At 41.2% G+C, this 948,506-nt stretch overlaps 1 protein-coding gene and 1 long non-coding RNA gene across 16 annotated transcripts; one reads left to right on the top strand and one right to left on the bottom strand.

Moving 5' to 3' along the window:
- Positions 82,602-525,887, top strand: LOC106506547. Of its 3 annotated transcripts, XR_002339519.1 has the most exons (7): positions 82,614-82,867; positions 85,084-85,124; positions 230,216-230,299; positions 231,629-231,768; positions 517,655-517,836; positions 521,047-521,992; positions 524,584-525,887. It is a non-coding gene; the product is annotated as an uncharacterized LOC106506547 (long non-coding RNA). The 3 variants fall into 3 exon arrangements; XR_002339520.1 differs by lacking the exons at positions 230,216-230,299; positions 231,629-231,768; positions 517,655-517,836; positions 521,047-521,992; positions 524,584-525,887 and adding exons at positions 141,196-141,286; positions 142,913-143,026; positions 151,356-151,791 and having other exon boundaries at positions 82,602-82,867; XR_002339518.1 differs by lacking the exons at positions 521,047-521,992; positions 524,584-525,887 and having other exon boundaries at positions 82,606-82,867; positions 517,655-520,489.
- Positions 509,780-904,969, bottom strand: EBF1 (early B-cell factor 1). 13 transcript variants are annotated; one of them, XM_005672579.3, is made up of 17 exons: positions 904,850-904,957; positions 903,760-903,878; positions 901,504-901,660; positions 900,873-900,936; positions 900,188-900,243; positions 889,116-889,189; positions 879,180-879,248; positions 654,445-654,526; positions 638,681-638,822; positions 612,545-612,678; positions 593,145-593,271; positions 544,476-544,564; positions 528,029-528,094; positions 526,884-527,061; positions 526,052-526,231; positions 522,038-522,232; positions 509,780-512,974 (listed from the first exon to the last, which is right to left on the bottom strand). In XM_005672579.3, exons 1-17 carry the CDS (start codon positions 904,940-904,942, stop codon positions 512,943-512,945), a joined length of 1,857 nt encoding a protein of 618 aa, XP_005672636.2. In that variant the 5' UTR covers positions 904,943-904,957; the 3' UTR covers positions 509,780-512,942. The 13 variants fall into 13 exon arrangements, with proteins under 13 accessions (XP_005672636.2, XP_005672638.1, XP_003359882.1 ...); XM_021076601.1 differs by having other exon boundaries at positions 511,028-512,974; positions 612,545-612,675; positions 638,705-638,822; positions 904,850-904,958; XM_021076600.1 differs by having other exon boundaries at positions 511,028-512,974; positions 612,545-612,675.

The raw sequence follows: 948,506 nt of genomic DNA, 5'->3' as shown, positions 1-948,506 counted from the left end.
AAGGAGTTAGGTTCAGAGAGCATCTGGGTTGGTGAACACGTGGAGATTTGGTGAGAATGTCATGGAAGCTTCATGACCTTTCTCCATACATGTCCTTATGCATCTCTTCCATCTGAGTGCTCATTTGTATTCTGAGTGATAGCCTTTTTCTAATAACCTGGTAATCTAATAAGTAAAATGTTTCTCTGAGTTCTGTGGGCCACTCTACCAAATTAATTGAACCCAAAGAGGAGTGTCATTGGAACCTCTGATCTATAGCCAGTCGAAAGCACAGGTCAATCAGAAACATCTGGGCTTTCAACTGGTCCCTGAAGTTGAAGGGGTGGTCCTGTGGGGCTGAGCTCTTAACCCATGGAATCTGATGCTAACTCCTGTAGATAGTATAAGAATTGAGTTGAACCATAGGACACCTGGCTGGTGTTGGAGAATTGCTTGGGTGTTTGGAGGACTCCCTTCTACCCCGTGCGTACACACACACACACACACACTGAAATCAGTTACCAGAACCTTTAAAGGGGGACCTGAACTTTTAAGTAACTGGGGGCATATACACAGGTGGGTGTGTTTTCTTGCAAAACTTACAGATCTGCATGTGAGAAGAGGATCAGTTTCTTTGGTTATCGGGCTGGTTGTCTTTTGTCTGAGGATTATATTAACCTCCTAACTGGTCTTTCTACTTCCACCTTTGTCCCCTGTCCCAATCTATATTTCACGTAGTAGCCAGAAGAATTATTTATTTATTTATTTATTTATTTATTTATTTATTTATTTATTTATTTATTTGCTTTTTAAGGCCACACTACAGCATATGGAAGTTCCCTGGCTAGGGGTCAAATAGAACTACAGTTGACGGCCTACACCACAGCCATGGCAATGTAGGATCCGAACCATATATGCCGCTTCCACCACAGCTCATGGTAATGCCAGATCCTTTAACCCACTGAGCAAGGCCAGGGTTTGAACCCTCATTCTCATGGATACTAGTCGAGTTCATTACTGCTGAGCCGCAATCGGAGCTCCCTGGAAGAATCATTTAAAAACTCATCATACAACTTATTCTTCCCTTCTCTATCCAGCCACTCAGCTTTTCTCACTGTCCTGCAACTAACACCAAACACATCTCCTTGGGGCCTTTTCACTTGCTCTTACCTCTGCCTTAAATACTCTTCTTTCAGATATTGACATGCTTCACCCACTTCTTTGAGGTCTCTGCTCAAATGCCCTTATCCTTATGAGTTTATTGAAAACAGTACCCCCTTCGTTTTTCATTCTCCTTACTTTGTTTCATAGTATTTTTCACTATCTGACATATTGTATTTTTATTTGTTTCTGTTTCTCTCATGTATTCCCACCCCCATCACTCCCCTCATTGTAAGGTCCATAAAAATTCTGTCTTGTTCATTGTTATATCTCTTAAAACAATTGTCTTAGGTCAGATTTCCTGGGAATGGACTCTTGAGTTAGTGTGCAGGAGGTTTCCTGAGTCTTGTTCACAGGAGCAACACCAGTTGAGGAAATGAAGAGATAGGATTGGGCAGAGAAATAACTGGTGGTTGCAGCAGAGTCTGCCGCCTCAGCATTGGACACAGTTCTTAGGTTGCCCCACTGTCAGACATCATTACATTTCTATGGAATTAGGGGTGAAGGTACATCTTCTGTAACTTCTTCATGCTGACACAGTGCAGAAGATGTCAACAGGGTCTATAACATCTCATTGCTGACAATTTTAGTTGCCTGGCTACATATCCAGGGAGAGCAAGCTGCAATTATTTTGATGCCCACAAAGATATAGATCATTATGAGCAGTATTGTTAATCCCATTCTCTTGAGACCAGTTCTTGGAATTGTGCTAGCCATAGATCCAGTGCTGCTCAAGCTGGAAAAGGTTATGTCATGGTACAGCCCAGTCATCATGTAGATAGCTTTTTTCCCTCTCTACCGGCAGTGATAGTATCTGTAAAACAACTCAGAAGTGTGTATCAGACACTGAGTCTTTGATGGTGTTGTCCTAATCGTTACCTGCTTGGTTTTGTACTTGCAAGGTATGTGTGTAGGAGGGTGTGCAGGTTTCTGCTTGGTTCTCTAAGGTGTCTGCTCTATTTCCCCATTGCTCTCAACCCTGACAACCCAGTGCACTCTGTGGCCCCTGCTTCAGAGCCACAGCTCCCAAGGTTGGGAGATGGAGTGGGGTAATGTAGAGAGCATAGGGAGGGTCTCCTAAGGCCCAGCCCCAGAAATCAGAGCTGGCCTTTCAGCTTTGGAAAGCCAATACCAGGCATGAAAGTGGGAGGCACCACTTCCCTGTGTCCTTGGGGAAAAGGGCAAGATGAGAATGTTTTCTAGGAAGACAACACATTGCTTTTGGGCAAATCTTTCCTGGAGAGTCATAAAAATGGATAAGGAATCATTAGCTTTGCTACAAAACAGCTGAAATGTCTATGATTCTAAAAGTTATATCACACTGCAAGTTGGTTTTCAGTGTTTCAAGTTTCCAAGATTTATGCCTTGTGGAACACTCAAAGCAACAGAGGCAGAGCTGTTATTCATTCATCCATTAACTCACAAATTCATTCATTCAGTCATTTACTTATTCATTCAACAATCTTATTAAATGTCAAGATGTATTCTAGGTAGGTGGTAAATATACAAAACTAATATATATATATATATATATATATATATATTTTTTTTTTTTGCCTTTTCTAGGGCCGCACCCACGGCACATGGAGGTTCCCAGGCTAGGGGTCTAATTGGAGCTGTAGCCACCAGCCTATGCCACGGCCACAGCAACGTGGGGTCCAAGCTGCGTCTGCGACCTACACCACAGCTCACGGCAATGCTGGATCCTTAACCCACTGAGTGAGGCCAGGGATCAAACCCGCAACCTCATGGTTCCTAGGCGGATTCGTTAACCACTGAGCCACGAAGGGAACTCGCAAAACTAATACTATTAACTTCCCCCCAAATTTCTTACATTGTTCTAGGTACCATGCTAAGTAGTTTACTACATGGATTATCTTAGTCCATCTCTAAAGTAGGTATTGTGGTACATACTATTTTTCTTACCTTTTTAGAGTCAAAGTGGTTAAATCACTTACCTAAGATCATACAACTAGTAAGTAGCAGAGTCTAGATTCCAGCCAAGATGTATGGGTTCTTAATAGACTCTAGTACACTCTCCAAACAAGGAATAATTAGACTCTTACAAGGCTTACAGTCCAGAAGGGAGACAGGTAAATCCATTAATTAAGTCAAGGTGTATATCCAAGGGCCAAGGGCCAAGTATCAAATCCATGTTCATTCTTTTCTACTTATTTGTATACTTTGAGAATGAAAGATTATAGCATCTCTAGCAATTTAACCAGGATGCTTTGGCTGCATTTAACAGGATATCCAATGAAAAGGGGTTTAAATAATAGAATCATTGCACAAAAAATAGTTTTGAAGGTGATGCTCAGGTTGGTAGTTCCGTGAGGTCAGGTCTCTGGGTCACCTTCCCCATGACCACACTTGCCCCAACTCTACACACAGCCAATATGAAGGATAGAGCCTACAGTCCATGAGGGGCAGCAGAAAGGACCCCACTCCAAAGACCTGTATCTGCAAGTCAGATGCCTTGGTTCACTTTACTTTTTACCTGAAACCTCCTTACCTCAAAAGTGTTGACTGAATTCCAGACAATTAGAATTCTTAGGTCACTGGGTTTAGGCTCAAGTTCCATAGGATGGGGTGGGAGTGGCCCAAGGGCTGCAGAGCAATCCTAAGGTGAGTACCTGAAGGAAAGCCAGACTGAGAGCCAAACAGAGAAACTGACCAGAGCCACAACCTTAGGGAACTGAGGAGCAACACAGACGTAAGAAACTAGAGAGACTGAGATTGAGCAAGCAAGTGTGTACCGGAATGAGGAAGTAGTGCCTGGGGTCATTCCTGGAAGTGGGACCTGCTTGTACTGATTCTCTTCAACAGCTCAGGAAAAGAGCTTGAACTAGTTCAGGCACAAATAGAAAAAACAAAAAACAGGAGAATGAATGACAAAGATGTCTTCACTTCCTATCTCTAAACATCTGGTCTCAGGGACCAAGGCAGGAGAAATGATGCTACCCAGGTTTGGTTAAAATGTTAAAATATTCAGAAATGTAATGTAGATTATCCATGGCTGAGACATGCCACTTTTCATGGAAAAATATTTTTGATTAAAACCTAGGGAGCTATGTAGTGCTCAAACAGTCTCTTTTGTTTTTGAGGTTCTTGACTGAGTATGGAAAGCATTTGCCCACTAGTCCTGTAATGGCAGACACACTGATTCTACAGTTACTAAAGGAAGTTTGCCCAGCATTTCTTCTTCCCAGAATAAAGTGTTACTTACCACTGTGAACATCCTTCACTGGGTTCATGAACAATGTAGCGGAACTGAGTAATAAACAGAATGCTGTCAAATATATATCTTCCCATAATAGACCCTATACCTTAAAATGCCTACAGGGAATCACTTTTTAAGTCTATAACATGCAGTAGTTTTGATACGACTGGTTGAGCCATGCAGAAATGATTAAAAAAAGAGTAATAAATTCAGATTTTACACCAGGCACCGAGCATTAAGCCAAAATGAAACTACCATACTCAAATCTTCTGCAGCTTAGAGCTAATTAGACCTACATTTCCGGATGGCATGAGCATCATGCAATGCGGCAATTGTTATAATAACTATATTCTCATTGAGTGCCGTGCGGTGATTTACACCAGCGATGCCTGCCAGGGCTAATGGACTTTCTAGCAGGAAGTCTCTGGGGGCTCTGGAGCAAGAATGGGAGTTTTGCCCCTGGGCATCTCTCCCTGTTGGATTCCTGATGATCACGCTGAGTGTTTGGCAGGGCAGAGATATAGCCCAAGGGGCAGTAATGTCCCTGTGCCTTTTAATTACCACTGAAACACAGTATTTTAGATAATGATTGAGTTTTATACCAACCTGAAGAGCAGCAGAGTTTGTACTACCTCTGGGGGTTGTTGGGAGGATAAAGTATGATTGTGTCTATTAAGTTCTTAGCATAGTGCCTAGCACATAGTAAGCACTCAATAAAGAGGTGCTTTTTTTTTTTTTTTAATGCTCCATCTATGGCTTGGAATGTATGATTTATCCTAGATTGACTCTTAGCTCTAAAAGGAGGCACTGTGTCAACTGATGCTGGGTGGTTAGTGATTTTAATACCTTGGATTTCCCCAGAAAATTACATAAGCAAGGGTAATCCAGGGTCTCTGTTGATCCTGGCTGATGTTTCACATATATAAGTACACTGAGCTCCCACCTGAGAAATACAGGCTTGGTTCAGTGGGAAAGTTTGTTTGAACTCTCCGACCCCCACTCCTACTTTGTGAAGAGAGCCTGTTGTGCTTGTGGGAAGAGCTCCAAATTACCTGCCAGGGGTGTGGTCAGAGGGCAGAGCTTTTCCTGGAGAGTCAAGTGGGAGGGGAAGAGGGGATTCCTGGCAAAAGCTCCTTCAGGCGTGATCCAGGGAAGATTTGCTACAGACCCGTCTTCCAGGGAATACAGATCGCCGTACTCTGCTGACAACAACCATGATCATGTTATTAGTACTTTCTGAATTCTTTTCCAATTAATTATTTATTTCTTAAAATGGAACCCAGATATGCCAAATGCTTCTTTTCTGCCCAGATCTAGGCCAAGCCTTTTATACAGATGATTTTGTTTCTAATCCTCTCAGTGACTCTGCAATGTGGGTATTGTTAGCCCAAGAGAGCTGGGGCAGGGAACCTGAGATTTGGTGTGGTTACATGACCTGGACGTTAGACCACTCAGTTAATAGGTGGACTGGAATCCCACCCAGTTTTTTCTGACTCAAAAAGTCATGATTTTGCCACTGTCCCCATGTTCCCTGCTGAGGAGTTTGGGGGATTGCATTTGCTCACTGTCCCCAGATGCTCTTAGTTTGTAGTACATGACTTCATGGTTTTGGCTACCAGTCAAGGAATGAATTAATCCTCCTACCAGCCTTGATTGAGCCCTTGCCTTGTGCTCAGCACCACACTAGTTAGAGTGGGTCAGAAATAAGAAGCATGAGGTGGGTTTCCTGGTTTCAAGGGAGGAGTGAATACACATGAAACATTTAGTGAACAGTCCAACACATTATAGCATCAAAGACTAACACGGCAGGTATCACAACCTTGTGCCAGGTACTCACAGTATTCACCTCTTGCCTCATATGCTAGAAACTCTAATTCTTATGGCACTCTTTCCTGCTGATTCCGGACCTGGTCCCCATTTCAGAATCCCTTTCAATGCAGCACACCAGGTGGCCACAGCCATTGGATCTAGTCACCGTCTCTCCTGTAAGAGTTATTGCCACTCAGAGGAACAGGGGATTGGGGAGCTCTGGAGGGGGTCAATGAAGGCTTAATGGGAGTGGCAGGTTGAAACCCAGCCCTGAAGGGGTTAGAGTTTAGGAGTGGGATTGCAAGAAAGAGGATATTCTGGGTAGAAAGAAGCATATTAGCAAAGCTCCTGAGTTGGGAGTGAGGGAGTAGCCTCCTGGGAATGGGGACAAGAGTGACTTTCCCAATGTGGATGCTCTTGGGGCAGAAAGAATGAGATTGAATAGGGCTTTTTTTTTTTTTTTGACTTGATTTTGACCTATTTAGGAACATCATAGCCTATCTCAGAGATAATAAGATAGTAAGGATATTAATTCCTATTTATTGAGGTTATTGTGCCACTCTTACTGTTACTGCATGAATGCACTGTCTTTTTTTTTTTAATCCTTATAACAAAGTAAGTGTTAGTGTTCCCACTTTATAAAGTATAGCAACTAAAGATCAGAGATAATAGGTTATATAGTTTGTTTCATAGCTGGTAGGGAATGTTACTAAAATTCAAAAACCTCTTTTAAGAGTTGACCAAAAAAATACCTGATACTTTGGACTTTATTTTCCCAGTATGTTCTTCCCCTGTCTTCATGCACATGTTCATATGAACATACAATACACATCCTCTTATAGTCTGACACATATAGATTCATACATATGTACAATGTACAGATATAATATACAGCTATACTACATACATCCATGCACATACATGTGCATGCCATACACACATACGTATTTGTGCATACTTATATACAACATACAGAGACATATACACACATGTGTACACTGTGTACATATCGTTTGTCTGGGAAGAGTCACTGCTACTTGATCCCAAGGGTAAGTATATGACCCAGAACACACCAATCAGCCTTTTTTCCCCCAACATTTGAATCTTGAGCTGAGACACGTAGAGACAGAAGAAAGTGGAGTCATCTGATAGCAACCTACTTGAGAAAACCTTATGATAGGCACATCCTTGGGCTTCCTGGTTCTTGCCCTTATGCTTGGTTAACCAACTCTTCCTTTTATTCTGCCAGCTGCACTGTAGACTGACAGTTGCTTTTTTATCCCCTTAAGTCAATTTCTGTTGCTTTCTACCAAAAATCCCTAATTGATAGTAAATCATCTCTTTGGTTTAACCAATGCCAGTGATGGAGGTCCATTCCAGTGAGAATTTTGGCTGGTGAAATGCTGAAAGCAAGGAAGGAGCATTTTTGTGCTTTGTTACAAAACTGTCCATGGGGTAGGGTCATGATGTAAATTAGACTGATAGATATATGAGGGCCTTTTAGAATTCATAGTAATAAACCATTTACAGATGGGGGCCAAGACACAGTGTCCTTATTCTGAATTTGTGAAATACGAAGCCATGGTCTGATCTTAATTTTCTTGGTTGTAGCTTGCCTTTTGTTTTCCCCACCCCTTCCTTTCTGGTACTGATAGGATGGCTGGGTAATACATTGCTTCTTCGTCTTCAGTCCTTTTGCATGTATTTATTGGAGCACTCCACATAATGGTAGATACTTAGGAGTACAAAAGTAATTCAAAATACAGAAATAGAAATTTAGAGCTGGGGAATTCCCATTGGGCTCAGAAGATTAAAAACCTGACATAGTCTCTGTGAGGATGTGGGTTCAGTCCCTCGCCTCACTCAGTGGGTTAGGGATCAGACATTTCTATGAGCCTTGGTGTGGATTGCAGATGGGGCTTGGATCCATTGTTGCTCTGACTGTGGTGTAGGTTGGCAGCTGTAGCTCCCATTCGACCCCTAGCCTGGGAATTTCCATATGCCACAGGTGTGGCCTTAAAGAAAAATTTTAGAGCTGGAAAACACACGTTAAATGGTATAGTCCAACTCTTTTTATTCTTATAGAAGACAGAAGTTTAGAACAGTTCAGTGCTGAAGTAAGATCATAGAGCTTAGTGGTAAATGTATGTTTTGGGACCTATGATATAGGTCATGTCTCTTGGGTCAGTGATAATAATAGTTCATGATCAGTCTCTTGGAATTTAGATGGGGAGGTGGGGCATGCAAAGAGGAAGCAATTGGCAAACTCAGCCCTGCAACAAGTAACCCTCCTGTTTCTCACCTGTGTAGTTCAGCAGAAAACAAATAACCCTGAACACAAAATTAACAGTCATCTCCAGTCGAAGCTGGAAACTCAGTTGGGAAACTTAATATGGGGTCCTTTCATGACGTCTCTAGTTACCTCTTTAATTTACAAACTGGAATATTGAAACTGACATCACCCACAGGGAAAGTAGAATCTGTTTTGTCAGTGGTGCCCCATTGAGCCAGACAGAGTCTAGAGCCCTGATTTTTCCTCTGTAGTTATAGAGAACCCCAATAGTGGAGAAAAAGAGATGAGTGCCTTATATACACTGACTTTTGATACATTATATTTGCCCAATAGAGAAATGTGGACCAATAGATCTCAGAATCTTTCCATCTCATCAGTCAAATAAAGACCCTATATTTTAATTACTACCTTAATCTCTGCAGCATAAGATAGAATGGATCATTTCTTCCTCCTTAAATTCGATTTCTCCTTGACTTCTGTGACACCAGTGACTTGATTTTCTTATTTCTGGTTGCTTCTTTTCGGTATGTGCTTTGTGGTTTCTTCATCCACCTTTCCTTTAAATGTTGGTGTCCTACAGGATTTTATCTTTGATAAGTCTCCCTTCTTGGTTTATGAACCCTTCCTGGTCAACTTTATTATGGTGGTCACCTGCTGTTTTGGTTCTCCCAGTAGTCATCCCAGCTTTTCTGTAGTTAAAGCAAATTTATTTCTTTTGATGGAATGAAAACCTCTACCCCTCTCAGTCTATGTGATTCTGATGTGCTGGTAAATGTTGAACAACCAGAATTCAGGGGAAAAGCCATGATTTGTGGCATTTCCCTCCCACCATGGTCAGAGCTTATTAATTCAACATATAATTATTAAGTACCTAATATGTGCTGGGAAGTACTGTTTTTGAGAATGGAGATTCATAGTGTGAACAGGACCAAAATAATGTCTGTGCTCATGGCAATTATATTCTAGTTGTATAGATAGATGAAAAACAAATAATTAAATGTATAAATTAAGGAATATGATAAAATCAAGTAATGATAGATGCTATAAAAAAGTGGAACAGAGGCGAGGTGAGTAATGGAGGTAGGGTGCTCTCTTAAACAGTGTGGTCAGGAGAGTCTTCACTGGAAAGAGGAGAGGTGAACCATGTTAGAGCTGGGGGAACAGCCCAAACGTGCAACCATGGAACTTTTGCAGGATCTGTTTGGAAAGAATGATCTTTTTTCATAGAGGTTACCAAACTTCTAGGCTCTCAGCCTGGAGGTGCTGGTGTCCATTTCCCTAACTTGAAAGAAAAGAAACACTGAGATAAGAGATGGAGAGAGACTGATTCTTGGTGATAACATGTGGATTTTTGAACCTTTGGACATCTTTACGCAGCTGTATCTAATGCCAGCATACTTGCCCTTTTTAGACCTATGAACCATTAAATGCCCTCCACTTAGACAGTTTGTTTCTTATCTAACATATATGTTATATGTATTATAATATATATCATATATATATCTCCTCTCGTGTCTTCAGATACTACTTATATATGAATAGCTCAAGATCTCTCAATATATTGGATCTGATTTGAAAAAGCAGACATATGTGTATAGCTACCTACTAGCTATCTTCACCTGCAGGTTTTGGCAAACGCCACAGATGCAATGTGTATAAATTTCAGTTTATCATCTTTCCTTCCCAAACTGCTCACTCTATTTACTATTTCTACTCAACAGGCCGAAACCCTGGGTGTCATTTTGTTCTCTTTCCCCTCCTTCAACTTCCTTAACAAATTAATCATTAATTTCCCTAGAATATAGCTCATAAACGTCTTGGGAGCACACCGTCTTCTCTCCAGTACCACTCCCCAAGGTCAGGTGCTTGTTTCTCACCCAGATTACAAATCTCTTACCATGTCTCTTTGAATCAACTCTTCTTTCTTTTAGTCTTAGTTTCCACTTGTGGCCAGAGTAAACTCTCTCCTTTTTTATATTAAGAAGTTTATTTAATAGTGAATGTGAATTTTGTCTTTAGATAGAAATCAGTCAGCATCCTCCAGAGAAATAGAACTTTTAGGAGGAACCAATAAGATATATATGTGCATACATTTATTTTATTTTTTGCTTTTTAGGGCCACACAGGAGGCATGTGGAAGTTCCCAGGCTAGGTGTCTAATCGGAGTTGCATCCCCTGGCCAATGCCACAGCCACAGCCATGCAGGATCCGAGCTGTGTCTGCAAACTACACCACAGCTCACAGTAATGCTGGATCCTTAACCCACCAGGAGAGGCCAGGGATCAAACCCTCATCCTCATGGACACTAGTTGGGCTCGTTACTGCTGAGGCACCACTGAAACTTCCTATGCATAACTTTATATATATATGTATATACGTGCATGGACATGTATATACATACATACATGTATGTACACATGCATACACACATAATATACAAAAAGAGATTTATTTTAAGGAATTGGCTCATGTGTTTGTGAGAGCTGGCAAGTCTGTATTATGTAGGGCGGGCTGGCAGTCTGGCTGCTCAGGCAAGATTTCTGTTAGTCTTGAGGCAGGATATCTTCTTCCAGAAACTCGCTCTTCTCAGTCTTTACTCTTAAGGGCCTCAACTGACTGGACAAGTCCCACCCACCTGATAAAGTATAATCTCCTTTACTTAAAGCCAACAGATTGTGACAGGTAATTACATTTACAAAATGCCTGCATAGCAACATCTAGATTAGTGCTTGACCAAACAACTGGGTTAACTGTAGCCTAGCCATGTTGACACATAAATTTAACTATCACAGAGTGAGACTAGGCATTGTGGAGCTGCCTACCTCTTGATACTGAGAATCCCTGGATGATTACAGTAGTTTCTTGAGAAATCAAATTGAGGCAGCTGAGGGGTGAAGGCATAGCTTAGTGTGCAAGAGAACCATTGGGGTGCTCGTTGTCAAAATTGTTGATTCCCTGCCTTCATTCTGAGAGGATTCTTATTTCCAAGGTCTAAGGTGGGTATGAAGTTAATTTTGTGGGCTTTCACCAAGATTAAGAAAAATCGTGACATCGTAATAGATGATATCCCATGTGGTGAAAGTATTAGTTCAGTAAAAAAATGTTCACTTATGAGTATGTGCATGGGGGTCTGGGACATGTTGTAAAATGTATTTCTAACAAGGTCAAAAAAAGTTCAAAAGCCCCCAGTGAGGGAATGGTCAGTATTCACCCTTGTGACATCATGTGGCAAGTGACTCTTTCTTTTCTTATTACATGGACTTTTATTGCCATTGACAGCTCCATCCATCCTTCCTTGGGCAATTCCTTCCTCTTCTGGTCTCATTGAGTCCAGTGGTTGTGGAGTAATGACAGGTTAAGACAGAGAGTGTACAAAAAAGGGCACAAAATCCCCATTTCAACCAGCTTCAATGTCCTCTCTCTTCTTGCCGCTTCCCCCTCACTCATCCCCGGAGTCCCCCTTTGCAATTTTTTCAACTTTCTGTTGCCTGTACTGCAGAGACAGCAGAAGCCTGAAGTCAGATGTAGGGTCAAGCCGCCCCCCAACCCCCAAGCAGATAGCAATAGCAGAGTGTCCTTTAATAACTCTCCATCCATTCCCAAGCAGCTCTGGGAACCAAGCACAAGATTTCCACTGCCTTTGCTCCTTGGCTTTCTGGCCTGGGGGAAGACCTGACTGATGGCTTTGAATATCCATCAACAAATAATAAATAATAATAATAACCTGCCTGCCACGCCGGCTTTGTCGGAGCCAGGGAGGCTGGGTTTGGTGACACATTCTCGCTTCTTAATACAATCTCAAAGTCAATTTTAAGCAGAAAGCATACCAGCTTTGCACCGCAGGAATTTCTCCTTGCTGCTGCCCTTAAGTCTGATTCCCAGGGTTGCATCCATCTGGGGGAAATTGTGAAACGGGTGGTGTGTCCATGGTGACCCGGGATTCTAAGATCTGCAAGGTTTTTCTCTCTCTCTTCAGATGCCCCCCTCAGGCACCACAGTGTTCTCACGTGTTACCACTTCCATCTTTTCTTCCAGGTTATGGGCTGGAAAAGACCCAGATAGAGGAAATGAGTCCTAGGGGCGTATAAGGGGGTATCCTTTCAGAAGGACTTGCCCTCCATGATGAATAAGGTCTTGGGCTTTGAGGTCAAAATTCCTGGATTTGAATTTGATACTCTGCTCTTCCACTGCTGTGTGTGTGTGTGTGTGTGTGTGTGTGTGTGTAAGACTTGGAACATATTACTCAATGTCTCTGAGCTTCAGTTCCTCATCTGTAAAACAAGCATAATATTAGTAGTAATAATTACAATTGTTAACATTTATTTAGTGTTTACTATGTTCCCAGCAATGTTCTAAGTGCTTTACCTGCATTTTTTGCCTGGAATCCTCATAACAGCCCCATGAGGGAAGTGATATCATTGCCTTTGGCTTACAGATGGAAGACACTGAGGCATAGACTGGTTAACGAATGTGCCCGAGGCCCCACAGCTGCTAAAGGGAGGGCCAGGATTCCCTGCTGAGCCTCTGCTCCTCATCTCCCTTCTGGATGCCAAGTGGCAGTAAGCATGGCTAGATTTGGTTAAAATCCAGGCTCTGGGACCTGGGAAGTTTCCCTTTTGGATTTTGATTAGCCCAGAGTAAACATTTTGAATTCCAAATTTTCAGGTCCAGGGAAATCATTGGTGCAGAGAATTACCCTCACACCTTGCAGGGTTGCTATGGCAACTGTTCCCTACTCTACCTGCCCTCCAGACCAGCCCTGAGAGCCAGGTGTGGGCTTTGCGTCTCACAAATATCAGCTCATTGACAAGAGAGACCTTGTGCTCCAGGGTTCTTTACAGCACCCAGCATGTTGAAAAGCTTATCCTCGACATCCAGAGAGTCTTAAAGTCCATTCAGCATGATGAATGGGTTCTTGTGTGAGGGCCCTGACTCCCAAAGCCTCCCTTCTCTAATCTCTGTGAAGAATGACTTGCCCATGGCCATTCTTTTTTAAACTGGAAATACTCTTGGTTGGAGAGACAATTTTGAGATAGCAATGTCTTAGGGTGCCTTCATTGATCAGATTATTTTCCTTTCAGTCACAAGGAGCCAGGTCCCTCTGCACCCAAGTGAAAGGGATGCTGGAGTCAGGCATTCATGGTCCAAGTTGCCATGGGCTGGCTACCCTGGGCTGGGCTAGATCCTGGACTCCATGTGGGTTACTGCAGAAGATGATATTTCCTTGTTACTCATGGTCAGAGACTGAGGAGGTCCTTCTGTATTTTCAGTAAGCTGTGATCTGGCCGGGGAATCTTGTATTTGCTGTCTTTCACACTGTCTGCTACCCACTTGCTCATTTCTGAAACTTCCAGAGATGACTAATTTAGCTGGCAGAGGAATAAAATCCCAGCACTTGCCTTTCACTTTGTTTAGGATTCATATTTGGCAGCACCTAGAAGTAGAAGGGGATGAGGAGATCGACTGAGAGAGACCATAAGCCCTGTGATATGTCACAGCCGTAGGGCCTCCTTTATGAAGGAAGTTTGCAGTGCCAGGCACGAAATGGCCAAAGCCCGAATGGTGAGCAGCACATTTCTTTGGCCTCCTGGAAAACGATTCAGCCACACTCACTCCTAATCCGATTTAATGATCCTATTTTGATAGCATTACATATTTATTTGCTGGCTAGGAGAAAAACCACCCCCTCACACAGTCTCCCAGCAGGTGCTGTGAAAACAGGGCTACTGGAGGAGCCGCTGTCCCTGCTCCATTCCAGGGCTTCCTGCTTTAGTGTGAGAATGTAGCCTTCAGACAGCGCTGGGATGTTTGAAAGGGCAGGTACTGGGGGCCGGGCAGGGGTGGGCGGGTGGCAGTGCTAAAAGTTCTCAACAAGCCAGCTGGGTGGGAGCTTGGTGGCGAGGGAACATTATCTGGTGTGAGTCTTTGTTTTCACGGCATCACCTCCTATTCCTCAGACCAACAGAATCACCAAGCTGTAAACGGCACACCTTACAAATCAGGGTTCCCTGGCGTGGCTGGAGCGCTCATTACCAGCTGTAAAGGCATACCAGCAAGAGAGGTTGCTGTTCTGTAGCCCAATTTTCCATCGCAATAACCCAATTAACTGGTGTGTGTGTTTGTTTTACAAAGCTCCAAGCTACAATAAACCATACAGATACGTGGGCTGCAGAAAGCTCTGTAATTAGGACAAGGTGTACAAATTAAACTACTCTTTTTAAACTTCAAACCAGCTAACTTCTGACATACTGTACGGCTGGGGCTTCTGGGACTGAACCCAATTAACATCTTAGTATTTTATAAGCATCATTTTAATTGCATTTGTATGCAATCTTCTCTCCAAGTGCCTTTCAAGGTGCTAGTCCTTGTTCAGCTTTTATTACTTTGGTGATTTAAATCTTCTCTCTCAGAGGTTCCCGTTAATAATGACTACTGCTACTTCAAATGCTGGTCCAACATAAAACTCGTCTCTCAAAAGAATTATGCTTTAAAACAGTTACATTTAACTTTATTATTACATTTTTAATTTTTTCCCTCTGTTTGAACATTATGCCTTTGGACGTTTTATCAACCTGTCAGCTTTTCTACTGGCTAGAAAAGAGATTCTTTTTAGAAGCTTCAGAGGATGCTCTTCCACTCCTTTCCTCCGCTCACCTTTAGTGTGGAGTAAAAGTGGTGCCATTAGATGCCATGAGGAAGAGGAGGTTTTTGAATGAGCCCATTCGGGGCTTAAAATTTCCTTATGGACTTCAGCATCTTTGCATTTTGAGGCTGGGGCTAGCGGAGGCCAGTGAGGAATTTTCTTCCCATGTGAAATTTAAGGAGGTCCTCAGATAAGCAGGGACCAAGGTAAATAATATTTTAATGCAATATCAAAACATAAAACCAGTAAAATATGACTTGCTGACCAGGAATGGTTTTTGTAAATGAATCTTTTGGCAGCCAGCGCCAGGATTAGGGGAGGCAAATGAGGCAGTACTGTAGAAGAGCAGACTTGGTGTCTGTTTAAAATTCTGATCTTTGGTTCCCCACGTGTGGATTTTTCTTTTCTTTTTTTTTTTTTTGCCTTCATTTGTATTCTCAAAAAATATTGCATTAAAATATTACTTATTTTGATTCCTGAATTCCTGGTGCCCCCTTAAATTTTGCACCTGAGTGCGTGTCTCATTTGCCACCTCCTTTTCCAGACCCTGCTATAAATCTAAGTGCAAGGAACACTTTAAAAGGGATTTAAACATATGGAGGAGTCCTGAAGGAACATTTTCACCCAGAGAGTCAAAAATGCAGGGAGACACTGAGCCCAGTGCATATTGCTTTCTGAGTACGGTATACACAGAAATCCTCACCTCTGCTTAGAAGACCCAAATAAGGGGTGAAGCCTGAGTTTGTGGCAACCACCGCATGGCACACTCTTCCCCTTCAAACCTTGAGTTCACAAAAGCATAGTGGTTTCTTTTTGTGCTTCATATTACAGGAAGGAGTTAGGGAAAATGAGTACTAATGTTGTGCTCAATTAGGATTTCTGTTATCTGAATAAAAATGTACAGTCTTGGGAAGGCAGTGGGATCCTCCTGGAATATTTTAAACCTTTTTGCTTGATTGAGTGTCTTGTCAAACAAAACTGGCAGCCTCTCTCCCAGAGCTGCCTGAATCTATGCAGATATGATTTCTATCATGCCTTTATTATGTGTAGTCTGTAATAAGGATGAGCACATATAAATCATCTCTGCATGGCAGTTAGGATGCAATACTCAAAGGAGAAAGACATTTCTGCTTTCAAATGTCTAGTGATTTCAGATATTATATAGCAAGACTCCCCTGAACTGCACAATTTTCAATTCTACTCAAGCCTTTCTGAGGAAGAATAGATGTGCATATCTTTCTTTGCAAGAATCTCTAGTGAGATAAGAAGTCTGTTACCAAAACCAGAGTGCTACATCTTTTGGGCTAGTCTGATATCAGAGCTGCATTGGAAAAGAGGACCCTTCTGTAATTTGACTAAAGAGGCTGATCTTAAGAGACAGTGGGGAGACCTCAGATTTCGGGTCTGTTTTGCTCTATCAGGGCACAAGTCTTGGAGTGAGGAGGTATCAAAACTCTGCTGATCTGAGTTTGCAGCAAGAATAAAGTGCACGTCTGTGACATTTCAAAGGGTCATTTTTTCCCCTGAATCAGGAACTGAGTTGTAAATATCTCAGCCTCCTCTCTGTGACACAAAGGGTAATTTGGTAAGGGAGAAAAAAGAACAAAACAACTCTAGGAGTTCCTGACATGGCACAGTGGGTTAAGAATCTGACTACAGCAGCTTGGGTTGCCATGGAAGTGCACGTTCAATTCCTAGCCCAGCACAGTGGGTTAAAAGATCTGGAATTGCTGCAGCTGTGGCATAGGTTGCAGTTGTGACTCAGATTCAGTCTCTGGCCTGGGAACTTCCGTATGCTGTGGGTGTGGCCATAAAATATTATAAAAGAAAACAACAACAATACCCCCCCCCCCGCAACTCTACCGCAGATCCAAAGGCAAGAGCTCCAGGCCTGGCAAATAATATTGTTGGGCACTAAGTCTGTGCCACACGTTGACATCTGCTTGTATTATCTCATTCACTCTTCCGAGGGCTGCAACAATGCATGGACTGTTTAAATACACATTGTATAGACAAGCAAAGGTAGGCAAGCTAAGTAGTGCACCTGTGGTCACAGGTTTAGTAGCTTATGGGCCAGGACGCAAATCCAGACACACTGGTGCCTGATCTGACTTCACATCTACACTGTTTACACGTATGGTGTGGTCTTGGGCCACTTCACGTCTCAGATCTCAGGAGGACTAGAACAAGAGTAAAATAGCTGGCTAGGAAATCAAAGCAAGTAAGTCATGAGGGAGTCTCTGGATCCCAACTTCAGTTGCTGTAAAGAAGCGTTTGGTGGGAATTCTTCATTGGGATTGTGGTGTCTGTATATATGGACTGGGGTTGGTAGTGGTGACAGCGAGTGGGATAAATCCCAGACATACTTTAAAGTAACATTGGTCTTCTAGACCTCCAATTCTCTGGTCTGAGGTTTTCTTTCCCTTCCAGTGCTTTCCCTTCTTCCTCCAGGAATCTTCGACTTGATTGGCCCACCAGATCAATTCTCAGCCTTTCTCGGGGTGCTGCATACATAGAAAATGACAAATGAGAATCTCACATGGGAGGCCAGGCTGGCCTTGAATCTGCCACCCAGCGGCTGGGGGCTGGAGCGGGGGCTCAGGATGGTGCCCTCCTGTGGCAGAGCTGGGGGAAGCTCTGTACCAGGCCATGAGTACCACGAGGCCTGGGGCTACGCATCTCTATGCCTAGCACACTTGTTGACTGGATACTCACTAGATACACTCCTGCTGCAAAGGGAGACATGGTGATAAAATAATTCCCACCAAGTTGCTGAAGATTTAACCAGCTGATGTACAAAAAAGTCTGCCCTTTCTTTTGGAAATGTTAGTTCTTGAGAGTGGGGTCAAGGGACTTTCCCCAGAACCTGTCATCGTTTGAGTGGCTTCTTTGCCCTTCAGTGAAAGGTGAGAGGTGATGACTGTCAAGCCTCAGGGAAAGGGAGCAATAAGATAAGGAAGAAGGCTTGGGGAGAGAGCAAAGAACAAAGAGAAGACAGACAGACAGGAAGAGAGGAGCGTTTTGCCACTGGATGCCTTTTTAATGGGATTGAGGGGGAATGGTGGCTTGGAACACAAACCCAGGAAGTTGCTGTGACGTGTACTATTTTTTACCTTATCTACAGGCAGCTCCGGCCAGATAAGGGGTGTCACTGTGATTTCTCACTCTTGGCTGCTCTGGCTGTGCAGTTGTCCAACTCCCATCCCAGAGTGTCTCTGTCCGGGCTTCCCTGGGCTTTCTTAGAAATCCAAGTGGTTGGCACAAGGCTTCAGACCTTGTTGATGAGCTGCTGAGAGTTGAGATCCCAATTGGTAAGATGCATGGTTCTCCAGAGCTTGGTGGCAAAAGCATTACCCTGTAAAAGTCTCATTCTCCATCTTTAAACTAGAGATAGTCATTGCTTCCCAGACCACCTTCCAGGATTGTCAAAGGTGAGCCAGTCTCCATAAAAGTGCTTTGAATTCTGTAAAATCTATACAGGCCTGAGACATTACTGTGATTTAAGGTGGCAATATAATTTCAAATTTGGAAGGGAGATAGGTCTATGTGCAGGTCAGCTGGTCTACCCCTTTCCCACAATTCAAGGTGATTTACTCTTGAGTGATTTGATCCCAGGGGTTGCAAATCCCACTCCGAAGCTCTCAAGAGGGTGGGCATTCTGGAGGCTCATTCACTCCTGTAGGTGGGAAGTCCCTAGTCACATTTAACCCCACATTTGCTTGTGACAGTGGGAGCTCTTACGTTTCTTTACCTGTGATATGGATGGAAAAAAATTGAGTCTAAGTTCTTCCTAGCAGCATGTCCTTTTATGTGCTTAAAGATCACTCTGAGCACCTCCTGCAGACTTCTTTTTCTTAGAGCGGGGGCCTCTGCTCTGAGAGGTCCTTTTAACTCACTTCCCAATCTCATTTTCTTTCCTTCGATCATTTGAACTATACTTTGTGGGAGTTGATGTTCCAAGCCCTCAAATTCTCTCATGCCTTGTGGCCCTGGAATGAGAACACAGCTCGCCCACTCTTGGGAGAGAAGAGGTGCGGTAGAGACATTCCAGTGGCCAGCATTTGGTGATGGAGAAGGGGTGGGCCATTTGGGGCCACTATGTTGAGGGTCCTAGTGGCAGTCCCTGGCCGCATTCACCCTTGGCAGCTGGAGGCCTGTGGCAGGTGCTACTTGCTGCGCAGATTAATTTTTCTAGCTTGGTGTAGATGGACTCTGGGGCATGGCCTAGACAGGCTACACTCAGAGTATGCTGACATCTGCACACGGAAGACACTTAATAAGTGATTCAGTAATTGCTAATGTGACGATCTGAGGTCAGCAAAAGAATGCTGGAAAAACAGGTAGAATTGCACGGTGCTAGTTTTGGCCTTTGATAAACTGTGTGACTCAGGCAAGTTACTTGGCCTTTCTGAGCTGCAACTTTCTGATCTGTAAAATTAAGATGATATCTATTTCACTGGGTGATGTGTGAAGACTAGAGGAGCCCATGTCTGTGAAAATGTGGAGGACAGTTTAATTTGAAAATTATATAAGGGGTTAATATTATTACTATTTAAGGGTTTGTTATTATTATTATATTAATATTGTTCACTTCACTAAGCAAACTTCTCTATATCCTTGGGCAGAAAAGTAGAGAATCTTGAAGTCTTAGGACTCTAAGTAGCCAAAAATGTCATTGTGTCAAATTTCCCATTCAGTGCCCAAGCAGGGATGTTGTCTTTCCCTGGTGGAGACGCTGGAGCTTGGTGAACTTTTCTTCTTTGGCTGGGCCTGGACAGGCTGGTGGTAGGTCCATTGTCTTAGAAACTTCTGAGGGTACAGAGATGGCTCTGACTCTGATCCTGCACTCACGAACCTTCCAGGGTTCAATCATTTCTTCAATAGGCATTTATCATGCTATGGTGTGGCAGGCACTATGCTAATATGGGGGATGCCATGGTAAACAAGACAGATAGAGTCTCTGCTCTCCCGGTAGCTCCACTCTAAACAGCTGTGGATGTTTTTTAGGGCATCTATGAATTTCCTGAAACTGGATACAAAATTACATGTGTTTCTGCAGTTTCTTTTTTTCCTTAGGGAAAGTGTTTGTTTCTTTGATAAGGTTTTAAAAGCAGCTCAGCCCTTCTCCAAAAAAGGTTAAGAACCATAGTCTGGTGAGAAAGATTAGCTCTTCACATGAAACAGTAACTGCAAGGCAGGAAGTGTCTTGTAGAAAGTATACTGTTTTCAAAAGAGGGAGTACTTGTCTGCTGGGCTATTTGGGGAAGGCTGAGTGGAGAGGATGTATTTGACCTTGATTCTTGAAAAATGGGAGAGTACAATTCAGAGCCTCTTTATTGCATAATGTCTGGAGGAACCATTCACACCATAGTCTGTGTGAATAGTACCCTTTGAAGTTGAGCAGTGCAAAGCCTAAGCATCTATGTATGGTGACCCTGCCTCAACTGGGGAAAAGAAACCATGCTTGTTGGTGAGATACAGATTTTCCTTTCTTTCTTTCTTTCTTTCTTTCTTTCTTTCTTTCTTTCTTTCTTTCTTTCTTTCTTTCTTTCTTTCTTTCTGCCTTCCTTCCTTCCTTCCTTCCTTCTTTCTTTTCTTTTCTTTTTTGCTTTTTAGGGCCACACCCACATCATAAGGAAGTTCCCAGACTAGGGGTAGAATCAGGGCTGCAGCTGCGAGCCCACACCACAACCACAGCAACATGGGATCCAATCCAAGTCTGCAACCTACACCGCGTCTCATGGCAATGCCCGATCCTTAACCCCTTAAGCAGCACCAGGGATTGAACCCATATCCTCATGGATACTAGTTGGGTTCGTTACCGCTGAGCCGCGACAGGAACTCCAAGGTACAGATTTCTTGAGAAAGGTAGAGTAACCACTCTTTTGTCACATCAGGCCAGCAGGATAGAAAAACCAAGAGTAGAAATCCTAAAGAAAAGATCAGCGACATCACTGCTGTGGAGCGACCTCAGTGTGCAAATGGGATTTGCTTTCTCATTTAATTGCTTGAAATCCTCACAGACCTTATTAAAAGGAAGCTCAGAGTCTCCCACTACCCCTTGAATTACCCCACACTCCAGGACTTGCTTCCTCAGCCTACAGGGTGGTTGGTCTTGATCAGACACCTGCTGAGGATGGTCAGTGTTCTAGTGACCAGCTTTCTCACTGGTCCACGGTGTGACTGGGAGAGCATTGTTCAGCACCTCTCCTGGGCAAGGCTTCACTCAGGTCCGGTCATGGTTCTGCCAGGATCGCAGGCTCTCTGGGCTTGCCCTCACTTGCTCAGATGTCTTCCAGGGATGAAGCGATCCACAGCATCGTTGCCTAAGGGCTGGCTGCAAAGTCCAGCCCTTCGCCAGCCGAGAACACTGGCCCCACTTCCTCCCCTTAGGCCCCCTCTCCTGGGATAGGGCTGCTTCTTTCTCAAACCTTCAAAAGGCACAAAGTTTTCTTACATCCCTGTCTGAGAACAGTCAAGGGCTCTCACAGCATCTCCCTTTGGAAGAATGTTCTCTTCAGGGATTTACGCAGTGACACAGCTGGTAACTTATGCTGAAGAAAAAGAAACTCAGCCCAAGCTCAGTCTCTGGCAGGCAGTCCCCTGATGGGCTCCCTCTCCACAAACAGATTTCATGGGCAAAGTAGTACATTGGGAGGATTACAGGCTGTAGAGTAAGAATCTGGATTTGTCAGCTCTGTGACCTTAGGCAGTTTATTTAATCCTCTCGGAACTTCAGTCTCTTCCTCTCTGAAATCTTTATATATCGCCTGCCTCTGAGGGGTGTTAGGCAGATTAAATCTGATGATGCATATAAAGCACTTAGCGCTGTGCCTGGCCTAGAGGTAGAACTCAAAAAAACTTGACCTAGTTCCATCCAGGTGAAGTTTTTTTGAGTTCTGCCTCTAGGCCAGGCACAGCGCTAAGTGCTTTATGTGCATCATCCACAGAAAAGAAAGTCATGGATGTGGAGAACAGACTTGTGGTGCCAAGAGGGAGGGGGACGGAGTGGGAGGGACGGGGAAGTGGGGGTTAATAGATGCACACTATTGCCTGTTTGGAATGGATAAGCAATGGGATCCTGCTGTATAGCACTGGGAACTATGTCTGATCATTTGCGATGGAGCATGATAATGTGAGAAGAAAGAAGGTATACATGTATGTGTGACTGGGTCACCTCATTGTGCAGTAGAAAATTGACAGAACACTGTAAATCAGCTATAATGGAAAAAATAAAAACCATTATTAAAAAACTTCACCTAGAACTATTAATAAGAGATGAGGAAGAAGATGAAAAAGGAGGAAAAAGAAAGAAAATTGGACTCGTGGCTAGAATGGACGAGTGGTAGCAGTTAGAGATCCAGCACCTCAAATCACCCTCCTGTACCCCTATTTTGTGCACCAGAAGTCACCCCTTTCCTCCTTTTCCTCGGAAGCAAGCAAAAGACATTGTAAGCAGGGTTTTCTCCCAACTCCAGGCAGGGAGAGGGGGGTGCCATTTTTTTCACTGGGAGCTTCACTTGGCTTTCTCAGTATATGCAATTTCTCTGAAACCCTGAGCTAACCCTCTCAGCTGGGAGGCCTCTGTTATCCCAAGCCTCTAGGAAGCCCAGCACACCCTCTGCATTCTTCCACAGACCTGCCTGGGAAGCTCCAGCCAGCCTCCACTCAGCTTCTCACAGCTGGTCCTGCCTTCCTGTCCCGAGAAGGCTTTGGTGACCCCGGGCCCACTTTCCCTTAGCCCTGTTCTGCCAAGGCTCATTGCAGGGGTGAGGGAGCTCTTCTCTGGAGCCCTCCAGTGGGCTGTCGGGTGGGACTGGGACTTTGGCCAAGGGGTGGCCTCAGGAACTTAGCAACAAAAATCAGGCATGTGTTCTGTGCTATGGCTGCCTCCTAATCCAGGCAGAGACAGGGAGGTATACATCAATGAAATGCAACATTTGTGTCTTGAGCTCTTCTTGGCACGCATTGGACAAAGAAGGAGTGACGTGTTAGAGCGATGATCTCCCTGTAAAGGACCAAGGGACCCAGCATGCTTTGTGCCTCTCTAGGGGCTGGCAAGCTAGACTTAAGCAGAGCGTGTACCCTGAGGCTAGTTCATGGCGTTGCTTGGGTGCCTCCATTTCTCAGATCTGTGCAGAGGTCATGATTATTAGAAACAGTTCCAACTCATCTAGGGGTGGGGACGAGGAGCACCCTTCCTTTCTCTCACTTAAATATCAACATTACCTTAAGTCAGTTACCTCTCTTCCCTGTAGGTTTTCTCATCTGTAAAGTGGCAGTGTGTGTTGTGATAAGACAATGCTTGTAAGCCCTTGACATTGTTCCAGACAGGTAATAAGTGTTTAGGAAACATTGTTACTGGTTTTCTTATTGGTTTAAATAGCTCTTACAATTTTCCAAAGCTTCCACCCTGCTCTTACTTAAACTTTCAAGCCTTTTGGAACCTCTTTGTGGGAAATCAATCCTGTTTGACATTTGAAGAAACAGAGGCACAGAGAAGTAGGGTGACTTAACTGAGGTGACACAGCAAGCCAGGGACAGGTCAGATTTCTTGACTTCCAGGGGTGCTCTCTCCTGGACCCAAGGGAATAAATGCAGGGGCTTTACCATCTCCAGGCACAGTCCGTACTCACAGTGCCCATGGGAGGCTTTGTTCCTCCAGCCATGTTCATCCCTGGTGAGAATTTGCGGTAAAGTCTTATTCTTTCTCAAGGTCTTGCTCAAATGTTATTGACTCTGTAAAGGAAATTCTCTAGCTCCCCAGGCTGAATTAATCCTTCTTGCCTTGTATTTTGGATGCATACTTGATTAGGCACTTGATTTGACGCTGCTACCATCTTCCCAGGGAAAGGTCTTGGACCTGATGCAAAGATGGGGGGGCAGGCAATGAACTCAGGTCTCTCTTCCTCTCCATGGTGAGACTTCAGGAAGATGCTGAGAATGCTCACTCCCACCCTGCGGAGTATCATGAAGCAGGGAGGGTTTTCCACGTACAAGCTGAGCCCTCCTTGATGTGGGTGCCACCTATCATAGGCCACCTCAGCTGCAGCCAGGAACGACCTAGCAGCCCAGAAAACTGGGACCCCGTCACTGTCCCCATTTTTGACCTGGGACATAGGTGGACTCAGCTTTAGAATCCTTTTCAACCTTTTTGGCAGGGAGAGGGTCTGGAAGTCACTATCAATCGATCAAAGTTTGCAAGGGAAATGAAAACTATTTGCCATCTGTTATGGGCTGAATGGTGTCCCTGCAAAATATTCGTGTTGAAGTCCCAGCCCCTAGTACCTCAGAATGAATTTAGGGATGGGGTCTTTACATAGGGGGTTAAGCTAAAATGAGTTCATTAGGAAGAGCCCTAATCCAATATGGTGGGTATCCTTATAAGAAGAGGAAACTTGGGCAGAAACACACACAGAGGGAACATTACATGAAAATGCAGGGAAATGGTGACACATCCTCAAGCTGAGGAGAAAGGCCTGGAATCGATTCTTCCCTCGTGGCCTTCAGAAGAAAGTCACTACCTTTATTTATTTATTTATTTATTTTTAAGGGCCACACCCATGGCACATGGAAGTTCCCAGGCTAGGGATAGAATCGGGGCTGTAGCCACTGGCCTGCACCACAGCCATAGCAATGCCAGATTTGAGCTGTGTCTGCAACCTATACCACAGCTCGTGACAGTGCCGGATCCTTAACCCACTGAGTGATGACAGGGATCGAACCCGCAACCTCATGGTTCCCAGTCGGATTCGTTTCCACTGTGCCACGACGGGAACTCCAGAAAGTCACCACCATGATCTTGGACTTCTAGCCTCCAGAAGTATAAGAAAAGAGATCTCTCATTGCTGAAGGCACCCACTGTGCCTATGGCAGTCCTAGGAGGCTTGTATACCATCCCTTGCCTCCATGGAGTCTTGCCAGGAGAGAAGCAAACAAAAATATAAAATAATCAGAGAATTCACTTTGGCTGTAAAGACCTGGTGGGTCTCATTGTCCTTATTGTCAAGGACCCAGGAAAGTAGAACTTGGAGAGCTATTGCCCTAATTCTATGGCCTTGAATGAGTCCTTAAACTTCTCTGGACCCCATATCCTAATCCATGGAGTGAGACATTTAGATTGGAGCAGAAGTCTTCAAAATACTTCTTAAGCTTCAAAATAGAAGCTTATTGAAACAAAATTTTCAAGAAGTAAAACCTGGATAAGCATAAAACTGTTTGGATAGAGGTAGAAAGTGGGGGTGTTGGGACTGTCTTCTCTCCTTTATTCCCCGGACCCTTAGCACAGCTAGGTTTACAAAGACCCCATCCCAGATCAGAGGTTTTGCAAACTCAGGGGTCTAACATCTGAGTTCATTGGACTATGATGCTCTGCAGAGAGGAGCTGTCTCTTACTTAACTTAGCATAGTGCCAGGTACACAGCAGGCACTCAGTAACTGTGAAAGGGAGGAAGGGGATGAAATGATTGAAAAAGGAAAGAGAAGCAAATATTGCTGCGGAGTTCCAGAGGGCACCTGAGCCATTCAGATATTTTTAAGATGTTCTTTTTTGTTTTTCTTTAGAAAAGTCACCTGAAGCTCCCTAGCATCAGGCAGTCTGTGGGTTCTAGAACTTTTTTGCCTTTTCGATAAACTAAGGCCGCAAACTGAAACTCAGTCACGCCTGGAGAAATAGAGGTGGTTGGAAATGGACAAATCTCCAACAAGGCCAAATTGTTAAATCACTATTTCAGACTAAATGGGGTTTGACTGGCCAACAGTTAAAAACAGGGAAGCTGGGAACTGGTTGGGAGACTAGTTTGTTTCCAGGCTCCATGGTCAGGGTTTGGCATTTCACCTGCTAGATGGCGCTGTCCTCTAAGGAAAGACGCCCGCTATGCTCCAGTGGGGCTCAGTCAAGGAAACAGGAACGACTGAAGTTGAAAAGAACTGAGGGGCAAGAGGCAGAGGGGATGGAGCACAGCCCTTTCCTCAGCAGCAGTATCTCCTTTGTGCTGGTTTTGGTTCCCTTTATAGATCTTATTTTTTGTTTCATACACCACATGTGAAAATTCACAGGGCCTTTTGCTCTGAACAGATGTGAGTAAGAAGTGTGTGTGTGTGTGTGTGGGTGTGTGTGTGTGTGTGTGTTGTGAAGGAGCAGGGCAGGTCACTGAGGTCCCACCCCAAGGCTACAACTTACAAATGTCTCAGCCCTGGTCTCAGCCCTGGTCTTTGGCCTTGACTTAAACGAGATCAGTGGGAAAAGGAAACGGTCCTTTCTCCATGCTGCCTGCCAAGCGGGATGCCTCAGACTTCTCATGGCTTTATTCTAAAGCCTTCTAGCTCAGCTCCAAGCTGCACGGCGAAATTGCTTATAGGGACCAAGACCCCCTTTCTCTGGGCAATGTTAATATTAGACTGACATGCTGGCTCTGGGTCTGCATGTGAAATCAGGGATGCAGCCTGCAACTACTCCCACTCTATCAGCAGCCAGAAGGAAGGAAAACAAAGATAAGGTTAGGGGGATGGAAACCGGGAGAGGGGACCTAGGAGGAGGGATGGGAGGGCTGAGGAAAGACAGGAGACAAAGGAACAAAGAACAGAGGTGAAGGGTGAAGGGGATGGGGAGGGTGAGAGGGGCGCATGGGACCAGGTGTCCAGAGGGAAAGGAAAGGGCCGTGCAGGGAAGCCATGGTGGAGGAGAGAGGATGGACCAGCGGGGGAACAAGAAGACCAGGAAGCCAGAGTGGTGCTTTCAAGTCGGTGCTAATGCCGGGAAACTTAAAAGGCAGGGGAAGGAGGCTCTGCCAGGCAAACAGGAAAACAGAGGGAGAGGAAGTCTAGTAATTAGAGAAAACCTGACCAAAAGGAGAGGAAAACCTCTGTGATGGAGAGGTGGCAGAAAAGCAAGGCAGGAGATTGAGATCATGGCTAGCAAGCTTTGAAGCAGGAGGGTTGAAGCAAGGGAGGCAGAGAGCAGAGCTGGGAAGGAAAAAAAGAAAAAAGAAAAAAGGAGAAGGAACGAGCAAAACACAATGCACTAGACAGCAAGGGAACAGGGAGAGAACCATTGAAAGAATGCTTACCTTAGAGCCGTAAAAACCGGAACGTGTGTATTTTGGCCTGTGGCCATTGTCCAGGAAACACAGTGTGGCTTTTAAGCAAATTGTGGAGAGGTTGTGTCCACACGTTAGTAGCTTGCCCTGGTCTGCTGGTTGGAAATGCAGCTGCTCTGAGCTGCCCACTTGTTGGCTGGCAGCCTGCTATTGGGAACATCAGAAGGAACCCACTGTCCACACCTAAGCTCATCCCCACTCGATTTATGGTGCTCTAAGTTCAGAGGCAGCAGCTTCTCTTCTAGGGCAATCACTTCCCTTAGCAGCCCAAAGAGTTGAGATGTTGATCCTGTGGGGTGACCTGCTTGCTGTCTCTTGGAAGATGTTTTTTGGTGGCACTGGTGCAGAAGTTGTAGAAGGACAGAGCGGGAGACATGTTAAAGGTAATATAGGATGGAAGTTAACAGAAGGGACCCTTGGGTCCTAGAGCCACGCTTTGGTTCCTAGTCTCCCACTTTACTGTGTAAAACAGCATATGTTTCTTAGCCTCTCTGAGCCCCAGTTACTCATCTATAAAATTGGGCTTATAATCATACCTATCTCCTAGGGTTCTGATATGGCTTAAATGAGATGATCCGTGGGACTAGTTGAATGTCTAGATCATTTTGATGCTCACTAAATGTTAGCTGTTCTTTTTGTTAACATTAAAGACCTGATAACTCTCTCTGTGTGTGTATGTGTTTTGTGTGTGTGTGTGTGTGTTTGTGTGTGTGTGTGTTTGGGGGATTACTTCTGAATGCAGAGTAAGGAGCTTAGATTTGAAGGTATTTTAGCAAGGGAATGTTCTGTGAAAATCATTGTTTGTGAAAATGGATACAGCAGTGACATGTGGGCAGCTTTGCGGAGTAAGAGAGACCATTCTGGTGACCACAGCATGCATGCGATGGTAGATGCCTGGACTAGGGATGGTGGGGTGCTGAAAAAAATGTAACAGGTATTTTGAGAGGCAGCCCAAGCCCCCAGACTTTGATGATTGGATGGACAGGTGGTAGGAGAGGGACATTTTCAGCCTGCTTCCAAGGTTTGGAGTCTAGAACAGGGGTCAGAAGGAGTGCTCAAGTGAAGAATGATTTTTTTTTTTTGCATTTTTAAAGGATTGTTAAAAAAATATTACAGAGAAAATATATGGTCTGCAAAGCTTAAAATATTTAATATTTAGACATTTATGGAAAGAGTTACTATATTCAGCCTAGAGTTTCAGAAGAAGATGCTGCCCCAGAAATCAGGTGGCCTGGAAGGATTTTGGACAAAATACAATGACCCCCCAGAAAATTAGAGCACTGGGACTAAAGCTGGCGTGATGGTCCTCTGAATAATATACAAATGTGTACACATATTCATTCCACAAATGTTTTTTGAATGTGGCTCAGCAGACAGACAGACCTGGTTAAATCCTGGCTGCATCTTCCTACAAGTGATCTCACCAAGTTATCAACCTCTGTGTGTCTCACTTTTTCCACTTGTAAAATGTAGATGATAATTATACTTACCTCCTGGATTTTTTTTTTTTTTTTGGAGGAATAACTGTGATAAGACATGTCAAGCATTTAGGTAGTGTCTGGTATATATGACATAATAAATATTAGGTTTTTATTTTTATTGCGAAGCTAAAAGCCTGGAAAATGGACATGAACATGGCAGATGTGAAAGAATAGCAAGAAAGCAAATATCTCTTGACATTATTATCATCAATATCATCACTCTTTTGCTGTGTTTAGAACTTGGGGCCCCAGTGTTCTCATTTGTAAAACATGTGGTTTGCTAAGATGCCTTCCGACTCCGTCCTTTCCATCTTTTGTCACTTTCTTCCTCCTTCCCATTTCCCTCTCTCCCCTCTATGCGGTTACAAACACGCCTAATTCCCTTTGACACTTCTGACAGCCAGGTCATCTCTTCCCCATCCTCTTTAAAAACCCCGGTCATGTAAGAGCTGATTCTATTTTCCCCTCATTCCGGGCGATCTCTCTTCCTTTTGCAGCCCCTCCCCCTCCAGGCGTTTCCAACAAAAGAGTCAGGTCATTTTTCATGCGGTATCAGCCAAATGTCAGCCTCCGAAGCATTTGTCCTTGTTTCTCTGAGTGTCGGAAGTTCTCCGTCTTCCCACTAGGACTTTCTGAGAGCATGGAGTGGATCCCAGAATTTCTAATCCTCCCTGCTGCAACCAAGCCTCTTCCCACACTCAGAGAAAAAGGATTGGGAGGGCGGGGGGAAGCGGGCCGGGCGGAGGAGCAAGGCATGCAGGCCGGCTGGCTGCCGCGCAGGGTCTGTGCTGGCTGGCACGCTGCGCCCTCGCCGGTTGCTTACCGCTGCCTTGAGAGTCCAGTCTCGGGAGAGAGATTAGGGTCATCAAGATAAGGCAGAGAATATTCAAACTGGAAGCAAAAAGGGGCTGTTTTTCCAATAGTAAGTAATCAGGGAACGGCAGGATGTAATTTGTAGATTAGGAAAGTGAACAAAGAACATAAAATTAACTTTATAGCGAAGAGGAGCGCAGTCTGTTTGAAGAAATAAACCTCCATAAAGTATTATTGTTGATAAAATCAGACTGTTGATTTAAACTCAGTAGGAAAGATGACCAAATCAGGGCGAGGAAGGGGGCTCAGTGGAAGCTGAGGCTGAAACTTCAGGAGGGGATGGGCTGAGAGACCAGATGTGGCACTGGTGTGTGCGCGCGCGTGCCTGTGCGTGTGCATGTGTGTTGAGCGAGAGATGTCTCGTCAAAGCAAGGTTGCCTGTGCCGAAGACATAGATAAGAGAGAAGATCCTTTCCAAGATGCCTAAACCGCCTTCATTTAGGGGTTGTGTTTATTTTAAACTCTGAGAACAGATACTAGGCTTTATCTTAGCCCATAGGCTGAAAAGTGATTGTCTTTATTTTAAAGTAGCATTGACTTCCAAGCAGGGATGACAGTATACATGCTATGTTCCTGCACACACCCAACTCCACTGCCCCCTATTTTTAATTCTCAAATACTGACAAAAGCTCACCAGAAACACCAGTTACTCTCTCCATGAACACCGGTACTGACCTGGGTACCAAAGCCAAAGAGTCCCAAGGTCATGCCTTTGATTCTAAGGAGATAATGGAGCAGGGCTTGTCCTGTTTATCACAGGCAGTTTGGCCAGATTAGAATAACATCCCTGCAGCGGCAGTGAGAAATCCAGCTCTGTGCTGTTAGTTGCCCTGTATTTCCCCATGTCAATCCTTCTTGGCTCCACATTGGTGAGTAGGGGACACTGATGTGGTTTTTGTTATCTTTAACCTGCTGAGATAGGACTCTTCCCAAGGACCGCGGTTCAGAGAAGCACCCCTGTGGAGCAATGTGTTCAAAAGGCTCTATTTCCCCCTCTAGGTCCTTTCTCCTCCCTTCTCTGTCCTTCTCTGACCCCTAGAAACCACATCCCAGGAATTCCTTATTTTCTGATTTTCTTTAAGTTTCAGTGAATGGGAGGCATCAGGAGGCTGGAGGGGAGAGAGAGAGGGCAGGGTTTAATTCCCTGGATACTCTCCCTGCCAGGCTGCAGGCTGGCATTGGCTTTCTCTACTGAAGTTCAGAGTACTCCTACAGGTATAGGTTGAGCCTCAGTTACAGGTTTCTCTGGGTTTGGGGCCCTGGCCTCGTCCCTTCAGGTATAGGGTAGGCCTGCCCTCCCTGTAGTTGCTATGTCTGGACAGCCTGACCAGCCTTTTTTGCCTTCATTAAAATGTGTCCTCACATATAACAATCCCTTCATGATGCCCTACCCTAATGCCTCTACTTGAGTGTGCATTTCTTGTAGGACCCTAGTGGATACAGTGATGCAGAGCTTCTTACCTGGAAACCAGAAGGCCTGGGTCATTACAAGTCATTGGGCAAGTTGCTTCTACTTACTGGTCAGGTTCTTCCTCTGTGAAATGGACATGATGGTAAGGTCATCCCTGAGCTAAAACATGTTAAGATTCTGTTTCTGCTGGTGGTGTAGTGGGCAGGGCTTTGGAGGAAAAAGAAATATGGGTTTGAATCCTGGTTTTGACACTTTCTAGGTGTGTGGCCTTGGCTAAGTCTTAATCTCCTTGAATCTTGATTGGCATCATCAAACAGAGACGATAACCCTTCCCTTGCAAGATGAGTGGGGGATTAAATAAAATTACATGTATGAAAGCAGCTAACGTAGTGTTCATAGCATGGGAGGCATCCAGTCCATGTTAGTGCCTTTCTCTTCTTTCTTGGATTTCTTGGGGGGTAAATGCCTGAGCATGAGGGGAAAGACATTTGTAGATTCTGAAGGTTTCCATTCTTTCCACTCTAATTCTATTTATTTTTATTTGCTGACATCTCAGCTCACAGACTCCCATTCATTTATCCTCTCCAATCTGTCTGGTTCTTGAAGATTTCTCCCTGGAACCAGTCCTTTAAAAAGAAGGCAGACCTGTATTTAGCTGGAAGGAGAGAACCAGAAGAAGCAGGCTTGGGCACTGTGCCACTCGCTCGCCTGGTATTCTGACCAGAACAGGAATTTCTTTCAGCTCAGATCTCTCTGGGGCAGCTGACACATTTCAGGGACCTTCCCTTTCCTTCTTTATGCAGTTGTCACCTTTATAGCTGGAGGGTTGGGCCTCTGATTTTTCATGATAATTGCTTATAGATTTTAGGACAAAAAGAGTTCTCATCCAACCAAACCCATAGTCCTGTGCAACCTCAAGCTTGCCATAAGTGATTTTTGCACAGAGATTTTTTTAAAAAAGTATATAGAGTGGGACTTTTGAAATTCTTGCTTGAAGTTTCAGTGGTTAAGCATGCGACCCGCCACAGATAGATCCAGCTGTGGATAAAACTGCCTGAAAGGAAGTTTATCAGCAGTTTCTTCCATTCATTCTCAATGTCCTCTTTTTTCATTTCAGCATCTCAGTCTTCAGACACTCAACATCTATAATTGCCCACAGTTGACCAAAGATCCTTTGGCCAGATCTTTACCAGCATCAAAGAGACCTTCATAATTCTTCCCTTATTGAATATAAACACGTCTTATATCTGTCACTGCCCGTTGAATGCTCTCAAATATGTGATAATGTGATCCATTTTTCTATCTATCCATCCATTCATCCACCCACCCATCTCCTCAGCCAGTTGATAAATTTTGATTGAGATCTTCTTATGTACAAAATGTGATGGCAAGCTTTCTATAATAATTTTTAAAATTTTATAAAAATGTCAGTCACAGTTCCTGACTTAAGAATAGATCATATTTGCAGACCCCAAACAAATAAAGAATTCTTTCACAGTACTTGTGCAAACAAGGACTAAGTGTCTAGTAGTGGTAATAGGCATTGCTAAAGTTCAAAGGAAAGAGAAAGCTTAATGGGGCAGAGTAATAAGGACTGACTTTGACAAAGAAATGAAAATAGAGCCACACCTTAAAGGATGAATAGAATTTATGTGAATTATGTGAGGAGAAAGGAAGGGGAAGGCTACCAGGGAACTTATGGAGGTAAGGACAATGGGAAAAGAGGAGAGATAGAGTTCTAAAAGTAGACCTGTTTGGCTGGACTGGAGTGTTTAAGAAAGTAGCTGTGATGAGCTTGGAAAGATTGTTTAGGACTCGTTTCTGGAATATAGGCTGGAATGTGAAGCTGAGAAGTATAAGCATTTCCTATAGGTAATAGGGAGTTCCTGAAGATCTTTGTAGCCGGGAGAGGCATCTCGTAGAAGTGTGCAGAATGATTTAGAGTATGGAGAGTTTGTATTATCTATTGACTCACTGATGCATAGATTCATGCAACCAGAGTTTATGAGCTCTACTATGTGCTAAATTCAGTGATTGTGACTGGACACTTGTTATGTCCTTGCTTTCGGGAGTTTCCTATTGATCAAGACCAAATAGCTAACCCAGAGAACAAAGCCATAGTAATTAACTCTTGAAAAAAAATTTTATTGTAAAAGTAAACACAGATACAGAAAACCAAACCAAAAAAATATGTGGCTAAGTAAATTATTATACAGTGAATACCCTTATAACTACCATCCACATCAAGAAATAGACTTGCCAGCCACCCCTGTACCCACTTCATGTGCCTCATCCTAACATAATTCCTCCCTACATCCAGAAATAACCAATATCCTGACTTTTATAGTAGTCACTTCTTTCCATTTATTTATGATTTTATCACAAAAGTGTGCATCCCTAAACCCTGTAGTTTAATCTTGCCCATATATTTTTTTTTTTAACTCTATTTGCCTATTAGGTCTTTCCACCTCTTTCTTTTCCTTACAATGTATTGGTGGACAAATCTGGACCCCTTAACTTGTCAAATTTCCTACAGTCGGATTTGCCGACTCCTTTCTCATTGTGCAGTTCGATGTGTTCCTGTCTCCTGTATTTCCTGTGAACTAGGAGCTGGATAAAGAGGCTTGATCTGCCATAAGTTCAATCCCTTTAACAAGGTTATAGGTGGTATCATCTCTCGTGTCTGGTTTATGCTGTTTTTTGATATTAGTTAAAGTTGATGCTCAGTGTCTGTATTCATTAATTCATTGGGAGTTAAAACCCAGTAACATTTTAATTCTGTATTTCCTTTTTATTTAACACCTGGATAAATTTTAAAAGTATTAAGAGGCACTTCCTCTTATCTCCTATTTTGTTACGTAGTATTACAGTTCATATAGCCTAGTAGATTAAGGTTTGGTTATTTCCTTTTATTTATCCAATTTTCAAGATAGCAATTGGATCGTTGTTTCCTCAGAAGTTGACCAATTATTATTTTTAAAATACATGTCATAAATTGTTGGATTTATATATATTTGATGAGTTTCAATTTATTGCACAGCTCAAATCTTTGGTCAGTGGAAAACTCTTCAAGGTGTTTCCTGAATTATTTTGTCATGACCTTAGTAATTTTTGACAGATTCCTTCTAACTTCTTGTCAAGATATTCCAAACGCATGGATATTTCCTGCCACAGACCTGGAACTAGCCATTTATCCAAGAAATTCTAGTTGCATTCAATGGGATATGTCATTTGAAGATCAAATCTGAGTGCTAGAGATGCTTAACAGCTCTCGGGTTAACTTTTGCTTCAAAAATCCTTTTAATGGAGAAAGCTGGAATAAGCACATACCTCATGAGTTCATACTGATATTTCTAATTCAGATTCTTACCTAAAGGATGTTTATTAACCTCTTCTATTTTACCTTAGTAGCTCCTTTCTTTCACCAGAAAATCCTTGAAGGTTCAGGGGCTGATAGAATTAGAATATCCCACTATTAGCATTTGCTTTTTTCTACTTTACGTGTACAACATTCTTAGAGTAGTGATACTTATACTATCATTGACATTATTATTACTGAAAGCAGATAAAACATTTCTTTGCATATGCTAATCATCTCCCCACTTTTTTATAGTTGTAGGTAGGATATTTGCATTTTAAATCGTATAGCCATTACATACTAGAGACACTACCTTTTAACCCTCATTTAGTCTTTAATCTACAAATAACTATATATCTAATATTCACTAGCAATACCTGTCTGAAACTTGTTCTTTAGTAGACTCCTCAGGAAGGGCTCTTGGGAATAATAGTCTCTGATTCTTTGCATGTTATTAGCAGTTTGTGATTTCCTGAATAAAAAATCCTTGGTTCACATTTTCTCTTCTTGAAAATCTTAAATACATTACTGTAATTTTTTTCTGGCAAAAAGCTTTGCTGTCAAAAAAAATCAGAGGATAATTTAATTTGATTTCTTTTATAAGTTACATGTACTTTTTTCTGCAATATCCATATTTTTTTTTCTTTTTCTCTTAAGTACAATAATTTTTCTAGACTATGTCTTGGTTTTGGTCATTCTGAGTCAGTATTCTCAAGTACATGCTACATTCTTTCCATATATAGTTCAAATCATTTTTTTATATTGGGATAACTTTATTGAGTTATAGTTTTGCAGTTTGTTTTTGTTCTTTTGTGATTCCTATTTTCCCTTGCTTTATTCTTCAGGGTCTCCTATTAACTGTGTTTTGGATCCTCTTTGCCTGTCTTCCAGTTAATAGCCTTTTTAATGTAAATTTCAATTGTTTGGATTTTGTAACTATTCACTAGAGGTCCGGGCAAATGCACATCTATTTAAAACCTGATTTATGATTTTGTGGTAGTGACGGATAGTTTTTTATATTGTTGTCATTTTATTAGGGGGCACTGGAGAGAAACTGAACCATAGTCCCCAATAAATAAGGTGCTTTTATAGTACAGCAGCAGGCTAGTAGAAAAGACAGTTTGGTGCCCTGATCATAGTGACCAAAAATCTGAGCCTGGCCGTGGAGGTAAGACTCTCCTGCCTTTGTGGGATTAGAAATCCTTCTTTGCCTATTCCAGTTACTAAAGCTGAAAACCTCACTTTCACTACGCATAGAAGTTTAGGGAGCTTTCACTTATTTGTTTTACGATAGAACCTGAAGTAGGAAGGGTGAGGATGGCTCTTGAGGCACAGGGAATAATATGAGCAAATGCTTGGAAGTCAGTCTGAGCAAACTGCGTTTTGTGGTTTAATAGAATGTTTTTTAATGAAGAAGGGATAGAATAAATACCCCTCAACGTCCTGTGTTCTTTGTGGTTTGAAACAAAGTTATTCATTAATAGTAGGAGGTTGATGATCCACATGACCTGGACTTTCTTTCCGGTGAATTTCCTGCTGCTGCTGGAATAAATTAATTATAAATCTAGTGGCTTAAAACAATACAAATGTATTCTCTTATGGTTCTGGAAGCAGATACCCAAAATGGGTTAAAATCAAGATGGGTTAAAATCGAATGTTGGCAGGGTTTCTTCTGAGGCTCTGGGGACAGAATTTGCTTCCTTGCCCTTTTTAGCTTCTAGCCATTAGTATTTCTTTGCTTGTGGTCCTTTCTTCCATCATCAACTCATATCACTCCAGTCTCTGCTTCTATCATCACATTACCTTCTCCTCTCTGTATCCAAATCTCCCTCTGCATTCCTCTTATAAAGACACGTGATTTCTTTAGAGCCCAGTAGATAACTCAGGCTATATCTGGCATCTCAAGATCCTTCACTTAATCATACCTGCAAAGTCCCTTATACCATGTAAAGTAAGAGTCACAGAATTTGGTCATTAGGATATGGATATTTTTTTGGGAGGGAACACTCTTTAGCCTTCCATATGCATGAGTTGTTGGCACCAAAGAATCCCTTGTAACAGAGAAAAGTAAACTCATCTCCAGGTTGGTGATAGGACTGAAGCTCGAAATAGTCTCCTGGAAGCTTGCAATTTCTTTGAGGACTAATGTTTTACCTTAACATTTAAAAAAAACTATTTGAATTTTCTAATTTAGTCTACACTTACGCTTGCTCATTAAGACAAAGAATAATCTCCCTACCTTGCTTTCCTGCACAAAAAGAATAATTGATCTGAGAAAATGTGTCATGATTCTTCCATGGCTCTAAGGACTCTGGAATACTACAGCACATGATGAAAGTAATGTGTCCAATGTGGATGACATGGCATCACAGCATAGTACAGATTCTCAGTCCAAACTCTGAGTCAGGCTTTGCCCAATACTTTGAGGGGAAAATATCCCCCATAGACTCTGATTGTCTTTTGCTCAGAATTCCCCATTCATGCCGGAGTCCCTTGAATGAGTCGAGAAGTCTCATGGGGCATGGGGCAGGGACACCCAGTAGGACTTGCTCTTTTTGGAGATCATGGATACGATCTCCTCCAATGTTGAGTCAAGAGCTGATCTTCATGGACCGCTCATCTGTGAACTACTTCCCAGAATGGACCTTCCTTGCTTTCCTGACCCCAGGTTCATGCATGGGCTGTCTTTCCCTTTGGAGGGCTTGTCAGGCACAGAATCAGCATCCTAGGCTTGATTTCTACTGAAGGAAGGGTGAGGAGCCTTTCTTCTGCCCTGCAGCTCTATGCATGAGAGGCCATGCACAGTTACTACACATGCTTTCCTTCTTTCCCCTCCACCCCCATCCCCTTCTGTTTTGTAACTGCTCAGGGTCCCAGGACAGTTGCAATCTGACCAGACAGGGTGCTATTTTTAACTTCTCCACACATCATAGCTGAGTACTTGGCCCCCCTATAGTTGTATCCACAGCTGCTGATTCTTCCTCTCTAAGGGTGCAGATATAAAACCAGTGCCTGTGCCTGTGCCCAGAATGGAGGACATAAGGGAGGCAGGTAGTCCAGGTGTCTCCCAACCTCCTGGTCTACCCGGCTCTGCTCACTGTGGTGAGTAATGCTGCCACATGACATTTTCTAAGATGTGGTGTTCCGGTGTGTGGCATGCGGCTGTGAGCCTGTTTTATTCTGTGATAAAGACTACATCTGTCAGGCCCTATCTGCTCATGTTAGGGCAAAGAAGAGAATTACATTGCCCAGAATTGCTCTCCCCTTCCCTCTTATTAGAGGCAACCTTTTCTTCCCTCTCTCCAGAGCCAGCTGAAGTGGACAGAAATCATGGTGACTATCCTAGTATCAGGAAAAGGATGGAATAACTTCAATTTTTTTTCTCTCTTTAAGGAACATGTCCTAGGATGTCAGAGAATCTCTGTGATCTATTAAAAAATGAATACGTCGTGTGAATTTACACATACATATATGTACACATACACACACACTATATATGATACAGTATCTGTTAGATATTATAATTTTACATATACATGTGTGTAATACATGCATATATATTAAAACATTTTTTTAACTGACTTTAGTTTTGAAACTTTTTACCAGGCATTTTTGTTTCTGTTAATCATTTTTGTTTCTGGGGACTTTTAAAAACATTTCTAGAACCCCCTATTGTGCTCCCAAAGGCTTAAGCATTATTTGATAATTAGCCTTCACAATAATGTTATACGTTTTGGAGAGAAGAAGTGTGGACTGGAGGAGGGCGGGAGGAAGAAAGTTGTGTGTGTTAGCTAATGTGGGAGGAATGAGGGGTATTATCTGGGGATTGGAGGAATGCTTAAAAGAGAAAGAAATTCGGTTTGTCAAAATTGTGTTGGTTGCCAGTTCTCTGTGAATTCCCTCACTTAGACACCGGGAAGGGCGGTCGGGGGACGTTGGGAACATTCTCGCCTTTCCTAATTAAAATGATGCCAGAAAACAGGATACACATAGCGGCCAGCTACATGCCACTTAAAAAGAAATATGCTTCATTACATTTTCTCTCCATTTCCCGGAACTCACAATGGGAACCAGAGAAAGGAAGGAGGCTTGTTAAAATTTTGGCGTGGTATTTTGCTCCTTCCCCGACTGTTAGCATGATATCACAATAAAATCATTCCTGCTAAAAGGACAGTTTTCCTCCCTTTCTTTCTGTTCAGATACAGGAAGTGTTTGTGTTCACTGTGTTCATATGCTTTCTGCCTCTCAAAGTCCACATGCTCATATGAGCAAAATGCAGCACCCCCCATACGGGATCTGTTCCTTTGGTTCCTGCTCTCTGTGGTTCTCCAGAGGAAACTATCACATTTGCATCTCCAAAGAAGTATACTTGCTCTGTGTTTTCTTTTTATGAGACTTATTTTCTTTTTAAAGGGAAATCTTCGTTTTTGTGGACTGAGTCAGATTCCAACGAGGTTGGGGATGGGGCTGATTTCAAGAGTGCGAGAGAGAGAGAGAGAGAGAGAGAGAGAGAGAGAGAGAGAGAGAGAGAGAGAGAGAAAGAGAGAGAAAACAAGAGGGGGGGGCTATGGGTTGGGCTGTGTATTGTGCATGTGTGTGTGCATACACACAGAGGGGCTAAGGGTTATTAGAATCAGGAATGGCCTTCAGCCAAAATCTTGAACTAGACGAGGTGTGTGCTGGGGCGACTTCTTCATCACTTCTCTCCTAAATCCAAGATGTTAGGGGGCTCCAATACTTCACCCAGAATCTACAGTGGCATTCCAGGCAGGAGCAGACAAAGGGAAAGGCTTTTTTTGTTTGCTGGCTTGCCTGCAATTGATTACTTTTAGTATTAGTTGTTGATGGGAAGAGGAATTACTCAATGTCTTGGTCCTTCTAGAATCACATCTCATACAGAGTTACGTGAGGCTAGTTGTGCTCAAAGTTTCTTTCTTGGCCAGACAGGAAGCTTGCTGTAGAGCAGAGCTCACCAGTTTAAAAGCCTCTAGGGGCCATGCCATGCTGGAGATGAGGGAACCCATCTGGGTGTGAAACACCTGGGAGGGAAGGGGACTGTGCCAATGGGGGACCATGGCCACCCAATTCCAGCTACTGCTGCTGGTTAGGAATGTGAGCTCAGTGTTGGCAGACCATTGATTTTTTTTTTCCAGTATTATTATGTGAAAGTTCACGGTTTTGAAATTCATCACTCATTCAAACTAAGAGGACAAAAACCCTCAACAGATCAAATAAAACAAATGAGATGTCTGGCTTTCTTTGCCATTGCAGAAAGAGGGTTGAGTGCATTATGGCTCATTAACATGCAGCACAACCTTGGAAAGATCTGTTTACTCTTTTATGAAGCAAAGGAATTGTAGAAGAGCTCCAACACTTCTTCTTGCTTGGACTCTTTTAGGATTTTAGGACTCCTGAGTCTTGTGTACAGACCTTCAAGATCTCCCTCACCTCCTGGTATGCCATGAAGCGTTGGACCAAAGCCCAAAATAAGAAGATGAGGGTCAGAAAGGACTAGGTAAGAGGAGCTCTTTCTAGCTCATGTGCCACTACAGACTTTGGCAGGAGAGCCTTCCTCTGAATTCTTTATGAGAGTCATCTTTCCCTCCCCTGAATACCCACAGTCCTTTTCCAACCCTCTCCTTTGAATATGTTTACTCAGTATTTATTAATTACCTGCCTGGGGCCAGACATACTCTTATGGCTTCCACCACTTCCCCACCATTAGTTATTTGAGTAAAAGGATGGAGAAAATTTTATTCCCCCTATTTCCAGGATCCCAAGGAAGGAAGACCAATCTAGGGGATGTGCTCACTGTGAGAGAAGCAAGGTGGGCTTACATTTTGCAGAGAAACCTATGAGATGAGACAGGTCATTGTTTGGCGAGCTTGGACTTTGGGAGCTGGTGGACAATGTGTTGAGGGTCACCAAAGTGGCAGAAAACCACGTGGTGCGTGATGCCACTCCCTTCAGTTCGTGCACAGAGTTTCCAAAGTTATGAGGTGGCTTTTGCCCAGCTGCACAGCAGAGAAGGAACCAAGGGGGTTCACAGAAGTCATGGGATGAAGTGTAGGTTGCAACAAGCCATGACGTTGTCTCAGCCAGTTTCTGAGATGAGATGAAGGTAAGATCTTTGCTCTGCTGGGAGCAGTTTGAGAGCAAAATCCTTGTCAAAATTGTCTCTGTTGAGGCTATGTGCAGCCATCAAATGCTTTTGCACAGAGCAGATGCTCTGTAAGTACTCGCAGAAGGAAGGAAGAACAGAAGAAGGAAAGAAGGAAGGAGAAAGCTATTCACTGCCAGTCCCTAAGCATGGGATGGAAGCTTTGCATGGATACTCAGAGTAGAACTAAACCAGTCTGGAGAGGGTTAATTTCTGCCTTCAGCATTCACAGGAAGGATAATGTATGCTGGGGAGGGAAGGCATTAGTCTTTCCCTTTTGAAAGCCCCGAAAAGATTTGTCTGAAGCATGTATTTAAATGGGCAGCATACAGGTGTTTTCAGAGCTGCTCCAGCCCCAGAGAAGGCCTCAGGGCAAACCAGAGAAGACGGTACTTGGTAACGAGAAACACTCCTCAGCTACTCTGCATGCTTCAGTGGGAAAATGCAAATCAACTCATTTCCGCTTTTGAGGACAACTTCAGATAAAGGGGTCCCCGGGCAAAGTAACCCCTTCACTGTGCCTGGCTGTCTTTCCACATTGCTATCTTTTCCTGCGCTACCTGCTGCGTGAGCTGTTGGGGGTGAGGAGGGGGCTATGGATTGGCTGCACAGGAGATGAGAGAGGAGATGCATAGTAATGAGGAGCTGAGGAGGGGGGGAGAGCTAGAGGAGGAGAGGGAAGAAAGGGGGTGTTTGTGTGGATAGGAATCTGTGGAAAAGGCCTTGAACTTGGAGGAGGAATGACCTCTAGTTCTGACTCTGTGGCCACCAGCTGAGGGTGACCTTGGGCAAGAGGTGGGATTCATAGGCAAAGCGAAAGTGAATGCTGGAAATCATGCCAATTCCATCATTTAGCTTTTTTTTTTTTCTTTTTTACATTGGGAAACTGAGATCTGAACAAAGTATCAGTGGGAGGTGGAAGCCAGGTCCCTGGCTGTCAGAACTGAGCCCCTCCCGCCATCCCAAGTATCATGCTAAGGGGTACCTGTGTAAACAAGCCTGGGTAACCATGTTTTATAATTTGGATGTGAAAGGTTGCAGGTGCCTCAATTAAGATTTTCAAGGCCTGAATATCTCAAAAATTTATGTTGTCTTTTTCTGACTCCCAGCGTAGGTAGCTGAAAATAAAAACAATGTAAAATTGTAATGAGAGTGTAAGGAAGGAGAATAAAGAATTAATTTTTCTTTTTAATTTTACTCTGATGGTTTTCAAATAGCAAATTCTTTTTAAAATTCTTTTTTTCTTTTTTTGGCTGCCCCATGGCATGGGGAGTTCCTGCTCTGGGGATCAGATCTGAGCCAAAGTTGCTACCTACAGCGCTGGATCCTTTAACCTACTGTGCCTGGCTGGGGGTTAAATCTGCATCCTGGTGCTGCAGAGACACCACAGATCCATTGCACCACAGCAGGAACTTCAAGAAGTTCTTTTTAAAAATTTTTGAGTGCTCCTGTTTTGCCAGTGTAGGCTCATGCATTTTCTACTTTCTGGGGATTCCAGTCTATGACGTTAAGTGTCATCAGGTACTTATTTTTGAGTCAGTGTGGGAAAGGGTTGTGTGGACACGTGTTTGGTCAACTGTCTGTTATTTTTGTTTATGTGGTTTTCTATGGCATTAAGTGCATATGTTTTGGGGGTGAGTAGGTATGTGTAATGAATGGAGGTTTTTATTTCCTTTTTCTACAGAGTGAGGTGATCCAATGATTGCTAAAATCATCGAGCTATAGTTTGCTAGACAAGACAGCATCTAAAAAAGAGCCTTTCATGAGGCCTATATTCAAGAGAGAAGGTTATTTTTCCTAAGTAAAAGATAGAAGCACTCCAAGCCTGAAATAGTCTGGATTTAGGAAATCACCTAGGACCTGAATTTTTAGAGAAAGTCATATGTCGTAGGAGTCAGAGATTGGGCAGATTGGTTTTAGGCTTTATTGATTTCTACAATTTGCTTTTTATGGGTAAGGGTTAAGTAACTTCCAGTTTTCCCTCTGTCAACAGTTTATTGTAGTTCTTCTGCACTTATCCATATCTACAACCATATGTATATGTGTATTCACACACACACACACACACACCCCTAGATGTTGCTGGCCTTTACTTTTGGCTTGGCTTGACTCTTCAGGAGCTGGATGTGGGATGGTTCCCTCACATCCTGCTGTGTGATCCATAACCTGGGGTCAGTTTGGCCCCAGGCCAATTCTCCCTTCCTGCTCAGGAGACTTTGGCCGCCTTTGGAAAGAAGTTCCTGCTTGTCAGTGGGAGACATTTACTCAAACTGAAATCTGGAATTATTCCCAGTGATCATAACAAGGGCTGGAGCAATTCACTGTAGAACACCCTACATTTTTTTTCCCCCCCTGAGGTGGCTTTCTCATCTATCCTGCTAGTTGCTTCTGAGAAAACATCATCCCTGTGCTAGGCTAGTTTATTGAGTCTTTAGTGGAAGCCAGTGGGTCTCAGGGGTGGTGATTTTGCCCTAATGCATCTCCCTTCCCCTTCTAAATGGTATCTGAGACTACCTGGATACCATGTTGAGTAATGGGGAGAGGAAGAGTGATGTTGGCCCCCAGGGGCAGAAGGCGAGATGCTACTAAGCAGAATACAATGCAGATATCTCCCCCAGTCAACAAAGAATTTTCAGTCCCCAAATGTCAGTTGAACTGAGGTTGAGAAACTGTTGAATACCAAGCTCTGTGTGCCTTCATTACAGGCATGTCTCCGTCAGTCTTCTCCTGAATACACTGGCGTAGTACTGCTGTCCATGGTCCATCTTAAAGAGGAGAGGTCACATGGCGATGAGAGAGGAGATGATGTGATTAAGTTCACTAAGTCCCAGGTGCAGAACTGCACATGAGCTGATCCTTTTGCTTCTAGACACCCTGTTTCAATCATCATTCTGTTGTGGACATCCTTAGTTCCGTCTGACCAGCATCCCAGAGAACGAACTCTTCCCACTTGGTACAATAGCCCCCTCACAGATCTAGGTGAATTGCTCCTGCGCAGGGGAGACCAGCCTAGATTTTGTTGCCTTCTCCCACCTGATTGTGTGTTCTCTGCTGAAAGTTGCCTATAATCTACATTTGGTCCTTGTTTAGCCCCTTTTTGTTTTCTTTCCTTTATCTCACCCTTTTGGGTTTGCTTTTCCTACATCATCACAGTCTAGCTTTCCCTCTGAACATTAGCATTTTTCTTTCTTTTTCTTTTTCTTCCTTCCTTCCTTCCTTCCTTCCTTCCTTCCTATTAGAGTGTCGTTGATTTACAGTGTTGTTGTCATTTTCTGCTATACAGCATAGCGATCCAGTCATACACATACACACACTTGTTTTCTCGTACTGTTTTCCATCATGTTCTACCCCAAAGAGATTGGATATAGTTCCCTGTGCTGTATGTACAATACAATGGCCTTTTTCTGAAAGAGCCATCCCATAGCTGGAGGGCCAACTTTGCTAATGGCTAACAGGATGGTTGCTGGGGGGTGAGTGTGTTAATTATGTAACCAGGCCAGAGAAAGGGACAATTTTCTCCAAAACTAGACAGTCCTTGACATTCACTTTTAAATCCTTTTTAATGGAATTCTGTGGCTGTTCAAAGGCTAGGAAAACAAACAAGTACATCTGAATATGGGTTTCAGATCCTGCCAAGATTTCACAGGAAAGCTTTTTCTTCCACAAAAGCCTGCTGAGGAATTCCTTTATCAGGAGAGAAAAGCATTCCTAGAGATCTCATTAGGTAAATTACTCTCAGATTAACATATTTTATTAATTACCTATTATGAGGCCCCAAAGCTAAACAATCATAAAAACAACAAAAAGAAGTAAATATAGTTCCCAGTGACTAATAGATGCCATGAAAGACATAATCAGTAAAATCAATTATATGCATTATTATAATGAAAGGTACAGTTAGTGCTTTAAAAAATAATTAGGTTATTGGCTAAGAGGAAACTAGGCCCCCTCCATTACCCCTGGAGCAAGCCCCGGAGGCTTCACTCAAAGGCTTTTAGTATAGAAATCATTGGTTTTATTGGCCAGGCAAATTAGTGACTCCATTAGCTTCACCAGTGGGAGACCCTGGTTTTCCTAAGTCACCAGGTGCTTTTGATCTGGTTGTGCATTTTCTCAAGGGGAAAAATGTAGGGTTGGAGCCACATGCATCCAGATATGTACAAAATATCTGCCAGTCTGAATGCGTGTGGTGATAGGAATCAAGGTAAAAGAAGTAAAAGAGGGGGTGATTGTTTGGCTGTGTGTGTGGAGTGTGTGGTTTTTGGGGTGTGCGTGGTGTGTAAGATTTGCACATTGCATGTATCCCCCCCGCTCAGTGCACTTGTATGTGCCTTTTGAGAGCTGACCAACATTTCCAAACCTCTGTCCGGAGATCAACCTGTCCTGTCTTGCTTTGTATGTAAAAATATTCCGCTTAAACCAGTAGCTAAGCTAACTCCAAAGTGCCAACAAATAATATATGCAACATTTTTTTTTTCTTATCAATATGAAGAAATGGGGAGTTGTGAGGCTGGTGAAAACTTGCATTAGACAATGTAATGAAGCAGGAATTAGAACAGCATAGTTCCTCTGGCCATTATAAATGAGGACGGCAGCTACCTGGAGAATGGGAAAACTGATGAGTACAGTCTGTTGGGGGAGAGCAGAAGGAAAATTTCCCTCAGGAACACATTTCAAATTACTTATTTATGAACTGATGAACTGGGAGACCACCTATCGAGACTTCGGTGTAAGCAGTCTGCTGCAGACAGCTACAGAACTCCAGCTAATTGTGCGGCTGTTTTCTGTTACAACGCCTGCTCTCCAGCTGGGCTTTGGAGGCAGGAAATTTAGGCTCTGACTAGAAGGTACGCTTTTCCTCTTCCTTGTCCGCATAAATATACACATACATATTTTAATCCACGCGAATCGTTTGGTGAGGGCTTGGGAAAAAGCTGTTACAATTGGCCCTGGGAGGGCTGGGGAGGGGAGCAGGTTTTGGTGTTGAAAGGTTTGCAGGTTATGCCCCAGGGTCTGAGAGGCAGACTGAGTTCCAGGCTCCTGGGTCAGCTCTCAAAAGGCTATTGGATCAGACCATGGAGAACCCCATCTTCCTTCTTCCCTTCTCAGTCAGCATCCTCCTCCCCCTTCTCAACCCCTTCATTGTCATGGTGACAGGGTATGAAGTGCCTCTGGGTGGGGCCTTCTGCTGTGCTTTACCCCAGTGATCTCACTTTATCCTCACAAGAACCCCATGGACCAGGCACCATTGTTATCCCCATTGCACAAGTGAATAAACTGATGGATGAGAGAAATGCAGTGACTTTTACAAGGCTTAAGTCTGAATCCATTGGACCCCAGGGCACAGGCCCCAGTCACCTCCTTGAGGATTGTAAATGTTCATGGGAAGGAAGTAGCCTCTTCCTTTGGGGAGTGCCATGGACTCTGTGCTATAGGCAGTTTGGTGAAGGGAAATAAGTTAGGCAATCAGGGGACACCGGTGCTGTTGGGAAAGAGTGTAGCTGAATGGTTAAGAGCTAAGTCTCTTAGGGGCTTTTATTATTAGATCCATTTTAGAGATGAGGTAAGAGAGACTCAGCCAAGTGCAGCCACCTAGACATGTCACACATGGAAGTGGCAGTGCTAGCATTGGAAGTGGTGCTGGGTTGTGAGCTTCTCACTAGGTAGGGAGCTCCTTGAGAGCAGGGTCTTATTCTTCTCCCATATTTAATTTCCGGTACCTGACAAAATACCGTAGAAATGAACCCTCAGTGTGTATTCGCTGAATTGAATTTTCAACTCCAAATTCAGTAAGCTAATGGAGTTCTTGCAAAGATCCCTATTCCTTGACTGATGCGATAATCCTAACCACATGTAATATTTATTGATGCCACACCAGTGCATGATCATCTCAGCAGTCTTCAGAACCCGAAGAAGCAGATATTTTTACTGTTATCATTTCTAGATCACAGTCCAGGGCATTGAAGCTCAGAGAGGTTAAGTCAGTGGTTCTCAACTGGGAATGATTTTTTTCCCTACCTCCCAAAGGGGACAACTGGTAGTCAGGAAATATTTTTGGTTGTCACAGCTGGGGGTGAGGGGTGGGTATGCTACTGGGTTGAGGCTATGGTTGCTGCTAAATATTCTGTAATACACAGGTCATCTTCCCCTAGCAAAGAACTCTTACCCCCAAATGTCAATACTTTCAGTCAATATCATCCTCATGTTAATATTGAGCCCATCTATGCTAAGAGCTTGCCTTCTTTATTAAGTTTCAGAGCCAGGATTCAAATTCCCACATCTTTCTCCAGGACCTGTGTGCTAATGATCCACTGGACAATTCTCCCTATCCCTTCCTTCTTGAGTAGCCTATGGTTAGCTCAGAAGACGTAGTTACATTATAATATGAGTCACGGGGTGGTAAGTGACTTCAGAGAATGAATTGGGAGCCCCTGGTGTGGGTGTCCATGCAAAGAAAATCCTTAGTTTCAGCATGAGAGTTGGGTCTTAACTATACCAAATAAGTAGATGCTGTCTGCATGGCAATTCTGTCAGGGCCATATGTAGCTGGAGCCTGGAGGACTTGGAGGAGAGAAGTGCAGGGCTGTGGAATCCCAAGTTCCAGGCTGACTTCAACTCTTCACAGTGTGTAGCCTCTGGCAAGTCCCAATCACTCTCTGAGCTTCTATTTCTTTAGCTGTGGGACAAAGAAGGCTCTGCTCTGCCTGCTCCTTAGAACTGTTTACAAAACTCATGTGAGCAAATGGCCTTCCCAGAGTTTTGAAAGTTTAAAGGGGTCCATTAGTGGGATTCCCTTCATTACTTCAACAAACATGTAGTAATAACAGCGACAGCATAACACCACTACTATTGAGTAGTATTTACTCTTTGCCAGACCTTGCTTTAAGGACTGAAAATGCTCTTCTCATTTATTCTTCAAAATAATCCCATGAAGAAGGTGTTAACTTAGAAGGACCCTGTGCTTGGTCCAGTGCTCTGCTCTAACCATAACTCTGATGTAAATTCTTAATAATATTTGAGCAGGGGGCTTTGTAATTTTATTTTGCACTGCACCCTGCAATTTATGGAGCTGATTCTTCTCTGCAGACATGTCTGCTTCTAGCCTAAGTGTGTAATAATTCCTCAGTTGTGAATCTATCAGAAATGGTCTGTACCCGTTTGGGTTCAGAAGAATAAAGATTATTAAAGTTTCCCTTGAGAAAAGAAGGAGTGAAATTTACTAGAATTATCAATCATTGCAGTCTGTACACCACTCAGGTAGAAAGTGCAGGAAACTAGACCACAGGCAATCCAGTAACGAAGAACTGGTTAAACAGTCAGGTTCTGGGTTCAGACAGCATCACAACAGCCATGATAATAATGACAATACAAATAGTATTATCCACAGCAAAACCATCCTGACTTCCGCATGTACAGAGCCAGTTGCTAAGTGCTTTGATGTGCATGATCTCATTTAATCCTTACAATAATTCCTGTGGTATGGATTCTTCTTCTTCTCATCTTTCAGATTATTATTCATCTTACCCACCACCTCACACAGCCTGAAATGGAATCCTGGCTCTATTTGCTTGGCTGTAATGCCTTGGGCAAGTAATGCAATCATTCTAATCCTCACTCTCCTCATGTGGGTAGATGGAAATATGGCTTACTTTCTAAAGTTGTTATACATTTTGAATTAGGTAACATCATCTGGAATGCAACAGGAAGGGTCTTACCTGTTTTGTTTATTGTTATATGCTATGTTTTAGATTAGTGGTTGGCCTGTAGTTGTTGTAGCAGCTGTAATGCTGTGTAACAACTATTCAAAAATTTTTATGGTATGCAGTGGTAAGCCATCAAGTGTGAGTTCACTGCTCACATGTTAAGAAGCAGTTGGGTGCTGGTTAGGTAGGTTTTCTGGTCTTGTCTGGTTTCCTCATGGGTCCAAGAGTCAGCTGGCTATTTCCTAGGTTACCTGGGGAAACTGGGTTCCACATCTCTCTTTCCCTTCAGAATGCTAGCCCAAGCATATTCTCATGATAATGGAAGAGGAACCAGAATGCAGGTAGAAATACACAAGTCTCTGCTTGTTTTGCATCGGCTAATATCCCGCTGGCCAAAGCAAGTCACCTAGGAAAGCTCAGAGTCAAGGTCAGGTCACTTTGCCCAAAGTGGGAGGGGTGAAGAATTGGGGCCAAGTTTGCAATCAATCTATCATAATTGACTCTCAAAAAATATTTGAAAAAAGAATTTGGAAGTGCTTGATACATAATAAAGGATCCAAGCATGATAGGTCACAACTCTCACAATAATTATCTGATAAACTATGGATTTCATGAACAGATTAGCCTAAAAAGAGGGATTTGACCAATCATACTTTTCTGTTGTTGCTGTTGTTTTCTTTAAGTTTCCAAATTGTTTTGGGGTGTCAGATGGATATGGTTTCACTTTTTCTTTTGGAAAGATCTAGCATCTCACATGTTACAAAGTAATTGATGAAACAGTTTCTCCAGGACTAGGGTAACCACAGGGCTCTTTGAATTTGTCAAAATAAATCCCATTCTCAGCAGATTTCCCCTGACACTTCCATTTCTTTGTTTTAATCTAGCGGGGCGTGGACCTAGGTTTTGAGGGCAGTGAATGTTTAAATATTTCTTTGGACAACTCCTGGCAACCCCTAGGGTGGAAGCTGCTGACCTTCAGCCTGCATTTGGCCCAGAGCCTCTTGGTACCTCCTGTCTGTCTGTTTCTGAGTGCTTTGTTGTGCATCCACAGGCTCCCCGCCCCCCACCAAATTCTAATTTCTCCTTAACTGGTTGGAGAGTCTGCTTCTGAGTGAGTGTGCACCTCTCTCTGAGCTGCCACTGTGTGTGGCGACGATGATGACAGGTTGGTTTAATGCAGCTCTTGCCAAGATTAAGGGGTTGTCAGACAAGTGTCATGGGAGACCTAGAGATTGCTCTGAAAAATCATTCTGATTCTAACTAACAGAGAGCTGGCACTCAGGTGGGGAGGGGGTCTTCCTTGTATTTGAGGAACTGCAGAGAGGTTCTTGGAAGAGCTGACCTCTCTCCTTACTGTGAGAGCAGGTTAGGTGGGCCATTGAAATGCCTCCAACTTGGGGTTAGAGGTCCCAAGAGGGCCCAGGATTAGATATCAGAGACTCCATCAACCTTGTAAAACTGCATGCAGAAGTATATCCTCATAAACAAATACATGACTGATTTCTTTTTCCTGGGGAGAGGGAGCTGTGGTTTCATCAGACTCTCAAGGGTTTGTGACTCCCAAACACTGGCCTGTCCTGGACAGTGCTCTAGGCAGGGGTCTGAAGGTAATCTTAAGGAGTTTTGTCTGGACACTAAAAGTAAATTAAGCAGCCATTGAAGAATTTAAGAAGTAAGGTGATAGGACTAGGCCTGATTTTCAAAAAGGTTGATCTAAGTATAAAATCTAGCTATAGAAATTGCTACAAAAATCCTTACAGCTGTTTTTCTCTCATTTATGTGTCCCATACATATATATGCTGAGTATTTTCCCTGTGCCAGAGACCTTGCAGTAAGGACTATACTCATGTAGATTCTGGCATTTAGAGTACCTGACCTCATGGAGATTAAAATCTAGGGAGAGAGCTGAATAATTCTAGTACAGATGGAAATGCTAGTAAGTATAAGAAGTGCTATTTGATCATCCATTCATTCATTCAATAAATATTTACTGATTCTCTACTGTGTGCCAGGCCCTGTGCTAGGTCTTGGGGGGCATCAGTGAGTTTTAGACAGGCATAGTTTCTGCCATCATTGAATTCACAGATGGGGGCATGTGTGTGCAGACAGGTGAATGAGCCATTACAATATTTGACAACATATACTAACAGAGGGATGGATAGGGGCAGTGAAGACACAAGAGTAATAAACCCACCTCAGCCCCCAGGACTCAGGGACAGCAAAGGCTCACATACAGTTTCAAATAAAGAAAGAGGGGTTAGTTCCCATCATGGCTCAGTGGAAACAAATCTGACTAGTAGTATCCATGAGGATGTGGATTTGATCCCTATCCTTGCTCAGTGGGTTAAGGATCCAGTGTTGCTGTGGCAGTGGTGTAGGCTGGCAGTTGTAGCTCCAACTTGACCCCTAGCCTGGGAGCTTCCTTATGCTGTGGGTGTGGTCCTAAAAAGAAAAAAAAATAAAGGAGGGAGTGTAGTCGCAGACTCTGTGAATGCATTCCTGGCTAAGTAGAAAGTTGAACATCTTGGATCAGTTGTCTCCTTTCTTGCTGATCAACAAGACACATGGGTTTACTAAGGGCAGAGAGGGTAAAAAAGTTTAATAGTTCAGCTCCTGCATCATGAATTGAGTGTCAGGCTTAGGTTCAATCTTATTTTACTTTTTACCAGCTGTCTGACCTGGGGCAAGTCCCTCACCGGCCAGAGCCTCACCATGAAACAAGGTGAGGAATGTCTTCCTTGCCCATGCCAAAGGGATATTATGAGTATCTGTGCCCTGTGGAGGCTGCTCACCCTCTATACTATGGCTCTGTTTTCATAGCTGAGGAGTTCCTATAGGCTATGCCCTCAAACCTCTACTTTGTCTCTTCTGATCAGGATCTGCTTTCTCTGGATCCATCCGATGAACTTGCACTTGATTTCTCTAACCCTCTCTGCCTTCTTTATATTGATGAGTTATTTTCAGTTTCATGGGATGTTGCTGCATCGAACACTCACTTCAGTTTCACATTCTATAGTCAACTCCTGACCTTGTATCCCAGATGGACTTCTGGGACCCATCAGCTCCACTTGAGGCCAAACCCCTGGGCTCCTGCCTGTCTGGTAGGGGGACTAGATGAAACAGATCAAAGGAGACGTGGCAAAGATAAGGTTGCACTCACTACATTGTTTCTTCTTTGTGAACCTATAAGATTACATCTTCAGCTTCCCTTGCAGCTAAGTTAGCAGCCATTGAAGAATTTGAAGAATTGACTGAGTCCGGCCAATGGCATGTCGACTGAAGTGATGTACTGGGCCTTATAGCCTCTCTGTGATTCTCCAGCTGTCTCATTTCCTGCCACGAGGACCACGTGTTCTAGAATGTTTAGCCACAAGGTGGAAAAGGGCTCTTTAAATCCTGTGGACTGTGATATGAATGAGAGATAAACCTTTTTTTGTGCTCGACTTTTAGGGTTTATCGAATGTATCAGCTTGTGTTAATAACTTGATACACTTGGTAACATATAAAAGCCCTGCATAAACTTTAAAACAATGTACATTTTAATGTTTTAATTGTTATTCATATACTCTCACTGATAAAAGAGGTCTGGTGACTGTAACATTCTCCTAATAGCTCTTGTCTTAACCTTTTCTGTTGCATATGACAGAATCCCACTCAAATAAGCTCTAGAGAAAAAGAAAAAGGGAAATTTTTTGAGGGAAGGATTCTTCAGGCCTAGAGTTCTAAATATCATCCTGGGGTCTTGTTCTCTCTCTCCATCTCTTAGCATTTCCTTCCTTTCTGTTGACTTTACTTGTACGCACGCCCTCTCCACAGGGTGGTCCTTGACTGTTCTTAGCTTATGTTCTACCAGCCAGGACACATAATAGAAATCTAAGACCATTTTTTTAATCACCACTGGTGCCCACAGATCTCTAGGAAGTGCTTTTGTGGCCTGGCTTGTGTCACCTACCCTTCCTTAAACTGGTCAATCACTATTTGACCAGGGTTAGCATGGATTCCCCTTTGGAGATTAGAAATGGTGATAGATCTCCACTGCCAACCACATAGGTTGGTATCAGTATGGAACTGTTGCTCAGAAGAAAACTGGAGTTTTAATATCCAAAAGGGTAATAGATGTCCACCATAGCCTGATTATAACAATTAAAGCAAATATTTAGTAAGAGCTTGCTATGTGTTAAAGACAGTGCTAAGTGCTTTTTATGTATTATCCATTTATATTTCCCAACAACCCTAGGAGATAGATTCTGTTATCTACAGAGTAATAGTAATTGAGTCATTGATCACTTTTCATAATGTAAATTTGACGTGAAGTAATATATATTAATTTTTAGGGCTAACATGATTGCAGGGGTATCTATTGATAGTGTAATTTCTCTTACCATGAAGGAACAGTGGAATTACAGGGGAACAATTGTCTGGAATAGGATTGTTCTTGCTCTAGTGATTCAGGCCTTCCTAATGAACAATAAGAAATATGGGTCTTACATTGTATTTATTTGTGGAAAGATATTCATATAACACTGTTACGGTGTCATTGATACAACCATAATTCATGATCCTGACAACAGAGTAGTGCATTCTGTGTGGTCTCTCCTTTGAGGAAACCTCAATTGCAAGCTGAATCTGCCAAAACAAAAATAAAAGCCATAAATCACAAATACTCAAATTCTCTCTCCCATTCTGACATGTTCAGGGCCAAGGAGGTGAAAGGAACCTATTGTTTCACACCTCTAGCATTTCAGGGCCAAGGAGGTGAAAGGAACCTTTTGTTTCACACCTCCTAAATTCTCCCCTCCAGTTGGACTCAGGCTGTCATATGGTCTGGCCCACTTTGAAGCTGCTTATGCAGGGTGGAGAGGAGACGGAGAACGGGTCGCAGCTGGGCCCAGCAGCAAACTTGCTGAGAGATGAGGATAGTTGGAGGGCCAGTTAAGGAATGTTTGAAAAGAAACGATGCAAACAGAGCAGCTTTCTCTCATCCACAGGCAAGGAGACATTCTCTCCTTGGCTAGAAAGGGCATTCTGTCCTTAGATGTTTGCTACAAATTTACTCTCTGATTTCCTGTTTGGAGAATTGAGTTTAATGACACTTTGATTAATGCTATTTCTATTTTCACTGACAAGAGTAGTAGCTTTTATCTGGGGCCATGTAATAGGTGCTTTCTCCAGCTCAACTTCTGAATCCCAGCAGAGGGCTAACGCTGGTTGTTGCAAAGATGGATAGCTGTCCACCAGAAATGTGTGATTCTCTTTCCATAATGTGCACTAACCACTGGGAGGCAGTTGCCTAGGAAGGGACTACATTTCCCAGCACTGCTTGCATCCAAGGTGTGGCTACGTGACTCTTTCTTCAGTGGAATGGGAGAGAAACCCTTTCTAGCTGGGGTTTCCCAGAAGTCAGTGTACTTTTTCTTCTTAGTCTCTCCCATCTACTGTCTACACATAGAGGCCTCTCAGGCCCTTAGGGTTGTTGTGGATTTACAAGGTAAAAGTGCCTGGGTGAATCACCACATGGAGAAAAAGTACTCTCCAAGTGGAACAGTCCAAGCAAACTTTCAGGAAAACGGCAACATTTTTGGTGAGTCTGCCATCAGAATCATATATCCAGACAGACCCTGGATTCTAAGAGTTCATATCCATACTTGCTCACCCTGGAAATATCCCTAACTCTACACCTGTACTGTTCAATATGGTAGCCACTAGCTGCATGTAGTTATTTAGACTCAAAATTAAATTCATTAAAATAAGTAAAATGAAAATTCAGCTCCTTGATTGCACTAGGCACATTTCAACTCAATATGTGACAAGCGGCTACCATATTTGACAGCGTACATTGAGAACATTTCCATTATTACAGAAAATTATGTCAGACAGCACTGCTCCTAGACCAATGGAACTCTAGATGGTGAATTTATTTAGAAGAAATAGCGGGGTAGTCTGTGAGTAATAATAGAGCTTCAGCATCTGGACTACAATTTGTTATTTTTCACTTGTTTCTCTTCTTCCCAGAGACTGTGAGGTCTTCAGAGCAGAGATTACCTCATGCATCTTTGTATCTCTAACATTTATATAGAGGCACCAGGAATGTGTTTTGAGCAAATGAAGGAAGCTTAGTTACCAGGATAATTTGGGAGGAGGGAATTCCCAAGCACTGGACACTGGCATTGCTTAAAATCCTCCCATCTGTGTATGGTGAGGACTGACTTGTCCTCAAGATAGAGCTGAACCAAATAATTTCAGGGACAGAGAGGGGAGATGCAGAGAGACCATAACCTATCGAGGACTAGGCACTATCTGGATTTCTTTGAGGATATTAGTGACTGGCTGGCTAATCTGACAAATTGAATTATTATAAATGACCTCCTGTATAAACTCTCAGGACCTAATCTGACAGCACATAGTAGGCACTTTAATTGCTATTTGTTGAGTGGAGGCATTTTAACGATATCACATTTATTTCCTGCCTCCCAAGACTGACATCCATCTACCCTTCCACCCCTGAGGGATATGAAAACTCCGTGAGGGTAAGGTCTTTGTCCTGTTTGCAGCTGCATCTTCAGCACCTGGAATAGTACTTAATACATTGAAGCTCAATAGATATTTCTGGAATAAATGAAAGAAGGACCTTTGATAACTTAACCCAAAGAATGACACAAAGATGGAAGTTTTAGAAACTGTCAAGATAGTAAGAGAAAATATTTTAGAGACAGAACTGACACTTTTGAGGGCTCTCAATTAACCTCTTAAAAGAATCCCCTGCCTCTGCCTATGTGCCGGGGCAGGGCCAGCCCTTGTAAATGATGTGCCTCAATTTGAAATTTAAATCCCCCCCAGGACTTTAGGTGCACACAAGGCATAATACTAAATGGCTGATAACTTATGACATTTATTTCCCCACATGAAGAACCACAGGGCAGCATCTCTTGTCAGGAAGGAAATAGATTTGTCAGAAAGGAAACCAGCCATCATATGCTCTTTGTATTTTTATGATTTATGTATTTATTGGATGCATCCACCACTTAACAACCTCTGGGTACTTTTATATGTTTCATAGACAAAAGGCAGACACTGCCGTGGTGGATTATGAGGTGGAGAGGTACCAACAAAATAACATCCATAAATCCTGAAGCACTTCATAAAATCATCAAATGCTACTGAAGCTGGATTTAAGCTCCCCCAAGTAATCAGACACCTAAATGGAAGGTTCTGAGGACCTGAGCTTGAGTCTGGCCCCTGGCGCTTATTAGATTTCAAAGCTTTGAACATGTTTCTTAATCTCTCTCGACCTCATTTGCTTATCTCTAAAATGGGCATAATGAGTTCCCATTGTGGCTCAGTGGAAACAAATCTGACTAGTATCCATGAGGATACAGGTTCAATCCCTGGCCTCCCTCAGTGGGTTAAGGATCCGGCATTGCCATGAGCTGTGGTATAGGTCACAAAGGCGGCTCAGATCTGGTGTTGCTGCGGCTGTGGCATAAGCTGGCAGTTGTAGCTCCAATTAGACCCCTGGGCTGGGAACCTCCATGTGCCACAGGTGTGGCCCTAAAAAGACAATAAAATAAAATAAATAGAATGGTCATAATAAAACAGTAATTGCCTGATTTATCTTCAGGGTTGGGGAATCAAATGCTCATGGCTGTGCTTTGTGAACCACAAAAAAATCCCCAGACATACTAGACTAGCATTTTCCAAAAAAAGTTAAACTTCTTAGCTGTGTGAATTTGAACTGCCTTTTGTCTCACTGTGATGTGAGCCCCTAAAATAATGTTTTCTCTCTTTGGACACACAGTTTCGTCCCTTTGGCCTCAGTTTCTCTACTTGGAGAACCGCAGCTGACTGACCATGGAGGTCGATGAGATACACCGAGGTCCTCTTTACTTTTCTAGTCCTCTTAATGTTCTTCTGAAAAAAGCAAAGCCCATGCCTGCAACGCCTCCATTATGCCAGAGTATTAGCAGCATAACTGCTTTACTTTGAGGTTGTGAGTGGAATGGCATAACCATCTTACGTCTGAACAGTCCGCTTGCTCTGTCCCTTAGTTTTAATAGCCTTGAATTGGTCTTCCCTGCTTCTACTTTTGCCCTTTATGGACAGTTATCCATACACATACCTGCTCCTTTTATTCTAAACATCTCAGAAGATTTGACTCTATTGTATCTATCATTCTCTCCTTTCTCTCTTATTGTGTTTTAATCTTCCCCTTACCCCTGAAACGTTCCATCAACAGCATACTCACTGCCATCTTGTTAAATCGAATGACTGATAGTAAGGCCTCATCTTGCTCCTTTTGTCAGCGGTGATGTCACAAGTGACCCCTCCTGCTTGTTGAAGCCCTTTTCCGCATGACTTTTGCTCTGAAGAGTCTCCTGGTGTTCCCCCCACCTCACTGGCTACGTCTTCTTACTCTGGTTTGCTGCCTCTGGAGCTCTTCCTTCAGGCCTCTTCCTTCTTCCTGTCCATCCTTACTCCCTAGGTCATGGCTTTGGATATCATCTCTAGAGGAATGACTCATAGATTTATAGTCTAACTTTGCTGTCTCTCCTGAGTGCCAGATTCATACACTTGCCGTCTTCATTCGTCCATTTGGATGTCTGATATGCACCTCTAATTTAACAAGGCCAGAGCTCTTTTTTTTTTTTTTTTTGGCCATGCCTATGATATGCAGAAATTCCTGAGCTAGGGATCGAACTTGCACCACATCAGTGACAACGAACATGGCCAGAACTCTTGATTTTCCTATCACTCCCGAGAAAATTCCTAGATCTCCCTCAGGATCTTCTGTCTCAGGAAATAGCCCACCATTCACTCATTTTTTTTTTTTTTTTAGTGGCCACACCCAACAGCATATGGAAGTTCCCAGGCCAGAGACTGAATCAAAGCCATAGCTGCTACCTGTGCTGCAGCTGTGGAATGCCAGATCCTTTAACCCACTGCACTAGGTTGGGATTGAACCTGCGCCTCTGCAGCAACCTGAGCCACTGCAGTCAGATTCTTGACCCACTCTGCCACAGCAGGAACTACCACTCAGTTGTTGCATCTCCAAACTTATGAAGCATCTTTGGTTGCTCCGTTCTTTCCGTCCCCAAACAATCCCAACTCTTAGTCCTATTGGCTCTACTTTCATTGCTTTATTCTCCACCAGAGATTTTTTAAATTCTTATTTTTTCCCATTGTTCATTGTTGCCTTATTTTAAAAGTTTTTTAAATTAAAGTATAGTTGACTGAAAATGTCAGTATAGTAAAGTGGCCCAGTCATACATATATATGCATTCTTTTTCTCATATTACCTTCCATCATGTTTTATCACAAGAGATTGGATATAATTCCTTGTGCAATACAGGAGGATTTCCTTGCTTATTTATTTTAAATGTAATAGTTTGCATCTACTAATCCCAAACTCTGAGTCCATCCCACTTAAAATTTTTATTTTAATATCTTTCAGTTTTATCATATCTGGATCAGTAACTATAGTGAGTAGACATTAGCTCTTAGTATCGAAAACCTCCTACCGGAGATTTTGAGGCGAAATGCCTCTAAACCTTTGAGCAATGTGAAGCATCCATGTCTTATCTGCAGATCCAGATATGACAGTGATGGGAGGGGGAAAAGCTGGACATCATTCCTTCTCATTGCCACATTCAGGTTGCTGTGTTAGTGAACAGTGGTATCATTTTTATTGCGGTGGTCTGGGCATTTTGGAATAGCCATAGTTCCTAGGTTGCATTATAGAAGAATGGGAATTCATGCGATGCTTAGGACAGTCATGGAAACCTTTGTAGGAAAGGTGGATTTGAATTAAGCCTTAATATATGGATCTGAGTCAGTTAAAAGCAGAGGAAAAAGAACAATATTCCAGTGAGAGGGGAGATCTGGTGATGCAAGGACAACATGTAGAGGTATACGAGTTAAGTTTGGGCAGCTGATGGGAGGAACAAGAAAGCTAATGTGAAAGGTTTAAACAAGTTAGGGGTGAAATTTTTCATAATCTAGATTTCATTTATTAACTTAATATTTATGTAATATATGTTATAGAAGCAAATCCTTTATTAGGTGTTTTACATACATACTTGAATTACTACAACACTGTGATGTGGGTACTAATTTCATTTTGCGTAAGAAGGGACAGCGGCTCAGGGAGGTAAAGTGACTTGCCTAAGATCACTTAGTAAAGGTTAGAATGGGGACTCAAATTTAGCCATCTTTACCCTAGAGGTCCTGCTTGTTAGCTTTCTGCTGTGCTTTCTCATGAAGCAAAATTACCCCATATTGGTGAGTTTGAGATATGCAGAAGGCACATATTTCTGTCCTTAATATTGCTAAAAAGAGACAAGCTTAGATTATCTTTGATTACAAAGTTTAGTGACCCTCAGTAGGCAGGCTCTTCTGGATTCTGGTACTTATAAGACTGGGATAGACAGCAGGCCTCATAGAAAACTGGGAGCTGGCTCAAGCTACCTTACAGCTGTGTCACCCTTTCCAAGAGAGACAATCTCAGTGACCCAATTTGTCCCCATCCAGCATGAGGCTTCTGCTGGGTGAAGTTTCATGTTAAACTAATTGGAAATATTTTTTACTTTATTTTCATTCAGTCCATAACATAGATTCTTGGTCAAGCCTAGGGGATCAGAGCTGGTTTCTCTCTATACAGGCACCAGAGCAACTTCTGAAAACTAACAACAGCTGCAAAGTCAGTGCCTGTGGAGGCCACAGTTCCCTTAGATGTGACAAGGAGGCCAAGGAGGCCATGTGGAGACCACGCAGACTGTGAAGAGGCCCCTGCTACTCAGCTTCAGGTGACTCTCTCCACATGGAACAAGAGGATCAGATGATCTTCAAGAGATGTAAAGTATCCTGATTTTAAAATACTGACGACGACTTCAAAGAAAAACAACAAAACCCTGTTGGGGCTGAAGAAAAGAAACCAGTTTGCTACTGCTGACTTGAGCTTATCTTTTTGGTATTGGGAGATACCTAGCTTTTCAAAAGCGGCTTTTGAATTAATTTCTCCAAGAGTCTTTGTAAGAAAATTTTGAAGAATGACTTGGAGATCAAGTTGGCTTGCCCTTGGTGAACAGATCTGATGCAACCACAGCTTTCTCATTTTTAAAGGCCACCAACTCTCTTGTATCCTTCACCCCGACTGAACTCCTGGGTATCCTCCTGTGTCTGTGGAATTTGAGGGGGTCTGGAATCCATGACCTAGCAGGGTGCTTTAGGAGCAACACATCCAGAATGAATAGCCCTTCATTTCCTTTAGCAGATCCATCATCAGGGGAAGCTGATTGCTCCCCTATCCATACCACACTTTGATTCATTTACACTTAAGTGATGAAAGTCATCTTTTTTTTCCTTCTCTTTCTTTAAATGGATACTAACCCAGGAGGGGCTTGGGGAGTTGTAAAGAGGAGTGCTGACTCCTTGGACATGCTCTTGGTTGCATTCTCAAATGGCCCACTCAATTAGGGGTAATATTTCATTGACTTGTGCGTATGATGGCTCCCTAGCCAGCAGTGTTTTCTAAATGGTCCTGAGGCAAGACTTTGGGCTTTGAAAACAGCCCTTCATCACCTTTATGTCTGGGGTTGCACTGGCACAGCCTGGGCTGAAGCAGTTATTTCTATCAGAGAGAGCAGCCACAGTTTCTGCCTGGAATGTCTTGACTTGGCTTTTTTTCACTTGTCTAAAGAATGGGTGGTTTGACACTTTCTGGGGCTGGGTTCATGCAGGTTCATTATCTATATGTTGAACCTGACCATTCAGATACCTGTCTGGATTTTCCATAAGGGGAAAAAAAGAGGTTGAATGAAAAAAAAATTAGGCTCTTTATATTTTGTCTTAGGTCCACACAGATAGTATATTTGTGCTTGGAGAACTAGTCTAATTCCTATGGAAGGCTCCATGTCAATGTGTGCTCCAAACTGGTCTCAGGTTCAAGTGTGATGTACGCACTTGCTTTGTTCAATACTTACTTTAAGACCACTTTCACTAAAGAAATTTCACACAGTAGGAAGGGGTGTGTGTGCGTGCGCACGCTCTAGTGTCTATGTATAGAGGATGATGGTGGAAATTTTCCTAGTGACTGGGAGAATTCAAGCTATAGGCGACCTTCTACTCTCATTATAAAAGTGGCTTGATCTCAATCTGTATGCAGTAATTGATTGAGCTGAGCGATAAAATGTTTTCAGTAGATGAATCTCAGACATTCTTAGATGGCTACATCTTTGTTTCTGAATTAGTGCTTAGGGATGATTTGTGGCAAATGCAAGGTTTGGAAATCAGCTGTCTGTTTAAGGAACCTGTGGTAGTCTGGTGAGATCACAAATGACAACAGTAAACGCTAAAAAAAATTGTCTGTACTGTGTACAGATACATTTCTGATAGTGTCAATATACTTTATACTCCTGGACTCATTTAATCGTCACAACAACCTACAAGGTGGTTATTATTATTAATCCTACTTTACAGATGAGAAAACTGAGGCATGGAAAGATAGATCACTTGCCTAAGGCCACACAACTAGACTTGAGATTCAAATGGACTTGAAAACGGGCAACCTGATTCTAGAGTCTGTTTCCCGACCCTGCCTATCCTGAATTCATGCATTTCTCATCCCACGGCTGAATCCCTGAGTCTTGCACAGTACTTGGCACCTAGTAGATGGGTTGGATAAGTGCTAAGAATTGGATAAAAGCTGTTTAAAAGACATGATTTACATTAAAAAGTCAATTTTTATTGTTATTGTTGATGCTACTATTATTGTTAATAATAAGAGCTACCATATATTAGGCTCTTTCTCTGTGCCAGGCACCAAGCTAGCACTTTGCAAGCATTATTTAATTTCCTCCTCATAACACTTATGCTGAGGCACTGAGCACATAATTATTTACAGTTAGAAGTTCTGCTAGAAAAATCACAGTGCCAGAACTTAAACAGAGGTCTGTTCTTACTCCAGAGCTTATTGCCTTGCCTATGGAGGCAATAAAGTGTCGTCGTGATGAAAGCTTCTATGTCTTTATTCTTTTTTTTTTTTAGGATAAAAAATACTATGATAATAATAGGCAAACCATCGTGTTTTGAGATAATTTCAACTGAGGAATAATTGTAGGACAATATGAGAAGTATTGTGTTAAATGGCATAAGGCAGTGTTTGCTACCACTTTAGTCTTTGCCCAGCGTCTTCACGATTTTTTCCGTATCTAAATTTCATGTGAACTTTTGCTTAATTTTTTATATTAATTTATTTTTGAAAACGAATATACATTTACATTTCAGAGTTATGATATTTGGAGGGTTTCTTAATATGTTTATTTCTAGGACACAAAGCAATATCACTGATACTAAATAGAAACTGCTTTCTATTTAGTATATATAAATGCTTATTATGTAACGTTTTGCCTTTAAAGAATATCTGTGTACAATTACCTCAAATCATCTTTCACACTTCCTTTAGTACTTACCACTCCATGGGAAACACAGAGAATACCCATATGCAGAGGATATAAGCACTTGTTCTGCTTGCATGTAAAGCCTACCTCAGGCTAATCTAGGAAGAAAGGGGAAGGAATCACGCATGCTCCCAATGGCTGCCACCCAACTGCCTCTTAAGAAACTCACGGTATCTTTGAAGGAAGCCAGATCCATGACACAGGGCATGGTCCAACTAGCAAGGAAGTTCAGAGGAGGCAGAAGAGCCTGGGCTGGGTAGTGGAGCATCCTGAAGGAGCTTTCTCTGGAAGGGTGACAGGGTTACAGGGAGAGGGGAGGCAGGCACACCCAAGTGCCTGTAGCCCTGCTTTCTGCTCCTAATCTTTCGACTTCAGTTCACCCCTCACTCCTTCAGGGTCTGCAGCTACAGCTCAGAGTCACAAACCAGATCTAAATTCAGGTCTTAAGGGCAAAGGGGTCATATTTCAGGTCATCTTACCTCCCTGTTACACTGTAGCTGACCTTTTTCACTTTCTGTGTGTGTGTGTGTGTGTGTGTGAGTTTAAGTCTATGTAGTGCATACCATCTGTTTTCAGTTTTGTGAAGAGTAATGAAAAAAATCTAATCCAGTTTTTCAAAACACTCAATTTTTAAAGAAAAAATAGTCTCTTTTTTCATTTTAATACTTCAGTGCTTAACACATGGTATTTACTTACCAACACAATCTATGCAATTTCCCACTAAGATAATGCATGTTTTTCTCTTGTCCATTCTAACACTTACTGTCTTCTTGAGCTAGCTATTAAAGACTGAGAGGAGTTAAAGCTGTAAGCCAAAGCAGGTAACTTCCTGAAGAGAAGAAATGTACCTTAAATGATTTCTCTTTGTTAGATCTTTTCACTCTCATTTGGCTCTTTATGAAAAACAAACAAAAAAAAAAAAAAAAGGAAAAATGGATGACAAATGTCCTTTGGCTCCAAAGATGTGACAGGAAACTTCTGAAAGCAGAATTAAAAAAAAAAAGAAAACCAATTAATGTCTTAGAACCAGAGTTGGAGCTGGCCTTTTAGCACTGTTGCACATTAATGCTGCTTCCTCTCCCATTGGGAAGCTAAGGTCTGAGTGGCAGTCATTATTGCCAATAGCACGGTTACCCAATGGATTCCTGGAAGGGCTCACTTAAAAGATTCAGCCAGATCCTCTCCAGGGGCTTCCAGTTCCCATCATCCCAGGAATGAAATATTTAGTATCATCTTTCTGCACCTGAGGCTGCCATGGATTAAATTCTTGCAGCCTCCATTACTGGGGCAGCCAAGAGCTCAGGCTGTAGGGATTGGATGTGAAGTGCTTCATGGCTGCACTTGGCTGAGAAAGGGAGAGGGGAGGAACAGGCCAGAACCAAGTCACTAGTGGTAATTGTAGCCTGGAGAACAGGCTTTCCAGAGATGCTGAACTCAAGAAGAATCTACCTCAATTTCTCCCTGATCCTGCCACCAGACGGCCTATTTTGAAAAAGCACATTGTATATGGAATGGAATCCAGAGTGTGTGTGTATGTGTGTGTGTATGTATATGGAATACATGGAATGGAATCACCTATAGTCACCCATATAATACAAACTGTCTTAACCTGGACCAGTTCACATTGGTTCCCCTTTTCCTGTCTCTTCCGGAAATGTGTGGATTTCCCTAAAATGTTTTTCTCAGTTGTCTGCTTTCACTCTCTATACTCCCATCAGTTCTGAGCTGTGGGGCTGAGTTCCACATCAACTCCCTGGGTGTTATTATCTTCTGGACACAGTATGAACTGCTTAGTAAATGATAATTGAATGGCTGAATGAATGGATATTATTTCCTTTAAGTTCTAGACTTACCTTTCTAAGTGCATGTAGAACAGGTCTTTCTGAATATCTGCGGCAGGCTGACTAATGACTTTCCCATATATGTCCATGTCTTAATCCCTGGAACCTGTGAAGCTTCCTTTAGATAGTAAAAGTGCTTTGCAGATGTGATTAAGTTAAGGATCTTGAGGTGGAGAAATTATCCAAGATTATCCCAGTGGAATGATGTCATTACAGTTGTGGTTAGAAGAGGGACACAAGAGGACAGAGGAGAACTCTGTGACAAGGAAGCTGAGAGTGGAGCGATGTGGCCAGGAGCCAAGGAACAACCGGAGCTTCTAGAATCTGCAAGAGGCCAGGAACAGATTCTCCCCTGAACTATCCACAAAGAACCAGCCCTACAAACCCCTTGACTTTTATTCCCTTCAGACTCATGGTAGAGTTCTGACCTCCAGAACTGGAAGAAATTAAACTTGTGTTGTTAAATGCACTAAATTTATGGCAATTTGTTATGGTGGCAACAGGAGACTAATATGCCTTATGCCAACTCTACTTTAACCTACCTGAAAACCAACTCACTGCTTCTCCCCCAAATCCCACCCTTCAGCCTCAGCTACTGGCTTCTTCATCCTCACCATCTCTTGCATGAGGAAAATCTGAGTTTTCTTTGCTTTCTTTCTATTTCTTAGCCTTTTAGTGAAGACTGGCAGATTGTCCATTCTATACCTAGAACGTTTCTCCAGTCCACTGCCTTTATTTGTAGCCCTGTTGATTTCCCCCCACTGCCCCAAATTAGAACACTGCCTGGAGTAGCTTCACACAAAATGTTTGTTGAATGAATATGAGTTGTGACTCCTCTTTCCTGACTCTGTTAAAATGTTCTTTGCATTGTGTATAATTTCCATTATGCAATCTCTGAGGGTAGAGGCTGTATCTTTTCCCAGAACTTCATACAAGTTTCGAATATACAGTCACCCCAACTTGGTGCACTAATATATGGACTCACTCCTTTTCACCACCCTATGATTGAAACCTGTTAGGCAGTGGTGAAGAGTGGCAGTTTGGGAGTTAAGTGGAATGAGGTTTATGTCCATGCTCTGTGATTATCTAGCTGTGTAATTCTTTCTGGCAAGACACTAACCTTTTCAAATTGCAGTTTCCTCAACTATACAATGGGGAGGATGAGAGCACTCATCTTTTTGGTTGTTCTAAGGAGTGCACTGGGGCCCGTCTCAGGGTAATAAATGGTCAATAAGTATGCACTCCTATCATTATTTCACTACAGACAAGGGAGCGCCCACATTAAGTCTTTTCTGTTAACCAGAGGCTGAAAAGTGAGTTGCATATGCATGCGTGGGGGTGCAGGGGCCTTGGCAGAAAAGGAGGACAAAGACTGGGGGGTAAGGGAGGGAGGCAGGGGGGCAGGCATTTTGCATTCAACAGTGGAGTACAATTTGGAAATACTTGCCTTGTGTAGCCCTCAGCTGCCTGTGAAATTCATCTGAATCTTGTTCCGTTGGCCTATGGGGTATTTTCAAATACAAATTAGGTTGGCCAGAATTCCTTTTCTGCACCAACTCTCCTGGGTGCAACTTAGAGGTTATTAAGATGCCTAATAAAAGGAGAGAGCACATTTAATAACATTACCATCAGCTCGACGGAGCTGAGCTATGTGGGCCCACAGTGCCCCAGAGCCCACAGCCTCCTGCCACTGGTGCACTTGCTTAGAAGAGGCCCCATAATTATCCACGTTTAAAAAGCACCATTAAATCCATTGAGGCAGTCATGTCCCATTTGCAGGGCCTTTCTCCCCACATTACTCGGGAGACCCAGGGCCTAGCTTCTTGGGGCGGGAGGAGGGGAGAGATTAGATGGAAGTTCCTGGGTGAAGGTGATGGCTGGTTAAATTCATAAAATCGCAGTTCTGCTCAGCCTTTGTCATCTCTGTATGAGCTTTTCCTCCCTTTGTTTTAGGTATTTCTTTAGCAAAACTTATGGAGTACTGTGCCATCACTGCTCACACAGGATTCTGTTTAATCCTCACAACAATTTGGTCAGTAGATTGTTGGTTCTCAGCGAGCAGTGGTTTTTGCACCCCAGGAGATGTAAGGCAGTGCCTGGAGACATTCCTGGTCGTCATACCTGGGGTGAGAGGTGTTACTGGCATCTGATGAGTAAAGACCAGGGATGCTGCTCAGCACCCTGCAGTACACTGAGCAGGCTCTCCCAATGGAGAATTACCTGGCCTGAGTGACAAGAGAGCTGCTGTTGGGCGATTTTGCTGTAGATCTTTTTCTCATTTACTGATGAGGAGACTGAGACCCAGGGTGGTTATTTGTTGTCTGGTTTCACACAGCTGGTAAGTGATGGAGCTGGTTAGGGCCTGAGCTCTCACCATCATTCTAGATGAACTCCTAGTATCCCCCTCTGCATCCATCCTTGGCTGCTGAGCTCCCTCCCCGCACCTGCTCCAGACCATCTACCTGCTCTTGGCGAAAGCCAATTGTAATTACACTTACTGGGAGTGGTCTGCTTTGGTGGGAACTGTCTTCTATAAGGAAGTTTCCTTTGAGCACATCAAAAATAGCTGCATGTTTTGAATGACTCAGGAGCCTCCTCAAGAGTGGAATCTATATTTAGCTTTAAGAGTTGTGAAATGTGAACATAGTACTCTTTTCCAAGCACCTAATACCTATAGGTGGTTTCAGAGGTATTTTACTCCAAATAAAGAGCTTCTAGTGGTTTCAGTGGCAGAGATCTGTGGAGTATTTGGTGGCCTGGAGCAGAGAAGGTGCAGTGCACTGGAAATGATATTGATCTGGAGCCAGGGAGCCTTTGCACGGTCACTCCCTCTGTCAGAACCACTCTTCCTTCTGCCCTTTTCTTGACTCATTCCTTCTCCTCCCTGAGGTCTCACCTTAAAAGTCATCTCTTAGGAAGCTTTCCCTAAATCTTGGTTAGTCACCCCCGCTTTCTGACCACTCTAAATCTAAATCTTTTAGATCAGCTCTGTCCAAAAGGAAAAAAAAAATGAATGTCATATGTAATTTAAAATTTCTACCAGCCATGTTAAAAATTTAAATAAGGGGAGTTCCCATCCTGGCTCAGCAGAAGCGAATCTGACTAGTATCCATGAGGACGCAGGTTTGATCCTGGCCTTGCTCAGTGGGTTAAAAATCTGGTGTTGCCTTGAGCTGTGGTGTAGGTCACAGACGTGGCTCGGATCCTGTGTTGCTGTGGCTATGGCACAGGCCAGCAGCTGTGGTTCTGATTAGACCCCTAGCTTGGGAACCTCCATATGCCATGGGTATGGCCCTAAAAAGACAAAAAAAAAAAAAAAATTAAATAAGGGACAGGTGAAATTAATTTTAATAATTTCTCCTATTTAGCCGCAAATATCTACAGTGTAATATTTTAATGTGTAATCAATACAAAGTTATTAATGAGATGTTTTATATTTTTTGGAACCTTTGAGAAATCTTGTCTACATTTTATGCTTATAGTTCAACTCAATTTGGAACGTAAATTTTCAGCAGTTAAAGGGAAATAGAGTCCTGCCAAAACAACAAAGCTGCAATCAATAGATATTTCACATGGCTTTAGTTTTTAAATTTAAGTTTATTAAAATTAAATTAAAAATTCAGTTCCTCAGTTTCAGAAGCCACATTTTAAGTGTTCAGTAGCCACATGTTCTAGATTATTCCAAATTACATTAAGTTGAAATTGCCTGTTGATTCTTTTATCCCCCCATTAGATCATAACCTCTTTGAGATCAAGGCTTAGGTCCTATTCACAATATGCCAGTGCCTGGCACAGACTTTGGCACAGAGCCGACACTCAATAAATACCTGCTAAATGGCTTGAGATAACAGTGCTAATCCTGTATAACTTTTATGATCTAGGTTCTTCTCTAATAAAATGAGATTTTTGAACATTTTTGAAAGTCTGTTCCACTGCATGGTAATAAATGACATGTGATCAAAGGGATTTGTGATCAACTAAGTGTGAGAAGTGCAGGGCTCAAGAAAGGAGTGGGTTTCTTTACTGCAGGACTTCTCAGAGCCTTGAGAGTTTCATTGTGTCTTGTCAAGAGAATTAACTTTTTGATTTAATTTTAATAAATTTAACATTTTAAGTTAAATAGGATGTCCTATTCTCCCAACATAGGTGACAATGAAACTTTTTCTTCTCAGAGTGTGTGTGGGAAACCTGCTTCCTGGAACCCAATCCAGGAACAGCTAGGTTACTGTAAGATTCTTTAGCTGTGACTTTCCTTCAGATTTAGCTGGTGTTTAGAGAGATGGTTTCAAGGAATTTAACAGTGCATACCAGTCTCTTTTCCATTTCATTGGATCTGTTCTTTGGCAAGAAGGGTGTGGAAGAGGCACAAATCACGTTTGCCATCAAGCAGCTCAGAATCAGTGCTTTCCCTTATCTAAGAACAGACTATTTTCAGACTGGAAAGTAATTCTTCAGATAATTGGTGCATTTTCAGAGGAACAATGAAACAGTCTCCATTTATTTCAACCTCCATCCTACCTAAAAAGGGTCACAATGCAAATATGTGAATTGCCCTTTTGTGAATGCCCAACACAGTGTTCGAAATGGAAGGGCACAACCTGGTTCACGTTAGGGATGAATTATTGGGTTGAACTGTATGAATTTATCAATATTTAAACACTTTTGACCCACAGATATGCCAATTTCATATGGTTCAACCAGCTAGTTATAATAAGTCTCTCTACTCTCATACCCATAAGTAGGAATGAATCTAAGGTTCCCAAGGAACCACCTTTCTGGAGCAAAGCAGTTTGGAAGTATATAGAAAAATTTTATTTTTTAAATTAAAAAAATGTAAGATGTGAATATACTTTTTGCAAACCTTCTCGAGAGTAAATGTTGAGAATTGTGTTAAAGTAACATATCAAGCCAGGCATACATTATGGATTCATCTGAAGCCTGATTGAATAAATCTTCACATAATTTTGAGTCATAATTGAATTACTACCTGGTTCTGTTTTCTTCAGGCTAAGAAAGTAAGTTTTTCATCCCTTCTCTCTAAATCTGTAATCCATCCTTTAAAACTATTTCAAGTTCCCAGCATCCTACAGCCACGTTCCCCTACTCAAACCTGTACCTAACTTATTAAGAGGTTCTTATGTGGTACATTTAGTCCCCTGACTTCGTCACTGCTAACGGTGTTGCTGAAATCATGTCAGTTAATGACCATTCAGTCTTCACCTTGTTCATACAGGCTACAGTCTTCTCATTCTGCAGTTGTGTTCTCAGCATGACAAGTGCCAGGACTTGAATCTTAGACCAACAAGTCAGAAAGGACAAGAGCAGAAAGGATATGTGCTTTGGTGTTGAACAGACTTTTTTTTTTTCCTTCTGTCTTTTGTCCTTTTAGGGCCACACCCATGGCATATGGAGACTCCCAGGCTAGGGGTCTAATCAGAGCTGTTGCTGCTGGCCTACGCCAGAGCCACAGCAATGCAGGATCTAAGCCGTGTCTGCAATCTACACCACAGCTCATGGCAACACTGGGTCCTTAACCCACTGAGCGAGGCCAGGGATCGAACCTGCAACCTCATGGTTCCTAATTGGATTCGTTTCTGCTGTGCCCGGATGGGAACTCTGAACAGACTTGTTTTTAATTCTAGCCCTGCACTTGACCAGTGGCAGATCTTACATAATTTTTCTTAGCTCCATGTTCACCAGCTTATTTATTATAAAGGATACAGATAAAGAGTCAGATGAAGAGTCATCTGACAGGGTGAGGTCCAGAAAGTTTCCCAAGGGGAGGAGCTTCTGTCCCAGTGGAACTGGGGTGTGCCCCTCTTGGCATCTGGGTACATTTCTCAACCCAGAAGCTCCTGTAGGAAAGTTTTAAATGTGTGTGTCTTTGCCCTTGCATATCCATATCCAGGAATTTAACTTAAGGCCTTAAAGGAGAAGCACACAAAATTGTATGTACAGGGGTATTTGTCTCAGTACTATTTGTTTGTTTGTTTGCTTGTTTATTTATTTGTCTTTTTAGGGCTGCACCATGGCAAAAGTAAGTTCCCAGGCTGCCTGCCTCTGCCACAGCTATAGCAACCTGGGATCTCAGCCGAGTCTGTGACTTAATGCCATAGCTCATCACAACGCTGGATCCTTTAACCTACTAAGCAAGGCCAGGGATCGAACCTGAGTCCTCATGGATACTAGTTGTGTTCATTACTGCTGAGCCACAATAAGAACTCCCTCAGTGCTATTTATGAAAGCAAAAATTGGAAGCCATTTAAACTTCTAGTAAGTCAATCATAGTATATCTGTATAAGTGTATTATTATGAAGGCTTTAAAATGATGATGTGTATCTGCATTTATTGGTGTTGAATGATGGCATATTTTTAAGTAAAAAAAAGTAGATTTCATATTAACACACATAATAGGACCTCATTAAAATAAATGTTTGTGAGTGTGTGTATGTATAGAAATATATTTAAAAGTATATATATATATATATATATATATATATATATAAACATATTAATAGAAATCCTATCTGAATAAATATAAACAAGACTAACTTCCCCCTGGGTTAATCCTTAAGTAGTCCTTCATGTATAATGCTTTGACATGTAATAGAGATTTCCTTTTTTAGGAATTTCAAGACTTTTGACCCATGGGTGGGAGATGGAGAGAAGTTTGTTGCTTGTTTGTTTTAGCTCTGCAGACTTTGGACTCATGCTCTCTTTGAGTTCATCTTATGGAAGAAAATTCTTAGTTGACTTTATAATCTTGGAAGGAACTCTATGTTCCTCTAAAATATAGTAAGACTTTATATGAACGGTACTATCTTCCTCTGCACTAGCCTTTGGGCATGCTGCCACACACGTTACATCACTCGTGTTTTACTGAGTGCTTAGTGGTACAGATGCACATGTTGCTATTTTTTTCACTCTCTCTCCAAGGTAGGAATGATTTCCCCCATTTTGCTGGTGAGAAGACTGAGCCTCAGGGAGAACAAGGGGCACAACATCCTACTTCTAGTGGGTTCAAGCCTAGGTTGGTGTTCTTTCCATTGTACCATGTTTTTGTTTTGCATGATTTAATCCTAAATCACTCTCCACATCTGATTCTGCAAACATACTCTAGGAGCCCTCTTTCTACCTGACACACCAGACTTTTCAACCAGGCATGGAGAAGCTCTGTGGACATAGCACTGCAATGAAACACACAGTCATGGAGTCAGACTTGCTGACACTGCAGTCTGTTCCACCACTTATTGGCTAATATAATCTTGGGAAAGTTATTTAACTTGTTCATGCCCTCATTTTTCCTTCTGTAAAATGGGGGCAATGAGAGTCATACCTACTCTGTAGACCTGTCAGAGGATTAACTGAGGCAATTCAGCTTAAGCAGCAAAGCTCAGGGTTTGCGCCATTGTTAAGCGGTGGAAAAAATGTTAGCCACTGTCACGAACCTCTTCTTCCTTACCATCCTTACAACAACCTCATGTGGGCCGAGGAATGGAGACAGAGCTTACATGTCTTGTCTAAGGTCTCAGAGCTGATAAAAGATGAGGTAGCTCTTTTTCGTAAGGGTTGTTCTGGGTAGAGAGTAGAAGATGTGACAGGGGGCTCAGGGTAGTGTGGTATTTCTCCTGGTGTTACATGCAGTAGGTGAATGGAATGAAACAGCCACTAATCCAATCCAGCCCCAAACCACAAATGTCAACAGATATTTTATGGCAGGGAAGGTGCCAACGAACATGTCACATGCTCTTTTGAAAATAAATGAAGCCACATAGGGACTCTAAAGTAAAAAATAAGAACTGGGCTGTTTATGGATCTCCTCTGGCTCCAGTTTATGGTGTTTCAAATACCACGGCAGGAAGAGGCACTGTAGGAGGAGCCCTTCGATGTGACTCAAGGGTCACTGGGCTCCACTGTTATCTAATTGCATCGCACCAGGCCAGCCATTCAGGGACTCATCTGCTGCATCCTTAACAGTAGGGTAATAAACTCCTGCTTGTGCATTTGTTAGAAAGATGATTTTTGAGGACTGAGGTCTTGGTTTTGTTTCTCTAAGCTCAAGTTCAAGTAAAGTAAATGCAGTTGTCCGTTCCCCAAAGGGTTTGACACCTGCTTCCCTTCAGAATCCATGCAGGAGATGCTCTGTGGAATCAGAACAGTCAGGTTCCTTAGAGATTATCTAGTGATCTTAGTCCAGTGATTTTGATTTTTTCTCCTTTTACAGAAGAAATTTAATATAGAATCTCAATATATCAAGCATAAAAGGAGAATTGCCCTCGTTGAAACAAGAGAGCCACATGTGTCAACTTTTCTCTCACCCAGTGGCTGTCTGTGGGTTCTTCCCAGAATAAAGGGCCCTGGAGAACATCATTTGAAAATGTGGTCTTGGAGTTCCCTTTGTGGCTTAGCAGAAACAAATCTGACTATCATCCATGAGGACACAGGTTTGATCCCTGGCCTTCCTCAGTGGGTCGCAGATGTGGCTCAGATGTGATACTGTGGCTGTGGCATAGGACAGTGGTTACAGCTCCCATTTGACCCCTAGCCTGGGAACCTACATATGCCGTGGGTGTGGCCCTAAAAAGACAAAAAAAAAAAAAAAAAAAAAAAAGGAATGGAAGCAGAAAATGTGGTCTTAAAGCTTGATGGACACAGAGTCACTTCTGGTTACAAAGCAGATTCTGGGACCTCACCCCAAAATGATAGAATCATAATCTAAATGTTCCGATCCCTAAATAATTCTGACACATCCTAAGTTTTAAGAACCATTAGCCTCTTCCCATGCTTTTGTTCTACAGATGAGGAAACTGACACCGAGAATGGGGAGGATACTTGTCTGTGGTCACAAAGTTAATGTTGGGACCAAGCCCTGCTCTCCTGGCCCCCAGTGGCTCACCTAGATAGGTTCCTCGGTTGCAAGCAACAGAAACTCTGGCTCATGTAAGCCAGATTCATTGGAAGGCTGTTTCACAGTTCATAAAATGGAAGAGAACAAACAAGACCCAGGGGTGAGGGAAGCTCCATTGGACTGCTGGCAGGAACTAACAGTCTCTTCAGGGCACCATTGCCAGGAAAAGTTGGCTTCCCACCATTTCCCCTTCTTGTGGCACTTAGTCATTAGTTGAAAGCTGAGGAGAGATAGTCCAATGGGCTCTGCTTGGAGAAGAAGGCCTCTTTGCTGGGGACCAGAAAACCTTGACCAAAAGTCTCAGGAAGACCTCACCCAATGGTTGTGGCAGAACTTGCTGAGATGACGCTACCAGTAGAAAGTGGCCATGTCCTTAGGAGGCAGAACCCACATATCCCCATACCATCAGCCACCTTTCCCACCACTGTGCTGTCCCTGGCTAGGGTCAAACAGAAAACGATCCAGTTGAAATGAAGGGGTTAAGGTAAATTCTGGGGCTTACCTATCAGCCAAATGACATTTTAACAGCCTTTTTAGCATAGCTTGACTGGGCTGAGATCTTCCCTGCAAAATGCCTTAATCCTTGGCCTCTAAATAGAGAGTTATTTTCAATTTCTCCAGTTCCTAATGTTTTAAATGGAACTCCTGTTCCCCTTAGAGCACCCGGTGGCTGGCTGGAGATCTTTATTGATATATATATAAATTACCTCAATCCCCTCTGCTGCCTACAGATCCAATCACATTGAACTAATGCGCATATAAATAAAAACCTGGAAGTGTGGTTTATGGCAATAAGTAGTGCAGCCGAAGTTTATACCATTCTGCAAAGACACCTTGATACATTGCTGATAATCTTCATAATATGTTTAAAGAAGCAGCATGTCAGTTCAGGCCCCAGCACCCTGGGAACCGAATGGGAAATCTGATTCTCCAGCTTCTGATTGACCAAGAGAGGAATCTGTCCTGCCAGGAGGAGGCCCACCTGGGGCTGTCAAGGGCCCAGAAGCTGGAAATCTTTTCCCCAAGTCACCAGGCTGCAAAGGGACAGGCTGGTGTACAAAATGTGCAAGGGTTGCAAAAGGAGTTCTCGTGCTGCTATTTCACAGTTTGCGCTCTGTGGTTAGTCCTGATGGCGGGGTGGGCTCCGGGGTAGCTGGGGAATCCCCTTGAGGTGATGCTCTCATTCCCAGAGGCAAGTGTCCAGGTGACGAACCCTCCCTTACCTGTCTTCAATCCACTCTGTACACTGCAGCCGGAGTGATTTTTCTTGAAGGTAAATCTGATTTCGGCTGTTCTGCATACTTTCCCCTCAATGAATTAACTCAGCCTGTGAGCCTGTCAGGGTTTGAGCCACGGCCATCAATCAGTCTTATCAAGTCCTGCACTCTCTATATTGCTCCAGCCACTCTGGTCTTTTCTTCTTTGTGTGAACATTTTTGTCTGGGCTGTATAACACGGGGCCAACTCTCTGCCAGGTGGATTATTGTTTTAACCCCCTGCACCTCTGTTCCATTTAGAAAGTTCTCCTACCTTTTCGGCTTTCTTCCCCACTAGCTCTTGACCCTGAAATGTGCTTCCTGCAATTTCTGAGTCCCACCCACCCATGCTCATGACCTCCTTATTCAATCCCATTCTCTGGATCCTTCTAAGGGAACTCATTCCTGAGTCTCTTAGCGAACTTACCAGTTTCAACTTAATATCATATCAGGGTATATGTATGCATTATTTCCCCTTCTGGTCTGGCTCTGCCTGGAACTGGTTCATCTTCGGATTTTTCAAGTTCCTATCGTGCTTGCTTATAACAGGGACTCAGTAAGTGTTTGCTGCAAGAATGCACGAATGTATAAATGCATGGATATTGGCTGTAGTGGGAGATGCCAGCCCTGGACAAGAATGCAAAGTGGGTGACTTTGGGCAGTGGGTATGAAAAGCATGAAGATGCCTGGGGTGCCTGGGAGCATAGGAAGGGGGGGTGCGTGGGATATAGGGGTGAAGGGTGGGAATGGGGAGCAGAGGTAGTGAAGGGAGGGTAGGGAGAGGGAGTGATCCTGTTCTTGATCATCTCATCCAGGGCCAGCCCTGAAGGTGAGCCCAGAGAGGAAATAAAGGCAAAAGAAAGAAAACACATCATTCTTGCTTGTGTTATAGGAAGTGGCTGTGTGTGTCCCAGAGACTGGGCACAATAATCCCTTTGGGGTTTGGGTAAAAAATTTTTAAATTTGGATTTATATAGGTTTCTCATTGAATTTTTTTCTTTTTTTGATATATTTTAATATATATCTAATACATTAGTATTGTGATATATATATATGCATACATATATCAATGCAATTCAAAAATACATATATGCATATATAAGTAGATAGCTATGCACTGGATCGAATGACATGATTTTTTTAAACTAATGGAGTGTGCAAGCAAAAAAGTTCACAGGCCTCTGCTTTAGTGGTTCAATCCCTGGGCTAAGTCAGAGACTGCCAATAACTTCCCAACCTTGAGCTGACATTAGCAATTTCATCTGTTATTCAGGAAAAACATAGGTGGGTCCTTTGGTTTACCTACTTGTATGCTATCTTAAGACCCTAGCCAAAGTTCAGTGCGATGTCATAATAAAGTAACTTGGGATTGCTCAGCCTTTGTTTCTAATTTTGGCTCTGTCTCCTACTAGCAGGGCCATCTTAGGCAAGTCAGACTTTCTGGGTCCTAGTTTTCTCATTGTAAAATGGGATTAACATTAGTACCTACTCCAAAAATGAAATATTTCACGAAACACTTGGTTAAATGCTGGGGACGTAATTGAGACTCATAGAGCGTAGCTACAAAAGGATTCCTAGTCTGGGAATGTCAATCAGCTGGTGACTACGCTTCAATTCCATGCCCAGAGCAGACATCACTAATTGATCATAGACTGTTTCCTTCAGGATTTAGACTAGACCTCAGGAACAGGTCGCATAATAATCCCTCACCGCCACCCCCCTGTGGGCAATTGCAATCTCTGAAAAGCACTTGCTGTGAGAAGCTGCTAATGTACAAAAACAACTTCCTGGACTTCCCAGCAGCGGGACAGATCCCAGTGAGACTTGAGGAAGAGCTTTTCTTATTTAGGATCCCAGTGGGATATTATCAAGCAGGTCTTTGAAAAGTTTTCTCTAGGGATTGTTGAGGCTATGGCAATAACAATGAGGATAATGCCTCACATTTTGAGTAGTGCTTTATAGTTTTCAAAGCACTTTCATGCACATTTTCTAACTTCATCTTCATAGCAACCCTGCCTGGCAAAGCAGAATAGGCATTAGAATCAGAAAAAGAGCAATTTTTTAAAGTGAAAAGAACCTTAGAGACTCTGTCCAACCTCTTCATTTTATAGACTTGGAAACTGATGCCAGAGAAGGGAACTAGTTCAGGTAACTTACTTGAAGCCCAGACACTTATATTCTCCTTCTTGGTATCACTCACTGGACCTAGAGATTAGCTGCAAAAGGAATGAATTAGTGATAAATGTGTGACTTTATAAAAGGATGTAATGTCTTAATGGCCAAATCAAGATTAAAACCTTCTGTCTGAGATGGTGGGTGACATTTCCCGCAAATCCCAACCTCACCCCAGTAACTATTAATTGCCATTGCTTGTATGATCACCTATATATACCAGCAGATTCTAAGTATGAGAAATGGTTCAGCACAGGTTTTGGCTCTGATCAGAATTTGTAAATTTTTATTTTTTATTTTTTGTCTTTTTAGGTCTGCACCCATGGAATATGGAAATTCCCAGGGCTAGGGGTCAAATTGGAGCTACAGCTGCCAGTCTATTCCACAGCCACAGCAATGCCAGATCTGAGCTTCACCTGAACCTATACCACAGCTCAGGGCAATGCCAGATCCTCAACCCACTGATCGAGGCCAGGTGTTGAACGCCCATCTTCATGGATACTAGTCGGATTTATTATTCCTGAGCCATAATGGGAGCTTCCACAAGCTGTAAATTCTTAGGGAGAAATACCACCATTTTAAGAAAAAAAGTGTACATGAGGAGTCCCAGAATTCCATCATGTTTGAGTTGGGGATGCAAAAAAAGCATTTGTTGGTGATGACTTCGAAGTTTCAGGCTCTTGAAGATTTAACAATCCCAGAATATGTATTGAGTTTGCTTTTCCTACATTTATAGCAGGACCTGGGCCCTCCTTTCTGAGGCTCACACCTACCTTCCCCTACCTCCAGGTCTAAGGGGGTCCCGTGCCATCATCTTGGGTGTTTTCATAAATTCCCCTTGGTGAGGAAGGGAGCAATCTATGTCTGATCTTGTGGGAAAGCCTAACTTAGTTCAGCTCTATGATATCAGAGGGTCAAATGGAAATAATAAGAGTGTGGTTTCTTGGTGTTTGGGGGACTAGACTAGAGACAGCAGTATTTTTTCTAGGGGCTGATATGAATTACTTGCTTTCTTTTCTTTTTCTTTTTCTTTTTTTGTTGTCTTTTTAGGGCCACGCCTGAAGCATGTGGAGGTTCCCAGGCTAGGGGTCAAATCAGAACTGTGGCCACTGGCCGACATCACAGCCACAGCAATGCCAGATATGAGCTGCATCTGTGACCTACACCACAGCTCACAGAAACACCACATCCTCAACACACTGAGTGAGGCCAGGATTGAACCCGCGTTGTCATAGATGCTGGTCAGATTCATTGCTGCTGAGCCGTGATGGGAACTTCTCGATTTCTCCTTTTTGATTTGAATACTTACTCTTTCCTAGGCACTCTCAGGAAGTACAGAATTTAAAGACAGTCAAGAAACAACCATTGGGAGATGAGATGAGACATGTGCAAGAGAGGTAATTAAGTGATAACCTGTAGATCTGACCAGGGTCAAAATGGACCACAATTACAGCATTGGGGGTTTAGTGAAGGAGTTCACTATGGGCAATAGCATTGAAGTATAGAACTTGAACTGAATGTAGAAGAACCATATGTGTATTATTTAACAGATATTATAATAGAACCTATTACATGCCAAGGACTCGTCTTAGTAATTTATAAATGTGGATTCATTTAATTCTTACAACAAGCTTATAAAGTTGGTACTACTATCACTTTTTATGGGTGAAATAAATCATGGTAGATGGAGCTTTAGTAACTAACCAAAAGTAGAGGTGGGATTTGAACCTAGGCAGCTTGGCATCCAAGACCTTAGCCAACAGCCATGTTGGGGAGTCTTCATGGAAGCAGATCCTTGGTCAGGCCTTCAGATGCCTGTAGCCCTGGCTGACAATTTCACTGAGGTCTCAGTTTAACCGCTAAGCTTCTCTGACCTTAGGACCTGACCTACAGATACAGAAAGATAATACTCATTTGTTGTTTTAAGCCACCAAGTTTTGGGGTAACTTGTTATGTTGCCATAGTAAACCAACACAGCTCTCGGTGTATGTTGAGGAGTGTAGACCTTATCGTAGCCTCATGCCCAATCCGAGTACCTGGTTGATAGGTGGGTCCTAAAGTGAATTATAGATGATAGGGAGCCAGTGGAGATTTTTGAGCAGGAGAACAACATGATGAGAATTATCTTTTGGAAAAATTTGTGCAGAGTGGATGGGAAAGATAAATTGGGGGTGGCGGACACTTGTAGCAGAGAAGCAAATCAGGCTGTTGAAACGTCTTAAGCATGTCACGGTTTGGCCCGGGCTTAGGTTTAGGGCAAGAAGAAGGAACAGAGCAAATACAAGTTTCCTGAGAGCTAAGCTCTTACTTGCTTTCTTTCCCACTAGAGTCTGAGAGCCTCGCACAGTGCCTGGCACATAGTGGTCACTCACTAACATTTAGTGAATGGATGATTGAATACGTGAGTGTGTGGGTGAGCAAATAAGAGAGGCAGAAATGTGCTGCCCCAGAAAACTTTGTTTCTATTTTTCTTTAGAAATCAAAACTCTCCAGAGATTCTGTAGGTAATGTCTGGAGTAGATCTCAGGGACCTCAAACTCTATTTTCTGTTTCTGTGATCCTGATTGGGGCCAGCCCATTTTCAAAGCCCATTCCCGTTCTGAAGTTGATTTTAAAACATTCCTTTTCTTTTCACATCATTCACGCCACAAACATTTATTGGGCATCTATAATATGCTTGGCATTGTGATGGGCCCCGGGGGGAGAAGATGAGTGAAGGACGGTCCTGTGGTGCTTCAGTATTTCTGTCTCTGCTTTTATCTCTAGTCATCTCAGAAGTTTATTTTTGAAATAAAGATTCATTTTCTTCATGGAATTCTTAAGTGGGGAATGATGAGATGAATTCGGGCTTTTAGGAACTGCTTTTAGAACTTGCGGATGACTTCCACTGTTTGCTGCTCACCCTTGCTGATACGCCCTATTAATATTCAAAAGCTGTCACTTTATTTTATCTTTGTTCTTTCATAGACTAGACTGCTGGCTGGGAGAACCTGGATTGTCTGGTTTAGTCTTGTCACACTGTGGGGCAGGACAAAAAGGGACATGGCCCAAGGTTGTTAGTTAAAAAAAAAAAAAATGAGGGGAGTTTCTGCATATTTCTCTTGGTATCACACTCTATTTAATTGACTTCTGTCTCTTTCGTTTTAAATACATGGCAGTATCATTAGCAGCAATCCCAGGCGGAGTGGACAGTTGCTAGAGGGCACACAGTCTGGATATAAGGTCGAGGAAAAGCCCTAGGGATGGTGCTTTTATATTAAGGGCATTGTCCTATTTTATAGCAGTGATGGTCTGGTGTGCTGTGTTAGAATGGATTCTGATGTGCACTTAGACATGGTAGGAACAAGCAACGTGTTACATGGGTGATGACTGCACAAGGGCTTGGATATGGGCAGCTGTATTTGGAGCATCTTCTGGAACACTGTGTCTCAGCTTAGGTGTTTAGGGTAAGAAACCAGAGGAGCTGAGGGTAAGAAAAATTTTACATCCCTTGACTACTCTGTTCTCCACCTCTTCATCTTCTCTTTCATCATTGCCTTTTTTTTGCCCTCCCCTCTCCTACTTGCCTGCTCTTTCTTCTCATGCTCCTTTGTTTCTCCTTTCATTTTTCTTCTGCCTCCTTTTACCTCTCTTTCAGCTCATTTAAAGGGTACCTCCCCAGGCCCACCCTGGCTACACACATTTGACATAACTCAGGCTCTTTTCGGCTTGTCTAGATCTAGTTCGGAATTACCTAGCGGTTAGGATGATGGAGGTCGTCACTGGCTTTAAAGCCTCCCAGTCTCCATTCTGCCTCTGATCCTTCTGGCCTTCTTGATATGAGGCACTGAAGAGGCCATAGAATTTGCAAGGTCAAAGCCAAGTGCATGGCCAAGACGCTCTCAACACACATGTGGCCCTGTGCTGCCCCTCTCCAGGCTGTGCACAGACAGACACGCAAGTCTCCCCAGAGCCCTCTCTCTGGTTCTTCTCATCAGAATTAGATTCACTTAACATTTGAAAAGAAAAAAGTCAGAAAATACTCAGTTGAGTCTGAAGGAAGAACTGTGAGTCGTTTGCATGTGCTTTCCATTTAAGTCAAGGCAGGCACACTCAAAGCTGCTTCCTCTGGCAGAGGCAGACTCAACTATTATCATAATGCCTCCCCCTTCCCCCCTTTCCCCCCTTTCCCCATTTGATAGCCACATTTTATTCTTAAATATTTAGTTTTCTTTTATTCAATTGTTTAGGTTACAATATTGGTAGAGAAGGAAGGGGGAGACAGTCTTTTTTTCATCTCAGTTGATATTCATCTGTCTGCCTAAAATGTTTTTTCCTCTATTTTTCTTTTCTTTCTTTTCTTTTCTTTTTTTTTTTTTTGTCATTTACTACCATTTTGGCTGGTGGGTATAGGGGTTTTTTTGTTAACCTCTAAGCACACTGAACGTCTTCAGGCTTGCTTGTTAGACAGGAGACTGATAGGATAATGATGATGGAATGTTAAGTGCTATCTATGTAAATCAGCTCCGTCAATGGGTACAAGATTCAGCTACTTTAGGCCTCTTTTTTTTTTTTGACATACATTTTCATTTTTTTTTTTCCTAGGGAGAATAATATTGGATTGTTATTAACCTACTTTAGAAGAATCTTTGCATCACCAGACACATTACTATTTTACATAAAGCCATATTAAATTTTGGTATGATGTACAACATTATTTTCTCCTAAATGCTGCTTTTAACCTCCAAGTAGTTTCTTTTGTATTTTCGGCAGAGGATTGGTTTCTGATAGCCAGATACCAGTTAGGAAGTAGGAAGGCAGCAATGATGCTCTTTACCTGCTCTCTGCAGGTGGTGAAAAGGAACTTAAAGTTTCTCCATGTATTCAAAGAATGAAAATCAGCTGAGGAGACTCTAACAGTGATTAGGTTTTGAGGTGCCCCGTGAAACCTCCAGTAAATCTTTGAGTTCTAGAACAAAGCCGTTGAGAGCCAAGCTTGCCGTAAGTGATAGGATCCAACTCAGATCTGTTTATAAACCCATGTACACAAGGATGCCAGTGGCCTCGAGGGTGGCCTGGGGGCAGGACCTCAAGAGAAGCCCTCAGGTTTCTGCCTTCACCCCTTTGTCTCTCACTTCTCCTTCACCCCTTCCCATCTTTCTTCCCATTTGTCTCTTCCTGTATCTTTCTCTCACCCCATTTTTACTTCCCTCTCTCCCTCATTTCTCCCTTCCTCCACCTCTCCCCCCATTTTTCTCCCTGCCCTCATCACTCTATACCTTGTCTCTCTCCCCCATTTTCCTTTCTCATCTCTCTCCATCTTCTCTCTCTTCCTCCCTCTCTCACCCCAATTCTATCCCATCTTTCTGTCTCCACTTTTCTTTCTCTCGCCCATTTCTCTCTTCTTCCATCTCTCTTCCATTCTCCCCAGCCTCTCTCCCCTCTTATCTCTTATCCAACTCATTTTCCCTCTACCCACCTCTTTCTCTCTCCTCCATATCCATCCCACCTGTGTGGCCTCTTCATACAAACTGTGTAGAGGCTTCCTCCACATAGTGGGGAAATGGCACAGGTAGTTCCAGTTTTACATAGTTGCAGGTTGGTGACTCCAGAGGGAAAGAATGCTTTCTCCTCTAGATTACGGTTTTATAGACGTATCAGAAAAGGTTTTTATTGACCTGGCTTGGGTTACACTTCCACTCCTTGGGATTAATTCACTTATGCCTACAGAATGAGAAACCCTCGTACCTACTTTGGTCAAATGCCTATCCCTGTGGCCAGCGGTGATGGGGGTGGGGCCAGGTCTTAGCATTGGCACCCTCATCACAATTGCTTAGAGTAAGAAAGAAGTCTTCCATTCAGGAAATGGGAGTGTTATTAACAGAAGAAATAGGAAACAGACCCTGGGGAGGCAGAAACAACAGATGTCTACCATGATCGCCAAGATGGGCATGGAAAGAACAGAACGGTCTTCCACAGAGTATCATGTTATGGCCAGATAGTAAGGGGGTAGGAGGGGTACATTTCTTGCTAGTGGATGTAGCTGGTCTTTTCTCTTTGGGTTTCAGGTTGAAAAAGACCTGTTTTCCAATCCCAACATCCCAGCTTGTGGGGGGTGCCCCAGGTGAGCCAAACCAGCTACACATCTGCCACTTTTGGTCTCTTTCCCTAGGCCGCTTCTCATTCTTATTATACCAACTCCACCCAGTTCCTTAGGGTTTCTTAATTCCCACAGCTGACCTCTTGATTCATGATTCAGCTTGAAATGGGTAGGCACATTTCAAAGAATAAAGCAAAAAAGAGAGATAACAATCATAAGAAGGAAGGAATTATGTAATGTTGGGACATTCAGTATGACAATGGGAAATTTGGGGGACTTGGCCATTCAGGGGCATATTCAGCCTCATGGTGCATTTTGATAGTGATTTTTAGATGCAGAGATGGGACCCACAATAAGGCAGGGAGCATGTTTCTGAGCGAGGGCTTCCTGCTCTACATGCATAGCCAATACTAGAGCAGTGGCTTTTGAGAAAAGAAAGAGCTTTATTTTGAGATCTATAGACAAGGAGACAAAGCTCTCAAATTTGTCTCCCCAGTCTAGGGTTGGGGTGAAATTTAAAGGGTTAGGGGAATTTCAAATGTAGAAGCTGACTGGCTATTCTTAAATTAGTTGGTATAAGCTACTCCTGAGTCTGGAAGTCAGGTTTTCCTTATTAAAGGACTTCTCACTTCTTAAAATGCTCTGGTGGCAATATTTCTCTTCTTTGAGTTCTGTAGACCAAATATTTTTGGTTCTGGGGTCATTCTGGAACCAAACCATCAGATGGATACCTGTCTTGCACACACGCAGTCTGTGAAGTAACTCAAGGTTTGATAAATCAACAACCTATTTAAAGAAGCAACACCAGGCTCAGTTTGTGCTGCTTCAATTAATTGGCAACCTATTTAAAGGGGCAAAACCCGTTCAAGCTGGTGTGGTTTCGAGAGGGGAACGGTAGAGTGAGGTCAGGATGCTGGTGGCTCTCTAGTTTGCTGCTTTGTACTAGGTTGGTGCTGAATGTCCTTCACTAGGTAAAACATGCCAGAATTTGGGAGCTGGGGTGGGTGGAGTGGGGTGGGGGTGGGTTGAGAGAATGACAAACACACCTTTAATTGGTTTGGAAAGCATTTGGTTGGATTAACTTGCTTCAAAATGCCTTAAGAGAGCCAACCACAAAGATGAGTTGAGGCCAATTTAATTTCTCCCTAATAAATAGAGCTAGGAGTGTTGACGACATGCATCAGGGGAGAAACCAACCTTCATGGTTCCTTCTCAAGATGCTTATGCGGGAGATTGTGGGACAGGAGGGGAAACTGGGCTCAGAGCTTGGTGCTGAGAGCTCTACTTCCTCCTCCCGGCTGTTAATAGTAGTTTCTGGCTGATCCTGTGGCTCTAGCTGCCTATTTTGGATTTGGCCGAGACTCGCTTGGGCAGGCTTTGTGCCGCCTCTGCCTGTTTGTGTGAGAATGCGACACATGGACCCAGCAGTCAGCTAGGTGCCAACCATGTAATCTGACACCATATGTTCTGAAGTCAGGAGAGAATGGAGCAGCGTTTTTTTTTTTTTTTTTTCTTTTACTTTTGGAAGTAGGTTAATTACTTTCATTTATGTTTTCAGCTCTAAGGGTCATAGATCCTATATTATTCCTGACATATTTAGGTGGTCATTTATGACCAAAATTATTAAGTGCTGAACTATACTATCTATGAGATGGCGCAAAGAGCTTATTCTCAGAATGAGACCACAGCTCAAAAAGATGTTCCCTTAGGAAGCGTGTTCTTCATTGGTAGTGCTTTTAAAAAATGGATGTAAAGTGCTATTTTGAGGGGAAATCAGTGTTGTTCTTTTTATCGGCATCCTCCTTTGTCGAGATACTGGTTTGCTTGTGACACTTAACCAGTTTTCCAGGAGATGTTGGTGGATGGAGCCAGCCGTGTGTTTGCTGCTTTCTGTTCTTGAAGTAAAAAAGCCGTTTCGATGGAAAAATGAAGTTTATTCGATTCAGGGCATTTAACCAATACAAGCTAATGACAGTCTTTGGCATGGCTCATATTTGTTGAGAGTTCTGTCAGTGCCAAAAAGGTGCTGCGGTGTTTGCCTGCAGTATCTTAATTCAATCCTTGAACAGCTTAGGTGACAGCAACTCTTAATAATTGTGTCTTACTGTTAGGAAATGGGATGTGCCAGTTGTCCTGCATTAACCTCTCCAGACATGTACCTTATTCTGTTCACCTGTTTTGTGCCTAGAAGGCTGACAGATAGCAATCACATCCACCACTCACTCCCCTGCCCTCTGGCTTACTTTGGGGTTTGGCCAGTGAAGATCCCTGATGGGGAAATTAGAGGGAAACAGGGGGTAGAGTGGACTAGAACAAGGGAGATTGGATAGGAATCCAACCCCTTCATCTGAGTAGGCTACTAAGCATCTCTACTCAAATTTTTGTCTATGAAACAGAGATAATTCTACCTACTCCTTGGGTAGTGGTGAGGAGGACTGGGTTAAATGATGAATGAAACAATAGTAGCTAGAGTTCTCCATTGTGAAGGCATGCTCTGCTTTTTCCTTTGCATTTTGCAATGTAGTCATCTGTGGGAGTGATACTTTTCCTAGGACAGCCTGTTCGCTAAAATGACAGGTGTCCACACCCTGCCCAGATCCCCTAGGCCCACCTGGGAGTCCCCTGCATGCAGTGCATGACTGTCACAGCTACCTGTGTTTATGCCTGAGTGTGCTTTGTCCTCAAGCAATGAGAAATGTGAGTGTTGCCACTGGTTCCTGTACTAAGAAAAATTCTTGTATTTCACATTCTTATAAAATTCACAAAAAAACCTTGAATTTTGTCAAATGCCTTCTCAGTATACATGGTTCATATGATTTCCCCCTTCAACTTATTAGCAAAGTCTCCTCAGGTTGAACTCTCCCTGTAGGGCTAGAACCTTATTCAAATTGGTTATTTGGTTATGTTTGCTAATACTCTATTTATTTTTGCTTCCGTGTTTGTAAGTGAAATCAGTCTGTAGTTTTTAATGCAATCTTCACCTGATTCAGGTATTAATGTTATTCTTGGCTTACAAAGGGAATTGGGAAGGTTTTTATTCTTTTCCTGTTTTCTGGAACAAGTTGAGTAGCCTGGGATTATATCTTCTTTGAAAGTCCAGTTTCTGTATGAAATCGTATAGGTCTGCTACTTGGTTTGTTGTTTTGTTTTGTGATAGGCCCTTGATAACTTCCTTTTTCTCCCCTAGGAAATTCATCTGTTAAAACTTTGTCAACTGGGATCGGTTTGGTGAGTTGTATTTTGTTAAACTTACCCATTTATATAGGTTTTCAAATGTACTGCACAAAATTACATGACATACTTTCCAATAATGTTTTTTAGTTTTTTGTTTACCGTTTATTTGGATATTTGTACCCCCCTTCTTTTTTGACAAGTGAGCTAGTGGATTGCCTATTTTGTTGATTTCTTAAAAGAACAGCTTTTTGATTTCTTAAAAGAACAGCTTTTTGATTTATTTTGTCTTTGTTCTTCTAAAGTGTTAGCTTTTGCTATTTATTTCCTTCCTTCTATTTGTCTATTTTTTATTTTAGACAAAAAATGTTAAGTTACTGTAGCTTTATAATATGTATAAGAAAAATTATTCTGCATTTAGTTTTTTTTCCCCCCAGATTTTTCTGGGTTATTTGCACTTGTTTATGAATAGTCTCCCAAAAGAAACTTTTACAATTGTTTGTCAAATTTTACTGAGATTGTGTTGATTATTTTTAGATTTATTGGGGGAAAAAGAATATTTTTACCATACTGAATCTCCTTATTCAGGAACAAGTTATGTGTCTTCATTCTTTCTTTGTACCTCTCAGTAATTTTATTTTCATATATGTCACACCAGACTTTTGCTATATTTATTTCAAGTTTTAGGCTTAATTTTTTTTTTTTTTTTGCTTGTGTGAATGGGATTTTTTTCTTTTTACATTCTGTGAGTATTTATTGTTAGTTATAAGAGCAGTATTGATTTTTGTGTATTTTATAATTGGCTGATTTATTAATGCTTTTTTGTTTCTATTTTGTTGTTCTTTTGTGTTTTCCAAGTGTTTAAGCATCTCATATGCAAATAGTGATAACTGTGCATTCATGTTCCAATAGCTGTATCTCTTATTTTGTTAATTTTTACACATTCTAGCTGGCACTTTTAGAACAATATTAAATAACAAATGTGAAAGAATGCCCCTATGTCATATTGCTGATTTTACTGGGAATACTTCTAGTGTTTCAGTAGTTAGCATGATTTTTAGTGTTGAGGGATATGTATATCTTTTTTCAAAAAGTAAGTTTTTTAAGAGATGGATTTGAATTTTATTAAATGCTTTTGACAGTTTTCTTGGTGATTATATTTTTCTCCTTTGACCTATTTATATGAGGAATTTCATTAATGGGTTTTCTAAGATTGAAATACTTTTGAATTCCTGGAATGAATCAATTTGCATAATGTACTGCTGGATTCTCATTGTGGAGATTTTATAGAGAGACTTTTACATTAATATTTTTAAGGTTAGGTTGGTTTGCATGTTTTTTTATCTTGTAATAATTTACTTAAAAAATTTAATTCTTAATGGATTTCTAATGGTCTATCATGTGGATATGCCACAAATTAATGTCACAAATGGTTCCTTTATATAGGCATTTGTGTTGTTACGATTTTCAACACTGTAAAAAAAGCAGCAATGAATATTCTTATTATTCCCTCCTCCTTGTGTTGCCACTCATTTACCACTTCTTAAGAGAACAACTTTCTAACCCCTTTGTCAGAGATGGGTTTTCTAATTACATGCAATTGTCTTTTCTTTACAGTACTTTTTTATATCTATAATTTACATTGTCTGTGTGTTTAGTTGATGGTCATCTATTTTCTGTATTAGATGGTAAGTGCCGTGAAGTCAGGGAGCATGTCTAATATTACATCACAACATTCTTCAATGAGCTCAGTGCTTTGCATATAGTGTATAGCTTGAGTTCAGTAAATATTTTCTGAATAATGATTTACCTTCTATTTGCATGCATTGGCTTCTAAGAAAGGTAGGCCTGTTACATAAAAGGAAATTTTACATATAATTTTATGACTGTGTATGTGAAGATAACAAATGTGTTGGTTGAAGCAGGGTGAGAACTGAATTGTTTTCATCATAGAGGAGAGAGGAGCTTGACATGATGGAGAAGGAATGGACAGGAGTTAGAAAGGCCTGTGAGAGGGAAGCTGAGAGCAGAGTCAGAAGCTTTAGAGAAGAGATTTTTCACATACATTGGGAGTTCCTGTCATGGCTCAGCAGTAACTAAGTTGACTAGTATCCATGAAGACTTGGATTCAATCCCTGGCCTGGCTCAGTGGGTTAAGAATCTGGCATTGTCATGAGCGTCAATGTGGGTTGCAGACGTGGCTCAGATCTGCTGTGGCTGTGGCAGCTCCGATTCGACCCCTAGCCTTGGAACTTCATATACTGCTGGTGCAGCCTTAAAAAGAAGAAAAGAAAAAGAAAAAAAAAAAAGATTTTTCACATATAATGGAATCCTCTGTAACTCTGAAGCAAGATTATTCAAATTGTCAAATGCTTAGTCCAAAGTGATTACTTAGGAAAATCAGTTTTTTGTGACACTAAGGACAGGGTCATCCAGCACATCCAAAAACACCACTGAGCTTCACCAAGAAACTAAATTAAGTTTAAAAGGAACAAAATAAAGCCCTGCGTATAGAATAAAAAAACACATCAGTTGCCCAAGTAGAGTTTTAGGAGAGATCCGACTTGATAATATTCTCTTTGAAAATGTGGGTAATTATCTGAATACAAAGTATGACTATTTATGTGATCAGTATTAAAACCAAACAGTAAATTAATAGGAGGACAGGCTCCTGTTCAAGGTAGACTGTAATTCTACTTCACTGTATTGGTCAGATTGCTTTGAAAGTACCGGTTTCCATTTTTTTTTTTTTTTCCCACTGTACAGCAAGGGGATCAAGTTATCCTTACATGTATACATTACAATTACATTTTTTTCCCCACCCTTTGTTCTGTTGCAACATGAGTATCTAGACAAAGTTCTCAATGCTACTCAGCAAGATCTCCTTGTAAATCTATTCTAAGTTGTGTCTGATAAGCCCAAGCTCCCGATCCCTCCCCCTCCCTCCCCCTCCCTCCCCCTCCCATCAGGTAGCCACAAGTCTTTTCTCCAAGTCCATGATTTTCTTTTCTGAGGAGATGTTCATTTGTGCTGGATATTAGATTCCAGTTATAAGTGATATCATATGGTATTTGTCTTTGTCCTTCTGGCTCATTTCACTCAGTATGAGATTCTCTAGTTCCATCCATGTTGCTGCAAAGGGCATAATGTCATTCTTTTTTATGGCTGAGTAGTATTCCATTGTGTATATATACCACCTCTTCCGAATCCAATCATCTGTCGATGGACATTTGGGTTGTTTCCATGTCCTGGCTATTGTGAATAGGGCTGCAATGAACATGCGGGTGCATGTGTCTCTTTTAAGTCCGGGTAGATGCCCAAGAGTGGGATTGCGGGGTCACATGGAAGTTCTATGTATAGATTTCTAAGGTATCTCCAAACTGTTCTCCATAGTGGCTGTACCAGTTGACATTCCCACCAACAGTGCAGGAGGGTTCCCTTTTCTCCACAGCCCCTCCAGCACTTGTTATTTGTGGATTTATTAATGATGGCCATTCTGACTGGTGTGAGGTGGTATCTCGTGGTAGTTTTGATTTGCACTTCTCTTATAATCAGCGATGTTGAGCATTTTTTCATGTGTTTGTTGGCCACCTGTATATCTTCTTTGGAGAAATGTCTATTCAGGTCTTTTGCCCATTTTCCCATTGATTGATTGGCTTTTTTGCTGTTGGGTTGTATAAGTTGCTTATATATTCTAGAGATTAAGCCTTTGTCGGTTGCATCATTTGAAACTATTTTCTCCCATTCTGTAAGTTGTCTTTTTGTTTTCTTTTTGGTTTCCTTTGCTGTGCAAAAGCTTTTCAGTTTGATGAGGTCCCATGGGTTTATTTTTGCTCTAATTTCTATTGCTTTGGGAGACTGACCTCAGAAGATATTCATGATGTTGATGTCAGAGAGTGTTTTGCCTATGTTTTCTTCTAGGAGTTTGATGGTGTCCTGTCGTATATTTAAGTCTTTCAGCCATTTGGAGTTTATTTTTGTGCATGGTGTGAGGGTGTGTTCTAGTCTCATTGCTTTGCATGCAGCTGTCCAGGTTTCCCAGCAATGCTTGCTGAATAGACTTTCCTTTTCCCATTTTATGTTTTTGCCTCCTTTGTCAAAGATTAATTGACCATAGGTGTCAGGGTTTATTTCCGGATTCTCTATTCTGTTCCATTGGTCTGTCTGTCTCTTTTGATACCAGTACCACACTGTTTTGATGACTGTGGCTTTGTAGTATTTCTTGAAGTCTGGGAGAGTGATGCCTCCTGCTTGGTTTTTGTTTCTCAGGATTGCTTTGGCGATTCTGGGTCTTTTGTGGTTCCATATAAATGTTTGGATTGTTTGTTCTAGTTCTGTGAAAAATGTCATGGGTAATTTGATAGGGATTGCACTGAATCTGTAGATTGCTTTGGGTAGTATGGCCATTTTTACAATACTGATTTTTTCCAATCCATGAATATGGAATATCTTTCCATTTCTTTACATCTTCTTTGATTTCTTTGATTAAAGTTTTATAGTTCTCGGCATATAGGTCCTTCACCTCCTTGGTCAGGTGTATTCCGAGGTATTTGATTTTGTGAGGTGCAATTTTAAAAGGTATCATATTTTTGTATTCCTTTTCTAATGTTTCATTGCTGGCATACAGAAATGCAACTGACTTCTGAATGTTAATCTTATATCCTGCTACTTTGCTGAATTTATTAATCAGTTCAAGTAGTTTTGGGGTTGAGTCCTTAGGGTTTTCTATGTATAGTATCATGTCATCTGCATACAGTGACAGTTTGATCTCTTCTCTTCCTACATGGATGCCTTTTATTTCTTTTGTTTGTCTAATTGCTGTGGCTAGGATTTCCAAAACTATGTTGAAGAGCAGTGGTGAGAGTGGGCATCCCTGTCTTGTTCCAGATTTGAGTGAGAAGGCTTTCAGTTTTTCCCCATTGAGTATTATATTTGCTGTGGGTTTATCATAAATGGCTTTGATTATATTCAGGAATGCTCCCTCTATACCCACTTTGGTGAGAGTCTTGATCATGAATGGATATTGGACTTTGTCAAATGCTTTTTCTGCGTCTATTGAGATGATCATATGATTTTTGACTTTTTTTTTGTTAATGTGGTGTATGATGCTGATTGATTTGCGTTTGTTGAACCATCCTTGTGAACCTGGGATGAACCCTACCTGGTCATGGTGTATAATTTTTTTAATATGTTGTTGGATTCGGTTGGCTAAGATTTTGTTGAGAATTTTTGCGTCTATATTCATCAACGATATTGGGCGATAGTTTTCTTTTTTGGTGGTATCTCTGCCTGGTTTTGGAATGAGGGTGATGGTGGCATCATAGAATGTCTTTTGGAGTATTCCTTCTTCTTCAACCTTTTGAAAGAGTTTAAGGAGGATGGGCACCAATTCCTCTGTGAAGCCATCTGGTCCTGGACTTTTATTTGTAGGGAGTGATTTTATGACATCTTCAATTTCATTTCTAGTGATTGGTCTGTTCAGTTGGTCTGTTTCTTCTTGATTCAGTTTTGGCAGGCTGTAAGATTCTAGAAAATTGTCCATTTCTTCCAGATTGTCAAACTTGTTGCCGTATAGTTGTTCATAGTATTCTCTTATGGTTTTTTGTATTTCTGCTGTATCCGTTGTGATTTCTTCTTTTTCACTTATAATTTTGGTTATTTGGGTTCTTTCTCTCCTCTTTTTAGTGAGTCTGGCCAGGGGTTTGTCAATTTTGTTTACCTTTTCAAAGAACCAGCTCTTGGTTTTATTAATTTTCTCTATTGTTTTTTGAGTCTCTATTTTATTGATTTCTTCTTTGATCTTTATAATTTCCTCCCTTCTGCTGACTTTGGGTCTTTTTTGTTCTTCTTTTTCTAATTCGTTTAGGTGGAGGGTTAAGTTGTCAGTTTGGGATCTTCTTTTTTGAGAAAGGCCTGGATTGCTATAAATTTCCCTTTGAGCACTGCTTTCGCAGCATCCCATAGATTTTGAGAGGTTGTGTCTTCATTATCATTTGCTTCAAGGTAGTTTTTAATTTCCTTCTTGATTTCCTCATTGACCCATTGGTTTTTTAGTAGCATGTTGTTTAGTCTCCATGGAGTAGGTTTTTTTCTCTTTGCTTTTCCCATGGTTGATTTCTAATTTCATGGCATTGTGGTCAGAGAAGATACTTGAGATAATTTCTATGCTCCTAAATTTATTGAGGTTAGTTTTGTATCCCAATATGTGGTCGATTCTTGAGAATGTTCCATGAGCATTTGAGAAGAATGTTTATTCTGATTTTTTTGGATGTAGTTTCCTGAAGATATCAATGAAGTCTAACTTTGCTATTGTTTCCTTTAGGATCTCTGTTGCTTTATTGGTTTTCTGTCTAGAGGATCTGTCCATTGATGTGAGAGGCGTATTAAGTTCTCCTACTATGATTGTATTCTCATCAATATATCCCTTTATATCTGTTAATATTTGATGTATGTATCTGGGTGCTCCTGTATTTGGGGCATATATGTTGACGATAGTAACATCCTCTCCTTGGATGGATCCCTTAATCATTAAGTAGTGTCCTTCTTTGTCTTTCTTTATGTCTTTTGTTTTAAAGTCTGTTTTGTCTGATATGAGCGTTGCGACTCCTGCTTTTCTGTCATGTCTATTGGCGTGAAATATTTTTCCCCACCCTTTCACTTTCAATCTATATGTATCTTTTGTCCTAAGGTGAGTTTCTTGTAGGCAGCATATTGAAGGTTTTTGCCTTTTTATCCACTCAGCCACTCTGTGTCTTTTGATTGGGGCATTCAGTCCATTGACATTTAAGGTGATAATTGATAGATAATTATTTATTGCCATTTTGAACCTTGTTTTCCTGTTGATTCTATGGTTTTCCATTCTTCCTTTCTTTTTTTTTTTTTTTTTGGTTGGATGATCTCCTCCTGTTATTATCTGCTTGAGTGTATTTTTTTTTTCATTTTTTGCAAATGGAATATTTGGTTTTGGCTTGTGGTTGCCCTGTTTTTTAAGTATGCTAACCCCTTCCCATAATTGTGTGTTTTAGCCTGATGGTCCTGTAAGTTTAAATACTTCATTACTATATTAAAATTAAGAAGAAAAACATACTAACAAACAAACAAAAAGGGTTATTTATTTCCTAACATCCCTTGCCCGCATTTTGTGGTTTTGATGACTTTTTTTTTCTTTTTAATTTTATTTTGTTTGAAGCATGTTCATGGTTAAATCTGTATGCTGGCTTATTTGAATGACTGCTCTCTGATTGTGGTTTCCTCAGTCCTAGTTCTTCCTCTTCTTCTTCTTTTTTTTTTCTTTTCTTTTTTCTTCCCTTTCCTTCCTTTCTTTTTGGTTTAGAGAAGCCCTTTCAATATTTCCTTTAACCTGGGTTTTGTGTTGCTGTATTCTTTAAGTTTTTGTTTGTTGGAAAAACTTTTTATTTCCCCTTCTATCTTAAATGATATTCTTGCTGGATAGAATATTCTAGGTTGCATATTTTTTCCTTTTAGCACTTTAAATATCTCTTGCCATTCCCTCCTGGCCTGTAGTGTTTCTGTAGAGAAATAAGCTGATAATCTTATGGGGGTTCCCTTGTAGGTAACATTCTGCTTTTCTCTTGCTGCCTTTAGGATCCTCTCTTTATCACTAACTTTTGCCATTTTTATTATGATGTGTCTTGGTGTGGGTCTGTTTGGGTTCAGTTTGTTTGGGGCCCTCTGTGCTCCTTGTATCTTGAACCCAGTATCCTTTAGATTTGGGAAGTTTCCAGCGATAATTTCTTCAAATATATTTTCCATTCCCTTATCTTTTTCTACTCCTTCTGGAATTCCTATTATGCGTAGATTGGCCCGCTTTATATTATCCCATAGGTCTCTTATATTGCTTTCCTGTTTTTTGATTCAGTTTTCTGTCTGCTGACCGGATTGAGTGATTTCCATTATTCTATCTTCCATATCACTGATTCGTTCTTCTGCATTGTTCATTCTGGTTTTTACTGCCCTTAGTTCAGTTTGCATCTCTGCAAATGAATGTTCTAGTTTTTCTTGGCTCCTCCTTATATTTTCTAGTTCCTTTCTGAGGGTATCTGCATTACTGTTCATATCTTCTCTTAATTCCTTCAGTATTTTCACTATTTCTCTTTTGAACTCCAGGTCTGTCTGACTGCAGAGATCTGTTTCATTGTTGACTGTTTTAGGTGAGTTCTCCTGTTGGTTTGACTGGGGGTGGTTTCTCAGCTTCTTCATCTTGTTGTTTTCTTTCTCCTGAGGGAGTTGTACTCTCCATGACCAGGCAGTGTTTGCCTTGTCACTGCCGTGGAATGTTTCCTGAGGGCTGGCGTTGTTGGTCAATCTGTTTTGAGGCAGTGTGGCTTCTCTGGAGTGTTGATGGGGCTGACAGGGTCTCTTTGAAGCAAAGGAGGACTTCCTGAGGGCAGACAGGACTGGGAGGTCCACACCACGATGGTAGCAGATTTCACTTTGTCAGGCAGCACTTGCTCTGGTGTTTTTAGGCTGTGGGATTCTTGCAGGGGGTTGGCAGTGTTGGGCACCTGTTCTTCAGGAGTGCATCACCCCCTGGGGGCTGGAGCAGCTATCTGGGTCACTGAGAACCTAAGAGGCTCTTCCCTAGGGCAGCCCAACTCAGAAGGACGGCCTGAGAATGCAGGTGGATCTTGTCGCAGTCTGGCCAAGCTTGTTGCAGCTTTTCTGGGCTGCAGGGGCTCCTCCAGGGGGCTGGTGGTGCTGAGCGGCTATTCCACGGGAGTGGGGCACCCCCTGGGGGCTTGGGCAGGTAGCAGGGCCACGGAAAACCCAAGAGGCTCCTCCCCGGGGTAGCCCGACTCAGAAAAACCATCTGAGAATTAGGCCGATCTATTCACGGCCTGGCTAGGCTTGTTCTAGCTTTTCTGGGCTGCAGGTCTTTTCTCAGGGGCTGGTGGTGTTTGGTGCTGCTCTGCGGAAGTGTAGCCCCTCCAAAGGGCAAGCAGGCCTGTGCAGGGACAGCCCCTGCGGTGGTAGGCTTCAGGCAATTGTTGAGGCCAGCCCTCCCGGATGGCAGGCAGCCCCAGGTCTGGCGAGTGTGTAGAGGGTGGCGGGGGTGGGGGGAGGGGGTGCACTGGGAAGCACAGCTTTCTGCTAGCCAGCGGGCCTGTAAGCTTGCTGTGGCGTGGGGGGTATTCTATGGGGATCCACCCCTTCTTCTCTCCCCTCCCCAGCACAGGCGCAGACCAGGCTCTTCTCCCAGGTTCCCTCTGATGTGGCTTTCCACTTCCCCGCCCCTAGAGTATTGCTCCCTTCCTCTGGGACAGCTTTGTTTTCTAGTCTCCCAGGCAGTCTCTGCCCCTTCAAACTTGACAGACTGGTTTCTAGACCTCCCAAGCAGTCTCTGCTCCGCCCCGCCCCCCCAGCCCTTTCTCGGGGACTAACCTCTGGACTCAGTGCCCAGCCCCCACCCCGGCGTCTCAATTTTTGGTGACTGTGCCCATAATTCAGATGGTCCGTTCAGTTCTTGATTGGCTTTTCAGTACTCCAACTTACTGCTACGCTCTTCTCTGCATCTGGAGATTCCTCCGGTTCGTTTGATCTTTCCCCTGAGTAGGTGACTTTCCAGGGTGCGGGATCCCTTTCTCCTCCTCAGTTCCCTTTCGGGAGCGCCCGTCCCGCTTGGATTCACCTTCTCTCACTCTCCTCTTTTCTCCCGTTCTGCCCAGTAATGTCACGAACTTCTTGCCATTATTGGAGTTTAGGTTCCTCTGCCAGCGATTGGTTGCTGTTCTGTGCGAGTCATTTATTCTGTAGATGTGTTGTTTTTGTTGTGTTTGTGGGAGAGGGCGAGCGTGTCCCCCTACTCCTCCGCCATCTTGTCCTCCCCTCCTGTTTGAATTTTTTAAGCTTTGTCATTGGCAAATGCCATAGCACCCAGCATGCTGCCTAGTAGGAAGACTTTGGGAATCCCTGGCCTAAACGTCGTGTTTGAGGGGAATAGGAGTGTTTTATCTCAAAAGGAGAAAATTTGCAGGACACTTGATTGATGTCCTCAAATATGTTGACAGATTGCTGGTTGAAGTGGGTTATACCCTGTTCTATGGTCCGCAGAAGATAGAGTTGAAAAATGGCCAATAGTATAGGGCAGGAGATGGAGACTGAGTATGTGGAAAAGCTTTATGTTTAAACTAGGATGTGCTGCTTTTGGAAGAAGAAGCTTTCTAGCTTGAGGATTCCAGCAGAGGCTGCATGACCATCTGTAGGAGAGATTGTAGAGATGTCTGCATTGGTTGGGTCAGACTACCTAACTCTCTCCATCTTTTCCAAGACGAGAACATCTCTGAAAAAGGCTGGCTGCCTCACTCCTTGTGCTTTTCATTGTTACCATTTTCGTATGAGCTTTACTCTTCAGGCTATAAGCTCTGCGAAGATGAGGACCATACCATGTTGTTCACACTGAATTAGCAGGGTCCAACATAGGCTTTGTGGCCAATACTTACTTGGTGAAGTGAAATGAACATTTGCCACCCTAAGTAGTTAAGGCCACTGTGGAAGTTTAGCCAGTGGAGCAGAGGAAAATAATAAAGTGGACTGGCTCAGTTGATTTTTGTCTCTGCCTGGGCCCCATCCTTAATATGTCAGTTATATATATATTGAGCCAATAGGAGACTCAAAGTTTTATCAAAGGATAAAACTTTTGCCAGTTTTATCTTTTAAGATGTAGACTTGCATTTCTCCATTCATGAGGTAATGGAGAAACAGTATGGTGGAGGGCTTAAGAGTACAGTTCCTGGAGTTGGACAACCTCGCATTATTTTCACAGGGTTACTGTGAGGAGTGTGTGTGTGTGGTGTGAGTGTGTGTGTGTAAACTGTTGTTAAAATTGTTATAAGTTCTTTTTTTCTTAAGTAAGCTTTTGGAAAACATAGTGCACATAGTATGCCTTTGAATAATATGTGTGATGATGAATTCTCTCCTAATATATAAGGAACTTTCGAAGAAGCCTTCTAAAATTTTACACATCACCATTTGTATACACAATAGAGAGACACAGGCAGGATCTGAATCTCTGTTTTGCTGTAAGCCATTCCTCTCTCTGAGACATCAGTAACATGGAGTTGAAAGTACCAGTCTTGATTACCTTAAGAGTGAAGTGAGCTGAAATATGTGATGGGGTCTTAATAACTGTGTAGCTTAAAATTCATAACTTTAGTTCTATTATGGCTTATGTCTTCAGCACTCCCACTCCTTTGTAGTAGGACCTGACTGAGCTGCTAGTTTGCAGGGGAAGGATTCTCCTGTCCTTCCAGCTTTAGCTCTTTTCCTTCTCATAATCCCTTCCTGGAGGAGGAAGGGAGGGAATACTTCCTCTTGGCTTTGGCACTATCAGGATGCTCAGGCGTCAAGTCCTAGATCAAAAAGAAAAATTGCTATTTTGATTTCCTTGTTCTTCCATGCCATTTCTTTCTCAGTCCCTCTCAAAATTTCCCCAGCTCTCCTGTGGCATAAAGCGAGTCAGAATAGCAAATGAAACATGCAGAAGACATAAATTCTAGGCATAAAATATATATCAAATATACATCTATCAATTGGCTTTATGCTATCTGAGCTGCCCCCAGGGTGTCAGTGGATCAGGTGAATGGATTTCTGCCACTGTGGGTAATTCCATAAGGTAATAGGGCGGGCCTTAATGCAGTGGAGAGGCAATATTCTCCCAGTTATAGATCATGGTTTAAAGGGGAATTTGTATATTTTGATTTTGCGAGTCAATGAAGTTGAATCCCCAAGGCACTCTCAGAGCTCAGGTTTTCTGAAGCTGTGGAGAGGAGCTGGCTCAAAGCCAGGAATGCAGCCTGAAGATGATGAAGCTAACCTCCACTCCAGATGCCTGGTCCAGAAAGGTCCAGTCCTATGACCTCTGACAAAGCTCAGAATAAGAAAAAATTACCATATAAATACTATTTTACATTTAATTGGCCAAGTTAATTCTCACACCAAATAGTGAATTTGTGTAGCTAAATGGGGAAAAAAATTCAAGCTATTTGATTGACAGACAACACCCAACCAGAAAGTCCCATCACTTAGCTCTGTGATAATATAGTTTTATGATGATGCAGTAAGAGAGAGAAGAAAGAGATGAAGAAGGATGTACAAAGAATAGCCAATACTTAATATTTTATTTTACTATTGCTTAGCATTTCCATACACTGACTAATACTTTCTACAACCCTAGGAGGTAGTAATTATGATTATCATTCACGTTTTATAGTTGAGGAAATTAAGGCATTGAGAGGTTAACAACTTGCCCAAGGACCACCTAGTTAATGGTAGAGTGGGGATCTGAATGCTTTCTCAACCGCTATACCATACTGCCCCAAGGAGGGAAGGTTTTTCCTTTTTGGGGAATGGATTTCTAGGCTCCAGGAGGTCTGAGGACTTAGGTTAAGAAAAGTTTGATTGGAAATGGGAGTATTAGAACTGTGCCTGGAAGGAAGTTAGTTAAGTCCTAAACATACCAATACACTTAAGAATGGTTCCACAGCTCTGAAATGAGTGGGAGGTCGAAACTACTTCAACCTTACTTAAGATACAATCTCTGTTAGTGAATTCCACATTTGGACCTGAGCCCTAGCAGTGTTGTTGGAGATCTGATGACTTGGCTTAGATTTAAGAGATTTGGAGATTGAAAAAATAGGGCCTTCAAGGATGCATACTTTAATTTGATTATTGAGGTAGAGCCATGCTAAACATTTCCCATTACTGGGGAGTCCCAAGTCCAGTACATATGATGCACATGATAAGCAGGATACAACAGATGAGTATCTCATATCCAACTCCTTCTTATTAACAGGAACTCAATTTTAATCATGTAGTCACTCCTCCCACTGTGTCCCTTACTTCAGACACAGCTGATCTCAATTCCAGATCCCGGAAGGGGGGGGGGCGCCTGATCGGCTTTAGTAATCTAATGTCTCTAGCCTGTGATTGGTTCAACAATGGGTGTATAACTGGATACTGGCCAATGAGAATTGAGAGGGGAGGAGGGGGGTAGGTTGAGGTGTCTGCGTCAATTTTCTTCTAAGATAAATTCTCAGAAAGAGATTGTTTTTTTCTTTGCTCTGGAAGTAGCTGTGTTTGTGTAGTGATAACTGTACATAGTTCACAGTGTTTTAATAAGTGTCTCAAAGACCCAACTAAAAGCAGCTCCACATAAACATACAAAATATGGTTATTTTATAATTGATCACATAACAAGAATCTGAGAGGTAGGCCAGTTCCAAGGTTGGTTAATTCCAGGGGTGCAAGTTTTCTTCCGTCTTTCTATATACTTTGTGTTGGTAGGGTTCTTTGTGGTGACTAGACGACTGTAGCAGCTCCAGGAATCATCTCACACATAAAAGTGTCCAGAGGTAGGAAAGGGGCCAAGTTCCTGATGTGTATCACTTTATGTGAGTGTGGAAAACATCCCTTAGGGCCAAGGCAGATTTCCTCTTAAATTACCAAGAATTGTTACATGTGCATTCTTCAAACAATTGTGGGAAGATAAAAGGGATGACCATAATTAGTGCAGGTAATTACCATCCACATTTAGAAAGATGAAATGAAGCATACACATATGTGATACCTAAACAAAACTGGGCTTCTTTCAGAAAGGAAGAAGTGGAGGAGTATGACTATTGGGTACAACCATTGTAGGCTACCAGTTTGAATGAAGCCAACCCCAAGGATGACAGGATAGACAGATGCAAGTATCTGAGTCCTTGATGACATAATGAGCTGCCGAATCAAACCAAACAAGAAATCTGCACAACTACGTAAGGGCTTGCTCTTAGGTGCTATAAGTCCCTTATTGGTAAATGTGTTTGTCCGAGGTTTTTGTAATTTACAATTGAGATCACTAAACCCAGATACAAGGTGCTTAATAAATACTTGGTAAATGAATGAAGGAATGAAGAAATGGATGAATTTGAAGTTTATGTTCTAAGGGTGAAAGTCTTTTATTATACGTGACTTGAGGATGGGCAAATTTTAAAAAAGCTAGGATAAGTCAGATATTGGTATACTGAAGAAGACATAATAAATTATTTTGAAAAGACATGTTTATCTTACAAAATTGTTCTTTAAAAAATTATAGCATATATACTTTTTTGCCAACCCCTGTGGTGACTGGGGTTGCAGGTGGAGCCCACTCACAGGCCCCCAGTGGTGGCAAGCCACACCTCCCCCTGGCCTCTTAGAGCACCGCTGCAGTCTGTCCCTGCCACCTGTAGATCATGCAAGAGGCACCATGTGGCACTTAGCCCCCTGATGCCCTTAGCCCACACAAGAGGTGCCTGGCCACTGGTAGCCTGCACAAGAAGTACCCAGTCTCCCCTAAACAAGCAAGAGGCTTCTCACTGCCCGTAGCCTGCGCCAGAGCTGCCCTGCCCTCTGAGAGCCTGCGGGCATGTGCACTCTCTGGTGTAGGGAGTTTCCTAAGGCAGTCCACCCCTCCTCTTCTCACCCTCCCCAACAATGGCGCCTTGACTCTCCTGTGGGTCCCTCTTTCTTCTGGGTTCCCTCAAAAAAGAATGTATACATGTATGTGTAACTGGGTCACCATGCTGTACAGTAGAAAATTGGCAGAACACTGTAAACCAGCTATAATGGAAAAAAAATCATTATATATATATAAAAAAATTGAGCATATATGTGGTGGTTATGATGGACAGAAAATTTCTGAAAATAACCAGGCTGCTTCTAGATGAATACAAGGTGGGCAAATTAGGTAGATATACTTGGAAAGTACTTAGTGAAACATTTATCAAATATTATTTAGGTGCTTAATATGTACCAGGCATTACGGTCGGCCTCGGGGTATAACAAAGATCAAGGTCAATGGGGTCTTGGCATTTCTCTACCATACCCATTTCTTGTAAACCCTCTTGACTTAGAGGAGGCCCCTACTTGCTTTTTAAGTGCTAGAGGGAGAAATCAGAAGTGGTGATACAAATGTCTGGACATAAGTCAGAAAGACAGTCTTCTCTAATTGGCTCATTTCACTCTTCTGAAGAAGGCCAAGGTGAGCCAAGAAATCCATGAGCATTGAGTTCACTATAGATTTTCAGAAGATTACTTACCACAGAACATGAGAATTGGAAGGGACCCTAAAGGGCATGTAGTTATAATTTCACATTTAAAAACTATAGCCATTTCTTTGGAATCTCCACCAAGAGCTACTTTCTGAAATTTGGATCTGGACCTGGGGTGTGCATGATGTTTATCATTCTTCTAATTGCAGGGAGCAAAAAAAGTTAACTTTTTTTAAAATTAAATTTGAACTGTCACATACATAGAGAAAAGGGCAGTAATCATATAGCTCTATTTATTATCCCAAAATGAAACAACAGAAAATGGGTTGTGAGTTTTCAGAGTAAACCTACTTGTGTAATGAGTATCCAGAGGCCTCCTTCATGCCCTGACCCACTAATTAAAGGCATCATTATCCCAGCTTGTGATGCCAGCCATCGGTTTTGCCTATTTTTGAACTTAATGTAAGTAGAATCACATGGTATGTAAGCCCTTGTGCCTGCTTTCTTTCTGTAAATGCAGTGTGTGTGTGTGTAAGAGATTTATCCATATCGTTGCATGAGTCAGTGGTTTGTTCATATTCATGGCTGTGTCGTTTGTCATTGTATGACCAGATTATGATTTCTCTCTCCATTCTCTGTTGATGAATAGTTGCGTTGTTTCCAGTTTTGTCTGTTAATCTCAGTGCTTCTACGAATGTTCTTGTGCCTGCCTTTTGGTGAACACACTCAGGATTGGAATTGCTGGGTCATAGGAATGCATGTTTTGGCATCAGTCAGTGCTGTCAAGCAGTTTGCCCAAGTGGTTCTCCAGTCTAGAAAAATTAAGTTTAACTTTTTAAAGAACGAGACCCAGTGGAACATGAGAAGCCCCAATGAAAGTGATGCTATATTTGGGCCTGAAGCATAAGATGCATCCACTTAAAAATTCATTTGTTAGACATATATTGATCGAATACTTACTATGTGCTCCAGGCTTGAAAGTTTTGGGGACCTCATCAACTAATGGAGAGAGAATTTAAACATAGAATCCCATTGATAACTCTAAATTTACCAATGGTGATAAATGCTATGAAGGAAAAGGAGAGAATGCCATAAACCCAATAGGCTAATGCCTTCCCCTCCTTTTTTTCCTTCTGGAAGAGAAGGGGAAAAAAGCAGCTTACCTCTAACTGTAATAGCCTTAATTGTGAACCAGCTTCTAAGCTGTCAGATTGCAACCTAATTAATCACCAAAGGTGGTATGAAATTAATGAATTGCTTTGGTGCTCTTTTAGTAGTATAAATCTTTGATTTAATGATTGCTGCTCTCTGATTCATACCGTACTACCCCGGTGATCAATATGCGTGATGAATGGCTGATTTTCAAGAACCACCCACTTAGTAATGCTCCCTTACATGTACAGTGCATGTATATATAAATTAGTACCCAAGACAGACTTTTGACAGAGCAGCAGAGGGTGAGGTAATATTGTGGTTTGAGGAGGAGGGGCAGAAATGGAGGAAATGAATGGAATTTGCTGATACAAGTTGGGAGGAAATTTTCAGGAAGGGCAAAATAAAGCATTTATTGAGAGAATTCTCTTCTTGTTGCTATTTGCTCAGTGTCTCTTGGCTGAAGTCTTTTTGTTCAAAGGTCTGACATTACTTTGGAGGAGACTTATTATCCACAGCTCCTTCAGTTGAAAAAGTCATTGGAGTATAAGAGTTATGTGTAATTGACCAGCTACAGATTCCTTTGTTTCATTTCAAAGTGCCCATTGCTGTGTAGGCATGAGGGTGGGAAATTGACTGTGGTTTGCCGTGGTCCTGGAAGACCTGTTTTGTGGTTTGCCCATTAAATCCAGAACTCTTTACTGAATACCTGCCATATTTCAAGCCCCAAGCTAGGTACTAGAAATATACAGGTGAGGAAGACTGGGATCCACCTTCAGGGATCCTTTGTCTAGAAGGATCTGTGGAGCTGCTAGAATCTTCTTTTAGTCTGGTGGATACTCTTCATGTACTTTACTTCATGTACTTCACTCTGGTGTTGTTGAGATACCTGGTTTCCAGTTTCAGAAAATTATCTTTAGGTCTCTCCGTCTCCATTCTTTTCATGCACACATATATTTTGTGGTTCAGTTTCCTCATCTGTCGTCTTTCTCACTCACCTTTATTTGGGAAAGCCAGATGTGTGCAATGTAACTGTGAAACAGTGAGAGGAATTCTGATGTGAGTTGTACAGAAACCAATCTCTTTATTGCCATGTTGTAAATAGGACAACAACTTGAATAGTGAAGAATTAATATGAATGTAAGGTGTTTTGAATTCCCAGTGACTTTTTATCTGGAAGACCTAATCCAAGAAATGTGGAAAGATTTCTTGTTGTATCATTGTTTTTGTTAGCAAGAAGTTGGAAAATTTTCAAGGCCCATCATTGGAATTGTGGCCAAACATGATGAAATGATTCAGAATGATCACGTAGATCTCTGTTGACATGAAAGTAAGTTCACATCCTATTATTGAATAGTTTTAAAAAGGTTAAGGAAAATGATGTGTAGTTATGAGCACGGGCACACAATAGGTATTTGGTAAATGCTTACTTAATAAACTAATACCTGGATGTTGGTAGCTGTTCACTACTTGCCTATGAGCAATAAGAGCTCTGGAATGATGCTCCCTAAAATGTTAACAGTTGTTATCTTGGCATAGCGAAATTTCAAGTGAAAAAAAAGCGTTTGAAAGATGTGTTCTAAAGAACAGTATTCTGAAGAAGAACATTTTCCATCTGTTCAAAAGGAGGCTGGAAACCCCTCTTCTCTGGGATTTGATCTTTCTCACTATGCAAGAGAATTAAGAAAAGCAACTCCTGGGCAAGCAATGGAGTCTCTTTTTACAAGGCCTGGGGGGCTGATTCTATCACGGCTCCCCCCCCTGGAGAAATCTTAGCAATTCTGCATGTGTCCTCCTGGGAGCTGGTTGCCTCTCCCTCTCCTGAAGCCAGGGGATTCTCACATTTATTACTATTGTGGCTTTTCTTCCCCTTACCCGTCTCACCTGGGTAGATAGCTTGTTTCATCTGGCACCCAGTAGAGCTCTGCTGAGCCGAGGGCCTGTCTTTCCCACCAATCCTCATCCAATTAATTGATAAAAAATTAATAATTTAATTTTAGTTATGGGAATTACATACCATTCTTCGAACTCCCTCTTCACCAAGCATCCCGGAGTTGTCTCATACAGACATACACCTGAAGCAAGAGGAAGGAAAATTTTCTTTAATTTTAAGTGGATTTGGCCACTTGAGCATCTTTGATTGGAGGGCAGGCAAAAGAACAGGAGGCACAGAGCAAAAACGGTCCCTCTAGAAATCAAGAGGTTGAGAAGAAATTGCTAGGGTAAAAAAATCCCATTTGTTCCCTCTGTGCCGGTGGATATTTTTGGGACTTTTGCCAACCTACTTACTTATTTTAACCCTGAACTGCAAAGATGTGACACAGCTCCATTGATTTTTTGGATTCATTTAAAAATATGAGCTCTGAATTCAGACAGTCTTCACTAGTTATGGGACCTTTGACTTCAGTGTTTTCATGTGGAAAATAGAACTAATAAGACAGCCTGCCTAACAGGGTTGTTGTCGCTATCAGTGAGATAATGCACTTAGAGCACCTAGCCCAGTATCTGAGCCATTTTGCAAGGGCTCACAGTTTTAGATATAATAGTGATTATTATTTCTGCAAGTCAGAATTAGTGACTAATAAACTTTAGCTCAGCCCCTATTTAAATAAAGTGCCGAAGACATTATTTCTTTCTAAATTAAAGTTAGTCTAGGAAGGAAGATTTTCTTGAAAAAATTTGCTACTTAAGACAGTGATATAACATGATTGTAATGGTTAATCAACAGTTTTCAAGCCTGCTCAGTTGTCTTAGAAACCCTATTTCAAGCAACATAGAAATCATGGATTATTTCTAGTTATCCGAGTGTACCCTCTGTGAAAGGGTCTTTCAACAGCAATTTGAATTGCTACAAGTTTTTAAATACCATTTTATTAAATAGGTTCTTTAAAGCAGATGTTTACTTAAAAAAAAGAATGGACCTTTACCTATTTCAAACAAATCAATGTTGAGTGGAATTGGTAGTTGAGACCGTATTAAAATGATATGAGAGGAGTTCCCGTCACGGCTCAGTGGGAACTAATCTGACTAGTATCCATGAGGATGTAGGTTCGATCCCTGGCATCATTGCCTGGGTTAAGGATCGATGTTGCCGTGAGCTGTGGTGTAAGTTGTGGCCAGCGGCTACAGCTCCTATTTGACCCCTAGCCTGGGAATCTCCATATGCCATGGGTGTGGCCCTAAAAAGACAAAGATGATGTGAGGATTTGAATTAAAGTCTTGGGTTTTATTCATGTAAATGTCATAGTTTGAAAAGCCATGAAATAAATTGTATCTTATATCCCTTTTATTCTATAGTGAAGCCATAGAGATTAGTTTCTGCTCGCTTATCTTGTTATCACACTCGAAGCATTCATAGCTGGTGTGTAGAATAGGTGCACATTGAATGGAATGATGGACCAAAGTTTGTGTGAACATAATATTTGTAAGGCTGGCCAAGGGGAAGATGGTGTTAAACATGAACATTTTTTTGTCATGCCGCTTGAACCTCTTACAAAGATAATAAAATCCTTGGGCTCACTATGTGTTTTGTATTTATTTTGTGTACTTCTGACAACATCTAAGATGGAAGATACTCAATAAATACTTACTGAATTGAACCAAAGTAAGTAGAGGGAGGCAAAAGTAAAATAGGCTGCTATTGATCTTAAACTGGGCAAGCAATTGCTCTGATTTCAGCTCTTCAATAGAATTTTTTGAGCCTTCTCAGCTTTGGGTACATGGAAGCAAAAGTTAATTACCCATGGAAAACTGGTCATATCAAGAGTCTCATCTCTCTAACTTTGTGCACAAAGAATTGTGGCTTATTTAAGAAGGTCAACCCTTGACACAAAGTTCGAATTTTATTTTCGACTGCCCTATTTTCTTAGGCCCCACTTTCAGCTGTGAGAGGATCCTGGAAGAGTTATCTGTGTAGTTAGATTTACCAAGCTTCACCCCAAATGCAGATAGAGGAGAACTTGCGGGGAACGTTTGCTACCCTTCCAGATGGAGGTTCCTGTGCCTGTAAAGCAGAATGAAGCTACAAGTTCAGCTTCCTAGGCCAGGCTGATGCTGACTCAGGGACACCTAACCTCATCTCTCGTCTCTGGGTGATGGGTGGGCTTACCTAGGCATCTCAAAGCTTTGTCGCTAGAAGGCAACCTAGGGAACTGGTAGAGGGAGGACTCGAAGGAGGATTCATGGGAGTGGGATCATTGAGCAGTGGTTGTAAAGAGGGAATCATTGAGCAGTGGTTTTAAGGAGGGAGACTACCCCAAATCCCATAAGAAAAGCCATATTCTGTGTAACAGGGAGAGGTCCTTTCATTCATGAAAAGTAGCTGAGAATAGGCAGACACTGGGAACAAAGAACCTTGGAAGTCAGGCCTTCAGGATGTTTCTGTCTCCTGCTAAGAGTTAGATGAGGGTGAAGAGGCTACCAAAGTGGATTCCAGCAGCTGAGTGTATCCAGCCTCTTGAGCAGGACAAAGCTTGCCAGCCAGGGTAGCCTTCATGACAGCTGCAAAAGCAATGGCTACATAAACTTTCTCAAGGGGGGGAGAAAGCGGAATGTGAGAGACGTTTTTGCAGTAAGAAAAACATAATAAATCCAAGAGCTACACAGAGCCTGGGGGTTTTTATGACCACAGCCAGGCATGAAGGAATGACTGAACTTAACTCAAGCTGTTAATTACCTGGGTGAGATCAAAAGCCTAAGTAAGAGAATATATTTATGATGTACCTTACAGGATATGCTTCAACTTCTTACTTTTTTTCATTAATTGGTTTGATTAAATAGATTTAAAGAGCCTGGGCAGAGCCTTTTAAATCATATTCCATATTGATCTAATGAAATAGTCAATAAATTTACTAACATAGCCCCTTTGCTTTGTACAGTCTGGAGGGAAATGCTTCACTGAATGGTTATAACTCAACTCCAAACCTTACTGCTATTCCCACAGTGACTCATAGAGAGCAGGAGAATGCTGGGAAAATCTTTTAGGCCATTTGTAGGAATGCTTGAATAAGTGGTTTAACACCTGTTCACAGACTTCTCAACACTCTCCATTCCCCCACTCCCAGCCCTTTGGTACTTCATGGGGGATTTGATTTGAGCTGACCAGTGTCGGGTGCTTTGCAAATTGTATGCATCATGTACCAGATTTACTAATGGATGCTGCTATCTGTTCTAGCCCTGATTCTGGGGCTTCAAGACTCCAGTCTTTAGAGTGTTTGACTTAAATTTACTCATCCATGACTAAACGAGTCTCTTAAATACAATAAAACGTGCCCAGGTAAATAACAAATCTATGATGAAAATTTTCTAAATCAATAAATCTTGACTAAATAATGCTAAACTCTCCTAAAGTAGCTTCTTTTGTGTCCCTTTTCCAACCTCCCAGAGCGGTGAAGAGAACCTGGATGCTAGAGAACACATGGATAAGGTGCATATGATGTGATTTTTCAGACACTGGTATTTCAAGTATTTCTTCCATTGAGTGTGGGGGGAATGGAGCAAGATTTTGCACTCACCTTACAGTTCCTAATCCCAAGGGAAGGCCTAAAAGCAACATTCTTAGGGACACAGTTTCCTTGGGCTGTGGGTGTCAAGTTAGCAAGAGGTAGCTAAATTAACTTTGAAATCCCTTGATGCACTTATATAGGGACTGTATTACTAGTTCTGTGCTTACAACCCTGCAAGTAATTTCGGGGTAGCTTCAAGTGTGAGAACCACTGCAAAAAGGAACAGGAACAAAGTCATCCTATCCTTAAAATGGCCCTCAAATTCTTAGTTAGGACTGGGGCATAGGTTGGAGTTCCCAAAGCAGTCCTGAGCCTTTAGGCTTTAGTTGACCCTGTTTTAATAGAAAGCCTTTCTAACTTAAATGCGATATTAGAGAGTTGTTTCTGATTGTGAAGCTTAAACCCAGACGTCTCATCCTAGATGACTTGGGGCAGGGAAGAGTGGGTGACTTTAGGCTCTCAAATCTGTAAGCCGACATTACATCAGGCCTTGGTGCAGCTTGGCTGTATTCAAGAAAGCAGTGAAACTGGAGTAACCAAACCAGGGCATTTTGTGGCTATCAAGTGACTCTAAAAATTAAACGCCGTGGTGCATTCGGCTGTTGAACTCACACAGAGTAAAGGAGAAATCCATGTAATTCAGGCCTTTCTCTCTCCTTGCACTCCCCCATCCCCCTCATCGTATCTTCAATTATCTGGGTAATTTGGTCCTGAGGGCATAAATTCCTTTATAACTCAAATCCATTATGCAGAGAAGAGTCATCAGGAAATTACAAAGATTGCATCCCCAACGCGATGCCGAAGGTTTCGAAGCAGATCCGCGTTCCATTAGCACAGTGCTGCTCTCAGTTTTAGAAAGGAGCCTGGAGGCTGGACAACCACAGCTCTTTGCTTCACCCCCCCCTTTGTTTCAGCAACAGCCGCCTGTAGGGAAGCCCCGTGCTGGTGCTGGCTGGCGGCGGCTTCTCTCCATCCGAGGCCACTCTTGCTGCCAGCTTCCCTTGGCCAGTACAGACACTTTCATTGCAGGCCAGGGAGGTCTGCTGCCAGGCGGCAGGCGTATGCTTTCGTCTTGCCATCTCGGGGAGCCGGGCACCCAGGCCTTTTCATTCCTCTAAACCTCCAGCCTTTCGCTGGAGAGCTGGTTTGCATGTCTGTGCCTCCCACAGGGGTTTTCCTTGTACTGTCGGTGGTCTGTGAGCTGCCTGTCTCTGGGCTTACAGGCTCTCAACCCAATGCAAACATTTTCGATTTAGACGTTGGAGGAGGAATTTTAGTGCCTGGCAACCTCTTTTATCTGGCTATAGTCTTTCTAGATTTCTGGATGACTGGGGATATTCATTTGGGGTCTGTGGGCATGTGTTTTCCCTCTGGTTCCCACCAAGTGATGACTCGGAGGAAGGCAGCATATAAAAGGGTCTTAGATTTTTGGATCAGGCAGACCAGATCCGTATGTATTGCTTTTTTTCTATCTTTCCTCACAACTACATAAACACCAAGAGAAGAAAGAATTTTGTCTGTTTTACTTTCCGCTGTATCCCCAGTACCTAGTAACATCGTGTCAGGTACAAAGTAGGTGCTCAGTAAGTAAGTGAGGCAAGTGAATAAAAGAATGGGCTCATGGGCTGCTCTCTCATTAGAAGCTTTGTGATTTTAGAAGAAATTTTGAAAAACATTCCCATTTTTTCAGCTTGTTGCTTATAAAATGGTCATAAGATGTATACAACCCTAGAGAAAGTACCTGGCATTGTCCTATATTCAGTAAATGATAGGATTTCTCTCTTGTCCTATGTGTTGATCCCAAGGTGAAGTCCTGAAGGACAGGGACCTAGTTTTATTCTCCATGTCCCATAGCCTAGCACTGTCCCTACCCATAGTGGGTGTTCAGTAACTATTTGTGGAATGAATAAATAAATGGATAAATCTAATCCTCCATGGAGGGGGTGGTTGCATGTGGATCAATGACTGTTGAGAATGGGATAAAAAGTTACCTTTCTGTTGTGTCTCATTTTTCTATCTCAGTTTCTATGCAATGGAAAGGAATCAAGAATTGTCTACAGATTACCTGAACCTGTGGGTAAAATGGAATTTTATACTGGAATTTTTCCTTTCAGTCAAAACAGACTATTCACAGAATAAACCCCAGACCAAGTAGTGATTTGGTGACCATATGCTTGACAGATTTATAAAGTTTTATACTTGACAGGTAATTTTTTGCACGTTTGTAATATGATGTTATTTGACCCCTTCTGTGAGTTAGTACACTTGCTCCTATTATACCCATTTGGCAAGTCAGAAAACTGAGGCAAAGCATGGAGATTTGTCAAAGTCAGTCCGTTACTTAGTGGTGTAAAGTTGGAAACTCCTATTTCCTTGCCCCAAACTTTTCCCTGGGTTGTATAGCTTCTGTGATTATCGAGCTGAAAGGAGGATACAGGTATTTTGTTCTGCTTTCCACATTGTCCATACTATTTATTTGCACAATTTTCTTGCCTTTTTTTTTTTTTTTTTTGCTAGTTGACCTCAGGTCTGTATCTACCACACCATTTACAGATTGCTTCAAAATCTATTTTTACTGTTATATTTGACATACAGTCAGTTTCTTAGCTTGCAGCTCAATTAATCATGCTTGAGTAATTTTGAAGGAGACTTGTATGCTGTTGTATTTTGGAAGGTGTTGAAGAGTCAGTCTGCCAGCTTTCAGTCCTACTTTTTCCCAGCTGAGAAATTCTGCTTTATTTACCATGTTAAGTTGTGTCTATTTCAATGTTCAAGAGGGGTTATCATCATTAATTGAACGTCTCTTTTGGGGAAAAAAAGAGAAGAGTATTTTTGTTCCTGTCTCGGAATAAGCTTTGCCAGAGATATTTCCATGCTGGTAATTTCAGGCCTAATTTTTTTTTTTTTTTATCTTTTGTTTTTTGTCTTTATAGGGCTGTACCTGTGGCATATGGAGGTTCCCAGGCTAGGGGTCTGATCAGAGCTGTTGGTGCCTGCCTACGCCATAGCCACAGCAACACCAGATCCGAGCCGTGTCTGCGACCTATGCCACAGCTCACGGCAATGCTGGATCCTTAACCCACTGAGCGAGGCCAGGGATCGAACCTGCAACCTCATGGTTCCTAGTTGGATTCATTTGCACTGCGCCATGATGGGAACTCCAAGGCCTAATTTTTTTGTTAACCTATGATAAAGTAGCATATAACCTATGATAAAATATCATGTAAACTGAACACAAATCAAGTGCGAATGGATTTATTTACTGTTGACAATCCTGGTCCTGTCCAGAGCCGGGAAGGATTATAAATTGAGTGCTTCTTCACTTAGTATTCGTGATGTTCAGTGCTAACCTTTTTAAAGCCGAATTGGAACATTTTTTTTTTTACAAAGGGGAATTAATGAAATACAATAACCTATGAGGGGAAAATTACCAGGATGGAGATGAACTAGGTACCTGTGTGATTCTTCGCGTGTTGCTGTGGGTACAGCCATTCACTTGCGGGAGGCATCCTCCAACTCGAGAACATTAACTCAAGGATACCGAATCATGAATGGCTTTATCATTTCAGTTCACATGTTTATCCTTGATTCCATTGGGCTAACAGCTTCCACATCAAGAAGGGTCCACATCATGACTTGGGTGCAAACCCTGCAGTAGGGTTCTTTCTGAACTGGAGCCTTCCCAAGCTCATCTTGCTTTACTCTGAGCTTTGCTCACTGTACTCTGTCTACATGGCCTTCTTCTTTCTTTAACACATCAAGTTTATTCCCACCATAGGGTGTGTCTGTGCTGGTTCTTCTCTTTAGAATAATTTCCCCCTGGATCTTCACAAAATCCATTGGTTTTTGAATGGTGACATTTTGTTCCCCAAGGGATATTTGGCAAAGTATGGAGATGTTGTTGATTGTTATGATTTGGAGGTGGGGTTACTACTGATACTTAGTGGGCAGGGCCAGGGATGTTGCTGAACATCTTAGAGCACACAGGTTAATTCATCACAACAAAGAATTATCCAGTCCAAAATGTCAGCAATGCTGAGGTCCAGAAAGCCTGAATTCCAGCTGATCTTTCTCCAAGACAAGTGCTCAAATGTCACTTCTTCCCCAGGTGACTTTCCCAACACCTTCTCTAAAGCAACAGCACTCTGTCCCATTGCGTTTTCTTTCCTGTACAGCTCTAAGCAGTATATGACATTTTCTTTATATATTTGTTTAGTTGTTTCTTGTCTGCCTTCCCTCTCAAAACTGTGAACTACACTGGAGTAGGGACCTTGTGTATCTTGTACACCACTATCTTCCCTAAGATCAGAGTGGTGTCTGTCATTAGCAAATGCTCAGTACATACACATGCCTTGGAAGGAGGAAAGGAAGGATAGAAAGAAGGAGGAAGGAAGAAAGAGGGAGGAAAGGAGATCAGTCAGTCGGATAGATGGATGGATTATAGATAAGAAAGACTGAAAAATCTTACGGACATAAAGTTTTTGTAATGACAGGTGACAAGAATTCCTAATGGACAAACCCTGTTTGACCATCGCATGGAATTTTATGTTGTCATCAAACTCCTGCTAACAGTAGGTCCTGGTCAGTGGTGGACCTATATACCGTGAATGGTCATCAGGGTGATACCTAATTTTCGGAAGAAGCGTATTGGTCCATTAACCCTGGGTTCCCATCTGAAGGAGTCATAGGTCTCATTAGTTTGTTAATAGCACAGCTGGAATTGAGGAGACTGACTCTGGGATCTTGTTGTTAATAGGAATATTGATGTTCGTTGTGGGGACAATTGAAGATTCTTCTCTGTATGTTTGTTTGGAGAATTTTAGGGCTTTTCTCCATTTATTTCCTCAGTATGGCCATTCTTAATTTTCACTACTTTGTTTTTACTGCTGCCGGGCATTGCCGCCTGATCTCTTTATGCAATGACATGTTGACCCTGCACTTTTGATCCTGGCTGTGTCATTTATAGGAACCTCTTTGTTCTTTGGCATCATTTGTGGAGAGTTCAATCAATCCAATGTTTTATTTAAAAGACAATTCTCATAAAAAGTCACCTGGATTATCAGTTGTGAAATAAAGTTAATGCACTGAAATGTGTTTAGTGCTGATATTAGACTGAATATAACCGAATTGGTATTTGATGAATGAGAAGGCAACTCAGGATAACAGTGGCCCCACAATCATCATAATGAATTTGAATTGTCCTTGCCTCACAGGTGGGAGAGAGTGACGTGATGCAGAGAGAGTCCCTGGGTGTAATGGCAAAGACGTTTGCTCCACCATGGAAAACACATGTTTCATAAAGACATGACTTTATCGACTTTTCCTCTGGCTTCCTACCGAGCCTTTAAACTCTGGAACTTTCATCAGGCTTCCATCCCCCACTCCCAGCCTCCGTCTTATCCCCTAATTACATGAGCTTAACTTCCCCTGACCTACAGAGAGTCAAGAAAAATTGGCATATAAAGCCCCGTTGTGTTTTGGTCTGACCTATGGGTCCTTTAAATGAAGCCAGGATATAGTGTGGGGGTTTGAGCTGCTAATGTCTGGACACCCTTAAGAAGCATAAATCTCTCCAAACCCAAGGGGGACTTGAATGTGGTGATTTCCAACCTTCTTGGCTTTGTGACACCTAATGGTTTGATTTGCCAGTACCTCCCCCCCTTTTAAAAGTATCAGGCATGTCATATGTTTATTTAAAAAATTAAAGTAAATCATTATTTATAATTTTTAATACTCTTTTTAGCTTATTTTTGAGGGTGAGGGACAGGTGAAGTACTCTGGAGAAATTTTAATGGCAATCATAGACTGGATCCATGGGGCTAGCTCAGATTGAATCTTCCCTTGATCCCTGACCTCATTCTCATGATTCTAGCTAATGTAACCTTGCCTTCCTTGAACTGTCACTAGTACCCTGTAGGGTGATACTTGACCATATGCTGTCATTTATTGTTCTTTAATTGCTTATGGTGTGTTTTCTATTTCCAGAATTACCATTCTGCTTCTATCTGACCCAGTTCTAAGCACAGAGTAAGTAGATGGACACACACACACAAATCAGCTGAATACTTGAGACATCCTTGGTTGGTAGTGTGGTACAGCCTGCATGTTTGAAACACAACTCTCCATGCTCGTTGGATAAATTGTCAGAGAAGAGAGAAGCAGATCTGCCCCAGGGTTTACTAAAGATGCATGTTCTCTTTACACTGAAAGAGCAGTGAGAGCTGTACCATCAGACACTCTTCTTCCTTAGGAATACCAGGAACTCTTGGTTTATTATCCCAGGTGCTTGCATCTACTCTTTGATAATGTGGGAAGGACAACTCTGGCCATCAGAGCTGTTTTGATGTCTTACCAGCCATCATACATGGCTGTGGCTTCCATCCCTCTTCCCCTGTTGTGCCATTTTTCTCAATAAGGTGGTAGGAGAACTGTCTTCCTGCCAGCTCCTCATTCTTTTGATAAGGATTCCAAACAGCATCGCTTTAGTTTCTCAACATCTCTTCCAGTATCACAATTCTGAATTCTATTTATTACTTTAGCTCTTATCTCCAGGGTCTTGGGACAAGTTCCTGTAAATGAGGTTGGATTGTGAGATATGAGAGATAGCCCATTATGTAACATGTTAAATCTCCTTTTCCATCTATGATAGTACAGCCTCTCCAATCTGTCTTCTTTTAGGAAGAACTGCTGCCTGAGTGCTCTCCCAATAGTTAGAAGTTCGGCATTCTATTTACGTACTTGAATCTTAATTCCAATGTTCCAGGAACGTCCTCATACTAGAATGTTTAGCAGGTACATTTGTACCCACAATACTTTCTGTACCCACAGTACTTGCTAAGGGAGAATCTCTTAATCTTTGTACTTCCCTGCCGCAGGTCACAAACAGTTAGACTAAGGATTGCTACCTGACTCAAGGGTGACCAGTTGACAAATTTGCCAGGGTGAGAAATGAAATGAATAAATCTAATCTCACCTTTAGGAGTTTGAACTGGGAAACTTGGACAGGTCAAGGCACCTAGAGATAGGGGCAGAAAAATGCCTCAATTTAGAGTCATGGTCAGCCAGGATTACATGCTGGTAGAATTTAGGATGGATCAGAAACAGAATAAATAGGAGCATCTAGTTGATAGATGGAGGATGATGCACAAGTACAGAGAGAAGCTAAAATAATAAAAAGAGACCATGAGACTGATGGGAAAACTGGGGGAAGTATTGAGTCACCAGATAAGACTCCATTCTTGATGACCAATTCTTACTTAACATGTATGTTTAGAATAAACTTTCCTTTTCATGAGCTTGCTTGATTGAGTCTTGCCCTTGATACCAAAAAGTCCGACCCTAGTTCTCACACACCATATTTTCTTCTGGCAATTACTTTGACTTCTGATAAGGGTATGATTTCTAGTGGCTGACTCTTGCTTGCCTTCCAGAGGGAAGGACCAGTGAGATCTCTGGCTCTAGGTATGTTTTAAAACAGACAAAACAATACTTTGATTTGCAATGAGCAATGTCGGTTTTAACTGGAGTGCAATGTTAATGCTCTTACAAAATTGCTCTGGTCACAATCAAAATTCTTAACCCTATTGACCACTTCTCCACCCACTGGAATGGGTGAAGTGCCCATGCCTTGTGACTCACTTTTGCCAATGGCATATGGGCAGAAGTGATAAAATGCCAATTGAACAGCTCTTGGGAGTTCTCTTGTGGTGCAGCAGATTAAGGATCCAACCATGTCACTGCAGCAGCTTGGGTTCTACCCCCGGCCTGGGAACTTCCGCATGCTACAGGTACAGTCAAAAACAAACAAACAAACAAACACACACTCCTCTTGGGCTTCTACAATCACGAGCGGAAGATGATGCCTTAGGGAGCTTGGTGGTCCCCAAAAAATGAGAGACATGTGGAACAGAGTAGTCCCACACAGACCTGCAGCTTGGGCATAGCCGTCATCGCTGACCTGTAGACCTGTGAGCAGGTTGATAAATGCTTATTATGCTGTGTTACTGAGATTTCGTGTTGTTATGTAATCATGACTGATTAAAATGTCTGCCTTCTAGAACCTTCTTCTTTGACTATTAAAAATTATTTTATCAAAGTATAGTTGATTTACAATGTTGTGTTAATTTTTGCTGTACAGCAATGTGATTCAGTTCTACATACCTATATATTCTTTTTCATGTTCTTTTCCATTATGATTTATCACAGGATATTGAATATAGTTCTCCATGCTATACAGTAGGACCTTGTTTGTTTATTCATTCTATATATAATAGTTTACATCTGCTAATCCCAAAGCTCAATCCATCCCTCCCCCACCCCCTTAGCAACCACAAGGCTGTTCTGTATGTCTGAGTCTGTTTCTGTTTTATAAATAGTTCATTTGTATCATATTTTAGATTTCACATATAAGGGATATATGATATTTCTCTTTCCTGTCTGACTTCACTTAGTATGATAATCTCTAGGTCCATCCATGGTATTGCAAATGGCATTATTGCATTCTTTTTTATGGGGGAGTAGTATTTCCTTATATATGTACCACATCTTTATCCACTCCTCTGTTGATGGACATTTAGATTGCTTCCATGCCTTAGCTACTGTAAATAGTGGTGCTATGAATTATAGTTTTGTCTAGATATGTGGCCAGGGATGAGATTGCTAGATCATATGGCAACTCTATTTTTAGTTTTTTGAGGAACCTCTGTACTGTATTCCATAGGTCTGCATCAATTTACATTCCCACCAACAGTGTGGGAGGGTTTCCCTTTCTCCACACCCTCTCCGGCACTTGTTATTTGTAGACTTAGCAATTATGGCCATTCTGACTAGTTGAAGTCATGTATTATTGGACTATAGTTCTTGATTTTATCCTCCTCTCTGGCTACTCCTCTCCTTCTCAGTTTGCTTCATGAGCCCCTCCTCTTTTACTTGGCTTTTTAGATGGTGGTATCATCTAAATGTTTTCCAAGCTCTCCTCTGTTTTTGGATATACATTCTCTTTGAGTGATCTGTACACTTAGGTCATCAACACTCTTTATAACTTGATAAGTCTCAAATTTTATCTCCCCTCCCCCCTGGCCCCTATCTTCTCTGTGTATACAAGCACACAGAAGCTTGTTGGTCATCCCCTCCCTGATGCTTTACAGGCTCCTCGAAATCAGTATGTCTGTCATAGAATTAATCACCCCTTTGTCCCAGCTTCAACTTGCTCCTCCTTCTGTATCTTGTCTCAAGTGGCTAGCACCATCATTTGATTAGCTCTTCCAAGCTGGAAACCAGAAGTCACCTGATTTCTTTGTCTTCTGGTCTTTTGCTTTCATATATAGACAACAATTGCATAGGTTTCTGCCTCCTAAATGTCTCTGTAAACTGACACTACTCTCCATTCACGGTATTCATGGCTGAAGATCAGACCTCCATTCTTTCTCACCTGGACTGCCATAACCAGCCCACTCTTCTTAAGTGGGCTGGTTGCCTCTAGTACAGCTCTCCACCATCCATTCCCCTGTACTCCAGAAGTCCATTCTCTGATAATGCTTCCAGAGCAAGCTCTTCAAAAGGTACATATAAGCATGACACATGTCCCAACAGGTTCTTTTTATACCCTTTAATATAAAGTCTAAATTTTTCACAAGACTTACCAATCATTCCTGCTCTCAACCCTCAGGCTAACAAGTACATAGAAAATACTTGGATTATGTGTACCAAGAAAGAAGCAAGCAAGCTTGGGGTGCAAGGCACATAGATGGGCCACCTCACCCTTGATGAGGTGGAGGAGGCTTCCAGATCCCCCAACTTAAGCCAAAGCCTGAAGGAAGTGAGCATGCTAATCATGTCTAAGGGTAAGTTAGATAGGGAGAGGGAAGGAGTGCCCTGGGGAGACGGAAATGCTTCTGTAAGGTCTGGAAGGAAGAGCCTGAAGACCTAAGAAAACCAGTCCTGTGTAGCATAATGGTGCTGACTGTAGCTGAGGCCACACGGTGTCTTATAAACTGTATTAAGGAGGTGGGACTCTATTAAAGCAGCAACTGACAAACAAGATTAAAATGTTGATCAAGCAAAATAACTGTATAATTACCTAGAAGAGTATTTATTTTTAAGATTCTTGGAACAGACTTGATTACATCTTAGGTTTGTAGTTTTTTAAGGATCACAGTAAAATTACTCTAAAATGAATTTTTATTGACTCTCAGAGCACAAAGGTGAAAGAAACCTCCAGAGGTCATTGAGATTTTAGCCCTGCCTTTAGGCAGAACCATACATAAATCTTTCCAGACAGATGGGTGTTTGTTGGCAAAGGTATTCAGCCGCAAAGAAGTAATTGCTGCTTTTGTTGACAGATTTAGAGATGTTTTGCCAAACACTATCTTAAAATACTATGATTAGATGTAATTTCGCAAAAATGAGTCTATAATGGAGGTGATTCACTTGCCATATCAGCTAAGGAGTATCTTCTATTTACAGTTTATTTAATTTACATTTGATTAATTTACACTGAGTGCAAGCAGTTACTCTATAATTATCTCTTTGCCTGCATCAGGGTACATGCAACATTATGTTTGGAAAATGATGAAGTCAGAAGATGTTAACATAGAAAACATGCATTAAGTAATCTTTTGCACATACTTAGCATCGAAGCAAACCTTTTATGACTTTATATTCATGAGGAATTTTTAAAATCTGTATTTCCCGCACATCCTAATACAAAATATTATTTACCTTCCATTTTCACAATTTATTTACCTTCCAATTTCACAGTTCTTTTGTTGAGTCCTGCTAACTCCACCATTATTAGGAAAAGCAGTTATTTTAAACATATCTTTCAGGAAATCAGGTACATGTAAATCCTATAAACTTCTCCCAGGTAAGAACTGTGTTCTATTTAATCAGTTATTCTTTTTAATTTTTTAAATATTTATTGTGCACTTTGGAAATTGTGGTAAATGGCTTTTAAACACACATTTGATTCCAAATAATAGAAAAGCCAAAGGTTGGCAAGCTATAGCCTCTGGGCCAAATCCGACTTGCTACCTGTTTTCATGTGGCCTTGGAGCAAAGAACAGATTCTATATTTTTTTGAAATGATTGAAAAACATTCAGAAACAGGATTTTTCATGACATGTGAATATTATATGAAATTTGAATTTCAGTATCCATAGTTTTATTGGAATATAACTCTGCTCATTCATTTACACATGGTCTATGGGTGCTTTTGTGCTGCAAGAGCACATTGAATAATTACAGTGGACCCTGTATGGCTTGCCAGACCTAAAGTATTTACAGTCTGGCTTTTTCCAGAAAAAGTTTGCTGATCCCTGACCTGCAGTAATCGTGGTAATCTCATTTCCCCTGCGGATGAATGGTTTGGGAATGAACATAAAACCTAATCCTGGGAAATGGAAATCAGAAGTATGCTGAGGGCTCCTGGGAAAGGTTTCTAGTTCCTCTAAAAGTGACACAGGAAAAGGTACCTTTCTTCCTTTGCTATTGTTGCATCCAGATGAGGAACCTGGAGCTGTGGCAGCCATGTTATGTCCATGAGGACTCCCATGTGAAAGCAAGGCTGCCTCACTGAAATGGCAGCAGGGAGATGGGACAGCAAGTTTTTTTTTTTTTTCTTTTTTTTAATGGCCATACCTGCAGCATATGGAAGTTGGCGCTAGGGGTCGAGTCAATGCTGCAGCTGAGACCTATGCCACAACCACAGCAACACCCAATCCGAGCCACATCTGTGACCTATGCTGCAGCTTGTAACAACAATAGATCCTTAACCCAGTGATCAAACTTGCATCCTCATGGACACCATGTTGAGGTCTTAACCCACTGAGCCCCAATGAGAACTCACATATTTTTGATGAGGGTGTTGAATCATTGAATGAACCCTGGATACGATACGATCTTGGTTTTGTATTTCATGTTGTATAGGATAAAGCATTCCTTAGTGCTAAGCCAGTTTGAGGTGAGGTTTTCTGTTCCCTGGAGCCAGAGGTTCCTGCATAGGCCTCTATAATATGCTGGCCTCTATGCCAGGTGTTGGGAATAAAATACCAGAAATAAAATATCATCCCTGTTCGTCACCAGCTCAGTCTCATAGGAGATATTTCTAAGAAAAACGGGATAAGGCTTTTAGGGAGTCAGAGTAAACTTCACATAGGTGCTAGTATTTGATGTGAAATTTGGATTTTATCAGGCCAATTTAGAGGGGACCAGCAGTTTCAGGGAAAAAGAAGAATAGAAGAAAAGGTGTTTCAGGGTAACCACAAGAAGTTTGTTGTGGCTGACGATATTCCTGAAGAAAGAAGGAGTAGCTGGAATCCTGCTAGCATAGAACTTGGAGGTGCTGTTGTAACGAGCACCACAACCACTACTGCTAGTATAAAAATGACTACAAAAGGATTTGTATTAACAGTAATGGCTATCATTTATTGAGTACATATGAGATTGGACATGTGAACACATTGAAATGTGTTCTCTCATTTGATTCCCCTCAGAATTCTATGGGAAGGACCCTATAGTCATTCACATTTTAAAGATAAGTTACCAAGGCACAGGGATGTTAAATGACTTGTCTAATGTTGCTCAGCAAAGATGTGTAGAAGTGGAAACAAAACCTTGATCTTTTGGAAAAAAAAGCTGGCGTCCTGAACAGTATGTCTAAAGCCTTTGAGGTCCTATGGAACAGAAATTGGTCAAATCTTGCTTCATGTTGCATAATGAACAGATTTGGTGACTCTTACACATCTTGTACAACCATTATTGTAGCTTCAGGAACTGCAATACACAGTGCAATAAAATGGAGAGGTTTTAAGAAATTCTTTTTAAAAGCACACCTTTGGAAGTGAATATGGACATTTCAGACGTGAACTTAGACTCACAGCTTCAAGGGCTATTTGCAGCTGGGTCAGTTGAGATTCTGAACAGTGTAATTTGTGCAATAGAGAATTTTAAGTTAAAAACATACCCATGTCTTTGTATTCTAATCCGGTTTCAATATAAATACATGCTACTCTACCTAGTTGCATTCTACATATACATGTCCTAAAATGCAAGTTTCAAATACCCTGCATGATGAAGCAAAACGTTAAGGTGTAAGGAAAAAAGGACGATTGGAGAATTCAGAGGCAGTGATAAATAGCTGGAGCAAATGAAAAGCAGAGTAAAAGCTGAGTTGCCAAATGCCAGGGTGTCAAAGGCAATTAAGAAAAGTGGTTTCGAATGAGTGGAGCTGATGGGAAAGTGAAAAGGAAACGGGAGAGGCTCTGGGGTCACATGGGAGAAAGTGACAAATAAAGGGTCAGGAAAGGCGGTGGTGGAAAATGCATGCAGTCACTGGTGGTTGGGTCTGAAAAGAATGGGGCGAGTTGGTAGGTGGAACAGGGTCCAAGTGGGAGTGAGGGCGAGTTTACATGGCTCTGTACAGCCCTGATGGGACACCTGGGCCATGGAATCAGAAGGCTGCATTCTCTTCCCAACTCTGCCACCACCACCAGGAGAGGGTAACTAAATCTTTTAAGCCTTTGTTTCCTTGTCTGCAATGGGGATAATCACAGCACCTACCTTGTAGGGTTGTTAGGAGAATGAAATTAAATCATTGATGTGTAGTACTTAGCCCAGTGCCAGATATATAGTACAATATTCAATAAATATCAGTTGCATTGATGTTATTATTATCTTATCTGGCAGGACAGAGGTGATCAGTCTTCCAAACGCAGTGCAGAATCTTTCTCCAAAGGTGGAATACCAATGGCTGTCCAAGACAGGCATTTAAAGCCATCTGTTGAATGAATGAATAGCTCTTAGCTCTTGAATTGTTATCATTATTCTTTTTGGGTTGGACCACTTCTGCAGTTGATTTACCCGTCCTCGCACAAGGGTATACAGTGGTGAGAATTTTAATGCATGAGTGGTTTGGGCAACAGCCTCAAAATGTCTTATTTTTACTACGTATTATTATAGCATTACATTCATAGTTAGGGGTCAGCTGCCATTTCCTGAGGTTTATAACATGCCTGTTTTAATTAACATCAAGCTAAATTTTGGCATACAGGTGGTCAGCCCAGATGTGAATGTTATTTTTAAAAGTGCCTTATGGCTGTTAAATCTCTTTCTTTAAAATAGCAAAACATATATGAGTGTGTGTGCATGGTGGGGGAGGGGGTGGAAAGCAGTAAAAATCTGAAATACTGATTATTTCAGGCCTTCTTTAGACAAGCTTCAATGATGAAAAGATTCCTTCAAAATTATTAAAATATGCTTACATAGGCCACAAACTAATAAATTGAATAGAAGCCAGAATAACAATAAAAATGAGGTGACCACACACTGTATAGATAAAAGAAAGTATACAGAGAGTTGCGTATACACTGCAATTTAGAAAAATAAGCACAGAGCATGAGGAATACGTCAAAGGGATACAGTTAATAGAGGTGGGAGATGGGCAAAGGGGTTCTTTTATTTAGAAATATAAAAGTGCTCTACTTTTCAGTTTAAATAATGTATCTTGGATATGTGTGTGTGTGTGAACACCTGGTTTACACAAAAATATCCTTTCTCTACACACATATCACATGCATGGGCACTGCATACTCATAAATGCATGATATAAGCTCAATCACTAATAGGTGTGTCTTGATTTCTAGAAAATTAATTTACTTTCCTGAGCCTTATTCTTTCATTTCTAAACAAGAGGGTTGAGCCCAATGGTTCGTGCAAGTCGTCATCGATACCTCCTTCTTCTTTATTCCCTATCTCCATATCCAACCCATTGCCAAGTCCAGGTAATTTTACCTCCAAGATATTCACCAAACTTTCCACTCCTTTTTTGTCTACCGCTATTTCATCAAAGCTACTTACCATCTTGGTCTGGGCCACTGCAGTAGCTTCCAGTGTGGTCAGACTGCAGCTACTCTTGTCTGCTTTCAAATCTGTTTTCCAACTGTTTTCAGAGTTACCTATTGGAAATGAAATCTAAACATATTATGGCCCTAGCTGGAACTCTTGGCCTCCCAGGCATTGCTCTGGGGATAAAGACAAAACACTTCACCAGGGCCTTCAGAGGTCTTCAAAATCATGGCCCTGCCAGTTTCTCCTACCATGATCTTGTGAATTTCTGTGCCCTAAACTTTTCTTTCAGTCTTTAGTATTTCTCACACTCCCTACTACAACTGAGCGTCTACATAGGCTCTCCTTTTTTGCTTAAAATCATCTCCCCCTTTCTCTAACTTAGTATGCTTTCAGTTGGACCTAAAATTCTTTAAGTGGGGGCAAAATCTTTCTATAGTGAAAAGGCATGTGCTAATGTAAATACTTTCTGGGGAAGGATGGTATGAAAGTATAAATGACACATCCTGCATTTCTTATCAATAGCATGTCATGATGGAGGGAAAAATCCATCAGAATCAATGACTGAACTTCTAACCATTATTCAATGACATTGACACTATACAAACTCAAAATTACATGTATCTCCCTTTTCAGAATCCCATCTTATCTATAGTATGACATAAATACTATCACTAGCCCCATTTTTCAGATGAGGAAACTGTGGCAAAGAGAAGTTGAATTACCTAAAAGCACCTGGTTAGTAACTGGCTGGTCTTGAATTCTGATGTAAGCTCTTTTTGATTGTAGAGTTGGAGCTAGCCGAGCAATAAAGAGATGAGCTCTATGTGGAAGAATAAAACACCACAAGTGTAGCTTTTAGGTGCTAATACTAATAGATATCAAAACTGAATACAACATCTTATGTCTAGCCTTGTAAGTCACTTATTTGTCCAGTACTGAAGGAAAGTCATCTAATAAACTTTGACCCAGTGACAGTGCATCACCATTAGTCTCCAAAGTCTTTTGTGTAACTGGAGATGGCTTGTTTCCAGTGGAACTTCCCACTGGAAGTCTTCACAATCTGTGGATACCTTGGAAAGAGCACAGTGAGCAAACCCCACCCACAGAGAGGGTAACCCTGGCTCCCTCACCATGTTTATGGCAAACAGTCAGTGAGTCTGCTAGAATTAAATGGCAAAATTCATCACAGCTAATTTCTATTTGTCATCTATTAAGCTACATTGTTTTGTCCTCAACGTCAGGTTAAATAATGAAGCTCTTGCAATAGAGTAAATTAACCTCCACTCGATGCTCCTGTCATTGTCAAATGGAAACATCACTTGCACAAATGAAAAAGATTCATTAGGAACACAAATGCATGAGCTTGACTCTAGTAAAAGATAAGAGCGATGGAGACCTTGTCATAATGCGCTGTCACAAAGTCCCCTGCTATTTATGATGCCTGCTCTAATCCTCAGAGATTATTTGCAGCAATGGCAATTAGCCCACCGGACGTCGGGGCAATTATGGGGCATAGTCTGCCTTTGACAGGTGTGCTGTCCTGGCTTCGAGGGCTGTGATTCTTGAGAAATGCACTGCCATCTCTATACTGCCAGGAGTTCATTCGGCTGACTTTCTCTTCTGTGGAGGCTGGGGAAGTGAGCTATGCATGGCCGGCTACCTCGAGGTGCACAGCTGCTTGACAGGAACACTTCTTGTTTACATTGCTGCCTGACTCTGGAAGGCCACAGCCCTTGCTCAGAGAGGACTCAGCGTCATCTGTCATTTTGCCTGATTTCATGCGTACCTCGGCATTACAAACATTTCTCAGTTGTTCAGATCCTGAGTGTCTCAGTGGCAATTTATTGGGGTCCTTTCCTTCTTTTCTGTACGTTTGACCTGTTCCTGTGGTCCATTTTTTTTTTTTTTTTTTTTGCGTTTTCACCCCTTCCTTAAGAAACTGATAAAAGAATAATGACAATGCATTCAGCTACTGAGGGGTATGTAAATTTGTACCCCCTTTCTGAAAAGCAGGTCAGCAAAAAGAATCAAAACCTTGAAAAAATGTGTCATTTGATCCAGGTGTGCCACTTCTAAGAATTTACCCTAAGAAATCAAGTGTATATTCCACAAAGATTAAGCTTCAAGTCTTCTTTCTATTAGAGTGCTTAACAGGGAGAGGATAAGATGCATATATTTGGCCATCTCTTCTTTGCTGAATTAGGTTTATTGAAGGCACAACTGGAGTGGTTGTAATTCCCCGGCTGATTATAGCTTAGCTAAGCTTCCTTTTTAGTAGTATTCCCTACTCCCATTGGCCATGGGGTGACTCCTGTGACCCAGGCCTGACCAATCACAATGTCCCTCTCTCTGACAACCCCCACCCCCAGCCATTGGTCCAGGTATGGGCACACAGAGCCAAACCGCTTCGAATTCTTCCCTGAGATTTTTAGGAAAGTGGAACTTAGATAAATGTACTTTCCTTCCATTGGTTTTAAGAATTGTAAGGAGGAGAGATACCAGTTGCCTTTGTGTCTCAAGTCTTGTGGCAGAGGCACAGAGGCCAGAGAAATCAACACCTTTAGTAGAGTATTTGTAACTGAAAGAAGCCAAACACGGTACTCAGACTAAGGCATTTGTAAGGCCTGTGATCTGAATGAGCCACACATTTCCTTAATTCCTCTTGATGTGGAAAAGTGGAAGCAGTAATGTTCTCATCTTTCTCATGTGAAGGGCCCCAGTTTCTCGGTATTGTAAAATGAACTCAACAATACTGATCTGTTCCCGCTAGGGGTGAAGTGAGGTTGTGTGAAATGAGAGTTTGTCAGGTACTCTGAGAGCCTGGACTGAAAAGCATGTGAAGCTCTAAAGTGCAATTAGCACTTTCTCTTTTCTTTTTGGCATAAAGTTTTGAAAAAGTTACTTTAAAATGTTCTATTAAATTGGTTTTCGGAATCATGAATGCTGGAAGATTGACAGCTCTGGGAAGAGCGCCATCTCTCAAGTGCACATTTTAGGAGCAGCAGTGAGTTGAAATTGCACCTCCTTCCCCATCCCCCCACCCTCCAACTACCTTAGGAGGCCTCTGCTGACATGACATGATGTGCCCAGCACTCAGCATGGGAGGGAGAGGTTTCCATGACTCTTTCGGCTCTTGCTCTTTTTACCATTTCCTCTAAGTTACTATGACTTCATGGCATGTCCTTATGGGTGTGAATCGAAGCACCTCTAACTTGTGCCATCTGAGTCACCGAACGTAGTGACCAGGGAGGTTTGGGAAGCAGGTACAGATTTCTTCAACATCCACTATCTGACATAGGGATGGATTAGCTGCAAAACCCAAAAACAAAGCCCAGTTGGCAAAATAAAGATGCAAGGGTAAAGGCATAAGCGAAGTTTTTTAAATTGCGTCTGCCCTTCACATGTTTACACAGGAAGCAAAGTACAACTGGGCCCCTCAAAGAAGGCCAGAAACTGAGGGGCTGTTCCATTTCTCAAGGGTCTCAGCATCTCTGTCACTGCTGGTTTCTCTCTCTGCTTACAGACCCCTCAACCTCTCCTCAGCTTCTACCTTCCTCGACCTCTCCAGGTCCCTCAGATATGTAACTAATTCAGTCTCTGTGAATTTCTTAGTTCAAATGAGAGGGTGGGGAGAGAGGGAGAAAGACAAATTCTTAGTTGGATCATCCGTATTCAGGGTTGACCGAGGCTGGGCGGGGTTGTAAAGGGGGGCAGAGTTGTAGAGAGTGCTGGTGAGTAGGCAGGTGCTGGCTTTACGGGTCTACCCTTGAGTTGGTAGATGGCTTTGTAATATAGCACCTTGGCTAGGCTGAACCTCGTGTCTGAAAATCCCCTTCCTGCTATGCTTCCAGTGAGAGTGGGTGGCAGAGAGATGCCATATATGAAATCTGGAGGTTGGAGGGGAAGCAGTCACCCTTTTGTAGCTCTCACACACTGTGCCTTAGCTGAAGGCACACCTCCTTGGTATGTGATCACAGCCAGGGAAGTGTGCAACTGTTTCTCCATCCTTCTGGACCCTCCTGGGCACGGTGAATCCTTAACTCCATGATGAAAGGCCCTGGCTTCTGCCAGTAATCAACACCATCAGGTCAGAGGTGATGAGAACTGACACAGGCTCCAGTTCATGGGGACTCCCGCTCACCCAGTGGCTTCCAGCTTGTCTAGGCTCTCCCTCACTTTACACCCCTCATCCCTTTCTTGCTGTCCACCTGCATAAGATACAAAAACAACAGCCATTTGGAGATACTGCCTAATTAGCTTCCACAGTTGTGCAGTCAGGTCCCTGTAACAAATCCTATAATATGCACATATACGTATATACACATATGTATCCCTTGTTACAGAGGTCCTGCTTACCTGATTGAATCTTGACTGAGAGAAGTGATCATCAGCATCCTCATGAGCTAAGCCAACAGTGATTCTTTTCTTTCTACCAAGACGCCCAGTGCTTCTGCCTTTTTTTTTTTTTTTTTTTTTTTTTTTTTGTATCTAGATCCTCTGCTTAAAAACTGTATTGGTTGGGGTAATTTCTTGTACTTTTTGTCTTTTTTTATATTAACCTTACCCATAAGATTGACACTCAAGTGTTAGGAGGCCATTGTGTGTTGAGGGACAGTCTCCTGAATCCCCACCAAGCCCACCTTTATATCCTGATGCTCCTATCCTTGCTCGTTGCAGTGCACCCATAATTATCTCTACTAGTTCCTTGAATATGTCAGCATCTTTTCATATTTGTCATTTTTTTCATGTTATTCCCTCTATCTAGAATGTTCGTCCTCTGACTCTTCATATGATTGTCCTAAGTTTATGTGAAATGTATCCTGCTTGAAGAGGCATTCCCAAATCAACACATATTATGTTGAACTTGATGAGTAATAGCTGTTCAGACAATTATTGTTATTTTCGGTGGATGTGCACACTTAATTTCTCTTCCTCTTCTCTTCCCTTTCTCTCCCCTTCTCTTTTTGGCCACACCTGCAGCACAGGGAAGTTCCCAGGTTAGGGGTTCAATCAGAGCTGCAGCACCAAGGTGCCTCCTGTAATAGCACAGACACTTCCTGGCTGACTTTAGGCAAGTTGCTTGAACTCTAGCAGCTTCTATTAGATTCGTCAATAAAAATGGGGGTACTAATAGTACTTACCTTACAGAATCATTATCTGGATTGAACGAGAAAATCTATGTTAAACCTCCACTGTGATGCCTGTCTTGCAATAAACATTTGATTCATTCAGTAAATACATACTGAGCTCAAGATGCTGTGTGAAAACACTTCTTGTTACTATGCCCATGAAGCGAACAGTCTAGAGAGGAGATATTAATGAAAGGGCCACAAACAGTAAAAATTAGATATTTTTATTCTTAATAAGAGAATTTCCTCCTTTTCTGGATTTCTCCATGCTTCTACCCTACCTTGGGAACTCCTGGACAATAAACTTAAGAAAGATTCTGATATCATATGGTATTTGTCTTTCTCTTTCTGACTCATTTCCCTTAGTATGCGAGTCTCTAGTTCCATCCATGTTGCTGCAAATGGCAACTATATCCAGTCACTTGTGATGGAACATGATGGAGGATAATGTGAGAAAAAGTGTGTATATGTGTGTGTGTGTGTGTGTGTGTATTTGACTGGGTCACTTTGCTGTACAGTAGAAATTGACAGAACACTGTAAATCAACTATAATGGAAAAAATAAAAAGGAATTCTGAGACTTGAAATGAAAGAGGTGCTGTGATTGGTTAGTGATGCCTGCCACTGGAATAAAGAGCTGCAGGATCCTTTGTGTATGTTTCTTCTTGGGCTAAGGGGTTTTGCATTAACTAGAATCCCCAATTCTGGCCTTGCTCCTGACTTGCTATATGATTTTTCCCTTAGCCTTGTGACTACCCTGCTTGAGCTTCCTCACCAGCAAGTACCCCTAATGAGCTCACAGATCACTGCCACATGTGAGTGAGTGGTGGTGGGGAAGGGATGGAGTAGATGAATGTGAATATTTAGTGACATTGGGGATTCTTTGAGGCAGTAGGAAAATTGTAATGTATTCTTTTTTAGAAATAATGGCCTCTCACCTACATTTCTTTCTTTCTTTCTTTTTTAAGTTTTAATTCAAATATACATTTCTTTTATTTTTTAATGATTTTTATTTTTTTCCATTTTAGTTGGTTTACAGTGTTGTGTCAGTTTTCTACTGTGGAGCAAAGTGACCCAGTCTCTTTCTCTCTCTCTCACACACACATTGTCCTCCGTCGCAAGTGACTAGATAAGATACAGTTCCCAGTGCTATACAGCAGTATTTCATTGTTTATCCATTCCAAATGCAATAGTTTGCATCTTTTAACCCTAAATTCCTAGTCTATCCCACTCCCTCCCCCTCCCCCTTGGCAACCACAAGTCTATTCTCTGTTCTCCAAGTCCATGAGTTTCTTTTCTAGCCTTTCTGTGCAGATGCGTAGATGAAGAAGCCATTAACTTGGCTTAAAAAAAAAAAAAAAGACACTTATGTGGGACCATCTTCTGGCTGCCTTATTTTCTGAAGGTACTAAAAGGAAGCAAGGAACTGGGTCTCTGTCTAGCTGTGCAGTATTACCCAGCACTCTGACCTTTGAACATGTCTGTTAACCTCTCAGGACTTTGGCTTTCTAATCGGTGGCAGACATGTTGCATTTCTGCTAAGGTTCAGTGTCAAACTTCCTATAATAAAAACATTGGCAAGATGGAGAAACTCTAGAAAGTGGTAAAATTAAAGGGTAGGAGAGAGATTCTCTGGGGAAAACAGTGGGTTTGCTAGCTGCTGATGCAGGACTGTAGCGTCGCTTTAGGGAAGGCAGAGAGCCTTCAAACCTCTTTTCCCTGGTGTTTCTATCCAGTTTTGATCCGTGACTTCAAATTAGTGTGTGAATGACAAGACACTGCAAAGAAGCATTAGGTGCCTTTGTGGTCAGCCTTCATGTGTCCAGGGTGGCAGAGAGGGCAGAGCTTGAGATCAGTCTTGGTCCAGTGAGACGCTGCTGCTGCCAGCTGCCCCTTGGGGAGCCCGGTGGCAGGCTGGAGAGTTGCATGACGCCAGGCAAGTCTGATCAATAAAGGGCGTCCTTACTCTAGCAACATAGCGTGGTGGCAGGGCTGTTCGTGGATCACATGCCCCCTCCCAGACACTGTGAGATTGGAGCAGGCAATTAGAACTTGGGGACAGCTTCTCTGGAGGTCAAAGAGCTGTCAGATGAGCAAAGAGCTTTCCTGTTCTTCCATCCCTGTGTGGGCATGGAAGACTTTTAGCCCAGGCACCTTTGGTATTAGCCCTTCTTGGACGGTAGTGGAAAAATTACAGGAAGGCTTAGGAATAGGGCATGAAGAAATCCAGAAAAGGAGGAAATTCTCTTATTAAGAATAAAAATATCTAATTTTTATTGTTTGTGGCTCTTTGATTAATGTCTCTCCTCTAGACTGTTTGCTTCAAGGGCATAGTAACAAGAAGTGTTTTCACACAGCTGTACGTCCCACAGCATCTTGTGCTCAGTATGTATTTACTGAATGAATCAAATGTTTATTGCAAGACAGGCATCACAGTGGAGGTTTAACATAGATTTTCTTGATTAATCCAGATAATGATTCTGTAAGGTAAGTACTATTAGCACCCCCATTTTTATTGAAAAATCTAATAGAAGCTGCTAGAGTTCAAGCAACTTGCCTAAAGTCAGCCAGGAAGTGTCTGTGCTATTACAGGAGGCACCTCAGTTTTCTAGTTACTAGAGCAGGGTTTCTTGAACATGGCAATATTGACATTTTGGGTCATATAATTCTTTGTTATAAAGGGCTGTCCTGTGCATTATAGGGTGTTAGCAGTACCCTTAGACTACTCACTAAAAGCCACTAGCACACCCCCCTTTCCCATTCGTGACATTCAAAGATGTCCTCTTGGAGTGAAATTGACCCCTAGTTGAGGGCCATTTTACTAAAGGAAGGCCCAGAATGAGCTGAATTCTGAAAGATGGTTTATTTTGCTTGCTCTTCACAATGTGTATGAGCAGTGTGTATATATTATACTTAGTGAGGGTAAAAATGTTGCAAAAGTAAAGCTTTAATGGGGTCTTTTGTAAAGTCATTAGGGTTTATGTGTGTGTAAACAAGTGGGGCTCAGCCAGAAGTTAGATCTTGGGCTCCTGGCTCATCGCTCCTTTGAATGTAAACTGGGTAGTTCATCCTGAAAACTAGAAAAAGGAAGAGGACCCCAGAGTGTCTGGGAGTTTGCTTCTGAGAATCAAATTAGCTCTGGCAGAAAATTACATCTGTCCCAAAATGATAGTTGAAAGCAGCCTAAGGTATAGATAGAACAAAGGACCTGGGAGTATTCATTGACAGGTCTTTAAATTCCTCTGAGATTGGCTCCTCATCTGTAAAATCAGAGATTATGAGAAACTGGCTAGGCTGCCAGTGGCCTCTGCCAGGAACTATTGGTGTGTGTGTGTGTATGTGCGTGCGTGTGCATGCATGCCAAGACAAAAGAGATGGAAAAAGTTTCCCAGGAATAACATCTTCATTCCTACTCCATCCTTAAAATTCATAACCTGCATCAAGCATTTTTTATGTGCCAAACACCATTTTTAGAGTTTCAGATATATTAACTCACTTAATCCTCATAATCCCAGATAAAGAAGGCCATGTAAGAATGACTCGTTAGACTGGCTAGCTGATCACAGAACTGAATTCCAATGTATTTTCCTTGCCAACCTTGTTTAAAGCTGCTGGTTAAAGTTCTTATTATCAATGAATTCCACACCCCACCCCACCCCAATTTTTATTCTTATTGAAGGTATATGGAATTTTGAGACTAAAGATAATTTTTATTCTATAAAATATGTATTATAGGATACTTTCACAATTACTTTTAAAGCAAATTGAGGCCCTCATGCTGATGGGAGAAGCATAATAATTTTATATGATGCTCGCACAATACAATGCATATTGTATAATTTTCTTATTGAGAAGAATGATGTTTTCCAGATGCAATCATATATAAACCTAATTATGAAATGTCCACCAGGGTATAATTTAAATTAATCTATTTTGCTTTTTAAAAAATGCATTCCTTCCACACTGAGATATTTTATTTATACTGTAGAAAACTATATAATTTGAATTTTTGACTATCATGCCTAATTCCTCAAAGAAAGGCAATTAGTCTTTGGAATTTCTTTTATTTGTTACAGTAAATCTCCTGTTCATTTAAAATTCTGCTTAATTCTTCCTATTCTTTGGGTTTGAATGTCCTATAGGCAGGTACAGATAGTATTTACAGACCTGTGTTCTAAACTAGTTCTTTCAAACATTTTGCTTAAAGCAATTGATTATGAACTTTTTAATGTATTAAACTTTTAAATATCCCATCACTATCAATAATATACTTTTGAGCATGCATCTCTAATGTATGCACAATTGTTAAAAATTGTATATGTTACTTTTTTGCCGTATATTAGTAGAGTTCCATGTATTTCTTTTTTAAGCAAAAATAAGGGTAAATACAAACTGTAGTATTTTTACATCCACTTGAGTTATTTTTCATATATCCCATTTGAGAGTCCACTGTGATAGAGAAATAATATAGGGTATATTTTGTCTGATAAATGAAAGATATTATCCACTCTGCTTATTTCACAGAATTGTGAAGAGAATTAAGTGAAGTACTAGTGTTGATAATACTTGTATCTGTTAGCTATTGCTGTGTAAAAAACTGCCCCAAAACTCAGTAGTTTAAAACAATCATATTTATTAGTTCATGATTCTGTGGCTTAGCAATTTGGACTCGGTTCTTTTGCCAGTCTTAATTGGGGATATGCTTGTGGTAGCATATCAGCTTGTAGCTCAGGAGGGGCTAGATGATCCAAGATGGCTTCATTCACATATCTGGGGGTTGGTCTTGACTGTTGGATGGGTCTGCATGGTTCTCTAACCCCTGAGGAGGCTAGCCTGGGCTTCTGCTTATGATGATGGGATTATTTTAAAAGGATGAGAACTTAAGGTGCAAATACTCTTAAGAATTACCTGTAGAACTGATATATCACTTCTGCTACTGATCAAAGCAAGTCACAAAACCAATTCATACTCAAAGGGTGAAAAGAAAAATTCCATTGCAGAGTGCTTGGAGTTGGGCCTTTTTAATGATTCCCCCAAATAAACTTAAACTCTATTTATTTATTAAGATGTTCTCCAGGTTGAAAGGCTTAATTTAGAGGGTTTACCATGAGTTTTCAATTGTGTTGTGCTGGGAGTTTGATTTTCTTTGTGTTACACTATTAGAAATTTTAAAACCATAAGTAATCGTTTGACAGATGTTGAAACTGAGGCTTAGGGTTATTCGTTATTTTGATTACTTAGGTCTCACATACTCCTCATGGATCTGAGTAGGCTTATGATAGAAAATACAGATAAATAGAAATGTGTGCATGGATAAAAGTCTTCTGTTTTTGTGTTTTTTCAAAGGGAAGATGGAAAGAGGAATGAATGGATCCAAACACTTAGGCCAAGGAAAGCTTTTGAATTTGGGCATAAAAATAAATTCCAAGCTTTCAAACTATTAGGGCAAAAGGAGAATATCTACATAGCTATTGCTATCTACTGAAAGATAGCATTATAAGAGACAATCTCTTTTACTCTCTAAATTTGAACTGAAGGAGGAATTTACCTTTCATTTATTTATATTAGGACCATCATTGTGTTTGGATTGCTGTTAGGAGAGGTTTTACATATAGTTGCTTTTTATATCAATCTTTCATGAGAGAGAATTACGCTGAAGTAATAAATAAGAGACTGTAAAACTCTTGGGAAGATTTAAAAAGAAACCAAGTTGAACTTCAAAAAATAGTTATCAAAACAAAAAACTTAATAGATGGATCATATTGCACATTAGACATAATTAAAGAGGAAATTAGTAGATTGGAAGATAAATCATAAGAAATTACACAAGACTACAACACTGAGAAAGAAGTAGAAAATATTAAGAGAAGAGGAGGATAGAGGGAAGGAGAGTCTATAAACTGTGTCCAAACAAAAGTTGTGGAAGAAAATAGAAGAGGAGGCAGTATTTGAGGAGATAATGGCTAATAAACTTCTAGTCATAAATGAGTTAATGAAAGATATGAATTATCAGATTAAAAGCATATCAAAGAGGATAAATAAAAATAAATGTGTAGCTAAACACATACTACCAAAAATTCACAAGAGCAAAACAAAGAAATATTTTTTTTTGGCCACACCCATGGCATGTGAAAGTTCAGTCATCAGGGATCAAACGTGTGCCATGGCAGTGACCCAAGCCATAGCAATGATAATGCTGGATCCTTAACCCACTGAGCTACCATGAAATGCTGCAAACAAAGAAATTTTAAAAGCAAATAGAAAGAAAAAACCCTATCCCCAGATTACCTATATATTTAGTTAGAAGTGAAAGATAAACAATGAGGACTAAATTTCAATAGTAGCAGTGGAATACAAAATGATACTTCAAAAATTAATAGGAGAAATCTGTCAACCTAGAGTTATATATCCAATAAAACTATCATTCAAGAATAGTTGAAAAAAGAAACTTGCAGACAAACAAAGCTGAGGTTCATAAGCTCGAACAATTCCTGACAAAATCACTTCTAAAGGGTAGACTTGAGAAGGGAGGAAAATAATCTCAGAAACAAAAAATAGAGTGAGATAAACAGGCAAGAAAGGAGGAAAAAGGAAACCCATACATATGCAAATAGGACAAATAGAAAACACAAACTAAGATAGCAGAGATAAATCCAAATGTAATTGTAATAGTTTATAAATGGGGAAAATGGTCTGTTTAAAGGAGAGATGTTTTAGGGCTTGATGAAGGAGAAACATGACTAAATACGAAGCAAAACCCAGCTCCGTGGTGATTAAGAGATTGATCTAAAATTACAAGGACAGAGAAAGGTTTAAAGATAAAAGGATAGGGAGTTCCTGTCGTGGCACAGTGGTTAACGAATCCGACTAGGAACCATGAGGTTGTGGGTTCGATCCCTGGCCTTTCTCTGTGGGTTAAGGATCCAGTGTTGCCATGAGCTGTGGTGTAGGTTGCAGATGTGGCTTGGATCCTGTGTTGCTGTGGCTGTGGTATAGGCCCGTGGCTACAGCTCCGATTGGACCCCTAGCCTGGGAACTTACATATGCTGCAGGAGCGGCCCTAGAAAAGGCAAAAAGACAAAAAAAAAAAAAAAAAAAAAAAAAAAAAAGAGAGAGAGAGAGAGAAAATGTGCCAGGCGACCAAAATAAAGATTGTATAGTTATATTAAGTAATATTTGACAGAGTAAGTTTTAAGGAAAGAGCATTATTGAAGCTAAAGAGGGTTCGCATTTAGATGAAAATGTTTCAACTCATCAGAGACAGATAATACTCTTAAATTTGTGTGTACCTTCAAATTATATATAAGTAAAAACCGAAAGAACTGCAAAGAGAAGCTGACAAATAAACATCATAGAATGAACTTTTAATATGAACGTCTCTTTCTCAAAAATTGACAAATTAAACAGACAAAATATCAATAAGAAGAAATACTTGAATAATACAATTAATAGCATTGATCTAAGTATCACATATGGTACTATCAACTAACAATGAACAGGATATGTATAAGAATTAGGAAAATTGATTCTTACGCCATAAAGCAAGCCTCAACAAACCTAGAAAAAGTGAGCATCAAAAAAATAATCAGTGTCATATGAATTCTGATTCATACAGACTATTCTCTTTCCATACTAAGAGATAAAATGAATTCCCCCCCACCAAAGTACTTTAAATAGAGAGCCTTTGACTCATGTGTCAAAGATAAATTTTAGTGGAAATTAGAAAATTCTTTTTTTTTATTTCCCCAATACATTATTTTTTTTCTACTGTACAGCATGGTGACCCAGTTACACATACATGTACACATTCTGTTTTTCTCACATTGTTATGCTCCGTCATAAGTGACTAGACATAGTTCCCAGTGCTACACAGCAGGATCTCATTGCTAATCCATTCCAAAGGCAATAGTTTATACCTATTAACCCCAAGAAAATTCTTGAATCTCAACAATAACAAAACATGACATTAAAATTTGTGGAATATAAGAATGGAGGTGCTAGGATTTCCTATTATGGCTCAGTGGTAATGAACCCGACTAGTAACCATGAGGACATGGGTTCAATCCCTGGCCTCACTCATTGGGTTAAGTATCTCACATTGCCATGAGCTGTGGTGTATATCTCAGACATGGCTCAAATCGAACGTGGCTGTGGCTGTGGCTGGTGCCTATGGCTCCAACTGGACCCCTAGTCTGGGAATGTAGAGGCAAATTCAAAGCTTTATTTGCTTATAATAGGAAAGAAGAAAGGCTAAAAATTAGTAAGCAAACATCTCAAGGTAGAAAAACAATAACAATAAAAATAAAATAGAGGAGACTAGTGAAGATAAATTAATGTAGGAGGAAGCTTTGAACTTTTTCAAATGCTAGCTGTAGTTGTCTTTAGTGGTGTTCACCAAGTATTTCTGCTTCTAGGCAAAATGGGATGGCATTTCTCTAGCCCTTGAAGCTATGTGTAGTCATGTGATCTGCTTTGGCTGATGAAATGTGAGTGGAAGGATTATGAGTCAGTTTTAGGTGGAAGCCACGGTTGTTAGTACATGATTTACAAAACTTTTTGTTTTCCTCTGCCATGCTGAAGAGCAGTGCTCCAGACAGTGGCTCCTCAGCTAGCTGATCCTAGAGCAGAACCTTCAGTGTATGTCTGATGGACTTGTGACATGAGCAAGAAGTAAAGGTCATTGGTTGTGATTTGGCGATTGTCATAACAGCATAATAACAGCATAATCTTGATGGAGTGGTTCTCAACTAGGAGGCAGTTTTTCCCCCAGGAAACATTTGACAATGTTTGGAGATGTCTTGGTTGTCACAACCGGGGTGGAGGGTGACGGCTACCACTGACATGTGTTGAATATAAGTCAGGGATGTTGCTAAACATCCTCCAGTGGACAGAACAGCCCCACACCATAAAGAATCTAGCAGAAAATATCAATAGTGTCAACACTGAGAAACCCTGATTGAGTGTGTGTGGCTTGATATAGTAATAACCAAATGCTTCCAAATAAAGTGAAATCATACTGATTTTTTTTTTTTTTTTGGCTTCTATTCCAGTGAACTCTTTTTTTTTTTTTTTTTTTGTCTTTTTGCTCTTTCTTGGGCTGCTCCTGCGGCATATGGAGGTTCCTAGGCTAGGGGTCCAATCGGAGCTGTAGCCACGGGCCTACGCCAGAGCCACAGCAACGCAGGATCCGAGCCGCGTCTGCAACCTACACCACAGCTCACGGCAACGCCGGATCCTTAACCCACTGAGCAAGGGCAGGGACCGAACCCGCAACCTCACGGTTCCTAGTCGGATTCGTTAACCACTGCGCCACGACGGGAACTCCTCCAGTGAACTCTTTACTAGAGCTCCCTGACTCTGTTGAGTATGCTCAGGCCTATTTTTTTTCATTTTTCATTTTTTATTTTTTGCTTTTTGGGCCACATCTGTGGCATATGGAGGTTCCCAGGCTAGGGGTCCAACTGGAACTACAGCTGCCGGCTTACACCACAGCCACAGCAACACCAGATCTGAGCTATGCCTGCATCCTACACTACAGCTCACAGCAACGCTGGATCCTTAACCCACTGAGTGAGGCCAAGGATCAAACCTGCAACCTAATGGTTCCTAGTTGGATTCGTTTCTGCTGCACCACCGTGGGAACTCCTTTTACCTATTTTTTTTGATTTTTTAAAGTTTTATTGAAGTATAATTGGTTTACAATGTCATGATAATTTTTGCTGTACAGCAAAGTGATTGTTATACAAATACATCCATTCTTTTACAGGTTCTTTTCCCATATAAATTATTACATAATATTGAGGAGAGAACCCTGTGCTATATAGCAGGTCCCCGTTGGCCAGTCATTCCTTATAGGCCTTTTTTATTTTTTTATGTTCCCTCCAGTTAGGCTTGGTGAAGATCAAGCACAATGATTGGACCGAGAGCATTAATGTAGGGTTGAGTCACTATGTACTTAGTGATGTAGGCAAAGATCACATTCCAGTGGAGAATCCTCTCTCTCAATTTCCAGGTAATTCTCTCCCTGGGATTGTAAGTCTTCTGTCAAATGATCCGTCTGTATTTGCCTCCCTCTCTGTCTCTTTGTCTCTCTCTCTTGCCTTTTTTCTGCTTTTTCATTCCATGTAGCCAAAATAGTGGCGTGGCTAGTATCTTTGCCTCAAGAGCAATCTGATTTACCTCCTTGCTCTTTCTTCTACCACGCGGCAGTTATACCAGTGGCTATTGCACAGACCACAGCCCAGGCCAGTTTGATGCTGAGCAATGCAAGCAAACATGCGCTTTTGTAATCTGTGGATGTCTGGGTTTATTCCTTTTGGAACTGGCAGGTGTGATCGATTAATTGTCTAACTAGGCAAAAACAGTGTTCCACATGGTCCAGTCCAATGCCTCTGCTAATAGTGTTACTTTGGCTTCCATCTGCCGTTATTCCTTGCTCATATATAACCTCTGAGCTCTCATTTGGGAGAATGCTTGTAGTTTGGAATAGGTTTAGGGTATTTTCAGACTTCTTGGCCATGATATTATATAATTGTAAGGCAGATAAACTTCATTTCTAATTCTTTAGCAATTTAATTCTCTATTTTAGCTAGACTAAGCTCATGATTTATCTCATTAGAGAACTTTTATACTCTTGCTGAATCATGAGTTATCAGCTAACATATTAAAGCAGTCAGTATTTGCTAGACAATTGTATAAGCATTTTAGTGAATTAGATCATTAAATTCTCAAGAGCCCAATTTTAAGCAGATACTATTATTGTATCTTAGTATATGAGGACAGTGGAGAGCAGAGTGTTTTAAGAAACTGGCTAGTTGGAGTTTCCATTGTGTTTCAGCGAGTTAAGAACCCAGCATATTGTCCTTGAGGATGTGGGTTTGATCCTTGGCCTCAGTGGGTTGAGGATCTAGAGTTGCTGCAAGCTGTGGCATAGGTCACAGATGCATCTTGGATCCAGTGCCTTGGCTATGGCCTAGGCCTGCAGCTGCAGTTCTGATTTGACCCTTAGTCTGAGAACTTCCATATGATGCAGTTGCATTAAAAAAAAAAAAAAGAAAGAAAAAGAAAGAAACTTGCTAGCAAGTAGAACAGCTGGCACTGTAACTAGTTACCCTTGGACTTCAGAGACTATGCTGTTAAGCTCTATCTTTCTGCTCTTAAGTCCTAGGCTGTAATCACCCCATTTTTCTTTCAGTTCGGAAGTTGATGGTCTTCCTCTAGTGGGACAGCAGGCAAAGTAGAGGCCCATCCTAGGTAGACCTTGGTGCTGCCCTTTCATTCAAGCTTGTGCTGCCTGGGCCTTGGGAACAGCAGTTTGAAGCACTGAGTCTCAGTATATCATCCATCCTCAGAAGTTAAAACGGAAAGCTTCCCTGGTGCAGTTGCAGGGCTTGTTTCTCTTACACTGACTACAAAGCCTTTGGTAGGACCTCAGGGGACATCATACAGAAAAGCGAGCACATCAGGTTGATTTGAGAAATTGGTGCTGTAAGCCCCTCAGAATCACAAACCTAGTGTTTCCTTAATTAGAGAGGTGGCCCTCCAATCAATATTTTTGCTGTCCCTTGCTATGCCATTTTCCTTGCTTCCCAGCCAGCCACTCTGGGGATTTTCAGCTGGCGACAGTGCAATCCTCCTGGGGCTGTGCAAGGCACAGAGGGGAAGAGGGAGCATAATTTGTTGGCCTGTTACATGGGGTTGCTAAAGCACAGGATTGCATTCATCAAAGCCAGCACAGTTCCCCCAGTTTTATTCGGAATGCGTGTTGCATGGTTCACTTACCAGCGATGGCAGGATGCAGCAGATACACTGAAGCATTGCCTGGAAATATTTAAGCATTTTAATTTTTTTTCTTGTGTTTTGAGAAGAGAATACTCATAAAGCCCCAAGTAAGAAACCATACTGTCCCAAGAGTTGAACTCTGCCCAGTTGTCCATTACAACTAGTTTGAACTTGACATGTGTTATCTTCTCACCCAATTAAAGAAACTGAGGTGAGAAGAAAGAAAATAACAGTAACAAAATCAACAGTTCTTGCCATTATTTATTATCATATCAGACACTAAATGATTAATGCATTATCTCATTTAATTTTCACAGCCAGCCTACAAGATAGAGCTATAATACCATTTTATACATATGAGAAAGTGGGGGTTAAAGTGGCAGAGTAAATTGTTCACAATCTCATGGGATTTGAACCCTGGTCTCACTCTGCTGCCCCTTGTGTGAACCATTGGTTTGCATTTGATTTAGTTGTTCAAGTGAAATGAGGAACTCCCATTCCAGATTTGATTAATCAGGATTCTCTCATAATCCCTGCTGCTGGTATGAAATAAACTGATTAGTCTTAAACTATGTTTGAAACAGGTCGCCTAGGCTATGTTTATAGGGATAATATAATTACAGCAGTTTTCAGGAGTGTTCAGACTTCCCCCAAGATAAACATTAGTGAGGAAAGATAAGTTAGGGGCCCCAATTAGCCAGACTGGATCAGTTTCACTGGCTGATGTGTAGCTTCCCAGTTCACTTGGCTTGTATAAACACAGCTGTGATGTACCAACACATGCCTTGGCATGCCAGGATCCAGAGGTAGGATGGAAGTTCTGAGAGAGAATTTGGGAAACTATGTTTATCATCTTGTCCCTTGCTATCTTGCCTTAGGACCAGGTATTTGTTTGGCATAAAGTTGAAAAAGAAAACACAAGCTCAGCTAAATGGTTCCTTTATAAGCTGGAGAAAAGACCTTGAGTTGTGACCTCAAAAGAGTTAAATCAATAAAAAAGAGTCCTTTAAAACACTTATTGTTCTGTAATTCGAGCTAATTTGCTGTTATTATTGTTCAAGAACGATTGGCATATTATTTCAGTTGTTCCCCATAGTGGGAGAGTGAATAGTCTAATAAAATGTCAGGCTGTTCTTAAAAGGATCCAATACTGAAAATATAGGCAGTTCCTGAAACTTAGTCTTCATTTGGGAAGTTAGCTAATGGCAATCAAAGAGATCATCTAGAGAAGTAGTGAAGAGAAAGACAAACAGAGAGAGCTAAGTTTGAACACGGGTGAATTTGTAAATGCCAGTTACAGGGTTTGAAACAGCATGAAATCCAACAGTTATTCATTGAGGACTGTCTTCAGTATAAAGGATTAAAGTTCTCCGTTGGTGATAAAAACATGAGTTTGTTAGCTCTCAGTGATTTTATGCCCTAAGGTGAGTGGAGGCTTACAACTTAATAGTTGGGCCTAATGCCTTACTTGAAAAAAAATTACAAACTGTCTGATTAAATAATGTTCTTTCTTGGGCTTATGTTAGCATAGGTGAAGGAGGGAACCAACTAAATAGGGAATAGCAAATCGATTTTCTTTCCTGTGATAATGCTGATTGGTAGATTCAGCTTTGAGAAGATGACTGAGGCCAAATCTCAGTTAGATTAGTGATGTCTATCATAGGCATGGGAGGGGAGAATGGTGTTAGGACGTAGAATCTTGGACAACCCTGATGTAAATTACATGGTTTGAACTGTGGCAAAACCTGTGTCTGTCCCCTAAAAAGCTTCTTTGGCATTTTACTTTAATGCCTGAAATCATTGCCTCTAATTTACTGCTTGGCCTACATTATTATATTTTTAAAAAAGCTAACATGTATTGGGTTCTTAGTGTATGCCAGGCAGTACTTGTACTTTGCACATATTATATTGTTTATTTCTATTTATTTGAGAACCATGGGACTTGCTCTCTAGATAATTGATCCAAGCTCCTTTGGACTCCAAAGTTTATGCTTCAAACTACTGCATTTTTTTTTTTTGCAATATTATCTGTTTTTTGTTTTTTTTTTTAGAGCATAATTGATTTGTAGTGTTGATTTCTGCTGCACAGTATAGTGACCCAGTCATACATATATACATTCTTTTTTTCATACTATCTTCCCTCATTTTCTACCCCAAGAGATGAGATATATTTCCCTGAGCTGTACAATGGGACCTCATTGCTTTTCCGTTCTAAATGCAGTCGTTTACATCTACCAACCCCAAACTCCCCATTCATCCCACTTCTTCCCTCTTCCCCTTGTCAGCCACAGTCTGTTCTCCTTGTCGGTGAGTCTCTTTCTGTTGTGTAGTTGGGATCATTTTTGCCATATTTTAGATTCCACATAAAAGTGATACATAGGGTATTTGTCCTTCTTTTTCTGACTTTATTTAGTATGAGAATCTCGAGTTGCATCTGTGTTGCTGCAAATGGCATTGTTTTGTCCTTTTTTTATGGCTGAGGAGTATTCCACTGTGTGTCTGTGTATGTGTGATGTAGTGTATGTGTGTGTATATACACACATATATACCATGTCTTCTAAATCCATTCAATCTGTCAATGGACATTTAAGCTGTTTCCCTGTCCTGACTATTTTGAATACCACATTTTTAAGGCACATTCTTTTGGGGCTTTTGGTGAGGCTTTAATGCCCCTCTTTATTATTTAGGCAAAACGTCTCTCCTGAGAAACCAGGGGACCATAGAACAAGAGCATAGAGAATAGAAAATGCAAAACACAGACCTGGAGCAACTTTGACTGTAAGTATGCTGCTAGTCCTGATTTCCCAGGTCAAGGAAGCCACTGATTATTTAAAAGGCATTGACCTATTTAATGAAAGACCTACTTTGGGATCCACTGTATTTTCTAAGATGAGGAGTTGTAAGTTTTTCTTTGATTAGGCAATAGCTTCAAGTTACATGGGACAAAGAAAGGGGCTGTATTGATGAAAAGGATTGCTTAGATGGGTCCAGGGTAGGAGATGCTGCCATGAAGACAAGTCAGAGTGGTCCTTGTAGAGGGGAAGAGTATTCATTCACTTATCTATTCAATTACTCATTTATCTAATAAAGACTTACTGAGTACTTGCTTTATTCTAGGCATTATGCCAAATGCTAGGGACAGGATCCTTTTCACATGGAGTTTCAGAAGGGAGGAGACAAGATCTAATAATAACTTCTACACTTAACAGTTAGCCTAGGATCATACTGGCTTCCACCCTTTCCACTTGGAGAGTCTGCTTTCTTCTAGTTTTATATAACTAATATTACAACACTCACATCATTCTAATTCTAAACAACACAGATGAGACATAAAAATTCATATGCATTATATCAAGTAAAGAAAGGTTAAATACAATATTTTATCTGCAGTATGTTCATATCTATGTCAAAATTATGTGAATGTAACAGTTTCACCTAACTGAAAATGTGTCTGAAGATTTTGAAACATTTACAAGGAGAAGCTGAAAAAAAAAAATCCTGTCATTTAAGAGCAGCAAAGATTTTCTGTCTCATAAGAAAGTCAGCTTTCTGAACTTCTGAGTCAGACTAGTTCTATGTTCTAGGAAATTCAGTGAATTGTCTTTATGGTACTGAAATGTAAAGCCAGATTCCAACTGTTACCTGGGAGACTTGTGAAACCATAGAGACACCTTGGATGGAGAAACCACATGCTCTTGTCATGGACTTTGGTTGCCTATGTATGAGCAGAGCATCCCATATTTTATTTGCACGGGCTGAGGGCTCACTGTGTCCTAACTGTGGTCCCCAGTATCTGGGGTGGCCTGCAGATGATTATTTGAGCTACTATCTCCTAGGGAAGTGATTTCCAGAAGGATAAGCAGACAGGGTCTTTATTTCATGTGGGGGAAGTATCATCCTGGGCTGAGGGTGGGGGCAAGACTGAGTGATCCATGAGATCTGGTCATGCAGACTTTGAGAAGTGCTCTATTTCTGGGTTATTGTTTTCTTCTATTGACTTCGTGCTGGGACCAAAGCATGGGGCCCCATGTAAATGAGGGTGGGGTCTGCCCTGTAAAAGGAATGGGTTACCACTGTTGATCATCTTGGCGAAAGAGTCACTCCATTGGGAATAGAGATGATGACCTGGGATGAGGATTCACTTCTCTTCTCCTTGGGAGGCAAGGCCATGAGACCTGGAGTGTAAGCAAGAGGGGATAGGTTTGGCTAGTTCAGGCAGGGCTGGTGGTCATTATATAAGGGGCCCCTAGAGGAAGCATGTGGGCGTCATGCTAGATCTAAAGGTAAGTTTTTCTGGGTTGTAGTTTCCTTCTATTCTTGAATTATACATAAAGTTTTATTAAAGCTGGAGCCTAGTTGCAGTACTGCCATGGAGAATCAAGAGAAAGGCTTCTTTCACTTCAGGGGCTTCAGATAAGACAAGAGGCTCACATCTGCTCTCCCTTTGAGGCTAGGGTGTTGAAGCCCAGACCCAGGACCCTGGAACTGCGGCAGAAGCAGGCTGCTATGAAAGTCAAGGTAATGTAGTGATGTAACTGCTGCCTTCCCTTTCCAACCCTTGCCTCTCCCCTCTTCTCCCAGATGCAGAAGGGGAGGGCACTTCGAAAGGGAGACCCCTAAGACCTGGCAGGCAAGCAACAGGCAAACACGTTTGTAAACATGAAGAAAGAAAGGGATGGGAAATAGGGAAAAAAAGAAAAAGAATGAGGGACTTCTAGATAATTATTTCCATTATTTACTTTCTATAGTTAGAGTATTGTTTTTCCAATAAATTAAGGTGGCATCGTCATGTGATTATTGATTATTGTGACTCTGCCATCTATAAACAGTCTCTGTACAACAACGGGTTAAAACCTGACATCAACTGGGTCAACTAATGTCTGATGTGAAAACTGGAGGTGTGTCATTGGCCATGATCTCTTTCACATAAACCTACTAATTGAATTTTTTCATGTCCCAGGTGGGAGTTTCTTGTATTTTAATTTTTACTGAGTCCATTTGTACAGTTTTGCCAGTCTCAGCAGGGGAGTGTATTGGTTGGTGAAAGCAGCCAGGCTTAAGAGCTAAAATTTACCTAATTCCTACTCTTGTAAAAGGATTTTAGTCTTATTTTTAGTATATGGAACACATGTTCATGGTTCTAAATTTGAAACTACCAAAGGTAAACATTGAGAACTCTCCTCCTTATTGCTCCTTGCCTCTTTGGCAATGATTATTTACCAGTTTCTTATGTATGTTTTTGCAGAGGTAATTTAGACACATAGGAGCAAATGCCTTCATTTCTGATCTTCTGCACATTTAAATACTTCTCTTGAGCCTGACCATCTGCTGAGCATTCTCCGTGCGTCTGATCCTTCAACTGTGACAATATACCTATGAATAGGGTCTTAGGTATCATGAACATTCTCATCTTGTAGAGGAGAAATCTGAAGCTCAGAAGCTCAGAGATAGTGGTATGCAGGGCTGTCTTACACTAGCCTGGGGAAGTCCTTTGTTAAATTTTTGGGAATTTTGTGATCCAGGTGACCCCAGATTGGAGCTTGAACTTGACGACACTGGGAATATTTGTATTTGTGGAAATTGGCAAATGGTACAAAGTACATCATCTCTAACTAGAGCTGGTTGTTCAGTGTTAACCAACACACCATTTCTCAGAGAGGTCCACAAGCTAAAGGTGGTTGAGTCAGAATTTGACCTTCAGGCTCTCTGACTCCAGACCCTCTGTTCTAAGCCAGGATCGCCCAGAGAAGTTAGAGGAAAATGAACTTGAGCTTCCCAGTACCTGTTCTGGTGACGTCCCAGCTCTTGGACTCTGCAGATCCAGGCTTCATTATGTTAACCTCTACCCTTTTTTTAAGCTCTTTCATTTTCACGGTAGTGACTTAATAGTTTGTTTCCTTCTCATGATGAAACTAACTCATGATTATTGCAGACAAGTTGTAATATGAAGAGGTAAATAGCCACCACTGAAATAAACTGGTGCTAACATTTTATCACCTTCCACCAACTTTGACCTTGGTATTTCTGATCGCTCAAACTGGATTGCTATTTGGTACCTCCGTTTTGCCTTTGGATGTTTTCCTCTCTGATGTGTTACTTGATTTTTCTTAGTGTTTTTCATTCTGCCTGTTCACATAGGATTCCTAGTTGTCTCATGGGCTGCAATAAACCTTATTAAAGCATTCATGTGTAGCATCAGCATATATGGTGAGAAAAAATGATAGTCAGCTTTATCCTTGAATCTGGCTCATGAAGTGAGAGACAGGAGGAAAACAAAGCCAGGGGAGGAAACCACTAATTCAGGTTGCCTAATTCACAGTCACTGTGATATGTGTGTCTTTTAAGTGGAATGAGGACAAAAATCACACAGTTTACATTGTTATTTCTCTCCCTCTCATTTTTTTTTTCCAAGCTCATACGCAGTAGTTGAATTTATGTTATTTTAATGTGCAAATGACATACCTCTTGGTAAAACAGAGCAGCCTTAGGAGATAAATAAAACACTTAGCCTTCTAAAACATAGAACATTGGTTGTTTAATATTAGTGCATTGTTAAAATGAGCTGTAATGGCTAATAGAATCTTATATTTTACCTCTAGACTATGTCTGTTGGACTATATTTATGTATTTGTGTGTGCTTACATGTGAGTCTCACTAGGTATAAAACCAGAATAACTTTTGCATCAGGTAAATGATTGGGGGTGTTGAAGAGAAGCCATTTTTTTTCATGATGTTTCAATAATGAGTAAGTGGCATAGAGGAATACAGGCTGTCCCAAGAGGCAGAGCCTGTCCTTGGCTTTGGGCTATGCAAGCCCTGTAGGTTCTGAGCATCAGTGATAAAAATTGTGCCAATCTGTTAGAACAGACCCAGCTTCCCAGTGGTTTTGTGACTGTCGCCTGCCTCTGCATCTCTTATAATGAAATGGTTCTTGGACAGCTGGGTTATCAGCAAAGAGCTATGTAGGAAGTGCCCTGCCCAATTAATCAGATGTCATTCTGACCAGATTTCTTTAGCACATTGCTTCATGGTAAATGGCAGAGTATTAATAAATGAAAATCAAAAAGAGACAAAGGAGAAAGACATCATTTTCATGTATACTTGTCTTAAGGCATATTTTTCTGTTTCTGAAACTTGAAAAATAACCATCTGGAAAGAATCATATTATAGACAAGGCATGTCATGACATTTACAGCAAATATTTTTGCTGTGAGGATCAGTATTCTCTCATTGCCCCATCAACTGCCATATAATCAGATACCCATAAAGTATTCAATAAATAGAGGGTTCCTGCATTAAATCAATATTGCAGGAATAATATATTTTAAGGGTTCACATTTTCCCTTGTTTATCCTTCTTTTTAAACACACATTTTTGCGTCACAAACCTCCTGAACGTTTGTCTTTGTTTCTTTGCCTCTCAGCCACCCAGTCTCAAGCAAATGACATTAAAGTGCACCATTGCAGGGAGATCTCTGGCATAAATAAATGTATCAGGAGGTCAAGAGGTCAAGAGCATAAATGAGGCAAAGATTTCAAAGAAATCACCGACCAAATGATTTATAAATCATGGAAAATACTGCTCTGGCCATAAAAGAGAAATTAAATTTATACATCATGAGCTTCAGGATGCTTTGGGTTCTGGTGGGTAACTGGGTTAGAAATGGAAGAGCTTATGTCATCCTGTTGTTGGTATGGAGCCTTGTTACAGCAGCATTTACCCCAGGACTCTAAATCAGAAGGACTGAGATTAAACTCCCCCGCCCTTCTCTTGTGTCTCTAGAAACACTTGCTTTTACCTCTGACCCAGAATGTCCACCATCCCAGGAGTGGGGTAAGAATCAATTCACTGTTGAGCAGAATGATAATACCTATAAGTGAATACAAGCCTCCCATCTGTTGGTGAAAGGCTGAGAGTCCTACCTTTGTCTATAGGAAAGCAGCAAAGAATTACAGCATCTGCCCTGATTGGTCAGGGAAGCTGTGGAACTGAGGACTTCTGGAACATAACAGCCAGACCATGTATAGGAGAGGGTATAATGAGCCAGTCCCTGTAAAAGAATAATAACACTTTATGCTATAATAATCTGTAAAGAGAATCTGTCCAGAACTTTTACAGCTTCAAAATAATTCTTGCTACTTTTGGCTGTATTTCCTTCAAAGATAGGATGTGTACTCACTCATCTCTCTTCCTACGCTCCCCCCTCACTGCTCCAATTTCTTTTTCTTCCGTATTTGTGAAAATATCAGAATGGAAACTACTTGAAAGTATTTGTTTTAGCTCTATATGAAATGTAACACCATGATCGCTAACATAAAACTGAAGTAATTTCATGGGGAACTTGCCGAAAACACACTCAATTGGGAATGTCACTTCCGAGTTAAACAGATGTGAAGCAGCAAATGACACCATGAACAGCCATCAGACTTTGGAATTGATTGTTGTTCTTTATGACCTAACCAATGGAGACTTAAACTTGGGACTAGTTTTAAAGTTTTCCTGGAAACAAATTTCACTAATCCCACTCAATGGAAACAATATGCTGGATCCTAGCTTGAAATACAGATCTGCGTGATGACAGAGAAAAACAATACACTGTGTCAAGATTCCTTTGCTCTCATAATCCAAGGTAGGATTTTAGTGGAGCTCTAAGTTTCTTTCCTTCTCTGTTCCTTCCTTCCTTCCTCCCTGCCTTCCCTCTCTCCCCCTCTCTCTTCTTCTCTCTTTGCTCCTCTCTTTCTCTTTCTTTTTCTTCTCTTCTTTCCTTTCAGGTATTTGGAGGAACAGAATCTGTTTGGGGTTGGTAAATTTTTGGCAATGTTTTCAGTTTTTAAATATCCAAGACACTTTTGACTCGAACATTTATTAAGACACATTTTCCCTTCTAATCTCCTTTATGTAGTTTTTCTTAACCTAGGTTGTATGTTAAAGGAAATTTAATCCACAGCTTGCCAATGCATTTATGTACAAGTAATCAAAATTAGATTTTGAGCCACCTTGCTTAATGATAAATCTTTCCAATCCCCCTTTTCTTGATAATTGGCAAGTTGAGCCTGATGTGTGGGATCACAAATCTATATTGTGTTTGGAATTCAGTCTCCTAGGAGTTGGTTGGCACTGATTTCTTTCTTTACTCATTTTAGAAGGATACTTTATCTTCCTTATCTTAGAATCACTGTAAATACTTCTCTGGAAGATCTATCCTTAGAATTATTGTTTTTTTCCTCAACGAGATTTAGTATATCAAGTTGAATAAGGTAAAAAAAATAACATAAGCTCTATTTACCTTTTTATGCCTTAGCTTTTTCACATTAAGAAGAAACAAATTGAAAAATTGAGATTTTGCAAAGATCTGAACATGATACTTCACATTTTTTTTCAATGCTTTCCCCCAATATTCTCATAGCAGTTGGCTTGAATTATATCTTCATTACTCAATAAAGAACAAAAAATGGTATAAATTCACCACTTAGCAAAAATGTATAAAGTATATAGTTGGAGAAAACCTATTAAATTTAGGATTAGGCTAATGATTAGTTTATTTGCATTTTTCAGTGACTCTTTAGGAATTTTGAATGGTTTTCTGTTGAGCCAAGTTTGGGTGCCCTCTTAATCTCTTTGTTACACCGTGGCTTGGTGTTCTCACACATAGCCACATATGTCTGAGCTGGGCGTTCATGTAGTGGGCTCTGTTAAGCCAAGAAAGAGAAGGGTGAATCTCTGCTGCCACTGAAATAAATTGGTGATTGTTACATCTAAAAATCTTTTTTTCATAGAATGAGCAACATGTATTGCCATATTTGCTTTTTCTGGTCCATTGACTTTTGATCACATCTCATGGCTTTTTAAGCACGTGATGTTGGGTGTTTGTGCTGATGAACAAAGCTGTAATCTTGAATATGCAAATTGAGGGCCTAGATAACCCTGTAAACAGGCTGTCTGATGAGGTCTGTCTGTTACTACATGGCTGCTATACATTGTATGACAGTGGGCGACAGGCAAGGTGACCGTATGGTAGGAGTCTAAGTAGAGAGTAAGACAGCAATTCAGAAACACTGGTCTGCATAGGCAAAAACATCCCCCCAACAACAACAAAAAAACAAAAACCCAACCAAAGACCCCAAAATAAAAAACATAAAAACTTACAGGCATGGGATTTCTTTAATAAATAATAATGAATAAATTATCTGATTTAAGTGATAATAGATAAAATTATTTAGGGCCTGTTTTCGAGTAGGGAAATTCTTTGTATTTCGCGCATGGACAGAGCACCATGATGGAAGAGTGCTTGACATCTTTCCTTTGTTGAGTGAGTACTTGGTTCCTCCACTTGGCTCTGTCCGAATGAGAATCTTACTTAATTGGTAGTGAAGGGGACTAGGAGCATGATCTCTGCAGTCAGAGTTCAGATTCTGACGAAGCTACAGACTAATGATGATCTTGGGCAAGCTTCCTGCCCTCTCCTTGCCTCCGTTTTCTTCTCTGTAAAATGGAGAAGATGGTATTACCACCATGTAGAGTCACTGTGTGTTTCATGTGCATGAAAAGCAGAAGAGTCTCTGCACAGGGTTAATAAACCTTAGCTTCTGCTCCTCTTGTTGTTATTCTTAGTGGTGGCTGATATTATCATTACTGCTGTTGAGCACACACCTTCTGTATGGACAGTTGAAGGCAAACTGGGCTGGCCTATACTCAACATGACTCTAACTGGGCTGTATGTGAGTTGTTGAAAGTGCAAAAATGAACCAAGAGGCCCTGAGGCCTCCAAAGGCAACCCCAAAAAGTGTTTGGTTATGTATGGGGTAGTACTTGTGTAAGCATGATTATTTTATGGGTAAGAAAAATGGAAATGTGGAGTAAAAATCTGATAGCAAGGGAAGAACACTGGACTGTGAGTTGGAAAATGTGCCACGGGAAAAAAAAAAGATAAATAAAAGGAGTCCCCATCGTGGCTCAGCGGAAACGAATCTGACTAGTATCTATGAGGACACAAGTTCAATCCCTGGCCCCCCCCTCAGTGGTTAAGGATCTGGCATTGCCCTGAGCTGTGGTGTATGTCACAGACACTGCTCGGATCTGGCAGCTATACCTCTGATTTGAACCTCCATGTGCCACGGGTGTGGCCCTAAAAAGACAAAAGACCAAAAAAAAAAAAAAAAAAAAAGGAAAGAAAAAAAATAACAATCCCCAAAACAAATAATGTGTGACCTTGGGCAAATCACGTGTCGTCCTAGAATCCCATCAACTGAATGAGAATAGGAGTGATAAGACCCACCCCTGTGTGTTTCCCAGGGTTAATACGGAGTCCGATTAGAAGCAGCTTGGGCATGGGAAAGCACCCTGCAAAGATGAATGTGCTGTTTAGGCAGGAGGTGATGCAAGTTGAATGATAGAGCAGGCTCCTGCCCATCAATCCTGCACTTTGTCTGTTGCTGTTACTGCTCCAGTATAGGATCCTGGAGGATGGCCCGATTGCAAATTCAGGGGCACGCACATGGCCTGCTGATCACACTGGTGCCTGCTGTGCAAAAGGAGCTGGGGTGCATTTTTATGTGTCAATTCCAGACAGACAGAAAGTTTTGCTTTGAAAATAAAGAGTCTTTCCTGGGTGAAATGGGACAAATACACCCTAAATTCCTCTGAAACCACATCCAAATGGTCGAAGCATTGTGCCCTTCAATGTCTGAATGATACCTAGCAATTTTGTGACAGTCTCTTCCTTAGAGTCGCAGAGTTTAGCAGCCACCCCCTACAGCTCTGGCAAAGGCAGTTTCCGAAAATGCCAGAATAGAGGAATTAATATACAGTGCTGAAGAGGAGAGGCCCAGGGAGCCCAGATCCAAGCCAGAAGGCTGTTTTCAACAAGGAGGGGAGAGAGAGAGATACATAGAGAGAAAGAGAGAGAGAAAAAAATAGAGAAAGAGAATGTGCGGGTACACATGCAAAGCACAGAAGAAGGAGGACCAGAAATCTCTCTTGCACCACCAATCCAGATGCAGAAATAAGAGGAGAGGGCCCAGTTGGGGCCCTAATCCATCACTCAGCCTGGCACAGGCAGGGAAGTCACGAGCCTGGCACCAGCCGCCGTGCTCCGGGGCCGCCTCCCCGCCTTGGGCAGCAGAAGGGCTGCAGGCTGAACCGTGACGTCCTGGGCCTGTGCTCCTCAACAGATGGCACTGTAAATCTGAAATATTCCACAGGAGAAAGACAAATGGGAATCAGCCGAGAAGGCTGGGAGCCTGGCATACGGAGTGAAATAAATAGAGGCCCAGCATCCTTATGGGGCCGTTCCTTCCTCCTGCTCTTAAATATCACACTTGTGAAGTCATCTCCCACTGGAACTCCCAGCAGCTGAATAGGTTCATAAACACAGTTCTCTCTGGCAGAGGGAAACCGAGAGCCGAGGCAGTTTCCCAGATGATTCCAGCCTCCAGTTAGGTGTGGGGTTTGAACTTGAGAATGATTTCATATGAAACCCCACTCAGGCCGATGACTCTCTACCCTAGCCACTTCCCTGCCCCTTTATTGAAATAGATGCAGTCCTATCCCTAATATTTTCAGACGTTTACTGATGGTGTTATATAAAAGGAACTATCATTCAGTGTTCTAATTCAGTGTCATGGACAGAAAGGCTTAGAGAACCAAATACAGTGGTTAAAGGGCTCACCCTGCCCTTTCACACAGAGAAGCTCTTGATGTATGGGTTGGATTTGGAGCTCAGTATTATCCTATCAGTGTTTTCATGAGCCCATTTATGACAACTTTCAACAGGGATGTTTCAGAATCAGAATCGCTAGTTTGAGGCTGATGTTTGTTGTTGAAAGAAATATTAAACATGTTTTTATAGGATGCTTACAAAAAAGGAAATTCATCTCTTACTGATGATGCTACAGCTTTGCCTGCCTTCGTGAATGCCAACTGCTTTTTTGCCTCTGGATCTTCAAGCACGATTGCTACAGTTTCAGAGAGTGCTCTGCCCCTGCTCCCTGTGTGGGTGTCTCAGAGCAAGCTTCTAGGCATCAGCATAAGGAACATTTCTCCAGGATGGTGTCTTACCTGAGTGGACTCTGGAGCAGGCCTGCCAGGATCAAAATTTAAATCTGCTAATTGGTACCTGTGTGACCTTAGGCAAATTCTGTCTCGTCTCTGTTAACCAGTTTCCTTATTTTGAAAATGTGTGTTAGGATATTTATCTCATAAGATTGTTAGGAGGCTTAAATAAGGAAATACATGGAAAATGTTTAGAGTAGTATTCAATAAATATTAGTTTCTCTTGTTCCCTATCAAATCTAAATTGACTCATTCCTATTACTCTTTGTTATATTCTTCTGGTTTCTAATAATAAATAACATTTACCACAGTTAGGTGCGGCAGTTATGGAAGACAGATCTATGTTTATTTACCTGTTACTTATCCATTTTCCCCAGTACAGTGCAAGCTCCACAAGACACTTTTATTTTCCAAAGTATCCCCAATACCTAGTATAATACTTGGATATAATAGGTGCTCAGTAAATATTTGATGAACAAGTGAATGAATGAACTAATAAATGCAAGCTCAATGGAAACATCCCTGGGTAATGGAGAAGATAAAAGGAGAATGTTTTACAGTGGATGTGAAATTTTTTTTTTAAATAAAGTTGTGGATTGATCTTTGAAGCATGGGGCTTGGAAATCATTCAGACCTGGTTTGCTAACCAAGGAGAGTTCTGGATGCCAGGCAGAATTTCACAAGTTTTCCTATGTTGTAATGGGCTTCTGGAGATACATTACTGGGACATGAACAAAACAGAGCATATCCCAAAAGGGAAAATGGTGTCTGTATCTTTTTCAGATATAGGTAGGAAGGTTTCATTGAATCTTCCCAATGAAGATCAATCACCTAAAAGTTAAATTAAGTTGATATCACTAACTATTCAATCCAACTTGCTTATTAGGAAAAGCACCCAATCTACCACCGGGATCCCTGTTGCTAAGTTGCCTCAAGAAACAAATTGATTAATGGATTTTCTTTTTCCTAAAGGCCTTTCAAGTAAGCAGGTCAAGTAGCTACGATTTCATTAGGGCCCCTCTAGTCAGTGAGAGCTATGCAATTTGGTTCCAAACACCCAATTTATAGATTGGCCTAAGCCCCACAAAATTGATTATGCTGGGGGGATTTTAGAAGCCTGTGCATTGTCATTAAGTATCCTTAAGGAAGTTGGAGTCAGGAATGGGAGTAGGAAGCTCTGCTGAGAAGCTAACACTTGCCCATTTGCTTCAGTGAAAGGAAACATTGGGATCAGCACACTCCCCCTTCACCCTATGCTCTCAAAATGACAATATATATTACAGTTGTTTATTAATGTCAGTATTTTTTCATATGGACTTTTAAATGGAGAATTGGAAACCAGCAAGATCCAGTCATATATTGATGAGACATTTGGAAATAAAAAAAGGAGATGATGGCCAAACCTGAAGGCTAAAAATTGATAAGGAAAATTTTATTTTTGAAAACTGGCCAAGTCTTCAATTGACAGCTCCTTTTTGGTACTAGCCAGACTGTAAGGGGTTAGAACATGAGGCCAGTAAAACTAAAGGTAAGCATAAAATTATCTATTTGCATATCTCTATGTTTGTTATCTAAGTTTATATCCATATCTATGTGTATATCATCTCTGTACATAATTGTGTTAATATTGTGAACCAATTTAGTAGGCATACACACAATGCACTTATTTTAATACGTAGTTAATGGAGTCATGGAAACTGAGAACCAAGGAAATAAGGGTGAGTGAAGAAACTCAAGGTTCCACAACAAAAGATAACCAATGTAGGTAATACCTGGAGGATCCAGAGGAACTTAATTATACAAGATAACCCAGTATCTAAAACAGTTTCAGAAATTATAGTTTGCCTCTGAATTTCCAGGTATAGTTGAAAGTCAATATATGATCATTTACCAAGGCAGCTTTCTTTAAAGGATTGGTAGTGTCAAGTGCAGTTTGAAAAACCTGTAACAGGCTTTAGAAATGCTATTTAATTTTTTTTAAAGCATGTAGGATTTCTGCAGTTCTAGATTTATAGAGAAGTTGCAAAAATTATCGAGGTTCCTATATAGTCTACGTGGTTTCCTCTATGGTTGATATTATGATAGCACGTTTGTCACAGTGAATTAACCAATAGTAATACAAAATCCCCTCGTTTTGCCTACAAAGAAACAGTCCAAGGAAATTAAATGATTTCCTCCTGGCCATGGCAAGGGAAGAACCCCAGGACTCGATTTCCTTAACTGTCAGGCCCAGGGCTCTTTCCAGTAAATCGTGCTTTTTTCCTATCTTGTGATTCTGCACGTCTTTCTGTTACTGCTGATGAATCCTAAGAAACAAATTTGATTCAGAAATTCAAGGTGTGAAGTAGATAAAAGCAGAGCTGATCTGATGGCGTCTCCCCCATCCCTTGGGGCTACCTGAGACATCTTTAAGTAACTCTTAGGGCCCCAAGGCGGATAGTTTGGCAGCAGCTCTGCAGTTTGATGGTAGAACTTGTTAGAAGTTAACCATCTGGCACCATCTGCCCTGTGAGGCTCAAGGTGGGGCTGTAACTGACAGAATCAAGAGCCAGCATGAGAAGGGAGGTGAATAACAAATCCGGATCACAGGTGGGATGTGCTTTTCTATAAGAAGCAATTTCTTAACCCCTGAAGATTAAACTAATGAAAGAAAGGGCAAGTCAAATAACCATATTTGAGTTCACACAAATCTCTGAATTGCATCTATCGTATTGTGGGTCTAGGGATAAAGGGAAGATTTGATCAGAGTCTGTATTTGGGTCTTCTGCACTGTATCCATTTTCTCATCTTTCCATATTCCTAGGAAAAAAAAAAATTCTTCCCATTCTTTAATTTTTCCTTTTACCAGTGTAGGCTTCAGAACAAGGGTGAATAAGCATTGGGGAAAAAATAAAAAAAAAAAAGGAGAGGAAGCATTATAATGTGAGGGCCTAAAGTTACATCCCAGAATCAGAAAATTGTGGGTGTATTGCCCAGTGTTGCCATATATTAACTGTGTGATTATAAGGCGGTGACTGAGTTTCCTCAATGGTAAAACAGGAATGATATTTATGGCAGGTGCTCTAGTATGTTGCTAAGGAAACTAAATGAGATAACACCTGAATAGCTTTGCCACAGGCCTGGGACAGTGTCAGGACTTGATAAGTATTGATTGATATTGCTATCACTAGTACTACAACCGTCTGTATAATTGCCGAGGGGTGTAAATGCAAGAGAATGAACAAACAACTTTTTTGAGGATAAACTTATCCATCTTTTGCGTTTAGTAACCTTACTTATAATGCTGACCTTTTCCAAAGTACTTGTTATTTTCTTGGACTCTTTTAAATGATTGTATATTTATGTAATAATAATAGTAAAAATAATACATTCTCTCATTCATACAGCATAGTGAAATTGTCAAAGTTGAATTGCCTTAACAAAGTTTTTCTTTCTTTTTTTTTTTTAATTTTAATGTTTTTAGTGTAGCACCTGTGGCATATAGAGGTTGCCAGGCCAGGGGTCAAATTGGAGCTGTAGCCACAGCAACACAGGATCTGAGTCACATCTGAGACCTACACCACGGCTCATGGCAACGCGGGATTCTTAACCCACTGAGAAAGGCCAGAGATCGAACCTGTGTCCTCATGGATGCTAGTCAGATTCGTTTCCACTGAGCCACAGCGCGACCTCTGACTTACAAAGGTTTTTAAAAACAATCTTATACTCTACCAACTGACCTATAGGGTTTTTGAAAAAATGGAAATATTTGTGAATTGCTGTCATGGCTCAGTGGTAACGAATCTGATTAGTATCCATGAGGATGTGGATTCGATCCCTGGCCTCACTCAGTATGTCACAGATCTGAAGTTACCTGGAGCTCTGGTGTAGGATAGATGGTGCTGAGATCCTGTGTGGCTGTGGTGTGGCTGGCAGTTGCACCTCTGCTTTGACCCCTAGCCCTCTAGCCTGGAAACTTCCATATGCCGCAGGTGCGGCCTTAAAAATACCAAAAAAAAAAAAAAAAAAAGGAAATATATCTGGAGTTCCCGCTGCAGCACAATGGGATTGGAAGCATTTCTAAACCAGGATGTAGATTTGATCCCTGGCCTGGTACAGTTAAAAGATCTGGCATTGGGGCATGTATCACAGCTGTGGCTTGTATCTGCACTCCCTATGCCATGAGGTATTCAAAAAGGAGAGAAAGAAAATACTTGACTTTTCACAATTTTCTTGAATCAGTCGTTTATTCAAGCAGTGTTTGCTGAGTGCCTGTTTTATACCAGCATTGTTCCTGTCACTTGGGATGCACAAAACAAAAATCCTTGCCATGAAGCCAAGCTAAACGTAAGATGACGTAATAGTAGATGATGTTGGTATGTTAAAAGGTGGCAAGTGCTGTGGAAAGGAGAAAAAATAGGGCAGGGCAGGGCAGGGAGAGCTGGGAGCACAGAGGCTGGGTTTTATTTTGTTTTATTTTTAATCGCCGAGTGTGACCCTTTGAGCTCCATAGAACAGGCCTTAATGTCTGGGGAGAGAGAACTGGATGCTAAAAAAGTTGATCTTTCAACCACTCTTTCCTGATTCTCTGTTTTGTTGCCTCCCAGATGGGTCAGCATTCCCTTTCCCAGCAGCCTGATTTCTACTTGCTACCAATCCCAGCAGATCCATTTTTTTTTTCCGACAAGCCAGAAACAGGCCCATCCAATTACTCCCACCCACAACCCCGCCAGAGGCAGATGGAAAGTGACATTCCAGAGCGTGAGCCATTCCTCTCCTCTCTGTGGTTTTCTAGGATTATGGGCAAACGAGGGAACTCCATCTGGATGTTCAGTGGAGGCCCCTGGGTTTTCTAACCCCTCTTGTAGGAATTCCAGCTTTCATTCCCAGGTGAGCTGCCAGAACACTCAAGTGCAAGGTAGCATTATCATTAATCTCCCAACCAGGGCTCCTATTAATGTGTCACTGAAACAACCTATTTTCTTAGACCGCTTCCCGCCCCTTTGATATACTGGACATGTGTCAGAAAAATCGGAGGCCATCCATATCTTATCTTACATTAGGAAGAGCCACGTAGAAATGTCCCTTCATTACCAGGACCGTCATGTCAAAAAGAATCGACTTATTGTCAACGTTTCTAACCTAACAATGTTAATGGAGTCTTAGACATCCTTTCTCCTCATTTGTTTCTTAGATGCCTATCAAGGAGACAGTTGCAAGAGAGTTTCCAAGCTCTGGGGAGCCCCGTGTATGTGTATTAAATGACAGCACTCTAGGCTGCTTATTATAAAATGATACAGGGGTAGGTGGGAGGATTGAGATCTTGGGGGGAAAGCGTGCTGTTGGCAGGGTGCCAAGGAGCCTCCAAGCAAGACTTCAGGCTCCAAGGCTAGTATTGTTTCTCCTCTCTCCTGTCTTCCCTTCCAAAAATTTCCAGCACTGCAGAGTAAATATATACACGGAATGAAGATGCCCTGTAGGACAGTTCCCAGTAACGTTTTAGATATCTTTCTCCTGTAATTCGTATATGTAGTTCAATTTTTTTTTCTTTCCCAAAGCAGAGGAGGAAATGGGAGAAAAAAACATTGGCTGGAGAATTTTCTAGGGCCTTCAGAGAGTACCTGGTGCTGGGTAAGGGGATGTGTAGGTCAGTGCTGATCTTGGAGGAACCGGCTCCCCCATAATATGCCCTTGGCTATCCAGTGCTGATCAATAGTAATGAGATGACAGGTTGATATTAGTGAATTTAAGTGGTAAGCCACTTCCCCCTGTGGAAGTTACACAAATAACCTTGTCTTCACAGCATGAAACTATTGGAATTTTTCTGGGAAATGCTCATAGCCTCTTAGAGTCAATCTCTTTCCCATACGGATAATACATCCTTCTTTCTTTTAAGACGCAATGAATGCACTCCTTGAGGTCTGTAGTCTTAATCGATCCCACTATCAGGTCAGCATGATTCAGAAAAATACAACTGGCAACTGTGTGCAAAATACTTTAATAGGCTTCGGGGGCGGGTATTGGTCATTTGAAGAAATGCTTGGCAGCCAGACAGCCCTTCCTGGGGAGGATCCCTCCAGGACTTATACTTGGCCTGAAGGTGGTACTTGGCCTTCCACTTCCATGTTGGAAACTGATAGGATTTATATTTTCCTCTCACCAACCCCTGGAAGCTAGATCATGGGCTGATGAATAATGTTCCGGCCCCTGTTTCCTTGAGTTGTGGGATGTCAGTTGGGAGGGGATTATTCATGGCGGTGGCACCTTGTGGCAGTGGCTGCAGCTTTCAGTGATGATGGCTCTGGTATCTAGCAGGGACTGTGTTCTCCCTGGGTGTTTCTTTTGCAGGCAGCTATAGATCCCTTGGATGTGGCTTGTTTTCCTGGTTTTTGAGTTTGGGGGCTGATACTTTGAGTCACTTGACACCTTTCTAAAAGCACCTTTCTGTTTAAGTTAGCTAGAGTTGGTTTCTGACCACTAGAAAGCTTTATCTTATTTAAGTCCTATTTCTGCTCTAAGAGGATGCGATGTCAGATATCACTGTCTACATTTTATCAAGGACCAAGCTGAGGCTTGGCTGGGTGACTTGCCAGTGTCTTTACATTTGGATCAGGGAGACTTGAGGTGAGTCTGTCTAACCCATGGAGGCAAGGTTTATGTCTTATTTAATGTAATACTTTTAGGACCTGGCAATGGACCAGACTCTCAAGAATATTTGGACTCTACATCCAGCCTACAGGATACATTTTTATCTCTCTTTGATGGCAGAGAGACCATTACCTATAGATCATTAGGGCATTTCTTTCTTTCTTTTTCTTTTCTTTCTTTTTTTTTTTTTTTTTTTTTTTTAATCTCTTTACCTGCAGCATATGGAAGTTCCCAGGCTAAGGGTCAAATCGAAGCTGTACCTGCCAGTCTACACCACAGCCACAGCAATGCAGGATCTGAGCCGAGTCTGTGACCTACCCCACAGCTCATGGCAATGCTGGATCCTTAACCCACTGAATGAGGCCAGGGATCATACCTGCATCCTCTTAGTTGCTAGTTGGGTTCGTTAACCACTGAGCCATAGCAGGAACTCCTAGGGCCTTTCTAATACAGAAATCTTAGTTGTTTCTCGGGAGAATAGGCTTAGGAAAGCTAGAGCACAACCACAACTATGAATATCTTTCTGTACTAAATAATGCCGTTATTCACGATGAGTATAGCCTAGAAGGGCATTGTGGGCAATGGAAACTACAAAGTGGAAGGTGGGGGAGATAGCATTTATTCAGTTAATTTAGATTTTATCAGACATACATAGAGTGTCACTCTGTGCTGGCTGGGCACCTGACATCCATCTGTCTCATTTCATCCTAACGGTGGTTAGCCATACGGTGGAGGTGCTATTATTGACTTTATGTTATAGATAAGGAATCTGATACTTAGAAAGTCTAAGTTCTGGCCTCAGACTCACAGCTGGTAAGCTGCAGCACCAAGTTTGACTGACGTCATGGTCCAAGCTCTTGACCAATATACTGTACCAGTGGGACTTGTTGACATTTGGATCAGGGGTTTATTGATGATGGTTGACTGCTTTTGAGCACATTTCATTAAAAAATGTATAGAATGGCTTATATTATTCCAAGATTGTGGTTTTTGAGCTGCCCCTCCTCCATTATTTTTGTTTTTTTTTGTAGGAGAAAGCTGAAATTTGGAAGACTTGGCAAAAAGAGTGTTAATGTGCTAACATCAAATGAATTCCTTGGATTTTCTATTCATTAAGGCCCATTTCCCTGCACATAACTCACCTTTCCTTGGTTATACTACTCCAGGGTATGCTAGTAAAAGGGGGAAAAATGGGGAAGTCAGCCACAAAGAGGTGTTCTTGGCTGAAAAAATCAACTTAAACGTACCAACAAAGAAAAACAGAAAGACTTTGCCAAACAGTAAATATCAAATTCATTGTGTAAGCCCCAGAAGAAAACATATTAAGCAATTCATGATACCTTTTGGAGTCGATGGTCATCTGATATGACTTGGCTGTGAATTTGGGGAATTGGAATTCAGCAATTGGGAGGTGATTCAAAGCAAAAACGCTGGTCATTTCACAGCTTGGCTAAAGTATTGGAGGATGGCAAAATGTGTGTCTGCTTTGCCTTAGATAATGAAATGTGCATTTATTTATTCATTTACTCATTGAATTTACTAGGTGCCAGGCAATCTTCTAGCACTGGGGATAAAGCAGTTGCCTAAATTTGCAATATCCTCTTACAGAGCTTATAGTCTAGCCAGGGAAGATGGATACATTAAGAAAACAAATAAATGAATAATTTCAGAGAGTGATAAGTGACTTGAACAGAAATTAAGTACTGCAATGAAGGGTGACAGGTGGAGAGGGAGTAATTGATAATAGATGGGCTGGAGGGTCTCCCTGTGGCCTGAATGTTAAGCAAAAGCCAGGAAAAAATTCTTGAGTAAAACAACCGGGACAGGAGGTACAGAGGACACCATGGAAATGGGACTTGGTGTATTGGAGAATCAGAAAGGACTGTGCCAGAGCTAAGAGAGAGAGTTTGACGTCAAAGGTCAACAGCAGGTAATGGAGGACCTTCAAGAGTCTGAATCCTAAGAGCAATGAGAAGTACTTGGGTTTATTTTATCAAAAGCATTGTGTCTGATTGACATTGATTGAAGGCTCCTTGGGCAGTCACAGCAAAGGGTGGTTTGGAGAAGCTGGGAGAAGGGGCAGAGCATAGTAGCCAGACCACAGAAGTGATACTGTTGCTAGACAATAGCATGTATGTCCTAACGTGCATTCATAGTGGTTTTCAACCCTGGCTGCACATTTCCGTCACATTTAAAACTTCTTCAGAATATAGCTGCCTGGTTGATCCGTCTATATTGTGGTTCAGTAGGTTTGGGAAATGCATCTGTATTTTAAGAAACAAATGACAGGAGATTTTGAAGCTTAGTGGGTGTTGAGAACCACTGGATTAAAAATAATTTCACAATCACTGTTTTGATTGCTCCATAATCTGTGAGGTAGCTGCTGCCCCCATTTCATGGATGAGAACACTGAGGCCTGCAGAAAGAAAGTGACTGACCTAAGATTAAATGGTGAGCAAAAGCCAGAATCTAGTTCTTGCCATGCAAACCCAATGTTGTTTCTCTTACCCCACCACATATTCCTGAAAGTAACCAGCAGGTAGATTACTGTCTTTAAAAATCTGGGAAAGAGAAGGGTACCTACCATCATTATAATGGGAATTTGGAAAGAGAAAGTGGTTGGAGGATGAAGTGTGGAGGTATTCCTCCATGGCACCATTTAGGAAGATGGATCAGATAACATGAAATCTGAAGGAGTGGTGAAAGCAGGTTTGAGGGAATAAATGGCGGAAACTTTGGCAGGAAGAATAGATTATCCACTTTGGAGATATGAAGATACTTCCATGGAAATGCTTCCATGAACCAATACTCTAGGGGCTGTCAATCATCCATTCCAATTTATTTTTGAAGAGGAAGAGGCTTCTCTATTGGCTCTTCTACCAAGATGCTTTGAGTTGCCTGGATCCTGTTCATTTTAAGTCTGGTTTTGTAACCTTCCTTTTGATCCTTACATACCCCTACATCTTCTAACAAATCCCCTTTTTGCTGTAGGTGTCCAGAACCAGTTTCCATTGCTTTCAACAAATGACTGCTGTTGCTGTTTGATATAGTGACCATTTAGAGGAAGAGGACTGGGTGTGCTAGTCTCTAAATTGGCAAGCAGGCTAATTGGGCATTCTTCCACCCCACTCCCTACACCTAACGTCCGTACACCTCCCTCTGGATTCAGCTCTTGGGGACATCAGACTTTTGCTCTGGGATGTGTGCCTTCCATTATTTGCCAAGGAATGACTGTCAACAGGGAGAGACTTGGGATACTCAAGAAGGATCTTTCCTTCAACCCATTCTTCATTTGGCAGCTAGAATAATTTTTTTTCGAAATGGAAATCTGATCATGACACTTCCCTGCTTAAAACTCTTCAGTGCCTGTGCAGCTAGGATAAAGATGAGCTATTAAAGTGCCTGCCAGGCAGCAGGAGATGCACTGCTGACCAGGATTCAACCTCATCTTGCCCTATCTTTGATATCTTTGTTTCAACCACACATTTTTGTAGTTCTGTGTAGGTACCGTGCTCTACCTACCACCTACTGCAGGGCATTTGCACATTCTTTTTCTTCACTCTAAAGACCCTTCCTTTCCCATTTTACCTGGTTGTGTTTTTTGTTTGTTTGTTTGTTTTTAACACTTCAGAACTCTCTCACATCACCAGATGGGCCTTGATGACTCCTGCTTAGGTTAAATCCCAGTTCTCCTCTCCCCCTCTTCCCTCTCAACCCCCCTCCTCAAGACATCACACACATCTTATTTGAAGGACCAATCACAATAGCAATCTTGCATTTGTTTTTATGATTGATCATATTTGGTTAATGTTTAGGCCCCTGATAGTCTGTAAATTTTGTGAAACCGGGCCCCTGATTTTTTTTTTTTTTTCATCATTGTGGATTGTATAGATTGTGTTTCAAGTTCACAGCACAAGGCATGACACAAAATTATAAGAATGATAATAGGAGTTCCCGTCGTGGCGCAGTGGTTAACGAATCCGACTAGGAACCATGAGGTTGCGGGTTCGGTCCCTGCCCTTGCTCAGTGGGTCAAGGTTCCGGCGTTGCCGTGAGCTGTGGTGTAGGTCACAGATGCGGCTCGGATCCTGTGTTGCTGTGGCTCTGGCGTAGGCTGGCAGCTACAGCTCCGATTCGACCCCTAGCCCGGGAACCTCCATATGCCGCAGGAGCGGCCCAAGAAATGGCAAAAAGACAAAAAAAAAAAAAAAAAAAAAAAAAAAAAAAAAAAAAAAAAAAAAAAAAAGAATGATAATAATAACAATAACAATAGTAGCTACTGTGTTTATAGTATGGACTGTTTTAAGCTATGCATATTAAATTCTTTAGTCTTCTCAACAACCTGATGGGATAGGTTTTCCTCGTGATTCCTGTTTAAATATAAGGAAGCAGATATAAAGAGAGACTGTATAGACTTAGCTGTGTGACCTAAAAAGTGTTAGAGCTGAGATGAAAAGCTACTCCATTTGGTTCCAAAGTTGGCATTTTAAACTAAATTGTTTAAACTACTTTAAACTTTCTTTTGTGTATAATGGGTGGTGAATAAATGTTTGTTGAATGAAGAAATGAAATGAAGGTATGAATAAAAGAGCACATGACTCCAGAAGTCTAGAATAAAATCCTGGAGGCCTGAGTTAATTGTTAACCCTGTGGTCGATACCTCCATGCAATTTCATCCCCGAAGTCCTCCATTCCCTTTTGTGCGAACAAGGGGAAGTGAGACAGACGAGCATTAAGTACAAACAGTCAGTGCCTCCAAGCTGGCATGACTTAAAAGGCCACTTCTGGATTCAGCTCAAGGTAGAGAACTTGTTTCCTAGATTATAAGGGAATTTAGGACCCCTGTGAGATGAAACAATAAAAGGAAAGACCATCTGAATGGAACCTACATCACACTTCCAGACAGAGCAAACAGGAAGTTGTAGGCCTCTCTCAGCCTATCATTTTAGGCATTTCATGAAGTGGGATTTAGGGGATAATTATCAACAATCACTTCCTTCTTGCGATATATTCACCATTAGCAGTTGTGAATGCCTGCTGGAGAAACCACTGAGTTAATTTTCCCCTTCCCTAATGTAGTTATACAAAAGTCTCATTGCATTAATACATTTGCAATTGTGCTGTAACTGAAGCCTCAGAAAACTGCTCACCAGGGATCCCAAGCCTTGCAAACAAGGCTCCCTAAGCCTGCATGGAAAACACAGACATGCTCCTCTGTCGCTAGTTAAGCTTGCTGGGACGTAAATGCATGCCTCCTACAACATTTTAGACCCAGGCCCCCGGCTCAGGCCCCTATCCCCACCCCCCAAAGCAGCCACCAGGGTCCTATGTGCCTCCTAAACACTTGGCTGTGGCACTTGGGACATTTTATTGAGGCAGCTTTACTGGAAGGATCCAATTACAAGGAATGGCAAGTTAGATTCAGTGCCCTGGTTAACAATGCTGTGGAGAACACAGAGGTTCCTTGAGCCCTTCCCGGTATGAAAAAAATGAACAAAAAGAAACAGAGGTAATGGCAAACAGCCCCCCGAGATGGCTGCTCCTTCTGGACAGGAACACTCCACTGGGTTTTTTTTCTTTTTTCAAATCTTTATTTTTATTCATGTATAAAAAGAAATATATCATAGTTGCAGAAGAAAAAAGTCAAACAATAGGAAGCAGACAGAGTAAAAAGTAAACCTCTCTCCTTCTATCCTAAAAATCCCACATACTTCCCCCGAGGTAAGCCCTGTTTTCAGTTTGTTACATATCCTTCCAGATCTTTCTTTATTGCATTTACACACAAAATTATATTATACTTAAAAATTTTCTGTCCACATTTTTCTGCAACTTTATTTTTTTGCCTTAATAATACATCATGGATACTTTCCACATCAATGCATGCAGGTCTTTTTTCTTTTTAACTGATGGTTTGAGATTCCTAGTATGTCTAATGTTTGTGTTATAATTTTCTTAACCAGTTCCTCTTGTCCATCCATACTTAGATGCTCCCCAAATTTTGGCTGTTACAAATAATGCTGCAGTGGATGTCTTCATAGTTTCTTTGCACATACTGTGCACGCATGAACGTGTTTCTATGGAGTAAATTCCAGATGGGTTATTCAGCGTATTAAATGAAAATATTACTTTGAGGACAGTCAAATTCAGATTTTCTCTAGAGCTCAACAAACCTGAAGGGGATTGTTTTTTAAAAGATAATGTAAAATAAAACAATGCTGCAATCACATGTCAGATCCACATATTAATCTCTTTCTACAACCCCTCATCCAGCTAGTTTTACTGCTAGCCCCACAGGTAACCGTTGCGGCCAGTTTCTTAGGTGTTCCTCCAAAATGCTTAATGCATAACAAGCAAATATGAATATAATTTTATTTCTTTTCCCATTTTTATATAACAGGCAACATATTTTATGTACTCTTTTGCTGTTGCTGTTTTCCCTTACCTGTGCATCTGATAGGTTTTTCCATACAAATACACAGAAAGCATTCTCGTTATTTTAAAAAAGAAATAGTTCTTCATTTTTTAGAACAATTTCAGATTTACAGGAAATGTGGATAGAAACTACCAAGGTACAGGGTGCACGCACAAAGAGTTCCCACATGCCTCTCTTTCCATTTCCCCACGTTATTAACATCTTGCATTAATATGGTACATTTATTATGATTGATGAACCAATATTGATATATTGTTATAAACAAAAGTCCGTAGTTTACATGGTTTGCTCTTTGTGTCTTACATTTTTATGAGTTTTGAAAAATGCATACTATCATGTACTCTTCTTTCGTGTATCATACAGAATAGTTTAATTGCCCTAAAAATCCCCCATGTTTCACTTGGTGGTCCCTTCCTCCCTGGCAACAGCTTGTCATTTTACTGTCTCTGGAGTTTTGGCTTTTCCAGAATGTCATGTAGTTGGGATTACACAGTATGTAGCCATTTCTTTTCTGGATATTGCCTTTTGTTTCTGGATATTGTTTCTTTTGGATATTGCCTTCTTTTTATGTTTCTGGCTTCATAGCTCCTTTTTTTTTTTTTTTTTTCTTTTAATCTCTGGATATTTCCTATGAATGTACCACAGTTTATTTACTCACCTATTGAAGGACTTCTTGGTTGCTTCCAAGATTTTGTAACTATGAATAAAGCTGCTGTAAACATTTATATGCAAATTTTTGGGTGGACGTATTATTTCATTCTAGGGAGTGTGGTTGCTGGATCACATGGTAAGACTCATTTAGATTTATAAGGAATTGCCAAACTGTCTTAAAAAGTGTCTGTACCTTTTTACATTTCCTGCCAGAAATGAATGAAAACTCATTGTCAGCATTTGGTGTTGTCAGTTTTGGATATTAGCCATTCTAATAGATGTGTAGTAGTATCACTTTGTTAATTTAATTTGCAATTCCCTAGTTACATATGATGTTGAGCATCTTCTGATATGCTTACTTGCTATCTGTATAACTTCTTTGGTTAGATTCTCTTCATATCTTTTGCTTGGTGCTTTTTTTTGGTTTGTTTGTTTGTTTTCCCCACTGTACAGCAAGGGGATCAAGTTATCCTTACATGCATACATTTTTTTCCCCCACCCTTTGTTCTGTTGCAATGTGAGTATCTAGACATAGTTCTCAATGCTATTCAGCAGGATCTCCTTGTAAATCTATTCTAAGTTGTGTCTGATAAGCCCAAGCTCCTGATCCCTCCCACTCCCTCCCCCTCCCATCAGGCAGCCACAAGTCTGTTTTCCAAGTCCATGATTAAATTTGATTTATTTTCTTATCTTTGAGTTTAAGAGTTCTGTGTATTTTAGATATGTTCTTCATCAGATACTTGTGCCTTTTTTATATAAACTTTAGCATCACCTTGTTGAAAAAGTAACTTGCTAGGATTTCATTGGGATTTCATTGACTCTTAGATAAACTTAAGAAGAATTGACATCTTCACAATATTTCTTTCTATACATGAACATAGACCATATCTACATTTATTTAGATACTTGATTTCTTTTTTCATAGTTTTAGAATTTTCCTTATATAGTTATTAAACATATTGTTTATACCTAAGTATTTGATTTTAATGGAGTGCTCATATAAATGGTGCCATGTTTTAAATTTTAAATTATGATTGTTCATAGCTGGTATATGGGAAAGTGAATGAATTTTGCATCTTAAGTTTGTATCCTGCCACTTTATTGTAATCACTTACTAGTTTGAGAAGTTTTGCTGTTGATTCTTTGAGATTTTCTACATAAACAATCGTGTCACCTGTGAACAAAGACAGTTTTCTTTTTTCCTTCCCAATCTGTAAACCTTTTATTTCCTTGTCTTTTCTTATTGCATTAGCTAGGGCTTCTGGTAGCATGTTGAAAAGCAGTAGTGAGAGGGAATATTATTGTTTTGTTCCCTTCTTAGGGGAAAGTACCTAGAAACTCACATTATGTATTAGCTGTAGGTTTTTTGTAGATGTTTTTATTAAGGTGAAAAAGCTATATTCTGTTCCTAGCTTGCTGAAAGTTTTTATTGTGATTGGCTTGATGCTTTCCAATTTTGGAAGGCTGTTATTGATGCTATTTATTTATATACATAGACTCTTCACATTACCCATTTTCTTCTTTTCTGAGCCTTTATTGTAACTTTGAAGGAATTAGTCCATTTCATCTAAGTTAGCAAATTTGTTGGCATAGGAATATGATACTCCTTTATTGTCCTTTTAATGTCCACGGGATTAATATTGCTGGTCTATCTTTGATTTCTGATGTTAGTAATTTGTGTTTTCCTTCTTCTTCCTTGGTTTGCCTGGCTAGAGTTTTTTCAAATCTTCATGATTTTTTTTTCAAAGAAACAACTTTTGATTTTATTGTTTTCTTGTCTAGAATTTCATTGATTTCTGCTCTGATTATTATTAATCTTTCTGTTTACGTTGGATTTAATTTGGTGTTACTTTGAAGTTTCCTAAGATGGAAGCTTATTTACTGTAGACCATTTTTCTTTTCTAATATATGCGTTTAATATTATACTTTTCCCTCTAAGCATTGCTTTCACTACATCCACAAATTTTAAGAAATGAGCATTCATTTTCTTTTCGCTCCAAGTATTTAAAAATTTCTTTTAATACTTGTTCTTTGATCCATATGTTCTTTGAAAGTGTTTTGTTTAATCTCCAAATATTTTATGATTTTCCAGTATCCTTCTTTTATTGATTTCTAATTTAATTCCACTGTGGTCTGAGAGCATACTTTGTTTGATTTATATTTTTTTAAATTTGTTAAGGTGTGTTTTATGGTCCATAATGTGGTCTGTCTGAGTGAATGTTGCATGTGAGCTTGAGAAAAATGTGTCTTCTGCTGTTGTTGGGTGAAGTATTCTATAAATGTCAATTACATCCCCTTGATTGATGGCCCTGTTCAGTTCATTCATACTCTCACAGATTTTCTGCTTGCTCTGTCACTTACTGAGTGGGGTGTCGAAGTCTCCAAATACAATAGTGGATATGTCTCTTTCTCTTTGCAGTTTTATCTGTTTTCACTTCACACATTTTGACACTGTTTTTAGGCACATATACATTAAGGTTGGTTATGTCTTCTTGGAGTACTGATCACTTCATCATTATTTAATAGCCATTTTATTTCTGGTAATATTTCTTGCTCTGAAGTTGACTTTGTCTGAATTAATAAAGCTATTCCAGCTTTCCTTGAATTTGTGTTAGCATGGTTTGTCTTTATCTATCCCTTTACTCCTTATCTATGACCTTGTTTCAAGTGAATTGCTTGTAGACAACAAGAGACAAGATAATTAGGTCTTGTTTTGTTTTAGTATACTCCAACAGTCTCTGTCTTTTACTTAGTGTATTTAGACCATTCACACTTAAAGGGATTATTGGTTAATACTTCTTTATAATTACTGGTATGTATATGTATGTATATATATAATTTATATTTATTTATATTTATATATATAAAAATTTCCCCATCTTCCATTTATTTTCTGTCTCCAGTGGTTTTCACTGAACATTTTCTGATTCCATTTTCTTCTCTTTCTTAATATATCCATTATGATTGCTTTGTAAATTTTTTAGTGGTTTCCCTAGAGTGTGCAATATGCAATTTATTTAAGTTCACTCGTATATGAGCACATATACCATTTATACATATTACATCTGTAAAAATTAGCTATACTGCTTCAAGGTGGTAGCTTATAACAAGGTATTCCCAATTACTTCCTCTTATATCTTATTATTGTCATTTATTTCATTTGTCCATAAACGATAGTCTTCCAATGTATTGTTGATATTATTATTTTAACAAGCTGTTATTGGTTAAATGAGTTAAGAATGAAAGAATCTCACCTTTATTTCTTCTCTAATGCTCCTTTCTTTATGTAGGTCAGTGTTTCATACTTTTGTTTCTTTTAACATTTTTACATTTCTTGCAAAACAAGTCTAATGGTGACAAATTTTCTCAATTTTTGTTTGAGGAATTTTTTCTTTCTTTACTGTTGAGGGGTGATTTTGCTGGATACAGAATTCTAGCTTGGTGGTTTTCTCCTTTAAACACTTAAATAATGTTATGCTATCTTAAATATTGATTATTTGTTTTAATATTTAAGAGGGGTAAATTCCTCTCATTGCCTTGAAAGATGCCTCCCTGGGCCCTTTCCTTAAAATTTTCCTGGCCATCATGTATTTATTTTTTATATATAGAAAGATCAAATGAGAACGTCTAATTTCAAACCATCCCCATAAAAACTGTGTATTTTTATTGAGATTACAGTACATTTATAATTAATAAGGAAGAAGAATTGTGCCAGTACAACCCTTGTTGATCAAAAACAATTCTAGTGTTTTCCAATGACCTTTGGTTTCAGATAAAAGAGTTTGTTCCAATTTTATGGAGTATTTTTCTTAAGAATGACTGAATTTCTTCAGTGCCTTTTTAGATCTCTGTGGAGATCATCACCTTTTTGTGCTTAGACCTATGATAAGGTGATACATCATATTAAAACTTGTTTTCAATATTGAAAATTCCTTTTATTCTTGGAATAGGCCCCACTCAGTCAGATGTGTTATTTTTTTTATGTGTTCTTAGATTATATTTGTTGATATTTATTTTAAAATCTTGTATCAGTAGTCATAAGCAAGATTGGCCTATAGACTTCTTACTTGCCTGTGTATATGTGTGAATGTAAGTACACATGCTCAATCTTTGCAAGGTTTTTGTTTCATTTTATGTAATACTATAATTATTTTCTTTATAAGATTGGAAGAACTTCCCTATGAAATCATTTAAACATGTAGATGGGGGGTAGTTTAACTACATTCTTTATGTCTTCTTTAGGAATTAGACTGTTGATCATATTTTATATCCCTTCTAGAGTCTGTTTTGGTAAAATAAAGCAATTGAGGGACAGTCCAGAAAAGAACTGACAAATACTCTTCAAAAATACCAAGGCCATGAAGGCTAGGAACTGTTACATGTTGGAGGAGATAAACAACTAAATGCAATGTGAAATCCTGGAATGAATCCTGAGCCAGAAAGAGGGTATTTGTGGGAATGCTGATGAAATAGGAATAAAATATGTAGACTCATTAATGGTATTGCATTCACTTAATTGCTGGATTTCAAAAGTTGCACTGTGGTTGTGTAATATGTTAACACTGGGGGAGCCAAATAATGGGTATATGGGATCTCTGTGTACTACTGATTTGGTAGTTCTTTTGCATGCCAAAGAGTATTTAAAAATTGAAAGTTAAAAAATAACCTGGATTTTCGCAATAGTTTTCCTATTCTTCTGTTGTAGAACTTACTACTTTCTGATTTTATTCCCCTTAATTCCTTATACTCCTTTCCTTTCATTTTACTGTTCTATTTATGAACATATAAAATTCATTCTTTATATTTGTTGATGAAACTATTTAAGGCTAAGGAGTTTTCTTTCAGTAGTGCGTTTATGTATGTTTGTTAAGCCGAGTTTCTGAAAATCCACAATGTTGGTATGTATTTCCGGTTTGATTCAAGATCTCAGAGGGAGTTTCAAAATCTCCAAAATCTTTGAAAATCTTAGGATTTCTGACTTCGTATTAATTTTAAGTTTTATCGCATTGTGGTCAGAGATCTTTATCTGTAGAGTTGCTATTTTGGAGAATTTATTGAGTGTTTGGGAAGCTCATAAACGATCATTTTTTATGAATGTTCATAAGTGCTTGAGATCAAGATGGTTTGTCGAGGTTTAGGGCAAAGTTCGGTATATACCAGTCGTATCTATCTTTTTTTTTTTTTGTCTTTTTGCTGTTTCTTTGGGCCACTCCCGCGGCATATGGAGGTTCCCAGCCTAGGGATCTAATCGGAGCTGTAGCCACCAGCCTATGCCAGAGCCACAGCAACGCGGGATCCGAGCCGCGTCTGCAACCTACACCACAGCTCATGGCAACGCCGGATCGTTAACCCACTGAGCAAGGGCAGGGACCGAACCCTCAACCCCATGGTTCCTAGTCGGATTCATTAATCACTGCGCCACGACGGGAACTCCCAGTCGTATCTATCTTATTAGTTAGGTTCTTTAGGTCTCTATATAGTTACCAGTTTTTCTCAATAGTTCATTAATAAGATTCTATCATCTATCCATAGCTTTACCCATTCTTCGTCTTATTTTTTGATGCATTTAAAAATTAGGAAACATCATTATAACTTGTCCCTCAAACACTTCAGCATACATATTTATTAGCCTGAGTTTAATATTTGCGTACAGTTCCTTTGGAGGTAAGGTTTATATTTTAGACACATAAACACAAAATTTTATCTTATAGCATTATTCAATGTCTTTTACTGCTGAATATGGAAGTGGAAGGGCACCATTTTCTTTCATTTTATAAGTGACTTAATCTTTCTTATTGACTACAAGGATTCTTGGTCTGTAAAATTCAAGAATTTCCCAGATACTATCACTATTGTCCTCCCTATATCAATTTTTTCCTGGCACACGATGCCATCTTTCAATGGGTAAATTGAAGTCAGCTTTTTAAAAAATCTTAAATTATGTTTTCCATTATATGTCCTGGTCCATTCTTTTTGTTTTATTTAGCATAGACTCCAATTACATGATTGCTGTATCTTCTCTATGTATCTTTAGTCAATGATCCTTTAAAACTGCTTTTTCCATATTTTTGCCTTTTTTTATTACTGTCTACTGTTTCTCTTGCTGAGCATTCTGCAGTGCTTATTATTTCATGTGTTCATTCAGCATTGGATACTTAAGATTTTTTAAAAAAATCTTTGTATTTCTTAATGAGTTCTGCCATTTGTCATCTCCTACAGTCTCACCATCCCTTGTCTGAGCCTCACAATATTCCTTCATAGGCATGTTTTCTTCACTCTTATTTTTAACTTCATGATAGACTATCTGACCACTTTTCCACTGAGTGTTCTTTATCTGTTGGATTTTGCTACTCTTCCCTGCGTTCTTCCCCACAGTATACTTGCATCAATGCTGTGCTCATTCCTTTTAAAAAAATTATTCATCATGTCATTTGGATTTTCCGTGGCTAGACATTTGCAGGAGGTTCAGAGTGGAGATGGTGGACATTCCTCAAAGTCTGGGACCATGTTTTATACCTTTCTGGATCCCTAAGGATCCACGAATAGGAGCCAACCCTGAAACAGTAGTGTTAAAGATGATAAGGCATGAAGGAAAAAAGAACAAAGATGTTTCCTCTGAATATATTTACACATGGTAGATTTAATAACTATTGTTACTTTTGCTGTTGATAATGAATATGTCTTCAGTCAACATAAGGAATGAAGGGAAAGATTTATTACCTTAAGATGCCTGGGGTCTTTTTGTATACATCTAACACTCTTTTGCCCCTAGTAGGTGCAGTGATTGCATAATTGATTTCTTGGGTAGAACAGATTATGAGGGAAGAAAAAAAGTAAAACTAAGGCTCTTTGCCTTAATCATTTAGATCATCTTCATTAGCATGTGAGCAAGGAGCTCTTCTCTGTTAAGATCGGGAGCTTGGGCTTATCAGACACAACTTAGAATAGATTTACAAGGAGATCCTGCTGAATAGCATTGAGAACTATGTCTAGATACTCATGTTGCAACAGAAGAAAGGGTGGGGGAAAAATGTAATTGTAATGTATACATGTAAGGATAACCTGACCCTCTTGCTGTACAGTGGGAAAATAAAAAAATACATAAAAAAATAAAAAATAAAAAAAAAGATCCAATGCCAGACACTTTGTATAATCTAATGACAAAGGTCCTGTTCTCCAGTTATTGATGAAGGACATGAACTAATGCTGGGTAGTTTCTGAGCTTTAGAACTTAGGTTCTTCTTTTTTTTTTTTTTTTTTCCCTAAATTTTATAATCTGCTTTTATGACCTAAAACCTACTTACTTGAATGGGTGAGGAGTTTACTTCTGGTTCCATAAACTCTAATGTTGTTTATTATACTTTTAATAATTAACTGTGCATTTATACTAAAGGAACCATCCCATAAGCACATTTTAGATTTTAATAAAAAAATTTCAATTGAAGTGAATAAATTCCTGGGACTATTTCTGTCCTTCCCCTCACTCACTGACCCCTGTAATAATCATGTGTCTCATGATCCTCTGACGTGGGAATCTAACTTTATGATTTTTTTTTCAATACAGAAGTACATTTTTTTTCTCATTCTCTCCTTTAAAATAATTTTTACCTTTGCAGTATGTTTTCCTTTGCTTTATTCAAAGATAGAGAACCTAAGTGAGTAATCAGACACCGGCTTTTTTTTAGCTTTCCTAAGGTTCATAATCTTGCCTAGAGTGTGAAGAAAGAAAGCAGTCTCTTGGTCTGTAGATGAGGTAATTACAGAAGCTATCACACGCTGGCACTGTGAACATCTCCAGTTATAGCATTTATTGATGGAAAGGATAAAAAGCCATAGTGGGAATGTTAAGGTGATCAAAATTTTCTCTGGTTCATGGATTAGGGTTGCCAGACATTTCTTTCTTAAGGGAACTGATGTTTGTGGACTGAAGGAGTGTGCCTTTTATTTGTCTGGTGGATTTGGGGTTCTGGGATGTGTGCCTTCTCATTATGTTAAAGGCAATACCTGTTTTGCTGGGGAAGGGTAGAAAGGTACAGATGGACCATGTGGCTAATTTGGTTAAGTGTTCAAATCAAATCAATACTCAGTGGCATATTTGCCAGAAACTGGTTTAAAAGTAGAAACTGACTGGGCCATTTAAAAAAAAGGGGTGATGGTGAGAAAAGACATCTTTGGAAATTAAATTTGCTTAATATGGCTTAAAAGCTTTAAAGATAATAAAGTAACAATGCAGTTTCACAAACCAACTTTCTTGCTAAACAAACACCAAAGCATCATTCAGTTTTCCAGATGCAGAAACTAGTTACACAGGATGGATTCATGTTACCCTGGAAAGCTCCCAACCAAATAGTGTCTCTTTATTGGAAGCAAATGAAGAAAAAAAGAGGATCTGTGGGGGAGTGGGAGCTACATAATTGCATTTAAGCATAAACGCAGCAGTTCAGATAGGGATATGTGGGAGGAATATTTGCCCTGGCTCTGAGTGGAGAGAAATGGATCAGAGCCACTTGATAGAGTAGCTTTATTTGTGAGTTAGAAGATGATTGAAAAAACTTGAGAATTCAGCCAGGATTGATTTTAAACCAGCTTTTCTGACCTTGGAGGACCTGGAAGACCTTGAAGGTTAGTCGTCCAGCAGGGAAAGGAAGAGTGGGATTTGGCAATGTAGGAGAACCCAGTTTCTAACAATTTAGGTTCCAGAGCCTTGTGTATGAATTGTGACTGCTCTTTACTAACAATGTGGCTCTGGACAGGGAACCCAACCTCTCTGATTTCATTTTCTCATCTCTAAACAAGGATAAAACCAGTGCCTATTCTAGAAGGTTTTGGGGGAGATTAATAATGCTAATAGGTACAAAACATACTTCCCATTGTGGCTCAGTGGGTTACAAACCTGACTAGGATTCATGAGGCTGTAGGTTCCATCCCTGGCCTCACTCAGTGGGTAAAGGATCCAGTGTTGCCATGAACTGTGGTATAGGGCGGCAGCTGCAGCTCCAATTTGACCACTAGCCTGCAGGCGTGGCCCTAAAAAAAAAAAAAAAAAAAAAAAAACAAGTACAAATATTTAGCAAATTGCTGATCATTTAGTAGGATACATAAATGTAAGTTGCTATCATGTTAATTGCACTAATAATAACAGATCAGCAGCCCAGAATTTGTTTCAGACTCTCCCTTTTTAAAAATGACTAGTTCAACTAAACAGTTTTCTCTTGCATATTCACTAGTTATTCTATCATTCTAGTCTTTGGAATATGTTCTTCATAACTCACTCCCCCAAATGGGACTTAGATTAAGAAACTTACATTGAAAGCATGCATTTATTCATCTGTCAATTATTGATTCATTCAACAAGCATTTATTGAAAAGCTATTCTTTGGTAGACCCTATTGGGAACCAGGAATACATGTGAAAAAGGCAGATTCTTCCATTCTAGGAATTGAAGATTTGGTTGGGGATATATGTATTAAAAGATTAATTTTGCTGGGATTTGGGTATCTGGGAGGAGAGGGGTTTGGACAGTGGCTTTCTAGAAGAAGCATTTAAGTTGAAACTTGGAAGATAAGCAGGAATGATTTAGTCAATGGGGAATCAGGATTGGGTAAAAGCAGGGAGAATTACTCCCAAATGGAAGAAGAGTATGTGCAGAGACAGAAATGTGTGGAAAGTGAATGGTGTGCTGTCCAGCATGCCTGGATGACGGACATAAAGAAGACTGTCCAGAGATAAGAGGCAGGTTGGCATTAGCTTATGAAAGTCTTTGTGCAACACTGTCAGAGATGATTTATTTTTTCCTGAGAGCAATGAGACTGGAAGAGAGAAAATCCTAACATTTCAACAAAAACACCAATCTGCAATTTTTTCCTGCCATTTTCCTTTCAGTTAGTCCATTTCATCCTTGCAACAAGTCTAAGTTGTGGAAGAAGGCAGGCATCTCTCCTCTTCTGTAGCCAAGGAAACAGTGACAGAGTCCTGTGTTTCCAGTTCACTGCCAAGTTCCATTTGATAAGACTGCCTGATGATAAAAAGCATCTTTTCCTTTACTTTCCAGTATACACTTTCTCCACATTTAATTGATGGGATGTTGATGCTGAGACATTGTTCAAGGAGAATGCATTATAGAATAATGCATGCCCTTTAGGAAGGAAGGTGACCTGATAAGGGCCCCTACAGCTCCCAAATCACTTGATTCCATGATTCTCAACATGCCTTGGCCTGCCTTCTCCATTTGGAAGCTCTGGCTGGGTCTGTTCTTGAAACCCATTGAGGGAACTGTGAGGTTAGCTCCATTATTCCCTCAAATCTTCCTCCCTTGGCACAAAGAAGCTGTTAAAAGGAGTGGGAATTTGAAAAAGATCCAAGTGTAGCAGTGCATCCATCACAGATATCAGAGAGGGTCCAAAAGCTCAGAAAAAAACCAATATTTAATTAGAGTCATAGGTCTCAACAGGCCTAGGTGATCATACATATAGACTAGCATACATACATATGTGTATACATGCATACCCGCATGAGCAAATGAGCAAAAATGAGCAAAAGCAAATATTGAAAATAGGGCTCTGCCCAGCTTGGAATTTTTCCAGCCAACGGAATACTTTTCATTTTTCTCACCACCTTAGTGATTTCTTTCCCCCTTGGTTTCTTATCTGTATGAGGAACCAATGGATTCATGAACAAAGATAAAATCCTAACAACCATAGAGAGAGAATGAATAGGACATAATTGTTGTAAGAGGCAACTTTTTTCTTCTTCTTCAAATAACATGCTTTTTGTATGGAAAATGCTTCTTGTTACTTGGAACCAGAGAGCAAGGACTTTTATTTTAGATACAATAGATAACTAGAATAATTATATAAGTTGTTGTTTGCTTTTAAAAAGTTATTTGTATTTTGAAATGATTTTAGATTTGCCGAAGAGCTGAAAAAACACTACGTTTAGCCTTCATGCATTATACACTTATGCTAATAGCATGTGTAACCGAGAAATTAATTTTGGCACAATACTATTAACCAAACTACAGCACTTATTCAGATTTCAGTAGTTTTCACACTAATGTCCTTTTTCTGTCCTGAGATTATGTTTAGTTTTATGTTTGTGTTTTATGTTTCCTTAGTCACTTCCAATCTGTGACGACAGTTCCTTTGTCTTTCCTTTTCTTTCGTGACCTTGACACATGTAGAGAGCACTTGCTAATTACTTTGTAGAATGTTCTGTAGTTTATATTTGTTTGATGTTTTCTCTTGATTATCCTGAAGTAGAACATTGTTGAGAAGAATAGAATAAAGGAGATGCGCCCTTCTGCATGCATGTATTAAGGGGTCCATGGTGTCACTACATGTTACTGGTGATGTTGACCTTGACCATGTGGCTATCGTCCATCACTTGGCTGGCTACCTGGGTTGGCCATTGAAAAGTTAACATTTTCCTTTTTGGAATTACTAAATGTTTTCAAGATGATACTTTGGGATTAACAAAGATACTCTGTTTCGATCTCAACTTTGACTTACTAATTTAAGCATTCATTGGTGAACTTTTTCTGCAGCAATTCTTACTATGGTATTCTAAAGGTGATTTTCTATTTTTGATTCCTTTTACATGCTTTCTTTGGAATTACTCTGTAAGGAAGAGATGTCACTACTTCTTTTATTTGTTTATTCAGTATGGACTTTTGGATTTTTTTTATTCTTGTACTGTAATCCAATATTAAGGTTATTTATTTTTTTGCTCAATTGCTCAAACTTTGGCCATTGGCAGTATTTCCAGATTGGTGCTGTCATTTCCATATGCTGTCATATATATATTTGACATATATATATTTCCCTGCCCTAGCCCAGAAATCAACCAGTTGTTCAAGAAGGCTAGTTCTTTTTATTGGACAAAGTAATTAATAAACTAAGTTCTGGGTGTTAACTGTGATTATTGCTACTGAAGCTTCATGTTTCTAGGTCCTCTCAGTGGATAGAGCTAGGAAATGTATCTATGTGTACTAATTCACACATTCATACACATGTCTATCTATTCGTCTGTCGATCTTTATCTATTCCACGTTAATACCTCTGATGTCAGTCCAGCGCCACAATCTTCCCTTTTCCTTATTTTTAACTACTTTCTCCAACACTAAGAAACTTGACTCTTATTAGGTGCACAATGTATATACTTACTTGTTCAAGTTTTTACACAAATATAGTAGTTTCGGGAGTCCTAGTCCATATTCCTGTACAAAGCAAATTTACCAGTGTAGTGTTTGTGTATAGTTCTTTCTATTTTTAGCCCAATAGGACCCTCCGAAAACAGTGCTTTGGGATGTTACACAGGACAGCTGCATTCTTCTCCAACCCTTTTATTGCGGTTATGGGATCGATTTGTAGTTCAGTTAAATTTGTTTGCCACAGGCTGCTTTCCTTCTTTCCCACCACATCCTGGTTTCTTTATTTGCTTATCTTTAGGTTTACATAAAGTGTGGTAGTTTTGTTTAACTTTTTAAGAGATTTTCAACTGTTTCCAGAAGACTTTCCCATTGGACATTCCCACCAGCAGTGTATGAGAATTCTAGTCACTCCATGTCGTTACTGAAACTTGGAATTACATTTGTTGTAGTTGTTATTATAATTGTTACCGTTTAGCCATTCTAATAGGTATATAGTGATATCTCATTGTGGTTTTAATTTACACTTCCTTAGTGTTAATGCTATTGGACATCTCTTTATGTGTTTATTTACCATCTATACATCTTTGTTGAAGTCACTGCTCAGATCTCTTGCCTATATTTTAAATTAGTTTTTTTCTTGGTTTTTTGTTTTTGTTTTTTGCCTTGCCCACAGCATGTGGAAGTTCCTGGGATGAGGATCAAACTCAAGCCACAGCAGTGACCCAGGCCACTGCAGAGACAATGTCAGATCCTTAACCAGCTATGCCACAGGCGAACTCTAAAATTATAATGTTTTTAGGAGTTCCTCTCTGTGGCTCAGTGGTTATGGAATCTGACTAGGAACCATGAGGCTGCAGGTTCCATCCCTGGCCTCGCACAGTGGGTTAAGGATCCGGCGTTGCCGTGAACTGTGGTGTAGGTTGCAGACGTGGCTTGGATCCCGTGTTGCTGTGGCTCTGGCATAGGCTGGTGGCTACAGCTCCGATTAGACCCCTAGGCTGGGAACCTCCATATGCCATGGGAGTGGCCCTAGAAAAGGCAAAAATACAAAAAAAAAAAAAATTAGAATGTTTTTTATTGTTGAGTTTTGAAAGTTCTTTACATGTTTTGTAAAGTCCTTTGTCAGAAATGTGTTTATTTTTAGGCCAGCCTAGTCTGTAGCTTATCTTTTCATTTGTTTGATAGTTTCTGTCACAAAGCAAATGTTTTTAATTTGAATGCAGTCCAACTTAGTTTTTTCTTTCTTTTTTTTTTTTTCTTTTTTCTTTTTTCCTTTTCTAGGGCCGCTCCTGCAGCATATGGAGGTTCCCAGGCTAGGGGTCCAGTCGGAGCTGTAGTTGCCGGCCTGCGCCAGAGCCACAGCAATGCCAGATCTGAACTGTGTCTATGACCTACACCACAGCTCACGGCAATGCCAGATCCTTAACCCACTGTGCGAGGCCAGGGATCAAACCCGCAACCTCATGGTTCCTGGTCAGATTCGTTTATGCTGCGCCATGATGGGAACTCCAGTTTTTTCTTTCATAAATCATTCTTTGACTGCCATATATGAAAACTCTTCCGGTTAGTATGGCTATTCAAAAGTCACATGCATTTTCTTCTGTGTTTTTATTTTTTTAATAAGAGTTTTATGGCTCTTCATTTTCTGTGGACCTGATCTATTTTGAGCTAATTTTGGTATAGGATGTGAGGTATAGGTCAAAGTTCACCTTTTATAGATATCCAATTTTTTTTTTTTTGGTCTTTCTTTTTTTGTCTTTTTAGGGCTGCAGCCATGGCATGTGGAAGTTCCCAGGCTAGGGGTTGAATTGGGGCTGTAGCTGCTGGCCTACATTATGGCCACAGCTATGCCAGATCCTAGCCATGTCTATGAACTGCGCTGCAGCTTATGGCAATGTCAGATCCTTAACCCACCGAGCAAGGCCAGGGATGGAACCTGCATCCTAATATATATCAATCAGATTCTTTTCCACGGGGCCACGATGGAAACTCCTGGGCATCCAATTATTTAAGCACTGTTTATTGAAACAAATCTTTAACTCCCTTTTTTTTTTTTTTTTTCTTAACTCCATTTAATTGCCTTTGCACCTTTGTCAAAAATCACTTAACTCTACATGTGTGTGTTTATTTCTGGGCTGTCTATTCAGTTCATTCATTTTTGTGTCCATTGTTTTACCAGTACTGCATTGTCTTGATTTATAGAAGCTTTATGTCTCAAAAATGTGTATTATGAGTCCTCCAACTTGAGTTTTCTTTCAAAAAGATTTTGTCTCTTCTAGTCCTGTTGTTTCTTACATACATTTATAATTTTTTAGAGTTAGCAACATCATTTTTAGATATTTCTAAAAAAAAAAGTCTGCTTAGATTTTGATAGAGATTGCAATGAATATATAGATCAAATTGAAGAGAATTGACGTCAAAATAATATATTTTTCTAGTAAATTGACATTTTATATTATTTGCCTTTAACTATTTGGTAAGCTGCCTGTGCAGTGACCTGGGGCAAGGGATTTTATTTTTTCAAAAAGTTTTAAATTATGAATTTGGTTTCTTTAATAGAGGATATTCAGGTTATTTGGATAACTGTTAACTTTCAAGGAATTGGTACATTTGAAATTTATGAATATGAAGTTGTTTGTAGTATTCTTAATAATTTTTTAATGTCTTTAGTTTATACCATGATAATCCCTCTTTTGTTCCTGATATTGATAATTTGGGTTTTTCTTCTGGTTAGTATGGCTAGAGGTTTATATATTTTTATTGTTTTTTTTTTTTCAAAGAATCAACTTTTGGTTTTGTTGATAATTATCTATCATTTTTCTTTTTCCAATTTCAATGACTTTTGGTCTCATTTTTATTTCCTTTCTTTGATTTACTTTGAATATATATATATTTTCTAGTTTCTCTAAGTGGATACTTAGATCAATAATTTGAGATTTTTTTCTTAGAGAAGCAGTAAATCCTATTAATGGCTCTTTAAATACTGCTCTAGCTACCTATGTTGTTTTGTAATTTGATGCAATTGAAAATACTTAAAGTCTGATACTTCCACTTTGTTCTATGGGTTATTTTAAGGTATATTCTCTAATTTAAAAAAAATTGGGTAATTTTCCAGATACTCTTTTATTACTAATTTTTTTTGTTTAAATCTTTATAATCTGAGGACACACATCATACTATTTCTATTCTTTAATTTATTGAGGTTTCTTTAATGGTTCCAAATGTGACCTGTGTTAGTGAATGTTCCAGGTGTACCTGAGGAAAAAAATTATATTTTGCTCCTTTTGAGTAGAGTATTGTATATAAGTCAGTTTAGTGTTTTGTTCTTGTTTAGAGTTCTACTTTATAAATTAGATTAGTTATTAATGTAGCTACATCAGTTTCTTTTCTGTAGTGTTTTTATGGTGTACGTTTCTCCATCTTTTCTTTTTAATACATCTATGCCTTTATATTTAAAGTGAGTTTCTGTAGAAAGAATGATTCGAGTCTTACTTTTTTTTATCCAGTATGACCATCTCTGTCTTTTAGTTGTTGGATTTAGACTATGGACATTCAGTGTTAGCATTTATATGACTGAATTAAAATCTATCATCTTGCTAGCTGTTTTCTATTCTTTCCTTCAGTTCTTTGTTTTTCCGTCCCTTTTTAATGCCTTTCACTTGTTAATTAAGCATCTTTTAATGATTTCATTTTATATCCCCTGTTAACTCATGTGTAATACTGCCTCAAAAATAGTTTTATTGGCTGCCCAAGAGTTTAAAATACACATCTTTACTTAGAATCTAGCTTCAAATAATATATCATTTTATGCATTTTGTAAGTACCTTATAATGATATATTTCCAGTATTTCTCCCTTCATTTGTGATTTTAACAATGTATTCTTACTTTTTTTACTTTAAGAATTATCTTGTAGAACAATTAAAAGTAATAAAAATAATAAAATGAATTCAGTTTTCCCTCATTTGTTCCATTTGCAACAATCATCATTTCCTTGAGTAGGTCCAAGTTTCAGTCTAATATCATACTTTTACTGTATATTCAACAAATCTTTCATCTAGCTCTGTGGTGATATAATTGGCAAAACTATATATTTATATTTCAAAATGTGAAACATCAGAAAGATGGTAGACTAGGAGTTTCAAACACTTGTCTATTCCAAAAAAACAACTAAAACAACCAATAACTACATACTTAGAAGGATAGCTCTGGGAGAGCCAAGACTACAATGAAGAAGTTGCAGAAACCCTGGCAAGTAAGATAACTTAGATTGCAGCATAGAGAAGTGTAGAAAGCTGTGAAACAGCTCAGTGCCAAAAGGGATCCCATAAGTGAGATTTCATGCTATGGGGATATGAGAAAAGAAAGACCCCAGAAATCCTTGTCACCCTCGTGGACATTTGCAGCCTTTGCTATTGAGGATTCTTGCAGTCTTCACTGGTGATGAACTCAACTGATGACAGTGCATCTCCTCTCTGGGGCTAGAGCTGCTGCTGTGATTGAATCCTCCCTCCAGGGGTTGTTGCTGCTCCCTGCTCTCCATGATTGGGAGGCCACAGTGCTTTGCTATCTGCTGAAATGGAGGTGCCACTGAGCTGTTCCCCATCTCCTGAATCCTAAGTCATGGCTTTGACTCTCCATCACTGGTGCTGTATACCTGCACTATAGGTCCTGAGTTCCAGGGCTGTGCTGTTGTTACTTTGTACTCCATGTCCTGGGACCTGAGTTTGGACTTGGACCTGCCATCCCTGGGGTGACAGATAGGGGGAGAAGGGTGGATGATATACTACTACATGGTCCCTCCTCCCATCCTACACTGGCCCAGGCTAGTAGTACACGCTGTCATCACTGATCTCATACCATTGCTGTATCCTGCACATCCACCCCCACATCACCTCAATGAGCCCCAGAGACCCAGATCCCATTGCCATGGGTGTTCTGCAGATGCTTACACCTCAGAAACTGGTGCTACTAATGCCATCAGTGAGCCTGTGCCCCAGGTGCCGTAGTAAATAATGTGTGCCTCTGAGCCCAGAACTTTGGCTCCACTGCCATTCATTTCATTTTGAGAATTTATCTACATCTCTCTCCCCACTCCCCACATGCATATATACATACCTCATGCTTGGTTAAGATACTTTCTTTAGATAGGTCCTTAGTTCAACCTCATCTATCAATGCTAGGTCTCCCATGCTCTCTTTCTTTCTCTTGCTGTGGATTTCTCTGCTTGAGTTTCACACAGGTGGCCTGACTTCTTCTAGATGTGAAGTAACCCCATTATTTTATCCCTCGCACCCCTCAGAGAGGGAGCCAAAGATGTAAGCATAGTCTTCTCATGCCCTAAATCGCTGAGACTTACTTAGCCTTAGCATCATGGCCAGCCACATCTGAGGCTGGAACACTTCTGCTCTGTGCCATCATTTCCCTGACCTTTAAAATCACAGAATCATGGTGTCTCAGGCTTGGAGGAAATCTTAAAGACCAAGCATATACTTGTTCTCAAACTTTAATTCTATCACAGCAAAAGGAAGAACAATGTAGACGAGGATAAGAATCTCCCACTGATAGAGGTCAGTCAAGTTTGCTCACTGCAAATATAATTTGGTTTGTGAGTATGTGCAATTCTTTTCTTTCAGTTCTCCTAGCTCTTCCATATCTGACAGTTTTCATTCCTTGTAATCATGAAACTGATTTAATTTATATATTTAAAAAAATCACAAATGTTGTTCTATATGAGTAGTAACAAATTACCTGTGTTATACTACAGAAGCGATTGTGGCCACAGTCATGTATCAGAAAGCAAAACTGGAAACTTCCGAACCTAGTCTAACTCTTTAGTTGATTTTTGTGATCCCTTTATATTTCTGTCAAATAACTACTCATCCTCTTCTTACCTACCTCCACTGACAGGGGGATCTGAGTTCCTTCCTCTTGAGGAAATTCCAGTTATTAATAAGCCAGTACAGATGGCATGAAATCTCTCTCTGAAATTTTTCCCCATTGGTTTTGTTATATATTCTTAAGCCATGTAGAAAATATCTATGAAGTGGTCATGACACATGGACACTCTTTGCCTGCTTCCTTGTGGTCTTAACCAAATCGCTGATGGTACCACTGGGCTTGATCAAGTGTTTTTGGATTAAAGGAAATTTTGCCTGATGATTAGGGCTGATTAGCATTCTTGAAGCAGAAATGAAACAGAGCATTTTGAAGCATCTCCAACCAGGAGAAGCATTTGGAGCTAGTCCACTGGGAGATCTTAGAAGTGAGGAAAGCACAGAGAAGATGCCCTTTGCCTTCTCTAAACACCACTGAATGCCAGTCTCACCCAAAGGAGCTGTAGAGTCTATGAAAGGAAATTCATCCCTATGGACATGAGTCCTGATCCATAGCATGGGGGTGAACAAAATTATTTTCTGGACATAGCAAAAGTTGATAGGTGGAGTAAGTCTTCCAGAATCCAGAGTACAGAAAGAATGCCTGGGATTGAGTCAATGCTCTACCATGAGATTTTGGACAAATTCTTTAATCTCTCTAAACATTAGCTTCATCATTTGTACATGGGGAATAATAATAGCACCATGTCATAGGCTTATTATGAGGATTAAATGATTAATTATGTAAATAAACACTAAGTGCATTATTATTTATATTTAAAAATTGACATTCACATTAAAAAAAGGTAATGGTCAAAATTTCAAGGTTAAGATAGCCCATGTATTTTTCAAAATTCAGAATTCAAAATTTATCCAAATTGACACTCCAGACTCATTAAATGGCGTCCCCTTTATTTGTTCCCCTCCTGACTACTGTCTTGAACAAAAAGATAGCTTTGCCAATCTCATCTGGGCATCTTTTTTCAAAGGATGTTGATAACTATGGGAATAATGCATTTAAACCTGTGGGCTTAATGAGAAGTACCCTTAATAAGAGACTGCTGGCTGTCCTGTTCTCTCCATAGGAATTCATGTGAATGGGTTGTCTCTCTGAAGGTACATACACAATCCCCCAAATAATTTGATTCAACTACTTGAATTAGCGATACTGTGCAGACATAACCAACATTGTTGCTGAAGGGAAGATAAAAGGCCAAAGTGAGAACAGTCACAGCCTGGGGATAAAAGAAGAGAAAAGGGAAAAGAAACAATTGTACTCTTTATGAAGAACATTGAAATCAACATTTGAACCACTTACAATGTTTATTATGATTTGGGAGCCTATAAAATATATGTCCCATGATAACATCTTTAAGAATTTAACTGATAGGTCAAAATGTCATTTTATTGTTTGATTTAACTAGAGTTGAACATTTTGTCATATATTTATAAGCCAAAGTATTTTTTTATTGTGAAATACTCAATCATGTATTCTGCCCACTTTTAATTGGGTTGTGTATTAGTCATATTCATATTAGGTTGTTTTATTTTTCTTATATTGCTTATTCTTTTTAAAAAATTTTTCTAGAGTGTTGTTTACTTACAATGTTACAATGTATTCATTTCAGGTGTATAGCAGAGTGAATCAGATATACATATATCTGCTTTTGGTGTAAGGTTAGGTTGTTTATATATCTCCATTATTTTTTCCCATATAGGTTATTATGGACTGTTGAGTAGATTTCCCTGTGCTATGCAGTAGGCCCTTGTAAATTATCTATTTTTTATACAGTAGTGTGTATATATTATTCCCATCCTATATTATTCATACCACAGTTTTTCCTATGGTAACCATAAATTTGATTTCAAAATATATGAGTTTCTTTCCATTTTATAAATAAGTTCTTTTGTGTCTTTTTTTTTTACTAGATTCTAAATATACAAGTGATATCAGATGATATTCTTTCTCTGCCTGACTTACTTCACTTAGTATGATAATCTCTAGCTCCATCCATTTTGCTGCAAATGACATTTTTTTGCTCATTTTTAGGGCTAATATTCCACCATATATATATATATATATATATATATATATGTATATATCAATCACATCTTTTTCCATTCCTCTGTCGATGGACATTAGGTTGTTTTCATGTCTTGGCTATTATTAATAGTGCTGCAATAAACATTGGGCTGCATGTGTCTTTATAAATTGTGGTGTTCTCTGGACATATACCCAGGAGTGGGATTGCTGTGTCATATGGTAGCTCTATATTTAGTTTTTAAAGGAATCTCCATACTGTTTTCCATAATGGTTGCACCAACTTACATTCCCACCAACAGTGTAGGAAGGTTCAATTTTCCCTACACCCTCTCTGACTTTTATTGTTCATAGACTTTTTGATGATGGCCATTCTGACTGATGTGAGGTGAAACTTTTGGTTTCATTAATCTCTCTTTTTTTTTTACTCTATTTTATTTATTTCTCTGCTGATCATTACAATTTCTTTCCTTCTACTAATTATTGGTTTTGTTTATTCTCTTTCTAGTTGCTTTTGGTGTAAGGTTAGGTTGTTTATTTGAGATTTTTCTTGTTTCCTGAGGTAAGAGTGTGTATTGCTTTGAACTTCCCTCATAGAACTGCTTTTGATGCATCCCACAGGTTTTGGATCATTATGTGTTCTTTGTCATTTGTCTTTAGTTATTTTTTGGTTTCCTCTTTAATTTCTTTAGTGATCCATTAGTTATTTAGTAACATATCATTTAGCCTCCAGGTGTTTATGGTTTTGGCTGTTTTTTCATTGTAATTGATTTCTGGTCTCATAGTGTTGTGGTTGAAAAAGATGCTTGATATCATTTTAATTTTCTTAAATTTACTGAGTCTTGATTTGTAGCCTAAAATATGATCTGTTCTGGAGAATGTTCCATTTGTATTTGAGATCAAAGCTATTTTCTGCTGCTTTCAGGTGGAGTGTTCTATACATATCATTTAAGTTTATCTTGTTTAGTGTCTCATTTAAGGCCTGTGTTTCTTTATTGATTTTCTGTCTTGTTGATCTGTCCATTGATGTAAATGGAGTGTTAAAGTCTCTCACTATTATGGTGTTACCATTGATTTCTCTTTCTATGACTGTAAGCATTTTCCTTATATATTGTGGTGCCTCTATGTTAAGTGCAGATGTACTTACAATTGTTATATCTTCTTGGATTGATCCTTTGATCATTATGTAGAGTCTTCATCTCTTGTAACTGTCTTTATTTTAAAGTCTATTTCATTTGCTATGAGTATTGCTATTCCAGCTTTCTTATGATTTCCATCTGCATGGAATACCTTCTTCCTTCCCCTCACTTTCAGTCTGTATATGTATCTAGACCTGAAGTGGGTATCTTATAGATATATTGGTCTTATTTTTGTATCCATTAAGCCCATCTATGTCTTTTGGTTGGAACACTTAACTCCACTTACATTCAATGTAATAATTGTTATGTATGTACTTATTTCAGTTTTCTTAATTGTTTTTAATTTGTTATTTTAGGTCTTTTTTCTTCCCTTTGTTTTTTGTTTTCCTGTGATTTTATGACTATCTTTAGTGTTGCGTTTGGTTTGCTTTTTCTTTATAATTGTGTCTACTGTAGTTTTTGTTTTGCAGTTCCCATTAGATTTTGGTGTAACAGTCTAAATATGTACCTAATTATTTTAGGTTGCTATTCTCTTTCAAATGCATTTTCCATATTCTACATTTGTATTCTCTTTACAGTTGCTAGTTTTGATAACATAATTGTCTGTGGGTGATCTCTTACTTTCATTTTATGTTTGCCTTTACTGATTAGTTCTCCTATTTTTAATTTGCTTTTTTCTAGTTGTGGCCTTTTCTTGTCAATCTAGAAAAGTTCCTTTATTTGTTGTTGGGAAGCTGGTTTGGTGGTGCTAAATTTTCCTCACTTTTGCTTGTCTGAAAAGCTTTTGATTTATCCATCAACTCTGAATGAGAGCCTTGCTGGTTAGAGTATTCTTGGTTGTAAGTTTTTCCTTTTCATTAAGTATATCATGCCACTCCCTTCTGGCCTGCAGAGTTGCTGCTGAAAAATCTTCTGATAACCTTATATGGGTTCCTTTCTATATTTTTTGTTGTTATTCCCTGTTGCTTTTAATATTTTTTTCTTTGTCTTTAATTTTTGTGAGATTGATTAACATGTGTTTCAGTATGTTCATCTTTAGATTTATCCTGTATGGGACTCTGTGCTTCCTGGACTTGAATGAGTGTTTCTTTCCCTATGTTAAAGAAGTTTTCAGCTATAATCTCTTCAAATATTTTCTCGACCCTTTCTCTCTTTCTTCTCCTCCTGGCACCTCTATGATACCAATATCAGTACATTTAATGTTGTCCTAGAGGTCTCTTAGATTGTCCAAAATTTTTTTTCATTCTTTTTTCTTTATTCTTTTCCATGGCAGTGATTTTTACCATTCTGTCATACAGCTCACTTACTCATCCTTCTGCCTCTGTCATTCTACTGTTGATTCCTTCTAGGTTATTTTTCTTATCAGTTATTGTAGTGTTCAACTTTGTTTCTTTGTTTTTAAATCTTCTAGGTTTTTTAAAAACCATTTCTTATAACTTTTCAATCTGTCTCTCCATTCTTTTTCCAACATCTTGGATCATCCTTACTATCATTACTCTAAATTCTTTTTCAGGATATATCTTCTTCATTCAGTTGTTTTTGTGGATTTTTATTTTGTTCCTTTTTCCAAAACATATTTCTCTATACTCTCATGTTATGTAACTTTATGTGTTTGTGGTCTACTTTTTTGCTGGCTACAGGATTGTAGTTGCTCTTGCTTTGGATATCTGCCCCTGATGGGTGAGGCTGGTCCAGGGGCTTGTGCAGGCTTCCTGATATGAGGGATTTGTGCCTTTCCACTGGTGGGTGGAGCCAGGTCTGTCTCTCTGATGGCCAGAGTTCTGTCAAGGAGTGTCTTTAAAGATGGCTGTGAGCTCAGAACAACTTTGGGCAACCCGTATGGGTTTGATATTTTTAGCGTGAGGGCTCTTTGTTAATAGGGGTGCTTGTCAACTCTTTGCTCAGTGTATACTGGCCATTATCCTCCTGATAGGTGTTACTGATGTGTTGACCAGAGCATGCACTGGGTATTGAATAAGGCCCCCTCTTTGCTCTATGGTTGTCACTGCTCTGTCATGGGCAGGGTCTGCTCCCTGGTTGTTGGGGTAGGAGCCCCCTAGATATGTTTCTGAGCACTGTTTGTGCTCTGTGGTGTGAAATAAGCAGGATTGGAGAATTCCCACTGGGAGAGGAACCCCAGAGTTTTTCTCTGCTGGAGCTGTTCATCTATCTCTGAGTGTGCTCTGTGGTATCACCTTTCCTCTGTTGTGTGGGTTCACCAAGTAAACTTATTGGCCTGGCTCTGCTGGCAGTTGGTCCTGGTGTCTCTTAGATATTGTTTTCACCAGGCCATCAGTGCAGATCCTCTGATGTCAGGTCCCAGGACTACAGTAGTAGTGCCCCTGTGCTTCTAGTGGGAGCTGTGGAGATAGCTCAGACTCTTGCCTGGACCAACCCCCACATGTACAGGTCCTCAAATCCCACAGTTGGTAAAGCCAGACCTTTCTCATCTACAGGAGCCTTCTTCGTCCGTTGGGGTGTTCCGTAGGCATTGGATTTATGGAGCTGGTAGTGGAGGTGTAAATCTGTGATTCAGGTGTAAATCTGAAATGCAGAAGGAGCATTTCAGCACTTCTTCCTTAGTTACAGAGTCCCTAGGGCTCAGCTGTGGTTCCAGACCCATCTCTGCATGTGGGCAACCCACTGGAGACTGCTCCCAAGGTAGCAGGAACAAAGCAACCTCTCCAGAAGGGAGGCATGTGGGGCAGCGATCAGGTGCACAGGGCTCACTCGCACAGGAGGGGAGCAGAGCAGGGGCCAGGCTGAGTGAGGAAAGCCCTGCCTAACCTTACTCTTACTGGTTTTTACAAACTCTTTAAATGTCAAGGAAATAATCCCTTTTACATGAAGAAATTATTATATTTTATATAGTTGAAATATTGACATGACAGTATCTAAAACATAAATTAGGGAAGCATCAGTGTCTTTTAGTTCTGGAAAATGGGTGTGTTTTCACTTTCTATGCTTTATTTGAAATAGCATAAAATATCCTCAGATTAGTACTTACTCATAATTAAAAGAAAGCAAAAAAAACCAAAACTGTAATTTTTATTACATCTCTTTCTTATGAACCTATATTAACTCAGATGATTGGTGCATGTGTAGTAGTTTTGTTCTGTTCTCTATGAGTTTTATCCATACATTTTAGTCTTAAATATATGTCAAGATTGGGCAAGAATTTAGTTAATAATACCACAGTTTTTATTTTCTCTGTTTTTCCTTCTAAATAGAGCATTTAGCAAGAATGTTATTTTGCTCAAGGATTTTGCATATAGTTGTTCCCAAAGTATACCCTTATACTGTTTGGGCATATCTGAGTGTAATTTTTTGTTTCTCTGGGTTTTACCAATAATGGTTAGAACTATTTTAACATTTGAGTGTTCAATATTGGTTAGTAACTAGTTAAATTAACAAGTCAATTATGCATTATTAATATTCATCATATAGCAATAGTAGTGGGAGTAGTATTTAGAGTTGTTTTTAGCTTTTTTTTTTTTTTTTTTGTCTTTTTCTAGGGCTGCATCTGCAGCATATGGAGGTTCCCAGGCTAGTGGTCTAATCAGAGCTGAAGCCACTGGCCTACTCCAGAGCTACAGCAATGCCAGATCTGCAACCTACACCATAGCTCATGGCAATACTGGATCTTTAACCCACTGAGTGAGGCCAGGAATCGAACCCACAACCTCATGGTTCCTAGTCAGATTCGCTAACCACTGAGCCACGACGGGAACTCGGGTTTTTATCATTTCTTGTGTGGGATATAAAAAAAGAGGAATATGGAATCAGTTACTTCATCTGTGAAATAGGAGCCCTAATGGCATTTTCCCTATGAGATTATTTTTAAGGTTTGAAGGACATAATACACATAAGGCACATGGACTTGTGCCTAATATATAACAACATCTCAATAAAAATTAGCTTTTATGGAGTTCCCATCATGGTGCAGTGGAAACGAATCTGACTAGGAACCATGAGGTTGTAGGTTCAATCCCCAGCCTCACTCAGTGGGTAAAGATCTGAAGTTGCCGTGAGCTGTGGTGTAGGTTGCAGACACGGCTCGGATCCTGCATTGCTGTGGCTGTGGCATAGGCCAGCAGCTGTAGCTCTGATTCAACCCCCCTAGTCTGGGAACCTCCATATCCTGCAAATGCAGCCCTAAAAAGCAAAAAAGAAAAAAAAATTAGCTTTAATTATCATTCACCAATATTAAGAAAGAAAGAGCATTTCCTCTCCAGTTTCCCTGAGCCATACTAATAACTCTTTTTTTTTTTCTTTTTAGAACTGCACCCTTGGCATATAGAGATTCGCAGGCTAGGGGTCAATAACTATTCTTTTTCTAGAGGCAGTTTTGTTCCCAGAGGTAAGTGCTAGGACTTGAGAGAAGTTCATAGAAGTTAGATGTTTGCATCAGGGTCAAATTTGTCTACAAAAAAGGTATTCTTTCTACATTTCTAATAAAACTTAGTGCTCAGTAATACGCACATCACACCCCAAATCTGCTAAATTAAGTCCTTTTCTAGGAAAATTACCCAAGTGGAAGGGGGAAAACAACAGCAAGCCATCCACTATTGTGTGCATACTGAAAACTTTAATTACATGGAGTTTGATCCTGTGCTTGACCAAGAAAGAAATGTAGTTCTTTCTAATGAGCTGAGCACACATGCATTTGGAGAAGTTCATCATCAACAGTGCTGCCAGGAAGAGAGTGCCCTCCATTGTCGTGGTTCATTATTGGATTATATGATTTTCATTTTTTCCATCGCCAGACTTACCACTTTAAATGCTCCATCCTTTGCAATCAAATGTAATTCTTAAGCTTCATTTAGAAGCAACAATAGTGGTGTCCTCTGAAATGGAAAAAGAAAAGGAAGGAAAAAATAGAGATGAGATCTAATTTACCAGAACACATCCTAAGAAATGAGACGATAAACCTGTCCCTTGGAACTTAACATAACACACTCTCATACAGGGCCCAGTGTGGGTTAATTGGGGGTTGGGGTTTTACAGACAGTTCTGGGAAACAGGGTTTTCCTGGAATGGGGAGCCCCTAGAGCCATGGGCCTGTTGCAAACATATTTTGGGGCCCTGTCTACATAACAGCCACCAGAACACCTCCAAGGGTAACAAATGCTAAAAATAATATAAGCAAATGTAGCCAGCTTCCCTGGGTTGGGAGCAGGCTTTGGAAATAGGAAGGTGGTGCAGGACTAAGCCTCAGTACAGAGGGGAAAAAGTCATTTTCCTCTGCACAGCCTGATTTGCTACATCTACCTCTTGGTTCCTGTCTCTGGCCATGCAGGTGGGGGAGCACTTGGTCAGAGCCCAAAGAACCAGATGCTCATTAGCACAACAGGGCTTCCTTTATCACGTCTATGAATCACCAGCCTTGAGTGTCCTCTTCTGATGGTCTGAATTTTTGATCCTACCTTGCAAGTGCAGGGACTGAGATGATAGGGTTAAATATAGGCAGATCCTTTCTAAGCATGTTAGGCTGTTTTGATGAATATATTTTTATGTGAAGCCCTGGACTTTTTGACCACAAATTCATTAATCTTATCACTCTTTCAGCTGCCTCCACCTCCTACACCCACCCATTTCCCATGCATTTTTATTTTGTTTTAAAACCAGTTTGAAACATGCTGACATGGAAATATAAAATATAAGATTATTAGACTAAATCCTACATCTTAGGATTTTAGAGTTGCTTAAGCACTTGGGGAACTTCTGGTCCAATTTCTTTATTTTAGGGAACAGCAGTAAAATGGCTTCTGCTTAAAGGTCAGATACTGCCACTGCCCTGTGCATAACCCCCAGGTCCTACTGTGCCAGTGCAGTTGGCCTGACTGCCAAACTGGCATCTGCATCTCTTTGCCTGAGGGCTTTCCCTGGCTTCTGAAACCCACTCTGCCCACACAACTGGCAGGCTGGAAATACCTGGGGAATTACTGCCCCCTACTCCAGCATCCTTTTGCCAGTGGTAGACAGAAATGTTTATATAAACACCCCAGTTTCCTCATCAGCAGTTCCCACCTTTGCCAGTTAAATAATTCTGGGGCATATGGTCTATACTGGATCTCGGAGTTCCCAACAGTGGTAACTTGGATAGTTACCACTTATAATACATTCATACACACACACATACATATACATAATTATATATAAATTATAGTATAAATACTATATATATATATAAATTATTATATTATATATAAATTATAGCATTATCCTCCCTATACTGGCATTCTTTATTTCCCTGACTTACCTCCCTATTATTTTATCTGGATTTCCTAGATTGCCCTCCAAATAGCTGTCATTTGTGCACAGATTCTAAAGTCAGGTTCTATTTCTGGAGGACTTCAAAGATACCCCTGTTCCTTGCATGTACTTCTAGAAGTTCTTCATAGCATGAGATTTTGTAGCAGCTTGTTTTTGTGACTATAGCCCTTACCAGTTAGTAGATTTGACAATGATCAACAATAGCTTTGCATCTTTGCTTTCTCAGGCTTTATCACAGTCCCAGCATGTAGTGAGAGGCAGTCCCTCTTTGCGGCAATGAATGAAATGGAATCCATGAGACTTTCTCACTGCTTACTCCAGAGGGAAGTGCCTGGGCTCTTGACTCCTGCGGTTCTTGTCATGCAACGGCATCATCCAGTCCTTCTCTGGTATACCTATACTGCTTATGACCACCCAGCATGCGTTCCTCCCTAGACAATTTCAGTCCCCATGGCTAGGTTGGGTTTTCTGATCCCTGGAGTTCTTTCCCGTGACAGTAGTGATGTGTTCAGGGATCCAAACTGATGGAACTGCTCAAAAAGAGAAGCCTATTCTTTCCCTCTCCATACTTTGTTTTCTCCTGCCCCACTCCCTCCCTTGATCCCTTCCTTCTCTATCTGTTTTTTTTTTTTTTTTTTTTTTTTTTTGTTCATTCATTAATACTGGAGTTACTGAGCTTATTGGTATGTAAACCTAGAGAATACTGATGAACTCCTTACTACCAAAAGAAGAGATCCTGCTTAAAGTGAAACCAATAGAGGAAAAGGCAGAATGAGTAGGGAAGGGGGTGGGGGAAGAGGAGAGGGAGAGAGAGGAGAGAGATTGAATCCTAGAAAAACAGAATTAAGGACACTGTTTTAATTCTTGCACACAGAGGCGCCTAAAGATCTTAAACTCTTCAACTAAGTCAACGTATTCATATTTTTGCTTAAGTCAGTTGAGTTTCTTATAGTCAAATACAAACTTTAGTTAATTTATCCTCTTTGCACCAGACCCTGGCCAGATACTAGAGATTCAGAGATAAACATGCTTTCCTTGTCCATGGAGAATCTGCATATGAATGGGTAATTTGAGGAGTGCTATTCCAACACTACGCTTTTAATTTTCTTGCTTTCCTTTTTTTGGTGCCACCATGATGCTTCCTTTCTTGGCTTTCAGATGAGACAAAGAAGCTGGGCTATTTTCCTTTCAGTTTCCCCAGTCACGCAAAACTCCTCCCCGGTACTTTTTTAAGAGGCCAGCGTATCTTGGTTGTTTGTTCCATGTGATGAATGTCCCCATTGCTTATTAACCTCCAAAATAGGCAGCCCTCACCATTAGGGCTTATGGTCTGTATGAGACAACATAAAAACAAGACACATTCTCCCCCATGCACATTTCAAATGAAATGTAACAGAGGAGAAATAAATAAAAATGGAAAAAAATGCCTTAAATGGTTTATGTTGGAAAATGTTATATGGGCAATAATGGTACTTATATGGGCTTTGGGCAGAGACTTTGATAATGAAGGTTAAATGAGGGAATGTTACAAAAAATGTTCACTGTTCATAAAAATAAATCTCTGGCATGAACCAGAATGAAATAAACAGAGTTGCAGGCGCCGAGAGCAGCTGGGGTGACCTCAGCCTCAGGTTGGTAATAGCCAGACTTGCTGGAACCACACACTCTCACCTCAGCAGGATTCACTTAGCTTTCCATCATAGGGACACTGAGTTCCCCAGCCTCGGGGGTGGCTCTTCAGCTGTTTCACTGAAAAATAAAGGCCTTGTCATTTCTGGCGTTCTTCTTCCTCAGGTCCTGGCAGGGTTTCCAGGGACCCTGCCTTTCTAAGTATTAGTTAAGTATTAGTCCAGAGGGTTCAAATGCAGATGTCCCACATCAGCTTGTGGATGAGTGCAATGACCTTAGAGGGGATTGTGGCAAATTGGAGAAAACATGCCCCATCTGAAAGAGTTACCACTATTCAGCTCCAGCTGACAGTGGGAATGGCAGCTTGGAGGGGTCGGATCTTTCTATTTTTCAGGGGTAAGCTGGACATCTGAGTTTTACGATTTTTTTCTGATTTTTAAGTGTTACTAATTTCTGTTATGATAATATATATGAATGTATTTATATATTTTATATATGTATAATATATATACATATATGTTTATAAATATAGAGAGATTTATGTGAGGGAGGAAGAATACATGTCTGTGGGACAGAACTGGCCTAGTAGCAGCCAGTTTGGAATCTATTGCTAAGCAGATCCTGAGATAATAATTATCGTTGCTTGATTTCATGGATTATTGCTGTAGAGCTATTAGATGAAGGTCCCCCATAGTGTACAATCCTGGAGGTAAGAGCTTATGTGTGAAGCAGCCGTTCGTTGGCATGTACTATGTGTTGGGCATTTTTCTATGTGCTTTACATGATTGATTTCATTATATTCTCCCTACTTTCCTAAAAGGGAAGAACTAATATTGACCCAGTTATGGCAGCGGAAACTGAGGTTTCCAGAAATGAAGTGTTTGACCACAGTTATTGTATAGGACACACTTTGTGCATCACTTCATATTGTCTTGGCTTTGCCATTGATTCCAGCTGAGGCCACCACTCTACCCCTATGCTTCTGGCTTTTTTCGATTGTATAAACATGTTAACACATTATGGGACAACCCTTTGCCAATGGGGGCAGGAGCTGATGGATAAAAGCTTTTGTCCTTGGATGACAGTTCTAACATACTTTCCATAAGACTCCTCAAAAGTCCTTGGTGAAGTAACCAGTCCCCTCTAGCAGTTAATACCTAGTTAATAATACTCCCTTGTGTTGATTTTTCCTCTTTTCTGTTCACCTCCCTTCCCCCTCATTTAGGGGATCATGTTCTGCCAGTAAACCACCTACATATGCCACGGATTCATTGCAAGCTCTGCTGTTTGGGAAACTCAAGCTAAGATAGTGGTAAAGCTGGAATTTAAATCTAAGTTTGGCTAGTCTCCAAGTGAATACTTCATCAAATCAGTCACTAAAGACTTTATGTTATTCCTTTACCAGGTCCTTTTCTGTCTGGTTGGTTGTGAAATAAAACTTTAGAACAAAAAGCCTCTAAAAGGATCCCTGACCAGCAAGAAGGGTGGATGGCCATGTGTGGTAGTTGGTACATAGAAATCAAATGGAAAGGGGAAAAAAGGCATGATATAATTTTAGTTCATAATACATTTTTTTTGGCACCTCTTTCATTCTTGGCACTTTACCAAGTTCAAAGGAACACACATAGAACTCTGGAAATGAAAGTATGGGGATAAAGACTGATTTCCAAAGATGTTTAGTGACTTTAGACAATTTCAGATCCCTGTTGGGGGAAGGTGAGACTCTGAAATTAAAGCGGCCTGGTTTTTGTTTGCATGTTAAACACCAATGCATATTTTTCACTCCTGCACAGAATTAGGCTTTAGGTTTTCTCCAAGTTTCCTTCTAATAGATGGCTTTCCTAGTCTGTCATTCATTTTCCTTCTTCCTTCCTTCCTTTCTTTCTTTCTTTTTTTTGCTTTTTTTTTTTTTTTTTTGCTTTTTGGAGTTGCACCTGCAGCATATGGAAAATCAGAGCTACAGATGCCAGCCTACACCATGGCAACACCAGATCCAAGCTGTGTTTGTGACGTACATCACAGCTCCCAGCAACAATGGATCCTTAACCCACTGATCAAAGCCAGGGATCAAGCCCAAATCTTCATGGATACTAGTCAGGCTCATTACTACTGAGCCACAATGGGAACTTCGCATTTTCCCACTTTAGATAGAGATGGAGCTACAAAAAATATTTTGCTCCAAATTATTTACAACTTGAGAAAATTGACATTGTTTAAGGAGTACAACATGTTGGTTCAATAATATTTATGTATTTCAACATGTTAGCTAGCATTTGTTCACATTTCTATCCCATCACTTAGTTTTTACTTTTTTGTATGATAAGAATGGAGACCCCGTCTCCTAGCAACTTTGAAATTTACAATACAGTATTATTGACTGTAATGACTTTGCTGTGCATTAGATCTCCAGAAGTTATTTATCTGCTAGCTTCAAATCTGTACTCTTAAACACCATCTCCCTATTTCACCTCCTCCCCCACCCCCACAAGTTCCTAGTAATCACCATTCTGCTCTGTTTTTTACAAGCTGAGTTTTTTCTTTAGGTTGCATATATAAGTGACATCATACATATTTGTCTTTGTCTGACTTAGCTCACTTAGCCTAACACCTTAAAGGCCATCCATGTTGTTGGAAATGGCAGGGTTTTCTTCTTCGTGGCTTTATAATATTCCATTATATATGTATACCACATCTTCTTTATCCATTTATCTGTTGACAGACACTTAGATTGTTTCCATATCTTGTCTGCTAATAACAATGCTGTAATAAACATGAGTGTGAAGACATCTCTTTCAGATAATGATTTCACTTTCTTCAGATATATGCCCAGGAGTGGAATTGCAGGATCATATGGTCATTATTTTTATTTATTTATTTATTTATTTATTTTTGAGGAAAAAGCCATGCTCTTTTCTATAATGGCTATACTGTTTTACATTCCCACCAGAAGGATTCCCTCTTCTCCAAATCCTTGCAGGCCTTTCTTATCTCTTGTTTATGAGATGATAGCCATTCTGACAAGTGTGAGGTAGTATCTTACTTTGGTTTTGATTTGCATTTTCATGATGATGAGTGATGTTGAGCACTTTTACATATAGCTATTGGTCATTTGTATGTCTTCTTTGGTAAAATGTCTTTTAGGCCCTTTGCCCATTTTTAAATTGGATTATTTCCTTTTTGAATTTATTATTATGATTGTTTTTCTTTTGATATTGAGTTGTATGAGTTCTTTATATATTTTGAATGTTAACCCCTCATCAGATACATGGCTGGTGAATATTTTCTTCCATTCCATAGGCTGCCTATTCAGTTTATTAATTATTTCCTTTGCTGTACAGAAGCCCTTTAGTTTAATGTAGTCCTCCGTATTTATGCTAGTTTTTGTTGTCTTTGCTGTTGGGATCTTACACACAAAAAAATCATTGACAAAACCAGTGTCAATGGTCTTGTTCTCTTTATTTTCTTCTTGGGGGTCTTATGTTTAAGTCTTTGATCCATTTCAAGTTAATTTTTGTTAGTAGTGTAAGATAGTGTTCTAGTTTCATTTCTTTTTTTCTGCATGTGGATATCCATTTTTCCCAGTACCATTTATTGAAAAGACAGTCCTTTCCCCATTGCATGTTCTTGGCACACTTTTCAGTAATTAGGTGACTATACATGCATGGATAGGTTTGGGCTGTATACTGTGTTCCACTGGTTTGGTGCCTTTATTTTCAACTCTATGGAAAACAGCCACTTATGGGTAATGACAAATGGCAACTAATTCTGTCTTCCTGTCAAAGGAACATGATAGAGTCTGGGAATGGGGGAGTCTGGCCGCTCCATGAGCTATGATGCAGCTCCAGCTGGCTGTCCCTGTGCAGGAATGTAGGTCCCCCTCATGCCAGATCTCCTAATTGTTCAAGAGTAGTCAGAAACCCAGAAATGTTTGTGAAATCTCCACATTTTAAAATGTTAACAGTGATTTCAAATTTCTTAAAAACAGTAGGTAAGCCAACCCTGGCACAGCAAACAGAGCACATCTGCAAGTTGCATTTCACACATAGGCTACTAGTTTGCTCTCTGTGTTATAGGCTCAGCCCTTGAGATGTATCCTATTTTCCTGGGAGAGGCACAAGACTGGGAAAAGTGGCATAGGACGGGGACTGATGTTGAATTGGTCTCTTAGGATTCTCATCAGTTTCTATTTCTGAGGGAAGTGGGTGAAGACATTTTATCTGTGTGTGTGTGCTCACGAGGGTGCATCCACGCGCTTGCTAAGGGTTCAGAAATTGACCTGATTTAAGAAAAGCACACAGATATGGATGTTGATTTTCTTTAGAAACTATGAAGAGGCCAAAGAAAAACAAATCAGTTATCTAAATAGGTGGCTTTTGCTGGTGGATGGCAGTATTTGAACATGACAGGTAGAGAGCTTAAAAAAAAAAAAAAAGGAAGCAGCCTTCTTAAATCCGAAAAAAGGGAATGTAGGACTTTCATTTTTTGCTTTGTGTAAAATTATCGTGTCCCTTGACCAGATTTCTATTGACCTTGATGATTAGTTGGCTATTTTAGTAGTTCATTTAGTTTTAGTTGGCTCAGCCTTTAGGAAGAACCCCTCCTAGATGAGACTCACGATGTCATAACTGTATAAAATATTCATTAAGATGGTGCTTTTAATGGATTTGTTTGGAACAAACTGAAGTGGAGGAAGCTGTGGCTGCTTTGTGTGCCAGCGGGGCTGTTGCAGGGCGGGGTCTGCCCCAACCACTGCCTTGACCAGCATGGCCCTCCCCCTGCCCTCTTTGCCTGCAGGCCCCAGTCTGAGAGTGGCACTGAGACCCTACTGGTATGGGTTTTCAGTACTAGAAATTCTCTGCCTTTTGCTTGAATGTGTTCCCATTGGTGTTTTTCATATCGTGTTCAATGGAGGTGTACTACAGCTTGTCTGAATTACACCAGAGTGCTGTTGCCACATAGGATTTATTGCCTAGTGTGTGAGTACTTGAACGCCAGAACTAGACACATTTAGCTTTGAATCTGGACTCTGTCACCTGCTAGTTGTGTGACCCTCAGGCAGGTATCTTAACATCCCTGAGCTTCAGCTTCTTCATCTTTTCATCTAAAACAGCGCTACCATTTAACTTCAAGCAGTATTTGAAGACTGAATGGGTATAGTTGGCAAAGTACATAGCCTAGTTCCTGGCCCATAGTAGACACTAATTAACATTAGACATTATTATCCAAGTGGTAACCATACATCCAACTGCTATAGCATCTCTGGGGTCATTTGATGTCTATATGGAGCTTTCTGCTAGGCATATGCCACTGGGTTCTTATGTCATGCCAACCTTAGCAACAGAGCAGGGATGGCTCAGCACCCTTAAACAAATGGAAGAATTGTGGACCAGAGAGGTTAGGTGAAATGATGAAGATTGCTCTGCAAATTCAATAAGATCTGAGGATATAATTGAATATTTGACTCCTTTCTCTGCATTAAGTACCGTCCTTTTAAAAAAATCAGATTAGGACTTTATATTTTTTGTGACCAGAGTGCATCTGAATCTGAAATCATGCCGTCATGACCTCTGTGGTTTAACTTCTATGTGTGCATCTTTGTACTTTTTAGTCCTAAATCTTCATATTCTTTCCAACCTTTTGAAATACAGTGACATGAAATAAACAGTAACAAAGAGTTCTCCCTATCTTACCACTACCAACCTCAAAATCCAGAGTGTCCAGCTCCAGCCCCAGCCCCAAGCAGGCACGCCCTCGTTGTGTTCCACCCCATTCCCTTCCCTCCTGGTTCTGAACACTGTGTATCTGTTAGAGGGACCTGTAATCCATTTGGGGAGTGACCTTGGGCAAATTACTTCACTTTTTGGGTCCCTTTTTATCCATCCTTAACATGGAAAAGATGATTAATTTCCTAATAAGGGAATAATAGTTCGCTATCAAGGTATGGAAGATATTTGACAGTGATCAGCTTTGCCTGTTGCCTTCCGGGACTGGGTGGGGCTAGGGTTTTATTTTTATAATCTTCAGATTGAAGTCATAAACAATTTTCATAAGATTGTGGGAATAATGAAACAGCTGTTTCTCGGGGCAGGGTCCAGTGAGGCGGTAGGGATCGAGCCAGCACTTGAGAAAGGGCCAAATGCTGCCTCAGATGGACTCTTTGTTGGCCTCGCAGTCCTGGGAAGGGAGAGAGGCTTGTCAAGGTCCTGAGGAAATGGGATTACCAACAGCACTCTTTGTATCCAGGGGCTCTCCCCACCTCCCTACCCCTTTTACTCTTGAGTTTTTGTTTTTTTTTGGGGGGGTCTTTTTAGGGCTGCACCCTCGGCATATGGAAGTTCCCAGGCTAGGGGTCGAATGAGCTGTAGCTGCCAGTCTACGTCACAGCCACAGCAACTTGGGATATGAGCCATGTCTTCGACCTACACCACAGCTCATGGCAACACTGGATCCTTAACCCACTGAGCGAGGCCAGGGATCAAATCTTCATCCTCATGAATGCTAGTGAGATTCGTTTCTGCTGCACTGCAACCGGAACTCCCACCCCTTGATGCTTAAAACAAAAATCTATCAAGATTGAATCGCATTGTTGTATCTCCAGGACCTCACCTCTCAGGGTTCCTGAGCACATTTTCCTTTGTCGCCAGGCCCTAACGCACGAGCCTCAGTGGAAGTGTGGCCTTTTTAGGGTTTTTACTTGAGAGGAAGAAGCAAAGATTGCTTTTTGTTCCCCTTTGACTCTTTTCTGAATTACATGAAATTGAAGATGACTGTAGTTACTGGGGGTCGGGAAGAGAACAATGAGAAGGGAACCAGGGGAAGAAGGAGGCTTCCAGTCTGAAGAGCCTTCCGAGGGAGGCTCTGTTCATTGAGCTTGCAGTTTCCTCCGAGGCCATCCGCAGAATGCAAACGCCTCACCCAGCCACGTTTGAACCCTCTCTTCTCAGACTCTAAGACCCTTCTCTGAGGAGTGCCCTTTGGAGTGTGAATTTCTCCAAGCTGATTATCTTGGTGTAAGTGCAGATGCCATCCCCTGCCTGCCTTTGTTCCATTCTAAGGGCCCAAACTGGCACCAAGACAAGGGGGGCTGCGTCTGAAATTTCTAACTGAGGAACAACACGGACACCGATGGCTCAGTATTAATTAATGGACTTTGGTGTTTATTGCTGTCATATCAACCACATCTTTCAGAGAATTAATTAAACCATGGCTAGGGAACTGGAAGCTCCCTATACAAGGCCAAGGGCTGCTTGGGATTTTTTGGGATTTGGGGAAGGGGACTGCATCTTTGGTTTAAGTTGTGGATGAAGGAGCTTTGCCTACAAGCGAAGACTTGGATTCTAGTGCTGAGAGAATGGCGAGGCACCTGGAAAAGGGGTCTTTGCTGCTTTTCACCCTTAATCCCACCTCACCTTTGCCATTAGATTTTTCCTTGGCACTGCTGTCCCTGCCCTGTGCAGAGTAAATGTACCTATTTGCCTGCTAAGATGAAGTGTGGAATAAAGAGTGGCAAAATTACTCCGTGAGAGAAATTTTGATGGGGCAGGCTAAATGGTTTGTGTTAGACAGAAAGGCCTGAATTTCAATATTCTGTCCTTCTAAAATGTCCCTTATTTGCATTCATAGACTCCCCCACTTCTTTTCCTCTTCTTTCCTGTCTTGTCTTTACCCTTATTTCTTTCCTGATTGAAAGAAGTCATATTTATTGCAATTTTTTTGAAAAAAATTGTCTTCTGATTATGAATTTAAACAATATATACTCATGGTAAGAAAAATCAATTAAACAATGGAAAAGTATGAAAAGAATGCCAACTGAGAAGTAATATTAGAATGTTTACTAGGTCACAAGCTCTGTGCTAGGTGCTTGTCATATACGATTGCACTTAATGCTTTTAACAACCATGTGAGAAACGTACTGTTAATTGTCTGTGTTGTGTAGATGAGAAAACTGAAACAGAGAAGCTACATAACTTACCCAAAGTCACTTAGCTAGTTAGCAGCAGTATAGACTTTGAACCCAGAAGGTTTGATTCCAGAATCTACTTTCTGTCATTTTTTTGTTTTTTTAGGGCTGCACTCACGGCATATGGAGGTTCCCAGGCTTGGGGTTGAATCAGAGCTGTAGCCTCCGGCCTACACCAGAGCCATGGCAATGTTGAATCCAGGCCTCATCGGTGACCTACACCACAGCTCATGGCAAAGCTGGATCCTTAACCCACTGAGCGAGGTCAGGGATCGAACCCATGTCCTCATGGATGCCAGTCAAGTTCTTTAACCACTGAGCCATGATGGGAACTCTCAGAATCTACTTTCTTATCCTAAATGCTTTGTCTTGCACTGGGCTGTGCCAACTACGTTCTAGAAACACCCCTCGATAAAGAGTACCAGGGAGTTACCATTGTGGCTCAGGGGTCATGAGCACAACTAGTATCCATGAGGATGTGGGTTTGATTCCTGGCCTCACTCAATGGGCTAAGGATCTGCTGTTGCCATGAGCTGTGGTGTGTGTTGCAGATGTGGCTCAGATCTGGTGTTGCTGTGGCTGTAACATAGGCTGGCAGCTGTAGCTCCGGTTTGACCCCTAGCCTAGGAAGTTCCTGTGTGCCATGGGTGCAGCCCTAAAAAGACACACACACACACACACACACACACACACACAGTACCAACTGAGAAGTCTCCAATGGCTTAGATTAGTTCTGGAAAATGCATAGTCTGAGGAACCCACCTCCCTGCACACCAAGGCTCTCTGCCCCACAGGCTCAGAAGCAGTTTTTTTTTTTTTTTTTTTTTTTTTTTTTTTTTTTTTTTTAAACGGAGATGAATTAACTGGTTCCCAGGAACAGCTGTGGTACCCAGACTATATAAAGCTTGTTAACCTGCAAAGAGCAAGATCACTGTCTAGAAGGACTTACATTTACCCATCCGTACCTCCTCATTCTGCAGCAAAACTGCTTGGGAGGCTAACCACCAACTCTCTCCTTGGATGGAGTGCCTCGTATCAGTGCATAAGAGTTGTTATTCAGCTGACTTTTAGCTGAGTTATCGTTTCAGAACCTCCACTCTCCTCTCCCCCTCCTTCCCTCATTATGGGACTAATGGAAACCATAATACACGAGAACACTAAGCCAAGGCCATCTCTCCCCTGTATTCCATGACTCACCACCCCCCATTCTGATAACACAATGTTTCTGTAGCTTTCTTTCTATGATCAGTCAGGCTACAGTCAAGTCTTGTTGCTCTGGGAGACATTCTGTCTTCTCAAGTTGGTGTATCTCTGCCCATGTCTGCTAACTGCTAATTTAAGGCTTAACCCTCGAAGGACAATTTTTAAAAACTTTATATAAGTGTATTTTACATATCACAAAATTTTAATGATAAATTGTACCCTTTTAAAATGTGTAATCCAGTGATTTTTAGGAAGTTTTCTAGGTCATCCATCCACCGTCCTTACATTGTGATCACTCCAGTAAGATCCAGTGTGCCCATGAACTGTTAATCTCTATTCCCATCCCCATTTCATAGAAATAAAATCCTACAGCATGAGGTCTCTGTGTCTGACTTCTTCCAATTAGCATAATGTTTTGATGATTGATCCACATTGTACTGTGTATCATTCCTTTGATGACATACATTCCCTTTTATTACTGAAGAGTGCTTCATTGTATGAGTATGACATATTTTATTTATATCTTCGTCTGCTGATGAACATTTGAATTGTTTCCATTTTTTAGCTGTTATGAATAATGCTGCTGTGAACATTCATGTGCAAGTCTTTGTGTGGTCATATGTTTTCATTTCTCTTGGGTAGATGTCTATGAGTGGAATTGCTGGGTCATATGGTAAATTTATGTTTAGCTTTTTGAGAAACATCCAAAATATTTTCCAGAGCCACTACATCAAAGGTCTGTTTAATTGTCCTAATTTCCAAGCTGTTGGGGTATCCATCATGCAATCTCCCCAGGACTAATAATAAAAGGAATAAAAATTACCCATAATCTCATTCCTATTATTAACATTTTATTGATACATATAACATCATTATTTTATGTATAATATCGAATAATTATAAGTATATAAAATATTATACATAATAGAATAGAGTGTGTTTATATATGTATGTATCTATTTTATGCCATTAAAACTATCTACGTATGGATATGTATATAAATATTTTCTAACACACACACACACCCCTGGGATCATACTCTATTAATAGTCAAATTTCTTTTTTCACTTATAACTGAATCATGATCATTTATCTATATCATTAAATATAAAATAAATATGATTTTTAATATCTTCATAATAGTCTCCACATGGATATACTATAATTTTTTTAAACCATTGTCCTATTTTGGGACTTTTTGATTGTCATATTTACTTTTAATTCATAACTTCATTTTTCACTTAAATTTTTGTCTGGGCCCTTCCTCGTGCATTTCTTTAATATGTATCCCTTGACTTCTCATGGTGATGAGTTCACAGTTCTTGAGGTTTTTCCTCTCTGTTATCTCTTGGTACACTATGAAGTCTAGTCTCTTCACCCAAGGAATAATTTAAAAAACAAATTTCTGTTTAAAATGTGTTTGTTTATATTGATATCAAATCTAATGGACAAGGCAATTTAAAAAACATCCACAAACAGGATCGTGGTTTTGTGAGTGTAGATAGTTGGCTGAAATATTTTAATCTGTAGTAGGGTTTTATATAGAGCTTGTTTGAGGGTGGGGAAAATGAAATGACTTGTTAAGCTTCTCATAGAGAATGTAGGTACAGTAAGAACGGTATCTTAATAAAGACACTGAAGATGGGATGATGCTTTTGAAACTGAGCAGGGCCTTGTGGGGCTCCTGGGCCCAAAAGCCTATGTCCCCCATAGCTTTTTAGGAAATAGGCCTTATTCAGCCTTCATGACCTTCCCTGAGTTTCATAGTTCAAACAGTTGTTAATCAAACAGTTGTTAATCAGGGAAGGGAGGGGATGCAGAGACCAGGAAGGAGTAGTCAGGAAACAATAGTGTATTGGGGCAGGTCCTGGTTGCTCCTCAAGGAATATACCTAACAGCATCTTTGAGTTCTTCCACAAAACTGAAGTCTTCAATAAGCAGAAGATGTTGATGAAGCTTTCTTTATTCCAAAAGAAGGATCATCAGAACCAATCTTCAGACCACCTAAATTCCAGCTTTGAAAAACAATGCAAGCTCAAATCTACCCTGATCCTTATCAATGGCCCTATTTTCCACTCCCTAAACTGTAACACCACCTCCCAATCTCTCCCAAGGGGGGCACAGTCTTTAAGGCATTAACCCGCGGTGGCCTCCTTTGCCTGACAAAGCAATAAAGCTGTCTTTTTATCCTTCATCCACCACTCTGTCGCTGCATTTGTGTTTGGCAGCTATGAACAGGGGCCAAGTTTGGGCAACACCTTCACTGACCTTCTAACACATTGCCACCTAAAAGCCAAGACTTCCAACTTCAAGACTGAATTCTCAGTGGAGGTCTGTTTATGTGGCTGGTTTATTCTCTTTACATGGTCATTCAAGATCCATCATGGTGGAGTTCCTGTCGTGGTGCAATAGTTAACAAATCCGACTAGGAATCATGAGGTTGTGGGTTTGATCCCTGGCCTCACTTAGTGGGTCAAGGATCTGGCGTTGCCATGAGCTGTGGTGTAGGTTGCAGATGCGGCTCGGATCCCCGCGTTGCTGTGGCTGTGGCATAGGCCAGTGGCTACAGCTCCGATTCAAGCCCTAGCCTGGGAACCTCCACATGCCGCAGGAGCGGCCCAAGAAAAAGGCAAAAAGACGACAAAGAAAAAAAAAAAATCCATCATGGTTTCCCAGCCTAGGTGATGACACTGTACCCAAACTGGGAAATCGTCTATTCTATGAGAAGAGATTCTTGCCCCCTAATCTTTTTTTTTTTCACTTTTCTTTTTAGTTTTTAGTTTTATTGAGGTATACACATACCAAAATATCACCCTATTAAAATATATACTTCAATGATTTTAAAATGCATTAATAGACTTGCGCAGATATCATAATCACTATCTAATTTTATTTTCTTCACTCCAAAACTAAACTTAGTAACTCCCTATTTTCTCCTCCCTCTGGCTCCTGGCAACCACTAATCTGCCTTCTGTTGGTGTAGATTTGCCTATTCTGGACATTTATATAAATAGAATCATAGTATATGTGACCTCTTGTCTCTGGCTTCTTTCAATTAGCATCTTTTCAAGGTTCATAGATGTTGTAGTATGTATCAGTACTTTATTCCTTTTCTAGGCAAATAATATTTCATTGTACAGATATACCACTTTTGTTTATCAATTCATCATTTGGTGATTCTACTTTTTTGGCTATTTGTATAATGCTTCTATGAATATTCATATACAAATTTTCAGTTAATATATATTTTTAATTGTCATGGGTGTATAGCTGGGACTGGAATATTGGGTTATATAATAACATTTTGAGGATCTGCCAAAGTGTTTTATTTTCCTATTAAATTGTTTGGACACTGTTGAAAAATCAATTGACCATGTATATGAAGGTATATTTTTTAGACTCTCAATTCTATTCTGTTGACCTATATATTTATCCTTATACCAGTACCATACTATCTTTATTGCTGTAATTTTGTATTCAAGTTTTCAAATTTAAAAGTATAAGTTATCCAACATTGTTCATTTTTTCAAATTTTTTTTTGTTATTCTGGGACCCTTACACTTCCATAGGAATTTTAGGATCAGTTTTGTCAGTTTCTGAAAAAAGCCAATAGAGTTGTTGATATTACTTGCTTTGAATCTGTAGGTAAATTTGGGCAATATCGCCATCTTAACAGTATTGTCTTCCGACATATAAACATGGCTATCTTTCCATTTATTTAGGTCTTCTTTAATTTCTTTCAACAATAGTTTGTATTTTTTAAGTATATGAATCTTACACTTCATTGGTTAATGTTATTTATAAATATATTCTTTTTTGATACTATGTAAGAAGAAATACTAATTTCACTTATGGATTGTTCATTGCTAGTGTATCAAAATACAACTGATTTTTGTGTACTGATCTTATATTCTGCAACCTTGCTGAGCTCATTTACGAGTTCCAATAATATTTTCATTGGATTCCTTAGGATTTCCTATGCTCAAAACTATATCATATGTAAACAGAGATAGCTTAACTTATTCCTTTCCATTCTGTATAACTTTGTTTTTCCTTCCCAAATTCTATGATCTGAATCCCCAATATAATGTTAAATAAAAGTAGTGATAGCAGATATCCTTCTCTTGCTGCTGGTCTTAAGGGAAAATATTCTTTCACTATTAAATATAATTTTGGTTGTGGGTGCCTTGCTTTTCCTTATGCTCTACTTTACTCTGGATTTTTTTTTTTTTGTCTCCATATCTATCTTTTTCAAAATATTATTCATCAGTCAAGACCAAATGTCCAAGCAGATATTATTCCTCCCACAAAACATTTATCAAGTTCCATTTTTACTATAATTATTTATGTGGTTATTATGGTAAGCCATTTCCTGTATACCTGATTATAGTAAGCAGCAAATTTTTGCATATAGTCCAGGTTGAGTGGATTCTTGTCATTCAGGAAAATAATAAAATTATATAGCAGAGAATGAGCAGAACTGGAATTAAATGTTTCAAAAAGCTAAGTTGTCTCTGACTTCTCTTTTTTCTTCTGAAAGATCTTATCCCCATGAAATCTTTCTATGGTATTGTGTAAAAAGTAAGAATTATTAACTCCTTGAAGAGTTTCCTAGGGTTCAAAAATCTTATGGAGTAAAAACAATATCAACAGTAAAAATATAAGCAGAAAAGTTCTTGGAATCAAGAGGGAAGTGTGGCAAGATTACTAACTTTTTAAAATTGGTTTAGACCTATTGCTATGTTTTTGTTAACTCAGGCTGCACTATTTTTTCTTCTTACAGTTGATTAGTGCTAGAAAGAAAAGAGGGGCATGAGGAGAGAACTCACCTTTCTGAGATCGACCTGCTGACTGTGTTCAGAATTAACATACAGGACCTAGTGAAGCTGAGATTAGCACAGTAGTTCTAGAGCAAAGTTTTTGGCTGTATGTTCCCTGTACCAACAGCATTCCCTTATACTTCATTTTTGGCTTTATTTAGCTGTATGGATAGAAATCTGATTAAACAAGTCTTTTTATAAGCTGACTGCTTATTTTTGTATTCACAGTCCTTAGTAAAATAGCTATAGTAGGTGCTTATATTGAATGGGTAAAACAAATTTATAGTGAGATACAAGTGCTCTGTAGAAGCTTAATGTGTTGCCTTTCTGGTGCTGACCTAAAATAAACAGACTTCCAATCATATCTTCAGCAAAAGTTGGTTTATTTTAGGTCATCAAAATTGTAATTCAGGGTCTGCAACCATGGTGAGCTATGTGCAAGTACCCACATAATAAGGAGAGGAGAACTCTCTCTTTTTTCTTTTTAGGGCCACACCTTTGGCACATGGAGGTTCCCAGGCTAGGGATCAAATCAGAGCTGTAGCTGCTGGCCTAGACACACAGCCACAACAACGCAGGATCCGAGCTGCGTCTCTGCCCTATACCACAGCTCATGGCAACACCAAACCCTTAGCCTACTGAGTGAGGCCAGGGATTGAACCTGCATCCTCATGGATGCTAGTCAGATTTGTTTCCATGGAGCCATTATGGGAACTCCTGAGAATTCTTTTAAAGAAGGGAAAAGGAAATTGGGAAAGGTATAGTAAACTCTTTCATTAACTTGAACTCTCCAGTCAAGAAGAGGAACTCTTTCTTGTTCCTGTTGGGTTCTGCTATTAATAGAGGGCATTGAATCTCCCCTTTCTGGCCTCCTAACTCTATTTTAATTGAGATTTTGTGTTATTAATTTTTACATTTCCACCTTTTGATCAAGCATTTTCTCTGACATCATCACTAATCAAAAGTCATGTTTTCTGGGTTCAGTGGCCTTTTGTCCTTCTGTGCCAGGAAGGACTTTTCCTAGGTGTAGTGTTCACATCAGAGGGGAAGTACATGGATTAGAAAACTGTTAAGGTTTTGAGTAATGGGTGTAGGAAGGAGAATTCTCAGGAAATTTTTATTTAAAGTCTGTATGTTATCAAGATCATAGACATTGGAGATCATCTGAAGCATTATGTCATCATCAAAATTGTGGCATCAAAGTTCTGACAGGCTTGGTCTGGATATCTTGGGAAAGCTACCTTATGATGAAATGTTATCTGTATCAATTTGGGTAAATTTTTACTTTCAGGTTGTTAGATGATGTGCAGACCCACACAGAATTTAGTGTGGTGCTTTCTTTAGGTATGTCATGTGAATCTAAGAGTTTGTTCCTTAGAGTTTGGTGGCATAGTGGTTAGCAGTACCTGATAGGGACCTTTCCAGTGAAATTGAAGAGAGTTCTTCTGGAAGTATCTTTTCCTATAGATGAAATCTCCCGTTTGTCAGGTATGATGCCTGAGGTCTTCATCTTCCAGAGTAAACTGTGAAAAACATTGCTCTATCAAAACATCGTTATTTGTTAAAAAAAGGGGGGGGGAATTAGGCCATTGCAATATTGAAGTATCCCTGCTTTTATCAGTTGTGAGTCAAAAGAGGCAGGAGCCAAGTATATTAGGTATTGTGTGTTTATCTTAAAGGGTGAGAGTTTGAGTTCCAAGAGGAGTGGATCTGAGGTTTTGAAGGACCAAGAGCAATGCTTCTGGTCAAGGTAATTGAAGGTCCTCTACCAATTTTGTCAAGTGAATCTTAATGATGTCATTTGTACACTCAACTAAACCAGAAGATTGAGGGTGGTAAGTGCAGTGAAAGTGCTATAAAACCAGCCAAACAGCACAGACTTGTCAAGTACCTGGCCAGTAAAATGGGTTTCTCAATCATTATGAAGTTCAAGAGGAGTTTTCAAAAGGACCATGACCACAGAAGAGGCAATAGCCTATCTGTAAGGGAAGGCTTCAGTCCAGTGTGAAAACATACATATGACTGAAACATATTTATATCCACAAGACAGAGGAAGTTGTATAAAATCCTTTGCCCCTTGAATGAGCAAGGAGTTTAAACTCCTAATAGGGAGTGTAAAGTGTTTGGGAGTACAATGAACAGGATTCTGTGGGTTGTACATTGGACAAATGAGACAAGTAAGAGGGGCAGTTTTTGTGGTCCTCTTGATGTTTCCCTATCAAAATTGATTCATGGCTGTTACCATTTTGTCAGTAGATCAATGATTCATTGCATATACAGTGGTTACCCTGCATTTTGGAGTTTTCATTAAGACTAAGATGTCATTTGGTTTGAATTGGGGCTTTACCTTTTTATTAAACCAACAGTTGTTGAGTTTCCAATTTCATTTTAATTTTTTGAGGCCAGTTTTGGGGGTTCTGTAGCCAGATTTTCTAAATTATAATTTTGGGATATCCCTCTGTACCATGACAGAGATTATGCTGCTATTGGTTCTTTTAAGGGCAACATGCCTTGCAGAAATGTCAACAAGATGATTTTCCTTAGCTTCTACAGAGTCAAATTTAGAATGCCCCAGCATTCTAGTAATAGCTAAAGTGGTGGGTAAAAGTGTCCCATCCAACAGTTCTTGAACATCTAAAATTTTATTTTTGCTGAAAGTGAGGAGGTCACATTGCTTCCACAATATTCCAAAGTCATGAGCTACTCTGAAAGCATATCTATCAGTATACATATTGGAAATTTTGCCCTTGGCTCAAGTACAAGCCTGTGTAAGAGCATATAATTGAGCCTTGTGGGCCAAAGTAGCCATAGGTAAAGGTGCTGCCTCAGTAGTACCAAAAGCATTTGCAGTAGCATACCCTACACAGTATTTACCATTGGCACCCTTTAAATGAGAACCAACAGTAGTAAACCATGAGACGTCAGCATTACCCAGAGGAATTGCCTGCAGGTTATCATGAGGAGTCAGGAGGTGGTCCATTAGTGTTAAGCAGTCATGAGAAACTTGGTCAGTGATTAAGGGGAGAAGAATAGCAGGGTTATGGTTATTACAAAGTAAGAGAGTTATGTGAGGGGCAGTTACTAAGAGGACTTCTTAGGAGTTAAGGCTGCTGATTGAGAAATGTTGAGTATGATGCAAATTAAGGAGAGCTTCTACTGCATGAGGTACAAAAATGATTAAAGGGGTTCCCAAAGCAAATTCTTAGTGGTTTTAACCAAAAGAGCAGTGGCACCAATGTCTCTAAAGCAAGGGGGTATCCCTGTGACACAAGGTACAGTTGCTGGCTTAATATTTTGTGGGTCAATGAGGGGGGGGGTCCCATATTTTTGAATAAGTATCCCAAGGGCATTCCTTTCCTTTTTGGATACAAAAAGGAAAGAACAAAAAAAGAATCTGATAATTGGGATGCTTGTGGGTAGGTAGGTTCATCAAACTCTTTAAGGCCTTAAAGTCTATGTAGTCTAGTTCTTCCAATAAGATTGGTTCAGGGTAGTTTTTTTTTTTTTATTAAAATACACAGAATTTTTTTCTTGACCATAAGAGAGATATTTGGATTCCCATTTTGGCAATAACCAATGAGCCGAAAAAAGCCTCACAGTAGCACTTAGTTTTGGTTTTGGGGAAACTTAGGATACTGCAGAGTCTATCTGGATTTCAATGTGGTCTTTGTTCTTATATCAGATGGCCTAAATATCAAATCTGGATTTGGGCAAAGTGTGTTTTTTTTTTTCTTTTTTCTTGGCAACCTTATATCCCTTTAAAATGAAAAGCTGTAGCGAGTGGATGCTGTCTTCCTGTGAGAAAGTGAGCAAAGAAGCAAATTATCCACATATTGCAACAAAGTAGAACCCCTAGGGAACTTTGTATCATCCAGATCAACTTTCAGGATTTGTGAGAAATAAGGACTGGAGTAAAATTCCAAGGCATTACTGTCCAGGTGAATTGTTTTTCTTTGCAAGTGAAGGCCAAAAGGTATTGGCTGGCTTCATCAGCTGGAATAGTAAAGAATGTACTGCACAAATTTGTTACAGTAAATGATTTGCTTCTAGTGGAAATGAATTTTAGTAATGTTGAGGGTTAGGAATAATATAGTATCGAGGGATAATGGGATAACCATGTTAATTGTGTGGAGGTCCTAGACAGACCTCCACCCTTGGCCCTTAGGTTTTCTCACAGATAAATGGCAGTGCTGTGGGGACTAGTACAAGGGGTAGTGAGGCCTCATGCCTTGTAATATTCTATTATGGGCTTTATGCTTTGAAAGGCTTCTTTACTCATAGGGCATTGATTAATTCTGGGGAGTTGTTTTGAGGGATCTACATGAATGTTGATGGGAAGTATGCTCTGAATTTTGTTATTATTAGCTGAAGATTTTGCCCGTAAGGAGGGTGGAAGCTGATAGAATAGGGACAAATGATCAACGTTTCTCAAGTCATCTCTAGTACCGTCAGAGATAGAGCAAATAAAAGATGTCAAAGGCTAATTTAATTCATCTGTTGGCTGCTTTGATGACTCTTGTCAAATTCAGAAATTATTTCCCCCTTTGGGCATGATACTTATATAATAAGATTCAGCCTAATAAATGGATAGGAGCGAGGAACCAAGGAGAAAAGGGTGTGGATCTTTCAAAGTGTCTAAACAAAGGTCGAGAGACAGGGATTTTTTTGAGGGTCCCTGGAGATCCCCGCTAATTGAACTTCCTTAGTCCTCCAAGGAAAGGACTGCTTTACAGGAGTGGAGCTGAGCACCAAGAGTCATGGCTCCAGTGTCTCTGGGACTGAGTAGGTATTTCTCAAGCTGATGAAGAAGGAGTGGGAAGAGTCCTTGTGGTTTCTTGGAGCCATGCCATTGAATATTGGGAAGGCCTTAGAAAGGCTGATTAAAAGAACTGAAGATGCCTGAAGCACTCAAATTTATAACAATCTCTTTTCAATGTCCTGGTACTTGGCAATAATAGCAGAAAGGGAGGCTTTTGGTTTCATTTAGGAGCCTTCATTTGCTGGTGTCGGTTAAAAATGGTAGCGATCTTCCTTTGGAGTGACTCTAGTGTGAGAGAGCTGCATTTTCAGGATTAACTAAATCTGTACTAGAGATAAACTCCGATTTCAGCCCTGTTCTTCTCACTAGAAAGGGAAGATTCTGATTCAGCTCATTAATAAATGGAATTAAAAACTACTTGGATGGTGAAAAGAAGACCAGACTATTTTTTAAATAATTGGAACTCAACTATGATAGTCATGAACAGGTTTATCAGATTTTTGTGTGCAAGCCTGAGTTTTGTTCCATTCAATAGGCTTTGGAAAAGTCCTAGGAATTGCCTAATGACATTGCCTAGCAATTGCCTGAGTCTGAGTTTATACTAAGTTAGTGGGCTGGTCTCCTGGTTGTAATCCTAGAGACGTTTCAGGTTTTCCCCAGTTTGCAGTTTTCATCTATGCTAGGCCTGGCCTTCACCAACTAGCTAAGTCAGAAAAACTGGGTTGATAAGTTTGAATGATTGTATTAAATTCCTCAGCCAAACTATGAGGATCTTTGGTTACTTTTAGAAAACTGTTGACTATGGCTCACAGTTTGGCATTAGTCCAAGGAATATAAGAACTTAAGCATTTAGAAGTTCCTATTGTGGTCAGTGGAAACAAACCCAAGTAGTATCCATGAGGATTTGGGTTTGATCCCTGGTCTTGCTCAGTTAAGGATCTGGTGTTGCCATGAGCCACACTGTAGGGCACAGATGAGCTCTGATCCCATGTTACTGTGGCTGTGGTGTAGGCCGTCATCTGTAGTTCTGGATTTGACCCCTAGCCTGGAAAATTCCATATATCAGGGATGTGGCCCTAAAAAGACAGGAAAAAAAAAAAAAAAAAAAAAAGGAAGTTAAGCATTTAGCTTCTGAATCCTCAGAAAGTCTTTTTTTAAATTTAATTTTATTGGAATATAGTTGATTTACAATGTTGTATTAATTTCAGGTGTATAGCAAAGTGAATACATAAAAATACATCCATTCTTTTTCCCATGTAGGTTATTACAAACTATTGAGTAGGTTTTCCTGTGCTATATAGTAGATTCTCATTAATCATGTATTTTATACAGTAATGTGTATATGTTATTTCTACCCTCTCAGTTCTTCCTTCCCTGTAATGGTTTCTCCCATGATAACCATAAAATTCATTTTGACGTCTGTGAATTTGTTTCTATTTTATAAATAAGTTCTTTTGTATCATTGGTATTAGATTACACACGTAAGTGGTAACATATGACATTTATCTTTCTCTGTTTGACTTACTTCACTCAGTATGATAATCTCTAGGTCCATCCATGTTGCAGCAAATGGCAGAATTTCATTCTTTTTTATGGCCGAATAATATTCCACTGTGTATGTGCACCATATCTTTTTTATCTATTCCTTTACTGATAGACATTTAGATTGCTTCTATGTCTTGGCTATTGTAAATAGAGCTGCAGTGAACATAGGGATACATGTATCTCAGAAAGTCTACTCTTAAAGGACAGGTTATGGTAGATTCAGAGGAAAAAGGGGTGGGAGGAGTTTCAGAGAAGAAGGGAAGTTTAGTGAGAAAGTTAGTATGAGGGAACTGAGAGTATAATGGAGGTGTGGGTGGTATAGAAAGGAAGGAGGAAGATGGCTTAGGAGGGGGAGCCTGAGACAAAGGAGCTGGGGCACAGGAGCACGAGGCCTCAGAGGCCATTTTACCTTTAAATGTTTGTTTGCTTTAGTTTATCTTAAAATCGTATTTTGCAGAGAGGCAATTTGGGCTCCTTATAAACATTTTTAAGCCTCAAACAATCATTCAAAATGGGAATTCCATTCAGTTTTGAAAATTTTAGAGCTATAATTGTCCAATCTGTTTTTAATAAAAGTAAGTTTGGGAATTTCACAAGGTCACAGGTTCTCTATAATGGCTATTGATATATTCTTAATCACCTTTGGCTAGGTTGGACCATTTAGTTAGAAATCACACAAGAAAGGGCTGTAGTCTTTTAAATAGAAGATAAGCTGGAGTTCTTGTGGGGAGTTGGTACCTCCAAATATTTAGATAATTGGTATCCCATTTATCAAAGAGTTTTCTCTAGAATAAAAGAATTATTGTCAAAACTTAGCTCAAAAGCAGCTCAAACAATCTGCAGATCTAATACCAAGCACTTCTAAGGGAAGCAAAGGAGCCAGGCCTAAGGCTGCTTTGTGCAACTCTAAGGAAACAGTCTAATCCTGGAGGAGTCAAGCCAAAGCTTTAAAGCTCCACTTTACTAGAGCAGCCCAATCTTGAAGGAGTAAAGCTGAAAGTTTTATAGTGAAGTGCCAATAGGCCAGACTCTGTTTCAAGAGGAATCAGGCCGAAGGCTGAACTGGCATAGTCCAATGTAACAGCCCCTGTTCCAAAAGGAATGGAATAAATGCTAGACAGTTCCTGGAGGAACAACCTTATTTTAAAAATTAGGCTGAAGTGTCAAATGAATACTTGCATAGGGAACAGTCTTTAACCAGAAAGGACAAAGCCTTAAAATAGATCCCAAAGTAAACCTCAGAATCTTCTAAATGCAAGGAGGGCAGAAGCTAGGATCCAGGAGAAAGACCTCAAACCTTACGGTCAGCTGAAAAAGGGTGAGCAACAATGGGCTGAATAGAGATACTGCCCTTGTTTGCTCACCAGCTTTAGAGTCAGTGAGGGTCTTCTCTGGATCCTGGTATGAATCACCAGTATGTTGACTTAAACAAATAGACTATCAGTTACTTCTTTAGCCAAAGTGAAATTTGTGATTAGCAAAGAATTGCAATTTGGGGTCTCAGCTATGACAAGCCACATGTGAGTCCCCATGTACAAGAGGAGAAAATGAAGTTGAGAAGACTATAGTAAGCAAAGAGCCAATTGGAATAATTGAGAGTTTGAAGTATAGTGGCTTTTCATTGGCTGAGTTATGAAAGCATTTCGTTGGGTGACCTCTTGCTGCTCAAACAGATGAAGTCTTTTTTTCCTTCCCTTTGGGCTCTGCTATCCTTGTAGAGCATGAGAGCACCCCCTTCTGGCCTCTGGACTCTATTTTAATTGAGGTTTATATTTACTAATTTTTTATACTGGGATATTTAAATTTTAAAGGAGAATCAACTTAAAATGAATGAATCTTTAAATTATAAGAATATCACCAAAATCACACAACCCAATTTTTTAAATGTGTAAAATATTTGGGAAACATTTCACCAAAGAAGATATGTGGATGGTAACTAAGCATATGAGAAGATCCTTAACATTAGTCATTAAAGAATTGCACTAAAACCATGATGAAATATCACTACATACCTGTTAGAATAGCTGAAGTAAAGAACTCTGACAATGTCAAGTGCTGACAAGGATCTGGAGCAACTTGAACTTACACATGTTGTTGGCAGAAATACAGAATGTTGCAATTACTTTGGAAAATAGTCTGTCAGTTTCACATAAAGTTAAGTGTAAACTTACAATATGACCCAACAATTCTATTCCTAGGTATTTAAATGAGTCAAATAAAAATCTGTGTTCACAATAACCCTGTATACAAATGTTCATAGCAGCTATTGATAGCTATCCAAAACTAGAATCAGGAGTTTCCACTGTGACACATTGGATTAAGTATCTGGCATTGTTTCTGCAGTGGCTCTGAGGTGCCAATTCTCTGCATGGCCTGGGAACTTCATATTCCATGAGTGTGGTAAAAAAAAAAAAAAAAGAACAAAAACTGCAAACCATTCAAATGTGCCTTAACTGACAAATGGATTAACAATCCATGGAACATTCATACAACGGAATATTACTCATCAATAAAAAAGAGTGGACTACCGATATTCACAAAAACATGGATGAATTTATTTTTTTATATATGAATTTCAGGTGTACAGCATTATAATTGGACATCAACATATACTACAAAGTGACAACCACCACAAGTCTACCTACCATCTATTGCCATGTGGTTGGCCCCATTCACCCATTTTGCCCATCACCTCCCAAAACATGAATGAATTTCAAATGCATTATACTGAATGAAAGAAAGTAGACTCAAAGAGATACACAGTGTATAATTGTATTTTATATGACTTTATGGAAACAGGCCATATTAATAGGGATAGAGAATAGTCAGTGGTTGGCAGGAGTTAGGAGGCAGTGACAACAAAGGGATAGCATGGGGAAATTTTTTTTTGGATGGGATGGAAATGCTCTATATCTTGATTATAGTAGTGGTTATACAATTGCTTGCATTTGTTAAACTCATAGAGCTGTATACCATGGAGTATGTATTTTATTGTATGCAAATTGAAAAGTAATTATTTTAAAAAATGATGTTGCCAAAGATCTTTTTAGAGAGAGGTGGAATGTGAAGGCTAAAGTTTCATGGATTATAGGACAGGTGAGTTGGGTTGGTTGTGGCTCTATGACCAAGTAGTTACGGTAAATTGTATGTTGGCAGCAGTGAGAGCTAGTGAATAGTGATTGAACTCTTGAGGACATCAGAGAGGAATGCCAGGAAGAAAAGTGGTCAATGAAACACATAATCATTCAGAATAGATGTGAGGTCATGAGTAGCTGTTTCAATTGCAAATTGAGGAGACAGGGGCCAAGAAGAGATTACTTCTTGTGCAGAAGATGTGGAAGGAAAAATGACATAAAGAATAGAAGGAAAAGTTCCTGCTGGAGTGATTAGCAGCAGCAGCATTATAAATTCCAAAGGCAATACACTCAGTGATTCTCATTGAAAATCTGATTCAAACCTCTTTGTAGAGTACTTGGTATGTGAAGGAAGCTTTGCAGGGATTTTTTTTTTTTTTTTTTTTTTTTTTTTTTTTTTAAGCTGAGGGTCCAAGTAAATTAGAGAGCCCTAAATAAATGCCAGTCCTGTCATTTCTAAGCCTAGATCTCTTGAAAACCCCACTATGCTTCTATGATCTTCAGTTTTTCCATCTATAAAGCAAAGTTACCAATAGCCTATATCTTTCAGTGCCGAGAACACGAAATGAGATAATGCAAGTATAGCACTGAGCACAATGCCTCATGGGTAGGAAGCACTTACTCACTTGTAGTGAGAATTACATGGCTTGGGAGCCTGCATATGTTTACTTTTGCCAAGTTCATACTTGTATTTAATTTTTTTCTTGTCACCATCTCATCAGCAGGAGATCATCAAGTCTAAGCAGCAGCATCTTGCTGCCTAGAGTTTATAGAGAGAGCAAATTTGAAGAGACATTTTATCCCCTGAAACACAGAATCTTTTATACTCAGTACAAAGAACCTTCAAAAGTAAGAGCTGTGACTTCCTTGCTCCAGAACTGGTTAACCTGTTAGGATATTTGGCAGATGAATTCTGGGCCACGCTCTCTCGTATACTGTGCAGCAGACCGGGAGGCAGCAGCTGCTCTCCATGCCCTCCTTCCAACACAGAAAACCAATCTCCCAGCACCAGGGGAGACTATAAAAAAGGAAAAAAAAATGCAAATGTCCAACCCTGATTAGTTTTGCCAGCTGCTCTTCTTCCTCTAGAATCCACAGATTGGCCACTTTAGCTGCAAAGTCTATTGCACAGACTCAGAGTTTTTTGTTTTTTATTTCTCTTGGTTTTGTATCAATATTGTTTTAGAAATGGTACTAAAAATAAACAATCTTTTGCAGATCAAACCTGTCAACAAAGTTGACAAATGGAAGGAGAGTTTAAATAAATGCGAGAGAGAGATGATAGGCCGCTATCAGACTTTTTCTGAAAATATATTTGACCTTGGGGAGGGTCTGGTCCTTTTAAACATGGGATCACAAAATCACATACTTTCAGAGGCCACGCTAGTTATGTAAATGAGTGAGGAAGCATCTGGGCATAAGGCGATAAGAAGTGATGGTGGGTACAGGGCTATTTTTTTGTTTTCCTATTGTTATGAGACATTTGAGTACAGAATCATTTTGCTGTATGGAGGGGAAAATAGGGAGTGTGTGATGGTAAATGACAACAGGCACAACCTCAGAGATGTGAAGGAATCTTGGTTCCCGTCTCATGGGGTGGACAGAGGAATTCTGTGCCACAGCTGAGTGGAACAGCTTTACTCAGCTCCAGCCGGTGATAGTTGGGCAAGAATGTGGGCAGTCATTCAAGAGACACACCACTTCTTGATTTGGATGCACTTTCTCAAAATCACATCAAAGTTCTGACAAGTGTAATGCAGACAACTCGTTCCATTTTGAAGAAAAAAATTGTGTGAATCACAAAAATACAGCATGTCTTTGTGTCAGTTTTAGCCTGTAGCTGTCAGTTTGGGTCTCTGCTTTGGATCTCAGTTTGGTGACTGCTGTGGAATCTAGTGCTACGTTAGATGGATGGAGATCCATGATAGAAATAAGGTGCATTATGTTAGAAATAATCTTTTACTTATCTTTAAAAAGAAAACAATTTAGGTTTTAGGAGTTCCCTTCGTGGCTCAGTGGTTCATGAGATGTTCCTGCCTGAGTGATTGGCAGCAGCTACACTAGGATCCATGAGGATGTGGGTTCAATCCCTGGCCTAGCTCAGTGGCATAGGCAGGCAGCTGTAGCTTTGATTTGACCCCTGGGCTTGGAACCTCCATATGCTGTGGGTGTGGCCCTAAAAAAACAAAACAAAACAAAACAAAACAAGGGAATTCCTGTCATGGTACGGAGGAAACACATCTGATTAGAAACCATGAGGTTGCAGGTTTGATCTTTGGCCTCATTCAGTGGGTTAAGGATCTGGCGTTGCCATGAGCTGTGGTGTAGGTTGCAGACACAGCTCAGATCTGGCCTGCCTGTGGCTGTGGTGTGGGCCAGCAGCTGCAGTTCCAATTAGCCCCCTTGCCTGAGAACCTCCATATGCCATGGGTGTGGCCCTAAAAAGCAAAAAAAAAAAAAAGAAAAGAAAAAAGAAAATTTGAATGGTATTGTGAAATATGAAGTTCTTAATCAGAGCCTTATTCTAAAAGTAAAAGATAGGAAATAGACTAGATATCTACTAAGAGAGGATGGTTACGTGAATTATATTATGTTCAAACAGTACTATGTAGGTATTGAAAATGAAGCAATTCTCCAGTGCTAATACAGAGCCATGCTATGATATATCATGAAGTGAAAAAAGTAAAGTGCAAAAAATTGTGTATAGCATGCCACCATTGTACTTTTTAAAAAATGTGATCTATTTACCCATCCATCATTTCTGTCTCTCTAACACCTACTTGCATTCACCTATCTCTATCTCTGGGAAGGAGAGGGGGCCTGGGGACCAAGAGGACAGGTATGTGGGGAGACTTAACTTTTCTTTTTATGTATATTTGGTTGCATCTGAATTTTTTTTTTTTACCTCTTGTACATATCCCCTATTCAAAATAAATGTAATTTTAAAAATAAACTCTAAAAAACCCATGCATGGATAGGAAACGGCCTCTTCCAAAAAAAGTAGTAGCAGAATAAGGATGGGTTGTCATAATAGTAGGGAGGATGGACATTTTTTCAGGAAAAGTCATTGCCAACAAATGCACTGACTTATAAAACAGAAACAGACTCACAGACATAGAAAAAAAACAAATTTTTGGTTACTAAAGGGTTAGCAGAAGGGGGTGGGAGGAGATAAATTAGGATTTTGGAATTAACATATGCACATTGCTATATATAAAGTAGGTAAACAACAGGATTTACTGTATAGCACAGCGAACTATATTAAATACCTTGTAATATCCTATAAAGGAAAATAATCTGAAAAAGTGTTATGTGTTTATATATATACACATGTATGTGTAGATATACATATATACACACATATACATATATATACACACAAATTACATATATGCACATATGAATACATCATGGCTAGTATGTGCTTCATTGTCTTTCTTCTACCTGCTTCTGAGAAACAGTGATATTGTCTTCAATAGATTATTACAGACTCTAATATGAAACAGAATGTAGGAGTTCCTGTTGTGGCGCAGCAGAAACAAATCCAACTAGGAACCATGAGATTGTGTGTTCAATCCCTGGCCTCGCTCAGTGGCTTAAGGGTCTGGCATTTCCATGAGCTGTGGTGTAGGTCGCAGATGTAGCTCGGATCCCCCAGTTCCTGTGGCTGTGGCATAGGCTGGCAGCTGTAGCTCCAATTAGCCCCCTAGCCTGGGAACCTCCCAATACCACGTGTGTGGCCCTAAAAAGACAAAAAGATAGAAAAAAAAAGAAACAATGTAGTCAGAAATTTTTAGTTTTCCTTATTGAACTAAACAAGATCCTATTCACAGTGGCCCAAGTGGATACAGTAGCAGCTCAAATGCATGGAACTTGTGACTGGGTTTTCCTGCCACACTCTTAATCCTTTCTCAACTACATTATGTTCTTAGGGATGTGCTCATATCCTCGGAAATGTTTGGTCTACCTGTTGGCTGCCCCCTGCCTTATCTTGGTCCTGAACTTGGCTCATTTTTGAGGATGACTAGTGTCAGCTCTTGGCATAACTGTCTGAGTGTTTCTTAGCATATACTCGGATGGCCTGAGATTGTCTGAGCGTTGTGGTGAAGATGCGCCTCTCATGAGGAAAAGAGTGAAATAATGATTGCACTTTCTTCTTCATTTTACTTCTCCAAACTTTATATTTAGATAGATATGGATGTATATACGAGTTATATAAATATAAATATTTATATGTCTATCTGGAAGAATATTGCAAAATCTGACCATGATGATTGCCTTTGGGGAGAAAGCTTGATAAGTATTCTTTTCATGCCAAGTAAATGTGTTCCAATATCACAGATGCTGTACATGAGAAGAGGAAAGAAAGAGAAATGAACTAGCTTGAGCTATTTAAACTGTATTGTATGAGAAAAACAACAACAAAAAATAGAGTTTATAAAAAGTTAAGGGTAAGTTAGAGAATTTGATCAATGACATTGAGACTTTTAGCTAAGTATCTAAAGAAATTTCTATCCCTACCTCAGTCCTTTTATCAGAGCGGATTTGTGAAAGACAGACTTTATAGTGGTTATCAGAATCCACACCTCCTGGTATCCATACCTTTGTGTAATCCCTTTGAGTGTGGAAAGGATCAGTGACTTTCTTCTTCTTTTTTTTCTTCTTTTTAGGGTCGCACCCATGGCATATGGAAGTTCACAGGCTAGGGGTCAAATCAGAACTTCAGCTGCTGACCTACACCACAGCTCACAATATCAGATCCTTAACCCGCTGAGTGAGGCCAGGGATTGAACCCGCAACCTCATGGTTGCTAGCTGGATTCATTTCCACTGCGCCACTATGGGAACTCTAGGGACTCTCTTCTAACCATTGGAATATGACAGAGGTGATAAGTTGTATGTGATCACATATGTGATTATAAAATAGTAGAATGTCTGTCTTGCTAGAGTCCCACCCCCAGTCTTTCTCCCTCTCTCTCTCTCTGGGTTTAATAAGCAAGATGCCATGGATCATATAGATCAGGAAATGAATTTGAACAGCTGTCTGATAGCCCTTGGCAGTGAATCCTTCCCCATTTGAGCTTCTGGTGAGAACATAGTTCTAGCCAAGGTCTTGCTGCGAAACCATAAGCAAGGCACCCAGTTAAACAATGCCCAACCCCTGATCTATAGAGACTGACATGTGTGTACTGTTTCAAGGTGGTAAGTTTATGGTAATTTGTGATGCAGCAATGAAAAACTAACACAGTTTCATATGCATTAATGAATTAATTTTTAAAAAGAGGAAGTAAAAATACAAATCACTAAAAGAAAATGAAGCAGAATGCTTTTGTAATCTTGAAGTACAAAAGACATTTCTTTTTTTTTTTTTTTTTGGCTTTTTGCCTTTTCTAGGTCCACTCCCATGGCATATGGAGGTTCCCAGGCTAGGGGTCTAATCGGAGCTGTAGCCTACACCAGAGCCACAGCAACTCAGGATCTGAGCCACATCTGCAACCTATACCGCAGCTCATGGCAACCCCGGATCCTTAACCCACTGAGCGAGGCCAGGGACTGAACCCGCAACCTCATTGTTCCTAGTCAAATTCATTAATCACTGAGCCACGATGGGAACTCCAAAAGACATTTCTAAAGAAGAAATGAATCCCTAAAACCACACACAGAAAAAGACTGACAAATTTGACTACATATGTTTAAAACTCTATCTACATGGAGAAAAGAACATGCTATAACTGAACTTCCTTAATTCCTCAATGTCTACAAATAAAGAAAACCAACAACCAAAAGAAAAATGAGCTGAGAATGTTAACAGTAATTTCAAAAAAGAAGAAATGGATGTCTAGCATTCAACAAAATCGTCAGTCGTACTCATAAGTAAAGATACAGAAATTTTCAAAAATGAGATTTCATTTTTCACTTAACAGCTTCACAAATATGTAAAACTTGATAATACTGGAGAAACAGATACTCATGCTATTTCTGGGAATGTAAATTGGTTCAGCCTTTTTGGCAGTAGAAATAAAAATTTATAGCATAGCTGCTTTTGCCAGTCTTCCCGTATGAAGTCATTCAATAGTCATGCCCACACCTTTGTGCAGTGACTTGTGAATAGCAAAAACTAGACATAAGCAAATTATTCATTGGTAGAAAACCTGTTAAACTCAGGTACAGCTTGCTATAAAAAAAAGTTTCCTATCTATAAGTCATGATAAGGACTGATTTACAAGCTGTCTTAAGTTTAAAAAATGAATGTTCACGCAGTGTATGTATACAGATAGTTTGCTCCAGCTTTTACAAAGTATGTACTGCAGTAAGAATGAGTATGTGCCTATACATTGCCTGATTTGACCTCAGCCTAGGACATTGTCTTTTTTTTTTTTTTCTCTTTCTTTTTAGGGCCACACTCAACATCACATGGAAGTTCCAGGTTAGGGTGGAATTGGAGCTGCAGCTGCCAGCCTATACACCACAACCACAGCCACATGGGATCCGAGCCGCATCTGTGACCTTCACCACAGCTCACAAATCCTTAACCTGTGAGTGAGGCCAGGGATTGAACCCACATTCCCATGGATACTAGTCAGGTTCTTAACCCACTGCTCCACAGTGGGAACTCCCAAGGACTAGATCAATACAGGGATGGAAGGCTAGATATGAATGCACTTATAATCACATATTCTTGGAAACAGTAGTCAAGATGAAGGGCTCAGAGCTTTATTATGGTCACAAGAAAGGAGCTCTGGGAGTAGGAATCCAGCAAGGAGGGGAGGTGTAATCACATCACTGTGCCTTAGTGTAATGAGTATTCAGTGTATCCTGGTGGTACATGAAACTCCACAAATGTCCCTCATTCTGGAACAGAAGCTGCTGGTTTTCTGTGAAATAAACAAATAGCAGATATTTTGCTAGACACTGGAATACGGAGGACAAAAAAGAAGAAATGCTGTCTGTAGTCTAGCAGAAACATTTTAAACAGGTTAAATAAATTTAAAATTGCATGGAGTTCCCATCGTGGCGCAGCAGGAACGAATCTCACAAGGAACCATGAGGTTTCAGGTTCCATCCCTGGCCTCACTCAGTGGGTTAAGGATCTGGCGTTGCCATGAGCTCTGGTGTAGGTTGTAGAGATGGCTCGGATCTGGCATTGCTATGGCTCTGGCATAGGCCAGCAGCTACAGCTCCAATTAGACCCCTAGCCTGGGAACCTCCATATGCCTCAAGTGTGGCCCTAAATAGATGAAAGACACACACACACACACACAAATTAAATAGCAGAATACTATATAATAATATTTATGGATCTGTTGAATTCAAACATCTTGTGATAATCTAACCCCTGGAGTCTAAATTTGTCATAAAGGCCTAGGTAGTAATTTTCACTTATATGCTTATATTTGATCTTCACAATTAACATTTAAGGGAGTCTTTTACTCCTGTTTTACAGCTGGGCTTCAGGGAGGTGAGGCTCTCCCTTTATTTTTTATAATAAATTTTATTGGAGTATAGTTAACTTCAAAATTTGTTAGTTTCAGGTGTACACATAGTAAATTAGTTATACATATATATATATATTTCCATTCCTTTTCAGATTATTTTCCCATGTAGGTTCTCACACAGTATTGAATAACTTTAGTACTGTGCTATGCAATAGGTCCTTGCTACCTGTCTTTTTTTTAATAGATAGTAGTGTGTATATGTCAGTCCCAATCCCCTAATTTATCCCTGTCCCCCCATTTCCCTTTTGGTAACCTTAAATTTGGTTTCAAAAATATTTGATTCTCTTTCTATTCTGTAAGTTCTTTTGTATCATTTGTATTAGATTCCACATATTAATGATCTCATAGGATATTTTAAAGAACCTAGACATGCTACCCAATATTCTGTGATAATCTATGTGGGAAAAGAATCAAAAGAGAATGGATGGATGTACATGTACAACAAAATCACTTTGTTGTGCAACAGAAAGTATCACAACATTGTAAATCAGCTTTCAATAAGACTTTAAAAAAGGAAAAAAGGAAGTAGTCTCAGATCTGAGAGGAAATATAGGTGTGAAAGGGAAACATGGTGTAGAAAATTAAGAAAAGGTTGAATCCAATTATGAAGGCTGCTTTTTAGATATCTCAACCATTCCAGAAAAAAAAATTATCATCTTGCCCCAGACATACTCAGTTCTATATTCACTTTCTCAACAGTTTTTTCAGCACTTCCTGTGAACCCAAATCATGGTTCTAGATGATGGGGACAAGGTGGTGAACTCAATAGACCTGTATGTCTTCTCTCATGGGACATTCTAGATGGGAAGATAGAGATAAGAGCATAACAAAAGAGTAATATTCTCAAAGAGAAGGTAAAGGATAAGAGTAATGATACAGAAGTTGCCATTGTGGCTCAACAGTAAACAAGCTGGACTAGTATCCATGAGGACCAGGGTTCAATCCCTGGCCTCATTCAGTGGGTTAAGGGTCTGGCATTGCTGTGAGCTGTTGAAGACACGGCTCAGATCCCGTTTTGCTATGGCTGTGGTGCAGGCCAATGGCTGCAGCTCCAATTTTGCCCCTGGCCTAGGAACCTCCACATGCCGTGGGTGAGATCCTAAAGGACAGAAAAAAAAAAAAAAAGAGTAATGAATACACAAGCAATATTAGTTAAGGTTTTGGTAAGTATTTAGAAAACATGTAAGCCAAGGTAAGACGAGAGAGATTAATGTCAAGGAGGAAGATAGGGAAAGGATTCTTTTAATAGACTTAGATAAAAACTTCTGAAGGGGACTCATTTGAGCACAGATCTGAATAAAGTGAGAGAGAATCATGGGAAGATCTGAGAAAAAAGAGTATTGAGTAGTTCAAAGATCAAGGGCAAAGGCAGTGAGATGGTCCTGAGCTTGCCTTCTGGAAATAGCAGCAATTGCTCCAGCATGGCAAGGGGAAGGCAGGCATGGGAGAAAGTGCAAGGAAGTGAGGTCAGGGAAGTGCGCAGAGGCCAGATTACACAGGCACTTGGAGGGCATGATAGGGAGCTTGGCCTTTATCCATCTGGCAGCCTGAAGCAGAGCAAAGATAGGTTCTGATTTATTTTTAGAAAAGATGACTCTGCAGTGGAGAGAAGAAATACCCAAGAGTGGAATCAGGAAGCCAAGGAGACCATCCCCATGTGACAAGTGACGTGATGGGGGCTCTAAAGAAGGTGGAGGCAGGAGAGGAGAAGACAAGTGGCTGGGTATCGGAGGGAGAATCTACAGAATTATTGATGGATTGGCTCTGCAGCGAAAGATGAATGGCAAATAGTGTAAGGTTGATTTAGGTTTGGGGGCTGATGAGTTGAGTGGTACCATTCATAGAAGTGGAGAAGACTAAATCATATACTTGTCTAAACCCTTGCTGATTTCACATCACCTGCAGACTCCTTAGCCTGGCCTCTAAGCTCCTCCCATGATCGAGTCCAGTCTGCCTTTCCAGACTCATCTCCAGAGCCCCTGTTCTCATCCTTTTTCTTTAGCAACCCCTTTGCTCTCCTGCACGCCATGCCTGTGTCTCACTCATCTTTACCTCTCACTACAGACTCCTCAGTCTGCTCATCATTCATGCCTCAGCTTGGGTGCCACTTCCTCCAGGAAGTAGTTTCTGATTTTCTTGATTCTGATTATGCCCATCCTCCGTGTGTCCCTTTGATGGTCTCTCCTGGAGGGCAGGGACCATATGCCATTCATCTTTGTTTCTTTTGAGCCTCGGATGGTGCTTGGCATAGAACAGAGGTCAGCAAATAGTGTTTGATGAATGAATGTATGCATACAACTGGATAGTGTCTAGGGTTAAACATTAAAAGTGAGTGCATTTTAAAAAGGTATTTAGATGTGTAAAAGATGAAAGCAAGAGTTAACTAGAGGCATAAGGTGATGCTTTTGAATCCTGATCTTTCACACACTGAGACCATGTCCTGAACCACCAGGGAAGCTAAGTGGTCTTTGTTAAGACTTTGCTAGAGTGGGTTTAGGAGCTCCAGGAAGGAGGAACTGAGTTATAAAGATCAGAGGAGAAGGGGCAGGTGAGGTATAGCCTGACCCTCTTTTTGTGCTTTCTTGATAACACCCTGCCCTGAGGGTCGCTCTCCAGCCATCTATAGTCTCTCTGCCCCTTTAATTCTGCTTATAGTCTAGACTGTGTTCCAAGGCACATGATTAACAGCCCTCCCACCACCCTCTCCCCACTGCCTTTAAATGCGACCGCACTACCACTCACCTAAACCCGACAGAAAAAAAATACAGTCCTGTCACAATCTTGTGGCAAGCTAGATCTCCCAGCATTAAATCACTGTTAAGGGCCTCTGTGAATTTGATAGCAGCTTTAGGTTTTTTTTTTCCCCCCCTTTTCTCCCATTTAAAACTCAGCTAAAGCTTTCCTGCTATGGGCGGGTGATGCTATAAAGACAACTATCTCCTACCCTCTTCTCCACAGGTGCACTTAAACTGTAATCATTCCTCAAGGGGGAGAAGTATAGAGACTTCTAGCAAAGCCCCATTCAGGCAGAGCGGCCTCTGCTTTCTGAGCTGTTGGCAGAGGAGGAGAATGTGATGTTGGCATCCGGCATCTACACAGCCATTTGTGAAATGCTTTCACTTAGGTATCTCATTGGACTCTAACAGGAATTTTGCTACAAGTAGTATTTATTATGCCCATTTTAAAGATAAGGAAACCAGAGTTCCCGTCATGGCTCAGCAATTAACAAACCCAACTAGTATCCACGACGATGTGGATTCGATCCCTGGCCTCACTCAGTGGGTTAAGGACCTGGCGTTGCCCTGAACTGTGATGTAGGTTGCAGATGTGGCTCAGATCCAGTGTTGCTGTGGCTCTGGCATAGGCCAGCAGCTACAGCTCCGATTGGACCCCTAGCCTGGAACTCCATATGCCATGAGTGTGGCCCTAAAAAGACAAAAAAAAAAAAAATCAGTAAAGATAAGGAAACCAAGCTTCAAAGAACTGGACTAGTTAATGAGACCCTAGAACTGAACATAGTGGACCTCTGACTTGGAGACTGGAGATACTGAGAAACTTCATATTTTTGGCAAGCGATCTGTTTTTCCTCAAGTCTTCCCCATACACGTCATGCTCTGAAGGTAGACATGCTAGGTTCAAGTCTTGTCTTTGCCAGTTACTACCTGGGTGACTTTGAGAAAGTTACTTGTCTCTCTAACAGTCACCAGGTGCTAAACAAACAGCTATGGGTCTTCTGTGACATTCAATCATAAACACTTATTTTTGGCCAAGAGTCCAAAGATGAGCTGAGTGACTCTGCTCATCAGGGCTGGGCTCACTTATGCGACTCTGATCAACTGGGAGGTCACCTGGGGGTTGGCTAGTCAGCTAGTATGACCCAACTCTGCTCCACGTACCTCCCATGGTGTCATCGGCTTGTCTCTCTTAAGCAAGAGACAAAGAAGCAGCAAGCCTTCTTAAAGTGTATGTTCAAAATGGGCACATTGCCACGTCTACACAGTTTTTTTTTAACCCAAACAAATCACAAGGCCAGCCTAGATCCACGGGAAGGGGAAAGAGACTCCATCCTTTGATGAGAAGGGCTGCAACGTCATCTGACTCACAGTGTGCTTGGAGGGAGACGGTTAAGTGGTGCCATTAGTGTAACAGATCTCCTGAAATTTCTGAGCACTTTAGAAATACAGGTTAAATAGTATTCATTGCATGGGGACACTCTGAAGGTAAAATGAGACAAGGCCTGTAAGTGCTTAGCTTAGCACCTGGTACATAGCACTCATAACCAGTACTCAGGGTTAACTCTTAGACTGGTTACTTTGGATTGCTGTTCTAGAGTACGGATCCCTTTCCCTGCTCCAACTGTGCAGGACTGTTTTCAACCCCCTTTTATTTCTCCTTTGCCCAGAGGGTGATGTCAGTACATCAGTTTCTTTGTACCTCATTCTTTGCTGTATGTTGGAATTTTGTATGAACATTGATGTCAGATGAGATTTCAGAGTCTGTAGTCATGGAGAGACACCATGCGCTTAGCTGCCCATATGAGGTGACCAGGAGGCCTTGGCAGTGTGGAGGGAAGCTCTGGCCTTCTGTAGAGGACATTCATGTGCTATCCTTCATGACATTCAACTTGTCCATGTGCTTCCTGAGATCGATCATACCTAAATTCGACCAGTCCATGCGTTTGCACCTGTATTGCCTCATTTCCCTTCTTGAATGACTATGGAGCTTGCTTTCTGTCTGAATTTGTCTCTTTGACGAAGACCTGAACTTGATGATTTGCACTTAGGTATTTCCTTAATGCATTTACCTTGGAAGAAGGATGAGTTCATTTTTGTTTCAAATTGGGATTTAAAAGAAAATTGATAGTATTTGAGCAATAGCCTTCTTTTCTTTTCTTTTTTTCTCCCCTGTATCTTCTTTCAATAGCGAACACCTACCATGCATGAAATGTGTCTTAGAAGATGGAGGAGAATAAGAACGGGACTCTGTCTTCTAGGAACCTATGATCAGGTAGGGACCTGGCATGCATGCACTCAGGTAACTACAATACAAAGGCAAATGTGATTTAAAAAATTAAAAGTGGGACAAGCAAGATTCAGGAAGAACTAATAGGAGGGAGACTGGACTTCTACTGGGTCTATAAAATGAGCCTTTGTGAAGTAGGTGGCCTTTGAACTGCCTTAATGGATAAATGAGAGGTTGCCAATAATTTTTTTTCCTCATACAAAGTTACTACAGGCCTTTATAGAACAAAATTAGGAAAATGGAAATAAAAGAAGTGAGAGTCTTTGTGTCAAATATTGATTATCAGATCACTTTTCTCACCTTCTTCCTTAACACGGCCTTAATGATATTCAGGGCATCAGTGTGTCCCCATAAAAGACTATCCTACCCAGAATCTTTTGTGACAGTTTCCTGGCCCGTGAAACTAAGTTCTGGCTAATAGATAGAAGTGAAATAGTGTGTGACTTTCAGGAAGGCTCCCTTTTGTGGCTGTGCCCGTGGCATGTAGAAGTTCCCAGGCCAGGGATTGAACCCTCTCCATAGCAGTAACCACATTCACAGCAGTGACAACGCTGGATCCTTAACCCACTCAGCCACCAGAGAATTTTCAGGAGGGCTCCTAAAGAGAGATGGGAAGTTTAGCCCTTTTGCCTTTCCCCATTTTTCTCAAACTTGAAGGCAATGATTAAATCTCCAGCCGCCAAAGTAGAGTAAGAAGTGACTTTGAGGATACCCATATGTGCTAGTCATGATAGACCAATTTATGTTATAATCACAATAATCTCCAAATCTCAGGGGTAGTCTCCTTCATACTTACCTCAATGTCTGATAGAGTTGAGCAAAGAACCTGTGCTACATAGTCGTTCTGTTACCCAGGCCGATGGAGGCGTCCTCTTGATCTGTGCTTTCAAAATCACAGTCATAGGTGGAAGGACATAAATAATGAGTTACACTGGCTCTTAAAGTTCCTGCTCAGAAGTGACATGTGTCACTTCCCCCCACAGTTCATTCGTCAAAGCAAGTTTCATGCCCTACCAGAATTCAAAGGAGGAGAGAAGTGCAGTCCCATCATGCACTTGCAATGAGAGAAGAATATTCGGGAACAGAAGCCTTGACTCCTGTACCATGTGCTGTGATGAGGAGTGGAAAGTTAGAAAGCTCTGAATTCCTAATGACTTCTCAAGGAGTTGCCATCCCAGCCCTTGACTGCCTGCCTCCAGATTTCTTTCACTTGAGAGACTAAACCCTCATGTGTTTAAGTCAGTGTAATTTGGAGGTTTAGTCACATGGGGCCAAATCTAACCCTAACTGATTTGTTTCTCCCCCACCATTCAGGCGTAATAACTGAAGTTATTTGATGAATGCGCTGGACAGGGGATATGTGTCTTTGAGTATGGCATCTGAGAGGAGCAGCCGTAACAGTTCCTGACCTGTACATTTCCAAGTTTGTGTCATGTGATCATGGTACCCGGCACGTGAGTAATTAAATCAGGGCCAAAGGCCTCTGTCTGTAGTCTGAGCTGATCACGGGCCAAGAAATGGCCTGGGTTGAGTGCTCTGCCCAGTGCAGGGGCTCCGCATTGGGTGATGACTCTGTGACTGGGTCAGTCCCTCTTGTTCGTGTTTTGAATTTGAGACATGTCATCGACAGGCAGTAGAAACAAGCTGAGAGAGCAGCAGAGGCTGCCTCGTGTGACTGTCAATCACTGGAGTATCTGACTTTCTCACCCAGAGTGAGATTGCATTTCTGAGCAGTGAGTAGGGGGCTCGGTTTTCTGTGAAGTCTGGCTGCATCAGTCCTGAGACCTTTCCTTTCTTCCTGGTGTGATCTTACAATAAACTCCCTATGGCATGATGCAAAACTAGAGCCTAACCAATATAGTGTGTCCTTCTCTTATCTCTGTTCCTATCTTGCATCTACCAATGATTTTTAAAATGGTGCTTACTGTTCTCTATCAATTAACCGTGTATCATAACCATTTTTCCCAGGCTGTTAAATATTCTTTTCCAGCAATATATGAACTAGTGTAGATACAAATGTCCATTGCTCTCTGAAAGTAGAGTGTTCCTATGAAGTCTTTTGTAAGACAAAATTGTGTAAAGTGAAAAAGAAATTACTTTAGGATACATCTTGCTACTGGAGGCACAAAATAAATGGAGATAAAGCACAGATATTCACAGACAGAGTTTAAAGCTATGGCGGTCTGATGCTGTGATGCTGAGATGCTGAGTGTAGTTCCTGAGAAAGGAGCTGGGTGGCGCCACTCTTGCTGTTTGGGATGTGGGCTGTCTCTATAAAGGTTTGTTGCAAAACCAGTGCTGAATGCTATATTCACTTTTCATCTTTTTTCGTAAAAGTGAACACACTCGTGGATTTCTTTTGGTTAGCAAAAATAGGCCCTTGTGTAGTGATTGCGTCAAAGAGAAGTAGGATAAAGAGAACTTATGAAAAGCAGGAGATACCGGGATTCTGTTGAATGGCTATGTAATCATTTCCCTGGTGTTGGATACTTAGGTCTTGAACTGTCTTTTTGTGTGTTTGTTTTGCTTGTATATACGTCATCAAACTCAACATCATTGAAATTGAGTATCTGCAAACACCCATGATATTTTTATAGGTAGGAGTTTGATAGGAAGATATTTGGTGAGAAGGGAAACGTTTCAGACCGAGGATTTGGCATGAAATAAGCCCAAATTTGTGAACTAGAGAAACAGGAGGCATCTCATCACATAATCAAATTTTGCTAGTGTTGGCTACATTTAAGGAGACAGTGGCTGAATTATTGATAGACTTGAATGCTAAGTTAAGGCATGGCCTTTAATAAGAGTCTCTTGAAAAATATATGTGGAAAACTTGGAGTATCACAGAGTGAATCTCTCTGTCCTCTAAGAGGATAGTGTGGTGTTACAGAGATGGTCAGCAGAGGTTAATCTGGCCTAATTCATATTAGTATGGTCTATATTAAAATAGCACAAAAAATCCTTTTGTTTGTTGTATTGTGCTTTGCTAAAAAAATAAAATACTATGTTTTTAAGGGGATTTTATCAAAGTAGATACAGTCATAAAACAAATGATGTCCTCAGTAAACTCTATTATGGATTAATACCATAACTTCTGGTTTGTGTCAGCCGTTTAAACAATTAAGAAATATATATATATATTGCTTCACTGGATCCTGAAAGCAGCATAGCTCACATGGAAGATAATCTGCCCATTTTACAGATGAAGTAACAGGTTAGGTGATTAATGAAATAAAAGGTCAGAGCTCGAATGCCAGAACTTGACTTTTCAAGGTCACCTGGGTTCACCGTTACATTTTCTAGTGGTGACAGACAGAGTCTGGATGAAAAGCCAGGTAGACTGATTCCAGGGTCAGTGCCTTTTCCAATAAACAAATGGAAGTATTCTGCCCCACTTTGCTTCCTTAAGGAATTCCTAAACTTTAATATGCCTGAGAATCACCCAGAAATTTCTTAAACATCAAGTTTTCCTATGCCCCATTCCAGACACTCTGTTTTAGCAGGCCTGGGCTTAGACCCAGATGATATGTATTTTGAACAAATGCCCCAGGTGATTATGAAGACAGTGGTACCCAGAACCGACTTTAAGAAAAGCCGTCTGTCCAATATCAAGCTTGAAATCGGCTTTGTCTCCTCTTCAAGCATGCCTGCTCTTAGAAAAGTGACTCCAGCCCCGCCTTGTTGTAACCCCTTATCAGTTCTATGTGTTTTGCAAATTGCATTTGCTCTTCATTTATGGACAAACCAGGTCAGCACTGCCAGGCCAATAAGAGCTGGATTTTCCCCGGCCTCATGCATCAGTGACATATTTGCCAACATCGGCCCAGTTCCGACATCCCCGCAGTCGGCAGTGGTTGATGATGATGCAGGCTACACATGACTCGATTTGCAGAGAGCCAGCTAAGCTTTCAGGGAAGTCAATAAGAAAAATCTCATTTTGATCTGCAGATTGGGCTCATTTGATTTGGAAGTCACTGGTGGCAAAAGAAATATGGGGCCAGGGATGTCTCTTCCAGCCCCTCTCTCACTGTAATCACCCCTGAGAAGCCGTTTTCTCCATCTGCCTCCTCCTCCCCTCCTCTACCCATAGATTCAGTGTGTCAGCCATGAAGGCAAAAAAGAAATAAGCAATAACCACTCTCAGACTTTCTGGATGATTCTTCTTTCTCACTCTGTACAGAGGAGAAAAGGTCAAAACAGCACCATAAACTATTTGCCCAGACCATTTGCTGTGTGGCTCCTAGGAAACCCACATGGCCTGTGTGACTTCTTGCACAGGTCTGTGACTTCAGCTTAAAGAGGTCAGAAAGGAAAAAATAAGGGCATCATTCTGTCTTGTGAAGTAGCTCTTGGGTCTAGGTGCTCCACGGGCTCATGTGCATGTCGGAATGGTTACGTTTACCTCCTAAGTATCTCTCAACTCTGATAAGGTCTATTTATCAGCCCTCCACCCCCATGACACTAGTTTTGCCATAGATTCTACAATATCCTCCTTTTCCCATCACATTCATTATCCATAAAGCAGCCTGAGTGATCATGAGATCCCACCCCTCATTGCAGCCCTTTGGTGGCTTTGCCTTGTCCTAGAGATATAGTCTTTATCTGCTTTCCGGTATGGTAGCCCCTAGTCACATGTGACTGTTGAGTATTTAAGAGGTGATGAGTCTGAATTGAGATAAGCTATAAATGCAAACATCAGACCACAAAGCTTGAGAAGAAAAAAGCTTGTAAATATTAATAATTTAATATTGATTATATGTTGAAATAATATTTTAGATGTAGTGGGTTAGTACCTACAATATACTACATTTTATAACTAATTAAAGTTATTACATTTAATGTCAGATCTTTATTTTTTTCTTTTTAAAATGTGGTATTAGAAGATTAAAAATTATATACATGGAGTTCTCTTGGTGGCTCAGTGGTAATGAACCCAATTATTATCCTTGAGGTTGTGGGTTCAGTCCCTTGCCTTGCTCATTGGGTTAAGGATCTGGCACTGCCATGAGCTATGGTGTAGGTCACAGACGTGGCTCAGATCTGGTGTTGCTGTGGCTGTGGCGTAGTCTAGCACCTGCAGTTTCCATTTGACCCTTAGCCCGGGAACACCATATGCTGCTGGTGAGGCACTAAAAAACAAACAAGGAAAATGACATACATGGCTCACATTATATATCCTGGTCAGTGTGGGTCTCAACTCTTGAACATGGCTTATCCTCGTTTTGCTCCATTCCCTTCTTGCACCATCCATTTTGGCTGTATTAATTTCCTGTAATCTCTTGAATTAATTATTCATCTCTTTGTTTTGGGATATGAGTAAGCTCTTGCTTCCTTCCATTACTGCTCTGTCACTAACTCATATTTCAGTATGTCTCCTGAAAGTCATTTCTAGCATGTCATTGGCTCATTCCTGACTCCATAAGTCCAGCTAAGATGGCTTGCCTATGGATCCAGTAGAATCTCTGTACTTTCTCTTCTGCAATACTTTCCATATTCCTTTGGATTTGCTTTAATAAGTATATACATAAAATATGCCCATTGCACTAAATCATAAGCTCCATTAAGACAAGAGCTATATCTGTCTTATGCTCCTTTGAACTTAGAGGAGGAACTTGATAAACATGTGTTGAGTAAATCTAGGCAACTTGTTGAATGGGCCAGGGAATTGAAGTCCAGTGTGGGGAGACTTCTTAACCAAGGTCACACGGTGAGCTCATGGCAGAGCACCTGGGGCCAGTGCCATGCAGCAGGGACATGGATTTGAATAAGATGTGCCATGGGAAGAATTTTTTAAAATGCAGCAGAGATTTGTGCATGCTGGTTTAATTCTGCCTAAAATGGTAAAGAAAGAACTAACAGAAGGAATTGTGATGCCAGACCTGGTCTCCAGCCTAAGGAAATACCTTCCCAGCATCTCTGAGTCCACCACTTCACTTCTGGCACTGTCAGGTTGGGAGGAGTAGGGATAGGAAAGAAGTGACAAGACCTTGAAGATCTGGGCTGTCTGTAGGCCAAGCAGAGACACAGGACAAGTTGAGTCAGGGCCTTCCTGTGTTCAGCGAAATTGTCCACATGGATTACAGACCAGAGGTCATTCCTTGAGATGCTGGCACAACCATTCCTCCTGTTGACATGTTTCTGAAGAGAACAAAACCAGAAGAGCGATTTTTAGTCGTGAAGCCTCCAGGGTTCTGATATCATCCTTTGCCATACTTGCACCTGGGAAAAAATCCTTTCTGGTCCTAGAAATACATAGCTTTAGTGCATTTGCCAAATGTGTCATGTTATAAGTTCTTTTGGAAAATGTGATAAAAGGGGAAATCTGTTTTCTGCAGGATTTTCTATGGTACTTGAGCCTAATAACTTTTTTCTAATTATATAATGTGAGCTAAATACAGTAAAGTTGACAGATGGGAAATTTTACTCATAATCCCAACAGCCCAAATAATCCCACTATTTATACTTACTGTAAGTCTTTTTAGTGTTCTTCATTATTTATCCACTTCTACAGTTTTACAAAAGTAAGATACTAAGAATACATTTTAACACTATTTTTCCTCTCAGTTGTATATAATGAACAATTTTCTATGTCAATAAGTACTCTTTGGTAATATAATTTTATTTCTTACTTAATATTCTAATATATATGAACCTTCCCAACAATCTTTGATTATTGAACACTTAAATTGTTTCCATTTTTCTTTTTTTTTTTCCCTTTGGCATTATAAATCACTCTACAGGAATTCCCTTATGCACATGTCTCTGATTTTTCTAAAAAACAAAATTATCAAAGCAGAATTTCCTACCAAAATATAATGGACATTTTAAAGAATTTTGATATTTATTTTTAATTAACCTTCTAAAAGTTTTAGCACAAACTGAATTTCACAGTTCCCGAGTTTCTTCCTAATGCAACTCCTTTTATGTTTGAAAGTTGTTCTGTCTATTACCATAAAATTTTTTCCCCATTAGGTTGATGATACATCCAAAAGGGAAAGAATTAGAAAAAAAAAAGCCAAAATCAAATAAACTCTAGACTCCAAATCATAATGATGCCCAGGTGATCTTATAAATTTTTCTCCAGATCCTTAAAAGTGGCACTTCTCAAAAGGCTTTTGTGAGGTAGGTTTGGCCAAAGTTGCATCTTCCATCTCTATGCAGATCTTGAAAAATCTTGCAGTAAATCTGAGCAGGTTCAAATCTGTTTAAATTTGTTTTCTTGGCTAAGTTTATTTGGTCACCAAACTCCTAAAAAAGAAAAAAAAAATCCAAGCCTATGCATATTCCAAGGTATACATTTAGAGAACCTCCCATCTAGAGTAAGCTCAAGAGAGTACATTATGGGGGCTGCATAGCACATGGTTTTTTTTTTTAAGCCTATATATTTGACTACAGGAGGTAGGGCCAGATCGGTTTGAGCTCTTGTGTCCATTGTCACATGACAAAGCAGAGGGACTCTCTATTTTCAGGCCCTACGGAACTTTCAAGTAAGCCAAGACCATTTTCTGATGAGATTAGAATTAAGCGTTTATCTGAAAAGCACTATTGTGTTCCCTCCCCCAGTCCCCCCAATCCCCCAGTTTGCTTATGACTGTGTGATTGCAAAGACAAACTTCATCTGTGTCTTATCTTCATATGTATGACTGTAGTTAGCCAATCTCTGCTCTAGGTGAAACAAAGAGCTTATTGACATTGGCACCATCTAAGTGATTACACTGGTTCATTTTAGACACAATCAGAATGCACTAAACTGGGCAATAATTGAACAGCAAACCCTTTTTTTTTTTTGCATTCTACTTCTATATTTTCTGAAATAGTCCCAATTTCAAGCCATGTGTCTCAAATTTCGGGTTCAGATTCATCACCCTGAGTCTCATAAGACTAGAATTAAAATAAAAATCAGGAACCAGCCTTTGCTCATCCAACAAAAGAATGGACATCCTGAGACAGACTGACCTCTCCTCACCTTGCTAATGAACTTTGCAGGAATGCCCTACTCAGTGATTTTACCCTTGCAAAATTATTCTTCATAAGAGGAAGGAAAAACCTACAACCCAAGCAAACTGGACTTCTAAATTATATATTAAAATTTAAAATGTTAATTAACAGAGGCTCTTATCTGAGAGAAGCAAATTTGCTGTTAGTTTCCAATGTCACTGAATCTAAACTCCTACATATTTTGTTTGACTGAACTGGTTCAAAAGTTTACCGCAGTGGCCTCAAAGTTTTTAAGAGGGGAACTTCCTAAATACAATATAAAGTAAGGTGTGCCTCTGCCATGCTTCTTTACTGAGACACATCATTAGTCTTTGTAGACAGGAAGAGTATATGTTCTTGTACAAACATGATAAATCCATCCACTCATTGCTCACTATTGTATATCATAGAGTTCCACAAATAATAACACATCTAAATAACATTTTTCATGTTTAGAAAGCTTTTCTAAATGGATAGTCCTGTTAAAGTTGCTCAGTAATCCAGGAGCTGGGAATGATTATCCTACTTTACAGGTGAGGAATCTCAAGGTAATCCTGAAGCTGAACTGCCAGCCACACTGTAGGGAGAACCCCTGGAGCCATGCCATAAGTGATAGGATTAGGGCTGGTTTAAGCGTTTCCGGAAGAGGGGTTCTCACTGTCCTGAGTGAGCAGATTCTTTTCACTCCAGGAAACAACCAGGGAAGAGGACACAGGGGCTGGGTTTGGGATGTTTGAAGGCTACCAATCTCACTTTTCCTAATCAAGGGGCTTTTTCAGAATAGCATTTTGGGATCACTTTGTCTCTAACGATCACCGCATCCTTTGCTCAGCAATTTGCTGGTTTCCCCTGCTTTTCCTCTCTTGAATATTTCTTTCCTGAATGTTTAGAGTCAGCCCCATACCTAAGTGGGCACTTGTCAGTTATGCACCTGAAATACGTGTGAACAACCAGCCTTGTCAGCTAAAAAGGAGGCTGGCTTCTTGCATTTAAAATGAATATTGACTGGAGAAGAAGGGGGCGTGGGAGAGAAAAAAAATCAAAAGTGAAAAAAAATGGCTGACTCAGGCCAACCTCAGTGCATATGGTATGAAATAACATCATTAAGGGAGTTTGGCTGGGGCTGGAATTATGCAAGAACCTCTTTCAGCAAAATCTAAGATGTTTGGGAAAATTGCTCTGGAAACTTCTGTATTAAAAGGTGAGGAGGAACTGGAAGAAAGGTCACCTGAAAAGATGCGTATGGTACTTTAGAATACTTAAAATAGAGACTGTTATTACTACAAAGAAAGGAATGTTACTCTTTTTTGAGATTTTGAGGAATTGATGACCCCCAGACTTCTGAGCTCAACAGAGCTGAATTCAAACTCCAGCTTCACCACTGAGAAATTACTTAATTTCTCTGAACCTCACTTTACTAACTCTGTAAAATGGGATTAACTCTTCTTGCCTCCTGGAGTAGTTAATGGAATTAAATGAGACAATTTTGTTTACAGAAATCAGTGACTTGGTCTAAAGTGATGTAAATTAGAAGTGACAAGGATACTTTTCAAACTCTGGCCCCTAGTCCCATGCATTTCTATTTTACCTCTCTCCCCTTCCTGGCAAGGATGCAGAAGCAATAGAACATGCAGTCACCATAGTGTGTGCTATGGGATGCTGCATAGACCTGTGATTTCCAGAAAGGACGTTGGAAAGCTTCCTCCCTTCCCCAGTTGCACAGGAAGGTTCTCTGAGGAATCCTAATGTTCTGCAGTGAGAGGGAAGCAGAGCGAATCCTCACACTTAGGCAACTTGAGGAGAGCAGGAGTGAAAAGCAGTCTTACATGTGATGGACCCAATGTTTATCAACATTCTTCCCCCGCCGCAGTATGTCTCAATTAAAAAATGGGAATTGTTTCAACTCCTGCCTCTCCTTCATCTCCCTCAACCCAGTCAGTCACCAGAATTGTCAGTTGAGCCTTCCTGAAGTTCCTTTCCACATGAGCCTTCCCCAAGAGCATCTCTGACTGTGTGACTTCCTCTGCCTGCCTGCTTTGGTGTTCCTAAAGATCGTCTCACTCTAAAGGGGACTTCAGCTGATGTCCTCCTCCTTGTCTCCTCCCCTTTCCGTTCCCTCATCACTTCTACCATCAAATGCAAGTGCCCGGTGACCCTTGAACACAGTTGCAGCCCCCTCTCCTGTGTGTGGATGAACTTGTCCTGCCAGTTGGGTGGTTACCTCCTTCCCAACCTCCTGAAAGTGGTCCAGCCATAGTGGTTAGGAGATACAGGCTCTGGATTCACATCTTGACTTAGCCTCATAAGATACATGCTCTTGGGAAAGTTTAACTTTTCTCTGCCTTGTGAATAAAAAGGTGGGGTGATAATAATATCTAATTCATGGAGTTGATTAAATGAGACCATGTTAAGTCACCTGCTTATCACAGTGCCTTGTCTGCAGGAGTCACTCCACAAGTGCTAGCTGCTGTCATTATTGCTCATTTCTTCTTCTTTTTATTATTTCTGGTTTAAACAAACTCATCGTTAAATATCACCTTCTTCAGAAATCCTCCCAATAACACCCATGCCCTTTGAGAAGTAATCTCCTTGTTTTATGCCCTCCTAACACTTTTTGGATCTCTCATGAAGTCCCATTTAATATGCTTTTTTTGTGCCTTTGTATTACTCTTTTTTTAAGAACATAAACTAATTGATTGTGGGATGTTATCTTTGTTAATTTTTGTATCCACAAATACCCTCGTCACAGAGTAATGACCAAATATTTGTGGAATTGAAGTAATTTGGACAAATAATAGATACCAAAGAATGTGATAATCTAAGAGACTCTTGGCATAGGGCTTGATTAAAAATGTGCAATAAATTTGTTGTTTACTATATTTCATGCATTTTCCAATTTATTCCTCACAACAGTTCTATCAAGCAAATTCTTTTAATGTTCCTATTTCACAGCTGCGGGTAAAGGCACAGAGAAGATGAAGTAATTTGCCCAAGATTATGTAGTTAGTGAAGAGCAAAGCCAGGATAAGGACCCCCAAGTCCCTTTATTTTAAGAGACCTTGATCTTAAGCAGTGAGTTGAGAGTATCAGTATTTATGCCCAAGTAGCACATGAGAAAAAGGACAAATGGAGAATTGAAACAGGGTGGACTAGTTTGGTGGGTTATGCATAGGAAAGAAAGGAAGCCCAGAGGTGAGAGAAATTTTAAGCTTTAACTTGTGTCAAACTCAAATAAAAATCAGTTAGGTTTCATCACACCACTCATCAAAGTGCCAAAAATGGTTTAATTTTTTAAAAGCACATGTAACTTCTTTTAATCTGCTTGACTGGTCAAGCCAGTAAAAACAGTAACAGCAGTTTATTCAATGAAAACACCCACACCCTCACTGTGGTTGTTGGGCCAAGTTGGCCAGCCAAGCAGACCGTTAAAGTGGTGAACCAGGTGTGGATAGAGTTTCAGAGGGAAATGGCGAAAGAAGACATTAGCAAAATGTTTTAGTGTCTGTGGAGAACGTTTAGCCGGTACACTGAGGTATCTGGCCAAAGAAACTATGGCTAGGCAAGGGCAGAGAAGAAGGGGGGACATTGGCGTAGGAGCCCAAGAACCTTCTGAGCGAGTCATGACTGAGCCCCTCCCTCCTCTTACTAAAAACCCAAACTGTCTGGATCTATTAGCATAGCTGGAGTGGCTTTGGCCAGCTCACTTGGTGAAGCAGAGGCCTCAAAATACCTGAAATAAATAACTCCAAGTGTTCAAACACACAGATCTAGGACTTTAGCCCCTCATTACAATGGTGAAAAACACAGCTTTTCTAGGCTCACGAGGAAGGAGACCCTGGAACAGGCCCTGATTGAGATCTTCTGGATGCTCCATCGAGCCTTGCGAAGCAGCTCTTTCAGTGAACTAAGACACACACACACACACAGACACACACACACACACACAAGCTGAAGTTTGGAAGCCCAGAGCAGTTTTGCCATGGATGGAACAAACCAATAGCATTGACGTCCTATTGGCAGGTATTTGCCTTGACAAGGATAGAGCACCTGGAAGCCCATGAGGGGCGGTTCTTTCTGGAACAGCCTGTGCTTTGCACCAGTGAGAGAATTTGCTGGATTCAGGGAGACACATCAAAGTTCTGACTCCACTGGGCAAGAATGACCAAGTGTGACTTCCCTGTAGAATGGTCTGGAAATGGAGGAGCTGGGGTTCCTGCTAACCCAATCAAGTCGCTCAACACATATTGCACTTGGGGACATGAGGATGCTCCGGGGGGGGTACATTATTCATAACCAAGGTTATAAATCTAGACATCCAGCCACTGGTGGTGACTTCTCAAAATCAATTAGACCTAAATTGATAAAGTAAGCAGGTAGGTAGCAGACACTGAAGGTAGAATAAAGGCTTATTTAGAAATGAGGGCCTGGAGGAAGAATCCCATTAGGAAAGCAACACAATTGAGCTTACTTCTAAACCTATCTTTAATGAGAGGCATGAAAAAAATAAGTTGGGTCAATTAGAAAGTAATGAAGACCTTGCAAAAATAACTATTGACAAAAGCCAATCAGGGATTTTTTTTTTTTTCTTTTTATAACCATATCCACAGCATGTGGAAGTTCCCAAGGTAAGGATGGAATTCAGGCTGCAGCTGAGACCCGAACTGTAGTTGCAGCAACGCTGGATCCTTTAAGCCACTGCACTAGGCCAGGGATCAAAGACCCAAGCTGCTGCATTTAGATTCCTAACCCACTGTGCCACAGTGGAAACTCCCCAACCTTGAGTTTGAGTCCCCAACCAGCAAATTGAGCACAATGCACTATACAGATCAGCAGATCATGAGGGGTTGCCTCCTAGGAGATTAAAACAGTTGGTGTCATGTCTACCTAACTTTGTTAGTGATGTCTTCATTTATCAAGCAGAACTTTTGATCTGAAATGGACCTAGAAGTCAGACAAGTGGGTTTCCAAATTTCAAAACCAGGGAGAGGTCACATAATGTTGAGTATTCAGTCCAGGTATGACTGGTCCATAACAAGGGGACTAGGCCTAAAGGAGGTCGTAAAACAAAAATGCAAAAAGGAATTTGAAAGGCAAGCCCTAGTCTGTTAGGCAAGTTTATGGTACATTAACCAGCTTTATAATCAGATTATTGGAAAATAGCATAAATGACTCTAGATAAATTGTTCCTTCTTTAGGTTATTAGAAGGGAAGACAGTGTGCAATCTTTCAGAGTAAAGGACGAGGATACCACTTCTTTTGTTATGTGTATCCATCAGGAAGACAAAGAGCTGATCTCCTATAGGACTGGAAGAATCATTAGTGTAAAGGTTTACTCCCAAAGTAAAACATGGGTGTGCATGTGTGTGCCTGCACCTGCATGCACCTCTGGTGCATGAAAGAGCCTGGAAAGTATCTTCCTGACAGGTGCAGACTATTTTTAACAAATGCAGGGTTGGTGGGATATTACAGGTATGGGCCTAGGACTTAATACAATTTTAAACCTATGAGAACTCAGAAAATTATTAACTGGGCTATTAAGAAAGGATTGTATGGGATGATAGAGCTGAAGGAACCTTAGGAATCACCTAGTTCTGCTCATCTTCTTAACCACTTATCAGACCAGTGATGTGATCTCCTTTCCTAGAGCCACATGTGTCTATGTCACAACCTGAACTAAAACTATACTAAGGGAGAGAGGTTTTTCTATCACATCATCTCACTTCCTGAGGATGCCAGTTTATGGCATGTGTTGCTCACCAGCAGGCTAAGTAAGTAGCTCCAGAGTCAGAAAATCATAAGAGGAAACTCCATGGGAAAAGGAAGTGAAAGAATAGTATTCTATGTAAAAATAATCCCAAGTGGTCGGTCTTTACTGTTGGGCAAATGCCCTATGAGTAAGCATGTTGGATGAATGTGGTTGAGTTGTTTTCAGAAGGCCCCACTCAGAACTGCTTGGAAGGCAACATCACTAAAGAATAAGGGCAGGCTTATCAGGCTATATCGGCATCCCCTATTTGAATTTTGGAAACACTTCTAGGTGAAAAAAAAAAAAACCACTAGATATTGGAGTGATTCCAGAGAAAAACAGCATGTAATTAAGGGAATGGAATAGAGAAACTGATTTATAGAAGAAATTAAAGCAACACATTTTTTATGGTTCTGTCAGAAAGAAGGGCATGTCTCTGACATATATCAAGGGCTTTAATTGGAATAATGAGTTAATCCAGGGAGAGATGATTTAGGCATGATATCAGAGGATAGGGTAACATGATGGCATTGGGAATTACCTGTTGAAATGATGGAATTGTCATCTTTCAAAGGAAAGTGACACAAAAACAGAACAATTAGGATGATGGTGCTTAAGAGTAATTTTATATAAAGAGATTTGATTTTTAGCTTTTGACAAAACTGTGAGCCAGTAGAATCACACTTTCTGTGTTTCTTCAATGTTTGGAGAACCTTAAACTTATGATGCATTATCAGTTTAATGGCAACTATTATGTGAAGGGGGGAAACACTATTAAACGTATGGGTTGATTGCAATCTATGTCTCAGTTTGAAAAGATGTTAAAATTTGAAAAACAGATTCATTTTAGGATTGTAGAACTGCAGAAATCATTTAGGAGGTACACATATACAACCCTGTGATAGCATGTATTTGCTGTGGGTTCAGTTCCTGACTATTCAATGGCTAAGCATGTGGTTGTATGATTGTGAGTGTTCTAGTCAGCTTGTTTGCTGTGTCCTCAAACCCTTCTCAGAGAGTCTCCTCCCACCCTGATGACTGGGAAGCTCACCAATTCTGGCTGCTCATGATTGGACCTGGAATAAATCTGTGACCCGACTAGGCCAATACGTTCCCTTTATTTAAAAAAAAAAAATGCACCAGAAGAGAAAGATGAATTCAGTTAGATGGGTGGTCATGTAAAGCTGGGGCCAGCATTGTGTCATGCCATTCAATATCACAAACAAACCTAAACGATAAAGGGATTGGTAAAGAAGAGCCGGCATGGATTAAGAAAAGCAGAACAGGAGTTCCCCTTGTGGCGCAGTGGTTAATGAATCCGACTAGGAACCATGAGGTTGCGGGTTCGATCCCTGGCCCTGCTCAGTGGGTTGAGGATCTGGCGTTGCTGTGAGTTGTGGTGTGGGTCACAGATGCGGCTCAGATCCCGCGTTGCTGTGGCTCTGGCGTAGGCCAGCAGCAACAGCTCCGATTAGACCCCTAGCCTGGGAACCTCCATGTACCATGGGATCAGCCCTATAAAAGGCAAAAAGATAAAAAAAAAAAAAAAAAAAAAAAAAAAGAGAGAAGCAGAACGTACATCTAGCTAGCACCAGAAAAAATAGAAATGTACTCTCTTCTCTCTTAGCCCCTTCTCTCAAAAGGTTCACTGTGACTCCACGAAGCACATGGAGGAGCCGTCCTACTCCACTTTCCAATACAGATTCCTAAGAGGTCTCACCGACCTGTGTCCAATCTTTGGATGCCCTTGGCATTCCCTTTGGTAAAGATATACTTTTATTGAAGTGTTTGAATAAGTATCTGTTCCTGGCAACTTTAATCCCTTTCTCTCTATTCCTACCCTCTTCATTAGTGCCTCCCACTTATAAGGCATTAAGACAAAGCTTTTCTGAGAAAAGTCATGGTACCAACACAGACTGGATTGTGATGGGAATTGTAGCAATCCTCCAAATGAATAGACTGATATCATTTCTGATGCTGACATAACTGGCTACAAAACCTTTGTCTCAGCTGTTGGTATAGTTGTGGTGCACACCGGGCAGACCCTTGTCTAGCAGCCAGGTGCTAAGTTAGCCTATGTTTTCTGGATCTTGCCTTTCACAGATCCCATGGCAGCCCATTCTCATGAACTATTCAACTGGGGCACCCCTTAGACTAGAGCCAGCCTCCCCTTACCTCGAACATTTTTTATTCAGGACACTCGGACCAACCAACATTTACATTCTTAGCATTTATAAGTCATTTCTTCCCAATAACCCACGTGGTGGTTGTTTTGATAAAAGGCCATTCTCATTCCTAGGAAACCTCATTTTCTGTTCTGAATTGCAGTGCCTTCTTCTGCAGTAGTTCCCTAAGCAAATGTATGGGCTGTTTGCTATGCTTTCAACCCTCATGCATTTTTAATGATTTACAAGGAAAAGATTTTTTTCCCTCCTCCCTTTTTTTATAATAAATTTAATGACTTAATACACATCAAGTGGAATTGTTGGTTTGTGGTGACGGTTTTATAATTCCAAGTTCAAGGGTTTTTTTTTTTCTATTTAATTATGCACAATAACTCTCATGGAATATAATGCAATAACAAAAACATGCACCAGTGTTGGTATAAGAGCCTGTTGTTTATTAGTATTGGTTCTGTGCTTTATGTTTGAAATAAAATATTTGGAACTAATGTTGGCCATGTTTCCTGCAAACTAGATAAAAAAAAAAAAAAACTTTTCTCCCTGAAAATACCATGTTCCAATCTTGAGCGATAAAAGCCAGCAGCTCTTGAGATAGCAAATTAAATTTTATTTGTAGAAAGCACTGTGCTGTGTTTTGTTGCTTGCTCAGAGTTATTTTTTAATACTAATAATTTAATAAAGTGGAAGACCGATACATTGACCTGTGTTCTCCAAGGCACCAGAGTATTTCCCGGGGTTAAAAGGCATAGCTTGCTGAAAGGTTGTTTGTTTTACATTCTAACCTATTACTTATTTCTCTTGCTTTCTTGCCAGATCTAGCCTTAGCTTTTGAGATCATTTTGACTTTTGGAAAACATAAAGTGGTTGAATTTTTAGAATCTGCAAGTTGAATGTTTAAAACTCTGATAAAGACCACTTTTCCTAAGAGCAAGCACATTGGAATTTTGTGCTGATGAATAGTAAAATTATCTCCATCCCATTGCTTAAGAGTAATTTAGAGTTTGGGGGTAGAAAGGAAGTATAGTCTCATCAAAGACATTTAACAAGGAAACTTGTTCAGCATTTCCACCTTGGATAGAATTAGATTTCAGTTAAAAGGTGAGAGGAATTATTCAGAGTCCTCTCCTGGAAAATCTGGATGCAGGGTTCTCGACTTATGCAAGGGTCCTGAGAGACAGAGTGTTTTCCATTGGTGGAGAAGGATGAGCCTGAAGGCTGCAAGAATGTCAAGCCATGTTGGAGCTTAAAGACAATATCTAAACATAAAGCCGTAGGCAAAAGCCAAGCAGATATTGTACATGAAGCATCTGTCTGAAGGAGTTGGGTAGGAAGGTTAGAACCAGATATACTATGTAGGATGCATACTGGAAGCTGTAGAAGAAAGCAAGGATGGAGGACAGGAGAGTTCCTGGAGAGATTGTCTAAGGTCCTAGACAGACCCAAGGATCCCTTAGAGAGAGCTGTGGCCCTTCTGTGGAGAGAAATGTAATGCAATAGTTAAAGGTACAAACTCTGGCATAACATGGACATAGGTTCAAATTCCACCTTTACTCCTCAACAGTGATATGTTCCTGGGCAAGTCACGTTACCCTGGAATACACAGTGGTTTTATATGTCAAATTGGACAGGTGAAATAAGGCACTTTATAAAGGCTGTGATAAAATTTCAGCAATATAATGCTACTGCTAGTTGTTAGTGCTGAATCAAGAGCAGCTACTAAGATTCTTTTAATGTCAAAATACCGCCCTTAATTACGCACATCTACCTATTTTTATCAATAGAAATACATAAATTTTTGTGGTTCTTGTTGCATAGGTGGCTTTTGGAATCTATAGTTTTATTTTTTAAATATTTTGTAATTGTTCCTCTTTATATAAACATTTTTATTGAGGTATAATAATCATACAATGATATGCATATACCCTGAGCTGTATAGTTTCATCCATTTTAACACATGCATTCCTGATCTGGACAGTTTCCATTATTCCAGAAAGCTGCATTGTGCTTTATCCAAGTTAACCCTCCTATCATCCCACCACCCCAGAAGTGTGTACTCTTCCGAGTTATAATCCCAGGTTAGCTTTGCTTTTTCTAGAACTTCATTTAAATGGAACCTATCTAGCTATACTTCTTATATAGATAGATATAAATTCTATCTATATAAAAAGAATTCTTTTGCTCAGAAAACTCTTTTGGCTGTTTATCCATGTTGCTATGTGTGACAGCAGTTCCTTGCTTTAAATTGCTGAGGATACTCCACTTTATAATTGTATCATTAAATAAATAAACATTAAAAAATTAAATTAAAAAGTAAAAAATGTAATTGTATTACACTTTTTCCATTCTTTTGTAAATAGAGATTTGGGGTATCTTTGTTCTAGGACTATTATAAATAAAGCTTCTATGCAAATTCATATATGTATAGCATTCATGTGTGTGCATGTATGTATATAACATTCATATGTGTGTACATATATATACATATATAATATGTACATAATATATACATAAATAGTATCTACATATGTAGTACATATAGTGTTTGCGTATATATATGTAGTATATCTATGCCTTTTTGAAGCTTATGTTTTCATTTCTCCTCTTTATATGCTTAGGAACAAATTGCTGGGTCATAAGTAGGTATAAGTGTAACTTTATGAGAAAGGACTGGACTGATTTCCAAAGTGGTTATACCATTTTATACTGCCATTAGCAATGTATGAGAATACATTATTTATTTTATTTTACGTAAAATTTAAAGATTCTTTTAAATTTTAACTAGTCTAGTATAGTTTTGTGTTATGATTATAAAATGAGCTAAACAAGTTAACCTGTTAAAAATTATTTCAACTGTCAATTCCTCTAAATGCTCATGCTAGAAACCTTGTGTCATTTTTGACTCCTTTCCTTCTCTTACACCTCACTTCCAGTGTATCAGAAATTCTTGTTAATTCCACTTTTAGACTAGTTCTGTCATTCGTCCACTTAATCACCCCCACTAACAACCCCAGGTGCAGGCTGTCATCAACCCTGACTCTCAGCCTTCTACCTGGTCTCCTGCTTCAGCCCTTGTCCCCTAAATTCTGTTAACACATACTACACACCTCAGATAGGCCCATCCTCAAATATCTCTTCCATCTCACTTAGAATGAAAGTCCAAGTCTCTTCTGTCAACTAGAGTCCTGCATGATCTGGTGCTTCCCTAAAGTATTTTCAGATAGTCTTGTATCAAATAACACCTTTTTCTTGACCACTCTCTACATAAATATCATAATTCTTCCATAATTATGTCTTTAAACCTGCTTCATTTTTTCTTTATTGGCACTGGAACACACCTACTTTATAAATATTTGTTGAAGATGTTCCTTTTTGTCATATTGTTCCAACCTGTTTGTTTCTATGTGTATATGTGTGCATATGTATTTGTATGTATTATGTATTTTAGCTAAAAAGTCTCATCTTTCATACAGTCTTATCTGTTATCTGACTTAAACATGTTTTGTTTTTAACATGTAGGGTAGACTTCCCTCAAGACATAGATGGTTAGGCAGTATTTCCTGATCAATTGACAGATGGTAGAAGAGAAAGGGTGAATATTTTCCAACTTGTTTCTTTGTTTGCTCATAGATGTATGCATGTATGTGTGTATGCATATATGTAATACTTTTTAACAAACAAGTCTCACCTCCTCATCTATAGGTTTTTGGAGAACAGCCATCTGACTTAAATATATCTTATTTTCAAACCAAACTGTAGACTTCCCCCAGACTATTTTTGCGTATGTTAACTTTTAAAAACTACAGAAGACCCAGAGTCTAATTCTGAAAGAATCCGCAGTCATGTGAATGACAGATTTGGGGTATGAGTGGGGACTGGAATGGACACAGAGCTCTTTTAATTCTGTCTAACAAAGCCACAGACTAATGTTAAGGAATGTTTGTGTGATCTCTCCAGTGGGGAATCAGTTACCCAAACACAGGAGTCTTTATGGAGGTCCAAAATAATCATAAAACTATTATAACCACAAGACCTCTTCATAGTTATCCCCCCTCAATAGTGAATGCTGCCTTTTTAAGCCAACTCTTATATTCAGAGAGGGATTGTAATATCTCCAGCCTGGAAGAAATCCCTATTCCTGTGGCTCATTTACTTCATCTCTGTGGTTCTTGGAAGGATGGAGTGAAAGCCATCCCAGGCTGTTGACTATAAATTCTAGTCTTAAGCAATGTATGGAGAGCTTCAATAAACGTTGGCCATTTTGCCTGCCTTCATTTGATGGGAAATACTGTCCAGGTATCCCCAAGTCTCAGTAGATGGCTTGCCATAGGACCACCTTCTGATTGATAGCCCTGGGCATTCTTAGGATTCTAATCAGAGAAGGAAAAGGCATGATCACCATGTGGGAGCTATGAGGGGAAAGCCTGCCTTTAGACCTATGAGAAGTACACCAGTGGACATAGTTCCTGCCTCACGATGTATCTTATTTACATCGACATTTGCTGCTCTAACACAGCGCTGGGCACATAGAAGACACTCTGTAAGTGAATATTACATGGAAAGGAGAATGAAATGAGGTAGGAGGAAAGATGAAGTGAAATGGGTAAAATGAAAAGCAGGGAGCTTGTATGTATTGGATGTTGGCTGTCTGGTAGGAAGAGACAGTGATTCATCTGATTTTAAGTTAAAGCAAGGTTAGAACTTTCATTTCACTGTGGATTGACACACTTGAAATTTTTTGCTTAAGGTTTGCATTCTCTCCTAAACTGTAAACTCCTTGAGGATAGAAACTGTATCTCTTTTACAATATCAATACATTCACTTTGACTTACATAAAGAGCTTACCCTCTGAACCAATACAGGGCAAGAAACTCAGTGGGACGCTGCTATAAGGTGGTATAGGATATTCCATCCGTGTTGTCCCCACAGGATTTATATGACACTTGGCACAACGTGGATATTTAGTAAGTATTTCATAAATGAACACCTGATTTAAAAATATATATATGAAAAAGCCTGATAGCAATGGATCTTTATGTTCTTAGAATTCATTAGGAAGACAACTTTTCTGAGTATGAAGTGGTAACATCAAGTCTTTTCTCATGTTCAGTTAACTTTCTTTTACCAATACAGTGAGTGATACCAGCAAAGAATGTGTCAGGTGTGACAGTGGGATTTCAACCTGTTATACAATAAGGAGAATTTTCCAGAATCCTTAAACCTCATTTGAAAACATTTCTACACAGGTCACATCATGATCTATTTGCCATTTATAAAGTAAAACACCATCCTGAAAAAGAATATTTGATGCCATAAAGAAAAGCCCTACATTTACCAGCTAATAAATGTGAGATTGCCCATTTTAACTGCATGGGGAAAAGGAAATCATAACGTAAGATCATAGCCTCCTGTGATTTTTGAATCGAAATGGAAATTAAGAAACAAAGATTTAATAATCCTTAACATTCGCTCTCTGGAAAGTCTGATGTTTGTTTAGAGCAGGGCTGGCATATGTTAGGGGGTGGACAGTTGTGATCAGGCTCCTTTTCATCACCTTGTCTTTGAACTGTTCATTTATGCAAAACTTTCTTGCTCCTCTTCTGAACCCTGTTTTAACATGAGAGCTAGGGCATCAGTATAGTCAAGAGCCCTTGGTCTTGCCCATCTGCCTCTAGTCTCTTTGGCTGCATGACTTTTGATGGTCATCTTTCATCTACTACAGATAGGTAGAAATGCCTCTTCTTCATATCTTCCAGAGAAAGAAAATACAGTGTTCTCTTGGTTACTTATATCTAATAGCTCTCACAGACATTTTCATAGTATCTAGAGGTGGCTTCCATGTCTAAAAACATTTGGTACATTGATTCATGTGATAAATTTTGGACATTTATTATGTATATTAATACATATCAAATGCTTTATTGGTATAATGACATAATTTATGATAAAATAATATTTATGTTTCTAGACTTTCAGCCACCATGTATTAAAAGACAGACTCTGTAACCCCCACTTCCACTACTCATGATGTACTTGAACATGTGCTCAGAAAGGCACAAATGAGGATGTTTATTTCAGTAATGTTTGTAATGGCCAAAAAAAAAAAATTGGTAAAAATTTACATGTTCATTCATGTAGTTCTGGTTAAATAAATGTTATGTATATAAGAATGAATAAGATAAGAGTGAATAATATATAATGATATATAAGAATGACTGTCTCACACGTAACAAACCATAAACTGTGGACAAAATACAAAATACAAAACCACCAACCTAAGGGCTCTAAAGAGTGAATAACAGTTGGAAAATTTTGTAAGGAAGTCAAAACTTAGTTTCTGATTTTTGTGGCTTTGCCTCATGGTTAGCAGCAGTTATGACACAGAGATGGGTAGCTAAAACTCTTGAAAAAAAAGCTCTGACTTTCTGGTCTAAGAGACCAGAGAAAGAGTTTGGGGCAAACCCTGGTTTTTTTCATAGTAGACCCCAAGTTTCTGCCTTGGTTTAGTAATTTGTGCAAAGATGCATATTGCTGATTATTAATTTTTAAGATTTGTAAATATAACAAAGGCATTGAATGCCTTCCCTAAAAATAAAGGAAAAAAAAATATAGGCATAAACACACAAAAATCTACATGCAATTTTAGAAGTGTCATAGGCTCTTAAAATCCATTCCTAATCTCCAGGTTAAAGAAAAGATTCCTACTATAGAATAGATCACCTTCATGATAAAGAACAGTGTGAGGTTGGTAGACTAAGTAATGTCATGACTGGATAAAAAAATTTCTTTAAGGATGGGGATACCCTGATAATTCAATCTGGAGTAAATGTAAAATCTTGTACTTAGGTCTAAATAATTAAATACAAATGTATAGAATGACAAAGACACAATGTAGTGGCCTCACAAGCAGAAAAAATTTACAGAATTTTGTTGATAATAAGCTCCATTACCTACTATAAATAATATTTTGTGCCTGCCAGTAAAAGAAATGTGATCTTGAGTTGCTTTAATGGAAGTGTAAGTTTTTAGAACTGCTCTGTACAATATGGCAGCCCTTAGATACATGTGGCTATTTAAATTAAGTTTAATTTAAGTAGTATAAAAAAACCAATGCCTCTATCACATTAGCCACATTTTAAGTGCTCAATAGTTGCATGTGGTTAGGTACCTAGTGTATGAGACAACATTGAATAGAACATTTCCATCATTGCAGGAAGTTCTCTTGATAGTTCTGCTCTAGAACAAAGGAGGTAAGAGTCATGCCCTGCAGAGAACACTCCTGCAATAGTAGACTCATGCTCTTTGCTGGTCAGAATAGATTATTTCCTTTTCCTAGAAACAGAATTTTGACTGTCCTATGGGACTACCTTTCCATTCTCAGCCATGTTATCTAGGTGGGATTAATGCCTCTACTAGCTTCAGGAATTAACCCAATAAGGGTAAAGCCTTACTAGAAGGGACCCTCCTGACTCTCCCAGGGTAGTATAGTGTAAGGATGAAAGATGCAGAACTATCTTTGATAGGATAAAGGGAGGGTCTGGACCCACCAGGCAGTCACCTGAGGATGAAGCCACAGTGGATTATAGGACAGAGAGAAAGAGGGAATTGAAACTTGGTGACATTGTTTGAACTTCTGGATCAAACTTCATCTGAAGCCCACCCTACAACTGTTAGATTAGCTGAATTTATAACCTCCCTTCACTGTTTAAGCACTTAAGTGGGATTTCCTACCATATGGAATGTGAAGAAACCTAAATGTTATCTTTGATAAGTTGACTTCAGTTGTGAGTGTTCCTATTTGGACAATGATGCAGCATAATGGAATGTTTTCAGAGGAGAAAGACCAGGAGGATGAGAGAACTTCAAGGAAATATTCTTCTTCTATTCCCATGACCAAATTAAGTCTTCATTCCCAGGCTATTCCAAGTAGCTGATGTGACCATTTTGACATTTCATAACTTCCCCTGGGAAAAAGGATTCTAAACACTTCCAGTCTTCATTTAAAGTAGTATGGTGGAAGGAACAAGACTGTAGGATGAAGTCACAGAATCCACAGATTTCCTGGTATCACTAGGGCCAAAAATATGAGAGAAAATCATGTAAAATTACTTTCCTTCTAAATATAAGTGACACTTATACCAGCACAAGGCTGCATTTTAATAACTATGCTATGCCAAACTGTGTCACTTTAGTTGGATGATATTATAAAAGAAAACCAGTGGATATTATTTTGTGTCAGTTTCCAATCCAGTACATTTTTATAAAATTCTACAGATTGAGTTAATATTTTATAGCTGTATCTATAAGGAAATTTAAAGTATTCTTTGAAGATCACTCTCCTGGAAGACTGATAAGAAATGTTCAGTAAAGGGCTATGGAGAATTGTTCTTGAGGCTTAAGGGAGAAGGGAGAAGGACTTTGTACTCTTAAAATTGTTTTTACGCTCCGGTTTTGTGGCTAAATCAACTTAGCTGTCTCTTGCTCCTTGTCCCCCACTCCCCATGGCCCCCACCATTGGAATGAGAAGGTAAAGATTTTTCAGAGGTTCAAGCTATAATGTATAAATCTTTTTGCACACTGGAATCACCTGAAGGGCCTTAAGATATGGATACTATTAAACATAAAATTACCATATCATCCAGCAATTTCACTGCTAAGTATATACCCAAAAGAACTGAAAGCAGAGACTCAAACAGGTACTTGTATAGCAATGTCCATAGCAGCATTATTCACAATAGTCCAAATGTGGAAGCACCTTAACTGTCCATCAATGGGTAAACAAAATGTCATCTATACATACATGAGAATGTTATTCAGCCTTAAAAAGGAAGGGAATTCTGAGACTTGCTACAACATGGGTGAACCTTGAAAGCGTTGTACTAAGTGAAGCAAACCAGACATAAAAAGATAACTGTATGATTCTACCTGTATGAAGTACCTAGAATAGGCACATTCATAGAAAGTAGAAAGAACAGGGGTTAGCAGAGGCTGTGGGGAGGGAACAATGGAGAATTATTGTTTAATGAGCACAGAGTTTATGTTTGGGATAATTAAAAAAAAGTTTTGCCAGTAGATGTTAATGATAGTTGCACAATGATGTGAATGTTCTTAATGTCATTGAATTGTTCCCTTAACCTAGTTAAATTATGAATTTTCTGGGGTTTTTTTGTATTTTACTACAAAAAACAAATGTAGGTATAGATGCAAGGGTCCCAGCTCTAGAGATTCTTAGGTAGTTGGTCTGGGGTGCAGCCAAAATACAATACTGGGACAGTATAGACCACTCAGGTATTTCTTTTCTTTTTTTTTTTTTTTTTTTTTTGTCTTTTTGCCTTTTCTAGGGCCACTTCCCACCACATATGGAGATTCCCAGGCTAGGGGTCCAATCGGAGCTGTAGCCGCTGGCCTATGCCAGAGCCACAGCAAGACGGGATCTGAGCAGCGTCTGCGACCCGCACCACAGCTCACAGCAACTCCGGATCCTTAACCCACTGAGCGAGGCCAGGGATCGAACCCACAATTTCATGGTTCCTAGTCAGATTCGTTAACCCCTGCGCCACGACGGGAACTCCCACTCAGGTATTTCTAATGTGTAGCCTCATGTCTCAAAGTCTGGACAGGTAACATAAATGAATGGAAGCCGTGGGATGGGGACTGTGAAGACATAGAGGGCTTGTGCCCTATGGTAGAGAGCAGCTGCCACCACTTGGCCCTGGTTAATTTCTGCCCTGAGGGAAGACACTGGTCAGATCTTCTGAATTTTTTTTTTTTTTAAGCATGTACCTGTGTGTATTTAGGAAACCTGATTTTTAAATGATCCTAACTTACTCAAATTTTAAATGAAACATCTAATGACAAAATATGTCTGAGGGCTGTTTGTTGGCTACCAACCATCTCAGTTTGCCTGGGACCATCCTGGTTTTAGTAGCAGAGGTCATCTTGGAAAATCACACAATCCCAGGCAAATTGGGATGGTTGGCCATGCCAGAAGGCTTCTAGTTTATATCTTGCACTGAAGACAAAAGAGCACCAACTGATTCCCTTCAGTGGTCACAGTCTGGTGACAGTGGAAGAAAGCAGCTTAAAGGGCTTTTTATCTCCCTCCCCCCACCCGACCCCAAGCCACTCCAAATAAACATGCATTTTAAGTAAAAACAGCAAACTTGCTAAGCAAACCCAGCCTTAAGACAAATCTCACAGCATTCTTCTTAATTAGGTTTGTTTTTCCAGGACCCTCCTAAACAGAAAATTTGGAGCCACCACTGCCATAGACAGCTACCCACGTTCTGGGAAGAAAGCTCCATGGTCAAGGCCGTGGTTTCTAGTTCTTTGTTATAAATGATGTAGAAAAGCTAAGGAAGGACCCAGTATATGTTCCAAAAGAGTCCCAAATGTTGTTTAACTTTTCTCATTGGTTAGGTTTCTGTCAAGCTCTGTGGCTCTGACATTTTTTCCCCCTACTTGTGGTCATCTGCTCTCCTTGGAGATCTTACCCTGATATGTAATAGTTTTATTAACAAAGGGGGCTATGATATTGTGATTTAGAGTAAGAAATATATATTTGGTCTTCCTTGCCAATTCTGGCACAGAGCTCCTAAAAGCCTTGGAATTTCCTAAATTCTGAGATCAGCAATGGTGTCTTTTGTTAGGTTAATGAGGTGAGTTTTGGAAATTAACCAGGGGTGGGGCCTGGTTGCCTGGAGAACCAGTCACATCATTAGAGGGTTTGAACTTTCAGTCCCACCCCCTTGACTTGAGGGGTGGAGGTGGGGGAGAGGGGGTGCTGGAGGAATCACTTGACTGAAGGCCAGTAGCAGTGATTTAATCAATCATGCCTATGTACTCAAGCTAGCATAAAACCTCAAAAGGACTGGGTTTGGAGAGCTTCTAGGATGATGAGGACAGGGAGATGCTGAGAGAGTGGTGCCTAGAGAGGGCCTGAAAGCTCTGTGCCCTTTGCTCACACTTTGCCCCATGCATCTCTTCCATATGGTTGCTCTTGAGTTATATCCTTTTATAATAAACTGAGCAAATGGGCTTCCTGAGTTCTGTGAGCCACTCTAGCAAATTAATCAAACCCAGAGGGAGGGAGAGGGATTGGGAAGCCTCTGATTTATAGCCATTCCATCGGAAGTACAAGTGCAAGCCTGAACTTGCCACTGGCATCTGAAACAGAATGCAGTCTTCTGGGGTTGAGACCTTAACCTATGGGATCTGATGCTACAGTGTTCAATTCTGAGTTAAATTGTAGAATACCCCTTTGGCGTTGGAAAATTGCTTGGTTTGGAGGGGGGAACCACACACCCACAGTGGAACTGGGTATAGAACTCTGAGTGGCAGTATCTAGGGCCGTTTACATCAAAGCTCCTCTCTTTTTGGTCACATGGCTTTTCTGGGCCTCCAGCTTACTGACCCATCCTCCAGATCTTGAGACTTGCTCTCCTCCAAAATTACGTGAGCCAATTTCTTTATAATAAATATCTTTCTCTGTCTCTCTATACCTATACATCTTACTGGCTGTGGTTCTTTGGAGAACCCTAATACACTGTGGCGTGTAAAGATGGGCCAAGAAGCATTGTATATTTTCAAGCTTTTCCTAATCTTTGACTGGTACTCAAGGCTTTCCCAACCAACCAGGCCTATATCCCAGATTTTCCAGACTTTCCACCCAATAAAACCAGTGGTACATCCTCACTGGACTCCTCAAACATAAGGGAATCCATACCTCCGTGCCTTACCTCTACACGTTCCTTTTCTTGTGCCTGCAGTGCCCTTCCCTTCCTCTGGAAGTTTTTTTTTTTAATTATTAATTAAAATATAGTTGATTTACAATGTTGTGCCTATCTCTGCTATACAGCAAAGTGACCCAAAATTATATATATTCCTTTTCTTATATTATCTTCCATTTCTTATATGAAATCTTCCATTTCCCAAGAAACTGATATATTTCCCTATGCTATACAATAGGACCTCATTGCTTATCCATTCTAAATGTAAATTTTTTTTGTAGCCATCATCACTATTTCCAGAACTTTCATATTATTCCAAACATAAACTCTGTACCCACTGGACAATAACTCCCATTTCCCTTTCTTCTGGTCCCTGGTAACTTCTGTTATACAATAGTTGCTCTTTATGTCTGGCTTATTTTACTTAGCACAGAATTTTCAAGGTTCATCCAATTTGTAGCATGTATTAGAATTTCATTCATTTTAATGGCTGAAGAATATATGTCTATAAAATACATATAATACATGTTATTCTTGGAAACATGTATCATTGATTAAGGTACACGTCAAATGTCACTGTTTCTGAGAAACTTTGCCAGCTCTTCCTGGCCCCGGGTAAAATCTGGATACATTCGACACTCTTGGTACTTTTGGGCACACTCTACTCTCCTGCATAATGGTACTTGTGCCGCATACAGAGCATGCAGTAGGTACTTAGTGAATGTTTGTTGCATTAAAGATGGTGCTTCACAGAGACTGTGTTCACTAAACGGTCACCTTGACTCTTATGACATTCCTTTATCGCCTCTTTCTTTCTTTTGATCTCATATCACTGGGCAGCAGTTGAATTTCAGCATAGGTCTGGCAAGTGCTGGCTGACCAGTAAGTATTATGGAAGCCATCAGTGCTGGGCAGATGGCCCAGGCTTGGTTCCCAGACCTTCAGTGACACCAGAATAAGGGGGAAGCTCTTTCTCAAGATACTCATTCAATTCAATTCTGCTCCGCTGCCCGAAAGACAAGGCATACTATTTAGAGGAAGAGGAAATGAAGGGATAATCTAAGGGAGGTATTACCTCACTATGTCCTTGGTTTCCCTTGTTGTGAAGGTACTTGCAGTCTGAAGAGTGATGCTCTTCTCACTCATTAGGTAGCCAGACACCCAGTGGCTTTCTTCAACTCCTCAGGGCAAGGGTGTGGCAAATGCATCCTCAGGTAGGTCCAGTCACTGCAGCTCCTTTCCCTCTCTCTTGTCATAGCTTACACTAAACCTGGAAGGTACTGGTGGACTGAGAGCGTCTTGGCTCTGGCTATACCACTTACAAAGATTATGAAAGTCATAAAAATGTCAACTTCTATATTTCAGCTCTGTACACTACACATGAAGAATTCTTTCCACTCGGCCCCCATCTCTGCAACTTAAGCATGAAACCTTCAGCTTCATACTTGAATAACAGAATAGCACCCACCCCTTTGACAGGCAGTCTCTGGATGTTTCTCTAGCTTCTTTATCAGAAATAAGTTCCAGACTGTAGAAAAGAACAGTTTAGGACTGTCATTCTTACCCTTACCCATTGGCATGAACAAGGCCCTTTGAGGAAAATCTATCTGATTCAGTTGAGAAATATCAGTTGGCAAAATGTAAGGCTTAAAAAATATGATTTCCATATATATTGAAATATATATAGAATTTGATGTATATGATTTGATATCTATATTAATTATACACATATAATATATTAATATGTATCAATAATATGTATTAATATACATTAATTGCTATATATACATAATTAATACTAAGATAAAATAATGGCAACAAAAACAAATTAAGCTTCAAGTCTCTGCCAATAACTAAGCTGAATGCTCTGCATACTTCATTTTATTTAATGATCTTCATCATCATTTTACCATTGAGGAAATAGATGTTCAGTGGCTTGTTGAAGGTTGCACAGCTAGTTGGTAGTTACTTGAAATTTGCAGTCTATCATCACCAGAGCCCATACTTTTGCTCTCACACTATCTTCCCGCCTATTAACTTCTATTCAAGCCAATTAAAAAAAAAAAGCAATGACTCTGTGTATGTTATGTGTATAAATTTCACTGCAAAGTTGGAGATAGGAGTTCCCGTTGTGGCACAGGGGAAAAGAGTCCGACTAACCGTGAGGTTGCGTGTTTGATTCCTGGCCTCTCTCAGTGGGTGGTTAAGGATTGGCGTTGCTGTGGCTGTGGTGTAGGCCAGCAGTTACAGCTCTGATTCGACCTCTAGCCTGGGAACTTCCATATGCCATGGGTGCTGCCCTAAAAAGCAAAAAAAAAAAAAAAAAAAAAAAAAAACAAAACCAACATACCAAAAAAACCCCACAAAACCCAAAAAAACAAAGTTGGAGACACATGTTGCTTAAATACTTAGAACTAGTATTTCTGTGTGGGCATTGCTGGAAGAATTTTTCCTATAACCTAAGAAAAAAAGTTTAATAATACTGACTGCCTCAGGAGGGAGAAACCGTCCATTCCTGGGGGTGTTCAGCAGAGCCGAAGGATTACTGTTAATCAATAATGCTGCAGAACACATTTCTGCCTTTGTGGGTAGTTGGGATAAATAACTCTAAAACTCCCTTTCGTTTGTAGGATCGAAGGTGAAAAGATTCCAGCGGATGTCTTTTAGATTTTCTGTGGTTAGCTTTCTCTGGGAGGCTCATCCCCACAATCCAGAAGGACCTAGCGATGACCTTCTTGAACTCATGTTGGTTCAGCTTGACTCTGTACCCTTGCCATAAACCATTGGACCAGAAATGTTACTGGATTTAAAATGAGCCAGTTGGCTTCCCATCCTCCAGAATTTGAAATTGGAATGAAGAAAAGTTAAGTCTGGGTTGGTGTCTTAAACAGAAGAAATTTAAACTTAAGAATGCTGTGCTCACTGCGGAGACTGGGGCTAAAGGGACATGGTACGTGGAGTGGGAGAAACGAAGGTGACAGGGGATGGGGAAATACCACTGTGTCCCTGATGGCCTCTAATTCCCATCTCCAGTTCTTCTTGAGGATTTCAGCTTCTGTGAGACACTCCTTTATCTTTATAGTCACTGGGTTTCTGTTACTTGCAACCACCAGAAATGGCTTGGCTAAGAAAGGGATGCATAGGAATCAGCTATCTCTCTGAACACTGGCAGAAGGACTGGTTGGCAGGTCTCTGGACTGAGCTCTCACTCTTCCATTGCTTCAGCTTGGCTGGCCAGAGTCTGTGAAATCCCAGGAAGATCCATTTCTGTGTTAGGGAAGTTGCATGTGTGCAAAGGAGATTTGCAGGGCTTTGTTTGATGTCGCTATGGCTTAGGGGGTTTAGTAAAGAGAAGGGTGCAAGTGAAAGGTCATCCAGCTAAGGAAGCTCAGGAAACGTGTGTTTTAAACCAAATCCAACCCTCCCATTTCAAAGTTTGGCCCCAATTTCGTCTTTAGGTATGTGAGACGTTGTCACTTGTCTAGAAGATTATACAGATCCTTGGTTCATACACGATCAATCACCTCTGTGAAAGGCTTTAGGGTGAAACTGGTGGAACCTATCTGATACTTTTCAGTGAAAATTTTGGGGCCCCCTCTTGAACATACTCTTGCACTGGGCATGCTTAACCAGGAGAAACGTTACTCCAGAGAGATAGATAATCTTCCCATTCTTTAGGAAGTCTGGACTGTTTTTCTAGCACACATGGACAACTCATAATTATTCTTAAGTAACCCTGAGAATTTTAACATGAATTGAGTTATGTGTTTCTTGTTAAATGGATCAAATTTCAACAAAGGCCGGGAAACATCTTGAAAAATCACATGAATGCAATTTCCAAAGAAAACAATCCAAGAATTACTGCCAAAGAGTTTTATTTCCACTAGGAAGGAAGAGAAGAGTTTCATTTTGCCCCCCACACAGGCTGTATGTTCAATTTGTGGTCTGCAATGGAAAATTTTGCTGATTTTGCTGAATTCAGGGGAGGAGAGAAATGAAGGAGGCTATTGTTGTTTGAGTGATGAAACTGTCTTCCTTTCTCTAGTATTAATATATTATTAGCATTTTCATTATGATTCTACAAATAAGGAGTTTTAATGGTGTGTGAGGTACCATGGAAGGAGGGGGATAAATAATTTCTCCATGATGCTTGCCCCATGGGCTTTATATATAGGCCTACAAGTAGGACACTGCCAGCCCACACAATGCCCATGTGAAAATCAGAAAAACATGCCCCTTCGAGCAGATATAGTCTTGTGGATAACCAGTGGGTACAGGGGATGTTTATGTAAATTAAAAACAAGTCTTCTTTCTCTGGTGGGCACAACCTTGTGCTAGGGTGCAAATCTTAATTTCATCCTCCTTTCCTTTGGCTGGCTGCTCTTGTTCTGGACACAACTTTGCCATCTGAGGGCTCCATTTCTTTCTATAAGACATGTAAAGGGCTAATATGTAAATCACCCATTGTCTAAAGACATGCAATACAACCATCATTCTGCATCTTCGCTGAGGAGAAGAATCACCTGGGGGCTTGTTAGAAATGCCTGAGTCTCACCTCAGGTGCTCTGATGCAGGGCAACTGAGATAAAGTTTAGAGATGGCTTTTACAACCTACTCTCCTGGGTGTTTCTGATGCTGGTGATCCAAGAACAATAGTTTGAGAAACCAAAGTGTAAGTGGTCCGAGTCATTAGGAAAGAGAAGGCTGGCTGAACTTATTGGAGAAGACCTACAGAGGATGGGGGAATTTTAGTTATGTGATAACTAAACTGTAATTTTTGGAACTATTGCCTTAGTAGAAGAGTGTTTTCATTTCCCAAAAATGGGTGAGAAAAACTCAGGCTTATTTGAAATTGTCCAGCAGAGAACAATGACAGCTGAAGAAAATTATTTCTAAGGTGAATCCCTGAAATATGCTTTGTGAGGGAACTGAAAACTTTGCAGCCACGAGTGCTAACTTCTGCCTTTGTACCAAACAACAACAACAAAAGAGTATAAAGAACATAAAGACCATACCTGTTAGCTGGGACTATGCAGAGATTGACAATAACAGCAAAATACACAGAGACATGAGACCTCTGTAACTATCTTTCCCATCAGCAGATGGGAACATTCCTTGAGTGGCACCCACCTCTCCAAGGTACCTCTGATAAAACCACTGCATACTTAGTAGTAGAAAAACAGGTCTGGCTTCTGGCCCAACAAGGTTTCCATTGGAAATGGGATGATTGTGCATGCAGATTGGTGGTTTCCATTAAAAAATTGTATCAGAGGTTTTGAGGCCTTCAGCCCAGAGCTTTACGCTTTCTAAAGAACAATAATATTCTGTAATAATAAGATATAATGCAGAAAACTTTCTTGTTTCAGTCTTTCCATAGCAACGATTACCTCTTTGTTGATTATATTATATAAGGAGGCGTCTTCCCCATCGTTATTGGGCAACCCACTATCTTTGCATTTTGTCTGCAGCAAGAGCATTTATTTTGTCTGTAAATATCACATTTGAGAAAGCCAAGAATGAGAAAAGTGGGAAGAGAAAGGTGCGATTGCAATCCATAATTTAGCAATCCACGTGACCCAACAATCTGTATGCTGGATAATAGCAGGGTAAAAGCATTGCAGCTGTTGATCAGTCATTACACACATACATAACAAGTCTTCACCTGTATAGAACCTTGAGCAAAAGAGCATTTTCGGTTGATTCAGATAATCCCAGCACAAGAACAGCAAGAAAATTAGAAGTCATCCCATTAGAAGTGATGGTGGACTCTTCCACCCTTTCTTTCCTAAGTCAAGTATATCACCCCAGTAACGAAAATCCAAGTTGTTCCTTCCTTCTTGTGAAGTTCATTGCTTTGTGAGTGCTCGCTATTGGAGGCCAAAACTAAAGACAAAGTCTCTGTGAAAAAGCGAAAATTAAATATTCCTCCCTGTCAGTTTTCTCCAGGCCATCATGCCAATTCAATTAGGAAAGAAACCCTGGTAGGTAAATGACCTATTAAGCTTCAAAGTAAGCAAGTGTCTTAAAAAAAATTCTGATTCCATTTCAATTTAATATCAAGTATTGACTACGTTTTATGAAGCAAACTGGAACTGTATGGAGAGATGGAGAGTCAGTTTAGGATGTGCACTGGTTCGGAACATGGACTTTGGGTCAAATGAGCAGACCTTGGTTCAACTCACAGGTCTGAAACTTATTGGCTGTGTGTCCTCAAGAAAGCTATTTACCTCTCTGAGTTCTAGAGAGCCAAAATAAGGACATTTAAACTGTAGAGTTGTTTAGGACTTCAAACAATAAGCAGTGTAGCACAGTGACTAACACATAATAAGAACCTGATATACAATAAATATTATTCAAAGATGATCATCATATGACTCTACCTTCAAGGCATACATAGTTTAATCTTAAGGATAAACAAGATTTTTCTTCTTTTTTTTTTTTTTTTTCTGAAGAGACAGGCAATAATTGTTTTGGGCTTTGAGGACCATTCTTAACACTTTCATAACTACTCAACTCTGCTGTTGTAGCATGAAAGCAGCCATAGACATATGTAAATGAGTTATGTAAATGACATATGTGAATGAGTGAGCTGTGTGTTAGTAAAACTTTGTTGACAAAGCAGGTCAGAGACCAAATTTGAGGACCCCTGGACCAGCAGAACAGCTGTACCACAGTAAACACATTGGAAGTTAGAGCTAGTCCTTGTGCTGCCCTCTCTTTCCTAAAAAGAATATTTGGTGACCCACTAAATTTTTATACAAATTGATATTCTTCCTGGATACACCTTCTACTTTATGGAGGAAATAGGTTATGTGTAATGATGTCAGCCTTGATGTCAAATGTTTCTGCTTCATGGAGCAGTGGATTCCTGTTAACTAATAAATTAATTAACACAGTTATAATCAATTTGTTTATAAATGTCAAAAAGCAATACGTTTCTAAAGGTCAAAGCCATAAGTTAACAAATGTCAGTGGCTCAATATGAGCGCCACCTGGAATATGACTCCAAGAAAAAAGCATAGCTCATGACAGGAACTAGTGATGGCTGCTCTGTCCACCGCATCACGGTTTTTAAGGATGTACTGTTCTTTCTTATAAGAACTTTTTGAAAGCATCATCCAAACTGACAAAGGTATGTTATATCTAATTATGGTCTTACAAATAGCATTCTAAAAGTTCTGCTTGGGAGTTCCCGTCGTGGCGCAGTGGTTAACGAATCCGACTAGGAACCATAAGGTTGCGGGTTCGGTCCCTGCCCTTGCTCAGTGGGTTGACGATCCGGCATTGCCGTGAGCTGTGGTGTAGGTTGCAGACGCGGCTCGGATCCCGCATTGCTGTGGCTCTGGCGTAGGCCGGTGGCTACAGCTCCGATTAGACCCCTAGCCTGGGAACCTCCATATGCCGCGGAAGCGGCCCAAAGAAATAGCAAAAAGACAAAAAAAAAAATAAAAAAAAATAAAAGTTCTGCTTGGACTAGGAGATTGTAGTCTGAGCAAACCCACACAAAGTTCTAATCAAACCACTCTCAGGATCCTGCAGGCCCAAGGCCTCTGGTTCAGAGCCTCTTTTGCATACCTGTATAATCAGCTCAGTACCACCAGAAATTAGAATCTCTCTGTATTGTATTTTGATTACTTCTTTGTTACAAAATAATGAAATATTAATTCAGTTTAACCTAAATCATAAGGGTGCTTTATTGGTTTGTGTCTATGAAAAATTCAGAGTAAGGACTTACTTTCAGATGAGGATTGATCCAACAGTTCAAACAATGTCAAGAGAGTCCCTATTTCTCTCTATCTTTCTGGTCTACCTTTCACCATGACATCTTATTCTAAGACTGTGTTCTTTTGTATGAAAAAGATGGTATTCAGTAGCTTCTGGCTTATCTGTTTTTGCGTCACATGCTCAAAACACTGAGAATGTGTTTTTTGTCCCAATGTTCTCAACAAAATACAGAGGACAGCTTAAGTTGTATGTTGAACACTTAAGCTAATCACTGTAGCCAGGCAGATGGGGGTGCTCTGATTGGCTTAAGCTTCAGCGTATCTTCCAGTGCTGGAGGTCAAGGTGGAGTTGGTTACCCTGAGAAATTGGAGCTGTTGGAACAGGGAAGTGAGGAACTCCTCAATAAAGAAACAACCAACAAAGGGCCAAGAAAGGTCATCTGTACCCACTGCTGTACAATTTATGGAGGTTGAGGATAACACATTGAAACAGTATTTCCTGTACTGTCACAGCCCCCACCCACATCCCTTGCTACCTGCTACTAGCCACTGGAGGATGTGGTACCTCATTATCTTGGAAAACTTGCAGTCTGCTAGACCCAACATGTCCTGCATCCCTTGTAATCTTTGGCCACCTTCAGGTATGAAGCTACCTCCTTTGTCGTCTGTCCTCTTATGTACTCCTGCTCTATGCCTGGCCAAATATCCTTCTTTTTTGCTTCCCTTCCCACTGTGCCCTCTAAAACTCCATTAGAATAATAGCATATATTCTGCCTCTTCAACTATTTCACATAGTCAACCTCAACTTCTCTACATGACCTCTGACATTTTTTAGCAGAAACTAGATCTCCTAAATTCTAGGTGCTATGTCTATATCCAAGTATTTATTCAAAATTTTTTACTAGAGAAAATCCTAGAGATGCCTAAAATCCAGCATGCCACACATCTCCTCTTAGTGCTATGTTGCAGAGATTTCAAAGCATGCCTGTAAATTCTTTGATGTTCCTCCCATCAAGAGGTGGGACTATGCTAACTTTGGGATCTGGGTGAGCTTGTGACTTGATCCAAAGAGTCCAGCAGAAATAACACAATATTATTCCTGAGGATGAGTCTTAAAAAAAAAAAGCCATGTAGCCTGGACTCCACTGTGTTCACTGGAACACACACTCTTAGAACTCTCATCTTATATGTGAGAAGTCTGACTACCTTGAATCTTCCATGCTATGAGGAAGCTCAAGGCACATGGAGAGACCATGCATAGGGTCTCAGGTCAACAGTTCTTATGGAGATCAGCCTTCAAGTCTTGCCACCCTAGGCCCCAAAATAGGAGAGAGGAAGCCTCTAGACAATTCTAGCCCACAGCTATTCTAGCCACCCCCAGCTATTTGAGTTATTCCAGCCGAGACCCCAGACATCATGAGACAGAGATGAGACAGTGTGCTTTGTCTGAATTTCTCACACATGATATTCGTGAGCATAACAGAATGGGGGTTGCTTTATGCCACTCAGTTTTGGGATAGTTTGTTTTGCATCAATATATAACAGGAATGCCTGTCAGTTTCAGTTTGATTTCATAGCTTAGTGGCTCATGGCCTAGGCTTACTTTTAAAAATAAAAGCAAATAGCAATTATTTTGAGAGGATTTTGGGTATTTCATGACTCTTCCTTCAAACTTTGATGTAATTTGAAACACCCTGGTTAGAAATGGTGTTGGCTGTTTTATTGAGTTCAGTTTCTTCCTTTTAGAATTTGGAGAAATAAGATATAGCTCTTGAAATATCTAAAAACTAAAACTTTTTCTGAAATTCTCTTAATTTAGTGCTATATTTCTATATATCTGGTTTGGGAGATTTAAATTGTTGGACAAATTTTAAACCAATTCCATATAAAATGAATAGCTCATTATAGTCAAAGTACCCTTACCCTCTTGTTGTGCTTTTCATTATCTCTGCCCTCCTATATTGTAGGCAATGTTGAATAGTGCCAGATTTTTTAGCATCTGGAAATCGTATAAAATCCAGTTGGTGAATAAAAATATTCTACCATTTCCTGGTAAATTTATTTTGCTGAATACCAAAACATGGCTTACTCCTTTGTAAATGATGAAGAGGGGCAAAAACTAATGCAACTTTCAAAAAATATATGTTTTTAAAATGACCGTCCTGTTCCATAAAATAGCTCCACATGTCAAGTTACTTAGAAAATGTTTTTCTGAATAAAATTAGTTCTAAAAATGAAACCATTCATTGATTCATTACTATATATATTCATTTAATAAGTATTTGAGTACACACTGTGTATTGACCATTATACTTGGTAATGTGAATTCAGAGGTAAGAAAATCCACAGATTTCTTAGAGGGATGCGAAAGAGTTTTCCTGGCAAATGCTTCCTAGAGGTTAATTCCTTGAAGTTTCAGTCCCACTTTTGCAACAGCTGCAGAAGGGTCCCAGAAACACATTTGTAGTATCTTCAACTCCTTTGTCACTGTTGGCAATAAGCATAAAGGGTCTTGGGTGGAACTGTTCTTGTAGTAAATTAAACAATGATCCAAACTTTTCTCATTTTTTTCCACCACTATCTGTCATCTAATTTTCCATGACTGTTAAGATGCTCTGTGTTCGACAAGTACATACGGGATCATATCTATAACAAAGCAAATACGCATATATACAGAAAATACAATGTACCAGGCAAGGCAAAATATGCCATATAGTTAAAAAATGTGTATTCACCCCCTAAAAATAATTGCTACTTTAGGATCTTGCAAATGCCATCTGTTGTTTTGCCTGACCAGCATAAGTTCCTTTTCCTAGCAATATTGCCCCCATTTTGGTGGGTGAAACCACTGCTCTTCCATTCTCAGTCTGGGTATGGTGAACCCTGCTCCCAAGATCCAGAGGTGGGCATGTGACATAAGCTGCCAATCAGCATTGGCTAGTCCTTGGGCCAGTTATTGGCTCTCGGGACGCCCATGTGGCTTAAGCTGGTCCAATGAGAGCTTTACTCAAGGTGCTGGAAAAGCCTAGAGAGAGGCACTCTGTCTTCCCTAAAGGCTGACTAACAGAGTATGATATGTCCTTCAGGGCTTCATCTTGCCATTTCACTACCATGTGGGAAGATTCATCCAGAGAGTGGAGACAACCCAGAAGACAGAACTCAGACAAGGAGAGAAACATCACACCTCCCATGATATTTAGGCCTTTTCCCCAGACTAAAATTTTCTTAATTGTTTTCTTTGCCCCTTTTTTGTTAACAGATCTGTCACTTTTAATAACTTATGCCTCTAGATGTTTATAAACTAACCCGTATATATGTTGTACTTAAACACTCACTTTACTTTAATAAGCTGCCTTTCAAGGCATTAGAGAAAGATTTAGAGGTTAAAGAATGATGTGGTAGGTAATTTATGTTTGAATCAACCTCCTATTTTATAGACTATGTTAAAAAGTATCTATAAACATTTCCTCTTGGCATCTTCAGTAATCTTAATGGGTTAAGCGCCCAGCATGTTCTACGTGTTGTTCAATTTACAATGATCTACCTGAGCAGACATGGGCTTCTGTCCTATTTACCATTTCTCTTCTGTTTCCAACACACACACACACACACACATACACACACTCACACACACACACAGTTGACCCTTGACTCTTGAGCAGCACAGATTTGAACTGCCTGCGTCCACTTACCTATGGATCTTTTTCAATAAATACCTACTATAGTAATGCATCATCTGCAGTTGGTTGAATCTGCGGATGCAGAACTGCAGATACAGAGGGCCAGCTGTAAAGTTACATACGGATTTTCTACTGTGAGGGGTTGGGCGCCTCTAATCCCCCTGTTTTTCAAGGGTCAACCATGTACATACATACACACACACAGTTCCTGGCCTGAACTCTGCTTCCACTTGAAGGATTCTGATTCCTATAAACCCAGGTGGAAATCCAGACATGGACACTTTTTCACTAGAAACCCAGTAATTCTAATCCATGTGAGCTGCTCTGTGTGAAGTACTGGTTGAAGGGATTAGAACTCTGGAGAATGACAGCTGGAGGAAACTTTCCAGATGCTCTAGTCCTGCCTTTATCCTCCACACCTATTTCACAGTGCTGGAGACCAGGACCCAGCCCCAGAGGTGAATGCAGTTAGTGCCAGCACTGGAATCTGAGTCTCCTGACTCTGTGCAAAGCCTTTTCCACTGCACTTGTGTGGTCTTCACACTCAGATCTGAAAACAGAACACAGCTGTGCTCTTTCCTGCAGTCTGAACTCAAGGTTAAATTTTTAGAAAAAGAAAGAGAGTAAAAGAATAATGTGAAACCTCTTAGCTGGTGTCATACTATCCTGCTGTGGTCTCCGGTCAGTTATTTTGCACATAGCACACAGAACATCTATAATGGTAATACACCTACATTTTTCTGAGGGTACAATATGAGTCAAGCACTATGTTAGCACGTGTATTCTCTCTTTTAATGTTCACATCATTCTTAGGAAAGAAGCGCTAGCCTTGCTTTTGGGTGTGAAAAGTGAGGTTCGGTAATTTGCCCAAATCAGTCAGGACTCTACTATGACTTCAGTCCTACAAGCACTGGTAGTTTGCCCTACTGCCTCTTCTTCTTTCTCTCTTACCTTCTACCCCTTCCCCTTCTCCTCCTATTTCTCCCCCCCTCCCCCTCTCCTCCTCCTTCTTCCTCTCCTCCTCTTCCTTCTCCTTCCTCTCCTTCTCCTTTCTCTTCTCTTCCTCCTCCTTCCTCTTCTTCTTCTTTTCCCTCTTTCTCTTCCCCCTCCTCCTCATCCCCCTTTCCCCCCGACTCTGTGCAAAGCCCTTTCCACTGCCCTTGTGTGGTCTTCACACTCAGATCTGAAAATCGTTCTCAGCAACCGTCCTAAGCCTCCCTCCATCTCTTCTTATCTCTCTCCTTTTTCCTAAGGACTAGACTCTTGACCTCAGCCAGCAAACCTGAAAATGTAGGCTGTTTGTTATGATCTGGAGGTAGCTGGCAATGTCTACTATTTCCACATAGCACTTTGAGTGGGCTCAAAAGCATTGTCTTTGCCAGCAGAGGACAATATGTTCTAAAATAAAACCCCAGAAACTTTGGCTGCCTGTTGGAGATAAGACCTGCTACAGATTATTGACTGTGAATCCCCTGAGGTAGAGGGAAAGCCTGGGATATTCCTGATGATGGTGGTGAAGATGATGGTGATGATGATAAATAATAATATTCATTGAAATTTAGTGATGTCCCTGACACTGTTGTCAGGGTTCTTTTTAGTATTATCTTTTCTTTATTTTCACTATTTATTTCACTTAATTTCATTATTTATTTTTCATTATTTATTTATTATTAATATTTTCATTATTGTATTATTTTCTTTTCATTGTTTCTTTTACTCCCCACAACAGTTCTAAGCAACAGGAACTCTTATTACTCTCATTGCTTCTGTAAATAAAGCAAGTCAGAGATAGTTAAAGGAAGTTGCCACAGTTCTAAGTAAGTGGTGGAGCTGTGAATCAAACTCAAATAGTTGAGCTCCTTAACTATTTTCATAAGCCTATGCAAAATAGAATGGTAGCTAAATAAGTAACTGAATGACTTTTCCAAATCAGGGAGGGTAAATCCCCAATTCAGAATCTTTAGGAGTATTCAGGAAGACTGTATCTCATGCTTTTTTTCCCTACTCTCTATCTCTTGTATCTCCCCAAGTCCCTAGGACAGTATTAGTATGGAGAATCATGAGAATTACATTCATTTCTAACACATTTGGAGAATGGCCTCTGTATGTTGGACACCTTAAGCCCTTTGATAACATTCTAATATCTAATCCCATGGTCACCCCATGAGTTGAGTCCTGTTACTAGATTCCACTTGCAGGTAAGAAGTCACATAACTTGCCTAATGTCATTGCCCATGTTTATATCAGGGTGTTTGCTCAGACACACTTACTGAACTACCCAAGAGAGGTAGTTGATCTCTGTCTCTTCTAGGTCTAAAAGTGCCAGAAGATTCCATTCTAAGAGCTTGGTTAACCCCTTACAGAAATAACCCTAGTCTTTATGTGGCTGTTGGTGGCTGAGAATACTTCCAGGATATTGTATCTGGAGTTGTCATTAATATTTTTTGATGACACTGAAGTGCAATACACAGACCCAATAGCAGAGAGGACACATACGGTCAGGCCAGGGCTTATTTCTCCTGAATAGAAGTGATTTTATATTGATTGTACTCTTCCAGAGCATTCCTGAGAAGGAGTCCATTGGAAATAACCAAACGGCTCCCTCTCAGAGATGACTTTATAATCCCTTAATGATGAGTTACCAAAAAGTAAAATTTAAAAGTCATCCAACTGTATATTCTGCAAGTATAATTTTAATAGCGCTCTTTCCATTAAAGCTTTGGGGTTTTTGTTGGGTTGGTTGGTTTGGTTTGGTTTGGTTCTTACTAACAAAGCAGCTCCCAGCTGATTTCCTGTCTGTGCTTTGAGTTGAGTTGGGGTATGTGGATTGAGCCTGTAGCTTCCAGTGGGCTCGCTCTAGTACCATCTGCACACCTTGTTTAACACTGAATTCATGCATTCTTCTGTCTTATGCCATCTCTTATATTGTGGCTTGTATTGTTATTTAAATTTTTGTGTAAGTCTTGTCCCCTCAATTAGCTTATGAGTTCCTTGAGATCAGGAACCAGGATTTAGTCTTTGGTACCCCCATAATGCTGATGAGTACATTGCCAATGGGACCTGTTGAAGGAACTCTCACATGGTGAGTTCTCTATGCTTTGTGTATTATGGTGACTTGATAATTTTCATGAACTTGAAGTTCTGTCTCTTTTCAAGGCCTAGTGATAGGTTCCCCAGGAGGGCTTGGTAATAATTGATGGGTTAGGGTCAGATTGCTCTGGCTTCTATACCAGTTCTATTACTCATGTGCTATCTGACTTCAGCAAATTTTAACTTCTTCAAAGCTAAGGTCCCTCAAATATTGCAGTGCTAATAACTATGCCTGCATCCTAAATTTGATTTAGGAATTGAATAAGTTAACAAATGTAAATTTCTTGGAAGAGGCCATAGTGTTTGATAAATGATCAATAAATGGTTGCTGTTCCACTTGTTATTACTATTACCAATGCCCTTTAGCCAGAGACCACTAAGAACACACCCCTTGTTGAACAGGTTGTATTTATTATTCATTGCAGTGAAAGAGATCACACACCATGAGGAACGGGGGGCCATCTCAGTAAGAGGGTGTTAGAAAGAACTTAAAGAACGATTTGGGCTTGCATTAGATTTGGAGGAAGGTCTAAGAAAGCAGGGTTTTGCTCTGAATGGACGCTGTCAGGAAGTAGGGATAATTCTGTAGGTATCTAAAGAAGTCTTTTGTAGAAGGAGAGACTAGATGGAGGTTGAGTAATTAAATGAATCCTACATAGAAGTAGGGAACACCAAACAATGTAAAGCTATGACTAGTTAAGAAGCAGCAGTCACTCGTATCATCCAGGAAAGAGGGAAGTTTTGGTTATTTTTCTGGTTTGGACTATGTTCATATTTTTCTGTATTCAGATATGACTGTGGAGTGGTCTTAATTTTGTCTTGGTCCATTGTGGTCACAGAGTGGTCCTGTCTGATGTTGTTGCTCTGAGAAATGGTTTATGTTCCAACAGGAGAACATCAGAGCCTGTCCCACAGCACTAGGCCAACTCTGGGATGTCTGAAGTGGCCTGTCTCTTTCTTGGTATGAATAAGATAATAATAATAGCCACAATTTATTGAAATTTTTTTTTTTTACTTCCCAGACGTACTTATATCATTCTTACAACCATTCTATAAAGTAGGTTTTGTTACTAACAATGGGCATATGAATAAATTTTGCCATAGAGAAGTTACACAAACTGGGCCAAGGTCACAGAGTGGGAAAGTGGTAGAATTTCATGAGAACCCAAGACCACTGTGAAGTCTGTGATATACAACCCTATGAGAGTATTAGCTGATGGGGCCAGGTGCTTTGCAAATGCTGTCTCATTTATTCACAGTGATTCTCTCAAAATCTTGTAATCTAGAATGAGATGCAAGACCAATATCAACTCTACCATACAAAGCACATTATGATCCCATTGTACGATAAGTGTATAGAAGAAGGACTGATGTACTCATTTATTCAATAGATATTTATTGAATCTCTCCAGTGAGGAAGTACCATACTGAATGATGGGTTGAAAGAATGAAATAATGAAGTCCTTGACCTCTTGAAAATTACATTTTTTGGGGGGAATGATTAGCATTAAACAAATACATAGTTGTACAATCAGAAAAGACCTATGAAGACAGGAAACACATCTCAATGGTAGACAAGAAACTGTACAAGGATAGGAAGGATGGATAGCCCTAAGTAGGCAGGGAAAGATCTCTGAAGAAGTAACATTTGAGCTGAGACTTAACAACTGAGAAGGAGACAGCTTTTAGAACAATTATGGGAAGGACATTCCAAGCAGAGGGAAGAGAACCTGTGACTAGAAAAAGCTAGGGAAATCTGGGAAAGTGAAGGGGATCCAGGGCTGTGGAACGTATAGCTTGCAATGAGATGGCAAGACAGTAGGTCAGATCATTTAGGACCTCATAGGTTTAATCAAAGAATCCAAAAAGTCTTCTGTCAATGCAGTGGGAAGCCATTCAAGATGTCTAAATAGAAGGATGAATTGATTGTGAATGAGAGCCTAAGGGTGGCAGAGGGGTGTTAGAATTGAGTCGTGGAAAATGGATGTTATGTTATTAACAAAGGTGGAGAATGACACATCAAAAAACAGAGGAGTTCTCATGGTGGCACAGCGGAAACGAATCCAACTGGGAACAATGAGGTTGCAGGTTCGATCCCTGGCCTTGCTCAGTGGGTTAAGGATCCGGCATTGCCATGAGCTATGGTGTAGGTCGCAGATGTGGCTCAGATTTGATGTTGCTGTGGCTGTGGTGTAGGCTGGCAGCTGTAGCTCTGATTCGACCCCTACCCTGGGAACCTCCATATGCCATGGGTGCAGCCCTAAAAAGCAAAGAAAGAAAAAAAATAAGTAGGCAGAATGGATGTCGGGATAGGTGAGTAATTGGGTGCTGCTGGAGGGGAGGAGTTCATGTTGAGGATAGAGGGTGCAGTGGGAAGGGTGTTCTGGAAACTGTCCTTGGAGTTGGAGTTTGCACCTTGAAGTCCAAATGCCTGTAGAGAATGAGGAGTCATGATATTGAGGGATATATGATTGACAGAGGGAACAGGGACCTAATTTCTGCTCCTTTTTGATGCTGTTGTATTTCTGTGGATTCTTATTTTTGTGAGTACTTGTTGGTTCTTCTCAGATAAAACCCAGTGAAAACAAAGCCAGAAAGACTTGATTTGCTTATGAATGCAAACAAAACAAACACAACCCTTGAGGTTTAGGATATCAAAGATTCTTTTTTTCTGTGTTGCTAAGGCTCTGTATTGTGATTAGTGTTATTAATTAAATAGTTATCCTCAAAAGGCCTCAGACTTCTAGGGTTTGGCTGGTACTAGAGAAGGCTGATCAATATTCTGGACCAACATGTGGCTTTTCTATTTAAGCAACAAGAACTTTTGAAAAACAAATCTTTTCATAATATTGTCATTTTTGCCATATTTAGAAGTTCAAATAAACATCAAAACATTTTTCAGCTGACTTAGGCTTTGTCCTCTGTTTGGAAAAAAATATCAATATGAATCTGGGCCTGGTGTCTGCTCCTGTGATAGGACCATGTGAAACTGTAGAGAGGAAGGAAATTTCTGGAATGTTGTGTTGTAACTCTGGGCTGTATTATTAGAACTATTCACTCTCTTTTTAGTTGTAACAAAATTAGTCTTCTTTGGTCTAGGTTAGGAAAAATATGTAGGGTTTTTAAGAGTAGGGCATGCCTCTTACTATTTTTGATCTTTACTGTCTGTCCACTTTGCATATGGCAACCATAGATGAAGGTCTTCTGGGAAATCACCTTTTTCCCGCCTCACTCCACAGGCTTCAGCAGAGCTGGCTTTCCCTCTGGAAACAGCCTAGCCACGTGACTTAGGCCTGCCAACTACATTCCCCCAGGCCCTGGGTATTGATTGGTTCAGGATGGCCCATTTGAGCCATTGAGAAGCATTAAGCCTTTACTTGCAATCCTGAGAAGCATTTCACTTTTGTCACTGACAGTAAGTGTAGTAATTGGGGAGATTCTGTGAGCTGTCTTGTGAATACAAAGGGTGAGTCTGCCAGAGAGCTAGGAGGAAGCTCTGCTAAGGAACTAGAGACAGGAAAGGGAGAAATCTCGAGAAGCAGTAAGGCAGAAATCTCGAGAAGCAGTTGCGTTGCTTGAGGCCTGGAGCAAGTAGAGTCTGAAGCTGCATACAACCCAAATTGTTCACTAATAAGAAACAGTTCTCTTTTCTCTTCTAGTCAATTTGGATTGAATTCTTCTCTCCTTGAAACTGAAAGATACAAGAAGGTAGAGGGGACCCATGAAACAAAGAATGGGGGTCCTGATGGGGATCAGAAGGGACCAAGGAGCAGAAAATTGAAACTCTTCCTGAACCCCCAAGCAGACTTCTTTGTCTTTCTCTCCCCTTGGTTCCTTGTTGGGTGCCTCATTATCCTTTTCTCACTGCCGACTGGCTGCCTCTCTTCAACAGTCCCAAGCCTTCATTGTGCCCTCTTGTTGTTGGACGATGTGAACTGGAGTGTCTCTATATCCCAATTCCAAATCACCTGGAGAGAAGCTATGGATGGCTTGAATTGGTTTGGCTAGTTTTAGGGATAAATTTGATCATCTGAGCTCTATGGGAAGTTTTAGGTGTAAAATGTTCTGCTTCAGCATGACTTTATTACCCACAGCCTAATGCTGCTCCTCCTTCCTTGGGAGTTTAGGAGCAGAGGTCATGACAGCCATGTTTAGCATTGACAGAGATGGGCAGGCATGTCCATTGGAGAAACAGTTCTAACCTTGAGAAGAACCATTTCTTCAGGCCTTTGCAAGCCTGGGCAGGAGAACTGATAGAACCAACTCTTCCAGTTTTCCCAGGACTGAGGGGTTTCCTGGGACAAGGGATTTTAGTGCTAAAGGCAAACTATTCTCCCACAAACCTGGATGAGATTTGAGACTTAGTCCTAGACTAGGGCAAGGTGCTAGCTTCATGGTATTCCTACTAAGATTATGGTTTTAAAAGTCAGGCAGAAGCCTCCAACCATCTTTTCCTTGTTCATCTCTGATGAGTGCCATCCTATGTCATTTATCACTGGACATAAAATAGCAGTCTCTCATTAGCTTTTCTAACTAATGAATGCAGTGTTGGTAGGTTTATGAATTGGGGAAAAGAGACTACTTTCCAATTTTGACCAGGGATATTGTCAATGGGACAGAGGTAGAATCTCATGGTGTGACTTTTCCTGGGCTGTTTGGTCACCTACAGGGTACTCAACTGTCACCCAACTCTTTGGAATTCTAGGTACCTTCTAGGAGAGAGAGAGGTTCTCAGTTCTGGTCCCACCACCACCCTTTAGCCTTCAGTCCTATGTCACCATCATGGAAGATTTCAAACTAACAGTCCAGAGCTTCAGTTTACAGAAGTGGCTGCCAACCCTGGCTGCATATTTGCATCACTTACAGAGCTTCCAAAAAATATCCCAGTGCCTCTCCCCCTCCCACCAGACTAATTGGATCAGAATTGCTAGAGTTCAGGATTTTGAGTTTAGAAACTCCCTCGGTGATTCTAAGGGGCAGCCAGGTTAAGCATCTCTGGTAGAAAGGATACACATTGAATTGCAGAGTTGGAAGGATTTTAGCCTTCAAGCAATGAAGATTTTACAGCTTCCCAGTATGGTTCAGGTGTCTACAGTGTTCTGGTCAGCCATGTCCAGAAGAGTAGGTACCATCTAGTGTGGACTTGGCTGCTGGGACCCCAGCCTTACCTTGTGATCTGGGGGCAGTGCCTAGTAAAGGAAACCACTATGAGCTGGATAAAACATTCCAGAGGTGTCAATATAGTATTTTTTTTTTTCCAAAAAGGAATGCCATTGGTGGAGAAAAAAGGGACATTAGTAGGTCTCAGGTCCTGTACTTCTCATGAATGAAACTTAACAGCCCCTCTAAAATAATTCGCTGTTCTTTGTGAAGAGAACAGTGCATTTTGGAGAAGAAAGAAATGATGAAAAATAGGGCAAAAGAAAGGTAGGTGAAGGGCTTTGAGGGCCTTGAGGAAGTATTGGAACCTGTTTAAAAACAAAATGTTTGGAGCCCACGTTGCCAAAAGAGCAGACGGCAGGGAAACCTACCCACTTATCCTGACCAACACCATAAACAGCAAGGGGAAGAAAGCCCTGGGCTTGTTTGAACAGCTGGAATAAGGAGTAGTGTCGTCCACTTGATCTGTCTGGCTGTGCCCCTTCAAAGAGCAATTGAACCCCTAGCAATTGAATCAGAGAATGCCTGGACCTCAAGGGGCCTTAGAGCTTGTCGACTCCACTCACCTTCCCAACAGGGAAACTGAGACCCTGAGAGGGGAAGGGTCTCATTGAATGTCTCAGCTAGTTAGGCCTGGCAGGCCTAGCAATGTCCCCTGCCTTTGGAGACACTGAATGTTCTAATTAGAAATAGAACTTACCAGAAAGAGCCCCAGTGGATTCCTGCAGCCTCCCCTGTGGCCAAGTGGACCCTACACCTCCCCTTTGAAGACAGAAGGACATCCTCTTCCACACTGCTATTCGTACCTCCCATAGGGTCAACTCTAAGTCTCATCATAAGGTAACCACTGAACAAACAGATGGATTTCACTTTTGAAGAACGTATCACACTTCCAGTGAAACTTACACGGAAAAGTTTCTCGAATTCTTCTATCCGGCAGTGTGGCTATTTACTATATCATCATGTATATGATGTTGTATTTGACTTCTTTTTTCATATTTTCTTTTATTATTTCCCTCCCCATTTTAAAAACAGTAAACCACATCATTTCAGACCAGTGGGACTAGAGTCACTGGACCAGACTAAGACTCACTAGACTAGACTAGTCTCACGCAGAGTAGTGACCGTGATGAGATTGTGACCATGTTTTTGAAGAAGACTGTCTTCAATATTTGAAAGTATGCTCTGTAAACTTAAGCAGGAGACTCAGTTTTTAGAAGGCTTGTAAGGTCTTGTTAAGTTACATGCATTTAAGAAATGTTTTTAAGTGCCTGCTAGAGGTTGCTGTGATTGTTGTTGTAATTACAGAGATAAAAACAGTTCATCTCTCCCTTAAGTTTACAGTAGAATGGAGGTAGAGTAATTAAGACCATAGTTGTAGGATACTAGAGACTCTCAAATGGTTGATAAGATGGATCGATTCCATGTATCTTAAACATTTTCCAATCTTCTGCCTCAGAATTTTCCTCCTGCCCTTAACATCCTCAGCAAACCCTTTCACAATAGAAAGTACAGAGAGCAAGATCAGCCCAGGTCCAGTGCAAGGGATGGCAAACTCTGCCTCAGTGGGGCTGATTCGATGAGGTGTTCTGTGCACACATCAACCCCTCCACAGACCACATGCCCTTTAAATGACAAATCAGATGCATATATTTGTTGATCTGATAAAGGCAATATATCTCAGTGTCCTGACCTCTGCCAAAGACATGAGGGTGTGTCTCCCTTTGGCCCCATTGTTAAATCACCTCTAGCCTTGAAGTCCCAGCTGGTCCCCAGGCGGTGGGAGAAGGGGCTCCTATTATCTTGGCTTTGCTGATATGCCAAGCTAATGGCACGAAGCTCTCTTGGCTGTCCAGAATGGAAGAAACAGAACACCAATTTAAATCATGAAAAAAAGTCAGTGAATCTATCATCATTAATCTTGCTGTCAGTTTTAATTTTGGGGACATTACCTCACTCAACACCAGCTGAAAAGAGCTGCCAAACCCGATGATGTCATCATCACTAGCTGTGTCTGACCCTGCCTGCTGATTCTCAGAGCTTGGAGCAAGTTAATAAATCCCCTGGCACTTGGACACACAGTGGAGTTTTATTACAATGAAGGTATAACCCATGATGTTGTTTCAATTAAATGGCCTGAGAAAATACTTTCTTGTGTTTAGCAAAACTGTAAAACATAATTATCCTCATGCAGTTGGGCCTGTTCATTGTGCTGACGTGATGATTATATATTCCCCCCTCCCCCAACACACACACACACACACACACACACACACACACACACACACACACACACACACACACCTGCCCACACCCATAAACAATCTCAGAGAGGGGTGGAAGGATGACTCTGAAGACAGGTGAATATTCCCCACATGTGTCTTTTCGAAGTCATCACCTAGAGACCTGGCTGGTGTCTGCATAACTGCAGAACCACACTGAAGCATCCAGGAAAAGCAAAACATTGAGAGAGGTCTGGGGCTTGGCCTTGGCAATCTCAGGGCAGAATGTTGACTCTCTAAAAAAGGGGCTGATCCACCAAGAAAAACCTGGAGGCCAACAGCTGCTCATGCAAAACTCAAACCTCATTGCTCTTCACCTATTTATGAATAATTTCCTTTGATGTGTTTTCGAACTCTTAAGGACATGAGTTTGTACTGGTTTTTACTCATGGCCCATCTGAAGTCTCTTGGCCTGACCCTCCTGTGAAGTCATCCTGCTGAATGGGCGCCATTGTGTCAGGGCTGTGGCTGTAGTGTCAGCACCTGGGCGGTCAACACAGGCTTGATGGATCCCTGCCGTTTCAGTGGGAGGCGGGCCGGCAGTAAGGTGAGAAGGCTCCATCCTTTTAGCCCGGCAACATAGCGAGTTTAGAGGGCATACCACACTTGTGCGTGGAATAGATGAGCAAGGTTTTCAAGCAGTCCTTTGGGATGATTATCTACTGTCTGCACCGTGTAGAGGATTTAGGTGTGCGTGACTACAGGAACGTATACGTGGACACACACACACACCTTAAAGTTTTTAAGCATAATGAAAATTGGTTGGCATCAGAAGCCTGGCTCAAGTCCCCTTGACTCCTTTCCTTCTGACTTATTCCAAGTGATTCCTCCTAAATTCCCCTCTCTCCCACCCCAGCAAGCTCCCCTAAATGGCCCTCATCAATCATGCCCAGTGGTACAGTTGGCTCTGCACAGAGCACAAATGAGGATGAGGGGAAGACCCCCAAGCCCATTTTTCATGCCTCTCTCACACAGGAACTGATCCCAGGTCTCCAGGGGTGAGCAAGCAGTACACAAATTCACTGTCCCTTTTGCCCTCCCAGATAGAGGCCCTTGGAGATTCTTTATTATTATTTTTAATGGTCTCACGTACAGTATATCCATTTGCAAGATACATTGCCTGATGTAAGAATCTGTAACTGCATCCTGTTAACAATTCCTGCTCTTTATGGAGTATTGCCTTGACATACTTGTTAAACCTCAATAAATACGTTTTTAATAACCATATGGTATTTAACATATAATAACTGACTTATTAGGTTTAAATTAAATTCTTGCTCATGATACTGAATTTAAAGGGTGACCAGTCTTTTCCTGGCTAAGAAGGGATTTGCAATAACTATGGTAAGGACACTTCTTTTTGGAGAGAAGAGGATGTTTAAGCATCCTGTGTTTTGATGGTGTGATTAAAGCAAATTGCATTTTTAAAAATTCTTATGTGGGGGATCCTAGTGAAAAGCCCTCCTGCAGTGGAATTGTAACCATGCGGGAAACTGACTCATTGAAGGGCCACCTCCCAAACGCAGTCACTTCGTGCTTGGGACACTCCAAGATTATAAGTTAAGAGAAAAGCTAAGACTTGTCCCTCTTCCTCTTCCTTGTGTCCTTTTCCACTGTGCATCATGAAGCTGGTAGACGTGCTGAAATGGAACAGAATAGTAAAGAACAAAAAAATTAGGCCACTTCCTTTATAGGTGACCCCTCCACACACCCTTTTTATTGTTGTTATTGTCACTTCACTCATTTTGTTCCTTGGTTACTCAGTTTCCTGCCCAGGTGCCTGAAAAAGGGTATCTATCCTTTCATGCTCCAGTACTTTCCTTGACACTTTGATGGTTTCTAGTGTGGAGGGGGATGGGACAGAAAGAAGCTGGCTGAGCACCAGCTAGGGAGATATATGCATGCCGTGGTTGTGTTCAGATGATGGAATTTGCTTGGGCAGGGAGGTGGCCCAGCGTGCTCTGGAGAAGCTGGAGGGAGAAAGTACGTGTAAGTCTCTTGGCCTGGGAAGCACCTTCTGTGAGGGGTTGGGTGAAGCGTGATGGAGAGAAAGCCCAAATGAGAGTAGGGATGATGGTGGAAGAGAAAGATTGAGAGAAAAGCTGGCTATTGGAGGAGTCTAAGAAGAGTGAACTGACTTCACAACAGGCTTTGTGAAGCAGGTGGCGCTTGAGCTGAGCCTCTAAAGTCTTAATAAGAACAGGAAGCCCTGGGGAAAGCTGAGGCAACTTTAGACAGTGATTCTCTGGTCCCTGACCACGGATTTGGCATCACTGAGGAACTCGTTACAAATCACATTCCTGGGCCCCACCCTAGATCAGAACCAGAAGCTCAGCACTTGGAGTTCTTGAAGTCACTTAAGTGACAGGCACATGACACCCTTTGCCATATGCTGCTCTAGGCCAGACTTTCTCAACCTCAGCACTGATGACATTTGAGAAGAATCATTTGTTGTTGTGTGGCCTATCCTGTGCATGGTAGGGTATTGAGCAACCTCTCTGGGCTCTATCTACCCCTCCATGCTTGTAGCACCTCTACCTGTCCCCAACTGTGAAAACTGGAAATGTCTCCAAACATTGCCAGGTATCCCCAGTGAGCAAAATCTCTCCATCTGGTTGAGAATCACCCCTCTAGAAGGAAGAATAGCACAATAAAAAATTATGGTGGTAGGACTCTCACGGCATGTTCAAGAAATAATGAGCGGTCGAGCATGGAGCACATTCTAGGTATGAGTAGAGGACTGTTGGAAAATAAGCTACAAAGGGAGGCAAGGGCCTAAGTTTGGACACCAAATGTGTTTGGATGTAATTCAGAGGGTACTATGGAGTCACTGAAAAGTTTAGGAAGAGACAGAACTAAATCTCTGCTTTGGAATACATTAGATTAGAGCAGTGACTTTCAAATTATTATGACAAATGTATTTACATACTGGCTTAGGGCATACACATACACATTTAATTAAACTTCTCCAAACAACTATTATACTACTTGGAAAGCAGCCTGATTTTTTCTTAACTCTATTCTATGCCATGCCATTCCATTCTACTCTTAAAATGCTGATCATAATAGTACAAATGATTTCATAACCCACTAATGGGCATGAAACACATTGTCAGTGAAGGAGCAGAGAGATTGGGAGGGGAAAGATTCAACAGCCAGGCAAAAGATCAAGAAAACTTAATACTAGGGCAGGAATGGGGCAGAGGAAAGAGCTAACACAGACATTTCAGATACAGAGTCTGTAAGGAAAAAGGAACGGTCAGAAAAAAATACATGACTTTGGGAGTTCCGGTCGTGGCACAGCGGTTAACGAATCTGACTAGGAACCATGAGGTTGCGGGTTTGATCCCTGCCCTTGCTCAGTGGGTTAACGATCTGGCGTTGCCGTGAGCTGTGGTGTAGGTTGCAGATGTAGCTCGGATCCCGCATTGCTGTGGCTCTGGCGTAGGCTGGCAGCTACAGCTCTGATTAGACCCCTAGCCTGGGAACCTCCATATGCTGCGGGAGCGGCCTAAGAAATAGCAAAAAGACAAAAAAAAAAAAAAATTCAAGACTTTGGTCAGTTTTCATTATTATCATTATTTTTTGTGTCCCCAGTGTAAATTGATGCCGAGGTAACATCATTGGAGAAGGCTGGTTTTTGTTTTTATTTCTCTACTAATTTTTGGCAGGGAGGAGATACTATTTCTGGCTCTGGGCCAGCAGAGTTGAAGCTGCTTAGCATGGTAGAAATGTCCAGTAAATTGCAGGGAAGATAGGCTGTGGCATGGATGAGGGTCAGGGGTGGTGGTGTGGATTTATGAGTCCTGCCCATGCAGGGCCTGGTGGATGAGGTCACCGGAAGAGAGAGAACATGGTTTCTGAGACTAATAGCCTCTCCCTATATATTGATATCTATCTGAGTAATAATATTCATTTCTACTGTAATAAAGACCCACTCAGCAGATGGTATCATGTCATAAATAAGTCAAAGAAAACCCAAGATGTGATCCTTGCCCTTTGAGAGGCTATAATTTATTTAGGCCCCCTGGCTTGAGCTGACTGGTGTTTTCATATTTATTGAGCACCAACTATCAGCTACATACTATTCTAAGTGCTCAGAATAAAGCAGTGAATGAAATAAATATTCCTGCCAGCATGGAGCTTATTCTCTAGTAGAAGGATCCAGACAATAAACAAATCTAGCAAATAAACTGATGAAATACATATTATGTCATATGGTAGTAAATGCTACAGAAAAAAATAAAGCAGGGAAGGGAGAGGGGTGCCAGATGGAGAAAGTGCATCTTTAAATCAGGGGAGTCTTCTTGAAAAACTGGTGATTAAGCCCCCTGGGAATCCTGGTTCTTGGGACGACTGATACGATAAAAGCATAATGAGACTAGTCCTGATGGTCTCGAGGCAGAGCCTGATGGAAACCTGTGAGGGGTGAGGGTGGGAGGCAGAGGGTTGGAATCTTCTAGGAATTCTGCCCTGGGCTCCTCTTTTCACTGCTGCTTTGAACACATGGAGGCGGGGGGGAGGGCTTCCCCTACCTTGATTCCTGCCTTTTTGTCACACGACACTCCCCTTCTTTAATCTCTTCTTTTCCAAAGCTCCTTCCCTTCTTATTTTTCATTGGGAAGTCACAAAACTCAGAACCTAGGGACCGCAGGACCTAACTCATACAACAAGCGAGTGACACGGATCTCATGTTCAAGATGTGTCTATTTGCAGCCAACTACGGGCCACTGGTTCTATGGGATGTTAAGAGTTATTACATGAAAATAGGATTTTGTGGTCAAACTCATTTGAAAAATTCTGAGCTAAACAAGCTAAATAGGATTCTTGACTGTAGTACTTCACAAAATCTGAAGTGTGCTCTTGAGCACTGCCAATCTCCAAGAGGAAACAGAGCGTGCATGATTTTCCAAACGTACTTGGCCATAAAAACCCCTTGTTGTGGAAAATCTCTCAGGGGATTGCTGTTCCAAGGTACACACATTGGGAAAGAGTCAACAGGCTGTATTGTATGATGATGGGCTTCCGAATCTCACTTTCCTCATCCATAAAATTAGAATGTTGGACTGTTGCCCAAAGAATGTCAACAGTACTGCAGGGCTCTGTCCTTGGCCTTGAGTTTGTTCAGAATTTTATCTGAGAGCTGCATGAACAGAAAAAAAAGGAAAATTATCACATCTGGAGATGACATAGGGTTGGGAAGGGTGACTAATAGGTCAGATGACAGAATCAAGACTTAAACTTATCTTGACATGTTAGAATGATAGGCCAAACTGATTTGCAGAAAATTTAATAAGGATAAATATATGGTTCTGCTTTTAGTTTCAGAAAATTGATTTTTAAAGTATAGGATGTGGGAGAGCAGGTTTGACAGCAGCTGAAGTGAAAAAAAAATGTAAAAGATCTTAAGATTTTGATTGACCGCAAGCCCAAGAGTTGTCAGGGGCTGTGGCAGCTCTAAAACTAACCCAGTGAGGTTTTATTAACAGAAATGATTCAATTCTGAGGGCACTGTGGGCCCCCTTGGCACTGGTTCCTTGGGTCTGTTGCCACCTGGAGTATTTATCTCTAACATTTTTGAGTGCTTGTTCAGTGCTTGTCACTCTATTACTATGCATGCTGTGTGTGTTATCTATTTCGTTCCCACAATAGAAAGATCAGCAGGTGCTATTATTATAATCATTTCCATTCTACAGATGAGGACACTGAGGTTCAGGGATCATACCAAGCTGTGGAGCCAGGATTTGAAAACAGGTGAACAATGTCCAGAACCTGGATTAGGCTGACTTGTCCCAGGAGGGCAAGACACTGGGGAATCAGAAGGTTTGGAGGAATGACTGATGCTGTTTAAAGGGATGAAAGGGCTAAAAATGAGCACTGTCTTCTAACTTACAGATGCTCTTCTGTTGAAGAGGTTGCAACTTTTGCTATGATACTTTATTGGGAGCACTTAGGAATGGCCAGTGGAAATCACAGAAAGATTTTAATTCAGAGTAAGGAAAGACTTGCTAAGGGCTAGACTAATCCAGAATGGATTGAGAAACCTCATTAAATTTCTTTGGAAGTTCCCATTGTGGAGCATTGGAAATGAATCCAACTAGTAACTGTGAGGATGTGGGTTTGATCCCTAGTGGGTTTAAGGATCCAGCACTGACATGAGCTGTGGTGTAGGTGGCAGATGTGGCTCACATCCCACATTGCTGTGGCTGTGGTCCAGGCTGGCAGCTGCAGCTCTGATTAGACCCTAACCTGGGAATTCTACATGCCGCAGGTGTGGCCCTAAAAAGTTAAAAAAAAAAAAATTCTCTTTCTGTCTCTTTCTCTCTCCTTCTTTATATCTCTCTGTGTCTTTATCTCTGTCTCTGTCTCCCTCTGTCTCTCTTTTTCTCTCTGTCTCTGACTCTGTCTTACTCTCTCTCTCTGTTTTAGTGTATTTAAGTGGAACCTACATGCTCATGGATTCCAGTTGTTGGTAAAATTTTGACCTTCATTTACTGGGCTTATAAGTAATGAATTAAAAAACTCAGTTGATCTGTTTATAATGTTTGAAACACGTTGAGATGCACAAAATAATGTGACGGAGCCCCTGCTTTCAAAGAGCTTCTAATCCAATCAGGGAGAGAAACACAGAAACAGATTACAGGTGATCCTGAGCCTGCAGTGGTTTAGCCTGTGAGCTCTGCTCTCATGATTGTTTTGGCCCTCAATATCACCCCCTCAGAAACAACCAGAGCTTTGTTCGGGGTTGTCCAGTGTCTGCAAAAGATAGAGCCTTTCCACAGTTAATGGTGGTCAAGGTCTAAGGTGATTCAGGGCACTCTGATGGAAAAAAGAAAGCAAGAGACCATGAGGAAGAAGAGTTGGGGAGCTGAGGAAGTGTTGGGGAGGAATAGGAGGAATTGGAAGCAGAATCAGTAACAAAGGAATAGTATCAGTGGGGCCATACCAAAAAGTAGTCCCTGACACATTCAGGTGCCTTCAGAGGCATTAGTACCCATTGAAATTTAGGGGTTTTGGAGACTGATGACCCTAGTTGTGAATACCAGGCAGGTCATGGTAGCAGAGAGCACATGTGCTCACTCCAGGGAGAGGGACCAGGAAGAAAGAGCCTGGCCAGTCCAAGCTCATGAGAGTCTCATTTTAAGAAGCTTCATTCATTCCAACCCTTGATGAAACGGTTCCCCCAAGACACTTTTAGAATGTAGCATTTGTGTTCAGTGTTTTAGTCTCAAGTAATCAATTCTTACAAAATCATTTTTTTAACTCACTTATGTCATATGAATTTTGGAATTTTTCCAGATGTACAGGCTTACGTAGAACAAGCTTTACTCTCTATGTCAAAGAACCAATTGGGTCAAAAGGTAGAGGCCATCAAGAATAAGGCCATTCCTCTCCTGTAACTTAAATGTCTGTAGGATACAATGGGGACACAAAAGAAGGGGTGACCTACTGACCCCCGGGGGCTTGGGAGGAAATCAGGGAGAGTTCACATGATGAGGTGTCTCTTGAAGTCCCAGTAGGAATTACTCAGGCAGGCAGAGGACAAAGGACAATACAAGGGCAGGAAGTATGGGACCAATACCACAGAGGCCCACAAGAGTGTGGCTGCGGTAAAACCTTCCACTTCTTAAATGATTCTGTGATGAGATCATCCTCTACTGGAGTTATGGGATATCTCTTGCTTGAGGCATACGTGGTGACTGAGTGGACGAACTCATGACATCAGGTAAGGCTGAATATGGAAGTATTCTTTTAAAAATTGATCCTTAAAAATTTTATTCTTTTTAAAATTCTCTTTAATTCTTCTGATTATGTCAAGGAGAAAGTCTTAGACTCATGCTGGTTTGCACCCTCATGCAGCCTTTAACAAAGAGGGAACAAGTCTCAGGTTTTTCTCTCTCTGCTTCGGTTGTCCCATCTTCAAAACGAGAGTAACAGGGTAATACTAAGTACTCATTCATAGACTTGTAATGATTATGAACTGTTACATGTAAAGTGTTTAGAACAAGGCCTGGCACGTCCTAGGGTCTCCATAAATACTGCCTATTATTGGTTTTGTTTGCTGTTGTTTTCCTAGATTGGCAACACTTCTCTGGCTAGAATTTAGTCCTATGGCTTTGTTTTTTTATCACATGCATCTTTACACTTCACAGTCACCTTTTGTATATTGTCACTGGCACTGGTTTCTCTTACATTTAGAGTTATGAGAGTGAACAATAATAAAAGGGGTACATGCAAAAGGCACAAATCAGGCAGGTGGAAGGATAGACTCAAATGATTCCTAAGGGTCTTTGTAGTTCTTCAAGTCAGAGATGCAGGAGGTACTGATGCAGGAAGGGGGTGCAGTGAGAAGAGTGTTACCCAAGGTCACGGGGCTCATTAGTGGCAGAGCTCGGAGCAGATCCAAGGGCTCCAGATGCTCAGACTCACATTCCTCCCTCTGGGTCTTGCTCATGGTCCAAAGCCCTGGGACTTCTCAGCTGAGAGAGCTCTGTCATGGCCTTGCCCTGGCAAAAGACATCCTGACAGGGGTGCAGTCCTACAGAAAGCTCTGCTCCCTCCTGTCTGCAGCAAACCCTGAGCCCTGTCCTAAAACCCACACACTTGCCTGCTGTGATCTCGTTGTGTTCTTACTGAGCCTTGACACCACGTTCAACACTGGGAATTTGGGTGGGCCTAGAGTGCCTTTGGTATTACTGCTATAATTCAAAACATCCAAATTATTATTTTCTCTGCAAGATGAAGCCAGGAGAGTGCTGTTAAGTGGAGAGAAAAGTGTTTGTTACGCTAGGCGTTCCAACAAAATGTCCTCCTTCGCCATTAAATCATAGCATTTCTAAATGAAATGATATTTTGCAAACTTTGGCAGTGCCTAAAATTTGGATATTGTGCAGATTTTTTTCCCCATCTTCCCCATTTTGTGCTTTTTCTCCAAGTGATCCAAAGAACTACTATTTGCTGGCTTTGCTTTTCTTGTTTGTCTTTCCTTATGACCCAAGTTGTTCACTTTCCCCAAAGACCTCAGATAACTTGATTTTCTGCCCATGACTTATTTTTTCAATAAATAATGAGGGTAATAAATAGAGGCTCAAGAGAACACCCCATTGCCTAAATGGGTTGTTTCTCAATATCCCCCCTTTTCTAGGATTAATCATGAAGGGCTTCATGGAGAGACATCTGCTTGTTACCTTGATGTCCTCAAACAGAAAGCTAATGGGGGCATATTGACATGGCAATTAAATCTACAAAGACTGAAATCGATCAATTCAATCTGTGAAAAATGGCATCGACCATGTTAAACCCTCTGCTGGAGTGGATGAGTGCAGTCGTGTGTTCTCTGTATGAACCACATCAATGTTTACCTACCCATTCTCCAATCACCTCCACTTCCATGAGGCGGCTCTGGGTGAATTGGACTTACTCAGGTCCCAGTTTTTCTCTCTTCTCTTGATCTTCACTAACAGGGCCTGTGCAATTCAGGAGGGCGGCTTCTGCCTCTGAAGCCCCATGGTTGGAGCTCAAAGACTAGACTTAACAGCCGAGTAAATCCATTGACAGGCCTGGGGTGTGTCTGGGCCTACAGCTGGGCTGCTCTCCTCCTACAAGACCCTGGGGACATGGAGTAGGCCTGAGTGAGGTTGCAAATCAGAACTCTGCCTGCAGTCTGGTTTACATTAAGGAGAATTCCCTCCAGTGACTTGGGAGGTGGGGCTTGCCTGTTCCCCTGCTCTCTGGCCCAGGAGCACTCTTCTTTCAATATCTTTTGGGCCATATCTCTCAGTAGGCTTGGCTGTATCTCTCCTTGGGCCCCTTCTTTCTCCATTCCTTGCCAGCTCTCCTTCCTTTAACAATTATTTAGGCCTATAACCTAATTTTGGAATGCTTGGACTCAGAAGTCAGGGCACAGAAAAGATAAATAAGAGTGTTTCTGTTCCTGGGCTTGGCCTGGAATTGGGAGATGCTCATTAATCAAGTCTCTTGGTCATCATTCATTCACTCATTCATTCATTCAACAACTCTGTCTTAAGAACTGTGCCAAGCACCATTCTAGATAACTATCTATGAACAAAACAAAGGAGAGTCTCAGCTTACGTTGGCGCTTGCATTCTTGGGATTAGGACCAGCTTCATGATTATCAGAGCTCGGTGCAAATGAAAATACAGAGCTCCTTGTTAAAAAAAAAAAAAAATAAGGATTTCAAGACAGACACAGCAGAGTATTAAACAAAAGGCGGGAGCCTTCTAAGAGCAGGGCCCAGTGTGGCTTGCACAGGTTGCACACCCACAAAGCAGGCCCCAAGGGATAAGTAGAAAGTTGGCATGGGCACCACCAGTAGATGGACAATGCAAAGGACGGGCTACAATAAATCCACTTTCTACAGGAATGACAATAGTTGGATTCTTCTTTATGACTCAAGAATCAAGATGATTTTGGTGGGGGTTTGGGGCAGGGGGTCTTCAGGTCATCATTAGGTGATCCTGTGCCATTGTGCAATTAAAGTATTGGCTTTGTGAACTCTGAATAGCAAGGTGATGGCTTATGGAGAGGTGGTGTGCTGGGGTTCCCAAAGGAATCATAAGCCTGCAAAAATGATCCTTTGTCAAATTAAACTGAGTAGCATTACCCTAGACCTCCTGAAAATCCTCTCAGTATGCAAACAAATACAAGAAGGCATTCCATGTGAATAGAGAAACTATTACAGCTGTACATAGCAATTATTCTGGAAAAGTGGGTCAGTCTGTTTAAAAGGGACTCCAATGGAGTACTCCATGCAGAAAAGTGGGTTCAGGGGTTAATTTCTAGATCTATAATCCATATAGATTGGCAGTGTGTTTTGAATGCACTGACTGCAGATATCTGTGAATGGCTGGTCCATCATTTGCTGAATTTCAGGCCCCAGGCTTGTGCCAGCTCCTTCCTTTACCCCTGTTCAAATGTTTTTCTTTCATCCAGAAGTAATGAAAAGAGAGCCAAGGCTCTGACAGTCAGATTCTGTTAACTTCATTTCTGGAAAATCATACCAAGAACACAACTTTCAATTCCAAGCCCAACTGACAGGAAGAGAAAAACGCAAGTGAATGTGCTGGCATGTGCGTCCTAGAATTTTACGAAAAAAAAAAAAAAAATCATGTAGTCTTTGGAAATGAAAACCAAGTGAGTAACAGCCCTGTGTAGGAAAGGTTTGGTTTTCAAGGTGACTATTTCCCAACTTGGACTATGCGAGGGCTAAGTGATTAACTATTTGATGTGGCTCATCATCATTGACTGGGGCAGTGTAGGGAAAGAGCACGGAAAGCGGAATCAGAATAACTGCTGCTGAGGCTTATCTCTGCCATTAGGTCAAGTTTCTAGCTCTTGGAACCTCTGTAGCTTCTCATCTGTAAAATGGGGATGCTAATTATCCATCACTGTGTGTTATTGGGAGGTTCAAACTATCAGTATATGTGAAAGTACGTGTAACCTGCCAGGTGCTTTACAAATGTAGGGTTGCTTATTTATTGTCATTGCTATTATTACTATTGTCAGTTTCTCTTTTCCAAGGTGAACTCTTTACATGGCAAATGCAAAGATGGGATGAAAGAGGCATTGCGGGTAGAGCCCTCTGATTATTCACTTTTGGGGGAAGTGGATAAAGTACAAGATTTTGCCTGGCAGTGATGGTGGAGGGCAGCAGGATCCTGTCACAGAAAATTTAAAGGCCCTCCCCTTTTTCATTTCCCTCCCTGAACTTCTGCCTGTAGTAATAAAAAATCCTGTGTTCGTGCCTGTGTCGCTTCATTTTAGGAGCTTGACTTTTATATGAATCTTTGTCCCTGTGTGGGGTTGCTGAGTATTATTTCTTGCCTCATCTTACCAATGAAGAAAGGGAAGTGTGTGACATTAAATGGTTTGCCCAGGTCACCCAGAAAGCCAGCCATGGAGTCTCTGAAAGAGTCAGTTGTTATTTTTCATTCTCTACCCCAGTCACCAGAGGAAACCCCCCACAAAGTGTCCAAGATAATCTGATATTCAGCCCTGCTTCCCTACCAAGACCAGAGGCCATGGTTTTTGCTGTGGGGACACATGCTTGGCCTCGTCCCCACCCCATGACTTACAGGCTCCAGTGTCCTGTAAGGTCAACACATCATCAACACCTAAGGATCATAAGGGATATTCACTGTGTACAGGATCCTTAAGGCTAGATAATAGCAGATACCAAGAGGGGACCTAATATACTGGCAGCATAAACACAAGTCTGTGTAGCAGAGCTGGAAGGATTTAGAAAGACCTGTCTCGAGAGCAATTTGTGACTGGCTTTGAATCTCAGGGCAGCCACTTAGCTGCTCTGTAACTTTGAACAAGTTTCACAACCTCTCTGAGCCTCAATTCCCTCACCTTTGAACTAGGGCTTTAGCATTCACCTCAGGAGGATTATTGTGAGAATTCCGCAAGCCTGTACATGTATGTATAAATGTGGGCCCACATGGAGAATGAGGTTGAAAGGGAGACCAGTTCATGTTTAGCACATGCTAGTGCAAGAAACAGCAGTTCCATCATTTTTTCCTCAAACTGACCTGCTCTTCATCACAGCACTCTGGGCTATAAAGTACATCTTAAAAACTATTATGAAGCATTATGGTTTTGTTTGAATTGCATACTATATCCAGTGTATTCCCAGAGAAGTGCTTGACTGCTCATTCATTCTTAGAAAGGACAGTTAATTTATGATTTCTTAAAAGGGGGCAAGCTGTTGAGCAGGTTAGCTCTCAGCATTATGTTCCTGTAGCTTCCCCATCATAAGCCTCAAAAAGGCGAGTTGCTGGAGTTCCCATTGTGGCTCAGTAGTACCGAACCCGACTAGTATCCATGAGGACTTGGGTCCAATCCCTGGCCTTGCTCAGTGGGTTAAGGATCCTGCATTGCCATGAGCTGTAGTATAGGTCGCAGATGTGGCTCAGATCCTGCATTGCTATGGCTGTGGCGTAGGCTGGCAGCTGCAGCTCTGATTGGACCCCCTACCATGGGAACTTTCTTATGCCATGGGTGTGGCCCTAAAAAGACCAAAAAAAAAAAGCAAGTTGCTATTATTTCTGTCTTTCCTTCTAGGCTCTCAGCCGCCTGAAGGCAGGGACAGTGTCTGTTCTGTTCATCACTGTTCTCATGCTGGCACTCTAGCCAGCCAATCAGTGTGAAGGAATGAGTGTATGAAAGAGTAGCAGGAGTTCATGCTAGGTTTCCAATGGGTTATTAAGAAGATAAGTGCACCTCAGGTCCGTTTCCATCTTCTTGATATTGGTGTGGATGGGACCAACTGGCTTTCAATACAAAGTCCTTATACACAAGAAAGAAATTTTGTCTGAAAGGGTCATGTTTTCCTTTATTCAACAAAACACAGTGAGTATCAGCTCTACACCAAGGACTGCCCTATCTGTTGTGATACATGGAGAAGTGACCTCAAGAAACCTAAGTCCCTACATTCTAAGGGACAAAAGCACACAATGAACCAATAAATATACATTTCAGATGGTGCTAAGTGCCATGAAGGAAAAAGCAGCTAGATAAGAGAGCCAGAAAGTGAGAGGGATGCTATTTCAGATAGGATACCCTGAGAGGCCACAGATTAAAGGGAAATTTGGACAGAGGTGTGAAGAAGCGAGGGTACCTGTGGGTACCAGAGAAAATGTGTTCAAAGTAGAAGGATCAGCCAAAGTTGACTGTCATGATTGGTTTTGACTCTGATCAAGGTTGGAAGTCATAGAGGCCAAGGGAAGCTATTGGAGCCAGTACGGTGATTGCAAATAAAATATTCTGTGTCTCAGAGCTTGCTCAGGGCTATCCTGGCTCCTCTTTCAGGCAAATGCAGGTGACCATTCTCGTCTTTGGGCTAGAGAAACAGTTGTGGCTTTGTTTTATATCTTGGCCAATATTCTTATGAACTTTTTAACGATGGAAAATGCAAACCTGCAGGAATGGTTCCCACACTACCTGAAGGCCGAACACCTATTTATGTTACCCAGGTTGCTGCAGGGTCTGGCCCTGACTCCTTGGCTCTGGGAGGGTACTGGCCCGGAATACAGTCTTGGGAGCCAACCAAGGCAGATGTCAGCCCACCGCCCCGAATCTTTCGCTGATGGATAACAGAAGAGCTTGGGCAGGGAAGAGGAGTGACTGCCCATCCGCAGATCATCCACTGCAGCAGCGACACAGTTAATCTTCCATCTAGAGAGATTTTTCAGGCAGCTTAGAGAAAGGACATATTTCCAGTTTCTCCTGAGAGGAGCAACTGACGGGAAAGTCGCACCTCCCAGTCAGTCCCCTGTTCACAGTGAAGAGCCGGAAAAATCACACACGAGGAGATGTGAAACAGCTCATTGGAGCTGAGAGCTCCTCTGAGAAGCTCAGAAGCACAGTGGCAGCTGGAAAACCTTGTTTACCTCAAGTTTCCAAACTTCCCCCAACAAACTTCACTGTGGGTCTCCGTCTGGTGTGAAATGATTAATTCTTTTAAATGATGCAGGGAGTCAGAGAGATCCGGGGCTGCTTTTCTCTGTTCTGAAACTGGCAAGAAACAGATTTTGTTTCTACCTTCTAGTTGTTATTGTTTGTTTGTTTTTTAATCTGACCCTCTTTTCCATAAATATTTATGCTGGCAGTTTAACATGGCCAAGTGATGCTGTACTTACCTGGGACAAGCTTACACTCCTTTATCATTTTTTTAAAACATCTTATCTGCTTTGGCCACAGGACATACGCGTCTGCTGATCTTACAGAGCTAATATTCACTTATCCTCTAGTCCCAGAGGGATGCAGTACTTGGTAAAAGTGGAAAGTAGAGGCTGTTGACCTGGACTAAGGGGCTATCAGAAGGTCCAGCACGTTGAATGGGTGCTGAGTCTCACAGTGTTTTGTGAATTATTCATTGACCCCAAATTATCTTTATTAAGTGCTATTTTGTACTGGTTTTAAAATTGAGTAAAACTTGAGCCTCAGTCTCAAGGAGATCACAGATTGATAGGAAAACAGGGTGAAAATAGCAATCCAATGTAACAGTAGTGGTGGTGGGGCCTGCCTAACCAGAAGTTTGTCCTCTCTTCTCTCCTCCCTCCCTTCTCGCCTTCCTTCCTCCCTCCCTTTCTCCCTTCCCACCTCCCATGTCATTACAAATGGTTGAGCACTTAACCTGTCACAATTACTAGCTAACACACAGAGCATAAGACTGAGCTGCTACTGTCAATACACTGACTTTTTAGTATTATCCATATTGTGCAGAATGGTTTACTTTAAAGGAGCAGTGCCTTCCAAATTGCTGGTCCTTCATGTTTTACCTCTTCAGCCACCATCTCTAGAAACCTCTCAGCAGATTCTAAGCAGTTCCTAAGGGGAGGAACTCAGTTTTTTTCCAATTCTCCTTTACTTCCTCTTTACCTGGCACAGAGTAACAGAGTAGAGTGCTGAATGAGCGAGTGAATGAATGAATAAAATATTCAAATGACCGCAAAGTGGTTGGGAGACTTGACAATCCACCGGAAAATTGGATCTTCATAGGTGGCCAAACCAGATAGCTCAAGCCACAGTTGGAAAATTTACTTTGGGGTTTGAGTTGTATGCCATAGACATAACTCACTAAAAATATGTGGCTTTCCTGCCCAGGAGGTTTCTAGACCCATCTAAGAATGACACTCAGAGTATTCTGGCAACTCTTTTGGCAATTGCTTACACTGCTTGAAAGCTGGGTTTTAGTTGCAAGAATATTTTACCAACTCTTACATAGAAGGTCCTGGTTATGCCCAAAGGGAGCCTAAAGATGACTTGGACAGAGTGAGCTGTGCCTCTCAGCCATGCTGAGCCTATACCCTGTTACTACGACTTTGGGCCTTTGGATTCTGGCATGCTCTGTGTCATAAGCCTGGTGTGGTGCAAATGGTGGAAGAAGATTGAATTTGAGGGTAAAGGATTGAAGGGCAAGTCGTGATACAGACAGTGTGGTCTTGAGCCCTGTATTAGTTTCCTATTGCCAGTGTAACACATTACCACAAATGTGTTACACTGTGGCTTAAAATGACGCAAAGTTATTCCCTTATAATTTCAAGGGGAAAAATTAAAATAAAAGTCTCATGAGGGTAAATCAATATAGCAACAGCGTCATTTCCTTCTGGAGGCTTCTGGCTGAGTCCATTCCTTGCCTCTTCTACTTCTAGAAGCCACTGACATTCCTTGGCTTCTGGCTGCATCATCCCGGTCTCTGCTTCTGTGGCCACACTGCGTTCTCTTCCGCCACAGTCAAACCTCTCTCAGCATCCTGCTCTAGACTCTTGTGATTACCTTGGGCACACCCAGATAATCCAGGATAATCCCCTCATCCCATGATCCTGTACTACTCACATCTAAATGTCCTTTTTGCTATATAAAGTAATTTCACAGGTTCCAGAGATTAGGAAGGGAGGGGGTCATTATTCAGGACTTTTAGTCTTGCTAAAACTGTGTGTGTGTATAAATACATTAATAAAAACAAATATTTACATGGTGTCCTACATCACTCTTACAATATAAATACTATTAAAACACACAGTGTATTATTGTTGTCATTACTACTACTTTACTGAAGAACCCCAGTACATTTGCCAGTCAAAACAAGTTCATTGCCCCCCAAATAGGCCTGTATCTCCTGTATCTCCACCCAGGCCCGGATAAGTTGTGAAACAGAAAAATTTGATTGTTACATATCATAAGGTATAACTTATATTCAGCAGAGTGCATAGATCTTAGCTACGGCTCAATGGAGTTTTACAGATATTATCCTCAAGTAACCAGATACAGATCAAGAGAGAGAAAATTCCCAACACCTTAATAAGGCTTCTTTCTGCCTCCTCCCAATGAGTTTTCCCATGCAATTACTCTCCTGTCTGGAGGCTTTGATTCAACGCTATGACTTTCAGGTTCCTCTCTATTTTTGCAAGAACCAGAAGCCCACTATTTTTCCATTGCTGTGTAGTATTCCACTGTTTGAGTGTGCCCTAATTTATTTACCCATTCAATTGCTGTTGGGTATTCAGAATTGAGTTTTCCCATGCAATTATTCTCCTGTCTGGAGGCTTTGATTCAACGCTATGACTTTCAGGTTCCTCTCTGTTTTTGCAAGAACCAGAAGCCCACTATTTTTCCATTGCTGTGTAGTATTCTACTGTTTGAGTGTGCCATAATTTATTTACCCATTCTATTGCTGTTGGGTATTCAGAATGTTTATAGTTTGAGGCTATCATAAATGATATGAATGTCATGAATATTCTTGTACATGCCTTTCAGTGGATATAAGCAGTCATTGCCAACAATTCAGAAAAAGTGGAAGAAAAATAGGGAATTTCACTTTTAAAAATTCAAAAATGATAACACATTCCATCCAGACCCAGATGTGGAATTCTATAAACACAAAACAAGAGGAAATGTTCTCATCCAGGTTAGGGAAGTCAGCTCAAATCTAGTGGAAGAATGTCTGAGAAATTCAGTCAATTTCATGGCCAGGATTCTGTGTCTGGGTAGAGAACATGGGTCCTCGATAGGAGCCCAAGCCCTTATTCGATTACGTGCACTAGCTGACCCATGTCCCTGAGGATTTCTAGAAAGCTCTGGCAGATGTTGAATCTAGCTCTGGGTTTGTCTCTTTGAAAAGTGGGTGGGAAGGTGGTAGAGGGCACAGTCGGAAGACAAGCAGGGAGAACTGTGGCTGGTGAGAAAGGAGGAGGAATCACTGGCGGCTTAAGGCTCTGGAAATGTTGAAACAATCTGTGTCAGTTTATTTTATGATCATTCCTCAGAGTTTCCATCCCACATTGACTTTTTCTGGTGCAGATTAAGAAGGGGAATCAATTAATGTGAATCTCACGTTACGGCAAACTGTCGGAGGTCTTAATTGGGCCAGGAGTGAGCAGGTGGTCCTTCACCAGTCAGCCATCCTTTCACCTGTCAGTCAAATGAGGAGAGGGCCTCCATCTCCATCACTCATTAGCAACCATTTGTCACCTCAAACAGAGCTTTGAGAGGATTTCTTTGAACTTTGTTTGGGATTGATTTTCTGCATATGCTGAGCTGTTACTGACAAACCCTGGGCAACTGCTTCTCTGTAACAAATGCATTAAAAGAAACGGTGAGAGGATTTTAACAGCCTCCAAATTACATAGCCTGAGAGGGGTGGGATTTTTTCCACAGCCCCAATTCACCTCACAAAACCTTCACTTTCTAGCATTGCATTGTAACGAATAACAAGAATTTTATCCTTTTAAAGAGGATTGCCCTCAACTTTTGATTTTTTTTTTTTCCCCACTGCCACTGGCTCCAGACTGAAATTGATTCACAATGATTCTTAACTAAGAATGGACTTTACATTCTGCCTTTTTTTTTTTTTTTTTTTTTCATTTCAAAGGAGAGGATTTGCATTATCTGGAGCTGGTTTGGAGCACTGCCCAGATGATCCTAGAGATGTTTTTTTAGCCTCTTTCTGCTACTCTGACCCCTCCTACTAAGGTCAGGGGCTGTGGCCGTTTTGCTCAATACTGTATCTTTTTTTACTTTTTTTAATTTTTTTTATTTTTTGATTTTTAAGGCCACACCCACAGCATATGATGTTTCCCAGGCTAGGGGCTGAATCATAGCTGCAGCTGCTGGCCTATGCCATGGCCACAGCAACACCAGATCCTTAACCCACTGAGTAAGGCCAGGGGTCAAACCCGTAGCCTCATGGATCCCAGTTGGGTTCGTTAACCACTGAGCCACAAAGGGAACTCCTCAATACTGAATCTTAAGTATATGCCACTATGTCTAACACAGAGGTAATGTTCAATAAATATTTATTGAGTTAATTAATCAATTCAAAAAATAACTATTCTTTTATCATGTGGCTTAAGGGTACAGACATTGTGGCTTGCCATAGCCAAGGTGTGTAGCCATAGTTCAGTAGCCATACACATTATTGGAAAGAGCCAGATTTTACTGATTGATTGGTTCTACTGAGTTTAAGAGCAAAGCTTCTGCCTTATGGAAAATTTTGAAAACATATGTAATCCTATGAAGTTGTGATAGCCTCTCCTTCAGGGCAGGGTCATCTTTAAAGAAATGTGGGTGGTCCAGCCAAAAGTAGCCACCTTTACCCACATTTCTGTTCTGACACCGAAGAACTTACAACATGTGAGCTCTTATTTAAATTTCTTGTTCTCCTCATCCTGCTCTAGGACAAGAAATTGTCCAGGGTCTCCATTTCTCTCTTTCCCTTTTTCCTCCCTCCCTCTCTGTCTTCTTCCTTCTCTTTGTCTCTCTCCCTTCCTCCGGTTCTCCTCCCTCCTTCCACAACAGAACACATCACACTGATGATGGCTCTACCCGTTGCCTTCCCAGTACCCTTGCTTCTCCCCCCACAGGACGTTAGTTCACCGGTGTGGCTCTGAGGATGCTTTCTACAGAGCATCTCTCTAAGCAGGTTCAGAGAGCAGGCAGGGATGCAGGGATGGTGCTCCCTTGCCACACACACATGCATTAATAATTATCCTCCCATCTAATGTAAAAAATGTTAGAAAATGAAATTGAAATCTCTCCATAGACACAACCATTTTATAGGTTTTTGTGACTCTACTGTAAATTACAGTATTTTATCTGGCAAGATACTCAGTCTTATGAAGGCCATGTTTTTTTAAAAACTCTTTTTTTTTTTATTAAAGTATAGTTGATTTATAGTGTTTCTTCAGTTTCTCTTGTATAGCAAAATGACCCAATCACATACAGTTCCCTGTGCTGTACAGAAAGAGCCCATTGCCCATCCATTCCAAATGTTACAATTTGCATCCACCAACCCCAAACTTCCTGTCCACAAAACAGAAAAAGATCATGGAGGCCACATTGTTTTAGACAATTCCGTTTTTGGACATTTGGGTTAATGTGCGTTTTTGATATTTCTCTTCCCTTCCATGATGTAGGGAAGACACTGGCTCTAAACAGTGGACTTTGCCAGAAGATGGGAAGCAGTGTAATGAAAGGAGGGCGGTTTCATTGTGGACGTAGGTCTCAACATTTACAATATACACTTTGCTCTTACTGGTTTGGCCTCCTGGGGGTCAGAAACTGAAGCTGTAATCAGTGGAAGCCAAGTGTGTGGGCTGCCAACTTAAGTCACATTAGGAAGTTCCCAAATCTCCTGGGCTGTATCTTTCTTTAGAACCTGACAGATCCAGGCATAGTGCAAATTAAATAGGATGAGCCAAGCCAAATCTCCCCATCTTTCAAATTTCTGTCTGTAGGTCTGGAGCAACAAAGGGACTTTTAACACTGACCTCTGGTAAAAAATGATAACACTCTTGTGTTAATGGACCTGGAAAATCCCCAATTGCTAGAAACAGTGTGTGTGTGTGTGGGGGGGGGTAGTTTGCATTCTCAATTTTATTAGTTTGGTTCACTCTACCAGATTTTTATGCTCTGTTCCTTAGGAACCATGGAATGCCTATAAACTCTGAAAATTGCACTGAACTTTGGGAATTGATCCAGCCTCCGGTTGCTAAAGAGATAAAAAATGAAAAAAGAGGAGCTTGTCAGAAGACAAGCTTCATTTCGGCACTTGACATTCTTCAAGTGGGCAGTCCTGAGACTGTTTCTGCCTTGGCTTATTTATAAGAGATATAAATAATGGTCTTGGTGGGGCAGGACATCTGCTCTGTGTCCTGCATATCTTACTGCCAAACACTCACTTTCTGGCTCACATGGGCTTTGAGTGGGCAGAGTTCTTTGGGAACTTCAATGCAGATCCATATGGAAAGCCATGCTCATCCTGGAGTTGCCGTCAGTGTTGGTTTTGTGGCCAGAATCGTGCTTTTGGATCACCAGAGAACACATGCTTTTTGGGGTGTTTTCTTTTAACTCTGGCTCACACTATGCCATTTGGTGGGGGTAGCCAGGGAATGCATCATCTCTCTGGTTTGCATGCAAAGGTGGCCATTCTGGCATTACATGAAAAAAGAAATACCGTGAAATATGTAAACAAAACTGAGATGGTGACATTAATGAGAGATCAGGTTGGGTGGTATGCGAAATGGATGTGAATGGGACACTGGTGTCTCCTGGCTGTCTCTTCACGCGCGTGTCATAATTTCTTGTGTTAACTGGGAATGACCGTCTGTATCCTGCCTATGTTTGTGTTTTCTTGAGGTTGACAAAAAGTTGACTAAGCCAGGTACCTTGTGCTGGAAATTGGGCAGTTTTTGACACTGACCAATCCCTTGCTACTACACTTAGGTCTTTAATGAGGTCATTCTGTTATCAATTTTTAATATGTAAAAAATTCATAAATATTTGACCTTTTAGCGACTGAGGAGGCCTTCATAATCTTGAAACCATCTGTAAAGATTTCTGTTTTGTATGTTTTCCTCATACCTTTTATCTCTTTTTTTTTTTTTTTTTTTTTTTACCACAGCTCAGGGAAATGCCAGATCCTTAACCCACTGAGCGAGGCTAGGGATTGAACCCACATCCCCATGGATACTAGTTGGGTTCATTAACCACTGAGCCACAAATGGGAGCTCATTTTTTTTTTAATTTAAAAAAAAAAGCAGAATCAATTTTGATGTTGGAAATATGTAACATCCATTGTTTAAGAGCCACTGTATCGAGACAGCTACTTCAAGGGATAGGACTTGCATTCTTCCCATCTCTGTGTTAATATACTTATATTTTTCTTTCTCTGGTGTTATGGTGATTTTGGAGCCCTGTTGAAACTATAGGATATTCTCATAATTCACTCCTTCCAGATCATTCATCCAATGAATACCAACACAAAAACACTCTTCAAAAGATGTAGTCCAGTATGGTACTTTGGCAGATCTTTCAACTTCCTGCTTTGAAGCCAGTGTTGAAAGCAACCATTTGAGTTACTGTATAAAGGATACAAAGTATCTGCATCTTTCTCGCTGTTTATGATTCTAGCCCATCCATAATATTAAAGACACAGAGTGGCTTTGTTGAATAATCCTTGGTACACAGTGAAAATTCCTTCATTTGCCTGATTTCCTCTCTAGTTTTGCAGTGTGGTATTAATGTTGAAATTAAACTTTGCCAGTCTCGATTCAGTTAGATATCACCAAAGACTTAGAGACTGGAATTCATAGCTTAAATGTTCCCACCTGTACTCTGGGAATAGAATTTAAACACACAGAACCAGGCACTGGCAAAATGATTAATACTAGGATGTTAGGAGTTGAAATGGGAACAGGAATTGAAGAGGTGGAGGAGGTTAGATTCACAAGGCAATTTGGAATGAGAGAGGAAGGAAAACGAGGCAAAATGAATAATGGCTCAAAGTGTTGATTCTTTTGAAAATATTTGTATTTACTAAACTGGAAAATCTTCTTGAATCAAAAGATTTACTCTGTAACAATATAATATCAAACCAAATGACAGGTAGTGAGGATAAAATGGGGGGAAGGATCTTGGCGCAGGGCCCTTGAGTCACTGAATTGGGTGTCCCTGTTAAGAGGCCTCTTCAAGCTGAGTTTTGATAGTCAATGCCCCTGAGCTCTAAGTCTTTGAAATAAAGCAATATCTCAGAAAGAGTAATTAGTGCCTTGCTTTATCACTGCCCCTGGGGCCCATGCTTTGGGACCATCTTATAACTGAGGCTGCCTTGTCACCAAGGGCTTCAAGTGATTGTCAGAAACAAATCCTCCTTCTACATCCCTTTTCTTTCCAGCCAGTGGTTTTAATCTGGAAACCTGATGTAAGGGAGGTGGCAAAAGCAGATTTGAGCAGTGGAATCTCTATCAGAGTTTAGCTGGATGTGGGTTAGACCAGAGCAGTGGAATCTCTATCAGAGTTTAGCTGGATGTGGGTTAGACCAGAGCACACATGGCACAGGCTCCTGACCAGAATCATGGGGATGTGGCAGGAGACCCTGAGAGGTCTTAATCCTGAGCTGTGGTCATGAGATGTGTATGATCCCATGTGCCACACAGTAGATACTTGAGAAACTCTGACAGTAGGAAATGAGCAGAAATTCTAGGCAGGTCACCAAGTACCCTTCTTACCATTTCTAGAAAATTTCCTGATCTGTTCTTTCCTGCCTTTCCACACCATCTCTCACTACTCCCCCCTCTTTCATTGTACTCCAGCCAGCAGTGATTTTGGAATGGGACAAGTTGGTTTCTGCCTCAGACATTAGGATTTCCCGTACCCCATGTCCCACCTTCCTGTGTTTGGCTTCTTTCCATCCTTCAATTTTCATCTTTAATATCATCTCCTAAGATCATGCTGCCCGAATCACTCTACCTAAATTACCCTAGTCACATAAGTTGTCTGGAATTATCTTATACATTTGCCTGTTTATTTCTGTCTCCCTTCTAGCATGTAAATTCCTTTGAAAACGGGGAGGTTATCTGTTCTGTTTGACATTGCCTTCTGGTTGCCTAGAACAGTACCTGGCATATAGTAACTGCTGAGTAAGTACTTCTTGCATGAAAAAATGAATAAGTGGACAACCTAGGAGACCAAGATGGGAACTGAGAGGTAGGTAAAAAGAAAGCTTTAAGATATAAATCCATGATCTAATCACAAAGAGTTAGCTAAGCAAACAGCTACTGGGACCAAATAAAATGTCAGGTTGAGTTTAGCAGTAAATATTGACTTGACCAAAAGTCACTGATATGGTATCCTTAAATTTACCTCTAATTAATGGACACTCTTAAGCTTATAGCCTGGAGTATGGCTGAGCCTGCAGTGGAGGTTAAGTCATTTCTAGAGATAGATGGCTTGAGCTAGAAAGATAAATCGACATTATGAACAAAATTTAAAATTGGAATGGGAGTTCCTGTCATGGTGCAGAGGAAATGAATCTGAGTAGGAACCCTGAGGTTGCAGGTTTGATCCCTGGCCTCACTCAGTGGGTTAAGTAAGGATCCAGCGTTGCTGCGAGCTGTGGTGTAGGTTGCAGATGCAGCTTAGATCTGGCATTGCTATGGCTGTGGAGTAGGCTCATGTTACAGCTCGGATTAGACCCTTAGCCTGGGAACCTCCATATGCTACTGGTGTGGCCCTAAAAAACAAAACAAAAAAAGACCAAAAATAAAAAAAAACCCAACAACTAGAATGTCAAGTCCTGGCCTAGCATTAATGCTACCACACTCCTCTCTGCACCCATGGCAGACATTGTTAATAGATCACAGAATCTTTACTGCTAATTAAACAACCACCAACCACTAGAATGTAAACCACTAGAATGTAAACTCCTTTGGGGCAGGACTTTTATCTGTTTTGTTTTCAGTTTTCTTCCTTGCATCTAGAAAAGTGCCTTTTATTTGTAGTTATGCAATAAATATTTGTTGAATTAAATATTTGATGATTGACTCAATTGGATCTGGCATATCAGATACATTCTATTTGCCATCCCTGACCAAAAGCAAAAAGATGAGAAATTAAAATTGGATTCACAAAACTATTATCACAAAAGAATAACAAATAGTCTGATGGTCCTAAGAACTGGTTCCATGCTAAGAACAGGCAACTATCTTGCCATCACCCTAAAGTACAAAGCCCAAGGCTGTTCCTTCAGTCAGCTGTGTATTTAAAGCAACTTTGGAATTCCTGTTGTGGCTCAGTGGTTAACAGACCCAACTGGTATCCATGAGGATGCAGGTTCGATCCCTGACTTCACTTGGTGGGTTAAGTATCTACCATTGCCATGAGCTGTGATATAGGTCAAAGTCACAGTTCCTGTGACTGTGGCATAGGCTGGCAGGTGCAGCTCTGATTTGACCGCTAGCCTGGAAACCTCCATATGCTGTGGGTGCGGCCCTAAAAAAAAAAAGAGAGAGAGATTAAAAAAAAAAAAAAAAAAAAAAAGCAACTCTGCTAAGGTCCAGGATACATTCCCTTTGCACCAAATTATGCTACTTAGCAAAAATTACTATAGCAGTATATCAGGTACTTGTCATATACTGCAAGGATATCAATTCAACATTTTTAACTGCCAACTATACACCTATTCTGTCCCCTATGATGATATTTTTGAGACTGAATTTCTACTTATGAAGAGAGAAATTTCTCTAGCAGTCATTTCTTAAAGAGTGACAGTTAAAAGAGAGATCTCTTTGGCAGTAATTTTATGTTAACATACTGTTTAACAACCAAAGGGGCTATAGCTTGGTTCATGCGTGGGTTTCCTATCAAAGAACATGATCTCTTTTCACGCATTCATTTATACAACCAGGGTTTTTTGAGAACCTGCTCTCTGTCAGCCCTATGCTGAGGATACAGTCATGAACAATAATGTTCAGTAATAAACAAATTCAAATGGGTTCAAGACAGAATGAGATGTTAGGCAATAAAATAGCAATGTAAGACAATTTTTAAAAATGGGTTTTGTTTTATAGGAATGTGCCCCCTACCCCCCAAAAAAATTGCTTATGGGTATAAGAGAATTGGAGTCAAGGATTTTATTAAGGTGAGAGATGGTTTTGGAGCTGATGGCAATGATCCACTAGATGGAGAAACTTTGCAATGGGGAGGGGGGATAGTTGTCAGAATGAGATGCTGGACGACAGATATGTGAGGGGGTGGGATTCAGTGGGCAAATGCACTGCTACCAGCACAGAGCTTTTCTTGTGTCCAGGACAGTCTCTGCATGAATGCTAACCTGTCTAGGAAGAGGTCAGATATACTTCTTGTTCCCATCTGTGTTTCTTCATGCCAGCCTATTTTCAGCCACACTGGGGAAAATGAGGCATTCCAGTAGCTGGCTCATGAGTGAGCCCTGGGGTGGCAAGAAAAAGGAGGTAGAGCTCTTGTCCTCCAGGGCACCTCAGTCTAGTAGGTTCCTGGGAAAATGCATTCCCCACCTCATATCAAGAGGTTTCTCTCAAACAGCGACTTGGTCATTTAGTGATTTAGATGAGTCATTTTAAATCCAGACTTTGATTAACCGTTATTATATTCACACCCATTCTTGAGTATATTGCCTTGACTTAACAAACTCCAATTAAGGATGCCTGGCTAATAACTTCACCATGAAAATATCTCAAACTATTCAAGTCTCGAATAAAGTGTTCTGCTTTTGACACTCCCCACAAACCTCATAGGATTTGAAAAACTTGAAGTATGCAGAGGGAAATCAGACTAAATGCTCACATATATTTTATTAGAAACATTTCTTTAAGAACATGAAGACAAGGGGAAAAAAAAAAAAAAGACCAAATTCAATTTTTGAGCCTGGCACTACAGCTTCCCTGCGTATAGCTCTATTCTAAACAGGAAAAATAAAATCAGCTTTGTTCCTGAGCATATGCTTTTGACATTTTTTTTCCCTTGAAGTCTGTGAATTATTAATAAACTAATTTCTCTTTATAGTTCAATCTTTGGAGATTTAAAGTGTTCACTCAAATGCACAGGGAAGAGATAGAGCTTGAGTTCCAATCAACTCCAACCCTCTCTGGAGAGGCTGGCCTTGAGGTATCTCTGAGTCTTTGATATCAATCTTAGATTCAACAGGGAATTTCTGATCATTTCTAGAACTAGTCTGTTAATATCACTTAATGCCCTGTTTAAGTTGGGCCATTTCTGCCAGCTGATTTTATGCTTTCACTTTGCTCCTGAGATATTTTATGTGTGTGTTTATAGCATATATATGTACATCTCTCTCTCTTTCTCTGGTTATACTTACGGAATATTTCTTGGCAAGGTGTATTAGAAGGCAGGGCTTTTGATAACAGAGGATGTCCAGGAAATCGGCAGCTCGTATAATAAACCATGCTGGATCTAAGTAGCATGGAGGGTGCTTCCTCCTTCCTCAGTGGAGATCATCAAAGAGAGCTTTTGGCTCTAGAGAGAAAAAAAGTTTGCAAAACCCAGAGCTGTGTGGCAGTAGAATGGGTGAGCTGGATTAAGTTCCTTCCACCCACCTTGCACCAATAATCATGTTAAAAGGACCATCTGGGTGACCAATAGTCAGAGGTGAGGGAGAAAGAATTCCTTCATCAGCTGGGAGTTCACGTAATTTAGATGATGTCACTGAAGTCACTTTAGACCTTATAATTCTTTTGCCTCCTGCAACCTCAGTGTATGGAAATTTTCATTCTTTTTTGGGGGGAAGGTGGGGGGACAGAGGAAAAAAACAGACACTTAATGTTATGAACTTGTCTGATACACTGCATACTGTATTAAGGGATTGAACATTCTTCCCATCTATTTGATAGACCTTAGGGGGATTCAAATTCTGGATGAGGTCTTCTGCCTCTGGTCTATTTATTGATCCAAAAGGAAAGAAAAAAAAAAATCCAGCAAACACAGACGAAGCTGTATGTACCAGTTCCCCACCCCTCTCTCTCCTGAGGGAACTGGCTTCAATACTGAACTCACCACACCCCCCACACACACACCCGCCACTGCCTTTATTTTCCCTCTGCCTCCTCCCTTCATAACCTGCTGAATTACCAAGGAAAAATGATCAAGCAGGAGAGTCACCAGGCGACCATGTTGAAAGGGCTGCTTAGTGGGAGTGTGGAAGGAAGGACTGAGATTCCACACCAGTCACAGAATCCTGCCCAGCGGTGCCAGCTCATGCAGACAGCAGATTTGCTTCTCTCCCGCGGAGGCCTGGGTCACAACCTGAGGCTCTGAGAGGAAGCGGGTAGCGGGGGAAGGAACAGCAGAAGAAGAAATGACAGCTTTTCCTTGTTTATTTTTAAGGGCAGTTCTATTCTGGGACTTGATTTACTTGCGTGTTTGGCTCCAGGGGTTAAAGGGCTCCCAGTAATGGAAACTGGAGGTCGCCGATTTATTGCTCTTCCTCTGACTCTCTGGGCCTGTGTGCCTGGTGGTGAGTACTGGCTCCTCAGCCTTCTCACCCCAGATCTCAGCCTTCTCCAGCCTAAGGATGCCCTCACTCCAGGACCTGGGAAAGCTCTGTTCTGTGATGGCCGGAGGCTCAAGGGATTGTCCACATAAAACAGCATCTCCTATTACCAACATCTGCCCTTTTTTTTAAGACCAGGAAGGCTTTGAGATGAAGGGACTTGTTTGTAAAAGAAAAAAAATTTTTTCCCTATTTTGTAAGATTTTCAGACTTTCCAACCTTTTGAAAGGTTTGGTTTACTCTGTCCCCTCAATCAAACTCTTGAACTTCCTATAAAGAAATATTTCCTTGTTCTGCCATTTGTCATATTGCAAACATCTGCATGCATGAACATATCATATTTCTTTGTAGAGGTGGAGTTGCTATAATTTGCAGCTTATCTTTTTGTGGAAAGAACACGAATATCTCAGAGTGGTGCTCTAGCAGTCAGGGTTCTCCAAAGAAGTAGAACCAGGAATTGACTCACATGATTGTGGGGCTGGCAAGTCTGAAATCCATAGTGCAGGGTAGGGCACAGGCCGGATACTCAGGCAGAAGGTGATAGTACAGGATTTTTTTTTTCTTTTTAGGGCCATACCTGCAGCATATGGAAATTCCCAGTTTAGGGGTCAAATTGGAGCTGAAGCTGTAGGCCTACGCCACAGCCACAGCAATGTGGGATCTGAACCAAGTCTTCAGCTTCCACAACAGCTCACGGCAATGCCAGATCCTTAACCCACTGAGTGAGGCCAGGGGTGGAACCTGCATCCTCATGGTTACTAGTCGATGCGTTTCCCCCTGCGCCGCAATGGGAACTCCCGATAGTATGGTCTTATGGCAAAAACTTTCTATTCTGGAAAATGTAAATTATTCCTTTTAAAGTCTCCAAATGATTGGAAGAGGCCACCCACATTATGGAGGCTAATCTTCTTTATTTAAAATCAACTGTCTGTAAATGTACTTCATCTACAAAATACCTTTACATCAACACCTGGGTTGATGTTTGTGATGTCACTGGGCTGTGTAGCCTAGCAAAGTGGACATGTAAAATTAAGCACCACATGCACCAAGTTCTCTCATTTATATCCTCTCTCTCCCAAATTCATTCTCTTTAACTTAACTCACCACCCTAATCCAAAATGCCATCATCTCTCGTGAACAAATGCTTCCTGACTTTTCTCCCTGCTTAAGCTCTTCCCAAGCCATTCTTCATCCTGTAGACAGAGTGATCTTTTCAAAAGGTACAGCTGATCCTGTACTCCTCTGCTTAAAATCATTTAATTGCACTCGCCTAGATCTAGGATAGGTCACAACTCCTTAACACCACCTGCAAGGTTCTGTTGAGTTTGGCCGCTGCCACTTCTACAGTCTCCTCCACACGTTCTTCATTCCAGCCAGACTAGCTTTTCGGTGTCTTGTAGTCATCCTGTTCCCTTCTGCCATAGGGTCTTGACAAGAGGTCTTCCTTCTGCCTGACAGCTAGTTCCCTTCTCTTGAGCCTGGGTAACACCTACTTAGGGTCATCGTAGTCAGCCTCATCCCCTTCTCCACCACCCTGACCAGATCAAATCTTCTAAGTACATGTTATCATAGCCCATGCCTCTCTTTTGAAAGATATATTACATTGAACAGTTTACATTTATTTGGGCGATTATGTGATTAGTGTTAGTGTCCCCCGCAGACTTTGCTCCGTGAAGGTGGCAGCGATGATTGACTTGTCCACCACCACCTGTCTGATGTCCAGTATGGTGCAGATACAAGGAGGTGCTCAGTAAGTATTGACTGAACATGCCTGTGAATTGTCAGAGTTAGGATGGAGGTCGTGAGAAGGATGCTGGTTACATCCTGCCCCTTCCCTCTGTCCATTTCCCATTCTCCTCCCCCGCCCCCCTTCTTGAGCACAACCTCAGCTTCCTCTGATTATAATCTTATATCACAGCCTGGTACTGAGACCAAGTTTAAAAATGGCCAGGAGATCAACAATGTTGACAATGTTTCCAACTCATTCAGCTGCTCCCCTGAGCTTGTTTGGCACCTAGAAACATGTATCTAGTGTCTTTAGTTCATCTACCAAACAGTTTTATACATTTGAAGACATCTTCAATATTTTAAAATCAGGAGATTTCATCTAAAAATATAGATGTATGACTTCTCATGAAAGAGGAAATGAAAGAAAGCGCTGTCTACCCTCGTCTTGCCATCCCATGTGGTGAAAATCAAATTGGATTGAGCAGCACCTGTCCATATAAGGAAGGACAGGTGGTGTCCTCAGGTTAGCCCGTTCCTAGAGGCCCCCCTCACTCATTTAGATTACTCACTTGGCCCCTGCTCTAACTTAGAGTCAGCTACCTACAAGCTTGCCATTTCCTTTCCTTCTTCTACTTGTCTCTTCACTAAACCCTAAAGGAGCATGTCATGTGGCTGGGGGCGGGGGGTGCAGTAATTTAAAAACTCCTGAAGAGCAATGTGATACTGCATCTACTGATGCTGTCTTCTTTAGGCTGTGCTGACCACACCATAGGCAACAGTCTACCCTTCACTTAACCCTTTTAATTTTGGTGGGCCAAGGATGAAGTGAGGCTGTGCATTTGCAGGCAGAAACTGAAACAATTGTTGCATTCGTACATCAGTTGCTTTTGTCTGTAGAATGGGAGTGAAAATACTTAGCAGAACTGACAGCCAACATGGCACAGTAGGAAGGCCACGCACACGAATGTTTTACAGCCCGACTTCTCCCGGGAACTTAAGTAAATTCCCTGAGCTTGTGACTTTGCATTGGACACAATACAAAGGGTCGTTAGTTGCTTGATTCTCATGCTTGGAGGGAAAAAAAAAAGAAAGGAAGTCCAGATGAAAGTTAAAAATAGGGCATGTGAATTTAATGCAACTTTCTCTGGGATCATAAGTCTGGTGGAGGGAAGTAAAGAGTGAAGAAAAAATAAGACACTATAGTAAATGAGCTTCCTGGAAGAATGTTATTTGCTCACAAATGTTTATCCAAAGAACTCCTCAGACTAATTCCTCATTAACAAAAGTGTTTGGGAATGTAGGTGGAATTTATTGGAACATCCTCAGCGGAAAGTTGAGGGCTAACTCAGAAAAATCTCAGGCTTAGAAACTTTTTTTTCCTACTCTGTCTGTCAATCTTTCCCAATTACTCTTCTCCCTTGTTATTAAGTATTTTTCACAACATCCAGAACACCTACATATAATACTCCCACCTTCCTGGAAGTTAGAATTTTGTTTGAGATCACAGGGCTGAGTTAGAAAAGAGTACCCTGATTCCAGGGATCCAGAGTGAAAGGGGCCTCTTCTCCTTTACAGATATGATTCACTGTAGTAAACAAAGATTGTTTTCTGCTGAATCTAAACATCCATCTCTGCCTCTGAAGCATTATTCTGATCCAAGAATCATGTCACAGGTGGAGACTTGTCCCTGGGAAAGTAAGTCTCTGCTGACATACAAATGTAATCAGTAATAAAGAAAGATGGGGAAGCCACGTGATCCAGGAAGTTGCTCCTGTTCCTATCAGATCTGCTTTTCAGTTGCAAAAACAAGTTAGCTCGATTATTCTTCTCTCTTCTGTGAAATCCTTTTCTTAATTTTACCAGGGTCCAGAAAGCGACATGAGACCCTGGCGAAGGCTTTAGAGAATGATCGTTTCTGGATTCTGCCGCAAACTCCAAATGCCACTTCCTGGTTCAGAAGCAAGAGGCTTGGGAGAAAATGAGTTTAAGCTCATAAAAACACTCAAAGGGCACACTGGTCATCAAACAGCTCTGAGCAAACTGCATTTACAAATGAATCTGAAAACATGTGGATTCAATTTTCTTTGAAATGCCCAGAGGTTAAAAAATTAAGGGGAGAATGTTTGGCAGACAGAGCCTGGGGTTTGGCTATGTGCACAAATTTCTGAAAAATAAATTGATTGTTTTGCCAGAGAGAAAGTATTACCTGGTCCCCCTTCTCAATCACATCTCTAACTTAATTATCAGTGGCCCCATTTCTCATTGTGCTTGCAAAGTGGACAAGAGGGTTGAGTTCATTTAAGAGAAAGCAAGTTTTACTCATTTGCAGGGTGGCCTTCTGCGTGGCCGACTCAGACCCTCAGTACTGTCGTGGGTTTCAACCCAGTGACAAGGTCGGGAGAAAACGGTCTGCAGGCAAAATCGTTTCCCCTCTGCCTCTTGCCTCCCATCATCCTCCACTCATCAAGTTTTACCCCACTTTTTTTCCTTCTGCCCCCCCCAAATAATACCTTTTTTATGACCAAATAAACACAGGCAAATGTGGAACTGTTTTAGAGCAAATCCAAACTGTTTTAAAAGATCATGAAAATAGAGTGGGTGGGGAAAAACTCCATCTGTGAAAAAGCAGTGATTAGCCTTAAAACAATGTGAGGCCAACAGCACAGAGTCCCATTACGAGATGATGTGTGGTGCCTGTAAGTGGCTGTTCCTGGTCTCTGAGGTAGCACAGCTGTCACGTGGTTCTGTTGTTGCCATGGCGATAATCTGTAATTGTGCAGAAAATCCACAGAACTCCTGAGCAACTCCTTAGTGGATTGGGCTGAAAGAAAATCAAATCCATGAAAGCCCTGAATTGATGGGGTTATGAAAGCGCATTGGCCAAGCTGGTCCAGTGGAAGCCGACCTGATTTTGTGGATTTCCTTCCCCTGGCCCCTGTCTAGCTTGGGTGAACTCCATCTTTATGTATATCTTTCACACTTGCGTGTTTGTAACTAGTGAGAGGTATAAATCCTGGTCAGCTGGGGAAACGCTTCAGCTCCTTAGAATTCTGAGCACACAGTTTGGAATCTTCAGGATGGGAATACTAGCACTGAGGACCAAGGCCTGATTTGTACACATAGGTGAAAAAAGATCAGAGGGTCCACAGGGCCGGGTGGGTCTTTCTTCTCCAGCAATGGCACCAAGAACACATCCTGGGCAGGAGACTAGAACAGCGAGGGTGTGTTGTTCCTGGGGTAACTTGGCAACCGAGTACACACACATGCACAGCACACCCATCTGAAGACGTGCCAAGGCTCGCCTGCTTTAAGGCAAAGCTAATACAAACCATTCCCCAAATACAGCCGGGAAACAGAGGGTAGGTAGCAGTTCTCTCTCCTGCTCTAGATGCTGCCTGACATTTATGCATGTATCAGCCATCAACTCCAAATGGTTGAGGCCATGAGTGAGTGTGGGGGCCCCTGACAGAAAATTGAGCAGGAAGAGGAGCCAGACAAATCGCTCTCATGTTCCAAACTTCATTGAGAATCCCATGGGAATGTAGCTTTCGAGGAGATCCCATGAGAACATCTGGGATGAAGATGCTCACGCCAGGCCCTAAACCCAGACTCATTAGTAATAATGCTTCGTTTTTTGCTCATTTATTTATTTATCCTCTCATATACCACAAGTATGATTTGCATTCCTTTTGCCCATTTTCCTAGTGGGAGCAGGAAAAGGAAGATCGAGAACGAGCATGAAGCTGTATACCGGGTGCTTTCTCTTAGACACCCTCTCATTTGAGGTTAATTCATGGCAGGCAACCCTTGCCTTAATTTAGGCAGAAAGGAATGTAACATAGGAGAAAGGAGGGCTCATGGATTTGGAGAAAGTTTTGAGAATCAGGGTAGGAATCAGATAAGAATCTTACAGCTTTAGGATCTGTGTAGCAAGAAAGAATATGAACAGTCTGCTCCGAGTTTATTACTAGAATATGTAGCTATTTGTCATCTTTCTCAAGATTCAAAGTCTTGGTGGGGTGAAAGGTCAACAGGCCTAATTTGGACCCTGAACTTAATCGCCTCTTTGAAAGGCTGACATGAGAGAGGAAGACGGGAGATGGTTGCCCTTAAATTAGAGTCTCATCGGGATCCCATGAAGTGGATGAGAGGGGATTTCTCAGGACAACAGTGAAAGTGCACTTGTGGGGGGAAAGGTATTGATATGGTGATAGTCACAGTTTTGGCTTGGGGAAGGGAGAGTCCAACAGCGAGTGTCCCCAATACGGCTTGAAGGGAAAGTTGACTTATGGTAGAACGCCTGAGCAAAGGCTTGCTGAGGAAAATAGCAGAGGGAGGGTAGGTGGATGGAAAGTGAGGGAGAGTCTAGAAAATACTGTGTTTGGCATCCTCTTCATGAAAGACTCTAACGAAGAAACAGCCACCTGGTTTGATACCACACCATGCTAATGGGACAGGCTCCCTGCTGGTCAAAGCTCTCGGTTAATGTCCACTTCTCAGCATGTCTGATGATGGGTTGAAGTTGACCGATCAGCAAACTACTCAATTATAAGCCCATCTTCTCCCTGTGGTGCCACTAATTAAAACAGGAACCACATTGCTACTCACACACTCTGTGGCATTTCCCCTTCCCACAGCTGCGTTAGTCACAACCATTAGCCAGTGTCAGTGAGACTCAGTCACCTTTTCCCTTTTTTCCAACCCCATTCCTATTTGGTGTGAATTCATCAGTGAAAAACCTTCTGTTTGGATTATTGATCCCCCCCCCCCCACACACACCCTGTGCTATGACAAAGGAGCACGTATGGTGGGAGCTTTGAAATGCAACCTCAGAATGCAGCTCTGTGGGAATCTCAGTGTTCTGGAATGCTCTGACCTTTTGTCCTGCCAAGCACCATCCCCCCACTCCGATCATGTCATGAAGGATATTTCTACATGCACTTAATTTTTAAGAAGAGAGAGAGGAGGAGTTCCCATCGTGGCGCAGTGGTTAATGAATCAGACTAGGAACCATGAGGTTGTGGGTTCGATCCCTGGCCTTGCTCAGTGGGGTAAGGATTTGGCATTGTCGTGAGCTGTGGTGCGGGTCACAGACGTGGCTCGGATCTGCATTGCTGTGGCTCTGGTGTAGGCTGGCGGCTACAGCTCTGATTAGACCCCTAGTGTGGGAACCTTCATATGCCACAGGAGCAGCCCTAGAAAAGGCAAAAAGCCAAAAAAAAAAAAAAAAATGAAGAGAGAAAGGAAAGATGTGGCTCAGTAGCCATCATTCACAGGAGAGCTGTTCTTCAGACAGCTGAGACAAACTGCAGTCTTCTTTCTTTCTTTCTTCCTTTCTTTCTTTCTTTCTTTTTTCTGTCTTGATAAACATAATGGGCCACTTTGGTAATTTCAGCTGTAAATGCACTTCTCTGTGATGGGACAATGCTTTCATGCACAAGAATGGAGAGATAAAAGATGTTGAAAAGCAAAGTGGTGACAGGCTAGCAGAACAGGGGTAGCAGAACAGGTTACACAACCACCAAGCACATCCTGACTCTTCTTGAAGGCCAAATCCATGACTTCCCAACCAAAGAGAGAAACTTATGTAAACTCCTCAAAGTTCAGTTCAAATCTCCATTAGTATTAAAATCAATACCCCTGGCTGGAAATAGGATGACACATCTAGCATCCTTCCACAGAGACTGCCAATTAGCCTCCAGCGGAAAGCTTCCTGCCCACGCTCCTCTCAATGTCTCTTCTCCCTTGAAAAATGCAACTCTAGATGCCCTTGCCTTTTAATACAAACTTTTCCATTCAGCATTTGATGACTCCATTTTTTCCCCAAAATCTCTTTTCGAGTTTCTCTGTCAAAATGATTTCTTCTCAGAATAACTGAACACATCTAAGAGCTCCTAAGAGGGAGTTCCCTTGTGGTTCAGTGGATTAAGGAGCCAGTGTTGTCATTGCAGCACCTTGGTTCACTGTGGCACAGGTTCGATTCTTGGTCAGGGAAATTCCACCTGCTGCGGGCAAAAAAAAAAAAGTTCTTAAGAAAACCACTTTGGGAGTTCCCATCATGACTCAATGATAACAAACCTGACTAGTATCCATGAGGACTCAGGTTTGATCCCTGGCCTTGTTCAGTGGGTTAAGGATCCCACGTTGCTGTGGCTGTGGTATAGGCCAGCAGCTGCAGCTCTGATTTGACCCCTAGCTTGGGAACCTTCATATGCCATGGGTGTGGCCCTAAAAAAGACAAAAAACAAAAAAACACTTTGCACCCAACCGTAGAATGGCAGACCAAGCTCAGAGTCATTGCACAAATTTAGTATCATAGCTTGAGAATAGAAGGTAACAAAGTGTTCCGTATATCATAATGGTTAAGTGCCTTGACTCTGGAGTCAAAGAGATTTTGATATCAGTTCTGAAATTGCTAATTTTGTCTCTTTGGGTCTCAGTTTCCACCTGTTAAATGAAAGAATAGTAATGCCTACCTCAAATGGTCATCAGGGCCAACAAGCACATGAAAAAATACTCAACATCACTGATTATTAGAGAAATGCAAATCAAAACTACCACGAGATACCACCTCACACCAGTTAGAATGACCATCAGTAATAAGTCCAGAAATAACAAATGCTGGAGGGGGTGTGGCGAAAAGGGAACCTTCCTGAACTGTTGGTGGGAATGTAAGTTGATACAACCACTATGGAGAACAGTATGGAGATACCTTAGAAATCTATGCATAGAACTACCATATGATCCAGCAATCCCACTGGGCATATATCTGGACAAAACTTTCCTTAAAAAAGACACATGCACCCGCATGTTCATTGCAGCTCTATTCACAATAACCAAGAGCTGGAAACAAGCCAAATGTCCATTTTCAGATGATTGGATTAGGACAATGTGGTATATATACACAATGGAATACTACTCAGCCACAAAAATAATGAAATTATGCCATTTGCAGCAACATGGATGGAACTAGACACTCTCATACTGAGTGAAGTAAGTCAGAAAGAGAAAGACAAATACCATATGATATCACTTATATCTGGAATCTAATATACGGCACAAGGGAACCTTTCCACAGAAAAGAAAATCATGGACTTGCAGAATAGACTTGTGGTTGCCAAGGGGGAGTGAGGTGGATTAGGAGCTTGGGGTTAATAGATGCAAAATCTTGCCTTTGGAATGGATTAACAATGAGATCCTGCTGGGTGGCGCTGGGAACTATGTCTAGTCACTTACGATGGAGCATGATAATGTGCGAAAATAGAATGTGTACATGTTTGTGTAACTGGGTCACCATGCTGTGCAGTAGAAAAAAAAAAGTGTATTGAGGAAATAACTATTTAAAAAATAATAATAATAAAAATTGAAAAAAAAAACGGTCATTTGGAGGATCCTATGAAACAATGCACATAAAGCACTGGGCTTGTGATTTGTTGTGTAGACTATACCTGTTAAATGGTGAGTTGTTAACAGTTTATACCTTCGCAACTCCTGAGCATGGAGCCAGTCAGAATAAATGAGGGGGAAAGGAATGCGTGCAGCTCTGGAACCCTCACAGCATGCTTACAGCCCACCGGCAGTGGGCACTTGATGATCTGTGTGCCTTCATCTTATCCAGATCTCTTGGCCACCTTGTTCCCACCACTTCCGTGTTTGACGCAGTCATGCCTTCAGTTCTGCATCTCCTACCCTGGGCGGGCTGTCTGCGCTAGGACTCGGGGAGCTGCTGGTGACTCCTAAACTCTCATTTATCAAGGCTCTTTATCTCACAGGGCTTTGTTAAACTCATCACATGAGCAGTAAACATACACACACACACACACACACACACATACATGCACTAAACCAGAGTCATCCTGTTAAATATCCACACACAAACATATGCTCTTAAAACTGAATGCTCAGTGACCTTACACTTATTCCTGGAGTTGGAGGTCATTTTGTGTTATTTAGGTTGAGAAGATAAACTGACATCAGCCTAAGCTCAGGTCAGTTCAGAGAGCGACAGTGTCCCACAGTGGGCAGTTTGCTCTAGCCCAGAGACTTTCCAACAGTCCCCACTCCAAGCAGAGACCAGGGGTGAGGCTAATAAGGATTGTTAAAGGCAGGAAAGAGTGATATGAGGGAAATGGTGGGTGGGGAGCAGGAAGTGGCATGGCTAGCTCTTACATAGGCTCATGTTGCTCACTGTCATATACAATAAATCTGCTGAAAAAGTTAAGGCAATTAAATAAAATAAAGAGAATACGAATGTGGAAAAAAGCTATTGTAATTGGATATTGCAGAACTCAAAACCTAGGCATAATGTTTGTATAATAGTCTATGTAAGAGAGTGTTCTAGTCAATAACATAACAACGATTAAGTAATTGAACAACATTATTTCAAAGTATTCTCTGGGTTGGATCTTATGTCCCAGCATCTCAAACACACACAGTTCTAGTTAGGAGAATCTGCAGTGTTAGGACAATGAGGGCCAGCCCACAGAACATCTGGCTTCAACCAATGTTCCCAATCTCTCGTCTTTATGAGTAATAAATTTGGAGGGCCAGGTTTGCCTGCTTGGGTCACTCGATTCATTTGAGGCACAGATAATTTGGGCCACTTGTAATGGCTGGTATTCAGAGATATCTGACTTCAATCCCTCAGAATAAAAATCATTCTCTTCTTTTTCTTTCATCACATGAGTGTTTTCTTAAGTCTCTGGTACCTGTGTGGTACTCTGTGATGGATCAGGATTCAGCCATTTACAAACAAGAATATTTATTGAGTGCCAACCATGAGGCTAGTTCTCTGCCCTCACCAACTTACTGTCCAGTGGGGGAGACAGGCATGAGAGAAATCAACACCTAAATGGTTATTTGATTAAAGTTGTGAAGAGTGGGTCAGAGGACATTAATGGGCTGTCATAAGGATGGATGTCCATTTGGTCTGAAGGGTGCAAGGCTTCTTTGAGAAACCAGCATTTAAGGCTTTAAAATCAACTACTGACTTAGTCAAGAGGAAGGGAAAAGGTGGAAGGGGAGAAGGCATTCCAGAGAGAGAGCATTGTGTGCAAAAGCCCAGGGGCAAAAAAACATGAGACATATTGAGCAACTGGAGGAAGGCTAGTATGGCAGAAGTGCGAGGAGCTACAGGGAGCTTAGCAGGAGGTGAGGGTGAGGTAGGCTGTGTCCCTGATGGGGCCAAAGTTGGTGGAGACCTGGATCTTGTGCTCAAAGGCACCATCTGTCAGAGAAACAACTGCCTCTTAGAAGTAAGTTTTGTTGACTAGGCTCTCAAAAAATATTTATCTAATGTATAATTGCTCCTGGCAGTTTGTTCCCACTACTGGCAAAAGCAAAAAAGAAATACAATTCAGAGTCTTTCCCACTCATGATGGGTTGGTACAAAGCTCAGTGCGTTTCTGTTATCTGTGTTTTTCAAGTGTTGGTCATTCATGACGGAAAGGGTTGGTCAAAGTTCTCCAGAGAATCAGAATATGTACATGTGTGTATACATATATATTATGAGGAACTGGCTCATGTGAATATAGGGACTGAGGACTTCTGAGATCTGTAGTCCAAAAGCTGGGGATGCGGGAGGCCCAAAGTGTAGTTTCATTCCCAGTCTGAAAGGCTGAGAAGCAGGAGATCTGATGATATCAGTTCAGTCTGAAAGCTGGCAGGCTTGAAACCTAGGAAGAATTGATGTTTCAGTTCAAGGACACAGGCTGGAGAAGACTCTTGTTCTGGCTCCAGCACTCAAAGCAGGAGTTCTCTCTTACTCAGCCTTTCGGTTCTATTTGCATCCTCAACTGATTGGATGAGGTCCACTTGCATTAGGCAGGGAAATTGGAATCCACCAACTCAGAGGTTAATCTCAACAGAAACACCATCACAGACACACGTAGAGTAATTTTTTTTTCTTTTTAGGGCCATAACTACAGCATATGGAAGTTCTCAGACTAGGGCTAAGTCGGAACTACAGCCGCCAGCCTATGCCATATCCACAGCAACACAGGATCTGAGCCACATCTGTGATCTACACCACAGCTCATGGCAATGCTGGATCTTTAAGCCACTGAGTGAGGCCAGGGATTGAATCTGCATCCTCATGGATCCTAGTCAGGTTTGTTAACTGCTGAGCCACAAAGGGAATTCCCCAGAGTAACGTTTGACCAAATGTCTGGACACTCTGTGGGCCAGTCAGGTTGACACCTAAAATTCACTCTTGCACAACCCCGATGATTTTTGCCACACTTGCTTAACACCTGTATCCTAGTTTATAGAATGTTCTTGTTTAAACAAAATCTTCTTCTTCTTAAACATTTATTTCTAAATGATACTTTAAATCCCAACTGTGTTTGGAGAGTGAGTATTACCCATCATAATTTAGAGGTATACATAAAAGTAAATAGAATAGTAAGAAAGAAGTGTTATTACGTACTTGATAGTCACTGTGGTCTACTGGAGTTCTTAGCCTTTGGCCTTATATCCATTTTAGAAATAGATTAGCAGGAGGTAGAATAAAAAGATATGCTTGCACCAAACAGAGACTCTTTCCTTGACTCTTTCCATTGGTTTCAGAGAGAATAAAAAAGAAAGCACCTTTCTCACTATGTGATACAGTATATGCAACATTGTATCAACACAGCAGTTAAAAACATCCACAAACCACTGGTGGCCTATAGCCTACACTTGGGGATACAAAGTTATTTCCTAGCTAAATGTTAAGTGAGAAGTATACAGTCTTAATTCACTGAAGAAAAGCAGGCCATTCCTTGCCATAGCAGTAAATAGGTACCTCACTTTTCAGAAGTGTTGTAGATACTTTGATAAATTAGGTTATTTTTTGTAGAAATGAACATTCTTACAGATAAAAATCTCAAAGATGCTTTATCTGGAGCAGGACTTGGCCCCAAGTGAACCCTGAGCCTAAGCTGACCAGCTGTAGAGTGACCTCAAGGGGGAGCTTGCCATAGGACAGAACAGACTGGGTTAGTGTCATGCAGTCTGGGATGGATGGTGTGGTGGGTGACCACTCCTAGAGGTCTGGTGGAGCCCAACAGCAGCCATGAGAAGACTAGTCAATATTCAACCAGTGTTCAGTACACAGAAGCTCTTACGATTGTTGATGCTGGTATTATCATTTTAAATATGAGTGCAGATTTTAATGGACATCTGCAGAGTCAAGCTGTTGGCAGCAGGGATTGGGGATCAAGGACACGGTTCCTGTTGGCGGAGGACTCATGAGTGCCAACTAGAATCCAGATCCCAGAAGAAAATGGCCTCTTGGGCTGTTAGTCAGAGCCTGAGACACTAGGGGTATGAAGAGAAAGATCCAGTTGTTGGATCTGTAAGCATTTGGCCACCAGGAAGGAATGAGGTGGGAGTTCTCTATCCTTTGAAGCAAAAGTCAATGCAGAAGAGAGGCTGACCAGGTATTAGTTTCTATAAATGCCGCATAACTAATCTAGGCCAGTGGGTCTCAAAGTATGGTCCCTGGATCAGCAACAGCTGTATCATCTGGGGACTGGTTTGAGAAACCAATTCTCTGGCCCCACCCCCACCCCCTACTGTGCAAAAACTTTAGGGGGTGGGGCTCAGCCATCTGTGTTTCCCTACCCCCTTTTATAAGGGCTACACCCATGGCATATGGAAGCTCTGAGGCTAGGGATCTAATCAGAGCTGCAGCCACCAGCCTCACACAAGATCTGAGCTGCATAGCCACCTCAACACAATATCTGAGCTGCATCTGTGACCTACACCACAGCTCTTGGCAATGCTGGATCCCTAACCCACTGAGCAAGGCCAGGGACTGAACCTGCATCCTCATAGGTACTAGTTGGGTTTGTTACTGCTGAGCTGCAATAGCAACTCCAGCCATGTGTTTAAATGATAAAGTCTTCCAGATGATTCTGGCACATGTTAAAGCTTGTGAACCTCTGGTCCAGAGGAAGATGTGAGCTGGAGTGGGCACAACTAAGGCACAATAGGGCTGCTTCCCTGGAAGGGGCAGGGTAGGTGTCAGGACAGAGTCAGGGACTTGTCTAGCTTCTCTTTGGGTGCTCTTTCCTTGGTCATGGCTTCTCACACTTTAGCGTTGACTTCTCTGCCCTGCTTTCTCTTCATGCACACAAATAAACATCAGACTTCCAATGTTTAATTAGAGGACTCTATCATACATCATATTTAGTTTTTTATCTTTTAATTTTTTTATGTAGAGATTGGAGGTAAGAAGTTTGAATACATTTCCTAAGCTATCTGATGTGGTGAGTAATTTTATGAACATCTCCTAAGAGTTTTGTTTGTTTTGTCTGAAAGCAAGGGCTCCTCTACTACAGAGAATGTCTAATGAGGTGCTCAGTGCTTAGCTGGTGTTGGAGAGGACAGCCTGCAGCTTCTCCCTTTCCATCCTTACTGCAGGTCTGGAGTAGTTCTGGTGAAGAGGTTGATTTTGCAACAAAGATCTGACAGAGGAAGCCACACAGCAGGTAGCAGAAACACAGAGGGTGTGGTGGCAGAAACACAGATTATAAATCCAGATGGACCTGAGTTTGCATCTTGGCTCTGCTACCTGGTAGCTTTTAAACCTAAGGGAAATCACCTAATTTGTCTATGCCTCAGTTTGCTAATAATATAACGATTTTGTAAAGTTATTAGGAGGAGTCAAAGAGATAATGTATGCGTGTAAAATGCCAAGCTTAAATTAGTTGCCCAGTAAATGCATTGCAATAAAATTGTACTTGTCCCTAACCTCTTTCCCAAGTTTCTTTGGATCCACAGCAGGGTAGTTTACTGGGTACAGCCTGAAAGATAATAGCTGATGTTTACTGAGCTCTTATCAGTTAGATGATTTTACTCTGTGTAACCAAAACCTGACTCAAACCAGTATAAATGATAAGAAACTCTATTGTCTCATATAACAAGAAATCCAAAGAAAGGAAGGATTCCAGGAGTGATGCAAGCTGGGCCACAGCTCTGTTTTTTTATTCTTTTCTTGGTTCTGACCTACCCTGTGTCTCAGCTTTCTCCTATGATTAGCTTCCCTTGTGATCACAAGATGACTGCCAGCAATAGCTGAAATTGCATGCTTTCTTGCTCACATCCAGTGAGGGAGGGGAAAAAATAATCTCTTCCAGCCACTCTTATTGGATGTAGGCAAGTCATGCGCTTTCCCTGAGAATAATAGCATGCACTGATTGGCTGTTTTTCAGAAGCCTGTGTTTTGATCCAATCACTGGCATCCCATTTCAATGATGTCTTAGTCAAACCAGAATCATTTCTGAACTTGGGGATAGGACCAACTTATCCTGAGTTTCATAGGCTGAGGTTTTGGTTTTTGTTTGTTTGTTTGTTTTTTGCTTTTTAAGGTAGCACCTGCAGCATACGGAGCTTCCCAGGGCTAGGGGTTGAATCAGAGCAGTAGCCACCAGCTGATGACACCACCACAGCAATGTCAGATATGAGCCACATTGGTGACCTACCCTACAGCTTGTGGCAACACAGGATCCTTTAACCCACTGAGCAAGGCAAGGGATCAAATCTGCATCCTTATGGATACTAGTCAGATTCTTAACCTGCTGAGCCACAGTGAGAACTCCCATAGGCTGAGTTTTGATGGAAGGCTAATAGCTGGAAATAAAGAAAAGGAGAGGAAAATATGTTCACTATTGTTTTTTACATCCCAGTACATATATATAAGCATGTACTAAGCATTTTATATGTATTTTCTTTTCTTTTCCTTTTCTTTTCTTTTCTTTTCCTTTTCTTTTATTTTCTCTTCTCTTCTCTTCTCTTCTCTTCTCTTCTCTTCTTTTCTTTTCAAGGCTGCACCCATGGCACATGGAAGTTCCTAGGTTAGAGATTAAATTGGAGCTATAGCTGCCAGCCTACACCACAGCCACACCAACACCTGATCTGAGCCACATCTGCAACCTACACCACAGCTAACGGCAATCCTAAACCCACTGAGTGAGGCCAGGGATCAAACCCAAGCCCTCATGGATACTGGTCAGGTTCATTACTGCTGAGCCACAAAGGGAACTTCCTGTATGTATTCTCTTATTTGCTCTTCCCAGCCACCCTCTGAGGTTGCTCTTTTTATGGATAAAGAAAGAGACATTTAGAAAGGTTCAATCACTGACTTGCCCTATATCACTGGCAGAGTTGACCGAACCATAACGTGGACTCAGGCCCAAGAAGCCCCAGGGCCATGCTTCTCTCTCCTCCATTGCTTGGTTGGCTGACCTCCTGGTGGTAGTGGCTCACACTTTGGCCTCACATTGCAGGGATCCTGGCACTAGCCCAGTGAGGTGGACTCGTTTTTACCCCATGCTGAGGAATAATGGGAACACTCTGGAAAGAACTTGAGCTCTGCTCTCAGGTTTCCACAGTTATTTGTCTGTTGTTACCAAACACTAAAGACTTTAAAATTCACTGTGGTCATATAGGCAGAAACAATGACCTCATGCTTGCAACCACAAATCCAAAATGCTCTGGAATCTGTAAGACGAACTGCATTTTAATTAGAAGAGAGAAAGAGCAATGAAGACGTTGCTTGGAAATATTTTTTCTTTTCAAATCTTCCTCTGGCTTGCCTTCAGGCCAAAATGTGACAAGTGCCCTAAATCTGATAACAAACACACACTTCTGAAATCATTGTTAGCTTTCTTAAAGAGAAAAGAAAAAAAAATTACATTAGTTTCTTGTTACCAGCAAGAGTTCAAGAATGCTTAGCCTTGACATGCAGCGCATAAGAACACAAGGAATCTTTCCCCCATTAAATATTAAAAAGTAAAAATGGAGCTCTCAACCCATTTCCCTCTCTGCTTAGAAGGATTTTTATTATGTCAGGTCCTTCAGAACCTTGAACCAAGCATTATTAAAAAGGCTTGTAGCTTATCCCTAAAATCTAGTCGTTGGTTATTGTCTGTGAATTATTCTCAAGCACCGGGTCAAACTTCCTGGGTGATTATGAAGTTTTCCAAGCAGACAGTGGAGAGCAGCAATGCAGTATCAGTGAGCTACTGCATCCTATGCTTTGTAAATAGAAGATCTTGGCTTTGATATGGTGGCTACTTAATGAGAGGGCAGTGGCCGGGTAACATGAGAGGGAACTTTTATGTGTCATTGGTTTATTATAAGGCACATGCTTTCTGAGAACCTTATATGTGGCATCTCACTCCATGCTCCAAACTAGCCAATGCGATTTTTATCCCATTTATTTATTTATTTTTATTTTTTCCATCATAGCTGGTTTACAGTGTTCTGTCAATTTCCCACTGTACAGCAAGGTGACCCAGTCACAATATATACATTCTTTTTCTCACATTAAAATGCTCTATCATAAGTAACTAGATATAGTTCCCTATGCTATACAACAGGATTTCATTGCTTATCCCTTCCAAAGGCAATAGTTTGCATCTATTAACCCCAAATTCCCATTATCTGATTTTTTAAATGACCACACTAAAACCTAGAAAAGTTAATTAACTATGTTTAAGTTAGAATTACTTCAACTAAAACTGGGATAAGATAGAATTGAGAATTAAACGCTAAAGCAAGGATCTGCAAACTCTTTCTGTAAAGAGCTAGATGGTAAATATTTTCAGCTCTATAGGTCATAAGGTCTCTGTCAGGGTCACCTAACCCTGCCATTCTACCATGAAGACACCCATAGATTAAATGTAAGCAAAAAGTCATGGCCGTGTTCCAATAAAGAATATTTATAAAAGTGAGCCTTGGGCTAGATTTGAACTTCAGATCATAGTTTGTTGAAATTTGCCTTTATATATTTATTTCTTTTTCTTTTGTCCTTTTAGGGCCGCACCCATGGCATATGGAGGTTCCCAGGCTAGGGGTCTAATCCGAACTGTTGCTGCTGGCCTATGCCAGAGCCACAGCAATGCCAGATATGAGCTGGGTCCTCGACCTACACCACAGCTCACAGCAGCGCTGAATCCTTAATGCACTGAGTGAGGCCAGGGATCGAACCCGCAACCTCAGTGTTCCTAGTCAGATTCGTTTCCGCCGTGCCATGACGGGAACTCTGAAACTTGCCTTTAAATAATGCTTCTCAAACTATCTGTGACAAATAACCAGCCAACTTTTCCTCTCATTTCTGGTATGTCATAAATTGATACTTTTGTGAAACACAATGCAATGAATTAACAGAAAATGACAGAAAAATGCATATAGTCAAAAAACATTTATGATCGGACTCAATAGGCAAAATTACTCCATCCATCCATGGTAAAGGTTCATAAACACTCTCAATTTCTTTACTTAACATGGATCAGTAACAAATAGTCCATGGAATGGCACTATTCTATGACTGACACTTTGAATAGCTGTGCTTTAAGGAGGAGGGTGTTTATTATAAATGTCGAGGAAGGCAGGTTTGACTGCTTAACCATGTGATCAGGGACCCAGATTTTTTTCCACTTCTCACTTTGTGATCCTCAGCATTTGTCTCTCCTCCTGATTTAAGATGATGGCCACAGCCATCATCACATTCTCACACAGCAGGGTCCAAAGCAGGAAGGAAGGAGGAGAGGCAGAGAGTGCTCTCTGCTTGGGATGCTGTCCCTTTGATTAGGCAGGCTAAATTTGTCTCAAGTAGCAGTCTGCTCCCTTGTTTCCTTGGCTGCAGATCACCTGACTTGTACCCACAGCAGTCTCTAAGAGAGGGTAATAGGGTTCCCAGGGTTGGCTTAGCCTAATTGTGATTTGTCCTCTCAGACTGGACTTAGAGCCACATGATCAGATTAGGATTTGTAAACCAAGGAGGGTGTCAGCTCCAGGAATGTGCTTAAGGAAACCTGGCTCTTTGTTTAAGACCTGCGCCTGCGGTCCTGTTCTGTTCAACACATGAAACTGTGCTTCATTCATTTTGCCAGTCTTTCCCAGTGACAGTCTTCTCCTTCTACAGTGGTTCTAGCTCTAAAATCTGTATACATTTAATCATTCATGTGGAACTTTGGAAATCATAGTGTGCTTTCATGTATATTATAAACTTTTAATGTCAATGCTTACATGTTTATACCAATATCATATCAGTGGATGGACTTTAAGCCCAGGGATGTTGCTTGAGATCATACAACAGAACGAGGCAACATCAGAACTTCGGCCTTGGGCTGCTGACACTTGTCGGTGAGTTTGTCCCAAGGTACTTGACCATTTGTTTTGCACTGATCAATCAGCAGCATCCAAACAACAGCCAGCCAATCTAGGCAAAAGGTCGCTTGACTGCAGTGAAATGACTAGTTAGTTCAACAGAAATGACCCATTTTTTTATCATGTTGATCCAGATGGTCTCAGATAGGGTGACCAATGGTCCTGATTTATCTGGGACTAAGGGATTTCCTAGAGTGCAGGACTTCCTGTTTTAAAGCCAGGACAGTCTCAGTTTTCAATTTTAAAATGGGAGTGGTCCCAGGAAACCTGGGACAATTTTTTCATCTAATTTCTGGCCTCTATCTACTGTCAAAATGTGCTTTTGTGCATTTTTTTTGCTATACTAAGTTCACAGGCCCTTAGTTCCCCGCCACCCCTGCAAATCAATTAAAAATGTGTATAGTTTTGTCTTGTGAATTATATTTTTCCCATAATTAAAACATCTAAATTAAGAGAACCACAGATACATTGTAGCTCTTCATTGCTTCTTCCACAGTTAAGGTTTCCATGGGAAACTTTTAGAAATATTTTTTCTTGGTTGTAAAGAAATGATACAGGACAATCTTGTCACCTTTTATTTCTGCTTCTTTTCTAGCTGCTACCAAGCTCAATGTGGGTACTTGGCAGCAGGTCACAGAACCCACCCATGGAGCTATGTATATTTAAAGACACTTCAACCCCTTCACTTCTTATCCACTGCTAGTCTTACACTGTCTGTTAGAAATCATCTGGGGCTTTCTAAAAAATAAATGTAAAATTTCTTGTTCCCATACTCTGCCCACATTGGGAGATGGGGTTTGGTAGAGAGTGGGGAGTGGCTTTAGGGCCCAGGGACTTTCACATTTCACCAAGTGCCCCAGGTATTCCTGACATGCTGCCAGCCTCTGAAGCCTCTGGCTAGAACATGTCATTCAACTTGGCTGTGTGACAACTAAAACTGTCATTACACTATTAAAAGGGAACCTCATGAAACTGCAAAATTGCTCATCCTTGATTTTCTTCTTTTCTCTCTCTTTCTCCCTTTCTTCCTTTTTCTTCCTTCTCTTCAGTGCTAGCAGTTCATGTGAACACTGGGGGTAGTTTTAGGAAATGTTCCTGGTACACAGCTTTCAGACTAAAGTGAATGTCCATGTGCCTTCTAAAAACTGAGGCATACCGTTGCCACTTAATGTGTATAGGGCCATGAGGAAGAAAAGCCTGGGAGAAAGAGAGGTCTGAGTTTGTTCCTAGCAAGGGACATCCCAGGGTCCCACTGTCATTGCCCCTCTGGTCTTCTTCTTCTCATGCCTCCATGGTCCATGTGTACCTGCGAATCAGTGGACAGGAGGGGTGTTTGATTCACCTTGCTCATTAGACTACCAATTTCTTTGCTAAACCAGGCCACAGAATGACTCATTGAAGGCTTGCTTCCTATATGACAAAAGAGAGCCCCATAACAGTAAACGTTCTCATGAAGGCCTGTTTAAAGGCTCAGGCTGATTCTATTTTTTTTTTTTTGTCCCCTCCCTCTTCATAATTGTTTCTCTTTGTCTAAAATCAAGGTCTAGTTGAGGTGCCTTGTATGTTTCGGGCGTGCAGCAGAGCGCTTCCCAGGGTAGCAGTCCTCCGAAGAGGGCTGTCAAAGGTTGCCTTGTTTTCAGAGGGCATAAGAGTGGGAGTTTGTTTTGTTTTGTGTTGTGTTTTTAGGGCTACTCCCTCGACATATGGAGGTTCCCAGGCTAGGGGTCAAATCTCAGCTGTAGCCACCCGCCTACACCACAGCCACAGCCACTCGGGATCTGAGCCGCGTCTGCAACTTACACCACAGCTCATGGCAACGCCAGATCGTTAACCCACTGAGCAAGGCCAGGGATCGAACCTGCAACCTCATGGTTCCTAGTCAGATTCGTTAACCACTGCGCCACAGCAGGAACTCCTGATTCTATTTTTTAAGCCACCAGGATAGTTAATACAATGTGTGGGACAACATGATTTCCATTACGGCACCATCAAAAATAAAGCTACTTCCCATGATTTCTTTCATCTCTTTCCTTTTATCAACCTGAAGCAGAGTGGATGTTCCTCCGGGACTCCTGTTCATCAGCCATGCCTCCTACTAAAGGGAGATTTTGCCTAGACAGCTCCACAGTGTCTGGACTCAAAGGTAAAACAATTAGTACACATTAACCATCACAAGGAGAGGACTAAAAGCATAATCCTCTTAGAACTGGAACAAATTAAACTGAAAGTAGCAATACAACATCAAGCAGGAAAAGACCACACAAATGCAAGGGAGATAGAGGACCCTGCTCTGGAATCTCAAATCCCACCACCGAAGCAGGCCCTCAGCAACCCCCATCTTTGGTTTTGACACCAAAGTCACTCTGTCTTCTTCAGTTGCCTATAAAATCCAAATGTTGTCCATGCTAGAGCCAGGTAGCCATCTCCTCACAAATCTAGAAGCTCTGTGAACACGCAGGAGCTGCAGTTACACAGTCTGATGTCTGACGTATTTTCTGAATGTGGAGTTGTCTCAGGAGCCTGACATCAGCCCACCAATGACTTCTCCAGGAGAAGGGGGAGAAAAAACAAACAAACAAAAAACACTTCCTTTTCTGCAAAAGGAGGATCTTTGCTCAAATTTCAAAATGAGGCCAGTTTTGGGCCAAAGTTTGGTTTAAGCAAGACATGTCAGCTTTCTTCACACCCCACCCTCAGACACCTTCTTCCTTCTTTTTTCTTTTCTGAGCTTCAGCCAGTGAGGTAAGAGCCATCTGGGAAAAGAAGCCATACAATGCAGTAAATAATGCTGCTGGCACACCCCACAGCAGCTGAAAGGCATGTAGCATGAGTCCACGAACAGGAAAGAGAAACTGTTACTTATAGCTGGTGATAGATATGCTGGGAATCCAGGGGAGGGTGCAAAGATATCGTTCCTGCTTCTCTCAAGTTGCCCTTCCTGGTCCCCTAGGTGTATTCTCTGACTTCCTTCACTCCTTACATGCTTTTACACTCTCTGGTATTCCCAGCCATATCCCTGTATGTTTTGTCATAGAGCAGTTCCATTTCAGGTCAGTATCTTTCTTCTATACCAACAAGGCTAGTTTGTTCTGGATCCTCCAAGTGTGAAGGTAATAACTGTGCACCCATAAACTCATGAGCATCTCTCTTGCTCCCGCTTAGCACAACTGATGCGTTATTGTGTTAGAGGACTTCCCTTCCACCAAAAATGAGATCAGGAGGCTCAGAGGGAAGGAAGTAATCAGAGAACCCATCCTGGCACTGAAGATGTGTGGAAATTGGTATTTCTTTGCACACTAAGAATTCTAAAAGAGAGGACGGTGGTTAAAATAAGGAATAAACCAGTGGATTTTATCCCAATGTGTTGACTACTAGAGGCAGAGGTATCTTCTCAGAGCCCATATATTCCTGCTTAAAAAGTTGGAGTCTTTTCCATTTACAATCAGGTTTCTTATTATAAGAGGAACTCAACTTATAACGTCAATTCCTTTAATATATTTTGAAGCTCATATTCCTGGTTAATTACCCAAGATCTTCAACTGTTTTTGTTCTCACCTTTTCCCACTTTGTTCTTGGTATATCACTGCTGGAAACAGATAGCATGATGCTAGGAGGAAGGCCATGTAGTCACTGGCCTGGGTTGAGATTCCATGCTTGCAAGCTCCCCAGAGTCCTCCTAGGTCACTGCTCTATGTCTGTAGGACATATTGGGGAGGTGTTTGATTTACCCACCCATGCCAGAGTTCAGGTCATGTGATTATGAACTTTGTGCAGTTGCCAAAATGGAAAATATTCAGCTTTTGATGAGATTATTAGCTTTCCTCCTGTCCGGGTCCAACAAATGAAAACCAGATTTGCATGTATAAATAACAATCAAGCGCTGAAATGATTTATTTAGTGAAGTTACTGTTTTGGAAACTAAATCGATGTGTCATGTCAAGATCCAATCTGCCCTTCACTCACAAAGCAGCAAAAGAGAACTTCTCCAGGGTCTTCTAGGGAAAAGGAAAAAAGTTAGAATCCTATTAATAGTTTACTCCTGCTACGTGAGAATTACAGTGGAATCCAGCTATGAGAATAAAAGCTCGAAATAATGTTTCTGAGAACATCCTGATAGCTTGCGTGTGCTTTTTCTTATTGTATTCAAGATACACTCTCCCCCAGAAGGAAAGGAAGCAAAGCAAAGGGTAGCATATTTTCCCACTGTGTACATTTCCTTCCTCCAGTGGAAATAGTTAGAATTAGAAGACAAATTCTATGGTCATTATATGTCAGAATGCCGACATGATGACAGCTTCAAAGGTGTGTCAGGCTACATTTGTCCGTGATTTTTTTTTTTCTTTAAAAGACAATAGGCATTGAAAATTAAGTGCTGCATCAAAGCTTTCCAACTCTCTTGAGACAAATCTATGGAAACTCAAGTCGCAGGACTGTTTCTGTGTAAATTATATGGAGGATTTGGTGCATGGGAATTGCATTGTCTAGAATGTTCAGGAGGCAACATACAACTATGATCTGAGTGGCATGTCAGAGCTGATGACTACAGCAAATACAGAACCATCTGCAGCTAATTCTAGTCATCTTCCTGGCACCAAACCAAGGCTTGTAATTTGAATCAGTTCTCTGAATGCTCAGGGACCTCACTGTGATGCCACTCAGTGTAAAGTAGGCTTCGATAGTTGATAGTGCCAATCTGGAGACTATTTGAGGTCCAAAGACCAGAGGGCAGGGTGAACTAGAGGGGAGGGTAATGCCTTAGACTAAATCCCAGCTCTGAGATTTCCCAGATGAATGGCTCTGAGATAAATCGTTTAATTTCTTTGAGCCCTTATTTCTCATTTGCAAAATGGTAACAGTAATATCTAACTTGCGGGGGAATTGAGGAAAAGCAGAGACATTGCATGTGATGTTCTTGGCACTCAGTAGGGACTCAATAAATGGTACTGTTTATTATATCTATTTACTTACTATAGCACTCAATGCATCTTTTTATAGCAAAGACTTTTAACCTGGGGTTTAAAGACACAAGGAACCTAAAGTCACCCTCCTTTACTGAAAGTACATGCAAAGTCTCATGCATATGTGCATTTCCTGAAGACTAGGGCTCATCACTTTAATAATATTCTTAAAGGGGTCTGTGATCAAAGGAAACGATAAAGCTACTATTTTCCAATTTGTCTTCACCTATGTGTTGATCCTACAGCATGGAATAAAAAAAATTGTAATTTGTGATTCTTTTCTTGTTACTATGTATGCTGTACCTAGTTTTTCTTTCTCTAATATAAAGCAAAGTCCTGCGTATGTGTGGATGTGTGGGTGTTCACATGGAAATGCATGCTTGTGGGTTTAGGGAATGCTAATTTTATAATGAGCCACAAGTTTACTGAGAAAAGACAGAACAATTGTGAGACCAAAGAAGTTGATGACAGATGTGCACATGGGGTGGTGCGTGGGATGCTGTGGGAAGAACACCAAGGGAGGAAGCAGGGGTGGACCTGAGTGAATGAGAACAGAGTTAGGGCAAAGCTGAGAGCCCAGTGGGGTTCATTTTGCTGGGGATTCGGCAGGCACAGAAACTCAGTGGACTTCTGGGAGGGTTGTTACCAGGAGTATGTGATTGGGTGCCAGGCAAGGTGAGAGTGTGGGGGATCAGCAGGAAAGTGTGTGTACTCTCCTTAAAGGAGACAGCATGACTTGTTTTGGAAGAGAGAAATGGATGTCCAAGGTAGAGGCAAATTGTGTGAAATGGGTAAAATATGTAATAATCTAGTAAGTGAAAGACTCACAGTGATTTAGGGAGAAGCAGAAGAAAAATTCCTAGACAATTGTTTGCTATTTCAACTGGCATCTCTTGGCTCAGATGCCAGTGCTTTACCTCACCCCAGGGCATGCATGCTTTGCTTGGTGGTATTCATACACATATGTACATATATTCATGCATACATATGTGTGTATTGCTTAAGCTCTTGATCAAACTTCTTGAGTTTCTCCCCTGCAGGATATAGCTGTGTGTGTGTGCATGTGTATACATATAAATATAGCAGCAAATGTGCCTTAATGTTTACTATTTGTTAAGTATTGTGCTAAGAGTTTTAAAGCTCATTCCTATCTAATCCTTAAAGCAAATCTATGGCATAGGCATTGTTATTGTTTTCCATTTTAAAGATGAAGAAACTGAGACTTCTTACAGTGAAGTGATTTTTTCCAAGATCACACATTAAATTGTGTAGCGGGGACTTCAACTGAAACAGTTTGATGCTGGAGACTACAATATAAATTATATTTCTGGGGAAGATGGCATCATTTTCCCATGTACTACGGCAGTAATTTAAACAGAAGAAGAGCCAGAGACTCAGGTATGGGGTTTGTGGCTGATTCTAAGTCTCGCGGAACCATTTCATAATACATCCCAACGTGGATGTATGACATCTTAACCTTGTACTGTGCTCTGCCGTGTTTTATTAGTTCTCTGTACACCAGGCAATAGAACTCTAAACAGAGAGGAGAGGTCAGCTTAAGAAAGGAGCATAAAACTATTGAGAGCCCTTTTATTTTTTCTGCACCAGTCCCACAGGTCTGAGAAAGTCAAGGACTTGATATTTACCATTCATGGCTTGACACAAATGGAGATCCATACTCAGAAGCCGCAAAAACAAGAAAATGAAGTTCACCACCTCCCAGCGGTCCTGGTCGTGCAGAAAGGACATGTTGGAGCTGATCTTTGATCTTTGATGACTGCTGGTTAGTTCCTCATGCGCAGTGTCAGGCTAGGGACCAGCAGGCAGAAAGGGTCCCTTCTGTTATGAGCTTGGGGAGTGTCTTGACCTTCACAGAAGTCTTGTATATTGCATATCTCTGAAGATTAGAATTTTGGGGAAGTTTCTCAAAGGTCACAGAGGCTTCTGAATTCCGTAACAGTTCAGCAAGTACTACAGAGTCTTCTGCCTCAATTGCGTGCCTCACCTTTCTTCTCTCCAGCCCCTGCAGCTTGCTCCTTCATCCATATTGCTTCTCTGTCTTTCCCTCTTTCTAATGAGAACTGCACTGGAACCACGTCAAGTTTGAGATTGAATGGCACCCACCTGGGTATAGGCAGCCACATTTCTGCTGCCTGAATACAGTGCCTGAGGTATTTGAGGCTGACTTGGAGAAACAAGAATTGTACAACACCTTGATTTAGGTGGATGCTAGTGGCCATAATTCTGTGAGTTTCTGTTCACTTCTCTGCTGAGGTTTGATTTATTTTTTTATTTTTTTGTCTTTTGAGGGCTGCACCCTCAGCTTATGGAGTTTCCCAGGCTAGGGATCAAATCGGAGCTACAGCTGCCAGCCTATGCCACAGCCATAGCAATGTGAGATCTGAGCTGTGTCTGCAACCTATACCACAGCTCATGGCAATGCTAGATCTTTAACCCACTGAGCGAGGCCAGGGATTGAACCCACATCCTCACGGATGCTAGTCAGATTCGTTTCCACTGAGCATGATGGGAATTCCCACTGCTAAGGTTTTAGATATACTCTGAGGATATCATTGAATTTTGGGGAAAATCTGTGATAGATTAAATGCATAATGCACATGTGCATTTTGTTTATTTTCTTGTTTCTGTGGCCAACATGTATTCTGCACCATTCCTAGGTCTAGAAGCTTCTGGAAGTTACTCATGCCTGCCATTTTCATTACTCCAGTCCCAGCTCCTGAAACAGTACTGTCATGTAGTTGGTACACCATAAATATTTGTTGAAGAAATGAATAGACCATGAAGTGTGAATTTAAATCCCTAACCAGATGGCTTTATTCATCTTGGAGCCCCTGGTTCCTAAGTGCATGATTGTTTGCAATCTAAACAACCAATGTGAGCTATTTCTGTAAACTGTGGGTAGATAGGCTGTGTTGTGCCACAAGTCATAAGAGGAGCAGCCCAAGGCTGAGTCTTCCTTTGGGGATCACACCAGGGCAACAGGTGCAGGGAAGGAGTTGGGAAGAATCAGTTATCTTTGCTCTTTAGGGCCCCAGTATTACTTTGGTTGACATACTGTCCCTTGGTTCACCAGGATCTCCTTAACTAGAACCATACCCCCAACATGACCTCTGCTGTCCGGTGGAATCCTATTCATGTACCCACTTCTACCTTCCATCCTAGGAATATTTCCATTTTCATAAGACCTTTACCAACACAGCTTTCATCCAAAGGACGAGCCCTAATAGTGGGCACTCCAGAGAATGGAACAAACCAACCAGGGAGATGTTTGGAGACAGGTGGTTATTTTCTATTTCTACTTGAATTCTATTGTTTTGGCATCATCTCACTTTACCTCCACAAAAAGAGACTCATTTCTGCAGTTGCTATAGTGATATTTCCTTTACTTGAGGCAGAAGGAGACTCTCAGGGAAGGAACCAGACCAACCTACTTGAAAGAAATAAGACCCTTAAGGAACACTTAAGACTCTCCTTCACTTTCCCTCCATCACCATTCCCAATTCTTTGTAACCAGTAACCACTTTAGAAGAGTTCTACCTCCCTCGTGATTTTTTTTATTAGGAAAAGCAATCCTACTTGGGGAAAAAAAGACATCATAGCTAGCATAGTTGAAGACTCTATTCTATTTATAGATTTTTTTAAAAAATATACATGTTTAACGGAATTTTTGTTGAAGTTCCATTTATGCAGTTCAGCCCTTTCATACAATGTGACAGTGTATACACCATATAAATGAGTGAAGTTCTCCAAGTACAGGATGGTAATTAATGATGTATGAATTTTATTGTATTTAAATTTTCATTTGTATAATATGTATATCTAGAGCATTATCAGTTCCTTTATATATATATGTGATGTTGGATGTCCTCTTATATGGCTGTAAAAGGAGCTCTGTACTAAGAGTCAGGGGATTAAATTATGGGGTTTAATCTTGATTCTGTTTCTTTCTATCTTTTGGGCAAGTCAATTAAATTTTTTAAACAACAGTTTTTAGGTTTTAGGAGGATATCTTTATTTCGTATAGAATAAAAGCTCTAGAACTTGACAGTCTTGCATTCCAGCTAGACTCTTAAAAGCTCTGTGATCCTGTGAAACTGATTTCACCTCCCTCATCCTCTTATAAATAGGGATAATAATGGCACTTACCTCACAAATCTATGTGTTAAGAGAGATGATCTCTGGACTCCTGCTTCAAGGTCGGCTGTAATAGGAATATGGCAGGTAAAAATTGCCACTGCAATAACCAGGAAAAAAGGGCAAATGACAAAAACCAACTTGTGAAAACAAGGGAGAGCTGTAGGAGCATGAGGAACTAAATAAATTAGAATTGCAGGGAAGGAAAATCCCATTATAGGAAATCCAATGGTCCTTGGCAGTTTTCTTAACTGGAGGCATTTGCAAATCCTAAGATTGGCCTAAAGGTTGGACTTAAATCAAATTGATGGATTTTATGGAGGAAAGATAAATTGGCACAGGTTTTGGTAGTCAAGAGCAGGCATAATAAACTGGAAAATAGAGCAGTTCCAAACACTGGGAACTTGCTGAGTTCTAGGAGGATATGGGAGAATGGAGGGCTGGGTGAGAAAGAGAGGCGAAAACTCCCACACTCTTACAGTGCTTATAGTGTGACCAATTGTCTTAGTCTAGTGGAACTTGCAGGTTTTCCAGAATGTGGACCTTTGAGTTTTAAATCCAGGAGAGTTCTAGGAAAATCAGAATGAATTGGTCATCCTTGGTGTTTCACAGAAAAAAAAAAAAAAATACCACCATAGGGAAGGTGGTACCCTACAGCAAAAACACACAATTCATCTCTTCCTCAATACATTTGCCAAATACATAGCTTCTATAAGGTGTGGAGATGACGAATGAAATTCAAAATGTTTACTCTTTCAGAGCTGAGATCGCAACAGCAAGGTTCCCATCAAAAGCCTGGGAGGGCCATGCCTGAAGAGCCAAAGATGAAATAAACCTTACTAACCCTTACTAAAACTGCAACCTAAACACAACCCAATCAATCCCTGCTAGGATTATAGTGATCAGTTCCTCACTGTCTCTGACTAATAGAGACAATTTTCTCTTGGTGAAAATATCATGTGATGACTCTATGGTTCTTTTATCCCAATGTACATCATAGAAAATGGCTAGACCCAAAGGAGGCAGGAAAATTTGAGCAATAATCGAGGAAAAAGAACAGCTAATAGAAACAGACCTGAAGATAAGGTATATGAATTTGTAGATAAAGGAGTTTAAAATGACTATGATTAATGTGCTGGGGAAGATTGACAAGATAGATGAACAAATGAAAAATTTTAGAATTTCAACAAAGAATTACAGTATGTAAAAAGAATCAAATGGACATTCTAGAGCTGCAAAACACAATAATCAAAGCAGGAGTTTGGACACAGCAGAAGATATAATTAGTAAACTCAAAAACGGTTAATGGATGATATCCAGATTGAAACATAAAGAGGAAACAGGGTGGAAAGAAGAAAAACCATATGGAAAACAACCAAAAGGTATAATATGTATAGTGAGAATTCCAGAAAGAGAGAAAACAGTGAGTCAGAAGCACATATTTGAGTAGAAAATAGTTAAGAATTTTCAAAATTCATAAAAACTTTTAACTCACAGATTCAAGAAGCTCAAAGCACTTTGAGAAGATCAAAGCAAAGCAAACTGTATAGGCATATCTTATTTAAGCTGTCAAAAATCAAGACAAAGAAAACTATTTTAACATCCAGAAGAAAAGACACATTACCTTGAAAGAAACTATAACTAATTTTATTAAACATTATTGGGGCCAGAAGACAATGGAATTACATGAATAAAGCCAATCAATATTTCTATACCCAGTAAAAATATTCTTATGCGTGATTAAGACATTTTTAGACAATCAAAATATGCGTGAATTCATTGCAAGCAAGTAGGCATTCCAAGAAATCCTGTAGGAAATTCTTCAAACTGGAGAAAAATAATCCCTAGTGGAAGCAGGAAGAAATTAAAAGCACATTAAATTCTAAATAGATGAGTAAATATAAACACCATCTGTTTTAAGTAACAATAATAAAACTGTCCCATGGAGTTCCCATTGTTGCTCAGTGGTTAGTGAACCCGACTAGCATCCATGAGGACCCAGGTTCGATCCCTGGCCTCACTCTGTGGGTTAATGATCCAGCATTGCTGTGAGATGTGGTGTAGGTTGAAGACACGGCTTGGATCCTGCATTGCTATGGCTGTGGCATAGGCCGGTGGCTACAGTTCTGATTGGACCCCTAGCCTGGGAACCTCCATATGCCATGGGTGCAGGCCTAAAAGACCAAAAAATAAAAATAAAAATAAAAAAATAAAACTGTCCCATGGAGTTCATAATATCATAGAACTAAAAGGACCTGTCAATAATAGCACAAAGGGTAGAAGGGCAAAGTAATGACACAAATGTTTCTTTTTTTATTTAGGAAGTGGAAAAAGTTCTAACTTCACATAGACTGTTAAATTCAGTGTTGCATATTTAAATCTTTAGGGTAATTACTATAAAGTAAAATTCAAGAACATGTAACTAAAAATCTAATAGAGAAAAAAAATACTGTGTATAAACATATTTTGGGATATTCAAAAGAAAGAAGGAAAGCAGGAATAAAGAAATAAAAATAAGTGAAAAATAGAAAACTGAAAGCCAATTAATGTCATCATTATAATCTAGGGAAATGAATTAAACGGTCTTCAAAAAATTGAATTTTTAAGATGTAATTTAATTAATTAATTAATTGTTGTTGTTGCTGCTGCTTTTTTAGGGCTGCACCCATAGCATATGGAAGTTCCTAGGCTAGGGGTCCAGTTGGAGCTGCATCTGCTGGCCAACAGTCACAGCAATGCAGAAACTGAGCCACATCTATGACCTTCGCCACAGCTCACAGCAACACCAGATCCTTAACCTACTGAGCAAGGCCAGGGATCTAACCCACGTCCTCATGGATCCTATTGGATTTGTTACCGCTGAGCCATGATGAGAACTCCTAAAATACTGAATTTTTAAAAGGCCTGTCTGTGTGCCATTTATAAGAGACATAAGTTAAATATAAAATCACAGCTGGGCTGAAAGTAAAAGGATGAAAAGAAGGCGCATCATGAAGAGAGTAGCAAAGAAGGACACAGTGCCTGGCACAGAGACACTCAGTGAATATTTGATAAAATAATTTAGGATGAATTGTAGGAAGGAAGGGAGGGAGGAAGGAAGGAAAGGAAGAAGGGTACAGGAAATAAGTTGAGGCAGAGTAAAGAGAAGCGGGGACCGGTTCAGATGGAGAGAATTTCCAGGCAAAAAGATAATGATGGAATAGGTGGATGCAGCAAAGATGGGGTGAAGTGTCCAGATCTGAGAAATTTTGAGATAGGTTCAACATGGTAATGAATTGAGTATCATAGCTTGGAAAGAGGCATCAGTGGTGGTTTTCAGTTTCTATTAAGACATCTATATGGATAGAGGTGCCATTTATTAAGCCAGTTGGAAGCAGATTGAAAGCCTCTAACAGAGTTTCCTTCCTTTCTGCAGAGTGAAGTGAATATAATCCACTCTCTTTTTGAAGGCTGAGGAATTTATGGAGGTGGAGCGTACTCATGGCCTCATGAGAGAATATTGCCCAGGGCTGTAGAGACAGAGATGCAGGCCTGTAGGCACTGAAGCCGAACCCGTTTGCAAAGGAAATCACATTGCTTGATTATTTTATTTCTTTATTTTGGAATGAGGTGCTTGTCCTTGATCTCAGTTTGTTTACTTAACAAATTTGGTCTTTCTCCTCATAAACTGCCATATTTTATGATTCTAAAGTACAAATATTTTCGCAACTTAACATCTCAGAAATTGAGATGTATATTACTAATCACAGTACATGCCTGAGAATTATTATCTGTAGACCCCGAGACAGGCAGTTTTTGGGGAATGGGTCTCCAAGGTCAGGAGTGTGTGAGTAAACAGGGAAGGAGGTAGAACTCAAGGCAAGGTAGTGTTATCGAAGGGCCAGGGCTGTAGGTGACTTGGAATGCATCCTGGACTTTCTGTGAAGACCTTGGTAAAATGTTGCTCGGAATCATCTGCCTGAGGACATTGTTTACTCTTGGTTGCTGGTTGCCCCACTGGACATGACCTTGGCACATCTTTTCTTCCAAGTGTGTGAGTAACCAAAACTGCAGGCATGCCATGCTGCAGTGTCAGAGTAATTCTGGGGCATAAACAAGATAGGAACAGACCAAAACCCCACAGGACTGTTGCCTGTGCAGGAGTGCACAGAAAGTGTCTGTGGTTTATGGTTTAATTACAGCTCTTTCGTTCTTTCTTAGGGTTACCTGCAATAATGGTTTATCTTACAATTGATGACATCTTAGATTTGATGGAACATGTCAGACGTGTGTTCCATAAGTAGATAGATAGCTTGACCTTAGAAAGATGAATTCTGTTAAAGTGAAATTAGAATAAACAGCATTTCTAAAACTAAATTAAGCCATTGGTGACTACAAGGCAGAAACTGTAGTCCTTATATCTCTTGCCATCATTGCAAATCTACAAGTAAGTTAACATATACAAGAATTTATCTACTGTGGAAAACGTTTTACCTGAAAAGAACAAGTAGAATGGTAGAATGGTAATCTGCCATACAAACAGGTATAGAGGAGTGGTTTTCATTTTTGTTCCTAAACAATCATATGTTTTTTTTTTTCCCAAAAAAAGTAATTTCCAGAACCCTATTTGTGTGTTATGTAACAAATAAAAATGCAGATTTATATACAGGTGAAAGCAGGATTTGGGGGTTCCAAGACTCCACAATTGTATGATTCCTTAACCCCTCTATGGGGCTTCTGAGGTTTTCATATGGAAACTTAGATTCTGTGATTCACATGAGGTGCTCCCCATAGCCTGCAAGTTTTTTATTTAGTGTCCATTCACTCATATTATAGCCGTATTTCTTGCAGGTTTGGTTATTTGATTTCCTAGCTTATAACAGATGTATAAGCAATAAATTATAGGGAAGGAATAGCCATTCAGAGCTGGCATGGCGATCTTCACACAGAGCAGAAGCTGGAAGCTAGGGTTGTTCACTGCAAAATTGTAGAAAGTAGCTTTTTAAAAGTGACAGTGTTGAGAAATATTGAGTATGTGGACAGCAGTTCAATCCCCATCAAAGTTGGAGTTCTCTGGGAACATAGAAGAGATATTTAGCATGAGAACACTAGCAATTGTCTATTTGGCATAATTCTTAAGATACTGAAGCATATAATATAGTTTATAGTAATTCCCATCAAAAACAGCTTAAATAGATTTGATATATAATGTGTTGGGAGTTTCAATTAGGTGGAACATTTGTGTGAGTAGAGTATTTTATTTCTCAAAGTTGTTGAATAAATAGATATCACTGCATGTATTCTTTTACCTCTGAGCGATAGAAAATCCAACTATAAATGGGGTATAGATCAAGGGAGTAGTTGAAAGTAAAGGAGCTTAAGGTAGGATTTGATCTAGCAGCTTATGCATGTCACCAAGAATGCGATTTCTTCTGTTCTCCATTTCACTTTCCATGTTCCCCATAGCTCTGCCACTTCATGTCTACAAGGTGGCTAGTTGCTTCCTTAGTCATGTCCAAAAGGAGTGGGGCTGGGGGCCGTTAAGAGAGAGAGAGGAGTTAGTGCTCTTTCTTTAATCATTAAGAAAGTGTCCTCAGTCGATGAGAGTGACACAGTTAATATGCCCATCCCTGATACAACAGCTACAGCAAGAGGGAAGAAATCATATTAATTGATTTAGTCCAGTCAGGGTCTATCTGTGGAGCTAAAGATGGTGTTAATCCCCATTGGCCCCATGGTGACAAAGATGGATAAATAAATGCCTGAGGTGGTGACAGACCTTATCCACATCATGAGCCTCAAGCTAAGTATTGGGCAACTGGACTCTAAGTATTGATAAGTAAAGTCAGAAGTCATCTTTCTCTTGCCCAATGGTATAGCCCCAGCATGAGTTACAAGGCCTGTCATCACAGGAGCTTAATGATACCTAGTTATTCATGAATGAACAAATGGATATTTTCCTGTTTGGAGAAATGCTCAGAATTGACTTCATTTTTGTGCTTCTTGATGCACCCTGGTTTCAGTCCTTGAGGAGCTATTTATGGCTCAACAAGAAGCAGGAGGTATCAGGATCAGTTTTCTTTGAGGTGCTCAGCACTATTTACAAAACAAAAGGGGGTGAAATCATTTGGAATAAGGCAAGATGAAGTCAATCATTTGTTTCTCTGTGGATATCAAAAGGAAGAGACAGGAAGTGAAAGAGAAGGGCAGGAGAAGGAACAAATGAGAAGGAAAATTAAAAAGGGAAGGAAGCAAAGAAGAAGGAAAGGGAAGGGAGGGAGAAGGGGAAGGAGCAAGGAAAAGGGGAGGGAAGGAAGGAAGGAAGAGAGGGGATGGTGGAGCTATAAGTAGAATCTAGCTCCAGGGAAAAGGCATTTTTTTGGTGGTTACCCTCTGACATGAATTTGCTGGATGCGTGTGTGTGCGCACGTGTGCGCGGCTGCGCATGCACGTGTGTATTTGTTTTCCTGATGAAGTAAATATCAAGCATAGTTTGAAGCTGTAAAATTGACCAAATAGCTATGAGAATGTAGACAGCAGGTTATAAATCACCCAGTCACTTGGGTGTGGATAAAAGTCCTGGGCCAAATACCTGAGTGTCCACTTCATAACAGGAATAATAAGGCTATTTGAAAACATGACCCAGACCCCAAGCTATAGTTATTTCTTTCTAGAGGGCCACCTGACATGTTTATATGCGCATATTGGAATTGTATCCAAAGGGGGGAAAAACAATTGACTTTCTGACTTTATAGTCTGTCATTGACTTTTAAGGTATTTCATGAAATGAAGAAATAACTTTAAGATCAAGGGCATTTTCCTTTGGGTCCTCATCAATTATTTTACTTTCTCTTGGCAAGGGCCTCCACCCACTTCTTCTGAAATATCAACCACCGGGCTGACGTTGCACTGGAAAAACTTACTCTCTGCCTTCCTGAATGCGTGTTTCATGCATTAAATTGTTTTAATCACTTCAACTTTTACTAGAGTTTGGCAACTGTTATATTGCTGAATTGTGTGTTCCCAATTTAATGCTTTTAGAATGTATTTAAGTAAGTTCCAATGCACTTAGTCATTGCTATTCAAATGAGAGAACCATATTTCAAGGAACAGAGCCCAGGGAGAGAGATGAGGTGAGTAATGGGTAATAAGCAAAAACCATCTATCAAGGCACACTGGGGGCTGAAACAGATGGTGAAGAAATGCCCCTGAGTCCATTCCCCTTGGCCATGGAGGGCCTACCAGTTTTATTTCCAGCAAACATACACTTTGGCTAGCTTCCCCTCATAGCTTCTGGCTGATCTTTCCTATTTTAAGATCTTGGTGAAGCAGGAAACACACTTGTTTCTCAGACTGAAACACATGAAAGTCAGTCCTGTGGGGAAGATAAAGGTCAAACTTAGGAGCCCCAAGCAGGTGCTGAAATTTATGGAGGGAGGGTTGATACTGCCGCCATCCTTAGTGCTGGTTTCTAGTGGGTCTTGGTAAGAGTGGAACAAAGGGATAGTGGAATTGAGAGTAACCATCCCAAGCAGATGAAACTTGTCCTCTTCAATTTATTACTCATCCTCCAGGTGGCCAGGATGTTTTGTGGCCCCCTGAATGCCCCCCCCTTTCTGCTTTTTTAGGGCCATACCCTCCGCATATGGAAGGCTAGGGATCGAACTGGAGCTGTAGCTGCTGACCTACACCACAGCCACAGCAACACCAGATCCTTAACCCACTGAGCAGGTCCAGGGGTCCAACCTGTTTCCTCACAGATACTGGTTGGATTTGTTACTGCTGAGCCACTGTGGGAGCTTCTGAAAGCCCACATTTCAATGCTAGACTTCTCTCTTTCTTTGAGAAATTTACGGAGCTTCTGAGCTTCTAAGTCTTCCTGTATAAAGTGGACAGGTTGATAGCAACTTCTCAAGAATGATGTCTGCCTTACACAAGATAGTGATGTACTTACCGCCCATTCCACATTCTACCCACCCCCGTCTTTATTATAGATGCTGGGGAGCTAACCGTGAGCCAAAAGGCACATATAGGGTTCCATCACCCATGGGGGTCTAGGACTTAAAATTTGAGAAGTAACCCTTCAGGCAATCCAACCATGTGCATCTTATGAGCAGTGTGGATCATCCAGAACAATCCTATTTCTAGGAATCAATCCAGAGGACACAGTCACCTAAGTATGCAAGATGCACATGTCAAGATCTGCATCACATCATTGTTTATAATGGCAGAGAAGTATGAAGAACCTGGGTAACCAACACAAGGGTACTGGTTAAATACGGGACATCCATGGAATGAAATAGTGTAAAACCTCTAAAAGTGATGTGCTAAATGACCCTTTAAAGGTATTAACATTTGTCCATGTCACTTTGCAAAATGAGAGATGTTTATACATCACAGTATACGTGCTGTGATTACATCCATTACATTCATGAATAGAAGTTCTCACGGTATCCATACTTCACAGCTCTGCAAACTCAGGTGGCTACAGGGAGATAGCTGGAAGGATGTTAAATAAAATTTTAACATTGTTTTAAGTAGTGGAATCTGAGGAAATTGCACTTTTTTTTGGAAATTTTCTACCTTGTGTGTGTGGGGTTTTTTTTTTTTGTTGTTGTTTGTTTGTTTGTTTTTGGTCTTTAGGGCTACAACCTCGGCACATGGAGGTTCCCAGGCTAGGGGTTGACTCAGAGCTGTAGCCATCGGCCTACACCACAGCCACAGCAATGCCAGACCCAAGCCATGTCTGTGACCTACACCACAGCTCACGGCAACGCTGGATCCTTACCCCACTGAGCAAGGCCAGAGAGCAAAGCTGGTTACTAGTCAGATTCATTTCCCCTGAGCCACAATGGGAACTCCCCTTTGTGTGATTTTTTTTTAAACAATGAGCCTATGCTTATTTATCTAAGGCACTAAAACTCTATGTTCTCTGAAAAAATGTTTGTGCAGGTTTGAAACCCAGAACATGGATATTTCTGTCTCAGTCTGCTATAATTACCTAGGTAGTTGATTATTTTCCCACTAGACTGAAATCTCCATTAAAATCCAAATTTTGCCTTTACCTCAGTCCCCAGTGCCACATACCATTGCAGTAAGTGATACTCAGTGAATGAGTTCATTTTTTGAATCAAGAAGTCTGGTAATCTGGAAACTATTTCAAAACCTTACATTGTCTGGCAGTAAGGCCATGATCAACACCTTCTCCTGAGATGGCTCATCCTAAAACAAAACTAGATTCATCTCGACGTTCCCTTCCATTCCTAACCTTGTCATTTGGAAACTGAACTTATTTAATCCTCACCAATCAAATGAAATCAAAGAAGATAACATGTGGATCAGCTTTATAGATTCTACAATGTTATACAAATGTAATATGGTATTAAAAATTTAAAAATCCCAAACTAACAATGATAATAGTGACCTATTGCATGTTGCTTGCTAACATAGAGAAAGCAAATTCTAACAGGATCGAAATCATTTCCACTGCCTTCCTCTCTCCCTGCCTTCACCTCTGGGCCATAATTCCTTGTGGAGTTAACACTGATACTCAGTTTGGGGATAAAAGCAGGACCTGACCTGGATTTGCTCCACATTGCCCATGCCCTAGATTGAAATGTTAAAGGACTTGGAATAAAAAAAAAAAGTTGCATTTTCAGTAACAGCTTCACAGTGACTGGGGAATTAATGTCAGCCAGGCAGTGATTTCCCAGTGGTTGGGTTTGTAGCAAAAGTCTTCAACTTTTATGTGTGGCCTGTTTGAAGTTGAAAATTGTTGTTAGAGTCTCCAAAGTTGTTTGAGGTGTCACTCATCCTTGCCTTTTGTGTTGGGGCGAGGATGTGAAGCACAGCGGCTGGGAATAGTTCTGTGACTACCACCCCCAAGGCAGGTCTCTGCCAGGGCCCAATTGAGCCCATCTCCCAGGGAATTCAAAGCTTTCAGTGCAGTGCAGCTCGGCAGCCATCTGCAGCCTTATCACCCACCACTCCCTTGCACAAACTCTCTGCTCCAAGAAGAGGGAGGAGCTCATGGCCCCATGAACACCATGCAAATGCATAACTCCAGCATTTTTATTTAATCTTCAATTTACCCTCCTAGGATATCTTATTTTTTTTTGGTGGGGGAAGGGGGGGAGGCAGAAGCACAAGGTAATAATGATAATAACATAGCAATTGTAATAGTACTGGCACATCATGTCTTATTTACCACTGATTATAAGCCAGACACTTCACTTAACATGACCTCTTTCAACTGCCTCAATAACCCCATCAGACAGATGCAAATATCACCATTTTATAGATGGAGCAGTTGAGGCTCCATAAGGCCACACAGCTAATAAGATGGGATTTCCATCCTTGAATCTGAACTCTTTGTCATTATCAACACCTAGGAAGACCCAGGCTTGGGAACAGAGAGATCTGCTTTCCAGGCTTGCCCTGGCAGTTCGTGTGACCTTGATCAGATGTCTTCCTCATCTATGAGATGGGATAATACCGTTTTCCACATAGGGTTGCTGAGAGAATCAGAGTTAACACATGCCAGATGCCTAACCAATAAATGGTAGCCAGTGTCCTTGACCTTTGTTCATTTTCATTCCGATCATTTACCTAGATCATTCTCTATTGCCTCCTCAAAGCCATTTCTGGCTACCTGAGCTAAGGGTGATGGCTCCTTCCTCTTGACCTTGTATTATTCGGTAGAAGTGTTATGTTCATCCTCAAGATAGACCAAGAGAGGGCTATGAGGAATCCACAGATCTAAAGTGTGGGTGTTCCTCTGCCAGTAATCCTGGAAGAACCACACATCCCAAGATGTATGGACCTGCTTAGACCGAGATCCACCATGTCCCACACAGACATTTATCAGTATGGAGTAAGGCAGCAATTCAGTTCATGGACTTTTAAATTCCAGCTCTTTCAGTGCTCTGGGTGAAGCAAATAGCTCTTACTGTAACGCGGTGCACCCAGTGTCCATTTCATTACCCTGCTAGTCTTACTGCAGCGTCTGGGAAGCTAAAAATGGCATTGCCCAGACTGCATTGCAGTTAGGGCACCCATGAGAGACTTGGGGGCAGCCATGAGCTGTGGGAGGTGGTGGCTTTGGAGAAGAGCAGATATTCATCGTGAAGGAGGCTTCTGCTCTGCTCATATAGCTGTGGTACCATTTCCAGTACATAGTTCCTAGAGTCAGATATGATTGTTGGGCAGTGGAGGCTACAGTGTCATCAAGCCTTTCTCCTGGGTGTGTTCACGCACTTGGCTGGGTGTAACCAAATCCACCTCTCTGGCCTACTTGGAGCATCTGTCAGTGACATAATGTCTTTGAATCAATCTTTCCTGCTTGAACCAGCTGTATTGGCTTCTGTGTCCTGCAGCCAAAGATCTTGACTGATCCTCTAGAATGGTTACCATAGACTAATTATTTAACTTCTTTGAGTCCCTGTTTTCCTCTTCTGCAAAATGGTACATAATAAAGGATTGCCTCAGGTGGAAGGATGCATGTAAAATCTTTATCACAAGATATGGTACAAATGAGCTCTCACAGAGGACAAGCGAGTAAACAGGAAATTAGAATTTGGTGTCATGGATAGCCAGGGAAGGTAGAACTCACTCAGAACTTTGCAGTCCAAAGGAGGAACACCGATCATGGATTGTCTGGTCAGGAAAGGCTTTTTTGGAAGAAACAAAACAACAGGAAACAACAAAGCAGTGCAAGGTTGAGATATGACTCTAAGATAGCCGTTGGAAGAGCAATCCAGGAAGAAGGATCAGGATGTGTGAAGGCCCCTATAGAGAGGAGAGAGCATACCTGGCTTGAAGGAACTGAGAGAAATGTATTGTGACTGTGTGTAAGGAAGGGATTAGGCGAGGGTGTAGGTGGGCTGGGTAGCGAACAGCCTGGAGGGGATTAGACCTCATTGGCCTTTCCTGTGAAATCACTGGTCTGTGTTCTTCCTAATTTCGCTCCCTCAAGCCATCTTTTTGCAAGTCTACATAAACTCAGTTCAACTAGACTGCACATGTTTGGAGGGTAGAGAATATATTTCATACCTTTCAAGGGTACTTGTCTTGCCTCTGTATCTTCTCCACAAATATTTATCAGTTGCATTTGGTGTTAAGTACAGTTTAATGGAGCATGTACTTTTGTCTGGAATACTTTTCAAAATAGAAAATAGCTTTCCATTTGGGTAAGGACTTTGGGGCCCCACCCAACACGTGTAGAGAAAGTTTGTTCCCTTGAACTAGCATGTATTCTGTATTCGGTATGGTGAAAACTGTTTACAAAGCAAAGGATTTAGGACAGAATCCCTCTTTCTTTTTACCTTTTATCTTCTCCCTACTACGACATGAATTATTTTCAAACCACTTCAGTTTTTTTTTTTTTAATTTATAAACCATGCCATAGATTGAAAGGGTTATGTGCAGATTTCTTGCTTGTTTATTTTTGTTTTGTAAGATGGTATTTCAGCATTCCAAAGAACACTCTTTAGCCTACTTGGGCATTTATTTCTGTTTGCAGGGTGAATTGAAGGGCTAATCTAGATCACCCTGGCTTTTGCCCTGTGGATTTCAGAGAATATCATGGAAGGACTTTATAGTTTCCTAAGGAAGAATCTAGACTGGAATTAAGAGGAATTTGGTGGATGCTCATCAAGGATCTACAAAATGTTGCCCTTTCTTTGGCTGAATAGGAAACAAAACCCCTTCCGTTCTCAATAGTGTGCCAGAGCTGGCTTATAGCAGCTTATGAAAACCAATGATAAGTACTCAGGACTTTTTTGAGCCTCCTGTCAAGACATTGGCAGCTCGAAATCATCTCCAGTGGGAGTGTTTACAGCATGGAAATGGGCTAATGTTTGCACAACAGGGCTTCTTCCTTCCTTTTCCCCTCAGAGCTGGTTTATCAGCACATGACAGGGTCTAGCCCATCTAGAGGAGTAGCGTTTTAAAAGTCCAGATTAAAAGCCTGTGCTTGGTGAAAATGTATGGTTTGAATTCCATGTAGGCAAAAACCACGTGTGTTTTCTTGGAGAATATATGTATTGACAGCGGGTAGCACAGGAGCTGGTGCATGGCAAGTGCTCAGTAGTATCTATTGAATGGATGAGGTGCTGCTGGATTGACAGGTCTCTCTGCAGCAGCATCAGGACAGACCAAACCAGTCTCCTGCAGGAATCCTTCCTAAGCCACTCGTTTCTCTACAGTCACCCAAGAAGCTGGGGTGTGGCTCTCTTTTAATACCATGTCATTCTACTTTTCAAAGACAATTGTGATTCTATCAATCTGTCCAGCAAGCACAGTAGACTTTGAGCTCTCAGAGAGGAATTTTTCTGATTGGTTGCTTTTAACAAACAAGCGCTCAATAAATTTATTTTTAAACGAGTGAAAAAAAAAAAAAAGAAAAAATGATAATAACCTTGTACGAGGGCACAGCACTTCAAGGTTTTCCCAAGTTTTTTTCCGGATGTTGCTTTATTGATACTATAACATCCTGTGAGTAGGCAGAATAGAACAATTACTCTTCTAAACAGCTAAAACAGTGCCTGGCAAGTTGAGGACATAAACTGTTTTGTTGATTTAATTATTAGTTAATCATCCCATTTCACAGAAGAAGAAACACGCCTATAGAATTTACCCAGTACCATTGAGTTTCTGTTGGTATCATGTCCATTTACACTATGTTACCTCTGTTAATAGTTCCTCAACTTTTAAAAATGCTTTGTTGTATATCCTTTCATTTATCCCCATAACATCTTTACTGAATGGGCAAGTATTTTTACTCATGTTGTAAGGAGTCCTAAGACTATGACACAGAAAGTTTTAGTAACATGCTTGAAGGGTATACAGGGACTTGAGAGAAAAGCTGGTATTAAAATTTACATTGTTTAAGGATTCCAAGGTTAAACTGTACATTGTATATGATTACACAGTGTTTTACTTACTTACTCATTCCTTCAGAGGGAGAGAGGATCACAACAGCTAAGGGAAAGCATTGCACCATGGCACACTCAAAAATATCTCCCAAATATTGTCATAAATCCCTCAAGCTTGTTTCTTTCACTTGAAACACCTTAAAACCTGCTGGTGATCAGAATTCGTACTTTGCCACTTAAGTCTGCTAAAGATTGGAGTTGAAGTTTCAAATATAAAATTACAGGAAATTACCTCCTTGCTCTTTTGTGAGTGGAATTTTGATTTTTTAATCATCTGAGAAGGTGCTAGTTTTCCATGAATGTGGAAATTCCATGATTTTTCTTTTCCTTGGACTCTAACATTTCAAAATGGCCACAAGACTCCTGGAGGAATTATGAAAAGGATACAGAATTAAGCATGATGACTTTTAAATTTATGTTGTAAAATCCAATGTTATTCCCAGCACAGTGCCTCATTTCCGATGAGAAGTGTGCTGCCAGCTTCCCACTTTTTCTACGGACGATATCACCACTCATTTTATTAAAGCCACCAGACACTCATGGAAACATGCATGATGTCGTTTTCTAATGTGCGGGAAAAGAATGTTGGAAGTGGGAGCTAGTTAACATTTCTTAAACATGTTTTTTTTATTCTTGCCTTTCCCTTTTGACCTTCCTGAGGATGCATGTGGGTGTTAAATTGTTACCAAAGGGAGGAGCCGTTGTAACTACAACGGGATCCACACACACAAAGACACACTTTCCCACACACAGGACTTGGCTCTATTACGCTTTAATGGAATGCTGAATGGAAAAGATGCAGGGTGTTTTTGATCTGTACAGAAATCCAGCCAGTAGAGCGTCCATCATTTTCTTTTTTACAGCAGCCAGATTAACATTTGGGTTGGAAGACAGTGTGTGAGGGGAGGGAGTGTGACTGGCAAATATTTTTCCTCTCTTTTAAATCTTATAAACATAATGTATTCTGTTTATAAACATTTAACTAATAAAGAAGAATGTAAAATGAAAAGTAGAAGTCTCCCCTTTCCCCATCTCATCGACTTCCTAAGTATAACCCATTAAATAGATTGACGTTTATGTAGAATTTTTTTCTAATTGAAGAACCACTGATTGAAATTCTGCAGTTTGTGTTAGTCAATCTCATTTGTGGGTGAGCGTTTGGTACGAAAATATATATCTTATGTACATAACGATCCTGTATCTTGCTTTTGTTCATTTAAAAGTGTTTTCTGGGTGCATTTCTGTCAGAGTGAAATTCCAGACTTAGCCCATTCTTTTGCTTTTAGTGGTTTTTTTGTTTGTTTGTTTGTTTGTTTTTTTTGTTTTTTTTGTTTTTTTTTTTTAACAGCCACACCTGCAGCATGTAGAAGTTCCTGGGCTAGAGGTTTGAATCAGAGCTACAGCTGGGGCCTACCCTACAGCTACAGCAACACTGGATCTGAGCTGCATCTGTGACCTACACTGCAGCTGTGGCAACACCATATCCTTAATGTACTGAGGGAGGCCAGGGATTGACCTGCTTCCTCACAGAGATAACCTCACGTCTTTAACCCAGTGAGCCTCAACAGGAACTCCACAGGCCATTCTTTTAAAGGGTTTCATTGTATTGGCTGTGCCTTATTCTTATTCTTATTATTTGTCTTTTGTCTTTCTAGGGCCACACCGAGGCATATAGAGGTTCCCAGGCTAGGGAACGATTCTGAGCTGTAGCTTACAGCCTATACCACAGCCACAGCCGCAGCCACAACAATGTGGGATCCGAGCCACATCTGTGACCTACACCACAGCTCACAGAAACACCAGATCCTTAACCCACTGAGCAAGGCCGGGGATCAAACCCCTATCCTCATGGTTACTAGTCAGCTTCGTTAACCCCTAGGCCATGAGGGGAACTCAGATTCTTTAATTAATTCACTCTGGATGATCACCTGATTGCTTCCAACATCCAGTGTTACTCACTGTCACCATGGATCTTTGTCTTTACACGTGAGGGTTGTGTTTCTCTGATACCGATTCTTGGGAGCACAGTTTTTAGAGGGAGCGGATTATTACTATTTTTAATTCCAGGGGAAGATATCTATTAAGAAAAGATTTTTCATTGGGTGACACACAGCAAGACTCAGTGGCATGCAAAACAAGCCGAGTTCTGAGATTCGTTCCTATTGCAGTGTTCTCAGTGCTGGCTACTCACTAGATTGACCTGGGGGAGAGGAGTTTTGTGACACAAACCAATGTCTAGATGTCACTCTGACAAATTACATCAGAATCTCTGGTGTTAGAATCCAGGTAACTGAATAGTTAAAGCTTCTTAAGCCAGATTGAGAGCCAGGGCTCTAATGAAGCCCCTCCAAAACAGCAATGAAGGTGCCACTTTTATTGGTGTTCTGTGCCTATCAAAAAAGATTTTTTTTTTTTTGTCTTGCTGAAATACATACAAGCAGGTATGTTTTATGTAGTTGGGATAATATGATCTTTCTATCATTGGCTTGGTTGTTTGGTAATTTGGCCTCACTTGCTATCATTTAGCCCAGAATTGTAGTATGTATCGTGTACAGCTCTGCATACAAATAAGGATCAGGAAAATGATCAAAGAGACAAATGGGAACTTTAATGGGGGAATGGTGAGAAGTCCTAGATGTGATTAAAGAGAAGATAAAAGGGCCATTAAGCAACTGTGCGGAGTAATTTTTAGGCTGAAAAATTGTAGACAGTCCTATATAAACAGAATCCATATAGGGCATTAACTACCAAGGTAAATGACCCTTTGTCTTCTGCTCCTATATTTCTTCACCTTACAAAGTTTGGTTGGCAGATGGTGATAGGATGCAAGGTGTCTGAATAACTGTGTATAGAGGGAGAGTTGTACTGGACGGGAGCTGATACTTAGAAATACTCTGCATTTGTAGTATACTTACAGCATGTGAGTTGCATTCATGTACGTTATTTTATGTGACCCACACATCAGTTCTGGAGAGAAGATGATGATGTGTACATTACCCAGAAGAAGAAACTGAAGCTTAGAGGAAAGGGATGAGACCAAGATCATAGTGCTGACACACAGGAGAGGTGAAACAACATTTTACTTCTAATTTCTATCCTAGTTGCTCTAGCACCTAAAACTTATTATTAGTCTGCATTCTTATAATAATATACAAATGTCAATGAGAGTGAACAGTAGAGAGTGGTGTAGACTGTGGCAACATGCCTTATCTAAAGGCATTCACATTTGAAATGATTAAAATATCATGTGAGAAAAAACATATATATCTTAGGTCAGATTCAGTAGATAGGCTTTCAATTTGCAACCATACTTTTAGAAAATTGAGGTGTTGCCTATTAGAAAACTAGAGGAAGAGTCTGCCTTAGGTGTTGATAGCCTTGGGAAGAAGATATTGGAAGCAGGTTTTAAATGTAAAACCTGGAATAAATGTTAGATGATATAACCTGAAAGTAGATGCCTTCTAGAATTATCTTCTTTCTGTGTTTAAAACACATGTCTATTAGAGTGTGTATTTGTAAGGCCACTCCCCTCCAATCTCCTCTTTGTTAGGAGACCTTGACACTGGTAAGCTTGGTTTTGTCAACCTTGGTATTTTCAGCAGCCCAACTTCCTTGGTGGTCCAGGGATTGCTGTTTATTGCCTGGAGAGGGAACACATTATGACCCATTCCCTGACAAGTTTGGATTGCTTTCCTAATTAGTGAGTAATCGTCTTGCTGAGAAGGTACAAGGCAGTGTGTTGGGGTGAGGGACAAGAAATTGGGGAAGTTTGGGGCCGAGAGGGTAAGAACAGGTTGAGGTTGGAAATAACTGGGAGAGCCAAATGAAGGCCATACCACGATGGAGGCTGAGAATGAGGGAGGCCAGTGGGCAGCCCAAACCCAAAGCCTGAACTCCAAGGTTGAATTATTTTAAGCTTATACATTGAGGAAGCACTTTATAGTTTGTCCTTAGCTTTGTCTTCTCTTGATTTTCTCAACCATCCTGTGAATTCAGAGGGAAAGTTAGTATGAGCTGTAGTTTTTCAACATAGAGCAACAGAAAATGGTCCAATAAGTGCCCAAGGGTCACAGCACATTAATGGCAGAGCTGAGGCCAGGCCTCAAGCCTCTATATGAAGCTCTTGTGTGTGCATCTCATATTTCCAGTTTCTGAACTAGATGGGGGCTGGCCTCGCGGTGGAGCCTGTCCGGCTGCTGACTCTTCAATAAACAAGAAGGCCTGTCTTCAGGCTTACTTTTTGGGTATGCAGAGGAAGAAGAAGGGTACTGCTTCAATTCAGCAGGTGAATAGGAAAATGATAGATGGGCTGCAGTGTTTTGTGTGAGCAGAGAAATTTATTTTTCCCCAGGCTGCTAGGGAAGGGAGGAGGGGGAGGATAACAACATGGGTGTGGGTGTGGACATGGATCCTGTATTATGCCGTTAAGCAAAGCTGTTTGTAATCTTTGATGCTGTTTCAGGAATGAGAACCATGCCAGAATGCCAGAGGCAACTGAACATCTTAATGGTTTTTTTTTTTTTTTTTTAACAGCAAATTCTGGCAACTATAGATAGGAACTTAATTTTAACTACACTTGACCAAAATTCTAGGACGGGCTGTTGACTAGAGAAGTTTTGGAACCTGAGCAAAGAATGTGGTGAATTGTGAGGACAAACATCAGTTCACTTAGAATGAAGCAGGCAAGACTAACCTATTTCCTTTTTAAAAAAAGTAGTCTCACCACACCGAGATAATGAGAAATCACAGGATATATATACATTACACTGAACTGTAGGAAAGCTTTTGTCAGAATTTCCTTTTGGAAAATTTGGTGGACTGCATATCAGATATGATTCGGATATATCTCAAACTTGTTGATTAATAAATGGTCTTAAGTGAATCCATAGCCATGAAATTGAATTCCGTCTCATGTTGGACCTGGACCACTCACGACACCTACCAGTTGCGAAGTTCAGCATGTATGGTCACCTGGTATAGTCACTCCAATACTATTCACGTGAAAATGATCTTGGTCCACTTCAGGAAAGGTCTCTCTAGAAAGGCTGCTTGATTCTACCATTGACTCAGTTCCAGTGACTATTTGAGCAAGGGTTTCTGTAAATATGAGCTTATAACATTTTTAGATGAGGAAAAATCTGACGGGACTATAAAATAAGATGTGACAGAGAAACCAACTTATCAGAAATCACTCATAGGAGTTTTAAATAAGAAAACAAATGAAAAAATAAAAAGAAATACATGCCTGGGGGAAGGTGGAGGAACTGGGAGTTCCCACACTTTTTGTCTCAAGGAGTTTCCAAACCATCCAGCCATCCTTGGCTTGCCCTGTATGGCTGGAAGCAGAAAGCTCAGCAGGTGCTGTCAGATTAAGAACAGCAACGTGGCTTTGAGAACAGAGGAAAGATAGTTGGGGAACAGAGGAAAGAGTGAAAGAAGTTGGGAAGGAGGAGAGATTTTAGGTGCTGAGTCAGACCTTGTGGAAAGGAAGAAATTAATTGCACAGCATTTTTGATAAGCATTTTATATACCACCTCCTTTAAAGAAACTCACAGGAAGAATTTTATATTATTTCTCAAGATTTTTGGCATTTAACAGTTATATCTTCGAATGTCACGTAGAAGAGCTGGGGCCATGGGTGAGGCAGGGGTGTCTCAGTAACATCTAATCTATACTATTATGACAGGTAAGAAAGCAAAGTTCATGATGATATAAAAATGGAAGAACGTCAGAATTTCATCCTGCCCCCTTGTTTTCTCATTTTCTCCTCTCTTCTTGGAAAATCTCCATAATTTTCATGAGTTTAGCTACCAAGAAGTCTACCAGTGTCTATTGATTCTGTTGCTCTGTCCCAAACGTCTCTCCTGAGTTCCAGCTTGGAAATTTAACTGACAACTGAATACTTGAAATTCACAACCACTTCAATCTCATCTTATGCAATAAGGAAGACAATAACTCTTCACATCCTTAGAGGGGAGGCCGGGAGAAAAAGAAGCACTCAGTTTTCTTAACTGCACAATTAGAAACCTCAGTAATGAGATCACACAGCCTCTTTGTTATGAAAACACGGGATGAGTCTTGTTCTCCATGTTCTAAAAGGCCAGGGTGAAAATTACCAAGAGGCAGATTTAGATGTCAGATTAAAAGGGAGAACTTTTTCTGTAGAGCTGCCTCTGAAGACAGTGAGTCTCCCATCAATGAAGTAACTAATTTAGACCAACTGTGGCAATATTGGGGGATGGATTTCTCCCTGCAAAGATTCTACTGATGAATTCTGATGCCCCTTTTGATTCTCTATTGAATAGATGTACTTAAATTATACATATAATGTTCATATACACACACATGTATACATTTTAAATTATATATTATTCAAGCATTTTTTCATGCAGTTATAATTATGAAAAATTTCACATGAACTCATCCCACCACTATGGTACATTTTATAAATTCCTCTTTATCTTAATATTTTTCCCTTTCTGCAATTAAAAATTATGTACACTATATGTTCCATCACATGAGACTTTTTAGGCTACTTCTTTGCTAAATCTTTTTACAGTTCTACATAACCATCACTCCTTTTACTAACTACTTCCCCTCCAAAAGTTACTCAATGGAGTTGATAATGCAGTTCCTACTATAGCCAACATTGGCACTGCGAAAAGGACATGATGCTGAACAGTCCAAGCCTGTCCCAAGTAACCTTGGTCCCAGGGTCTCATTAATCACAATATATTTTCCATAGCAACAAAACTGCACATTCAATAAAAAGCAATTGCTCTTAGCAAGAGTGAAACCCCAGGAGATGGAGCAGGAAAGGATGATTTTTTTTTTTTTATATAATAGCCAGAAGACCTAAGTTCTATTAGTAGAAAATCGAGTGAGAAAGCATAGTATAAGAAATGGTGCCTTCCTTAGAAAGGGCTCCAGAGGATAACTGGATATTTTGGCTGTAAGAGGAGTTGTACTTTCTATGTATAGTCTCAGGTAAGAGGAATCAGTGATGGTCAGAACTCTGGCGACTGGTCCAGTTTGTCACATAGCAGTGCCTACTCTAATAGGGAAATGGAAGGTAATAATTGTAAGAACAATTGATAGCAGTGATTAAGTGCCTGCTGTATGCTACACTTTATTAAACACCACATATGCTTTATCTCATCTAATCCTCACAATAACTTTCTCACTGGAAGTCTTACTGTTATCTCCACTTCTTAAGTTGAGTGAACCAAGGCTTCATGGTTTGTCTACTGTCATGAGTAGTGGATCTTTGGCTCCAGGCCCACATTTTCAGCCAACTGGCTCTCTTGTCTTCCAAGTCCTATGCTCCATTTTATCTCTGACAGTGGAGTAGTCATTGATCCCTGGAGGAAACTCATTATTAAAGGACATTATCTCCCTTTGAAATTCATCTGGAAGTTTTAAGACTTCAGCTCAAAACTCAAAAACTCAAAGGATGTCTTCAATGGGTCAGAAACAGTACAGCTGTAAAATATGGCCCCTGGCCCAAGAAATTTAGTCTTATTTACATCTTTCTACATAGACCACATGACTGGAAATCGTTTTTTTTTGTTTGTTTGTTTGTTTTGTTTTGTTTTGTTTTTTGGTCCGAATCCAACGAATTCAGAAATAATACACTTCACATTGAGCTTTATTAGGGAAATTGCTGTAGAATGTCCTACACAGAGCTATATTGGAATAAATCCTCCATATATATTGGATGGGTAGACACTGGGTAACTGCATTGATGGATGCATCTCAGATGATGGAAGAAAAGATTGTACTAAAGGTTGACCCCAAAGTTTGGGCAGAATTTGCGTAGATGTGGAAATAAGAGGCATGGAGTTGATTCGCCTGTAGCTGAACTTGGTATGAATCTCAGTTTGGCTGTGTCTTAGGGGTGTGATGTGTGGGAAGTTATTGATTTCTTTAAGCATGCATTTCCTCATCCTTAAGTTCATGATGATGTCCATTCTTTTGGAAGACTGAAATGAGGTCCTCTTCTTCCCTAGATTTTCTCATGGCTGACTCCTCATCATTCAGGTCTTAGATTCATATGTGAGCTCCTCAGAAAGAACGTTCTCGACCTCCTCACATGAACTATTCACCCTGGGTACACCAGTCTCTGCTCCATTGCCCTGGTTTATGTTTTTAAGATATTTGTCACTTTCTGTACCAAGCATATTTATGTGTTTTTTTATATGCTCATTGGCCTGTCTCATTTAAGAGAATGCAAGTTGTCTGAGATTGGGGAGTTTGACTTTTTGTTCACATCTATATCATGTGCTTAGAACAGTGCCTGCCTAGTAAGTGTTGGTCTGATGCATGCCGGAATGAATGAAAAACTGTTCAGCACCAGAGTGTTTACTAAACATATAAATACCCTGGCCCCAACCCTAGAGACTGATACAGAGGATCATTTGGGGGAATTCCTGGAAATGAGAATTTTACAGAGTTCTTCATGTGATTCTGACATGAGGTGTCAGAATGATTGTTATAAAAATTGTCTCTTCTCAAGTAATTTCCTTCCTTCCTTCTTCCCTCCCTCTCTCCCTGCCTCTCACTTCCTTTCTTCCTATCTTTTCTTTCTCTCTTTCTTTCTTTATTTCCTTCCTTCCTTCTTTCTTTGGCCACACCTGCAGCATATGGAAATTCCTGGGCTACAGGTTGATTTGCAGCTGCAGCTAAGTAAGGCCTGCAGCACAGCCACAGCAATACCAGATCCAGGCCAGATCTGTGACCCATGCCACAGATTGCAGCAATGTTAGATGCTTAACCCACTGAGGGAGGCCAGGGATTGAACCTGCCCCTGCATCTTTATGGAGACTATGTTAGGTCCTTAACCTGCTGAGCTACAACGGAAACTCCTTTTTTTTTTTTTTTTTAAAAAAAAAAAAAGGCTTTTGATCTTAAAGGATGGACAGTGTCACTACTTAGAGAGGGAAAGACAAACATCTCCACCAGTTTCAACAACACAGTGTCCAAATTGGGCTCCTTTGGCCTTTCTAAAGTGAGATTTTAAGGAGAAGAGGAGATAGAGGAAATGAGAGAAAAGAGCAAAGATTGGGTAGGATGAAAACACAATAAAGTGCCCCTCAGCAGTGGTCTGTTAGAACACTGATAAAGAAATAAGAAGGAAAATGCAGAAGAAACAGATGTAGCTGCCACAAGTTAAATACACATCTGTTAAGAATGCTCTTCTCATATGCAGGGTCAGAAAAATATGTACAAATGTAGCACCTTGCTGATTGACAGAAAAACCTCAGTTCTGGCACCAGGAATCTTGTTTTCTTGACAGCACTTTGTTTTAAAGCTGGAGGCAGAGAAATGTCTTATGCATGTCCTTAAACTGGAAGGCCTTTTGTTCAGGATACTTATACCATTTGCAGATAATGATGTGCATAGCAGTTTCAGCTGTCTGCATATGCATTTTTATGTTTTTTTATGACAGCTCTGCGTACTGAACTAAAAGGCCATTTAGAACTGTCAGGCACTGACAAGCATTACCCTTTACATTTACAATTCTGTTAGCGTGCATTGTCAGGTGGGCTCACCAGACTGCAGAAATGTGATTTCCTTTGAAACCTATGTATGACTTTAATTTAATACAGCAGCCTCGAAAGAAAAAAAAAGAAAAAGAAAAAAAAAGACAGTGTGAGCCCAAGAGAGCTTTATTAAGTATTCTTTTTCCATTAATCTCCTACTTTTTTTGTTTTTATAAGATTCTTCCTTTCTTTCTCATCTTCTCTCTTCCGCCTCTCTCTCCGTTATTTCTTCTTCTTTTTCTTCTATGGGATCCTTCATGTCTTGCAGAAGGCAAGCCCGTCTAGGGAAATTACTTGACCTGTCTGAGCCAAGCCAGATCATCTCTTACTTCCATATGGCCTGAGGTTAATTTTCCGTCAATCTCATTTTTAAAAGATATTTGGCTCTGTGTAGGGCTGGGTGAATATTCAGGACCTGGATAGTGGGAGCATGGAAAGAATCCATTTAATCCAATGAATGACTTATTATTCCCCGTTATCACTACCACCTGTCTTTGGGACTCCCATTCCTTTTCCCCAAACACTGATTTCATCAGTGTGGAGAGTCCATCCTAAAAGAGACACTGATATGTACACTCCAAAGAACATGAAAGCCATGTGAAACCGTGGTTTTGCACTGCAGGATTTCATAGTCCACATGGAGTAGCCAGCTGTGTGTGCATGAAACAGAGAAGTTTCAGCTTAAACTAGACTGAACTGAAAGGCTTACATGTATGTGCTGTAACAGATTCACCCAAAGGTGATGAAGTTCAAGCTTCAGGGAGCTCCTCTCACTTACCTGACCTGTAAGTGAGGTTTGGAAGCTGATGCCAGCTCCAGGTGCAGAGGCAAGGCTGAGTTGCTCACAGGTAGCAGTTTTATAGGAACAAGGCTGACAACTAGCTTAAAGAGACCACAGGATAAAAAGGGCCCCAAACCCCCAGTATCCCTTTTTTTGTAACTCTATGTTCATAATTTTGTATAAAAGATTCTGCATATTATATATGCCTCAAGTCTCATATATCTGGACCTGCCTCTGGTTCTAACAGCAGGACCTATAAGGGGTTCAGAAGTATTAATCTAGTTGGGGCACTCAAGGTAGGTTTTGTTTTTTGTTTTTAAACTTGTCTTCACCCTGCCCTTAATAAAGCATAGGATTTGGCTGGTTAGGAAGAAGTAGGCCGTCATCAATGAGCAGAGAGAGCTTTAGGAAAGTATTGGTCTACAGAGAAAATTTTGAAGAGCAAAGTTTTGAACAATGGGCAAAACCTTTTTTATTTTCTAAAGTTGTGATATCCGTGAAGCCCAAGTGCATCAAGCTTAAGTGCATGGTTTGATAAATTTTACTGTGCTTAAAACCATGGAATCACACCCAGATCAAGATAGAGAACATAGCCACCCAGAAGTTCCTGCCTTCTGAATATGAAATTCATAATCCCCTTTACCAAGTTTTTCTGAAAGGCAGGGTAGGGCCTACAGAGAATGCTGAATTTGGTGTCAGGAGGTCTTACTTGGTGTTGACCTACCAATGGTATGACTTTTCAGAGAGAGAATTCATCCCATGGCCGGGGGTGGTAGTGCAGGGATTCCCTCCCTTTCTTTCTTCATGCTGAGGATCTGGAACCCCCTGCACTCTGATTGTCACGTCCAACTTCACACGTGGGTGGCAAAAAGTATTATCCATAATCTGGCCAGCAATTTTGGAATTTCACTGATGCCTGCAGGTCTGTCTCCCATTCAGGTCATATGACTGTGGACTAAGCATTTCCCTTTGCCTTAGGTTCTTTGAAGAGTCCTACTTGCCACATTCAGTCGGAGAAGGTGTCACATCAAATTCCTTCATTTTCCTCCCTATCTGCTAATCAGTAGCTTTCGTCTTTGGCAGAGAGGTGGGATGAAGCCCAAAGTCTCCTGATGAAGGGTGGAGGAGAGAGAAAGAGTTCTAATAGGGAAGCGGAGCTGGAGGAAGGATGGGAAGTGCAGGGCAGAAGATGCCAGCTCTTCCTACACCTGGACCACTTTTCCCAGCCCCACTGTGAGCCAGGCTGGGCGAAGCCCTTTCCTGGAGGAGAAAAAGCAAAAAAGTGAACAATATCCATACAATGCACTGCCCCCTCAGCCCCTCCTCTTCTGTCTCCTCTGTGTCACTAACTTCAAATGCCCTGCAGGAAGCAATTACAGTATTCTAATGAGTGCAGTTTCCAATAACTGCATTGTCGGGTGTGTTACCTCCTCATCTGCATGCTGACCGACACCTCCTCATCTCAGATCACCTTTCCCAGCACTGAGGCTGCCTGCCTGGTGCTTACTAGCTGGCTGGCCATCTCCGGGCAGAGGCACCAGGGACGAGGAACCATAAGAACACCTGTGGGGATTCCGTGCCAAGCCAGGTCACTGAGAGTTTGGGATGAGTCTGCAGGAGGACTCTGGGCCAGATTGGCCCGGGAATAAACCAGTCAGGTTGGTGGCTTTAGACACAGTTCACATGCTTGAAGTGGTCTTTGGAGACTAAAATAAAATGCCACCTTAGAGGGAAAAAAAAATGTCCCCATGGCCTAGATAGATTATAGAGAAGGGGTAAAGTGTAATCATTAAGAGCATGGCTATAGAAGTCAGGAAGACTTATCTGAGACCAGCGTCTCCATCGCTTCCTAGCTGTGTGACTTCCAGCAAGTTAATTAATTTCTAAAATAAGCCTCAGTTTCACCATCTATGAAATGGGAATAATAACAACCCCTACCTGAATGGTTGTAAGTGTTTGATGGATAGTGAATGTGCAAAACTCTCAGCATTTTGTCTTGGCTCGCTGACTAAAATGGAGCTATTATGGTTCTAATACAACATGGTCTAATAAAGATGGAAAAAAATATAAACATGAATTTTTGTCACTCACTGACCAAGAACTGTCCCCTCTCTCTGGCTCAATTCCTGGGTTCAGGCCCAGGACTCTATTCAGCACTTTCACCCACTTACCTCTATTCTGTGTGGCCGTTACAAACATGAAATAAATTTCCACGTACTTGGAGATAAACTCTTTCAGATGTAGCTAGTGAGAAAGGTATGCTTTTTTTTTTATTATTATTATTCACAATGTATGTGTATCTATGTAGGTGTGAAAATGCGTAAAACCACATTGACCATGGTCTCCCCCAAGGGGTGCGTGAAAATGATGGGGACGGAGCAGGAAGGGAGATAATTTCACATTTTACTCTGGCTACTCCTAGATTCTCCAGATCTTTTAAAAGAGGAAAGTATTCAGGCATACCTTCTGCAATGAAAAAGAGAATCAAGATGTGTTTAAGTGGACCAAAGTCCAAGGATGTGTTAGTGTTGCTCTTTGGGATCTCTGCAGGGCCTCCCCACTGAGCCATTCTACACCCACCTCTTGCAAAGCAAAACAGCCATCCCTTATGTGTCAAAATTATATCTAAATTAAAAAAAATACCTATTAAAGTGCAAAACAGTCACCCTTTACCACCTGCTACTTGTTATAAGTCCTTCTTTCTCGAGAGTTCACAGGAGACTGTCTCTCAAGCTTCTGACCCTCTTACCCATTGATTATAAGGATTTGGGAGTCTTATACTCCTTAAAGTGTTTTCTAAAAAGTGACAGGAGTTCCTGTTGGGGTGCAGCAGTAACGAACCCGACTTGTATCCATGAGGACTCGGGTTTCATCCCTGGCCTTGTGCAGTGGGTTAAGGATCTGGTGTTGCCATGAGCTATGGTGTAAGTCACAGACATGACTCAAATCTGGCATTGCTGTGGCTGTGGTGTAGGTGGGCAGCTGCAGCTCCAATTCACCCCCAAGCCTAGGAACTTCTATATGACATGGGTGCGGTCCTTAAAAAAAAATAAAAATAAAACTGAAAAGTGACAGAGAATGTGGGAGAGGGATTATCTTTGAATTGTAAAGAAAATCTAGATTTACAAATAGATCATTGGGAAAGTGACTGTGGACCCTGAGAATGGACAGGAAGAATGTATTGAAGTATTTCCTTAACCATTTGGTCCACCTATTCATGTACCTGTCTGCTTCCTGCTCACCAGGCACAGGAAGGAGACCGGGAGGCAGTATCAGTCAGCGCTGGCAATTAAAGATCAATACTAAATGCCTGTTAACATTCCGTGCCAAGCCAGGTCACTGAGAGCTAGGGATGAGTCTGCAGAAATCTGATGGGAAGTCCTGGTGCACAGTGCTTTTTGTACTTTGTGATTATACATTCAAAGTCAGCAGAGCAATCAGCATCAGTCTTAGGGAGTTTGTGTTCTGTGTGACCCTCTAAGAATGTAAGAGGCCACAGCCTCTCCAGGGGCTTGTTGTCTGAAGGGGAGAGAAGACCAAGTCTGCAGTCTTGGTGTGTGAAGCCCCAAGCAAGATGACAGGCCTGCTGAGAGGGAAGCAGAGGGGCGCCTCCCCCTTTCCCACTTTCCAGTGATTCTGCCTTCCTAACCTGGCAACTTTGCAAAGGCTGTTCCTTAAGCCTCAAACACTCTTCCCCCAGATCATTGTCTCTCTCATTTCTGCTTGCTCTGCACGTTTCATCTCTAGCCTGCTTAGCCTTGATCTATTGAAGGCTCATCCATTATAAGTTGCCCCCCCCCGTTTTTTTTTTCTTTCTCATGAACCCAAGTTATTTCCCCTCAGGGTGCTTATCAATCACAATTTGGAATCACGTATTCATTTGTTGGTTGGATTTGTTTAATGTCTGTCAAGATTATTAGGCGCTTCGAGTTTAGGATTCTGAATTATTTTATCTCCCTGTTCAGTGCTTAGCACAGTGTCTGGAGTATGTATAGTAGATGCTCAATAAATATTTGTTGGATAAAAATGGTAAATGAGCTAAATAAATGAATGAATCAACTACTGTAGGTTATCTTATAACAAATACATGTAAGTCTTTCTTACCTCTGCTGTAGCTCCCTGAAAATTCTTCTTCATTTACCCAAATCTTCCCCAGCCTATTTAAAAATGCAGTAACAATGATAGGGATGAGGTTGGTGATAGTAAATACCTTCTCCACCCTGTAGTAGAAGTTTATATATGTAAACTTATTTGATCTTTATGACTCTATTGTTATCAAATATCAAAGGAAAGGCCCTCAAAGAGTCTCCAGAAATGCAACAGTTCAGCAGTCTGCATCTCAGAGCCCCTTTTGCTGGGGAATTGAAACAGCAAGGACGGTGGCCTGGCTCTTTGTGATTTGCATGCGGTGTCTCTCTAGCCTATCTGTATTTTAAGCTGAAGGGCAGAGATTGTTGCTTCCTTGCTTTTGTAATTCTCTCCAGCCCCAGCTGTCCCAGAATGCTGGATTCTGCTGAGGAGGGAGGAGCAGAGAGAGCTGTGTTAGGATTGACTGATGCTTTTAGTTACTCAGTCCTTGGAGGGTTATAAGTAGGGAAGAAGCATGGGATATGCAGCAGCCCTCGCCTGTTAGGCTTATAAGGTGGATGATGGAGAAAGGAGTGTATGATCTGTGAGGCAGCAAAAGTTACTACTCCCACCCCCCATTCATACATCCCACCTCCACCTTCACCACAAGCTCCTAAAGCACAGAGATGAAAGGGAATGGTGTCTTCAGAGGCCAATCTGCTGTGCACAAGCAGCCCTGGCCAGGGAGCTCAGCGTGTATATTGAGAGCCTCAGTTTCTTCATCCCTGAAATGGACGTAAGAATAGTTCACTTCCCATAGAGTTTTGCTAGGATTCAGTGGAATAAGGGATGTGAAACCTTCACATACTGCCTAATACAACATTATATTTTCAACAGGTATTATGTATATTTCAACAGGTTATTATGTATATTGTTTATTTGCCAAATGTCTGAAGTCAAGTATCAGTCTACATAGATCTTTCCAATTCATAACTATGTACTTTTCAAATCACCTCTGATCAGTTACTGGACTATTTGCCTACATTGTGAATAGAGAAGGGGGAAAGGGAAGATTAATTAAGAAAGAATCACAAAAAAATTCAGTGACTATCGAATGGATGTAATATTAACATGTGTAATTACTTCTCGACTTCAGCAGCTATAATATCAAAGATAAAATCATGTCAGCCTCAATCTGTTTCTCATTGTAGATTCAGACCATTACATTAATGACTAACTTTCTGAGCTGCATAATGTTCTCTTGGATAGATACCTTTTTGGGGAGAGCTAAGCACAGAAGCCCTTTCCCAGGCTCACCCTTGGACTTGAGGGAGGAAGGGGACCCTCCCTGTCCAGGCCACGCCCCTCCCCTCCTACAATCAGGGAATCCCCTCCCTTTGTGAGGAAACAAAGGCAGTTAATCAGAGGGGCAGCCAAGTCTAGCTTTTGGCTGGGCGGTAGAGTTGGCTCCCAGGACTTCACAGGGAGCTAGGAGCCTCCAGTGAGTGAACCCATGAGTGTCCATGGTTCAGAGGCTGTTCCAGGGATGGCCTGCCTCTGGGTGTTGGCTCTTTTCTGGAGAAGATGTCCCCAGGCCTTTGTTCATTTTAAGCAGAGGCCTTCACTCCCACCTCTCCCATCTGGGCTCCCCGGTCTGAACCTTCCCTCTGAGAGACAGAGCACAGCGTCTGTGGGAACCAGCCTTTAAAACCCTCTCCCTGGCATTAAGCCAGTGTCTCCTCTTGAGAGAAAAGAGGTGAGAGATGTCTGGGGAGATTTGCCATATAGGACACAAGCCTCACATCCTCTAAGGTTCTTCCCCACTTTCAGGACCTCAGGATAGAGTTGGGTCGAGGAAGAGAACCCCACTTCTCAGACGTGATGTGATGGGGCCTGCACAATGTCACAATTGCTACTAGATGGAACCAGAAGTTAATAGGAAGGAAAGAAGGTAGTTTGGCTTATATCCTTTTTTTCCTATTTTCTTGTCATTTGTTACACACCCCTCCTCCCAGGAGATTTCCTGTCCCCTTTGATTAAGTGTGACCCTGGCTACTCAGAGCATAGCCTTTCTTTTTCCTGGATCTCTCTCCTGTCCCTTTTCCTCTGTCAGATATAGACTTTTTACCTGTCCTCTGGTTCTTGCCTTCTATCAGCTCTGACGCGGCCAACTAATTATGGAAACACAATTTTCTATTTGTTTATCTGTTGCCCTATCCCACAAAAATGCTGGTAAGTTTAAGATGGGCTGACTTACAATTGAGGCTTCAGAATATAAAGTCCGATATAAAAGATTGGAACTATTTTTGGTAGAGGTATGTCCCTGAGTCCCTAGGTTTTCTTTCTAGAGAAAGACAACTGTACTTTTGTTCCCCTCAAATCAAGTCAATCCTTGACTTGGGGGAATGGGTGAAAATGGAGACCCAGGAGTTTTCCTGTGGCGCAGAAGATTAAGGATCCAGCATTGTCACTATAGCAGCTTGGGTTGCTGCCTTGGCAAAAAGAAAAAGAAAAAGAAAAAAAAAAAATTGGATGCCTATGTACTGTATGTCTAAATGTGTAAGCTAATTATAACTCCAGCTAACTATTAAATGAAATAGCTTCTCCCAATTTGACAAACAGATTTTCATAATATCCTATAAAGCTATCTTCTAATTTTGAATTCTTGGACTCCTTGAAATTAGCGTTAGAACATGGAAAAGCAAGGAGACTTGACCTGTGGTACCTGATCCCCAGTCCCTTCCCCTTCCCTTCACAGGCCCAACACTGTCCCACACTGGGAGGGGCCTCGTACTCCTCGATACCCTGGGCTTGGTCCTTTCCCCTTCAGCTGTCCTGCTCAGATACATATGTCCGTGCATATGTTCCTGCAGCAGAATAGGCTAGAATAAGAATGTTTGGGTTCTTGGGGTTCCCGTCGTGGCTCAGCAGAAATGAATCTGACTAGCGTCTATGAGGACGAAGGCTTGATCCCTGGCCTCACTCAGTGGTTTAAAGATCTTGCATTGCTATGAGCTGTGGTGTAGTTTGCAGATGCAGCTTGGATCTGGCATTGCTGTGGCTGTGACATGGGCCAGCAGCTGTAGCTCCGATTCGACCCCTTGACTGGGAACCTCCATATGCCATGGGTATAGCCCTAAAAAGACAAAAAAAAAAAAAAAGTTTGGGTTCTGAAGGTGGGCTGAGTCATTCGGGCAGAAAATTCCCAAGTCCCTGGTATGTAGAGATTCTGGAGGAAGACAGGGCCTAGGTTTCAGATGGCATGTTTCTGTGACACTGTGGACAACGTCCAAGGGCTGGGGTCAGTTTCCAAAGCTCTGAGCCCAGGACAGGATTCTTCCTGCCCAGGTTTGATGGTGCACTAACCTCAAGGGCCAGTAGTTCTTGCTACATCCGTGCACTTGCTACTGAGCCACTTTTCAAGGGGGCACCTCTACAGAGGATGCACCGGGGTGTTTAACTCCAGACTATTGATTGAATAATGGTTAATGAAGCATAGGAGTTCACATTAACGTAGTTGGTTCCTCCTGAATAGCACTGACCAAATAGTAGGTATTTAATAAATGCATTATGTATAAGTAATGAATGACCTAGAATCTCATAAGCAGTTTCATATATGAAAGGAGTGACCAAGAGGAGAAATTTCAGACTCTAATAATAGATGAGGGGAACATTGGTTGATATGTAAACTTTAAGAAGACTATGCTAATTAGAGGTGAATACCTCTGTCATAGTTGAAAATGCAACCTGTTCCTTCCAGGGGTAATGGCTGTGCCCAGAACCCAGAGAATATATGCGCAATGCTACTGAATCAGGTATTTTGACAGCAGGATTTCTCAGCCTATGGTCACTCATCACATTTGGTGTGGGGTCGTTCTTTGTTCTAGGGGGCAGTCCTGCCCATTGTAGGACCTTTCGCACCATCCTTGGCTTCTACCCACTAGATGCCAGGAGCATTGCCTCCCAGTCGTGACAACCAAAAGTGTCTTCAGACATTTCCAAGTGTTCCCTGGGTCAGGGCTGGAGCGGGGGGCAGCGAAACCAACCCAGCTAAGAAGCACTCTTCTTAAAGAAAGCGATTCCATACAGCATGGCATCATCTGTGCCCAGCCTGAGGTAACACCAAACAGAACTCACGGCAGGCTTCGGTTGCACCCAGATTTATTGTCAAAGAAAAATGAGAGTCAAGCGAAGTCAAGATGATGTTGTAGTTTGCTTTGTTTCATCAGTGTCTTAAAATCATAGAGCACATGGTGATTTTAAGCTAAAAGATGAAAATGTAGAGTAATGAGGTTTAAATCTCTTATAGTGATAACTCTACTAATTTCTGTTCTTTATTTTTTCAGTAGTAGGGAATGAGTTAGACTGAATGTGCTAAAAGTTCAAACTAGAATGAGATAAACAGGATGGGAAATCATATGCCAAATGCTTCTCTACTCTATCTAGCCTCACGTGAGCTCTTTTGGGGGATTCAGGAAAGAATAGCTGCCCACCCCCATTTCCATGGCTGTTCTCTAGGCACTTTTTTTTTTTTTTTTTGACTTCTTCCCATTTCTACTACTTCCTGTATTTCTTGTGTCTCTCTCTCTCTCTCTCTCTTTTTTTTTTTTTTTTTATGTGTGTGTGTATTTTTAGGGCTGCACCTGTGGCATATGGAGGTTCCCAGGCTAGGGGTCGATTCAGGGCTGTAGCCACCAGCCTACACCACAGCCACAGCAACGTGAGATCTGAGCCATGACCTACACCACAGCTCACAGCAACGCCGGATCCCCAGCCCACTGAGCAAGGCAAAGGATCGAACCTGCTTCCTCATAGGTGCTAGTCAGATTTGTTTCCATTGAGCCATCATGGGAACTTACTTCCCATATTTTTATACCAAAACAGTAAGTTGTGACTTAGTGACTTCGTGGTGTGCGTGTGTGTGACTGTGATGATTTGCTGAAACCGGGTCTTCATGAAGTTTCAGCCCATGTTGTTGTAAATATTATTTGGGGTCCTAAGAAGCCCCAAGATGCAGTGAGGCATATTTACTAGTGTTACAAGGACAAAGATTGTTTATGCACCAGAACACACAATTTTGCTTCTTCCTCATTCTTTTCTGAGCAGGAAAGGATCATTTCTTGCTAAGTGAGCTTTCAGAATCTTGTTGTTGTTGTTGAGAACCTAGTTAGTAAAATTAAAGAAGGAACTAATTTAAACTACATAATGAAAAGAAAGAGTGGGCAGGGGATAGAAAATCTTCCTTGATTATGTATCCGTGAAAGTGCCTGGAAGAATTAAAAGAAGGGGAGAGAGATTTGAGGAAATAGCCACGGTACATGTGGGGAACACTGTTGGTCAGAAATATCATTAAAATAAAACATGTTTATTTTTAAAAGTATTTTTAGGCATTTCATCACATACAAAGACTACTTGGAGTACATTATAGAAATTTTTTAAAATTGAAGTTTACCTACAGAATTGAAATTTTTTTTTAATTTAAATAACACAAGGACAAGAGTTCCCATTGTGGCTCACTGTGTTAAGAACCCCACAGTGAGGATACAGGTTCAATTCCTGGCTTCATTCAGTAAGTTAAGGATCCAGGGTTGCTATAAGTTGTGACCTTAGCCACAGACGCAACTTGAATCCGTGTTGCTGTGGCTGTGGTGTAGGCTGACAGCTGCAGCTCCAATTGGACCCCTAGCCTGGGAATTTCCATATGTCACAGGTGTGGCTCTAAAAGAAAAAAAAAATAATAAAAAATAAAAAAATTAAATTAAAAATTTAAATAAAAATAAATAAATTAAATAAAATAAATTAAATAAAAAAATTAAATAATACAAAGTCAACAGGGACTGAGGCGTGTGGCCTCAGGGCTAATTCATGAGATACACTTGGAAGTGGCTGATTGTAGTAACTTGCCTGTGAGGCTAATCTTCACATGTACTGTGAGGTCATTATTTTAATCTAGTTCCTCTTTTAACTTGGAGCTTCAGACCAGAGGACTAAAGGAAGATTTTTCAGGCAATACACAATCCATCATATCATTCATTAGATACAAATCCATTAATGACTATCACGGGATAGCAATGCGTGATATTCTGGTGACATAAAGAAGAGGGAGACACGGCCCCTACTTTCAAGGATCTTACAATCTTGTCTGAAATTTGTTAGTAAGTACATGTTGTAACCCCTATATAAACTAAATACTTAAGAGCCCAATGACCCTGGTATTTTCATAACAGTAGCATTTAATACAAAATTGTACATAGCCTTTTATAGAACTGTTAAGTTTGTAGAATTTTCCAGCTGAATTAAATTGGTGTATATAATGTGAAGAACTTCATTAGAACGCTTGCAATACTCTCAGTTTGGGGACATCTCTAAAATAACAGGATTCAGAAGATGTTTATTACGTGTATATTACATTCTGTACTTTTCTCGCTAAATCTGACAGGGCTCCAGCAATGAACAACATGTGATGACTCAGACTCAGAATCAACACAGTTTCAGGAGCAGGACAGGCAGATGAGAACACGCCTCACTTGGATGGGTGCGTGCCCTCTGTCGTGTTTCAGCCTGATGCCACATCAGGCTCAGAGTCTTTTTCCTCAGCCTTAAACTACCCGTGGGAAGAAGCCTTCTGTTTTCCCCTCTGGGTCTGGGGACATGCTATATTCCATTAGCCGCCTCTCTGATTTTTCATCTAAAGCTCTTCCCTTGCCTTGGATATTGGCTAACATTTTCCACTGCTCAGAAACTTTGTTTATACAGCTGATCAAGTTAACGGTTCATCTCCTCTCTCTGTAGGCACTCCATTTCTACCGTCGTCATAACTAGGATTGGTTATTTTACTTGGCAGAATTATTTCAATAATCCAAGATAACCAAATTGGATTGCTGATCGATCGGTTTGTTCAGTACTCATTTCAGCAAATAAAACCAACTAGGTCCCAAACCTAGGCTGAATTGTCATTACAGTAGAGGCACAGTGTGAATTAAAGCTTAGAGACCTCAGGGAATTTCATAAAACGCTATTCTGCAACCAGATGATTGTCCCATAATATATACTGTATACAAAAGACCCACACAATTCAGCCTTTCTTGGTGGCAATAGCTGGTTTGCTGTGCTACATAGATGAGAACTAACACCATTTTTAAAAATTGCCCTTGAAAACCACCAGATTCAGGGAGGAGTCCAGAGACCCGCTGTTCTAAGTCAGTTAATAGCTACTCATTTTTCAATTTACATTTCTACATAAAATACTGATATGAAAAGATTTTGGAAGGTCATTCTAATCTTTGCATTGATGAACAGAGAAGATGGAGTGTTGAGTCATAAGTAAGTGAACTTAGTTTTTAAATATATATTTTTTGAATGGGAAGGTGAATTAAAAAAAATGAATACTTGATAGGAGCCTCAAAGTTGATTATACAAGATACAAGGGAAATTTTATCAATAAACTTCAAATCATACTTTTCCAAAAAAAAAAAAAATCCCAAGTTTTAGAGATAGCTTTGCTACTGACTTGCTATGTGAGCTTAAGGTGTTTTGTTTGGCACTTTCAATTCCAATAGCATAAAAGTAATAATTGTTCCCCTGCACACATCACCAGTGTTCTCATGAGAACCATATAGAACCAACATATAGGGAAGCACTTTCTGAAGTGTGAAAAGGTGTTAAAAGGTACAAGACAGCTAACAAGGTTCCCTAAATTGTGGGATGCAAAGCTGGTGAGATGAGAGACATTTGCCAGTGTTCAGGGTTTTAGGCAATGGACGTTAAACCATATTGAACTACAGAGTGAGAAAGCTCATCCTTTCTTCAATTCTCAGTCACCCTTTCTGATTCCTACAAAGAGCAAGTCTTGCTTTGTTGCTAGCATGTGTCCAGCACTTCTCTAACACATGCTTATCTCCCTTGCCTTAAAGGGAGGGCAGCCCTCAGGCACAGAGCCTAGGACAGGCACATAATTTAGCTAGATTTTGGTAACATGGTTTGGTTTGCCTTGCTCGTGTACTTTTGTGGTCAACTCCTTGATGGCAAGTGGTAATGTTTCTCCATGAAGAGCAGTAGCATCAAGTTTTATTTCTATGCAGCTTTATCTAAGTGGGAAAAAAAGGAGTCATTTTAAAGGAAAATATTAAGTAAAGAATAGTCAAGTGATATGTGAAGCTGACAAAACTTTGAAAGTGAGAACATGTTTGAAGTTGGGGAATGTATACATTTGTCCGTGTAATACATAGGCTAAGACCCGGTGTGTTTGTCATGGAGAGAGTTAACACCTGTTCCTGTATCCTGGGTTTATCCCTTACCATCCATGAACAATCCTTACAAGGAAACTCCCAGGGAGAGGGGGAAAAAAAAGGAAGAAAGCAAAGGAAATTTCAGCTGCCATTTTAACTTCCACCGATAGAGTCATCCATTGAGAGAATGATGGCCTTGAAATTCAACTTAAATCTTCTAAACTTTTCAACATTAAAAGTCGGCAGTGTTGTCTGTGCTAAAGAGACCACCCCCTTCTCAAGAGTCCAGTTTGTCTCATTAATGTTGGAAAGGGAGCCTACACACAGTGGTTGACCTGGCCCATTCAGACACACATATGTAATACATCGACCTCATTCGGAATGGGCTTCAACACTTAGATAAAATACATCTTGCTCCATCCTCTAGAGACCATACGCATCCTCAAGCAATTACAATTTTGAAGAAATCGTGGGTAAGAGAATCCCCTGTGATCAGTGCGTTCTCACCATTTTTCTATTCTCTCTCTCGATTAAAAGGCAAGTACAAAAACAAAATCTTCAAACAGTTGTGTCAGAACAAGAAGGGCATTTTCTGGCATGGAAAATTTGTTGGTGGGTTTTAAAAATACTACTTCTAAACATTTATAGATGAGCTCAATTTAGAAAAAGTAGGGAAAACACATGATGACATTCAGTCAGCTCGGGAACCTATTTTTTTTTCCATATAATGTTGTGCTAAATAAAATCCCAAAGTAATGATTTCCTCTTGTTGATAAATAATTCTTGCTCAAAGTGAGGAAGTCTTGAAGGAGAAGAAATAACAATAAAAATGCCACTAGGATCATCTTCATTCCTTTCAAATGTGTTCAACTCCAACCCAGGAAAAATAACTGAGCCCCTCATCCCAGTATCTACTGCTACCTCTCCTGTGGGTTTTTTTTTTTTTTTTTAAATTGGTATATCTTTTTTCCTACAGACTTCTAGCCTGTGTTTCTATAATTATTGTCACAAATGTAGGAATTTGACACTTTAATAACATATTATTGGACTTTAAGGAAAACGCACCCTTCTGTCCTATTCTTCTTGCCTGGGTGTAAAGTTCTTCTTTAGAGCAGATGTTCGTGGCTCTTACGAAAGGACTTTAGAATGCTGGATTCAGATGAAGCTTGGAGGCGAGCGCCAATTATGTCATATGGTGTCAGTGCCCAGTTACGACACTAATAGAACCCGTTCTTTAAAATTATTTTAAATTTTTTTTGGATTTAATTATTCCCATGTATTCTTCAAAACTCTCATTATGGAGCACCAGGATTAGAATTGCTATTATGTTTTTTTGCCTAAACAGGAGAGGGAATTATTCATAGTCTGAAAAAGTTTTAGGAGTATCTGGACAGTCTTAAACAAACAGAACAAAAGAAAACAAAAACCTCTCCCATAGCCTGGTCACTGATGGTTAAAAGTGTATTTTTTATGTCCGGCATGCCATAGGTTCATAATAAATTTTTATTGAATGAATAAATATACTCACAATTTTTCCATCTTTTTTTTTTTTTTTTAAATCCCAGTTCAATCATATGCCTTCCCTATCTCTCCCATTCTTAGGGTCTGGAACCATTTATATATATGTTCCCTAAAAAAAGTGAAATGTGGCTCACTCACAGGAGGGCTATTTAATCTTTTAGCATCCACCTCTGTGTCCTTCCCACATAATTATCAAGGGTTTACCTTATGCAGAGACAATGGAAATACATTTGTTGAGAATTTTGTGGAGACTTTATTTTTTAATTATTTTTTTGTTTGTCAGCTAACCATGGCCCTACAAGCCAGATCCAGCCTGCCTTGTGTTTTTATTAATAAAGCTTTATTGAAATGTGCTCCCACAAGCTAGACCCAGCCTACTTGATGTTTTTATAAAGTTTTATTGGAACACAGCCACACCTGTTGCCTTACATATTATCCAAGACAGTTTTGGCTCCACAGTGACAAAGACGAACAATCATGTCAGAGACCAGATACCCAGCAAAATCTAAAATAATTACTGTCTGGCCTCTTACAAAAAAAAAAAAAAAAAATGCTCACTCTTAGACTAGAGTGGGAATTTTAGAGGTAGGTAGTAGTTAGAACAGTACTGCATTCTTGAAATTCTCTTTTAAAAATTTGGTAATTCAAAATTTGCCTTTCTGTTGACTCAAAGATACATGAACTTGCCTTTTTAGAAGTCTTAGTATGGCATGGAAGTGACTGTTTCAGCCCATTAATAGTAAGTTGTTACTCTCATTTTTAATAGTAATGAAAGTAGTACTAATTGTGACAAGGTTCCCTTTTTAATGGAGTTAAAAATAATATTTCCCAGGATTGCTGTGGTAAAATTTGCATTCATACAAATCGGCTGCAATCCCTTGCATCATGATTAAATCAACTGTACAAATGACACAAAATCAGTTTGTACCTTTTTTTCCCCAAGTGGGTCATTTTCAAATAACAGTGACCCGATGGGTCTTCCAATGATTTGGAAATCATGTTGTATCCTGGAAATCGGTACTATTACAACTGTTAAGTGCTAAAGAATTTCCCGGCAGTAGTGGCAAAATGCAGGATCTCAGCTTGTGAATATTGTTGTCAGAGGCTTGCTGGTTTATTTGGGAGGCTCTACTGTTGGGAGAATAAATCATATAACAAGGAGAATGATTTGGTTTTTGCTACTACTTCCCAGGCAAGCCGCTTGGGATATGTGTCTCCATTCACCTTATGTGATGGCTCTGGGCCAGTAAGCCTATATGCACATGGCAGCGCCTTGAATCGTGCTGGGTGCAAGAGGGAACCCCAGGCACAGCAGTGGAAAGAAGGGAAACAGGTTTGGTTAATGTAGCATACCACCTTACTCAAGAAAATAGGGCAATAATTAATTAACATTTTATTTGTGTCTTTTCTACTATAAGCACCAAGCTAATTAAATCTTCCCCATAACTTATGGAAACTAATTAAGTCCTATCCACAACTCAAAACTATGTCCTTATTCATAGTTAGAAATGAAGAAACTGAGGCTCAGAGAGGCTAAGCAATTGGCTCAAAGTCACACAGCTGCTAAGTGACAGAGTAAGGATTAGGCTCCAAAGACTCTGTACTTTAAAAGGCTAAGTGAGGGAGTTTGAGGGAAGAATTAGGTTTCCTGGGTAGGTGATGTCATTTGAACTCTGGTCTGGTTGTTAAACCCCTTCTTTAAGAAGTTGTACCATCAACCTCAAGCAATAAGAATTTTTGCTGTATTAAGTATAAGAACATTCTCCCTGACCGTCTGCTTTGGCCGGAAACCTAGGCTGCTTTTTGGTGTAGAGTGGTCCTTTCCTACTAAGTTAGTCCTACATCCTAACATTAGAAACACACATACGAGAGCCCTGCTTTTGACTATAGAAGAGATCAAATCACCTGAGTATGTTCAGTAATTCCCAGATTTTCAGGAGATAAGGCAGCATCCACAGAGTCTCCAGCTTAAATTTAAGCAAGACTTTCCAAGCCTTCAAAAAACCTCTGTCTGTAGACCTATGGGTCTGATCCTCCTGCCAAGCTGTGGGAAAAAAGGAATTGGGATCAGAAATGGTACAGGATGAGAGGAAGACACACAAACACACCCTCCCCAACCTACACTTTAAGTGGACCAAGGAAGCTGTCCCAGAGCACTGGCCTAGGAGTGTGTGTTCAGATAGAGTGAGTGGTGCTGACTTTCATAGTGTCCCAGAGGGGTTGTGGGCTGTGGCTTCCATTCCTGCAAATCCATGTCTGGTTGCCAAGGCTCATACCTGTGTCCTGGGTCTCGGAAACCTGGGATATCAGAGGGGTAGGCAGAATCTTTGGGGGCCCCTGGGAGAAATGATAAAGGAAGCTGGAATAAGGGTGTCCTGTGAAAGGCCCTGATCACCAAGATGGAGATTTTTTTTCCCAGAAGGAAGAAAAGAGATACACATTGCTCCCCAAACAATCATTCCCATTATTATACTACATGGTGATTCTTGTTAGCAAAAATCAGCTGTCATTTAAAGATCACTTTGTGCCAGGCCGTATGCTGAGCACCTTCCATACACTTTCTCATTAAATCTTCCCAGCAGCCCTAAACACTAAGTGCTATCATTATACTCATTTTAGGGTGAATGCTTGAGGTCCAGGGCTGCCCTGGGCAATACAGTAGCCACTGGCTACATGTGGCTTATGAGCTCTTGAGATATGCTCTGAGGGTAAAATACAATAGGATTTTGAAGATTTAGTATAAAAAGGAAAAAGTGAAAAAGCAGAATATCTAATTAATACATTTGTAATATTAGGTATTGGAATGATAATATTTTAAATACATTACATATGGACCTTTCAGATATGGCTTATGCTTTATTTCTGCTGGACACCTCTGGTCAAGAGCAAATATCAACAAATGACAGCCCTCAGGCTAAATGCAGCCCACAGCCTAGTTTTATACAGCTTATGAGGTAAGGATGCTAGAATGATTTTTTTACATTTTAAAAGGTTGTAAAATTAAAACAAAAACACTGTGGCCTACAAAGCACAGAATATTTGCTATCAGCCCTTGATTGAAAAAGTATGCTGAGCCCCGGTCTGAATGACTCAGTGACAGAACAGATCTCTGGTCCAGGATCACTGACTGCAAAATCCGTGCTTTATTCACTCTGAATACCAGCTTTCTTCTGCATACCAGACATTTCACAGAATCTTTATACACAGTGTCTTATTTAATCTTGAGATTAAAAATAATATTAATGAATCATGTTTTTTACAATGTTATTATAATATTATATCCATTTTGCAGATGAGCAAGCCAAGTCTTAGAGCAATTCTGTAGGTTAAGTCACACAGCTAATAAATGATGGGCCTGGGATTTGAATCCACTTCTTCCTGAAAGGTACACCTGTAGCCCCCTTGCTATCCTGCCACTGAATTCCTGTTTAGTCAGGACCAGCCTCTTCATTGATTAGCACTGAGTTACCTACTCCCTGAGGGTTATTCTCTGGGGTGGTTTGTCTTCCATGACATGATCCAATCCAGGGGTCAACAAACTCTCCGGGGCCCACTAGTCAGATTTGACCCTACTGTCTTTTTTATATATATATATATATAAAAGCACACACATATACATATATACACACACACACGTATACACACACACATACACACATGTATATACATATGTGCATGTATATATACATATACATATATACACATGTATATGCATACATGTATGTACACATATATGTATCTATACACACTCATGTATAGATATATAAAGTTTTATTGGAGCACAACCCTGCTCTTTTGCTTACACATTGTGCATGGGTAGTTTCGTGCTGCAACAGCAGGGTCGACTAATTGTAAGACCACGCATCCCACAAAGCCAAAAGCTACCCTCTGGGCTTTTACAAAGCATGTTAGCTGACCCCTAATCTAACTCGTTTATGACAGGGATCCCACGTGACCCACGGTGCCTGGTACAGTGTGGGGTTGGCGAGGACCCGGTAAACATGGAGTTGGCGAGGGAGGGAGGGAGTGACTGGTGGGAGAGGAGAGCCAGGACAGCCCTTTCCTCTCTCCTCCTCATCCAGAGCCCATATCATGTGTCGTCAGACCCCCGTGATGTCGCCTCTCTCTAATTGCTAATGCTGGGATCTCCCATACTCTTTCCCCACTTCCTGCCCCAATAGTTACTTGACCAGGGACATGTGGATTACATTTCACTTAAAATACACAGGGAATTTAAAATGAGAGGAAAACATGTTCGGCAAAAGCTGAAAGTCTTTGCAAACCATCTGGAATAGTCTCTTGTTTGTACTGGAGCTGAAGCGCCACTGTCCTCCGCAGAGAAATGGTTTTCACAAAACCCTCGTTACTTTCGGGACAGTGAGACTCTTCAAGGAAAACCAACAGGAGTGTGCAATGTTGGCCTCGCTATGGCTTGGGAAAGAAATGGGCAAATAACTAGATGTAAAACAAAGGTGGCGATTCAAGGCTGTTTGGGGCAAACCATGGCAAGCATTGTTCGCTGAGGCTGCCGTGTGCCAGTTCCACACTGTGTGATAACAGCTACCATAACAGAGCATGTCCTATGTTCCGGGCACTTTTCCAAGCACTGTCTACCCTTTTCCTCAACTGATCCTCCAAACAACCATATGAGATGGATCCAAGATGTCCACATGTCAATCTGAGGAAACTGAGAATTAGGCAACGTACATAAATTGCTCCATGGCCACACCACTAGTTAGGGACAGACCAGGGCAAGCCAATGCCTGTGTCCCTTATTAATATTCTACACTAGACAGCCCATAAGTTCATTAGCCGGTGCTGGGCACAGAGTAGGCAACAATAATTACTCATTTCCTCATGTATATATTCAAAAATATGTATTTGAACTGACTTTATGGCAGGCAGTAGGAGAGATTATCGATAGATATTCGGTGGTAATCTAAGACAGATGGTTTTCAATAAAATTATTAATTAAAAAAAAAGACAGAGTTATCTCTGCATCTAGATGACAAACTCATGGACGTTTTGTCCATTTTATTCCTTTTGCTGGTCCATTTCTTCTTACTTAGAGGATGATTTATTTTTCTTATTTCTCCATGTCTCTTGCTCAGCCCCTTCCCCTCTCTCCAAAAATCCCAGCCCCAAACCAGTCTACATATTGTGAAAAAGATTACTTAAACCACAAGAGTGATGTAACTCGAGGCCTGTTTTTGCTCTCTTACACACACAAAATATTGGATGTGAGTGAGATTTTTAAAAATTGCTTTGTCAAATGTGATGAAAAGAACGTCCCCTTTACCAGAAAAAAAAAAAAAAAAAAAAAAAAACCCTAACACTGAACCCTTCTTCCTCATCGGGTTGATTTCCAAAGATGAGGAAATCTGTGCATTGGGCCACAGCCTCCAGCTCAGCACAAAAGACCAAGGGAAGCTACGGATTGGAAAGACCGTCAGTGTTTAGGATGAAGCTAGAGGGTCCCTGCAGGCTCTGGAGGCCAAGCTTAAAGACACGGCCTGTATGTAAGTGGGAACCAGCCCAGAAGGCTCCCTTTCAATCCAGCTGATGTGACAGGGTTTTTGCCATGGAAAGTGTTCGCATTGGAGCGTTTCTCAGCTAGTCACTAGCCATCTATTACTTAAGAGTCAGATCTTGGCCAGGGGCCCCCCGTTCCACAAAGTGTGTCATTCTGTGTTCGCAGAAATGGAGTTTACAGTCCTGCCGCTAAATGAAATCTGGGGCTTCCAAATTAAAAGCAGACAGGACAGATGTGCAGGGAAGAAATGGAGACTCCCATCTTTTGTGAATCAGCTAATCATTGTGCCAGAACTTGAAATCAGCTTTTCCTGTAGCGGCCTCAACTGCACCACACCTTTGTAAACTGCATTAAATGAGGTGGAATGAACATCTTACCAGTGATTGACTTCACTCTGCCATCTGGAAAGGGATAAAGAGTTCAGTGAAGGGCCGAATCCCAAGGACTCTGCAACAGGGGAACATAGGGTCGGCACCTGAAGGTGGCTGCATCCAGCTTGTCCTCTTGCGTTGACTAGTTTGGAGGCATTTAGATGAGAAGCACAGGAGACCAAGCTGGCCACTTGCAAGGACACAGACTTCAAGCCCTACCCCAAAGCTTTGGGGCCTGCATTTCTCAGGAAAATGGTTAAAAATAAGCTTTTCAATACTCCGCCTGCCCTCTTAATCTATCCCTGATATAAATATCAGCTTTAATTGACTGAGAACTTACTGTATAAACCTGGAAAATCTTGAGCAGGATCATAGGAGGCCCCGCTTAAAAGCCATCCACGGCTTCCCATTGCCCCAATGATAAAGACATCAACGTCCTTTTCTGACTCTCCAGGGCCTGTAGGGTGTGGTCTCTGCTGCATCTGACACTGTCTCTCCCTTCCATCTCCACAGTCCACACTCCACACTGAGTTTCTCCCCCATATCACATTCTCTTCCACTTCAGGCTCTTCCCTCTGCTCTTCCAACCATCTTTTACCTTTGAAACATTTTTACTGAGAAATGATTTACATACCATACAATTCAGCCATTTAAGCGTCTAATTCAGGGGTTGCTGGTATATTCACAGAATTGTGCAAACATCACCACAATATATTTTGAAACATTTTCATCACCCCCAAAAGAACCCCCCTACCCATTAACAGCCACTTCTGTTTCTCTCCCTACCTCTAGCCTGAGGCAATCTCTAATCTCCTTTGCAACTCCAATTCTAGCTCCTCGTGTGGACATTTCCTACAAATGGAATCATACAATATGTGGTCTTTTGTGTCTGACTTTTTTTTTTTTTTTTACTTCTGAAATTTTTTTCAAGGTTCATCTATGTTGTGCCCTGCATCAGTATTTTGTTCTTTCTTATTATTGGGTAATATTTCATTATATGGATCTGCCACAGTTTGTTTCTTCCTTCATCAGTTGATGGTCATTTGAGTTGTTTCCACTTTTCAGTTATTACAAATAAGGCTGTTATTAACATTCACAGACACGTTTTTGAATGGATACATGTTTTCCTCTCTCTTGGGTATATTCCTAAGAATGGAATCTCTGGGCCATATGGTAACTCTGTCATCAGCATTTGGAGGCGACCGTATCTTTTTGACCTAACATGAACTACTACTCATTCTTCAAACCTGGACAAATGTGTACCTTCCTCACAAATGGATTCCTGTGCCTGTCTTTCCCTCCTGAGTCTTGTGCTTTACACACCTCCTGTAACTACATTGTCTTATCCTAGTTAGGTGTCATGTTTTTATGTGCATGGTATTTTGATATAGGCCTATCTCTCCTACTAGACTTTAGGTTAGATGGCTCTTTAGCCCATCACTGTATCCTCAGAGCTCATGCTAAGGCATGAGCCTTCAAGATGGCCCGCCGTGATTCTACCTCCTGGTAGTCACGCTGTGATGTACTACCTTCCCCTTGAGTGTTGGACTTGACGTTGTGACTTGTTTCTAACAAATAGAATAAGGTGGACCTAATAATATTTTATTAAGTGGGTAGGTCTCTTCTCTCCCTCTCTTCCACCCTCCTTCCCTCCATCCCTCCCTCTCTCATCACTTACTCTGGGGGAAGCCAGTGGTTGCCTCATAAGGGCACTATATAGAGAGGCCTCTAGCAAGGGACCAAGGCCTCTTGCCATCAGCTGTGTGTGTATACTATCTTGGAAACACATCCAACAGACCCAGTCAAACCTTCAGATGGCTGAAGCCCTAGTCCGTGACTTAACGACAACCTCATTAGGGATCCTGAGCCAAAACCATCCAGCTAATTCCTTGAATTCCTAACTACAGGAACTGTGAGATAATCAATGTGTGTTGCTTTAAGCTACTAACTCTTGAGGATAATTTTTTTTGCACAGCAGTGGAAATGAGGATACTTATACTGCCTGAAACAGACAAAGAGCTCAGTAAATGACAAATCAATGAATGAATGAGTTAAGGAAGAGAAGCCATGGGCTTTCCAGAAATAAAGGTATTAAAAGCTACTTTTATTGAACACATCTTAGATTTGCTTAGACCAGACTCTTGTTTAATGACCACATCAAGCCTAAATGGTGCACCTGATGACCTGCATTTTGCTGGTGAGGAAACTGAGGCCCAAGGAAGCTCAGAATTCAAAACAGACCTATGTGATGCCAAAGCAGGAAAGAAAAAAAAATCACACCATTCTGACACCTGACAGGGCAAATGATTTTCACACTCATCCAAGGAAACCTCCGGCAGTTCTGGGACTCAAAGGAGGAAGGAGGTTCACCTCCATAGAACCTTTTCATTTTCAAGGTTTTTTGTGGATCAATTTAATTATTAATTTATATTTTAAATTTTTTATTGAGGTGAAATTCACATAACATAGCCTTCACCACTTTAAAGTATACAATTAGCTGGCATTTAGTACATTCACAATGTGGTGCAACCATCACCCCTACTCAGGTCCACAATAGCTTAATTTATTTTCGACCTTGGGCCCGGAGTTGAGTCAGTCACACTTTACAGTTCATGGCACATACACATCATCATCTGAGCAGGGCCCTTTCTTTAAATCACTTATTTATGATTCCCTCTTCTTCTGCATCCTGGGAGTTCTGCCCCCTCAACCATGTGCACATGTCTAATGTCTATCTTTTCTTTATCCGTGCTTTGTTTTATAGAACCTTCATGCACTTTCCGACTTTGATCCTCCATTTTTCCTCAACATTAAGGGAATAAAAGGGCTATGCAATTCATCTGTCCGTAAGGAGAAAGCTTTGTACAGACAAAAGTGCTAAGTAAATAGTCAAGAATCCTTGCTTCTAAGCCAGAGGTCTGCAAGCTATAGCCCAAGGGCCGCACTCAGCTCTCAGCCTGTGCTGTAAATAAAGTTCATTGGCACACAGACATGGGCATTTGTTTTATGGATCATCTGTGGCTGTTTTCTCACTACCTGGGCAGAGGTGAGGAGTTGTGACAGACTCCATGGGCAGCAAAGCCTTAGTTATTTTCCATCTTTCTCTCTCTCTTTTTTTTTTTTTTTTGCTTTGTAGGGCTACACCTGCGGCATACGGATGTTCCCAGGCTAGGGGTTGAATTGGAGCTACAGCTGCCAGCCTATACCACAGCTCACAGCAATGCCAAATCCTTAACCCACTGAGCAAGGCCAGGGATCGATTCCGCTACCTCATGGTTCCTAGTCGGATTCGTTTCCGCTGCACCACGATGGAAACTACCCATCTCTCTCTTTACAGAAAAAAGGGTTGGCCACCCGTCTTGAAACCACAGTCTGTCACCTACAACTCCTTGATCATTAGGCAAATCTCTCTACCTCTTGAGCTGTAATGCGTAGTTCCTAAATTAAGACCAGGGCATGAAACCTATAGTTTTTAGTTGTTTTTTTTTTTTTTTTTTTTTTTTTAATTTTCACTTTTGTTTTCCTTCTCTCTACCTTGTGCAGTAGAATATATTTCTCAAATGAAGTATTTAGGAAAAAACCCAGCATGGAAAATACCAAAGTGAAATTTCTCTGGTGGAAGCAGAGTGCCACCTGGCTGGCCTTACCTCCTCTGTCTCTCTCTTAGCCTCTGAGATGTCATATTGATGGGTCAGGGCCCTGGGGACCTTCGTGAGAAGAGCAACCCACCTCTAACTCCTTTCAAGGCCAGTCCTCTCTGTGGCATCCTGCTGTTGGATGGTGGTATGGAAAGTGGAGAATTTGGGGGTGAGTTGAAATTCCAACTCTGATGTTTGCTCTGTGACTTGGACCATTCACTTTAACCTCTCTGACTCCCCATGTTCTCATCTGCAAGGTAAAATAGAGATACATAATCCAGACATCGCATGTTGGTTGAGAAGAGTTAAATAATATTCCTAGCATACCTGGCTTAGGAATCTGCATTTAGTAGCATAAATAATAATATTCGTGTAAGGGAATCTAGGTCGTGCCTTCTTTGTATGTGTTGGTCCTAAATCCCCATTTAGAGTTATGAGTTCCTTGAGTTCAGTATTTGAGTCTTCACTGTTTGGATATTGCCACTGAGGTTGGTAAGATCAGCTTTTTTGTTTGAATGGAAATCTGTTACTTCGGTGCTCTGACTCGGGGACTCTCACTAATATCAATCCTGACTTCCAACGGTATCTTCAGTGACTGAGTGAGTGTTTGATACCCACCATGAGGAGTTAGCAAACTCTGGGATAAGATGATATATCTTTAGCCACAAAATATTCCAGATAGGAATAACATGTTACGCTATTACTTTCTGCAGGGGTTTAATTTAAATTTCTAAATTTATCAAGTTTAAGTCACTGAGGGAAAGAGGCATAAATAAGGCATGGGCAAGGCCCAACATGTGTGTAACTACTCATAAGAATAGGCAGAAGTCAATTGCAGGGGCCCCCAGAGAACAGTAGAAAGGGCTCTTGATAAGGTGTCATCCTGAGTTGAATCTGCCCTCATGTCAGACAGGCTGTGTGGCTTAAGGCAGATCCCTAACCTCTCTGAGTTTTAGCTTGTTCATGTAAAAAAAAAAAAAAAAAAAAAAGCCTGAGACTTCTGAGTGACTTCCCAGGGTTCTCGTGAACATTAGTGTCTGGTCCAGTTCCTGGTACATGGTAGATAGTCAGAGCTTCCTGAATGAATCAGTAGTGTCACAAGAGACACAAGACAGCACTGGAAACATCAAAAATTATCATGGAACAAGCAAGCTTTTACCTGGTGAAATGCAAGTAAGAAGCACAAATGACTGGGAGTTCACCTGGCTGTGCCAGTTACCCTAGGGGCACCAGAAGAATGACAAAGGATGCAGAAAGTTAAGGACACATTGATAAAGATAAGGGGAAAGCATGGCTACTCAGAATACCTGGGACCTACTGTGGACAGTGGGTGGGAATGAATAACCTCTTAAAAACAGGTCCTCCAGACCCAGTCAAGCCTTCAGATTGCTGAAGCTCAATTCCATGTCTGTACCCAAATCTAAAAATCTGGTTTGCCCCAGAATTGCACTGAATCTGGCCAGACAGGCACTGAGTCACAAGTGGCACTAACTGTGTACCATGCTAAGCAGTCCATACACAATCTCATTTAGTCTTTTTTACAGCAACAGTGTGAGGTAGATACCTGGCCTAATTTACAGTAACAACCACTTCTGTGCAGTGAGACTAGGAAGCTAGAACCAGCTCTGGCTGCAAGACTGTATGTGGCAACGCCCTGAGCCACGTGTGCACCTGCGCCAAGGAAGTACCTCTCGGCTGCAGAGTATTTGAAAGCCACAGGCTCACAGAGCAGTGTCAAAGGAGAAAAGACCCTAGTTCCTTGAGTTGCCTCACAGAGGAAATCTCTCCACTTGCACGAGTGAGAAGTAAAATTTTCTTGTGCTAATCCCCTGAGGTTTCGAGCTTTCTTTTTCACAGGAGTAGGGCTGGATTGATCACGACAAACACAACAGCCCACATTTATTGAGTGTTGCTTCTACCTTAAAGAATCTAGGTATATTTTTAATTTCATTTCATCCTCACTACAAACCTCTTATTTTCAATTTTTGGCTAATGAAATCAGTAAATTATCTGAGAAGGTACTAGGCTGGGATCAGAGCCTGCACTTGGTTCTGAGGCCAGAGCCACCTTCTGAATTGCTGCACTTAGCTACATCCTTAGAGAAGGAAAAGGTAGTTGAGACGTTAAGGAACTTGCCCAAGATCCCTGAAGGCAAAAATGGCAGAACCAAGACTTAAGTCCAGGTCTGTCTGGTTTCACATGCTGTGAAAACTGCCACTGTTTTTGCATTTGTTTGTTTTGTTTTGTTTTGCTCTGCTTTGCAGTTGTGGTCCAGACTGATCCAGAGTGACCACTATGTGTCCTTCCCTGGTTTGTCCACTCCCTGCCCAGCATGTGTGGGGGATGGACACACACTTGGTAAAGTGTGAAGGACTGTGCAGACACCGAGACATTATGGCGTGGTGTTTCCAGCTGCTGCATGGATGTGGGTGCGGGCATGGGCAGGCTGGCTTGCCTTGTGCTCAAATCCGTGTTCACAAGGGAGGCTGCATATGCTGCCTTGCTCAGGGCAGCACTTCCCATCACCAGGAAGCTTTTTGGTGCAGGGACCTTGCTGAGCTCAACAACACAGCCCTGGGTGGTCCCTGGAGACACCAGGAGTCCTGCTATCGACAGGCGAATTGACTTTCAAAACCACGGTGTTGGAGCCCCAGGGCTCTCTTTGACTCTTATTTCCTTTTTCAGTCTATATTTTGCCGCAGAGGTTCAGAGAGACAGCCAGAAAGTCAAGCACAGCCCTGCTTGAGTGGGTAATGAGGAGGGGACTGTGGCTTGAAGGGGAAGAAAAGAAAGAGATAAAAACAGTAGCTAATATGCAGGGGGCACCGGTGCCAGGCAGTATTGAGGCTGCTCTCTGGGCAAATATCATGGAATTCTCACAGCAATGCTGAGAGATGGGTATTATTTTATTTTACAGGATGGAGAATTGAGATTCAAAGAGATCATGTGATCTTCCCAAAGTCATACATCTAGAAGTGAGAAATTCTATTGGGTTCCTCTGGAACCAGGAATCTTAATTCACTTGGCTCTCTCAGTGTTGCTTTGCTTTATAAATGCTTTTCTATGTGGGTTCACTTGACAGGTTTGCTATAATGAATAGTCCACCAGGGTTCTTAACCTTGCAGAGAGGGTTTGTAGATGTTAATTTGTTTGATCCTCAGGAAAGCTTTTGTGAGGTTGGGAGGATGTCACTAATTGCCTATTCAAGGACACTGGGACACAGAGAGGTAAGCATCTCTCCCAAGGTCACACAGCGAGCAGCAGAGGCAGGACCTAAAAACCTAGGTGTTCTGAAACCTGGTCTGATGTCTTCCCATGAACCCCCGGCTGTCTTCTTGGAAGCCCGAGATTGGGAGGTAGCCAAGAGCATAGGCTTAGACAGAGGGCTCCCTTGGATCTGAGCTGTAGCTACAGCTCCTGAGTTTTGTGAGCCTGTACTGTGAAGTCTTTCTGAGTCTAGATTGCCTTATTCATAAAGTAAGAAGAAAGATAGTAATATCCACCTTATGGCTATTATGAGGATTCAGTATAAGTCTACCTAAAGTCAGTGTTCAGTGGCTAAGAGCTGTTATTTTTCTTATACTCTAAAAATCTCTTCATCTGACTGTTGCTGTCGGAGAAAGATCACACTGGAAAAAAACCCATCATGACGTGATAGAGCCTGGGTCTCCTACAGCTCTGGTGTGTTTCATCCTCTGATATTCCAGAGACCGTCACGGTGCTCAGTGCCAGTTTTCTGGAGTCAAGGGAAAATAATGTCCTTTGGTCCCCTCCCTGCTGGCGTCTGGCCATCAAGGTGGGAGAGGTTGGATTCCAGGCTGCCTTAAAAACTCCACCTACCCTCCCCATGGATGGCTCTGGGTCTCCCCGAGCCTGGGAGCTGCTGTCCGTCTCAGCAGCTTCAGCTGCTTTCCTGATAACAGCGTTACTCTTTTCTGTCTTCTGGGAGCCCCACCAGCATCATTAATCAAAGCACCACGTTGCTTACTCACACTGAAGTATCCTCAGTGCCTCATCAATCATAAAAGCAGCAAAGGGTGTGCTTTGGATGTGTAAGGAAAGCCCCAGACAGCACCAAAAGAAAAAAAAAACACTTGGGGTGGGGGGAGCTTAATTATCAGCTGGTCCTTGGCCCATCACTCACGCTGGAAATGTCTTTATAGCTTTATTTGGGTTGTGTCTCTTTTTAAATCCCAGTAAACAGCCGTTAAGCTAAAAACCCTCATTGCTTGGCACAGGGAGCCCCACTGGTTTTCGAGCTATTATTTTAATAAGGCCTATTTTACAATTAAGGCACCATGGGCTTTAAATTACATATAAAATAAAATGTGGAACTGGAAGCATTAAGTGTGTGACTGCCGTTAGAGAAACAGCAGCCGCTCTTTGTGGTAAAATGCTGTCTGGTATAAAACAAACAGAACAGAAGGCTGGGGTTATGTACCATCATGATGATAAAAAAAAAAAAACATGCTCACGTGGACCATGAGAAAGTCCTGTTCACTCTTCTCCACTCGGGCTTTGGGGTCATGCCTAAATGAGCTAAATAATAGCAATATTAATAATAACAGTACTGTGAATATTAATAATAATAGCAATAGCAACAGACATTTTTGGGCACTTTTCTGTGCCTGCACCACTAAGAACTTTCTCATGCACTGTGTCACCCTCTCACCAAGTGTGAGAGGCAGGTCATTCTCGTCTCCATGATACAGAAGGAAATGGAGGCTTGGAGAGGAGGCCACCTGCCTGAGGCCTCCATACTGGCCAAGGACAGAGCTAGGAGCCCAACCCAGGTCCATCTTTCCCTAGACCCCTGTGGTTGCAACCACTCCACGCCAAGGCTTAGCCATTCATTTTATCAACAAATATTATACCAACAGCTATGTTGGATCCTGGGCCATCCTTCGGCAGAGGAAACAGCTATGGTCCTTGGCCTTGTGGTGTTTATAATTCAGTAAGAGGCACAAGTGATAAAAAGGAAACAATTGCAAGAATTTGTGACTACATCTGTGATGAGTGTTACCAAGGAAACGAGCAGAGTGTAGTGGTGAACGTGGGGAGGGGCGGCTTCTCCTTAAAGGGAACCAGGGAAGACCTCTCTAAGGAGGTGATGTTGAAACTAAGGAGGAAGGGAGTGAGGAGGAAGACCACCGAAAGATGAGCTAGAGCCTGGGCTGCAGCCCGGCGCAGGAAACGTGTTTGGTTACTTCAAGAAACTGAGGGAGACCAGTGAGGTTGCAGAGCGGTTCTTGAGAAAGGGTAGAATAAGATGAGGGTAAGGGAGACAAGCAGGGGTCATCCCAGTAGTGATCCTAGGAAGCAACTGGCTTTCTTCTCAGCCTTGGGAGAATTTTACACAAGGAAAATTCATACTCCAGTTTTGTTTTATTTTATTTTGTAAAAATTTATTGCTCCCCCGACCCCTGCCATGACATATGGAAGTTCCCAGGCCAGCCAGGGATTGAATCCAAGCTGAAGCTGTAACCTTTGCTGCAGTTGCAGCAACACTGGATCCTTTTAACCCATTGCACCCACCTGAGGGTAGAACCCATACCTCCACAGTGACCCAGATCCCTGCAGTTGGCCTCCTAACCCACTGCACCCTGGTGGGAACTCCTCATGTTCCAATTTTAAAGAGATAACTCAAGCAGCTGGTGATGATGGTTCAGAATTGGACAAGAATGAAAGTAGGAGATGAGGCAGGAGGTTGTTGCAATAGCCCAGGAGGGCTGAGAGAGTTGACAATGGACATGGGAACTGGGTGGATTCAAGCCGTATTTTGGAGGTAGAATTAGCAGGGTTGTTGTTAACCATCTGTTTCCCGTGGTTCCTTTTAGCCTCTGTGCTGTACTGTCACCTGTCCTTGTGCTCCTAGCAGAGATTCTCTTCACTCCCTCAAGTAAAGCTTCCTATTCCAAACTCTCCTGCTTCTCCCTTCCTGAAATGTTGATAGAGTTATTGAAGATCCTTTCTCATCTTGCCAGCTACCTCCTCCTCTCCCTTGGAAAAAAAAAGTTTTTAAGCTGCCACCCACTCCCGCTCCCTTCCCTGTGGTTGGCATTTAGGACCCAAGGGTTCAAAACCATTTAGAGGTTTCTTATACATGTTAAATGAGTCACTTGCAACTCAGACCTGCCTGCCTCTGTAGACAGCTGTTCCTGGAGGATGATGCCACAAAGGCTCATTTGTCTTTACAAACATTACAGTCCTGTGGGCACAGGGCCTTTGCAGAACAGCGAGGGGGACTGGAGGTGAGGTGGATGGACAGGGGCAAAGACTACTCTGGACATCAAGGATGTGCTGGTGGCAAGCCCTCTCCCTCCCTGGGAAGATGAGCCTTCTTTCTGAGGAACAGAGGGCGTGATCAACTGTGTCATAGACTTGGAAACTTTTCACTTCTTGTCCACAACATCCATCTCCTGGGTGGTACTGAGTCAAATTCATTAACATCTGACAGCTATTCAGTGGCGTATGGAAAATGACTTGTAGCTTCATGGTTGGATTCTCAGTTTGGCCTTTTAGAGCTGGAAGTTTCCTTGGCAACCATGACAGAGATCCTGGGATGGGGTGAAAGACCTTTGGAAAGGAGTGGTCCTTTTGAGCTCTGCTTACATCCAAATGTTAGAGAGGCCAACTCTGGCAGAGTGGAGCCTTGACTCTTCCAAATATGCTCAGTGTAGGTCTTTCTCTCCAAATACCCTGGGAAGTATATGAGGAGGATTCTTAGCAGAGATATCTACTGGGTTTTGTGTCAGGCCCACCTATGTGGAATACATCTTCTGTTTTCTAAGAACTGACTCTCTCACGCCCTCAGTCCACATGCTTCCTGTGGGAGAAACTGTCTTTCTGCCATGGGCTCTGGGCCCTGGCTTCAAATAATGGAAGACCTTCCTCCCCCAGGAATGTAGAACCAAGATTAAGGTCTCAGTGGGGCTGCTCTTTTGAACAGAGGAAATAGAACTCTACCAGCTGGGGAAAATCAGGTGCCAGGTTGTGTTAACAAAATGAGTGCTACCTATCACGATAGACAAACACCAAATCTCAGTGGCTTAACACTCTTAGGAGTGAGTTTCTTTCTTTTTTTGTTTTTTGAAAAGAAGACAGGTGAGGAAGAGTAAAGACATACTCAGACCAAGTAAAGATAGACTAAGACAGACTAAAGAGAGTACATTGTTATACAAATGAAATGTTAATTTCCTTGAGGAAGTAGGTCTTTGAAATGCAGGAGCTAAGTGAGGAAGTGAGAAACCAGAAGCTGTCCAGGATTTTTTTTTTTCCTTTGTCTTTTGAGGGCTGCACCCTCAGCATATGGAAGTTCTCAGGCTAAGGGTCAAATTGGAGCAGCAGCTGCCAGCCTACACCACAGCCACAGCAACTCTAGATCCTAGCCTTGTCTGTGACCTACACCACAGCTCATGGCAATGCCAGATCCCCAACCCAGTGAGCAAGGCCAGGGATCAAATCCACATCCTCATGGATCCTAGCTAGGTTCATTACCACTGAGTCACAATGGGAGCCCCTTGTTTCTTGTTTGTGCATGTAGGAATGCCATGTGAGAGAACTTCAGGTTGCAGTGGCAGGGGCGCAGAGAGGTGGAAGGTCACAAGGAGTATTTTTAAGGGTCAGGACTTATTTACATCACTTCCATTTGCATTCTGTTAGCCTGGATTCATGGAGAAGGTCCACATTTAACTACACAAGAGGCAGGGAAATGGAGTTTCTCTGGGTGTCAAGGAAGAGGAAATGTTATGGTGAGCACATAGCATTGTTTCACCACTTAGGAGAACCTGCAAACAAAGGAAGGCAGACCCTAAAGAGAGGAGGAAATGAAGTAGATACAGGCTATAAGCAGCATCCCTATTAAAAATATCATTGTGGCCTCAGGTGATTCGGGGGTCTGTGCACTTATAAATAGCAGGATGCAAATCCAGCCTTTAGCACCCACTACACAAAGACACTCTAAGTGTCTTGAAGGTAACCTGGCTCACAGTCAAGCCCAATGCCTCACAGTGATAAAAAGGTGAAATTCTCCATAATTAGAACTCTGGGCTTCTAACCATAAATGACCTTGCAGACCCAGGTTTTCTGGGACCTTGGAGGTCTCTGTTGCCCTTGGTTTAAAAAGGTGAAAATTTTCATACCACCAACAGAGAGAGTACCCTACCATGCAGTCATGATTTTTTTTGAAAGCACATGCCGTCTTCTTGCAAAGGTCATGTGATTCTGCATTTCAGACAAGGGGCTATACAGCAAGAAGGAAACCTGAATCCAAGAGCAGAGTAAAGACAAGTACACTGTTGGCGTCCAAGTAGTTCCATGTGCAGATGAAGTGGGTGGCTTCCTAGGTGCTGATTTCACTTGTGGCAAGAGAACCTCAGAAGCTCCACCTGCTTAGCTCTTCAACCCCATCCTAAGAATTTCATTTATTCCCATGGTTTAAGTCTTTACAAATCTCCCAAACCCAGTCTCCTCAAACTCAACATTTCTGCCCTCAATTTGCCAGTCTGGTGATCCAGGTCATATTCTCCAGGCTTATTCCAGTCTGTCCTGCGGTACCCATCTCTCTGCCCCTAAAGTCTTTGGCCTTCTCTTCCTTGTGGAAAATTCCACTCACTTTCCTCCAGCCCTTTTCAAAGCCTTCTCTGTGTAGCCAACAGAGATTGCCCCTTCTCCTATAGCACCACCACCTCTAGTATTGCTCTGTCTTGAAATTATTTGCTTTTCAGTTGGTCTCCCCTGTCCCTGGCCAGGCCCCCAAACCCCTCAGATCCTACCCTTTGAAGGTAGGATTTTCATCTTACTTGTATTTAAACTTCTATGGTATCATCTATTATTTGACATATAGTAAATGCTCAGTAAATAATTGACTAAATAAAATGAACAAGCAAATGAATGCTGTCTGTAAAAACAGTTACTTCTAGGAAGGATAACCAATCAAGTCTTGGCAAATGTATAAGTAAATACCAATCAGTTGATTTGAGCTTCAGGGTGAATGAGGACAGTTTTTGTCATTGCTACTAGTAACATACTTTTTCTCTCCGGCTTTACCCCCTGGAGTGCTCAGCTCTCAGCTCCTCCTCTGACATATCAAAATTCACTTACAGGAGTTCTCTCTGTGGCTCAGTGGGTTAAGAACTTGACATTGTATCTGTGGATGCAGGTTCAATCCCTAGCCTTGCTCAGTGGATGAAGGATTTGATGTTGTGCAAGCTGTGGCATAGGTCACATATGTGGTCTGGATCCTACATTGCTGTGGCTTTTGGGTTGGCCTCTGCTGTAGCTCTGATTTGACCCCTAGCCTGGAAACTTCCATATGTTGCAGGTGCAGCCCTAAAAAGAAAATTCATTTATTCCAACTTGAAATTTCTCTGCTATTTCTTTCATTACAGTTTACTTCTACCTTTTGCTCCCAAACTTGCACACACAAATTAATTGACAGACTTAATAATATTAGATTATTACTTCCACTGGGGAAGGGACTGTGCTTGCCATACCTGTCAACATCCATAGTGCCTAGAACAGTACCTGGCACATAGTGGGTTTCAGAGTAAATACTTGTTGAATAAATGAAAGAATCAATAAATCAATAAATGTGTGAAAAAATAAAGTCCACCATTGAAATGCTATTGATTTCTTAGAAATTAGCCTAGGTTTTAGATAACATTTATTTTTCCTACTATGAGAGATGATAAATTGGTTTTATCTCGCTTAAAATTGTGGTCACTTGGCACTGGCTAGTTGGAGCACTCTATTGAGATGAATTCAAATTGGATTCAGTGGGAAAAGAGGACCATGACTGATTGGTGATATCTGTATTGGGCAAAGGGGAAGAAAGTGGTGATACATCTTTCATCTGTGAAGGAAAAAACCCCAGGGTAATTACATAAGTAATCTTTGATCATGTTGTTCAGGCTGTAGACCTCTGTGTAACATGGTGAGAAATAAAGGAGGGCTGGGATGATGGATATATGGACAGTTCCCACATAACTTGGGTTTAAAAAAAAATTGGTAAGAATTAAAACAATTTGTTTAAAAACTTCTACTCAGATGTATAAATAAATCTATCAATTTAAATTACCAAAGCACCTAAATATGAAACTGCAAAAAACTAGTTATTCAATCATAGTATACATAGGCTGAAGCAAGTGTTTGGGTATCTTGGAACAAAGCACCTTGAGATTTTCTGTGGCATTTATTAGTGCCATCTATAAAATATCTCCACTGTTTCTTTGAATGGATACATGGTAGGATTGCATTTTCTCTGGCTCTTTGAAATTGGGTGTCGTCATAGACTTGCACTGGCCAATGATAGATTAATGGAGGTGACAAGGGCCCTCTTTGGGTAAAAGCCCTTAAAGGCCAGTATATGATTTTCTCTTCCCTCCCACAGCAACCAACAAAGCTCCAGGCTCTTTATCAGCCTGAATCCCTAACTGAAGACAGTATGGAGCAGAGCAAAGTCTCTGGCTGATCTGCTGTGGACACAGAGCCTGATAAAAAAAAAAAAAAAAAAAAAAAAAAAAAGAAAAGAAACTTATGCTCACCTTTCGAAACCACTGAAATGTGAGCTTTGTTTATTGCTACAATATAACTGTGCCTGTCCTGACTGATACATTTTCCAAATTGGGGATTTGTGATATGTCACAGCACAAGGTAGGGATGAGACTAGTCACTAAGGACCAGTTACTTGGCTATGCATCCCTTTCTCTAAACCGTGGCTTCTGTTCACCTGAGATATTTAGGAAAAGAATCAATAGAGGGAGAAATGAAAGCTCTACCTCCCACTGCTCCTCGTCATGAACCTTGTGCTCCAGCCGAACAAAGCAATGCATGGTTCTTTATAATCACCCCCAGGCTTTCTCATTTCATGCCTTTGTTCCCACTGTCCTCTCTCCTTAGAAAACCTTTCTGTCACCTTGCATCCAAGTCACTCTCAGGTCCCAAGGACCAGCTACAATGCCTACTCCTCCAAAGTGTCTTCCAGCCAGGAGTGATGTCTCCCTCCTTTGAACTCTCAAAGCACTTTTTTACCATTATCTCTCTCATTATATTTTCCCTTGTCTCCTATAAAGGTCTGTGGATGATTGGATGAAAGCTGGAAGAATGGAGGAGAAGGGGGAAGGAGAAAGAGAAGGAAGCCAATTCAGGGGATTGTGGGTGGTGGTGTAGAAGTCACATGGGCAAATTTGGAAAATGGATCTTTGCCTGTCTATTTTATGTTCTGGGCTTCCCTCCACAAATTGCTTTTTATTTGAGTTACTCTCTCTGTGCTACCCCACTTTATCTGTGCCCCATAGCTGCTTCCTCTCAACTATGTCTTCTGATTGGTTATGGTGAGTTAATTGTTCAGATGAGATAGATCCTTGCTAACAGATGAATAAAGCTCCGATCCTTCCTCACTAATGTAATACATACTTCTGTTGGCCTTCTCTTCATCCCTTAGTGGTTCACGATACACACCAATGGCAACTCTAGGTCTCCAGGTCTCAAGGTCTCCAGGATAGAGAACTCAAAAAACTCAAACCTTGATTCCTTTAATGTCCCTTTTGAAAGACACAAATCAATTTTCAGTGCTTGGCACAAAATGATTTGTGTCTTTCCTGTTCAGCAGTTATTGGAATTTCAAGATGGCAACAGCAGAACATTAAACCAAGGGTGGGTGTTTCTCAGTGCAGGACCCTGTGTAACTGTAGGGGTTGCATACCCATGAAGTCAGCCCTTGTGTGGTATGTGGGAGTTCTCAGTTTTTTCAAATCCCACAACATAGGTGACAGTCACTTCTGTTTAAGTATAGATCCTCTCCCAGCTGGCAACACCTTTATCTCCATTCTTCTATCTACTAAGCCTGTCCTTGCCACCGTGTAAAGACAGTGACTTCCAGGAATCAATTACCTAAAGAGTTCACACGATCTTAGGAATGTCACCTGCTGAACTTTGTTCTCTGCGGAGAAAATGGGATGCATTCAGGCATCAAAGCAGCTGCTTTAGTGGGCTTCCTCCAAATACCTCTCCAGATGCAGCTGTTGATTGCATGCTTGTGCTCCACCTCCAGCCCCGCCCCCAAAAATTCTTATGTGGAAACTTAATCTCCAGTGTGATAGTATTTCCAGGTGAAAACTTTGAGAGGTAATTAGGTCGTAAAGGTAGAGTCCTCAGGAATGGGATTAGTGCCCTTTTGAAAGAGACTGTCTCTGAACTGGGAATCAGGTCCTCACCAGACACCCACTTTGCCTGTGCCTCTGGAACTGTCAGAAATAAACCTCCATTGTTTAGAAGCCTCTCAGTTTGTGGCATTCTGTTATAGCATCCTGGATGGACTGAGGCAGATGTCAAGGAAGAGTTTTGATTTGTCCTCACTTTCCTTTAACGGTTTGTCTGAGTTTGCCGACTAAGAGCACTTATCTGCTTCTTGACAGAGTTGAAAGTTTGCCCGCATCTTCTCAGAACTGCAGTCTTGATGGTCTGGGAGTATGTTTTATTTTATCTTAAATTTTTTTTTCCCTACCTAAATCAAAGGGAAGTTGAGAATACTTTTAGCTTATGTTGTCTCGCTCCTCCACAGTTCAATCCCACATCAAGGTAACGGAGGCACTGTGGGGTGTTTTCCAGCAGGGCAGGCCAGCAGGAGTTCCCAGCATGGATCTGTGATGCTCTGTGATCCACTGGCAGCTTTGGAGAGTACACCACACACAAGGGAGGACGAGTCTGCTCCTGTTCAAAATTCCAGGAGACACCAAAAGATTACTGCAGGACCGGGAAGTCATATTGCTATTGTCCTTGCCATGCCTTTGACAAACTAAGTCAGTTTGGGGATGGAGTGCACGGGACAGAGGTGGTGGCTTCAGTCCCCACAAGGGCCAGTGTCAGGATGCTGTCCTTTGATGTACTTGTCATCTACAGTCTACGTCTGCACTTAGACCAGCATCCATTCTGAGGGACCAGTACCTATATCGTATCCCTTGTTAAATTTACTATCATTCCCAGAACACATCACATGCGCATTTTCAGCTTGGCACCTCACATAGGTATAACTGAGAACTACTGGAACAGTGGTCTGGGCAGTGCATACCAGCTCACGGTTACTTCCCCCACATTCAGTGATGTAGCCTCGGTACCTTAGAATCAGTCTGCCTTATTGAGAGCAATTACACTGCAGACAACAACCAGTACTACACATCAGAGCTTTTTGGGTTTTGTTTTCAGAAAGCTGGAGTATCTGTTCATCCCACATCTCGGATGAGAGATATGTGATTCCTTTGTTTAGTTAGTCATCCATTCTTTCACCCAGGATACAGTCAAAACCGTTTGTTGCTATGTAATTTATTTCCTGGAGCGGGACATTTTGAAGAGAAAAGGAGAATGCTGTTAAAAACTATACCAGAACAACCAGAGTAAACAGAGACTGTGTTGGGCAAGTGAGAATGTGTCAGCCCCGTTTTGTATTGCCTCTGGGCACTGTGCTTGTGGTTGGGGATACAACAATCCTATGAGAGATGTGATCTCAATCCCTCTGACCTTACAGTGTGGTAGGCTGAGGAATATATCAATAAATGGCCATATTTACTGCTTCATCTCCCACGAATAATATCAAGAGGTCTAAACCAAATGTTGTAAGGATAACTATGTAAAAACTGGTTTTATTTTAATTGTCTAACTTCAAGAAATTTTGAGTTGTGACTATCAAGTAACTACAATCATAAAAAACAAAGCACAAAAACACACTCATGTTCAGAGTGATCACCCTGAGAGGCTGTACATTTATCCCAGTGTGCCTGCCATTGCAAGAACACCCATGCCCTAAGGATATTTTGATGAGCTTTGATGGGGGTCAATCTTCATCCTAGCTGCACAGATTTAACTTTTGAAATGGGCTGAAAGTTCCTTGGTATTCAGTATCATGAAGAAAGAAAGTGGCCATGCACAATACTTTGGTTTAAAACTGGGTGAAATCATAAGGTCATGAGACGAAGCCTCCTGTGTGATTAGCTAGTGTGGCTTCATAAACAGACACTCCCCTGCAATCTTCCCAAGTGAAGTTCCACCCAATTTATTTAGAAAACCATTCTTCATTTTTAAAATCACCCCAGGAGCTACTGGCCACATCTTTTATAGCTCAGGTATAGGAGAAAAGCAAGGCTGTAGTAGAATAAATAAATCCTTGTAGTTTGATATAAATGTCACAGAGTCACCAAAGGCTTACTAATAAAATGTCAATCTGCTTCAAGAATGGAAATAGTCAAAAATCAATATGTCCTAAATATGATTAATCTTAAAATGCTGCCATAGAGAGAGAGAGCAGTTGGTAGTTTACTGATCTTGAGGAGGTGCTACTCTTCATAAAAATTCCTCCTGGTGGAAACTGAACTCAAGCCCAGGTCCTGCCCCACATCCATCCAGTCAACACAGGCTGATGGAGCACCTGCCGTGTTTTGGCACCAGGCCCTGGGCCTATGGTAGCAAGAGTCACAAGACTCCTGTGGTCTTGGAAGTTATAGCCTAGTAGGTTTTGGTCAAACAATATGCAAAAAAAGGGTTGCTTCAAGCTGCTGTGCTAAATTCCACTAAAGGAAAGTGCAGGGCTCTATGAGAGAGTATCACCTTTCTGGTGAAGTGAAGTTCCAGTTAGGACGTGAAATATGAAGAGGAATTAACCGGACAATGTGATAGAAGAAACAAACCGTGGGAAGAGAACAGCATGGGCAGAAACTCAGATGCTCACCCTAGGATCAGGGAGCCATTCTAATTCAGGGAACATGTGACCAAGTTCTTTTTTTTGTAAGTGAGGAAAGTGAGAAAGTCCCTTCTAGAGACCAGATATCCTGACTCATATCTCATTCAGGATGTTTTCCAGCATCCTCCTGTCATTTCTTGAATTCCAGATGTGTCTGGACCATTCAGAGACCCTTGGAGATGGTCACAAGTTATTGCTCTTGAGGTTAGCATGCCAGGTTTGCATACACATATGCACACCCATACACATATGCACACCCATACACATATATGTGCACACACACAAATACATGTTTGTGATCCACATATATACATTCACACCTAAAAATATATATATGTGTGTGGGTGTGTGTGCACACATGTATGTACACATTAACACACCTATGTGTATTTTTTGCTCATGAGAATGTTCTTTATCTACTTTATATTGAGCAGTGGGGTAGAATAACAGAAAGAACACTGAATTCCACTCCTGGCCATATTGGTTTAAGTCATAATATCATTCCATGCCTCTGTTTGCTCATCTGTAAAATAGGGAAAAATATTCTGGTCTAAATAATGCATTGAGTTTTAGAGGTACTAATCAGATGGTTAACATGAAATCATTACATATACGCAATATTCTTTTATTAGACAGGCAGAAAATTAAGTGGTGGTTTGGTGTGGTCTCTTGTGTGGTGATGCTATGACTTTGCTTCCTTCTTTGTCTATTCATCGGGAAATTCTTCCCCCGAACATTGCCACTTGCTGCGAGCTCCACAGATCTAGCACCATGAGAACTGCCCCACCAGGCTCACGGCACTTCCAGGTGGGATTCGGGGTCATCATGAGGTCTGAATATCAGATTGCTATCCCACCTTTGTTGCATTCCTGCTGTGTTGCCCTTTGGAAAGCTACCGAATATCCCAGAACCCCAGTTTCCTCATTTGTAAAATTTGGATATTAATATTTCCATCACAGACTTGTGAGAAGCAGAGACTGTTTTTGGAACCCCTGGGCCCCTGTCTGATATCCAGTAAACCTCGGGAGGCTGCATTTGGCAGGGCCAGTGCTTTGCTTTCAGCGTCAGCCCCAAACATTGCCAAATACCCAGAAGTCCTGTGCATCTGTTGTACCATTATAGATCTGTCATTCTGGAAATGTTAAATATTTTGCTGAGGGCAGAAGGAGGGGACTGTGTATTTTCAACATGTCACATGTCTTGAGGTTGATGTAGTTGTTTGTTCATTCAACAAACATTGAGTGAGTACTTACTATGTGCCAGACACCATTCTAGGCATTGGGATATATCATGATCAAGATAAAAAAAAAAAAGTCACTCTAGTGGGAAAAGACAGATAATATACAAAAAGTATAACATGTTAGTAAATTCCTGAGTATATTAGAAAGTGAGGTGTTGTGGGAAATAAAGAGTAGTGTCATTGTTTGATGGGTACAAGGTTTCAGTTATGCAAGATGAGTAAGTCCTAAGATCTGCTGTACAACGTATTGCCCATAGTTAACAACACAGTGTTGCTCACTTCAAAGTCTGTTAAAGGGGTAGATCTCACGCTAACTGTCCTTACCACAGAATACAAAAACAAACCAACAGACAAAAACCAAAGGGATACTAGGAAACTGTTGGAGAAGATGGACCTGTCTCTTCCTTTGACTCCAGGATGGTGTCATGGGTGTTGTGTATGTCCAAACTTATCAAGTTGTACACAGTAATTATGCAGTTCTTTGTGAATCAGTTATACGTATCAACGATCTATTACATATTACACTCTTGAATAGAATAAATATGCATCAATTGTCTAGAAAGCTGTTTAAGAAACAAGGAACAGTGTCAAGTTATCAAGAATACCAAGGCTGGGGTGGCAGGTTACCTTCTTAGGGCGCGCAGGGTAAGTATGCCTGGAAAGAGATCTTTTCAGCAAAGACTTGCCGGAGGTGACAGGTGAGCTGAGCAGCTACTTGGGAAGTGGAGACAGCAGAGAACATTCCAGGTAGAGGGAACAGGACTGTGGCTGACATGGAGGTAGAATAACAAGAAAGCCAGTGTGGTTGGAGCAGGGCGAGCAAGGGGGGAAATATTAGGAAATATGGCTGAGACGTTAAAGCAGGCCAGATCATTGAGGGTTTGGGAGACGTTGTTTAGACTTTGGGTTTTACCCTGAGCTTATTCATGTGGAAAATAGGTAGTCAGTTTCCTTTTCGTAGACAGCCACGTGATCGAAGCCACAGTGGCCAGGAAGAAATCAGAAACAAAAAGAAATAACAATCTGTTGATCCCTTTGCTGTTTAGACTAGTAGGCAGTTGGTGACATCTATTAATGCACTCTTTTGTTTATCTATTCAACACATATAACCCTTCCTTTGATGGCTCTCAGGGCATAACTGTGAGGAAAACCAGAGAGGGTCCCTGTCCCCATGCAGCTTTCAGCCTCACCCAGAGTCTCCACCTTGACGCTCCTAACACGCTGGGCCATTTAATCCCGTGCTGTGGGGAGGTGTCCTGTGCGTTGCAGGGTGTTGAGCGACGTCCCTGCCCTCCCTCCGCTAGTTGATAGTAATACCCCTCCCAGGTGTGACGACCAAAAATGTTCCCAGATTCTGTAAATTTCCCTGGATAGGGGGCAGGCAGCACCATCCCCAGAGAATTACTGTGCCAACTGGAAAGATATACTAGATTTTTGTCATTATTTTTGTCTGTTTTCAGCTAAGCCTTTTTGTTGTATATTTGGAACATCCCACTTTATGAGTTATGGAGACAGGCAGAATCTTTTTCTTACTGCAGAATCTGAAAATGCCAGAAACTTGATTTCAATACTCCCCTGAGAGCCAGGGTAGGCACCTAGGCTGGGCCAGTCATATATACCTCCTCCTGATGTTGCAACTGGAGATAGAGCTGCAAAGAAGCAAGGCCTGTGGAAAGTATTTTGGCAGCAATGGTCATCACAGTAAGATGTCATTTCCAGGAAATTAGAGGAAGGATAATCCCCAAGACAGCCTTGTCCAGAAAGACAAGTTCCAGAGCTGAGTGCTCAGCACTGGATACAGTGCTATCCTGCTCACATCATTTTGTGACAGGCCAGGGTCATCTTCTAGGTTCAGTTTCTGTGCATGGTTTCTACTTGTGTTTTCCTCTGTACCCTTTTGAAAAAAAATTATTTTTCTGCGAGAGTCATCGCCACTGAGCTTCTGTTGCTTGCCATCCAGAACTTTGCCTGAGACAGAAGATAAGGGATTGAATAAACAGTAGCTAATTGCTGAAGACAGACTGAAGAGGGTTGGTTACCCCTACCTTGGGCGTAATGAGCCCTTACTGAGTAGGTGCTATTTGCATGTTCTTGTGCCTTTTGATGTTTTAGCAGCCTTTTCTCATGGCCTTTGGGTTTTTTTTTTAAAGAGGAAACAATCCAAAGTCTTAAGTGCTCAGAGGCACTGCCTTAAGCCTTTCTTGAAGAGAAACTAGTAATTGGGGGGAAGGGGATATTGTGCTCCATCTGGGGGCTTAGATTGTAGACTGAAGCCTCTGGGAGCTCACCAGTGAATCCCAACCGCACGCATATAATGCCCAAACTTTGCTTGAACTACAAAATGGTACCAGCAGTTCTTACTAGACTGTTTCTGGTGATTTGGCTTGGATCAGTCAGGTCCCCTTTATAACATAAGACCCTGGAAACTCTGCTGGTTGGTAAGTGTGTTTGCATCAGGTCCTTCCTCAACCAGATTCTGTAAGTGAATTAAATCCTGATATCTTAATCCATCCTTAATTAAAGAGAGAAGGATGTAATTAAAGAGAGAAGTGATTTATCAGAGAGTGATGATAATAGTAATAAATACTAAGAGCAAACACAAAGCACTTTCCTATGCCAGGGACTATTCTAAATGCTGCACATGCAGAACTTTTCCTTTGATCTTCACGTAGATGATGTGAAGTAGGTACCATTATTATAAAAATTTTACAGATGGGACCACTGAGGCACTAAGTATGACTGACTTCTCCAAGGTCACACAGTCATTGAAGGGCTGAGCTGGAAGATTGATGGTTGATTGATTTAGAAACATCTACTTTTCAAGATTATAAATCTTCTGCCCTTAAAGCCATGGATTTATTTATTTATTTTTTTAATTTTCCCACTGCACAGAAAGGGGATCAAGTTATCCTTACACGTATACATTACAATTACATTTTTTTCCCCCACCCTTTGTTCTGTTGCAACATGAGTATCTAGACAAAGTTCTCAATGCTACTCAGCAGGATCTCCTTGTAAATCTATTCTAAGTTGTGTCTGATAAGCCCAAGCTCCCCATCCCTCCCACTCCCTCCCCCTCCCATCAGGCAGCCGCAAGTCTTTTCTCCAAGTCCATGATTTTCTCTTCTGAGGAGATGTTCATTTGTGCCGGATATTAGATTCCAGTTATAAGTGATATCATATGGTATTTGTCTTTGTCTTTCTGGCTCATTTCACTCAGTATGAGAGTCTCTAGTTCCATCCATGTTGCTACAAATGGCATTATGTCATTCTTTTTTATGGCTGAGTAGTATTCCATTGTGTCTATATACCACATCTTCTGAATCCAATCATCTGTCGATGGACATTTGGGTTGTTTCCATGTCCTGGCTATTGTGAATAGGGCTGCAATGAACATGCGGGTGCACGTGTCTCTTTTAAGTAGAGTTTTGTCCGGATAGATGCCCAAGAGTGGGATTGCGGGGTCATATGGAAGTTCTATGTATAGATTTCTAAGGTATCTCCAAACTGTTCTCCATAGTGGCTGTACCAGTTGACATTCCCACCAGCAGTGCAGGAGGGTTCCCTTTTCTCCACACCCTCTCCAGCACTTGTTATTTGTGGATTTATTAATGATGGCCATTCTGCCTGGTGTGAGGTGGTATCTCATGGTAGTTTTGATTTGCCTTTCTCTTATAATCAGCGATGTTGAGCATTTTTTCATGTGTTTGTTGGCCATCTGTATATCTTCTTTGGAGAAGAGTCTATTCAGGTCTTTTGCCCATTTTTCCATTGATTGATTGGTAAAGCCATGGATTTAAATCCCAGCTCTACTTCTTAGTAACTATGAGAACTTATTTTTTTATCATTTTATAGTTTTTTTTAATTTTATTAGAATATAGTTGATTTACAATGTTGTATTTGTTTCAGGGGTATAGCCAAGTGAATCAGTTATACGTATACATGTATCCATTCTTTGTTCCCATATAGGTTATTACAGAACATTGAGTACACCTCCCTGTACCATACAGTAGGTAATGACATACTTTTCTATTTTATATTTTATATTTAGTGGTGTGTATATGTTATTCCCATTCTCCCAATGTAGCCCCCCATGGTTTCCCCTTTGGTAACCATAAGTTTACCGAAATCTTTGAGTTTGTTTCTTTTTTTAAACGTATTTATTTTTAAATTTTTTATCAAAATATAGTTGATTTATAATGTTCTGTCAACTTCTGCTATACAGCAAAGAGACCCAGTCATACATATATACATCTTTTTCTCATATTATCTTCCATCTTGTGCTATCACACATTATTGGATATAGTTCCCTGTGCTATAGAGCAGGACCTCATTGCTTATCCATTCTAAATGGAATAGTTTGCATCTACCTACCCCAAACTCCCTGTCCATCCCACTCCCTCCCCCACCCCTTTGGCAACCATAAGTTTGTTCTCCATGTCTCAGTCTCCTGTTCTCTTGATAGGTTCATTTTTGCCGTATTTGAGATTCTACATATAAACGATATCATATGGCATTTGTCTTTCTCTTTCTGATTTCTCATTTATTACCATGGTAATCTCAGTGTGCATCCATGTTGCTGCAAATGTCATTATTCTTTTTTATGGCTGAGTAGTATTCCATTGTGTATATGTACCACATCTTCTTAATCCATTCATCTGTCAATGGACATTTAAGTTGTTTCCATGTCTTGTCTTGGCTACTGTGAATAGTGCTGCAATGAACATGGGGGTGCATGTATCTTTTTGAATAAAAGTTTTGTCTGGATATATGCCTAGGAGTGGGATTGCTGGGTCACATGGTAGTTCTATATTTAATTTTCTGAGGAACCTCCATACTGTTTTCCATAGTGGTTGTACCAGTTAATATTCCCACCAACAGCAAAAGAGGGTATGAGAACTTCATTTTAACTTCAGTTTTCTCATTATTAAAGTAAGCAAATAATAGTATATCTAGCCTCAAGGGGATCTGAGAAGAGTAAATGAGTTAACACCTATAATAGTGCCTGACACCAAGTAAGCATTCAGTAAATGTTAGCCAGTAATATTATTTCTTTGTGTAACTCAGGGACACTGGATATAAAGCTTACATTCTAACTATTGCACTGTATTATTTTTCTTCGTAAATTCTGTGTCCTCATTTCCTTAGCTGAATGGTTGACATACACTAAGCAGTCAATAAATACTTGATGAACGAATGAACAAACACATGAATTATTGAATGAATTAGTGAAAGATGCAGAGGAGAATTGAGTCTGATCCTACTTACTATATGGTATGGGATTTGGAAAGGGAAACACAAACTCAGATTTCTTAGGAAATAAAAATAATTGCCTGTGTTTGCTATCGCTAATGGGTTGAGAAATGTACCTTCCTTCAAAGGAAAATGACCAGCTTGTCTACACTGAAGCAAACAGCAGGCTCTGGGACCTCCCAAGCACTCCAAAGCAATAGTCTCTCTCACACTTTCTTTGCTTCTTCATCTGCACCCAATCCCCCCCACCCCAGCCCAGCCTGTGCTGTGAATTTCATGGCCATAGCTTACGCCAGTAAAAAGCCTTTCATGCTCTGCTAATGTGGCATTTGTTTGGTAATATGCGGGAGAGAGCATTAAAAATAAATCCAGAAATGGCATCTTATAAATTTGGATTTTCTGTTCTCATAATTTATAGGAGTTCATGTTAGAGAGCACTGTCTTATGCATAAATATAATTTCTTTGTGAGCTGATGATGGAATTTATATCAAAGGGGGTCGAACATAGACTTCATGAACTCAGCATCCGCTATTATAAGCTATTTCATGTATAACTGGAGACAAATGATCTCTCCCCCTGTTTGTCTTAACTTAAAATTCAGTTGGTTTGCTGGAATTCATTTCCAAGGCACGGGAGTGGGGGCAGGGAACCAAGATTTATACACCGTTAATATAATCAATTCTAAACGTATCTTTAGACAAATAATTTAAAAATCTATGCATCGCAAAACACCTCTATTAATTTCAGGATACACAGTTTGGTGAATTTTTATGTGATTCTAGGTTTGTGTGTTGAAGGAGAGTTTGAAAAATTTTTCATTCTCTCTTTCCTTCCTCCTCAGAAAGAAATTTTAACGGGAACGTTTTGAAATCAAATCCCACAAGGAAACAATCCCCTTAGATAATTAAACTGGGAGAAGGTCCCCTGAGGGCAGACCAAAAAAAAAAAAAAAAAAAAAAAAATCCTTAAAAATAATTGCCATGCTGGGTTTCTGCTGTATTTTGGCCGGGTTTAAGCAAAGACACTGGGCGCCTGTGCTCACACTCTCGGAAAACACACACACACAAATGCATGCAGGACAAGTGTGAACCTCTGTGGAGCTGGCTTGTGACACTGCTGTGTATAACTACCTGGCCACACTTGGGGCCTTTCTGGCAAGCAGCAGTGGTTTGGAGACTGTAGGCAATATAAAATAACAATCAGGTCATTTACAAGGTTCTGCCAAATATTAACCTTATATCCAATTCTCCTCCAACCTTTCAGAGCCCCTAATGTAAACCAGGCCAGCTCCCACATCACTTTACAATATTCTGGAATGGGGGTGGCAGTAGTGGGCGGGGTGAGGTGGGGGCTGATACACACTTGTTAGATTTATCTTAAGGAGTGTGTTTATATCAAGATAATGATGTGGTTTGTTGTAGTTTGTGTGTGTGTGTGTGTGTATGTGTTTTTTTTTTTAAGTGCCAGAAAGATTGTTTAATTGCCCTTCCCTTCCTTAGGGAAAACTCAAAGGTTAATTCATCCAAGAAAGTAGGGTTTGCATTTGCCCTGCAGATAACAGAATGACTTGAGCTGTGGTCGAGGGTATAGGAAACTGTGGTTTAAGGCCAGGTGGCGGAGAGTGTTTTGGCAAGGAAGACTGGAGTTATGGTTTTGTGTCTGTGTTAGGGAATTGCTTTGGACAAGAATCATGCAGTGCTGTGTTTAATGCTACACTCAGGAGCATGTTCAGACAGTGAATGTTGTATTTGTTTTTAACATAGTATCCTATTTATTGTTAGCCTTTAAAAGAGAACATAGGTTTGGACCTTGATCTCTGCTTCTTCCTATCTCCCTCTCTCTCTTTTTTCAAAGTCACTTACGGACCCTTCCTTTGTGCCAGACACCACAATTGGCATGCATTATAGTCCTAGTCAATTCTTAGGACAACCCATGGAGGTGGCTGTTGTTAATATCTCCATCTTAAAGTAAAGGAAACACCTTTCCCAGGTCACATTGAGTATGGAGCTGGATGCATAGCCTTCTGCCCTGGCAACCTACACTCCTGGGCATGATCAATCTTCTGTTTTAAGATGGCATTACCCACCCCTGCCTGGATCTCTTTTGCAAGGATTTCCAGTTTTTGCTTTCAAGTGCCAAGGAAGCCAAAGATACTGAATTAGTCTGAGCAATAGTCAAAGGGAATGATCCTTCTCAAATCATCCATGATGACCAAGATTCAATAGAAGAATCATTCCTAAGTTAGCCCCACTGTTGGAAGAAAGGATTTAATTCTCCCTCCCTGCTGTGTAAAACCTAACCAAGTGCCCCTTCCCCCTCTGAAAATAGTATTCCTTCCTCCTGAAGGCCTTGGAGAAATTTGGAGCAATTTTCAGTTTGAAATTAAGTCAGGTGAATAGTTCAACAATAACAACGACCACCAAGCTCTTAGGTCTCTTAGAGTCATCTCTGGAAATTGGTGTTGTCACGATTCCACTGGAAGTGAAGTGACATTTCTTGTCAGCCAAGACACTACATCTTCCAGTGAGTCTTCTTTGGTTGTACTTCTTGCTTTGGGGAGTGGAAAGGGGGGAGCCAAATTCTTTAGTGAATGGAGTGTTAGAATAAACAGCTCTGTTTGAGTGTTGGGGTGGCGTTTTAAAGTGAGTACCAGTGTACGCAGTCAGGGAACCCAGATTTAACAGCAGGACTGTTATTTTAACAATAGGTTACCAGATCCATTGGGCAATCTGACTAAAAGCCCATATTTATTTCCCTAATTTTATAAACATTTAATAGGTCCTTATTAAACACATCAGCCAGCATGATTTAATAACACAATCAGTCTAGAAGTTTAAGAAAATTGAAAACAGGATTTGAATGTAATACAGCCACAATTACTGGAGATTATAGCGAATCATTCCCATATGTCTCCAGTGGAGAGCTGCTAATCTCTGTTTGCGTGGAGGTGATTTCCTTTGGAACCCTGCCCAGCCTTCAACGGCACTAGTGCTGAACAAATTAGATTTGAAAGTCCCCAATTTTATGACTAAGGTAATATACTCTGTGAATTTAGAGAAACACTGAGTTCCTATTTTCACTGGCTCTCAAACGTTGGACAGAGACCTTGATTTCATTTAGTTTGGCTCCACTTAGAATATGGTCATGGGTTTGAAGGGGTCAGCATATGTTTTTGTGTGTCTTTCATAGATATTCTAACTCCTCTCCACCCATAATGCTGAGGCATTCGCATCATGGCTCCATAAATGACGACAGGTTTCAGGAATGTGGTGCAATTAGACCTGGAAGACAGCCTGCTGCTTGGGGCTTGGGGACCCACCCGAAACCCTCCTCTCCACTCCTGAGCGCCCCCTCAACCCCTGTCCTCTCCTCATAGGCCCTCCAAGTGGCTTTTATTATGCTCAGAATGGCAACCTGGGAAACTAGGCTTTGTTTTTCTCTCTTTCTTAGGCAGCTTCTAGAAAAAGGGTGGATTCTTTACAAGGAAGCAGAATTTCTTGACTCTGAGTGAGACAGCAAGAGCCAGTAAGGTTGAGATTGAAGTTCTGGGAGCTGTCATATTAGGGGCAAAGCTGAAAATAGGTTTCCTGTTTTCTGACACTCTCTACCTTAATGTTCTCTTCCCATCCTGCCTCTTGTTTTTGTAGAACTAGAAAAACATAATAACAATGACTCCCAATTACTGAAAACTCACTCCATGCCAGCACATTGCTGTATAAATGACTTTAAACCTCATCATAACCCAATGAGGTCAGTGTCACCAGTTGCACTTTATAGAAAAAGATACTGAGATTCTGTCAACGTTAGGTCCTTGCTCTGGTCTCAGCAAAGCAAGGATTCAAACCCAGAGGTCTTTGATCCCAAAGCTCCTGTTCTTAATTGCTCCTTGGAGCCTGCTTCCAAAAATGGTGACTATAATGTGATGAGAGCTGTACCTTATATGTGTATGAAAAGAAAGTGAAGGTTTTCTTAGACATCATCCCACTCAATCCCAGAGTTCTGCTTTTATCCATTCAGTCTCTTCCTGACTTCTCCCCTTTACAGTGGTTCTTTAGCTTTTGAAGATGCAGAAGCAGCAAGGGAGAAAGAGTCATGGGCCCAGAGGAGAAAGTGGGGGTAAGGTTTAGGAGAAGTGCTGGGCAGCGTGCAGAGAGCCAAATGAAAGGAGATCTTGCAATTCTTGAGTCGAGATTCATTGATTGTTTACCATGTTCCAGGGACAGTCTGAAGCACCTTTCTTGTATTTCTCTTCATTTCAGTCCTCCCAACCCTGTGAGTTAGTTCTATCCAAAATTAATCTTTATTTTACCCACCTTTGTTCAAAGGTCCCCTACTAGTAAGTGGCATTAGCATAACTAGGATTTATATCTAGGCATCCTGGGTCCACCACTACACTCTGGCAGTTGTGTATCAAGTAGAACCTTCACTCTGACAAATACAAGTGAGGAATTCCTGTTACTTGTCAGTTAATTTTTGTTGCTGAATTGTGTTTGTTTGGTTTTCATTAGACCCCTTGCCTGAAGGCCTCCATAGATTTATCTAAGTAGAGTGGGAAGAAACCCATTACTTAAGAGCTCACTTTACAACCTAAGAACATACCCTCTTCCCCACTATGTGCACACACACACACCCACACATACATGACATAATTCACAAGCACAAAAAAATCCATTACTCTGTGTTAAGATTATATGTGTTGAATATTGAACCAGAGTGGGACAAAATTATACTCTCAGGCAGTCAAGAAGGCCAGAGTTACCCCATTCATCCTCCACTGTAGCAAAGGGTTTGATTGTTGCCTTAAAGGTGGAATGTCTAACACCCAGACGTCTGTATATAGACTTTTCTTTTCTTTTTTTTCTTTCTTTTGATCTGGAGCCATCAGTCCCCAATGCTAGCATGCATTAGAGATACTATAGAGAATATTATATACTATAGATAATTGACAAGGTGTTAGAGATAGTATTGAGATATAATACTAATACTATAGAGAATTAAATGCACTAAGCCAAAGGGTCTCCATAAGCCTCTGCCTCCCCTGCAGACTTTAGACAACCCACGTAGAACTGATTCAGTGCCCCAACACTTTGAGGCTTTTGAAGTACCCCAACCACCTCTTTGTCTAGGGTCCTTTATACCGCCTCTGGGCGGTACCAGTCCAGGCCTGGCTAAGTGAGGTATCATATTTACACTGTATTTTTTTCATCAAGGGTGACTGCAGCATAGGGAAAAGCCTCATCTTAAGTCAGAATATGCTGGACTCTGAAGGGAACCTCAAACTGCCCTGAAATACATTGCTGGGCCACATGGAGTAGCATCTTTTATCAACACTCCACCTTTACTGTAGATGATTAAAATAGCTTCTAGAGCCATTAAACATAGCATCCTGAAGATTTAACAACATTTTAAAAGAAATGAAAGTTCAGTTGAACTCCCTGAGCACAAATCCAACTAAATAAATAGTGGATAGGCTTTTCCGTTTCCAAAAAAAATCTGTCCCTCCTGAGAATCATCCCATTCCATCACTAAGTAATCAATCAAATTTTTCCAGTATAGATTTTCCACTAAATCCTCGGGGTTCATTTTAATTTCATAGTGTGGCTGGGTGGTTATAGACCATGACCTCTCCAGAGCCTGCCTGCCTGGCTTTGAATCCTCACTCTGCCAACCACTCTTGTTTTGTCTGAGGCAACGTCCCTTCACCTCTCTGTGTGTCAGTGTCCCCATCTCTAAAATGGGCACAGTGATGGGATCTACCTCGTAAGGATTCAATTAGGAAGCCCATGTAAATTATTTAGAAATATGGGCTACTGGCACTTATTCAGAGTTTAATGAAGGTTATCTCCTGCGCCTTCAAATGGGAAGATGCTACAATCAAGATAGAAGTCATTGGTGAGTTACATTGCTGTACAGCAGAAATTGGCACAACACTATAAACAACTTTAATTAGAAAAAAAAGATGGAAGTCATTGGGTAAGATAGAGATTTGGTTTTAGAATTGATAAAATTAACTGAGTGTTATGTGGTGGACTGAGGATGGGATTTTAGAATCAGATAAACCTGACTTTCCACCCTGACTCTGCCTCTGTCTAGAGCTACCATCCATGTGACTTCTCTGAGCCTCAGTTTCCTCATGTATTAAAAACAAATGGAGAAGAGACTTGTGGCTGCCTGATGGGAGGGGGAGGGAGGGGGAGGGATGGGGAGCTTGGGCTTATCAGACACAACTTAGAATAGATTTACAAGGAGATCCTGCTGAATAACATTGAGAACTTTGTCTAGATACTCATGTTGCAACAGTAGAAAGGCTGGGGGAAAAATGTAATTGTAATGTATACATGTAAGGATAACCTGACCCCCTTGCTGTACAGTGGGAAAAAAAAAAAAAAAAAAAAAAACAAATGGGAGGAAGATAAAGCCTACGTTAGGAGGCTTAATGAATGGAATCTACATCAGGCAGCATGTGGTCATGTGTGTGAACTTCAGAGCCTTGCAGTTCTAGGTACAAACCCTCCCCTGCCATTTTGGGTCTGTGTGACAATGGAAAAGACATACATCCTTTTCTGGACCTTGGTCCCTCCATCTGAAATGAAGGGACAACAAAGCCCATTTTATGGCGTTGTAGTGGAGGTTAAATGAGATTTGTATACAGTTCCTGACACAGAGCTAATAATCATTGTAATGATGTTATTTTTCTTGGACTTATTCACACCACATAGATAGCTGCCACCTCCATAGTTGCACCTCCTGAGAATGGATTTTTAAATTTAATTGTTGTAAAAGACCTATTACAGGAAGTTTACCATCTTGGTCATTGCTAAATGTAAGGTTCAGTGATACTAAGCACATCCGTATGTTTATACAGTCAACACTACCATCCATCTCCAGAACTCCTTTCATCTTGCAAAACTGAAACTGTACCCATTAAACGATAACTCATTTCCCTCCCTGCCCTCAGCCCCTGGCAACCACAGCCACCATCCTACTTTCAATGTGTTATGAATTCGACTACTCCAGAGACCTCAGATAAGTGGAATCATGTAGTATGTGTATTTTTGTGACTGGATTATTTCACTTGGCATAAGGTCCTCAAGATTTATCCATGTTGTGGCAGGTGTCAGAATTTCCTTTCTTTTTAAGGCTTAATAATATTTCCTTGTATATTTATACTACGTTTTGTGTATCTATTCATCGATCCACAGACACTTAGATTGCTTTTACATTTTAGCTGTTGTGAATAATGCTGTTAATAAAAATGAACTTGGGTACACGGATATCTCTTTGAGACCCTGTTTTCAGTTATTTGGGATGTATACCCAGAAGTGGAGTTGCTGAATCATATGGTAACTCTATCTTTAATTTTTTGAGGAACGGTTGCACTGTTTTCCATGGCAGCTGCACCGTTTTACGTTCTTTGCGACGGAGCACAAGGATTCTAGTTTCTCCACTGTCTCACTTGAACTTGTTATTTTTTTGTTGGTTTCATGGTAGCCATCTTCAGGATGAAGTGTTGTCACATTGTTGCTGTTTTCATTTGCATTTCCTGAATGATTACGAAGGTGGAAGATCTTTTCATGTGCTTATTGGCCATTTGTATATTTTCTTTGGAGAAATGTCTATTCAGGTTCTGTGTCTACATTTTAATAAGGTCGTTTTTTTGTTGTTGCTATTCAGTCACAGAGAAAGATACTTCATAAAACTTCTGGAGACTCCTCTTACGGAAAAACTTGTCATTCCTTTTTCCCTCAAAAAAAAAAAATTCTTAAATAACAGTGAAGTGAGTTTTGCCATAGGCTGCTATGAAATCTCCCTTTCTCTAGGAATAGCTTCAATAGAGGCCTTGGGGGAGAGAGAACAGGAAGAGCTTCTGTCTTGTCTGGCCCTCACCTCCCCCAGCCCCTGAGTCTGTGTGGTGGGACAGAAGCACAGTTGCCTTTGGGGCCCTGACACTTCTAATTGTCTGTTCAGGCCCCACTATAAATAAACAGTCACCACAAGAAGTGATTATCCTGCCAGGCAGCTCAACTGTCCCTGAGCCTGGCTAACCCCGTTTATCTCAAAATGACCTTAGGGGCAGAGCATGCTTCACAATAAACTGCACCCCACCCCATCACCACAGACACTGACTCCCTCACCACATCTTATCATCTGGGAGCATCGGCCCTGAGAGCCTTCAGACAGCTCCTAAGTGTGGACTGAGCTGGGTCACAGCATGTGACAACAAAATGCCAGCTTAACTCTGTGGTAGGAGGCCAGGAGAAGCAGCAGATGGGTTTTGCTAAAACGCAAAGGCTCCTGTTCCTTGATTCTCTTGCTGCCTGTACTGGCGTTCTGAAACCCAAGGCCTGCCTGGCTCCATCTCCTGCCTCTATCCTTGGGGAATGGCTGGCTCTTCCTTCTCTGCCTTGACCAGGTAGGTCACTTGGAATTCCTTGCCTTTGGCTTCTTTGACTTAGTGCCATGTAATTCTCTTTTACCCACAGCCTGCTACCCTTAATTTAATAGGCATTTACTCAACCACAGGACTGGATGAACTTGCTGTGAAACAGAAAGGGAAGTTCAAAATGTGGAGGGAAGTAGTATACAAAGACCGATGGATAACTTCCTTGGGGCCGAGGGCCATCAAATGTCTGGCAAGAGCCTGCTAAAATAACATTCCTGTGGTAATTCCTCCTAATATGTAGTGACCTGAGAACATTTCAAGCATTTTATTTTCATGTCTGCTCCAATCACTGAAAACAATTTAAAGAAGCAAAATATCAGGGCCAAAATTTTTCAAAGAGATCATTTTTTTTTCTTCACCTCTAGCTTGAAAGCAAATTGTAACTTTCTAAGCAAGCAGACAGAAAGGGCTTTTATGCATATCTGATTAGCTCATTTCCTTTGATTTTGGCGAGTGATGTCATTTGGGCCCAGCTGTTGGTATGCTGCAAATGATTTCCCCTCCTTGTGTTTCAGCAAGCCATTTCTGCCCCTAATGGAATTACTTTGACTGGAACCCAGCATTTTTCATGGTTCACCTCTCTATCAGCTGATGCCCTGGACTCCTCTGGAAAGAATGAGGAAAGTCCACAAGGGCATTACAGGCCCAGAGGACCGTCTTTTCATGTAGGCTCTTACCAAGCCTTGTCCTTCTGAGGTCTGTTTGATTCCAATGCGTTAGCTTCTTCTAGATTCGTCCTCTGCAATAATAGAATCTCCTGTAGAGGATCTCTAAACTGAAGAGTCCTCCGAAGCAGACTTGGCCCCCTTTCTGCGCTGAGCACTCACAACAGCTCTGACAGGTTAACTCAACAGGGAAGGCAGCAGGGCTGTGGGAAGAACTGGGTGGTCCTCTTGAGCTCTGGCTTTCAAATTCTGCTGACCCCAGTCCAGATTCTAGGATCGCACCTTGCTTTCTAGAACTAGAGCCTCTGTAAGCCTCAGTGTTCTTACAGGCTAAAAAACAGCTACTTGGAGTTCCGGCTGTGGTGCAGCAGTTTAAGTATCTGGTATTGTCTCTGTGGCACCATGGTTTCCATCCCTGGACTGGCACAGTGCCTTAAAAGGTCCTGGCACTGCCACAGTTGTGGTGTAGGTTGCAGCTGCATCTTGGATTTGATCCCTGGCTTGTGAACTTCCATATGCCACAGGGGCAACTGAAAAAGGAAACAAACAAAATAGATGCTAAAAAAAGTAGGCACAGACAGGGAAGAAGCTGTGGGTTTGTGGGGGCAGGGAGTATATGGGAAATCTCTGTACTTTTAGCTCACTTTTGCTGTGAACCTAAAACTGCTATAAGAACTCAAGTCTGTTTTGAAAACAGTGTAAGCACAAAGGGTTGCAGAGGCCTGCAGAGTGTTCAGAACCCTGTGTGACATGGTAGTCATTATCTGCTGCTGTTAAACTAGTTCTTAGATATCAGGCTAGGGCTCCACCGCTGGGTCAGAGATTTTTCAACTGGGGCGCTATTGACATTTTGGGCCATTTAATCCTTTGTTATTGGGTAGGGGGCATCCCGTGAATTGTAGGATGTTTAGCAGCATCCCAACATCCCCGTTGTCTACCCACTAGAAGCCAGTAGCCCCTCCCCAACACACACAGCACACAATCTCTCTCTCTTTTTTTAAGTTTTATTGAAGTCTAGTTGATTTACAATTTTGTGATTATTTCTGCAAAGGGATTCAATTATACATGTACACACATCCATTCTCTTTCAGGTTCTTTTCCCCTATAGATTATCACAGAATATTGGGTAGAGTTCTCTGTGCTATACAGCAGGTCCCTGTTGACCTTCCATTCCATATGCAGCAGTGTGCACATTGCCAGTCCCACACCCCCAAGCCAAATGTCTCTTGAGGGACAAAATTGCCCTGATTGAAAATCACTATGCCAGGTTCAAGGAAAAATAAGCATCAGTGTGTTCAATGGCGCCACTGCATGGTCAGGTAAAAACTCTCTTGAGAGTTTGGCTCACATGTCTCCACAGTACTCAACTCACCTGCTCAGGTTAGTCTCATAAGCACACCTGGCTCATCTCACTGCAGTCTCTGATCTCCTGCTCCCACATCTGGAATCCACTGTTTTCCCTCCCTACCTCTCTCTTCTCATCTGGACTTTTCCTAGTTTCTGTCCCCACCTCCTTCAATAATAAACCATTCTGCATCTTTTAAGCTTCTGAGTCATTTTCTCTCCCCAGCTTCTCAGTCTGCCACTCAATATAGCACCTCATTCTGCCCTGGCCCTGCAATAATGACCTTAAGACAAGGGGTTTTAGAGCAGGAAGGAACAATGCTGATCATGTAACCAAGTGGCCTTCTGGAGCATGTAAGGAAATAGGGCCCAGAGAGGTTAAAGGACCCTGCCAAGGTCATGGTACTGGTTGATAGAGCTGGCCTTGTAACCTCTGCCTGGTAGCCGTTACCCTAGAATGCATTGTTGCAGGAGTTGGTCCTTGTGTCCAGCCCATGCCTTCACTCACAAATAGCAGCTCCATTTATAGGTTGACAGGCAGCCATTCAAAGATAGTCCAAAGCTTCTGGTCCTCCTATGGATGCTTAAAAACTTCTTCCTTGCCTACCTCGCTTGTATTAAACCTTGTTTAAACGCAATAGTCAGAGAAATGGTATAAGTAGTAGTTCTCCAACTGGAGCCTGCATCAGAATCACCTTGGAGACTTTAAAATACATAGCTTGTTAGGCTGCATCCCCAGGGTTTCTGCAGTGGGCCTGGGACCTTGCATCCCCAAGTGATGCTGGTATTGCGAGTCCTGAGACCCCACTTGGAGAACCTGATGGAGCGTGATGAGGAAGGTAGACTTTAGGACTGAAAGAGCCTACAGACAAGTTACTCAGTCTCCCTTAGCCTCATGTTCTCATGTGTAAAATCAAGATCATAATAATTAGAAGTGCTCATAAAAATGAACTTTTTTTTTTAATTAAACACAGTACCTTCAATTTCTGGCATTTACCAGCTCTCAGCATGTGTCCCGCCCAGAAGAGTGAAAAGAGGCCAATTTCCTTCGATATGTCTAAGCTGGTGGCTTAAGAGGAACTCACAGGGCATTTGAGCTCAGGGACTGTGTTTAATTTGGTATGGGACTCTGAGGAAATCACTTGATTTCTCAGCCATTTCTTTTAAATGGTCCTCCTCTGCTTACCCCAGCCCCTAACACCTGTTGGACAGATCAGAGGAGACTGAGTAATTTAAAAAGCCTGACTGATAATATGAGACTGTTTATTCAAGTTTATTCTTGACCTGAAGCCTCTTTTGGTGATCATCCTTTGTTTCTTTCAAAACCCTGCATGTTTTTCCTTCCAGTAGGCACTCTCCTACTCACTCTAACCCCAATGGATAACTTCCTTTTGTTGACTTATCTCCATTACCTGATAGCTACTTAAGGATAAGCCGCTTACTTTGCAACCTACCTGCCTAATGAGTGCTGCCTCCATGTCTCTTCTTTCCAATTAACGTAAACATTCTTTGAGGAAATGAACTAAGCTTTCCATTTTTTTTTTTTTTAAGTTCTCCCTGGGTGCCTGGCATCATTCTTTCCACAATCAACAGACAAAAGTTGGTTGAATGTATATTATAGAGTTTGCATCAAATTAATATCAGATTTTTAACCAGGACATGGTAAAATAACTTCCTCCATCTTTTTTTATTTATAATGTAAGGCTTTTCACCTTCCCTGTTGTTGGCTCTAGCGTGTGAGCTATTTGAGTTGACTGCCTACAGAAAGACAGCTTCTAAAGTGAATCTACATGCAACATATTCCTCTTGTATTATATTAACAAAAATTTGGGAAGGGGATCATAGTCTTAGGAAACTGAAATATGCCTGACTTTCAGTTATATCACATTATAACTGGACTTATAAAAGCATTATGCTGAGTTACCCAGCCTTCCCAATTTAAATGGACAAACATTAAACTTTTAAAATAATAAAACCCTGGGAGTAATGGGAAGTAGAGCAGAGAGAAGGGAGTTGAGAAATGAGATGAAGGCTTCCCATCATGGGTTGCTCATTTTTGACCCAGTAAAGTATAGCCATAAAATAAAAAATGGAATGGTTGGAGCACATGTGTTTTAACATGTATTTCCTCTCCTCTCCCAAATGTACTTTATTTTAATTGCATAGTGATTCTCCAAAGAAAGATTTCCCTGGGGAGAAGTCAAGAAAAGAGCCATGACCACAGGGATCCATGAAGTATCCACTAAGTCTAAAATCTTCCTATATTCTGGATGGAATTTCTTGTAATTTTTTTAAGGTTGTATGTGTCACTTCAGGAACACTTGTCCACCTCCTTTAAGTTTATTCTTGCTCACTTGTTATTGCCACATCCTCATAAAGGACGACTACTCAGCAAGGAGTGTGGTCTCTTAAGGAGGAAACTGAATGATGTAGGTGACAGGATAGTGGATTTACAAGAGGTGGCTTGACTCTCCTGGATGCCCCTCAATCTTCAGTTTGGACCATTTGCTTTCAGCAGTGGGTCATGGCATGTGTTCGTATGTAGTGCCACGAGTTTTATGTTGTTAAGCACAGCACTGGTGGGTGATTTTATCTTTATAAGTTCAACTGGAATTAAAGACCTCCTAGGACAAAAGGTACTGTCATGTCTATTTTAATGAACTTTCTAGGGTGGGGTTCATCCATCAGGTCTGCATAAGCCTATGAAAGTGAAAGTTGAATGTCTCATGTTAAAACTGATTTTAAAAGACCTGGAAGCATTATATTAGACACTTGGATTTCATCACTGTAGTTTCAATGAGCATAGTATAGCAAACAAGACCTAGGCCTAGGGAATTCCAGCTCTGCCACTTACCAGCTATGTAGACTTGGACTAAGATATTTAACTTTGAGGAAATCTCAGATTTCTCATGTGAAAATTAGAAAAGTAATAAGATCTAGCTCAGAACTGTTGTGAGGATTAAAGAGGACAAACAATGCTCCTATACATAGTAAACCATCAGATGTCAGCAGGTGTTAATATTATTACTAATTAATAAGTACCAGATGCATAGCAGTGGACCTAGCACATAGTGAATGCTTAGTAACTCTTAGCTGCTGTTACTTTTACTAATAATTACCCCCAAAATATTGTTAAGTAGGACATAATTTTGACAAGCTCAGACTTTATATTGGCAGTTTTATTTCCCATCTTCTCTTCTATTCTTGAAATATTAACTAATCAGTAGAAGTGTTCCTTTACTGGATAAAGAAACCTTTCTTTTAAACTTCCTTTATCCCTTCTGTGCTTTTCACCCAGGACTTCTCCTTTATCCAGAGATAATGTGTCTAATAGCTAGAGCAGTACACCTTTCCCATATATGTCACTATTCAAGCTTCACGATTATCAAATTATTGTCAGGATTTGTTGGTGTGATGCATCCTGAAGTTGGAACAATGTATTTACTTACAACAAAGTATCTTACCCCTTTTTATTCAGCTATCCAGAGTTCAACCATTAAAGCAGTGCTGAATATTAACAATCCGAAGAACTAAAATATATTGAGTGTTCTCATTATGCCAAGCATGAGGATAAGTGCTCTTAATGTGTGAGCAATTAGACAACAGCTACATGCATTTTGTATTTACTGCTAACCCAGCCTACACATGAGAAAACTGAGGTTGAAGAATAAATTAAATATATTGCCCTCACCAAGTGGAAAAGCTGGATCTCAAACCCCTACTTGTTGGATTCCAGAGCCATGACCTTAGCTATTGCAGAGGCACTCCTTAAAGTGTTATCAGGAAGTGGTGTGTTCCCACCCTGTGGTTCAGCTGGCCTTGGCAGCACTGAGTTTTTCTCTCCTAAACTCTAAGCTCCTTGAAGACACCATGTCTCATTCATCTTTGTATCTTTCTTCCCCCTATCTATGTGCCTAATACTTGGGTGAATTCTCAAAACAAACACAAAACAAAATGAAAACCTCATTAGATACTTGGTGAGTGATTTTCCAACACCCATCATTGTTGGTTGTATGATGTAATTATTGCAGCTGAGTTTTACACACAAGTTACTTCTGTTCTTTGGAGAGATGCAAATGGAAGCCATGAACATAGTTCTCAAGTTCCTAGATGATAGAATATTATCTGAACCCAAACCCCTCAAGTGGAGAAAAGGAAAATTTGGAATTCTCTTTCTCTTCTTCCTAATGCCTCAAACTTCATTTCCAAGGTAGTGGTTGATTAACTCTCAAATTATACCATGTGTCCAATGTCCAGTAATGGGCAGTCTATGATGTGTGAATGAATTTAATTGTGGGCCCAGATGTTACTTTCAGGAGTAATTTGTCTGTGATTTAAGGAGGTGGTCCCACACAGATCAATTGGAAAGGAGAAAATTACAGCGATGTATAGAAGAGTCCCTGCCGGTGAAAAGGATGGCAGAACTGTTTCTCTACCAGGGAGGCAGAGAAAAAAAAGCATAGCATGTCTATACTTCCTTTCTAAACATTTGTGTTAGTCAGATCCCCATCTCTCAGGACATCAGGAAAGAACCAGTTTGAGCCATTCAAGAAGGAAGTGGCTATGTTCTATCTTAAGTGGAAGAAACTTGAGGCTAGGTCCTCTCAAGTTTTGCCCAAGCAAAACTAAAAACGTTAACTTTTGTTGTTGAATGGCAGAATCGTTGATCCTAGTTTTTGTTTATTTATGATGGTGTTAGTGATGTCACTATATCCAGATTCTTTTGTTGTCACTGGCATGGCTCAAATTGCTGTCAGCAGTAAATAAACAAGAAGCTTTCAAAAAAGTTTAAGTAATCAGATATATCAGGGTAGATAGGACTAGACCTCTTGCTCATTGCATGACTCAAATGATGTCACCAGGGCCCTGTTTCTCTCCATTTCCCAGTAAACTGACCCTCAATGCTGGCTCCTTCTTCATGTTCCATATACTCACAGAATGGCTGCAGCAGTCTGAGATCTACCTTTTGCTCAGATTCACTTCACAGGAGGAAAAATTTATGTATCTCTTTTTTGGAACTCTTAGCCAATATCACACTGTTGTGATTGGGTCATTTTCTTATCTCCAAACCAGTAACTATGGTTATGGGTGGGGGTGTGACAAAGTGATGACCTATTCCTGGCATAAGTACTTCTCCCCAGAAGCCCATGAGTTAGGAGTTACCAAAGGAGATACCCATGATAAATGTGAATACAGAGCTTTATATCAGGCACTACCTAATATTATTCCCCACAGCCTCTCTTTCACTCATTTATTCATTCATTTGTTGTGATCCTACCATGATGAACAAAACAAATGTGGTCTCCAGTCACAGTTTAGAAAGGGAATGTACTGTGGGGTAGGAATTACATCTCCATTTTACAGATGGAACAATTGAGACTTTCTGGAGTTATTTCAGTTCCCTACAGCATTATAATTACTCATTGAAAAACAGAGCTCCATGTGCTATTGGCTTTCTGTATGTCCTCTTGGTAAAATTTCTATTCGGATCCTCTCCCCAATTTTTAATCAGATTGTTTTGTTGTTGTTGAATATTGTGGGTTCTTTACATATTTTGGACATTAACCACTTTTTGAATATATGATTGCAAGTAGCTTGATGTTTTCCCAGAACCACTTGTTGAAGAGACTCTCTTCTTTCTATTGCATATATTTTGCGTCTTTAGTCATAGTTTAATTGACCCTAAGTGTCTGAGTTTATTTCTGTGCTCTCCATTCTGTTCTATTGATCTATGTGTCTGTTTTTGTGTGTAAGTATGATACTGTTTTGATTACTACAGCTTTATAGTACAATTTGAAATCAGCAAGTGGGATAGTTCCAGCTTTGTTCTTCTTTCTCAAGTTTGTTTTAGCTATTTGGGATATTTTGTGTTTCTATACAAATATTAAAATTATTTGTTCTAGTTCTGTGAAACATGCCATTGAAATTTTGATAGGGATTACACTAAATCTGTAGCTCATTTTAGTACAATGGACATTTTAACAATATTAATTTTTTCAATCCATGAGCACCAAATATTTTTCAATATTTTTGTCTTGGCAATTTTTTCATCAGTGTCTTAACAGTTTTCAGTGTACAACTCTCATTTTGCTTTCAAGGAATTAATATTTATTTATTTATTTATTTATTTATTTATTATAGTTGAATCACAATATTCCATCATTTTCTGCTGTTTAGCAAAGTGACCCTGTCATAGTGTATATATATATATATATGTATATATATATATATATAGTATGAGAAAAAGAATGTATGTGTGTGTGTGTATATATACACACACACACATACATTCTTTTTCTCATACTATCCTACATCATATTCCATCACAAGTGGCTAGATACAGTTCCCTGTGCTATACAGCAGGATCTCATTGCTTATCCACTCCAAATGCAATAGCTTGCATCTACTAACCCCAAACTCTTATTCCATCCCTCTTCCCTTCCCCCTTGGCAAACACAAATCTGTTCTCCATGTACATAAGTTTGCTTCTTTTCTGTGGATAGGTTCATTTGTGCCATATATTCGATTCCAGATATAAGCGATATCATATGATATTTGTCTTTCTCTTTCTGACTTACTTCACTTAGTATGAGAGTCTCTAGTTCCATTTATGTCACTGCAAATGGCATTGTTTTGTTCTTTCTATGGCTAAGTAGTATTCCATTGTGTATATGTACCAAATCTTAATCCATTCATCTGTTAATGAACATTTAGGTTGTTTACATGTCTTGGCTATTGGATAGTGCTGGAATGAACATAGGGGTGCATGTATCTTTTTCAGTGAAAGTTTTCTTAGGGAAATGCAAATCAAAGCCATAATAAGATATCACTGCACACCTATTTGAATGGGTATTATAAAAAAAACAACAAAATAAAAACTGTTGGAGAGAATGTGGAGGATAGGGAATCTTTAAACAAGCTGGTGGGAATGTAAATTGGTGCAGCTACTATGGAAAACAGTATGAACATTCTTTAAAAAATTAAAAATAGAACTACCATCTGGAAAAAAAAGAAAAAAGAAAAACAGAGATTCAAACCCAAATCTCTGTTTCCATAGTCCCTGTCCTTAACTGCTATGCTTGTCTAAAATGCCTTGCTCTGTTGAATAATCTGACCCAGGCTAATGTATGTTTTTTTGTGATCATGGCCCCTTATAATGAGGATTATCTCATGATAAAGAATGGGAACAGAATATAAAAGGTCCAAGGAATATGTGTCCTCCCACTCCACCACATAGAAATGAGTCAATATTAAATTTTTCTGGCTTCTTAATAAAGTAACGACAAACTGACCAACTAACTTTGGAGAATGTGCTTTCACTTACACCATGATGTCTCCTCAGTGCTTTTTAAATAACTGCCAATCCACTCTCAGATATTTGGTCCTGTGAGAGCATCTTTGCAGCTCCTTTGTTAAGATCAGCATTTTTAATACTCTCTGGCTTCCAAGAATTCAACAGACCACATAACAGTACACATGAGGAAACAGTACACATGAGTGGAAGCTTAGAGAGGTTAAGTGACTCATCCAAAGTCCCTCAGCTGTTAAAATATTGAGCAAGGACCCAATTCATCTATACCTTTAACTCCCATACTGGTGGTTCTCAAACTCTTGTCCTCCTTGAAGATTTTGTGATGATATACTTATCTTTATTTAGACATCTACTCTAGACTCATTCTTTCTTTTTTTTTTTCTGTCTTTTTAGGGCCAAACTGCAGCATATTGAAGTTCCCAGGCTAGGGATCCAGTTGGAGCTACAGCTGCTGGCCTTTGCCACAGCAGTAGCAACACCAGATCTGCCATGTCTGCGACCTACCCACAGTTCACACCAATGCCAGATCCTTAAGCCACTGAGCGAGGCTAGGAATCGAACCACGTCCTCATAAGTAATAGTTAGGTTGGTTACCACTGAGCTATGACAGGAACTCCAGACTCTAGACTCATTCTAAGTGACAATATTTGTCCGTGTTACTGAGTGCCTTTTTTCCAAAAGTACATTTCAATAAACATAAAACTTTCCAAAATTTTAAAATCCATCCATGAATTCCCTAAAATATTTTATGTGCCATCAGCAGTAGTGTCTAACACAATTGAAAAACCTGTTCTCTGCTATGTAATTGCCTCACCAATTAGTTTCAGAACCAAGGCTTACTTAGGCTTATGGGCAGGCATTAGGCAATTTACATGGAAAGTTTGTTTTTTTTTTTTTTTTTCCTTTCCAGGAGGAGACATATATATGAATGGGGATATGATCATTTTCAGTTCCTTCACCTCTGGTGTTAGCCTTCCCAATCATAGTCACATCCTCACACTCTGCTCGCTTCCTGTCTTTGCTTGCAAGTGAAACACACCTGCTACTTAAAGGCTAATCCAACTTTTCAAGCACCACTAATATTTAATGCCATTTATTATTTGGTAACTTGTTTAATTTTTTGGTGGTATGCTTCTTTAGTGGCTGCCAAGCTGCATTATTGTCAAAATGGAAAACTGTGTCTTTTGGAAAGTGCCTTGAACAATGAAGCTCTCACCAACTTGAGTTTGTTTTGTTATAATTATGTATGGCTCTCCATAAGATTTCCTACTGATTTCTGAAGATCTGCTATCCTTGGAAGCCACTTGAGGATGAAATTCAAATCCTGAAGTGCATTTTTATCCCTAGTTATTTGGAAGGAAGGATTAGGAAAACTGCTTAATACCTTACTATTTAAACACAAAGATTTGGAGAAAGAGAAAAGACCCATTGCATGAGCACACTTCTTCACAAGTGGTGTATTTGTACTTATTCGTGTACTTGGAGGCGGCTCATTTGTTTTACCGTTTAACAATGAAATTAAGGAAGTCTTTGTCCCCATAGCTATTCTTGGCTAGCATGATGCTCAGGGAGATAGGGGATTGAACTTGCAAGTATGCCTTCTTGAGGCAAGTGTTTGCACATTGATTGTTTTTGGTATTTTTTTTTCTTTCTCGTGAGAGAATCTATCAAACTGTATGGTAGCACTTTGCTTTTTTCCTCAACTCCACATTAGGATGTTAACCAGATTATTGATGGACATGGTTAACTCCAGACAGAATTTAGATCCTTTCTCCTGCTGTACTAGACCTCGAATCTGTTGTACATTGAAATCACCTAAGATGTGCTTAATAAATACTAATGCCCAGGTCTCAGGCTGACTAATCCAGTTAGGATTCCTGAGGATAGAACCCAGATATCTTTTCATCCTTCTGAAAGTTCATCAGGTGACTCTAATGTGTATGAAGAGTTAAGAACCTCTCCCCCCACAAGCCTCTGGCTTTAGAAGTCCCTGTGCTGTCATGGTTGGAGGCAGTCAGCCAGGTCTGGGGTTGAATCCCTGCTCCATCGAGTCATCTTTGCCTTCCTATTAAGAAAAGTCACATTTAGTCATCTGCTTATTGATCAAAAAAGATCAGAGGAGTTGCTTCTATCCAGCAAGTTTTATTAAAGACTTGCAGATGTAAATGCCAATACTCAACTTTCTAAACTTGAATCATAGACACCTCCCATAGAGAATGTTCAGGAGGCCCAAGACTTTATGAAACATTGCCAGCACACATTTCAAAAAAAGCCCTCTGAATTTTTAGGTGACCACCTCTGGCCAGATTAATTGATCACCCAGTTAAATGATTCACAGATCCCTTTGATAGGCTCAGAACTTGTATAAGACAGTGAGTCACCTTCTTTTCTCTGTATTGCAGCAAACAAAATTTAAATACTTCTTCATTGCATAGCTGCTAGGGACTCATGTAGTTTCCTTTTAATACATGTTCAGGGGATCCTTTTTATATTTGTCTTAGAGGCTCACAATTCTACCATTAAGAGCTTCCGTTAGGCCTTGTATCCCCAAGGAAAAGAGTTTTCAGATTGTTGAAATGAAACCATATCAGATGGGAAAGACACAATTATAATGAGAGTCGGGAGTCTGGAAAGAGAAAAATCCTTAGAATGTCATCAGAGGCGCCAGACATTGGGTTCACTGAATACTTTGAGCAACCTGGAACTTAGGAGATTCTTAGAGAATGGACATGTCTCCTGCATTTGAACTTGTATCAGACTACTTTCCACTTTTGTGTAATAGGAACCTAACAGTGTATGTCTATAGCTCCCCCTCCCCGCCCCCGTACTAATTAGGGAGCATTCTGTTTTCTCACCCTCAAGGTCACTCTCACCACGCTCTCTAATTATTAACTGCAGCTATTATATTGCCTAAACAGTGCAGAGGAGAGAGAGGAAAAAAAATGGAAAAGATAGAGATGGAGATCTGGTTTAGAAAGTGACAAGAATCGATCAAGGGAGAACAAAAAAAAGAGAGAAAGGAAGCACGATGGAGCCCCACACAACCCCTACAGTCACAGCTGGGAATAAAAAATGAGCTTGGTTGGGGGCTGAGTGTGGGGGTGAGTTTGAGGGATATTAGAGGCCATCAGTGTGCAGGACATAGAATGATGTAGGTAAGGAGAAGCATTTTCAGTGTGAATGGCAGATTGCCCTTTGAGAGTCATTACAGATTTAAATTGTTTTAATGGATTTTTCTCCTGGTTTTTGTTGCCTGGCATGTGGTGTTACACAAGGACTTGACCACTTATATGCCCCTTACATGAGGATCACATATGCTAGATTTTACTCAGCCTACAAGTAATCCTGGATCATATTCAGAATGTCAAGATTAGCATGCATGACACTGTGATTCAAGAGACCTGTATTGGCATTTAGTTCAACCTAAATGCAACCTGGAAGATGGAAGAGCTCAAAACCACTTCATTTTAGAAGGCATGAAAAGAATCGGGAACATTTAGCTTATAGAAAAGAAGTCTTGGGCTCCTCCTGAGAGCTCTCTTAAAAGATCTGATGAGAGATGATGCATAATATGTATGTAGTTCTACAAAGGAAACTTGAACCAGTAGAAAAAAAGATCTATTTTCTAAGGAAAAGTAGTGTAGATCTAAGTTAAAGGATAATTTTCTGACAGTACTAGCCACAGACAGAATAGTCAGCAATGAGCAGTAAACTCTTCAGGGGGGATATTCAAGCACAATTTTGGGAACCATGTGAAACTATGATAGGTGGATGACTGTGAATTCAGTTATTTCCAAATATGAATGATCATTGGAAATCTATGCCCCAGTCCAGAGATTCTAATAAAGTAGATCTAAGGAATATTCATCTTAAATAAATCAATGCAGTGGAATATCAGGCAATCATAGGAAAAAAATGAAGTATTTGTTTCAAAGCTGATGATCTCTAAAAGCATTTGATAAGTAAACGAAGGCAGTCATAAAAACCACATATTGTGTGATTCTATTTCTATGAAATGGCCGAAATAAGACAGATGTATAGAGACAAAAATTAGTGGTTGCCTAGGTCTGGGAAGTATTGAGGGAGATGGGGAATGACTGCTAGTGGGTATGTGATTTCTTTGGGGTTATGAAAATGTTCTCAATTGATTGTGATAACAGTTATACAAGGACTCTGTAAACATGCCAGAAACCATCAAATTGAATGTTTTAAATGGACAAACTGTATGACATGAGTTAAATCTCAAAAATTAAAAATTTAATATAAATCTGTTAAATTAAAAAAATAAAACAATTCAGATGACAGTATTTGGGAACCATATCTCAATCCCATTTTCAATTAGAATCATCCAAGGATCTTTCATAAGTTACTAATACCCATGTCCTACTGCCTGAGATTTTGATTCAAAGGAGACTAAAGCACTAGTTTTTAAAAAGCACAGTAGAAAATTGACAGAACACTGTAAACAGCTATAATGGAAAAAAATCACTATTAAAAAAAAGAAAAAGAAAACATACAAAACCCATGAATGCCAAAAAAAAAAAAAAAAAATCCCACTTGAGTTTAATACACCACTCAGGTCAAGCATTTCAGGAACAGATGAACTTTAAATTTCCCTTTTCCTTTGAGGTGTTATGATTTCTCAAGCTTCTAATTCCATGTTAGTATTTAGGAGCATACTGGATCAGATACCTGCTTTGGCATTCAATGTTGCTTGTCATTGTCAAGCTGTGTGGTATTGAGCAAGCTATTTAACCTTCCAGAGACTTGATTTCCTCATCTGTAAAACAGAAGTAACGCTAGCACCTCCCTCATAAAGCTTTTGTGAGTATTAAATGATGTGTGTAAATTATTCTAGCGCCTGGCATACATTAAGAACTTCATGTTGGAGTTTCCTGGTGGCCAAGTGGTTAAGGACACAGCATTGTCGCTGCCATGGCTTAGGTTCCTGCTCTGGCTCAGGTTCCGTCCCTGGTCCAGGAACTTCTGCATGCCATGGTCACAGTCAAAAACAAAACAAAACAAAACAAAACCTCAGTGTTAAAGATGATAATGGCATTGATGTTGATATTGTTGATGATTCTCTTACAAGGAGGAGAAATATAAATTTGCATGTTGGAGTCCTGGCTACTTCTTAAGATGAAATATGGCCAAAACACAGATCGATTACCTATGTAGTAGATTTTATGGACAAAGATTGTGAGGTAAGAGAGTCAGTGGCACTGAGAAATATTCTTGTTTGAATACTATAGAATTAAAAAATAAAGAGCTAGAGTTACTAACTTTAATGATCCTTTTATAAGATGACATTTAGATGGGCTAAGCATAAACACTGCAGTCCCTCTCACTGGCTATATTAATCCAAAAAGGAAGTTTCTGTTCCCAGTGTCTAGGAAGGATGGGAAATGCGTCTGAGAAAGTTCTCCATTAGGTGCAGGTGTATTTTTAGACTGGCAATTTAAATATATATGTGTGTGTGTGTGTGTGTGTGTGTGTGTGTGTGTGTGTGTGTGTGTGTGTATAAAATCAGCAAAGGGGCATGGAAACCTACCAAGCATGAGGAAGCAAGACTCTAATTTAAGCTTTCTGGGAGATCCAACCTCCATCACATACCTACATGTGGAAAAAATAATGTAGCACAATAAAGTCCTAGTTTTCTAGGACTTTATTTTCTAGCTTCAGAAAACAAGAAAGATTGATGATGCTTAGTCTGCCAGAGGATCAGTTCCCTGCTGCTGCTTTTCTTTTTCAGTCCTCCACCCCTTCCCCCATACCCACTTAAAAACAAAATCAGAACCCAGTATCCTATGAGCACACATTTGGCAGACCTTGGCTTTGGCATTGTTTTTCTGACCAGTTTACTGATTAGTGTTTATTACTAATCATCTGTGGCTAGAAACATGACCCAGAGAGGAGAAAGACCAGGACAACAGCATGCAGTGACATTGTTAGAATTATTCACAGTGTTTTCAGCAGGAATCACTCAATTCAAATCCACAACCACAACAGATGCCTTAGCATGCCAAATCCCAGGCATTGGCAGCCAGGCAAAGCAGGCTTCCCTTAGCACTTGGCGAGATTCCTCTTCCCTTTGCCTGCTCTCTGGAGCCCAGTGCTTGGCCAAAAGCGAAGGTGAGACAGGCTGAGGGAAAGAGTTTGCTACATCTGACAGCAATTCTCAGATGTCATATATCTCCAATAAACCATAGAAAATCAAAGTTTGGTAAGGAAATGGGCACACTTGGCACAAAGGCAAGATGGCCAGGGGAATATCCGACTGTGCATTTGAGTTACAGTGCCTCTTGGAGTAATTTAACCTCTCCTAATTCAGGTTTTCTGATGAAGAAATCTATTCACTCATGCAGTATATCAAAAATGTTCATCGAGTCCCTGCTATGTGCCGGGTCCATTGTGTTAGAAGGAAGGCAGTAGATGAACAAGAATATTAAAATTCACCATTCATACAAATGATAGCCATTTATCTACTTCTAAATCTGTGGCTTTGTAATGGCTGCTGTTGCTATAGCCACTTAGGAGCTACTCATAGACTGAGGTTTACCTTTCTGAATAGATACAACTTCTATGACCAAATCCAGAGTGTAAATATGGCTCACTCTGGAAATATAGTATAGTAGTTCTTTTGTCTGGAAATACATCTTTTAGTAGTTAATTTCTCCCCTCTATGCCCCAAAATAATAAATCCTTTTTCTTAAATTCGTTTGTAAAATAAGGGAAACATTTTTGAAAACTTACCTATCACCCCCCCCCCAAAAAAAAAAAAACCAATCTTAACATTTTGGGCATAAAATGGGGGATTTTAGACCATGGAAATATGTCTTTTTTATATTAAGCTAGTAGATTGTATTATAATATTGCAAATTCACCTTCCTGAGACAAAGACAGAGGCATAGTATTCTAATGGAAGGATTCTTTAGGAAATGGTGGTTTCTATCCTGGATGAAATCCTTTAAGCCAGTTTCATATTTTTTGCCAAATAAGGTATGAGAGGATTAGAAAATGATAGAGGATGGGATGAGTGTATGTTTTTCAATGTTTTACAATCATTTGTGTTTAAATTTTAACAAATACCTTTTCATCAATGAAGAGAACTCTAGTGTCCAAGAGAGCTATGGCTATATCTGAGTAGTAAGAATGATTTTCATTTATTTCATCAATATTTTTTATCAAGTGTCTTTTATGTGCCACTAATTAGGTGATGAGAACAGAAAGTAGAGGTATGGAGGTGTTTAGTCTGGGGGACAAATGATCTTAAGCTAGTAATGATACTCAGTTAAGCATCGTGGGTGCATGCCACAAAGGGTAATACAGATGCTCTGAGATCCCATAGCAAAGTCCCTAACTTACCCTAGTTGATGAGAGAAGCCTTCCATGAACAAGTACCCTTTAAGCTCATACAATGTGCAGGCAAGGGGTTCAGTCTGGATCATGGTGGAGACCATTCCAGCAACCATGGCAGGTTAGTACTAAGCACCTGTTCAAAATAATCATCCTGCACCAGGGGCATTTAGTAACTTGCTGAGATTTTGTTGCTATGAATATGATCACATAGTGAATCTAGAAATTTGCATGCTTGCCTGGTCAATCTGCAGCTGACCTTCTTTGGAAGAAAGTCCTACTTCCTGGAGACCATTTGCTGGAGCCCCAGCCTTCAGTATCTGGTGTATGGTATTGCCTTGGACCTAGTTAAGGGGACACCAGGAATTCCAGGCTGTATGAATAAATGGATACAAAAAGCTTCAGATAGGTTCTTTGAGTGGTTGTGGCAAAAACATTCATCATGATTTATGCCCTGTACATTGAGAGATGTCTGATGTGAAGTCAACAACTGAAATCAGATGAATAATTCAGCATGTGGATCAATCACATCATCTTCCTTGCCATGTTATTGCTATTTTTACGTAATTGCAAAGTGAAAAATAAATTGATGCCATAAATAAACCACTGTCATTTGATATGAAATAGATTCTAGCATCTTAGGGATATTTTATTTTTAGGTAGTCCTCTGAAGCTTTTTATACAATTAAAAATATGCCCTTGTTAAAATGTGAGAATTACCCCTGCATGTTATTTCACTGCCAATGTTGAAAGAAAAATAATATAGGATGAAGCATCCAATCTCTTCTTCAAAGGCCATTTCTTTGCTGGTCTTGTTCTGGAAGGCATTGCTCAAGAGAAAACTTTTAGTGTCCATCATTACATGGTGTGATAGTACAATTGACTAAGCAACCAAAAGCATCATTTTTAAACAAAAGTTTAATTCTTTCATACTAGTTTTGTGGGAGAAGGTGAGCTCCATATCCTACTCCTTCACCATCTTGATCCAATCTCTCCTTTTATATTAGTTTTTAAAGTAGGTAGATATGAATGGACGTAACCTAAAAGATCGCTTTTCTTCTCCATGAATCTTTCCTTAAGTGAATAGTAATTAGTAATAGCTCCTTGTCATATTCATTTTATGCCTCTTTAAGGAAAAACACAAAACGTAGTCTAGATAATCTCATATTTTAGGCAGTAACTGTCATATCATTGTCATAATTAATGTTACAACTAGCACACTTGCTCAAAATGGCAGAAAAAGAATATCAATTTAATTAATTGCGCAATTATTGTCCTTTTCATTTTTAAGGGTTTTTATCAAAGTCTTGCCTCCCTTCCTCAGAAATTTTGCTTCTTAAAAGTGTTAAGAGACTGTGTTTTCTGGGTGGGAAATATAAAATTTCTGAAGTTTAATCTTACTATAAGAATTAGAAACAACCTTTTTAATTTATTAGCCTTTGGTTAAAAAGCAAGCTCTTAGTTTTATGTTTAGTTTTGAAAATATGTGTTATCAATAAAATCAATTTTTTAGCATATTATCAACTGTATCCACATTTAACTGGATAGTTTTATATCATTAAACATCTTATCTCTGAAAGGCTGAACTTCATTCGAACATCCATTAAATCCACATCAATATTTGCTGTTTTAGAATAGAAATTCCCCCAGGTCAAGTAAGTTACCTAGATAATATATCTTGTCTAACAGTACACGAGGTAGAGTTAGTAGTAGTAATAACAAAACAATTGCAGATCATAACATGATTTAGAGAGAACAGACTTTTTTCTGTCTTTTCAGATAACTACAGTTCTCTTTTGTTCATTCTCAGAATTGAAAACATAGTGAGTTTTTAAAGCCAAATATAATTTAAAATAAACTCTTGCATTCTCCTTTCCCAGCTCAGAGCTGGGAATGGGCAAGACCTAAGTGGGAAAGAATTAGACCTTTTGAACTCCTTGGGGGGAAAGCTTAGGGAGTTTGAAGGCTTCTGATGTTTCTCATCCGGGCTGGGTTTGTATCACTGAAATGCTGGTGTACTTGACTGTGCCCTTCAATATGGTTGAGCATGTTTGTGCAGCCAAATGTCATTTTATAGGAAAAATCAAACTTGATTTGGTGAGATTTCTGGAGAAGAATGAATACAATATGGGGTGGAATCGACAAAGCACTCCGATTAAAACAAACACTATGCCGTGTCCTGCACATGCCATCATAAGGTCTAAAGATGATTGCTTTTAGAGAAATACAATGGTTGTAGCTCAGAGGTGACAAAACACATTCTCTTTCCCTTTCCTCTTGGTAGAGCTTCCTTTCAGAAGGGAAATGAATCTCTATTATGTCCCAGTGATCAGGGAGGGAAGAGTACCTTCTGCCAGAGCTGAATGCCGGAGGATGTTAGTAATATTGACTGAGCAAATTGAATTCATGAAACTGATAGATTCAATACTGCACATTCAAAGGAAAGTGCATGTAAAGTGCATGTTTATCTGATCCTATATTGTAGAAGCTGGATGTTCGTTTTCTCAAGACCCACCTGAATGAAGTGGGTGGGTAGTTAGACCCACATGCCAGAGAGTCCAGTAGTGCAGGTTGTGCACTGCACATCTTCAGGACAGTTGTTATTCACTTAGTCTGTGGTATGGATGTCACCTCCTCAAGTTAAGGTGCAATACCATTCCAGGAAAAGGAGCAGCCCTATCTGAAGTTGTCTTCCTTCAGATCTGCTCCACTTAGCCACTTAGCCATTTCACTCAGCCTCCCTCAGTGCAAGAATCCAATAAAAGAGAAGAGAAATGTTCTGTGCATCAGAGGATGTTTAGCAGAATCCATGGATTCTACCCACTAGAGGCCACTAGCACTCCCTCAGTTGTGACAACCATAAAGTGTCTCCAGGCAGTGCCAGTGGATCCATGGGGAGCTGAAGCATCCCCAGCTGAGAACCACTGTTTTAGAAGTGCCCTGCTGTCATAGTTGATTGGACCACTTTCTCTCCAGTAAGTCTCTACATCAGATCACATTTACCCAGGCCAGTGCACACATTGTTGGGTTCATTTATTTCTTAAATCCAAATTCAGTGTTCCATTTAGAATCTGGTTCTCCACTAATCATGGAGAAACATTGATGGAGCACCAACAGTGGACTTTGCCCTGCGGAACACATCGTCTGGGGAGGGAGTTGGGCCATGTATGCAAACTACTCTGATGTAGCCCAGTGACTGCTAAAAGCTGGGGATATGCAAACTCCCTGGGCCTGTGCTATACATTCAGAATGAAAATGCAAGACACATGCTTTGAAGCAAGATCTTTTGTGGGGTTGACATTTTCAATTTATGTAAAATACTATGAAGGTATACAAATAAAATGATAGGTGGGTAAAAGTTTAATGAGTCATCCTTTTAAAAGGAGTAATTGCATGAAATTAGAAAGTGCTCAGAAAAACTGGGCTGTAAGACAGCTGCCTGGTGGTTGGGGGGAATGAAGAATTTTTCTAGAAATAGTCAGATAGCCTGATTCATACCGAAGCAGTGATAATTGATAAGAGGTTAAAGTGATGTCCCTTTCTGATGCCATTTACATTTGATGTAATGTGCTAAGTGAAAGTGGATGATACTTATAGGAATGGAAACAAACTGAAAGCTATTGGGAGATGGACTGGGCAGGAAATATTCTTTCTAACAAAAACAAAGCAAAACACACCTTAAAAACAAACAAACCCAAAAACGTTCTGGGTCCCTGATGATCTTGGAGATTTGTTCCATGACTAGCCCTTGAGCAAAAGGGGTTTGGATAGAGTCAGATAAGGTATGGAGGGAGATTCCTAAGACTAATGGTGATGTTAGGAAATATAGGAGTTCATGATAAATAGAAAAAAAATTCTTGGCAGTATTCTTCTTAATTTTCATTTAAAATATAAATCAAGAAAACATGACTTTGGCAAAACTTTCCTTCTCGCACTTTTCCCTTTGCATTTCTGGCTACTCACCATCAGACAATTGAAACCACCCCTTAAGTTGCACACTAATTTAGAGGTTTACTGAAGCATCCAGGATTCATTGCTTTTATCAGGCCTGGTGCTGCTCATTATCAAAAGTATTTAATTGTAAAAGTTTCCTCCTCACTATCACTGTGATTTATAAATGCCTCATTTCCAAATCCTAGTATCTCTTAAGCCCCAAGTGTGTTCGTGTGGATGTGTCATTTCTTTCCATTTATTGCTGAGATCGTGATGGGTTTTGAAGATGGAAGGGATATGAGAGGGAATATGAAGTGCTTTCTGAGAAACGACTGGAGTTTGTGTCCTTACATCAGGTTGAACCACAGAAGTTACAAAAGACCCCCCACATGTGTATACAAATCTAGTTGCCTTTGAGCCTAAAGAGCTATATAATCCAATATAGGGACTAGGTGAGAAGGCACTAATACAAACCAGAATTTCATTCTCAGTGTGTTTTCTGAAGCTCAGCTTTGTACAGTCCTCTCTCTGAAAAGCACAGAGATACTTACCCAGTGTGTATAATAGGGTCATTTTAAGGACACATTTGTTGGACTTCTCTCTTTTGGCATCTGTTCAGGACAGCTAACAAAAGTCAGTTGTCTCTTACCTTCTGATCGCCCTCTCAGTGCTCTCCTTGCCCACAACAAATCCCTAGCAAATTCCACTTGCTGAGTGTCCTCCTATTAGCATAATGGTGTGTTTTAATTTGGAGAAGAAGCATGTGTTTCCTATAAGAAAGTTGTTTTAGGTCTTTAAATGTCTCTGTCAAACACTTTCTTTTTGTTTGGAGAAATAATTACAGATCAGTCCTCTTGAAACCAAAACATCAGAGAAATTGCCTGTCCCAATGTTTCTAATTTGGTGGATGTCTGCTTAGTGAATGACAAAAGTTTAGCTTGACCATGCCAAGAAAAACACATCCAATTTGACCATTGCAATTGCTGAATTGGTTATAAGGGATGACAGTCACTGCACTTGGGTTGTTTTTCTCACATCCCCATGAAAGAGCCCTCCTTCTACAGGACAGATCTGTTCTTGTCACTCCAATGATGGCAGACACCCGGTGAAATGCCAGTGTCAACCCTGGTTGACTTTGGATGCCATTTTTACCCCCTTTTAAAGAGGCGTACTGCGTTGGCCCATAGATACTCAGAACCACCACACTGGTATCTTGACTGATGTCAACTCTCTGTAAACATCACCCTAGACTGCTTCCCATCCCAGACCTGGATATGGATTTGTCACAACTGTCATGGCTGTACGAGCTGAAGTGAGAAATATATAATTTGGGGAGACTTGTAGATAACCAACATTTAAGTGGATGATACAGCCATGGGATAAAGGTGATGCAGATATATACATGCACACCTGTGTATGTTTATAAAACTTTCATTAGGGAATAGAGAAAATTATACGGTGGAAGTAAAAATCAGTCATAATCATTGCACTGAGTGTGGTTTGTGGCAAAGGGAGGTCATAGGTGGTGATGCAGGCCTTCCACCCTTGCTCCTTACCAGCACAATTTCTCTCCTCTTTGGTGTTTCATACATGGAACCCGCCCCCCACCCCATGAGTTTTCATGTCAAAGAAAGTTTCTACTTCTGAAAAAGAGGAAAGTTAAAAAACCACTTCCAAGCCATATGTGGAACAGTCTACTGACCATAAGAATGAATAGTCCACAACTACACACCTGGGTGAGTCTGTGTGAGATTCACCTGGGTGAATCTCAAGTGTCATGTTGAGCAAAGGGATCAGGCAATGTAGAATATGAGCTGTCCAATTCCACTTACATGAAATACAGAATCAGGCAAGCCAGTCTATAATGTTAGAAGTTAGGACAGGAGTTAGAGTGAGCATAAGTGGGGATGCCTCTGGGATTCTGGCAATGCTCTGTTTGTTGGTCTGAGTGCTGGATACATGGGTGTATGTGGTTTATGAGAAATCATTGAACTGAAATTAGATGTGCATTTTTTCCTCTGTATGTTTTGTTTCAATCAGAAGATAAACATGTACACATAGCCACAGTTTGGCTACTAAGGTAAGATAGTCCTGGATCTTGGAAGCCTACTGTGATGAGGAAGGCTACAGAAAATCTACTGGGAAGAGGCAGGTGGAAAGAGAAATGCAGAGACTTTGGTGGTCTTTAAAACAAACATGGCTCTCTAAGATAGTTAGGGATGGGGCTGCCATGTCTGCCCTCCACCTAGACCCCTAGCCTGGGAAATTCCATATGCTGCAGGTGTGGCCCTTCTCTCTCTGAGAGCCAGTCTCATCCATACTTCTGAATCCCAAACACACCTGTTTTTAAGATCCACAGATATTTACAATGTTGACCCATGGCTATGTGCTAGACAAATGGGGCATTCAAATACAATACATACATACATACATATCCTCTTTTTTAAAATCTTGCATTAAAAATTTGGTTTATTAAAGCAACCACTTGGAATTAGCCTAGATGTCCAACAATAGGGAATTTTTAAATGAAATTATCTTGGATCCATATGGCAATATACTAGCAATCATTAGAAACAGTGCTCATAACATTAATAACATGTAAAATGTTCTCAGTATTTTTAGAGAGAAAATAGATTTAGAAACATATTTTAGGAGTTCCCATCATGGTGCGGTGGTTAACGAATCCAACTAGGAACCTTGAGGTTGCGGGTTCGGTCCCTCACCTTGATCAGTGGGTTAAGGATCCAGCGTTGCCATGAGCTGTGGTGTAGGTCGAAGACGCCGCTCGGATCCTGTGTTGCTGTGGCTCTGGCATAAGCCGGCGGCTACAGTTCCGATTCCGCCCCTGGCCTGGGAACCTCCATATGATGCAGGAGCGGTCCTAGAAAAGGCAAAAAAAAAGACAAAAACAAAACAAAACAACACATTTTATAGGATGATAGCCATATATGTGTGTTAGCAAAAAAAAAAAAAAAAAAAAAAAAAAAAATCACAAAAAACCTGGAAGAATATGTACCAAAATGCTATCATTTATGCATGCTATGCATGAGATAGTGATTTTTTATTTACTTTTTTTACCTGAATTTACCAAATTTGTCACCTGGCTGATGAATTATTTTGTAGTAAAGAAAAATTATGTTTTTTTAAAAAAATAAGTGCCATTTAATTTTGGAAAGGAGAACAAAATATAAATATAAAAAAGTAATTAAAATTTGTACTTCCTGTTGTGTTGCAGCAGAAATGAATCTGAGTAGGAACTATGAGGTTGTGGGTTTGATCCCTGGCCTCGCTCAGTGGGTTAAGGATCTGGTGTTGCCATGAGCTGTGGTGTAGGTCGCAGACATGGCTCAGATCTGGCATTGCTGTGGCTGTCGTGTAGGCCGGCAGCTACAGCTCCAATTAGACCCCTAGCCTGGGAACCTCCATATGCTGTGCGTGTGGCCCTTCAAAAGACAAAAAAAAAAAAAGAAAGAAAAGAACGTAATTAAAATTCCATGGACTAAATAAGTACTGGGCATAAAGAATGACATTCAATCTTGTGAACACAAAGAGGGAACAGATACTAAGAAATTATTGGAGGTGGTAGGACTTCAGCTAAGCTTGAATTCTAGTATCAATGATGATAGCATGGAGGCAGTGCTTGCCCTCAGCTAAGTACTGCTTCACTAGAATTTTCCATGCATTACCTCACAATAACTTCGTGATAAGATAGTATTTCTCTATTTTTTAGGAAGAGAGAAGCTTTTAGAATGGGAAAAAAAAAATAGCTTGTCCTAGGTCCCATGGCTAGTAAGTTTCACAGCCAGTGTTAGTAGAACCCACCCCATTAATGGAGTTTCCCGTTGCGGCTCAGTAGTTCCAAACCAGACTAGTAATCATGAGGATACTGGTTCAATCCCTAGCCTCCCTTGATGGGTTGGGATCTGGCATTGCCATGAGCTGTGGTGTAGGCCACAGACTCAGTTTGAATCCCAAGTTGGTGTGGCTGTGATGGAGACAGGCAGCTCCAGCTCCAGTTTGACCCCATATGCCACAGGTTTGGCCCTAAAAACCAAAAAAAAAAAAAAAAAAAAAAAAAAAAGTAGAACCAACATTGGTCTGATTCTAAAGACTGCTTTCTTCCTTACAAGGAGAAGCACAACTCAAAAAGTTTACTTTTCTTTATTCTCAGTCATTGTTTATGTTTGGGAATAGGTGATGGTGACAAAAAATGGAACCACTCAAGCAAATAGCATTTCCTGCACCTAATAGCCTTTTTGCCTTATATTAAGTTATGGGTCAGGAAAAATGGAAAATTTCTTTCTTTGTCTAATTCAGCATGGGAAGTCATTATTCAGAGGCTCTCTTGCCTCTTTCAGAATAAAATGTAATGTGACACTTTGGGTTTAACTTTTAGAAGTGTAGAGCCAAACTTTCTGAGTTTGTTGATACATACTGTCTTCCAAATTGTCTGCACTAAATTGCCTGATTGGAGATGCCCTGCTCTCATTGTCATCAAGTTCATCCTCAAGCATCAGTAAGAGCATCCTGGACCTATTTATCGGATACCTTGCCAGTGCTCCAAACTGAAGGAACTTTAAGAAGTGGAATGAGTTCATGTGGGTGGTAAATCTAAGTCCATCAAAAATAAGTTATCTGCCTCTCAGATGAAATGGATAGAGAGAATGTGAGAGGTGTATGAAATACATTTGCTCCTATGCATCATCCACCTTGAAAAAAAATTAAAATTCTACTAGTTATTGCTGTTGCATCAGGTTAAGGTCCAGTGTTGTTTCTGGTTGCAAAGATTTAATTCTTGGCCCAGCACAGTGGGTTAAGGATCCAGCATTGCTGCAGATGAGGTGTAGGTTGCAGCTGCAGCTCAGATTTGATCCCTGGCCTGGGAATTTCCATATGCTGTGGGTGTGGCCAAAAAAACAAAACAAAACAAAACAAAAAAAAAAGAATTAAAATTCTGATTATTCTTCTAAATGGATATTACAATATCACTTGGTATGTAATAGACAAGTTTAGATGCTAGATCTTAATTTGTGTTTAGGAATAAACTCTCAGCTTTATTACCTTTTTCCCCCTCATATGTATCATTTGCCAAAAGATACTGAATGACACTTTTTGTGTCCTTTGTTTACTAAATTGCAATGTCAGGATAATAAATGCTGTGGTTGGAGTATGTGTGTGTTTCATTTCTCTTAGGGAATTCTGTACTTCAAGGGCTTTCCTCTTCAACATTGCAGATAAAACACTATATCACACTCTTTAGTGAAAGAGACACTTTCTCCTTCAAGATGCCTGTTCAGCTGTTCCACAGCTGAAGAGCTGGGAAGACTTAAATTACATTCTTTTTCCTGCCATTAAAAGATCATGGGGGGAAGGGAGGACAAGAAACTTGCATCTGGTTCAGTTGCTTTGCCAAATTCTTCATTTAATTGTTTTGTAATTTGAAGAAAACCACAAATGACAAGATAAAATTGCTAGGAATATAAATACAGAATTTAATTGTTAATTTCAGGATTTCAATTCCCAAAATATGGTAATCCAAGTCAGAGTTTGGGACCAACAATCAAGAAAAACTATGGAGGCTGCTGCTGAGTTGGCTGAGCCCCCACCATCTGACCTCTCCCTCCTCCCCCACCTGCCCACCCCTACCAGGTTTATATAAAGTCCTTCAATCAGTTAGGGAGGGAGGAACAGGGAAGTTGACTCTTAACTCCATGGATATGATCCCAACAGCTGGGATCCAAGATACCTCAAGAATCTTGATCCAAAATAAAACAAGCCTATAATCCAAAATAAACCAGCACCTAAGTGTTAAATACTACATTGATGGGCTCCTATAAGTTCAAAAAATCTGTGATAGTAATGAGCTTCTCCTCAAGAGATGCCTTGGTTTTGGTTTATAACCTAAACTTCCCTGGACCAAGGGGCAGTTTAACCCAATTGGGTTTATTCTTGATTTTAAGTTAGGAAATGTGTTAGCTTCTCTTGTTCCACTGCCTAGAATAGTATTACATCTACAGTATATGCTCCATTCATATTTTTGAATAAGTTTGCTTGATGTGTAAATGCACAGTAAAATGCGTCCTAGGGTTTTATAAAATCATTGAGTAGACAAGCTTCTTAATACTCTATTCTCTGTTCCAGTTTTCAAGTCTCCAAATTCTAGCTTGCCAGATCTGTCTTACGCCTTTAAGGTTCTGGTTTTGGCTACATTAAAATCTAACAAAGTAGTTGAGACTAAGATGCTATTGACTTAATGGTTTAATTTGCCAGCCAACTAAGATAATTTTATTTTTACCAGCTTGATTTATATTCAGAAATATCAAGGTCTGTTATAGAGTCAAAAGGTCTATGTTGGAGGATGGACGTATACCTCTTTGTGTCTGCAGGACAATTGATTTCTTTCTTTGAATCTGAACCTTGAAAGGAGGAATTAGTTTCTAATCTTAGTTCAGGGTACTATTTTATAAGGTATTTTGTGGGAATGATTTGTTATGCTATACAGTGAAGCAATTTAAATCCCTTTTATGTAGACATATTCATAAATCATAGAAGAAAAAACTAAAACAGTCACAAGAGAGTAAAACCTAGAAGTACTCAGTTCATGTACATGATTGGGAAAATATATTATCAAAGAGACTATTTATCCAGAAAAATCTTTGTGAGATTTTAAAGGAAAGTGAATTCTATATACATACTTTAAAATACTTTTTTTTTCAACAACAGATAGTAGATATGACTCTTTACTTAATGAGATATGGAAGAATCTTAAAATATGTATAGATACTTTTTTTGCTTTAAAAAAAACTGTATTCACAATTTTCCCACTTCCTGACAATGGTGGGAAAATCCAGGCAAACCTTTGTTATCTATCCAATGTAGTCCATATTAATGGCTCTTAATCTTGTTTACATTGAATCTCAACAATATATCAAAAGTCTTGGCTTTATCATGACATGGAAAAATCTTTTTTTTTTCTCATTAAGAAAAACTCTATTTTAACAGCTGTCTTGTTTTGATAGCTGTATTTGATATTTTTAAGAATGTCAAATACTTTAGTAAAATGTACTATGAGGAATGAATTGTGTAGTTCTGCCTTTAATACTCAAATAGTTGAAAATAATGGTGCATTGTTTTTTGAGTTGCGTTATGATGCTTTCCAAAGATTTTCTATAAAATTTCATCATATGCATTGTGTAATGATAATAGTTTGGTAATTAAGGTAAACCAAAGATTGAAAACTGGTTAATATCCACTTTTTTGCTCCTCAATATACCAATATACCATTATATTGAGAACTAGTGCTGTAAGAGATGTTACAAACACCTCCTCCATGCAGACTTCCAGATTAGCTCCAAGAACTACCACTTCTTTGAGAGGTTTTCAGAGAGAGAGATCATTGTTTTGTCTTTGGTAATATATTATTTCTCTTGTAGGGGAGTAGTCATCTTGAGATAATCTTAACCTCAGAGCCATCTACTCCCGTATTATTCTGGAAACTTCCTGCTCCCTTTCCTTTCAGTAGGCATGGACCCCAGCAGACATTTCTGTAATGAAAGACTATACCCTTACTCCAAATTCAGCCAATGCTGGCCATGGCACAAGCAGAGTCAAGCAATTCTCTTTCTTAGAGATCTATAACTAGGATGAAGAGAAAATAGAATCTGGTTATCTATCTGCCTAGAGGTCAACTTGGAAACTCAAATTGGGAATAGCCAAATCCAGCCACGTGAACCAGAGATGCAGAGAAAGTGAAAACTGAAGCAGTCACACAAAGTCAAGAGAAAGGGAGAGATGAAGAGGGTTCCTTTCAGCTTCTTAATTCTAACTATATCCTGAGGTCCAATCAATTCCAGCTCTTGATTTCCATGAGACACCTTTATAGCTCATAACGAATTCTCTTTTTTGCCTTGGACTGGCCAGGAATTAGTTTTAGTTACTTGCTGCCCTAGTGTCCCAAATGATTCAGGTAATTTGTCCTTGGGAGAGTTTGAAAATACTAGCCTAATTTCTCCCATTTCACTGCATGATCTCTAGGACAGGCAGTCAAGCATCCTGCTTCTTCTGAAAGCTCCCATAGCTTGGTTGAGTGATCTGTCTTCAGCCTGTGCTGCAATGTGGGGAGGGGTGGAGTGGGAGTTAAGATGAAGGGATTTCTCCTTACATCCTCATCTCTCTGGGAACAATCTCAGCTCTTCCAAGTTGCCCAGTTTTCTTAGGGGAGGATTCAAAAACTCTCTTCTACTTGGGGTTCTCACGCTTCTCAGTAACAAGTTTTTATATGACTATATTATATGTAATTTTTTAACTAGGACATTGGTGGGAATCTTATGGCAGATATCTTCTGATGACTTCAGTGCCAGCTGCCAATTATCAAAACTATGTTTTGAATAGATTTAGTTACACTATGTAACTGAAGCCAATTTTCCTTTATTATATTTCATCTTTTGCAGTTTGACTTTTAATTTGCTTCAGTCTCATATGGAGAAATTGCACCCTTGGCTAAAGAAGAAGAAACTCTTGCAACTTGCCTTATTCTTGCTGCCACCAATTGATTTTTGACTGTTTTTACTTCGACGGCTATAGTTTCTTCAGTGTGTTGATGGACTGAGGATCATGGATCCTACTTCTTTTTAAAACTTGGTCCCATGTTTTATTTTATTTTTTATTTTTATTTTTTTAGGGCTGCTCCTGTGGCATACAGAAGTTTCCAGGCTAGGGCTGAATTGGAGCTGCAGCTACAGGCTGATGCCACAGCCACAGCAACACGGGATCTGAGCTTTGTGTGCAACCTACACCACAGCTCATGATAACACTGGATCCTTAACCCACTGAGCCAGGCCAGGGATGGAACCCATGTCCTTATAGATGCTAGTCAGTTTCATTACCACAGAGCCACAATGGGAACTTCCTTTGTCCCATGTTTTAAAGCTATTACTTCTCTCCTTAGTGAACCATCATGTTGAGAGTCTAGATTTGTGGTCCTCAAACTGTAGAACACATCAAAGTCACCGGAAGGCCTTGTTAAAACACAAGTTACTGCATCCGACCACCGAGTTTCATATTCAGTATCTGGAGTGGGTCCTAAGAACCTGTGTTTAATTCTTGGATTTGTTTTTTTATTGGGATTTTTGTTGTTTTTGGCTGCACCCATGGCATATGATGGTTCCTTAGCCAGGGACTGAATCCATGCCATGGCAGCAACCTGAGCCACAGCAGTGACAACACTGGATCCTTAAATTGCTGCACGACAAGGAAACTCCTCGTGTTTCTAATGTGTTTCCTAGGGATGCTATTGTTGCTTTTTGGGACCATACATTGAAAACCGCTATTAAGAGAGTGAAAGGAAGAGCTCCTCTTGGCTTTCCACAAATGATACTCAGATCACCAACTTTAGATTTTCTTCAATCTCTAAACCAGTATCATCACCCAAAATCCACTAGGTTAGGTCTTTTTAAATATTCTTGGGGAAGTTCCTGTTGTGGCCCAGTGGAAACAAATCCAACTACTACTCATGAGGATGTGGGGTTGATCCCTGGCCACACTCAGTGTGTTAAGGATCCAGCATTGCTGTGAGCTGTGGTGTAGGTCACAGATGTGGTTCAGATCTCAAGTTGCTATGGCTGTGGTGTAGGCCAGCAGCTGCAGTTCTGATTTGACCCCTAGCCTGGGAATTTCCAGATGCTTCAGATGGGGCCCAAAAAAAAGAAAAAAGGAAGAAAGAAAAATCCTTGGAATTAACATGGTACACCTCAGGGACATAAGGAGTTTTATTAGAATTATCCAGAGAAAGAGAATTGATAGGATGGGTTTATTAATATTTATTAATAAACCAATAGGATATATATTTATTAATAAAAAATCATTATAAGGAGTTGGCTAATGCAATTGTGGAGGCTGAGAAGTCCTAGGATCTGCAGAGGGCTAGCTGGAGCCCCAGGAGAGCCAATAGCGTAGTTCCAATCTGAGGTCAAAGGCCTGAGAACCAGGAGAGCCAATGGTGTTAGTTCCAGTCCAAGAGCAAGAGAAGACCAAGGTCTAGCTTGAACAGGCAGAAGAATGTCCCTCTTTCTCAGCCTTTTTGTTCTAGTCACGTATCCAGTTGGTTGGATGAAGCCTGTCACATTAGAAGGTACAGTCTGTATTGTCTATGGATTCAAAAGTTCATCTCTTCCAAAAGACTCTCACAGACACACGCAGAATAATGTTGGGCCAGATGTCTAGGTATTCCGTGGTTTTGTCGAACTGACACCTAAAATTCATCACAGGAGCTGTTGTTTTCATTTATTTGAATATTCAAGCCAGAACTACATATTTCACTCTCAACAGTACTTACTACTCTAGCTTTTGATAGCATTAAATATTAAAGTTCATGAAATATATAATAAGCTAGTTAGCAAAATAGGAGTCTTCATATTGAGGAAATATAAAGACATACTTGTTTCCATCATGATAAAAACCAAGACTTTTGTGTTTATTATAGACATTTTTATGTTGATTAAGATCAGTTCAATGTGTTATAATTCTATCACGGTCCTTTATGTACAATACTACATTTTCTTTGATAAGAGAGAAAAGCATGGAATTGCTTTGAGTTTACTAAGAATATCAGTAATCCTCAACCTACTATATTTATGACTTTCACTGATCCAGCTGTTGAATTATGTCTACTTAAATGCTAGTATTTCCTTATATGCCTTTATTTTGTGGGGTGGAGAGGCTTTTGGGTGGTCAAAATATGGCTAGCCCTAGGGAATATGTGATGAGTGTGAACATCATGGGTACAATGAGGGAAAAAAGACTGAAATACCTGCCCCATGAAACCAGTTGCCACTTCTCTCCCCTTGGATTTCACCAGCTGTTAATAAGAATCATAACTTATTCTGGTTAATCAGTATGTTCCCATTGTGGTTGTGGCAGGGTTGCCAGGCAACGTGAAAATACAAGTGACGGGTCTTAACACAATCACAAATGATACACAGACATAGGAGTAGAAGGAGCCCCAAGTACTGCAGTCTAGAGCCATTGTCTTGCCAAAGAGCTGGTCACCCTGGGAGCTGGAGGTCAAGATTGGGGCTGGGGAGATGGAGGGTCAGGACTCCGAGTGGGAGGTTACCAACACCCACATCATTCTAACTGATGCGGAGGAGCATGGGAGGCAGGATTCCAAATCCAGAAATCCAGTTCTGAAGGGAGCAAGGACTGCTTCAATAAGCCTCATCATTAAGTCATCCTTTCATTCATTCATTTATGCATTCAACAAAGAGATATTAAGAGTCTTTTGTATATCAGGCACTGTGCTGAGTCCTGGAAATCATGAGATAAACAAGCCAATGTGGTCCTGCTTCCCCAGAACTTACACAGTAGCAGGGAAGACAAGTCTGGAAGGATTAATTTATCCAGTAAATGATCTAATTCTACTTCTGCTATTATTAATGACAAATGCATACAGAAGTTTGGGCAATCAGGAAAGGCTTCCAGGAAGCAGCAAAGCTTTTTAAGCTGGTGCTTAAAGGAATGAGAAGAAATTAATTAGGTCTAGAAGAAAGAACTGGAGGCAAGGGGAAAATGATGGGGGAGTGTTCCAGGTAGAGGCAATAGTAGGTATGAAGCTACTGAAGTGGGAAAGAGCACAGGATTTCGGTGCTTGGATGCAGGGGCTGGATTTCAGCCACCCCTCTTTACCCCTGCAGCCACAGACGTTGTACTAGATACAATCTACAAACCTAACTGGTTACCTTGGTGCTATGATGATGTCATCTCCTCTTTTTCTCATTTGATTTAGCCTCTCAGTTGTATTTCATACCATTAACCATTGCTTTTTTCTTGAGGCTTATATGACCCCACACTCCACTCATTGCCGTTTCACCTCTGCTAGCCTTTCCTTCTCAGCTGGCCTCCACATGATTTTACATTCTAAGGTTCAGTCTTCAGACCGCCTCTCTTTTTTATTCACACAGTCCATGGGGGATCTTTCCTGGACTCAAGGCTTTAAATCTCAGTATGTGGTGAGATGCCTTCATGGTTATCTCCAGCGCTGACTTCCCCTTGGATCCCCACATTCTTGAGACCTATGGCTTATGTGACATCTCTGCTTATGTATCTAATACACATCACTTCATACATAGCATGAGTCAAACAAACCTAACTTATGCCTTTCCTATCTCCCTCCCATCTCAGGAAATGGCACTCAATTTATGCATTGTTTGGGTCAGAAACCGAGGAATTATGCTTGAGTCCTCTCTCTCTCTCTCTTTTTTTTTTTTTTTTTTTTTTTTTTTTGATGCCACAGTCACTCCATCAGCAAATCCCATGGACTCTGCCTCTAAAATATATTCCAAATTGTAATCCCTTCTCACTATCTCTGCCTCTCCTGTCTTAGTCCATGCCACCATCACCTTGTACCTGGACAGAGGCAACAGCCCTTCCCTGGTCTCCCTGCTTCTTACCTTGTCCTCTAAAATCTATATTCTATCAAGAGGTTAGGAGACACCTTGCATGCAACTCCCTCATGTATTATTTCAACCAAAACTAAATTCTTAGCATGGTTTACAAGATGTTGGGTGTGCTCCCTCACTGCCCACCGACAGCTCTCCCTTTCTCCTCCTGCTATCTCACCTTAGGATCAAGTCACACTGGGGTCTTCCTGTTCATGAAACTCCTTGTGCTTATTCCCATTTTGGGGCCCTTGTTCTTACTCTCAGCGAACATGGTTTGCCCCAGATAGGCTCACCCCTATCTCATCTTACCACCCAGGCCACTGCTCAAGGAAGGGGGTCTTAGCTTTAGTGGCCCCTCCCTCCCCACAGTCACGTAGTATGCCGTACTTGTTCTCATTCTCTTCATAGACTTAGTATATTTGTCTATGTTTACTTAATTTACTTGTTTGTTTCTCTGCCCATCCTCCTCTGTATATAAGAGCAAAGGGCAAATACTTGGTCCACTAACTCCAGCACCTAGAAAACTACAGGGCACACAATAGATGGTCAATAAATAATTAGGAGTGAGTGATAGGTAGAATTTTTGCTGCTTGAAATGTTACAGTCAAGGCACAATACATTAAATTCCCAGACCAATGAACAGATAAATGTCTGTATCACATCTAGGTGGGAATGTGTGAAAGAGTAGGCAGTTTCTGTGGCCATACCTGTATTGTAAACTTAGCAGTTGAGTGTACAGCATGTGGCTGATACTTAGAGTTCATGGCTCCTTGGAAAGGAGGATACTGAAAAACAATGGGCCCTTTTGGTCAAGGTTCCTGGATTTAAATCCTATCTTCAGTTTTTGCAATGCTATATATCAATTATACAATATTTCTTATGCTATATCATCAACTATACAATAGAAATTATACCACCGGACCTGTAGGTCTGTCTGTTGATAAATAGACAAGTTCTCAGTCTCTTGACATTCATAGCAAATAGACAAATCCTTCAGTAAATGATAGTGGTCCAAAAGGCTTAGTTATGAAACCTGGCACATGGTAGATGTTCAGTAAACCACACTGGGCTTGGTAGTGACACTGATATTTTGGCACGTATAGACCAAAGCTCCAAGAGACTGTGCCTAACCTAGTCATTCTTCCCTCCTTGCCTTTGTATTCACTCTTGATTTCTATTTGCCCTTTCATGGCTCTTCTTCCCTTGAAAACCCTATTTCAGACTAACCCTTCCATTTTCTTCATCCTTTACTCAATCTCTCTTTACACTCTCATTACCTGTACACGGAGGCAAATGCTTATTTATTTGTCCATTCGGTATGCTCATCAAATATTTATTGAGTGCTTACTTTATGCCAGATTTTAGCCTTCAGCAACAAATGGAACCACTTGACGTTATCATGTTGGCTCAGTCCTTTAAGCTCTTATGTAGATAAGGGTAATGATTAGTACAAGAGGTAAGAGCCAAACATTATGGCATAATATCTGCATAGATTAAGTCCTAACTAAATATTTAAGGACTTTGAAGACTTCTTAATGTAGTAGCAAGTATAGGGGATCTGGAGCTAGGTAGATCTTGGTTCAAATTCTAGCATTACCCCTGGTTACCTGTGTGACCTGAAACACACCTTCCCCATTTTACGTCCCTCCCACCAGCATGAATGATACCTTTCTTATGTTCTAACACTCAGCTCTTGAAAGGCTTCTCTAACCCATCTCACTCTAAATTTGTCCCTCTCCTCTGGACTTTGAAAGTTCTGAGTACCTCTGTTTTAGCACTTATCACATCCCAGATTATGTGTCTATCTCCACATCCAATTTTTAAGTTCCTGGAGGAATAGAAAAATCATATTTATGTTTCTGTCTCATCTCTAACATAGCACACACAGTGGCAGCAAATGTCTAAACTGATTCCAAGGAAATCTGCCCGATGTCCTTTTTAATTTCCCCACTTGGTTTGCGTGCTTCCTTTGCCCTGCTCTGTTAGTTGTTTTGGAAGCATTGCTGAGACATTATTTCAGTATTTGACCTTCCTAACAAAAGTATCCTCTCTCCAAGGACAGGGCCCCCATCTTCTCCTCCTTGTTTATCACTTCTGCAGACCCATGCTCTGCTCCGGTCTGTGTAAATGTCCCCTGTCCATATTGTTGACCAAGTGTAGAGCAAGTAACTCTCCAAATGTTAAATCCTTTTAAGAGGTCAGCAAAATCCCTATTTTGCCATTTTCCTTGTTCTTTGAACACAAAAGAATCCCCCTAGAATTTTGTCTATGCTGCTTACTTGCCATCAGCCCCGGGTGACCTCCTTGAAGGCACATCCTCTGTAGGTAAAAGGTATTTGTTCATCTTTATGAATGTCAGTCTCTTGACATTCATGGTAAATAGACAAGTTCTCAGTCTCTTGACATTCATAGCAAATAGACAAATCCTTCAGTAAATGACAGTGGTCCCCAGCATCACATTAAAAAACTCTTGGGGATAAACACTCAAGGGTAGTCATGGTTCAGGCTCAACTTTCAAAGGCTTTGTAATGTGCTTACCTACCAAAAAAATGTATACCGTCACCTGTTACAGCCTCAATGGCAGCATTTTTAGAGCCCTCATTTATATTTAAACTTGCTCTTGCTTAGTCAGGAGCAGAGATGTTGCCTGCCAGCATTTCCAAACAGCAAGAAAGACACAGCAGCTTCCAATATAACAAGCACAGCTTATGACGGCTGCTGCTTTGGTATTCATGACTGCATTGGTTTGCCAGATGATGCTGATCTTATGCCATTTTGATGACTTTCTCTCAATCTTCAACTGACTCAAGGGCCTTGGGCCTCCCAGTGGGTCATTTAAGCAGCAGTCCATTCATTATTCATTACTGAATTAACAAATATTTATTGAGGAGTTACTATGACTTGAGCACCTCCTACTCCTGTAGAAGTAGATTGTGTAATAGTTAAGAGCAAGGATTCTGAAACCAAATTTCATGGGTTCAAGACCCAGAAATGTCCTACTTTGGGCAGCTTGTTTAATCTCTCTGTACCTCAGTTTCTCCAATAGTCAAAGCGGATAATAATGCCTTCTTCAGAGGTTGTAAAAAATAAGAGATAACATCTACAGGGCTTAGAACTGGTTAATGTTGACTGTTGTTAATATCACTACCATGTCCTTGGCCCAGAATAAGGCTCTTGGAGATACAATGATGAGAAAATTTGTTAACATTCTTGCTTTGTACAATGATGAGAAAATTTGTTAACATTCTTGCTTAGGGTGCAACAAGAGAAATTAATAACATGATGATGCCAATAATTATATACACTAATTACAAGTTAGAATCAGCGTGGATAGGAAAGGCATGTGAGGGTATAATCACGTAGGAACCTGTCCCAAACTTTTGTACTAGTTCTACATAATCTACAAGAAGTATGTACATACTTACATAATCTACAAGAAGTATGTTTTTATTCTACAAAATATATAATCATGAATGATTTGTATCCTGCATAATCTGTATGCGTGTATCAAGGTTGCATGGGTAGAGGTAGAGAGAAATAGTCTAGGAAAGTATGGAACAGGAGCGCTAGAAAGGGTTTTTCAAGGCATGTTAAACATTTTAGTCTTTATCCACCCGGGAATAGAAATTCACTGAATGATTTTAAACAGGTGGGGCCCTGGTGTTTGATTTGTGTTTGAAATGAGTATTGTGGCTGCATCTTAGAAAATGGATTGGAGAGATGCCTGAAAATAGACACTATGAGATGGCTTAAGTGACCATTTTAATGATCAGGACGAAAGACAATGCTAGTTTGGGTTAAAATGGTATAGACAGAAATGAAGAAAAATAGACCCTTCCTTCTCATGTTCCCTGGTACCTCCTACCCATGGAATACCACCTCTGCCTTTGCCCAGGTGATGGGATGGTTCACTTTTGTAAAATCTCTACTAGACTCTAAATATTGCCACATTTCCTGATGGGAGGGGCATGCCACCAACTGATATTCAAATATTCAGAAATTTTTTGCTTAGATGCATGGAATCTTCTGGTAGTACCGAGAAGACACACACACACAAAAGATGTATACATGCTCATACAGGTGGAAGAGAAGGAAAGGAATGTTGAAAGAAATTATAAATTCTCTTATCGTGCAATGAAAATAGAAGTGCTCCAATGAAGTGTGTTAACCATGACTTTTCCAAGAAAGGATGAGCATTAGGGAAGATGTACAGCCCTTTGGAACCTCCAATGGAAAAGCTCATCTCCCTGGATATGGCAAGACTTTGCTCTTGCATGAAAGCAGATTTTGGCTAATGTTTTACAGGCCTTTGTTGACAGTTTTGAGATAGGAAAGTTTCAGTGACAGAGGTTTGGAAAATGGGCCTTTAGCCAGAGTGCCTGATGTAGGAAGAAAATATTCAAAATTAGATTCGAACATCTCCATTTACTACCAGGAAGTGGAGACAGGATAACAACGCATCTGGTATAGGACACTGCCATGAGAAGGGGGAGAAAGGATAAACAACCTAAAGCTTGTTGGGCACTATTGTACGTTAGGGTCTTTACCTACTGGTGCTTATTTTATCTTCATAGCAACCCTGGGGTACTTAGCGGTATCCTTATTTTTTTTTAATGAAGACATTTAAGCTCAGAAAACTCAAATGTCCTGTTCCGGGTGACTAAACCTGGATACATAGAAGAGATTTGAACCTAACCCCCTTTGGTCCTCAGACATAGTCTTCTCTGACTTCATGAGATCTCCATGCTTATGGCCTTGTTTTCCCACACTCGGTTGACTTAACTCAGCTTCTCTGTAAGGATCTTTTCTTACTCCTCTTCTGAAAGTATAAATAGCCCCCTTTGGGGAAAACGAGAGAACCAGGCAAGTAAGAGAGGAGAAATCAACAACTGCACTGCTTTTCTGCCTTTCCAGCACTGGCGCTTTGTCTGCAAGACAAAAATACTGGTAGAAGGAGGAGAAAGGTATTTCATAAGGAAGTAAGAGAAGTTGCTGTTGTGGCTCAGCAGAAATGAATCTGACTAGCATCCATGAGGATGCAGGTTTGGTCCCTGGCCTCACTCCATGGGTTAAGGATCCAGTGTTGCCATGATCTGTGGTATAGGTTGCAGACCCAGCTTGGATCTGGCATGACTGTGGCTGTGGTGTAGGCTGGCAGCTACAGTTCTGATTCGACCCCTAGCCATATGCCTTGGGTGTAGCCATAAAAAGACCAAAAAAAAAAAAAAATGCAAGCAAGAAAGAATAAAATGGGTTGGTAAAACAAATATTACAAATAGTAGTATTTGATAACATTGAAACTGGTGCTCTATGGGGGTTCGATGGATTTGCTAAAAGGAACGAACATTGTGATTAAAATGCGGTGCATCCTTCTTTTTATTTCCATAGGGTCTCTACCTTGTGTCCCACATGGGCCTTCCTGAGCCAAGCCTCCTTTTGATAAGGTTCTTGTTGTCAGAATCATTAACAGTGGTTTCCTCACTGGGATATGAGTTGGATTGTATAGGTGCCAACACTCTCTGGAAGAAACTGACTGCTTGAGTCACAGGCAGATGTCATAATCATATCTCTAACAGCTGTAGTGAGGATGTGTTGGTAGGTTATACTGAAATTCTAGGGTGAATTAAAAATACATATATATTCCAGTTCTTAGGTCTGAATCTCAACCTTGGACGCTTCGCTTGATCTTCTCCTGTTCTACGTTAATGAGAAAGTTTTCTCCTCCTCTGTGACTGTAAACTGGATTCATAATTTTAGCCATTTCACTGCCTCATCTGTATCACTAGTGATTTGATATCGATTTTTGTACTTAGTTTCATCTTAAACATGAGATCAGGAGCAGTGACATTTTTCCATATACATTAGTATAAATGCATATCTATTTTTTTCCTATTTACCATCCACATTAACCTCCCATTAGGTCAGTGGCCAGTGCTATGCATCCTGTATTGGAGGAATTTCTTGTACAGTAAAAGGAGGCCAACTCTGCCACTTAAAGGCTATGGGGCTGCAGTCCTGTTTTTTCTTTTTAACATCAGTCTCTGCCTTTGCAAAATGGGAAGGCTTCTACCTTTTATCTAAAGTTAGGAAGGTTTCAGTGAGAGAATCAGCTATAGCTAAAATCTATCCAGTTCCATACCATGGTGTGGATATCCAGAGACCCTATCATCCATATCCAGAGACCATACCATGCCCTTGATATGCACGTTTTCCTGTTTAATCCTGATGGTGATTCTATGAGAAAATTGCTACAACCATGCGAGTCATAGATAAGAATTTGACCCCTGTTCTGCCTGACACAAAGCCCACACTCTATTCCATCAATGTGTGTGGCACCGTGCTTGGCACCAGTAAGTGGGGGAAAACCCTATACTCCTTTCCCACTGTTTGGAATCACCAATTTATATTGTTCCATCATTGGTGCTAGATTTTGGCTGGCCAGACCTGCCTTCTTCCCCCATGGCCACTGGTACTATGGTACACAGAGCTAGTGCTCAAGGCCATTTCCAGATGATTTAACTGAAGGCTCTAGGATCCCAGTGCAATCTCCTTTTACATTTGCCTTGAGAAAGATGATTTTCACATCTCTCTAGGTGACTCTGGGATAGCAGGGTTGTAAACAGAAACTATAAGCCCAAAGCACTCACCGCTGATGGAGTCTGAGAGTCTAGTTCCCTAGTTTTTCCCATTAGATGAAGCCTTGAGTTTCTAAAAATAAATCTTTTATAAGCATTTTCTGTTGTGTATATTTTCAAAGCGTATTAGGAATCAAGAGTGAGTTTTCACAGGGAACTTGAGAAAGGATGCATTTGGGTGCCTGGCATCTAAGGAAATCTGAAGGTCAGTACTGAGATGAGGAAAAGATAGGCTTAGAGGAGAGAGACTTTGCTTATTCACAATTCTGCATAGAATTCTTACTCACCTTGGCTGTCTTCACTACCTTTACATAACTAGTTATTTATCTCCTATATTTTATGATCTGATCTGATGCAAGTTATTGGCCCTCTTCCTAGGAAAATGCATGCCCATGCATACACACACATTTGTACACAGTTGCAAGGACTAAATGGACCCTCCTGAGAATCTGTGGGCCTCCCCCATGCAAGCTGGTAACTCCACGAGTTCTGGAGACTTGATGAAGTCATCCCTTCAGGGAAAGATAACAATCCTTTGGGGGCATCTTATATGATACAGAAAACTTGGTGTTTGTTTCTTAGGAACCAGAGTTGTTAGGAAGCATTACAAACAACAGTCTCCGGTTTTGACATTTTCATTAAAAAAAAAAAAGAGTTACAGTAACACTAGGATTTCTTGCTTTGGACAATATACTAATATCCTTTTACAACTTTTGAGGAAGAAGAGAAGAGAACAAAAAGAGAGACACAGAGATAATATATTAACTAGTATAATTAAGCAGTATAGTTAAACATTAAAAATTTGATCATTTAAAAGTAGTTTTCCTTTGTATACATTGAAGCTCAACAGAAATAATAGCAACGATGAAAGAAAAAACTTAAGTATCTCTAACAAAGTACCAGACGTTATTCCATGTTCTTTAATATAAATCATCTTGTTACCTCTGCCTCCATGAGATCTACCAGAAAAGGGAAATATTTTCTTATTCCTAGATGGACAGAATTCAGGGTGAAGGAGGATTGAAAATCCTCCATTAAAAGGACAGAAGAGTTTGCATCACTTCACTGTTATGATACTTTATTATGTAAGTTTTTTTATCTGTGGGGACTTACAGGGATCTACTAAAGTGGCCACTCAGCAAAGGGGTCCAAGTTTCCTAACTCTCCAAAGTTCATCTCAGGAGCAGCAAGTGGGTGCACTTTTCCAAAGGCCCCAAGTCTCCTTCAGAGGAAACTTGTGAAGCAAAATACCTTGCTTACCCCCATTGTTCTCTAGGAAAACTCTAGTTTTCCACCTCAGTTGGTATTTTGCAAACACTTTATCCCAGAGACACTGGGGGCCATGGGGAATGGAATGTTGCCCATGAGCCAGATGTTTATAAACCTTAGCTCTGAAATGTGGCACAATACCACAAACTGTCAAGTTGTGTAAAAACTAAAGCAAAGACAAAAACAGAATGTAATATTTACCAGATGAGATTTGTGTGTGTGTGTAATCTTGCTGGAATTTTGGGAGTATTCAGCTCTCATACATTTCAAATTGAGCCTTGTGTCCCACCCCAACCCACCCCCGCCCGTCGCCCCCAGTTTTTCCCTCCTGCACAGAGAAGGAGAGTTCTGGAAGTGAAAGGCTTTGTCCAAGTAAACAATGAGCTTGCAATAGCCCTCAGCAGTTAGCTATACATTGAAAGATGTTCAAGGCATTTTTGGCCTCATCTCAGAGGGAGAGTCCTGAAAATATTATTTCTGGAACAATTGTCAGAATTAATACTAAACAATGGCATACTGTGTTTTGGTGATTTTTCTTCAGCTAAAGTGTTTTAAGAGTTATAGAAACTGTATGTTCATTAGCTTGTGCAAAATTTTAGTGTGTATAAAATAAAACTAGGTGCAAATGAGAATTTCCAGTCATGTGGAAGAAAATACTTTTTTTTCATTTGACTATTTTTTCTTTTTTTTAATTATAGTGTGGTTGATTTACAGGGTTGTGTCAATTTCTGCTGTACTGCATAATGACCCAGTCATACATACACATGTATATATTCTTTTTCTCATACTGTCTTTCATCCTCTTCTACCACAAGAGATTGGACATGGTTCCCTGTGCTGTACAGTAGGAGCCCATTGCTTAGCCATTCTAAATGTGGTAGTTTGCATCTACTAACCCTAAATTCCCAGTCCATCCCTCTTTGATGTCATTGCACAACATGTCCTCGGACACAAACAGCCTAAAGAAATAGACACCATGGAGTTCCCGTTGTGGCGCAGTGGTTAACGAATCCGACTAGGAACCATAAGGTTGCGGGTTCGATCCCTGGCCTTGCTCAGTGGACTAAAGATCCGGCATTGCTGTGAGCTGTGGTGTAGGTCACAGACACGGCTTGGATTCCGCGTTGCTGTGGTTCTGGCGTAGGCTGGTGGCTACAGCTCTGATTAGACCCCTAACCTGGGAACCTCCATATGCTGCAGGAGCAGCCCTAAAAAAGGTAAAAAGACAAAAAAAAAAAGAAAGAAAGAAAAGAAAAAGAAATAGACACCAATAGAAGCTACTAGTTTAAAGGATGTTAATTTATAAAGAATCAGAGTGGGGAGAATTTTAGGTGAATTTGAAATGCAAGCCTTCTGAAAAAGTGTTGGGTTACTTGGGTTTTAATTTTGAAAGTAATTTGAAGAGGAACATCATGAGATTTCCCTACCAACTGATGCTCTTTCTGTAGGGAGGGAAGTAAGAAATTTGATTTGGTGGCTTCATTACAACAGGTTTGTGAGTGCTGGATGTAAACCAGCAGACTTGTACCATATTTCTTCTCCCCCGTTATAGCTGGTTAGATCAGGGCTCAAGTTGTGGCCCAGGGGAGCTGGTCCATGGATTCAGCAATGACTAATCCAGTTCTTACTTTCTTTTGAAAATCTGAACCAAGAGACCCGGTGCCTAAGATCAGACAATGGCTGATTCCTCAATGCCAAGGTCACATTCAGATATGAAAGGAGGGGTCAGGGAAGGTTTTTTTCAGCATGTTGCAAGCAGAAAGTTTAGCAGAAAAAGCCAGAGAAGGGTAAGTTTGATAAGTTGCACAGAGGAAAGGATATAAGATGACGAGTTCCCAGGAAGAGAAACATGGTAAGCGTCAATGGATTGAAAATGCATGGTTTTGCATTTTGAGTCCATATAAGACCCAGAAATAGATCAATATCTTTTGTTTAAACTAGTTAGGTGGGTGACTTTATGCAACTAGAACTCATGCAGGTCCTTCTTGTACAGGTACCAGCCTCTAAGAACACTTTGCTCGTAAATCAAAGTACTAGCAGCCTTAAAAATCCAACACTAGAAAAAGTTGCCAGTTATTTCACTTATTCAACTTAAGAAAATTTCAAGTTTAAATTCTTCCCTACAGTGATGGGGATTTTTTAAAATATTGTTTACTTGGTTTATTTTTACAAAAGTCTCGTACACCCTTAAGTGACACTGGGGTGCAGCAGAGCTGGTTTAAGAAATAGGTTTGCTGGGGAAAGCATAGTGTCTGTGCTTGGAGTAAATCTGTGTTTAATAATTGTGAACTGAAAGGAAATTGTGACATGACACAAGTGAGGTGAGAGTATGGTAGGTTTGCAAATGAAACTGCTAATAGCTGCATTCCAATTCTACCATAGATGGTTGATTTCAATTCTTTTTATCCAGCTGTGTTGGAGTAAGTGAAACTGTAAGTGTTAATAGCAAATTAAATGAAATTGATACTGTACATGTGCATTATGGGAACCATAAACTCCGTAACCTTAGTGGAAGATTCTAGAGGAGGAGAAAAAGATCCCTATGGTATGCTAGTGAATAATTTGAAAGAAACTACCTTACTTTCAAGTCCCACTTTTGACTAACGAAGACTCTGATGACAAAAGATCACGCTGCCACTTTGGGAGGTCAAGATTCTAGTTTCAAATTACCATTAAAGTGGATTTCTGCATTCCCAGCTTCCTCCTACACCTTACCCAGGTATACCTCCTTTCTCCCACAAGTACCTGAATTTCCCATTTACAATGTGGTTCTTCCAAACATTGAGCTGAAGAGTTAGGTGTGTGGTGGTGGGGAGGGGGTCAGGTTTTGGGGTTTTTTGTGGGTTTTTCTGTTTGTTTTGTTTTGTTTTTACAATCTTAGCACACATACGAACAAGGAATACTGTTGGTTGACATGTGCCAGGAACCTTGCTAAGCACTTCACATGTGTCTTATGTCTTTAAAAGTCACAGCAACCCCAGGTCATGGGCATTTCTTGGTCTCCCTTTTACAGGTAAGAAAAATGATGCTTCCAGAGGTCAGGTTACTGCCCAAAGTCATGCAGCTGTAAGTGCCAGAGCTGGGGTTCCCTATAGCTGGCTGCAAAGCTCGTGTTGTAAACAGCTAAGCTCTTCAAAGTACATAGTTGTGTGCTTGAATCTTGAAAGATCTAATCTCAAGGTCACCTCAGATACTAGATATGTGTCCCATAAATGACCAGAGACCTAGGATGAAAGCTATAGATTCTCAATTGGAGAAAACACAGGTTCTCACTTTAAGTAGTATGATTTTTCATGTGCTTGCCGACATGAAATCATCTTGAAATTTTTTTCTAGATTAAAAACAAAGTCACCCCTTATGATATTGTCTGTGGCAGCACATTGAGTCAACATATAATAAATGGTTTATTCATTTTAATTACAAAGGTTATTCAACTTCATATAAATTAATAGGCATGCCTTTAGACATCATGCTTTGAGACTGTCTTACTGTCAACTCCCATTTCAAGGAACCTAGAACAGACCCGTCTCCTGCATAAATCAGTATGGTAGCAAGGCTCAGACAATAACATAACAAGCAGAATTCCTTGGATTTATCTGATTTATTTCAGGAATCACCAGGAGAGAGAGTTGACCTCTCTTAGAATACATTGAGGCTCTTTTTTGGAGACCCACTTGCCAGAAAAAGACAAACTTCTCACATTCTGGTCTCCTGTTTGTTTTTAACCATATATCTAATTTCCATCTTAAATTAGGATGAATTATCAGGATTGAATTCAATCTATTAAAACACATCAAAAATTTTCCCTGAGGGAATAAGCTAAGGGGCAATGGGTGGCATGGTAGGGAAATCTAATTGCCAAGTGGACATGGGCCGGAAAGGGAAGGGAAATTGCTCTCTACCCCCCGGATGTTCTCCAGTAAGACATAAGGTCTCACATACTATGTCCTTCTGAATTGAGCACTGTTGGTTTTGCTGCTGTGCTCATACAGAAGTGAGAGTCACAATTATGCAAATAAATATTTGCTTAATGGAACAAATGGTCCTATTTTGGCTCCTTTAGCTGTGTGGTACATTTTTTTTTTCCTTTGAAAATAAGCTGACATTGGAAATAAAGGAAATATAATAATTACCACGGAAAATGTAGTCTGAAGATGGCAAAGGAGCCAAATAGCCATTGTGGAAAAGGGAATCAAAATCATTTGATGTTACCAACTGTGCTATTAATAGGGCTCCAAGGAAAGGCAGGAGGGAGTGAGTTCCCAGAGCTATTACAATTCCACCAGCCCTCCTCTCGCTTTCAGCAGCCCTGTTGTATACCTTTGATGGTTGGCATGGATTCAAAGCATGGAACAGTACTTCACTTAGACATTCTTTCTCACACATGCAAAGGAGGATGGCGGAATTAGTGCCTGCGATGCCTAGAAATGGAAGCCTCAGCACAGCACTAAGCAGGGATCCATGGCTAATTCGTTTCCAACATTCCCCACACATATTTAACCCCATTGACCTCTTTTCTCTAGCCCCCCCTACTTTTTTCTGTTTCTTATTTTCTTGCTTTAATTTTTCTTCCTTAAAGAGAAAACTTCATCTTATCTGGCAGAGGATGACAAAACTCCAAAGTAGTCATTTTGTATTCTAATGACAAATGTTATCCTGGGGCAGCTGGCGGGGCCTGGATGTACACACAGAGAGAGTTATCTAGTTATAGCTGGGACAATGCCTGGTAAGGGGAGAGCTTGGGAAAGGTCTCCCATCAATGGCTGGGTGCATTTTCTCTTCTGGGGAGGGTCCGAGTCAGCAGGTGGGAGTCTCTTCTTGCCCCCTACAAAGGTTTAGGGGCCTTAGCTAAGATTGCAGACCTCATGCTTATCAGAGTGGTCAGAATACGGTAACACGAGCCCCTTCTTTCTCTTAGCAGAGACAAAACCCTGTCCCAAAGAAGGCAATAGGAAACCTTTGTGATTTCTGGGCTTGGATGAAGCTTAAGATGCTTCTCTGAATTCATGGTGCATTGCAGCTTGGAGCTACTCTACCCTAGGCTGGCTTGTATTGAAGTGGGATTTAGGGCAGGGGAAGGGGAGAGATTTAAGTTTCTGCTAAGACTGTTGGGAAGGCAATTTTTTGTTCTTCATTTTACTTTGTTTTCTTTGGCCCATCATTCCCTGCATGGCCTTGAATGTAGAACACGAAATGGAAGAAGAGATACTGCTTGTTTAAGAGACAGAAGAGTGGGATAGAATGGGCCAAGAATTGTGATTATGTATTGTATGTATACATAACAGCATCAGAAATGCTAACATGCAAACACACACATAATATATCATGTGGGATATAAAAATGGGCCATGAACTAAAGTGTATGATATCTCTTTCTTTAAAAAAAAAATGCAGAATGTGGAGTTCCAGTTGTGGCGCAGTGGAAATGAATCCAACTAGGAACCATGAGGTTCCGTGTTTGACCCCTGGCCTCACTCAGTGGGTTAAGGATCCAGCATTGCCATGAGCCCTGGTGTAGCAGATGCGGCTTGGATCCTGTGTTGCTGTGGCTGTGGCATAGGCCAGCAGCTACAGCTCCAATTAGACCCCTAGCCTGGGAAACTCCATAAGCTGTGGGTGCAGCCCTAAAAAGAAAAAAATATTCTCTTCACTTTATCTTCACTTGTATCCTTACAAGGACATCCTCCCACTATATTTTGAAGAAAACACATGCTCCTTACTGTGGCCACCAGCCTTGCATGTGGCCCACCCTACCTTCTGTCTCGGTGGCTCATTCGACAATAGCCACAATGAGCTACCTCCTTTTCGATTCCTAGCAATTGCTTAGTTCTTCCCTGCCTCATTTTGGCTAAGGAATCTGGAATTCAGCGGTACTCACATCCTCAAACCCCTCTTATAAAACAATGATGGTAACTGTACCCTCCTCACATTGTGAGCGTTTAATAGCTTCATATCCATGGCAGTGCTTTGTAAAGTGTATACTTTGTGTGACTATGGAGTTGTGTTTACTAATGTTTGGCATCCTTCTATTCTGGGAGAGCCAAGTCCTTCCTTAAGAACTGTCTGTGAGTCCCATATGTGGCTAAGGGAGTGGTGACAGGAAGGTCCACTGTCATGCAGGGCCTTGCCAAAGCCCCCTGGCTTTCATCTGGCACTTCCTCCATCCTGCTTTGGGGAGTGGGACAGGTGTTTGGAGGGGGTGAGCTCCTGGACATCTAGTCAAGGAAAAATGAGGACTATGTAGAAATAGCTCCGAGTTGGAATTGTGGCTCCAAAGGAGACCAAATAGCCTGTAATTTAACCATAACTGGTTTGAATCTCAACTTCCTCATCTGAGAAAGGGAGATACCATAGTGGCTCACTCACTGGGTTAGCACAAGTGGTCATAATGAGATGATGACCTGGCAGAACTTAGCAGAGTGCCTGGCATAGAGTGAGTGCTCAGTGACTGGCAGGTGCACTGCTCTTGAGCAGTCCCTGATAATGAAGGCACTGATCTTACAGCTCTTTCCACAAGTCATTCACTCATAGTAAGAAGTTTTATCATGTAGATCCAGGAATGCCTGGTGCATGAGTGTGCCCAGTGTGCTTCATTCCTTTGATGCTAACTTCCCCATCTTACTGGTGGTAGAAATGCCATGGTCTTGGTCCTCTGAGTGACTTTGGGCTTTTAGTATATTTTGCCTAAGGGTGTTTCTTAGCTTGACTCAAGAGACTTGGACAGAAAGTCAGAGAAAGCACAGCTATTGCAGCAAGGAGGAAACGAAGCTGTAATCTGAACACTCTCCCCAACTGGTGTTGCAGGGCTTGCAACCCATTTTACAACTTTGCCCTGATTGCCTAAGTCAGGGGCGCTGTCATTTCTTGGAATTCATTGCATATAGGAAGGTGGCGTGGAGGTGGCAAGAGAGGCTTTTCCAAAGCCCCAGGATCTGTTTGGATCCTGGCTTCTCTATCCCTCACTGATATGTTCTTGTCCAACCTCTCAGCTGTCATAAGAGTGAGAAATGACGTATTTAAAGAGTCTAGAAGTTTGCTCTGTGACTCAATGGTAATGAACCTGACTAGTATGCACAAAGAAGCAGTTTCAATCCCTGGCCTTGCTCAGTGGGTTAAGGATCCAGCATTGCCAGCTGCAGCTCCAATTCAACCCCTAGCCTGGGAACTTCTATATGCGGTGGGTATGGCCTGAAAAAGACAAAAAAAAAAAAAAAAAAAAAAAAAGTCTAGTTATATATAGATAGCAAAATATCTATATATAACTAGGCATTTAATATATGTTTTGTTTTTATTAATGCCCCTCCTATTAAAAAGCTGAATTAAGAAGGCAGAACAGTCTTTGCTTCTTTTGTGCTGAGCAAAAAACCCCTTGTGTTGGGCTCTGCTCTGATCGCCATAGTAAGAGGGCTACTGGGTCTAACACACTGGGTTCTGGCAAAGACCTAGAAGATGAGAGAAGCCAGTGCCAGGCCATATTATGGTTGTCTGATGAAAGGGTACTTAGTCTAAAATTGAGAGGACGAGAGACCCCTTTACAAAGAATAATAATAAGAGTAACAATAACAATTAATATTATTGACCATTAATTATATGCCAGACTCTCAAGTAGTAAATTTTTAACCTTCAAACAACTATTTGAAGTATAACATCATCACCTTTTTTTTTTTCATGTTTTCGAAATTCACATTCTTTTTTTTTTTTTTTCCCCACTGTACAGCAAGGGGATCAAGTTATCCTTACATGTATACATTACAATTACATTTTTCCCCACCCTTGGTTCTGTTGCAACATGAGTATCTAGACAAAGTTCTCAATGCTACTCAGCAGGATCTCCTTGTAAATCTATTCTAAGCTGTTTCTGATAAGCCCAAGCTCCTGATCCCTCCCACTCCCATCAGGCAGCCACAAGTCTTTTCTCCAAGTCCATGATTTTCTCTTCTGAGGAGATATTCATTTGTGCTGGATATTAGATTCCAGTTATAAGTGATATCATATGGTATTTGTCTTTGTCTTTCTGGCTTATTTCACTCAGTATGAGATTCTCTAGTTCCATCCATGTTGCTGCAAAGGGCATAATGTCATTCTTTTTTATGGCTGAGTAGTATTCCATTGTGTCTATATACCACCTCTTCCGAATCCAATCATCTGTCGATGGACATTTGGGTTGTTTCCATGTCCTGGCTATTGTGAATAGTACTGCAATGAACATGTGGGTGCACGTGTCTCTTTTAAGTAGAGCTTTGTCCGGATAGATGCCCAAGAGTGGGATTGCAGGGTCATATGGAAGTTCTATGTATAGATTTCTAAGGTATCTCCAAACTGTTCTCCATAGTGGCTGTACCAGTTGACATTCCCACCAGCAGTGCAGGAGGGTTCCCTTTTCTCCACAGCCCCTCCAGCACTTGTTATTTGTGGATTTATTAATGATGGCCATTCTGGCTGGTGTGAGGTGGTATCTCATGGTAGTTTTGATTTGCCTTTCTCTTATAATCAGTGATGTTGAGCATTTTTTCATGTGTTTGCTGGCCATCTGTATATCTTCTTTGGAGAAGAGTCTTTTCAGGTCTTTTGCCCATTTTCCATTGATTGATTGGCTTTTTTGCTGTTGGGTTGTATAAGTTGTTTATATATTCCAGAGATTAAGCCCTTGTCAGTTGCATCATTTGAAACTATTTTCTCCCACTGAAAGTTGTCTTTTTGTTTTCTTTTGGGTTTCCTTTGCTGTGCAAAAGCTTTTCAGTTTGATGAGGTCCCATGGGTTTATTTTTGCTCTAACTTCTATTGCTTTGGGAGACTGACCTGAGAAAATATTCATGATGTCAAGTATCTTCTCTGACCACAATGCCATGAAATTAGAAATCAACCATGGGAAAAGGAAAGAGAAAAAAACCTACTTACTACATGAAGACTAAACAACATGCTACTAAAAAACCAATGGGTCAATGAGGAAATCAAGAAGGAAATAAAAAATACCTTGAAACAAATGATAATGAAGACACAACCTCTCAAAATCTATGGGATGCTGCGAAAGCAGTGCTCAGAGGGAAATTTATAGCAATACAGGCCTTTCTCAAAAAAAGAAGAAAGATCCCAAATTGACAACTTAACCCTCCACCTAAACGAACTAGAAAAAGAACAAAAAAGACCTAAAGTCAGCAGAAGGAAGGAAATTATAAAGATCAAAGAAGAAATCAATAAAATAGAGATTCAAAAAACAATAGAGAAAATTAATAAAACCAAGAGCTGGTTCTTTGAAAAGGTAAACAAAATTGACAAACCCCTGGCCAGACTCACTAAAAAGAGGAGAGAAAGAACCCAAATAAACAAAATTATAAATGAAAAAGAAGAAATCACAATGGATACTGCAGAAATACAAAAAACCATAAGAGAATCCTATGAACAACTATAAGGCAACAAGTTTGACAATCTGGAAGAAATGGACAATTTTCTAGAATCTTACAGCCTGCCAAAACTGAATCAAGCAGAAACAGACCAATTGAACAGTCCGATCACTAGAAATGAAATTGAAGAGGTCATAAAAACATTCCCTACAATAAAAGTCCAGGAGCAGATGGCTTCACAGGTGAATTCTATCAAACGTATAAAAAGGAATTGGTGCCCATCCTCCTTAAACTCTTTCAAAAGGTTGAAGAAGAAGGAATACTCCCAAAGACATTCTATGATGCCACCATCACCCTAATTCTAAAACCAGACAGAGATACCACCAAAAAAGAAAACTATCACCCAATATCATTGATGAATATAGATGCAAAATTTTCCAACAATATCTTAGCCAACCGAATCCAACAACATATCAAAAAAATTATACACCATGACCAGGTAGGGTTCATCCCAGGTTCACAAGGATGGTTCAACATATGCAAATCAATCGACATCATACACCACATTAACAAAAGAAAAGTCAAAAATCATATGATCATCTCAATAGACACAGAAAAAGCATTTGACAAAGTCCAACATCCATTCATGATCAAGACTCTCACCAAAGTGGGTATAGAGGGAGCATTCCTGAATATAATCAAAGCCATTTATGATAAACCCACAGCAAATATAATACTCAATGGGAAAAAACTGAAAGCCTTCTCACTCAAATCTGGAACAAGACAGGGATGCCCACTCTCATCACTGCTCTTCAGCATAGTTTTGGAAGTCCTAGCCACAGCAATTAGACAAACAAAAGAAATAAAAGGCATCCATATAGGAAGAGAAGAGATAAAACTGTCACTGTATGCAGATGACATGATACTATACATAGAAAACCCTAAGGACTCAACCCCAAAACTACTTGAACTGATTAATAAATTCAGCAAAGTAGCAGGATATAAGATTAACATTCAGAAGTCAGTTGCATTTCTGTATACCAGCAATGAAATATTGGAAAAGGAATACAAAAATACGATACCTTTTAAAATTGCACCTCACAAAATCAAATACCTCAGAATACACCTGACCAAGGAGGTAAAGGACCTATATGCCGAGAACTATAAAACTTTAATCAAAGAAATCAAAGAAGATGTAAAGAAATGGAAAGATATTCCATGTTCCTGGATTGGAAAAACCTTTTTTTTTTTTTTTTAACAGATAAAGAAATTGGGTCACAGGGAGGTTAAGGAACTTGCCCAAAATCACACAGCTAGTAAATTTGGGAACTGAAATTCAAAGCTGGGCCATCCAGCTCCTGTGTCCATGTTGTGCCCCATTGTGACAAATCCACTTCCATCATCTAATATGTTGTCAGGGGAAGAGAAATTCAATGCCCTCTGTTACTCCAGCAAAGCAATGTAGAATGAGTAGTAGAAACTTCAGGGAGAGAGATTTCATCTCAGTATAAGAAAGATTATGGAGTTCCCTTGAAAACTGTAAGTGGGTTAAGGATCTGGTGTTGTCACTGTTATACATGGGTTCTATCCCTGGCCTGGGAATTTCTACATGCTATAGGCACAGTCAAAAAAAAAAAAAAAAAAGTTAACAGTCAGCAGTAATTCAAGAGTGGGTACCACATGGGATAGTGAGTCTCCTGTTATTAGAAATATTCAGGTAGTTTTGAACAGCCATCCAGTATGGGTAATCTTTGAGGGGATTCTAGTATCTTGAAATGGGTTACACTAAATAAACCCCAATTCTCCCTAAAATGACGAGAGTCTCCTGGGCCTGACCTAACATGTTGTAGTCCTTTAATAATATTAGTAAATGGATAAGTGAATGATCCCACCAATTCCAAGAACATATCAGATCAAAGACTTACCTAATATGTGCACAACAAAAATGACCTTTTCTTCCCATGCCTAAAAGTGCTTAGTGACTTTAGATGTGTCAATCAACAATAAAGGTTATCCTCAAATTGTAATTTTATATTTGACTATTTTCTTTGCTGTAATTGGATTTTAAAGTCCTTGCCCACAGAGATAATGCCTTACCTAGGATAAAACAGAGCACATATTAGAAGCCCTAAATACAGTATTAAATGATGAAGTCAGTAGAAATATGATTCAGCCCCAGGTAAATATTCTAGATGCTGCCAAGATGTCCTGGGTCAAAGATCCATTCTGAACCACTCATTCATTCATTTACCCAAAGTTGATGATTTTGCTTAAATTAACCTTTACTATGTTCCAAGTGCTACCCAAAGCAGAATGAGAATGACCCTGCCCTCAAAGTCAAGCATCCCCCATGCAAGATGATAGGTAAACTCAGTGTGGACAAAGCATCCAGGAGCCCAGATGAACTCAGCCTTGGGGTAAGGAAAGCTCCAAAGAAACTAGATGTCCAAAGATCTGGAGGCAGGTACAGGGCCAGGCGCAGGATGCATTTGATAACCGATGTGTTCACTGAATACAGCTTATCTGTGGGGCTGCATCACATAGACCAGTGGTTCTTAGAGAGTTGTCCCCAGCCTAGCAGTTTCAGCATCATCCAGAAAGTCGTTAGAAATGCAAATTTGCAGACTCCATCCCAGTGCTGACTCAGAAACTCTGGAGGTGGGGACCAGCATTCCGTGTTTTGACAAGTCCTCCGAGAGGTTCTGGTGCACACTCAGGTTTTTCTTGCCTCTGGAAAACAGGCACCCAGATAGGATTAAGCCAAGTCAGTCTTGCCCAGTCTCTCTCTCTCTCTCTCTCTCTCTCACGCACACACGAACACACACACCTTGAATGAGATTATAGGTAAACACCAGTAGGTTAAGTATCACTTCTTAGAAAAGGCAAAGCTCTTCTGCCAAGGATCCATCTCGACTTCTCTCGGTGGGAAGGGCAGATGGTCCAAAGGCTCTGGAGCAGTCACACACAGTAAGAGGCTAGTACCTGCTGGCCCTGGCAGGCAGCCCATATGCCCTCTCTGATGATGGAACAACATCACGAATTCCTCTTTGTTCCCACAGGGCTCAGTGACAATCTGTGACTGATTTCCCTGGGACGTTCAGAATTGAGGTTCCAGGCCTGCTTCCTGGGTCTCCAAGTACAGCCCTAAGACTGGGGCTGTGAGTCTCTGGACAAACCAAGAAAATAGAAAGTGAAAACAAACATGGACATTTATTTTCCTGACTTGCCAATTGCAAACAGAATTTTGTTTAATAAACCATGAAATGATTCACAGAGGTCTGTGTATTATTCCAATGCACAGCTGGCTCATGTAAAAGAATCCTTTCTCTTGGTCTTTCAGGCCGTATACAATTCCCAGGCGTGCCAATTTGTATTTATTTATTGGTAAGGCCTGTATCTGCCTTGTGAGTCAGTGTATTGGAAATCCTGCTGTCAAGTGGGCATGGAAAACAAGATCCTGCAGGGACAAAAGAACTGCTATTCATCCCAGACCCTCTCCTTCATCTCCCAGACCCCTGCCCCAGCCCAGGCCATCATCTACATCAACAGATAACTGCATCTCCAAAAGATGCAACCTAGCTCTTAGTCCTTTCTAAGCTGAGCTCCACGCACAGCCAGAGTAAAATTTTTAAAGTGCATATCTTGGAGTTCCCATTGTTGTGCAGTGGAAACGAATCCGACTAGGAACCATGAGGTTGCAGGTTCAATCCCTGGCTTTGCTAAGTGAGCTGTGGTGTAGGTTGCAGATGCGACTTAGATCCCGTGTTGCTGTGGCTATGGTGTAGGTCAGTGGCTACAGACTCCGATCTGTTTCCAGGCTAGGGAACATCCATATGCCTCGGGTGTGGCCCTAAAAAGCAAAATAAAATAAAATAAGATAAAGTGCATATCTTAATATGTCAACCACTGCTTCTAAGAATATCTTCACTTTGGGAGTTCCCATTGTTGCCTAGCTGGTTATGGACCCACTGTTATCTCTGTGAGGATGCAGGTTTGATCCCCAGCCTCGCTCAGTGGGTTAAGGATCTGGCATTGCCACAAGCTGTGGCATATGTTGCAGATGCAGCTCAGATCCTGAGTGGCTATGACTGTGGCATAGGCTAGCAGCTGCAGCTCTGATGTGACCCCTAGCCTGGGAACTTACATGTTGTGGATATGGCCCTAAAAAGAAAAAAATATTCTCTTCACTTTATCTTCACTTGTATCCTTACAAGGACATCCTCCCACTATATTTTGAAGAAAACACATGCTCCTTACTGTGGCCACCAGCCTTGCATATGGCCCACCCTACCTTCTGTCTCGGTGGCTCATTCGACAATAGCCACAATGAGCTACCTCCTTGTTTTCGGTTCCTAGAAATTGCTTAGTTTTTCTCTGCCTTAGCACCTTTGCACGTCTGTGGCCTCCGCTATAAATGCTATCACTTATGCTCTTTACTCAGTTCAGTTCAGTTCATTCTTGAGGTCTCATCTGAGCTGTACTTCCTCAGGAAATCCTTGCCCTCAACACCACCAAACCTCATAGACTAGGTCAGCTCCTTCTGTTACATGTTCAAAACATTCCATGAATGGCTTCCACATAACGGTTATCATTTGCAGGAAAGTAACTATATGCCTGACTATCGGCTAACCTTTTTCCTTGCGAGACAGAACTCCACAAGAACAAAGACAATGATTGTTTTGTTTACTTCCGCATCCTCAGTACCTGGCTCAGTGTGTAGCAAAGAGTAGGCTGTCAATCACTATCATTCAGTATCACTGAATGACCCAATGGATAAACTAATTCTTTAGAAGGAATTTCTTTTTTTTTTTTTTTTTTGCTTTTTAGGTCCACATATGAAAGTTCCCAGGCTAGGGGTCTAATCAGAGCTATAGCTGCTGGCCTATGCCACACCGCCACAGCTATGCCAGATCCGAGCCAAGTCTGCAACCTACACCTTAGCTCATGGCAATGCCAGATCTTTAACCCACTGAGCAAGGCCAGGGATTGAACCCGCAACATCATGGTTTCTCGTTGGATTCATTTCCACTGCACCGTGACAGGAACTCTGGATTTAGGATTTTTGAAGCAGTTCAAAGAAAAGGAGAGTAATGTGTAGGGTGAAGACCGTTCCAGCATCAGAAAAAGGCCCAATTTCAATTTCTAGGCAGAAGACTTATAACTCAGAGGACACGAAATGAAGTCATCACTTGAGAATATCCACACGTAGGCTTCCCTCATGTTGCTGCCCAGGCGCACAGCTTTCCAAATGGAAGAGAAGTGGAGAAGCCCAGCATGCTCAGACAGAATGTGCCTCTTTACTTAAAACCGGATGTGTTGTTGAAAACTCTTCATGGTTTATCAAATCAATTCTGATCTTCAGAGTTTAGAAGCAAGAGCATTTCCTCTTGCCATTAGCATTTAAGGGCCTTGATTCCCATAATATTGTGCTTTCTAGAAATCTTTCCCCATGGACAATACCAAGTATGGAGACTCTGAGGGTCTGGGCAGCTCTGGATTTAGAAGGAGAGGTAGGGCTGTTGATGCAGTCTGTGATGTGGCTTCTCTTAGGTCTTTTGGAAGGGCCAGACATCTTATCTGTTATTATAGACCTGTGCTAGCCAAGAGGAGACATACATAATCTAATTTCAAAGAAATACTAGTGTCTTGAACTAAACAAAGTGTCAAAGACACATCTTCTGTCAATAACAGGGACATGGGCCTACACACACACACACACGCACGCACGCACGCACGCATGCACACATGCACACTCCATAGAACTCTGTGTTGCAAGACTTCCTCACTGGACACGCCACCCACAAGTTGTCTATATCGCTCACTGTGATCCAGGTTTGACACATCCTTGTCTGAATCCTTTGAGGGATGCCAGGCATATATTCCTTTTGTTTTCTCCTTTCCCAACTATTTTTCTACTTAATGCCTCAGTGTATTAAGTAGAAAATTCCCCCATTAGGTGATCTTTCTTAGGGATAAAGCTCTGTCCTTTCTATGTAGTCCTTCTAAATAGCAAAGGTTTACGATTATATCAACACAAGCATAAAATAAGCTGCCTAATATTCTGTATCTTGACAGCAGTTCGAGTTACAGAGATACATGAATCTGTCCAAAGTCAATGAATATTCACTTAAGACTTGGGCATTTTACTTTTTGGAAAGTTTGTATCAAAAGAAAATGTAAACAAATATCATACTTTAGTTTAAGGGAAGTTGTACAGAGGTCTATAATTTACTTAGAAATACATTTAAAAATAGATGAATTGATGGATAGAGGGACAGATTTTATATATCCCTAAAGAGTACAACATTAATGGTATAATCTAGCTGATATTTAAATAGGTGTTCATTGTAAAATTATTTCAACTTTGCCATATGAAAATTGTCATAATAAAATGTTGGCGTAGAGGATAAAACAAATAACCTGCCTACATTCCTATTAGAGAGCAGTGTATATAGAGGTCACTCCATAAGTGTAGCTGTTATTTGGGTAATGAGAGTAATAGGAGAATGGTTTGCAACCTTGGATGTTCTTTAGAATCATTAGGGAAGCTTTTTTATGCCCTCCCCTTTCCAACATTCTGATTTAATTCATCTGGAGTGGAGCCCAGGCACCAGCTTTTTTCATGTTTCACCCCAAATGATCCTCCTAGGTGACAGCATTGGGAACCACTATCAGTCTAGCTGCAGTGGTGTCCATGCCACTTTCCTTCTGAGACTGATTTGTAGGGCATATTTTGCCTAGAATTGGGCTTAGGCCCCCACAGAGAAGGAAAAGGCAGAAATTCCTCTGACAACTAAGGCCCGAGGTCAAACCAGGGCCTGTATAATAGTTTGTAATATCCTATATGGGAAAAAAATGAATGGCTATATTTCTGTGTATGACTGATTCACTTTGCTGTACACCTGAAACTAATACAATATTGTAAGTCAGCTATACTCCAGTAAAATTAAAAAAAAAAAAAAAGTTGTGCCTTGCCCTCTAGTTGGGCTATAGCTTTCCTGTTTGCAACCCAAGTAGAACAAAAAAGGTAAAAATCACATCAATTATAAAGAAATCTGTTATCAAGTAGATGGTTAAAATAATCCTTATTACTTTTAACTTTGAAAAAGAGATATAATAGCATCCATGAAGGGGAAAATCTTTTCTGTTAACTTTTATTCACCTTCATTTAATTTTAAATATGTAGTAAACATGATCATAGGGCTTCTCATTAACTGGGGTATCTTACAGTCATAATTTTTGATACACAACATTACTTACCAATTAGCCTGTCTTGTTCGTTTAAATTTCTTTGCTCATATTTTAATGGGAGCTAATGATGCCTTTGTTGACTTATTTAATGTTATGTAAATGTGGCCATAAACTGTGAAGGGTTTAAGCAGAAGCACTAATTTTGCTTACTCTTCAGATTTTGGAGTGTGTAGAATCCCCAGGAAACACACATATCAACACAATGCCTGTAGGCTTACTGAGGAGACCAAACAATAATAATAATTTTTTAAACCAGCAGTGAAGGATATTTAGAGGATAAGAGTTTTATACTCCTCTGTGTTAATTGTTTATTTGGGTATCAAAGGAGTTTCAAAGTTAACTTCAACAAGTTTTTTTTTTTTTTTCTTTTTCTGCTCCTATAATCCACTCAACATAAACCAATCTAAGACCAATTTTTAAACTCAGTCAGGGACAACTGGGCTAGACAGTCTCTCTTGCTGAATTTCAGGAGCCTTGCTCTCAACAGAACTTCATTCTTCCTTATAGCTAGCATATAAATATCTGAATGAATGAATGAAGACATGAAAGAGTAAACAGAAACTTTATAATTGCAACATAGACTCAAATGAAGCTTCCAAGATACTGGATTCTGGATACTGTGGCCTCCACTCCTCCAACAATACTGATCATTCCCCCATTTCAACCACCCTCTCCTTTGTCATACCTGAGACTTTGTAGCCAGTAATCAAACAGCATTTTATTTCAGTTTAACATGCTTCACTCTCTTCTTACCACTTTGTAATTTTCCAGCCTACTTCCTCAAGGGCCCCAACTCCATCTTTCCACTCCAAGAACCCTGATCTGCTGGTCCTAACGCTCTTCCTCTGTATCTTACTACTGACAAGCCCTCTCTTCCTTTCTGCTCAAGCTTCAACTTCATAGCAAATCATAACCATCACCAACTGCCATACATCCTTGAATCCCTAGCTGAATTTATCAGATAAAACCACAGCCTTGGTTAAATTTTCTTCCTACTTGGTATTTTCACCTGTGCAACTGAATGTTGGTGGAGAAAATGGTCTCTTCATGCTGAATGGACTCACTTTGGGGTTAAGACCGCAAATGCTATGTGGCTCCTTTTGCTGTAGGCAAGCACGCACAGTGTACTTTGAGCTTATTCTGCTCGCCTGCCTCTCTGACCCCCACCTACAGCTCCCCCTGTTCATTCTCCAGTTCCATTCTTCTCAACAGTTGTCCCTCCACATACCTGCAACATTCCCACCCTGGGCCCTTTGTACCAACTGTCCCCTCTACCCAGAAAATCCTTCTCCCAAATATCTCCATAGCATATTCCCTTACTTTCGTCAAGCTTTTGCTCAAATCTTCTCTTCCCAATGAGCCCCTATTGAATCTGGCAATGTGCTCTTCCAAAGCTGATCACCCCTAGAATTCTCTTTTTTCCTTTTTTCTGGGGTACATAGCAAGTTCTTTTATTAGATATACTCGTTGTCTAGGACAGCCATAACAAAATGCTGGGCAGGGTGGCTTAACAGAAATTGATTTTCTCACAGTTCTGAAGACTGGTTCAAGAACGAGATGTCAGCAGGTTCGGTTTCTCCTGAGATCTCTCTCCACAGCTTGCAGATGGCCACCTTCTGTCTGTGTCCTTGCATGGCCCTTTTCTCTGTACTCCCACCCCTGTGGCCAAATTTTTTCTTCTTATAAAGGTACCTAACAGATTAGATTAAGCCCTGCAAGCAGCCTCATTTTAACGTAATCACCTCTTTAAAGACTTTTCTCCAAAAACACTTTCCTCAGAATATAGGGGGACTTGGGGCTTCGTTATATGAATTTGGGGTAAAGAGAGAGACACAATTTAGCCCATAATACCAGGTAACTTACCACCTTTGTTAATTAGTCTGTTTCAACTCTCTATGCCCCAAACATAGAAAACTAAGTTCTTGGCCACAGGCCCCTGGTCTGTTTCATTCCCTCCTATGTCCTCTGCTTCAGAAACAATACCTGAAACAAAATGGGCTGTTGATAAATATTTGTTGGATGAATGAATGTTTGGAGAAAAACAGGGAGCAGCTTTGTAGGTAGCTCGGCTTTAGGAGAGCTTAGTTGTATTTGCAGTTGTGTGATCCTGAGCAAGTAGCTTATTCTCCCTCAGTCTTAACTTCCTCATCTGCAGGAATGAGGGTTTTTGTCTGCGTGTTTTAACATTTGGTTTTGAAGTTCAAATGTAATAGTGTACTTGGAAGGGCCTTGGGATCCTGGAATGTCACTCAAATATGAGTCGCTTTATTTACTATGGGGTTAATAGCAGTCAGGACAGCTGCCTTCTGCTAAGTCCTTACTGTGTGTCAGGCATGGTGTTAAGTGCTTTACAGTCACTACCTTGTTTAGCCCTCAGAGAAACCTTCAAGGTAACTACCACCCGTACCATTTTTCTATCTAGGAAGCCTGGATAATGGTCATTGAGCATTAAACAAAGATCTATTTGCTCTATGCTGTTTGGCAGAAATTAACTTGACCTTTAGAACTTTAAAGCTCCATCTGTGTGTGTATGTGTGTGCGTTCAGGTTAGTGTTAGAAGTCTGTCCTTCACATGATTAACAGTAAAAATCCGAGATCTATAGGTTGGTGCTGTGTCTTTTGACATTGTACTCTATAAGGTATTGTGGTGTTGAAGGCATTTCAGAAATGGCAAAATCTCTTGAGTTTTTCATTATTTTTCTTTATTTCTTTTCTAACTCTTAAAAAAAGGTAGCCACTGAACTAGAGAACTGAGAAGCATTCTTCTCTTCTCTCTAGATAAATATAATCTGCTCGCTGTCCTAACTATGTATTTTTTAATTTCTAAATGCTTCATTCCTTTTGGATTTTCTAGCATTGTAGTGATTGCTAAGGGTCTGCCAAGAGGGATTTTTGCTAAACCTTGTCAGAGCGAGAACCAGAGTAATTTGTGTACAGTGCAGTTAAAATTGCACCATTATACTTGAAACTAATATTATCCTAATGAGTTGAAATGGAGGAAGAAGGTTGCTTAGAAAAGATTTTAAGTGACTTCACACTGGTTTCTCACTTCCAATGATAATGTTCTTCAGAACTGTGTTTTGAACACATTATTATAGATTTAAATATTTTAATATTCATTTATTCTAATTTCCCTTTTGATAGGTACCATCTCCATTGCTTGCATCTCATCAGCTCTGACTGGTGACACCACTCTATTTAATATCTTCCTTGGCCAAATTTCTTGTGATTTGGCAACTAGATTTTAACTGCTTAAGGAGGTTTCAGCAACTCCTTTGTGGTTTAACATTTAAAACTCAGATACTAATCTAAAATTATTTCACAAAGAGTTACTCAATCTAGAGCTTATATAAATGTACTTAGATATAGTCTATTGGAGATATTGTCAATATTTGCCCTAAATCGCAACCTAGCTCCATTTTCAGTTGTGTTTGGAATTGAAAGAAAAATCTTTACTCTTAAGTGTCACTTTGGAGTGTCTTCTAGGTAGTCAGTAATTTCTGCACATGGGAGAAGCCAGTCTTGAAAGGGAATACCGAACTTGCTATGCTGGGTAATGTAGGTACCATCAGACCTGTCTGCTCTAAAATGCATCCTCAGAGACCCCTGTGAAAGACCTGGATCCCCTCACCTCTCCCATTCATCTATAATAAAGTTGCCTTTAGGAAGTCCTATGAAATCAAGATGTCATTGGAAAAGGAACTTAGCTCCCTTTCATGTGTGAGCAAATATGAGTGACTGAGGAAATGGGACATAGAAAAAGCAAGTTTTGAGGAAGAAAGGAAATCAGGAAAACAACAAGCCTAGAAGTCTTTCTGGGAAGGTTGAGACCATGGAGGATTCCATAGGCACTGAAGGTGCCAGTTAGAGCAGAGATCCTGGACATGAGGCATTACTTGTGAACTCTGGTGGAAGGGGACTGGAAAAGAGGTGAATTGATGTCCAATTTTTTTCTGTGTCATAATTACATGAAGGCGCAGTCTTCCTTACACTCCCTTCTTACTCAAAAATTTACTCCTTTACCCCAGGTCTTTACTTGACTGCCTTTTTATCAACTTTCAGGTCTTACCTCAAATGTCATCTTTTTACAGCAGCCCTCTCAGAATATCCAGTTAAAAATGACAGACTCCAAATTCTGTGTCTTATCTCAGGATGCCATAAAAAAGAAAACATCAATTTATTTTCCCACAGATCTGGGGGCTGGAAGTCAGAGATAAGGATGTCAGCATGGTCAAATTGTGGTGAGGGCTTTCTTCCTTTCTTCCACATGGCTACCTTCTCACTGTGTCCTCATGTGGTAGAGAAAGAGACAGAGACAGAGAGGCACAGAGAAACAGAAAGCAAGCAGAGGTTACAGGCTTGGCATGGGGCTACAGAGCTAGTAAGGGTCAGAGATGGCGTTTTGAACCAAGGAAATCTATCTCCAGGACCCTCACTCTCAACTCCTACACTCAGTTCCATCAATACCATGGAAATTATGGAACTTTAGATCTAAAGAATGAATATGACCAAGTCTGAAAAGACTCAAGTCTTTAGCTCTAAGTTCTTTTAGAAGATTCAAGGGAAAAAATGGAGAGAAGAAAAAGAATATGGACTGAGGGCACAGAAGTGTAAGAAGAAAAAGGAACAGGAAGATAAATACGCCTACAGTAGAGGGATGGGACTGAAACTGCCTTCTATGGCATACAAGGAGACAATGCCAACATTTATCCTCACTTGGTGATGGCCAGTATTGACCTTCCTGGACTTTCTTTCACATGTTAGTAGACTGGATGGTGCCGGGGAAATATGTTTGTTTTGAAACTGGATCGACTTAGGTTCTCATTGTGACATATTTAAGCCATGTGACTGTCAGTGAGACCTTAACTCATTGATCTTTTACCATCTATAAAATGTGGATAATAACATTCAAAATTTTCTGTGAATATTGATGCATGTATATATAGAACCATTCTTAGTGTATTGTAGATGTTCAATAAACTTAGTCTCTCCCTTAACCCCATGGATTTTTTAGAGACATTAATATACATTTCAAGCACCTGTCCCTTCTTTTTTTTTGTGATTATGTGATGATTTTTATTTTTTTCCATTATAGCTGGTTCCACTGTAGTGTTCTGTCAATTTTCCCTGTCCCTTCTTATCTAAAAGTCTATTTTGTCTGATATAATTATTGCTACTCCAGGTTTCTTTTGATTTCCATTTGCCTTTTTCCATCTCTTCACTTTCAGTCTTATATATGGCTCTAGATCAGAAGTGGGTCCCTTGTAGATGGCATATATATAGATCCTGTTTTTGTAGCCATTCAGCCACTCTATATATTTTCGTTGGCACATTTAATCTGTTCAAATTTAAGGTAATTATCGATATGTATGTTCTTATTGCCAGTTTGTTAATTTTTTTTATCTGTTTTTATAGGTCTTTTTTTTCCCCTTTTCTCTTTTGTTCTCTTCTCTTGTAAATTGATGACTATCTTTAGTGTTATTTTTGGATTCGGTTTTCTTTTGTGTGTGTATCTATTATAGATTTTTAGTTCGTGGTTACCTGCGGTTTGGATATAGCAATCTGTATACATACATGATTTAATTTCCTGATCTCTTAATTTCAAGTACACTTTAAATATCTTATATCTATGCTCTCCTCTTCTCACAATTGTTGGTTTTGAGATCATATTTCCTACCTTTACTGTATATTTACACTAACCAGTGAGCTTTTCCATTTTGTAATTTTATGTTTCTAGTTGTGACCTTCTCTTTTCCACTTAGAGAAGTTCCTTTAGCATTTTTTGTAAAGCTGGTTTGGTGGTGCTGAATTCTTTTAGCTTTTGCTTGGCTATAAATCTCTTGATTTCTCTGTCAAATCTGAATGAGAGCTTTGCTGAGTAGAGAACTCTTGGTTGTAGATTTTTGCCTTTTATCGCTTTAAATATATCATGCCACCACCTTCTGGCCTGGAGATTTTCTGCTAAAAAATAAACTGACAGTCTTTGGGGGATTCCCTTGTAGGTTATTTCTTACTTTTCCCTTGTTGCTTTTCATATTTTCTCTTTAATTTTAGTCAATTTTATTACTATGTGTCTCAATATGTTCATCCTTGGGTTAATCCTGTATAGGACTCTCCTTGCTGGACTTGAGTGACTGCTAACTTTCTCATGTTAGGGAAATTTTCAGCTATTATCTCTTCAAATATTTTTCTCAGGCCTTTTCGCTTTCTCCTTCTGGGACTCCTATAATGCAAATGTTAGTGCATTTGATGTTGTCCCAGAGATTTCTTAGACTGTCCTCAGTTCCTTTTACTCTTTTTTCTTTATTCTGTTCCTTGGAAGTGATTTCAACCAATCTGTCTTCTATCTCACTGATGCATTCTTCTGCCTCATTTATTCTGATATTGATTCCTTCCAGTGTATTTTTCATTGCAGTTATTGTATTCTTCAACTCTGACTGTTCTTTATATTTTCTAATTCTTTGTTTAAAAAACTTCTTGCAACTTCTCACTTCTCGCTCTATTTATCTATTCTTTTCTCAAGTTCTTGCATCACCTTTACAATCATTACTCTGAACTCTTTTTTGGCTAGATTGACCATCTCCACTTTACTTAATTATTCTTCTGGTGTTTTATCTTATTCTTTCATCTGGAACATATATTCCTTTGCTATCTCATTTTGTTTAAATTTCTATTTACATTTTTATGTATGTAGTAGGTTAGTTGTTTACATCAGCCTTGGAGTAATGGCCTTCTGTAAGGGATGTCTCTTCTCTTGTCACCCAAAGGGCAGGTACCCACAGGTCCTAGGGTAGTTTCTGACCTATGTTTGCAGAACTAAGTTCCACAGGATGCAGGATTATAGTTTTCTTGCTTCTAGTGTCTGCCTGCTGGTGGTTGGAGCTGGGTCCTGGCTCTTGGGTTGTTAGGGCTGTGTCAAGGGACATGTCTAGAGGTGGTTGTGGGCTTAGGAAGACTTTAAACAACCTGTCTGATGTTAGGTGGAGCTGTGTTCCTGCCCTGTTGGTTGTTTGGCCTGTGTGGCCCAGAACTGGAGCCTATAGGCTATTGGATGGGGCCATGTCTTGGCTTTAATGACCTAAGCAAGATATCTGCCTCCAGCAAGAGTTCAAGTAGACGAACACTTTCCAGTATTTCTTCCATCAGCTTTTATGACCCCAGAGAAAGCCATAGCTACCCCTACCTCCCCAGGAGACCCGCCCCCAAAACCAGCAGGCAGGTCTAACCCAGGCTCCAATGAAGTCACTGCTTTTGCCTTGGGTCCTGGTGCATGCAAGATCTTGTGTGCACACCCCAAGAGTGGAGTCTTTGTTTCCCCCATTTATGTTGAGCTCCTGCAATCAAGCCCTGCTGTCCTTCAAAGGCAAATGCTCTGGGGGTGGGGGGTCCTCTTCTCAATGCCAGACCTGTAGGCTGGAGAGTCTGATGTGGAGCTTGGAGCTCTAATTCCTGTGGAAGAACTTCCAGGTGGTGGGTCACCCACCTGGGTGGCATGAGATTTGATTATCTCATGAGTGCACCTCTCCTACCATATCATGGTCTCTTCTTTTTATCTTTGGATATAGCATATCTTTTTTTGGTTGGTTCCAGTCTTTATATCAGTTGTTGCTCAGCAGTTAGTTCTGATTTTGGTGTGCTTGTGAGAGCAGGTGGACTCAAGGTCCTTCTACTCCACCATTTTGTCTCCAATCCATGTTATATCAGTGTTAGTGATGGAAAACCAAAGATGAAAATTCAGGCTGAGAACCTGAAGTTCTTCTTCCTCCTCTAGGCTTCTTCCTCAGGTGAAATTATGTGGAGAAATTACATCTGGATCTTGAGAATATGCCTCTAAAGGCTTTGGCATAGACACTTTACCTGCTACCACCATGGCCACAGGCAGAAGGGCCTTGATATTCAGGAAAGTCCACCCTTCCCTGTCTCAGAAAAATGTTAGCAACAATGGGCTCCTACAGGGAGAGCTTCTCCTTTGAGCTTCTCCTTCCTTGTCTTTGAGGGCCCTCCCTTCCCGCAAATGCTCCTGAAATTCTGCTACACAATGGCTGATGTGGGCCACAGTGGCCTGGTTCTAACAAATCCATGTAGAACAGACCCTATTACCTCCACTTGGACCAAAGGCTGGACTCAGCTCTTGTAAATATACTCAGGAGCCTGCATACTTAACCCTGGTCTCCCACCTGTGCCTTATTAAGGCAAAACATAGAGAAACCAACAAAAATAAAAAAATAAATAAGAGTCAAGCTTTGTTAACAATAAATTCACAGGAACATTTATTTCTTGATCCTTATTTTTCTTTTTCATCTGGAAGCCATACATTTTATACTAATATCGTCGCTGTTTGTTATTTAAAGAAAATTTTAATAAGAATAAGAAAATTATACTTCACTTTTAGTTCTCTTTTGACATGTTTCCACAGACATAAATTAAAGTAACATGGTCTTATAGCTGGAAAATAGACCTGCTAGTGACTCAATCTCCCTCCTTGAATTATTTTGTGATCTTAGGCATTACCTCTTTCTTGACTCAGGTCTTCCCATAAATTGCAAGACTGAAAATTTATGGGCCTGTAATAGAAGTAGTAGAAATATTTGGTATAAAAATTCTTTGGAAAAATTATTCTGTATGTTGCACAAGAACTTTGACACCTTATGATCCCCACCACACACTCATATTTAGAGGATGATTTTGTCATAGTGCATCTGTGAGTGCTAAAATGAGAGGGTCAGAGATCTGAAGAGAGAGGCAGAAAAATTAGACTGTTGTAAGAGAGGAAAGAAGTAGTAGATCTTCAGGTCAGCAATTCTTGACTCTCCAGAGCTGTAGTCACCCCTATAACTGAGGAAGTACCAGCCATCACTGAGCCTTACTCATCATTTCTTTTCCCCTAGGCCAAGCTCAGGTAGCCTTGCCAGAGCCATCAGAAGATGATGCTTGGTTGATATGGGAAGCAGACACTTGAACATAACAATCCTCACCTCCCACCATAGAATGTTCCTCTCACTCTTCATAGATTTGTACTTGAACTCTGTGATTCCTGAAGCAATATTTAAATCACGTGTCTCTGTACTCAGGGGCACTTTTGTGGCAATTCAATTTTTTCCTTCACATCCTGCTGGGAGTTTACAAGTCCAAAAAATCAAGGGCTCTAATTTTATACATATTTTTACTGGATCATCTCTCACTCCCATGGTTTTAATTACCATCCTTAGCTTCAATCTCAGATATGTACTAAGTGTGTACATCTATACCTCAAACTCACTGCAGCTTCTTATCTTTACTACTCCAAATGTTCCTTGTCCCATGTATTTTTTTTTAGTTCATGGTACCATATTGTCTATCCTTCTCCACCATCTTCCTCATTTCAACATCTGATCAGTCATCAATCCTAGCAACTCCTTCTCTGATATTTTCTTTGAGCCAGTCCCTTTTTCTCTGCTCTATACACCATTTCCCCAGAGCAGACCTTTATCACCTCTCACCCTGACAGGTACAGCAGCCTCCCCCCTGGTCTTCCTATTTCTGCCCTAAATCTGTCCTCCCTGTTGTATGCAGACTCTACCATCTAAACCACAGCCTGGGTGCATCACTAGCATGTACACACAGGCTTCTTGGAGTAAGGCTTGTTCCTATAAAGGTAAATAAGCCCAGCTGTCTTGCCTACCTCTTCAGTCTCATTCTTTCATGTTCCCAGTTACACATCACACCACACTCAAGTCAAATTGCACAACTCACCATGACCCCCATGTACCTGCTGCTTTGTAGCTTTTAGAATCCTGTCCTTTTTTTCATAGAATGCCTTGCCCTCTGTTCTTCCTTCAAGAGCGTGTTCTTTCAAGTCAGAGTCCTCTGTCTCCTCTGTTGCTACCTTCCTCACTCTCTTTCTTCTCAGATGGGCCACACATCTTTGTGCTGCCAGAACCTTCTTGAGTACCAGTATTACCTAGCCTAACCCCGCTATGTATATGAAGCTATCTTTTTCATGTTTGTGCTCCTCATGAGATGGTAAGATCACAAAGCAGAGCTCAAGAACCTCATCCCTCTCAAGCCGTGCCCATCACAGGACCTGCCCCTTCACTGTTACTCAATAGTGCCTATCTATTTGGAGATATATGCGAAGAAGGTAGTTGTGCTCATAAGTAATCATATTTCCACATTCAGCAGTGCAGAACAATGATAACTAAAATAATTGCCTAGTTATAATTTTACTTCGCCTACTCATACTTAAAATGACCTGAAGTTGCTTATTTTCTCTTTTCCTATTTCATATCACCTGCACTAATATCTCTTAGACATGCTAATAGGAAATGAAGAGCCATATATTTTTTAAAAATTAAAGCCTCTTTGAGAAGTAGCAACCTTACACATATCTAAGTAATCAGTGCCATTCTATGACATTACTGAGGGCACAGTTTATCCCATGACATGTTATACGCTCTGTTAGAATCCACTCGTACAATTGATAGCAGTCTTCCAGAAATGATGGTCCACATTCATCTGTCCATGCCAAGTTCTGAAATCAAAGCACAGTTCCAACTTGGTAGGTGGAGAGTTCAGAGTTGTTCTGTGGAATGCACTCTGAAACCTAGATGACCAAGACATTAGTGGCCCAGCATAAAGACCCACCATAGAATGAGGTGTCTTGGTGATGGGTGAGTTTTTGGAGAACCTGTAAGCCCCATGATGAGTGTGCACTTCTGCAAGTAGGACCATTTCACAGGAGAAGATGCCCAACAGCTATTATCATATGTTCAAAGGGATCCCTGAGACCTCAAAATTCATGAGGCATTTAAGAAAGCCATAGATCTCTTTTCCTGTGATATCTTGTTCCATTTGTGAGTACGAAGTCTGGGTGGTGGTGGTGGTGAGAGGGTGGGGAATACTAAGTTGAAGCAATCTGTTCTTCATTGACCAACTTATGGCTCATAAGTGAGTAATCAGCATAATCTAAATACTCTAAAATGAAATATTCTTTTGGGCTCCACAAAATGCTTGTTAGGTTGAAACCAATCAGTAGGAAATGACTGGTGTTTGTTAGTGTTTGAGAGGAGAGACCAGATTCTTTGCACATTAGCATTCCAGTTGGTGCCAACATAAACCTCCAGACCTCCAAGTCACAGAATGTGTTATTGTTTTCATATGAGTGAATCTGGGACCACTTGTGAGTCCTATTTCCATTCCTTACTTGAAAAGTAGAGCCCCATGTTTCCACAGACTCTGGTGACAGAAGTAACAAAACAATCCTTCTGCGGGTTGAACCAACAGAGGAGAACATTATTCTTCAAGCTGGTATAGTCCTGGCTATTGTTTCCATTTAATCATGGAGTCGAGAGAGGACAAATGGCACAAACTCAACTTTGACAGCCATGTAAGCAAAAACGCTCAAAGCTTGGCTCTTGGAACACAGCCCACACAGCAAGGGGCCCTTCCTGCTCATGAAGGAAGCTCCCCCAGGAAGGACATGATAGTTGAGGGCTGTCTGGCATTTTTCTGAGAGTGCTGTGAGATGTTATTTTCTAGTGTGCACTGCCTCTCCTATAACACCAATTTTCCAGGACCTCGGGGTATGTTATTTCTGTAGGCAGAATCTTTGGATTCCCAGACTAAGGAAAATAATGCCAGGAACTCTCTGAACACCACTGCACTTCCTACAATGGTGGGTCCAAAAGGAAGAGGGCCAGGGTAGAGGCTTTTGTGTGCTACCCCCTTCCCTTGTCTTTAGTAAATGTGGTGCTAAGATGCAAGCCGGTAAATTCAATAAACCGGAGTTTGAGATCCAGTGCCATTTACTAACTGTTCCCCTTGTGTTACCTAATCTACTTCAGTCTTAGTTTCATTACCTGTAAAATGGTCTGACCATTATATCTGTCTCCTAGGACTGGGATGAGGATTAAATTCTCAAAGGGCATTTTTAGTGACATTAACAACAATAGAGTAATAAGTCTTAAGCTTCCAAAAATTATCTCCTCCATAGAAGCAATGAGAAAACAGGCAAAAATGGTCAGAATCATTGTTTTAGAATGCTAGAAATTAACCAATGGCTTACAAAAATCCAGAGAGCATTCATTAAAGAAAAATAATTGCATCTCAGGAAGAACAGAGGGTTTGTGACATTTTGGGTTGCCATGTTTCCATATCACTCCCTCCCACCTTGAAAGCCTACAGCCCACTAGAACAGCAAAAACCAATAGCCGGGCAGAAACTGGAGGAACAATATGGTGTTGGGTCACCTTCAAACCTCATTCCCATTCTTTGTTCTATATGGTGGTTCCTTGAAGACCTCACTAGGGAGGTTGTCTTTTTTTAACCTGACTCTCAGGTGCTTGCCATGCAAAAAACCTTTTCCAGGGAGCATTCATATAAAAGAAATACAGTTACCTGATTAACTTCACAACTGCCTGAATAGTTGGACAACAGAGTAAACAATAGGATCTATCTCTCGAATATTGATGATGGGGCAGTAAATTGCTACAACCACTTTAGAAAACTATTTGGAGCTATCTATTAAAGCTGATTGTACCATGTTTATGACACAGCAGTTCCTAAGTATATATCCAATTAATTTGTGTATGAATGTTCACACAAAGACATGTTCTCGATTATTAATAGCAATCCTATTTATAGTAACATCAAACTGAGAACTATGCCATTCCCCATCAACAAGAGAATGCATAATAGTGGAATGTTCATAGCGGAATATTCTACAACAATGGGAATGAGCAAACTCTAGCTAGACACAATAAGTTGGATGTATCTTTAAAAATATGAAATTGCATGAGGGAAGCTAGACACAAAAGACTTTATACTGTATGATGTCATTTGCATAAAATTCAAAACAAGCAAAACCGTTCTATGTTTCTATAAGTCATAATACTACAATTAGAGAATTATCAGTGGCTAGAAAAGGAAAAAAAGGAATTCTGGAAGTACCAAAATATTCTATTTCTAGACTTATATACATTCACGTAATTCCTGAAAATGCATCAAACTATACACATATTCTGTGTATACTTTTCTCTATATATGTTATGCACACATACTCCATTAAAAGATTTTTAAATACAGAGAAAAAAGGCAACAGAATGAATATCCATATTCCTACTAACCCATTAACCCCAGTTGATTATGGTTAGTATTTTAGATTATGCTTTTCCATTCAATGTTTATGCATATTTGATTTCATGTATTCTTTGTCTTACAAAATTGTATTGTATTATAGTCCCTACCTGATAATCTGATTTTTTTTCTTAATGATATGCTACAACCATCTTCCAGTGTCAGTATATAATATGACTGGAACATACTCATCTTATTTAGCTAGTCCCCTGTTGTTAGGCATGAAAGTTGTTTTAGCTTGATCTTTTATGTGAATTGTTAAAATATGAATCATCATACTCATCTCTATTTTTTAATGTAAGAATAGAATTTCCTGTAAAAAGGGACAGAATTCTGAATTTTTAAAAAGGCTTTAGTACATGTTTTAAAATCATCCTCCAAAAAAATACCACAACTGAACTCCAGTCAAATTTTATGGAAGGACCCATTCCCTTGCCAGGATTGGGGATTATGATTCTTGTTCATATTTTCCATTTTACTGGGCCAAGTAGATTATATCTTGATTTATTTTTGTGATTTTTATTCCTGTAAGAGTTGAACATTGTTTTCATATGTGCATCAGCCATTTATACTTCTTCTTTTGTGAATTACATGTTCATGTACTTTATATGTGTTTGGAATATCAACCCTTTGTCCATTCTGCATTTCAAATATTATATCCCAGCTTGCTGTTTGCTTGATAGTTTCTTTATACCATTTTGGAGGCACAAGCCAAGTGTGTAATGATTCTCTTATAAATTATTTATTTAACTAAGTTTTGTCAATTATTGTGGGTTTTTTGTTTTTGTTTTTAATGTTTAATTTCTTCATCTATCTAGAGTTAAGCATGGTATCTTGGAGTAAGATAAGAAAATAATTTTTTTTTTTTGTTTTCCAGAAACTAGCCATCTCTCTTCATTTACTGACTAATCCTTTCTAAGGCCAGCATCTTGTAGAAAGCATTTGTTTTCTTTTTTCAAGGATTGAGGAAGAGGAAATTTTGAGATAAGATCTTGGCAAACTAAAATTCAAAGAAGTAGTTCTCTCTGAAGATTTAATATTTTATTTAACACACTTGAAACAAAATTTTGCTTATCAACATTCCAAATTGATTAGGGACTCTTTAGTCCCTTCTGTCTTTTTCTCTTTAGGGTATTAACTCTTTGTTTTCCAATATGTACATCAAGCTACATTTCAACTCATCTCTCTCTTCCTACTTGAGAAATAATAAGCTTAGCAACACTCCTAGGAGTAGAGATAAATTTGAACATACCAAAGCAAATATAGGAAGTCTTATTGTTTATTTCCTCCACCAGTGGAATGCCAGCCATGTGCCAGCTTCTTCTTAATATATATGAAGTACTTACAACAATGTATACAAACTACTTAGAATCCATAACTAATTACCACATAGCGTAATGAATATGTTGACCATCAGGTATTCATCAGACTCTGGCGTTTATTTGTTTGAGCTCAGCCCTAAAAGCAGTTGTGATTACTCTATGCATCACTTTCTTATTTGTGATACTCTATGCATAGTGACCAGCTCTTTGTTCAAATCAGTCAATGTAACCACTGATCTGGGCTCAGCTTTTGTTGTTAGATTGCTAGTAGAAAAGAAGGAGGAGGAGATAGAAGAAAGGAAAGAGTGACAAAGGGAGGGGAAGGAAGGACAGGGAGAGGAAGGTAAGGGAAAGGAGAGAGAAATGAAAAAAGAAAATTTCAAGCTAGATAAACCTAAAAGGAGGTTTATTAGTGCTTGTAGATGAAGAATTCATCATGGTCAAACCCATGCAGTCACATACCAAGAATCTATCTCTTTATAGTTTTTAGCCCTATTTTCTTCACTCTTGTTGTTTCTTTCAGATAAGACCTTACCACATAGCAGAAAAGGTGGTTATCAGCCGCTCTGGGATTTTAGCTTCCTCAGTTAGCATTCTCCCCAGGAAATAAGAGTACATCTGTCCCAATGACTCTGCCAAATGCCCTCGGTATGACCTCATTGGCCCATTAGAGCTCCCACATACATCCCTGAATTGATCACTATGGTTAGATAAGAAAGGGGCACACCCAGGTGCCAGGTCTGTGTTGTGTGCCCACGACATGGCCTGAGAGTGGAAGTGATATTGGTTAAGTTGACAATTTTATTATCAGGAGGAGGATGTTGTCAAGCAGATACCCTAGGAAATTCTGAATAGTTGACTTAGGCAGTCTTACCCTCTTGTCCCCAAATAACAAAGTACTGCCTATGGTAAAAATAAGAAGAGCTCTCTTATAAAGGGACTTCTGAAAGAGATTTCTTTTTAGCACTTGCTTTTAAAGAGGTGCGACCTGCCTTCCACGTCCTCCTTAGCTACTAACATTGGAAAACTTAAAACATTGTTTCCTTGCATTTTGTTTTGCCATATGCCATTGACTGTCACATTTCATAAGTTAAGAAACATGTTATTTCTTTGTTTATTTTGTCAGTCTTTGGTATTCTCTGGAGAGAAATCATGTATCTATGTTTCAGTGGAATAGATTTAATCTGTTTGTCTTATGTCTAGACTCACCTAACTCCTTGTCTTTCAGAGTCAAAGGTTTTCCATTTTCCTCACTGGGTGAACAGATGAATCTGTCCCAGATTCTGGAAAATACAGATTTCTAAGTATATCACCATACAGACTTTACAGTGTAGAAGGAAGTTGCCCTAGAAATTTTTATCTCTTGCTCCAGTATTGCTTGGAAGTTACTCTGTCAATTCAATTATTCAGAAACTCTTAACGAGCCATTGGCTCTGTTCCTTTGATGTTTTCTCTCATTCTATTCATACTTTGCCGGCAGATCTCTTGTTAATTCTCTTGTACAGTAAACATCCACCTTCTTATAAAACAAATGACATTGTAATGTACACATTGTACACCTGAGGTTGAGGTTTGAAGCAAATCCCTAGAATGTTTTCCTTTCCAAGTACTTTGCTTTATTTTATGAGTTGCCTCCTGATTAATAGCGGGTATCATTTGTGGTGTCCTGGTTATGTTACATATGAGGAAAGCAGTGAAGCAGTTTTATTAAATGTATCACTGGTATGTTTTTATGAAGACATTTGCTTCCTATAACTTAAAACATAATGAAGTTTAGATGTTGTACATTAGGTTTAAGTTATTGTTATCTTTGAGCTGCCTTATTATTTGTAGGTTATACTCTATATAATGCAAATTCTTCTCAGCCACCTATATTTAAACATTGTATCCAGATACATATTGTTTAGCACATTAATTTATCATCATTAGTAATTAAATGCATTATCTTCACTAGCTGTCTTTAGCTATCTTTCCTCCCTTTTCCAAACCTTCATTCCCCAAGGCATAGTCCATGGAACAGGAGTTCTGGAAGATGCTAATGAGTGTTGCCAAAAAGGGGTTGGGGTTCCTTGCACAAATACATTTAGAAAAGGCCAGATGAGACCAAATGAAGCCTTTATTATGTCAAATACATTATTACTCTCCAGACAGGTCGTTCTGTGTGCTTCCTGTACTTATGGGAAAGTGAAGCAGGTCTGACCATCTCCTGAGACTACTGACCCATGAAATACAACTTGCAAAGTATCTTTTTAGAGCCATATACCCACCATCAACCTTCCCTTGATTTCATCCTACATTCTGGCATCTCTTCATTCTGGAAAGGCTATGATTTAACCTTCTAGGATTCCCCAAGATGTTTCATAGGGGACATCAGTGAAACAAAAATCCAGTCCCCTGATTCATAGCCTCCTCACCAGGAACTTTCCTCTGTTTGGATTCCACTAAATTCTCCTGGACTTCATCTAAGAATATGAAAAGGTGAGGGCATAGTCTGGAGGGTAAGAATTTATGGAACCTTTAAACCTCACTATCTCTATAACTAGATCTACTCTAGCATCCCAAAGCATTCTGAAGAAATTCACTTCTTCATCTCACCTATGAATCACGACCAGCTGAAGGAATAAAATCAGTTGTGAGATCTGCCACAAATATTTTGGCACTAGTCTCTCTCATGTTGTGGTAAAGGGTGCTTAGAATGTTGTTATAGAGTGAATTCCTAACTCAGTAAGTGCTTACTGAGAATAATTTCTTATATGCTCCAAATTTAAGTATTGTAAAAATAGAAAAAATGTGTACAACATGCTTCCCTCCCTCAAGGGGGAAGGTAAGACTCACACAAATAAATCCTGTACAATATAAGATGGTATGTTGTCAACAACCAAACTGAATATGAAATAAACTCTTGACATTCAAAAGGGGTAAGTCCAGAGATGTATGCTAATCCATCAATATGTACAATTTTGTTATAAGATTCATGGGATAAGAACAGTGCTGAGAGAATGATGATAAGAAGGGCTCCTGCACAGAAGGAACCCCAGTTTAAAAATCTCTGCCTTGGTCAAATGACCCATAATTCTGAATTGGACATTTTGGAAAATTAGCAAATGTTCGAACCAGATTATTAACTATGTGAATGCCAGTCATCTACTACAAGCATGTCAGTACATACCGAATGCATGATAAATATTATGAATAACTTCTAAGGGGAGATGCTCATGTGGGGATAGGAGTATCAGGCTCAAGTCATGAAAAAATGGAAGTCAGAATAGACCCTGAAATCTTAGTAGAATTAAGAAATCAGAACATTATTCCAGGAGAGGATTGAAAGGCAGTGAGGTAGGTCTGAACTCAGTCTTAGGCTGACATTGTCCTTGGAAAAACACTCGTAGTGTTATGGGTAACCCATATCTTCTCAAGCCAGAGTACCTCCTTTGACCTCAGACCAGATACATATAACCTTTTCCTCCATTACCACTAACCTCCCAAGGTCTGTGTCTCACCTCCCCATCCATATTTTGCCTTGAGGTCCATTGCCCCCTCCTGAAGTTGTGCCATTTGCACAGGGCATATGATGTCCTCCCTGAAGGGACACAACTGTCATCGTTGACATCGCAGATTGGTAAAATTACTTTGAGAATTTTTTCTGCAAATGGCATTAAAGTTCCACTTGGAGCAAAATGAGTGCATAATAGTCAATTTTTCCGACCCATGGAAATAAGGTATCTTGAAGGCCGAGGGTATTTCTGATTTACATGTAGGTGGGAAACTGGCAGTCTTTGCTTGTTGAGTGATCAGAATCTTGGACACATTTGGGGGGCAGTAGTCTAGACTCTCCAGGTTGGTCAAAGAGCATGAAGAAAATAGAAATCAGTGTTTTGCCTTTGTGTACAGAGAATATTCCCAACTTATGTGTTTTCTTGAACCTTGGAAGATCAAGCATCGTGTGTAATCATTTGGACCTAAATTACTGTATTATATAGATGAACAAGTATTACATTTGTTTGTTTGTTTGTTTGTCTGCTTTTTAGGGTCACACCCTCAATATATGGAAGTTCCCAGGCCATGGGTTGAATTGGAGCTGTAACTTCTGGCCTACACCACAGGCATAGCAACGTGGGATCCAAGCTGCATCTGTGACCTACACTACAGCTCATGGCAATGCTGGATCCTTAACCCACTGAGTGAGGCCAGGGATTGAACCTGCATCCTCATGGATACTAGTCAGATTTGTTTCTGCTGAGCCATGATCATAACCCCATATTATGTATTATCTTATGCATTAACACTTTCATGATTTATAAGGTGTATCCACAGGTGCTTTTCTTAATCATTTAAATCTAGTACCACTTTGAAATGCTTCTGTTCTTTGCTATGAGTCATGAAACCTCATAGTGAGAGTGGTTTCTAGAGTACAACAGCCCTTTGTCTTTGTACACCTTTAAATGAGCTCTTGCTTGTCACCCCCACCTCAAGTCAGCATGAGAACCATGTTCAACAGGGTCCACTTGCATCTTTGAGGACCACTGAATAGGCTCTAGGAGAATTTTCCAAAAAGCAGATTCACTAAATGACCCATCTGACAAGTTATCAAGTCACCTAAAACTCTCAGACAAATAGCTTAAACCTGGTCTAGAGGAGTCCACTGGGCCATTTCACCCCAGGCTTTCAGCAGAGACCAGCCAATGTGGTCCTATTCTCTGGAGCCTCTGAGAATTTTCAGAATGCAAACTCCTTTTATATTCTCAATTAGGAGGAGTGTGCATATTTTGAGTCCAGGTTTCTGTAAAAGAGTGAAATTCTCTTCTAAAGCTTTGAGTCCAGTCTACTGAGTTTTTATCATCTTTTAGTTCAATGATTTGTTAAATTAGCTTCATTAAATGTGGGTTTTTTTGTGTGTGTGGAATTCAAATTTCAAAGGTCTCCACCATTCAGACACAAAGGATATCTATGCCTTTTAAATGCAGTTGTATGCTAATTTGCATCCTTTTTTGTATGTGTGGGCTTCATTTGTTTTCCAAATGGTGGCTTTATATGCATGTTCAGTTTCACCAATCTTTGACAACTTTCCTAATTGCTGAAACTACAACTTTAAGAAAAATCCTCAAAGCTTGTAGAAATGGGCTTGTGCAGTATGAATTCTGTAAACTCTATAGTTGACAAACTGATTATTCAGAATGGTGCCTTTGGCAAATTTGTCTATTTCTCATGGAGCAATTGTCCTGAGAGCTCCCTGACACCCCCATCCATCCCAGTACACACACATCCTCCTGTGAAAACAATGCTTTCCTGGTAAGCACTCTATTCCATGGTGTGGGGGTTGGGGAGGCAGAGGATGAGCTGTGCCACCTCTACAGCTGCAACATGGATCACTTTGTCACCATGGTGGCTCATCACTCATCTGCCCAACCTCCCTGACACAGGTCTGCTTTTCTTGTGTCACTTCCAGCACCACTAACTGTCCAAGTGCTTCTCCATTCTCAAAGTCTGAGGGAGTCTGCAGCTAGCCAGGGCTCCTTTATTTCACTCCAAGCAACTAACCTGTAGTGAATCTTTGAGCCTGAGCCCCATTGTGCCCATTAAAAACCTTATGATTTGCGGGATATCCCAGGGCTGAATTTTCTTTTGACTTTTGTTTCTTGTCTACTTGGGAGTTTGAAGCTGTAACCAGTAGCAGAAGGAGTCCTAGTAAACCTGTCTCTATACCAGCTAAAGAATTAATGCGCAGGAGTTCCCACTGTGGCTCAGCAGTTAATGAACCCGACTAGTATCCATCATGATGTGAGCTCGATCCTGGGCCTCACTCAGTGGGTTAAGGATCCAGCATTGCTGTGAGCTATGGTGTAGGTCACAGATGCTGCTTGGATCCTGCATTTCTGTGCAGGAAAGCCTCTGATTTCTGGTGCTGTTAGAGTCATGAGGCTCACTGATGTAGACGTCTGGCTATAATAGAGTCATCATAAGTGTTATCATTCTTTTGAGGCATAAAGAGACAACATGTAATTTCCTATAAAATTAGAATGAAATGATTGCACCTTTGATAGTCCAGAATGTATATTAAGCATTTGTGAGACTTCAAAAATCCTTTTCAGTTCCTTCAATTTAGAATTTACCATAAAAGTATAGAAATTAAGGGAGAGTTCTAACTACTAGGAAATTGGATGATAGAATTTGTAGTGTGCTAAAGTAGCTGATTCTTTAAGATCTCTGGTCTGTTTTGTTTGAGGTGGGGGGTGGAGGATGGTTAGCAGGGTAGCATTGGGGAAGAAAGAGAGAGATTATAATTTTTTACCAAAGCATAAACATGATTACATTTTCAGGGCCTTTGCTTTGCCTGTTTGGGTCACGTTCATAAGGGCAGTTATTCCACTGAATAAACTTGGGGCTTTTCTCTTCTATGTTCTGATGGGAAAAATTCAGCTGTCTTTCTTGAGGAAGAGCTGGAGTTAAAGGACATGCCTGAGGTCCTCTGGAAAAGCCCACACCAGGCAGGTCTTAACAATTAGTTCTTGGCTAACTTGACCACAAGTTAATTTCTCTTTTGAGAAACTAAACATTCTTGACCAGTGATAGAAACATCAGGACCCTCTCCCTGGCCCTTTAGGATATTCCCAGCACAGCTCACGGTGCCTGTGTCTTTCACTTGGCAATGTAGGCTGTGTTGCTGTCAGAAATGGCTGGGAGGAAGATGGGGGTGTGATTAGCTCTAAATGAAGTTCTAAACCACTGGTACATGAAATGAAACTATTTTTTTTTTCTCTCTCTCCCTTTCTTCTTCCCCTTTCTTTAACCTGAGCTGCTGATGTAAGTGGCTCTAATTTACTTTCCCTGAGAAAACAAAGCAAAATAAAAGATGGAATGGCAAAAAGATCCCTTTGCGAAGTGTAGCGCTTCTGCTCCTGATAAAAGGGAGTCATTTGCAGCTTTCATGGTGTCAGTATTAATTTCCAAGCAGTCAAAGCCACCGCTAATTTATTTACAGAACAATCTCTTTGCCTGGGAGCCGGGCTAGTGAGGCAGCGGTTTCTAGCCTCCAGCTTTGTTTGTTGACAGGCTGATTTCCCACAAGGCCATTTCCACCTGTGTTTCTGTTGTTTTTAGTGCGTGTCTCCCTTTCTTCTCCCCCGCCACCACCTCCCCAATGGCTGCTGAGGGCCTTTCTCATCTCGGGTCTCTCTCATCCACTTCCTCCCTCCAGCCCCAAGGCCTCCTGGCAGGGCTTTGCAGTCACTCTGCACTTACCCAGAGTCTCTGCTGGCAAAGTCCCAGGGGGGCTAGCATTTCTTTCTTTCTTTTTCCCTTTTTTTTTTTTTTTTGTTTCAAGGACAAGATTCAAAAGAGCCTGCTACTCACAGGTTGTAGGGTGCACCTTCAGATGTACCTTCAAATAGGGGCTGAGCAATTTGAATATGTGTGCCTCTGGAAATCAGCCTGTAAAACTGTTCCCCAAAGCCCATTAAATTCTGCGAAATCACTCAGCTTTGAGGGCTTCATTATGGAGTCCAATTTGGGACCCTGGCACCTCTCTGCCAAATCCCTCATCTCCAAAGACGCCTACAATTGAAATTATAGAGTGGCTGATTTGGCCTCAACTCCTTACATATCAAAGGGTGGGAGGGTGGGAAGGATGCTTGGGCAGAGCAGTGGAGATGCTTGCCGCCTGCCACACTCAGACAGGTAATATATTGAGATGTTTAAAGTGCATTTCTCGTGCATGCACGTGTGCCTGTCTCTCTGCCATTTCTGTAGGATGGCCCGAAAGAGGCTAAGATATATTTTAAAGTTAGTGATGGTACCACATAGGCAGGGAGTGGGAAATAGGTATTGGATAGCCCATTTTCCAGATTCTGTGTTTGCTAAATTGGTAAGGAATACTGAGACAGAAAAGACACCCTTGCAGCTATATAACCTGCACCAAATATTGCCACCTTGAACCTTACTGATTAAGAACTATTACTTACCAATTACTGATTAAGAAATATCAGAGGTAGAATTTTGCCTGGACAATGAGCCTTGTGCTAATTTATCAGCCTCTGCATAGTATACACAGCCCATTTTGTGCATCTTTTTTTTTTTTTTTTGCACTTGCTATTTTTCTGGATTTGGGGATATTTATTAGTTGTTTGTATTTCATGATGCTGTGTGTAACATAGCCATCTATTTGCTAAAGGACGGAAACCAGAAGGAAAAGCAGAAAGCTTGCATTTGCAACTATACAATTAATCTGAGAAATTATAAAGAACTGGAGACCTACCAAAGGGAATTTTGTTCTCTTCTTCAGTGGTTGAACAGAGAGGAGTGTAAGAATAAGCAGAGGATAAGAACTGGCTTGTGGTTTCCATTCCCCCAGTAATTATGCAGTCTAAACTAAAAAAGTTTCACTTTACCAACAGAATCTGCTTCACCTCCCTGCCCACTTCGAACTCCTGCCTCTTCTTTATTCAGATTATTTTCTCCCAAGTCTCTGAGATTTGTTTGCTTACAAGGGATGTGGGAGTCCCAGAGACTAAAGGTTCGGCCATTTCTCAGTTCTCATTCTTGAGCTCTCCGTGACCAAAAACTCTTCTATTTACTCTGAAAGCGGAAACAATGTCATTTCCTTGCCTGCATGCATAACTCCAAGATGCCTGAAACAATTTCGCTCAAACTTTCTACCAGCTCACCTTTGGGCTGAGACTAAACAGGGAAAGTTTGGGCCCCCAAGGACAATTTTTCCTAGAAGCTGGGAGCAGGGCGAGGCAAAGCCGAGTGATGAAACTCATCTGACAGTTGTCATCTGCCCTCTTTGCATCTCTGGTCTCATTCCTTCCCCGTCCCTTGGGGATGCCTTACTTTTCTCTCCTCTCAATAATGTTAGCAGCTCCTCACTCCCTTTCCCTCGCCTGCTTGTCCTCTGGGATGAAGCAAAGGCTTTAAACCTATAAACTGTATAAATTTTCTCCAAAATCAACTTGAAACTCAGTTTAAGTTGGTTGGAAGGGCTCTCCTGATGGAAGTGGCAGCCGGGCACCCACAAAGTCTGATGGAGCCACTGTGTTGATGGGGCCGTGGGATTATGTGGGCCAGGCAGTTCTGATGTCAGCAGCCTGGAGTTTCTTCTGGAGATTGATATGGAGATTGTTTCCCCTATAAGCTGTGAGAATGTGGGAGGATGCTAGACTTTTCCTTCTCCACCCAATGGATACCGTAGCTCAAAATCTGTATTTAGATGCTGAGTCTCCAGTACTGTAAATGACCTGAGGCCCTATGGAAGTGGACACAGCAGATGCAGCTTTACATCCATACCCTCAGATGTGCAAGAAATAGAACTTTGCCTTTCTAATTTTTTTTTTCTTTTTACAGCTGCACCTGTGACATATGGAAGTTCCCAGGCTAGGGTTCAAATCAGAGCTGCATTTGCAATGTACACCACAGCTTACAGCCACGTTGGATCCTTAACCCGCCAAGCAAGGCCAGGGATCGAACCTGCATCTGTATGGACACTATGTCAGGTTCATAACTGACTGAGCCACAGCAGGAACTCCAAGAACTTTGCCTTTTTTAAAACTAAGTTTTGGGAGCTCCCATCATGGCTCAGGGGAAATGAATCTGACTAGCATCCATGAGGACTCAGGTTTGATCCCTGGCCTCGCTCAGTGGGTTAAGGTTCCAGCGTTGCCATGAATTGTGGTGTAGGTCACAGATGCAGCTTGGATCCCACATTGCTGTGGCTGTGGTATAGACCGGCGGCTATAGCTCCAACTTGACCCCTAGCCTGGGAACCTCCATATGCTGTGAGTGTGACCCTAAAGAGACAAAAATAAATAAGTAAATAAATAAAACTAAGTTTTGGTTTCACAGACCATTCCACCGATGTGGTAGAAACCTAATCTCTGCCAAGGTGAGTTTCCTCAACCCCTCTCTCCTGGGGTGAGTTTTAGTTCTAGATGATCGGTGTGGTTCCAGAACTTTGGGCGTCAGCTCTCAGGTCCTCATTCTCTGCATCTTTTTGGAGCTGTCGTGCCCTGTATGGTCCTGGATTATAATCCAGGCTGGTACCAGGCTGGTTGCTGCTGAAGCATCCCTGTCTTATTCAGTTGCATCTCTCAGTCCTGGCCATTCACTGGTTTGCTCCTGAAGGCAAAAGTGTTGTTCTGTGACCAGGTTTCTCAGTGGGGTGTGGAAGTCCCCCATCAGGCTGTCTAGACCTGTCTACTTCATTCCCTACTGGCCATTTTCTCCCCCAGGGGTCTTGGGGCACTTCAGAAAGCAGAGGACAGAGCCCTTCCCTGGGACCCCCTTCCCCCAGATTTCTGCCTCAACATATCCCCTCCACCTCTCCCTTTCCTCAAGTCTGGAGGAACTTCCTGGTCTTGAAGAGAAGTCCAGTGCTTCTGGATCCTCCTTGCTTTACTCATCATGGCTTTCCCAACCATTTTGTGAATACCTGGAACCCACTCTGTAAGGGCTCTTGAAACACAAAAGCCATAAAGAAACTTCTCTTTTCTTTGCTTTGCATCCTGCCACAGTCATTTTAAGAACTTGTGACTGGGACCGTTGAGGGGGAATGATATGGAGAAGGCAAAGTCTGAAAGAAAAGAGGAATGGACAGCCACTATTAAACCAGCTATCCTCCCTTTTTAGCATTAGTTGCACCTAATTAACCAGCTTAATTAACCTGTCCTTGGCCTAGAGACTGTTTAAATAACTTTCCTGTTGTATCAAGAGCCAGTGACAATAGTGTACACAGTTAATGCTGGTGACCAGGAGCTTCTTACTAAGCAGTTCCTTTTAAGAGTTTTTCAGATCATTTCCATGGTAGGTTATATAGTCTTTGAAGCAACACTGTGATTAAAACATGAGGTCTGGAATCAGACCCAGTTCTGCACTTAACCTAACATCTCAGTGGCCTTATGCAAATTAAAGGACGTCTTTGAGCTTCCAAGTACTTGGGTGAACTGCATTAGCGTTTTTAGGAGATATAGATGAACTAAGGTATACACATCATCTAGCACATGTAAATATTAATCTTATTTTATCATCCGTCTCTTCTTTCTATGCATTGCCACTGGAACAGATTTCTTCTTGTGAGAGCAGATCTAGAATGTAACTGTTCAGAAAATGAAGTGAAATAGAATAAGGCAGGCATTTATAGCCAAAATTAGAGGGTGGCAGAGAGAGAAAATCTCTGGTCCTCTCACTGGATAGAGTAATGGAGAGGAAGAACAGTTGATCAATTTCCTAAGGTAATTTTTCTTTAACCTATAGCCAAATCTATTTAAAATTGAAAATGTTAAGAATGTACATTGAGTAGGGGATGCTGTTTGTAAAAATTTGTGGTTGAACTTTAAAGTTTCTCCTGAGCTTCCTAGAAGCCAAAGTAAAAAAGGAAACACTATATAGTCTACATTATTGGAAGGGGGAGGCATATTAAAAATGTCATGAAAAATATAAACGAAATGAAAATTTCGTCTTCATCTTGACCTTATTTTTATGTTGTCAGTCTGTGAACTGGAGAGGTTAAAAAGTTGAACAGGGAGAGACACAGATGATAAATTATGGAATTAAATTACTCTCTAGAATGTGTAGCAGGTGACTCTGAAAAATTCTCCTTAGATAGAGAGCTATTAAAAATAAAAAGAAGAGAAGTTCTCCTTGTGGCTCAGTGGGTTAAGAACCCAACATTGTGTCCATGGGGATGCGAGTTTGATCCCTGGCCTCACTCAGTGGGTTAAGGATCTAGTGTTGCCTCAAACAGCGGTATAGGTCACAGATATGGCTCAGATCTTACATTGCTGTGGCTGTGACACAGCCTGGCAGCTGCAGCTTTGAGTCAATCCCTAGTCCGGGAACTTCCATATGCCATAGGGGTGGCCCTAAAATAAAATAAGGAGAAGGTGGATAAAGAGAAAGAGAAGAGGGAAGAAGGCCAGGTAGAGCTTCAGAAAGTCTCCCAAAAGCTTTAGAGGGCTCAATCTTGCTTTAGGACTCCACAGCAGCCCTTTCCAGCATCTTTGCTTAGCCTCTGGAAAACCACTGCCAGTCATCATATAATATCAGTGAATCCTGGGAAATTAAGTTTTTAACTCTTGATGGCCTTAGGCAAGCGCTGGGCATCAGCTGCTATATGTAAAATTAATAGTCATAACCCCCAACCTTCTCTATTTCCAGAGTAGCTTTTTTTATTCTCCCTCCCTTCAAATACTTCCTGACACCTATGTTGTACCAGGCACGGTGGTATGTGCTGAGGATGCAATTGTAGGCAGTATAAACATGGCCTCTACCCTTATGGTACCTCCATTCTGATGAGAGGGACAAGCGAACAAATAAACAGACTAATAAAAGCATCAGAGCTTGGGCTCAGTATTAGAAGACAGAAAGACAAGGGCTGAGGTGGGGGATGTCTAGATTGGAAAATGGTTGGGATTTGGGAGATCCAGTGAGAGCCCACTTGAGAAAGTGACAGGTGAGGATAAGACCTCAGGATAAGGCTAAAGGAAAAGCAGGTACCAGACATACAAGGAGGAAACAAACAAACCAAGAAAAAAACCTTCTAGACAGAAGAAAGAGCAAGTTCAAAGGTCCTGAGTGGGAACGAACACTGCATATTGCTGGAGCATAATGAGCAAAGGGCAGACCTGTAGATGTGTTTGGGGAGAGAAGTAATGCTTCTATTTTGCAAGGCTCAGTGGCCCTAAGAAGAGGCAGGTGTTTCCTTCTAAATGTGATGGGACGCCACTGAAAGGTGCTAAGGTGGAGTATTACATGGTATGATTTGTAATTTTAGGAGACCACCTTGCTGCTAATGGGAAACAGAATAAGAAGAGATGCAGAGAGGCAGCCAGGAAGGGCCATCACTTTCTGCCTAGAAAGCTGCAAGCCTTTCCTAACATCCAGACTCCTCCAGGACAGCTTATCTCATCAGATGAGCCCAGGGCTGGGAAGGAGAAGCCTGGGTTTGCATGTTTGCTAATGAACTTCCCCTGATCCTCCAGAGAATTCTGTCCGTATATTACTGGGTGGCTCATTAAATTGACTTCCAAATTTAGAGTTACATGGGCCTTCTAAAAATGACATATTTTAATATTTCTTGGATATTATTTTATGAAAACCTCTCAATGAGAAGAGGATGTTTTCTCTTCAACGCTTTAGCTTTAAAAAATCCCCTTGACAAAGTGAACAGACTTGTGGTTGCCAAGGGGGAGGGTGTTGGGGGAGGGATGAAGTGGGAGGTTGGGGTCAGCAGATGTAAGCTGATAGACATGGAGAGGATAAGCAACAAGGTCCTACTGTATAGCACAGAAAATTATATTCAGTATTCTATGATAAACCATACTGGAAAAGAATATAAAAAAGAATATATATATATATATATATATATATATATATATAGAATCATTTTTCTATACAGCAGAAATTACTGTAAATCACCTATACTTCAATTTTTTTAAAGGAAAGTAAAAGAGAAAAAAAAAATTCCCCTTGGCAAATCTTTGTTCTCACTGCCCCAGAAACTAAGGGAGCACAAAAAGGGAATGAGAACAATACCTCTTGTTCTAGGATGGCAGTGGGGTTGGGGTGGTGTCTGGTGTCATTTCCACCTTTGCTATATGACTTCTGCCCCTTCCTGAGTCTCTTACCATCTTTTAAGTGAGGGCATTAGAAAAGTAATCTCAAAGGTTATCCCTTCAGCTCATAAGAACCTATGATTCTTTGCCTTCAGATCAGAGCAAAGATCAAGAGGTTGATCATTAGCTGCAGATTCTTCTGAGTGTAAGGCTGGTAGGAGAGAGCTTAGTGGTTGTCTTACTATGGTTTTTTGGTCCCTTTTAAATGAAACCCCATTTTGGGGTTTAACATGTCAAGAACCCCCTTTGGAGGCAGGCAGTTTTCAATCCCTTCCTGCCTACTCCCGCATCCACTAAATATAAGTGTTCAAGGGCAGTTAAGTGGGAGATAGTCTGCTTTGTGTGTTTCTGGGGCTCTCCTTGCTGGTTTCTTCATGCTGCTGGACACCTCCTATAAAATGTGATCAATGGCACAAGTTCTTTTTTCTGTTCCCTGCCTACAAATCAAGCTCTTAATAGCCCAATAAAATGATGAGATTCAGGATTTTAAAAAGTGATTGCATTGCTCAGATGCTAATGAGACATATATATCTAAAACAACTGATTAAAGACTGCGGAAAGAAGGTCTGGACACAACATGCGAGGTGGCTCATTTAAAAAGGTATGGAGCATTCCAGATAACAGAATGGCAGGCGCCTTTACTTCAAAGAGATGCATTTAAAATAGCCTGCTTTTCCTTACGTATTTTCCCATGAAATCCTGGCACACAGAGTGAGCACAAGCGAGATGGCTGAGTGATTCTCCCGTCAGGATTGTTCTGTCTGCCAGGTTATAGCCAACAAATGCACTGAGCTGGCAGGCCAAGTGTCTCCAGTATGTTTCTAGAATGTGTTGTGCAGTCGATAGTAAATAACTCCTAAGTTGTGTGATTACATAATGATAGCCACGTTCATTCACCTGTCTATCAAAGGAGCCATACTTGAGTTTGAGCTCCTTTCCCCTGGGCCTGTGAAGCATTAGCTTGGAGTCTTTAAAATTCCTAGCAACCTTGGGCTAAGTGCACTGGGGTGGAACGCAGTCCCTTTTGCTTAGTAATCCATTAGCTAATGGGTGTGAGCCCGTCAGTTTTCTATTTATTCCTTAAACCATTAAGGTTCACCTGCTGTGCATGAGACTACTCTTGACAAAAAAGAGTGATAGTTGAAATAAAATAAATATCAAGCCTTGCGAGATCTGATGGGTATTGTTTAAAACATAATGGGCTTCATGGAAAGGTAAAGGTGAACCAAATATTACAAGTCAACACAGAGCATCCTGGGCCTGATGCAGCAAACAGAACTATTCCTTGTTCCAGCCCAGAGGTGCTCACTAGTGGAGGAGAGTTATTTGAGAGCTGTCTTCCAAGGGTCCCCCAATATTTGTCAGCAGCACCTACCTGAGTCTCTTAGAGGCTGGTTGCTAAGTTTCTCAGTCAATCTCTAAATGGCTTTCTTTTTTTTTTTTTTTTTTTTTTTTTTTTAGATAAAAAACAAACTCCTTATTGACCAGCACATGACTCTGCATGGTTTGAGTTCCACCATCAATATAGCCTCATCTTTTTTTCTCTTTCACTTGCTCCAGCCGCACTGATCTTTCTTGGGTACTTTGCACATGATACTCATTCTTTCTTTAATTTTTTTTTTTTTGGCTTTGTTCATCCTTCAGATCTCATTTTGAATACCATTCTTCTTGGGGGAAACTTTCCTTAATGGCCCAAAGAAAGTCAGTCTCTAACTAGATGATCTCTTGGTTTTCTGTCCTCCTACATGGCCCTTAAAACAGTTTAGTTCACTACATTTAATTTTGTGTGTGTGTGTGTGTGTGTGTGTATCTTATTAAGGTCTGCCTCTCCCACTAGATGGAAGGCTCTTTGATGCAATGACCATGTCTGGCTTAGCTCACCATGGTTTTCCCAGCACCCAGCATAGTGCAGGTTGAATATAGGCATCAATTCAATCTTGAGAAATTTCTATGCACAAAAAAATACAGAGGTACATCGATGGCTCTTGAGAAAGAAAGCTTGGCATTTCTTGCGTTTTATAGTTAAGGTTTATTGTGTGATGTCTAGTTTTGACTTCATCAATTTCTGTCATCTTCAGTACTTATCATTTTTCCCCATATAGACAACTTTATTGGCAAAGAAAACGTTTAAGATGGATGTACTGGAATTAACACTGTGGTCCTCTCCTCATCACAAGTCAGACAAGGAGACTTTCTGTCTCCTAGACTACTTGTTCTCCTGAATCGTTACTTAGAAGTACTTCCACTTACTGCTTTTGTCCAGAAATCACTAAACTAGGGTCCATAGGATATGAGTATTTCCAATGAGTTATGACTGTCTTTGATCAGAGATGCCCTTCCCACTAATGATGCCCCTGACACCAGTGTTTTTAAGGACAAAAAAACAACAACAAATATCTTCATAATATCCCCACTGCAGTCCAAGCTTGTGAGAACCATAGAATCTTTAAGAGAGAAGGGAATGCCAAATCAAATTGCATTTGTTCATTATTACTATGTGTCAGGAACAGTTGTAAGCACTCCAATATGGCAGCACATAAGAATGTTTACAAATAAACAAATATATAAGATAATTCCAGAAAGAGAAAAGGGCTATGAAGACAATCATAAATGATGATATCAGAGAAGATGACAAGAAGGAGCTGCTCTAAGTGGGTGTTCATGGTCAGTTAGGTTCCTATGGTCCAAATTCTATGCAAGAGCAGGATTGGCTGTGTCAACTATTGCTATAATAACGCTGCCAGACAAGAGCCATGGGATCAAACCACATGGCTTCCAATCACTTCATATCCATCAATATTCCATTGGCCCAAGCAGGTCCTATGGTGAACCCAATGCCAATGGTTTGGGAAAATATACTCCACCCACATTCTGCCTTCTGGAGACCCTTTTTTTTAAATTTTATTGAAGTATAGTTGATTTGCAATGTTGTGGTAATTTCTGAAGTACAACAAAGTGATTCACTTATACATACACACTCATCCATTCTTTTTCAGATTCTTTTCCCATATAGAGTATTGCAGAATATTGATATATTTCCCTGTGCTATATAGCAGTTACCCATTGCTAGAGACCCTTTCTTTTCAATTTTATTCCTTAGTCATTTTTGAAAGGGCAAGGATAGGTTTTTTTCCTTTTCTGCAACTGAGACTTTTTCTCAGCTTGCTTCCTGACTCTTAGAAATATGGGTGACTTCAGATGTCTTTTTATATCTCTAATAGCCACAGTCTCTTCTAATCTGGGATGGCTATATATTTGCCAATACAATTATCTCAAAAACTGAATGGACTATTAATGTGTTTAATTCCACTGAATTCTATGCACTGAAGCTATCCTCATAATTCTTTCCAAAAATGCCTTTCTTTTTAGAGGTAATTGTGGTTCTTAATTTGAGCACCTCAGGCTTCTGCATACCTCTCTGGGAGTCTCTTTCTCCAGCTGAAAGAATCTGCAGTTAGAGGTCTTACCAAAGGCTGGGATTGACCACATACTCAGTTTAGACCATGCTCTTGGGCTCTGTCTTAATGGTCGTGTCCTTGTTTTGATCTTTTCTCTTGGGGTTTATTTTTACTTTGAGGTTATTTTACTGGATGAAGATTCTAGAGATAAAAACAAGATCATTTTCCAACACAGTATGTCCCCAATTTTCCGAGTTCTCTGTATTCTTTCTCAATTGTGTTTGCAAACCACACCATTCTTTTCTGACCTCATCTCTTTCACGTAGCATGTTGTCAAATGTGGCTCCTGCAGCCAACTCAGGCTTTTCCTCTTTCATTTCCAAACCCCATTCCTCCACTCCCTGTCTTCCTGTCTGCATTATCTCAGGTACTACTTTTACTACATGGTGTAACTTTTACTAAATGCTTATGCAATGTTGTAACTATTGCATAACCCAGGTAATGATTCTCGTAAACTCCTATTGTTTCCTCACCACCCACCACTGAGTTTTAGTTTTATTTTTTTAGTTTTTTTCTTATAACTGCACCCACTTCTAGGTTTCTATCTCAGTGTCAGTCAGCTGTTGCCACAATAATGTCACATAACAAATCACTCCAAGGCTCAAGGGCTTACTCATGGCAAGTATTAGTTCTCACCCTTGCAGATTTGCAGTAAATCAAAGAAACAGTTGATGTTGTCAGCATGGCCGAGTGACTCTGCTTTAGGCCGGGGGTCAGGGCAGCTCAGCTCTGAGATATCAGTGGGCTCTGGTCTGTTCTATGTGTGGACACTTCAGGGTTCAGGCTGAAGTTTCAACATCTTTCTGGAGGAGATTCTCCTCCTGGCAGATCTCTGGAGTGTAAGAACCTGGTCCTAATACAGTCACCTCTATGACTTCTGCCTGTACCATGTCAGCTAATGTTCCATGGACCACAGCAAGTCACATGCCACGCCTAACATCAGTAAGATGAGGGTTAGACAGCATCCCACTTGTTTCCCTCACATGGCTCTTCTCAACATGTAGTTCTGTTTGCTTGTTAATTTGCTTATGTTTTGTGCTGAGTTATTGCCCATGTCCAGTTTCTCCTACACTCAGCTCCTAGGATAATGACTGGCACATACTAGGCACTTCATATTTCAGTGACTGAGCAAAGAAGGGATACGTGATTTCAAGAGATTCCTTGTTCTCAATGCAAATAGGCTCCTAAGAATCCATTCCATAACTTTGTTAATCATGTCTAAATTTCATCTAATCTTATTTCACGTAAACCTGATGCCTTTATATTTTTTGAACCATGAAAGGGCTTAGCAAGATCGCGTATCATGAAATGATTTATGGATGACAACATATAAGAAATATTTCCTTATTCCTCTTCTTTTTTCCCCATCTTCTTCTGAGTTATCCGTCTCCAACCTTTGTCCTGTCCCATCCTCAGTATCATTGCTAAGACCTTGCCCTGCAAATTTGTTGCCTGGAGCCCCTTTCCTCTGGCATATGGCAGTATTCAGAATGATTCTTCTTTCTGTCTAGAGCTCACTGGTTCCTACTCTGGTACCAAAGTAGAATGATTTAGGGGAATATACTGTTTTGCTTGTGCTTATGATAAGCATCAGCCAGAAAGCATATTTTGGCTTGATTTGGTAACTGTTGGGATAGTTTGGTTAAAGGGGGCATCCTTTCTTTGGGATGGCCCTTTGGCAGCCAGGAATACTATGCTGTTAGCTTTTAAGAAGTAGGAAGGGAGTTCTCATCATGGCTCAGTGGGGATGAGCCCAACCAATATCCATGAGGACTTGGGTTTGATCCCTGGCCTCCTTGCTCAGTGGGTTAAGGATCTGGCACTGCCATGAGCTGTGGTGTAGGTCACAGATGTGGCTCTGATCCCCCATTGCTGTGGCTGTGATATAGGCCAGCAGCTACAGCTCACATTTGACCCCAAGCCTGGGAACCTCCATATGCCAGGGGTATAGCCCTAAAAAGACAAAAAAAAAAAAAAAAAAAAAAAAAAGTAGGAAGGACTTGCAAGAATTTTTTAATCAAGAATGTCAATCATAATGTTGCATATAATATCAAGAAATAGGAAATAAGCTAATGTCTGTCAGTTTGAAATCAGTTAAACATATTATGATACATCCATCTGTATCTTTCTATCACCTTTGTCTCTATATCTATCTATCCATCCATCCATACACACATACACACACACACAATGGAATCACAATTTCTAATATTGACAGAGTGGCTAATATGTCTCAGGCACTGAAGGATAACTGATTATGTGGCTTACTTAGTAATATCTTCTTAGATACCTCTTAAGATAAATACTGTTATTGTCAATTCTTTTAAATAGATGAGAAGCTTAAGATTTAAAAATCTGAATGATTTATTTTTAAGGTCATTTTGAGTATACACTGATGATTGGCTTAATTCCTTCCATAGATATACTAACTACTGTGTGTATGTGTCTTAAATGGCTTGAAGGTCCAATAGGGACCCTGTGTCTTCATAGAAAGTTGATGAGAAATTTATTTTTAGTTGAGGTTAATTACACCCCTATTTCATGACTATTATGAAAATTTCACAAACATATAGCTATAAAGTTAGTGGGATATGACCTCATGTAAAAGTAGACTCCCAACAAGGTGTTGTCAGATGCCATTAGTACCACTTCCTTCATTTGCCTGGATGGGGGGGGGGTGCCATAGTATTCTGTTCTTGTGGGGAGAAATGGGAGCTCAGTGTTGGCTTTTTCAGTTGAGCACTTAGGGCTGTGGTGGTTTCTAGGGCATGAAGCATAAGGTGAGAATGTTTACCTTTCAGTTAACAAAGAGTAATGTTGGGGCTCCCTAACCTTTCATCTGGTTGCAGCTACTTTTACAGGATTAGAGCAAAGCTGACCACGTCCCAAGAATCCCATGCAATAACCCCATGGGGCAGGCAGTGAGGGTAAAGACAAGGAGAGGGACTTCCCAGATGGGTGCTGGAATGATGAGGGTAATGGCCCTGCTTGAGGAGCTCCCAGTGAGCTGAATGTTGATCAGGACTGCTGCATAGGCAGAGACAAAGGAAACCATGTTGGAAGGCAGAACAAAAGGACATAACAGAGGAGATGAGCCGGGAAGGAGAAGCATTCTGTAGGGATGGCTCAAATGACACCAGCCCTCCACTCTGGGTGACCTGCTGCCTCTACTCTGCCCAGCTCTGCCCTGCTAACTAACTCCTGATCCTTCAGGTCTTCTGTCATATGGGAGCAGATGCATGCATCTTATTCTGTGCTCATGGCTCCCTATTCTTGCCCCTCAGAGAAAAACAGATCAAACATTATTAACAAGGAAGTGTTTATGGACTTTCCCCTCCCACCCTGCTGAGGGGAATCATGCTTGGCCAGTCCAGTATCTCCCCTTTCTCCAGCTCTGCTAAAGAGGAAAGATTTTCTTGCTGGAAAAAAAAAAAAAAGACTTAATGGAATGAGAGAAAGAAAATAATGCACTGAGAGAGATGGGGGAAATGAGGAGGTAAAAAGAAAAATCATGCCAATTCAGAATAGGCTTTTTGTCAGCTAGATTGAGGAAAGTGGCATCTGAGTAAGGTGAGAAGTAGGAAAAGGGATAGTGGAAGAAAGATTTTTAATAGGTCTTTCTTTGCATTTAGGTTAATTTTAGCGTCCCTTAAGGGATTCGAATAAGGAGTCCATCTCTTTTTAATTAAATGTGAGTGTTGTGTTGAAATAGGCCTTAATGTGTGCAGAGATAGAGCCACATGCTCACTCAGGTATATTAGGGTTACAGCAGCATTTACCACAGTGTGAGATGATGTTTCTGTGATGAATCATGTCTGTGTCCTCCTTAGGCAGTAATGGGGGAAGGAAATGGGTCTCTTTAAGACGCCGTCAATCCCGAGCCCTTAGCACAGTGCTTGACACAGGGAAGGCCCTTGGTAAGAATGTATTGAAAAGGCCAATGTGTTAGCGAAGACATGGCTGTTGGTTCTAATTCATTTCTCCTTGCTTGCTTTCCCTCATGTTATGGCTGCTACTCTCCTGGCAGAACCCCACCCAAATCTATGTTATTGAATGAATCAGCTTCAGTGGGACTCCCTCTCTTCTGTTGATGTTCTGTCAACTCCTTTGTGGAGTACTGGATTCTCCTTGCAGCTTAATTCCCTGTGCAAGTTATTTCTTACAGAGAGCCAACTCTCAGGCCTGTGGTTCACTCCAGGGCTGAGAACGTTCATTCTTAATATAGAATGTGGAAATTCTACAATCAGTGGGAAAAAAGTATGCCAAGTAGATAAAAATCAGTCCCACTGTAGCATAACTCTCCAGAGAGAAGAGATAAAACTGCTTGATGCTTGAGTTAAAAAAAAAAAAAGTAGCAAAATATTTCCAGTTCCGGAAACTGAATTTCATTCCTAATGTAAATATAGAAGCCTCTGGAGAAGAGGATCGCATTTGGAAGAGGGAAGGAAAGCAAAGGGAACAGTAGGAAGGGATTTCACCATCGAGCTCCATAGCTTAATAGCCGGAAAATAGCCCAAAGAGAGAAATCAACCATTTCTTTAAGGGTGGTTGCCTTAGTCAGAAAACTGAGTTTTATCTTGACTTTTTCCTCTCCCTCAAACCCCGCATTGCATCAGTCACCAAAACCTAGTGGTTCTAGCCAGTAAATATTTTTTATTGGACTATACTTGCCATATAATACTGGCATATTAACGAGTTTAAGGTGTACGACATGTTTGTTGTAATGTGTTAGCTATAGCATTAACTAACTTCATCACCTAAATTTTGTTTCATATTGGAGTGGGAACATGTAAGACCCAGCCTCTTAGCAACTTTGAAATGTATATTATAGTACTGTTGACTCTAATCACAGTGCTAAAGACGTCTAATCCTCTCCATTTTCCTCCTTTCCACTCTTCTAGTCCAAGCTCTGTACTTCTTGCCTCGCCCATGGCAATAGCTTCCTAACTGTTCTCTCTTCCCCCTTTTCCTCCTTTCAATTTATTCCCTATGTAGTGACCAGGATACTTCTGCATGTATGTTTTATCCTGTGTTTACAATGTTTAAGACTCCCCGCTATTCCCACTATGCATCAGTACAGTAAACAGCCATTGTAATATGGATAATAAGAAAATAGAGTTGCAGAAAGGACAATCACAGATAACTCTTTAGACAAGTCTTGCTTTAAAATGAAGCAGAAAGATGATAGGCAGACTGAAAGCAAAGAGAGGTCAAAATAGTTTTTTTTTTTTCTTTTTCTTTATTATGGGATAATATGTGTAGGCTGATCAGAAAGTCATATTGAGGAAGGAGAAAGTGAGCTGTTGGAGGGAGAGGATGATAATTCTATGAGCAGTGTTGTTGAGAATGTGAGTGATTTGGAGCTGGTTAGGGCAGGCACGGCCTTACTTCTCTGGACTTCTATTTAAAAATGAACTTGTTCATGAGGGTGTTTGGGCGAAACTAAAGGAGGTTTTTAAAAACGGATCTATGTATTGTACTTTGAACATGGCTACCGGTGATATAGGGAGTTTTTTCATGATTATATATTCCATGTTCCCATATTTCTATTCCTTTTGGTTCATTTTATTTTATTTTCCTTACATGGCCAGCTCCAAGGCATTGAGCATGGCCTTCCCTGCCCTATTTTCCCTCATCTGCCTGGAGAGCATCTCTTCACACCACTCAGACATGCCCTGCTTTGCAGCCTTCCTTAACCTCTGTGCTCGCACATAGCACCAGGACCCTCAAATCAAGCTGGGTAAACATCTCCTTTGGTAACTTGTCTTTTGGCCAGAAGTCCCAAACTGACTTTCTTAGAGGCTCATGAACTTTTTTTCCCCAATGCAGTTGTTTTGAAAGCACTATTTTTAGATTAGATGACAACATTTAAAAAATGAGAATTTCACACTCTCCCCCCCCCCCAAAAAAAAATCTGATGATATATCTGGCCTTCTTGAAAAATGAAAGATGGGCATCACTGGGGCCACATTCCCATGTGGGAACAACTGCCTGGAGCAAACGAGGTGCTCCTTGTCTGTCCTCACCCCAGCTCACCCACGTCATGGTTTCCCAGCAGGGTCCCCAGGGACAAATACAGAGCAGTGCATGTATGAGCCACAATTAGACACTCCAGGCTGGAACTAGGACTGGTTTGCCTAGTGCATCCTAGCATTCAGTACAGTGCCAAGCACCTAGTAGGTCCTTAGGACATGTTCTGAACAGAAATTCCCAAGCTCCACCGTGCCACCTTCCCACCTACACACTCAGCCTTTCTGTTCTTGATGCACCACATCCACTGCCAAAGCTCAGATCTTCACGCCCGCCCTCATTCCCTCTGCTTAAGGTACCCACCCACCTCATCCTTCACATCTCAGCTTAGGCATCACTTTGTCTGGACACCTTCCCCACCCTTCAGGTTAAATCAGGTCTCACTGTAATATACTTTCAGAGCATCCTAGGTTTTTTCTTCATTGCCGTTATTGGTTTGTTGGTTTGTACTTGTGTGGTTACTTAATGCCTGCTTGCATCACTCATCTGTAAGTTTCACAAGGGCAGGACCAGTGTCGCTGTGCTTGCTGTAGAATCCACTATGCCTCACCTGGTGCTGGATACACAGTAAAACCCTCAAGGTTTACGTGAATGAATGAATGTTTCCAGGAACTAGGCCTTAAGGAAAGTAGAAACCAGCAGGGGTGTGGCTGACTATTTGATTCTGTGAAGTACTATGACATGACCGTCTCATACTAAACATTCTAGACTAACTTTGAATATAGATTTAGCTTGTCTGAGATTGAGAGTTTCCTGAGGGCAGAGGCTTCTTGTGCATTTTTTTAATCTTCTGTATTTCATACAGAATTCCAAAAATATATATTGAATGACCGAATGAATCAACATAGATTTCTTTATAAGAAAAGGATGGTAGCTTCTCTACGTATTATCACAATCTTTCATTACCTCAGATTAGGCTCTAGACCTGAGCAAAATGCCCAACGCAAATGATCACGATGATGGTTGTAGAACAGCCTATCAGCTCTGGCTGTCAAGTTTCTGTTGATCTACGGCCTCTTTTCTGAATTTGCAAGGCATTGTTCCAAGCTACAAGCATCATTAACCTTATCATGTTCAGTAACTACAAAAGTAGGGAAAGCATTGAACATGGAGTATTGTACAGGAGTATGTACCTCTTGGGTGTTTGTGGAATGTTTGACTCTGGATAAATTTGGTTTTATCCAAGAGGAAAAGTGTCTTATCCACATGTGATTTAAAACTATAGATCATAGAAGGGTCTGTGTTCACACAGGCCGCCTCATCAATGAGCCAGGGCCTGTAATTAATTGACCAGAAGGCTCAGTGGGATTAATTAGCAGCTGTATGCGAAGAGCTTGATTCAGACTTGCAGCACGGAGGATGGCTTTCCAGAGTGGCCAGGTCCTGGATTCACAATTGGGTCATTTCAGGAGGATCTAATTGCTTGCCTAGGGAGATCCTTTGGAGCTCTTGGCTTCTCCTTGGGCCATTATGGGCACTGCGTGCCTACCTGCTGCCAGCAGAGGGCAGCAAAATGCTGTGTGTGTTCGATTTGCATCCCAGATGAGCAAATCCCCAAGGATCCACTAAGAGGGAAAGTGGGTGTCCCAGGATTACTCTCCCTGCCTTTCTCTGGGTGTCACCAGTGGTCTGAGTAATTGTAAACACAGACTTTTTACATTATGTGGGACAGGGGCTCATCCGAAATAGAGAAATGAATACACAACTAGGAGCTGCCATCACAGACAGGAAGTAACTTTAATTAAATATTGTGAAAGTTGAAAAGTTTTTACAGCTTGAATTTTTGCAAAAAAAAAAAATTATAACAATCTCTACAGTAGTTAGGTTCTCTAACAATTGAACTGTACAGTGTGTGTCTATTCCAAAAGTTTGATAAGAAGGTGAAAGGTTAGACTTAGAGATGACTTTGTTAAGCTGCATCCTTGTACAATGTGAGGCCAGGGCATGTTATGCAATCCAGTCATCCAGAAGCTGTATTTTTCCCCCAAAACCAAAATCTTAGTTGAATTCTCTATTTTCGTCTTAAAGCCATATTCTGTATTTAGGGGAACATATTTACTTGTAAAAGTTTTGTGTAGAAGAAAGAGGGTCCGAGGGTCAGAACGTCTTTTCATCTAATCAATATAAATAGAGGCAACAAAACACAAATGATACACATTTTAAAGGCTCTTTGGACTTTCAAGATAAGTTCTAACCACTACGCATGGCTGACTATGGGTGGCGTCTGTTGTCAGGGTCTGAGCCGGATACCTCACCGGCTGACCGGTCCTTCACAAACAGTTAAGGGGCTCACCAGACAAAATATGGCTTTAAATTGTACACATCTTCAGGCCAGCGCTTACCACACGAATTCAGACAACCTTTCTGAGTACCGAGAAGCAATGCGTCCACCTTGCTTACATTTTCCAGTTTTATTATTATTCATCATTATTATTATTTCTCACCAAGAAAAATCAGCTTTCCTCCCCTCCCTTCCCTCCCGCAAACCCCTCCCCCCACCCGCCCCAACCCATAAAAATCCACTCTGACAGTCTAGTGAAAACCATTGCAAAATCCATAGGGGGGCATGCACAGTTGCAGCATTGTTGTAAATTTCTTGCTCTACTAGAAAAGTTACATTGTCTTAAGGTAACAAAACAGTTCTTTTGTGCTTTTCGATTTCTTTTTTTTTCTTTTTTTTTTTTTTCTTTTTTCTTAGAATGTGAGTGATGACTGACAGTTCTGGTGCACAGTTACAATGTACAAGTGAAATGAATATGATTTGCATTGTTAAGGCATCCAATCTGCTGGTTTATATTTATGTGAAAGACAGAGGAAATATACAAGCAGACTTAGGAAAGAAAGTATGTTCACTGATTTCTATGAAGTTTCTCCTCGGAATTTAATGCACAAAATGCGTCACTCCAAAGGGAGAGGTTCCATGCATATTAATAGAGTAAAACAGCATTAGGGTTGTTTTTTTTTGTTTGTTTTTTGTTTTTTTTCTGTAAGCTTCCAAAGCAAAGGATACATTTTTTTTAAATCTACGGAACTAAATGCTACAAGAATAATATGCTACTATTTTTTTGCCATATATTGGAAAAAACTTCTTAACTTACAAATAATACAAAAATAGACAATGGCTTTTGGATGAAAATTAAAAAATGAAGCATGGTTTAAAACAATACTAAAAATAACTATAAATGAAATGTTTAAAAATCACATTGAAACAGCTAATACAACTATAGGTGACCAAACCAATACGCACTTTTCACATAGCAAACATACACAATAAAATAAATTGGGAGTCGGAGGAAAAGAAGGAAGGGGAAAGCAATGTACAAATTCCAAAGATAAATACATTATTTATATGGATATCTTACAAAATCCCCTTTAAAACAAAAAGCCTTTTAATTAACTTTGCAAGTATGTGCAAGCTAAAGGTAGTGAGCTTTTTTTTCTTTGCAAAATATGCAGTAAAATCTTTTTTGTGTGTGATATTGAAAAACTGTCTTAAGACATTAAAATGTATAAATAGAACCACAACTTTGGCAAAAAATCACAAAAAATCTACAGTATTTATAACTACATACAAAAACACAACAGCAAAGAAAAAAATACCAGGCAAATGCATCCTCAGAGCTTTGCTGCATCTCTGCTATTAATTCCTATTTTTAAGAACACTTCCCGGATAATGAGAGCAAAAATTCCCATCGAACAGAAAACTATGTTTCGGAGGTCTTAACCTTCTCCTTTCTCCCAGTTTCCTTTTATTCTTAATTCCAAAGCACTTAACCTGTCGTTTTAATCTACTATGTTACAAATGGTTAAGGGTCGACTGATAGAGGCGCTGTCTCGAATGGGTCATCTGAAATACCTGTCACGTTCCTTTTGTCAGCTTTTGAGGATTGGTATGAAGTCCGCAGTTAGAATGAGTAAACTTTAAACTTGTCAATGGCGACGTGTAAGTGGGATTTTGGCTTGATAACTGGAGGGCATATGTGGAATTCTGTGCCTGACCCTGTTCCATGAAGTCTCAAAGGAGATCCTCACAAATGTGTGTGCCACCAAGCTCTCAAGAGGCCACCGGCTTCAGAAGAAGTTGACATAAGCAAGAGAGAGAGTGATATCAGGTTTAAATATGCAGTTGTAACATCTGTCTAGAGGCACTGGATTTTTGAGCAGAAGGGGAACTGTGATCACTTACATCACTTTTTAACTTTCCAGGCTGCATTTATTTACACAGTTACTTAAGACAACAATACAAAAGAGATAAATAAGCTTGCACTGCTAAGGGATGGCGTGTTAAGTTAGATACTGGAAATGCACTGTCCGAGTAACTACCACTTGATATGCTTTAAGGCGCAAAAGCCGACCCTTAGTTTTCTAAAAAATCTAACTGGCATTCCTATTCTGTCCCATACAAGCTTTTTTTTTCTTTTTTCTTTTTTTTTCTTTTTTTTAACTTTTTTGTAAATATCACCACTTCATTCTCCTTTTACACAGCTTTAAAAACATCATAAATTAAAACATGGAGTCTTATTTATAGTGTCCCTTGTATACAGCTTTACGGTTTATAAAAGACAAATGATTGCAGTTAAGCTTAAAAAAAAAAAAAAAAAAAAAAGAAAAGGAAAAGTGGATTTGCTTTTATCAACACGGAATAAATATATCCCCCCAAGGACTCGGGAGGTACAACTGTAACCAACACCCTGCATTCGCAGATCCCTTCCAATTTCAGTATTTGCAAGGTCGGTGATAATGTTTGTTTAAAAATCTGCAGTTATTGTGATTCCTCTTAAAAAGGCCTGAGTTAAAAGTTCCACTCTGGGACTTGTATCAGATTACTCTCTGTAGCAGAATCCAACCTTTTCATTAATAAAATTCTTCAAGGCAATTCTTTCACATGGGAGGAACAATCATGCCAGATATCGCTGTGGAAAGAGAAGACAAGAGTCAATGGTTTTCCATCCAGACTTCTCATTGAAAGAGGAAAAAAAAACAAAACAAAAAACAAAAAAGATGAGGACAGAAACACCCACACCCCACTATGTTGGTTGAATGTCAGCCACAAATGTGCTCTCTCATTTTCCTTGGAATAAGTTTTGGTTACAAGAGCTACATGCAAGTTATTAAGAATGAGAACATATTAGAGAATGAATGTGTCTTTAACAGAACAGAAAATCCTAAACATCCCTCCAAATCTGATTTCAATTTTCAAACCTAACTGTAAAGTCACATAGTTTGAATACTGCTGGGAAAGTTGTGGCCTCAAAACTTGCAAAATAGAATTTTCAATTTATCACTCTTGTATATTCCCCCTCCCTTTCACTTCCAAAAAAATAAACCAAAATAACAACAACAACAACAAAAAACCAAAAAACTTGGTCCTCCCTAACTGCCAGCAATTTCTACAAAAAATGTGTGGCTCTGCCTGTGCTCTGTATTAGCACGAGGACCAGAGCAGTGGTCTGAGTGCCTCTATCTTGGCCCGGGAGAAGGAGGCCTCAGCTCCAGGAGGCACTGTTCCCTGGGCACAGTCAGGTGGGAGAAAGTACAGAGGATAAAGAGGCAGGATGGCTTCTTTTTGAAATTTATTTTTTTTTATAGTTGGATCCTACTTTTTTTAATATAAACTTTATTGGAGTATAGTTGACTTACAAAGTTGTGTTTTAGTTTCAGGTGTGCAACAAAGTAAATCATTATACAGATACCTATATCCATGCCTTTTCAGATTCTTTGCCCATAGAGGCTATTACACAATTCTGAGTGGATTACCCTGTGCTACGTTATAGGTCCTTGTTACCTATCTATTCTCTGTGTAGTAGTGTGTATATGTCAGTCCATCCTTCTAATTTATCCTTCCTCCCACCCAGCCCACGTTCCCCCTTTGGTAACCATAAATCTGGTTTCAGAATCTTTGAGTCTGTTTTGTAAGTTCTTTTGTATCATTTTTATTAGATGCCACGCATTCATGATCTCACATGCTATTTGTCTTTCTCTGACTTGCTTCACTTGGTGTGATCATTTCTAGCGCCCATACCACTGTGTCACTCAAGGTTTCTGCAACAGTCTGACCAAGTCCATAGAAAAATGTAGCTTAGAAAAGCTGAAGGGAGATTCTAGCAAAAGGGAAGGCTGCATGGGCTCATCAAAAACCTTGCAAAGTGTTTAGTTAGGAGGCCACACACAGTTGTATTTAGAAGAGCATGGAATCCCACAAGCCAGCATTCCACCTCTGGCTTTTCTGCTTGCAGCGTGTGTCCTCCAGAGGTAGTTGCTTGTTTCTTTGAATCTCTCTGCTGGCCTCAGCTAGAAAATACAGCGTATCAGTATTTGCAGGGACAGTGATATTGCTAGGGTTGTTGGTGATTTAAATACAACAAGCCACATGAAGTGCTTGGCCTCCATCAACTCCTGGTAAAGATCTCAGGGAGGGGAGCTGCTATTATTTGTAACCCATCCCTTCTGCTGCTAAATTGGCTGTGTGACTGTGACCTGGTGTCCACGGCTTAATTCTCTGGGCTGTGGTTCCTCACATCAACCAGGTGCTGGAACTTCACACGATGGGGAAAAGACGTAAAGGGATGAGTGCAGGAAAAGTAAAACAAACAGTGTGGTGACTTTAAGATGTGTAGAGAGGGGACAATGCTCATCATTGGAAGCAGGAGGCAGCCATTTTTGGCTCCCAGCGATGACTTAGCAGCCTGTCAGGCAGGGAGAGAGAGCCATTGCTTTCTTTTTGTTGGCAATTCTAATTTTAAATTAATGTCATTGTCAGTGGTGGCTGCACCTAGGAAGTGACCCTTTAAATTTCCCAACTCTCATGTCTGCAAGAATGTGCCTTATTTTTTAAAGCCAAGCTACCACACGTCCTGCAGTAGACACAGGAAGGCCAGGTGAGACTCTGAGCCCTGGGGGCCCTATATCCCTTTGATTCCCCTCCCCCACCCCTTACATTTTTGATTCAATTTTTTTTTTTTTAAGTATTTTGCCAAACACTTTTTCCGTTAATTCTTAAACCCATCTGTATTCACAGGGAAATTTAATCCACATGTTTCTGATTCATTTACACGTAAATCATCCAAATGTTGTTTTGCAAGAGCCGTTTTGCAGTCCAAAAGCTCCTGGAGTCTTTTTCATAAGCCCTCATAAGCCATTTTTCTTAGAAACAGGAAGTGTTTCTTGCCAAATGCAGGCCCACTTAAACCCCCAAAGATTTGGGATCCGTTGGAAAGGCAGTCCCCCTAAGGTTTGAGTGAGCCCTAGATGCAACTGAAATGCCGAGCTGGGTATTTCAAATGAAGCCTGGAGAATTCAAGATGCTGTAGCCCAAAGGGAAGGGAAGGGAGGGGGCTTTGCTGCGTGACAGCTCAGCAGAGCTCTGCCTCCCTTAGGGTCTTTTCCTTCAGGCTGGAGGTGGGTCCAGGCACCTTTACTAAAGGCAGGCCTTTCAGGGAAATTTTGAACCTCGGGCAAAAGAAGCCTGTCTCCTTATGCCTTCCACCAAAATCTACTCTAGGTGCCTGGCATTAAAGCCTCCCCACCCTGCCCCCACCTCCCCCATAGCATAGCCCAGGTAGTGGCAACATGATGCAAAGCAAAGGAGGAAACTGAAGACTCCCTGCTCATGTGGTCAGTGAGCCTAACCAACATTTATCACTTGGACTCTCAGAAACAGCAGGATTTCTTTTCTTTTTATTCTAGATGACTAGAAATTTTAAGAAAAGATCTACTCGGTGTTCCAATACCGGAATAATGGGTTAGATCAATTAGACTAAACTTCCACAAGGGCCACATTAAAGGTTGCAGAGCAAAACTAACGAATATGCTGCCAGCCCAGAGCTAACAGTGCTGCCTGGTCTGCAGCACAGGGATGGCAAACTCCAGGCTGGGATCCATCATACGTGGGCAAGGTGCCCTCTGTGGGGCCTGAGGTCTCGGCCAAGGTCTGCCTTCTGCAGGTGCGGAGTACTCTCCATGCCCCCCGGCCCCAATGCTGACTGCTCATACCCACCACATCTTCCAAATTCTTCCGAGATGGTGGGGAAGGAGATTTTTTAAAAGATTCAATAGACCGGTTTATTAGCCTATGTTAGCAAAAAGTTAAAATTAAAACCAAACAAACATCTTTAAGGGTAGCTTTGGTGCTGCCACTTTCCTATCTTTCCTTCTTGGCCTCAGACTTCTCAGAGGCTCTAATGGAAGCCAGGGACTCCCTCTCCAGAAGGAGAATTAGACCCAGAATTTTGCACATACCATCAGGGAGTTTCAGCTCCCTAAATCCCATCTGCCACTTCCTAAACCCTTACTGATGAGTAAATGTGGGGAAGGGCACCCCATTTATAGCCTGTGAATTTAGGCACTTCTGGAGAGACCTTTTAATAAAGAAAGCTCATGGCATGACTGCAGAACAATCTTAGAAGCTGTTTTTCTTGTATCTGTGCTGTAATCCTCAAGCTTACTTATGTGAGTGAGAGGGATGGGTGTCTGAGGTTTAGAATGTTCCAGAAACCCCACTGGCACATGGACCTACCCAAGCAGGGCCCAATAAGATTTCCATGAGACACAGCACTCTCCAGAGTGACGTGTGCCAAGCCATCACAAGGTATCACAAGACTGGGGTGGCTCTGCCATGTCCGTGGCAGCTGGGTAATCGCGTTCTCTGACAGAAGGTCAGAGAACTACTGGCTTGAGAGGCAACACAGTTTTTGATTTGATAAGAACAAAGACAAGATGGGAAGTCTGGCAGAGCTTGGGAGAGTTTGGCGCGAGAGGGTGGAATGTGGTTGTCCTCGAACCACCACATGTGTCAGAATTAGGAGCTAATCAGGAACAGAATGAGGGGAAGAGTTTGCACAAATGGGATGAGTGCATCTAGAAGGAGACAGTTGCTTGAGATCTGCTACTGGACTGTGAAGGGTTGGGTGGGGCCGTCCAGCCTGATCTTCAAGGTGGAGGAAGGAAAAAAACCACGATGTGGGTACAGTTTTTGTGAAATCACTGTGGCCGTGTGTTTTTAATTCTTCCCTGCAGAGGCTGGGACATGGTTGGAGTTTAAAATCACCACATTGGGGGCAGTTCCAATGGCCTGGTGACAGCATTCTTTGGGCTGCCTCTCTCTTGATTAATGAAGTCTTTGAGGCCTGAAATTGCATAGAATTCATGCTGTAGGGGACACAGATTCAGGAGGGAAAGGATGTCTCCAGGACAACAGCTGAGCATACAAGGTGGCTCAAGTGTTTGCCTCTGAAAACAGACATCCTTAGGGAGCCTCAGGTCAGGACGGATCAATGATGTCATCTCAAGAAGAATGGAAGAAGACTTTTACCTTTGAATCCAAAGTATGTCTGCGCTTTTACCTTTGAATCCAAAATACGTCTGCATTTTTCCAAAGTTTTTCATGAGATGGTCATTGGTCTTATTCGGAAAAGGGTTCTGTGGGCAAACACGTCTAGAGAACTAAATGGGAGTCTTTTTGTTTAACTGTAGGATGTCTCAGCTGCAGAGCCTTCAGTAAACTTACATGCCTTGTGACTCAAGACAGTGATGCAGTAGCACCATTTCCTAAGTTTGACCATAACGTTTTCTTTCTTTCTTTTTTTTTTTAACAGAACATCCTCTATGAGACTCCAGAAGTGCTGAGATAGAGTTGCCTTGTCCTAAAGATAAAGCTCTCAGATATATGGTAAACTGTCTAAGGTTTCACCTCCCTGGGAGAGAAAACCAGTCGGAATCACAGTAGGAACTGTGGATTTTTCAACGTATGTAAAGAAACGGAGCTTCTGACTCCCAGGTAAGGATTTCCTTGTTCAACCTTCTTGGCACCTGCGCTCCAGGAGGCCGAGCGGCTTACTGGCCACTGCGTAGGACTCTGGCACAGGCTGTCCTCCATCCTTCTGCTTAAAATGCCCCTCCGCCATCTCCCTGTGCCCTTCATCCAAGGTCCAGTTCAAAGTCAGCCTTCTCCATGAGGCCCTTGTGAATTCTCCCTCATCTTACCCTTCCCTCAACTCCCAGAGCTAGGTGCCCAGCCTCTCCCAGACAGATCTGCTTTCTTTCCTGAGGTGCTGTGCTTCCTCCAACATAGGAAACAATTTTAAGGTCAGGATTTTCTGGTCCACGTGGGTCCAACCCGTGGTTTGAATACAGCCATTTAGGGTAGCACAGGGGCTTTCATAGTGGTCTGCCTTGGATTGAACCCTAGCCCCCCCACCCTTGTCTGCTAGATGTGTAACTCGGGATGAGGCATCCTGGCTCTGCCTCAGTTTCTACATCTGTAAAGTGGGGACAATAAACAGCCAACATCTAACAGTGGTTGGGAGGAGCACACCTGACAGCACAAAAGCCAGGCTGGGAAAAAGCCCTGCTTCCCATGTTAGTGGCCGTGACCATCGTCACCACCATCACATGAGACCGCAGTGCGTATCTGGTGGGGAATAAACATGCAAGCAGTCACCAGAGGAAGCAGAGAAAGGGCTGCTGGGGAAAGGGGCCTCTCAGGAGTTGGCTTTAAAAAAAAAAAGAATGATGGACAATTAGCAGAGTGGTAGTTGGAGGTAAATAGACCTTTAAAACACTTAAACAGCCTAAATGTGTCACCTCTCATCTTGTTTATATGGTCAATTTGCTTAACCAACTCTTCCTTCGTCACTCTCCCTGTCTTAATGATCACAACTCTGAAGGAGGTGGGGCCAGATGAAGCAGGAGTTACTGTAACAATGAAAAGGAGGAGGAGGAATAGCAACACTTCAGAGATTCTCACCCTGGATTCTGTAACCCACCTGTGTCCTTTTCTTTACAGAAGTGGAATTTAGAAAGCTGAAGATGCGCTATCACTTTAGTCATGGGTCTAAGAGCCCACTGTCAGAATGTCACTTTTCTCAAAGGAGAATCCGGGTCCCCAAGCAAGAACCCTCTGAAAAAAATGGTGCAATGCACCCAAGGCTGCAGGCATGGTGTGCGGAGGGCAGATGTGCCGTCCTAAGCACAAGCCCTGCCTGGGGAGTCCATGGGGGGAGTGGAGGGAGCAGGAGGAAGGACAGCTGCCAGGAAGCTGTGTGTTGGTTAATGTGATTTTCATTCCTTTACTCATACCTCCTCCACTGCTACTTCTCAAAAACTAGGGATATTTGGCACATGACAGTATTGGAAAAACAAAAAAGCCACCAGAAAGAATCTCCTGGACACATGATCAACCAGAAGGAAAGGGCAGTGTTGGCCACAGTAGCAAATCCAGCAGAAAGCACCTGAGCTACACCCCAAATCCTCCCCTTCGTGAGCTGTGCATTAGAAATGTCATAGAGAGTGGAGACATGGCTGCTCATCAGGACAGCAGACTTGGGTTAGAAACATCCTGGTGTGGGGGCAGGGGGACAACAGCACAAACTTTCTACATGTCCCTGTCTTGACACCATTTCATTATTTAAGTGTAAACACACGCACACCTACAACACCAAAGGTTCCTTAAATCCAGGAGATTCTAAAATTGGCGCTGATTCCCTATTTTCAGTCCCTTCCTGCTGCTGCTTCCTTGGTCCACAGGACACACAAAAAACACTTGGCCTCACAGAAGGGCTGCCCACTTCAGTCCCTGGCTAGCCGGTGATAGAGTTTCCCACACTTCCAGAGCCGAGGGCCTTTTCCTCTCAAGCACCACCCCTCCACGGTTGATTACAAACCCCGCTAGACCGTCTTCCTGACGTCAAGTCTGTGTTTAACAAGGGCTGTGATTGACAGCCCAGGAATGGGAGGTGTCTGCTTTCCATATGTTTTATCCTTATTTAAGCCCATTATAAGTTATGTGCGCTTAAGCATTATATCCTTAGTTTGCCAGCTGAAGGTGTACGAGGGTAACAAAGCATTATTTTTAGCCGAAAAAGAGACTTGCATGAATGGGTGGCTCCCTTTGTGGGGTGGGCATTTTCCTGTCATGCATAATGTTGCCTGAAATGCAGTTCCACAGCCTGATTAGCTTCCTCTTCCCTCTAAGAAGGTGGCTTTGCCAGTGCATGTTTCAGGGAGTGGCACTGGCACTGACCTTGGCTGTGCTGGGCAGACTGGCCAGCAGGTTTCTGAGGAAGGTGCTGCAGTGCCCTCATGGAGTCAGAAAGGCAGAGTGAGGAAGGCACTCAGGTTCAGGAGCCACACAGATTTGATTCAGTTTTGGCTCCATCCTCTCTAGATATGTGACCTTGAGCAAACTGGGGGGCCTTAATTTCCCCATTATATAATGGGAACAGTACCCACCTCACAGGGGCTTTGAGAGAAAGCATTTAAGTTTAGGGTCCTGTACAGAAAACATGTATGTAAGTATATGGAAATAGGCATAAGCTGGAGTTCGCATTGTGGCTCAGCAAAAATGAATCCTACTAGTATCCATGAGGATGCATGTTGTACCCCTGGGCTCGCTCAGTGGGTTAAGGATCTGGCATTGCTGTGAGCAGTGGTGTAGGTTGCAGACCTGGCTCAGATCTTGGCATTGCTATGGCTGTGGCTGTGGCTGTAGCTGTAGCTGGCGGCTGTGGCTGTAGCTGTAGCTGGCAGCTACGGCTTCAATTCAGCCCCTAGCCTGGGAAACTCCATATGTTGTGGGAGTGGCCCTAAAAAGACCAAAGGGGAAAAAAAAAAGAAAAAAAAGAAATAAACATAAGAAACAGGGCAGCCTGACTGAGCCCTCTTGACTTCCATGGCTGACACCATCAGTGAAGATGGGCAAGCTGGCCACTGAACGAAGGCTCCATAGGGCACTGGGCAGGCTAGGGATTAGGGCATAGATCCTGCAGGGTGTAGATTCATCTCCACTGTTTCTGGCCATGCCTATGGGCAGGTATTTCCTCTCTTTATGCCTCAGTCCTACCATCTGTACAATGGAGATGATAAGCATCCTCATGTCTCATCGGGAAGCTGTGAGGATTAACCGAGATAAAGCAGGCTCAGTGTTTAGCATTGGTCAGTGCTCAAGGAATGGCGGCTGATGATTTTATTGATCTAACTTCCCTGCCAGGGGCCTGAGGAATCCTGGATGCATCCTGTTTACCCCATCGGAGGAATAATGTGCTCGAGAGATGGAAAGAGGAGATGAAGTTTTGAGCCTGAGTTTGAAGCCAGCCTCTGCCACACACCCCTGTCGGAAGTCAGGCAGCGCCATGACCTCCTCCCTGACCTTCCGCTTTCTTATCTGTAAAGTAGGGGCTCAGAGTACCTATCACACAGCCCCGCTCTGGGGAAGGAAGGAGGTGGTGTGGGTCAGCACAACACAGGGGCCGGCACATGAGAAAATCATGAGAAATGGTGGACCCATTTTAAAAGGCTGTATTTTTTCCTCAATGAATAGAAAGGTCACCTCGAATCTTGGTGACTATATTAATTCCCATCCATATTCCATGATGGAGATGAAATCAAATAATTTTAACATGAACTAGTCTTCTAGTGGCCCCTTGGGGTTTCTGGTTCCCAAGGAGAAAATCTTAGGTCCTGGGTCTAAGATGCTATAACTCAAGGGCTGTGGTTGGGCCCTCTCACCCCCTGCCTTCCACCTCCCCACACATGTCCACACCGACACAGGCAACAGGAAGGGAAGGCTGAGTGACCTACTTCAGGAGAAGGTCAGTCCCGGGAAGGACCCTGCAGTGGAGAACTTGCTAGAGTCCATAAAAGACTGGTCTGATTATGGCCACCACAGGGAATGAGAGAAGAAAGAGAAACGACGGCTTTAGTAAGTGGAAACAGTATTCTCAAGCAAATCCCGGGCCGGAGCAAAATTGCTGGGGTTGGAAAGAGGACTGCTCGGGCCACTCCAGCAGAGGAGAGATGCAATGAGCTAGGGGCCCAGGCGTCAGGGCCACAAGAGCAAACACAATGGAACGGACGAGATGCGGGCGAACAGAAGCAGGCAGGCCCACGGCTGATCCCCTCGCCACAGCGACGCATCTGCTTCATGCCCTGGGAGGGTGAGTCAGGGCATCTGGTTGGCCCGGGCGGAACCTGGGGCTTACCTTGCAGGCTGTTCCCGTTGGTGCTGGTGCAGGTGGGAGGCGGGGAGGTTTGGGGTCTGACGACAGGCGCAAAAGCACTCTTCTGTTTCACGGCTGAGACCATGTTGGCTGGTGAAAAGGAGAAGATGCCAGAGGAGCTGCTGCAGTTGGAGGGGAGGCTTGTGGAGGAGGCCATGGTGGGGCTGGATGGCACGACTGAGAGGGGCAATGGGAAAGGAGAAATCAGCACCTCTCCTGGCATCCTGACTCAAGGCAGCTTGGCCCTGACCCTAGCCCCCACCTGCTCAAGCCACCCTTCTGGCACCAGCCTTCCCTGAACTCTCAGGATCCTATTTGCTTTCATCATTTGATACTGCGCAAGTATTTCCTTTTATTTGGTGGTCATCTTCTATGTGTTTGTTGTGGGCCAACTATGTGCCAGAGAGTGTGCTAGGATATCCCAGGCCAGAAAACAGAAGTGCTCTTATACAGGATAGAGTAGCACACAATAGCCTCAAAGGTGAGCATGGCCAACTCTGGGGAGGCAGGGAAGGGAAACCCAAGAAGGCTTCATGGAGGAGGTGTCAGGGGAAGCATTCCAGGTAGGGTCTAAGCTAAGGTTCTAACAAAGGGGCTGGGGATACAAGAGGCAGGAAGAGCCAGTCCAAGAGGGCGTGGGCACCAGTGGAAGAGTGTTGTGAGCAAGAAGGGTATGCAGAAGGCAACACCAGGACCCCACCTTGAGGCAATGGCAGATGGCGATGCGTATGTGTCCCTTGCCTCCCCATGAAGCTACAGCTTCCTTAAGGCCCTGACTATATCTTAATGCTCCAGAGCATGGAGAAAGGAAGGTAGGAGGCTGGCTGGATCAACAGTCCGCCACCTGCAACATGGGTGGATAACGAGGAACAAGTCAGAGTTCCCAGTTCTCTCTCTCCCCGCCTCGGAGCTGTTCAACGTAGATGTATGTGAATTTTAAGCAGCAGCAGGATCCAGGACCGAGGCTTTATGTACATACTCACAGTCAGTGGGGTGGGGATGTGGATTATCAATGATGGGAGATCTTTGGCGGGTCAGAGAGTGAGAAAACCTAGCTGCTGGGGGATATGAAAGCGTTTGGTCGATACACGTTCTCTACCAACCATAGTTCTTTCCATCTGGCCTTTCTTCTTTTGCTAGTTGCCAACAACCTCAGGTCACTTTAGGAGACAGAGATTTTGCACACATGAACGCCCTCTCCACTCACAACTGGTACTGTTACACACTCACCTTCCATTTCTTCATCTCCCAGGGAAAAGTATGACTCCTGTCCAATGGTTGTCAGGCACCTAATTCAAACTCTAGGCACTTCCTCCTTTACTGTATTATTTTTCACATTACGTCATAGACATGATATACCGCTTCTCGCATCTTCTTCATCTATGTCATTGCCTCGCAAGCTTAGGTTGGGATCTCTTACCTCCTCTTTACACCTGAGCCAACCACCAGGCAAGCGGAGACTCAGACAAGAGTTCCGTGACTTTGCCCCAGGGCCACTGCTGGAAGGTGGTGAGGCCAGGAACCAAACCCCAGTTCAGTGCTCTTTGCAAAAGGCTATCCTGCAAAGGAAACCGATCGCCTGGAGAGAGGCCCCTTCCCTTGAGCACCCCAAAGTCCAAACTGCTGATGGGGTGGCCTCCTCCTCAGCCTACTGGCTTTGGAAAGTTAGGGAAGTGGTTATCACATGGGTCACAGGCAGCAACTACCAACCGGGGGAAATGAGCCTTTGTAATCAGCCCTCAGCACTACACAATCCAAAAGCACTAAATGCTTTATGGAGCAGAACACCCAGCCGCCATCCTCAGAATTTTCACAAACATTTTCTAAACTGTACTTTTTCTTTTAATGAGACCAGCATTTTTATACATCTCTTAGGATTTGTAAATGTGAAAATACGCTCAATAATAACACCCATTTAAATTGCAAAACTCCTGCACTAGAGGTTTGATTTTTAAATATTCGTAGATTTGAAATCCTGCTGGTTCACTGAGGAAGGCAATTAATCTCCTTGGCAAATGCGATCATTATGTGTATTTAGAGGTGGGGCGTTTGAGGGGGGTGGTTAACAGAGGAAGAGGTGAAATATAGTCAAGCAGTCCCATTTGTTATAACATTATTAGTTATCGGCCACCACACCAGAAAGTGTGTTCACCAGTGGAATGTCTTATTTTATTTTTTATTCTGTTTGGGATTTTTCAACATGAGTGGTTTATGAATAATTAAATGTTATGGAGGCAAAAATTCAAATGAGCTGGGCTTTGTGTTTATTGTTGTATTTGCATTTATGCAGATAAAACCGTCCCATCTGAGAGCCTATTTGAGAATTTAATACTATATTTGTGAGCACTGAGGAAATCAATTAATGGAAATTAAATGTTCAAAGTTTCGCAGTCTGACAGATGCAATCTCAGGGCTGGGTGTCTGCAAGGGCTTGGAAAGACAGAGCAATCCAGGTCCCTAAATTGAATTGCTACCATATAGCAATTAGGTTATTGATTTAATTAAGAATCCCACCTTTTAATTTTCAGGTCATGATTGAAACATTTTCTGATTGAGTGGAAGAGAGAACCCTGAAATGATCTGCGAAACCATCTTTCGATGAATCAAAATCTAATGGGAAACTGGCCCCAAACACAGAGGCTTGAGCAGATAAGATGTAATGTATGCAGATTATGAGGACTTTTAAATGTTCAACGAGCTGTTGATTCCAAACAGATCAAGTAGAAATATAGAGATTTTAGCACATTCCGAGCCTGAAAAATTCTCCCAGAGAGCAAATGGCCCTAAGTCTTATTTTCAGAAATAACTTCTCTCAGGGGCCAAGAACGATCTTTCCTCTTTCAAAGGACTAGCACACTCCACATTTCCACTATCAGAGAAAGCATCAATTTTAGTATTGTTTTTAGCCAAGACTCTCATTTTAAAAATCACAGCCATGCTTTCATTCAACACCGCCACTCCTATCACTCCACAAAAGTCTGAGAGTTTGCACACGTTATACACCAGAAGAGCCACCCACACTATCCGAGATGAACTTGGTTTTCTCTAAAAATCCTCAGAAGGCGATCAAGAGACTGTGGAGACATAGCCCGTAACGTTTTACATGTAAAGATGCCAGTTCCCTGAGCTTCTTGAAAACACCGTCTAAATGCTGCACCCCAGATCCTTTAAGCTCACTTCTTTAAGGCAGGGACAAGGCACCGAACCACATTTCTTGCGTATGTGTGTACACATCTTGTACATGTCTGTCTTTCATCTTGCCAAATTTGGGGAAAAAAAATAAAGTTTGTTTTTTGATTTGCTAAGTTGTGTTTTTTCTTTGGACACACCAAACACAAAGGGGGAAAAAAAATCCCAAGCATTAAAAAAAAAATAATAAAGGAGTCGAATTTCTAAAGGGAAAGATTTTAAGTTTTAGATAGTTGTGAGTATGCTATATACTACCAGCAGTACTTGATAGTATCATTCCATCATTATGATTATTACTAAGATTTAGAGAATGCATTTCCCCTGGGCCAGGTGTCAGGACAAGCTCCTGACATGCTTCACTGTATCAGTCTCACAACTGTGTGTGTGGGGGGGGGGGGGGTGGGGGCGGTTAGGGTTGCTGGTTCCTTCCCCATTTTACAGATCTGAAAACTGAGGTTTGGAGAAGAGATGAATTTGCCCAGGGCCTCGAGTCAGTAACTGGTAGAAGAAAGAGTCAAAGCCAGCTCCATATGACTGGAAGCTTGGGTTCTTGCAATAATATCATACTACTCTTTGGGTTATAGCCAAGTTTTCTTAGGATGCAGGGGGAGGAAAGTGAGCAAGGAAGAGGACACAGCTTCCTGCTGGAGACAAGGCTGCCTTTGGTAGCATTCCCTGGGTCCCTTCCAGGCAGGACAGTGGAGGGGGTTGGCCCCTCAGGCTGGGGACACCTGTACAGTGGGCCCCATAGCATGGCGCCCAGTTCTTGGAGCAGAAACATGCAGAAACACAGGATATTCTACTCACTGGCATAGGGCGAGTTGGCAGCTGAGCCATTGAGGAAGGTCGGGGAGCCGCCCAGATTGGACATGGCTGCGGTGCCATATCCGTTCATGCTTGTGGTGACCGAGTTGTAGTTGGTCTGCTGGGGGGTGGTGCTCGGCACGTACCCATGCGGTGATACGCTGCTTGAGTTGCGGGTAAAACCTGAGGGGTGGGGACAAAACCAGGGATGAGGGTGGTGCTCGGCTGGGTGGCAGGTCCGGGAGGCTTGGGGAAAGGGAGGTCTCTGTTTCTCGCCCCCTTCCTGCATCCCAGAGGGAAGGGGCCAGGTGATTCATGGGGGTGGGTTGGCGGTGCTAGCTGCGTGATTAAAATGGGAAGCGATCAAAAGACACATTTCTTGGGAGATCATAAATACTTAGCAGGGCCATGAGAGGTGGCAATGCAGGACCTATAAATTATCATTTTGGAGCAGAAATAAATCCCAATCTAAGAAAATCACCCTGGAGGTAACAGGTTCCTATCCTGGGCGAGGATTTTGTGATTTGGCTCCTCGAGACTTTAATTCCAACCCTCTTTGTAATCTGTCATCCATGGTTTACAGTGAGAAGTCCAACGGAGAGGCGGCTAAAGGCATGCCTCCTTTCTAGCTCCTCCACCAGATTAGCAGCCATGAGGGCTAGCGCCAGAATTCTACAATATTTGATACATACTCAGGAGGAATCTCCCCTCTGGGAGGGGAGAAAAAAAAAAAAACATTAAAAAATAAACATCGTTTTGTGCCAAATAAATGGGGTGGAGTAGCCTGACCCTGGGAAGGGGCTGGAAATGGAAAGGAGAAGGGCAGGCTCCTGACCCTGATTGGTGGCCTGCGACGCCTCGGAGACATTCACGGCCAGTTGTCCACTGAACGAATTCACGCCCATCATCCCCGCGTGGACGGAGGTGTTGGTGAGGGCGGGGAGCTGGCTGTGGTTGCGGGGCACACTGTACAGGGCCTCTGCGATGTCAGCCGCTCGCTTCAGAATAATCTCCTGAAAAACGAACAGGCACATCCTCATTAACTGTCCCCGTCACGTCCCCAGCAGCGCCATCTTCCAGTTGTTCACCGCGGGCAGTGTTCATGCTCCCAGCGGTTAACTGCACTAACTTCTGCTACCTTCTCAGCAAACCTGTGTTCACTCTCATCCTCATCATGCCTGTATCACAGAGGAGGCAACTGAGGCGCCGAGAGGCGGAGACCTCACTTAAGGATGCCTCCCTATTTAAGGACAGGGCTGGGCTGCATTACTCTGTTGGACTTTGAAAGTCCGATAAGTTAGCCAGTCCTTCCTATTGCCTCACAGTACAGGAGAGCAACCCAGGGCTTCCATTCCCCACCAATAACAGAGGATTCTGGGGTCACATGCACACGCAAGCATGCATGCACACACACCCCCCCTGCAACTCCCCTCCTCTGATGACGTTAAGGGCACGCTTATGTGACCACCTGTGTCCCTGAGTATTGGTGGGACCGTGTCTCTTGGATATTGATTCAAGTGGCACAGGAAAGGAAGGAATGATTGCTCAGACTCATCGTTTCCTGGGCAAGTTGAATCATACACATGGAATTGCTTTATGAAACAGAAGCAGACAATATTCTGGCCTCACTCTACTCTTTAGGAGAAAAAATTAACCCCCTCCCCTTTTTCCTCCTGAAGTTTTTTTGAAAATCTGAGAGGAATAAAATAAAGCACCAGTCCCTCTCTTCTTCAGTTAGGAAGTACACTCCCACAGATTTGTTTTAAATAAAGTGCCTTTTCTCATAAGGAAAATAATTCTCTACAAAAGGCAATAGAAGATTTGCAGAAGAAGAACCGAATAGCCTTGCAACAGGTTATGTCTGCATGACTCACACTCTGAACTCATGCAAGGGTTTTCTACTTTGCGTAGTTTGTCATTATAGTAAGGACTCTGAGAGCTTCAGTTGACTGTGGAAGGTTCGAGACCCAGTGCACTCACCTGGTTGTTGTGGGGCATCCCATACAGCGCTTCCACCAGATCCGCAGCCCTTTTGAGTATCACTTCCTGTCCAGGAGAAAAGCAGATACAATCCTCTGAGGAACGGCAGGATGTTGTCTTTTCACACAATCGCGTTCCAGTTTCCTCTGGCCATGCTTTGCCCACACACCACCTTAAAGGCAGTAGCTTTGGGGAACTCCAGAATGGCGTTAAATCACCCATTTATCCCCCTTCACAGACACACTTAATCAAGTCAAAAGGTGAGCATCATTCGTACTTGCAAGATAAAATATATCACTCGATAGTCTGCCATAAGCACGATAGAGCACTCATATGTTTATTGCCAAATACAATGGCGAGGTCATTTACTAGATTACTATAATCGATGTCAGTTGGTACATGCTATGAATCCCTAAGATGTGTTTATTTTGCACTTAATTGCTTATTCCAGGAACCATGACCTTATCAGGCAGGTCATTTTCAAGGGATTTCCAATCAATCTTCAGCTACCAGAAGCATGTAGCGTTAAACTTCTTTTGTTTATCTCCTGTGTGCGGCAGAGTCATGATATAAGGAGGTGATGGAGTAAACCCACGTACTGTTTTGTCAGAGGCTCTTACAAAAGAATTCTCCTGCCCCTGGAAGCTCCCTCTGCACCAATTTTCATGACTGGCAGAGTCTTTCTTGTATAGCAATTCTTTGCTATTTCAGTACTGTTTGTCATTTTTCCCATTTGCTCATTTATCCTCATCCTAGATACATGCTCTGCTGTTCACTCCAGTCAAAGAAAAAAAAAATGTCTCCTTTGCCTTGAGGTGGGCTTCCATATTTAGCTAGCATGCTTGTTTCTAATAATATAGGGCACTCGACAAAAGTGTGTGGCGGTAATTTTTTTTTTCATTCCAACCATAAGAAATCGTTCCCTCTTCATTCTGCCCTAATTTTCTGCAGATTCATTTATACTAGAATGTGAAAAGGAAGGTTAAGCTATAAAATGGAGGTTTATCAGAGAAGCAAACCTGAAGGCATGGTACTATTATCAGAGGTGATATGTAAGAAGATATGTTTACAATTTTTTTTTTTTTGCTGTGGATAAAGTTTCAAAAAGAAGTTTAACTTTAAATATTTGACACAATGGATTTCTGCATGGAGAAGCAGTGCTGTTCAATTTTCACATACCGCAGACGCTGATCAGAAAATAGGGATATAATTGCGTTCATTTTGCTGTCACCATAGCCTCTTCAAAATTTCTTGAACAACTCTTGAAATGACAAGCTTTTAGATACATATTAGCATTTTTCAATTTTAAATTCTCTATAATATACGGTAAAATAGTTGTCATACTGCAGTAACTACTTATGACATATATAATGTCCTAAATTCAAAAATGAGAACGAGGGGTTTTCAGTTCTCAATAAACATTTATGCTTGCCTTAAACTGCTAGGCCCCATTTAGAAAACAGTTGTTATTTTTTTCCTATAAGGAGTGAAAAACATAATCAATGGGGTTTGAATAAATACATCTGAGATAATCGCTTTTTTTTTTTTTAATGCAAGCTACAAGATAATTCACCACATTTTGTTGGCCATACTGTCTGACCACAGCAGTTAATAATTTGCTATGGCATGGGCACACTAAACCCCATCCCCAGATCAAATTCAGCTGGGCTGCCCTCGCTGAACCCTCATGGCTTTATCTGGCTCTTAGGAAAAATTAAAACAGGATCAATTTAGTTTATTTACTAAAATCTGACTTCTCTGGGTCTATAGTCCTTTATTTCTTCAAGTAAATATTTATGCCAGTTTTGGGGCTTGACAGGGAAGGTTTTTTTTTTTTTTTTTCTTTTCGCTGTAGGGAAAAAAATAACAGGTCTCCTGTTTGTCACAAGCAAGATGAGGTGCAGTTAGAAACTGCACTTGTGAACTTCAGTCTTGGAGCAGCATCACTGATAATGGAGAGCAGTGCTTCTAATTTTAAAGAATTTCTCAGAACCTGGGAGGAGGGAAGTTCAAAATAAACTCTAAAATCTCTTAAGTTTCTGCACCTGAAAAATTCCAACTATCAGTGTAGGCAATTATATTTTGGGTGATAACGTTTTTTTCAATGACATAATCCACTTATTTCTTCTTCTTCTTCTTCAATACCTGTAGCTCTCATCACCATTCAACCTTTTGAAAATGAAGCATGTGAACCTCAATTCCTAGAGCTGCCTCCTTCTTCAACCTAGGAAGCCGGGACACACTTTCCACTGGGCATGGTGCTGGAGGTGGGTCAGCACCCCAGCATTGCTGCAGACCAGCAGTCTTGAGGACCATGAACCTGGATTTCATGTCCTGGAAGTGATCCCCTTCAATGATACCTTGCCCATTTCAAAATGTCCTTCATGGTGGTATTAACTTCGGGGTTTTAAGGGAGAACCCACTTTTGTTGTGGCTCAGTTTTGCCAAAGTGATACAGCTTTTATTAGTTATTTCTGCAAATGGGAGGTGAAAGGAAATTTCTGGGTCCTCTATGAGTTAGTGCAGCAGACCTGCAAGGTGCTTGGATTTCGGTGACCAGAAAATTGCTCTCACCTCCATGTCATTACGCTCCCAGTGAACTAGCCCCCAAGCGTGTTTGTGTTGGGGATCTAATATATTGCCTTTCAATCAGAGCTGAGAGCCACTGAACACACAGACAGAACATGACGAGCAGGTCAGGAAAGCAATAAAGATTTTACAGAGCTGTCCAAGGTGCTAAATTTACTCAATAATGGCTTTGGCACCATAGTGTTAACCTCTCATTTACTACCAGTTTGAGGGACTAAATTGAAGTAGCTGACTTCATTTACCTTGAAATGTATATTTTATGACATTATGTAAGTAGATTGAAAGGGCACTGCAGTTTTAACAATTTAAAGGCTAAAGCATGTTTAAGATGAAACTTGAATATTTATTGTATATTGCACTTAAAGTATATAGAATGTTAAAATGTATTGATTAAATTTGTAAAAGGCATTATAAAAATGACAGGTAGTATAAAAGATGTATGCCTTTTAAAATCAAATTGATAGTATATGCTATCTCTTCGGTGGTCACAAGTGTAATTTTTTTGCAGTTTTAAATGGTAATTTGAAAAATCTGTAATTTCACATTAGGAAATGATTGAGCCTGGAATGTTAAAAAAAAGAGAGAGAGAGAGGGAGAGATTTCCCATAAGGGGAAGAGCTAGATGTTTCACATAATCTTTTGTCTCTGAAATTGTTCCTAAAGTCTTATTTTTTGTGACATTAGGATGGAGCATATAAGGCTCCTTCCATTCTAATATGCAATTTTAACATTTCTGAATAGAAAGAACACTTGACTAGTACTAATATCTAATTTTTCAAGGCATTTATTTGTCAGGAGAGATTTTCTCTTCTTTTCATAATGTTTAAAACGTCTCCCTGCTAGCAGTTTAAACTTCCAAGATAATTAATCCTATCCTTGGATTAAAATATACATATCGCATTGGAGAATTAAGAAGACAAATACTAGTATTCTAAATATTGAAAAGCCCCTGAATCTCCTTGTAGAGCTAATGCTTGTTCTCCAGTTTACATCCTGCATCCGACTATTGTATTCTCTCTTAAAGAAACAGCAAATGTTTACGCCTTCCAAACAACACCTTTTTGCTGACATATCCTTTCACAATTAAAACCTGTCTTTACCTATCGTACTATAACCATTGATTGTTGATTATGTGAATGGGGAGTCTAGAGAGAAGAGAAAACAGAAAACCCATACTAAATCTGTTTAGATTTAGTAGAAATATGGGGGAGATTCAGGAGTGGGGTAAGAGAAACAGTTCAAGTGTAATTGTTACAACTTTTGCTTATGTTTAGGAACCTTTGTAATCAAAATGCTGAATGGGCTACAAATAGAGAAGATTTGGCTTTACTTCCTATGTTGCAACCCCATCAATTAGCAAATAATTTTTGAGCTTCCTGTTGCCCAGTAGTCCCATTCTGATGGTACTGGTCAACTTTCAAGACACTCTGTCTTCCTGGAATTCAGGCATGGGGTTCTACAGGGGCTGCAAAAGATTTCCACCACCAGCCGGTCCTACCTTCTTTATCCAATCTTCTCTCCTTATACATCTGAAGAACTGCTCTCTGTTCTGTGTCAGCTGGTCCTCTCTGGTCTAGAAGTAGCATGCCGGGCTCTCTCCTAATGCTATACCTTCACTCATTTCGCCCTGATCCCTCCTGGAAAGCTGGCTCCAGTCTGGGGTCTTTCACACTGCCTTCCTGTCCTCTAAAGCCTGGTAATGAAGGTGGTGCTAGTAGTAGTGGTGGTAAAGAAATGGAAAAGATAGGTGCTGTTTACTGAAAGCAAAACATTAACTCTTTCAATCTTCATTTGACAAATGAGGAAACTGGGAAAGAGGGGAAACTGGGAAAGGAAAGAGAGGTCTGCCGGCTGGCCCTGAGTTCACACAGCTGATGGATGGATTCAGTCTCAGGCCTGTTGGACATCAGAGCTTGAGCTCTTCATAGCTACACTAGTCTATCAGGACTAAATTCACCTTCCCCGGGACCCCAGCTCCTAACCTCTCCCATGCCTCTAACACTCAGCATGGCACAGAAGTAGAGGCCATGGGGTCATTTTGCTCTGGTCTTAAGTGTGTTAGTCTTCATTCTCCATTAGACTGTGGGGTCTCTGAGGCCATGAACAGATCTTAATCTCCTCTAAGCCCCAAGCACAATCCTCAGCAAACCACGGCCTCTCTTGAGGAACTCTTGTTGAAGAGTTTATCCTAAGAGAGTTACTTTAAAAAGTGCATGCTTAATTGATATGAGGAAATGACTAAGTCATATATTTGGCATAGTTTATAAAACCAGAAGATTTCAAGATTTCATTTGCCTTCAGACTTTTTAATCCAATGTATAAATTCCCAAAGGGGTCAAGTCTTGATCGGGGCTGGGGGGTGGGGGGAGGTGCATGGATACCACTTTTGAAAACCGATTTTGCTCCTTCACTCCTATTGGCTTGTATGTACATTTTAATTTTGTGATTAATGTAATGAATCACGTCAGGTTCAGACAGTATCTCAAGTCATAGGCTGCTAGTAACATGAGGTTGGTCTTGATGTACATCAGCCTTTTATTACCTGTACTTTTAGGCTCTTAGAAATACTTAAGGCATTTGCACACTCTTGGGAACCAGGCATATCATGTCTGATATGCAGACATGGCTAATTCATCTTTCCTTCTGTTTCATGACAGTAAAATCTCTGAGGATTATTCACCTACCATGGGAAACTTCCCTTCAGCATCTGATCTCAAATGAGTTGCTGATAAGCTCGTATTCACTGACCCCACCTAGCCTTCCAGGGAGAAAGATGTCTAATCATAGAAAACCAAACCCATTGATAAGCCCAGGTCAATGTGTTTTGAGTACTTCAAGCCCAGATGTGCAGGGGAGATGGCCTGAACTCTCATTCAGAGCACAGAGAGGCCAGCTCATAAAGCCAGATGGGTACCGATTTACCAACACCACATTAAGTTCAAATCTCAGAATCAGATTTTTGAGACTCTAGAAACTCCCTCATAAAACCAAAGCCCAGGGATGCTTCGGTAATTTGGGAAGACAATCTGTGCTTGGAATTAGGCTCCTTCAAGTAGAAAATAATGTTTTGAGAGACATAGAAGAAAACAGAAGGTCAATGATAAGCATCAATTATCAAAGTCAAGTGGACGTGGGTGATTCTCGAGAAAGAAGTACAGTACTTTTCTGTCACTGCACATTTTGCTGACATCCATTTACCACCAATCTACTTTGCCTCATCTCAGGGATTTAAGATAACAGTGGGTCCAGCTCTCAGCAACATAAAATGAAGTGGAATAGCAAAATCACTCCTGATGCAAAGGCGATAAGCAACTACCAATGAAATCAGCATGGACTCTATTCGCCTCGTCACTCTGGAATTTACTACTGGGTCCAGATTTTTAAACACTGTGTTTATCTCACTAGCTTTTAAGTTCTAGCTTCCCCCCGACCCCCGACTTGGATATAAAAATGTGGTGACACTACTGAGTGGAAAGCCTAAAAGCCAAAAAAATTGCAAGTTTCTGGCAGCCTATTTTCCCCAGAGCTGGATGTACAATGCAATACACACTAGTTGTATGAGAGGGAATTCTGTGGAGGGTAGTTTTATATCCCAATGTCCTTTGTGTTTATTCAGCCAAATGGAAAATTCCACAATGTTAGACTTTGCATCCTAAGAAATCATATAATGAGGGCAGTGAGGGAAAAAGTAAAACAAACCAAAATAATACTGGAGCACTGTTTAGTTTTTGATCCTCTGAGACATTCCTCAAATTTTTCATTTTTTTCTGGTAATATGAACTTCTCGAAATAGAGCTTACCGCAGATCATCAGAAACCTTTAGTGTCACACTTCAAACCCTCTTTGCTCAGAAGCCCTATGACTGAGGAGAGTCACTTACATTTAGCATGGATATAATTAAACATGTTTCTGTTGAAAGGGGACTTCTCATTATGGCTAAGGACCACTTTAGAGTAAATTGAAATGGAAAGGAGGAGCAGAGATGAGGTATAGGTAGCAAGTGGTTATTTCTAGGGAGGCATAAAATGCCAAATGTGTAACAATTATATTTTACAGCCCTGCATTCTAAAGACTTCATAGCGTTTTATTATATAAGAAGCTTCAGATGAAGCTTACTGAACATTCCAGCACACACTCATTGCCTGCAGTCTTTAAAGAAAAATAAAATTCAAACCATAATCAAAATCTGCAGAAATGGCCACAACAAAGGAATTCAATATTTTGAAAAGGTCTACTGCTATTAACACAGGAATCATCGAAAGCAGGTGACTCTGGTCTAAAGAAAACGCAGGGGTTTTAGGGAGGCTTCTGAACCACCTCTAATTTTAAAGTCGATTCTGTGTTCAGATTAGACCACAGCCCTCTTACTTCTCAAACATATGATTATGTATCATTGCTCCACGTGGCTGGAGGTGCACCAGAAAGCTTCGCCTTTGTTACAAACGTGGTGAAGAGACACGGAATTAAAGTAGGTTGTAAGCTAATGCAGCTGTATCAACGTAAGACATGCTAACTTACATGATTGACTTTTACAGTGGAGAGAAAAAGGCTGTTTTCAGGCAGCTGTTATTGCCTCAATGGAAAAAAAAAAAATCAATGAAAGTGAAATGAACAAGAGATTTTGTCTGAGTTGCAGTTAATACCACTGAAGAGCTATGGATATTAAAAGGTCAACAAATAAATTAGCCAGAGTGTTATGAAATGAATGATTTGGCTTACAATTTTATTGAGTGAAAATTGTTCGCTGCCTATTAGACCAGGTAATTTTTATCTGGTGCCTCAATTACTGTTCCGTAAGCAATAATATAGTTGAAAGAGCTGTTGGTTCGATCGCATGACCTCTGAGAAGCTGGCTAGGACAGCTGACTCTACCATGATGGATAACTAAGCTTGGTCTCCACGAGGTGCCAAACCTCCCTTTCCTGCAAGGAGATCTCATAAAAGAAACATTACAGCTTGATTCATTTTACCAAAATGTTCTACTTTTCAAGTGTCAGCAGTTAAGTATAAATTGTGAAAGCAGGTATTCCTGAGAAGAGTTATGACAATGGCTTTCCCCCCTCTTTTTGGTCTCCTGGCATTCTCTTCTAAATGGTGTCATGGTAATTGGTGAATGGGAGCCTGGGGTGCTTCCCGCCACAAATACAGGGAAAAACGGTGTCTGCACCCTTGTGAATATGACCTGCTTGGAGGTACAGAGCTGAACTCGGTAACCTCTAGCTGGCTCTTCTTATTCTGATTCATTGTACTGGTTTAAGACCAACGCTCTGGGTTAGGTCCTGCTGAGTGGCCTTGGAAATCGACTTTCTGATCAGGATGAAAGTCTCTGCTTAAAGAGAAGGCTATGGACAGAGGTGCCTTTTTCAGGGGTAGGTTGTAAAGTCAGCACATGAAACAAAAACTGTCTAGAGTCAAAATTACCCTTGAAACTCTTTTAAGTTGCCAGGGCCTGGGCTCTTAGAAACACAAAAGCCAGAAATTAACTGCTTGTGTTTCTCTTTGTCTTTTGGCTGTGGCTTCCCTTTCCTGGAGGGCAAAGGAGAATAAATACAATCTGGTTTGAAAGTAAAAGGACCACTGAGTAAACAAAGGGATTAACTATCTTAGGTATATATCTGTGTATGGGTGTTTGCTGCCTGTGTACACAAATGTATGTGTGTATTTCTATTTTTGGACAAGTACGTGTAGTTCAGCTTGGGTAAGTGGTCTGTGCAGTCCAGAGCTATGCTGGATATTAAGGACATCGTCTAAGGGGGGTAAAAATATAGTTGGGTCAGTTATTATAGGTACCTCCGGATGAACGGGCTCTGTCAATGATGATTCCCAAGGCTTTACAGATGGTACTGGCTGTAACTGCAATTAAAATCCACTGCCTCGAGACTGCCGGAGCTCCATTCTTATTACTCCAGTGCTTAATTGAAGTGTTACTCAAGGCTGAAAATAGTAACCACAGCCCCGGTCAGAGATCTCCTCCAGTCTCTGTTTCTAAGGGCTTCGGTCCTTAAGGGGGAGGAGGGGCGTGGGGTGGTTAGGAGGCAGAAATGAGTTAGCCCCTCGTTCCTCCTGTGACTTCCCCTTGAACCAATGAGTTGTTACATCCGAGGCCCTTCTTCACTAGCCAGGTGTGATCCGAAGAAGGTTAAACGTAGTCAAGAACACAGTGTTAAAAAAGAACTTGAAGGAGGTTCCAGAATTCAGCAGTTGGAGGAACCAGCATCCATCCCTCCCACCATGGCTCTGCAACTAAAGAGACTCATCTCCCAGGTTTGCAGGTGTTTTTAATTCCTGCTGCCATGTCCCCTGGCTCAGCCATTGGGTCACTACTTCCAGTCTCAGCTACCACTTCCCTCTTCCACCCGGCCAAGCTCCAGGGATTTTTAAAGATCAGTTTGCAAAATAGTCTTTTTTCTTAAACTTCCCTTTTCTTAATTCTAGAAGGCAGTGTCCAGGGATACAGGCTCTGGAGTGCAGTAGAGGTGGCTCAGATCCATGCTCTGCCATTCGTTAGCATTGAAACCACATGCCTCCATCTCGTCATCTGTAAAGTAGGGTTAAGACCAGCACCTGGATCAGGAGACCTACGGTGAGTGTTTACTGAGCCATAGGCAGCAATAATATTGATAACTCTCTCACTTATTTCCCGGAGAGCTTTGGCAAATGTTACGCATCGTTAGCATCAGTGGGTATTATGTGTCTCAACTGCTGCTTAGGATGCAATCCTATTTGCAAAACACTGTGACAGATTCTGAACAGACTAATGGCGAGGAAGTTTGGTGAGGTAAATACACCTCCACTGACCAGCTGCGGGAATTGTTCTCTCTGAGCCTCAGTTTACTCAGCTCTAAAATGGGCACGACTCGATTGTGACCAACAGAGGAACCTCCTGTAAAGTCAGTCAAGATAAAAATAGTCTAAAAAGTGAGAACTGTAACTTTTGTGGAGGTCATGGCCTTTTTAATGAAGCTAAAATCTCCTACTCCAGAAAAATAATATGTGTGCGCATACTTGTAACACACACACATACATACCCAATTCTATACACAATTTCAGGGGTGCACAGAACTGGGCTAAACTCCCCTGATAAAAGAAACATAAGTGGGAGGGGACACCAAGCCCCGAAATGGAGCATATTATCAAAACAGGGAAGTCGAATTTTCAAGTTTTCTGGCAGATATGGGGGGGAAAGGAACTGCATTCCATACCTTGTGCTCCTGACAAGGGAATGCAGAGACAACATGATTTTTGGAATCAAACTCAGGCATGCCTTCCCTGAGAGCTGAATATATTGTATGATTTGCTTTGGTTGTTGTAATTTTTTGTTTGAGTCATTTTGGTTGCTGAATATAATGTTAACAGAGCATCCTGAAATTTAAAAAAAGATAAATAAACAAATAGGACAAGAGCACGGCCAGTGTCAGAGCATGGAAGATAAAAGACGTGGAGTTTTTCTGTATCCTTTTCTGAAACCCTTAGTCATCCCCTTTTCTGCTAACAGGCAACGTGGTTATGCAAAGATTTCTTATTTGTGTTTTCACTGATGCAACTGCAGGTTTTGAATTACAGATAGTCTTTGCATAAAGACTAAAACAATAAAAGCATAATTAGAATACATGGTATACAGCCGACTCCAGTTTTATTTTGCCCCAGCTCTGTATTCATGATAAATCGCTAAACACGAACGCTCTTTAGGGAGGGTGATTTTGGGTCTCATCTCTCCATTGAGCAAAAACAGTGCCTATGACTGGAGTGTGAATTTCAATTCTGCAAGTGTACAGTGGAACTGAATAATATTTGGCACAATGCGGTGCACAACCGAGCCACTAAATGGCTGATTTACTAAATTATTATTAGATGAGCCCTTGCTGTTCCAAATGAAAGTGCAGTCACTGTCTTCCTTCATGGTGTGTTCAAATTGTTCTGTGTTTAAATATTCAGCATGAGGCTAATGTGAACTGATGAACTGAGACTATAAACATTCACTTTCAATACAGAGAGAGCGACAGAGATGAAACATATCATGTGGCCTGCGGAGGTGAAAATGGTTTATATTTAAGGATGTTGCTGCCTACTTCCATTACTTTAAGGCACTCTTAATTAGCATGGTGTTGGAAATGACTAATTCCCATGTACAGGAAGAGCAGGCTCACACGGAGGCCGAGATTTTTTCACACACCAGTGAAGGAGAAGCTACCATGAGGATACGCGGTCTGTGTGGTGCAGCACCTTTGAGTTTTATTCATGGCGGAAGAGTCACGTGTTTGCTGGGAAAACTATAGTTTCTGACATTCAGTGTGTCTTTTTCTTGATGCACCCAAAGGGTCTGCAATCCATCCTCACTACCATCTATGCCTCTGCAACCCACCTCCCTCGCCATCTACCGCCTCCTTCACCATGCACTTCTACGCCGCCTACTCCGAGGCCACCCTATCACCTCCGTCTCCATCTCAGCGGCTTCTTTACTGACACCTGCTGGAATGAAGAATAACCCTTTGCTCCTTGGACAAAGATAACCCCTCCTGCTTCCTCCCCTTTGAGGGCAGTTATAGGCAAGCACTTAAAATACTGTGATCACTTACAGTAGATTAGAATTTTTTATTGGTGCCGTGTTGCCATAACAACACGAAGACAGCAGATGACTTAAGCTAAGCTTGCAAAGCAAAAGGCTGCTCATCTGGCAGTTAAAATGAATACAGTTCATTTCACAAGTTTCCCATATGGACTCTTAGTGTATGGTAATGAGGAGACCATATGGTGAGAGAAAATGCACTGAGAACAATTGGGTTCCACTGGCTGAGTGGGAAGTGGGGAAAGAAAACCCGGGTGAGAGATTCTGGTGTGTGTGTGTGCTCTCTGGGTTCAAGGTTTGGTTGAGGTTTGTTTGGGTTCTGGGTTTGGGGTGGTTGTTTTCCACAGGGGTTTCGCGTTGCTTAATCTGTTCCTTAATATGTCGGCTGTGTGAAATGACAAACATCTTGCAAATTTTGCAATATCATTCATCACAAACTGTCAGCAGTGTTTGCAAATCTGACTTGCAAGATCTTTTAAATGTGTTGTTCTTAAAAGGCAACAGTACTAAGTTTTTAGACAAAGTGCAGGAAAATTTAAGCACTTGTGACAAGCAGAAACATTAACAGTAATCATTTTTAAAACACTTGCATCTTTTGCCTGCATGTTTAGCTGTAAATAATGCTAGAATGTATAAAAGCTTTAAAGTAAAAATGTAATAAATACTTTTTATTATGTTTCATAAAGGGTAGAAAATGCAGCGAGCCATGTGTATGTGTTATCTATACTCGCAGATATAAGGGGATGAAGAGTCCCCACTCTCCTTACTCTTCACCAGATTGGAAACCGGTGAGGACAGCTTGAAAAAGGCTCTAAAGTCAATTCTGTACTATACATGCTTCATAAAAGATGAATATAAATGCATTAGTTAGACACGGTGAGCTAAATTAGAAGGTCAGGCAGGGCTGGGAGGGCTGAAAAATCACACAACCAATGAGTGTAATTACTCTTTTTTAAGTCTATTAAGTGGTGTTGTTCTATCAAGGCTCAGGGGTATAGGACATGAAGAACAAGATAAAGTAATGTGTATTTATTACTCCCACTGGATCAATTTACCAGATATTTTCAGCTCCATAAAGCAAAATACACAAATGCTGCCTTTGTTACTTTTCTCAAACTGCTTTATTTTCTCTGCAAGAGGGATGGGCTCTTGGAGAAAAAAAAAAGCACGTGTGCCCTGCGGAGGCCCCCATGCCAACCCCTCTCGGAGGGGAAAGGAGAGGAAGCTGATGAGAGTCCACGTAGGATGGGGCTCAGGTGAGGCAAAGGGACAGGAGAGAGAGGCTGGTCATTTCAAGGCAGAATTATTCAGGTTTCCAGACCTGGGAGAGCAAATGGGAACTTGATGCCCTGAGGCTGAGGACATGGCTGTGGATCTCAGCTTTCCCGTTTGCTTGCTGTGAAGTGGGAGCATGCCTGCCACCTGGGAACTCTGGGAACTCTGACCTTGGAAATGGGGAGGGGCCACCTTGCAAGGCATAGCAGCCCCCCTTCACTGAAGCCTCGCTGTGTGCCAGAGAGACCTCTCGGCATAAATTATCTGATTATCACCCATCAGCCACGCAGTGGAACAGCTGGTGACAAAGGAGAAAGCTGAGGCTGGGAAAAGGAGGCAGTGCCCTGAGCAGTGCCTCTGGTTTTCAAAGTCCACGTCCACCTGACCCTAGAGCCCATTCTCATCAGCCTCTCTGCTCTGAGGCCATGCCAGGTACCCAGTAGGCATGCTCCCTGGGACTCACCACTAACCTGAGGACACCAGCCAAGCCCATTGCCTTTGCATTAATGCTCACTAGCCACTCAGGAAGACAACTAACAAATGGAAAGGGGACAGAGACACCTCTGGCCTTCAAGCAGAGACCACTCCTTGCTCAGTGTTTTTGGAAAGGCCTCTCAGCATCTCCGAGTTTCTGACTGGCCGTAGTCCCCATGCCTGTCACCTCTATGTTCTAAGAAAAGTCAACCTTCCTCCCCAAGCTGGTCACACGTTCCTCTCCCTCCTTCCAGGATCGAGAAAGAAAAGGCAAGTCTGTACAACACAGAATAGAACACTGCCACTTAAAACCCTTTGCCTGACCTTCTCCACGTGCTCATGGAAAAGGAAACCAAAACACATCTGGGGTTAGCATAATTACAGTAGTTTACATTTGTGTGTACAGCCACTATCACTGATGGTGACTTTTCAGGGACAAATCCTTTACAAAGAAGGATTCGGCTCGCTCCCATTTTCTCATTTGGCAAATGGGAATGAAGTCTGCTTTCTTGACTTCTCTCACAAGTGGGGTGCCAATGAAACAAAGCACGGACAAGTTCTTTGAAAATGCACAAGCCAGTATACAAAGACATATTATTATGGAAAGCTGTCTGCTCCGTCTTTGGAGCAGTTTCATTTGACGGGATATGTGGGTGGTTGTATGAATCTAGCTTTGTCTATTCACAAACACATGGGTTTAATAAAGTGGAGTTTGTTTTTTAAGGTGTGTGGTCCACGGCTCACTGAAACACTCCTGTTTGACAAACACTGACCATGCTTCTAAGAAAGGCGGGGCCCGTTTTCATCCCCCGAACAATGGACAGCAGGAGTATAAATCTCCCAAGTGCACAGGAATACCCCGTGCTGGCTCCATCCGCCACTTCCTGACCCTGCTCTTGACCTCTCACTCCACCTTCACATTCAGAGCCAAGAGGACACCACTCTGATGTGAGTCACACAGAGAGCTTCCTGGCGTGGGCTCTGGCCAAAGTCCCTGCACGGTCAAGTGGCTGGATGCAAGTGGGGGGAGTGTTTCCTTAACACACCGGCCCATTGTGCCCTTGATTATTCTTCCCCAGCCCAGGAAAACCGGGCTGGGGAATTTCACCATCAGGCCACCGGGGACGAGGGGACACGTGCCTATGCTATTTGTTCCGGCATTTCTGAACGTGATGGGCAACTGTGAAAATGTTTTTGAAAGTCAGTATGCAAGGCTCAACCACGTATTCCTGTTTCTCTCTTTTCTGTAGGAATAAGGAAAGTACCGCTTGGTTGCTTTAGACCTCCTCAACCATTAAACCAAATTTGTCTCTTATTTTTCAATAAATATTTATACAGCGGCAATTGTGGGCCAGAAACTATGCCGAGGCACCCACGGGATTCCTTCTTTTTATCCTTGTGTGATCCCAGTGAAGTCAGCATGATTATTTCACCCCCACTGGATCGAGGAAGAAACCGAGGTACGGAAGATAAACCTTCCACTCCGCTGCTGACCAGGAGTAGGAACTCCTGCCTGCAGAGCTTGGTGAGGCAAGCACTCGGAAGCCAAGGTCCCACACTCACTCAATCGGTCAACAGTCCCAGCTACCTTTTCGTGAGTGCTAACTAAGTGATTAAAACAACCCACGGAGTAGGAAACATTACCGTGTCCATTTGACAGAGGAGGAAGTGAAGGCACAGAGAGGTCAAGCATTTTGAGCCGGACTGCAGAGCTGCTTGGTGCTGTGGCTCTGAATTCCCCTCCCCCAGTCTGACTCACCAGCCCCCTCTGTGGACTCTAGAGACAGCAAATGCCCAAGGAAAGGGTGAAAGTGGCCCCCAAATGGAAACAGTGGAGACAATCTGGCAATGTACTGGTGGCTACTTTCTAGGCATGGACCACTGGCTGGACACACATTATTTACAACTTTGTGCTATAAAAGTGCTGATTATCATCCCATAGGAAATGCATGGGAGCTGGGTGCTTGCCAAAGGAACCTAAAGGTAATTCTCTCCATGGCTCATCTATGCTGTGGAAGGAGAGGGTCATTTACTACTAAGAGTAAGTCAGGGTAAAAGGTAAGGGCGTGGAAGATGCAGGCCCCTTTCAAAGACAAGGATGTGAACAGACCAAGACATCACTGATGTCTTCCTTGGGTAAAATGCTCTCAAGAAGGTTTTCCAAGGTGAGCAGTGCTCAGTGGGAGTAAGGCTGTTACGGGAATGCACGGTTGAGACTGAAAGCTACGTGGTTCTTCCCCTGGAGTCTAGGAGAGGACAGATTTTGCTGGTTGCAGTTCTCTCTCTCTCTCTGGTCAAGTAGCACCCCTCACCAACCCCCCAGCCCCTCACGTCTGGGCCTCAGTTTTGGGGGGCAGCCTTCTCCTGGACAAGGCCTATTCTGACAGGTGGCTCTGCCCCCCAGGGCCACCGGCCCACAGCTAACATTGGTGATGGTGAACTGATCCCCCAAAGAGTCGCTGATCTGGGAAGGATGCCAACTTCATTTTTAGATGTGTTTTATAAGGAGAAACAGACCTGGAAAAGACCTATCTCCAGGCATACTGTGGCATGGAGAGGCCCTCTCATTTACTTAGTTTATACTAGTTTGCACTTGTGTAGTGAATGAAATTTCCTTTTCCTGTCAGTAAACAGGGAATGGTGGCTCGACTAATTCTGTTCTTCGAACTTTAGCATTTAATTGTTCTCTCCTCTGAGTCTTCCTAGGATGTTGGTTGTTGCACTTCTGTCAAATAATATTATTTGGTCCTTTTTTGTTAAATAATATTGTTATGTGTGGCACTGTGAATGGCTGTCCCTCCCACATAGAGCCTTGGGTACAGAGATGGGAATATTTGCAACATCGACAACAGGTACAGAATAGAAACCAATAAATGTGAATTTCCTTTTTGCTGCATTGGCAATCAATGAGGTATGGCTGCATGACATATGTTTCTCAGTCTTGCATTTGTGTCTAATTTCTCCCAATTGTGCCTCCCTTTCTTATTACATGAGATGCCTCCAGAGGTGAAAAGGCTCATGTCTTAGCTGCCCTCTGCCAATGTGTATGCCAAGATCTGTCAACATGTTTTCTTTTGAGCTCTAGCTGCTCTCCCCTCACTAAGAATAAGTAAAGATCCTCTGAGGGTAGAAAATCAATGTTCTTTTTCCCTCTTGAGAATTGACATGATGTAATGATTAATAACCTGGACTTGGGCTGTATGGTTCAAATCTCACCTTAGCAGTTTACATGCTGTGTGACCTTGGGCAAATGATTTAACCTCTCTTGGGTTATTTTTTCTCTAAACTAGAGGTAGTAATAGTACCAACCTCAGAAGGGTTTTGAGAGGAAGAAGTGACATCCATAAAAATAAGTACAACCTTACCTGGCATGTAAGTGCTTGCTGATTTCATCCTTGCTTACCTTCAAATACCAAACACACAAAGCATAAAAACTACTGGGTCTCTTATCTATGAACTAATTTCTACCAATGGCCAAGTTTTCTGCCAGTCACCCAAGCCCACATTTCCAGAGACTATAACCCAAAGAGGAAGTATCCTGACCTTTGGCAAACGCTCAGGGTCACCAGGGTGCCGGGGAATAACCTTCTGTAACCTCTGGAAGCCATAATCGATGGTGGGTTCATTGAGGGCTGCAATGAAGAAGTCACACAATTAGAACAATGTTCAAGAAATACAACAGTACATGATTTGCAACACCGACGGTTTAGAAATAACTGGGAAGTCCCAAATTTAAGTGATACTTGTCAAGTGGCTCATAAAACGGCTGGACGAATGATCCCTTTTGGTGAATGTTTCCACCATTGCTTCTGCTGTTGACCACGGTAGGGAAGGACTCACAAGAACATGAGCAGCAGGTCTCAAACCCTGCTCTTCTGACCGAGTTCTCGATTCCTTACATTGTTGAAAATAGAAAGTAAAATGGAACTTGATGTGACGTTTTAGTATTCCCTTTAGGATTCAGAAGCTTGGGTCAGAACACAGCAGGGCTTGTCCAAGGGTACCCACAGTTGTAAATCACAGAATTCAAAGTATTTGATTAGCTACAAAATCTCCAATAGGCCTCAGCTGATACACTATGTCAATGCCATCTGTGGCAATTAAGCCTGCAAGAGTGCAGAGAGAGGCAGGGGAGATCAGATCTTCCCAGTGTGGAAAGCCTATCCTGCCCTCAATGGAGTCCAAAAAGAGACAGGTATGGAGAATAAAATTCCCTTGGTCCAACACCCTCACGTCTAAGGCAACAGACTTCTTCACCAACATCCATATTATTTCAGGAAAAGTGCTAACCTCTATGGAGCACTAGCTTAGAACAGCTGGGTCTCAGGGAAGAAATCCTTTTGTTTTCTGCTTTTTAGGGCTGCACCTGCGGCATATGGAAGTTCGCAGACGAGAGGTTGAATCATGAGCTACAGCTGCTGGCCTACACCACAGCCACAGCAACTCAGGATCCCAGCTCTAATCTGTGACCTATACCACAGCCATAGCACCAGATCCAAGCCTCATCTGCAACCTACACCACAGCTCACGGCAATGCCAGATCCTTAACCCACTGAGCGAGGCCAGAGATCAAACCCGCATTCTCATGGGTACTATTCAGGTTCATGACCACTGAGCCACAGTGAGAACTCCTCCAGGAAAAAAATCTAAGACTAAAAGAAGAGCAAACCTGTCATAATATTTGGAGAGAGTGGGCCTTCTTGTCCTCATACTGACTATACCTTCTTCAAAGCATCCTTAAATTCAACTCGATTCCAAGTGGACTCTGGTTGATTATTTCTGAAATTCCTCCCCAGAATATGAAGTATCTTTAGGCTTCCCCACCTGACCAAGGAAACATGGCGATTCCATCCTCTACCTACTCCTGCCTATCTTCTGAGTAATAAGGGGGTGGGTTTCTTTCTTTTCTTTTTTAGTGTAACCAAAGAATTCAACTACATATTTTCTCCCATGCTGAACAAAAAGACAGTCTTTGTAGTTCTGACATTTAGCTATACATTTAGAAAACAAGTTGCCACATGCGTTACTTAAAATGCATTTCCATTAACCTAAATTTTAAAAGATTCATACTACCGCTAACTTTAAAAAACTGTATTAAATTCAAATAGGTCCCAAGGCTAATGGAAGCAATTTGTATACCAACCCAAACTGACTGGCCCACTTTTCCAAATACAGGTATGATAATCTTGTGGTTTTAAAAGGACATTTAAATTGAAAGACTGTGAATTTAGTACATAATTATACCAATAGAACCCTTTAACTTGTCAACTTGTAAATCTAAAAGGCTATCAATCATTTCTAAAGAGGAAATAAACCTTAAAATTCCTTGATTGACAGTGCTTACTTTTCATGTAAGAAAAAAAAAGAGGTAAAAAAAAAAAAGAAAGGCTGCATAAAGTGGCCAGAAATCCATTTACAAAAGTACATTGTTTTACATAGGTGAGTAAAAAGCCAATAATTACACCTCCAAAAGACATATAAATCAGAATAAGTACTTTTTCCTCACTTGTATATTTTAAGTTGGAGTGAACTTCAGGTAACTTTTTATTAAAAAGATTTTTTTTTACCCCAAATGCAATGCTTGTTGAAGTTGTTAACAGAGTAGCATTTTCATTTAAGATAATGTAATCATTTTTGCATATACAAGATTTAGCTATCTCTCCCAGCTTCTCCCCTTCCAAACAGTAAACTCTCAACCTGTCTCTTGTGGAAATTAACTAAAATTATACCCAGGTGTACCAAATCTCTCTATACGAGTCTATGAGTTAAAGCACAATATTTATTATTCCTCCCATTTCATGAATTACTTTTTAAACCCTTGAGAAGAATTCTTTTTTCAAATCAGACTTGGAGAGAAAAAGCCATTGAATTCTTTATGCAGAGAAGCTGTTACTCGTAAAAGCCACGGTATTTAATCAAGAAATGTATGAGAGCAACAGCAATGAGCACCCAGGCTTAAGTTGTATATCACATCCATCTCCCACGCATAATCCTAATTGCCACCAAAGATGTTTAACCATAAAAATAGCTTTAGACAATTAAACGTATCATTTTAATACCTGAACATATAATTCAGCATCCTGAAATTTCTAATTCTTGATTTTATTTTTCAGTGCAAGCCACCCATAAAACTTGAATTGTTGACCCACCCCTTCAGTTGTTTGCACGATGAATTGATTCCTACTATGTCAAGAAACCACTGGCAGTTGTTACTTGAATGACTGTCTGATGTACTGGGGGAAGGATATGTTTCTCTGACCATAGGAACAACTCACAGCAGAAGGACTGACATTTAATATCTGCAATTAAAAGACCTGATTCGAATATCATATGGAACTAATAGCTTAAGAGCTGAGGAGAAGTCATTCTGCTGCCACAAGGAGTAATTGAATTAGATATATTAAACCCATTATTGAAAGAAAAATAAGCATCTAGTCTATGGAAGTATGCTATGTGAGAGGAAATATTTCAGATAGAGGGACAAAGACTCTTATGCATTGAGTACTACACTGGAGGTGCGGTAAACAAAGATAACAGTAAAGATATGCACGACAAAGAACTTTAAGTTCAAGGGTGCCTGATGATTTCTCTGATTATACTGACTAGAGAAAAAAAATTAAACCCCTCATGAGTGAGAGGAGCCATCTGATAAAGATTGCCTTTAAAAAAAAATGAAAGCAGATTAAATATGGCACACCCGATGGAATATGATACAGTCCTCAAAAGTGATGCTTTTGGGGGGGATAAAAGGATGAAAATATTTATTGGCATAAAATATAGTCCTATGTCAAGAAGCAGATTACAAGAGCATATGTGCCATGTGGTGACTTTCTTTTGTAAATGACCGGACACAGAGAAGAAAGGTTTCTGTGTATAAACTGCCTAACAGTAGTTCTTTCTAAGAGGTGAGTCTTAAAGTGCTTTTCTTCCATCTCTTTGTGTTGTGCATTGTCTGCATGTTCCACAATGAACATATATTACTTTTATAATCAGAGAAAAAGGTTAAAAACATGAGATTGTTCCCAAGATGGAATCTGACCTGCTTGTATAAAGTAATGACATAAGAAACTATGCCTTAAAAGGGGTCTGTATACCCTTTAATAACCTTGCCTAGGTTATTACAGACCATAAGAAAAATAAGTAGTATACTTTTCGCCAGTTGTATAAATATGTGACTATTCATAAACTCTCTGAAAACCAACAGAGAGGGTAACGGGGAGGAATCATAAAGAATGGTATATTTATTTTCATCAGTGGGGGTAGTCGTACCTCAGGGACATGCAGCCACTCTCTGAGAGTGTAATATAAAGTTAATCCTTCAACAAAGTGACCTCATTGTATTCCAGCACAGGACTCAGGGGCACCAGAAGAAATGGGACTAATCAATGTTTTCCCCTAAAACTTGGGACAATTCCGAGAATCCAGTAGAGAAAGAAAAATATTTAATTGGGCATCATTAACCACAAATAACGTCTGAGCATCTTCGGTTGTAAAAAGGAAAAAAACAGATGAGGCTGTACACTGCAAGAGGAATGCAATGCTGAGAGCCCCTTATGTCACCCCACTTCCAAACACCTAGTCCACCCTCTCTGAATAGGCTGTGAGAGGGTGTTATCCTAAACCAGTCAGGGATGTTAACCGAACAAGAGAAGCTCAGAGGTTTAGAAAACTCCCTAACCCCAAAGAAGAAAAGACTCAATTTTTATATCAGCATAATAAAATGGGACCAGTGAGGGCATTTGAAAAATTCCGCAAGAGAGTCAACTGTCCATTGATTCAGTAATCATTTCTAGTGCCTCCCATATGTTCGCATGGCATGTGTGGGAATGAAATGTTTTATGTCACAGAACCAGAAGCCCTTACAAAGAAACTTTCTGAGAGGCGTATATCATCTAACACCAGAGACAGATGAATGATGATGTCTGTGGATCTGAACCCAGCTCCAGCTCTCAGGGCCGGACTCCCTTCCTGCTCAGCAGTCCATTCTCTTGTCTTCCTGAAGGTTAGACGGTGGGTCACCACCTCTGCTCCTCTTTCTGACACTAAGATCACACTACATGTTGCAGGGCCACATGGATTTAAAGAGTCATGAGGCTACTGGGAGGGCACTGACTTTTGAATGCAAGATGTCTTCCACTGTCCTTTCCAAACTTGAAGGTAGACACATCTTAGCAGAGGAGGATCTCATGCAACTATGTCCATACGCTACATACAGCAAGTCAGAAACTTTCCCGCAATGCACAGAAAGCAAGACTAAATGCTTCTAACACAGGAGTGCAAGCTTGCAGGACAGATGTTATCAGCTGAGATTTCAGAAGGGTGCTCTCACTCACAGCTCTGATAGATACTGTGGGGATACACGCATGCGACTGCTTCAGCTGCATTGGAGTCATTACTTCGCAAAAAGGAAAAGTTAAATAAATAGTTTTTTTTTTTTTAAATCAAACCACTTCATCTGGTCTTGTGTAGGGTCTGCTTATAAATGGCTTTCGGTTCTTTTGCAATTTCACAATCTCAGGCTCCCCTAAAGGAAACCAGTAACTTTCCATACAGAACCAGTCTATGTAGAGTGGGCTTCAACCAAGGTCCCAGTCAAGACAGAAGAGTTCTGGTTATACACAGCTATTAACAGCCTGCAAGTGCTCATGCATCCTGAAATGCTGTAAGCAAAGAAAACGGAGAGTAATACAACTAGGTTTTATGTATACCAGTAATGACAAGATTACAAAAATTCATTCAAAACCATCTGGTAACCAGTAAATCCTAACCAAGTAGATAAGCCTTTTCTTTTCATGCTTTTAGCTTTTTTTTTTTTTTTTTTTTTTTTTTTTTTTTTTTTTTTTTTTTTTTTTGTCTTTTTAGGGCCTCCGCCCAGGGCATCTGGAGGTTCCCAGGCTGGAGGTCCAATCAGAGCTGTAGCTGACGGCCTCCTTGACAGCCACAGCAACGCAGGATCCGAGCTGCGTCTGTGAACTACACCACACCTCACAGCAACGCCAGATCCTTAACCCACTGAGTGAGACCAAGGATTGAACCCACGTCCTCATGGATGCTAATCAGGTTTATTCACCACTGAGCAATGCCAGGAACTCCTTCTTCTTCTTTTTTAAATCCACTTCACAACACAGCAAATAAAGAGATTCTCTTTAAGGGGATTTATTTGCAAATTGAAAGCATGTAGTCAAGACAAATGCATTCTCAGCTATGAACATGGACTTTTCTCTTTTCAGATTTCTCTTAGAGAAATCACTCCTCAATCCTCTTTAACTCCTGGGATACTTATTCCTGGAAACAATGGAAATGGAAGGCTGGGGGGCCCGCATTCCCAAACACCAGGGGGAAAGCGCTTTGGGTACCATTCCATCGTGAGCGCGCAGAGTTCCCCAGCTTTTATAGCTCAGCCACTCACTGCAGCGCTTTAACATATTTCTGGGGTTTTAATTTCCTTTTTTTAATGGTTGTGTGACATGATGTCATTTTGACTGGAAATAAAAAGAAATGCAGATATTAGAAAGGTAATATTTATATTCTATTGCCATTTAATGTCCAAACAAATATCTAGACTCTATGCCAAGTAATAAATAAAGCCTCAGAGCAGAGGCAATGATAAAACCAGCACCTGGGTCTCCAAGCTTCCCTGGTGACTACTCTATATTTGAACTAAAGGAATAACAGGGGAGCATTTCCCTTCAAGGCAGATCCTTTCTGGGCATAAGAGTTATTACATATGTGTTAGGCAGAGTCTTTTTGTTCCATAATGGCCCCATTTTTCCCTCAGTCACTAAATTAACAACCAGAGGTAAACAATAAAACAGCAAGTTATCTTCATGAACCTATTTTTAAGACTGACTTTAAAAGATATAAACCGCAAAAATCAACCAGAAATCTAAACAAGAGCCAGAGATATGGTTAATGAAGAAATTGGTTGCATTTCCAGTCATTTGGATATTGCGTTACTTGCCTAGATGTTCCGTGCACAAACGGCATTCTGGGTCGGCCCTTCCTGGAAGGGATACATTCTCTAAGAAACCTAACACCAAATCCCTTGCAAGCGGAGCCCCTGCTTTTGGTGTGAAATGCATTCACAGCCTGGCGCCCAGCCTCGGGAGCCAGTGAGGTCCAGGAGAGCATTGGGAAGAGGCTCACTGAACTACAGAAAGCTATATCTGAACCAGAAGGGTGTCAGGATGAAACCAACATGGGAAGAATTGATCAATACAGGAGCCAAAGGAAATTTTCCAAACTGGCTTTGAACATGCTCTGACTTCTTATTTGCAGTCTTCGAACCTCCGGTGTAGCAACAGCTTTGAGATTCAAAAATCAAGTGAAGGAAACAATATAGCAATACCTCCCTCCACCGAAGGTACCACCAGAGGTACTGTTGGTTTGTATGGCTATGTCCTCTTTATGGGCACTGGAGCCAGAGCCTGCAAGGAAAGACTGAAGAGAGAAAGGGAGCTGGGAAGTGGATCAGAGCCAAGACAAAGAAATGCAGGGACTCTGGGAGAAAGAGATGGAAGACCCTACGGACTGTCACTTGGAATGCAAAGGACTTGTGTTGGGTTTGGAAATTAACTCTTCCAGAAAGCAAAAGCAATCAGGAGCCAAAAGAAAGAATTCAGAGCGTCCCATTTTTGTTTTTCAAAACGGAAAGAGCTTTACTGTGTTTCTAAAAATAAAAGGAATGTATTCTTATTGTATAAAAAATACAAAAGAAACAAAAACGGGGAAGAGTCTCATAATAAGCCCACTCACATGTAACCACTACTTATATTAGTATGTAGGCTTTCAGCCTTTTTCATAGTACTTTTTATATCAATATAGATTATATACATATTATATCCATTTCATTCTTTTTAATGGCTATAGCATATTGGATTATATGGATGGCCATAACCTGCGGAACAAGTCCCCTGTTAATTGGGATGTATTTTTCCCCCAAATTTTCACTGTTTAAGAAGTGCTATAATAAACAACATTCAGGAGAAATTCTTGGCTAAAAGAACATGTATGTTTTAAGACTTCTGATGCATATATTTCCCAACTTTCCTTCATAAAATTTATACCAATTTACATTTCGACAGGTTACTTTTAAAGGCACCTGTGAAAGAAAACTGACGTTTAAGATTGTGCATCCTGAACTCAACTATTCCCTAAGTTACAAGGACCTTTGAAAGTTTTTAATAGATATGAAAGACCATGGTGATTACTTGCGGAAGTGTCATTTCAAACATACCGGAGGTCACAGAAGGCCCTTTTCCCAGGATTACCAAAGTGCTTTACAGACATTGTCTCAATGATTCCTTCAATATGCCCTGGATATGAATGTCAAGATGTATTACCGCTGATTCAAAGGTGAGAAATTGAGGCACGGAGAGCCCTGGCTGCATGAATCAGAACAGAAGCCTCATGTGCTTTGCTTGCTATGCCAAGGTGACCATTTTATTTTAATATTGGTAAATCTCCATTTGCACCATATTGACAAGTCCAGCTACCGAATCAGTTAAATGGCTCCTTTTTAATAAAATATCTGTAAAACAGAAACCCACCACTAGGAGGGATCCTTGTGTCCAGACTCCTGACTTCATACAGGTGAACAGGTCACTTGGCCTGATTTCTTTCCATAAAAATTTCTCACCATGTTGACAAGCACAGAGATTTTGGGGAGGCCAACCCAGTATTTTCAACTTGCTTCACACATGATCAAGAAACCATGTTTCCTGGTTCATCACATTCACCTTATATAAGGGTGTGAGCTGGGCTCTCAAAAGTTGATTTATCATTTGGGGAAAAAAGACAACTAATGCTATTGAAATACATTAAGTCAACTTATTTCATACCACAACCAGAACGTATTTTCCAGAAAATCCTTGGTGAGAAGTCACTGGCAGAAGAGGAGCATCTCTTACACAGACCCGCTGCTTGCCCTAAAGGGTTACACTCTTATCTAAAATGGGAAGTAGGTAGGAGTTCCTGTCATGGCTCAGTGGTCACAGACCCATCTAGTATCCATGAGGATGCGGGTTCCATCCTTGGCCTCACTCAGTGGGTTAAGGATCTGGCGTTGCTGTGGCTGAGGCACAGAGCTCCAATTGGACCCCTAGCCTGGGAACTTCCATGTGTCTTGGATGTGGCCCTAAAAAGACAAAAAATAAACTTAAAAAATTTAAAAAATTAAGTGGGAAGTAGGTGAATGTACAATAATCAGGGGGAAATGTACTGCTCTCTAACTGTGAGAGAGCTGATGAGAAAAGTTGTGCCTGTTATTATATTGCATATAATGTGCTCTGAATAGCATGGCCTTCCTTCCAGGAGCCTTAATTTAGATTTCCAAATGTGACGATGCAAGTTTTAAACTAAAATTAAATCCCTCAAGCAAAGAGAAGCTCAAAGAGCTCCACAAATTTTTTTCTTCCTTCCTTCCTTGCTTCCTTTCTCTGTCTCTCTCTCTCTCTTTTGCCTTTCGATCTTCGTCACTTGGGAATCTTTTTAAAAATCTGATCATTTATGATTAGGTTTCAAAGCCGATTTGCTCAGATGCATGAGAGGAGGTTGACTGTTACCGTATAATGGATGATGGTGTTTTAAGTGTTGGGGGTCAACCCACTCTGTCTTTCTTCCTTAACGTTTAAAGATAAATCCATAATTTTCTTCCCTACTGGCACACCTCCTGATATAACAAGAGTAGTATTCCTCCTATAATTGTTCTTCAGATTTCTTCCCAAAGAGTTTTGACAATAACTGTTATCAAGGGGGTCAAATCACCCAGCCTGTCTGATAAACATGTTTTCTTGTGTTCCCCCCCCAGTGAGTGCTTGACACTGTACTTTTATCATCCAGTGTGTGTTCAGAATGAGCTTAGAACAGCAATTGCCGGGAATAGGCAGGCGATAAACCGCATTGATTTAACACATCTTGTTTTCAATCATGCTTGGATTTTCTGAGCACGCATTTTTCCTGTACTCTGGCTTGTAGCTTTTATCTGACGAGCTGATCCCTTTTCAGTGGAAAATGAAAAGGTCGCACAATAAGACACGGTTTACTGGAACTTGAACACGCACCAGGGAAAGTATTTTAGATAAATACTGTCAGACATAGTGGAGCTGAATTTCAACGACACAATTGTTAAACAACAATACTTATTACTCTCCTAGAACAAGCTCCCAGCAACTTACAGCTCTCAGCAGGGAACAGCACCGAGTCAGGCTCCGAAGCTCAGAAACCCTTCTCTGAGCCTCGCATTCACGGAGCACAGAGTTCTGGGCTGAGGTCCTATTCTGATTGTTAATACCGGCTTTTTATGAACCCACTCAAAATACTAGTCCCACTGTTACAGGGTTGTTTCCACTAAACCAGTGGGCAGGGTTCAGAAGAGTTGGATAGTAACGTTATAGCCAAGCTCTGCAGATAGATTGGGAGGGGAGAAAAGTCCCAAGAAAAAGTGACATAAAGTGATTCCAAATCACCCATTAATTCTGCTAATAAGACAGGAAAGTCTTTGTAACTGGCAGATATTGGAGGATTAAATGCTTATTTGGTTATATTTTAATGGACTCACAGAGAACGTATAACAAGTGTGCTATGGAGAGTTAACAATAGCCTTGCAGATAAGCCTCGAGGCTTTGTCAGCCTCAACGCCAACCTAAACGGCATTTGGTATATAAAATAAATGAAGTCGGCCTTCCTCAGTACTGCTGCAACCTAAGAGATTATTATTGCATAGCACTAGTCTTTGACTCAGCCAGAAAGTCTCCTCTGCCTCAATGTCTGATCTGGAACCCTCCCCTTCTAGTCTTAACACACATTCTGATTGTATCCCTATCTATTGTCTACTGCAGAGCTTCTTGATCTTTCTCTGTTCACAGTACCTTGGGTGCCTCAGCAATCTTTTCTCAGTGCCCTCGAGCCAAAGGAAAGGCCCAACAGTTTTGTTTAATGAATTACTGAGGTCCAAACAGCTTAATGTTTATATTCTACCAACTTAATGCTTACATCCCTAATATGTATGTCCTAGCAACCTAGTAGCCATTTGAAAAAAAAATACAAAGAAATCAAATGAAAAAAATAATATAATACTACTTTTATGTCATTTTAACATAATTATGAGAAATTTCTAATGGGATATGTGCTCCTATTAGGCACTGAATAACTTCTCAAACCCTGGAATAAGACTGGACATTGATGCCTCTTTTCTACTGCATGTCAGTTTTCACAGGACACTGCCTTTGATCACAGCAACTGCTGAAAACTCAGGCTTGCTAAGCTATGACACCATCAAAAGAAATATAATGTTAAGCTATGAACTACCTTGAACTAGCAGTTTGTATAGTACCTGACAGATGTAAAGTATCACTCATTTCCCTCAAATTTAAACTATCCATGTCACTCCAGTATGTTTGCAGAGATTCCCCGGTGCATAAGTTTAGGGCCCATGGATCTACTTAAAAGCAGACAATCCATGAAATGCTTCAAGACTCCAATGTATTCATTCATTATGTCTTTTCTACTGATAATAATTATTAATATAATAACAACATCAACTAACACTTCCTAAGGGCTGACTATGTGCCAAGCACTTAACATGGATTAACCTAACTGATCTTTACCATAACCCATATCATTATTCCCATTATACAGAGAAAAAAACTGAGGCTTGGAGGACTTAAACATTATGCCTCAATCCACAGAGCTGATGAGTGAAAAGCTAGAGTTTCAAACACAGGCAGTCTGCCTCCCAAGCCCTGCTCTTAACCTCTTTGCCAGAGCAGTCCAGTTAGGACCACCAGGAGGCCTCCAGAATAGGTCTCGAAAAATTCTGACTTGCAGTTCTCTTCTAATGTTTTTCTTGCTCCCAGTATAGCCCTCTATGTGCAGTCTGTTCTAATCCTTTGCTTGGTCCCAATTTATATCTTCCTCCAGACCTCATTTGACTTCTCTTTCTCTAATAGCACACTTCCTACCTTTGTTCCAGCCCTTTTGGAGGAAAGAAAAGCTATATTATCATCCAAGCTATATCACTGACTAGCTATGTGCCTTTTGGAAAAGTCACATTAAGTCTTGCTGATATGTCAAGTGAAGATATGATGTGATATTATTCGTCCTCAACAGGCAGCTGTATTACTGATAACAGAATACCTGCCATGTGCTAGAAATAGGGGCAGATATGGGAACACAGGATTAATTAGACATATTTACATATTACGCTCTCAAGAAACTCCAGAGTTGGGAGGGCAGAAAGTTATCACCAGAACTGTACGACATGACAAATACAATATGAGGATGCAGGACTACAGAACATCAGGTATGTTTCACTTGCCCTTGGGGTTCAGCCTTTCCTCCCTACTCACACTAATTTGAAAGTACAGTTCAAAGCATTCCACCACCTCTGATTCTCAAGCATTACTCTGAATCAGAGCTCTATCTGGAGAACATAATTGTGTTAAAACAATATAAATTTTATGACAAAATGAAAACAAAAATAGGTGGGAGACACCTAATTAAACTGGGGATGCCCCGTCCCCCCCCCCTCCAGGCTTGGGATGTTTTACATTGCTTAATTAATTCAATAAGATTGGCTGCTTGCTATATGCAAGGCCAGGTGTTTAAGATGGTGGGGATAAAAAAAGACAGACAAGTAAAACACAGGTCCAGTTTCCTATGTATCTCCAGCTGGAGATGTATTCTATTTGCAAACTCTCCACACTGTGATGTACCTTTGTGGAGTTTATAATCCAGGGACAAGAGGCCACTTATCAGCCACTCAAAAAGATATGAAACCGTACCATCACTAATGCAGTAATAGCACATGGCACCGAGGAAGGAAAAACCGTGATCTGTACTGGAGTCAGGGAAACATACCGAGGAGGTCACATCTGAGGTTTATGTGTAAGGATAGGTAGGATTTTTCTACTGAAAAGGGTAGGAAAAGAATTCAAGTCAAATAGCAAGAGCAAAGGCACGGAGATGTAAAAGGACAAGATGATGTGTTCAAACAAGGTTAGATAGTCCAGTTTGGGGCGAGCATAGCTTATATATGGGAATAGGGAGTTGAACAGTAACCATGACTAATATTACTGGCCTTGAGTGCCGTGCAAAGAAATTTATCTGGTAGGTAACAAGGGGCTATTCAAGATGTTCCATATCATAGGAGAAATATAATCAGATCTCTGTTTCAAAGACATAACCATAGAAGTCCAATAAGAGATGGAATTTACAGTCAGAACTATCACAATAATCCAAATGGAAAGTGAAAGACCAACTAATAATGAGGTGGTCATAGACAAAAAAGGTAGATTTCAAAGATATTTTAAGAAGAGCATTTACATAACTTCAGTAACATGACAGATGTGAGGGATTAGAAAAAATGGAGGATGACTTCAACATTTATAATGCATCTGACTATGTAAATAGAGTGGCCATTTAGCAGGATTAAATGCAAAAAAAAAAAAAAAATGGAAGGAAAAACCATGAGTTCAACTTCAGACGTGCTGTGTTTTAGGTACCGAAAGGATATCATGTGAAAACATTACACAGACAGGAAATTAAAGACTGTGATTCAGGAAAGAGATCAAGGATGGAGTTACTTTTATGAGTAACATTAAGATATAAGTAATAGCTGAAACCATCAATGTGAGGAGAGAACCAAAGACAGACAGCGCTATAGGGAACCCTAACTGTTAAGGAAGAATTTGAGAAAGATTCAGAGACAAAAAACAAAGGCAGGTCAAAAATGTAGAAAGAATATCAGGAGAGAATAAAGTCACTGAAATCAAATGAGGAGTTTAAAATTGTCCACACCTTTCACTGAGGCTGGATAACTAACCAAGAGAGGTCTGCGGAGGTGACAAAGCAGATCATTCTGAGATGAAGACTCAGGAAACCTTTAACCCAAAGGCTCTGGTTTTCTTTTGTCTCACTTGATAAATCCCACATATAAAGATCTAGAGGTAAGTGGGGGATGACAGCAAACCCTTTGCCCTCCGAAGCTTAGCTAATCACAAGAGGCATAAGAGAGAGGAGAGGATACTCAATTCCTGATCAGTGTCACCTCAGTCTTAAAGAAAACTGGAAAACTCCAGGTACCTGGAGACAAAAATTAAGATGTCACGTTCCCCTCTAGATTTGGTGGGTTTCTCTTAGTGGAGTAGGAGGCTGAGGCTGATGGGATTTTCCATGAGTGTTGAGGTTTTTGCTCCCAGTCTTGAAGCCTCTCTTTTAAGAGGTGGACGGAACCAAGCTGATCCCTCAGAGAACCCCAGTGAGGTGTGACTGCGTCTCACCCACTCTAGATTTGGACTGGGTATTCATGAGGACGGAGTCTCCTTGCCACAAAATATTGACAAAATACATTTGTATATGTAACCAGGATTTAATTGTCTCCTTTGGAGGCTGGTGGTCTTAATATTGGTCCCTGAGGACTTACAATCAATAGATGTTTAGTTAAGCAATTCACTTGTTTTGGAGTAACCGTTATTGTGTGGGCAATGGGTATGTGGCCACTTCCGCAATAACCCCACATCTCCTGACAGAGGGAACATTATAATTACACGTTTGTTGCTATTAGCTTATGAGATGCTGGAAACCAATTTTGAAAAGCAAGTAATAAAGCACCACATAAAAAATAATGGTGTAATTACTTCTTGGTCAAGTTAAACCTACTGTGACGATAAAAACCAAAGGGAGCAGCAAGGATCATAAGTGGGTTTGTTTTAAATTTGACACTGGTTCTGAAAAAGGCTTGAACCCATCCACCTAAGCCAGGTATACAGAATACTTGTATTGTAGAAATCTTTACCAACTCCCTGTTTAAAAGCACTTTAAAGAATGTGTGCCAGGAATGCCGATGTCAACTCTCAAGAGCTAAAGCAAATGGAACAGTCACTGAATTACTGACCCAAAGGCTTCCAGATCCCCATCTGAATTTGAGCCCTCAAGAAAGAGGATTTAGAAACGTCATTGGATAGCAATCACCATGCTGGTATACTTTGCTCTCTAAATGTAGAGGAAGAAGAAGGGGGGGTGGGGTCCTCACTGGAACACGGACCACACTGTCCAGGAGATGAAGGAAATACTTGCCTGGTGCTATCGATCTGTGAGCAGACACTCTGGTAGCCCCTGATGTGAACAGAAGAAACAAACCAGCCTCCACTTTTAGGCTGTGATCCTTCAAATGCTTGATAGGTTTCTGATCCACATGAAATACATGGACAGGTTGGTGTAGGGAGTAGGGGGGAGCCTTAGCCAAAGTTATGGCAGGAACTTTTAAGGATGACATGATTGGTTGTGATGATTGTTGTACAAGTATAAATGTAATAAAATTCATTGAGTAATTTAAAAAAAAGGGGAGGGGGAAGGATGACATGACTGTTTTCACTTGCTGCCTTTGGTTATTTCCAGCTCTTAGGAAGACATTAGTTAATATCTTTGTTTAGATATTAAGAGGTGCATATGGTTCTCCTAAGGTTCCTGCATCATGAACAGACCCTCTTTTTGTTGTTGCTGTTGTCTTTTAGGGCTACATATGTGGCATATGGAGGTTTCCAGGCTAGGGGTTGAATCGGAGCCATAGCCTGAAGGCCTACACCACAGCCACAGCAATTCCAAATCCAAGAGGTATCCTTGATCTATCCTGCAGCTTGTGGCAACACCAGATCCTTAGCCCACTAAGCAAGACCCAGGATCAAACCCGCATCCTCACGAATACTAGTCGGATTCGTAACCTACTGAACCATAAAAAGAGTGCCATGAACAAACGTCATGACAGGATGCTGCTGCACGAAAGCATTACCCCACTGCTAGCCACAGCAGACTAATTTTTTTACTAGTAAAAGTGACTTCTATAGGTCAACTTCTCAATGACAGCAACTCTCATGGAAATGCAAGCACTTGTGTATGCCGACGGCTGGCCAGAAATGGGTACGAGCTTTTTGCAGGGCGAACTAACTATCTATGGGTGGAGAGGATGAAAGACTAAGTTCAGAAACTAAATCATCATGAGTTTAGAGGCATCCCCAAGAGGGGGCCCGGTGGCCACACAAACCACTTCTAACAACAGTATTTTTCCAAGTATTCACTGACCCACACCAGTCCCACCAGGCTTGTCAGGCTTCAGAAATGCCTTCTTGTGTTTCAAGAAGACACTGTTCCTGCTCCAACTCTCCCCGGACCCTTCCCTTCCTTCAGACTGGCAATAGAGACAGAAATTCTCCAAACCGAATCTTCCATTCTGTCTCAATTGATGGGTGCAATGAAGTGGCTTAAAATGAATAATAAATGAGGACAAGGGACAAGAAGTGACCTTCCTTCCATATTCTCTCTCCGCAATCTGCCTGTCCCATTGGAGGCTGGTGAATTTAGAGGAAATGAAAATACATATTTAACGCCATCTGTGGAATTCACTTTGCCTGAGGCCACTGTGTCAGATACTGTTGCCGGGTTTTTCAGAGGGCTGGAACATATCTGCAGGGGCAGGGACTAGGCTTGATAAACTGCTGACCTATTCCCAAATGGAAAAATTTTATGATTATATTGGGACAATAGGTACTGTGACCCTTTAAGAACAAAATCAAACATACTGGATTGCAGTTTTCAAAAGCTACCAAAACAATGTTCAGGGAAGAATACATTCTTCTAAGTCTTCTTTTCTAAGTATGGAACTATCAACTTGATCTGGAGGCATTCAAGGAGAGGGGCAGAAGCTGCCACTCAATCAACTTCAGAACTTTATTGCTGCAAAGGTACCCCCTTTCACAGCAAAAACAACCCATCTTGAAGATCAGTGCAAGATCCAACAGTTAACAGTCGAATCAGAATGAAAGCTCAAATGTTGGAACCTAATCCATACCAGGTCCCAGGTCAGTCCTCCATGTAAGCCTGATTTAAAATAAAAAGTATCATAAAATGAAAATAAAAAAATAAAATAAAAAGTATCATTTACTGAGACATTTTAAATTTATTCACTTATTATTATTTCTTTGATAACCCCAAAGGTAGGTATTCCTGTTTCAAAAATGAGAAAACTGAATCTAGGGCTGAGGAATGGGTGGGCAATGAAAAGAAGAGTGACTGAACTGTATCTGTGGAAAAAGACATCAAACCTGCTCTTCAGACAATGTCTTCGTTAAAAGATCCACCTCCTATAACGCCTGGCCATTTCAAATCCAAACGGTCCTGCCTGCCGCTTTATAAAATGACCACTTAACTGCAAGACCAACAAAGGCTCCCAGGATCCTGACTGTATCACAGAACGTGTCTACCAAGTATCCACATTTTTTTTTTTTAACCATTGCCAATCTCTCCTAAAGTCTGTTTCACAAAGGCCCCTGGGATTAAAAACACCGTGCTCTGACTTGACCCACATGCTTGTACTGGAAATGGGATAATAATTGTAGCCCACAGGAATGGATAACACGGTGTTAGGTATTGTTCCTCCACAGCCATTCCTATGATGGCTGATATCATCATCATTTTTACAGATAAGGGAAAACCCTGAAGATGAGTGAGATGTGCTGAATCCCACCCACGTGTTCCAGTCACAAGAGCAGCACTAGGATCTAAGCTTAGACTAGCTCCAGGGCCCACACTTAGCTGCCCCTCATACTGGACCATCGTGTGGAAGCATCTAGCTAATACAGCGGAAGGGATGACTTCCTCTTTCCCTTCAGGGCAACAAGGATGCAGACAAACAATAACAGATACCTTAAGCAAAACTATCTGGCTTTGATTTAAAATATAAATGTATACCCACATGGGCTGTGTAAAGACTTGACTCCAGGAAGCTATAAGTTTAAAAAGGGACACTTTCCAAAACAGATCACACTGAAGCCCCAAACCATTTTCTGTGAGGTGTATGGTGGTAAGGTCACCTCTAAACAAAGAGGAGAAATGACACACGCTTTTCCATTATTAACTTGCAGCTTGTTTAATCTCACCTGGCAAATTTCCCTTAATCAAGTCACTTGAAAATTGTATGGAATCCTGAGAGGCAATGCCAGGTAACCAGGGTAGAATTCTGATATGCTTTCTTCATTAACTGCTCCTACCCCAGAAATGAGAATGAAGCCTCTCCTCCTGGGGAGTCTTTTCACTGAAAAAACTCATCTTAATTGAATGCACACATCAGTGAACTATCTTCGGATTCACAAACCATTAGTGCCCCCATTTTCGTAGTGTCTTCCTTCTGGCCTGTGGCAAGGCTGGCACTCTCAGGGCTGTGCTTAGAAGAATATGAGATTCAGCAAGAATGTGGAGGGGACAGCAAAGAGAAGGGAGACCATCTGGTACTTGTCCTCATTGGGGCTGAGCTGGGAATGGTGATCATGCTGCCTTTGCAAAACCACCGTCCTCCCTTCAGCACTCGAGTCAACGGCAAGGGCATCACAAATAATGCCATTCTGCCCTCCGCAGGCCAGTGAAGCTGGATGTGCACACTGAGAGAAGGCAAGGCTTGCAAGTAGTCCCGAGGACATAAAAAGATGGTATAATGATAAAGGGAAAGGGGTGTGTGTGTGGGGGGGTGTACTAATTTCACGTTTCTCTCCTGAAGTATGTGGCCTGTTTCAAAGTTCCACTTCTCTTTCTCCAGGGCAGGAAAATCGAAGCAAGGTTTTGAGGCATGTCCTCAAAAGACTTGTTAGGTTGCTCCCCACAGCACAGCAAGTCCCCTAGATTAACTGCCCTTCTGTGCCAGGGGAAGCTGGTCTCTTGAGGGACAGTTATGCCAGCTGGATCTCTTACTGAGCATGTAGCCTCTTGAAGTCAGGAGGGTGTGAAATTATGTCTCTGATGATGAAGACATTAATAATTAGAATTTGTAAGAGATATAGGAATATTCTTACTATGTGGGCTCTATCAACATGTTTTTTAAATGTCATGGAATTATCAGAAACCATCAGGAAGATCCATCTCCAAAACATGCAATGCCATCTTTTTAGAAAGCTTGATTTTGCTTTTGAAATAATCTCAGAACCTCACCACCTTCCCCTTGGCCAAGATACTAAATCCACTATGACCATAATTCTGTGAATTCAGAAAAGAGGTTCCTGACATGCTGTTGCCCTGACCTTGGGCTTTGGTATTGAAGGTACCAGATAGGGTCATGTGACTCCCAGACCAACCACCCTACAATGAAATCCACACTCGGTAGGTAGCAATGTGAGAGTAGGGTTCTTGTAATGCCGTTTGTTGTAACATAAGCCCGTGAGCTCCTAGAGACTTTAGAATTTGGAGAAAACAAAATCACAGTATTACATGAGAGAGATAAACACACACTGAATAACAGCAGTTATGAGTTTCCTTTACGTGGCAGGAATATTTTCTTGGCTTTGGGATTTAGAATGTCAACAAAAGAGGCTGGGCGTGCCAATTCTCTGAGTTTCATTTGCCTGCCAGAGTATTTAGAGGTCCAGGCAAGGTAAACTAACTCTCCCACGTTTGTGCTGAAGGTGACATGCCATTGATTTGTTCCCATCTGAGTATTAAATTATCTTTCCTCATGATGACACCAACTTTGAAACTTTACAGAGAGCCTCTTTTACAGTCAGCAATATGGGGCACTGGATCTTATTTCCCCTTGGACAATAAGATTGTGGTTAGCATAACGCAGTGAATCCAACATCAATCCTCTGTCAAAAACAGTTTTATGAAGGCCAGAGGGAGGGTGGGCATACAGGAGGCACACCCAGTTGGGGATATACAAACATTGAAAGGGAAACTGAAATAAAGTCTGTAAACAATTTCCTTGGGGTCATTAAAGACCTACATTTTAATACAGTAGGATATTTACTGAAATAGCAGATCAATTCTTAAAGGATTGCTGGTCTCAGTGAGGTTTATTTGTGGTCCTCTGTCCAAAGTCCATTAGACAGCATCCCTGTCTTTAGTACAGTAGATCTAAATAAATTCTAAGAGAGGAAATAGATTCCGTTCTCTCTGTTTACTTTATTACTATTGATTTCTGAGTTCCCTCCAATCTCTTTCTTAACTGAGCAGATAATATACATTTAGTACCAAAGGTAATTATCCAAAATGAATCCAGTTTGCAGCGGGGTGATAAAAAAGAGAAAGGACACTGACAGATTAAACACTTACACATTAAAAAGTATGGCTGATTGTCTTAATACATACGAGAGCTTTAACATGCCCAGTTTATGGCTGGATAGAGTTTCCCAGGCTAAGCACAAGTTCATTTCTACACTTAGACATATTTTCCACTAGTCTGTATTTTATCTGTATTTTATAGCAGTATCTTATAGTGCAAATGCTAAACTGATAAAAACAGAATCATTTCAAATATTTTTTAAACTCTACCTTCTACAAAAAGGAACCATTGAGGACAATGTTTTTAAATATTTAAAAGGGGTTAGAAAATGTAATTTCCAGAAATGGCAATGGTTTTGAAAGCATCAGCATTAGAAGAGAGAATAAGGAGTGTATCATTTTAAAAGCATACATAAAACAACTTAAACATCCAGCAATAGAGGAATGGATAAGTAAATTCAGTAAATCCATACTGTAGAAGGTTATACAGCCTTTTAACATTACGTTTACGAAGAAGTTTTAATGCGTGGGAAAATGCTTAGTAGGCTCCGTGAAAAATACAGGATATAAAACTGTGTGTGAATATACATACACAGTATAAGCACAAATATGAAAAAAAGTTCAGGTATATGTTTGTTATACACAGAAAAGTATGAAAGAAATGAGAATGTCAGCCGTAATTATCTCTGAGTGATGGGTATTGAGTGATGTTAATTTCTCTTATTCTACACTGCTGTTCCCTAGATTTTCTACAATGAGCAGACGTTATTTCTATATAATGGATACTATAATGTAATCACTATAATTACATAAACATATAATGCATTATGAAACAAGTAATAGAGAGATGGACGAACAGACGACTGGCATCGGATGGAAGGTGTGATGCACATTGTGTTGACTCCCAGCTCATGCCACCTGCGAGCCCTCCCAGGCCAGCAGCCTCTGCTCTGGCTCCTCTTTGAACAGCTGCTCATCTATGAGCCGGGTGAGTTTTCTGCAGAGTCCTACCAGATGTGTCCAGGTACCGAACACTGAAGGATCATCGCACTTTTAAAGGAGATATACCATTGTATAGACACTGAAGTTCTTCTGAAAACCAGCACAGTGGGGCAGTTAAAGGATGGATTCTGGAGCCAGACCACCTCGGTCTGACCATGGCTCCTCCACTTACCACTTGAGCACCCGAGGAGAAGGGCTTAATCGCTCCATGCCTCAGTTCTTCATGTGCAAAATCAGGACAGACTTTTACTTTATAGGTAAAATCACTACTTTATAGTACCCACCTCATGGAGGTGTTAGGAGGTGAAATGAATTATTATGTGTACAGTGCTTAGAACTGTGTGACGCATTGTAAATACTTAAATCATATGTTATATATAATCAATAAAACTTTGACTTATGTTGGTCAGTATAAAGTTAAATGATTTTTTCTGTATTTGCAGAGACCTGTCCATCATACCTTTCTAGAATGTTAGTGACAATGCCAGGGTTTGGTGGAACACTTACTATGTGCCCGTTTGTTTGTCACGGTTTGTTCCCTACCCTATACGTAGACTCTAACCTGAGATGCAGAACTAAATAGGTGTTCAATAAATGTGTACTGAATAACAAAGCCAGTGAATGAAGTATTTCACCAAGGCTGCTTCAGGTTGTCCAAATATGGCATCTTTCCACAAAGGGAAATATTAATAACTAGAGTTGAAGCATTAAACTTCTTAGGATTTAAAACTGATTTTTACTGTTATAACATGGAGACAATGAGATGGTGTGATCCAAAGAGTGGGGGAGGGTTTCCATTGTGACTCAGTGGGAATGAACCCAACTAGTATCCTTGAGGATGCGGGTTTGATCCCTGACCTCAGTGAGTGAGTTAAAAGATTCGGTGCTGCCAGGAGCTGTGGTGTAGGTCACAGACACAGCTCGGATCCCACATTGCTATGGCCCTGGTGTAGGCCAGCAGCTACAGCTCCAATTCAACCCCTAGCCTGGGAACTTTCGTGGGCCATGGGTGCGGCCCTAAAAAGACAAAAAAGAGCAGGATGAAGAAACTATTTGTTCCGAGAAAAAATGTTGCTCAGCACAGGGTGTCTTCAAGGATCCTTTCCCTGGGGGAAACCAGAGGCTGGAGGGAGCAGCAGAAGTGGAGGTACCAAGACAGCAATGGAGCAGCAATAAATGGAAATAGCATGTCTCCCTAGTTCTATGGTTTTTTTTCCTGCCAGGTAGTGCATGACAAGAGAATGCCAAAGCAACTGAAATCAGAGACAGCACTTGAAATAACAGTATACAACGGTAACTTTTACTGTAACAAATTTCATTATTGAGTGAGAGAGGAAAAGAACTATTTTTAGATGCTATCCATTGTTGTGTATCATTTCAAAGTTACCCTCTTCACGCATCTCATTTCTAAATTCATGGTATAACTTTTAGCATTTTGTGGAGGTCTTGGCTCCAAGGCAACAAAAGAGAAGTGAAAGATCCCATGGTTGTAAAATCTTGATAAGTTCTCAGTGTCACTTTTTTCAAATGTGGAACTGCTCAAACCACATAGATAATTATAGATGACCAGATTGTAACTGTTTTATTGCTTCTTTTTCCCCATAAATTTTAATTTTGGAAAGTTAAGTGAAAAATGTGGTTTCAATTTTCTACAAATTGCACACAATTTGGTTTTAACAAGAAAATAGAAAAGAAAGGGTATGTTCTTTAAAGTGAATTATGAACTAGAGTTTGTTTTTGCTCGTCCAACACCGCAAGAATAATAAAGCACAAAATTTAGAAAAGATGCCTTACAAAATGGAAATCATGAACTGTAGTAAGAAAAGCATAGAGTAATTTTTTATCTAAACATGGTTTTAGCAATCTAACAGGATAACACAATTGAGCTAGTCTTTCTCCCTCTGGTGAAACAAGCTAAAGTTTAAAAGGAAAGAAAGAAAGAATGAAAGGAAGCAGGGTAGAAGCCGGCAACCTTAACGCATTGTATAACAGGAAATCTTTTAATAAGAAAAGGCTGTGTACATCCCATCTTTCTCTCAAAGTGCCACCAACTACAGAACTATGAAAAACAATTAATATCGAAACCACTGAAATGCACACCTAGAAACAGAACAAAAGACAGGAAAGAGATTTTTAGTGGAAAGAAATTATAGCCATCTGCTGGGTTAGGGCTATAATCTTAGCATCAGAACAACATGCTTTCTCTATTCTACGTAGACAACAACCAGCGCGTTAAAAGACAGGAAACCCATGATGTGTATCTACCATACTAAAACCTCCCGCTGGAAAACAAACAATGGAATCCATCAACCACCTGTTTTTTTTTTTTTTTTTTCTCCTTTGTGCCAAATGTTGGGTTGAATATATTTATTTCTTAAACTGACCACTGCTTTTGTCTTATCAACAGCAGAAACTATGTCTAAGGGTTAGGCAAAATAGGCATATAATAAACTATTTCATCACAGTTGTCAGTCTCCATGGATCCAATTCTCCAGAGCCCATGTTATGTAATGGTACCACATGACTTCTTCAAATGTCCACTTCCAAAAAATGTTTATTTTCATACTGCGACAACCACAAAGATCACCTGTGCTTCATCTGTGTCCTATGAACCAAGTAGATCAAACTTTAACATGAATACTTGGTATGATGTTGTACACCCAGTTTTTCTCTTTTAGCCAAAATGTGGTATTTGCTAAAATTTTTCTATCTGGGCTTAAAGTTCCAAGTATAGAGTGCCTCTGATTGTTAGAACACCAAGTTCTGACTTATGAAGCTCCAGCTATAAACTGGGACTTGGCAAACCTAAAGTATTACTCATTGACTAATAATCCTATTAGTCAAAACTGCAACCTTCTGGTCAACTGCATATTTTACATATTACTGCACAGAGCTCCAGCAGAAGTTTACCATCCAGAATGTCCTCTGACAGTATCACAATTCACAGGAGATGATTTATTCTCTTGAAATATAAAGACTGGATTTTCGCATCCCAAAGTCAATAAATCTACGTGTTGGTAAAGAGGCCATCCCCCACCTGCTGACATCAAGTTGCATAACCCTCAGGCAAAGACTTTTCTCTGGGCACAGACCTCATGTGTATCTCAATCCCAAGCGCTGGACTGACGATACAGTCTGATCAAAATGATGATGCAGGAAAATGGGAGGACCTCATAGCACAATGCTCAAAAAATGCAGTGATCTAGCCAGAGGTGGGGTCCACAGAAGAGCATCTTGAAAGAGAAGCAAATGAGGAGGCTTCCTCCTACCAAGGCTGAGGCGTTCATTCATTCATTCCTCCAAGCCACTATCTGTAAATACCCCTCACCTCTACCTCTCTTCTCACTTTAGCCTTGTTTCCACACCTCTGACATCAGATCAAAAACACCATTCTTTTTACCCAACAAGGATCCACAACTATTTTGGTTCTTATTTCTCTCTAAGAAAAAAATATCTGTATGACACTACATGAAGAGAAGAAACTCTGCTCCCTTCCGTGGAGGCAAGCATTCTTACTCAAAATTGAATGCCAGCAAATGTTCATAAAATAAAAACACCCCTCATGGAGGGAGGTGGAGTGGCGTGGAATCACAGGACAGAGAGGAACAATGTAAGTGACGGGCTTGGGAAAGCATTTGTATATACATTCTGGAAGACTGTAGAACATATTCTAAGAGCTAAAAATAGAGATGGGGGAGGCAGAGTTTCTCCTGCAGTTTCTTAGGTAATTTTTACATATAAAGACTGCCCATTTGTAAGACGCTAAGGCTCAATAACAAGAGGAGAAAGCAGGATTCTCTAACTCAAAGGAAGCCTACACCCTCAGCACCGTAGGCAAAACCTTCGCACAGTTCTTAGTTCCCTGGACTTTTCCAGGCTGGACTGTCCTCTCCATGGCCATTCACCCAGATTTCTACCAGAGCATTGGGTCAGTTCAATGAGCGTCATGTGCCAACACAGTCTGCCTTCATTTATTTTCGCCGTGCACTTCAGTCCTCTTTGTATCCCTGAGCCTTTGCACAGTGCTCTGCACAGAGTTGGCCTTCAATAAAAGGCAGAGAATAAACTCAAGGGAGTCACAGACTTGCCCGTGCTTTAGCAAGTTCATTTTATTTTCAAACCCCTAGGCCCTCCTTGGGATTAGTTAGCTGAAGGCCTAAAGACACAGGAAAGGGCAGAGATGGAGAAGGCATTTTGAGATATTTGATGGATCTGGAATTCTCACAGAATTAAAAGTGACATGCCTGGCACAAAGCAGAGGTAGAGTTATCAACTGAGCACACACACCCCGGTAAAAGAAGCAGGAAGGAGGGGAAAGGACTTCTTGGAAAATGGCTGCCACCGTGGAAAAACGTCAGGAGCATCTGTGAAGACCAATAGGGAATTTGGGACTAGGTCTCCCAATAGATGTGAACACTAGTACCCACATATTCAAACCGTAGTTTAGTGAAAGATCACTTGATAATCACTAAATGAAAGAGTATATATCAAGACAATGGGTAGTTTTTCTACTGAGAGACGCAAAGTGTGAAATCAGTTGATTTTTTCCGAAAGGCTCTTCTCCTGACATTTCTTTTTTAAGTTTTTATTTTATCTATTATACTTGATTTACAATATTCTGTCAATTTCTGCTATACTGCAAAGTGACCCGGTAACACATATGTGTGTATATATATACATTATTTTTTTCATATTATCCTCCATCATATTCCATCACAATTGACTAGATATAACTCCCTGTGCCATAGCAGGATCTCATTGCTTATCCACTCCAAATACAATAGTTTGCCTCTATTAACCCCAAACTCCCAGTGCCTCCCCTTCCCGTCCCCCACCTTGGTAACCCCAAGTCTGTTCTCCATGTCCATGAGTTTGTTTCGTTTCTGTGGATAGGTTCGTTTGTGTCATACATTAGATACCAGATATAAGTGATATCATGTGGTATTTGTCTTTCTCTTTCTGACTTACTTCATGAGAGTCTCTAGTTCCATCCATGTTGCTGAAAATGGCATTATTTTTTGACATTTCTAACCTGCCCAAAAGGTCTGTGGTACTTTAATAGCTTAGAAAACTTACTAGCAAACCTTAGCAAGTTTGGGGGTTGGCCCAGATCCCTAACTTACGAGTGTGCTGTGCCCTCAAGGTGGGTTCACGCCCTCCTCATCTTGTCTTGGGTCTGGCTGAGACTTTCAAATGCGAGTTCTCAAGCCAGCGGCTCTTTCCCTCTGGCCAAATCTCAACCACAGCCCCTGGAGAGAAGTGTTTGGGCTGCCTTCTGACCAAGTGTGAGCTCGTTTTTTTCTGTTCATGAGATAGGCTACAGAGCCTTTCCCAGGATAATCAGTCATCTTGACTGGTGACCCCAAGCAGAAGCAGATAAAACTGGGAGATTTTAGATCAATGGATTTGTTTTGTAAAAATCACTCAACTCTATTGGGACAAATTTGATTTGGTTTTACTTCTTTTTTTTTTTTTTTTTTGCCCTTTTTCAGTGAATGACTTATTCCTTCTTTGAGATTTACTTGGAATATCTTGCTTGAACCCATTCCTAATTAAAAATAATCTAATTCATTGAGATAAATGAATAAATAAATTCTGTTTTCTTCAAAAGAAAAAAACAAATCTCTTAAGTATAAACATAATGGTTTTCTAATTTTCTTTTTATTCACCCATCTATCAATCTGTCCATTCAACAACCATTACTGGTCTTTTTCCTCTCCACCAGGCATTGTGCTTGAGGCAATCAAAATGCTAACTCTATCCTTCTAACTGTATATTTGTTCCTTCCCCAATAAATATTTTATAAATAAAGAAAATAAGGAATGAGTGAACTAAGTCCTGAAGAGGACAAATCCAAATAAGAGGAACATGAAGAGTAGAATGAAATTCACGCATGTGAACACTCATACAAATTCTTAGCAAATTCTGCCACAGATATAAAATGTGGGCATTTATTGGCCACTAATTTCTGTGGCCTTGGGGTTGAGGTTCTGGACTGAAAAAAAGAAAAACAAACAAACAAACAAAAAAAACCCACCAGTTGGTGGGACTTTTCTGTAAAAATCTGTCCTTGGCCCCAGATGCCCAGAAAAGAAAACAACGTCGGCCCATCACCCTCCTGCACAGGCTGAGCCAGAGGCTGGTCTTCTTTTGCTTAGTCTGGAGTGATGCTTTGCTCAGCTCTGACCCAGGGGTTAGTGTGGTGCAGATGGCAAGGCCACACATCTGCTCACAGAGTCTGAAAGCAGGAAGGGGCCTTCAGAAGGCATGCATCCTATATTCTCTAAAGAGAAGGTGGGATGCAGGCTGGGTAACCCATAATTGTCACCATAATGCCACCCTAATTGTCTCCTCCTCAGGCTTACCCTGCACTCTCATTTCAGCACAGGTATAACTTTCCTTCTACTGTATCAAGCAAGGCCTCCAAGTGTCTCTCATTCTAATTGTCACTGAAGAAAGAACGGGATAAACTGGAATTTGAGAAAACCAGACCCTTTAATCTTGAAGAGCCTATCCTCATCTGATACATGGTGTCTCCAGTAAGTAAAACATGGATAATGATTAATAATTATCTGCTGAATGAATGATAAGGGCACAGTCCCATACTTCACATTACCTTTGTGCCTAAACACGGAAGATAATGCTGTATGTTCGGGATCTAAGGCCAGTCTCCTTGTTTTGTCACCTTCTGGTGGCATGACCCTGAGCAAATTCTTAACTCCTCTTTGACTCAGGTTTTTGCTTTTGTTTTGTTTCTATATAATGTGGATAGTAACAGTACTTGTCTCATAGTGTTGTTGTTTAAAAAAAAAAAAAACAAACAAAACCACACATGTCCAAAAATAGCTCATATGCTTAAAACAGTGAGTGGCACATAGCATGTGCCTTTTAAGTGTTAGGAGCAATCGCTGTTATTATTTGTCAATAAGAATGGGGGAGTTCATTCGGTCAACATTTTTTGAGCATCTACTCTAGGCCAGATATAGTATTAGATACTGGAAATACTCTGGTGAACCAAATAGAAATAGACTGTCAGATAATCAATTCACAGATTGAGAACTACTTAAGGTCATCAATTATAAGAACGCCCATTTCCTAAGTCTTTAATGTGCACCATTTGTAATCTGCTAAGTGCCTTACTCATATTATCTATTTTAATCATTCCAACAAACTAGTGAAGAAGATATGTTTATTTCCCCTATTATTCAGATAAGAAAATAGAATTTTAAGTAGTCAAGTAACCTGTCTGAAGCCAGGGAGAAGGACTCTTATCCATTCATCCATTCTCTTTATCCACTCATTCATTCAACATCCACTGGGTACCGCTGTATTCAAGGCTCTGCGTTGACAAGAATGAACTAGTACACACACACAAATCACAGAAAAGGCCACAACTTTGCTTTTCAGCATCAGCCTGTCTCAAATTAAAAGAAGTGCACAGCAGAGAAGGATTATAATAGATGAGCTATGATATGACATTTATCTCCATGAATTGGGGACAACACCACAAAACAAGCAGCAGTTCATTTTGACAATCTGTTTGCCAAAAAGCAAATAAATAGTGCTTTAAAACAATTCCAATACACCTGCCACTTAAAAGCACCAACGACTTTTAAAAAATATCATCTATTAGAAAAAGTCATCTTAATGTTCTTTTTAATTCAGGCACTGCAGAAGCTAAGTAATCATTGTTGCAATTAATTGCTTTCTTGTTGCTTGCCACTTGCCTTTCATTACAAGAAATTAAAGGGTAGAGGCAATTATACAATATATATTTATTCAAGCTAAGATGACTTGACATCATTTATTGTATTTGTACTTCCCAAACACTGCCTATTCTTTTAAAACTAAAATTCCTTTAGCTCCAAAGTGACTTAGCATACTCCCTGCAGTGACATACTTGATAATCATGACTCAAAAATGTAGAGCTGGAAGGGGGTGAGATAATATGTTGTCACTCCCATATTTATCACCACATTTCCTGAATCATCCAGCTTCGTAATGATGATTTCTTTCCAGTCTTTGCACTGTTTGGCAACTACATGTTTTGTGAATACCTAAGAACGCTTATAAATACTCTCCTTCCTTGCAGCCAATAAATCTTTAAAATTAAAAGACAAAGTTAAAATGACTTCTGCACTTCACCAACGTCTCCACTAAATGTACCATACATCTCACAATTTCAATATTCACAGTTTAAGACTCAGTGATGACTTTCAATCTTACTTGGTGGATAAAAAAGGAGGGGTAGGCTTTGCAGTTTGTTGAAAGCTATTTTGGGACTGTCTTGAGAGTTAGATGTTTATTCTTTCTGCTTCTCCATTTGCCCCTCTCCCTCCACCTTTATTGACATCAGGCATCGGCCTCTTGTTTCACAGAACTTTTTTTTTTTTTCTTTTAGAGCCAGAAATGGAGAGACAAATATTACAGAAACAACAATTTCAAGGATCTGGTGCAATGTCATGGATCAATGCTTATTGAAATTTCAGGAAGCTTGATCTGCTGAGAACATAGTCAGCTGGTGTGGCTCATATTTCTAGATAATGATCACAGAGAGCCTGGGGGGATGGGGTAGGGAAAGGGAAGCTTCTGGGCAAATGACAGCATGGTTTTAGCACTGGGGAAAATCCACAGATACTTGGAAACAAAAGTGTGTCTGGGTGATGTTATAAAGGCTCCAAGTGACATTCATTTATACATTGTTCTAACTCCACTGTACTAATTGCTGTTTAAAGAAGCCCTCTGCCCTTATAATGCACTATCAGATCAACCCTCTTATTTCTTTCATACCACTCTTACCAGTCTGACAATTACGTTCTCTACTGCTTCACTTCTGTACTGGCTTCCTTCTCTTACTAGACTCTAAGTGTCTTGAGGGCAAGCACCTCACTTTTCTGGGTCACAGAGCCTAGAAAGTGCCTGAAATATAATTGGTATCAAAAACTTTTCTACCGCATTGAAATCTGAATATTATTGCACCCTCTCTTCCAAAAAGTAAAAAAAAAAAAAAAAAAAAAAAAAAAAAAAAGACAGAGAGAGAGCACAAAATACTCACTACTGATGGGATAATCTTAAAATCTGGAAAGAACGAAAACGTCTTTAGCACTGAAATATATTCTACCATTTTAAGGAGTTACTGTGATGATCACACATGGTAGAATTCACGTGTTAATGTCTTAGACAAATTTATAAATTAATGATTTGTGGGCAAACTGACAAAGTTTCAGGCCACATTAAAGATTTTTTTTCTTAGAAGCAAAAATACGACTGCCTCGTCCAAAAACTGCCTTAAAATAGAAAATGATGCCATGTCACATGTATTGTTTTCAACTGAGTGACTTCAGAAGAAACACAACAGAGCAAACATCTTCAGACAAGATAAGAATTCCTTCCAAACATGAGAGCCCATTAATAGAAGATGACGATCTGTTTGGGCCCTAAATGAACCACACAGCATTGGAATTCTCATTAGCTTACTCTAAGGCAATGAAAAACTTGTAAAATCAGAGCCAATGTGTCATTAAGACCAGGCACAGTGGCTTTGAGGCAATATAGATTTCTGAGCTATTTATTTATTTATTATTATTATTATTGCGGGTCCCACTGTCCCAGCTTCAACAATCTCAACTCTGCAGGGCCCATGTAACAAGGCGATGGTATCTGAGAAATAATGAGTGCAGGAATGCTGTTCTTTCTTTCAGAGCAATCTCAGGTGCGATCTGATACCGTAAAGGACTGGATCAATACTCCCAGCAGCAAACCGCTCGATACCCCCTGAATTATTGCTTCATTTTTCTTCTTATTATAGATGAGTTGTGTTATTATTTTCCCCCAATCAATATTTTACAACCTTTTTTATCCGTTTCTCCATAAATTTTGTGATTACTTTAAACTGGGAATTCCGGTACACTAAATAAGATGCAGTATCTGAAAGGGACGGAATGTCCTGACACGTTTTTGTTTTTGTTTTTGTTTTACTCTTTCAGACACAATGCCTTGTTTAAAGGCACATCATAATCAATAGCCAAAGGAACATTTTCACGGCGAGAAGTTTCACATAACCCTGTGCTTGCAAAATAAAAGTGCAAATCCTTTAAAAGAGCAGCAGCCCAAACAACAGCTGAAAAACACAAAAGGAGGCACGATTGATCAGCACTTTGCATCTGAAATTTCATTCCTAATGCTTCTTCTCCTCTCCAGTTAAAGGGCCAATGCAATTCCCTTAAATTGTTTCTCACAAAGGAGATAACTCTATGCACCTTGGAGAGATTTAATTGGCTTCTATAGCTGTCTCCTGCTAAGTGTTTAAAACATCAGCAAATCAAATCATGTAAACTCATACCCTGCTCTGCTGTCAGTTTGCTCCAAGCTTGATTATTTAGATGTTAACATTAGTAGCGTCTACACTTAAGGCAGGAGACAGGGAATATACTCCCTTCCTGAGTTCCGGGATGACTTGAGTTAATGCTATGCTTCCTATGAAATAATGTGTGTTATTTGGCAGAGATGCTCAGTGGTAACTAAATAATCATTACAGTGTAGCCAGTGGTAATTACATGGTAATTCACATTAACTTCATAATAAGCACTGTATTTTTCACTCTATCTATCTGAGGACGAGGCAGAATCATAGTCTTTCATTTCTTTTTATGCCACCCAAAATAAAAATAAAGTAAAATCATTTTCAGGGCAGAAGGACAAGGGTTATAACCCTGGGTGAGTTAAGCTACAGATTTCATTAAAGAAATATTTAAATCCATTATGTCTAATTAGACATGACATGCCACAATTTGCAAACAGTAGTTCTAATGAACTCATTACAATTTTGGGGTGGTTTCCTTAGAAAATGGGAGGATATTATATTATATTATAGGCTGTTATATTACATTAAGGTTTTATAATTTTATATGGCCTCTTCTCCTTTTATGTAAAACCCAACGAAACTTTATAAGAATAGTTCTGCCTAAATCAATGAGTCTTAAACAACAATGTGCTTCCTGTAATATGTATTTAATAATGCAATAAACTATTCTAAGTCGTATAGAATTAAAGAGGAGGCACTTTATTCTGATTGGCCAAAAGGTATCAGGATAAAAGGACTCCATTCCTTATAGCATCGCAGTGCACGATTTACACTCAAATCTCCATTTACATATATATTATTTAATTTGGGCAATTATTGAGTCCTGAAACCACTTTTCCATTACAACCTGGACCCTTAGAAGGATTCACACCATGAATGCATGAAATATAAGTGCACGGAAAAGTATTCTAAGGAGAAGAAAGCAGTGGGAACAACTTTAATTGAATACTTATATTAGCAGATTAAATTAGGTCTGTTTTAAATGAGCCACCCTTAATTAGCTGCAGTTAGGAAAGTGGAATTAATATATTTTACTTTTTACTCATTACATTTAGCATGAATGGACAACTAATCCTTTTCTGCTTCTCACTAACAACTGACTGCTTTTTTGGGAAAGGCTAGAAAAAAAAACAAAGCAAAAACTTGCTTACTTGAATTCTAACATAAGCCTCAAATAAAGTTTAGAGCAGAACCTGCTTATACCATCTAGACTTTTTTTATGAACTGGGACATGCCATTGATACAGTGACACCCTCCTCGCTCTTAAGGGCAGGACAGGCCAACATCTAGTCGCGGTCAGTCAGTCAGGCAGCAAACAATGATTAAAACACCTCACTGTGCCAGGCATACAGCAGAGATCTCTTCCCAAGCAGATTTTAATCTTGCTCCTGATTATTATCATCTTGCAAGCATTTCCCTCTCATTAACCCTGATGATGGTGATTCTGCTTCTAAACCCAGTAAGTGTAAGATCACTAAATGCAGCAAAGCCTGACACATCTTATCTTCTCAAGGACTTCCAGGGACTGAAATTTAAAGGCAGAACTGAGGGTCCACAGAGGTCCTATGGCTGGGGGAATGTCCTAAGTTCCCACAAGCACTAGACACAACAGTGTAGAGAGAAGAGTAGATTCAGACGGACCTCACGAAGTCCCTCCCTGATCTGGACCTTGGGAAAATGACCCTCCAGTCCCAGTGAGGTTTCCTAACACTTTATGGTGACCAACAGACGTCCTGCTCTTAAGCTGGGCTTTCAAAAAAGATAGAATGAAGAAAAAACCCTTTGATTACAACACTCCGCTTCACCCACGGCACTTCATTTTTCCGTCAGACTTTGATTTACTCAGAGGTGAAGAAAAGCTCCTTCTTCTTTTGTCGACAAAACTTCAAGCATGTAAACAAATCAGAATAATGATGTTCATGACACTTTTTTAAAAAGCAGATTACATATTGGAAGGCCCAAGGAATCCAACATGCTATGCTCTCTTACCCATTTCTTGAAAGTCTACTTAGAGCTTGATGACCTGAAAGCTTTCAAAAAGAGCCTACTAAATACTCTGGTGATATTGGCTAATGATATATATATATATATATATATATATATATATATATATATATATGCAAAAATGTGATATCTTTCCATATTTATACATATGGAAGTCCATTCACAAAATTAGTCCATTTATATATGATTTTTTCTGGTTTTCTATGCAAATCAATTACACATTGATTTGGGAAATGGTCATCCTATAATGAGCCTCCAGCTGCCTCCTCTACAAAATGGGAAGATTGGTTCAGGATATCGCTGAGGGCCTTTCCAGGCCCAAAACCCCAATTTTTTTTTTTTTTTTTTTGTCTTTTTGCCTTTTCTAGGGCCACTCCTGCAGCATATGGAGGTTCCCAGGCTGGGGGTCTAATCGGAGCTGTAGCCACCAGCCTACGCCAGAGCCACAGCAACGCAGGATCCGAGCCACGTCAGCTCAAGGCAATGCCGGATTCTTAACCCACTGAGCAAGGGCAGGGATCAAACCCGCAACCTCATGGTTCCTAGTCGTATTCGGTAACCACTGCGCCACAACAGGAACTTCAAAACCCAGATTTTAAGAGTCTGCTTTTCTCAAATCTTGTTTTGATAAGATCTACCATTAAGTGAGCACTTACTATATTTCAAGCACTGTGCTAAGCTTTTCACATGCATTATCTTATTGAATCTTCATAGCAATCATATGAGATATTATCACCCCCATTTTAAAGATGAGGAAATGGAATCTGTGATTGGTTAAGAAAAATATTTAGATTCAAAGTAGGGTCTGTGTTGACTCCAGAGGTCTATAGCCAGTTTGTTTATAACCAAATGAGCCTAAGAAGATATATGCAATGTGGAGACAAGCCAAAGAAAAGGGCTCTGGTGTAATGATTTACCACCAACTGAGTGACTTGAGCTAAGACTTTTAAATTTTCTGAGACTAATTTTCATCTTATATAAAAAAGTCAACGGCTTGGGAATCTAGTTTATCTTTATGGTTCACATTTCATAATTTACAGCCAAATTTTTCAATCATTTCTTCACATAGTCTTCCATTCATTCATTTGACGAACATTTATTTAGTGTTCCCACCCTGTGCTAGGCACTGTACTAGCCACTGAGAATACAGACATGAACAAGACAGACAAGGTCCCTGCCATCATGGAGTTTCTATTCTAGTGAGAGATATAGACTATGCACAAGAAAACAAATAAAATAAAACTGCTACATATAATAAAAGTGCGGGAGTTCCCGTCATGGCGCAGTGGTTAACGAATCCGACTAGGAACCATGAGGTTGTGGGTTCCGTCCCTGCCCTTGCTCAGTGGGTTGACAATCCGGCGTTGCTGTGAGCTATGGTGTAGGTTGCAGATGCGGCTTGGATCCCGTGTTGCTGTGGCTCTGGTGTAGGCCGGAGGCTGCAGCTCTGATTTGACCCCTAGCCTGGGAACCTCCATATGCCGCGGGAGCAGCCCAAGAAATAGCAAAAAGACAAAAAAAAAAAAAAAAAAAAAAAAAAAAGTGCAATGCTAGAGAGACAGCCTACGACTCTAAAAGCCCCCATTCTAAATACTGAATCAAGTCTACAGAAAATGTTTAAAATGGAGTAATAGTAGTATATGTCCATTTGTAGATGCAAACATATAAGATACCAAAAAGTATAATCACTTAGACTAATATAGATCTGATATCAGACTTATCACTAGGTGACCTAAATGACTTTAAATGAACCACTTCATCTCTGTCTAAATCTCACTTTTCATACCTGAAAATGGGGCTAAAAATACCTGTCATTCTAACCTTACAAGTGAACAAAAAAGAATCGGGTGGTAAAACCTTGGTCAACTACATAGACTGAATCTAGGTAAATTTACTCAATGACACAAACATAAGACAAAGATAAGACACAGAGGCTCACCAGCCAAGCCTGCACTTTGGTCCTTATCATGTAACTTTCTGACAAGTTGTAATAGTTGTTTAGCTCTGATGCCAATAGTTTTATTAAACAAAATTTCTAAGCCTTCAAATGACCCTTGTATGTCCTCCGAGCTAATCAGTGTACATGCTTCATTTTTCCAGTCTTCAAGAAACTGGAGAGGTACAAGACATACAAGCTTGCTCAGAACAGATCCCCCAGGGACACCTTCCTCCACCCAAACCTCCCAATAACCTCAACCAGTTGGCCTGGCCTCAGTGAGTATATAAAAAAAATCAGTTAACACTAAAAGGAAACAATGCACATGTGGAGAATGACTGGAAGGTCTTACTCTGTGCTGACACTTAATGTGTATATATTTTTGGCACTACACAAAGGCCTAAATTAACTCCATATTATCTGGAGTTGAGACTTCCTGGCGCTAACCACCGAGGCTGATACCAGGTGCTTCTGCCCAGCAGGTCAGGCCTTCCACCCCTGATACAAAGAAATGAGCCACCGTTGATGTCAACAGGAAAAAGATGAACAATTACACTTGGAAGCCCAAGAGCAGTGGGTACAAGGGGAAGTCTGCTCTCCTGTTGTTGTTTCTCACCATGGTTTAGAGAGTCCCAGCTTCTGTCTACCCCCTCACCACTGACAGATTGAGCAGAAAATCTCCAATCTGACATTAATGGGATGGTTTCTACCTGCACTTTCACTGCTCTGAATAATATAAGGTCCACTTAAGAGAGCGAGCATACTTTATGCAAGTCAAAACTACTACATGGGAGAGCATTCAGTTCCTATCAAGCATTGCTAGGCATGTGACCCACCACCAGGAAAGATGGATCAATGTGCTAACATCTACGGAAAGAATGCCTTCTAAACCGAAATCCCCTTGTTATAGACTTGAATAATTTTAAAGTCTCTCTTATGACAAAGTGCTTTCCCAGGTATGTCATTTTTAAACTACGTACTATTGGGAGCACAAAACAACTAAAATCCATGGTGGTTTGATGACGCTTAAGAGGTCACCTGAAGAGGTGTAAAAACAAAAAAGAATGTTAGAAAAATTACACAAATGTGGTAATTTTGCCTGGGTCTCTCATCATTACAAATGTTCATGGAAACAAGACTTTCAAAGATCAGTTTTCAGAGCACGGCTGAGGGAGTTCCCGTCATGGCTTAATGGTAGCCCAACCAGTATCCATGAGGATGTGGGTTTGATCCCTGGCCTTGCTCAATGGGTTAAGGATCCAGCATTGCCCTGAGCTGTGGTGTAGGTTGCAGATGCAGTTTGGATCTGGTGTTGCTATGGCTGTGGCTGTGGCTGTGGCCGGCAGCTGCAGCTCCAATTTGATCGTAGCCTGGAAACTTCCATATGCCATGGGTGCTGCCCTTAAAAAAAAAGAGAGAAGAAGAACCATGGCTGAAAGTGCCTATGTTTTGAGATTTAAATAAAACAAATGGTTATTTATGGCTTTGATAAAACTTCCAGTGAAAGCATCATGTAGAGATTCAAAAAGAAGATCTCTTTCTGGCTCATTTCACTCAGGATGAGATTCTCTAGTTCCATCCATGTTGCTGCAAATGGCATTATGTCATTCTTTTTTATGGCTGAGTAGTATTCCATTGTGTATATATACCACCTCTTCCGAATCCAATCACCATACGATATCACTTATAACTGGAATCTAATATCCAGCACAAATGAACATCTCCTCAGAAAAGAAAATCATGGACTTGGAGAAGAGACTTGTGGCTGCCTGATGGGAGGGGGAGGGAGTGGGAGGGATCGGGAGCTTGGGCTTATCAGACACAACTTAGAATAGATTTACAAGGAGATCCTGCTGAATAGCATTGAGAACTATGTCTAGATACTCATGTTGCAACAGAACAAAGGGTGGGGGAAAAATGTAATTGTAATGTATACATGTAAGGATAACCTGACCCCCTTGCTGTACAGTGGGAAAAGAAAAAAAAAAAAAAAAGAAAACCTATACCTACTATTTGATAAGAAAAAAAAAAAAAGAAGAAGATCTCAAACAACCAAAACAGAAGAAATTATGATGGGACTAAAAATTGTCCTGGCTTTGATAAAAACAAAAACACACTAATGTTAAAGATGACTATAATGAGTCTGAGTAGAAATATAAACCCAAAAGTGGAAAAATTTATATTTGTAAATGTTGTAATTTATGCTTATGATTTTAAATATGTACACTTAAATTATCATGTGAAATACTGTAAATAGATAGCTGATAATTCACTGGTATCTATAAATATGTATATGTCTAACTTGGTCCCTAAACATAAAAAACTTCGTTAGGAAAATGTGGAAACACCTTATATTAAAAATCATTCTCCATTCTGGCATATATGATGTTAAAATTTCTGCAGAATAAAAAATATGTGGCTATTCAACCCATAGCGTAATGACGAGGTAAATTATGATGTAGCCACAAAATGGACTATTACAAACTCACTAAAATGCATTTGGGAAGAACTTAAACTAACAGAGGAAATGTTTATTTTGCAATTCAAATTACAAAGCAGGATAAGAAATTATATACATATACTGTGATTCACTCTGATAAAAATATGTACGAGTTCACAAAGAAAAATAATAGAAGAGAGACTAAAAAATATTAACAGTGATTGTCTCCAAGGGATGGGAAAATGGATCTCTTCATACTCTTTGTGGTTTTTTAATTTATTTATTTTTATTTTATTTGTTTATTTTTACTTTTGGGGGCCGAAATCAGGGCATATGGAGCTTCCCAGGCTAGGGCTTGAATCAAAGCCACAGCTGCCAGCCTATGCCACAGCCACAGCAACACAGGATCTGAGCCATGTCTGCGACCTATACCACCGCTCACCGCAATGCTGGGTCCTTAACCCACTGAGTGAGGCCAGGAATTGAACCCACAACCTCATGGTTACTAGTTGGATTTGTGTCTGCTGTGCCACAACAGGAACTCCCTGCATTTTTTTTTTAATTTTCTATTCTGTGTAAGTGTACGTGACGTTCATAATGATATGATTTGTTTAAAATGTGTAAGGCTCTAGTTCCTGTCAGACCTCACCTGTCCCATAAAATACCCATATTCTCCCATCACAGACAGGCAAATTTGAGGGAATCCCATCATTCTGAAAATGAATAAGCTAAGGATAACAGCCCAACAGGGCAGGGGGCAGTGGTGGTGTTGACTGCTATGAAAGCTATGGTATCCTTCAACCAGGGTTCAAATCCTAGCTCCTCTATTTATTAACTATATGACCCTGGGTAAGGCACTTCACCTCTCTAAGTGTTCTTATCTTTAAAATGGGCCAATAAAACAGCCGGTCTGACATAGATTCTCAGGCAAAAAAAAAAAAAAAAAAAAAAAAAAATGTTTTAGATTCCAGTGATGGACACAGGAAGAAGATGGAGAGAGAAGATAAGATGAAAAAAAAAAAAAGTGTGAAGCAGGAGGGAACAACAATATAAAAGTAAAGAAAGGCTGTCAGAAGCTCACAGAGTAGAGAAAAGAAAGAAAAAAGGAGTTGAAAACTCCAGTGCAAAATGCTGCTATCCTAGGGACGATGGCATGGGGAGAGGCCTTCAGTGTGACCCACCTACTGTTATAATTTTGCACTTAAGTTTCAGGTATGTTAAGTGTTTTAGGTGGGTTCTCATTTTTACTTATGGAAGGCATAGCACTGCTTCACATAGTGGGGAGAAATTTACAGGACTCATTGACCTCCAGAGGTGGTTCAGGGTGAGAAGAAGCACTGGTGTGATGCTGGGGGTGGGGTGAGGTGGGGAAGTTGGTCCCAACCTCTGACACTCAGGCCATCTGAGACATGAGGCCTTCAGAGCTCCTTACACTCAATCTACTGGGATGGCTGATGAACCCCAACTAACACAGATGCCAGAGAATGTGGGTATAGAACTCATGACTCTGCTTATAGGTTTTTTAAGAACAAAAAGAGATGAAAACCCAGATTCAAGGCGTCTAGGCTTTAACATGAAGATGAAGGTGTATCTCATCAGAAGCTCATGATGAGAGTCTATTGAGGTGTGAAATGACTATCAGAGACTAAAAACTCTTTTAAATTCATAATGTCCTGATGTTTATGACACATAATTAAGTGAAAGAACAAATTAATATTATGTAAGGTATCACCCTATTTTGGTAATGAGGCAGATATATGCATAGGAAAAAGACAAGCCATACACCATTAAAAAGAACATGAACGGTTAACATGTATTATTTATGTGTAAAGAACTGGTAGAAATGTGAGCCATTTTAATACTACTTGAATTATTTTTGAATAGGTGCTTCTTAAACTATTTGCCATCAGTATGGGCAACTTTGCAATAAAGAAAAGCCAGTTTTAACGCTCTAGTGGGCGCTACATCACTTAGTTAACAATGAACAGAAAGACGAGCATCCATACCATAGTAAACACGGACAAATAAAACAAAATAATCCTCCATCAAACATTTGGACTAAATCTTAGGAAACAGAAAAAAAAGAAATTTAGTCTTCCTTCCTCCCACCCAGCCCCCTCAGGATATTAGAGAAAGTTTCAACATACCTAGTTTAAAAACTGAAGGGTTAATTTATCATGATGCTGGGTAGAAAACAAAAACAACAGCCTTGAAAACCTCCAAAGAGTTTATTGGCTTTGAACAACCAAATCATGTTATATCATACTAAATAGATTAGAGGCTCAAGACTTTATAGTATTGCATTACGTTGGCAAGAATGCATATAAAGTTCAGTTCCTACCTTTATTGTTAATAGCTTTCTAATCCCTGACCTGAAATTTATAGTTTAGAAATGGCAACACATCTTAAAGATTAAAGCCATGTGACAAATAGTTCATGTCCCTTAATAACCAAATCACATGCCTTAGATTGGGGAAGCTTATCTGCCTTTTCCTTCTATACGGTTTCATTGGTAGGAAATACTTTATATCCCTATTACATGAATGATGAATGGGACCGTTGGTTATGGTCTGTTATTTGCTTGGCTGTAGTCAATATGTTTTCTTTGGACAGGGATTTCTGTGATTTATCTCTCTCCTGGCCTTATCACTTATTAACTCTGGGTAGACAGGAAAAAGCCAAGGTTGTATATAAGGCCTAGTGGCCATTTAGACCTCTAATGTCAGTGAAAATATCCCTTTTAATGATCCCGTTACACTAGCTACTCAAGTCCTGATTACACTCCACTCCAAATAGGAAATAAAGGTCGTATTTCTTGGAAAGTATGTACATAAAATATGCAAAATAATATGCTTCCTTCAGACCAGCTTTATTCTTTGCAGAAACGGTTTTCCTTTTATAGATGTCACTGAAGTACAATGGGTACTTTTAGTGATTCTTGTTACTGTTGTCCCCGTTATGGCACCAAAAGTGTTTAACTTTACAAATGCCAGTGGGCTCAAAATCACCAATCACATCGACATACATCAGATCTGGAGCAATCATATTTTGTGAAAAAAATTCCCTTTGGCGGAGGAGAAGAGGCTTGGGACTTAGCCTTTGCATCACAAAAGCCAAAAGAATAAACATTCCCTCTGCCTCGAATTCTTTTCTTTGTGTGTAAATGGCACATTTGGAGTAATATTTGAGACATGTGGACAGGAGCAGCCTGTTAATTTTTCTTTTTCTTGGGTCTTTTCCAATTAGGACACCGCTAAGGCAACACTGCTAGTCAAGTGTTCATTACACAGCCCTCCTTCAGCTGAATGCTAAGTGAAAACAATCTGATATAAAAGAAAACACATTCTTGCCTTCTCTTCCCCAATTTTTCCCAAATTTTCTTAGGCCCATCTTTATAATAATTAACATATGGCAGACTATTACCCTTTACAAAACATTTCCATGCCCATTCTTTCACTGATACTCACAAGACCCTTGGGATGCCCAGAGGAGGACTGGCCCCACCATTTAGTAAGTGGCAGAAAGCCAAAAACCTGGTAGCCTGATCCCTCCATCCCCTTTACCCCCACGTCCAACCTATTTCTAGGTTCTGTCCACTCTTCCTCTTAACTACCTCTTGAATGCTCTCACTGTATTCTACCTCCACCTATTACCACCTAAATTAAAGTCACCAAATTTCTTTTCCAAACCACTGCAATGGCTTCCTAACAGGTCTTCCAACATGCATTCTGGTTTCCTCTGCTCCAGCCAACCAGAGGTCTTTTTTTTTTCCCCACAAGGAAAGTCTAATTGTCCACTCATCCACTTTAACAATTGTCCATGGCTCTAGAGATGACAAATGAACTCCTCTCCATGGCTACAGTTCTTTGCATAGGCTTCTCTCCATCCACTTCTCAAGCCTTCTCTCTATTCTTCTCCTATCTCTCGATTTTTCAGCTTTGCTGGGATTTTTATAGCCTTCCACAATGCCACATTTTCTCCCATTCAGAGTCTTCTCACATGTTTCTCTCTGCTGGAATACTCATTTCCTTTCCCCAATCCCACTCTACCCCCACCCTTCATGGATTTCCAGGTTAACTCTTAATCATCCTTCAACTCTCAGCTCATGCAGCTTTATCTGAGAGAAAATATCCCTAACTGACCCATTTGGGTTCCTTTGTTATATTCTTGTCTGAAATTCTCTTTTGGTATTTCTGGGCACTTAGTTTTGAAATTGCAAACTTATAAACCTCCATGTACCTTCCTAGACTATAAAATCCATGAGAACAGGGATATGTGTGGCTTTGCTCTACACTGTTTTAGAACACTGACTAGCGTGTTTTAGAACATTGCCTAGAATAGAGCGGGCAATCCATAAACACTTGTGAGATGAGTGAATGAAATTACAAAAGAAAGTTGTAAAATCAGAATTAGAACCTAAATCTTTTGGTTTTTACTCTAATGCATAAAAAGAAATAATTTTTATCAGATGAAAGCTGGCACATGTATAATATCAACCAAATGTGCTCAAAGAACCCATTCTTTGGATTTTGAAGACAAATGTTCCCATTGTCTGCTTCTCTCTTTTTGAGTTTACTTTTAGGGATCATTCATACTGTACCAGGCACTGTCAGGAGTGCATTACATACAGTGACCTACTGACTCTTTAGATGCAGGTATTATTAAAATATCCCCATTTTTAGGTGAAAAAAAAAGAAGAGTATTTATAGTACTCTTTTTTATGAATTTTCTTTTTCTTTCTTCTGTATGAATTTTTTTATATAATGATTTTTTATTTTTTTCCATTATAGCTGGTTTACAGTGTTCTGTCAATTTTCTACTGTTCAGCATGGTGACCCAGTTACACATACATGTAAAAGAAGAATGTATACATGTATGTGTGACTGAGTCCCATCTTCTTTAACAGAAACCCCAACTCCTGTGTTCTCTACATGTAAATTAAAGTTAAAAGGGATAGATTCTTCATTAACAGCTCTAATTTACATTCCATGTCATCTAGAGCACAAAAATCAATGATGACCCATTGATCTGGGGCAATATGTCAATCAATTATTAGAGAAAACCGATTGGAAATAAGATACTGAAACAAAGTACTTCAACACGGTGGGCAAAACAGTCTAAGAGCAGGGAAGGGTAGCTCTTCCCTTGTGGAACTTGTGGACTTTTTGAGATGTGTCAAAGGCGTCTTAGATGTCTGCCTAAGAAGAGAAGAAGACAGCTGAGGGTATGAGGAAGTAAATGATGAAGAGCCATCTAAGCACATGTGACAAGAGAGATCCAAGGATAGAGACTCTTCCAGTAACTCAAGATGAGCTACAAGGAACATCGAAGTCACCGGGTCCAACGGGCTCACTTTACAATGAAAAAACCAGAGTCTGGAGTATGTCAACAACTTGTCCTATGTCTCACATCCAGTCATCAGCAGGGCTGAGACTAGAACACAGACCTCCCTGATCTCGGCCAAGAGCTGTGGATGCTTGCTCCAGTGGCCAGACAAGACTTCAGAGGAGAAACAGGGTTTGAACAGGATCTCGCAGGGGAATCACCATGTTCAAAGATGCTAAAAAATATGGAATGAGCTGGAGGCACAGTGAGGAGACTGGTTTGTGCGGAGCTGAGGAAGACCAGGCCCAGAGCACAGTGAGCTGAGAACCCCAGGGGTCTGGGCTGCATCTTACATGTGGGGAGCACACAGGTAGGATTTCTCTGCAGGGAAATGTTATGAAAGTAACTTGTTGGAAGCTTCATCTGGCAATGGATTAGTGTAAGAAGAGGCTAAAGAACAGGGGATTCATTAGGCACAACCTCTCCACTTTGCCTTTAAAAGTGATGACTTAGTTTATCCCTTGGCTGGGAGCCTTCATTTGTGCAGGAGGGTTCCAAAAACTAAAAACAGAGTATTCTGGTCTGAAACCTCTTGAACTTGGAGTTGAAGCCTAAACACCTTTCTTTTTGCTTTAACCTAAACACCTTTGAAGGGGGCTGGTGACAGGCTATACGCATGTTACTATGGCCTCCTGGCGGGGGGAAGGGAGGTTGTTGAAACTTGGGATGGAAATAAGAGAACAGATATGTGTTATTCCTGAAAGAAAATCAGTGCCTGAGAACTTTAAAATCAGGGCTGCCTTATTGAAATATTACTGTTTAAGGTCATTCCTGAGAAAATATGTGTTTTATCAAAATTGTTATCTTTACATTTATAAACCTCTTTTTCCTGCTACTTTGTTGATGGGTGATACTAGTTTCTTTAATCTACTGATGACTGTAGCTTTGTTACTAACATCCCTAAAGGACATTTCTTAGACCTCTAGGAACACGATGGAGAAGATAAACAATACGTGTGTAATATTTATATCATGGTGGGGATTCAGCATGGATGAATAAATGAATGAATAATAACGGTCATCAGTCATTAATGGAAACTATTAACATCTGGCCAGGTGGTCATGCTACCTCACCCTAGGTGCTTTACGTATATTTCCCAGATACTAAGAACAACGTCAGTAAGTTATCACTCCCTGGTAAAGATGAGGCAACTGTGGTTCAGAGCCGTGGTACAATATCTCCAAAATAATATCTCTGTTGAGTGGCAGAGCTGAGAATTTGAGCTTTCCCCACTGTCTCTGGAACCCAAGTCCTCACTCACTATGCTGCATCATCTCCTTGGGAATACGAGAGAAGAGGCTAGGGGGAGGAAAGAAAAGAGGGAGAAGGGAGGAAAGAAGAAAGGAGAGAGGGGACAGGGGGAACACAAGAAGAACGAGGAGAAAAAAAGGCAAACTTGAAAAGACATGGCACATATCACCAAGTTGTCTCAGAACACATTTAGCCCCTTTTACATGTAATTTGGGACATGAGGTATAAGCAGGGAGTATTTGCGGGAAGAATTTTTATTTCAAAGTTAATTCTGAGACGAACGTACAAGGATTTTGTTTAGTCCTTCCACAGGGGTAGGGTAGGGAGTTTGGTGGAAAACGTTGAGAATGGGAGAACCCAGGGACAGAAAGGATCTGAGAAAGGACCTAACCAAACAACTTTTTTTTTTTTTTTTTTTTTTTTTGTCTTTTTAGGACTGCACCCACAGCATATGGAGGTTCCCTGGCTAAGGGTCCAATCGGAGCTGTAGCCGCTGGCCTACACCACAGCCACAGCCATGCAGGATCGGAGCCCCATCTGCAACATAGACCACAGCTCAGGGCAATGCTGGATCCTTAACCCACTGAGCGAGGCCAGGGATTGACTCTGCGTCCTCATGGATGCTAGTCAGATTTGCTTCTGCTGAGCCATGATGAGGACTCCATGACCTAACCAAACATCTGAGCTGCTAGATGCCCATTCATCAGGCTTTCACCAACATCTGGGGAGGAGGCAGAGCAAGGCTCTTGGCACACACACCTAAGCTGTCCAACATCCTGGTGGCCCATTTCTCCAGTCTTACTTTCACCAGACAGCAGCCCCTCCAATGGAGAAATACCCAGAGTGAAACTTAAAAAGTACATTTGGACTTGGCCACCTCTTATCAGGAAAAGCCAACTCTAAGGACTTTGATGAAGCAGCTAAAGGCTCCTGAGAGTCTTTTATCAGCTTCCAAAGTTACTTAAAGTTTTGCAGGAGAAATTACAGTCCTAAAAGCCCTCAAAGCCATAACAAGGGCAGAAAAGCAAACTAGAACAAAATTTCAAGGGAGATGCCTTCCAGGGCAGTGGAGGTTGATGGGGGTTTACTTCCCATTGGACTGACTCAGAAGAGATGCGTTCGAGGGGGTCTTTTGTTTCCTCCTGTTAGAAAACATTATATAAAAGTGAAAGTCAGCCTTCCCCTGCATGTACATAAGAATAATTGCCCACAATCAATCAGATCTGGGACGCGCTATTAGGCAAGCTTTTTTTGTTCCAGTCACGTTGGGATTCACTTTGCTCACTCACTCTGATTGGGCAAACAGCAGAGAACTGCATCGCTGGTGGCTAAGAGTTCCTCACGTGTCCCTGGTCTGAAGCACCAAAGATGGAGAGCTGTGCTCACGTCTTTCCAAGTGGAGCCCGCTTACAGGCAATCTGTGTTTAGTCAAATTTTTTCCTCCCTCCCCCAAAAGTCAGCCTTTATTTGCATAGATTAAGCCAAGCTGTTCCTGTCTCAGTGGTGTGGGTTTTTTTTTTTTTTTCATTGATTATGGATTTCTAGAGACTTCTACACACACACCCCTAAACTCTCTCTCACACACTCAGAAAAAAACAGCCATGCCTGAGCTTAGGCTTTTGTTTTTCAGTCCTTGGACATTTCCTTTTTTTTTTTTTTTTAAAAGGAAAACTTGCACTTGATATTCCAGTAAGAATCAAGAGTTGGCAAACGCCATCCAGAAAACCAAACCTCACATCTTGAAAGGCTGTGGATGTTAAAGAAAATGAAGTGTGAGCTGCTGTGAGTGGACAGAAGAGCAGGGCTGCACATTTACAATGACCTGAGTGGCTGTTCGGAAATAAAGAACAGAGAGGTTTTACGACCCATCTCTGTGCCTTTGCCAGAAAGGGGTGACGAGCAGAGAGGTAAACTGAGCAAATCATAGAGACTTGACAGCACCAGCCATGAACATGTGACCCTTGGTAGGAGCATTTAATGCTAATGACCAAGAGTCCCAGGTATACCTCAATTAAGAAAGACACCCTTTTGTCAGAAATGTGGTAACGTCACAGTGACTGTGAACAGCCAGCTAGATCAGTGGGGAAACTACATTGCCAATTTCTTCAAAAAATTTTTTCTTTTTTTCAGTCTTTTTCAGGCTTCTCCTATGGCATATGGACGTTCCCAGGCTGAGGGTGGAATCAGAGCTGTAGCTGCCAGCCTACACTACAGCCACAGCAATGCTGGATCCTTAACCCACTGAGTGAGGCCAGGGATCGAACCTACATCCTCATGGATACTAGTCAGGTTTGTTACTGCTGAGCCACAATGGGAACTCCCCAGAATTTCATTTTTCTAACACAGGGAGAGGTGAGGCTCTCTCCTAGAATACTTAAAAAAACTAAGTCTCCTTGTCTATTGCCCACAGTCTCAGGCAAGATCAGCAGAAGCATTTTTTCATACACACATGTGCACGCATACCCAGGATTTCTCTCTCTTATCCTTAACTACTTTGCTCGACTTGCAAATGGGCCGCTTTGATGTTCATTCTCATACGATACAGGTTTTCCAAGATGCGATTTCTTAAATTGATGGCAATTTTTTCTAATGGTTAAAAAAATTCCCAATAATGATGGGTCCCCTAGCTATTTTCTTTTGAGAACTTAAGCAATTTAATGGGGATAATTTTTTTTAAACTTTTATGGCCAGGTGGCTCAAGGGGATATTTTGTTGAACACTGATTAAAAATAATTTCTTCTAAATGAGACCTGACCACAAAATGGAACCATTAACGGGAGGGTCGTTGTCACCAAAGCGGAATCATGCCTGATTGCCTCTCGTTCCTCCCACCACGCGAGCATTTTCTTCTTCTCCTTTTCTTGTTCTTAATGGCAGAGTAAATAAGCAGCTAGCGAGGCCTAAATGTTTTTGGCCAAAAACAGAGTCCAAACTCCTCAGAGAAAACATTTGGCCTCTGTGGTTTTGTAATATGTTCCAGAACACCGAGTTCAGCGAAGAACATTGTGAAAAACTCCTATCCATCGGAATGATGGTGGGGAATGTTACAGTATCAGAAGTTTCAATTGGTCCTTTTCCTGCAGGCCCATAAGGAGGCTTGTAAAAAAAAAAAAAAAAATAGTGCTATGTGGAAGTTCTCATGGGAAAAATGAATGGCAAGAAATCCTAGCTTTAAAAGAAACAGCTAATCTGCTAGTTTGATTGTTCTTCAAAACTTACGCTGAACCAATGAGCCTAATTAAAAACACTTGGCCTACTTCTATAAAGCATCATAGCTTTCTCTATGCTTCGTTTGTATACACCACAAAACTCCAGATAGACTATTATTTTTTCAAGCGCTCACTAACAAAGTGCTGACTTTGTTGGGATGGCTGAGCTAATTTCTTGAACTCAGTGTGAAACCTTAGCTAAACAAAATTGTGGTAATTTTCCTTAATTTGTAAAAGTGATTGGAGTGCAAACAAAATTTTCCTCTTGGGTCAATCCTATAATTTTCAATTAACTAAAACTAATCGTCAGGCAGGCACCAAACCTGCATTTTGTTTAAAGGGCTGGGAGGCATTTCCAAGGGTCAGGATGCATTAATTGTTTTTATAATTTTGAGAGAGAGAGAGGAAGAGAGAGAGAGTCACTAAGAAGTATAGCTGATTTTGTCCCTAGGATTAAAATACAAAAAGAAAGATGCTTTGAGGTAAAACATCACAGCAAAATAAAATTTGTCCACTTAATTGTATGGTTATAATTAGGATGTTTTAACACAGTTATCCTTTCATGCTCTGGAGTCTCTTTGTGGGAAAGCAACTTACACGCTGTACTCAGTCTGGCCTTGCAGTCCTTTACTGAACGAAGAAGAAAACGTGGGACCAGTTTCCGGAGATGACTGATATTTAGCAGAAGACCTAAAAGTCATTGCCCCCAAAGTGGTCCCTGGACCAGGATCATCAGCCCCCCGCCTTGAGAGCTTGTTAGAAATGCACCATCTCAGGTCCCACTCAGAGCTATTGAATCAGACCCTGAATTATAAAAAAGACCCCTGGGTGTTTGGTTTGCACACAACAATCTGAGGATCTCTCCAAGTACACACTGGGTATTAAGACTGTGCACTCGATGTATTTCCATAGAGAACCTCCATCTGATGGGAGGAAATCCACATTCACCCTATAACCCAGCTACTTTCTGCAAGGCAGGTCCCTGTGTCAGAGCTGTTTGGGGTGGCAGGGGGCAGGTGGGGAGGGAGCAAAATGTACCTTCCAAGGGAAGAAGGCGCCAACCCAGAATTAAATATGAAAATCACCAACCGTCCTTAATACAAACGCTAGGAACAGGCTAGAAGAAAGTTGTCCTGCGTGTTAAAGCATATCTCTACTCCATAAAACAAACAAACCCCCCCCCCCCACGCACAAAGAGGCTGAGAATGGTCAAGTGCTCCTTTTTTCTTCCCTCATGTCTCAGGCTGCCACTTTCGCTGTCCAAGCCATGATGTCCACGGACTGGTCATTCAACATGGATACCCAGATGACTTCTTTAATAATACTAATACTAATACCCATAACAGAAACTCAGCTGGTCACACACAGTGTGAAATGGAGAAAGTGAGTCTCCGTTAAAAAGTGTCTCCATTATAAAAAATGTTTAAAAATTTAAAAAATTAAAAAAAAATTTTAATTTAAAAAAAAGTGAGTCTCCATTAAAAAGAAAATAGTTATCAGCATAGGGTGCACACTTATACACACAAGATCGAGTAAAAGACCCGTAAGGCCAAGGCAACTCTGCCACCCTCTGTAGCAGTTCTTACCTGTGTAAATGAATCTTCCCGGTGTCCCTTTGCAGAACTGTTTGGATTTGTAGGACAATGTGACTTCCACAACTCCAGGGATGTGCCGAGGAGGGGTCTGCACACGGATGGCATGAGGAGTAATCAGCTGGGGAAAGACATGTGGAGGAAAAACATTGTCACCACAATAAGTAGAGGGCTCATTTCACAGCTTTCCCATCCGCTCTCAATAAACATAGCTTTAAAACACATAATTAACCCGTCAATGTTTAGATACGATGGTGATGGAACCTGTATGAAAGACACTGACAACAATATTTACAAGGGCTCTGAGCACAGCCATAACAACTTTATCTGAGTTTTCCTACACGGCAGGCACTCTGCTTCCTGGTTTGAAAAGAAAACCTGGCCTAATGAAATGATTTATCCACTACAGGATATCCTTTGGAAAATCTCTGTTTGAGGCAGACACCGAAATCAGAGCTGAGCTCTGCTATGCCTCTCCAGGAGCTGGTGGGCCTGGTGTTTGAACTGAGCCTTTAAACATGTGCAAAACACAGAGGTAGGAAATCAGTGGGCCAGGCGCTCTGATTAGCTGCAGAGCACACGTAGGAAATGCCTCTAAAGACCCTTTGGTGCCTTAACTACCAGAGGCACAATCAAAGAGCTTTAAAGGGGAAGCCCAAGAATCTGACTCCCTGGAATAGCTGACGGATCTGGCAGAACTAAGGAGTGTCCATAAAAGGGGAAATGGAAGGTTGGGGAGGGGGCTGGAGGATGATCAGTGGTCCATGAGGTGGTACCATGGGCACAATGAGAAAGTTCATTTCTGGGCACTGTTGGCAATCAGATTACACTGACAGCCGAATTTATTTTTTAGTACTCTTATCTTTGTTTATATTACTAACATGTTATTAAGGGCCATAAAACCAGCATTATCTGGTTCTTTGAAAACTCCAGCCCTGGCATTTGCCTAGCTGACCCCTGATGGTGCTGGACCCTGCATGCTCTATGTATGGTGTCCTTGACTCCTTTCCCACTCGTTTAGCTCAATATCGTGGTACTGAGTCATGGGTGATCACTTGAGTTTGTACTAATGTATATTTGTGCTCTTCTTATAATGTAGAAAGGGCTTTCGTTTCAATGTGCAAACCAGGCCCAATACAAATGTTTTGTCCAGAGGATCACAGGTAACATCATGAGCATCAAGGTGGCATCCACAAATGCCAGCCCCTGGGAACTGCCTGGGCAAACTGTCCTAGCATGGAGTCCTGGGCGAAAGAAGATGAGAAAGTTGCTCCTGCTAAAATCCACAAGCAATTTCTGTCAAATGCTCTTTCCTGAAATATAAAGGTCATCTGCAGAAAAATCATTTTAGGTTAGTAATTAGAAATGCCTATCCTCTTTCGTAGAACATGTGGATGCTTAGCTTATTTGGGGGGAAATAGACAAAAGATGCTTCAGGAATAGCTTGCTGATGGGGAACCCCTGGATACTGAGTTCTCCACAGCTAAGTTTTTTGGGCAGCTAAGGATTTACCCGTAAAAGCACACATACACACAAAAAGTTTACTTCAGATTTTGACCTTTCCATATTGAAATTATTCCAAAATGCATTGTATGTTTTCTAAAATAAGCAGAATAGATACAATCAAATTTAACTTTGATAAATCAAGACTGTCATTTGGAATACCACTTCTTATATCTTGTTGACAAGAGAAAAGCCCTATGTGATTAGTGAGTATAAGGGCTGTTTTTCCCCTGCACTAATGGACCCAGATACCTATGGGTTTTCAATGATTTCTACTTTATTCAGTTTGTCTCTTTTCCTCCTGGTGTCCTTTGCACTTTCTAGACTGCTCTTCTGATCTATAAGCCTCAAAGGTCTGAAATCAAGTTTACTAGTGTACAGAGAACAGGAGAAGGAAAGAGGTTCTGGAGAGCCATAGAAGATGATCTTCCAGAATCAAGTGCATGTTTAATCTCAACTGTTCAGACAGGGTTTCTGCAATTTGGAGATGAACATCTGTTGAGTACCAAAGAGGCTATTGACTACATTGCTGAGGATTTTACTTGCTAACACTAATTTGGTAGGAATAATTGGATGTATTCTTATCCCCTTCTTTCAGATGTGAAAACAATCATAAATTGTTAAGCTGCTTTCATAAAATCATCCTCCTCAGAGCAAATGAGAGAAACAAGTGACCCCCAACACAGTTCAAAAAATGACAGGGACAAGTATTTCCTAGCTAAGCATAAAGAGAAACTGTTCCCAGTCCAAAGACCATGTGTGCGTGTTTTTCTCTTCACATGCTATATCCATTTTTCATTTACTGCCTGGTCCTTGGCTGTGTTTTTGATGGTGGAAGTTGCCCTATAGTTATATTCCAAATAAGTGGTATGCTTCTATTTTTCAGAGTTACTTGGAATGGAGAGTAACGTTAATCCACAATAATACTCAGGGGAATTTTCAGTCAGTTAGAAAATACTTCCTCTGCCCTCCCTTTTCTCAGGGGAAATACATTTTAAAAGATGGAAAGATATCAGTAAATAGATAATGTGGACATCTTTTTAGGTATAAGAACTTATTACCTATGAGTTGCTTCGCTAAGGAACAAAATTCATGGGCTTTATAAATTGATTAGATGTGACTGCAAAGAAACTACTGGAGAGTGGGGGTTTGGCATAAAGCATTAGGCTCAGGAAATTGAAACAAATTTTCATTTACTATTTCATTTTCAATTTTAATCAATCACCCTAACTAAAGCAGAAATTCGTTCTTGAAATAACTATCCTTCACAAATGAGGCAGACTATGAATCATCATCAGAAAAATGAATTTGTTGATGTTTTCCTTGCTATAGATGTTAGTCTGGGAACAATCTCTAGCCTTGACACATGATATTGATGGCTTACAGAAGGAACACTTTTTTTTCTAACTTCTATTAATTGAAAGCATAGGCTTATTACTAATGACTCAGAGAAATACAGAATTCATGGCGGGAAGAAATGCTAGTAATCATTTAAAAATAATACTCTCATTTTAACAGCTAAGGACGCCACAATCCAGAAAAGTCTAAAGGCCTCAAAAATGGATCCAACATCTTGGGAAAAAGACAGGGTTTAGATCCTGAAGTCTAGAACCCAAGACCCTCCTCCCCCATCTCAGAATAAGTTTCCCACATTGTTCCAACCTGGTTGAACTAGGTTAGAACTTCCTCTTCTGCCACTCTAAGTAACAGAAGGAGGAAGGGCTCCAGTAAGTCTAAATTTTCCATTCTCTTGACATTGGAATACCACTTTCTATTTTGATATATATATATACCACCTGTGCAATTATGTACTTATTTTTTTTTTTTAATGGCCACATCTGCAGCATATGGAAGTTCCCAGGTCAGGGACTGAATTCAAGCCCCAGCTGCAACCTATGCCACAGCTGGGACAATGCTGGATCCTTTAACCCAGTGTGCCAGGCCAGGGGTGGAATCCATGCCTCTGCAGTGACCCAAGCCATGGCCGTCAGGTTCTTAACCCACTGCAGCACAGACAGAATGCCATATATTTAAAATTTTTAAATTGGCTAACGTTTTTTAGAATAACTTACTTTAAAAAGGAAACTACATCATGACCATAACTAGCATTCTCTGCCAAAATAAGACAGTACTATGGATGGAAATCTTAAAGTTAACACTATGTTGTTAAATTCTAGCTAGATACTGTTTTTTTTTTCTTTTCTTAATTAACGTAGAGTTGATTTACAGTGTTGTGTCAATTTCTGCTGTATAACATAGTGACTCGGTCATAGAAATATGCACATTTTTTTTCTCATGCTATCTTCCACCATGTTCTATCCCAAGAGACTGGATATAGTTCCCCTGGTGTACAGTAGCTAGATACTGTTGACAGCCTGAATAGGTTTATAGGAAAGGGAGATGAGCTAGTGTTATATGTTACAGACTTGTTTGCCCCGCTGAGACTATGTCCCTCAAGAGAAATCAGAAGGATTAAAAGTGAAACAAAAGGATACTAACATTCTCACTAAGGATTCAGTTCTACTTAATGTCTGTGTCAAATCCAACATGGTTCCCTGTTCAACCAGAGACCCATGCCTCATGCTTTGGGAAGTACTATTCTAGGTGCTTAGAGAACAGATGCACTCTTTTGACTCAACTTCCTTAAATCACAAACCAAACCAGTTGAGCTAAAAATAAATCCTCTTCTGAAACTCAGTAACATCTGACACTACATTCTTCCCTTTTGGAAGTCTACACTTTCTTCACTCTGTGACGCTAATTATAAGTCGTAAGACCCGCAGTGTCTAATGGTTTACCAAAAGACTTTCACATTCACTATCCTTTCAAACCCATCCTTATGGGATATGTATTCCAGATGCAAAAAGTTTAGGGTCAGGCAAGTTAACTAGTGTTATTTGAAATAGTAGGGAAAAAAACCAATCTCTCATGCCTGTCAATACGTGTTTTCCAGAGCTCCTCTCTTATTCACTGGTTCCTGGTCTCCTCATGGGCTAGCTATTCCTTCCTGCCAAATTGTTAATTGTAGAAATTGCACAATTTTTGTTATTTTTTTTTCTCTTTTTCAGTTGCCTAACATTTCTTGGGTTCATTCATTGACTCAACCACCTCAGCTAAACTGATTTCCAAAGCTAAAGCTCTAGCTTTGATCCCTGTGGCCAAGCACCACACTTTTATTGGCAACAAAGTAACAGAATCTCCCCAAACAGGTCTTACTGCCACCTCAGTCTCAACATAACTGATGCTAAACGTATCATCTCACTACCTATAAATGTATTTCTTGCCCCTGTGTTCCCTCTTTGAGCTAAGGGAACGCTATCCTTTGAATCACCCAAATTAGAAAACTTAGGATCATCTTTATTTTTTCCTCCCTTCAAAGTTTCTTTCAATCAAGGTGAGTCTTCCCTCTGCTGCATTTCACTGTCTCCTTGGCTTTCTACTTTCTCCTGTTTGGGTTGTCACCATTTCCTACTCAGATGACTCTAATATCATAACTGGTTCCTAAATGACTTCTCTCTGCTGCCACTTTCTGCATCAGAATTATCTCCTTCAGATCAACCTCATCAAGTCACGCCCTGACTCAGACCCTCACCTGCCCCCTTTTGTGGATAGTATGGAGTCCAGACTCCTTGTCATAGTATCCAGATGCTCCAAGGCCAGACAGCTGAGCTCCCTTCCTAGTTACACTGCCCATTCTGCCCTTCCACACTCTGGAGAGGCCGTGTGCATCACGCTCACACCACAGCCTAGCTTAACATCTATGTTTTCATACCTTTCCTTACCTACATACTCCCCGACTACTACTCCACTTAAAACCCTGACCAGATGTTCTCTCTTCCAGTGAGTTTTACCTGATCCTAAGAGTCAGAGCTACCTGCACCTTTGTAAGAATTTATGTCATTATGGCATGTGTACTAGAGCACTTAGCATCCTATTTCACTTGTGCCATAAAGATTTTCTTACACATCTTTCCCCATTAGGTAGTCCCTGACATTAGCAAGATGGTTGAACTCATATCTGTATCCTGTAAAGTACTTATTACCTTACACATATATCTGAAATAAATACTTGCATAAATTAGGGAAGAAATCTACTAGATGCTTGATTCCATTAAGCAAAGTAATCCCTATCCATGAGTCCACTGTTCTTAACCTGATAAATATTTAACTCTCATTCTCTAAGTTGTTCTTAAAATTAATTATCCAACTGGTCCTGGCATGAGACCACTGCTCAGATATTATCTAAATGACTAAAAAAAGGAAGATGTTTAAAGGTCTGTGACTCACTCCAGTGAAAAGGGATAAGAGGAAATAAGAAAAAAATAGATGAGCAATACTAAAAAAATAGGCACAAAAGATCAATGCTCAAACAAGCGTGTTTATTTCTAGACTGATGACATGAGATGTGAGGTATCTTCTTTCTCTCCCAATTCTTCCTTGTATGTGCATGTGTACTTGGGTGTTTATTTGTGTGTGAGCAAGAGCATGTGTATGCTTGCACAGGAAAGGATAATCACATAAATAATTCTGGAATAATTAAATTTGTACATTTACAGATATTACTTTTATTACAAGAAAATATCATTGAAATCAAGAAGTAGAGTATCAGTTTTGTGCAATATTTATTGCATGTGATTATGTAAGAATTAGATATCTATTTGCAGGGAATAAAGGACTGAATGAAAAAAACCTCAACATGTCAAGAGAAGTAACCATTGGATGATAATGATATGGGTAATTTTATTTGCCTCTGTATACCTCCCTGAATCTTCAAACTTCTCAACAAGAAGAATGCATTAATATTATACTCAGAAGAAATCATTTTTAAGTATGATATTACAATGAAAAAAGCACACATGGTCTCTGCAAGACCCCAGGAAAGGCTGCCAGCCCACCAAAGACCTGTGGGCAACAGCAATGATGCTCCCTCCCAGCTGCCTGGACGAGCAGTTTCTCTTCTCCAGACTCAGATCACAAGAGTGGAAGAGTCCCCAGTGGCCAACCAGGCGAGGCACCCCTGCTATGGCCTCCGGGTGCAAAGTGAGGCTGCTGACTGACCATGAGAGATGGGAAGCAGACACAGGGGAGGAGGTGGGGCTTGTCCCCACAGAAGTGGGAGACAAGAGAGAGAAACACCTCCCTCTGCAGAGGCACAGAGGATTGTGGAAGATGCATGAATGAAGGTGAAAGCCAGACCCCAAAGGGCCAGACTGCAAAGTCTGCAAGTCCAGATGATGCACGTCCAGATGAGGGGCACAGGAGAGGAGAATTCTCCAGACGGTTTTCTAGAAGTCTCTCCAAGGATCAAAAGTATGACCCATGGAGGGGGTGTGGTATGGATGAGAGTGTCTAGTATTTTAAAACATAAATGGAGACATATTGAAGAATTCTGGGGAAAAGGGCCAATCTTGGGAATCACCTTCTTCTCTGAGAGTCCGTAGCACTTACTGCCTGTACCACGCTAGCTCACACTAAATGGACTCTGGTGATGAGCTTGATGATGACTTTAGCAGCAATGGCTTTCTGTTGTCTCTACCTATGTGCCAAGTGCTATGAGACGCGCCTTCCGTGATTTCTGGCCTGTGGTGTTAGGGGCAGGCCTGGGTGGTAACTGGTTCACAGATGTGAAAAATGAATTTCAGGAACGTGGAGAAAAATGATCAAGGAACCAATTAGAAGTGTCAAGTCTGCCTGACTGATGACCACCATTACACAACCACAGCTGTCCTTCTCCACCACTGTTTATTGTTTTTCCACAACTCCTGGTACGTTCACGTTTCATCCTCCTTTCACTGTTGACAGATGGAATGGGTCCTCAGCTTCTCCTATACTTGAAAAGATTTGGGGAGCATAGTAGGTCCTCCAGATAACCTTTCTCATGGGTGAGAGGCTGACTGAGAATGATTTCCCAGCCGAACAAAAAGGCAATTCCAAGATAAGTTTTTGTGCATGTTTTCCAACCAATGGAACTATATGAAATAAAGGCAATTTGAAGTTCCCAGCCACAAAGTCAAAAAAAAAAAAAAAAGACTGGGATTACTAGAAAGCACACCAGTGACTTTTCATTACTAGCCTTAGGATTTAATACATTAGCCTTAATCACTTTCAACATTAAAAAGCTTTAAAAAATCCAAAAGAAGCAAAGACTTAAAGAGAAAGGGTAAAGGGAAGGAAAATTTTCTTCTCTGGAAAAAGAATTAACAGTTATAACTAGAAAAAGCCTAAAGCGGGCACTGGTCCATTGGGCTTTAGGTATTACCCATCCAAGAGTCTGGGTTCTAAGACACACCAGCCCATTTGCCCAGTGTCACCCTCCGTGCCTCAGTTTACCCTCTCATCCTTCACTGGCTCCTTTCTGCTCTGAGGAAGTGCTAATAATAATGTTAAGTATGCTTTGTGTTTGGGGAGAGCTTCTCTAGGGACCCTAAAGCACTTTCCAGATTAATTTTTTAATTTATGTATTAATAATTCTCACAGCGTTCTCCCTCCTCCTCATTTAAGATAATAATATCCATCTCTTTCGCGATAAGCAGGGGGTGCTGAGTGATGGACATAAAGCAGACATTTAAATAAAGGAAACTGTAACATAAAAGCATAATTAAAGCTTCGAAACCAAATCGACGAAGGATTTTTAAAGAGATACCACAGTGGTAGTGACCACTCAAGCGAACTTATTTTTTGTCCACTTTGGGTCATTCAACTTTCTGTAGTTAAACATGGTGCTTAAGAAATATCATTTTCCGGAGTTTCTAAAGAAAGTTGAAATATGGTAAGTGTATATTCTTGGGCACCATACTGACTGAACCCACATATCTTATCTCTATCCTCTGAAAGTGGATGTAACATAAACCATGGGATGCCACCTCTTCTCCTGAGTTCCTCAGTGTATTCTGGTTTGTTCCCTAATCGGAGTTCTCTGGGTTTCGTAACACAGATTTTTTCATTCCCAAGAGCTGCCTGTCTCAAAGGCAATATATGATTTCTCAGGAAACGTGAGAGAAAGCCAGTGGAAGCATTTACTGTTTCGCAAACATTCTGGTTTCCTTTTGTCCTCTCAAGAAAATAACTAACCCAATGTTTAGCAAAATATGTTGGGTCACATGAATTCCCAAAGATAAACTTTATGTATGAATGTCAGAGGAGACTTCTGAAACTAAAGTCTCAGGAATTGAGTTTAGGGGATCTTAAACCTACCTTTTAAATAGTCATCAGTATTCCTTAACACTGGCTGAAATATCTCTCTATAGATATCGACATAGAGACAGAGGTATAGAAGAAAGCGAGAAATCTATTTTCCTATTGTTTATCTGCATCACCCAACTAGAACATGAGGTCCCTGAGGATATGAACTTGGTCTTTCTTGTTTTCGCTACTATGTTCCCAGTTTTAACAGTGCCTGGGAACTAGTAGACATTCAATAGATACTTGTTGAACATTGAATGAATAAATACCATGACGCCATTAACCGCCAGGAATAATTATGATAAAAATGCAGTTAAGTCCCTTGTGAATCTATCAAAAAGATATTGTCAATACCACCCCATTCAAAAAAATCCTTTTACTAAAGAAAATTTTTTTTTTTTTTTTTACTTTGCCCCCACAGGCTTCCTGGTAACCTCATTAAACATTCACAAAAATATACTGCCTAATTCTTCTGACCAAGAAATTAACCAGGTTCCTAAATCAATGCCGTTAATTGTACAAAACAAAACAGCAGCAAGATCATCTTTCAAAATAACAGATCGAGGAGAAAAAAGCTAACATAAATACATTATGCTTCAACTGCCTTTGGTTTTGTGGGTTGATTGATTTATTTATTTTTCGGTAATTTATTTTTTAAATAAACTTTCTCCAGCTCTCTTCCCAGGATGTAAATCTTGTGCCAATTGGGCCCCATTAAAGACTGGATCCCATCCTGACCATCTGGGAGCTGGAAAAGCGCTGGTGAGTTCCTGAGGTCCAGAGTATTCCAGACGGAGAGGACTCGACACCAGTCATGCCAGCCCCTGTGGTTTCAAACTACACAATGAGCTCTTTCTCGAGGCTTGTTTTGCTACATTCAGTCAAGAAGGAACATCATTCCCTCGTTGGGCCTGGCTTAGGGTCCTGGGTTGCTGCTCTGTTTGTTTGAAAATTAAAATATAAAAGAAAAAGGAAGGCCAGATACATTTTTGGAAGGGGCTCTGTGTTATCAGAGTTGGTGGTTGGCAGGGCAGAAGCTCTGCCTGCAAAGATAAGGAATTAGGAATGAAAAATCTAAGAACCCAAGGGAGGGCAGCAGGGAATGAATTCACCTTTCACCAAAGAGTCTTTGAGGGTCTTTTCAGAGTCTCAGAAAAGGATATCAAAACTTTTAAGACACGAAACATTCTAATAGTCTTGGGTGGTATAGTTGCTATGTGTATCCTATCTACAGTGATACTTGCATATTATTCAGTAATTCCTGATTTAACACGTCCCTTCGGGAAGTGAACCATACAGAACACTGATGCCAACCCCCTTTTAATACTGTGCCAGCACAAGTGCCTTCACTGAAGCCCTTTGAGGATGCGTTACACACATCATGTGGGTTTAGGTAGAAGATACTGAATATAACTGCCATCTCTTTCTTGATTACTCTGGGCCACTGGCATTAGCAAGAGTCATTAACGTCCTGCACAGGGTAATATCATTCTGCATCTGCTTTTTAGGTTTTCCTTTCCTGCCCTTGACATTAAGCTGTCACTTCTGCTGTCACTGAGTCTGCTTCTAACAACCCGCTTCTGGTTTGCTCCTTTTAATTTGCTTTGACCAGGGAAAACAGATAACGTAGTCTTTTTTTTTTTTTTGGAAATTACTGTTTGGGTTACCTCAAAGTCTGTTATTTTATATAGTTACTTTTTTTTTTGCTTAATTCTGGTTTCATGCTAAATTTTGGAGCACTGAGGTGACTATAATACTCTTCTCTGAATAAATGAGGTTTTACTACATTCTTTGTAGGTGGTTAAAGGATGGCTCTGCAGTCAGATGGATTTTGGCGCAAGCCCCAGTTTTGTAAATTACCAGCTGGGGGACCTCTGGAAAGTCACTCAACCTCTCTGACCTTCAGTTTCATCCTCTGGAAAGGGAGGTGGGACAGAGGGAGGGGCTAGCTATCTAACTAGTATTATGGGATGGAGTTAATGCCTCTAATGAGTTTAGGCGAAAACCTCACTGGTCTCAATCACTTAAAAGCGTTAGTTTTATTACTACTTAATCCTCACCATAACCAACAGATTTACACTAAGGTATTTATGTGCATCCTTATTGCACAATAAATATATCTAAATATAAACTACCTAATTATACATGCATTAACAGAAACTCAACTGCAGTCTATCTGGTACTGACACTATGGAAGCAGTATTGCACATAACAGTTGCTAATGAGGAGATTTGTTTATATGCATGTGTGAGTGAATGAATGAATGAATGAATGAGTGAAAGGAGTAGTGTCATTCAACGCCATTTGTTATAAATTAATGCCTCTGACATGTAAGGCACTGTGCTAGACATTGCAGGAAACTAAGATGAATTAAGCATGGATCCTGCCTTTGAGAGAGAAAGCAGCCCTAAAGTCATAATAACTAAAGATAGAAAGCGATAAAGAACATAATATGGTACAGACAAGGCCATTAGAAATTTAGAAAGAAGAGAAAATATTCAATAACCGGACCCGTGAGAGAAGATTTTGCAGGTAAAAATGGTTTTTCTGTAGGAAGGGGAGAACTTAAAAGGGTGGAAGGATTTGGGCACAGAAAGAAGGGAAAAGCATTGTGACAAGGAGGAATAATATAAGCAAGACAAGAGTGCTGAAAAGTCCCTGCAGGTATAAAGAGCAGCTCACGACTCATCATGATTGGAGCAGAAGTTAGGAGGAATGGTGGGCAGGGATGTTAAAAAGAAAGGTCACAGTCTTGCGAAGCTGTGCTTGAATCCCAATATAAGGAGTCGGAGCTTTAGGAAAGATGACACCAGCAAGGTTGGAGGAGGAAAGCTTTCGTTCAGATCATCAGGGAGCCATTCCAGCCATCAGCACTGAGCACACAGATGAAATATGCATAACAACTATATAAATATCGATTTTCTTCTTATAAGTCACATGGCTGCAGCCAGGTGTGAATTCTTCTTTGATTCATGTTAAAATTAGAAATGCATCACACTTCTGTGATTTCCATTTTCAAGTGAGAGGCACAAACGTGTACCTCCTGAATGCTCTGTAAACAACTAGATGGAAATGTCAACCATAAAGCCATTTTTTACTATCCCATAATTATCAACATAGAGGATAAATTTAAAATGCTTTCATCATTAAAAATAACAGTAGAGACTAAAGCCTTTTTAAGAATGTGGTGAGGATGGTTGTAACTATGTTACTATATTAAAAGGCCAGAGATGATTTTTGATCTGTTTTTAAAATAAGCTGGCCCATTCAGAAATCATTCCCCGTAAAATAACTTGGACCTGAAGGTATTCTTCAAAGTCATTTTCAAAGTTTGATGCAAGTGATTTGGACTGCCCTTTTTACTCTTTACAAATGAGGTTTAAAATTTTGCATTAAGCAAAAGAGGTGGCCAATAAGTATAGGCTGACTATAGACTTGGCACCTGATATATTTAGGAAAAAGTAGGCAACTATGAATTATTTTAAACCTGTTCATTTAACCATTGAATTAAACTCATGCATGTAAAATAAATGACACAGCTATTGTACCCTGTTTATATTATAAATTTTTAAAAGAAATGATATTCAAGACAATGTCTTTCCCTACCATCCTTAATTTTCTTTTTGATTTTAGAGGATTTGTATCTCAAATTAAATGTTATGCATAATAGAGGAGTGATGCTATCATGTATAAAACTTGGAAGGGCTTGGTAAATATAAATATGGTAAAAGATTAGGGAAATAGGAGTAATTGCAGTACAAGAGAAAGCGGAATGGGGACTGAGGTTGGTGTCTGGGGAACTGGGCTTGACTCTCGTCACTAAGCAGCCGATGCATTCCCAGGACAAGCCATTGCACCAGTGGACCCTGGAACCTCCTTTTCATCTCTTTCAAAATAAAAGAGTTGCACTTGATGACTGGAAAGGCTCCTCATAGCCATCAGAATTGTGTGACTCTACATGTGGTTCAGAAAAAATCAAGGCCGGATATAAGGCCTGGGAAACTTGGAGTGGGAGCACGTATGAGTTGTAGTCTTTTTTATTTTTATTTTTTTTTTTCCCGAGGCACATGGAAATTCCCAGGCTAGGGGTCAAATCAGAGCTGTAGCCACTGGCCTACGCCACAGCCACAGCAATGTGGGATCCAAGCTGCATTTGCGACCTATACCACAGCTCATGGCAATGTTGAATCCTTAATCCACCGAGCGAGGCCAGGGATTGAACCCTCATCCTCATGGATACTAGTTGGTACTGCTGAACCACGATGGGAACTCTTGTAGTCATTCATTTTTTGTTGTCACAGAGGAATAAATACTGTTTTTTTTTTTGTTTTTTTTTTAACTTACAATCCTTCCTCTGAGGTATGTACATAAATGAGAGTGGAATGTAAAAATGGAAAGGAAGAAAGGAAGAAATCAAGAGCTGCATTTATAACCTTGTTTTCCAGCTTCTGGATTCAAGCAGCAAAACTGCTTCTCAGACCCCCAAACTGCCATTTACCTAATAATGGCCACTCACAAGTCTTCCCCTGCAGTGGATTCTTTTGCCTTCTCCCTGTCCCGGGAATGCAGTTGAAGAAAACATTCATCTGGATAAAAAAGACAATGTCTGGCCCCTGGTGAGGCTTATTGGTTCATACAGTGATATAACTCTGGCTTCTCCCCTCTGGGCTAAGTGGTCCTGGCACTCTTTAAATATAGCTGTCCTACAAAATCACATGGCATCTAATGCCAAGTGCACACGGACTAAACCCAGATGCAAAATATGAGAGAAATTCTGTTCAGAGACTTGCAGCATTAAAGAATAATGGCTCCAAACATTCGATTCTGAGTGATACTCTGCAAATATTTCAGATGATTTTCTTATGTCTAATTGCTTCATGACTGGATTTCATGACTTGACTTCATTAACAAGAAATCCAAATGCGTTTCAGCCATTGTCAATATATCTTCCTATAGGGAGATCCATGGAAAAAACAAGGGGTTCTATGGTTACAAAAATTTGCAACTTGCTATATACGATGCCTTGATCGTCAAAGTGTAGGTAAGTGCCTCAAAAACTCTAGAACCAGGACCAGTCACAGTTATTTGACTCGACATTTCCCACATTCACTGGGAAAAAGTGCCCCCTCATCTCCTATGGATAGCCTAAAGAACTAGTATATTCCATAGAACTTTATGGAATGAATTAGAGCAACACCATGGTATAAGTCTCAGGTTTATATCTGATACCAGAATCTGAAGTGTAGAAGATGAAAACATTGACTGGAGACATATTAGTAGGGACATCCAGTTTAGGGGGCTAATTAAATCATTTTGATGAAGTTCAAAGACTCTCTTGCAAACAAGATGATATTTGTATGCTGCAAGTGTGTTCTAAAAGTAAAGAACAACAGTAGAAAAGCTGCTTCCCACCCATCCTCATTCCCACATTTCTTACTGCTGGGGGATTCTCAAGGGAGTGAGCTCTAGAGAAAAGAAATGACTAGTGTTTTAGCTGGTTTTAAAGATGATTTCAACTAAGACGCTCATTTTCAGATGTAGAGATGGAGGTCTGGGGGCCACCCATGACTAAAATACAGTCCTCTCACTGGGCAACTGAAGGACCATAATTACTACTCAGGGTCTCCTGCCTGGCTCCTAAGTCACTGCTACCCTGTGAAATGTCTTTGGATGGTTGTCTTCAGTTGCCTTCATCCTCTGCTCCTGGCCAATCCCACCACTGGATACTTTTTACAGGCAGCTTAAATACCTTAAGCTGTATAAATTCCTTCAGATATTTCACTAACTAAATACAAGGATCATGAGAACCTAAAATGTCCATCACAGGGATCTACCCGGACATAATAGAAACTTGATGGGTTATTCAGTCTACTTCTGACTATACTACACTCTCTGCCTTCTAGAACCTTGCCTGGAATTTTAAGCTACAAATTTAACTCTGGATTGTATAAATATATTATGTAACTCCCTAATTTTCTACTTAGGAGCAAGCTGTCTTTCCAAATAAAGCACCCAATCCCACAAAGGCTAACTTTAATCACCCATAGTACTTATCCCAGTGCTAGGCGCCAGAAGGCAAGTCAACTAGCATTCTTTGTTTAGAAATTAGAGGAATTCAGAGGGGGATATTGAAATAATAATTAGCTCTATAAGCCAGTACAGAAGCCATCCTCCAAATCACACGTTGGTAGAAAAGCAAAAACAACAAAGTACATCTCTCGTCAAGAAAAAACTCAACCAACATTAAACATTAGCACAATAAACCCTGTTGGTTTCCCTGGATTTATATATAAAACATCACAAAGACTTTTTTTTTAATTTTCTGGAATAAGACATAATAAGGAACACAACAGTATCAGTAAAATATTTTGCTTTGTAAAAAGAGAGAGAGGAGAAAAGGCAAGAAACAATAAGGAAGACTAACAAAGATGGTAAACCAAATTCGCAAGTCATGTGGTTCACCCCAAACTTGGGAGCTCACAGAGGCAGCCCTAAGTTAGGAACGACTGAGTGTCACCTTTTTACCAACCCTCCGGGGGCAATCAGTGAGCTAAACTGAACTGCTCATTTGCAAAAGATTGGTTTGGTTAGGAGAAGAGCACAGATGAGGGTAAATTAAGCCAGCCCTGCTTTCTCTGGCTCTTTTTTTTTAAATTCCCCAGCTGAAAAAAGTCTCCAAATAATAGTATCAGCCGCTAATCTAAAATGTTATCTTCTTGTCCTGGCCCACCAGCCTGCTTCTTAAGTGCTTTGGGCTACAGAGTGAGGAAAGAGGGAAGAGTTAAAAGTCTCCTTAAAATTAGAAGTACCGAATCTCAGAGGTAGCATAACCTCAAGAGAAAATGTGGCTAGAGACAAAAACTTTAGACAATCTGGGGTCCTCCTCTAGAGATGAGGTGCAAGCAGGGTAACTGTCATAAATATCTAAGTAACTTGGTCACTTATACAGAAAAGCAAGAGGTTGTCTCCTGCTCCTAACATAAAGCATAATCCTACATAAGGATAAATTTTCCCTGTAAGTCAATGGCTCTACCCACGAACTTACTCAACTAGAAAATGAAGGGACTGCTCTTACTTCTGATTCTCTACATAACACGTCTACCTCACCTTGCAAGGTGATGGTAAAGGCTAAGGTACCCTCTAGTACAAGGCATCAATGGCAGTGGTGGTCACCTCCCTGGTCGCACATGATAAAACCCTAGGGTAAAAACATGAGCTTAGGCTAAATCATGGGCAGTTAAGTAGGTGAGCCCTGCAGCTGGACTGTGTGGGTTAACATCCTTCTCCAATCAGGTTCACGTGAGAGCCACACTGAACACTTAGCATGGTGCCTGGCAGGGAGAACTAAGTGCCCAATGAATGTGAGCTGATGCTAGTCATACTCTACATTCCTAGATACCATCTTTTAATGTTCACAGTTTTACCAAGCTATGATTCTATCCAGGGGAGGCCTGGATAAATGCCCCCCCCCCCGCTCCAGTTTTTGGCTCCTACCAAAATTAAAGGCAACAGCTATACTACTTTTAGAACTGCAATGACTACTCCTTCTACTACCAGACCACTTGGATACAGGGCATGTTTTTGTTTTTTGTTTTTTGTTTTTTTCTCTGCGCTTTCTTTTCATCTTCCCTCACGTGGTTCTACCCATTTGCTCTCTCATTAACTTGGGCTTGTATTTCCTTTGTAAAAACATACAGTATAGTTCAAATCCCATCTCTAGCACTATCTGTCTGTGTGATGGTTGGCAAATGCCTTAACCTCTCTGACACTCAGCTTACTTATATGTATCTAACATAGAATGAGGGTTGAAGAAAATAATACCCATAAATTGCCTGTACATGAAAACCCTTAGTCAATGTGAGCTGTTTCTCAAGTTTCTCAGCAGTATACGGTGGATTTGGGGATTTGGAAGAGTACCAAATTCTCTCCCTGCACTAAAAAAGAGAGAACATTATATCTGTCCAATAGCCTGGATGAAGATCTAAATTTACACTTAGTTGAGAATATTTACAAAAAGTTCACCTCAGCAAGGCTCATTTTTCTGTCAGGACCCTCATGATGATAACAGCCCAAATTAAAAGCCTCCCATCCAGACGTCCAGCTCCTAATGCTGCAGGGGATTTATTTATTTTTGAAAGAATATCTGCTAAAACATTTTGGAAACTATGACACGGCAGGCTTCCACCAGGGAAGGGTCAGAGCCAATTTATGATGCAGCCACAAATGAGAGCAGTTTGGGAGGAGGAGGTGGGCAAAGAAGGAGCATGTTCCCCCCACCCTCGCCTCCCAGCGGGACCCCACCCACACCCCACAGGATCCATTGTGAGGGGCTCCTGGTACGCGCAGGGCAGGGGCAGTGGAAGAACAGAGAGAGGACAAAGGTATGTTCTCGGTGGATCTTCCTTTTCATGACTCATTTTGATTGTGTTTTATGGAAACAGATCTTTTAAAGCAATTTAGATAAACTTAAGTTAGCATTTAACCCCCTTTATCTTTTCTCAAAAGAGGGCAAGAAAACGGGGGAACCAAGAGGAAACTGAGAGACCTTGACTGGGAACAAGGCGTAGGGACAAATCAATAACTTCCTGATGTGCTGAAGTCCTTCTTTCACACCCACTGAGGTGTGTGAAGTGTCATACTGACCCCACTTATTCTCAGAAGTCAATGATATGGCTGATTCTGAGCCCCACATCACATGCCTCACTTTGACTGCTGTGACACAGAGTAAGAAATTCACATTCTACTTATTCTTCCTCTCCCACAAAGTCCAGGGCAAGCAACAGAAGGAGGACTAGAAAGGGGTGAAGACACAGCCCTGGCAACCTGGGAAAGGATGTCCCCATGAGCATAGCTGCCTCGAGCAGCAAAGAAGACACTGGGTTTGAAGCAAAATATGCCTTGTCTGTGTTGCTTCTCATTTTATACCCCAACTTTTCCAACAAAGAATGGGGTGCAATCAGCCAGGAGAGTTCAGCTCACCTTCATGCCTGGGATATTCCAACTCAGACAACAATGAGTTTGGTGGACTGAGAAGTCCACCTCTGACTCAGCTTTTTAGGGGAGCTGTGATTCTTTGGCCAAGTGCATATCGCTGGTTGGCTGCATGGGAGATACAAAGGCATCGGCAGCTCAAGTGGGCAAGGGGCTTTCTGGAGAGGTTACTGGCAGTGGGATGTGCACAGAGAAGGCTTAAAAAGAAGGCCAGGCTCTGCTGTGGTAAGATAAACATACTCAACCATCCAACTCTGAACTTTCTGTTTATCTTGTTGGCCCCTCTACAGAGGAAACACAATCAAAATATCTGGATGCACTGAATGGTGGTGTCAGGGGAGGACAATTAGAAATGCAAATAGAAAATCCGAGTTCTAGCTCCAGTGCTGCTACTACTGACTTCTTTGTGCGACCACATACACTTCGCTCACACTCCAGGAGCTCTGGGTGGCTACTTTTGGGTTATGTGATTGTATCTCTCTCAGCCTCGTATCTACCAGGAAAAGATACACACTGAGTATACTGACCTCGAGGTGTAGAGGAAAGGTGCAGATGATCTCTGTCAAGAGTTCAGCACAGTGCCTGACATAGAGTCAGTCTCAATAAACTTGAGCGATTTGATAACACTTGTGAAGTGTGTGAGATAAAGGAGTTCAGCGGTATTTGGCAGCCCCAACATTGCTTTCACTCTAAATTTTGGGAAGGTGAAAGAAAAGGGGCTCTGGGCATGCTGGCTAAGAAATCAAAGTTCCAAAGTTAAAAGCAAAGGCAAGTTTGCCATGGCTTCTATATAATGGTGATATTTGTGTTTTGTAAGCTTTTTTTTTTTTTTTTTTTGCCTTTTCTAGGGCTGGAGGTTCCCAGGCTAGGGGTCCAATTGGAGCTATAGCCACCAGCCTACACCACAGCCACAGCAACATGGGATCTGAGCCGCATCTTCAACCTTCAACACAGCTCAGGGCAACACCAGATCCTTAACCCACTGAGTGAGGCCAGGGATCAAACCCACAACCTCATGGTCCCTAGTCAGATTTGTTAACCATTGAGCCATGACGGGAACTTGATGTTTTGTAATCTTGAGCTAATGTTGATTATTGCCAGACAAGCCTGCTAAACTGGAAGGTTAAAATAACAATCACAGTGCTTGGAAAGTAATGCAAAAACAAAATGTGGTCATTTTCATATGGTTGGAGTCCCACACTGGGATGCCTGAGCGTTATCAATTCCTAGGGCTGAAAGAAGCCCTGTGACGAAAAGTCATAGAATGAGTGGAGAACCACCTACGCCTGGGATTATTACTGTCACATGAATGGTGCTCCTTGAAGATGGGCCTACCATAGACGCCATCGACAAATACTCACAGAGTACTACTTCGTTAAAGGTTTGAGTAGAGCTTTGCCTATATATTTTGTGACTTTGCATCTCCTTTCCAACTCCCAGTTAGCACCTCCACACCATGGCTAGCCCATGAGGATAAATGACAAAACAGAAGCTCTCCTGGTGCTTATGGGCCAGTGGGTAGAAGTGATTCCAGTAGAAAGTGATGCCTCCTGGTTAACCCAACCCATCTTTCCTAGTTTCCAGAGTCCTGCAGAGTCCTGGAGCTGGCCCACCCAGAGTGGCACCACTAAATTCTACACCTCGTATTAGAAATTCAAGTGTAGACAGTATCCTCAACTAGACCAAGCTATTAGATATTAATGTTCAGACAACACCTACCTCACTCCAGACCAGCATGGTACCGAATATGACCTGTAACCCATCAAAGAAATTGTCCCCTATGATGATCACAGTCGCACCTCCCGTGGTCCATCCTTCACTCGGGCTGATGGCTTTGATACAGGGAGTAGCTGCTTTTCAACACACATGAAAAAGAGAAGGAGTCTGCTGTTAGAACCAAACTTTAATGATGGGAGACTTGAGAAAAAGAAAAAAAAATCTTTTATCTTTTCACGCACAGAAAGTCCCTCAAGATCTCAGCATTTCCTAGTCACATTAGGACCCGAACCCTCAGGGTGCCATTTCAGTTTTTAAAAGCATTCTTTTCATTGTTTCTATTAAGATACCTATATTTTACCCAAATCTTTTTCAAACCTGATGTCTGATGAAATAAACCATAAAAGCAAAATTTAATTTAGGAAATGCTGAAGATTTTTTTTAACAGGTGACTTTTTAGAACATACCAGAAATCTTATAAAATTGCTTCGTAATTACATGTATCTCCTGAAAAGAAAACTCATACATTTTTAGATAAACACTGCTGTCCAAGGGGAAGGGAAGAAAGAGAGGAGGTTGGAGCAGAACATCATTCTTGTTCCATGCATTCTATCTGTCATATTAACGGAGCAACACTCCTGATTAAAAATCATTAAGATTCTTTCAATAAATGTCATGGATCCCATTTTATAGACACAAAGTATGCAGGTCAATCAGGGTGAATTATGTAACCAAATAGCTGAGTCAGGGCTGAACCACAGAAAGTCCCATGACCTTTGCTTTGTTGTCATTCCCAGGCATAAAACCCAAGAACTGGCTTTTTCAAAACTTCCTATCTCCTCTTTCCATTATAAATGGCCCTTGGAGATGGGAAATAATTTGCAAGTACTGTGATTCCAAGCAGACTGGAGGTGGTTTGCCTGATGAGCATGGCGTGACTTCAATAGAAATGCTGGGCATAAATGTAATTGTAGGTTTTGAAATCTCTCAGAGAGTACTTTCGTGTCACCAAGGATTTTTAACTCCATGATGCCATGCTGCTATTTTCACGATCACTTTTATGAACAGGAACAAAGCAAAATTCTAAAGCAAAGGAGATACTGTGTCAGGAGAGAAAATGAGACCCTCTTCTTTAATAAAAAGTTTATTAAGTACCCTGGACTGACTTTCCAAGTATTGAAGCCAATGAGAGCACCAGTTCATTTTAATGGGAAAAAAAAAAAAGAACTGGCAAAAAGTTATTGGACTTTGTCAAATTTGGCAAAATATCATGCTTTAACTTTTGCAAGAAGAAAAAGAAAATATTAAGCTCGGCCCGGGGGGACCATCGCTCACGTGCCACCACACAAACAAGTAGAATGGGCTTGGTTTTGATTCAAATTAATCTTATAAAATTGCACAGAGAAATTTGGAAATCTCCAAACTAAACATTTCATGTTGGCTGAAATCACAGCAATGCATTTACAAGTAAAACTGGGCAGTTCAGATGCATTTTCTCTCCTCCACTTTCTCCCCAAAACAAAATAATTAATCAAGAAAATGTAAATGATTCATAACTTGAAAATTCTTATCCAGTTTTTTAACACACATAAAAATTGTGATCAATGTGCCCCAGACATAGGACTTGTTCTTAAAATCTTTCTTTATAAGTAACCATATTGAAATGCATGACTGAATACTCCCAAACCAGGGGTAGAGTATCGTGACTGATTCCAAACAGTTTATAAGGGAGATAAATTACATTTAACAACTATATAAAATTCTTAAAATACAAGCAGTTTGGAAACATTCCAGTTAATGTCTCAAAATCATAGTTCTTAATTTCTCACTTGGTGCAAGTATTTCATTGCTAGAGTGGAACAGAAAAGGTGTTACTGAGTCCCTGGCTATTTCTGAGAAGAATAGGACACTGGCGAACTGAATTGGTCTTGAAAGAGTCCTGCCTGACAGCAAAGTGTGAGAACCAATGGTTTCATTAAACACTGACCCTGTGATTACCCTCATAAACCAAAAAATAATCTTGGTGTTTATTATTTGTATTAGCTTGGGGATTTCTTTTTTTTAACATTTTATTTCTTTAATCATACAAGCATATTTCTTTAATTAAATATGGGCTTCTCCCGGCTTTCTCATCATTTCACAAAAAGGAGGCAAAAGGGGGTGTTGATGTATCTTTGAGAGGCCCTACTACAGTAAAGAAGTTATAATAGCAAGGTCAAGAACTGCCAATTTTGGACTTGAGCCCAGCTCTCTTTTCCATTTTCTCTTTGTAGGATACAGAAGGCGTGTAAGTACATATCCGTATAGATGCATGTGTATACTTTCAAACATTTCCTATGGAAAGTGATAATGTTTCCAACCATCCAGAAACAAAGTAACATGTCCACTAGTCAGAGATAAGTGAGCATCAAAGTTCTAGAGAAAACCTGGTGAGGAAGGAATATATGATACCACCTTCTTAGTCATTTTTGGAGGGGAGAAAAAAAGCCTTGGAGGAAAAACTAAAGGAAAAGAGTGACATCCCTCTATCCATCCTACCTCTGTGCTCAACACAATCCACTATCCCTGCTTAGGAACTAGATGCCAGTCCTAGAACAAGTAAGTCAGGCAGCCCTTTCTAAGTTGAGACCTCTAAGGGTTCCAAAGGCGTTCCTATAAATATGGGTCATAGCAGTCTTGAGAGGAAGCTCTGTTGTATCTCTCCACTGGGAAGATTGGAAAATCAAAAGAAATCATGGGTTATCCCACTGAGAGAGAGGGATGGGAACAGGATGTCACTAGCATTTAGTACCTGGAAGTCAAGGATGCTAAGTACCCAATAATGCATGAGATAGTCTGCCAAATGAAAAACCCTAAAATGTCAAGAATGCAATATAGAAAACACTGACTAGCTAAATGGATCAGGCCCAAGAGCAGTTGTTAGGAACAGATCCACAGAGGCCAAGGCAAAAAACACAAATTAATACAGTAGCGCAGGGTCTCGGAATAAGCATGAGATGGATGGCTGGCTGCTGAGACTGAACAGGGAAGGCTCCAGCCTGCGGTATCTCCACATAAATGCAGGCCACTGTGATCTGGTCTTCTAATCTTTTGAAAGAAGCCAGGAACCCAGAATTTTATGTGAAATGTCTCAATCTTTAAATGCTGGCAACTAATTCAATTTTTTTAATGTGTAGGCTAAAAAAAGTTCATGGACTTAGATATAACTCATAGGTCACCATCTTACATTTTTACCCTAGTCATTAACAAACTTGCTGGAATGAAAGCAGCCCAAGAATTACTTGCTAATGCGCCTAAAACTACTGGTACCCAAATTTCACTGCAGTATTGACACTAAAAAGTTCAAGAGTCTAAGTGCCCCCCAATAAGGGAGTGGTTAAATAAATTATGGTACAACTATGAGATATACAGAGTGTCATTAGAATGGATGAAAAAAATTCTATAAACTGATGTGGAAAGGTGTCAAAGTCTGTTAGTAAGTAAAAAAAGCGAGCTACAGAATAATGAATAGCATGATCCTATTAAATCAAAAAATGACACAAATGAGACTGTATGCATGAGTGTGAGAAGGTGTGATAGACAAAGGTCTGGAAGGATAGACACCAACTGTCCCCAGTAGGTCCATAGGAAAAAGGAAGGTGACTAGAATGAGGTTGAAAGAGAAGAGAGACTGTTAAATTTCCTACGAACTATATCTGTATGGTTGGAATTTTTCCAATGGGCACATAATAAGCTAATACATTTTAATGAAAAATAAATTGTAGCAGAGGATCTCATTCTGTGAGAGATACAGGTTGTAGTTTTTAGAGCAAATAACTGATACTAATTTTTTAAAAAACTGGATGGATGTGCTAACAAACCCTAAGCCTCCCCTTCCCTCTTCTTTTTGGGAATGTTTTCTCTGAGCTCAGAGGAAGTCTGCAGCTGCCCAGGACTTGTTTTTCTTTCACTCAAGATATCCAGGGAGATGCAGAGGGAAGATAGTTTCTAACAGTCACAGTGGCTGTTTTCAGTGAAATCTGAAGATGAACAGATTCACGAAAGAGTTCAATCCAGCCCAGGAGTGTAATAATCAATACAATCCTATCTCCAAGAAAATATTATGCAATGGAGAAGGGGGTGGATTTGAATACAAAACCACTTTTACCCGCCAAATCTTGATTTAATTAATAAAAGATTCTCCCTCACCAATGAATTTTCACACTGTGGGTATCCCCAAGGACAGAAGCCAATTCCTGGTTCTAAATCTCATTAAAAATAAAACTTTGGGTTGGTTTTTCTTTCTTTTCTCTTTTTTAACCTCTCCTCCCACCCCCATCAGCCACCCAAGTAAAGGAGATTCCCCCCCTTCCAACTACGACAATAGCATGATTACACCGCCACAGTTTAGCATAATGGCTCTGAAATGCTCGTGGCACATGGCAGAGTTAAAGTGGAAATTATTAGGTAGCTCTTCTTTGTTATAATAATGATCACTCCACAAATAAAAGCTCTTCTCCCAAAGGTACTGCAAGGCACAAAATGCTAATTCTGAAGATTATGTGTGCGCTTTTATTAAATATTACTATGCCCTGCCTGTTTGAGGGCTCCTCTGCTCTGATTGTTTTCTGAGTACCATGTTAATGTCATTCCCATCTTGCAAGCAGCAGGCACACATTTTAGCGTTTGTATGAGAGTTGATCAAAGGCCACGTGCTGGGGGAATTGCTGAGAAAACACGGACAAGCGATAAAAATCTAACAGATTAATTGGTTTAAATTTCATTTCAGGGTGTTGAACTTTGGCTCGGGACGCTAATACTACACTGTGAGTCAGGGCCTAATTACCAGATTTCCAATTTGCTTCTGCACAATGGTTGTGGTGAAAAGGAAAAGAGAGGGAAGAATGAGGAAAAGAGAAAAAAAAAAGGTGAAAGAAAGAAATCATTCAGCTTCCAGTACATATTAAACAACTAATGTTCCGTGTGCAGACAATTGCACCCGGGGACAATTCTATCACCGGCCCTACCTCCAAAGCATTTATATTTCTTTCCACTGGCCACGGAAGGCAGAAGAAATCATGGATGGCCTCAGCAGCTGGAAATTTTCTGATTCACAGAATCAGTGTTACAAGATTCGAGGGCTGGCTCACCCATATTGGAAGTACCAGGCTCTTTATTAGTGAGGTGAATTTATAAGCTGGAATCACACCTCAGCCTCCAATAGAAATGATCTATTTCATTGAGAGAAAGCAAAGGCCAGGAGAGCCCTGTTTACCTCGGGGTTTATGGGTGGCCTTGGGAATAAGGGTTAATTGAGCTCAGAGGTGCCTGCCCATTGAGGTGAATTAGTGGTGTGTGCAGCTATCAGCAGGGTCCTGGGGCTGCTCTTACTTCTGCCTCTGCAATCTCTTTGTGCTGTGATCAATACCACACTTGTTGGGGGTAGCTGTCCAGATGACCCAGGTGTAGCATTTATCATCTCTTATCCCCCAAATGAGGCCTTTGTGACAGCTGATGTCCCATTATGGAAACCTCCTTAGTCATGTGCTGTTTGGCTCTTTTCTCCATTCCTGTATTTAAATACCATGGGGAAGCAACACTCAATCTGTTGGTCAAAGGCACAGATTTAGAAATGTTCAAATCCCATTCTAAATCTTGACATTCCACTTAAGTGTATACAGGGTAATTTTCCATTTCTGTTATGCATGGTACATGAAAAAAAAAAAAGTGGAAACCCTCCTTTTCCAGAATTCTATTAACCAGAACTCTCTATGCGTGAGCATTTCTACAGAGCAGGTACTAATGCTTACAGGGGAGGAGAAGATGCCGACACCGGCCCTTACTGGCTTCTGAGTAAAGACAGAAAGATGCAGTTGTGTGAAGCTGACTTTCACAATCAGAGTATGAGCACATCTGAAAACGGGCAAGAGCTCCAGCTGTCAAATTCCACATCTGCCACACAGGGCAACCCTGAAGCAGTCATTTACTCTCTCTAAGCAGTAGTGCCCATATAGGTACCCACTTCATAGACCCCAGACAAATTTCACAAAGTGCCTACTTGGGTTTTGCTGTTTCACTATGGGCCAGGCACATAGGATGCTAGTTGCTACTATAATAATTATTGTCAGCATCAGTTCCCCATTAACCAGAGTTTATTTATCTACTAGAATACACCATAGTCTCACTATTTCAGGTCATGTAGTATATTGCAAAACTTTCATAGGAACTGCCAATTCAGCAACTTGCTAACATAGCTAAGTTTACTGAAGAGGTGGATTTGGCCTCAGTATTTACAAAGTAGAATGTTTGGCGGGGGGGGGGGGGGGGGGGAGTTCTCATTTGCCTGGAATGAATATTAATAGCAATCTTTTCAAAAATGAGGAATTAACTTTAATGTTATTGTCCCAAATTCTGGAGACTTGGCAGAAAATGTTGAGAAACCCATGAGCTCAGCTCATTTCTTTGGGACACTTGTGACCTCATAAAATCTCAGGCCTTTCACCCTTGTTATCTACTTGATTTGGTGAGGCCGTGCTTGGGAGCAAGCCTGTTTCACAGACTAATAGGGACACAAAGCACCCCCACTTGGACTCAGCGCACAGAATGTGCCCTTCCTGTTTAATCGGAACTATTGTTTTTGCTGTGGGTTTTTTTTTTTTTCTAAGTGAAATGATGACTTTCCTGACTGCTCTCAGCAGCAACACCTGCATTCTTTGATCCTAACAACTGGTAGCTACTGGCCAGGAAAGGGGGCAAACGGAGGGTGTGACCCTACAGGAAGCCTAGCCCTGTATATTTTCACCACGCACAGGAGGTAGATCTACTCTGAGCTCACCCACCCACCCGGCAACTGGAAGCCTTAGAAACCAGTAGCAGTTATGTCTGACCTGAACCCTAGACCATAGGATACAAACTTCACTTTCAGAATGCTAACCTCACCACAGACTCCTAATCGGCTAATAAACAGATGAATACACCTATTTGACTGTTTCCTCACTCACAAGGAAGCAGTCTTTGTGATGGTTATGCTCTTACTTTTAACTTTAGTTACCAGATTTATTTCTGCCTTCCTTTATTTTCTCTAGTAATTGCTCCATGAAGTTAAGCATTTGATTGTTTATAAGGGTTTTATTTAGCTTGGTTTGGTTACTTGTCTGCATTTACGGCCCCATCCACTAGCACGTCTAGATATTACATGGGGGGAGAAAAAAACAAAACAACATGTGCTATGGATGCAAAGCAGCCTTTCTCTCTCTCTCTCTCTCCCCCTGTATGTGTGTTTGTGTGTGATGGTGTGTTTGTCACCTTGACGAGTAATGTAACCCATGATTTAGGTATTTCTCAACCCCAGATGCAATTAAACCTCTTAAATATTAAACGAGAAAATCAAAATTTTCAAGGGTTTTGCATCCTTTATTCCAAAGTGATTTCATTTGGCAAGAAAGCCCTTTGCTTTGACAACATTCATGGCTCTCAGAGAAAACAAGAAAAGGAAAATTCATAGTTGAGAGAAGGAAACATAGATCCAGTATCCATCTATGTTAAGGCAGAGTTCACCTAGCAGGGCTATCTAGGTGTCTATAAACAGCACCACGGCTCAGTTCCAAACAATGCCTTTTGCTAAAGTCAGATCCAGCTCAAATGCTATCTACCTCCTGTTTATTCTTCAGATTTCTTATTCTATTCTGAACGAGCAAAATTCCTCTACACTCATGGGACACAGATCTGAACAAGGGAAGGACAGAAATTCTGGTGTGACAACCTGGTAACCCAACCATTCCAGGACAAGCACTTTTGGATTTCTGAGTTTGTCTATCTGAGAGCCAGAACTCTGTGCAGGTTTACTGCACAGAGTTATTTAACAATTTAGCAGTGAAAAATCTTGACATTTTGATGTACCTGTAACTTCTAAATTGCACTTTAAAGACTTACTGAAGGCTTTTTGATTTAATGACACGCAACACAGCATTGTTTCATAATATGCAAAAATTGTTTGTTAAAAACACTTCGGGAGCTCAGAATTTTATAAATCCAAGCAGTGAGAATGTACTCACCAATTCAAGTTTGATTTGCCAAATCCACAATTAAAATGTACAAAATATTAATCCTAGAGCAGCTAGCAAATGATGCCATCAGTTTCTTTCTTTCTTTTTTTCTTTTTTTTTTTTTTTTTGTCTTGTTCTATGATTGTCAGCCACTCCTTTGCAAAGCAATGGAGAAAATTATTGTGGAGGGTGGGAGCGTCCTCAAAATGAATTATTCATGGATCCAATTGTGATATTTGTTGCAACAATAGTAAATTCACTTGCCACTGATTACACAATAGTAAATAACTCTTTTCTTCCTGAGGAGGAGAACTTTCACACACGAAATTATTTTTAGCCCAATCCTCCTGATTATCCTGAAAAGTTCTAGATAGGAAAGTCTGAGAAAAAAAGAGAAATGCAAATAACTTTCCAAAAATGGACACCCAATATTGTGAAAAGAGGAAACAATTTTTAGGTTTTAAAAAAAAAAAACCATGTCACTGCTTCTTCACGGAATCCTCAAGTCTTTATTTGCAAGCAATCTTCTTGGGCCTGGAAAATCATAAAGTCAAATATGAGCAAGTCTAGTGGAAAATCTGTGACGTTAATCTTGGCTGGAGCCGTATTTTTAACAGGCCTTGAATGTGTGTGCCGGATTATCCAGATGGTCATACAGGAATCGGCCTGATAGGATTAAACCTTTATGCTGAACTCTGCTCCATCTGTTCTCCAAGGTTTGCCTTTCCTTATCTGAATATGAATTTTTAGCCTCCTTGTGTCTGGGAGCTGGACAAAATTCCCCATTAAAAACAGAAATATGTGCAGAGATTTAACCTGTCACTAGTTAGTTTCAGTTGATATCAGCTTGGTCTTTTTGTAGAAAACATGCTTTTTGCAAAAACAAATTTCCTAAGAAGGAATTTAAAAGTATGTAGAATCACTTTTGTAAGAGGGCTTTGTCTCACTCCTCCTACTGAATTCTAGGACTTCCTCGATTCACTGTCCAAATAGGAGTTTACATTGATGTTTGCAGTTAAAGATGGAAAAGGAAGACCTGTATCCTTTCTGCAGATTCTGACTATAAGAACAGATGACATGTAATTCCAACTGGATGAATGATCCAAGCAGAATATATTCATGTATGTTGGGTTCTTACTCTCCTTACAAGGGGATTGGTATTAGTCACTGTTTGATAACATTAGCTATAGCAGCCATTTCTATTATGCTGATTAGATTTTCTATGTTTTTAAGGAGTCTTTTTTGGGGGGAGGGGGTTTGTATCTCGAACTCCCTCTTCAATGAAACAGGTTGAGGCTTGTTTTGCGCTCCTATGCATGCATCCTCAGAAGCAAGGAAGTTCCTCATTTCTCAGCTGGAAAAGCTGGCTTGGGGCAAGTTGCAGGACAGAGGCCAGTAAATTGCCAAGGGGCCTGAGCCTGGGAGACGGTTCTGGGGTTTCCAATCCTGTGACAGGGAAAGAGGAGGGCTCTGGCTGCTGGGCTCGGGGAAGCAAACCCCAGTGCAAATGAACAAATAAGAGGGATCTATAAGAATTGTACTTTGTGGCTGGGTTATGGCCATGTGCTGGGTCGTTGGATGTGCTGGATATATGGTTGGGAGGGAAACACAAAAGCCAGCAGCCCATGGAGCCCCAGCCCTCAGAAGACAGGACCCCACCAGCAATCAAGCAGGGCCCTGTTGGCTTTCTATACAGTTCCCTTGGTAACTCTAGCTCCTGGCTCTATGCCATCATAAATGGCAGAGGCGAGCTGCTCATCAAAAATGTAGGCTTTTCTCCACTAGGTCTGATTGTTATATTTACATAGCACCCTTAAGTGGACAGTCAAGGGGCAGAGAGCAGCGAAACTTCCCACTCAAGCTTAAGATGACTTAGGCTTATTGCTATGAATGTACATACAACGTCTCATAGAACATATGTATTTGGCTCCTTAAATTGACAAGAATTCTAGTCAGGTGAAAAGAGGTGATCCTCTTTCTGGGAGCAAGTGAAGCTAGCCTGAGGAAGCCCACTATAAGTCACCGCTTCCAAAATGAACATGCTCACACATACAGCCCTAGTATCTCTCCTCCACATTTTCTCCTAAACAAGAACACTTCACTAGATGTTCAACCCCATTCGTTAAATCTCTTTTGCCCAATAGGGTAGCCACTGGCCATATGTAGCTGTTGTCATTTAATTTTTTTTCATTAAAAAAATTAAATAAAAATAGAAGTAATTTTCTTGGTTATACTAGCCACATTTCAAGTGGTCAATAGCTACCTGTGACTTATGACTAGGGCCTATCATACAGGACAGTAAGGAGACAGGACATTTCCATCACCACAGGAAGTTCTATGGGACAGCGCTGATCTATGTTCAAGTGTAAATAACTGAGCCTGTAATGGACAGAGAATCATTAGAGCTACCATTTACAGGGGCCCTCCTTAGGCCAGGAACTGTGCTACGAACTATTCAGCTCTAATCTCTCTAACAGTGATCACAAAATCAAGAACTCACAGGGCCAGGCAGAAGGGTAAGTAAAAAAAAAAAATGGTCTAGGGGCGACACAATGGGAGAGGCGGGGAGTGTGGCCAACTGTAGAGTGTATCTCCTACTCTGCTTCTCAGGGAACATTACCTCTCAGTTTAATCTAATTGGTGCCATTTGAGAATGTGGGAACATTACTGGCACCACCAGCTCTTCAGAATATTAAGCGAATGTGTACATTCATATTTTCATATAAAAAATCTTTATCTTTAATTATAAAGCAATAAATACATTGTTTCTTTAAGCACCACGCAAACCAAACCTAAATATGACTTAGAGCTGGATTCAGTCCATGATCTGATGCATCAGTGCGCACTTGTATAAATACTTAGGAGGGCTAAGTGTCATCTTTTAGCTATCAATTTTTGTAACTATACGACTAATGCTGCCACTGACTCATCAAACAATAAACACAAACCGCATCCCCTGTCATTTCTGCTTCCGATTGTTCAAGCCCTCTCCCAGAACAACAAAGGGGTCCCCAGTTAGCCTTCTCTGCTATGCAGAAGATTTTCTGTAAGCAGTTTGGGAGACAAGTTCTGTGCTCCTGAAGGATTTCTACCATCATCACGCAAGACAGCATAGAGAGTGACTTTTTAAGGAAACTGTGTCTTGAATGTGAGCAGCATCTCGAAAGCAACCTTGCCTAACCTTAAGTAATACACAGCCCCTGCTCTGTGCTTTTCAGAACGGTACAGCTTACATTTCTCTCCATGATCGAGGCTGCTACTGTTAATGTATTTGAGTGAACTTTTATGAGAATCTTATCATTTTGAGCCAGTTTCCTCTCCTCCCTGACAGATTCGGTGATGCTGCACTCCCATGTTTGTTAGAGCACAGATGTTTCCGTGGTGATGATCAGTGACGTCACAGCACCGGGATGTGCATCATCAACCTTATCCAGACAGAGGAGCAGAGAAGAGTGGGAACTCCACTTTCATTGGACCTCCATGTTAGACTGACTCAGCTTCCTCCAAAATTATTCTTTGGGGTCTAGGCTGTTCTAGCTGGACTGCAAAGAGCAAGTACTCAAAACTGCCTGTTTGTGATTCGTTTCTACTATGAAGTCATCAATTTTGTTCTAAGTCATGTTGACACACCAAAACCCTAAGCGTCCTCTGAGGCCCACTTTCAAAGCGATACTGCCCCGCCTAGAAGCTTTCTGTTGCTTCCCCTTAGTCTACAGGATCAAGTCCACCCTTACGGATCTGGCTGGCTCTCCCCTTCCAACATCATTCCCCACGTCTCCTAAACCAGAGGAAAGACTCCGCGGCAGTTAGGACCACTGGCTCCAGATGCAAGAGGTCTGAGCTCATTTCCAGCTTCTCCACTTATCATTCTGGGCAACTTCCTTCACCTTCTTTAAGCCTCAGTTTCTACCACTCAGATGGGAGATCAGAGAACCTATCTCATGCCACTGCTGTGAGGTTTCACTGAGTTAATCTATGTGTACAGAGCTCAGCACAGAGGAAGCAATAAATGCATGTGAAACAGAATGAAGAAAATGAGTTGCAGGAGAAGGAGGAAGATGGGGAAAAAGCATATAAGATCATGATGCCAGGCTCGCTAAATTCAGTCTCCAAATAGGCTTTGCATATTTCCACCATTTCTCTTTCAAGAAGGTCATACCACTCACTTCGACTGAAATGGTATTTTGCCAAAAGACTGGTCTTCCCTGGGAAATTGTTTCTAAGCCAGTCCTCAAAACAATAACCCTTCAGTGAAATCCTTCACATCTGTCCCATTCATTGGTTACTTGCTGCACTTTTCCTTGAACTTTTATTTTGATATATGTGTGTGTGTGTGTGTACAACCAGGCATGTATACACATATGCAAATCAACCCAAAGTCCACACAGCCCTTCAAGGCAGGGACCTCCTCCATTCACTAACTGGATAGACAGTCCTCTGCACTTAACCATTACCTGACAATTAACTAACCCTGTTAAGTTTTCAAAGGGGTTACCCATACATTACCTCAATTATTCTTAGTGTCAATTCCAAGTGGAGGCAAGGAGATGTTATTTTAAATTCCACTTTATAGATGAGGTAACTGAATCTTGGAGAAACACTTGAACTTGAGCCTTGGAGACTCCACACAGGTTGATAAAGTCAGATATTTAAAACACCCCAACTACCCTTCGGTTATGGGATTTGTCTGAAATTGCTTCTCGGTTTGGCGAAAATATTCACTTCAATCACGTAAACACAGCCAAAGTCCCGTAAAAATCTTAGTTGTGAAATTCCTTATTCCCAAGATAGAGGGCGGATATTTATTAACTTTGCAGAATATTACTACTCTATTTCCAAGTAAAGTTATTTTCCCCCTAAGACTCAGGCCCACATATGAATTATAGTAAAATCTCTCTTTACCTTCTTCTGTTTCCAAGTTCAAAAACCGGCATCCTAATATAATACTACAGGTGCCAATTTAAACACAGGAACACTGAAAACACTGCCGAACTTCAAGGCTTAGATGCTCGTCTATTGTTGTAAGTTGGACGGCCAAACACACAGACTGAACATCGAATATAAGTGACAGCAGTGCTCTAAGAACTTATATTTTTAAACTGGAAAGTAGCTCCACTTATATTTCATCTTCAGTCTGGACATTATCCATCTCAGTGGTGTTCATGACAGAATTTTACACATATAAAGAAAACAATAAAAGTTTACTGGTTACAAAGGTTATCCTAAAACAGTGCCTTATTAACATTTTCCTCAACCTTTGTTTTCTCCTTTGAGCAACAAGGATTGGATTCTGCAGGCTTTGGCTAAACCAAACTAGGAAAGTTGCTAGGATTCGGCCAAAGTTGAGAGGTAGAGGAATCTGAGGTCTGACTTTATAGATTTGTTGCACATAATAGTTACTGGAAGAGCCCAGCTGGCTTGGTGATTCAGCCAGAAGAGTTGAGCAAAGAATGAGCAAACTATCTTTTCTCTTCTACTAAGAAATCACAAAACACACCAGAATTGCTGGGACACATTTCCATCATCCACTGTCCCATCCATAGTAACCTAAAAGCATCTGTCTCCAGGCCAGCACATAGTAGGTGCTCAGTACCTACTGCCTTCCCAACTGTGCTCAAAAGATAAGTAGCCAAAGTTTAATGAAGAATGAAAGTTCTCTATTTGTATCAACTACATTAATTTGAATCATTCTTCTAAATAACAGCCAGAGTCTACTGCTATTTTTATGTCTTTGGGCATGGTTATTGCTGCGCCTCAAGGTGGACGAAAGAAACGGATATGTTGAGAAGAAGCCCCAAACCTGGCACTGTCCATGCCTCTATTCCCCAAGTTCTCCTGATTCACGTCACCCCAGAACTAAGGGCGAAGAAAGTAGGTTTGAACAACTGGCATCCTGCTGATTGCAACTGTCAATTAAATAAGCCAGCAACACAGGAACATATGTTCACACATAAAATATTAATTTCACAGATTGGGATAAAAATATAGTAGTCCTTGGGTTCCGCTTTCATGCTTAGTGGTCAGATAAGCATTCGGCCAATTTAGTTCTATTTCTGCACCCTGTGGGCTCGACAGTATTACTTTTGTGTTTCACTTTTCTTCTCCTTCTCTGGTTACCGTCTGGTTTCCCATGTCGGTGGCTTCGTTATGACTGACCAGCAGCATACGTTTAAGCAGGATTTTAATTACTAGGTCATCTCCCAGCCAATCTGCCCAAGGCAGCCTGGCAGAAAAGTCCTATAATCCATGCCTTGGACTTTGTCTTGCTCCTCTCCAGGTAAATCTCTCTTTTTTTTTTTTTTTTTTCCTCTGAGGATGCTAGAATCATGCTGATGGCATCATATTCATCTGATAAGGATGATGATCACCTAATTTCTATAAAGTTTCATTTCTGTCCACTGAGTATTTCAAGTTGCAAGCCTGGCACAGGGAGAGTGAGATGGGGTCCCCGATAGCGTGACGTGATACCAGGATTTTTTATCTTAACCCAGAAAAGCACCTTCCCATATATCACTGCACATGCCAACTAGCGTACCCTGGGGATTCGGCACAGATCTGGCTTTTCAATTTGCCTTTGAGTAACGTCGTCAATTTGCTTCAATTGAAGCAGGAATTGTATTACATGATCAAATGGCAGGAGAATTTCTCTCCATCCCTCAAGTCCAACGTGAGGGAATCGGCAAAGACTAAAGAGTGGGAAAGAACAGTGGTGACGGCCGCCTGTGTCAGCTCCTTGGAGGTCCAAATGTTGCAGATACAAAAATCTGACTTTTTTTTTTTTGGCCACAACCAAGTTTTTGCAAGATGGCCTCATTTGCTAAATAAAGAGAATAATAGTAGCGCCCTCCTATGGTGGTGACAGGCATTAAGAGAGAGGATACAAAGTGCTCAGCAGTTAAACCAAATGGGCTGTAAATGCTCAAAGGCTGCTATCATAACAGCTAAATCACTATCACTCAAAATACCGGTCTAAAAGCTAGCATTTTACCGAGCCAAAAATTCTGTTAGCCTGTGATTACGAAAATACATTGGACCCACTTCTCCAGGTCAAAAGAAAAAGCAACCTATGAAAATTTCCAAATCTATTTTCTCAAAAATGGATCTCAGACCTAAACCACATTCCAAGCAGCTCTCCCCCATGCTCCTAAGATTTTGATCCCACATGGAATTTTGGACATGCTTTTTCTCCCCTCTGCTTAAAATGCTCCTTCCTCCTTGCTTGATCAAATGCTACTCGTCCTTATTTTATTTTATTTTATTTTATTTATTTATTTTTGACTTTTGGCTTTTTAGGGCTGCACCTGTGGCATGTGGAGGCTTCCCAGGCTAGGGGTCAAATGGGAGCTGCAGCTGCTGGCCTACAACACAGCCACAGCAACGCCAGATGTGAGCCGCATCTGTGACCTACACCACAGCGCACAGCAACTCCGGATCCTTAACCCACTAAGCGAGGCCAGGGATCAAACCCGCAACCTCATGGTTCCTAGTCGGATTTGTTTCTGCTGCGCTACGACGGGCACGCCCTACTAGTTCTTATTTTAAGTGTCCTTGATTCTTCAGGCGTGGCTCCGTGTAAAGCTCTCTTAGCAGTCTGTAGTTCTGTATTGTGCTTCCCATCCTTTCAATTTAAGTAATTCGATGTGCCATCATTTGATTAACATTGCCACATAAATAGGCACACAGATGACTCTATGCCTCGTAATGTCAACAACTGTGCCTGCCTTGTTCAGCCTTGCATCCCTGTTGTCCAATAGAAAAGGTAGCCTAGCAATATATAAATGTGAGTAGATGAGTGACTGGATGCTGAATGAATAAGCAAACGAGCTAAAGAAGAATCATCAGTGTTGTTAAGATATCAAGGCACTAAGCAGACTAGCTTAAAAAGAAAAAAAGGTGAGATGTCTTCCAGTGGTTATTATCGGCCACTACACCCACACTGGGCCTCCTCAGTGGATCAGACAGTGGCTGTGCAGAATCCAGGTTCCCAGGCTGATCTGGTCCCCCTTCCAGCAGCAGGCACTTCCTTCTCTTAGGGGTTAAAATTAACAGCAATAAGCTGCCCCTGCACTGGGCTCTAATCATGCAAGGGCCCAGGTGGATCTTGCTGACAGATGTTAAGGTTAGAAGGAAGGGTAGCAGCCAGATGAGAAAACAGAGCCACCCCCTTCCGGAGGTACCAGCACTTCCTGTCTTTAGGCCTGGCTGGTTCCTGCCTGCCCCTCCCCTCCCCCAAGCATCAGTTTCAACACAGTTGCTGCTCTTTCTGTCATTTGAACTCAAATCCTATCTTGGAAATTGATGAGCGATTCTGCCCCTGACAACACAATGTCAGCTTAGCTCAGTGTCCAGCTGGTTCCGTATATATTATCATAATGCGCTGCCTGGGTGGACTCTGGCTGATTCTCTCCCTTGACTCAAATCCTTCTTTCCACACTAATTTCTGCTCTCTGACATGCAGACACTACTTGTTTAAAAATAAAAACAGAGTGAACAGCTTGGGAGAGGTTTTGATTTTTAAAATCCTATGAGGACATTAAGTCTATTCTCATGGTAAACTGAGCTAAAAAGGTTTTCTATTAAAAAACAATATTTGACTCGTAAAAACAAAAAAAAAGTTTCCCAGGGTCCTACACTGTTTCCTGATGACACGAAAGAATTATTACTTCCCCCAACCCTTAAGCCCTTTAAAACCGTGTTTCCCAAACTTCAGTCCTGATTTTGCTCCATCTCCTACAACTTACTCTATGACTTAATTAGCATTATAGTTGCTATTTTGGTTTAGATTGACTTACTTTTTCTTTCAACTCATTCTTGTCTGAAGCAATAAGAGCTGTGAGATCACAGCTTTGGAGTACTTTGGGTTTTTGGGGTTTTTTTTATTTTTTGCTTCTGCATTAAGACAGACATAATTATTTAAAAAAAAATAACATTTCCCCCCTTTCACCTAAAATTATCTCATATACTGCATTGGAAACCTGGTCTAAAAGCTCACTGCTAACCATCAAGCAAATTCAACACTACACCATCTCGACTGGATAAATTCAGAGAGAAGAAGGCTAGGTGTGTCCTGTGGCTTTTCCAGGCCTCCTGAAACCCTCTATTGACCAAGAATGACCAAGGTAAAGGGAAGGTGACCTCAGATCTGTCCTGTAGAATGACTGTCACCTTGAGATTTTGGTGGCCACTCACCAAGGCAATGTGTGCATAGCAGCTCAGGAAATCAGCTGGATTCAAGCCCCCTGTCCCTAATCCCACTTGATAGATGAGGAAATCGAGGCCCAAAGACATCATAGCACACAGTGGAGGTCATGTGACAAGGTAGGGACAGCGCTCTGTTTTTTACTTATTTATGTGTGAATAACTGAAAATGTTTAAACAAAAAAACATTTCAAACCCACTCCTGGTCACTGCCCCTAAATATCTCATCTTAAGAAGACTTATGACCAGTACAGAGAAGCTCTCATTTGCATATTCATATCATTTGACTCCTCTGATATTCTCAAGTAAGCAGAAAGTAAGTAGGAAGAGGCCCTTGGTTGGGGGTAATCAATTATGCAGAAAAACACCATTGGAATTATGACACTTTTGTGACCAAATAAAAGACAAAAAAATCAGGCTTAATCATGTTGCTCCAAAATATAAGGAGAAAGAACCATTCTTTCTCCCCACCCCCACCCGACACTATGTGCTTATGAAAATAAGTGTGGTTCACGCATTTATTAGGTCACACAAAATACCAAATGCTGGAAGTGTCCCACAGTTGACAGGTTTGTCAAGAAATTCATTTGGGAAAACTGCCTCCCCAGATCCCTCTCCATTTCCCATAGTCTTTGTGGCCTGAGGTTTAGTTACCCTTTGGTACCCTAACAAAGCAACTCTTAGTGTCCTAACAGGCATCTCACTCCCAATCCCACACTTTTCTCATGGTCTCCTTTTTCTCTACCTTGCGTATGTGCCAGGGTATCCATATGGTCAACAAATGATTTCTACAGAGATGAGTTAGAACATCCTTGCAAATAAATAAAATAGTCCCAGTCTCCCCCTTATCTTGCCAGGCCCACAGAAAACATACTGGTGAGCCAAAAAAACTAGCATTTTCTTGATTTGACCATACCCATGAGAAAAAAAAAATAGGCTACTGAAGGAAAATGAACTCTAAGATAACATATACAATATGCCTGTTTAAAAATTAAAAAAAAAAAGGCATGTCTGGGCTAACTTTTGAAAGGCCTATTTAAGATTCCAGCATAACTGCCTTACCCGTATTGAGAAAAAAATAATAACAGCAAGATATGAGATGGAAAGGATATTGGCATAATGGATAGAGCAGGCAGTTGAAACCACAGACTGCCAAGTCAGGCTCTCTGGGTTTGAATCCTAGCTCCTACAACTTCTTTGCTATGAAATTCTGGGCAAGTTACTTAATCTTTCCTTATCTTTACAGGAGGGTCCCCACAGCGCTATGTGCCCCACAGCGCTATGTGCCCAGCAGAGCCAGGACTTAGGGGACTTGGGGCGTGTTTATTGCCATTGTTCTTAGTACCACTATCACACACAGCTCTGCGGCTAATGAGACCCGGGGTTGAGTCCTAGGTCCAACCCTAACTGTGGCTCTGGGGAAGTTACTGACCTCTCTAAACCCCAGTTTTCTCATCTGTAAAATGGGGATAATGATTTTTCACTGTTCAGATTTGTTGGAGGATTTGACAAGATGCTAGAAATAAGATGATTACTGCAGTGCTGGCCCACAGTGGATGCTCCCTAAATGTTAGCTGATAAAAGTCCAAAAATAACAATGACAGCAATAAGAAGAAAAAAGAATACCTATCACTTCCTGGGCCTGGTCACTCTTAAGCAGGGCAGCAAAGTCTGAGCCCTATTTCTCCTTGGTCAGCAATGCTATTGGTGGTGTCATATTCACATAGAGATAAAGTAGATCACCTGCTTGGCAGTGACCTCTGGCTCATGGACTCTAATCTGCCTGATGCTGAGAGCTTGCTGGCTATCAAGTCCCCCTGCCCAGTGCTAGGATCTGTGGGGTTACCTGCTTTTCGGATTACTCAGGGGACACTTTGAAAATCAGTCTTCGCTTACATCCTTGTTTGTTATCTTAACATGTTGCCAGGTCCCTTCTATTGCAAGGGAAGACGAAAGACACCTTCCCCACCCATCGCTCAAAGAAAAAGGCCTGTTGTGATGCTTGAAAATCTGGGGCCTCTGCCCTCTATTTTATGACACATCTGGATATTCTTAACCCCAATGTTCTGTTCTTGCATCTGTCCTGCTTTTTCAAGGAACTAAAAAGCACCTGTCCTGCTTTTTGCCACCCTCCATAAAAAAGATGACGCCCGTATTTTTCTGCTCATCTGGACTCTTCACCAAAATAACTCTTGCCTAAGTGGGCCTGGCTGGAGTTCTGCACCAAAACCAGTCCCATAAAGGGCCATTGTCCGAGTGTAACGCTCTGAGTCATTCATCCTCTGCTCTGGTGTCTTGAAGGTGCCTTTCCGTCAGGAAGTTGGAGAGAGTTGAAATTCTTCTCATGATCTTTGAAATCCCAAGAGACCCCTGCAAGCCTGGGCCAAGTGGAATTGGAAAGGCATCAGGGGTGGACCCCACATCCTCCAACATCTGTGCAACCCCTGAAACTCACACTTGCAGGCCAGCACGCCCTGGGCAAGCGCAGAGTTCTAAAGGGATTTGGACTGAAACTAACCACGTGAGGGTGAGCGAGTCACGTGCCGTCCCCAGGCCTCAGTTTCCTTCCCTGGAAAATGAGGGCACGTTTTACATGCCTTGTCTTTACTTCGGTGCCTCTTCACTCAGCATGACCTGTGACTCTGCCACGGACTCTGGTGGGAGGGAAGGGAGAGACTTGGGGCAGTCTGTTTCTCTTTGTTGTTGAGTTTATTTTCACTCATCCAATTTGCATGGTGTTGGGGTTAGACAAGTAATATACCTATTTCATAGGTCAAATAACAGAGTAGCCCTCCATTCTAAAGGCCTTACAAAGGTAAGTCTCTACATGTGAAAAAAAAATTCAATAGGTAAACTCTCCCTAAGCTACTTATGATAAAAGCAAATCAATAAGCCAAAACCATCTGGAAAAAAAGAACTCTCCAAATGTTGGGCTTTCTTCTTATTTTGAACACATGCACTATTAATAGAATAAGAAGTGATGGCGGGTGGGGGGGCAGCTCCAGGACACAGCCGACACCCCTGGTGAGCTGCCAAAGGTCGGCAGGGAAGGGCAAGGTAATAAGCCACTCAGAGCAATCTCGCCCTGGGTTTTCACAACACACTAGGAGACCATGTAATTGACACTGAGCTCTTAAAAGCCCTGCCTGGCCTTTGCATCATTTCACAACTGCCACCGACCACGGCTGAGGATCCACACGAGCTGGCGTGATCTGACCCCTCTTCAGCTTCCCCAGCCTTGACTCCACCTACTCCCAGCAGCTGGAGCAACAGGAACCATCACAGTTTCCTTCTGTTTCCTTGAACTCAGCTTAGCAAAGGAGCCTTTGCACATGCTGTTCCATCTGCCTGGAAATCTGTTTCTGTGTCCTTTGCCAGGTGAAAATTTACTCATCTTTTAGCTTATAGTATACATGGAATTTCCTGAAGAAGGCTCTCCTGACATCTCATTCCCAACTCCACTCCCTTAATGGTCCTTTTATCACAACTTCAATGAGTTAGGTGTAAAGTGTGTTGAGCATCTTTCTTCTCTATTTATATACATTCTGTGAAGACAGGACTCTATCTGTCCATGCTCCTGCACCTAGCCTGCCATCTGGCAGGTAGCGGATGCTTAGTATGAAGGAATGTAGGGAAGAATGGTCTGAAGTCCACCTTATGGATGCCTTACTCCTTGGCCAGTGCTCCCAAGAAAGGAATGCACTAGAAACTCCCAGTGGATTTCTCTGTTCTCCTAAAAACTTGATTCTCCAAAGATATCTCAGGAGGTACAAGATGAAGGAAGGCCTGGGTCAATGACTTCAGTTCAGAGCAACAGCGAAAAATAGTATATGCTGAAAAGTCTAGAGATGGCCCCTCCCAGCTCTGAGAAAATATACAAAACTGAGGCCACAGAAACAGAGTGACCTTCCCAGAGACACACAGCTAGTGAATGGCAGAGTCGAGACTGGAATCCAGCTCTCCCGTCAGACAGCTGATCCTCCTCCTATTGGATCCACCGGACATTCTTTAGCCATTTCTTAGGGGCCTCATTACACAGAGGGGGAAAGAGAGGGCCTCTCGTTTCTTTGGCAGCTCCACGCTGTCTCTCAATTTGGAGTAATCTCCCCAAGCCTGAACCGTCTTTCTCCACATGTCCATAAAACAACAAATTTAAGTGCAGCTGGGCACAGGAGTCAACGGGGCTGGATACCCAGGGGCAACCAACAGAAGCAAAAACTGCTCCGTCTAGAGCAAAAGGATTAAAGGAGGTCAAATGCCAAAGAGCAAGAAAAACACCATATTGTCAGGGACAGCTGGACGGAGACACTACAATGGAAAGGTCAGAACTAACTAGTGGTGGTGAAAATCGGATTCTCTTTCTCTAACGCTGTAATTACAGCAAGGAGATGGGCCCCGTGATTCTAACACCACTCTTTTTTTTTTTTTTTTCTTCTACAAAGGATTTTTAGTTTGACCAAATCCCACTTTTGTTTTATTTTGGGATCCTGGCACAATTATACTTCACATTTCAATCTTTGTAATTACGTGGGAGATTTAATTCATTTGTATCTGATGTCCACAAAACTACATTTCAATCACTTGCCATTTTAAGAAGCAGGGGTGTTTCAAAACATCTGCATTTGAGCCAAGAAACTAAGTCCTCATGACCATTAAAATGTTCGTCTTCTAAAAACTCCTGATTAATATAGTTCCATTGATTTTTCAAAAATATATGAAGGTGGTACAAATGCATAATAATTTTTAAAAGCCCTAAATCTGAAGAACACCAGATGGAAGCCTTAACCACACTCCCAGAAAGGGTACTGGTGGAGCCCCCAGACCTGTTCAGATTTCCCTGGTGATCATGAAGGAAGCAAATCCCCCAAAAGTGCAAAGGGGAGAGATGGCAGGAGAAAGAGGGAAAAACACATTCATGCCAAAATTAAAAAAAAAAAAAAATGTCCTCTAAAAAAAAAAAAAAAAATGAGCATTTAAACTGCTTGTCAGCCGGCTCCCTGACAAAGCCAGTGGAGTGTATTCACAGGCATTTGCATAAATGCTGCCGGTGAGTTCACCATAGCTGCTAGCGCTAATGGTACATAAAGTAATTTAGTCACTTCTCCCGGCATTCTATGTCAGAATGATGAGCACCGGCACTTTGCCTTGTTGCATATTAGATCATTAGATAATAAAGTGTTAGCGCATGCAAGCTGACAGGGTCCCTGCACTATTGCTTTGTAAGGGCACTGCATTTTGCTCCAGGGGGGGAAAATAGAGAAACTGATGCCAGGATTGGCCTTACCTTCAAGTAAACACAAGCTGAAACTCAAGAAGAAAAATGGTAATACACTCCCCCAGCCCTTTGAAGATCCCAGCACACAGTCCCCTGGAATGTGCCCAAGAGGCTGGAAGACAGGAGCACACAATTCCGAGCTGTGCATTACCATGGCAGGGGGTGGGGGGGTGGACGAGGTCAGCTCAGCCTCTGAGAGCAGTTAGGTTCTGAGGCTGCCTCTCTCCCCAACGGTATATCTTCCATAAAGCTCTTGCTTAAAGAGGAAACCTTACTGGCCTAAACTCTCTCATAAATATCCAGCCAAAGAAAATCTCAGTATTTATGAATGAAGAAAAAAATGGGCGGGAGAGCAATTACCATGAGCTACAACGTGCCAGGATTCACCCTCTCTGGACCACACAAGAGTCTGTGAAATAAATTTGCCTTTGTCAACTCTCCCATTTGAAATACAGGGACAGTTATTCGAGCTCCGAGGTTTGTGAGTCTGTGGGTCACACAAGGGAAGACAGCATGAATGTTAAGCGTGGTCTCTATTTCTCTTATCGGGGGAAAGATGAGCCACGGAAGAGAACTTTCCTCCAAGCTTCTGACAAGCAAGATATAAATAGAGATGTGCAGAAGAGTTCCGAATAATGCAGGCTACCTGTAATGAGATGGTAAGAAGCCCAGAATGAGGGAAAACGGAGGCCCCTACAGATCACCTGAGAGGTGAAAATACAGCACAGACTCACCGTGGGGGCAGCAGTGGGAGGTGGGAGGCGGGAGGTGGGGGGTGGGAGGTGTGAGGACAAGGCGTGGCTCTGCGAGTCTTAATGGGGCAGTTTCAAATAGGATTCTTCAATGGCCAAGATAAAATATTACCAGGTCTCCAAATCGACATGAATTAGCATCAAAGTCCACTCCCACACGTCACCAATGAAAGAGCCCATAGTCATTCTCTGCAGAGTAGATATTTATGTATCAGCTTGAAGTGTCTAAATGAGTGGGTGGTTATGTGTGGTTGGTTGATTCATTCTTCAGAGAAGCATATTTCCACGTATTGTCATTACTAAGAACCTCGAAGTGTCTGCCTTTTTATTCTTCTGGAGAGAAGGGAAGTCAGGTTTTGGCAAGAGAGAGGCCCCCTAGCTGAAGGAGATAGGACATACTCAGGTCCTCTGTGATGGTTAACTATCAATAAACCATGAAATGTCATCGTTTTCTTAAATAAAATGCTAATGAGAACATGGCCATTCGGGGACTGATCAACTGGAGCAGAGAAAAAAAAATGTTGTCTTTAAAACAGAATAAAAGGAGAGCCCGACTGAAATACTAATTTGTCCACCTAGAAGGGAGAATACTTGAGCTGGGAGGCAGCTTAGAGACAATTTGATCCAGAGGTCTCAAACTGTGAGAATATGGCTATTTTCTTCCTAAGTGACTTTTTTCCCCCTTCCCCACCCCCCACCCTTTGGGGGCTAAAATATTTGTAATTGGTTGCCAGCAATTAAAAAACAGGAGAGTTTTAATTCTGGCCAAACTGGAACACCTGGCCTCACTGGGCTCTCCCTGCTCTTGACAACTCCCTAGGGCTGGGGTCGGCAGAGCATGAACTTGGCCTTTTCTGTAGCCTCCACCCAGTCTACTTCCCCTGTGTATGTGACCTGTCCCCACCCAAGGCACACATTTTTTTTTTTTTTTTACACTCCCCCATCTCAGATCATCATCTTCATTTTGTCCAGAAGGAAACTAAGGATCCTAAAAGTAAGTTGACTTGTCCAAGGTCATACAAAGGGCAGAGGTGAAGCTCAGAATTCAGCTTAGGTTTCCCAGCTCCTATATCAAGGCTCTTTCCTCCATATCACAATATGAAATAATGTTCCCGGCCTTCATGCCCTAGAGGTATCCTGGCTTGCAGGTTGCTTTTTACTAATGTGTGTTGGGTTTTTTGGTGGAGGGATGATTTGCATGGTGTTATTCGCGCTGCTACCAGCTTCCTCAGCGCAGGAATGGGAGCTGGGTGTGGTCTACACTGGGATCATATTTTGAAATTATGAACCCATGACTTGTCAGATACCAAACTAACAGTCAATTCTATTCCCAGACAGGTCAGTAACTAACCCGTCACAGTGGGAAACAAGACTTCAGCTTTTAAGCCGGTGCTCTCCAGATGGTACCCACTCAGTATTTACCTATTTTTCCCTTCTTCCTTTGAGTTAAACATCTCTAATCATGCAATGTCTGAAGTGACTTCAAGGGTATTAAAAAGGTAACATTGCTGTAAAGTGAGGATCGGAATAATTTTAAGTACAGAAATGGAACTAGGAATGTAATCATGAGCAGGTGTTTCAAATGGCCTCCTGCAAAAAGTAATATCCATCCATCTCAGCACTAATGAAACCATAAAGCAACGGCTTTTGAAAGATGATGGTTTACTTTAAAAAGACTGTAAAACTGGATGTGGTAAAGAATCCCTCCTAAAAGTGTTAAATCTGGCTAATTACTAAAAACTACAGTATGTACATTCCTTAAGTGCAGAAAAAAAAAAAATCAGGCCAAAATAGTGTTTATTAAATTGGTATGCTGGCAGGGGAAGGAGTTTTCTACCTCAAAACTATATCATGGACAGCTCATGGCCCATTGAAAAATCAGGCACGGCAGGTGGTCATTTGTGTTTTTAAAAGAATCCTGATGACTTAGCAAATTGGAAAGTGAAATGCAGAAATGAATTAAGAGTTTAATTTGAAGAGATTGGAGAAAATGTTATCGGTATCCAGTAGAGTCTCAGTGTTTCTTGGGTGTGTGGATAGATCGATGGATTGGTTGGACTGATGGATGGATTGATGGGTGAATAGAGGATGGATGATGGCTGGATGGGTAGATGGATGGATAGATAGATTGATGAATGGAGGATGAATGGAAGGACTGATGCATACATTATATTTACACATAGCACAGAACTATTTGGACACACTTTTAATCCAGCCTACAGTTCCTCTGAGGGGCATTCACTTCTCTTGGTTCAAATTTTGGTCTGGTTTCCTCCAGTCCTCTCAAAGATACAACTGATTGGCCGTAAAATCAAGAGAAATGTGATTTCTCCCTCACTAAAATCTACCTACAGAAAGCAAGCTGTATCATGGGGTGATAAGGGGAGGGGGGTACACAGGGCACAGGAGGGACGTTTAGTTTGGACTTCATATTCAGAAAGCCCCTCTGACCTAGACTTTGGATCTTATCTCCAAATGTAGTTAAGTATCTAGTCATAGCGATACACCAGTAAGATTTGAAAGAGAGTGAAGTTCATTATACAATCAGGTCAACCATGATAACCTCAAAATATATCCTGATTTTTGTCGCCCTGCTTTGGTCTTTATTTTTTAACCAAGTGCTTTAAAATAAAGCCGTGGTCCAGTCTCCCCCCGTTTCTCAACCAGAAGGAAGGACGCCTCAGTTATTTCCAGGGTAGAGAGCTGTTCAAGAAGAAAGACTGGGCCTCAAAGACACCTTCCTGTCTTTAAATACTCAGCATCCGTATTGTTCAACAGGACATTTGAAATTTGAAAAGGGGCAGAAAACACGGGGTGGAATGGGAAGAAAGAAACCAAATAAACACACAGTGCAAGTAGCAATGCCAACCAATGAAAATGATTCGCCTACCATGTTCCAGATAAGAGGGCGTACCTTCCGAGGGGTCAAGTCTCCGAGCCCTCCGCCCATGCTTGGAGTTATTATGGACAAACATGTTATCAGAGACTGCCAGGACATGGCCATCCACGTTGACTGTTGTAGACACCACGACCTAGAGACAGAAGAGAGAAATGAATGAACATTTTAATATAAAAGCATAGAGGGTAATAAACTCAAGTTAAATAAATAACAGCTGGGAGCTGAAGAAAATTGCATAGCTATTTCCCATAATAACTGGTGCTTATGCTGTACAAGTCTAACAAGAGGAGCTATTGATGAGTGGGTCTTTGGCATGGAACGCTTTTGATGCAGTTTTAAGTAAAATTGCACAGTTTATAGTTATACAGCAGAAGGTACACTGTTAACCATAATTTTAACAAGAGGATCTTTATTAGCATATTTTTTTTTTACACAAGGGTGGTTGTGTTTCACCTAAATTACCCTTCAGTTTAGACACTGAGGCAGATATCACAGTTGATCATGCAAATAAAAATCTTTTGAATCTTTAAAATATTTCCTCCCCACTGCGTCAGGGTTAAGAGGAGAGAGAAATGAAAAAAGAGGTTTCAGTGAGAGCTAGAATGCAGCTTTCTCTCCTGGGTGTCTTTTCGGGATTTCTTCTATGTCTCCTTCCCACGTTCGTTTAGTTAATAAGACATCAGACCAAAGGCTGCCTCAGCACCACCACCACCACCAGCACCCAAAAAAAATCCTTGCTAATTAAGGGTCTTAGATCTGTGTTAAAAAAAAAAAAGAAAAAGCCCTGGTCCAGATACCCTGCAGTCTCATAAACTGACTGAGTTTGCCAGAACAGACACAGGCAAAAGTGTTTTCTCAAAGAACTTTGACTAAAACAATGAGAAGAAATGACCTACACTTCTCCTTATATTAAATGGGGAAGAGGATTAAAACTGAAACCCACAGAGATATGTTTATTCATGCGACCTCTTACAACCAAATATAATAATTGTCTGTAATTGCAGCTTCAGCTCCCACCTCATGCTTTGACATGGGAAACAGCAATCAGCTGGCTCCCGTTTAATCCACCTATTATGTTGACTAATTAACTTTGCTCGACAGTTTATTTCTTCCTCCATTATCAGCCCCTGTCAGCCGCAAGCACCCTGCAGCATAGGGGGGACCTCAGGCTCTTTGATTGATCACCAATAGATTGACATGCAGATTAATTTAATTAGAATCACCTCACTTGAGAAATGAAAGACAATGGCAAGAGGGCTAATAGATCTGCTCTCATAATGAGGCGAACCTCCAGAGCCAAGGCTGAGGATTTCTGATTTATTTTTTCGCAATTCCCCAGTTGCTTAGAAAGACTCTCGCTTTAATTGTTCTTGGTTTTGAGAGGCTTTAGGCCCTGATGAGGTGAAATGTTTTACAAGGATTGGCACATACTGAGGCCCTGGTTTCTGAGGAAGCCTTTTCTCCAAATTGGGCAAAGAGGGCCCTGCCTTGGAGTATCTTGGGCAACGCTAAGATTTCATCCCCTGAGTTGGGCAGAGGGGAAAATGCGGTGCCCGCAAGCTCTAAGCCCTGCCTGGCAAAGTAGCACCCTCTGCAGACCCTCCCCACCAATGTTTGCCATATTTAAAAGTTCCACTGTTCCCCTCTTTGACCTAAAGGCGTCCGGGCAAAATATGGCAGATTCCCACCCCGTCCCCTGCCCCGTATCCCAGATGGCAATCAAATTTTTGTTGGTGTTATTTTTGTTTTCCTTCTGAGCCCTCCCTTGTAGACCCAAGGCCCTGGTCTTTTTCTTTTTTTCTTTTTTTCTTTTTAGGGCTGCACCTGCAGCATATGGAAGTTTCCCAGGCTAGGGGTTGAATCAGAGCTGCAGCTGCCAGCCATAGTCACAGCAATATCAGATGTGAGCCACATCTGTGACCTACACCATGGCTCAGTGAAAAGCCAGATTCTTAACCCACTGAGAGAGGCCAACCTGCATCCTCATGGATACCAGTCAGGTTCATTACCGCTGAGCCATAAAGGAACTCTAGCCTTGCTCCTTTTATCAAGGCCCTAGACTTTCTCAGACCTGGACCGGGGTACAGAAGTCAGGAAGCAAGGCATATGGTCATCCTTCCCTGGGGTCTCCCAAGGGTGACTGTGACAGAGGGCTTCTGTGGGCCCCCCTCAGTCTTCCCTCAGGGTCCTCACCTTGACCTGGGCCCTCCCCGACTTTATTTTTTAACTCTGTTTTGTTAAAATGCAAAGTAAACAATTAAGAGAGTCCATCAGGGACCCAGGGTATTATCGCTAGTCATTGCGAAACCTAAAATTCCAGCCGGGGCAAGTCATTCATGGAAGGACCCAGTAAGTTCGAAGCAGCAGTTTGCGAAACGTGGTTTTTCTCTTTCTTCATGATTGACCAACCAGATGTGACAGCCTGAAGCTTCTGTGTATGCCCCATCAACTGCACGTTAATTTAAAAGAAGGAGAAGGAGGAAGAGGGAAAGAAGAGAGTGTTCTTATTGTCAAAAAGGACTGTAAGTAGTGGCAGAGTCCATATTATTTAAAGCAACGGAAATTCACTTTTTCTTTTTAGTTCAGGAGATGACTCCATGGGACATTTATAATTATGTAACAGAGCTGGGTCTTTCAAAGAAATTTTGATTTACTACAAGACCACAATTAAGTGGTCACTGGAGTCGTTAGCTGAAGAAACTATAAAAGGAATGCTAAACGGTATCTGTTTCCAGTGTCAGGAAATACAGAAAGTGGTTATTCTAGATGTCTGTCTTCAGAAAAAAAAAAAAAAAAAAAAACACAGTGACAATCCACCATGCACCTGTAAGACAGAGGTCTACAGACTTAAAATATTCAGTATCCTTTAAAGACATTGTCATCTAATTCTGACATTGAACAAAATATGTTGAAAACGGTTAAGGAAAAAAACCCACACCCTATGTTTTTCTTTTCTTGGCAAGAGAAGGGTCACCAAGACCACATGTGTGATAAGATCATTTTGTTGAAAGATCAATTATAATTGGAGAAAGATGATACAGAGAATCTTCATGTCTTTAATTTCTAGAAAATAAATGCCTAGCATGTTCCTCCAAAACTCATAACACAATACATTTTCATTTCCCTACCCCCAAATAATTTCTCTCATTCCAATTTGGAAATGATCAAGATGCAACTAAGTATAAGAACTGCTGCAATTAATCCATAGAGCCACTTGTAAATTAAAAAAAAAAAAAACCTAATGGTGAGATGCCAAGGGGACAGTGAAAAGTCCTTTAAAAATAAGCCTATAGTGGGAGGGAAAAGAGCCTTTACAGTTTAAACACAAGATTAATGAGGTGCTGACACATTCATGCAGGCAAGGGGACAGACAGGCCTGCCAAATCTTCAACCTTCCCCAATTTTGTCAACAAAGCCCGGCCTGAATTTGGGACAGATAAACATGGAAAATGATTTTACATTTGGATTTGACCATCCCTTCCCCTTCTACCTCCTTCCTCACTTCCCTGACCCAGGGTAAAATGAAGGGCAGGTATATTTAGAATTTCATGATATCTGTTATAACCAAACCTTTACTCTCTAGAACGGCAACTAATTCAGTAACCACTCATATGGCTATTTACACTTAAACTAAGTAAAATTTAAAATTCCATTGTTCCTAAGTCTCCATAGCCACAGTTTAAGTGGTCAGTTGCCTCATGTGGCTGGAGGCTATTATACTGGACAGGGCAGTCACAGAGCACTCTCATTATGACAGAATATCTACTGGACAGTGCTGCTGTTGAACGATTTTGAAATAAACTGTTCCAACTTATTTGTGAGGATGTCCAAGTTATTTCCCCTGAAATAAGTATTAGGCTAGGTAGACATGTTTAGGGTTATATATGTATATAGTTTTATCTCTCCTTTTTTGGAAACTTTTATTTGGGGAAAGGGCATGGCTTTTTAGTAGAGCAATCCAGAGATGTGCTGGCAAATACCCAGTGTGTTCTGTGGTAACTTCTGTTTGCATCCAACTCTCCAGGTGAGGATATTCAGTGGGAGGGAATAAAAAGGGCAGAAGAGAAGTCCATAGCTACCCATGGACTTTAGAGATTTTACAAGAATTTTTTTGATTTCTTGGTTCCTATGAGTGGTTCAGAATTTGCTCTGTCATATCTTGGATCCAAATATCCCTAAAAGTTATCAATTTTACTGTTTATCACTATCTTTTTAAAATTATAAATAATTCAACACAAAATTTATAATTCTTGACGCTCAAGCTTTCCTAGCTGATATGATTTTGACCAGGTAACTTAACCTTTCTAAGCCTCAGTGTTTCTGACTCCCAAATGGAAATGATAATAGTACCTATCTCATAAGGTTACTATGAGGCTCACATTATTTAGAGGGGCTAACATGGGTTCTGGTTCTTAGGTAGCAAATGTTAGCAGCGGTAGCATAGCTGTTGCCTTGTTGGTGATGTTCATCAAAAAGTCCAAGGCTGACAATTTGAAACATCTTAATTGCCATAAAGAGGACCAGCCTAAACTGTTATTTTAAATAAAAGGATACAAAAATTATTGCTTCTGCGTTCACTATCTTATCATTCTAACAAAGAAATCTCACAAATTTAAAGACCTATAAAGACCTTCATGTTTATGACATACAATTATATTATTTAGGTCTCCGGTGAATTGCAGATTTCACTGGTTTACATTACTTTCTATAAATCATCTGCCTCTTAGCCTGTTATGTTCTAGGCATGAAGTAAAGTGAAACTTTCCTGCTTTGAAAATAGTCCATAAATTAGACATCTTATCAGTGTGATCCAGTTTTCCCAATACTTCATATGAATGAGGGGTTCTCTGGGAGTTTTGTTATTGGTTAATATTTTCTTGATATCATTCCTCAGGCTATATCTCTTCCGTTCCTATCAGGCAGAAGACCTTGTATGTCCCAACATATTATCTCAGATTCATGAAGCATGATCTCTGTCTCATGAGCAGATTTTCAAAAAGATGCAAGCAGCTAAATTCAGTCATGACTAGAAAATCACATTAACAAAAGTAGCAGCTCATGTGGAAGAAGGGGTTATGACAAATGCAACCCAAAGGGTTGAAATTTCTATCTTTAAACATTTCTAGAACAAATATCAAATCATAAAAAAATTAAATCATAAAAATATTTTCAATGTTTAAACTTAGAATGTGTTGGTAGGAAATACCTCCCTCCAAAAGTCTAAGCACTTTAACAACTTAATTTTGAATAATGATTTAAAAATTGTAAATCTTGGTTTTCAAGGCTTCTGTATGATAACTCAGTCCAAGGAAATTAGTGGTGTAATTGGCCTGTTATGTGGCTTCCTTACCTTCGGGTTTAGCTTTTCTATGTTTGCATTAATTCAGAGCCCTTAATATACACTGGCCTGAAGTTTACGAAATAAAAAGGCACTAAGTAAGCTGCATTCCGTGGGATAGTATTCAGCAATAAAAAGGAAGAAACTATTGATACATCTAGATGAACTTCCAAAGAATTATGTCAAGTGAAAAAAAAAAAAAGCCAATATCAAAAGACTACATATTGCACATTATGGGCTGACTTATGTCCCCTTCAAAGTTAATATGGTGAAGTCCTAACCCCAGAATCTCAGAATGTGACTGTATTTGGAGAGAGGGCCTTTACAGAGGTAATTAAGTTAAAAGGAGGCATTAGGATGGCACTTAATATAATCTGATTGGTACCCTCATAAGAGGAGGAAATTTGGACACACCAGGGTGTTCATGCAAAGACGAAAGGCCATGTGAGGACACAGTGAGAAGGAGGCCACCTGCAAGCCGAAAAGAGGCCTCAGAAGAAACCAAACCTGCTAACACCTTGATCTGGGACTTCTAGCCTCCAAAACTGTGAGAAAACACATTTCTGTTTTTAAGCCACCTGGTCTGTGGTATTTCATTAGAACAGGCATAGAAAACTAGTACAGTGCATGATTTCATTTACTTATTCTTGAAATAAGAAAAGTTCAGAAATGAAGAACAGATTAGTGGTTGCCAGGGACTAGGGACAGAGGGAAGGTGGATGTGGCCACTACAGAAGAACAACAGGAGGGATCCTTATAGGAATGGAAATGTTCAATACCTTAACTGTGGTGACAGATACCCAGACCTAAATGTGCAAAAAATTTTATAGAGCTAAAGACATATATACACACAATTGGGTACAACTAAAACTAGGGACATTTGAATAAGATAGGTAGACTGTATCAAATGCTTATATTCTGAATGAATACTGTATAATATGATGTGATATTTTTCAATAGTTTCACAAAATATTACCACCAGGGGAGACTGGCTAAAGGATACACAGGATCATTCTGTATAATTTTGTACAACTCCATGTGAATCTAACATTATATCAATTTTAAAAAACCCTCAACTAAATATAAGGCATCAGCAACCAGAATATCCTTCAGTAGGCAAATGGATAAACAAACTGGTAATCCCCGGAATGGAATATGAGGCAGCAATTTTTAAAATGTGCTGTCAGGGCACAAAAAGATATGGAGGAACCTTCAATGCAAAGAGCTAAATTTAAAAATCCAAACTGTAAAAACTATATACTGTATGCTTCTAACTACAAGACATCTGGGAATGGAGAACACTGTGGAGACAGTAAAAAGATGAGTGGTTGCCAGAAGTTTGGGAGGAGGAGGGGGAGGGATGAACAAGTAGAACACAGAGGGTTTTTAGGAGAGTGGAAGTGTGCTATAGGATACTGTGATGGTAGATACATAACATCAAGCCTTTGTACAAACACATAGAATGTATAACATGGTGAGTCCTTAGTGTAAACTATGCACCATGATTAATAAGAATGTATCAATACTGACACATTAATTGTAACAAACATATCACACTAACACAAGATGTTAATGATAAGAAAAACTAGGCAAGGGAAATTAGGGAGTATATGAGAACTTTGTTCTTTCCCTCCTTTTTTTCTGTAAACTTCAAACTATTCTATAAAATAAAAGCTACCGGCTCCAAATTCTACCCTCTACTTCACACAGCTCACATTCTTCACCCAACCTGTCTGCTGAAGCACTCTTGACAGGTTCTTTTAACTAGACCCAAAAGATCAGCCAGTCCAGTGGCTTCCAAGGAAAATTTTTAAATGTCTTATGGGGACAAAACTGCAGAGAAGGGATCGTAATCCATCTGCAGTGAAGACACATACTAAAATATTAGTAACTTTCCTTTCTTGATATGGGATCATATCAATTCTGTCTGCAAACACTGGTTATCTCATGCATACAGGATGCTCTGAATTGGCAGTTTAGCATGGTCTTGAATGATTTTAAAATACAGAGTGTGCTTCTTACTCAGGAAATGCAATTAGGTTGAAAAATATGTCATCACAAGAGAATCGTAGGAGACAATGACAAACAGGAGCCCTCAGTAGCTATGATGCTGCATGTCCAATACTTCCTTTTACAATTTGGAAAATGGATGCCCAAGAGGCTTAAAAACATCCCCAAGGCCATAGGACACAATTAAGTGCAAAGGCAAACCTGGAGGGAAACTTGAAAGTCCAGGTCCACTTCTCAACCACAGTAGCTTTTTTGCTCTCAATACAAACTCCTGGCTTAAGTCCTTTCCCCGCTGGAATCCTCCAGTACACATTACTCTGCCTGTCTGACTGACTACACTTTAGGTATTATTTACATAAAAATGGTCAGCAGTCTTTAGATCTTCATTAACTTTGTCCTTTAAAACATCCTTGACAGATATGGAATGACATACTCTCTGAAACCAGCCTGATTGCTAGTTTCTATCTGGTTGAAAGATTCCAAATAACTCATTAAAAATTATGGAGGACGCATGATCCTACAGAATGTAACTGAGTGGAACTGCAAGAGTAAGGTGGCAAGTGGCTGAATTACATTCGCCCTTTAAGGCACACAGCAAAAATACCCCTCATCAGCAATCAAGAACAGACTCTTCTAAATCCTCGGATACTTGTGCTCAACTAATTTGGGCCATTAGAAACTAGATTCAGCTTCTGTCTCCTGAACCGTGGCACATGCTAGACATAAAAAGCCCATCCCTGATCTGAACGTAGTTTCTCTCTCTGTGGATCAGGGTCCTTTCAATGGCTCTTGATGGTCTCATTGGCATTTAACTGCTGTTCCCATTGGCTGTTGTAAGTAGCAGTGAGCCCAAACACAAAGAACTGCCATGTGTGCTCTTTGCCAATGAACAATGGCACGTGGATGGGGAAACTGGGAGCAAATAAAGAGCACATTAGTCAGCAGCTCAGATTCCAGGGTCAGACAGTCCTGAGTTTGAACCCCAATGCCATCTCTTACTAACTTGTAAACTGGAGCTAAGTCATTTAATCATAGGAACAAATGCCCAGCATTATCCTAGGTACTGGAAAAGCAGCAATGAACAAGACAGATCAAGTATTTTGCCCATCAAGAGCTTAGTTTATATCTGACACAGATAAAAAAAAAGGGGGGGGATTTTTCGGACAATAAACAAATAAGCAGTGAAAACAAATTTCACAACATGAAAAGTTCCAAGAAGAAAATAAAACGTGGAGGGAATGATGTGTAGGTAGGAGCTACTTTTGATTCGATGATTTAGGAGGGCCTCTCTAAGGAGGTGACATTTTGGCTGAAATCTGAGTAATAAGAAGTATCCAGCCAAGCAATGATATGGCAGAAAATTTCCAGGGGGACAAAATATCAAGTGCAAAAGTCTTGAGGCCAGAATGAGTTTAGTAAGTTTGGGGAAGAGAAGTGATGGAAGAGAAGGAAGGCCGACGTGCTTGTTGGAAGCAAAGTAAACAAGGGAAAGAGGATAGGAAAATAAATAACTCTATACACATAAAACACTTAGTACAGTGTCTCACCCATAATAAGAGCTCTCTAAGCGACAACCTCAAAAATGGAAGAACATAAGCCTATCTTCTTTGGTAAGTCTCAATAAGTATAGGCCTCCTTAAACCAATATTCATTGGCAATACTGATCAAATCCAACACTTTCACATCTCCCCTTTAATGTATTTTACATTTTTTTTTTCAATAGCAACTGTACTTAATGTAGGAATTTATTTCCTCTAAGTGCACAGCTACCACTCATCAGATCCTGTTCATAAGGATTCCTTTTCAGTGATGCATATTTTCTGCCAAGGCCCAGCATAAGGCTCACGCCAAGATACATATTTGCCCAATAAGCCGTAATGGTTTAATATATCAGGTTGAAAATCCACCATTTGTATTTACCATGTTATGTGAATTAATCCTGTATTCTGAAACTATCATTAGAGCTGCTTTCAGTATAATTAATCAGCATGGTGCATCTCGAAATTATTCTGTATGAAGAGAGTGATTGCAGCTCGGGCCCCTAGCATTCTGTTGGTAAAGAATTTAATTGCAAGATGTGCTGTTTGTCAAAACAATATCAGACAGGGGGTGGGGGACTAGTGGGAGAGAAATAAAAGGGTTGAGAATATTTCCTTCTTTATTTAAGTGCCTTTAAAAGCAGACCAAAATATGCAGCGTTCGGGCATATATTTTAAGAATCCTCTAATCATACCCTTTAACATACTGGTTCAGAGCCTCTGTGGGCTTTTGAATAAATAACAAGGGTTCTCCGAAATTTACAGAATTCACCCCCCAAAAAGGGCAGAGAGTTGCCTTTTAATGTCATTTCCCAGGTCATCATTTTTGAAAGACCACACATTTTGGTGGGAATTTGCGAAGAATAACCTGGTGGTTTCTTCTCTGATTTCCTATCCCCTACTCCAAACGACTAGCAAGCGAAAGAAGATTGTCCATCTCCTCAGAGAAACATGAGATAAACATGAATTTGGAGCTTGCTGTTCTCTCTGCTTAGAAAATGGTTCTGGCTTTTCTCAGGACAATTTGTTTTTATCCCTTAGCTCTGAGCTGCAAAGTCACCTCCTCTGAAGTTTCCCTGGTCACCTGCTTTACGGTAGGCTCCCATCCCCAACCCACACTGTTATCTTCTCATATTCTCCTGCTTTTCCTTTAGAGCAACAATTTACAATTTTAATGATTTGTGATTATTTGTCCACAGTGTGGTGGCTGATGGTAATGGTTCCCTGTGTATCCATTTTCTCTCCTTCTTAGGCGGCACAACTAGACATTCCCAGGCTTCTCTGTGTGCGGTTCCACATGGCCACGTGACAGACTCCTCGCCAGTACAATGTGAGCAGATTTGACAAGAATCACTTCTAAAACCAGGGTTTTTTTTTTTTTTCCGCCAGGGGGTTTTCGTTGTTGTTGTTGTTGTTTGCTTTTTAGGGCCATACTCATGGCATATGGAGGTTCCCAGGCTAGGGGTTGAATTGGAGCTACATCTGCTGGGATCTGAGCTGTGGCTGCAACCTACACCATAGCTCCTGGCAATGCTGGATCCCTAACCTACTGAGCGAGACCAGGGATTGAACTCTCAAACTCACGTCTGACCAGGGACACTAGTCCGGTTCTTTAACTGCTAAAACACGACAGGAACTCCTAAGACCAGGTTTTCAAGAAGTCCACATATCCTCTCTATGCAGTCCCTACTCTTCCACTGGAAGGATGGGGACCAAAAGGCTCTAGGAAATGTTGGAAACACAGGTCCCCAAACTACTTCATGTGCAAGATCTGCTCACCAACCAGGAGCACCTGTCTTGTGCAATTATGTTAGCGGCAAATAACCTTCTGTTACATGTGAGCCCTTAAACCTTCTTTGCTCTATTTGTTACAGCAGCTGGTATGATCCTAACTAATAGACCCTGACTGGAATATGTTTCATTAGGGCAAACACTCCATCTTTCTTCATCATGATGCATTCACCACCAACCACAACAATAAATGCTACTGAGTGTAGTCATCCATGTGTGAACAAACATATCTGACATTTATACTCATATGTAGTTACAGATCTAACATTTATATGCAGAGATTTATAGCCTATGGAAAAACTTTGTTAAAGAGATAAGATGAATTTGGAAATGCACTTCCCAGTCTCCAGGTATTACCGTGACTTCTGTGGTGACATCTTGTACCCAATTCTTCTTCCTCCCCTCAACACCCTCACTCTGCCAGCCCCAGCAAGGAAAGCTATTGATAAAGATTTAAATCTTAACCTTGAATTGTCTAGCTCCTGTCAGTTAAAAACCAGCCCCGTGGCATGGTTTTAACACAATCCTTTGACATTAGCATCTTTTTAGTGTCAAGATGAAGAAACAGGCTCATTTAGCCAAGTGAAATTCTCCCTGTCATGAGCTGTTTCCATCCACTGCTTTCCCCTCCATCTCTCTACCTCCCCACATCCCCACACCCACCAGAACGGAATGAAGCCTGTATCCACTGTCCTATTTAGGCAAGTTTGTTACCCTCACCACAGCATGGGGATTTCAAAAGAAAACATCCATTGTAAATTAAAAAAAAAAAAAAAAAAAAAAAGACTGCACCAGATTTTCTACAAGGTTTATTCCATATGCCTTGAAGTATGAATACCGTGGAGCTCTGCAGAAAGTGATTAATTTCTCGAAAACGCTAAGGTCACACTAATTGCCATGACCTGGGTAATTAAGCAGTCTCTGTTTACACACCAGAAGCTCAGCCGTGGTGAAGCTGAGTGTGCCTGACAGAACGTCTTTACATGTCAAGAGATCAGCAACCTTTCTTATGTCCTCCTCAGTCACCTACACAGGCCCCTGATTGCTGTTCAGAGGAGACATGCTCTGGCAGGGCTGTATGGAGATCGGGCTGGCCTGGTAAGCATACAAGATGGGACGAGAGAAAAGCCAAGTGGCACCCATGACAGATGGAGGGAGCCCACTTAATAGGCAGGACCGTGTGCTTTCACTCAGTTGTCTCCAGACCTTGGGTTTTTCGAACAACTGGGAAAAGCCACATTGAGATGTAAAGAGTAGAAGGGAGTCTTCTTGGGTCAAAATGACACTCTCTCTTGCCCCCTCAAAGGGAAGCATGACATCAAAACATTTGAAACCAGCAATTAGCATGCTATGAGAAAAATGATGAAAATCATATGTCTATTTGTCAGAAACCTTCCACCCTTATCTCGCTGACATACCGCTGGGGCATCCTGCAGGGCAGCTGCTTGAGAAGACTAACCTCCCTGATCTTGGCTCAGTCTTAAGAGTTGAGAACTTCCATATGATTTTGGAACAGAGCGCTCTGGGCTGTCAGGGGCTGTTGGACTCAGGCTTCAGTTACTGAGGGGTCTTTCTTGCCCTGGAGAACTGGCCAAAACCTCCATGGACCAGGTGAAGCTCAAGAAGTCTTCTGCACGGTAGCTTCTTTCTCTCAAGTTCATACAAGTCAACTCCCTAACACCAAGGCTCTGACCAGGAACAGTGCTCAAGCTTTCTCCTTCCACACAACCTGACACTTGCCCTGTTGAAGTGGGCTGGTGTCTTTAGGCTCTATCTGGGCCAACACCCCTGGTGAACACTGTTCCTCACCTTTCCTGGGGTTCTAATACATATTTGTGGGTAGCCCCCATTGCTCTCAGATGTTGAGAGCCTCCTACATGTTCCTTATTTGTAAAATGGAAGAAGCCCCATTGGCATGTTCCTAATCCCTACTTGCACATAGCATGAAGATAAATATGATAACTCATGTAAAATACTTAGCGTAATTTCTCTCACTCACATAGGAAATACCTAATAAATGTGAGCTTCTATATCATGATCATTATGGATGATATCCACAGATGTACCTCAAAGATACACACACCAGGACACATATACTTATACATATGTCTATGGCACACATGAATGTGGACACAAATATAAATCATCTCCCCGGCACATCACACAGTTAGAAATGAACAAGGACAGGAAACGCAGGAAGAGAAGCCAGCTTGGGGTGGAGGCACACAGCAAAGATGAGGATGCCGGTGGAGTTCAGGGCTCATTGAGAGGAAGTTGCTGGATATTTCCAGCAATGCCCAAGACCATGTCCTAATTGTGCAAAAATGACAATTACTGAAATGTGTAAATGTATACAGATATAAAACAAAATGTCAAGGTTCATTCTGCCAAAGGCTCCTATCTTCTCTCAGAAAGTAAGAAGTGGGAGATGGTTAAAGGAGGTTAAATCTGAGCTCCAGTAAGGAATTTGTCATTGCCAATAGAAAGAAACAGAGCTCTTTGATGCAAAGACTGGCTCTGTGGTAGTCAAGGTAGCCACCCCTATTGAGAAAGGCCCCCATCTACTTTGGGGCCTGCTGGAGAATCCTAAAAGCACTGCCAAGGTTCAGAGAAGTCATGTGTATTCAGAGCACAGTATGGACCTTATGTTGGGCAGTTTTCAAGTCTAAGCAAAGAGTGCACTCTCTGGGATAGTAGCACTGTAACCAGGAAGAGTCTGTCAGAGGTCATAGGATATAGGACTATGCTGGTGATTTTCAATCAAGGGTGATTTTGCACACCAATAAGGGGACATTTATCAATGTCTGGAGACACTTTGGTCTACACAACAAGGGTTGGGATGGTGGCTTGTCTACTGGTATCTAGTGGGTAGAGGCCAGTGACAAGGGCTAAACCTCCTATGATACACAGGACAACTATGATACCCTCCAAACAAAGGAGATCCTGTCTAAAATGTCAACTGTACTCAGGCTGAGACACCATGTAACTGAGCTCATGACTTAACTTTAGTTTATCACAAGTATTTTCTCCAAAAGCTTACATTTCTATTTTTTCATCTGCAAATTAGTTGTGCTTGCAAAATAGTGCCTTTTCTGAAATCAGCAGAATCATTATTTTTACTCTATTTTACAAATGAGGAAACTGAGGCTTTCCAGAAACCTACCTCATGCCTCTTTGTCTCAGTTGCCCTTCTACTAAATAAAGAATGCCTATTTTATCTGCAAAAATAAAGCTTTCTAGACCCTATCAAAAATAACAGACTGAGTTGGTTCTCATTTCATCCAAGAGCTACATTCCTAGAGGTCAAAGCTTTCAGACATTTCACTAGCAGGTCCTGTGAGGGAAAACAAGGGCTCAGAATTCTTATACACATACTCTTTGAGATTCTCAGTGTCACCAAAGTCCATCTCTAACTCTGCTGCCCTGATAAGCCCAGCAAAATTAATCCCAGTATTTATAAGGCATCACCCATGTCTACTAGACATGCATACGGGACATGAATTAGATTGTGCCTGGATATGCCTCATTCCTAACTCAAGCTTGGCCAAGGAGATATAATAGCCCATTTCAAGGCCAAGGTATAAACGACACAGTTTATATTGAAACCCAAACTCATGCTGTAAGACACTCAGTCACACAGACTTAACAGCATCCCATGTGTTGTTTCACCAGCAAAGCTGACTCCTACTCAACACGAAACATCCTGGGTGGGAATTAGAGCACCCAGGTATATCTCCTTAGGGTCAGAAGCTACCCAGGAGAAGCATTTTCCGGGAAACTAAGAATCTAGGGATTCTCCCCATTCATCTCTGTCAGGACGAAAGGTGGCAGAGGCCAAATGATTTATAGAACTGCTTCAGAATCTCGGGAGAGAACGGGCTCTTTCTACTGAATTTGTTCTTTCATGAGACTATTAAGTCTCACCTCTTAAAAAAATAATCATCTTGGAGAATAAGAGATCTTGACATCCAAAAAACAATGCTCAGGATCATCCCTCCCCTTTCTCCCATCACAGAATGTGCGGCTAAAATTTGTTAAGATCCTCTCAGAGACTCTATGTTTCCATCTCCACTTAAAGCTGACTGACTATACCTAAGAGCACACCTTAAACTCCATGCTGTTTTCATTGACAGATCCCACTGGCATCCAAAGATGAATCATTACCCATCATTATTTGGATGCAGAAACTGACATTGACCATGCACATGAGTTAGCCATAAAATTGTATGGAGAGTAACACAAGGGTCTAGAACCTTGCTGCTCAAAGTATGGTCCGTGGCTTTGCCATCACTGGGGAGCTTGTTAGAAAGGTAGAATTTCAGGCCCACCCTAGACCTCAATTAATGTTTTAACAAGATCCCTGGAGGATTCTCAGCACTTTTGAGTTTGAGAGGCACGTATCTACAACTTAGCAACCTTTCCTAAAACCCAACCACCATTCTTTATCTTGGAAATTAACATATGTACTTTCACATCTTTTTCCTTTAGTAAATGTATAATTATATGAGGTTAACATACCACTCCTGCTTTAAATGGTGGCAGATCTGACTGATGCTCGAAAACATTTACATGTGCCGTACAAGAACATTTCAGAAACAGTTTGTCACCTATATCACCCTAGATACACCCTACTTCCTCAGGGGTCTGTTTGTAATAGATAATTACTGATTAAAAGTTCCAAGACTGCAAGAGGAGAACAGAGAGAAAAGAAGACAGGTGACCTAATTCTAAAACAGCACGAAGCTTTATTTATCAATTTTCTACTTGTAAAACTTAAGGCAAAGAATTAATCATTTCTATGTACTTCACTTAACCTGCAGTGGCATAAGCCTATGAGTCCACCAAGAAGCCAAACTAGGCTCAAAGGACACCAATGAGTCAACCTGTGAACACAGGTGGTTCTGTAACAAAAACAACAACTCCTGCAGTGTAGAGACCTGGGGACCAAGAGCCTCACCTGCTCTTCACCTCTGGGAAAACAATGATAACTCTGTATCTTCTCCTACCTAAGACTTTTTTTTACCCTCTTTCAATATTCTTGTCATTATTGAGGTTTAAGAAAGACAAAACAGACCCACCTGGAATCTCCGCATGTCACGTGGGTTTCCCGCATTCTTTAGGCAATTTTGGTTACATTTGAGGAAAAACTTCAAGAAGAACCTGTGAAGAAACAAATTATCACAGTTAGCACTTCAGTCCTGATACAAAGGGGAGAAAAAAGTAGTAAATCACTTCTGGGTCATGCATTCGATTCCCTGAGCATTTTTGAAATATTCAGAATGGTGTTAGAGCCAGTAGCTTGTTGAAAGCTTTAGCCTTTGTTCTTCATCCAAACTGGATCTTCTTTAGGAAACAAACACTTTCACTGCTGCCAACAGATCTCACAACAGAATTAAGCCCCCAAGGAAGTATTTTCACTCAAAGAGAGGGTTAAGTCTGCCCCATAATTTAAGGTAGGTTTCAATTGGAGATAATTGCCTGAGAATTACTCATGGTCACCAACAACAACATGTAATTTAAGGCGCATAAATTCACAGATGATGAACAAACAAAATACATGCTACATGAATATAAGGAAATGGTAAACACTTTTTATCTTAGCATCTCCAAATAAAATATTCTCCTTAGTGTTACTTATGAAAAGTAGGTAAGAGTCACATACTGACTAAAGTCCTTTGAGCCCTCGAATATATCCTGTATGTTTGCTCATACGCCTGCTGGAGACAAGAGCTGTTTGTGATTGAAGAAGGAATGTCCTGCCTCACTGCCCCCTTGGTCCCTGAATTGGTTCTAGAGTGAGATTCATGAGTTTTACTGGCTAGGGTGACCAAAGGTCCTAATTTGCTAGGAATCATTCTAGGTTACACCAGGTGTACTAGTGTAAGAATTAATAGTACCCACTTTCACGCCCAAAAGGATCCTGGTCTGGGGGATACATTAGATGAGTTAATCCTATAGCTTCTGAGTTATTTCTTAGGTGGAAGATGTTAAAATCTGTTGCAAAGAGGTAGCAGGGACCAAAAGGTGTCCTATTAAGGCATCCTTGTTGGCCACCTGCCATTCAACCTCCACCTGCCTATGTTTAGGGATAGAAGCATTCTAAAAATGGCAAAAAGTTCTTCATTCCTTTTTACTTTTAGGACTATGGATTTCAGGCGCACATATTTTCCAAAAAATAGTAGGATGCATTAGAATTTTGGTCAGTTAAATTCTTATAGGAATTTTCTTGTCCTCACCTTTCCCCCACTTTGAGTCCACACCACACTAAAATCCCCACCTCAGTATGTGTAGTTTGTGAAGAACTATCACTCTAGCCTGCCTGGGTCTCAATTTAGCTCTGAGTACAAAGTCTAGCAACCAAATAAGACCTCTGTAAGGAGAGTGCAGCACAAAGACGCACCAAATTCAGCCAATTTCTCAGTACTCAACTGAGAGACAATAACTTTGTCAACCCCTAAACAACATTTTAAAATGTAAACATCTTCTGAACATGGCTCTTTCAATACCATGCTGCATTCAACTGCCCATCAATAAAAGCAGGCTTCTGAACAAGCATTCACCCCTAACTTCAGATTTTCTTCACAGAGGCCAAAGTTTATCAACCTTTTGAACAAGAGGGGTGCAAAGCATAAAGTGAAATTCAGCTTAAAGAACAACACTGTCATTCCCTAGGCCCAACTGGCCCATCCTGATGCCAGACAATTCTGGGGAAAGGAAAGGCATTCGAAGGAGTGGTCACAGCCCTAAGTGCCTTTGCACTGTCCCTTTCCTCTGAGCTCTCAGCAGGCAGATGCTAGGTAGCCCTACCTATAAAACGTAGCTGTCAGAGACTGTTTACTGTGGTGGAGCTTGGGAATAGCAAGTCTGCCATCTGGCTGGGGTTTAAGACCACATTCAAAAGGTGAAAACAGACTGCTTCTTTCAAGCACATCTAACTGGAAGGGCATATTTAAAAGCCACCGAAAGCCCAGGACAGGGCTGATTACCATCAAGCTGATATGAAGAGTAGGTTTAGAATGGTAGAAAAGCCACAAGCCTTAGAAATACCCAGAATGGGGTTCCGATCCAAATTCTGACAGGTACTGTTACATGACTTTGATAAGGAGCTAAACTTCTCGGCATCACACTTTCCAAATCTATAAATTGGGTGTGCTAACAGTCCCTGCCTGTTAAAGCAGTTGTGAAAATTAACTGCAGCGATGCATTGTGTCTGGCACACCTGAGAATGGCGATGGTAGAGTAAGAGTAATAACATCTTCCAGGAAGTAGGTACTGACTTCGTGCTCAGAACACTAAGAACGTCAAATTCATTTTTCCATTCAGTCCTCCTAGACAACCTTTACTATTGATCCCATTGTATGGATGAAGAAACTGAGGGCCAGAGAAGTTCAATAGCTTAACCAAAGGCTAGTAAATGTGAAGCTGGAACTCAGATCCAGACAGAACCTGTGTTTTAACCATTATGCTTTAGCAGTTTTAATAATAATAAAAGTAGTGCAGGACTGATATTCTACGATTGCACCATCGATAGCAATTGTTCTAGAGTGGCAGGTGCACAAATAAGAGTAGATAAGAGTAAGAAAGAGTAAAACTAATTATTACTACTATCATTTCCACACCCACAACACCCATCCTGTGGAGAGAGACGTCGCTGCCATTCTCCATCCAGTGGGCACCCCACCCCTGCCCCCGGCTCCCCTGGGGTTGGCAATATTTGCCGCCTGTGTGTTTAAGCCATTTGAGCCCAGACCCGACAGCCAGATTCAGGTTGTGTTAGAAGGAGCTGTCAGCACACCCTCTGACATCTTCAAGTCCGACAACTTCTAGCCACCATGAGGGGGTCCATCTGGTGCCAAAATGGATTTGAAAGACAGGCGTACAGGATGCCAGGTCTGCCAGAGAGAAAAAGAATCAAGGGAGCAGGGGATCTTCTGGCTCAGTGAAGAGTCAGGGAGAGGCGCCTGTCACCAGCCTATCGTTAGCACAAAAGCTATGCCGGGCACACACCAGATCCCTGTTACCCTGAGCTGCCCTGTCCCTTGACATGCTGGCACAGTCTCCTGCCTGCCCTCTCCATGGCGGATCGCTTGCTGAAATTGAAGGCTTGACCATCTGTTGTGGGGAAGAGCCGGCGTCAACTGGTGCCTGGGGCCTCACACAAGCCCTTATGTGGAAAAAACACTCCAGGGGGCCAGTTCTTGGGCGGGGGGGTGAGGGGGGGGAGCCAGCCTTACCCCAGGGGGGCAAGAGGAATTCTCTCAAAGTTTTCCCCCCAGTGCATGCCAAATGTCTGACCCTTTCAGATCACACTTCCTTAAGGGAACCAAGAGGAGTTAGAAGCAGGAATTAAAAATATCCCCAGGGAGAGACGGAGTTAGATGTGGCACAAAAATTTGGGGGGTGATTCATCAGGCCGTTTTTAAGGCCCTTGTAAACCTGGGGACACGTGCATGTCTGCTGGCCAACAGAGAAGATCTCAGGTTCCCAGGGGGGCTTCGAACAAAGCAGAGGTTATTGTAACTCAAACCCTCACTTTTGTCTAACAAATTAGCACATTCTGTGTGGCGGGTGTGTTTGATAAAAGTGTTGTTGGGAAAAAGAGTGTGCAACCTTAACCCAACCGTGGGAAACTGACCTAAGTTAGGACAAAGCCCATATTGACCCTTTAGAGTTCCAAAGAGTTCCATGAACTGCAGCCCAACCAGAACCAAACTCCACTCTTTTTTGGGGGTTGGGGAGGAGAAGTGGTGAGAAACCTGACACCTTTCCATCAACTTTCAGTATGAGTATCTCGTGTTCATACAGTGGTATATTATCCAGAGCAATTATATCCCCAGAATCCCACCGGATCCTCACAAAAATCCTATGAATTAGGCATGCCAGAAATGATCAACACATTTGAAAGGCAAAAACAAAAACAAAAATGAAAAACACTAAGACTCAACAAAATTAAGATATTTATCTACAGTCAAAACTAACCTAATACTCTATTTTGGCCAAAAGGACTCATTATGGTATGAGTTTTCTCCATGAATTATAGGAATTTATAAGGGACCTTAATGATCACTTAGACTAACTTCCTGACCGTGTATGTGGGAAAACAGAGAGATCAAGAGACATGACCAATTCACACAGTTACAACAGTTCTGACAAGGAGAACTATAACCCACACGTCCTGACTTCCAGCGGCACAGCTTTTCTGATGGAATGTGAGCTTTTCAAAAGCAACCCAGTAAGAGCTAAACCCTGGAGCTATTGAATTTCTTAGTCTACTACCTCAATTAGGAAAGTGACAGTCAGAAAACCCAAAGTGACATCCTATTAAAAGTTGTGTTTAGGTTCATCAATGAGGCTAATACAGGGCATTCCCTATCACTGAACATCAGCTGAACCACACACAAACATTTGTAAAACAAATCTCCTTATGCAATGATTTCCTGGTTTCACATTTTACTATCCAATAGATATTCAGTATAAGGAGTAGCCATCATGTAACTAGCACGGTGCTGGATCCCATAAGTACCACTAAGGTTCCTCCAAAATGAAAATTGATGGAATTAGCCAACAGTCTGATACAACCACATGAGGACATAAAATAACAAAAAAATTATCTCTGTATACCCACACAAACTCCAAACCAATGGGTTTTCAGTAAGTATTTGTACAAGTTTAACAGAATCCAGGACCTCCCAAGGATAGAAATAGGAAAATTCTAAAATGAAGACTGCAGTTGAGTATACTGGATAGGAGCTTGGGTTAAAGATAAGACAAGCCAGAGTAAATTTCTATAATTCCCTACACCTCAGTGGCCTCCATAAATCATGGGAACATAAATACCTCTCTCCCAGGACCATAGTATAACTTTCTTCATAATTCTAGCTTTACTCTTTAATTAATTGTGTGACTTTAGAAACATTATTTAACCTCTCTGGGCTTCAATTTTCACATCTGTAAAATGGGGGAAACCAAAGACTCTACTTCAGAGGGTTATTGAAAGTTAAATGAGGAAAATGGGGAGGGTCTAAATAGTATGTGGCATAGAAGAAGGGATAATGATTTTCTTCATCATTTATCCCTGGCCACTGCTGACTGCCCAACACTCAGAGATGTTGAGATTTTCAGGCACAAAAAGTACTCTTCTCTCTGTGAATGCTAAGGTTAAGAACAGAAGCAAAGATCTATGTAACTGACAAGAACTATAGGTTTCATCGAGTGACCTACAAAAAGAAAAAAGGAAGAATCAAGGAGAGATAATAATGATGACAGCAGCTCTACCCAAAGGCCAAGACATAGAGGAGAGAGGTGGGAGCTTAAATCATAAGAACTTCAGCTAGTCACAACTGAAGGACACACACAGTCAAACCGTCCATTAGGCAACAGCTTGTACATCATTAATTATTATGCAAAACATTGCAATAGATCTGGGCTGAGCACCCAAATTCTGAAAAGTCACGTTTGGATGTTTTCCGCTGCTCTCATAATATCCAGGCTGGAAAGGAGAAGCATCCAGACACACCTCAACCAAGACATAAAACCCCCATTTGCGGTATTAAGGCTCCCTGAAAGTTCCTCTGACTTATGCCCACAGATGGTGGCGTGGCAGATGATCCTTCTTAAAGATATTCAAGACACAGAGGCTCACTCTGGCCCAATGGAGGAAACAGCTGTGTGGAAACAACTGTGGGGTCCCTTCCGTGCGAAATTCAAGCTGCTCCCACACACCCTTACTCGAGGGTAGAGAGGGAAACGTCTCATGAGTCAATGGGCCCCTCTGGAGGAGCCCTGGCTGTAGACTGCGCCAGCCTCTTTGCTTTGACAACAAAGTACAGAAATGCCTGCCTCCAGAACCGAAGCTACTGCCCAGGTATGACCAAGGAAGACTTTCCAGGAGGATGAGCATTCTCTCGACTTGAAAATATTTAACCAGAAAGCACCCATCTCTCCCCAGACTGCCCGAGATGCCAGGGACCATTTCAGAACCACCATCACTGTGGCATGGGCGTCCTCCATGAAGAGGTAAACATGAGTCCACAGCCACCGCCCTGAAAAATAAGGCTCCCTTGAAAACAGGGCACCAAAGCAGCCAGAAAGAGAAAACTTTATTTTCAATGTCAACAATTTTGGGTTCCCTGTACACAGAAGAAGTTGTACAGTACAGTTCATCCATGTGAAAATATGATACACATAAGTGTGCCAAAATCCCACGGATGCCACTAGCGAGTTGAGGAGGCTGAACCTGTGTGAGAGCAAAGGTTTCTCACTGCCAGGCTGATCTATGCTCCTTTTCTAATAATAAAAGGCACCCCTGAGAGAGGGGCCACCTGGACTCAAACCCTAGCAATTCTGTATGAGAGCTGGGGGGAAAGAGGCTCTGGAGGGGCTTCAATGCCAATGAAGGACTTCCTCCTCCCCTTGCCCCCTCCTCCCCCGCAGTGGGAAGTAGAATGATACCAAGTGGCCACAGCTCTGTCTTGGGGATCCCAGGGGGACAGCATGTGGCTGCCCCTACTATTGGCCACGGACTTCAAGGAGCCTACCTTTTTCCCTGGCCAAGGTCCGCCAGATCTTAGACATTTCTGGAAAGTGTTCTCAGACTGAAGGATGAACATGATCAACTTGAAAAGCATCTGCTACCTCAGAGCTCAGAGCTGGGCCATGATTGAAGGACATAATTAGTGGCAAGGATTTACACAACCTCCCCCCCCCCAAAAAAAAAGGTGTTGGGATAGCACAGCAACAGACTAAAGAATTTAAAAATAGTTTTAAGAAAAAGGACCCACAGCAAATAGGTCTCCTCCTCATGCCAGAGGTCAAGTCTGAAAGATGGATGAGGCAAAGTACCAAGAGAGTGAAAGGGGGGGGGGAGGACAAAACCAGTGGCCAATGGGGAAGGAATAAATGGCCAGTCCTTAGAAATGACATGGAGAAGGGACGCCAGGGCAAGGGGGCTGTAGCTTAACACCAACTGCCCCAAGGTTTGACTCGACATTTAATGAGAAAGCACCACACACCCGAAGACTTGTAGAACTGGGTGTCATTTTCAGGGATACTCTTTTATAAAGATTACTCAGATGCTCAGTGTTTCTTGCCAAAATGTATGAAAGTGCAAACCCTGGCCCTGGGCAGATATTTGGAGTCAGCCTAGTAGTCTGATATGCAGCAGGAATGAGGCAGAAAACAAACCCAAATGTTGGTCCTTCTCAGGGATGGGGCCAGACTAAGAACGTTCTCTGTCTTAAGCTGTTTCCCTTACAAGGATCATGATCTGCAAAGGAATGGAACAGCACAGAGTTCCTGCAGGTCCAGGGATGGGATGTGAGACAGGAAGCAGTCTTGGAATCCTGGGTCACTGGTTCAAATCCTTCCCCAGGCAGCAAATGATAAAAGTGCAGTGGTAACTTTGCTTCAAGCACAATGACCCTATGCACAAAACCAGGCCCAAAAGGTGAGGTAGGAGGAGCCTCAGCACCTCAACAGCAGACACATGAATGTACCATGTATGAGATGCTGTTCTGAATGTTGTCTCTGTGTCAATTCATTCACTCTTCCTAACAATGCTATTAAGTCCTGTCTCCATTCTCATTTTAGAGATAACAACACTGTGAGGTTAGGTAATTTGCCCAAGGTTTCCTATCTAGTAAGCGCTACAGCTGGGATGTGAATGCAGACAGTTGGGTTCCAAAACCCACATCCATGAAGCAACATTCTTTGTATGTTATATAAATGATAGATATTATGAGAGTACAGATCATTGACCATATCTGGCTCTACTCTTATCAGCATCACCAGATTCATTCAAGATGAGAGCTGAAGTCAGCCTACAAATTTCTGGGATTGTCATTTCATTCACCCTATTTTGGAATATTCCCAATTGTAAATGTTAATGTGTTTCAATTTTGCTTACGAACCCTCTTACCTATTTCAAACGCATTTTAACCATAATGAAAGACCAGTGAGTCTGATACTAGAGCCAAACCAAGTTCAGAGAATGATGACCAAAGCAAAACCAGTGTAATCTGGGTCTCTTGAGAGGAGTCAGCAAACATCACCTTCAGGATTTAGTTCTATTATCTGTGGTTACCAGTTCCACAAGTCACTCTTTGAATGCCTTTCTTCCAGATAGAAAGCCACAGATTGAAAATAAAAGGCTTTTCGTACCCCTCTGTTTAATACCCATGAGTTTAAAATTTTAAAGCAGACTCATTTAGAATCTGATGTTACAATTTCACTTTCCCTCCTCAGGACTCAGAGTTTCCATATTAATTTCCCCTGTGGAGGTGATAGATACCAGAGAAAGATCAAGAAGTTCAGATCCACAGTAGCTGAAACATCTGGGGGTTTTTTGAACACCAAACTCACTTTTTTCCCCCAGACTTTATGAAGTATAACCGCTCAGTGTCATTCATTTGTTCCAGCAATAAGTATTCCCAGAGAGCCTAACAGGTACCCGTTCTCTTCCCTTAATACCAATTGTAAAAGATCACAGTGACTGTGGTTCAAGTTTTTCCCCAGAAGAAAAATAATCTTTTAGTTTTGAGGAAAGCACTTAAAATCTAACTTCCAGAAAAACAAGACAAAACAAAAAAGATTCTGTCAATGATAGGGTTTTGAGTAATTGCCAAGAAAGGTTGAATACTCATAAAGTATTACTCTGTTGTAAGTTTTCTGGCAGGGGCTGGATTGGGAGACCTTTCATGGTCCCTAGCAACGTTAAGCTTTTACTTTTCCAGGTACATTGGACCACCATTCCTCACCTTCCAGCCTTCTTGGCTTCAGTCCCACCAAGGTACAACCTATGCCCTGAACGTGAAACTTTCTTCCTGCCTTCACCACAGGCTACATCCTGGGTCTGAAATGCCTTCCCCACCCCACACCATCTGAGCTTCCCAGAATCCTACTTATCTTCCAGGTGCAGCTTAAATGTACTGAGCCCAAGAAACCTTCCTAAGAACCCCAGCTAGGGAGTTTCCACTGCGGCTCAGTGTATCCACGGGGATGCGGGTTGGATCCCTGGCCTCGCTCAGTGGGTTAAGGATCTGGCACTGCTGTGAGCTGTGGTGTAGATCGAAGACATGGCTCAGATCCCACATTGTTGTGGCTGTGGCTGTGGCCAGCAGCTACAGTTCCAATTAAACCCCTGGCCGGGGAACTTCCATAGGCCGAAGGTGCGGCCTGAAAAAGGACAGTGTACTCCAGTTACTTGAGTAATTATCTTCCCCCTTCATAGCATTACCGACACCTCCTGTTCCCCACAGCACCAAGTACTCTGTGTTTGGAAACCAGTGAGTGAATATCCAACTTGATTGACTATTACTATTAAGGGTAGTTGACTTTGACTTACAAAGATTACTTCTTTCTTCTTTCCATTGTCGTCACATTTTCTGATTTTTTTCTGAATACTTAGTTTTAAAAGCACAGACAACTTAAGTTTTACAAAAACTGAAGTCACTATCATTCCACATAGTACCCAGGGTAGGCTGCCCCACTTCACAATGGATAAATTAGGAACTAAAAATGATGAGTGACTTTGCCAAAGTATTTTTGCTCTAAGATTTGCCAGTTAATTCAAATGAGAACAGTTAAGAGCTATCCATCTCACGCTCTGTAAGATGTACATCATATATTAGTTTCACATATGCATAATTCATAAAAGAGTATCAACAGGGCAAATTCTACACACTTACTCTTCTCAGTTTCCTACTTAAAAATTCCTCAATGTCAAAGTTTAAAATATTATATTGGAGTTGCCATCATGGCTCAGCGGAAATGAATCTGACTAGCATCCATGAGGATACAGGTGTGATCCCTGGCCTCACTCAGTGAGTTAAGGATCCAGCATTGCTGTGAGCTGCTGTGTAGGTTGCAAACATGGCTCAGATCCCATGTTGCTGTGGCTGTGGTGTAGTCAAGTAGCTATAGCTCCTATTTGACCCCTAGCCTGGGAATTTCCATATGTCATGGGTGGTGCCCTAAAATAAAACACACACACAAAATAAATTAATTAACATATTATATTTAAGGGAGTTCCCTAGTAGTCTAGTGATTAGAACTTAGCACTTTCACCACTGTGACCTGGGTTCAATTCCTGGTCTAGGAACTGAGATCCCACATTGAGCTACTGCGTGCCATGGCCAAAAAACCAAATAAAATTAGCCCAAGTTTTTTCAAAAAAAAATGTATTATATTTAAGTTAAATATGCAATTATTCTTAAAACATTTAAACATAACCCAAAGGGACAAAAGGTCATGTGACTAATAGCATGAAATCTATTTCTTCTCTCCAAAATTGTACAGACCCTTCTGAAGACGTCGTTGAAACTCAACGCTGAAAGCACTTGACTCGCTATTTCTTGCTTTAGCCTATTTCTTTAAGTTATCCATTAATGCATTCAATCTGTCCTTCATTCAGTATGTATTTACTAAGCACCTACTACATGCCAAGCACAGAAGATAACTTCATCCCTGCCCTTACAGAAGCTCATCAAAGTGCATTTCTCAGGCCACTTGCATCAGAATTATCTGGAAAACTTGCCCTGGTGGGAGTAGGTTAAGGGTTAAGTTACTCAAATAATTCAGATGCACACTGAATCTTAAAGCTTGATACCTAATTTATTTTTTAAAGTCAATAGTGATGGCAATACTATGTGATAAATGCAAAAACAGAGTGACAGACCAGAAATAGTGCCCTACACAGAAGGGATAGACATCTAATCACTTGTCACTGAAACTTAGTGCAAAAACTTATGTCAAATCACCCCTGAGTAAAAAGAAAAATTAAATTCTCTCACTCATCTCACCTCCTGCGCAACATAAGCCACAGAGAAAGAACGGAGTTCCTGGTTGCCAGAGAAAGCTGATACTTGACATATTTTTGCTTCAAGGAAAATAAACAAGTTCATTTTTCTACCAAAAAGGAAAGAAAAGATAAAGGCATCAGCTAAAGAAGTGGTTCCCCATGAGAAATGCAAGAAGTCTTACTGGGATGAAAATTATTTTGAAACCTGTTTAAATCATCATCACCCTTTAAAAAAAAAATCTTACTCCATTTGTTTGTTCACCTTTCTGCACACACCGTTTCTCGTCCTGTTTCAACCTTACTATGTGTTGCCTCCCGTCTTCCAGGCTCACACACCATTGGGGATAATGAATTTAATTTGAGCAATGGCTTTCATTGAAAAAAAAACAATCACTGCATTTCAACACACGAAGTTCAGACAAAAACAAGTCACTCCTTAATTTGGATTTAAAGCCCAGGATCAGTCTCCAAATAAAAATGACCAGTGAATATCATGCCCACAGAGCACTGACAATAATCTCATGAGCTCCAAATTATTTCAGTTTATATTACAGGCGATCCAATAAGCCTGTGTGTTCTAGTCCATAAAAATATAAGAAGAAATTTATCATTTTAAAATTGTAATGCAAAAGAGAGTCTGACACGTTATTAAGCACTATTTCTCATGATATCATAAGGATGCTGATGGAGAATGAAACTAAAGCAATATTGTAGACGAGCAATCACATAATTTAGACTTTTTGAGGATGCTTTGCAGCTCACAGGTCACACTCCCTTGCCCTCCCCTCCCAACATGTCGCTCTAAAGACAGCTTCCGTTTAAAGCAGAAACACTGGAAACAAAACTCCAAAAAAGCTGTTAATTTATCACAAAAATTGGTTGATCGTTTAGCAAAATGGAATAAGAATTTAGAAATTATCTAGTCCAGATATGCTTAACCTAGAGTCAATGGATGGTCTACATGGGGTTCTTGAATACCTTAACATTGTATCCAGGCTTTTAGACACACTTTTCTTCTGTGGCATGTGTCCAGACTTTCACAAGGTCATGGAAGGAGGCTGTGAGTTGACTGCCTCAAATCCTTTTTCCCCTATTTTGATAACAGTCCTCCACCCTTCTTTTAAAGACCTTCCTTGTTCTCACCCAAGAGTCCTTGTATTTCAGCAGTATGAAGTTGTTCTACGCTTGGGCCAGAGCAGCGCCTGTGATCCAGGCTGGGTCAGTCATGACACCACACCCTCAGCTACAGGATCACTTTAGAGATGAGCATGTGACCCAAGTCCAGCCAATCAGGTCCAGTCTTAGCTAGTGGCCAGAATTTATTCGAGCATCTAACAAGAGAGATGGGCTCCACTCTTCTAGAGTTGAACCTGGAAAATCGCGGGGCTGGCTTTGCTGGAAAAGTCTATGCTTAGAGAAGAATCCATATCAGAATAGAATCCCCTAGTATCCCATTTAATAGGGCTCACCAGACAGGGAAACTCTGCCAGCTGGGGAGCAGAGAAAGAGGAGGACTTCCCACCATGCAATGCCCTCTGAGAAAGGAGGAGGCAAGTGGAGATGGAGATGTTGACGGAATAATGAAGCTGAGAAGAGAGCAAAACAGGGTCCTCAAAAAGGGTACTTCGAAGAGAGAGAAAATATTCTATTCTATTGAGTCTTGGTAACCTTCAGGCTGTACAATTTCAATATCCTATGGCCTCCTCTCAACTCACTGTCTGAGAAATAGACAGACAGACTGACAGATCAGTTGACAGATCTCTCCAGGCAGGTAATATCAGTGAGTGAACTGGGCTACAGGTAAAACTACAGGCAGTACTAGGAACTGCAGGAACTCAGGAGAGGATGTCTGGTTTGTGAAGGGCAGCTTCACTCTTCTCCAGCTGGCTCCACGGGGAACTTAGGGACAGGGTTGCCAGAGCTTCCCATTTCAAGAGAAGCTGGAAATACTCATTAAACATATCGTCAAGGGTGAAGGGTGCCCATCTTCCAAACAATACAAAGGCCAGATATAACTGACCTGGGAGTGGAGTCCCAGTTTGCAGCTCTTGCCCAAAATTCTAATAACCAAAGTGGCAGCAACTCATTTCTCGGTGAGGCTAGAGTGGGGCTTCTTGGGGCCTATTGTTTTAATACAAAAAATAATAATAATAAAAGAAGGAGTCCTATGACTCTGCTAAATGGGTCTCTTCTCACTAAAAAAACAAATGCAGTTTTTGTATTTGAGGTGAGGGCATGTTTTGCTTTGTTATTTTTGAGAATCCTTGTCACCTGAAACCAGATGTACTTAAGCTTGATTTTCTCCCAGACCTTTGGCAGCTGATGTGTTGGGTGAAGCGAGAAGTCAGGAAAAGCATCTGCACCCAGAAGCATATTTACCAGCATGAGGCTGTCCATGGATGCAAACACAGACACAGGAAAAGCCGCCCATGCCCACCTGTTCACAGCTGGATTTCCTAGGGCACTTAATTCAATCAGAAGCAGTAAGTTTTAGCAGCATTTTACAACCAATTAACCATGCAGGAAACAAAACACCTGACTCAGTGCCTTCCTCCTAGCTTCTAAAGAATCTATGGCCTGGAAAGTCAGAACTTGGGAACTTTGTGAAAGAAGACACCACGAACCTGGTACAAGCAAATTTTCCCCCTTCTTACATGTAATAGGAGGACACATGAATCGGGCCAGGCTCACTGGCAAGGGAATCACTCCTGCTTCCACCTAGAGGACCCTCGTATCACTCAGCATGTGCCAGGCACTGAGCACTTACAGGGATCATCCTGTTTTTTCGGGCCTATTAATATCCCCATTTCACAGATGAAAACATTAAGGTCAGAAAGGTTGGTCCAAGAACCCAAGGTGTCATGCTTTCCAGGAACCTAGGTTCTCTTGTGCTCCTGAGGGATGCAACAATTAACATGCACCAGCAGCTATGGTACTTTTCTTAGTCCATAGACACTATGTGCTAAAACCCGTGCAGGTGCCCATCTATTTTTTAAAAATTTTAAGCCTCCTTCTGTTGCTGGAGCATCCCTTTCCTTCATGATCTGGACCAACCTTACCCCTGCAACCTTCTTCCTCCCACTCTCTACCTTCGAGCTTATGTTGAACCCACATAAGGAGACTGGACCAGTTCTCCTTCCATTCAGCACCCTCTCTGCTTTGCCCACTCTGCACCTTTGTGCATGCCATTATTCCTCCCAGCACACTTCCTCTTCCCCTCTCCCATCCCTTCTCAACTGAACAATGAATCTTCAGTCAAGACCAAGTCCAAATATCATATGCACTGGGGCACTGCCCTGACCCTCCCAAACAAATATCCCCAAACTCTCTTCTCTGTGCTCCACAATTATCACGTTGAAAACAATTAAGCCTCATTTCTCTGCTGCCCAAACATAAGTTCCCAATCATTCACCATGCCATACATTTTTATAAGATGAAAGTCCTGAAGACTGAAATTTCACCACCATCCTAGGTATAATCTTCACAGTGCTGTTAATTGTTAAACTAGAATGCTGCACTGAGCTATTTATACTCTTTGAATTGCTCACATTTCTTCCCTTAGAAGCTAAACATAAAAGCAAGCACAAGTGCTTTGTGCCACAAGTAAGATGGTCCATTCACCACCAGTCTCATATCTGTGTTGAGGAGTGGTTTTCTATACCAAACATGGAGAACAAGGGGGGAAAAAAGCTCCATTTAACTCTAATTTCTTGCTTTTTTGCTAGAAAGCTTTGTAAGTCGCTGCTTGGTCTCACCTAGTTGAAGGGTCGCTGCTTTAGCTGGGATTGTGACAAGCCTCTCCAGAATTAGAGTACTTTATTATCACATTAGTACTGTAAAAAGTCACATAATTAACAGAATTTATCCTCATTTACTCTGTAAAAGCACTAATATTCAATCTCTCTGCCTCTGTTTAATTACTTCCTTAACACAACTTTTTTTTCCAACTTGACCCTTCCTGGGCTCATCTACAGAAATGTGTTAAAACTTTTTTTCCCTCCATTCCATTTAAACTGCTAGACTTTATTCATTTGAATAAGCATAAAAGGTGCACCAGGGTCGTCATAGTTCACACAATGCCTTTGAATTAGCAGCTGTAATGGTGTCATACCTTTGTGGAGATCTTCTGTTCAGAGTAAGTGACGACAGCCACCAGAATTACTGTTAATTGTAATATGACACTGGCATTATACTGGGTGCTTTCTAGTGGTAAACTAACATTAGTTCAGGTGCCTAAGAAATTTAGAAGCTAAGGCACCGCAGTTCTTCAAAGAGACCGGCAGACCCGCCTGACACATGCTGCCTTCTCAAGTAATGCTTTTTCAGACCTGTTTGTTTGCTCAAGAGGATGAAGAGGATAGGAGGAACACATACACACACACCAAAATAAAGTCCCCATTACATATCAAACTCATCATCAAATAACAAATTTGGAAGGGGGTGAGCTTCCTCTTTCATTCTCCTGATTTTTTTTTTTTTTCTTTTAGGCAGAAAGTAAAGAAACCAAGGCTTAAATGACACACATGTAGTAGAAGCTGCACATCTCCTTCCCTTTTTCTGAAACGAAGATAAAAAATTGTGTTTCTGTACTTCATATTGAGATGGTCCACGGCCTGGTCAGGAAGATGTGGGCTCAGAGGGAAGGACGGGATCTTCCACGTGAGCAGATCTTTCATTGTTGGTTCACTTCCAGTGGAAGGTAACCCCTTCCTGACGAGGTCAGGGGTAGGGAGGGGTGAATAACGACAGGAGACAATGGATAAAACAGACAGTTGTCCTGGTTCCTTGGATGGTGAGTTCCAGGAGAGAAGAGTGAGAATACAGGCAGACTTCCTCTGCTTGGGACACACTGGAAATGTAAGAGACCTCCATCTTTCCCCTTGTTTGTCAGTCAAGGGAAGAATCAGCCCTTGTATTCCCTACAAGAGATCTATCTCAGTTGGAATGTGAAGAAACAGCAAACGAGAGGTCTTTCTTATCTGTCCTCCGTTTTATCCAAGTGACATGCAGCAAACGACAGTAGTGTGCATCTCAAAGTAGAATAACCTCGTGAGCCCATACATATGACGTGACCATGTTCCCTGGGCAATAAGCATCCTCTCCAATGCCCAAGCTTCAGCTCCATCACTTCTCTGCTCTGTAATGCCTTTCTCTCCCTCTTCAAGTCCTGACATCCTTTCCAGGTCTTGTTAAGATTATTGCCCTTCCGTAAATCTGCCCAAATTCTCCCGATTTGGAGCTAATGTCTTGTTCCTCTATACACCTAAGAGAGCCAACCCCTGTCAGTGTCTTTCTTGGGGTTCTTCCCAGGGTCATTTTCTATTTAGGTTATCTATGCATGAATCTGATTGGTTCGCTTGGCTGCGAACATTCGAGGGGGTTATGAAGGGTGAGGCTGTGCCTAATCTCTGTGCCTACATGTGAGACCATGCCTGGCTAAAACTGATTCATCCCTCCCACTCCATTTGGCCTTCACTTAACCTTTGCTCAAGCATTTCATCATTCCCCAAATGTGTGCAATTTCCTACCTCCAAGCCTCTGCATATACTGTTCCCATTGCATGGAATTCTGTCTACTCAAAGGAGATCAAATCCATCCTTCAAGGCCAAAGCCAAAGTCCCCTTGGCCAGACAAACAACACTAAGTGATCACAGCCTTTGTTTATATCACACTGGTCCCTTAACTTACCTGCATTTACATTTTTAAATACCCAAATAGATTATGAGCATATAAGTGGAGGGATTATATTATTTACAATCATGTATCCTCCACAGAACTCAAAAGAATCTTGTTTGTGCATCACAAACATCCCTTGTACAGTAAGTGAATGGACACTGATAACATATTGACTTTGGGGATGTCCAGAGAAATAAGACAAGTATTGACAGATAAACTACCACAGTACTGGCAATAATACTTCTACGGCTGCTACTACCATGATGACTATTATTTATGTTCTTAATAGAGTTACTACTATTTGAGCACTTTACTAAGATCATCTGATTTCATTCCCACAGCAACCCTGGGTAGCAACAATTAAAGTAGACGGTACTAGTAGTCAATTTGTCAGAGGTCACAAATACAGTCAGTGAGAGAGCCTCAATTCAAATCCAGGTCTGACTAAAGGCAAAAATCATGCTCTCGATTACAACACAATTTGTATCCGGCTTATCCCTATTTGCAAGGTATCTGGGATGCTTGTGAACAGTGCTTTTATTCTGTCTGCCTATTCAGTCTGGCTCTCAGGTACAGGAATGAGGACTTGAGTCTAAAAGTGGCCCTATTCAGAGTTTGGAGAGAAGGTACCATCATGTGGAAGGGAGACACCTCTCTGGGTTTCAAGTGGCAATGGACTTGGCCGCCATCTGGGTGTGGTTCTCTTTGGTTCAGCTGAGTGCTTTTCACTTTTGGAAGGACAAGAAAATCCTCTCAGCCCCTTGACTCCCTCGCTGCCATACTTTCCTCAGACCATGTGGTCAGCTTGAACTTTAAAAAGGCTACTGCTTAATGCTTTGCAAGACAGGTATGTGACATTTCTGACTGCTCAGTCATCTGCTCCCACTCCCCTTTAGCCATAGCCCACGGAGCATCTTCTGTCTTAGGGAATAAACACCTTTGCCTCCAAACCCTGGCACTGCCATCACGACAAGCATCTCTAGCACCCCACAAAGAAGTGAACTTGAGGCCTCTCACCCTCAGTTGTTCCCCCACATCAGCATCACAGGCAGCAGGACACACATCCCAGAGCTGGGTGGATTAACCTCCAAGATGACACTCAGTTTTAGCTTTAGCCTCCCTAAATCCTCAACAAAAACTTTAACAGCCAGCTCTGATTTAGGACCTTAACTGTAAATCTTCTCTCTTCTTGGGCACTCACTAAAAAGATGAGTAGAATCAATTCAGCCCTTTTCTAGTCACTTGTCTCTTATGTTTCCTGGAGGATTCAAGGTAATGGTTAAGAACTTTCACCATAGTGAGCCTCACTTTATAGGCAAGCTAGAAAAGAAACAAGAGAAAAAGAACTGAAGAGTGGAGGGAAAAAAAAACATTATCAATGCCTTCTTTAACAAGGTAAGCACAGCATCTGAAACACGGGTGGGATTTTCTGAAAATATCTGAAGCAACATCATTCATTTATAGAAATGAAGCCAACCTGCTGGAATGTTAAAAACAGCAGCAGCTGAATTTATACTCAATTCTTAGAGTCTTGTTGATCGGTGACTGAGCCCTGCCGTGGGAACAGATCTCCTTTTCACTCAAGTGAGGATCTGCGGGGGTATTTTCAAAAGTAAATACATGGCCACAAAGAACAAAAAAGATCAGTCAAGAATTGAGTCTCTCAAGAACATCCTTGACAAAATAAACCCCATGTTTATGTATACTCCCTCAATTGGCCTGAGTCAGAAATCTTTTCTGCAACTTAAAACCGACTGCACAGGAGTTGAAAGAAATGTCCGGAATTAGCTTAGTCAAATGCGGCCGTAAATGCTGCTCTGCTGCTTACCAAGATGCGAGGGCCAAAGCAGTGTGAGTGTGACCTTGGCAATTCCCACTGTTTTGCCATCATGTATCACACTATTTTTTTTTTTCTTGGTTGTATGACATCTGAAATGTAGATTCTTCTTAAGAACTTCAGTTAACATATTTTAAAATAGTGTCTAGCCTTTTCCTCATTATAAAAATTGAGTTATTATTCAGAAAAAAGCTTAAATACTAAAAAGATATAAATAAATTAAAACCCTATGCACCTTGTATTCTCCCAGTCTTTTCGTGTATATTAAAATAGGATAATGGGAGTTCCCGTCATGGCGCAGTGGTTAACAAATCCGACTAGGAACCATGAGGTTGCAGGCTCGGATCCCCAAGTTGCTGTGGCTCTGGCGTAGGCCGGTGGCTACAGCTCCGATTCAACCCCTAGCCTGGGAACCTCCATATGCCGTGGGAGCGGCCCAAGAAATGGCAAAAAGACAAAAATAAATAAATAAATAAATAAATAAATAAATAAAAGAAAAAAAATAAAATAGGATAATGATACAGATTTTATCTCCACTTTTCAGTGTCAAGTAATCCTCAAAATGTGATTTTTTTCACTCTATAGTATATCATCATAAATAGCAGACATTCAACAAATCTGTTATTTGATTCCTTTCACGTTTTTGCTATTATAAATAATGCTTGGGTGAATATCTTTGTACATAAAGTTTTACCCACATGTTTGAATATTTCCTTATAGTTACCTAGGACAAGAATTGCTGAGTCAAAGTGACCTATTGTTTGAGAGTAGGCATAATGCAGTTTTATTTGAAAATACTGACATGAGTCAAGGTAAACTGAGATTCAGTCAAACCAGGTTGGAGAAACTCTTAAGAAGTGGCCTTTGCTGTGCCCAGTGGTACAGGAGTTCAGGGTATCCCTGTTGGTAAAAAACTAGCTAACCAACTAACTAACTAACTAAACACAGGGAATATAAGGCATATCCACAGATCCAGTCTGTTTCACCTGCAGTCACAGAATGTGCTGATATCCAGAACAGCACAGTCATCATGTTGAGTTACACTGAACTCCAAACAGAGGCAGCCGAAGAAAAGCTCGCCATGGGGCACCAATCCTCATGCTGGTCTCACTGTGCCCGCTGGACTTCTGAGGAAAGGGCTCAACAACAGCAAAGCAAGTCCCATACTGGACATGGTCAGAGGTTCCACCAGGCCCATGACCCCACCAAGAGCAGGGTGAGAGAAAGCCCATGTTAAGAGATCTCTGCTTGACTTGTGGGTCCCAGGCAAGAGGGGGCATGACATGGGATGGATGGGGAGTTTGGGTATGATAGACGCAAACTATTAAATTTAGAATGGCTAAACAATGAGGTCCTACTGTATAGCACAGGGAACTATATCCAGTCTCTCAGGGTGAACATGATGGAAGACAGTATGAGAAAAAGAATGTGCATATATATGCATGTATGTATGAGTGGGTCACTATACCCGTAGAATAGAAATTGACACAATGCCGTAAATCAACTATATTCTAATTAAAAAAAGAGAGAACTCTGCTTAAAAACTGAATGGCATCATGTCATCCCTGAGAAATCACATCCTTTTCAGAGCAGACTTTGTTCTTTGAGTTGATGCTTTAGGGAAAATTCAAAGCAAGTGACCTTCAATATGGTATATTTTTCTCAAAATCATATCCAGAAACTGTTCAATAAGACCATCCTATCAGGATCAGCAGTCATTTATCAGACTAACATTCTCCAACCAGTGAATTCCTCCAGCAAGACCCTGCCTCTGATTTCTGGAAATACCTTGTTTACCTGAGACATCAGCCTCAAAAATAACTGATAGCATGATCCCTGTTCACTGTCTCAAGGAACAAAGGCTACCATTTATGACCTGGCCTCCAGCAACCCAGTCAGCTCCATCTTATCCCATGTCCTTTATGTTCCTTTATACTACAAGACTTCAGCTTTCCAAACCATCTGAACTCCCTCAGGCCTCCTTAAATGCTCTTTCCTTCCCCTGACATGGACACATCACCCCTCCCCCTCCTCCAAGCCCACTCCTGATCTAGAAGAACCCTCTGTAGTTCAAGAATGATCACAAATACCACCTCTCTGTCTGAGAAGCTTTCCCAGGCTCCTCCAGGCAGATATGGGGTCTCCCACCAAAGGGTTCCCCTGGCACCTTCCTCCAGAACCACGTCTATCACGTGATTCTGAGACTCTCTGCTTACTTGCTGACCTCTTCAACTACAGGATAGATATTCTTGAAGATAAGAACCATGTCTTTTCACCTCTGTATCCTCAGAATCCAAGAGATAGTTTGTAAACAACAGCTTAATACTGAAAGAATAAGCATATAGGTAACTTGATAAAATGATGGAGGTAGCATGATAAAATGCTATCTATACCCAAGAAATAACTGAGGAACAAAAATAAACGAACTGAGGGCACTAAGAGACCCAAAATATTCTGTTACCTGTATGTATAGAGTATCATGGTCTACTGTAACAAACTATATGTTAGAACGTTGCAAAATCAAATTCTACTAGTGAAAAACATTCATAGCTTTATAATCTTAATTTTCATGAAATGGGGAATAATCTCTGTAATAATAAACAAATTCCGTCCAGTGTCATTGGTATAATCCAAACTTTCTCTTTGGTGCATTCTAAACATATTTTACATAAATGATGCCAAAATCTCACGCTGATACACATGAACCCAAAGTTAACTGGCAATAAATGTAGAAAATTCCCACAGAATTACTGAGGAGCAAACCCAACCCATTAACTTGGGGGTTATCTTAGATACCAAGAGAGTACTGGCTGTAAACCAGCCAAGAACTGATATTGAGGTCTTATAAAATCTCCAACACTCTCTTGTCTTTCTGATAAGGCAAAGAAACAAGGGGAACTACTGTAACACTGAGATGCTCACAGGCTGTAAGAAGGAGCAAGAAACAGCCAAGTTATCCAGCATAGCTCCTGCCCAAAGAAGGAATCCCATCCCCAATGTTCTTGACAAACGGCTGTCCTGGGAGGGAGCTGGAGATGGAGTACAGAAGACGAAAGACACCCTCCCCCTGTGGACTTGACATTCTAGCGTTGAAGAAAGACAACGAGCAAGTTCTTTTTAAAAACCACAAGTAAACTAGATGTCAGTTACTTATGAGAGCTATTGGAAGAGAAAAGATGAGAAGCAATCACTGGTAGAAAAGGGGAAACTTGAAAGATGATGGTCAGGGAAGATCTCTGAAACAGTATTTGGGCTGCGACTGGAAGGACAAGGAGGAGGCAGCCATGCCAGATTCCGGAGGAGTGCAAAAGCCAACATGACTGAAGAATAATAAGCAAGGAGCAAAGTGATGTGAAAGGTCTCCGAGGAAGAGGGATCATTCAAACTGGGGCAGAAAACGTCCCATCATGGAGAGGCAGGCATGCCCATCCACACAGGACAGCTCTGTGAGGAGGCTCCCTCTTCTGAGAACTAAACTCTGCCCTCCTATCATTTACCTTCAGAGACATCAGCTCTAGCTTGAGTCTGGAGACAGCTCTTAAATAGCTTCACCTGGCCACTCTGTCCTCCCATGCCTCTTTTCCAGGATAAGTAAACCTTATTCTTCTACTGATTTAGGACAAGATTCCAGATGCTTCACCATGCTGTTCAGCCTTTTCCAAATACTCTCTCATGACATAATATCCCTCTTGAATGCCGTCAGAACTGAGCAGGACCCCACAATGTTAGGGACTGAAAGCAGGCTGGTTAAGATATGAAGTCACACAAACTAGCTTCCAATCTGGGCTCTACCACTTATCAGCTGTGTGACCTTGAGTAAATCATTCCACTTCTCTGAGCCTCTGTATTCTCATGTGTGAAATGGGAATGAATATACCTACTTGGAAGGACTATTACGGGAATTAAGTAAGGAAATATGCAAAAATATTTATGTATAAACACGCATATATATTTATGTATAAATACACACACACACGTATATACATCCAAAGGACCATGTAGCATATAGCAAATGTTCAATATAGTTTCTATTGCTATTATTATTAGCAGCTATTTATTTATTGTCATTATTATATAACCTCAGTCATTCTCCATTTTGCTCTAAAAATGCAAGTTAAATACACACTTGTGTTTGTTTTTGTTGCACTTGCATTAGGGGTCCAGGGAACAGGTTGGGGGTTAGGAGCCAGGTCAATGGAGACTGACCCTTTTCCCCTACACCTCTTGCATATAATACAACAGCCCTAATCTGTTCACAGTAACAGAGATCCATAAAGAGCCAAACCATGAAATTGGAATGCTTCTGGATCCCTTAGGAAGTATGACCCTGTCCATATGCCTCAGATAACGCTGCACAGACTGAACAGTGTTTGGGGATCACCTTCCAGGGACAAGAGAAGCGTCTCATCCATCTTTTCAGACTTTCTCGGGGCTCACACATCAGTACTCAATAAAAACGGGTAAGTGTGAAGGAAAGAGGAGTCAATGAGAAGCCTACCTAGACTTACATGACCACATTTGCTCTCAAAGTTCTCAGAGGGACCCAGGTGAAGCACGTCATAGGCACAGAAACAGGCTCAGAATGGTGAAGGGACTGGCCTAAAGCCACACAGCCTTGGCCCAGCCATAAGACTCTTGATTAACTTCTTCCCAGAAAACTATCCTGAGCAAACCAGTCACAGACCTACATCCTGGGCAGGTCCTCTGTCCTCCTTCAATGCTTTCCTGCAGACCTGTCCTCTGAGGCACAGGAAAGTCAGGTTTCCCCATTTCCATGGTATGTTTCCCTAGCTTATCCGAACTCTGAGTTCCTTAGGGAACAGAAAGTCGAGGCTGGCAACCTCCAAAGCTGCGTATCTCTCTCACCTAAGGAACATCATTTTTCTCTTGTCACAACCCTTCCAGCCTGATATTTGACAGCTCCGATAGGGTACTGTCCAAACATTTATTAAAACATTTTAAATGATGAATATATCCAATTATTACTATTAATGCAGCTAATACTGACTAATGAGGGGGAAACGCAGGAGCTGGTGTCCCGCAATTCATTACCCCTGCCTTGTCAACAATTCAAAGCCCGAAACCTAATCATCCATACCGGGCCCTGTTATATTTCACACGTCACTTTTAATAAGTCACTCAGTGCCTATAAATTAATGTAACATGTCGGCGTTTATGAGTGCGGCTTTGTCGCAGTTAACAAATGATGTTCTGGGCCAGTCTACAACAGCTAGGCAGTGACGAATGATGGAAGATGATTTCTCTCCAAACTATAAACTATACGCTGGGGACTCCAGTAATACATACATATATATATATCCACATAGTACATACATCTAAGCATACACAGACCTATACACACAAACTCACAAGCACACCAGCACACACACAAGCACACATGTGGAATAAATATGATGCATAATTTGCAGCGAGGACCTATGTAACAACCCCTGCCCTTTCTTTTCAAGAATATTAAACATGCAACACTGGGAACCAAGACAGTCCCGTAAATGTGGTCAACATCAATTTCAAGTTTGTTGTTAAGTTCAGGTCTATCATCCCTGGCCAGGTTTCCGGACCACGTAAGTAATAATGAAATCCCAGCGGTGTAGATGGAAAGGGGAGGGTCAATGTGGTGCCCAAAACACCAGCAGTTAGAGGCAGGGTCTGCATTTTTATGGCAAAATTGACAGTCACTGGATGTTGGGGTGGAAGAAGGTACTTATTTGCTTCTAAACAGACCTGAATAATGTGTCATCTCCTTCTAAGCCATGACTTCGTATTTCACAAAATCATTAGTATATAACTTGGATGTAACTTGACCTTCCTAGAGTCATCAAATTCAAGATTCAAGAAATGATGTTCCTTTAACTCGTGTCCTTTTTTGTTACTTTGCCCATGTCCAAGACAGGTACTCAGAGAAGAGTCCAGATCCTCATACCTGAGGGTGGGGCACTATACACACTGACAAAAATCCAGGGCAAAGAAGACCAAGGGTTTCCGTGGGAGTCTGTCTATGTTCAAGGCTGCAGCTTTGGAGGTTGAATTCTTGATGTAGACAGCATCTCTCTCTCCACCTGCCTTGATTCTGGAAAAACCTAACCCTCCATTTTTTTTGGTAGTGTACCAAAACTTCTACTCGGTTAGATGTTTTTTAATTATTATTTTCTTTCTCCATAACATCCCATCTTAGCCCCAGAAATTGTTATAATAGACATGAAAATTAACAAAATTTGAAAAATTAGGTACTTGAATAGTTTGGAGTGGGTCCTACAGGGTCCTTATCATGCCTCCTCTTTAACAGGCTTCTAAACCCTCAGCTCTCAGAGCCTATTTTCATTTATTTTTTTTTTTTTCCTACTTGCCTGCAAGATTCAGAAGACACTGTTACACCTCACTATACAAAACCGACAAAAACTTTTTTTAAAAACTTCCCTCTGAAAATTGTACATTTATATCTGGGGATTCTCTATGTGGTTTTGTCACAAGGATTTAGCTCAAATACGGTGGCCAACATTTCCATTATAGTTGTTCAAGAAACAAACATACAACAGCAATAACAAAAATAACTTTTATAAATTTTTTGCCATATTCTTCATTCTACCATTAAATTAATAGCAATAAATAAGAGTTTTAATTTAAATGTCTAAATGAAGATTCATATATTACAAACCCAGGGTTTATAAAGACTTTTATTTTTGCGTGTGGCAGGGTGGTTTTTAGAACTTCTAATCTACATCCAAGAAACATTAGAGAGCTAAACATGATGCCTTTTTTTTTTTTAAATATACCATTCATGGAGTTCTCATTGTGGCCCAGTGAGTCACAAACCCAACTTGTATCCATGAGGATGAGGGTTCGATCCCTGGTCTCACTCGGTGGGTTAAGGATCTGGCATTGCTGTGGCTGTGGTGTAGGCTGGAAGCTTCAGCTCCCATTCGACCCCTAGCAGCCTGGGAATTTCCATATGCCACAGGTGCAGCCCTAAAAAGGAAAAGAAAAAAAAATCGCTAAGATTATTGGAGAAATGCAAATCAAAACTACCATGAGATACCACCTCACACCAGTAAGAATGGCCATCATTAATAAGTCCACAAATAACAAGTGCTGGAGGGGATGTGGAGAAAAGGGAACCCTCCTGCACTGTCGGTGGGAATGTAAGCTGGTACTGTCACTATGGAGAACAGTATGGAGGTACCTTAGAAAACTATACATAGAACTACCATATGACCCAGCAATCCCACTCTTGGGCATATAACCAGACAAAACTTTCCTTAAAAAAAACACATGCACCCGCATGTTCATTGCAGCACTATTCACAATAGCCAAGAGCTGGAAACAACCCAAATGTCCATCAACAGACGATTGGATTAGGAAGAGATAGTATATATACACAATGGAATACTACTCAGCCATAAAAAAGAACGAAATAATGCCATTTGCAGCAACATGGATGGAGCTAGAGACTCTCATACTGAGTGAAATAAGTGGAAAAAAAAAGTGTGTTCGGGGAAACAACAATAAAAAATAAATTAAAAAACATTTAAAGGAAACTAAGATAAGCACTGCACACATCTGAAATACATGTTTATTAGAAAAGAGAGTTGCACTTGGTCTGGTGGGGACTCTGTTGGCCAATTTGTTTCCCTGGGGTCTGGCATTGTCTAGTTCAAGTGCTAACACCATTCACATACCCTAAACGAATGGAGAGAAACTGACAGTGATGCAAGAACATTGCTCTCTTTGTTATTTTACATTGGGCAATGTCCGATGCTCAAGAAAATGGTGTTAAAGTACAGTCAGGGGTCACATACAACACAACCAACTGGAAAGACTACTGCACAGTAAGCTGAGTGATGACTTAGTACTCCTGTCTCCTGGTGTTTGCACAATTTAGGGGCAGTAAAGATGCTAAAAATGCTACACAGCGGGCAAGAGCCATGGCAGTACCTTGTTGGGGGCAAGGGGTAGAGACCATTGCAACATGTGCGATGTTGAAAGCATTCACTTGTGACCTACTCTCAAAAAGATTCAAAATGACTTCATAAGACCAACTCACAGTGACCGAAAGAGGTTTCATGCTCCCTTAATTAAGAGGGACCAGAAAGAAGAGAAGGACGACGTGTACTCTTCCTTCCAAAAGCCTGAAGAAATGCATTCAGCTTTTGCTCCTTCCAAGTCTGGTGCCTTCTGGGGTGTGTCAGAAGGCAAAGACACTTGAGTGTATGTGTATAAAAGTGAGACAGAAATGGAAGGCCCTGGAACTTGAGGCACTGTGTGGAAAGAAACGCAGCATGCTGTCTGCTCTGGTCGCTCTATAAAGATATCAACTCTGGAGGAGACAGCTGAAAAGCTCGTTTCCCAGCAGAGGTCTTCGAAAGGCACAGCAAAATCCCGCAGGGAATAGGGACAATTTGCATAACAATGTGCTGTGGCTTCTCAGGAGACCCAAAGGATCCATCCCCTTAGAGAAAACTCCACACTTCTGATTCAGCCCACTGTAGAGAAGGGGGGTGGGGTCTTTGCAGGAGGAGATGAGGGAGGAGCCTTTCAGCATTAATTTGCTCTAGGAATACTTTTCCTCCTTACTAAAGTATTTACTTTGCTATATTGGTGTTGAGTGGTGTTGTTTCCACACACCCCCAACTTTGGTAAGGCCTTCATAGGCATTTCCCATACTCTCTCCTTCCCCTGATTTTTGTCATTTGTTTTTTCATCTTTGGGGACCCACCTAACTCCAGAGTTTCCCACTCCCTCTTCACTTCACTCTCCTGCCTTTTCATCCAGGCCAGTGACTTGGACTCTTGCATGAAAAATTCAGTTCCCCATCTTGTGAATATGGGGAGATCATCTTTATTCTTTCATGAAGATGATTGGAGGGTCTCTTCTCTGCTGCTCTTAGGGACACCTATTTTGCATGCCTTTTTTTCGAATTTGAAAGGGCTATGTCTGAGGGTGATATTTATTCCTGCTGTTTTGTTTGGGAACCAGATAGGGAGACTGCAGAAGCAAGCCCAGAAAATTCAGAGAATGCAAAATTCTACTCTCACAAAATGCCAAATACTCATAAAGAGCAGGATTTCATGCTCCAAAGCTGCTACTGTTTATCAACAAGCAGTCCACTCAGTGCCAACACAAAGTTTTTTTTTTGCCAAAGCACCTTGGCAAGGGCTAGAAATAGAGGGCCTGAAACAGAAATGCACACGCCCTCCACTCCAACCAAAGATGAAGTAACATTTGGCCATATTACTAGAAACATGGTGTTCAGAACCAAGGTGGCAGGAAGACTCTGCTCCAATCTCCAATGCGCTCAGTCCCACATCATTTCTGGACATCATAATTTAGGATGGAGAGAAAGAAAAAAGTTAGCAATGAGAAGCAATCAAATTTTATCTGGTTTCTACCATAGACATTGGATGAAATATTATCAGCATTTTAAGGATGAGAAACTGAGGTTTAACCAAATAGCCCATGGCCCCAGAGTAAGGTAAGTAGCTTATCTGGAATCTGAAGTGACATCTGATTGACCTAATGTTCTTGCTCTTTGCACTTGTGTATATTTAGCATAGAGTGGTCAAGAGGTCAAAGGACTCCATTCAATGCCACAGGGAAGATAACTGAAAGGACACTTAGTCTAAAGAAGAGAAGCTTTGATAAGACAAGAAAGCTGTTTCTAAATATGTGAACTATTTGCTCTGTGGATGAAGAGGTGTATCTATTCTTTAAAAGTCCATAAGACAGAACAGGGCCAAAGAGTGAACATTTCTTCAAGCAGATTTCTGATCAACAGAAGGAAAGAACTCTCTAAGGGTGAGAGATAGGCTGCCTTATGAAACAGTGGGTTCTGCCATCACTGCACATGTTCAAGAAAAGACCAGATGCCACTTGGCAGAAATACCAGGGAAGTGAGGGGCTCACTGAGCTGGCCGTGAATTTCGCTCCAAATCATGTGAGTCTAAGACCAGCAGAAGCTTAGAGAGTTTCAACTCCTGACATGCAGACTGCTGCAGAAAACAGATTAAGATCTCAGAAACAAATATCAGGGATTTAGGAAAAACAAAGTTATATAATTCTTCATGACCTTCCTATTTTATTAAATAATGTTCTAGATACACTTTGACTGCCTTAGAAAAGCGTGGCTCTGCATTAACACAACTGTTGCTGGTAGAAATAGTTACATAGTAATTGTAACATACAGAACACTCAAATAGGGAGGAAATAGCCAGAGTCCTTCTTACATATGGTCACATGTCTATGCAGGTAGAAATTAAAAGTGTTCAACAGTCAGTCTTTTTTTTTAAACTTTATTTTTTATTTTTCATTTTTTTGTTTGTTCTAGGGCCACTCCCGTGGCACATGGAGGTTCCCAGGCTAGGGGTCCAATAGGAGCTGCAGCCGCCAGCCTACGCCAGAGCCCCAGCAACTCGGGATCTGAGCCGCGTCTGCAGCCCACACCACAGCTCACAGCAACACCAGATCCTTAAACCACTGAGCAAGGCCAGGTACCAAACCCGCAACCTCATGGTTTCTAGTCAAATTCGTTAACCACTGCACCATGACGGGAACTCCAACAGTCAGTCTTGCTTGAGTTATGACAAGAGCTGTTCTGACTTTCTAAAGGGGCCAAGGATCTGAATTCCAACATATCGGAGGTGAACAGAGAATGATGAAACCATAAAATATTAGAGAACCTTGAATTCAATCACATCTTTACTCAGTGACACACTGTTCATTAGTGGCAGAGTTGTGGCCATAACATTCCTCACACCTGGCCTTGAGATCCAGGACAACTTTTACATCAATGTGGTAAATTCATCCTTTTATTTTTATTTTATGTATTTATTTATGTATGTATGGTTTTTCTTGTTTGTTTGCATTTTGCTTTTTAGGGCCCCTCCCATTGCATATGGAAGCTCCCAGGCTAGGGGTCAAGTTGGAGCTGCAGTTGCTGGCCTACTCCACAGCCACAGCAATGTGGGATCTGAGCCACATCTGTGACCTACACTGCAGCTTACAGCAATGCCGGATCCCCAACCCACAGAGCGAGGCCAGGGACTGAACCCTCATTCTCATGGATACTAGTCAGGCTTGTTACTCCTGAGCCACGTCAAGAACTCCCACAATCATCCTTTTAAAGCTGAACTTCAGGGAATCACAAAGCCCAAGCTTGGAACAGTCAGAACCAACAGGATAAAAGCCAAAAAGCAGACGCATAGTTACTAGAGCAGGTGCAGAGGTACTGGTGGAACCACAGCTGTGGCTTTCCAAATCACAGGATGTTGGCTGAGAAAATTTTTTAAATGCCTCACAATTCAATTCTGTTGCCAAAACAGATACTAACCAGTACCCAGGAAGGATATGGTCATTCCAGCCCCAAGATGGCCTTAAACCTCCTTTGCCTTTGGACAAGCCTCCACTATCTACCCAAATAGAAAGGTTTCAGTCTTCTTTGATTTGGGTGGTAGGATAGAAGGAAATAAGAATACAAGACATTGGAGTTCCCATCGTGGGTCAGTGGTAACGAACCCAACTAGTATCCATGAGGATGCAGCATCAATCGCTGGCCTTGCTCACTGGGTTAAGGATCTGGCATTGCCGTGAGCTGTGGTGTAGGTCACAGACGCGGCTTGGATCTGGCATTGCTGTGGCTGTGGTGTAGGCCAGCAGCTGCAGCTCCGATTCGACCCCTCACCTGGGAACTTCCATGTGCCACAAGTGTGGCCCTTAAAAAAAAAAAAAAAAAAAAAAAGCAGTAAAACACAAAAAATAATACAAGACATTCACATCTGAATTTTAATTTTAAAGCCTGCTTAGCATACAATTCAGTCTTGTCAAGTGAATTGTCATGAGCTCCTAAAGAACGATATAATTTATTCCTGAGCCACCCCCCAGTGTACAGACATAGGCATTTACTCCACAGGATACACTGAGTAGATGAAACAGTAATCTAATTTCATCTTCAATCATACTTCACTTTCCTGTGTGTAAATTTTAAGGAAATATTAGTTAATCAGAGCCCTGCTATCTAGCATTAATTCAAACACAATGGATACATGCTAAGCTATTAGACAGGCCAGGCGCTGTCCCTGGGCACAGGCCAGAGTCTCCCAGAACACATTTTCTTTAGATAACAAAATGAGCTAATATTTTGGCTTTACTGAGAAATGCAGCTTGTCCACGGGTGCTTCTGTAGAGAATTACACTGATAGCCCCCACTCCCATCAGCGTTAATCTGTAAGATCCACTGTGGTTTACAACAACCTGCCTGAGCCCTAAAAGGCGTCATTCGTTAATGAGAGTCCATTTCACCCCTGGCACTGACTTACTGTGGTAGAAAGGGAACTTCTGTGCCTTGAGAAAAAAATTTCACCAATACGGGAGGATCCTCAGTAAGAAAGAAAATTGAATAGCACCCTGTCTAGTGAGTAGAACTTTTCCTGTCTAAAGACAAGATAGCTGAATTGCACAAAAATACATGATTTCATGCCACCATCATATTGGTTTCTCTTCTTGCCCATCACTCAGTCCTATCCTTCCCTTTGACTCTCCTGAAACTTCAGCTCTCTGGAATGATTCATCACTGCCCTGGCGTGATCCCAGTGTCCTCTAAACTTCAATCATTCACAACAGCACTCTCATAATTTTTGCCATTTTTACATATTACCTATAATATTACTTACTTAATATGTTATGGAGATGGACTCACTTCTTTTTTATTTTCAATATGCTTATTGTTAAATGAGACTTTTCATTACCTTTATGAATGAAAACCAATGCCACTTGCCTTAGATCAAAGGAAATGAAACAAATAAAAGCCAATGGAATCAACCTCCCCCCCTCCCCAAATTAGCTAAACTTTGGCTAGATACCATTTCCTGTCCAAGGGTATTTATTAAAAAGGGAGATTCAGCCAGTGAGGGAGAGATGTGAAAGACAGATGAGCACCAACCTGAGACCTTGGGCTAGTGAGAAAGACTAAAAGAAATTTTACGTGGAATGATTTCCCCCTTACCTGGTTTAGTGTTATTTAAATCCGCATTTGGGTACCACTTAAAAATCATCTGGCTGCCAACTTAAAATCATCTCATGTACCAGCAGCAGCACTCAGGTACGCTTGAGAAACAGTGAGTTGGCTCATAGAGGTGTGGGAAAATGCACATCACACACAGAAGGGAGGGCAACTGGTATGATGGAAAGAAGGCTGGCAAGAAAAGATTGATCAGTCTTGGGAGAGGATTTGGAGGAAGGTTTGCTAAATGATTTGGATAGAGTTGCAAGTTCCTAAACCAGCAGAAAAATTCATAAGTTTCCACTGGTGCTGGAGAGAAGTCAAATATATCAGCAGTAGGTTATGAGCTGCCGTGAATTTTTCTGTTTTTCCTCTTTACATGGAAAATGATACCAGGAAAGGACACTCTGTGGTGAATCTGGTTTTTGATACTGATGAACATTGGCATGCACTTTTGAAACTAAATAATGCAAAGAAAGAAAGAGAGGAGAGATCCAGCTACAATATATTCCCACCCTAGAATAAATTTCAAAACAGTATGATGTATGTGGACTAGAGATCAAGTTGGCAGAAAAGGGAAAGGAGTATTAGGAAGGTAAAATAAATAGGGGCAGAGAAACTGTCACACAACTGAATTGAGTCTCGGTGTTTAATTAGGGACAGCAAGCTTGAAAGCCTCCTTGTAAATGACTACCTAAACCAACCACGTGTTGGTTAACACTGAGACATACCAACTGATCAATAGTACAAAACAAAAGGGCTCAGGTATGCATGTAGAGTCATACATCATTTCAATAAATTATGCTGTGTGTAAAGACAGGTTTTTTTAGAACAATCATTCTGGGATCAAGCGCTAAATCATTTCAGCCACATCTTGATTTCTGCAAAACTCGGCAGGAATTATGAGGCTTAACAGCATCCTGACAATTAGCATATTATAAATACAAAAATGATATATTAAAGGGAGAGGAGGGGAAAAAAAAGGCCAGCGTTTTACACCTACAGTAATATAATTCCACTACTTAATGCAAAGTAACAGGCCTCAGAGTGTTTGGGATCCTCTCGAATGGTGTTATCTTCTCTATCAGTAAATGAGACTATGTGAACAGTACAACCTATAAATAATTCAAGGCCTGAGATGGCAATTATAGAACCATGCACAACTAGCATGAATATTTTATGAAGGCTAAAACAGCCCTCAGAATGAATCATGGAGAGATGAACACACACACACACACACACACACACACGCGCGCGCGCGCGCGCGCGCACACGCACACGCCAGGCAGTTTTGGCCAAACTGTATTCCAAGACAAGGCTTCTCTTTGATCCCTGACACACCTTTATTTTACAGAAACAATGCCCATAGTTATATATTTTCCCTTCTTGAATTTATTTCTTAAAATCTAAACACAGAGGAATAGAACAGCAGATTTGCCGATAAGGTAGGAGAGCTTGAAATAGAGGACGGACAAACCATTTTTAAACCTGAACTTATGCAGAGAATTCTGAGTGATTTTTTTTTTTAAACTCTCCAAATGGACTCTACCAAAAGTATAGAGTTGCAATGCATCAAAATTGAAATGGAAACCAGTATCACTTTTTTATGACTCAAGCAAGAACCTATTCTACTTGAAAACTTCCCTGGTATAAATAAGCTTTTATTTCTAATTATTCCTTGAGGAATACCGGCAATCCCTGCTTTCACATTTATAAGGCAAAACAAATATTACCGAGCCCTAAGCATGAGCAAACAAGGTACAATATGTAAAGGAGAAGCCCAGATGTCACACTTTACTAGGAAATGAGCAAAACCACAAGTCCTGTGCTGCTTCTGCTGCCCAAGGATGTGCACAGCTGAAAAAAAATGAAATCATAAGAATTCATGTCCTGATTTCCCTGTGCAGTGTACTCATACTATTTGAATAAGAGTTAATAGTCATTTGAATTTTTCAGAGATTAGTATTCATCTTTTTCACCCGTCTCTTATTTACACACACCCAGATAATATCCATGCAGTTAAAGAAACACTACTGCCTTCCTTGAGTCAATTTCACATAATCCACTTTCTTAATTACAACCTAAAACTTTTCAGGCTTTTCTCAGTTCCTTCACAAGGGAGCTCCAGATTTACAATACTTTCAGTATGAATGTGGGCATTTTTCAGCTGATTACAACAAACAGAATGGACCTTGAGAACTCCAGGACTTTAGTAATGGGAAAGACCCCCTCAAGATCATCTGGTCCAAATCCTTCACTTTGGAGATGAGAACATTTTAGAGGCTAAAAAATGTTCTAGCCAATATCACACGACTAGGAGAAACACTAGGACCAAAAATAATATAAGATATACAATGTTAGCACCAACAAAAATCGGTAATAAGTTCAGCTATTTGCAGAGAACTCGAAATAAGGGAGGCTTTGTGCTTTGCAGGTCTCGTCTTGTTTAGCCTCCCAATACCTCCAGTGGTACCACTACTGTCCCCATTTAAAGATGAGGAAACAGAGGCTGAAAGAGGTTAAGAGTATCTTCTACCCTTGATCCGGTGACCCTTCCCATCTGCTGTGCTCTTCCTCAGGCTACATCTGAATCCTCTCCTTAAGCCTCGGCTATGACACACCTATATGGCATGGAACCATTGATTTTTACTGGAGACTTTCTAAGTGAAAAATGCAAGGTCTTCCCTCTTACTGTACCTGCTGCTTCACAGGACCTCTGAAGGCAAAGAAAAAGAGGGTGTCCTAAAAACCTACACCACAAGAATGTCAAGAAAAACAATACCTTTCCATAAAATGTTTGGCATTCCCCCACTACACTTTTAAAGTTCTGGGCCACGGCTGCACTGGGTGTGCCCCTCCTGTTGATTTGAGGCATAAAAATACCTTGAGAATCTATAAAGCCCAAAACAACAAATTGAGATACCACCTACTGCAGCAGCCGACAGGCAGGCTGGTATTATGTTTTAATAGCCCTCTTTGGGTGTTATTAATGCAAAGGAAATAAAAAAACAGTATGATTCACTCTCTTTCCCCGCTCATGCCCAGTTTTGGATTTTAGTGTCAAGACAATAACATATTCGGGTCTTTCTAAACTAGCGCACTAGTCTGGCATAAACAGAATTATCCTGTTTTCTTTCTTTCTTTTTTTTCTTTCTTTCTACCTTTTTTTCAGATGCTAACTCCAAAATATGCCTGACTCTAGACTCCAGTTCAAAGAAATATCCCATTATATTGTAAAAATTTAAGGAATTAAGTGAATTATTAGCTTTTGGCATGGATTTTCTTTTTTTAAGATTTTTTTTATAGTTGATTTACAATGTTCTGTTAATTTCTGCTGTACAGCAAAGTGACCCGGTCATATACACACACACACATATATATACATCCATTCCTTTTTCTTTCTCATATTAAGTCTCTCCCTCCACTGCCTCCTTTTCCTGCTACACCCAGATTTCTCTTCCGAACTTCCAAGCCACAGTTCCCAGCTCAAGCCTGAGGAGATGTCCCGCAAAGGAAGCACAAGCAACCGACTAAAAACAACTCTCAAGACCTGATCTTTTTTCTTCCTGTTTACTCTAGGGAGCTAGAGTGTCATTTATTCTTTACATGCCCCTGAATGGGTTAATCTTTTCTTTTCCTTATTTTGACAACCATGTTTATCTTTTGCAAAGGCTAGCAGAGGCGCGGGGTGGCATGGGAGTGCTAACTGCTAACACATGGGTTGTGCTGCATCTCGGCAAAAATGTCTTTCATACTTGTACGGGCACCTCAGCCAAGATCAACACCCTGAGTTTGATTTTCTTCATCATGAATTGACAGCTTATTTATCTCCATGGAAGAACTTTTTAAGCCCTTTAGTCACCCAGGCAACTTAGGAGGCATTCAGCTGACGGTTCAAAAATATTATTCTAGCTTCATAAGAAATAGAGACTAAATTATTTCATTCCTATTAGGCTGTCCTTCCTTTAAAGAGACATTTTGGTGACCCTGAGTTATAACAATAACCAAATACTATAAACCCACGTGCACGCACACCCCCCTTTTTCATTGGTATTCTATTTTGAAGACCTTTTTAGACCTAATTCTAGGCTGCAAGTCCAAAGTTGGGTGATGGTACACTCTTTCCATGTGTCCCCTTTCCAATAATGTTCAGGAAGTCTCACAAGATAATTAGGGAAGAAATTGTTTCCTTTTGGCATTTCTTGCTATGGAAATAATAGCGTCTGAGGCCCGTGAAACCAACAAGAAACAGAACTCAAATGCTAACCCCTGAGTCACAACGGAAAAGAGCATAACCCCACACAGATGCCGTATGGAACCTAAACCAACTCAACTCGGTCAGGTTCTCCTTCCAGAGGGAGCTTGATGATGCTCCTGGAAGAGGTTTAAATAAATTTGCCAGCAGAAAACAACCCAGAAAAGACTCACAAATTGAGCATACCAGTGTGGAATCCAAAAAGTATTTTCACCAGTAATAAATCACCTACAATTCTGCTACCTAAGAGCAGTGAGATTATTGACCTGCTTCGTGTAGGGATAGATCTGTACTTATAACCATCAGCAAAAGAAAAAAAAAAAAAGAAAACCCTGTAAATGAGCATGAGAAATTGACAGGGGAAGCAGAGAGGTGAGAGGGCACGTTTCCTGGGACAGACTGGAGGAAGGTATGACTGCAGAACCTCTCAAATCTTAGCTGGTGCCCCAATTCTCTATGAGAATACCTCCAGTTAAGATACTAATTTTTAGAGTTATGACTTCCACATGACAATAGCAATAACGGAAAATACTTACTGCATCCTTACTGTGGGCCCAGTGTCTTGCCACGTGCTTTAGCTCATTTAATCTCATCATCTCATTTCACCCCCACAACAATCCTATAATGTAGGTATGTACTATTACTGCCTTCGTTTTTCAATGAGGAAACCAAAGCTCAGACAAGTTAATTTGCCCAAGATCCTCTATTTCTACCCTTAGCCAGCCTAAATTTCTTCACATTTTCTAAAGTCCAATAAATGGAAGAAAAAAGATTCTCATCCTTCCCAATTTTTGTTTGTTTTTTTGTTTGTCTTTTTAGGGCTGCACACGTGGCGTATGGAGGTTCCCAGGCTAGGGGTCGAATCAGAGCTGTAGCTGCTGGCCTACACCACAGCCTCAGAAACTTGGGATCTGAGCTGCATCTGCAACGTACACCAGAGCTCACAGCAATGCCAGATCTTTAATCCACTGAGCAAGGCCAGGGATCAACCCTGAGTCCTCATGGATACTAGTCAGGTTTGTTAATACTGAGCCACGACGGGAACTCCTCATCATTCCAAATTTGAAACTAAAACACAGTTTCTTCTGTCCAGTCTTTATCTCATCATGCAGTCCTTCCAGAAATCTACCATTCATTCTACCTTATAATCATTAGCTAAGTCCCTTCGGTTGCCTAAATATTTAGTGCCTAAAGTTCTAAAGTAGGACAGGTGGTTTGTACAGTCTGACGCTGGGCACTTAAATGCTATTCAGTGGCCACAATGGTGAACACACAAACTGGAGGCACCTCCTGTGTCTTTAATGTGGTCAAATCCCATTCCGTCTTACACAGCGTTTGTAAGCAGACATGCCCAAGGCAGAGTTGCAGGCATCAAGGTGAGTTTGGCAAAGAAGCTTCCCAAGAGGGAGGAAAGTTCAAATGGAACTACTCCTGTGTACTTAACCTGCGTGTTAATGAATAGGAGGGAAAAAAAAAAAAAAGCATAAAGCAGATATGACAGAGACTCCTGGGAAGAGCTTATGTAAAGAAGAACATTACGGGAAAGGCGACGCTGAGAAAAATAAAATCACATTCAAAAGTTGCAGCAAGTTTGAGTTTATTAGTGATGAAAGGTAAAAACAGAGAGGACAACATAGCACTCGATTAGCCCTGGTGGTTCTAAAATGTGTTGTGAATATAAATAATTCCAATGGTTCTCAATATGACTGTGAAACATTTGAGGGCAGGGACTGGACCACACACTTTCTTCTCTCCCTCCCACTCTCTCCCTTCTTCCCCCACCCTCTCTCTTTCTCTCTCTCTCCTCAACCACATTCTCTGCAACTTTGGGACAGAAGGGCGGTTAGAGGTTCCCCAGTACAATCACCCCATTTTGCACACGAGGAGGTAGGGGTGCACATGGGTACAACGACCAGCCCCAAATCACACAACTAACTAGTGGCAGGAAACCCCACCACCAACAGGAACCCAGGCCTGTGGATTCCTTGCCCTGCGGCCTCTTTCAGGAGGTTCCCGATAAATATCATCAAACTCTGGGGGCTCTGAGAAAGGAAGGAAGAGAAAGTCTGTTGTGCAGATGCGGACCTCAGGGCTACACGGGTCCTTCATCAGGTGGTCCTTGCCATCCAAGCCTTGCTCAGAAGGATTTCAAACCAGAGAGGCTGCAGCCTTAGAAGAATGGGTAAGGATACTGTGAAAGCTCAAAGTTAATGAGTTTTAAATTGTGAGAGCTAGTTGGAAATGTGGAGGAATGAAAAGTTTGAAGGATTTATCATCAATCTGGCCATAAAGATTATTCCGTAAGACGTGCTGTATGTATATAGACACACTCACTCATACATCACCCCACTTGTATGCCCAGCGCTGTATTAACATATGTACATATTTGTTCAACAGAAGCCTTCAAAGTCCTCTCCGCTAGAGTCATTTTCAGACATCTCTCAAACAAGATGCAGATCAAAATGCAATATACAAAGTCAGGTAATGTCCCCGGCATCAAATTAAAATAGCTAACCGGCCAACAGATGGCAGCTGAAGCAAATCGCTTGCCGATTTAAATAAGAACAGCATTCAGTTCGGTTGCGCACATTTTTCTAGACAGAAGTTGACTGCTAAATGAAATCAACTTCAGAGCCCAGTTGTTTGTAGTCCGAAGGGGAAATTACAAAAAACAAAAATGCCTCCTTTGTTCCTGGAACCTGGGGTGATTCACAAGCACGGACATCCCCAGGTCTTCTGATTTTAAATCACTAAGGTGGAAATGTCATTCACCCGGGAGGTTATTGATTAAAATAAAGAACAGGGATGTTTTCTGCATGAACCTCACTTCTGCTGGCAATGTTGCATCGTTTAGATACTGAAAGGAAAGAAGAGGGGGGAAAAAAAAACCAGCAGAGGGAGGAAGGTTCATAGCAGTCACAGACTGGGAATAAATAACACAAAGAAGCTTTCTGGCCTGAGGACAGAGGCAGAGGTTGGCATTATTTTACATTAGAAACACTTCGTATTCAAAACGGTAATTGATAGCAGTGAAGTGTTGGGGAAAAGAGCCACTTGCGTGCAGGCAGCCTGCCCTGCCAATCAAACTCAACCTTTCTTTGAATGAATAAAAGCTTCATTGCCCTATTATGCTGATACAGTCAGACAGGACTAAAGTAGCCTGTTTGTCAAGTTTATGTGCACTGCCCCAAGCTACTTAGATTCTGACGCTTAAATAAGTCCCTCAAAATCAGCCGTGATTTTGGATACAGTTCCCTTTTCCTACCAGCACAGTGTACATTTTACCTTGGAGTTGCTCACCACTGGCCAAAGCTGCAGGAGGGGGACCTCTCCCCCCTTGATGCAGTGCCAGGAGGGCATTGGGCGGTCTTTTGTTTAGAATCAGCGGCGCTGAAGTGTTCTGCCCACGGTCTGTGTGTGCTGCGGGCTGTCTGAAGGCTGCAGACATGTGCCGGTTTCTGTATTCCCAGCTCTCCAGGAAGTCAGTGTAGAGGACTCTCCATCACCTCCCTCATCTTCAGGGATTTGGGGGTAAATAGCACCAAACCTTGCTGGCTTACTAAGTGATCAATGCCAACCAAAGGTCCTGGGGGTACGTTTTGCTTCCCAGGTCCCAACACTTCTCTGCCTCCAGCAGCAGCGCATCAGCACTTTGGGCCCCAGATGGACTGGAAGGTTACACAGCACCCCTCACACCAGCGATGCAGGAGTCCTGAGGAGGGTCTTTAGACAGGGAGGGCAGCAGGGGCTCAGGAGACTTGAAAAGGAACCTGTGCCCCACCCCCCCCCCGCCCCTCGCCTCACAGGCCTATGCGCTTTTGCCTTCCCCGTTGCCTCTGCTTAAAAATGCATGCGACAAAACTGCTTTGTATTTGCAAAGAGGGGAGTCGTGGTTAACAATGAGCGGCAATTGGGCTGGAAATAGATTTATCAGGCTTCAAGGATTATTGTTTGCTGAGAGATGGTACACACATGACTATTTCACAGTTCAGCTATGACATTATTAACCTACTGTGCGAGGATTTTATTGCCAGATTGGTCCATTTATCAAAAATAAGAGAAACTCAAAACCCCATAAGGAAGTTAACATTTCAGGCAGCCTTGGCTTTCACTTAATGCCATTAATCTATCTATTTACACAAGCGCAAGAAATGTTCATTTAGGAACGTCTCTCCATTTGGTATAAAAGCTGCAAGACGGTACTGGAGGCAAGCATGTGAATGTCATGCTCATTGTCACAGGAAAAATGAGTGTTTTCCCCATCAAATGAGTTGGAGTCCCAAGAGCCTGCCACATCTTCTGGGCTGCCATGTGCTGGGTGCTCAACTAGCAAAGGCTAAACCGAAGGGCTGGAACATTTAAATCCTCAAGCTGGAGAGAGAGGTGTGAAAGAAGGTGGACACTCCTGACCATTGTGTGACAATGCACAAGATAAAAAGACACCAAGTTTCTTGAAGGAAAAAAATTCCTATCCAACCTGATTACAGCAACGAACGCTTGTAGTAAAAAAGGATAGGAAAGTGATGGCAGACAGCGCAATAATTCAGAGAGGTGCAACTGGTTTTGGACTACAAAGACAGTGCTCTTTTGGTGTATCTTCTCCAAGAGGAGGTTTCACTAACGTGGGGTATGATGGCACAATACACACGGTCCTGTCACACATCGCTGAGTGCCCAGGACGTCATGGACACCCTGAGATGTCACAGAGCCCTGCTATTCGTGGGTGAATCTGCACCACGGTGTTAGAAATTGACCTCCCTGTGGGTAAGGACAGGGGCCTTAAAAAAAAAGGAGGGGGCAAAATGGCTCCGTTTCCATTCTTCCATCTTTTTTGTTTGTTTTCTCCTTCATTTTTTTTCTTTGTGTGTGTTATTATTTCTTGATGGAGGAGAAGACAATCGACAAGCTCATAAAACGCCTGCAACCCCTAACACTGATCCTATCCATCTTTTTTTCTTCAAAAAAAAATGTAATGTTGGAAAAGTGAAGGGAAGCCACAGCCAGAAAGAGGAATACTCATTTATGGTAGATAGAGACGCAGGTGTGTGTATATACGTGTAAATATGCATGTATATGTCTATGTGCATCAACATATATAGATAGAAACACAGATACTTAATACATTTCAGGAAATGAATGTCTTTTTGTCTCAACAACCTTTCTGCATACACACACACACACACACACACACACACACACACATATCAGTGTAGATACATACATGCCCACGCTATAAAGATACTTAATATTCAGCAAGCCCTACTAGAATCCCTCCTAAGGAAAAGGTACTGTGTTTGGCCAAGTGCTAAGTATTCCCTAAGTGGTCGGCTTGAACTGTGCTCAGTACCTTATGGATTCACTGTTGTCCATCCTCACAACAATCCCACAAGAGGAATTAGCCCCATTTCACAAATGGGGAAGCTGTGGCTTGGGCAGGTGAGGTAGCTTGCTTAAGCTACAGAGCGGATAAGCTGCAGAGCCTGGGTGCCGCCTGCCTCCAAAATCTGGGTGGCACTGTGCATGGAACCAGGGAGGACACAGCAATAACGAAGTGGCCCCTGTCCTGGAGGAGCTCACAGTGTAGCAGAAAAGCCACACGCACATAATTAACACAGCAGAAACCAACCAGCTTCCCACAGCAGGCTGAAACCTTACGGGGCCTGCGGTGAGCTCAGCACTGAACCAGAGCTGAGAGGCCTTCCTGGGGGCCGTGCCCTCCAGCACACACACCCCTTCATCTAGGACAGACCTGCCACAACAGGTACACAAATGCCCCATGTCTTAGGCCAGATCCTTAACCCACTGAGTGAGGCCAGGGATCGAACTCGTATCCTCGTGGATACTAGTCGGGTTTGTTACCACTGAGCCACAACGGGAACTTCCCTGTCCTAATTCTTACATGGGACCCATCAAGCCTGCCTTAGAAGAAAAGTCGTAATTTGAGGTGTTTCTGTCATCAGCATGTGCCGCAGGAAAAGCAGTAGGGACCAGCAGCTAAACCACAAATTTTAGACACCCAACAGACGTGCATTGCCTTGGCAAATCAAATGCTGGTCTGAAGCCAGATGCTCTGTGACTTCCAGCTATACTCATCAATAACTGACAAATTCCATGCTATTTCTGAAGTATAACATTCCAAGTTAGACGGATAGGCATTTGCTTTGCACTGGGGCTTTCAAGTCCAAAAGATTCATTAATACATTCCTCAGATTCAAGCATTTCTGTTCAGATTTGGGGATAAAGATGTTTGCCATGGGGAACCCCAATCCTAGAGCCCATGTCTATCTGAAACTAATTTCAAGTAAATCATGTTTCTGTTTCTCTTCGAAAATAAAAAAAGATTTAGGGAGTTCCCATTGTGGCACAGAAGAAACGAACCCTACTAGCATCCATGAAATTGTGGGTTCAATACCTGGCCTCGCTCAGTGGGTCAGGGATCTGGTGTTATTGTGAGCTGTGGGGTAGGTCACAGATGTGGCTCCGATTCCACGTTGCTATGGCTGTGGCGTAGGCCGGCGGCTGCAGCTCTGATTCAGCCCCCTAGCTTGGGAAGTTCCATATGCCACAGGTGCAGCCCTAAAAAGCAAAATAAAAAAAAAAAAATTTAAAAAAAGAAAGAAATTTTTTAAAAAAGATTTAACCCTCACCCAACATCTTTATAATACAGCAATGCCTAACCACTAGGGGATTAATGATAGCCACTGTGGAAAAATTTAATTCCAACACATGGAGAGGATGGAATGTTCTCCTTACAAAAGGAGACTCCACATTTTAAAGGGAAGACCATCTATGCAGATTTTTTTCCAAAAATCCCAATTTCAAACAGTCAGCCTCTTTCTGGTATACTGGCTGGCAAAAACAAATCAGTATGTAATGGACTTTTCTTTTTTTCTTTTTTCTTTTTTTCCATTAAGAAAGTGAATGTCCTCTCTTCTGTTCTCCTCATAACTTTTTTCTGGATTTTTAAGAACACCCATCCCCATTTTGATGGGAACACCATGCTCAACCAAATTAGCAAATTAGCAGGAACATGGATTTCTGCTAAGTGATAATGGTCAGGACAAAGAATCAGCCTTGTTCTACCAATAATGGACACATCAAAATTTATCAAGATTTACCACAGTTTAATTTCCCTAGATTTAAAAAAAAACTGGTTTCAATTTATACACAGTTTCAGAAACAATCACTGTATCTATGAAGGTGTAACTGCAATGTTACAGAAATAATGAGAGCTACACTCAGGCTCATCTCTGGAGTATCCTGTTAACGGGAAATGACTTGAAGCTAATTTTCCTATGTCATAACTTACCTCACTCTCCTTAAAAATTTTTCAAAACAACTCTGAAGAAAAGCAGGTGGGAAAGTCACCATTTTAAATAGCCAGGCAGAAGCTACCATCATTGCCAACCAGCTCCTCTGTGGTCGGAAGCTCCTTTTAAACCCCTCTGTTTATTTTCACTCCAACCTGGTATTCTAGAAGTGATTTTTCACTCCATTTTATATCGCCTAGTGGGATTCACCTCAGTAGGAGATGGAGTTATAAAACAATCTATTTAAAAGGGCTTCATATTTATGATTCAAAGAAGCAAAGTCTAACCTTGAGCTCTAAAAAGTGTGTCAACAAATTTCCAGGGTCCAAGGTGAAGAATTATTTCTGTTTTGCCTCAGTATGAATTGCAAACTTTGAATGATTAACCTCACCACTGAGTTCTCTGTTTCTAGGGGAAAGGGGACAAGGAATGATTTCTCTGCTTAAGTCTCTCAATCAGACAGCATGGAGGGGTGCTGGCAGGTGAGGGCTCGGCAGAAGTCACATCCCTGTATCCGCAAAACCTTACAAATTATTTATCTGATCCGAAGTAGAGTTACCAAAGGCAACCTATATTGAGGGTTCCTACTCCTGAGTCTTTTTTCCCTCATTTTTCTCTCTTGGTGAAGAAATAACAGAGGCTCTTAAAATTCACTCTTCATTTTGTTTTCCTCTGTGTATGTGTGTATGTCGTATACGTAGAGTGTGGAACTGATGGGTCTGAGTTAAAATTAAAATATCATAGTATTGACTCTGGCTCACGTGTATTATGGCGAATAAAATGTAAGTGAGCAAAACTGTTCTCAGAAAAGAGTGGTGTACATTCTTAAGGGGCAAGAACGTGAACCAAGTGTATAGTCATAAAGCTGATACATCTGCATAGCTCCAGAGACCATTCACACTCAATGTGCCACGTTTGTTCAGTGGGCTGGCAGAAAGTATTTTCTGTGACTATTGTTTCAATTTAAAATGTACACCTCCACCAGATCTCAATAAAAATTGACAGATTATAGTAAAGACCATGGAACTGGTACTGATATGTTTTTGAACTAAGAAATCTACAGTTGGGGGAAAAAAAAAAATGTAGCCAAAGATGTTTGATTTCTGTCTCTGCTCATCCCCCTTCATCCCTCCTGTAATAAAACGGTCCTCAGGTCCCACCTACCCTAGGAATACTCACCATCACCTCCACCTGAGGACCCAAGATTCTCTTCCTTCTTTGTCCTCTCCACCTTGACACCAGATCTTCCTTCTGCAGCCCTTCCCTACATAGTCCTTTTCCAAACAACACAAGCAGAATTGTCTTTCTCCTACTTCTCCCACCAGTATGTAAAATAATTCTCTTCCTTTGCTGCCCTCATCTCACCAATGCCTGGAGTCATTAAATTCCCAATGACTGTGTGAGGCCTTCTCTCCAAGTGAGTACCTCACTGAGCAAGGTCTGCTCCCATCTCTACCGAAAACGGTCCTAATTTCCCAGGACTCAAACCTCACCTCTTAGAAAGTGACTATCCTGTGGCTCCATAATGCTCATTCAAACACTTAATACAACATCCATGGAAGGCATTCAATAAATACTTGCTGAATGAACCATTAGTGTCAAATCAGTGGATGGAAGAAAGTACTTGCAAGCAGGTTATGGCTAAAAGGAAGGGCTCTGGAAAATTCTGCTAAAGATAACATTTAAGCCTAGCTTTTCAGTGGGAACAGCTGAAGGTATTCACATGATCATTGTACTTTGATTTCCTAAAGTTCACATTTAAAAGCGAATTTATTCAAGTCCTAGGAATTGCTCTTCGGACTAATTTTGATCCCAGGAGGAAGAATGAACCCTCAAAGATGTTGGCACAGATGAGTAGAATGCTTGAGAATAAATGTACCTAAGGTAATTATGATGCTGAGCAAGAAAAGAGCATTTTAACTTCTGCTATCCCTAATCCATTAGGGATACTAGTCAACCAATGATTCTTAGCATATAGAGCTTAAAAGTCTTATCAATTATTTGCTCAAACACTCCCGTTTTGCAGATCCAAGATTCCAAGAGAAAAAGGGAACTTGTGAAAAGGCACAGAGTGAGCTATCAGCACAGCCAAATCAAAATCCAGGTCTTCTCTAATCACCTTTTCTACTCTTCTCCTATTAATTGTAGATAATAATATTCACCCTTCTAATCCCCAGGTTGTTGTGAAAATGAATAGAATGAAAATACAGGAGTTCCTGTTGTGGTTCACCAGGTTAAAAACCCAACATAGTGTCCATGAGGATTCGAGTTCAATCCCTGGCCTTACCCAGTGGGTCAAGGATCCAGCATTTCCGTAAGCTATGGCAAAGGTCACAGATGTGGTTGAGATCTGGTGTTGCTGTAGCTGTAGCGTAGGCTGGCAGCTGTAGCTCTGATTCAACCCCTAGCCTGGGAACTTCCATATGCTGCAGGTGCAGCCATTGCTGGGGGGAAAAAAAAAAGGAAGGAAGAAAGAAAATACATATGCTAGATGCAAAAGAAGCAAAACAACATGGCAAAGAAAAAACTTTCACGTAAGGAATATTATAAGAGATCAAACAACATTGGTTTTTTCCCTAAATGATATATAATTTTTAAATGGTTTAACCCCTGTTATTTTGGCCACAAAACCTTTTTTCTTTGTAGTAAGTATGCTTTCCCTACAGAGAAAGTCAAAGATCGCCCCCATTTGCTCATTCATCTAAAAGCCCTTATCTCATATTTGACACCAAAACAAATAGCCATCAGCCACTTCTACATGCCTCTCAGAACCATGCAAACTTCTCAACAGGCCCCTACTTGTTTTTTAGTTTTCTTTTCTAAAGACACAGGACTTTGCCCTGTCTAAACCGTGGGACTCTTAGAGCATTATCTTGCATACCCTAGTCATTTCTTTCTCACTGTTACAAATGGAGACAAGAACTGAAAGCAGCATTAGAGTAATTTCCTCCAGGTTACTGTATATTCAATACTTCTATTTATACTTTTCATTTTGTCTGCTGCCTTTGTTTGTGGTCCACCCTCCCTGCCCCTAAATCCTGCTGCTGAGCCTGGTGTCAAATGGACAAGAGTTTTATATTCTGCAGCTGAGATGATGCCATTTCCTCTTGAGTTGGGGGATGTATCACTCTTGAGGGTGTAGCTTTTCTAGTTAACATTTTTTAATAAACCTTAATAACCTGTGATGGCCTTAGTTCCGCCCTCCTTTGAGCCAAGTCCTCATGACATGATTTACCGCCACTTAGTATCTCTGTTCTTTCTCTGCATCCTGGGCTGGTGTCTCATTATAAGCATTCAAAGGGCCCCTATTCGTTTTCCTCCCCCTGCCTGAAATGGTAACATGTTAAAGACAAATAAAACACCTCAAATTAGGAGGACAAGACAAGACTTTCTGTCCGTTCAGGAAGCTGAACCACCAAAGAAACCAGTACATTATCGCCTCTTTTCCACAAAAGAATCACAAACTACTCTGAAGTCAGAGGACGTTAAAGCTCATAATTTCCCACTGTTAAGAGTCACTTTGGGGTTTGTGCTTGTCTTTGTTTGAATACGACAATGGCTTCTGGACTTTGGGGGAGTCGAGTGGCATTTTTTAAACGCTGTGATCTCCCTCTCGCCACGGCTTTATATTAGTTTTTTAAGACCCCATTCCTGTCTTTGGCCAACGTCTGAAGTTAGAAAGCTCAGTACAATGAAAATGGATTCCAATAGGAATTACACCCCTGTTAACTGGGGCAAGGAGCTCTCCCTCCCCCCCATGGTAGCAAAATCTTCTTCCTTTCTTATTGATATAGAGGTGTGTATTTTCCCCCAATGCTCATTCTTTGCAAATAAAAAAATAAATCTCCGCAGCAGCTCTCCCCTGTTATTTTCTTTAGAATCAAAATAGAGTCAGTGCTAAAGCCTTGCCACTTTCAGAGCCACCACTTCCCCAGGTCTCATCTTTAGGCTAATCTTTTTCTCTGGTAATTCTCCTTCTTAGAGCCAGCAAAATTGTGTGTGTACCCACACATATTTGTGTGTTTGTACATGTGTGTATATGGGCTTATACAGGTGTGTCCATGTATGAATACACATGTGTATGTGCGTACATTACGTGTGTGTTTATGTGTGTGTATGTGTACACTATAAATACACACAGTAATTAGCTATTTTTGGTTTAATAAATTCTCCTTGGAAATGTCTTCAATATTTAACTCTCTTATTCTATAGCCCTCCAATTCTTATGGAATAGGAATCTTTGGAGAGATTTGATTTTTCATTCTTTTCATCTCATTGAAAAATAAATGAAATGAAGGTCAATATTGGCTTTATTTTTATTTACTTTTAAATACTTGTTCATTTATTTGTGCTTACTAGTTGTGTAAATAAAAGCTCCTCTCATTTTGCATATATGGGCCGCATAACTTTTTTGGGGGGCGGTGGTTAGGGCCACACCTGTGGTATATGGAAGTTCCCAGCCTAGGGGTTGAATAGGAACTACGGGTGCCAACCCATACCACAGCCACAGCAACAGTGGATCCTTAACCCACTGAGTGGGGCCAGGGATCGAACCCACATCCTCATGAATACTGGTTGGGCTCCTTACTGCTAAGCCACAATGGGATCTTCCCAACATAACCCTATTGATTCTATTCATAACTACTGTGACTGTATAACATACCAAGGAACATTATCTTCCAAAGATCTATTCCCCTATTTTATCCTACACACACACACACACACACACACACACACACACACACACATTTACAGCTATTCCTGACAGATTTAATATTCTGTCCAACAATATTTCCTTCTTCCACCTATGTGCTATCTAACTCAGTAAGAACAAGAAATACTACTTTCCCATTTCACAGGTAAGAAAGAAAAAAGTTAGGGTGGAAGGATCAACAGATTACCTGGAGCTTGGCCAAGGCTGGAATTTATCTCTTTGGTACATATACAAGCTCTCAAAATTCCCCATACTGATTGGAGCTTAGAATAAGAATTTTCCTGATATTACACTTTACAAAACAAGGAAAAGAAAGAAAGAAAGAAATGGTGCACTCAATTTCTATTCTTCATTATCCTTGATTTCAAGCCAAAATGATTTTGCTCTCTCAGCATGAATTCCAGGGTCCCTTTTCATCTCAATTTTTTCCAACCCTTGCTTTATACGTAAGGTTATTCCTTGGGTTTTATTTCCACCAGGCTGACACTTTTCTTCTTTGCTGATCTTTTCTAAACAGTTTATGTCCCACAATATTTAATCTTCTCCCCTACACACCATTCATTTTCATTACTCTTCCGTGATTTGGCTATACCCATCATTTCTGAAATGGAGAATGCCTGAACTTCTTTGAAAATCCACATGTCAAAACGTAATAAAAATGTTTTCATGGCTACATTGTTTTAGAAGAAATGAATGGTCTGCTCAACCACCAATTCCAAATTTATATTCAATTTTGGGAATATATATTATTAAGCCTTTTTCTCTCTTTCCCTGGTTATAAAAGACTCGACTCTGTGGTCTTGCATGGCTGGGATTAGGAGTTAAGGCATTCCTTATAAATCAGTAATCTTTACAACAAGACATCACTGTATTGAGAATTCCTCTCTGTATTGTGCATTTTCAATTATGTTACATGTTTCTACTTAGTAAGCCAGCTTAATTCTACCCTGTGTCACAATATTAGAACATGACCAGGTTGGAAAAAGGAGCAATCTTACTTCTCTTGTAAGTTGTTTAGCCTTTGGCACTTATAAATCCCCCCAAAACACTGGGGAAATCCCTTTTCCTTGCTTTTAATATGTCTTTAGATTTATTACTCGAAGAATCTGCTCACTTAATCCTTTGCTGAGGCCAACGTTTGTCAGCATTCTAATAAAGATTCTAGGGAGGGGAAGGAAGAACACAAAATCACAAAATCAGGTGTCCAAAGAATGCTTCCGACTTAAAACAAATTTCCGAGTATATTCTCTAAAGAAAAGCAAGAAAAGGCAGGAGGCTTTAAATTACTCTGCATAGATCCAGCCCCATTTGTCTTGGGCTTTATTCCTAGACAGTTCAGCCAGGGCAGGCAGCAGGACAGAGCCCCGAGGGCCCTTCAGGGACCAAATTACCGCTTCAAAATGGGGCTCGTGTTCCAGGTGTAGGACAATATTATCTAAGAAATGTTGCAGAGATGTGGTGTTTTTCAAAGAGCTCTGTTAAAGCATTTAAAATCATTGAAGCTTATGTCATTTTTAAAAGGGTGAAGGATTGAGAAGCTTCATTTAAAATGTATTTTATGCCGTACTGGCCAAAATACTAAAAGTCCAGCACATGACCAAAGGAGAAAAATCACAACTGAAAAATTAACATCCTGTCGAAAATGCCACTTCTAAGTTCCAGGCAAAAGTGACAGGGTACGCAGAATATTTATCGTATGAGGAAACAATCTTTATATCTCCCCATGCAATTCTGATGCAAAAATATAATGCTTAGAGAACAGCTATTAATTTGAATCAAATCTGACTTCTGTTCTTTTTCCAACCTTGAGTTAGGGAGAAGTTATCTAGACCCCTCGCTTTGGTTTTCAGAAATCATCTATATTCACAAACATGAGAAATTATAGGATAGAGGGCAGAGAAATTAAAAAGCAAAATTCTCCTAATTCCTAAATACATCTTTTTCAGATTTTTTTTCTTTTTTGTCTTTCTAGGGCTGCACCTACGGCATATGGAGATTCCCAGGCTAGGTGTCAAATCGGAGCTGTAGCTCCTGGCCTATGCCACAGCCATAGCCACGCCAGATCCAAGCCACATCTGCAACCTACACCACAGCTCAGGGCAATACCAGATCCTTAACCCGCTGAGTGAGGCCAGGGATCAAACCTGCGTCCTCATGGATACTAGTCAGATTCATTTTCTGCCCCTTTTTTTTTATTATCTCTTAAAACTATCCTGGGTTAAATCAAGAGGCAGATTATTCTGTATGATATGAGGAAGGTCCCAAGTGAAGAATCATCAGCCCCTCCCTTTCCAGAGTTATTTGCGGATCCAGAGAATGAGCCATCCTTTAAAGCTCAAACCCAGGATCACCTCCTCTGTGGTCTCACTGGCAGGATTAGTTGTTCTTTGAGCTTCACAGAGAGTGTGGTAGAAAGAACATGGGAACTCAGCCACTTTCTGTGTCAGAGGGGCAGGTCACATAACTTCCCTAAAGTTTTATTCCCTTGTGCGTAAAACAGAGCTCAAGCCTACCCTACGGATTTCAATGATCTTTTACAACAATCAGATGGGCTAATGTATATGGAAGCATTACTAAATCAAATCCCTGCATATTTCTAAACCCGTAATCCCCTCTCTGAACCCCTTTGAGGAGCCACATGTTTCATAATTCACATTTATTTACATTTTATAAAGAAAATATAGTGCATATACTGTACATTCTGTATATTACATCACACTTTGTCAGTGAAATAGATAAATATCAAGATTAAAGGTAATAAAATCTTAATTAGTACCAAAACCTATTTCAGTCTTTAAGAATCTTGTCCAAATTTCCTCATTTGCCAATTGAAGAAAACAGTTTATCATCTTCCTTTATAGGACTCTAAACATCACTAATACCAGATACCCATAGGAAATGGTCATCATCAACACTGTTCACTGAGCATTCACGACAAGCAAAATACTCTGCCTGCATAGACCCAGCAATCCCACTCTTGGCCATATATCCAGGCAAAATTTTCCTTGGAAAAGACACATGCACCCATATGTTCATTGCAGCACTATTCACAATAGCCAAGACATGGAAACAACTTAAATGCCATCAACAGATGAATGGATTAAGAAGATGTACATATACACAGTGGAATACTACTCAGCCATAAAAAAGAACAAAATAATGCCATTTGCAACAACATGGATGGAACTAGAGACTCTCATACTAAGTGAAGTAAGTCAGAAAGAGAAAGACAAATACCAAATGATATCACTTATATCAGGAATCTGATATATGGCATAAATGAACCTTTCCACAGAAAAGAAACTCATGGACTTGGAGAAAAGACTTGTGGTTGCCAAGGAGGAGGGGGAGGGAGTGGGATGGACTGGAAATCTGGGGTTAATAGATGCAAACTATTGCCTTTGGAATGGATAAGCAATGAGATCCTGCTGTATGGCACTGGGAAATATATCTAGTCACTTATCATGGAGCATGATGGAAGATAATGTGAGAAAAAGAATGGATATATGTATGTGTGACTGGGTCACTTTGCTGTACAGTAGAAAGTTGACAGAATACCGTAAACCAGCTATAATGGAAAAAAATCAAAAAAGAAAGTATACGAAAGCAGTGAAAACAGCATTTTGGAGGTGTTTTATAATAATAATAATAATGGCAAAATAACTTTAATTAACATTTACCAAGCGCTTACTACATATCCTGAGCATTTTACATGCATTATCTCATGTAACACTTAGAGCTGTCCTGAGTATTACTCCCCATCTGCAAATGGGGAGACTGAGGCTTAAAGAGGGGAAGCCAAGTGCCCAGGGCAGGGACTGAAGACAATACTACCATTCCAGTGGGGCACCATCAACATTTAAGATATGTCCCAAGGGCACAGGCAAATAGGGGAGAGTGACCTAGCCAAGGGAGAATCTGAAGTCTGTTATAGCCTGAACTACCTACCCGATAACCTGGACCCCTTGAGACAGAGATGGAAACCTCTCACAGTCTGTAAACATATCTGAAGTTTGAGTTCCCCAACCAGCTGTTGACATGTAACTTCCAAGTTTTAAAAATAAAACTCCCAAGATCAGCCACATTATACCTTTGGGACTGTTGACACACACAAGCATTTCTTCTCCTGAAATGCGTTTTTCATTGCAGCCAAAAAGAGAGAAGCCAGAGAGAGGAAGATGTTCTAAGAAGATGGGAAAGAGGAGAGAAACTCCAAATTATCCTACACAGTAGATAACAAATGAAAGAACAATTAAGTGCACAGGCAGGTTGAGCAAGGAAAGATCCTTTAGACACAAAGACAGTAAAAGAAGAAAATAATAATATGAAAATTTTACCCTTCACAGAAGACAAGTTTCAAATCACTTGCCATCAAAATAAAATGCTCCTTAATCACTTGAGGATAAAGAGCTTTTTGAGGACTGGTATGATCCCATGTGGAGGATTATATTATTCGTTTATCTGCTGTTCAATACCATTTGCTACACTGATAGTAAGCAGGTTTGTTCTTTTCTTCATCTATTAAAGATTAGATAGCAAGTGTTCAGAGGGCAGCAGCTCTGCCCTGTACTTAATTGTGTCTCTGCCCCGTACTCAAATGTGTCTTTATACACATTTCTGAAAGACTAAATAATAAACATTTCATTCAATAATAATAGTCATAGCTACCACTTTTTATGACTCATAATGTTGCATGTGCCAATTGTTCCTCCTAATTCTCTCATTTCATCTTGTTTAAAGAGAGTGTTATTACCCACAATTTCCTGATGAAGAAATCTAAGCTTACAAAGCTTAAGTAATTTGCCCAAGACCACACAGCTGAGTGGCAGAAACTGGGACTTAAACTCTCTGATTTCAAGGTTCCTGTTTCTCTGATGCTGTGCCTATGTGTTGTGCTTTTTACACACACAGGGTATATTCACATGGACGGTTGCTTTGGTTTCCATCATCTCGCCAGCTTCTTTCATGACTACATCAAAACTGTAGCCAAAATGATGCTAATACGCTTTCGTAAATCTTCTTCAAGGAACACCCAAAGGCTTTTTGCACTTTTGATATCTCATGTCTCTCCTTGGGAGATCAACAGAAACCTGGATGTCTTCCCCCTCTACTCAACCTAACCATGCGGCTCCACTGGAGTCTCAAAGATGTGCCCAAGGTCACAGAGCCAGGCAGTAAGGGAGGCAGGGCTAGAATTTGTCTCCAACGCAACACATATTTAACTTAGGCGATATTTTGAGGTGTCAGCTTGTGTTTATTAAGGATCCACTAGCTATGTGGTACTACTGCACGACAACTCCAATTGCTCTTACCCTCATCTAGTCCAAGAGAGGAGCTATTAGACACATGAAATTAATAAATAAACTTCTCAAGTTCACAGGACTAATCGCATGCAACAAAACTTCAGAAGAGCCACCATCCAGTGGGGGAAAGAATGCTGGAAATACTGAAACAATATCAAAAATGGCGTTATTTTTATAGGAAGTAGGTAATCAGCTACAAAACTTTAGCTTCACGTCTGAGTTCTCTCACCACCTCCACAGCTATTTTGGCAAAGCCACTTTCACCTTCCTCTTACAAGACCAAGATGATTAGCCTGGGAAAGGAGAAAAGGGGCTTGTCTGAACAAGTGAAGAGAGGTGTGAGCTTCAGCAATGGAAAGTGGGGATATTAATAGTACCTCCACTGGGCTTCAGTAAAGAGGAAACGAGAGGGCACACAAAAGTCGAAAGACAGGGAGTCTGGAGAGATTGACAAACAGTACCTACTACTATTTGGCATTGTAAGGTCACTAGCAACTCCGAAATTGTGTGAAAGGAAATCTTTTGCTGAAGTCCAGTTCTCAATAACTCTAATCTCTTGCTATTTAAGGATCGCGATTTTTTTTTTTTGCTTTTTGCTTTTTAGGGGCGCACCCAAGGCATATGGAAGTTCCCAGGCTAGGGGTTAAATAGGAGCTACAGATGCCTGCCACAGCCATAGCCACAGCAACACACGATCCAAGCCATGTCTGCAACCTAAACCACAGCTCATGGCAATGCCGGATCCCTGATCCACTGAGCAAGACCAGGGATCAAACCCTCATCCTTATGGATACTAGTCGGATTCGTTTCTACTGAGCCACAGAGGGAACGCCTATGAATGATGATCTTTAAATTTACCCTTGGTCTTTGAAATACTGAAACAATATCAAAAATGGTGTTATTTTTATAGGAAGTAGGTAATCAGCTACTAAACACCAGAGGCGTCCATCCTGGACCTGAATAGCCCCTGGTCTTTGTGGATAGCTCTAGGTGCTCTCCTTTTACCAATATTTGCATCAGCAACTGTTCCACATCATTACTGAACATGTGACATCAGACTGAAGAATTTCTGACGCTGGCAGAAAAGTTCTTGCCCTTCACTCTACTTTCTCAGAAATTACTCACTGTAGTCACATGTGCTCAAGGCCTTGAAGCGTAGGAGGTGAATCGCCAACCAGAATCAGAAGTGCTTTCCACCATGGAGCCTTGAGGCATCTGCCCAATCTTAGAGTAAGATATTTCTTTTCATTTTCACAAGGTAGCTTTCATTTTTTGCAAATAACCCAGTACCAGAGGTTTTTCTAACTGGGACGTTTGTTAGCCTTAAAAGGAAAGAAGACAATTTTGAATGTAAATGGACATCATGTTTTCATTTTCCCCACTTCTGCTATTTTCAAAACCTCAGACTTTCCACCAGACGTGCTGCATTCAGTGAGGCTGAATCCCCACCTTAAGCAGCGGATTACCTTTTTTCTCTCTCAGGAACCTAGCGTTGCGGTTGCGGAAGCAGTTCCAATCAGCACAAGTTGCTACACACTAAGACAGTGAAGCCTAAGGAAGGACCCATGGTGCAGGGCAGTGACTGAGGCGGTCATCCTACCAGCCCTCATCTCAGAAAACTCTTGAGATGTTTTACAACACCCCAAGATGGCTTACAACAGCCCCTCTCCACAATGACACCTCAACCTGCTCAACACGAGCAGTGACAACAAGCTTTCAGCACAAGATGCCCCATTCCCCTAATAAATGCAGAGCAACTAGCTGCCAAAGGTTTTAGACTTAGACCCTAAAATTCTCTTGATACTGTGGTATACAGATAACCTTCTCTCAAGCCCTGAGTTACACAATCATGTACCCAGATTATTACTTCAGATTAAAAATGACATGTTAAACTATTCCAACAGGTGCCTCTTTAAAATTCAAACAATTTCTGCTTTGCAGATACCCAGAAAATACTATAATGCTTTGTAAGTTAAAGCACATGCACTAGGATAAAAATATAATACACAACCATTTCCTGGTGCTGAAAACATACCATTGCTAAAACTGTCCCCGGTGCCTACAATTTGGCACAAAACGTATACAACAGGGTAAGAGATAATCCTGCTATCTCTACTGCGTTGCCTGTGTAAGTCTATCTATCAGTGAGCAATTACAAGGCAGAAAGACATTCCTGAATGGTGGGAATCACATGAAGCAGTCATCTCATCCAGAGTTTAACAGTCCTTTTTTGTGGGTGTGTGATTTTGATCATTTTCCTTTTATGAGTGCCGTATGCACAGCCTCTTGATTGCTTCTGCAATGGAAAAAGAAGAGGATGTCCCTCTGAATCCCAATGATCTGCTTTGGCCAAAGTCAGACATCAAAGCTGTTAATAGGAAGAACACTTGCAATACGGGAAATCCTATAATGTAGCGACCGATGCGGTGGGTTAGGCTCTCAATACACTCCCAAGTTGACAGGAGATGGCAGTTCCCACTGACAACTACACAGCTAAACCTCTCCATTCATTCTATTTAGACCAAAGAAAAAGAAATGGATATTTAATGGCATAATTTTCTGTACATTCTGGGTGGTCAGAGCCATGTGTTTTAGGATGGTCTTTTCCATAAAGAAGGTGTGGTTTTGTGGGCCAGTGTTTTCATCCCTTCCCTGTGCCCCAGGGCCATGTCACACAATTAAAAACTGTGGGTGGGAGAAGATGGATTGCTCATTGCCCTCCCACTCTGTAGCCCTTCTTTTGGATGGCATCATCAGACCCAGATGACAAGTCGGGAGGGAGAGGCTTCCAGCAGCAGCATCTGGCCCTCTGGCAGATGGTCAGGCCCTCGGGTTCCCGGCTCAGGTTCCCTCCAGATGTGCCTGTGCTTCTTCTGTTTGTGAGCATCCTCCTTCCTCTGCAGGGCATTTTTACACAAACTCATTCTGGACCAGAAGAATCGGCAGGTTCCATCTGAGAAGAGAATCTTATGTTTTTCCCACTGGGGTTATATTTTGCTCAAAGACATCTGGATCCAAAGGCATATATGAATAGAGTATCAGGGCCATCTCCCTGGAGACCTGGGATGCTGGGCTCGGGGGGCAGGCAGGAGAGGGTGCAGAAACAAATCATACTGTGTCCTTACTCCTCTATCACTTTCTACTCCCACATTTTCTTTCCTATTCAAATCAAATTTTAAATATCATTAGAGCAGCTCAGGGGAAAAAAAAAGCTGAGAAAAGAACTGTGTATCACCTGGGATGAGAGAGGGCCCTCTGAGCAGTTCTGATTTGGTGATAACATGAGCACTGGGCTTGGAAATTGGTAGCATGTACACAACATTTACTTTTTTCCAACAAGACCACCCACCACCTGGTCCCACCTACCTGTCACTACTCCCCTGGCTTATTCCCCAGCCACCACCTTGACGGGAAGGGTCCTCTGAAGCAGTGCACTAAGATGACTGCTCCAAAGTTTTGGTGATAATCACAATAACCACAGAAATCTCAATTGCAGCAGCAACTGCTATTTCTTAGACACCAGGTGCTAAGCTAGGCACTTTATATGTCTTAGCTGAATTCTCACATCTTTCCTATGAATCTACCCATTCTACGGAGGACAAAAGTAAAGTCGAGAGAAGCTAAGTAAGGGCCCACAAAGAGTAAATAGGAGACCTGGGATTTGAACCATGGTCTATCTGATCCCAGAGCCTGTGCTCTTTTCTTTCTACCACAACTCCTCCCTGGATGTCACTTACAGTGTATCAAAAAGAAATTGAGAGGCATCCTCATTTGCCAACTGGATAATGGAAAATCCTAGAATCTTTACCCTGGAAAGAACCTTAGAGACTACCTAAAGCAACTGTACAAATGGTGCTAGAATGTCCCTTAGATTCTGCTCATATTCCCTTCCAGTGACATACTTAACTACCCTCTGGTGGTCTGTACTGCTCCTAGGCTACTGAACCAGTGCCTTAATTAATCAGAGCCAAAATCAACTTCCTGGTTAACCTCCACCATTTGGATCTGGTCCTTGCTCTTGGGGGTAACAAAGAGTTGGTCTTTTTCTCTCTTGTGTATCTCACTGGACTCACATCTGAACCCACTCTCTGGTCTCTGTTGGGTTGGCTATAGTCAACTAGCTCTCTCTAATATTCTCATATTCACCTAGGACCACTCAAACTTACCACCTAAACAATTACCTTGATTATTTATTCAACTTGCTTATTATCTTTCTGCCCTCCACTAGGATTTAAGCCCATGAGACCAGGGATATTGTTTATCTTATTGACGGCTGTACTCCCAGCTGCCATTGGGAAGGTAGTCAACAATAAATGGGTGTGTATTTCTGGGTCTTCCAGCTCAAATAAACACATGAATCCATTCAATTGTGTGTCTGTCTATTCATACATTCAACATCCAGCACTTACTGAGCACATCCACTTGTTATGTGCCAAGATACATGTTAGATGATAAATTCAGTCAATCAACAAGAATTTACTATGCCAGTAAGAATAATAGCTAACATTTATTAAGCACTTATCGAGGTATATGTTGGGAACTTGACCACAATATACACTAGGTATACAATGCAGATATTCTTTTAACTCCCTTTCTTAGAGATATGAAAACGGAGGTTTAAAGAGTTTATACCAATGCTAAGTAGTAAAGAGGTAACTCAAAGCCAGGTTCTCTGATTCTAAAACCCATGCTCTTACCCCCACAATATGCTGCTCTCCATTGAGAATGAGGAGTACTTGCCTGTCTATGCATTTTTTTCATTGCTATGGGAAGGAGAAAAAAATTCTTAGGAAGCTAAAATCAAGGTCTCTAACAAATTAGAGAGACAACCACACACTGCAATCAAACGCCACCACTAAAAGAATTACAGATCCATCACAAAGCAAAGGATGGGGCTCTGCGCCCAAATCCCCAGGTGACTGGGTGATGGTGATCCAAGCAGGGTGAAGCCAGAGAGGCTTCTTGCAGGAGCAGAGCAGATTTCAGCATGGTCCCTAAAGACCCACACTTGTTCACAGAGAAGCAAAGACAAGGGCTGTTCTCAGAGAAGAATGGACAAAGTTTCCACATGGTGGGTAGCCTGGCCCAAATACCAGAGATGGGAACGTTCTATGGGAGGGTTAAGTGAGAGATTTTGCCAGACACGAGTGAGAGGAGAACAAGGAAAGGAAAAATACGGACGGAAGAAATCTTGAAACAAAGTAGGTCTTGCAAGATTGAAGAGCTGGGATCTTCCATTAGAAAGTTCAGAGGACAAATGAGCACCACCGTTAGGTGGAGACCCCTGTGAAGAGGGAGACTCTGTGTGGCCTTGGCTGTCAGCAAGGAGAGGGCCCCTTTGAGAGGAAGCCTGTCACATGGGACTGGGATTGTAATCTATGAAGCTCCCATTCCCCAGGCCAGCCTGTTCATTTATAAATAAGATCATTCACTGCCTACCTGCATAAACAGCTTTGTGCATCAGCCTGGGGGTATCTTCCCTCCCCCTTGCCTGCATTTCTCTTTTCCCTTTTCCCTTTAAATGCTCAGTATGTCTGGGTCATGATGAGTTTTCCCTATGAGCCAGCATCAATTAACAGTTCCAGGTTGGGCCAGTCATGGCCTCTCTCTCTCTCTCTCTCTCTCTCTCTCTCTCTGTGGCATCTCTGAAGGTGAGTCCCTTGACTGGGGGACAAGGAAGGCCTTGCAGCAGGGAGTCTTCATGCTCCGTCCTCCCTGTCACAAGCCTGGCAGACGACGGGCAGGGTCGGGGCTGTTAACTCCTGCTTGGTGGTGGATCTCTTTCACTCTTGCTCTTTTTCCCCTAAAATAAATTCAGTCTGCTCACTTTCCAGCCATTAGCAGTGGCTGATTAATTTTCAAAGTGAGTTCAGTTTTAAGCCACTTCTACAAATAGACACTTTATTGAGTTGAAGAGTCAAGAAGGGATTGCTTTTTAATTGTATTTGATCCGAAGACAATCAGCGGCTTCACGATCTCACCTCTCTGCATCCGTTGATTAATTATGAGCTTTATTCCCTCCGCTCGTGTTGACAGAGCACTTCATAATTTTCCATGCTCTTCTGCACTCACTCCTAGTATAATTCTCCCCTATACCCTGGGAGGCAGATCGGGCAGGGTGTACTATTTCCACCTGTTCAGGTGAGACATGCAAGCTCAGAATATCAGATAAAGGATCCACAGTCACAGGAAGGAGGCCCCCACAGCACCAAAACCCAAGTCCCTGACTCCCATCCCATTTTCCTTCCTGTTGAGCCTCACCACCAAATCAGGGTGAGAGGACTAGCATGTGATGCTTAGGGTCTCACAGGGCTGGTCTATGTTCAAATTCCACCTCTATCTTGTGGAGCTCCGGTTTCCATTTCTATAAACAGGACACATAATGGCACCTACTCATAGTGCCTACTCGAGAGGGGTAAGAGGAACCAATGGGGCAAAGTGTTTTATGCTTCAGGACAGAGCCTGGCTCAGAACACAGCCTCAGCGACGTGAGATGCCATCTTCATGTTCGCTGCAAGGCTCAACGCTATCCATCACAGCGTTCTAGTTTTGTCCCACTTCAGGCCCTGAACTGCAAAGCACAAGTCACCACCTTTGAGCCCACAGTCCTCATTTTATTTGGGATACACAATTTTTCTGTGTTTTTTTTTTTTTTTTTTTTTTTTTTTTTATTGACCAGCCTTTAACAATTGAGAGATTTCATAGAAAAATCAAGATCTCCCAAATTTCTTAGGAAATGACTCGTTCCAGCAATACGAGGTCCACATTCCTGCATGGCCACAATCTGCTGGAGTTCAGCAGAGACTGCGCCTTTAGAGAGTGATGAGCTCACCCGTTCACCTCAGTCCCCACTACTCCCTAATGCCTTTTTCTAAACCTCACTACTCAACATATTTATATCGCTTCCCAGCTCAGACAGCAGTTTGCCTGTTCTCCAGCGCCAAGACAATAGCAGGCTGTGCTACGGGAACTGTTATAATGTGGCCTAGAGCCAGATGCCAGCGCTGTGAATTCTCCCATTACCCACAGCAGTTCCATGCCTCCTCTCTATCACCACAGCTTCTCAGCAGCAAAACTGCACGGAGGGAAGAAATACGTGCAGCCCATTTTGTGAGCAGAAAACTTTAGCTGGAATCAGACCAGAATATGCTGAAACTAAATGAGGATCACAGAGTTAGGCCTAGAGTGATAGCTTTTCCTTTCTGTAAAAATCTCCCAATTTGCACCTATTCTCATAAACATTTCTGCCGTGTGACTCCAAACTGCCCTCAAAATAGATTTTGTTACTTGGTAATCAAATTTGCTTATGCCATAAAACGCCCTAGCTCCTATGTGAATATTTTTATTTAAGTCAGAATTGAGGAATATTGACTATTATTGGAAAATTAAAGGGGCTTGCACTCTCTTAATCATGAGATGAGTTGATTAAACGGGCAGTTTGTTGGAGAGTTTGGACAGTGGGTGCTTTGGCACCGTGGTGTAACTGGGTGAGGATGAAGTCATTTCTCAGCTTTCCTTGGCACAGTCTTTTATTATTTACAATATTTACTTCAGGGAAGTCTTGGTGTGTGTCATATTTATCTTGCTGAAAAATGGGCCCGTGAATGTGTATCACCTTTTGAACAAAGCCAAATGTTGTGGGACTAATTTGGTTCATAAAGTGTCTAATTCAGTTCCTTTGCACGGGGGCAACATTTGTCTTCTGCTTTGATTAAACTATCACACAACAATTTTTCTGGCTCATTATTGAAATATGCATCACATCCCCCGGGATGGGGCAAAGGGGATTTAATGACTCAAGTTCTAAAGGCGTTCCAGCGACACGTCCCCTCTGTTCTGCTGCGTGCCACCGGAAAAAATTAAGAAAACAAGGAACCTGTAAGGACACCTTTGCCCTTTCCCCATTTAGTGGGTAGCAGGAAGGATATAGGTACGCAGAGGAAGGGAACAAAATAAAGCAGTCGTTTTTATGAGATGATTTCCATGAATCACATGCCTTCATTAATAGGAGCTATTTATAAATCGCTCTTGATTGACTTTTGCATTTCACTCAAGTATATGTTTAGTCTCTTTAAGGTTAGGAGCATAGAAATGTTGCCACTAACATCCCCAGACCCCAGCTTTGCCACCGTGGGGAGGGTGATATGAGGAGGACAGAGGAGCAAAGAGAGAATTACTAAGGCCTACCCAAAGCCCCCATCATGGCTAGTCTCAGCGTGGTTTCATGTTCATCCTGCCCCAGAATCCTGGACGTGACAGTTTTATTCTCCCACCCTAACAGCTCTCCTGCTTGGCTGCTGGTCTTTCCAACCTCAGCTATGTGGAAAGAAGTCATGTAGACTGTGGGTAAAAGAGACGCGGCATTCTAGAAGCTTTCTTACAGGCAAAGCGTTCTACCCAGCAACAACTCCAAATCCAGTTTAACAAGACGAGCCACCCAAAAGACTCTGTCACCAAACTGAATCATTCACTATCTGTCATGTGCTAGAGAAGGAAGACGGGTACAGGGGAGGGAGACAGTCTGACTACACACCTACCTGCCCTAGAGCAGACGCTGTGCTGTGTCCCTTGTCTCAGAGAATCCTGGCACCAGCCCTGGGAGGAAGGGACTGTTATCATCCATCCCCACTTTACAAGTGAGGAGAATGGAGAAAGATTACAGAGAAAGCAAGGAGCTTCCCCAACCTCAAAGAGCCAGGACAGAACAGAGTCTGGGATGGCACAACAAAACAATTTGCTAGGTGTTTAGCAAATTTACTTTGTTTAGCACTTGACTGAGTTATGATTCAAAAGGGTTTCTAGAGAACTGTGAGAATTTCAAAGAAATAGAAGAGACATAGTCCCTGCCCACCCACTGCTTATCACTGGGGTTGTGGGGTAGGGGGGTGGGGGGAATGACACACAAGTGTATGATGCTGACTAATTGTAAGCAGGAGCCATGTGCTCTTTCCCCTCCCATAACTCTGTAGGATGTTTACTCCTATAGATATCTCATTTATTCAGATAGTGATGAGCAACTAGGATTGCCTAGGACTCAGAGACTCCCTGGGGTTGGTACTCCTGGCGCTTTATAAAACTAACCAAGCCCCAAGCAATCAGGGTAGTTGGTCCTCCTAAAAGTAACTGTGGCTGGAAATTAGAAGTACAAAAGTGGACTAGACAGACATCAGCCTTGCCTTCAGTCATCAGTCAGTCTACTGGGGATCCAGACTGATACACAGTGGGGTCAATGAGCCCAGGAGGGCAGTAAGGTACAACGCAATGCACAGACAGCAAAATGCTGTCAACATGCCTCTCTTTGGTCTAAAAAGTCTTCCAAATAAACAAAATCAGGAACCAAAAAAAAAAAAAAAAAAAAGTAGCTTTTTCAAAGAATACAACTATACATTTATTAATGGATTTAAAAGACGAGACTGAAATTATGCACACAGCTTTCAAATATTAGAAGATGTTTATGTATTTTAGAATATTATTAAATGGTCCGTTGACATCTCTGAGCCATCCTGTATAAAACTGAATACACTAAAAAAGCACAATTTTCTATGGAGTTCTCACTGTGGCTCAGCAGTAACGAATACGATTAGTACCCATGAGGAGGCGGGTTCCATTCCTGGCCTCACTTAGTGAGTTGGGGATCCGGCGTTGCCATGAGGTGTGGTGTAGGCTGGTGGCTACAGCTCCAAATCTACTCCTAGCCTGGGATCTTCCATGTGCTGTGGGTATGGCCCTAAAAAGCTAATAAATAAATAAAATAAAAAAGCAGAATTTTCTGAACATAAGCAAGAGTTCATGTTAATGTTACCACTTTTCATGGGTCCCCTGGTTCCATGAGACGAATTGCTGAATAAATGATAGCATTTGTTATTTTAAATAAGTAAGAACAGAATCGGTTCTCCTCCACCACCACTACCAACAGCTAAAATGTATTTTTGAGCAATTATGACATCACAGAAGCAATTAATGTCAACAATATAAAAAATAACAAACGCTCAGAGGTGTAACCAACCAAAACTAGCATAATCGCCCTCTGCACTGATGCGCACTTTTTTTGTTCTCAGTGCCTTTATCAGGTAGCCAGTAGATTCTAGAAATCACATCACAGGGAACCCCTCCCCACACCACTAGGAGTTAGTTAATCAAGGAATGAGAAGCCACACCGACTTTTTTCAAAAGTGTGACTAAAATAGTTGCCCAAAAAGGAGTCCAAGAAAAATTTAAAAATGAGATGCTCATCTTCCCCCCAATACCCCAATAACAAGTCTTGTCAGATGAAAATCACCGAGCTCAAGTTTGGGAAACGATGAGCAACACATAAATCCTGAAAAATCTAGTAGCAGGAACTCTGTGGCTCCTCTCACCAGCCCCATCTTTACCTGGAACACACATTTCCTTGCATGCTTGCCAGTTATTGCCCAAACTACTGGAGTGTGACACATGCACACATGTATGCTACAGATCTTTATGCATAAATGAATTATCTCTGGGCACACTAGCCATATCCCCTCTATGTGTGTCTCTACAGATTTGAACGATATTAGCTTGGCTCACAAATGGTATCCCAACATGATACCTTGGTCTGTGAGTGTCAATACATTATAATTTTTTACTGCAAAATCAAATCCCTGACTAAACCCTCCGCTCATTCCTTCCCCTGTCTTATCAAGCTCCTCTGAAAGCTGAGGCCTCCATTAACTCCATTCCAGCTATGAGGCTGGAGCTTCACTGCACCGTTTCTGGTCCCCCTACATTAACCATGCTGAGTCCTGCAACAGGGAAAACAGCTTCACCCCAAGCACATCACGTATTCCAATCAGGTGTGCTTGTTCCCTCCACCCGGCAGTTCCCAACTTCCTTTTAAATATGGCTAAGAGGTCTCAAGAAATGCAGATTTATACCCAAAGAGATGTGTTTGCACCTCCAAACACAAATTATGTTAATCAGGTGTTCCGGCCAGAGCTGGGAAGAGGTGGTGTGATTATTCTCAGGAAGCCTCCATGATTGGCAGCCAACTCCTACTGAGAACCAGAACTGGTTGGCTCTCTGGAACCGTGCAGAGTGCATGCCTCCCTCCCCTTAACTAAAGGCTGCTCCGCACTCTACCTGTCCAGCGGGGCCCTGGTCAAGCTGTTCCGTTTGCCATGCATCAATGCCACTTTGTTCAGACCGACTGGCTCTCTCAACAGTGACCCTCCTGCCTTCTGTATTATTTAAAAGAGATTTATGGTTGGGTGTCTCGTGTTGTGAAACACAAGCTGTGACCCCCAGGCTGGGAAGCCAGCAGGGAAAAGCATTAATATTATGGCACATGGGAAAATGAAACTCAAAGGCAGCAGCACAAAAGAACAACGGAAACGTGAGATGGGATATATATGGACGTGTCATAAATGGCACTGAATGTTTGAGTTTCCTCTCTGACAGAGCCTCAAAATATGCTCAGGTTAGGGGTGTAGTGAGGTTTTTTTTATTTTTATTTTTTTGTATATTTGTTTTCTTGCTTCTTTAGAAACTAATGCCACACAAGAGTTTATGTGAAAAAATACCCCAGCGCACTACAGCACCAAGAACCCTAATTGCACATTAAAGACATCAGATAATTTTATGACCATCAGGATTATTTGAAGTTATGCATACTAAATTAAGGGTAATCAAAATTCATGCTTCAGGGCACATTCTGATCAGCGTTAGGGTCAAGAAGAATTCACCCCTCTTCTGCCACCCTGTTTTTAGGACCAGGGCATGAGTCATTGTAAGGGGTTTTGCAGTTACCAATCAGGTAAGAAGCTGGGGAAAGACCAGAGCCAGAACTAGAAGAGCAAATTTGAGGGTTTCTAATATAATCAGATGTATGTTTCCTGATTTCCCAACTGCATATGTTTGAAATGAAGCGGCATTACTATCTTAATTGAGCTGTGAATAAGTCTGACATTTTATTACCGACTTTAACACTAGCCAGACACAATTTGTCCTCCTTTGGTCTCAGTGTCTTAATCTGTAAAATGGAAATAAATATTCACCATTCCAAGCAGAAACAGGCCACCCACCATGCAGTGGTCCTTCAGAAGATGGAAAGGACTATCCCAACATCTGGTGTAATGACAGTTTAATAAAAATGCCTTTCACGGATCAATCTATCTTTCACAAAAGCATAATCTTCTGTCAATATTTCTCTTAGAAAAAGATGTATTTCATTTCCGTTATTAGTACTTAGACATTCATGGAAGTAAACGAATGTAAGGATATGCTGAGGGAGGTGGGGCACTGTTAAATCCTAAACATATCTCTTGCTTAGAAAATGTTTCAAGAAAAGAAAAGAAGAGAAAAAGGAAATGTTTCAAGGAGCCCTGTGAGCTTCAACTACTTTGGTGAGATTGGATCCTATACTAAAGAAACACTATATTTAGACTCTGCAGCAAAGATGATTTTTTAAATGGTATATTTTATTTGATTTCCTTTGCTCAAAGAAAAATTAATTGATCCTCAGGCTAACCTCAGAAATTCCTGGTAATCTTTTCTCTGATCTTTAAATATCTCTCAAAACAAATGGCCTTAATGGTTTATGGAAAAACCTGAAAACTGTGAACCCCCTCTTCTCTAGATGGCCACCCCAGCAATTCATGCAGGATCTCAAAAAGTACTGGGAACACCCCCAAACAAAAGCTGGCTGAAGCTTGCTGCCATGATCAATAGAAAATTATAAAGTCCAAGTTGTAGCCCAGAAGGAAAATACTGTTGTCCTTATGTAATCTACAAAATTCCATTTCCAATGAGCTCCTACTTCTGGGGAAGCTGGAGCAGGTACCTACAGCCCAGGGGAGAGAATCGCCTTCTCCTAAGTATTGTCAGCTCCTTTCTATCTTCAGTCATAAAAAAAGTGTATCCTGAAATTTCAGCAAGTCCCAGGAAACTTTCCTCAATGAGTCACCCATCTCAACAGGGAACCTCTTCAAATCTCCTCCCTTTCATTAAAGCACTGAATAGTAAAACTAAATGTAACACCCATTTTTATAAAAAAAATGCCTGACCTTCTCTAATTTACTCTTTTGGTGTTCAATCTTGCCCATTTATCTTGCTGTGTCTCATGCCTAACTCAGTATGACTAACGAAAGCTGTCAGCTCCCAGAGGTCAGAGACACAACCGTTTAATTCTGTCTCTCACCAGCCCAGCAGTCCACTAGTTCCAACAAGATGATTCATGAAAAAAGCTTGATGAAGATAGGGATTCTATTCAATTGCCATAATCCTCAAGATGGAAAGGTAAAGAAGAAAAGAGCCATCCTCTTTTCCCATCTCTCCTAAAACCAATCAACAATCATTAACCAAGGCAACTTAAAGAAACAGGGTGTTTTCAGCCATGAGAGCAGAGAGGATGAGCAAATCATCTCGCTCAGGCCATCCCATGCTCAGGCTTGGAGTCCCTCAAGAAAGATAGGATACCTGCTCTTGCTGCTTTCATCCTCAGCCGGGACCACAGGGAGCTGAGAATCACAGCACCCATTCCACGTGCCCAACTTGGCAGCTACAATGTAACTATTACGCAACCCTGAGATTAGATTAGATGATGCTGTCATCCCATTGTTATCCAATTTATTCTACTCTTGACATGGAACCAAGTGGTTCTGTGTCAATAATGGTTAACAAATACAGCTGTACCTGAACTCTATCACCATTTCTATATGCTTTCCCAGACAGGAAAATGCTCTCACATCCATTTCTCCAAGTTCATTTCTTTAGTGGGGTAATGACAATTTCATCTTTACAGTCTATTTAACTATAAAGAACATGCACAGAATGACCTACATATTTGGTTGAAAAGCACCTGCTGTTGACTGAGGGCTTATCTACCTAGTCTTGGCTGTATGTGTCGCAGTTGGGGTCTGTGTGTAAGTGCTCTTCCTCATGGATCCTTCTGGGTGGACACACAGAGATGTCATATCTGTACAAACACCACATATTTCAGGCAGCCATGGTTCTCATCGAAAGAACCCCAGTGACTTACCTGGCCATAATTCAAATTCCAGAACGTAGTTAATGCTTATCATGCCTATCAGTTAATGTTATATTTCCTATAATCTAGACTTTTCCCCGTTTAACATTTCACACTATGTAAAGGCACAGTCTTGAACTATTTATTAATTACCTTGCACGACTTGCCTCCTTAAGAGTGCTGTATTTTACAGAGCACCTAACATGCAGTATGTACCTTCCAAATTGACTGGATAACAAAAACCACCAGAAAATATCTAGGTATACAGATTTGCAAGCCTCATCCCTAGACAACTGGAATCTCTTGGTAGAAGGGGCTGGAAATGTATGTCTCTGACTACTCTCAGGTGATTCCAATGAACAGAAGAGTTCAAGAAACAGAGAGGTCTCAGAGGATTTTCACAAGAGCCCCTTGAAAAAGGCAGAGCAAATGTTAGCTTCACTTTACAGACATAAAAAAAAATGGAGCTCAGAGAGGTTAGTTCCCTCCACTCTGCGTAATTCTGCCTCATTAGCTCTATTTCATGTTTTATACATCACTTGTATTCCCATCCTTCCCTCTCTCTATCAGCCTCCATCAAATAGGACAAAGCACTCTGTGGGTGACCTAGTAGTTATTCCTGCAGACAGTATGGACACTGACTGCAGAGCAATTCCTGAGAAACTCCAATATTTCCAGCGGGTGCCTGGCATACTCATGCCCAGTCTCCATTCCTGGCACCACTTTTGGTCCACATTTTGATATCATCAACATCCATTCAATAGAGCCTCCCTCTGCTGAGAAATTAATCACCAGAAATACTGCACATGAGGATATAATATACAAAATATCTGTATAATACAGATTCTTAAGCAATTATCATACACCACTGGGTCACATTATGCAACTTAATATTTCCCGTAACAAAAGTAGAGTTACGGGATTTTTTTAATGCATACGTTGTTAAGTTTTTCTTTAATCATTTGCGGCATTCTTTTATATTATTTTGCTATTGCATGTCAGTAATCAGTGACAATTAAATTTTTTAAAACTTGCATTGAAAATTAACTCTCATCAGAAAAAGGATTAAGACCGGGGCTTTCATGGTTCTAAAGCTGAACTAAGTGGAGGAAAAGATGTTACACAGGGGGAAAATTTCCCTTGACTCAACACACGCCAGTGGGTTTGAGTGATTTCTGAGAATTTTCCATCACTGTTTTCTCAACTAGCCTTTGGTGGTCTGTTCTCTCGGCATTGTTCCCAGTAATTCTAGCAGGAGTGGCTGTACCCCGACAAGGGGAAACATGGTTCTATGTGCTCCCATTGAGATTTGGGGAGAGGTTATATAAATATCTGAAGAATGAATCAGACCCTATACCAGTTCTGATTTACATATTGCCTGGCAGGGGGAGCAGGGGCAAGTGTGCTCAGGATGGTTTTGGCAAGGCAGTGGGCAGGCGCTCCATCTCTGCCTCTAGGACACCTCCCAAGGACACAGCGCCTATTCAGAATTTGAGTTCGTGGAGGCTCTTCAATCAATAACATATGGCCACGAAAGTGCTAGTGCTATACAAACAGACTGAAATAAATATGCTCAGCAAATAAAATATCTCTATGTGAAACAACAAAGCTTTTAGTTTAACTGCAGAAAATGAAAAACAAGTCTACTTGAAACCAGGCTAAATGAGCAACCAGTTATTCAATGGGAGTTTTTGGAGATGAATGAGCTGGCAGATGCTTTACTCAAATCATTAAGACCAGATATCAATAATTCTTAAGGAAGGGAGGCAAAACTCACCAGCAACAACTTGATGTGTCTGGAGGCCCACACCCTTTCTTCCCCCACTAGGACTGGTGCAAGGAACGCTGGGACACAGCAGCTGTTTAAAAAGCCAAGTGGCTCCTAGCACACCAGCTTGTTAGCCTTGATCTTACATGCATTTTTTTTGTCTTCCTCCCAGATTCATGATATCAGATTAGGTAGGTGGTGGGGGCGGCTCTAAATATACCTTCCTGTTACCCGAGACCTGGATCAGGGAAGGTGCTTATTAATATCATGGAGATATGATTTTTAATGATCTCTGAAAACAGCCTATATGGGTGTGAATAATGGCACTGTCTCATTGCATGCGTGGTTTGTGCTTTTGTCTCAGACAGGTTCATTTTTCACTGGAGGGGAAAGGTTCATGCCGCACGAGGGGGGTAACCAGTTGATGTTACAAGGCTGACTATTAGGCCCCTTGCTGTTCCACATGTCACAGGGAAGGACTCCAGCCGGCAACCTTAATGCCTACTTCAGCATCTTGAAGAAATTAATGAACACAGCTTCTATGGCAAAACATTTCAATCAACCCTTACCAGCTGTGCCTACATTTAAGAAAAAGAAAAAGGGGGGGGGGAATGCCCAGGTTTATCAAAAAAGTTTCTTCGAAAGATCAACCGTGGTTTTGGCTGTGAGCAGAGACGTGGGAGGTGGGGAAAGGAAGAGCAGAAGGAGTAAAGGTAAAGGATGCCAGTGCCGAGTGCCAAAAGATGTGCTCTGGCCCCTGTGTTTGTTGAACAAATTAAGCACGTTCTGGTTTTTCACCTGCTGAAGTAGCAGCAGTGCATATGGCCTAGAAGTTAAAAATAAGGAAATATGCATACATTACCATACTTAATGGACGACCCTCTCCATTTAATATGCAAATTTCCTGAAATATTACTGAATGCCGTCTGTTCTAAATGAATAAATTTGAATTGCAATTAGAATAATCCTTTATAATTAATGAAAACTGTCAATTTTAGTTCATAAGTAATTTGATTAACAGGATGATGGGACACTTATCAAGTTCACTGGACTGCTAGGGTACGAGAAAACTGACAGTGAAAATGGGGCGGGCCAGGCACTCAGGCTCCACCGGAGTATTATCCTAAATTATTGATAACACAAGCTAATGAACTTCAGAAAGTGAACTCCGAGGGGCTCATTTAAAGGGACAGCACTGGAGGGCGATGGGCAGCGTGAGATGAAGATCTTTCAGAATGCGTCTTTGCTGGTATTTTTGGCTCAGAGGAAAATAACTGTTTAGAAATGCCAGGGCAAAGGAAAACATGGGCTCAAAACATGAATTTACCATTTCCAGCTGTTGCTAGGACAAAAGGAAACAATAGTCAGAGGATAAATGTAAGAGGAGACAATGCAAAAACATGTGGAATGAAGTTGATGGTAATGCATCACAGACGGCAGGACAGAGCCACCGTGGCGGGGCCATCTCCGTTTCCCTACATTGTTTCTTCCTTCAGATAGACCAGGAACAAGAACTTTTTAACGGGTATTCATTGGGCATTTACATAGAGCAAGGAGGAGAGGAGGACTCCTTGGAGACAGGCAACTTTTAGCTATGGCACAAACAATAAGGCACCGAATGAGCCTAAAGAAATAGGCACCCATCGCATCCTCATTGTGGAGGAAAAGAGGTAGAGAAGAAGGCAAATGTGACAGGAGAAGGCTCGCATTCTTGGTTGTGGCTGCCGGTTCACACGAAGAGAGAATTAGGTTAAAACAAGAAAAGGAGCTAGACAATAAACTTATTTTATCTTTTCCAGGAATTGATTTCAAAACTCAATGCAAAGTGCTACTTGTATCAAGAGTGGGTCCACATTTGGGGGCTTTCACATTCACTACCAGGTGGGACAGTGTATTTAAGACCTTCTCCTGGGAATCTCAGGGGAGCAAGAGTCTTGTCTTCCTGATTCACAGCCTCTTTTCAGACCTTGTTCTTTCACCTCTAACCCCTGACAACTCCCCTCAACCTCTTTGCTGATAACATGGGGATCCAAATGTGGTCGATGTTGGCGGAACAGAGGCAAGTCATAGTTCTTCCACCTCTCCTACACCCATTGAGAAGTGCCTTAATTCCAAGGATGGGAGTTATCAACCCAAAAGACCTCCTGTCCCTGAAACCTTCATCAGAATTCATGTGGTGATAAACCCTGTCATGCTACTCTTAAGATCATCCAGGAATAATCTTTCAAAAATAATACTAGTCATAAGAGTGTGACACATTAAAGAGCACAAATGAGTACTTCTGGGAAAATACCAGAGACTTAGCAATCTCAATTTTGTCCCCGTGGGCCACCTATACCACTCACCTCTTTGGATTTGATGTAAAAAAAAATAAGTAAAATCAATGCATCTCATAATGATGGTGGTGATTTTTTTTAAAGCATCTGTAATTTATTTTTAAAATATTCTAAATGCCAGACACTGTGCAAACTTGTTTAAGTCAGGAAACACTTCAGGTGACCCTGGAAATACATATTATACCCATTTAACAACTGAATAAACTGAGATTCAGAGGGATGAAGTGGAAGGAATCACCACCAGGAATTGGCAGAGCAAGGATTTGAACTCCGGATGTCTGTCTGTCTCTGGAGCCTAAGCTGTTAACCTAATATTTATTCCAGGCTGATTTCCACTTTATAACAAAGTGTTTAGATGCTGGGCATATTTAATTATGCTATAGTTTCCCTCACTTCACAATTACATTTTCATTTCCTTGCTCTGGACCACCGTGATAGCTAAGTCGTCTGTACCATTTCCAAGCCAGCTCAGCGGGTATACATTTAGAGTCACTGTCCCTCCCTCACATGGAACAAGTGGGTCATAAACATTGTCTTTTGTTCTACAATGTGTGCCCAAAGCAACCCTTTAGCATCCTCTGCCTCCCACAAAGCGTCTCTTGGAATCCATACATTTAGAGCACAGTTTGCAAAACAGGACAGGCGCCAGGTAAGCCTCGGTCCTTAGACTCTGCCTTAGGGCCCCGTGTTGCCACAATCCTAACTAGCCAACTTGGGCCCTGGGAGATCTAGAATAAAAGGTGTTAGCTCTGTGACACGCAATAAAAGAAACAGAAACCAATGATGTTCTTGGTTATTAAGCTCCCTATTAGACCTAAATAAAATTAAGCAGCTGGTGGCCCTATGTCTCCATAAAATTAATATTAAAAACTCTCTTTGAGCCATTTAAATCCTTTGTACATACACTCCAAGCCTCAAGCGCCCTCATTCTCGCCAGCAGCACACATCATTCTCTTCCTCTCTACCCCCACTAGCCCTTCACATGTTTCTGGTACCCAGAGGACTTCTTTGTTTTTCCCTCTAACTTACCCCATCTACAGATCCCCAAGGTAACAACGAGAAGAGGCCTATCTGGATACTAACCCCTCTGAATATTAGAGAGAGGTCTTTTCGAGATCTTCCAGTGCATTGATTCTCAAGGGTTGTATGCCACCAGTGGTTTTAGGTGACACATTTCTTTTTTAGTGGTTGTATAGTTAGTTATTTTTAAGTGTATTAGCAAAGAAAAGCCATAAGTAGGCATGAAACTTTTGATTTTGCAGATAGCACTGCTAGCTCCAAACTTAGATGAATATTTAGGTTAAAAAACAGTGAGGAGAATTTTTTTTTAATTCCAAAGACAGGAGTAAATAATACCCCAGGTGGTACTCATCTATAACAAAGGTCACAAAAATATTCTGTGAAGGATGGAATTAAAAAAAAAAAAAAGGATCTAGCTCAAACCCCTTTTTTTCTGGAGCTGAGAGAGGTGTAGACCACGCTGCAAAGTAGAGGCGAGACTGGAGCTGGAACTCTGATGTCCTAATGAGGTGCTCTTTCCTCCACTGGGGACCCAGACCTTCATCTGGTTCACTTTGGGAAGAAGGCTGCAGAGCTGACCTGGGGTACTTGAAGATGAGGGGGGAAAGCAAAGAGCAGTGTTCTCCAGTCCCCTTCTTCAGGCAGAGCACCTCCACTTGGGTTAGGTTTAATTGGGGGACTTATGTCTGATTTTATTTGAAGAAAAAGTTCTATATAAGATTTTTTTAAAGGATTCCACTGATGTAACAATGAAGTCTTCAAAATACTGGAAGCTCCTGGATGCAGTCTTGTGCCATTCTACCTTGCTCATGGGGAAGCAAATTGGTCTCCATCAGTGCAGTCCAGCTCCTCCCAAAATACAGCTCAAGGACTATTACAGTAGAATCTCCTGGGGTAGGGTGGGGTAATCTGTTAAAATGCAAATTCCTGCACCCCACCCGGTCTGTTCATAGCAACAGACTTTCTGGGAGTGAAGTCCCATAATTTGCATTTTTAAGTAGCTTCCTAGATGATTATACTCTGAGTTAAGACCTAAGAACTGGTATGGTGGAAATGAGTGGTGACCAGCAGGGCTAAGAGAGAGAGGTTGAAAGAAAAAGCATCAGTAAGAGAAAAAGAGATTGTGACCAAAGAAACTGATAATAATTTTAATAATTTATCAATCCCTCGGTGGAACACTGCCTTTATGGTTAAGCCGCCTTGTGAAAAAGTTACCTAGTACTTACATAACTAAAGCCATCTCTCACCCAGGCATCCCCACTCCCACACTTACCCCTTCCTTTACATGGAGTTCCTTTCTCAAGAGAATGGTGTAACCATGAGATTATGACTTAATCACCAAACATCCAAAGTGTGCTGGGTGAAGCCTTTACACCAAAATAAAGACAAGCCACTGCTGAAGAGAAAGTTTCACTCTGGTACAAAGCCAGCAATGCATTTAATAATGCATACTTTCTCCAAATTTAAGGGTGGACCTGAATATAGAAATCAGCTGCTGATAAAGTTTGTGGGCCTCTCAGCTCACACCTTCATTATCAATGGAGCCAACACTCTCAATACACCATAGCCGTCAGCTCTTTGCAAAGAGATGTTAAAAATCTTATTTGGTGAAAGAACAGGATTTTTTTTTTTTTTTTACTTGGTAACGCAGCTCTGCATGCAGACTCCATCTGTTTACCACTTGTTGGGCTGTGAGGATGTGCAGACAGCCTCCAATGCTGACATGGTGGTCACCTCCCAACGAGCAAGAAATAAACCCACTTTTTAAACTGTTGGCATCTCAATAGATGCAGAAAAAGCATTTGACAAAGTCCAACATCCATTCATAATAAAAACTCTTACCAAAGTGGGTATAGAGGGAACATACCTTAACATAATAAAAGCCATTTATGACAAACCCACAGCCAATACAAGACTCAATGGAGAAAAGCTGAAAGCCTTCCTGCTAAAATCTGGAACAAGGCAAGGATGCCTACTCTCATCACTTTTATTCAACATAGTATTGGAAGTCCTAGCCACGACAATCAGAAAATAAAAGAAATAAAAGGTATCCAAATAGGAAGAGAAGAGGTAACACTGTCACTGTATGCAGATGACATGATACTATAAAACCCTAAGGACTCAATCTAAAAACTACTCTAACTGATCAACAAATTCAGCAAAGTAGCAAGATACAAGATTAACACTCAGAAGTCAGTTGCATTTCTGTATACTAACAATGAAATATTAGAAAAGGAATATAAACAATACCTTTTAAAATCACCCCCCAAAATTAAATACCTAGCAATAAACCTGACCAAGGAGGTCAAAGACTTATATGCTAAGAACTATAAAACATTAATCAAGGAAATTAAAGAGGATGCAAAGAAATGGAAAAACATTCCCTGCTCTTGAGTTGGAAAAATTAATATCATAAAAATGGCCATAATACCCCAAGCAATCTACAGATTCAATGCAATCCCTATCACATTACCCATGACATTTTTCACAGAATTAGAAGAAACAATCCAAAAATTTATATGGAACTATAAAAGACCCAGAATTGCCAAAGCAATCCTGAAGAACAAAAACTGAGCAGGAGGCAAATAACTCTCCCAGACTTCAGGCAATATGAATACCTTAGAATAAAATTTAAATGTTTGTAATGACAGTTTAGAAAAAAAACAACCTTGTAGGGGAAAATGGTAGTTGAGTTACTTGTGTTAAGTAGCCAGAGGGGGAACCCCTGAAGGGTTCTTATCTCACAGATATGATCAACCACAACCTGAGGGACCAGTGAGCACAATCTCCATGCCTGCCATACCTGGTTCTGTAACATGAGACATCACCAAATAACATACTGGCAAATGACAGAAAAGCAAAGACACCGAATGGGGAAGTCCATCTTCCTTCAACCTTGACACTGAGAAGTTTCACCAATGTTTAGAGAAGATATGTTCCAACAAGGATGCTCCTTTTCAATCAGGTACTTACTCTCCTAAATTTTTAACTTGCACAATATTTAATATTCAGACTCGAGAATAAGCTCATATGTTATCAAATACCTAAATTCATAAGTGGTCAACTTTTTTGTTTTATTTTTTCTTGCCATATTGTTTTTGTGTTTATGTAAATTCAAGGAGATAGTCAAAATTAAAGATGAATGCTATTTAAAAAAAAAAAAAAGGATGCTCCTTTTTCAGAATAAAATTGGCCTGGGAAGAAGACTTGAAGCAAAACTATATCTTCCCTCAACCAAAGGCTCATTAGTAGCATAGGTGAGGACAAAGAATAGGAATGTCCTGGAAGCAAGGATGACAGGGTTTCATCCATATATCAAACATCTACCAAATTCTAGGTACCATATGCATCCATCATCTAATCTAATCCCCACAAAACCTCACTGTGGTAGGTATTATTATCTCCATTTTCAGATAGGAATGTGAAATTTATCAAGATTAAGCAATTTCCCAACTGCAGTGGTATTTGAAAACAGGACTCTGATATCTAAGCTGTGTTTTTTGCCATATACATGGCACACACCCCACCAAAGTGCAGGAAGACAAACCTAGATGGAAAAATTGAGATCTCTGAAAACGTCCTAAGTTCCCCAGGATGAAAATAATGATAGCCTCAATTTCCTTGCACCACACACATCTATATATACGCATACGTATATACACATATATGTGTATGTATGCCAATTATATAAATATAATTCAAATTTATAAAATTAAACATCATATATATACATATATGTATGTATAACTTCATTTGCTCTTCCCAACCACCCCCTCAGACATTATTCTTAAGTCATAGATGGAGACACTGACACCAAGAGGGGGTCAGTTACATGCTCAAGTTTACACAATGCCTAACCAAACTGGGATCTAACCCAGATCTGTCTGACTCCCCATCCCCTGGGCCTTCTACCACACTACTCTGTCTTTCCCAAGGAGTGAAATCTCCCTCTTTCATTCCTTTCAACTAGAGACGAAGGTAAACTAGCTAAACTTAAAATACAAAGAGGCCAAGAGCAATGTGTTACTCCATGCTTTCAAATACTTGCATTTTGTGCCACCTGGATGCGCGGTGGGTTTTGACAGGCAAAAATCACTGTGAAAGTTGGTGATGTGAAAACCACGAGCAGCAGGCAAACTCTTTCCCAAAGCCCATGGAACCCCTGCGAGCCAATTCCAAACCATGGACTCGCCCCCTTTCCTTTCAACTCAGGCTATTCCATTGGTCTGACTCACTAACGCCCACCTGGAGAAAGAAATGACAGAACTGGAGAGAATGTGGCATGAATACTGAGGTCCCTATGTTTTAATTTGCCTAAAAATCTGTGTGTTGTTAAAACAAATGTAGAAATTAGCCATATGGGAACCTAGCCTGGGTACATATCTTCATCTGTCACCACATTTGGGGGGGAAACACTGCAGAATCATCGTAGTGCTTAAGCTTGTAGAGAGGGAGAAAAGTCCACTTAGAAGCAAACTAATACTGAACACATGTTTATGCTTTTGACCTCACAATATGGTAACTAATGACGGTTCTGCAAATAGACTTGGGAAAATAAATGGGTGATTGCAGAGGGGAGAACCCCGAGGAGGGTGATGAGCTTCATTTCACCTCCGTTAGCCCTTAATTTTTAACAGGACGGCAAGCACAAATTCCGTACAGCCTGCCTAAATAGACGAAATCGGCGCCTTATTCGGAATTCAAATCTTAGACCCGTGCATGTAATGCGGTGCCTTAATAGGTTTCCAAACTCTCATTTGGCCTCAGTTATACAACCAGCTGACACTGAAAATAATTAATGCCCTTTAGGACTCGCATCTGCTCCTATGGTTCCAAGTCAAGGTTTTTAATTGGGCTATTTTGGCATTTGGAGACAATGGCAAGGTGAAATAACCTTTCTTTAATATTTTTGAGGTCAGCAGATAGTCTTGCCAAAGGTCATCCTTCAGGTTCACAAATGAGTCATTTGTATCACCTAATGCAATCTGTGACTTGCAAATTGCACTGGGATGTGTTAGCGTGCATTAATTAGTCCATGTGATGAATACGGAATTCATCATTACTAGCCAGAGCTTGTAGAGATGTGCCAATACTTGTTTTGGTGGTTTGTGGTGGCTTATTTTTATTTTACACGCCACTTCCAAGCCTGGTCTGAGATCTTCAACACCCCTGGCTCAATAATTGGCACACTAAACAAGTTAACCCTCTCTCTAAGGCACAGCCAGGAACTGCAGAAAGATACACTGGCATAAAAATATTACAAAGCAGGAAGCAACCACAGATTCCTTGTCTTTGGTTTGTTGAATCCATAACTCAGCATTAAAAGATGATTCTTTCTCCTCCACTGCTAACCTAGAGGGAAAGACAGAGAGAGACTCTTGTTTCAAACCCTTTGCTCAGAGCAATGCCCAGAGTTGCACTGGGTCCTCTCAGCTGCTTGGCAGCTATTGCCTATAATGAAGGCATTATTAATTTCAGTTTCAGGAGACAGAAAATCAGGATGTGGACACTGTATGGCTATACCATCTGTGCAGTTGACATATATTGATTCATACCTTCTTCCCATCTGTCCTTGACACTGTGCAGTAACAGAGGTCACAGTCTTCTCTTTCCTGGAATTCCCCCCAAAAGCAATGTGCAACCCAGTAATCTCTCAATGCTATTGTGCGCTTCTAAGGAAAACTAGGGGCAGAGTGCCCACATATGTCATCCCCCAGGTAGGTTTCTTGGATCCAACATAACAATAATCAACCACTTCAAAAGGATGGATGAAAACAATAGCTCTCATTTTGCTTAAAGACAAGAGTCAGTGAGGGGCAGCTATTGAAAATGGATCTTCCAGTTCTCCTGCATTTTGAGGATAACAAAGAGAATTAATGCATTATTCTACAAGTTAGCACATTCACTCCACACAGAAAGGTATAGGAGCCAATTAAATTATACACAGCAGATCAAGGGGGTTGGAAAAGTAGATTTATAGAAAGTTATGAAGCTGAAAACCAGCAGGTAGGTACATCCCATTCTACATTAAGGACACGAGGAGGAAAATAAAGCTTCCAGCTAATGAGGTATTGGGCTGGGTTGTGTTTAATACACATTTTCTGGAAAAAAAAAAAAAAGTATCTGTTTCTGTCATTGTCACTTGAGGAGTGAGAAAGCCTGGGCCAGATTCCAGGGGGATTTTATTTCAAGGACTATCATTTATTTTAATTCTTTTTTTTCCTAACTATTCTCTGTCCAGGTGAAATTGGACACACAAATAACTGAATTCACAGTGGAATCCTTTATGAGGATTCAAGTGGCCACTTCTACAGCAAAGTAAGAAGTAAGTGGCTAATTGCAGCCCAAGTGAACAGGCTGAGCCTACAATTAACCAATTAGGTTGTCTATTAGGGAGCGGGGTAATTTGCATACAGAAAGCCTTTCCATGGAGCCCCGAGGCCTTTCTGACAGACTCAAGGAACCCCAAGAAGAGGCTAGGAACCTCTCCATCAAAGCAGAGCTGGGCTGCTCAGATTCAGAGAATTCTGTCAGTTTTTCCCTATAGCTCTAAAATTCTCCAGGTCATAAGCCGTGTACCAACCTCTCAACAAGGAAAAATTTTTTAAAGATTTTAACAGTGCCTGCGAACCTTCACATTCTAAACAAAGCCAATGTCCAAACTTGCCTTATCCATAAAAATCTCCTCCTCCTCTTTCCTTCCCTCATAAAATCATAGGTTAAATTTTCAGCCCATATTTAATGTTGAAAATAAATCCATGTTGCAGCTATCCCTGAGAGAAAATACTGCAGCTTTCAAAATATCTTAAGGAAATTTCCCTTGCTTTGGAGGGTGGATCTTGGATCACTCAGCCAATTTGATTTCAAAACAGGAAATTTCATTTTGATTAAACCATATAGCTCTGCTGAGCTTCTGCAATCCCGGGCAAGAAATAAAAGTGTTTAGGGAAGGGGGAAGAACTTGAAAATAGCCACATTATACCAAAGGGATACACTATTAGCTCCTTTAAGTCAGCTCTTTAGGAAATAGCATTAAATCAAGAAACCAGTGCACAAGTCACACCTCTCCTGGGCTTCAGATTTTCCCCATGTGTAAAACCAGGGACCAGCCTGGTTCATTTTAAGGTCCCTTTCAGATCCAAATCCCCATGATTCCGAATTTTAAACACACACTTCATGAACCATGAACTGGTGATAAACCCGTCAACCCCCAGCCTCTGGCAAGTTAAGGAAGATTCAGAAGCCATTGCCTCTAAGCTCAAAGCCAAACCTGGGCATGACTTATCATCCCCACCTCTTTCTTTTGGCCATTTTGGCTTCAGCATCATGTGATCATTTCAAGTGCTCACACTTGGAACTAAGTTCACACAGATCCGTGCTGTTTTAATCACTTGTTGTTTTCAGCACTGGAGACTTTCCCCGCAGCCCAGTTGTGTCATTCACAAAAACACTGTCCCTTGGGAGAATTACAAGATAAAATCATATGTTCTTAGTTACCTAACTTTTTACCCTCCAACGTTCCCCCACTGAGTTCACTCCGGTGCCCGGTAGCCCATTAACATCTGCTCTGCCCCATGATGAGTGAATAAACAATTGGCAGAGAAGACAGATTATGCCAGGAACCCTAGTTTCATTTTACCAGTCGTTTCCCTCCCTTTTCACTGTGAACGCACTACCTCCCTCTTGCTGGGGCACCGCAGAGAGAAAAGCAGTTTTATGTGCGGTTTACCTCATGTCCCTAAACATGCAAGCCTTTCAGGTTCTGCTCAGGCCACATCATAAAACCCTAGCAGAACACACATCTCTGGATGCCACTGGGCAGAAAATCTCCTTCATTCGTTCCACACAGATAAGAGAAGCGAAGGGCAGAATCCTCTCTCCTTACATTGGCTGCAGCAGAATGGCCCAACACCATGGTCTGTTTCATTTACCACTCTCCTTGCAGCATTCAGAATGATCTATTTGAAAATGATCAATTTAATCACACACACTCCCTTCCTTCCCCACTCCCTTCCCCTGCTGGTGGTTTCTATTGCTCTTAGAATGAAATCCAAAACCTTCATCATGGTCTAGTCCCTGCCTACTTCTTCAAGCCCATCCGATGCCATTCTTGCCCAGCTTTCTTTCTCTCCCTGAAATATTCTAAACTCCTTCCCACCTCGGGGCCTTTGCACATGCTGTTCTCACTACTGGGAATACTTTTCTCATTCCCTAGCTCATCACATGGCCAGCTGTATCTCAACAGTCAGATTTCATTTAGCTTAAAGGTCATCTTTTCAGAAAAGACAGCTGTGACTAGCCTATAATGCTACCTTTGGCCATTAGTCAACTCTACTACATCAGTCTGCCTTATTTTCATTCAAGCATGTATCACTCTTATCTTGTCAAGGTCTAGCTCCCACTAAGAGTCAAGAGCTATGAGAACAGGGAAGTTGCCTATCTAGTTGAGCTCTCTAATGCCAGGAATAAAGCAGACAAATGGTGAGAACATGAGAAATATTGGTTCAATGAATGAATGATGCAAAAGTAAATGAATGAAGGAATAAATGGATGTTTCAAAACAAGGGGTTTTAACTGGGGTTCATGACCACCTGGGCTTTAAGAAGTCCTTGAATTCTCTCAAATTACTTGTAAAATCCACCTATGTATATTTTTCAGGTGAGAAATTTCAGTTCTCATCAGATTCCCAAAGGCTTCATGACTCCTGAAAGACCAGGGATAGTGCAGCAGAACTTAACAGTAATAGGATCTCCAATTTTTAGTTGATCATAGGGCCACCCTATCTTTTCTCACCCCCTACATAGCTGCATGACTAATTCTGACCAATGGGATATGCAGGGAAGCAGTAAACAGATCTTCAAGTCTCTTAAAAGGGAAAGGTCTTGTCTTTCCTCTCCCCTTCATCCTTCCTCTGAATGTGATGTTGAGGCAAAGGCTGGAGCTCCAGCAGCCCTATTTGGTCATTAGATGACCTTGAGAATTGAAGCCATACAGAAGAGCAACAAAATAGAAGCCAGGGACCCAAGACCATGGAGCACCACCTAGCTCTGGACACCCCAGAATTCTTAGGAGAAAAAAACAAACTTCTGCCTTAAACTTCTGTTAAGGATGAGTGGGTGGTGGGTGGAGATGAGAGGGTATTACTTGCAACTGAATGACTCCTAATTAATTATCCCCCTGTTTGCACAGTAGGAGACGATGATGCTCATAGAAAGGAGTCAACATGTTTACGTATGTGAACAGACAAGGTCCAAGATCCTGCTCCCAGTACTCACCTGTCCAGAAGCTAAGTTTGTTGAGATAGAGAAATAAGAAAGCGGATCTAAATGGTACAAAAAGACATTCATTCATTAAGCCTCAAACTTGGAGGCTTACTAGAAAGCAAAATCGTGAATGCAAATAGTACTTATTGATACATTTTACTTACACTTCCACCATTAAAATGTGCTTCTGGTATATGAGTTGCATTTCTAACAACAAAAAATCTTTTTCAGAACCATCTTTCAACAGTTAATAAAGCCTACCTTTGCATATTTATGTTTCAATAATTATATGAAGCACTCTAGTTCATTTTTATTCAGGTCCACCTATAAGCAAATGATGGTGCTTTCTGTTACATAAATGCATCCATGTGGTGTCAAAATTTAATATTAATCTTTATGTATTGATTCTGAAGGTAACAATAAGCAATGACATCATCATACTAATCAGGATTATTACAACATATGACAATGTTCCAATCCTCTATATTATTAAAAATAGCTATCATAGTTAAATTAAATTATTGACCCATAGCAATGAAAATACTCAGGATTTATTGCACATTATTTGTGTGTAATAGATTGCTTAACAAATTCATCCACAGAGACTTTAGTAATTTATTAATTGCAACTCAATCAATATAACCGCAAATAGAGGACATTATTATTTACAAAGAGATGGACCACTGGATACACAAGCCTTCTTTGCTGATGCAAGAGATGACGAGAATTAAAAGTAATCCAGATTTCCTGATGCCTCCCTCCACCCACACCTTGGAGTTAATTCCAGGAGGCAGCTCTCCATCTCTGCGGTAGAGGCCAGTGGCTGAGATGAGAGGATGGAGAGAAAGATTTACAACTATATTACCTTAGGCAAGTTACTTAACTTTTCTGTTATTTCATCCTCCTCAGCTGTAAAGAGAGAGCCACTGGTTCTTATCTGTAGAGATATTGTTAGCAGTGACTGGGATAATTTCACCGTGTCTGGGAAATAGCAAGAAGTCATTACATGTTCATTATCATCAGTGATGTCATCATCATCGTCATCTTTCTCTGTGCTTGTTTCTTTTCTTTCTTTCTTTCTTTTTTTTTTTTTAAGGGCAGCATGTGCAGAAGTTCCCAGGCTAGGGGTTGAATTGGAGCCTATGCCACAGCCACAGCAACACCAGATCTGAGCCATGTCTGTGACCTACACCACAGCTCACAGCAACACCAGATGCCTGACACACTGAGCAAGGCCAGGGATCAAACCTACAACCTCATGGATACTAGGCAGGCTCGTTGCCACTGAGCCACAACAGGAACTTCCTATGCTTGTTTCTTAACTGGATTTCCTACAGTGAGCTCAGGTGAATTTGTTTCAGTTCATAAATCCATCATTTTGTTCTTTTTTCTGTCTCCTAGAGCTCCAGTGTTGCCTTGAAGGCAGTGCTTTCCTCCTGGATACGAGCTGAGCTTGGCCTAAGGAGTAATGCTATATACCCAGACTGGGACACAGCTTATCATTTTCTGAGTCAGTGTCACTATCCATTCTAATAACACAGGAACTGGAATTCCCATCGTGGCTTGGCGGTTAACAAACCCAACTAGCATCCATGAGGATGCAGGTTGGATCCCTGGCCTCAATCAGTGGGTTAAGGACCCGGCAATCCCATGAGCTGTGGTGTAGGTCACAGACGTGGCTCGGATCCCGTGTTTCTGTGCTGTGGTATGGGCCCTCGGCTACAGCTCTGATTTGACCCCTAGCCTGGGAACCTCCACAGTGTGGCCCTAAAAAGACAAAAAGACAAACAACAACAACAACAACAAACTAGTAACTCAGGAATTAAAATGGCTTCAAAACAAGAAAGCCATGCCTTCTTACCTCAATACCAGGCACAGCCTATTTATGCCAAATCCCACTCTGTGTATGTCCCAGAAAACACTGGCAGCAGCCAAGTTCCCAGAGGCAGCCTGCACCCAACAGATAAGATGAGGCAAAGCAAATTGCACTGGACGAGACAGATGACCCTGCTGGCTTGCGTTTAGCTAACAGTAAGCATGGCTATCACTTAGTGATCACTTACTATGTTCCAGGCACTGTTCTGAGCACTCTGTACTCAGTCTCTCATTTAATTCCTGTGACGAATTATATGAGAGGGTCTCCATTATTACTCTCTCTTTACAGTTGAGGAAACTCAGGCTCAGAGGATTTAAATAGCTTGCCTAAAGTCAAACACAACTAGACAATTGCAGATCTTGGCTTCATACCCAGGCAGGCAGACTAAAACCTATTTTTCACACACTGCACTGTGGTGTTCTGGGAACTCAGTCTTAACATTTCAGTATTCACAGACCCCCCACTGTCTTCTTCCAGAGGCCTCTGCTGACAATTTGCAGAGGCCACCCAAATAATGGTTCATTAAGATCTCAGAATGTTGACATTCAGGGGTTCAAAGCCCAGGTTTACTCCTCACCAGGTTGATCTTTGACTTACTTTTCTCATCTTTAAAATGGGGATGCCAATAGGACCTGCTTCACAGGCTTGTGAAGATGAAACGATATGTTGGAGTAAAGTGCTTGGCACACTGCAGAGCCCACAGTAAATGCTCAACCAGTAACTATGTTGACTCCCTGTTCTCTCCCTCCTTCAGAGAAACATTATTTTAAAATAAAAACAGAGGCCCTGTTACTTATCATATGCAGCCTCGCAGCCCTCCTCCTCACATCTGGATGATAAAATGTAATTCTTATGAAAAAAAGATAATTTTTCAGCACGACGTTCCCTATCTGCAATTACATCAAAATCACATTAATTGAGCTATAACACTGTCAGGCTCAGCAGCTGGAAAGCGCATCCATACATTCTAAAGAGAAGGCCATTAATTCAGCTCTCTACAGCACGGCAATGAAATTGGGATGTCCGTCCTCCAGCGTGATTTACTGTCTTTCAAGCTGCTTAAGTGGGAACCTCTACAAAAAGATTTAAGTTAAGTGACTCTTGTGCTGCTCTGAAGCTCATTTATTATTGAATTAAGTTTTCATTTCGTTTAAAGGGAATAAAGAAATATAGTTTTACTTGAAACAAGGTAAAACATTTAAAAGAAATCGGCTCTCAGGATCCAGGAAGCCCGTTTATATACCTGCACATGATCTCACTCTGCTTATGCCCATCCGACAAGCCAAATTTAAACTCATAAATATAACTAATATGCATATAATCTGAGACTTTGGCATGAGAGCTCATCGTTACTTTTCATACTTAACCACTGCTCTCTTTAAAAAAAATTTTTTTTTCCTTAAATCCAAGACAGTTTGGGAATGGCTGGAGAAAATCTTGAGGCAGAAATAAACATGCCTTTTTGAAAGGTCCAGAGTCTCTTAATGAGAGAGAGGGAAACAGAGGAGGCAGAGGAGACCGAGAGCAGGCAGATACATGTTATAGGTTATCAGCATGTGGCAGAAAAATCAAGGTATGGTAGATAGATAGTATTAAAAGATTTACAGCATCTTGGTGCACAGATGAATTGTGCGTGGCAGACAAACAGAGAATAATTCTCTATTGGTGGAGGAAGCACAACTTCAGTGCCTAAATTATCAGCCCTTGCATTAGGCACGAGGCAACAAAGCCCCTTTAGAATTGGTAATCCTGTCTGTCCACTGTCTAGATAAAAGAGATGGTATATTTCCATATACTGTTTCTTCTTCTAAATCTCCTGCCAAACAGCCAAGGGTAATAGTCCCTGTACCAAGAAGTCCCTAAAGAAGTAAGCACTTCTGAACAAACTATATTTTCAAAAAATCTGCTAGGACCCCTATAATGGTGTCATTTACACTCCAGTCACATGTGTCTACAGCACAAGACCCTTCATAATTAGGTATATACACTATACAAGCTCACTGCCTAATTAGCAAATTATGTTGAAAATAGCATCCTGCTAATTAACGGTTATTATGGCATTTCTGAAGCCGAAGCTTTAATTATCACCAACCTAATGCTTGTGTACAGAGAAAAAAAAAAGCCCCCCCCTTTTTAAATGATCAATAAGTGCAAGAGATTATTATAAGGCAAATCTGCTGACAGCTGATTAATTTGTTTGATGCAAAGTTGCTGCACGTTTCATATTATTTTATCGGAGTTGCAGGAAAAAGGTACATAATTTGGTTTCATTAGCAACCTCTGCGATTTATCACTAGAAAATGCTCCCCCCTCTTTTTTTTGTTGTTTGTTCAATTCCCTCTGTGTTTTTGCCTGTACCAGCATCAAAGTCAAGAGCAGGAAGTTTTAATTAAGTGACACTAATGAGGTCGTTGAAAATGATACTTCAGCAATTCAGCATGCTGTTAAATGTGTTTATTCTATAATGTCATCAAAGGTGATTGTTTTCCCTCGTAATAGATAAAATTCATTACCATAAGCATTGTACTTTTGAGTGTTAGAAATATGAAATGCAAGTTAGGTGTATCTGTTGCATGTTTTTTTCTTTTTTGCTGCCAATTCAAATTATTGGACCTAAAATAAAACTTTAGCAAACAAGGATCACTCTGTTTTGTTTTCTTTTCTAAATTCTCCTCTGTTTAGTAATTAACAGACCCTGCCAGGGAGAAACAGAACAAAAATGAGCATGCAAATGACTAATCAAGGAGAGCTGGAATCAAAGGGAGTGATGAGGGGTGAAAAGATGTTGCTCTGAGTCTGGCCATTGTGTTGCTGCTGCTGCTGTTCTGCCAACACGGAGTTGCCTGCCTCGAGGCTGGCTGCCTGGGTAGCCCCACCACCCACAGCAGAGGCTGCACCGCTGTGTCATTCGGCATTTGATTTGAAAAAGAACGAGGACATTTTGGATACTTCTTTTAAAATGGTTTCAGCCTCCCAAGTACAATTTGGTTGCATGACCCACTTGGGGAAATTAATTGTTACATTGTGAATTTCCACACTTCCTAAGAACTGAAAATGATTTTTCACATGTCTGAGAGGTCTAAAAGGTGGAAACAATAAAAATGGCTCCATTTTACAGATAGGGAACATCCAGCAAAGTAATTCAGCCCATGTGAGAGGAAGAGCGAACAGAGGTAATCCCTGTTCCTCTTTTCAGCAAGTTAAACCACTACTGCAATTCCAAATATTCACTCTTAATTTTCTTAAGTTACTGAATTAATAGCCCATTTTCATATCTTGTACAAATTTAAAAGTTCTGCGTGGTTTCTGTTTCTCTTTAATGACAAACCCTTCATCAAAGGAGCAAATCGTACATCTTACCTAGATTTAGACAATGGTGCTTATCTCCTACACAAAGCTTCTCATTTCTAGAGTTTGTTTTTAATGCCAAAGGAAGCTAATCCTGATCTATTATGTCTCATAACTTAGAGTAACAACGATTCTTTAACAATGGTGCTGCAAATTCACAGCAAACTAAGCAGACTCTGCACTTTTTATTTTTTACGACTGCCTAGCCACAGACCAGGACAAATGGAAGTCTGGGGCACTTTTTCAAAATACTTGTTTTAACTACAGTGACTGAAAAACTAAGCTTGCTTTTTCCTTCCCCACTATATCCCTGGTTTGGGCTGGTTCCATTCTGGGACAGGGGACTGGATGAGGTGACCTCAGAGAATGTCGCAAAGAATGTCTCCACCAAAATCATGGGCCAATTCCTAAAACATCTCAGGAAAATTAAAGACTCATTATTGTAGAACAAAACAAACTTTGACTTAATTTGCCATTTTTCAACCAGTTTCCTGCAGAGGAAGCTGAAAATGCTCCAGCGTTACATGGAAGTACCAGAGATCACCAGCTTTTTATTGGAGGGTTGATCCTAAGAAAAGCGTGCGAATGGCTCCAAAGTATTCACAAGGTGGTAAAAGCTCTAAATCCCTATCTAATGTGTGTTAATGAAGCACAGAGTGTGCATGAAGGCACTGAGAGTGAGCTAATACTCCAGGAGGCTGGGAAGTGCTGAAGCTCCTAAAAGCAGGAGATCATCTGTGAATCAAGGAAAGGGTGTTTCCAGAAGCACCAGAATGCCAGTTTGGGTTTATTGCCTGGAATCTAAACTTCTGCTTCTTTTTGTGGCTTGTCCATTTCTATTGAGGAGCATCTGGGTATTAGCAATCACGCAGATGCTCCTCAATAGAATGGCAAAGATGTGAATAAATGGTAGCTTTCAGTGCTGGTGAGGGTGCTGGGAGGGGAGGGGAGGAGCGCCTTCACCCCAGAGGGGTGGGGGCAGCAGCAACTGGCCCAGCCTCTCTGGAAAGCACTTTGGTACTGTAAGAAGAGCTCAAAAACATTCACATCCTTTGATCCCGTAATTGCACTTCTAGGAATCTATCATAAGGAAATCAGAGATGATCATCAAAGCATTATTTATAATAATGAAAAATTAAAATTTTAAATGTCTAACATTGGCAGATTGGCTAAATAAATGATGATCTATCCACATGATGTAATATTATGCAGTCATTAAAAAACATGTTCAAGGAACACATCTTAATAAATATAACAACCACAAAGAAAAGGGCTAAAGATGTTAGGCATTATATATACGACATGTCTCTCTTTTACAGATTTCAATACATCTATTTATGTAAGCATTTAAAACGAGTAGAAAATGAATGCCAAAATGCAAACAATGGTTATCTCTGGAAAATTGAATAAAAAGCAATTTGAATGTCTTTATACTTTGTAAAAATTGGTCATTTAAAAGTATGAAAAGTATAAAATAATCCAATAATCTCTGTCAGAATGCACCCAGGTGATATTAGGAATTTCATATAGTTTATCACTTAAATCATAAAGATATCACTATATAATTTATAACATAGTCGGTCTAAACATTTTTGTCTCTATTAACTTCATAACTTCAGCCCCATGAAGCTCAGAGAAAACTAAAATGCTAGAAACTACTCTTTTTTTTTTTTGTCTTTTTGCCATTTCTTGGGTCGCTCCTGCGGCATATGGAGGTTCCCAGGCTAGGGGTCTAATCGGAGCCGTAGCCACCAGCCTACGCCAGAGCCACAGCAACACGGGATCCGAGCCGCATCTGCAACCTACACCACAGCTCACGGCAACGCCGGATCGTTAACCCGCTGAGCAAGGGCAGGGACCGAACCCGCAACCTCATGGTTCCTAGTCGGATTCTTTAACCACTGCGCCACGACGGGAACTCCTAGAAGCTACTCTTATGAGGCTCTCAGTACATCATGCCCAGCACATGCCTTGAAAAGATACCTTCAACAAAATGATTCAGTTAGTACGGCAGAAATTATTACAATCTTGTAAATCAACCATACTTCAACAAAATGTTTTTAAAGTATTACATATAGATCTTAACCCTTGGGGGGGGGATGAAAAATGAAAGGCGACTTCTCTTTCAAAACTGGAGTGGTAATCACCATTTGTATAAAGTTTTCTGCAGATTTTCATGAAGCGAGAGGGCAACATTTAAAGTCCTATATTGTTTCACAGCACTATCTGGGATCCTCAGGAGTGGTTATTTATCTTAAAGGCTTCATTTACTCCTATTACAGTAATGGACACTCTTGCCTCTGACGCCTCAGAACTCCTGAAACCACTCACCAGTAAGGTGGAAGAAGTTTGCATTGGGCTAAGAACTTGTGGCAGCCATGTCTTCTTAATTGGCGAGAGACTGTCAATGGATACATATTTGGGTATTCTTTAAAATTTGAAAGATAAAAATTCAAGGCACAGAAAGGGAACTGTTCTGATGTCTAATTAAATTTTTTCACTACGGTAGTTTCCTAAAGGAACATTTGAAAATGTTTTCCACTAGAGAAAAGAGGGGAGAATCCTGCTACATGTAGAAAACTCAGTACAATAGGCAACCATCATCCTTCTGAAGGATATCATAATTACAACAAAAATGAACACAGGGAAAAAGAGCACAACAAGCTACCTCGTCAGCTGGAGATGGGGGGGGTCAATATATTGTTTGCCTAACACGTCCCGATCACATCCTTAACACAGGTGGATTTACGTGGGCTTTGGGGAAACTCAGTAAATAATATAATTCTCTCCCAAAAAGAAAGTTAAAAAAAAATAAATTTAAAGTACTCATCAAAGGATTCATGGATAGTTTGTTGGCTGTTTATTTTAAACTTTTCAGAGCCATAAGAAAGAAGAAAGAGAGCTAAGAATAAACAGACTCAAGTTTGCCTCTTTTTTAATTTTTTTATTATTTCTTATTTTATTTTTTAATTTTTTGCTTTTTAAGGCTGCACCTGTGGCATATGGAGGTTCCCAGGCTAGGGGTCGAATCTGAGCTACAGCCACTGGCCTATGCCACAGCCACAGCAAGGTGGGATCAGAGCTGCGTCTGCAAACTACACCACACCCCATGGCAACACCAGATCCCCAACACACCAAGAGAAGCCAGGGATTGGACCCACATCCTCATGGACCCTAGTTGGGTCCATTAACTGCTGAGCCATGAAGGGAGCTCCCTTGCCTCTTTGTCCTATTGCTTACCCATCACTTTCGGGAAGTGATGGAACCTCTCTTAGCCAATAGCATCTAACTTATACATGGCTTTTCTCTAAGAGTGTCAAAAAGTTAAGTAATCTGACACAGAGCTGTAGAAACATTAGGTACTCAGTATCTTTGGTTGGGAGAGGGGCAGGGGTAGGCGGTTGGTTCACTTTACAGTAAACTCACAAAACAAATAAATTGGATTTGCTCATATTCCAAAAGGAAAGAATCTGAGTGAATTCATTTGAAGCATACACTTTTAAACAAACGCCTCTCATGCTTTACACCCACAAGGAATGACGGTCTTGGAGTAATATCACATTTTAATTACTCTTTTTGTATTATGCTCTTTTATTAGACCACAGAAAATGAAAACACACCCTTGTTTAGTGTTTGCCATACAGGTGAAAATAGAGTATAGAACCACAGGACATCTTTGCCATGTCCGACACACACAGGTAAATGGGAACGCATGTGTGCAGGGTATATGAGCTCGTGTGTAACGACCAAGCAGTGGTGATAACACAGACCCTCCCGAATGAACGCTCATGGAAGCAGACTCTCACTTGAGCCATGAGACATTTATGTATATGCTGGCTCCTTCTTTGCTTCAGCCTCTGCAATGCAGTGCAGTATAATGCACTACACACACACACACACACACACACACACACACACACACACATGCACACGCACACACACACACCGGTTGTTTCTGGCAGTGGTGAGAAACAACCTCACCACTGCCAGTCTGGATTGGCTCCTTAATGTTACCTGGAAGATTAGATGCCATGCTACTCTGTACATCTAGGAAGGGAGGTAAATTTGGAAGACAGAGGGAAATAGAAGCTTCTGGGGTGAAAGATCTGGGGCTCTCCTTTTCCTCCCTCTTTCCCCAACTCTCCAGTTGAAAGGTCTTCCACAGTTCAAAGAAGCCATTCAAATTTCTACTCTCAGACAGGCCTTGCAATGGGCAGTGTCAAATACTCGGCAAGTGTGCAGAATTGTGGCATCACACTTGAATTCAAATCCTTACAAGTGGTTTAATCTCTCAGAGCCTCGATGTCCTTAGGAGGCGGCTGTGAAGACCAAAGGAGATAATGCCTGTGGAGTGTTTAGCACAGGGCCTGGCTCACGGTGCCCACTAAATGCCAGTGCTAAAGAAGCAGAAGTAACGCCTATAGCCTTGTCCTGAGGTAAATGTTTAATGTATATTACTGGACTCATAGGAAGCCTACAAGGCAGACTAATACCATCCCCATTTTACAGAAGAAAAAAGACTCGTAGAGGTAATTCGCTCAAGACTCATCAAGAAAGTGATAGAACTAAGGTGAAACCCCAGAAGCCTGGCTCCAGATTGAGCAGTTAATGGCCACACTATATATATGTGGCTGTGTGTGTGTGTGTGTGTGTGTGTGTGTGTGTATGCACACATTTTTTTTTCATTTTCTTTTTAGGGCTGCACCCATAGCATATGGAAGTTCCCAGGCTAGGGGTCAAATCAGAGCTGCAGCTGCCAGCCCATGACACAGCCACAGCAACACCAGTTCCGAGCCATGTCTGCAACCTACACTATATGTTTTTAATCTGTAAGGGTTGAAATCTATATAATCTATTTTTTAAAAAGCTGACACTAGTGTTCATCTTCAGAAATGAGGGCCCAGTTTTTGCCTGGCCTCAAGGAAGATGCCTGGGCAGGCATGTGTCATTCTTCCAGCTCCCTGACCCTTATCCTACTCCTGTGCCTGAGAGAAGATGAGAACGAGGGATTTGCCAGAGGGATCTGAGACAGCAGCTGGTCAGAGGCTGTGCTCCTAGGGCACAGTGAAGGTGAATTCCCAGACTATAGCCCCTGGGCTCCAAGGAGTTGAGCAACATTCCTGAGACATGACACAAATGTGCTCGCTGCAGCATGGCCATCCCACTTGCCCACTGAGCCTCCTGGGACTCGTGGGCACAGGTGCTGTGGTCCCACTACCAGATTAGCACTAGTGAACCCAGGACAGGCTGTTGCTGCACCCAGACACCTCCTCCAACAAACAGACACACACTCAGATAAAAAAAAAAGAGTAAGCAGGAGAAAAACTATATCCATCCCCCTAAAAGGCTTTTAATAAGGGGGCAACACATACGAAAGGCAAAATAGCACTGCAATTTTCTTCCCTTTAGCAACTCTGTTAAAAATGACTGTGCTCTCCCACCACTATAATTAGCCATTTCTTGGTTGTAGCTCGTTTATTTATACAGCAGAATAACTCATCCCAGAAAGTAAAAAATTTATCAGAACAGAAGTGGTGGCCAAGTATTCACTCAAACAAACATCTATTTGCTGAGTATACAAGACAATATCAACATGACACCAAAAATCTGCCAAAAGCTGAGAGGTTTCCTAAATGTGTAGATGATTCAGATTTCACTTTTATTCTGCTATCTTTGCACTAGATGGCCATTATCTTCTGCCCCCCGGTAGAATTTGGTCAAGTAGATGGACCAGCTGAATATACATGAGATAATAGATTCTTTTAAAAAAAAAAAAAAGAAGAAGAAGAAGAAGAAGCCTGGTCTTCCAGCCTCTGCCAGACACCACCAATGATAAATAAAAGTCTATGCATAGTCCCAGGGTGTGGACTGCACAAAGCGCCTTGCGGATCCCATTCTCGCTGTTTGCCAATACCAGCACAGGGAAAATAGCATTAGGCATAAAAGGAAACAGTCTTTGATTCCCTACCTGGTGAACCAGCTTTCCTGCCTCAGTTTCCCATCTCAGCTGCGTGTGAATGACTGATCAACATACGTAGCACAGCTCACAGAAGAATGGCAACCTCGGCTCCACTGCCTGCCACCTGTGTGACTTCAGGTGAGTTGCTTTATATCCTCGAGACTTGGTTTCCTCCTTGGTAAATGGAAATAATGAAAGTGCCTAAAGTTTTTCATGAGATACACATGAGACTGTCTTGAGGACTCAATGTGTTTATTCCGCTGCCTGGCACGTCTCAGTGCTCCATGCAGATATTCCGGAGCACCTGCTGGTTGAAGGTGCATGCTGGGCATCATGGGGCCTCCCAGATGAATAGGGCAGCAATCCCTCCCACACGCATGAACTCACACCCACAGAGGGAAGGGCAACCTATCCCGTGTTCCTCCAGCTAGCATCTGTCTGTAGTCGTGCACTGGCTTCCTCCTCTGCCCCGGGAGCTCCTGGAGGGGAGGAATTCTGTCCTGAGGTTTGGCTGGTCTTCTGTTTCCCCCAGCGTGTGCCATAAGAGCTTGCACAGAGAGTGCTAGACAAATGTTTGCCGAATGGATGTATAAAGGAAACTGAGAACCCAAAGTACCGCGGGAGCAAGCACTTACACAAGTGCCATGGAAATGCACAGGAAGGAGCGATTACTGTTATCTGCTTGTACCAAAGTGGGGGTCAGGTGATCAAAGAAAGGGTGTGGAGGAGCGAACCCAAAAGCCCGGCCTTGGAGAATAGGCTAGATTTAGCTAGACTTATTGAGGAGGGCCATTGCCATCCCTCTGTGGCCTAAATTCACGCCTCCTCTGCCCTCGGTGGTACAATGAAGTGCAGGTGCATGAATATCAGAGGACTGGGGTTTGGGTGGGGGGTGGTCCCTGGAGTCAAACTCATTTTTCTCTGAAGTGCCTGGAGTCCTATCACAGGGGGCTGGCATCAGCTCTGTCTTTCTAAATGGTCTTTATATTCTCCACCCCACCTGGTTTAGCATCATTGAGAAAGTCTGCCCTATAAAAGATTAATAAATACTATGGTTAGGAAGCCTAGGATTCATTCTGGGCCCTTCAGTCCCCCTGAAAGAAATAGGCAAATTGGACGGAAATCAAAGAAGGGAAGCCGCGCGGATTAAAGAGAACAGCAGCAGGAGCTACTTATAAGGGTTCCCGCAGCACCAGCCAGGAATAAGCAAAGCTCCGGGATGACAAAAAGGACGGAGGATCAAATGCTCTCCGCGAGCAAGGGTGTAGGCACACCGATGAAGGGAAAGAATTGCTCGAGGTCACACGAAGGGGGAGAGCAAAGACGGATGGGATGTAATTACAGAAAGAAAACTTGGGCTGCAGATCAGGGCAACTTCTTAGGAGCGGGCTCAATCCGAGTGCGGGACGGCTTCCCAAGGGAGGCGGTGGAAGCCCCATCGCTTGAGGTGCATAAAGCCACTGGACAAAGAGCAGAGAAAGAGACTGAGGAACAATCTGCCCGAGCGGGGGGTGGAACAGGTGACCTCACGGGGCTGCGGGCTCCGCACTTCAATGACACGTCAAGATGTATTTCATCAGGCACCCACCGGCGAAAGCCCGAAGCACTGCTCCCCCCACCCACACCCCCCCCTCCCACCGCCCCTTGGCCATTGTGCTTTCTCAATATGCCACTCAAGAAACATCCCCATTCACTTCAAGAGACTCTCCACGGCTCCTTGCTGCTAGCAAGAGCCGTGAGAATAATGTCTCACCGTGGACCCGGTCTGTTCACACTTGAAGGCAAAATGGAGCTTTGAAGGAGGAATTTTAGCTCTGGCTCCAGTGCCTTAGTCTTGGCTCCTAGAACTCGGATATTTTTGTTTGGTTTCGTATGAGACCCTTTCAACTCCAAAGACACTCTTTATCTACCCTGGGATCCTGGATGGCCAATATAAAATTGAGATATTTTAGTTCTTTATTTATTTACCTTTGCTTTTTTTAGGGTGGAGGCATATGGAAGTTCCCAGGCTAGGGGTCGAATTGGAGCTACAGCTACTGGCCTATGCCACAGCCACAGAATGTGGGATCCAAGCCACGTCTGTGACCTACACCACAGCTCAGGACAATGCTGGATCCTTTAACTCATTGAGCGAGGCCAGCGATTGAACTTGCATCCTCATGGATACTAGTTGGGTTCATAACCGGCTGAGCCACAGTGGGAACTCCTGAGATATTTTAATATATTCCCCGAATCAATCAAATGGCTCCTTTTTGCTTTCAGGGAGTCCAATGTTCCTAGCGTGGATTGGAGTGTCCTCAACAACCTCTGCCGAGTCACCTTTCATGCCCCTCCATCCAGCATCATAACCCCTTCAAGAGTTTAGCAAATAACCCATGTTTCCTTCTCTAGGACTTGGCCCTGCTGCTCTTTCTGTCTCAAATGCTCTCATGCTTTTCCCACCTTCATTACTATATTCATTTGCTTAGGCTGCCATAACACAAATCCACAGATTAAGGTGGCTTGAATAGCAGAACTTCATTCCTCACAGTTCCGGAGTCTGGGAAGGCCAAGACTGGGGTGAAGCATGGTCACTGGTTCTGGTGAGGGCCTGGCTTACAGACCAGCTGGCTTCCTTCTTGTTTATCCCATGGTAGTGAGAGTGAGCTCTAGTCTCCATTCCTCGAGCACTAACCCCATGATGGGGGCTTCATCCTCATGACTTCCTCTAAACCCAATCACTTCCCAAGGGCCCCACTTCTTAATACCATCACATTGAAAGTAAGAGCTTCAACATATGAATTAGGGGGGTGGGTAGGCATTCAGTCCATAATGTTCCACTGATCCTCCTCCTTCAGGAGCTAGCCTTAAAGGTCAACTCCAGGAAGTCTTCCCTGCCCTGGTAAAGGCTGGGCTAGGGCCCCTCCAATTGGCATCTGAGGCATCCCGGACTTGGCTCTGTACTAAACACAACATGCATTATCTGGTCCTACTTGCCCACCAGTCCACAAGAGGCCAGGAGCTGTATCCATCTCATCTCATTCTCTGCTGTAACTTGAAGACCTGACACACAGGTCTTTATGCACCTTTATGCAGGAAATCAATCAAGAGGCATCATATCAAATGGGATCCATGGGCACTTTGTGCTCCTCACAGACTCGGTGCAAACCTAAGTGTTTAACATGTGTAGGACAAGGGATAGGTCTTATGGGAAACGCAAAGATGAATGGAAATTAATCCTCAAGAGGGAGAGGGAGAAAATACATATATAAATAACCTGTACCCAAAGGACAAAGCTGAAAGTGCTATGAGACACGGCGCTATGGAAATTCAGAGGCAGGACACACATGGCCATCAAGCTTGGGGAAATGGAGCTGGGAAGACCTCCTAGAACAGGCTGGTAGAACACGAGGTATGGAGAAGACACCCAGAAAGCAGATATACCAGACAGACCAGAGTAAGCAAAGGCACTGAAGCTGAAAACCTCTAGCATCTTTGGCTCAAAAATAGAATTAAATTGAAATTCAATTGTAAGGAAACTATCTTGATCACAGAATCTCTCAAATATCAAGTTTAGATGTCATTATGTACACAAGGGAATGACACAATCAGACCTTGCTCTGTAGTGAGATTGACAGGAAGTGGACATCTAAGCTATAATTTGTTAGAACACCTATAGCTTGCTGCTTCTCAAGCAACTAACTTGTCAGTGAGCAGCCAGTATTCTCAAAGGGGCAACCATGTCTGCCTTCCTAAGGGAAGCTGGGAGGCCATGAAGTGGCCCCTCGCCTCAGAAATCATCTACCCAATTGCCATCATGGAAATCCATTCTTCTTAGGTCTACGGACACGAGGATCCCATACAGGAATACAGCAACAAAGCTAACAAAAGCCCTGGATCATGGAGTCTTAATATGCTAATTCAGAGTTCTGAAACAGTCCCAGGAAATACACTCTTCTATTTAGCATAAGCGTGAGAGAACCACAAAGCAATGAGCTCAACAGTGGTAGAGCAATGGCACCTGCAAATTGCTTCACCTGGGAGAGGAGAGAATGACTTGGTTCCGTGCTCAATATGTTTACACAGCCCACACACCTGCTGAAACCATCAGGGTAGGATGTGCCAAAAATCAGAGGTCCCACATCAGATGGGGGTGAGTCCAGGGAGGAGTAATAAGCACAACAGCATCAATTGCCATGCGCAGAACTACAGGATTCTAGGCCATTTAGGCACATTAATGTTATTAGCCCAAAGTGAGAGACTAGGAAACAAAAAAGCTTAGACAGGTAAAATGATTTCCCTGAGGCCAGACGGCTGGCAAGTGCAAGAGCTGAGATGTGAACCTAACTCCAGAGCCTGGGTCTCCACTATTTTGCCATGCTATTTGGTTGCTGTATTCCTTGGAATATCCTTGGAGAGACAAAGAGGACATGCTGTTTATTAACCAAGTACCCTCCATCTAGCCATTTATAAATGTAGTCTTCCCCCACAGCTAGTCTTCTGCCCCCACTGGTCAAACGGGGGATGGACTTTAATGAGAAGTGAAGTCCCAGCCAAGGGTGCTTCCCTGCGGACTATCTCTGGTATAAAACCACTCCAGATGAAAGGACAGCCTCTGGATGAACTGAACCACTTATTATTATAATCATTATCTGTGTAACATTTAGGCAGGAGACAGTTCCTGACAGTTTCCTGGGAGAAGTTATGTTTGTCTGATGGAGCAGAGTTTAATTGAAAATGTCAACCACCTTGAAGATCATTAGGGTGAAGCTCTTGGCCTCAGGAAAAGATAAAACTGAAAACAATCGCCTGTTGCTGCTTAAAACCAGTCGTAGTGGGGTGGACAGAAAGTGAAAAGGATGAGTAAATAGCACGTGGCCCTCTTGGTGAGCCAGTCAAGTAGCACTTCCTCTGGTTTGTTGTAAGTGAAAGAGATGCTCAATCCAAACACACACGTTGGTAAGGGGGTGGATCCATGCAATCCAGCCTGGCTGGGTCACGCCAGGAACATGTCCCCATGCAGTGAACCTCTTCTGGAGAATGATTTCTTTTCTTTTTCTTTTTTGGCCACCCTGTGGCATATGGAGGATCCGAGCCCCAGTTGTTACCTATGCTGCAGCTGCACCAAGGCTGGATCCCTTAACCTATTGTGCAGAGCTGGGCATCAAACCTGTGTCCTGGTGCTGCAGCGATGCCACCAATCCCATTGCACCACAGCAGTAGCTCCTAGAGAATGATTTCTTGAGGCAAGAATTTGGCTCTTCTGAGGCAAAGCAACCAATCAAGCAGAAGCATCTACAGTCAAAGCTTAATAATATTGTTCATTCATCTTGTTTCTCCATTCTCTTCCTCCCGCTCTTGCTGGCACATGCATACACACACTCTGTGGACATAAACACACACCCATACACACATACATCATCAGGGGTTTTCACTGAATTATTCAAACTCAGCTTTTCCTCCCAAGTATCCAACAGTCTGGGAGCCTTGGTTATATCTGCAAACAGTTTCCAGTTGATATTTGCTTTATTACTTTCTGAGATAAGAAAAAGCATATGCCTATTAGAGAAAAGATGCACTTTATAAATGTGGAATACGACTTTACTACCAATATTGAAAACAAGAAAGGAAGAAGCAGGTAAATATCCAGACACCAACACATAGATCATTTAAAGGATTGCTCTGTGAAACGCTGCCATATAAAATAAAAAATATATATATATATATATATGGTGCTATATAAAATGTGTTCTCATCATTGTGAAGCAGTGTCCTTAGGTATCACTAGATTTAGCACATATTTCTGTATTTATGAAACCCCTCTCTGGTAAGGTACAAAGTACAGCGAACATAAAATCCTGAACTAGTTTTCAAGGGTTCTCGCCTTGAATCAGACCTCCTGCACTTAAATCCTGGCTCTACCACTGGCTAGGCATGGAACCTTGAGCAATCGACCAACGAAACAGAATCACCTACAGTCAAAGTCTTTAAACCTCAGTAACTTCATTTATAAATTGAGGATAACAGCAATACCCAGAACCCCACAGATAAAAGGCCCTTAGCACAGTGGCTGACACATGATTAGCTCTCAATAAAAGAGAACTGTTATTAGGCATCGGTGGGTAAATGGGAACAGACTACCAGTTATGAATTTAAAACAGGAGTTTTAATTTCACATACAAGGGAAGAGGAACCAGTGAAGGGTTTTAAAGGAGAAGTGGTATGATAAGGGGGCCTTTAAGAAAATGGGGTTTAATATACTATAAGGGAGAAATATTGAGTGGAGTGGCCATCTAGAAAGTCTCTATAATGATCCAAGCCTAACCCCATGCATCTCTGGGTGAGAATGGTAGAAATGGCATAAGGCAAGAAAAGGGCCTTTATAAGAATATTTTTAAAGAAGGAAGAAGAGGAAGAGGAAGAGGGGAGGGAAGAGGAGAAAGGAGGGAGGGAATGAGGGAAGGAGGGAAAGGAGGAAGGAAGGAAGGAAGGAAGGAAGGAAGGAAGGAAGAAAAGACTGTTCTAGGTGACTGACTGCAATGAGTAATGATGAGTCAGAGATGAATGGAGGGCAGTCATCTGAAAAAACTGACTCCTGTCTTATGACATTAACGCAAAGAGTGGCCAGAATGACACACACTAAGTCATCATTCTAACTAGACAGCCTTATCCTTCAGGGCTGACATCCAGAGTCCAAAAGTTTCACGATGGCCCCTCATTCAATTCATTTAGCAAGTATTGATTGGGCACCCACTATGCATAAGGCACTGTGCTAGGCTCTGAGGACACAGAAGTGAAGAGAGACAACAAAATTGCTCTGTTGGAGCCTATGATCTATTGTACAGACAGCTATAAAAAAAATTAAACACAAAAACAAGTCATGAACTCTAACTGCCATGTGTTATTAGTGGCACCCCAATCAGAGTTTCTATGGAAAGATTCTGAACAGGACATGTCCCTTTCTGAATCTGAATATGAAACATCCTATCTAACACTTGCAGAATCAGTGTGACTTCTAGAATCAGGAGAGGCAACCTGAGTAGATTTTATGGCAAGTCTGCTCGCACCTGTTCTAAGCAGAAGCCTGTATGCCTGGGAAAACTGTGAACCATCCCTGAAATCTCAGCTGAGATGAACAGCAGAAAGGGAAGGCAGAAGAGAGTCTGGAATGGGGGTAGGGGAGCACTGGAAGTGTCCATACTGCACAACCGCTATAAATCACAGCCAATCAAGTCCCTAAGAATCACCTCTCTCATGATCTGTAGAAAATAAGATTAGGCAAAATCGGTAGTAAAAAAAAAAAAAAAAATACCTGAGTCCCCTCCACTTCCACCTGTTGCACAGGAAAAGATGTCACTGCTTTCTCAGAGCACTCTTCCTTTCCTAAATGCCTCGAAAAAGCACTCTATGCAGACGCAAGCAATGGATGTGTGTAAGGAAGAAAGACGAATGTATTTCAAAGTCATCAGTTACCAGGGTCCTTTCTAATCTATATCATGGCAACCTACACTCCTAGAGTTTGAGAGGTAAGCATAAGGACTTCAATCAAAAGACACTGTCAAGGATGAGTGATGATGTCAGAGCAAAGCTACACCTGAAATGTTCTTGGGATGAGAATTATTTCCATCACAGGTAGAAATGGCAGAGAGTGTCAGGAGAAATAAGGGGTGGAGAGTGTAAACACAGAGCAGCTTATTTTAAAATTCCCTCACTGAAGACCTAAGCATCCTTACTACATTAAAATCCAAACTTTGCCTGAAAAGCACTGGTCCTCTCTCTATTTTTCTCTAAGGTGTCAACATGAGAAATATTAGCTTATACTGAATACCTTGTAATGATCCTTTAAAAGACCTAAATCCTTCATTCCTAGAGGGTAGGTGTAACTCCTAAGAACTATTCAGGAGCAAAAAGGGTCAGGCTGCCATGGGGAATAGACATTCCAATCTTTCTTGTGATGAGGGAGGAAGGGACACAGAGTGGCGTCAAAATATCCCCGACATGCTCCGAGGGCAGGGCCGCAGCAGAGCCCTGCTTCCCTTCTTTGCCCAGGGTGATCTGGGTTCTTCTCCCATGTCTGCTTGTCTCTGTGATGTCAGGGGAGGCCAGAGGGCAGACCAATGGCAACTTCTGTTCAGCCAAGGGATAGGATGCTGGTTTTACTACAAGATATAGAACAACGTGGCCCCCCATGGAGAAATGTACGATGGAATGTTTTGTTTTGTTCTGTTCTGTTTTTTTGTTTTTTTTTTTTTAAAAGTATGCCATTGGAGCAGGAGCATTACACAAGTATACTGAATAAGGGCCCAAACTGCTTTAAATGGCTCTTAAAAATATGTCTTTCTGAGATTGCTTCTCGGGTGTGTTATTTTTATCTGTTCCACTGGGATTAAGCCTGGCCTAGAATCCCAGCTTGAAAGGGAAGAGCAAATTTTGCACTACCTGCTATCACTCAGTATTCATCAGTACTCATCAGAAATCTGGATGTGGACACTCCTGACAATTAAAGCCCAAGAAGAGGCCAGTCTGAGCTCCACCAGGGCCAGATGGACCCTACGTGGCTTCCTTCAGTCTCAAGTCTGGCTCGGCAGTTCTGCGTTTGACTGACATGTGACATTCTTGTCCTTGTGGACAGAGGAGCTGAGCCCTTGATGGTTATCGACATCAGAAAATGTCATGTCATATGCTTCAGTTGGACCTTGCTCCCTCACTTCATTTCCTGCCTCCTGCCCCTTAGTTTATTTTAATTATACAGTGAAAACTCTCAAGTATGGAATGGCTGCCTGCTGTATCACACAAGCCCTTAATTGTACTCTGGAGCTGGATCGTGGCATTTTATCACCCTGCAATGGTAAAAGGCACATTTGCAACAGGAGTAGGTCATGGAATATTTTCTGGAAATGCCAATAGATTTCAAGGTCCCTCCTTTTTTATACTAGACAGCTGTGATTTCATCGGTGTGTTTAGGAGAATGGTGACTAGCATCTCCTCTCTTACACCTTTTCCTACTCTCCTTATAACCCAATACAATTCCCCGATTTATGGATTTGTTTTAATCTCCTAATCCATAATCATTTGTCTCCTGCTAATCCACAAAAGCATTTGAGCATATTTCATTCTTGTATTGCCACAGTTCCTGTACCATGATGGTATGCCCATTTATCAATCTTCTTGCTCTTTTAAAATATTTTTGTCAGTAAGAGCATAGATCATAAAAGAGAAATTATCCTTAGGCTTTTCCCAAAAGAGACCACCTCAACAAGACAACTCTGCAGAAGACAAAAAAGTGACCCATGTCCAACCCAGACACAGCTGGCCAATCTGGGACATTGATTCAGATGGCTATCTATGCAACAGATACAGCCTTTTCCCATTTTGTGTGTTCAATAAATGTTCACTGAATGAGTCTTCCCAAGCATCATGTGCCAAAACTCAAATACACCCACCTTGTCTTCAACTGAGAATCCTCACGCTCTAGCTGTCACATGTTGAGGACGCATTCCCCAATTCACCTTAAGAACAAATTCTCTGCTGGGAACCACCCTTCCCAGCTCAATCCAAAGCTCAAGGAAGAAAGGTTCATGTGTGTACATGGTTTATAAACTTGTGCTCCCCACAGCAGTATTTTTCACTTGACAGATTAATGTTGTATCACTTTTAAGCAATCCCAGGGGTGTACGGTGGTGCCTGTTCACAGATGTTTCCCTAATACTGCTAAGTAAAATGAAAGGTTTCAGGCTAGCTTCCACAGAGGCGGTGGGCTAAGGAGAAATGGATTACCGATGCCTGTCTATTTCCTGGCCCCAAAGTCTCTAATTATCACTCGTGAAATTGGCTTCTGCTGGCACTCCTGCCTACTCCCCTTGATATTATTCATGTCAGGACTTGGGAAGAAGCAAGGTTTTACGTAATAGCCTCATTCATTAATCCTTAGTGAACATACTCAAGAAAAGTACCCAAAGCAGAGGAAGGGTCCAGAGTCAGCAGCCACTGCAGAATAGCAACTTGTTCTTTACGCTGACATTTCCCAGAAAAATGCTCCCAGGCAAATGCTCCACTACAGTAGTCCAATATTTTCCATGAATGTCTACAGTAATCAAGTTTTTATGGAACCAAAAAGGAACTGATTCATGTGATAAGTGTCCAACCCAGTGTCTTCCAAAAGGAGACGCTTAATGAAAATTATTTTGAGATCCAAAAATAAATACAAGATCTTAAATACAGACATTGGAGAAATAGGCATTGGTCTGAGGATCATGCAGAACGCAATGGAGGTATTTTCCCAGGAACCTAGCAGGCACCTTTCCGGTGTGACATCTTTGAATCTGAGAAAGAAAAAGGGGCTACCAGCGAGTGGTGTGAACAGTCTGAGGTCTCATCATGGCCAAATACTGCGGGAGTCTGTGGAGTTAATCTGATCGAGCTTGTCCAAAAGTCAGCCATTCCTGACCACTCTAACCCATCACCACTCCCACCTCAAATTCCTCTATCCCAAGGTAGAAACCAGGTAGGGGTGGTATTCAGTTGAAGAGAGCAAGGCCAGGGTCCCTGGCCTGAGCCAACTGTTGCCATGTGGGAGTGGAAGCCCTGTGTTACTAGACCTTCTGACTTTTCAAGAGAAGATGGACATTTAGATCGTTATATAAATCTCTGAATTTTAAAACATTACTTCAAACTGAAAAACAGATAAACAAAAGTTAAACAAAATACATCTGACTGTGGGCTGGACTCAGTGCATAGTTTATCACTCTGTAATCCCTGGACTCTTTGATTCATGGTACTGAATCACACACCCTTGTGCATTCCTTCCTTCCCTTTTCACTTCGCAGGCTGCAACTTCCCAAATCGACTCTAAACACCTTTGACGCTAACACACTTGTGGCTGGGTATGTCTGCAATGCCATGCATTGACTAAACAGGGACTCTATTACACACTGCCATGTTGAACAATGGCTCCTCGCAGGTGTAATGTTTCCCAGAAGAGAGAATGCAAAGCAAGAGAGGGAACTTGGCACCGCCTTGAGTGAATGCTCCTTTTCTTCTCCATTCTTTTTTCTTCCTAACAGGTGCATGTTTGCAGTGGTGATTTCTCATTTAATGGCTAAGTATTTCCAAGGCAGAGTAAAATCCATCCAGGACCAGACACAGGAGTATGCTAATTCTTCATTTCTCCGATAATGCACAGATTCAACAGGGTCTTCTTCCCGCCAATGCGTGTTCATAAATGTCATTAATAGTAAAGGGAGTCAAATGCAAAATATCACTAAGTAGGCCCTAGTGCATGAAATATATTCTCAACCACAAGGACAAGCTGCCACACAGCTCACTGCCTTGTACTAAATTAGGGGCTGGGGATTCTCTGATCTGGACCAAGACGGTGATAATGACAAATAGAAAGAAAAAAGCCAGTCCCCGTTCCCTGCTTATCCACTACCAAGACTATCCTTGACTTATAGGTCAGAGACAATGAGGAGCTTTGAAGCTGGGAAATGGAGACAGGGTGCAGAAAGATGCAAACTCCCGGCCTTACTCGGGAATTAATGAAACACAACTCAGCCAGTTCAACACCGCTGCCCTTTAGTCATCCCACCCACTAAAAGACACTGTTAAAAACCCGCCAGCTTTTATTAGCAGAAACAAACGAAGTCGACTACCGAGCACTCAGGAGTTTTTCATCCTGAGAGTCCAGGATGGCTTTGGCACAATAAAGGTCATATCTCCTAACCACGATAATGTTCACACAGCAACCTGAGCTCCAGGCAAGAGCCAGGCCGGCTTCTCAGGGTTCCCCCTGTGGAAGGTGTTGCCGATTAAACTATCACATTTCAAAGGGCTCCTTACAGTAAATAGGAAAGAAAGGAAAAAAGAGATCCAGGGCCTTTTGTTAGTCAAAAAGCTAGGGAAAGGCGATAATTAACCCATTTTTTGTAGAGAAATCATTTGGACAAAAGTCAAGGGATTTACCACCCTGTCAATTGTTAAGTCTAGATAAGGACATTATATTCCATGCACAAAGAGGGACTGCGATGGAGAACGGAAAGTAGGCCACTACTACCACTTCACCCCACATCTGAAAAAGGACTTTTTTTTTTGTCCTCCTGACGCAGTGATGGACTAAAGGATATTTCCCCGCTTCCACTAAAAACATAACTTCAGAGCCTGGCTTTTGCATTTTGTTAAATATTCAAAGGTATTGTGCAATTAGCATGTCATTAATGAATAATTAATTACAGCTAAAGCAGCCCTTCAGATTTTTGCAGCTAAATTATTTAAACAGCAAATATAACAATACAATGCAATGCTTTCATTCAGTGTTTTGTTATTGCATTATTTGAAAGGAACAGCAATATTACTTTTCATTAGTTGCAAGAATTGTGTGCTACAAAAGCCGTTTTCATTTTTTTTCTTACCTAAAAGTTGCTTCATGTGCCCTAAAAGGGGAAATTAATTCAATTCAGATTAGATTTCATAGGAATTAATTAGCTGCAAATATCTGAAAACCATGGCTAGGGATATAAGGCTTAGATAACTGAACCTAAAAGAAAAAAGTAAACCTATTTAAACCAGTCCTTTAGAAGAACTCCTGCACAAAAGTACTTTTTTCAAGATATTTGGTTACCACTCCTGAAAGAGGAAACCCATTAAAAATCCTTTTGTTTTATTTTTTAAGCAAGTGGATATTACAGACTCACCCCCAGCAAATAGTTAAGCGTTAAAGAGAAAGTAATCCATTGCTCCTTGCAGACATACATCACGAGTAAGACGTGAGTTTATATTTATAAGCTGCACATCTGGGATCAGTTGACTTATCCATCTGCTAACTACACCAGTAAACAGTATGTCTAGGACCGTCATATCCTTGCATCCATCACAAATTCCTGCTTTAATTGTGTGTTTACGTGGCAAACCTCCGCTTAAGTATATTTTAAGACTGTTTTAAGCAGTTGTAATTGCTCCTTTCTTCTTCATATTAACTCCAACACGTTTTATTTACCGTTACGACAAGACCATGATTTTGCAAGCCTCACAGATAAATAAATGCCAGATCATCCCACTCAGGAACAGGCAGCAGAAACACGGAGACTGGGGGTTTGAACCTGTCAGGTCTGAAGAGCTTGGGCCTCTTGCACTCCGTGAGTACCTTGATTCACAAGTTCAAATCTTAGGGAGTCTAATGCTCCAGTGTCCTGAACTCAGAAAACTGCCAATCATACAGATCGTTTTAGAAGAAGATAGAGGAGGATTTGGGGGGGGGAGGGTTAAATCACAGTTTGGGAAGATGAAATGCCACCCGACGGTTTCCTTCTTTTTCCATACTTTACCAACTACCCTTCTGCCCACAGAGACCACCTTTAACCATAGAGTGATGGGGTTGGAGGGGGTGGATGAGCCAGTAGCAGAAGTTAGAAGTATCCAGAAGCCCAAAAAGTCAAAGAAGAGGGCAGTCTGTGATCCTGATGGATTTTTAGCCCCTGGTTCCACAACTGAGTTTCATAGACATGATAAAAAAGCATGGGCCTTTTGAGAAAAAAAAAAAAAAAAAAAAAAAAAAGACATCTTCCATAATTAGAAAAAAAATATGCAGTGTTCTGCACAAAAGGGGGGATTTTACTGTATTTTTCCCAACCTGCCTTTTACATTTATATGTATAGCAGGATGTTAAACTTCACACAACATTGTTAAACCACCTCTTAGGTTTGGGGAACTGAAAGTCCTATGTGCCTACGTATTATTGTACTGATGCAAAATAGTTAAACTTTTCTATGCCATTAACCATCATTTTCTCAGGGTGTCCTGTACCCAGCTTGCAGTTTTCAGCTTCTCAGTAAATGTTCAGATCGATACACAGCTAATAGGAGTGGGGGTGGGGGTTGCGAGCTGCAGACCCTCCCGGAAGCTAGAGTCACTCTGGCACCATCTAGCTAAATGACAGTATGGCAGTCGGCAATTCACCCAGGCCAAGGAAGCTGTGGCTTGTCAAAGACATTAAAATCCAAATGGGCCAGCAACGGTGCCAAATGCACTCATAGGCCTTGCAAACACATAATCCAGACAAACTGAATTAAATCGCAACCAGTTTATAATTAATTTGCTTTTAAAACTCATGCCATGAGAACAAATGTGCCATCCATTTGCAGTCAGTTTGTTCTTAGGGGCGTCCGTACTTAATGATGCCTCTGTATGCAAGAGCAGCGCCACTGACCTAAGTAAGGGGTGAGCAGTGGGGGACAGATCCTAGGAAGCTAAACTTTCTGTCAACTGAGTGGAATCTGGTAGCAGTGTGGTAGATGGTGTAGGCCTGTGGCCTCTCTGACCTCAAATGCCAGCTTCACTGTGCCTGAGATGCTAAAATTAGACACCTATTCCTCTGCACCCGACACTGCCCTTTCTAGACACCACTTTTAAGCACACACACTCGTGGGAAGGATAAAAACAGTCTGAGACCAAGGCAGGAACATTGTATGTGAATTTATTTTCTAGGACTTCAGGACCCAAGAGATGGTAGAGCCCTACATACATGTGAAGAGGAAATTAAAATAATGTAAAAGGGAAATAACCCTGAATCTTAACATGGAGTATTATGTGCCAAGCACATTTCTTCCTGCAATCCTCGGGGGTGGGGAGGGGGATTTACAAAGAAGTAACTGCAGAGTAGATGATTTAAGAAAGAAGCCTGAGGTCTTAGAGTTAGTATGTGGCAGAGGCGGGATTCAAACCCAGGACTAGCTCAACAGCCTGGGCTTTTAGCCCTCTGCTTCTCATTTCATCAAGAGCCAGATCTCCTCATTCCCCCTCCCCAAAGCACAGGAGCTAGAGTGAGACTTCAAGCAGAGTGGGACTGCTTTTTAAACAAACTTGAACTGCGCATCAAGATGAATTCAACCAGATCCCAACCGATATCTTTGGGAATCAGTGCTGGTGAGCATTTGCTGCTCAGAGTTCTGAGTTCACCTCCATGGAGCTGCCTGACAGGCATACCGTATTTCTGATCCAGAATGATATTTAATAGGCCGGTGTTTTACATCAAATTCCTGCTGTCTCTTTCCAAAACTCACATCTATCCTCAAAGAGTGGAAGAATGATGCTCCTGAGGACAGTCCTAAGAAGGTACTACATGGAGTTCTTGTAGAACAGTGGTTAACAAATCCGACTAGGAACCATGAGGTTGCAGGTTCGATCCCTGGCCTTGCTCAGTGGGTTAAGGATCAGGGGTTGCCGTGAGCTATGGTGTAGGTCACAGACGTGGCTCAGATCCCGCGTTGCTGTGGCTCTGGCATAGGCTGGTGGCTATAGCTCTGATTTGACCCCTAGCCTGGGAACCTCAATATGCCGTGGGAGTGGCTCAAGAAAAGGCAAAAAAATAAAATAAAATAAAATAAAATAAAATAAAATAAAATAAAATAAAAAGAAGGTACTTCAGGTTTGACAAGCAACTGAGAGGAAGAGGACCTGAAGAAATGTTGAGCAAGAACATCAGTGAAGGATGTATCACTGTAGTCATGCTGATCATCCATCCATCCATCCATTCATTCATTCATTCATGCAACAAATAGTGATTTGTCACAAGCCCCTGCGTGAATGTGCCAGACAGTGCATTAAGTCAATAAAAATACAAATACGTGTGAGTTTGTGTGTATGTGTGTTTTTAAGATTTAGAAGCATGCCCAAAGTCACAAAGATAATACATTAAAAAGCCAAGGTTTGACTCCAAGTAGAACCCTGGTACCTACTCTTCTGATCCACAAGACTATTCCTCCAACAAAACTGTGACTCTGCGGGGACATTTCAGCAGCATGTCAAAGATCTTCACAAATCTTATGCAGCAGTTTCCTTTCACCGAGATGCAGCTTAATGGTCTCTGGACAGATTCACCAGCAGGAAAAAGAGAACATTACCTCTGAAGGGACAATTGTCCCATTAAAAGTTCAAGAGGCATTTGGCTACTGGAATCCAAAACTGGAATTGTAACTGGAAGATTAACTTTGGGGCTTATCTGAAAACACACACACACACACACACACACACACACACACACACACACACACACACACACACACACACACACCCTTCCAGTCATTCCATCTACAACAACCACTGCGAATTTGCTTTAAGTGATGACCTTAGTGCCTTCCAAGTTACTTCCAAGCAACAAAATAATCATTGATTTCTTTGACATGGACAATGCTTAATAAAAGAAGAAAAAAGGATGAAATCCTGTAGAAAGAATTAAGACGTACAGAAGTTTAGATATTAAGCACACACTGTCACTACCATTCCTCTGATGCCTCCACCACATCTATACTATCGAAAATACCAGGAGCTCCCAAATACTGCCTGGCACCCTCTGCCATGCTCTCTGCTGAGCATTTTATGTGCATTATTATCAGTTACTCTTCAAAAGCACCCTCGAGCACAGGTATCATTATCCTGTTTTACAGATGAGAAAATAGAGCCTTCGAAAGTTTAAACATCACACAAATAGCCAATCAAACAACAGGAAGAGTGTTTACCAAACCCATCTGTAAGGTATTGCAAAGCTAAGTGCGGTGGTGGATGGAAGAAAGTATGAAATATTGATCCTTTCCACCAAGGACCAGGAATTCAAATTGCAAAAATCAAGACACGTAAGAAAAGCAAACTGATGAGACAGACCTAAAGAGGAAGTCCCAAGAGGGCAAGAGCCAAATCTGTCTTGTAGCATGTTGGGTCCCCATGGCCTGGCATAGTATCTGACCTATAGGGCACACTGAATAAACAACTGTTGATAAATATAGAAAAGACTAAGCATCATGAGAGTATTGCAGTATTTTTGGAACCTATCTCCTGAGCATTTGGTTAAATGAGGGGAAGGAAAAATGGTCCTGATTTTGCAACCTCCAATTTGAAGCCCCCTAACCCAAGGTGCTTCCGTGTGGGTCGAACCCTTTGGACTTTGAGAGCCCGTACGTCTCATTTTCACTGGGACTTGGGCACCAGAGTCCTAGGAGGCTTAATAGGAAAATCTCCATTTCTCTTTGTCCATACTCTGCCATGGATGGTTCCTCTGCCAAACATGTCATAGCTACCTTCAAGCCAAACAATATCTTTCAAGGGAAGTGACTGGCAAACAGCCATCACCTCTGATGCAGAAAAATACCAACATCACTCCCAGGCTTAAATGCCTTCAAGGAGACCTGGGATGGAGGAGTCTTTACAACCAATCTGATTTTTTTTCACTCCCCTTTTGTGGAAATATCCTTTACACAAGGCTTAAAGAAAAAAGAGAAAATAAGAAGAAAAAGCAAAGAAAAAGCAAACCTGCCTTAAATGAAAAATTCCAATCTTGCCTTTGTAAAAACCCTCCAAGCCCCAGTCAGCTGCCCCTCCCCCTTTATCCAGGCCTCTGTGTTTCCCGGCAAAGGGGTTAGAAAGCTGTTGAAAAACATTCTCCTGCTGTATTGAGACTGACATCTGACAGAGCTCCGTGGTGTCCTAACTTGGGGGAATTTAAATGACAAGCTTGGCTTTCTAAGTAAGGGATCCTCTTTTACAATAGAACAGCATGATTGCTTCATGGTAGAGGGCGAAAAAGGAGGAATCAAAGTTTTCTTCAAATCCCCAGTGGTGCCATTGACCTGTCAGAAGGTTGTGACCCACTCCTGTTAATCCATGCAAATCAGATGCCTCCAATTTGTGCTACTGATGGGACTACCACACCTTTAAATTCAGAAAGCGGCTTTAGAGTGAGGTTCCTATCACAGAGTTCAGTTCACCTCTCATTTTTTTTCTTCTTCAAAAACATGATGACAGCTGATTTCCTTCCCATCCTGCCCTTGCTCAGAGAGGGAAGACTGTCTGATGGATTCCTGATTAGCATCAAGGCAAAAGCAGCATGTTTTTCATAGACTAACACTATTACCTAAATTATAGGCCTGTTGCTCTCAGCATTTTCCCCCCACAGACAGGTTAATATCCACATCCCACTGGTATTATTGCTTCGCTAACAGTCACCCAATCATTTTTATAACACTGGGGGGTAAAGGCCTGGTATTCCCTAGAACAAGCTTCCAATCAGATGAGAGAATCTTTTAAAACAAGAAATGCTGTTTTCAAACCATACCATTCAAAACTTACCAACACTCCCCAGGTTCAATGCCAAGTGCCGTTCACATTTTTTTTTTTTTTTCTTTTTAGGGCTGTGCCTGTGGCATATGGAAGTTCCCAGGCTAGGGGTCAAATCAGAGCTTGCAGCTACTGGCCTACACCACAGCCACAGCAATGCAGGATCCAAGCCGGGTCTGCAACCTACACCACAGCTCATGGCAAACACCGAGTCCCCAATCCACTGGGCGAAGCCAGGGGTCAAACCCACATCCCCATGGATACTAGTAGGATTTGTTTTCCTTGCACCACTGGAACTGCCCCATTTGCATTTTAAACTAGGAGTACTTTCAGGCAAAAACATTCAGAAACAGGTACTTGGGATATCAACAGTAATCTGGCCTGTGTGAATCCCTGACATCATTCTGAACTGGCTATGCAATGTCAGGGATCAAAATCTGTGGGAATCATATCAAAGGTAACTTGAAATCCTAGGGAAATAAGGAGATATGCACAGGACCTAAGCAAATTTTCAGTTCCTGAAACTTGGAAAATTGCTATCTTAAAGAAGGCCCCTGGAGTTCCCATCATGGCTCAGTGGTTAATGAATCCGACTAGGAACCATGAGGTTGCGGGTTGGATCCCTGGCCTCGCTCAGTGGGTTAAGGATCCCGAATTGCCATGGCTCTGGCATAGGCCGGCGGCTACAGCTCCAATTGGACTCCTAGCCTGGGAACCTCCATATGCCGTGGGTGCGGCCCTAAAAGACAAAAAAAAAAAAAAAAAGAAAACAACCAAACAGTTAACATACATGAACAATAAAATTACTGTAAAAACCTTTTGCCCATATTTCAGAAAAAACTATTCCCAAGAGCAAGAAAAAAAATGTTAAAACAAACATGAATAGGCTCAGCCAAAAATATGGAGAAAAACTCTACTTAAGGATATTAAAGACTTGAAAAAATAGGTATATACATTCACAGTCTGAAGACCCAATATAAAAAATGTCAGCTTCTCCAGACATCAATACAATTTTGCTTAATATCCTAAAGGAATTATTTTAACCTAAAAAAAAGATTCTATAGTTTATATATAAGAATACATAAGCAGTAATAGTTATAAAATTGAAGGGGATTTATAATATTAAAATATATTATATAGCTATAAAAATTAAAATTGAACAGTAGTGAAATCCGACTTAACAGACCAATCAATGGAACAGAATAAGAAGCTATGTGCCTTATTTTTTGATACTTTTTTTTTTTTTCTTGTCTTTTTGCCATTTCTTGGGCCGCTCCTGCTGCATATGGAGATTCCCAGGCTAAGGGTCAAATCAGAGCCACAGCCACTGCCCTACACCAGAGCCCCAGCAACGTAGGATAGGAGCCGCGTCGGCGACCTACACCACAGCTCACAGCAGCGCCAGATCTTTAACCCAGTGAGCAAGGCCAGGGATCGAACCCACAGCCTCATGGTTCCTAGTCAGATTCGTTAACCACTGCGCCACGATGGGAACTCCAGGGTTGATATTCAAAATAGCAGGATTGTCTACGGCCATACCACCCTGAACACACCCAATCTCATCAAAATAGCAGGATTAACACCTGCACTGCACCCAAAGTCAGTCTGGGAGGCCTCACAGCCACTCTCTTCAATGTGCCAAGAGAGACTTTTTTAATTGACGAAGAAGGGTCTGGACTAAGGGGCAAGGAAGGGATAGGAGGCTCAACGCAGCAGCTATTAACCAACCAGCATCAAACATATTAAGATTTGATAAAGAAACGATTAATAAACTTAAGTACATTACAATTTTGAGTCTCTGAATGTGAGAATAAAGAATAACAAACCAGGGGAAAATATTTAAAAGCAGCATTGCAAAAAAACAGGATAGGCAAAAAGAAAAAAAAGAGAAAAGAAGAAATCATGGAGTTCCTGTTGTGGCTCAGCAGAAACAAATCTGACGAGCATCCATGAGGACGCAGGTTTGATAGCTGGCCTTGCTCAGTGGGTTAAGGATCCAGCATTGCCGTGAGATGTGGTGTAGGTTGCAGATGCGGCTTGGATCCTGCATTGCTATGGCTGTGGCATAGGCCGGCAGCTACAGCTCCGATTCGACCCCTAGCCTGGGAACCTCCATATGCCTGTGGGTGCAGCCCTAAAAAAGCAAAAAAAGATAGGATCTATGGTGGTTTTAAAATAGGTCCACAAACACTTTAAGAGCTGCTGTTTTAAGAGAAGAGACTTAGCTTCCCTCTTCTGAATGTGGGTTCAACTCAATGATTTGTTTCTAACAAGCAGAATACAGCCAAAGTACAATGTATGACTTCTAAAACTAGGTCATACAAGGCATTAAAAGTTCGTGATTGCTGTCCCTCCTCTGGGGAGGCCAGTCACCATGGCAAGAGGACACTCAGGCAGCCCTAGAAAGCCCACATGGTAAGAAGCTGAGGCCTCCAGCCAACAGCCTTGTGAGCACGTTGTCTCAGAAACAGATCCTCCAGCCTCAGGTGACTATGGCTGGACTTGAATTCCTGTGAATAATAAATGTTTATTGCTTTAAACCTAAGTAAAAATCAGAGTTCCCGTCTTGGCTCAGAGGTTAACGAATCCGAATGGGAACCATGAGGTTGTGGGTTCGATCCCTGGCCTTGCTCAGTGGGTTAACAATCCAGCATTGCCATGAGCTGTGGTGTAGGTTGCAGACATGGCTTGGATCCTGCGTTGCTGTGGCTCTGGCGTAGGCAGGCAGCTACAGCTCTGATTCGACCGCTAGCCTGGGAATCTCCATATGCTGCGGGAGCGGCCCAAGAAATGGCAAAAAAAAAAAAAAAAAAAACCTAAGTAAAAATCCATGAAGAAAAAAGGGAAAAGAAAAAGAAATAAAATGAATGGTCAATTCACAAAAAATAAAATATATAAATAACCAAAAATCACAAAGAAAAATATTCCACCTCAGCAGGAAGTACAAGTAAATGCAAATCGAAATAAGAGTAAATAACATATTTCAACTCACTAAGTTTACAAACACTTTTAAGTGAGAAAGATCTGTTGAGAATACCAGTAAAATGAAATTTATTAAAATGGTGGTAAGAGTAGAAATAGGTATAGTCTTTCTGCAGGGCAGTTTAATAACATGTACCAGAAAGCCTCAAGATATTCATATGGTTTAATTCAAAAATTACACTTGAAGGAATTTAACAATCAGATCGCAAGCAAAGGATTTATACACAAGGTTGCTCCATTTTAACAATCACAAAAAAACTGAAGGCAACCTAAAAATTCTACACGAGAGGGATGGTTATATAAATGATATCCATAGGAGGTAATGCGGGAAGTTATTTTGTTAAATTATGAGATACAATGAAATATTCACAACGTCACCATGTATTAAATGAAAAAAGCAAGATACAAAACAGGATATATAATTCAATTTTATAAATACATCAAAAATATTCTGGAACAAACTGCAGAAAATGTTGAAAGAGGTTTTTTTTTCAAGTCTTTGGATAAAAAATAACTTTTGCTTATTTGTTTGTATTCTCTCAAAATTTTTACAAAGAACATGTTGTTCTTTTAGTTTAAAAAAAAATTCTTAATTTAAGATCATTTAAGCAGCAAGAAATAAGAGGCATGCCTACCACTCGCAAATGAGTATAACTCCCATGTGTGGAAGTCATTTCTATTTTAAAAATAATTATTTGTTGTTTAACTTTGTGTGAGAGAGAGAGAGGAAAAAGAAAAAAAACTTTTTAAAAAGAGAGAAAAAATGAAAACCCTAAATCTTAGAAACTCTTTTTCCCGAGAAAATGGGAAAACTTTGATAGCTTGATAACTTCTGTGTAAGCCTGACTGATGGCACAAGGCACTGACCTTACACTCTTATGCCTTGCAGCTGTGCTGATCAACCATCTTTTCATATAAATTCTGAAGTTTGCCAGTTGTGACAGATTTGGATAATGTTGATGGTAGCACAGGACTTGGTTTAAGCGATTTGATAAAGCCAGAGGCAGCTTGAGGGGTGGTATGCCTCCAAATATGTAAACGACACTGTCAGCAACCATTCCATCCCATAAATGGAGACGCCTTCTCATAGGTGCTGAAAATAAAATGGGCATCTCCAGCTTACCTTCCTGGAAGCCCCAAACAAAACAAATAATCACACTAAACTCAGAGATTACGGTTGAAAAGCCTCTGTGACCAAGCCAGTAATCTAAAAGAGAGAAGCTGCTAGGAGCAGTGGGGATTGGGGCAACCCACAGACCACAAACCCCATCTAAAAGGCAACAGCACCGCCCAGAAAAAATGCTTCCCCAAGCCCAATGCAATTATAGCTGCCAGTCTGCAACTCAGGGTCTGGGAAAATGTTTTCTTACGAGTTTATAGAATCATGAAGACCTCAATGCTATAAACCAGAGTAGCACTACAGTAGAGTGTTGTTTTATCAGACTGCAACTTATCACACCCTATTCACTCTCCTCAGTTAGCTAGCATGCTTTCCATACTGAGCTTATAATCAAGAAAAAACAAAAAACAAAAAACAAGCACTGTTTATTTTATTTGTTTATTTATTGTTTTCTATGGCCTCACCCTTGGCATATGGAAGTTCCCAGGCCAGGGGTCAAATCGGACCTAAGGTGCCAGCCTACACCACAGCCACAGCAACTTGGGATCCGAGCCGTGTCTGTGACCTACACCACAGCTCACGGCATCGCCAGATACCCAACCCATTGAGTGAGGCCAGGGATCGAACCCACATTCTCATGGATACTAGTCAGGTTCGCTTCTGCTGCGCCACAACGAGAACTCCCAGAAACCCGGCATTTTTTTAAACTCATGTAGGGACTCACAATAAAGGGTAAATGAAAGAGAAGTGCAAGGACCGGGTATTAATCCCATCTTCAGGACTGCCCAACTCTGGGACTTTGTTCGGGCCAGTCGGTTCATCTCTGCGAACTCTGTTTCCACTTTAAGGATGATGTTTTATCAGATTGTGGGTAAGCTGCCTGCTGACTCTCAAGGCCCACAATTCCATAATTTAGGAAAACAAGTTGGTTCACATCTAGCCCAACTTCCTACATCACATCTCTATAAATGGACTATTATTTACCAAGGAAGACAGAGAGATAGCTTTCTACCAGCAAGGCTGGAAAAAAATTCACAGACTGCTCCATGGCCCTGGCATTCTAGCCAACAAGGTTTACTATAATCATGTGTCTCTCTTACTTCTTGGTGGCCTAGAGTTTGTATTTTCATTTGCAGACTGGGGAGGTCCAGGAATGAATGATATTCGCCGAAGAACATTATGCTCATATGTCTATTCCACCGCTGGACAATTATGGTATTCCACCAGATTTGAATTTGTAAAGAAAGGTTCTCTGCATACCACTTTTGAATCTTAAAAATGTTTGGAGGTTGACCACAGAAAACAAACATTTCCAACAGATCTGCAATGATACTTTGCTGTTAACTTTCACAGAATGACAATACAGGCTTCTTTGAAATGTTCATCTCTTACATCAGATTATAGCAAGAGTATCTTTAGAACTGACCTCCAAGACAAGCCACAAACTCAAGCTTAAAGAACACTCCAAAATCCATGACAAAGGCTTTTCTCTCCAACCGAAAAACAACACTCCAACCTCTTTTGATTACAGGCTTCTGCCTACATGCAAAACATTACAAAGAAGTGAAATCACCATGAACAACCCAGAGAACCAGGGTTTTTAAAAAGCGCTACTAGAGAAGGTGATGGTCAACTGATTTCTGTTGTATCCAGGTAATTCTGTTTTGTTAAAAAAAAAGAAAAAGAAAAGATATTGGAGTTCCTGTCATGCACAGTGGAAACAAATCCAACTAGGAACCACGAGGTTGTGGGTTCGATCCCCCGCCTCGCTCAGTGGGTTAAGGATCCAGCGCTGCCATGAGCTGTGGTGTGGGTTGCAGACACAGCTCGGATCTGGCAGAGGCGGTAGCTGTGGCTGTGGCTGGCAGCTGTAGCTCTGATCAGACCCCTAGCCTGAGAACCTCCATATGCCCGTGGGTGCGGCCCTAAAAAGACAAAAGACAAAACAAACAAACAAAAAAGATATCGAAGCCAGACATTAAAGCTTGATATCAAAAGGCATGACCTGGCTATTAATGAAAGATGGTATGTGGTGCACTAGGTAACCAAAGAATGTTAGAATGTTTTCCTCTGCACCACCGAAAAGACTCAAAACTCTTACCAGGATTTTTTTCCTTTCCTTCAGTGTTGATTGACTTCCTCCTCTGAACCAGACACGGTACTTAGAAATAGGAATACAGTAAACAGTAATACGTGTTCCCTGCCTTCAGAGGCTCCCTGGTTGGGGGAGCTGTGTGGGAAGGCATCATTTCCCACTGAGAAAAGTTCTAGGAGAGACAGAGGGTGGGGTGCACGCTGTACCCTCAATCAGAGGGTCCGAGGAGGCCTCTTGGAGCAGCTAAAGCTGAATTTAATCCTGAGGTTAAGTTGAAAACAGCCAGATGGAAGGTGAGGCAGAGAAAGCCAAGCAGGACATACCAGATATCAGGAAAAACAGGTGCCAAGACAAAAGCTAGCTCAGAGTACACAGCAAGTCTGTATTAACATGAGGTGGCCCTGCAGAAGGAGAAGAGAGGAGAGAAATGAGGCCAGAGGCCAGGAGGAATACAGTGTGCAGAGCCAGGAAGCCTGGACTTTTACAGCTGGGACAATGAGTAGCCAGGCTGTCCAAGTGATGGCTAGATTGGGAGTTCCCTGGTGGCACAGGGGGTTAAGGGCCCAGTGTTGTCACTGCTGTGGCTTGGGTCACTGCTGTGGTAAAGGTTTCAATCACTGACTTGGGAATTTCCACATGCCACAGCTGTAGCCAAAAAGAAAAAAGAGAAGAAACAAAAACAAGTGACAGCCTGCTGTGAGCAAAAGAGTGATGTCAGAAGATCCTTCTAGCTGCTGAAGTAGGGTCACAATTGGAGGTCAAAGGATAGCTAGGAAGTTCCAGCAGTGAACCAGGTGAGAGGTGATGGTGAACTCAATTCCGTCAGACAAGCACAGCGGGACAAAGAGGGGAGAACAAACATGAGAGAAAAACAGAAGGTCCAGAGGCACGCAGGCCCTTGAATTGAAAACCCGGGAGGACCCCTTTAAGCTTAGCATCCTCAGCCTAAGCTTCCCCAGCACCAGCAACATCAGCATCACCTGGTCTCTGAAGCCCAAGGAGGTTCTCTAAGCTTGGCAGCACCCAATATACTGACATGTAATCCTTTCAGTTCTTCAAAGAGGTGGGGACCCACTGATAAGCAAGTGCCACCACTGTCATTTTTTTTTTTTTTTTTTTTTGGCTGGACCGGCCGGCATGGTAGAGCGTTTACTCTGCAGCAGCAGCTTTCCATGCCTACCACACACATGACATGACACCTGCCTAAGAATGAAAAAGAAAATGAATTTTCAAGTAGTGGAAACGCCTGAAATCCTGAAGATGTGTGAGAATATATTTTGCATTTGTCAAACAAGCTGACTTCAGTCAACAGAGATATCTTAAGACATGAGGCATCAAACAACTAACCCAACGTGTCAAGACACTGGGTAACCAGGCTAGAGATGCTATGTTGTTTACCGAAAATAGCACTGGACCGTGAGTCAGAAACTTTGGTTTTCAGCTCTGGCTTGTCACTGGTTGTGTACATTTTGTGCTTCTTTGCTTTAAAATGAGGAAGATGGGATAAAAAACCTTCAAGATTCTTTTCACCTCAAAGATTCTAGGATCACCTCCATTTTGTAAGCTATTTTTTTTTTTTACCTGTGCAGCCGCAAGGTCCCTGTGACAGAGAAGCTCTGAAGTGGGGCTTCAAATCTCCAGGCCACTTTGCAACTCCCCTTACATCTTTTATACATACTATTTGTTTAAAGGTGATTTTTAAAAGAAAAAAAAAGAAAAGAAAGCTTGCAAACTTGTGCTCAATGGATTTGCATATTTTCCGAAAGATCCCAATTCATCTCTCATTCTCCTCTAGGAAGATTAATATCATCCAGCAGTCAGGATTTAACAGAGAGTAAAGACTGCTCTGCAGCTTTGGATCTTTGCAATTGTTTTAAAAATCCATAAGTTTAAATCAGTGATTCGCAGATGCAAATTCTATGTTTATCCCAACCTCTAAGCCTTCTGTGGCATTTGAGTTTATAACAGCTTTTGTAAATGTTGATTTAAGATTTGGGATTAAAGTAGGAACACACCACCTGTCTTAAAGTTGACATAAAAGTTATAAAATGGGACGCTACACGTCTTCTAATCCTTGTCTCTAAGCAGACCCATATGTAAATTTCACACAGTAGTATTTAGTAGCATAATTAATCCCTACTTTATGTTATGAGTAATATTTCCTATTCCCGACCCTGTAACGTCCTTTAAGAAGATCCATGTTCCAATTAGACTAGCCCATCGGCACTCTTTTAATGAGCAGATTAATCATTCAGATGGGTACAACGGTGTCATCACAGGTTTTAAATATGATAATCTACATCCTAATGGTGCTGCAAAGCCTTGGCTTAGAGCAAAAAAGGTAGACGAAATTGGCGAGAGTTTCATTTTGTTCTCGATCTGGGACAAGGCAGGACACAGGAAACCTTGAATAATGCAGAGGGGCAGGTTTAGGAAAGTAATCATAATTCAGTTACAACAATTATTTCTAGGGGAAGTCACATTTGCCGGCTCCCCGAAAGCACATGCTCGTATGTTCAACTCTGATGTGGAGAAAAATTTTCCTATTTTCTTGGCCAAACAGCTTTTCTTTTAGAACCCTATTCCCAATCCCCCCTCCTCAGAAAGGGCATAGGGAGGCAACTTCCAAAGGAGAGCAGTTTTAAAATAAAGTTAATTTTGGTCAAGCGTGACCCATATTGATCAAAAAGTTCCCCCACAGAGGTATAGAGGGGGGAAAATGTCCTTCCAACTTGATGACTACCTTTTTCACATAGGCTTATAAAAACTACTTATTTGGAGTTCCCATCGTGGCGCAGTGGTTAACAAATCCGACTAGGAACCATGAGGTTGCGGGTTCGGTCCCTGCCCTGGCTCAGTGGGTTAATGATCCGGCGTTGCCGTGAGCTGTGGTGTAGGTTGCAGACGCGGCTCGGATCCCACGTTGCTGTGGCTCTGGCGTAGGCCAGTGGCTGCAGCTCCGATTAGACCCCTAGCCTGGGAACCTCCATATGCCGCGGGAGCGGCCCAAAGAAATAGCAAAAAGACAAAAAAAAAAAAAAAAAAAAAAAAAAAAAAAAACTACTTATTTTTCTCTGCCTTCATTTTCCTCTCTGCAAAAGCAGCATTGTAGCCAAATCTCAGAGAGCATGCGTTCCCTAGGAAATACAGGGCAAACCATTAAAAAAAAAAAAAAACTCATGAAGAAAAATACCAATACACTGGAACTCACTATACATGATTCACCCTGGCAAATAGCATACTCAGAAAAATATTGGCTAACCCAAGAAACCCAAACCAAACCCATACTATCTGTTTGGTATCTCTGAAGGTTTTATCATCATTACCCTGGAACCAAGTCTTCCCTTGAATTCCTGCACTGATCTCCAGCTTCCCCCATCTCAGTGACACCTGTTCCTTTAAACACAGGCACCTGGCTTGGTCTTAAAAACCGGGTCTGAATCATCTTCTAGGATGGGTAAGTCACAGTTACATTTTTATACAAATAGCTGAAAGCCAATTCATGTGTCCCTACAGCCAGGGTTAGCTGCCAAGAAATCTCCAAAGAGCACACAAGGCTGACTTGAGCAGATAGTGAAGGATAGTGACTTAGGGCAGATGTCAAGTATATGATAAAGGAACATAATGGGATGGTGATGTTACTAAGCTCAGGGTAACCCCAGGTTCATCAGCAGCATCTGCGATAACAACCCAAGTTTCTGGATCTACACAGATTAAAAAGCCCTTTCAGGAAATAAGACATTTAAAGAGCCACACTTGAGCAGGGGGTGGGGAGGACGGCTCTTTAGTGATAGCTTCCCCCACTCAATTTAACAAAGGCATGTCGAGGCCCTAGCCTGTGCAGATCCCTCTTAGGCTGTTCCATAGAGCTCTAATTCTGTTGGGAAATACAAGCAAGAAAAATAGTCTTATTCCCCAAAGGCTGCTTTAAAACACAGCTCTCTTGAATTGAGGACCCCTTTGCTACGAGACACAAATGAAGTCCTCACTGCCATCAAGATCCTGCTCTAGGACAGTTTTCTGTCATGCCCCTATCCACCTCCCAGGCTCTCAATACTTTCCCTATCAAAACCTGCTCTAGAAAGAATCTTGCACTCAAGTATAAATAGTGGGTGTGTGTTTTGAAGGAGAAAAGAGAGAGCTATATATTTGGTCAGAAGCTAAAAAATCAATACACTAGGATTTCAGACAGCAGTGAGTTTAGGGGAAAGATTTAGGGACGGAAAGAAAGGTATAAGGTGGTTTGGGGGAAATGAGAAAGGGAGAAGTTTTGCCTGTCCCAATGCCTTAGATTTATCACTTGGGAAGTTTCTTCAAGACACATGTTAACCCTGCTTCTTGCACATGAAGTCACCACCACGAACAAACATGACCTAGCTAGGACAGTAATTCTGAGAAAACTCCAAAAGGGTCAACTGGCCAAACTCAGGAATTTCACAAGGTTTGTGAACGAGTTGTATATGGATACACTTTTAAGGGCATGGCTTGGCATCTATGCGTGTTGGCGGGGGAGGGGGGGGATGTTTAAAAATCTAGAAGACCCTCCCTGAAACATAGAATATAAATGCACCTCAAACATGCTTGTCTGTTCTCCAGTAGGTTTAATTCATCCTGTTAAGCACTGCATCATGGAAAAACACATGTCAACAAGGACCAATAATTGCAAAAAAATAATTATAAATTAGTTCTCGATGTCTAAGTCACTGTGATTCATTTAATGCTTCCACTGAGATCCTAGTCCAAGAAGAGTTAATCAAGCATAGCAGCTTCCTAATCAGAACAGTGAACTAATGATCCTATTTCTGAGTAATACCAGTCAGATAAAGCTCTCAAAAGGTAGTTAACATCACTTTGGTGGAAAGGGATGACAAGTGCAAGTCCTAGTAGGGGTAATGCATCATTCATGCCCCCTCTCATTCTGACATTTTAACGTTATCTTGTTTTACTGTGTCGGCCTAACACTGCCACTGCTGGCAAATTAAACTGTGAACTTACAAAGTGGGTGGCAATAAATACAAATTATGAGAGTTCAAAAGATGTCCCTGGAGGTACAATGCCAGACACAGAATGTCTCTGGCTTTTCTGTCACAGAGCAATAGATGAGAGATAAAGTAGACTAGGCATTTTTGGAGGGGCGGGGGGAGAAAGAGGAAGAATTAACTAGCTGATGATAAAAGGGAGATGAAAATTGAGAGAAAACACGTTTCGAAAACCAATTTGAAGAAGAACACAGCAATGAAAAAGGGAAGGAGTCCAGAAAAACTCTATAAACATCAAAGGTCATATTATATACCGGCCTTTTACGGCCAATGACCATCAACAGTCTATTTTGAAAGTGTGCCAGGTATTTATAAATTATCAGAAATAATTGCCAGGTATTCCGAGTCAAATTTACAATGAGAAAATATGCCCTGACGCCGTGGCTCTTGTTCATCTTATTATAAAGCTGCTGCTAAATGAAATCCAAACCACAGTCCCCACCTCCCCTCCCAGCCCAACAAAGAAAGGAAAAAAAAAAAAGAAAATCAGCTGCTTTTAAGTAACTCTGGGTAGACCAGACTAACGGAGATGCCACTGAAAATATAAATATCAAGAGTTCTTCAGGAAGCAGTTATAGGCCAAGAAAGGAGGCTCTTGGGAGTTTTAATTTTTGCAGGAATTCCATGTGCTCTTCTGGTCAACTCATCCTTGAGAGCTAATGGGCAAAGTCAGGGAGAAGAGAATGAACACAAACACGTCTCTAGAAAGTCTTCTGGGGGCTTTGCCAACTGAAAATGCCTACCAGAAAAAAAAAATGGGGGAGAAACACACCTTGAACAAAAGAAATCTACCCCTTTTAGGCTCATGAAAAAAGACAGACCTGACAAGTACAACCAGTGATCAGATGTTTTAATATTGCCGAACACCAAGACTTTTGCTCCCAATTTGGTTTAGTTCCACTAATGAATTTTATAAAATATTTTATCTGCCTGTTCCATGCCCACAAACCACTCACAGGAGACTTGGAAATCGTCATTTCTTCCCGAATGTAGATATCAGTTGGGCCCATATGCAAGAGCGGTCTGTTTATTTTTCCCATAAACCACCGGTTTCATAGAAACTCATTAGCATCACCTGTGTTAATTACACTAGCAAACCAATCAACAGCTCCTTCTTAATTAGGTTTTCTTTATTAAAGCCGGAAATTGCCAAGGAGACAAAAGTCACCTGGGGAAATTATGTGAAAAGGAGTGTTTATGCCAAATTACACACTAAAATAATAATAAAATAGCCCGGTTTGTTTACAGGAAAAGGAAACAATATTAATATTCAAGGTCACTGGCACACTCCTTATTAATTATTCTCGTTATATTAAATTGTGATCTTTTCTGCTTCAAGAGGCTTGGCTTATAGAAAGTCTTTGTACTTGAAGTTGACTCACATCAGATTTTAATGGCTGTGGTCAGCGATTATGACTTGCTTATTCCATAAACACGAGCACCCACGGGTTAAAGCAGTTAATACTAATTTCATGAGCTCATGTCCCAACTGTAACTCAAAGTCCTGTATGTCTCTTAGCAAACCTAGAAAGGCACATAAAAGTCTACTCTGAAAGGAAAAGATGCACATGTGACTCTTGGAATTTGCAGTTCTCCTAAAAGAGAAAGGAAAAAAGACTTCCAATCATATTCCTTTCACTTTCCAAGAGCCTTTCAGCAGAGGGGGGTGGTCAGGGCACTGAGAACACAAAAGCAGCTTTTAGAAGGAGATTCTTTCTCTAAGGTTAGACTTAGAGGGAGGTTCCCCTGGGACCTTTAAACCAAGCCTGGCCAAAGCACTAGAAAGTAGATTGCAGGGAGCTTCCTGCCCTGGTTGTGTGGAGGTGGAGAGGGAGGGGCAATCCTGGGGACCTAATAGGTCTTTTCATCTTCGATTGACTATAATGCTAAGTCCACTTATCGTGGATTCAAAATCTATCTCGGAATAATGAAATCTGGGCACACCCATCTAGAAAGTGGGGCTAACAATGCTTAACGTGCGTCTTCCAAGAAGAATTAGTTCATATTTAGAAAGTACTTTGATGAAAAAAGTCACTGAGTGAGTGACATTTGTTCTCATTCCCACTGGTCCTAGGAACAAAAGCTTGTCCAGGAGGCCTGTGAATTCTGGTTCTCTGTGGCCAAATGAGCAATTGTAAAAAGTCAACTAGAATGGGAGCTGGACCCGGAAGAAATGCAGGCGTGGACTTGAACAAGCACACATCCACGCAATCACTTCTCAGCATCAAGCCCAGGACCCCACAGTCCTAGCTCTCAGTGGTTCCCTTCTGAGGGTCTTCTTGGCTTCTGTGTGGGTGGCCAAGTGTCCAGTGAATGAATATTCATTGGAAATCAAGAAGCATTTGCTGCAAGCCTCATTAAGAACTTTTTTTTTTCCTAGAACAAATGCCCAGAAGATGGCATAAGCAGAGACATCACAAACAATATCAAAGCCTGAAGAGATATAACTTTCAGATAATTTTTGCTGTGGTCTCTGAAAAGTCCAGCCACCCACCCACTCTTCAGGATTGCCTTCAAGAGCTGAGGCTCTGGAGGTCCTTCCCTCCTCCACCTTGGAAAAGTGCCTAGACCCTGGAGTTGGTAGCTTGGGAATGTCTTCCTAGTGTTGAGAGATTAGTATCAAAGGAATATTAAAGGGAAACAGAAGAGGGATGCTTCTGTAGGAATAAATAAGTATTTGGATGTAGATGGCAAGTGACCTATTTCTTTTTCTTGATCATCTTGCTCACTGACACAGTAATTTTTAACCTTCCTTTCAGAGGTCCCACTGGCTTCTCTAGAGAATGAAACTTCATCTTACACAAAGGCCAAGGTGTCCAGGCTGAGCCTCCATGACTGACTGATGACCTTTGTGGAAAGGTGCTTATCAGGACAGGCCATTGTCTCGCCTGCCCACCTCAATCTGCATTCCCAGCTGCTCTCTCCCTCTCCCCTCTCTTTCACCCTCCCAGCTGGATACCTTGTCACTCAGGCCTCAGCTGAGTTCATTTAGTCCACCTTCCCTAGACAGCACACACACTGCATTTATGGGTCCAAAATTGTCATTTCAGTAGACACTTCAGACAGAACTTTAGCAATGGGGTTATCAAAACAGATTTTTTTTTTTTTTTTTGTCTTTTTAGGCCACGCATGCTGTATATGGAGGTTCCCAGGAGCCATAGCCACTGGTCTATGCCACAGGGGCAACACCCGATCTAAGCCCCATCTGCAACCTAGGCCACAGCTCACACCAATGCCAGATCCCTAACCCACTGAGCGAGCCAGGGATCGAACCTGCATCCGCATCGATGCTAGTCAGATTCGTTTCCACTGAGCTGTGTCGGGAACTCCAAAACAGATCTTTAATGGGGGCAAAGGATGGGTTCTAAAATACATCTTTAGGAATCAAGGGCAGCTTAGAAATCCTGTGAGTGGATTTGTCACAGAAGACATTCTAAAAACAAAAAAATATGTATCTTTAAGTTGCAGTGGTTTTATTTAGGATTTCACTCAGGAAATTCCAAGAGACCTTAAATACTCAGTGCCTGTGGCTGGAAATGCTTCCCTTTAGTTTAGGATTTATGTGCTTACTGAAGACTGAGCAGACATCTTCCTCACTGTCTGAAAAACCTTCCCCTCTGTCTGTCATCTATCTCCAGTGGATTCCCATCTCATGCAGAGTAAAGCTGTAAGACCTTTTCATAGCCCACAGGGCCCCTCAAAGGGCCCCATTATGCCTCTGGCAGCATCACTCTTCCCCTTGCTTGCTCTGTTCCAGCCCCATGTTCTCCTGACTCTTCCTCAAACTGTTGTCTCCAGGCCCTGCTTCACACTTCTTGGTCTATCCTGCCTTTCCTTACCCTGGCCAGGCTCAGTGCCTTCACTCCTTCAGGTCTTTGCTCAATTATCAACGTACCCATGGGGTTTTTTTTCTGGCCACTGCATTTCAATAACAACCCTCACAGTCCCTTTTCTCCATTTCCTGAATTACTTTCCTCCATAGAATTCCTCTCCATCCAGTGTTGTGTATTTTACTTGTTTATTGTCTGTCCTCCCCCAGCTAAAATGTAAACTCCAAAAGGGCGGGGAGGGGGCAGGGTTGTTTGTTTGGGGTTTTATTTTTTTCTTTATTTTGTTTTTTGTCTTTTCTAGGGCTGCACCTGTGGCATATGGACCTTCCCAGGCTAGGGGTCCAATCAGAGCTGTAGCCACCGGCCTATGCCTGAGCCACAGCAACGCAGGATCCGAGCCACATCTTCGACCTACAACAGAGCACACGCAATGCTGGATCCTTGACCCACTGAGCGAGGCCAGGGATCGAACCTACAACTTCATAGTTCCTAGTGGGATTCGTTAACCACTGAGCCACGACAGGAACTCCTGGCTTGTTTGTTTTTTTCACTCTTTCATTCATGCTGTATTCCCAGTGCCTAGACCCTGGGAGGTACTCAATAAGTATTTGTTGAAAGAATAAAAGAGGGAAGGAGGAAAGGAAAGGAAGAGAGGAAGGATGTTATTCCACCCCCTTGCTGCATCCTAGCTTTCACTTCTCCTCCTACCATTCTTCCTTCCCGCTGCCGTCTACCTCCTGTCTCTGGCTATTCTTTTGCACCCTGCCACTCTCATCCCTCCCCCTTCACCTGCTTAACTCTCATTCTTCCTTTCCCACCTTCTCAAGCATTTCCCTGGCTTCTCTAACCAGGTCAAACCACCACACACACACACTCTCTACCTCCACCAAGCAAGCCAGAAAAATCAATTAAATGTTTAGTGTCCTCTCTTTTACGAACTTATCACATTACAGATTTCTCATTTATGGGAGTGATTTTTAAAATTAATGTCTGAGCCCCAGGGCCCCCAATGCCACCTAGGGTTCATGAGAAGAGGACCCTATCTATTCACATTATACCTCAAGGTACTAGCACACAGAAGGCATGCAATTCTATTTGTTGGTTAAATGAAGTCAAAATTTACCCTCTGAAATAAACATGAATTCATATACTATTCTTAGCTAAGTGCTCCATGAGAGCCTAATAACTCTTAATAGTCGTAGCAGCAGCAGCCATGGTCATTATTGCTCTTTTCACACACAATGTCACCTTTAGATTCTTACCACCTCACCTGACCCAGTACCCTCAATTATTTGCCCCCATCTTGCACCCTGAGCTAACCTGCAGACACTCTGTTCTTAGGAACTGCGATCTCCTTCTTACTCCTAATGCACACTGCAGGTGCTCCCAATCATGCCTCCACTGTAGAACTTACCCTTCTGAATGTGTCTACAGGTCTACGTGCTCCCCAGGGTCATAAGTGCAGCTTATTCTCTTCCTATCTCTAATGCCTAGCACTGTGACATATCCAATGAAAGTTTGAAGAAACAAGAAGTTATTCTATTATGACTGATTTCAAGCCCTCTGTGATTAGATGACAACCTATGATGCAGAGACCCCCAGCAAAAATCAATGCCTGTCTCTTAAATTTCAAAAGCACACCAGCCTGAGGAGGAAAGCCCAGTAAATCACCCAACTCTTTGGTCACCTATGTTCACAGTCTCAGGTATGGGGATCCAGCAGTTCTGATCATTCACATCCTAGAGTCTCTCAATTACTATTTGAGAGGCATTTCAAAAATCCTCAATTCCGAACTGTCTCACTTTGATGATCTGTCTAAATTTCAATTGCATTGCATCATTTTTTCAAGTTTATTGGTAAGAAAAAATGCTCATTGGAAATATACACAGCTTTAAGATGGGCTTTTTGTAGACAATTTCTTGAACACACACACACACATTATCTCCCTGATAGGCAATAATGGCTCTTTAAGGAGCTGTCATGATCAATCGTAAAAATACATATTTAGAACACTTTTTAAAATGTGTGTATTATAAAAATGTTTTAAGATGAAAACTATTTACCCAAAAGACTATAATGGTTCTGAAGAGTATTTTGTAAATCCATATTTGCGACTTTAAGGGGGGAAAAAACATTTCTGACCTGGGAGATCTTAAAGACTACACTAAGCCATTAACATTTATTGTCTCTCAAGGGCTAAAAATGTTGCTGGGAATATGCTTCCAGGTTAGAGAAAAAAACACAGCCCATTCTTCTGACAAAGGGTCTTGGATGCTTCTCCCTGTCCTGCCCCAAAGGCTGACAGACACCAGTCCATTATACTAACTAATGGCACACTTAGAAGAAAATGCCATACAGAAGATGTTAGCCCAGAGACCTTGACTAATGGGTCCTGTCTAATGTTCAAAGACCCCATCAGCTCTGGTCACTGATGAGACATTCGAAGAGTAGTGCATTAAGACCTTGGTGGAGAAAGTCACTGTGGGAAATTTGAGAGGATGAATTGGATCTTGGAGGAGAAATCACTCTTTATTCCTCTCATCTGAAGCCTGATTCAGGAGAAAAGAGATGATTAAGAATCCCATGTAAAAACCTAGTCTCCTGCACCTTTTCTATCTCCTACCATAGTCCTGACCAAAGAAAACGCATGTCTGATTAAGAGCACTTAGCCCTTCTGCTTAGTACGTACTGTGGGCTGTGTTTACCAATGCAGGAAAACAGGACACTTTCTGGTTAATGGGGGGAAAAAAAAGGCATTCACTTCAATGCTGCACCAGAAATTTTCTTAAGAGATACGAGGGTCTATCTAGCGAATAGCAGAAAATACACTGGATGGGCCCCAAGGTGGTAAATGCTGTATAGTGCCTTCATAATTTCTGTCAACGTTTTTTAACAAAAGAGGTTGGGTTTAGAAAAAAAAAAAAAAAGAGTTGGGGATGGAATGAGAGAGGGGAGAAAAAGAGAAAGCTAGAAAGAAAAGGAAGACTGAAAGACATCAGTGGTCTTATATCCTAAGTGCTGGCCTGAAGCAAACTGTCACAGGTCACCTCTAAACAGAAGTCAGAAATGGAAAGTCAGAGAAACTTAACCAGAACCACATGAGAAACACTATTGGATATAAACAGTTGGGGTGGAGGCTGACAGGGGCCTCGTGTTGACATATTTTTCACTTTTTTATACTCCAGAGTTCACAAATTTCTACTGGGCTTCCTCAAAAACCTTACCTGTCAGGTCTGAAGGGCCAGCTGGGTTTGATTAGGACAGCAGTGCACCCCTGCACGGGGGAAACGAGGTCAGGGATGATTGGACTCGGCTTTACACCAAAGGAAGTCCAGTCCCTAATAGTTAATGAAACGAGCAGATTTCCCTTCTCACACCTGAAATAACCTGCCTCCAGAGTCTGCCCAATATACTGTCTCCGAAAGCAAACAGCCCCAGCTAAGAGCACCTTCAAAGCCAAGCTTTCATTTATTGTCAAGACAGAATCGAATTGGTCTTTTTTATGTAGCACATGAGTTAGGCTGACCTAGCCATTCCGACACAGCAAAGCACGGGTTCATTGTGTTGGCTTCTTTCCCTTCCCTGTAATGTAACAAAAGAAATCTAAATACTCGAGGGCTTCGAAGCCCCAGGATGAGAGTACTGAGCTCTCATCATCGGTAATGGGACTTAAACCTAGCATTCTAGGCAGAATGGACTTCTTTGTTGGGTACTTTTCCTCTTTTTTCCCTGAGCTTGAGATTTCACACCAGTAACATTCACAAACCCATAATAAATCACTAGGAATGTAAAATACACTATGCTCCCCCCCCCCCAACACACACGTTGGCCTGGGTCATTTATCATTCTGTGGATTTCAAAAAGATGGTAGTGTTTTTATTGCAAAGGCCTTGTCATTACAGAAACTAGAAAAGAAAGTATTGATCACAATTAGATCATGGATTAGCAGCCCCTGATGCCTGGACTGTTGAGAATTTCAACCTAGATCACTCTCCCCTCTGTTAAAACTCCGGAGAGCAAATTTCTTTTATGTTAGAATAACTAGTATAAACCCATAGAATGTAACCTAAAAATGTAATTATAATTGCCATGCCAAAAGCAAGCCAGTCAATATCTTCAAGATTCTAATAGTTTCAAGCACTATTACCTTAACGGTCTCACATCACAGTACTGATTAAAGAAACATTTTGTCTTTTTATCTGTATGGAATGGCCAGCGTAATCACTGAAGCATAGAGAGCTAAAATATTTATTAGTGAGTATACATCTTGGTTCAGGCAGTGAATGTCAATGTAGGGTGGAAAGCTACAACACAGCCCTCCGTTCAACCCATCTGCAGGTTCTTCTCCTGCTCCTTGGGTGGTCACCCCAAGAAGAGGAGGAGATCTTAGAATCGACCCCTCCACCCAAACGACCTCCCCCTGCAGATTTCCCAGAAAGAAGCTCTCCTCGGGAGCTTTGAAACTGGTCGCGAATCGACAGTGGCTATTGTGGAACCAGTGTAACCAACAGAGACAAGCCCGAGAAACAGGCGCTGAGTGGGTGGAAAGCATGAAGGGAGACTAGACTGACAGCGCCAGGTTCTCCCACCAGCCCTTCCTGTCCAGCCACACAGACAAGCAAACGAAACTATTCATTTTTACTTGATTGATTAACATAAATGCCATCTAAAATCTGTGAATCAAAACCTAGCATTTTCCCACAGGGTATATCATCTAAAATTTATATCTAGAAAGGTACCTATCATCCCATTCGAGCCAATTACCAAAGGCAGAATTAGAAGGAACCTGTAAAAGGGTTCTCCAAGCTAGACACTTAATACTGCTTCTTTCTCCAAACCGGACCATTGAATTATATAGATTTGGAATGTACGCAACATAAAAAGGTGTTTTAAAATGAACGACCTGTTCCCAATCATTTCTCCAAGAAGGAAAAATACACTTTCTCCCAATTAGCTGAACAGGAAGAAAATTTAGTGTCCCATCAGTTCAGAAGCATCAGCACAGTGGTCAAATTAAAATTTCTACCATGTGATGTGCACAATTAATTTTACAATTCCGTGTATCCGTGGAATGTGCGTTTCCAAAGCTAGATACAAAATCAGGTGAGAAAATCGGCTTCGTTTAGGGAAATACACTCCATGGCCTGGTAAAAAACGCCACAGCACTGCCCTCCGAGTGAGTGCTGAGGGAAAGCATCTATTAGGACTCGTTGCCAGCTCTTAGGTAAACGGGATAGCAGGCTCCCAATCCACCCTGCTTGGGGACAAGGGAGCAAAGACGAGAGAGACCCAGAGGTGAAGGGGATGGAAAATGGGTGATGTCCAGCTCCAGAATTAAGTGAAAACGCCAACCTTGTCATCCAGGGATGGCCAGACAAAGGGAAGCAGCAGCATCGCACCTGCGCAGCCTACCCATGGGTTAACTGGCATTTCTAATACTTTTCACCTAGTCTGACTTGACAGATGCCTAACCTTAGCTACTGAGTGGAGACAGGCTGATGGGTCTTGGCCATACAGGGGGAAAATTTTTGATGCTTCTCACTTATGACATGATTGATTTTCTTTCAGCGGCCCTTCACTTTGGGAAGTGGCGAGGGCTGGCTCACTGCGCCCCGGTGCGCCCTGACCCCCGACACGCGGCCGCTGTGAGGCTGGAAACCGATGACGGCAGAAACCTAAAAAATCAATAGGCCCTGTCAGTCAGGGGCGAGGCGGACGTCTTTTAAAAACCCAATCACGACATGTATTTGCTGCACGGTGCGGATCTCCTGCACACTTGAGAACACACTGAATTTCCCCTTCCCCTTATTTATTTACTTGGCTCCGCTTTACACTGAATTTTCCCTCTTTTGGGGAGCAGGGGGAAGACTTCACCCTCTCAGGCAGGGAGGGAGAGGGAGCCAGCCGTGTGCTGAGGTTGGTTCTTCATGATATTAACAGGAAAAATTCCCTGGAAACTATGTGAATAGTATGAAATAAATAGAGCACCTTGTGGCTGCCAATATAAACACTGACATCATTTTTTTGACATTATCTGGAAAGAATTTAGATATAAGACTTTTAAGTCTAAAAACACATGAGGGCAAAGCTACTTGATAGACTCAGCTAAGGGAGGAGTATTGTTTAATTTTTCTTTGGGGGGTTTCTTTAAGGGGAAAGAATGGAGAACGAACACACACACACACACACACACACACACACACACACACACACACCCTATAGTTCTCTGCTGGGGAAGTACGGCAAGCACTGTGAGAATCCCTCCGTTCTCAAGCAGGGTCAGCGCAATATTCTCCATTCAGTGAGGAAGAAATATCAAATATGCATCTTTTCTTTGGGAGACAGACAATGCAAAAGATGGCATTTAGCTTCTTCGTGATCTGAGGAAGGGGAAAATAAATATCAACTATGACAAGCCAAAAAGATAAGAGAAATACCATCCGCTGGAAGGCTGTCGCACAGAGAAAGAAACCCCACCCTCACACAAAAAGAAAAAAAGCAAATGAAAAGGGTCTGGAGACTATGGCAAAACAGGGAAGGATACTCTTAGGTACAATTAAAATGTGTATTATGAGAGTTATGTGCGAGTGTATTTCAGAATTTCTGTGTCATGCTTTTCTTCTTTCTTTTCAGAAAAAGAGGTAGATTATGCATCATCTCCAAGTCCACCAAGGTAAATATCACATAGAGAAAGAAAACAAATAAACAAAATCTGTGCCTGAATTCCCAAACTAAGCCCAATTAAAGGTTTCTTTATGGCTGTAAACCTGACAAGCTACAATTTCCCCCTGTTGCAGTGGGTGTGTGTGTTTTAATGTAATATTAATGAGCCAGGATGGAGGGTCATAAAAAGTGATAGGTTTTTTCGATGGTAAATTATAAATCGGTATTGATTTTTCCCGGCACTAATGCAGCCAGCTTATTGTAAGACACCACAGGCAAAGTGCACTTTATCAGATTAGACTGGGGCCAGTATCAAATATACATGAGAATAAGGATGCATTTGTGAGTTAGACTACACTTTTCTTCCCTAACAATGCATGAAATTTTTAAGGAAAAAAAAAAAATCCCACCAGATGGGGATACTGGGAAATTCAACATTATTTTTCCAAAGCACAAATTTCCAGAATGGTTGCTCTTGGGACAATTTATTTCAAAATGAATAGAAGGCAGGAATGATACTAATGAAATTATAAACAGTTTTCTTTAAAGGCTGTTCTAAGTTTCTTTTGTTTAATTTGCAGACTAGGATGGTGCCAGCAACAAAAGGGCACACTTTTGGCCTCTCCACCGCATCCAGACTCCAGCTGCAGCATCATTCTTTTGCCTTTGCCCGCAAGTCACTGGAGTGGACCACGGTAGGCAAGAAAGTGTAATTTTTTCAAATGACCGAGGTTCCTCTCCCTTGGTATTTTATAGTCACGAGGGCTTCGTTAGACACTTCAGTGGAGATTTTAGCTCTGGAGAGCAAAGAGGAGCCAAAGAGAGCCTGAGAACAGGAGAAAGAAAATGACTGGACCCCATTTCCCCGGACAAAGATATTATTCGTCTTCTCTCTCCAAACGTGGGTCAGCCTTTGACTCACTGTCGTGTCAGCAGGAATTCGAGTCCTCACTCTGAGAGCGCGTTTGCCTTTTGTTCTTTGGAGAGACTTCTACAGCTCTGTTGGGAATGCTAGCAGCCTGGTTTCCAAATGTTTCCCCACTTCTTCCTACAACTGCTAGCACGCTCTCTATCAAAATCTGCCGCTTTCCTCCGGCACAAAGGCTGTGCTCCCACCACGTGACGGCAAGCCATGCCCAGCTCCGAGGCCGGGTCCTCAGCCAAGATGCCTTCTCTGTCTCCACGGTGCGAACAGGAATTGGAAACCCGCACGCTCACCCCCAAAATAGCCCTTTTTTTTGAGAAGTCAGGGAGAACATGTGTTTATTGACAGTTCATTAACAAACACCAACCCCCCTGCAAGCTGTTTACTAAGGAATGTAGTGAAGTGAAGAAGTGTGAACATAAATAACTAACAAAGGAAGAAGAAGAGAAAATATCTCAGGGCTGTTCCCTTTTAATGTAGTTCGAATCTGTTTTCGTTTCCACTGGAAACCTGATGCCGCTGAAGGTATATCCATGGCACCCAGGACAGTAAAAACAATAGATGTTAGTGTATTAGTATCTGGAACAGTTAAGTATGACTGAAAAGCTAGACTATTCCATTCTGTCTCATTTTTTTCTCCTTGTCTATATCAAGAGAGTTCAGTATGTTTTTAAAAAAAGGAAAATAAGCTAATTATTAGTTCCATAATAATAAGGTTACAGCTATAGTAAAATTGCTTATTTCTAAATATGAAGGATGTCAAAACCACAGCAAAAGTTCACAAAAACCAGGCCCCAATCTTGAGGAGCGTAAAATCTAAGTTAGGGGTAAGCAAAATCAGCAAAGAACATATACTATTTAATAAGGTGTTTCTCATTTGTTACATCAATACCCAAAGAGGACCATAGTGAGTGAGGGTAGCTAACTATTTCCAAATGTTTAAAAAAAAAAAATCTTACTACAATATCCTCGCATCAAAATGACTCCTGCAATTACAGGGAAAAAAAGGGGGGAAAATGTTTTGAGACAAGAACAAATCAGGTAAAACCTAATAAAGCCAAAAGGAAATTAGAAAAATAGAAGGCTGTTTTTGTGGGAGTCTACTCTTTTCACCAAATAGTGATCTTTATTACATGTCAAATCAACATCTTAAAGTTGTACTTTATAAAGTTATGCAAGTGAAAGCATACATTTTTACCTATGCTAATTTAACTTTATTAGTGATGCCCAAACCCTCATTTACATTTTTCATAAAATCATGCAGAGGTTTTCTCTGCTTTAGGGATAAAGCTAATAAACAAATACATAAATTAGTGTATTTTAATTAAATGTTATCCCATGAAGTAATATTGTACACCACCATCTAATATGAGAACAACTTTCTTACTTAAAATCCAGTACAATATTTAAATATTAAAACTCATTAAAAATTCATTTAAAAATACTTTACAAACATTCGAGTACTCCACGGTCTGTATTTTTAAAGGTTTTATGTTGTTTTTGTACATATGATGTAATCCCTAAACCCCTAGCAAAATAGTGCCAGAAGCTGAGATTACCGTGTAGAACTGCATGGATAGACTTAGAAAAATTGCTATTGCTTTGTACTAAAATTTTCATCAGAACAGTGTTGCTAGAATTTTTCAAAAAAAGGGTCCACTAGACATGGATAGCAAAACAGGACTGAATAATAACTTCAAGCCATTATTGTAAAGATCTAAGGTACCCGATTCAAGATTTATCTCTGTAAGGCTCCTGACTGCATCATTTTAAAACTGCATCCTGCTCACTCAACCTATTTGAATGCCTACTATGTACCTACTGTGAGCTAGGCATGTGGGATTTAATTGTCAATTTATGGCTTGGGGAAAAGGATTCAAAATAAGCTACTAGCAGCCTAGACCAAACCACAAACTAATTGAAACTCTATAATAAAGGGTAGACGGGGCTTTGGAACATGCCTAGAAATGTCTTTAGAAATCCTAGGTCAAATAGCTAAGTGCCCTGAGACAAGGAACTAATGAATGCAAATCGCTTGACATTTATTAAATAAATATTAGCCACTACAGTTGTTACTAATAGTATTATTTGCACAGTAAGGCTCAATCAAAGGTGCAGATTGACCAGATGGAGAGGATACACTGGGGCATATTTTCTACCCCAGCCAATATCATTTATTGGGGGACAATGTCTTATGTGTCGGACACTGTGTTAGGCAATGAGGATGCAGAGATTAACAAGATTAAGCTACCTGAGGGCCATAACTTTGTCTGCCTTATTTACTGCTGTGTCTCTACTTCCTAGCATAGTGCCTAACACAATGTGGATACTCTAAATATTTGTTGAATCAGTGAATTAATAACCAAACAAAAATCCCCACTGACAAGGCATTCACAGTCTAATTATTTTTGTCATACTTGGATTTTTCTATTCAAACCCAGCTGACTCTTTGTGAAAACTCCTCCCTAGCTAAAAGCAATTTAATAAAATAGTCATGATCCCTTAGTTCAATGAATATAGCCTAGTTGGTATGCAAGTGGTGAGATAGGTTTGGTGGTCTAAATAGGGCCAAACTTCTACCAGCATCCTATGTATGAATTAACCATAATTACCCTAGAAGGCAATTCAATGCAAAAAAAAAAAAAAGAAAAGAAAAAAAAAAGCTCAGAAATACTGTTTTGTCACCTGGTAAGGCTAGGCCTTCACAAGACTGGTCATCTACACTTCATCTAAGAGGCCCTGGATACACATCATGGGAGGCCCAGGACTCCCTGGGCCCTGTGACAGAGCCCATGGCAAGAAAATACCAGCTTTCCATTTCAAGCAAATTACTGTGATGGCCCAGAAGGTGGTAAAATAGCACAAGGGTTCCCCTTTGGCAGCAAGCCTTAAAAAAAAAACCATATCTTTCATTGGGTTGAAATTCTTAGTAACCTGAAAACATGAAAGAAGAAAGGAACAATGGGCCCCAAGGAAGCATGTAGGGGCTTTTTATGTGTGTAAGTTGTTTTGAAGAGGTCCCTCCACTCAGCAAGCTCTCTGAAAGTACAACGGACTTGATATTTCCAATACAACTAATTTCCAACACTATCAGAACTCCGCGGTGTCCACTCGTGGACACAGGAGGCAGCTTTTTCCGATGCTGGTGGAATGTTCTCTAGAGCAGTATTGATTGCACAGTGATGGGAAACTATAGGACAAACCTGAACTAATTAAGCAATAAGCTCAAAGACTACCTACCTTCAATACTGTTTGAAGGTACATTTAATTATTGCAGGGAAGCAACGACGGGGGAAGAACATGCCATTTAGGTAAATGTATCAAAGAGTATTGACTGAATGACTAAGGCTCCCTCCTGGCCCTAATGTCTTTGGGAAATCAGAGAGAATAAGCAGCAAATAGTTCAGTTGGGAAAGTGAATGCTACTACATGGAGGGTGTGGGGGCATGGAGGGGGGAGGTGAGGCCCAAATCAGAGGTAATGTGGTCAACCAAAACCTAAAATATACAGGACCCAGGCCTAGGATGGGGTAGGTCGTTTTAATAATACCTAAGAGTATTTGAGTACTTCATCTGGGTGGAATCTCACCCTGCAACTTTGTGTGTGAACAGAGGAAGAAAAATAGGGAGAATTGTCTCTTAGAATGGAAATGCAGTAACAACAACAACAAAAGAATTAAACTGATGGTTACTATTATGACAGCTGAGCACTTGAGGTAGCAGCTGATTTCCCATGAATCTTATAAATGTCCCACATCAAATTTGCAATTCCAAAAGAAGTGGTAAAATATCCAAAGGAATACTTCAGGGTCTAGGGTACCTCTGAGTTGAGCTTGTCACTTGAGTTGGGATCATCACTTATGAAGTGTGCCAACAATAATATACCCAAGGAGCCAAAGTCATCAATGTGCATGTTCTCACCCGGTTTGAAAACTGCTTTCTGTGATTCTGTCCGTGATTGACTTCAAGTTTCTAATTTCTCTTCTCTTGGCTTCTCAAGGTTCTTGTCTGATGACCTGAGTTTAAACTTCATTTTTCTGTCTTGTGGGGACCTGACCTTTCTTTGGAGTCTGTTTCTTATAGATACCACCATCACCTTTCTAAGGCAAAGAAAGAAGCACTAATAATGTACTCGGGACAATTTCAGGGGAGCAAGATGATGAGCATCACCGAATCCAAGAGTAAGAAAAGTCTGCCCCTTTTCAATTTTCCCTTTATTGTTCTGAAGCCAAAGAGAGAGTCTCCACTGAGTGTGAGCATTTCTTAAACACCTAACCCTTGTCAACCTCCACATGTAGCAGAGCCCCTAGCAGGCAACAGCATCCCACTACAATATCACAATGCTGCTTTCTTTTCCTTGTGTGTATTCTGTAGTTAGGTTCCATTTACTGCAGGTGAGGCTGAACTACCACTTACTGCAGCACAGACAGTCTCCTTCTCAAATAAATTCAAGCTGAAAGAGTAAGTTGAGGTAAAGAGATTTATTTTTTTAAATAGTACAGAGGATCCAAGGATATGGTAAAAATCAGGGAGGAGGTATGAGAATGATGTTTGCAAGAAAATCCTGGCCTTAGAGACAGCACCCAGAGCTGAGAAACTGACCACCTATATTGTGCGTGGTAGCTCTGCCACTAACCAGCTTTGAAACCACTTGGAAGTCACTGAACAGCACCCACCTTGACCTTAAAGTGAAGGTGTTAAATCAGTGTTTTCAACCTGACTGAACACTGCAACCACCTGGGAATCTTTCAGAAAATACTGATGCCTGGGCTCTACCCTAGACCAATTCAGTAACAATGTCTGGAAACAGGGACCAGACATCAGTATTTGTTTTAAAGACTCTCAGGAAATTCAAATGTCAGGCCAGGGCTGAGAAACACTCGGAGAGATGATTTCTAAAGTCTGAATCCTAATAAGCCACTCAAAAGGGTGTAAGAAATGCAGAGTCTGTTTTCTCCCTGATGTTACTTTTGCTTGTTTTCTTTTCAAACCTTCCTTCTCTTTCTTTCAAAGTTCTGGACCCAAACATGCTTTCTGAATGTTGCTGATGTGCCCCCCCCCGCCCCCCGCCCCCGAGAATCACCATTATCCACAAAAGCCAGTGATGACCTGAACTGCTTTCCTATTCCTCAGATCAACGATAAAGCAACGAAGCCCTATGCACAGCACAGGGAACCATATCCGATCTCTTACGATAGAACATGCTGGAAAATAGTATGAGAAAAAGATTGTGTGTGTATGTATGTGTGTGTGTGTGTGTGTATTGTATGTGTACACACACACACACATACATATGAATGACTGGATCACCGTGCTATACAGCAGAAATTGGTACAACATTGTAAATTATACTTCAATTAAAAAATAAATAAAATTTTTTTAAAAAACAGAAACATCAGAGTCTGAAGTTGGGAATCCTGGACAAACAGTCTGGATTTCTAACTCCCAGCCCAGAATCTGGGAGAAGGAAAGCAGAAGCAAAGGATGATTCCTTGACTTGGAGGCCAGGAGCACCCATGACGTTCAGTTCTGAATCCAAGCACAGGCAGGCCTGTGGGGCAAAGCTCCTGGGAGACACAGATACTGCAGAAGCCCCAAGCATCAGCTCCAGGGCCAGCCTTCTCCATATGCCACTTAAGCCCCTTCATCAATAACCACTTACCCCGGGAATGGCATATCAGCAAAGCCATTCCCAGCAGCCTGGCTCTTCCGTCCAGCATGGCCCTCGGGTCAGGGGGTAACGGCATGATAAATGCTGAGCCGTGAGCCTCGCTGTCTCTCCTAGCCCCTATCTCTTCCCCAGCTTCATTAAGAGACCTTTCTCCCTGGCTTTCCCTTTCATCTCCCCTTCCCTGGTCTGCAGTAGGGAATGCTGTGACAAATCCTGGGGAAAAAAAAAACTAGGAAGAGGTATAATTTCAGGACCAGATTTCTCACTTGCTTGCTTTCTTTCTTTTTTTTTTTTTAATTAAAAAAAGAGTCACTTCTACCTCTTCCCCTTGGTTTTCAAAAGATGATTCTTACGCAGAGGGCTCAAACTCAATTGCCTACAGGAAGTCGCAAGAGGGATTCACCCCCATGTAACTAGCAGAGTATAGTCATCCAAGCTGGGGGTCTCCAGGCAGATGTGTGAGCCCCTGTTACCTAGTCTCTAATTTTATAAGAAAAGCCAGATATGCAGATTTGAAGGTGAAACCTTCTGATTTTATATTGGCATCTAACTTGAAATTTTTTGAAAAATATTCTGCAAACCAGAAGCACCTGAGGGCTGAATTAAGTCAGGGAGCCACACATTTGGGGACTTCTATAAGCCAGGAGATTGGGGAAGGAGAGAGCAAATTCCTAAGAATTTAATCTCTCTCATTTCACTGGATTTGCCAGACTTACAAGACTCGTCTGGATCCCAGCTTAGCAATTCAATCACTCACCATCCAATTAATAATGATTATTATTACTATTTTATAGCTTTTCATGTGTACTTCTGCTAAACACGCCTATGAATAAGGCACTGTTATTGTCACCATTTCACAGTAAGGAATCTGAGGCTCAGAGAGACTAGATAACTCACTTAGATCACACAGGTCCAAAGTACTAGACACATTTAAAGCCAAGGCTGTCTGACCCCAGCACCCACATTTCTAACCCTGTAGTAACAATGTCTCATCCAAGAACAAAGGGATCTCGAGAAATATCAGGGGCAACACTGGTTTAGTTGGGTAAACAGAGCAAACAGATTTTTGGTAAAATCCAGACTTCCAACGGACCCCAACCACGTGCCTTTGAGCAAACTGCTTCACTCTTCTGAGCCTCCATTTCTTCTGTAAAATGGAGACAGCATTAGTATTTCCCATATAGACTAGTGAGTGGGCATGATGTGAGATAATCCAGGTAAAGGCTTAGCATAGTGCCTGGAGGATAAAAAAACACTGGGCTAAAGTTGGGCTATTATTTTTTTTTTTTTTTTTTACTATGTGTGATCACTCCTCATATTCAGCCCTCTACCCTAAAGCTACAGAATCCTAATACTCCCTTGGGCTTTAAGAACTCTTGTACCTTTTTAAAGCCTTTTCACATCCATTATTTCATTTTATCTCCCCAAGAACCTGAGAGATAGGTGAGATAGGGATTACTCATAAGACATGATGAGAGGATGAAGGCACAGAGAGGTTCGTTAGGCTTTCAAAGTCACACAGCTGACATAGGCTCCATAATAATCCTGAGCTTTCTTGTATTACTAGACATCAAGAAGGGCTCAGCAGGGAAGACCACTAAGAGTAGAAAGACTGTGCGTGTCTTTGGGAAAATTAATGGGGTTACAATACAACTAACTGTCCAGGAGGAAAAAAAAAATTTATTTTTAAAATGTTTTCATATGTCTATGAAGAGAAGTAAATGAGTTGAAGCTAATATACTGAAATTATGTGGATAAATAAAAAAAAATACTAGAAGAAATTACTGACATGAGCAGAAGCTGGAATAGGGACCTGCGAAGAACTGTTGGAGGACAGTGAGGTATCTAGGGCCTTTCTATGCATGTCGTAAACTTACTAGAATTAGGAATGTTGTTCCATGGGCTGACACTGTGGGGAGAGAACATCGTTCTCCCCACCTCCTGTCTCTGGAGCACATCTTACAATCCGGACAAATGAATTATTAAATATAGTATTTCCAGCATTGAGCACATTATCTGCCCCATACTAGGTTGCTCATAGTAGGCGGACTGATTGAATGAATGATTGATTGGATGAATTAATGAATGGATGAATACCTCTGCCCAGAAGGAAAGAAGCAGCTATGAGACCATCTGGAGTGGACCTGGCCCATTCAGATGGATGCCCGTTATTGTTCCTGCCCAATCCCTCCATCATCTCCTTGTAATTGTACTTTTCCTTTGGTGAACTTCCCTGGCCCTTTCTTCAAGATCTTAGAGGAATTTATAGCACGGGGATTAAATGGTAGGAGTTCAGGCCTTTGGCTTTTAGCATCCTGAGAGACCATTACTTCCTAAGACCCAAATGCCCACACTGCCTTACATACTCATCTTCCCAACACTGAATTACTCTTCTGAATTTTCAGCTTATCAGTTATTTCTCCAGTAAAGCTCTACTGTTTTGCTTAAGTTGTCAAGAGTCTGTTTCTACTGCTTATAACCAAAGGACTGTGTGCCTTACAAGTGTGAGTTGAGTGGATAGGGTTGCTATTGTATCAGCTGATACAATCCAAGAGGCTTTAAACAGGTCCCACTGTTCTTCTGGTCTGCCTTGCAGAGCGTATCAATACTCTAAACATAGAGAAGAACACAGCCTGTTAGGGTTGTCCCTTGCTGATGCAGGGGAGAGAAACTTGCTTTAAATATTTTGCTCCATTTCCCTCCCAGTTTAGAATTAGGCAAAATAGAGCCAACAGAGTAACAAGAGAGAAAGGGGAGGAAAACTCTGAAAGGGGTCTTCTCCCTCACTCAGAGCTGGGTGTCTCCAGCGGAACCACCTCCTGCAGAATTCCAACAGAAAACCTCAGGAGGCCTCTGGTCTTACCCACCACAGCACGAAGCCCTCTCCCCTGCCCAGGAGAAACACTGTTGAAATGCTCTGCTTATGATGTAAGCACGGCTTCCCAGCCCTGAGGCACAGGAGACTGCTGATTCCCAAGCTCTCCCATACCCAGTCAACCCTCCACCCACTGTGACACCTAACTGAGCCTCAAGCCCACAAATATCACAGTGACTGGACAGCTGTAGCCTGCACCTCTCATTCCAGCAAGAAACAGAAAAGCACAGATGGGGGAAGGAGGGCTTTCTGTCAAGTCTCTTCTCCAACCCTGTGCCCCCCATTCCAGGTCAGAAAGCTGAGCTTCCTGGTTTTTAATAAAATGCTTAGATGAGCCTGAATGCAGGTTGCTGAGATGGGAGCTAACAGCCCCAATGCCAAACAAGGGGCAATTTCTCATCAGACTGGAGGGCAGACACAATGTCTTCATGTCAAATGATGTATACAAATGGCCGTGAGGCTCTTGGAAACCCTCACACAGAGGGCTTAGTCACGGTGATCAACTGTAATCCCCTGCCAATTAAAACGAAAGGCACATATCCCTGGGATCCAGGGAGACAGGAACCTGAAGTGCAACACAGGTATTATAGCTCTCCTCACAAAAGGCGTCCTCTCTTTGTGTGCAGTTCCACACCCAGCTCTGGACCATGAGAGCAGAGGGGCCATGAGCACCAAGAATGGCGGACCAGTGTAACTTTCAAAACTCCTACTCCAAGGCTAGAAGGGCCTGCGAGGGGTCAGGTGCCTATCACAACCATTCATTCATGTGCTCACTCATTTAAGACATGTTCATTACGACAGCATCCACATGTGCTCTAACTCACTCCTTCCTTCATTCAAGACAACACCTGTCGACTACCGGGACTGCTGTGCTAAGTGCCATAAAGCACATTACTTCTGTGCAAAGCCTTTTAGGAGCTTATGGCCTTAGCAGGAAGCTTGAACATGGAACACACAACGAGAAGGCAAGGTAGAAAGTGATGAGTGACAAACAGAAATCCCAACAACAAAAAAAGCAGGATGGCAGAGGATTGAAGAGGGGGATTAAGAAGCAGAAGAAAAAGCTTCAAGGAGGAGGCAAAACATGAACCTTCTGGCAGGGGAAGGGAAGGATTCTAAACCCAGGAGTGGGAGTCTGGGGGCGGAGGGGGGTGCATGCAGCAGGAGGCAGTGAAGTTAAAGGGCATGTTGGACAGCGTAAGCATGTCCTTGGAAAAGCATCACCACTGAGGCCTCGGTGGTGCTCCTGTGCTAGAGTGGGGCACGTTGGTGTGTGTGGCTGGAGGCAGGTGTACCAGCCCTAGGTTCCTATCAGGAAGGCCACAAGCCAACACTTTGCAGTCATGGCTCTGTGAAAAAGGCGGATGTCTCTTCCTTGGAAAGAGGCATCTACAGCAATACACACAAAGAACGCCTCCCTGGCTGCAGCGTGGAGGAACAGACCCGAGGAGGAAGCTTTTAGGCAAGGAGTCAAGTTAGCAGTGTCGTGAGGCAGGGCTAAACCACGGTGGTGAAACCAAAGGGTAGCCACATGAAGACTGGCTCTCACCGAAATGTCACCGGTTCACTCCTAGAAAATAAACACCAGGCTTGGCTTTGAGAAGAAGTGTGATTCCACCCAGAACTCGGCTCCAAGTTTGCTAGCCCTAGCTCAAGAAAAGCTAGCTGTGTGACTTTAAGCAAGAGCCTTACCCTTTCTGTGCCTTGGGCTCCAGGTCTATGGCTCTCTGCAGTCACACCTACGGGGAATTGTGGTTGGGATAGGCAGGTGTGAAGGTACTTGTACTTTTTTGTAACAATTATGAAAACATAGGCTAGTAACAGACTTACATTGTTTCTAGCGGGTGGTCCTTGAAGGCATTATATTTTCCTGGCTTCTAGATCAGAGATAATCCAACTCCAGGCATAGGTGAATCTTAATGAAGTCCATCCCTTCCCATTTTCCTGAGCACTGGTGAGCCAAGCCGTAATAAGCGCCAATGACAGGTGAAAGAATTCCATTAAGGCATCCCAGCACTGAACCTTAGCTACAGAACCTGCTAAATGTTTCAGTGTCTAGTCATTACAGAAGGAGCAACAGTGAAATAATGCCAGATGGGGATAGAGAACCAGAAAACTCAGTTCTGCTGTTTACTATCTGTGCAACTTGGAACCTTAATTTCTCCACCTGTAAAATAGGGTTAATAATCTCTACCTCCTAACATGAATAAAATATTAATAAAAGTATTAAATAAATATGTATCACAAAGAGTGCAGTGCCTGGCACATAGTAAGCACTTGATAAATAGGGGCTGTTACTCATTGTTATTTTTTATTGCTGACATCACAGGCATTGTTTCATTAATTTCAAACTACAATATTTTGCATATCCACTCTAGCATACCAGATGGCTGCTTGAAAATATCTGAATCGCTTATAAAAATAGTTTGAGACATTCCATTGAATAAGTCACTGGTTTATTTTTTAAGTTGAAAAATCTCATATTTTATGTAAGAGATGCCTTTGCAGAGATAGTCTTTTTAAAAACACTACCACATGTTTTGCCACTACTTCTTGACAAAATGTTTTTCAAGAAAAGAAAAAGCGCGCACACACACACACACACACACAATTATTCTGTTGTCAAGAAAACAGATCAAGCCTAAGATGTTAACATTGCCAAAAGATGACAGTATTTGGCAAGCCTAAAAATGTTTGTCATCTTAAAAGTATTTATGCAAAAGCAGAAAATAAACTATTCAATATTGTAGTCACTTTAGGTGATTCAGTCAAGTCATTAGGTTTTGGCTTAAAATGTTCTTGCAGGAAATTTGCCCTTTTCCAACCTAGCTAGTTTTATCCTTCTGCATATAAAATTTAAACTGTTTCTTAAGTTTTCCCTGTGCTACCTGGGGAGTTTTTCGGGACAATGCAAAGGCTTAAAATGCCCCTAACCACCCATCTCCCTTCTCCAAAGTTTTTGCAACACTTCTTATATTAACAGCATTTACCAGCTCTGAGACCCAAAGCAACTTACAAACTTCCCAAGTCTCAGTTTCCTCTTCTTTTAAAAAGTTGGGGTGGGGGTTGGGCTGAGGTAGAATATATACCCTTCACGGCTTTCTCACAAGGGCTATGAGAAAATGGATCTGAAAAATCTTTTTGTTAATGGTAAGGCCACTTAAAAGAAAAAAAAAAAAAAAAAAGGTGAGGGGAGTGTTTAAACCCATAAAGTCAAAGCTTATTCAGCAAAGACTTTCCTCAACATTTTCTTTGCAGAACCCTTAAAAAAATTCCTTGGCAGGGCTAAAAGGTGCCCCTTTTGCCTAAATGTAAGTGACTGTTGAGTTCACATAGAAGCCAAAATGCTCCCAATGGCTTTCCTTAATGATTTTTTTTTTTTTTTTTGTCATCAGAATTAAAGAAATGTTTGCCCTTTTGGAACTCTTTATGAATGTGAATCTTGTGAAGTTATAAATACATTTAGATCCATTTCTCTTCCCTTCTTATAAAGACATTGATGTGTTTTTTCTGACATGCCTCATGAACTCAGTCAATCACAAGTCTTTCTTAATGGAAACCACATGTCTGCCCAGAACTGTGTAATTATAATGCTAGGATTCTTGGCACTGCCAGGAAAAGGGGCATTGTCAAACCAATTAAAGTTTATTTACTTACATACCATTTCTGGATCAGAATGTTCTTTCTTTTATGCTGATGCTGAGAAAATATATATCTCATCAAGTTGTTGTAATTGTTTTTTTTGGACAGATTTACATTTCTTACCAATTATATTCCTGGTTTTCAGTTCCTCTGCATGTAACTAAAATTTCTTTAAAAAGACATCTGGGAACAGCATCATGAGATGTTCTGTAAATAAGACTTTGCACATTTCACACCAAAATTACTGTGCTTGTCTGTTTTGCTGCTGAAATGTAATTTTATAGCATTTATCTCCACTAAGGGGTATATATTGAGTGCTTCCCTCAGACTTGTTATGGATTGAGCATGGCCTACAAGGAGGTCTGGGCTTTGTATCTGGCTCAGCTATTGAATCTATATCTTATCAAGAAAAAAATGTTTCTTAAAGTTTCAGTATTTTCTGGTTGAAATACTGAAATAAAAATTCTTTCACAGAAATAGCAGTGATGGAGTTCCCATCAGGGCTCATCGAAAATGAATCTGACTAATATCCAGGAGGACGCAGGTTTGATCCCTGGTCTTGATCAGTGGGTTAAGGATCCAGCATTCCACGAGCTGTGGTGTAGGTCACAGAAGTGGCTTGGATCTGGCATTGCTGTGGCTGTGGTATAGGCTGGTAGTAGCTACAGCTCGACTTGACCCCTAGCCTGGCAACCTTCCTACACCGTGGTGTGGCTCTAAGAAGACAAAAAAATCTAAAAAAGTAAAAATAAAAGAAATAACAGTGATAATGGAAAGCAACCTGGTTAGTGAGGATAAGAGTGGAACAAATATTTGGAGGCAGACACCAACTATCCGAATGGCCTTGGGTAAGTCTTTTAATTTAATCCTTCTGAGCCTTCTTCTCTTATCTGTAAAATGGGACCTCTCTTATCTGTAGAATAATACTCATTCTATGAGCCTTAAAGGGCTGCTCCAAATTTAAAATGAAATGAGAGAAAGGCTTGCAAAATGCAGAGTAAATATCATGGCCCCTCTCTCTGACTCTACAGAGTTTTTCAAGCCTAAGTCAAGAACCACGATCACAAAACAGCATAAGCAAAACCAAGGAACAAACCTCAATGCAGCCAGAAGCAAGGGATTAAACAAACCAAGCTGAAAATCTCTAATTCCAGCCCAATGGGGAGAAAAGGTCTAGTCAAGGAAGTAAGGCTGACCAAAGTCAACTGGCAGGCCCATGAAAGACCTGCCTCCAAATATCTGCCTCCACCTTCATCCTTGGAGACAAAGGATCCCAGTTTACTGTCAAGGTAGATGGGAAGATGGGTGATATACATGGGTTCTCTTCTCTCACTTGAATGCTGGCTCCCCACTTCCCAGGAGGAAGAGACAGAGAGCAGGCATTAGGAAGGCCACTCGAACCCTTGATGGCAGAGGTTTAGCCATCCTGCGGGGGGGTGTCCCTCAGTGGAGGGACAACATGGGGGACATCTCTCATCTCCAAGTTCAGTGACTGTGGGGTTCCTCTTTAATTTCCCCACAAATGAGAGACGAATGGGAAATTCCAAATTTAGGAACAGACTAAAGCACAACCTAATTTTCTGTAGAAGCCACGAGCAATCTGATTCCCACTATTGCTTGGTTACTGCTGTAGAGTGGTTCGCCCAAAGCCAGCAAGTAAGCCAGTGTGAGCTTCTTTGAACTCTTGCTCTTAGAGATAAAGGGACTTCCAACTTAAAAAGTCCACCACAAAAATCTGAAAGTGTCTTGCTACAGGGGGCTGTGCTAACACGACCATAGGCAAAACAGTAGCACAAACTGTGGAGAGTGTCCCCTGACGTCAGGGTCTCCTCTGCTACTGACAACTCTGAAAACATCAGAGTGTGCCTGTGAGTACTCCGAGTACCTCCTGTACTCATTTTGAGTAAAATACGCTATTTCCTGGAATTCAAAGTCTACATTTTTGTCTGACTTTGACATTTATATCATATTAGTCTGATGTCTCATAAGGAGAATGACTGATCCTGCATTACTGTTCAAATTTCATCATTCTGTTTTCTCAGAAATTCATTTCTACCTCAAAATCTCAAATATGCCATGACTCTAAGAGACCCAAGAAGGCAAAACTAGGCAGTTTTGCTCAAACTCATAAAGCAGAGAATTCATGAGTGACTTTTTTCATTAGGTTAGGATTCTTCACTCCAGAGCTAAGTGGTAGTAAGTTCACGAGTTCAGTCTGATTTTTGAACATCTAAACTAACAAGGCAGAAAATTTAAAGTTGTTGTTTTTTGTTTTTTTTTTTTTCCTCATCATGCAACGATCTGTAACTCAAAGCAAGTTCTTCTTGATTACTTTGATTTTTGAAAATGCATCCTGGATTTAACATTTCAAACCTCCAGCAAGTCCATGATAGGCCTGCTCTGGTCTCCAGTAACACTTTCAAAGTGGACAGAGCCCTCTCATTTACTGAGAGAAATTAGGACCATCTAGGTGCCCATCCCTCTGCATTGTCTAACAGGTACCCCTCCCCTATATCTTGGTCCAACTTTGGAAAAAAGTCACTTTCTGTCTTGGAATCCCTCTCCTCCTCGATGAGAGAAGTAGGGGACTGGGAGAAACTGGTCCAAAACTAGAGTAAGGATAGGCCCTTCCCTGGTGACCACACTTTTCCTTTTCTACTTCTCCCCAATACCCTCTTCTCCTTGGATGCTTGCGTACAAATGGTATAAAATAATCTGCACCTGTGGAGAAAAGGGAACCCTCCTGCACTGTTGGTGGGAATGTCAACTGGTACAGCCACTATGGAGAACAGTTTGGAGATACCTTAGAAATCTATACATAGAACTTCCATATGACCCCGCAATCCCACTCTTGGGCATACATCCGGACAAAACTCTACTTAAAAGAGACACATGCTCCTTCATGTTCATTGCAGCACTATTCACAACAGCCAGGACATGGAAACAACCCAAATGTCCATTAACAGATGATTGGATTCGGAAGATGTGGTATATATACACAATGGAATACTACTCAGCCATAAAAAAGAATGACATAATGCCATTTGCAGCAACATGGATGGAACTAGAGAATCTCATACTGAGTGAAATGAGCCAGAAAGACAAAGACAAATAACATACGATATCATTTATAACTGGAATCTAATATCCAGCACAAATGAACATTTCCTCAGAAGAGAAAATCATGGACTTGGAGAAAAGACTTGTGGCTGCCTGATGGGAGGGGGAGGGAGTGGGAGGGATGGGGAGCTTGGGCTTATCAGACACAACTTAGAATAGATGTACAAGGAGATCCTGCTGAGTAGCATTGAGAACTTTGTCTAGATACTCATGTTACAACAGAACCAAGGGTGGGGAAAAAAATGTAATTGTAATGTATACATGTAAGGATAACTTGATCCCCTTGCTGTACAGTGGGAAAATAAATAAATAAATAATAATCTGCACCTAGGTATTCATGGCATTTTCCTGGGGTCATATTTTATTGCATAGGAGACTAAGATTCCATGTGGCACATTCACTGAAAGGGAAAGTTTTAGGCAAAGAGGGAGGTCAATGAGGAGAGGATTCTGGATAGGTGTGGTTTGCACCTGCTGGGACTGTGGCAGTGGGCATGCAAGCAAGAGGAATTCTGTGACCCTATAAACTCCAGGTCCCTCTCAGCCCACAGGTCTAGGGGACTGAACCATATCCAAGGGCAGAGGAATATTTCAACATCCCTCAGCATGGTGCCCAAGAAAGAACCCAGGACAGGCATCATATGGACAGCACTATGACTCTAGGATCTGCCATTTCTGAAGCTCTGCAAGCTTGGATATATCCCTCAACCTCCCTATTCTCGCAGGGCTGTTGTGAGGATTCATTGAACATTTAAAGAAAGAGTCATGGAGTTCCTATTGCAGTTCAGCAGGTTACGAACCCGACTGGTATCCACGAGGACGCAGATTTGATCCCTTGCCTCACTCATTATTAAGGGTTAAGGATCTGTCATTGCCGCAAGCTGTGGTATAGGTTGCAGATACAGTTCAGATCTGGTGTTGCTATGGCTGTGGCCTCGGCTGGCAGATGCAGCTGTGATTCAGCCCCTAGCCTGGGAACTTCCATGTTCCACAGGTGCAGCCAAAAAAGGAAAGAAAGGAAAGGAAAGGAAAGGAAAGGAAAGGAAAGGAAAGGAAAGGAAAGGAAAGGAAAGGAAAGGAGAGTCCAGCACCCTGCCTGGCACAGAGTAGCCAAATGATAAAATCTGAGCTTCCTCTCACTCTACATCACAGCACACATTTTGTACTACTCCACCTATGGGTAGGGTGGTCCTGGCCTGAAGCTATGAGCTAAGAAAAATGATCTCATTTCTAGTCAGAGACACGCAATGCAATTTTTTTGCATGATGCACAGATACTCCCAAAACATGTTACCTCAACCCTGTTGGATTCCAGGGGTGCAATGATGGGTCAAGTACAGCAACAAAGAGGATTCGGCCTCCCTGAGGATCTCAGCCCTGCTTCTGGCCGTCTGGCCTCCAGCCTTCAAGAATATAAATGGCTCTAACAGATTCTGGGCCCCAAATCCAACTTTAATTTATTGGTGACTTCATGGCTTTCAGGAGTATTACATAGGACTTATCTGGAATTCTTTCCTTTCTTACACCCTTTCTTTTATTGGACAAACCTGATGATCATGCTGATTTCTTGGATCTTTTTATCTAGAAAGGAATTTTTCTGGAAGTACTTAGTATTTTTAATCAAATCAAGGAAGGACTTTATAAAAAAAACTTGTAAGCAAACTATTTGTTGATACACCTTCTTGGTAAATCAGTGATGGTTTTGATACAATTTTTCTTAATTTTTATAAAATATTTGAATTAACTTTTACTGTGTAGCTTAATCACAAAGACTATAGTTTAGATACTAGATGTGGAAAGTTGCAAAAGGCTGGGGTGGGGGGGACTAGTTTCTCTTACTTTCTCCAAATTTACTTTCTAAAAGCGATTTTAAAACGGGAGCTTATTTCTAAATTTTTTTTTCCTTTGTTGTCCACCCCACGGCATATGGAGTTCCTGAACCAGAGATCAGATCTGAGCTGCAGTTGTGACCTACACCAGAGCTGCACCAATGCTGGATCCTTAACCCCCTGTGCCAGGCCAGGGATGGCACCTGTGTCCCAAAGCTCCAGAGACACCACCGATCCCTTGGCACTATAGCAGGAACTCCTTAACTATTTGATTCAATTCAGGATGTAAATTTCTGAGGTAATGTGGAGGTCAAAGACATTGGAAAATAATGGAAAGTAAGGTAAATCTTAATACAATTTCTCTAAGAACCTTGCATATTTAGTGAAAGTCCACTTAGGTAGTCACACTTCTACCAATTATTACTGTATTTCTAGTTTAAAGACAAGTGTAAAGAATTGATACTCAGACTCATCCCTAATACAAGGAGACTCACATACTACATGTCTGTATATTTCAAAGCTATAAAACAAACTTTGAATAAAATATGTTACACCTCCTCTTTTTTTTTTTTTTTTTTTTTTGTCTTTTTTTGCTATTTCTTGGGCCGCTCCCACAGCATATGGAGGTTCCCAGGCTAGGGGTCGAATCGGAGCTGCAGCCGCCGGCCTACGCCAGAGCCACAGCAACGCGGGATCCAAGCCGCGTCTGCAACCTACACCACAGCTCACGGCAACGCCGGATCCTTAACCCACTGAGCAAGGGCAGGGATCGAACCTGCAACCTCATGGTTCCTAGTTGGATTCGTTAACCACTGCGCCACGACGGGAACTCCACACCTCCTCTTTTAATGAATGAGACCTGGAAGGGCAGGTGTGACTCTAGCATGCCTGCACCCTTCAAAGTTCCGCTCAAGAGCTTGGTGGCACAGAGCCCCAACACATGGCCCCTCTTCTCCTTCCACATCTCAAGGAGCTTCGTGCACACATATGAACACTCCAGCCTCACATCCAATCTCCCTCCGCATCCTCTAAAAGGAGCCCTCCATCAAGACTCGGATGCACACATCCTGAGAAGGCAGACTCTGGTGGAAGACCCAGAGGGCCTTTACGGGCTCAAATTCCAGGGTACTGAAAACTCTGAGTACGATCTACAGGGGGGGGCACGTTCCAAACGGCCCCATGGACCTCTCAGTCATGAGTACGTTTATGGCTGGGGGCCACACTGGGGCCCTCTGACGAACAGAGTCCGAGAGCAGAGGACTCTCTTAACTGACCCTGAGAGTGATACAGGACACTCAGCCACATTGTGAATAAATGCAAACACTGGGCTTTCTCTAGAGTTTAGTATGAAGTATTTTGCAATTTCCAATTTTCAAGAAATTGCAAATGTACTTTCCGCATCACTAATGTGCACCCTCCATCTACTTCCCAATCCCCCCAAATCCAGATTCCACCCACCAGGAATGTTCTTTACATATGCTGTTTACCCACCTTTACATATGCTGTTCCCTTGGCTGCAAATGGTCCCACCCTCCCACCATCTCCTCCCCTTACAGTTCTGGGCAACCACCTCCTCTAGGATGCCTTCACTGACCTCATCTCCCATTGCCTGGGCGAGCCATTCCCCCTCCTCTCTGCTCCCAAAGTATCCACCTTATACGTATACTATATATTTCTATAATAGTATAGAAACATTGCTATATTTCACTCCATTTTGTTTATCTATTACCCTGCCTAACTATTAAATTATTTGCTCTGCACCTCCCATTCTGAGCTTTCTCTGACCTGTGTTATTTATACTTGTATTACAGAGCCAAACACCCAATACATATTTGCTGCAGTGAATTAAACTTAACTCATGGTGATCTCTTCACAAAAGCAACCTTTTCAATGAGGCTTTCCCTCAATATTCTCTAAAATAGTACCCCTATCAAGCTCTAACCTCTAGACCTATTTTATTCTTCTTTATAACATTAACTACCTGACTTTATATCAGATATTTATTTATCTTCCCCATCCAGGATGTGAGTTCCACAAGTGCAAGGACTTGGTTCATTTTAATGACCACTGAGTCCACAATATCTAGAATAGGCAGACATTCAATAAATAGGGTTGGCTAAGTAAATGAATGCACTAAACATGTCTGAACTAATTCAGCTTCCTCAAACTTCAATCGTTTGTATATCTTTTGCCAGTCTACCTGCCACTGTTATTATCATTCACTTAATAATTTTGCTTTAAAATGATTCACTCTTTCATTTAAGTAACACTATTTTCAGAAGAAACTATACGTAGAAAATCACTAAATTGAAGGCAATCACAAAAATAGGGGGAGCACAATTATGTGGAAAATGCCGGGGGGGGGGGTCTCCTGAAACCATCTTACAGGCCAACAACTCATCACATTTTGGGAAATGCTGTTGACTTGATCAAAGAGACCTTCAATTGCCAAACTGCCAGATCGCCAAGTATATTGTGCATGCTTCTCACCTACCACTGAAAAATATCCACAACCTGAAAAATTTAGTGCCTACACCCTAAGCATTTCTCTGTCATGGAAGCTTCAAAGGCTCAGTCCAAATACCACGCTTCTCAGATTGCAGTGAATGAACCTCAAGCACACACAAGAGTTTTTCTGTTTCATTTTCTCTTTGAAAGAAAAAAAAAATTTCTCACAGAAAAAGAAACAGAATGAAAGACCCATATTGACAGCTCTCCCCCAGAGACTCAACTCTCAGATTTATCTACGCTGCAGCCTGAGACACAGGACAATTTCTGAGTCTGCATAATGCCCCAGAATAGGAAATACAGCCAGTAGTCATTTCAAAAAGTGGAGGGATAACTTTTTTAAAAATTGTAGTACTAATGATTAGTTTCTAGAAAATTCCAAATTTTCCTCACTTCAGCAAAGTCAGAACTCTTCTTTAGGAGTCATTCAAAATTAATTGCTAGGCTTAGTTTTTTTAGAAAACTCTTGATATCTAGTTAAAGAATCAGTCTTCAAACTTTCTCTTGGCTAAGAGGGAACATGAGATGTTTTTAGTTACAGAAAAGAAATTTTCCAAGCATTTGTGAAAAACTGGTGGTTTTTTGCCTCTTAAAATGCTATAACTCTACAGAAATATTTTAAATCTATTCCAAACAGCTAATCTTCAGAATTATAAACAGAAAATCAGAATGTTTCCAAGTTGACATGACATGGTAAAAGTGAAAACTAAATTCAGGAGTGGCTGATAGCTTCAGAAGTATGATCTCCACTGATCCATAGTGAATTTTTTTTTTCTTTATTTGAAGTGAATCACAAAGATTTGATAACAAATAGAAAACCCATCAACATCTTATTTGCCATTATAGAAACATATGTGCATGAAAATAGGTGTTAAAATTTTATTATCAGAATATCCTACTCTTTTCTACCATTTTTCTGTCCTACTGCTTTCTTCCCCTGATACAGAAAATTGTTTTCGACATCACTAGCATTTTTAAGATATAGTGTTGTGTAAAAAAGCTGTTCTCAAAAGGGGCCCCATGGAACCCTGAAGATCTCTGGCTCTCTTTTTAGAGGTACCTGAGGTCAAAACTATTTTTGTAATAATACCACTGTACTGATATTTGAACAGAATTGCAAAAGCAACAATGGATAAAGCAATAATGATGCCTTAGCGAGAATCAAGGCAATGCCGCCAAACCATACTTAGGAATCACTGCATTCTTTTCCATCGCAAACTTGCAGTAAACACAAACTCATGCACACACAAAAAAAAAAAAAAAAAAAAAAAAAAAAACCATAAAAACCATTTTACTTAAGAATGTTCTTGGAGTTCCTGTCATGGCACAGTGGAAAAGAATCTGACTAGGAACCATAAGGTTGCGGGTTTGATCCCTGGCTTCACTCAGTGGGTTAAGGATCTGGCATTGACATGAGCTGTGGTGTAGGTTGCATACGTAGCTCGGATCTGGTGTTGCTGTGGCATAGGCTGGCAGCTGTGATTCCCATTAGACCCCTAGCCTGGGAACCTCCATATGACACCGGTGTGGCCCTAAAAAGGAAAAAAAAAAGAATGTTCTTGATGAAGCAGCAAAAATTACTGATATTATTAAACTTTAGTAAACTATTAAATTGCATTAAATCTCAACCTTTCTTACATCTTCTTAATAGTCTGTAAAATGAAATGGGAAATACATATAAAGCTTTCTGCTGCATGTCAAAGTACAATGGCTATGTTCAGGTAAAATACTTGTGCAACTGTTTAAATTGTGAGCCATTTTTACTTGCAAGCACAATTGACAAAAAATGGTTATTCAGACTTAGGTACCCGGCAATTGTCTTCTCAAAAATGAACAAAATGGGATTGTCACGTGAGGGAAAATAATTGACAGTCGTGTGTTGTCAATGATAAAATTCAAACTTTCAAGTGAAAATTAGAATTTTGGGACTCTTATATCTTCCACTATGAGTTGAAAGCTTTCTAACAACTCCTCTGTTGAGATTGATTCTGATATTAATAAATATGAATTTTTAATATTTTATAATAAAATGTCATTTAGCTCAGTGAACATAATTCAGGGGACCACTATTTTCCAAACACTGTAACATCCAATGTATAATGTTACAAAATCTTGGTGGATAAAAGATTCACTCAAAGTGAAAGATATACGAATGGACTTTAATACAAAGAGTATAAAAATTCAATGATACGGTTTCAGATTAAACACTACTAACTTTTAAAAAACTACCACTTGTCAAGTTTTGGTATAGTATCAAAGAAGAGAAAAATAGTCCTCTTTTCTCCAACTACATGCATTGATAAACCTGGATTTTCTTCATAAACTTTACCCAAAATAATATAACAACTTAATGCAGAAGCAAATTTGAGAATCCTATCTTCTACTAAGTCAGAAATAAAAAAAGATTTGTAAAAATGTAAAAAAAATACCAGTCTTCCCTCTAAATATGTTTGTTTCAGAAAATAGAGTTATTTCCCATTTTATAACGTATTGCTTATATTAACGTAACATGTTAACAGCTATTAACTAATGTTAATAGCAAATATGGCTTTGCTGCTGTCATTCTTAAATGAGTAATAAATAAAATTTCTTTCGGGAGTTCCCTTCATGGCTCAACAGTTAAGGAACCTGATTAGGATCCATGAGGATGCAGGTTCAATCCCTGGACTCGCTCAGTGGGTTAAGGACCCAGCACTGCCATGAGCTGTGGGGTAGGTCGCAGACGCAGCTCAGATCCTGCATTGTTGTGGCTGTGGTGTAGGGCTGCAGCTGAAGCTCAGATCCAAGCCCTAGCCTGGGAACTTCCATATGCCACAAGTGTGGCTCTAAAAAGCAAAAAGAAAAAAACAAAATTCCTTTTGAGTTCCCACGTTCATTTATAATACAGCAAATATGGATAGATATAAGCCACATAAATGAAAGTTCTTCAGAGTTTCATTAAGTTTTAAGACTATAAAGGGATCCTCAGCCCTTAATTTGAGAATCACTAGGTACAGCATTGAAGAGACTAGAATGTGCAGTTAAGAGAGACCCACATATTAGGATTCAGCCATTCACTGACTGTTAAGACCCCTTGAAGAAGCCATTTCATCTCTCTGAGCTTCAGTTTCCTTATCTACAAAAATAACCATGTTCCTCCACCTCATGGGGCTGTTAAGGGAATTCCATGAAGTCACGGCTCTATTGTCTTTAACACATTATACATCCTAATAATTACTAGCTGCTGATATCATCTTCAGCTTGTCCTTTTGGTCAACTTCTTGATATTGGTGAGAATGGTTCAGATCTTGAAAGAGAGGAGAGACTGTCCCTCAGGAGAGATGAGGCTGGCCTCCCCTCATGGATGATGTGGCCACAACTGTCTGATCTGAGCCACAGTTTTCCACAGTTTTGCCAGACACAATGACTCCACTGAGGCTCAGCTCTCCTTTTACCCATGGGTGCTGGGGAGAGTTGTCATGCAAAGAAGAATATTCTATCATCTCATGAGGCCACCAAAGTCATTCCCATTATCTATCACCAGCTCGTGTGTGTGTGTGTGTGTGTGTGTGTGTGTGTGTGTATACATATGCACATGTGTATTTAACCCAAGATGAATACTCAGAGCTGGGTAAACCAATTACTACCAATTCAGTTTTGTGATAGTTTCAAGGTTCAAACGCAGTTGACATAGATCATCTTGAAATTTTTGCAATGGTCTTAGGAAAAGACAACCACTTCTGCAAAAAGAGATGAAAGATAAAGGAAACCATTTTTCCCCCTCATTTTCCATTTACCTTTTAAGTCCTGTGGGATAGGTACACAAACTACAACAGTAATCACTTCTCAAATTTCCCCTATAACTTTTTTTTTCCATAATTTGAAAACATAAAGCTCTTTCCACTGGCTGCCTTTCTAATTCTTCTTTCTAATCCTGTGCCAGCGCAAAAAGAATTTTGCCAACGAAAGTGCTATAAACAGCCATGCCCTCACTGAAAAAGGCAATATGCCGTCAGCCTGACATATACCTCGCTTTTCCGCTCATTGTCAACACTGTGATTGATGGTGCAGTTCATTAATGTGGGACGATTGTCAGCTTTTCCTGAATAAATATAAAAAGAAACAAAGAAATCCCCACCCTTTTCAACCCAGAGTGAATTATTTCCTATTTTCCAGGCTTAGGTTTAAGGATCCATAGGGCATTTGTCTCAAAGTAAATAATGAACATACCCTTTAATGGAAGAAATTTTAGTTTGGGTTCAAGGTTGAAATACTTTATTTATACGTGTGTGTGTGTGTGTGTGTGTGTATAAAGGAGGAAGGAATGCTATTCAAAAGGATGAAGCAATTTGGGCACCTAGAACTTACTTCCTTTAAAGCAATATTTCATCTTTGGTATATACGGTCATGTAAAATGCAAGAAATTATCACCTTTGAAAACCTGTAAAGTTAAAATAATCTGTCAGGTGCTAAACCACATGCAACAAAATCACCAGGAAAGAATGCAGTGAACTGCATGGATAGTTCGAGAACTAATGTACAGCTGAATAGGAAAGTTGATTAACGTCAGCCCACATCAAAAGGAGATTCCATGGAAATTACCAAAATAGATTTTCCTTTCAATTTCTGTACTCATAATGCAGGTTAGGAATGCTTTCACTGACAGTCACATTTATGTATAAGCTGATTTTTTAGAAGGGTAGGATGGTTCCCTTTTGGTTATCTTTGCTCTTTTATCAGAAGGTAGCCTCTGGGGTTCTTCTCTGCATGGGCATCCTTACCTTTCCACCTGTCTGAACTGTCTCGACTGTATCTTTGCTAACTCCATGAGTCACAAGATCAACAAACACCATCAGGCGGGTCTCACTTTTAGCTTTGGTGTACAGAAAGCAACAACAGCAACCGAAACAAAAACATCCTCATACATGCGGTACTTGCAAGTTGATGAACATGTGGCATTTTACTCAGGGCATTCTGTTCCTATACAGATTTCCTTGGGTGGTAATGTGCTAATGACAATAATAATTTATTCTGAAAATGTGCTAAATTTCTTGAGTTGAATTGCAAAGTATTTTGAATACCACTGGAAGGCACAAGGAACTGAGAGTCGTAGCAAACTGCCACCCTGCCACTACTTGGAGTTCCACTGTGATTGCAAGAGAAGGTGATTACTGAGGACTAACCAGCAGACCCTGGATGATCTCTTCTTAAAATGACAGCCTGCCTGCATATCATGCATTCTTAGAGCACATCTGTGGGGCTCTGTTTTCAGGAAGTTCACATTCTTGATGATATAAGTAAAGGGGACTCAAAGCTTAACAAGAGCCCACCGTTATTAAGCAGGCACCACGTACCAGGCACAGTGCTAGGCACAGTTATCTCCTTCAATCCATGTTCCAGCTCTTAGGTCTGAACTATCACTACTCCCATTTTAAAGATGGGGAAGGCGGGGGGGGGGGCTCAGATTACACAAGCAGCTTATTCAAGGTCACAGATGAGTAAGTGGTACCAACAGGATGCTCACCCAGCCCTGTCTGGCTACAGAGCCAGAACTGTGAGCCACTAAGATAATGTGGCTTCTGATTAAGTCTGAAGTGTTGGGAGAATTTCTGTCAAGGAAAGAGCCATCTCCACTTGGCTTTAAAATGCTTTATAAAGTGGTGGCCATTTGATTTCTCATTTCCTCCTCACCCTAACCACATTAAGTTGGCAGAGCAGATAATTGTATGCTCATTTTTCAGATGGGGAAAAGAAAGTCCAGAGGGGCTAGGGCACTGTCTGAAGCTTCAACAGTCATACCTAGTAGAGCTGGGACTGGAATTCAGGTCTTGCTGGTCCACCATTATTTTGCTATAAAGTGGCAAGATGAAAAAGCAAATAAATCAATGAAGCTTATCAAAGTCACTTAGTGAAAAGGTAGTTGTTGTTGCCATATTTCATTTTGCAACAGCTTATCTTGTTATATAATAGATACCATGTTTCCCTATCAGCTACCAAGTACTTTGGAATTCTCCAGATCCACTGTCTATCATATTAACTCAATGGCTTCCATTGATGCTAGATTTTTCAGGAGGCGGGAAGGCTCAGAGTCCTGAAAAGTCTGAGGTGAGAGCAGTAAAGCTGCTTACAATCAACAGCCAGATGCAACAAAATGTGAAATCTTTCCAGTAAGTAGCCAGTCAGCAATATATCCACTCAGACTTCTTAACTAGTCACAGCAACACTCCCAGCATGTCACAGAACACTAAAAATCAGTTGTGGGAAATGGGAATTTGAAAGAGGGAAAAGCACCCTCCCACAAACTCCAGGCTTTACGGGTCACAGGGGATCAGAGCCTGCAATGGCTTCACAGCAAATTAAGAGGGATATTTTTCTGGAATCTATGAGGGTGAGGCCTTGACATTCATTCAGAATATTCTACCGAGGAAGAAATAATCCACAAGAGCAACAAACACCTCAACCAAATCTCAGAACTGTCGCTAACTGATAACACTGCTCACCTTTAAAATTTTATGATGCCAAGGAATGAAACTTCATCTACCACCTTGTTGGCTTCAAGAACTCAACTCACAGTAGTTCACACCATGCATGCCCTTCCCCTAAATATCATCAACAGGGACAGTGTGTGCATCATTTGCTTCTTAAAGATGTGTTGACTTGCGGGCCAATGAGGAATATAATGAACCAACACCAATAATGTACATATAATGAATTTATTCTGTATTCCAAAGGACTCTTCCTCCCTATTTTCTCCCCAGCAAATTGAAAATTATATTTATAACCTGATTTTAAAGCACTCTGAATGTGCATTTCTCGGAGCTATTAGCTGAGTTTGGATAGGGTTTTATATTTCTTTCCTGTACATTTACCATTGGGCATCCACGAGAGAGAAGAAATTAAAGATCAAGGAATATCGGAGTCATGCCCATGTTTGTCTCTTCTGCATAAAAGGAACTAGAACATCAACATTTAAAACAAAACATTAAAAAATTATGAAGATGGAAGGCCTTACTTCCTTAACTTTTTAATGGGCCGTGGACCATTGTGAGAATTTGATAAACGCCTCGCCCTAGGAAAATGCCTATTGCTTATTTCTTTTTAGGGCCACACCCACAGCATATGGAGGTTCCCAGGCTAGGGCTCAAATCGGAGCTGCACCTGCTGGCCTATGCCACAGCCATAGCAACATGGGATCTGAGCCACATCTGTGACCTACACCACAGTTCGTGGCAACGCCGGATCCTTAACCCACTGAGCAGGGCCAGTGATCGAACCTGTGTCCTCATGGATACTAGTTGGGTTTGTTACTGCTGAGCCAGGAACTACTCCCTAAAATCTGGTCTTGAATTGTCCTACAGAATAAGAATCCCTGATTTATAATCCCCAACACCATGAAAAATCAGTTCATCTAATGGACTTGGCCTGTATGCTAATAGTCATCAATGGCTTTCACAGTTTAACACTGCAAGAGCAGTGGCTATTTAAATCTTACTGGAACCCACACCTCCTGATCCCTCTCTTCTTCACTGGATGTATTACTCTGTATTTGTCTGATAGCATAAAGGAGAACTGAATTAGCACTGTAGAGAGAGCTGCTTTTGCATCTATGCCACTTAAGACACAGACCTTGTGAGAGGGGGCTTCAGCAGCAAGGAAAAAACAGTGCCCAGTCTCAGGGCAATCAAACCAGATGTGTCACACTTCCAAGAGACAAGTGAGGCTGAAAAAGAAACCAAGCTCTTTGGGGAGCTGGGTGGCACCACAAATGAATTGTGTAATGATTTCCACTGGGGAGTTTAGTGGGGCTGACACCGTTAAGTCCTTCACTGCTGTCCCAGGGTGGTGGCAACTGTGTCCATTTTTACAATCTAATTTTACAAAAGATTAACTTGGAAAAGGCTGAATGGCAAAGAGGCTGTTGGGGCATATGAGTGGAACCAACCAATTGAGTCATTAGTGGGTACAGCACTTTTATTCCCCTCTTAGAGAGAGAAATACATCAAGAGCCATAATCTTCAAATCACAAAGCAACCAGGGACTTCATTTCAAATACACCACTTTTAATGCTGCCCAGAAGTTGGGTTTTCAATTTCACAAACTCATACAACCCTACTCATGCCCGAAAAGGCCCATCTTGGGTTCTCAAGGATGATGCCTTCAAATACAACCAATTTGTCAGACTCACACCCAACCACACCCAGCTATACCCAACACATACGAAAGTTTGGCTCCTAAATGAAGCCGGAAAACTACTCCAACGTTTATTCTCTATTAAACAGAAGGTTTCTGTTTAACTTGTTCTCTGCCTTATAAAGCCATAGAAATGAGTCTGACTTGCAGAATTCTATTTTTAAAAATTCTTCCTATTTACATACGCTTTTTTTTACTTTGCAAAAGAATGTCACCTTCCTATTAATGCGACACTTAACAAAGGCAATGTCAGAAACATGCGTTGGTGGGGGCTTTGTTTCTCACTTGCCATGTTTTGATTGGGATCCGTGTTAATTCATGTGCCCTCATTGTGAGACAACTGAAAATTATCATTGTCAATACAGTTTCCTAACAATCCCAGAACCCAAGCAATTAGGTATAAATAACTCATTGTAGGCAAAATAAAGAATGTCGTCTAATGTCTCACAAGAATAAAAGAAACAGCTGGAAAAGGAAGGGAGGGAGCACACAGAGAGAAAGAGAAAGCGGACCCCGAACTTCCTTACGGGGTGCAAGTAAAGTGAAAACTTTATACGCTCAAATAAAGACACCAGAAAAATAAACATGCTTTGAAAATCATTATCCAATAGACTTTTAAGCCAATTCCTAAAAAGAGCTTTTCTGAAATGCTTTTGGATGACTGTTTATATGTTAAAAATCAACATTTAAATTGTGCTACAAAGCTTATTGTGCACTACATAAGCAGTTCTAAGACCTCTAGAACAACATAGCTTTGGGTTTAATCCACTGAAAACACACTCTCTGCACATGAAAATTTTGTTCGTTTTGGTTGGGAAAAAATGAGGAATGTGCTTGTCTCCAAGTTAGCAGAAGGTCAAGAAAGTATTTTTAAAATATATTCCTCCATGAATGACCAAGTAGCCAGGGCCTCTGTGTGCACCTGAGAGGTTTGCCAGCCAAGACGAAGATCGATTCCTGAAAGAAGCATTCATACTTTAAATATGCATGTATGCTCCCCCCACCCCAAAATGCACAGTTCCAATTTTTTTCAAAAATAGGGAGTTCAGAAATGAGGGGAGTTGGAAACAACCTAAGTTCTGTTTGTTAAAGCCAATAGTAAGTATCATAAGATGTTAAGGAAAGAAAAACCTCAGCAATCAGATAGATCCCAGTTATATGACAACTGCTGGCCTTGATTTTTCAGGTCACTTTTCTCCAAACTGGAAAACAACTCTCTGCCACAGCATTCAATGAAGACAGCGGTCCATTTAATAATGCCACAGGAAATATATTCTATTCTGTAGTCTGTAAATATCGTTTCATGTTCACCACTTTGCAGAATACTGTTTCACCTAACCATCCGAGCCACTCATCCAATTTCCACATAGAAGGGATTATTTCTACTAAAACAAGTAGTATCAACCAAAATAAAATGAGATTCCTAGACATATAAGAAGTTAAGGTTTTTAAAAAAAAAATTTTTTTGAAAGGAGTTAAGGTTCGGACCCAGAAATTCTTCATCTTGGGATCTATTCTAAGACTGAAATCAGAATGCCAGTCAAAGATTTTCATCACGGTGACATTTATGGCCGGGGAAAGCTGGAAATAACGTAAATACCCAATAAGGAGGGAATGGTTAATGAGAAAGTAAATCACCACTGAAACATTTTCCATATATGCCTAGATGACACAGAAAAAGTCTCATGACGTCATATGACTAGAAGTCATAGGACTTAAAGTAGTATATACAGATGGTCATGTTTTATTTGTTTATAGTTAATCATACTCCTCAGTTTATGACACATGCTAATCATTAGAGTCCTTTTTCAAAATTACATGTATTTTAGACCATAAAATTACATTATATTTTATAATATATATGTACTTTATTATTCTAGTTTAAAAAAACAGAAACAGAGAGACAAGAAAGAAACTTAAAGAAAGAGAAAAAGAAAGAAAGTATGTTTCAAATGCGTATTTGCCAGTAGTGCCACAAATGAACTATTTGGGTTTCCTTTTTAAACTTTTCCATATATTCCAAGTTATCTACAGCATGTATTATCAGCAAAAGGACACTTGAAAGAAGTCAAAATGGCTTTGCTCAGTTCCAACTCTAGTTAACACCATCTCTTAGAGAGAGAAGGAATGTAAAAGCCAGCCGTAGAAGACGATTCCCAAACTAGGTTCCAGGTGGCTGCAGGGTCTCAGGACCACTGCCCAGCTGAGAGGGAAGACCCAGCTAGCAAGATGCTATCCCAGGCTCCCTCTCCTTAACCACAACAGCTTGGCCTTTATTTCCTCTCTCTATGTTTTTAGTTTTCTGTCAAATCAAACCCTCTTCAATTTATAGATGAAGAAACCGCTACCCAGAAAAGTTCAGCGTCTTGCCTAGGATCGTGCAGCAGCTTAGTGGAAGATCTCAGGCTAGAACTCAAACATCCTAATTCAGATCATCCTCCTTCTGCAATATGGTTTTGTCTGTCCAAGGAATAGCATATGGTTTCAGCTAATTGCTTCACAGTGGTAAGAGACCCATGAATACCCACCCAACTTTTCTCATACAGCACCCTCTCCCAAACCTGGTGACTGTAGAACTTGAAAAAAAAAAAAAAAAAGAAAACCAGAAGCCCTTTGTAAGAAACGCCACTGGAAGCCAACTGAAAATGTCTAACTGGGTTTTAAGGAATCTTCCTTGAATCTTTGGAGTGACAAAATTGGAGGAATCTTCACCTCCAATCTTTGGAGTGAAAAAATTCATAGTATAAATATAAAAGGGTGGCTGATCCACTGAGGACAGCTTCCTGTTATCCAGGAGATCACTATTTTATATAGCACATATAAAACCAAGAAAAAATTTAAGGATTAAGTAGTATGTGCTATTAGTACAGCTGACACTTGTTTTTCCATGCAAAAAAAAAAACATGGGAAACGTCAAAATCATTTCATTTTATCTTCAAATAATTTGTGGTCAGGTTTTTAAAGTACATCAGAACTTATTCCCATTGCAATTACGTCTTTCTTAAAATCTGAAATTCAGGCAGTCTTCAAAATATTAACCATCGTGCCAAAATACTAACTACAAGCACATTCAGATATTCAGCTAATGCTGGAATCATATTTAAATGGTGATGCCTGGTGACCAGGCAAGTATATGGTCCAAAAAGTCTAATTTTTGAAATAAAAGATTGAAGACATGGCCAGGACAAAGCAGGAACACATTTTCAATAAGGTATCTAACCCCCCAAATTCCATAATATCTTTATAGATGAAATGGATATGAGCAGGTGGGTGGATAGAAAGGAAGAGAGGAAATGCAATTTGCAAGATCCAAATCTGGATAACCTTATTGAGAGAAGTTAGCAAATCTCTGTTTGCAAATGCAAAACCAACTTCTGCTCTCACAACACCTTCAATATCCTACCTGCCTATTACTTGCACAACTGTCTCTTCATGTGTTCTATTGTTCCAAAAATTATTTATTTTCTTGCAAGCAAAGAGGAAATGGTCGATGCTAGGTTTAAAACCCCGGAAAATACTCCCCTAGAAGCATGACTAGTTTGCATCTTTTGGACAGCCAAGATCAAAGTGATTTAAAATGTTTATTTTTAAAGTAAACCATTTATACTAATCTTTGAAAGAAAAAAAAAAAAACCCTTTTCACCCTTTAAGAACTGTATTTGTCTGCACAACTCTTTCAGAAACATAGCAAAATCACACTCTATACTCAAGATGGCACTAGGATTGTCACACCTGATTTATCTGACACAGTCTCAAAGTCAAATACAGAGCCTGGACCCGGACCCGGAGGGGAAGAAAATGAGTAAGGCTGGACCATGAGTGCCAGAGTCCAGGAATGGGATATGCACATGACTCTCTAATCGAAAAAAAGCTGCCAAGAAACAACGCTGAGGGGCTATCATAAATGCTGTTTCTTGGGATCACTTAAGAGGGTAACCTTCATGGATCTCCAACTTCTATTTAAAGAGTAGGAAGTTCCAACTTCAAGTCCAGTTCTGTCCACATTACAGACACACGCTATAAAATAGTAGATACAGAATACCACAAGGGTTTGGCGGTAGGTGAGTCCCTCTCCTTTTCCTTCTCAGGTCTGGAGGACAATTTGAATTGCATCAGGGTCACTGTATCTCAGGGAGCTTTCCCAGCCTCCTGACTTTATTTCCCATCTCAAATACAACACGTCTTTTATGAAAACCCAGCTTAAATATTAATGTGTGTTTTCTTAAGGAAGTGCAAGGCAAATCAACTTCCTGGTACCCAGGGTATCTGATTTCTAAAATGGTCTAATGCTGATTGTCACAGCTCCACCAGATGTGAAGGGTGAAGCTCTGTAAAAACGGAAAGGCTGGCTTTCAGGCTCACTGCTGTGCAGGTCCCACGCCTCCCCAAGCCGCATCCTCTGAGAGTATATTTTTGTTAGCTGGCTGCCGGAAGCCCTCAACTGCCTAAGTCGTTTTGCGATCCTATAAGGACCTTCCCAGCCCTGCTGTCAGCCCAGACATCAAGAGTATGTTTGTGTTGGTATCTTTGGGGGTGGGGGAAGGGGTGCTGGTTAAAATAACAAGAATTATCATCAGCATCCCCGTTTCAGCAGAATGGAGGCGGGTGGGGTTCAAGAGCCTGGTTCCAACATTTGCTAAAGAGCCTATTTTGAGAAAACCTTTGTTCCAAACTCCCTTATTTACCTCCTGCCCCAAGAAACAATGTCTTTTGTTACCAGCCCCCCTTCTTTGACTGCTGAGTTTGTTTACTGACATTTTCAACACCAGGCAATACAAAGAGTATTTCCTCATATTAATTCCAAATGTCACAAAGAACAAAATTTGGTTCCAAAGAAGCCTGTCTAACTAGATAAGATGCCCTCAGTTAAGAAAAAAATACAATAAAAATAAATCTCACTCTTTAATGTGGACCGCATGACTTTAGGGATCCCATTCCTTGCCTTCCTTGCTCTGTCACCAGAAGCTGCCTGACTTAGCCTTGCACTAACCAGGCCAGGCTGGGCCACGGTGACTCATCTCTGCTTAGAAAATGCTGACTTGTAGTGCGAAGAACATAAATACACTTCCACATTAGCTGGAATCCAGGATGCTCACCAACTAGCTAGCTTTTAAAAAAATATTGCTTATAGAAGGGTCCTAACAAGTTGCCAGATGATGACCCACTGATAATTTCTTGATTTTCAAATCCATTCCTTCTGCAAATATTTGTTGAGCACCAGGTCAAGCACAGGGAACATACTCTGAGCCAAAGCAGACACTGTCCCTTTATTTGGTCCCATGTGACCAAGTTCTGGCCAATGAGATGTAAACAGAATGCTGCAGGTACTGTCAGCCCTGCCCCCTTTTCTTCCATTCTGCTCCTAGGCAGGTTGTGATAGCCACGGCTCCACCCTGCATAGAATGAGGCCAGCCTCCAGATGGTGGAAGAACGATGTAGAAGGAGTCTGGCCTGAAGCCTTTATAGAGCAGACCCTCCCCCTACCATACTCCTCAACTGCTTACAGACCTCATTTGTGTGAGAGCAAAAACTTGTGCCTTATTTAGGCCACTGTTTTGTTTGGGGTTTTGGAGGGTCAGGACGGTTTCTCTTATTTGCAGCTAAATCCAACCATGGCTGACACAGTCACGTAGAGAAAAATGTGATACTTGGAGCAAATTATGTAACTTCTCTCCATTTCCCAATCTATAAAACAGGGTGGATCAGACCTACCTACCTCAAAGTAGTACATGAATTACCAGAGACACGATTTCACTGCACAGTCTGAGGCATATAATAAGCCCTCAGTGAATGTTCGCTTATCACCTCCATATTCCTTGCACAAGAGAACTCAGGGTAAACTCACAGTGGATAAATTTCTCAGAATTTTTCACAACAATCTTTAGGTAGTAGGTCACCTAACTGACCCACTGGCAGTCACGGGGGCTCATCTTAGAACTGATCTTGAACATGATTCCAGAGATAACACAAATTTGGCTTAAGTGGAGCCAAAGTACCTGGAGGAAGCTGGGATATCTGTGGGCCCCTGCACCCAGGCAGCTGTAGGACCCAGCTGTTTCCCCTTCCAGATTGTTTTCTGCTGCCATCTTCCAAAGAATGTCCTCAGCTTCGAAACACCAAGACTACTGTCTAGGCTGCCAGGAGTCTTCTCCCCATCCCACCAACCCTCACACTAAGAACACATTATCTTTGGTAGTTCCCATTGTGGCTCAGAGGGTTATGAACCCAATTGGTATCCATGAGGATGTGGGTTGGATCCCTGGCCTCACTCAGTGGGTTAAGGATCTAGCACTGCCATGAGCTGTGGTGTGTGGCAGATGTGGCTCAGATCCTGCATTGCTGTGGCTGTGGTGTAGGCCAGCAGCTGCAGCTCCAATTTGACCCCTAGCCTGGAAACCTCCATAGCCATGGGTACAGCCCTAAAAAAGGAAAGGGAAAAAAAAAAAAAAGAACACTTTGTCCTCTAAGCTCTGAGAATCTGAGAACAGTGGCTGTTAATCCCACATCTCTGTGTCCTGGAAACATGAACTAAGAACGCTTACACATTTAGAGGAATTACATCTCAGGCAAGAAGTCAGGTCCTGGAGTTCCCGTCGTGGCGCAGTGGTTAAAGAATCCGACTAGGAACCATGAGGTGGCGGGTTCGGTCCCTGCCCTTGCTCAGTGGGTTAACGATCTGGCGTTGCCGTGAGCTGTGGTATAGGTCACAGACGTGGCTCAGATCCCGCGTTGCTGTGGCTCTGGAGTAGGCTGGTGGCTACAGCACCGATTCAACCCCTAGCCTAGGAACCTCCATATGCTGCGGAAGTGGCCCAAAGAAATAGCAAAAAGACAGAAAAAAAAAAAAAAAAAAAAAAAAGAAGAAGAAGTCAGGTCCTAAAGTTTGCGTGGAAGGCAAAAATCAAACATAGTCAAAACTACCGTTTGGGGAGGTAGAGGGATGTGCTGAGGGTTTGGGATGGAAAGGCTATAAAACTGGGTTGTGGTGATCGTTCTACAACTACAAATGTAATAAAATTCATTGAGTAATTTAAAAAATAAAATTTCAAAAAATTACCCTTGAAAACCACTTACATCATTCACAAAGTACCACATAAGCGGATGTGTGTCTACAACCCACTAAAACTAGAGAACCATTGAACTGGACTAAGAAAGTCTATGGGTTCATATCTGGGTATTCATCCTTTCAGAATACCCTACCTTTCAGAAAATTATCAAAGCCCTCACAAGGTGAGGGCTGGGTGAAGACTCTGACATGGTCCTCCCTTCCTCTCTGATACTTAGCACACGGAAGCTCAACAGAAGCTACTAGAATTAAATAAGATACTGTCTATGAAGACATTCTGTACAGAACCTAGCACCTATCAAGTAGATGAATAGCTCCTGGATTTGAATCAAGGGCTTGCTTGAGTAGATCCACAGACACACTGTGCCCTGAAAGACTAGAGAGAAGAACTGACCAGCAGCATTCCCTCTTTCTAAGCTGGCATTTCCAGCTGTGGTCCCACTGACCAGCCCCCACCCTTGGTCAGTTCCTAAAGCACTTGAATCAGTTAAAAATGTGAGCCTCCCATGACTTCCAAGGCAATAGTGACAGCTTATCTTCACCTTGGGCAGATTTCTAAGTTTGCTCTTTTTTTCAATAAAAATTAGCTTTTACCTAACATTAGGGCAAACAAGAAATGTCCAGGTGTCCACCATTTCTTCTGGAGAATACAGGTAGCAAAGCTCTGTGCCCATCACTAGGACGCTAGATGACAGTGTCACCACTTCTGGGGCTCAAGTGATGACAGCTGGGTGCACACCTGCCAGCCAACCAAAACCTGAGCTTAAAGCATGGGATCCATTTTTAGTTCTATCCTTGGATCAGAACTGACCTGGCTAGAGACCTCATCAAAAAGACAGCCCTTTCTTGCCCTGTAGGTTGATCTAAGAAGGAAAAAAGGACTGCATAAGTGGATGAGACTGTGGACCTTCATCCACAGAAAACCACAAACACATTTAGAGACTACCTTAGAAGAAAAACCCAGCTCAAATTCTCTAGGGCAAATATGCATAGAAATGCAATGCAAGCCACAAATGCATACCACATACGCCATCTAAATTTTTAAAAGTGAAAATAACCAGGTAAGTTAATTTTAATAAATGTTTTATTTAATCCAATATACCTGCAACGCTATCATTTGCCCTTGTAATCAATATTTTAAAAACATTAATATATTTCACAATCTTCAAAATCCTGTGCCTATTTTATATTTACTGCATAACTCAATGGAACAAGGCATGTTTCAAGTGCTCAGTGGCCATTACCTAGCTAGCGGCTACCACTTTGGATGGTGTAGCTCTAAAAGAAAGATGAGAAACGAACAACCCACAGAATAATTTTGGTTTGGTTTTGACAGGGATTTCTTTTTTTAATTAGTCGTCACCCTTTAAAATCAGATTTCAGGAGTTCCTGTCGTGGCGCAGTGGTTAACGAATCCAACTAGGAACCATGAGGTGGCGGGTTCGGTCCCTGCCCTTGCTCAGTAGGTTAACGATCCGGCACTGCCGCGAGCTGTGGTGTAGGTTGCTGTGGCTCTGGTGTAGGCTGGCGGCTACAGCTCCGATTCGACCCCTAGCCTGGGAACCTCCATATGCCGCAGGAGCAGCCCAAGAAATAGCAAAAAAAAAAAAAGACAAAAAAAAAAAATCAGATTTCACATTAAAATACCAATTTCTGGCTTCAGTTGAAAGGTCCTTCCTGGTAACCCTAGGTTGCCGTGCTCCAACAGCAAGAGGCAGATGAGCTGAGAAGGGGCTCTGGCCTTCCAGATGCTACAGTCCCTATCACTCCCCGCTGCTTCAATCCCGTATACTTCCTGCCCGGCCATACCCCAGTAGGCATGATAAATAGCATAGCCACAACCTATGGAGATAACATCAAAACGACTGCTTGTTTAATGTGGCGAGTTTTGAAAAAGAAGTATATTTATGTATTTGTTTTCCTCCCACTTGCCATTTCTGTAACCATGAACCCTGAATGTAAATGGGGTCATATACACAAAGGAGAAACAAATCCTTGCTTATTGATTCAGGAGAAGACGGAAATCAGCCCAGGGAAGGAAGTGATCCTGTTTACTCTGTTTTTCAAATATCCGAAGTCCTAAGACTGAAAAGCTAAGAAGCACTAGAACACCTAATGTTATTCAAATACATCACGAAAAGGACTTTGGTCTCTAAAAATACTAGCATAGATAAACATTTTTCTCTCTGTGTTCCTTATTTCCCACCAGTGGCTACTCATCCATTAGGTCTCCTCTCTGAGACTCATTTCCTCTCTCCACCACCCCTGTCAAGACTTCCTGGCAAGAGGCCACGGCCCCTCCCTGCACCTCTTAGTCAGCCTCTCCCCCTTTTTTTCTCTCTCCCTTACGGTCAACATTTAAGAGTTTCCTACCCCTTCTCCCTGCCATCTGTTTTCTCTCCTTATCAAAATCATCCAGGAACATCTAGGTTTATTTCAAGGTCTCAAATGAAGGTTCAAGTCACGCCATCAACTACCCCACTGGTCCCTTCACTTCAGGCCAATAACAATATTAACAACACAGTGGGTTCAGCTTCGATGGGGGAGTTAGCCTCCAAAGGCAATGCATAAATGGCATTATTTCATTCTTTTTTATGGCTGAGTAATATTCCATTGTATGCATGTAATCCATTCATCTGTCAATGGACATTTAGGTTGCCAAGGGAGGAGGGAGTGAGATGGATGGGGAGTTTGGGGTTAGTAGATGAAAATTCTTATGTTTAGAATGGATAAGCAATGAGGTCCACAGAGAACTATATCCAATCTTGTGGGATAAAATATGATAGAAGATAGTATGAGAAAAAGAATGTGTGTATTCTGCACAGCAGAAATTGCCAACACACTGTAAATCAACTCTGCCATAATAGAATATAAAAGTGAAATCAGTGTAAGATAAAGTCACATCAAGTCTAAATAAGGCTTGATCAATATCCTATGACAAACTGTAATGGAAAAGAATATGAAAAAGAACATACATATGTTACATATAACATATATATGTAACTTTGCTGTACAATAGAAATTAACACAATCTTGAAAGTCAGATCGAGTATATTAAAAATAAATAAGTGAGGCTTGAAAATCACAAATTACACATAGTGTGTGGGATACATAAATTTACAACCTCATACACTAATATCGACATACACAGAGGCCTGATTATCAGTATGTTTACATCCAGAGCTCACTCAGATGCAGGTACACAGCGAGGGGAATGGAGAACATTACATCCTTCTTTTCCTTTTAGCATCCATTTTTATTTTTGTTCAAATACACAGAGATGAACAAAATGGATAAATGCATGTACAATGAAAATTGATTGTGATAATAATTGTATAATAGATAATACTGGCGAAGCACTTATAATGGACTGGGTTCCAACCAAACACTTCATAAATATTCCATTATAATCTTCACCAAAACTCAGTGAGGTAGAAATCATTCTTTTTCTCTTCAATGAATAGGAACAGGCTTGGAGTCGTCAAGTTGACCCCGGTCCTGCAGACAGTAAGTAGCAGGGACAGGGGCTGAACCTAAATCTGTTTACGAATCCCCCTTTTCAAAAATAAAACCAGACCTACAGCTTCACTCCTCGGGTCTTCTGGCTCTAAACTGAAAACACAGGGTATCTATCACCCCCATGAATCTTAGTGTCTATCCACCTCCTCGCCACAAACCTATAAGCCCCTCCAGATCTTGGACCTGTCCTATATTCCCATTTTTCCAAACATTTCCATGTCTTCTCCAATCAGTGAAAGTCCAGTAAATGTTTACAGATGACAACTGTTTAGGACCGAAAGTTCAGAAGACACCCAAACCAACCCTAATTCCCACGACTAGGGAAAAGTTTTTCAATGTTTACGATTTAGACTCCACTGGGGAAGAGACCCCACTCCACCCCCGCTTCTCTCTTAAGATGCCATGAGAAAACGCTTTAGTCAAACATCACATCATTTACATTTTCTCATTTTCTTCTGCAAAAATTACAAATCTCTGTATCATTTCCCACAACATTTAACAGGAGCATATTTAAACTAAGAAATGTCTTGTGGATATAAACGTCAGACTCATGTAACTAAATATGCCATGTTAGATAACTAAATAATCTCCTAGACTTTCTATGTGTAGCTGCAGAACAGTCCTGCACATATAAATGAAAAAAAAAAACAAGTAATAATTTATGAAAACTGATTTGCATTTCCAAATATAAAATGTGTAAAATCCAACTAATTAGCAAGAGTGAGGGCTGAGGTGTTTCTATAGCAACTATAAAAACGCTAAATTATTTTTTCTCCAAAGTGTTTTTTATCTGCTTCATTAATGTTTGTTTTTTGCCTTTGTTTTGTGGATATTTCCAAAGTGAAAGGTTTCAAAGACTGCAAAAATTCTCTGCTTTGTCGCAAAGTTCAAGAAGAGGTTTCTCACTGAAAGCGGCTCACGAGCCGACAGCCCTGTGCATGAAAACTATATTTGGTTGAGCTTCTTTCACGCCAGTGGCTCCAGCCTTTGTTCTTAGCTTCCTCCTAAATTCTCCTTTTCTCTTCCCATCTCAGATTGTTCTCAGTGCATCTCTGCTAAGGAGATGTTAACCTAGGGTCAGTGTTTCATCTTGCATCCTTTGCTGCCACCCCAGTCGTTCCCAAGGCGCCTGGGCCAGGCAGGCAGTTTCCTTTCAGCTGAGGACGATAAAGAGGGCCTAGGGATGGCTGGGGGAGCTTGGGCAGCGACCTGCCCCTCTGGCTCTCAGTTTCCCCACCTGAAAATGAGGGGATGGGCAATGGTCCATTTCTAACATTCTCTGTGCCTCTCTCAAATGGATCCCTGTTACCTTTCCTGTCTGTCAAACTCCTCTGCCAGGATTTTAAGCCCCAAGCACCACCCCCAAAACCAGACCCACCCTAAAACTATGGCCCTCAGTTTCCATGAAGCAGCAATTCTTAACTTTGGCTTGGAAATCAATAGATGGGCCTCATAAGGATCATGAGTTCCTGGAATTCCTTGCAAACAAATTTTTATTTCCGTGGAAAGATGACGAGTTGAGAATTACTGCCCCAGACACTAAGTTTGCCAAGGGGAGGACAATATCTTATCTATTTGTGTCCTCGGAGCCCAACTACAGATTCAACTAGCCATGGATTGAAAATATTCAGAAAAAAAAAATCCCAGAAAGTTCCAAAAAATAAAATTTGAACTTGCTACACACATGAGCAACTATTTTCATAACATTTACATCGTATTTACAACTATTTACATAGCATATACATTGTATTAGGTGTTACAAGCAATCTAGAGATCGTTTAAAGTACACCTAGCCATTCCTAGGAGTATGTGCATAGTATTTATGCAAATACACAAGAGACTTAAGCATCCTCAGATTTTGGCATGGGGGGCAGTCCTAGAACCAATGCCCCACAGATACCGAGGGACAACTGTAATATATATGAATATCCTTAATATGGCAACTCATTTGATCTTATTTGCAATGACCTTTGCCTCCTGTCTGAGAAGACTGGCTCCTCTGTGTGCTTCAGTTTTCTCTCTTTTGTGCCTCTGGTATTATTAATTCATGCCATGTTCATTCCTCAAGCTCAGTCACAACTTTGAATTTCCTCCCAAATCTCTCTTTACAACTTCCTTGCTTTCATAAATTGAAACCAAAGACTAGTGCTCAATTTTTCTGTAAAATAGTTTCCCCTTGTTTCATTGGGTGTTGGGGGAGGTAAAATATCACAACAGTTGAAGGATACAGTCTTAAAGGAAATTCATATAATCACTCACCCCAATAGAGGGCAATCAGAGGCATAGGAGAAAAAAAAAAGAGAGATTAATGTGTGTGCTGGAGATTATAAATTGCTTTGATTTCTTAAAAACTTGAGTTTCCAACAGAATTCTTTCTTGACACTCTAAATTCTGCTGAGTTCCAAACAGAACTATTGCATAGAACAATGCAAGTAACCCTAACTGCTTGACAGGGCTACCTGTGCACGTGCAGCCAGGCAAAAGAATGCAGTCAGACGGTCCCCTTGTGAACGCTCACAGGCTACGGATGTGTATGGCAAGATAAGAGGGCTCTGCCCAAGAACTGCCCAGCTCCACTTTAAGCCAAGTTTGATGAAACACTAATTCCCAGTCTTTTTGTCGGGTGTTATTTATACCTTCAGCAAAGCACATGGCATCACGTCTAAGTGATCATGAACAATAAGGATATACTTAAAGGACTGTGCTGTTGACAAAGAGCATGTACAACCAACCCAGCTGGAAGGGATTCACTTAGAATGCCCCTTTAGCAATAGCTGTAATAATTTAATGCCATTAGTCTCCGTCTCAACTGTAAATGGCCTTAATGGACCCTGCAGTGTTCCTTCAGATTATATACCGATATTGGGACACAGCTTTTACGCTCGCATTACCGCTGCTAATTGTAAAGCCCTTGTGTTGGATACACTCGAGTGTTGCAATAAGTGTCTTCAGTTAACTTCTTAAGGGCACAGCTTTCAAAGGCGCATTTGTCAGCACGATAAAAAAGGCAAGAGAACGTTTCATCTGGCTTCAACGTCAAGGGGGATCCTGAAAAAATCTGATTGCCTCGCTCCTTACTTCTCGGCAACGAGCACTGTTGCTTCAAAACTTGTTAGCAGCCATCTCCTCAAAGGATTTATTTTGATAGTTCATGAATGTGTTGTCACACAGCATAATTAAAGCTTACAGAACTATTATCAAAACACAGAGGAAATGTGCTCAGGGAGGCTGATGGCTACCCGGCCGCCTGTGTCTGCTGCTTCCCACAGGATGTGCGCTGACTGACCAGCTGGCTTCCAAGTTCTGACACTAGGCATATGGAGGAAAGTGAGGCCTCGGGGTAAAGTGCACGGGCAGGCTTCAGTGAGCAATCAATTACAAGTAACAGCCAACCCCCTCTTGGTGACTGTATATATTCCCACCATCACACACTGCCAGCTTGCCTCTATTTTGAATGCAATAAAACTTGTAGGGAGCCGACTCATGTGAAACTCTTAAAGATATACGGTGGGGATTAACCATAAAAACACTAATTAAGGATGCGTTGAGGAATTAGGGGACAGGCAAAAAAGGCTTTCTATCTAATGAAGGAGGAAAGGGACTGAAAGCAGAGCCTTCTCTGTTTTCTGAATCCCGGCCATGGAATAAAGGTACAAGCTGCTTGGGCAACGCAATATCACTTTCTCAAAGTGACTCCTCACCTCAAAGGTATTAAATGAGATGCAGATGAACAAAGGGACAGAGATTAAAAGAAGAGAACATGCAAGAACTTTTGCATTCATAGGTTTCTCTTCTTTTAGCATGTGACCTTAAAAAATATTTTGTAATTCACTAAATAAAATATGAAAGGGAATTGTGAAATGAAATGGTTGTACTTCCAAACAGCCCGGAATTTGGCCCTTGCCTTCTCATCTCTCCTTTCAATATAGCAAAGTTCCTGGACTTATTTCTCGCTTTGGGAATTGTGAAAGCTTAGGGCTATTTGCAGGAATTAAAAGCAATGTTTCACTTGTAGAAAAGAGAACTCTTAGGCAAATATTAATTTCTACATCAATGCCAGAACTTTCTCACTCAAAAAAAAAATTACACTAAGTTTGCGCAATTCATTTCATGCAAATAACTTTAGGCAAAAGAAGAGAATTAAGAGATCACTGAGGGTTCATTTTATCATGTGATAAGATAGTTACATGATAGATACAGTATGAAAAACCCTATGAGACAAGAATTATGCCTGTTGTGTAGATAAGGAAATGAAACTCAGGGTGAACCAAGTAAAGCCTTCTGACTGGTAATGAAAATGCTGAAATTCAAATCCAGTCTGTCTGATGCTCAAGTTATGCTTTTTTTCATAAGCTTTCCATTGCCCTTCTACCTCAGTCATGATATCTGTGAAACTCTCCATATTATGGGTCCTGAAAACATATTCTCAGGATTTAAGTTTCTGGAACAGAGGGAGTCCTTCCTCTACCACCTTAGAACATTTCAAATCCATATGGTTTGATACACGCAGAGAGAATATAGGAAAGGACTACACTTGCTTAATTTTTACATGACTTTGATTTTACTCACAAAAACAAAATTCTATCACTCTGTTCAAATTTATAGGGAAAAACCAGAAGCATCCCGAAAGAACTGTCACCAAAGTATCACTTACCATGAAAGAACACGAAGTCCAACAAATGATAGGGAATTAATCCACATAAAGTGATCAGGTCTTGCTCTCTAAATAAAACCATCCGCAGTTAGGTGTGGAGTTGGGGAAAGCAGAGTTTCCTAGAATGGGAAAGCTGATCGTATTCAGACAAAATCTCCATAACATGAGCCACTCCTGACACTGAGATCCTAGAAACCAAGTGACTTCTCAGCCAATGTTGAGACTTCCAAAGGCTCAACAGACCCAAGCAGAGAAGCCACAGAAGTCGCTTTTCATAGGTTTCTAACTGCCTGCTAGAAGATGCTTTCTCAAACAGAAGCCTCACCTTCACACACTTTACCTAAAGTTGACAACCCAGGACTATAAAAGGATAAGCCTGATGTTTAACCAACTTGCCTTCCAGAACTTAAACCTCAGAGTAACTATGCAGTTTTTCCCATTTTATGGACCTTGCCGGACATTTTTTTTTGGAATTTCTCTTTCAGAAATTCCTCCACAGTCCAATTACCAAAAAAAAAAAAAAAAACAAACAAAAAAAAAATCAGTACACATACTTTATAATCCAATGCAACAAAGAAAATGCATCCAAGTTGACCACCTGCTTGACTTCTAATGTTTGGCTCTTTCTAAACACAGCCCCCAAAGGTGAAGACGTGTCACCCCAGGGATATTCAAAAATGCTACAGGCTGGAGGCAGATGAGGTTTAAAGAGATGAAATAAGCCCATGGCTTGCCAAAAAGGCAATTATGCACTTAGATGTATAATTGGGGGTGTGTGTCTTTAAAAAATAAATATATCACATGACTATTTGTACTGATGGTTTATAGAACCATCTCTAAGTGAGACTGACTATGAATCTGAAGTATTCTCCATAGCCCCTGGTTCTGGAATACAAGTGAGGCTGGGGGTCAGCTAGAATGCCTAGTTATCAATCACTTAAAGCCAGCCAGAACCTGGCACTTACCAACATAGGTAAAATGAGCCATCTTGTCTCTGAGATTTCTGTTCCAAAGACCTTGATGTGGTCCATGGCAAAAGTCTATGGCTGTGAGGGCAATTTAGCTACACAATCCTCAAGACTTTGTATTATTTGCAGGAAAGGTACAAAAGGCACTGCAAAGTCCTTTCGCCACCATATTTCCCCATTCAGCTGGGCAACTCCTGCCCACACAGAAAGCATCTACCTGACCTCCCCTTCCAGGGCAGAGGTCAAAGGGGACTAACACAAATCACCTCCTTGGTGTGGTGGTTTACAAAGGTCTTTCCTTGACATCAGGTGCTAAGCTACACTGAATCTTACATTTTACACTCTCTGATTGATGTTAGAGAATTCTCCCACAAGGGAAGTGATTAAGTGATTTCCAGAGAGGAAAGGGGGAGCAGGGCTGCTGAGGTCTCCAAGTGAGCACACAAGATGCTCAAGGAAATAATCTGGGATGCCTCAGCGGAGAATTCTGCCGCTATCGCCCTAGTATGTGAGTTATGATTTTTGTTTTTCCCACACAGTGTATACATGAAGTGACATGCTTTATTTATCGGAGCTGATTTATCCACACGGCTTTATTGTTGACCAGCTTTTATTTCTTCCTTAACCTTATTAACCCTCGCTTGTATTTGACAGCTTAATACCCTCCATCACTCCGCAACATTCACCCTGAGAACCGACATGGAACTAATAGCGGCCTTTTTATTTCCAATCTTTGAGGTCACAAGCAGCTGCCCCAGCCTGAACCCTGAAAGATTTTTCTGTAGGTAGTTCTCTTTCAATGGGTCGTCTCCTTAATGTATCTCTACAGGTCTGTCTGGATGTTTGAAATGAGATGTGATTCCTGCTAACTTTAGTCACTGCCGACACACACCTTGGAAGAGGAGGAATGAGTTTTACCTTTGGGGAAAAAAAAAAAAAAAAAACTTGAGCAATTCAAGTGAAACGACTTGGTGATTTCCTTCTTGGGCATTTTATCACTTTTCAAGTTACATCCAAGGAACGTCCATTCGGGGACACCTTTGACTGCCTTGACAAAATCCACCAGCGAAACAAGCTCAGAAACATCTATTACCTGATGTAAGTGTGAATGAAATAGAGCATGGTGGGTGAGACTTCCTAGCTCTCATTTTCAGCCTGGATTGATTAACTCTAATAAATTCAGGGAGGTGATTTCAGATGATGCCCGTCAAGCTGGATCTCACAGCTCAGTTGTTTATTATTTCACACTGCCCTGGGCTCAGTCTTTGACATTCGCCACCCTAAAAGGTCACGAAGTCAAATTCTACAGCCAGATTTAGTAAGCATTTGGCTGAGCAGGCTCTTGTGTTAATGCAGAGTAGTTTTCTTATCATGGCGACTTAAAGAAGAAATACTCCAGGTTGAATACAAATATCCCCAAATCAGGAAATTAAGACTTTCAAGTGGCCAGAACAGTTTAAGAGCATTTGAGACCAAAGGAGAAGGAAGAGGATACAAAGGGAAGCCAGTCAGTACTTACAAGCCAAGCAAACCTAAGAGTTAACAACTGTGGGGGCAAAAATAATATTTCCCACCAGGACATATGGGAAAACCTATGCCAACAGCTAAGAGAGTCCAAGGCCCATCAATGTGCACTCCTAGCTGGCCACCAGCACTCTTGCCTTCCCAAAGATACTCCAGGCCTTTGTCTCCCAGCATGGAAAAAAACCTAGAGGCTGATTCACAGCTCTCCATGCACTGTGCAAGTCAGAAGACAAGTCTTAGAAGCCATCCATGTTCTCAAATTTTTCTTTCCCAAAGTTTAACACAACTACAAACATGGACATGCGTGACATCAGACCAGAAAATATGTTTAGAACGTCCATCTGGGAAGAATATGGCTTGATCAACAAGCTCAGGATCAGTGCCACTTTCTACTTTTTCTATCCATCAAATCCTCCTTTATCCACCTTTATCTTCTTGTATCTTCTACACCCTGCCTGTGTCTCTAAGCCAAGAAGGAAAAAGAAGTATATTTCTATAGAGCTCACAAATGCCCACTGTGGTAGAGGTTGCAGGGTTGGGAGCAGAACCCAACAAAATGAAAAGTGAAGAAAAGAAGAGACAAAGCCTATTTCATTCAGTTTGGGCCCTGTCTATTTTCCATTAACCCCACCTAGTTGTCTTTTCCAGCCTCTGGCATCTATCTGTACCATTAGTGCATATTCTCATGAGTACCCCAGATGCATCTGTCCCTCCATTAGATAACAGGAAGACAGTATGCCTGGCCTTTCAGGACAGAAAGTGCCTCTGTCTACATTGCCCAACTTTTTCATGAGTAAAAAATTTCTACCTACCCATTCCTCATTCTTGGTCAACCCATGGACATTATGCCCATTCACTCTGATGACCCAAATACTTCTCAGAGAGGTACTAAATTCCCCTTCTAATCTCCAGTATATCCTAAACCAGTCCTAGCCCCTATCACCTCTCAGATAACCTTCTTCTCCAAGTCACCACTGAAACATCACTTCTCCAGGAAACCGTCCCAGACCACCGCTGACTCCCACATCAGGTTAGGCTGCCCTGACATACCTTCCCTTTGCTTAATATTCAACACTTACTATCGATTTACTGTCATTCCTCCCTACACTACCAGACCTGTGTTTTCTAGGCCTTAGTATGCAAAAGAATCTAAGGGGAGCCTGTTGAAAAGGCAAATTCTCAGTTGTCTGTTCCCAGACAATTCTTATTCTGGCAGAAGCTCTGACTCTTCATTTGACTAAGGTGAACTGGACACAGGTGACCATCAGATAGCACTGTCCCAAAATGTCAGCTCTGTGAGGCCCTAGTCCACATCTTAATTCCAGTCATTTTCCTACTACTCAGCATCATGCCCAGTATGTAGCTGGCATTCGATAAATACTAAATTAAAACAAGGACATTCTGATTCTGGTTCCTGCTCCTCTAGTCCAAATTTAGTCTCACAGGACATTCGTCCAACTGGGTGGACCAGCGCTGAATCTCTCGTGGTCTTTGCAGCTCCTGAGTTGTGCAAAGAACTTTCAACCCTGGTGCGCCATGCTCCAGGTTCCCCCAGCTCACACAGACCTTTCCTCTCCTCTCTTTTGGAAGAACGAACTTCAGTGGATTCCTTTTCCAAATAAAGCTTGCCAGGGAAAAACTGACATGGATTTGGCAAGTAAGGGTTTCTATTATTCCAACCAGGTTAACATTGGGGTTCTGTGCAACTGTTTCCTGCTGTCTGAAGAGTCTCTATTTTAAGCATGTGGCTAGTGCTTGAAAACCCACCATAGGCTCTAGATGAACGAGCATCACTCTCCTTAACATGAATGGGAGCCAAAGGAAGGACACATCCCCTGGGCCAAACCTCATGGGTGGCAGGATAGGAACAGGGAGATTGGGGAGGGAAAAGGGAGGACACCCCTTAATTTCATTCTATCCAGGAACTTGGTGTCAAGGTGGAGAGAGAGACACCAATTAAAATGGACTGCTAGGCTAAGAAAGTCTATGCTTCTGAAAAGGTGCCATTAACATTCCAAGCCCTTGAAATGGTGCCATATTGGGAGCCTGGGTGGGGGATGGTGAAACATGTATTCGTTCAGCAAATATTTATTTAGCATACATAGGGCTAGGATGTAATTGTGAGTGAGAAGAACAAAGTGCCTGCTTACATGGGATTATCATTCTACAGTGGGAGGTGAGGGGATTCTATAATTAACAAGGAAACAACATTCCAATGGGAGCAGGGACTTCATCTGTTTTGTTTACCACCATATCCCCTGTACCAAGCACCATCATACAGATGTAATAAACGTTTGTTAAAGGATGAATGGAGGGTTGGACGGATGGATGGCTGGATGGTTGAATGGAAGGATGAAAGGCAAAGGCGGAGAAAAATGAATAAGACAGACTCCTGTGAGAAGGTGATATTTGAGCTGAAAAGAGAAGCAGTCATGAATGTTCTACCGGAAAAGTTCTAGAAAGAAAGAACAGCAAGTTCTTGAGGCACAGACAGGTTTGGCGTGTCAGGAGGTGGCCAGGGAGGCTGAACTGTGGTGGAGGCAACTCAGGGCAATGAGGACAGGGGCAGGGTTGGAGACTGAAGCACAAGCAGAAACATAATGAGGACTAAGAATGGAAAATAGTCAGCAGCTGTGATAGTAACTTTATCCCTCCAACTAGCATTTTCAGAACCTCTGATACATACAAGACTCAATGCCAGTTGCTATGGAAAACACAAAGCCTCCTTCACCTCAAGGGGCTCAGCTAGAATTTACAAGAATGAAATCTTAGGTATTTATTTTGTAAATGAAAAGGAAAAATCAATCACATGTGTGTCATAGGTACAAGACATTATTTTTAGATAGCTATTATCTTTATCATATAAAGATTTAAACCAACTGATAATCAGAATACTAAGATTCCAATCAAGAAATCCTCAATAAAAAGGAAATAAGAAGTCACAAAAAAGGACACATAAATAAGAAATGCACACATGGAAAAATGTCCAACTACACTGGTAATAATAGAAGTGTAGGAGTTCCCATCATGGCACAGTGGAAACGAATCTGACTAGGAACCATGGGGTTGCAGGTTTGGTCCCTGGCCTTGCTCAGTGGGTTAAGGATCCGGCATTGCCATGAGCTGTGGTGTAGGTCGCAGACATGGCTCAGATCCCGTGTTGCTGTGGCTCTAGCATAGGCCTGTGGCTGCAGCTCCAATTCGACCCCTAGCCTGGGAACCTCCATATGCTGCAGGTGCAGCCCTAAAAAGACAAAAAAGACAAAAAAAAAAAAAGAAAAGAGAGAAAGAGAAGTGTACACCTATGTTAAGTCCAATTTTCACCTACTAAATTAGTAAAAAAGTAAATTTAATAATAATGCACAATATTCACAAAGATCTAGAGAAATGATACTCTCGCAAATAATCAATAGAATTGAGCACTGGGAACTCAAGTTGTTGGGAGACAATCCGACGTCATGCATTGAGAGCCATGAAAATGTTTATAACGTCTGAAGAAGTAATTCTTCTTTGGAGATTTATCACAAGGCTTTCAAAGTATTTCCTGCAAAGTCCTGACATCCTGCAGAGGTGCCTCAAAGCCTCTGGTGATTTCGAAAAGGGACAAGGGGTAGGGCTTTAGATACCTTACCCCATGACAATTAGCATGGTTCTGTTTATATATTCAATTCTTGAATATGTAACAGTGTTTATTTAGAAAGGGACTTTTGATACTTAATTAAAAAAAAAACCCTATTGTCATAATGAAGTAATCCAAATTATAAAAATAACTCTAAATAAGAATATGTTCACCAGTATTATTTATAACAATAAAAAGTGGGAAAAAAACCCTCAATTTTTTTTTTAATGTTCTAGCCCCTCAAAATTTTTTTAATGACAATATTAACTATTTATTGAATTTTTGTCACATGCCAGATATTCAGTTAGATATTTCTTTTTTTTTTTTTTTATTTTCTCAATTTTTAAAAATAGGAATATAATTTATTATCCATTGAATATGGGCTATATAGAAACATGGCAATTTATATATATATATATATATATATATATACACACACATATATAATGCCAGAATATTATATTTATATAATACATAAGTTGGAATTTATATATATGTCTGTGTATCTATATATGAACAGACTACAAAATTGCAGTTATGCCTTCCTAAGTTTCTAAAAATACACATGAATTAAAAATGCAATATGATGAGTATTATTGGATTGTAGAGTTTATCTCTCTTTTTTCATATCTATCCTCATTTTTCTGTAATGTAGTTAAATTACTTTTATAACTATTAAAGCAAAAAATGTTTAAAAATAACCTTGATGGGCAGGGGACTATTCTTTTATTTCTTTATTATTACTACTATCCACATGCCAACAACAATCAAGGGAGCTGACAGAGAAGTGATAATTCAAAAATATTAATTGATGATATATTTTTTTTTAATTAAAATCTGACTATGAATAAAGCAGTAAAGAGAGGCAGGAGAGCTTCCTTCCGGAGGCCAAAGCCTGGTAGGAAAGGCAGCAGGAAAAAGGCAGAAGGGACGTGAAGGCTGGAAAACGGGCAAGTGCTATATCTGGGACATGACCGAGTCTGGGCTGCAGAAGCATGAGGCACCTGGAGGCTATTCGAGGAATATGAAGCTGAAAGGTGGTTTGAGCCCACAGGTAAAATAATGTAGACCAGACTTGGGAGGAAGAGGGTTCCAGTCAATGTTTGTGAGTAGAAGTGACATGGTTGGACCCAGACTCGGTGGGGACAAACGTGGCTGGAGATGGTACATGGCACTGTGGCCGTGAGGAAAGTGCGGCCCAGGAGATGAGGGGATGAGCAAGGGTTAGAGCTGCAGGATATCCAGGGCTGTGGATGGGGAAGACACCTTATGTAGGACCCCCAACAGCACGGCTGGAATCCACTAAGACACATTATCTGTCCTCAAGAAAGCTACACATTGGAGGGAAGCAGTAACTCCCTCCTCGCCTTCCCCATGGCAGCCAGATTTGCTTTAAAACCCAAGTATGCATGCACACATCCAACAGTTAAAGCCTCATCCCTTCTAACATGTGTTTATTAGCAGCCCCAAATGTTTCCTGTGCTATATAAAGTTTACCTTCGACCTCAGCTGGGGAAGGGAAGGGTGGAGCCGGGAGAAGGGGAGGAGGCGTAATCTGGGGCAGAGCCGCTTCGTGTACAATCTCCAGTTTTAAAATAATGCGCTAACTCTGAAGCCCAAACCAAAAGGTTGCAAACTCACATAAAGCACCGGTGATTTAGCGTGCCCTTCTATACACAGTTCAGCAATGCATGGAATGTAAAAATACATGGAAACCACAACACAGCAGGAATCTTGCTGTGCTGCTGGCAGAGATCGCCGTTTCCCACACAGGCCCTAAATCTGACCCAGCGATGAAACTTTTAAAATTTGTAAAAATAGAACAGTTGGGAAATCTTGGCCACTTTCAGTTAAAATAAAAAACAAATCCACCATATTTGTGGGTGCAGTTGAAAATCTGCCATACTCCTCCCTTTTTTGAAGGAATTTCAATGGTTAAAACAAGAATTTTTTTTTTCAAATGTCAAACTGTGTTTTTCTTTTAGGTCACCTAGTGAATACATTCTGGGATGCTATAGAATATGTAATTGGGGTTTAGAACCTCCACCAAGACCAGCAATAAATACCCCTGCTTAATTTTCTAAAAAATAATAATATACAACTACCACTTATTCATACATAATGTGCCAGGATCATCTCCTATAACCTTCAGTCCCCAATTCATAACCCTGTGAGGGTGGGTACTATTACCCTCACTGTACCAAAAGAAACAAAATAAGTTAACTAACTTGTTCTGGTATAAGCAGTAGCCAGGACTCAAACCCAGCACCATCTGATTCCCAAGTCCAGCCTCTTCCTGTTAGATTTATTTCATAGGAATAAATTTCCCTCATCCACCCAAAACAGTTATACTTAGAAATCAAAATATACCACTAGTTCCTTGATCAGCTCTTAACTAGTTTCCTTGGACTGTCATGTAAAGCCAGCATAAACCATGCTATTTCTAGCCTCTTCCATAGCTCTCTCACCTATATATTACCCTTGAACATAGGCAATTTCTGTGCCTTGTGGCAGAGCCCATGTCAAATTATAGAAGAATTCTACGGAAGGAAAAACCCACACTCTATCTCTCTTACACCAGTCCATTCTTTTAAAGCGTTTCACTAATATTTATTTTGGAATTGCTATAAAGAGTGTTATGACATTGGCTTCCTTAAAAATTTAGCATCTGAGATTAGCACTCAAAATGAGTACATCCAGAGAACGCATTTTGTTCCGTGCTTACAACCAAATTATCTCAAGAGGCTATCAAGAGCTCTCAAGTCATTTCGTTAACTACATTCTCCACTTAACTGAACCCCACACGGACAGAAGGGAGGGGAAGGAAAGCAAGACTTAAAATGTCCCTTTAAAAAAAAAAAAAAAACCAACACAATATTCTGTTCCCTCTTTCTTTCCCTTCCCTACCTTCTCCACCCTCCCACATCCGCCCCACCCTCAAACTAAATGTAGAGACCAAACACCCAAACTCCAAGGTGAAAAATTCCCCAAGTGGGACTGAACAAATTATTGTAACATAGGACACAAAAACGAAAGGCTATGCCCAAGTTCGCATGGGCAGCCACATGGAAGACGGGAAGTGGGGCACACCTGAACATGTAGGCAGCTCTGCACACACCGACCCTGCTTTCCAGCCATCTTTTCCTTCCACTCCACAGCACAGGAAAGGCAGATTCTGAATATAACACCAGAGCCCGGGCTTTTCCTACCATTAATTGGAAGGTTAGATCCTGGATACAGAAATACTCAACGATCAACAAACATCAAGTTAGCACTGAACCCAAACGATATTTTTTCCTTTCTCTTTCATTGAAGAGAGAGGAGAAGAAAAAAAAAAAAGCTTCGCATGGCTTCCTTTTCTTGACCTACAACAAATTCCATTAAATTTCAAAAACAATGCTTTGAGATGCTGGAGGATGCAGACAGGAAACTGAAGAAAACTTTGCACAAAAGTTAAAAATGTCTTTTTTGGAGGGAGGGCCATGGCAAGGAATGGCTGAATCTTATTAGTGAGAGCTCATGGCAACTGAGAACGTAATTAGAGTTGGATGTCATGGCGCTGTGACAGGGACACAGAGCTCATCCAAATGCACTGACAATTGAGTCAGAGTATAGAAATATGTAAATGCCTTACATAATTAATGATTGTCTCCAAGTTTACAAATTCATAAAATGCCCTAAAAACTAAACTGTATCACATTTTCCTTTTTTTTTTTTTTTTTCCCTGTCTTTTTAGGGCCACACTTGCAGCATATGGAGGTTTCCAGTCTGGGGTTCTAATCCGAGCTGTAGCCACCGACCTACACCACAGGTCATGGCAACACTGGATCCTCACTGAGCCAGGCCAGGGAGCAAACCTGAATCCTCATGGATACTAGCTGGGTTTGTTTCCATGGAGCCACAATGGGAACTCCCATCATATTTTCAAGTAACTTGAAATCATCTTCTTTGGGAGATGAACATCAGTCATCTGTCCATGGATATTCATCTTTAAGACTTAAAAGAGTCTTCCTACCCACCCATCCCCAACACCTCCTCATTTCCTGGGACAACTAATTTATGAGTATTTAGAATAACAGGATCATTTTCCAAAAACAATGTCATAAAAATAGGCTTAGATGTCATCATCATTAATGAGCCTGTTATTATAAAATGTAATGTTTGCAATGAAAACCAAGTTTATGTCTACATTTAACCACAATCCATAAAGTTTGGGGCCATTTTGAAACTTGACTCAAATGACTTCACTTCAGGATCAAAAAACTGCTTCAAAATTACATTCAGCAGTGATTTTCTTTGGCTTATTTTGGGGAGTATTCAGACAAAGTCTTTTTATTCCAACTTAGTGGCCCCAAATGCAGGAAGGGTTAACCTTGATTACAAAATCAAGAAACAAAGATACAGGCCTATTGTGCAATAATCAGCCCACATTTCAATGAATAAGTAATATTTCTCACAAACCCAAGTTAGATAGTGGATTTATTTAACCTCTTGGGGTCAGGTAATAAATACTAAGTGAATTATTCAGCCCAATGGCTAATCAATACAATTCCATGATATATTTTTTGTGTTTCATAAAAGGTTGTACACTAAAGGCAGTGAGCAATTATGGAAATTGGGCCGGAGCGCCTCTCAATTCCTCTCTGGCTTGAAACCCCAGCAGGCCACCTTGACAGCAAATCGATTAGTGCGCCAGTGAAGCGGCTCGGTGACCTCTGACCCGCTTCCAGCGCGGCCTGACAGAGGAGAGAGTATTTTATATTTATTTTATTGAATTAACTCCATCTTGCCTGTACCAACGCTTTACACATATTAGGCAGCCAGCTACAAGCTACTTCATTGTCGTGGCTTTCCATCGCTCTTGCTAAGCAAGCCCCGCCCCTGCCCAGCGGATCTCTTTGTCCTGGTTTTCCTTTCACTTTTGGCCACCAGATAGAATTTCAGTCCACCCTAAGGGTCATGATGGAGCTCCAGGTAACAAAAGCCAAGGGCAAAGCAGAGAATCCTTCCACTTTATGGTTCCTACCTACTGGATCCACTCAGGATGCTACTAGCCTCTCCCCATTTTTTCCCTGAAAAACAAAGACCGCTCAATAAGACTTGGCTCAACAGGGAGTTCTTTAGAAAAGAGAGGGACGTGAACATCACTGAGGCTACTTCCTACTAGAAAATCAAAAACAACCCAGAAGTCTTAGGTAGTCTCTATTTGGGTCACTTAATTATATTACTGGCTCATTGAAGCCATCAAAGAGAGACAGAGAGACAGAGACAGAGGAACCAAGCCAGCCGAGTTTAGGGCACTGTTTCAGCAAGGGAGCAATAAATACATGCAAGGGCTCATCAACTACCAACAACTGAAAGTTTATGAAAAAGGGAAAATTCCCAAATCATCAAAAATTTCTCATCTTTACTTCTGCTGTACAGAGCATCAGTTTAAAACAAAACAAACAAACAAAAAAAAAACTACCAATATAAACAAAAAGTAAATACCAGAAGGAAACCAAGCATTCCAAGTTAAAACATCTAGTTGGCAGCTCTGGGTTTTAAACAATACCAAAGTTTAAGTTATCAGGAGAAATTTGACGTTATAAATCACAGGTGTTATAAATCTTAGATCCTATTTGTTAGAGGCTACATAAAATGGCTTCCAACAAATAGGGTCTAAAATAAAATAGTACATAGACTCTGAACTGGAATCTAATCCCAGTTTTTCTACTAACCAGTTGCAGACTTTGTACAAGCTACCTAGTTTCTCTAAGCTTCACTTTGCCTCCTCTATCCATAGGGATGACCACAACAGTCTTGCATTTAATAAGTTATGGTGGCTACATTATTAAACCAGATCCCCGAATATTTTATATGCATAGGTAAGATGTATTTTTCTTTTTTTTTCTTTTTTTCTTTTTTGTCTTTTTGCCTTTTCTAGGGCCGCTCCCGCGGGATATGGAGGTTCCCAGGCTAGGGGTCTAATCAGAGCTGTAGCCGCCAGCCTACGCCAGAGCCACAGCAACTCAGGATCCAAGCCACGTCTGTGACCTACACCACAGCTCACAGCAATGCTGGATCCTTAATCCACTGAGCGAGGCCAGGGATTGAACCCGAAACCTCATGGTTACTAGTCGGGTTTGTTAACCACTGAGCCACTACAGGGACTCCCTAAGATGTATTTTTCAGTCTCATTTTATGAATGGGGAGACTGAAGGATGCAGGGGATCAGAATTTACCTTCTAAGCCATTGATCTTCCCTGTTTCATATACACACAAAAGTATTATGATAACTACTCACCCCTTAAAATCTTTCTCTTAAGTTTATTAGACCTTGAATTTTACCATTAAAGATTCAGGCTTTGGATGGATCTCCCCAAAGACCTAAAACCGAAGTTCTCCTCTTCCTCCCCCACTTGTGAAGGAGAACATGAAACTATTTCATTCTACTCAGAGTCTGGTCCGCAGAGACTTGGGGCCCCAGGAGCACTGGCCTCCTGTGTGCAGAATTCAGGATGGAATTTATGATGCAGGAAAAGAGGCTGAAAAAAGCAGGTAAGAGATCGGAAGAGGATTCCAGAATTGTACTGCAACTGCTCCATCATCTCATCAGGGTCATCACCATCTCATCTCATCGAGCAATTCTGGATACCTTGCATCTGATCAGAAGGAAGAGAAGCTCATCTCTCGAATCCCCTGAGCTTCCTTAGCAATGAGGACCACTGTCACCTTCCCATCTGCCACACTAGACACCCTCAGCTTTTCTAGCAAAGTAGGACTGGGGCCTGGGTCCATTTGTGAGAACTACTTCTATGCAAACGCCCTCACCCAGGCTCATGGGTGGTGCCTGACTGACAGGAGATGCTGGCTGCCAAGGCTGTTTATGAAGGACTTATCACAGTTCTTGGGAAAACTGTGAAGGAAGAGTATGTTGATTTTGGTTTTGCCTCCCATTTTTCATTGTTTGCTATCATAGGGATTAGTGATCTTTTTTTACTTACGTTGTCCATTCTCTCTTGCCCCACGCCCCACCCCCTAGCCATCACTTCTGGTACATAGAAAGGTTGACTCACCTTCCTCTTCCTTTGACCTACAAACCTCATGACAAAAAGTCAAAAAGCCATGGGAAGCAGTAAAGGGAAGCCCATCTACAATCAGGGCCACCTTCTCTTCTCAACACTTACATAGCGGCCCTGAAATTTCATACTTTTAGGGCTAAGGAAAAATAATTTTTATGTATATATTCCCCAATCAAGATGGACCTAGCTAAGCATACCAAAGAGAGGTACCAGGACTCAGTATCAAAACGACTTCAACAAAACCTAATACAGCGGTGGCTCTGGAAAATCGATAGGAGATTAAGCCATGGTTATGTTGGGAAGTATGGGATGAGGAGTGTTTAAAAGCTCATCTAGAAGCTAAGTTTCACAGCAAGCAAACAGTGTTTACTTGAGTATGTTTATTTGGGGAGGCCAGGGAGGGTCTATAGAGACTAAGGGAGCACGACCAAGACCCTACCCCCAGAGCCACTCCTCAGTAGTGCTGATGATCTAGTGACATTTGGTTTGTTTAGAGTTGCCTGACCTTTTATATTAGCAGAACTACCAGCAAAACTGTCGGCATCCCCCTCAATCTAGTGCCTGGGCCCCTAATTGCCTGTGAACGTCTTGGAAGCTCTACAGTGACTCTTACCAGGAGGGGCCATAAGACGGGGTAGAAAGGGATTCTGGTTCTGATGCTGACTAGCTGTATGACCTTGGGCAAGTCTCCTCTTCTCTGGACCCCCATCTGCAAAGTGGAGAGGCTGTTTCCTTTCCATAAACATTCTGAGATTCAAAGTGGTTTGTTTATCGGAATGTGTGAGAAGCCCGAGACGGAATGTTTACTTCCTCTGGAAAATTAAAGTTTAACAGCCAAAAGAGCTTTCCCCCCCTCCGCCCCATGAAGGACTAAAAAGAAATGCATTTACTCAATCTGTTAAGCCCCAGACCAAAACAAAGAGAGGCCGGGTATAAGTGAGTTAGCCTGGGCTGCTGCAGACACACACTCACTAGTCAGTCGTATTCCCTGAGTCTTTTTGCAAAATGGCACAGCCCATTCTTCCTGGTCCCACTTAAAATGAAAATCTTTCACACCTTTGTATAACTCTATGCATTAAACCATAAATTATTCTCCCCCTCTCTTCCACATTCAGAATCTATACAAAAGTGATTACCTCTGTCGTTCTTCAATATTACTTTCATACTTGGAAAATGTATTTTCAAAAAGTTATTTATTTTTCACAGCATGTCAGGTTGTTATATTGTACTAGTTAAAATATAACTACTATATAAACTGCTGTATACTTTTGCATGCATTGCATTTCCCTACAAGAGCTGTGAAGTGGGATTTTTCACAGGTCTTAGGTACATTTGTTTTAAATATTGCATTATGCTTTATTTTAGCACTATTCCAAATTTGAAGAAAACCAGTTGCTAAAGTAACTTAGCTGTTAAAGAACTTTCTTACTGAAGTTCCCCTACTTCAGAAGAAAAATTATTCAAATATTAAAAGCAGTTTGACCATGAAACTTAAAACCAACTCATACTATTATTCCTTCCCAAAAGCTCTTGAAATAGCCAAAAATGTCCCTTTGGATGTGATTCATGCTCACCGAAAAGCAAGAATTGGGAAAGAAGTAAAACATGTAAAGCATAAAATATTGAATGTGTACAACCCAGCATTTCTAATAATGAGGCCCATCAGTCCTTGATGAATATGTTTACGTTTAAAGTATTTCCTGGAGTACCTCTAAATGATAACAAGACAAAACAAAAGTTTCGCTTGAAGTCATCTTAAATTTTCTGCCTAAAGTAGTTGTCTGCTCAAACATAACATTAACCATTCTCTAAGATGCTGTGGATTTCTTTAAAAGACCACCTTGATTCAGGATGACACAGGAGTTCCCATTTGGCTTGGCAGGTTAAGGATCTGGTGATTTCACTGCAGTGGCTCAGGTTGCCGCTAAGGTGTGGGTTCAGTCGCTGAGCCCAGGAACTTGCCATGGGTGCAGCCAAAAAAAAAAAATGATTCAGAAGGACATGGATCCAAGTGCTTTGCATCTTTACCAGGAGAGCCCTCAGCTAAGGGTGAGCAGTGCTTGCTGCAAGGTAATCCACCAAGACAAAGCTGACCCTTGCCTATAAACCAAAGGAGCTGTGGCTGTACTCTGGTACCTCAGGGGTTTAAGGAAATGCTCCTCTCCAGCTTTCTGTGCGGCTGAGTGAGAGGCAGAGAGAGGAAACACTTACATATTTAATAAATGATTCTGCAAAGGCTTTTGAGCCCTGGCCTGAAGAGTTTGAAAGCACCAGCCACTTTACATCCATTGAGGATGGCACCAAAATGGCTATCTATGATCCAGATTACTGGCAACTCAAGGAACTAGTTTCTTTTCCTTTTTCTTCTTCTAAAATTGAGTTGGAAGTAGCCTATCTCGAAATCTTTCAGAATTGCTTTAATCTTTCATTTTAGTTTCATCTCAAGTCACACAGAATGTCCACCTTCCGTGCCCTAGAGGTCATAGGCGTGAGTCCTTGAACAGGGAAAGACGCTCAGAGAAACACAGAGAGAAAGAGGGGAGAAAAGAAAGCAAAGATAATCCGCATATATTTTTAATACCGCCAAATTTAGCTAAAACGTGCTCCCTGGTAGTGCTTTTAACTAACAAGCAGGCAATATATTGCACTGTAAAATGTTTTATTTTAACACCTTACAGTTTTTAGCTCTGTCTGTGGCTGTTGCAGGTATATCCATTAAAAGCAACACAGACCATAAATCAGAATTCCATACCTTTTCACAGCATATGAATCTATTCTCCTGCTGGTAAGCACACAGCTTTCATTGATGCCAATAGGGGTGACATATCCTTATGCAAGGGCGAATAGACCACTCTACACATGGGAATTTATGCTTTTACACAGGTGGCTGTATGTAGACAAGAGACACCAATAAACAGATTTTATTGGAGCTGTTTAGAAACAGATTCTGTGCTACATATCTACAGAGGCACAGTCATCGAAAATACAGAAGCAAACGGCAGTTGTGATCTACAAGTTCACTGAACCACAACGTGGTACCCGACCTCACACACATCCACGATCATCTGAACTGAACTTGACCAATCCGTGATGCTTTAATAAGTTAAGAATAATTCGGAAATGACCCTTAAGCTGAATCTAATTGCAATATCCCTCACTGCAGTGAAAACATAGCAAACCCTGCATGGCAGAAGGCAAATGTTAACTTTTCAGTGCTCTGTGCAATATACATACCCACACAAACACAGGGCATAGATTCTCAGAGGAATGGCTTTTTCATGAAGCATAAATCTTTTAGAGCACCACTAAAAGGGCTGATACCATGATTTTTAAGGGAATATATCTCATGTTTTAAAAAAAAATAAGTAAATGTTAAAACAGTGTGTGTTGCATATAGAGGTTATGGTTGTTTTATGCATTTTTTTTCTTTTTAGGATTGCACCCACAGCATATGGAGGTTCCCAGGCTAGGGGCTGAATCAGAGCTAAAGCTGCCAGCCTAGGCATAGCAACAGCAATGCAGGATCTGAGCTGTCCCTGTGACCTACACCACAGCTCACAGCAACACTGTATTCTTAACCCAATAAGCAAGGCCAGGGATCGAACCCTCAACCTCATGGTTACTAGATGGATTCATTTCTGCTGCACCACAATGAGGACTCCCTGTATTTCTATTCTTGAACAATATTTACTTTCATTTTCTCTCTGCATTTTATTTACTTCCAAGAAAGGAACCCAGGGATAATGCAATTTGCAAAAAAAAAAAAAAAAAAAAAAAAACAGATTAAGCAAATATTAAAAAAATAGGCAGCCTAAATTTCCATAATTAACAATAGATATCCCCACCTGTACGAAGGGGTTGACATTCAGCATATGCATCTATCTCTATGCAATGTACAGAGGATAAAATATCTACTTCCAAAGAAACAAACTAGATACACACCAGCTCCTATCTTCAGCTTCTTTCTGTACTTCATTTTAAAGACAGCTTTCTAGAAAACATTAGAAGGGTCAGTCCACTTTTATTTATGGCACCAAATATAGCTTATGATTGACACTGTTGTGTCCATCTGTCCCAGAGACTTAAATACCCTGGCAATATTTAACTACTCACATTTGCTAGCATGGCTATGGTTGGAAGAACCACAAAGTACTGATCTATCCAAAAGAGAAGAAAATTAGAGTGGCACAGTGGAATTTATGAATGAGAGTGCTTTGGCTGCAAAGCATTCCCGTTACAGCCCTCAGCCACCACAAAACTGCTGTGTAATTGGAAGGGAACTTTTTCCCATGCAAAGAAGCTTGCCGTCGGCGCCAATCCATCTGAGATGGCACGCTGGCTTTAAGGGCACACACCTGCAGCCTCTCCACACACTGGGGCCCGGCCCTTGCCTGCATCCTCTGCTCACCAAGCAGAGAAAGAACACAGGTCACAGAGGCATGGGCTAAGGGAATGTTAAATTCTAGTGGTCCCTTCATCCTTTGGATTTAGAGGTGAGGAAACTAAAGCCTGGAAAAGCAAAATAAACAGGTCCCAGGTGCACAGCCAAAGTCAAAGGCAAGGCCAGGACCAAAAGTCAGTGTTCCTCCTGTGTCCCCCTCACCCATAGCTCCTCCTCTTCTGTACATCCAAAAGCTGACCCTGTTCCAGAGTTTATTTACCTAAAACCATGATCAACCAGTTCAAATGTTATCCCAAATGTCATTCTGGCGGGAAACAATCAACTTCCTCCAAACCAGCTTAGGCATATTACTGTTTTCCCAAAGGAGAAAAGAATTTTTTTTTTCTTTGTGTGCATGTATGTCTTTGTGTGTGTTTGTTTTTTGGTCCCCAGGCAACAAAAGCTGCATTGAAGCTTAAAATAATTATCATCTTTTTAGCCTTCTTTAAAAAAAAAAATCCACCTTCAAAACAGAAGTTATTATATATCGCAACATGTATTAATATCTTAAATTTCAAAAAGACTAAGTTCTGAAGTTTAGTACAAGGTTCTCAGGTTTTGATTATTAAGCCTCATAGCCTAAGTGTTCCATGTATTATTTTTTATTTATCAAATCTCAAGTACAAAAAAGTTAAACAGGATGTCATGATAGGGAATTGCTCTAGGATAGGTGGTCAGGAAAGGCCTCCCCCCCACCGCCCTTTTTTTTTAAATAGCCACACGCGTGGCATATGGATGTTCCCCAGGCACAGGACTGAATCCGAGCCATAGCTGAGACCTACACTGGATCCTTTAAGCGACTGTGCCAGGCCAGAGATCAAACCCGAGCCTCTGCAGCACCCCAAGCAACTGCAGTCAGATTCTTAATGCATGGCAGACACCACAGCAGGAACTCCAGGGAAAAAACCCTCTAAAAAGATCTCTCTGGACAAGATAAGGCCTGATTTATATAATTCACATCTTGTCATCAATGGAATAATTATAATAAGCACCTACCATCTAACAGAATCAGGCACTTAAGGAAGGTATCATTTCTTTTTTTTTTAGGGCTGCACCTGCAGCACATGGAGGTTCCCATGCTAGGGGATGAATCGTAACTATAGCTGCTAGCCTACACCACAACCACAGGCAGATCCAAGCCGTGTTTGTGACCTACACCACAGTTCAGGGAAACGCCGGATCCTTAACCCAGGGATCAAACCTGCATCGTCATGGACACCAGTCAGATTCGTTTCCTCTGAGCCACAATAGGAACTCCATGAAAGTATTATTTCTGTAGTGCAAAGCAATCCAACAGAATAGACACTATTTTTCCCTATTTTACAGGTGAAAAAAGCCTTTTTAAAGAGATGAGGTTACTGATCCAAGCTCACACGACTTGTTAGTAGACAAATTTGAAACTCTGTCCCTCTGATCCCAATGTCCATGCTACTTTTGTGCTGCACTGAATTCCCACCTAAAGGAGCAAGCAGACAGAGAGTTGCTCTCTCAGTAAGTCAGATCTCCTCCCTGGTATGGGCACTTGTATCATCCTCCTGCGCTTGCCTTCACAGCCCCTAACATAATCTCGCTTTTTTTCTTTTTTTTAAATGATTTCTATTTTTCCCATTTCAGTTGGTTTACAGTGTTCTGCCAATTTTCTACTGTACAGCAAAGGGACCCAGTCACATTATTTATACCTATATCTATATATATTCTTTTTCCCACATTATCCTCCATCATGCTCCATCACATGACTAGAGTTCCCTGTGCTACATAGCAGGATCTCATTGCTTATCCATTCCAAATGCAAGAGTTTGCATCTATATATAATCTCACCTTTATTTATGCGACTCTCTGAACGACTGTCTTTCCCACTAGCCTGTAAAGTCTATGCAAGGTCTTTCACAGTCTTTGCTTGCCACATGACAGATATGCACCAAATGAATGAACACTACTTCAAACTCATCTTTGCTGTGAGGAATTCAGTACAAGACACACAGCCAGGAAAACCCAAATTGCTCTGTCTTACAGGTCTAGCCAGATCTGATAACCACCACACTTGGGATTCACATTAGGTACTTCATTTTACCATGTCAAAGCAAGGTAAAAATAAACAGCTGGAAATAGCTAACAAAAAAAGAAAGAAAAAAAAAATGAGAGACCAAAATAAGTTTAGAACGTTGCCCAAGGTCTCGATGGCAGCAACAAAACTACAAATGTCTCACGGCACTTCATACGTCATGAGGGCTCACAGACGAAAATGCCATCAGTTCCATTCTCTGCTTCTGCTTCAGCACACCAAGACGCTGCTCCAGGAAAAGGTGAAGTGATTTATCCCGCATTCTATCATTCTGAATCCTCTATTAACTGGTACTTGCACAGTCACAGTACAATGACAAATGATGGTCATAATTATGCCCCTAATTCACAGCAAGTCACCAAGGTATCCTCTGGATCACAGAAAAAAATGACAGCAAGTGAGAGGTTCTTTGAGAGTTGAGACCATGTTATATTATTCTCCCAGGGGCTTTATACAATACATAATTATGGAATAGAACTATATTGCTCATAACCATGTTATCATATCCGAAAGAGATAGGCTGTATATGCCATCTGAAGAAATTATCTACTAACCAGAGTGTTTAATTCTATAGAATACTCCTTCATATTTGTTAAGAGAAGTTTTAATTCATCCTAAGTAGAAAGGGATGATGATCTTAGAGGAGCATATTTGGTCCTCACCCCCAATTCAATAACTGGCTAAGAAATTACAATATGGGGACTTTGAAAGAGCTGTAAGTGGATCAAGGTATTGTGGTGGGTGTAACTGTTGTTGTTGTTTTAATCCACCAGACACTAATCTGGATATTTTCAATTTGATGGAATGAAACAAACCAAAACTGCCAAAAAAAAAAGTTTAACCTGTTTTTATAAGAGAATCCTAGAAGCACAAGGGAGGGAGGAAGTCAGCAGAACTAGCCCAGACTCATGGCAAACAGAAATTCACTGCATTTTTAACAAATAAACTAATCATTCCCATCCTTTTCCAGTTTAAGTGGGAGAAAATATATGTGAACCTGTACACTGCCACAGAGAGTATCCATGTAATATAAAATTAAAAAGCAAAGTTATATTATTCTCAAATATGAGTCCTGAGATTTTTATCTATGAGTCAAATAGGTAGCCTATTGCTCAATTTTTTATCTTTTCATTTATTTAATAACACTCGGTATTAACTACGCAGCATAATATAAACAGCATAGTTAATTATTACAATATTTCTTTATCACATCTGTACTTTCTTTTTTCTCTCACTCATTTGTATCTGCATATTTCTAGTGGAACTTCTGCCCAGATCATAAGGGAATTAGTCAATTTCTACAAACAAAGCCACAAGATTAAAAAAAAGTCCTCAATATACCACAGCTAAAAACAAAGACTCCAAAGAAGGGAAAATACTAAATAACCTTAGGACCTTACCAAATACATTTAATCCTTTGAATAACTGTATAAATATTTGAGTGTCTTTTATTTATGTTTTCATTCTTTTTATTATAAAGATAGGCTTTATAAAGTAGTCCTCTTGGGGAAAAAAAAAGAAAGAAAGAAACAGGAAAAAAAAAATTGTGGTTTATAATTTAACTTGTGAAAAGCCAAAATCAAAAAGTTAGACTTTTAGCCTTTCAGACCAGATCATTTGTAATTTCTTCTTTTTTTTTAGGGCCGCACCCAAGGCATATGGAAGTTCCCAGACAGGGTTCGAATCAGAGCTATAGCTGCTGGCCTACATCACAGCCACGGCAACTCCAGGCCCAAGCTGTGTCTGCAAACTACACCACAGCTCACAGCAATGCCGGATCCTTAACCCACTAATCAAGGCCAGGGATCAAACCCGCGACCTCATGGATACTAGTCAGATTTGTTACGGCTGAGCCACAATGGGAACTCCTCTTCTTTTTTACGATTTTTTTTTAGAAGATTTTTTTTTTATGTGGAGAAGAGTCAAAGATCTCAAGAATTCTTATCTGGAGGCTTCTCTTAGCCAAGCTGAGTTGATGGGAATTACTCTTTTGTGCCAAAACCCAAAAAAGAAGCTGTATACATTCCCTCCCTCTCCTCTTCATCTCTCTCCTCTACATGCCTCTCCCCTTCTGACTCAAGATGAAAATATTTATATTCTTTTTTTTCCTCCTTGTATTTAAAGGATGAGAACTTAAAAAAAAAAAAAAAAAAAGAGTCCTAGCTGAATTGGAAGTGTGAGGTTACAATTTCATTACATAAAAGAAATGATCTGAAACTCCCAAATTTATTTAACAAACCCACAGTGTTTATTTAGGACTGGGGCGAGAGGTGCTTCTTATTTGCATAGGTTATCCTGTGAATTTACTACATGCATAATTTTAAGGTACTTAATGAGTGATCCAAATGGAAATGGAATTAAGTTGCAGACAATAACAGTAATGAAAGTGGGGGTCAATGAAATAGGATGCAAGTCCAAAGCTGTTTGGCTGAATCAAATTGTGCACCCTACAACCCAATTTCTATTGAAACTACTGTAGCTTGAGATAAAACTGTCATAAATCTTATCAAGATTAGTCAAGATAACATGAACATTAAGAATCATATTTAGATCATTTCACTTCTCCCATCTCGCAAGACAAAAATGGGTGGATGAGAAAATGATCCAGGCAGGTGGCCTGGGTTCTTTTCTCCATGAGCCCCCCACCGCCAGTCTGACCCTTTGCTCACTGCCCACTCCCCTCCATCCCTGCCATCAAAGCTTCATCACCTCTGGGCCTTCCTATCCCAGTGACTTCCTAGTTTGGTCTCTTTTCCTCTGGGCTCCACTCTCCACAGTTCTGCTCATGCCTCAAAAGTTCAATTCAAATATCACTTCTTCTCCCTACCTTTCTCCGACCCCAAACAGAACTAATCAGTTTCTGCTATGGGTGCTCCCTAATATTCTATTACACTATCTAACACATCTTATGGGTTAGTTCTCTGTTTGCCTACATCGTACCTCTCAATGGCACAGACACGTGAGAGCAGGAAAAGCCTCCACCTCACTAGCATATGAGCAAGAGGCTCTCCCACAAAAGAGACCTTCAATGATCTTGTTGTACCAAACCCATTAGCAGCACCGTGGAGTTCAGCTGTGCTCCACATTTAACTGTGCCAAGTTGTCCATGATGACAAGAATTCTGCTTTTTAAAACACGCTACTATAACATAAGTAGGATGTGACATCCACTGAGTGGTGGGCACTGTGCTGGGTAGGAATAAAACAGCTGCAGCCCCTGGTCTTAGAAGCTCTGCTGAGAACTGACCCAGCTGGAGAGGTCGGTACAAGTATCTCTGAGAACCGAAAGAAAGACAGCTAGAATCTAGTGGATGAACTGAACATAAGGGAAGGGAAGGAGTGTCCCCGACACAAGCAATGGGAACAGCATATCAGGAATGTGGCCTTTATCCTAAGAGCAATAAGAAATCGCCAATGGGCCTTAAGCTCGGGAAAGGGACCAGCAGATGTTAAAGTTGAAAAGCTGACTCTGGCTCCTGCGTGGAGGAATGGATTCGAGAGGCGCCAAATGGACAGAGCCACCCACCTGAAGATATGGCAGGAGGTGAGACGAGGGATGGTAGGGGGAGGAACTGTACAGGGTAGAGAGAGTTGAGAGATGCCTAGTGTGGCTGTGGGGGATGAGGGAGAAGGCAGCAAAAAGGATGATTTCCAGGTGTCTACAACTAAAGAGACAGAGAAGTCTGTCCCTAAAAGGAGGAGGATGACGTGGAGTTTGGGAACCAGAACTGAGAGCTCATGTTTGGACATTGAGTTCTTCAACACGGATTTTACGCCCCCGCCCCCTTAATGTATATATGGCTCCCTACAATAGAAAACCCATACCTCTTATCATGGCTTTTAGGAGCCTTCACCCAGTAGCCCCAACCTTCTCTGCCTTCGTTCCTACCACTTGCCATTTACTGCTACTTCCCTCCCTCAGGAGTATCCCCTTCCCAAAGCTTTTAGGACACTCATGGAACCCTGTGTGTATTTCTTTCCCCCAAATCCCCCATCAATCTTTGCTTCTTGATGAGAGGCCAACACTCAACATCAAACAGAGTCCCCCCCACTGCAGAACTATCTATATTTTGGGCTGAAGACATGTCGCTCTGGACCTGTCAAGAGATAGGTACCACAGTTCCATATCCTGGTACCATACCTTTCAAAGCAAAATCAGAACACCTGGTCTGACAACACGAACACACTTAGAAGAAGAAGGCAGACTGACCTTCAGACATACAGTAAACACTCATCAAACAGTTACTGACTATGAATTTATGCCCATATTGATTGACTCCACAAAGACTCACTGAACGCCCACATGCCCATGCACACAACAGGTGCTCAGTAAAGAACCAAAGCTAGATTATCAGGCACCAGAAGCTTCCCTTCTCCCAAGCTTTCATATTCAGCTTCTGTAACAGATGCCTCTGATACCTGCCTCCCATCTCTGTGGTCCATTCTGATTTCAGCCCATAACCTCACCCTGCTTGCATGCTATGAAGAGGGCTTCCATCTGTGGCATGCCAACTCTGAAGGAGCTGCCTGGCCTGCACACAAGCCCAGCCTAGAGTGTCACTGCTCGATGCACCCAGGGACAATCTTCAACCAGTGGGAGATAGCCAGGAAGTAAATGCCCCAGCCTCTTGCCTTTCAGAAGCATAATTTTACTCTGCCTCTTAGTAGATCCCAACAGGATCCAACACCTCTTGCCTAAGCAGTGGCTTTGAAAATGCACCATTATCTTAGTTTTTCTTCTTTACCTGTTCTCATTCTTCTCACATCCCGCCTCCTAGAAGCATACCCACATAAACTACCTGTATTCAAATCCCTGCAGAAGGTTTACTTTCAGGAAAAGTTTAAACTAAGATAGCCTCTCATCAAAAGCAGCCATTTCAGTGTCCATCAGTCACTTCAACTTTGACTCTAGCCAGTTAATTTCACACTGAAAACAGGGTGAGGGCTATTCAGAAACTCTTCTCATTCTGTCATTCTATGAGGAGGAAATCCATGGGACTTTGCAGTGAAAACAGCACAGTCAGAGCCAAATGCATGTCTTGCAAATTAAGTCCAGGTAAAAAAATCCAGCTTCTTCACTATAGGAAAAAAGGAAGCAATGCATGCAGCTTCCCAAATTCTTGGTTTTGTCACAACAACCCCTTGCATCTTTCAGTTTGGCTCTTTTTTCCAACCTCAGCCCAGCATGTTACAACATATTTTTCAATATGGTAAAAGCTATTTAAACGGGGATCATTTTAGATCCCAGAACTGTAAAGCAAGGGGAAAAAAAGCTTCTGATTGAAACACACTCAGCTATCCATTAGCATGACAAAGTCTGCATTTTATTTAGAAATTACCATTAATAATGAAATGATGTATGATTTCCACTCCTGCAGCTCTTCCTTCCTTACGCAATCAATTATACATTTAAGAAAATACTTAGTGGATAGAAGGCTTCTCTAATTAACCATCACTTGAGGGAGCCTGTGAGATTCTTAAAACTAGAAAGGCTCTCAAATACATAGGAGGTAGAGGGGGGGAAAAATTCGAAATGTTCGAGTTTTAATTAGAAAAACAAACTTTCGTGCATTCTCAACTGCTGTATAAGAAAAACTCACATACCCACATATTTTTAACTCAATAAAGACTTTAAGGTAAACTAAACATTCTGCAGGGTCTGATTTCTTTCTCACTTTGTTCCAGCCAAGAAGCCACTACTAAACTGAAATTAGATATTTCGAGGGAGAATCAGCCCTGGAATCGCTGTCCCTTAGACGAAACAATCTTTTCTGTCAAAAATCATTGAGGATTTAAGATGGTTAGTTCTTGAGAATTCTGGAAATGTTCCAAAGCTACAATCAAACAGAAACAGCCAGCAGATTTCCCAGAAGGCAAAACAAGGATGGTTTTTCTCACTAAAATTATTACATATCACACCCTGTCGTCAGGAGGGGTGCTTATCTGGGAATAATCGCCCGTATGAATTTGCATCTCGGTTGTCCTCAAAAACTCACTCTCTCCAACACACCACAGCAGATGCACTGGATTTGGCAAGTCCTTAACGCTTTCTCTTTCTCTCCCTCTAGAGGCAGAAAATGAAGCACTAAATAAAGCTTGATTTCAAGGCATTAGACATGAAACTTGGGAGAAGCTACTCTAACAGGAACAGAAAGCGGGCCTTGAAAGAAGGCAAGGGGTGTGTCAGGAAAGTTTGATAGAAGAGAATCAGAGGAGTGGTGGCCGAGGAGGGGTGGGGAGACTAAGATGATGTAGGAAGCCCTGGCTCTCTCGCTCCCACTCTGCAGACTTCTGCATTCTCCCCTTTCTCTCTCCTGCATTCTCAATCTCTCCCCCTCTCTGTCTCTCCCTCTCCCTCCCTCCCTCCCTCTCCTTCTTCCTTTCTCTTTTCTCTCTATTGCTGGTCTCTGTATCCCAGACTCTCCCACTCTTGTTCTAGTTCTCTCTACAGCTTTCCACCCCTCGAGTCTCCCCAGGACCAAGGATCCATCCCCCACTCCTGCCCAGGTGACCCCTCCCACAACAGGAGGGATCCATAAGCTTCCTGAATGGGCTCTGCATTTGATGCCATGTCAACAGAGACAACAGATGTCCCAGGATGCCTCCTCTCCCCAACCTCTCCTTCCTCAGCACCCCTCAGCCCCAGGAACCTCAGTCACAGTTCTCAGTTTGGGTCAACTGTTGGGGGGCAACAGCAACTTTCAGCCCAAATGCTGAAAAGGAGATTTTTTTTAAATCTCTGTGCATGAATGAACTTCTATTGACAGACCCCTTTCCTCCTGCCTCACTTCTTCCCACTAGCCTGTCCCTTCATGGGCCAGGAGCCCTCCTTCCCTGCTAGAAGCCTCAGAAGGAAACTCAGCTACAAGAAAGAAGCTGCTCCCGGGAGGGGGGAGAGGGGACAAAGCTGGAGGCCTGTGCTCTTTTTAATTCCACGTTCTGGCAAAAAAGAAAACCTCAGGTCTGACTTTAGAGCCTTTGACACATAATTGGTAGCCAATTTTCCTAAGTGGTGAGTCAATTTTCTGCTTGTGAAATGTAACTTTACCCTGGTGCACACCAGGCCCCAGGGTTTTCAATGTGGCTTAACAGCAATTATATGAATGTTAGGAAGGGGGAAAGTGTTAAAGTCCCTACATTTACATTTTTTCATGTTTTTACCTCTTAAAGGGTAAAAGTAACCCGTGAAAAACCCACCCCAAGACAGACGCAGGATATCCTGACAAAGCAAGCCTTTTTAAAGCCCCATCACAAAGGGTATCTTTTTTTTTTTTTTTTTAATTCTCTCAAGTATTGGGACAAGAAGTGAGACTTGAGATGTAATGGGGGACCAAGTAACAGTAAGGGGTCAGGGCACCCTTTGCTCAGTTCCCCTGAAGCTATTCTCTCACCCTCCCCCCGCTTCCTTCTCCCCCCACCAAATACCCCGGTGGGAGGTGGGAGGTGGGAGGTGGGGGGGTGGCGCTGGCCCTGCTGCAGCCGCTCCCCCTGCGCGCAGGCGGCCGGCGGCTCCCACAGCACATGTGCGACTCATGTTTCGGCTTTCACTGGCGACAAACTGGAGCCGGGGCCTTTCCGTTTCGGAGGAACTCGCTACGTGTCGCTAACAACAACACAAACACCGCGGCCTCTGCTCTGTGCTCCGCTGCCCACAGTGCACTCGGCACCAGACTGGATTTATAGCAAGGAGCCCCGACTGTAAGAAGTAATTCATGAGTCCCCACAATGCCACTACTGAGAGCCACGGTGGGGGGAGAGAGAGCCCTCGCTGCCGGCTCCGGGCCTCCCTCAAGCCCATCCTAATTTGCAGGGGTGCACAGTCCCCCCAGCGCAGCACATGCGGTCTGTCCTCATTCATTTTGTTGTAATTTTATTCCCCAGGAAAGGAAAAATAGATCATCTCTGCCGCCTCCCTTTTAGAATTTGTTAAAATCCAAACAGTCTTAAAATACGTTCTTTTTGTCATCAATAGCTGCGATAGAAAAGTCATGCTACATACATAGGCTGACACAAACCTACACGGCACACGCACAGTTGGGCTTGTAATACACTCACGTGCAAAAGAAAAAAAATATGTACCACTATCATGAACTCGCCTGGAAGACTGAATATGTTTGTCTCAGAAAGACATAACTTTAATAAAAACCCAACTGATTTGGGAAGCATCTTCCATGAATGAAGTTTTGGAAAGGTGTAAAAGAAAACAAGTAACTGATGTTCGAAATCATTTAAGAGGGGGAAAACATACTATGTAAAAATTCCATTAAAAAGGAAGAAATTGTGTGTCCTGTAGACAAAGGTTTATTGCTTCACAGCCCCGGAAAAGCTCCTAAACTATCTCAAAGCAAAAAGGGAAATATTGCATGTGAAAGCCACCCTTTGGGCTATCAGATTCAATTCCAAAAGATATAGGAGGAAAAAAAAAAAAAAACCCACAGTGAAAAAACACAATGAAACTTTGTACCAGGTTCTGTATTAAAAGTAGGCTTGTCAGGTCTCATGAATGCCTCCGTGGTCTGTGGTTACAAGGTTTGGGCGCTCAAACTTCAGCAAATCAGTTAGGGGTTTCTCTAAATCTGAGCCACCATCTGTGAGGACGAACCTTTGCCACACCAGCCTTTTAAATCTCACATCTTGGTTTTTCTTCCTAACTCTCAGAAGACTTGTCTGTGACTTCCTGCCTAGGTCAGCCATTCCAAGCTGGAATGAAGAGCCAGACAGCTCCTTACCCTGAGAATTGGGAGGTGCAAACCTTTAGAAGAGGCCTAGGGAGGGATAATTGTTTTAGTGAAGCTTATTGCCTCTTCAGTGGTCCAAGAGACCCCGCTGAGCATGGCTGCTTACCTTTGGCACTAACCCAGGGCAGGTTCAGGAAACCGTTTCGTGTTCCTGCCCTTAGCCTTGTGTCCATGAAGCCTGGCACATCTTTTTTTGTGGTTGTAATTTAAATGAGACAACCAACTGCACAGCTGTCTCGGTCAAATTATGCAGGGCCATGTGGCCTTTCTTCCATCTTTAAAAAGTCCAGGGCAACTCTGACCATGTTTGAGGAAAGCCCAGGGGAGCAATGACCAACAAAAGGAATAGTGATTATGCCAGCATAGGATGGAAATTTGCCTAAATGAATATATTAAAGGCTGCTGCTCAGAAAATGGAAATGTTAGTTTTTAAATAGAGGCGGAATGGTGTCATGATTAAGACCCTGATCTTTGAGGTCCGACACAGCAGGGCTAGGGTCCAGCTCTACCACTTAATAGCTGTGGCTGACGCTGGGCAAGTCATTTAACCTCTCCAGAGCCCTAGTTTCCCGATCTCTAAAATGGGGGGAAAGGAGAATATTCCCAACACTAAGTTATTGTAAGGACTGAATGAGAGAATATTTAGCAAATATGTTGCTTAATAAGTATTAGCTATTATCATCATTATCATCAGTAATGACAACAATAACACACAGAACCTGTAAAAACCAATGCCGGTGACCATGCCACTGGTTATCTGCATCCCCGGAAAAGACTAAGTTTACTCTGCCTCTAATCTCTTATTTTACATACCACAGAACTACATCTTTGCCAAGTGGCAAATAAAACTTATTTGACTTAAGTTTCTATAACTCAAATTTTATTTTATTCTGTTTCTACCGCATTAAGCATTCTCTCTCTCTCTCTCCCTCCCTCCCTCTTTCTCTCTCTCTCTCTCTCTCACACACAAACACACACACACACACACACACACACACACACATAAGAATATACACAGATACTCTTTCTATACTATTAATAGCAGCAAATATGGACACAGAAAATAAGTACACACACCCCAGGATGAAAGGAACATAATTATCAACTTTTTTTTTGACAACTCTAGTCCATGATGCTCAATTATGACCTGCATGGCAAAAATAAACTCTTGAAAAGACTGAAAGCCTGGACCCACGGTATCTTTGCTCCTCAGGGCCCTTTAAAAGCTGAGGTTAAATTATAATCAGATGGCAAAGGATAAGGACCTTGCCTCGGGGCACTTCCTTGGGATAAATGACCAGTTCTTGTCCATGTTGGAAGGGATTGTTGGCCCAAAGCACCACGGGGCCCGTGACCCCTTGCTGGTCATTAATCGTTACTGAATTCCCTGGAACCAAGGTCATTATCGCTAATATAAACTTAAATAAAAATTCCAGAGACATACGGATTTCTTTTAATAGTCTTATTTCTTTGGGGTTTTATAGGGCATTACTATAGAATTAACATTCTATACTTTAGCTCTGTAGTTGGCCTGTTTTAACAATTGATTCCACTTAAAGCAAAGGTTTATTAGACATAAAATAAGAAATGAAGGAAAGCAAGCAAAAAAAACAGGAAAGACTGAGAGGGCCTATTCTGTACCTGGAATTCTCAGAAAGTCATTACCCATGGGACTCACAAGTTTGTCTCCTTGAGGTTCTGTCAAAACATTACAATGTCTCTATGAAAGGGTTCAAGAATTTCAAATTTAAAAAGAGATATAGATAGAATTTTTTTTTCCCCATCCTGGACAAAGTTTTCTCAGTCTCTTATCTCTGCACATAATGACAAAAAAAAAAAAAAAAAAGAATTTCTGAGATTTCATGAGAGTCTATCATTAAGCTTAAGGGATACGCACTGCATTCCCACACACAAGCACAGGGTACCAGCAGAGCATATAATTTCTTAGTTTCATTCTAAAGACACTCAGAGTTATTTGGCCTTGAGGGAAATTATCCCCCCAAAAGTACATTTACAAAGTACACATGGGGGCGACTAAGAATTATTTCATGAGCATGTGCTGTGTGCAACTCATCATATATCTTCATACATGTACCAACATTTAGTTGGCTTCATCTGGAAGGCAAGTCTAAACCAGAAGAATCTGGTTAAACAGCTCTGGGATGTCATAAAGGCTGCTTCCGCTGATGGCCTTTTGGGGTTACTATCTCACGTAGGCGAATGTGTTTGTCCACGTGCCTCCCATTTTACAAGCTTAACAATTTTCCTTTTACTAGATTCCCTTCACCATCCAGCCCAAGTTATGATACCAATAAATTTAAATATACCACCTCAATTAGCCTCATAAGATACATCATCCAAAGACCTCACCCCAAGCTTCCCTGCCTTAATATAAATCTCAGCAGTAGATGTGGGCTGTGCTTACTGCCTTACCTTCTTATCACCTTGCTGATACCTGGGCCAAGGTAATAAAGGAGGAATAAAAGTTGGTTGAGAATATTGCTGGTTGTTTGATTCTAACTGTGAGGCTGCTCTTTGCAGTGCAGTGCGTGCTGCCCAAGCAAATGTTTCACAATGGGCTACTGTCCAGTGCTACACAGAAGAAATGACCAGATTTATAGGAGTATGGAGGATTAAAATCATTGAGAGAGAAGGAATCTTAAAGATCCTAAGTGTCCAATTCGCTCGCTTTATAAATGGGAAAACTGAAACCCAGAGAAGTTAAAAGACTTGCTGAGGCTCACGTATCTAAATAACGGCAGAGGCAGAATTAAAAACAAGGTCTCCTGTGTCCTGGTTCAGCATTCTATACTAGGTTGCCTCTCATTTTCATTACAAGTGAAAAATCCGACTTCAGCATAAGCAAGTTAACCTACCAGGCCTCTAACAGAACCAAAGCATGCTGCCCTCTTAACAGAACGACTTTCTTGAATTTGGGTACCTTAAAGATCAAAAATTAGCACAGCAGGGCATTAACCTACACTGAATCTGATGTAGAATGAATTACTTAAAATCCTACATTAGGAATGGGGCAGGGGGCCAGTGATGTCAGGAGAAAGATGAATGATCCATTGGACCTGGTAGTGATTTGAATAAGAGAAAGGGACTCGACACTGAAAGCAACATCCTTAATAAGTGAGTGCCCTGGAAGTGCCGCATGTAGCCCACTCAGGGATGAGGGCTACAATTTATGTCCTGCAGAAGATGATTCCTGAACATTTAGCGAATAAATTAACATGCTGGTTCTTTTCTCCTATTTGAGGTCAGTGAAATCAAAGAGGGTTTGTCCTCACCGCCTCCATGAGTAAAAACAAGAAAATACCCCATAATGAAACAATTTTTATAGGTCTAGCAGAATTACTCTTTCTGGGTTCCAATATTCAAATATTTGGGAGCACAAGCAAATTCAACTTTGTTTAACTGTTTGTGATAATTTGGGGTGAAGAAAAGAAGATCTATAACTTTGAAATTTCATTATTTTTTAACTAGACCATTGGTCCTAAATGACCGGATAGTGGACACACGAAAAAAAAAAAAAAAAAAAAAAAAAAAACACTTAGCTCTTGACTGCATTCACTCATAACTACACCAAGATGGAAAACCTGAAATTCTTCCATATCAGGCCAGACAAGCATATAATTCAGAGGCTCAGCTATTTGTTGCTTCCTCCTTTTCTGCACATCATGAAGAAGTACAAAAGCTGCCGATTACCCATCTCCTACCCTCAGTTGACCAGGTGAATACACCTTTGCCTTTTGAAATGACTCTCCTGCAGCACAACTTGAGACTATGCCAGGGGCTACGAATTTCTCTCAGCACCATACCCCAGACTTCTGTGCCTCCTTGGTGGTTAAAAATGTATAACAAGCCTGCTCATGCAACACCATACACAAAGGGCAGGTTTGAGTAGGGGGAAGTTCAATGTACTTTTTTCCCCTTTCGCTATGATTTCTTCAGAATTATATTCTACAACAATGCCTCATTTCCTTTATTATTATTTCTGGAAAGGACAGTTTATTAAATTTGCTTAGATTTAAATATAAGATGATTGTTTTAATTAGGACTTACTTTGAAAAATCACCAAGTTCTATATTTATGTATGTCAGTGCCTTCCAGAGAAAAAGTCAGAGACAACTGCTCATGATGAGACATCTAGAATAGAAAGAACTTTGCTAAAATTCCTACTGAAAGATAGCTATTGATGAAATATCTCTGACAAATATAAATAGAAACTGCTATTTTTTGTACAATGTTATGACATAGCATGAACAGGCACTGGTTGCAAATGAATGAAGTATGTGAGCTTTTAAAAATAAAGTAATATTTTATGCTAGGGTCTTCTGTAGCTTCCTCCTCCCATGACTATCATAATTTCTTAGAAACAATATAACACGTGCTCCTTGTACGTGTGGGGCACCATGCTGGGCCTTGTTGGAGATACTGAGTTCACAGTTTCTTTGGACCCAAATCCGGAAAATACAACTTTTACACTTCCCTGAGGTTGGTCTCACACAAAGTGAAATGGAGAGCAGAGCAGGACCCAGATGGCCTGGGGTAGTGGCAGAAAAGCCACTGGAATCAGAGCCAGGGACTTGGCTTAAGGTCCTGGCTCTGAGGCTAATTAGATCTTTGGGCAACATCACGGAGCTTCTCTTGGCCTCCGCTTTCTCATCTGTAAAATGAAGGGACTGGACTGTAATCTCTGTGAGTCCATTCAGCTCAAACAGAGTATCAAAGTCGCTTCCTACAACAACCTGGACTCCCCTAAAAACCTGCCCCTGAGACCTGGCTGGCTTATTTGCTAGCTTTATGAGGCTAAACTATTCATTCTCTGTCTGCAGGAAATGGGTACAAAAACTCCCTGCCCCAGAGAATATAAGGAACAGATAAAAGTCACCCAACCCAGGTAAAAGAAGGGCCATTGTAGAGCTCGGGCTAATTTCTTAGTAACATTCAGCCCCTGCCACAAATTTTCCTCCTCCATCATTTACAGGTACCTTAGAACTTGATTCTGTCATCCACAACCCTGTTTTAAATTCCCAACTCTAAGGGAGCCTGTCAGGAATACCATGTCAAGGATCTTCCAAAGAGTTAGAGGAAAAGGAGTGAGGTAGAGCTTCTTCCCCCCAAATCAAGGGGTGGCATACCTGGCTCTCATGAGACCTGCAAATCCCCAGTGGACACTCCAGGGACATGTCCACTCCGACCAGTCAGGCTGCTTTGAACAACTTATTCCTAATTTCTGCAATATCTGGGTGGCAAGCAAAGCCCAGTGGGTACTTGGAGATACAAACAAAAGCTTGCTAAAACCACCAGGTCTGGGAAACTGAGAAATTCCCAGGCGATCTACTCTGAGCAGCAAACAAATAAAAAGACTTGGGAAGAAGAGAAACAGACATATAACATAACAGGGTCTCCAAAAATTCAGTATATTAAACTTCCATGAGATGCCAAGGAATCAGACCAAATTTTACCCCAGTTATTTGGGGTAAAATAATTATTAATGTTGCAGAAACGTTTTAAGCCACTGTCTATCAGCAATTTGATGAAAGAAAAAACTAACACCTCACAAGAAATGTTGAGAGCACCATGATTTGAAAGAAACTACTATTTGTAAACTAAATAGCACTCTAAATAAAGAAAATTACTGCTGTTAAGACATACTGTTCTGAGAATTACCAGGAAGAATACTCAAACGCTAACATTGCCATATATAAGAAATTATTCAAGTATGCATTTGAGTAATTCTGCATTTTAATTTAACCCTTTGAAACATTAATCAAACTGTGGCTAATTATAGGAATTAAGGAATTAAACGATGGAATCTTCTAAAAGATATTATTTAAAAGGCAGTTTATACAATTACTCGTATAGATGTTTGCTTTAAAGAGGAAAACAGTTCTACTGTAATGAAAAGGGTCTTAGAAAATTAAATTAACAAGGGGGGACCAGGCTGATATGAAACTAAATTAGCATCAAATGCAAATTACAGGGTACTTAATGGTAGAAACAGGTGCAGAGAAGAACCCTAAATGAGATAAATGAATAAAACATCCCTCTCCACAAATGTGGAAGCTGACACAAAGTCAATGATATGAATAATTCAGCAGCCTCCACACTGCTGTTGAGGTCAGCCTGCCTTGACCTTTGAAACAGGAAGTAAAATTCAGTTCAAATTTGAGTGACTGGAAATATAACAGTTATTTGTTTTTTATATTAAAAAACCCACAGAATTTTGTTTAAATACAGATGAAGGAAATATACAACAGAATTACAGTTTGAACTAAAAAGATATTACATAACCAAAGTAGTTGGTAAACAAATAAATTTTTTAAATTGTTAGGTAAGATTTTCCACAAACCATGCTTCAATATGGAAAACCTAAAAAATAAAACAAGTAAAAGCGTATCAGTGCTGAGCTTATTGATCAAACTCCCTATAAGAACAAATTTCTGAATTTTTACCCTTTCTTTACATTATATTATTGTGTTGATGTCCACGCAAAAAAAAGGCATGATACAATATTTTTAAAGCTGCCATATGTTTTCATTAATAATGCAAAGTGATCTCACATATTTATAAGACAAAATTTGGTTAAATTAGATTTTTAAAAATCTTTGTAATGCTGCTTTTTTTTTTTTAATCCTTCAAACCCTGATTTAATCAATGTTGCGGCCCCACAATTAGGTTATCTCCTAAAAACGCAACCCAGGTTCAAAAAATAAGTCATTCCCATAATAACTGAATCTCTGCCATGGTTGCATGCGTCTTTTATGCTTTTTTCCCCCTTCTTTGCATGCTTCAAAAGTATTTTGTACAGTCAACTAGTGAAAGTACTTTCCTTATTTCAAATGGAATTTAGTGCTGCTAGAGATTAACATGCTATGACAACAAGCCAATTTCTACAGGCTAGAAAGACAGCAAAACATATATGGTATATCACCCTCATCGTTATTTTACAGGATGGCACAAACGATGCTTGATAATAGCAGTTATCTCTGCCCTCCAATTGGTTCTATTAATGAGACCCACGACTTGGCTATCTACCTTCCATCTCTCTACTGTGCTTGTCAGATGAAAGATTATGTTGAAAGATGAGCTTAATTTTATTTTCTAGATTTAGAGAGGGTTAAAGCTACACCCACACAGCCTCTGTGAGACCAGTGGTAAACTACAACATAATTATCATAGGAGGAAGTTTGAGACATCCCCTCTCTAAATCCAAGTGTTTGGCAGAAGCAAAATGAAAGATACGGGGGGGGGTGTGTTTTAATGATTATTATTATTATCATATCGGCTAAATCACCCCTCAGCCGACATTTAATAAAGGGTGATAGACCAAACACTGCTGATTTGGGGCTTGGCGTAATGACCGACCTGAGTGAAGGTTTGTGTACAAAGTGGCTCCCCATTAAAGAGGGCTCTGTGGAAGCAGCTGGTTCTCATTTTGAAACAACCGGTTTCTCTATCCCCAAGTGCTAAAGAAAATAATCCCTGCAATCTATGACTACACACTTTCACAGAGGCAGCAATGAGAATTTGATTGTGGAGATAATTAAAGTCATTCCTGGAACTTCCAAGAAAAAAAAAAGGAGGAAAGAGGCGGGATTGAAAGAAAGAATAGTCAATGACAGTGTTTAAAATTAAACTATGACAAAGCATTTGGAGTGGAGGAGGAGGAGGGATCCCCGCCCTTCACGGAATTCAGTTGAAGCTGCTCTATTTCTCTCCACTCCCGCAGCTCCAAGGGGAGGCTGAGATGCCTTGAGTCAGGGCCACAGCCCCCGGGTCTGGCTTGGATGCCCAAGCAACTCCTTGTCACTGATGGCACATCCCAATGAAATTTTAAGTTTCAATCTTAAATAACATAGCTGAGGAGAAATCTATCTGGATTTTTCAACAAATAGTCATTCTGGCTGATCTGAAACACTGAGATTATTTTAACACTAAGAATAAACAAAGAAGAAATGAGGCATTTGAAGGCACACTTCTCTCAGTCGCAAGGAGAGCTTGTTCTCTGCGTGTGTGTGTTTTGTTTTAACGCTATACTGCTCAGTAAGAATCCATGCTCAGAGATCCTGAGTGACATCCGGCTGGAGCTGTGTTCCCCACCCATCTGCAGATTTCCTGGGCTTGGGGAAAACTAAAATATGTGTGTCTGCCTGCACTATCTGTCTTTAACAGAAAGAAGACAGGGGCTCCATGAGGATGATCCAGGGCCTCTCAATTAACCTGATTAGTTCAGTACACTGCTGTCACAGAGGACACCTGATCTGGAAAATAAAGGAAAACTTCCTTCCTCCAGGAGACGCAGGAGCCCCACAGCCACAGCCATGCAACCCCTCAAACGTCAGTGGCCTCTGCTTCTCCTCCCTCTCCCCAGCTCGCAAGTCAGGGAGCCGGGCAGACGCCTGGCCTGATTGGATTTTGTGTCCTAAGGACAGGAGGCAAGCTCCCGTCTGCCCAGGTGGCCTTGGAGGAGGCTGGGAAAAGGGATGCCCTGTGGGCAACTTCAAGCCCCTTCTTTCAGAGTCAACCAGGCACATGATGGGATTGGGGTGGGGGGACAGAGGAGCTGGGTGGGGGGATTCATTAACCCTTCAATCACCAGAGTAACACATCAATATTATACCTGCCTGAAAGAAAAAAAAAAAAGGTGAATTCTTAAGTCTTCTAACATTATAGAAAACAAAGGCACTGCTGCAACATGTTACCATAAAACCGATTTCACATTTGATATAAGAATGGGAGATTACCAAGTTGCCATTAAAAATGAAGCTGTCCCCCAAACTCTCTGAAATCTGCTTGCTTGCAAGGGTCGCTTGTGTGTGTGTGTGTGTGTGTGTGTGTGTGTGTGTGTGTGTGTGTGTTACATTCATACCATCGTGTGTAATAGATACACTAGTTAAGAGAAATATTCTTGAAAATGTGCTTTGTTCGAATGTCAACAGGAGGGTTTTTCAATTACTTGTCTGCTCTGTGATTTACTTGATCAATTAAACATTTAGGCAATGAGGGGATTTGCATGGTAATCGTGTAAAGATTAACATTTTTAAGTGTAACAAATTTAATATTTTATCTTACATTTTCTGTTTCTCATCATTCTTTAATGGCAGTGCCTTTTCACTGTACTGTGGAGTTATAACAAGCCTGTCTTTAGGCAGAGAGATGAGACCACCAGATGCAACAATGGCATGTCTAACTCCCCTCTTTCATTTCACAAAAACATACTCTAAGCACCTACTACTCAGCAGTGAGGCAACCATGCTGATTGCTGGGGACACTGCAGCAACCAGCACACACAAACCACTGCCCTCTGGGGCTTGCAATCTACCTCCTAAAGAGTTTATCTGCCTCGGCAATACCAGAGGGAACTAAAATTAGCATTTCATAGCTGGAAAGCATCTTGGAGATCTTTTCATTCTAGCCTTTATTTGAGAAATAACAGCTACATTCAAGTGAATATGATTTATGTGCCAGGCATTGTGCTAAGTGCCCTCCATGCATTACTAACTTACTTAGCCCTCACCACACCCTATCAAGAAGGAACGACTACTCTTATCCCAGCCTTACAGATGAAGAAACTGGGGCTTAGAGAAGTTAGGTGATCTGCCTGCAGCCCCAAAGTTAACACTGGCAGAGCCCGGGTTTGATCCCAGGGGGTCTGACTCCCCAATGTGTAGTCTTCCCCAATATGTAGACTGCCTCAGAGGAGGGCAATATAACCATGGAGTTTTCCCAAGTTCAATACCACTGAGTAAGAGTTAACACGTAATTTCAACCCAGGGATATATTTCCTCTGTTCTATGATCTCTACGTATCTGAAATAACATTCCCTTATTTTGAAATAATCAATAAATCCTTTCTTACACTGACAATTCCTAATTTTTTTCAACCCTGAGCCACTGAACCCCCTGTGGGCAGGAACCGTGTGTGTCTTATTCACTGTTATATCCCCGACTCTGACATCAATAATATTTGTGCAACGAAAAAAAAATGAGTAAATCCTCACCAAGGAGACTTAGCCACCATAACGAACCTTAGTCATTTTGCATATAACAAAATTCCATGGCAATCATCACATTAAGAATAATAATTCGCATGGAATGTATTGTATGCAGATTGCAAGAACTACCTGATTTCAAGCACTGAGTATATGCCAAACTCTGTGCCCAGGATTTTAACCCACACAACTCTTCAAAATTGAGAAGATTTTTCCCATTTCAAAGATGAGAAAAATGAACCCCCTGAGGCTCAGGTATTGGTAAGTTGTGGTGGAAGGATCCGATTCTTCACCAGTGTACCTCAGTCTAGGCCTTTTTCATCATACGCTGCCTTCTTCCAGATTTCTTTTGGGATTAGTGCCTGTTTTTCCCCCCAGCGAAACACAAAATGGTTTACTCATCAAATTAAATGACAGCACAAGAACTCATATATTGCTCTAGCAAAGCATATAACAATCTGTTATTTTTTTTTTTAATCCCAAAAGTTAAGTGCCAGATCTACTAAGAAAACTGTTTAGGTAATAAGGTTTAGATTAATTCATGGAAAGGATGAATGGTGGATACCAAGAAAAATAAATGAGGCTTCATGAAATACCCAAAACTATTTTTTTTTTCAACTGGGCAATTGAGAAGAGAAAAAAAAAAAAAAAAAAAAAAAAGCAGGCTGAGAGCTAGGACATTAAGTTTCTAGTCACATAAACTTTGTCACTAATAAAGTCCCTGCAGCTACGTGCCTCAGTTTACAGATCTGTAAAATGGAGTTAATCCATGCCCTCCCATTTGTGTGAACAGCATTCTCTGAAACGCCACACCTTAAAGCTCTCCAATAACTTTGCAATTACCATTCAGACGTAAGCTACTATTAAACACATAGTGGTCAGAGATTTTGTTTGTTTGTTTTAAGGTGCTCTTAGGCCAGGATTCAGATACTGGGCTTCAAGAAAACACAAGGATGGCCGGATTAGGACATTCCCACTTGTACGGCCACAGAAAAAAAGGATTCAATTTTTTTGTTTGTTTTGCCTTTTTTAGGGCCGAAACCACAGCATAAGGAGGTTCCCAGGCTAGGGGTCCAATCAGAACTACAGCTGCTGGCCTATACCACAGCCACAGCAATGTGGGATCCAAGCTGCATCTGACACCTACACCACAGCTCACAGCAATGCCAAATCCTTAACCCTCTGAGCAAGGCCAGGGGTTGAACCTGCAACTTGATGGTTCCTAGTTGGATTCGTTTCCACTGCACCACAATGGGAACTCCAATTTTTTTTTTTTTTTTTTGGCTTTTTAGGGTTGTACCTATGGCATGTGAAAGTTCCCCCTTAACCCACTGAGTGAGTGGGGCAGGGATCAAACCCGCATCCATGGATACTAGTCAGATTTGTTTCCACTGAGCCACAATGGGAACTTATTATTATTATTATTATTATTATTTTGTCTTTTTTAGGGCCGCACCGCAGCATATGGAGGTTCCCAGGCTAGGGGTTGAATCAGAGCTGTAGCTTTTGGCTTACGCCACAGCCACAGCCACACCAGATCTGAGCTGCATCTACGACCTCCAACACAGCTCATAGCAATGCCGGATTGTTAACCCACTGAGCAAGGCCAGGGATTGAACCTGTGTTCTCATGGGTGCTAGTCAGTTCGTTTCTGCTGAGCCACAATAGGAACTCCAGGACTCAGTTTTTTCAAAGATATTCTGAGATGTATGCCATGCTTCTGAAATTAGAATCTGGCTTTAAGAAAACACCAAGACTGCGAAGGGAAACAAGGGTTTTCGACATTGTAATAGCTTCAAAGATAATCAAGTTAACTATTAACCAACTTTCTAAAGCACTTTCTAATAAATAAGAGAATTTTCTTTTTCATCTTTGTTTTTTCTTTGTATAGTGTGCGTGTGTGTGTGTGTGTGTGTGTGTGTGTGTGAGAGAGAGAGAGAGAAACCTAACACAGGTCCAGGATTCTTCAAACTAATTTTCCATTTTGTGAGGGGACTTTAACCAAGAGTGCGTCTAAGACTATTAAAAATGATGTTTTAAGATAGTACTAACAGATCAGAATACTAATATGGGGAAGGATATTAAAAAACAGGGGGAATTTGTTGTATTGAATAGTAACAAAAAAATGGTAAATGGCATGACTGCCTGATCCTCAAATAGAGTTCAAAAAAAAAAAAAAAATCTTTAGGCAAATCATGGTTGCTTTGGAAAGGTGGAGGGCAAACAACCTCTGGCCATGAGAAAAGCTGTGTAGCTGCACTCTGCCTCCTAAGTCTCACCATCAGCCTGGGTAGAAGGCGCCGTCCAGTGTAGACAGCACTCGAGGTGCTAGCAGGGAGCTAGGCCACACGAGAAAGCACCAGCTACCATCTCGGAACAACATACCCTAATGTTTCACTTTGATCATTTCCAATTCATTGATTCAAAAGGGAAGAAAAAGTGATTTCAACCTTAAAAGGCCATGTCATGAGTGTTCACACCCTACAAAAGAATTCGTCTGACCTACTCACCCACCTCCCCCTATATATGGTATCAATATTCGGTCAATCAGGAGCAAAAAAAGTTCTTGAGGGATTCTTGATATTGATTAAAGGGGCATTTTTTTTAAGCCACCCGAACCTTGATATGAAGCAAAATTTGAGAATCCTGCCAAAGCCATACACGATGTGTCAGTGCCTATGTCCAGAAGAAAAATGCACGCATGCAATCTGATTATTATTTTCTCTTTTTTTCCCCCTCTCCTGGCACTGAAAGTGTTAAAGAAAACAATAAAAGGACAAGTAAGTGTACAGGGTAGGATTTACTGGCATTTACTTTTAATCTATGGCCCTTCACTCTGTAGCTTATCGGGCCTCTGTCAGTCCTTTTTCCTCCTTTATATTTCATGAGGAGCCCCCCATGCTGCTACTGAGAGACAGAGCCCAAGTGTCTATAAGCTTTTTGTCAGGTAAAAAGAGAAGAAAAAGGAAAGGAACAAGAGGAAAAGCAAAGCTAAGAGGCATCTATTAGATGTCACTAGGCTTTTGTATTCATGTCAATGATTCAGGATTAGAGTATTTGAAATAATCTTATTGAGAGGAATCAAAAGGCCCACCGAGTGAGAGGCTGCTCTGTAGCATATGGCAAAGGCATGAACAATATCTTATTAAAGATGTGTTGGCTAACACTATTACTTTATATTATATTACAAAACTATTGTGCCTCAGTTAGTGGGATGGTATAGTTACTGAGAGCCATTTTGGAGGTTATTGTGTTGGGATCAAGTTATATAATTTGCCAGCTTGTCTAGCTAAGTCTTTTCCAACAAGTAGGGTTTCAAGGCAAGTTTGGAACTGGAAACAAGCACTTCATCTTCAAAAATAAAAATGTGCAAAGCACCCTGATGACCAGTCTGTCTCCACTGAAAGTGGAGTATACATTACGTGCATGAAACGCCAATGGCATTCTCTTCCCCAGAACCAGTTTCATTAGGTTTGCATCATTTACCATATGTGACCCCCTACTTCCCCCCACCCCACCATGAAAAATATGCAGGGGTGGGACTTGGGGATTTTTTTGGGTTTTTTTGGCGTGATTCTCCTCCTCATGAAAAATATACACACGTAGACACAGACACGTAGACACAGACACGCACTCAGCTTCACACATTAGCAGGGTTAAGGCAATTAAAATTCTACTACAATAAGTACTGTAACGTTAAAACCTTCATTTGCCTCTGGACAAAGGCTTGTAACTGGAGAAAGAGTTTGCGAGAGAAATTTATCTCCATCCACCCACACCTCTACAGGCCACAAGCAACCAAAGACAAACCTGTACTGTTCACCACATTTCACTGAATTGGAGTATTTAGGTCACTTTTATATTGTCCTGGATGGCATACAGTTACACAGTTTGCAAAGGAAGAGATGGGGCAGTGGGAGGAGAAAGATGGAAAATTTAATAGTCGATTTCAGATGATACCTGAGTAATAATAATAAGCTGAGTTTGGTCAGCTACCAGCAGGAGGGAACAACAAGGGAAATTTATCAATGCAGAGTCGCACCCGGGAAGGGTTTGGGGGTTTTCTTTTTCCTATTCTAAGCGATTTTTTAGAAAAGTAAAAGCATATTTAATATAGTGATATATTCTCATTACAAACTGATAGTACAAAGTTGTTAGCTGACACACAAGGGACTGTGTACTGCTTTTCCGTGTTTTTCCAGAATTGCTACAAAAGCAAAGGTATGATGACATAGGATAAAAACCCACACCATGGGCTGACACCCGGGCCAGTTACACATATGCACTGCTGATTCTCTGAAGCTCCGTTAAATACATTTCTTGGAAGTCGCTGCCATTATTTCCTTTATAGGAAAACCACTGTTGTTCATTATACAGTGTCTGCAGTAGCATTATACCATGTAAAAGTACTTTGCATTAAGATATATTGTCAGCATATTTGAAATCCATTTGAATGTATCCTGGTTGTATATTTGGGAATAGCTGATAGCAAATGGGAGAGAGACAGCTATTAGCTGATTGTGTTCGTTATTCTCTTATCACAGTAGCAAAACGCACGCAAATGTACAGGCTCATCTCATATTCAGAATGGTCTGATATGTGATAAAATTTAGAATGATGGTCTCTCACATAAGTCTCATTGCTAATAATCATATGTGAATTCCCACTGAGAAAACAAATGTTTAAATACAGCAGGATTAATAAACAACTATAAATTCATACCCAGTGTCAGCACAGGGCTTTTCACTTTTGGAAAAACGCAAATCTCCCAAACAAACCAAGAGGGCCGCAATTATCCTGCCTATGAATTCTTCCTCCTTCAAATCTAGGAAATCAGGCAATATAAAAGGCTTATCAGAACTCTGAGAAATGCATTTATACCTCTGATTCCTCGAGCCCCAGATGGCTGCTTGCGTACCTTACAAAGTGATTATGTTCAGTGGTTGGTCCTTCTGAAAACTGAGTAAGAGTTGAAAAGTCAAAGAAATGAAGCCCTGAAACTCTGACTAAAAGCCTCATCTGCAAGTTTAATAAAAGCATGTGTTTATGGGCATGTTAGTTGAGGACTTTCTTTTTACAGAAGCTAAAGAAAAAGATGTTAGTGAATTTTGGGATTTAAGTCTGATGATAAGAGACAGAGGGAAATCATTTATTGTCAAGTGGTCCAGATGCCTTCACCATCTTAGAATTACAGACATAAGAATTAGAATGTCACCCACTCTGCTCAATGGTTTAAAAAAAAAATCAATTACACCCTAATTCTAAAGTTTTACTATTGTTTTCCTAGTATACAGACAAACGTACGTGTTAGATAAACACATTGGGATCAATTTCATCAAGAAATTAGCTTGGTGGTAACATTGCACTACTCTGAAAAGTCCTATCACAGCATTTAACCTCCTAGATGAGAAATGGACCTTAAATTATTTCTCTGAACAACGCTGATGTAAATCAAGAGTTAAGGTGGCCACTGCAGTATTTTCACCCCTGAACATTCTATTTCAGATAACAATCATAAAGCAAAGCCAATCAGCATCGCCTAAGTGAAAGTGATCTAGATGTGGAAGCTCTTTAGAAAATCCTGGGGGGAGGTTATATATATACGTATATGTATATATATACACATATACTTTTTTCTCTTTTTAGAAGACCCTTGGGTAAGCATGGCCTAAAGAACTAGTTCCAAACAGGCTAGGTTTTTCATGTTACAAAATTAGTGTATTTTACTTTAAACCTTGGATGTCAGGGCTTATGCCTCAAACATAGATACAGAGATTCTTATAAATGGGAAAGAAAAACAAATCTATCAAAGCTGCAATAAGCAACCCAAAAATCTTCAGAGGCATATTAGTTGCAGGCTTTAAAAATCCATGTTTTTAATATTGGCTGTGAGCAACACAAAACTTGCTGGTGACTCAAGCCACATTATATCCACAAAGGACTATGTCTAAATTCACTAGAGACAGGAGACCGTGATTTGAGGAGGAATTTCATTCTTTATTATTTCTATCTGTTAAAAGAAAAAATTCCACTTGCCCACTTCTCAGGGTCCACAGTACAAGGAAATGAAGAATTGGGCTCTTACTTTCTCCCTTTATTTAGTGATCCAACTATTTTATCAATCACACTGAACTTAAACTGAAAAACCAAACAAACAAACAAATACTGGGCCATCCCCTATCCTGCCTACTAGAAGTAAGCGACACAGATCTGGCCGGAAAACTTCAGGCTCTGATGTGAAAGGAATCCTATAGCATCATTTGGAGAAAGAAATGTTTTTGTAAGACCATCTGTATTCATCCATACCATTGCTCAAAGGCAGTTTAGTGAGCCAGGATAGGAAAATAAAGAGTTTTGTAAATCAAATCTAGAATGGATGGTAATCCTAACTAACTAGATAAGGATTAACAGTCTGCACACTTAATATATTCAGTTCAAGCATTTATAAAGAAGTTTCTACAGAGAAAATGGAAGACTTTTTTTATGCATTCAGAAAAACTGGGTTCCCAATTCAGACTACCCTATGTGACTTTTGTCATTATCATCTTTTCTGATTCTTACAAAGTAAACCTAATTAAGAACCTCCCTCATTAGTCTTCCAGAAAAATTAGCACAGCTTATGCTAATTACTCCTGCAAAATTTAATAAACTCGTTGAAATGGGAATAGTCTAATGAGGTTTTATTTATTGAACTGAGATAACTCCAAGGAAAAAGGTTAGGACACAAGGATATCCAATGTGGTAATAAAACTACAATTTATTCAATTTCTAAACATGAATTTTATTGCAAACCTTTTAAATTCAAATATGAGTTACTGTGTAAATATGTTAAATCAATCTCCACCTTAATCCAATAACTATAAGTCATTTTTTGCTTTTTACTTTAACAATAATTACCACACAGAGCCCTTTAGCTCAACAATAATGAAATTTGCTGTTATTAGTTCCTGGTCATCAGCTATTAAACATAACACATTGACTTTTCCCATGTCTACACAGCCCAAAGATCTCGATCCCTGTGCACAGCCTGGTTTTTGTAACTCTCGGTCAAGCCAGTTGGCATCAGGCAGAAATATAACCCGGCAGTAAACCCCAGATGCAAACTAACTTTGTACATTTACAGACATTTTCCTCTAAACTTTTTTGAAGTGAGTTGACCACTTGCCACAATTGTAAAAAGAGTCGGGATCCTATTTGTTCTTACTTTGTTGCACGCTATTATCAAAGAATGAAAGAGAAACGCATTGTCTAAATCGCAGGATTTAACTGGTGATTTTGTTAATTCCGCTTTTTTGATAGGGTATGCCAAGCTGATGTCCCTAAATCACTGGCACCAAATAATACAGCCAAAATTTAACACAGAAATAGCTTACCCTGCACCATTGCCGTATGACCAAAAAGCCTCTTCTATCAATCCTATAAATAGTTTTCCTGAATAACCACTGCTAAAAGTCTTTTGACTGATAAAAATAGCTGTGTTCTTCCAAAATCCGAAGGACAAGCAAAGGGAGCTAAAAATTATTGGTGCCCAAAAGGTGACTGAATGTTAAAACTATGCTGGGTCTGAACATAAGGATTGCCTGTACCCTCAGCTCCATAATTGCATATTGTATGAAACCTGTAAAAACAGTTACTACTGCTACTTAAGGCAGTCCCCATACCCTATTTTTACAAAATATGCAGAGATTCATGTCCATAAATCTGAAAGCAAATCAAACCCCAAGCACGTAACGCAGATATTATGCAATCTGTAATATAGAATATCAAATTGGAAACTATGAAATTCAAACACGGTTGCCATCATTTTTTTTTTCCTTTGCAGCAATTTTATGGAATTGAAAAATCTTTTCTATTTTGCCCTCCCTTGTGTAAGTTCTTTTCCTGTTGTTATTCTCTTCTTTCGTCGTTAAAAATGAAAGTTTCACATATCAGCACAGACAGGACTGAGGCTTTTAAAATCTTTGGCAGACTGAAGGACAAATAAATTCTGAAAACTCAGATGCAAATAAAAATAGCTAAATGGGGTTTTGCATATCAGCTGGCATCACTGCTTGAAAAGACAGTTCATGGGAGACAGTGGCAACAGCCAGCAAATAAACATATGTTGCAGATACCCTGGGTTTCAGCCGTTTTTCAAGTGTTCCTCTCTTAAGAGACTAAGATTGGCTAACACTGTTCTCTACTTTGTCAAATCAAAAGGAAAAAAAAAAAATGAAAAGGATAAATGTCATGAGTAATATCACTAAAGCCACCAACAGTATAAAGTGCATACTTATTTTGCCTAAATTGTTTGAACTACCCTAGCCAAGAAAAGGTTTTAAGTACCCTACTGGGACAGATGCAAGGCGGCAACAATAGAAGCCACACTAATGCAATCCAGGTAACACAATCCTGTTTCAAAAACACGGGCCGGGCTAATTACGGCGCTGCTGAGTCAAGTTTCTTATGCCATCGCAACCCACAGGAACAGGTCAAAATCAAATGTTATTCAAACCACAGTCATATCAACCATCTATATCAGAGTCACGGCTTAAAACCAAACGAGGAACTTAAAAGCTTAACCCATTCAAAAGCAGAAAAAAAAAAAAGTATTCTCATTGCGGGTGGCAAAGTAAGGTTCTTGTCATCATCTAAACCAAAAGAAACTGTGTGGCAGAACCAAACGCTGATAGTTTCAAAGTTTGGGAGACTGGGCTAGCCCTTTGATCAAAACACTTTCTTTTTAAAAGAAGAGTAAGAAAAAACTTACTTAAAATAACAACTGGTATTTTGAAGAGAAGTATTTAAATGAAACAAACAGCATAAAGGTTATATTTATTTTTTACCTTATTCATTCAAAGCTAATGTGCCATTGCAGAAAAAGAAATTCCATGACTGGCATGTCTGCTTTTGTAGATAAATCTGCTGTTTTAATTCTATAGGCAGCATACAGCTTGACTATACACTAAACCATTAATGTTTTAACTCTGAATCAAATATATTAATCCTCACTTATCAAGCAAAGATACATGTTTCGGTGAATATCTGTGAAAGATATTGTTAAAACAAAATGATTAAAATGTAAGCTTTATAACTACTTGGCCATCCCAACTGGGTTTAAGCCTGAAGAATCGCCTAAGTCAAAATCAGCAATCAATGTTTTGTCATATATTTCAGTGAAGCAAACACTTTTTCGATTAACTGAAAAATGACAGAGCAAACCCCCAACGAAGAGAACTGGAAAGACAGATAGGTGAGGGGGCACTTTTCAGCCGCTGATTTCCTCAATGAGGAATCAGTCAGTCTTAGTTACAAGACTCTTCCAGCTAGTAGAAGGTGCTAGCTTTTTTCCTAGCTGACAACTGACAGTATCTATAAACCTTCCAGGCCATTTAACTCTCAGGGAGTAATGCTACATCACAAATGGTTTATCATACATGTTTGCATACAATGAATTTCAATAATTAAAATGTAACATGAATATTTGGAAGACAACTTTGCAGAATATGTGCACACACTGACTCGAAATTGCACCAGACAACTACAACAGATTTATTGTTCTACAGTGATTTACTTGGTCATGTCAGATTAGTAATATGGATCTGTTTAAAAACACAATAATTAAGACAAGCAGGATAAATTAATCAACTTACAATGCAGTATGAGCTACAATCAAACCCGGGAAAGAACTGGAGAAAATCTTGGTTCACAGATCTCTTTAAAACTGCTTTTATGCATAAATAAAACCTTAAAATGTAGATGGATGACGTCCAACAGAACTACTGTAGCTAAAAGTGATAATGATTCAAACATTTTTCAAATAAAAGTTAAATATTTATAAGCACCCAACCACATTTCATAAATCACAAATTATTATTATTTTATTTCTGGAGCTTCCTGGCACAGCGTGAAGAGTGAGCCACAGAAAGTCAAGAAAGAAGAAAATATTCCTTTAGGAGCATGAATCAGACACAAAACTGGAGCAATCCAAGAAAACAGGCCTCCAAAGAACATTCCATACGGCTTGCCCAGGAATCGCAATACCTCGACGCAGCTGAAGTCATGACCAACAGGCAAATTTCGGCCACATGCCTTCCTAACCCTCACCCATGAGCCACACGAGGCAGGTGTTTCATTATAATGAGAAAAAAGAACCCAGTGAAAGTAGAGTGGTCCCTACCTGTCAATTATCACTGGATCTGAGGGAGTCTCATTTCGGTTGCCACAGCTTTTCTTGTCACAACAGCGGCTATGGAGCAAAAGCGAGAGGATTTAGTACAACCGTTACCATGTAAAATCATCATTTAGGCAGACAGAAGGTTCAAATTGCTGGGTTGCAAATGCTAGAATTACCGCAAAGCAATACCTGGCAATCAACGGATCCCTGGGACAGAACATTCTATTTGGGTCACCTATGGGTTAATGGCCAGGCTTCACCTCTCCCTGCACAAAGGAGGGTGGGAGAGGGGCTCTCTCGGAGCGAGGACTGACAGCCCTGAGAGAGGGGCTCTCCATCGCGGCCCGCGGGATTGGAAGAGTTCGCTGTGAAATGCATTATTATGATATCTACCCAATGAGAATATTCAAGGTTGTGGGTGGCTCAAACGTTCTTCCCTCAAGATCACACTAATTGTGTGGAACGCGTCAATAATGAGGTATGAGTGATTTCTCCCCCTCCAGTCATTTTCTATTAAATGGATTCCTTTTTCTTCCCCTTTCTCTTTGATGGAAGATACTCCCTTCCACCACAGCCTGTCCCCCATCCGAAAACGGCAACTGTTTGCTTCCCAACCATCATCATGAGAATAAAAGTATAACACAATAATGAAGAGAAACAGACAAGATCAAAGAAAATCGAGATCCACGCATCCTGTGGCTTTGGTGCCCTGCACTGGTCGCTGTGTAAATCTTCTGGGAACATTACGGACAATTGATCCAAAGGCCTGACAGTGAACACCCTTTATTAGGTCAGAGAGAAGGCAGACATGTGCAAGAAAAGCACCTACTATCAAAACCTCACCCCAGATGTAACCTTAAAATGGCCAGATTTTTCTAAAACTGAGAGGCTTCCTAAAGGGTGAAAAAATGGGGGTTTTTGAAAATTGCTCATGGTCAGTGGAAAACTCTCCATCTGAGACTTGTTTGCAAATAAAAAGTGTCCACTGCCTGGTCTACACCCAAGGGCACACTGTAAAGTATATATTTGGTCAGTCAAGGAGATAAGGGAGTTATCCAAGGATTATACATTACCCTGCCCCATAAATTAAATAATGCACCTTTTCTCCCTCTCTCACACAAGCACACGCACACACACTCATCTGACTTAGTGAATCATAGAGCCTAAATTTGGAGAGCTGCTAGAGAGAAACAAACATTGAATTTTGTTTTCAGGACCCAGAAATACACGCCTGCATAGGGAGTATTTCACCAAAGTTGGGAAGTCTCTCTCCTGGCTGTAACTATATCTATGAGAAGAGAATCAGCTTCCAAATTTGGTGCTCCTTCTATTTGTTTTTCATATCTTCAGAAAGCAACAGCAAGAATTGTATCTTCTTTGTCAAAGCCCCTGCTCAAAACGACCCCACCCATCTTTCCCTTTCTGATCCAAAGGAAACTATTTCCTCCAGGCCTGGGTTCTGCTATACCAGGACTTGGAGGATGAAAAGCCCAAAGCATCCCAATGTCTAAGAGGGAGTTCCCATCGTGGCTCAGCGGTAATGAATCCAACTAGTGTCCTTGAGGACACAGGTTTGATCCCTGGCCTCGCTCAGTGGGTTAAGGATCCAGCGTTGCTGTGAGTCTTAGTTTGCTCACTTGTCAAATGGAGTGATTGCAGTACCTGCCTCTAAGTTTGAGGGCACAAGTTTCCAAAAGCAGCCCATCAACAGAGTCCAAGTCCCCTTTACCCAAGGAGCAAAGCAATGGATGGGAAGGCCTATTTCTCCTTTCTCTTTTCCATTTTCTCCTTTCTTTTTCAAAATAGTGATTGGAAAAATGCCCAGTGGTCAAACCCTCACCAGTGTCCTGTCCAGACTAAATGCCTTCCTGGGACACTTCCAACTCACACGATAACTTCAGACTAGAATCTGCATCTCAAGATGGGCTGGTTCTCACTGCCATCACTCTCATCCAGGTCACTTTCATTTCTTGCTTGGACTCCTGCAGTGGCCTCCCCCCTGGTCTCCCTGCCTCCACTCTCCCCCACTGCAAGAGCCAGACTGATCTCCACAAAATGTTAATGAGACTGTGTCACTTCACTGCCCAAGACCTTCTCACAGCTTCCCACCACATGTAGAATAAATCTATGGCATAACACGGTGCCAGACCAGCTCCCAACCTCCTGTCAGTGCAGCGTTGGTACAGCACTGGTGCAGCACTATGGTACAGCAGTGAGCACAGCTGCCTTCCAAACTCCTGTCACTCTCCTCCCCCTTGCCGAGCTCCAGCCTCAATGGCCAATTTCATCCTCTCGGAAGAGCCACACTTAGGCCCAGGCCCAGGTAGGCCTCCGGGCCTGGACCACTCCTCCTTCAAGCCTCCCTAGTTAGCCAGCCTCTACCCACTCTTCAGACCTCAGCCACTAGGCTCCTTCCTTCCCAGAGAAGCTGGCCCTGATACCTGATAAGTTTCCCCTGCTTTTTCCTTTCAGGGCACTCAACACAATGCAAATTGTATTCTCACATACATTTTTGTGTGTTTTTTGTTACTATCTTTCTCCTCCCACCCCGCTTCCCCACTAACCCATATGCTTCAAGGAAGACACCCTCAATTTTGTATACCTAATGAGTAGCATAAGGCTTGGGACAGAGTAGAAAAAGCTCAAATATGGGTCAATTGATGGACTGGAAGACCTCATGAATGAGTGTCATGTTCTGGGAAAATACAACCCAAGAAAACGGGAAGGTAACAGATAAAGGAGGTTAAGCTGCTCCTCTGAGGGAACACTTAAGGGAGGAAAGCTGCACCCCACCCACCCCAGCCCACACACCAAAGCACCTCCCCACGTGAGTTCCATTCTAGGCCCAGATCTGCCCTCAGCCTTCAGCACTGTCTTCATCCCTGAAAATAAAAATGCCTTTGAGTGCAGTGAGCTGAACTGAAGCACAGCCTAAGTGAGAACCACCCCTCTCTGCACGGCCCCGGGGGACCCAGGGGAAAAGGCAGATGCAAAGAACACACATGCAGAAGGATGGATAGAACAGGAATAAATGGGGGTCAGAAAGGAAGGAAAATAGGGCAAAAGGCTAGAGGTCACTTAACATTTATAAAGAAAACCTTATACAAAGTACGAAAACTAGCCCAACAGGTCTCCTGCCTCTCAAGTCACGTCACGGCATCACATGGACCATCATTCCCAAAATGGGATTCTTGGGCTCTGCTCTGCATCTGAGGTAACGACAAAACAGTGCCTACAGTTGGAGGCCACTTGAAAGACCTAAGCATATACACATAAACACATGTATGTATGTGTGCACATCGCTACATGGATATACGGGATTGAGTGCAGCATCAAGAAGAATGAAGGTGGGTCTGTACCCATCAGGGAACGAAGTCTACCCCAACCATATCATGACTTGAGAAAGCCAAGTTGCCAAACAGTATGTATGGTATGGACCTACCTGGGGCAGGTGGGGATGGTGGTGAAAGAGTGAGAAACAGAGAGGGAGGGAAGGAGTTGGGGAGGGGAGGAGACAAGGTGTTCACAAGCCAGGTCACACCCTCGCTTCACTCAAATTTCTGCACAAAGTGACAGCCTTCGAAAGCCCTTCCCTGACGACCCCCAAGCTCTTTAGCCCTTTATCCTGCTTCACTTTTCTCCCTAGCACTCATCACATCATATTTTTTATATGTATTTGTCTCTTTTATTGTCTGTCTCTCCATGGGGACAAAAGCCTTAGACAGTTTTTGTTCACTCTTATACCCCCAGCAACTAGACCCAGCACACAGTAAGCTCTCTGGAAGTATTTTTTTTTAATGAATGAATAGCAACTTCGAAGAAATAACCTATAGGCAGTAGAAGAGGCGGGGAAGAATAGAGTATGTATTTCATTTCTGGACTTCCGCAGGCAGATCTTTGTATTGCAATATTATTTTCCTATTTTAAAAAAGCTAAAAATCAACTGCAACTCAAGGAAGGAAAGTCTTCCTTTAGGCTGAGCTGACAACGAACCCTCTGAAGTTTCCTAGTGCTAACCCAGAGCCATGCATAGCAAGGACCTGTCTTCCTTCACCCCAACAGCACTTCTGGCCTTCTCTTCCCTCCCTTCTCTAAGTTGAACTGCTTCCTAGTTTCCTCTACTGAACTCGGAAAGCCCAAGAAAGGTGGGTACCAACCTCCACCATACACAAGACAGGATTAACCAACAAGGACAGGACAAAGGGAGAACAGACTCACTTGTGTTTACGGCAGAAGAGGGCTCAACAATTTGGTTTAGGGAACAACGGACACAAAAGCGCTTCAAGGTAAAAGTCACCGTGTTGACAGAAAAAAATCCAGTGCTACTTATATCCTCATTACTGTGTGATTGATGGACTTTCTTCCCTTCAACTGCTGTTCTTTAGGCTCCTACTATGTGTGTCAGGCACTGCACTAGCACAGACACAGCATTTACTCCCTAAACGCAGCATCTGCCAGGGCCTTGGCGTGTCTTCATTTGCTTTGTCACATAGCAGCACTCCCACTCCCCAACCTGCAACCCAAGTAGCGGGACAGCACAGGAGTGGGTGTGCTGGCCATCACAGGAGTGGGTGCCCAGCACCTGGTGTCCTACATGCTCTGTGCATGCAAAACAGCAGCCCTTTCCCTGGCAAGACTGTGCATCCCTCAGACAGTTCTGCACACCCAGGAAAAACAAGCTTGTGGTGTTCCCATTGTAGCTCACCGGGTTAAGAGTCTGACTAGTATCCATGAGGACATGGGTTCAATCCCTGGCCTCATTCAGTGGGTTAAGGGTCCAGCGTTGCTGTGAGCTGTGGTGTTGGTCGCAGACGCAGCTCGGATCTGGCATTGATGTGGCTGTGGCTGTGGCTGTAGCCAACAGCTATAGCTCCAACTCAACCCTTATCCTGGGAACCTCCATATGGGGGATGGCCCTAAAAAGACAAAAAACAAAAACAAAAGCAAAAACAAGCTTGTGAGTCTCTTCCTTAGCAGCAGAGCACAGGTGGCAATCTCTGGTGAGCTGACACGCAGCTTCATAAATCAGGGCAAGAAATATTTACATGTTTCCTGGTTAAGGACCCACAGATCGTCATCTCAGGGACATGGAACTTCTTCCCATAAGCAGAGGCTCTCCCAACTGGAGAAAAGCATCATTTGCACCTTTAAGCTTTACAACAACAATAAAAAAAAGCAAGGTTATCTTACCCCTCTAAGCAAAGTGTTGAGAGAATGAGCTATATGAATTACCTGAAAATTGTGATTAATAACTGTAAGAACAAGTTCATTCTCTCCCTCAGTTAACCAACACTGTCAAGTTCTCCCATTCTTAAAAAAAAAAAAAGACTCACTTCTCCTGAGTTGGTTTCTTCACTGCCCAACTTTGTCCTTGCCAGAGTCACCACCATCCCTGCCACCTGAACCCCATAAAACCTGACTTCCAGGCCTCAGTGCCTATTTGAATGTCCTCTACTGAAGCCCACCAGTGACTTTCTAGTACTTTTCTCAGGCTTCAGGTCTATCTGGATCATCCCACACTTCCACACTTATTATATGGATGACTCCCTATCCTTGAAACACCCTCCCTTCATTTCTATGCCCTATATGCTCAAGGTTCATTTTCCTAATTCTTCAACACACTAACTGAGATTGTTCACCAAGAGTGGATCCATCGCCTCTTCTCTTTCTATTCTCCCATCCTTGTCAACCCCATGTAAGCCCACAGCATCCTCTCTCACTTTTGAGAAAAGACCTCTGATGTTGCTTACCCTTCATCCCAACTCTCTGCCCAGCTCCAGGCCCCAAGCCCACCATCTGCAGAACTCACCACCAGAGAAATGCTTCCTGAACCACCAGGAAATGAGCCAAAACACTCCTTCATGTCCTTTATAAAATCCCTGTCCTATCTTACCTCCCCACCACCAGTCCCTGCAGCTACAACCCATCTGTAAGTATGCCCTCCTTTCTCTGAGCAGTCACAGTCCTTGGCTTCACCCCCACACCCCAGCCCACCCTTTCTACCAGGCAGTCTAGTTATCTGCTCCCAGGTTTCACCTCCCAGGCTAACCTGTAAGCTCTCCTACAGCAGCAGCTAGTCCTTTTTAGCTCTGCTTTCCACTGCACTTGGCACATGGCAGGTGCTAAAAGAATGAATGAAAATATCCTTAACCCCCACACCTAGGATAAGCAAAGTATGCTCATGTTTTAGTAGACACTTCACCTCCTTTCTATATTCTCTTACCATCTTTGCCTCTGAACAACTACATGCCAGGTACTCAAACACTCGGATGCTGCAGCTACTGCTACCACTACTTCTACTGCTGCTACTATTAATAATAACAACAGACATTCAGTACTTACTATGAGCCAGGTACCATGATAAGCCCTGGGGGGATTTAAGCATTTAATCCCCCCAGGGCTTATTCAGGTTTGTTTTTTGTTTTCTGTTTCTTTTTTCTTTGCCTACAACAAAACAGAATTATCACAAGCCCCTTCCTATAGATCTAATTCTCTGTGTCTCCTTTACCATAACACCACCCCAAGAGAAGTAATCATATCTCCCCATTTCACACATGGGCTCCTAAAGCCTAGAGGAAAACTGTGTAACCTCTTTGCCCTCAAGGAGCCTTTAATCCAGCAAAAACAGGCAGGCCCTGGACCCACGGTTCCAATGCGCTGAGTGCTATGAAGGAAAAGCATGGGATAGCATAGGAACACATCACAAGGGACCAGGCCAAGGACCAGGGATGCTTTCTTGAGGAAGCCATGGTCAAGTGGGAATGTGAAGGACAAAATCAGAACACTCCAGCCAAAGAGGAAGGAAGAACAAGCCATATCAAGGGACCAGGCTAGCCCAGGAGCTCATAGTCCACAAAAGGTTACGCATTGACAATGGAAAAAGAATGCTTTCCTCAGCAGAGCACCTGCAGTTGTCCTATGCTCTGGAAAGGGAGACAATCTACCTTACCCTGCCTGGGGAGGCAGGGGGATTGGACTCACATGGCCAGGAGAGTTCCTATTTTCCAGTCACATTTTAAACACAGAATGTGGAGATGCATTTATAATCAAATCCTTTGGAATGACTCTTGCTCTTAAAAATCCTTCCTGAGGCCATGTTTTTTAAGAACTTACATTCCAAGTATTAGCAAAATGTAATGATGATTGGTAAGGGTGGTTCCAGTTTACCAAAAATGGAGAACCTCTCCCAGAATTCCACAGAAAGAGTTCTATGCCATCAAGTCAAAGGGGCTTTGTCTCAAAGAGAGGCAAGAATTATAATCTAGTGGCAGCAAGTCCTTTAGACAGCTCCCACAATGGGCTTACCCTCTCAACAGAACAAAACAAATTTTTAAAATTTGCAGCCACCTAGGACACAATTCCCTGGTGGGGTTTGGGGTTTGTTTTTTGTTTTTTTGTTTTCTGTTTCTTTTTTCTTTGCCTACAACAAACAGAATCATCACAAGCCCCTTCCTATTGATCTAAATTCTCTGTGTCTCCTTTACCATAACTCCAACATACTATAAATATACCTCTTTTGTGACATAAACGCAAAGTTTTATTGTGCCGTTAGCCTTGATAGAAAGCACTGCAGAAAGTTGTTTAGAAATTAAATATCTAAAACAAGCTATTTTAAAATCCAGGGCCCTCACTATTTCATGTCTGCAATGAAGAAATTTCATCTTGGGGAGAGCAAGCTGTCTTTCACACCATATGGTTAATGGTGGTGCATAGCAATTAGCCAGGCTGATTAATGGTGAACAGACTCTAATTTTATGCTTATAATTGAGCCTGCATTTGCACCCCTGGTGCAAATTCAGCACATCCCAACTTCCACTTACAACAGGCAAGAAATCAAGAGAAATAGGATGGTGTGGAAAGTGAGAATTTTTTTTTCCTGAAGCCCCCTAAAGAGCATCAGATTTGCAATTTAAAAGACTGTTAGCCACACAATAGATGACAGACTTGTGTAATAGGGTCATGGCGGCCTGGTAAACAAACAGTACCCCTTACACATCTATAGGCAGCCAGGAAAACCGTCATCTGTAACATTAGCGGGATGACATTTTGAATATGGCTTTTCCCTCTTAGCCTCACAGTACAAACATTATTTGCCTTCAGTGGCTTGAGAGTTTTATTTTTGCCATTTTTATGTTTCTGAAAAATAGAAAGAACATCAGCAGTAAAGCGCACCAAGCAGCATAATAAAGTACTTTGGCCCAATGAATTTTAAGAACAAGAAAAATATAAACTGCACTAATAGAGGGTAGGCTTATGTGTGAGAGGCGTAATATATCTTTAAGTATTTTAAGAAAAGAATTATTTCTAGCATAGTCCAAGTATGTACAGATATGAGATGCAAATCTATGATTTATAGATATTGGTTGGCCTACTGGTGAGATCCATCTTCCTGTCTGTCCCTTATTTGCTAGAATCACATGTAATAGAATATGGAAAATTCATTCTGATGTCATGCTAATTGTGGGGAGGTAAAAGAGTGATATATTTGGAAAAATAGTAATATGAAGGAGGTCATTTTTTTAATGCTTTACAAAATAATTTTACCCGTTTAATTCTGAAAAGTGCAACTCAGCTTTAATTGTGCAACTGTTGTATACAGTGTAACACTAATTTTGCCTAATAATGTCTTCTAAGAAATCTATGACCCTATTTTTTGGATTTTGCTAAGTGCCTTAAAGTTAGAGAAAAGCAACCCGGTTTGGGAATAATTAACAAGTTTTACCAATCACTGAAGTGAAAAACCTGTGAAACTCCTGTATATTTTAGAATAATGTATTAGAAGTATGGTTTTAAAAGGAGAAGAAAATTTTGATGTACATACGTAATTACAGAGAAGGATATCAACATTTGGAGCCTCTATAACCAAACACATTCATTTCTTTTCTATTTTATTTCCACCTGTAGAGTTTTCAGATGTACCCCAGAAGTCCACGAGCAACAAATAAAGCCCACCCAAGCCGAAGTGGCAGCTGAAAGCCCTAAACGGATTGGTCAGTAATAGTCAGGAGCCAAGCGTGCTTTGTGCCAGGAGAGCCTGCATGGCTAACAAAGCAATTAGCAGCCCTTCCCTGATGCACAGTGTCATCGTCATGCTTTATCCAATTACTCAGAATATATCAGAAGCAAAGCACCAGGGTGATTTTCTGAAGAATCAGAATCCTAAACTGCAAGTAAAAAGGCTGTTCTCTGGTTTCCTCTCCCATGCGGAGGACTGGCTGAGGCCATGGAGTGAATGTAGTCGGCCTGCCTGGTTTCAAGTGTAGCTTCAGGCAAAAATAAAGATAATCATTTGTGAACAACATGAATTTTTACACCTTTCAGGGGCTCATCTTTGCCATTCTTCCAAAAGCTCACTACCATAAAGAAACATGGCAAAAAGACAAAAAAAAAAAAAAAAAAAAGAAGTATTAGCTTCACTGTCATAGTTATATACAAAGTAACTGGACGAAGAGATCAAACGAAAGACTGAGAGATCACCCCCTCAGTTTAAGGAGGAATGATGCCTCGGTATGGGTGGTCATATTTTTAGGTGGAAGGATTAAAAAGGGGAGCTACAACTTTCAAGTCATCCAAACAGAGGCTTCTGCTAACATCAGTAGAACTCTAAGTCATTTTACTAGCAATGCAGTTGAGTGCATATATTAACACTAAAAGGGTTATATTGTGTTTTATTCGACTGCAAGGAAGAAGGGAGGGCACTGCTTTGTGCCCATTAACAGTGTGATATCAAAATGGACATGTATGTCTTTTAGGATAAGATCTAATAAATAATTGAGAACCACTGTGATGCCTGACATTTGACTACCACATACTTCCAACAGTTTTGAGGATGCCTCATAGAAGCATATACTCCCAAAACAGACCTGAATTCACCTAAATTTGAAATACAAATTCATCTTCTCTTTGCTAATTAAAGGGAGAGAACAAGGTATTTCTTACCTGCACATGATCTCGTGTGTGAGCAAGACTCGGCACATTTCTGGGTTCTTGTCTTGGCCTTCGTATACTATGGCCTGTAAACAAAGGCATCATGTGAGCTAAGAATGGAACCAGGCAGCAGAGAACAAACTATCCCAAGGAACCATTCGCCACTGTCCCAGGTCAATTAGCTTGTTGAGAGCCAAAGGCCTCACTGGACTGACAGTTCCAAGACATGTTCTCAAGGATCAGCCCAAATGGAGTGGAAGGGGATGTGATCCTCTCTGTCCCATAAACCACTATATCATGATGCACAGCTTTGGATCTGGGTCTGAGGGGGGCTTCTGTCATCAAGACAACCACAGTTCTCCTTTCAATTCAGAATAAAAATAAATCTAATCAGTAGGGACAGGGAAAACCCAAAAGGTGTCCCAGATTGAGATACTTGAGTGATTTCAAATACAGAAAAGCACATGGAGTTGATTATTTAATGGTGCGTCTTGGTCTCTCATTTTGATACTTCCGGCTCCAGCATGTGACGCTCTAGAGGTAAGTAGCAGAGCACAAGTGAGGGTATGGTTAATAAGGCCACTCACTGTGTCTTCTTTGAGCTGCTTCATCAGTCAAGGGAAATCCTTCTTCCTGCCTACAGGCTGAAAACATGTGCTTTCCAGGGTGTACACCCACCCAAACAGTAATACTCACCCACATATGCTGGGGTGGGTCTTAAGCCATAGCTATCTCCCTCAAGTAAGAAAAATTACGTCTGACTCTCAAAATTTGGAGTCCCAAACCACCTCACCAGCCAAGATGCTTTTGCTGTTTTTAGAAATATGTGTGCAAACATTTCGCTTAAGGACACCAGGAAATGGGCCTGAGACTTCAGCTTCCTAGAAGATCTACATGTCAATACCTGGGCCAAAGAAAAAACTCACAGCTATGGGTAGAGCAGTACTCTGTATGGGGATACATTTTAACAAACTTAACACTGTATCACTGCATAATACACATATAACACAGCTTCAAATTGTTAATAAAATTACTTTCACACATTCAGATAACTCCCAATTTCTTGGTGTCGAAACTACTTAAATTAACCACAGACTATCCCTCTTTAGGACACATAGAAACTGTGGTACCTAACTTGTAGTTGGCTGGAATGGGCTTTGTTTATGAACCCAGAATGTTCAGAATTGTAAATGGTGGGGGATGGCTTATGACACAGTGTATGTGAACCTACAGAGCAGGCTCTGATTATGACACCTAACTCTATCACAAAACAAAAAATTTAAACAACAAATTTTTAAAAAACTAAAACAACAGATTTAAAAATGACAAAAAGTACCTGCACAAGAAGAAAACATTTCTTTACCATTAGCCCATCAAAAGCATTTCTATGGTTACCCTGCTATAATTCTATATTTTTTAATGTTTTACTTTGACATAACTTTAGACTTACAAAAAAGTTGCAAGGATAAAAAAAGAATTCTTAGATACCCTGTAACCAGACGTCTCAAACGCGTACATTTTAGTAAATTTGCTATTCTTTTTCCTTTCTCTATTTTCTCTCTTAATTGCAGACATGCCCTAAATACCTCAGTCTGTACCTCCTTAAAATAAGGAATTCTCTTACTTAGCCATAGCACAATTATCTGAATCCAAAAATTATCATCGCTCCAATACAATCTGATCTAAACACCTTACTGAGATTCACAAATTACCCAATAATGTCCACTGTAGCAAAAAAAATAAAAAATACAATATCAATCATTATATTCAATTGTCTTAACTCCTTAATAAGGAACATTCTAAGTCTTTGTTTTTCACAACATTGACATTGTTAAAGAATAGAGGCCAGTTATTTGGTAAAACACCCTCAGTTTGGATTTGTCTAATGTTTCCTGAGACTTAGACTAAAGTTATGCAATTCAGGACTGAAATACCACAGATGCGGCACTGAGTTCCTCTCCATGTATCACATCACACTGTCAACTAGTTCCACTACCAGCAGTAAACTCTGACCACTTGGTTAAGGGGGTGCCTGCCACTCATCAGAGCTCACAACCAGATCTCCACACAGTAAAGTTACTACTCCACTTTATGTAATCCATAACTATCTTCTGGGGAAGTCATCTAGATTATGTTAATATCATATTATGACTCAAATTCTCATCCATTGGTTTGAACGTGCATGGATGCTGCTTTCCCGCATTCTCAAAAGACCTCTTAAATACCCAAGATGTTGCTTTACTCCAGAAAATGCATTCAGTAAATTAAAAATGTTTTAAAAACCAAAACTTATATCTGCCTGCCTTATTTACTGCAAGCACTGCTTTTAAAAAATCAAAGAAACACTGTAAATAACTGATTAGATCTCATACATGGTGCTAACAAATTCTAACCATACAATTCTGTGAAAATCTATTATCATTATGTGTTTTGTATGTCCTCTTCATACCCTGACAGCCTCTGTTTCAACTTTAGTTTTCTGTCATGCTAAACTAATAAAAGTAACTTGGTAAATAAAATTTACAGGTATTAATGGGGTTATTCCCTCCTATTCAAAAACAAATCAGCTTTGGGGGGAAGAAAAAGTATCAGTTACGTCAGACTTTGTCATTTTGATTCTTTCTAGATGATACCAATATTACCTTTACTGAGGCTGCTGGTTCCACTGAAATCAATGGACCCACAATGATAGTCAATTAAATGAGAATGAGAATACACTGATGACTCCCCCAAATAGTGGCTGATCCACGGACTCCCAGGATCTGTTTTTATCTTGGATGACTGAACATCATTTGTTGAAGGCTCATGGCCTCCGCAATTCATCTTTACCAAATGTCAACCTGCCACTTCACTTCTGGCAGCAGAGTCAAAATGGAGAATCTTTCTCTAAATCAAGCCTAGAAAAATGAAAGCAAGAGTTTGGGTTTGCTCAGAAATAGTTAGGAACTCTGGGCATGGATGGAAGCATGAATTTTCAGCTGTCCCTTTCCTTGGAGCCTCGACAGAACAATAAACACAGATAAAAGAAGCTGGCTGCTTCTGGGACTTCTGAAATAAAAGCACATAAAACACAGAGCCTTTTCCCTGTCCTTGGGGGTAGAACTAAAATCCTGAAAAGTAATCTAGAACCTTGGCGTAATAGGGTTTGCTATAGAGTGGAACTGGGCCAAAGGCAGCTCCAGCTCCCACCTCCCCTAAACAGTTTTTTTTGTTTTTTGTTTTTTGTTTTTTTTTTGCTGAAAAGGCTTGGTAAAATACCCACACAAAGTTCCCATTGTGGCTTGGTGACAACGAACCTGACTGGTATCCATGAGAATGTAGGTGCAATCCCTGGCCCCACTCAGTGCCTTAAGGATCCGGCATTACTGTGAGCTGAGCTATAGGTGGCAGATGCGGCTCAGATCTGGCATTGTTGTGGCTGTGGTGTAGGCAGCAGCTGAAGCTCTGATTCGACCTCTAGCCTGGGAATTTCCATATGCCACATGTAGGGCCCTAAAAAGAAAACACACACACACACACACATACACATACACTCACAAAATCATATAAAAGTATGGTAAAAAAATCAACGTTCTGATGAGATCCAACATAAGAAAACAGGCTAAAACTATTTTAATAAATGTCTCTGATGCAGAGTGTCAACAATAAGACAGACTTTAAAAAAAAAAAATGCCAGCAAGTTCTCCCTTCAACTTACGTACACATCAAATCTCATATACATTTACTACCCATGGCAAGACTGGTTCACAGTTCAGCAAACTCAGACTTCAAGCCTAAAAGGAAAGGGGTCTTCTAACACCAACTTAGGGAGAAGTTCCTGCTCTTCTTCCTAATTTAAAGACGTGCCTCTGTGAGTAAAGCACGAGGAGGCTGGACCAGCTGGGAGATCACAGAAGCATATAAACAGCATCGACTACTTTAAGTGAAACCATTTTAATAGACAGCTGGTTTAGGATCCAGACAATGGAACACTGAGAAGAAGGGTTATTTTCATCCTCCACAGTAAATCATGCGTCCACTCACTGCAAGGAAGGTAGTCTGCTGTGAGAGCGACAAAGGCAACAGTGGTTTAAATAAATCAATGTGTTTATCAAGAGTAAGGATGGGAAGCCTGTGATAGAGATGGGCAGGAAGGGGAGAGAAAGCGTACGAAATATATTATTTAAATTAATGAATTGAAAGTGAAGCAAGTGGAGGTTTTAACCTGACAAAAAAACACAGTATCAAGTAGAAAGCGCTGTTTACATTCATCCTGCCAATGCAAATAAATCCCTGAAGGTGGCAGGAATGCTTGTACAGGAAGAAAAGTAAAAGAATAAGCAGCACAAACTTCATCTCAACTTAGAAACCCAGTAAAACTGATAAACAAATTGTCAAAACCTGACATATTTTGAGCAGATTTATTCTTCTGATACACTAGCCTCCCTTTTCTTAATATTTTCCTCTAGTGAGCACAAAGAAAATATCACAATTATTTTAATGTTCTACTGACTTTTAGTCTGAGGGTTTTTTCAACGAATAATTTTTACATTTAAAAAAAAAGAAGGAAAAAATAGGACTTGTTAAACTTTCACACCTTTATGCGACAACAGTGCCAGAAAGTCTACTGAGAGAGGATAAGATGCCATCAGTTTCAAATGCCCAATTATGTAACAACCTATAGCGTCTTTGAAAAGAAATAAATCAATCACTAGAGAAAATCTGCCTTGGTTGCTACTGTTTTAGAAGGCATCTTGTGAACTATGGTTCAGCTCTGTTTGTCAAAAATATCACTGGGTCTTAAAAGTTAATTGAAACTTATTATGGATAAAGACTACATGCTAAAATGAAAAATGCTTCAAAAAACACTCCTAGGTGCGAGTACACCAGGATCATACTTCGAAGGGATGCAAAGGAAATACAGAGAATTGAGCAGGGCTTTTCTTTGTTTACTTTTCTAACAGTTTTAACTCTTTGTGTTCCATGCCAGAATGAAGTGGGCAAAGGGAATACTTTTGACTTTGGTTCATCAGACTGCAAGAGGGTTTCAGGAATAAGATGTTTTCATGAAGAAGCTTTCTTAATTTATAAACACTAGGAGACTTGGTATCATTAGTTTAGAAAGACAGAAAGAATGATGAAAGGAAAGGAAGGGAAAGAAAGAGAGAGGGAGGGAAGAAAGGAAGCGAGGGAAAGAAAGAAAAGGGAAGGAAGGAAGGAAGGAAAGAAACAAAGAAAGAAAGAAAATAAGGAAAGAAAGGAAGGAAAGGAAGAAAAGGAAAGAAAGAGAAAGAAAGAAAGAAAAAGAAAAGAAGGAAAGAAAGGAAGGAAAGGAAGACAAGAAGGAAGGAAGGAAGGCAAGAAAGAAAGAAAGAAAGAAAGAAAGAAAGAAAGAAAGAGGAAGAAAGAAAAGAAAGAAAGAAGAGAAAGAAAGGAAGGAAGAAAGGAGGGGAGGGAGGTAGGAATAAGGAAAGAAAACAGGTGGCTAGGTTACCTGTAACTAACAAAAACTCCTTATTTCCCATTTAAATCAAAACAGTACCATTGACTATACATCACTCTTTTCCAAATACAAAATAAAAGGCTAAACCTGATTTGTTGCCTTACAGAACACACTCCTGAATATACAAAGTATATCCTTCAACCAGAAATAAAGTGTCCTCTAAATACAAACTGTCAGCATGCCTTTAGCAGCAAATTACCAAGCATTGAAACTAATCAAAAAATAATATGAACACCTACACTATCAACACATTGTATTATTAATCATTATCTTCAACCACCAAGTTCCACTGCTTGTCATTTAAAAAATAAAATAAAATAACTAATGTGGTTCAAGAAATTTCCGGCAAGTGGTCCCAGTTAAAAATTAACCTGTGTCAAAGAAAACACTACAAATGACATTTCATAAACAGTTGTGTCAAACAGAAATCCAAAATTAAAAGTGGAAAATAAAATAAAAATTATTTTGCTTCAATTAGCAGCTTGGCTACTAGTGAACAAATTACAAAGATGTAATTTCAGCTCAGCAGCTAAGCAGGCCTGTTTTCAGAAGTGAATTAGGAAAGTTGCAAAGGAATGATATCATATTCAATATTCTGTTCAGTTACATCACAGCCCTGAATAAAAAGAGAATGTGTACCAAAAGCAGTGAGCTTTAGAATGCATCTTTTATGTCTCAAAGAAATAAAATCTCTCATATTATTCAAACACCACGATAACGGGATCTTTCTAACAATATCATATGCTATTACTTTTTCTAGCAGTAATAAAAGATATTTCACTCATATGATAACATTTACATCTATATTAGCAGATATAACCAGCTTTGTCAACCCAATGGGGCAATAATAATAATAATAGTAATAAAATAATAAAAGCAGCTAATTTATTAAGCACTTAATATGTGCCAGTCGCTGTCCTACGCACTTTACACGTATGAATTCATTTAATTTTCACCACAGAGCTGCCAGGTAGGTGCCACCATTACATCCGTTAGTGTCCAAATGCTTACATATTTTAATTACTCACTAAGACCAAATCACTCTCACTCCACAACTATATAAACAATTCGCCAACATCCAAACACTCCTTTATTCCTCTAAGAAATATAAGCACAGACTATCTGTGGAGTCATACAAGTTCAATAAATGCATCACTACTAATATGTTCGTTTTTAATGCTGTTCAAACATTCACATGGAAACAGCTCTAGCGTAAATATCCCCGAACAAATGGCTGTATATTATCCAGGAGGGAGCAGTTGGACCGCCAGACTGGGGAAGTACTAGGCCATCTGGCTCCGGCAATCTCTCCAAAACCATCAGCTTTGTTTTCACCCCCAGACTCCAAACAACACATTTTCCACTGTGATGAGTTTACATTTTCCCAAACACAGGTCCTGATCATGCATAAAAATTCCAAACTTCTTCATTCCTCTATGTGCAAGGAAATTTAAATCACCTGCATTTTTGACACGTTACCAAAGAAGAGAGTAAGCTGCTGAAATATGGCTCCTAACCATAAACTTGCCTGTTCTTTTTTGTTTGTTTCCACAAATATATGAAAGAACCTCTCCAATGGCCTAGCTGAATTCCTCTGGAACTTATTGATACACTAAAAACGACGTGTTTATCTACCAATGAAGAACCGCGAATGGGAAGGGTTGTTAATCAAATCCACATCGCTGTGGCAGGATATAATGAAACAATCAATAGGAAAAAATGCACTTGCATCCATAACTTAAAGTACTGGGAACATCAAAACAAATATATAAAGATTAGCTGGAAAGAGAAATATGACAGCATTTCTGATGATTGTACCTTAGGCTTCCCAATGGGCTGGGTCTTTTTAGCCGTCCTCTCACTGCATATTATCACCTACCTTTGAATCCATACATGCAAGGATTATGTGGCTATTACTTTCCCCTCTCCAAAAAGAAAAACAAAACAAAAAACCTTTTGTTTGAAGGCAGGGAGTGTTTTGTTTTTGATACCTTTATGGAATCTGGTATTCTTTCGTTGAAGTATAAAAATGTCATGTTTTTCAAAGCAAGATGATAGGAGGGGAGATAAAGCCTTTAAAAAAAAAATCTAAAGATAACTCGCTGAAGCAATCACAGAACATAATCATGTTTCAAATACTACATGAAAATCTGAAACGAGGTACATTAAACTTCAGACCTCCCCCACTGGGTTCATGTGAGTTTCTGCAGCAGATACTGTTTCTGGATGCAACAGCCATAAACTTCTGGATCCTGCAGGCCTTTCTGCATGCTCACTAATGGAATACCAAAAACAGCAATGACACAAAAACGGCCTATTTTTAGTTCAGCTAAACTTGGTTTTGAACAAACCTTCCCAAAAGCAAGTGTCTTAATTTCTAGTTGGTGGACAAATATCTGGAATATCATTATATCCTTTGCATTTTAGAAGAGATGCATAGGGATACAAGAGCTCAGATCCTTACACATTCACTTCTACTAAAGCCTCCTCTTTCCTGGTAGAGTCCAAAATTAAAAATCATTACCCAAAAGATATAATGAGGCACTTTAAAAAGGTGTGAAATACTGTGCATACCAATATATCTTGGTTGATTGAGTACATTTCTGTTTGATCTCAATGCTGCTAACTCTACTCAAGAGCAGGAACATTCTATGGAAATATAAAGTGCCCAGCTAGTTTTGATTTTTGCTTGCCAAGGATTCTCTTCAAGTTTTAACCCCAACCTGTGAGTCAAAGAAATGACATCACACACATAAACCTGCATCTCTGAGGTGAAAAATGTCATGATAAAGAAGCAGCTAAGACACTTGAACCATGTCTAGATATTCCATCTGAAATTTATGATGTTATTAGAACTCATCACACTACTGAAATTACTCCATTCTGCACGCTAAACATCAAAATCCTGAGTCTATATATCCCAAAGAATTTCACAGAGGGGAAAGAAAGGAACTATTTAATCAGTCCATTTATGTCAAGTCTTACTTCTGATTGAAGGAGTCACTGCATACTTAAATCAAAAATTTAAGAAATTTAAAATCAGACTTGGCAATTATTTATCACAGAATAATTTCAAGCTAGAGGAGAATCCACTGTTTTGCTCATCAAGGCTAAAACATAATAGTTACGTCACAGCTAAGAAAAGTTATGCTTCTTCACATGGACCTGCTTTTTGAAGATTATTGTATTAACTGTGTACACAAGAAGCTAACCTATTTCCCAAACTCTTACAGCACATAAGCAAGGAACAAGCAACCGGATAACAGACAGGGACTGCTTTTCAAAGTAAAAGCTACAGAGAAAGACTTAGACAACTATTATGAAAGCAAACAGAGTTTGCTTCAAAAAGCAAAAAAAAAAAAAAAGAAACAAAAAAAAAAACAGTTTTATTGCTATTTTTAAACTAAATTCAGATAATTACTAAAACTTTTTTCAGGTGTCTCCCCACCAAAATATATAATTGCAAACACTTATAATTTTATGTAATTTCTATGGCAAATGACTTTCTTATATCTGCTAGCATTAAATTATATGTACCCTGTTCTGGTCCCACCTCCCCACAACAGATAGAATTTATGAGACCAAGTCAAAGAATGCCTTAGACTATAGTTTTTTTAAAGCTCTATGACCTTGCTAATAAATTGTATTAGATCACTGCCTTAAAAAATCAAGATTATTCTTCCACCATAGAAGAACGTGTTGTCAGTTCATTTCATAATGGGAAAATGAATTCTTGTGGCACTGTTTTTTTAAGGGTCTAAAAGTTTTGAGAGAAGTTATCACTTCATACATGTCCTAATTTTTTGCTCCTTACAACCACTCTCTTCTTAGAGCTGCTTATAATATCTAAGTGGCCAATGTTTCATAAGCAGACAGTTCTTTTATACTGGTTTGTGGGGATTTTTTTTATCTTTTAAAATGTAAATTCTAATAAATGAGGACTATGCATTAGAATTCATATTTTCCCTCTTCTCCTATCTTTTCTTTCCTCTGATATGAATGATGGGGAAAGATATCCAGTGTATCAAAGACAATCTTTCAAACAAAACTCCACTTAAGACATTTTTGTGTTGATACTACTTTTTGAAAGTTACCGAAATCAGACTTTTTCGGCCTTTTGTTTTTATTTTTTGTTTTTTTTTTTTTTTTTTTTGCTTGGCCAGGAAAAATTTTAGCAAAATACAGTGTATCCAAATGAAAGGGAATTATCCCACGTAATGATCAAACCCAGAACAGTAATAATAATACCAAGACTAAGAGTATACACGTGAATTTACTCTGAACTTATTTCCACTAAGAAATAAACAGATCTTCAAGAAAGTTAAATATTTGGGGATAATAAAATAGATTTCACTAGGTATTTATTTATCATTAAAAAAATACATTTCATACCCTCATGTTTTCTACTTGATTCACAATGAAATGTGAAGGTAATAATTAAAATTAGCTGTTATAAAATTGCTTCCTGCTGAGTAGATTCTGAAACTCCTAACAGCTTATTAATGTGCATTTTGTACAGCATATTTAAGCCATGGGTATCTAAAAACAATTTTCAATATGCATGGATACCCTCACTTGAAACTTTCCAAGCCAGGATCTATGAAGACTACCTCCCTCGTTTTAAATCAAGCAAATAAGTTTTTAACTCTCTTACTAAATTGGTAGTTAGTACACAATGGCTAACTTTTCTCTTTGTCCTGATTTCTTTCCTCCACCCAATAAAACTGTCTTCTTTTTTGTTACTAAGTCCTTCAACTACATAACCAAAATATTTAATCCCAAAACTAAACTTTTTCTTAAATTAAAAAAAAAGTTCCTGTGCCTCATTAAAACATCAGACCTCTTTTCTGACTCTGCTCTTAATAATAACTTTTAAACCATAACTCAACCTTAAAGTATTCTGAGTAGCACCCTCGTGTTGGGGAGCTTAAGAAAATGCAATGCCGTTTATGTACCTTTAAGACCACAAGCTCACTCACCCTGCCCTACCTGGCTTCTTGCCAAACTTGGAGGCAAAAGCAGGAGAATTTTTGCAAAATGTCTTCTAACAATTGTCAGCTCCCTCTTCCAACACTACCGCCATGCAACTTTTTTTTTTTTTTTTTTTTTTTCCAATGTGTAGATTGAGTCACCTGAGTTCTCACTCCATCTCACCGTTCCTTGGGAAGCTTTCTTTGCCCCTCACCTGCTCCCGCTACCTGGGGGAAGCCCTGATGGTTTGGATTTCACAAGTTCTACCCACTCTGCACCAGGGTCCCTGGATAACTTTTGCGCCCCCTGGGGCTCCTGGGCAGGGTCAAAGGAAGTTCAGCCCTTATTCTCTCCACTAGGCACCCCAGAGTCTTAATTCACAAGGTCTAATTTCCCTTGTAGGGAAGGAGCCCTTGAGCTGTCTTCTCCCACTACCACCCCCTCCTCCCAGCTGCGAGCCATCAAGCATATGCGCACTAGGAAGGTGGTGCTGAGAGCGAGGTCTGCCCTGGCAATGGGAGTTCTGGGAGTTCGAGTCCCAGCCCTCCAACTAAGGAGTATCCAGCCTTTTGACCCTTACAAATTTCACGGCCTTTGAGTTACCCTCACGGCGCGAAATTAAGAAACTTACTTGTTTTGTCATGGAGTCTATGAGGCGCACGTAGAAATCCTGCTCCGTCCTTATTCCTGGAGGGGGGGGCGGGGGAGAGGGACCAAAGAGAATTAAGTGAGAGAGGATCTGCACGAAACAAAGAATGAGGCTCCACGGCTGATGGAACTCCAATTCCCTCGGAGAAGCACAGCCAGGACCCCCTACCCCTGGGTCCTGAGACGGGCTTCTGGCCTAGCCCGTGTGCTTCTGGAAGCCAGTGCCCAGGCACAGCGGCTGGCAAAAGGCAGAACCCCTACAAGGCTACTTTCCCTTCCCAGGGCTTGAGCCCCTCTGCGCGTCCTCCCGAAGCTACCAAGGCCTGACCGCTCTAGACCCTTGAACTCACGGGACTTCGGGAATGAGGTCTAAGCTAAGTGAAGGAAACCGGCCTTAGGAAGGGGAAGAGAAAAGAAATCGACCCAGCAAGGGCCAAGGACGCCACACCTGGCCCCAGGTACGCGCCCGCCAGTGCGGCCGCCCTCCAGCCGCCTAGGGCCTCCTCAGGTGAAACCTCTTCAGGCGAAACTCAGGAGAAGCCAGTTTACCCTCACGGTGATGGACGACTGAGCTTTGCTCTGGGTTCTCTGGGCCCACCTGAACCCCCTCTCCCCCTCCCCTTACCCGGAGCCCCGGGGTGCCGGCGCGGACCCGAAGGGAGCCTCACCATTGCTGTAGAGGAGCTGGAGCCGGTAGTGAATCCCGTTATTGGTCTTTTCGCTGTTGGCTTCCTGGGTTGCAGCAGGATGCAAAGATACAACAAGAGACGCGGGAGAGAGGTCGGTGTGAGCTAGTGGACTGACTTTGAGGCAACTTTCCCCAAGCAGGATCCCCCGGCCGGGGAGCCGGACAGGCCCGGGGAACAGCAAAAATTGCGGCCAACTGTAATCCCTCTGTCGTCCTCCCGACCCTTACTTCTCCCTCCATCCTTCCAGAAAATTCCGTGGGGCTCGCACGGGCGCGATCCCCTTTCTAGGGCCTGGGGGCTCGAGCCTGGGCCAGCAGAGGTAGGAGCTGCGCGTGGTCGCGCAGTCGAAGGCGGGTTCATTCCCAGCGCCCTTGACTCTAGAGTGCGAAGCCAGGCTCGCCTCTCTCCACCTCTGGGGTCTCTGCGCGAACTTTTTGGGAGCAGGACTTGAACGAGGAGCCCGGGTTCGCCCAGGACGGGAAGTGGCTTGGGGGACCCCGCACAGGAGTATGTTACGGATGCTTTGCACTCGCGGAGGAACGCGCCTCCCAAAGCGCCTGGGCCTATTCCCCAGCCGGGGGCGAGGGGCAGCGGCGCTGCGCCCACTTACTTTTTCCTTCTCCACGAACCCCACAAAGGCTGTCCTCTCGATCTCCACGGGCTGGCCCTGTCTGTCGTAGAGGGCCAGGACGAAGTGGAAGAAGTTGGATTTCCGCAGATTGGAAGGCGGCTGCTTCTCAAAGTGAGCCCGGGCCAGACCCACCCCGCTGCGGCCAAAGACGCAGAGTTAGACGTCTAAGCGGGACAACGACCCGCGACCCCTTGTCACCCCTTACACACGCGCGAATCCTCAAACACCCACGGTCTCTGCTCCCAAAACACCCAGTGGGGGCCTTACACGCACCCTCAAGAGCCTCAGGCCCACCTGGCGACAGGACATGCCTGCTTTCGCTTGTCCTCCCCTCCCCGCCAAGAGCCACTGAGCCCCCCGAACTCGCCAAAGAGGTGTAAAAGTTTTGTTTGGGTTTTGCGCAAAAGAAAAAACGCTGTACGCATTTACTCCGACTTGACGCGCGCTGCATGGGGAGGTAGAAAAGTAGCTGTGGATGAGGTGAATCCGCGACCGCGGAATTAAGCCGGTCATTTACAACTTTGAGAGAGGGGGGCATGGGAGTTGGTTCCCGCCACCGCCTCGAATCTCCCGTGGACAGGTGAGAGTGGATGGGGAACATGCTCTGCTCCTCGCTGCAGCAATCCTCCAGGAAACCTCATGTTCCCTCGGCTGCGGGTGCCCCGTCTGGGGAAGCCACACGTCCCCCAAATAAAGCATGTGGAGAAAAAGGATCTGCGGGTGGAACTCGGAGCTGTCAGAGGTGGTCGCTGTGGGAAAGGGAACTTGGGATTTTTTAAAGATCTGTCCTGACAAACTTTCGCTGTTCCGCAGAAATCCTCACACTCTTTCCAGAAATCCTATGGACAAGGGCTGACAGCTGAGCGCGCCCTCCTGGGGTCTGGAGGCTGGGGCGCCATGAGTGCAGGGCGGCCACTGACAGCCCGACCTGCCCGACACAAGGGCGCGCGCACACACACACGCACGCGCCACACAAACACACAGCACACTTTCGCTTCTAGCCCAGTTACCTAACTCACTCTCACTACCAACCACCCCATCCTTATAATCATTGCGGATGGGAACAATGTTATGGACACTTGTCCCCAACCCCGGGGAAGATGAGAATGATGTAATTAGTCATCCTCCTTCTTCCCCTTCCGCCCTCTCTAGGCTAGATAGGGCCTGGGGCCACCAGATCTCCCATTCTCCCAAGACCAGCTGGTGGCCTGGAAAAAAAAAAAAGAAAGAAAGAAAGAAAGGCCATTTCTCACTTGGGACCAGGAGTCCCCAGAAACGATACTGTGGGTGCCCAGGAAAGTTCGCCCAGGTCAGTTTCCAAGAGCAGTGCCTCCAGGCCACATTCCAGGAGCTGAGAGTGGCTGAGGGGCTAGAAGGGGCCATGGTGACAGAGAATGGGGAAGAGTTTTAGCAGATGTCAGAATTAAAGTTAGGATTTGCTGTTCTCCGGGTGGACCAAGAAAAACTGAAAGCTCCAGAGAGAGGGAAGGAGTACCAGAGAGGAGAAACAAGAGATGGTTCTAAGGAGAAATGGCGAGAGAAAAGAGGAGAGAAAAGGAGTTAAGACAGGAGAAAAAAGAGGAGGTAAGAGTGAAGAAAGAAGAGGAAGGAAAGAAGGAAGAGAGTGAATGAGGAAAAGAAAAAGGGAGGAAGATTGGAAGTAAAGAAAGGAGGAAGAAGGGAAGGGAAAAGGAGGAAAGAAGAAAAGAAAGGGAGCAAAAGAGGGAAGGAAAGGAAGGAAAAGAAAAGTTTTTAAAGGAGAGAAAAGGAAAGAAGGAAGAAAAAGGAAAGGAGGAAGGAAAGGAAGAACGAAGGAAAGAAGGGAAAGAAACAGAGAAGAAAGAAAAAAGGGACGGAAGGAAGAGAAGGAGGGGAAAAAAAGAAAAAGAAAGAAAAGACAACCGGCCGGAAAAGAAATAGCAATCCCAGAAAACACAGATATCCAACATTATGCTCGTGAGATGCCTCTTCTGGCTTAAAACAAAATGAAAACAGTCACAGACGAGGCAGGGGAAATTGCCGGCAAAGCGTGGGCTCTTCTCAGGCAGCTCCCGGCTCTCCGGCCGAAGGCAATCAAGACAGAGCGGCCGGGGAGCACCGAGCCCCAGAGGCGAACAGAGCCGAGCGGCAGACGCAGTAGCGCGGCCGGGCCCGTCGTGGCCACGGCCGCTACCGCCTCCCAGCTCTACTGCTCGCAGCTCGCCTCCCCGGCCGCGGTCCCCGTGCGGTACCCACCTCTGCGCCGCCGTGTTGGCGTCCAGCACCCCGGCGCCCTGCATCCACGTCCGCACCGCGTTCATGCCGCTGCCCAGCGGCTCTTCCTTCATGCTGCTTCCACTCCGTTGGATGCTTTCCTGAATCCCAAACATGAAAACAACCTTTTCTTGTGGAAAATCTCCTCCCCCTTGAAAATTAAAAAAAAAAAAAAAAAAAAAAAAAAAAAGGAAAGAAAAACGCCAGCCAGAGATTTTTTTTTTTTTTTTTTTGAGTCGATGAACTCGCGCTAGAAGATCAAGGCGGGCTGGAAAGCAAATTTTTAAAAAATGTAAACCTTCGCTCAAAACTGAGCGATAACGCGAAAAAAAAAAAAAACGGAGAAAAAAAAGAAGGGAAAATCCAACAAAAAGACCAAAATAAAAAAAAATAGAGATGTATGCTTGGCTGTTGGGGGTTGTTTGGTTGGTTAATTTTTGGTTTGGGTGCTTTTTTTTTCTGCTTTTTTTTTTTTGCTTTTTTTTTTTTTTTTTTTTTTTTTTTTTTTTTTTTTTTTTTTTTTTTTTTTTTTTTTTTTTGTAATGATCACAAGCCGGTGGAGGACAGGAGGGGCTGGAGTTTCCTTTTGAAGAGGTACCGTTCACTTGAAGAAGCAGGAAGAAAAAAAAAAAAAAAAAAAAAAAAAAAAAAAAAAAAAAAGCCCTGGTGGCAATTTAAGAAACAATAGACTCAACTCGCGCTGCCGGCTTTGCTACTTCAAGTGTCATTTTCCACAACCAGGCAAGTTTTTCCTCTCTTTTTTTTTCCTCCTTCTCTCCCAACCAAAGATATTTCTTTCCTTTCAGTGCGTGTAGATGAGGAGGACGCTGGTTGCTGTAGACAGATACACCAGAGAGGGAGAGTGGGATGGGGGGGAGGGGGAGGGGGGTAGGGAAAGACAGAAAGAGAGGAGAGGAGAGGAAAGGAGAGGAGAGGAGAGGGAGAAAGAGAGAGAAGTGGACCCTGCTGAATGGAGATTCTGTTTTCTTCTTGCTAAAATAGAAGTGATTTGCAGGCTTTCCCTATGGAATCCAGTTTGACTCTCCCCAGAGCTAAACACAGGCACACTAACCCCAAAGGGAGGAGGCGGGGCCGGCGCCTCAAGGGGCCGCCCCCTCATTTGCATAACGTCATCCTTCCGCCTCGCCGCAGCCAATCGCAGCATAGGTGCCTTCCAGCTCTCAGCGTAGGGCCTTGCTAGCTCACTAACATCCCTCCTCGGGTGGCGCAGGGGAGCCGGCCAAAGTTCCTCGCAAAGTGGCAAACGAAGAATCTCCGAGCACCGACATCCGAGCTGGGGAGGAGCGGGGCTGAGCTGGGCAGACTCGGGCAGAAGGGAGACAGAAAGAAGGGGAGCAGGATTTGAGTTGGGGTCTGCATCCTGGCCTTTGCGGTCGGTTTAACATCCTCGCCGCGCCCTGAAAGCGCTAGAGGCGCACAGGCTGCGCCCTCGCTGGGCGGATGCCGAGTTCTGCTCCGCTGTTCTGGGACGTCGGGGGCAAATGTGGAGGAGACAGGAGAGCCCGGGCAGAAAAAGCAGGACGTGCATCCCAGGTGCCCACCTCTTCGCTTTGAGGAGGGGGTGGTGGGTTGGAAAATGGGTGCGCGAGATCGGTATTGGGAGTCTGCGGAGGGCACACTGCCTCCACGCTGGCAGGGAGGAGTGGACCCTGGGCCCAGGCAAGCGAGGCGCTATGGATCCGCAGGGAGTGGGGACCAGTGCTCTACCCATAGTCAAGCCTCCGAAATGCTTCTCGCTCGGCAGCATTTAGCCTGAAGGGCGGCGATTAGCCTGGAGGGCGCCGGCGTTAGGCACTGTCCTCACATGCTCACTTCTCCGGAGCACTTCATGTAAAGTGTAAACGGCGGAACGGATGCTCTCCCTGGAGCTGTGCCATGATGCATTTTAAATTTTACTCGAATTCAACCCCCACCCCCTTATCCCCTCCACAATAGTTTTTCTTTAGAGTAACGAACAAAGCAACAACAATGTCTCTGATTAGTTATTTGGTGTAGGGTTTCTCTCCTCCTCATTCTTTCTGTTAAAATGAGGGGCTTGGACAAACCTTTGCCCAACTTCTGTCACCTGCCACCTGTCAAGGAAGAGAGAGACGGAGGAAGGAGGGAACGATCATCGGAGGGAGGAAGGGAAGAAGAAATGGTCTCCTACTTCAGACCTTTCAGCATATATGCTTGTGGCTGGCAAAGGAAATAGCTAGATGTTTCTGGGTAATGCGGCCATCATTTTTTAGCGGGTTGTAACCTCTAATAAGCACAGGCCGAACTTCTGTTTCATTGCCCTCAAAGGAACTCCCTGACTGCAGCCAAATCTGCTAAGGACTCCTTCGGGGAAATTCTCTGCCAGAAATCCAGGTCCCCTTTCTGCCGGCTTTCCTTGGCCCTTTGATTTAGGAAACTCATGGGGTCAGTGATGGAAAAGTACACATGCCCATGTTGAATGGAATGGAGACAGGCAGAAGTTATGCTTTGTGCTCTTGGCAGAGCAGGAAAGTGGGAGCTACTTCCAGACTTCTAAACTAGATTAAAGACTGTGTTTCAGCCCTGAGGCTCCATCCACTGTCCTCAACACTGCTTTATCTCTTGTGCACAAAGCCTGCCCAGTCTCATACCATTTAATGTGGAGCACTTAATGTGATGAGCTCTTTCTCCCTGGTACCATAATTAAATAATTAATGCCATCTCCTCCAAGACCCTCTGGAAGAGATCTGTCTGATCCTCTGGATCCCCACAGCATCTATCAGAGTTCCTAGCACACAGGAGATGTTCATGAAGGCTATGTTGGTAGAAACACTGGAAGGTTTGTAAAGAGGGGAAAGGGGGAGTTGGATATTCTCCATCTCTATAAAAGTTTAATGCACCATTGCCTGCTAAAAACTTCCTAAAGTTCTAAATTTAACCTCCAAGGCCCAAAGCATCCCCAGAGTCAATCCTTTCCCCTGCCTGGACCAGACCCTGCCTTCTCTGAGGGGAATCCTTCAGAGAAGGAGGACCAGGAATCAGGGGCCCCCCTCCTATCAAAGAGTCCCAGATAGCACTGGCATAAGACCCAGACCTCCCCCTCCTTAATTGCCTGAGCTTCCCTTTTACTCTCCGGAGCAGTGTTCGTTCAGGAGACCAGGTTGAATCTGATGAGGTACATAACCCAGTGATGGGGAACACAGAGTTGGGATAAGATCACTGCCAAGGGTGACAGAGAAAGGAGAAACAGCCACTCTGAGGTCCAGGATCAGTGAGAGGCACACAATACATGGATTTCCGGGGGCGGGGGGGGGTGTGAGCAAATCTAGAAGTACTCAGCAAATGAGTGTTTATTGAGGGGCCTGAAGCTGCCTGATCCTAATGAGAAACTGTCCCACAGAAAGAAGCCTTCAGCAACCCAATTCCTACGAATACCTTCTGCCCCATTAAATAAAGTATGCTCACCAACCCAGAGCCAAATAGCACTGGTCTTATCAAAAGATTCCTACCCCCTTTTATTTTTCCTCCTATGGCCTGGTGTGTGTGAAGGTTGTCTTCCTCCTATTTAGTTCCCAGAGATAGCTGGCTCTGGGGCAGGAACTGGGTTGCCCTTGTGCTTTCAATCTGGCTTTCTCACCCAGGAAGAAATGTTTAGGTAGAAAGGGAGCTAAAGAGAAGGTAGAAAAGAGACAGGGAGTGTGATAGAAAAAACTGGGAGCAACACCCAGACCAGCAGAGTGGTAGCTTTTCATGGATTTCCTCTGATGAATATTGAACTAGCCCTTGCAATTTTAAACTTTGAAAATTCCCATAAGCCATTGAAAATTCCCATAAGCCATTTTCAGTCTTATATGTGGAAGGAGCAATTGGAAATGCTCGATATTTCCCCAGGAGTTCAGACTCCCTCAGAGCTTCTCAAAGTTTCTTCCACGGAGAGTGGGATTTGGTGTCTACACCCCTCCCTCTCAGTTGCTCTGAACAGTAGAGTAGAGAGAGCTGCTCAGCCCTCAGGGACTCCCCACACTGAAAGCAGCTCAGGCCCAGTGAGCAAGCCCCCCTCCTCACCCCAGACTTTAAAACCTTCCTGCTCTTGGCTATCCCAACCCTCTTAAGGCACAGAGAGATCAATTTCCTTTCCTGAAGAGCATCAGTAGCGGTAGTAATTTCTGCGGGTGCAAATGGAAACACACCCACCCCCTCAAATAGCAGAGACAAGATAAACACAACCCAACAGGGACTATAGGGACGCCCCAGGGAAAGAGGGAATCTTCTCTGCTCGTTCGCCCCCAGGAGGCCAGACTGAAGACCTGTCCCTTAGAAAAGTCCCTCGATGTTCGTTCGCCTTATGAAGCAGCACACGAACAGCCCCAAAGACGTCCACTCACAGCCTGGAGTCTTGGGCGTGATGAGCAGAGGCCAAGGCGTTGTCCACAAGGGGAGATGGGTAAGAGTGGGTGATGACCCAGGGTCCTGGGAAACTGAGGACCTGAGCGGGAGGCAGCTCCCCAAGGGCCCCAGAGCAACACCCGGATGCCAGCGGGGTGATCGAACAGATCCCCGCCGCCCAGGCAAAAACCCTGCCTGCCCCTGCTCCCTAAGACCTCCACCTGCCCCCCCCCCCCCCGGAACGCACAGAAGCAAGAGATCTGTAGTTCCACCAGATATCTGTCTGTCCTCTCCCCTTACTCCCAGCCCTTTCTGGTAAATGGCAAAGGGAAGGTGGCATTTCCCTTGACACTGGACCCTGTTTCCGACCCCCATGGCTACGGGGAAGGCCCGTCTAGCTGACACTTCCGCATCCTGGGAGTATGTCTCTGCCCATAGTACAAACAGGGAAATTGAGGCCTAGAGAGGAAAAAAAGTTATCCACAGAGAACCAAGAGGTAGAAACCAGGCAGTTAACACCTTTGGGGCTCTGGTTTGGGGGCGCTTTTGCTGCCTAGGACAAGGACTTGGGACACCAAGTTCCAACAAATCTTTCCAAGATCAAGCCCGCCCGGACTCTCTGGAGTTTCCCCTGGAAAGCCTCCAGATAAGAATAGACCGCCTTTGTTGAAGGCTTTAGGGGCAGAAACTCACCGAAGTCCCACAACAGAGAAGGCAGGTAAGATCGCCCCCCGCCCCACTTTACAGATGAGAAAACTGACGCTCCGTGATTGAAATGAAACTTGCCTATGGCCGCATTGCTAATAAATGAAGTCGCTGAACCAAAATTTCCCCAGAACGAGTGCCCTGAACCTTGTGTCCAAACCACTCACCCAGCGTCGGCGCTTATCTCCCACGTTCGCCTTGTTGCTTGCCCCCCAGTTCTCAAAGATCCCTTTATCTCTCGAGCCTCTGGGTATACAGGATGACAAAGGAGCTCGGGCGCAAGTTGCCACCACCACCGCCCCCCCGCCCTCGAGGGCAGGCAGCAGAGAATACAGGAGGGTAAACTGTTCTGAAAAGTCCTAATGCGCAGACTGTATGCGCATTCCCGCGGTCAGACACCGACGTGAGTCTCTCCGCAGCCAGCGACAGGACACACAGGGTCGTGTCCTCTCCAGCCCTGGCTCTGCCATATTTGCTATATGACCTCCGGTCAGTCACCTCTACCAGCCCTAGCTGAGGTTTTAGAGTTCCAGGTGCACGCAAAGTCGCCTAATTGAAATAGACCGAATACAAAAGTTTGTGGGGATGCCTGAGATGCCCATCAGAGAGCAGAAATCTGGACACTTGGCGGATGTGCTTTATTGGAGGAAGACCAGAGCTAAAAGCTAAAGTTATTCTGTGCAGAGAGAATACAGCTGGAGGTACTGCCAGAAAGGTCCTAATCCAAGGCTGACCCGGAGCGGGACCTTATCCCACCCCCTAGCCCTTCCCTACTGTTCTCCATCCGGCGAGATTGGAGTCTGATCAGGCTGATTGATTCTGGAGTCGGAATGGGCTTTGCTCCCCGGGCGGAAGGAGACATCAGGGTGGTGTAATAAGACTCCCAAGGCTGTTTAGAAATTAGCATCCTTTTCAGTAGCACAAACCCGAAAGAAAGAAACCGAGGCCATGGAGGATTTGGAGTGGAAGAGGAGGAGGAGCAGATCTGTTGGCTTAGAGGAAAATAGAAGGGAAAAGTTTAGGAGCCGAGATTCTCGGGTGACAAAAAGTTCGCGCATGTGTTTCCTTTAAGGTGCAATTCACTGGATGTTCACGCATCGCTCCCCTTGGAGGTCTTGGATGCGTGCAATGTGAGTGTGCAATTAAGTTTATATGAACGAAGAGTGGTTGCCATTTGTGGGGCTCTGCAATAGGTGTGTGGCGGGCAGTGAGCAACATCGCGCGCTTGAGTAGCATGCGTGTGACTTGTGCCGGAGGAGGATTGTTGCAACCGTGAGTATGCGTTTGCATGTGTATAGTATGTGTATATGTCATGTGTAGATGTGTCTCGTTTATGTCGGTGGGTGTGCATGTGCAGAAATGTGTGCAAAAGCATCGTACACGTGTGTAAGCCTGAGCTCATACGTGATTCGTGTGTCCGTGCGTGCATGAGAAAACCAGCAAAGTCGTCCCAAAAATCTCAGGTCCAATCAAAGGAAAGATGCAGGCAGGATGCCGACTAAGCGACCCCCGGCAAGAGTGGAAACTGTTGCGCCTTTGGCCTGCGGGTCGCAGGGAGCCCACGGGGTGCAGGACCCACCCAGAGGCTGTGGGTCAGCGCCCAGCTCCGCTCCGCACCGGCAAGGCAGGTTCCCGCCGGGGCCCACAAGTTACTGAGATTGCGCTCTCAATGATCCCTGCTGGACAGTTCCGTGTTTTTAATTGTTCCTGCGAACAGTTTCCGATTATTGATGCCTCATGTCCTAAAAGAGATTGTTTCCGGGTTATCTGCATACTTATTATCTTTATCACCGTCATTATTTGGTGGTTGTTGAGGATGGTGCCAAACCCACCAAGACCGCCGTGCTCTCGGAGGCCGCCCTGGGCTGGCGGTGACCCGCGGTGCCGGAATATTCTCCTTACATGGAGCGACAGCGCCGCCTTGTGATCATCCGGCCTCCTTCGCGTCACTGCCACCGAAGGCAGAACCTTTCCCTGTCCAGACACCTTCTGTTCCCAGTACCTGTTTTCCATTAGCTTCGCTATTCCTCTTTCCCTCACTAGAACGTTCCACCTCACAGAGCCTAGGAGTTCCCAAAACACACCTTTGCCGCTGCACCTTTGTACAGGAGCGGACCTGCCTACACCCTTCTCCGTCTGGAAAAGCTCCTCTCGCCCCGCACATGCTGGGTCAAGTTCACCTCTTAGGTGGAAACTTTACGAACTCATTCTACAGGCAGTCACTCGTGCCTTTCCCTGTTTTGCCTAGTGCTCATTATCACATTGGACAGGAAATATTGTTTGTGTCTCTCCCCCCCTTCCTAATCATGGTGCTCCCCCACAATGTCTGTGGTTGCCTATAGCAGCAACAATAACAGAAGTGACAATAAAGGCTAGTATTTACTGAACATATACCATGGAGCATCTTATAGAATTCATAGTGTACTGTTCTAAGCACTTGACTTTCATTATCTCACTTAATTTACCCAGTAAAATCATGAAGTAATAAGCATCAGTAGAATTACCCATTTTGCGGATGAACCTAGAGCCCCTGTCCAAGGTCACATTGCAGAGCCCAACCCAAGTTTGTTGGTCTGATGCCAGAGCCCACTTTTCCTGACTTCTGTGCCTTGCAAATTTATTCAGCTCTATATCCACAGGCTTTAAGACAGGACCAGGCACAGAGTGGGCATTCATATATTTATGAATAAAGGAATCACTGCCAAGTTAAATTCTTTCCTCTCCAAGAGACTTGGATTAGAAAAACACTGCAATTATCAGATAGTCCGGTTTAAATGTTATCACAACGATTTATCCCAAGAGAAGATGCCACTACTAACTGGTAGGTGACCTTGGTCAAGTCACTTCATCCTCAATTTACTCATTTGTAGTAGAAGGTTTACTGTGAGGAATGAAGGGAAAATATGAAGTAATTGATAGAGCCCTTTGTATTGTAGTCAATACTCAAAAAGTTTGCTATTCATATAATTAATACGGACAATTGTAAAAACTAAAGCACAAAACACAGAACTGACTTACCCCTGGTCACAGAGAATTCACGGTACCTCTGCATAAAATTATCTCACTATTATATCTTCGTTTTCATCGTGGACATAAAATATGTAATAAAATATGCTTGGTTTATTGTGGTTAGGGTGTTAATGTTAACCCTGCTCTGTTATAAAATTTTAAGGGGCAGGGGGGAAAGATATAATTAAACAGTAAATCAGCAGACTTTGACTCTCACCCCTTCCTTGTGCTTTGTAGATTTTTACCAAGAAGGATTTAAAGAAAGACTATAAAAATGCTTATTATTCTGGAAAGTACAAACTCTATTTTTCAATTTAGGGATATTCTGAGCTAGTTTTTTCCCCACTTGAAACATTTTGTTGCTAGTAATACACTAAGAGTTTGAAAATACACATCTCAGCAAATAATAGTACCCAAATAAAAGAGACAAATGAGAGCTGTTTAAATATATTTTAGACCTTCAGTCATTTCACAAAAAGGCTAAGTTTTAAAGACTCAGGGTCTCTTTGTAGAGTGACCCATTAAATAATTACTCTTTTTAGCAATTTAAGTGAATAGGAAATTTTCTGTCTGATCGGCCTCTAACTTTCCTGCTATCAAGTTATTTAGAAAGATTCTATTGACTGGTATAATCATGTCATAAAAAAGCCACTTCTCCTCAGAGAAATGAATCGAATCAAATCCACCAAAGGCATAAATGCGTCTCCCCATTTCACTGGGATTTCTAGAAACTTCAACCCAGCCCCAATTTAGTTTAGTTCATTTACACCTGCTTCCCATTCTATGCAAGAGTAATGTATGAAGATGAAGAAATGGACTCAGGACATTTTACCTGCAGCAGATTGATGTGTGAAGAGATTTTATTGTATAGCTGACAGATATTTTATTACCCCTGATTGGGGACTTGCTTCATATTAATGGTATGAAACACTGGCTTTTTGAGAGTCAATAGGGGAGGTCTGTTCTGTTTATTTTCTTCTTTGTTTATTCCTAGTATGGTAGTCATAAGAGATGCTCACCAAAATTACATTTTTTCTTCCTCCAGGTGCATAATAAGATTGAAGCATTCTGATCCTTATGCTTGTAGATGTGACCTTGTAATTTGCTTTGACACATGAGGACTTAGCAGAAGTAGTATGTGTTATTATTTATACGCAGAAGCTTTAAGTACGCCATTCACCAGTATTCCATTCACCAAATTCCCTTCCCCCGTGTAGTTGGCCACCCCCAGATGGAGTTTCTTTCTGCCTGCCACTCTTCGAAAAGATAATGCAGAGTGAAGAGCCCTCCACACAGTGGACATTGAACATGAATAGGAAATAATCTTTTGTTACTTTAAGTCCCAGAGATTTTTTTACTGCAGCATAATTGAGCCTGTCCTAATATGCCTAAGAAGGTAACATCTTTGTGTATGTGTGTGTGTACAATGTGAAAATTCTCCTAATGAAAAGTAGACATCCACATCTAATGAAACAGAATAATCAGATAATGAAGTTATTTAATTCAATATCGGTATCTGGTTTTCTTACTCAATCCATATATTTCCTGTGAGTCAAAACATCCCTGGGAAAACTGTGAAGTGGAGAAAACAACTGAATTTTATATATGCAGGAAAGGAATCTCAAAACCATTGCTGGACCGTCACAAGAATTTCCAGCAGGCCCTTTGGCCACAGGCAGATATACAATGAAGGGAATTTCATAGTCTCTGATTTTATTAGCAGTTACATGTGGGAACAGAGTACCACTTCTTCCTGCACTGTGTTCTCTGTAATTTTGGGTTAGGGAAAGGGAAAAAAATACTTGACTAATCCCTCTGTAATTTAGGAACATGCTCTAGGGCAAATCAGTTAACTTTTCCAGACCTTACTTTCTTCATCTGGAAAATAAGGATGCCATGCTGTTTTACTAAGCTAGAACTCCACAATCCTTGACAAAGAGTTTCAGGAATTAATGCTATAGTTTAAGAATCTTCCCGTGTTTCTATCCTCAGCACTATTTTGTGAGATAGTTGTAATTTTTTTCATCCTGATCCCCAACTTAAAGCTATGGAGACAAGACAGATAGTGCTTCTTTTCCTCAACCTCAAATTTTTAAATGTGGGCATCTGCCAGAAAACTGGACCATATAGATTCGGGGCCATGTGAAATGCTTTGTTATTTTCTAGCCAAGAGGAAACTTTTGCTTTTTTTTTTTTTTTTTTTTTTTTTAAATCAGAGAGCTATTCTCCTCAGGTTTCATTAGCAGATCACCTAAGGAAACTTCTTGTTAATTTTCAGGAAAATATTGCAGGAAAACATTGATCGTGTGACAAGTGCTGTCCGGTAAAATCATTACAATCCACTCTTTATCCTCAGTGTGGCGTGACTGATTGCCAGAAACAATACCATTGCCTTCATTTGGATAATAATTTACAATTGACAAAGAGGTTGCAAGTGAGCGATTGCCTTGACTCCTCTCAACAAACCATACAAGTGACATTTCTCCCTCATTTCACAAGGAAGAAGCAGAGGTTGGGATTTGCCCTTGCCCCATGGCTAGTAAGCAGCAGGGTTTGGCTATAACCCAAGAGCCACAGCTGCCCATAAAATTAAGAAAGCTGTCTGCAACTCTACCAGGGAAGAGAAACTGTTGAAACCAAGCCACAGGGCACGCCTTTACAGAAAGATGAAGGATGTTTTCTGTTACACACATTATTGCTGTCAGCTGATTCCTGCTTTCTCTCTCCTCTGGGCACCGCCACCCCCCCCCCCAATTACAGTTCTCTCCTTGAGATTAGATGTGGTCATCTGACATCCTCGAGCCAGAGCATTTACTTATATGTGAGAGGGGCCCAGAGGAATCACTCCCCTCGGCCAGAATTACCAAGGGTAGATCCTTCATCTTGGTCCTGCTGTCATGATCACAATGAGCAGAGGGCTTTGCAAACACCCAACAGATTTCATACAAGCAAGTGGTTTAAGCCACTGAGGGCTAGGGTTTTGCTGTTTATTGCAGCTTCACCAGACTGGCACAATTTCCTAATTCAAATAGAAGCCCTTGGTAAAAGAAAACTATCTCAGTAGGGTGGCCTCGTGTAAGCTTGAGTCACGTGTAATCGACCCTCCATTTCCCCATGTTCTAGATCCACGGTTGGCTGAATCCACCAGATGCAGAACCCATGAATACTGACCTACACCATTTTACTAAAGGGACTTGAGCATCCTTGGATTTTGGTTTCTGTGGGGTCTTGGAACCAATCCCTTTTGGATACCAAGGGAGGACTGTAACATACCTATTTAAAAGAAAATATTCCCCTGATCCCTCATGTTTTTATTTCAATTAATTCTACTGTCTTACTTAAAGATGAACAAGTATAAAACTAAGGATAAATTCTTTATGCATGTAACACTTAAACAACATGAAACAAAGTTAGAAAAATAATGAAAAACACTACAAAACCAAAGATTTATAAATAAACAATAATAAAATGCTGAAAAACACTGTTTTATGGAAACTAAATTGCCACTCAAATGGCAATATGGTTCTGAGTCCAATAAAGTAGGTTCTTTGGGGGTGGCATATCTATAAAATCTTGTGTAATGTTTCAATTCTTCTACCATTTTCCTCTTTTTGGAACCACAACAAAGCATTCCTTAATTCATATAGTATTAGGAAAAGCTTAAAGGAGTTATTTCAGTATGAAATCCATCTCTGCCCTTTTCTTAGTAGCTAATGACTATTAAGAATCACTGTTGGGAGTTCCCTTCATAGCTCAGCAGTTAACAAACCCAACTATGACCCATGAGGAAGCCAGTTCAACCCCTGGCCTCGCTCTGTGGGTTAGGGATCCAGCACTGCCGTGAGCTGGGGTGTAAATCGAAGATGCAGCTCAGATCCTGCATTGCTGTGGCTGTGGTATAGGCCAGCGACTACAGCTCCGATTCAACCCTAGCCGGGGAACTTCCATATGCCACAAGTGTGGCTTTAAAAAGAAAAATAAATAAATAAATAAATATCGCTGTTGGCACCAATAAACACAAACTAAAAAGTGAGACTGGAAGTCATTTTGCATCAGTCCACAGTTTTAAGGAGAGGAAAGTCTGCCTCTGCTTACCTTTTCAATAGCATCACTGAAATGAAAGACTTGAGCTTTGAAAGCCCTATCGGAATCTAAGAAAATTTCCACTCTCAAAAGTATATTTTATACACCACTGAACTATACACATACAAGTGGTTGAAATGGCACATGTTACGTATATTTTACCACAAGGTTTTAAAAAATTTTTTTCAGAGAGAACAGTTCGAGCTTCCGAGCAAGATATCCTAACTATCAAATGCCCCCTCCCGCTATTTTGATGCTGGGCAACCTTGAGGCAAGTTTGCCTCTGAACCTGGACAAGCTTGAGGCAAGTGTGCCTCTGAACCTCAGGTCCCTCATCTGCAAAGCAGCACTGCACTTTCAGTTGTTCTAAGGAACAAAGAAGACAGAGTAAATGGAAGAGTCTAGCACAGTACCAGTCTCTGGAGAACTGCTCTGTGTTTTCCTCCTGGGCCCTTGTTAAGGCTGCATTTCTCATCTTCCCTAGCGGCTAGGTAAGGCTATGACTGAGCTCTGGCCAAGACAATGGAGGGGGAATTGATGGCAGCCATTTCCAGACAGAGTCTGCAAAAACCTCCCACAGAATCTTCCACTCTTCTTCTTCCCAGTTCCGTAGGCCGAATCAAAGAATCCAAAACAAGATTCCGATGCTCCAAGGCAGGGGTTGGCAAACTTTTTCTGTAAAGGTGCTGAGTCACTATTTTAGGGTTCCCAGGCCAGACGCTCTCGGCCTCCAATACTCACTCTGCCATTATAATGTGAGAGCTGCTCCAAAGCAGAGGTGATACATAATGAATGGATGTGGCCACGTGCCAATAAAACTTCATTTACAAAAAATTATAAAAATAGTATTCAAATTTGATCCACAAGCCATATTTGTCTAACCCCTGCTCTAGGATGTCAGAATCACAGGATCTGGGTCCCTAAGTGACTACATAAGGAAATACACTTTGATCAAGCAAGAGATAAAGTTCACTTGTGTCATTATGTCTTACGTCATTGAGACTTGAGAGCTGTGTTGGTGTTAGCCTACTCTTACATTTTTGGGAGGAGGTCATGGAGGAGATGTCACCGCCTGTTGAACCTGAGCTGAACCAGGGCAAATGGAGGTGCCTCACCCCCTCCCGTGTCCTTGAAATGTACATGTGCCCTCTGGTCCCCCAGTGGGAATGTTTTTCAAGGACGCAGGCTTGAGAGAGCAATGCATTGTTGAGACCATCTGGATGGGATACGTGACCGAATCTCATTAAGGTAGAATCTCGTTAACATTCTACCTCAATGTTTAAGTTTCTTGCAGGCAAATGTGAAAAACTCCTCATCTTGCAGCCACCCAAGATAAGCCTTATATGTAAGTTCTCATGCTGATCAAACCTGTCACCTACCAGTCTGGAGGGGTCTCTCCTTGCTTTCCACGCATAGGAGCCAGTTTCAGATTTCACCTAGGAAGCTTGTGAGGTTTTGAACAGAGAGACATCACACCTAACCAAAGTGTATGGCTTTCTGCACAACAGACTTCCCTTTCTGCCCTAAAATTTCTTTGAAGACAGGGACTCAGAATTATTCCTCTGTTACAAAGCCTTCCTAATACATGCTAATGAAAGAAATAAAACACCATCGAACAGACAATCACAAAGTCAGCCTTTGGTTGTGGCTAGCTACAAGGTAAGAGCCCTCAGAGTCTATCATCTGCTAGACTGCCAACACCACCATTGCAGCTTGGTAGTTTTACCCCTAATTATGAGCAGGGAGCTGAGACTCAGAGGGGCTAAAGAACTTTTCCAAAATCCTATGCTGGCCACACCAGAAACTCAGGCCTATGTGAGTCCCAAATACCACTGGGAGTCTGGGGTTAATAAATGCAAACTATTATATTTGGAGTGGATAAGCAATGAGATTCTGCTGTATAGCAAAGGGAACTATATCTAGTCACTTGTGGTGAGACATGATGGAGGATAATGTGAGAAAAAGAAAAAAATATATATATATATATATGTATGACTGGGTCAATTTGCTGTGCAGTAGAAATTGATATAACATGGCAAATCAACTATGATGGAAAAAATAAAAATCATAAAGAAAAAACAAATATCATGCTACCTACCCAGAGTTGGATTCTAAAACCTCTGAAATCTCATCCACCTTCCCTACTTGAAATGTATTTGTTGGGGAACAATTAACCTCAGGATGAGTAATCTGTCACCATTCTGGCGAGTTTCAAATTTTCCCATTACAAGAGGAAAAATGAGAAAAATATGTCCTAGATAACACAGAGACAAATGCTTCGTTGTCTTAATTGCCTTTCTATTTCAATCAAGGAAGGCATTTAATTATTGCTGAACTACATTCAAAACTCTCTCTCTCAAGAATATTACTCTCTCCAGGTGACCTAACCAAATCTGTGCAAAACAGTTCTCGTGTCTGAATATTGATATTAAACATTTATTGAGCACTTTTTATATGCGAGTGACTAGATTCCTTCCCCTTATGATCTCATCTATTCTTCACAGCAAGTCCATGAGGTGGAAACAGCCATGGTTCCCTTTCAATAAATGGGGAAACTGAGGCACAAAGAGGAGAGAGAGTTTGTCTAAGTTCCAGAAGGAATAGGTGGTGAGGTCAACATTCAATCCCAACCCCCCAGGGTTCGCTGCTCTCTCCATCCTGCTACCCACTGACTCTGGAGAGAGAGATGTACTTTCCACTTTGAGATTTCAATTTCTGAGTAAATGTGCAAAACTGATATGGAAGAATCACCCACGGTGACTTCTGTCCACTGCTCTGGGGTCTCGAAGAACCTCAAGCCTCTGGAACTTGAGGTGGGTCATTTAGAAGCTATGTCATCAGAAAGGGAAAATGTGGTTTGGCTTTTGGCAAAAGAAGAAAAGCTCTGGCTGCTCATCACCACTGGCCTGGGCCCTGGAAAGGCCCCCACAGCCTTCACTTGGTGAATGACTTCATCACTGCGCTGGAAATCATAAGAAAAGGCAATCACTTTTCCATGATATGCACTGTAAGACCATTATTCTTAGCTCACTTTTCTTTTTAAAGAATGAGGAACAATCGGTTCGCTATTCATACTCTAAAATTGAATGGCATGAACACATTAAGAAAAAAATTTTCTTGTGTGATGGACTTTACCCTTCAAAAAGCATACTGTAAGACAGAATAGGAGTTCCTGCTGTGATGCAGTGTGTTAAGAATCTGACTACAGCAGCTCAGGTCACTGCAGAGGTGTGGGTTCAGTCCCTGGCTAGTTGCGGTGCATTAAAGGATTCAGCATTGCTGCAGCTGAAGCATAGGTCACAACTGTGGCTCAGATTCAATCCCTGGCCCAGGAATTTCTATATGCTGCAGGTGCAGCCCCCCCCCAAAAAAAAAGAGGAATAAAGATTAGATTTTGCAATCTGTGGGCCACATCAGTAGGAAGGCTGTCACCTGCAATTTTCACAAGAATTTTTACAATACAGTAAGCTTAGGACAATAAAAGTACACTTATATCTTCAGACCAAAATGTTTTATAATTTGGGTTAAATTTTTTTAGTTTTCACAGTAGTCTTAATTTTAATAGCATAGCTATTTTAAACTATTTCAATGAAAATATTCTATATCACTAACTTTGTGTAGGAGCATGTATGAGAAAACTAATATTTTGAAAATATAAAATAACCTATATTCCTAACAACTAAGAGCAATTGTTAATTCCTTAATTGTGTGTCTTTGAAGGCTTCTATGCATAAGCCTGATCATTTGTTCAAAGGAATCTATTTTCTCTGCAATGAATATGTTAACACTTAAAAACACTGTATAAGCTCAGCTTTTTGTATCAAGACTTGTAGAAATCATACAGCCTCGAGACATGAAAGCAATTGCCTAGTATATATTCTTAAACAACTGGAATTAGGTGAGAAGTGTGAATAAAGTTCATTTCCCCCGGTGCTGCTCCATCGCCATGTGTAGAGCACTTCATGAACAGTTAAACACCCAAATTCCATTATATTCTGGGGATACCATGCCAACTTGGACTCATTTAAAGGATGTTAGAGACTCAAAGCAACACCATCGGCTTCCAGTTTCCAATCACATCAGCTATCATTATTCAGATCACTCCCCCACACACATACCCACACACACACCCAGCACAACACTGGCTTAAATATTTTCAACATCTCCTGAAAAGGACTGAGGAGTCCAAACAATAGTAGGGAGTGCCCTGGCCAATTTTTTTTTTTAAAAAGACGCATAACCAGAGAGGTAAGTGGAATATTGGAAGCACTGACACCTGCAAGCATTTCCGGTTATTGTTGACTTGGGCTTCTGCTCAGGGAGGGCATGCAGGGAGAGGCCACAGAGGTCAGGGCATGAAGCCTATGCAAAGTGGGCGTTTTTTAGACAACCTGCCCACTTCAAGCTGGGGTTTCCAAAAACTTACATCTTCAACATCAGGGCAAAATTAGTCAAAATCTATCCCTCTTTCCCCAAAGCTGGGGGACTCTAGGGCCCAGACTGGGCCTTGGGAAGATTTACATACACCCTGGGACTCACATCCTGAGTTGACTAAGGAATCTCCAATGGTGAAAATGGTACAAGGTGATACCCAACCGGTGGTGCACATGGGTCCTTGACAGAGTGAACTCAAAGCTTCCCAGGGAGCAAGGACACCTATGCCTGGTCTCTGTTACTCCTACCAAAACCTGACAGAAGCAAAGAAGGCTCTCAGTCAAAGGTTGCCAGGAACAGGAAGAAGCACCCCTCTACTGCAAGAACCAGGAGAACCAAAGGAGGCAGAAACACTCTCAGACATGAACAGTATCAAACAGACTAAAAACAGCACCATCATTACCAAGCTTAAAGAAATAGATGGCTAACTTGAAAGTATCTGCAGGAAGCAGGTATAGCAGAGAACACATTGTTATAAGAAACTATCAAATGCATCCCCACAAAGTTGAGAAAGAAACAAACAGAGTTTTGTAAATAGATAAACCGGCAACCAGTGCTAAAATTGTACTGAATGGAGTTCCCGCTGTGGCATAGCAAAAACAAATCCTACTAGTAAGCATGAGGTTGTGGGTTCCATCCCTCCTGGCCTCATTCAGTGGGTTAAGGATCCGGTGTTGCCCTGAGCTGTGGTGTAGGTCCCAGAAAAAACTTCCCCCAGACATCCTCTTGGAAAATTCATGTCCTTTAAATCTTTTCTTGAATGTCGCCATCTCAATGAGACCCACACTGACCACACCAATAAAACAGCCATCTTTCCTCTCCCCACACACTTATACTCTGAATCCCCTTCTTCAAAGCACTTTACCAAATTCTAACATGAACACTTCTCTCACTTACTGTGCTTATAGTATACAGCCTGCCCCTTACCAGTAGAACGTATGCCCCACAAGACCAGCAATGTTTGCTTGTTTTTAGTTCACTGAGGTTTCCTAGATGCAAAAATATCATGTCATATTATGACACAAACAAATATCAGTTGAATGAATGATCAGTGTAAAGCACCTCCTTGTTCTAGAGACAATATCTTTATTAATGTAACCTTAGACCAAAAGCTATTGTGTGGCAGCCACAGCACAACAGCCATGCACATTGACATCAATGTCACCTGCACTTTTCTCACAAGCGCTGCCTTCCTCTCCTTCCACTCAGCTACCCTCTCCCGCACCAAAAGTCCTGCACACTGCAACACACAGTTACGTTTCTCTCTTCAGAAAACATGAGCCTAGGCTTATGGGTCCATTGTTCTAACCAACTACGAGTCTAAATTAGACTACAAATCCGTAAGTTTGCGTTGGAGCCAGCACTCAGATTACTAGTGCTAAGGGCAGAGAGAGAAGGCAGGTTGCAGAGGTTTTTTAAACTACAATTAATGGGTTTAACAACAGATTGGATAAAACATAAGGAGAATTAGTGTGAACTGATTAATTAGACACATTTTAGATATAAAACTAATTCCATATGTAAATTATGTACAATGTATAAATGCATATTAACCATAAATTAGAATACACTATCCAGAGGAAACATGGAGTTGAAAAATATTTAAAACGGACTAAGCCACAGGGAGGGTACAGTGAGAGATCTAACATGCATTTGATCGAGTCCTAGAAGGAGAGGAAGGAAAGGATGAGCCAGAGGAAATGGCTGAAAATTTTCCAGAAATGAAGAAACACATTCATCTATGGATTAGTGATCTGAGGAACCACATGCAAATAAATAAAAATAAATCTTCTAAGAAAGTAGACTCTGAAAGTTCTTTTTTCATAAGGTGAAAAAAAATTATAACTATATGAGGTGATGGCTGTTGATTAAACATGGTAATCATTTTGCAACATATACAATGTCCAGTTATTCTGGTGTGTGTCAGTTAGCTCTCAACGCAACTGGAAGAAATAAAGAATTCAAAAATATGCAACTGGATGCATTGATAGTAAAATTACAGAGAAACATACATAAAGAGAAAAATCCTAAAAGTAAAAAAGACAAGTTACTTTTAAAGGCATGGCAGCTAGGATTTCCTGCTGTGGCACAAGGGGACTGGTGGCATCTCTGGAGCCCTGGGATACAGATTCGACCCCTGGCCTGGCACAGTGGGTTAAGGATCCGGCCTTGCAACAACTGTAGCATAGGTCATCTGATCCCTGGCCAGGAACTCCATATGCTGTGGGGCAGCCAAAAAAGATAAAAATTAAATAAAGTCATGGCAGTTAGACTCCCCTCTAACCAAAGAGCCAACTGTTTTCTCGACAGCAATAATGGAAGGCAAACAACCACGGACCATTTTTCTCTGTCTGACATTTCACTAAGCATAATATTCTCAAGATCCATCTACGTTATCACAAATGGGATTATTTAGGTTTTTCTGGCTGAGTAATATTCCACATATATATATATACAGCACATCTTCTTTATCCATTCATCTATTGATGGACCCTTGGGTTGCTTCAATATCTTGGCTATTATCAATAGTGCTGCTATGAACATTAGGGTGCACGTATCTTTTCAAATCAGTGTTTTCATTTACATGGGATAAATATCCAGCAGTACAACTGTTGAATCATATGATAGGTCTGAGTTTTTTGAGGAAACTTCATGTGATTTTCCACAGTGGCCGCACCAATTTACAATCCCACCCACCAGTAAACTAGGGTTCCCTTTTCTCCACATGCTAGCCAACATGAAGCATTAAAAAAATAAAATAAAACAAATCAATGTATATAACAAAACAGAAACAGACTCACAGATACGGAGAACAAACCAGTGGTTACCAGTAAGTAGGAAGAGGGAAGTGGGGAAAGGTGAGATAGGGGTATAGAATTAAGACACACTACTATGGGCAAAATAAATAAGCAACAATATATATTGTACAACATGGGGAAATATAGTCATTATTTTGCAATGACTTTAAATGAAGCATAATCTATGAAAATACTGAATCTCTATGTGGTTGGTGGACTGTGCCCACAGGTCTACAAGCCCTGTACTTGCCAGCCTCAAAACTGAAGAAAGAGAGCTGGAGACAGCGACAGAGACATTAAGAATATTGGATCCAGGATCTTACATGTCTGAAGCAAAAGGGTCCTGGAGAAACATCCCACCATGTATGAAAGACAGCAGGCAAAACAAGATAGCTACCTTCACTACTCAGGGGAAAAGGAGGCTACTATTTATAGGGGGAAGTGACGTCACATTGGGGCATCAGTTACCAAAGAAACCAGCAGCTGAGTTACATCCCTCATAGCTCCTCAGATTAATGATCATGGGGCAGATGTTTCCCTTTAGGACACTAGCAGGTGGAGCCTTTCCAGCTTAAAGATTAGAGCAATCACTAGCTGGGGCAGAGGCAAAGGCATGCATATAAGTCAGTGTAGGGGAAGCAGTACGGAGGCTCCTTAAACAGCTAAATATAAAAGTACTATATGATCCAGCAATCTCCCTCCTGGGTATATACCTAGAGAAACCCATAATTCAAAAAGATACATGCACCACTATTTTGCAGCACTATTTTCAATAGCCAGGAACCTAAATGTCCGTCAACAGAAAAGTGGATAAAGAAGATGTGGTACATGTAAGGATAACTTGATCCCCTTGCTGTACAGTGGGAAAAGAAAAAAAAAAAAAAGAAGATGTGGTACAAATACACAATGGAATATTACTCAGCCATAAAAAAGAATGAAACAATGCCATTTTTAGCAACATGGATGGACCTAGAAATTGCCACACTAAGTGAAGTAAGTCAGACAAAGACAAACATCGTATAAAATTCTAATATGTGGAATCTAACAAAAAATAATACAAAAGAATTTACAAAACACAAACAGACTCAAAGATTTTGAAACCAAAGTTACGGTTTCCAAAGGATAAATGTGGAGCAGGAGGAATAAATTAGGGGGTTGGGATTGACATATACACACTACTATATATAAAATAGATGGGTAACAAGGACCTACTGTATAGCACAGGGTAAACTATTCAATACTGTGTAATAACCTGTATGGGAGAAGAATCTGAAAAGGAACAGGTATATACATATATACATATATATATATATAAATGATTTACTTGGCTGTGTATTTGAAACTACCACCACTTTCTAAGTCAATTACACTCTAATAAAACTCATTTAAAAAAATAAAATTGTAGAACTAGAGTGTATTATTCCAAACTAGTAGATGTGAACTGAATTATTATGAAAACTTAAGATTAAAAATAATATTGGTACAAAAACCTAACAAGAACAATGTGAGAAAGAAACGTTATAGGCTAATCTTCATGAGCCCAGGTTTTAAAAATGTATTTAAATATTAACAAATTCAATTCAAAATATAAAGAAAGATTTTGAGGTTGATGCCACATAACAAAAATGAATTAAAATAATCTAATCATTAATAGATTAAAAGAGAGAAAACATATTATGGTCACATATAAGAGAAAATAGCATTTGATTAATAGCATAGACAATAACAGCACCTACATCCCAGGGCTGTTATAAGCCAGGGTGTTCTACTTCTTTATTTCTAATAGGTTTTATATTTTCCATTTTTTTGTCAGTTGGTTATGGCAATTTGTGTCTTTCTAGGAATGCGTTCATTTCATCTAAGTTGTCTACTTTATTGGCATAAAGTTATTCATCATATCCCCATGTAATCTTTTCAATTTCTGTAGGGTTGGTAGTGATGTCTATTCTTTCCAGATCTGGGGCACTTTGTATCTTCCATATTTGTCAGACTTGCTAAGGACGTGTAGATTCTCTTAAAGCTTTCAAAGAATCAACTTTTGCTTTCACTGATTTTTCTCTCTTGAGAGAGGGGTTCTAGTCCATTGATTTCTGCTCTAGTCTTTTCTATTTACCTCCTTCTGCTTATAGTTTCTTAAGGACAAGCTTAGGTTATTGACTGGGGACTTTTCTGATATAAGTATTTAAAGCTAAAAATTTCCCACTAAGAGCTTGATACAGCCCATAAACTTTGGTATGCTGTGTTTTCATTCTGATTCAGTTCAAAAAATATTTTAATTTCCCTTGTGATTTCTTTTTAGACCCAGGGGTAATTTAAAAGTGTGTTTTTTAATTTCCAAATATTTGAGTTTACCCATAATCTTTGCTGTCGTGGATTCCTACTTTATTTCTAATATGGTCAGAAAACAAACTTTGATATATTTCAATCTTTCAGAGTGTATTGAGATGTGTTTTGTGATTTACTACCTGATCTATCCTGGAGAAGGTTCCATGTGAATTTGAAAGGAATATATATTCTGCTTCTACAGCTATCTCACATCTGAACATCGCTGTTAGATGCTTAGTGGCTGGTTAGTCCATTGCTTACCCCAAATAGGACCATAAACTCACGTCAGTGGAGCTGCAGGCTCTTCCTATCTCCCTGGCACCAAGACGGCCCCTTTAATGAACAATGCTCCAGGCCAAGGAGCCCCTTCTGGTGGCAGCAACAAGGCCGCTGGCCCAACCTGGATGAACCACCGTCACAGAACTGGGGGTCAGAGAAGGGAGGGAACAGGCCAGGCATCAATGCCACCACCTCATGCGGTTCTCACTCAAACCTCAGAAGATTTAATCAGTGTGTATTATGCTTTTGATCCATTTCCAGAGAACTGAAATGGCAGTTTTTAAAGTCTTAACCAACTTAATAGTTATTTTTTTTATGGAAACTGTTGAACCTTTTCACTCCATGATGCCAAAGTCTAAAAACATAACCTGGAGTGAAATAATTAAGGTGTAGAAGAGTACATACAGTAGAAGTCCATAATTCCCAAGCTACATGGTTTACAGATGAGAGTCTATGCCACTTTTTTTTTTCTTTTTAAGGCCATGCCTGCACCATATCAAAGTTCCCCGGCTAAGGGTTGAATCGGAGCAGCAGATGCTGGCTTACAGCACAGCCACAGCAATGCCAGATCCAAGCGGCATCTGAGACCTACACTGCAGCTTGCAGCAACACTGGATCCTTAACCCACTGAGTGAGGCCAGGGATACTAGTCAGTTCTGCAACCTCACGGATACTAGTCAGGTTCTTAACCTGCTGAACCACAACAGGAACTCCAGGGATGAGTGTCTAAATGGTGATTCTGTGAAGTAAAGCAAGTAACTGATCATATAAGTGAGAATAGTAGTATAGTAGTTACTTTTGGAGGAGGAACACTTTGTGGATTACAAATGTGTACACGATGCCCTGGGATCATTTCCGAGATGCCAATACCATGCTCTTTCTAATTAGGATGGTGGTTAACAAATGTTCACTTTAGAGCCATTTCTTTTTTTTTTTTTAAGATTTCAAATTTTATTTATTTTTTCCCCCACTGTACAGCATGGGGACCAAGTTACACATACATGTATACATCATTTTTCCTCCCATTGTTGTGTTGCAAAGTAAGTATCTAGACATAGTTCTCAGGGCTACACAGCAGGATCTCATTGTAAATTCATTCCAAGAGCAACAGTTTGCATCCATTAACCCCAAGCTCCCAATCCCTCCCACTCCCTCCCCTCCCCCTGGGCCACCACAAGTCTATTCTCCAAGTCCATGATTTTCTTTTCTGTGGAAAGGTTCATTTGTGCCCTATATTAGATTCCAGATATAAGTGATATCGTATTGTATTTGTCTTTCTCTTTCTGACGTACTTCACTCAGTATGAGAATCTCTAGCTCCATCCATGTTGCTGCAAATGGTATTATTTCATTCTTTTTGATGGCTGAGTAGTATTCCACTGTGTATATATACCACCTCTTCCTGATCCAATCTTCTGTCGATGGGTGTTTGGGTTGTTTTCATGTCTTGGCTGTTGTGAAGAGTGCTGCAATGAACATGAGGGTGCATGTGTCTTTTTTTTTTTTTTGTCTTTTTGCCTTTTCTAGGGCCACTCCCGCAGCATATGAAGATTCCCAGGCTAGGGGTCTAATCGGAGCATAGCCACCAGCCCACGCCAGAGCCACAGCAATGCAGGATCCAAGTGGCATCTTCGATCTACACCACAGCTCACAGCAACACCAGATCCTTAACCCACTGAGCAAGGCCAGGGATCAAACCCGCAATCTCATGGTTCCTAGTCGGATTCGTTAACCACTGTGCCACGATGGGAACTCCAGCATGTGTCTTTTTTAAGGACAGTTTTGCCTGGATATATGCCCAAGAATGGGACTGCTGGGTTATATGGTAGTTCTATGTATAGATTTCTAAGGTACCTCCATACTGTTCTCCATAGCGGCTGTACCAGCTTACATTCCCACCAACAGTGCAGGAGGGTTCCCTTTCCTCTATACCCCCTCCAACACTTGTTGTTTGTGGACTTATTAACGATGGCCATTCTGACTGGTGTGAGGTAGGTGGTATTTCATGGTACTTTTGATTTTCCTTTCTCTAATAATCGGGGAAGTTGAGCATTTTTTCATGTGCTTTTTGGCTATCTGTATATCTTCCTTGGAGAAATGTCTGTTCAGGTCTTTTGCCCATTTTTCAATTGGGTTGTTGGCTTTTTTGCTGTTGAGTTGTGTAAGTTGATTGTATATTCTAGAGATTAAGCCCTTGTCAGTTGCATCGTTTGAAACTATTTTCTCCCATTCTGTAAGTTGTCTTTTTGTTTTCTTCTTGGTTTCCTTTGCTGTGCAAAAGCTTGTCAGTTTGGTTAGGTCCCATTGGTTTATTTTTGTTTTTATTTCTATTGCTTTGGGGAACTGACCTGAGAAAAAATTCATGAGGTTGATGTCAGAGAATGTTTTGCCTCTGTTCTCTTCCAGGAGTTTGATGGTGTCTTGTCTTACATTAAGTCTTTCAGCCATTTTGAGTTTATTTTTGTGCATGGTGTGAGGGTGTGTTCTAGTTTCATTGACTTGCATGCAGCTGTCCAGTTTTCCCAGCAATTTTTGCTGAATAGACTTTTTTTCCCATTTTATGTTCTTGCCTCCTTTGTCAAAGATTAGTTGACTGTAGGTGTCTGGGTTTATTTCTGGGTTCTCTATTCTGTTCCATTGGTCTCTATGTCTGTTTTGGTACCAGTACCACACTGTTTTGATGACTGTGGCTTTGTAATATTGCTTGAAGTGTGGAAGAGTTATGCCTCCTGCTTGATTTTTGTTCCTCGGGATTGCTTTGGCAATTCTGGGTCTTTTCTGGTTCCATATAAATTTTTGGATTATTTGTTCTAGTTCTGTGAAAAATGTCATGGGTAATTTTATAGGGATTACATTGAATCTGTAGATTGCTTTGGGTAGTATGGCCATTTTTCCAATATTAATTTTTCCAATCCAGGAACATGGAATATCTTTCCATTTCTTTACATCTTCTTTAATTTCCTTGATTAATGTTTTATAGTTCTCAGCATATAAATCTTTTACCTCCTAGGTCAGGTGTATTCCCAGGTATTTGGTTTTTTGGGGATGCAATTTTTAGAGGTATTTTATTTCTGTATTCCTCTTCTAATATTTCACTGTATAGCCATTTCTTAAACAATATATATGTAGCTATATGCATGTCTCTGTACGTACATTACAGGTGACCCTTGCACAATAGGGGCTTTAGGGGTGACGACCCTGCACAGCAGAAAATAAGAGTACTCTAATCTCTGCCTTGAAAACAAAGGCACTGCTAAATGATTCATCTAAGCACATGAAGGAGAAACAGTTTATGTAGAATCAGGACTCAAACTGGTTCTTTTCATTGCACATAGTGTGATCTCTAATCACACACAAATTTTCTCCAGACTCAAACATCCATACAATGAGGAGTTCTCTTGTGGCACAGCAGGTTAAAGATCTGGCCTTGTCACAGCAGTGGCTCAGGTGGCTGCTGTGGGGGCAGGTTTGATCCCTGACCAGGGAACTTCCACATGCCCTAGACTTGGCCAAAAAAAAAAAAATATCTGGGAGTTCCTGCTGTGGCGCAATAGGATGGGCGGCATCTTGGGAGCACTGGAACACAGGTTCAAACCCCTGCCCAGAACAGTAGGTTAAGGATCTGGCATTGCTGCAGCTGCAGCTTAGGTGGCAACTACAGTGGGGCGGCCAAAAAAGAAGAAAAAAAAATATGTGAAATGAAAATACATGTACCATATTTGTTGAAAAAAAAAATCCCACATAAGTGGACCCCTTCAGTTCAAACCTATGTTGTTCAAAGGTCAACTATCTATAAAAAAATGTATAAATCATATTGTTAATTTGATAATTTATTCATTAAATATTTGTTGAGCAACTTGAGTATGAAAGGAACAGTTGCAGACAATAATAGAGAGAGAAGGTCTCTATTCTCAGGGAAGCTATAGCTTTGCAGGGAGACTGACAGTAAAATGTAAGCCCTTCCCAAAAAAGGTAATTTCACATTACAATAAAGAGGACAAAACCCAGGGTAATGCACAATAGAGGGCGGCATTGAGGATGAGGGCCTTGAGCCAGGTTTGTCCAAACGGGTCCCTCTGAGGCCGACATCTGAGAGCTAGAGAGGCAGAAGCGTTCTGTATAAAGATTTGAAGCAAATGCCTTTCAGGGAGAGAAAAATAACAAGTTCAGAGCTCAGAAGTGTCTGGAGAAGGTGAGAGTGACTTGGGAGGGTGGGAGAGACTTGCAAGCTGACATCGAACATCTGAAGGGTTTGCTCTGGAGGAACTCAAGGCAGGGGAGTGAGGATGAGCAGGTGAAAGCCGAGGGAGCCAGAATGCTGCTCAAGGAAGGGCTGGATTTGCCACCAACAGATCTTAAAGGAGATGGAGTGGACTCTGAGGTGAGGCTCCTGGAGGGGAGCCTCTTTCACAGTCATCCTTTGTACGATGCGAAAGCCACAGGAAGTCATTCTGCATCCCTTTTTTTTTGGAATGTCTCCTGGACAAGCACATGAACTGCAGGAACTTTAGCTCTAAGACATCATCTATTTCAGTAAAATGGTTCTTTGCCTTGTACTACAGAGCGTACGGTATTCATTTGAAGGGTTAGAACCAACAAAGGAAACAAAATGAGGAAGAGGTGCCCAGCCTTGAGGAGTGGTTTTGGGTAGGCATGCTATTTATGAATTGACATCACCAGTTCCCCCTGGTAAAAAGTAAGACTTAGGTTAAACCTCAGAATATTTTTTTAGAGGTCTTTTTCACAGACATATACTGGGAAACTCATTTCATACTGAACTGACTGAATAAAATACATTTATAGCCTATAACTATATATACTTACAGCTTTTTTATAAATATGAACTCTAATTTGTTGTTTAGTTCATATCTGTCTGAGTGGAACATTTAAGGAGAGGCAAAACTTTTTTTAAAAAAGGTTAATTTAGAAAATATCATAGTGTAAACAAATTGTACCACTTTTTGTTTTAAAACAAGACTCCTGATGCAAAGCTGAAGCCACTCAAGAATACTGTGCTTCTCTAAAGAAAGCTGAGATTTTCAAAAGAACATGTGTGAACTGTCCATGATTAATAAAGATTCCCTTTGAGTCTGAAGGGAAAAAAAACTTTTTTTCCTCATATTAAGAATTAAACACAAATGTTTGCACCTGTTTTACTTCCAATCATCAAAAATGGGAAATAACAAATGTCCATAAACAAATGAATGGATAAACTAATAGTGGTGTATTTAAAGATAAAAATATTAGTCAGAAAAATTCATATGTCAAAGATGAATCTCAAATCAATTATCAAATATCAAAGAAACCAGAGAAAAAGAATAAACATTTTATAATTCTAATAATATAAATTCTAGAAAATGCAAAGGTATCTATTGCAAGGGAGAGTAAATCAGGGGTTATTTGGAGGGCTGCAAAGGGCAGGGAGAGAGATTACACAAAGACATGAGGTAAAGATACAGTGACAGATACAGTCATTACCTTGCCTATAACGATGCTTCACTGATACACATATATGTCAAAACATCCCCTACTACACTTTAAAGATGTGCAGTTTATTACCTATAAAGTATACCTTGATAAAGCTTTTAAAAACACCTAAGGAGTTCTTGCTATGGCTCAGCAGGTTAAGAATCTGACTGCAGCAGCTCATGTCACTGCAGAGGCGTGGGTTCTATCCCTAACTCAATACAGTGGGTTAAAGGATCTGGCATAGATCCTTACAGTTGTGGTTTGGATGCAATTACTGGCCTGGGAACTTTAATGTGCCGCGAATTCAGCCATAAAAAAATATATATATATCTATATAAACATAAAATTAAAAAAAAAAACTGGAGATTTAAAAACATCTCTATGTCCCACTCTTTCTTGGGAAATAGGTTTGTATTAACTCACAGACACCTCATCAAGAGGTACATGAAGAGTCAGCACAGCCCTGTGACTGGAGGAGATTGTCACTCGAATAAGGTTAGTGAACACACTTTTTTTTTTTTTTTTTTGTCCATTTCTCCTTCCTAAAAAAAGAGCCTCTAATTGTCTTGGAGGGGAATTATCTCTTCTCTATTGTGACAACCTTGATTTAAAAACAACCCTGAACAAAGGGTGGTCACATCATGACCTAAGATGAGTCCAGGGTACCCTCTTCTCTGCAGTGGCATAAGGTGTAGTGGAAGGACAAGGCAAAACTGATGCCCCCTAGTGGTTATTTTAAGGCAGGCTTATCATTTCTGTGTAGAAGGGTTGGGCATGCCAGTCTGGTTGAGGGCAGGACGGGGGTGGTGGGCAACTTTAAACTACTTTTACATAGCATTTTGAAAAGACCCAAGAAATCTCAAGTGTCCAGACTAAGAATTGGGGTGAAGGACAGTTTATTTTATTTTATTTTATTTTTGTCTTTTTGCCATTTCTTGGGCCGCTCCTTGGGCATATGGAGGTTCCCAGGCTAGGGGTCCAATGGGAGCTGTAGCCGCTGGCCTACGCCAGAGCCACAGCAACGTGGGATCCGAGCTGCGTCTGTGACCTACACCACAGCTCACGGCAACGCCGGATCCTTAACCCACTGAGCAAGGGCAGGGATCAAACCTGAAACCTCATGGTTCCTATTCGGATTCCTTAACCACTGAGCCACGACGGGAACTCCGAAGGACAGTTTAAAGTTCCCCCAACTGACACTGTCGGTTATCACCTGGTACCTAAATCCCCAGTGTCAAGAAGTTTTCTGACCCTTCCTAGCCTTATTCTGTGGCTGGTTTTATTTATTCCATGAGCCACCTTTTATTTATACCATAAATACCCTTTTGGTTTCTGTTGCCTGCACGACAAAAGTCTGATAGATGAGGACCCAGGCACCAGATGGGATGAAGGGCTCTTTAAAGCCTCTTTTGATGCTGTGGTCCTAAGCTAAGCACAAATATAATGAGGCCTCTCTTATAGGAATCAGTAGTTATAGATGTGCTGGGAAGATGATACATAGTTCAGTATCTCCGACACGGTGGCTCTAGACACTTTAAAACAATGAAATAAAGCATAATTTGCAGACCAAGGATATACTGGGGATATCATTCCAGAAAAGGGTTCAAAGGACACTTACCAGTGATCCTCAAAATCTTGGAGGAAGATTCTGCCAGAAAACCGTCATCTATTAAGACTGATGTCAACACATAATAAAACAATGGGGTGAATATCGGTAGGGGCAGGGAGGGGGCAGGAATCTGTAAACATCAAGAGAATAATGGAATCATAAACATGCATCAGCAACAGGAACAAATGAGGTGAGAAGGAACCTGAAGAATTCTCTAGCAAATCTTAATAAGGTCTCTCACCAGAAAATCATCATGCTTTGTATTTGATTTTCATTCATATATTTAGTCTATTTCATGAAGTCTTTACTATCGACTCACCTTGGTTTGACTCTCAGCCTAGTTACAGTGGTGAACACTGAGTAAAGAAAAAAAAATAAGAGTTCTCACTCTGAATTAGGGTGGGTGGGTGTAAGAGCATTATAGAATTTGGCATACAAAAAAAATTTCCATTGATTCAAAATCAGTCTTCTTATAAAAACTTCTGGAAAGTTCTCGCTCTAGATAGTTTTTTCCTTTGTTTGTTTGTTTTGTTTTGTTTTACAGGTAGGAACAGTGTTTTGTGCTAGAGAAAAAGCACGCGATCTTGTTGAACACAGAAAATGACCTCTCAGCTTTTGGCTTCTAATGGCAAATTCAATCCACCTCACCAAGAAAAGAAAATTAAGAAAAAAGGAATTTTTATAGTGCGGGAAATAATTGATGTATTGACTGCTATGGATTTCCTGGTTTATTTACCTGGTGATGGTTTTCCTTAATGGCGACTCTGGCATTAAGAAAACAAAACAGTAGTCCCGTCGTGGCTCAGCGGAAAGGAATTTGACTAGCATCCATGAGGACACAAGTTCCTCACTGGCCTCACTCAGCGGGTTAAGGATCCAGCGTTGCTGTGAGTTGTGACATATGCAGGTTGCAGATGTGGTTCAAATCCCACGTTGCTGTGGCTGTGCTGAGGGCCAGCAATTACAGCTCTGATTTGACCCCTTGCCTGGAAATCTCCATACGCTATGGGTGTGGCCCTAAAAAGACAAACAAAACAAAACAAAACATATCTGGGAGCTCCCATTGTGGTGCAACAGAAATGAATCCAGCTAGTATCCATGATGATGCAGGTTCAATTGCTGGCCTCGCTCAGTGGGTCTGGGATCCGGCATAGCTGTGAGCTGCAGTATAGGTTGCAGAAGCAGCTGGGATCCAGCATTGCTGTGGCTGTAGCACAGGCCAGCAGCTGTAGCTTCTATTGGACCCCTAGCCTGGGAACTTCCATATGCCTCAGTGCAGCCATAAAAAGAAAAAAGAGAGAGAAAGAAAAAAAACAAAACACATCTGATAGAAGTTCTTTGCCTTCTCCCTTTTAAATTATTTAGTAACACTGGGTAGCTAAGAAATTGTCTCTGCTCCTCCAAAACCCCCTATGCTAATTGTGGCCAGAAAAGTAGTCATTATAACAGATTCTACAAAGCAGGAAGGGGCTACGCTAATGTTAGGGAGTAAAGAGTGCAATTAGGTGGCTCAGCCTTTGACGTCTTCACTCTGAATCTCTGTGAAGGATAAAGAAAAAAAAAAAAAAAAAAAAAAAAAACCTCTGCGCCAAAATTGAAGGGGACCAGTTTTCTGATTGTGTCCTGGGGGATTTGGATAAAGCTCAAGCAATTTGAAGCATACCCTCAGGTTGTACTCAGCAGAATTGCTGACCTCTGCCACTTCCTATCTATCATAAGCCTTTATCAGGAGAAGATGCCAAGTCACAAGCCATTTGGTGGCATATAATTGCTTCGACATTGACAGCAGAGGGGTATATATCATCTCCTCTGCTAAAGAGGGAATGAGTGTTTTAAATGGAAGAAGACTGAATATAAAAGCAAATTTAAATAAACACCAAAGGGAAGCTAAGCCAATACTAAACTGAAAGGAATACCAAAATAAAATGACAGCTCACATATAGGTGGAAGAGAACAATTAATAATGTATGATTTCTAATGGCCCTCTTTCTGATCTATTAGAAATATTGAAGAATCAAAAATGAAAAGAAGAAAGAAAGGAAGGGAGAAGGAAAGCAAATATATAACTTAGAACAGCTTATGAAAGCATGGAACTGATTTTAGATGGTATGTGGAGCACTGTGGATGGTTTGATAGATACAGAATTAAATAGCAGTAAACTGCATAGAGAGAACTGTCTTATCTTCTAAGTCTCAATTTGTTTACATCCATCAAAAGGAACATCTCAGGGTTAGTCTTTCTTCATCTTTTCTTTAACACCTCCCAATCTCCCTTTGAAGAGGAAAAACAGAGCCGGCCATAGGCTCTGAGCCTTTGGCAGACAACAGCATCCAGCTCATATTTAACTACATTATGTTGTTTTTATTGCATTTATTTTTGTGGTTACCTTCTATTTATGGCAAGTGAACTGGTTTCCATTTGTGATCAACCTATACATTTTTTTCCTTCATTTACATTAAAAAAAAAAAAACAGCATCAACTTAAAGACAAAAGCCAGATAAAGTAGAGTACTGGGTGAAGAGATGAAGAAAACCAGTAGTGGGTCTAAGGTTGGTTGAGTAAAATCTTTAAGAAGCACTGAAGTGATTTCAGTGTAAAAAAAAAAAAAATTTTTTTAAATCATAGACTGTCAGAGTTACAGGCTGCTGGGGCCTCGTTTTACATGAGGCCCAGAAACAGGGCAGGAACCGCCAAAGATATGACAGTACAGCCTGTAATGGCAGAGACAAGATTTAGTCTAAGTTTACTACCTCCTCCTCCTGTGCTGTACCATTCTCTTTAACTTGTAGGCATCTCAAAAGCTCCATGTGTTAGAATTAGCTAAATGTGTCCAGTCCACAAGGACGTCAAAGCAAGCAGGCAGCCACAAAGGAATTTATATTCTTTACGGACCTGGAGAAAACTTGGGCAACTTGCAAAACCACAGTGACATCTAGTGGTGATTTTTGATAATGCAAGCCTTGTTTTAATTTGGTCATTAAAAAGCAAGCACTGTTTTGCAAGTTATTCCACATTGGAGGTTTGTCTACTTTCTCATAAATAGGGTTGATTTTCAATGAAAATATCACCCAGGTAAAGCTATGCTTTCTTTAATGCATCATACCAAGAGGCACACGGTGATTATTTGTTCCATCTTTGGTGATAACTTTGACAACTTAAACTATTTCAGTTAAGTTTACCTATTGTAAAGTTACTGTCTCTTCCTTTCCAATTAATACATGATTTATGAGGCAATATTTTGAGGCTCTGTAAATATCTTTTTCCTCTTCCAACATTCATCCGCTGGTTTTAGTATTCATTGATGATTCTTGCCTGAATCAGTTACTACTTATGAAGGCTGCAAAATAATAACTTCATAATTCTGTTATTCCTTCCTATATTTGTATTAGTTAAATTCTCACTTAAGGAAGATATTTCCATATTCTCTTATTTATTTGTGTTTGTATTTTTTTCTTCATCTGAACTCATAATTTTTTACATCTATCATCTATACCATAGATTATATGTATAGATAGCCAATATGGCTACCTTATTGGACAAAGCAGACAAAAAAAAATTTCTTCAGGTTTCCAACCGTGTCCTCTCTTAATTCTGGGTCTTTGCCCTTATTGTCCCCTCTCATTCAAAGACCTCTTCCTAATAGGTTGTAGATTATGAAAGTACCCATAAGTATATTTATATATGCATTACGTGGTACATATTATATACATTAGATATATTGTTGATTATATGTTCATGTATATGTTATAATGTGTACTATACCTATCTATAATCTGTTGCTATTGTTATTTCTCTTCAAAAAAACAAAAAAATAAAAAATAAAAGTCAAAAAACATGAAGAAGAAAAAACATGAAGAACTGTTCCAGATTAAGGAGTTATGACAACTCAATGCAATGCTTAATCCTGGATTAAGTTCTGTGAGGGGTGTGGGGGAAGGACTTGGAAGCAGCTAGAAAAGACATCATTGGGATACTAGATGAAATCTGAATAATCCAGTGAATCACCTCGTGTGGATTAAATAATGATACTGTACTGGTTTTGTTTCCTGTCTTAATTATTTTACTGTGATTATGTGAAAAAAATGAGGTCATGAGGTCACGAAGGGGCTGATACTCTAAAATATTTAGGAATAAAGCAGAGTTGTCTGCAGCTTATTTTCAAGTGGTTTAAAAAATAATAATAATATGTGTGTGTTGAGAAAGAGAATGATAAGCATTTGTGGCAAAATGTGAACAACTGGTTGAATATGGGTGAAGGATACACAGAGATTCTTTGTACTATTCTAGCAAATTTTTCTGTAAGTTTAAATTATAAATCAAAATAATAATGACAAAAAAGGTAAAATAAGATTCTAAGGAACTTTTTATGTCTTATTTATTATAAAAAAAGAGCAAAATAAATGCATAAACTTGCACCTAGAGGCTTGAGAATTTCAAAGTCTCAGCTCCTAAGCTTCTTTCCACTGCTGCTTACAGTTTGAGATAAAGCCTTGCTCTTTTCATGAGGGAATTATCTTGCTAGTCAAGGAAATCTATTATAAATTACTAGTTTAAATTCCCTAGATGTCTGACGAATTCCTCAAAGGCACACGTATTTTATAAAAGCTCACACACTTAATATCAGCATGTACAAAAAACTTTTATCCAGGTTGGATTCTGGTATTGAACCCAACCAACCAACGAGCTGTGATTACCCTTAATTGGGAAGAGAAGAAGTTGGCTTTAAAAAAAAATGCTCTGAAATATCGTTCTCTCCACCTGAAGAGGAACAGAAAATGAATGCGGGTGAAGATGCAGGCATAGAGATGGACTCACTGGGTTTGGGGGGAAGTTGATGTGAACACTGTATAGAGAGAAAAATAAAAAAAATAATAATCTCAGGCTTTGTAACTCAATAGCCATGGGTCAGAATCACAGTTCTAGACCTTACTAGCGTGTGGCATGAGGTCTATCTATTTAACTGCTATGAACCTCAGTTTCCTCACCTGGAGCACTAGGGCTGTTTTTAATGGATATTCCATGCCTGGCACTATAAAATGAGTGTACTCTAGGTCCTGAGCCAAGCCTGGTGGATAATGGATAATGTCTGACGGCTGGGGCATCCTCATCTCGTCCCTGAACCGTCACAGCCTCTTATCAGATATTAAGGATCTACTCTGGTCCCCCTTGCAATCCATTTTCCACACAACAGTAGCATGAGCTTCCCAAATGGTGAATCTTCAGCTCAAAGTCCAAATGTCTGAAAGTGGAGGATCAGCCCCTCAGTGACCTCATGACCACATCCCTGAGTATCTCTCCAGCCTCTCTCAGAATGCCCCTTCCCCACCCTCCTTCTTTCATCTCCTGCACTCTCTAAGCTCTAGTGCCGTCCAACAGACTTTATACAACGATGGACATGTGCCATCTCTGCAACATGGTAGCCACGAGCCACACATGGCTATTGAGTGCTTGAAATGTAGCTAATGTGACTGAGGAGCTGAATTTTTAATTTTTGAAATTTAATTTAAACTTAAAAACCCACACGTGGTTAAATTAAAGGGCTACCATACTGGACAGAGAAGGCACACAAACCTTGCCTAGGTTTCCAACCGGCTATGTCCTCTCTTGCCTCCGGGTATTTTCCCTGCTCTTCCCTCTCATAAGAAGACCTTCTCTTCATCCTTTGTCTCAGCCTGTACGTCACTTGTTAGATGCTTTAACAGAATACGTTGTGTATCAATTCCGCCACTGACAAACTTTGAACCAACACATTTTCATTGGTACATAAGGTTCAGAGCAAGAACACATTACTTTTCTTTTCTTTTATGTCTTTTTAGGACCATACCAGTGGCATATGGAAGTTCCCAGGCTAAGGATCAAATTGGAGCTGTAGCCGCCAGCCTATGCCACAGCCACAGCAACGCAGGATCTGAGCCACGTCTGCGACCTACACCACAGCTCATGGCAATGCTGGATCCTTAACCCACTGAGCAAGGCCAGGGATCGAACCCGCATCCTCATGGATGCTATTAGGGTTCTTAACCTGCTGAGCCAGGACGGGACCTCCAAGAACCCATTATTTATGTCCTTTGCTTTCAACAGATGATGTACAAAGTATTTTTCTCTTTGCCCTTGGCTTTTCATTAATCAAGTGGATGGAGGGCATGCCACAGGCCATGATTCAACCCATCAGTGGTTTTTTTGTTTGTTTGTTCGTTTGGCCTTCACAACATATTTTAAATAGTGCCCACATTTTAAATGGAAGAGACGTCACTAAAAACCTGGATTCCTGGATGAATGCTCAGGAAAGATGAGAACATTAGGCCCCACTGGGCCCACCTTCACTTCTGCTCAGTAAAAATCCACTAGACTCAGTCCAACAGGGTAGTCTCTAGTCACATGTGGATATTTACATTAAAATTAATAAAAAGTAAATGAGATTGAAAGTTCGACTCCTCAACCCCACAAGCCACACTTCAAAGGCTCAAGCCCCTTGTGGTTAAAGGCTACCCTACTGGACCTTCTGAAATATCATTCTCCCCACCTGAAGAGGAACACAAAATGAATGCCGGAGAGGATGCAGGCATAGAGATTGACGATGTTCTATTGAGCCACCTTACCTAGAGGGTGGTCGGGGGGCTGCCTCTGACAGTGGGAGAAAGAGCTCTTCAGCCCTCCGGGGTCCCCAGCCTGCCCACTTCGCTTCATCCCTTTATATCACCCCGTGACCCCTGCAGGCATCTGAACGCAAGAACCTGGACTACCATGTTCTTGGGGCTTCTGCTTAGTTTTGCAATGTTTTGGAAAACACCACTAACCTTATCCGGCCACGAAAGTTTAAAAGGCCTAAAAGCTGCAAGTGATCTGAGAAAATGAATATGAAAGCAGCGATGATAAACCTGGATCTGTGTGTCTGTGTCTGTGTGTGTGTCTGTGTCTGTGTGTCTGAGTCTGTGTGTCTGTGTGTGTGTCTGAGTCTGTGTGTCTGTGTGTGTGTCTGTGTGTCTGAGTCTGTGTGTGTCTGTGTGTCTGTGTCTGTGTGTCTGTGTGTGTCTTTCTGTGTGTCTGAGTCTGTGGATCTGTCTGAGTCTGTGTGTCTGTCTGTCTGAGTCTGTGTGTGTGTGTGATCAGTGCTTTCTTGGAAGAAACTATTCAAGCAGGAAGCAAATTATAGTTGGAAAGTGCTGTGCATATGTGATCAATATTATCAAAAGGTGAGCAAAAGCACTTGTCAAAATGGAATAATTCTACGGAGTTTCCATTGTGGCTCAGCATTAACAAACCCAACCAGTATCCATGAGGACACGGCTTTGAACACTGGCCTGCTCAGTGGGTTAAGGATCCAGCCTTGTTGTGAGCTATGGTGCAGATCACAGACCCCAGCTCCAATCTGGTGTTGCTGTGGCTGTGGCTGTGGCATTTATAGGCCAGCAGCTGCAACTCTGATTTGACCTGGGAAGCTTCATAAGCAGTGGGTGCGGCCCTAAAAATTAAAAAAAAATAAATTAGAAAGGAATAATGTCTGAGTATGTGACCTGCAGGGGTCACAGGTAACAGATGGTAGCTGTGGTAGAGCCTGGTGAAGTAGTTTGAGGGAGAGTAGATGCCGTCTAAAGGGCAGGAGCCCCTAAGCTCCTGGCTTATGTTACAAATAGTAATGGGCTTAGACTTTCTGATTTTTCCCAGAGAAGCCAGGAACCTAAATTCTTTATGTGAAATCAGATTTTCAGATGTTAGCTCAAAAGTTTTGGAAACACTGTTCAAGCAAAACAAAGCAGGTTTGCCAGTCAGATTTCATCCTCAGGTACCAGTTTCCCAAGTCTGAGTCCACAGGTTGATGACAGCAGCAGAGAGCCACTCACCAGGCTGAGTCAAGAGAAGACTGGATATTGAAGGATTTACAGTGGGGGGAACGACGCTTGGTTGCCAAGATCCCAGGCTTATCAAGATCTATCTACAGGGCATTCAAGTGACAGGGCACCAGAGAGCACGGATGTCTCGCACACTCTAATTCCCAGACTTTGGGGCACACAGGGATCCCTTAGGGAGCTTTTCAAAATCCTGATGCCCAGGTTTCACCTCAGGCTAACTGAATGTCTAGGGGAACCCCAGGGAATTCCAATGTGCCGCAAAGTTTGAGAACAACCTCACTAAGAGATGCTCTGTGATTCTGAGAATCTGTCTCCACAGTGTGGATAGAGCCAGTCTTTGGAGGTAAAACATGCCTCAATATGTCACAGAGAAGGCGAGAAGGATATTTGGACTTTAAATATTGGAGGTTTTCTCACATTTGGTGGAAAGTGAACCAGGAACAACAAGATTAAACCCCTCCTCAGCCACTTTGGACTTAGGAACAACAGACTTCACACATGGCCACAGGTAGGTAGAGAAGTTGGACCCCACCACACATCAAGGAACACATCACACTTCATTGTTCCTATTTACCGGAGCATCTGCGGAATGGACTGTGAAAGCTCCATGAGGGCAGCGACTCTCCCTGGCATTGAGCCCATGTCTGGTGCCTGGAAGTTACTACAAACCTGTGATTCGATGCCCTGGGGACAGAGGGAAGGCAGGAAGTTGGGGATGGGGAGGATGTGGGATAGGACACTGGTTGAAGCTGTATCTTTCCAATGTCTTACATAGAACTGAGAGAACATCCGTTGTCCACATCAAAGGACAGATGTGGCATTTCACGGATATCATCTGTGGCAGCTACTGAACAAATGAAACTGGCAAAGTATCCAGCACAGAGCAGTGTCCAGGAAGGAGTCCCTGAGATGTCTTTCCTACCACCTCCCCTGATTTTAAGGATAAGAACGAAAGATTCTGAGAAGCAGGTGTCTGTGGACAGGCACACCCCATCATGTAATCATTCAGCGGACCCTGAAGTCAGACTGCCTGGGTCCAAATCTTTAGCACTTGGGACTTTGAGCAGGTCACTAGGTTACTCTGTGCTTCAGTTTCCTCATCTAGAAAATGGGGATGACGATACCTACGTCAACAGATGGGTGCAAGGAGTTAAGGAGCTTTTTCGTGTGTAAAGGGACTAAAAGAGAACCTGGCATGGGGCAAGGGTGAGACAGTATTCTGTTGAAGAAGATGAGAGAAAAGAGGATGGAGTGCTCCTTTGGGATAAACGGGGCAGACGTTTGGAAAACATGGTCCATGAGCTCAGTTAACTAGAAAGCAGGTTCACAAGGCCTTAGGGTCAAAGGCTAAGGGTAAAGGGAGGGGATTCCATCCCCTAGTTCTCAGACCCTATCTCTCTCTCTCTACAGACCTGGGAGCAGTCACTGAAAGGATTAAGTGATTCCATGAAATGACGGCACATGCGCTGGCCCCTCAGCCCTCACCCTGAGCGGGGCGGTGCGTGGGGGCCCCACCAAGTCCATGTCCTCTGTGTCCGTGGTGTGTTGTTAATTGTGCCTCCATATTGAGCTCAAAAGGCATCACCCAGCCCCTGAGTCCACTGAACTCCCTTCATCTCTGTCTCCAGAGTCTAATGTGACACAGATGCACATCCATTTGACAAAGTGAAATGTTAGTCTCTGTTTGCATTTGTGACCTAAGAAGAATCTGCTCCAAGTTTCAAAGTATTCTTTTTCTAACTAGTTAATACAGCTTTCTGTCTCCTTTTTAAACAAAAATATTTCCTAAAAGTTGGGTTTTTTTTCAGAAGTTCGTGTTGTGGCTCTGTGGGTTAAGAGTGCAACTAGTATCCATGAGGATGTAGGTTCGATCCCTGGCCTCTCTCAGTGGGTTAAAGATCCAGGGTTGCTGCAAGCTGTGGTGCAGGTCATAGATATGGCTCAGATCCCACATTCCTGTGGCTGTGGTGTAGGCTGGCAGCTGCAGCTCAACTCAACCCCTAGCCAAGAACGTCCATATGCCTGCCATGGGTGTGGCCCTAAAAAGAAAAAAAAAAAAGAAGCTGGGTTTTTTCCTTCCTCCCCAGTAACTAAGGGTCGTTTGGTTGCTGCTTTCCACTTGAGGCACAAATGCATTTCTTAGGTACCATTTCTTCAATATTGCAGAAATGACAAAAACCTAAACCTCTAACATACCATCAATGGCAATGACATGAAGGCAGCTGTGGACCTGGGAGGTACAGACTGAAAGCTTTACATGTTCTCATGATACCAAGTAGCTCGGCTAATTGGCTTTCTTCCCTTGGCAACATACACATACAGGGCCTTTCAGATGTCAATCCTCCGCTGTCAGCAACACCAACATGCAGAAGCTCCCATCTTTCAAGCTCACTGCTGTTTGAGGAGCTCAAAACATGTGGTTTTTACAAATGTAAAAAAAAAAAATGTGCTTCAGTTTTTTCAAGGAGAAGGAAGCGTTTCAGGGTCATTTAGAGAAGGCTTTGGAAAAGAATAATTAAACAACTAGAAAGAAGACAGGGATTTATAATGTTTCCATCTATCCCTCACATGTTGTTCTTCAGAGTGATGCAATACTTACCTTGCGAAGAAAGCAGTTTTGTATTTGAAAATCTTCTAAAGCAAGACTTGACTCCTCAGTCTCAAAACTTCCCATCTGTCCCCACAAACAGTGATCACAAGGTCCGCACAATTCGTGGCTCTAACCACACAGGTAGCGTTTTCCTGATAAATAAAATATAAAAGGATATTTTATAGCCAGCAGTTCCAACTGGAATTCAGGAGATCCAAGCACCTCTCCCAGCTTTGCCATCCACTATGTGGCCTCCAACAAGTAGAATAATGTGCTCTCTTGTAAAAGAGAATAAACAATCCAGATCCCTGCAGGCTAGTTTACCTCCAAAAATTCTATGGTTCTTTAATTTTGTGTGCTTGTGGGAAAGAACCTGACAGTGTTTTACCTTCAAATATAAATAGTTTCAGACATTTCTGGGTGATCAATCAACCAACACGGTTGGTAGCCCAGGTCAGATCTCACACATGCACCTGTGCTAATGGGCTGGCCAGGCTTTGCTGCTTCACTGCAGAAGCGCTGTAGGCTGTTACATCTGCTGCAATCCTTAACCACAAATGTTCCTCAAGAAAAATGTCTTCATGTCTATTTCTTGTCTAAGAATCTTCTTCCATAAAAGCAGTAGTTCTATCTCCTACTGAAATGAAGGGGTTCTCACACATCTTCTCACCAAAACAGCAGGCGTATTTGCTCCAGAGCAAAAGTTCTCAACTTTTCATGGGATCAGAATCATCTTCAACATTTGTAAAAAGGAAAATGCTCATTCTCCATCCCAAACCTACCCAATCAGAATCTACAGGATTGGGCCCAGGCACCTGTATTTTTCACAAGCTTCCCACCTGCTTCCCATGCCCAACAAAGATGGAGAAACACTATAACAATTTCATGTTAACAACATTGCAAAATTCAAATGTAGATCCAAATTGAAAATACATTCAGATGAAGCATTAGTCAGTAATTCTTTTTTTAACTAACGTAATTAAAGAGAAAATGAAAATATACAGATTCTACACTTTCACAAATGAACACTAGATTCATCCACATTGCATCTGATTCTCTGATAATTTTCACTTTCATCAATACAGAGTATTTGCACTATACAATTATTAAATGAGAACACTAACTTGCCCAGTAATGACAGCATCTCTCGTGAACAGAGGGCTTTGATGACTACAATCTAATTTTCCAGAGCAGGTAGTTGTGGGGAGGGTACCTGGGATGGAATCAAAAGCCCACTCAACCCACCTCCACTCCTGGCAACTGCTACCAGGCAGGAAGGAGTAATCTCAGGTGGCCAGCTTTCCCATTTTCCCAAGGAAGATAGAAATTAAGTTTGTATGTATAGTCTTGCAATTTTTAAATGGTTGGCAATTAATTCAAATGCGTTTTAAAACATCATCTAAAACTGTACCATTGAAGTTCAACAAAATAAAGCAAATTTCATCACCCCAGATTTCAACTGAATGTCCCAAGTGCATAAGCTCTCTTCTGAAATTCTGAATACTGAACCTGAATTCAGTTAGATAATCAAAAATTATCTCACAGAAATTGCTTCTAGCTGGCATGTAATATGCTTTCTGCCTGGAGAATAGAATTCTCTACCATTTTTGAACTAAGGGGTGTACAAGGAGCCATATATAAAGTTCTGGTGTTCACTCAGTAGGTAAGGAGAGAGCTCCTCCTCTGTGCCAGGCAGGGGTCAACCCAACCATAGTTAAGTTTAATATCTGGTAGAGCACATAAAAAAATACACGAAGCTCATCACTCCCTCAGTGGTCAAGATGAAAAATACAGAAGGGCAAAATCTTAAGAGCAAAATAATGGCTCAAAGATTATTTTTTCAGATGAGGCTGAAGCCCAGAAAAACAAAGGCTGGCCAAGGATTACGCAGCTTGAAAGGGAGTGAAAATGATAGCTCATGGAGTTCCCTGGTGGCACAGTTGGTTAAGGACCTGGCATTGTCACGGTCACTGCTGTGATGTGGGTTTGATCCCTACCTGGGAACTTCCACGTTGTCGCAGGTGGCAAAAAAGAAAAAGAAAAGGAAAGAAAGAAAAAGATAGTCCAGAGTGTCTGCCTTTACTCAAGGATCCTCTGGCTACCTATTTCCCTAAATCCAAGTGGACTGATACAAGATCATGAAAAGAAATTAACTGGCTTGATGCCAATCAGAAAGACGACTTCAGTTTGCAAGTTGTCGTTTGGAAAATAATACTCCACCTAGAATTGACTCAGAATTCTTCTACATTCATGGAAATTATCATTTCAAGGTCATCAGAAGCCATTCTCTCTTACCTTGGAACATATATAAAACAACAGCAAAGAAAGGAGTTGCTTATATATATTAAGACTAGAAATAAAAATTAAGGGTCAAACAGCAAAAGTTCATAAACAATAGGTTAGGAAAAGAACACCAGGGCCAATGTTAGGGAGAGCAAGGAAGATGCCTGGGACACAGTGTGGTTAACAGGAGGGTTTGCTGCCTTCACTGGAAATGTCTCACCTTTTATCCTCAACCACCCTGCAATCAAATGTCCAATCCACTGGAAGAAAGTATTTTTCTGAGTGGCCACAATCACTTGTTCTATAAGCTGTTTCTGGTGTTTTTGACTGTTTCCTAAACAAGTTCTGCCTACAAATACAAATATACTATCCTCTTCCTTCAAAGATGGGAGAAACAGGTGTGCCTTAACTGATGAATTACAAAATTGTTTGGAATGCATTTGAATTTCAGAAGCCAAATGAAAGTAAGTGAACTTTAAAAGGAGAAGTGAAAGAGACTTCTGGGTTGGGTGGGTGTGCTTGAGGTTGGGGGAGATTCTGCTATCACCAAATATAAAAATGACTTGGGAGATTAATTCCAAAACTGAGATTATGGGTGATTTTTGTTCTTTTTAAATCCTTTACTTTCAAAATAATAAGTAGTGTTGAAAAAAGGAGGAAAAGATATTTTTCAAAATCATACAGCATTTAAAAAAATTAATCAGGGAGTTCCCATCATGGCTCAGCAGATATGAATCTGACTAACATCCATGAGGATGCGGGTTCGATCCCTGACCTTGCTAAGTGGGTTAAGGATCCAGGGCTGCTGTGAGCTGTAGTGTAGGTCGCAGAAGCGGCTCGGATCTGATGTTGCTGTGGCTGTGGTGTAGGCCAGCAGCTACAGCTCCGATGTGACCCCTAGACTGGGAACCTCCATATGCCACCGGGGCAGCCCTAAAGACAAAAAAATAAATAAACAAATAAAAATCTTATTAATTTCTGGCTTCAATTTGCCATGATTCTAAAATTGGAGAAATTCTATTCTAATGAAAACTAGAGTGGAAGTAACTAGAACACAAGACTTCTAAGGTGGTTTTTTTTTGTTGTTGTTGTTTTTTCTTTCTTCAAAATTGGCACATAATTTAGTAATACCTAAATCTCGGTAAGGCTCTTGTCCCATCACTATAGCCATAGAAAAAAGCCCTTCCCATTTAAATTTGAAAACTACAAAATTTCTCCTTCTCCATAACCAATTAAATTTACAACTTGTCAAAATCTTCTGGGAAAGCAGAGTGTTTCTGACGTAAAAGTCTCATGAAAACACAGCACATTCTTAAAATACAGAAGCCCTAATGAGGGGTTTCAGGAAGACTCATGTTCAGCTGCGTTTGAAAATCAGACCTCTAGAGCCATGCTGTGCAAATAGCATATTTTAGACCATTAGGACAATAGTTTTACATGACAAAAACAAAAAGCAACGCAAAGTGTAAATATATGTTGCCAACTGGTATGACAGTTTTAACTGTTTAATTCCAACTTCGATGTCAAAGTTCATAAGGTGATAAAGTTTTTAAGACAAAACTGGTCATGAGTGAAAATACATATTCACCATATGAAAAACAGTGGAAATCATTAAGCAGACAGGGCCCATGGGGATGTGATATTTTCTCAATTATTTGATCAATGTCATAGAAGGGAAAATGACTCTAACGGTCTGGTTTTCTCTTCAGTAGTACAAATTAGATGGTTAAACTTTTATGTCCTCTTCTTGAGTCAAAAGTCTGGCAGTGATTTGAAGACTATTTAAAAAAAAGAAAAAAAAAAAAAAAAAAAAAAAAAAACAAGAAAAAAAAACACCGGAAAACAGAAACTTGAAATACAGATAGCACTATATAATGCTACCGTCCTAGCATATTAGAACAAAGAACAAATGAAGTCAGAAGTTCTCAACACGTGTGTGTGTGTGTGTGTGTGTGTGTGTGTGTGTGTGTATTTTGTTTTAGGGCCACACCTGCAGCATATGGAAGTTCCTAGGCTAGAGGTCGAATCAGAGCTCTAGGCTGCCGGCCTACACCATAGCAACAGCAACATCAGATCCTTAACACACTGAGCGAGGCCAGGGATCAAACCCACATCCTCATGGATCCTAGTCAGATTCGTTTCTGTTGAGCCACCACAGGGGCTCAACAGGTATATTTTGAATCATTCACAGGTGTGCTCCCAAATTTTGGATAATGTTTAAATAAAAAATTAAGTGTTACTTCAGCTGAGGTATGGCAGTCTTTGGCACAGCTGGTGCGTTCTTTCCAGGCCCGCAAGGAAGCCTGAACTCCTGCACCCTTTTGTGCGGGTAGGGCCACGGTTCCAGCCATGGGGTGAGGAGCAGAAGGAACATGGGTCCATCGCTGGGAGGAGCATGTAATTGCTAACAGACAGCATTCCAAAGGCCTTACATTTGCTGTGATCATCAGGAAGGTTCAAGACAGGCTGGCTGCACCAGATACAGCACTGCCACCAACTCACCAAAAAACACATGGGCTGTGTTAAGTGACATAAACCTTTGTTTTGAAGTACATGAAATCTTGAGGGGTTTTGTTACTACAACATAATATTGCTCACCTGATTGAAACAAAAGGAGACACACTGATAAGGTGCTATTTGTCCACCAGGCTGCTGAGCTGAGAGGCTCATGTGACTTGGTAAATGGAGCTGGGGTCTCTGCTATCAGGAGGTTAAAAGGTGTAATATAAAATTGATGCCAAAGAAATCCCTATTTGTATGAAAACATCTGAGTACTTTTCCTGAGGTCTACATAAGAGAGTCCCTTGGTGCTAAAAATGACCAAGTTCACTGTGCCGTAATTTCAACTTTATCTGCAATTTTATTTCTTCAAACAGGGTACCAAAAAGTTTAATATCTGGATTTGCACCTTTACACAAGGCTGAAAATCAG

The sequence above is a fragment of the Sus scrofa genome, chromosome 16, assembly GCF_000003025.6.
Source record: "Sus scrofa isolate TJ Tabasco breed Duroc chromosome 16, Sscrofa11.1, whole genome shotgun sequence".
Classification (NCBI taxonomy): Eukaryota; Metazoa; Chordata; class Mammalia; order Artiodactyla; family Suidae; genus Sus; species Sus scrofa.
The sequence above is the reverse complement of the archived record's forward strand: the minus strand, read 5'-3'. Positions and strand labels throughout refer to the sequence as shown.

Excerpts from the sequence above, each read along its gene's own strand:
- EBF1 (XM_021076597.1), bottom strand. The coding sequence starts at position 904,942 with ATGCTGCGATTGGCTGCGGCGAGGCGGAAGGATGACGTTATGCAAATG. Across the intron at positions 900,937-901,503 it reads GGTTCGTGGAGAAGGAAAAA|GAAGCCAACAGCGAAAAGAC; the intron begins GTAAGTGGGCGC and ends GCTGCAACCCAG. Across the intron at positions 526,232-526,883 it reads GTCGCAGGCCACCAATCAGG|GTTTTACCCGCAACTCAAGC; the intron begins GTCAGGAGCCTG and ends CCCACCCCTCAG.